General features: G+C 35.4%; 5 protein-coding genes and 1 pseudogene across 13 annotated transcripts in view; 4 read left to right on the plus strand and 2 right to left on the minus strand.

Moving 5' to 3' along the window:
• The window catches only part of SLC39A12 (solute carrier family 39 member 12), a 102,649-nt gene extending 80,816 nt beyond the window's left edge, over positions 1-21,833 (plus strand). The window contains exon 14 of the mRNA XM_074195228.1: positions 20,069-21,833. Within this exon, the coding sequence (XP_074051329.1) occupies positions 20,069-20,197 (129 nt within the window). The 3' untranslated portion in view covers positions 20,198-21,833. The remainder of the gene's footprint in view (positions 1-20,068) is intronic.
• An 87,464-nt stretch (positions 21,834-109,297) lies between these two features.
• Positions 109,298-525,949, plus strand: CACNB2 (calcium voltage-gated channel auxiliary subunit beta 2). 5 transcript variants are annotated; one of them, XM_074192945.1, is made up of 14 exons: positions 109,298-109,414; positions 129,898-129,990; positions 390,170-390,289; positions 469,061-469,183; positions 473,407-473,543; positions 478,813-478,889; positions 486,803-486,864; positions 490,925-491,005; positions 491,772-491,830; positions 500,625-500,734; positions 512,001-512,152; positions 512,704-512,799; positions 513,285-513,470; positions 513,606-525,949. In XM_074192945.1, the coding sequence occupies exons 1-14, from the start codon at positions 109,298-109,300 to the stop codon at positions 514,092-514,094; spliced, it is 1,902 nt and encodes a 633-aa protein (XP_074049046.1). In that variant the 3' UTR covers positions 514,095-525,949. The 5 variants fall into 5 exon arrangements, with proteins under 5 accessions (XP_074049046.1, XP_074049045.1, XP_074049048.1 ...); XM_074192944.1 differs by lacking the exon at positions 486,803-486,864 and adding an exon at positions 486,049-486,182 and having other exon boundaries at positions 513,606-525,947; XM_074192947.1 differs by lacking the exons at positions 109,298-109,414; positions 129,898-129,990; positions 486,803-486,864 and adding exons at positions 317,269-322,776; positions 486,049-486,182 and having other exon boundaries at positions 513,606-525,947.
• NSUN6 (NOP2/Sun RNA methyltransferase 6) lies at positions 510,864-558,013 on the minus strand. 3 transcript variants are annotated; one of them, XM_074192949.1, is made up of 11 exons: positions 557,769-558,013; positions 555,769-555,924; positions 554,040-554,119; positions 551,833-551,942; positions 547,940-548,093; positions 539,119-539,200; positions 532,775-532,894; positions 528,399-528,537; positions 525,121-525,269; positions 522,336-522,461; positions 510,864-520,612 (listed from the first exon to the last, which is right to left on the minus strand). In XM_074192949.1, exons 1-11 carry the CDS (start codon positions 557,844-557,846, stop codon positions 520,400-520,402), a joined length of 1,407 nt encoding a protein of 468 aa, XP_074049050.1. In that variant the 5' UTR covers positions 557,847-558,013; the 3' UTR covers positions 510,864-520,399. The 3 variants fall into 3 exon arrangements, with proteins under 3 accessions (XP_074049050.1, XP_074049051.1, XP_074049052.1); XM_074192950.1 differs by lacking the exons at positions 547,940-548,093; positions 551,833-551,942; XM_074192951.1 differs by lacking the exons at positions 554,040-554,119; positions 555,769-555,924; positions 557,769-558,013 and adding an exon at positions 552,224-554,033.
• A 17,338-nt stretch (positions 558,014-575,351) lies between these two features.
• On the plus strand, positions 575,352-611,958 carry ARL5B (ARF like GTPase 5B). 3 transcript variants are annotated; one of them, XM_074192953.1, is made up of 6 exons: positions 575,352-575,431; positions 591,723-591,783; positions 593,090-593,237; positions 596,821-596,904; positions 598,023-598,174; positions 600,222-611,958. In XM_074192953.1, the coding sequence occupies exons 1-6, from the start codon at positions 575,386-575,388 to the stop codon at positions 600,268-600,270; spliced, it is 540 nt and encodes a 179-aa protein (XP_074049054.1). In that variant the 5' UTR covers positions 575,352-575,385; the 3' UTR covers positions 600,271-611,958. The 3 variants fall into 3 exon arrangements, with proteins under 3 accessions (XP_074049054.1, XP_074049053.1, XP_074049055.1); XM_074192952.1 differs by lacking the exon at positions 575,352-575,431 and adding an exon at positions 576,121-586,424; XM_074192954.1 differs by lacking the exon at positions 575,352-575,431 and adding an exon at positions 576,128-579,971.
• LOC141492560 (thioredoxin, mitochondrial pseudogene) lies at positions 582,215-582,708 on the minus strand (annotated as a pseudogene).
• A 326,129-nt stretch (positions 611,959-938,087) lies between the features above and the next one.
• MALRD1 (MAM and LDL receptor class A domain containing 1) overlaps positions 938,088-1,153,433 on the plus strand; it is an 879,021-nt gene continuing 663,675 nt past the window's right edge. The window contains exons 1-20 of the mRNA XM_074195229.1: positions 938,088-938,212; positions 943,381-943,481; positions 943,635-943,748; positions 961,280-961,420; positions 980,417-980,511; positions 980,597-980,758; positions 995,760-995,856; positions 1,018,307-1,018,426; positions 1,021,735-1,021,881; positions 1,040,448-1,040,602; positions 1,059,323-1,059,415; positions 1,062,456-1,062,663; positions 1,073,911-1,074,057; positions 1,077,709-1,077,806; positions 1,107,266-1,107,439; positions 1,117,546-1,117,666; positions 1,139,678-1,139,830; positions 1,140,777-1,140,882; positions 1,145,255-1,145,622; positions 1,150,520-1,150,932. Of these exons, the coding sequence (XP_074051330.1) occupies positions 938,088-938,212; positions 943,381-943,481; positions 943,635-943,748; positions 961,280-961,420; positions 980,417-980,511; positions 980,597-980,758; positions 995,760-995,856; positions 1,018,307-1,018,426; positions 1,021,735-1,021,881; positions 1,040,448-1,040,602; positions 1,059,323-1,059,415; positions 1,062,456-1,062,663; positions 1,073,911-1,074,057; positions 1,077,709-1,077,806; positions 1,107,266-1,107,439; positions 1,117,546-1,117,666; positions 1,139,678-1,139,830; positions 1,140,777-1,140,882; positions 1,145,255-1,145,622; positions 1,150,520-1,150,932 (3,138 nt within the window). The remainder of the gene's footprint in view (positions 938,213-943,380; positions 943,482-943,634; positions 943,749-961,279; positions 961,421-980,416; positions 980,512-980,596; positions 980,759-995,759; positions 995,857-1,018,306; positions 1,018,427-1,021,734; positions 1,021,882-1,040,447; positions 1,040,603-1,059,322; positions 1,059,416-1,062,455; positions 1,062,664-1,073,910; positions 1,074,058-1,077,708; positions 1,077,807-1,107,265; positions 1,107,440-1,117,545; positions 1,117,667-1,139,677; positions 1,139,831-1,140,776; positions 1,140,883-1,145,254; positions 1,145,623-1,150,519; positions 1,150,933-1,153,433) is intronic.

Genomic DNA, 1,153,433 nt, shown 5'->3' on the forward strand with positions numbered 1-1,153,433 from the left:
GCATTACATTTTTTTCCATTTTGATTCCTCTAAATACTGAATGTTTAAAATAGAGAATAAAAGTTCAAAAGTCTATAGAGAAGACAAGGAAGATAGAGAGACTATAAAAGCCTGAGGAAGTATTTGTGTTGGTTCTAGAGAAGACGTTGTTGTTGGGTCTTCTTGACAAATGCTTTACAATGAAGATCTAATTTGATCCTCACAATAATTCTGGGAGGTAGGTGCTATTATTAACCTCATTTTGACCATATAGGTGGCCTAGTGGATAGAGCACATAGTAGGAGCTTAATAAATGTTTCTTGAATTGAACTGAGTGGAACTTATAGTGGCATCTAGGTGTCAGGAATACCTGGATTCAAATGTGACCTCAGACACTTGTTTCCTGTGGGACCCTGGGTAAGTCACTTAACCCTGTTTGCCTCAGTCCCTCATCTGAAAAATAAGCTGGAGAAGGAAATGGCAAATCATTTCAGTATCTTTGTCAAGAAAATTCATATGGGCACAAAGAGTCAGATACAACCAAAACAACTAAACAACAACAAAATGAGGAAATGAGACCAACAGAGATTAAGTGACTTGCCCAAGGTCCCACAGCTAATCAGTGTCTGAGGCCAGATATGAACTCAGGTATAACTGACACCTAGATGCCTCTATAAGTTCAACTCAATTCAATTAAAGAAACAATTATTGTACCTATTGTGTGCCAGCACGGTGTTGAGTGTATAAGTGAAAAGCTCAGTTAACCAATAGTTTAGTCTTCCCAATGCTAAAAAAACAATGTAACTGATTCTTTAATGGGATTAGTTGTTAAATTGAATTACTTTATCTTAAAGATGTAAATTGTGTGAAGTCTGTATTATGCTCCATCACTAACTGTACACAGAGGACATTCCCTTAGCTTATGAGTTGTTTTGAAAAGTTTCCTTCTCATTTCCAAAGAGATGTAATTTCTGGATGACATGACAAGGGCTATTCTCATAGTACCAGCTCTGTAGAATTGCCCTTACTATTCTGCACTGCTAGGTTCAAAGGCAGGTTCCTGTGAATGAAATAATGGTAATCTGACTACATTTAATAAAGAAATCTTGTTTGGGGAGTTTTACAAGATGATTTCTTAGCTCTCTCAGTTGTGAAGATCTCTGTGGAAGAAACAAGCCCTTAGGTTGTTTGTAGGTCGCCCATTTTTAGATGTGTTGACAAGCTATAAAGAAAGTCAAGATGGATTACTGAAGTCTAAGAAGGGTGAGTAGGACAAATACCGTGACCTGAAGCTAGTAAAGGAAATGTTTTCGACTGAAAACCATTTTCTCCTTCCAAGAAAACTTTCATTACAAAGCTTTCAAAAGTAAGAAAACTAAAAAAAAAATAGATAAACTAAAATAATTGAGGCAAGACACAAGAGAATCAGGTCAGTACAGATAATAGATAAGTATTATTTATAAAATTGTTTTAAGGTTTGAAAAGTGCTTGACATCCATCACCTCATTTGATCATTGCAACAATATAAGGCAGGTGTGATTATTATCCCCATTTTAGAGATGAGAAAATTGACTTGAGTCATTCTGCTGATAGATCTCTTTAAGAGTTTCCATGTTGAAGAATTCAGTCCTTTTTCACCTCTGCTTCTTACCTTCCTATTGTCTTTTGATTGAAAAAGCATTTATTAATCACTTATTATTATGGACCAAGTTCTGTCCTTTGAAGTTTAGCCTTGTCATTGCCTCCTAAATGACCTGTTCACACATTGCTTTGTATTTTATACACACACATATATGAGTGCATGCCCATGTCTATATGGGCTCTATATGAACATGTGCTAATAGTTACACATATGAATTTAATGTATACATATATTATATAGCTCATTATTATCAAGGGGACTGATGGGAAGTATTATTTTCTTAATTGGTAGGAGGGGCTGAAAGATGTGGTAGATAGAAACCTCATGGAATAGGGGAAGCCTGGAAATGTTAGCTTTCTACAAATCGGGGAAGAAGGGTCTTGGGTCAACCTTCATAAATGATAAGCAGGTAATAAGGAAGGCTGCTGCCGCGCCAAACTAAATGTAATCCTAAATAGTTGGAACCTTGTTTAATTCATATACTTTTTTTGTTTTTTTGCAAGGCAAATGGGGTTAAGGGCTTGCCCAAGGCCACACAGCTAGGTAATTATTAAGTGTCTGAGGCTGGATTTGAACTCAAGTACTCCTGACTCCAGGGCCAATGCTCTATCCACTGCGCCACCTAGCCGCCCCGATTCATATACTTTTTAAGATGTTGTTAAACTACACACCAAATTTGCTGGTTGCCTAGATAGTCCTATTTGTTGTACAGAGGGACGTGGTTAAAATGATCCCCTCTCCTCTCTCTTCCTTGCCTTATCAATGCTTGACCAATTTGCATTGCTACTTTGGAAAGTTTATTGTTTTATTTCAACTTTAATTTTTTACAAGGGATTTTGTCTTTAGAGAAAGAAAAGCAAACTTTTGTTCCATTCCAAACAAGTGTTTATTTTAAAGGAGTGAATTGTGTGAAGTCTGTATTATGCTCCATCACTAACTGTACACAGAGGACATTCGCTCAGCTTATGTGTTGTTTTGTAATAGAATGTTAGTTCATTTAAGGCGTGGAATTATTTCAGTTTTAGCCTTGTATCTCTGGCAGTAACACAATTTCCTACCTATTTTAAAAATTCCAACTTGACCTATGATTTTCCTGAGGCATGCAGCAAACTTTAAGGACAGAAAATTCTGCTACCCATCCAGATCCACAGATCTTTGGCACCTCTTATTTCCAAAGCACGACTTGGGGATGCTGAGAAGTTTATTCACTTTTCCAAGGTCACACAGCCTGAATATATCAGAGGAAGGGCTTGAACCCATCTCTTTCTGACTTTAAGATGTTTTTCTATTCATTGAGTTTACCTGACAGCTAGTTACTTTTTTAAATACTTGCTTCCTCTCCATTAATATTAGCCATATTTCTTGGGAGTTTTAAATAGCTGCAGTCTCATTTCATTCCATATGCCTATACACGAGGACTTGAACACATTGCTAGGTTTCTTGTTTTTATTTTACCTGGTTCAAATTCATTTTTCTTTTTACATGACCCATGAACTATAACCTAATAATGTATGTCCTTCATTTTCAAAGAAGTCCACAATATCAGAGAGGTGATGCCATGACAAGCACATGAATTGAATTTGAGTGAGGGGGGCTGTGCTAAGTCACCAACCTCACTTTCTTCTCTATAACCATTTGTGTCCAGTGACCAGATATGGATCAGGACAATTGGAGATGGTTCTGGAAGCAAGGAGTTAAGTGACTTGCCCAAGGTCACACAGCTAATAACAGTTAGGTGTCTGAGGTTGGATTCAAACTCCCATCTTCCTGACTGCAAGGACAGTGCTCTATCTGCTGCACCACCTAGCGCAATAAGGGCTTATGGACCTACCATTCTGCATGTCTCATTCTGCCTCATTGTTTCCCATTCTGGGATAGATGTTCGTCAGATGTGAAGATTTTTGATAATCTGTCCAAGCAAAGAGATCCAGTTGTCTTATGGAACCTCGTGTGGTCTAAGATCAAAAGGTCATTTTGTCATCAGTGTCTTGTTCCTAGTGTCTGTAGGCCATCAGAAAGTAACAAGATTGATGTCCTCAGAATCCTTAGCTAACATATGCCCTGACCTTATTGCAGAGACATGTGTTTTCCAAATTTATACACACATACCAGCAAAAAAGATAGCAAATCAAAATCTCTTTGAATTTCCTGAGGCTACTTCCTCCAACCAAGGTCAGATCCTATGGCCTTCTGAGTAAAATATTGTAGCAAACATGGCCCTTTCACATAGCAACAACTTTTTTTTCTGTTTATACACTCCTCTGTCCAGCCAAGGATAATAGTCTTCCATCAAGTGAATAAAGCTTAGCTTCATGACTCTGCTGTAAAGCAAAGAAAACAAATGACAACAAGTAAAGAAGGAAAAAATTACTCTGTTGGTTATTTACTGGATACTGGAAATTTACCAGGAACCCCTTGAGCTGGATTAATCAGAAACAAGAAGCTAGATTATTTCCTTTGTGCTGTATGTTTCAACCCACTAGGGCGTGAGATTTTTAAATAAAAAAAATGGGACTGAAAAAAAGCTGTTATGATCAATAAATTCCCCCACATCACCTACTCCCCCCAAGGGAAAAGGAAGAGGACTGTATCCAGTGAAATCAGCCTTGAAAATGCCCCAGCAAAATTATCATACTCACTTCAAGAAAAGAAAAATTTCAATTCTGGTGGCAGAAAGAATTGGATTCTCTGTTGCAATGATCAACAATCTTTGGATTCAACTGGAGATAAAGAAGTGAGTATCTCCTTATTCTCCTCCTTAGTGAGGAAGCAGAATCTTGATCATCTCTCAGCTTTGTCTAAACTTGACCCAGTTTTATTTATCACTGTTTCTTCTGGCATCCTCTGGTATTCACATTTTTTCACTTCATTTTCCCCTTCTCTTTCTCACATTGGAAGCAAAATTTCATGGCTCCTTTAGACATCTCTCCTCACTCTTGAATTATTTTTCATAATGCCAGGCTTATAGAAATCTCAAAAGGACATACTCTGTAAGTATAAATAGAACTAAGTATTAAGTGAAACTTCGAAGATTTTTGATTCTAGATTCTGGTTCTATGGTAGAGAGGAAGGACTGCTCAGGGTCCAGATATTTAGCATGGAAGGCAAGTTATTGCTGACTATGAAAATACCTCAGAAAAGCAGATAGCAGCTCATCAGATAGCATCAAAAGAACTCAGGGTCAGAGAGGCATCTTGGTATCTTGGACACATAGAAAGAAGATAGTGTTTCAAATCCTGCTCAGATATGTACTTTATGACTTTGGATAAGTCATTTCATCTTTCCATGCCCATGATGCTATTTTTAAAAGTGTCTTGTTCCTTTCAATTAAAAACATTAAAAACCATTTTTAACATTTAAAAAAAATTTTCATCTCCAAATTCTATTTCTTTCTCTCTCATTCCCTCCCATCCCCTATTCTTGAGATGATAAAAAGTCTGATATAGGTTATATGTGTGCAATCATGTAAAAAATTTCCACATTAGGTACAAGAAGACTCAAATTTAAAAAAAGAAAGGAAGAAAGAAAGAAAGAAAGAATTAAAGAAAAGGAAGAAAGGAAAAGAGAGAGGGAGCAAGGGAGAGAGAAAGAAGGAAAGAAAGAAAGAAAGAAAGAAAGAAAGAAAGAAAGAAAGAAAGGAAGAAAGAAAGAAAGGAAGGAAGGAAGGAAGGAAGGAAGGAAGGAAGGAAGGAAGGAAGGAAGGAAGGAAGGAAGGAAGGAAGGAAGGAAGGAAGGAAGGAAGGAAGGAAGGAAGGAAGGAAAGAAGGAAGGAAGGAAGGAAGGAAAGAAGGAAGGAAGGAAGGAAAGAGGGAAGGAGAAGGAAGGAAACAAAGAAAGAGAAAATAGTATGTTTCAGTCAATATTCAGACAGTTCTTTCTCTAGAGGTGAATAGCATTTTTCATCATAAATGTTTTGGGATTTTCTTGAATCAATTATGTTGCTGATAGTAAATAATCCACAGTTCTTTCTCATACAGTATACTAGTTATTTTGTATAATTTTTCTCCTGGTTCAGCACACTTTGCATCAATTCATTTAAGTCTTTCTAGGTTTTTCTGAAACCATCCTAGCTTGTCATGTCTTATAGCACAATAGCATCTTATTACAATTATATACTATAACTTTTCCAATTGATGGGTATACCTTGATTTCTAGCCACCACATAAAAAGAGCTATTAGAAATATTTTTGTATAAATAGATTATTTTCCCTCTTTAAAAAATATCTTTGGAGTACAGACCTTGTGATGGTATTTCTGGATCAAAGGGTATTCATAATTTTATAGTCCTTTGGGCATAGTTCCAAATTGCTCTCAAGATTGGTTGGATCAATTCACAACTCCACCAACAATTGCCTCAGATTCTTGATCTGTTTATTGAAGGAGGGTGGACTCAAAGATCTCTAAGATTCCTTCTGTCTTTAAAACTAGTATCATATACTATCAAATACCTACCAAATGAACATGGTAGACACTGAATTAGACAATACAAAAATGAATACAAAAATGAAATAGTTCTAATCCCAAGGAGCATATATTTTACAGCCCCAGTGTTCAGATGCTTCCTCCCTTTCCATCTATGTGGAACTCTCTACTCCTTTCCTTACATAGTCAGCAGCCTGCTAATTTGTGATTGATTTCCTTTTTTCAAGATCAACCTTAATGTTCATTGTACCATGATTTCTCCCGTATTAGAAATTCTGAGGGTATTGGGAAACATACCATGGGCTTTGTCCATGACCCCATGGTCTCTTAAAATATCTCAGAATTCTGCAGTTTCTCATGGGGGGTGATCCCCCACAGAACTGGATGTATTAACAGAGATCTAGAGCTGAGTAACCCAAAGCATTTGGCAATATGTTCACAAAAGACACCCTCTTCTCAATCTTACAATCTTCTTACAACCTTACCCATTACTTTTCTCCCCAATTTTCATTCTTTATTAGAACCTAGAATATCATTTTGAATTTGCCCCTAAAACTTACCAGGGTTGCTAATAAGTACCATTTTCTTAAAACAAAAGCACAAATGACATAATTTAAATTAAATAAACAGTTAAAAAATTCAGTGTGAATCTCAGTCATTGGAAGAAAAAAATTTGTTCTTTATTTGATCAGTCAGCACCTTCAATGAATCAATCAACTAGCAACAGTGCTAGAGATACAAAGATAAAAAAGAAGTAATCTCTGTCCTTAAGGAGTTTACATTTTATCAGAGGAAACAACTCATGCCTAAGTACATAGGCCTAGTATAAAGGCTGCCATATAATAGGTGCTTTAAGATATATACAAGATTTATGTAATATACACACACACACACACATATATATATATATATATATATATATATATATAGTTGAAAAATGGAAAAGGTGGGGAAGAAGAGAGCAACAAAACAGGAAAAGCCTTCATGTAGACGAATAATTTTATTGCCTCCTGGGATAGAATTAATGGCAGACAAGGTATAGGTTGAGGTTACGAAGTTGTAGCTCAGTGTCATTTCAGCTGTTTCCAACTCTTCATGCCCTCATCTGGGGTTTTCTTGCCAAATATACTAGAGTAGTTTGCCATTTCCTTCTCCAACTCACTCTACAGATGAGGAAACTGAGGCAAACAGAGTTAAGTGATTCGCCCAGGCTCACCCAATTACTATGTGTCTGAGGCTGAATTTGAACTCATGAAAATATGTCTTCCTGATTCCAATCCCATTGTTCTATTCATTGCATCACCTAGCTGCCCAGAGTTGGGGAGACCCGAGTTCAAATCCAGTTTTAGATACTTACCAACATTGTGAATCTAGGCAAATCATATAGCCCCTGCTTCAATTTACTCATTTGTAAATAGAAGATCATGGAGGCACCTACCTCCTAGCACTGTTGTGAGTATAAAATATGATAATATTTGTAAAGTGCTTTGCTATCCTTCAAATGCTACTTAAATACTAGCTATTTTATTATCATTAATGTTATTATTGTTATCTGATCTCTTTCATGGGGACTTATTAGGGTATTTGGTGGTTCTAGATCCTGAATAAGACGTTGCTAAGTATACCTCTCCAAAGCAAAAACATGCTCTAGCCTTTCTAACTAAATGACTAGAAAACCAAACCCCAATAGAAAGATATTTAGAAGTTTCCTTCATTATCTTGCTCAATTCTAATTGAGTGAGTTGTCACAAAATTTCAAACTTCTTTACTCAGATGTAGAGAAATTTACAGTACAATTTAGCCTATGGGGGCTTTAGTGCCTCTATTAAACTGAGTCTCCCCATTGAACAAACAAGTGGATTCTGTCATTTTACAGAGTTTGGCAACACCAGAGGGAGTAATGTCCTTTGAAAAACATCCACCTACCAATAAGTGAACCCTTGTTTCTTTTTTTAAAGTAATGAAAAACATTAATGAATTTGTACCTTTTGCAAAATATATTTTGCTTCAAGGACAATGGATTATTTTAAATGTTCCTATTGTGAAGAGAGAGAATTTACATTTGAAAATCATTTTTGGAAGCAAAAATTAATATAATTTAACATTCATAATCATTAATTCACCAAGCAGTGGGTATGAAACAGGCCTTCAAAGAGATGGAGAGTTTTTTAATGTTCTTTCTTTGTCTGTCTCCCAAAGTAGTAGAGAATTATACTTAAATTTTTCTGAGGAAAAGACTGATTGATTCTAAAGGATTTTTCTAAAAGTAGAAAAACTCTTTCTAAGCCATCCCTACTTTGGCAAATGTCTGAATCTTATCTGCAGTTTCAACAAACAAAATAGAAAAAAATTCTCTCCATTTCACCTGAGACTACCCAAGAAGGCCCACAGAGATTTTTGTTAGAGAGTTTAGAGTTTTCCCCAAGGAATATGACACCTGGGTTGGGAGTGATTGTTATAACAGAGCATAATTGAGAACAAGTAGTATTTTTTCTGTCTTTTCTCTCTTATGTTTTAAATGCAACTCAGAAAATGAAATAGTAAAATATTCACTTAATTTCTGTAGTAATTTTCAATGTGATTCATAGTGATAATAGATTAACATCCTTTTAAGTGATATCATTTTTTGCTTTTTTAAAAATTTTTATTAGGAACTAGAAAACTGACAAGCATGAACATTTCTGTTTACAAGAAGACTAGAAAATGAAGTTTGTAGATAAAACCAATAAATCTGTTTTAGCTTACTTTTTAAAAAAATATTAACTTTATCATGTTAGTACCATGTTGCTCTGATTTTCATTGTTCCTTTCTGTACAATCTTTTGCCTTTCTTAAAGGAACTGTTGCTCTTTTCCTTCTTTTTTTGGTTCCCCTTATACCTAGATTTTATATCTAAAACTAAAATTCAAAGTGCTTCCTTATAGCAAAAGTTTTGTCAAACAAAACAAATTTGTACCATTTTTGAAAATGTATGTTTTCTACAGTTTCTAAAACCTTGTTACAAAGGAAAGGTAGGAATGATTTGTCATCTATCTGTTGCTGTTATGATTGATCATTATTTTGATCAGAGTTCTAAAGTCTTCTTAAAACCATTCATTGTATTTTTTTTGGTTCTTTGATGTAACAAGAAGAGCTGCTATAAATTTTTTAAATACAGTTCTATTCCCTCTTTCATTGATCTCCTTTTAGTAATTGAACAGGAGTCCCATCACTGAATCAAAGGATTATTGTTCCAAACTGCTTTTGAGGAAGGTTGGACCAATTCATAACTCAACCAACAATCAGTAGTATATAGAAGTTGTCCTTCCACAGACCCTCCCACAATGTTTTAGCTTAAAAAACGAAAAACAAGTGTGGAAAAATTGAATAGATTATAGAAATACAGACACTAAGATATAATCTTTTTCTGCCTTGACACCTTCTCCTTTGACAGTCTCACTTGCCCTCATGAGTTTCTGTTGAGTTCCAGATCTACATAACCAATGCTTCTCAAGACTTCCTAGCCTAGATATTCCTCTAACCCCTCATACTCAACATGTCCTAAATAAATAAATGAACAAACAAATAAAAGATAATAGAGGGAGAACTCAAACTTCTAAATGTCTTTCCTCCTGAATATCCTCCTCCTTCAGGCTTTGTCATCTTTCTGGTATTTTCATTATCTTTAAGCATTATCTCCTACAATCACAACTGGTCCCTTCTCTTATTTTTTATATCTAATCAATTATCAGGTCCTGTCCTTTCCTCCTCCACAGCAATTCTCTCTTCAATCACCTCCTCTATTTTCAGTGCCCAGTCTGTAGAAGCGGCTTTCTAATATATATATACGTATGTATATATATATACATACGTATATATATATATATATATATTTAATTTTACTCACTTCTTCTAAACCTTCTAGCACACCACTGCCAAAATGATCTTCCTTGTACAGACCTCATCATGTCTCTCCTCTGTTAATAAATAAATAAAATCATGAATGCCAGTAATTATTTAGCACAACTCAAACTTCTCGTCCTGGCATCCAAAGCTTTTCATCTGGTCTAATGTTACAACTACCACTTTACCACTCTATGCTTCAGATACATTGTCTTCTTTTGGTTCACTGAATTCATCCATCCATCAGCAAGCAGCTACCAAGTGCCCGCCTACCACGGTGTTAAATGTTGGTAATACAAATATAAATCCCCACTCACAGTATTTGATTGATGGAAGGAGACAAAAATTATATATAAACATATATATATATATATATATATAATGGTAATATATGTGTTATATAATACATAATGTATAAATGTTATAATATTATAATATATTAATTAATACAACCATATACAAAGTAGTCAAATACAAGGTAGTTTGGGGAGGCAAATCACAAGGTTTCTTGCAGAAGATGGTGTCTAAGCTGAGGTTTAAAAAAAAGAGAGGGACTCTATGAGAGAGATAATAAAGGTATGCATTCCAGGCAGGTGTTCTAATTCCCAGAGAAGAGATTTCATTTAGAAGACATAGACAATATGTTAGTTTATCTGGATTCTAAAGAAATACAGGTAACACCCAATGAGATTTGTTTTTGTTACTATCTTGAAAAACTCTTCATGACCCCATTTGGGATTTCCTTCCTCATTTCAGTTAATAGATGAGGAAACTGAGGCAAAGAAGGTTAAATAATTTGTCCAGGGTCAAATAGCTAGTAATCTGACACTCTATTGTTACCTAGCTGATTGGTTCAATGAGAATGGAAAGATAAATTAAGCCAGGGTTATGTAGGGATTTAAAAGCTACACAGAGGAGTTCATATTTTATTTTACAAGAAATAAGAAACCACTGACAGATTGAATAGTGGTGGTGATGGGATTACATGGTCATATCTGTTATGAAAAAAAAATTCCTTTGACAGTCCTGAGCAAGGTGGACTGGAGGAAAGAAAGATCAACTAGGAAGTAGTTGTGATAATCATGGTTAAAGAAGTCAAGGGCCCAAACTCAACTGTTAGTAGAGAGGAGTCAGATGTGAGATGATATCAAGGCTTCACAAGTGATGGGATATGTAGGGTGAGTAAGAGGCAGAAGTTCATAATAATGCCAAGATCATGAACCTGGGACACTAGAAGAATGGTGATCCCTTCACAACAAAAGGGGAAGTTTGGAAGAGGTATGGTATTAAATGAAAAGATAATATAATGCATTTTAGACATAAACTGAGCAATATTAAATGATTGTAGCTTATAAGCATCTGGGGTAGAATTTGTATTCATAGCTTCCTAATTCAGTATCTTGAGTTCTATCCATTACACCACCCACTGCCAACAAAACTTTAGGCATACCTTGGAAATATTGTGGGTTAGGTTACAGACTACAGAAATTAAGAAAATATTGCAATAAAGCAAGTTACATGAACTTTTTGGTTTATCAGTGCATATAAAAATTGTGTTTTCACTATACTATCTTCTATTGAGAAGAAATAATATTGAAAATAATGTGACAGTATTTTATTGCTAAAAAAATTTAACTTTGATCTGAGTTTTCAGTAAATCATAATCTTTTTACTGATGGAAATTTTTCCTCAATGTTAATGGCTGCTGACTGATCAGGGTGGTGGTTGCTGAAGGTTGGGGTAGCAGTGGCAATTTTTTAAAAAAAGATCAATAACATTTGCCCCATCAAAAAGCATAATCATTCTTTTAAAACCTGCAGCTGCTATATCAACAAAGTTTATGTAATATTCTTCAATATTGTTGTGTCCCAGGGAATAGGAATGTCTCAAGAAAGGGAGAGAGATGTGGGAACAGCAGGTCAATGGACCAATCAGAATGCATGGAATATTTATTGATAAATTCACTATTTTCTTTGTTTGTGGTTCATGGCACACACACACCCCCCTAGACAATTACAACAGTAATATCAATTACTAATCACAGATCAATATATCAGATATAATAGTGAAAACATTTGAAACAACACAGGTAATACCAAAATGGGACACAGATGTGTGGGACATATAATGTGAATATGTGCTGTTGAGAAAATGCTACCAATAGACTTGTTTGACACAGGGTTGATATGAACCTTCAATTCATAAAAAGGAAAAAAATGCTGTATCTGCAAAGCACAATAAAGTGAAGTGCAATAAATAAAATGAATTGATTCCTGTAGGCATTTTCCAAGTGACCCAGATCAGAAGTTTCATATAGAACTTTTAGTTAAAGGTTGAGTATCTAAACTTATAGCACTGAAATTTAAAATGAAATAGGCTGATGATGATGAGCCCATCATAGGAAATGATACTTATTGAGTTCATTATATCTAAATCATACCCTTCCATCTGTAATTTCATCCAATTTCTTTTTGCAGTCCCCATTGTCATTATGGACTCATGATCTATGTGGAATTCTTAAGCTTATGGTCCTTGGCAAGGGAATTTTCTGGTCATAGTAAAAATATGAGAAGATTAATTTATCTAAATCAGGACTTAATGGATTAACAAGGAAGATTTAAAATACACCTCAAATAGCATCATAGGGAATGATAAAATGTCAGTGAAAGATATATTTACAAATGAAACTTGTATACTGTAAATCACAAGTCTATAGATCCACATTAACCAACTCTCTCTCTCTCTCTCTCTCTCTCTCTCTTCCTTGCTCCATATTTAAACTTGCCAAAAAGCAGAAGGCAGAATGATTCAGCTTACCCAAGATAGGCTATTATCTTCTAGCCCAATTTTGTGCTGTGTATCTACAGCAAGATCAAATGAGCAAAATAAGTAAAAAACAGAATTGCCTATCATATTCCAGTTAAAATTTATGGGAATCTTTTGATATTCTCAGTAACGGTTATAATTGTAAAATCATTATTGATATGAGCTCCATGCTAGACATAAAGTTCTCCCAACTGGGAAATGTGTAGTAAATCCATCAGGCTCCGTCAAGGTTGGCTAAATTTGGCATTTCAGAAGATTGAATGAGGATATCAATCAAGTTAGTTAGAAGACCACTGGGACAGCTAGGTGGTGCGGTGGATAGAGCACTGGACCTGGAACCAGGAGGACTTGAGTTCAAATCCAGATTCAGACAGTTAATAATTGCCTAGCTGTGTGTCCTTGGGCAAGTCACTTAACCCCATTGCCTTAAATTTTAAAAAATAAATAAATAATAAAAAATAGTAGAGCATCCAGGTGAGTCTTTTTCCTTTTCACTTGCCTGTGGTCTCACATGTAGAAAATCTGGATTGGGCCAACTGTATAAGTTATACAAGCTGAGGCCCCAGGTAACTTGTAATAAGTATGGAATTTCTATCTGTGCACTGGCATTTCATTCTGAATTTAACTAGTCTTTGAAGCAGCGTCTTTAGTTCAAAAAAAAGATTCTATTTGAACTACCTCCCTCCCAGGCATTCTTAGATAATCAAGATACCATTTCATTGCCATCAAATAGGGCTTCTCAAAACATCTGGACAAGAAAAAGAAGTAGAAAAGCATCTGTATGGCTTGGCTACAGACACCAAACATTTAGATATTAGGAGGCATCTGGAAGATTGATTGAATTTTTTTTGTTTTTGCTCCAGATGTTTGACATCCTGGAAAAATAACCATTCCCTTGACTTTATAACAGTGATCAGCCCTCAAAGAAAGGAAGGAAAAAAGTGTGGGTACATTTGTGGGCGGATTGTGGAGAAGGCTTGTACTATAGCCACCTGTTCTGAGGATAAATAAGACTTAAGGTTCCAGGGCTATCAGTCTGTTACCTCTAACAAACATCACAGTCACTCAAAATGTACTTTTTTTCCTCCAAAGGGAATGTGTGGGTGGGATAGAGAAAAAGCAAAGCACTGATTTGAAAAAAATTGCCTAGCTATAATGAGTCTTTCCCAAAGAAGACTTGCAGTTTTTCCTTCTCCTGCTAAGAACAGAAGTAGATGGTAACTTACAGTATAGAAGTTCCATTGTTTGACGTGTGACTGTATCAGATTGCACATGTAATTGTAGATTTGCATAAAAAAAGGAATCTGTGTAAGTTAAAAAAAAACAGAATAAAACACAAAAGTTTAGCTCAGAAGTAGCCCATGTGTAAAGACAAAGTTGAAGCATCCCCAAATGGGGCAGAGGTGATGGTAACCTCCGAGTGTGTGCTATTCAATAAACTGATCCATTTCAAGAATCTGCTCTATAAATATCCCTATGAGCATTCTTCATGTTGGGCAACCTTTACTATTCACCTGACCCAACCAATCCAATGATTTTATGTGCACAGTTGTGGTAATTTGATCTACTGTACAGTAGATGGTCAGAAAGGAATCATTTATCACCATATGAACTTCTTAAAGTGAAAAAAAATCGCCTTTCCTTAAAAATTAATGACAGAATATCTTAATCTATTGCAGCAACAGACATTTTAAAGTTATTTTTTCCCATGAAATATATCTCACCTTATTTTCAATAAATGAATATAAGCATTCAAACCTTTGCCAGATGGTGTACTATTGTGAAAGTATCAAATGCTGTTCATTCATTTTTTTTTTGGTAACACACGGTGAGCCACGCAGAAGGTAAATCTTGGCTTATTCAGTATTAGATCCAGAAAGTTATAATAAAAAAATAGGGGGGTGGCTAGGTGGCATAGTGGATAAAGCACCAGCCCTGGAGTCAGGAGTACCTGGGTTCAAATCTGGTTTCAGACACCTAGCTGTGTGGCCTTGGGCAAGCCACTTAACCCCGTTTGCCTTGCAAAAATCTAATAAAAAAATAGGGAACCAGTCTTTGTTCAAATTACAGATAGAATTGGAGAGGAAGCATTACTTGACCAAAAAAAAAGTCTGAAACAGTAAAACCAGAGATTCTTGGACATGTCTGTCACAAGGAGAAAAGATTTAATATTGAATACAATTCAATTACAACAGTGTTCCAAGGGCAGGAGTGTACCGAAGAGACAGTTTGGGAATGGAATTCATGAAATCTTAATTCCAAAGGAAGAATGCCTTGGGAAATCTTGGGAGCCTGGGAGCTACCAAGGTCAATTCCCAATTGAGCCCTTGCTTTTAGGAGTTACTGAGAACTCCTTAATGTGTGTTCTGTAAGACATACTATTTTAATATTTTTTCATTGACATATTATTTTGGAGTTTTTGTTATTAGACTCAGAGATTCAGTATAAAAATAATTTTCACTACTGAAGATTGATAATTCACCTGTATTGAAGTCTTAGGGACTTGCCTAGGGTTCTGGGAGGTGGTGTGACAGAGTCAATATGAGTTTGCACCTGAAGCCGTCTTCCCGAGCTAGCCCTTTTTCTTTCTAGGGTACTGGCCCTTATGCACACAGGTACCATAGAATAAACCTCAATGGAATGACTAACTTTCTCATTTACTTTTTTAGATAGATATTTGTGGTAAGTGGACATGAAAGGGAAAAAATTGGGGAACTTATGTTTTTGAAAGCAATCAGTAATTTCTGTCTTGATATCTGGTCTTGAATATTTCAAGAATCTTTGTTTTGATTGGTGATAATGCCTTAGCATCCACGCAGCTTTCACCTTCCCTTCCCTCCCCACTCCTACTCAAGAACCTTGTGTAATGGCAATTATTATGAATGAATTAAATGCCCAAGAGCCAACTTTCTCAAGATTTGCATCACCACCCTTAAATAAGTTGATCCTTGGGTGACAAGCACAAAGATCATCTGAAAGCTTTTCCATCTGTGCATCAGCTTATCCCTTTTTATCTCTAAGCTCTAAGGAAACTTTTTAAGTCCAAAAAAAATCCTACTGATTTATGGGCAAAAAAAAGGACCTTTCTAAAAGGGAAAAATGTGGCCCCTTAATTCTTGGTAGAAACTGTGAGAACTTGTGCTTCACTATCATTGCTTTTGGAACCCAATGCACCTCTATGATGAGTCATCAGAGCAGGACTAGAGTAAAGGTCCTTTAACAAAGTGTTCAACATTTGGAAGTTTCCAACGGGGACAGTTAAGCCTGCTTCCCAAGCAGACGATTGTGCAGATTGTAGCATTCAAAAAAAAGTACTTGCCTCATATGCATAGACAAGTCATGTTTTGTGTGTGGGCTTTGGTATGCCTCATGGAATTTCTAATCAATGCACAAAGAGGCTGAATTTGGGCAAAGTACTTAAGAACTGGCAGGTTTGTTAGATAGATTTGGGCAAAGCTTATATTTTTTCTTGAAAGTTAAGACTCTTAGAACATCATGTCCTAGCATTTTCTGATCTTGAGGGGAGGTTAAGAAACCTTAAGACAGGAATTCTTAACCTGATGTCTGTGAACTTGATTTTTTTTTGGAAAAGTATTTCAATAAAATTGGCCTTTTTGGCAATCCTATATATTTTATTTATTATTTAAAGACATTCTTCTGAGCGGGGGTTCATAGACTTCAGCACTCTGCCAAAGAAAGGTGAATATAGACCTCAGGCAGTGGGGTGGGAGGGGGAGAGAAGTGCAAATGACCCACCAAAGGATGCTGATATTAATTCTTTCAAGATTAACTCCAATTTGAATGTTTCCAAAAATCCAGGAAAAAACCTGGAAAGGGTTTTTTAGTGTAATCCCTGGGCAATGTGTCTAAGAAATAGCATTTTCTGTAATTTTCCAAGGCTCTGTTGCTTCAAGATCAGCATCAGCTATCCATTAGTTCATTCTATTTGTCTCTAGAATATATGTCAGCTTCTCAAAAACTGAGAAATAAGGATATCCAATTACCTTATGAAAGAAGAGACATTTCTTATATCAAAAAACAAAATAGTAATTCATTGTTTTCCAGTTTAAAAAAATTAAAAATCTAAAATCTTCTGAAATAATCTTTCCTGAAAATTGAAGACATTCTGAATCTTCATTTGTCCCCAAAATTAACTTATTCTTCAGTATAATCACGCATAGCTGGAGCTTTGGCAGGATAGTGGGATATTTGTATCTCTTTGGGACATAATTCCTGTGGGGCTCTCTGGTATTCTGGTACCCATCCAAAAACTGTTATTATGAATGTGTGCATGTGTGTGTGTGTGTGTGTGTGTGTGTGTGTGTGTGCTAAAGAGTCAAGTGACCTTTCAAAAACCAGTCTAGTTGGAACTTAAAGACAATTTAAATACAGTCCTATTTGGAGGGGGGGTAAAAATCAAAACAAAATGTATTTGGGATGGGATTATAAATTCCAAAGGGCTATGGAAATTGTAGTCAATCTTGCCTAGAAAGATTCATATTTCTTCTAAGTTTCTAAAGTTTTTGCTCACTATTGTGATGTCTGATGATACTTTGGTTATCCATTATGTGCTATAAAATATAGAAGAGAATTTAATGACACAATTATGTTAACCCGTGTCCCTCTTCAGCATTCTTTTCTTTGGCAAATGAAACCTCTATCTCATTTGCTGATTTGCGTCAGATCCATAAATGTAACAATACATGGGAATACTTTTTATGGTGAATTTAGTATCTTTTATTTCTGTTCTCAGCTTCTAGCTTTCCCTAGCTTTTTAGAATTGTAATGGAAGTGATAGACAAGAATGACTGTCAAACTAAAGTTCAAGATGGGAAAGTTCCCTTTAGGAAGAGTAAATTGAGCATATTTTTGAAAATAAAAGCATCATACACAGCTCCTCTCAGCAGTTTAGTGATGAAGGACAATCCTGAGAGAACTTTTATGGATAATGCCATCCTCATCCAGAAAAAAAAAAAAAAACAACCATGGAGTATGGATGCAGAGCAAAACATAGTGTTGTTCACTTTTTAAAACCTTTAAAATTTTTTTTCTTTCTCATGGTTTTTTCCTTTTAGTTCTAATTCCTCTTTTACAACATGAATAGTTGGGTGACCTTGAACAAGTTACTTAACCTCTGCCTCAGTTTCTTCAGATATAAAACATGGGTAATAATGGCACCTTGTCGATATGGTTAGTGTGAGGATAAAATGAGATGTTTATAAGGCTTTTCACACAGTACCCACCACATTGGGCATAATTGTGTATAAATTCCCTTTCCACTCAAATGAGTGTAAGGATGAGTAACATGGGAAAGGTTTGTCATACTTAAGTGGACTAATGGTTCTATGACAATATATATTGGAATAAATTTCATTCAGTTCAACAAATATTTTTAGTGTCTTTATTCTGAGTTCTATGACAGACTCTGGAGATACAAAGATAAACAGCACTTGTCCTCAGGAAACTTATATTCTACTAGAAAACAAAGGGCTTTCTTACATTAAATAAGCTTGATGCATGAGGATCTACATACTCTTGTATATATTTCTTTGCATTTCCCTTAATCTTTCTGGGCTTCAATATTCTTACCTGTGAAACAAATAGATTGGATGGAATGATCTTTAAGGACTTTTCCAGGTCACAAATTCTAGAGAATTTGCTTGTTATGATTGTGAATTAAAGGTATTAATTACATTGAAGATATGAAACTAAATTGAAGATAAAAATGTGAAGTAAAGATACTTGAGGGACCAAAAAAATCCCTCCATTAAAAAAATTTGAACAAATAAGGAAATGGAGATTATGTGGCAGGTTTAAGGTCATACAGCTAGAAAACTAATGTCTGACTCCTAGGGTCATCGATTTAGAACTGAAAGCAATTTCAGAAGTCACCTATTATAACTTCTTCAAGAGATGTGAAGTGACCTGCTTAAGGTCACCTAGATAGGAAAGTTGGGTTGTGAAACCAAGTCTTCTTACTATAAATTCAACATGTTTTTCAACTGCCTTTGGGCATCCTAAATTCTTTTAAAATGTTGTTTTGAATCACAGATTTCCAAATTATGAAATCATCTTTAAAATGATTAAATTTGGGTGGCTAGGTGGCACAGTGAATAGAGCACCAGCCTTGGAGTCAGGAGTACCTGGGTTCAAATCCAGCCTCAGACACTTAAAAATTATCTAGCTGTGTGGCCTTGGGCAAGCCACTTAACCCCATTGCCTTGAAAAATCTAAAAAAAAAAAAGATTAAATTTCATAAATAAGCAGCAGATCACGCTCCCCACCCCCAAACAGTTTCCCATAAATCTAGTAACCCTGCTTATCTCAAGCTCATATTTAACTGTTTCCTTGCTACACTGGATTTGGGGACATTAAGAGAACAATCTCTGTTGAAACAAAACTTGCATTCTCATAGAAAGGAGAACTTATCAAAGTGACATACAAAGTTAAAACTAAAAAAATCAACTGGGAGGGGTGAGATTTCTATGGAAATTAATGTAAGACTGCCACCTGTTGGGATTTGGTTCACAAAAGTTCCTAGGGAAACTTTTTCCTCAAAGTATGGGTAATTTTATTTCACAAATATTTTAGATAACAGCATTGGCTTTTGAATACAATACAGAGCTCATTCGGTCACACCTCTGTGGTCCTAAACACCATTCATGAAGAGTCACTTTCTTGGGAATTTCTTTAAATATAACCCCTCCCCAGAAGAAAGAGAAAACAGCATATCTTGGAAACACAGATTACATGAACCAAAGACAGTTTAAAAAGGGATTCTTAACCTTGTTTGTGCTAAGAAAACTTTTGATAATCAAGTAAAGACTGCAGAAAAATGTTTTTCAATACAAAAAAATATATAGAATTACAGGGGATACCAGTTTCATTGAAATATAATTATATGAGTTTATGTTCAAACATATGTACATATTTCAAGGAACAAATTCCAAGTTAAGAAATTCCCAAGTAAACTAATTTTCTTCCAAGTAAAGGTTCCTCTTTTCATTTACGTTTCCCAGTCAGGAATTTAAATCAATGAAAAGTGAGACTATTTGGAGCTTGCTTAATTTGCTAATTCTATATTGTTAAAAATATTTCTTTTGCTATGGAGCTTATAGATACTTCTTCTAGCTACTTACTGTAATATAATTGTTTCTACATTTTAATTTAATTAATTATGGTAACTGAATCAAGAAACTGAAAGATTACTACTACTAAGTCTTGAATAACACAGTTTCTCATTTTTTCCCATCAAACTTTCTTTCCCAGCCATGAATATATCTGGATCTCATTCTTTTTTTTTTTATTCTTTTTTTAGCTTCCTGAAATGACTCACGTTCAAACTCAGCGACCCTGGTTGATGTTTCTCCTGCAGAACTTTGGACTGATACTCGGTTGGCTTTCCCTTTTAATGCTGGCTATATATGAGCATAACATCAAAATATAAAGTCTTTGCTGAGATTTTCAAAGTTCTTAAAAAAATAATTTCTGTGACTTGTCTCATTTTCTATGTATCATATAGTGTAAATTAATTTTTTGTCTTAGGTAACAAATAAGCCATCATTTCACTTTATTAACTTATTCAGATTTTGCAGCATGGTACTGTGTTCTTATAAAGGTGAAGGTTAAGACAGTCTTAATTGGATGTTTTTAGTTTACCAAACTTTTCAAACTCATAGCATTTTAAAATAGGAAGTACTGAATCTATTCTAAGAAATTGCCCTGATACTCTACCCCTCATAAAAAATCTATAGTATTTGAATTAAATGATATAATTCCAGACATATACATACATATATATGCACACATATGTACATCAATGCATATCTACTGCAATATCTTTAATGTAAAAAATGCCTTTCAAGGAAACTGCAAATTATAACCACTCTCAGTTTTATAGGAATGCAATAAAATCTGGTTTTAACATGATAGCAATGTGTATTCTCTTCTATAGCTCTTAAGAGTTTTTCTATCATCTCTCACTAGGTCTGGGTAATATAAGAAAAAAATACTACATTTTAGCTCATTTGTTTTAATAAATGTGTAATCTCTTAAAGCCTAAACAACTCTATGTCAGCAGTCTACTATGTATTCACCAAATGAAATCTGTTCCAGACTGTAATCAAAAGATGAAATTCAAAAAATAAAACTAAATCTTTCATCGTGAAGCAGCTTAACTGACCAATTTCAATGTATTGTAGCAGAAGACATTTATAATCAAAAAAATATGGGCAGATTTAAAAGTATATTTCACATTATTACCAGTGTGACCCTAAGTCACTTAATCCTGATTCCCTTGCATCCAGCGTCATCTCCAGTCCTTATGATTCACATCTGGCCAAGGTGCTAAATCCAGATGGCTCTGGAGGAACAAGTGAGGCTGGTGACTTAGCACAGGACCCTCTCACTCAAATTTAATTCATGGGCTTGTCATGGCATCACCTCCCGATATCATGGTCTTCTTCAAGAACGAAGGACAAGGGGCAGCTAGGTGCCGCAGTAGATAGAGAACCAGCCCTGGAGTCAGGAGTACCTGAGTTCAAATCTAACCTCAGACATTTAATAATTGTTTAGCTGTGTGACCTTGGGCAAGTCACTTAACCCCACTGCCTTGCAAAAACAACAACAACAAAAAGAATGAAGGACAAACATTAATACTATATGGGATTGGTGGAATGAGGGAGAGGGCTATGTAATAAGAGAGTGATGAACTCCCACATGAACAGCTGAATGGCCAAAAGTGCTAGTCATGAAAGCCAAAATTAAAATTGATAAATAATGTCATCAGATTTTGTAGTCCCTTTAATGATGTGGATCACCACCTATTCATTTATGCTATTCTCAGATGATTCATATATGTTTCATTCAACAAAATTTGCCACACAATTTCCATACAAGGTACTGTCACCCTTTTTACATTCTTGACATAATTTGATTGCCAATTCAACACACATTCTATCCATTGGCTATATTGATATCTAACCTTCATCTCTTTTTCTTTTTGTTCATATAATAGCCTTTTCATAGCTAATCCTATCTTTCTTAATATGTTATAATGTGTCACATACTTCCAAATTGCTCTACATGGGATCTTTAATTTCATTTCTTTAATTACTGATATTCTGTGATTAGTTCTTTCATAACAGCAAAGTAAAAGGTGGCTCTCACATTTGTGTTTTAGCACATTAAATTCTAAATATATACTTTCTCTTACCCTCCTTATGCAGAGAACCATAACTTCTACTAAAAAAAGGAGGAGGAAAAAAAGAAAGAAAAAATGAGGAAATAGTTTCATAAAACTAATAAACATATAACCGAATCTAACAGTGCATGCCATGGTCCATATCCCTGCATCAAAATAGAGTAGCACTTTTTCTGTTATAGCAAAGAACTAGATACAACATAAATTGTGAGAATCCTCTATTTCTCTACTTAAAAGAGGGAAGGGCACAATGTCATCTCTTCAGCCTCTACCCTAATCATTATAATCTAGCAACATTTCCTTTTGTTTCTTTATTTCTTTATTTTATTCATTTTACTTTCATTGACACCAATTCATGTCTTCACATGATTCTTTGTGTTCTTATTTGTAATTTTTCATTAATTATAATATTCCTGCACCACAATTTACTTAGCTATTTCCAAAGAAATGAAAATCTACCTTGTTGTCAGTTCTTTGATACTATCAAAAATACTATTAAGGATATTTGTATCTATATAGGAAATTTCTTTTCTTGTTCTGAACTTAATAATTATCAACTAATAAACATTTTAATATTAAGAGGAAGGCATAAAAGAAAATTATGTAAGAAATTAAGTTCTACAATCCATAATTTGTTCTTTAAATATATATATATATAAATTTATATTTTATATATAAAGTTCAACCAAGGTAATAACAAAATTATTCTGTGTACCTTTCTGCACTCATTGTTTTCTGCAAATTTTTTTAAATTATTTTATTGATATTACTTTTTCCAGCAAAATAAAGCCATACTTTGACCATATAAGAGAATGTATATCTCATTCCACATTTCTAGTTAAGTAGCTCTCTGCCAGAGGTGGCAGGTTTCTTTCATCAGTTGTCTTGAAATCATTGTTGTTTGTTGTTTTGCCTGGAGTAATAAGAGCTTTCAAGGTCATTTTTCCTTCATTTTGCTACTTTTGTCATTATATAGATGGTTCTCCTGGCTCTTCTCATTTTGTTTTGCATCTGTCCTTTTAAGTTTTAGCATATTTCTTTACCTCCATCACAGTCAACATTTCTTATGTCACAATTACTTTTCATTTTATTGCTATACCACAATTTCCCCAGCTCTTCCCATGATGATAGACAGACATCTATTTTGCTTCCAGTTATTATACTGTTATAAATATTCTTTTCTTGGCCTCTTTTGGATATAACCTAATAGAAAAAAATTTAGTGAATTTTGAGGCATAGTTACAAATTTTTTCCCATAATGCTTGAACCATTTCACAGATGGAATTATTGCTTATTTTTCACACAGCTCATCCAACCTTTATTGTTTTCCTTTTTTGCTATCCTTTTTCAACATGATGAACATGAGGTGAGGTCTTTAAATTTTCATTTCTTTTATCTGAGATTTGGAACATTTTTCATTTGATCATTGCTAGTTTTTTCTTCATTTGAGAACCCCCTTTTCATAGTCTTCAATCAATTACCTATTAGTTAATTATCCATTAGCTCTTGTCCTTATATGTTTGCATCAATAACTTATATTTCTTGGATATGAAACCTTGACATGGGAATTTGAGCATGAAGATTTTCCCCAAATTTTTCCCTTTTATTCTAACTCCATTTATTTCATTTTGGAATTCATTCAGAAATGCTTTTGACTTTCATGTAATTTAAATTATTCCAGGGAAGTCAGGTGGTACAGTGGACAGAGCACAGGCCTTGGAGTCAGGAAGATGGGAGTTCCAATGCGGCCTCAAACACTTGATTCTTCCTAGCAATTTGATCTTGGGCAAGTCACTTAATCCTGATTGCCTCACATCCAGGGCTATTTCCAGTTGTCATGATTCATATCTGGTCACTGGACCCGGATGGCTCTGGAGGAGAAAGTGAGGCTGGTGACTTAGCACAGTACCTCTTCACTCAAATCCAGTTCATGTGGTTGTCATGGCCTCTCCTCCCTGATATCATGGCCCTCATTGTAAATGAAGGACAAACATAATTTATGTTATTCATTTTATCTTTTAGGATAAATATTATTTCTTGCTTATGCATGAATTCTCCCTGTAGCCAGAGTTCTAAAAAGCATCAGCTGTTTTCTAAATTATTTTATATTTGTGCGTATATATATGCATATATATATATATATATATGTATCTTTTCAGTTTTCTTGAAAAATATAGGTGCCAATGGGGCAGGTAGCTGGTACAGTGGATAGAGCACCAGCCCTGGAGCCAGGAGTTCAAATCTGGCCTCAGACACTTGATAATTACTTAGCTATGTGACCTTGGGCAAGTCACTTAAAACCTCATTGCCCTTATTCATAGAAGCTTTGTTTGTGGTGGCAAAGAATTGGAAATTGAGGGGATGTCCATAAATTGGGGAATGGCTTAACAAACTGTGGTATATGTATGTGATGGAACACTATTGTTCTATTAGAAACCAGGAGGGATGGGAATTCAGAGAAGCCTGGAAGGATTTGCCTGAACTGATGTGAGATGAGTAGAACCAGAAAAACACTGTACAACCTAAAAGCAATATGGAGGTGATGATCAACCTTGATGGACTTGCTCATTCCATCAGTACAACAATCAGGCACAATTTTGGGCTATCTGTGATGGAGAATACCATCTGTATTTAGAGAAAGAACTGTGGAGTTTGAACAAAGACCAAAGACTGTTACCTTTAATTTAAAAAAAAAAAACAGAAAAAAAACTTATGTAATTCTGATATCTCTTATACTTTATTTTTTTTCCTTATGGATATGATTTCTCTCTCATCACATTCAATATAGATCAATATATACCATGGAAACAATGTAAAGGCATATCAGACTGCCTTCTGTGGGGGGAGGGGGGAGGTAAGCAAGATTAGGGAGAAAATTGTAAAATTCAAAATAAATAATTTTTTTTAAAAACCCATTGCCTTGCAAAAAAAACACAACAACAACAGAAAAAGAAAGATAGAAGTGCCAAGATTTTTTTTTCTAAGTAGTGTCTCTATAACCAAGACCATGATGTGATGCTAGGTGCTGCAGAAAGGATTAAGATTTACCTTGCTCTTGTAAAGTAAAACCATCTCCTGCATTTTGATTTTATAATTAGATGGTTTTTAATCTTTTAAAGAATTCTTTGAGGGGTGGGTCCTCTGTCAATTCTCTCGAGTGATCTCTCTGAAAAAAATACTCCTAAAAACTCCTCAGAACCTGATTGGTCCGAGTGAAGAGTGTGCTTTTTCCCCAATTTCAGGTGCAAATTGAATAAAGAACTCTTAGAAAATTTCCCACTTGTGCAGGAATTTGCAGCTCCTTATGCTATGTGAGCTGAAATTTGGACCTCAGAAATGGATAAACACTATAAAGAAGGAAGGAAGGAAGGAAGGAAGGAAGGAAGGAAGGAAGGAAGGAAGGAAGGAAGGAAGGAAGGAAGGAAGGAAGGAAGGAAGGAAGGAAGGAAGGAAGGAAGGAAGGAAGGAAGGAAGGAGGGAGGGAGGAGGAAAGGGGGGAGGGGGAAAGGGGAAGGAGGGAAGGGGGGAGGGAGACAGGGAAGAAAGGCAGGAAGGAGCCGTGTCTATAAAGTGGGTTACCTTAAAAGTGTGTCCTGGGCACTTTTTATTTGTTCTGGGGGGTAAAAAAAAAAAAAAAACATTTACTCAAACACTCCTACTTTTGAATGTGTAATTTGTAAAGTATGGGGTTGTTGTGGAAAGATTTATGTAAATTAGTCTCTTAGAAAACCCCTGCAATAGCTCAGGGCAGATTTTGGCTGACTGGGGAGCCTTGTTTGATTTTGTTAATGAAGGTAAGTTTTCCTTTGCCTTTATTAGAAGTTTTATTATTTTCCCTCTTTGACATCATTAAATATACAAAATTACTTCTAAGACTTTACATTCTGTGTGTTTATGAATTTTAATGCTACAATTCAGGATTTTTATTTGATATGAAAGGTAGTAAATGTTTTTCTTTTCTTAGTGAACAAAGCTACTTATTAGGGTATATGCATAAAAGTAATATTTCCAGGTCAAAGAAAATGCTACTTTTATTATACAGTATCTAACAGAGTGCCTGGTACTTCCCAGGCTATTAAAATTGCCTGTTTGGTTGATTGGTTGATCAAAAAAATAAGAACATGGTAATCAAAACGTTTATTCTGATTCTCTGGGACATTATGGAAATCAACTGTCAGTGGACCTTCTCAAGGGAAGAAGAGAATTTTTTCACAGTTCAGAAGACCTTGTTTTTAACATTTTTGTACCATTTCTAAGGCTATAAAGAAATCATGTCCTTGGCATTTTCTCAGACCTCTCTTCATTTCTGATCCAACTGCACTCATTTTGAATTTCTTTAGTTTCTCCCAGTCAACTGCACTGTTTGACTTAATTTGACTACTATCTTCATCATGCCCCACCTAGGATAAACTTATATCAAATAAGAAATTCATCAACAAGGAGATTGCTTCAGCTTTTCTAATTGTTCCTCAGTACCCCCAGTTGCCTCTGTCTCTCTAATGGGGGGGGGCTGGAGGTCAGAGTAAAAACCTCCTCCCTTGACTCCCTTTTAGGAGGCTCAAAGTCCCATTCATCTCTTCATAAGCCACTAACTAATCCACTTGGTTTCAGCTCTATCGTCATCTTCATCATGCCCTGTACCAGGTACCCTCTGGCATTTCCCCCTGCTTTTTGACTTCCTTCCATTAGCTTCCATCAGCTTGAAAACTTGAGGTAAGGGACTGTCTTTTTTTCATTATTTATTTTATTATTATTTTCCCTTAATTTTCTCATTTGCCCCCATAGTAGGGGCAAAATAAATATTTTTTCATATTCCAATATCTATCATGAACCCAAATGATGGAACAATAAACCAATAACCTTTTACTCTCTCCACATGACTATCATAATGATTAAATACATGGTAAGCTATATCAGATTTTTCTGTCTTCTTTCCCTTCAAGAAAGCTGTATCCCTATTTAGACTATCCATCCAAGTAAATGGAGAATTTGTGAGAAGTGAATAATAATGGGAGAAAGAGGGATGTTAAGGTCAACTGGGTTAATCACAAGGTGAGAGATCCACTAGATAAATATATGCTTCCCCAGTCTACCTTGTGCTTAACAGAAGAACTGATAGTTAAATATTTAGTGTGAGTATGGATACCTCAGAAATTGGCAAATGCTATAAAACTGGTCTTTATTTATTTTTTGGTTCATTGAACAGACTTGAGAAGTGGTGAAGGGGCGGCTAGGTGGTGTAGTGGATAAAGCACCAGCCCTGGAGTCAGGAGTACCTGGGTTCAAATCCGGTCTCAGACACTTAATAATAACCTAGCTGTGTGGCCTTGGGCAAACCACTTAACCCCGTTTGCCTTGCAACCCCCCCCCAAATAAAAGTGGTGAAGAAAATGTTATTTAGATTAAACTTAAATGAATTGTACATGCATTCTTTTCAGAGAGCCATTTTCCTAGCACATACCGGTTTCATATTAAAATTAGAGGATCAGTTAACAAAATAAGCTCAAATTTTGGATTATTTTGACATGATGGGCCAGTTGAGGCATTATAGTATAATAGATAGATCACTGACCATGGATAAAGAATACCTGGCTTCAAGATCTGCTTCAGACACTTATTAGTTGTATGACTTTGGGCAAGCCATTTAACCTGTGACTTCCTGAGATTCCTGATTTGTAAAAATAGAATGTTGAACCCAGTAGTCTCTAAGGTTCCTTTCATTTAAAAAAAAAAACTATGATTCTATTATCTAAGGATTTAAATACTAAAATGCTATAAAAATTACTAAATGTGGCTTTAAAATTATTACCTTATTTGGAAGAGAGATTAAGGTTGTGTTTTGTTCTACTGAGATAAATACTTATCTTTATAATCAGCAAACCATAATTACAGTAGGATTTTGTTTTCTCTATAGTGTTGAATCAATTTGTGAATCTAAAAGTGGACTACCATAGAATATTATTTTCAAATGTCTTTCTGCTCTTTTCTTAAACCATCTTCAAGAGTGTCTTCAGAGTAAATCATTAGTACAAATTTTGTAGAAGGTAAATGTTTATCATTGACATTTTCTAAAGTTTTATTTTTAAATAATTGTCCATGAATTCCAATCCTCCCTTGCCTTTAGTACTCTCTACCCCTTCATAGACTTTGAGAATTTCTCTCTCAAAGTCCTCAAACTTGTTTTGCCTCCTGATATTTGTAGAACTACCTATTATGTGGCAGAAACTACTTCCTACTCTGTTATAGAAGAAAGGATAGATGATATATAAGTAAAGAATATCTAAAACATCTAAAACTTGGAACTTCTCAAACTTCTTAATCCTGACCATATTTGCCAACATTTTTTTCTGTCTTCCCTAAGAATACTTTTTCATCAAAGTCATTGAGTATAAAAAAGAGAGAATGTCAAGACTGATATTCTTCAGTTTCTCCAGCAGTATGTAAACTTTGTTCTTTGGTCATTAGCCAATGGATGTCACATTTACAGTATAGACAGTTAATGTTTATAGATGTTTTTAAAATGTTGAGATTCCTGACAACCTTATGTCACCTTTTCCACTACTCTTGTAGAATTGGAAAGGGCCTGTTGAACCATTTTCTATTTTTATTGCATGGATTTTGGGGGGCCAAATAATTCAACACTGTGGGTTAGTTTACTGGTAATAAGATTTTCTATACTTAACCAGGCTTGCCCTTGGAAATCAGAGGCAATTTGTTCTTGAAAATGGAACTAAAGCCTTTTGAACAATCCTTATATTTTCTGATCTTAGATTTCTCAAATCTAGGGTTACCTCCTGGCAACAATGAAGCATTAGAATAGGACTACATGGTAGAATAGATTGGTATATAGAGATGTAGACATAGATATAGACACAGAAATTAAAGATCTATTTTATTCAGTTAACTAGAATATGGGTCATATAAGGGATATCTAGCATGATCTTTGAGGTTTCAATGGTATATGACTTTTTGAAGTGAATTTAATTAAAAAGGCTCTGATTGATGGATATTTGTTCTAAATGCAAGTGTTCAGAAATTTTGCTAAATTATAAAATAAAAATGTTGGTATTAGTAAAAGGAATGAGTCACTTTATGACCTTCAAGACACAATGGGCCTTTTTTCAATTTTAACAAAAGTGAATAAAGTAGTGAATGAGAAATTAATGGTGAAAAATGATCTAGCAATCTATATGAGAGCTAAGAGTCTAGACTCTAACTGTGATATGCCTTTGAAGCTTCTATTAGGGGTAAGAACAAAGTAAATGATACCCAATAGACTATATAACTGATTGTTTTCTAGTAAAATGTTTGCTTACTCAATCAATTGACAAATATTTATTAAGTTTTGACGATGTTGACAACATGTGCACACACACATACACACATATATTTACAAAATGCATAAAAAATAAATGCAAGATAATTTAGAGGGAGCAACACCAGCAGATGAGGGTACCCAAATAGTCATATCATTGGAAATGACTTTTATATTGACTGATGAAAGTTGCTAAGAGGCAGATAGGAGAAGACAGCACATTCCAGACATGAGAATTGTCTCAGCAAAAATACAGAGACTGGACGTGGGAATTCATGTGTGAAGAACAGCAAGAAAGACAGTTTAGTGGGGGGCTAAAGAGTGTGGGAACCCTCTAATCTACCCAGTCACATAAGAGGGGGTGGTGCCAATCATAGAAACTGACAACCATGCCTCCCTTCTGCCTGGGATTTCCCAGTCCTGTAAATGGTACAAGAACTGAGAAGTATAAGCAGTGATGGCTTATGTAGAGATGATTAAAAAAGATGTAAATTTGGAGAGAGAAATAAAATTATATGCCTATGCAATACCTGGTTCGAAATGTCCAATGGGCAGTTGGTGAAACTGGAGCTCAGTAATACATGATGATGAATATGTGAATAAATGGTCATATGGCCTATCATTTTCAAAGCATGCTGTAAAATGTTGATTCATAAATTTAACTTGTGACCTGTATGTGTCTCCTCTGTTAATTTCATTTGATTTTTTTTTTAAATCAATACTTTTGATACCCAGGACTTTTTTCTTTCTTATTCTAGACTGGTTTACAGGTATTACCCTGTAATGAACAAAATAAATTGGCTTACCCATAAGTGATGCGATAATCTCCACTCTGGTGGTTAATTTATAATTTCTGAAGCTTTATTTAAAATATTTCAGTTCTAAATTAGATTTATGCCTAAACAAAGGAGACTTGATCCTTATAGTTTAAGTTTTGTGTTACTACTTTCTGGGAAAATGTTACTTTCTAAACTAGATTTCTTAATAGCTTCACAGTATTTCTGTATATACTTCCTAAGTCTGGAATCTGCGCATGTGATTTTTGTTTCTTTGCTGTGAGGCTTAAAAAGCTCCTTGATACAACCCAAAGAGCAAAATTAACTGAGTAGGCTTATCAGGTTATTCATTATATGTTGACAGGGAGGATAAAAAAACCTTAGGGTAAGTTGATATGACCATTGACGGAGGGTGGAGGAGTGCAGCAGTAACTAGAGACTTAGTAATACCTGAGAGATCAATAATTCTAATTAGCTTATAACAACACATGATCTCCCATCATCAAGTTGGTTAAATCACAATCTGCCTCCCATATGCACAATAATTCTATAGAGGTATTTTTGTGATGTCTTTTCCCCTACAAAATTATCAGTGATGTTTATCTAGCATGAATTCACTTCTAAAAAGATATTGTGGGTGAGTATGAGGAAGAGAGGAGAAAACATTCTCACGGTATGATATACCCCATATTCCACAAATACCTAGGGGAAGCTTTTTTCAATAATCTTTAGTTATAGACACAGTATTATTAAAGAATGCTGAACTTTAAACTTATAGTGCCACTGTTGGAATTCTAATTTTATTGCTCTATGTATCCTTGGACAAGCCATTTAATTCTCTGAATTTCATTTTCTCATCTGTAAAATGAGAAGATTGGGTTAATGATTTCTTTGGTCCCTTCTAGCTCTAAATTATGATCCTACTTTCCTGTCTTCCCTCCCAGTACTATCAAATGAAAATCTTTCTAATCCACACTAGTCATTCTTAGAAACATATCCATAGGAATAATTGAGTTTGACTGAAACCATCATCTACAAGCTAATTTCAGTGGAGGGAAGAAAAAATTGATATTTTTTTCTCTGCTTCAATTGTACCTGTTAATAGAACTAGTTTTGAAAAGAGGGAATTGTTAACATGAAATAAGGAACCTGCCTAATGCAAATTAAGATTTCAGTGAATCAAGGCAGAAGTCCTCTTTAGGTTTATGCTAATCCTGGGAAACATCCAGAGCTGCCCTCCTATTTTTCCCCATGTTTTTATTTTTTGGAATATGAAATGCATTAGGATAATAGCAACTCGTAACTTGGGTTACTAGATTCCTATATTCACCTTTTGTGAGTCACTCAGTTATAGATCTTCAGAACTGGAAGAAGTCTCCAAGGTCATCTTGTCTAAAGAAGGACTCTGCAACTCTATCAGCCATAGCTGGACAAACTCTTTCAACTCTATCAACAAGGGAATGCCCAACTATTACTTCAAAACCTCAAGTGAAAAGAAATCTGCTGCCTGTTAAGGCAGCCTATTCCACATTTGGGTAACTCAAATTGTTACAAAATCTCTGCATTACAGGAGGCGTCAAGTGACCTCTTTTCAGTTTCCACTCAAAATTCCTAATTAGATCTTCTGGAACAATAAGAACAAGTGGTCTGTCTCTCTGTCCATCTCTGTCTCTGCCTCTCTATTTAAGATATATTGAGCAATGGGATTTGTCATGCTGGCTACTAGGAAGGAGAAGGCTGGCAAATCTCTTTGGAGACCTGAGCTGCAATGGATTATGCCAATCGGGTGACCAAACTAAGTTTAGCTTATGAATGAATATGAAGTGACCCTGGGAGTGAGAAGCTACCAAAGTACCCCAAAAAATGGAGAACAGACCTAGACTGGAAATAGAGCAGGTCAAAGATCCTGGGCAGATCATTAATGGATTCAGGTCTATGAGTAGCTTCTGTACTTCTAGTTTTAGCGTGATAGAGAAATCTAGACTTTAAAAAAAGGTCTATGATGCAATATGGGTTTCAACCGTACTTCCCCCCTCCCCAAATGTGGCACACACACTCACCTCACCACCACCACCACTACCACTGACTTCTAGTTTTGAAGATCTGTAACCAAGTGACTCACAAAAAGTGAATATAGAAATCTAGTACCCTCAAGTTAAGGATTGTTAATATGTTATCTTTTAAGATTCAAAAATTATAATTAGCTTATGTTTGTTAAATGCCTACCACATTCAAGGTACAAAGACAGATGCTGAGGAGACTAGAAGGGCTGTGGGATCAGGTAATGAAGTTAGGAAAGGTTTCAGAGAAGGAATGGCCCTGAATTAGAACTTAGAAGAAAATGACTTCAACAGATGGGTATCAGGGAGGAGTTCATACCAAGGATCAGAAATGTCTTAATTAAAGCCTTGAAGATGAGGAAATAGAGTTCTAGGAAAGGGGGCAAACAGTAATCCAAGCTAACCAAAAAAAAAAGAAAAGAAAAGAAAAGAAAAAGAAAGAAAAAAGAGAAAAAAAGAGAAGAAAAGAAGGAAGTTGGGAAGGAGATTGGAGCCTTAGAATAAGATTGAAAATATGGATGAAAGATGCTTAAAATTTGAATCTACAAGAGGGGATAAGTGTGCAAAGGGAGATTAGGTAGAGAGAAGAAAGTCAAAGGCAGAACCATGGAATGTGCCAAAATCTAAGATATTACAAAAAAATTAAGATCTAACAAATAAGACAGAAAAAGGAATCAAGGAAAAGAACTTATTTTTAAAATAAAAGTATCTTTAATATTGTGAATACTGAAGAAATACAAATATTTCAATATACAAAAAAATAAGAAAGATTTGTGTAAGAAACTGAATTTTAAAGGGTTTTTTTTAATAATACACAGGTAGGGCAACTTGAGATTTTTCTTGTGTAGGAAGCTTCCCTTTGTCAATGCAAATCAATACCTTAAACTTAAAATGTAAGATTTACCTAGGACATTGAAAGGTTCTATAATTTGGACAAAATTATACAACCAGTATGTGTCAAGAGTGGATGTAGACCTTCCTAACTCCAAACCCAATGTTTCTGTGTTACACTAACCTTCTGAAGTGACTATACTTATATGGATAGCCTGTGAAATCATTGGTCTTTTCCTTTATGTCTCTCTGCCCCTCTTTCTTTCCCCATCTTTTCTTTTCCTTCTATAAAAAGAGTGAGAATAAGTCTATAAAAGCTACTACTTCAAAGTATGGCTAATTATAATTGATTATGTTTCTCCCAATTCTATTGAAGTATCAAGGTTCTCTTACTATATGAAATGATCAAAACTTTTACCTTTTTTTGTATTCTATCTTTGCTTTTCCATTTTCACAGAGAGTTAGAATAGGTCTTGGTGAAATAGGTGGTGATGGTGGTGGTGAGTTGTGTGTGTGTGTGTGTGTGTGTGTGTGTGTGTGTGTATACCACATTTTGGGGGGTGGGAAGAGATGCAATCAAGGACAGTGTTGGGATTCTTCAAAAATATTCCTTAGGAACATATTTAATAGCAACAATTTAGTTGCTATTAATCAATTCTCATACTAGAATTCATTAAAATATTAATGAAAAAGTTCTAAATGGCTTTCAACTGGCATTCTCAAATCATTTCTATTGCTTAAGTAAGGGCAATTAGACAATAATTGGTCTGGGTTAATGTTGTAGATCTTGGAGAGGAAAATTCCCCCTTGTTCCAGTTATGAAAAAAACAATATTCCAGAAGCTCCAATGGTTAATGTCTCTTGTATAATCTACAGTTGGTCATTTGTATCCACCTTTTATAGGCATTTTTTACTCCTCACTCTTGTGTCCTCTCATTCTTGTTCTCTCCCTTGCTTTTGCATTCTCTAGTGCTCTACAGTTAGACAGACAGATATAGAGAATATATACAGATATAAAGACTGATAGATGCATTTATATCTACTATATACTTTATGAACAAGACTTTATTTTCATCCCTAATGAAAATCGCACCATTATTTAAGAATATTTGAAAAATCTTAAAATGATTTGTCAAAGGCACAGAAAAAAACAAAAAAATCTAATTATAAGATTTTAAAGAGAAAAGATATTCCAATGATGATGATAAATTATGAATATCACAATCATCCTTCTGACCCAAAACTCCAATCTCTTGCAATAATAACTACTGTGTAAACCAGATTATACTTTTTGTGCTAAAAAAAATGCTGATTCCTTTTTTATTTTTTAATGGTTCCCAATACTTTATCACCTGGCTCACCTGTAGCATTTTACATACAGTGAAGCTTAATTCAAGATACTGACTGGCAGCTACTCCTCCAAGAGATGACCTATCTTTATAAAATATTTTAAAATGTTAGGTAGATTCCAAAAATTCTATTTTGAGAAGCGGGAAGAAACCTGTTGTACATTAATTTGAATATCAAAGTACCAGAAATAAAATACTGAAAATACAAAGAATTCAATAGCAACCCTCCTCAATAGCAACATATTACTCTGTATATAAAATAATAGATAAATACTATATAGATTAGTCTGATGCTTTTGTGGATCATATACACATGCACATATTCATATATATACACATATACATACATATATAAATATATGATGTATTATACAATATAAATAATATAAAATGTGTCATATGTAATATTTTATAATGTAATTACAAAATAAATAATGTTTAATATGAATATATAAAATATAGAATATAATAAATATATTATAAACTATAAAGAATATATAATTAAATAAGCAGATTAATAAATAAATATATAAATATATGTACATTCTGTGTGGTCACTATGTATAAACAGTATATGTATTAGTCTCATACCTATACATGTATATATATATATATATATATTATATATAGCATGTGTATATTTATATACATTTATACCATTGCTAAAGAAATGGCTTTGGAAAGAAAGTTTTGTCACCATGAAATAAGGAATCCCCCCATTCTCTCTACATAGATATGTAAGCACATACATGTACACCAACACTACTAACAACAGCAACAATATATTGTAACAGTTCAGGTAAGAACTAATGAGATCTGAATGAGAGGAGCAGTCATGTGAGAACAGTGAATGGGCTGGATATGAAATATGCCATAGATATAGAATCAATAAAACTGTGCAATTGTTTGGATATATGCCGTGTGAATATCGTGAGGCAGAATTTTTCTGTGCAGCTTCCAAATTATATAGAGTACCCATGGAGGTTAAGCTGTAGCATCTTGAGGGGTCACTGCCTGGAGCAAAAGGGTAGAAAGGTAGACCATTGCCCAGCCACTGGATGGCAGCATTAGGAGGCAGCAGAATAGGGTGATAATGATTGAAGCATGGTGGCCTTGATTTGGAGACAAGCTCCATAAACATCTATTGTAGATGATGAAATGGAGGCAACTCATTGTCCTACTCTCTGGTTCCCCCTTAAGAGTATAACGTTGAATCTATTGGGGATGCAGGACACCCCACTTTAGAGACCATTGGTCTAGATGTCTTCTAAAGGTCTTTTTCCACTGGAGTAATCTATGATTGCCTATAAACTATATCTAAAATATATCTAAATATCTATATCTAAATATATCTAAAATCTCATGCTTACAGAAAAGAATAAACCAAAACAATTTAACAGCAACCCATCTATTCTGTGTGGTCACTATGTGTAAATATTATCATACCTTTGTGGATCATGAAAGGCTTTTGCAGCTGTTCATTGTAACAGTTCTACTAGGAGTTTGAGGTTAGCTTACCCTGTTTCACAGAAGAGGAAGCTGAGATTAAGTAAATGACTCCATGACACAGTGAATCAATGATGGATTCTCCAATTAAGTTCTATGCCCAGAAGTTTCTACATTTTATCTTCAGCTGTTGGTCTACCCTAGTTCTGAAATACCCTTTATGACCAATCACCAGAAGCATTATTAGTCCTTAAATTTTATTCAGAAAAAATACTACTCTTGGGGGCGGCTAGGTGGCGCAGTGGATAAAGCACTGGCCCTGGAGTCAGGAGTACCTGGGTTGAAATCTGGTCTCAAACACTTAATAATTACCTAGCTGTGTGGCCTTGGACAAGCCACTTAACCCCATTTGCCTTGCAAAACCCTAAAAAAAAATTACTACTCGGGTAGCCAACTGTTCTTTCCTTGGTCTCCTTGGAGACTTGCTCTCTCACCAAGTCATTTATCTAATTAATCAACAGGTCTAGCCTGTTGGTACCTATTATAGACAATGTAATTACTGTAAGCAGTAATTACTACAGAGTCTGCATGGTCATCTAGCATTTAATGTCTAACTAAATCTCTTATTCTAATGAGGGAGACGATGTGCAAACAATGGTGTGCAAACAAGAACAAATTAGAGATAATCTCAGAGAGAGAAGGCTCAAGTAAATTAAGGAAAATAAAGTGAGACTTCTTGTAGAAGGGGGGATTTTAGCTGAACCTTAAAGAAAATCTCATGCTCTAAAGAAGCTTTCTTTACTATTTTAATATTCCACATTGTTATCCTAGAAATCATAGTATGTTCAAAAGATCTAACTCAAAACTCCTTTTGCAGACCTGATCAAGAGAAGTCCAACGAGTTGGCCTAAAATCATTAGTAACAGGTGGGATTCAAACCTAGGTCTCCTAATATCCAATTCAGATGGGTTCTCCATCTAAAGGGAAAAGCTTTGATGGGCAGCATTGCTAGTAGCAAAAGCACTGACCCTGAATTCAGATCCTGCTTCTGACTCTTGCTAATTGTGCGACCCCACATCAAGCCACAAAGCCTCTGAGGCTCACTTTTCCTCATTTGTAAAACCAAGGGCCTCTCAGTCCCCTTTTAGCTCTAATTCTGCATGCTCCGAAGCCTGCCTATGGGGAGCTACTGTCCCAGCTCCTCCACAGCCCCAGTAAGTAATAGCTTACTTATTATTCAGTATGGATAGTCCCAGCCTTTTCCATCCGACTTTAATCTGGCAAATGTCTCTCAGCAATCTCAAGGCTTGTCAGCACTACTATTAGAGCATGATTAGGGCCAGGACGGGCCTTTAGGAGAAAGCTCAAATCAATCGGTTTTGCTAGGGACGAGTTGTTTTGGTTAAAAAGATACAGAGGGGAAGTCTCAAATTCATCCCTGAAAAGACCTGTTTCCCCTCATTAGCACAGCTAATTATGGCCTCTAATCACCAGCATCCATTTTTTTTTTCTTTCTGACTTCCTGGGTGGTCTGCAGTTTACCCCACACCCTACCCAGCCATAACAGCTTTCCTTTTCCTAGAGCAACCATTGAAGAGGTTAAAAAGAACCACCGCTGGTCTCCCAGGAGAGATCTGAATGGCAAACAAGCTTGTCCTGGAAGCACTGTACTTTACAGGTCAGCCAAAATCAGAACCATTCCCATCCTTTCTTGTGTGTGTATGTGTGTGGGTTTGTATATGTGGTGCACAGAATGTTCCCCATCCCCAACCCTACTCAAACCTGTGAGTAGTTTGCCTAGGTTCACAGAGAACACATGTATCTTTGCCGGATGAGTACACAGAGGTGATGTACCATATGTTGGCCTTTTAACTGTTTACTCTATGGTCTTTGGGGAGCCCATCTGGGGGACCAAAAGGATTGCTCACTGTCACTTCTGTTTGCTTTCTTTCTGGATACCCTTCTGTTTGGAGGGCTGGGGGTGGTGGCAACTGGGATAGGCCTGTTGCTGCTTTTATTTACCAAATTTTAATGTAGGGAACTCCTAGTAAGAAACCTCTCTCTATCTCTAAATGCTGATTTGCAGCAACTTTAGAAAGTTGACCAGGACACTGGGAAGTGAAATGACTTTTCCAGGATCACACAGATGCATCAGAGTTCTTTCTCCACTATACTATGCTTCCTATCCTTTGTCCCCTCTACTCTAAGAATCACTATCAGTTGGATCCCTAGCATCACTTGGCATGTTTCACTTGCCCCAGGACGCACAGTTCTCAAAGACCAGCAAGGTAGAAAATATATCACATGTCCCCCAGGGACCTATTTAAAATCTAAAAACATAAATATTTCTCCTCCAAATGTACTTAACTGAAAAAACTGGGGTCTGGTTTATGTCCCCTCAGTCATCACGCTGACACTGTTTGCTAGCCTTTTCCTGGGACCCAGCTAAAACGAACGCCAGACAGGAAGAGCAGTAGAGAGAGTGAGGGGGGTCCAGGCAAGTCTGCCAGGAGACTGACCTCCCCCCACAACAGATAAGTCCCCTTGTCTCCTATCAGGCTCCCGGACGTGTTATTGTTTTATGGTGACAGATCCCTAGCTCCACTGCTCTGCTTGTAATTAAGTTCTTATGGGCACAAGCCAGCAAATCACTCTGCACCCTCCTCCTCTGCCCTGCCTAGGAGGATGACTAAGCCAGGGGATTCTGAGACTGGCTTTTTGAAGGTCAAATTCAAGTGCCCCTGTCTCCTTTTCTCGCTCCCTCTCCTTCCCTCCTCTTCCTCAGTCCCAGGTCTTCTTTGGATTATTGCTGAAACCTCAGTAAAGCTATCTTTTCTCAGGTTCAGAGATTTAGAACTGGAAATCATCCATTCCTTTTTTTTAAAGTGTTTTCCAGGATTTTTTTTCTTCCCATAATGAGTCAGCTGGAGTGTGTGATGGTGCCCAAGTTCACTCTAAGATAGGGAAGGATTAAGAGGAACAGTCAGAGCCCAGATCCCATAATGCCAGAATTCCCACAGGCACCTCTCACTTACTGACTCTGTCCTGGTAGGGTTTTAGGGATATCAATACACCAAGCCATAGTTTGTCTTTGGCATTGCTTCTTGAGCTTCTGCTGCCTTACCTGTCTCTCTTCAAGGGAAGTCCCATATTACCTCTCAAAGTCTCAGTTTCTTTCCATGATAAAATGTAGAAGTTTAATTAGATAACATCTATGGCTTTTTTTTCCCAGTTCTGAAATAAAAAGTTCTGATTCCACCTGGACTAAATGCAGAGATGTGGATAGAGAATAGCGATGATTGAAATGATAATGGGGTGTAGACACCAAGATCCAGAACACCCAATTATTGTAGATGCTATTGATCTTTATATCTAGAAGTAGCAAAGTGCTGTTGGGTCAGCAGAGAATGCCTCAGTTGAATGTTGTCCTAACCCATGGAATACCTCAGAGACAGCTGTTTATATCCTGCATGAAAAATTTAGTGAGTCCAATAGTCAAGGATTATGTCTAAATCTATGTTTTGTCAAACTGGGATAATGTGGCTGATGTTAACAACTCAACTCATTTATGTTTCAGTGATCTCATTGGTGTGGGAATTCCTTTCAGCTGCATCCTTCAATCCCCTTTCTGGCCTTCCTATCCTGAAGAGCTTTTGTCCTTGTTTCTCTGTAACTCCTTTAAACATGTATCTATTAATCATTTACTATGTGATAAGACATTCCCACTAAGTGCTTTCAAAAGATATCAAGATATTAAAGTGTGGCATCTGCCTCTACTGAACTTGATGTTTCTGCAAAGAGGTATGGGTAAATGAGTTCCCACTAATCTGAAGAAACTAAGAGAAACTGAATTCTACAGTGAAAAATGGAAGATCTGTGCTACTTACTCATGTGATATTCGATAACTAACCAGCTATTCACATCTTACTTTTCGCTTTTTTGGAGGGGCTTGTTAAGTCTCTGCCTTTGAATGTACCCATTAACTTTTTTCACTTTTTTCCAATTACATGCAAAAGTAGTTTTCAGTATTCATCCATTTGCAAGTTTATAAGTTTGACATTTTTCGATCATCCTCCCTTCCCCATGGCAATGAACAATCTGGCAAATTTTGAGATAGTTCCATTGATTCATTAATCTCCCACATTTTTATGCTCTTTCCTCCCTGAACTGCTCTGCCCACCATTTGATTCTGGGCTTCCTATTTTTTCATACTGTATTCTTAAGGTTTTTACAAAAATTTACTTTTCTCCACAAATTCAAGGATTCTTGCTGTCTAAATCAGACTTGTAGTCTGAGGGATAGGACTGTCCTTGTAGCATCATGTTAATCAGTAAGGATCTGTGTTGATCATGCTGTCAGAATGCTGCTGGCTATTTCCTTAGTATGATATTGACTTTGGAAGGAACTTGTACAAAAGCTATAATGTCAGTTAAAAAGTGACAAATAAACTTACAAGGAATATAATCACAGTATTCTTGGACCTTAAAGGAGATAAATATAGAGAAATTTAGGTAATGGCATAGTTGGGTGGGTTCATAACTGATGTATCAAATACAAAGAGTAAAGGTTTTTTGAGACTTGATTTCCCTTTATCACCCAGGAGGCAACTAGGTGTATAGAGATGGACCTGGAGTCAGGAAGACCCAAGTTAGAAATCTAGTCTCAGTCACTAGCTACGTGACATGGGTAAGTCACTTTACCTCTATTTGCCTTGAACCGTTGGCTAAGAAAAATGGTAAACCACTTCAGTATTTTTCTAAGAAAATCCCCTAGACAATATGGTCCATGGGGTCACAAAGAGTCAGACATGACTGACTGACTGAACAGCAACAATAACAACAAAATATCATCTAAATAGGAGGTTCAATAGCTATTCATATGCCCCCCAGTCTTACTACTAAAATGGTTCTTTTCCAACCTGGTTTGGTTCAATTGTTCTTAGGCAGCCTATTAGCCTTTGGCTCCCAGAGTCTCCCCATATTGGTACTAGTCTTAGTGTGGAAACTTGATGGGTTTTGCCCTTATTTGTACTCCCAAACTCAAATAATCCACCATTTTCAGCCTCCTCACTGACAGGGATTCTAAATATGTACCACCATGTCTGACTAATGTGTGACAATTACTAAATTGGTGTCTACTTAATGAGAATCCAAAGATCTCAGAAGATAACATGGCACCCTCAACTCAAACTCAAAGGTTTACAATCCTTTCATTATCTCTTTTACCTTTTATTAGCATATGTCCCAATTTATCAAATATATAGTACTTCAAGATAACTATCTGCAGTTTTATTTTGTCTATTCTAGTACAAATTTCGATTTGTGTCTAATTCTTCAAGACTCCATTTGGGATTTTCTTGGTAAAGATACTGGATTGGTCTGCCATTTCCTTCTCCACCTCATTTTACTGAAGAGGAAACTGAGACAAATAAGGTTAAGTCACTTGTTCATGGTCACATAGCTAGTAAGTGTCTGAGGCTAGATTCAAACTCAGAGAAATGAGTCAGGAAGACTCCAGACTGGGCACTCTAACCTCTCTGCCACTATTTCATAATTTTTTTTCAATTTCATGAAATCAAAGATGTCTATTGGTAGTATCTCTTAAATACATCTGAATTGATGAGCCAGATCAATAGGTTTCCAAGACAATCCTATATCACAGTCTGATCAATATCAATTCTTCATCTATTTGTCCTTTTTTGCTTGTTTTTTTCCTCTGTGGATTGCTAAGCTGATATGTTTTGAGTAGTTGGGGTTCTTATTTAGGAATCCATGTAGTATTCTGGGCCTTGATGCAATCAGCACAACATTGTCTACAATCATATTGAGGGGAAATCACCAGCTTATCAATTCTTCTCTGAAAGTGAGGACTCAAAAGAAGACACAATATTCTACATGAAGTCTGACTTTGTTCTGGATTCTGATTCTCCCAATATAGTATAAGATCATCTTAGTGTTAACTACTACATCATATTCTTGTGCTCATTCGACTTACAATCTAAAAAATCCTCAGGTCTTTTTAATGAGAATTTTCTGTATACACCTACTCCATTTTATATTTATGAAATTGGCTTCTCTTAACCTAATCCAAGTCTATGATTTCATTGGTGTAGGTAAATAGATATTTTATGGTCTTAAATGTCAGACACTGAAAATTTAAGCGATCTACCCAAGATCAATTAGAAATGATTTGAATTTGGGTCTTCCTGAATATAAAGCTGACCAAAAAAGGACCAAGGAAAAAAAGGTGTTTGTTTGTCTAAAGTCCTTCAGTGATGATCTTTTTTTGAAAACAATTCCATCAAATGCTAACCCCATCCAGAAAAGAACTGATGCAATCTGAATGCAGATAGAAGCATACTATTTTCAATTTCTTGGTGGATTTTTCCCCTTTTGTTCTGTTTTTTTCTTTCCCAACATGAAGAATGTAGAAATGTTTTACATGATTGCACATGAATAATCTTTATCCCATCTCAGGAAGGGGGATGAGCAGGAAAGGAGAAAGAAAAATTTGGATAAAAATGAATGTTGAAACTTGTCTTAACATGTAATTGGAAAAAATAAAATACTATTTATGTTTAAAAATCAAAAGTTTCATAATAATGATTGAAGACAATTTCTTAATAAATACTTGTTTAGTTGAACTAATTTGGAGTATTATAAATGAAAGGTCCTCTATTCACATATGGCTCTATAACTTACTAACTATGCTATTTTGGCTAAGTCACTTAACTTTTCTGGGACTCAGTTCACTCCTCATCTGTAACATAAGGGGGTTAAGCCTAATGATGCCTAAGGTTTCTTCTAACTATATGTTTTTTGTCACAGTGAGTGATGTCAGTCAATCAATTAACAAATTTTATGTCTATGTGCCAAAAAATGGGCAGAGGTGAATATATATATATATATATATATATGTTTTTATAAGTTTTATATAAATAAGAGAATATTGTACATTTTGGATCTAAGGTCACCAAAGTAGATGGATAAATATAAATTTATATATATCCACTGTGAAAGATACACAAGTTCAAATGTCAATTGAAATAGGAATCTTTTGAAAATCTCTGTCAGTGGAATTTCAAAATTTTCTCTGTCAGTTTCTGGTGGCTTTGAGATGGTCAACTGTAATCTTGATTGTCTTAACAACCTTAACCAGGTGGTTAATAAAGAATAATCATGACCTCTTAAAAAATTAGCAGATGGTTTGTCAGAATTTTCAGGTGCCAGACAGATCCAAGAAAGACAAGCCAAATCAAAGTTTTGTGGAATGACAGTTTGTTTTTTTTTTACTTGAAATGAGAACTTTTTCTTTCTGATCTATGTTTTAGAGGCTATGTGGTTTATCGAAGTCTACCTGAGCTAGATTTGAATCCCAGCTCTGCCATTATCCATAAAGGCAAAACACAACATCATTAAGCCTCAGTTTCTACATCTGTAAAATGAAAGAGTTCAATAAGTTTCTCTCTAACTCCTGTGTTTTCCAAGACACTTAATTTCTAATTTTAGGGCAAATTTTTTCTGGCCAATTAATAATGATATTTTTGCCTTTCCTTATTACAAAACAGGCATCTGGTTGTAACTAAATTTAAGTCAGAGAGTCCTCTGATATATAAGTGGGTGTCTTCCCTGACATGAATTGCAGAAAGGCGCCATCCTGTCTTACTCTGAGATAAGAATGTTCTTAAATTTGTGACTCCCCAGTGTCAAAACACTTTCCCTGGGGCCAGGGCCATCCTTAAAGCAGAATAGACAGAAGTACCATGGAGACCTCCAAAAACAAATAGAAAAACCTATCCATTGTCTAATTAATCTCTAAAATATCAAAGTTGATGTTTTTCAGTCTTTTAAAAATTTTGCTCAAATACTGATACCTCTGGGAAATAGTACCCATGTAAGTGGCAATCTTTTACATAATAGAGTGAATAAATTTCAGTTAATTTACATACTGCATATTTAGTACAGAAGGGAAGAAGACATAACTTGGACATGTGAGACATGTCTAGATCATTGTGCTGGTTCTGGAAGAGACCTCTCAAACATCATCTAGCTGAGTGAATTTTTGCTTTATTTTACTGGGGTTTTCAGTCTTCCATGATATATTGTGGCCATCTTACTACTTAAAAACCATTCTGCTGTACTGCAATCAACCTCATCTCTTTATCACCAGACCCTTGCACTCCCCATTGCTGGTTCTCCCAGTTTGGCTGGGTAAACTTTTGACTTATCTTGTTGGGACCCCAGGCTCTTGATTGAATAATCCCCTTCTAGTTCCTCTTTATATGTTTTCTTTAGTATTAAAATGAAGGATATCCCAAAAGTCTTTAATCACTTAAAACTTTGTTAAGATTTTGGGGACAGTATATATAAAGTGCCCTAGGGCCAAGGAATGTCCTGGTTTAGATTAGTAATTCTAATACTTAGCCCAAAACCAAGTACATAATTAAATGCTTAATAATCTTTTTATCTATTCTATTATCTATTCTAGCATCCTCATTTTACAACTGAGGAAACTGATGCCTGTGTTGGTGATGGGATTTGATATAGATTATTACTTCAGTAGACACTGGAGATTATCTTTGAATCCAGATTCTCTGACTCCAGAACTTGTGTTCTTTCCATTGAATCATGCTTGGGAGAGAGAAGTAAGTGTGTCTACAGTTACTAACGATATGGTGTGACAAATTTTTTCTAGGTGTCCATGGAATGTCTCTTGGTAAAATGAGATCTCAGATACCTTGTTACAGTGGCTTCTAGAACTTCATGCTCTTCATCTCTTTCTTACTTCTAGTTAGTGATAGTGTGGGCTATCCAACACTGAGTCTGCCTATTATATCCATGAGTAATAATAGGTTATAAAAACATAGATAATTAAACAAAACTTTGCATATCAATTTATAATCTGAACAGACAGGAGAATGCTAAATAGAAATCCACAACTTCATTCCCATCCATCCCTTTCTTTGCCTTCATTCCCATTGTCATTTGCCTTGTTCTGATCCTCATTATCCCTAGCAGGTAGTTACACAATAAAATTCCAACTGATCTTTCCCCTATTTGCCTTCTCTTTTGAGAGTCAAAGTGACAAAAGGGATACAGAAATGATGTGCTGGGTTTGGAGTTAAGATGGTCTTTTTTTCTGAATCTGCAGATTTTTATTAGTTGTGTGACCCTAACTAAGTCACTGCTCCTGCTCTGCCTCAGTTTCCTCAGCTGGAAAAGGGGGAAACAAATAATATCTGGACTACTTACTTCATAGGTCTGTTATGACTTGAAATGAGATAATGTAAGGAAAGCATCTTCTTACAAACCTTTAAGTACTACATAGCCATTAGACATTAAAATTCAAATCCATCCTTATCCAGAGCCAACAGATGAATTTTTGCAAAACATTGCTTTGGTCATGTCATGACTCATTCCCCATCTTCCTACTTAAAAACTTTTAATGACTAACCACTGCCTATAGAATAAAATTCAACTCCTTTAACCTAATTATCAACACCTTTCACAGAGACCCCAACCACACTTTCTTAAAGCCTTATCTCCACCTACTATTCTCTATATACCCTTGTATTTTAACATTCTTATTGTCTTTCAAACATTCTTTCTGAGCTTTTGAGCTTTTGAGCTTTTGTCCATGCCAGACTGTCTGAAATGACCTCCCCTGTTATCTCTGCCAACCAAGATGTGGTCTGCCTTTCAAGACTTTATTCAAACATAACCTCTCCTAGAAAGCTTCTCCTGATCAGCAGGATCCAATAGTGATTTTTCTCTTCTCAGAACTCCTTTAATTTTTTTTGTTTGCTTGGACTGGTCATGTGAATTCTGTCTTAGATCAGAGGTGTCAAACTCTGAACCCATCAGCTTGTAGCCTGAATCAGATTAAGCTGTGATTGGGAAAACCTGAACAAAATGAATAAAAATACAAGATAGACAATGTTAATTTATTGCTTTCTAAAGCAATATGCCACCAGTTTCTCTTTGAGTTTAAGACCACTTTCTTGGATAGTGGATTAATTATTATTTATTTGCATGTCCCCTATTAGATTGGAGGTGCTTTTAGGGCAGGAATCCGGTCTTATGCACCTTTGTATCCCTAAAAGTGCTTATTTAATCCAGTGGCTTGTAGGTAAAATAATCAATTGATTTTATTGACTAAATGAAAGAGAAATAAAAGCTGAAGGGTAACAGTGAAAAACAGAATTTGGAAAACAACACTAGTTTTGTGTGAATTGTTGGTTAATCTTTGAATGAAACTTTGGCAATTGGGATGGTGGTTCTAGGAAAGCATCAGAGAAAACAGTTGTCTCCAGCAGACATTTGAAGGTGGGAAGTACTTTGATAAATATTAATGGAAAAATAGAGATCAAGTATGATGTTGATGGAGAGTAGTCAGGAAGGTATAGAGCTGTAATGATTGTGGAGTGACCCTGACTTAGTTCCAAAGCAACAGACAAAAAGATCTGAAGAGGGCATGTTGCCTTCCTCCAAGAACTATTATGTTTTTAACTTGAATCCAGGTCTTCCAATTACCCCAAAATACAAAGGTCTCCAGGTCATCACTGATGAGAGGAAAAGGGAGGAGCAGAGGGAAAAAAAGAAATGTGTGGGGGAGAGAGAATGAATATCAATTTCTCACCATGAAACCTTTTGGAGAAAAAGTTATAGCATAATATTTTGCCAATGAGAATTTACACATAGTTACTGAATAATATCTAAGAAAAAAAAAGAATAACCAAAGGACACAAAATAACACATTAAGTCCTCCTTAGAAATACTGCACAACTTAATTCATTTCACCATCTGAACATCAAACTCAATGTAGAAACAAGCAGGGATAGGATAGATAAGTTAAGAGGGAGAATAATACCCAAGAGGAAATAGTCACAAACAAAACAATCTTTGAAGGGGAGAATAAAAGAGATAGGGAAAGAAAACCAAAGAACTAAATCTAAAGGAGTAGATGGATTGCCTCTTACTATCAGAGAATGGCTGATCAAACGTGAAAGAATAATCACTGAAAGAAATGATGGAATAGATCCTTTCAGAGAATTCTGGGAAGTATGAATTGGATACAAAGTTAAATGAGTAGAACCAGGAAAATAATTTATACAAGGATAGCAACAATATGCAGAAAAATAATCTGACTGATCAATGCAATGACTGATCAAGTCTTTGAAGGATCTACGATCAAGCATGCTACCCATGTCCAGAAAAGCGTTGAAAAGGGGAGAAAGACAAACATTTTTGAACATAGCCACAGTGACTTTGTTTTGCTTGATTATGCCTACATTATCACCATGGTTATTGCTTCAACTTTAGTATAACTTAGTATAACTTCATCAGAAGCTGCAATAGCCTTGACTTAGTAATTGGAAGACTGGAGAAAGGAGCAGAAAACTCCCTTCAAAGTTCTCTAAAGAGGACTCAAAAACTGAATGAACTCTTCATTTCCCATCAACTGTAATCTTTGAATTCAATTCGTCATCATTATCTTGCCTTCTAAATCATATACCTTTCATCCCTGTCCTGTTTCAGGTTTGGGGTGTGTTGTGTGTGTGTGTGTGTGTGTGTGTGTGTGTGTGTGTGTGTGTGTGTGTGTGTGTTGTCTTCTCCCATTAGATTGCAAGATCCTTGAGGGCAGCAACTGTGTTACTTTTTCCTAATTTGTATATTCAATGTTTATTTAACAGAGTGACTGGAATATTGTTGGCATTCAATATTTATTTATTACAAGGATTGTAATTGAGGGAGGAGGGTATATTATGACTCCCCTAACTTTCCTAGGATTATTAAAACTTTCTCTAATTCATAGAAGAGAACAGAAGAAAATTTAAACAGAAGTATAGACAAGTCAGTCATTACTGAAAGTGATGTTTAGAATTTATTGTAAAATTTAAAAAGAAGCAAGCAGTATGACATGGAGTTCGGTGGTTTCTTTTGTATTCTGTTATGTATATAAAAATACTCTTTATTTTGGTATTTAAGTTCAGAGTAAAAAGAAATCTTTTAAAAGATTTACAAATGTAAAGGACAATGGATATGGAAGATTGCCTATACTCTCAGATTCAGTCATAAACTGCTTGGGATATAGTGGGTGCTTGCCCATAATACATTACTTTTACTAATCTTATTTTTCTGTTTCAAAATAATTTATAAGAGATAGTTAATGGGAGAGGAAAGCAAGAATGGATAGGAATTGAAAGAAGGATGGTGGAAAAAACAAAAAAGTTATCATTAAAGACTTTTTTCAAAAAAAGAGGGAAAAGGGAATGAATATCAGGGTGGTTTGTACAGGTGAATCTGGTAGGTGATGATTGTAAATGGCCACTTGGTTTTGTTTTGTTTGGTTTTTTAAACAGTCTTGCTCACTCCTGTTTGCATAGAACATAGCAATTATTTTAAATTGTTTTTCAAAATTATTTAATTCAGAGTCAGTGTCATCTCTGTTGTCCAGAAATTATTATGTATTATCCGATGAATACATTGTTAGACCTAGGGTAAGGAAGACCTGAGTTCAAATTTAGCCTCATCTACTTCTCTCAGAGATATTTGACTTTAGAAATAAACTCAAAATTGACACTACCCAGGGATTGCACTTTTGTAGCTGACAGTTTGTATGACTTTTATCAAATCAAAATTGTGATTACTTTGAGAACAGGGACTCTTACCTTCCTGTGTATTCTGAATACTTAATACAGAAAATCTGACATGTAATAGGCACTTTCAAAAATTTATACTGATCATCTTAACATCCCTGGGCCTCCATTTTCTCAACTGTTATTTGGAGTGCTTTAAACTAAATGGTCTTTGTAGTACTTTATAGGTATAGATCTGTGATTTTAGGATCTCCTTGCCTCAGTTTCCTCATCCATAAAATGAGAACAATCCCTGTTGTATCTACCCTCACAGGGTTATTTTGAGCATCAGATGAGATAATATATGTAAATTCCTTTAAAATTTTGAAGTGCTATCTCAATATCAGTTACTATGTGACATAGCTGATAGAGCACCAGGTGTGAAGTCAGGAAGACCTGTGTTCAAATGCTTATTAGCTCTGTTAGACTTGGACAAGTCATTTAATCCTGCTTCCCTCAGTTTCATCATCTTAAAACGAGCTGAAGAAGATGGCAAACCACTCCAGTATCTTTGCTAAGGTAACTCAACATGGTTCATGAAGAGTTGGACCTGACTGAAACAACTTAAGCAACAACAAGTCATATATATTGCACTGAAGCCTCAAATATTTGAATAAAAAATCTCACACAGGAGAAATTTTCAGATGGGGATGAACCCATACATCAAATTTTACCTAGGATCTGCCAGTCTCTTATCTTGGTTCTAACTTTGAGTTCTAATTTCCTAAATAGTTGACTGGTATTTTTCATTATCATCATGTAATTCTTTCATCATTTAGAAAAATACCTTTACTTCAGATGTCTGACAGTCCCATGCTGAATTCTGGTGAATTAAGTGAGTTGCCTGAAACAACACTAAATTATTTCCTATTCAAGGAAAACAGCTTTGGTCTTTTAAGCAAGCCATACAATTTTCTCTTCTCTTCTAGACGCCTTCATACTGGCAGAAAAATCAAACCATGGTTAAACAATAAAGTACACTTGTTTATCTTCAACCAGAATGAGTTTTACTGAACTTCAGCTATTGCCAGAAGAATGGTTGTTTTGAATCAAAATAATTTCTTTTGTTTTCTTTTTCTGATGTCTTGTTGACTACCTCAAGTGTGTGGGCAAAGCAGCAAAATTCCCATTAATCACAGGGGTGGTTTGTGCAGGTGGATCTGGTAGGTGATGGTGGCTGTAAATGGCTACTTACTTTTGTTTTGTTAATAATCCTGCATAGAACACAGCAATTATTTTGAATTACTTTTCAAAATTTCCACCCTGAATTATCTTTTTTTCCCCATTTTGAAGGCTTTTGATTTTTCTCTTGGTTTAAATTAGCTTCTATCATTGATGAATGAATGTTCAGAATGGATTTTTATCTTGATTGCTGGTATCCTTGATTTGATATGTTCTTTTCTAAAAAGTCTCTTATGGTCTGCTTATCAGAAATAGAAGCACAGAGTTTGAGAATTAGAAAGGATATTAGATATTTAGTATAGTCTACTCATTTTACTGGTAAGAAAACTGAGACTTGGAGAGGTGAATTAAATTAATCAAGGTTACCTAACTGTTAGTAGCAAAGCAAGGGCAAGACCAGAAATGCTCTGATACCCCTTCTTAAGGCTACTCCCATTTCATTGTGCTCTCTCCCTATTTGATAAATACATACATACATACATTATATATATATATATATATATATATATATATATATATATATATATAAAATTAGTGATCTCCACTAAATCTGTTGTAAGGGATTAAAGGACATAGAATCTTGTTATTACACATTGGATATGGCATGGGTCAAATCTGGTCCTCAGAAATATGGGTATTGTTGTTCAGCCATTTCAATAATGGCTTACTCTCTGTAATCCCATTTGGGGTTTTCTAGGCAAAGATACTGGAAGGGTTTGCCATTTCCTCCTCCAGTTCATTTTATAGATGAGGAAACTGAGGCAAATAAGGTTAAACAACTTACCTAGATCATACAGCTAGTAAGTGTCTGGATCCAGGTTGGAACCTATGAAGATTAATTTTCCTGACTCTACGTCTGACACTCTATCCACTGCATTACCTAGCTTCCCATGATGAGAAAAAAAAAAAGACAAATGTAAATGCAGAACAAACTCAATAACCAACTTAAAATTTCAAAAATCCAAATTCAGAAGGTGGAAATAATGGCAGGTAATGAGAGAGAAACGCAAAAGTATAGTAGTAGAGTCCTATACTAATAGTGCCAAGGGGGAAAAAAAGTAAATAATGAACTCAGTCTGGCTAAAAATAAGAAAAAAGGGTTTAACTATTGGTTCTGCCACTTGCTTTCTATGTAATGTTAGGGAAGTCACTTAACCCCTCTAGATTTTCAATTTCTCCTTGATTAAGTGAGTAGGGTGAAATAGATGATTTTTGAGATCATTTTCAACTTTAAATCTGTGATCTGGAATTCTGCCCGACTCTTACTTTGGTTCAGTTTTTTCTGCCAAGGATAATGGTTAGATCTTTGGACTAGAAAGGATGCAACAAAAAAAATGGCTGAAATGGAACTGAAATCTAAACTAATCAGACAGAGAGTGGGGGCAGATCTAGCTTCTCTTGATGAGTTTAGTTCATAAGGCAAACTTAAAGTACTGATACAGCTTGTAGATGTGATTGCTAAACCACCATCATCAGTCATTAAAAGACAGTGGAAAATGGGAAAGATAGTATAAGATTTGCCAAAGAATAAATACTATTCTGGTTTTTAAAAAGGGGAGGAAAATGGACTCTGAATGATAGATCAGTGAACTTGGTTCCAATTCATGGCAAAATACTTGAATGTATCATTAAAGAAATAGTAAATGAAAACTTAAAAAGGAATTAATAATTTCAAAAACGCAGCATTGATTTTATCAAGAAGAGATCAAGTCAGGTTAACTTTGTTTTCCTTTTTAAACAAGTAGATGGGAATGCTTTAAGTATTATTTGGTTTTAATAGAGCAATTGTCAACTCCCTTATGCTATTCCTGTGGATAGGAGGGATGATGGTATAGTTAGGCATATTAAAATCATTTGAATGATCATATTCAACATGTTGTCTTTAATGTTTGATATCAACTTGAACAAAGGTCTCTGATGGAGTTCCCCAGGCGTGAGTACTTGCCCCTGAGCTCTAAGTGAATTAGATAAATACACGAATGCCTTGCTTTTCAAATTTAAAGATAACCCAAAGTTAAAAGAGATCTGAAATTGTTTTTCAATTTATATTTCTGAATATTACATCTTCATATTTCAGACAGAATGCTGAACTACTTTCTAATAGGATGAAATGCACTGAGGGGAAATATAAAATCTTACCTTTGCATCTGAAAATTCAGCTTTTTCATGTCCAGAAAGGGAAAGTGTGGCTAGATAGTGGTTCATCCGATAACAGATCTGGGAGAGGTTGAGGATTAATAGACTTCAAATTTAATAGGAATCAATAGTATATTATGGCAATTAAAAAAGCTATTTTTCATATTGGTCTATATTAAGGGATACATAGTGTTCAGGACAAGGCTATTACATTAACAAGTCATATCCTATTCTGCTTTGATCGAATTACGGTTAATATGATCATAGAAGGCCCAGGCATCTTGACTGAATCAATCTAAAGTATACTAGATTGAATCAGGATTGACACTAGATTGAATCAATCAAATGGAAACCAAATTTGAATGAGTTCTTAATCAATTGGAAAGCATGAGAAGGGCCTTAGGTCTTTGGATAATAGCAAATGAAATGACAAAGGAAATATTTTTTGACTAATCAAAGTCAAAAAAAAATCATTCCTTGGGAGGATTATAATCAAACAAGCCAGTTTGGAATCACATATTCCAACAGTAGGTCTGTCAAATGGTAGAAAAATCAGAGGTGAAGGACTCCCAAAACACACTTGCCTTTGGAAGAAGACTTCTCTCTCCTTCTGTCCTACCTCCTTTTTTTCCTTTCTTCTTCTTTTTATCCACTCTTCATTCTTCTCTCTTCTTTCTCTTTCCTCTCCAAACCCATTGACCAGGTAACAACCTTGAAAATTTTTGGAAGGCTGAAAAATCTGGAGTTGCCATCTTCTTTAGCTGGAGCGTCTGCCAAAGCTAGTATCAGTGTCCCTGGACAGAAGTGATTCATGGCAATATTTGTGTCAAGAGCAAAGAGAAACACAGAGAACATACTAGAAGTGGAGAACAAGCTGAATGAACCAAGAAAGGCATCTTCAGGACTCTAAAGACATAAGCTCTTTAAACCCAGAAGAGAGCTATACCTAAGGGGAATGATGAGAATTTCATAAAGGAAAAAAAAAAAGAATTTCCAGGAATTGGGAACTATGAATTTACCTTTTTGTCATGTATGTTCTCTAAGTTTGAGAGTCATTTTTCCAGGAATGTTGTGGGTACAATGTGTATTCCTTCATTTAGAGAATTATTTTTGCAACAATTATCCTTGCTGTCTCTACTTAGTAAATACCCATTTTAAAAGGTAATTAACTTTGACTAACAGCTGAGCAAAAGGACACCAATGGGGACTGGTGAGTAACAATACTAGAAACCCCGAACTCTTGGAATTATCTACTTAACACTGAGTGGGGGGGAAATAGTGATCCTCTAGTTACCTGATCTGCCAATATGAGTACAGATTTGGAGAGTGGGGCCTTTTCTGGTTTCCCTAGCTGCCAATGCTTTCTCCTTGAGATTATCTTCCAACTATCATATGTGTGTATACATATATATATATGATATATATCTCATATATTACATGTAAATTTATATTTATATATGGATACATTCACACATATTCATATATATCTTATATTGCATGTAAATTTATATTTATATGTGCACATATACACACATTCGTATATAACTATATAACTATATATATATATATATATATATATATATATATGTATGTATATATATAATTCTCCCTTCCATCTCCTTCATGAACTCTTTGAGAACTGGGATCATGTTCCCATTTCTTTGTATTCTCAGAACTTAACAAAGTACCCATCCAATACATACAAATTTCTTAATAACTCTCCATTGACTGATTGAACTGTAGTCTTAAACTCAGTTTTAGGTGCTGCATTTTGGGATATTCTGATGAATGTCTAGAAAGAACACAGAATAGTGATGTACCTGGAGATCCTACCATATGAGAACCAATTAAAGCAAGGGATAGTGATTAGCTTAGAGAAGAGAATGCTTGCAGGGGTGGTGGGAAGGAATGATAAACTGTGAATAGCATTGACCTATTCTGTGTGGTACCAGAGGGCAGAAGTAGCAAGAATACTCCTTAACAATTAGAACAAGGCCAAAATGAAATTTGTTATCTTGGAAAATAGTACATCCCCCTTCACTAGAAATTTTTAGAGAAAGGTTAGAAGATCACCTTTTGGTTAGAGAGATCATTCTTTTTATAGATTTGACAGAGGTCCTCTACCGATCAGCACCACAAGTATCGGTACATAGAACCATGTATATAAATGAATGCTGTGCATAAGTTCATTTGCCTTGGTGATACATTTTCCAGGGATGTCCACATAGATAATGAGATTGATGCATGAATTACAAGAGCTAGTTTAATATTTGGGAGATTCTGAAAGAAAATATGGGAAAGTAAATGTGCCAGGATACATACAAAATTGAAGGTCTAGAGAGCCATTGTGCTGACTTCACAGTTGTATGCCTGCAAAACTTTGGACAATCAGCACTGTGTCATATAACTGGACATTTCTATTGGAATTGTGTTAGAAAGATTTTGAAGATTATCTCATTAGATAAGGTACTGAAGTTCTGAAGCTAAAATATCAAATGTTCAAACTACTGCAGAGAAGTTGAACAAGGCAAGCACAAATACAAGGACACACTCAAGGTCTCTCTGAAGAACTTTAATATGGATTATGAGACATGAGAGATTGGCACGGGATCGCCCAGCATGGAGTGGTCACATCAAATTGGGCACTGCTCTTTGAGCAAAGCAGAATCAGAGGAGCACAAAAGAAACAGGAGCTGTACAGATCCAAAGATATTTTCCATCCCTGACCTGGAGAGGAGTCCTTTGAACTCATGTTGGCTTGATCAGCCACAGTCAAAATACACTGTACCCTGAACCCAAAACTGTGACATCATTGTTCCTCTTCAAAAAACAAAGGCTGAGTAACAACAAGAAGTGATTCATTTTCAAGTATAATTTGGACTTGATGAGCTCTAAGATTATTTCCAACTCTGTGATTCTCTGAAGAAAATGACTAGATTAATTATGTAAAGATAAAAGAAATTAAAATCCTGTGCCAAGTAGATCTGGACAATAAGACTGCTCAATTGTTATAGTGTTTGTTACTAAGAAAAACAATAGCCTTCTCTTAAACTTTTAAAAAATTATCATTCAGGAAGCTATCAGGCTACAGAGTTGCTGAATAACTGGGTATATGGTAGTTATTACTACCAAATGAAATAATTTCAGGGAACCATAGGAAAGCACCCATATAAAGACTTAAATATAGTTTTGAAACTCAACTATTTCCTGACTCTAAAGATAATTTTAGAATAATTGTGGAAGGTTCTTTCTGTATTATGGTTATTCGGTTTATGATTATTATTTTCAACCAAAACTCCCTAACACCTTTATGTTGGCTAAGGGGAAATCACAAAAGATTGTGAGTCAACTGTTTGATACCATGAGAATATTCTTTTGTTTAATGAAGATTTCCCAAAGTTTCTAAGGAATGGAGTGGGTGATTGACACTTTGGTAACTTTATTAAATGTTTCCCCCTGTGCTGTTCCTCAGTTTTTACTCCCACTCTCAGTTATCTGTTCCAATTTTTTTGATGACTAAGTTTTCCTAATTGCATGGTTTATCTTTCATCCTTTTCCCTTAATGGAATAGTCATCTTCAATGGTTTGTTGGTTCCTAATTATGTTCAAGGCAGAAGGTTCTGAGAGTACCATAATTCTTCCATCACTCTCAGATCTTTGATATTTCAGCACTGATTATCATTGCCCTCATGACATAGTGGCTCTGGATCCAGTGTCAACAAGTCTCATCTTCTTGAGTCCAAATCTGGCCTCAGATAATTTTTAGCTATATGACCCTAGACCAGTCATTTAACCCTTTTTTGCCTCATTTTCCTCTGTAGAAGGAAACGGCAGACTACTCTTGCCTCTCTGCTAAGAAACTGCCAAATGGAGTCACATAGAGTTGGACACAACTGCAAAGGACTGAACAGCAACAAAAGGATCACTCCTAATTAGTGCTTGGCATTGGAATTAGGGTGAGGAGGAATGTTTCTTCTTCTTTTTTATAGCTTTAATTACTCATGGCTCACTTTACTTCCTTACTCCTACCTCTGAGTAGGTGTAAACTTCTATCCCCTTTTCACCTGCTATTTCTATTTTTTCCTCTCTTCAGTTATAGCCACTTTCTGTACCTGCTTCCAAAGCCAAGAGAATCAGAGAAAGGAAATTATTCTCATTATGTGTTTTCCCCAGCTTCTACCCTCATCCTTACCCTACACACTTACAGAAGCCATTGCTGAATGATACAAAAGAATGTGATGGCTATAGAGAGTCAGTTGATTTGGAGAAGTGTGGAGGTACTGTAACCCTCAAGGAACTTACAACCTTGTGGGAGGGACTGTATCAAAGAATATTAAAATTTATTGATTATTGAAAGCATGGATTTCTTATTTTTTGTAATACGTAAACAAGGCAAGTAAAATTTCCAAATAAAGGGTTATAGTTTAATTAAGTTGGAGAATATTTTAAACATTGCTGATATATTTCTTTTAAAATTGCATTGACAGGGAAGCTAGGTGGCACAGTGAATAGAGTATGGGTCCTGAAGTAAGGAGGACCTGAGTTCAAATGTGACCTCAATCACCTAATAATTATCTAGCTGTGTGACCTTGGGCAAGTCACTTAACTGCCTTGCAAAAACTAAAAAGAAATTGCTTTGCTTTCTTAATCACAGTACACTCTTTTTTAAAGGTTTTTTTGGCAAGGCAATGGGGGTTAAGTGGCTTGCCTAAGGCCACACAGCTAGGTAATTATGTCTGAGGCTGGATTTGAACTCAGCTACTCCTGACTCCAGGGCCAGGTGCTCTATCTACTGCGCCACCTAGCCACCCCATTAATCACACTACACTGAAGATAATTTTGTATTCTCCCCATGTTGTTAGACTTTTATTGTCAATTATAATAGTATGGTACAACTGTGCTACCAGTCTATTTGCTACCTTATTTTTACATTCAATTGCTTAGCATGAAAGGTCAAAGATGTGAGACAAGAAGAATAGCAAAGGATGGTATCCTTATAAGTTACTATCATATAAATATATGATGGTAACAAAGATATAGATATAGATGATATAAATATAGATCAATATAGATATAGCTTTATATATATATATATATAGAGAGAGAGAGAGAGAGGATCTATCATATTATATATATATATATATAAAATCTATCCATATCTATATATTTCTTTATATCTATATCTATTTAGGTATAGATATATAGCTTTCCCTATATGTATATTAGAGAGAGGACCTATATTTATACATCTAGATCCATATATTTTTATGTATCTATATCTATATAGATATATAGAGAAAGTGAGCAGGAGAGATAGGTCTATATACCACCTAATAATTTTATGTGAAAATATAAATGACTAAAAGACTTCCCCTGACCGAAGAACTTTTATGGGAGATCTGATAATAGACTCACAAAGTCAAACTTTGATTTCAAGGAAACTGAAATAATTTGTTGATTTTTTTTTACTAGGTATGGTTTCTCGTTGAAGTCTTCTCCTGCCCCTTCTTGGGCCTTCTGTTCTGTGCCCCAGAGACTGAGTGTTCTCTGGCTTCCTTCTGGAAGCCCTCTGTTAAAGTAACCCACTCAATGTTGCCTTCTCTCCTAAGTGGGCTGCAATTCAAAATGACTTACTCCTCTTTCTCTTCCAGTCCAACTATCAAAACTTCTGATCCTTCTTGTAATAGAGCTCAGACATCTGTTAAGATGTTATTTGATTAAAATAAAATTCACCTCTGTAAAGGGCATTTTAATTTTAGAGGAAGAACCTGTTAACCAAAATAAAGTTATAATTGATGGTCATCTTTTTGAACAGTAATGGTTTCTAGCTAGATTTTTATCCTCTTTAAGATATTTTCTTCTCTCCCTGCCCCCAAGTTATATATATATGTGACCACAGATTAGTGTGAGGGCAGTCTGCCTTTGAAAGGTTGTCATCTCTTTGTGGTATACCCAGAAAAGTCTAAATTTCTGTAAAAACACAAGATTATTATTAATAGGAAAATATGCATTCAATCATGTTAGATACAGTTTCATACAGAGAAACCTCCAAATATAAAATGGCTGATTACCCTTTTGTCTTTTCTTTTTCAAAACACCAGTTTAACTTTTAAAGTAGCTTCAGCTTTCCATTTATTTGTTTTGAGTCGGGGGGAGGGGATTGAGTTGAGAAAGCTTATTAGTTTATACATGTCAAACTTGATTCCATTCATAAGGCTATGTTGTGATCCTAAGAGCATTATTCAGAAAGGGGGACAAGATAACCCAGCCTAAAGCTCATACTTTAGCTCTCTCCTCAATCACCCTTCATGAAGGTTTGGTCACTCTTTAATTGGGACCAAAAGCAGTTACAGATGTGCCCAATCAATGGTGTTTTGATTAAAAGAAAGCCTTGAGACTCCCAGAAAGGGGATGTCAGACCATGACCTACGGGCAACAGAAGCACATAAGGTAAGAGCATGTGTTTTCATGGAAAAAGCCCATTTTTGTCCCTGAGATGTCTCTTGATGATGAGAGAGCCAAACAGGAGAGAGGCGTGACTGATGGGCCATGTGCCCACTCCCAGAAAGTTCAAAGCTTCCTGAGATGTTAACTGAAACAGGATTGGAGAGGATAAAAGGAGGACCTCATTATTTTAGAGAAGACAAGGGGTGCTCCCTGGCAGGGTGTGAAAACATTTCAGAATGTGCTGAGTCCCAAGTAACCATTTCCCTGTCCTGTAACTTCTTAGAAGGTCTGCTCAGAATTATTGTTTGAGAGCAGAAATTACAGAATAGAAAGAAAAAAAAAACCTGGGTACAAAGATGCAGCTGTTTAGAAGCTTCCCCAATGCCTGATTCTACAAATATTTGTGGTTTGGTTTTGTTTTGGTTTTTTCATTGTGAACTGGCACCAATGATAGTTTAGTTATGGCTTTGAGTCATATAGAGGGAAGCTGATGCCCTCTTTTTCTAAAATAACTTGTCCATCTAATATGGAGGTTTTTAAATCTGGGATCCATGATTAGATTTTAAGGGTGAGCTCCTTGAGGACAGGGATTTTATTTTACCTTTTTTTCCATCTTTAGTGCTTAGCACAGTATCTATCACATAGTAGGGGTTTACTAAATTTTAATTGATTGACTCATGAAATTTGATGAGAAAAACTTTACATCTTCATTTTTACTAGACTCTAAGTAAAATTTAGATTTTAACTGTTCAAAAACTTTGTTCTGAAAACAAAGGTCCATATGCTTTACCAGACTACCAAGGAAGTTCATGACAAAAAAGAGATTCTCCTACCTTGAGATGAGTCCTCCATGAAAGGATGGATACGGTATTTGTTCCAAAATGAAGAGCCGTTTGTTAGACAACATGACCTTCACCAAGTAGCCCCATGATCTTCTGTATTGGTGAACCCACATTGGACTTTGGGAGCCTCATACAATGTGAATCCCACAGATGTCCCTTCTTCCAGAATTGGTGATTGACCTTTTCCTTGATGATTGAGCCAAACTTGTTTGTTATTTTAGATCAATGGATATCTTATTTGCTTCAATACTACAAGATTTTCCTAAAAGGAATGTGAGGCCATCTCCTCTAGATGTTTACATTATTCATATTACACGACTTGCACATTGTCAATCAGTTCACTTGTTGTCTGCTTCAAGAGAATTCCTCTTAGATGGGGTCCCATGGATAGATTCCAAGAGATCCATGTACTTGAATGGGGAAAAAATACATCTTTATTTCAACTAACCTCAAGTTTCTTTTGTAATCCTATGTATTTTCTTGTCTGTATTTAGCCAATAGTACCAATATAGGACCCTGAAGGAAAATCCCTGTTGCCCCAGACTAGTTATGGTTTTGGTTATAGTAAAAAATGTATCAGATTTTGAATCGGGAGACCAAGGATCCTCATGGTATTTTGTTGTTGTTTTGGTTTGGTCATGTGATTTCATTAATATAGGGAACTTCCAATGAGGAAACTCTCCTCAATACAGGTATTGGAATTGTTCTCCATGTGATGATTTAGGGACACTCAGACTTGCCCAGGGACATACAATAAGTGTCTGAAGCATCTCACAAAGGGTCAGACCTGTCAGACCCACATCTTCTGACTTCAAGGCCAGCTTTCCATTTGCTAGTTCAGTTCCTGAATAAAAAAAAAGATACATCATCTCTCTGAAACTCTTTTTTCCTTGTCTGTAAAAAATAAGGAAATATGTAGTTATTGTGAAGGGACAATCCATAGCTCCCAGTGGTCACTTCTATTATGCCTTTATCTTGACCTTTTGAATTGAGTCTTCCCAGTATTTGCTGCAAGTGATCTTAAAGAGTTCTTTTTTTTCATAAGTGATTTTTTTCATTTCAAAAACAGAAAGCTTAACTTCAGTAATAACAAGGGTGAGTGTTTAGCTTATTACATTCTGGCAATGTATCAAATAGCTAGGGTTTAAAAGACAAGAAACTGTGTTTATTTTAGCTTGGATGTCTTTCATTTGAGTTTCTAAGGCTTTCTGGATGCCATTATTTCATATTATCAGCCTTGTTTTCACCTCAGATCTTCACCATTTTCCTGGACTGGGTCTGTTGAAAAGAAATTTAGGAAAGAAAGAGAATTTTCTTTCTCACATTAGGCAAAGTTTAAGCATCAGAGAATGACAGGGATGTTCTCTGTACATAATCCAGAAAGGGAGGGATGGATGATCCAGGATGTTGATGGGGAAGTGTTGAAGTGCAATGTTGAAGCTATGATGGGTCAGCTGGGGTAACATGGGTAGACTGGAAGAAAAGTATACCTCTTTGGCTATTACATTAACCTCCTCACCCTTCCCTCCACTGAAATCTTTATCCAAGATACTAAGATTACCAGATTTGATAGAGGAAATTAGCTTGTCTCCCTCCAACTGAATCTGACACATTCTACAAGTAATTAAATTTACCTCAAAAGTATTTGGGTGATTGAAGTCACTCTGGATCTATTTTCAGTTCTCAATAAGCTCTAGTTAAAATGCCATGTCAGATCCCATAAACATATAGAAGAGAAAGGTCTTCTGTCTCCACCTATCCTGCACTTGGGAATCCAAGCTTCATGCCAGAACTTCAATGTGATAACAAAAAAGGGGGTGTGTTGAATAAGAATAACCTTCTGTTTGCAGCTCAGAAGCAAAAATATTGTTCTGTTTGTTCAAATCAAAAAAGTTCTAGAGATATATGTGCAAGGAATCAGTGATAGTTACGTGCTTTGGACTGATTCAATTCAAATACATTTAGCAAACATTTATTCAATACCAACTATGTGTAAGATATTGATCCCAAGCATTGAAAATACAAAAGATTAAAAACAAAATAGTTACTGACTTCAAGCGGTTTACACTGTACTAGATCATAACAATTGACATTTATATGGTTCTTTAATCGCATTTGAATCACCCAACAGCCTTGGAAATATGGATATTGTGGGTATTTTCTCCATTCTACATAGAAGGAAAGTAATAAGAATAATAGCTATCATTTATACAATTCCTGATGTTTTCAAAGTTTTTATGTTTGTTAATTCAATCATTTTCAAAACTCTGAAAGATAAGTGGTATTATCTTCATTTTACAGATGAAGAGATTGAGACATAGACAAGTTAAATGACTTGCCCAGGGTCATACAACTAGTAAGTATCTGAAGCACACTTGCAACTTGGGTTTTCCTGACCTCTAGACCTGTGTTCTATCCACTACACCACCAAGTCACTCTCATGATATAGCAGAATGAATTTTCTTCATAATCTATGAGTGTTTGGTTTCTCTATTTCTTTTCTTAACCATTTCTTTCATATATATATATATATATATATGTATATATATATATGTATGTATGTATGTATATGTATATGTATATCATCCCTTTTCTTTCCCTTGGATTGGTCATCAAGTTTCAGAGTTTCTATTGATATGTTTTAGACGGTCTTAGCAAATTCTTTGTTAAATTTCTCTCTCAATAAAGATCACAGACAGAAGATATCCATGCTGGGAAGAACCCAATTTTAAAAGCATTCAAGGATCAAAGAAATTCCCCACTCCTCAGAGGGAAAACATCAAGTGATACAACAACCCAGAAAGGGGGCAACTGAAAAGATATCAGTAGTTTGATGTAGAGAAAAGAATAGTATATTTGAAGTCAAGAGACCCGGTTTTGAAGCCCAGAACCACTACTTACTCCCTGCGTGATGGAAGGCAGGTCACTTAACCTCTGCAATTTTCAATTTTTCTGCAGTAAAATAAGTGGTTTGGAACACTATGATTTCTGAAATTCTTTCCAGCCCCAGAATCCCATGATTCTAGCAACCCATATACCTTATTTTATACTTCGATAAAATCTTTATGAGAATGATATATGTGTTTACTGAAGATTATCTCTGATGCAAATAGGAAAGGAACTGTGGATGCCTTTTACACAAGAATACAGTTGGTGGATCTATATCCACAAAACATCCACAAAAGAAGAAAAGGACTTACTTATGCCAAAAATATTTATAGCAATTCTTTTTGTGGTAGCTCAATATTTGAAATCAAAGAGATGTCTATCAATTGGAAATCGACTGAACAAGCTATGTTATAAGAATTTAATGACTGAAGAAGTTGTGGTATATGATTTTAATGGACTAATATTGTTCTGTAAGAAATGACAAGCAGAATGGTTTCAGAAAAACCTAGAAAGACTTTGAACTGATGCATTATGAACACCAGAAGAATGTACTGTTGTACACAGTAATAGCAATATTGTTTGTTGAAGAACTATGACTAATTTAACTATTCTCAGCAAAACAATAATCCAAGACCATTTCAAAAGAACAATAATAAAGTATGCTATTCACCTCCAGAGGAAAATACTGATATTGATTGAATATAGACTGAAGGATGCTATATTATTACCTTCATTCTTTTTCTTTTAGTTGAGTCTTATTGTACAAAATGATTAATGGGAATGTTTTATGTAGTTGCATATGTATAGCATTGCTATCTGCTTACTGGGGGTGAGGAGGGAAGGATAGAATTTGCAACTGAAGAAAATTTAAATAAAAATGTTTTTAAAAATTTAAAAGATTATATCTTAATGATAATTTATTTTATTACTATTGAACGATGATGGTGATGATGAATATAGTATTTTCTGAACTGCATTTAGATAGAGTATAAACAATCTTCTCTAAACCAGATCTTTACTTTAGCTGTCACCATTAAGCATTTACAAGCCATCACCTGCAATGTAATTGTAGAAATTCTGAATGCCTTAGAATAATGTTTATAGTACTATTTATAGACATTCCTTATAATTACAGTGCATAACTTTATTTGCAATGAGCCCAAAACATATTACAAATAACATCTCAATAGCAGGCAGAACAATCTAATGCCCCTTCTGCTGGAAAGAACATTAAGTCCAAAAAAATGCTCAAGTGAAATACTGTTCAACTTTTAAGGAGTTTATGAGTAGACCTCAGCTGAGAATAGAAGCTAGGTATTCTGGTTCCCAGGGCTCTCTCTTTCACAGCTGTCTCCCTATGGCAAAGCAAATGCAATGATGATAGAATTTGTTTTTTAAATCGAGTGTGTTATTTGTGGGGACCAAGCAAAGGAGCTGCACAAGGGGTTATAGGACAAGAGTGGGGGAAGAGAAAGAAGCTAAGCTGTAGCTGATGTCAGATATATATATATATATATATATATATATATATATATATATATATATATATATATATATATATATATATTTTTCATATGTGTATATATTTTCATACATATATATATATATACATAAAAGAACTTGAAAGAAAATTACCCTATTCAACTCTAAGCTCCTTTATCCCACAATTCAGCAGTAATGATAATGTAACAGCTCACATAAGCACATAAGATTTGCAAAGCTCTTTGTATTTAATTCTTGAAACTCTGTAAGGTAAATTACTGTTTGTACAGATGAAGAAACTGAGAATTAGTATAAAGAACTTAGTCCAGGATCAAGCAATTTTTAAGTGACTGAAGTGGGATTTGAACCCAGTTATTCCTAACTCCATGTCCAACACTATATTAGACTACCCCTAGGCAACCTACATGACAATGAGGTTCTTTGCTTCTTGACACCACCAACTTCCTTTTCCTTTACTAGGAAATCCCTTCAGGGAAAAGCAAGGGTATTGTTTCTCCTCTGCAATATTCTCACTTATTAAATTTTCTCTTGACATTCATTTTAACTAGCTTTAACTCAAACAAAATGACCATACCAGGGCAGCAAGAATTCACAATATGACTTATAGAGAATTAGCTCTGATATTCTAACTCGCCTGGATCAGGGAAATTATCATTATTTAAAATAGGATTCTTTAAATTAAAAATTTTAAATGCTTCCAATAATCTCTTCAGAGTTTCTTTGGCAACAGAGGTGCTTCTTATTGATTCTCAGTGCATAATTGATATCCCTTATTTTAGCATGTTCATATTAACAACCTCTCCCTCCAAAAAAATCAAAACGGTCATAGACGCATGACTTTTCACATTGATCTTCAGTGACAAAAAGGAACACTTACCTATATCCTCTATCAACCTCATAATCTTTCCCTTATTCAAGAGAAAAAATAATAAAAAGAATTTATGGTATATGATTGTGATGGAACACTACTATGATATAAAAAAAGATGAGCTCAACGACTTTAGAAAAACAAGACTTTCATGAAGTAATGAAGAGTGAAATGAGCAAAAGCAAGATACTATATATACACAACAGTAATATAAGAATGACTTAGTGAATAAGTCATTTTGATTATTATAAATACACAAATTAACTATAAGTGACATATGAGGGAAGATGGAATCTGCATCCACAGAAATAACTGATAAATAGAAGCATGTATAGAATAATTTTACATTTATATATATATGCATATTTATCTAATAGTAGCCATAGCCATCTCTAAGGTAGAGAGGAGGGTAGGAAAAAAAAAAGAAATTTACCTAATAATTTTGGTGTATTTTTGAAAGGAATAGCATGTTGTGCCTAGTAGATTTGCAGTTTCATGTGTAATCATCTTTCTTTTTCTACTCTATTATGAAAATTCTTATTTTATTTCATAATTTTTTAAAAAAGAAAATGTTAGGTAAATGTTGCCCTAATTGTAGGGAAAATAGGCACACATGTGGGAGTAGATTACATTGAATTCTGGTGATTCAGGCTTTATCTTTACAAATCAGTATGACTCTCAGATAACTTCAAGCCTAGGTCGCATTTGCATATGGAAGGTAGGAGTTTTGGGACCAAAAAAAAGATTTGTGGTGGACAAAGAGGGTTGTTCCTTTTTTCTTGCCTTCTCCTCACCCATCCATTTACATGGCAAACCCAGAAAAAGTTGGGGAACAAAGGAAAACATAGGAAACTGATACTTTTACAGTTTCTATGAAGTTTTTCTGGCAAAGCCTCCTAGTATCGAGAGGCACAGAATCACTATAAGTAGTTCAGCAGAAGGTAGGGAGAATTTCTCATTTCTAACCTTGTCAGATAATTGTCTGGAAAAATATTCAGGAAACACAGGTAGATAAAAGTAATAATCATCTTAGCCAGAGGCCCTTTTCTACATGTCTTTTCTTCAGGATCCTTGGAAAAGTATGACAGATCATGTAGTTGTCAACCTGCCCTTATTCAATAGAGGCTTTCTAATCACTGTACCTTACAAATTGGGAAATGAGTATCCCTTAAAAAAATGAAGTCCTGGATTAGAAATAGAGAGGTCTCAAACCACCTATCTTATAGGAAAACCCAAAGCAAATATGAAAACAATGATTTTTTTTCAATATTTTTCAATCAAAAGAGCAAAATAATACATGGCATTACCAGAGGAAAGCAGTTGCAATGAAGTGTGAAAGATGTGTTTCTCTGACCATATAATGGTCCCTATATGTATGTCCTCCATTTATACCCTCAGAACATTAGTTCCTGACCTATATCTTTTCACTCATATTCTATAGTTACATATTTCCTATCTGCCTGTCCACCATGTTTTTCTGGATTGATTTTATATATACACATACACACACACACACACACACACACACACATACATACACATTCCTCAGGAAGACCTTAGTTCAAATTTGATCTTACATACTAGCTGTGTGACCCTGGAAAAATCACTTTACCCTGTTTGCCTTCGTTTCCTTATCTGTAAAATGAGCTGGAGAATGAAATGGCAAAGCATTCCAGTATCTTTACCAAGAAAACTGCAAATTACAAAGAGTCAAACAAAACTGAAACAACTAAACAAATGTGTGCGATCTCATGAATGTCCCCGGCTATGTGTACTCCTCCATATGTATTGCCTAGATGTATGTATATTTGTGGGAGGATGGTGCCTTCCTCTGTATCCCCAACACATCATAGAGTGTGGCATACAATTGGCACTTAATACTTATCGACTAGATTTAACTTCTTACTATGCCATTTGATTATACTTCTTTGCTGGGAATTAACTGTATTAAGCTAATCAGAATAGTTCAGATCATAAACTGTGGTTATCTATAGATAAAGATCTCCATAGGCTCTTAAAATACGTAAGTTTTTCTAAGGTCATTGCTATGTGCTTTTTGGTGTACAAAGTAATATACTAGACTTCGGGTCTGAAAGAGTTGGGTTCAAATCCTACACCAGACAATTACTTAGCTATATTATCATGAATAAATCACTTACCCTCTATCTGCCTCAATTTCATCTTATGAAAAATGAGAATAATAATATCACTTATCTCACAGGATTCTCATGAAGATCAAATGAAATAGTTTAGAAAATGCTGTGTCAACTTTAAGATGATGTGTTATTATTACTATTATCATTTTTTAATTATATGTATCTGTGAAAATTAGTAAAAAACTGTTTCCACCCTTCTTCACCTTGGTTCCAGGAAATGTTTCATCATTATTATAGAAATAAGATTGACTAAAAATAGTCAATTTACTGGCAGACTTACTGACTGAATGGTTCCACTGTAGTTTTGAGTCTTGCTTGCGTCTGGTAGACTAAGCCTCATTGTCAAGCCTATAATTCTCTAAATAAATCATCAGCTTGACTCATTGCTTAAATGACTCCAATAACAAGTTACTTGACTCTAGTGATTTCCCTGTCCTTTGGACTTACAGGATATATTGTCATGAACTTGGGTGACATCCTTTTTCCTCTCAACCTGATTAGTTGGTGCTCCCTCTAAAAGCAGTATTTCTAAGAGTGCCATCTCAAAGCAAATACTGGGGAAAATATTTCCTGAGATTCCAGAAGCTCCCATTTAAGAGCATTTGGTTCTGGGATTCCATTCAGTCCCCTGCTTCAGTCTTTTTGTCAGTGCTAGTCTGTTTTCTTTCTTCTGATCTCTGTTTAGAGTGGCATACCAGCCGATAGGAAGAGGCAGAACAGACACTGGCTATGACAGTGAGGATGTGGAGGGGGGGGAGACTATTAATCAGGCTATATCTCAAACTATGAAATTGAAATTTATTTATATTTTAAGCAAAGTAATTTCAGTGCTCATTTTTCCTTGCTTCATTGAAATGAATGTAGTTGGATACTTGAAGAAATATGTGATTTTATCTCTTTGAGTACAATGATCCAGATCACAATTCCTCTACTCTTCAGTAGAGAAAGCTTTGTTTTTGGAGGGAGAGGTCTAGTTTTGTGATTTCATCACTATAGGAAACTTTCAGTGTGAAAACTTCTATCTTTAATGTATGATAACTCGTCTCTAACTTGTTGACTCTTGCCAAGGCCACCAAAAAATTAAATGACTGACCCAGGGTCACCCAGTCATTATGTAGCTGATGCAAAATTTTAACCCAACTCTTCCCAGCTTCAAGGTCAAGTTCATGATGCCATACTGCTATATACAAAATAAGTACAAAGCTTTCTTTGTTTTTGTTTTTTTTTAAGTGACAAATAACTGGAGAGCTTCTTATAGATGATGCTTGACTTTAGTCCTGAAGGAAGTTAGTCTAGTGAAGCCAGTCTGGACAATAAACTTCTGATACAAATGAAATTGTATTTTTATTTCAGTAGTTGGGAGCCACTAAGGTTACTTTAGTAGAAGGTTGGCATGATTAGATTTTTTTGTACTTTAGAATCAACAGAGGGTCAAACAGGCAACCTGCAGGCCACAAGCTGTCCAGAACACTTCTAAAATGGGCCAAATCCAATTAAAATGTAGATTCTATCTTATTTTAATATGTGATGTAACAATAAATATGTGTGTATATATATATATAATATACATATGTAAATATGGGGTTTTCTAGGTAAAAGATCATTATAATTTGGTGGACCCCATTTCTATTTGAGCTTAACATAATTAGTATGAAAGATAAATTGGACAGGGGAAAAGTGATTATTGCAATAATTCAAGGAAGAGGCAAATAGGACCTGAACTTAGGAAGAGGCTAACAGGACATGAACTAAGATAGTTGTTATATATGGAGAGAACAAGGAAATATAATCTTGGAAATCATGCCTTCACACTATTTAGTCTTAGGTCTCCTTTTGTTTTCTCCATTTCTTTTGCTGTGCACAGAGTTTTTCTTGGTTCTATTTAACTGAGTCATTTTCAAAAAGATAAAAAAGCTCAAACAATCTGAGTGATGTTGAAGAGGTTGAATCAACAAGACATGGCAATTCTATTACATAGGAGTTATAGGAAGGGAGGGAGAGTAAAAGACCAAAGATGACTCTTAGGTGGTAAATCTGGTTAATTGGAAGAATGTTGATACCTGAGAAAGAAATGAAGGATTGAGGAGTAAAGGTTGTCCTAAGGAAGCAATACAATGACTTCTGTTTTAGACATCTACAGCTTGAGATGGCTATCCAAGGAGAAAGTTTCCCAGAAAATTGAAGGTGTGGCATTGAAGTTAAGAAGAGAGGTGAAGGTTAAATATACAGATTTGGGAGTCATCTAAAGAGAGAATGGCAGCTGGATAAATAATTTAGCAAAAGAAGAGGGCTCAAGATGGAATTCTAGATCATAGTTACATGTGGGGAAAGGCTAGAAATTCATGAAGAAGCTCACTACCAATAAAAGAATTGCAGTTCCCTGAAGACAAATCCACTTTGTCCCTACTGTGTTCTGAGTTTTTCTATTTGCAATGCTTTCCATCATACAGGTATGAAAGTATTGACTCAATGAGCTGTCTATTCAACCAAGTATCATTGAGCATTCACTATGAGAGAGTTGATATAGACCTATTTTGTTCTTTTTTTCCCTGGTCAGACCACATTTGGAGTTTTTGTCAAGTTATTAATTCCTTATTTTGCAAAGGATATTGATAACTGGGAAAAGTCTAATGGAGAATGATTAGGATGCTGAAGGGCCTTGAGATCATGCCTTATAAATGCAAAGAAATGAGGTTGGGTTCCTTTAATTTGGCTAAGAGAAGTCTTAGATGGGCTTAAAATATTTAAAGGTCTTTTATATGGGAGAAGGATTAGACTATATGAGTCTACAGTACAGAATTAGAAACACAAATAGGTAGGAGGGAAAAAGATTTTGGCTCAGTATAAGGAAAAATCTCCTAACAATTAGAGCTATCCCAGAATTGGAAAGGACTGTCTTGAGAGATTTTCCATCACTAAAAGTGTTCAAGCTCTGGCTGGGGGGAACCACTTGTCAGGGATATTGTAAAAAAAAAGATTCTTGTTCACGTATTGATTTGATTAGATCCGTCTGATATTTCTTCCATGTCTAAGATTCTGTGATATGGCAACAAGCTTGACATGAGCCATGAATATGACTTGATGGCAGCCAAGAACAAAAAAAGATATATAACTCTAGATTGCATTAATAAAAACACAGTATTCATAATGAAGAAGCTGTTCATTCTCCTGTATTCTGCCTTGCTTCAACCATGTTTGTTAGCTTGGTGCCAATTTTTTTAAGTACATTGACAAGTCAGAGACTATCCAGAAGAATAGAGTCAGGATGCCGAGGGTAATTGAAATCTTGCTCTATGGGGATTCATGGAAGAAATTTGATATATTTATCCTAGAGTGAAGTCTTTGGGGAACAAGATAACCTCCTTTATGTATTCTGTTGTCACATCATCAATTTAGAGCAAGAAGAACCATGGAATCATATAGACCAAATCCTTCATAGATGAAGAACTGAATTTCACAAAGGTTAATTTATTTACCTATGGTTGCAAGAGTAACCTCAGATGCTAGATTTGAACTCATTTTCCTAATTCCAAATCCAGTGTTCTATTCACTATGCCTTGGAAAATATTTTGAGGGTCGGCCATGTGGAACAATAATTAGACTTGCTCTGGTTGGCCCAAGAGAACAGAAAGAGGATAAACAATAAATGGATATTTCAGAGGGGAATATTTAAACTTGATAGGAAGAAAAGCTTTCTAAAAATAAAACCTAGCCGAAACTAGAATGAATTACCTCAAAAGGTAGCAAGTTCCTCATCATTAGACGATAGGTAGAGGCTAAGTAAACACTCCAAGTCATGGCTGACCTCCTCTTCAGCCTTCTTCTATTAGAAGTCCAAGTCCTATTCTGCAATGCTGAGGTCTTTCACCTTGTTTTACCCAGTCTTGAGCCCATTGCACCATTTCCTAGTCATGCCCAAAGTATTCACATGACTTCTGCCTCACTTTTCTCCGCCTCCAAATCTTATTTTTCTAATATATGCTATTTTCTTCCTTTTGAATGTAAGGGCAGTGGCTTGAGGACATGAACTATTTCACCCTCTTGTTTTGGGCTTAGCTCAGTGAACCTAATTACTATATATTTTTGTTAATAAATTAATATGGATTAAGATATTTTATTAACAAATATTTTTATTAATTTATTGACTTGTTGAAGATACTAAAGAGGGGATTTCTCTTCAAGAATAGATCTACTAAATGACTTTTGGAATCCCTTTTTTAACCCCCATGAGTTTTTCCATGTGTTTTAGATTAGAGTAATCATCAGAATTAAAAGTACTACTCTTTGGGGGAAAGAGGATTGGAAATGACACTCATGTACACAAGAAACTAAAGCCCAGGCTGGGTCAGGAACCAAGATTTCTCAAGAATGCTAACTTTAGAGTTGAGATTAAACCAGGGAATCATTTCAGACCTGGGAATATTAGTGATTATTTATTTGAGGCAATTTGCTTTCTCAAAACGTCAATAATTCGCAGTACCAGTCTATTTCGTAGTCCTGAAAGAATGTCAGGACTCTGTGGGTTCTCTGGGGACAGAGAAGCTGCCTGCCATTGCTGTCTGAGCCAGGAGGTTCTTTCCCATAAACACTGAGTAGTCCTCTGAAAATGGGATCACTTACTGGAATAAGAAAACACTAGCCCTCTCTGGTCCTCACCAGCAGTATTCAACTCAAATAAAAGCAATGAACATAAGCATCATGATCCTTGCAAGTCATACATTGACTTAGAAAGCATCATATATTTTTATACTTCTTTTTTATTGGAACATCTAAGCTTTAAAATCAGATAGGAGATACATTTTAATTTAGTGGGACGGCCTTTGAGAGTGTTGTAGGTCACATGCAGCCTGTAGGTACCTTTACCTTCTAGTATTTTTTAATCTTCTCTACTTCTTTGGGACAACCTTCTCATCCATTTTTCTCTGAGGCCCAATCTCACATGTCCCTACCTGGAATATCATACTCACATTCCTCTTGTTAGTCCTCATTTAACTCACTCCCATTTTCACCCCTTAACCCCCTCATCCTTCTCATCCCCATTTCTGAGGGATATGATGGGTTGTTTTGTTTGCTCATATTTGTCGCCTCAATAATTAGCACTTAGTAACTTCTTCACAAAAGCTTTATTTATTAAACACTTGTGATACGCAATACCCTATACCATAGGATAAAATAGTCACTGCCTTAAAGGAACATAGAAAATCACATCATATGACTCCTCACCACATTCTAATACCATCTCCCAGTGAAACTCAAGGGTTCTAATGACAAGACCAATCACTGGGGCTAAAAATAATTTCCTTTCTAGAAAAGAAGAGTAGACTCCAAATGGAGACCAAGTAAGCATCAGCCAACCAGATTTCTTCAGAGCAGTGAAACCCAAAGGGCTGAGAAGGTATCAATCCACTTGCAAGAGGACAGCTTTCAAATTAGAGTGATGAATTCAAAAGACAAAATTCAGAGAGAGTAGGCAACCTGCGTCCTCCTGATCCTCCATCCTATTGATGGGAGGCATGCCCCTAACCAACAAATCTAGGAGCTTGACTATCTTCCAACACTGAGATTCTGTCAATGGTTGAGAAGAGAGAGGTCTTCTTTTATTCGTTCAGCAGAAAGTCTTGGCTAATAAAATGGTCTATGGACATGACAAATGAAGTAGTTGCCAATTTCCTGGGAGTGGACAAAAAGGTTTTACCTGGAAAGAAGGTTGACTGAAGTTAATTCAAATCTTTTCTTTATTCCCTATTCCTATCTCACCTAAAGAGGCAGCTAAGTGATGCACTGGTGAGAACATCGGATCTGGAATCAGGATGATCTGAGTTCACAGCCTGCTTCAGATATGTACAAGCTGGGTGACCCTAAGAAAAATATGTAACATCTCTCTGTATCTATTTCCTCATATGTAAAATGGAGACAATAATGGTTTCTCCCTTTCTTGACTTTTCAATAGCACTAATTGGATACACCATATAGTTATATAGTTGTTTATATAAATGTAATTTTCCCAAATTTGTGTTTGTGTGGGTCGGAAAAGGAAACATTTGTGTAGAAGTCTTATCTCCCTCCCCACCCCATTTTTTTTTAATTCCATAGGGCTGAGGAGCACTTTTTTGTACATTTTGATGTCTAAAAATTATTGTTGGAGGATCTGGAATCCTGAATACAATTCCAGGAAACTGGAAACTGCTAGGCAATAATATGTAAATTTAAGAAGAAAGAAATATTCCCTTTTCTGGGAAAGCCCCAAGTGCCAAGAGCTGCCTCTTTAGAATGAGGTCATACTCATTCTTTATGCCCCTCATTGTTCTCTGGAGCCAGTACAGATTAAGTAGGAGAAGAATCCTTCCCAGAAGTATCTCCTCCAACTATACAATGCTTAGAGGAAAGTTTCATTTTTGCCAGACTTTTTGGGCATGGCTTATTTTACTAGAGTGCACATGCTTGGACACCTTTTCTACCCTACAGTTCTATCCTTCCTGCCAATTTCTCCTTGCACTTTGGAAAAAGGCAAGAACCTGAGGCTGATTGAGATCTGTATTTTTCTTGATTTTATCATATCATGAGGTTGCTTCAAAATTGTATTATTGCATACAGATCAACCAACTCTTTTTCTTAGGAATTAACTTTCGTAGCCCCTGGGATCTCTTCTCAACCATTAAAAATGATTTAATTGGGTTATTCCTGGATATAACCCATTGTTTTCCGAATTGGTCACACTTCCAATTCATCCTTAAACTAGAAATCTTAAAAGCCCATTCATGGTTAGAGAATAACTTGCTCCAACTAACTTTGATTTCAAGATATTCCATCAAAGACTGGCCCAAGGATTTTTAGATGGCAGGTACCTAATAGGGATCTAGACTTCTCTCCCCCCAGCTTTTCATTTCTAACGGGGAATTACTATAAAATACTTTTTTCAGACTCCAGTTACTGCAGTAAGGACACAAGAGATATCTACTGGCTTGGTAAAAGGGAAGTTAATTTGACTCCACTGATTACCTTTTTGGTTTTTTTTCAAATAAGGAATGATTAAGAATGTGTTAAGTACCAATCATGTGCCAGCTACTAAGATTTTATCTATGATACTGATGTGAGGAGCTCATGTGTTTGCTGAAAACTGGAAGCACTATGGTTGTTTGAGAAATTTCTCTAGCTCTAAAATATTTTTAGACAGCTTTCAGGTTTGGGTTTATAAAGGTTTTGTGAAATGCTTGCTGATCTTAGTTAAGATGTCTTTAGATCTTTTTTTGAGATTTTTTTTTTAGGTTATGGAATTCTCATCGCCCTATATCCTCAGATGTCCTTCTGAATGGGTCTTAAAAAGAGAGAGTCTACTGGACTCTCCATCTATGGCAGAGCGCCTCTCTCAGAAGAAATATAAATACAAAATAATGATTGCTGAATTGTCCTTCTGTGTAACTGCCACATGAGAATAGCCTGAGAATCAAAAAAAAGATCAGGTTTCATTATTTACAAAATGTGTGACTTTGGGCAAAAAGGAGCAAATGAAATAAAGAGTTGGAATTTGTTTTGTTTTATTTTTGCAAAATATCCATTGGTACCAAAGCAATAAGATTTAGGATGTCCCTGTCAAGAGGCAGGAGAGGAAATTTGAAGTCTAAGAAAATGGTTGCAAATCCAAGCTCTGTCATTTGTTACCCATGCGACCTTGGTCAAATTGCTTCTACCCTCTGGGACTCACTGTTCTATGTAAAATAAGGTAAGCCGGACCAGATGGGCTAGAAATTCTTCATCCTCCCATTCATCCCTAGTCCCATTATCCCGTGACTTTGATTTCTTTGTCAAGAGAGTGAAATAGCATTTGTCCAGGACCTTATTTGGAGACTTGACATAATTGATAGAGGAAGGAAAAGGATATCTTTGGGAGTCATAAGAAATCATAATTATTTATAAACTTTCCATTTTATAAAGCAATATATGTATATATATATATATATATAATCACCTAATTATTATTTTTTCTTTTCCTAATAATGGTTAAATTGAGTTAAGCATATAAATGAACAAAGTATACCTATTAAAATTCACTTAAGGGCAGGCTAGGTGGTGCAGTGGACAGAGCACCAGCCCTGTAGTCAGGAGTACCTGAGTTCAGTTCCAGCCTCAGACACTTAATAAGACCTAGCTGTGTGGCCTTGGGCAAGCCACTTAACCCCATTTGCCTTGCAAAAACCTAAAAAAAAAGAAAAGAAAGAAAAAATTCACTTAAATTCATAATTATCTATGATAATTTTCAATGTGAAATTTGGTTTCCCACTTATTCCATAAAATCCCATCCAAAAACACTTGCTACTTTGCCACCAGGGAGAATGCTAAGACTCTCTAATGTCATTTCGTGGCAGGGGGTGGAGGGTGGATACTCTTTGCTCTTTGTACTGCAAAAAATAATCCAGGCTTACTTAACCTAACCTTGTCTATTTTTGGTTCTGTTGCCTTGAATAGTGAATCTTCTAAAGTCTTAGAAATGTATGAAGGAAACTACAGTGGTATCTTCCTGTTAAGAACTGTTATCTTTTGCCCATAGCTGATATTCTTATCTCTGTTAACGAAAAGCATGATGTGAAGGACTTTATTCTGTGAGTATGTGAATAACATATTCTATTTATAATGGCAGCCACTGTAAATTCTTCATGACTGATGTAGATGCTATCTTATGCTTTCATTGTATTATATTGAGAACATACTTTCAAACACATTTTTTAAAAAGAGATGAAAAAGAAGTTTCTTTATTCATTCCCCTTCTCCGTTCTGAATCTGGACCTGTGATTTCATAGCTGTGAGGAACTCCTTGTATGGAAACTCTTTCCACATTGACAACTCAACTATAAATTATAGTTTTAGAGAGTTGCCTAGAGCATTAAGAGATTAAATAAATTGCCTGTGGTGACATAGCCAATGGCATGTATCAAGAGATGGTATTTAATCCAAGACTTTCTGACTCCAAGGCTAACTCTCTGTTCAACTACTCCATTTATTACACTCTTAGAAAGAGAATAAAAATGAGAATACTGATTGAAAGAATAATATCAAGTAAAATGCAGTGAATTATAAAACAAAATAACAAACTGAGAAGCAATCTGAATAGAATGCTGGATTGGGAGACAGGAAAACATGGGTTATATCCAGTCTTGGACAAAACTAGTAGTAAATCCTCATCTGTAGAATGTTAGATTTAATGACCTATAAATTCTTTTTTTTTTCAGCTCTGAATCTTCATTTGCAAGGCAAATGGGGTTAAGTGTCTTGCCCAAGGCCACACAGCTAGGTAATTATTAAGTGACTGAGGCTGGATTTGAACTCAGGTACTCCTAACTTCAGGGTCGGCGCTCTATCCACTGTGCCACCTAGTCACCCCCAACTTCAGCTCTGAATCTGCAACCTCCTGATCTTTTCTAGAATTGAGAGGTGTTTTGTTTTGGGTTTTTTTTGAGGGGGATGGGTGAAAGGAGAGAGAGAGAGAGAGAGAGAGAGAGAGAGAGAGAATGAGAATAGAATAAATAGGCTGGAGCCACAGCAGGGAAAAAATATTGAAGCAATTGCTCTGATGAACTTGTGATAAAAAATGTGATATATCCCTTAGAGCTAATGGAATCTGAATACAGAGTGAAGCATATTTTTTTCACTTTATCTTTCTTGAGGTTTTTCTTTCTTTGTGGGATGGGGGGGGGTTATATTTGCTTTTACAACATGACTATTGTGGTAATGTTAAAAAACAGAATTTTGAGTTTTATAAATTCCACTTTGTCAGTAAATATATTTAAACTACTAATTTTTTAATGGTTTTTTGAATTTTACAATTTTTCCCCAATCTTGTTTTCCTTCCCCCACCCCACACAGAAGGCAGTTTGATAGTCTTTACATTGTTTCCTTGCTGTACATTGATCAAAATTGAATGTGTTGAGAGAGAAATCATCTTCTTAAGGAAAAAAATAAAATATAAGAGATAGCAAAATTACATAATAAGATAGCTTTTTTAAAAAAAATTAAAGGTAACAGTCTTTGGTCTTTGTTTAAACTCCACAATTCTTTCTTTAGATACAGATGGTATTCTCCACTGCAGATACCCTAAAATTGTCCCTGATTGTTGCATTGATGAGATGAGCAAGCCCATCAAGGTTGATCATCAACTCCATGTTGCTGTTAGGGTATACAATGTTCTTCTTAACCTACTAATTTTGAATAACTATTTTATGTATATGCATCTACATATACATCCATATGTGTGTATATATATATATATATGAAATATGTGTATGCATATGGACATTTTTCACTTTTGAGTAAATTTTCTGAATTTGAGAGTGACTTCTATTCAAACCAATATGGTGACTACTTAACATAATCTATAGTATCTACACAATCCAGTTATGTTGGAAATATAGATATAACTTAAGGGAAGTGAAAATAAAAGGGGGAGTGGGGTGAAGAATATGTGGGATATGAGAAAGTTAGCACTAGAATTTTTCTTTCTTTTAGAATAAGGCAAGAATGGTGAAGGGGTTATTGAAAAGAAAGATGAGTGAAGGTGAGTCAGATTAGGAAGATGATATTTCATCTAAGAGGCAAGAATCACTAGAGACGTTTAAACAGAAGACAGGCATGTTTTCAATCATTTCTTAGATCAACCCTGGATTTTTCCTTAGGCTTAAATGGAGCTTCACTTTCACATCCTAAACTTTTCTTGGTATTGGGGGTTTGCTTCTGCTTCTAGAGCTTATAGACAATTTTGCATTAAAAAGCTTTTGCAGATTTGTTCTCTACAAGAAATCATCCTAGGAATGTAGCTGATTATTTCCAACTTGATAAAAAAAAAGCATTACATTGTCACCTGAGCATTTATAATTAATTTTTTGGTTACAAGAATTCCTGTGGTGTTCTCTTTCTGACTCTGGGAAAAGAAGTGTGATTACTGATAGCTTAATCCTATTGTTCTTTATGAAAACACTAGCTATTTTTCTCCTATCAGATTTTTTCCCTAATAATTTTTGTGACAAATCTAGGGTAGAAAACATTCAATTTATCATTGAATCTAGACTTTTACTTCAAAATATTAATAGTATTTTTTAAATTAAAGATCATTTAATAGAAATATATTTTATAACTTCACATGTATAGTTGATATTACATTGTTTATCTTCCCAATGGGTGAGAGAGGGATGAGAGTGTGGGAGGAAATTTGAAACTCCAAATTTTTTAAAATAAAGAAAAGAAAATAGAGATTTATTTAGTAGTATGATATAATAGATTATTGAAGTCAGGAACCCCAGACTCATCTCCTATTTCTGATTCCTGGCTATGGGACCATGGGCCAAGTCCTTGATCTTCTCTGAATCTCAGATGTCCCCTCGGTAAAATGGGGTAAAAATACCCATAGAACATGCATCACAAGATTGTGTGATATTAAATTAGATACGGTATATGAAGTATTTAGCAAACCTTGAAGTTCTCTATGATGCTCTTCAGTCGTTTTTTTTCAGTCATGCCCTACTCTTATTGACTACATTTTTTGGGGTTTTTTTAGGTTGTTTTTTTGTTTGTTTTTTTGCAAGGCAAATGGGGTTAAGTGGCTTGCCCAAGGCCACACAGCTAGGTCATTATTAAGTGTCTGAGGTCAGATTTGAACTCAGGTACACTTGACTCCAGGGCCCGTGCTCTATCCACTGCGCCACCTAGCTGCCCCAATTTTTGATTTTCTTGACAGAGATACTGGTGTGGTTCACCATTTCCTCCTTCAGCTCATTTTACAGTTGAGGAAACTGTGGCAAATAGGGGTGAAATGACTTATCCAGGGTCTCACTGCTAGTAAGTGTCTGAAGACAAATTTGAACTCAGGAAGAGGAGTCTTCAGCCTGATACTCTATCCATTGTACAAACTAACTGCCCCTAAAATGTATTTAAAATGTCAGTTATTATCTTTTCCTAGGCAATTTTTGGTAGCAGCCTGTAGGTACTAAACAGTGCTACTGTCTGAATTATAATTTGTTGCAAGTAATTCAAACATTCCTCTTTCACTTGACCTTTCCTGTGTGGAAGGTCAGGCCAATCTCTTTTAAGTAATTATGGATTTCATCTATAAAACTGTGCATATAAATATATATATATAATATATGCATAATATATATACAAATATATATAATATATGCATTATATATATATATATATATATATATATATATATATATATATATATATATATATATAAAAATATAAAACTATAAAACTCCAGGCTGGAGACCATGAGCATCATGTCATCCACCAATAGGAACATCTGGAGGACCGCCTTCAGTATCCACAAGAATTACTCTTCAAGTTAATGTCTTCACTGGATATGCACCAGTGGTGTACTACAGTCTTCTTGAACCAGCTCACTCAGTTCTTAAATTGTTCAATTTATACCTCAAAAATCTATAAATTCTGCAAAGTAAGGTTAGATTTGTCTGTTGATTTTCTAGACCAGAAATGGTCAACATGCAGCCTCACTGACTGCCAATATACCGGATTAAAGTGTAATTGGAAAATATTTTAAAAAAATAAATAAAAATGCAGCAAAACAGAGATGATGTGGTTTTCTGAGTCAATATGCAACTTCTGGAAGCCTTTTTTAATGGTTTAATGTTTCAATTTGATTTTGACCACTAAAAGTGAGGTAGAAATATAAATAAAAGTATCTCATATGTGTGTATATATATGTATATATTTATGTATGTGTATAGATGTATATATATATGTATATATACATATATGTGTGTGTGTGTGTGTATGTGTGTGTGTGTGTATTTTTTTCCTATTAGCAGAGCCATTTGTTAAACATCAGCACATACTCAATCTCAGCTATCGTGGTGGTCTAATTTGTATATGAACAGTCTGCAACATAAAGCCAAGGAGAAGAGACTCAGATGAAGAACACAGGAGTAAAAGATATAATCTATCAAGGAAATAGATGATAGGAAGAGAAGATGGACCAGTTACTGAGGGATAACAGCTGGGCACATTGAATGTTCCACTATTTACCTCACCACATTCAAAGGAAGTAGGGAAACATGGAGAACATTGGGTGAACCCCTGGGACAAATTTTTTAGGAGGACATGAAGAAGAGTGTCACAGGATACATGTGGATGATTTGAAAGCTCATTATTGGAAGAACATTCAAATCCCTGAAATCACAGATCTATTGGCATATCAAGTAGTTAAGTATATTATACCTTCAGACAGTGGTTAATGACATTATCAGTGTAGCTATTTAGATATTTGAAGTCACTCATCAAATTGAAAAAATAATTAAATCATGGTAGTTTATAGTACTTTTATTTCCATTCAAAAATGTTCCTTATTTCTAAGTTTCCGTCATATAATAGTAATTACTATCATTTCTTCATATTCGCATCTGACTAGTTTATAAGGCTTAATGCTTATTTAGCATTCCAGGTATATTTTGTAAACACATGTATACTTAGTTGTGGTTTATTCATTGAACATTTTGACCTATATTCATTTAATCTCAGATTACAAATAGGGGGTCATTTTATTGAATTCTATATGCATGAACATATATTTTCCCTATGTCTAAATTAAAATTAAATATTTGCTCAACTTCATTTTTGCCAACTGGTTTGTCATTATTAATATTTTTATTTCTCAGAATTAATTCCCATAACATCACAGCCAATTCTCTAAAGTTTTTTGAGACACAAGGTAACTTGAGCAATATCAGAAGGTAAAGGGTTCTCTCAGTGTTCCTCACAATATGCTAAAGGACAGAATTTTCTAACTGGAAGAGGAAAGAATTGCAATCTAACGTGGATTCTTCTCCAACTGTTAGAATGGACAACATTACACCGACAGGAGTTTGCAAAAAAGAACGTCAAAATATCACAATCTTTTTGTAACCTGAAAGAGCTTTAGACTTCATTTAATTTTAATATGGATCAACTTATGTCACAACCAAGACATTTTTTGGTTCATTTTTATTCATTTTTGTTGTTATACAGCCTATCTACCTCTGTTTATTGAAATCCCATGACCTAGTCCTTTCTTGCATTTACTATTATGATTAATATAATGGTTCAAATTTGGTGGTTTGGGGAGTTCTTTTCAAATACACTTTTGTTGTCTTCAAATAGACTCAAAAATAGAGGAGATAATAGATGAGAGAAGGTTTTTAAATTATCATTATTAAAAAGCATCATTGTGAGATCGGGGGGGGGGGGGGTGTGGACTAGGAGGTGTAGTAGATAGAGCACCAGGCCTGGAGTCAGGAAGACTTCTCTTCCCAAGTTTAAATTTTACCCAACATTGTTAACTGTGTGATTCTGGACAAGTTATTTAACCATGTTTGCCTCAATTTACTCATCTGTAAAACAAGTTGGAGAAGAAACTGGTTCCTCACTCCATTATCTTTGCCAAGAAAATTACATCTGGATATAGATAGCATTCTCCATCACAGATACCCCAAAATTGTTCCTGATTGTGGCCTTGTTGGTATGAGCAAGTCCACTAACTTTGACCATCACTCCCATGTTGCTGTTAGGGTATACTATGTTCTTTAGGTTCTGCTCATCTCACTCAGCATCAGTTCATGCAAATCCCTCCAGGCTTCCCTGAATTCCCATACCTTCTGGTTTCTAACAGAACAATAGTGTTCTATGACATACATATACCACAGTTTGTTCAGCCATTCCCCAAAGGAAGAAAGATATGGTATGTGATATAGCAGATTTACATAATAAGATAACATTAATTTTAATTAAAGTAATAGTCTTTGGTCTTTGTTCAAACTCCACAATTCTTTCTCAGAATACAGATGGCATTCTCAATTGCAGCTATCCCAAGGTTGTGCCTGATTGTTGCCCTGTCGGTATGTTCATTAAGGTTGATCATCACTCCCATGTTGCTGTTAGGTTATACAATATTCTTCCGGTTCTGTTCATCTTGCTCAGTATCAGTTCAAGCAAATCCTCCCAGTCTTCCCTGAATTCCCATCCCTACTGGTTTCTAATAGAACAATAGTGTTCCATCACATACATATATTATTTGCTAAGCCATTCCCCATTTGATAGACATCCCCTCAATTTCCAATTCTTTGCCACCACAAACAGAGCTGCTATAAATATTTTTGTACAGGTGATATTTTTACCCCTTTTCCTCATCTCTTCAGGATATTATAGCCCCAGTAGTGGTATGGCTGGATCAAAGGGTATGCACATTTTTGTTACCCTTTGGGCATAGTTCCAAATTGCTCTCCAGAAAGGTTGGATGAGTTCACAGCTCCTCCAACAATGTATTAGTGTCCCAGATTGTCCATAACCCTTCCAACATTGATCATTGTCCTTTCTGGTCATATTTGCCAGTCTCAGAGGTGTAAGGTGGTACCTCAGAGATGGTTTAATTTGTATTTCTCTAATAATTAGTGATTTAGAACAATTTTTCATATGACTGTGGATCATTTCGATTTCCTCATCTGTAAAATGCCTTTACATATCCCTTGACTATTTGTCAGTTGTGGTATGGCTTGTCTTTTTAAAAAAAAAATTTGACTCAGTTCTCTGTATATTTTAGTGATGAATCCTTTGTCAGAAATACTAATCGTAAATATTTTTTCCCATTTTACTATATTTCTTTTGATCTTGTTTACAGTGGTTTTTCTCTGTGTAAAAGCTTTTTAATTTAATGTAAAGTTGTTTAGTTTATTTTTTGTGGAGTTTGAACAAAGACCAAAGACTATTACCTTTATTCTAAAAAAAATTTATATTACTATGTAATTCTGCTATATCTCATACTTTATGTTTCGTCCTTAAGGATATGATTTCTCTCTCATCACATTCAGCTTAGATCAATGCATATTGAGGGGAAAATTATAAAATTCAAAATAAATAAAATTTTTCAAAAAAAGAAAACTATATCTGGGATTATGAAGATTTTGAACACGACTGAAACAACTAAACAACAATATAATGAGATGGAAAGAATATTTGCTTTAGAGACAGAAGAGATAGGTTTGATCCATCTCTGCTTCTTCCTTCTGACATTGACCCCTAAGGTATTTTCTTGCTGTAAATCTATGGTATTGGTCTCATACATTAATTTCCAAGTCAATTAATATTTAAAGAAAAAATGGAAATTACAGATATACCATATTTTATCCAATGAGCAATAGAACAGCACATGGTGGGTGAGAGGAGGATGCAATGTAGTTAAAACAAAAAATTAAGCTTGAACAAAAGACTGTAAAAGATGTCTTCAAAAATGTGTAGTGAGAAAAGACAGACAATTACTAAGAACAGAAGAATGAACAATAAATAGCGCTGGTCCTCCAAGAATATTCTCGGATATCAAGAGAACTTAAAGAAGATCACAAATCCCTTGTGAATAGAGTAGAAGAGGAATTAGGGTATATTGAATGGGTAGTCATGGGTTCATAAGCAAAATCTGCTTGTGAAATGAATATCATATCCATAACAGTTTAGAAATAGTAATCATATCAATAAGATAAAAAATCCTAGGGAGAATTCTGATCAGATCCTGGGAAAGTTTAGGCCTCATATATGGGAGAAATGTGGCTCTTTATCTGTATTGAAATAAGTTGTTCTTCTATCCAATCTATGAATCCATTAAAAATTAGAAGTTAACTTTAACCCTATTAGAGTAGTAAAAGGAAAACTAAATAATTTGGTACTTTGGATGGGACTCTATGAATCTGCAACTGAATCTACCCTCTAAGAGCACCATACTTGAAATGAGTTAAGGTATTTTCCTGAAAAAACATTGGAATAAGGCTTCTAATTTTGGTTTGGTCACTTCCTAACCAAGCAACTTTGTCTAAGTCATTTTACATTGCTCCTATTCCAGTTTATTCTTCAGTAAAATGACAGGATTAGATCAAATTATTGCAGTTGCTAGGAGACACAGTGGATTGAGGAGTGAACTGAAGTTAGAAATACATTAAATTCAAATCCTCCCTCAGACTTACTAACCTTGTGACTCTGGGGATCTCATTTAACTTGTTTGCCTCAGTTTCCTCACTTGTAAGATGGGAATAATAATAACAATAGCTTCCCTGATTTCTGAGGATCAAATGAAATAATTTTTGTAAAGAATTTATAAAACTTAAAACATTGTTAATGTTATCCATAAGACCCTTTGTCATTTTAAAATACTTTTCAGTTATGATTTAGGCACTAGAACAACCTGGCTCAGAATCTGAACAGAAAAAAACAAGGAAAGATACTCAATTTATTTCAGCTAAAATTATTTTCTTTCCTAAGACTCTCTGAGATCACTGAGACCAATGAAAAATGGATTTGACATATTCTCCTATCAGAAATAGTAAACCTGACACCACAAATGTAAGCCTTTTTTGGACATGGACTGCAGGCCCAAGTGCAGGTATTTTGACACACTGATAAGGTAAAAATGCCTAAACATTTATCTAGAACAGTGTTTGAACTAAGAGGACGTCTGGGGAAAACGAGAAGTATTTAACCCCTACAAAGGCATTCAAAGTAAATCACAGGATAAGGATGAAGAATAACATCCTTTGGTTTGTACTTACTGAGCTTTCTCTAATTATAAAGTCTACAATACTCATAAATATGACTTATTTGCTATCATCTTTTCTCAGTTCTACTCTCATTTTTATTTCTTTTTCTAATAGATTTATTCTTCTATATCAATCTTGCCTCCCTAAAATACTCGCAATTCTTTTTTTCTTTCATATCATTCTTATAACAGCCTTGGAAAAAACCACATAAACTAAAACGGCATTTAGAAAACCTTTCAAAGCTTACAGAAGTGATTTACATATATCATTTTATTGTTACAAAAATCCAATGATGTTGGTGCTTTTCTTTTTATATTTTGCAGACGAGGAAAGTAAGGCCTTTAGGAAAGCCCTACTGTAACTTGGATAGAATCACTTTGCAAATAAGTACCAGAAGCGAGATCTGAATTCTGGTCTTCCTATTTCTAAGTCTTACACTCTGTCCTTTCTGTTAGTTTCGCCCTCTTCAAAATCCCATAGGATCATACATTTAGGGGTGGGAAGAACCTTCAAAGTCACAGAATCTAACCACTTCATTTTAGAATTGTAAAGACCAAGGGTCACAGAGATAGCCTGAGTCTGAGGCAGGATTCAGTTCCAGATCTTCAAGCTTTTAAGTCTAATGTTTTATTTATTATATTCCATTCTACCCCTTACATTTCAGAAAACTTACTAAAAGGTGTCCTCACACCCCTTCCCCTTATTACAAGGGATGAGGTGATAGGGTAGATTTGGCAATGACTATATAGGACTGATAAGAAATGATGACTCTATGTTTTCTTCATTCTTTCTAATATTTCACAGCTTATTTGTCACTTTTACTTATTTATCATCATTGATGAATGTATTGGCCAGGGAAGAAAAAGGAAAAAACAAGAAAAAATCTATAAGGATGATCCCCAAAAATACATTTGGCTAAAATAAGCCAAATTTTCTCCTCAGTCTACAGAAATGACATGATATTAGGGGGCGCTTTTTTTGAATTCATCATTTCTTGGTAGAATGATTGAAAGTTTTCTTCAGTTTTCAAACTAAAACTAGAAAAGTCTTTCAGATTTGAAATTAGTTGACAATTGAAAAACAATGAAGTCTATCTATAATAGCCCTCAAACTTTTCCAACAACAGTTTGACCCAATAACTTGGAGAAACTGAAGGTCAGGAGGGAGTATCTTTAAAATATTATTTCTATTCTCAATCTGAGCAACTGGTAAAGTTAGGGTAGAAATGATATTATTTATTGGTGATAACTGAAGTGAGCATTTAAATGTGATGATATTATTGAGGAATGATGATGATGATATTGAGTTGTTCATTTGGGTCTGATTCTTTATGACTCTATTTGGAGTTTTCTTGGCAAAAAATAGTAGTTTTCCATTTTCCTCTCCAGCTCATTGTACAGATGAGGAAATTGAGACACACAGAGCTAAGAAGTGTCTGAGGCTTGATTTGAATTTTAGGTCTTCCTGACTCCAGGTCCAGAGCTCTATCTATAGCATCAACCTACCTGCCCTATAATTATGGTAGCTAGCAGTTAGAATGAGCTCTGCTATGAGCCTGGAACTGCTAACAACTTAATTTGATTCTCACAAAACCCTGAAAAGTAGGGGCTTTATTATTCCTATTTTACAGTTGAGGAAACTGAGGAAAACAGAGGTGATGTGACTCATCTAAGGTCACACAGCTAGTGTTTGAGACCAGATCTGAACTCAGAACTTCCTGGTCCAGAGTTCTATCCAATGCAACATCTAACTGACTAGGAGGAGTGAAGATGACTTTGATGTTAAAAGCTAACTGGTACAAACTTTGTTTATAGCTTTACTTCTGAGAGGGTTCGACTTGACCTGGGGCCAAATCCGAGGAATAATCATGAGCCTTGCTCTAATGTAATGGAGCTATACCATAGTGGAAAAAACATAAGAGCTTCTCCCTTTCCCTTCAACCCTCAGTTTAACACTTTTACTTTTTGGCAGTGTTTTCCTGTCTGTGGCTTACCCAGACTTCTAACAAAGCAGAGGGAAAAGTAAGGTCACTTGTGAAACATTTATATTAGGAAACATTTTTGTTTAATTATTTGACAAACACACACCAAATAGAGAGGGAAATCCTAGGCTCTCTGACTAGCTGAGTCATAGCTAGCTGCCTTGTATTCCATGTCACCTAATTGTAGGCCAACCAGAAGATGCCTATTGAATGTTTTTATAAGAATATGAATAAAGTTTATTCTGCTTTTCAACCATCTCCCATTTTTCTTTGATATTATAGTTTCTTCTTATGTTAAACTATCATCTCTTTGTTTTCATTTTCTCAGAAGTTTCTTCAGTCACCTCTTCTATCCTTACCCTTTACACTCATGAGTTTTTATTTTCTTAGAAATTTTAATTCTATTTTTGGTCACTAATTTCTGCCTCCTCCAATCTGACTGAATAGCCAGTTCTCTCTCTCCCATTTCAGAAGAACAAGAACCTATACTAAGGAGTTAGACCTCAGAAGTCATCATTTGTACTACCTTCTTTTAAAGAAAAGAAAATCTGAGGCTATGAGACATTATTGAAAGTGATGATACTGATTATTGTGATAATGCTGATGATAAAAATAGCAACAATAACTGACTTTATCTAGCTGTTTAAATTTCAGACAACTGTTTACATAAATTATTCCACTTGTCAATGTAGCAACCCTCCTGGGCTACTTACCAAATTTTCATCTGTTGATTTTTTTTTAAAAAGTGCTGATTCAGTGTTCTTGAAACCTTAACTTCAATCAGATATCTCCCAAGAATATTCTAAGCTCATCCAATTCCTTGACAAATGTATCAAGAGGGCTAAGTCTGTTTGTAGAGCCTCTGATCATCAAATAAAGTGAGACATGAAAAAGGGAAACATATTATGCCCACCAAAAGTATTTGCCATTGTCATGGAATATATCTAGAATTCAGATGGAAGACCTCCACCAAAGTCAATAGCTTCTCCCATGAAGAATTATATAATTTCCAATAGATCCAGTAATATGAACCAATAATCTTTGATCCAAGAAGAAAGTGACTCTGGACATAATGTGAATTTAAAGACCTGGAAGAAATATCCATTTCAGTGGGATCATGAAAAAGTAGAGAAATCTATGTTTACAGTGGAGATGGCCCTGGATGTGAGGCAATCAGGCTTAAGTAACTTGTCCAAGGTCACATAGCTAGTGAGTGTCAAAGTCTAAGGTTGGATTCGAATTCCAGTCCTCTTGACTCTAAGACCAGGGCTCTATAGAGGACTGGATTTTGAATCCAGCCTCAGACAGTTATTAATTGTGTGACCTTGGGCAAGTCACTTAACTCTGATTGCCTGACATCCAAATCTCCAGTTTTCCTCATTCATATCTTTCAACTGAACCCAGATGGCTTTGTGGAGTGAAACTGGTGACTTTGCCCAGCACCCCCTCACTCAAATCCAAACCATGTGTTTGTCATGGCATCACCTCCCTCATGCCATGATCATCTTTGAAAATGAAGAACAAAAAACAAACAAAAAATATACTTATATTCTGATGTTGAAAACCTGCATGATATCTTCAGATTTGAGAACATCAGTTCCTAGTATAGCTCTGGAGAGAATCCCAGAAGTGAAGGCATATAAATTAATGTGTTTGCCGTGACCATTTATCTTTTAAAGTACTCCTTTAAAGGAATCCTTAAAGAACTAAAAGGATTCTTTTGGATCCCTAGATCTCTAAATGAAACTAGTTTGAAAAATTATTATCAATCAGTCATCAATCATTTAAATGTTACCATGTAACACACACTGGGAATTCAAAGATGAAAATGAGATGGTTTTTGCCTTCATGGAGCTTACATACCATCACAATAAACTGTACTTGCATATGTCTTATAACATATGAAAGAAATACAAGGAAATTTGACTGGGAAAAGCATCACCACAATTTTCATGACAAATCCAGACTTTGTTGGAAGTCCCATTGGGTCTAAAAAGCAACAACTCATGCTGTCCATTTAATTAAGGCATTGAATAAAAGAAATGTCTATGACTGTATGATTACATGCATCCATATCTGTCTGTTCAGTTTCTTTGTCTCAGAATTCTCTCAGTATTTTTCAGTGTATTACATATCATTTAGGACTTATTGATTAAGACACAACATGAGTTATATATTGAACTTCAGGAAACTAGATAGAAATGACCTTCTTTGAAATACATCTTTTGTTTTGAATACAAATGTTCCTCTGAGCATGATAGTAGCATTGCCCCCTGTGTTCCAGTCAGATTGAGGACAGTGTAGTAATACTGTCAGCCATCACCACATAACATCATACACAAAGAACAGATAAAAACATGAAATCTTTCTTGTTAGAGTAGCAAATCATGATCAGTGGGAAAAAAAAATGACGAGCAAGATCCTATACATAAAATCTTCAAATGAAAAATTAAATTGCTTTTCCCCATGGAGGTTTCTTGGCTTATTTTTGTTTTCATACAATATTTATTCATACAACATTTGACTTAGGTCACTCTTTAGTGTTAGGTTGGAAATAATGATGATGAGAATGATAAAAACTTCATGTTATGGTGTCTTGGATCATCTGTGAGATACCAAATTGTAAAGTCAACTCTTTCTAAAGTAGATGTTAAACTCTTTGAAGGGTGCCACTGAAACTCATTGAATTGACTTTTGAATGAAATTTAGTTATTGAGCCTCAAGTATCTGATCACAGTGCCGGTATATTAAGAAAACTACAGTACCTGGGTCTTTTGTCTTCAAGATCATTTTTTTCTATGTTGTGTTTAAAACATTTTATTTTAAGTCCTTTTGGGGCAAACCCTTTTTTGTGTCCAAAGTGTTTTAAAGGGGGGCAAAGGGGGGTTTGGAAATCCATATATTCTAATTATATTAATGTTATTGTGAATATTTATAAAATGTGAGTATTTATAAAACTGAAAATTTTATAAATATTTATAAAATAAAAATTATCACCTGAAATAACAATTCAAATAAAACTCTGAGACATATTTTATCTGATGAGATGTAATCCAGTAGATCAAGATATATATATATATATTTCACCTGAAATATTTTTTAAATTTCAAAATATTACATTTGAATCAGTGTTAGTCACACACAGCAAATAATCTTTTCAAAAGAGCTTGAAAAAAAGTTTTATTTTCAAATTCCATAATTGGTAAAGAGGGATGTGTTGTTATATTGTTTTTTGTATTTGAGATCATGATCCTGACATAAAATAGTATTGACTGATAAATTTCCAAGGTACATAGATGTCTTTGAAATGTCTTTTGTAAGGATCTAATCAGATTCAGTCTGGTGTTTTTCTTTGGAAATGATAGTGATGATGATAATGATGTTAATGTTCCTTTTATACAGAAGTCAGTCCATACATACTGACTGGAACTGAATTTTATTATTAATAATGAGCATTTTATCTGAATATTTTGTGTCTGTTAACTACTTCAATTTAACAAACATTTATTAAATCTTTGCAAAGTAGTATAGAAAAGACAAAGATAAAATATATATATATATATACCTGTCCTGCCATCAAGAAGCTTTCTGACTACTGATAAAGAGAATGAGATATGAATACAAACAAGAATTATTCAAGGTTGAATGGCAAAGGATAGATCCTGAAAGAGTGCTCTAGGAAATTTAAATAGCCATAGCTTCAGAGACAGCATTGTAGAATAAAGGACACCCAAGTAAAGCTGGAGAAAAAGAAATGTTTTAACTAGTGTGTAAGAAGTGGGAGTTAATTTTGGAAATAGAATACAGCTTCCATGAAGGCCCCAGAGATAGAAAAATGTAGGACAAGACTCAGATATTACTGGCAGCATAGTTTGGTAGAAATGTTTGTGTGTGTGTGTGTGTGTGTATATGTATGTATGTTCATTTATAGATGTGCTTATGTGTTTAGAGAAGAGGCTTGGGAATATAGGAAAGACCTTTATAGGATTTAAAGAAAAGAAGATTCTAACTAGACTATTCTAGGCTTAAAAAACCAGATTGATGTCTTTATTTTAGCCTATAGGAAATAGGGAGCAATTAAAGGTTTATGAGTATTTAAATGACATATGGATGAATTTAGGAGGAAGTTTTTTTTTGGCAGCTATCCAATTGAATGGACCAGAGATAATTTGAGTTTGAATTCAAGAAAACCACAAAAAAATTAAGTCTTAAACCAGGAAAATAGCAGTATGATGGGGGAAAAGGGGAGTAGGGATAGGAAAGAATATCATGAGGTAGATACGACAGGATTTGCCAATTGATTGACTATGGGGATGAGACAAAAAGAACAGAATCAAAGATGGTTCTGATGTTTTGGAGCTAGTTATCTGGTCTCCTTAACAGAAATTGGAAGAGGGGATAGGTTAGTGGAGAAAATGATGAGTTCATTTTTGACCTGTTGAGTTTGGGGTACCTGCTGTAACTTGCAAGTTGGAAATATGGCTTTGGGGTGCTGAGAAGAGAATGAGGTAGATACAGAAATGGGGGAATCATCTGTATAATATGGAAAGTCATTACAGTATAGGAGGTCACCAAGGGAAAGAGGGGAAGAGACAAACACACAGAGAGATAAACAGAGAAACAGAGGTGTACAGAGAGAGAGAGAGAGAGAGAGAGAGAGAGAGAGAGAGAACAAACAACTCAGGATGGAATCTTGTGCAATACCCTTATTAAGTGGTTAAGGAAATAGAGAATATCCTAGGTGGGAAGCTGAAAAGGAACATAAATGGAGATTGGTGTTAAGAAAAGCTCCCTGGGGTGGCTAGGTGGCTCAGTGGATAGAGCACCAGCCCTGGAGTCAGGAGTACCTTAGTTCAAATCCAGCCTCAGACACTTAATAATTACCTAGCTGTGTGGTCTTGGGCAAGCTGCTTAACCCCATTGTCTTGCAAAAAAACAAAAAAAAAAAAAGCTCCTTAACCATCCTACAGTAGAATAGAATCCCTTTAGAAGCAATGGTTACTACATCCCTGGAGATCTTAAGAAAAAAGAAAGGTTGGAGGATCATTTCTTAAATGTTTTATAGTGGGAATTGTTTTTCAGGTATGACCCAGACTAGAAAGTTAATGGGGGTCCTTTTTAACTCTGAAATTATGTAATTCTGCAAACCAGAGAAGATTATCATCAGATGGATAGGAGGAAGACTAGGATAATTAGTGTCATTGTAGGTAAGAAATATTGTAAGCATTGTGGAGGGTTGGTATCAACAGGGTCAAATGCTATAAAAAAGCCCAGGAAGAAAGACTACTGTTTGATAAGGGTTTCAAAGAATTCACTGAAAGATGTGGTTTCAAAAATATAGTGAAGTAAGATACTACTCTTTACAAAATCTCTGTGACAAAATATTATTTCCAGTAAGAATATAACCATTTACCCCAATGAAATGTTTTAAAACATTATCTATTTCCCAAGAGGATTGCACAAAAGACATTAGAGGCCTAAAGTAAACATGAAAGAAGTGGAGAATGGTCATTTTTTTTTTGTAGAATAAGCCATGATCTCAGTTCAATTTTTTTTTTGGTCCCAGAAATTCCATTTGCCAGAATTAAGCCCCATTAAATACTTTAAATTTAAGAGGGATGCATACATAAGAGTTATTTGCTTTCTAGGCTGAGAAGCAACTCGAAGGCCTTCATTATATCCCAAAGGAGAGTTTTACACACTCCTACATCCCCACTGGAATTCTACACTCTGTCTCCCATCACAACCAAAGCTCTTAGGGGTGTTTTTATTAAGTTTTGATGCTCACACTTTGCAGCTCAGTGTTTAGGATCTGATTCATACCATCTGCTCCATGTACATTTCTAATATCCAAGGAAATGAATAGTTTGCCTATACCAATTTTAGTTCTAAAGATTTTCAGAGCTTGTGAAAAGAGCATATGAAAATGAATTTAGAGTCAAAAGGAAACCTGGAGGTCATTTAATCCACTGTTTGTACTTTATAGATCAAGAAACCGAGGTCAGAAAGGTGGTTACTTGCCAAGGCTCACAAAGCTAGTAGTACTCTGAGGCAGGATTTGAACAATGGTCTTACAGGATTCAAGCTTAACATTCCCTGCATTGCATAACTCTTCCTCTCTAATAGAGCCCTTGGATATATAGTTCTGGATTCATTTAATGCACTAATGCAAAAACTCTGGTGGATTTTCAAAATGTGTCTTAACACATTTTATTTAAATGCATGAATTAGTTTTGTATATTTACTATGGAATGAAGAGGTGTTTATAAGAAGGCTTTTTATTCTTGGTGGGGTTTTTTCCCCACTGTTTCTGGGAATTATTTTGAGGAGATGTTTATTTTTCATCTCCCAAATGAGTTCTCCTTTTGCTTCAGTTCTTCGGAAATCTATGATTTTTATAGTTTCATTTGCATTTCATCTGAGTTCCTTCCACAGTTATAGGTTGAAAACTTCAGCCCACTATGAATAACCTGTTGATGACATCTCTGAACTTAGGCAGGCTGGTCCTCAGATAAGGTCACTGTCCCTCCTTTGATTTGGTAGGACTTAACAAAACTTCTTAGAGAAGGTCAGGGTTATTTCTATGTCCCAGTGAATTTTCTGAGGAGGTTGTTTTTAATATAAAAATATATTCTAATAGAATTTCTGGTTATTTATTGTATATTTATTTTTAGTTAGTTATTTATATGTTTAAGATCTAAAGTATGATCTCTTGGATTTTGAATTTTTCATTTGTTTTTTCCTTAAATCAAGCAATAAACATTTAATGAGAACCTACTATGTATCCAACCCATCGAACTGTGGATGACAAAAGAAGTATACCTGCCCAGGATGAGCTAGCAGTCTAATTAAGAAGACAGAATTTAAAGAGAAAATTAAAGATAACAATTATAGGGTTGTATTGGTTATTGGTGAGAGAAGACTTTATAACTTAGAAATTCTGAGTCAGAAGAGACCTCAGAAGTATCATTCCAACCTATAGCTGAAGGCTAAGAGAACACAGTCAGCCAAGGCTTGTTGTGGGAGTGGTTGTTGGTCAACCTTCTCCAAAAATTTCACTTCTGGGTATCCAGAAGTGCAATATCCTTTCAGATTAATCACTTAAAGATGATGAGGCTCAAGGGTAACAGCCCAGACAAAGGACCTATTCACATAATCCAGTTACAGTTAGTTTAATTCAAGAAAATTTTATTGTGCCCACTTATTATGGGCCAGGCACTAGCTCTAAGTTTTTAAATTTTATTTATGTCCCCTAGAGTGGGATCCCAATGCAAGGCCCAAAGCTAGGAGGTAAGAACAAAAATAAACCAGTCTCTGTGCTCCAGAAGTTTGTATTCTACTGGGTGGAAACAATATGTAAACAGATAGGCAAATACAAAGTCATTTGAGATGGAAGAGAGTATTAATGGGGGACTTCAGGGAGAAGAATCAAAACTTAACTGAGGCTAAAAGAAAAATGAGAATTTAAGAGGCAAAGATAAGTTCATTCTAGACAGAGACAGATGGTATTGTGAGAATGTAGAAGTAGGGGCAGCTAGGTGGCTGGGGGCACCTAGGTGGCACAATCCAGAGCACCGGCCCTGGATTCAGGAGGACCTGAATTCAAATATGGCCTCAAACACTTAATAATTGCCTGTATGACCTTGGGCAAGTCACTTAACCCCATTGCCTTAAATAAATAAAAGAAAATTTAAAAAGAGAGTATAGAAAGTAGAATGCAGAAGGTCCAATTTAGGGAACAGTCAATGGTACAGTTTGATTGGACCACTAACTGCATAAATTGGGCAACATGAAATAAGATTAGATGACTAGGCTAGAGCAACACTGTAGAAAATTTTAATCCATAGATTGAAGAGTTTGAGGGTCATCCTTAATAAGGAGCAGCTGAAAATGTTTCAGCACGTGAGCAAATGGTCGCATCTTTACCCTAAGAACACAATTTTGCTGCTCTCTATTTATATTTCTAATATCCATTTAACATTTTTGTGGAAGATAAATAGGAGAATAAAATAATGGGAACCAGAGAGGTCAATTGGGAGACACAAATGTCTTGAAAATTGATTGGATATAGAATGAGAGGGAGTAAGGGAAGGGAAGCTTTATGAATGACCTCCAGGCTATGAACCTGGATAACCGGGAAGTTTGGAACAGCTTCAACCATGAGAGAACAGTTCCATGAAACTTGAAAAGGAGAGAGTATCTTGGAGGAGAGAATAATCAACAGTGTCAAAAGCAACAGAGTAGTCGAGAAGGATGTGGATTGAGAAAAGGCCGTAAGATTTGACATTTAAAAGATCTTTAGTTACATTGTCGATAGAAGAGTAAATCATATGCCTTTTTATCCCTATATCCAGTGCTCCTCTTACCACATCTCAATTAAACAAGCAAGGAATATTTATAAGACATTTAGGTATATTTGGTAATAAGAAATGTATAAATAATAAAAGAGTAAGTGTAGCCCCATTAACACTCTAGGATATGGGAAATGTGCTCCCTCCCCTTTAGTAGCCCATTACTTGATGTTTCTTGAGTGGTCTCTTTCTTCTAGGGTTGAAGAGGAAATTGAGAGTCAACCTGTGTACTACAAAAAACCCAGTTCCAGATTCTCTTGGGTAGAGTCCACCCCTTCTCTACATAACTTCTAGGTCAAACTGTCCTCTCTACCCCTCCACTCCTCAACTGAATTTGCCTCAGGTGCCAAAATTCCTATTTATGGCTATGTGGGTGTGTGTTATTACCTTACAAAGCAACAAGCAAGTAAAGCATTCTTTCTGAGAAAAAAAAATTATTGAGCCTGTGAAAGAACTAGGCAGACTCCTCAAAATGTGGAAGATTCTGATAAAGGACCAGTTCTTGAGAGAATTTGCAGAACAGAATTAGCTATAAAACACAAATTGGTTGATTTAATTGCATGGGAAAAGTATAGTGGAGGAAATGTTTGAAATTATTCCTTAAATGAATCCTTTGATTATTTGTGTATTTAACCTATTTGCATATTTTCTATACCCATTATCAGCTATAACTGAAAACTGAATAATCCTAAGCATGCGATGATGTTCCACTGACTCAGCTGCTAATAGGCAGATCTGTTCTGTGGGCCAGGCAGACTACTATCAGACTCTTAGTCTTAGAATAATGCTATGTTTTTGCTTATAGTATCAAAGGGGTCAGAAATGGAAAGGAACTTTGAGGTTATCTAGCAATTGAAACTTAAATTTAGCACCAAAAAGAACCTTAGAAGTCAAAGTCAGTCTCCCATCTCCATTTTATAGATGAGATAGAGTTTAAGTGATTTGCCCAAGGAAACATTTAATGTTTGGGTGATATTTATACTCCTCCTTCATTTCAAACCAACACCCTAAACCAACTATTCCTAGACCAACACTCTCATTTTTTGAATGAGGAAACAGAGGCCTACTTGTGCAAGATGAGGCTTCATCCTTGAGAAGTAGTCAACAAATCCCTTCTATTTTGTATGTTAAAAAAAGAAACATCTTGACAATAATTAAAATTTAGTAATTAAATCCCCCTAATGGTTGATTTAATTAAACATAATGTTCCTTTCTTATTTCATGCTGTTGAAGATTACTCAATATTCTTGAGCATGCATTTTTGTCAAGTCAAGCAGAATTTATGGGGTGTCTGCTTATGCATTGGGCACTGGTTCTAAGCTGTTAATTATCTTTGAGAGTTCTAGGATGAAAGTCACCCTGTACAAGGGGTATTATTGTTCTTACCATATGGCATTTTGCATCTTTTGTTTTTTTATGATTTAAATAGCAATAAAAGGTAATATTTCCAGACATCCTTAATGTTCAGAAGAAAACCAGTTTGCCAGATTTCTTGTTAAACTTCATGGTTGCAAGGCATTTTTGATGCTTTTGGATTAAAAAAAAAAGATCTACCTTGGTATAATATATTATTAAGAATTATGATTCATAAACACAGCAGGATACCACTTGAAGAGGAATTTCAATCATACACAAAAGTTTGGGTACTAAATATTGTTTAGTCTTACAACTGCTAGAAGTACTCACTGTTGATAACTGGATTGTTAGAGTTTGGGCCATTCTGATACTTTGTGTAATGACGCAAAAATACTTTATAAACTCATTGAATAGTTTGTTCATTGCAGGGTTGGGGTTTTTTGGGGGGGGGTTTTTGGTAACAGAAGGAATCTTTCTGAGGAAAATGTCAAGCATATTTCTTAACCACACATGAAAGCAAGCTCTTATTAAGCTTTATTGTCCTGGTTTTGTATCTGGCTGATATTTTATTTTGGAATGCAGAGTAAAGACATTTAATCACCCAGTGTCTTTTTCCCCCCCAAGAAGTTCAATTTTCTTGAGGAGGGCATTCCCAAATAGAATAAGAAATTAAGTTCAGACTGGTCATAATATTTTGCTATTAACTGACAATGTCTATACATCTTTGTATTTTTTATAGAATTTGTGAGGGAGATAATAAGGTACAGTGGGAATAGCAATTGTCTTTGAGTCAAATGACCTGGAGTTCAAATACTATCTCTGTTCCTTACTACCATGACATTGATCAAATCACTCAATGTCTCTCCTTTTTTGTAAAGCAAGAAAGCTAGGCAAGAAAACTATTTCTAAGGATCTTCCTTAGAAGAAAAACTGCCGAATATTATCATTCTAATTTCTGAAACAAAATAAACATTAAATTAAGTACTCTAACATGCTTATTTTACAAATAAGGTAACAAGAAGCTTAGGAAAGTAGTGAATTCCAGTTGGTCATACCAGCATTTCAAAATGGAGCTGGAGTTAAAACTAGTTCTTGGTGTTTTAGCAGATTCATTTATGCTTAAAATGAAAGAAGCACCAGCCAGAAAGAATTTCTTGGGAGAATTTTCATTTCTCTTCTATAAATTAGCACAATTCATTATGTGATGATAATGGCAAATTCCAATATTAGGCATATATTATCATGTTTGATCTTTGCAATCAGGCTTGAAGTCAACATTATTATCATCATCTCCATTTTACAGTTGAGGAAACTGAGGCTGAAAGGGTCACAGAAGCTGATTAGTCTGTCAGGCAGGTTGTCATTCAGTTTTTCCCAACTGCAATTCCAGCATAGGTAGTTTCCTATTTAAGTTCCTAGTATAAGTGGAACTTAATAAATGTTCCATAAGCAAATGAATGAGTTAATATGTAACATTATGGTAGTAAAACTTGACTACTGTCTGTTTTCAGTAAAGATAGAGACTTGAAATATTTTTTTAAGTAGGTATAGAATAATGTTTAGTGGATTAAAGGAATGTGTTACTAAATAGAGGGAAAAGGGACAATTTCTAAAATTGCAATAAATCTTCACTAGAAATTTGGCCTATGGTGCAAGGTATATGACTTTTTCCTTCACATTTTCCATCCCCCCCCCCCTTTTTGTTAAAGAGTTAATTTTTAGTAGGAGAGAGTCTATGCAGAACTAAATGAGCAATTTGACAAAATAAAATCTTGGTATCTAAATAGCCATGAGAATACTAAGAAAGTCAATAGATGTGCTTTGATAATCTGAGTTGTGTTTTCCTGCACATTAGCCTGCCACTGGAAATGGTGGGAACATTTAAAAATAGACAGGCCGAAAGAATCATAACAATTTTTGAACTGATGTTGCATTTCAGAACTGAGTTAGATTAGCATGATTCTTTTTACCATTTTTCCATTTCTGTATTTGAATTTCATATTGTTCTATAATTGCATCAAAATAAAGATTAAAGTAATCCTGAAAAATAATTTTGTTATCCTGATGTTTATTATTTTTGATTAGATATAGTTACATAAATAATAATAAAAGCATTTTATTACCTTTCAAGCATTTTACTTATTGTTCCAATGTTTCTGACATCTCAATGATATAGACTTTTTACATTCCAACAATGCAACTTTCATGTTATCTACTCTTAACTCACCCTGAGACTCTTATCTATTCCATTCTCAACAATTTGTCATGGAAGAGTCCATCCAATATGCTGGAAGTGTGAGTGTTAGTGGGAAAAAAGAGCTAATACACTGGCTTTCTCCTAGGACATGTAGAAGTCTATATCTCCTGTTTATATATTCTTATGCTCTGTCCCCCAAGACTGCAATGCACTGTCTCCTCACCTCAGCATCTTAGAATCCCTAGGCTTCCTTGAATTGAAGCTTCTGATGTTCTCTCCCACATCACCAAAAAAAAAAAATTACATATCAAAAGAATTTTTGACATTTGATGTTTCTTATTCAGCTTTGAGTTCCAAATTGTATACTTCCCTCCTTCCCTTCCCCCTCTTCCTGAGATGATAAACAAGCTCATATAGGCTATACATGTTCAGCCATGTAAAACATCTCTGTATTAGACATCTTGTGAAAGAAAATGGAAGGAAGGAACAAAGGAAGGAGGGAGGGAAGAAAGGGAAAGAAGAAGAGTAGAATAAAGGAAGAGTATGCTTCATTTTATTCAGAACACATCAATTCTTTCTCTGGAAGTGAATAGCATTTTTTTTAATCATGAGAGCTTTGGGATTGTCTTGGATCGTTATATTGCTGAGAAAAGTTAAATCATTCCCAGTTGTTCATTGACAAAAGTATTGTTATTATATACTATGTTCTCCTGGTTTTGCTTACTTCACTTTGTTTATGTAAGTCTTTTTACATTTCTCTGAAATCATCCTACTTGTCATTTCTTATAGCACAATAATATTCCATTACAATCCTATACAATTTGTCCACTCCAATTGATGGGCATTTCCTCAGTTTCCAATTTTTAACCATCACAAAAAGAACTACTGCAAATATTTTTGTACTAATAGGTCCTTTCCCCTTTTTAAAAAAGTCTTTAGGAGCAGCTAGGTGGCACAGTGGATAGAGCACCGGCCCTGGAGTCAGGAGTACATGAGTCCAAATCCAGCCTCAGTCATTTGGTCTATAATCCAAATTAATCTCCAGAATGATTGGATGAGTTCACAACTCCACCAACGGTGAATTGATGAGGAAGAATTTTTTAATAGGCAATCAACATTTTAGTATGTTTATGAAAATAGTCTTCATCTCATGAACTCCCTGAAAGGTCTTTGAGGCCCCTTGGGAGTCCTATGTCTATATTTTAAGATCCTCTGTTCCAGGGACTTTGATTTCTTCATCTATGCAAAAATCTTCCAATAGATTTTAAATGTCTTGTGGCCAGGAACAGTTTTGGTTTTGTCATTGTAGTACTAGCATCTATGACAGGGCTTGCTAATAGTTGCTGAATAAATGGAGTGATTTCAGCTGGATCCCTTTCAACTCCAGAACTATATTATTCTAGGCAAAGTTAATCTTTATATTGAGCCATGGAAGAGGAAAAGCAGGTTTAGAAAACCGAGTACTTCCATGGAGTACCCTCATCAGGCAAGATAATGTGAGGTTACCTTAGAGGAGAGAAGAAACTAGAAGTGGGCTTTATTGAAGACAACCACTGACTGATGTGCCATTTTTACCCGAGATTGGTCCTACCTAAGGAATATGTATGTTAGGACTGGGAGGGGAAAAACAACCCAACAACTTTAGGAACATCTTTAGTGACCTGAAGATGAATCAAAGAAAAAGAGGTGAGGTCTCCCACTTTCAATAAGAATTATGGGCAGGATTACAAGGGTTATGGTTTTTCAGACTCTCCTACTAGTAAGTTTTGTATGGACTAGTGTCCTCCCAAGGACAACAATCACATCCTGGGGGGCAGCCTCAACCTGTAATAAAAGTCACTGGTAATAGGTGTGGGTCCTGAACAAGAGAACTGAAAGAAGAGAGTATTCTTCAGATACATTGACTTGATGCTGAAAGGGAAGGGAGGAATACATATATATATATATATATATATATGAATATATGTATATATGAATAGATAGATATAGCTATGATGTATATATATAGACATACATGTCTATATCTATATCTATATCTATATTTATATCTATATCTATATATACGTATATGTATGGATGCATGAGTAAAGGACACCCTAAAAAGGCATACTTCTTTCCTTCTTTGCTCCAGGTAGACTTGGAGAATATCTCTAGCCTAGGGGAATTTCAATTCATCTAAGGTCACACATCTTTCTCTTAACTATTTTTCTTATTTATCACCTTAAGCTAGAAAAAAAATGTGAATGCCTATATTTATATCTTTCATCTATCTATAAGCATGAATAGAAAAATATAGATTGTAGATAGTATCTAAACATACTGATAAATAATAGCTTTAGATATGTTTGTCTATATCTATCTATACCTATCCATCTCTCTCTCTCTCTCTCTCTCTCTCTCTCTCTCTCTCTCTCTCTCTCTCTCTCTCTCCATCCATCCATCTATCTATAAGAGTAATTTAAAATTTCTGTTATCTCCCAGGGAAGATATCAACATTTACTGTCTCTCATCCTTACCTCATGCTAGTGCTATCTGTGGCTTCTTTTCCTCAGCCTTCTTTTTCCCTAATCTTTCTCTGTGAGGCTATCATTCAGAACACCACAAAGATTTAGCAATTGTTCATTTCTCTAACAATGAGAGGTAGGTAGTGAAGGGAAAATAGCAATTACAACAACCACAGAGCAGCAGGGGTTGGGGTGGGGGGACCAATGTGTATACATCATCAGGTAGTAGAGTGAACTTCTATCTGTGTATCATCACCCTTCCAAGACAATCCCATAAGGAGATGTGGATCTTGACCAAACATCGTCAAATATGGTGTAAAACCTGACTTTTGAGGTAGAGAAGATGCAGAAAGGGAAAAGCCATTTGCTATCTTATAGTACCTTATAGTACATTCATAGTAATGGACTTAGCTACCTCAGGGTATTATTATTATTCCCACTTTATAGATGAGAAAATTGAAGCTCAGAGAGATAAATGAGTTTGCTGGCAGTCACATAGCCAGGAAGTGATTTCTTCTGATTCCACAACTGGTGTTCTTTGCCCTTTTCTACATTGCTTTGAATAGAACTATGAGTCTATATGTGACTGAGGAGGGGAGCAGGAGAAAGATTTATCTTAGTATTTCACTTAGGACAGACCATGTTAGTACCCTGTTTCCAGTAAATCACTGAGCCAAAATAGGTCATATTGATCATTCCTTTGCCCTCAGAAATACTATTCATCTTTTCCATCCAGTCCCATCTTTCTCCTGGCAACCAATTCCAGTGGCAAACAACTTTCACTCTCTGCACAAAGGAGAGGTCAAGAGAGGAGAGGGAAGCAGGTGTTCATCATAAAGGACACGAAGGAATAGTTCTTGGTAGATTAGGAAAATCATCTGCCTGTTTAATCCAAAACCCCTTCTTCTGTAAAATAGCTTTTTTGCCTGTCCTTAGAAGAGATGGAGAAAACATTTTGTGCCTTACTTAAAATTTTATAGAATTAAAGAGAGATTGTAAAGATTCATGAATGTATCTGGGGTAGATTGCTAGCATTTCTCTATTTGATACTTCGCTATGGGAAGGTTCTGTGATTACTCTGAGGTATCTTCTACCCTGCACCAAATTAGATAACAACTCCTTTTTCTTTCAGTAGATGGTCTTTACAAGTGGCTACATCCAAAAGAATTCATTATCTACTGTTCAACTTAATGGTAATAATTACTCTGTATTTAGGCTGGTCATTCAATCTTGTGTTTGTTAAGGGTGTATTATTGGATAATCATCATGCACTGAGGAAAGAAAGACTAAAAAGAAATATTTCTTACCCTCAGGGGATTGCACTCTACAGACGGATCTTGGATTCACAGTCTTTCTAGCTTAATAGAACACACCAAGATTTTGTATCATTAATATTATACTCTAAGACCCAGTTTCAACTTGATTGCCATAGTGAGTCACTGAATGGACTTTTTGTGGAACATTTTCTTATGACTACTATTTTCCAAAATTTTAAATCTTCTCTGTGGCTGAACTACCAGATTATAATGCTGACAATTGAAAAGAAAACCTTATACTATTTTCTCTGTGCTTAATTTATTTGTGATCTTAAGAATAGCAGCTGTGGTTTCCTTTCGCTTGCAGAATTAAAGAAACATTCATTTTAGTTACTGGGAATAATGGGAGGATTACTATTCACTTAACACCTTGTATGTTGGACCCCATGAAGTGAATAATATACAACTAAAGACATTCATCGTGAAATTTCCATGTAAAACATCTCTGTCAAGTGGGAAAAAGACACTAGGGAAGAGTTCTGTTAATTTAACATCAAGGTTTTAAGGGTACACAAAGTAAACATTATTTAGACAGTTGGGTGGCACAGTGACAAGAATGCTAGGCTTGGTGTAAGGAAACCTCATCTTCCTGAATTCAAATCTTGCTCTCAGACACTTTCTAGCAATGTGACCCTGGGCAAGTCATTTAATCCTGCTTGCCTCACCCCAAAATGGGGGTCAAAAAAAGTTATATATTTACTGAAAATAACTAAACAAAACACTACTTTGTTAAAAAATTGTGAGGCCTTATTTCTTCAAGTTCAAAGATATGGAAAGATACTAATTTTTCAGTCCATGGATATTTGAGTTTTTTGAGTCAAGACAATTTAGCCTTGATGGTTCAGAGTACTACAGTAGCTGAACTTGTATGGGCTTCTAAGTGTTTAAAAATAGAACAAAATCTTAGAAGAAAGGTCTCTAGTCAGAGATAGAGATGCTGGTGAAGTCAGATGTGGGTTATTCAACAATCCAATCAAGGTTGGAAAAACTCACAAGAGAAAAAAATGGTAAGTTAACTCATCATGTACCTCTTCGCTATAACTGAGGGGATTTTACAATCACAACACCTTTTGGGTTCATATGCCAACCCCTGTCTACATTCAGGTAGGTGAGCACTTAATAGTTACCAGAAATTGTTTTAGGTTTTGCTTTTTACAATAGGATGTCTTTATTGGCACTGAAAAATTAGTTATCTTTTCTGATGAGTTGATCAAAGAAAAACAAATATCAAGTTCATCAAAGAGTCAGCATCAAGAGAAGAAAAAATTCTGGGTTCAAGTCCTATCTTACATATTCAATGTGTATGACCTTGTACAAGTTACTTAATTCTCAGTGTTCTTTAGGTCGGCTCTCTCAGACAATAAATGCAAAAGAAGATACAGATGTCCATAGGGAGAGGAAGTACCCTATGCCACTCAAATCACATGCCTTGTCCTTATTTATGCCTATCAAAAGAAAACATTGCAAATGGATATATTACAATACATTTAAATTACTAACTCCTTTTTTTAAAATGCTTCCTGTCCAGTGGGACTCTAAGTGGTCAAAATTGAAATCAACTTTCAGCTACAGCTCTTAGCCTCAGGTAGTGAAAGTTTGTTTGGGGTAAGAGAGAATTTGAAAAGATATGTGTTTTGCTTCTTCTCTGGATCACCATTCCAGAGTAAATTTTTTTTCAAATCCTACAAACCTGTAATTTCTTAATAAAATCCCTAAATGGTAATGTTAATGACTCGGGCAATTAAATTCATAAACCAAGAAAGTGAGAGGTTTAATAGTTTCTCAAATATAGTGTGGCACAGTGGAAAGAGCAATAGATTTGGTATCAGAGAATGTGGATTAAAATTCCAGTCTTACAATTTGCTGCTTATATGCTGGACAAGTCAATCTCTGGAAACCCCAGTTTCTTTATCTTATGAATACTGATTACTGACAGGTCCTTTCTAGCTCAAAATCTATGATTCTAGGAAAGGGAGATCTGGAAGAATAGAAAAAAATAGGATAATCACTGGAATATCATTTACTCTTCCAGTCTCAATTTAGGAACGTATAAAATGGGAACTTAGGAACCACTAAGGTCTTTTCTACCTCTAATTTCAAAGCTCCAAAATCCTAGGGAATAAAGACTAGATTTTCACCTTCATTGGTCTAGTAAACACCTCATGAAGAAAATGTATAAAAATGTGCATCCACATCTCCTCTCTGCAGTTTAGAGGGCTGCCTGGGAGCAACATCAAGGTCAAACCACCACTGTGTCAGAGACAGCACCTGAACCCAGGTATTCTAGACTTTGAGGCCTTCCCTCTAGCCAGTACATCAATATGCTTGATGAGTTGGCTTTTCTCTGGATAGGAAGAGAGAATCAAAGGAAAGGAATGAAAAAAAAGTCATTAAGGACTCAGTGGTGGGACAGAACAAAAGGAGAATCTTCAATTAGTGATGAAGAGGAGGGAAAGCATAAGCTAAGAGAGATAGAATTGTTTCATCTGGATTATTGGATATCTACACACAACTATACTTTGTCCCAACATAGATTTTGGCTAGAGGGAAGGCCTCAAAGTCTAGAATACCTGGGTTCAGGTGCTGTCTCTGACATGTTGGTGGTATGACCTTGATGTTGCTCCCAGGCAGCCCTCTAACATAGATTTTGCCAAAGTTTGTTCAGTATAACTAATTATTCCTTCCTAAATTCTCATAAAGAAAACTGGGTTCTCTGACAAGATACACTAATACCCTATGAATTAAAGCATACATTGTACTCCTAATAAAATCAAAATCAAGACGTGATTTCTTTATAGAGTGATAACAGATTTATAAATAAGGTCTATATGTGCCTTTAAGTGTTTACTTCTGATCTACTTTATATGGCAAGTTACTGAAGGGCAAAATATTTAGAAAACGGAGTCAATCTTTCAAGCTAAACAAGTACAGAGAGGTAGGTTATTAGAAAAAATGATTTAACAATAAATGAGATTCTGAACTATAGGCCAGGTTTAAGGAGCACTATCAAAGCTACATAAATGAAAAGCAGGCAGTTTTTTTTCCTCTCTATTCTGAGCCTAGTTAGACAAGCTCTCTCATTCCATCAACTCTAAAGCTAGTTTAGAAAGGAAGAAATAAATGGAGGTACCCAGTTGATCATTTGCAGAAGAGCAATTTTTAAAGGAATTCTGTTGCCTACCAGCTCCTCTTCTTAGTTCAGAGCATTAGCAATGCCCAGACTATGTTTGTCTGTTATAACTACCAATGAGCACACTGTCTCTGATATGCAGTTCTAGCAAGTTAGTCATCTGTTTCTGATTGCCTCAGCTGCCTGTACATCTTTTATCGATGGAGCATCTTGCATTTGCGTAACTTTTAACTTTTAAGTTTACTTATCAAATTTTTGCTTTCTTTGTAATATTGCTTTCTGAGATACTAAATAAAGAGATATTTCAAGAATGAAAGGATGGAAAGAATTGATGCTCATAAGCCCATGTAGTATTTATACATCCCACTGGTTTGGATTCCTTCTCTTGGAATAACACTTCATGATCGATTTTTTTCTAGGTCCCTTACAAGCTAAAGAAAGCTTGAGTCACAATTACATATTCTAACAAGAATGGAGTACATGTATGATGTCAGTGATTTAGAAATATTGGTAAAAAAAGAATTATAGCAGAAAGAACTTCACTCTCGAGTCCCTATTCCATTCACCTATAATCTTGGGCAATTCTAGTTGTAATATTAAGGGTACTTGATTTAGATTCAAAGAATCCCTGTTCAAATCTTAACTTTGCCCCTAAACCATGACTTCTTTTAATCACATGGCTATAGTAACCATCTGTAGTGATCATATAAATTATGACAGTACTTCCATTTCTTTTTATTTTATTTACCAGCAGGATGTGGTGGGCCTAGTTGTGAAGCTCTTAGGTTGGCTTTTTTATGTTGAACTTTTTTTTTTTTTAGTTTTTGCAAGGCAATGGGATAAGTGTCTAGGTAATTATTAAGTGTGTGAGGCCAGATTTGAACTCAGGTTCTCCTGACTCCAGGGCCAGTGCTCTATCCACTGTGCCACCTAGCTGCCCCTTATGTTGAACTTAAATCTAACTCATATACTCTTCTCTTTCACCCACATCAAAAGACTTATGAATTCTTCCCTTTTTGCCATCAAAGTAGAATTATTTGTATATCTGAGGATGATGATATTTCTCCCAGCATTTCACATGATACACTCTGTATATAAGTTAAATAAATAAGTTGATAACCTCCAGCCTTGTTATATTCCTTGTCCAATATTAAACCAATAAGCTGTTTCATGTTTGGTTATGACTATTGCTTCTTGACCCAAGTTTTTGATTGAATATAGAGATAAGATGATCCAGTATTCCCATCTGAGGAATTGTCACTGTCTGTTGTACCCATACAGTCAAAGGCTTTATTACAGTCAGTGAAACAGTTGTAGATATTTTTCTGGAACTCCATTGCTTTCTCCATAATCTAGCCAATGTTGGCAATTTGGTCTCTGGTTCCTCTGCCTCTTCAATAAACAGCCTTTTCTTCTGGTGATTCTTGGTTCGCATATTGCTTAAGCCCAACTTGCAGAATCTTAAGCATAACCTCATTGGCATGTGAATGAGGACAATTGTTCAGTAAATTTGAACATCCCTTGATATTGCTCTTCTCTAGGATTGGGATTTAAATTGACCTTTTCCAATCTAGTGATCACTATTGAGTTTTCCAAATTTTACTAGCATGTTGATTAGAGCACCTTAAAAGCTTTTAAAATTTTAGAATTTTAAAGGACTCAGTTGAAATTCCATCATTTCATTAAATACGTACGATGATTCAAAGCACGATGAAAACTAAAATTCCTTGAACTATAGGAATTTACATTCTATAAGAGGTAGAGAGGATATGACAGATTCCTAAGTAAAAACAAAGTAGATTTTTAAAAAGAAAATAATTTAATCAAGAAAGTCCTCTGGGAAGCATCATTTGAGCTGAGCCAGTGATGGAGCTTGGGATTTCAAGTTGGTGAGGTGAGGAAGGGGTACATTCCAGGCCTGGGGAACAGCCTGGGTGGGCAAAAGCATAGAAAGAGGCAAAGAATGGAAATATCATGTAAGAGAAATAACAAGTAAGCCAATTTGGCTGGTGCAAAGAATGCGTGACAGAGGGTAATGCAAAATCAGTCTGGAAAGATAGATTGGAAAGAGATTGTCAAAGGCTTAATATGCCAAAAAAAAAAAGAGTTTGTGTTTCTTCCAAGAGGCAAGAGGGAGCCCCTGAAGTTTCTTGAGCAAGGCAATGAGCTTTAGTAATTCAAATTGGGAGCTATGTCAAGGAGGGATTTATAGGGTTGGTTTATTTAACTTCTTATGCAGAGTGTATCATGTGAAATGCTGGGAGAAACATCAATATTCTCAGATATATAGAAATTGTACTGTGATGGCAGAAAGGAAGAAGTCATAAGACCGAATGTGAGGCTATTGTAGTATGGGGGCTGTTTTATTACTCTTCATTCCAAATGATAGTCTAAATGATTATTTAATATGGCAAGTTACTACTAGCAAGTTACATTGCTTCATGGTTAGAGCCCTCCATTCCAAGTCAGGAAGACCTGCATTTAAATCCTACTGTGCATTAGCTAGTAAGTTATTTAACCTCTCTGACCTAGGCAACTTCAAAAATATGCATTCCTTCTACAGAGGAATTCAACAAGCCCACCATCTCTCTCCCTCCCTCCCATAATACAGCTCAGAAATTTTGTGATCCAGAGCCTTGTATTGTAACGAGATTTGTTTTCATGGGATTTGACCTGTAGTGCACACAATGCTCCAAGTGATATGCTTGGAATTTCGGAAAGGAATTTTCTAAATGAAGCAACCTTGATTCTTGCCATAGCTGCTTTTTCATGGCCAAAAGCTAGACTTTCATGTTATGTTCCCTTCAGAGAGTCTTTTTTTACTTCAGTCCCAATGTTGAAAATGTATAAAACCTGTGGAACACCACCGTGGAACATCTTGGTCTTTTATTAGGGTTGCACGATCCTGATGGTTTTGGGGGAATGGTGGTGGCCCCGGTTTGAGTGTAACTGGAGTTTTAAGTTAATGCAAGAACTTGGGAAGTGGTGGAATAGGTCCTGCAGCAGGTATCTGGCTGAACTGAGTTAGAAGATCCCATCTCTTGCCCGGTAGCTCATCCACAGCTTCCTTCCTAAAACAACCCCCAAAACATCGTTGTGCTGGTTTGACACTTGGCTTTAAGGGAGCAGTGAGAGGACTGAGGTGTAATCTGGGCAGTTAGTGTCTTGCCTGGTAATTCAGCAGTAACTTCCTAAAGTAATGCAGGTCCTAGAACTAGACAAATAAAGGATCCTTGGGGGCTGGGTGGCGCAGTGGATAGAGCACCGGCCCTGGAGTCAGGAGGCCCTGAGTTCAAATCCGGTCTCAGACACTTAATAATGACCTGACTGTGTGGACCTGGGCAAAGCCACTTAACTCCATTTGCCTTGCAAAAAACCCCTAAAAGATAAAAAGAGAATCTTTGTGTTGATTTGCAGCTTGTTAAACGGGTAATCCAGGGGGCGTTACTTTTGTCCCTAGTATCCCTAGAATTGGGGTTTTAGGGGTCCCGGAGTCCGGCCCGGGCGGAAACTGAGGCCCCAAAGCTCGCCGGGCGAGGGCCAGCCGGTGCGGGGTGAAGTTGGACGCCGGGTCGGTCCAGGTTACGGTTTTATTCACTTTTCGGGGCCCCCTTTCGGAGGGGCGGGCGCGCTCACACAGACAGCTAGCGATGCCCAGACGCGCGCCCGCGGCCACACAGACACACAGACGGACACACGGACACACAGACAGACACACAGACACATAGACGGACACACGGACACACAAATACACAGACACACACACATACACACAGACACAGACAGACAGACAGGCAGACAGACGGACACACGGACACACAGACACACACACAGACACACACACACACATACACAGACACAGACAGACAGGCAGACACACGGACACACACACACACACACACACAGCCAGACAGACGGACACACGGACGGACACACAGCCAGACGGGCGCACGGACAGACAGACGGACGGACGGACACGCGGCGGGCAGCGGCGGGCAGCGGCGGGCAGCGCGCAGTGGCGGGCAGCGCGGGGGGCGCGGCGCGAGGGCAGAACTTGCCCGAGTCTGAGCGCCTCCCCGCGCGCCCGCCCCCCGCGCCGCTCGCGCCCGCGCTCCCCGCCCCCCGGCTCCTGCCAGGCCGCCGCCGCCGCCGCCGCTTCCAGGCCGGCTCCTCAGCCGCTCCGGGCGCCCTCCCTCTCGGTGTCCGGCGCCGGCCGGGGCAGCCAGGCCGAGCCGCCCCGCGGGCTGCGGCCGAGGCCAGGAAGGGAGCGCGCCCCCCGGGGCCGGCCCCGCCGCCCGCCGGCTCCCTCGGACCCTCGGCTTCCCAGCATGGCCCGGCCGCGTCCCGCGCCCTGAGAGCGGCGGAGCGGGGCGGAGCGCAGCGCAGCGCCCGGGGGCACAGCCCGGGCACAGCCCGGCGGAGCGCGGAGCCGGCGCGGGCGGCAGCGGGACCGGCCCGGCGGGGCGCGGGGCGCGGGGCGCGGGGCGCGGGGGCCCGGCCGCCGCCTCGGCTCCGATGGTCCAGAGGGACACGTCCAAGTCGCCTCCCAGCCCGGCGCCGGCGCGGGCGCACGACGGCCCCATGGACCTGCTGGACAACCCCGCGCCCGCCGCGCCCGGAGCCTCGGCTCAGGTAGGGCCCCGCCGCCCGCGCCCCGGGGAGGCCGGGTGGGCAAGGGGGCACCGCACCGCCCCCGGGGCTAGGGGCTCCCAGCGCCTCTCCCCGGGGGCAGCCCCTGGAAGCGGGCACCGAGCCCCGGGGGGGGGGGGGGGAGACGGGGCCGCACCTGGGGGCGGAGCGGGGTCCCCACCGGCCTCGGGACCCCCTGCCCCTCGGTGTGCCCCAGCGGTCACATCTGCTCTTTCTGAAGCGACACGGGGAGAAGGGGGAGAGAGAGAGAGAGAGAGAGAGAGAGAGAGAGAGAGAGAGAGACAGAGACAGAGACAGAGAGAGAGAGAGAGAGAGAGAGACAGAGAGAGAGAGAGAGAGAGAGAGAGAGAGAGAGAGAGAGAGAGAGAGAGAGAGAGAGAGACAGAGACATAGAGAGAAGAGAGAGAGAGAAGAGAGACAGAGAGAAGAGAGACAGAGACAGTAAGAGAGAGAAGAGACAGTAAGAGAGGAGAGAGAGAGAGAGAGAGAGAGAGAGAGAGAGAGAGAGAGAGAGAGAAGAGAGAGAGAGACAGAGAGAAGAGAGACAGAGAGAGAGACAGTAAGAGAGAGAAGAGAGAAGAGAGAGACAGAGAGAGAGAAGAGAGATAGAGACAGAGAGAGAGAAGAGAGACAGGGACAGAGACAGAGACGGAGACGGAGAGAGACATTAAAAGAGAGAGAGAGAGAGAGAGAGAGAGAGAGAGAGAATCAGAGAGAGAGACAGAAGGAAGAGAGAGAGACAGAAAGAGAGAAGAGAGACAGAGACAAACAGACAGAGAGAAAGGATAAGAGACTAAGAGACAGAGGGAGAGAAGGAATGGTGAAAGACAAAGAAACACCGGCACAGAGAGCGAGCAGGAGAAAAGGGAATAAATGGGGGGAGGGAGAGAGAGAGAGAGATGGGGCTGTCTTCACTTAGATTTTAGCAGGGACAGCAGTGGAGACAGAGACTTTCAGCTTTTTGCCTCAAAACATAAGCTAGTTTCTTGGCTTAAGACAGCATCTCTCCGAGCTGTGAGTTCTTCCGAGAGTGACTGACGTAGCTCTTCAAGTTCTCTCCGCTGCGGGCTATAATACTATTCAAGCAATCGGGAAGGTTTTCAGTAAAGTAGGCTGTAGAGACTGCTGGCTCCAGAAGAACTAGTCATGTTTTGTTAAAATATTGTTATCAGTGGGAGAAAAGTGGCAAATATGTAAAGCATAATTAGCTTTGTGGGTGGCAGTGTGGCGCAGTGGGTGGACAGCGAGCAAACCAGTCTCGGAGTGAAGATTGAAGTACTGGGGCTGATGCATAATAACTCTGTGACCCTGGGCAAATCACTTCAACTCCAGTAACCCACACAATTCTGTAAGATTCTAAGTTGAAGGCACCAGTGGGGTGGGTGACTCCAAGGTTATGGGTTCAAATGCCAGCTTTGCCTCTTGCTATTGGTGCTATTTTGGCCAAATCATTTCCCTTGGGACCAGTTATTGGTTGTTTTTTTTAAATTTTAAAAATCTTAAGATTGAATCATATAAACCACCTCTATGTTCTCTTCCCCCTCTCTAACTGGCTTCTGAAGATTCTCAGTTGTGAAGGAGCTCAGATTTTCATCAGCTGCACAACTATTCTAGGAACTTCCAGTTACTGACAAAATCATATTCTTCCCTCCATCCCCATTACCTTTTTTCCAGAAATACAGAAACAAGCCATGTAGCTGGAATTTCACTTGTTTTTTGTGTTGTTTTGTTTTTGTTGAGTCATTTCAGTCACTCGACTCTTCATGACCCCATTTGAGATTTTCTTGGCAAAGATATAGGAGTGGTTTGCCATTTCCTTCTCCAGCACATTTCACAGATAAGGAAATTGAGGCAGAGTTAAGTGACTTATCCAGAGTCATTTAGTATTGTGTCTGCAACCTGGTCTCCCTGACTCCAGGTCTGGCACCCTATCCATTGTGCCATCTTGCTGCCCTTCTTGGTTTTTTTTTTTTTCTAGAGAGAAAATTATGCAGAGGTTCAGATTTGTTTTAACTTTAGAACCTAGCTTTATAAGCAAAGTGAACAGATGGTTTGAAAATTTACCCAGTACCTGCCAGAGTCTGAAATTCTTACTTCAAGTCTTCCAATTCTAATGTGGATCTTGAATTCAGGTGTTCTTCACCTGTGGTTCATGACCTTCTTTTAAAAAGTGTTTTAAAACTGTATTTCAATGAAATTGGTTTCCTTTGTGATGTTATAAACTTGATTTCTGCATTTAAAAAATATTATGAGAATGGGTTCATTGGCTTCATCAGACTGCTTAAGGGATTCATGACTCCCCCTCCCAAGGTTAAGAACCCCTGTTTCAGATGTTTGTGTCAATTATATACAATGGTGTTAAATTATATGTCCATTTCTAGTTACTAGGCTTGGTTTCTCAATCATAAAAAAATATATAAATTGCTCCTACTGCTTTATTCTAGATTTTTGCTTATTTTCCATTTTTGTAATAATGTTCATTTTTGAGTAACTTAAAGCAAAGGCAGGCAAGAAGTTTAGGAGTGATGATCTGTACAAAAGAGCATGAGGGAGCTGCAGAATCCTTTAGTAGCAGCAACTTCCACCTCCCTGCCTTCTCTACTTGCCCCAAATGACAACTATTTTATCTTGACTCAATTTTATGTCAAGTTCCTTGAGAAAAACATTGCTTAGTTTATCCTGCTTATGGTAAATGATAGAATCATAGAGCTGCTTGGGAGTTGGCAGGTGCTTTCCATTTATTCTCTTTCCTTGAGCCAGGACATTTAAGCCATACCAGAAAAATAAGTGCCTACCATGGAATCAACTCTGTTTATCTAACATTGAAATAACATGCCATTATTGAGAAATAGATTTTCGATTTGCTAATGTTGTCTCTTATGAGCAGCAGTGCATCAGCATCTTGATTTTAGATGCTTTTCTGAGTTCAACTGTGATCTGAAAGAAATTTATTAGACACAAAGTGCTTTTATTTCCAATGCAGCATATATCAATATAGAGCTGAACAAGGCATGAATAGACCTTTAGGCATAGATTAATAAGCATGGATGCATATAAGATAATGATAGGAATCGGCTTTGTGGATACGGAACTCAAAGAATCATAGTTAGAGTGCTATAAGGGACCTCAATGAATACTATCCTCCCTTTTTACAGATGAGGAAACTGAGACTAGAGAGATAAAATGACTTGTCCCCAGTCAAACAGCTCAAAAATTTCTTAGATAGTACATCGAGTTCAAAAATTCCTGATTCTAAGTCAGACAAACTCTCCACTTTGTCATGTAGCTTCCTTTAACTTTTTAATGAGGAAACTCTATCAATGTGGGTCTGTTGTACTTTCTTTGCAATTTATAGTCTTATTGCTTGGATAATGGGGGAGAACACTATAACATAATAATACAGGGTAGTTTTAAGTGATTGCCCAGGGTCACATGGCTAGTATATGTTAGAGGTGAAATCTGAATCCAGATCTTTCTGTCTTGGAGGTCAACTCTGTGCACTATACCTTTCTGCCTATAATATATGGAATTTTTCAAACATATATATATATATATATATATATGTACCTAAGGAAATATAGTGTACATATATCTCTGTATATAAATGCATGCAAACATATGTACATCAGAGCAGCCTGTGTTTGTTTATACACATGCAAACATGGACACTGCTTATACAGTACTAGACCTGGAGTCAGAAAGACTCATCTTTGTGAGTTAAAATACAGCTTCAGTTACTCACTAGATTTTGACCTTGATCAAATCATTTAACTATGCCTCTGTTTCCTCATCTGTCAATTGAGCTGAACAAGGAAATGTCTAATTACTCCATTATCTTTGCCAAAAAAACCCCAAGGGGTATCATGAAGAGTCAACTGACTGAAATGATTGAACAACAATATATGTGTGTGTGTGTACATGCATATTAAATAATCAACATTTAAAAAGATGTGCCATATTTGTTACAGCGTTCAGCAAATCTTTCCAGATTGGTTTCGTATTGGCTTCGTATTGCACTCTTATTTTAGCCAAACTGATTAACAGCTGGGCCCTTATATGTGATATTTTATTTCCTTCCTTTGAGCTTTTACCCAGGCTGTCCACTGTACTTGAAATTTATTTTTTTCATTCCACCCTTTAGAAACCCTAATTTCCTTTAAGACTCATCTCAAGTGCCACCTTTTATATTCATGTTGTTTCCAATTGTTTGTGCCATTTTCCTTCCCCTATTCCAAATTACTTCTTATTTGGATAGAGATAGAATCCAGTGGCTAGAGTATCAGGTTTATCTTCCATTCAAAGGCATTGACTGGGTGATCTTGGACAGGTTTCTTAATGTCTCAGTGTTCTAGTTTCAAAGAGAAATGGATGCCCACCAGGTGGTCCAGAGAACATATTGACCTACTGTTTTAAAAATATGTATATATTTATTTTTTCTGAACTAATTAGTTTTATTTGGAGCTTAAATATATTTTCCTTCCTCTATTGCTCTTTTCTTTGTTTTATTGCTCATTGCTTTATTTTAACTTATTTTGTTAAATATTTCTCAATTACATTTTAATCTCTCTCAGATTGTATTTGGGAGCCACGTGAGCCACCTGTTAAACCCCTTTGCTCTAGAACACTCTCCAAGATTGTATACATTGCACTGGTAGAGGGAGTATCTTCCCTGGGAGGTGCTGAAGTTGGGTAGAGGGAAGTTATGAAGTGCAAGAGGGGGATTGGGAAAGGCTTCATAGGGGAGGGAGCAATGGGGCCTTAGAGAAGAAAATGTCACAGAAGTGATACACCTGGGCATGACTCATGTAGAGGAGAGGACAGCAAGAGATTATATTCCAGGATAGTTTTAATAATGAAGGGGAGATATGCCAAAAATAATACATTTGCAGTTACTTTCATAGTCATCAGCCAGGTTAAGTGATAGTAAGCTTAGGGACAGACATCAGTGAGTTATCATGCTCAGAGTGGCGATCATTGAGGCCATGGAAGTGGCTGGCCCTGGAAAGTAGTCAGAGATTATGAGCCAAATAAGCATGTTCAAGAAGTGTTCTGATCCATAGTTAAACTGGGGGAGCTCAGTGTCACACAATAGAGGAGAATATTGAAAGAGATGGATAATGGCTACAATGACAAAGACTGAGTATGAGAGTGGAGAAAATGCCTTTAGGTTTGCCAGACAAAAGGTCATTGTAGATCTGAGAGAGAGTTTCAGAAGAGTGATAGGAATGGAGTTAAATTGCTAAGGGGGGAAGTCAGGGGACAGGGTGTAGAGGTGTGGGTGATGATGAAAAAAGTGGAAAGTCCAATCTCTCTTGTCCTCTGTTTTTTCCTGTGCCATCCCTTTTTTTACTGTCTACATTCTCCCTCTTTCTCCATCTTGACCCCATGGTGAACCAGGTCATCTCCATTTTTCTTGCTCTGCCAAACTTCAACTTTGCAGCCAGTGTCTTTGTTCCTATTTATGTGCTTCTGAATGAAGCTGGAGAAAATCATGATAACAAGCCTAATGTATTAACAATGATGATGAGGATGAGGAGAAGGATGAAAATGAGGAGGAGAACGAGGATGATAATGTCACATTTATAAATTGCTTTCAGATTTGCAGATTGTTTAACAAATAGTTTTCTTATATCTTAACATTAGCCCTGGGAAATAGATGCTACTAGTATCCCCACTTTACATATGAGATAACTGAGGCAGAGAAAGATTAAGTGATTTGCCTGACATCATTCATCTCTTCAGTGAGCAAATAAGTAAAACTAGATTTGAATTCATTCTAAAATTCTATGATGTTATCTCACTACAGCAGGGCAATCTTTTTTTTTTTGTACCTCCATAATTGATTTGCTATCCCACTCAATTCAATGATTTTCCAAACTTTTTCATCTCTCTTCAATCTTCAAATGACTTCACTCCCCTCATCCTCTTAAGTGAGAACATTGTTTCATATTTCATCAAAAAATTGAGGCCATTTGACAAGAGCTTTCTCTTCTCCCCTCTCCTTATCTTACATCACTAAGATGTCATCTTCTACTATCTCCTTCACCTCTGTCTCACATGAAGAGGTGACCCACCCTTCTTCTTGCCAAGTCAAACCCTTCCATCCATTCCAGTCCTTCTCCAATAGTTTACCTTTCCTCTATCATACCTTCTTTCTTATTTGTCTTCCATCTCTCTATGTATAATGGTTGCTTCTCTCCTGCCAACAAACATACCCATGTCACCTCAAAAAACCTCCCTTAATCCACCCTTTCATATTATCCATGACTATATTAGTATATCATTCCTTATTCTCGTGACTTGGGAAGAACATTCTTTTCTGCTTCTGCTCACACATTTCAACTGAAACTGCTCTCTCCAAAGTTACCATGACCTCTTCATTGTCAGATATCATTACCTTTTCACAATTCTCATCCATCCTGATCTTTCCGAAGCTTCTGAAATTTCCCTCTTTTGATTCTCTCCAATTTATCCTGCTTGTGTCTTGTTTTTACATAGTTGTTTGCATATTGGAGCCTCCAATAGACTGTAAGATCTTTCACATCAAAGATTGGGTTTTTTGTTTTGTTTTTGTCTCTCTCTGTATCTTCAGCATTTAGTAAAGTTCCTGGCACAAAATAGTTGCTTGATAAATGCTTGCTGATGACATGTGAGATGATGCTTCCTGAAAATTTGTCAGTGAGAAGAGAAATATATACGTATTGATGGTATAACAGAACCAAGCAATATTTCTGTGTGAATTCACTTGTTCTAAGACAGAGGAAGCTGGAGGTTGCTTGCTGGGCAAAGGGGAATGAACCAGGTTGCTGATTGGGGAGAGGTGAAGGGGAGCAGGAACAGGAACTTGCAGGAGAATGATTGATACCAGAGACTAGCATGATTAAATTCAAGGGCACAGGAAGAGAGGCTTTTTCTTTTAATAGCGATAAACAAGAGAGTCTGCACAAAATATATAACAAAGATGTTTTTTATGGGGAGAGAAGTGGGACTTGAGAGAGTTTGGGACAGATGTTCTCAGGTCTTCTCAGTGTAAAGGGCAGGATCATCTACTGAAAGAGATTAGAAGTAAAGTTAAAGACTTGAGAAGAGGAGGAAAAAATATTTACAAGACTGGGACACCTTCATTTAACATCACTGCTTACCCCCTTCCAGCCCAAACATAACTATGACCAAACTAAAAATAAAATGTCTCCCTTGAGGAATAGTTGATGAAATCAACTGAGAACAGTCAGAAGTTTAAACAGGTTGTATTTGTTAGCTTAGAAACAAGACTTGTTGAACAAATTTTGGGGACTTCTAATATGACTCAGTCTTGTTACTGAGTCACATAATTGTGGACATTGTGGAATTAGTAATCCTTTTTAGATCCTTGGGCTCATTAAGTGTTATTTGGCTAAAGGGGAGCTAGTGGGAAAAGAAGAGTTGGCATGATGGGAGACATGGATTGTGTAGTATGGCATCAGTTTGAGTCCCTGGGAGACTGTAACCACCCCCCACCCCTTCTGAATCACACCAGGTAAGGGATATGACAGCTACCAAAGTGCCTGGTTATTTTGCCTTGAGCAACAAATTTTAATTTGTTCCCTCCATTTGAGCCTGTTGGGTTCTTTTCAATCACATTTTAGGGATCCAGCCTCAAGGGAGGAACATCTTGAATAGTGTCCACCAGGATATTCATTTGAAAGAACCAGCAACTGTTTTCTGTATGCTTTGGGTTGGAGTTGACACTGCATTTGCATTGCACTTGGTGGCTTCTCTGAAACCGTAGTCACTCATTATAGCATCATTTACCCCTTACAAGGCACTGGGGGATTCAAACCAAATCAAACTGAAACAAACCAGTAGAAAACAACAAATATCTGGGTTTGATTTAAAAGCAGAAAAATAGGGGCAGCTAGGTGGCACAGTGGATAGAGCACTGGCCCTGGAGTCAGGAGGACCTGAGTTCAAATCCGGCCTCAGACACTTAATAATTACCTTGCTGTGTGGCCTTGGGCAAGCCATGTAACCACATTACCTTGCAAAAAAAAAAAAAAAAAACAAACTAAAAAAAGTAGAAAAATAGTCTATGTATGATCAAGTGATTGGGATTTAGTTAATTAGAAGTTGTGAATTTCATATTATTTTTAAAGTAACATATTTTGATTTGTTTTATATATTCTCTAGCCAGCTCTGGTATAGGGAACTGTTACAATGGGAAGGGGGTATCTTCTGACTTTTGGTCAGGATGGATCCCTGAGCAGAGGAGGAAATTAGCTCTCTAACACCAGTGCCAAAGTAAAAATCTTAACAGGATGGAAAATGATCTAGAAATTTAAATGAGCAATTCTGCTAAATGACTTATTCCAACCCAGAATATATTAAAAAAAATAGCTAGCATCCTCCAGGCAATGGAAAAGAAGACCAGTATCAGTGCCAGAATGACAGTAACAAGTCTACAGCCTTCCCAAATGACTAGGGAAACATATAGCTAAAAGGACTAAGAAAGTCCCACTGAGTTTGGAAACCCACAGTACAGAATTTGGGATTCCTCAGATGCGGCAGGCACCACTGGGTGTGGCAGCACTCAGCCCAGATTGTTCTAGGGCTTCTAGGTCCTAAGATGCTGTAGGGGACCCTGAACATCCAGTACCATAATCTTCAAATATCTGCAGAGAGAACAAAGTAGAGGATGTTGAGATCAGTGTAGGAATCTAAGTGACCTATTCGGAGACCATGCAGGGTTAATCATCCCATCCAAAAGGAAACAGAGACTGGTCCCAGTTCAGGAAGTAAGTCTGGAGAGAAGAGTAAAATTCAACCTGATAGAGAATAACCTTATCATAACTTTAAACAAAGACACAAACATGAGTTTTTCACTAGGACTACAAGGGACAGAGAATGGGGAAGGAAAAAAAAACCCATTTTAAGTACTTAATATGTGCTATGCATTGGGTGAAGCAATTGATAAATATTCAATCTTTTGATTCTCATAACAACCCCAGGACATGGGTGCTATCTTACAATTCAGGAAACTGAGGGAGATAGAAGTTAAGTGACTTGCTCAGTATCACAGTTACTGTCAGAGACAAGATTTGTATTCACATCTTCTAGATTCTGTGCCTAGCCTCTATTCACTGAGTCACATATCTACCAACTAAAAGAAGTGAAGTAAGAATAAAAACAGAATGAAATAAAAAAAGAATATAAAAAAGAAAGTTAAAAAAGAATAAAACAAAAGCTCTGGAAGAAAGAATTGTAAGGAGAATAAATAGTTTAGAATAGAAAGTAACAAACCTTATTCAAATAACATGTTCCTTTTTTTTTTAGGTTTTTGTAAGGTATTGGGGTTACGTGGATTGCCCAAGGTCATACAACTAGGTAATTATTAAGTGTCTGTGGCAGGATTTCAACTCAGGTACTCCTGACTCCAGGACCGGTACTCTATTCACTGCACCACCTAACTGCCCCTCAAATAATATATTTCTCAAAAATTAGATTAGACCAAAGAGAAATCAATGACTCTGAAACAAAAAGAATTATTAGAACAAAAAAAGATTAAAAAATAGAAGATAAAAGCTATCTGTTATGGAAAAAAAATGAACCAAGGTCATTGAAAGATCTATTTTCTTTAAAACTTGCACACTATATCTCAAGAAATCATAAATGAAAGCTGTCCAGATCTATAAAATCTAGAAAGCAAAGTGAAAATAGAATCCACTGATAATCCTCTGAAAGAATCTTCAAAATGAAAAATCCCAAGAATGTCACAATAAAAATTCAGAGCCTCCATCAAAGAAGAAGTAATGCAAGTATCCCAAGGGCATGCTCCCCCTTCTCCCCCCACCAAAAAAGGTCCAAATACTAAGGAACCATAGATTCACATAAGATCTGCAAACTTTTGCATTAAATGCTAGAAGATCTTGAAATATAATATTTTGAAAAGACAAAGAATATGATATTACAACCCCCCCCCAAAAAAAAAAACTAGCTTAAAAGCTTGATATAATTCCTCAGGGGAAAAAAAATAACCTTTAATAGAATAGAGGACTTTAATTTTTTTTTTTGTGAAAGACTAGAACTGAGTAGGAACTTTGAATTGTAAACATAAGATTATCCTAGAAAAGGAAATGATAAAGGAGATGATTTCAGAGAATCTTTGTAAGCAGGAAATTGCACAGTGATGTGAGTAGAACTAAAACAATTTCTATAATGATAACATTTCAAATAAAAAGTCTGAAAACCTTAGCCCTAACCAAAACAATGATCAATTATATTTTCTAATTATTGTTGCACCTGAGAAGAGAGGAAATGAACTAGGGGTGTAGAGATATATTTTTACACACAGGTGATACGTGAATTTCTTTTTGCTTGACTGTATTTATGTGTTATAAGCAAGGAGAAGCATAACGTGAGTGTAACTTCTCAAAGAAGGTCCTTTGAAACACTTTTGATAATGCCAAAAAAGGAATAGATGGTCAGAAGTATGCACAGATAAGCAGTACAATTTTGAAAGTAATGTGTGTTATATATGTTTAAATACACAGCAGAATTTCAGTTTACGAATTTGATTCGTTCTGAGATTCTGTTCATCATGCAGTTTGTTCATAATTGCAAAGCAAATTTTCCTCTAGGAAATAATGTAAAGTCAGGTTATCTGTACCACATCTCCAAAGATATTTGTATAAATAATTATTATTTATAATTTTAAGTAAGTTTTTTGTCCCCAGTGCACCTGAAATATAATAGCAATGATTAGTACACAATATAAACTGAAAATAAAACAGATTGAACATAGTTGTGCCTTGCATGAGGGAGATGAGAGGGAGGAAGAGGAAAGACTATTGCTTGGAAGGAGAGTCTCCTTCCATGAGAATATGGGGATTTCAATGTAGGGAGTGTTCTCTCTTATACTACTTTCATTTAAAATAAGACTAACACTACTGCTCTCATTTATTTTTCATTTTTTAATATTCATTTTCATGTTTTGACTTATTGATTTTTTTTTCCTTCATGTTCACTTCTGATGAACTGGAGAGGAAAGGTACTTGAAACAGTCCAGGTAAGAGGTAATGAGAGCATGGGCAAAGAGGATGATGGTGAATAGTGAGAAGGGGAAAAAAACAAACAAAAATACATTGCCTGTGTTGAGTGTCATCCCTTTGTAAGCTGTTCAAACCCAAACATGAAGCTGATAATTGCGAATTTTTTATCATAATGCAAAAGACATTTTTAAAAAGTTTTCCATCTCCAGGGAAGCATATATAAGCCAGGTTACTCATAAACCGAGCTTCTGCTATGTATATATGCATGGATATATGTATAGAACACACATATGTATGTGTGAATGTAAACATATGTATGTATATATATATATATATATATTTGAAATATGAAAGAAGCCTTTCCTTTAATTAGAGGTCAAGGACCATTGAAAGGGAATAATGCATATATTGTTAGAATTACTTAATGTGGTGAGTTTCTTGAATTGCTTTATTTTTTTCCATCTCTTTTTCTTTGTGTTCTAAAAGATGACTGCTGAGTGAAGAAGGACAATTAGTATATGTCAGGAAATGAAAGTAATATATTAAAAAAAGCAATTTTTTACCAAAAGGTAAAATTTTTAAATATATAAAACTATGAGGAAGTTTGAATGTGCTCAAGAATATTCCCTTCCCCCACCCCATCACACTTCTAATCTATAAGTTAATATTTGGTACAATTTTTAAGAATTAAAATTAATTTTATTTTAAGAATTTAATTGTCTTGACATTGCAGTATGTAAAGTCATTTTGTGTTTTCAGGGACTGGCATATATTTTTGAGGACAAATTCTTAAGAAATATTGTGGTAGATTGCAGAGAAGCCTTCCATTGCTTACTTGGTATTTTAGAAAGAAGCAAAAGAATTTAATGGCTTTGGCAACAGTACTAGTTTTTAAGGAGCTTCATATGTCCATGAACAATTGTTTGAAATTATCAGGAAAAAATAGTCCCATTTGAAGTGTCTAATTTAGAAATTTATATACCCTTTTATCTAAGATAAACAGAATAATCATTTGGATGCTCAATTTTATCCTCCCTTTCTAGTTGGTCTTTATTTTTTTTTTCTTTAGCTAAAGTCCATATGAAAGAAAAATCTTACTTTCAGATTTCAGAGAATGAGTGATTTCTGAATAGGTTGACATGTGAATAAGATAGATTTACATTTAATATGGTTAAATTATTTTTCAGGTTTCAAATTTTCTGAAATTAAATTTTCTCACTACAATGTTAATTTAGAATTGCAGATTCCTTGAGGGCAGGAACTGTCTTTTTCCTCTTTTTGTATCCCCCCAATGCTTAGCATAGAGTCTATCACATAATAGGTACTTAATGTTTATTGATTGATTGACATATTAAATCTGGGGGATTTTGTGGAGTTATTTTTTGCCATGGAAGTTAAAAAAATTTTTATGACTGAAAGGTACTCAATTTTTAAACAGAACTCCTTAAAAGAAAAACACTGTTGAGTTGAATCATATCCAGCAAAATAAAAGTAAAATTAAACCTATATGTTTACCTTGCCCTTTGTTATAAATGTTATTTCTAGAGAATTACCATAACCATTTAAATGCTATCTACAAAGGTAAATAAGTAGTTTGGGCAATATATTCAAATAGATCATAAAAATAATTTTAAAACTTAATTTTTTGAAGAAAAATCTAGTAATATACTATACTATAATACTAGAATTTGTCTTTTGAATTTTGTTGTTATTATTAATTCTTATTTCATTGGTGCATGAAAATTCTGTGAGGAAAATCTCTCTCCTTATGTAGATCAGGATTTGTTCTGCATTTTACCTTTCAGGGTTTCTGAGAGTGATGGTGACAGTGACTGAAGGATTAAATGACTTCTCTATGGTCATATAAACAATATGTTATTAAGAGAATTTGAACCCAAATCTTTCTGATACTGAGAATGGCTCTCTAACCCTTAGATCATACTGCCCCTCACCGATTTCTGCCCTAGTTAATATACTCATGCATATTTCATTTAATAAGTCTTATTTCTCAGTGTTTAAGCTGTATCTTGGGAATAATTTAATGTTTTTGTAGCAGCAATTTCTTAGGTAGCTGAGTAGGATGATAATGGCATGGGAGGCAAAAATTTCAGATATTCTCGCCATTAACAAGGGAAAGGAAGGGAGAGAAGGGAAGGGATGAGGAAGAAAATTCTAAGTGCTTTGCAAATACCACATTTGATCCTCAGAAAAACTTTGAGGTAAACACTGCTATTCTTATACAGATGAGGAAACTGAGTCAAACTGGAGTTAGGTGACTTTCCCAATCACCAAGTTAGTATAAGGCTGTATTTGAACTCAAATCTTCCTGACTCCATGCCTAATGCTCTATCCAGTTCTTCATACTACTTAACTGCTTGTTTGTATGACCTTGAGAAAATTTACTTTTCCTGTTTTTTAAATCTGTAAAATGAGGAGATTGGATTAGACCAGGTGATTGTATAAAGTTCTTTCCAACTTTAACATTTTTATTCTGCATTCAGGTATCTGATGAAGTAATTATTAAGTTAATGGCAGATTACTCTCTCTGGTCTAAAAAATTTAGTGGAACAGCTTCTAGATAACTACCCAATTTAATAAAAGGGTATCATTTTAGCCACAAAGGGGATCTGTCTAGATACTTCATATAACATAGGTTCTTCATAGGCAGTTTCATGATACAAAGACACTTAAGCAAGAAACCCAAGACACAGAATAAATGAATTTTTTTAAAAAATTAAAATAATAACCCTGGGCAAGCAACGAGGTTGGAACTTTTTATTTTACATTTTTATTTATTTAATATTTTATTTCCTCCCAATTACATGAAAAAATATTTATTAACTTTTATTAATCTTGAATGCCAAATTCTTTTTCTCCTTCCTTCCCCTTCCCCTTCATTGAGAAGGCAAGCAATATGATATAGGTTATGCATGTGCAATCATCCTCATCCAAAACATATTTCCATATTAGTCATGTTGTGAAAGAAAACACAGAAAAAAAACTCCAGGAAAAATAAAGTTTAAAAAAAAGCACACTTCAACCTTCTTTCAGATTCCATAAGTTCTTTCTCTAGAGATAGATAGCATTTTTCATCATAAGTCCTTCAGAATTGTCTTGGATCATTGTGTTGCTGACAATAGCTAAATCATTCACAGCTGATGGTTGTACAATATCACTATTATTACACACACTGTTATTTTGGTTCTGCTCATTTCATCAGTTTATGTAAGTCTTTCCAGGTTTTCTGAGAGCATCCTGTTTATCAACTCTCATAATAGCATAATAATATTCCATCACAATCTTATACCATAATGTGGTGAATCATTTCCCAACTGATATGGACATTCCCTCAATTTCCAATTTATTGTCTCCACTAAAGGACCTACTTTAATGTTTTTCTGCACATAAGTTTGTTTCCTTTTTTTTATCTTTGGAATATAGACCTATGAGTGGTATCATAGGATGAAAAAATATGCACAGTTTTAAGCCCCTTTGGCATAGTTCCAAATTGCTCTACACAGTGAATCAATTTACAACTCCACAAACAGTTCCTTAGTATCTCAATTTCCTCACATCCTCTTCAACATTTGCCATTTTCCTTTTCTATCATATTAGCCAATCTTATGTATGTTGGATGGTACTTCAGAGTTGTTTTAATTTGCCTTTCTTCAATGAATAGTGATTTAGAGCAATTTCATATGACTATTGATAACTTTACTTTGAAAACTATTTGTTTATATCCTTTGATCATTTATCGATTTTATAAATTTATATTTTTATAAATTTAACTCAGTTCTCTATATATTTGAGAAATGAGGATTTTATTAGAGATGCTTGCTGTAAATTTTCTTCACAGTTAAAATTACCATGTATTTCCCTCCTTTCTAGGTTCCTCTTGTTTGTCCTATGCTCTCTTCTTTCACATTGCTCATCCTCAAAAGTATTTTGCTTTTTACTGCCTCCATCAATCTGCTCTCTTTTCTATCAGCTTCTTCCTTCTCTTATTCCTTTCCATGCCTACTGTCCTATAGGTTAAGATAGATTCCTATATCTGAAACTGACTGTTTAAGTTATTGCCTCATTGGTGACTGCCAGGTGGCACAGTGGATAGAGCACCGGCCCTGGAGTCAGGAGTACCTGAGTTCAAATCTGGCCTCAAACACTTAATAATTACCTAGCTGTGTGGCCTTGGGCAAGCCACTTAACCCCATTACCTTGAAAAAACCTAAAAAAATAGTTATTGCCTCATTGAGCTAATTATGATGAGAATAAGGTTCAAAAGCTCCCACCCACCTCTCCTACTTTCCCCTCTACTCTAAAAAGCTCTTTCTGTGAGATAATTTGCTCCATTGTATTCTCCCTTTCCCCTTCTTCCAATGCATTCCTCTTTATCAGACCATAATTTTAATTTTTTGGATAATCAACTCATCCTATTCAACTCACACTTCTGCCTCTCTGTCTATGTATGTTCTTTCTAACAGCCCTAATAATGAGAAAGTTCTTTGGAGTTATAGATCATCTTTCTCTGGGGAGATGTTAGTAGCTTAAACTTATTGAATTCCTTGTAATTTTTCTTCCCGGTTTACCTTTTTATATTTCTTTTGACTCTTGTATTTGAAGGTAAAATTTTATTTTCAGCTCTGATCTTTTCATCTGGAAAGCTTAAAAGTCCTCTGTTTCTTTAAATGTCCATTCTTTCCCCTGTTGGATTATGCTCAGTGTTGCTGGGTAGATAACTCTTGTTTGTAATTCTAGTTCTTTTGCCCTCTGGATCCAAGCCCTCTGATCATTTAATGTAGAAATTGCTAAATCTTGTTGTTATCTTGACTGTGGCTTCATGATATTAGAATTGTTTCTTTCTGGCCACTTAAAATATTTTCTCCTTGATTTGGTAACTCTGAAATTAGACTATAATACTCCTAGGGGTTTTGTTTTGTGATTTCTTTCAGGAGGTGATTTGTGGTTTATTTCTATTTTGCCCTCAACTTCTAAAATATCTGGGCAGTTTTCCCTAATAATTCATGAAAGATAATGTCTAGGATCTTTCTTTAATCTTGGTTTTCAAGTAGTCCAATAATTCTCAAGTTATCTGCCCTTCATCTGTTTTTCAAGTCATTTGTTTTTCCAATGAGATTTATATTTTCTTCCATTTTTTATTTTGTTTTATTGTTGGTTTTTTTTGCTGTCCCATGAAAGCACTAACTTCCACTTGTCTAATTCTGATTTTTAAAGAATTCTTCAGTGAACGTATGTACCTTCTTTTCCATTTGGATAATTCTGCTTTTAGTGAATTTTTCTTTTCTGTGAATTTTTGTACATTTATGTCTATTTGGACAATTCTGTTTTTTAATGCTTCCTTTATTAAACTGTTGGCTCTTTTTACAAATGATGATTTTTCTTTCATCATTGCTGTTTCTTTTCCTATTTCCCCAAGATAATCCAAAATCTTGCATTTTTAAAAGGCTTTTTGAGCTCTTCTGGTAATTTTTTTTTAAACTTGAAACCAAATACATTTTTTGAGGCTTTGAATCGAGCACTTTTGATTTTGTTACCTTCTTCTCTAACTTTGTGATTTGTTCTTCCATATCACTATAGTAAATTCTATGATCAGAATCTTGTTGTTTTTTATTGTTTGCTCATCTTCCAGTCTTGTCCTTGACTTTTGGCTTTAAAGTTGGCTCTGGTGCTCCCACCCACCTTGAGCATATTATCTCAAGCTTCAGGTATTTTGTGAAGATGTTTTTAGACCTAGTTTTAGGGAATTTAAGCTTTCAGTTCTTCCACAGTGGTGTGACCTAAGGAGAGGTGTGCTTACTACTCTCTTGGCTTGTGTCTAATCTGGGAGTAACCACAAGTACTCTTTTCAGCCCTGGAATTGTGATCAGGGTCCCCACTCACCTGTGGCCAGAAGTTCTAGCTTGATGCTGTTCCTCTTTGTCCTGGAACTGTGGCCTGAATCTGAATAAGGACAACATTATAGAGTCTTGTACCACTGTTAGCAAAGGAACTGGTGTAATCTTCTAACCAATTGTCTAACCCCCTTACTGTCTATGGGATGAGAACTCCAGAAACAGCCGCTGATTCAGTTACCCCTAAGGACTTCTGCTGGTTTGCTCGGGTGAGGGACTGAACTGTTGCAGCCTGTTTTGGAGCATGCTTTACTCTTACCACCATGCAACAGACCTTATGGTCTTTATCACTTTTTAAGGTGACTTGGACTGAAAAATTTGTTTCACACAATCCTTTTGTGAATTCTGTCACTCCTGAATTTGTTTTGAAGCATTCCTTAAAGTTGTTTGGAGGGGAATTTGGGAGAGCTCAGGTGAGTCTCTGCCTTTTGGCCATCATCTTGCCTTCCTATACCCCCACTCTGGGTTGGAATTTTAATGTAACTTTTATGTAGTTTTGATGGAATTTTTCTATACTTTGGCTACTGTGGTACTGAAATGAAACCTGAAAATTAAGTTGCCTTGAATTATCTCTTGTGCTCAAAAAGGTATTTGTTAGTATTCATAAAAATATGTGATGTGATGTACTTGATGTACATTTAATCTAAAAAAAAGGTAGGGAGGGGACTGGTTATATTGGTGACTTGAAAAATATTTATAAATATAAACAGAACAGAACCTTTGCTGTACCAGTCAGAATTCAGGGCAAAGATTGTCAATATTAAAAGGAGATAGGGGGATTTTAATGTACTGGTTGGACAATTGGGTAAAGTTTATCATCACTTTCCCTCTTTCCCCCTTTACTATAGCTAAGGGCCTCTTTCTGGGTTCATAAAGTTTCATTTCCTTGGCCATGATATAATAGGAATGTGATGCAATTGGAAGGAATTATTTTTTCCTAACTTGGCAGGTGGTGAGGGCAGAAGGATGGAAGGAAGGGAAGGAGGGAGGGAGGAAGGAAGGAAGGAAGGAAGGAAGGAAGGAAGGAAGGAAGGAAGGAAGGAAGGAAGGAAGGAAGGAAGGGAGGGAGGGAAAACTTTTGAGTAATATTTTGTGTATTTAAAGAAAATATCTGAAAAGACTTGATTAGTCACCAGGCATATTGGTTAGATCAGTATAATAAAAGATAGGAAATACTTCCCCCTAATTTTCTGTCAGATTTTTCTAGAGTGTTTGTTTCCTTTCCACATATAGGTGACCCAAAATAATTTTATTGTTTGATTTGAGGTATTTGACTATTCTATCTCAAGTACTTTGGCATTAGATTTATGGGTTCCTGCTTTAACTATTAGTAGAAAATGAACTGGATGCTTCAGTTTCCTCGTTTGAAAACTAAGGGGATTATATTAGATGATCCTCCAGCTCTCAATCTATATGACCTGTGTCTGAAAGAAAACTGGGCCATATTTATCTAACACAACTTAACCCTCAATAACCTACATTGAACCTGGGGTAATTAGGGGAATTCCATAATTATGGAAGATTCATACTATATCAAGTAATAGTTATTTTTACCACATAGAATTGTTTAATATCTTTATGTTATTGGGAAAATTTTAAATGCCACTTTAGCTTTCTTAAGTCTTGTAAGACATTTGCAGTCACTCCTTTAATACATGGAAAAGAAAGTTGTTGAAAGAAAATGATTTTTTACTTGTTTACTGAATGACATTTACATTTAAAACCCTGTGTATTATGTAATGAAGGCTCAGGATAGCTTGCTTTTCCATTCTGAAGGAGTCAATTCAGTAGTGGTAAGACACTTGCATTTCCTTCAGATTTCTTGACTTATTGAAAAAAAGATGAACTTATTTAGGAAATACCTTTTATTTGAAGACTGTTCTATAATCACAGTGATTACAAATTAATCCAGATTACTCAAAATACTGCCCATTTGTAATAAATTCCAACTTGTGTAAATATTATGTATAGTATAGTTTATTTGATATTTAAATTTTAATGAAAGTCATATGCTATATAAAATATTTTAGGTTAGCATTTTCAAAACCTGAATATAGTAATTTTAAATGGTTTCTATAATTTTTGAAGATTTGTTACATGAGTCAAGTATTTCCAGTCATATTGTGGTCTTTATCCAAAATATTTTTTTTCTTTCTTACAAACCTAGAATCAGTATATTTATATGATTTTCTCCAATAAGTTGAATCTGTAGATAGAGTAAGGGGTGAAAGTGGGGTGAGAGGAGAGTAGAATTTCGTGTTTTGAAGCATGAGCCATTTTTCTGGAACAATTCTAATAAGCAAAAACAATTTTTTTCTTTATTTTGAGAAGACAATTTTAAAAGATATAACCCCTAAATGCCCTATAATAATACAGGGATGTAACATTATTTTTGTCAATTTATTATTTTTATATGTACAACTGAATCTTAATCATTCAAGTCAAATCATCAATCATTATTAAGTATTTTCTTTGGACATTCATGGTGCTAACTTCTTGAGCTACAAATACTAGTTAACCTGCCCTCAAAGAATTTACATTCTAATGGAGGAAGTCAAAGCAGAAAAAAGATGCTGAATGACGGGAGGAAGTACAGTGAGAGGAATATTTCCAGGAAAGGAATGAAGATAAGGTCCAGGGAGTCAAAGTGGATTCAGAAAAGCAAGGATGAATTACCAGAACCTTTCTAAAAATGGGGATTCTGTGAAGCATCCTCCAATAAATAAAGGAGCCACAAATAGAAGGATCTTTCAGGGTGAGAAGGCCACAGAGGTGGAGCAATGCTCTGATTTGAGAAAGTAAAAAAGGCAAAAGAAAATAAAATGTAGTCTAGCTAGAAAAATGAACACCAAAAAAGGAATTAAAAACAGTATGAGAGTGTTTGGTGACAGAGACTGGTGACAGCTTGGAGAATGAGAAACATACTGTAATGGCATTATAGGATCATAAATGTAGGGCTGAAAAGTTATCTAAGTACCTTAGAGGCTGACAAATCCTCATTCTACAAGCAAGGGAACTGAAACCTAGAAAGGCTGAGATTTGCCCAAGTTTGCAAAACTTGTGATTGGTCATCTATTATATAATTGAAGCATTCTTCCTAAGAATTCCACCACATGAGGAAGACCAGGGATGGCAGAGACATAAAGAGGTGATTTATTATGTGAAGATGATAGACAATACATAGACCATTATATAAATGGAGTGTCGAAGGACACCAAATGGCTTCCTAATTTTTCAGAACTAGAAGTACAAACTAGGGATTGGTGATTCTGGTGTTCATTAGATCTTTTTTCTTACCAAGTAGAAAGAACAAAAATAAATGTTAATGAAAGAGTGGATGCTTTAATGGGAAATGTTCCCTTCCTTAGCATAATACACTATTTTGTGGTGGGGTAGATAAGAATTTAACAATTTAACCCCTTCAGAAACAGACTTGTTCCTTCTAAAATGTAGGTTTGACATTAGGAAGGCATTAACCTAATAATCCTACATAAAAGATCTAACACTGTTCCTCTTTGTCATATTTATACAGGCTTATGGAAAAGGAGCCAGAAGGAAAAATAGATTTAAAGGATCTGATGGAAGCACCTCATCTGATACTACCTCAAATAGTTTTGTCCGTCAGGTAAGGTACCTGTTTTGTGTTTTTAAAAAAGTTTTTTGAAAATATTGATTGTTTGTTGTTCTTCATTCTTGAAAAAGGCATTATTACTATGTTGGGTTCAAGGTACAGCATATCTGACTGTCACTAGGGTTTTTTTTGAAAAATCATTTTCAAGGATAAAGAGAGAAATTTGACATTGATGTGATTCTGAAGATATATTGATATGTTTTTATAATTCCCTACATAGAAATTCTTCAGAAGAGAATTATTAAGACCTTCTAGAAACATGTTGCATGATTTCTAAGTTGTCTACTTTGTATGAGATAGTGTCAAACCAGTTATCCTCTTCTCTTTACTTTTGATATCAAGTCGAAGATTTCTGTGTAAGGATTTTCATACCCACAGCCAGTTGGCTAAAGTTTGTTCCTTTTAAATTCGCTTCTTTCCACTATGGACTTAGAATGAAAAATGAAAAAAAAATAAGAAAGGGTTGGGCCTTTTACCCTGCCCCATCATGTGCTCTCTATAAGGGAGAGGCTAGATATAAAATACTAACATCTGTCATCTTGAAGAAGTTCAACAGTGGCTGAATTTGCCTATTTCCTAATATAGAAATTAACAACATTTACTTTCCTACAAGATAACTTCAGTTCAACATTGTGTTCTTAGTAGTTAATTGTATGTATGTCTATAGTATCTTTGGGATTTAGTGCCAGAAATGAAGAGTAAATTATAAATAGAAAAGGCAAAAATTATGTTGCAGCTACTTCTTAGGAGAATCAACCCATTTGGATATTCCAAAAAGAGGGAAAATATACAAAAGGTAAAAATCATGAAGTACTTCTGTTGGAGATGGGACTTTCATTAAACTTAATTTACTTGCAGTTTGGGATTTAATATATTCATTTTGTTCATCTGGGACTACATTAGCATAAATTGACCTTATTTATAAGGGGTCCTGTATCATTGACCTTGAGATATATGTGTGGCAAGGAAAGAAAATTAGATTCCTTCCTTGGCAAACTGCAGTATTTCTACAGCTTTCCTAGATAAAGATGTATTTCTCTTTATTTTTTTCAAGTTAATCTTCATTCTGTCAGCACTACTTTGACAAACTACAGATCTGCCACCAAGAAAATGGAGGGTAATAGAAAAGAAAGTGTTCTGACAGTATTTGTAAAATGTATAATTGGCAGAAACAAAAAGCGTCATTTGAGCTAATCAGTCCTTATTTTAGAGTATGTCTTTATAACACTATTCTTTTTCTTTTAGTTCTCAAACAATGAGCTTATCATGTGGTTGTGCTTAACTTAGAGATTCTTATTAATCTTTAGCATTTTACTGTGGTGAGGATAGAGCAGGTAGAAGTTGGAATTAGTAGATATTTTGCTCAGCATCTTTGACCTCTAGTTTTTTCCTCTAATAGCAGACTAATAATATCTCTATAGCAGGGATAGGGGGAAAGGAATAAAAAGAAAAAAAAGAAATTTACACAATCAACTTATTTATTTTAAAAGGAATAATAAGTTGGGCATAATAGACTTGCAGTTTCAGTTTCATGTGCAATCATCTTTTTATTATTCTGAGTTATGAAAATGCTTGTTTTATTTCATAAATTAAAAATCAAATTAAAAAAATACTGCCAGGAATAAGGAGAGGGATAGGGGCTGGACCTGTGATTTCCTTGGAATAGTGATCTCCTAGGTGAAGTAATTCCCTCAACCAATACAGATTAGCACCTTCTCTGGAATTTATATTCTTAGAGGACTGCTTAGGACAGAGGTATCAGAAGCATGTTCTGGTTGGGGGGGTACATATGATTCACAACACTCCTAAGAGATCTGCCAGAACCATATTAAAATATAATTGGGAAATATTTCATCAAATAAATAAAAAGCAATATATAACATAAATAATATTACATTTTAAAACTAAGTCAGCTGTATGGGCAACAAGAATGCTGATTACAGCTGATTACATTTTATTAGTGGTTCCTGTTTCTATATGAGTTTGATACCACTGGCCTGTCGCACTTTAGAGATTAAGTGACTTGCTTGCCCAGCCAGTAAGTGTCAGAAGCTGAAATTGAACCCAATCTTCCTATCTTTGAAGACAGCTTACCTCTACACTATGTACTGCTATCTCTCTAATATTATTACTAAACAAATTCAGGAAAACTGGGACCCAGTCTTGAAAACCAGAGTCTTCTTTTCTTAAAGGTAATTCAATTTCCTGTTAAAACTTTTGCGGTATTGTTGCTACTCAGTTATTTTCAGTTGTATCCAACTCTTTGTGACCTCATTTGGGGTTTCTTGGCAAAAATAGAGTGGTTTGCCATTTCCTTTTCCAGCTCATTTTACATATGAGGAAACCAAGGCAAACAGAATTAAGTAACTTTTCCAGGGTCACACAACTAAAATGTGTCTGAGGGTAGATTTCAAAAAAGTGAGTCTTCCTGATTCCAAACCCAATACTCTATCTACTGTGCTGTCCACGAATTACTGAGTAATTTCACTTAACGTAGGTTTGGAAGTTGTAACAATGGAGAAGATGCAAATTTAGATTGTAAAAATGTCATCATGACTACATACATTGTGAATGTGTTCTATAAATAATAAATAAATAAAATGGTACATCTGAAAATATAATATTTACTATAGTATAGAGACCCACTTAGAGAAGTTTAAATCCATAACTCTCTAATTGAATTGCCCAGATATTGGTAGGGCAGAGGAACTTAACCACAAGAAGTGAGCACCTCAAATATGGGTAGCACGTTATATTATATTACATATTTTACACTGATTATGTACTTGAATATGAAGCATACCATATTATTAATATTTTATAGTAAAGATCATATTAGCATAGTGACATTGGTCCTTATTTTGTTGTTGAGGAATCTTGTTCTGGTACCATACAAGAGCAGAAGTCTTCATGTTATTAAAGGAGTATTGAAGGAAAAGTTAGTTGAAGTTTTATATTTGTTTTGATGCTTCAAATATATGCTTCTCTCATTTTCTCTCTGTCTCTGATTCTCTTTGTCTGTTTTTCTGTCTCCCTCTTTTTTAATTATGTCCCCACTGTCTTTAAACCAGACTCTATGTCTAACTGACATTTTTTTAAAATTAATTCATGTTTTGAGCTCTGGCTAAAGTAGCTTCCACCTTCCCTGGAACATCATGTGCATTATTGCTTGCTTAGAGACCCAGATATACAAACCTGAATTAAAAAATGCATGTGGTACCAGAGGAAAGACATTGAATAAATGGAAAAAATAATAAATGGATTTATTAAACTATTGCCTCTGGGTGGAGAAGTCTGGTAGAAAGCTAGGCCAAAATCACTTTCCTTTTCACTGCCCCACTTGTCCTGAGTGAACTTAAACTTGAGTTGGCTGACTTGAAATCCTTTCAGTTCTTCTTGGCATCTAACTCAGTTCATTCTCAGGTGGGCTTTTGTATGTGAGTAATCCATAGGGTTGAGAAGATGGAGCGTAAGTATTGTTGTTTGTCCTTCATTTTCAAAAAAGACCATCATCAGGGTGGTGTTGTCATGATAAGCATATGAATTAGATTTGAGTGAGGGGCTGTGCTCATTTTCTCCTCCAGAATCATCTGGGTCCAATGTCCAGATATGAATGAGAATGACTGGAGATGACCCTGGATGCAAGATAATCAGGATTAAGTGACTTGCCCAAGGTCACACAGCTAGTAAGAGTCAAGTGTCTGAGACTGGATTTGAACTCAGGTCCTCTTGACTCCAGGGCCGGTGCTCTATCCACTGTACTTACCTAGCTAGTTTCAAGTTATCTCCTGCACAGGAGAGTAGATAGAGAAAGCTAAGCCAGGAAGATCTGTTTTCAAGTTCCAGCTCTTACATATATGACTGTGGGTCCCTGGAAAAGTCCTTTACCCTCTTTAGGCAAGTCTCTAAACCAGAGTTGGAGATAAGGTTTTGACCTACTTTGCTAAAGGGGGTTTTCTCATTTGGGAATTTTCTATATCACTAAGATCCCTATTCTTGTTCTTCTAGGCCTTGGTCCAACAGTTTCAGGCTCTCAGAGATGCCTTTTATGACTCCATTGCTTGATGGTCAGATAGAATTTAAGCATGATAATAATATGCCCCTGAGTAGCATTCACAGTGAACCATGATTGTCTTGAATCCATCACTATTCTATTGTCAAATGGTAAGTGGTTTTTAGTTGGGGATTCTCCATTCTGACTAACTGAATATTATCTATGAGCATGTAAAATTGGTGGTATATTATCAGCAACATTTATTATATGATGAATGTAAGGCATTCATATTATATTATTAATATTATATCATAATGTTCATAGAAACTATGAATAATCAAAAGTAAAAGTTCTTGCCTTCAGGACGCTTATTTTCTATGATCTGGAAAACCCATATTCCTAAAAATCATTTGCTATTCCTATCTGTGTTAACTGTAGGATTTCACGTCCAAAGCAGAAGACTATTAAACTTGTTTCATAAGATGTAGCCAAGGCTCTGCTGCCTTCCCCAAACAAAACAACAAAGAGACCTAAACATCCTCCAAGGGCTGTTGCATGAGGAAATACATGAAATGATAGCATCATAAATTATAGCATGAGGATTTGGGAGGGCAAAGCCTTTTCCTTGGAGAAGAAGTAGGTGGAGAAGAAGGGCCAGGCATGCCTAGCATGGATGGATCACACTCTTTTAGTCCAATTGTGCAACCACAACTCACTGAACAAATTCTTGGATATTGCCAAGGTCAGAGAAAACTATGTGCATCTGCAAATAAGCCTTGGTCACTAAAGCTAAGGCAGTTTGGTGGGGGTGGGGGCTAGTGTTAGTGGTATCTGTAGCTTACTCTTTTGGCCCAGTTTTTCCCTTCTTGTGTGCTTTCTGCTTCTTTAAGGCCACATGCCCTTCCTGGCTACATTCATATACCTGGCAGCTTTCCTGAGATGAACACCAAATGCTAGGAGGACCACCGCCAGTTTTGTTTTATTTTGATGAAAGAACGGCATGGCAACACGTTTCATTCAGATTGCCTTGCTGAGTGACCCATCCTGGATATACAACTCCCCACCCCCCACATCCAGGGTGGTTCATTTTCAAGGGCCACCCTCTTGGATGGATCTAGGACCATTTGGGAATGGAATGGGGTAGGGGGAAGAAAACCAATTCCCCTTACCATGACTATTCTTTTTAGATCTTTGAAGTACCATTCAGCTTGTTGTTGGAGGTTAACAGGAGAAAGACTCTGAATTGGATCTGGTTTGTGCATACCAACATATGTTGTGGTTGTAACGAAATAATCCTGTAGCTTCCAAGGGTTTCCAGGATACAAATCAGACTGACAAAAAGGAATGAACTAAATATTTAACAGAAAGTGGTATGACACTTTGAAACCACGGTATTCTAAACAAATTCCACCATCTCCCAGTATCGTGTCCTTAGTTCTGCTTTTCTGGATCTTATAGCAATTCAAATCTTATTTAAATACTAATGATTAAATACAAAGACACACTGTCTCTTTTTTTTTTTCTTAATTTTTGTTTTGCAAAGACAGATTAAACAGTGATAAAGATTACAGACTCCAGGCCTGCTTAGACCGATATGCTCAAGGTTTGATAAATCTTTCAGCCTTTAAATACTGGCTTGGTGCCTTCTTAATGCTAGTTTCAGTCACAAACATTACTATAAATAATGATAGTGTGGATTTATTACCATTATACTTTCCTGAAGATTTTTTTCTGTTTCCATAAGCATTTGCTGACTAGATTTTGTGAATGGTGTAAAACTTGCATTTTGTGGTTACAGAAGGGCTGGATTTTTTTTAATTTAAAATTATACAACTATTTGCCTAATATTAGCAGTGAATAAACTATGTGTCCATCCTGTAATATAAACAGATATGATATATTTATTAAATATGTACATATATTTATTGTTGTAAACTTAATTTTTTTAAATAAAGATTTAGTTTATTTTGAGTTTTACAATTTTTCCCCTAATCTCACTTCCCTCCCCCTCCCCCCACCCACCACAGAAGACAATTTGACAGTCTTTATATTGGGAAACTTAATTTTTTAAAGGGCATTAAACATATCAACTTATCTGTTGTGCTTAGATGTACTTGGTTTTGAAAGTCTAAATTTTAAAATAGATTTTCTCTTTGAAGAATGAAAGGGCATGATAATGCACATAACTTTTGAGAAATGCCTCTTTCAAATAGGTTTATTATCATATTTGGATCTTCTGTTCTATAAACAGTCCATTCTTCCAATTTCTAAAAATAATTGAGTGGATTAAGGCATTTAATCTTTTGTGTATTTCTTTTTCACTAAGATAAACATAATTGTTTTTTAAAATCCTAGCATCATTTCTGCATGTGATGTTATTACTCCTAATAATTAAAACTCATTACAATTTTTATAAATATTTGCTTATAATAACCACATGAAATAATGCTGGTATTGTTAGCTTATTTTTACTAATGAGAAAACTAAGGTATAAAGAGAAAGGGGCAGTGACATGCCCTGAGTAATAAGATAAATCTTAAAATTATCATCTACTTCCTCTCCTCTTCCTCATACTCTATTAGCATCGCTACTCACCTGGACAAACCTTGTAAAGATCAGGAATCTACAGACTTAAAAAAATAAGCAATCAATCCAGAGTTCATCTTGAGTAGGATATACATATATATATATATATATATATGTATATATATATATATATATATATATATATAATAAAGAAGAGATATAAAATTATAAAAAATGCTATAAAACACCAAATTCATTTGCATGTGTGGCCATTGGAATTTTGCCCTCTAAAGTTTCAGAATTTCAAAGTGGATTGACTTTTATTTTCTATTCATTCCTGTTCCAAATAAAAGGGTCTGTATAATGACGGGAATGGAGAAAGGAAGGGTGGCTCAGGTTGCTCTGCCTCTGACCAGAATCTGGGAGCTAAATCTCAGCACAGACCATTGACCTGCCAATATTCACTATTGGAAGATTACTTCTGGTACCTGGCCATTCCAGATAGCACCTAAGAGTTCCATAAAAGATTTTGCTGCCCAGGCTTTATTTACTGAATCATAATTTCATAAGTAATTATTAAGCACCTTTTGCATGTGCAAGGCACTATATAAGGTAAAATTGAAAATTATTCTTGATTTCTTGAAAAATAATCTAATCCAACCCTTTCATTAAATAGGTGAAGAAACCAAAGCCTAGAGGAAGTGACTTGTAGACTTAGAACCTGAACCTAGTTCTTCTCTGACTTCAAGTCTAGGGTTCTTTCCACTCTACCCTGAGGAAGTACTCAAAAATTTTGACCTTGGGTGGAAAGAGCAATAGATTTACCTTATAATGGAAGGAGTTGGTCACCCAGAGCAAACGAGGTCCTTGTCAGAAATCACATTGCAAAAATTCTCTAGAAACTCCCTGTTGAACTTTATAAGGTCAGCAAGCTGAAGATGGTCAGCTATGCAGAACTGATGGTGAGAAAATTGGTGGAACTGACCTGTTTGTTCATATAAAGCATACTTTTTTTTTTTTTAGATAATGGGCAGGTGCTGCTGTCCTAGGTTTTGAAAATGGGCAGGTACTTTGTTGTTGAAAACAATAGTGATCTGCTGTTTCTGTGACGACCACTTAATAAATAAATGAAGCCATGAAAATAGACTCAGATCCATAAAGTTAAGTTTGTGTCTGAGAGTATAATTGTTAATAGGTGATTTATGTGGTTTGATTCTTAAAGGGAAAGTGGAATGTAGGAATAAGCAAGTAAAGGAGTGAGTTTCTTCCCACTGGCTCTCTTTTCTTTCCCCATTGAATTACTTAGTTTTTAGTTTTAGTTAATTTATTTAATTTAGTTGATTTAGATTTAGTTAATCCCCACCAGATGTAGCCATTCCCTCTTCTCTTGATTCCTCCTTTGTCCTTTCCCTTTATTGAGGCCCAAAGTGAATAATCAGGGTATTTTGTAACTAGAAGAAACTCCCCAATTACCTTTCTACCCTTTCCTTCTCTCCTTGCTTTCTTCCTACACTTTCAAAATATTGATGTTTTACAGATTTATTTTGTAGCTTTTAGACTTCATTCCCATTGTTTTTGTTTACTTGGATTTCCAGGTCAGGGAGCAGTGATTTGCTTTCCAATTAGAGGAGTGAGTTTCTTAACATGAGTTCCATGAAACACTCCAATCTCCAATCTTAAATACAAGGAAATATAACTTAATAAATTTAAACTATTCTAAGACTTTGGGGACAACTTGAATTTTAATAATAATATTTCAGTGTAATTGGTTTCCTTTGTCATCCTATACACTTAAAAACATTATTCTGAGAAGTTATCTATAAGCTTCACCAGACTACCAGGGCAGTCCATGATTCTAAATTAAAAAAAAAAAAAGAGCGCCGGAGAGATTAAAAACACTGAAAGGGAAAACTAAAAAATTCTAATTTTCCACTTTTTCTAGATACTTGGTGAGAGATAATTTTGAATATCAAAGTTGAGTGCTTGAATCTGGCTAAGGCACTTTATCTCCCTCCTCTCCCACAACACACACCTTCCCATTTGTCCCTCTCCATCCTATGGGTCTGGGGTATTGTGATCTCACCAGGTTTTCTCTTCATTATTGTTTTTAATGAGGCTGTAACTTCTCCAGCCCATGTGTTTTCTTTACTGTTATGCCTTTTATAACCTCAAGGTTTACTACTGTTCAAGTTTCTCATTCCCATTAAAAGAACTTTGTTGTACTTCAGTTTTACCCAGATGTTACTGTTGAAGGTTGGAAGAAGGCCAATTCTTGTTCTATGGTTTTGTCTCTCTAAACTTTTCATTTAAGCAAAGGATGGAATAACTTAAGTGATTCCAATATGAAGGTTAGTAGATGTAGCAATCTGGAGGGAGATGGAAAAGATGGCAAAGGTATCCTGCCAATTCTCAGTCAATGATTCTCAGATCTTACAACCTTAATGTTTCTTATTCCCTTTAAAGTATGCAATATCACAATCTTGCATAGTTCTAGATCTACCACTGATATGTTCAGGGGCTTAGGGTTCCTGCCCTTCCCTATTCTGAAACCTAGTCATGCAGGACTAGATTCATTGTTAGTATAGTTGACCTCTTCTCAGGACAGTTGGGTTCTCCTTTCTCATATTCATTAATTCATCGCTCACATCCCCTGACTATTCAAGGGACAATTCAATTTTTTCTTCTATACTAAGTTGTCCTCCAAAAGAGGAAATCAAATTTTTTTAGATTTTATTTATTTATTTTGAATTTTACAATTTTTCCCCCCTAATCTTGCTTCCCTCCCTCCACCCCTCACAAAAGGCAGTCTTGTTAGTCTTTACATTGTTTCCATGGCACTGATCCAAGTTGAATATGATGAGAGAGAGAAATCATATCCTTAAGGAAGAAATATAAAGTATAAGAGATAGCAAAATTACATAATGAGATAATTTTTTTTAATTAAAGGTAATAATTTTGGGTCTTTGCTCAAAGTCCACAATTCTTTCTCTGGGTACAGATGGCATTCTCCATCACAGATAGGAAATTTTTAAAAAGGTAGCTAGTATGCAAGCATAAATTAGTTATGAGGTAGGTATTTTATTCCTGGTGGCACAGTGGATAGAGTTCCAGATTTGAAGTCAGGAAGACTTCATGCACTCAAATATGGCCTCAGACACTAACTTTTTGACCCTTGACAAATCACTTAACCCCATATGTCTCAATTTCCTCATCTTCAAAATGAACTGAAGAAAAAAATGGAAAGGAGCCTAGTGTCTTTAGCAAGAAAACCCCAAACAGGGTCACAAAGAGTTAGAAACAACAAATTTTATTCCTACATCAAAAAAGGAATGCAGAGCATAATAGGATTACAAAACAGTTTAAATAGGATCATCAAATTTATCTTGTAGCCAGGATACAATCTGTTGGGGGCTGGTAGTAAGTCTCAACAACACATAATAGAGTTTAAAATTTCTAATAATTAACCATTTCATTTTTGGCCTCTTCACTAGACATTGTGTAATCAAACACACCCTTAATTTTCTGGTAGCTTCTCTCTGATGCAGATTCTTCCCTTGGTGCTGACCATTCCTATCACTTCTCAGACACTGTTGCCTGGTAGAAGTAAAACTCTCAGATAATCACTTCTCCTTGCACCATTACTTCAATGAAGTAAGCCATAGCTTGCTGTTGGGAAATGTCCCTATGGTGACTGTAGGATTTGGTGTCTTTTGAGTTCTCACAAGGCCCTGTACCAAAAGAAAAGCTACAGATGGAGTTGACCCCATCCTGTGCACAGGTGGGACAGGCATTCATATTCAGTAGAAATGGGAGAAGGGCATTTCCTGTCAAACCTCCAGACTGTTTGGAGTCATCCTTGCTCTTCAGAATTGAGGAATGGCTAAGGGACTAGTTACCCCTGTAGTATATCATGGCAGGCAATCTTAGCCATTCAACCCAGTATGAGTCATATATGTTCACAAACATTTTGGTTCTCCCAAAATTCCCCATCAGGAATGACTACTGTTCATGCTCCCAAAAGGGTGGTGGTGGTGGGGAATGGATGGATGGCATCTAATACAGAAGTAAACTTTGGAAGAGATCAAAAACTCATTCAGTCAATGCTAAAGAAATGTAAAAGCACTTAAAAAGTTTTCAACCTCAGTTTTACAATTAGAATTGAGGATTATCTTCTCCTCTGCCTTTTTTTATTGATGAATAATTTCAGAACTTTAAAAATAATATTACTATAAATACAGTTGAACTTTTTTGTAATATAACTTTGAAACTCTTTAGTGATTTCAGATAATTTCATAAAAAAATTCTATAAACTTATCAAGAGTAACAGTATGTCTAAAGTAGAAGTTTCACTCTGCACTTGATCAATAGTACCAAGAGGGCCTCCTTTACTTATTAGAATAAAGCCCTTGGTCTATTTATGCATAACAATCGAAGCATCCCTTATACATGATAGGTCTGTTGTTCCACTGTCTTATCTACTTTCTTAGGGGCTGTATTTTAGATCCTACACACCTATATCTACACATCAGATTGGGGGGGGGGGGTGGGGCTCATGCCATTTATTCCCCTGAATTGAAGCTTACATTTTTAAAATTCTCAGTATAGATTTTAGACAAATAAAGGAAGTTGAACTCAAAATTAGGGAGACCTCTTTTCAAGGTCTCTCTCAGGCCCTGGGTAAATCTTTAAATCTCTCTTAATTGCAGAACAAAGCAAGACGGTTTCCTAAACCAATGAAGTCATAATTGTATGTATGTATATTCCCACACTCATAGACATATATATATATATATACAAACCTCTATATTCTTATATATGTAGTTTATTTTATATAGTAGTTTATATATATGATATATATGTATATATAATATAGTATATAATATGTATATAGTATAAATGTATATATAATATAGTATAACATTTATATATGATATAATGTATAATAAAATAGTATAAGTATAATGTGATCATGTGATTTATAATTATATGCCTAAATAATAACGCATGTTATATATATATATACATATCATATAACAATAACATTTTATAACCCATAATTCACATAGATTACAGATGACATATGTATGTAATGTATAACATGTATGTGACATGTACATATAGTATTAGTATTTTCATTATACATTATATAGAATTATATTAACAGGTTTAATATAATTCTAGAAAACAGTATGATTTAATATAATTGCATAGTATATTATATGAGTTAGATTATATATATAATATGACTATATTGATAATATATTTTGCTATGTATATGATATGTATGAATCAAAATCAGGGTATATGACTTAACCAATGATATTACTTTTTTCAAAGTCTTGTTAAAAGCATACTTAGTTTTATTTAAAAAGGACTGTCCTGATATCATAGAATTATAGCTAGAGGGTACTTTGGAAATGATCAAAGCAGTCCATTAGCAGAGGAAACCAAAGTCTAGAGTTGAAAAATATAAAATACAAAAATTAGTATAATTTAAAATTCTTTCTTGCATGTGAAAATTTGTGCTGTTTTATAATATAATAATATAATTATAAAATAATGGAGCTTTCATTTTTTTAATAGTAAGTCTTAGAATTGGTTGAGTTCCTTAAGTTATGGTTACAAATTTATGAATTTTAATTATAATATAGATGAATAGTCAGTGACTCTATATAACAATTGCTGCCAGCTATACAGAGCAGCAACACAAGGGAATATTATGAATTCAATCAGAACACCTCTTTTACGTATATACTTTTATAAAGGGGTAAGGCTTGTCCAAACTCTTGGAACCTTTGATCATTGATGTCATAAATTTATGAGGGTAAAGTCTGTGGAAACAAGTGCTTTAATCTCTGGAGAGGCATAAAGATCCAATAAGATTTCAATTGCAGACATGTCTCTTGAGCAATATCATCACCAACCTTAAAAACTATATTGAGAAACTTCCATTGGTAAGCATATTTTAAAAAATAAATTACATCTTGGCACTTGTATTTGAAATGTTGGATGTAATCCTTTTGAAGGCCTGTTTGGGATAGAAGCCTGTGAAAAGAACATAAATATATCAATCCTTTGGAAACAGTGAACTGATCAATTCTAATTTCAATATTAAAAATTTTTAGAAAATATTTTTATCTACTCCATGGAGAAAGTTTTTCATCCATATAAAGAAACACTTTTAATTCATTAGTAATAGGATATTTTGAAGTGTTTCTTCATTAACTGCAATATATTTTACTGTTCCATGCACCCAATTCTCTTTATGATCAATAGCATACAATGACAATGAGACTGGCTAGGGTTGATTTTATAGTCTTCTAACAGATCAAAGTTAACCATCCCCCATGGGGCTGAAGTCTGACTGTCCTCATTAGTACTCTGCTCTAACCAATGAACTTTACCTATATAATACTAATATTTATGGTATATATCTATCTCTCTATATATACATATATGCATATTTATATGTTTATGTATTATACTTGAAAATGAAACTATGAATGGAATCTATCCTTCCATTAAATTTATGTATTATTCTGGTTGCTTTTTAATATTAACCATTCCTATAACTTAGTGTAATGTATGTCCTCAATATCCCTGCTTTCATTATGATGCTTCCACTTAAATTTTAACTTACTTGGGAGAAGCTATATCTATTTGATTCGATTTGCTTAAGGCTTAGGGCAATGAGTAGATAAACATTCTATCAGAACTTTTAATGATAATGGATATGGTGAAATCACAGAAAAAGACATTAATTTTTCTTCTATCTGGAAAATCATCGTCAACCTTCATCTTTTCTTTCTCCTCATCATTTTTAACTTTCTTAAGCAAATTGGCATTAAACAATGGTCTGAGTACTGAAGTTTTGGCCAAAAGATCTGTGTTCAAATTCCTTTCTGGCACTACTTGTGGTACTTTGTTGTTGAGTTCTCAGTCTTTTTTGACTCTCTGTGATCTAATTTGGAATTTTCTTAGCAAAGATACTGGAATGGCTTGCTATAGACCTTAAGCAAGTCATTTAAATGCCCTGGGCCTCAGTTTCACCATCTCTTAAATGAGAGGATTGACTAAATGACCTCTGGACTCTTTCTAGTTCAAGATCTCAGATTTAATTTTCCTGTTATTTCTCTTTTTCCTCAATATCAATTCTACTGAAATTATCAAGTATCATCATAGCTTCTTATTATGAAATCCATAGGTTCCCCTACCCCTTTCTCCTACTTGATATTCTCTCCTCCCAGGGATTCAAATGTGTCACATATACCTCCTGCCTCTTAACTACTTCTAGTCTGTTTCCTTTATAGGCTCCTCATCCTCTTTGTGGAGTCCTTATATTTGGAGTCCTCAGAGGCCTACCTTTCACTCTGTTCTTTCCTCTTCATGTTTAACATTCTTTTGTCTAGCAAGTCCAAGAATGGACAGTTTCCAAAGATCCATGAAGATTTTTTTCCTAGTGCTTTCCTTCCCTAGCTTATCTTGATTGTTAAAATTATGCTCAAATGTTTTGTTGTTCTCCTTAGCATCCTGAAATATAACATTACATAGAATTAGAAGTTTGGAAGGTATATGGAGTTGACAATAATGTAGTCAGCCACAACAGTACAGATTTTCTAAATAATCATTGGTGCGCTCATTGTAATCATCTCTAGTCCCACTTAACACTTCCTCTTAACAACTAGAAATCCCTCCTAAGATAATCAAGCCTCTTTTTTTCTCCTTATCAAAAATAGAGAACAGCTGCTCTCCAAAATCTTGCTTTATTTCATCTTATCTTTGATGATTGTTACTTAGAAGTCTCCTTACATTTCTAAACTAAATACACTCCCTTTCTCTAGATTTTTATTGGAATGAACATTTCCCTCACTGTTAATCATTTTTAGCTGGCCCCTAGTCTTCTCCTAGCTCTCCAAAATCACTGCTTTTACTTTCTGTACTTCTGTGTTGAATAGTGTTACTTTTCCTTGAAGATAACTCAATAATTATTTAACAAAGTCTAATAAATGAAGTGATATTTGATGGTTTTCATTACAGCATTTGCATTTCTCTGTGTTAAAGTATGAAAGACCCAATGAAAATGAAGGAGTCGAAAACAAATGAAGGTTAAAATACTTTGTTAGGTCTCCAAAGAACACAGTGCACCGAACTACTGTTTAGTTAGTCATGATGTCAGTCACTGAAAATTTTGACAGATGTCAGAACCTGGAATAACAAAAAATTCAAGACTAAAAAACCAGACTGTTTTAACATTTTTCACTTGTAGGTGACAGGAAAGCTACCACTAGATTTATGACAGTTAGACTGTCAAAGATTCCTTCCCTTATATTACAAAAGAAGCATAACCTTCCCTGTATACTAACAAAGGAGTCTAAAATGGTATCCTTCAATTTGGTATAAAGATCCCCATGTGGGAAGAGAGTAAACTTCAATTAGGCTAATATTCTTGGAATCACTATTAGGGATTCATTTTGTGTAGTTCCAATGAACAAAACTAGACAAATAGATATTTAGTGCCTATGAATGACCTTGTATTTATTTGTATTTGCTGCCATATTTGGGTAGCTAGGTGGAGCAGTAAATAGAGTCCCAGGCTTGCAGTCAGGAAGATTCATCTTCCTGAGTCCAAATCTGTTCTCTATCTGACTCTGGGCAAATCACTTAAATTTGTTTACCTTGGTTTCATCTGTAAAAATGATCTGGGGGCGGGGGGGGGGGGGGAAGCAGCTAGCCTTGGAGTCAGGAGGACCTGAGTTCAAATGTGACCTCAGACACTTAATAATTACCTAGCTGTGTGGCCTGGGGCAAGCCATTTATTCCCATTTGCCTTGCAAAAACCTAAAAAAAAAAAAAAAAAAAGATCTGGAGAAGGAAATGGCAAACCACTCCAGTCTCTTTACCAAGAAAACCCTAAATGGTGTCATGAAAAGTTGAACATACCTAAATAACAATACCTATTTTATTTATTCTGTATATAGTTCTATTTGTATTTATCTTTCCTCATTAAGATATAATTTCCTCTTCCTCATTAGACTATAATCTACTTGAAGGTAGGACTGGTTTTATTATTTATGTTTGTATTTTCAACATCTAGCATAGTGTCTGATACATAGTTGATCTGTGAATGCTTATTGATTGATGGATTTTAAGAAGGAATGTTTCAGCTCAAAGTAAGAGAATTAGAATTGCTCAGTAATGGAATAGGCTATTTCAAAGTAATGACCTCTTTAACACTGATAGTGATAAGAAGCAGAAACTGAATAATATTTTGTCAGGGACATTGTAATAGGAATATTTGCATATAGAAGGAGGTTGGATTTCTAGAGTTTCTAAAGTCTCACTTGAGTCTTTCTGTTCACATGAAAATACTCTTATTTGGTCAAGGTGAGATTGTTTTTGCCATATTCACTTCATATAAACAAGTTTTGTCATAATATAATGTTTGTAAAGTACCTTAAAATACTATATAAATGCTATCCATCTTTGTCATAATTATTATTATTAAATAAATATCATACTTTCCTTTATATCTTTATAAACATATCCATTGGTTAAGATTACTCTCAATGAGCTACAAGGGGGTTTTCCGGCCAATTTTTTTCAGCCTTATTTTGTAATAAAGGCAGAATGGTTTAGTTGATGAAGAACTGGTCTCAAAGTTGATATGAGTCCAACTGCCATCTCTGACACATTAAGACTATGTGACATCAGATACTATTCAAACCTCTAGCAACACTCTAAGAATTAGTTTGAGAGAATTTACTGACCAGTTTGGGGGTAGAAGGAGTTTCCTTTCCATTGAGTAAGAACAATGAATACCTTAACTTGGTCTCATTTCTTGGATTTACACTCCATATTTCCATTGAGCTGTAACCAATGACTATATTTTACATAATTATAACTTGAGATACTGTAAATTTGAATGCATGTGACCACTCCAAGGGGATTCATTTTTTACATAAACTGGAACTTAGTTGTACAAGTAAAATCACAGGCATTATCCCTTTTTTCATTTATACATACCAGCTATTCTTGTGTCTTACCTTTCTATCTCCTACCTCTATGACTTTGTGCACATTTATCCCCTATGACTGGAATGAACAGTAAATTCCCCATTCATCTTTCTCAGTTAAAATTGCTCTTTTTTCATGCTTCATCTCAGATGTCATCTCCTCTTTAATTCTCTTCCCCTGCCCCCACTCCTTTGAGTTTTCTCTTTTTTCCTCAAACTTTCCTAGAGCACTATGACCTCTTCTTCCTTCTATCACGTTTTATCTTTCATTATGCCTGTTTAAGCCCTGGTAGAGCAGAAACTCCCTTTTATTGTTATAACCCCACTAAATAACACAGGGTCTTGCACATAGTAGACCCTCCCTTACAAATACTTATTTATTTGAATAAATATTTGAATTGAATTCCTTTTGTACCTGGGCACACAATTTTGAATACATTTTTTAAATGTTTGGTAAATTAAAATCAAAGTAGAGTTCAGTCATAAATCTTATGTACCTAAGCCCGCAGTTGGCAGTGAATATTTTCATGATGTAAAATCTATAATTGAAAAATGCAGCAACCATATATTTCCCCCATGTGTTCAATATGGCAGAACTCTTGTTTGACATAAAATCTTTTTCTAGGCCTAGTTCCCTATCAGAAAATAGGTTCATAAATCTTTCAGAACTTTTTTGTTCAGTATTAAGTAAGCTTTTCAGGAAGCACTATGTCTCAATGAAATCAAAGATCTTATTTTCACAGCTTTTTTCATTCTGGTGTAGAGAATTTTACAGAGGGATTGTGTTTAATGTCAAATATCCCATGCCTTTTCATTTTCTTTTAAAGTAGTGTCAAATTGACCCCAAATTCTTTTATTTTATTGTTACTGGACAAGAGCCCTATTTTTTTTTTAGATAAGAACCTTTGCATTTCATCTTCAATTAAAGGCTGCAAGAATGAAGTAGGTCTGAAGTAACAGCAGTTCATATTGAAATATAAAAATCAAGGTTTACTATGTTCTTTTTTTCCACAATGGTCCTGCTGTGTGTGTGTGTGTGTGTGTGTGTGTGTGTGTGTGTGTGTCTCTGTGTGTGTGTGTGTGTGTGTGTGTGTGTGTGTAATTAAGGCAGGAGATATCACAGAAAGAGTGTCACATAGTTGGGAAAAAAAAAGAGTCCTACCCCTAGAAGCAGATTATAAGTTAAAATCTGCCCCTTATGGTTACTGACTCTGTGACCTTGGACAAATCACCTAAACTTCATGACACTCAGTTTTCTCTTCTGTAAAATTAAAGGATTGATCTAAATGGTTTCTGACATTCCTTCCAGATTTATGAACTCCAAATAAGTGTAAAAGACTTTTCTTTTTATGAGTGACACACGTAACATATCTCAGTGATAAATATTTTATTGATAATGTGATTATAATATATAAACTAACATTGGAGCACATATTAGTTTATATGTTTTCAACTCCTAAGCTGAGAAATCTTTATATTTTAGGTAAGTCTCAATTAGTATCAAGTCAGCTCTCAAAGTATCCTCATTATTCAAATTCACACTGTATATTTTCATTAGGCTAGAACCATTACTATATTATACACAATTAAAACTCAAATATAGGGGACCACTTCAGATGATTCATTATTCATACTGATTGGGACCTAGCTGCATATACTTAAAATCTTTGATCTTCAATATGCTGTAAGCTTTTAATATATTCACTCATATAATTTTCCTTTAAAGACCATCTGAGGGGTGGCTAGGTGGCGCAGTGGATAAAGCACTGGCCCTGGAGTCAGGAGTACCTGGGTTCAAATCCAGTCTCAGACACTTAATAATTACCTAGCTGTGTGGCCTTGGGCAAGCCACTTAAACCCATTTGCCTTGCAATAGAACCTAAAAAATAAAAAATAAAGACCATCTGAGATGGGGAGGGCAAAGTAAAAATTGAGGAATCTTTCCTTCCTGCAGTAACTCAATACAGCATAGTGTAATGGCAGAATGCCTCATGATTAAAAGGGATGAATTTTAGTTCCCTCTCTTCTGTGTGACCTTGGGCAAATAATTCAACCTTTTGTCTTCTGTAAAATTAAATAATATATTTTTTCTATGTCATAAAGTTATTTATAAAGATCAAGCAAAATAATATATCTAAAGCATAACACATGTTGTTACATAAGTGTCAAACTGTTTTTGTTAATACTACTATCAATCAGCAAGACAGTTTACAGGTAATAGATAGTTAGCTTCCATGAAGTCAGAAGGATATGAGTTCAGGTTCTACTTTTGATTCAGTCTATGTGACCTGGTGCAAGTCACTTGATTTCTCAATGACCCAGGCAACTCAGACTATAATTTTCAGTGAAGATGGCAAGTTGCATTGATAGACAAAGTTTTCTCATTAAGAATTCCCTACATCACTGAAATCAGATATTTGGTCAACTATATATGTATTATATATAGAAACATGTGAGTCTTACAGTACCCTACATCATAGGAAAGAGTTTAAGATTTGTCAATTGAATATTATTCCTGTTACTAGAAGTAGAAATTATGTATGAATTATAAGGATAGTCTTTAGACTCCATCTTGATGTAGACTGCTAGCTTTTTATAACCATTGCTTTTCTTCTAAGCACTCACAAACAAACCCTTTAATAATGCATTTTTCAGTCTTGTGAAGAATATCAGTCAATTTTATTGATCTACAGTTTACAGACTTCAGTCTCTTTCTTTTTCCCTCTTTTTCCATAAATGCCTCTATTATATCCTGGTTATGATATTCTGAGTAAATCACTTAATCTCTCAGTGTTCCCAGGTAATTCTAACAAAATAAAATTTAAAATATTTTTCATTCTGCCTTAGTAGAGGGAGCTTTCTTATCAGAAGTTCCTAACACCACTGAATTCTCAATATTTTTTAAAAAATCCATTTGAGGGGTGGCTAGGTGGTACAGTGGATAGAGCACTGGCCCTTGAGTCAGGAGTACCTGAGTTCAAATCCGGCCTCAGACACTTAATAATTTCCTAGCTGTGTGGCATTGGGCAAGCCACTTAACCCCATTGCTTTGCAAAAAAAAAAAATCCATATGAGAATCAGAACTGGAGTTACTCCTCAGTCCCACATTGGGGTTTCTAGTATGTCAGGACACAGGAAGGGCAGACTAAAGGATTAATAAAGACAAGATGTGGATAACTTCCAGATAGCACAACATCCCTTCTGAAGGGATAGTGCAGATCTTACAAACCTACACCCTCTTCTTGATTTATCACTTCCTTCCCAGAGCTTCTCACTTCTATATCTACAAAAAGTGGTAAATTTGGGGCAGCTAGGTGGTGCACTGGCCCTGGAGTTGAAGGACCTGAGTTCAAATCTAGCCTTAGACACTTAATTACCTAGCTGTGTGACCTTGGGCAATCACTTAACCCCATTGCCTTGCAAAAAAAGCCCCCCAAAAGGTAAATTCTCAAGCTAACTCTCTAGAAGCCATTAACTGATAATGACATTGAAATACTACAAGTTCACAGTAAAAATATTTTAAAACTATAATGTTTCAAATACTATTAGCTAGACTAGAAAAACAAAATTGAGTGAGAATTTCTTATTTATTTTGAATGTTGGTGCTTAAGAAATAGCAGATTTAATTAAAGAATGGTGAGGAGGTAGAGGGGAGAGAATAGCCACAAGTCAAGTAGATTGGGGAAGACAATGTGTTAAGATAACATTGTCAATATCTAACTGATATAGTTCTATTTTGTTTTAGTCATGTCTTCTGTTGTACTTGCTCATTTTATCTTTTGGACAGACTCAATTAACACTTTAAAACTGCAGAAGTGATATAGTGATGAAAAACATAATATAGGGTAGTTCTGGCAACTTTCCCTGAAGCAAGGTCCTCTTTCAACTCACAAGACTTTGAAAAGTGTCATGCTTATACTTCATGTTTATTTTTTTTCATTGGGATACTGAAAATTCAGGATGTACATTACATCTTTGATGTTTTATCCTAGATAATTTTGATCTAGTCAGAATGTTTATTGGAAAACTTGGGTGATCTTTTCTTGGGGCTTATTTCTGGAATCTCTTGTGTTTCATTGAATCATCTTTGGACCATGACTTTTCAAGGACACTCTGCTGTATGTGCTTTAATAATTTCAACCTCTTATCATAGCGTTCAGATACTCCACAATCTGTCTGGGTCTGCAGGATGGAGGAGAGGGGTGTTTATGGAGAATGACATAGCCGAGCCCCTCCAACAACAGCAAAGGCTTTTGAACTTCAAGACTATGCCAAATTCATTGATACAAATAAACAAAAATCTCTAACACTGAGAAACTTCCTCAAACCTACTGAACCATTTACTATCATTGGGGGAAAAGTAGTGCTAGATTCTGTTTTTTCTATGCCTGGACCAAAACCACAAGTGGGAGATGAGTGTATCTGTGGTTTTGTTCATCTGCCTGGGAGTATATGTTATGGCAGTGTTATGCTGCCTTTCTGTCTCTTCAAATTTAAAGCTTTCACCCTCTGTGATAAAATCACCCAAGCCCTAAAGGATGAAATTAGAATGAATCAACAATGTATAAATCAATACACCATTGTTAAATAATATGTTATGTAGATATGGGTGGGTCCTCATGGACCTTACAGTCTGCCACTAGCAGTATGGAAAAACTTATACAACAACAATGCTAATTAGAATATCATAAGAGGATCAAAAAAGAGTAGCAAAGTAATGTGGGAGAGAAGTAGGCACTTCTTGATGGATAATTGCAAGGAAGATGCTTGAGCTGAGCCTCACAGGGTAGGAAGGGGTTTAACAAGAAGCTGATTGTAGAGAGTAGAAAATCCTTTCTTGTTATAGGATTTAGGATGAATCAATGGACTGAGTTGATGGAGCAAAATGAAATCATCAGAGGATGTGTAGTTCAGTTTGGCTGGGATGGATGACATCAATCAAGGCCTCAAGCCTATATTATGTCCAATATGCTGCTAAACTTTGTGGTTACAAAAAAAGGGCAATAATCATGAGAGATTATGACAGCTTGTGGAGTGTCTGAATGTTATGATGAAAGCCTGACTTTCATTTGGTAAGCAGTGGCAGGTCACTGAAGGTTTTTAGGGAGAAAGCAACCAATTAACTTAGACCTGTGCATTAGTAAAATTATTTTGTCATCAGGGAGAATGTAAATGGGAGAGAATAGGTCCAGTTAGGTGCCTACCACTTAAGTGAATGAATGCATGCCAGAGATAATTGTCATGGTAGCTTTCCACTTTAAAGTTATTTTACGTCTATTTTAATGCATTTTGAATATATCTATTTTTTTAACCCCATTAGATTTTAAACTTCTTGAGGGCAGAATCTGTTTTTGCCTTTCATTGTCTCAGGACTTAGCATAATGCCTTAGCATAATTGTAAAATCTTTTTTTTTTTTTTTAGCTTTTTGCTAGGCAATGGGGTTAAATGGCTTGCCTAAGGCCACACAGCTAGGTAATTATTAAGTGTCTGAGGCCGGATTTGAGTTCAGGTACTCCTGACTCCAGGGCCAGTGCTCTATCCACAGCGCCACCTAGCTGCCCCCTTATTGTAAAATCTTAATGAATGATTGATTTGATCTGACTTGGCAATGAATGCTGAGGAAGAAGAATAAAACCATTAGTAAGGTTTCAAGTCTTGATGACTTGAAGAAGAATTTTCCTTCTATTAAAAGAAATAGAAAAGTTAGGAAGAGAAGAATTTTTTTGGAGAAGTTAAATTTTAGACATAATGAGAATGAGTTGATAGAAGACAGTTAGATGATGATATCTACTAGGTAGTTGAAATATGAGACTGGATAGAGATATAGAATGAGACTTCAATTGTACAGATGAGATAATTGAAGCCATGGAAGTGGACAAAATTCTCAAAGGAAGAATAGGGAACAAAAGAGGACTGAAAATAAAGTCCTGGAGAATGTATAAATTTGTATGGAATGAAAAAAGGAGGGAACATAGAAAAAGCAACTAATAAAGAGGGGACCAAGAAATAAGATGGACAGAAAAAAGAAATGTTGTGGAAACCAAACAGAGAGTAACTTTCAAGAAGGAAGGGCTGGTCCAGGGCATCAAATTTTGATCAAGGAGAATGAGGATTGTGATCTCTGTTTGTGTGTGATCTGCAAATTGTGCAATTTGTTTTATTTTTAGAAGAGGGAAGATATGAGCATGTTTAGAAACAGAGAAGACAGACATATTAGAAAAAGATGAGTGGAAAGATGAAAAAGATAGAGTGTAAATGATGATGAAACCCAATAGGGTGATAAAGGAGATAAGCTGGAGAGAGCTCATGGTCACAACTTGAAATCAGCATTTTTTAAAGAAGGATGACCATCCCATCCTCTGAAATTGGAGAGAAGAGAATTGTTGAACATATGGCAAAGTTTTCATGTTGAGAAGAAGTAATGAGAGAGCTCATTCTAAATAATCTCAAACTTATTTAATTGTAAGGTAGAGGAATGGGATTGGGTTCAATGAGAACTAAAGAATTATATGAGTCATGAATGTTTTTGCAAAATATTCTGTATGTATAAGCAGTTTGTAAAATTCTAATTATTTTCTAGTAATATTTGAGCTGCTACAATATGTAACACTGAACTTGGAACCCAAAAAATTTCTGATCATGTTTATGAGTAATCAAATGTTTAGTTTTTTTTTTCTGATCAGTTAAGAAATCACAAGGTTTAGTTTAATGTTGTGTGTTTTAGGATATCTAATCAGTTCTTTTAACTTGCAATATGTGGGCAAAGTGTCCTTAGTAATCCTTATATTGTATCAATTTCTCTTTCCTTCAGAAGGAAAAAAATGTCAATTCCCCCCCCCAAACCTAATAAAATGAAAAGATCCATTTGCAGATCTTGTGGTGAATTCAGCTTTGTGTGTATTATATTAGGTTCAGCTGGCTCCATCATTACAAAAAACTCTTGGGAGTCTTCCAGTGAAAATTGTTTTTTCAGGCCTTCCCAGAACAGTTGCTCATCCCACTCGAAACAGCATGGTGTTTTTCATAAGTTAGAGATGGAAATGACCTATTAAAGCCATGCAGTCCAACCCATACTTTGTGGCATAAAATTAATCCTATTTGTAAACCAGATAACCTTAATTTGAAGGACCAGGAAGGACCATTGAGATGTCTGGGAACAGTAAGGGGTTGAACCCACAGACAAAATTACTTGACAGACTACTATGATTACAATGGGTCCCATGTTTAGTGAGATTGGTCTTATCTCAGGAAGGAAGTGTATTGTCTCAGAAAAAAAGAAATATCTTTGTCAGGTCTTGAATCCTGATTTTGGACTTAGGAAAACAGGATTGCCTTAACCAGAACTGATGTATTGCTATGCTGTACTGCTCTTATGGGTTTGGAGTAGACAGAACCCAGAAAAAACAGACATTATAGACAGGTGAACCCGTTCACTAAAGGAGTGGTTTCAGAATCATTGTACCTTCCTCAGCTTTCTTAACTTTACCTTCACTCACTTTCCCTCAGCAGTTATGACTATGCTTCAGATTTCACTTTGGAGAATGAGGCCTCATGATAGGAGTTCTTCAATAACTTATATCCATACTTCAAGTAGTTCTATCTCCAGTAAGACCTATCTCCCCTGGGAGATAATAGGTACTCCCTTTAAAAATTAACTCTAAAAAGGGGAGGGAACAATCCAAGTTTTGAGGAAGCTCACCTCTCCCTCTATAGCTGGAGAGAATAAAAATCATCACTTAAGTTGTTTCCAAGACTCAAGAGGGATTTTTGAATGACAAATGAAATGCTTTACAGATGATTAGACATCTGGTCTCCTTTACATGGTCAAGATCTACAGGTGTGGAATATTGTATGTAATATTAAATTTTCTCAACATATTGATTGGTTTTATTGGTTTCTTTTTTTAAAAAAAAAATTCTTAGTTATAAGCTTGACCTTCTGAGGATATAGGGAATTATCTGTTATACAAAATCAGGATATAGTAATAAAATTTATTAAAAGAAAGAAAAGGGGAGGCTAGGTGGCACAGTGAGGGGCAGCTAGGTGGTGCAGTGACAGGCGGCTAGGTGGCGCAGTGAATAAAGCACTGGCCTTGGAATCAGGAGTACCTGGGTTCAAATCTGACCTCAGACACTTAATAATTACCTAGCCGTGTGGCCTTGGGCAAGTCACTTAACCCCATTGCCTTGAAAAAAAATCTAAAAAAAATTAAAAAAAGAAAAGAAAGAAAAGCTTTTTCATTTTGATAACATTTTTATTTTTTAAAAATCATAATCATAATCCTAAACAACCATCAATAAATCCATACTTTGTACAATGCAAGGAAAAGTCAAAATATCAAACCTAAATCTCTGAAATTTTATTGTATAGTTTTTATGTGCTTAAATTTAATAAGACAGTAATAGAATTGCCCTGTTTGTATTTCTAACTGAAATCCTTTTGCTAATGTGTTTTTTTTCCCATTTAAAAAATATTTGATTCTATCCTATTTTCCCTTTTTTTTGTAGTGGTAGTGGTATTGCCATCATTTTCAGACTCATCTCCATTAAAAAAAATTAACAAACTATTCTGAATTTGATTTTTATATTGGTATACTTGAGTTTGTATTGGTCCCTATTACAACTCCATACCTTCACAAAAATAGTGCATTTTGTTTTATTTTTGCCTGTTTGGTTCTAAAGCTTTCACATAGATTTTACTAATTTAGAATGCAGCTAACAGTAAACTCTCGTTCTTTCTTTTTTTTTTTGGCAAAGCAATGGGGTTAAATGACTTGCCCAAGGTCACACAGGTAGGTAATTATTAAGTATCTGAGGCTGGAATGAACTCAGGTCCTCCTGACTCCAGGGCTAGTGCTCTATCCACTGTGCCACCTCTCATTTTTTAAACAAATATTTGAACTGCTAGCATATATAACACACTCTTGTAACACTAAGGCAGACAGACTATTTGTAGGAAATGGTTTATTTCCCAGAGACTCCACAAAGGGATACTGAGATAACTTTGATGTTCTAATACCTGAAGATTTATTACAAGGTGGAAATCTGTTACAGCTTCCACTGAAGAGTTGGGAAACACTTGGACTAGAGGGAGAATCATTTGATTATTATGATTGAGAAGAGTATGACTTTTTTTAACATTTACTTTTCTTGAAATTAGATTTTTTTATAGGAAATATGAAGCAAGATCTTAATTCAGGGCAGAGGGAAAAGGTGTAGTTACTTTTTTTATTTTAATGTACATTTGGAAAGGATGATACTATCGTTACTGTGTGAAGTCTTTTTTTTTGGTTTAGAATGTATGACTATTGCATTTTCGCAATTTTCTAAAATGAAAACATGATATTTTTAGCTGAAGAGGTCAGGTATATTTTTTAATGTTTGAATTTCACAATGAAACTCATTAAAACATTGCAAATATACTTGAAAAGCAACAGCATGGTATAATGGAAATTTGGGGTGAGAAGACATGAGTTTGAATCTTGGCTGGACCATTTCTTGGATGGGCAAAAGTTTTAGTCTCCCTGAGCTTCATCTTCCTCCTTTGTTCCAAAGGGGTAATATTTTTGACCTCATCAGCTTGTTGTGAAGCAAACACTTTTGAGTAAGATAGTAAGATCAAATATCCTGTAAATTTGAGCTATTATCATTATAGAATCAGTGATCCCCAGATGTAGCTAGAAGGAATTAGCTTGAGGGAATGTGAATGAACAAACTGTCTTATTATTTGCCTTTATTACATTAGTGTTTTATTAGCAAAAATAAGAAATGCTGGAAATTTCAGGAAATCTAGAAGCAGACTCAAAATCTGTTATTGCTGATTTTGAAACAAACACACACACACACACACACACACAGAGAGAGAGAGAGAGAGAGAGAGAGAGAGAGAGAGAGAGAGAGAGAGAGAGAAAACAGAAAAATAACTGTTATTTGTTATTTATATAGTTGTTCTGAGAGAAGTATGCAGCCTGCCTTGGAAGATTAGAGTTTGGCATGACTTTTCCATTTGATTTAGGGGTTAATTTAACATCTTACTTGATTTTAGTCATCAAAAAGAGCCTTAAGTATGCTATATTAAATATCTGATATCATTTCCAATTTATAAACAATTTTCATTTATTGCCTATATGCTTTAATTTTCCTACTAAGAAGGAATAATAATAAAAAAAACTTGAAGAAATATTTAAGAGATTAAATCTTTTTTTTGGATATGTTCATTTAAAAAATTTATCCTTTAATGCAAATATCAGATTCAGTAGAATTATAGTGAGTTTAATCAACAAATAAAGTAAAAAGGTTTTAAAACTGGCCTTGGTGGTCAGTTTCTACTAGAGAATGAGGACTCCGTTTCATAGTAATTGATCTCAGTGGTAGGTTGTCTTTATTCATTCAGCACATGTGTTGAGAATTTGCAACATGAAAGGTACCCTGCTAGCCATTTTAGAGAAATGAAGAATTTAATTGCATTTAAGAGACATTTAATAAGTTCCTGCTTTGTGTTAGGCATTATGCTAGATACTGGGAACACAGACAAAAATAAAATAATGACTCCCCTAAAAAAGTTTATAGTCTATCTTTCTCGTGAAAATTTGACCATTTAAGGGGGACAAATGACAATTAACTATATAAAAATATAAATAAGATTAAAAATTTCTTATATAAAATGGGATAAGTGAGGGAGCTGTAGAATACCAGAGGACACAAAGTATTTTTGACTGGGAGAAGGCTTAAGAAGAGTTGGACTTGAAAGATGTGTGAGATTTTGATTGTCAGAGGTAGAAGGGAAGAAAATCATTGTACATGGAAGCACCAGCAAGAACAAAAATACAAATAAATTGGAAAAATGGAATTGTCCAGTTTGAGTGGAGGGTCAAGTGTGTGGATGAGAGTAATGGTAGGTAAGTCTGGGGTGGCAGGTGAAAAGTTTATGGAAAGAACTGAAAGTCATATGAGGAATTTAGGTTTTATTTCATTGGTAATGGAAAGTCATCAAAAGATTTTTGAGAAATGGAATTTTATGATCAGAGCTGTGCTTAAGGAGGTGATTCTTAGCCCTGTGGGTAATAGAGAATGGAAGGAATGAAGAAAGAAGAATCCATAGAACGCAATAAGGAGATTATTGCAAAAGTCCAAATAAGTTGTAATGAAGTTCCAGAATAGATTAAACATGAGTATTATGAATTAAGTCAACAAGATTTGGTAGGTAATGGATATTTGATGTGAGTGAATGAAAGGAGTTTCTGATTACATTGAGATTTCATAGCTGAGAAGATATTGATATCTTTGATAGAAAATGAGAACTCTAGAAAGTTTAAATGGTGAAGTGAATTTAGGTTTGATCACATTGAGTGTGAATTGCTGGTAAAACAACCAGGAAATATTCAGTAGGCAATTTTATGTTCAAGTGTGCAGCTCAGAGTAGTTAAGGATTCAAGATAATAAATTTGGGAATTATGTTCTTGGTCAAAAATAACCGCTGTGAAAAAAGTAGTTTTGCCAAAGAACTGAGTGCAGAGATTAAAGAAGACTGAGTTAAAAATCCTAAGGAATTTCTACATTTGGGAGGTAGGAAGGAAAGTCATTGAAGTAGAAGAAATTTATTAGAGAGGAGGAGTTTGGAGCATCATAGAAATTAAGGAAGGAGATTTTGGATATGGATAAAGGATGGGGATCAATATGGTCAATTTTGAAAATGTCAAGGGAAATGAGGATTTAAAAAAAATTTTATTAAAAATATTATTTGAATTTTACAATTTTTCCCCCCATCTTACTTCCCTCCCCCCTACAGAAAGCAATCTGTCAGTCTTTACTTTGTTTCCATGTTGTACATTGATCTAAATTGAGTGTGATGAGAGAGAAATCATATCCTTAAGGAAGAGACAAGAAGTCTAAGTGGTAACAAGATCAGACAATAAGATATCTGGTTTTTTTTTCCCTAAATTAAAGGGAATAGTCCTTGAACTTTGTTCAAACTCCATAGCTCTTTATCTGGATACAGATGGCACTCTCCTTTGCAGACAGCCCAAAATTGTTCCCGATTGTTGCACTGATGGAATGAGCAAGTCCTTCAAGGTTGAACATCAGCCCCATGTTGCTGTTAGGGTATACAGTGTTTTTCTGGTTCTGAAAATGAGGATTTTTTTTTATAAAAAAGATTAGTTGATTAATAGATCCTTGGTGATTCAGTAAAATAGTTTAGTCGTTAGATTAGAATTTATGTTTTTGAAGTTCCGATGACAAGATCCACAATCCTAAATTTTCCCTTATTCTTAGGAACTTTTTTGAGGTGATTTTTGGTATTAGAAATTATATAATTTTAAAAATCAGAGCTGAATTTCATATTTGTTTCATTTTCAAAATAAGATGATAATGTCTGCTTGATATTCCCCCTCTAAATGAGTTTTGTTAGTGTTATTCATTATTATTGTACTTCATTTAGCCAAAGGGCATTTTTCCCTTCAAGAAGCAACAGAAAATGGAAAAAGCATCCCCAAACCCTAATATTTTTAGCTCATTACTTTGTTCATATTTGTTTATACTGTGGTGAGCTCTGAACCCAAATGGGTTGAAATCAAAGGATGTGGAGAGAAAAAAAATAAGAAAAAAGTCATTATTTATGAAGAACAGGTGAGAATCATAGATATAGTAAGTCAGCATTTAGAACAAAATGTTTTAATAGGAACATTCAGTTCCATAAAGTCCACAGGTCACTATCAATCAACCCTTCATAATATAACAGGAGAAACTATGGCCTCAGCTGAAGAATTTATGTGGAAAGAGTAGGGCTGCTGAACTAATCTTTTGGCTGTTGAGACTGAAAGGCATTCCTCCTCCCTCCCAATCCCCAATTACCCTAGTATTATAGGAGGAACAAAGCAGATCCTGTATTCTTACCACAAAACCTGGAGACTCAAATGAACCCTTTCCCCAAAGGCCTGGTAACATATGGTTGATTCCCCAATGAAAACTGAGCTAAAGTCAGCATGATAGTCCTTATTGACATTATTTTTTGCATTAAAGAAAAGCCTATTATGATATCATAGAAAGACAATCAATTAAAATCCCTAGGTAATATTTGTTAAATAGTCATATAAAATGGAGTTTGGTATATTGATTAGCTCTGGAATTATAGCTGTTAGAATTGGAAGAAATGTTCTAGGTCTTCAAGCCCCATCCCCACCACTATTATATAGATTAGGAAACTGAAGCCTTGATAAGCCAGGATTTGAGCAAGTATCTTCTGGATTTCAGTATTCTTTTCATTGTACCATGGAAGACCAGGGTTTAAGTGTTATGCTTTATACTGAGAGAAATAATTATTCATATAACCAATTGGGGGCAAGGTGTGGAAATCCTAGCTTTTTCCCTGTCTTATTTCCTCATTTGAAGCCCAGTCTTTGAAGTACATTCATTGACCTCTGTCAAAAATATACTTGACCTAGACTATCTTTATCTAGGTGAATCCCTGCCCATTGTCTTCTACTCAGGGTTGGGTGGGGATAAATTCTTTGAATAGATTGCCCAAGACTGGGGGTGGGGGGAGGGGTGATTTGGAAGTAAATGACAAAATTAACATCACTTCACCAGCCCCTCATTAAAATAGGTCCACTTCTCATTATAGTATTCATTATCTCATTAATTGTTGATTTGTGACCCTCAAAAACATCCACTTTTCCAAGGGCAAATAAATATGGATTCCATATCTTGTCTTTGTTGAGAGGCAGTCAAGTGACCATCCCTTTATTAATATATTAGTATTCTTAATAAAGTGATTAATTATCCAGAAACTGTGCTTCTTGAACTTTTAAAACATCACAACACATGGGCAAATTATCTAACTTCTCAATGCTCTCCAAAATTCTTATTATAGAAGAAACTCTGCTGCTATTGGTGGAAGAAGTCTCCAAATGGGATTTATTTATATTAATGGAATCACAATTTTGGGATCTTTTCCAAAAAAAAGTAAACATAGGACTTTTATGCTTTTCTAGATTCATAGAATAAGTATGGAAAAATATAAAATTATGTTCATTTCATTACTGTAAAAATTTTATTTAATTATTTGAGCCCTTCCTTTACTGAATCCTTTGTAATTTATAGAAGGCACATCTTGATAATCATAATCATCCTATCTTCCCTTTACTTCCTTAATTCTTCTTATCTTTATTTATTTAGGAATATTTTGCCCTCACTGTGAGAATTTCCTTCACTAATACATCATATTAATTTATTAAAGTTGCGGCTATAAGTTTGTAGCTGTTATCTGTCTCTTTCTCCTGCTCTTTATCCTAAGGAAATTTTCTTAATTGGAAATTACCTATTTATCATCCCAAGGAAATAGCATTGTAGATATTTTACTGGTCCTTTTTCCATATCCCAAAAAAGGCCTTTGCTGAAGTGTAGCCCTAATCTTTTGCACCTAAATTCTCCTACTGTTTTCCATCAGAGACCCCTGTTAATGTTTTCTGACTCTGTTAATGTTCATTATTGTTGTACTTCATATAGCCAAAGGGCATTTTTCCCCCTTCAAGAAGCAACAGAAAATGGAAAAAGCATCCCCAAACCCTAATATTTTTAGCTCATTACTTTGTCCATATTTGTTTATACTGTGGTGAGTTCTGAACACAGATGGGTTGAAATCAAAGGATGTGAAGATGAAAAAAACCAAGAAAAAAGTCATTATTTATAAAGAACAGGTGAGAATCATAGCTATATTAAGTCAGCATTTAAAACTCTGTTAATGTTTTCTCCTTTCTCTTCATGTTGATCTCCCTTAGATCTTCCCTTCTTACATGGAAAGAAGTTGATTTTTGTCTCTTGTTTATAGTGTTCCCTAAAACTATCTCCTGGTCTTTTGTACGATTTTGATACAAATCATTATGGATGGGTCAGAGACAGAGAGGAATGAGAGAAAGAAGAAGAGAAAGGAAGGAAGATAAGAGAAAATTGTGATTTCATCAGTGTTCAGAACTCCCTACAAGTGAGAAACTTCTTTCAACAGTACAGGTTGGCAACTTCTCTACAATTTATAATATTAAAGATTTGCCTAGGACCATACAGTCACTATGTGACCAAGGCAAAATTTGAATCTAAGCCTTCTTCCATCTGAAGTCATCGCGATAGATTGTCCCATGTTGTCCCTCAAATGGGAAACCACCAGACATTCATAAATCACCAAGGTTTCATTAAGCACCTATTGTGTGCCTGAACACAGAACCTAGAACACAGGTTCTAGGTTCTGGGGACGCAAATACAATAAATGAAACAATCATTACTGACAAGGAGTTCCTATTCTAATGCAAGAATTTTTTTAAAACCAAATAAAAGGGAGAAACTTGAAGTTTTAGAGTATTAAAAAGCTAATTTCTAATCTTTAAAATATCTTACTGAAACCAAAAGGCATAACATGTAATATACAGGGTGTCCCATAAGTCTTAGTGCAGTTGTCAGTTTTAATAGCTTTTTTTAAACAGGTTTTTTTTTAAGTTGTAAAAACTTAAAATTTTACTAAGACTTTTGAGACACCTGGTATATATTGTCTCCCTAATTATATTATAAGATCATAGATGACAGGGGAGAAAACCCTGAAACTTCCTTTTATCTCAGCAACCTAGTAGGTAAAGAATGTTCTAAATTGTTTGCTCTTGGTCTGTCTTCAATTTTAATCTCCCACAATAAGGTAAGTACTCTTCTTATAAAAGTATTTGAAGAATCAAAAAGAGATAATTAGGATATGTGGTGTAATAGTTGAAGACCAAGACGAGAGAGGATAATGAGAAGAGCAGTGAAGTAAGTAGAGAAAGATGCACTTTGTTCTATCCCAACTCTGCCAGATGTCAACTGTGACTTTGTATGAATCATTGAACTTCTCTAGACCTCACTTTCCTTATTTGCAAATTGGATAGAATCCTGCCCAATCTGCTTATCACATGTGTTTGTCATTAGGCTCAAATGAGATAATGAGAGGACTTTGAAAACTATAAGTTATATGAGTGTAAGCTGCCATTTGTCAATAGTTTGAGTTCTTCAGATCTTATATGAATAGGCTCTTTGAACTCAGAAAAAAAAACTGGTTTGTGGATGATTGCTTTATATAGTTTTACTCCTGGGCTCTGGATAGGATAATTTTTTTCAACCACACCTGGTTTTACACACACACACACACACACACACACACCCATCCATCCCTACTTAGAAACTCCCTTGACCTGATAAAAATGGACAACTCATCTGCAATAGCCCTGGAGAGTTGAGTGAAAAATTAAAGAGTTGTCCACAATGACATAGCAGAGGCAGGACATACCTATGTCTTCTTCACTCCAAAGTCAGCTTGCTATCCACTATACCAAACTTCTTCCCATCTGGTGGAAATGATTATAAGAAGATGGTGTATATTTCAATAATTTTTCTTCTTGTTTCCTTTTTTTTCCCCCATAGATGATTCCAAACTTTGGGATTAAGATAAGAGCACAAGAGTGGTTTGAGGAAGGGTGTAAGCTTACACAATCATGAAGGCTAAGAATTTTCTCAGGGTCTGCTCTCTTGAGGAATAATATGAATCAGGATTGCCACCTAGATTGCATCAAGTTTTGAAGTTAGTACGGGCACACTGCAGTGTTGCCATAGCAATGGGAATTGGTACAAAGAGCAATCTTTAGAGGATCTATTTGAGGTGAGCAGATTTTTCAGATATATTGGAATTATGCCTGATGTACCTGGTAATGGACCCCCTGAGATGATCTTGAGCATTTCAACTCTCCAGACCCCTACAGGGATGGTGGAAATAATTCTCAAGTAAAGGACAGTAGTTGGCTGGGATATTATATAGAAGAGCTGAGTCTACATATGGAAAGAGACAAGCTCCCAGCAGGTAGGTGTTCCAGTTGAGGCATTCACCTGGAAAAAAATGTGATTTTTCTAAGCCTTCACAAGGAGATTCTTACTATTTATTCCCTAATCAGGAAATTTTCAACAACAAAAAATGACCTAGATACTGTATAAAACAAAATAGCAACCATATGATTTTTGTTTTGCTATACTGTAGAAAATGATATCACAGAATATGAGAAATGTGTTAATTGTGTGATAATATGATAGAGTTGGAACAAATAAAATAAGCCTGGCAGTGTGGCATACATAGGGAAAGAGTCTGTGAACCAGAGGATATAGATTTGGATTTCAGCTCTGAGAAGAAAGAATAAATGATACAGTAGTAAGAGTATTGAACTTTCTGGCTAAGCTTGGAGATAAGGAATCTGAGTTTGAGTCCTCATTCTACTTGTCACATACATGCTCTTGGACAAATCACATAATTCACATTACAAATCCCATAAAATAAAGGGGATGACCTTATTTATATGACCTTTCAGGCTGCTTCCCATTCTTTGTTCCTGACTTACGAGCTATACAATCTTAGGCTAATTATTTTTTGACCTCTATCTAGGTCTTCATTTCCTTCTCTATAAAAAAAAGGGAGTTGCTCTAAATAATATCTAAGGTTACTTTCAGTCCTGTGATTCTGAGAATCATTAATGATGATTCAATAGTGTTAGCAAGCCATTGAATTGTAACTGGTTATTACACAGTCATTTATTAGTCCAAAAACCCAATGGAAAATGGAAAACAATCATATGAGCATAGTAGCAATTATCTCAACTCCTATGACTAGTTCCCTTGCTGTCCCTTCTTGTTCCCTGTAGGACACTTGATCATTGTGGCATAGAGCTTACTTGTCAGTAAGTCCTAATATGAAATAATTTCAAAATATCCATTTGTTTGGTATATTAGAAAGGACTCTTATTTAGGCATGGTTTAGATTGAAAGGTCTTTGAAGTCCTTTTGAACTCTGATTTTCTATTATTTTGTACTTTTTATACTTTAACACTGTTAGAGATGCACATTCTCATAAATGTGACCACTTGCTCCACAAATGAAGTTCACTTTCTGTCCTGGTTTTTCCTAATCCATCTTATCTCATGTGCTCACCATGGTGTTGCCCATCTTCCTTATATTCGTTTGAATTGTGGATCATACAAGTAGTCCATTGGTTTATCCTTTGCTCATGCCATGTAACCTACCTTTTTTCTTTCTCAATTATACATTTCTTTTATGACATCTTTTCATACCACTTCTCTGATATAACTCCTCATTTGAGAAGGTTCTCAGTCTATTCACACTCACCAAATTTGTGCTTCTCCATTTTCCTTGGGATAGTCTTAGCTTTATTTTTTTTCAGAGACAATAGTATTCCATGACTTGTAGTCAAATACATCACTTGAAGAACACTGGTGTTAAAAAAGATTGGCCTTTAGTGATTTTTTTGTTTGGGTAGAAAACATCTAAAATTATTAACATTTTCAAATCAAAATCTCAAAGATCTTTCAATATACCGACAAACTTAACTCTAAGTTCAGTTTTAGCATTTTGCCTTGTTATATATGGTGAGGCTTTTTGCTGACTCTAAACTTTTCATAAAAATAAAGGCCCATTTTTTGGTATATAAGATATTTTACTGGCATTTCTATGGCAATGAGACCTGGAATGTGACTGTCTCCAAAGAACTTATAGATGAACATCCCTCAGTGAGCAAAGGAAAGGCACATGGTAGATGTTAGCAGACTGCACAACATGCCCAACAGAGGTCTCTGAGGAAAATCAGGAGGAAAGGATAATATCAAGGAATTACATTCTGGAAAGTAAAGAAAGGATGTCAAGTGGTAAACTCAAAGGATGAGAGGTGGATAGCCAGAGGTCTTCACTAGTATCTACATTATGTCTATAGAAAATTAGGATTGAATCAGTGAATAAATATGGTATGTAATAAGTGCTCACTATGTGAGTATTAATGGGACCCCTGGGAATACAAATAAAAAAGTGACTTTTTTGAATGAACAAGAATTACATAGAATAGGAAGGCATGAATGGGTTGCACTCTGCTTTGTTAGAGGGAACTCTTGAAATCATAGATACATTAGAGTATTGAATATCATGTAATAATGAGAAATTCATCAACATACTTCAACGTACTAATACTTATATCTTCATTTTCAGTTTATACTGGAAATCAGTGATAGCATTAAGAAATATATTCCATACATAACTCATTTTCATTGTTATTGTTAGTCATGTAAGATTCTTCATGACCCCTAGCTATCCTCTACTACCTCCTGAAGTTTGTCCAAGCCCATGCTTCTAACTACCCATTTCATCCTCTACTGACTCTTCTCCCTTTGCCTTCAATCTTTCCCATTATCAGGGTCTTTTAAAATGAATTCTGGTTTCTCATTATATTGCCAAAGCATTTAAGCTTCAACTTCAGTATTTTCCCTTTCAATGAATAATCTGAATTAATTTAAGTATTGATTAATTTGATCTATTTGCTATCCAAAGGACTCTCTTCTCCACTCTACCCTTCAAAAGTTGTTGATTCTGCAATGCTCAGTTTTCCTTGTAGTACAACTCTTACAGTCATGTTATCCCTCATACTTATCACTAAACAAGACTAGAATTCTATATTATTCTAATCTATTCTATTATTAATTCTAATTATTCTATTGTTCTGAATTTTTCTTATAGTTTTTAATGTGTGACTCTAGTTCTTTTAGAACTTTGAGGACCTCTTCCTAATGAATTCCCTTTAGGTAGAGAGGAGGATAAAAGTAAAATCTGAGATCTGAAAACTCCATCATTTTGTGTGTGTGTGTGTGTGTGTGTGTGTGTGTGTGTGTGTGTGTATATTGGCATGACTACAAAGTCCATTTCCTCTACAAATCGGTATATATCTATAGTTCTGTCTCTCGCTTCCTCTATCACATTAGTGTGTATTTATATAAAGAAGCACTGTGAAGCCATATAAGTCTACCACTTAGAAACCTAGTAGCCTCACTTGACATTTCCTGTGGAGAAGATAGAGGATAATGATACATACTCCATAAAAATGCAACAGCAATGAAGTGCAGTAACACCTCACATTATACATCATTCTGACCACACTGCTCTGATGACCTTCACTCAGGCAGCACAGTAGTTATGCGACCCCAGGCAAGGGGTCTTTGCCAAGAAAACACCAAATGGGATCACAAAGAGTCAGGCCTAACTGAAATGATTAAACAACACAGTAATTCTGTCAATGTATTGTAGCTACCAACTTGATGCTTTGCTTTGTTACAACTCTCACTTTGAAGAGGGTAAAGCAATATGCGAGTCATCTATGTGCAGGGAATGTGAGAAGTAATAGAGGAAGACTTCTCTTGGAGTTTAATCATGTCACAGTGATTTCAAAGAGAAGAATCAAACTTGCCTATAAAATTATATCTTGTTTTAGCATAGATCTTCTCTCTTCAATCAGTCATTAAGTGACTACAATGTGCCAGAATACTCTGCCAACCATTGAGACTATAAAGACAAAAAAAAAATTATATCAGGACTCTTAGAACAAGTCAACTTGTGCATATACACATGTACAAAATAGTCTACAAGATAAATATTCTTGAACTAAGGAGATCAAAACAAGCCATTTCCCAATTGACAAATGGTCAAAGGATATGCAAAGGCAATTTACAGATGAGGAAATCAAAGCAATCCTTAGTCATATGAAAAATTGTTCTAAATCATTACTTATTAGAGAAATGCAAATTAAAGCATCTCTGAGGTACCACCTCATACCTCTCAGACTGGCCAATATGACCAGAAAGGACTATGATCAATGTTGGAAGGGATATGGAAAATCTGGGACACTAATACATTGTTGGTGGAGCTGTGAACTCATCCAACCTTTTTTGGAGAGCAGTTTGAAACTATGCCCAAAGGGCAACCAAAATGTGCATACCCTTTGATCCAGCAATACCACTACTGGGGCTATACCCTGAAGAAATTATGAAAAAGGGTAAAAAAGATCACCTGAACAAAAATATTCATAGCAGCCCTGTTTGTGGTGGCAAAGAATTGGAAATTAAGTGAGTGTCCTTCAATTGGGGAATGGCTTAACAAACTGTGGTATATGTATTTCGTGGAACCTATTATTCTGTTAGAAACCAGGAGGGATGGGAATTCAGGGAAGCCTGGAGGGATTTGCATGTACTGATGTTGAGTGAGATGAGCAGAACCAGAAAAACATTGTAGATCCTAACAAAATAGGAGTCATGATCAACCTTAATGGACTTGCTCATTCCATCAGTGTAACAATCAGGGACAATTTTGGCCTATCTGTATCCAGAGAAAGAATTGTGGAGTTTGAACAAAGACCAAGGATTATTACCTTTAATTTAGGAGAAAAACCTGATATTTATTATTTAATCTTTCTATCTCTTATACCTTATTTTTCATCCTTAATGATATGATTTCTCTCTCATAACATTCAATTTGGATCAATGTATACCATGGAAACAATGTAAAGACTGGCAAATTGCCTTCTGTGGGGGCGGGCAGGAAGTAAGATTAGGGGAAAAATTGTAAAACTCAAAATAAATAAAATCTTTGAAATAAAAAAAACTTAGTTTTTTTATGACCTTTGAAAGCAACCGAGTCCCTAAGAGGCAGCATTGAAGACAGAGATCCTGAAAAGAGAGTTGAGAAGGAATTTTAGGCTCGTGGGAAGGTCCATGCAAAGATCTGGAGGCAGGAAATGGAATGTCTTTGGAAGGAATAGCAAGTTGGCAGATCTTCAGTTTGTGTGGAGGGGGACCAAGGGGGTAAAGTAAGAACTTTTAAGTACCAACAGAATAGTTTATATTTGATCCTAGAAGTAATGGGAGTTTTCTGAATCATACATGAAGACAAATTTATAATAGGGCTTAGGTATAAAGTTATTTCAGGTGTGACAGCAGTCTCATTTTTTTTAAGATAGCATTTAAAAACAGTAGCTCAACTATTTGAGAGTAATTAAAGTTAATTAAAATTAATTAAAATAATGTATAACATAAAGCAAGTTTAATTTTTTAAAAATCCAGTAAGCAAATTCCAGTGGGCTAATGTTAAAATAAGTCATTTGGAAATTTACATCAACTATACAACAACTTTTAAAAGTGAGAGTTTAAGAAAATTGGATTTCCACTGACTTTAGTAATCTAGCCTCTGAATTCCACTCATATGAAAATTCCAGCTGTTTGTGATGGTCACTAGGTTGAGTAGGGTTGTCATTTGTGTTCATATAAGTGGCCAACCTGGAACCTGTGGTTTTACTTCTGCCCTGGAAATGTTGGAAGAAATTAATTTGTTCTGGCATTCTGGGCTAATTAGGGTACAATCACTATTTGGGTGGTTGTTTTTTACTACTCCAAAGTAAGACTGCTGTGAAAGTTGCCAGGAGCTGGAAACCTGGAAGGGAAATAAAGACACTTTTTACCTTTGTGGAAAATTGGCAATGTAAGTTTGGGAGAGATGAACTCAAAGTTAAGAATAGGTGTTGTAAAGAAGCACATGTGTAACTTTGCTTATGTGGCCAATTTTGCCATGGAAATATTACAGTGGAGACTTTTTTGAATAATTATATGACTAATATATGTATTCTCTTTGAAATAAAACAGTCAAGTTTTAGGATTTTTTTGTTCTTGTTTTCACTCAGAGAATGCAATTAAAAACAAAATATAGATTCTGACAACAGATGGTGAAATATATTTCCCCCACTATAGCAGCAGCAGCTATAGGTATGGGATGCTATATGCAGAGATGATCAGTCTTAGTTGGTTTTGACCGACATTTCAGTTGTTACAGTGGAGGGGAATACGCCAGGTGTTCACCTGGACTATTTGTGCCCAACCTATGGTAGATCATTCTGAGCTCCCATTGGGCAGATCAGCCACAGTCAGACAGATTGTAACTTGTCTGTTACATAGGTATATCCTTTTGTTCCTCTTCAATAATGAAAGAGAATCTGAGGAAAAGAAGGAGAGACAGAACGTATTGGGAAAAGACTTTTGTATAATCAATAAAGAACATAAAGCCATTAAAAATTAATAGCCCTTAAATAATCCTTAAAATCTAAATATTTTTTGAGATTTCTAAAGTTCTATTTTTAAAAATTTTCAATTAGAACCACTTCTTATTTAAAATGGACATTTAATATTTTAAAATTGAAGTAATATAAAAATGTATATATATATTATATACATATAAGCAAAGGCTACAAAAAAACAATGGAAAAACATTCCATTTATTTCCTTTGTTAATTTCAGAGCTGCTAATTTTGTTAGAACCAAGCAAGTATGTATTTTTTTTGTTTCTTTAAAACATCTACTTCTTATTTCTCTGTTCAAGTATTTGAACTTTATAAGAAATATAGGGTTACATTTTTTAAAAGAATAATAAAAATGACTTTTGTTTCCAAGGCATATATAGACCTCTAATGCTATAAAAAAGCTGTTTTGTTTTCTTGGGCTTTTTAATACGATTAAGTGAAAGTTTTAGGATCTGGCTGTTTAATTATAATATACAATATTGTTCCAAGATGTGTAACAGCCCCCAGAAGTCGTCTCTTTAATCTAATAAAAAGAATTATCTTTGTTTAAAAGTTTTCCTCAGTACATTCAGTGACTTGTATTGTGCATAGCCTTTTAAGAGTGTTTTGATTTGACATGCTCACATTCAGATGACTTTATAAAGACTGAACAATGCTATTGCTAAGGATGCAAAATACTCAGTCCCTGCTTTGAAAATGTTTCTGCCTTTTTTGGAACATCAAGATACCAGCTTAGAATTTTCTGAAACATAGTCCTTAGAGATTACTCTGTGTGTGTGTGTGTGTGTGTGTGTGTGTGTGTGTATGTGTTTGTGTGTATGTGTGTGTGTATGTTCGTTGAAGACACACGCCTGTGTTCACTTCTTGGACTCTTAAAATAATGTTTGGTTTATGACCTTTCCAGATAGATAGAGAGCAGACTCTCTTTGGTGACATGAATAAACTAAGTTTCAGAATGAAGTTTCAGTAGGTGCCTGAAATAAAAGTTTTTTAAAAAATGAAAACCATTGAGAATATTATTCATCATTTAAATTCTTCATCTTAAAAAACTGATATTTTTTTTCCAGCTTTCCAGTCTTAGAACCAACATTTATGAATCTTCCCTGGGAAATTTCAATGTGAGCTCAATGTCGAGATTATTTTGCTTGGATGGAGTGGGCACAAATTCCAAGCATCTCTTTTACTTAAAGCTATGGCTTATTTTTTAAGGTACATTCTGAATGTTGTGGACTTCCAAATTTTGAACAATATGATCCTATCTAATTCAGTTTAACAAACATTTATCAAACATCTATTCTTTTCAAGGTAAGGTCTTGTGCTAAATGTTGGGGATAGAAAGACAAAATACAAAGAAAAACAATCTTCATCCTCAAGAAACTTAACACAGGGGTTGGTACAATGTTAACCTGTTTTCTGCTTTATGAAATTTTGTGCTAGTATTATAAAACTTCAGAATAGTAGAGATATCAGATGCCGTCTAGTCCAAACTACAACTGGGAAAGAAAAACCCCCTTACAGTGTGTCCAAGTAGTCATTCAACTACTTTACCAATGATCAACTCACTACTTTATGAAGCAATTCATTCTATTTTGGGATCATTTTAATTTTATGTATTCTTTTAATGTCTATGGCAATATGCTATTTATTTTTCCTTAGAATATCAGAAATCATTAGAAAAATATATATTTTCAACTAGATTTCCAAATTTTTGGAGAATTAGAAGAGTATAAAGCATTAAAAATAAACTACTGAGAGGTTTTTTTTGTTTTAATCCCAAAAGGAAAATTTTCACTTGAATAGCATATACATGCCCTTATCTAGCTAGCTAACTAGATGGATATGTATCCTTCAATTATGAATTCATACTTAACCAACTATGGATATAATGAAATAAAGAGCCCTATATTTGCAAATGTACCACTAGACAAATCAAATGATTTATTCACATTTCAAAAGGATACTTTTTCTCTGCCAGATTTTCATGATAGGGTTCTTTAAGGTCAGTGATGATGATTTTCTTCATTTTTCATGGTCCAGTTTTTTCAAACGTGATTCATACACAGCTTTCAGTTTCATGGAATAATGGATTATGAAGGATCCTTGAAGAATGTCCAACATAAGGCCCTCATTTATAGATAAGAAAATAATCACAATAATGATTCATTAAAAAAACCTGATAATTCTATAGCACTTGAAGAACCATAATACCTTATCTCATTTAATCTTCAATGTGACATACAATTGTACTATTATAGGTTTTATTATTCCAACTATTTAAAAAAAGAAGAGTAGTTCTGCCAAATTCTTTTATGATACACCAACATGGTATTGCTTACCTAAACCAGGAAGAATCAAAAGAGACAAAGAAAATTATAGACTGATCTCCCTAATGAACATTGATGCAAAAACCTCAAGTAAAATTTTAGCAATGAGATTACAGGAAGTCATTACTAGGATAATACGCCATGATCAAGTGGTATTTATAGAAAGTTTAGGAGTAAATGAAGTTTTCCTTAAAATAATAAACAGTATCTATCTAAAATAATTAACAAATATTATATGTAATAGGGATAAACTTGGAGCATTTCCATAAAGTCAGGGGTGAAATAAAGATGCCCACTATCACCATTACTATTCAATATGGTTTTAGAAATGTTAGTTCTAGCAATAAGAGAAGAAAAAGAAAATGAAGGAATCACAGTTGTAATTGAGGAAGCAAAGATTTCACTCTTTGCAGATGATATGATGGTATACTTAAAGAACCCAAGGAAACCATCTTAAAAACTCCTTGAAATAATTAACAAATTAAACGAAGTAGCTGGATATAAAATAAACCCACATAAAATCATATCTACATTTGAACAACAAAGCCCAAAAGCAAGAGGTAGAGAAATTCCATTTAAAGTAACTATAGACAACATTAAATACTTGGGAATCTACATCCCAAGACAAACCCAGAAACTGTATGAACACAATTATAAAGTACTTCTTACCCAAATAAAATCAGATCTAAATAATTGGGAAAATGTGAATTGCTTATGGTTAGGTCAAGCTAATATAATAAAAATGACAATTCTATCCAAATTAATTTACTCAGGGTCATACCAATCAAAATACCAAATAATTATTTTACTGAGCTAGAAAAAATAGTAACAGAATTCATCTAACAAAAAGGGTCAAGAATAGCAAGGGAACCAATGGAAAAAAATATAAAGGAAGGTGACATAGCTCTACCAGATCTAATATAAAGCAGCAGTCATCAAAACTGCCTGGTTAATGACTACTGTAAAGACATTGGCTTATGGAATAAGAACTCACTATTTGACAAAATTGTTGGGAAAACTGAAAATAGTATGATTAAAATCTAGGTATAAATTCACATCTAACATCCTATACCAAAATAAGGTCCAAATTGGTATAGGTTTTAGACATAAAGGGCAAAACCATAGATAATAGACTAAGAAATACTCTATCTGATCTATGCAAAGGGGACAAATTTTTGACCAAACAAGAAATATAGTACCTTATAAACTGCAAAATGAATGATTTTGGCTATATTAAATTTAAAAGTTAATACAATAATAAGATCAATGCTACCATAATTAAAAGGAAAGCAGAAAGCTGGGAAATAATCTTCACAATTAGTTCTGATAAAGCCCTCATTTCTAAAATATATAGAGAACTCCATCAAATTTAAAAAATTGCAAGTCATTCCCCAATTGATAAATGGTCAAAGGATATGGATAGATAATTTTCAAATGAAGAAATTAAGGCTATATATAATCATATGAAAAAATGTTCCAAATCATTATTGATTAAAGAAACAAATCTATCAGATTGAGAAAAAAGGGAAACTATCAGTATTGGAGAGGTTGTGGGAGGATTGGGACATTAATGCATTGCTAGTGGAGTTATAAAATGATACAATCATTCTGGAGAGCAATATAGAACTATGAGCAAACAGCAATAAAACTGTCCATGCAATTTGATGCAGCAATACCAATACTAGACCTATATCCAGAAGAAATCATGAAAAATGGGGAAAATCCCATATATTCTAAAATATTCATAGTAGCTTTTTTGTAGTGGCAAAGAATTGGAAATTGAGGGGATGCCCATCAATTGGGGAATGGTTAAAGCAAGTTATGGTTCATGAATATTGTGGAATACTATTGTTCCATAAGAAACCATAAATGGTCAGATCTAGAGAAGGAATTACAGGATCTGATGCCGAGTGAAGAGAGCATAAACAAGAGAACAATGTACACATTAACAACAACGTTGTGAGATGATCAATCAATCTTGAATGATACAGTTGCTCTCAGTAGTTCAAAGAGCTAGGACAACCCTGTTAGACTGGCTATGGATAATGCCATACCCTTCTAGAGGAAGAAAAACAAAACAAAACAAAACAAAATATTCTTCAGAATCTGAAGAGCACTACATTTGTTTTGTTTTTTTTTAGTTTTTGCAAGGCAATGGCGTTAAGTGGCTTGCCCAAGGCCACACAGCTAGGTAATTATTAAGGGTCTGAGGTTGGATTTGAACTCAGGTACTCCAACTCACTGGAGTTGGCATGAATTTGAGTCTATCTCAAGCTGCTAAGTCAAAGAACAACAGTGTTGTGATGAGGGAGTGATTTTAATGGTCTGGGATAATTCATTGGAAAGGAAAGATGACATGAATTTTGAAGGAAATGTAGGATTTAGGTAGAAGGTTAAGGAGTAGATAGTAGATGGATAATAATTTTATTAATTGTTATTATAAGTTAGGTACAAGCTGAAATGTGAATTTCATCTCAATGTAAGTAGGAAAATCCTTATTAAGGAGATTGCATTCTAAGGGGGAAGATAATATAAAAAGAGTAACTGGGAAATTAATCTGTAAGTGGAAAGTACACTCCTGCCAAGATAAGGTAAAAACTCACCTATTAGAACCTAGGGACAAGGGGGTAAATTTCAAGTTTCTTGTTGAGAGAACATACAGATGATTACCCAAGTAAAGAAAACATGATGCAAAGTGGACTGGGAAGTATCTATTTCTCAGGGCCCTCTAGGCCCTGCCCCCCAAAAAGGATAAAGAGAAAGATCTTCCTCCAGTATTGTCCATATAAAAATATGAAGCATTTATCATTTTTCAAAATATATTACTACCAAAAGGTCTGGGTAACTCATTACCTTGAATGGTGCAATGTTTAGGGGAGAATGAACAGATTAATCAAGTTGGTAGAAAAATGCTTAATGTAGAATAAGGGGGTCTAATGTGATTGAAGAGGTATGCTGGGAGATGACATGGTATTGTGAGAAAATTATATGACTGATATGTAGGATGAATTTGGGAGAAAGAGGACCAGAGAGAAGGTTTTTATAATCATCTAGGCATAAGATAATGGCACTAGAAATGAAAAGAAAATGAGTGACAGAGAAATTGTAGAAGAAATAATCGAAAGGGCTAAGGCTTCATTATACTCATTCTTATAGACTCTAAAGGTATATAGGTTAGTCCTCAGAATGTCTGGGGATCCCTCTCCACTATTATAATCTTTTGGGTGCACAATTCAAGAAACTAGGGACTTGTAAACAGAGGGATTTAAGGACCTTCTAAGCTTCCAGCCATGAGATTGGGTTTCAATTTTAGGGGGTTTTTTTGTGTTTGTGAGGCATTAGACTTGTGACTTATCCAGGGTAACACAACTTTGTAAGTATCAAGTACCTGAGGTCATTAGGTCTTCTAGACTCCAGGGTTGGTATTGTATCTATTGTACCACCTAACTGCACCTGCTTAGATTTCATTTTTGACAGCTGTGGGTCTTTTCCAATGTTATGACAACTTGTGTTACATTTTAAAGACATCTAATTTATTGCTTTCATTGACTTTAGACATTCACTAAGGGAATATAATATTTCACTATTTTCTTTTTTTTTCCTAAGATGAGTGAATATTTGGTATTTGACAAGGAGAAGAGGCTTCTTCATAACAATTAAATCTGCTTTTTCATTTCAATATTTTGATCTGGAGAAAAAGAGTAACTCATGTACTTATGATACATCATTTAAAGAATTGATCTAGGGCAGCTAGGTGGCCCAATGGATAGAGCACTGGCCCTGGAGTCTGGAGGACCTGAGTTTAACTATGGCCTCAGACACTTAATAATTACCTAGCTGTGTGACCTTGGGCAAGTCACTTAACCCTATTACCTTATCCAAAAAAAGAATTGATCTGAGAGGGGTAAATATTATTTCTGATCCCATTGAATTTTTTGAGAATCTTTTATTATAGACTTAAATATTATTGAGAAATTAAAGAGAAAAAATAAATAAACTAAACTTTAGATATCTATTGACTGCAATACAGAAGCCAAACCCTATTGCTTTTCCCTGGTGTAATGGCCTTTGCTGTTTTTCACTTCTGCTATTTCAAGCAGTCATTAAACAAGTTGTTAGACAGTTCAGTAAGTTTATTTAAAAGTGCATATTTCCAGGTTTTAAATGCCGCAGAGTAAGTTCCAATGTAAACAGTAGAGGAAGGAATCAGCGCCTCTAACGGAAGCATGGAACACTCAACTACATTCCAACCCAAGCCATTCTTACAAATATAAGTATATGAGTGCAATTCCTTACTCACTACTCAGCTGCTAATAAAAGGTCTATGGCTTCTCTCCATTGATTAGAACATGGTGCTAATGGGGCCAGGACACACATTCTGTTTCCATATGGATTAGGTAGCTTGGCCCTGAACCATGGCCACAGACTGGGCCCCTGGCCCTGGCTAATATCTCTCTCTCTCCCATCAGTGCCTTCTCTTCCATTCATCAAGAGAATATAGATGACACAATTGTTCCTGGATCACAACTGGAATGACACATAGCAATTGGTTCATAAGTTTGCCAAGGATTTATTTTGCTTTGGTCTATCTAGTCCCTGCCCCCCAAAAAGGATAAAGAGAAAGATCTTCCTCCAGTATTGTCCATATAAAAATATGAAGCATTTATCATTTTTCAAAATATATTACTACCAAAAGGTCTTGGTAACTCATTACCTTGGCATTGCCTCCTGTATTGTGCTGGCATCTGACAATATTATTCCTTCAAGAGGCAGAAATGAGACCATCAATAAATAGATGCTCTGCTAGAGCACGAGAAATGATCATTTAGCTGCTTGCAAAGCTCCTGGCTTATACCAGTTTTCCAGAGTTTCCTGATCCCCCACTTTTAATTATCTCAGCAGTGTGTTCATATTCCAGACATTCTAATTGCCAGTTCCTACATGTTCACATGACCATTCTCCCTCCTCCCCCAGCTCCTCCTTTTTCGCCTTCCTTAACCTAATGACTTCAATTGCCTGACTTACTGGTTGGTTCTGGTGCCTTTGGTCAACATATTACAACTCTCTGCTCTAGTTCTCTTATTACTTACTACTTGAATTGCCCAACTACCCCCATCTCCTGATGCTTTGCCACATCTAGTATCATGACTAAATGTGACTTGATAGAATTCTGTATTTAGAGCTGAAGTCTAAGTGACTTAGGTGCTCCACTGCCAGATTAATCTACCACAGTGCCTGTCATCTTGTAGGCATTTAATAAACATGTTTTGAATTGAAATGGAATTCTTTTATAGAATATATCTTTTCTCATCAGCAAGATAGTAAACCTCTTGGGAGCAAGAAATGCCTATGTCTTCAACTTCTTGCTATGTCTAACATTATGCCTTGCAATATAGTTCATACCCAATAAACACTCATAGGTTTGTGGTCATTGTAATATTAATTCATTCAACAAGCATTTATTACATCTTCCATGTGACATACAATGTGCTAAGTGCTAGGAATAGAAGGGCAAAAATAAAACAATGATTTTGAGGAGGAGAGAGAAGATCTGTGTATAGATAAAAAATGCAAGATATATACAAATTAAATATATGTAATTGATATCATATTGCTAGTTTTCTCAATGGGGGTAGGAGTGGGAAGGGGAGAATTTGATTCTCAAATTTTTTAAAATGATGCTAAAATAAACACAATGTAATTTCAGGGAATAAACTCTAGTGTTCAGAAGAATCAAAAAAGTGAGGAACAGCCTTTGCAAAGACATGTAAGTGTGATATGGATAATCATCTTTGAGAAAAAAAGGGCAATTAGGTTGGGGTGATAAAACATGTAAATTTGGAATAAAGTTGAATAGTCTTGAAAATGGGATTAGGGTTAGGTATCAAAGACCTTTCCTTGCCAAGCATAGGAGGATATACCTGGTCTTTGTTGCTGTTCGTGCATCATTTTGAAAGGGAACCAATGACATTACAAGATGAGGTCTTTACTTATGCTATAATTAGATTTAAATGAGGCAGAGTTTTGTTCTTGGAGACACTAGGAAGCCACTGCAGTTTATTACCAGGGAAAGATGTAGTAACCAGTGATTTAGCAATATCTCTTTGGCAAGTAAAAAGAGAATGGATTGGAAATGAAAGGGACCAGGTAGGGAGATTAATTAAAATATTCTTGCAGTGGTCCTTGAGATTATGAAACTGATTTTGCTAGCAAAAAAAAAAGATGTACTATATCTAGCATAAATAATACAACAGCACAATCTAGCTTTTTTAAAAAATAAATTTACATTTCAATCGTCGAATATCTCTTGGGATTTCACATTTTTTTCTTCTTTTTAAATTTTGAGTCATGATATTTTATTTCCCTCCAATTACATGTTAAAACAGGCTTTGAGGCAAAGAGATTTGTGGCTAAAAGATAATATCACAAAGGAGAATATGAATCCAGCTCTGAAAGGATGTCCGCAGTGCTCCAGAATTGGTGTTTTCATAATAATATGACTACTTTGAAAGAGTATCTTAAATCCACTCCATAATATGGTTTTGCCATGCATTGTTAAGGTTTTCTTTAGAAGAAAGAAAGAATGAAACTTTATATAAAATTATTTCTCTGTTAACATTCCCTTTAAGGCCATCATCCTTACAAAGCATGAACTCATCTTTAAAAAGTACAATGTATCATTTATAATGCAACATTTATTAATGATGATAAATGTAGACTTAATAATTTCTTTTTATAAACCATCTAATTGACTTTTATGTTTCCATACCAAGAGACTCTGAGCAGATGGGTATAAAATTCTCATTAGTATTCCTTGGTGGGATTTAAGTATGCCAAATTGAGAGGAGATACATGAAGGCCAGATTGCATCCCTTCATCCATGCTATAAAATTCTGAGCAGCTATCAAATTACCAGGATGATGCTGCCTATAAAATTGCACTTACAGGTCCCAGGGCAAAATGCAAGATTCAGAATCTGTATTTCATATAGCTCCTTTAGTGAGGTAATTTTTGTTGAGCTTCTGTCTTGTCTTGAAGATGTTAGTTTTTCAGATACATATCCCCTGTGCAATACTTTATATTTCTCAGAAAGAAAATGGCAGAACTATTATTGGTGCCATTGGATGGGGATAAAAATGCCAAAAATACTCATGTTCAATATTAAATTTCTGCATGTGGTCTGTTTGCTTTGCTTCTGAACCTAATACACATCTAGGCAAAAAGTGACCTGCTTAATGATGATTGTTTATATGCTCCCATTGTTACAAAGAATATTTACTTGATCTGTGGTAGATAGAGTCTTACCAACGTGTATCAGTCTATTCAGCCACAGGCAGAACTTAACTCCAACATAATGTTGCCATTTTGGTTCTCTTTGAGAATGAAGGACAACAACCAACCATACATGTCAAAAACTAAACTACAGTCTAGGATCTTGCCTTTTCCAGACACCGAAATTTTAAACATGCCAATTTGTTTATCTGGGTCATGGTTTCTTTAAAGAGTATTTTGTGAAAATAAAACAGACCTCTTACAATCACTGGAAAGAATATTATGTTAACGTGTTCTAAATAATGATAAAAAATGAAATAAAGTACTTAAGTGTTTTTCTAGGGCCTGAGGTAAAAAGAAAAATTAATGAAACCAATAGGCACTCAAAGAAAGATACTCATGATTTGCTAACAGTACTTGAAGAGTTTTATTCACAGTGATTCAACTAATAACAGTAAATGTTACAATGATATTTTATTTTACTTGATAGGAAACCATCCTGTAAGAACTTTTACAAAGCAATCATATGTCAGTTCAATTCAACAGGAATTTTTTTAGGATCTTGTGCAAGACACAAAGACTCTAAATCAAAGAACATCTATTCCTGTCTTTAAGAAGGTTATCTTTCTACCATAGAAGTGTAAGTAAAAATGTTGCTAAAAATAATTTGAGAACGGAGAAAAGGAGGGCAGAATGATTTGTGAGGAAAGATTTTCTATGGGATATGATATTTCTGCTGAACCTTGAAAGAAGCAAAGAATGCTAGGAGACTGGAGTGAAGAGGGAGGACATTCTAGAAATTAATAGGAATGCTAGATGGATTGTTGAATTTAGGCAAAGCTAAAAGGGCAGTTTAACTGGAAATTTTGGAGTATGTGAAGAAGATTAACAGGAAATAAATCTAGAAATATAGGTGAGGACCAGATTGTAGAAGACTTTCAATGCCAGAATAATGAATATTTCTATTTTTATCTTGGGAGCAATAGAAAGCTTCAAATGCTTGTTGGGTTGGGGGGGGGGGGCATGGTCAAATTTGTTCCTAAAGAAGACTATTTTAGCAGCTCTGTGGAGGATGGATTAGAGAGAAGAGCATCTGGAAGTGGAGAGACTAGAATTTGTTCTTCACATAGCCAAAGTGGAAAGTAAAAAGGACCTGAAACACCATAATAGAAGTTTGAATGAAGAAAAGGGGAAATATGGAAGAGATGAAGTTGAGAAGAATCAAAATTGGGAATATAACATGAATATTACTGATCTTCAAAATTGTACTAAGTCTAATATGTGGTCTGCCATGGTTTTTTTCCCCCTGAAGTCTGGGTATGTGAGTTCTGTGGTGTTGAAATAAAAGGGAAGATTGTTCTTGATTACTGTACCAGAAAAAGCATCAGGCTTATAAAGCATAATTAGAAATTCCTAGTGAAAATATACTTTTTTTGGCATGTCTTCCATGCCATTTTTATCTAGGTCCTTGTCTGTTCTTTTATCTGTACATATGAGCTGACTAGGATAAAATGGTTCTTGTGAGTGTGCTGTGTGCTTGTGATAATAAAGTATTCATTTTTCTTTATTTCCCCTTTCTCTGAATCAAAAGAACCTCAAATTCTCATCTTCATTTACTGTCATGATTATATGACCTCTATTGGATGGTAATTATGTATCACTTTGATTTGATAAAAGGGGAATAGTGTCACTATAGTTCAGTAGGTGGGGGGAGTTGATCATAAACCCCTGATAATTGGAGTCCCACTTTCTTTCTGCTTGGTAAAATTATAAGGTATACTATTTTTCAGTTGCCCTATTATAATATATAAGTGAATCAGAGTTTTTAATATAATATTTCATTTTTCTCCAATTACATGTTAAAATGATTTTAAAATGTTTTTTAAAATGCTTTGAATTCTAAATTCTCTTCCTCCCCCAAGGCAATAAACAACCTGATTAGCAGTTATTCATGTGCAATCCAGGAAAACATTTCTGTATAAATTATTTGTACAAACTTTGAATAATCCAGTTCACTTAGTGATGGTATGGGGCAGAAAGCTCTTTGAAACTGAAAATGACCTCAAAAGTCAACACCTTATAATTTCATCAAGCTGATTACTGAGGAAAGACTTAGTTGGTCAATAATATTAATAATAGTTACTAATAAGTAACATTATAAATGGCACATTGAAGTTTGCAAAGCACTTTACAAAAATTATTTCATTCTATCCTCACAATAGTTCTGGAGGGTCTATACTATTATCCCCATTTTACAAACCAGAAAAATAAGGCTGTCAGACAGTAAATATTAAGTCTAGAATCACTTGTACTCCATCATTAGCTGCCTCAATCTGCCCCCTTTCTCTGCCTCATCCCATTACTGTAGTTTCAGTTTAGTGACTTTTCAAATCTAGAGAAATGACACTCTGTTTTCATGTTACCATATTGCCCTATTGTTCAATGTTAGAATTGGAATCAGGAGAACTGGACTTGAAACCTGACTCTGGTACCTACTAGTTATATGACCAGGGACAATTATTTATCCTCCCTGAATCTCAATTTCCCTACCTGTAAAATTAGATCAATAATATTTGGTTATCTGTGCATAAATAGTATATTATAGATGAGGAGTTCCTAACCTTTTTTGCATCATGGGTTTCTTCAGCAGTCTAGAAGTCCATAAAGGGAGGGCTCTTCTCAAAATAATGGGGTTTCTAAATGCATAAAACAAAATATGTATAGAATCACAAAGAAGCCAATTACTTTGAAATACTATTATCAAAATATGTATATTTGTTAAAAATCAGTTCAAGGACTCCAGGTTAAATCTATACTCTCATTTATACTTCTAGCTATTCCTCCACAACAGCCCTGTAATGTAGATATGTTGTATAGAGTAACAATTGTAATACTTAATTTATTTGATGCTTGAATTTTGACAGAACACTTATTCTTACAATGACCCTGTCACCTAGTTAGTATAAGCATTTTCATGGCCATTTTATAAGTGTAAAAAAAACTGAGCCTCAGAGAAGTTACATAGGATCATAAAAATAATCTTGGGTTTGTAGTTAGAGGACTTGAATTCCATTTATAACATTCATGTCCTTGATCATATAATACATTTGGCTTAGTCCCCTCACCTGTAGAATGAAAAGTTTGAACTAAGTGACTTCTGAAGTCCCTTTCCAGATTTAGTGAGGGGGGTGCAGCAGAGTCAGGAAGGCCTAAATTCAAATCTGTTCTTTGAACTCTTACTAGCTGTGTGACCCTGGGCGAGTCACTTAACCTCTAATCTACCTCAATTTCAAATAAGGATAATACCAGGCACCAATTTCCAGGGTGTTTTAAAATTAAAACCGAAGTAATATTTTCAAAATGCTTTCCAAATCTTAAACTTCCATTATTATTATTATTATTATTATTATTATTATTATTATTATTATTATTGTTGTTGTTGTTGTTGTTGTTCTTCTTCTTCTTCTTCCTTGTCCTTGTCTTCTTCCTTCTCTTTTCTTGTTCTTCCTTCTTGTTCCTCTCTTCTTTTTCCTTCTTCTTCTTCTTCTTCTTCTTCTTCTTCCTTGTCCTTGTCTTCTTCCTTCTCTTTTCTTGTTCTTCCTTCTTGTTCCTCTCTTCTTTTTCCTTCTTCTTCCTTTATCTTTCTTCTTCTTCTCCTTGTTCTTCTTTCTTCTCTTCCTCCTCTTTCTCCTTGCCAATGATCCTACCCATAATTACACAAGTGTAATGTGTCAGGAAGTAATACCTGAGCTTTAGCTCTTCTATTGGTCTATACTTCTTCAAAAATGATGGGACTGACCAGTTGATTTCATTGTGAACTCCCCTTAAGACTTCTGGTACAGGATGGGTCACTTTTCCAAGGGGTGACCCTGAAGAATAGATGACTTATGGAGTGGCTAGGTTGCGCAGTGGATAGAGCACCAGCCCTGGAGTCAGGAGTACCTGAGTTCAGATCTGGTCTCAGACACTTAATAATGACCTAGCTGTGTTGCCCTTGGGCAAGCCACTTAACCCAATTGCCTTGCAAAAATTAAAAAAAAAAGAATAGATGACTTATTGATAAGTGTCTGGTTAGGACAAACAGTTTGACACCTTTTCCTTGATATTGTGTAGCCTCTGGAGCAGGAATGAAGAAACCCTGGAGTTATTTTATTATAAGCAGACTTTTAGGTTTATGTAATAGACATTTGGATTTATTTATTATCTGGCTCCTCTTAGAAATCTAAAATTTTTTTGATATTGAATTTGTAAGGGCAAGATTAAACTATGGGGTTTCCCCTTTTTTAATTCCATGTTGGCTTTCTTTTGCAGTGCTATTGATATGTAAGGAAAACACACACACACACACACACACACACACACAAATCTTTTAAAGGTCACAAAAACTCAAGATCAAAGAAATTCAATTTGATGCGAAATATTATACCAAAAGCTTCTAAATTGGTTTCATGTTGTATACTGCTTACAGTATTTTTGCACTGGTTGTTTGAACATTTTTATTTTCCTTTAAAATTAAATATCTGTTCTTAAATTCCACCAGCATGTATTATAGACAGAGTTATCATCAAAGGAGCATAATGATTTTTTTTTACTTTCTTAACATTTATTTGCTTACAGAAAGCTACTTGTATGTAAATATTTTGTTGGTGTTCAAGTAATGTTGAAATAAACTTTCTAATGATATTGCAGAGGTCATGGCATATTTTATAGTGACTTATGAGTTTTGATGAATTTAGATGAAATTAAGATAAATTTTTTAATTTTCTTATCTATAGTAATGTTATTGGGGGGTAGTTAGGTGGCACAGTGGATAAAGGACTGAGCCTCAACACAGAAAGACCAAAGTTCAAATTTGACCTCAGAAGCTTATTGACTATTTAACCTTGGGAAAGTCCCTTAACCCCTGGCTACATAAAATTGGAGAAGGGATTGGCAGACCACTACACTACTGACTGTCAATTCATAGGGTCCCAGAGAGTCGGACATGACTAAACAGCAATGACATATCATGCACCTTACCACCCTCTCTAGAACCTCAAAAAACATGAACACTTCTTGAGGGTTGGAACTGTTTTTGTTTTGTTTTGTCTTTGTATCCCTAATGCATAAAATAGTGTCCTGCAAATATAAGGGGCATAATAAATATTTGTTGGATGAAATTGCGACTTGAGTGAAGTTTAATGGAAGGTTTGTTAAGTGGACATAGTTGTAAACTTTTCATTACTTAGTATCATATTTCTGTGATAAGCTTATCATTTATTTATTAATTCAAGTTTTGTACATTATTTACCCTTGAACAAGCATTCTGTCAAATGTAATGGAAAGAATAGTGTATTAAGAGTTATAATTATCTGGATTTAAATCCTTCCTCTGATATGTATCAATTGTCTAGTTTCAGACAAGTCTGCTTTGTCAACTTTAAGATGGGAGAATTAGCCTTGGGTGATCTCAATAGTCTATCAGAATTTTATAAATTTCTGCATGATTGCAGAGGAGATGATAAAGAAAGGATAAAAAGAAATTTATGTGATACTTTTATTACCTATTTAAAAGGAACAGCAAGTTGTATGTAATATATTTTTAGTTTTATGTACAATCATCTTCTTAAAAAACTATACTATGTCATGAAAATGCCAGGTTTTTCCATAAATTAAAATTAAATAAGATAAAAAAATTCATTATGATCCTGTTAGAAACTAGCTTGGTGGAATGGGACTTTAGAGCAGTACTAATTCATTTCAATACCAGACATTCAATAAGTACCTACTATATATGAAGAACTGTGTTAGAGACTGGATCTACAAAGATAAATATGAAACTGTCCTCAAGACATTCATTAATGGTGTGACCCTGAGCAAGTCATTTTAACTCTCTGGGTCTCAGTCTGCTCACCTGCAAAGTAATGAAGTGTTGACTTTAGTAATATCCAAATTCCCTTACAACTTTAAATCTGTGATCTTATCTTATCCTTCATTGTAGGAAAAGGTCAAATTGTTTCTATAGGTGGTGGGTGCTTATGAAAAATGCATATGGGAGTTCTTTGTACTAACTTAACTCTGAAAATGTAGTCAAAAGGGATAGGCTCATTTCCCAACTTGGTGAGACATTTGTCAAGTTAATTCCTTTCTCTGGCCCCCAGTTTCCCTAGTTTCAAAATGAAGGGGTCAGTCTAGATGATCTTAGTTTGAAATCTATGTTTTGTAATCTCTCCCCCTCCCCCTCTCCCTCTCCCATTTCTCTTCTTTCACAAGTAAGATTAAGTGACTTGCCCAGGGTCACACAACTAATGTGTCCAGATTTTCCTGACGCCAGGATCAGTGCTCTATCTATTATGTCACCAGGATGCCTCAGGATGCTATTTTTCAATACAGTAGATACCTGGAAATTTAGACTGCAGATGCCTCTTGGCCCATGTCTGTTTATTTTATAGAAAATGATACCTTCCCTTAGAAATTATTACACAGATGTCTCCTATAACTACAAAGTCTTGGACATATTTATGGGAAGGACATCTTTGCCTAAGCATATGGACTGTGTTCCTCTACTCAGAGTAGACCTTGTAACCCCGATATCCTCAGTCTGCTCATCTGTAGAGTAACTGGTCCCCTAACCATTACTACATTTCTTTTACTAGCTATTGATTGTTCACTACCCCTGACCAATTACTTGCCAGTAGTTTGTCAATCTTTCCCATCATTGCCTATTTTCTTTTTCTCCTTTTATGTTCAGTTGTTACATAACTGAGCAACCCAAGGAATATTATAGAGGTTTACATCTCATTGCAAAGATAAACATTACTCTTTATTTGATATGACTAATGTGGGGACTGAAACATCATTTAAGCCCTCAAGGTGATCACAGAATAAAGAAGTCTGAAAGGGGAATGGAATGTTTAAATGAAACTTTGTCAGGACCTTTGTAAATTCTAGAAGTTTAAATGAAAATCAACATTGCCTATGAATAGTTTTATGACCTCTGTGTGTGTTATATTGGATCAAATATTTAAGGAAATACTGTTGCTATTGGTTTTATTACTTGCTTTTTAGAATGATTAAAACTGCTTAGTTATCTGATGTTGGAAGCAATAGTACAATAAAACCAGTCTGCCCTCCCCCTCCTCCCATCTAACTGGAATGATTCATTAACACTTAGTGCTATGTCTGTAAAACAAACAAAAAAAAAATAAAAACCAAAACAATGGCATCATAAGTTCATGAAAATACAGTGCTCTGAGAATCTAGAAATTTTAGGTTTTTTTTTTTCTCTAGGTCAACTAGATATACACAAAGTATTTAATTCTTCATCTGTCAGTTGGAAAGAATCATAATTTAGATCTATTTAGAAACTTGAGAAATAATGTAGTATAAAAGTTCTTAACTTAGAGGAGTCAACTTACAAGAGTCTTTGGATGCATTTTTTTAAATTCTGAGAATTTTGAGACATAATGAAATAAGGCAAACAGAACAGTGGATAAAACTTTATAATCAGGAAATGAGTTCAAGTAAGGTCTCAGATACTTACTAGCTATGTGAGTAGACAAATCCCTTCACCCGATTTGCCTCAGTTTCCTCATCTATAAAATCAAATGGAGGAGGAAATGACAAACCACTTCAGTACCTTTGCCAAGAAAACCCCAATGGGGTCACAAAGAATCAGACATGACTGAAATGACTGAATAGCAACAATCTGGCCATGTAATTTCAGAAAAAATTTTACTCTTGCAACTTGTAAAAACTATCTGTTAAGTTAAATCAGCTAACTTGGCTAGTTGGCTCAAAATCTCTCTAGTTTTACACACTCTGATGAATTTTTATTAGGTGGATAGTATTTGTTTTTGAAGAAGCACATTTTATCCCCCTTGCATAGAAATTTATAATTCTTGTCACATCAGATAGAAATGTATAGTACCCCCTATAGAGAGAGTGACTACCTCTAATTCAAGATCCTCTGAAAGTTATGTTCCTAAAATTATTATAGCTCATGAGCCGCAACCAATGTATTTATCTTCAATTATCTGACATGAACTGAAAGCAAAGCCATTTATTAAAATGGCATCTTAGGAGTAAAATTTAAAAAAAAAAATTCTCTCTATGAACATGGGATTTACTCTCTCACAAACATATGTGGCATCATTGAGATGAATGATTATGCATACAGAGCCCACTGTTGCTAATTGCACAAATAGAGAATGCACATTGCTGACAACTTAGTTTTCTGTTTCTTCAGAATCTGTGATACCTTTTCTTTGATGTGTGTCTGTGTGTGTGTTTGTGTGTGTGTGTGTGTGTGTGTGTGTGTGTGTGTGTGTGTGTGTGTGTGGTTATCTCATGCCACTCTCTTGGTTTTGGTATCTCTGCTCATCAAGCCGTTGCACTGGGGCATGTTCCTCTCTTCAGTTCAACCCCTGATAACTAAGACTAACTTTATCAACAAACTTCCTCCAGTCTTTACCTATCTGACTTAACCACTCTGCTTGGTACATAACCTCCTCTTTGGAAAGTAGATTTCTTGAATGATCTCATAACTAATGGGGAGTGGGAAGGAAAATAGAAATACACCAAGAAATGACAAATGATTTCCTCTCAAAGGGTAGGTTTTTTTACATCTATTTTTCTTTTCCAACTACTGAGTTCATTCTTCTCAGTTGTCTACTACCTTGCTTCTTCATGGAGCTAAACTGAATGAATACACACACACACACACACACACACACACACACACACAGAGAGGGGGGGCAGAGGCCATGCCAAGGAGTATGTATCCAGAAACTGCTGAGATTCCAGGGTACACATTACTTGAATTTTTTGAAAAGATGACAGACTTCCATGTGATAGCCTAGAATTTTTTGGTGCTCTTCATTGATGATAATCCCTAAGTGATCCTATGGTCACCCCCTACCTCAATCCTATGACACCAAAAAGGAAACAAGTAATAGAATCTGTTAAAAGAATCTGGTTCACTTTGATAGAAGCTTCCTGGATTACAAGATATGATTTCCTTAGGGGTGGAGAAGGCCTTCTCTACTCTGACAAAATGGCAGTAGGAGACTACCCATGTTGAGCATGAACTCTATACTAGCTAAGCTTTTACTAAGGTCACCGATGTCCTTTGCTTCTCTTGTATTTCCTTCCTTAGCACCAATTTTATCATTTCTTGGCTCTCCCATGGGTAGCAGTCAGATTCTGATTCTATCAAGTCTGAATGTAGAATTTGTTCACACCTCTAAAAAGGTAACTGAACCTCCTGTTTTGCACTTCACTTAAAATATTAACATTTTGGTGTCTCTTTCACCCCTCCCCTTGTCCCTTCCCATCTGTAATTAATTCGTAAACTCCACTAAATTCTTGAAGACACAGACTATCTTTTTTATATCCTCAGATTTAGCACAGCAACATGGACACATCAGAAATGTTGATTGACCAACTATAATTTCACCAAGTAGGCTGAGGAAAAATGATTTGATCATGGATGACCTTGTCATCTCACCTCCATTGCCCATATATTTAATTTAATGGAGATGTCCTTATTGGAAAAATTAGAAAAGAATCCTTTTGAATTTTTTAAATGAAGTAAATTATTTTCATTTAACAAATTAATTTCAGTGCATTAAGCTCAATGATCTCAACTTTCAGAAGTATGTATTGTTTATATACATGAGCTCCAACCACATAGTTGTATAAAATAAAATATGGAGATTGTACATAGGTATGCCATATTATTGCCTCTTTCTTTAGAAAAAGTTTCCACTTCTGTTCCTTATTAGAAACTTGCTACTATTACTACCAATAATACAGAAGATTCAAATAAGTAGTAGTGGAGGGGAATTGCCTCCATATATGCCATTACGTAGCAATTAAAAGATTACATAGACAAGGATATATTTTTTAAAGAAACTGGGGTCTAGAAAGAGAGGAACAGGTTAAAATTGTGGCTTAAGGTTGTACAGGGATAGGAAAGATCAGAAAGAAGAGGGTTGGGAAAGATCTCATGACTGATGGAGAGTGGGAAGGAAAATAGAAAGGAGTTGGACAAGCCTGTGAAAATGGATCAGAGAGAGTACATGTTCTAGAAAAAGCCAACGAAAAAGGATCATGAGGTTACTTGGCCTTCAACAACTCAGAAGAACAGCTGTCTAGCAGTTCTCTCTGGGTTTGTCCTGACTCATTTTTCTTCAAAGGACTATCTGAGGAAGGGACCCACCTCTTCATCAGTTAGAATACTATATGACAGATTGAAATAAATAAACATGTCCTTATTGAATAAAGTGAAACATTAAACTCTATCACATTTAAATGTACAATGGGAGCTATAGAGGTATATAAAATTACCCATTTTGCTGCTTTTGCCAGGATTCCTCTCACAGATGGTCCATCTGATAGTTGCTATAGTAACCAACACTTTTTACATCAATCTCTCCCTGTTGCTATGGCATGATCAGGGTTGCTACATGTAGCTTTGTATAAAGTCTCATTTGTATTTCCCATGACTGTGCCTATTAGGAAGCATATCGATTGCACATTAACTAACAAAGTGTGGCATGAGGTGACACGTGGCTGCCAATTGTTAAGTTGAAAAGGTGAACATGGATTCATTTGTAAATTGATAATAGAGTAGTTACCTATTGGAGGACTTGTATTACTCAAGAAATATAACCTTTGCTTCCTATATTATTCGTTGAAATCTAATATTCCTGGTAATCTTATTATGGTAAGTCAATTTGCAATGGTAGCAACTTGATAATTAGCATTCTTGCTGGATTACTCACAAGTTACATAGAAGAGATGTTGGATTTGAGGCACAACATTCTCAATTTCCATTCTTATAATGCATCTTTAAGAATATCTAAATAGAACTCAAATTACTTTCATATTTTAGACATATTATTCCTTGAAAATTAATTCTTAGAGGAGAAGGGGAACTCCTTGGCTATCTATTTTACAAATGAGGAAACCAAGGCCTGCAGATTTTAGTAGCAAGTCCAAGGTCAAATGACTAGTTAGTGCCACAAGTGGGATTTGAACGTAGCTCCCCTGACTCTAGATCCAGTGCTATTTCTGGTATATCATACTGCTTTTTCCTTAAGATAGGAAATTCAATAGGATACATGTTTGAAAGAGAGACAGCTTGTGGACAAAGGACTGGCCTTCAAGTCAGGGATACCTGGATTAAATGAATGTCATGCAATTTCTCAGGACCCTAGGCAATGCTCTAAGATCGTAAATTACCTGGGAATTGCTGATCCACCTTGCTATTGGGAGTTTCCACCTTCAGTATTCTCTACACTGAGAATTCACAAACTCTGAACACTCCCCCCAAAAAAACAAGTTTGATATATATTGGTAATGCTATCTTAGAAATACAGAAATGCACTCAAATCAAAAAAGGAAAAAAGAAAATTCCAAGTTTTTTTTTTTATTAAAAGCACTGTTTTATAAAAAGTACTGTTAAGTAATTGTTATCTTTCATTCTTGAAGAAGACCATGACATCAGGGAGAAGATGCCATGACAAGCACATGAATTGTATTTGAGTGAGGGAATGGCTGTGATAAGTCACTAGCCTTATTTTCTCCTCATGAACTATATGGGTCCAGTGGTCAGATATGGATCAGGATGACTGGAGATGGCTCTGGATATGAGACAATCAGGTTAAGTGACTTGCCCAGGGTCACACAGCTAGTAATGCCTGAGGCCAGGCTCAAACTCCATCCTCCTGATTCCAAGCCCAGTGCTCTATCCACTGTACCATCAAGCACAGTAACATACTTATGCAAATGTTAGGGTCAAATAAAATTTTTCTTAAACCTCATGTTTCTTAACCTCTCTGATTAAGACTCATCAGTCATTTGTCTTTTTACATTCTCTTTGCTCTAGGATCCATGATATTATTTCTCCCCTTCTCAGCCTCCTTTCTGAATCTTCATCTAAGTCACTCATACTAACCATAAGTGTCCCCCAAAAAGCTATGTTCTGGATCTTTTTCTCTTCTCTTTCTGTGCCAGTATACCTGACAATGCCATCAGCTCCCATGGATTCAATTATCTCTTTGCAGACGATTCTGAAATCTGTGTGGCCCCATCTGCTTTCCCAATCACCCGTCTCATATTTCCATTTGCCTATTAACCATCTCAAACTGGATATCCTTAAGACATCTCAAACTCAACTTCTTCCAAACCGAACTATTATTTCTCCCAAAAGCTATTGTGGTTAAGTTATTGTTCAGGCTCGTCCAACTCCTCATCACCCCATTTGGGTTCTTTTTGCCTGAGATGCTGGAGTGGATTACCATTCCTTCTCCAACTCATGCACAGATGAGGAAATGGAGGCAAAGAGGGCAGTGACTGGTCCACAGTCCCAAAACTTGACCCATACTTTTTCCTAACTTTCTCTATTGCTTTTTAAAATTTTTATTTACTTTATTTTTAATTTATGGAATAAAGCAAGAATTTCATAACAAAGTATAATTAAAATGATAAGTGCACATGAAACTGAAAACCTATTATGTACAATTTCCTATTCCTTTTAAACATATAATAATGCTATCAGGTAAATTTCTTTTTTTCCTTCCTTCTCTCCTATCCCTGCCCTAGTCATGTTTACCATTAGACAAAACCATGTACATACTTCTATTCATCAGTTCTTTCTCTGGATGCAGGTAGTAACATCCTTCATGTGTCCTTTATAGTAAATCTGGGTATTTATAATAGTCAAATGACTTAGTATCACCAGTGCCCTTGTACTCAATTATCCAGGTTCCTAACCTAAGGTGTTATCCTTGACTTCTCCTTCTTACCCCCCTATGGCCAACATTTCCAAGTTCTGTTAATTTTACCTTCATGACATTCCTCATTTGTTTCTCCTCTCCTCTTACTCTGTCACACTATGTTGAATGTCCTCTTCACCTCACACTTGGACTTTTGAAATCACTTATTGGTTGATTTTCCTACCCCCCATCTGTTTCTTCTTTATCTCTGTCTCTATGTCTCTGTGTGTGTGTCTCTGTCTCTTTCTCTGACTGTGTCTCTGTGTCTGTCTGTGTCTGTCTATCTGTCTCTGTACGTGTTTCTTTGACTCTGTCTGTGTGTCTCTGTGACTCTGTCTCTTTCTCTTTCTGACTCTTCACACATTCTCTCTCTCTCTCTCTGCCTCTCTCTCTCTCTCTCTCTCTCTCTCTCTCTCTCTCTCTCTCTCTCTCTCTCTCTCTCTCTCCATAAACTCCATTGAATTTCTATTACCTTGCTCCCTCAAAACTTTCCAGCTTCTTCCACCATGCTCATACTAATCCCATATATTCTGCAATCCAGTAGTGTTACACTCCTCTAAGTGGGCATTTTTATGAACTTCAAACTCTCTCCTTCACTATTTTCCATAATATCCTCTGCTGATTATCTTCAATTTATGCTGTGTATATCTTGTTTGTACATGACTGTTTTCATGCTGTTTTGCACATTCAATTTTGAGATTCCTGACATCAGGGATTATCTTTTGCTTTTCTCAGCCTCCCCAGTGTTTAGCCCAGATTTGGAAATAATGCTTTTTGCTTAAAAACTGATGCAAAACTGACCATGTGGCACCTTCATTGCAAATCCTTTAGTGGCTCCTTATTGTCACCAAGGTAACCCATACAGTCTACAACTTGGTGTAAAAGACTCCTAATCTGCCTGTCCCCAACCTTTTTTGATTTCCTTTCATACATTTTTCCAGGGAAACTGGACTGTTAGTTGCTCCCCTTCTTATCATCTCAAGAACTATGTGTCTTTTTAAGGATGGTCTCACATTTTTGTAGTTTTTGTCTCATAGAATCATCTTTCTTCTACTTCCCATCTTCCTTCCCTGCTTAGATAGCACCTCCTATGCAATGTCTTTCAAATAACTCCAGAAATATTCTCTGAAGTTACAGACAGGTTGCCATCTAAATTGGAGGAAGGAGTTAATGGAATCACAGATTCTTCATCTATTCCTTCTTGTATTTATAAACATTGTTATAGACAGTTCTAATTCAATAATGTTTTTATTTTTTTAAACTGTGGCAAAAAATAATCAACTTTACAGAGAACCACATTTTTTTAAAAAGGAATAGCCTCCCTTAGAACCTTTTTCATAAACACATAATTATTTGATTTTCAGAGGTTTTAAAAACATCTTAGAAGCATACTCATTTTCAGTGTTTTTAAAGCAGGGAATAAGTGTATTCTTCCAGATACTGAATGCTTTAATTTCACTCTTACAAGATTATCCTATGTTTTTATCCAAATTTAAGATGTTTGAAATTTACTCCACTGTAGTATTAAAATGTCTAGGTCAAAGTGTGTAAATGTGTTACAGAATTTCCTTCCATTTGTTTTATAGGCTTAGTTTGGGCACTTATAGATTTATATGTCTGCATACCCCTGACATACTCCTTTGGGGTTCTGAATGCTGTGTTGTTTTACTGAGATCTAGAGGCATTGTTTTAAGGCCACATTATTATTTTTTCCTATCCTCTGATGAATATTTTGTATTTACGAGGAGTTAAAGACATTTTATATGCTCTGTATTAGGCAAAGAATTGCAGGATAGATTCTCTTTCTTTCATTCATTCTTGCTCTCTTGTTCTCTCTCTGTCTTTTAACTCTCTCTAACTTTGACTTTCTGTTTCTCTGTCTTTCACTGAGTCTGTGTCTCTCAGCCTCTGTCTCTCTTTGTGTATCTGTCTGTGTCTCTGTATTTATCAGTACTAACATATGTGTATGTATGTGTATAAATATATTACTTTATAAATGTCCAGATATTTTCAAGTCTTATTTCTGTGTGCCACCGAAGGAAAATATTAATGAAATTAGTTAAGCCAAAGAAAGTAAGTATTTTGTAATTATAAAAATAACATAACAGGTTTGGAGTTGTCTCCAGGATTTCATGTTATAGACTAAGAACTGAAAGGCATCTTAGCAGTCATCTATTCCAATCCCCTCCTTTTATAGATGAGGCCCCAGGAAGTTTAGTGACTTGCCTAAGGCCACAGAGGTAATTACCTGGCAATTGGCAGAACCCCAGAATTGGTTCACAGACTCTCCAATTCCAGATCCAGCTATGAGTCATCGTTGGTCTTTTAATATGTGTCTTTACACTTAATTCCTTTTGGCTAAGAGAGGTGATTTGTAGGATGTAATGGAAGTTAGGGCTTTTTTGGCTAATTCGAGGGAAGAAAACACCTTGATACTCCTAATATTCTTTGTAGCACAAGTAGAAAATACCCTTATGGTTGCTTTTCAAGTGGCCAAGCTTCAATTAGGAACATGGGAAAGTGGGATCCGGATGGTGCATTACCAGGCTTTTAAATTTTATAGAAATGTATTGGAGGTGGTAACTATGAGGTTACTGGTTTTCCTTGAACAGTTAGTGCTTAATAACTATTTGTTGAAATGAAAGAATGAGAATGATTTTCTCCTGGAAACAACCTATAGGCCCAAGTCATTGAAAAAGACAATTCAATGTAGTAGTTGAAATATTCTTATGCCTCCATAAAATACAACTTGTAACATTTATCCTTATATATGGCTATGCTGGTAACAAATTTTTAAACAGAACCTCTGGGTTAGGGATTGGGAACCTTTTCCTCCACCTTAGAGATCCACAAGGGAAAGTAAATAGAAGACTACCAAATTAAAAAAAAACTGATTTGATTAACTGAATAGTGAGTGAATATAGAGTATTCCTCAAAACCTGGAAAACTTGGATTCAAATCCTGTTTTTGTTACATTCTGGCTAAATCACTTAAATTCTTAGTGCTCCCAGGTGACTCTAAGAATGTAAATTGGAGGTAAGATATATTTATTCAATAAAGTTTCTTCCAAAGAGTTTTTATGTCAATGAGATCCTAGTTGTAATCATTATTCTTTCTGCAATTCACCTGATTTTTAATTTAAGGTCAAGGTACTTAATACTATATTCCATAATCATAGCAATCATGATTAAAGTTTCACTTTCAGATAGGAATATTTAAGGAAAAATACCTTATGAAATACATTGGATGCAAGGATGAATGGTTGGTAGGATGGATGGTTGGGTTGGTGGGATGGATGGATGGATGGATGGATGGATGGATGGAGAAGGTCTAAAGGAAGAGGAAAAGACAAAGCAGAGATAAGGTGATGATGAGAAGCAGCAGAAAATGATAATAGAAAGTCAGTATGAGATTGGAGAGTCTCTGAAATGAGGAATAGAATTAATGAGCTTTTCACACAAGTATGTGGTCCCTAGACTAAGATATCATCCATTAATAAAATCTTTTGGTATGTTTATTCATTCTTTATAAATTCAGAATAGATAGTTATACACAGGGAAATAAGATATGTTGCTTTATTTTCAAATTTCAGAGATTATTTTTGAAATAGTCATTTTCCTTTGAAATTAAGATTAAGCAGGGCGGCTAGGTGGCGTAGTGGATAAAGCACCGGCCCTGGAATCAGGAGTACCTGGGTTCAAATCCGGTCTCAGACACTTAACAATTACCTAGTTGTGTGGCCTTGGGCAAGCCACTTAACCCTGTTTGCCTTGCAAAAACCTTAAAAAAAGGAAAAGAAAAAAGAAATTAAGATTAAGCCTAAAAAAAAAAAGTCTAGGGGCCGCTAGGTGGCGCAGTGGATAAAGCACCGGCCCTGGAGTCAGGAGTACCTGGGTTCAAATCCGGTCTCAGACACTTAATAATTACCTAGACATGTGGCCTTGGGCAAGCCACTTAACCCCATTTGCCTTGCAAAAAAACCTAAAAAAAAAAGAAATTAAGATTAAGGGGCAGCTAGGTGGTTCAGTGGATAGAGCCCTGGTCCTAGAATCAGGAAGACCTGAGTTCAAATGTGGCCTCAGACACTTAATAATTGCCTAGCTGTGTGACCTTGGGCAAGTCATTTAATTCCATTGCCTTAAATAAATAAAAATAGAAACAACAGCAACCAAAAAAAAAAGAAATTAATATTAAGGGTCTGGGCTATGTCTCATTGCTACTAATTATTAGCTATATTGGTCCCAGAGAAGTCATTTCATTTCTAAGAACCTTAGTTTTCTCATCTATAACACATCAAATAAACTTTAAGGTTCTTTTCCAGCATCTACTATGATAAGATTTTTAAGCCTACATTTTAGGAAGATTGATTTTGAAACCTTTATAATATTTCTTTGACATTTATACACTGTCAATTAAAGATTTGCAATGGTCTCATTTCAAAATGCCTCAAGTTGAATTTGAAGCAAGTCTTTATTTCTTTGTTCTGAGGTCTAGATATACTAAACCTTCAAATTCATTCCTCTTAAAAGGATATGTATACCTATGTATCAGGAGTAAACTTCTCTGAATTTCAGAACTCTAGTAGAAGAAATTTCACATGAAAATTTCATGCCACAGTAAATAGAAATGTTACCTCTGAATAGGCAAGAGGTCTCCTGTCAACTTCTGCTTTGGGATCTTCATTTGTTTTCCTAAATGATGAATTTCAAAAAATATGATCCTTTGGTTGCATAGATCCATTTCTATAAAATTATAAATATAAACTTTTAAATAAATGAAAAATTATTTTTAAAAAAATATCTTCCTATCTGCCCCATTAAAGTCAGAATGTCCACCCTTTAACCATTAAACATTCTCCCCTAGCTCTTAGTGAGATAAATGAGGTGATACATTATTAATCATTATCATTATCATTATTATTATTACTATTGTCTTTAAGGTGACACCATGTCCTTTTCATTTTTCTATCTCTTTCACTTCTTAGAAAAAAATAAAGTCTTAGTTCTATAGTGTAGAACAACTTTAAAGTAGAATCTTTTTTTTTGGATTTATTTTCCCTTCAGCATCAAAAAGAAAGCACCAAGACTCTTTCTTAGTCTCTACCCAAGACTACCCAAGACTGCATGGTTTCATGCAGAGAGAGAGAGAACTAGACTTGCAAGTTCAGACGATCTCGGTTCAGATCTTGCCTCAGAGGCTTAATATAGTGTGTGAATGTGGGTAAGTCGTTGACTATTTCTGCATCTCGGTTTTCTTATTCTTAAAAGTAGGATGGGGTGGCTAGGTTGCACAGTGGATAGAGCACCAGCCCTGGAGTCAGGAGTACCTGGGTTCAAATCCGGCCTCAGACACTTAATAATTACCTCGCTGTGTGGCCTTGGGCAAGTCACTTAACCCCATTGCCTTGCAAAAACTTTAAAAAAAGTAGGATAATTATAACAGCTTATGTGACAAAGTTGGAGAAAGGATTTAACGAAGTAACATGTGGAAAATACTCTATAAATCTTACTTGTCATATCAAATGTTATTCAAGTCTAGTCAACAAGCATTTAATAACACAACAACAATAATATTCTGCCCTCAAAGTTTGTTATTTATTAGTAGTTTTATTTCCTAATTCTCAGAATGAATAAGTTATATTAGTATAAAGAAAAGGAGCAGATGACATTTAAATTGCTTGAGTTTCCCATTTAGATGATCTAAACAGATCTATGTTGAATTTTCCCTTTTTTGCCTCCTTTTTTTCTGTGAGTCTTAGATTTTTGTTCAAATATAAGTCAAAAGAAAGTTGGCATATGATAAAATAGAAATCATAAAATAACACATAATGATTATAGTTATATGAAGTTTCAAACTGATGCATTTTGTACATCATCTTGCTTTCACAATAGAATACAAGCTCATAGCAGATAGTGAGTACAATGGATAAAGCTCAGGTGTTGAAGTCAAGAAGACTAGAGTTCAAATTTGACTTCAGACAATTACTGTGTGACCCTGAGTGAGTTGTTAATACTACTGCCTCAGTTTCCTCAATTGCAAAATGGAGATGATGGTGATACCTACATTGCCAGATTGTTTTGAAGTCCAACAAATGAGATCACATTTGTAAGAAAAATGCTTAGTATTTTGCCTGAAACATAATAGGCTCATATAAATGTTTATTCTTTAGCAGTTGAGGATAGACCTTTCTTTTTATCACCAATATTCAGCACAAGTCTTAGCTATGGTGCCTAATAAATGCCTCTTGACTATCCAATGAATGATGAAGAGCCTGATCTAGGAGGACAGGTTCAATTACAAAATTAGTTACAAGCCAATGACTTTTTTTTATCCCCACAACCTTCAGAGACCATTTCATTATAGTCTAGTCTTAATGTGGGCTGCAGAGTGTGTCTGGGAAAGGAGTTCTCAAACCAAAAAAATCATTGACTGATGAAATATTAAGAGTATTACTACTACTGTTGTGGTACATAGAATGTAATCAATCAATGTTTATTGATACTTTTGATGATGATGATGATGATGATTATCATTTCTTTCATACCCCATGCAGATGTTCCAAAGTCCCTGGGTTCCTTGTGTCATAACATTCTAAATCCTGACAAAGCTAAGAGAAAGAGAACATAGCAGTATGGATTGATGGATATTGGCCTTAGGTTCTGAAGTATAATATTTCCTGGGGAGTAGCCCAAGGTGTAGAAAATGAGACACCTAGTGTCCACTCAACAGTTAGCAATTGTTGGAAAATAAAGGTTAGTATGGAAATCTCACTAGGAGCCTAACTACAAGCCAGGTGAAGTTAGTTATATAGGAAATGATACAGAACTCAACTTTTTCCATTTTTAAAGGCTGCACAAGAAGAACAGCTAAAAGTTTCTGACTCTTTTCTGGATTCAGAATCACTTCTGTAGAAATGAATTTGGGGTGGTTAGGTGACACAGAGGATAGTCAGGAGGACCCGAGTCCAAATTTGACCTCAGACTTTTAATACTTACTAGCTGTGAACCCTGGGCAAGTCACTTAACCCCAGTGCCTTGCTAAAAGAAAAGTGATCTGAGAACTCTTGGAAAGTAAAAACCCAAACTGTACTGCCATGAATGCTACTCATTCCTTTCTAATCTTAAAGAAATGGAGACATCCATAAGCATATTTATTAAGCACCGAGTATGTGCCAAATTCATATTGCTGAGGAAACAAAGCCAAAAATGAAAAAAATACCTACCCCCCCAAGGAGATTGCATTCAGATAAGACATGGGATATAGGTTTTAGGGACAACACATGCACAGATAAGTAAATAAAAACAAACAAGTAATTGAGGGGAGAATGCTAACAATTGGAATGTTCAACAAATGTCTGGCTACGTGATGGAGTGAATAATAGCTCTGGGTCTGGAGTCAGAAAGACTTGAATTCAAAACCAGCTTCAAGCATGTACTAGCTGTGTGACCCTGGGCAAGTCATTTACCACACTTTGCCTCAGTTTCCACATCTGCAAAATGGGGTTGATAATAAAAGCTCCCACCTCCCAGAATTGTTGTGAGGATTGAATGAGATCCAAGTAATTGTAAAATGCTTGGCAGCAATGTAGCACAGTGGATAGTGTGACTTGAGGAAGGGTCCTCTTCCTTAGGTCAAATCTGACCTCAGACAGCTACTAGCTATGTGACTCTGGGCAAGTCATTTTAATCCTGTTTGCCTCAGTTTCCTTATCTGTCAAATGAACTAGGAAATGAAATGACAAAGTACTTCAGTATTTTTGCCAAGAAAACTTCTATTTGTCAAAGGATTAGGCATCACTGAAAAGTGACTGAACAATAAAATTGTACTTAACAGATTGTCTGACACCTGGTCAATGCTCTCTTAATATTAGTTGTTATTTCAATCATTCTGATTTCTCCTAATATTTTATATGGGATTGTGTTGCATGCTTAGTGTTTCTAATTTTGTTTTAAATTCTATTTTAATATTTAAAGGATTTGTAATTTGATTGGTTTGGGTACTTTCTTTGCCAGGGTAGATTATAACTGTGCTACAGTTCAGTTCAGTGAAAGGACTCTTGAGAGGTTCTGTTATTGAAATTTTTATAGCTTTGGCTAAACTAGAGTTTCTCTGAACTTAAATAGGCTGGCTCTCAAACAACAAATTGCACTGACCCCATAATCAAAGCTCTTTTAATTTGATAGGCCATTATATGACTTGCACTTGGCCTACCTACCTACCAAACCATAGCAGAATAAAATTTTGGAGTGCAACTTAAAATATATTGGTATATATACATATGTATATGCATATAAATATAGATATATACAAAAATAATATACAAAATGTATACAATTACGTGTCATATATATATATATATGTAGTGCTCAGAATATTACTGATTTTAGAAATGAAGAAGATCCCTTAGATAAGCCAAGAGTTAGGTTGGGATATCTACAACCTATATATATTGGTATATATACATATGTATATGCATATAAATATAGATATATACAAAAATAATATACAAAATGTATACAATTACGTGTCATATATATATATATATATATATATATATATATATATATATATAGTGCTCAGAATATTACTGATTTTAGAAATGAAGAAGATCCCTTAGATAAGCCAAGAGTTAGGTTGGGATATCTACAACCTAAGCAGTTTATATTTTTTCCCCTTCAGCATAATCTTTGAGTGTATTCTAGATTCTTTATTGGAGTAATGATAGAAAAGTGAATTTAATGTTGGTAGTTACATGTGATTCTGTGGTCTCTTATTTAAATCAACTCTCTTGGTTGATCTATGAACAGTTGTTCTGTTAGTTATATGTTCTTTTTAGAAACCTTCCCTTTAATTACCCTATTTCTTTCCCCAATAAGCAATCTGTCCCTAACTTAAACCACTTTCTGCTAAAATAGGTTTGAGTGTATTTTGATTCTTTAGTAGCTGCCCCACTATGATGGAAAAAGATCCCCTAAATATTTGCCATGGTATAGCATCCTAACTAATTGCACTCTTTGCCCATATCTACTATCATTTGACAGCCTTTCTTGGGGCTTTTCCTAGCCCTTTAATTCTAGTAAAATGGACATATAGACGACATGATGTTTGAACTCTGAGGCTTCTAGGTCCAACTGTCATGGAATGCTTGCTGCTAGCATGGTGTAATGATATTAATGGAAACCTGACTTGGTCATCCAACTCATAATATAAGGGTATAGAGTTTCTTTTAATACATCAAAACTGTAGGATCCCTTGTTTTGATTGAACTGATTAGTCAGTTCAGTGAACAGTTAATTACATCAAAATGCCATGCTATTTGTATCATTTTTTTTCTTTTAATTGAGAGGTGGTTTAATTGAAGCTAAATTCAGTCTAGAATATTTATTTCAAACGATTTGAGAGATCACTGAGTTCAATCCTTTTGCTATATATTTTCATTGGCCCATTAAAAATATTTTTTTAAAAATGTCTTCAGGACAGTTAAGTTGGCACAGTGGATAGAGTACTAGCCATGGAGTCAGGAGGATCTGAGTTCAAATCCGGCCTTATCCACTTAATAATTACCTAGCTGTATGACCTTGGGCAAGTCATTTAACCCCATTGCCTTGCCAAAAAAGAAAACAACAAAAAAGTCTTCTTTGAAGTTCAAGAAGCTCTTATCCCATCCTCATTATAGGTAAGGGTGGGTTGTATGACTGACTTTCTGAGTTTTACAGATTGCATAGCTAGTCCCACTTCTCTTTAGTACAAATAATTCAACAATCTTTATTCCCTGAACATTCATGAAGAAGTGATTTGAGAAGGCTAAAAAATACATTAAGGACTCAGATGAGCTGATAGCTCTTCACTTTTCCAGCCAGAAGTTGGCAGGGTCATAATAAATGTCTTGGGTTCCAGGCTTCAAAGAAGTAGATACCCTTACCTTTTAAAACATTCGTTAGACAATACTCTTTCTGAGGCTATGTGCCTCATCTCTAATGCCTATTGCTCTGAAAACAAGGAGCCCAGGGTGAAAGGCAGATCAGATTCAGAAATTCTATCTGGATTTACATATCACTTACAGACTAGAAATTCGACTGGGGCATCCTTGCAGAAGAATGCAACTTCTCAACCTGTACCTAGATCATAGTAACTGCTTTAAAATGCTTTTTGATTCTCTGGTTGAACATATCAGATCTTTAGACTGAATAATTCATTGTATTTTTATAGCATATTTACTTCCCAAGCAATTTCACATGAGGTTTGTTTGCCAGCTGGTGTATTATTCACACTGTGGCTTATCTAGGGCAACTTTATATTTGTCTTCTTTTTTCTAAGTGGTTTCTTTACTGACATCTCTTGGTCTATTAATGATTACATACCAGAAAGATCTTAAAAGAAGATGGTCTAATAGACTACTAAATTGTTCTGGCTTCAAATCTCTCCTCTTACTAATGTATCTTGCCAAATTGATATCCTTAAAATGTAGCTCTAACTACTATACTCACTTCTCAAATCAAAACTTCAGTTGCTCCCAATTCCCTATAGGATGATATATAAAACCCTTATCCTTGCATTTAAAGCCCTTCAAAAAAGTATTCCCACCTCCCTTTCCAATCTAATTTCATATTACCAATTCATATTTTTTCTGTTTTAATGAACCTTTACGTCCCAACAATGTCCATTCCTAGTGTGAGATTTGCCAATTCTGTGCTTTCAAACAAATTTTCTGTTGTTTTCCTGCAACCCACCTATACTGCCCCAACTTCTTTGCTGATGACTTGCAATCTAGCTTCTACAACTGCCTTTTAAACATCTCAAACTGAATGTCCAGTAGAGACCTTAAATTTAACCTGTCTGTAACAGAATTCATTATCCCCTCCAAATTTTCTCTACTGCCCACCTTACTTTTGACTATAGACAGCAACACTATACTCCAAGTCCCCAAAGATCATAACCTAAAATTTGTCCTTGACTCCTTGTGATCTTTTATGCTGCTTTCCATCCAATTTGTTGCCTGGTGATTTTAACATCTCTGTATACAACCCTTTCCTCTGCCACTGCTGCCACCCTAACTTATCATTTCACACCTTGGATCATTACAATGACCTGTTATGTCTCTTTCCATTCCAATTTATCCTCTATTCAACTGCCAAAGTGATTTTTTCTAAAGCACAAATATGATCATTTCACTCCTCTATGTAGTAAACTCCAGTGGCTCCCTTTTACCTCCAGGATCAAATAAGAAATGCTCTGTTTTGCATTCACATTTCTTCACAACCTACCCATGTATATATTTCCAATCGTCTTACACCTTACTACTCAACACAAGCACTTTGAAGCAATTTCGCTGACCTTCTGACTATTTCACAAAGAAAAAATTAAGGTCTTGTTATATCTTAGTTCCAGGGGATTTTCTGTCTGTCCCTCCTGCCTGGAATGCTCTCCCTCCTCTGGCTGCCTATTGATTTCCTTGACTTCCTTTAGGTCCTAACTTAAATTTCATCTTTTACAGAAATCTTTCCCTACCCACTCTTAGTCTCAGTGCTTTCCCTCTATAATTATTTTCTCATCCTGTGTATAGATTGCTTTGTACATATTTGCTTGCATATTGTATCCCCACCATTAGAATATAAGCTCTTTGAGACAGGGACTGCTTTTTTGTTCCTTTTTGTGTCCTTAGCAGTTGATATTCTTTCTCTCTTTGAAAAATCACCAGCTTCCTTCCAACCAGAGATCATTTTCAACCTTCTATGTAAGATTTTTCTTCATATTCCAAGTTTTAGTATATGTTTATCTTGAAATTATTTTTTATAACCTTTTACAATGCACTAATATTGTACGTGTTTTAATTTCCTTGAAGATAGAGACTTGTCTCATGTTGGTTTTTGAATCCCACAGTCCATCCATTACAGAGCCTTAGAATAGACCCTTAATATATATTTATTAACTTCTAAAAAAACTAGATTTGACATTTCTTTGTGTTTAGATGAAATAATCATTACCTTCCCCAGTGAGATTTTGTTGGACCAGATAACAAATAAGGTTGGAGAAAAATGAGGAGTAACTCCTTTTTTTAAGTTTTAATTTTTGCAAGGCAATGGGGTTAAGTGGTTTGCCCAAAGCCACACAGCTAAGTAATTATTAAGTGTCTGAGGCTGGATTTGAACTCAGATACTCCTGACTCCAGAGCCGGTGCTCTATCCACTGTGCCACCTAGACACCCCTCTTTCTTTTTTTTCAAAGTTTATGTTAATCACTCTAGAACAGAATTGGGAAAGAAGGAGTTGCATTAGTTATAGAAAAGGGAAGTTGAATAACTTTTTAGCTGTTTTTCCTTGGTGGCTTCATTATTTTGTTGCTAAAGCATTGTGAATTCCCAATACATTATATGCTCAGGTTCAAAGCAATATTAACTGTTGAATGCAAAATATATGTAGCTTGTGTCAAAAGTAAACTAGTATTGAGGAGCATGATTTCCCCAGGTAACCTGTCATGTTCCTACACCTTTCTTTATTGCTTATCCTCTCTTGGCAATTTTGGTTGTTTAGGTGCTTAGGCAGCAATGGCTTCCAATTGCCTTTGCTGTTCCCTTAACTTCTGTTATATTACTTATATTCTCTCTCTCTCTCTCTCTCTCTCTCTCTCTCTCTCTCTCTCTCTTTCTCTCTCTGTCTAGATTATATATGTGTGTATAAACATATATGCACGTTGGTTTATAAATTATATATATGCATATATGTGATATACACATATGAGTTTGTGTATGTATGTCATTTATCTATATATCTATCTATATACCATAGCAATACTTAAATAAGACTTTTTGTCCCTAAAAAAAAGTAATGTAGTATTGGGGAGCATTATTTCCCAGGTAACCCTCATGTTCCTATACCTTTCCTTGCTGTTCATCCTCTCATGGCTTAGGGTATTTAGGTTGCTTAGGGATCAGTGACTTTCAACAGTCTTTACCCTTTCCTTCCCTAACTTCTGCTATATTTTATGTACTTACTCTTATCCATCATGCTTTCTCTTTCTCTTATTTAGATAGCCATAGATATAGATATCTCTCTATATCAAGATATATACCACAGCAATACTTAAACCTTTTTGTCAGTAAAAACAAAAAGTAGACTGTTTCCCATATGAAAGTACCACATTGTTTCCTATGATAGTTCTATGTTTTATTCAAATTATTTTTAAAACTCATATAATAAATTAAAAGTATATATAAATATATTTTTAAATGATCCAAATGGAATACAGTAAAAGGAACTGTTAGTATGTTTTAATCCTATTTAGAACATACTGTCTAAGTAGCATTTGCTTAGTACAAATACAATACTTATTGGGTTGAATTTAATATGGTCTTGAAGTTTCAATTACAAATTATAGAATGTCTTTTCAAATCAACAGGATATCTTGAAACTAAACTAGTTCACTTTAAATAATTGAAAAATAAATGTGGTAAAGGGTCTGGTTCTAGATCAGATTCTTGATTTATATGTTATTTTCTACAGTCTAATTTTAGGAGGAGTCAGATGACTGAAAGGTAGGTAAATAGAGAATTTATTAAATGTATACTATATGAAAGGCACTTTGCTAAGTTCTGAGACTACAAATACAAGCAAAAAGGAAAAACAAGTCTTCTGCCCTCACTCTAATGGGGGGAAGAGTATAGATTAAAAAGGAGCAGAAAAGTTTTTGGAGATTGGAGAAGAGAAGATAAGCAAGTTAGGTCAAGTAGAGATATGAGCTAGAGAATGGGACTATGCTGGGACTGTTGTTAACATGGCTAATGTAGACACTTGTTTAGATGGTAGGAGAGAATTAAAAAGCATTTACCTGTGTTCCAAGAAATGTGCCAAGTACTGAGGGTAAAAGTAGAAAATAGAATTAATTCTTGCTCTCAGAGAGCTCTTGTCCTAATAGGAAAGTTCAGGAGCCAGGCATATGGAAAGACCTAGATTGTCATGAGAACAGCAAAAAGGCAGATGATGATGCCAAGCAGTTCGGGGGGCTCTGGCAAGTTAATGTTCATGATTTAGTAAAGAAACAAACAATTCTAGAGTCCTGATTCAATACAGCTGAATACTTCATCAATAGTTTTTCATAACTGATCTTTATGATCATAAGACATGCACTGGGGAATCCTAAAGTATATATAGATATTCAAAACTTTTATTTCTGTTGAAAGAATGAGATTAAGCTTAGTAAACTAGATTTGGGAAGCACCATGGTATAGTCAAGGAAAGGCAGTCCTAGGGATGGAAATCAGTTAATCAGTCAACAAACTTTTGATAAAGAATCTACAGTGTTCAAAGTACTTTGCTAAGTGATGGGGAATAAAAAGATTAAAATTGAAATAGTTCCTGCCCTCAAGCAACTTACACTATAAGGTGATATGGATCTTTACAAAATGCATGCATGTATACATAAATACCTAAGTATTTATAGAAACACATATATATGTGTTTATGTATATGCTAATATATTTTATATAGTTTTATATGATTTATGTAAAATATACATACCCACAACTGCACATATATGTATGTATACCCATATTTTATATGTGGTTATGTGTGGTATATATGTAATGTGGATGCATGCATACATGATGATGATGATGATGATGATGATGATGATGATGAAGATGGTGTTTGTCCTTTGTTCTCAAAGAAGACCATGACATCAGGGAAGGTGATGCCTTGACAAGCATGTGAATTGGATTTGTGTGAGGAGGGGCTGTGCTAAGTCACCAGTCTGACTTTCTCCTCTTGAGTCATTTGGGTCAGGTGACCTGATAAGGATCAGGATGACTTCAGATGGCTCTGAATGTGAAGCAGTCAGGGTTAGGTGACTTGATGAAAGTCACAGATATATATATATATATATATATATATATATATATATATATATATATATATATATATATATATTTATATATATGTGTGTGTGTAGGCATGCATATATTATACATACATGTATGCAGGCATTGATGGGTGTATACATACATACATAAATACTTACATTATGAGACAACTAGATAATGCAGTAGATAGACCACTGGCCCTGAAGTTAAGTTCAGATCCAGAGTTCAAATCCAGACTTACACTTACTAGTCAAGTGACCCTGAGCAAGTCACTTAAACCTGTTTGCCTCAGTTTCTCATTTGTAAAAGAAGCTGAAGAAAGAAATGACAAACCACTTCAGTATCTTTGCCAAGGAACCCTTTGTCAAAAAAGGGAGCCCCAGAGAGTCAGTCATGACTGAAAAATGACTGAACAACATCATCAACAATTTATAAACCTCAGTTAAAGATCTATCGCAGATACATACTGATCCTTGGTAAATTAGTTAATCTCAGTGCTTCAATTATTTGAGGGAATTTCCACAGTGAGAATTCATTCTTTGATGAAATCAGAGATCCTTTCCTCCCCACCCCTGCAACATACACACACAGTCATACAATTTAGATGTCATATTAAAGTGTAAAATATACAAATACTGTCAGAGTATATAATAAGCTCTTACTGAATACTAGTTCATTGATTTTACATTTAAAAAAGCAGTAGGTGATATAAAGAGCATTAGCTGGTCATTCTTAGCTAGCCAGTAAATTCAGTGTATTAGAATTTGCTTGAATTTTGTTCAATTTAGCAAGAATTTGTTGAGGGTCTATATTCCGTGTGAGGCATAGTGCAAAGCACTGGTACTTCAAGGGCAGATATGAAACTGTTCCTAATGCTAAAAGTTTATATTTCTCCTGGGAGAAAGATCCCTTTCTCTAAACATTCCAATTAACTAAGGTTTTGCAATTTTGAATGTGGATTACTTTTAGCTCTAAATGTAGAATTGATTAGGTGGGAATTCTGAATAAATAATGTTGCTTTTTGTTTTTGAGGAATTACTGCCATTTGACTGCTACTGTATCTTGGTAATAAAAGAAGAAAATTGGCCATGGAGATGATAAGATGTATTTGTACTTTCTTTTCAGTCAAATTGTGTAAGGAGCAAATATTTCCCATTTATGCTTTTGCATATTATCCACTAATAACCTTTTCCTGTGTTGTAAAAGATGGATATGTTTTTGTTAGCCTGGGGAACAGCGGGGTCACTTTATTTTCTAAAAATAGTTAGATGTGGTTTGGTAGTTGCTATTTTTAAGTTGCTCAGATTAGTAATGAGAACAAATTATCCTGAGAAATAAAATAATAATAAAGGACTTCCCTCTTGTAAATATATATATTTCTCCTCCAATTTCCTCTTGCTTTGTTCATATTCTTGATTTTTGCTCAGTAATATGCATGCATATAAATGCTTCCATAACTAGGGAAAATGTGACAACCAGAGCTTTTTTTTTCATCTTATTTGAAACCGAGTGGAATTCAGGAAAAGAGCTCATTGGTTTGAAATGCCATTCCAAGTACTCTCTTAGTAACTCCCAATCACATTCTATTACAATGATTGGAGTAATAATGAACCAGACGAGAATTTACCAAAGTGGTTGAGAAAGAAGAGTCTGAGTCCTAGCCTCTTTATAGGAGAGAAGGAGCTTTGTGTGGTTTCACAGAATCAGTCTCAGAGGTGAAAAACTCCTAAAATTCATACTTTCTATAGCATTTACAAATCTTCATCCACCCTTTCGAAATTTAGAAATTTGTTCTTTGCAACTTGCTTCTAGTTTTACCCCCCAGAGCTGAACATAAAAAGGCTTCAATATTATTTCATTCACTTGGAAAAAACCTTTATACCCTTTCCCCAAACCTTCTCTTCTTCTAGGTTGAACATAGCTAGTTTCTTCAATTGATTAGCATGTTCTTAAGTCCCTTCCTTTATCATTCTGGTTGCACTCTCTTAGACTTTGTCTACCTTATCAATATTCTATACTATGTACTTAAAATAGTTTTAAGTGAGAGCCTAGAGCATAATCACAATGCTAACATAATGCTGAATAGGGGTGGCTAGGTGGCATAGTGGATAAAGCATCGGCCTTGGAGTCAGGAGTACCTGGGTTCAAATCCGGTCTCAGATACTTAATAATTACCTAGCTGTGTGGCCTTGGGCAAGCCACGTAACCCCATTTGCCTTGCAAAAACCTAAAAAAAAATAATGCTGAATACTGTGCCTCTTCTAATGTTAGAATGATGTCAGTATTTGTTTCCTATTATACCACACTATTGACTTAAACAGAACTTGAAGCTCACTAAGTTTGTAGCTCTCAAGGTCTTTTTTTTTTTTTCAGAAAAACTGCAAACTATATAAGTTTGCCTTCTTTAAAGAGTACTTGGGAAATTTTGAAACCCAGTATAAGACATTACTTGTATCCCTATTAAATTTCATTTTATGACATTCCACCCAAATATTCTAGCCTCTCAAGAACTTTGGATTCTGACATTCATCCCATGTTGAGGTTTTATTTCCTACTTTTATATTATCTGGAAATTTTTTTGATAGGAATTGACAGAGGAGTTTCTTGTATCAGTGAATTACCTGGAGCAGTTTAAAAAGGACAACAAAAAAAATCACTATACACACATAGACACACACACACACACACACATACACACATATGCTAATTTTTTACCTTAATTGGAAATCATGGAATCATATTTCAAAAAGAGCTGCCTTATAATTTTACATAAAAATTGTTGAAGGCTTGGAAAATCCCCCTAATTTCTTTCCCAAAATGTAATTGTTTAATTTTTCTATTCCTTTCTGGTCTTTATAATCTCCTATTTCCATATGAATTGTTCGGTTTGTTTATAGTAATTTTTAATGCTTTAAAGAAAGAAAGATGAATTGTAGTGCTAACTTCAATTTCACTTATGTATCAAAAAGAAAAAGTAGTTGGGGGTGAGATTTTTGAACCACTTGGGACAAAAACACAAATTCATTCTAGAGAACTTTGCTTAATGCCTCTTGAATATTTTCTGGTTTGTAACTATTTTCTGAGGAAAAGCTCATTTTTGGAAAGATTTTATTGTTAACTGACATAAATAAAAAAAGAGATTATTTTTATAAGGCTCCAGAAAAAAAAAACTTTTATTTAAGTCTTCTGAAACGTGAAATTAGAACTTATTAATTTTGCTTGAAGTCAAACTCCTCATTTTCATTATTCCCCCCTTGTCTTTCTTCACTGAACTCATTTACTTAGAAAAAACAATTATACTGAAAACTTGAACTGTTTGTTAATGCTTTTTTTTAAGTATATGCTTCTGACATATCTCTTAAAAGTAATCAATTCATGGAGATAGAACCAAAATATTTTCCAATTTAGGATTAAATACATAATTTTATATATACAGCTTTGTTTATATGAAAAGAAGGAGGTTCATTGTTCTCATATTAAGATGTTAAAACAGAAGTTCAAAATGTTAGCTGTGATATTTCTGCTTGGGAAAATAGTAGCATTCTAAAATTAGCCTCACAAGACTGCAGATGTGTACCAAGCCAAATTTAATATGGGACTTTATGGTTCATGTAGTTAAATAGTTAGAGAAGAACATTAAAAAAAACCAATTATAATAGGAAATGTGGTTTTAAATCTAATTTCCATATGATATCATCTCAAATTTTTCTAGTATTTATTTTTTCCCATACTACAGATCAATGAATTTATGTGCTTCCTGATGTGTTTGTCAAGTTGTTTCCTTGAAAGGTGTTTATTTTAGATTGTTTATTTTTTTCATATATGTATACACATAAATATACATGTGCACACACAGACACATGCATATATAAATATATACTGTATATGTACATGTACATGTATATGTATATGTATATGTATATGTATATGTATATGTATATGTATATGTATATGTATATACACACACACACAAAATCTCCTCAACTAGATTTTAAGTTCTTTGAAGATGTGGACTGGGTCTTTTATGAATCCCCAGAAGCAGTTAGTTGAATATGATAGGTTCTGTGTATTTGATATAGATTATCTTCAATCATAAGGACAGGTGTACTTTGTTATTTACCTCCTTTGCAACAAGCAATTAGACTGAATCATTTTAAAGCAAACAACTATTTCTTCCCTATCTCTTTTTGTATTATATTCTCAACCAGAATATAAGATTCTCAAGAGCTGGAACTGTCTTTTTGTTTACCTTTGTTCTCCAATCACAAGTGCATCGCCTAAAAGAAATATTTAATAAATGCTTGTCAATTGACTGCTTTGCCTTTTCAAATTTCAGGTGAACCTTTGCAATTGAATTTTGTGATCATCAGTTAATTTTCCAGTTCCCAATACAACTATAAATTCCTTGATCCCATGTAATTCTCAAAGTAATAAGTTATATTTCTTTTTCTTTATAAAATTCTTAGTGATGATTGTAGTAAAATCTGCAAAAATTGAATACTGAAAGGAAATAAAATTCTAAAGCAGATCAGATACCAGTTTGAAAGGTGCTCTTTTGGTTTATTCTCCATCCCCTCCTTTTTTCTCTTGCCAATTTATCTACTATAGTATATCTACAAAATATTCTATGTTTTTGAAAATATCAATCTTGCATAATTTGTCAGTTTTAATAGGCATGTATAGAACTGTCATTTCTTGGAAAATCTAAATAAGAAATATTTGCCCCAAGGAAAGCAGGCTTAGAAAATTTATTGATAATGATGATGTGTGATAATGCATATTTAACTAAAATGAATAGGAAATATATTTCAATAACTTCATTATATATTAAAGTATCATTTTGAAACATTCCTGATATCATTTAATATTCAAAGGTGTCCTTTTCTCTGAGACCCCAGCTGCAATCTTATTTGAAATATGAATTGTTGCTTAGCATGCTAAAATCAAGTGATGATCTGGAAGAAATACATTATGCCAGTTTTAAACATGATTTGTTATCATGAGAGGTTTATAATATGTTCTTCGCTAACTTTTGTAGTTCCTGGAAATGTAAAGCTTTTATAAGTTAGAGGATTGTTTTTCTCTTTATTTTTATAAGCATAGGGATCTGGCTTAAAGCATTTTTAATAACTCTGAAAGACTGGCAAAACATTTTGCTAAACTCCACACACATGTTTTCAAAATAATCTTAATGAGTCTGTATCTGGTGGTCCTACCCTCCTTTTCTCTCCATTTTCTCTCACTTTCCATCTCTCTTTTTCTCCCCCTTTCTCCCCTTTCCTTCTTTCTCCCTCTGCTGCCCCTTCCCTCCTCTCCCGTTTGCCTCTCTCTCTCTCCTCTTCTCTGTCCTGAATTTCCAGGTTCTAACTCATTAAAGGAGGTTAATTACATGTTGAATGTTTCCTGAAGAGCCAAATAATCAATAATGATCCTGAACATTTTTATATGACTATAAATTGTTTAGATTGCATCAGAAAACTGCCTGTTTATATTCTTTGACCATGTAATAATTGGGGGAATAACTTGTATTCTTAAAGACTGTCAACGTTCTTTATATATTTGAGATATAAAACCTTTATCTGAGAATCTATCTAAATTTTACTCCAATTTTCTATTTTCCTGCTGCTTTTGGCTGTATTTATTTTATTTGTACAACCCCTTTTAATTTAATGTACACCTCACACTACTACTATCTCTTGCTTTTTCACAAACTGATAAGCTCTCCATAAGTTTGATAATTAATATAGGTCATACTTGTTTTTTCTCACAGTCAGAATAAAAATAATTTTAAAAAAGAATCAATGCAACTACTCAAATCATACTATTTAACTTCCCATATTGAGTGAGAGTCTCTTGGTGGATTACTGACTTTGACTTGTAACTGTATATGTTTGTTATTTTATACTTATATGTTGTGTCTTATTTTGAAACATCCCAAGGTTTGAAGTGTGCTTAGTAATGAGGAACATCTGTTGCCATATGCCTATTTAAAAAAAAACCTGTCATCATGCCTATTTGGTTACTTTTGGGGAAACTTTAAAAACAAAACAAAAACAAAACAATCTATGTGGTGTAATAGTGTATTCAGATCTAGAGTTACTCAAGGCTTTTCAACTAACTAGCTAGCTATGTGACTTGGGATGAGTCACATTGTCTCTGGGCATCAGAGTGCTCTTGTTTAAATTGAAAGAATTGGATATTTTCTATGATCCTGCTTAACTTGATCTTCTATGATTGATTCATTCATTCACCAGATATTTATGAAATCCCTACAGTAGATAAGATAGTGTATTTTAGATTGCGAGTGTCCCAGGAAGGCACCCACAATCAGATCTTGTCCCAGCCAGAAGGTCCTTCAATATCTTTGTAAAGATTTTCTTTTTAAAAGCATTTAAGTTTTAATTTAGGTGATTAAAAAAAATTCCCTTTCCTCCCATTCCTTCTATTTAGTAATTTTGCAGTTCTGGGAAATTAGTGCCACAGAGACTCAGACATCTAAACAAAGAGCAGCTTCCTTTGCCCTTATGGCTTAACCCAGTTTTTAAAATGCCAGTCTGAAAAAAATCTAGTCTGGGAGAGGACTGAGTAGGTCTAGTTCAACCTGGAATGATACCAGAGAATGTAGACACAGCTCAGACCCATTTTAGAAATATCTCCAGAAAGTTGATTTTGTTTGAGAACTGAACTGGAAGATTTATGTGGATCATGGAGTGGAGAGAAGATCATATGGTCATTCAATAATTGTCCAATCCCCTCCCTCCCCCTCCCACCAGGATGAGAACTTAGATTGTGCTGGGCTCCTAGAGTTCCCTCAGACTTCCAGTTGGGCCAGAAATGGACTGACCTTGAGATGGAAAGTGGACAGTCTCAAGACATTAATCTTCATTGTACTTGATAATTTGGTTCATTCAAAAGGTGTTTATTTTTTCCTCAAGGGCTATTGTTATATAGCTAACATATGGAAGCCATATTTTTTTTAATTCTTAACCATATGCTTCCTTATGGATCCTAGGCCTTACTGAATGAGACCAAAAGTGTAGACTATTCAGAAATGGCCTTTACACATGTTTTTTCTTCTTGTATTATTAGAAAGCCAAATTTTTGAAGTTTACTTCAAATCAATTTTAGTTCTGTTCCTCCTTTATTTCATTTCAGTTCATTTTTTTTAAATTTGGTGCACCCCAAATATTTCCTAATAAGGAGACTTTCAAGTGTGTATAATAATTATAGTATTTTGTCCTTCTTTTTGAAGAAGACTGACGTCAGGGAGGTGATGCCATGATAAGCACATGAATTGGATTGGGGTGGGGGGGGGGGTGCTGTGCTAAGTCCCCAGCCTCACATTCTACTCCAGAGCCCTCTAAGTCCAGTGGCCCGATAAGAGTCAGGACAACAGGAGATGGATGCAAGGCAATCAGAGTTAAGTGTCTTGCCCAAGGTCACATAGCCAGTGAGAGTCAAGTGTCTGGGCTCAGATTCGATCTCCTGTCCTCCTGAATCCAAGACTGGTGCTCTGAATATAAGTATTTCTTCATGCAGCTTGATTTTGGTTTGTTTAACCCTTCTTTAAAGGAAGCTTTTGACTTTTTTGAACTTCTAAGTCATCTTTAAGTTGAAAAGGTCTAAAGGGGCTGCTTATAAAATGGGAGTTGTACTGAATCATTGGTCTCTCCTCATCTATAGAGACCTGTGTGTCTCGCCAAAGATAGCTCCACTGGATAATAATTGAACAAGTTAATGCTTTAAAATCTAGGCAAACTTTAGAAATATGTGGAGACCATTGCCTCTTGTATTTCAATATTATAGATTCTATGTGAACTGAGGAAAGTACATTTTAGCGTCTTTTACTCTAAGTTCTTTGACTAAATTATTTTCTCATAGTTCACATGGTCTTATATAAAATGTTGATTAGCAGGCATTCTTTGGTAAGCTTCGCCATCTAGTGGCTGAGAGTGAGCAAGACATTTCCATGCTTGGTTAAAGAAGGTTCTCTCCCCATCGGCTGCTAAAGTCAATTTAAAATATGAAGAAGGAAGGGAGGGAGGGAGAAAGCAAGTAAAATAGGGAGGAAGGAAGGGGTAAGAAAGGAGGAAGGGAGAGAGGAAGAAAAGGAAGGGAGGAAAGAAGGAAGGGAAGTAAGGAGGATGGAACGAAAGAAGGAAGAAAGGGAAGGGAGGGAGGAAAGGGAAGAAAGAAGGGAAGGAAGTGAGAGAGGAAGGGAAGAAGGAAGGTAGGAAGGAAGGAAAAGGAAGAGGAGGAAGGCTGGTGTGCTTAGAATGTAGGAAATGGTTTTATGCACTACTTAAGCCCTACTGGTCATTTTATTTCCAGGTGCTATTTCTGTGTCTATTTAGTTAGACAAAAATATTATAAAACATTGAATAGTGTTATTCATTTCAGAATCTATAATGGTCATTTATAAGTTTATGTTAGGCATTGGAGAGGAACTTTATGATTCAAAGTTTAAACTGAGGCTTAATATTATTCTCATTCTACCAGAAACTTCTCTACGTATTGCCTTCCCTTCTATAAGTGATAAAATAGAAATAAAAAAATATGATTCAACCTCTAATGAATTGTGTTTAGAAACAGATGTTTGGGAAGCCTTGGAAAATCTAAAGCATAAGGCAGTAATATTTCATAAAATGTGCAGCATATGGAGTAATAGGAATAAATCATTCTCTGGAATTAGCATGAAATAAAGTTGAGTATTCTGATGACAAGAAAAAGAGTTTTTTCATGAATTTTTATTTTATTTAATTCATCCTGGAACCTATTTTGTTAAATACCTTTGCTTCTTAAATATCTTGTGCATTGACTCAGAAACCAACATGTGAATGGGCTTATAAAAATTTGGAGGTAAGTGGTCCCAAGTTTTATGTGATTACTTGGTTAGATTTCAGAGTGGTTGAGTCTATGTCTTGTAGTGTTCATACAAGGGCTGGATCAATATGTGATGTGGTTATTTGTCTGCAGTGGGATAATGGGAGAATGGGCAGGAGTCTCCCAGGTAGTAGAATTATTCTGTCCTGTATGTTAAATATCACCCTAAGTCTTTACATTTATATATTTTTGTTAGAAATTCTGGCATCATTTTCCAAGCATGAGTCTGCTAAACTTTATGATGCTCTTATATGAAATTATTTGTTATCCTGACTTATGGATGGAAGAAACTGGAATCAAGAGATATAATAAGTTCTTTAGAACTATTGAGAAAATTGAGAAGCAGTGATTTTAAATACCTAACCACATTTAACACCTTTGCTAGGATAAATTGTACATTTAGGAAGGTAGATTTGATCTAGGATAAGTCTTAAGGTTTGAGTCCACCTCTCTTTGAGCTACTTCTAACAAAATTAGACAGTGATATCAGTTTTGAGTTGTGACTTTAGACTGAAATTACCTGGAGTCCTCTCTGGTCTAATGTCATACACTTGGGGCTTAGCTAGAATCTAATTGCTGTTACCGTCTCTATATGTTCATATTTTCTCTAAATGATGGTTTTTATTACTTACTCAAGCAAATGTTCCCCTATCTGTGTCCAAACAGCTCAGACCCATGCCTTTTACCCTCTGTACTGTGTCCCAGAATGGCTCCCCATTTGTGTCTTCTCAATTTTTGCTAGTTCTCTAGTTTAGACATTGGTGCTGGTACAGGGATAGTATTCTTATCTTGGAGAGAAATTCCAAGGATTGCATATAAGTTAATCACTTGGTTTTCTTATGCTTCCCTCTGTTTTGACATGTGGTACAGATTTAGGACATGGAATTGATTTCTACTTCTTTGTGGACATTCATTTCCATTTTCATGTTGACCTTCTTAGGAATAGTTAATTACTTGGATAGTGTAATGATATGTATTACTAGAATGGTTAATGAATGCTTCATTTGGAAAAACTTGCCAGATTCTCAAATTCATTATCTCTGATACTGAACTTGTTAATCTTCCTTCAGTCCTGCCCTTCCCCAGCCCATCTCTGCCCCATAGGGACTTCCTCTCTCTATTCTTGGCCACCATATCCTGAAAAAAAATACTTAAAACTTTGGCGTCATCTTTGACTAATTCCTCACTATTCGTATCTAATTATAGATCTTTACTCTTATGCTTAGAATATCTCCCACTGACTTCCATTTCATTTCTTTAAGATCCAACCTATTCTTCAAAGCCTTTCATTAAACCTTTGCTTTATTCCCACAATTGGGAATTTTCTTTCTCTTGTCTAGTTTTTTTAGCTTGTTTTCAATCTCCTGTTTGGTGTTTTTCATATATGCTTTACATTGTAATTATTTGCATAGCTGTTTTAATTCCCATCTTATCAAGATCAAGAACAATATTGTACTTACCTTTGTATCTAGTATAGTTTTATACATAGGGTAGGGACTCAGTAAATGTTTCCAGAACTTGGGACAGCTAGGTGGTGCAGTGAATAGAGCACCGGCCCTGGAGTCAGGAGGACTTGAGTTCAAATCCAATCTCAGACACATAATAATTGCCTAGCTGTGTGACCTTGGGCAAGTCACTTAACCCTACTTGCAAAAAAAAACTTACTAAGGTTTCCAGGACTCAATATAATGAATGTTGCATTATAAGCCTATGTATGTAAAATAAAAAAGACTGAATCGTTCACAATTTCACCATCAATGAATTAGTGTTCCAATTTTTTCACATCCCCTATAACATTTGTCATTTTCCCTTCAAAAAGGTGACCTTCCCTATCTTGCCTTCAACTCCAAAGAAATGTTCCACTGTGTTCTTGTTGACCACCACACAGGCCACATTTATCTTTACTTCCATCTTTGCTCATACCTAATCTAAAATATCCACTGACAAATCTTCTCTTTCCCCCCTAAAAAGCCTACCTGCCCCTTACAGCCAGGTCAAGTAACATCTTCTTCATAAAAGTGCTATCTATTTCTGTCCCCTACAAGAGCTAGCACATATCCTAATAAATATCCAAAGATTTCTATTGATTAATTCATGAATTGATCTCAGACAAAGTTTTTAACTTTTAGAAACAGATAGGTACTAATTTTTAAAGTGATATGACAAATTTTTTTTAGTTATGTTAGGTTCAGGGTCAAAAATGTATTTCTTTAGGGGCAGCTAGGTGGTGCAGTAGATAGAGCACTGGCCCTGGAGTCAGGAGTGTCTGATTTCAAATCTGGCCTTAGACATTTAATAATTACCTAGCTGTGCGGCCTTGGCCAAGCCACTTGACCCCATTGTCTTGCAAAAAACCTTAAAAAACTGTATTTCTTTAACCAAGAAGTTGTTGGGATTCATTTAAATCACAAGCAGAAATTAGCTATCTATCAAGAGCTATTGAATTTAACCTATCTTTCTATATTAAACTGAGCAATTCAGTAGCACAATGGGTACAGTGCCAGACCTGGAATCAGGAATACTCTTACTGGGTTCAAATCCAATATTAGACGCTTATTAGTTGTATGACTCTAGACAAGTCACTTTACTCTGTTTGTTTTAGTTTCCTCATCTGTAAAATGGTCTAAATAAGTAAATAGCAAACCACTCTAGTATCTCTACCAAGAACACCTCATATGGGATCATGGAGAAGTCAGACATAGCTGAAATGACTCAAAACAACAAATTCTACCTTGAACTATCTATGAGAAGGTAAACAAGCTTTGAAAACCCTTTAACATGTAAAAATAATGGTTTATTCTACCTGTATTATTACTATTTGCAAAGTACTTTAAATGAGTAATCTCATTTGATCCTTACCACAACCCTTTGAGGTTGACAAGGATATTATTCCCATTTTGGTGATGAAAAAATTGAGATTCAGAAATGTAAAATGGTATCTAGGAAAGATGGTGAAGCAGGGACTCCAAACCAAGGGTTGGATTTTTTTGGACTCTCAGTCTTTTGTACTTTCACTATTTGTTATATTAATCACTTTCACAAGCTTTTATGAGCACATGGTTTTAACTAGTTGAATATCTAAATTCTAAACAACTTAAAAATAAGTCTAATCTACTATGCTGAATGCTAGGATATACTCAATTGCATACTTATGCTAATGTGTATGGACATGTATACATATATGTGAGCATATGTCTGTGTACAGAGATATATGTTCAGACTAGTGATGTGTAGGGAACCCCTAGTAAGAAAATAGCTTCTGCCAACTAGTTCAGTAATAGTGCTATAATTGATCATCTGAGAGCTCGATGATACAATGGCCTGGGGTCAGATTGTAGCTAGGTGGCTCAGTAAAGAGAGTACCAGCCCAGGAGTCAGGAAGACTCCTCTTTCTGAGCTCAAATCTCCTCAGACATGAGCAGTTTGCCTCAGTTTCCTCTTCTGCCAAAGGAGTTGGCAAACAACTCCAGTGTCTTTGTCAAGAACTGACCCCTCAAAAAATAAAGAAGTCACAAATAAACTTGATTGAAATATGACTAGTCAGCAAAAGCCTGGAGTTGAGGGGGATCTGAAGTCAAATCCAGTCCCAGAATGGATTAATTAATTAGACTGCCTAACTAACTCTGTGACCTTGAACAAGTCATTTGACCTCTGTCTGCCTCAGTTTCTTCATTTGCAAACAAAAATGGTAAAAATAATAGCACCTACCTCCCAGGACTATTGAGAAGTTCAAATGAGATAATATTTGTAAAGCACTTTATATATCATTAAAATCTTTATAAATGTTCTCCATTTTTATTTATTTTTTTTTCTAATTCTTGTTTTTGTTCTTATCTGAGAAAGTTCTCCAGAGAGCAGTGAGAGACTAATTGACTTGTCCAGGTCCACATACAGACACAATGTAATATATATGTATATATATACATATATATATATATATATATATGTATATATATATATATATATATATATATATACATATATATAGTTATTCATGACTCCAAGACTGGTTTACGGTCTACTATGATTCCTTGCACCTCAGGGGAAATGATCAGATTAAATGAGCTTGGATTTCTGTCCTCATGGACATTTTAGTGTAATTGGGAATATTCTATATAAATAATTATAATATACATGATAAGTGCACCTGAAAGTAATAGAATAAGTGATCACAAAAAATATGAAGAAAAAAAAAGGTAATTTTGTCTCAGGAAAATCCCCAGCGTGGGAAAGAAACTCTGTTATATCATCTGAGCTAGATTCCTTGGAGGAAGTGATAAAGGATGGGTATGGTCCATGGTCCAGGCCTAAATAGAGGAAGGAACCTGGTTCTATTTTATTAGCATTTGACATGCATTACTTAATAAATTGATATGCCTGGAAGACTGAACTTTTTTCTCAGTCATTTCATCTTTCATCCACCACAAAGCAAATCTTAGAATATAAGGTGGAGAAAATTAATCAGCAAGTTTTAAGTGCTTACCATTTTGGAAAGTGCTAAAGATACAAACAAAAAAGGCCAAAAGTTGCTGCCCTTAATGAGCTTATATTCTAAATAAACTAAAAGCACATATATAGAGAGAGGTATAATTTTATATAAAAAGTAGATATTAGATATGCTCAGAAGGAAAGATACAAGCAACTGAGAAATCTATATAAGCTTTCTGTAGAAGATAACATTAGAGCTGAATCTTGAAGGAATCCAGGGATCCTAAGAGGTGAGGAAGAGAAGGCAAAGCTATATAAGCATGTAGCATTCTTTATCAGTGCAAAAGTGTGGAGTTGGGAAATAAATAAGTATTGCATTTGAAGAATAGCAGCCAGGCAAGTATGACTAGTTTGCAGGTTATGTGGAGGAGACCAATGTGTTAGAGGATATGTAGAAGGATAGGAGATGGATGGGTGGGTTATGAAGAACTTTGAATGTCAGAACAATATCTATTTCTAGAGGTAATAAGAAATTTCTAGAATTGGTGTGGAAGAAATGAATGACATGGGCAGTCCTATGCAAAATTTGAGTAGGAAGATACTTTGAGGCAAGGATACTGACTAGGCTATTTCAATATATCAAGATATCAATATGAGATCCAAGAATTTTTTAAAGTAGATTATGAAGAAAGAGCATCATAACATAAGCAAAATTCTATTTACAATGTGGAAGAATTGAGGAGAAATCTATAATATAGTCAAAATGGGATTCTCATAAATGATAAAGGCCTCAGAACCATCAAATGTTGAGTTCAGATTTTGCATCAGACAATTACTAGTTGTATGATTTTTGGACAAGTCACTTGAACTCTCTTATTCTTATTTACTTCATTCCCTAAAATGACAGAGTTGGGATCAATGAATGTGAATCTCTCCATAGCACCCATGAGCACTGATCATCTAAGGAAGATCTCCAGTAATGGGGAGCTCACTGGCTCCTGAAACAGACTGTTTTACTTTTGATCTCAGATGAACTTTTCCTCTGCTGTATTGTTAATTGGAGTTATTTTTATCTAGAGCTAAACAAAACAAATCTAAACTTTAATGCCTGACTGTCCATCAAATACATTATACCATGATCTCCATATGTCTTCCATTTCTTGGTTGTTTGGTTGATTATCATCCTTTTTTTTCAAAGAGGACCAAAATGCCATCACTATGTTAGAATCAAGTTATGATGTGTCCGACTGTGGCTGATCAGATCAATACATTGTTGCAAAGCTCTCCCACAGGGCAGGCACAAATAGACCATGTGAACATTGGAGATGACTTTTCTAAATTTGCATTTCTCACATTTCTTTTGAGCTACTTCAGTTCCACTGTGCTCATAATACATAGCACCTTCTTTGATGTGGGCACATCATGCTTGGTGGTTCTGTGCCCATGCCTGCCATGTCATGTAGTCAATTCCAAAATTCTTTAGAGAACTTTAATTCCTATGCCATTAATAAATCCTCTAATACCATGGGTCCCAGCCCTCTCATTACCAGTCTGGTCACTTGTCTCTGTATGGACTCCTGCTTGTTACTCAGCTGTGGTGTTACCCCAACCAAACAAAAATATTACACTTCAGTTGGTGTTGTTGAAGAACAGAGCAGTATTTTGTAGCTCGTAGCTAATCACGACTCTCTGAACTGTTTTTCACTTATAATTTTCCTTTTTCATTCTATATTTGTACGGATATTTTGTTTTGTCTCATTAGGCATCAAGAGTTTAATTCTTTAAAAGTACTCAAGTACAGGCTCTAGTATCTTGCAGCAGCATTTATTTAGTAAATAAATATAATGCATATTTTACTTATGATTGAATGGAGGAGGGAGATAGATTTTATGATAGCCTTAGGTGGTTCTGTGGGAAGAATGTTGGACTTGGAATCTGAAAGACCTATGTTCAAATCTTGCATCAGACAATTACCAGCTGTATGATTTATTTTATATTTGTATAATACTGTATAATATCAATATATTTCATCTTTTTATCAATCCTTTTTGAAAGATTTTTTGTTTTACAATTGTTCTCCTTCCCTCCTTTCCTTCCCCCCCAAACAGATCAATATTGAACATGTTATGAGAGAAAAATCAGATCCAATGGAAGAAAGAAAACATTAGAAAAACTGACATATGCATAAGACAGCTTTTAAACATTGAGGATAATAAACTTTGGTCTTCATTTAAATTCCATAATTCCTTCTCTGGATAAGGATAGTATTTTCCAACACAAGTCATTTAAAATCGTCTTTGATTGTTGTACTGCTGAAATGAGCAAATCCATCATGGTTGATCATCACTCCGTGTTGTTGTTAGTGCAGTTTTGCTCATTTCACTCAGCATCAATTGATGCAAATCTTCCTAGACTTTTCTGAAATCCTGTCCCTCATGATTTCTTATAGAGCAATAGTGCTCCCTCATGATTTCTTATAGAACAATAGTGCTCTATCACATACATGTGCCACAATTTGTTCAGCCATTCCCCAACTGATAGGCATTCCCTCAATTTCTAATTCTTTGACACTACAAAAAGTAGCAGTGTGATTTAGACAAGTCACTTAAACTCTCATCATCATTTTCCTCATCCCCTAAAATGACAAGGTTGGATTGTTCATTTAATCAATGATCTCTTAAGATCTCTTCCTACTGAAGTCTTTGATTCCTATGAGATGGTGGTAAAATGGTGAAATCTATGACCCCATGAGATTCTATGAATTAGAGGAAGCTAGGTCATTCAGTGAATAGAATGCTTGGATTGGAGTCAGGAATATTGCGTTCTAATCCAGTTTCAGACACTAACTAAATGTGTGACCCTAAGCAATTCAGTTAACCACTTTTTGCCTCAGTTTTCTCAATTGTTACATAATTATGATACCTGCCTTATAAGGTTGTTTTGAGGATCAAATTTCAGATATAGATATTTAAATTTATATTTATATATTTCTTTATTTAAGTCCTCTACTATTTCAAAACCTGAAGCTAATGACAAAAAGTCCTCCATCCTCCCAGACAGTACTTGATTGTCTCCAAAGGGGACTGTCCTATTATTAAAGGGTGGCAGGCCTGCTGAGACTCAGACTTACCTTTGTTAATCAATGAAAAGAATGGTGGTGGTGGTGGGGGAACTATTCAACAAAAATATCACAGATTTCTTTCCTGAGATTAATTCACCTATTTCTTAAGTTTTGGTTTCCTAGAAATTCTTAATAAGAGTTCAAAATTTCTCAGTAATGACTTTCTCAAAATGAAGATATTTATTAACAGGCATAATTTAAAATCTAAAATCTATAATAAAATAAAATGGAGTAAATCAGATAAAAATAATAAAATAGAGTTAAATCAACTTTCCAAAGATGTAGGAGATTCTCAAGAATACAAGTGAGCATAGTGCAATGTAGAATATTTGCATATTAGAAAACTACATACATTCAAAAGAAACATTATTCTAGGTAGTACTTAGGATAATCCCTTCCATTAAACTATATTTTGTCATTTTATCTGGGAGTTTTAGTTTCATTATCTGAATAGGGTAATTCTTTGCCTCAGTTTCCCTAAGAGATGGAGTATGAATTGAAGGCAAACTTTTGGGTATGCCAACTGCCTCAGGGATGTTCAGATGTGGTATGTGATTCCTTCCATTTGTCTTTGTAGGGACTCTGGCTTATTAATACAGTATCTGAAATAACTGAACACAATCCTCTGGCTGTGGTGTGATCCCAGTAGAACACAGCCAGACTGTCAAATTCCTCCATCTAAACATCACCCTTCAGTTGGTGGTGCTTAAGATCAAATCAGTGTTTTGTAACTCCTGGGTCATATTATTGGTTCCCACTGAACTTGTAGCTAATTACAAATCTCTGAGGTCTTTTACATATGTAATTTTCCTTTTTCATTCTGTGATCGTATGGGTAGTTTGTTATTTTTTTTTTTGTTAGGCATTCAGGACTTGGTGTTTTAAATGTATTCAAGCACAAGATCTAGTTTTCTGAAGAGAACCTTCTCCTAATTTATGCCCACTATCTTGATTCTTCAGTCTTTCCATATTTAAGAAATTTAAGGCTGGAAGGAATCTCTAGACCAAGTCCTTTTATTTGACAGATGAGGAAATGGTTATCTAGAAAAATTATGATATTTGCCAAGGTCACAGATGTAGCTATTGAATTGGAATCCAGCACTCTTCCTATTGAGATTGTGGATTGTTTTAAGAATGTACAAGTTCTTGGAGTCCTTATAAAGGAAAAATTATTCTCTTTCTGAACATAGATCACCTTACTGTTTTATTACCATAAGCAGCCCATTCATTTAGTATCTGCTGTGGTCTTGTGTTCCCAAGGAGAACTCCTGACAATAGACTCATAGTGATGGTCACACTGGTGATTTTTATTCCTGAAGAGGGAACAGATTAACCTAACTGAGAGGGCCTATTGCCTCTATTTCAACTAGAGAACAAGAATGCAGGCTGCTAATGGATATTCTCATTCTTTCAGAGAAGATTTCCACTGAGGAACAAGAGAGGGAGAGAGGGGTAGAAGGGGAGGTGGAGAAAATGGGAAGAAGGTAGATGGAGGTTGGAGTGACCTAATGTCATTTTATAGCAAGAGATCACACTGCAAGTTTATTGTTATTGATTTGTTTGATGATAATTACCTCATTCACTTCTTTGCACTCTGTGTCTGCCTTCCACTAGAAGTAGCTATTTTGGAAAGCTTTCAGACAGGAATATTCCTATTGTTATTAGCCATAGTCTGCATCCTCAGGTTTGGATAGAGACAGGGAGAGAAATATTTGGGTGGCTTTAGGAGAATGAGATCAAAGTGAGGCCAGGAGTTTGGTAACCCCAAAGGGCTACTCTGATCCCCTTTTTTCATTGACTCCAGATATCCTTGCCCACTTGGCTATTGATGGGAAACAGAGTGAACTATAACTTCAGGGAACCATTCAGATTTTTGAATAATGTTATTAAACAATGTTTTAATTCTCTTCTCTCTCAAGAATCCAATTTTTTAAAAAACTCTCATTTTCTGTGCTGCTAAGTAAGGAAAAATAATATTAAAGGAAATTATAAGATTTCCTGAAATCCCTTCCCCTAATTATTCTCTGAATAGGGATAAGGAGGAAGAAAGATAGTGTAATGCTTTGCCTCAGTTTCCCAGTGATGGAGTATGAATCAAAGATAAACTTTTGTGTATGTTAACTGCCTTAGACATAATCAGAAAAGGTCTCTGATTCCTTCTATCTTATAACTTCCTAGAATATTCTAGGAATTTGTTTACACACTGGTGTTTTTCCTAATAGTCTATGTAGGACAAATATAAATAAAAGGGCTTGTGTTTGTTTAAACCTGGATTTTGAAATTCAGTAGAGGGTCGATTAAGATAGGGGTAAACTTCAAAGGAGAAGTGAGAAACCTGCCACATACAGCCCATAAAACTCCCAAGTATGGTCTGTTAACCATAATTCTTTTAAGAATTAAGAGGAAAATGAAATAACAACATTAGTTTTATAAATGAAGTTTAATTCTCTAGGATCTTACGAAAACCTATAGGTGGATGGCATCCTTGCAAATGCCAGCATTGATACAAAATTTGGGGGCATTTTATACAAAATGAACAAAGAATCATAATAGTTGAGTTGGGTAACCAATGAGATTTCACATAGATAGCACGGTTCTCTCATCTTATAATAATTGCCTAAAATTCCTATTGACAAGAATTCCACTTTATGCTGGAGAGTAAATGCTTACAAATTACAATAGGATTTTTCTCTCTGCTCATCTAAGATGGCTCTTATCTTGAGTTTTGTTGATCCGATAAAGAATTTATTAGTGCTATCACTGAGATGACCAGATAGTACTGACACAGGTGAAGTCAACATTGTAGGAAACAGGTCTCACATAGCAGACTGACATTTTATAATTATTAGTTAAAGTTTTAGAGACTAATTTCTGATCAGAAATATGTAGATCAGAAGTATTAATTCCAATTTAAAGAATATCAGATTAAACAGGTCCAAACCAGATTGTAATATAATTGGAAAATATTTAACAAAATAAATAAAAATAGAATAAAACAGGTAAAACCACATTTTAAAATTAAATCAATATGTGACCTGCAGGAATACTTATGGATTGCTTAGTGACCCCTATTTCTAACTGAGTTTGACTCCACTGCTCTAGAGGAACCTGAGATATTTCATGGAGAAAACTATTGATGGTAGTGAAGAATTGGCTAGATCTCAGAGGGGGACTCACAGTCTAGTGCCTTAGACCTAGGAAACTTTTCTCCTTTCACAATAACAAACTGATATGACATGATAAAAAATAATAAGAGAAATGTAGCATACTTTGAGGTAGCATATTCCTCACTCAGGGCAGCTAGATAGTACAGTGGATAGAGTTTTGAACCCAGAATTCAATCCAGGCTCAGACACTTAGTAGCTGGGTGACCCTGGGACTTAAAACCTTATTCGTCTGAGTTTCCTCATCTGTAAGATGAGCTGTAAAAGTAAACAGCAAATCACCCTTGGACCTTTACCAAGAAAACTCCAAATGAGGTCACAAAGAGTGAAAACAACAACAAAAATTTCTCATCTATCATCAAGACTTCCTTTTTCCTTATTCAAAGATAAAAGGAACTGTTTCTCTTCCTTATGAAATCAGTAAAGGGAGATCTATTGTATTCTCCAGGATACTGTGGTTTACTTCAACAAGTATTCTTGGTGTTAAGGGAAAAATTACTAGAATTGGACTGAGAAAACTGTCATTTAAATCTTACTAAAGATTTAAATCTAAAACACTTAAATTAAAATCATTTAAATCACTTATTATCTACTTGAATGGGGGGAAATTATAGCTTCCCTAAGACTCTGTTTCTTTATCAACAATATGGGAATAATGATAATTGTACCTAGCTACCCATGGAGTTGTGGGATAGGCAGTAGAACTATGATTTCCCTGATATAGTGGATTCCCAAATAAGAAAACTTCCTCTACAAGAGCAGGCCTGTACCTTTTCTGCAATTTATAGTCTTAGAAGGGGCTACTAGGTGGCACAGTGGATAGAGCAGCAGTCCTGGAGTCAGAGGAACTGAGCTCAAATCTGGTCTCAGAGACTTAATAATTACCTAGCTGTGTGACCTTAGGCAAGTCACTTAACCTCAGTGTCTTGCAAAAGCAAAAAAAAAATTATAGTCTTACAGAATATAAGCAATTAAATGATTTGATCATGAAACCTATATATATATATATATATATATATATATATATATATATATATATATATATATATATATCTCAAAGGCAGGATTTGAACCCAGATGTTCCTTGGCCTCAAGGCCTATTTATGCACTTTATAAAAATGTATGTGAAAATGATGATGATGGCTGAATATTATGGTGCCTATTATGTACTTTATATAAATATAAATAAAAATGATGATGATTATGATGGATGATGATGGTGATAATGAAGATGGTGTTGGTGGTAACAGTGATGATGAAAATGATGATGATAATGATAATGATTCCCAGTGTATTAAACATTTATTTGGCCTATGTGGAACATCCCAAGGAGCTCTGTTACATTAGACAATATAATTATATGTCTTAAATTCCATATGGGAAAGATTGAACTTCATCTTTCCTTCAATACTTAACTGTTCCTCTCTTCAGAGTTTCTGTTGATAGCATCCTTCACCTTCTCCTTCCAGTTACTCAGCTGCAAAACCTCAAGGACTCCTTTGACTCCCTCATATCAATTGCTGTTCTACCTACAGATGTCTCTGACATCTGCCCCCTCCTTTCTACCTTCACATTCTACTTCCATTGCTTTAGATTGGAACTTTATTTCTTACCTAATCTATAATAGTGGCCTCTTAGCAGTTCTTCCTACCCCTGGTCTCTACCTTTCATCTTTCACAGGGTTATCAGAGTATGAAAATCATATCATTGTTCAAAAACTTTTGGAGCCCCTTCCCCATTGCCCATTGAATTAGATAAAAACTATTTTGACATTCAAAATTTGTCACACTCTAGTTCCAACAACATTTCTAGTCTTGTTTCATAATAGTACCTTTTTTTTTTTTTTTTTAGGTTTTTGCAAGGCACATGGAGTTAAGTGCTTGCCCAAGGCCACACAGCTAGGTAATCATTAAGTGTCTGAGATCATATTTGAACTCAGGTACTCCTGACTCCATGGCCAGTGCTCTGTCCACAGCGCCACCTAGCCGCCCCAATAGTACCTTTTTTAAAAAAAAGTTTTTTCATAATCTATTTTCTTAATCATTAATGAACATCAACAATTCATATATATTAAAGAATAAAAAAATTGTTAATGAATCTATAAAGTTCAGTTGCAAATTTCTTCAAAGTATATATTAAATTTAACACAATAGTGATAATTTGCCTTGTATCCCCTTCTGAACTTCTTTCTGCATAGCTAATATATTTTATTAATTAGTTAATAGTTAATTACTGATCTTAATAGCTTAATGAGTAAATTAAGAAAATATTATTATATTTCTTTTTTATCTGTATCACTATCTACTAACTCATCCCTCCCCCACAATTAGAAGCCTCTCTTATCACAGACAAGTTTAATCAAGCAAACCAATTCAGCATATTGGATGTTTGAAAATAAGGGAGAAGGGAAAAAATGAAATTTACATAATATCGTTATATATTTAAAAGGAATAGCAAATTATACATAATAGTTTTGCAGTTTCATGTTCAGTCTTTTTAAAGATTATATTATGTTATATAAATGCTTGCTTTATTCCATTTCCCCAATCTTATTTCCTCTTCCACCTACCTTTATGCATTTGGGCACATCATCCCCTAGGTCTGGAATAATGTTTCCTTAATATCTCTTTTGTGTTCTCTCTCTGTCTGTCTTTCTGTCTCTATCTATTTCTCTCTCTCTCTGTCTCTCAGTCTCTCTCTCTCTCTCTCTCTCTCTCTCTCTCTCTCTGTCTCTCTCTGTCTCTCTCTCTCTGTTCACCTGCCTCACTTTCCTTCTCATCCCCTCCCCACATTGTACACTTCATAAAGGAATGATCAGAGCCACTTCTCATCTTTATATATGCAGTCTCTACAGTATTGCTTTGCATAGTGGAATCCAAATAGAGAGTCTAGGTCTAAGTTCATGAAAATCACTACTTGGCTCTAGATTCACATTGTAAAGAGAAATATCATACTCATATTTGGTATCAGGAAACTGAAGGTTTGCTGGCATGCGATGGGGTGTGTGGGGATACCTAGCTCAAAGAGGAATCCTTTGTCTTTACTGGTAAGAAAGAATAAAAATAGAATGGTTAAAGGGCTAGAGAGAGGGGGAAGGAATGTTAAAGATGGTGTAGAGGTTCAATCAATAAAACTTGGCAACTAACTGGATAGAGTGGGTAAGGGATAGGAAAGAGTTAAGGATCTCTCTAATATTGTGGACCTGGTTAAATGGCAGAAAGATGGTACTTCAACAGAAATGAAGACATTTAGAGGAGGGATGTATTCAGGGAGAAGGTAATGAGCTCCATTTTTTTGAATATGTTGAATTTAGTTAGAGGAGTCATCGTGGAGTGAAAAGAGTGCCAAAGCTGTAATCACTAAATCTAAGTTCAAATCTCACTTCTTAATTTACATACTATGTGACCTTGGGCAAGTATCCTAGTTTGTCTGGTCATCTATAAAATGAGAGGTTTGAACAAGATAACCTTTGAGACCCCTTTCAGCTCTATATCTAAGATCTTCTAGTCCACATAAAACTAATCAGCAGGTGACAGTAGAGGCATTGATGTCCAAAAGAAATGTAACAATGGATCTATAGAGTTGGAAATCATCTACCTAGATACAGAAAAGAATCTATGGAAGTAGACAAGTTCACTAAAGTACATGATGGAAAAAAAGATAAAAGAGGGTCCAGAAAGGAATTCGAAGGGTATTCCTATGGTCAGTCAAACAGCAAGCATCTGTTACTATGTGCCATACATTATCGTACATGCAAGAATATGGTCCTGACCTTCCAAGAGCTCACCTTCTGCACCGAGGGAATGGAAAATGAATGATGAACTGCATAGGAGACTGAAAAACAGAGATCTGAGAAAGAGAATGTAGAAAGAGCAGTATCCCAGAAGCCCAGGGGAAAGAGAATACTCAGGAAAAGAGCAATCAACACTGTGAAAAACTGTGGGTAGATCAGGAAGAAAAATTGAGAGCTGAGAAAAGGGTTGAACAAGTAAGAGATCCTTGGAAACTTTTGAGAGAGCAGTTTTAATTCAGTGTGAGAGTGGAAGCCAGGTTGCAAAGGGGGTGAAAATGAGTAGGAGAAAAGAAAGCAAATTTTTAAATGTAATGATTCTTTCTGGAAGTGTACCTGTGAAAGGAAGGTTAATATGTTCAGGGATGTGATGGTCACATAAAGTGTTTTTTTTAATTAAGAATGAGGAGATCTCACCATGTTTGTAAGGTCTGGAAAGAAACTAGTCCATTAGGAAATACTGAAACATGTTCTCAAAGGAGCATGTTTCCAAATGAAAGTCAAAAGAAGATGGGGTCAGGGGGTGTGACCATAATAGAGTTACTTCTTCCTCAAAATTGGGGCAAAGAAGATAAGAATGGATCAAAACAAAAGGAATTTTAGGTTATAAGACAGGAGAGAGGTGGAGATCACTTTGAAAATGGCCTTGATTTTCTCCTAAAGTTGAAGGTAAGGAGATTGCAGAAGGAATTTCTCTTCATGTATGGATGAATTGTGCTTGGTGGCCTCAGACTCATTTTCCACAAACTTTGTGAAAGATTATTAAAGAGTTGTCTGAGGGGGGCGGCTAGGTGGTGCAGTGGATAGATCATCAGCCCTGGAGTCAGGAGTACCTGAGTTCAAATCTGGCCTCAGAACTTAACAATTACCTAGCTGTTTGGCTTTGGGCACTTAACCCCATTGCCTTGCAAAAAAAAAAAAAAGAGAGAGAGTTGTCTGGGGTAGGATTTGAACTCCTCAGACACGTAATAGCTATGTGACCTTGGGCAAGTCACTTAATCCCATTGCCTTAAATAAATAAAAAAAATGAATGAGACTAACAAGAAAGCCAGCCAATTAACCAGAATATTTCTTTGTTTTCATGTTGCCGCATATCTAAACTAACCTAACCAAGCGAGGTTAAATTTTTTAAGGGATACTACAAAGTCTATAATATTAACCTATCTAGAATATTACTCTCTGGAACTTCTTATGAAGAAACCTGAATTTCCTTATTAGTTTCCCAAAGGTCTACATTCTATGCAATATATATATATATATATATATATATATATATATAACTATATTAAAGTTTGCCATTCTCTTTTTCAGATGAAATAATTTATTTGGTTTGTCTTCATGTTTTTGCTCAACTCTTTAATCATCTTTGTCTTTTCTTTCTTTCCAAAATTTCCATGTCCCTCTTGAGTAAAGAAGCCTAGACCTAGAAAAGGATTTAATATATACTAAGTAAAATAGCCATAATCGATTTTGTGGGTGATTTATTTCTCTTGGTGCTTTTTCCCTGTTGATTTTCCATTTTTACAAAAATTACCTCATTGCTGACTATTGTTCAGAAGTTTCTCCTTTGTGATTTGGAGCTATCATTACACAGAACAAATTATTCTCCCATCTTCAATATTGTCATGTTCCTTTATACCTCTCACTTCTTATGACCAAGTTGACCTGGTCCTGCCTGAGTTTAGGGTGAATAATATCTGTAATGGGTTTGCTTTGCTTAACCTTTTTTTTTTTAACAAAGAAGGGTTGTTTGTGGAAGGTAGAAGGGAAAGGAGAAGGGAAGAAGGGCAATAACATAATTTATAATTTATAAGCTTCTTAAAGTCAGGGATAATTTTTGTTTCTGTTTTTTCTGTAACTCTAGTCTCCAGCAAAATACCTGATGAGTAGTAGGCTTTGATAATACTTGTTGAATTGAATCAGTGGGAACCAATGTATCCAAAAATGACTGTCATATAAAAATAATAGACTTCAATAAAATTTAAGGAAAAAATGCTGTGCCAGCAGACTGTAAAGGATGTCTGATATTAATGCAAATGCCTAATTGTCTCTCTCTTAAGCTAAGAACAACAAATTCAGTGGAAGGAACTACTTTTAAGGTCCTGAGCCATTACCTCCTTTTTCATCCTTTGAACCCTATTCCAGGAAGATATATTAGGCAGAAGGGACATTAACTTAAGAAAAATCATTGTATTTGCCTCTGCAGAGAGTTTAAAGTACAGACAGCAGTCATTCTCTTGACTGACTCAAAAGATTCACAAACTAAAGCTGATGAAAGGGTCCAGGCTGGTACTTGGGTTTTGAGGATGCTATAAGGCAAGGCTGCCCCTTCTCAGGGCTAATAACAAGGTGGACAATTCACAGAAGTTTCTGTTGGCATAGCTTAGGCTCATTAGAGATGTTCTGTCCTGACCTTTAGGAAGCCCTGGCCTGGTTAATCCTCTCAGCTTCTCTCATTTCCTCTAATTTATTCTGTAGATTCAGTCAAGTCAAGATTGGAGTCCATCTGCAAATGCAGTTTGTTTAACTTTTCCTGACTCAGTGAGGAATACTGAAATCTTCCCGTATTGACTCCCTTTCAACTTAAATTAGCAATCTTGAGCTCATGTGATCAAAACATCTTTCCAGTTCCAGTTCAATTAGTCAGCTGTCCCACCTGTGAGTTGACCCCTATGATTCTTCTATATACTAATCATTCGTCCTATGTCTTTGGGAACAAGTCCACCTTCTAGGGCAGTTGAAAAGACCAAGGACTTGTCTTATTAAACCAGTTGAAACTTATATCTAAGATTTGGTAAAAACAAGAAGGGATCTTAGAGATCATCAGGTCTAGTCCTTTCATTTTTAGAGCTGAGGAAACTGAGACCCATGAGGGATTAAGTGCCCTATCCAAAGTCATATAGAAAGTGTCTGAGGTGTGATTTGAATTCAGGCATTATGCTATCTACAGCATACCCATCCCAGGTATACTACAAGCTTAGAAAACCTTACTATAAAAGATTCTGAATGTAGTTTATTGAATGACTTATTCTAAAATATTTTTTCTCAATTTCTGGATATCTTTATATGGAATTTAATATAAAGCCCTGTCAAAGTGCAGAGAGATAATGTGCTTCCTCTGAGTTTACTGGGCCCCTAGCTCTATTATGCAGAAAGATTAGATTAGCCTGCAAGGACCTATTTACCAATTGTCCAGTTTTACCATCTGAAAATAGTAGTGATATATCATACTTTCCCTTTCTATGGCCTAGGGCTGTGGGGAGCATCAAATTAACTGAAGCAGGTGAGAGGACTTTGTTCAGATAAAATGTTACATGGCTACACTTGGGAAAAAACTGGCCCCCAAGTCAGAGAAGTTGGCTTCATATTCCGCTTCTGACACTGACTACCTGCTTGTCCTTGGGTAAGCCACTTCATCTCATTATTCCTCAGAGTTCTCATCTGAACAATGAGGACATTGGACCAGATGGTTCTTGGGGTTTTTTCCAGCTCTAGGCTTGGAATTCTGATAGAAATACTTACCTACTATGGCATTCTCTTTGCATTTATGATTTCTCAAAATGATTCTTCCAATTTTACATCCCAAATATTATTAGATACTTATAGAGGGTTTTAATTCTTGATTCAGCTTAGCATTAGACAAAAACAGCTGGTACTTTTTCAAAAAAAATCAAATGTCAGTTATTATCAGAAGGACTTGTTACACATGATTTCTCTTCTAGTTTTGAGTATGGATGAATATTAGAGAGAATCTCTGAAATATAAGAGCAATTTCTTGGAGGCAGCAAGTGTTTCTAGAAATCAGGGATCTATAGGATGTTTAAGGAGCCCTTGAGTTAAATCATTGAAACTCATTAATTCAATCAGTTTTACTGAACATATGTAATAATAGATATATATAATATATACAGTATATATCACTTTGAGATTTTTTGACTTATTTTACATAAATTATCACCACAACTCTCTGGAGTAGGTATGTATAATTATCTCCACTTTTCAGATTAGAAAAGTACAGAGAGGTTATGTGACTTGCTTTGGGTCACCTTGCTTAATAATCATCTGAGACAGGATTTGAATTCAGATCTCTCTGACCCCAACACTCTATGTATTGTGTATTTTGTGAGCCCTTCAAGGCAAAGGCTGTCTCTTTAGTCTCTTCACAATTAAATACATGCATTGCATATAAATATATATATACCCCATAAATGTTTGGTTGGGTAAACAGGTGATAAAAGAGTTTGGTTCTTCTTATGAATTTCCAAATTTATATTATCTCAATGGATAGAACATTGGAACAGGAATCAGGAAGATCTGAGTTCAAATCCAAGTTCAGACACATAGTAGCAGTGTGACTCTGGGCAAGTCATTTAACCTCTCTGACTCACTGTACTCATTTGTAAAATGGGGGGGGGTGATAATAATAGCAACTACCTTTCAGGATGGTTGTAAGGAAAAAATGAGAGTAAAGTGCTTTGCAGGCTTTAAAACTACTCTATAAATACTAATACAACCAAAAAGATTTAGTGCCCAGTTAGAACTTGGGGATGTTTAAAGAGTCTAGATCTGTGAAGAAAGGTCTTTACATGTTTCCAGTCTCCAATCTCCCACCCACCCTCAACAGTCATTTCCTCAGTCAGCAGTTCCACTTAACCTATTGACTACAGGATGGTAGCCAGGACATTGGAAATAACCAAGGTTGATGCTGTTGATGACTGTAGAATTATTTTGAAACCCCATATTCATATCTCTAATTCATATCTCTAATCCTAATCTTGTCTCTGAAATTTAGACATTTTTCACATGTCTCAATTTGAGATTTAAAGATCTGGCTTCAAATCCTTCTCTGTTACTGAAACTGAGGGGTGGGTCAAATGACATCTAAGCTTCCTACCAGTTTTAATTCAGGTTGCCCACCTAACTGTTCCTCCCCTTTATCTTCTATTCCTGCCCAATTTAAAAAAAAATATGTAAAGCTTCTTTTTTAAGCTGTTATGGCCTTTGGAAATCTCACCCTAATAACATTTTTCTATTTTTGCTTATATTATATTATTTTTCTATTTCTCTTATCCTTTTACTAAATTTTAATCTTTTGGCAGTTGGGAAGTGATTTACGTGTGTGTTGACTCCAGAAACATGAGACAGAGTGGGGGGTGGAGTAACAGTGGATACTGCATTGATATTTGTCTATTTGAATCAGTTTTCTCTTCTAGAGCCTATGCTTTACATCCTTTCCTCCCACCCCCCCAATACCTCCCCCCATACCCTGCCTAACTTCATTCCCAGGGAACTGGCAAATAAATGAAATTAAAGTAAATGAAATTTATATAATTGATCAATGTATTGCTTTATTTAATTGGTTAGGATACACTTCAGAAAGCTTTGAACTGTTTATGTATTTAGCAATTGAAGTTTATTAATACTTATGATGATGTCTGTAAAAATTGAGTATTAGGTCCATAGAATTATTGTCTCATTTTAAAAAATTTTTCTATGAAAAAATCAAACTTGACTTAGATCATGCTTATTTGTATCTCATTTTCCAGGAATATAATCCCCATCATAAATTTAAAGACTGATTTTTTTCCTTTATACAGAAATTAAAACCTGATAATAATTTGAAATTAATTTATAGTTTTCTAATAGGTATGATTTTTTCCCTAATAATTTCTTCACTATATAATAATAAACCCCTCCCTTGATAATTCTTTGATCTTTTCCAGGGTACTAAAGTAGAACATATTGCATTGATTAAGAGACCAAGTCTGATTTCTTAGGTAATCATTAACAAAGAAAGAGCTTGGGGGAGCCAGTTTTCTGTTAGTCTTAGTAATTTAAAAATCATTTCTGCATATTATAGGAAATGCCTAATACACCATAGTTTTTGGAATAGCTTGAGTTTTAGAAATTCATTTGTAAGTTTGAATTTAGAAGAAGAAACACATATAGTGGGTAGGTCCTTGAATACCAGGTCAATTCCTATCATCCAAAAGTCTTGCTTCTAGAATTCTGGAGAGAGAATGAATAGCCAGACCCAGGACAAGATTTTTAATATGAAGTTTGTTCTGACATCCTTCTTCCCTTTCTCCACTTCTCCCCTAATCCCTTCTCTGCCTATTTTTAGGCCCTAAGATACACAGTCTTCTAGATTTCTTGACATGGTATAGATAATAATGGAGCTTGTGAGTAGACAGGCATTAACACAAAACTAGAAAAATCACAAAATCACACATCACTAAAAATTTATATTACATAATTAGAACTGGATCCTCATTGAGGGAAACAATACTTTTACACTTCTCTAATTGATTTGCTACTCCAAATTACTGCAATGGCTCTACCAAAATTTTTCATCATTCCTTAAGCCTCTCCTGGCTCCCGGCTCCCCCACCCTCTCAACTGAGAGCCTTTGGTCATACTGATAAATTGAGGGCATTCACAGAGAATTCCTTCCTCCTCCTCCTCCTCCTCCTCCTCTTCCTCACTTCCCAACATTCAAATATATTCTCCAAGTATTTGTCCTTAATTTTTGTTTCACTTAAAGAGGTGGACTTTTTCCTTGCTAGGGTAAATCCCACAACATACCAATTAATAATTCCTCTCTATCCTACCTTCTCCAAGAGATTGCCCACTCTGTAGTCCTGCTCTCTCAAAAACCTTGGATCTGCCCCTATATCCTGATTGCTTTTCTGCTGTCCACAAACACATCCCTATCTATCCTTACAAAACCCAATGACCTCTCTCTATTATCTATTGTCATATATATCTCTTCTCTTTTTTTTAGCTAAAGGAAACTACTATCTGTAATCAATGACTCTACTCTTTCCTCTCCCTTCTTAATCCTTCAGTCTGATGTCATCCTAATGAAATTGCCAATTTTTCCAATAATTACTGTTAATCTCTCATCAAATCTAATGACCTTTTCTCAAACCTCATTCCTCTTGATCTCTCTAAAGCCTCTGACAGTCACCCCCCTCTTTATCCCTGGAAGCTTTCTCTTCTTTGGATTTTCATGACACTGATCTCTCCTGGTTGCTCTTTCTCAGTTTGCTTTCCCAAAGTCATTCAGGCCCTCTTCCCTTCTCCCTCTATATTATTTCACTTGGTTGTGTCATTAGCTACCATGGTTTCAAATATTGTCTCTATGCAGATTATACTCTGATCAACTTATCCAACCCTAGCTTATCTCTCTCTCTCTATCTCCATATTCCCATCACCAAATGACTTTTCAGATATGTGGAACTGGATGTCCCAAGATATCTTCAACTAAATATATTTAAAACTAAGTTGTTCTCCATACCTTTTCTTCTGAACTTTCTTATGACCCTCAAGAACACCATCACCTTTCAAGTTACCAAGTTCAAATCTTAATATTATTTCAACTCCTTAGTCTCTCCCCCATTTCCAATCAATAGCCTGTCTATCTATCTATCTATTTATCTATCTATCATCTATCTATCTATCTATCTATCAGCTAGATGGCACAGTAGGTAGAGTGCTGGCCCTGAAGTTGAGGACCTGAGTTCAAATCCATTCTCAGACATTTACTAGCTGTGTGACCTTGGACTTGTCACCATACCCTGATTGCCTCACATCTAGGGCCATCTCCAGTTGCCCTGATTCATATCTAGGCACTGATCCCCAGTGGCTCTGGAGGAGAATGTGAGGTTGGAGACATAGCATAGCATCTCCTCACTCAAATCCAATTTACAAGCATGTTGTGACATCACTTCCTGATTGACATGGTCTTCTTTGAAAATGAAAGACCATCATCATCATCATCATCATCATCATCATCATCATCATCATCTCTATCTAATCATTACTGTTTTCTCCTCTGACACTACACCATCCCATGCTTAAACAATTGTAATAGTTGTTGTTGCATTCCAAAATCTCTCCCATTACCATTTCATCTTTCACTCAGCTATCAAAATGAATTATAAATTTTGATTTTTGAAATAGAGACTGCATGGATGAGCAGTGGAGTAAGACCACATGGCTTACTGGGTAGAAAGACAACCTTCAGATTCCAGGACCTTCATTCAGGTCTAGCATTGGGGACACACACACACATACATACACACACACACACACACACACACACACACACACACACACACACATTTGTCCTTAATTGCAAATATGCAAGTCCTGCATACTTGATACCGATGAAATCATTTAAAGTCTAAATGCCCCCAAATAACTAAGACTAATGTGCCTACCAAGTATCCAGCTGTTTGAATCAAGGGATTTTCATCATTAAGAGTTATATCAATGAAATCACAAGTTCAGCAATACACATGTGTGTTTATGTGTCATGTATATATCTATATCTGTACATATATAGACACACATTATAAACAATATTTCATGTTGCAATCTATATGTTCATATTCTATATGTAGGTATGAACAGGCATGGGTTACATCTAAGTATACTGTATAGGTATATGTCTGCATATGCATATGGAAGTAAATATGTAGACAAATTGGCATGTTGTGATATACACAAGGTATGCATTGTATGCTGAGGCACACACACATGTAATTTGTTTATGTTTCTACATACATCTTGGTATATCCATACATGGACACACAGATAGATAGATAGATGGATAGCTAGATGGATGGATGGTTATGCTGCATGGATAAACATTCCTATACAGATTATATACTTATTGATTATTTTATTTTAGAAATATTAATATATTGTAATTTCATTATATCAGAGATTCATCATTCCATTGCTATCAGTACTTTTCCCACCATTGTAGAGATTACCTTTAGAAAATGATTTTTACAAGCTTCCATAGCAAAATAAAAGCTAATTACCTGATGGCTTACCCATAAAGTTTAGCAAATTTAATTAGCTGGGTCTTTGAAAAGCAGACAGCATCTGGGGGGTCATTGCCCCCAAGGACATTGAAACCTTTCCAGTTTGAGAACTTCCCTAACATGTCTCAGTAGCAAAGCCTCCCTGAAAATTCCTATTAAACTACATTGGAAGTAGGACTTTACAAGGAAAATATGTGGACAATCCTTCCAGTAATGTATGCTATGGCCAGTACTCTTACTATACTGACCTCATAGATTTAGAGTCAGTTCCCTCATGATAAGGAAACTGAGGCTCAGGGGAGGGTAAGCTTCTTTGACTTAGACCACAGATTTGACCTCAAGTCCTGATGGCAAAACTTAGTGGGGATTTTTCCTACTATTCCATCTGGCTTACAATTTAGCAAATAACTTCAGCTCTCAAAAACTGTTTTCACTTCTATAAAATGAAAAGATTGGCTTAGTGAAAAATGAAAAAATCATGAATTTTGAGCCAGAGAGAATTATAAAGGTCATCTAATTCAACTTATTTTATGGATGAGTAATCTGAGGCTGAAAGAAAATTAATGACCAAGGTCACAAAGCCGTGATTTGAACCCTAGTCCTTTAGTAATAGATTAAACTTTCTTTCCATTATACTTTGCTACGTTCTAAGAGCCTGTCACATCAAATATTGCAAAGACAGAAGACTTGAGTTCAAATCTTGTCCAAACTTTTTACCCATTGTGTGACTTTGGGTGAAGCCCTTAATGACCAAGTCTCAGGTTCCTCATCTGTGTTGGAATAAGATCTCTTGTAGATTTTGGGGCCATCTAGGTGGTGCAGTAGATAAAGCACAAGCCCTGGAGTCAGGAGGACCTGAATTCAAATCCAGCCTCAAACACTTAATAATTGCCTAGCTGTGTGACCTTAGGTAAGTCATTTAACCCATTGTTTTAAATAAATTTAAATATATATATAAATAAATCTAATAAGTTTTAAGAAAAAAATAGGGTAATTTTAAAGGAATTCAATATCATCATCGTCATCATGTTGTTTTTACTATTACTATTATTATTTTGCCAAATACCTAAAATGTAATCTGTGGTACTAGGCATTGACTTGAAATAGTTAACATGCCTCCCTAAGTGCCGACTCTTCCCAGGGTGTTGATTTAAGCCCTGGATAAAACTAGCTCAATACTATGACATCTTAAAAGGTTATATGAATCATTTGCTCACAAGAACTGTCAGTGTTACAGAAACTTATAGGACTGTGCCCAAGGACCCTAATAGCATTCCCTTTCAAGTGGGCCTGAAGTAAACAATGCTTTTCAAAATATAACTATTCTATCCATCTCTGAAGCTTCTAAATTAATAGATCAATCAATAACTTGTATCATTTTTGATACGTGAATTGTGGCTTTCTCCACGTCACTGAATCTTAAAGAGGAGTGGATCTAAAGGATGGGTATGAAGGTTTCTAAATTGAACTCTCCTATATTTGCTCTGTGAGGCTCGAATTTGTATCTGTTTTCAGTCAAGATGGGAATGATTGGCAGTGAGCAAAAACTGCAGCTGCAACGGAGGGGAGTGAGTCAGGTACTGAGGCCGCTACAGCAAGCCTGCCCACAATTCATGGGAAACACGTAGCCCAAGACAAAGCATCTGACAATTTGGAGGGTGGCTCTATAGTCCCGGGAATCCAGAGTGAATTAAAGTCTAGACTCTGTAATTTTTTCAGACTAATGGGGGAGGGATAAATAGCTGATCAGCTATGCCCACCGTATGGTTCAGAGGTAACACTGAATCAAGGATGTTCTTGTTAGACTGTGTATCACGAGGAAGGCTCTGCTAGGGAACAGCAGCAGATAGAAGCATTAGCTGAGGCAGTGACATCGCCAGCACCAGGCACAGGCTTTCCTTGAAAAGATGAGACTGTTTGAGTGTCCTCCAAGGCAAAGGTTCTCTGATGGCTGAGTATCTCCTGAGAGTGGTTAATGGAAACATGTCGGCAAAGGTCTCAAGTTATTTGGACAGCTGTGATTATCTATCAGCAATAGTCATGTCAGGAGACTAAATGATACTGTTTCTACATTCTCTAAGTAGCCTACTCTGAAGGAGAAGAAGATATTGGATCCTCCCTAGAGAACATAAACGGGGTGAACCCCAAAAAGTTTTGGCCTGACAAGCAAGGATCTGTTTTTAAATATCCATGTATACCTAGGAACCAGAAGCTAAATGGTGATTTGCTCATCATTCCTCTTACCTGGGACTGGAAGGAGGGGAGAGATGGACAGTGGCTCAAATGAGAAGACAAGACATACTGAAGGTTGGTGAAGCCCATGCTGATTGCATTCTGCTCTCCTCTTCATGCAGTGCTGTGGGTTGGGACATCGGCGGCGAGTACGGGTTTCCTATGTAAGTTTTTGATTGCTTTAGAATTGTGGCTAGGAGCTGCGAATTCTGAGGATTTAATCTGGCTCTTTAATCCTTGTCCTAAGGATGGAACAGAATCAATCCCCTGTGCAATGAGTTTTCAGGGCATGTCAGGTTCATGAGGCTTCTGAAATTTTCCTTTAAGATTTTCTTTGACTGTCAGGACCAGATTACTTGGATAATGAGCTACAGAATAACTTCTTAGCTGGCCCTGGAAATCTATTGTCTCAGAGATCCATATCTGTTCCAACCAGTTGATGCTCTGCTGTTTATTTTTATTATTATTATTATTATTATTATTATTATTTAAAACCTCGCTAGGGTAGCTCTCTTTTCCCATATGAATCTTTGCCTGCAAAAATCATTTAAGCTCAAGAATAATCAGTTAGGGGTTGTCAGAATTTAATGTCACCAAGACGACCAACATGCCAGTTCTTATTTTGAACAGATTTAGGCAAGAGGCACTTGATGTCGTTTGATAGATTCTGCATCTGTGCAGCTAACAGCAGCATTTTACAACAGCTTAATCGTCCTGTGGCTTTTTCCATTGAAGATTGAAATAACCCCTTATTTCACAGATTGGCCGTATATTGCAAAATGGCTGTCTGAGTATGAAATTCAGTGAGAAAGGATCCTTTAGCATCTCTCTTTAGAGTGACTGGACTTTCATGGAGACATGGTTTTGCAGCAGACCAGCAGGTAGCCTATTGAGAAATGCACAGGGTTTTGTTTGGATTTTTTTTTCCTCTTTAATATGCCTCCTCGTCTTCTCCAGCTACTTAATTTCCAGGCAGTATTGTGAGAGGGAGCAGGACATTTGTGCAGTCTGGCTGAGCTGCAGTGGCAGATTGCTCCCTGTTTGCATCAAGCTGACTAGAAAAAATAACACACAAACAAACAGAAAAAGCTAGGAGGAAAAGGCGTCAATAAACAGTGGAGTTCAGTTGAGATCTTCTGGGATACCAAAAATATCTGAGATGAAATTATTGATTTGTTGGATGTGACGATCCCAGAACAAATAAAGTCAAAGGTTGATGTAGTTAGAAATCATAAATTGGGAGGATGTGAATGGAAAATACATTGACAAATCAAAATTTTACATCTTTTTTTCCCACTTTTATAACTCAAGTAAAAACTTTAAAAAGTAAAGCCTTTATTCTAAACATTTCTGTTGCTGACATCTAAAGTATCACTTTCTTCTTGAGTGCAACAGTTGACATGTTTGGAATATCTGTAGCGGTGAGGCAGGAGATGAAGATTTTAATGACTATAAACCTTACAGTATCTTCATTGTTTTAAAAGGAGGAATAAAGGAAACTGATTTTAGCAAAATTATTGTTAATGAAGAATAGAGGAATATTGGGAGCATAAAATGTCCTCTGATTAAGCTACTCTGAGCTTGGAAAAGTTATTTTAGGCAAAACCCAATATCATTCGAATGAAGACTTTATAGCTTTATTTATGTTTTATGTGTTTTCTTTCCACAAGATATCATATAAATATATAAGCTCTCCTTGATTTGTTTTGATACAGTAGTTAACTCATAATCAGAGAGATTCTTATAATTGTATTTCCTTCTTTCTAGTTTGGGAGGTTTTTGGTTTCTTTTCTAACATGAACCTATCTATAAATAAGAAGGAATAGGTGACTGTTTTATAAGCTTGCCTTTTGACCTGTGAATAAAAGATGTAGAATAAACTATTAGATCTCAAAACTTTCTTCTGCCTCATTTTGGATCAGAGAAATTTTAAAATATTTATATATGCTTGTCTAAGAAAGGTTTATGAGTATTATTCATTAGCCATAAAGTATATTCTATTTTAAGAGTGTCTGATCTCTAATATGTAACCTATCAGCTACTGCCCTAATTCCTTACAGAATAGAAGTAGATCTATAATCTAATTTAAAGGATTTGAATTTTATTTGCTGGTTGTTAATTCAGAATCTTGCTGGAATTGCTTTCATTCTTCTGGAAAATAAGCCAGGATGTGTCTATATGTGTGACTTTCCTGTTAGAACAACTTGAGTTCAAATCTCTACCTGGACTCATACTATTTGAGCTTGGGTAAACTCTATGAGTTTCAGTTTCCTCATCCATAAAATGGGTGTAATTACATCATATAATTCCTAGCTTGGCTATAAGAATCAAAAGAGATAATATCTGTAAAGTGCTTCCAAAACCTTAAAGTGTTAATGGCAGGCTGCTTGAGGAGTTTCCAAGATGGCATCATATATGGCAGTATCAAACTCTGAAACTACTTGAACTTGGTCAGACTATTTGGATTTCCCTAGACTCAGCACCATTTTCTAAACTTTCTCTCATTTGGGTGGTAGAATTCTTTAACACACTCATTTCTTTCCCAAACTTTATTAGAAGTAGGGATTAATAGAGGACCTAGAGTCAAGACTCTCTGAGTTCAAATCCAGTATTGGACATTTGCTAGCTGTGTGACCTTGGGAAAGTGACTTAACTTCTGGTTGCTTTAGTTTCCTCCCATAAAAATGGGGGTAACATTAACACCTCCCTAACAGGGTCAGTGTAACATTTAAATGAAAATATTTTTAAAAGCACTTAGCAAGGTTATTGGTGCATAGTTGACCTGTAAATTCCCCAGGTAGAATCCACAAATTGCTCACAGTTCTTTTTATCCTTTCCAGCTCCTGCAAATGAGAGGTCTCAAGTTCAAAGTTCGATTTTTCATAGTTATCTGTTGGAAGTACTAATATTTAAATCTCTTTTTCTATACAAAGTTCATATCCCTTTGAACAAATGAGCAGGGAGGAAGTTGAAGGTGGGAGAAGACTAGAAACACAGTTTGGAGGATGGAATTTGGATCCATGCTTTCCACCCAATATCATTCCCATGTAAGAGAAGTTAAATGTTCTTTGCACAAATAGGTGTGTCTCATAAAGGGCAACTGTTCCTTTTCTTGTTTTCACCTCCCTATAATGAAAGTTTCCATAATGATTTCTTACTCTTTCCTTGATTTCTGTGGTGATCCCCAATTTATCTGCATAGACCATTCCATTATCTAGGTTAAAGAATCATTGCCTTCTAGCCTTAGAACTGAGAGAGACAGGGCAGCTGGGTAGTGCAGTGCCTAGAGCACTGGCCCTGGAGTCAGAAGGACCTGAGTTCAAATTTAACCTCAGACACTTAATAACTACCTAGCTGTGTAACCTTGGGCAAGTCACTTAACCCCATTGCCTTAAATAAAAATTCCAAAAAAAAAAAAGGAACTGAGAGAGATCTTGGAGGCTAACCAGTCTAATCCTGCCTCCTTCACTTTCTTGGGATCTTTAAAGGTAGCAATCTGTCTTGAAAGCTTAGTCTTCTTTAGTCTCTTAATTTCATTTTTTTTGGTTGCTTAGATCCATACCATAATCTTGTCATTCCTTTGATATATACATAGGCTTCAACTCAGAAAACTTTCTTATGTTGATCTAAGTTTATTTTTGTTCATGATTTTCCCCAAAGTACACAACAATATAATGAAAGGCTATAACAACCAAATAAATGCCAGTATACCTGGGTAGATATGCAAAAATGACAAAGTTAAGAAACATTATCTCCAGGAATAAAGAGATGAGGGTCCCATCTGGTCAGACCTGGTCTATTTCAGGAGTACTGCATTCAATTTCTGAGCACGAAATTTTAAGAAGAACCTGGAAAATCTTCAGATGGCAACTGGAATGGTGAAGGATCTCAAGTTCATGGCACATGAGAATGGGTGAAAAGAACAGAGTATATGATGGGGAAGTGAAATGAGGGTCAAATAACATAACAGATTCAGAGCTCTGCACACCAGATATTTATAAGTTGTGTGACCCTGAACAAGTCACTTGACCTCTGTTGCCTCAGTTTCCTCAGCTGTCAAATAGAGACAATAATAGAATCTATCTTCCCAGGGTTAGTGTGAGGATAAAGTTAGAAGCACTTAGCTCAGTGATTGACATAGAGTAGGAAGCTTAATACATGCTTCTTTTCTTTTCTCTTTCTTTCTATCCACTCTTAGAAGAGTAGTTAGGTTTGTGCCTAGACCCAAAAGACCAAATTAGCAGACTTAACTAGAAGCTTCAAAGGGGAAAATTTAAAAGCAAATCTTCCTATTAAGTAGAAAGGAGAACTGTTTACTTTTGGTGGTAATAGGTTCTCCTTCATTATGCATCTTCAGACACAAAGTGGATGATGTCCATTCATTGGATAAGATATAAACCTTCCAACTCTGAAATTCTAGGATTCTATATGAAGCACAGTTATTTTGTACTATGAGGAGTCTTAATAATTTCTTTACTCTGTCTAAGGGAGAAGTACCAATGTAGGGGGAGTAGGCAGTGCTGAGAGTAATGGGCTAAGAAGGAGCATCCTCTAAAGAGATCAATGAGGAATACCTGATTGGGATGAAGGGAATGGGAGAGGTAACTCCTTAAGCTTGTTGGATTTGTTCTAACCAATCTTGATAAACTTGGGTAAGTGAGGTGCACTAGAGAGGCTGTCCTGGTCTCTGCCTTAATTTTACAGATCATAAAATTCTGTTTCATAGGCTAAAATGTCATATGAAATGACTTCTTAGTTGTTATACAGCCAGTCAATGGCAGATGTGGGACTAGAGGTCTTATCCAGTATTTTATTCATTACACCAAGGATAGTGGAATGTTTTGCCTAACTTGTAATCATTTTGGAGAATCTTAGATTCTAAAGTTATCCAACCATGTCATAAAATTACCATAAACTCCATACTCTAGCATGATAAGGCTTCTTTAGGTGGCGCAGTGGATAGAACACTGGCCCTGGAGTCAGGAGGACCTGAGTTCAAACCCGGCCTCAGGCACTTAATAATTACCTAGCTGTGTGGCCTTGGGCAAGTCACTTAACCCCATTTGCCTTACAAAAACCTTAAAAAAAGGCTTCTTTATTATTAGAGTCACCCTATCATGTGTCATTTTCAGTTTTTACAATAAATAGATACTGTTACCCCTGAATCTGGATGAAATATAATTTAATTGCTGCAGATTGCAATCCACTTTCAGTATTTTCTGCTCATCTTGAGAAGAACAGGTTGTTGTTGTTGTCATTTAGTCATTTCAGTCATGTCTGACTCTTTGTGACCCCATTTGGCATTTTCTTGGCAAACATACTGGAATGGGTTGCCATTTCCTCCTTCAACTCATTATACAAATGAGGAAATTGAGGTGAGCATCTATAGTTGTGTGACCAGGGGCCAGTCACTTAATCCTGTTTACCTGAGTTTCCTCATCTTTGTAAAATCTGTTCAGGTCTAGCCACTGCACCACCCAGCTGCCAACTGTTGCATTAGCATTCCCAGGTGTTCAAAGAACTTCACCTATGTTGTTACCTCAGTTATCTCATTCAATCCTCACAACTCTGTATAAGGGGGTGTGGGGCTGGTGGGGGGTAGTCACTAGTATCACCCCCATTTTACAGGTGAAGAAACTAAAGCTGAGAGTTGAAATTACTTAACAAGTAAATATAAGAGAGGATTTGAATTCTGATCTTTCCAACTCCATCCAGTGTCACCTTGGGAGGTAACAATCAATAGTCATCAATTATTATCCTCCAACTTGTGACATGGGGAGAATGTTCTGCTCGCCCATGCTAGGTCAGAGGAAGTTGACCAAGCTGCTGCCCTGGTCAGAGCGCCTGCACAGCTCCCACATGTTGCTATGAGATTTTCAGAGCTGTCTCTGACCAGAGAGGAATAAATTCCATCTGTTCCATTATTTTTTCTGGCCTGAAAAACAACTTCCTGAGGTCAGATGACTTTGTAAGGCTTCTGATTAAGTAGGAAAATGCAAAGGGCTACAATTCTCATGTGGTAGAAGGCAGGAAGATGTAAAATGTATTTATACCATTCACACTCAATCACTTAAACTTTTCCAACTCAGTCTGGATATCTTGAGAAGGTGAAATATGGGACTCTAGCCTTCAGTCTTCTCAGATCAGAGGCAGACTTTTTTTTCTTTTTGCTTTTGGCAAGCTGCCCCAATTTTAAGCAGGACAGTGCTGACTTGCCAAAACATGGATTGGCTGTGATTTTTAATAGCATTTATCTTTGGCAGTTTTAAAATCCTTACTTTTAATTTAAAAAATCTTTAAGGTGCCCTTTGATGTCTCTTTAAAAAAAAACTACTTTAGTTTTTAAAGCTCCTAAGTCATTCTCATCTCTCTAGAATGAAAATGTATCTTAAAGAGGCTTTACCAGTAAATTTGCTATAATGACATATATGTCTAATGTCAGCAATACCAAATGTCATAAATTAATATATCCTACAAGATATTATTTAATTTTTTAAAAAATGTGACTGCTATATTATGACACAATATAGTGAGCATACTGGACATAGAACCTGGAGATCCTGAGTTTCAGTTCTGCCTCTGACACAGACATCTTGGGGGTAATTCACTCTTAGTACCCCAGAGAACCCAACTAGAATTTGGAAAATAGCTGCAAATTTTCTCTCTAAGCAGAGCAATTAAACTAATATCTTTCCTTTCTTTCCTTCATTCCTTTCTTCTTTCCCTCTCTCCTTCCTTCTTTCTTTCCCTCTCTCTTTCCTTCCTTCTTTTTTCTCTTTCCCTCTTTCCTTCCTTCCTTCCTTTCTTCCTTCCTTCCTACCTTTTCTCTTCCTTTTTTTCTGTCTTCCTTTCTTCCTTTCTTTCTGTTTGTCTTCCTTTCTTTCCTTCTTTTTCCTTCTTTTTCTTTCTTTCCTGGCAATTGGAGTCACTTAGACTTGCCCAAAGTCACAAAGTTAGCAATTATCCAAGGTTGAATTTGAACTCAGGTCCTCCAGGGCCAGTGCCGTACTCACTGCACTCTCCCTTTCTCCTATCATTTCTATAGGCTTTAACTGATAAATCAGTTTCCCTTTGATGAACCCAGATGCTAGGTAGTATTATAATTATTCTTTTCCATAGGAGGTGGTTGTTGATAGTAGGAGTTTCCTCACCAGGAGTTCCCAAGGCAGATGAAATCACAGGTGGAGATCGACCCTGCTGTGTGTATTTGTTCATTTTTGTAAAGCAGCAGCTCATTTTGCCTCTAAATAGTAACTTTGGGAAACTCAATGACACTTAAAAATTTCCAATGTAATCAATGATATATACTTAAAACATTAAGGCAGGAATTGCCATGAGGGTACATATAGAGAAATAGCACTGTGGCTGATTTACAGAGATCTAGGAGTTAGCTAGTGTATCAGGACTGATATTCTTCAAGATAAAAGTACTTCTCAAAAGTATGTGTACACACACACACACACACACACACACACACACAGTTCTCCTTAGGATCAGACAAAAAATTTGCAAAGTTGATAAAATCTGGGCCATATAATGATAAATGCTAGTTTTCCATGTATAATGAATTCAAAGGATTCTTAGATTTGTAGGTAGGGACTTTAGGCACCATAAAGTCTAGATCCCTTCATTTTTCAGATCAAAGATTAGAGTGATTTACTTCAGTTTACACTGGCACTAAACTTCAGACATAGATTTGAACCTAGACCCTCTGATTCCAAAGCAGAACTATTGTACCACACTATCACCTTAGAGAAAACTTATGCCATTCAACTCACAAATCAGTTTTATACCCCACTGGAATGGAGAAGACATCCAACCAAATCATCAGTTGGTACATTAAACTAGTGATAGAAATTGGGTAGTTTCTTAAACTTCAGATGCATTATGGGAAAGTGACAGATATGGAAGAGAGGAAAGCACTAAGAATAATGATATGTTATTATTATCATATATTTATTAAACAATTTCAATTCAAAGAGCTCAGAGTACCGTCACAAAGTGTAATAATAGTAATTTATTATAGCTAGCATTTATTTATACAACACTTTACAAATATTATCGAATTCACTTAGCAATTCAGGGAGCTAGGACAACCCTATTAGACTGGTTACGGAAAGTGCTATCCTCATCCAGAGGAAGAAAAACGAAACAAAACAAAAAACAAAATCCTTTATAATTTGATAAACACTACACTAACTTTTTAAAAAATATCTTTTAGTTTCTTTTCCTTAATCCTAATTCCTCATACCAAAAATGACTAATCTGTAAACATGTATAATATAAATGTGTAACACAATATTAACTAGTTTGTCACTGAGGGGAGGAGGGGTGGGAATGGAAGGAGAAAATTATGTAACTTAAAAATATACATATTCATATGAATGAATGTTGAAAAACTTTCATAACATGTATTGAGAAAAATAACACATCAATTAAAAACCAAATATTGAATTCCTCAGCAAGGTGATTATTATCTCCATTTTACAAATGAGGAAACTGAGGCAGATAATGGTTAAATGGCTTAGCCAGGGTCACACAGCCAGTAAGGTCTGAGGTCACATTTAACCTCAAGTCTTTCTAAGTCCAGGTCCAGTGTTCTATCCAGTTCTACTTAATTGCCTAATAGCCTGTCTTACCAACATTATTATATTGGTTGTTCAACTTGTATTGTTCCCATAGGGTTTAGGTTGTCAGGGTTGTTACTAGATTTATTAGACTTAGGAATGATTTGGAATCCTTCTACAGGTAACTATGTCCTTCTGGAGATGACTGAGGTACACAGGCAGAAAGAGTGCTAGATATGAAACTCAGAAATCTTGGGCTCATCTCTTCATTCTTGTAGTCACTTGATGGAGAAATTTGGGGAGGGAAAGTTCACTTCTATTTGTTGAAAGCAAAGAGAGGACAGCAATAAAGGTGGATTTTAAAGAAATGGAGAAATTTCAATAGGCAGAGATAGACATGAGATTCACCTCCCAGAGTGAGATGAAGAAGGATATAAATATGGAACAGGAATGGAGGACAAAAAAAAATTGGTGTAAAGAGGGCGTCATGGGAGATTAGGTTAGAGAGGTAAATTGTAGATATATTTTGTAGGGTCTTGAATGTCATGACAGCAAGGCTATTATTTGTCTATTTATTTACAGGTAAACAGTGAAAAACCAAGGAATGTGTCTGAATAGAGACGTGATTATCTGAAGGGTGCATTAGGAAAATTACTTTGGCATCAATGCAAACAATGAATTGGAAAAGGGAGAGACTATAGGCAAAAGGACCAACTTTTCTATTGCAACCATCCAAAGAAGAGGCCAAGAGGGTCTGAATTTAGAATGTCTCCAATGGGATTAGAAAGGGGGTGGGGGGATGAAATGCTTAGAAACAATAGGACGTGACTGACAATTGATTGAATGTGCTAGGGAGACAAGTCATGGTGGGTGGAGGAGAGGAGTGTAATTTTTCTTTCTTTGACTGTGAGGGGGAAGACAAATATAGATAAATACTTGAAAGAGTGGTAGGGAACACAAAAAGGGTAGATTTTTTTGTAAAATAGGGGGATAAAGAACTAGTTGAAAAGAAGAGATTGAAATTATAGTAAATGGAGCAAATTTAAAGAGGAGATAAATGGAAAATGGGATAAAGGACATAACTGAGAACAGAAAAGGAAGGGAACAACCATTTATTAAGGACCTACTCTGTACATATATGCTAATCACTTTGCAAATGTTAGCAACTGTGATTCTTGCAATAATCCTGTATCATCATTTATCCCCTTTTTAAAGTTGGGGAAACTGAGGCAGATAGCCATTAAGTAACTTTCTTGGGGATCACTCAGCTATTAAGTGTCATTTGAAACCAAGTCTTCCTGATTCCAGATCCAGTGCTCTATCTGTAAGTGTGAAGAGTAGTAGGAGATAAGTCTGGAAAGGTAAGTTGTAAATAGATTAGGTAAGGTCTTGAATGTCAAGACAAGTCTATTCTATTTATTTATTTAGAGGTAAGCAATGAGAAACCAATGAAGGTTTCTGCCTCCTAACTGAGAGAAGGAGTTAGCTTTGGCAGCATCTTAGTCTCTGAGATTGGAGGGGATGAGGAAGGGTTAGGTAAGGAGAACAGGGAGAAGTGTGGAAGAAATTCAAATCAGACTGCCTTAATCCTTCCAGCAGGTGGTGAGGTCCTTTTTGGGGAGTAGAGAACGAAGGACCTGGAGGCCAAAGAGAAGAAAACCCTTGGAACAACAGGCCTCCTCCCCCACCCATTCCATGACCAGGTAGCAGGTGGCAGGGTAGGTTTTTATTACGAATCTAGCAGACTTCAATTGTCAGCTGACCTTTCTACTGAATAGATCAGCTTCCCACAGAGCCAGAATACTCTGTTTGGTCTCTTCCGTGATACACAGCATTACATTGAGATCATTCTTTTCTGTCTGAAAAAAATCATAAGGAGCTTACTTTTTTGTTCTTTCTCTTCTTCCCATGTTTCTCAAGAGAATCTTCCCATGTTCCTCCCAAGGAAAAATTAATTTAATAATCATTGAATTGATCACTTCTAATTACCTAGAGAACAGGAATCAAATACTTCAGCCAACCCATCTTCATGTTCAGAGTAAGCAAATTACTTTCATAAGCTGCATCATTGCCCAGTTCAGGTCATGGAAGATGGAGGGGCAGCTTGGTATGAAAGAGGTTGTGCTGGGCCTGGAGCATCAACCTTAGTGGCAGTGACTTCTGGCATTCTTATTTCTTGTGTGACTACAGACAGACCTATGTAAAATCTCAGCACCTCATTCTCCTTCCTTCTAAAGTAGAGATAAGGTTTGTATAGTTTGTTTCAGTTTCACAGGGTCATCATGGAGAAAGGGCTTTGTGGATCTTAAAGCAGTCTATTAGCATGAGGAGTTGTTTTGAATATTATTGCCACTTCTCAAGAATTCAATACAACTAACAAAAGTACCTCATTTTCCCCCTAGGAGTTTAGTTACTGGAAAAATCAGGTTCAATGTGGGATGAAAACAAGACAAATTCATATGAGGTTGGGGGGAAGCAAAGGGAAGAGATATCAGATCTGGAGAGACTCTGGGACACTACCTTGTAGCAAAGAAGAGACAGACTCCCTAAGGGGAGAGAGAGACCTTGGCAGCCTCAGCTTTTACTAAAGAGGGGAATGGAGTATGTTCTCTGGGGCTAGAAAGTACAGTAGCTGATGTCTTCCTGTTTCAACTAATTGTTCCTTCTAAAAAGTTTCTAAGAACAGTTGTTTCTATCTGCTAGAATGCAAGTATTCAAAATGGTGGCACCCTTTTGCAAAGCTTTGATTGCAAGCCTTAATTTATGATTCCATCCTATGAAGCCAACTCACAATTAGAATAATGCCTCAGACTTTTAGTTGCTATGGTATATGTCGGGACAAGGGACCTTAACTTCCTTCAACCTCAATAGCCTCAGCTATAAAATGGGACTAATATTAGCATCTACTTCACAGGGGTTTTTTTTTTTAGGGATTTTTAAGGCAATGGGGTTAAGTGGCTTGCCCAAGGCCACACAGCTAGGTAATTATTAAGTGTCTGAGACCGGATTTGAACTCAGGTCCTCCTGACTCCAGGGCTGGTGCTCTATCCACTGTACCACCTAGCTGCCCCTTTCACGGGGTTTTTATGAGAAGCAAATGATATATATATATATATATATATATATATATATATATATATATATATATTTATATATATATATATATTTATATATATAGCACTCTGCAAATCTCAAAGTGTTTTGTAAATGCTAAATGGTGATTCACTAGTTTACACTGATTCTACACTTATAGAATCAAAGGATGTTAGACTCTGAAAGAAACTTTGACTAAGCGGTTAGAGGTTGGAAAATAAGTGCTGGTGAATGTATACATGTATTAAAGGGGCAATATGGATAAAACCACTAGAGTGAAATCAGGAAGATTTCTCTTCCCGATTTCAAATTTGTTCTGAGACATGTTCTAGCTTTGTGACCCTAAGCTAGTCACTTAATCCTGTTTACCTCATTTCTTATCTTAAAAAAATGAACCAGAGAAGGAAATAGTGAACCAATTCAATATCTTTGCCAAGAAAGATGAAGTCATGATCCTAAATGGAGGCATGAAAAGTCAGGCACAACTGAAATAACCAAGCAACAACAAAATCATTGTTTAAAGAAGTCATTAGGTGACTCAATGGAGAAAGGACTGGGTCTGGAGTCAAGAAGACCTGAGTTCAAATATGACCTCAGACACTTACTAATAAGTGACCCTGGGCAAGTGACTTAACCTCTGTCTGCCTTAATCCACTGGAAAAGGAAATGGCAAACCAGTCAGTGTCTTTGTCCCAGAAAGCCAACCAAAAAAGAATCCAGACCATGAGTGAACAACAATAACAATTATTGTTGAAGGTCTGGCAGTGATATTTTTAACTTACTTATTTAAGAATCTCACATTTACATAGCAGCTTAAGTTTTTCAGTGATTTCCTCAGAGAAATCTCAGGAGGCAATAGTACATGTATCATTCTTATCCCCATTTGCACAGATGGAGAAACTGAGACTCAGAAAGATTACATGACTTTCCTAAGATCACAGAGCTAGCAAGTATCGGGACCAGGGTTCAGCCCAAAATTCAACTCCTTTCTCTGCCACTCCAAAATGTTTTCTACATTTTGTGTAGATTGAAAAATAAAAATATGAAACAAACAAGTTTAATATAACTTTTCCTTTATTATTAATTATATAAATAACTAGGGAACTAAATCTTCTAAAGAATATTCCAAGGTTTCCTTTCCATAGAGTGGAAATATTTTCTTCCAATAATTTCTTCCAATACCTTAAGTTTAAAAAAAAGAATGCCAACCTGTTAGAGTCACAGGAAAACTCTGGATAAGTGTAATTTCATTGACAGGCATTTAAACAAGTAAAAATACCCACAATGCCCTACTTTTAAATGTCTTCTTCTCCAGATTAGACATTTTCAATTGTTTCATCTAGTAATTGTATAAAAAACACAAGACCCTTCATCAAATTTTTTGTCCCTCTTTGATTCTTTTACAACTTCTATCCATGTCCTTCCTGAAATGGAGAGCTCTGAACCCAGCACGATACTCCAGATATGGTCTAGGCAAGGGGGAAAAGTTCAGTGTACTACTTATTCTGTGAAGATATTCCTTATTCCTGGAAGCTAAGGGAATAATACAGTCCAAGATTCCATTAGCTTTTTTTAAGCAAATGATATCCAAACTCTGCCAAGAACACCTAAATTGTTATATTGTTATTAACTATGTGACCTTGGTCAAATCCTTTAACCTATAAGACTGAAAAATGCCAAACAGTTACTCATCTGCACTGGAAGAGACTTTCCCCAATAAAAGTCCCCTATACCACATAAAATGGTACATCTGTCCCCTACCAAAAAAAAATCACATTGTTAATGAATATTAAGCTTATGGCCCAATATTCTCAATTTTAGCCATGAAATTATTGCAAAATAATTTGAAAGAAATAGAGTTTAAAACAGATGTCCATTGTAAACCAGCCTGATGGAGTGCTGGACCAGCAATCAAAAGATCTACATTCTAGCCTTGGCTTTGTAACTACTTTATAAATTTAGCCAAGATCTTATCATCCCAAAACTGTATAGCTGTTTTGTTTCCTTTGGGGTCCAGCATTCTATGTTCCCTATGTGCCCACAGTTTCATTTACCCTTTGCTCCATTTCTAATAAAGATTCAAAAGTAGCATTATTAGAACCTGGAGGATGATTGTACAAGGGACTAAAAACAAAAAAACATAAAACAACCAGGGAGATGGGCAGTCTGTTGATACTTACCTCTGGAAGAGTGAGCCTATTTTGGCATCATAAATTAGAGAATATATAGAATTTGCAGGTGAGAAGTCATCTAGTTTGGTGATTAGCATAAAAATGAGCAATATGGCTGAGAAAAAAATAAATTTTAGAAAATCCCTGTCCCTTCCTTCATCAGGAAAAAGGAATGGATTTCACAGGATTTTTTTCCCCTATGGACCCCAATTTTGATATGCTCATTTCTATTTAAAATACTATTATTCTTTGCTCCAAACCTCAAAAGGTATTCATGATTTGTATATTACAACCTTGTCTTCAATTGGGTTTGGGGAGAATTCAAATATTTCTTTGATTTTCATCTTTTCCCTGCATACTTTCTTAGGATATTTTCCAGTGCAAACAGAATTCAAGAGTCATAATTGGTGGTGCATTCAGAATAAAGAGAACTCAAGACAAGACCAATCATCATAATTCCTTCCACCTTAACAGCATTGTGAAAAACTAAACTACTCTCTCTCTCTTAAAATTTTCTTCTTGTGGGGCGGCTAGGTAGCGCAGTGGATAGAGCACCGGCCTTGGAGTCAGGAGTACCTGGGTTCAAATCCGACCTCAGACGCTTAATAATTACCTAGCCGTGTAGCCTTGGGCAAGCCACTTAACCCCATTGCCTTGAAAAATCTAAAAAAAAAAAAATTCTTGTGTTGATTACTTATTCTATGTTCAATATTAGGTTTGAGTATGGAGGATTTTTTTAGCTCTTACTGAAATATGTACATGTAATCTGATATTTTATCATGTCTCACAGTCATCTGAAATCCCACTGTGAAAAATTGTATTTTGTGAGTATCTATAGAAAGAGGCAATTACTGACTTGCTCTGGTTTATTTTTTTCCTAATTTGATATCCCTCTAAAGACTTCAGTTAAGTGCCAGATTTTTGGTACTGTTCACAGGTCAAATACAGCTGCCAATGTGTACCTTATCTAGTTCAGTCCTGTGAATTATTTCTCTCAATCTATTAATATATTGATTTTTCAAGATGAAAGGCTTACTCTATAATGAATCTGAATAAAAAGGAAACATCACGGACATGGATGTAAATTAACACCATTTTCTGGGAATTGAGAAACTGCTGTATACAGAGAGTTATCTTAACTACAGAGCACAACTCTTATTAGGATCAAGTTTGGGGGCAGCTAGGTGGCGCAGTGGATAAAGCACCAACCCTGGAGTCGGGAGGACCTGAGTTCAAATGCTGCCTCAGACACTTAATAATTACCTAGCTGTGTGGCCTTGGGCAAGTCACTTAAGCCCATTTGTCTTGCAAAATACTAAAAAAAAAAATATCAAATTTTCCACTTTATGAAATCATCTCTTCTCACTTTCATATGTTATGTGCTATTGCATAAGGCTTTTCTTGTTAGTATTTTTCCCTTTAGATTAAGTCTGATTTATTTGTTTATTTTACTAGGGAGCTAAATTATGATCATAATCAACTGAATTTCAAATGAGAGTACAAATGTTTGGCCACCACATTTTCTTCATTGATATGGACTGAAATTTCTCAAAGCTATTCCTAATATTTTAATCTTGTTAAATCATATAAAATAAAATCTCATAAAAGGACTTCTGTTTCTTCTCTGGTCATCTGATGGAAAGGTCAAAGATAAATCTTAAAATTCAATAATATATACATTTGAAAATACTTCTAAATCAATTATAAATTGTTAACTAATCCATGAATCCCAGATATTCTCAAGTAAGATTTGGACTAGATCTCATATTTATAGCTAGAATCTGATTAATGTGAGTAATAAATTCTCCCTGAAGTGTTCTCATTATTCAAGTTTGTACTGCTTATTTCCATTGGGTTAATTATAATTTCTAATAGTGTAAATTTGAATACATGTGACCTCTTAAAGGGATTCCTTATCCCTACTAATCGGGATATAACTCTACGCTGAGCTTCATGATTTTAAAACACTACATATATTATCTCATTTTTTCCCGCACAGAAACACTTGAAGCAATATTTTATTAACCTCATTTCAGAGATGAAACTGAGGCTCAGAGAAGCTTAATGATTTACCCAGGGTCACAAAACTAGTGTCCAGGGTGGTGCTTGGACCCTGTCCTTTGTGACGTCAAGTCTGATGACTGTAAAATCTTTTGACCTCTCCTGGAGTGCTCATTTTTTTCCCATTAAAATACAAGCTCTAAGAGGACAAGAATTACTTATCCTTTCACTTTTGCATTCCCAGTACCTTACACAAAGTGATGTTTGTCCTTCATTCTTGAAGAACATGACATAAGGAAGGTTATATGGTGACAAGCACATAAATTGGATTTGAGTGAGGGGGGCTGTGCTAGGTCACCAGCCTCATTTTCTCCTCCAGGAGCCATCTGGGTTCAGTAACCAGATATGAAGCAGAACAGTTGGAAATGGCCCTGGATGTGAGACAATCAGGGTGGGATGACTTGTCCAGGATCACACAGCTAGTAAATGCCAAGTGCCTGAGGTCAGATTCAAACTCCATTACGTAAAATAAAGACTTAAGAAATGCTTGTTGGTTTGGATCTTGGACTAAACTAGAAAGTGAGCATAGTGACTTATTTTTAATTTTACACAATTAAGAAGCAATCATTGTTTTTATTTCAAGTGCACAAAAGTCGGTTCCCCCACCCCCGATGGTTATGACTTATGAGAAGTTACAAAAAGTTATCATTTTCTTTCATTTCTCCTAAGGTCTTTGATGTTTTAGTTTTGTTTTATTTTGATGCTGCTAATTTTGAATTCCTGATAATGACAACTCACAATTATATGATGTTTTAAATTTTATAAAATAAGAAAATCTGAATTGGGGGAGATGGTGATAAATATTATCTCCATTCTACTGAAGAAACTGAGATCCAGAGATGATAACTGAATGTCATAATTGGTCAAAAGACTCCTGGATTTCATATTCTAAGTCCAATGATTTTTTCTAATATATTATAATATTTCTCATTGTTCTATACTGACTAGCTGTTGAATCTTAAGACTAACCAACAGTACCTACTATTTAATCCAGTAAATAACAATCATTTTGACCCTCAAATTTATTTTTAATTAACTTCATTCAATTTTAACCTGAATTGAAGTAACTGAGCAGTTTTTTTTATCCAATTAAAGGTAGTCTGCTTTTATGCAAATAGACATATAATTATATTAAAAATGGCTTTTAACTGTTATGAGGAAACCACCTCATTTACAAAGAGACAAATGTATCTGTAAATGAGTCAGCTCACCATCCAAAAGCATGGGGGACATGTAGGACCTCTCTAAGCCACTGACTTCAAATGACTTTAAATGTTTTGTGTTAAATGCAACAAAGTCCATTTGGATAAATCTGTGTTTCTTTCAAAAATAAAAATGTTATTTTGGATAGAACGCTTTGATGTTCTGATCCTGCCAGCCACTGATAATAGCTATGTAACCTGTACAAATGATATAAATTCTCTCAGTCTCAGTTTTCTTTTCTGTAAAAGGAGGGAGTTAAATAGTGGCCTTAAGAACTCATCGATATTCAAATCTTTGATCCTATCAAGTTAAAATAAGTTTTTGCTTTGGTTTCAATGTTTTTCATTACCCAATATTGTTAACAGTGAAAAACAAAACCCTCACATCCTAGAAAGTCCAAATATATTAGTGCAATAATGGTCAAGTTTTGAAATTGCTAACCACATTTGGCATAACATGGTCAGCTTACAAGGTGAAAGTCGCTTCTGCCTGCCAGCCAGCTTTTGAATTTTGAAATTGGCATTGGTTTTGGACCTGGGATTTAATTCAAGTCTATAGAATTAACTACTTATGGGAAAGTTCAATAAATCAAAATTCATATGGAGGTAGAAATTAATTTAATCTAAGCAGCTGTTGCCTTCAGCCTCTGGGTTCTGGAGCTAATATTTCAGTGACTATGTTCAAGGGAGATGTATAAAGTACCAGATGTTTCTCAGCTTAATTTTATAAGATGGATGGAGTTCATGGCAGTATGGAGCTATAATCAGGGGAGAACTTTTCATTCAATTGTTTAGTCTACGTTGGCTCCAAAGAGAATTTACACATTAAGCTTAATTCAAAAGCTATGTTTTCCAAGGTCATATTTTTGTGTGTATTTTTTAAGTAAACTTTTGGGGCTTTAGGATCTAAATGATTTTTTTTTTCAATTTTCTTATAAAATATACAAAACAACTCTATCAGATAAAGTACAGCAAAGAAGATATTTATTTTTTTCCTGAGATGAAAAAAAGTGAGACTGAAAGAAACTAGCCCTTCCCTAGGGTGGCTCACTTAGGAAATGTTGGAGTTGGGTTGAACTCCTCACTGAGCCTACCATTCACTCATATCCTCCTCACCATCTAATTATTTCAGTCTTGGGGGAAAAACTTCCTGTTTTCTGACTTTCAGTGATAAGAAAAAGGCAAGCATGGGTTACTGGCTAGTCAAACCTCACTAGTAAAAGTCCAACTAAAATCCCCTCTTCTATTAGTTAATAGAACAGAGTGCATGAATAATCTTCAGTGGCAGATACTTTAAAAAGAAATTATTTTTGACTTTCTAACATGATGTTTGAACATTTAAGAATCATTTAAACTCAGACAAAAAATAACTAAGTCTCATTGTAAACACCTGTTTGGAAATGAGAAAGCAGTTCAATTTCGGCATCCTTTCTCACTGTAATTATTCTGTCAGGTCACTGCATTCTGGGAAGTGGACAGCTCATCTTTCAGGAGAAGGAGGAGGAGATGCCTCTCTCAATACCAAATGAATGAGAGAACAAGTGGTTAGCGAAAAAGTAAACAAATACCAGAGACTGTGGCACTACTCTCTGAGCTCACATTATCAGATTTCATCTGTAGCTGTTTTTTTAAAAAATATCTGATCTTTTTAATATATGTTTTAATATTGTAGTTCAGTTGGTTATCAGATTGAATGTGTTAAGGAAGTGAGGTATAGTGGAAAGGACAATGAATCTAGAATTAGGTAATATAAGATCTCATTCTAGCTTTTCTGAACCTAGCTATGTAATGAGTCCCTGGGACCCAGTTTTTTCAACTGTAAAATGAAGTAGTTGTGCTACATAATCTATAAAAGTCCTTTTAGATTTTTTTTGTGATTCTATTCGGGGATATCATTACGTAGGGCTTCCAGTTTGTCAAGTTCTAGGTAGTCCAGTTTTTAATATAATTATCATTTTGATACAAAAATGGTATTAATAGTAACAGCTAATTTTATGGACAACAGTGCAGTTACAGCAATCAAGAAATTACAATTTTTACTTTCAAGTTTGCAAAACTATATAATATTTCATCTGATTCTTTCAATAGTCTAGTAGAATATTATTATCCATATTTTCCTCAGATTAAGACCCTGAGACTGATAAAAGTTAAGCAATTACCCAGGGTCTCTTAACTAGTGTCTGAGTCAGGATTTGAATTCATGACTTCAAGTTCAGTCACTCAAGCCACTCCACCACCTATCTAGCAAATTTCAGATCAAATATATGTAAAGTATATTCTTAGTATTCTTTCACATACGTTTTTGCCTGAACTCCTTTATAATTACTGTAGTTTCATGTGTACTGCGATCATGGAATAGCATAAAGTTCTCTTTCTCTTATGGGGATTGAACTCATAATCAAATAATCTAAATATTTCCATGAATGGAAATTTGTGAGAAGAGTTTTTAAGGAAAGGCAAAATCAATTTGATCATGTGGGCTAGATGATAATAGAGCTGTGTTAATTTGGGTCTGGTTGAATGACCAGAATCAAAAAATAGTCATTAATTGAGCAATATCAGCACAATGAAGGCCTTTTGTGGACTGCCCTAGAAATCTGTCCTTATCCTTATATTGTTTCTCATCTTATCAGAAACATAAAGCTGGGATATAAAACATGAGATATCAGAGTCTGTTTCCAAAAATATTTCAACAATCTAGACATTGGTTGAAATTTAATGAGATAAAATCAAATAGGGAAAAATTTTTAGTCCTGCATTTCTATTTTTAAAAAATCAACTTCATATATTTGTATAATAGGGGACACCAGTTGATCTTAAAGATCTAAGCTTGCATAGACTGCAAGTTGCTTGTGGACAACAATATGATATGGCAATTAAGAAAGAAAGTAAAAAAATTAAAAATTATAAACAGACTGCATTAAGAGAAGCATGATGTTCAAGACAAGGAACACTGGAATCACATTAACTGTATATCCTCTTGCCTAATCAGACCATGTCTCTTTTGGTGCCACATTTTAGAATAGATATTGACAAACAAGAGAGCTAACAGAGTTCGGTTTTCCAGAATGATGGAAATCCTAGAGTTTTGGGCCATTGGCCATGTTCCTACAACCAATGTTAGTAGGCCCAATGAAAATGGGATATTTTTTTTCTGGAGGAGAGGTCTAGGGGAAATATGATAACTGTTTTCAATTATCTAAAGGATTGTTACATGGATAAAGGGTTAGATTTATTTTTGTTTGACCCTCAAATGCATAACCAAGAGGGATAGAGGAAGTTGCATAGGGGCTAATTTTGCCTTGAAGTTAAGAAAAACTTCTTGAGGATCAAAGCTGTTCAAAAATATAAAGACCATCTCAGATTCCTCTTCATGTTAAGTCTTTAAACTAAGACTATTGTTGTTCAGTTGTTCCAGTTATATCTAACTTTTTTTGTGGGGTTTTCTTGACAAAGATAATAAAGTGGTTTTGTCATTTCTTTCTCCAAGTCATTTTACAATTGAAGAAACTGAAGTAGACAAGGTTAAGTGACTTGCCCAGGATCATACAACTGGTTAAGTGTCTGAGTCCGGATTTGAATTAGGAAGTGGAATTTTCCTGACACTGGGCCCAGTGCTCTATTCACTATGCCACCTAGCTGCCCTTCAAACTAAGAATAGAAAACCATTAGTGGAAATTTGTAGAACAGATTCTCTGTTGAGGGATAAATTGACTTTGATGATCTAATCTAAGATTCCTTCTACTTGAGATTCTCTGATTTTCTGAGGTTTTTCAAATATTCTGTAGAACTCTTCAAATTTCTTCCAAAACATGATCTGACCACATTGATTCAGCTAAAGCATTCTATATTTCCAAGATTGGAGGGTTTAAATTGAATACTTCTAGAAGAAAATGAATCAGATGTTGTTAAGTGCCTCTGGGCCCAGCTCTACAATATTGTGATAGGTGGGCTTGGAAATGCATACAGAACCCTTCTTTTTTAGAGCTTAGGGTCCTGTTGGGAGAATATAATTTATATACATGAAACAAACAGAATAAATGAATACAATATCATATCCTAAAAATCTCACCTATAAGAATCCTTTTCCAATCCAACTTTAATGCCTTCCCCCTCTTAATTATTTTCTATTTATCCTGAATATAGCTTTTTTTCATACATATATGTGTGCTTTTTGTCTCTCTTATTAGAGTAAGAACTCCTTGAGGGCAGGGATTGCTTTTTTTTGTCTTTCTTTTATCTCAAGTGCTTGCAACATCCTTGTCAAATAGAAGATACTTAATAAATGCATATTGACTGATTAAAAATTTTATAGCTATGTACTTGGCTGCAGAATTGTTTGTCCATGGTGGAAAGTGCTTAATAAATGTGAATTGAATGGATTGAAGTACAATTCATTAATTTATTGAATTATAACATTTAAGATTGTTACTGGAGAGATCAGAGAAGTTGTCCCAAAGAAGAGTAGGTTATTAAGGAACCATCTGAAGCCCAGCCTTGAAGTTCAACAGTCTGCTCAATGACAATGACTTTTATTACTATTCTTCCTCAGCAGCCCAGTCAATGGTTGCATCTTCTACTTCACAATCATTGGACATGAATTTCCCTTGAAATTCTAGAATTCTACTTTCTAAATACAATAGCCCTTTACCCCTTCTCCTACTGCATGCTTCTGTCTGACCCTGCTCTTGAGTCTCATCATGCTCTGGAGGCTCTGGGACCCTGCTTTCTAGTCCTTTCTCCATGTTCTGGCTTGTCTTCCCTCTCTTTATACTTTTGATCCTTTGATTACTTGTTTTTGCTGTCACTATCATCTACTTCCAAATCCCTTGAAACATTTTCTAATCTTCTCATATCCATCAGTCATGAAGTCCTTTCAATTATATCTTGTAAATCTCATGGATTTCTCTCCTCTGCTCATAATGCTTTCATCTTCACTCTGGTTTCATTCATTACATCCCAACTGAATTATTATTATAATCTTCAGGAGTCTTCAGTGAAAGATGATTAGGCATTGGGTTAGGAAAATAGTGGTGAAAATTTAGAAGAAAAGAATATGAGAGAAATAAATATGATAATCTTTTTTCTTAGCTTTTCTATCCTTGTTTGTAAATCAGGTTGAGTTGCTATGTCTGTTAAAGGACCTGGAGCCCTAATTATCCTTGCTCTTTTTTTTATTATGATTTTTGTCAGCTCTCCCTGCAAATATACAGTTTTATCCTATGTTAAGAGGTGTGTGAAATTAAAGACATTGAAAATTTCATCAACCTCAGTTATATATCCTTTCAAATAGGTTTTTGCCTTTCTTCAAGGACATTTTAATTTACTTGTTTGGCCGAATTAATCAGATCTGAATTGATTTGGCTGTCTTCTTGAAGGCCAATTCAAAACTACTGAAGACAAATGGTTGTCTTCCTGGAAGAATTTCAACCAACCTTGCAACATGGTTCTTCTCTTCTCTGTCACCAGTGGGAGCTGAAAGAGTGGCATTGTAACCATTATCAAAATTGACAAGATAGTAGCCTTAGACTCTTGTTTTAAAAATCAACACCAATTAACCATATTTTCTGTGTACTTATCATCTTTAGGGTGTGCTGTCATGGTATTTTCTATTTGGATGTAATTTTGAAAATCATTTGGGAGCTCACATCACTATCATTATTATGAATTAATCTTTTTTGTGTATTGGTATCTTATGGTAACTCCTATCAACTTTTGCATGAATTTTGTCTATGAGAATTTACAATCCAAGAAAAAATATTTGTTGATCTACTCCTGTTAAGATCCTTGAAAGCAGGAACTGTTTTTTTATCTCTCTCAAGTTACGGTAGTCTAATTTTCATATACTACTAGGTTCCTATTAGTGTGATAAATGAAGTGGTCATATGTATTCAAATTTGTACTATCCAAAGATAAAATTATGTAAAATATGTTTGTTGGTTCCAGGTCAGTGGAAATATATGCCGTAATAGTTCAAATAATGGGATCACTTCACTGGATTTGTTATTTACACTAAAGGGATTTACTGTTGTAAACAATTATATTTGTTGAAACTGTGCTTGTTAAATGAATAAAGGAGGGGCGGCTAGGTGGCACAGTGGATAAAGCACCGGCCCTGGAGTCAGGAGTACCTGGGCTCAAATCCAGTCTCAGACACTTAATAATTACCTAGCTGTGTGGCCTCCTTGGGCAAGCTACTTAACCCCATTTGCCTTGCAAAAACCTAAAAAAAAATCATCAACTAAATGAATAAAGGAAGAGAATGGAATAAGCATTTATATCATGTCTACTGTATACTAGATAGTACATTAATCATATCACATATACTATCTCATTTGTCTTCATAATAATCCTGAGATTTTAATTGATGTTAAAAATCCCCATTTTACAGTTGAAGAAACTGAGGCATATAGAAATTGAATGACTTGCCCATGGTAAGAAGAATTTGGGTCAGATCTGAACTCAGGTCTTCCTGAATTTAGGCCCAGCACAATGTTCACACCACCACCTATTTCCCTCATGTTCTATAGTACGGTCCTCTACAGTTTATGTCCTTCCTACTTATCTTTCTTATCTTATATTCTTTCTTCACAAAAAATAAATTCCCATCAAGTGATAGATTAAATAGCACAGTGGAGAGATTTGTTGGTCTTAGTGTGAGGAAAATCTGAATTTTAATCCTGCCTGAAGCACTTAACTATGTAACCCTGAGCAAATCACTTTTAAGTCTCAGTGTAAATTGATCTTCACTATGTTGTAAGAATCAAATGAGATTGCTTATCACAACCCTTAAAATTTTATCTAAATGCTGGTTATGATTTGAAAATGAAATGTCTCACTTTTTCTAATTTTGTACTCATCTTCTTCTAGTCCGAAGGGCTTTGCTACCTTTCACCTATTGAAATCTCTCCCTTCCTTTTCTAATGCCCCAATCATATACCACTATTTCTCTGAATCTTAGGACCACAACTGAAGAATTAAGAGGGACCTTGGAAACCAGAGTTTCCAACCTACTTATTTGAGTTGTGAGAAAATGAGACTTAGGAGGTGAAATGTTAATGTCAGTAATTTTCAGTAATATTTCAGTAAAAATCTGACCTCAGACATTTCTTACCTTGAACATGTCACTTAGCTTAGTAACAGAAAGGTACACAATAAGAAGCACTGTTTTTGTTGTTTTTTAGTAGAGGTCTTAAGTTTGAATCCTACCTCTGAAGTTTATTAACTAGAAATTGCTAGTTCAGCTGCCCATAATAAAAATTAGTAAATTTATTTGACAGCATGGAGCTTTCTGTGATTCCCCCTTAGATGAAAGTGATCTTTACCTGGTCAGTTTTCCTTATTTGAATCTCACCTGTGCAATTATATTCTATCTTTTATTGCATTTGCTTTCATGAAAACAAGCCATGTCTGATTTTATCATCTTATCTCCAGAGCATGGCACAATGTGTTGTACAAAGCATATACTTGATTATTGTCCATTGGATCATATTAAATCAAATCAATGTTTTGCTGCCATTTGTTAGAGAAGATATTGAAAAGCTGGAGAATGTCCAGAGGAGGGCATCCAGAATGGCAGAGGGCCCAGGGATCAAGCTAATAGAATATAGGTTGAAGGAGATGGAAATGTTTAAACTGGAAAAGAGAATACATAGAATGGACAAAATAGGCTTCAAGTAACTGAAGGGCAATGAAATGGAAGGAAAAGGGAATAAAGATATCTACTTGTCCTCCAGGATCAAGCAATGAGTGGCAGCTGCAAAGAGGTGAATTAGGCTTTGGAGAGAAGAAAAACTTCATAAAATTGAAAACTATTCCCAAATGAAATATACTGCCTTGGTGGGGTGATAGGTTCCCTCTATTTGGAGGTCATCAAAGGAAAACTAATGCTCCCCTAGTCTGGTATATGGGAAAAGAAATTGTATTCACACACAGACTGGACAGCAGGATTTCTGAGACCCTTTCCTGTGGTTTCTATTGATGTATTTGCAGAAATTTGGAACCCATTCACAAAAATGGTCATATTGATCCTTTTCAAATAAAGAAAACTATTTAGGGTCTAAAAATTGTTAAGGTAAGGTTAGATAGCTTTGAAGTCACCACTTAGCTCTTCATTTATGGTTATATCACTTGAACTAAGCAAAAAAAAAAAAGGATCTAAATGGCACCAAAGTGCACTGAATGGTGGGCTTGGGCTGGAAGACTCATCTTCCTGAGTTCAAATCTAGACTCAGACACTTACTAGCTGTGTGACCCTGGGCAAGTCATTTCACCCTCTTTGCCTCAGTTTCCTCATTTATAAAATGAACTGTAGAAGAAAATGTCAAACCACTGCAGTATTTTTGCCAAGTAAACCCCAAATGAGGTCTCAGACATTTTACTAACTATGCAACCCTGGGCATTATATAATCCTCTTTACCTCAGTTTTCTCATCTATAAAAGGATCCAAAGAAGGAAATGGAAAACCACTCAAATAGCTTTGCAAAAACAAACAAACAAACAAACCCAAATGGGGTGATGCAATAAACAGAAGGAATCATTGACAAAATACAGACCAATTCTGTTACTATTGATGTTTTCACAGGAAAAGCCTTGGAGTACTTGATGTTTCTCAATTACTTTTGGGGATTCCCTTCTTGCCTTCATTTTTCTCTTGTTTGTTATTTTGCCTTTGGTAGTCATTTGCATTCGTTGCCCTCTTCACAATATGTGAACATGAAACTTGTTAGTGATGACTCTTAGTCATCAAAATTTGAATATTGATCACACATAGGACATTATCATCTTGAAGTCTTAGCCATCTAAATTTGGATATAAGTCACACATAGGACATTATTGACCTTGAAGTCAGAAGACATGAGTTTGACTCACAGTTTAGCCACTGACCCTCTGTGCCAACTTGGCCAGTTCCTTTTATCTCTCAAATTTCACTATCCCCATCTGTAAAAATGGATAATAACTCTTGCCTCTTAGGTAAATTTCCTACCTTTCAGTGCTTCTGTAAAAGGCAAATGAGATCATGGGCATGAAAGCCCTGTTAGTCATAAAGTACTACTCAATTTTCAACTGTAATTATGGGCAAATATGCCTAGATGGGTCATAATAAAGTTAGGGCCAGAGGTCAGACATGTGATTTATTTCTGGTATAGAGAACTTTCTGGATAAGAAAACTCCATCTACCAATTCAGATTGGGATCTTCCCTGCCACTTTTAGTGATAGAGATTTGCCAATAGGGCAAGATATTGTGACCTCCCCAAGGGATATGTCAGAGTCAAGACTTAAAGCCAGATCTTCCTGGTTCTGCCTTTTATGAGACAACAAAAAGTTCTCTCTTAGTTACGTCTCAGTAAAGTTTTAAGCTACACTATAACTTTTAGGACAGGCAGATAATAATTTATTGTTGAGTTGTTTCAATTATGTCCAACTCTTCATAATCTTATTCTGGGATTTTCTTGACAAAGGTAATAGAGTGATTTATTATTCCTAATTGCCAAAATAATAATAATAATAATAATAATAATAATAATATGCTAATTTATACATCAGCCTCAAGGTTTCAGGATGCTTTCCCCTTAAATTTACTGATTTGATGATCAAAATTCTAAGGAAGATAAGGAAAATGCCATCTTTACAATTGAGAAAACTGAAACGCAGAAATATTAAGTGGCTTGTGGGGGAAATACTGCATACAAAACTAGGACAATATGCTGTGAATTATTGTGACAAATGAAAAGTTCGAGAGATATAATTTCTGGGTAATTAGTTTATCCATTATGGTTAGTGAAAAATTAATAAAAGGACAGTTATTTGGCTGTCTTTTAAAAATCAAAGAATCCTCCTGAAGGCCTTTTGACATCTCCATACCCTTGGAAGAGTAGGTATTCCCTCCAGGTGTCAGTGAACTTTGATTGGTTAACAATTGAGGAGAGAATGAATATTATGAGATGAGCTTATTCTAATGAAAAGCTGAGGAACATGACTCTGATCATTCATTGTTGGAGATTTATCTCTACCCAGACTCTCCCCCACTCCAACCCTGCCCCAAGTTCTCACCAAGACTATCTAGGCAAAAGGAGTCCACCTCCACTCAGAGATTTGTGATAGAACATAAAGGGCTGGAATTCACCTAGACTAGAATCTCTTATCTTTTGATCAGAACTAAGCTTTCCCAGTTAGTCTTGCCCAAGATTTCATCTCATTATCATCATCCCTGCCCTATGAGAACTAAATTTTGACCTAATCTCTAAAAGGGGAAATAGGAAGGGAAAAAATTCTGGGGGTCTCTCTAATATTAACATCTGACTATTTTAATAATAATTTCTTTTATTGTAAAGCATATATAAAAAGAATATTGATATAAATTTTTATAAAGGATTTTGTAAATGATAAAGCAGAATATAAATACTGTCATTTATATCATCATCCTAGATGATGATATTTGTCCTTTGCTCTGGAAGAAAACCATGATGTCAGAGAGGTGCTGCCTTGACATGACTGTGAATTGAATTTGAGTGAGGAGGTACTATGCTAAATCACCAGCTTCACTTTCTCCACAGAGCCATCTGGGTCCAATGGCCAAATATGAATCAGGACAAATGGAGATGGTCCTGGATGTAAGGCAATCCAGGGTAAATGATTTGCCCTAGGTTACACAGCTAGTAAGTCTGAGAGCAGATCTGAAACTCAAGTCCTTCTGATTTCAGGGCCAGTGCTCCACCCACTGTGCAATCCAGCTGACCTCATCATTATTATGAACAATAACATAGGAATACATGGAGCCCAGGTCCCATGGTCTTTGCATGCCTGTAGACATTATTACTTTCCATATAAGACCACATTATAAAGGTTTCAGGATATTTTCTCTTAAATTTTCTGATCCAATGATCAAAATTATGAGGAGTACAAAGCAGATGTCATTATCTCCATTTATATAGATGAGAAAATTAGATTGGATTATTTGGCAATTAAAAATCCCTTCAAGTCTCAAATTCTTTGATTTTGTGAAAATATCATTTTAGCATACATAATAGCATATCTCAATCTAGAATAATTTTATAAAATCTCTTAGTTTAACTTTAAGAAGTAGTAGAGATGGGGCAGCTAGGTGGTGCAGTGGATAGAGCACCGGCCCTGAAGTCAGGAGGACCTGAGTTCAAATTTGACTTCAGACACTTAGTAATTATCTAGCTGTGCAGCCTTGGGCAAGTCACTTAATCCCATTGCCTTAAAAAAAAAGTAGGAGAGACTTTAAGGGTATATAAACTAAAGATTACACAGCTTCCTTCAGATTTCAACTCAGATCTCACCTTGTGTAGAAGAACTTTTCATTTACTCCACCTGTACCTTTCCTCTGAAAATTCCTTCCATTTATGCTGTGTATATGGTTATTTAGAAGGTATTTCCCCTTATGGAATGGGAATTCTTTGAAAGCAGGTACTATGCTTTTGTTTAGCTATCTGATTACATGGGCCATTAAGTAGAGGAAATATTTTGGATTTTATTTTTCTTACACTTAACAATATCCATGTACTCCTATACTCAATCTTCTGTAGATTCCTATTCCTCATTAGTAGGATTCAGATTCCTTTCATTCAGAGTTTCACCCCAAAAAAACATTATCATAGGATAATGTTTTAAAGGCATGAAACAAAATATATAGAATTACTAAAGAAGTGAATTATGTATATAGAAAAGCACTTATAGGGGAAAAAAAGTTCACAGGACCCACGTGAAAAACCATTGATCTGGTGCCCCTTTATCTTTACTACATTCTCTCCTATTAAAACCTTCTTTCTCCTCTATGATCCAGCAAAATTGGAACTTAGAAACTTCTCCATAAAGTATTTCCTGTTCACTCAGTTTGATAATGACCTTCCCCCATAGTCACATACTGAATTTTGTGTATGCCCTTCCAATGCATTTATTATATAATTTGGATTTTAATTACATGTATGTGTCATATGCCCCTTTTTACTCACTGGGTAAAAACTCAGGAAAGGAAGAAGCAATGTCTTTTCTAAACTTTGTATTTCTCTCAAGGTCTATCATAGTCTACTATTTGCACCTAATAATTTTCTGTGATTCTATAATAAATTTCTCTAGAATAAAAAGAATTCTTGAAATTTTTATTAATCATATGCAAAGTACCTATAGTAACAACTATAGGTTGATATGATAGACCTTATTAAACTATAAAATTTATCCATTAATAAAATGTCTCATGTGATATAATGTTGGTGCAAAAGAGAAGACTCTGATTTTATAGGATCATTATACAGATAATAAATTTGACAAAAAAACACTTTTACATCACCTACCAAAATAAATGCATTAAAAACTCTCAACAATATACCTAACAGCTTCATATTTATCCCTGTTTTTTATCCTAATACCGCAGAAATATGTTCCATTTTCTCTCCTAATTGAGAATGTTTGGACTTACCTTATTTGTTTATGGCCACCTCTAGTGATTCAAATGGTTCTAATGGCCTATTATTATAGGCTATTTTTGTGTATAAAAGAACTAATCTATGATTTGAGTGTTTGGGATAATGACAAGCAGAACTAAACTCAGGTCCCACTTGGATCTTTGTAGTGTCAGCTTTTGCTTACTAGCCATTTGCCATGGTGTGTTCAGCAATTATATAGAGGGTCAATATTGAGCCTTTGGAGATCAACAGAGTGTATTACTTTTGCTCTGTCATTGTAAGTGGCTCCATGCTTTAATGTCCTCAACTTGTGTTTATTGGTTATAAAAACATTCTTCTTTAGTGGAAGATCTGACCATTGCAACAGCTCAGTGCAGTAATAGTATTTGTCTAGGAGCAGATGCTCTGTGATCCTAGTGAATTTGAAACTTGAATGGGGATAGATAAGGGTTCCATTGAAACTGTTATGTTTTAAAATCAATTTTAAAGCCATTCTAAAATATATCATAGGAATCATAAGATAGAAATCTGGGGGGGATCTTAGAGGTGATCTATTCTTAGGGCTGTAAAATTCAAATAGAAATGGAGGCCACTATTCCATAGATCTCACCGATCCCTGTGGGATGCTTATTGATTTCATTTATTATATTTTGAAAAATATTTCCCAATTACATTTTAATCTAGTTAGAGCCACACTTGGGAATGGGGCTGCATGTTTGACACCTCTGATCTGACCCTTACCTGACAGATTATAGACTAGGAAGACCCTCTGAAGGGATCAGTTTTAATTTTACATTTTACAGATAAGGAAACTGAAGTGCAGAAAGGAAAAATTATTGCACTGAAATCACATAAGAACTAACAACACCAAACTTAACTTGCTTTCTGCCATACCAAATTGATCTTATCTGTATTTTTTACAGTCTTGGACATTTTAATAGAATTTTGGTCATGTAGTAAAGGGAAGATTTATTTCCATTTAGAGAGAGCACAGTGGATACAGTGCTAGGTCTACAGTCCTTGGGTATCAAAGAGGACCACAGCAACCAACCAAGTAATTGGTGGTGTGAGTTGCACAATTATGTTATTATAATGAGGGGTATTCTAGAAATAGGAAAACTCATCTTCCAGACTTCATCTTCCTGATTTTACTAGTTGTGTGACCCTAGAAAAGTCATTTAATGCACTTTACTCAGTTTCCCCATATGTAAAAATGAATTGGAGAAGAAAATGACAAACCACTCCAGTATCTTTGTCAAGAAAACTCCAAATGGGCTCATAAAGTCACACACAACTAAGAGTGACCAGATAAAAATTTTTCACAGTTTTATCAAAATACTAAGAGACCAGCAAGTAGATAGAAAAACCAACTTTAGGGTCAGTGAAGTGGCTCAGTGGACAAAGCATCAGCCATGGAGCTAGGAGGACCTGAGTTCAAATCCAGTCACACTTAATAATTGCCTAGCTGTGTGACCTTGGTCAAGTCACTTAACCCCATTGACTTAAATAAAATTTAAAAAAAAAGGAAACCTACTTTAGAATTAAGAAGGAAATAGGGTCAAGTCCTGACTACCTGAAAAAGTTACTTAGCTTTGAGGGGTCATAGGTAAATCAGTCTCTGCATCACTAAGTTGAAAAATAGCTACTGATCTCCTTAAGAAGAGGGTTTTCCTCACCAGAGAACTGTGTTGTTAAAAGCACAAATCTTGATAAAATGAGAAAAAAAGAGGGGGGGGGCATCAGATTCAAATTTGCTTCTATCAAAAACATGATATCGAAGACAATGTTGCATGGATGAGTAATTATTTAGTTAAACTATTTAAAATTCTTAATGGAGTATAATCAGCATTGACTAAACCTTCATGAGGTATTGGAGTTATAGTCCTCCTGTGGGGCAATTCAATGAAATTGTTAGACAGTATTGTGGCTAAAGGAGTTTATGATCAAAAGAGAGAAAACAGGACAAACAAGATCAGGAGAATGAATGTTTGTTGGATCAAATTTTTTGAATTAAAATTGAGTAATTCCCATTTTGTATTTTCAGAATGCATATTCTCAGACTCATAGAATCTTAGCTGGAAGATCATCCAGACCAGCCCGCCCATTTTACAAATGAGAAAACTAAGGTCCAGAAACTATATTGCCCCCAGGAGAATGTGAACTCATTGAGGAATGGCAACATTACATTTTTGTCTTTATATCTCATTCCCTCTGTTCAGCACACTCCATAGGCATGTAATGTATGTTAGTTTGGGTTGAATGCACTGCCTAATACTGTGTACTAGCATCTTCTTTAACTACAACCAATTGATCCTGTTTTCTCTTTTGCAATATCAACTCCACCTGAACATCTTTAGAGGACTGCATATTAACACAAGTGGTAGCCAGGTGGCACTGCAATGGAATGAGTGCCAGACCAGAAAGCAGGAAGTTTTATCTTCCTGACTTCAAATTTGGTCTCAGATTACTAGCTGAGTAGGTAACTTAACCCTGTCTTCCTCAGTTCCCTTATCTATAAAATGAGCTGGAGAAGGAGGTGACAAACCAGTCCAATATCTTTGCCAAGAAAACCCCAAATGGAGTCACTAAGAGTCAGACATAATTGAAAAATGATTCAGCAAGAACTCACTGACATAAATAGTCTTCTAATAATTCTCTGGGCTCCCACTCTCTATTTACTTTTCCCAGTACTATGTCTTAGAATTCCTAATGAGTGATTCCCCTGTGGGTTATTATCATCCTTAAACTAATATGTTTTAGTTTGCTTCTCTCAGACATTACAAAATACTAAACATGGGTCCTCTTTCTGAGAAATACAGATTAGGCAAGGTGACAAATGGTTCAAAAATACTGTTTCCAATTGAATTAAATCTACCAAGCATACATTAAGAACCTATTATATAATAAGCAGGATCCTAGGTGCTAGGAATAGACAAAAATGAAAAATTCCCTGCTCTTGAGGAGCTGACATTCTGCAAGGGAAAAGAATATATACACAGAAAATAAAAGTAGAAAATAATTTTCTTTTTCTTTCGAGGGGAACATATCTTTATACTATATATTCAATAGATACTATGTGTGAAGTGAATTAGCAGATTTGGGAGAACAATTCATACAACAACAATACTGGGTAATCATCTTTGTAAGACAGAGGAACTCTGATCAATAGAATGACCAATCACAATCCCAGAGCTCTCGTTACGAAACATGTTATCCATCTCCAGATTGAAAGTTAATGAATTCAGAGTGCAGATTGAAGCTTATTTTCTTCCTTTTCTTTCTTCCTTAATACTTTCTTTCCTTTCTTCCTCCTTCCTTTTCTTCTTTCTTGCTTTCTTTCTTCTTTTTTCTTTCTTCCTTGCTTGTTTCCTTCCTTCATCCTTTCCTATCTTCCTTCTTCCTAATGATGGAATTTGTTTTGCATGACCATACATATTTGAAATGGATTTTGTTTTTCTTGCTTTCTCAATGGAGGAAGGGAACAGGAAGAGAGAAAATTCAAAACTGAAAATTAAATATGATTGAATTTTAAGAAATCCAGATACTATATGCAAAACTCAGAATTAAATCCTGGTGAGGGATGCAAAATTGAAATAACCCACCATCCCTTGTTTCAGTGAGCTTGTATTCTAAGGTAGGAGATAAGACATATACAGATAATGCTGAAATATAAATTAGATTGATGTGTATATTTTGTTGATGGTTCTCTTGATTAAATACTTCTGACCCTTTCTTTCTTTATCCTGTAATAAGCATCTGAAGAATAGATCTTTGACTTAGCTTCTTACTTAGCACTTAGGAAAAGGGACACTTTTTTCCATATTATATGATTCCTATACTTCCTATATTACACTTTTCCTATACCTCAGATTCAATCAGAAGAATTCAATCAGAGTTTTCTGGGGAAATGGTCTAGAAAGAAAAATTTGGGACAAAGTTTTTAAAAAATTTTGAAACCTACCCTTCTATCTAATCTGTGACATAAAATCATGTCAAATGAAGTTTTAAAATATATTGTCAGATATGCCCAAAGGGCAACAAAAATGAGCATACCCTTTGATCCAGCAATACCACTACTGGGTCTATACCCTGAAGAGATGATGAAAACGGGTAAAAACATCACTTGTAAAAAAATATTCATAGCAGCCCTGTTTGTGGTGGCAAAGAATTGGAAATCAAGTAAATGTCCTTCAATTGAGGAATGGCTTAGCAGACTGTGGAATATGGATATCATGGAACACTATCGTTCTTTTAGAAACCAGGAGGGAATGGGAATTCAGGGAAACCTGGAGGGATTTGCATGAACTGATGCTGAGTGAGATGAGCAGAACCAGAAAAACACTGTACATCCTAACAGCAACATGGGGCTGATGTTCAACCTTGATGGACTTGCTTGTTCCATCAGTGCAACAATCAGGGACAATTTTGGGCTGTCTGCAATGGAGAATACCATCTGTATCCAGATAAAGAGCCGTGGAGTTTGAACAAAGTTCAAGGACTATTCCCTTTATTAGAAAAAAAAACCAGATTATCTTATTGTCTGATTTGTTATCTCATATACTTTTTGTTTCTTCCTTAAGGATATGATTTCTCTCTCATCACACTCAATTTGGATCAATGTACAACATGGAAACAAAGTAAAGACTGACAGATTGCTTTCTGTGGTGGGGATTAAGATTGGGGAAAAATTGGGGCGGCTAGGTGGCATAGTGGATAAAGCACCGGCCTTGGAGTCAGGAGTACCTGGGTTCAAATCCGGTCTCAGACACTTAATAATTACCTAGCTGTGTGGTCTTGGGCAAGCCACTTAACCCCATTTGCCTTGCAAAAACCTAAAAAAAATTGTAAAAAAAGATTGGGGAAAAATTGTAAAACTCAAATTAACTCTTTAATAAAATATATTGTCAGAATAGGTAGATGGTACAATGGATAAATACAACACCAACACTGGAGTCAGGAGAAACTGAATTTAAATCTGACCTCACACTTGACACTTACTGTGTGGCCTTAGGCAAGTCACTTAACTCCAATGCAAAAAAAAGAAAGAAATGTGTTATCAAACTATAGTTAGAATATTTAATAGCCCAAGCTTAATTAGAGGGATGAAAATAATCATCTGGTTCATTCTTGTTTCTCAAATTTGTATTCTACATCTTGTGTTTGGAAAATATTGTGTTTTTTTCCTTGAATAATGGTTATAAATAATTAGTATTTTCAGCCTCTTTGAATGACACAATTCTTTTTGAAAGAAATCTGATAATTTCGAATTTCCAAATCTTCAGGGATCGGGAAACACTGCACATCTTCTTGCAGACTCAATCTCCTCAGCAATAAAAGGAAAGATTTAGAGAAGATGGCCCCTTGATCTCTTCTATCTCTACAAAGTCCCTGTTTCTAGTATTCCTTTCAGATACTTATCCATCCTCATGTGCTCCAATCTAGAAAATTCCCTGCCCAGGTAGACCCTTTCAGAGTGCTTCAGTGTAATAGGGTGAAGTAGAACTGGTTTTCAAATGACCCTGTCTTGCCTGCTGAGTATTAGACATAGACTCCCTGTATAATCCGATTTCAATCAACTCACTTTAATCACTACTGATGGTAGCAAAATTTAGCCTGGATCTACTTTGTTAATCTAGATTGACAGGAGCTCAAAGTAAAAGGACAGAAGGGCACAGAAAAGGAAGAAAAGGGAGCAGGCACACTGATTTCCTGCCTCTGCCCTCCCTTCTGGGGCTTTTCTTTCTCCTATCTTCTAAGCAAACGGTATTTGGTTGTTAGGTTACCAGCCTTCCACTGAGGACTTACATCAACAACAGGTGCACTCAGAGCCTCTGCAACAGCAGCTAAAGGAGCACCCACACCGTGAGCCTGCGCAGATGGTAGCAACAGGTGCACATTGTACCTGGGTGGATGTATAATTTATTGAAACTGAGATCTTCCTTTTTTTTCCCTCCTTCTGGAGTCATCCTGGAGTCCGGTGCCTCTTAAAATAGATGTCACCAGCAGATAGACTTCAAGGCCTTCCATTTGCTGGTTACCCTGACCATCTCACCATACTATTCACCTTTCACTAAAGCTTTGGAGGGTGATGGAGAATTGGGATTTCACAGCTGAGAGATGAACACGTTGGTGATTTTCAGTGTTTTCAGGTGGATTTCCCATGTCTGTTTCCTAAGTTGATTCTGAATTTGCTGGATGCCTAAATTCTATATCTATGTACACATATTGCTGCAGCCGATGAATTTGACTTGGGGTCTTCAGTATTGAGCTAACTCCAATCAGGTGACTGGATCTGATTATTTTGCTAAAAATGAACCATGAAATTTCAGAGAGATGCCTTTCTTGATACTCAGCATGTTGGAATCAGACATAGCAGGAAACTTTTTACATTTGGGTAACAAAAGCATACGGAATCTACCTCCATCTGATTTTCCATGCTGGTGGAGTTGTTATTGGTCATCTCAGCTCTGCATGTTGCCATGCTAAAGACACCCAAGGGTAAAAATGTGTCCTGGGTAAGTACGGAGCAGGTTATTTGTATCTCCTGGGGTGACATTTTTTTTCAGTGAAAATAATTACTTTAAAGCATTAAAAAATAATCTCAGGGTTAAGATGCCATATAATAAAAGATAGTTTGTAGTTGCTTTGGGGTGTATTTGTTTTGGGAAATGCTATTTAACATTGTGGCAATTATTAATAGTTATTGGTAGCAGAATCTTGGGGGGGATTATTTCTTTGGGATCAATAGACTGCAAAATAGAAGAAAATTTTTAAATGGATTTGCTTCAGGATCATTTATTTTTATCACACTTTCATTATATAAAGGAAGGGACTATGCATTAATAGCAACTCTTAAGTCAAGGGCATCCAATTTTTGCTTTTAAATGATGAAAAAACAACTTACCTTGAGGCCTAGAACTAGATTATCAACACTTGTATTCAGTAATTATAGTACAGATTGCTGTTAAGTGGAATTTTCAGACTAGAAGTGAGTAGAATGTCATTTGGAAATGATTGCCTCTTCATTAATTATTTCTTCTAAGATGCCTCAAAATAGAAATAGGCGTAGTTTAACTGTAAGTGTCTAAGTTGTCTCTTCATATCAAATACCATTTCTAATGAAAGTTTCACAGTCCAGGTGTGTTATATCTGGTCACAAGCATTAATTTAATTAAAAATCATTCCATACTACCAAGATGGGGAAGAGAGTGAATTATTGCCATATTCGTATATTTCAGAATGATTGGTGGAAAAGAAAATAGATTTATTTTGCTTTTAAGGTAGAACCAGTGTATGGAAGATACAGGGGGTGCAGATTTTTGTACCACAATAAAGAACTTCCTGATATTAATCATTGTCTGAAAATAGATTGAACTGCCTCATGACGTAGTAAGTTCCTTATCACTCGAGATAGACCAGAAGAGCCTGGATAATCACTTGTCAGGGATATTTGAGGACAGTCATTCTTCAGGTCAAGGCTAGAATGGATAATTGCAAAAATTCAGAGTACTCATTTGTACAAAAAACAAAACAAATGAAACAGAACATGGTGGTGAAAATGATTTGACAATTATTAAAATATTTAAGACTTTTATGTTTTTAATTTATCAAGCTTATGATTCTAAAAGAAAGAAAATCATTTTCCTTATGCTGTCTTCTTTAAATACTACCTTTTCTGGAAACAATTCTTTTTATCATAAGAAGCCACCTGAAAATTTATTCTAACTCATTTGTTATGTTTTGTATTAGAATGATGATTATCTAGTTTAGTGGATTTATATTTCAGGTTATTCCAAATGAAATGAAATTCATATAAACATTTATTGAAATATTCAAAGCACTATAAATATTCCTACTATTACAAGTATGTGCAATTATAAAATAATTTAAAATTTCTTTCTTTTAAGGAGAAATTACTTTGATAATTGGCAACCAGGAAAAAAGATCGATGTATATTATCATATTTTTTTCTTTGACTACTATTGAATGTAGCATCATTTCTTTTTAGGTTTTTGCAAGGCAATGGGGTTAAGTGACTTGCCCAAGGCCACACAGCTAGGTAATTATTAAGTGTCTGAGGTCACATTTGAACTCAGGTACTCCTGTGCCACCTAACCACCCCAACAGCATCATTTTCAATGAACAGTTACTGTTTCCTAATGAAAATATAAATAGATAAAAACATATCTTTTATGTTTAGGAAAAACCCTTAAATTCTCATTACTCTTAAATTTAACACATATTTTGAGTGGTGTGAAATATTATTTCCTTGCTTGCTATTTATTTATCAATTTTTACTGGTAAAAAGCTCCTATGGAGATGACTCTGAGTCTTGCCTCTGACACATGCTACTTCTGAGACCCTAGACAATCATTTAACTTCTCAGGGCTGTAGCTAACTTACTCCAATTAAATGGCAGAGAAAAGTACTGAGCTATATTGACTGGCAATAAAACCACAGGTCCTATCCTCATACTTAACTAACGTAATACCCAAATCTAAATGTTTTTTTTCCTGAAAAAACAGAAATTTCTTTACTATTTCTATTCTCATAATTTATGAAACCATTTTGACTGAGATGACTAATCAATCTACTATTTACTGAAGGAAATGAAGGTCAATAACTTTGACTTCTCCCTCTATTAAAATGAGTCATATCTTCTTACTAGAGGAAAGAATAGAAAAAAACTATTTTCTTTCTCTGAACCCTGGCCCTAGGTGGAAGCAGGACCAGTATTCTTTTATCACTGTGGACTGTGGTTTTTGTGTCTATTAGAAAGACTTGGGGGCAGCTAGGTGGCATAATAAATAGAGCACTAGACCTAGAGGCAGGAGGACCTGAGTTCAAATGTGACTTCAACCACTTAATAATTACTTAACTGTGTGACCTTGAGCAAGTCACTTAACCCCATTGTCTTGCAAAAACAAGGGGGGAAAAAGAAAAGAATACTTTACTGAGAAATAATGAAATGAGCATTATTTTTAAAGTTAAAATTCTTATCTATGTTAGATTTTTAAATCTAAAAATCTTATACAAATGTACGTTACCTAAATCTCTCCTATCTTTCAGGTCAGCCCTGAGCTTACACATGACTGTTCTCAAAATCTATGTTAATTAGATTTTAAGTGTCAAAAATAAATGGAAGATTTGTCATTGGAGATTTGCCATCATAGAAATGCCTATGGTTACATTTGACTTTCTTATTAAAATGAAGTTTTAACATTGTTACCAAAAATTGTTTGACCCAAGCTCTTTGAAATAGATTCTAAAGACCACAGGATTTAGGAAGAAACTTTAGAGATTAGTGAATTCAGTTCCTTCATAGTCCAGAAAAGATAATTAGGGCACACAGAATAAAATGACTTGCCCAAGACCACATTGGTTGCATTTAACAATTGGTTACAGAATCTGAGCCCAGGACTTCTCATTTCAAATCTAGTTAACTTTCACTTTATCACATTGCCAACTGTTAGGGGTGGGGAGGAAAGGGAAAAATTCTTCCGTTTTTAGAGATCTCATTTCTTGTATATTGTTAAATATATGTGAAATGTATCTAGTACGGAAGCTGAGTTCAAATCCAGCTTCACATACTTACTAGCAGTATGACTCAGGGTAAGTCACTTAATCTCTGTTTGTCCCATCTTAAAATGAGGAAATTAATAGCATCTTCATGACTGTGAGGATTAAATGAGATAATAATTGCTGAAGAGTTTAGCACAGTGCCTGGTCTATAAGACAGATGATATTATTATTATGCCATACTATTATAGTGTTATATTATGTAGCATCATTATATAATCATAGCATATAGTAGTTATATTAATGTTAGCTATTATGAGTATATAAAACCTATGGATTCAGCAGGATAGAATATTAATATTGATCATAATTTGCATTCACTTAAGGTTCATATTGTTGAACAAAATATAGATCGCTAAGTGCATACTTGATCAGATATTGAATTACCTTAGTCTGACTCTACATCTTTGTTTCATATACCACAATTTTGCCTCCCACATCATTATGAGATGAAAGACAAAGGTATAATTAATAGAGACAGAATTATTGAACAGCTAATAAATATGTTTCTATACCTGTTTCTCACAATTTTATGTATCAAATTTGAAACATTCAGAAGGCTAGAGGGTCATAGATGAAAAGCCAGAAGGGACCTCAGGGATAGTGGAAAGCATCCTGAATTTATCATGCTAATCATATAAAATTTAGTTTAGAGCAGGGATTCTTAACATTGTTCAGTCATGTGACCTCTTTGGAAGGCTTATGAAACCTCTGAATCCTCCCTCAGAATCATATATTTAAATAAACTAAAATAAAATATTACAAATCAAATATATTGGAATACAATCATTTATAAAATTGTTTTAGAAATCCACAAACTTCAAATTAAGAACCTCTGGTTTAGAAGCATCTAAAAATCTTTAGGAAAAAAATTTTAGGTGGTATAATCTTTTAAATTGCTTTTTTCTAACAAAATTGCATTTTTCCACCTATGTAAAGTTATTCAGAAGAGTTTGGCCAAACCAATGGTTGATTTTTTTTTGTTGTCGTTGATCCTGCTTTACACCAGATGAGTCCAAGAGGGCATTCTGAATCATTAGAAAGTACTTTCTCCTCTTCCTGCAGTGTTGTTTCATCCTGTACATAGGAGCAGGCAGGAAAACATTCAGACATAGCCACACCTTCTCCATCCTACTTAATCTTCCTAAAAGATTAACTCTCCTCAAAGCAATGCATAGCTAATGGGGGCTGGGGGAAGGCAAAACTTGAAGCATATTTTGTAAGCTCAGGCTACCACTCTTTTAAAAGAATTTATTTAACATTTATTTCACTTATTCTGATATTTTTTTGGGGAAAGGTCAAGCTGTGGAATAAAATATGTAGGAAATTATAATTAAAGTCAAAGTATAATAGTCATATTTCTCTAGTTAAAAGAAATTTACTCTGTAATGCTATTCAGTTCTTAATTCAGGCTCTGCCTCCTTAATTGAAAAAGAACAGCTATATAAATGAAAATTATTCAGATGGTAAGTGTATAGGACTAATTACAGAAAAGATACTAATTCTGTGAACAATATGATGTATTCTTAGGCCTGTGTGGTGACACCCTCAAGTAACTCAGCTATAATCATATGTGACTTAGTGTATCCTTGTGAAAAAAAAAAATATCTAGACATCTGGGCCCCAGATGAAATTTCATCTCTGGTTCTATGTCTGCCTTCCTTTCTTCAAACTTTGCACACAACTTGGATCTACTGTCTTACTGGAAATCTCCTTTAAAAGTTCATTTACGTCGGTGGTGCAATAGACATGGTGACTTACATGGTCCAAAACCACTGCTAAATACCAGAGAGAATGTCTCCAATCAATCATTAAATCAGCTAGTGTGTATTAAGCACCTGCTGGATGTAAGGTCCTACACACTAGGTGCTAGAAGTGCAAATACAGTATGTGGAAAGTTTTCTACTTTTGAGGAGCTTATGTTATTTTTTTATGTTTTTGCAAGGCAAATAGGGTTAAGTGGCTTGCCCAAGGCCACACAGCTAGGTAATTATTAAGCGTCTGAGGATGGATTTGAACTCAGATACTCCAGACTCCAGGGCTGATGTTCTATCCACTGTGCCACCTAGCCACCCTAAGGAGCTTATGTTATAATGGGTGAAGTGAATTGCATACATTGGTAGATATAGAATGGATTTAAAATGAAGAAATACAAATAAACATAGTCATTTGGTAGTTTGAGGGGGAAAAACCACTAGGAGTTAGGGAATCAAGAAGAGTTTCATATTAGTGTAGAATGTGGTATTTGACTTAAAAGGGAGCAGGTGCATTTGTCTATCCCTTAACATTCTGTTGGATTTTCCAAGGAATTGGATGAGCCCTTCTGGCATTTCTTCCCTTTCATTAAGGTCATCAACTCAGCGACTTGGGGAATATTAATGCACTGTGTAAATTAAAGTTGTTTAGTACCTAAGCCCATGCCTGCCTACTCTAATAGTGAGCAGTACAAATACTGAAGTATGGGATACAATGGCTGATCTTATAACTTAACTAAGGCAAGGAAATGGAAAGATATTCATATAATTGGGTTAAGGAACTATCTACCTCCTATGAAACTAAATGAGTGAATGCTTTGCATTTTCAGGAGAGAAAAGGCCTGTGCAAAGCCCCATTATATTTCATGACCACCACCTTCCAATGCTCATTTTCATTCACTCATTCATTTATCCATCTGCCATGTAATATGAGAGTACTCTGAAACATTCAGACAATTTGAAGGTATATGTATGTGTGTATGTGTTTATGTGTATATGCATGTTATGTATGCAGTATATTATGTACAATATCCAACTTTAAAGAATATTTAATATTCTTATTAATGAAGGCTTAAACACAAATGATTGCAGAGTTATTTCAAATACAGCCTTGAATCTGGTGCAAATGATATTAATGATATTAACTACCTTTGTGACCTTGGAGAAACAATTCCACATCTCTATTCAAGTTTCTGGATCTTAGACTACTGTTTAAATGACAAAGTTGGATTTGGTGTCCTGCTTGCACCTCTGAAACTACAGTGCCATGAGCTATCATACAAGGGAGAATAAAATAAGATAAAAGAAGGATGAACAAAATGCTATGAGAAATTTGAGAAGGGAGAATTTAGTCTCCACAGAAAGGAGGAATGAGAGTTAAGGAAAGCTTTGGGGAGGAGATGGCACAAGGTAGGCTTTGAAAAATGGGAAGGGAACTCCAATAGCTTAATTTTCTGAACAGAAAAAGATAGGAGCTGCCCATTCCAGCCAAGTGAGATACTATGAGCAAAGGTACCACGATAAGAGAGGATATGGTGTGCATAAAAGATGGAGAGTAGTTTGGCAGGAATGCAGAGGATAGAAAGGCAAATGGCATGTGATAAGGCTAGGAAAAAAAGTGGATTGTAGTTTTAGAGATGGAAGGAACTTCAGAGATCATCTAGTCTAATCTTATTTTATGGATGAAAAAATCTGAATCCCATGAAAATTGTGATTTACTCAAGGTCACAAGATCTAGAATTGGAACCCAGTCTTTCTGACTACAAATCCAGAACACTTTGATTAAAGTCTCCCAAACTGTGATGACAATTTAAGTCAGAACCAGATGATACAGGTCATTTAATACCTTAAATGTAAACAATCTGAATTTTGAGTAGAGAGTGTCATGACCTTGAGTTCTCCTGGAGGTCTTATTTATTTAAACCAATCATATTCCAAATGGCAACATGGCAGAGATGAAGGAGTGCAATCCTGGCATGGGCACACCAGGAGGGAAGCAGGTGAAAGCCTGTTATTTGCTTTGTTCTCATCTGTGTCATATGACTTGCTACCCTTTCAGCTTCTCCAATGTTGAGCTATACTGTTGACTACATTTTCTTCAATTATTTGCCTGATTTTCCTATTCTGGTAGTGCCCCTTTATCTGACCTGCACCTGCCACTTGTTCTCTTTTGCCTTAGCTCCTTCAAATCACTCAATATAAAACTCCCACTTGGCTAACCAATCACCCCACATTACCTATGCAGACTCAACATCTAGCAACTGAACTTCTTTAGAATATCTGCCAGATCATATTACTTTTCCCTGGTCATCTTGGAGGGAGTTCCCAGGACATAACTTAGTTAAAACCTGGTACATCAGTGGTTTTGTCATAAAAGATTGTACATATGATGTTGAACTGAGATTGGGTATTGTTCCTAACTTCCTTTTTGATTTGTCATGTGATAAATGTAGTTTAAGCTCTCTATCAATTTTCCCCTTCTGTAAAATGACAATATTGGATTTTCTATTTATTTCATTAGGATGTTGACAGAATCATTGTATTAACCATGTCAATAGTTTCTAAAATTATTTTAAGTACTCTCCCTGTTAAGCATAGAAGGGACTACTGTCCTTATAGTCATTGCACATCACTGTAAGTTCTTAGAATAAGATTTATATACTTAAACTTATTATCTAGACCTTTATAGAGTAGTGTTGTATTTGAAGACTTCATAGGAAATCACTGGGAGTAGCCAGTTATGTCTCCCCTCCTACCCCTGCCACACTCCTACACATCCTCTCCTATCAAAAGCTATATATATATAGATCATAGAGAGGAAATGAAGTAAAGTGATAAAGTTTGATTGGTAGATGCAGTCTCCTGTAGTGTAGGTTGAGAACAATAGTATATCATGTTGTTTGTCCTTCATTCTTGTGACATCAAGAAGGTGATGCCATGACATGCATTTAGGTGAGGAGGTGTCATGCAACATCACCACCAGTCTCATTTTCTCCAGCAGAGCCAGCTGAATCCAGTGGCCAGATAAAGATCAATATGACCAGAAATGGCCCTCAGTATGTCTTAGAAGTATGCACACCTATTCATTTCCTTAAAACAGATCATTACTCTTAAGAGTTAATATCTTTCAGAATCAACCTAAGGCTATTATCCGTGTTCCATACGACATGGAAGGTACTGCAGCTAGGTTGAGTTTGAGATGATGATAGGTACTGATGTTCAGTCATTTTTTTCTGTCATGTCCAACTCTTCAAACTCCCATTTGAGGTTCACTTGGCAGAGATATTAAAGCGGTTTGCCATTTTCTTCTCCAGCTCATTTTACAGATGAGAAGCTGAGGCAAACAGGGTTAAGTGACTTGCCTAGGGTCACACAGCTAGTTAGTGTATAGGGATGGATTAGTACTCATCTTCCTGATCCAAGACTAGTGCTCTATCCACTGCTTTACTCAGTTGCCCCTAGATAATTTTAGCCATGTTATTCTTGATGCTTGGGATGAACTCCATCCTCCCCTCAAGCTTAGGATCATTTCCTTTTTTTCCTCCAAAATTGTCCAAAATCCTCCAAATGAGCTGCATAAGACCTTTCCTATCTTTCTTCTCCCAACTACTAGCGCTCTCTTCTGTAAATTTCCCCTAATTTTGTGTATGTTTTGCATGTTCTTATTTATATGCATGTTTTTCCCTTGATGGAATATAATCTCTTGTTAGACCCCTAGCACCATGTCTGGGACATAGCACTTGGTAAATGCTGATTGGTTGATTGAGTTATAGGAAAGGGTCATAAAATGAAATGATGCTCTTTGAATTACAATTCATAATTTTTGATAGGAGATTCTGGAAGCAAAGTAATCATATGACATCATCAAATATATAGTTATAAAACCTCATTTTTGGAACTCTCATGTTCTTTTTTTTGCACTCGGCAAGTCTTATAATATCCTCTTTCTAAACTGGACTTGATCTAGTCAGTGCTGTCTATACAGGGTCTTCAAGCTCTTTAAGATTGCAGATCCTGGCTTCCTGCCAAGCTGATCTATTCTCTAGGAATGGCACTTGAAACTTGGAAATGCAAACAATAAGTAACCCCAGTTAGTATCCCAAAGCTGCAAAATCTCCCCAGGAACTGTATATGTGTTTGTGATTGTGGTTATGTGTGATCTTTGAGATTTAATTGCAAAGTGATTGGCTACCTTTTTTTCCAAAATTTTTGAGCTACTTATAGTAATAAATGGAAGAGTTAGAATTTGAACCCCTCCCCAAATTTTAATACTGTGATTCAAATCCAGAATATTTTTTTACTAAAAAGTTATTTGGGACCAGGTTATGATAGGAAATTGAATAACAAGGTCAAGGAATTAATTCAATAGTTGTCTATTCTGTACTTTTTGAAATCTACAAAAAAGCAAGACCTCTGTCTTTAATATATAAGTGAAAAGATTTTTATCTAAAATTATCCAAATTAAAAAATATCTATTTCTTCTGCATTTTGACAATATTTGTCCTTCATTTTTAAAGATAACAATATCAGGGAGGTGATGCTATAACAAATACATGAATTGGATTTGAGTGAGGTGGGGGGCTGTGCTAAGTCACCAACCTCACTTTCTCCTCCAGTGCCTACTGTATCCAGTGGCCAGATAGGAATCAGGATGAAAGGAGATGGCCCTAGATGTGAGGCAATCAAGGTTAAGTGACTTGCCCAAGATCACACTGCTAGTAAAAGTCAAGCATCTGGGGCTGTATTCAAACTTCTGTCCTGACTCCAAGACCAGTGCACTGTGCCACCCAGCCCCCTTTCTCCATATTTGATGCAGAATTGTCAAAGCTCTTCAGCCTAACAATCAGGAACTTCCACAATTTTTCAGTAGCCTGCCTTGATCAGAAAGGTCTCTCTACTTCTCCATTTACCCTACCTCCTATACTTTTACCTCTTTCCAACCCCATTCACACATTTCTATATAAAAAAATGCTTTCCTTCCTTCAAGGCCAAATTCAGTCTAATCTTCCAATTTGTAAGTGGTCCTTCCAATCTTGTATACCTCTTATCATCTTTTACAAACTTGTCCTTTGGCTATCTCAAAAATCAGATGATGCGATTTTAACCTGTTAAGCCATTAGGGTTAAAGACTACACTAAAACTTAGAGGACATCCTGTATAATGTGAGTTTTAATTTGATACTTGTCTTATCTCTATTAAAGCCTCACCAGCCTGAAGGTGGGAACTGTGGCATCGTATCATCTTGGGAAAGCTTTTGCCTAACACAGTGTACCATGCTTAGTAGGCTGCTTATCCCTCCCCCCCAATCTTTATTTCACTTTACTTGACTTTATGTGAGACATTTTTCATTTGAACTGAAGTACTTATAGTTCTACTGACTTGGCATCTCTTGCTTGGGTACTCAGTACTCTCTAAATGTGACATGGTATCCTTTGCACATGCTCTTCCCCATTCCTGAAATGTCCTATTTCTTTATCTCCTTTCACAGCTTTATCTTCTTTTCAGGGACAGTCAGGTATCCCCTTCTATGGTCAGATATTCTTCCTTCTTGCAGCAATTAGCTCTCTCTCCTTAAATTTAACTAGATTCTTTGAAGCCTCCTTTGTCTCTTTTATTTCCTGCCTTTTGTTATGTTTACCTATATCTTATACTTTCCCACTAAAAATAGTAGCTCATATTTATATTGTGTTTTAAGGTATGCAAGTCAATGGGACTTCTGGAGTCTACTGCTTCTGGAAAGAGACTACCATTTCACTACTTAATCATCAACTCACCATACCTGTGGTTCTCCAGAACAAAAATTCCCTGCCCTGTCTATTACTCCTATATAGAAGCACACTAGATTTTCATAAATGTTTACTGAATTGAATTGAGAATACAAACTCAAAAGGATTGTAAACCTTAAGGGTTAGCATTTCTCAAGATAAACCTTCCTACATTCTTGTCCATGTCCCATACAACACAGAAGATAATGTAGCTAGAATGAGTTTGAGGTGATGGTGATTTGGTAATGATATTAATAGTAGACTGTCATTCACTGGCTGGAAATGAGCCCTTCTCCCATTGCAACCTTAGACTCAATCCCTTGTTTTCTTCAAAACTGCTAGGGAGCCCCATTCTACACAAAGTCTTTCCTGATTCCCCTTGAGCTACTAGTGCCCTTCCCAAATAATCTCCATATTTATCTTGTATGCATTTAATAGATGCTTTTACATGCTTACATGCATTAGTCATTAAGCATGTATTAAGTACCTACTAGGAGCCATACACTGTGCTAAGCACTGAGGCATAGGATAATTCTTGTCCTCAAGGAGCTCACAAATAAGGGGGCAGCTAGGTGGTGTAGTGAACAGAGCACAAGCCTTGGTTCAAATCCAGCCTCAGATACTTAATAATTACCTAGCTGTGTGACCTTGGGCTAGTCATTTAATCCCATTGCCTTGCAAAAAAAAAAAAGAGTTCACAAATAACAAACAAAAGTAATTAAACCAAAAACATGCATATGTGTATATATGCATAATACATATATATATTCAAACACACATAGGTGTATGCTGATTAAATAGGAAATAATAGCTAAAAGGCATGTTGTTAAAAAATGTAATCTCATTGAAAGCAGAGAAAATTTCCCTTTTTTTGTATCTTAGGCCCCCTAACACAATTTCCAGCAAACGAATGGCAGTTGATAAATCCTTACAGATTGAATTACTTTTATTATGGGAAGGATTTACAAAGTGAAATATCATTCTTCTAATGACAGCAGTTAGTGGCAGTTTAAAGTTTAATGACTAAATTCTGTTTTGTTCTTTTTTTAAGTTTGAGACAAAGATAAGTTTTTCTTCCTAACATTTTCATGTCTCTATCATTTTTGTGGTCATTCACATTTTATTTTGAAAGTCAAACCTAAACCTGTTAATATCTATATTCAGCAGAATTTCCAGTTACCTGGCAACCATGCTTCAGAGGCCTTGAAAATCACCAAGAGAAGGCTGGGAGTACAGCAAATAAAACCTTGATTTATGTTGGCCTTGAAAAGGAAATAGTTCTCCAGTTTTCTTTTTTTTCAAAATATATAAGCAAATTAATCAGCATTTTTGCTGAAGGGTACAGATCAATATCATTGAGTTTTGAAGAATTAGGCCATGCTAAACAATTTTTCTCATTGAATGAGTAAATAACTATATCTAAAACAAAATTCTTACTCCTCCTTTTCTTAATTTTGAACATCCTGAACTTTTTTTAGGCTATATTGGACTTCTATAAATTTTTGTTTTCCACTGTTCATATATTAAAATATGGTCCTGTAGTTTGGAATATGGTAGCCTCAAAATTGAAGTATTATATAATAGAAGAGAATTAATGTGGCATCTGTATTTGTATATTACACAACAAGGTAATAAGAAAGGAGAAATTGATAAAACAGCTTCCTCATTAAATTAATCCATTACAGTTAAGGAGATATTTATTATCCACCTACTGAATGAAAGACTTTATTCTAAGCACTTCAATGATATAAAGAAAAATAAAATATAGTTCCTTACCTTTAAGAAACTTAACACTTTGGTAGAGAGGGTGAAAATAAGCAGAATATTATTAAATATTTTTATTATTTTGTTACCTTTGTGTCATAACATAAGTAATAGAAAATATTACATAATGAGGTTTCAGAAAAATCATCACTGGTTGGGAGTACAATGGATGGATTCTGGGAGCAGATGACATCTAAATTGGATCTGGAAAAAGGAAGAGGAATTTGACTGGAGGAGGGCTATCTGGGAGGAGGGAACAATATAAGTAAAGGCATCGAGACAGTAAATTGAAGGGTATGTTTAGAAAATAATACACATGTACTTCTATCTTTCTGTAACTCAGTTCCATCTACTTCCCTTTTAAAACATCCATCTAGTGAATGTTCTGTAAATTATAAAATTATAAAGGAAGACATCACAGTGAGCCATGTTCAAAATTGTTCTTATTCCCTCTTGATAAAATATATTCTGTGTAGCAAGAATGGAAGTAGGACCATCAGATTTAAGATATATGTAACCCATTAGCCTATTGATCCTAATGCTCATGTTCATAGCATATGCCTCTATGATTCATCTTTGCATTAAAGGAAAAGTAAACTAAAGGACAGAGATTGTGAAGAGCAGCAGATGGTAGGTAGGGCATGGATGTGAAAGGAGCATTAATACAAACAACTCTGGTCTCCCTGTGACAATCAAATTTAGATACTTGAAATCCACAGATGATTTCCAATCTTATTTTAACCCTTTAATTAACAGCAGATACCTTTCCACAAAATTAGACATTCTATCAAAGAATACCCTACTGATTTGCTTTTAGATTCTTTTTTCAGCTTTTTTGCTGACTATCAAAAATGTCAAAGGACTTGAGAACAGAAAGGGTTAAGTAGTAATATGGTCATGGATAAAAACATGAATGGAAAATCACTCCAATATTCCTTTGCTTTTGTGATCTCATTGTTGAGGCATTCCCTTCAGTAATGAAGATTGCAGCCCAACCATTCTTTCTCAGATTTCATCTTTCTTCTGAAAAATCCACCACAGGAGATCCAGCCAAAGTTCTAGGGAACCTTCCTTATGTTCTCTTGATGTACCTTAGATACAAATAGAACACCTGGATTATGTAATGGCTTTCCTTTGCTCTTGTAATATTATTGGCTTATCTTTTTTTCTGGTCATATCTTTCCCTTACATAAGAAGAAGCATGTTGTAGTCAAAAAACCCTGGGTTCATGTTCACCTTCTTGTGACTGTGGACAAATCACCTAACTTCTCCATGTTCTGGCTAGTTCTTTAAGACTATAAATTATAGATAAGGCACCAAGCTGCCTTCTGTTAGAAGTAGGTTTCTCATCTTGAAGACACTTGTATCAATGAAATAGGAGGTCTAATATAAATCCCTTCCATCCTTTACATCACTTCTCCTAAGTAGTTCTTTCTTTGTAGTGTGTTATGTTCACCCTCGTGCTTCCTATGCTTGTGGCTGTTGCTCTCTTTAATAAGTTTCAGTTGCTCAGACAGAGTAATCTCCCATGAATCACAGTCATATAAAATCCCCAGAAGAATTTTGGTTTGAGACAGCTGGATTTTTGTTTCAGGAAGGAAACTGGAGTGATGGAAACAATGATATAATTTCTCAAGTCGTTCAGCTTTGCTTTCCTCCCCCATATAAGTCTGGACATATCATTTGTTGATGAATCCTCTTTATGTGCATATATATATATATGTATATATATATATATATACATATATATATATGGAAACGTTATTAAGAGGCAGTTAGGGCAGCTAGGTGGCACAGTTTGGGCGGCTAGGTGGCGCAGTGGATAGAGCACCAACCCTGAAGTCAGGAGTATCTGAGTTCAAATCCAGCCTCAGACACTTAATAATAATTACCTAGCTTGTGGCCTTGGGCAAGCCACTTAATTCCATATGCCTTGCAAAAACCTAAAAATAAAAAAGAGGCAGTTAGTTGGTATAATGGATACAACTTTGGACCTGAAATCAGAAAAGATCTGTGTTCAAATTCCACTACAGAGAAATTCCTAGCTGTGTGACTTTAGGCAAGTCATTTGACCTCTTTCTATCCCAGTTTCCTCATTTGTGAGAAATTATGAAAATACAAAAAGTACTTTGTATACCTTTAAGCTAGATTTATCTATTTTTCATCATCATCTCCAAAAATTGAAAATGAAATGAAAATTTTACTTAATGGTTGTATTATTTGTTATTGTATATTATGAATGAGGCTTTGTGCTAAACCCTGATGATATGAAGATAAAATAAAAATTATGTAGCCCTTGCTTTCAGTTAACTCACTGTCCTCAGATAATGAAAAGATGTTAACATTCTTTCACATTAAATAATGCAGAATAGTTTTTGGATTTTTATATACACAGACATACAAACCCAGGTAAGAGACTTTTATGCAATTGTTACTGATATGTCAGGTGGAGAAGTCCACTGACGGGATATTAAGAAAAGAAAAATCTAAGCATGTTTCGACCTCAGTTAAGTGGGGCTACAGCCCAGAGGGCACAGAGCTATTTTGGCTGCTCATTTAGCTTTCATCTACAGGGAGAATGCCAGGCCACTGCTGCTACTTTGCTGCCAAGAAGTCCTTCAGATAAAATGGACATTCTGCTTTCTCTCATATCTTTTCACCAACTGGCAAGAAGAAATTTTGTTCCTTTTTAATTTATAGAAGACCTGGGGACTCATCCACCAATCTTATTTATTTCATAATTATCCCCTAACCCTTCTAAAGCATGGGTTTTTGCATAGCCAGATGTAAGTTCAAGCCATCAAGCTTATAAAGTATGGTGTGCCATCTGTCTCTATCTATTATGGCTATTTACATTTTTGTGGCTGTTTCTACATGAATCTAAATAGAGATTTGGAATCCCTAAATTTTTTTTAATTAAGAAAAATAATTGCATATCTTCTGTTTTGGCCTAAATTTCTTATGTCTCATTCATTTGATAACATTTACCCTTTATGATACTTGTAGCCCCTTAGACCCTGCAGTTTTTATGGGGGTTTTTTTTGAAAGGCAAATGGGGTTAAGTGGCTTGCCCAAGGCCACACAGCTAGGTAATTATTAAGTGTCTGAGGTCGGATTTGAACCCAGGTACTCCTGACTCCAGGGCTGGTGCTTTATCCACTGTGCCACCTAGCCGCCCCGACCCTGCAGTTTTTAAAGTGGGTTTTTTGCAGAGGGTGCCAGAGCTTAAGGAAGGTGACTTTTAAGTTAAGGAGGTTCCCCACCCCCTTTACTCAGAAATGTTGTTAATTAATTCAATATGAATGGCTTTACACTTAAGAATCAATCCTCTACTGGTTTTACAGATCCCATTTGGGAAATTTCATGTTTTTATTAGAGAGCTATTCTGAGGAATTCTTTCACCTGGGATAAAAAATCAATCGAGTAGAGTTTAGGGAGCTGGCATGGTAGTAGACCACAAATATAGTGATGCCTGAAAAGTAGGGAGATGAGTGCCTCCTCTCCTGGTGTTAATATATCTTGTGTTCTTCCACTATGGCAATCTCTTCATCTCTACTGATGTGAAGGAGCTAAGGGACCAAAGAAGGAGGATCATAACCATAAAGGGACTCTAGGAATAGCAATCTGTGGAGTAAACTTATCTCCCCACCACCACTGGATCAGGCTTACTAAGAGAATTTACCATTTGTCATGTGCTAGTTCCAACTCTAGGTATTTTATAGATCCTGATTCTCTAAGGATAAGTATTTCAGTAGAGAACATCACCAGAGCTGTATAGTTTTGCTTTGTTTTGTTTAATGATTGGTATAGTTTTTTTTTTACTTCCATTGATTTCTAAATCTGTTACACCCTTCCTTTCCACTTTTCTGGAAAATAATCCTTATAATGACCAAATATAAAAGAAAAAGAAAAGAAATATAAAAAGACTAAAACCAACCAACACATAAACTAAATCTGGCAATAAATGGCATTTTCCACACTCATAGTTCTCCACTTCTTCTGTAAGGGGGATGAATTATCTCATCTATGAAGTCAAGCTTGTCCTTCACACTAGACAGATTCCATTTCATAGAGTTCTGTAGTAGATAGAGCACTGGTTATGGAGTCAGGAAAACCTAAATTCAAATTTGGACTCAGACTTAGTTGACGTTTGACTGAGCACTTAAAATTCTATCTGCTGCAGTTTTTTGTAAAATGAGTAGAATAATTGCAAACTTTAGAAGCACTGTATAAATGTTGTTTATTTTGATACTGTATTTCTCATTTTTATTGCTAGCATAATTGTGAATTATCAATTTTTTGCTTCAGAATACCTGAGTTTTCATCAGTTCATTTCTTCCCATGCTTCTCTGATTTTTTCCATATTTAATGTTTTATGGAGAATTAATATTTCATTATATTGATTTACAGCAGTTTTCTTTTGGCCATTTACCAATTAATGGACACCTGCTTTGTTTGTTTCCATTTCTTTGCTACTGCGACAAATGGTGCTGTAAATATTTTGGTGTATCTGGGACTTTTCTTTCTACCTTTGACTTCCTTGAAATCAAGTTGTGGGACTTGCCTAGAATTGGGAATTCTAAGTCAAAATGTCTTATGGAAATTTTAGCCTTTTTCTTAATATATTTCCACATTACTTTCCAGAATGTTTGAACTGATTCACCAACCCCTTTTTTTCTAAATTACAAAAATATTTATAGGTCTATTGAAACTCATTTTGTAATAGATGTGTAGTAGAAAATTATGAAACTAAGCATTTATTTATTCATTTCACCTGCTAATACAAAATCACACAACAGCACATTAAGCCCTGTTTTAATCTTTAGTGTAGAATAGCAGTCAAAGATCTATCAGAGAAATGAGTAATTAAAAAAAGAGATGGGTTAGCTACTTGGCAAAAATAAGAGATAACTAGTGAAGAAACTACATTCTCCAATGGTCTCACCTCAATGTCCAGAGAAAGTGGGCAAGGCCCTTCAATACATTGGATGGCCCCCAATAGCAAGTTTATAGAACATGTGGGAAAGAGTGGAATAGCTGGACAGGCATCATTGTGGGGGAAGGCTTGCAGTACATATCTTTAGAGGAGACATCCCTGTACTAGTAATCAAAAATTCATTGGCATGTTAGAATTAGTGTTCAGAATTCAGGTCTTTTAGTGATTCTACAAATTATGTAGCAATTTTAAGGGAACATATTCTATAAAGGGAATATTCATTTAAAATGTTTCTTAAAATTAGGTCCAATATCCTAGGAGCCTATGGCCTACTAGTCAAAATTTAGCAAGCAGGCCTTGCTGCAAGGTCACTTTCAAAAACACACAAGATTATTGAGGCTGTCAAAAGAAAACTTTTGATCAGACAGCTAGGTTGAAGATAAGTTATAATATTCGAAGTGAGCAAAGCTCATTCAACTCTAAGTCAATAAATTATAGTCATCCCTTCCACATTGCAACTTTTCCCATGATGGTTTTCATATAGCATGGGTTGGCATAAGAAATTAAATGGGAAAGGTCTTTATTTTCTTTCACAACAGAATTAATATAGAAATGTGTTTTGCATGACTACACATTTATAATACATTAAATTGCTTGCTTTCTCAATGGGGGTAGAAAGGGAGGGAGAAAATTTGATGCTCAATTTTTAAAACAAATGTTGAAAATTCTTTTTTCTATTTAATTGGGGAAAGTACAAAACTAAAAAAAAATTAAATAAGAATTTTGGGAAAATGTTGTGAAAACCACCAATGAAATATGAAAACTAGCAGAGGAAGCAGAAAAAGTTAAACTCAAATGCAGGATTGTTATTTTTTTAAAACATATTTCATAGACTCTGTCATCATATGAGAAAAGGCTGTCTTTATAAGATTTCTTAAAGGAAAGTTAAGATAAAAGATCTAGCCCTACCAATTTTACATGGATATTCCAGACTGTAAGACCCTGTGATGTAGAGGAATAACTACACTTATAAAGCTCCTAGAAAAGTGACAGATCTGGGTTTAAATGGGAAGTGTTTAAAAGTGTCTATAATCTTTTATCATTATTTGTAAAAATGTGAGGAGACTGGACAAGGTGACTTCTGTGGTACCTACTAACATTAAGTATATTATCCTAAGAGCCTATGGCCTAACTAGTCAAAATCTGGCAAGTAGGCCTTGCTGCAAAGTCACTTTCAAAAACTCACGAGACTATTGAGGTTGTCTTATTAGGTTCATAATGAACAAACAGTAACTTGAATATGTATGTCTGCCAAAAAAAAATTCTAAGTGTTCCAAGGATGGGAGCCAGCAGAGTTATTGAAAGCATAAGGTATGTTTGATACCTTGAACTTCTGGCAAAATGAGTCAAGGGTATGACTTGACAGCTTTTGTGGGTGAATAAGTTGTCCCATTTAGAATGTCAACAGCTCAGTGGTGAATGCAGATTTGCTAATATTATCCAAAGTAAATGGCTCTTTCAGAATATATGATTTTAAAGTAAATGAATATGCAGATTTTAACTTAGCATGACTGTGTATAAACACTGCAGTTTATTTTGAAGGTTTTTTTCCTTCATTGATGCATATGGAATTACAGTTTTTCATTTTAAAAAATAATCTTTTCTATTGTTAAAAAGAAAGTCTTTCTTAGAATTAAAATTTTCCCAAAGGTTGAGATACACTAAACAATATCTCCCTCTTATCCTTTCGTGTGTGTAAGTGAGTGTTGATGGATGATAGACAGCAGACATAAGGCAGAAAGTAATTATAGGAAATATAGAAAAGGAAGATCCTTCTTTCCACCATGAATCACCTTTTTTATCCCCTTACTCCATTGCATCAATATGGCAGAGTTTTGAAGTAGGGCTTAATGAATTCTCTAATCTAAAACAAGGAATAAAATTATAGTGGGGCAAATCATAGGATAATAGACTTAGAATGGGAAGTGACCTTAGAAGTCATCAAATCTAATTCCATTATATTAAAGATGATGAACCTGAAGTGCCAAGAGATAAAAATGACTTGCAGCTGAGGAGGGATTTGAACCCAGATCTTATTGACTTAAAATGCAATATTTTTTTCATGCTTCCACTCCCCTCCACATGATCAGGATTCTGCCATGGTGACTCACCCATAGTGGTCTTGAATAAATGATGATTGATTTAATCTAGCTCCTCTCTCTGAACCCTATTCTTGTTTCCAAATAGATTTCAAAAGCTTCTCCCTGCCACAGACACCTGCTTAAAGAAACCTAAGAGAGCATATGTTTTCAAATATCAAGCATGATACACAACCTCCTGCTAAGCCAAATAGACAGGAAATTGAGTTACAGCCAGGGAGGAGAAAACACAACCAAATAGAAAGAAACCTAAATCAACTTGAGACTTCTCTGATTAGTAATAAATGAAGCATAAAGAATCCCTGAGAAGCAATTTCAGTTGAGCAACTCAGTTCCAGTGTGCTAAAATGATATGGCAAGGAAGAAGGAGAGGCAGCATGTTATATTAAAAAAACCATTGACTCTTGGAGGCAGAGGTCCCAGGGTTCAAATCCTAGCTCAGATGCTTTTTTTTTAATCTGTTACCTTCCTGGGCTTCTGTACCCTCATACATAAAAACAAGAAGGTTGGACTAAATGACCTCTGATCTTTGATCCTATGAAAAAAGGCAGACATTGCCATGTAGTTTTGTCCTTATTCATATTTTATTCTTATTAATGGGTTGTAAGAAGTTATACAATGTTTACAATTTTATTCATCAATTTAGCAAATAATTACTAAATGTCTATGGTGTGAAGGATAGTCTACAAAGTAAAGTACACTGAGTAAGAAAGTTTATACAATGATACTATTGCATTAAGAAACAGGAAAAAATGGAAGAAGAGAGGAAGAGGGCCATAAACTTATAGACAAATAAAGTGTTTAAGATGCAAAAGATAAAAAACTATGAAATACAACTTATACAAAATAATAGTAATAGATTTGTAAATAATAATAAAGATTTGTACATCATTTTGCATGTTATTTTATTTGATCCTATTGATCCTTATTTTGATCCTATTGATCTCTATGAAGTAGATGCAATTATTATTTTCATTTTACAAATGAGAAACTGAGGCAGAATTCAAGTGACTTTCCCAATGGCACAAACAGCTAGCTGAGACAGAATTCAAATTCAAGTCTTTGTAACACCAAGTCCTGCTAGTTGTTATCCACTACTCTACCCAGCAGGCAAAGTGCTAGATGAGATCTGAGCAAACCAAAGTCATGATTAATGGGCAGGGTCAAGGAAAGAATCTTGAATACAGTAGCTTTTGAGTTAGCCTCTAAGAGGTTGTATGGGAATTGAGAAGACCTCACTTTTGAATGGGATAGAGGTAGCATTACAGATTCTAGGAATTAAGCTTCAGGTTAAAGTAAATGAGAGAACAAAATGAAATGGGCTAAAATTAGAGCAGAAGAGAGAATTGAGTTAGCTCAAAAGCAAAAATCCACTAACTTTAATTTAAAACTTTGATCATCTCTTGAATAACTACTTTAAGAGAGATTTTTAAAAAATTTTTTGAAATAAACACCACATAATTTTATCAGATTTCCTACTATTTCAAGAAAGATTGACTGAGATACTGTTAAAGAAGTGTTCACATACATATTTACATATATATATTTATATATATGTATATATATATATATATATAATAAGTGATTTTAGAAGTATTTTAACCCAGACCTTACTTTTATAAAAACCTAGATTCATTAGGTCCAACTAATTCATCGATTAGAATATTGAAACACTCCTTCAGGTACAGTGAAAATTGATGGAGTATTCAAATATTTACTTGCTGTCTTAGCTTTTATGGTTAAACAGACCTTCATATTATTTTCTTATTTTGATCTTGATGTGGGCTCTCATCCCTCCACTGATGCATATTAGCAATTTATCTGTGACTGATAGTCTTATTAGATTCATTTCCAGGGGCCACTGAGAGGTTAAGTAAATTGCCTATGTTCAATCAGCTTGTATATGTCAGAGCCAGGACATGAAGCCAAATCTTTCTGACTCCAAGTCTGGCCTTCTCTACTCTAAACTATGCTGCTTTTCTCATTCTATATGTACTGGCAAATATGCACTAAATTATACAGTTGGATTAAGCAGGGGAAAGAAAAAGAACTGAATGAAAAAGGTTTCTTAGTTATTTGTTGAAAAGAAATCCCTTTATCACCACCACACACCACTTATATGGAGTAGGTCAAGATGTCAGAAGCTACAATTCAAGTGAACATCAATTAGGAGGGCCATTGGTTGACTTCATAGTAACTCTAATTTTTGTCCTTTGGAGATTAATTTTTCTCTGTACTTATCTGAAGACATAATAGAAGGAGAGTATTTCCTGGACTTAGCCCTGAAGAACAGACCAGTTCTGGTGATATGTGCTGTGACTCTGGAGTCTGAGGCTAATGATTTGACCAAGGTTAAATGTAACACATTTCATTTATAATAAGCATCATCCAATTCCAAAGAAACTGTACGGGCACATCAGTTACAGTTTCCCCTTGCGTGATTTAGAGGAGCAAAGATTTAATCTGGTTGATGAATATGGCATGTTCCCACACTAATGTAAAACACTGTTTTCTTTGAGTTCATTTTTAAAGAGAAATCTCTCTTTATGGTTACTTTATAAATACTGAAAGCATTAGCTGGGAGAATTAGTGGTCTATGGGGAATGAAGAAAGTTATTTCCACTGAAAAATTCTACGTGGGTTTTTGGTGAATGGAATTCATTTATGAGAAGGTCTGAAAAAATAACACATTTTCTAACTTGAAATATAATATAAAATATAATATACTACAAAAATAAAATAATTAATGAATATCATTACTCAAATATTTTCCCATAGTAATTGCCTATTTTGAAGGACAGAGAGAGTCTTTATGCTTTTTTTCATAATTGGAACAATTTAAAAGTTTAATAGAATAATTTTCATATGGAGATTATATATTTATAAGTACATAATAATGATAATATCATTTTAATTCATAAACATTTCCCTAATGAACAAATATTTTAAAATGTTTGAGCATTTATTGAATTTAAGGCTCTATAGTGGGAATTTAGAAAGGAGACACCCTAGTCAATGAACAGAAATCATAAATAAACATAGGCTTGAAGAATTGTTCTTGTTGAAAAATTTGAATATTAATGCAAATGTTCACTTTGAAAACAAAGATTATATTTGTGACTTGGGGCATTTTTTGAAAGGGGAAATATGAGGAACACATAGGATTTCAATTATGTTCACATATGGAGGAAACTTGACCATTTACTAGATCAGATTGTGACCAGAGAAATAGATCTTTACCCGTTACACAAGTTTTAAATGTTTCCCTATTGCTTTCCCCTTACCAAATCTGAAATGCTTTCTATAGGAGAAATTTATCATCTTGAGACAGCAGTATACTTTTAAAAAATAAAAATTATGAGAAATGAAATATAATTGCATTATATTTGTATGAAAACTCTAACCTCTAAATCTTATGCTAAAATTAACTGAACTAATCTTACATCAATAGTAGCCCTTCAGATATTTTCTGTAATAAACTACTGTATAGGTCAAGAGCATAGTTTCTTAGAACAAATATTATGAAACTTTTGTTTAAGTTTGTTTCTTTTTAAAACTCAGTTTGTAGTTAGCTCCTTATGCAATAGAATTAAAGAATTTGCATATTCCTTGATCTTGAAAGATATATAATCTGGATTATATTAGTAATCCTTGAATTAGTCTTGAAATTGATTATTATTACAATAATATTTCATATACAAACTTCTATTTACACCAATTAAATCTGTTATTAATACCCATGAACATGCTTGTTTTTTTAAAAAATTGATAATTATGTATATTGAAATATGTATGAAATTATATATAATTGAAATGTTTCAATATAATTAAAAATCCTTTGTAATATATTTTTTTATTTTTTTTTATTTTGCACATTTAAAAACATGAGAAAGGACCCACAGGCTTGAGAGACCATTGAAGGATCTGTGACACAAAAAATGTTTGAAATCCCTGAAGAAAAACTGGTGTGTGTGTGTGTGTGTGTGTGTGTGTGTGTGTGTGTGTGTGTGTGTGTTTTAACAGATTCACTAAACTAACAAATTACTCCTTTCGTATCCTAGGTTTAATAACTAGATCATAATGAATTATTTTTGGCATCTTGATTGCATGAAAATGTTTCTATAGAATTCTAGGCAACAACAACTCCTGAAATATTTTAAAAATTGTATTCACTTTTTTTGGGAAGAGAGATTTTGATGAGCAAAATTAAGATTTTGTGATTATACAGACCCCAGATATATAATCACAGATTCCAAATTAGGGTGATACAAAATTGTTTCACTATAAAGAATGAATGGGAGAATTCCTTTGCTCATTTTAACCTTTCTAGGGCCAATTCCAGGGTTTGTGGCACCCAGGCTTCCAGCAATCCCTTTGTGTTTTGTCTGCCATTTTCCCCATGCTTGAATCTACTGTGAAAGCTCAGGTCTTTCTTAAAGAGACCTTGGCAAATGTTCCTTTTAGGGAAGACAGAGAGAAAGTGAACATTAAATTCTATGGGAACCACATTAGTCGCTTTCTTGAATGCTGTTAGTATCACATGGACCATCTCAAGAATTCGTTCACATTAGCAAATAGCATTAGCCAAGGGGATTTAAAGAATTAGTATTGACCTTTCCACAGGATCCACATTAGTCCTTTATTGTTTGATCATTTCAGTTGTGTCCAACTCTTCATGAACCTTGTTTTGGGATCTCTTGACAAAGATACTTAAGTGGTTTGCATTTCCTTTTCCAGCTTATTTCATGAGAAACAGTCAAGTAACATGGCCAGCTAGTAAGTGACTGAGATGGATTTGAACTAATGAAGATGAGTCTTCCTGATGCCAAGCCTAGTGCTTTATCTACTACACCATCCTAGCTTCCCCAATTTAGTCCTAAGAATTGATTTTGATATCAGGGAGAATCAGTCTCATTATTATTTCTAAAGCCAAAGTGACATTTTCAGAATCTATTATTTTACTTTACATATTCTTTGTACTTATTTAGGATCATGGGACTATACATGTAAAGCTAGAAGAGACCTTAGACTTCATTACAGCCTACCCCATCTTCTTGCAGATGAGGAAGAGACAATGAAATTAAGTGAGGGATAAATGCTTTAAAGATCAGGACTCTTGGGAAACCATGTGTTGTTTCGATTTTATTTTGTATCTTCAGCACTGAATCTTGTCCATCCGTGGTAGGTACCCACACTAGGATTGTTTTCAGTCCAATAAGTTACCATTGAAATACCAAGAATCACTTCTTTACAGGTAAATCAGAAATTAAAATGAATGGGCTCACAGTCAGTAATGTATGAAAGCCTGGGTTTTTTTTAAGCTACACTAGAAATCTTCAAAAATACATCATTTTTATTTTTTGATGTGGAGAAATAATAGCCAAGAGACTCAGGGTTTGCCAAGAAATTATTTCCCTATTTATTTTGAACTGTGCCTAGTACTATTAATATCATTGAAGGGGAATAGAAAACACACCTTTTTCCTGAAAAAAAGAATAGTACTAAGATGTTGATTTTAAATGTCACTCAGTAATTTTAAAAGAAAATGCTATTGTATACATGCAAATAGAATGTAATTCAGGATACAGGCTTTGAGTAATTCTGGTGGTTGTAAAACATCTAGTGGATGTTGAATACCTTCACATACAATTCTATATGGAGTCAAAATATTTCTAGGATCAAGTTAGATTAAGAGTAGAGCTGATATTCATGGAATAAAAATCTAATGAATCTCTGAGTTCATTGAACCTTAAAGGACTAGATCTTTGACTTTGGCTTCATTAACACCATTTTCTAAACAAATTAACTAATCCCGACTGTGAGCAGTTATTTAATTACTGCATGATTGAGGTTTTTTCCTAGTCTGAAAAAACAGGGATCTAAGGAACTTTCTCAACTAAACATCAGTTCTACCCACAGAACACTGATACAAATAAACAGATCAGTTAATAGATGATCAGTTGCAGGAATGATCTGTAATGGCATCACTTATACACAGGAACTAAGCTACTAATATGGCAGTCTGGTCAATAGCTCTTAAAGATTGTCACAGAATAGTTTTTGCTTATCCTACCCTGTGGGAAAAGTTAGATACAAAATAGATGATAGCACAGTTAAATGGACTCAGGTTTTGTTTTATGAACAGACCCAAAGATTAGTCATTATTTTATATATAGAATCAACAGAGAGATACTTAGCTGACTAAATGGTTTAAGTGGGATGATTGATTCAGCTAATCCCCACCTTACACAAATACAGGATAGGAGAGGAATTATTAGGCAATGATTCAAGAAAAATCTGGGCTTTTCTAGTAGACTTTAGGTCTAATCAATATTAGACTCTAGATCTAATCCATTAGACTTTAGGTCTAATCAAAAGTGGAATATAGCAAACAAAGAATACACAGTTTTTTTCCTGTTTTACTAAAGATATAAGTTTCCAAAATGTGAGTGGTCTTGGTGTACTCTGTCCTTATCACACCATTCCTGAAGAATTTTTTGGCAGTCTGGGTGGGACATTTAAGCAAGGACATTGAGATTCTTGAACAAGTCCTTACAGATATGACAAGGTAAGTAAGATGCCATGAAACTATGCTCATTTCAAGGAAATTGGAATGTTTAGCCTGTAAAGGAGAAAATTTTGGAGAGACGGGGGCATAATACTTTTCCTCAATTATTTGGAGAACTGTGGAAGAAGAGTTTAATTTAGATTGGCTAAGAACTGGGAACTAGGACAATCGATGGTTGAAAGTTGCAGAGAATAAGATTTTTGACCTATTTAAGGGGAAGGAGATCAACACTGCTTCCTATCAGGCACTTCAAAGTGAAATAGACTATCAGAAGATGTAATGGCTTGTTTCTCACTCAGTGTCAAGTGAAGGAAGCTACCACTGGTTAGCTTTATCAGAGGAAATTCTTGTTCAGGTATGGGTTGGACTAGACTGGTTCTTCCAACACAGAAAATCTGTGTCATTACTTTTGCCTCTTATACTAGCATTGTTTAATCATTATAAATACCCAAATTAACTACAAATGACATATGAAGAAAGTTGTTTTCTATATCCAAAGAAAGAACTGTTAGGGATATCTATAGATTTTGTATAGAATTACGTATATGTAATGTACATGTATATTACATATGCATATGTATTTGTCTAATATAACCATTTCTAGGATGGAGGGGAGAAAAGAAAAAAGAATTTGCATGATAACTCTATTATATATTCTTATATATAACTTTATTATATATTCAAAGTGAATAACAAATCATATATAAGAGAGCTATATTTTCATATGCAATCTTTGTATTAATATTTTATTCAGCACTTAAAAATCAAATGAATAAAAATGTTAGGTTTTTCAGCATTCAGAGGCTTTTCTGTGCTGCTAAAATCCTTCAAAAGAAGTAATCACTTAGATAAACCCCTGCAAGAAATTTAATATAATGTTTCTGAGAGCTGGACTAATCATAGGGCAACTTCTATTAAAGAAGGTTAACTTTCATGGGTAACAATTTGTCTACATTTGGCTGACATATTTTGTTGACAAAGTGAAATTTCATGGAATGAAATATTTTTATTAAGATACCTCAATCGCCTAAATCAATCATTTTTTGTTTTGTTTTTGTTTCTCTAATTTTTTGTGACATATTTCTGAAACTTGAAAAAGTCACTTTGGAAAAAAGATGAGATACGCCTATTGAAAACAATTCAGTGGGGTTGTAAATTTACCTAAAATCTTAGAAAAAGCTATTATGCATCATTAGTGTAATGTTTTTATCCAAAGACATTTCGCTAAATTTGAAGAAAGTAGTGTGACATTCTAGACCTGTTATTTTAATCTGTTCTTTTAACATAAATGAATAAAAAGGTACTGATTGCATTATACACCACCTTCAAATAACTGGCAGTCTGTCAAAATATGACATTAAGGGGACAATTGAATTCTCAAAATGTCTTGTTATGCCTCAGAAACCCATTGCTAGGTTAGTCATTCTGATTAATTAACTCATCACATTTTCATGTCCATGTTGTTTATCTTTAATAGAAAAAAATTAAATTAAGCAGAATTGTACTTGTTACCCAGAACACCTGCAAGAACAGCTTTCATGTCTTTCCATTTATTTTTACACCAATATTCTTTTGCCAATTCTTCTCCATCTTTCTTTTTTTGGCAAGGCAATGGGGTTAAGTGACTTGCTGAGGGTCACATAGCTAGATAATTATTAAATGTCTAAGGTCAGATTTGAACTCAGTTCCTCCTGACTCCAGGGCTGGTGCGCTATTCACTGCACCACCTAGCTGCCCTTTCTTGATCTTTCTTGACCACGCTTCATTCAGATCTTACAGTTTTAACCTTGTTTCATTATTTCCTGTTTATCATGGTGCTGAAGATTTAAAACTGACAACGAACCCAGAATCCATCCAATCCAATACTCTCATGTAACAGATGAGGAAACTGAGGCCCTGAATTTGTCAAGGTCATACATGTAGTTTCAAAGATTTGTATCCTGCCAGTGTACTTTGCTCTATTTGAAGCAATAGCTTTATTCCTGTTCTTCAACCAAACTACCTGTTAACATTCTGGAACTTACCTCTCCAGCCTGTTAATTTGCTTTTCATAAATTGTATCTTTATTATTTTTAAAGACCATTTACTACATCTGTTACCTAGTATGTTTTCACAGGATATAGATTGAGATTTGAAAGAGATCTCCAGATGCTTAAATGATAACTTGTGATGGATTATAAAATGCTCTCCTACCTATCATGCTCACCATCCTCATGGTTCTCTTTTCCCCTGACTGCAACTGAAATTCAATATGCTGTGTTTTAGAAAGCTGAATTCAGTTCTGGAAGATTTGCAATGAAAAGATTAAAATTTCACAGGTTTGGGTTGCTTTGGGATACTTTAGGTATCTAGAAATTCACTTAGATTTATTGCTGAAAGGAAGCACATTATTAATCTAGTTAAACCTCTTCATTTTATAGACAAAGAAAGGGATGAAATAAAGCAGGATGAGATTCAGTAGGGTAGAAAGGTGAGAAGAGAGAATTAAGGAATGAATGTGGAATCAGAAGAGTAAGACTAGTCCTGAATCTTTTAGATATAAGAGAATGGAAGTTCCCTGCTTGGGGCTTGTTTTCCTCATTTCCCCAGCATCTTGGCTTAGCGCCCGCTATATAAAAAAGCTTAATGAATGTTTATTGAATGGAATTGAATTACTATGTGATGCTGGTAGTAGTGTGAATGAATTTCCACTGAATAAACCCAATCAAACAATCCAGAGTCAGCTGCTCTACATCTCCAAATTCTAGACAGTTGTCTGGGGGGCACTGAAAGGTTAAATGATTTGCCAGGGGTCAAACAGTAATTCCATGTCCAAAAGGGATTTGAATTCAGGTCTTCCTGACCACAAGTGTGCCTCATTATTTGATACATCATATTAATTCCCTATGTAAATGATAACACAAGTCTAGTTTAATAAGAATAGCTGGCATTATATAGCATCTCCTTCTTAAATTTTTTCATCTGGAAATTGAGTATAGAAACAATTGTCTAAGTGTTTTAAGTGCCTGTGTTTTGAAGAAAGATTAAATAAAATAGTTGCAGTGTTTGAACTATCTCAGCCCCATCACAGGGCTTAAGGGCATGGCACCCCCACCATCTGGAAAATCTACCTAAAATTTTTAGATTTCTCATACCAAAAAAAATTTGATTTTTTTCTTTTTCTTTTATTGAGTTTTTACAGAATTAAAAGATCAAATATATTGATATTATACAATATTATACATATATTTTTATGCATCTTTGAGTTTCTAAATTCTTTATATATTGTCTGCTGACCTCTGTGTGTTATCTGCAGCTTCCACAAAACTCCCTCTTAAATTTCCATAGAACTTCTTATGCCTTGATATATCAAAATTGCAATGAGGAAAATCATGATGTAGAAGGGATCAAATCAAAGTATTGCCCTTTCAGCTATTTTTGAAGAGAAAAAATCAAACTAATAGGAGCAACTAGATAGAGTACTGAACCTGGAATCAGGAAGATCTAAGTTCAAATCCAGCCTGAATCATTTACTGACTTAAGCTCTGTGTGCCTCAAGTTCCTCATCTGTAAAATGGTAGTGATAATAGCATCTACCTCCCCAGGTGGTTGTGAGGATGAAATAAGATAATATTTGTAAAGCACTCTGCAAACTATAAAATACTACATAAATCTTTACATTATTGTTATTATTAGATCATTATATACAACATTAGTACTCATGCTGCTGGTTGAATATAATGCCAATTAAGAAAAAGGGATTCACCAACTTCTTAAAAAGTCAGCAGTCTGCTTCACACTGAAATGGAAAAGTTGCATGCATTGTGGTGGCAAACAAGATGAAGAAATTTTGAGGAACATATGGACCAATTGGGAAGCCAGTAGGTGGCACAGAGTTGAATAATAGAAGGGAAGATTAAGTTAATAACTGATGAAAGGAAAGTAAAATACACAGAAGAAAAGTACTGAAAAGGAGCAGAGAATAATACAATAGATAAAGCTAATAAAGATTAACAAATCAACTCCAAAGTGAATGAAGAATTGGGGAAGGATTGTCATAGAGATGAGGCAGTATGATATAGGAGGACAGTTTCCTTAATTATAAAATGAGGGAGTTGGATTAGTTGGTCTCATCTAACTCTAGAATTATGATTATTGTCAACTTTCATGTGAGTTGAATGTAAATACCTAAAATGAATGTTTTAGTCAATCTTCTCTTCCTTTTCCCCAAAGAAACATGATTTGTTTTTTAAAGTCATTGTCCAGCAAATGATCCCTATCTCAGTCTCTTACCACTAAGAATCCCAAGCACATTCTTCCCAATTCAGATATGACTCAGTCACTACAGTGAAGTAAAGGTCAAGAGGTGTTGTTATCGTTAAGCTAAAAGCTAAAAGAACCATGACAGAGAAGGGGAGAACTTTTGTTTGATGCCTTTGCACAATGAGTCTCAATCACTTCTATATATTCCCATAAGACTTTTTAAGTAAATTGCTATGTTAAAAAGATAACATAATACAATGGTTAGAGGACCAACTTTAGAGTTAAGAAAGCATAGATTCAGATCCTCTGACACACAGTTATGTGGCAGTGGGTAAGTAGACTTTTCAGTGTCCCCAGGTAATTCTCTAAGAGTGTAAGTTCTAGATGAATTGCTGACCTTCATTGGAGGAATTTCCCACACCAGGAATCCCCAAAGCTGAAATCAATGTGTTTTAAATTTTTTAAACTGGAAGGCAGACAAATTTTGATAAAAATATAAATTGTGTATTATTTGACAATAGAGAGTGTTAGAGATGTATCAATAATTACATCTCCATTTTGTGTTTACCCCCTTAGGGTTTCCTTTGGCAACATCTGATTTATCTCACTTTTAGAGCCTGAATCAGCTCACCTGAAAACTGTCAAAACCATCAATGAGCATTTTGCATGTAAATATGTTTATCCCCCCCCAAAAAGATAAGGACATAAATGGACACAAATCCCATAACAGGAACTATACTCTAAACATCAATTGGAAATTTCCAGTAGACCATGTACATCGTGATTGTTGATATCACAGCAGATACAAATTCTGTATCCTTTTCCATTATTTTCTCTGGTTGCTTGTTGAAATTGCCAGGTCTATAGCTGCCATCTGTCTCTCTCAAATGCCACTGAGTTTTGCTCCCTAAACTACCAGGTATTTATTCTATTGGTTCTTACCACTCAGTTCCTTGATACTTGGGCAAAGCCTTTTTGTCCTTAAGTAGGGCCATACCATGGAAGACTTCTTTCTGTCTCCTCTGTCCTACAACATCCCATCTTTCTTCCTCCCCACCATTTCTACCCTATTTCAAATAGTACAGGTGTTATGTCTGTCCCCATGGAATATGATTCTAAGAAATAACCTTCTCCAGTCATTGTACATATTATTCACCTTCCAGGATGTTGGCATGAAGGAGGAGAAGATTAAAAGCTCCCACACACGCCTTCTACAAATATATTGACTCATGTCATGTGAAGAGCATCAAACTTTCAGTCAGAAAATCAAATTTCAATTCTGAGTCTGATTCTTCCTATTTATATACACCTATGGACAAAGTCAGTCAATTATCTTGGGACAACCTTTCCACAACTGAGCAACTGACATAATAAGCTGGCACAGTGATGTCCTAAAGTAGCCCTGCTGTTACCAGTCTGGTTAGTAGAGCTGGTGAGGCTGAGGATAGTGAATTATTTGAGTTCAGGAATTCTGAGCCTCACTGGGCCCAAACTGATTGAGAAGCCCATTCACACTGTCCTGCATTAAAATAGTGAGCATCAGAGTGGAGAGTCATCGGGTTGCCTAGGGAAGGACAAACTAGACCAAGTTGGGAAAATGGAGCAGCTTAGAGCTTCCATGCCAATGAATGTTAACATCACAACTGTCTTAGCCTGGGAAATAGATAGGGAGACCCAATTTCAAAGTAAAATAATCTATACAATAAAATGGACATAATAATTCTTGCCCAACTTATATCATGTCATTGTTGTGAAGAAAATGTTTTGTAAATAATAAAGCTCTGTGGAATCAAAAGTTGAGGTGTGAGAAACTCTCATTTTATAGATGAGGAAAAAGACAGTTTAGTTTAATTTTCCAAAATCAAACTGGTAATAAAAATTGTAATGACAATTTACATTTATATAATGCTTTTGAGTACATAAGGCTGGCAAATCACTTTATGTACTTTATTTCCTTTGATCAGCAACCCTATAAACTAGATACTAGGGGCAGCTAGGCAGTGGATAGAGCATAGGCCCTGGAGTCAGAAGGATGAGTTCAAATTCGGCCTCAGGAACTTAATTATTTAGCTGTGTGACCTTGAACAAGTCACCCCAATGCCTTGCAAAAATAAAAAAAAATTTAAATAAAGTAGATTCTATAGGTATTCTTCCCATTCAACAGATGAGGAGACTGGAATTATAAAATAAGAACATTAAATTTAAGTAATCTCTGTTTTCCGTCAGTGATAAAACTAACTTTGATTCCACAATTCAATTAAAAGTCTTTTGAATCTAATTTTCCATTCTTTCATTTTAGAATTAAATTCTAAAAAAGAAAGCTTAACAATTCAAGGCAGTTTGTCTATATCAAAGCATTCTACTGGTAATATCCCACATGAGAACCATTGCTGACAAGGCCAGTTAAAGCATAAAAGTCAGAGATGAATGTTAGAGGTAGAATATAGAATTGACTAGCAAATTTTTGCTTTATCCAAACCAAATTTATTTAATTCTAAATAAAATTTCCTGCCATTTTCTCACCTTACCCACTGATTTGCTTACAAATATGTACATAGACTTTTCTGTTTACACACTGTATGTGACTTGCCATATAATTTATACCCCATATCTACAATCTATCAAATTATTTGAACTTTAAATACTTAGTATGATTTCTATCATTTAATTATGGCTCTAACCACATGGAAACTTGCTTTTGCTGTTTTTCAAACTGGCATAAATATACACATGGTCCTTTTCACTTGATATTCTTAATTAATCTCTGTGTGAAGTGCTTGTAATATAAAAAGCTATCTTTTTTTAAAGCTCACTCTCTGTAAAATATAAAAAAAGTCAGCAATTGTTTCCTAATTCTAAACTACAAACCTTATTAGTCTCTTATAGAGCAAAACACATTTACCTTTATTTCTGTTGCTTATTGGTTATTGAAAGGGATGTCATTTATCATCAGCACCAAAAATAGTTTAGTATTTTCAGAAGTCTATTTTTTAGACAGGGTAGACATAATGCATCCTTTGCTTTCTAGAGCATATAAAAACTAAGGACTGTTTATTGGTCATATTGTATGTGGAATTTCTGCCTGTACCATGAACAAACAATACTCTCATTCTTATTTTTTTAAAAATATCCTCTTAAGCTCCATGTTGGCAAGGACTGTGGCTAATTGAATCATTTTAACTCCCATAAAGAATTGCATATAGTGAGTACTGTTGGTGATCAGGATGTTTTAGCACTTCGGGGCTTTTCTTAAGAGAAATCCATTTTCCCAAGAGCTTCCTCTCCCATTCTAAGACAGCACTGAACATCTATGTCACAGGTTGTGCAGGTCATTCATGTTCACCTCAGAAGATATATATCCAATATCAGAAAGTTGATAGCAGCAGTCAAGTGAACAAGAGAATCAAGAGAGAATGGATGAAGCAGAGAAAAAAGTCTATTGTATTCATGATATAATGGACCATCCTGGATCTCCAAGCAATAGTCATATGACATTAGCAAGGAATTAATATCTGCATATCACTCTATTTTCTACATTGAGCTGTGAATGACAAATATGACCCTGGACAGAGTTCACATGAAATGAGTTGATCTGAAGAATTTGTGACATGGACTAAATGCAAGTATGGGAATTCCTTTCCTAAATATATATAAATACACACACTATAAAGCCAAATATTATATCACTAAATTTGCAATGGGATTAGTCTCATCAATCTTAAAAGATGATTTCAAAAGTTTTGATTCCCTTTGTACTATTATATTATTATCTCCATTTTTCAACAGAAGAAACTGAGGCAAAGAGAAGTTAAATAACTTGCCTGTGGTCATATAGAAAGTAAATATTAGAGGGGAATATTTGTACCTGTTTCTCCTAACAAGAGGCATTGGGTTTTTTTTATTCATTCCAATTTACCATGATATCTCTAACTATCTTGCCCTGCAAGGAGCATTCTATGTAGAGTTTCCTCATATGTAAAATGAAGATAATAATACACTCAAGGTTTTGTGAAGATCAGTGAAAAAACATATGTAAATTCTTAATATAATAGTAAAGTTCAAGGGAAACAGGTTTCTTATTTTTCAAATATGTTTCTAATGTAATCCCAATCCCAGAACTCATTAGTTTAGGACTCTCTCCTCATTGATAGACATGCATGCTGCCTCACTTGAGAGGCCAGATGCTAGGAGAACTCTTGACTTCTCTTCAGGTTTATCTCTCTCTCTCTCTCTCTCTCCCTCTCTCTCTCTCTCTCTCTCTCTCTCTCTCTCTCTCTCTCTCTCTCTCTCTCTCTCTCCCTCTCTCTCTCTCCCCCCATATATATATATATACACATATTTGGAGGGGGAGTGTAAGGGGGGTGCAGGAGGAGTGAGGGCTTCCAGAAATGATTTTGCTTGAAAGGATGATAAGAATTATGAAAAAGATGAGGAGAAGCTACATTCCAAACCTGGAGGATGATTTTTTGTCAGTATACAATGTCAAGAGGTAGAATGTTAAGTTTGAGAAATAAATCCTATTTGACTGGAAGCTAGAGTGAATGAATGGGAGTGATGTGAAACATAGCCAAAAAGGTAAGTCAGGAGTTTGTACTTTATCTCACAGGCAACAGAGAACCACTGATTGTTTTGGTGCAGGAAAATAACTTGCTTTGGGAAAGTTTTGTAGCAGGGAAACAAAGGGATTGGGTAAAGGAATACACTGGAAGCAGGGAAGATCCTTTTGGAAGATCTTGCCTCACATAGGTGAAATCAGAGCTGATGAGGGTTATTATAGTTAGAATAATGGCCATATGAGTAGAGAGGAGAAAGAAGGGGAAGATGTGTGACAGGTCAAAATTTAACCCTAATAGAGATAGACATAAAACAAAAATCCCTTTACAAAAGGGATAGTTCTTTCTTATGTTGTAAAAAGTTTGTAGTATCTAATTCAATATATTTTACATGAAAGAAGCAATATGGTTTAGCGTTAGAAGACCTGGATTTCTTAATTTCTAGTCCTGTTATTTTAAATAACTCATTTTCCTTTGACACATCTCAATTTTCTCATCTTTAAAATGGGAATAATACCTGTATTATTTATCTATAATATTTGTAATACCAAATATTTAAATTATCTATTATTCCTATAACACTTATACCTATAGTACTTATAGTATATATTATTTCATAATAGTTACACTTTAATTCCTATAATATTTATACTAAAAGCATTTGTACTGCCTATAATATTTATAATACCAATAATAGTTATGCTAGAATTCCTATAATATTTATACCTATAGCATTTATACTGCTTATAATATTTATAATACCAAAACTGTTTAAGTTGTCTATAATTCCTGTAGTATTCATACCATATTTATAATACTAATAAATTATATATCTATATAAAATTTATAACTCTTATTAATATTATAAATATAGGTAGTTCAAATACTTTAGTATATAATTTAGTTACATATATATATAATTCCTATAATACTTATACTAAAGTATTTATACTACCTATAATATTTATAATCCCAGTAATAGTTATGCTATCCATAATTCCTATAATATTTATATCCATAGCATTTATACTACTTACATTAATAATACTAATAATGTTTCTATTATCTATAATTCCTATAATATTTATACTAGTTATACTATTTATAATACTAATAATATTTATACTTTCTATAATTTATTTATTTCTATCTATAGTGTTTAATACTACCTATAATGATTGTAATATCAATATGTATACTAACTATATTGTTTACACTTATAATTATATTATATATAATGCTGACAATATTTAAACTATCTGTAATTTCTATACTATTTATAATACCCACAATATTTAGTAGTAGTAAAGGTCAATGGTAAAAAGTTTGCCTTGTGCCTTGTAAGCAAGAAAGCACTAACAAAGTCAGCGATTAGGACCATTCAACCATTGTCAGGAGAAATGGTTTTCCAGCCTACCACAGTTTCCAGCTGAGGCTGGGGTAAAGGGAAAGGAGTTGACTAACTTGTCCAGAATGTTTTTACTGGCAATAGGGGTTTGAAATTAACATACACCCTTTGCTGAAAGACAAAATATTCTTCTTTAGAAGATCCCTGTGCCAGAAATCTGAAAAAAATGTAGCAGAAAGATAACATTTATCTATATCTCTGAGTTATTTAATTATGAAGAAATGTTGTTTTTTTTCCTGTGAATTCACTGACCTTTCGTAATGTATCATACTGGCACACTTAAAATGTGCTCTCTATTACAATAATATGAACGCTGGAGCTGCCCTTTATAGAGAAAAGGACATGAAGCTCAACCAAGTTTGGTTTAAGGATCCATGTATATCACCCTCTTTTATAAGAGAGGCAGAATGCTGGAAATAGAGCATTGGCTAAGTAGCTAAGTGACCTGGTAGTGGAGCCCTGGTCCTTGAGTCAGAAAGATCTGGTTTAACACAATGATACTGGCATATAAACACATATGCAAGGATGCTTGATAAATGCTTGTTTCTTATCTTTCTTCCATTGCATGGAGTCAGGAAGACTTAAGTCTGTATCCTAGGTCAAGTATGTAATAGCTCAGTCATTTAGCCTTTTTGCAGCCTCAGTTTGTTCATCTGTAAAATGGGGATAATAGTAGAATCATGTAAAGTACCTTGCAAATCTTAGTAAATTTTAGTGATTATTATGATTGTTGTTTTGATTCTCATTTTTTCTGTGTTTCTGGGATAAGTAACTTCTATCCAGTTATTATTTCTTTAAAGTCATTTTACTACAGACTACACCAATGGATAAAATAATTGTTTGTATAGTTAAATAAAAATATTAGGATGTAAACTTATCATCTGTGGACTCAACAAAAGCATCTTTGGTATATTTCCAGTAGGAGACAAGGCTTGATATTTGCCAGTGGTATTCTGGACCTCAAGAAAAAACAAACAGTGCATTTAAGGCATAGTTTTATGTTTGATTTGCTCTAATACTTTCTCCATCACATTTTTAAGTCTAGAAAGTCAAAAGAAGAATTAATCAAACTCTGACTTGTAGTTCTTGTCAGAGTCTAATGTGTATGTACTCACACTCATAGTAACAATTGACCCAAGAATGGGTTTGAACTAGTGGTTCTCAGGCACCATCTCTCATCCTGATCCCACATGATTTTCTTCTCCTGACCCAAAACCCAGTATTTTGAAAGACTTTTATTCCATGTATTTTGGAGATGATTAGTATTGGGACGGGAACTTCTTTTAAAATGTTGTTCTTAAGTATTTGTGAATCAATGTTATGGCCAGATGATTATCACCAATAGTTTGTTCTCTGTAATGGTAGGATAGGAGGACAGTTTGAATTTTGGGGGTTTGAATTCTCTAACATACTTTGAAGACTATATTTGTAGAGCAAGGATTTGTAACTGCTAGTCTATAAAAAGATATCAGGTTTATGATGTATAGGTAGAGCTCCTATAACATCTTACTAGGTATTGAACAGGTACTAACTTTTTATAGCTTGTAGTGCTATGTCTCACTGACTCCATTGTTCTCTGGCACAATCTACTTTTATCAATAAGACCTTAAGATAACTTGTTCTGGAGGGGTGGAGCCAAAATGGCAGCATGAAGGCAGGAATTCCCACAAACTCATTCCCAAAATATTCCAAAAGCCATAAAATTTAGAGGGGTAGAACCCACAGAAAGACTGAATGATACAGTTTCCCAGTCCAAGGCAACTTAGAAGTTCCACAGGAAAGGTCTGTTCCACAGGGCCAGGGGGTGGAAAAATGCAGTGCAGTAGCTGCCCAGCACAACAGGGCTGAGCACCTCAGTCCATGGCAGAGGGGGTGGTTTCCAGACGTCTTGGCCCAGGAATCATCTGGGTCAGCAGGAAGGGGTGGAGAGAGACCTCTGCCACACCAGAGTGAGCACAGAGCAGAACTAACTCTGGCCTCAGAGCAGTCCTGCAGTGAGAACCTGCAGTGGGAGTCTGCAGAGCCACCCAGCATGGCCAGGGCCCTCAGCCAATAGATGGTAAGGGGATTGGGGGAGACTATAGAGGTCCCTCTGCTCTCCCTGGGGCAGGACTCAGCTGTTTACCCACACTCAGATCCAGGTTGCAATCTGGGCCTCCACAACACCACCATAGGGCACATCCCCACAGCTCTAGGGCAGAGGGTTGAGCCTGAACACAGGCAAGAGAGCAGTCAGAGTTTCTCATAAGACCTTGGAGGAATTAAGGTTCCTGTGGGTTATCTCCAAAAAAAAAACAAAACCCCAAAGCCTTGGAAATGCTCTAAATCATTCATAGGCTGAGGATATGAGCAAACAACAGAAAAAGAAGAACCTGACCATAGAAAATTACTTTGGTCCCATGGAGGATAAAAATACTTACTCAGATGATGACAAAATCGAAGCTTCTATATCCAAAACCTCCAAGAGAAATAGAAAATAGACTCAGGCTATGGATGAGTTAAAAAAGACTTTGAAAAGCAATTAAGGGAGGTTGAGAAAAAATTGGGAGGAGAAATGAGAGCGATGCACATAAATCATGAAAACCAAGTCAGAAACTTGATTAAAAAAAAATACAAAAAATACTGAAAAAAATAACATATTAAAAACCATTCCAAATGGAATAAACAACACAAAAGGCAAATGAGGAGAAGAATGCCTTAAAAAGCAGAATTGGTCAACTGGAAAAGGAGATAAAAAAGCTCTTTGAGGAAAATAACTCCCTCAAATGTAGAATGGAACTAAAGGAAGCCAATGACTTTGCAAGAAATAAGGAAGAAATAAAACTATACCAAAAAAAAGTTAGAAGAAAATGTAAAATGTCTCATTGGAAAAACAACCGACCTTGAAAAGAGATCCAGGAGAGGTAATTTTAAAATTATTGGGCTACGTGAAAGTCATGACCAGGAAAAGAGTCTAGACTTCAATTTTCAAGAAATAATACAGCAAAATTGCCCTGAGATCCTAGAAGCAGAGGATAAAATAGAAATTGAGGGAATTCACCAGTCACCTCCTGAAAGAGATCCCAAAAGAAAAACTTCCAGGAATATTTTATCCAAACTCCAGAACTCCCAAGTCAAAGAGAAAATACTAAAAACTGCCAGAAATAAACAATTCAACTACCATGGCTCTATAGTCAGGATTACACAGGATCTGGCAGCATCTTCATTAAGGGCTCATAGGACTTGGAATATGATATTGCAGAAGGCAAAAAATCTTGGCTTACAACTGAGAATTAACTACCCAGCAAATCTGAATATTCTTTTTCAGGGAAAAAGATGGACTTTCAGTGAAACAGGGGACTTTCAAACTTTCCTATTGAAACGACTAGAGCTGAACAAAAAGTTTGATCTCCAAGTACAGGATTCAGGTGAACCATAGAAGGGTTGGATGAGAAGGACTAATTATGAGGAACTTAATGATGTTGAACTACTTGTATTTCTGTGTGGGAAGAAGATACTGATAACTCATATGAACTTTTTCATTTATAAGAGCTGTTAGAAGGAGTATATATAGACAAGGCATATGAAGGAGCTGAATATAATGGTATAATGTAGTAAAAAAAGATGGAGTCAATGGTTGATAAAGTACTGGGAGGAAGAGAAAGGAGAGATAGAAGGGACTAAGATATTTCACATAAGAGTCAAGAAAAAACTTTTACAATGGAGTGGAATGGGGGAAGGTGAGGGGGAATGAGTGAGCCTTCATTCTCATCAGAAATGGCTCAGATTGGAAATAACATACACACTTAATAGGGTGAGGAAACCTATTTTACCCTAGAGAAAAATGAGAGGAAAGGGATGGGATAAGGGGGAATGGGGGTGGGGGCAGGGAAGAGAAGGAATAGGTGATAAAAGAGTGAGGTTCATGGGAGAGGGTACTCAGATACAAAACCCTTCTGAACAAGATGAAAGGAGAGAGAGAGAGAATGGAATAGATGAGAGTAGGGAGAAATAGAGTGGAAGGAAATATAGCTAGTGATAGCAACTGTGGGTAAAATAGTGAAGCAACTTCACTGGTGGCTATGATGGGGAAGACAACTCATCTCAGAGGAATTTGAACACAGACTGAAGTACGCTTTTTTTTCTCTCTCCCTATTCTTGAGGTTTCTCATCTTTTTTGGGGGGGATTTATGATTATTCTCCCAAGATTATTATAATAATATAAAATAAATGAACAAAAAATTAAAATTAATTTTTTTAAAAAAGGATAACCCTTCTGTTCTTTCTTGATAGTACTTGGTCCTGAATTTTCATCATAAACTCTTCTCATTACACAAAGAAATCTGCATTTCTTAAATATGTCACTTCTTTGACAACAAATTCCTGGCTAACTTTGTGTGACTATTGCTCATGTAATTACGTTCTACTCTTGGATCTTAGTTGTTCCATTAGCTCCATCCAAGGGTAAGCCATTTGCAGTCACTTTCAGTAAGTTCAATGAAATTATTATTATCTTTTCTAACTATGTGGGCAGTTAGGTGGTACCATAGCACATAGAACACAGTCTTCCTGAGTTCAAATCTAGCCTCAGATATTTAATAACTGTATGACTCTAGGTAAGTCATTTAACCTTGCTTGCATCAGTTTCATCTTCTGTAAGTTGAACTGGCAAAGGAAATGGCAAATCCTGTATCTCTGCCAAGAAAACCCCAAAGAATTGGCCAAGACTGAAAAATGACTGAACAATGTGATCAGGATAATTTCTCTTGGTCTTTCAACATAATTGTTGTATCTTCTTCCCAAGATTATTGTGTCTCAGGTGAAATAAAGAATGTAAAGCACTTTGCCAGACTTAAAGTGCTATAGAAATATCAGTTATTATAAAATAGAATACTAACAGCCGACATTTATATTTACAGAATGTTTCTATTTCAGGAATCCTGTTAGGTCAGTGGCTTATTTTAATGACTTGGTTTTCTATTTTGTCTAGATTGAACATATAGTAGCCCCCACTGGACTGATCCTATTACTAGGAAGTTTGACATGATCTATTTCCATCCTGGCTCTTTAAGGAGCCCAGGGGATGGGGAAAAGGACTCTACTCCTGGCTTCTCATCATATTGGTGCCAGACTTAGAGCAGATAACCAACCAGCTTAGCAGCTCAGAACTCCTTAGTGCAAGCAATCCACCAACCTCAGTTTTCCTAGTAGCAGGAATTACAGTAATGAACCCAACTTAAATATTGTTTTAATGTTTAGGAAATTGAGGCTTCAGGTAGTTAAAGGACTCCTCATAACTTCACTAGTATGGGGAGGGAACTCAAACCTAGGTTTTAAGCCTCCAGTGCCAGTGCACTTTCCCCTACATAATGCTGAAAATTTCATTCCATGAATTCTAATTACTAGACAGTTGTCATCTCCCCCTAGGGTGGTTTATAAAATTATGGGAGACTTTGGCAGGAAATGATTCTGTGTAAAAATTGGAATTCAAATTGTAAGTGAACAATTTAATAATAGAGCTGAGGCTTAGATATTGCTTTGTTCTTTTCCCACTGTTCTCAATAGCCAAGCATTCTATTCAGTTTTTTTAAAGCAAGCATTTACAGTTGGTTTTATCACTGACAGTGTAACTTGTTTTTCAGAAAGAAAATTTGATTTTGAAAAACCTGTGTATGAGAGTTCTTTTTGCATTTTTCCCAGTTATTATATGTAATCATGTAGCCCTTACAAAGGTTGTTTCCTCATTTCCACTTCAGGAAAAAGAGAATTTTGCTGTTATCAAAAACACATGTGGGTTTTTTTTTTGTGGGTTTTCCTTTGTTATGATTCATAAGCTGAATGGCAGCAGCCATGAATATTCATGTTTGCACACAACATCATCTGTGTAATGAGTGATGGAGCCATGGGTGGCATTAGCTCTGAAGGCTGGTGGGGTCAAGGGGGCCTTTTCACATGGCCCTTGCTAGTTATCTAAATAGACTGAATGGCAATGAGATCTAAGGCTACCTGTAAGGTGCCTGGGAGCTTCTGACATTGGGGAATTCTGGCAAAACAACATCCTTATTCCTGAGCCATGACCCGTAAACACAGTAGCAAGGTCTGACTCATGTCTATTTAAAGCAAAGTCACCTAATAGAAAGCTACTTCTGAGTGTACCTTCATTGTACACATGCCTTCTGTTTGTTCAAACAGATAGTATTGGTTTGATATTCATAGAGCAATTGGAAAACAATCATCTTCCTAAAGAAAAGCCTAGATCAGTACTTAAAGTGATGGTTTTAGAATCAAAAGATCTGGGTTCAAATATTTCAAATCCAAGTAAATCTTGGGCAAGTCTCACCTAATACTAGTTCCCTGAGATATCTTCTAAGTTTCTATCTATAATTCCTTTATCTTAAGATCGTCAAGTTAGAGGTAGGGAAAAACCTCAAAAAAACTTTTTTTTCATAAAAAGAAGGCCAGGGCAGCTAAGTGGTGCAGTGGATAGAGCACTGACCCTGAAGTAAGGAGGACCTGAGTTCAAATGCAACCTCAGACATTTAATAATTACCTAACTGTGATCTTGGGCAAGTCATTTAACTCCATTGCCTTGTAAAACCCAAATAAAATAAATAAATAAATAAATAAATGAATAGGCAGATAAATAAATGCAGCCATGGAGTGAAATAAGCAGAACCAAGAGAATATTGTATACTGCAATAGCAATATTGTTTTAAGAACAATTTTGAGTGAATAAATTATTTTGACTATTAAATGCCCAAATTATAAAAATTCTAAAATTGTAAAGGACATATAAAAAATACTATCTGGATCTAGAGAAAGAACTGATAAGTAGATGTATAGAATAATTATACACATATGAACACCTATATGTGTGTATATATATATGCATATATATATACACATATGAACACCTATATGTGTGTGTATATATATATATATAGAGAGAGAGAGAGAGAGAGAGAGAGAGAGAGAGAGAGAGAAAGGATATAGATATCTATTTTTGTCAAATGGTAGCCATCTCTAAGATGGGAAGTTAGGAAAGGAAAAAAAGAGGGGAAAAAGCATTTACATGATAATTTTATTATTGTATATTTGAAAGAAAATAATTTGTGTATGGTAGATTTGTAGTTTCATGTAAAATCATCTTTTTGTGCTATTGTTATGAAATGTACTATTGTTCTATGTTATGAAATGCTTATTTTATTTCATAAATTAAAAATATTTTTCATAAAAAATATAATATCAATAAAAAAATAAGACCAAAGAGAATGAAAAAAGTATGATCTGGTTGGAGAAGGACAGTTATTGCCTTGATGTTTTTTTTAAAAACGGAAGAGAGTAAAGACTACAAACTAGAAGCAATCTTCATTGGTAGAGGGGAATTTCCAATTCCAGGAAGTCTCACTATCATTGAATTCACAGGTCGAGTACCCATACCTATTCCTTAGGAATATTTAGGAAAGGAAACAATGACCCAAAGACCAAGTATGACTTTTTTCAAGAATTCATTATTCTAAAGGTAAAACATGGCTCTACAAGACTTGATTTTTACCAACAAGGAGAAATTGGTTGCAAGAAATACAAGGGAAAAAACTAGAATTCATAATTAAGGCAGCTTAGTGATATAGTGCATGGAGGACTAGATCTAGAATCAGGAAGACTTGAGTTGAAATCCAGCTTCAAACAGTTCCTAGCAATGTGACCCTCAACAAGTCACTTAATCTCTGCCTCCATTTTCTCATCTCTAAAATGAAGGAATAATAACAGCATAGTTGTGAGCTTGATCAAATAGATGCTTTACAAACCTTAAAATACTATATAAAATTCTTATTATGGAAAGCAAATTAACATCTGATCTGCACTCTGGATTTGGAGAATTCAGATTTTAAAGGGTTTAGAGAGAGAAAAGGTACAATCATATGGAATCCAAATCTACATGGAAGACAGTTTAGGAAATATGGGACTGTTTAGGAGATATGGGAATCTAAATACTGAACACAAGCAAAGTTCTCATGAGAAAGAGGAGAGGTATCTAAAGAAACTGATGAGAATATTCACCAACATTCTAAAAGATGGAAGCACAAGCAACTTTGGATGAATATACAAAAGATCCAAGTTGTTTTGGGTTTTTTTTTATAAAGAGTATCACCATTCTGTATATATTTAGCAAGGATGCTAAATCCCAAAGTAAGCTAAAACTGGCCAATGAGATTAAAAATAGCAAGAAAAAAAAGACTGTGTGTTTTAAGGAGAAAAAAACTCAAACTAGATTGGAGGTAAGAGGAGTTTTTTGGTTTTGGGTTTTTTCTTTTTTTTTTTTGAAGGCTAGAATTACCACTTGAATGAAGTGAATAGAATTGTGATAAAGGACTGTGAGAATTTAACTGCAATTTAACTTTGTTATCCTTTTAAAGATTTTTTTTTTATAGAAAAAAATGGTTAGCATTAAATAGTAGTAAAAGATAAGGAGGCAGACAGCATTTTAAGTTACCAGGAAAGACCATCAAAAATCTCAGGACTGGGCTGGACCAAGGAAACATGGCGCCCGGTAGGAAGAAGCAGGTCTTGAATACCATGAGGCTGCTTCTAGGGAGTCTGCCATTTTGGTGGCTATTTTGGATCTAGATCTCCAAAGGAGGAAACTTCTTGAGCTTTCCTTTTTAATGAAAGTTGCTTGCTAAGTAAAAGCCTTGTTCAATCATTTCTGTACTCATGAAGGACAAGTGCCATCAGTTCCCCATAAATTTCCAGAAACTGCAAGGAAACTCTAGTGGCCCACCCTAGATATCTCTCATGGGGTGGGGGGCAAGTTTTTGTCTCTTAAGGGATGAGAAAATTGAGAAATGATCCTTCCCTTTGATTCCAAAAATTTCAGGACAGTAGTTGATTTGAATGGGAACAGCTTGTTTTTCAGTTGTGCAAGTTGTGTGTTTGAAAGACTATCACTCCCCAGGATTCTGGCTTGCTCCTATTTCAAAGCATGCAGCTGATATTAATGAAATACCCCCTCTGCTTTGACAAGTCTGCAGCTCTTCCCTTCTCAGCCAGCTGACGTCATTCAAAATTGAGAGCCCTCCCACTCTGCTCTCTTAATTGAGTTTGATGGGCTTCTCAGCTCTGCTGAGGCCATTGAAGAGTAAAGACCAGTTTGAAAAAGTGCAACCTGAGAAAAATTTCTAACGACATTCTGGCTAATGCTATCCAATCCCAAGCCAAGAAGGAAAAGAAAACCAGTTGATATGTTGTTCCGACAAACAAGACTTCTTGTTTTTAGAGTTTACTGAGTTTTTGTTCCTGTGAGAACTATTCCCGCCGGAGTGACTGGCCCACTTGGAACTAGTCTGGTATGCTTGACAGACGCCTGCTCTCTCCTCAAACTAAGTGCATTATTCCTGGGGTAAGCATATGGTAAAGGAGTTCAGGACAGACACCCAGTATGGTCAAGAGAGGGGAAAAAAAGGGATGGTGCAGACTTACTAGCAAATCTAAGTTAACTGAATTTTACTTTCCTTACTTTTCAACAGTTTTCATATCTTGCCGGAGACATTACAATTTCAGAGCAATCGTGTATCATGTTAAAATTGTGCATCATGTTAGCATATCTTGAAGCTATTTAAACCTGATTGGGCTCATGCTTTTTTATAAAAAGTGTTTGATGTTGTCAGGTACTTTGTCGGATAACGGGTAGTTGGTATGTGTATGTTTGCTGTGGGAAATGGAAATATTTCTTAGAGTCGCTGCAGAAGATAACTTAAAAGCCTGGCGAATCGTAGCTGAGTGAGCACTTTGTAACTGGGGCCTTTTAATGTAATCAGAATGATTCTTCCTTCCTGCATGTTGTTCCATAATGAGATTTGGTCATTGTTCACCACTTCTAAACCCTGAATCCATGATCCACATCATACAATTATGCTGTAATGAAAGGCCAAATGCATTGTTAATGACCAGGAAGTACAGGACATCCCTGTACAAACATTTCAAGAACTGGGGGACCTTCGGGGCTTGGTTTACACTCATTTATAAAAGTACCATAATGTTTTCCCCCTCTGGTCAGGAAAAGCTTTGCAGCATGTCATAATTTCTAAATATAACATTAAAATAGTGGCAAATCATAAGATTTTAAATATCCATGAATATTTATATAATCTCTCTAGGCAAAGTAACTTGATTTTTTAAAAAATTCACTATAAGACATCCATTTTAAAATATTTTTCCAGATACAGAGTGTCTACAAAGGCTAGATGTAGTTTTTTTTAAGCTTTAATAACTCAAATCCGACCTAAGTTTGGGAATATCCTATATGGTGCTTTTCTAGTGTTCCAAAACACTAAACTTTTTAAAAAGAAAAGTACTTCTTGAGACATCTAAGTTATATTTCTTTATGGCTTTTGATTCCATCTATGTTATCTTTTCTGAAACTGCAGATATAATCAATGTGTCTGGCTGATTTCTTACCATTTTTATGCATCATTAACTATTTGGATGATAGTTTATTGGGTGATTGACTTTTATAAATGTGTGAATTGAGTAGTTAATGGAAACAATTTAGGATTTGTCTCTTCATGCCAGGGACCATTAACATTTATTAACATTTATCTGAAAATATTATTTTCTGTTTTCTCTAAAATCTAACTTGCCTAGAGAAGCCTCTCTCCCTCTAATAAAGCTTGAGGATTTTATCATTTTCTGGAATATTTGTAAAATTCAGTAGATACTTTCCTAAGGTTTCAAACATCTCTCCAAATAAAAATGAAGGTAGAATGTGAATAAGGGCCAAAAAGAGGTCTAGCCAAAATTTCCCAAATGAGGTAAGCTTTTAGCAATGCATGGCTGTTTCAACTGTTATCATAAGCCATCCACCCCTACTCCTAAAAAAGTTTTTAAAAATTGAAAAAAAAACTTTTCCAAGTTTCTAAGACTGTTAGCCTCAGAATGGCTACATATTTTGACAAAGACAGAGATTTCTTCAGTCATAAGGAAAAGGAATCCAAGTTTGTGAACTATCTAAAACCTTCTAATAGTCGACAACATAAGTGGATTTACACTTGAAGTCTATAAGGAGAATGTGATTTTTTTGAGGGAAACAAGTACAATTTACTCCTGATTAATTCAATAGAATCATACATCATTCTGAAAGCATAAACTGTAATATTTTTAAGTTGGCCTTTTGACATAGACAATCTCATTCTTTTGATGATTTCTGTTCTATTTTTAAAAGTAATTTTATAAATCTAGAATATGTTTAACTTAGCAATGTAAGAAGCCTCTGGAACATATCTGAGTCATGAAACTAATAAATTCCTACCAATGATAAAAAGCCTTCACCAAATGCAAAGAAAACTCTGAATCATTCATGAAAATAATTGTTTTCTCACTTTTCTCAATAATTAAAAATAGAAAAAAATAAATTAAAATAAAACTTGAATAAAATTTAATTAAATATTGATTCTGTTAACCTACTTATTCAACAAATATTTAAGCAGCCCCTGCTATGTGCTAGATGTTTGGCATTAAAAAAATAAAAATTATAATTTCTCACTTTGAGGAGTTTTGTTCTAATAAAAGGGATACGATCTTTGTATGAATAAGTGTGATCTGAGGTAGTTGTGTGAGATAGTAGGAGAGCTATAAAAGTGTGATACGAATTTTGCAGAAAAAGATCATTCTGAGCTAGGGGGATCAGAAAGGAGGTGCACTTGCACTAGTTTTAAAGGAAAGAGAATTTAACTTGTCTATATTCTGGATATATGCTGTAACCTGTATAAATGTATGGAGGCAGAAGGGGGCAGAATGAGATCAGGAAATAGTAGAGTGGCTGGGTTGGGCTGGAACATAAAAATATGTAAAGGGGATTGGAAAAAGTAGATTGAAATCAGATAAAGACCATAAATACCAAACAAAAAGTATTTCATTCAAATGGTGATAGGGAGCCATGAAGAGTTTATGAGGTTGAGCATGATCTATGTATTAGTAAGATTATTTTGACAACTTTGTTAAGGGTATATTGTGGAGGATAGAAGTGATGCTGGAGGCAGTTGGGAAGCAATTATTCTAATCCAGGTGAAAAAAAAATGGCACAGTGGATAAAGCACCAGCCCTGGAGTCAAGGGTACCTGAATTCAAATTTGGCTTCAGACACTTAATAATTGCTGGACTGTGTGACCTTGGGCAAGTATCTTAACCCCATTGCCTTAAATAAATAAAAATTATAAAAAAGAAAAAGAAAAATGAGCCATAGCTAGGTTTACTGCTATATGACCTGAAAAGAGAGGAGTAGATCAAAGAACAGGAGTAGTATGGGGAAGAAGGAAAGAGTTAGAATTAATAAGGACATCAAAATGTTGAACCCAAGTGACTGTAAAAATGTAGATTCTACCAAAAGAAATAGGAAAGTTGGGAGATGGGTTAACCTTTCCATATGAATTGGGCAGTCAACAAATATTGAACTATATACAAAATGACAAGGGTACTCTTTATCCAATCTTACTTAGTTTCCTGGTAAAAATCTTTCCTTCATTTGTAGAAGATTATCAATGTTCATTATATTAAACATATAAAAATATATATAAAAATAAACCAGAAAAAACATATAATAACCTGAACTCGTATGTATAGTATGATGTTTTGATAAGTATATGCATATGATATATATATGTATACATATATACATGTATACAACTATAAACATATATTTATATTGTGTAATAAGATTACAACAAAACTTCTCTGCTTAATTCCTGAATGCTATGGCAGTTCAAACATCACTTACCTCCTTCTACAGCTTCCTACCTCCACATTCCATTGAAATGCTCCTGTTTTGGGAATACCTTTTCCCCCTCTTCATATTATCTTCCCCTACTCAAACCTTTGCCCTTTCCCCCGCTCTCTCATATCTTATGATAACAGCATGCTATAGTAGAAATAGAACTAGATTTGAGTCAGTAGAGACTAAGGTTGAATTCTGTTTCTAATACTAAATGAGCTTTGAAAAGTTAAGTCTCTGAACTTCAGTTTCTTCACTTGTGCAATGGAAGTATAGACATATATAGAATTATTCACACTATGGCTTTGAACATAAAATGAAAAAATGTATGTATAAACATATATCATTATATAAATCTATAGAAATATACTATATAAAAATCAGTAATTATTATTATCTGAGCCTTTGATGAATTCAGGTCACCAGATCACCAAGATGTAATAACGTTATTCCCAGATGCTGAACATTTTGGCAGGTACGATTGCTGATTGTCAGAGATCTTTGATAATTCAGGAAGAATGGAGAGAGGTACTTCAGAGAGAACAGATTTCTATTTGCTTTTAAAGAAGAGAGAGGGAGAAGAGAATAGATTCTGCAAACTCTAAACCAATGTTTTCTTTTGTTTTGTTTTTACTTCAATTGCTAGCCAGATTCTAGAACATAGTATGAAAGAACTAGAAACAGGCAATGATCATAAAGAGCCCTTACGACTTCATCAAGAATAACTCAAAGCATATTTTCTTTTGGTAGGGTTTCTTGATTAGCAAATCAATTAGACCCATGGGTTATGTAAATTTGCTTACTGAAATGTCCAAAGCATCTAACAAATTCTTTTGTACAATTCTCCTTTAAAAGATGACAAGATGTGGGCTAGACAATATGACAATCCTTGCAATTCAAAATCACTTGAAGAGCTGGACCTAAAGAGGACTTTAACGTCAACTTTAAGAAAAGTATCCCAAAAGACTCTAGGGAAGTGTCCCAAAGATTTATATTTTTCTTTGTGTTGTTTAAAATGTTTATTAATGACCTAGATATGAAATTAGAAATACTTTGCTTATCAAATTTTCAAACAACACATTGCTAGGAGGAATGGGTGACACATACAGAATAATGCACTCAAAATTCAAAAAGTGCTAAGACAAGAACATCAAACTTTATACAGTTTTGTGAAACTTAAAAAGGATAAAGATAAAGGCTTATATTTCTCCATAATTTACTTTCCTAGTACAAGATAGGGAGAAATTGTGACAAGATCTATCATTTAAACAAGAAATAGGGATTTTATAAACTCTGAGTCTAATTGATGACCCAATAGGGAAAATATGGCAGCCAAAAAAAGAGATAGGATATTATATAGCACATTATGGTTTCCAAGAATGTTAAGAGATGATAGTCCATCTGTACTCTTTCCTTGTTCAGTCACATATATCACATCTGAGATGATTGTGTTAGTTTTGAGAAGGAAAACTGAAAAACTGAATCTGACCTGTAGGGGAGTAACTGGAATATTGAGGAATCTTAAGACCCATTATCTTAAGATGAAGATCAGATAAAGGAATAGGGGAAACAGCCTAGAGAAGAGAAGAGACTTAAAATGTACATGGTTGCAACATCCAAGTATCTACAGGATCATCCCCTAAAAGAGGGTTCAGAGAGAACTTCTAGGCAAGATGTCTGCCTGAACAGAACACACCAACATAAACCTAAAAACCAGAGCAAATAGTAATGAAGAAATCCACTAAGAAAAAAAAAATAATCCAATGGAAAACATAATAAGTTTCTTCTTCCACCACTGAAATACACAAAAAGTTATCCCAGAGTCCATCAACAACAAAAAAGAGGCCTTAAGAGAAAAAGGCACCAGACAATACAAAAACAGACCAGACAAAAAAGAAAAATTGGTTGGTCTTTGTTCTTTGGTATTGATGAAGACCAAAATGACATCACTAAGTTAGAGACAAGATACAGTGGGTCCAACTGTGGTTGATCATGCCAATATGAGTTCAGAATGTTCTACCACAAGTTGGGCACAAATAATCCACAGAGATCAACAAAAAAGTTTTTTTTTCTTCCCTCACCTACCCCAATTGATAAGCATTACTTAAATGACTATTTTATTACAAGCCCTGGAGTTAAAATAAAAATAAAAACAAAAACCCCTTAGCCTTTAAGGTATATATCTCATGTTTCCTCTGAGCTGCTTCAATTCTGCCTTGCTCATATGGCACACCACCCTGCTGGACAGTCCTGTGCCAGTATCTTTCATGCTATGTAGTCAGTTCTAAAGTTCTTAAGAGAGACCTTCAGGATGTAGTTTCTAGTATAACCAGGAACTTCCAGAGCAATGTTTAACCTTCATGCTTCTGTATCCAGAGATATATCAAGAACAGTGGGCTCTCCTAGAACAACCATACTGTGATGGGAAATTCATACCATGGATGTTGGAAGTAACTGGGCAACAGGAAAAAAATCAAACTGTTAGATTTGAAAGATCCAATGGCTTCTCAGAAGCCATTGAACTCAATCCTGAAAATTCAGCTCTCTAGACCTCAAAGATCCAAAAGAGCCTAACCCTGAGAGGAGGTAGAGGTGAATAAAGGAATCTGTAGGGATCAGAATGAGATTGGTCAGGGGTAGCTGCCATAAACAAAAGCACAGGAAGGAACACAGTCTCCGTTTTTTTCAAAAAGCAAAAGATAGAGGTTTACAATTGCCTACAAAAACTAATCCTATGAAAGGAAGAAATGGACCTTAAATGAAAATAGAGGACTTTCAAACTTTCATGGAGAAAAGACTAAATTTGGCAGGGGAGTTTTTAAGTGAGGGATTTTTGTTCAATTGTAATTCTGGAGCTTCCTTTACCTCTGAGCTTCTTTCATTTTGTGGATTTCTTGGACCCTTTGATTTTTCAGAAAAAGATTGATTTAATTCAAGTAAGCATTGGTTTTAGGGAGGAAAAAACCCTGAGAAATATTTGCCTTAAAACGCTTACATCTAACTATGAATAAAGAACATGCATACAAAGCAGTAGATATGAGCTATTTCAGAATGAGGACTTCTATAGGATTCTATCGGAGGAAACAAGATGCACTTTTATTTTATATTACATATTATATAAATGTTATATTATGATTATCAAAATAAATATCTTATAGTTTTTCTATACTTTCATAATATAGATAGAAAATATGCATTATTTAAATAAGATATATCATATATTTTATAGTATATAATTATATAATAAAATATATAACAAACTATTTGCTGCAGATTATATATAGTAAAATATAGAGTAAATATGAAATAAAATTTAGATGTTGAATTCTAATAAAGGAGGATATCAGGAAAGCCTAGAATGAATAGGTAATAGCATTCAAGCTGACCTTGAATATAGCTGTGAATGCCAAGAATCAGAAGAAGGGGCTTCTTTCCAGGCAAATATAAGCAAGCTTAACTTTAACACATCAATGTCCACATCAGTTATTGTATCTTAGTGTGAATTTAAATTGGGGTTATTTGTAATATAGTATTTATTTGTGATTATCAATGAAAGACTTTGTCAATTAAAAAATTTTTCCTTCTAGAGAGCATGCAGAAAAGTCCTATCCTTAAAATCACAACTGTAGACACATAACTCTCTCTCTCTCTCTCTCTCTCTCTCTCTCTCTCTCTCTCTCTCTCTCTCCAAAAGGTTTCTATATCCTTTGATTTAATAATGGAAGTTTCTACTTGGTGTTATTCTAAGAATCCTTGGTATATTTTTTCCTTTGAAAAATATGGACAGTAAGTGATATTGAATTGGAAATGGTAATATGGTCTGATGAGTTAATGATTGCTTGTCAAACAAGAAAACAAGGTTTTATTCTAAGCCCTCTCACTGATTTGAATGGGTTTAGGAGTAAGTCAATTAGCTCTTCTAAGCTTATTTTCTCATCTGTAAAATGAGGGTCATAATTCCTGGTCCTTCTTAACTTTATAGTGTGGTTGTGAAGACTAATGAAGTAATATATGCGATGTACTTGAAAGTGTCTTGGAAATGCATTTTATTGTCATTTCTTCCTAAGAAGCTCTAACAGTGGCTAGAAGTAATTAGATATATGATCTTCAGTCACAAAGCTCTAATAAGTAAGAGCTAACCTTTTTTTTTTCTCCTAATTTGTCCTATTATAGTATTCTCAAGTGTTCATTCCATTTTGGTCTCAAGACAATGAGATCGTTTCTGAACTTTCTAATGTGGGAACTTTCCTTGGGCTGCTCAGATTTGTGGCCATTTGGATGTTTGATCAAATCCCAAATGTCCTTGGAGTTTTTCAAAGCAAAATTCTATATGCAGTACTGGTATATAACTCTTATTTGCTCAACCACCCCCAGGCTAATCTAGAACAAAGACAATTATGGAAGGTTTCAGAATAATCTGGGAACACTTAGTTCCATCCCTTGAATTCCTTAATGTCCATCCTAATTGATTACTATCTCATCTACCTAGGCAATTTTGATTCTTTATAAAATGTAAGCCCCTTGAGGCTGGGTTTTTTTTTTCATTTTATCTCCAGAGCCTGGAATAAAATAGTTATTTAATAAATGCTTATCAATTGGCGTGACTGGGGGAACAAATACTTTATAAATCTTTTTTGTTCCTCTCTGTTACTAAATTTACTAAGAGTCCAAAGGGTGGTCATTTTTTTGTGCAGTGAATTCTGGAATGAATAGAACATAGTCATTCTAAAAAGTCTAATGATATTATCATATTTTATTATGAAAAATATTAACCTTTATGCACAAAATATATCATTGTATTTTATATAACATGTGAACTCTACTATCTAGAGATAGCAATAATAGACATATTTTAAGACACGTAGGGTTCTTTATCTCATTTAAGCCTAACAAAAACCCTTCGAGGTAAAAGTTCTGTTACTCCCTTCTTACAGATGAGGCAATGAAGATTCAAGAAGTTAAGTGATTTGCATGGGATTATAGCATTAGAGATAGGATTTGATACATGTCTTCATGACTCTCAAGTCCCGTGCTATATATTACATTTACACATATATAACATTATATATTACATAATGTGCTATATAATATCCTATCTCTTCTAGTCTGAAGCAGTTAACATCAGCTGTAATACCATTGTCTTTGAGTACATTGTTCTCATCTTGTTCGCTTCACTCAGCATCAGTTCATAATAGTCTTCCAAGTTTCTTCTGAAACTGTCCATTTCATGTTTTCTTATTTCTGAATAATATTTAGTGACAGCCTTTCCAAACAGATGTGTTACCTATTGTTAAAATAGTTTAGTCCAGTATTCTTTGAAGAGGTCCAGATAAACAAGATTTCCTGCCTGAGTTTTAGCAAATGTCGATTTTAAACATGTTTCAGAGGCTTCAAAACCCTTCTTGCTTTCTTCTAGACAGTATAATAATTAGATATCAGCTGGTGTACAGCCAGTTTTCAAGTTTGGAGGAAGGTCTATTCCATAGGTCGGGTTCCTGGTATAAATCAGTTGTCTGGGGTTTCCAAATCATTCCCTCAATGTAGTAGTATTGGTTTGGAGGACATGACGCATAGTGTCCCTCTAGTTCACTAAATTCTCCTAAAGCTAGTCAGTTTTCCACAATGGACATGAGATCTGCCCATGGGAGGCACTTGAAAATTTATCAAAGTAAGCTAAATTTAGCAGGTAGGTAGAGTAAGGATTAAAAAGTTTATTCAAAGCAAGAGGCCCAGCCAGCTGATTTAGAGTGTCAAATGTAAAGACTTGAAGCAAGCCTAGGAAATGGGTGATAGGAACCATAACTCAAGCCAAGATGATCAGTAGGGAGTTCAGGAGATCTGCTGCTAGAAGTTGGTATAGTGACACTGTCTAAGGTCATCTACTTCCTTGAGGTTTTGCTTTTTTTTTTTCTGCTAGAAGCCAGCATCCTTTGACTGCTATCTGATGCTTCATATTGGAGAAGTTGAGGATTCTCCAACAAGTCCTACGAGGCTGTTAAGCTCAGACATCCAAAAGCCTATGATGCCACAACATGAACGCTCCTCCCTTCTCCTCAGGCCCTCCCATGTCTCTTCCTTCTCTAGGCTTGATGAGGCATAGAAGATAATTCCTTCCAAGCCATGGTTGATGAATGACTCTCATGGCCTGAGGCAGGAGACTAGGGATGGAGGTCAAGGGATGGGAGCTTGGGAGTGGAGAAATGAATCATGGAAATAGGGGTTACTTGAGGTGAGAGTTTGCCAAAGGGTGTGGAGGAATAAAGATCTGGGGTGGGCAAAGGTTTGATTCTCAGGGCAGTGAGGAACTGTGACATAAGTTATATGCTGAGGAGTTCTGGGGAGGGGAGCATGTGTGTATGTTCTTGTGTGGGGGGAGGAGGAGACAACAACAACTTTTCACTAATCCTCCTTCCTTCTGTTCTTTCTACTGAAGGCCAAAGCTTTCAACTGAAATGAACCCCCAGGAGACCAGAATTGGCCTGCCCGCTTCCTTTTTCATTGTCACCAGCTGTTCCTTCTGGTCATCCTAGAATCACAGATTTAGAGCTGGAAAGGCCTCAAAGGTCGTCCTATCCAACCCCTCATTCTACAAATGAGAATCATGGTGGTTCTCTTTCCCAAAGCCAGCTGCAGGATAAGAATGCAGATTTTTTTTTTTCCCACCATCTTCAAAACCCTTTTTGAGGTTTTCTAAGTACTTTCACTCCCTAGCAACAAGGGAAAAAGGAGTTTAAAAACAAAGGGAAAGTTGAAGTTTTAGTAACAGTAGATATCGGCCTGCATTTCATTGCAATGCCTATGGAAATGAGGATCAAATAAGACAGTGTATGGACAGTGATTGGCAAACTTTAAAACATTGTGTCACCGTGCTACTCTTAATAGTATTGTCAGTGTTATAACCCTGGCTCTTCTCTAGGCCTCAGTCCATCTCTCTTCCTTCTCTAAATCCATGACTCACCGATTTCTAAAGTAAGGATAGGGAAGCAATGTTGGATTTTCATAAGACGATTATATCCTGTATTTATTTGCCCATCACTTTGAGTGATTCTCTCTAAATTTACTTTAGAGCAATTCCTTAACTTGGAGATGGGGGGTAGATTTCTGGAGATCTGAACTTGGAAGAAGAGAAATTGTATCTCTAGTTTCACTTTGGTTTCCTTTGTAATATTATGTATATTATTTTACATATTTAAAAATATTCTGAGGAGGTATCCATAATATAAAAATGATTAAGAACCCTTGGTTTACACTAGAGTCATTGTGATCAAACTGAGACAGCTTAGTTGGTAGGAAATCATGACCATTACCTTGTTTAGACTACCATTTACACTTAGGCAGAGCTGCTATAATTTCATGAGGCAAGATATTTTTTAAGTTTTCTTTTTTCAGAAAGAAATGTTTTTGTTGAGCCTGGCTCTTTTGGTACTCTAGATTCCCTGGGAGATGGGGGTAATGAAGCAAACTGACTAGATAAATAATTAAGAATATTAGGATTTTTAAAACAAAAACAACCTGAACCTTTTATCTGTGTCTGCATTGATAGCTTTTATGGAGTGTTTTAAGATTCATAAACTACTCATTTTTTATTTTTTTTTATTTTTTTATGTTTTTTTCATAAACTACTTATGTTATCACATTTTATCCTGACAACAACCTTGTGAGGCAAATCCTGTTATCATCTTTTCACAAATGAAAAAACTGAGATTGAGAGTAAATTACTTTCCCAAAATCACACAGCTTGGAAATGTCAGAGGGAAGATTCAAATTTGGTTCTCATTCTAATTGGGCTATTTAGTTACCTCTAAGAGCTCCTGTCACTTCTACCTCTAGCTGTTGCTCAAGTAGGAAGTTTAGTCTTTCATGATCCTTGGCTCACATCTCTCTGTCTGTCTATCTCTGTCTGTGTCTCCTTTATTTCTTTATTTCTGTTTGTGTCTGAAAAAATTGAGATTATGAATTAGAAGTCTTCCAGGGCATAATACCAGGGAAAGAGGGAAATATTGGTGTAGGAAATGATATTTTGAAACATTATTTCTTAGGAATGTCTATATTGTAGTATCCTAATAGAATTCTCTCCATGGTGTGTAGGTATTTACTTTGTGCGAAGTCTAGAAATTAATCTCTTGCTATGGACAACATTTTTATGGTCAGGCAATTGACTGAAAGGTTTAGCATATGCAGGATAATGCTGTGTTTGCTGTTTATTAATTTCATAAAAGCATTTTACTTTCTGCATAAAAATTACCACCTGGAAGGCTTTCTTGGGATAAGATGTTTCTTCTAGTCATACCAAAGTCATATATTATACCATGATACTTTGAAATATGAAGATAACTAATGTTGACATCAGTATGAAAAACAAATCTGTATGTATCTGCCAAAAAGGTTAATCAGAATCATGGAAAATAAGATACAAATAGATAAAGTTTTATCATTGGTTCTGGGAATTTCCAAATTATTCCATTACTAGATGACATGTTATTTGATGTTCATCCTTCACAATCAAAGAGCCCCATGACTTGAACAATTATATTTATTATAGTGAGGGGAGAATTGCACAGAGATATCTTTCTCATTTACCAGAACCATTTCATTCCATGGCTTGATTTGAAAGGAAACAGGACTTATGGTGATGGTCTAGTGCTGAGGGAGTCCTTGGTCCTTGAGTACTATTTTTCCTCTTGCATCAACAAGACACCTTGGCCCTCCAAGTAACCTCTGAGTAGAGTGCTACTACATGATATCTGGCAACGGAATGGCAACTCATAGCATATGAGGCTCAATGACTTTTCAGTAATATCAAGTTGTGACAACTCAGCTGATTGAAATCTTTCACTCAATGGACTAATGGACTAATCATCTATATAGCCTTTCCTCTCAAACCTTTTAACAGTAGAACAGTTTAACTTGCCACTCATAGGTCTGTGTTGCTCTGTTCTGCTAATGCAACTTCTCAGCACAAGATTGCCAGGAAATGCTGGAACTACAATGCTTTCCAAGACATGGACCCCTCTCTCCAGACAAACCCATTTTAGGGTGGCCCTTCCCTTCCCAAAGAAAAGAAAACTCCCTGGATTGATTGTATTACTGTCACTGCATTGAATACATCTCATTGCCCGTCTCTGCCACGCCGCTCATTAATCTCTCAAGACCAACAAACCCAGGTTCAACTACTGGTCACATGGAATCCTTCTCATTTTGTCAAAGCCAACACAAGAACACCACAATTGCTTCTTAGTGGCATCCAAAAAAATAAAGGAAACCTGGGTCTAATAATCTATATTAGAAAAAACAAAGTAGATGAAAAGTTATCACCCAAGTTCTGACATGCAAAAACTCATTGAATTAGGATATTAATATATTCCAGTGAGTCTGTGATCTCATCAATGTGGGGATTCAGTCAAAAGATAAAGATTTTAACCTATCCATGCCTGCCGAGGTCTTCTATTAAATTCTCCATCTTAAAAGTTGAGGGCCTGCCTCATGTTGTCTTGATATGGAATAGAAATTCCTTCCTTGTATACAAATCAGCACCTTGCCTATTAATTGTCATCTTAATTACCTACAGAACTGAAAGTAAAAAGTTTGCTTTGCTTAAACAATAGATATGTATCAGGGCAGGAATTGAGCCTTTTACATATAAAATTGATGCTCAAATGGAAAAATAAATTGTCTAATTAATCAAGGGATTAATAAATGTTAGCACAAAGCCCATAGAAGTTGTTACAAATTTCAGAACTAAGATCCATTTCAGACATCATCCAGCCTGTTCACCATTTGAACAATAATGCCCATTACAACATACTAAATAATACTAAACAATCTCTAGTGGAAGACTTCCAGCCACCATATTTTTTGCAATGCAAACAGGGTTAAGTGGCTTGCCCAAGGCCATACAGCTAGGTAATTATTAAGTGTCTGAGGTCAGATTTGAACTCAGGTACTCCTGACTCCAGGACTGGTGCTCTATTCACTATGCCACCTAACTGCCCAGTGTCCTACATTCTTCTTCCAACTCCTTTCCATATCTTTGGATTTGAAGTCTTAGAAGTTCCATGAATTTTTATACTTCTCCAAGAAGATGCAAAGAATATTTTGTTTCCTTGCCCTCCTTGCAACAGATGAAGTTGACAGTCTGCCTATCCATCCTCCAGATTCTCTGAGCAATTAGACAAACTTATCAGCCCCTCCTACTGCAAAATCCAGACCCAAATGGGTTTTTTTGTTTAATCTTAAATCTGTTATAATAAAGTAAACAAAAAGTTTTTAAATACAATTCTATCCTCTGCAATTTAGTATTTACAAATACCCCCTTCAGCCCATCACTACCCAGGTGTCTGTGGATAGAATGCTAAGTCTGAAGCCAGGTAGACTCATCTATCCAGGCTCAGATACTTACTAGATGTGTGACCCTGGGCAAGTCACTTAACCCTATTTTCTCTCTGTAAAATGAGAAGAAGGAAATGACAAATCACTGTAGTGTCTCTGCCTAGAAAATCACAAATGGGGTCTCAAGGAGTCAGACTTGACTGAAACCTGCCAAACGACAACAGTCTGGGTGTCTTGTCAACCTCAAACACCCTCAACTACAAGTTCTTTATCCTTCCCCCCTAAGCCTATCCATCTTTCTTTTTTTTTCTAAGTTTTTTTCAAGGCAAATGGGGTTAAGTGGCTTGACCAAGGCCACACAGCTAGGTAATTATTAAGTGTCTGAGGTCGGATCTGAACTCAGGTACTCCTGATTCCAGGGCAGGTGCTCTATCCACTGCGCCACCTAGCCGCCCCCCTATCCATCTTTCTAACCAAACCAACTTACATTTTGATGTGTCCTTCAGAATCTGGAAGTTGATGAGCTCTGAAAGTAGTATCTGTACTCAGATTCTTATATGGATGTTGATCAGATAATAAATAAATGGGGTCTTCTCATTAAAATGATTTTCTTTTATGATGACCAATTTAAAAATAAAATGTCATTTTTAAAAAGCACCTATATACACCTTAAAATAGGAACAAGACTTTTTTTGACTTTTGTCCAAGTGACTTTAGCAGCATTTTTAAATGACAAAAGAATTCTCTTTTGATATTGGTGAACACATTGAATTTGACATTTTACCAAAGACATGCCACTTATTTTTCCATTCCCAAAGGTCTGATGATGCTACAATTTTTTCAGAAGGAATTTATAGTACTTCCCTTGAAGTATTATAAAGTAAGCATCCCTATTTTATAAAAGTATATCCCTTTAGCCAGTTGAAAAGTAAATTAGATCACAAATCATCTGGGGATAAATTAAGTGGTGAAAGACCAGGAAGGTTTTTCTATTCCTTGTTCTGAGAATCAGGGTTTTATATCTTAGTAATTTCATATGTTCAATGAAATGGTCTGTCAGTTCCATGAAAGACATGCTTTACAAAGTTTCTTTAAAAAGACCTATTCTTGTCATCAGAATAGCGAAATATCTCAGTGGATTGAATGCTGAGCCTGGAGTCAGGAAGATCTGAGTTCAAATTTAACCTCAGACATTTACATGTTATGCAATCCTGGGCAAGTCACAAGCCTCTTTGTCTCAGTTTCTCATCTGTAAAATGAGCTGGAGAGGGGAATGGCAAGCCACTCCAGTGTCCTTGCCAAGAAAACCCTAAATAGGGGCATGAAGAGTCATACAACAACAACAATTCTTGATATCATTCATAGACATCTTACTGATTTTATTAACCTGCTACCTTAGCAAAGTAAGTCCAGAAGTACTAGGAGGAATATTTTTCTATTTTCAATTATTCTTGTATTAGGGTTGTTTTCTAGAGTAAATCTTTTCAGTGTCCTAGCAGAGAATAAAAACAGAACATACACAAAAATGATGAGAATCCCTTTCTTCTAGTTATGCAACTTTAAATTTCTTGCATTACTTATTTCTGTTCCTGTACTCTTAAGTCCAAAAGTATTTCAAAGTCCCCTAAGAGGTCAGATCTGGATTCTTACCAAGATTCTATGAAAAATGGAGAGTTCTTAAAAATTCACTGTCTCCCTTTTAAATGAAGTTTTTAATTGCTCTCTTCTCCACAGGTGTAACAAAACATTTCCAAATACGTTCACACGCCTATTGCTAATTCTTTGAAGCCTAGAAAATATGAAAGCATAAAAAGAGGTTGTGGTTAAAGTGGAAAGAGAAAAATTTCAAATTCTGCTCCCTCCTACTGGTTCTTCAAGGATAGTCAGTTCAATTAAATACAAAAAGTGACCTGCTTACAGGAGACAAGAAGAATCCTGTTTCTACAGAGTCAATTCTTCTCTATGTTCATTGTAGTTTCTGGGCTATACTAGGTTGGTTTGTTCCTATTCACCTAAAGAAAAAAAATGTTGAATCCAAGGGAAAGACAACTTTCATCCTCAAAGTACATTTTAATAGCCATGCATGCTTTATTCTATTTGCCTTCTCATCCTTATAAAAAGATGGCACTTCTCTGATTCAGTTAGACTGCATATTATCTTTCCAACTGTGTGAGTTGATGTGATTCTTACACCATGTAACATCACATGGTTCTCTGTAAAGCCAAGGAAAGAATGGCATCCAAGCAGATTAATTCTCCCAGCATGGAGAAAACATGATTGTTTTATCTTGTACAGCTATGAAGATAACACATGTCACCACTGTATGTATGTTCTTCACTTGTGGAATTTGGTTACCAACTAATGTTATCATGGAGACTCCTGAAATAGCAATCAGTAGGGATGATAAATTGCATAATAAAACTAATCAAATGAGTGAATGACAAGCAACTATATGGCTTAAAAGCATTCCGGGAATTCCATTTATTTTTGGGGGGCTAGATTTTCTTGTATCCATATCATTGTATCCAGTATCATTGGCAAGATGACCTAGGAAACTTTGAGGAAGGATCTAATGCTTTTACTTGAGTGGAAGGTGAGGGACATGGAATAGGGATGTCAATGATATGACTTTGTCATTTATTATCTGTTACTTGAATAAGCCATTTCACTTTGTGATGTCACTTTCTTCATGGGGAAAAAAAGTGATATTGGGTTAGGGACTTGTAAGGTCCCTAGTTTTCCCAAGTACAAAGTTAAAAAGGTGAAACTATATTCTGATTCTCATTTCAATGTTTTTTCCTGTTGTATAACTATGCCATATTTTCCTCCCTGTCCCTAAATAAATTTTAAACAGTTTGAAGTCAATTGGTTTTTAGCTTTTATGTTCCAGTAACATGTAGTAGGAACTGAATTTTCTTGGAAGAATGAATAATTTTAGTACCTTCATTTTTCCCAAGTGGATTTTTAATTGCTTTATGGAGACCCAGAAGAAGTAGCTTATCAAATAATGAAGTGAAATATTCCTTAATAATCAACTTCATAGTAAATCCTTCTCTTAAACAGAATTGATTTCAACAATTTGTAAGATGAGAAATAAACATATTAGTCATCAGCCTCATCTACTGAGAAAAAAATAAATGTGTTTAAGTTAATGGCTGCTATACAGGAGATCCTAAAGGCAGAACTCAATCTTTTAGGTATTGTGTTGATTATAGTTAATTTGTAAATTGTAGCATTTTCTTCAGTAGGATAAAATTACTCATTTGTGAAATGTTGTAAGCTGTTTGGCAGGAGGGAAAGATGAGTTCCTCAAATGAATGGAAAGGAAAATGACAGCTCTTTCTTGTTTATTGGGGGTTATGGAAAATCATCAAACTACCTTAGCAAAGTAAGTCCAGAAGAGCCCAGAGGAATATTAGACCATAATAGAAGTGATTACAGTTTAATGGCCCTATATTGTATTGTGATAAAAAGAATGAAAAATTTTAAAAAGAGTTATAATTCTGAATTCACTTTATTCTATATGCATTTTTTAACAATTTCCGTTGTTTGTTATATCAGTCTGAATAGCTAATCTTGGCTTGTAAACCTTATTAGAAAAGTATGTGGGTATCTCTCTACTTTTTAGCTATTTTATCTATATTCAGTCCAAAGGAATCTGTGAATTGAAAGGAGGAATAAAAAGGATTTTAAAAAACAAAACAAAGTCAAAACAAAATTTAACAAAAAAAAAAATTAAAAAGAACACCTCCCCCCAAAGGATTATAACATGAAGTCATTCCAAGTATTTAAAGTTGACTTTTGCATTAATCTGAAGTTGATTTTTACATTTGGGCTTTGATCTCCATCTTATTTCTTGGGAAGAAAAAAGAAAAGATTCCCATATTTATTACATTGAAGATTCAGGCTTTATGTTTATCAAGTAATGTCTGTTTAGTCTATTAACTTTGACAATGATATCCATGGATTTTCTATTTGTTTTCCCAGAGACATTATGATGAAAGATTATATACAAAGTTATTTCTAGTAGAAGCAATAAATCTCCCTAGGCATGATCAAAGCATAAATGTTCTATTTTTTTAATTGCTTCTGGTAGACATTACTAATAGCATGTAGTTACAAAGGTTCTCCTGATGAGTAAAAGTAGGAGGAGGAAAAGTTTAAAATTCTAAATGGTCTCCTATTTCTCTAGGCTGCTTGGGCAATAGTTAAATGCTATTATTCTGCTTTATCTGTCAACAGACATCAATGGAGTATTTTCTTTATTCAAAGTGCCAAGGTTACAAAAGATTAAAAAAAAACAAAAAGGCCCTTGCTCTCCGGGTTCTTACAATGTTGGAATGACTGGATGAGTGAGTGCAAATTAAAGTAAGATGCAATCAGGAGAGTATCATATCAGATGAAGAAAGAAAGATCACTTATAACAGAGGAAATTTTAAAAGACTTCATTAAAAAAAGTTGAATTGAGTCACACCTTGCAAAAAAAGTGAAAAGTCAAGAGAAAATGAGAAGGGTAAGTTATTCCAAATATAGGGAGAAGTATAAGCAAAGGAATGGAGATGGAAAAGCCATGGTACCTATTCAGAAAATAGTGAGTCTTCCAGTTTCATTCAAAGACAAAGTAGGTGAGTCAGAAAAGTGTGAAATAAGCTTAAGAAGGTGGATTGTAGTATTGTAGTCATAGCATAGTGGTCTTCAAGTGCCAGGGTAAGATTTTTTTCTGACAGGAGCAGAATAGTGTATTAGGGAGGTTTACCTGGCATAAATATGCATTAGAAAGAGTCCCTTTTTAGACAAATTTAATCAACCATCCAAATCAGTCTGTTACCTAGTTGTTTTTTTAAGGATCTTATATATGCTATTTATTGTAGTAGCTTGGTATCAAAGCAAGGCAAAAAAAATCCCTCTTATCAAGGAACTCTCAGTCTAATGGGAGAGTTAATATGAAAATAATTATGTACAAAGTACATGCAAAATAAATTAAGAATAGTCTCAGAGGGGAGACACTTGGATGTGGAAGGAACAAGATGTTTCACTAGATTGTTTATTTGATCCTCAGAGCAATCATGCACCATTAGTTTATTGAATATGGTCAGACCCATTCTTTAGGAAGATCAATTTGACAACTTAAGTGGAGAATAGAATGGATTTCAGAGATTCTTCAGACAGGGAGATCCACCAAGAGGCTTCTGCAGTAGTTTAAGAATAAGATTGAGGACCTGCTCCAGCTTGGTAATAGCATCAGATAAGAGAAGGGGACATATTTAGGAGACGCTATAAAGGTCACAGCAAAAAGACTTGTAAGCATATTGGATGAAGGAGAGAAGAAGAATAGTGAAGAGAGGCACTAGTTTGCAGTCCTGGGTGATAGAGAGGATTGTGGTACCCTTGACAGTAATAAGGAAGGTTGGAAGAATGGAGAGGATAGGGAAAAAGATAATGAGTTTGGCTTTAGACACACTGTGTTTAAAATGACTACAAGACATCAAGCAGTTCAAGCTTGTTCAAGTACAAGCAATTCAAGATATAAGACTAGAAGTTGGGAGAAATGTTAGAACTAGATAAAAAGATGAGTCATCTCCATCTCCACAAAGATAATTGAAACAATGGGATTTGATGAGATCCCTAAGGGAAATTGTATGGAAGGAAGAGAGAAGAGCCCCCCAGGAAAAAAACTAAGAGGAATTAAAGCTTGAAAATTATTGTGGTAGAAGTAGGAATTGAGAGTTAATTCAATGGTGGATCTGAGAGGACTTAATTAGATTGTAGGAGGGGTCAAAGATGATTCTGATAGTATGGAAATGAGTGGCTATGACAATGGTGATGCCATTAGTAGAGAGTAATTTTTATTTTTTTTTTAGGTTTTTGCAAGGCAAATGGGGTTAAGTGGCTTGCCTAAGGCCACACAGCTAGGTAATTATTAAATGTCTGAGGTCAGATTTGAACCCAGGTACTCCTGACTCCAAGGCCAATGCTTTATCCACTATGCCACCTAGCTGCCCTGAGAGAGTAATTTTTTAAAAAGCAGCTTTTAAGGGGAAAAAAATTGTCCTAAAATAATAGCTTTCGAGTTGGATAGGATCTTTGAGTCTCATCTAACTGAATTCACCGATTGTTCCAATAAAGAAACTAAGGCCTAGAGAAGGTAAGTGACTTGCCCAGGCTTGGTTATACTGCTAGGAAGTTATCTAAGGTAGGCTTTGAACTCAAGTTTTGCTGACTCCAAGTCCAATATTTTGATATACCATATATGTATTATTAATTTTCAAAGAATTAGAATGCAATAGAAAACATTGAACTTTAAAATTACAATGAGCAATTGGTATACCCTGCATAAGTACTGTGTCCATATAATGATCACTTATGCTTAAGGTGCTGGTCTGAATATTTGACTGTATTATAATAATTGACCATTCACATCTAATCATTAACTAAACAGGTAACAATTCTCAGAATCCAATGGTGAGAACTACTGAAAACTACCATCTTCTAAAATCACTGAATTCCTTATATGTACCCTAAAGATTATTTCCTTCTGACTCTGGCTGTAATTCTAATAACTATGACTAAGAAAACCATGTTAATAAGGACCATTTGATGAGTGGAATTATAAGTGTATGTGTGTGTGTGTGTGTGTATGGATAGATATATAGATAGATACGCACATGTGTATGTTTGTTATATAAGTGTATGTGTGTGTATGTGTGTGTGTGTGTGGAGAGAGAGAGAGAGAATTCAGTTTCTAATAGAAAAGATTTTAGAGAAAAACTGAAAATGAAGCTATCTGGGAATTAAAAACTTTAGTCCAGAGACAAATTGAGCCCTCTATTTGAAGCTGCCTCGTCATCTAGCCAACATTGTTATTTGTCCCTTATTTTTGTTCCTGACCCATAATATGTAGGAATGACACATATTTTGCATTGGCTAGGATAATTTCCCCTCTAGAAAGTCAGAAAACCATCTCTTTTGATCTGAAAGATTAAGGGTTTAAAAAGGCAGCTGGATAGAACTGCAGTGAATAGAGCCCTGGAGTTGCAGTCAGGAAGACCTGAGTTCAAATTCATTTTCAAATACCTGATGGCTGTGTAACCTGGGTGCGTCACTTAACCTATGTGCCAGTTTCCTAAATAGCAAAATGGAGGATAATAATAACCCCTATGTGTGTTTGTAAAGCATTTAACAAAAGAGGCATTTTATGAATGCTAGGTATTATTATCATCATCACTAGTAATTAGTAGGTAGTAGTTGTGGTTGTAATTATTGTTTTAGTTGTTGCTGTTGTGGTAGTAGTAGTTGTAGTAGAGGGTTGTTTTTGGATGATAGTTGTAGTTAGTAGTCATTATATTGCTGTAGGAGCTGTTGTTCAGTCATTTCACTCTTATCCAGTTTTTCATGAACACCCCCTCCCCATTTACAGTTTTCTTGGCAAAGGTACTGGAACAGTTTGCTATTTCCTTTGACAGCTCATTTGTACATGAGGAAACTTTGGCAAAGAAAATTAAGTTATAGGGTTACAAAACTAGTGTCCAAGATCTGATGTGAACTCAGGCTTCTTGACTTCAGACTTGACCCTCTCTCTGTGCACTTGCTGCCCCTTGGTAGTAGTAACCTAGATTATATGGAGTCAGAATCATGAACGTTTAACTAGAATGTATGTTGCCTTGTGGAGACTTCCTTTTAAACATGATTCTAATAATCATTGAAACATAGTATTTTTTTAAATTTTATTAGGAATTGTTGATTTTCTAATTTTCTCTTAGGTAATTGTTTTTATTGCATTTTATGACCTTCTTGCATTCTAATCTCAAACCTGAATTACCAGACTTGCCTGAGTTACCTCTGGCCCCAAATATCCACCTTTAGACCTAGTTTAATTCTTGATTTTGGTCCCACTTTACTAGCACACTGCTCCCTATCTTTGTCCCTTTCCCAAAATTCTTCTGCCTAATTTTTGACTTCAAATTTTTGTCGGTGATTCTTGTTTTCTTAGTTATGTCCAATCCCTACCAGTTGCATAAGGAATGGAGAATTTATTCAACATAGAATCATATGATCTTGAACTTAGGGCTAGAAAGGTCATCAAGTCTATTCCTCTGATTTTACAGAAGATGAAAGTGATCCCCAATGATATACCTAAAGACACTCAGTTAGGGGCATGGAAGAGTTTCAACATCAAAGTCCCCTAATTTTTTTTTAGGTTTTTTTTTGCAAGGCAATGGGGTTAAGTGGCTTGCCCAAGGCCACACAGCTAGGTCATTATTAAGTGTCTGAGGCCAGATTTGAACTCAGGTACTCCTGACTCCAGGGCCGGTGCTCTATCCACTGCGCCACTCAGCTGCCCCGAAAATCCCCTAATTTCAAAATCAACTCTCATTCTATTTATTCTAAACCTTTCTCAGTCCTTAGGACTCAGCCCTATTTAGATATAGACTCAGAAAGCAGAAGGAACAATAAAGGCTTAGTCAAGAGTATAATTAAATATATTAGTTTTTTTAACTTCTAAAATATTTAGGATATTGTATAGCTCCAACCTTCATCAAAATTGGATGTCTGGGGCAGCTAGGTGGCGCAGTGGATAGAGCACCGGCCCTGGAGTCAGGAGTACCTGAGTTCAAATCTGGCCTCAGACACTTAATAATTACCTAGCTGTGTGGCCTTGGGCAAGCCACTTAACCCCATTGCCTTACAAAAACCTAAAAAAAAAAATTGGGCATCCTAAATTATCTGCTACATAATTTAGTATACACTACAGTCATCCTAAATACATAAAATCAGATTATTAAACCTAGAATAATGTGGGTTTAAAATTATCTCTAAAAATATCTTTCTAAATTAGGAAATTAGGTAGCAGGTGGATAGTGCAGTGGGATAGAGCACCTGCCCTGGAGTCAGGAGGACTTGAGTTCAAATTCAGTCTCAGATACTTAATACTTACTTAACTGTGAAGTCACCCCCCACTGCCTTCAAAAAATAAAAAATAATAAAGCTTCAACAACAACAAAAAGCAACAATAAAGTTAGGAAATTGAATCCAAATCCCAAGTGTTAAAGTATGACTGCCTTTTTAAAAGAAAGTTAAAATGTGCTTTTCTGCTTTTTCAAGTCATTGGATAAACCATGGTGCTAAGAAGACCTAGGTCCCTTGATGTCCTATAACTTAGAACTCAAAAATCAGTTTCACAAAGAGAAAATGGAAGATCCCAAGTTCTTTCCAGGAAAATATAATAGGATGTGTTATCTCTGTTTCAAACGTGGCTGAAGAATCTGATCTTGTGGCAGTTAGGTGATTAACTATTTGAAAGTGGCATTCACTTCAGCTTCTATGACTCTGGTCCTACAAACTTCAAGAAATCTTTAAACTTCACACTATTTTCCATGGTATTATGGTAATAATATTGTATTTTCGTTCTGATTTTTTGCCTCATTTTTGCATTGTTACCTTGTTTTCTTTCAATATACTGTAGAAAGACTGTGCCACTAATTAGATTTCAGTTTCTTCATCTGTAAAATGAAGGATTTGATTTAGACTTCCAAGATTCTGCTTAACTTCAAAATCTGATGATCTTCATTCAATGAAATTCATCAGTGGTTTTTGAGTACATAATTTTATACATAAATGCAAAAAATAAAATGTTTGTTTAAAGAAGTATGAGTTGCACAAATTTAGAGAAATCCCCTTTCCCAAATGTTCATAGGGAGTATTTGTCCTAACCTGAACTCATATTGGTTTAATAGGCCACAGTTGAATATACTATACCTTAACCCTGATATCATGATGTCATTTTGTTCCTCCTTGATTACAAAGGACAATAATATTAGCATCCTTTCTAATATACTGTCTTCCCTTTTTTTAATCCTCTCAACATATATTTACATTTATTAAATACCTGCTATGTGCTAGTCATTGTACATTTGAAATATAAAATAATAATAATAATAATGATGATGGTGATGAAAATGGTGTTTATCCTTCATTTTTGAAGGGGACCATGATATTGGGGGGGGCGATGACATGACAAGCACATGAATTAAATTTGAGTGAGGGGGCCTGTGCTAAGTCACCAGCCTCACTTTCTCCTCTGGAGCCATCTGAGTCCAGTGGCCAGACAGGAATCAGGATGACTGGAGATGACTCTAGATGTGGGGCAATCAGGGTTAAATGACTTGCCCAAGGTCACATGGCTATTAAGTGGCAAGTGTCTTAATCACCAAGAGTTTATATTCTAATTGGGGATGCAAGCCCATATGTAAATCTATATAGAATAACTATAAAGAGAATTTATCATTGTTCATGCTTTTTTTTAAGTAATGTTTGACCATTCATGACCTCTTTGAGTTTTTGTTTTTGTTCTGTTTTTTTTGGCAAACATACTGGAGTAGTTTGCTATTTCCTTCTCCAGCTCATTTACAGATGAGGCAGTTTTGAGGCAAAGTTAAGTGACTTGCCCAGGGTCACATAGCTAGTAAGTTTCTGAAGCCATATTTGAACTCAGGTCTTTCTGACTCCAGACCAACCCAGTGCTCCTCCCAATATACCACTTATTCTAACCCTATAAAGAGAATAAATGCAAATAAATTCAAAATAGTTCAATAGATGGTATTGGGGAGGAAAGGTACTAACAAGGGAACCAGGAAAAGCTTCATGTAATAGCAGAGTGTCCAGGAAATAATAGACTTAATAAATATTTACTGATTGATGAAAAGTAGAGAGAAACGTGTCTTGAAGGAAAAGAGAATTCCTACAAGAATAATTGCACATATGACATCAGTGTTGGAGCTCTAACTCTAATTCGAGGGATTTGTCTATCCTCCCTTCTATGGCAACACTGCTTGGGAAGGTTGTCTTTACTTCCTTTCCCCTTTCTTCTAAACTTTCTGCATTCTGGCTACTTGAAATCATCACTCTCCCTAACTAATAGTGATCTCTTAATTGCTAAATCCAACAGCCTTACCAAATCTTCATCACCCTTGACATCAGTTTTTGAAGCTGTAAATTACCCTTTTCTCCTTGATACTATCTTTTCTCTAGATCACTCCTCTCTCTCCTACTTCTCCTGCCTTATTGCTTCTTCCTCAGTCTCCTTAGCTGGGTCTTCATCCAGTTCCTATATGCCATGATATGGAGTGCCGTAGATAGAGCACTGACCTTGGACTTAGAGGATAGGAGTTTGAATCCAGCCTCAGATGCTTGTAACTAACTGTGTGACCTTGGGTAAATTACTTAACCCTGATTGCCTCCCATCCAGGGCCATCTCCAGTTGTTTTGATTCATATCTGACCAGTAGACCCAGATGACTCTGGAAAAGAAAGTAAGACACAGCAACCCTTCACTCAAATCCTATTCATGTGCTTGTCATGATATCACCTCCTTGATGGCATGATCTTCTTCGAGAATGAAAGACAAATATCATCATCTGCACTGATTATCTCCCAAATCTCCTAAAGCAAAGTATCTGCTTCCCTTCTCTCTTCCTCGATTCTATTTTAATTAGTGATCTCATTAACCCTCATGAAGTCAGTGAATCATAGATTTATCCAGATTTAGTGCTCCTGACCTCTAATCTTGTATATTCAACTATTAGATATCTCAAACTACATGTGTCTTAGATATCTTAAAAACTCACTGTTTCTAAAGCTTAACGTGTTATCTTCCCCCCCCCCAAACCCTCACTTCTTCTTAACTTCTTTATTACTATTGAGAGGACCATCATCCTCCCAATTCCAGTATGGTAGCAAGTTTGGTATTATTGGTGACTCTCATTCTTCCTCACTTAAATATTCAAATAATTATTCAGTCCTATTGATTGCACCTTTGAAATATCTTTCACCTAGTCCCCTTTCTCTTTCCTAACACTCCCACCAACCTGGTGTAGGGTCTTATCATCTCACACCTGGATACCACAATAATCTGCTGGTTGGTCTTTCTGTTTCATGTCTTATCTCCCTAAATTCCCTATGATTATGTCACCTCCAATTCAGTCAACTATATTTGCTCCTACTTGTTTAAGGATCAAATATAAAAATCCTATCTTTAATTTTTAAAGTACTTCATAATTTTTATTGCTTTTTATCTATCCAGTCTTCTTAAATATTTTTACTTCCACTTAATATACAGTACAGTGACATGACCTCCTTGCTGTTCTTCCTGTCAAACATTTCAACTCCTGACCATGGGCATTTCTCTGTATGTCCACCATCCCTCGAATTCTTCCTCCTCATATACATCTTCCAGGTTTTCTGACCTCCTTCAAGTCTCAAATAAAAGCACACACTCTACAAGAAGCATTTCCCATTCCCCCTGGTTAATATTGTCTCCCTTCTGAAACTATCTCCAGTTCATTCTAAATATATCTTGTGTGGAGAAAGTTATTAACACATCAGATTGTGAGCTCCTTGAAGGTAGAAATTGTTTTTCTCTTAATTTGTATTTTCAGCACTTGGTACCATTCCACTTAATAATTGTTTGTTGACTTGGGGTAAGGGAAAAAGAGAAGTCAAACATAAAGCTGAGCTTCAAAATTTAAGAGTTTGGAAGGAAAATTGGACAGAAATCAGGAATTTGGGATATCATCCATATCATCCACTTAAAATGCCTAAGTCAATCCACAGACTAATAAAAACCTCAAGAACCACAGAGGTCATCTAGTGCAGCCCTTACCAGAAGTACAAATCCTCTTTAACATCTCAATAGACTCTCTTATAGGAAGACCTGGAGTGATGGGGAATGCTCTAGGCAGCTGTTCCCCCATTTCTTAATAACTTGAATCGTTAGGAAGTTCATAAGAAATAACAACTCTCAGTCCATTAATGTGGTCATGAATGGTAGACGCATTTGCAAGTTTGCTTTTTTATAATGATGGTAGGAAAATGAAATATTGTTCCGAATACTTTTTCCTGGATCCTAATGTTGAGACAGCTGAGGTGTGATATTTTTATTGCAATGTATCTGGCATTTGACAAGAGTTACATTGTTCTTCGTTAGATCATTTGTGGTTATCAGCCCCCATTTGCTGTTATCTTTGCCAAACTTCCCACATACCTTCTTCTTAACATGAAATAAATACTGAGCAAAAAAGAAATATGCAGAAAGTAATTCTGTTAAAATATAATAATCTGGTAAGAAATTATCAAAAGATTTTTAAAGAGGTTTATTTTGCAAATTATCATGCTATTTGATGTTCATTGGGTTTTTTTTCTGAATGGCATTGGATTTCACCAACTCCTTTTAAGTTCATACAGAAAATAAACTTCCATGCACAGAAAGAGAGAGGAAATGACTTTTCATCATTGAATTCTGTCAACATTGCTTAGGTTACTAGAATATTTTCTTCTTTTCCCTAAGAACCAATCCGCTTATAGGTTAGCAGCATGTGATTAACTCATCTAGCAGAACCTTGAATGAGTGCCCTCTACCCTCAGACTAGCCTTTGCTCCCGCTTTACAGTTTTACTTCTAGTAATGGATTAATAAAACACTCCAAAAGGACCAAAATGGTGGTTGTTTGATTTGGAAGACTCAGTCATTCACCAGTCTATCATTTCCTTGACTTGTTGGCAGCAATAGTGTGTATCTTTTTGTGACTGAGAATATATTTAAAAAGCATAGCAAGCGTGGAAACACATTGCTCTGGATTTTAACTGTGGAAAGGACATCGTTGAAATATCGCAGTTTAGTCTCCCTTGGGAGCACTACTTTGTGGACAAACAGAAAAACTGATATAAGGAGTCAGAAAGCATGTACCTTTATGGCCATGAGGACTCCGAAGCGGTAAGAAACAGCTTTTTTACTTGTGAACTCACACTTAAAAGTTAGTTGATATGAAGTTGTAAGGCTTTGTTTTTTTGTGTGTGTTTTTTTTAAGTTGGCCATGGAGGATTTGTCAGTTTAGAAACTTATTAAGCAAATAGCCTGTTTTTAGATCTGATGTTCATGTGGACATGTTTGACCACATGGTTAGAATGTAAATGTCAAACCAGTTTCTTGATTAGGCATTTCAATTGATGGTATTGAGATTGTACTTGTAGCTTTGAAGTTCTTTGGATTCCAGGTAGCTATGTTTGATAAGAATTGTGCAAAAATAACTGGGTGCTTGGGCCATTTTTTTTCATTGCGTGACATTTGACAACATTTTTTCATGGTCCCTGAGTAAAAGTAACGTTTTATTTTTCTTTGCAAGTACAAAACATAGTATTTTCTTTCTCTGCCAGGTAACTGAGTTGGAAAAGTCATCTTCTATCAGATAATATTCTTTAACATACATGACCAGATTAGTAAACTGTCAGCATGAATATTCCTTAAGGATTATTTTACAAAGGAAAATACACTAAAATTTGATACAATTTATCAGTGTGTTACAATGCCCCTGATCCTCATAATTATGGAAAAGTTTACATTTCTGCATGCTTAAACTTAAACATGGGATAATTAAACACTAAAATGGTCCTGGATGTCCATAAAATCTAGAAATTAACCTTTTCAAGGATTTTAGTAACTTTTTGAGAGTGTTATAACATACTGTGAAATTCCATTTTTAAAAAAAATTTACTTGGTTTCCTGTATTTTAATAAGCTATGCTAAGAGAGGTAAAACTACAATAGGAATATTTCTGCTGATTGGTGAAGCTTTCTTTCAAAATAGTGCTTATAAAAAAATAGTGCTTATATTTTACAATACTAAAAAAAGGACAGTTTTTGAAATTTAGGGCTAAATTCTAAAACTTAGAAGTTGATCATGATTTAACTATAAGCTCTAGTTCTTAATTTCAGTACTTATGTCTTTTAGTTTAGGATCTAAGTCTTCCTAATAGAACTGTGAAAGTTTGGTTAACTGTAAGTTAATGTTAAGTAGTAAACCTTAGTTAAGGGATGAATTTGGGACTTTTGGCCCAGAGCAATTGGAAACTGATTCCATTTTAGAGTTTATAGAGAAGGAGGGGGAGAATGGAATATGATTTTACTTCTTAATAACTTGTCCTGAAAGAAAGAAAATGTCTTCCACTTATCAAACCTTCTTTAAATGTTAACATACATATAAATTAACTGTTCCCTAGGCATATGGAATTTGGGCATTTGTTTGTTTTTGGTTTGGTTGATTTTTGATCAATCAGTGAGTCACTATGATTATGAGAAGTTTCAATTCACTATTAAAACCCAAAATAGTGGTGCAATAGATAGAGCACCAGCCCTGAAGTTAGGAGGACCTGAGTTCAAATGTGACCTCAGACACTGAATATTTACCTAGCTGCATGACCTTTGGCAAGTCACTTAATCCCATTGTCTTGCAAAAAACAAAAACAAAAACAAAACCCCAAATGATCTCATGACTTTGTCAAATGAGGGTAATATGGGAATATTCATAAATGAATTTGTGCCTTTTGTCACCAATATTCAGATCATTTTCTGGGTTAAAAAAATAATCTGTGATTCTTATGTATATTCCCATAAGGTAAATAAATGTAAGTTGCCAGTTTTTCCAGGGAAACTTCTACTGTAAAATTGTTGCATGGATATTAAGGGTTCACATTGTATCAAATATCAAGTAGAATTTTTAAGATATTTCCTGCTCTCAAACTTTTATTGACGAAATGAAAAAAGTAAAGCAAATGATCATATATTTGAGCGAAACAGGCTTAAAAATTAGTTCCATATTTTTAATATAATATTTTTCTTTTAATATATTAATAATTAACTGGCATATAGAAAATTTCCAGGTACTATACTAAATGCTTTACAGTTATCTTATTTGATCCTCATAATAACCCTGGAAGAAAGGTACTATTATTCCCATTTTACAGTTGAGGAAATTGAGGCCAACAGAAGTTAAGTGATTTGCCAAAGGTCACATAGCTGGTAAGTATCTGAGGCTAAATTTGAACTTTGGTTCTCTTGACAAAAGCTCCAAGGCTCTATCCACTGTGCTACCTATATTTTTTAAATATAGCTGCCTTTATTTAAATAATCAGCAATATTTCATTTATCAATTATTTCTCAAAATGTAGCCTAAAGGAAAAGTCATTACTCACAGTCCTAGATCCTGAAAACTTTAACCTATTAGAAATGATGATGTACAAAAATGATTTTTTATCTGATAATTTTGTTGGTGTTATTTTTTTCATTATTTAAGAAACCATATGCTCTTAATTCAAGAAAGGACACTCACATAAGCAGATGTAATTGTATGAGTCATCATATCAAAAAAGTACAGCCCTAAGTGTGGTAACAGGGAATACCCAAGTGATTTATTTTCATTCCAATTGTGTTAATTTACAGTCCCTGTAAATTCATTAATTTTAGCTCTTTCCGGCTGAGACCAAATTGGAATCTTTTCCTGGGTTCTGCTGTGCCATAATGTACTGGAAAACCTTGGATTTAGGGTCCAAGGGTTTATATTAAAAATCAACTTTTAATATTCCCTATTTGAAAAGATTATACAATTTCTCAGTTTTACTTAACCCATCTATAAGATTGAGGATCTTAGACTTGATGGTCTGTAAAAGAACTTCCAGCTTCATCTTGAGAATCCTGGGATCTTAAAAGTTGGTAAGAAACATACCTTAGTGATAGAGTTTGGACCTTGGCATCTGAAAGACTTACAAGAAGGACTTGTCTCTGACACATCTTAATCATATGAATGACCAATTAACTGAGTCTGAGCCTCAATTTCCTCAATCATCAGATGAAGGTCATGAATACAGAATTGAAAAAGCTCTTCTAATGTTTTTTCCTACCTAACCACACTCCTGTCATTCTGTCTCTCCTTCTGACTCTCCCCATACCTAGTCCCTCCCAATAATATTATCTCCATTTCCTCCAACGCTGCTCCAATTTAATTTTTCTCTTTCCCCAGATTCATACTTACAGTTAAGCCATTTAACTCCAAACCATTCTCTACTCTTAACTTTTTGTCCTGTTGCCAATCATTCCTTACTAAATCCAGTACTCTACCTCTGTTTCAATTGACATGCTCTTGAATGAACTAGAAGAAATCCCACAATCTTGCTAATTAGATAAAAAGTGTATTTTACTTAATCTCAGTGACTAAGCAGGACATTCATTTATCTTTCCCTAATTAATCTGATATCTTAGTCCTCATTGAAATTCTCTCAGATGAGTACATTACCTCTTAATTTTGGGAATGGAAAGGAGGACTATTCCTTTGAACTACCACTTCACTTCTTATCACAAAACTGTTGAAATTATCCCTCACTCACTTCAGGTTTTGCCAAGGCTCTGATAATGAATTCACCCTGCTCATTGCCCTTGATCCCATCCTTAATGTTTTCTCCACAACATTGCTCTGCTTCCCCCTTATTGCCACTGTTCAGTATCTTGTTCCTACCCTACTGCCTACTACCTACTATCTTCAAATAACTTTTCCTCATACTTAAAAACTCTCTCTAGTCCCTACCACCTCCTTTCTCTCCTCCCTTTCTCATACAAACTCCGGGAAATAGTCATGGGCACACAGATTATTCAGTTCTTTTCTGTTCACTCACTCACTTATTTCCATCTACATAACCAAACTGAATGACTCTCTAAAGTGCCCAATGATTTCTAATTGGCAAATCCAACAGGTTTTTTTTTCAGTCTTTACCCTTTTTTTTTATTTCTCTGTTACCTTTGACTTGGTTGACTATCCTCTCCTGCATTCTATCTCTTCTCTGGGTATTTTCCTGATTTTGTTTCCTCCATTTTTCTTCTTACTATCTGAACAAATTTCAGATTTCTTTGATGGTTCATAATCATGTATCCTGACTGTAGGTATTAGCCAAAACTCTGTCCTGGGTCCTCTTCTTTTTTAAATACTCTGCCACTTCACCAGCTGCCCATGGGTTTTAATGACCAACTTAATCTAGACAAAGCTCAGAGCTTTATCAAGCTCCAGTCTCTCTCCTGAGCTTCAGTCCCATATTACTAGCTATCTATTAGTCATTCAAACTAATATAAAAAAATATCTCAAACTTAACATAACCCAAATAGGACTTATTACATTTCCCCTCAAAATTTGACCCTCTTCTATTACTGTCAAATGTATTAATTTTCTTTTTTTCTTTTTTAAAGTTTTTACAAGGCAGTGGGGTTAAGTGACTTGCCCAAAGCCACACAGCTAGGTCATTATTAAGTGTCTGAAGTCATATTTGAACTCAGGTCCTCCTGACTCCAGGGCCAGTGCTCTATTCACTGTGCCACCTAGCTGCCCCAAATGTATTCATATTCTTCCAGATCCAGACCTACTCCCTCACCCTACATTTCCAATATTCTGCCAAATCTTGTCTCTTTAATCACTACAACATTTCTTATATCTTACACCTTTTTTCTAGTTATATCTTTAACCATCTTTGTTTAAGCCTTCATCCTTTCTTCTGCTAGACTAATGGCAATGTCCTCCTAATTAATCTCTTTGACTCAAGTCTCTGTCCCACTTTAATCAATTCTCATATTCGTCAAAGTGATTTTCCTTAAGAAAATCTCTGATCGTGTAACTCCTATTGAACACCATGCAGTGATTCCTTGTTGCTTTCTAGGATAGACTATAAATTCATCTGTTTGACTTTTAAAGTCCTTCACAACCTGGACCCCACATATATTTCTGGGCACATTATATATTACTGTCCTCCCAATATTCTATAAAACAGCCAGCTGATATTCTTTTTATTCCCACTTGACATTCCTTATCATATATCATCATGTTTTTTTATTGGCTATCCCCATGCCTAGAAAGTGGTCCCTCCATGCCTCCAACTCCTAGAATCTCTTTTGTCCTTCAAGAAAGGTCAAAACACCACCTTATTCTATAAAATCTTTCCTGATTGCCCATCCCCAACTGCTGACATCCTAGATCCCTTAGAATCTTATGTATTTGTCTGTGTGAATGTGTGTGCATATATGTATATCTATTATGTATATACATGTATCCCTGAAAGAAAAAAATATCATTTCATTTTGTTTGTATTTCTACCCCAGGATCTAATACTTAATAGATGCTTAATAAATGCTTTTTGATTGATTCATGAATGCTTACATAATGAAAATGTAGTTTTGATGGAAGATCTGGAAAGACACATATTTCACTGATTTTTCACCTAATATATCCCTAGAATTGAAGTTAAAAAAAATATATCATTCTTTGATCTTTTATAGAAACAGCATGCATCCTGGACCTTACTAGGTCCAATTTCCCTTTGTTGTTTTAATCATTTTAGGTATAGTTTGTAGAAGGCACCCGATGATTGAAAAATCCCCTTTAATCCAATCATCTATTGGTAACTCACCTGCAATTACATCAAAAAAGTGCAATTTCAATTCTTCCTAGCAAACCAAAAATAGTATCACTGAAAAGTGCTGGAGAGTGGCCAGAATTTTCTTTTCAATAAATTCAGTATTATTTTAAAAAAAGGAAAGAAAGAAAAAATGAACTCAGGGCAAGCTATTTGTCATATTTTCCTAAATTCTGCCAGAAGGCCTTCAACTGTAACTTTTTTCTATTGATGAATGAGATGTTGCTTTTTTGTGGTTTTTTTTAACTTTTGTTTTGCAATGGAATGGGGTTTGAGAAAGGTGGAAACAGGAAGTTTAAAGAAAGTCATATATTTAGAGTTCTCAGAAGGAGAATATTAGTTTGGACTTGAAGTAAACTATAGAGACAATCTCTTCTTTCTGTTAATTCTAATTGAGGCATTTCAGGCTTGAATAAGGAAGAGGTAAACTGGAAGATGCTATTCCCAAACTTCTCATTAAAAATACTTCAGGAAAGAGAGAATCTTCACGTCTAGGAATTTCATTGTCATGTGAGGTAGCCCTTCCTTGTTGAGAGGACTTACAGTTTAATGGAGAAAGAGTTGATTATGGAGTCATGAAAATCTGGGTTCAGATCCTGATTCTGACATAGTTATTGGATGTGTGATCCAGGACAAATGAAAGTTTAAGAAAGTTATGATTCTACATGAAGGGACTCTATAAGGGGTAGAATGATAAGAGTAGCCTAACAAAAAACAAACAGCAAAATATTGTCAGAGAAGCTGACACAAAGTCATTTGACCAAAAGAGTTCCCAAAATCCAGATTACCTTTTAGAACTAATATTTTGGCTCAAATCTCCATCTAGAAACCTAAAACTGTCTCTCCAATGGATCCAGTACTTTCTCAGTCACTTCACCTCTCATCAGCATACTTATCCCAACATAGCAAAAGGAAGTTTTGTAAAATCCAAGGCACCAGCATTTGTTACATAAGTGCAAAATTATAAGCAGGCTAGTATCACAATGAACATTGTCCACTATCATTTAAAATTCTTGGAGAAAATATCTTTTTGTAATGAGATCTGTACCATACTCCAAAGGGCAAAGCAGGCCCACATCTCCAGTCCCCTAAAATGAGAGACCCTTCTTTCAGTGTGCTCACCAGGCAGTGACAGCCAGAGGAGATAAATGGGAGATGTGGTTCACTTGCTATCAGTAGCACCTGTGATCTTTAGCTTAAGCAAGTCCATGGGGACACTTGGTCAAATCAGTCACAATCAGAACACAGGAAGGAGCCACATTTAGTGGACAAAGATTTGGACTAGAGGTTAGGACATCTGGAGTAGAGTCTTAATTATGCCACTGATTCAATCAATGATTTTTCTGAGCCTCAAATTTCCTGGTTTGTTTTTTAATTAGGGTGTTACACCATGTGATCTCTGAAATCCCATCCTTTCCAATCCTAGTATTACCTAGAATTACTCTCTGTTTTTCTACTTTGAAAAATAACATTTCCTCTGGCAATTCCTTTTCCCTAGATATTTTTTAAAAATATCAATTTAATAACTGTCTTTTTAAAAGATACAAAATAAAGAATAAAATTGTAATGAAATGACAAATATCAAACTATTTATACACAATCTTAATTTTTTTTTGCATTGTGGATCTCTTTGACCCTTCTCAGAATGAGGCCTTAAAGTGGATAGAATAAAATAAATAAGATTACAAGGGAAGACAATTATGTTGAAATACTCTTATTAAAATATTTTAAATTCACACAGCTCAAGTTAAGAACTCCTGATTTGCATGTTTACTTTTTGCTAAGAAAAAATTAACTTCTCTAAATTTTTTTAAAAATTAAACCATTTATTTTTCTCTTCTAATCTCTTCTGTCTTTGTTTTTCTTGTCCTTATTTGTGAAGTTATAGTTGTGAATGTTATTCTGACTCTACTTTCTTTACCTTACATTACTATATATATATATATATATATATATATATACATATATATATATATATATATATATATATCTCACATTTTTATGTGTTCTTCAGTTTCATCCTTTTTACCAGGATTTATTTAGATTCCTTAAAATTAAATATTCAAGCTGCTTCAATAGTTTTGCTATTGAAAATAAAGTTTCTATGAGATATATTGTAAGTCTTACTTTTCTTATTACTGGAAATATTCCAGTAACGGCATCACTGAATCAAGTGATATAATGAATTTTTAACTCTTGTTGTATGTTACTAAATTGCTGGGCAAAAAGATTTTGTCATTTCACTGTACTAATAGTATAATGATATACCTATTTTCCCACAGCCTTACCAGCATTGAATTTTGTTTTTATTTACCTTTTAAGCCAGTACTCCAGTTATTTGTATTTCTACAATTATTAGAGTTTGGGCAATTTCTGAATAATTATTAACAATGTATTCTTCCTCAAGTCGCACATTTATATCATTTGACTCATTGATCTATTAGGAAAGGAATCATTCATTCATTTGTTCAACAAACATTGATTGTGACAAAATCTAAACTCTTGAAAGGAGCCATCTAATGTAACCCACACCAGATCTAGGATTTTCTCTGCCACATTCCCAATTAGTGGTCATCCACTGTGCCCAAAAGATATTCAGATATTCAGTTAAGGGGAACTCACCATCTCTTATGGAGGCTTCCCAGGAGAAACCTTTTCCACTCTTGGACAATTCCAATTATTCCTGAGCTTTCTTTATGACTGAGAGGAAATTTGCTTCTGTGGCTTTTACTCATTGCTACTAACTTTGACTCCTAGAACCAAACAAAACAAGTCTAAACCTTTGTAAGATAGACTTTAACATACTTCTAGGCATCCCCATGTTCTTTAAGTTGATTTTTTTTATGAACTCTCGGGTCCAACACTATCCTGGATGATTTCTTCTATGCTTATTCTAGTTTATTTTTCTTATTCACAAAATGTGGTGCCTAGAATTGAAAAGAATGCCCCTACTATTTGAACAGGACTGAGTAATATAGAGCTACCACTTTTATTGTTCTGAAAAACATTCCTTTTTTAATTCCAACCAATAGAGCATTTTTTTGGTGATCTTTGTTACCAAATGCTTCTGACTCAGATTGAACCTGTATTCCACTAAAAAATTCAGATCATTTTTAGAAAAATTATAATCCAACCCTACCTCTACTTGTGAAATTGATTTTTTTATCTTGAGTATAAGACTTTATATTTGTTCCTATTAAATTTCTTCATAAGAGATTCAATCCATTTATTGAGTTCTTTTTGGTTCCTGGCCATAATGCCTAATTTACCTCTATCAAAGGTAAATTTTACAATCATATCTTCTATTCTGAATTCATTTTTATAAATTTTTTATAAATATTTTGAATCTCAAAATACTGTTGATAGAACCCTAATCCCTCCAGTTTGACCTAGGGTCAAATCACTAGTCTTTGGGATATCCATTTACCCAGTCTTTTTGTTTGTTTTGTTTTTCATTTTTTATTTGCATTTTTATTTATTTATCCATTACTAAAATAGTCTTGTTGTAAGAGTAAATATAATCCCCCCTCCACACAAATAAAAATCCTCATAAGAAATAAATCGAAAGAAAGATGGGGGAAAATGTTCTTTTAGTCTGTGTTCTGATGCCATCAGCTCTGTCTCTGGGGTGGATCGTATTCTTTATCATATGTCCATTAGAAAAGTTACTTCAATATTTTTTCCACAGTTGCTGTTGCTGATTGTAATTCCCTCCATCTATTCCTCCATACTACCATTTATTATATTTTCTCTTTCTTTTCACTCTGTCCCTCTTCAAATATGTGCCATGGGGAAGTAAAGTAGCACAGCAGACAGAGCACTAGCTCTGGAACCAGGAGGCCTCAAGCCCACATACCACCCCAGAGATCCAGCAACCACCTAGTTCCATGGTCCTGGACAGGCCATTCAATTTCACCATTTTATAAAAAGTAAAAAAGAAAATGTGTTATATCTGACTATCCTATCCCCTTTCTCCCATCCCCTTCTCTTTTTCTTCTAGATTTTTATACCCTATTAAGTATATATGTTGTTTCCTTTCTGAGCCATGTCTGATGAGAATGAAGGCTCACTCATTCCCCCTCACCTTCCCCCCCCTTCTATACCATTGCAAAAGTTATTTCTTGACTCTTTTACGTGAAATATCTTAGTCTATCCTACTTCTCCTTTCCCTTTCAGTACATTTCCTTTTCACCCGTTGATTCCATTTTTGCAATATATTATACTTTCAAATTCAGCTCCCTCCTGCGCCTTGTCTATGTATGCTCCTTCTAACTGCTCTATTATGTCATATGAGTTATCAGTATCATCTTCCCATGCAGGAATACATGCAGTTCATCATCATTAAATCCCTCATAAATAACCCCTCTTGTCCACCCTCTCCATGCTTCTCCTGAGTCCGATAATTGAAGATCAAACTTTGTGTTCAGCTCTGGTCATTTCAACAGGAACATTTGGAATTCCCATTTCATTGAAAGTCCATTTTTTCCCTGGAAGAAGATGTTCAATTTTTCTGGGTAGTTGATTTTCAGTTGCATTCCAAGCTCTTCTGCCTTCTGGAATATTATATTCCAAGCCCTATGAACCCTTAATTTGGAGGCTGCCAAGTCCTGTGTAATCCTGACTGTAGCTCCACAATATTTGAATTCTTTCCTTCTGGCTGCTTGTAATATTTTCACTTTGACTTAGGTATTCTGGAACTTTGAATCAACAAAATAGAAATAAAATTTAGCCTTATTTCTCCATTTTATCTATAAATTTCATGAGAGATTTTGTAAAAGGCCTTCTTGAAATCTAAATATGCTATGTCTATATAATTGTTTTGATATAGTCTTATTATCCTATCCATTAAAAAATAAGGTTAATTGGAATTTTGATTATTTTGATGCAATTATTGATTGCTATTAAATTCAACCAGGCTAGGTACTTGCATATTTAAGCCGTTGTTCTTATTTACAGGCCATTAAATCTCTCCTCTAGGAGAATCCTAGTCCTTTCTGGCCAAATTTTTAATCAATGGCTTGATCGTGGACAGGAAAAGCAAACATCTTCAAAAAATGGTAGATAACAGAAGGTGAAGAGGAATAACGTGCTTTGAATGACAAAATCTAAAAAGAACTTAAAGGAGTAAAAAAACATAGGACAACCCTTATAAACAAATTTTGACATGAGTAATTGCTAAATTTTGTACATGTAAAAAAAACAACTTTTTAAATGCAAGATTGGGGAAGCCTGAATCAACAGTAGTTCAAGCTAAAAATGAGTCAGTAGCATTATGTTGGCTGCCCCCAAAAATTAATGAAATTTTAGACTGCATTAATAAAAATATACTTTGTAAGAAAAAATGAAGGAAATGAATTCTATTCTGGTCAGACCACATCTGACATATTTAGCTCCAAGTGATACATAATAAGAGACACTTTGTCAAACTGGAGTAAGTAGAGCAATAGTTTCAAACTCAGAAACTGAGCCCTGTATGGATCTTATAGGCTCCAAGTGATTTAGAATTCTGCAAATGGATATCTGTATTGTATTATATTCTTATTTTATTGAACATTTCCCAATATCATTTTAATCTGATTAGGGCTGTACTCAGGAGTTTTGCAATCAAAATGCATTTTATATATTTCTGTTTTAGAGGATTATGCCATAATGGTGAGGAAACTGTGTCTTGAGGAATGGTTGAAGGACCAAAGAATGGTTGGAAAGAGATGATTTAGAATAAATGTAGTGATCAATATTGATTTGAGCAGTGAGATAATTATGTTAAACTCAAACGTGTGTGATAAATAGATTGCATAGTTTTTCTTGACTTTTTTATGTAAAATAAGGTTTTCATGAAAGGTGGGGTCAGAATAGCTTATTGAAAAATCAACCCAATATTAAAAAATTTTTTAAAAATATAACTTAGCAGGGATTCATGCACTCACTATTCATTTAGCAATAAAAATTGTTTGTATTCATAATCCCCTGCATTCTCACATGGTACTACATCTCCTGTTTCTTTGCCTTTATACTGACTGACCCCATACCTGAATGTTCCTTCTCATTTCCTCTAGTTAGATTCCATGCCTTTCTTTAAAAGGCAGTTCAGATTATATCTTCAATAAAGGTCTTCCCCAGTCTTATCCAATTCTGCTAGTGCTTTCTCTCTCTACTTTGTATACATTATATGTAACTATTTACACAGTCTTTCCTCCATTATAATATGAGCTCTTTTACAGAGATGACCTAATTTATATCCCTTGCACTGAGCTTAGTATTTGAAACATAACAATTTCTTAATAAACGCTCCTGGTTGCTTTTGCTCTGAACTGTCTCCTACATCTGGCATGCACTTCTCCTTTTTCTCTTAGAATTCCTCTCTTCCTTTTGTAGATAACTTAATGAAACCTGTCCTGATCTCTCAACTGCTACTGTCTTCCATCAACTCTTCATATTCATTTATTTTTATACTTTCTGTATTTATTCTGTATACACACATATGGAGATATATTGTATAGACTTGCTGTCTTGTAATGGAAAGTAAGTTTCTTACCAATGGGTATTAGTTCATTCAGGGGCAGTTGGGTGGTGCCATAGTCCATAGTGTTGGACCTGGAGTCATGAAGATATCTTCCTGAGTTTAAATCTGGATTCAAACCCTTGGACAGGTCCCTTCCCCCATTTGCCTCAGTTTCCTCATCTGTAAAATGAACTGGAGAAGATGTCAAATCACTCCAGTTTCTTTTCCCAAAAAATTCCAAATGGGACCATGGAGAGTCAGACTTGATTGAAAAAGTACTAAGCAACAATGATTTCAATTCATTGTATTTGCATCTCCATTGAATAACACAAAGTAGATGCATAATAAATGATTGATGGATTCTGTGTTTGGGAAAGGATTGATTCCATTTATTCTTTGTTGCTTCACAGACCAGAATTTAAGTCTCAGACATACAATTTTTCCACCCTTTTCAATTGCCTCTCATTGCATTATACGTCAGTCCTACCTTCTGCCTTGCTGTTTCTCATACATGATGTTCTCTCTCTTTTCTCCATGTCTGTGCAATACCTCCCTCCCTGATTCGGACTCTTTGAATCACTTCTTCCTTCTATATTGGCCTCTTATGGTCCTTTCTTGGCCAACCTACTAGTACCACCAGACCTAAGGGTCCATTCATCATCTTCTATGAATTTACTTATGACTTTTGATGTATATACATGTGGTCACCATACAAAACACACACACACACACACACACACACACACACACACACACACACACATATATATATATACATACATACAAGAATGTGATATCTTTGAAGACAGGCACTATTTATTTTTTGCTTTTTCTTTATATACCCAATACTTAGTACATACAGTACCACTTTAATAAAGGCTCACTGATTGATCAGTTATGTGTAGACATGTCAAAGAGTTAATTTTTGAATTAATATAAGGAAAATTTATCTACTGATCAGAACTCTCCAGCATGAAGAGTCAGTGGTTTGGTGGAAAAAACATAGGATTTAGCATTGCTAGCTCTCAGTTCATGGCTTGGTTCCAACATTTACTTGATTGAATTATATAATGCATCTGAGTCTCTCAAATCCTCAGTTTCCAGATCAGCTAAAGAACTGATATATGACCTTCTTGCCTACTTATTGTAAGAACAAATGAAAAAATGTTTGGTACACATTTTAAATTCCCAGAAATTACTAGATATTTGAGACATATTATAATTGGATAGGAGATTGGATTAAGTGACCCCTAAATCTCCTTCTGATTAGGATCCCTAAATTATATAAATGTAACCCTAGATCTTTTTTAAAAATAAATTTCTATGTACATATTCTGTAGGTGGGAATGGGGAGGCATTTTTAGCTTAAGACAAGCTATAAAAATTGGTAGTCAGAGGCAAAAATATCACATTTTTATGTGACATAATTGGCGCTGAAGATTAAGGATTTTTCTTTTTAGAATAGGGCAATGTTTCCTAATGTGTTAACCTCTGGGTCAGGAAATCTGAGTGCAAATCCCACCCCTTAGGTGAATCAGTTTAGGCATACAGGACTACCTTGGTCATTTGACTGCTCTCATTGACCCCAGAAACTTGAAGATTATAAATCGCACACAAGTAGTCAGTTTGAATCAGTGGAAGACACTTCCACAACTAGAATTCCTTAAATTTGTAAAATTACAAGTCTAGAGTCCTGTTCAGCCCCTCCCTTCCAACAATGGAAAAGAAAAGAAAAGGGACTTTCTTCTTTGATTCAGTTCTATAAATCCTGAAATGCCTTCCAGTTCTAGGAGTTGCCAACATTAAGAGATTCTAAAATCTGAGATTCTAAAATTATGTTCCTAGTACTTTAGCCCTTTCAAGAAGGTAATTGTGATTAGACAAATAATCCAATCAAGAGCTCTAAGGGAAAGGAGAAAATAGTAAACCTCTGGTAATGATGGTGCCATGACAGGAAAGAGAAAAACCTATAATTATAGTAAACTCTCAGAGCCCAAATAAATCCCTGAGATATGTCAATTTTCCTGTTGAATTATTGTGTCTTACTAATGATGGCAGAACATGTTGGGGAATACAAATGTCAACATTTTTCATTGCAGAATAACTGGTAATTGGGTGGTTAATATTGGAGCTCTTTATTATGTAAAGCGCTGTGTGTGTGTGTGTGTGTGTGTGTGTGTGTGTGTGTGTGTGTGTGTGTGTGTTGGTGATTGTTGTTGTTTTTACTCTTACAAAGCATATGCCTAATTGCTTTCTCCAGATTTGTTTCTTTTATCCAAAATGTAACTATGACGTGAATGTTGCAAGCAAACTATCCTACTTAAATCAATAGAGCAATACAATCTTTCAAAGGATAGAAATTCTTCTCCTTTTCAACTCGAAACATTTTAAAAGAACACATAGAATGTGAACTCTAGTGACAGCATGCTTTGTAGGTTCTGTGACTGTTCTCTTAACTAAGAAAAATAGCACCTATTTTTCCTCCAGAGAATGGTTCCTGTTCCCTATATCCTGAAGGGGATGCTGAGGGCAGGTGATCTAGAAGCTTCTTGGAATCTTTGAATTTTCTATTTGAAACAGTCCTTCCTCATAGTTTTTCTTAGAATCATTAGGGCCAAATCAATAAAATTAAGACTCTTAACCTCTGATGAGAAGCACCTTCAATTCCATCAAAAATAAAAATCTTAAAATAAATGTTGACTGAAACCCCAAACAATGTTTTTATTTTTTGGTTGTTTCAAAGCCAAAAAGGAGAGATTTTTCTTAGTTCAAAACCCTTGTGTATTACAGGCAAACTGTGAGAACCAAAGAGGATTCTTTGCCTAGTGCTAAAAAAAAAAAGCTATTTTGAGCATGACCCTGCTTTTAATATTTTCCTTGAAGTTATACAGGAAAACTAATTCTAAAAGATTTGCTTTTAATAATATAATACTGCACAGTCTTGATTTTTCTAATCATTAGTTAAAGTATAGCTAGGATTGTGAATCACATTAAAGGAGAAAATATGGGCATTCACTCCCTCCCCATATGCAAATTCTTTTTGAAAAAAAAATGTTTTCTCCTAAGTATTTGTTACCATATAACCAGATTGGAGAAATATAAGTCATGGGGTCTCTGGAAGAGGGAGAATGACCTTCATGTTCTTTTTACTAGGGCAGAAAGTTTTGGCAAGAAGCCACCAGAGGAGCTCTTCAAGTATAGAGTCTGCATTGTATTTTCTGAAAGTATGAAGAAGCTAGCTAATTTTTAGTTCTTCAGACTGAGTTATCTGTGGCTTTCCTGGGAGTATTTTTGCATCCCCAGTAAACAGCATATGTGCCTATTGTAAACAAGACACTATGTTTGGTGCTAACTGTATTTTGTCAACAGTAGCAAATACCTATGGTCCTCTACTTTTAATCCATTAAAGGAGTGAATTAAAGGGGAGGCTAGAGGGGAGTAGATTCAGAAGGTCATTGTTCTGTCTTACTTACCAGATATGAGTCTTTGACCAAGAGAGTTCCCTTAACTGTACCTTAATTTCCTTGTTATAGAATAAATTGATATAGATAATGTCTAATGCTTCTTTTAGCTCTGAGTCCTATGATTTCAAGTATAATTATAAGAATTGATGCTTTATAATCACATGCATATAAAAGCTGACCTAATTTCACTCCAATATATATTTCTAGATTCATTTCAATTTCATTCCTCTCTCCTCATGCTCTACAATTCCAAGTGACTTCAATGCAACCCACAAACAGGATAGGTCATTTCTCTCTCAGACTTTGCATTGGATCCATATTCCTAGAAGGTACTTCCTCTTCACCTCAGCCTCTTGAAATCCTTAGATTTCTCTCAAAACTACTCAAAAACCACTTCTTAAAGGAAACCAGTTAAGATTCCTCCTACACACTGTTTTCCAGTACTCTCTTTCCCCAGTCCCTTGAGTTATTTTAAATTATATATATATGTTTTTATATTTTATATGTATTTTTTTAATATGTAGACATCAGTCAAATTATCTGTTAAAGTTTGGGGTCTTAGGGGAAAAAGGGAAAGAAAAAGAGACTTTCCTGACTCCCTCTCATCCTACAAATTTAACAATTAAAGGCCAGATATGGCCCCAGCTATTTTTCCTCCCACTGGATGCTTCCTGTTCTCTACATTCTCAATGCTACCTCTGTAGAGATCAAGGAAGGGGATGCTTAGGATATGTGACCTGGTGTTATTTCTGAAAGGGGAAAAAAGTGATTTAACTTGTATCAGCCTGAGCCTTAGGCTTCAGTAAAAGGTTGGGGGGGGGGATTCTAAGCTCTGCCTTTTATAGAATTTTTCAAGACTTATTCATCACAACTCATTGATATGCTTTCTATTTTGATCAGAGTTCCTACTAGGCAAAATCTTAATGTTAAGTATGGTTTCATTCTCTACCCATTTGGTCTTCTGTATAGCATACTAGTCAATAACCTTCTTGTAAACCTCCCCACATGCAGTTAATATTCAGAAATGCATCCCAATGTGGTTATGATGGGAGATGCTTTTATGTCAAGGATAAGTTGCCTTTAAAGGCAGGTTAAATCAGAATTAAGAAGTGCATTTCAAAAAAGAAAGGGAGTAAACCTTGCTCTGTCTAGAGACAGAGGTAGAGCAAGAGGAAAATTGAAACACTTCATTGATTTCCTCTGTATCTTAGGAAAAAAAATACCTCTCCACAAGGGTTTGAATAGAGAGGAAGCTTGAGTCTTTAGATGCATTCTTGATTTTAGTCTTTCAAAACATACTGATTTTAACTTGGAGGTTATTTACTTCTCCATCAAAGTCCCCTCTGTCTTCCCAAAAACTGAAAGTGCAAGTCCCCAAAATTCATCATTCACATTGTTGCTGTCGCCTAGGTCCTCCCCCTAGAATGCTCGTTCCTCCTTATTGGGCTCCAAAACTCCCATTTGAAGAAGTTTACATATATTTTGTATTTCTCTATCAATTTGGGAGATGTTCCTCACTGTAGAATGTTAACTCCTTGAGGAAAGTGATGATTGTTTCCCTATTATCTGTCTCGCCAGAATTCATGTGCCTGATAAACTTTAGACATTTAAATTCTTTTTGAATAATCAGTTGATGTTTAAATGGCACTTTTATACTTGTGAAATAGTTACATACATGTTTTTTATTTGAGCCTTATAATATTTTCAAGTGTTATAAAGCATTTAAGGTTACAAACTCCTTTTCTTACAACTTGGTTGTGAGATTGATAACACAATTATCATTAGTCCCATTTTGCAAAAGAGGAAACAAGCCCCTGAAATTGTTTGGTTTTCCTTTTTTTTTTTATTGGTCATGGTTAAGCCATAACTTTTGGAGCTGGGATTCAAATATCCATTCTTCTTGGAATTCCTTTATATTCCAACCAGCTCAACTTTTTCTGAGGAAACATTTTACTTATCCCAAGATATATTTTCATTGCCTCATATTTTTGGCTTCAGAATGAAAAAAAGCAATGAACATTCCCATCTACTTTGATTATCTTAAGTAATGTAGTGCCTATAGCTCTATAACAAAGAAGAATATACAGATTTGTTTCTAATTATGACATTTTTATATTTAAAAAGATGTTTAGCTCAAGGAGGTTAGTGAGGCCCAGTGATCAGGCTTGACATAAAAAGAATCTGATGATTTCTTAATAGCCCCACTGGTCGTTCATAGAACTATAATAGATTTTAACAAAACAGTTGACTTTTGATTGAATGAACAAATTGAAAAAGAAAAGGACTTATTATGGACCAAACTTCATACTAAGTCCTAGAGATACAGATAGAAAATAGTTCAACTAAACTCAGAGAGGTCAGTCACATTCCAATTGGGGGAGACAGAACCTATAAAAGGGGTGCCACAGATGGAAATACGTGATTACAGAATCGGTCATGGTCCTGGTGTCCTTAGGATTTAGATGATCTAGAGCAGTGGTGTCAAACTCAAATAGAAATGTGAGCTGCTAAGTTGAATATGAGGATCCTTGTTGGCTATATATTGACTTAGAAAACCATGATTATCTATGTTTTTATTTTGTTCAGTAATTCTCACTTACATTTTACTGTGATTCTAGGGAAATTTGAGAGTGATATCTGTAAGATATAGGTGTTGTTTGATCCCATGATCTCTGTCTTACCAGTATAACTCTCTCTCTCTCTCTCTCTCTCTCTCTCTCTCTCTCTCTCTCTCTCTGTGTGTGTGTGTGTGTGTGTGTGTGTGTGTGTGTGTGTATATATATATGTGTATATATATATATGTATATGTATATGTGATAAATCCTTCTTTCAGGTAATATGAATGCCCACATATGCTCTTTAAACACCATTGACAGAAAGGTTGGGTGGTAGTACTGCCCTCAGTACCATGCTCCTGCTTGGCTCCCCCAGAACCTGGTAGGATCTGAATAGCAAGGGAAAGAGAGAAAGTATCTGTCTAGAAGAACATCACTAAAGGAATCCTGAAAGTAACTTGATTTTCTTCATAATAAAATCCAAGTATATTTATCTTTCCCTATTTAAAAATAAATTTGCCTAAAAATTGAGAGAAAGGAAATAGATTCTATAAAATCTAGTAATTTATTTGAAATAAGAATAGATTTGGGGAAAGCAGAAGAGATAAAAGATAGATTGGTCATTAAAGTTGAATTAATGTATTCATTCTAAGGAAGATTAAAATTTAATTTTTCAGTATCATTGAAGGAAAGAGTATGAAAAGATGTCAAATTTCCATCATGGGATCATAGATTTAGGAACAAAGGGTATTGTAGAGGCCATCTAGTCCATTCCCCTTATCTTTAAATTGAGATAGTTGAGATACAAAGCCATTAATTAATTTGCCTGGGGTTCTAGAGCTAGCAACTATTAAAGACTAGAACCCAAATCTCCCTGATTCCAATTATACTACCCCACCCTGCCCATATTTTCCTCTAGGGCAGTGATTTTAAAGACAATTTTAATGACAATTCAGGCAGCTGGGACACCAATGAATCAGAAAAATCTGAGTTCAAGTCTGGCCTTAGACTTTTACTAGCTATGTCACTTAACCTTGTTTGCCTCAGTTTTGTCATCTGTAAAATAGACATGAGAAGGAAATGGCAAATCATTACAGCATCTTTGCTAAGAAAATCCCAAATGGGGTCACAAAAAGAGTTGTATACAACTGAAATAATTAAACAGCATTAACAATTCAGATTGTATTGAATTCTCAATTTCAAAGAGTTCTGAGAAAATTTCAAAAGACTAGTAACTTTCACTGACAAATTTTTAAAAAGATATAGGATCCAAATATCATTTTTAGGTGACTAAAGGCATCAATAAATAAAAACTAACAGTAAAAATCACAGAAAAATGTTTCAAACAATCCTGCAAGGAAGGCACCGTAGTTACAGTAGATGATGATGACATTTGTCCTTCGTTCTTGAAGACCATGACATTAGAGAGGTGATGCCTTGGATTTGAGTGAAGGGTTGGATGCAGCGCCAAATCCCCAGCCTCACTTTCTCCAGTGACCAGATATGAATCAGGATGTTTGGAGATGACTCTGGATGCCAGGCAGTCAGGGTTGTGACTTGTCCAAGGTCACATAGCCAATAAGTATTAAGTGTCTGAGACCAGTTTCAAACTTGGATCCTCCTGATTCTGAGGTCAGTGCTTCACCTAGCAAAATTAGGTTCTACAAAGCCCATGGATACACTACTAAGTGTTAGATGCAGAATTCAGACTCAGTTGCCTCCAGATACCAAAGCAAGTACTCTGTTCACCATACTGCACTTACCTCTGAAATGATAAATCAGTATATAAACAATGTGACTGGCATCTCTGGAAGATCAGCATGGATCTATTTGGGAGTTGCACCTGATGTTAAGAGGTAATAGGCAGTAGTAAAAACAATTCTTCTAACATATTTAGGAATTTCTGGCTCAAGAAGAGAGTCTCCAACACATCCCTGACTCCCAGTTTTCTTCCTGCCAAACTGTCAAGCTGTTGCTGTGCTAAGGAGCAGTTTTTAGATTATTTTAATAACAAAAAAAAATCTCATTACACATTTCAGTTTGAAGTGTAGACTCTATTTTAGTGTCTTTGAACATTTTGGTATTTAAATGCTTTCTCCTCTGTGAGATGAGGAAGCATTACATGAGTTCCTTTTTTTCCTATTGTATTTTTTCCCATATTTTGTTAACTGTTCATTTTATGACCATATTTTTCTAATAATGACATATTTCCATCCAGGTTCCCCATTAAATAACATCTACCTTGCTTTTTAATCAAGTTAAATGAAATTTATATTCTATTTTAAAATGCTAATCTCTGTGAAACTGATTGTCTACAGTTTCTAAGTTACTTCCTGATGGTTAAGTTCGTTGCTTAGAGGATATAATAACTATTTTAGTCTCCAGGGGACCATTTAAGACATTGCTACCAGATGCTATATGTCAGTGGTAGATTTCTGGCCACCTTTCTAGCTGTATTCTATTTTTAGGATGAAATCTCTAGAAGCCAAAATGATTTCTAGATGACAGGTTAGAAATTTGAGGAAGGACATTAGCAATTTCCCATTCAATTACAGTAAATGCTATAATTAATTGAAACCTTAAATACCTACAGTACCACCCAGGAATGACTTATGTATTCGTGAAAGTGGACATAATACATAATCTCAGAAACAAATTAAAAATTTCCACATCTATTTTTATTGTGGTGAGTAACATTGATTTTTTTTTTTACTACAATAGTATATCGTGTTTGAAAATTTTATTTTTGTTTCTTTGTAAGTACCATCAAATATAGTTTCTGGGTTCACATTCTTTCTATTCCGAAGATACATCAGGATACTTTTTGTATGAAATAAAATTTAGGCAGCAGAATATAGAAATAAATCCATTACCATCAAGTTTAAGTTGAACAATTGGAGAACAATTTAGAGAAATCTTGGGTATCTAAACCCAACTCACCAAAAATCTATTTCTTTCTTTAGCAACACAGAAGTCTCCCTAAGGTATTTGATTAGCATTTTCAACTGCATACATGTTTTGATGGTAAACTCCCCAAGGGCAGAAAGTTCAACAGCTCTCCAGGGTTGAGTGCACATCACAGTAGTTTTCCAAGAAAAGTTTTTGATGGTGGCAGTTGACGATCTTAGAATTATAAATTTAGAGATAGAAAAACTATCCTCAGAGCCATTTAGTTGACCACCTTTATTTTATATGTAAGAATACTAAAACTTGGGAAGTAAAATGCCTTCTCCAAGGTCATGCTGGAATAGCAGAGTAATGATTTGAACTTAGCCTCTCTGGCTTCAATTCCAGTGTTCTTAATAAGAAACATTAGTTGATGAATTATAAATTTGAAGTTGAGTTTATGTATTTATTCTCACATTCGGGGGGGGGGAGTACCAACAAAAGTGTTCATTAAAAAACTGCTCTATTTACAAGTAAAGATCTATTTGAAATGTCTCTAGAATTTTCATGCTCTCCACATTGAGCTTTTAACAAAACAGAATATATAAGATTGCTCATCCATTAGGAATGGCTGATGAAAACTTAGCCTGTAATCTCTTTAAACCCAAAACAGAACAGGGAACATTTCTTTTCTTTCCTTTTTCACAATCCATTCTGATTCCAGTGCTCTGAATGATCACATTTTCCATCACGGATTTAAACTTTATTTCCGAGTTAATCAAGGCAAGGCCAGAGTCTGATTCAGCATAATTAATTAGAATAGAATAGAATAAATAAAAACAAAAATACTGCTTAATTCAGTGTTCTTTCAACAATCTCGAGGAAAAGTTCTAAATTCAGCTTCCTAGGAGTTCAGTCATATAGCATCCTTGATTTTGCAAACCGTGAAACTGGTATGAATAATATTTATGCAATTTGCCCTTGACCCAAACAATGAGTCACTGGCAGACCTGAGACTAGAACTCAGAGTTCCTGGAATGGAAAAAGTAGAATTAATTTGACTGAAGAAAGATCTCTTATACTGAATTGTGATGATGTTTTTAAAATCTGAGATCTTTAAAACATTGGAGATAAATGTTGTCAGGTGTTTTGTTAGAAATATAAATATTTTCTCTTCTTTCTGAGGACTGCCTTACTGATAATCTTGGAGACATTTTTATCTTACTGTTCTGAAGAGACATGGCTGTTGTCCTCAGTAATTATGGCTTAGAATAAGAGGTCCAGTCACTCTCAAGCAAGCATCCCCAGAAGCATGAAAGGGGTTTTCCTTTTATGTCGTGACCTGTGGATGGGAGCCATTTCTCTTGCTCCTCATTATATTTCTCCCTAGTGAGTCATTAAAGTCATAGACTTTTATTTGGTTAAATATATCATTTGTTTGGGACTGAGAACAAGTGGAAATTAAGACATAGAACTTGTGCCTAAACCATATATGAGGTTTAGAATCAATAAGTCAGAGTTTTAAAACCAAAAAAGCACAGACTAGAATTAGAGGACCTGAGTTCTGATCCTACCCTCTGATATTTTCTATCTATATGACCTTGAGCATATCACTTAAACTCCTTAGGACATAGTCTCCTCATTTGTAAAATGAGGTGATTGGATTAGATGATCTCACATCTATTACAGCTCTGTCTATTATTCTCTCATCCTTAGAAATTATTTGCATATAAATGAGTAATTCCCTTCACCCTAAGCCTTTAGTTTCCTTTTTGTATAAGATGGGCTCTATGATCTCTAATGCCCCTCAATAGAAGGGAAGATGGAAAGGAAGTAAGGAAAAGAGGGGAGGAGGGAAAGAGGAAAGACAGGAGGAAGGAAAGAGTCAAGTGTTTTAAATGATCACTATTAAATACTAGGCACTTTACATAGTATATTGCAAATGTTAATCAAATTTAATTATCACAGTATCCCTGGAAGGTAGGTAGTATTATTATCCCCATTTTATTCTTAAGGCAGAAGTTAAATGATTTGCCCAGGGTCACACAACTAGTCTGTAACTGGATTTGAACTCATTTCCTGACTCCAAGCTTAATGCTTTATCTACTGCAGTAGCTAACTGCCTTAGTCCCATAAGACTGGAAAGAATCTCACTAGCTAAGTGAGGATAACATAGCCTTCTAATATCTGGAAGAGATTTTTTTAATGCATGTACTTAAAGAAAAGGATGAACTTCATCCTTCCTGGAGGTGGGAGGATAATTAAACCTTAAAAAAGAAAAAATGAGAGCAATATAAGCAAGGCATCTCAGTCAGTTTCAAGAATTCAGCCCCAAAATGCAATAGCTCTTCCAAGTTAAATAGAAGGATTTGAAATACCAACAGTTCTATGTTCACCATGAGATGAGAAAATAGATTTCTATTGATGTTAAAAATTGAGTACAGAAAATAGTATTAACTGGCATAAACCAGGACCCCAAAAGAGTAAAAGAAAGCTCTCTTGGAGTTTGTTGAGACTTGCCAGCAGGATGGAGAGAGTCAAACTGAAACTTTTAATAAAAGAAAAGGAAAATTTTCTTTTATTTTTTGATTGGATAGTTCTAGGGATAGCATAGAATGGAGATAGAAGAGTGACCTGTGAAAGGTCCCTTTTCTCATTGACGCCTCATTAAGATAATACAACTTGAGGATTTTCCCCCCCTGAGAAAGCAGAATTGCCAGCCCTTAGTTCTAAACTCCTATAATTTTTACTAAGAATTCCAGAGGGCTCTAATAATTTATTAAGATGATAATTTCAGCTTTAGAGTGTTTTCTTAATACAATAAAAGATTCTTTTTTAAAGCATGCACTATTTCAGATTGTAAACCATAGTCTGACAAGGCAGAAGGGAATCTGAAGATTGGATTACTAGGAGTCAAGACCGGAAGACCTAAGTTAGAAACCTTTCATGACTCTTACTACTTGGAGGACCACGGACAAGTTACAACATCTTTGAGCCTATAATACCCTTGCCCAAGGAAGCACAAACCTAAAAATGTCCTTGTGTATGAGAGGTACATCTGACACAATTAACTTCCAGCCCATCCCCATGCCATCGAGGTTTTCTGTCTTGAACATTAAAGAAACATTTCTTTTTGTAATTTTTTCCTATTACTGCCTTTACTTCATTAAATTTTATTTTTAATTTATGGAATAAAATAAGTATTTCCATAACAGTATAATTTTTAAAAAAGATTATTGCACATGAAACTAATTAAGTGGCACAGTGGATTAAAGAGTTGGGTCTAGGGGGACAGCTAGGTGGCACAGTGGAGAGAGCACCAACCCTGGAGTCGGGAGGATCTGATTTCAAACCTGGACTCAGACACTTAATAATTACCTAGCTGTGTTACCTTGGATAAGTCACTTAACCCTACTGCCTTGCCAAAAAAAAATAAAGTAAAAATCTAAGAGTTGGGTCTAGAGTCAGGAAAGCAAGGAGTTCAGATCAGTCTCATATTTTTACTAGCTGTATGACTCTGGACAAGCCATTAACTTTTGTTTGCCTCAGTTTCCACATTTGTAAAATGGTGATAATAATAAATATCACCTAACTACCAGGGTTATGAAGATCAAGTGAGACAATAATTGTAAAGTGTTTAATATGGGACTTAGCAAATAGTGAACTCTATAAATGTTTATTATTATTGTTATTATCAGACAATTTGGTTAAATTCCTATTCTATGCAAGGTACTATATTAAGGATAAAAAAACAGAATATGTGTGTTATATGTGTATACATAGCTATAGATATTGTGTGTGTAAATTCATGAATATATGTGCATTATAGGCAGCTAGGTGGCATCTTGATTCATAGAGTGCTGGGCTTGGAATCCAGAAAGACTCATTTTCCAGAGTTCAAATCTGGTCTCAGACTCTCACTAGGTTGTGTGACCTTGGGCAAGTCAGTTAATTCTTTTTTGCCTCAGTTTTCTTATATGTAAAATGAGCTGAAGATAGAAATGGCTAACCACTCTAGTATCTTTGTCAAGAAAATCCCAAATGGAGTCAAAAAGAGTTGAGCAGGACTGAAAACAAAAATGTGTATATATTTTTATATACTATATATAAATATATTTATATAGCTTTATGTATATAAGCTGTCTTTCCTTTTACCTGCAAACATTCCTAAATAGTTGCACTCTACTTCCTTGATTCCTCAGGCACAAAAGACTTCAAAGTGATTAGTACAGTCTTTTCCCATTTATTTCACTTCACCTTTCTCTCAACAGTTGTCTTAACATCCCCTCCTCCTTTGCCTCCAGGGCAGCAACATCTTTCCCAAAAATTATTAAATTTCACCTTATCCTTAGGAAGATGATCACTTATTCAAAATAAACTTACATTTACAAAAGAACAGAATTTATATGAGAGTCACTGTCTTACCTTAGCATCACTATAAATATTTAAAGGGCATCTTCCAACTAAAAAAAATTGCAAGTATTTATAAAATTTGATTCAATCTTGTTATTAACTTGGAGAGTTAATGAACAAAATTTAGAAGTTGTGTCAGTTATTTAAGGTTAATGAGGATAATATGAAATACCAATAATACCACTTGGAATAGGGGATTATTCATCCCTTGACCAAATTTCTACTCTCAAAACAAAAAATAGAAACTTAGTTGCCTACTCTCAACATTAAACTAATTAGGTCAATGTTAAATTATTAAAAGAATAGTGAGGATACTATTCACTAACTGATCATCAAAGTGTTATACACATGGATAAAGTATTAATTTACTATTGAAAATATGCTGGGATTCTTTTTTAATTAAGCTGTCTAGATCTCTGGCCATTTGTTCTTTTTGGTGATCTTTTATGCAGAGAACACTCAGCTGTTCCTGTTGAGTTATGGTTACTTAGGATGGGGGGAAAGAAAGCCCTTGAATTCTATCCAGTTGCAGTCTAGGTTAGCTGCCAAAGAAGCTATTGAAGTCCAGTTTGCCAGGATTACATTCATTTTCAGAGAAGTAAGAAAAAAATTAAATAACGAGCTTCTTGACTTCTATTGTCTTTGCCTGCTACACGTCTACTCTCCATTTAAATGGATTTGATCATGAAAAATAAGGCTTTAAAATTTTGAGGTTTTGTAAAATGAGGAAAATTGCAGGGTAACATTCAGCCCTGAAGAGCTTTTCCTCATAGCACTGCATTGATGAATCAGGAATTGGCCACATTCCATGATCCAGTCACTGTGGGAAGGTCAGGCCCAGTCTTGCAAGTATGTATGTTTAAAGGCAAAAAAGCTAAGTTTCACCTGTACAGAGCTCAGAACTTGGAATTCATTACAATTCTACTTTGGGGGGTCTGGGGCTGGCTTCAAAGGATACATTTATTTTTGATTAATAGAATCTCTCAACATATATATATATATATATATATATATATATATATATATATATATATTGGATTTTTTTCCCTTTCTTGCTTTTATTTCCATATATTGTGGTTTATTTTATTCCAAAAAAACAAAGACTTGGAAATAAATTGCCAGTCATTGAGTTTAACATTTATTGCCAGAACCTTAATCTCACTAATGAAGTGATTTGGTGGGACTGAACAACACTTTCAACATAATCCCATCAAAAATGTCATTTTGACTTGGCACTTATCTTGCATGCTGGGCCTTTGAGAGGAATCTTTAGTTGTTTTTTTTGGTGGGGGGAGTAAATACCATTCAAATTTCAAAGGTTAAAATTGGGCCAATACTACAGGGTTTATTGGCCAGGTTTATGGAGCTGAAGGCTGTACAAAATTAAGAGACCTAGGAGAGCATTTTTCAAGAGCCCTAATATTTTTATCAGTGAAATTATGCAAAAGAATATGATGTGTTAGGATCCATATTCTAATTATTATATATTTGTGATTATCATATATTATAATACTTATATAATATGTCTCATAATGATTATAATACTGAATATTATAATCATATATATTTGTGAGCTTGACTATGTATGTCATAGGAATTTGAGAACTGACATTCTCGGATTTGTAGTAAAGAGAAAGGAATATTGTGTTCTAAGGGCATATGTGTGTATGTGTATCTTATTGACACACACACATATCTATAAACTTCATTTTTTATGTTTTTCCAAGGCAATGGGGTTGTGACCTGCCCAAAGTCACACAGCTAGGTAATTATTAAGTCTCTGAGGCTGGATTTGAACTTAGGTCTTCCTGACTCTAGGGCTGGTGCTCTATCCACTGCACCACCTAGCTGCCCCGACATATGTCTATAAATAAATGAACCTATACATGTGTGTGTATACTATATGTCAAACTATATGTTTGTATGTGTTGTCTCAAAAGTCTTAGTGCAGTTATATGTGTATATTTGTTGTTCCATCATGTCTTATTCTTCATGACCCCATATACCACAGAACACCAATATTTATCCATAGGGTTTTCTAGGCAAAGATACTGGAATAGTCTGACATTTCCTTCTTAAGTAGATTAAGGCCAATAGAGATTAAGTGACTTGTCCAGCACCACATGGTTGGTAAGAGTCTGAGTCTGGATTTGAACTTGGTTCCTCCTGACTCCAACTCAGTACTCTATCCCCTAGCTACCTCCTGTATATTTGATTACAAAAATTTATATACATGCCTATTTTATGGGGGGGGGGGCACACACATCTCATACTGTACAACAGTGAAGCATATCCCAACCTCTCTTCCTAGTATCTTCAGTTATTTCCTATATATCCTGCATAAAAGCCTATCTTGTAAATATTTGTTTTCATATTGTCTCTCCCTTTAGATTATGAACTCCTCGAGATCAAAGTTGATCTTTTGCCTATTTTTGTATCCTTGTGTTTAGCACAGTGTCTGAAATATGGTAGGAGTTTAATAAATGTTTACTGATTAATTGACTGATATACAGAGTATCCAAAAAATCTTAGTGCAGTTTAAAGACTTTAAAGTTTAAAACTGAATTAGACTTTGGAACATCCTGTACCAAAGGGAGGGAGGCAGAGAGAAAAAAATACTTACAGTTTACCCATAAAAGGCAATTTATTTCTTTGTACCTTAGAGAAAAAAATAGCCTGTTTTTCCTTATAGGTTTTATCTAGTTTTTTAGACTTCAGTGAGAAAAGGAATGATGGATCCTTTTGCATACTGTGGTAGTATTAGAGTTGGAAGAGAATATTTCAGGATGTAACCCATATGTCAACAAAGGCAGACTAGACTGTTCCCTTCAGTAATTTAGAGTCATTCAATACATGCTTTTCAGGAGTAGTGACCAAAAAAATTTGTGATAGTACAGTCACCATGGTGATGAGCCTTGCCAATCTTAACTTATCTGAGGAATTCCTAGACTATCATAGGCATGGTGCTCAGAGCTTTTCCAGATCCTGCAAGCCTTTGTGATCCCCTGCCCTTTTTGAGAAACTAAGATCTCCTCCACCCTAGGCTTCTTTCAAAGCATCATTGCAATGCATTTTATTAATTTTGAAATATTATACACCTCTTCAACTTCTACCCAGACAACTTGTGTTTATTGTTTGCAGAGCTCTAATCCAAGCTCTGAGGGACTGGCAAAGTTTAATTAGAACACAGGTCCGGCTGAGAAGGAGCTCAGAGTTTTAGTCTTGAGAGTTCTGTGTATGTGTGTGTGTCTGTCTGTCTGTCTCAGTGAAGAGGTTAAAGAAGACGGTAAAGAAGGTAACGTTTGAATTTGACATCAGAAAGTTGGGTAGCAATTCAGCCGGTAAAGAGGAAATAAGAAGAAAGGAAGCATTTGATTTCCACTTGTTTTGTGGTAAATTGAAAACTAATATTTTAACCTTTAATCTACTTTCTTATCTGTTCAACAATTAGCCAAATATTTATTTGTTCCTTCAAGGATCTGGCCTTCAAATGGGCAAGAGACTTCATACTAATAGTTATGTGCACACAAGAGTATTCCCTAAGACTTTTGGGGTACCATTTGTATAGGATAAGTTGAACTGATGAATAATTAAGAATAATTGATGAGTTATTGTAAAAAATGTATACCTTATTGCATGCCACACAATACACCATAGATATAATTATCAAAATAAACTTTGGGGTCTTGGTGGCAGGAGAACTCCTAATATTCCAAATGCAATTAAAAATATTTTATTTTTTATAAATTTGAGAAAATAATTCCACCAACAGTTGACTTATTTAATGAATTAAACTCCACATTGTATTAGATTTTTTTTTGATGCTATGAGGTTAAGTAGTGTTTGTTATCCCTGTTTTGTGAATGATGTTTAGATGAATTGAAATGACTCACCCAAGGCCAGAGTAGGAAGTTGAAGCCTTCTTTTTCCACCATAACTAATAACTATTCCCGCTCAGAAACCCACACCAAGCTATTATTTAATTAAGTCAGACTGCCGTGGAAATGGTGAACTAAAAATTGAGTGTTTCTTTGTGAAAGTGGAACTACTTCAAAATAATCCAAACAGAACAAGATATCCAAAATGAGAGTCCTGTCTAGATCAAACTACAATGGAATTCTGTGCTTCTGATCTTTTTTTCTCTATCAGTTCATGGTAACGGGGGTTCAAAGTCAGATAAAGGTGTCTCCAAGGAAACAAGGCCCATCTGGAGTCATTCAGCTGTATTCAGGCCTGCCTTTACTCTGGAATAATCCCATATCAAATGAACCTATGCTAAAGAAAAATGATTAGAGCTGCATGTCTCATCTTGAAGCATATACAATAAATGAATGAATCATCAAATTTTTATTAAATACTTGTTTTATGGAAAGTCCTGTGCTATGCATCCAAAGACATTACCCTCAAGGTGCTTGCATTCTATTGGAATTGACATAAACACATATAAATTATACGCAAATATATTTTTGAAAAACATAAAGATTGACTTCTAGGACAGAAGGGCAAGTTCTTGTTGTATTGGGTTTCCAGTTAAGGTTGCTTTGAGAATGAGAGATAGCTTTAGTAAATATAAATATTTGTAAATATAGTTATTTCATAAGAAATACATGTGCATGTAAATCCAATACCTTTATATTTCCAAAAGCAATGGATCACAACTAAAAAAGTCCAGGAAAACAAACCCATCAATTCAGATTAGCTGTGATAACATTACTTCACTAAAATATCAAGAATTCAATTATTTCAAGTCATCCCAAGTCATAAGAGGAAAGAAAAATCCAATAAGCAAAGACAAAATTTTATTCATCAAATATTTGGCATATTAGACCAAAGGAAAACTGAATGGATATTAGAGGTTATCTTTGACTAAAGTAAATCTATACATAAGCAATAGAAATTGAAGAGATTCTTCTTGCTATAAGTCTGTTTACTTTAGAAGATATTGGAATGTCCATATGGTTGGACCTGATGGGCCAGATTGTATTTTGGAAAAGGTATCTGTTTGGTTTTCCAAGTCAATTAAACAAGAATTTACTATATACCTAGTTCAAAAAAAAGTAATATATTCAGGAAAGTAATGTCATACCCATAGGATATTATTCATCCTTCATTTTTGAAGAAGATCAGTGACATCACAAGGTGATAGCTTGACTTGCTCATAAACTGGATCTAAGTGGTGTTGAATTGTGCAAAGTCATTAGCCTCACTCTTTTCTGGAGTCATCGAAGTCCAGACAAAGTCAAGATGATTGATGATGGCCCAGGGATGAAATGGATGACCTTGGTGTCTTTGATTTCTGAGTATTCAACATCCCTCACACTTGGGTCTCTCCATAGACCCTTGGGAAATTTTAGGATGACAATATGAAGAAATGAAAACTGACCCAAGAAAGTGGCAACATAAAGTCATCAGAAAAATTAGAAAAACCACTGCCCCATTTTGGGAGGAATGGAAATGAATAACAGCTGTTTCCAACTGAAGACTACTTCAGGTCACCTAATCCAGAAAGTTCATATGCTAGGAAAGATAGTATATTAATTAAGTCTTCCATTTCTGGTGATATAAACTTACACTCCCAGGTGAAATAAAAATTATTTGTTATACATAGTTTGAAAAGTTTATCTTTCAAAAGTGCCAGAATAATGATGGTTAAAATATGCCACCATAGTACTGACAAAAATACAAAATGTGACTCTGCAGTAATGAGATTCTTCTCCCCTCCCCCAATCCCATAGCAGCATTTACTCAATATCATTACAAGAAGAAATTAATACAATCTATGAAGACCATTAAAGACAATTAATGAAGATGTTACCAAACCTATCTATAGTTAAAATGTCAAAAAAAATAGTTTTCATGTGATATCTCCTCCTCTCACCATCATTGTATATAAATTGCTTTCTTAAAAGTCTATAGCTATGTCCTTTTTGCGAAATGAATTAACCTCTCAGTAGTGTTATACTTTATTGAACCACCACCCTTCCTCTTTTATATACTCTCCCCTTTTGGCTTTTCTAATATGCCACTCTCCCAGTTGTTTCCTTTCTTTATTGGCTCCTGTTTTTTTGATCTCTTCTTGCTCCTTGCCTTCTTTTTACCCCTTAAAGTGGATGATTCCTCAAGTTTCTCTCACCTTTCCTCTTCTCTATCTTTATCTTCTTCCTTAACAATCTCAACCACTTCAATGACTTCAACTATCACTACTATGAAGACTTTCAAAAGCTTATCTCCAGTCTGACATCAACATCATCATCCTTTGATTTAAAAAGCATTTTACTTTATACCATCTCATTTGACCTTTACAACAACCCTGAAAGCTAGATAATATTATAATCCCCACTTTACAGATAAGGAAACTAAGGTTGAAGAAAAGAGAAATGAGTTGCTCAGGGTCACACTCTACTTAGTTTCTGAAGCTACATTCAAACTCAGGTCTTTCAGGCTCAAAGCCCAGTCAGTACTCTACCTACTCTACCAACTAACTTCCATATTTCCTTTGGCCTGCAGGATGGGTTGATGTGAGTGTACCTGTGCCACCTAAAACTGAAGAAGTTCAAAAAAGAATTTACCACCCTTTCCCTAAAATTTCCTACTTGTAAATTCTCTCTTTTTGTCTGTGATTCATCATTCACCCAATCACCTATATTTGAAACCTCAGCTATCTGTCTACCATATCCAGTCATTTGCTAAATCTAATCTCTTATGTGCTTAATGCCAGTAGCCAGATATCCCATATCTTGAAACAGAGAATTTCAAATTAATTCAGATTAACAGGTGTATCTGACCACAGTTTACTCTTTCAATTCTGGTACATTCTTTGTGTAGACTCTGGACTAACATTCACTTTGGCTATGGAACAACAACTAACCTCCCAAAGCCCTTGGATGACATAAAGAAGGAAAATTCCTAGCCTCCATATCATGGATTCTGTTGATGCATTTACCCCTCCCTTAGCCTATCCCAGACTAGGCTGATGTTCACAGAAGTAACTCTAGCTCCATGTTTCACTTATCACCTTATTTGAATATGCACTAGCACCTTCCCAAAAGTCTGGGCTTTTCCTAATATTGAGGTAGAATTCCTGATGCAATGATTTAGACATTATGTTCTAAGCAGCCCTGATACAACCTATTGGAGAGAGTTCCCATATCCAATGTTGCCAAGTTCTGTTTATTGTAACATCTTTCATATATACCACCTTCTTTCCTCTGATACTACCACCAGCCTGATTCACTCTTGTCACCTCACACTTGGACCACTGCAACAATCTGACGGTTCCATAAATTTCTCCTCACTTCAGTTCATCTTCCACTAGCTATCAAATGGAGCTACCTAGAGCGCATGTCTGAGCATATCTCCTCGGACTCAGTAAACTCCAGTGGTTCCCTGTTGCCTTCAGGATCAAATATTAGATTCTTTGAATAAAGCCTTTCCTATCCCATCTCCCTACCTTTCTTGGTTTTTTTTTAAATACCTTACTGCTTCCTTCAACCCCTGATTACCCTGCAATTCAGAGATACCAGGTTCCTTGGTGTCCTTCCCAGAATCGGCTCTATCCATTTTTCACTGGCTGAAATTCCCTTATGCCTAGAATGCTCTGCCTCTTCATTTCTCATTCCTGACTTCTTCTCAAGTCCCAGTTAAAACCCCATTCTACAAGAAATCTTTCCTACCCACTTTTAATGCTAGAACCTTCCCTCTGTTAATAACCTCTAATTTATTCTGCATATATTATCATCCTTATCAGACTGAGCTTCTGGAAGGCAATTTGTTTTTTTGAGATGGGGGGGAGTTGTTTTCTTGTCCTTATCTCTATAGTGTTTAGCACATATCTAGCAAACAATAAACACACAATAAATGTTTGTTGATTTGATGGTGTGCTTAATGCTAGATAGAAGAAATCCTGCTTGTGGATGCTGCATTGCCCCATTTCCCTACTATACTGATATTATTGATCCTACTTCTGCAGTATCCCAACAATGTGTTTCTTTCTCCCTCCAATCACTTATTATCTCTTTCCTGTACCTTTGAAATAGCTATCTTATAATTTTCCAACCTACAGTCCTTTCCTCCTCCACTCTTTAATTGTGATGCATAATTCATCTTTGTTGTAGACTTGTTAAGAGCCTACTATGTGCATTGCATTTGTGGTGCACTGTACTGAAAATGCTAAATAAATATTTGATGAAATATAAGTCTTATAGACCTGATCAATTGCCAAATCATATCATTTGCATCACTTGTATACATTACTTTCTTTTTAATTTTAAATTGTTATTTTCCCACAGCCACATTGAAGACAATTTTTAGCATTCCCTTTGTTAAAAATTTTGAGTTCCAAACTTTCTCTTTTAATCCCTCCCTCCCCTCCTACTCCATGAGATCGTAAACAATTTGATATGGGTTATGTGGTCATGCATATTAGTAATGTTGTGCAAAAAGTTACAGATGCAAAGAAAAAACATGAAAAAAATACAGAACATGAAAAATAGTATGCTTTGATATGCCTTTGGATTTCATCAGTTCTTCTAGAAGTGGATAGCATATTTCATCATGAACCCTTTGGAATTGTCTTGGATCACTGTGTTGCTGAGCATAGCTGTCATTCCCACTTATTCATAGTACAATATTGATGTTACTGTGTACAATGTTCTATTTCTGCTCTTTTCACTTTGCATCAGTTCATATAGGTCTTTCCAGTTTTTCCCGAACCCATCTTGTTCATAACTTCATATGGCACAGTACTATTCCATTAGAATCATATCCTACAACTTGGTCAGTCATTCCCCAAAGGATGGGCATCCCCTCTATTTTCAGTTCTTTGGCACCACAAAAAAAGCTGCTATAAATATTTTTTATAGATAGGTCCTTCTACCCCATCTCCCCCCTTTGGAATACAGATCTAGTAGTGATATTGCAGGATCAAATGGTATGCGCAATTTAATGCCCTCGGGCATTGTTCCAAATTGCTCTTCAGAATGGTTGGATCAGTTCACAACTCCAAAAACAGTGCATCAGTGTCCCAATTTTCCCACATCTTTCCAACATCTATCATTTTCCTTTTCTGTGATATTAGCCAATCTGATAGATGTGGAGTGGTCTTCAGTTGTTTGAAATTGCATCTCTCTAATCAATAGTGAATAAGAGATATGGATACCTTTCCGTCCATTCCTACAACCTAGTACAAGCCCTCTTGCCTAGACTATTAAGGTCTTTAAATTGGTCTCTCCCCAATCGAATCCAGCCCACACTCAACTGCTAGAGTGACTTTCCTAAAGTGTAGGTCTTTCTGTGCCTACTCCATTTGCTCAATGTTCTCTAGAGTCTATTATCTCCCAGACCAAATATAAAATCTTTTGTTTGGCATTTCAAGTTTCTTACAATCTGACTCCTTGCTACCTTTCTATTCTTATCTTTTACTCTCCTCCAAGAACTCTCCATTTCAATTCTGCTATCCTTCGTACATGACCTAATGCTTTTGCATTAGCTGCCTCCATGCTTAGCAGGCTTGATCTCACCTCCAGTTCTTGGCTTCACTTATCTTTCTTCAAGATTCAACTCACATGATCCATTCCATAAGTTCTTCATTCCCTTCACCCCCGCCCCCAGATACTAGACCCTTCACTTGCTGGGTTGCCTTTCATCTACTGTGTATGTACCTATTTGTGTATGCAATAGATTTCTCTATTAGAATATAAGCTCTTCAAGGGCAAGGACTTTCTTTTCTTCTTTTTTGGGGTCATTTTTTTTAGCATCACCAGCACTCAACACAGTATCTGACACATTAATAAGCTGACACATTAACATTAGTCCACCATGTAATTTCTTTACTCATGCTTGGAATTGCTTATCAAATTATTATCATCACTGTGATATTCAAAGGCTTCCACAACTTGGCACCTCCTTACCTTTTGTTCTTATCTCATTCTGATCACATTCACCTAGACTACATGTGTGTAAGCCCCTGGCATTATCACTGAAGTCAGCGTACATGGTGGACTAGCCCTAGTTTCTATAAGGACATTTTTGGAATTGCCATATAAAATGGGACTTTGGACTGTTCTAATTCAGTGCTTCCTCAGGAGATGGAAGTAAGCCTATATTTTAAAGGAGGTTGTGCCAGGCAAGTGCAATTTATAATGGGTTCTGCCAAGCTGGAAAAAGCTTTAATATGAGCTTTATGAGAGCCAACATCTCTACTGCCCAGGGATCAGTCTAACAAAATTTGGAGATCCCTATTATTAGGTTGACTACTGGGTGGCAAATTCTTGGTCACAAATGCTCTTGAAGAAAGCTTGTGGTCTGCCCTAGTTGAAACCATAAGTCTTTTAAGTGATTGACCTGTATATTAACCTACCAGGGTTATTATCTGTTGTTGCTGTGATTGCTAGGAATGCCATTTCCTTTATAACCTCTCTATTTCAGTTTTTTTTTTCTTTCTGCTTTCATGCCTTGAAACTCTTAGCATTTAGTCATAACATAAACATAAGTGTTTGTTGAACTTTGGAATTGAATTTTTCTCAGGGTATGCACATATGTGCCCAGACTTTTCTGGAAAGATTTCTGGAAGTATAAGTGTGCTATTTTTGAGGGGTTGGCTAATTACAACAATAACAAACAGTCCTCTAAAAGTTTATAACTAATAGATTCAGTTGATGATGGAACAATACATGATATTGCTCACATGCATACTCCCTCCATCAATGAAGCCTAAAGTTGCTCCACTTTCCTTATCTTTTATAGTTTTTATTGATGTCTTTTTTATAAATCCTCTTTAAAGGATCCACTAAATGAACTGGAACTTTTTTCTTACTAACTTGGGGAGAACAGAAAAGTATTCATGCTATCTTTTATTTCTTAATGCTTACCATATGGTCCCCTTATTTCCAGTTCCTCTATCTCTCTTTCTGTCTTTTTCATAATCAATCAGTCAGTGAAAATTAAGAGCCCCCTATCTGCTATGATAGTACTGAGATACAAAGAAAGGACAGCCCCTGCTGTCAAGGATCTCCCATGCAAACAACAATGTACAAGTAAGATATATACAAAATGAATTGGGATACATCTGAACAAAAGGACAAACCTCAAAAAGGACTGGGAATGGCTTCTTGAAAAAGATGGGACTTAGGGTGGCGAGGTGTTGCAGTGGATAGAGCACTGGCCCTGGAATTAGGAGTACTTGAGTTCAAATCTGGCCTCAGACAATTAATAATTGCCTAGCTGTGTGGCCTTGGGCAAGCCACTTAACCCCATTGCCTTGCAAAAAATAAAAAATAAAACAAAATAAAGTTTTAAAAAAGGGACTTGAAGGAAGGCAGGAAAACTAGGAGGCAGAGATCAAGTGCAAAAGAGTTTTCAGGCATGGAGAACAGCCAGGAAAACAGTTGGAGGCTGGAGATGAAGTGACTTGTGAGGAACAGCATAGAGTTCAGTATCACCATATCACAGTACAAAAGAAGGAAGGGAAGGAGGGAGGAATGAATGGAGGAGGAAGGAAGGAAAGAAGAAAGGAAACAACCATTTATCAAATACCTATTATGTGTCAGATACAGTGATAAGAACTTGAGAAGTATTAACTCATTTGACCCTCACATCAATCCTAGGACGTAAATTGTATTATTACTGCATTTTACAGCTGAGGAAAACAAAAGCTGGTACTTGCCCAGGATCAAATAGCTAATAAAGGTACAAGCTAGATTTGAACTCAGGTCTTCCTGATTCCAGGTCCAGTGTTTTTCTACACCAGCCTTATGGAAAGGAATATGTTGTAAAAAGAGGGGAAATGAATGAAGGAATCAGTTTGTGAAGGTCTTTGAAAACCAAACAGGTTTTTATATTTAATCCTGGAAGTAATTAACATGTAGCCACTGGAGTCTGTGTGATAAAAGATCTGGGTTTTAGGAAGGTCCATTTGACAACTCTATGGAGGATGGATTGGAATGGAGAGAGACTTGAGGCAGGGGGATTTCAGATGTAAGGTGATAAGGACCTACACATGGGTGGTGGCAGTGGCAGATGAGAGAAGGGAATTTATACAAGAGATATAACAAAGGTAGAATCAATAGGATTTGGCAACAGGTTCAATATAGGGGGTGTGAGAATAAAGAGTTGAGTATGACACCTGGATGATGGGAAAATAGAACAAAGAAGACACTATTTCCTAGAGAGAGTTGCTTTGAAAAATAGTGATCATTTAAATTTGCACCATAACCTAATTACTTGCATAGAAGTCAGTTGAATCTTTCCCAATTAGACTTTGGACTTCAAGTCACTCAGGAGACTTGAGTTCTAGTCCTCTCCTGAATGGATTTTAGACAAAGACTGAATGTCTCTGAATCCCATTCCTTCTTTTTTTGGGGGGGGGGGGGAGGATTTCAGCTGCATAATCTCCGCTCCCTTTGAGCTCTAAGAGTCCAGGAATTTGTAACTATGAGTTTGTGAAGGTGATAATACTTTTGTATCCAACCAACTGAAGTATCCTTAAGTCAGAGCCAATAACTAACAATCTGCGCTTTCAGATTTCTCCATGGTTAGTATTACAACAGTCCACACTTGAATTTAGCAGGCACAGCTACTAATAGCAGTCTCTCACTGGGAAACAGTTCCCTGTCATTTTTAGTTCTGCTAAAGCCTATTCCTTTAGAAACCCAGGATCATCATTCATGCCCTAATTAAATGTGTGCAGACGTGTCTCTTGCATCTGATTTGGGAAATGACAAAAAAAAGCAATCTAAATTTGCATTATGATGGATGGAAATCAGCCTCTCTTCCCTGCCCAGAATGTTTGGGATGACATATCTCTTCTCCCTGCTCTTCATTTGGATGGATCTCTTACAGCAGGAGCCCCACACTGCATGCAGCGGGCAGAAGGTGGTTTTCTAAAATACTCTCTAGCCATGGGAAGAGATCATTAGAGGAAAAGAACAGGTCCTGGCTCCCTGAGCATGAATTTCACTGGTGGCAGAGACATGATGAAAATATGACCCTCTGCCAGCGACTTGAGATCCAAAGGGCCCTCTCCAGCTGTTTACACTTGAGATGTAAAATAGCAATTTGACACAGACTCCCAGTGTGATGTGAGCATCTGCGTAAAAGGCGACATATAGAGCATGCCCAGTAAGATGTGCTGGGCTCCCTCCCTCCCTCCCCCACCCCAATCAGATCTCTGAAGATATGGATTGAACTTTGCACTTGGAAATGTCATGGAATACATTTTGCACTGGATTTCTCAAAGGTTCTCATGTCTTACAAGTGATTTCTTTGAACCACCCCCAGCCACCAAAAAAAAAAGCAACCCCATCCATCCTCTGGCTAGCAGGATGCATCAAGTTTAGCCGGAGTTGAAGGTTCTCTTCGGAATCTTCTTGGAAGTCTTGGCTATTTCTGGTACCAGATAGATCTTAGGGGGGCTCTTTCTGGTTCTGGGCTGGGGAGGGGGAAAAAATGAGAACCTGCTCGGATCAGAGAGACTGAAGGCTCAGAGAAGGAAAGGCAGGAAGGCAGGAAACCCAGGCGCTGGCGGCAGAGGATGGCCAAGGAAGGTTCGGAGACTCCCCAGGGCTCAGCGCGCACATGCCGGGGGAGAGACTGTGCCGGCCGCTGCAGCTGCGGACAATAACTGAGCTGGCTGGCTAATGAAGGCCACCTGGATCAGGCTTCTGAAAAGAGCCAAAGGGGGCCGGCTGAAGAATTCGGATATCTGTGTAAGCTCAAGGGGCTTTCGGGGGGCGCTCGCAGCCTTCTCCGGGGGTCTGGGGCTGCTGCTGCTGCAGCTGCTGGGGAAAGCAAACGCTTGCCGACTGAATGAATAGACTCGGGAAGACAAGGTGGGGAGGGAGATGGCTATCGTTTCTCCATCCCTTTGCGCCCTGCCTAGTGGCAGGAGCAGATGGTTTAGGCGTGTGGGTTTGTTTGGGGATTTTTGATTTGTTGTTTTTTTTTAATTTTGCAGACAGCCTTAAGACCCTGTTATTTGGATGCCTAAGTATGTTAGCCAAAAGGTTGAGCCTGCGCTGGCGCCTTGTGATTTGGTGATGGGGAGGATGTGTCAGGTACAACCAGGTAGAAGGAAGATCTCAGTTGGCAGGGATGTCAGATTTTCAGGGGCTTTTCCTTTGAGAAGGAGGAAGGAGGGAGAGACAGACAGACAGACACAGAGACTGAGGTAGTGACAGCCAGAGACAGAGAAAGAGAAGCAGAGGGCAAGGGAGAGAGTTGGTTGTCTCCTTGTTTATGCCGAATTATCATTGTTTATGTTTGTCTTCTTTTTCCCTGAACTGTTCTTGAAACCCCTCTGCCCTTGAGCCCTGCACTGCAGTACTCACCTGGTTGATCTTACAGAAACTTGCTCCTGGAATCAAAAAGCTGTGTAATTAGACAGCAAGATTTTACAGGAGATATGGCCTAACTGAAACACCTGTCCTGGTCCATGATCTTCACATCATGGCCATCATTCCAGGAAAAAACCCAAACCAACAAACCATAATCTACCACCTATGTACTGTTCTTTTCCACATTCTAGATGAAAAACTAATATTGACTTTTCTCCTCCCATTGCAAGGTGTCTTTCTAATCTCTTCACTTGGGTTTTTTTTTTTCTTCAGGGTTCGGCAGACTCCTACACTAGCCGTCCATCTGATTCAGATGTCTCTCTGGAGGAAGACAGGGAAGCAGTGCGGAGAGAGGCAGAGAGACAGGCCCAGGCCCAGCTGGAAAAAGCCAAGGTGAAGCATGTTTTCACATCCTGCCTTTCCAAGCTAGCCTCTGGTGTCCATAGTGGCCACCTGTGGATGTTTCTCAGAAAGCTCATTTGGGGACCCCTGGAAATTCTGGCAGACTGTCTGGCTTGAGCAAAGTGGAGGAAAAACTGTTTGCTCTTATCACTTGCTGTTTAAATTAAATTGACTTAGAGAGAGAGCATTTATTAAACCTTTGCTGTATGCTAGACACTATATAAAGAACAATCTGGAATGAGGGATGGGGATGAGGGGTTATGCTTTCTTGTTTGTTCACTTGTATTGCCCATTTATTGGGGGCATCTGTGTTATGGAGACACTTGATATGCCTAAGAAGGAAAATGTCATTTCTTCTTTCTAAGAAAAGTATTTTTGCTTTATGAATGGCACAAAAGTGAGTCCCAGCAAAATCATTTCTTGATATAAAATAAGCTTTCAGCTTATCATATGTAAACTTTTTTAGACTTCAGTCATTTCCCCAGATGGGTTTTTTGCAAAAGTATTTTCTCATATGTTTCATTTCGTAAGGAAATATTTTGCATAGAAAAGGATGAACCGGAACTAGAACTGGCCCACAAAAGTAATAGCTGTGAATTGAGGATTTGTGGGTAAGATAATTATGGCCCATTTCCTCACACTAATTAGTGATTCTTTCCCTTCAATCAGTGGATGTGTAGTAGATTTTAGAATTAACTCATGTTAAGTTTGAAGATTTGGTTCTTCAGATTTAAATTCCTGATTTGATAGGTTTATATAGTTTCTGTTCCTTTACAATTACTTTGTCAGATAATCCAACAAGTTTTAAATTGCTTTGTTTTTTGGATGCCAGGTAACTTCTGAGTGGATATATTTCATTGGGATTGTTGGTCCATTGGGTTATTTCATTTATTTTTTAAGGTGTCACAGATTTGAAAAGAGAGGGATCAAGTACTATGATCATCTTGTTGGAAAAATATGGGTAACATTGGAGCCCTTACTGCTAAGCGAAGGCATCTCTCAGGGATAAGTAAATCTATGTGTGTTGCTATGGGAATCTGGCTTCGCACTACGGACTTGAATGCATGGACAGTTCTTATGTAATATTCATGACCTCTAGCACAGCTGCCATAGTAGTTTACAGAGCAAGTACCGGCAGACCTTGACTTTTAAAAAGCTGTATTTCTGTACATCAAAACAATGTTCTCACTTCAATTGGCAGAGAAGTCAACGCCAGGTCTAACACTCTTTCTGACTGCTAGACAACTTACAAACAGCAGGAGTAGGAAGGTATTGTGACAGGAAATGCTGATAAAGCAAGGTGTGGCTTCATCTTCCAAGAACTCATTAACCCAAGTAAAAGGCATAAAACACCACAGCTTTGGACTAAGTAATAACAAGATGGAAAGAAAAGGCTGATCATCTTTGTGTATATTTGCAGTAGCTGGTACTATTCCAAAATAATTGATGCATGTAACATATATAGTCTGTACTTTTAAATATTCTAGCTATCAACTTGCAGAGAGGAGACAGGAAAAGTTATATAATTTAATTTCCTAGAGATAAAATTTTCCATTTGTAGATGATTTATTCATTTAATTTCCACATATTAAAAATAAACAATACACCATCTTAGATTCATATCACATTACTTAACAAAACAATATCACATAGATTTGGTTTCCAAATCTATAGCTGTCTCATCAGAATTTCTTGCCTCTTTTGTGACTCCGTTTGCACCCAGGAACAAGTGACGCAGCTGCTTTTGACTTTTTTATTTTTATTCTTTGTAATTTACTCTTGGTAAACATGTTGATCCTAAAAGAAGTCATTAGAATTCTGTTTACCATACAGAAAAGAAAGGAAAAAATGTATGGATAAGGAAGAGAAAAATTGAAGAGAATTTAGAGCAAATAGAAAGCCACTGAAAAACTGTTGCTAATGTCGATTAGAAATAGATTAAGTGAATCCACTTCACTTCCTAGAACTAGGTCAGTATCTTAAACCTCAGCAACATAATGGTGAGCTATATTAGAATAGATCATGATTAAGATTTGATCTGAAAAAAAAAGATCATTTTAGCTCCCAGATTTACTTAATTTTTAAATGACAATTTGATTTGTATATATTGCATATATATGTGTGTGTGTATGTTTATATAATAGATACTTTCTTAAAGAAGGAAAGTAAGCAGTCTTTCAAAATAATCAAGTCATTTTATCTCTCTCTCTCTATGCCAATATATTATCATGACTTATTGAGGCAGTTTGGCCCATAGTATGTATGTAATAAATATTTACTGTTTGATTTTGATTGGATGATATTTTAGATATATAAATATATCTGTTGGAATCCTTTTCATCCTATGAGTTCTATTCTTCTAAGCTTTAAAATTTCTTGGATTTTTCTAAGGTTTTTCCTAAGAGCACACCTACTAAGTCAATGGAAGAGCTAGGAGCAGATTTTAGCAACCCTTAAAAGTCATAGTGATGCATAGATATGCCACATTAAATACCTTCTTTCTCCCAACATCGTCCCTAGGAATGAAGGTAAATAGCAAGTTAACCTTATTATCATTAAGGAATAGAAGAACTCAACAAAAAAAAATAAATAAATCACTAGGAATAGGACCCATTTGTGGCATATTGTTGCAAGGATTTTATAGAGCATTATGCATTACATAAATGAGAATTAATACTTCTCATGATATAGCTATATCAAGTATACTGCATTGAACATACTGGGCACTACATCAATTAAACACAATAAGTGCCTACTATGTGTTATTAACTGCTGGAGATAAAAATGCACAAATGAAACAGGCCCTTTTCTCAAGGGACTAGACCAATTAAAATGCAAATGACAATTTGATTTAAAAAATTGTTTAGAGAAATTTCAAATCAAGAAAATCTGAGAGTAGTGATGGATGTGTCTATATATGTGTGTGTGTGTACATACACATATTTGTTTCTCAGACAAACAGCTTTTTCAAAATTAAGACTGGAAATTATTTTTAAGATTAGGAATTAGTTTTAATGCTACCTTTCAAATTGGCTTATCTTGTAAACTTTTATATTGCTATAGAAAATACTGACTTTCTGTTCTTCTTCTTCTGGACATTTAACCAGGGCTACACATATTGAGATTTACAAAAGAAGGGGAGTGAGTAAATATCACCAAATTTCCCACTGTCTAGGTTTTCTCCAAAAACACAGACCTAGCTTTTTGACAAATGCAGAATTTCAAAGTGTACAAGAACTATCACTCTATATAAAGCCTAATGATTTGATTTGATAGCACTAGCTAAAGTTATTCTTCTGCCTGCTCTTATGAGATGGAGAAGTGAAGGCTAAAGGCTTAAGCAGCTGCATTTATTTCACTTAGCCACTGCTGAATGAAGTGTTGAAGTTAAGAAAATACACTTTGGTTCCACCCAAGATGGCTGAGATTATGATGGTAGAGCTGAACTTCTCTGGTCCCCCCCTACTATTCACTTGTTTCAAACTGTCATCAATATGCCTCTTCTTTAGTCTCATCATAACTTTGGTCAACTTCTTTTTCTACTCTTCTGTCCTTCTCTTTTGCAGTCTTTACATTTCTACTTGTACTCTTGATCTTCTCCTTTCCTATTCTTCCTAGAACTTTGCTCCATCAATTATCCTTCACTTATTCCTTTCTTTCCATTACCATTTTCTGTCTGTTCTCCCTTTCACTGCCAAACTTCTCCAACATGTGTTCTACACTCAATGAATCAATTTCTTCTCTTCCCACTCGCTTTTCAATCTGGCTTTCATCCCAACTCCTCTACAGAAACTGCTTCCTCAAAAATCACTGGTGATTTTTTTTTATTTCTTAATCACTAAATCTCTGGCCTTTCCAAAGTTCTCATCTCCCTTGATTTTATGATACCCCATTTTCATTATCCTGCAACATAAGGAAGGCTTTAATAGCTTCTTTGTGTTTCCTAGATTTTTTTCTTCAACCTTCTAAATCTATTTCACAAGACCTTAGAACTTCTTTTATTATCTCTCTACACCCTCTCCATTGTTGATGTCATTCATTCCTACTCTATTTAAGGCAACTTAAGTAGATCAATAGATAGATAGAGCATCAATCCTGAAATTAGGAGGATCTAAGTTTAAATCCAGTCTCAGACACCTTGATACACTGGGCAAGTCACTAATTGCCTTGCATCCAGGGCTATTTCATGATTTATATTAGACCACTGGACCAAGATGCTCCAGTGGAAATAAATGAGGTTGGTAAGTTTGTACATCTCCCCCTCCCTCAAATTCAATTTACATGCATTTCATGGCATTATCTTCCCAATCTCATGGCCTTTTTTGAGAAGGAAAGACAAACAACAACATTATGGATAAGCTGTATATAGGCCATTTACAAATATCCAACTCTATCCCTGATCTCTTTTCTAAAACTGCAGACTGATATTTCTGTTTACCCATTAATCTCAACCTGATCATCTCACCAATTCCCCAATTTCAACATAGCTAAAGCTAAATTCATCTTTTCTCTTCCTAAACCCTACCTCCTTTTTCAAATTTCTCCATTGCAGACAATGATACTACTCATAAATTAGAGCCATCTTTGACTCAATCCTCTCCTTCCTCCCACACATCTTCCATTTCCAAGTCCTATAAACTGTACTTCCTCAATAACTCTCCCATCTTTTCTTTCCTTACTATCACAAGGCTAGATCAGACTCTCATAGGCTCGATGGGTACATTTATAGTAATATTTAATCCTACATATTGCTGTCAGATTTTTGGCCTGGTTGCACATGAATAATCACATTGTAGAGCCATCAATGGATCCCTGATGCCTACTAAATATTTTAAAATGCACCTTAGCTTTGTATTCAACTTTACAATCTTTTTACAGCTTTATTTAATATTTCTCTGCCTCATATATTCCACATTCCAGCAAAATTAGATCACTCAACATTCCCAAGAACTTCCCACAGCCCTCTTCTTCCATGTCTTTTCTTATATTGTAATGCCAATCCTCCTTTTGTTTCTAATGATATTTTTTCCATCTTTCCAGATACAACTCAAATGAAATCCACCCAGATCCCTCCAGCTGAATTTCTTTTCTTCATAGTACTTACTATTTTTGATATGTATTTAAAATTTTTATCTATCTTAAACTTATTTGCGTACATGTCTTATTTCTCCCTGTGACATTGTAAGTTTCTCACAGATTGGGACTGTATCCCATTTATCTTTAAGTTTTCTCCAGCCCTTACTTATTCCAATATTGAACTTCAGTGGGTATGTATTTTTATTGTTTTTTTTATTTGATTTAATGCTGCTACTATTCTTGAAGATTTGAAAATTAGACACCCTTGATTCAGCCCTCTCTCCTGCATCTGACCAATTCCCTTCATTTCCTCTAGCCATCTTTTCTTTTCCATATCCACTGCCACAGTACTAACCTAGACCCTCCCTGAATTATTACAGATGATAATAGGTGGCATTTATAAAGCACTGTATTGTTTGCAGAGAACTTCATATATGTTATCTCAATTGATTCTTACAACAACCTGGTGAGGTTTTCTAACTAATCTCCCTCCTTGAATCAATCCTACACACTGCTGCCAAATTGATCTTCCTAAAATACCATTTTGCACACAGCACCTTCCTACTCAAAATCCTTTAATGACTTTTCATTTCCTACATGATAATGTCCCAACTCCTTGCCCTGGCATTCCAAACCTATTATAATCTGACCTCTTCCTTTAGAGAACAGATTTTATAATCTACTCTCTTTTACATAGAGAGCAGATTATATGGAGATCTATAATCTTAACTTCACCCAGTATTCTCTAACTGGTATTTTCCTCCCATTTCAGCCAAGCTACTGTACTCGCCATAGTGCAGATGCCCTTGTTCTGTGTTCTTGTTCCTATCTTTGCTTGCTGCCTCCCCTCTTCCTGCCAACCTTCTACCATATCTGCAGTCACTTTCTCCCTGTCTGCCACCAACCTTATCCTACCCTTCCTTTTGTGGTCCACTTCATCATGAGGTCTACTTCAAGGGTTTTCAGTAATCAGATCTTTCCCTGGACCCTGATGGATTTGTAGTCTATAACACTAACTTGGCACTTTGAGCATTCAAGGGAAAAGCACTAGAAACCTGATGACTGGTCCTGTCATTACTATTTGCTTACTGTGTGATCTTAGACGAATCATTGAAGTTCTCCAAATTTTACTTTGTGAATTTAATACATAAAAACTATTATTGGCTAGCTCATCTACTTTACAGTTACTTTAAGGATCAAAAGGGATGATTAAAGGGAAAATGTTTAATTATCAAATTCTTCATAATTGATGGTATCTATTAACTACTTTTCTTGAAACTTGAAAGCAAGAACTTTGTTTTCTCAATCTCCATATCCCACTGCCTAGTACAATAGTTCATGTACAACTGATGCTCAGCAATATTTAATTATAATATTAGAGAACTGGAAGATGTGGATTCAAATCCTGCTTTGGGTATGTAATGTGACTCTCAGAGAATCAAATACCTTCTCACTGACCAGATAACTCTTTAAGACTATAAATTATATAGGGCAATTCACATTGGCTTGGAAGAGGGACCTTCCACACCAGGAGTTCTTCACACTACATCATAGATTTTTATAGAAAAAACATCACCCTTACATCACTGCCTATGCTTGCCCTGAATAGATTCTTTCATTTTGTGTGTGTTCTGAACTCAAATGACGGCAATAATTAAAAACTTGTTGAATGGATACTATGTACTGAATCTTCATTTCTGGACACTGTCTTCTGTACAACAAAATTCTAAACTTATGGGGAAGCATTCCATTTTTTACTTCCTCCAATGCCTAGGTTAACAATGCATGCACAATGCAAGTTCAGTTTTTGCCACAGATGGTTTAGGTAGCAAAGCTTCTTGCCCAGTATTTGAAGCTAAATAGCAATAGAAAAGTCCATATTGGTACTCAGGACTAGCAGGTGTTAAATTCAGTCCCAATGAACAGCTTTTGCCATCATCAAATTTTCTGAGCACTTCAGAATCATAAATGGAATGGGGAAGGCATCATTTCGTTTCTATCTTATGGCTCAAGATTGCTTTTTAGTTTTCCTTGGACAACTGTGAACTGAGACCCTGGGGATACTGCTGCAAAGACAGCTAAAAAAAAAAACATGTGATTTCTCATTTCCTCTTCCCCTGGCAGTTACAACTCTGGAAAGGCAGGGCCACCAAGCAGCTGTGGAAAATCTTTTAGCCTTATGAGAAACCATCAGCTACTCCAGGTCCATTCTCCTCCATGTACAACTGAATAAGCCCTAGACTTTGCATATGCCTGTACATTCAGGTTCTTGGGAGATACAGGAATGCCAGTAGAAGCAAATTCTACTTCCAACATGCTTTTAAGTTGGTGGGCTCAGGAACCTCCAATAAGACATAAGAACCAAGTGTGACAGAAGCAGGTCCCTTTATCCATTGCAAGTCAAAACCCCATCAGTCATAGGGAGGTGATGAAGAGAAAGGTAATAAAAGTCCTGAGAAATTTATTTTTCTTTAATAATGAATAAATTATGAAATAATACATTGAAAGGATAAATTATACAAAATTCTTGATGACAGATTAAAAAGACCTTTTGAGGATGAGATATCTAGTATGTAACTTTTGGAGGGAAAGTTTTGCAAGGGGGGCAAGTGACTTGCCCAAGGTTACCAGCTAAGTATTAAGTGTCTGAGGTCGGATTTGAACTCAGGTCCTCCTGACTACAGGGCAGATGTTCTATCCACTGCACACCTAAGCAGTAGTAAAAGTCCTGGTAAATTTATTTTTCTTTAATAATGGATAAATTATGAAACAATACATTTTAAGAATAAATTCTGCATAATTCTTGATGACAGATTTAGTAATGAGGATTCCCTTTGCATGTGCATTACACTAAATAAAAGATTAACTAACTGTGGTTCACAGGTCAAATCAAGCCTGGTTTCTGTTATTGTATTGTGCACAAACTAATAGTTTATGTATTTTAATATAAGTTTTTAAAAATTGTTTTTGCTTATGGGCCATACAAAACACGCAGCAGATCAGATATGGCTCAGTGACCATAGATTGCTGACCATGGAACTGGGGTCCCTACCAACTCTCAAAATCTTCAGTTTTTGGATTCAGAATATGGAATCTCCTCTATATTTGAGTATCTCTATATTATGTTGGGTATAATCTCAATGAGAGATTTTTCAAAGAATATTTTTAGAATGTGACAGGACAAGAATAAATAAATGAATTGTAAGATCTGAGATTTGTCATATTATAAAAGTAAATTGATAATCCAACTAAAAGAAAATCAAAAACTCTAATTTTAGACTTTTAAGAAATTTTAATCTAATATATCTCTCAAAATAATGTTTAAAAAATAAGAAAATGCACATCCTAAAATCATCATTTAAATATGTATGATCTTGAAAGGAAGCAATAAAAATAATGTTATTATACTGGCTAACATTAGTTTGCCCTTTATATTTAACAAAATCATAGCTGAAGTGAGAATCCTGGTCTTGAAATATGCTTTAGTTTCTTACACCACCCTGAGTTTAATAATTTTAAGATTTCTTTATACACAGAGAAAAAATATCCAGCTCCACATTTATACCTCATACATATTGAATATATACAAGAGGATATAAAAAGATTACAACAACTTAAGTTTACTCTTTCTGCATATTCATACTAATGGTAGCAAAGCTGGCAAGTATCACAATTAGGACTCAAACTCAGGTCACCAGATCTTAAAATGATGATTTTTTTTTCCATCTTTTTTTTTTAACTTGAGATACAGCTTTAGACATATACTTTTGGGGATATGGTCAATGCAGGAATTTGTTTTGCTTGAATATACCTGGTTTTACAAAGGTTTTGTTTATCTTTTTTTTTAATTGAGGGGAGAGAGTGGGAAAGAGTCAATTTTCATTTGAAAAAAATAAGTTAAAAGAAAAAATAATAATGTTTCCCATTTACATGTGATAATACAAATTTTCTTGATTAAAAAAGGAACAATAGCAATTTCTTTCTCCATGATTATTAATATGAAAAGGGGATGTTAAGCAGGGAAAAATGCTCATCAAAAGCATTTATTATGGAGAACAGCCACTGTGGAGAACAGAAACAGAGATTCAGTACAAATGATGAGGTCCCCTAGATGCTCCCATTTGCTGATGACATTGTACTAATTGTGTCAAACCTCAGAACATCATAAGGCCTCCGAAATTAGATCCATAATCACTAGAAAGAACTTGGCTTGATTATAGATGCAGGAAAAAGCAAGTGAATAAGGAACATGTATTTTTCAGACTGTGATATACTGGTTAGATAGACTGCCTTGTAAGTTGATCCATTAGTACATCTATCTTGGTTGGGTTAACAGTAAACTAGCCCCAAAATTGACTAACAAGAATAGGAAAGATTGCATTTGAGAATTGTTCAGTGCTTTAGTGACCTAAGGTTTCCTCTGTACCAAAGACCCATGTTGTCAAAAATGATAATATATACTGTAATTCCAGCTGCTAGGGAGGCTGAAACTATTGGATCTCTCCAGGAATTCTGAGCTGCAGTGGGCGTGCTGATTGGGTGTCTGCACTAAGTTTGGCCACAGTTTATACAAATATGGCAATTACACAGAACCAAACTAAGGAAGGGAGACCTAGATCACATCAGAGGCAGAACAAGCCAAAGTTCCTATGCCCTGAGGAATATGAGGGATGGACCCAAAGGCTAAAAAAAGTGGGGCAGCTAGGTGGTGCAGTGGATAGAGCACCAACCCTGGAGTCAGGAGTACCTGAGTTCAAATCCAGCCTCAGACACTAAATAGTTACCCAGCTGTGTGACCTTGGGCAAGCCACTTAACCCCATTGCCTTGCAAAAAAACAAAACAAAACACTAAAATAAATAAATAAAAGTAAAAAAAGGTAAAAACCCATTCTTTTCTAAAGGAAATATCTCTGTGTGTCTACAAGTCATGGATTAAGCCAATTCTTCCAGAGATTTAACATTGTAATTCACCCAAAGGATAATGGGGAGATGTGGTAGGTATGAGTAAGCTGTATATTACTAGTGAAGAATTGTGCAAAAGTGATGTGAACCATGTAATCAGAGGAATGGATAACCAGAAAGAAGTGAAGCAATATAGGAAATGGATAATCCTTTAGGACAATCTAGAGACTTCATTCATTTCCATCCAACATCAGTACAGTTAGTAGAAGATTGCCAGTGTATTGGATGGACACAGACAAGGGTCATAATGACCAAGAAGGTGCAAATGTGTTGTGATTCGAACTACCAGAAGGCCTTAGGTACTACATCTAAGAGAATTGACTTTGAAATTAGAGGACCTTGGTTCAAACCTCACCTTTGACCTGGGGCAAATTAGTTAACCTCCCTGTACAGCTCAGTTTCCTCATCTGTAAAGCAAACAGACTAACTGGATGACCTCTGAAGTCTCTTCCAGATCAAAATCTCTGCTCCTATTCCATTACAGATCCAGGGAATTATTGAAGTATTAATAACTGACAAAATTACTTGATCCAGTTGAATGTCATAATTTTGGCAATACATATTTTCCTTCTACCTTGCTTTGTTTTTCCAAAAACAATCACTTAAAATTTTTTATTTGAATACTTACAAATGTTACTAAAAAAAACTATACTATTTCAGGATTAACCTTAATTAAAACTAGTTCTTTTATAAATAGGAGTGATTGGAGAACATACATAAGGAAATTTGTTATTTGGACTCTGCATAAGACTTCCTCCAGGATAATAATAAATAATAATAGCCAGTATTTATATAGCACTTTAAGGTTTACAAAGTGCTCTACAAATATTATTTCATTTTATCCTCACAACAACCCTGGGAAAAGGTGATTCTTACTGTTTCTATTTTACCAGACAGAGAAATTGAGGTAGGCATTAAATTAGGGATGGGTAATGGTGAATCCTATGTGAATATATGACTTTTGGTTTTATGAATTTCTTGATATTAATATTAAGAAATATATTGATCAAAATCATCTTCATTGTCCTGTCATAATCTTAGATATTTTCAACATATAGGGGAGAACATTGGATTAGAGATTTACAGCTAAAAGGAGATTTAGAGATCCATCTGGCACAAGACTTTTATTTTACAATTAAGAAAACTGAGACCCAGAGAAATTGTGACCTGGTTGTAAATTGACATTTTATACTACTGCATCAAATCCTTTTTTAAAGCCAAAAAATAGATGTAGAAGGATCTTATGGACACCTCAGTCAGTTGTACGGCCAAGTCAGTTACATAACCTCTCCTAGCCTCACTTTCTTTGTCTGTAAAATGGAAATAATATCATTTATCTCATGGGGTTATGGTGAAAAAATATTAATTAAAAAATTTGTGACCCTTAAAGCAATATGTAAATATAATTATGGTGATGTGATCTGCTATAGAAAATGGTCTTCTCTCTGGGAGAGGTGGCTGTGTCCCATTCTTCCATCTAACTGCAATTCTTTTTTGTTTTGTGGTTTTATTTATAATAAGGTTATCAGTGTGAATGTGGTTCCATCCTTTCAGTAGTTCATTAATCCTTTGGTCACTAGATAATGATTGCACATTGAGAGTACTGACCATTAAATTAATGTTGATAGATGGTCTAATAACTAATTCACAGTGCCATTTTCTGTTGCTCTGGCCCTGACAGGGCAGGAGCAAAAGGGGGGTAACAAAGAGTGAAGGATAGCTTCTATTTCTGTACTCTTAGTTCATGCTGACCAAAATATTAATCACTCTGGCTGTTCATCTAGCAATGAGCCTCCTGCCCCTTAGCATTCTCTTCAGATCATAGAGTTTCTCAGGAGTCAGTCTTAAAAGGGTAAAAATGAAGGAATGAATGAACAAAAATAAACTAATCTGTCTGAGTTTGTGCTTCCTGATTTAGCCTTTAGACACCCAGAGTTGGCAGCTTGGTGGCAAAGTGGATAGAGCCCTGAGCCTGTAATCAGGAAGATCTGAATTCAAATTCAGTAACAGTTGCCCTGAGCAAGTCACTTAATCCTGGTGGCCTCAGTTTTCTTTCTCATAAAATGAACTGGAAAAGAAAATGGTAAATCACTTCAGTATCTTTACCAAGAAAATCTCAAATGAAGTCTTGAAGTGTCAGATACTTTGGAAACAACTGACTAATAGCATCCAGTGTTACCTCCAAGCCACCCACTAAGGGACATAAGGACAGAATTCTGTTTGAACTTACTTTACATACTAATATAGGTAGAGGAAATGTAATTGTTCTTTACTTAAATTTTACAAAATAAAAAAAAAAGAGGGAAACTAGTTAGCAGTTTATATTTTTAAAGTCAGGTCAGTTTAAAAAAATACTTTTAGTTTATAGGACTACATAGAAGCAAATTGATATGCAATATAGGAAATTTGAAGATATAGTATGATTACAAATCCAGAAGATAGGCCCATTGAAAAGTGTTTCCCTAATAAAGAGAAGTTGAACCCTTGTATTTATTTGAAAAGTATTTGATTTTAATAAGTAATGCCAGTCAGCTAAGATCAGTATAAGAATGGGTTTAATTGCTTTTGGGGGGGGGGGGAGGGAAGGGAGGAAGAAAAATTAAAAAAAATGATGAAAACTACTATTACATGAAAAATAAAGAAAAAAAAGTTTTAAAAGAGTTCAGTTTAAATCATAGATCTGAAGATTTCCCGGATATTTCATAGATATTCGTGACTCAAATGCTGTTGTACATTGGAAAAGGAAGCTTGGAACTTTTAGCTGTTGGTGATTCAAAGAAACTGATTGGAAGTTATCTCTTCACATTTAAATACAATTCTGCCTGTAAAGTAAATTGCCTATCAATCAAAATTCCTGAGAGTCCATATTGTCCAATGAGAATGATTCTCCTCATAGTTGAGGTAATGATGAGATTGAGTTTACTAACATTTGATAATGATGTTTGTCCTTCATTTTTGAAGAAGGCCATGACCTTAGGAGGTGATGCCATGACAAACAGCTGAATTGGATTGAGGGGTGGAGAGCTGTGCTTAAGTCCCCAGTCTCACTTTTTTTTTTTTCCGGAGCCATATGGATCCAGTGTCCAGGACAACTGGAGGTGGCTCTGGATGCCAAGCAGTCAAGGTGAAATGACTTGCCCATGGCTAGTGAGTGCCAAGTATCTAAAACTGAATTCAAACTCCTGTTTTCCTTACTCTAAGGCTAGTGCTCTATCCAATGTGCCACCTAGCAGCCCTTTAATAAACATTTATTTAGTGCCTAAATATATATACCAGAGGTTTTGTTAGATGCAGAGAAATCAAAGCTAGAGGGGCAGCTAGGTGGCGTAGTGGATAAAGCACCGGCCCTGGAGTAGGAGTGCCTGAGTTCAAATCCAGTCTCAGACACTTAAAAATTACCTAGCTGTATGGCCTCAGGCAAGCCACTTAACCCCATTTGCCTTGCAAAAAAAAAAAAAAAAAGGAAGAAGAAGAAGAAATCAAAGCTAGAAATGAAACAGTTCCCTATTCTCAAGGAGTTTACCTTCTAGGGAAGGAATATATGTTTATTGACAAATAAATCAAGGTAATCTGACATGAGAAAGAGTATATACAACTGGAGGCAACAGGAAGAGCTTCCCAAAAGCAATGATATGCAAAATGAGCTTTGAAGAAGAATCAGGGTAATACATGAGAAGTGTGTGCATTAACAAAAAGGAGAACATATTAAAATGTATGCAAGCAGGAAATGTAATACTGAGTTCAGGGAATGGATATAGCCCAATTTTATCCAGAAGATTATATTATGGGCTGGGGGTGGGGGGGTGGCAGGAGAGAAACAGGAAAGGTTAGTTGGATTCAGAATGTAGAGGGTCTTAGCCGAGACATTTATGGATTTTCCTAATGTAACAAGGAGCCATTGAAAATTTTGGAGCAGGGGTGTTAACACAATCAAATCTCAACTTTGCTAATTTTATTCCTGCAGCCGACTGTAAAAAAAAATGGACAAGAGAAGGGAAAGAGAGCAATATTTAGGAGAATATTTTAATAATCTCCTAAATTATAAATTTAAGGGATTCTCATCAGGTTAGGCATGAATTTAAAAAAGCAGAGAGGAGTTAAATGGTGTTTTGGAAGGGATATTTGATTTTGATATTGAAGGAGAAGAATTAGTAAGACTTGACAACTGCTTAAAGATGGGGGGAGGTAAAGGAGAAGGAAGAGTTTAAACAATATGGCATGAGGAAATGAGTGCCAATCTTGGAATCAAATTACCTCACTTCAGATCCTTTATCTGAGGTTTACATTAACCCTGGACAAATCACTTTAACTTTCTGGGTCTCAAATGCTACATTTGTAAGGTTGGTTGAACCGAATATAATTTGAGATCCCAATGACAAAGGTTATTAATATTGGTGCCTAGGTAGGGAGATGTTGAAATGCCCAATGTTTTAAAGAAACCTTCAAAGGTTAAAAAGGTGAGTGTGTGTGTGTACACACACACACACACACACACACACACACACGTGTATATACATCTGTCTGTGTGCATAAAATAGACATTAGCTGCCATGAGTATATTTTACTTGTGAAATACCTTTTGTAGTCCCTCATGGATTAGGACAAATAGAGACTAGAATGTTAGACAGCATGGATTTCTATAACAAAAAGAGGAAGATGACTCGTCTTTTGTCCGCCTCTTGCTCCATTTCTAGGTTTATAATAAGGTCACTATCCTCTATTGCTTTCTCTAAGAGAAATGATAGTTTTTGAATGAAATGCTTATTGAGCAGATTATAGCCCTTCTTGAGGAAACACTCAGATCTTGTCCAGTAAAATACACCTTTATACAAAACCCCCTCTGTAGCAGAGTTTAATTTGATGTAAAGGTCTATGTTAGCTAAAGGGAGTTATTGAATATAGAACAACAACTATATTATATGCCAAACAAAAATACTGTTCTCTGTATGCCCCTAGACTGAAGTTATAGCTAAATCCCCATGTAGAATTCTTTTGAAAAGGAGATGGATAATTTTAACCACTGAAAATTGAAAGATTTTGGCACAGAGAAATCATTGCAGTTAAAATTAGAAGGGAAACACTTAAAACTAGGGAGAAAATCTTTGCAAAAATTTGCTTCTTATATAAAGGTCTGATAGTGAAGCTAACTAAAGTTTAAGCCTGGGCAGCTAGGTGGCACAGTGGATAGAGCACTGGCCTTGGAGTCAGGAGTACCTGAGTTCAAATCCGGCCTCAGACACTTAATAATTACCTAGCCCTGTGGCCTTGGGCAAGCCACTTAACCCCATTGCCTTGAAAAAAAAATCTAAAAAAAAAAAGTTTAAGCCTGCACCAAAACTTTTGGAACACTTTATATTTTGAATTAATACAAATATATAAGAACAAAAGTCATTCTCTGATACATAAATAATCAAAGGAAATGAATTATATGACTAGGCACTTCTGAAAATAAGAAATGAAAACTATCAACCGACCTATGGAAAAATGTTCCAAACAACTAAAAATAAATATAAATAATAATGAGTTTTTATATCACCCGTATCATAATGGGAAAGAAGAGAAAAAAGAAAATGACAATTTTTGGAGAAATGGTGGGAGGACAAGAATACTAAGAGTGCAATAAATTGGTCCAATCATTCTGGAAAGCAATTTGGAAATGGACCTCAAAAATCACTAAACTATAAATACATTTTGATGTTAATTATTCTAATATTAATACATATAGATACACATAAATATGTGTTCCTATATAGATTCACAAGTATATGTATGTATCTCAATGCACATATTCCCACAAATAAATGTATCCTTTCTGTGAAAGCTTGTAAGAAAGTCAACAAGCTCCTGGTTATTGTGAGACATCTTTACATCAGGAATGGGCTGACCCAGTTCATGGTCCACCTGATCTCCGAGTCTAGGTTCTGCTTAGTATCACACACACATACACTTCAAAGATAGTGAGAAAAGGACAATGAGCACAAAAATACTTTTGGTCATCCTTTATTGTAAAAGGATTGGAAACATAATGTATGCATCAGTTGAGGAATAGCTGAACAGATTATAGTAGAGGAACATACTGGAACATTTTGGCAGCCAGGTGGCTCAGTGGATAGAGTGCTACGGCTGGAGTCAGGAAGACCATTGTTGAAATCCAGTCTCAGACATTAACCAGGTGTGAGTAACTCATTTAACCTGTCTGCCCATTTTCCTCATTTGTTAATGAGGATAATAACAGGATTATTGTGAGGATTGAAAGGGATATTTATAATAGCCTCTCACATACTAAGTGCTTAATAAGTACTTATTCCTATCTTTTGATGTAGTTGGAATAATAAATTTAAATTAAAAAATATCTAATCCCTTCTCTTGTGCTATGGAAAATATCACTATATACCTATTCAGAGAAATTTGTGAAGTAGTAGGAAGTGATATATGATGAGGTAAGCAAAAGTAACAGAACAATTTATTTTATAACAATAGTATTGTGAAGGGCGGGGGGGGGGGAACTGATAGACTTAAGAACTCTGATCAGTGGAAATGACCATGACTCCAAAGAAACTCATGATAAAGTAAGCTTCTCCCTCCTGGGAGAGATGTGATACTCCATTTTGCACGGTGAAGTTCTCAAACCTGACCAGTGTGTGAATTTCTTCTATTATGAGAGAGAGCTAGGAGAGAATGAGTAGGTAAGAAAAGAAAGGAAAGGGAATAAATACTTATATAGCTCCTCTTATTTATCAGTCACTTTGCTAAGCATTTTAAAAAAAAATTCTCGTGATACAGCAAACCTGCAAGGTAGGTATTTATTATTATTATTATTATTATTATTATTATTATTATTATTATTATTATCCCCATTTTACAATTGAGGAAACTGAGAGCAACAGAGGTGAAATAACTTAGCCACAGTCACACAACTAAGTGTCTGAGGCAGTATTTGAATGCAATTCTTTCTTACACCAGACTCAGTATCTATTCACTGTACCACCTGCTGACTCAGAATTAAAGTTTGTAATAGTGATTTGAAAAAGAAAAATGAAGAAAAGAGTGTCAATGAAACATTTATTAAAAAATATAACAAAATGAACTTCAGAAGGGGACACAGAGAAGTACCATTCAATCTAATTCTATATATATTTTTAAAAAAGCCAACCAAATAAAAGGATATAAATGCATGAATGAATATACATATACACAATATTTTTCCTGTTCTTTATTTATTGAAAATGTACATGTTGATTTGATATTTCAGTTCATAAGTTTTAAATGTATAGATAAATAGAAGGGGTTTTTTAGGTCTTGAAAAGAATGTTTTAAAATCTGAAAATCTTAAGAGATTCTGGCATAAAAGGATAGTTCTACAGATAAATATACAATATTGGTAATAATAAAATAGTTTGCTTTAGGATGGCATTTTTACCTTGAGAATGTAACGTATTGCTCATTGTAGTTTAACTTCAGTAGAGATCAGCCAACCATTGCTACCTCTAGCCAAAGGAAAAGGAAACTTGTCATTTCAAGTTAACTGAATTGTATTTAAGATTTTTGTAATGTTTATTTTCCCCAGTTAGTTTAGCCTTTGAACCAGTCTGGTTTCTTTCCCTCTGGAAAGGATAAATGTTACAAATGGGACTTGAATGTTTTCATCTATTTTATCTTAAGGTCATCGGCAGGACAGAATTTTTTGAAGAGAACAGGGAAGGAAGTCTACTAGTCCCATCAGAAATAACTACATGGTGCCCATATTGTGTGGGTCTGGGTTTAGGAATTGTTTTCCTTTCCTTGAAGATCCCTGAGAAGATTATAGCAGGGATTCTTTTTAGAGATCTGGTTTGAACTTATAGTGTTTAGTCTAGTAAAGGAGGTTGAGCAAATATACAGTTCTCTAAATACTTTCATCTGTTATAGCTGTTAAAGGGGGCTTTGTTTAAACAACTGTCAGTCATTGTCAGTTTCAACAAGAGTGATCTTTTTAGGCTTTTGAACTCCATGTATGAAAGATGACAGTAATATGGATTCTTTCGGGGTCAGCAAAATTTGAGAACTGGTCCTTTTGTTGACTTGTTTGGTTCAGTAGACTTGAAGAGTGGCTTTCATGTGGAGTTTAACTTATTGGGGTGATTTATGCCCATTTTTATAACATTTCATCTTTGTTATAAAAGATTTACTCTCCATCCAGTGTTGGTGGACTATGCTTAGATGATTTGTAAAAGATTTGCTTGATAATGTCTAGTTGTGAATAGTAATCCCAATCCATGAACTAATCCAATTATGTATTTGAGAATGTAAGATAGGATGGAAAAGGAATCAAGCTATTTGGTCATTAGTATTTGTTTTACAGCTAACTATATATGTGGGTTTGGGCAAATGCCTTGCCATCATTGGGGTTTAATTCCTTTTACTTGTAATTTTTTTTAATTAGTTAATCTCCAAGATCTCTTCCAACTATAACATTCTTGTTTATCTGCTGTGGCATCCAGGGTGGAGGGAATGCTGACTGCCATGGCTCTTTCCTCCCACCACTTTCTCATATATCATCATCTACCAATTCCATTCAGTAAACATTTATTGAGTCTCAGCTATGTACAAAGCATCATGCTAAGAGCTTGGCATTCAAAAATTAAAAACAAGTTAGCACCCACCACCAGGAAGATGCTCTCTAGATACATATATGAAAGAAAGTCAATAGCTGTAATGGTCTTCCTTGAGTTTGAAGGACATCATGACAACATGACTTGCACATAAGATTGATTAAAATGAGGGCGCATTATACAAAAATGTTATACTTAGAATATTCTCAGGATTAAGGAAAGATCTAAGAAAACAACATGGAAAGCTCCCATTCAACTAAAGAAATCAGACAAATTATATGGAATAGGTAGTAATTGAATTGAAAACCTTGATTAAAGGAAAAAAATTAAAACAAATGTTCCTGTCATAGAATAAAGCTTATGCAGATGTATAGATGTAAGATGACATGAAGAAGTAGCCATAACACAGTTTGATGTAAATTCAGACCACAAAGGTCAGTTGCAGCTAGATTATAGAACACCTTGAGTATCAGACAAAAGGATTGATATTTTTATTCTCTTGGTAGTAGGGAGTCATTGAATGGTTTTGAGGAGGGTCAAAAAAAATAATCAACAATAATTTTGATTATTTTTGTTGCTAACAATAATAATAACATTTATTTAGCACATATTGTATAGCAGACACAGACACTTAGTGCCCTAAGTGAGCACTTTACAATCATCATCTCATGTGACCCTTCATAATAAACCTACGAAGTAGGTGTTGTTATTATCTTCATTTTACAGTTGAGGAAAGTGAGTCAGATAAAGTTTAAGTGACTTGCACACAGCTAGTGATGTCTGAGACTAAATTTCAACTCATCTTTCTAACTACAGGCCCTGTTCTCTTTACTGCTCCACCTAGCTCTCTACAACTATTGCCTCTCTTGGATAATGTTACCCAGCAATAGGGCTAAAAAGGCCATCCAACTTCTTCCCATAGTTACTCATTCTAAAAGAGACTAATACCCTTCTACAAGTTGAGAACTGTCCATAAAAAGCATGAGTGGAGAAAACAAAAGTCATTAAAGCTTTTTTATAGTAGCAGGCTGTTTAAAAAAAAGTAATATTCTTATGAATTCATTACTAAAATTGCTGAAGGTAAATTAGCATCAAGTGTATTATATTTAGCATTAGTTGAACTTAAGAGTCTTTACCAAAAACATTGCTTTGCCATTCCTTCCCTTCTGTTTGAAAGATGAACTTATCCCACTGGCATTGATTATATTCAGCTTATAAGGTTTCAGCTCTGTGTTGGTAAACACTTCCCAAGTAACAGTATTTCATGTACAGCAATTACAGACATGTTCATAATGCTGCTCTCTTCCTTTCCCAGCAACAGAGAAATAAGCAATCAAACTGAAAATCCATAGTTTTGGAAAAAATATTGTAATTCTCATCTTCTCCAGAGATTACTTCAGTTAGAGGATGACTTAGGGATGGGGTTATTGATTCTTTTTTGTGTTTCACAGATACCCCCAGGAGACTGGTGAACTCTCTGATACCTTTCTCAGACTAATGTTTTTAAATACCTAAAATAACACATATAAGAAGATTATAAAAGAAACTAGCTGTGTCAAAATAAAGAAATCATTTTTCCCTATTCAATGTCATAGACCTCCAGACCCTTTAGGGTTTCAAAGACCCTATGTAAAGAATCTATCATGTAGAATCCCTACTGCTTAGCCTTTCTAGTGAAAGATTTTTTTCTATCTTTCCCTCTTGGGGTGAGTTTGGGTTGGGGAGTGAAAATGATATAATTACCTTGGCATACTATGCAATGTCATTTAGTACATTTTTAAACATCCTAAGGTTTCTTATTTCTATCCTAGAAGTTATATATGCCAAGAGAACCCAGCTAATAATGACCTTTTAGTCAACTGAATAAGCACAGTTATCTCTCAATTACTCAGACCAGTGGAGGAGAATATTAGGATGGTTAATCATAATCCATGAAAAATTCCACCCAACTGGTTGAATGGATCAAGGACTTACAAGTAATCTCTGAACTGACCCCAAATATATTCATTTTTTCCTCTACTTATGCTTTTTCTCTTCCCCATCCTGAAATGTCCTTCCTCTCTCTGTCCTATCCAAATTTTAGACAATGTGGTGCAGGACATTGGATGTGAGTCAAAAACTCTGATCAAACTCTGCCAGCTGAGAGTTGTCACCAAAGGGAAGTTGCTCAGTCTTTTCTAATTTCAGTTTTTTATAAAGTAGGGATACTTCCTTCACTCTCCAATTTGCAGGCTTATTTCAAGGAAGGTGTTTTGTAGATTTAGCAGCCTTCTAAGAATGGGAACCATCATGTGATGCCCCCGCTCAGTGTAGTGCAGTGGAGAGAGTTCTGGACTCATTCGGAAGATTGAAGTTCAGATCTTGGCTCTGCTGAGTCAGAATTCTGAACTTGTCTAAGCCTTCCATATTATGAATGGGAGTTATAATGCCAGCTAATCATAACTTCCCCCCCAACAGAGTGGTTTTAACATCAAATAAATCAATTTATACAAAGAACTTTGAAAGCATAAAATCAAATGTGAAACCCATTATTATTTATTAGAGGGGTAAGCTAAATTTTAGTGAAGCCAACTCTGCTTGAATTCAGGAAACCTGACTGATATTTGTTAATATGACTATGGGCAGTGAGCTATTAATTTGTCTCTATTTTATCTGTAAAATGAGAATAATACAGTATTATTAGTATATTATAAACATGTAACATAGTATTATATTTAATATACAACATATATTTATAAAAATTAATAATTTTATTCATATATAATTAATGATTATTAAATAATATATAATAAATATGTTTAACAATGTATTATTATCTATATGTAAGCATATATAATATGGTCATTTATGTGTAATATTTTTATATAATGATTATAAATTATATAATGTTATAGATCAGTACTGACTCTCCCTATCTCTTAGAGCTCCAGTGAGGATAAGACTTTTATAAACAACCTAGTGCCTAGACACGATCTGTTATATTACATGCCCTTTAGGGTCTAGTTTAAATGCCACCTCCACCATCTGTTCTTTCCCCATCACTACAACCCATATTAGTCTTCCCTAGTGCCCTCCCTCTGGAACTACTTTGTGTTTGAGGTATTTAATTATTTTTTCATAATAATTTTGTATGGGGTGGCCAGGTGGTGCAGTGGACAGAGCACCAGCCCTAGAGTCAGGAGTACCTGAGTTCACATCCGACCTCAGACACTTAATAATTACCTAGCTGTGTGGCCTTGGGCAATCCATTTAACCTTATTGCCTTGCAAAAAAGAAAAAAGCATAATAATTTTGTATATACTTATAGATACCATAGGTACTCCTTTTCTCTCCTCTATTAGAATATGAGCCCCTAGCAAGTAGAGATTATTTCCCTCTGTTTCCCCATAATCTACCTAGTTGACTAAGTACAGTTATCTCTCAATTTACTCAGTCCAGTGGAAGAATATATTAGGATGGCTAATCACAATCTATAAAAAAGTCCATCTAGTTGGTTGGATGAAGGCACAGTTGGGTCAAGGACTTACAAGCAATCTCTTATATTTATTTACCCTTCTATTTCTACTTGTGGTTAATCAATGGCTATTGAATGATCAGTTCCTCTAAATTCCAGTAGTGTTATTTAACTATACCACTTATTCAGTTCATAATCATGGCATACCTGCTTCCTAACTGTTTTATGTGTGTGTGTATATCTTGATTCCATGACTAAACTGTGAGCTCAGTATGAATATAGGAATCAGAAAAGAACCCCTGGCTCTTTGGGTAGAGTGGACCCAAAGGAGAAGTCCTTGTTGAGAGAACCTTTTGACCCCTGTTCTAAAGCTCTCTACCATGTCTAGGAGCCAGAGTAGTGGAGTGTGGACCTGTTCGCTTACGCAGAGTAGCCTCTGAGAAATGATGGACTCTGCTTCTGGAAAAGTGATGCATCTTGTAGCAAGGTGCTTGGTCATCTAGTCAAGGACCCTACCTTATATACAACTTGCTGTCTTGCAACAGTGAAGGGAATCTCCATGCCAACATTTCCCCCAAATCATGAGGGGGGAAAAATCACAGGCCCAAGCCAAATAATGATAACTAGTTCAAGTGTTTTAAGGCTGATGAATTGTTTTACATATATTATCTCATTTGAACCTCACAAGCGGGCCTGTGAAATAAGTGCTACAGTTATTATTATCTCAATTTTATAGATGATGAAACTGTGAGCAAAAATACAAAAGCTGTCTTAAAAACTGTGTCCCTGTGAATTTAGTCATTATTATTTCCTTGTAACAGGGACATTGAAGCAGAGAAATACAGTAGATATAAATCAGACATCTTAAATCATTCTGTTTGCTTTGTAAACTGTTACCACAACTTTGGGAGTAAATAAGATAAATAATTACCATTTGGTCATGAGGAAAAGTTATTTATCTCATTGATAAATATGTGATAATCAAGCTCAACAATAATGAAAGGCTAATATTTAAAACCCTAGAAAAGTATTCATTAAAATTCTGTCTAGATGCCCAATATTATAATATAATTATGATATAAGGGGAACCAGATTTTCCCTCTGGTTTATAACTTTCATTTTCAATATGGTTAATGTAAGACTACACAGATATATTTCAAAATACTTCCAAAATTTCAAATTTTATTATTGTGTAATCTCCCTTCATTGATGTGGTATGACAACTGTCCATTCCAGTGAGTTGATATGGCTAAAGAAAATTTATACTCTCTCACCAACCCTTTGGCCACAGCCAGCTTTTGGAGGATGAAATTCTGTGAACTTACCTGATTGTTTCTTCATAACCTATGTTGATATTCCCAAGCATCATGTTATAATCTTCCTGGGTTTAGATTCTACAGCCTTTGAAAATTCAGTCATGACATGATGAAATATGTCCTTTTTTTTCTTTCTTTGTCTGAGTTTCTGATAACATCAGTGTGAGGAAATCCTAGTAAAGAGATTCCAGTCATTGATTAATATTAGTATCTCATCTGTGAGTTCTAATCTTAGAGAATTGCTTGAGACATAAAAAAGTTGAGTGGCCAGCAAATAGTCACACAACTAGAATGTATCAGAGGCAGATTTGATCCTAAGACATTGCAGAATCCAAATGGTGGAGGGACCTTAGTGGTTACAGAGTACAAATTGTTTCTTTTAACATTTTTATTTGTTTTCCAGTTATATACAAAGGTTTTGAATGTTACAGTTTCCCCCTTCCCTCCCCCCCCCCACAGAAGGCTGTCTGATAGTCTCTACATTTTTCCATGCTATACATTGATGTAAATTGAATGTTTATAAGAGTAAACATAAGAGTAATAAACCCCCTCCCCAAGAAGATGAGAAACCTCAAGAATATATATATATGTATATATATATATATATATGTATATATACAGAGAGAGAGAGAGAGAGAGAGAGAGAGAGAAATTGTACTTCAGTCTATGTTCAAATTTCAATGGAAGAGAAAAAATAAATTGTTAACAAAATAAATCTCCGCTATAACATATCCTTTAAGTTGTCTTCAGGTTGATTATGATTCCATGACCAATTTGTTAATTTAGCAATCCTGCCTTTTGGAATTGAGTAGATTTTATTTTTATTTTTTATGTTTGGCATCCTTGTTAATACTTACATGGCATTGCTTTGAGGATCAATTATTATTCTCTACAGACATAAGCATGTCTCAATTGTCCACAAAAATTGAAGACTATTAATGACATGGGTTATGTCCAAATCCTTTATTTTTCTCTTTAGAAGTTTTTGTTTTGTAATTTAGATTTCAATTCAAATGCATTTACTCCTGATGACTGACAACCATATTACCAAAGTTGGACAATTCATGTTTACCATCTTCCTCCTAGATCACATACTTAGACATGGTTATGCTTTTAGAACCTATCAAATCTTACCTCCCCCCTTTTTTTCTGTAAAAGAAGAAAATGATGCTCAAAGAGATGAAGTGACCTGATCGAAATTCCACAAATAATAAGTGGCCTCCCTGGGATTTGAATCCAGGTCTTCTGTCTCTCTATTCCAGTTCTAGGAAAGAACGTAATCAGCTTTACCCATGGTACAAAGACCTAACCTAAAGTTAATACTAGTCATTATTATCATCTTCTTCTTCTTCATCATCATAACAGCTAACATTTCATAGCATCAACTATGTTCCAGACACTAAACTAGGGCTTTATAACTATTTTCTGATCTGATTCTCATAAAACCCTGGGGGGGTATTTAAATTCCCCATTTTAAATGAGGAAACTGAGGCAAACAGGTTAAATGACTTGACTAGAGTCATACAGCTAGGAAGTGGTTGAGGTCAATTTGAACTCTGGTCTTCCTGACTCTTGACCCTGTAGACCATTACACCTGGCTAGTACCAAGTAAAGCTTGAGCACCCTCTTTCTCTTTCCTGATTTTCTTTTTTGCTCTCCCTCTTTCTATGCCAATCTGCAGGCTCTCTCTCTCTCTCTCTCTCTCCTAGAGCAATGAGGCACCTATTTTGACTTAAGAAACCTCCTCTTGAACTTCTTTTCAAGAACAAACAAATGCTATTTCCATCAACAGTGTGTTTAATTAAGCACAGTCACTGACACTGTCATTCATTTGAAAATTAGGTTTGTCACAGACAATTCTGAATTTGAATAATAAAGAATTCATTGTAGGGTAAAAAAATAATCTCATCAATAAAATGACATAATTGACACCTCTGTCAAACATCCCAGTAAAAAATGAGTGAATAGCCTGGAAGACAAAAATATTATTCAGTCATCTAAGGGAAATAATGGATGGTACTTGATGAGAAATTTACTCCTTGAGCCTCTTCTCTTTCCTAAGAACTATCTGCATCCAAACCTATGAGATCTCTTTTCAGAAATCATGAATTAATTTTGGAAAATAATTTAAGACTCTGATTGCAGACCACCAAAAATGATAAGATAGTCATAATTCAGACTATCAGTTGGGTTACTAAGATACACATATAAATATATATATATGTGTGTGTGTGTGTGTGTGTGTATGTGTAGATACATATATATATATAGACTCTTGAAAATAGCTTGAGTTCAAAGATGTCTAATCATAGAATTCATAAAAATTTTATGTAAACATCTATAAGTAAAACTTGTAGAAAAAAAAGCTGGAACTTTCAGCTAAGATGACAGAGAGAAGACAGACACTGCCTTAAGCGCTCCCTGTATCCCCTCAAAAATAATATGAAAGAAACCTCTTAACAGAAATTCGATCAACAAAACCCAGAAATAGAAGCTAGGAGAACACCTACCAAGAAGGTCTGTCTCAGGGAACCATAGGTGAACTAGGAGAGGAGACCAGAGACTTTGATGAGAGGCAGGTCAAGAACCAACTTTAGCCCCAGAGTCTTTGGCCAGGGAGAGGCCTGTAGCCTGGAAATCATTCAGCTTGGTGACCGACCTGAACTCCATTCTTTTGGAGCATTCTTCCAAACAGTAGCCTCCCTGTCTCCCCCCCCCCCCCCCCCCCCATCCCCTCAAGCACAAGTGTGGACTAAGGATCCCACTCAGCTAAAAGGGATATTAGCTTCCAGCCCACAGTTCAAGGTCAACTGAGTCCCTGCTGCCCCTCCTCCCTCCCTCCAAGATTGGGAGAGGGCTCCAATCACTCCAGAGAAAGCAACCAGTGCCCCCTACTGGCAGGGCCTTGGAATTACTAAGCCAAGTGAACAAAGCCTCTAGGATCTTCAAAAGTAAACCTCTGAAACCAGGAGGGATGGGAATTCAGGGAAGCCTTGAAGGATTTGCATGAACTGATGCTGAGCAAGACAAGCAGAACCAGAAAAACATTGTACACCCTCACAGCAACATGGGGGGTGATGATCAAACTTGATGGACTTGCTCATCCCTTCAGTGCAACAACCAGGGACAGTTTGGGGCTATCTGCAATGGAGAATACCATCTGTATCCAGACAAAGAATTATGGACTTTGAACAAAGACCAAAGACTGTTACCGTCAAATTAGAAAAAAAAAACATTATTATGTAATTTTACTATCTCATACTTTATTTTTCTTCCTTAAGGATATGATTTCTCTCTCATCACATTCAGCTGAGATCAATGTATAACATGGAACCAATGTAAAGGCTAACAGGGGGTGGCTAGGTGGTGTAGTGGATAAAGTACCGGCCTTGGAGTCAGGAGTACCTGGGTTCAAATCCGGTCTCAGACACTTAATAATTACCTAGCTGTGTGGCCTTGGGAAAGCCACTTAACCCCATTTGCCTTGCAAAAAAAAAAAAGACTACCAGAATGCCTTCTGGGGGGGGGGGGGAGCAAGAATGGGGGAAAATTTATAAAACTCAAAATAAAAAAAAAACTTTCTTAAAAAAAAGTAAACCTCTGAGAGCCAACCCCCCTCTCAATACAAGATCCTAGAACAATGAAGGAAAAACAGTGAAAAGAGGGACCCATGGAGAAATACTTAGAAAGACCAGATTCTAACCCAGAGAGATCTAGCACTTCTGGGGAGAACATGAATTGGTTTCCAACCCAGAAAGACTTCCATAAAGAAATCATGAAGGAGTTTAAAAATCAATTGGAAAAATTGGGAAAAGAAACTCAAGAGAAAATTAATACATTGCAACAAGAAAACAAAACATTAGAAAATACAATTGGACAAATACAAAAAGAAAATAATTCTCTCAAATCACCAATTGGGCAAATGGAAAACTCCTGCAAAAATCAAATTGACTGAATGGAAAAGGAGTTGCAAAAGGTAAGTGAAGAAAATTCTTCTCTAAAAAAAAAGAATGGAACCTGTGGAAACTAATAACTTCATGAGACAACAAGATTCTGTTAAACAAAACCAAAAGATCAAAAAAATAGAGGAAAATGTAAAAAACCTCATCAGCAAAACCACTGACCTCGAGAAGCAATCAAGAAGGGACAACCTGAGAATTATAGGACTTCCTGAAAACATTTGAAGAGAAAAAAATCCTGGACTTAATATTACAAGTTTTAGTGATGGAAAACTGCCCTGATATCAGAGGGCAAAATAGTTATTGATCCCCTCTGGAAAGAGATCCTAAAATGAAAACACCAAGAAATGTGGTGGCCAAATTCCAGAACTATCAGATTAAAGAGAAAATCCTGCAAACATCCAGAAAGAAACAATTTAAATACCAAGGAGTCACAGTAAGGATTATGCAAGACCTGGCTGCATCAACATTAAGGGATCAAAGGGCCTGGACTGAGATATTCCAGAAGAGCAAGGGAGCTTGGAATGCAGTCAAGAATCCACTATTTGGCAAAGCTGAGCCTTCTCTTCCAGGGGAAAAGATGGACATTTAATTAACTGGGAGACTTCCAACATTTCCTGATGAAAAGACTAGAACTAAATAGAAAATTTGGACATTAAACAGGAGGCTCAAGAGACACATGAAAAGGTTAAAAAAAGGTAAAGGAAAAAACTGCTATCCAATAAGATGAAACAAGCTAAATCCCTACCTTAGAGAAAGGCTCTAACTCTATTATCTGCGATGGAGAATACCATCTGTATCCAGAGAAATAATTGTGGAGTTTAATGATGACCAAAGACTATTACCTTTATTTGGGGGGGGGGGGGCATTATCTTATGTAATTTTGCTATCTCTTATACTTTATTTTTCTTCCTTAAGGATATGATTTCTCATCACATTCAACTTAGATCAGTATATAGCATGGAAACAATGTAAAGACAAACAGACTGCCTTCTGTGGGGGGGTGGGGGGGAGGGAAGCAAGATTAGGGGGAAAATTGTAAAACTCAAAATAAATAAAATCTTTTTTAAAAAAAAAGCTGTTACCTTTCAGTCATATCTGACCCTCCCTTACTCCACAACAGCAGACCCTTCTGTCCTCCACTATCTCTTGAATTCTGTCCAAATTCATGTTCACTGTTTCCATGACACTGTCATCTCATCTCATTCTCTACTATCCTCTTTTCCTTTTGCCTTCAATATAGTCCAACATCAGAAGTTTATTTGTTTTTTTGTTTGTTTGGGAGGTTTTTTGGGAATGATGTTCTTTTCATTATTGGCCAAAGTAGTTAAGCTTCAGCTTCAGGATTTGACCTTCCAGTAAATTTCTTTATGTTTTGTGATCTCCTTGCTATTCAAGGACTACTCAAAAGTCTTCTCCAACATCGCAACTAAGCCAAGCACCAAAATATTTATAGCAGCAGTTTCTATGGTAGCAGAAAACTGAAAACAAGTAGTACTACCTACTTGTTGCCAATGGATTAAGAAATGGCTTAACACAGTATGGTTCATGAATATGATGGCATACTACCAGTGCTGTAAAAAATGACAACTATGATGAGGGAACCATGCAAAGATATACATAAACTGATGCAGAATCACATAAGCACAACCAAGAAAAGAGTATACGTAATGATTACAGCAATGTAAAGAAAAAGAACAATCTTGGGGCGGCTAGGTGGCGCAGTGGATAGAGCACCGGCCCTGGAGTCAGGAGTACCTGAGTTCACATCCAGCCTCAGACACTTAATAATTACCTAGCTGTGTGACCTTGGGCAAGCCACTTAACCCCATTGCCTTGCCCCCCTCCAAAAAAATAGAACAATCTTCACAAAATAACCAAAAACTGTCTATGCCTGGTTGGTAATCTCTGCCCCTGGGGGATACTGAGACTAGTGGATTGCTTTGGATCTAAGCTGCAATGAGCTAAGCTAATCAGATGTCTACAGGAAGGCTGGCACTAATATGGTGAGCCCCTAAAAGCAGAAAGGCTGCTTAAGGAGAAGCAAAATGGTTCAGACAGAAAAAAAAAAAAGCTAATTTGCTTTGACAGCTTCCATGAATGGCCACTATATTTCCAGCCTGGGTGAGAGGAGGGAAATGTAGTTTCAAAAAAATATTCAAAATGAATATTGTGAACTTATGAACAAAAAGAAGAGCTATGAGAAGATAATATAATTCCTGCTACTCTTTTGCAGGGGTAGGGGAATGGGGTTGGGTAAAGAGGTGTTTGGATACGGAATGTTGCATATAATACCTGGGTTTTTTAAATTATTGATCAATTCTAATGAAGTTTTGGTATTATCTTCCTCTTTTCCTTTTTTTTCTTTTCAAAAAATTACTTTGTATTATAGCAACAAGGTGGTGCAGTGGATAGAGCAAAGCATTTCAAGTCAGAAAATCCTGAGTGTGAAACCTTGCTAAGTCACTTAACCACTTTGTGCCTCAGTTTTCTCTTCTGTAAAAATGTATTACCCCACAGGGTTGTTAGAAAGCTCAAATGAGTTGATAACAGAAAGTACTTTGCAAACCTTAGAGCTCTGTATAAATAGTGGCAAACTAAGGGGTTGACTCTTGTTCTATGAGAGAACTGAAGGGATACAAAAGAAATTTAGATGACATAAAGACTAAAGCTATCAATAAAAATATAATAAATGTTTTTAAATGTTAAGCAACATCTTCAAGATCTTGATTAAAAGCTGTATACAGTTTGGAGTTTTGAAAATAAATATAGAAACAGTGAAAATGTCTTATTTTTAGCACCATTGAAAGGGATTCAGTGTCTAAAAGATTTGTTAGTTGCCAGATTGATTCTAAGTGATTTACTGACATCAGTATTATTCTGTTTGCCTTACTGCTACAACATCAGTTTAGTCCTTTGCAAAGGGAGTGTGATTGTACTTATCTCCTAAGGTTATTTTAAATGTAAAATGAGATAGTTGCAATACTTTACAGACCTTAAAGTTGTCTGTAATGTACAAACTAGTGGTAATAGTAGTAGTAGTAGTAGTAGTAGTATATAACCTTTGCTGCCTGTCTTCCTTTGTAAATTGAAATATCTTTACCCATCTAGGTCACATTCTAATCTAGATAGCTTTAAAATTCTAGGGTCACTGTTATCTGATTAAAGAACTTTGGGGTGTGACTTGTTGCTATTGACACCATATTATATACTCTCTCAACTAAAACTAAGACAGAATTTCATTCATCACCTACATCTTCTGGCCCATCATTGTTGTTGAGTTGTTTCACTTGGGTCCAACTCTGTTACCTCATTTGGTCTTTTCTTGGCAAAGATAATGGAATGATTTGTTATTACTTTCTCCAGTTCATTTTATAGATGAAGAAATTGAAGCTAACAGGGTTAAGTGACTTGGCCAGGGTCATACAGATAGCTAGTAAGTGGATTTGAACTCAGATTTTCCTGACCCTAGGATCAGTACTCTATCCACTTAAATGTACTTAAGATACCATTTCAAGTTTTGTACTGAACATAGCTATAAAAATACTAAACATTCTATGTGCTCATTATCATCCCAATAGAGCAGAATGAAAACACTTTTTAAAAATCAAGGGCAAATCATATTTGGAGGTTTTGGGCCATTAAATTGAAAACATAACTTTGTGTGGGTGGGCTCCTTTGGGGGGTCGGGGGGGGGGTCCGTGAAGAATAGAATTCTCAGCTTGGAACATATTCAGTGGGAAACAAATCCACAAAACAGCCACCTGTTAAGCATCAGCAGGACTAATAGGAAATGATAGATTATCCACCGGATTCTAGGTGAAAGATCAGATTGCTATAGGGCATGGTTTCTCATGTCTTATTCTTTCCTGGCTCTTTTCCTTTCTCTTTCCATCCACAGTCAGCATCTCCAGGACCTTCTGCCTCTCACAAATACACAAAAGTAAATCACTAAATATTCATTGATGGATTTAGAAAAGCATTGAGACAGTCGAAATTTCTGTTTCTCATTTGGAGAAAGGAAGATGATTAACCTCAGTGTTGGGGTCAACCTTTTGAAAGATACTGAAAATACCACAAAGTTGATTTTCTTTTCTTTTCTATTTTCCCTTCTTAACTTTTTCTGTCCTCCCTCTCCTCTCCCTTGCTTGCTCTTCTTGGCCTTCCCCCTTTCTTCCTTCCCCTGCTCTCTTTTTTTTATAGAATGTGAGAAATGGAAAGTTGATAAATAAAAATCAGTCTTATGTACATAAGCACACACATATACATATATATACACATACATATATATATATTATATGTGTGTATGTATGTGTGTGTGTGTGTGTGTGTGTATTTGTATCAGATAGATAAAATCCTGTCAAGGTAGTTTGGGTTAATGGAGAACAGTATCTGAGTAACCAGCAGCTTCATCCCACACTACAGCTCAGGCTCACAGTAACTACTTTTTAGTAGGCTTCAGTGTCCAGCTTTTAAAGGGTAGTCAAGGATACAAATGTTTGGTTATTCCTCCAACATAATATAGTGATCACTTTTGATTTCTGACCCAGAAAGCAGGAAGCATCTTAATTTTTAGTTATCCTGTGTCCTAATCTAATAGGATAACATATCAAGAGAGATTTATGATTTTAGATATAATCTTTTTCATATATTCTGCAAATACTTTATAGTGGTCCTTGTTGAGTTCAGAATTTTTAAAAATGAAAAAGAAAGAAAATGAAAATATCAACTTTTCTCTATTTTTTTGTGCTCCAACCTCCCCCTCCCAACAAATTTGGCAGAAATTCACTTTCTCAGGTTGCTGCTTTCAAAACCCCTAGAAATATGATACTCAGAATGTGATTTTGGCAACTTGCATTAAAATTGAATTAAAATTTCAAAAAAGTAAAACTCTCTTCCATTCGAGCAGTCATCATTCTGTGTCCTACTTTTGAGGTCCTTACTGAATCATCATTTAAAAAAAGTTCTAATATAGATTCATTAAAGAACCACAGAAGAGCATCCATTGCCTCATCTGGGAATGTGTAAAAGGTTGAGTTCCTCAATTCTTGCCTTAGGTTCATCCTCCAATGAACAGTCTTCATAAATTGTTTATGAAAATGGTTGAAATAATCTGAGTATTGACCCCAATCCAAAATATTTCCAGAAGGTCAGTTGGATGGCACAGAGGATAGACTAACACAGGTCCTATAAGGCAGGAGTATCTGAGTTCAAATCCAGACTCTGCCACTTAACACTGTGTGTCCCTGGGCAAATCACTTAACCAGATTGTCTCACTGAAAAAAAAAGTATTTTGTTACTAAGGAGTTGTCAATATTTATGTTTCCTTTACAATAGCCTTTAAGAACTCAGCATCACACTTCTCTTGATAAAGTATCAGAGGAGTTTTTGTGGAATACACTTCAAAAAGATCTACTTCCAAAAAGATAATGTATTTTAAATTTAGAGAAAAGCTATCTTTAAAATTCTTCAATTGAGAAAAATTTAGCATAAAATGTTTAATGTTTAATTAAAGTATACTGGTAGGGGCAGCTAGGTGGCGTAGTGGATAAAGCACCGGCCTTGGAGTTGAGTACTTGGGTTCAAATCCAATCTCAGACACTTAATAATTACCTAGCTGTGTGGCCTTGGGCAAGCCACTTAACCCCATTTGCCTTGCAAAAACCTAAAAAAAAAAAAAAAGTATACTGGTTTCTGAAATCAACACATCTGGGTTCCACTGTTGGCCCTTTTATTTACTACAGGTCTCACTATAGACATGTCACTGACCTCACCTTAGGCATTTCACTGACATCTCAATGCCTCAGTTTCTTTATGTTAAAATTAGGTTGGATTAGATAATACTCAGGTCCCTGCCAGTTCTAATTCTGTGATCCCATGCCCTTGTATGTTACCTCAGCTATAGTCACCTTTTGTTAAATCTCTGTAATGAAAATGGTTGCATTTCCATGGTGATACTTTCAGATGCTATAGTCTCATTTTATATTATCAAATCTATTTTTAAAAAATACTTGGTAAGAGAAGATATTTTGTTCAAATTCTTCTTCTGATTAATTACAGAATGTTGAACCTGAACTTTTTAAAATAAGTTTATTTTTGGTGAAACAAGAATAATAAGACCTCTCCACTGCCATTTCCAGTAACTAAAAAAAATTAAGAAAGCTTTCTTCATCAAGAACTAATCATTGAAAAGACCTGTTAAGCCAGAAATGTATAGACTCTTTCTTTCAAAATACATGTGGCTTAATAATCAGTAGAAATGCTGCTTGCAAAGCATATTTAGAGTTTTACAAAATCCGAAGGAACTGCAAAAATAATCAGACACCTCATATGTTCAGGATGTTCCTGGGACATCTAAGACTTAGAGGTGCCAAAATAAAGTGAACTGGACCAAACCAAAGGACTTTATTTTTTTTTTCTCTTGTGCATTTAAACAGAAGAGAAATGTACAACAAATCTTTATAAGACGGACTCCAGAGAACAGTGTCTATAAAGGAATAAATTGCATTAAAATGATCACAAGAAGGCAAAAATGGTGGTGACCAATTAGCAAGTCTTCCGAAGATTTTTCTAAACAAAAGCAATTTCTGAAGCTTGAAAAATAATATAAAGTCCTGTCATTAGTTATGCTGAAACTACAGCTTAAAACATGTTTTTCTACATAACTGTAAATTTTAAGAGTAGTCATGGTTTTTAAAAAAGTCATAAGAATATAGATTCTTAACTTTTTGTGTGTCTTGAACACTGTAGGCAAATGAAAATCAAAGAACTCCTCATAATAATGTTTTTACAGTTTGAAACTATACCCAAACAACTATTAAAGTTCTGCATGCCTTTTTTTTAATCCAGAAATACCACTTCTGTGACAATATCCCAAAGAGATCAAAGGAAAAGGACCTATATGTACAAAAGTTATTTAAACCAGATATATTGGAAATATCCATCAATGGGTGAATGGATAAGCAAGTTATGACTGTGATGAAATATCATTGTACTATAAGAACTGATGAGCAAAATGGTTTCAGAAAAGCATCTGAATTAATATGTGAATTAATACAAAGTGAACTGAACAGAACCAGGAGAACATTGTACAGAGTAATAGTAATATTGTAAGATGATCAACTGAAAATTTTAGCTACTCTGATCAAGACAAGATCTAAGACAATTCCAAAGAATCTATGATAAAGAAATGTTTTCCACCTTCTGAGGGAAAACTGATAAGCTCTAAGTGCAGACTGAAGCATGTTTTTCCTTATTTTATTTTTCTTGTTTTGTTTATGTTTTCTTTTGCAATATGACTAATATGAAAATGTTTTGCAAATATTCACATGTATAATTGATATTACATTGCTTGCCTTCTCTAGGGTAGGGAAGAGGCAAGAGGGAGAGAATTTGAAAATCAAAATTTCTAAAAATGAATATTTAAATTTTATTAAATATAATTAGGAAACATTTAATAAAATAAAAATAAATTTAAAAAGAATAGTGTTTCAAATGAGTCAAATAAAAATGCCAAATGTTATAAAGAAAACCAATTACATTGAAATAAAGATGTATTATTTTTCCTGTCCAAATTCACTGACCCTCAGACATCTATCTATCCACAAATCTTTTGGGACCTCAGCGGACCTCTGAATTAGACTAAAAATAGAAATAGCAGCATGACACAACCTGGTATTTTTCTAATAAACTGCTAAATATTAGCTGTTTAATGGATATTAAACAACCCTACATTTCAATGATCCCCTTTAACAAATTAAAACCTGCTAATTTGGAACCAGATCATCATGCTCTCCAGATAGATTACTATGCAAAGAATAACAGCAGACAATAAATGAATTATTCACTACACTCACACCTCCTTTGGAGTAAATTTACTTTTAGAGACTTTCAGAATTATGCAATTATGCATTAAGGTTTTCAGAACCTTAAATCTTGACAAGATGGCATTTTCAAATTGGAATTTGATAGATATTGGCACCCAAAGACAACATGTAAAATTGTAAACTGGCATTATGGTATTGTACATAAATAACCATACAGAAAAAGTGAGACTTCTAAGAATCCTTAGCAATGTTTATTTCGGGTCAGAGAGAAATTCCAGTCATCTTAGAAGGTGGAAGATTGAGAATCAGAAGATTGCAGAATTGTGGAAAATACTGCAAAGTTTGGAAAAACCTATAAAAAAATCCATTCTGAGTATTATGGTGTACAACATACCATGGTCTGGCTTCTAACTTAACCTTTCTTGCCAAGTTTTCCATTCAGATTTTTGGGAGATGGTTTTCTCTATGGGAATAGATTTGTGATTGTGTGATAGAAGTCATTGGAAATATCAGTCATGTAAACTAAAGCTCAACTCTATACTATTATGACACTTGGTGCTGAGCAAAATGCAAAAGAACTATGAGACATGTCTAATTCTCTGAAGCTTATAATCTTTGGGAAACAAGCAATGATATCAAGAGCTAAATTACACACTTGAAGGATGTTAAGTACAATCACACTCCCAAGAATATAGAAATTCTATAGAGTTTCTGTGAGCCAAGGTCATCTTGGAAGTCTTCTCTGAGTAGTAATTGACCTATACCTTTATGGAAAGGTGAGATTGGAAAAAAAAAACCAAATAGAAATGTTTGCTAGACACATAGGCTTAGCTTTGCCGAGTGTTTACAACTGAACTACAGCAAATCTTTTCCATGAAGTTAGAATTCTGTCCAATTTCTGAATTCAGATGAATTATCTTTTGATATAACTGTGATGTTGATGTAGAATGTTATGTTTGGAAGGACCTTGATTGATTCTCTAATTTATCAATACAGTGAGGATGTTGTGAAGCATAGTGGATAGAATACTGGACTTGAGTTTCTGTCCCCATTCTTCCTAGCTACCATTATGTCTTATCTATCTCCATTAAGTTTTATCTATCTCCATTAAAATGCAAACTTCTTGAGGACAAGGACTATCTTTCTTTTTGCTTTTTTTCATCCCCAGCACTTGGTATAATGTCTTGCCCACAGTAATCTTTAATAAATACTTGTTAGCATGCCTAGATTTTAGTCCTACCACACTAAACAGTAAATCACTTAACCTCTAATTTTAATTTCCTTGTCTGTGACAAGAGGGAGTTGGTTTTGTTGAACTCTAAGATCCTTTGACCATGCCTTTAAGCCATGATTCTGAAGTATAGAAGCACAGATGAGGAAACCAAAACCCAGAAAGAAATGATTTGCCTAAGGTCCCATAAGAAGTTAGCAGCAATAGAGGACAATATACTTTATAACTTTCAGAGGTGAAATGGGTCTAAAATTAATAGACAGTAACTATTTAATGCTCAGCAAATGTATTTTGCACCAAGTAGGTCCTCCAGCTATAGTAGGAGTGAAGTAAACATCACAGTAGCAGAAGTGTGATGGTCAATATAGGTCATTGTAGCATGATTGGACTGAATCCAGGGTTGGGTGGATGGATGGAAGAGGTTGGTTCTTCAGACCAGCAAACTCGCATGGGTCACAGCAGAAGGACAAGGTCTGGAAAGAAACAATAACAGTTGCTCCAGAGTCAGCAAAGTTTGGGGCAGAATGGAAAGACTTCTCCAGCAGGGTTGATTGTCTCATAGTGGAGAGTCCCATGTGGGTTGGACACTTGCATCTAAATATTCATTCCTAATATCTGCCTGCCAGACTTAACCTGCCCTTAGGCCTGTAGAGGACATGTCCTTGTGTTAACCCTGATTTCACTGTAGTCCATCTGGATGGTTTCCAGAGGAGAATTAACTATACTAGTGACTCTCACCACCATATGAGGAAAGTTGGTAGTTTCACTGAAAACTGCAGCAAATCTCTATTAAGGCAATAAGATTTCTCTAACAGGAAATAATTGTTTTCATTCCCCCTTTGAAACCTAGCTGTAAGGAAACAATGCCTCATTAATGTGCTAGAATTCACAGAGGGGGTAAATAGATATTTGAACAAGAAGTGAAGTATCAACTCTTCAGTGACAATCACCTAGGGTTAGTTTCCAACTCCCTACTCTGCCATCTTGTGATATTTTATTGAAATAATTATATAATATATAATTAATTCTTTTGCTTCAGTTGTCAATCTGGGAGAATGGGTGAGGATAAAATAATATTGAGCTCAAGAACAGACAGCTGTCAACCACCATCAAAAGTTAACCATTGGGGCGGCTAGGTGATGAAGTGGATAGAGTACCGGCCCTGGAGTCAGGAGTACCTGAGTTCAAATCCAGCCTCAGACACTTAATAATGACCTAGCTGTGTGGCCTTGGGCAAGCCACTTAACCCCATTGCCTAGCAAAAACTAAAAAAAAAACCCATCAACTGGTAATAATCTAATTAGAAATTCAAAGAATCTTAGAGTTGGAAAAGATCTTAAAAGCCAATTCTTCCAATCCCCTTTTTTTTAATAGATGGGGAAACAGGTATAAATAGGTTAAGTGACTTGTAGTAAAGTAGCAAGTTAGGGATTTGAACCCAGTACCTCAGAATCTAAATATGGCGTTTTCCAGTCTACCATGTATGTCCTCCCTATTCTTTAGATCAGCCATGTCCTACTCACACCCCTCAAAGCTCATTCATGCCTCATTATTATATTTTATTGTTATATTAATTAGTAATATGAGTTACATTGTAGTCATAAATATTAAATTCTGTATGTGACCTTCGACAAGTTTTTGTTGGGTGATGCAGCCCAGAAGAGCTTAAAGTTTGGACACCCAAATTCCAGATGTAGATGTTGCTTGTGAACATCTGGCTAAACACAGTTACTATAATGGTTTGTAATTGAGTATACCTGCCCTTGATATTCACTTTTTTATTTTGTCCTTCTCTATATTGACTGGGAATCATTTGTAGAAAAGTCCAAAAGGTATAAAATTTTTTTTAAATATTACAGACATAGATAGATTATGCCCCCACACTCCACACCATCTCTCTTGGACAAAGTAAAACTATTAAGCAGAGCTAACAATACTGTGACCTCATTTGATAAAACATGCATAGGTAGATTTCAGAAAAATCTGGAAAGACTTAACATGAACTGATGCTGAGTGAAGTGAACAGAACCAGGAGAACATTGTACCCCTTAACAGCAATATTGTGTGATGATCAACGATCACAGATTTAGCTCTTCTCAGCAATATAGTGATCGGAGACAATTTTAAAATGCCATCCACATCTAGGGGAAAATATATGGAATCTGAATGCATATCAAAATATACCTTTTTAAACTTTTTTGTTTTTTCCTTCTCATGATTTTCCCCCATTTTGTTCTGATTCTTCTTTCACAACTTGACTAATATGAAAATATGTATGACATGATTATATTTTTATAATCTGTATCAGTTTACTTGCTATCCTAGAGTAGAAGGAAACAAAAGTGGGAGGAGGAAAAATTTACAAAGATAATTAAAAATTTTCTTTACACTTAATTGGAAAGATAAATTTAAAAAGACATGCAGTATTCCACATCTAATGGCACTATCCTCACTATTCTATCTTAATTTTTTTAATGAACAAAAGGCTATTTTTTCTTTCTCCCATGTATTCATTTTATTGAAGGAAAAATAATAAAAGACTTCTTTTAATAAATACGTATAATCAAGAAAAACAAATTGTCATTGCTTGTGATTCAAAAAATATTGTATATAAATGGCTATGTGTCTCATTCTGTACCCTGAATGGGTGTACTCCTCTCTAATGGATAGCAGATTTCATCATCAGTTCTCTGGAATAATGGATGGTCATTGAATTGATTGAATTTAGAGTTTTTTTATCTTTACGTTGTTGTTGTTTTAGAAATTGTTCTTGGGGCGGCTAGGTGGTGCAGTGGATAAAGCACCAGCCCTGGAGTCAGGAGTACCTGGGTTCAAATCCGGTCTCAGACACTTAATAATTACCTAGCTGTGTGGCCTTGGGCAAGCCACTTGACCCCATTTGCCTTGCAAAAAAAAAAAAAACCTAAAAAAAAAAAAGAAATTGTTCTTGTTCAATTCATTCCTCCATCAGGTTATAAAAGTCCTCAAAATCCTTCATTCTTATAATATTGATGTTATAATATTGTTCCTCTGGTACCAACTTCATTCCATCAGTTTGTATGAGTCTTACACTGCCTCTTTGAAATCATGAGTTTGATCATTTCTTCATATTCAACCCCTTATTTAGCCATTCCCCCACTGATGGACATTCCTTTAGTTTCTAGTTGGGCACAAAAGTCTATGTAAAATTTGTGTGTGTGTGTATATATATATATATATATATATATATATATATATATATATATATATATATTGGACCTTTTCCTTTTTTATTCATCTATTTTGGAGTATAAGCCTATCAGTATGATAGCTAGATCAAAGCTAAAAAATACAATATACATACCAAAAAGGGGGAACTGACATGGTTTAGTAGTTTCCTCAAATGGAATGTTGCTAGATCAGTGAAATCATGGTCCCCTTTTCTATCCATATCCCTTGTTTTAATTTGGGCCAAAATTTGGAGACTATCTTTTGAAATTAGACTGGCAAGATTTTTCTGTAAACCACATTAGCACTCCCATTTTCTGTTTGTTCCTGTATTATAAAAAGAGTTGAGAGAGGGAATGAAAAAATCATAAATTAAATTTTTCTACTTTTATCCCAGTTAAATATAACAGGTGTTTTTAAAGTGTCTGATGTGGTTATTTTGTTGCTGACTTTGATATTTGTGGTCATGATTAATATGTTTTAAATTATTCTATCATTTTTAGTTTAGTATTAAAGGACTATCGGAAAATTGGGCAAATTTTGTTCCTTTCAAGTCAGTCAACAGGGTAGAAAATGATCTGGCAGCTGCCACAGTCAGAACCTGGACAAATTACTCCGTCTGATAGTTTATTTTGAACTGTAGTATTTGTAACTACTAGTAGAGCAGTAATTTAACCTAATTACTACACTTAATTCTTTAAAGTGGCATATTTTAAGGAAGAACATGGAACATTTTCTTCCCTAGCTACACACGAATCTGCAAGGACTAAGCAGCCTCTTCTGTGGAAGGAGCCATTTAAAGTCTCTGTTTCTGCAACTTAGCTTCCTTTTTAATGGATTTGCCATTGGAATAGATCTTAAATCAACTACCTCATTTTCTGGATGCTGCTTCTAAGATATAGAGCTAAAGACTGTCTAGTCCAATGACCCCATTTTACAGAGGAGGAAAAACCGAGACTCAGAGCAACTTAAATGGACATGTGCACAAGATCACATGAGTTAATAAACCTTGGTGGCTCTCTGCCTCCTCAGCCCAATGTATGGCACTGCCTCCTAGATGAAAACTGAGGTGCAGGAGAGGTGAAGTGACTTGCCCAAGCTAGCAGGACTCAAAGCTGGTAACCTCTGACTCCAAAAAAACCCCTGATATTTCATAGCAGTGTAATCATCTTCATGCATTATCTCATTTTAACCATGTGGCAACTCTGTGATGGTGGGCACTGGTTTGGTATGTCTCATAGCATGCATAGTATCCTTCTCATGAGTTATATGTGTATAGGTCCTGATCCACCTCACCTACCCATTAAACTGTCAACTCCTTGATATGATAGTATCTCTATTTTACATACGAGGAAACTGAGGCTCAGAAAGGTGAAGGTGACTTGCCCAAACAATCTCACTAGTAAGTGTTAAAAGCAAGATTTGAACCCAGATATCACCTGAGGCCAAGTTCTGAGTTTTTTTTTCACCACAGTAATCTCTCTGCGTATTGTTCAACTAAAATTGGTTCAGAGTACATTTCTTCACTTAACAAATTCTTGTTGACCGTCTACTATGTGGAAGTCACTGTTGGAGGATATAAGAACAAAGAAAACATGGTCATGTTAAGGAGATGACAGTTTAATAGAGGAGAGGATCAAGACCTGTACCCACATAACTCTAATAAAAGGAATACTCTTATGAACATCCTGAGAGTACCATTCAAGTTTTCTGAGAAGTTCCAAGGAGAGATTTTTCTGGAATAGCAGAGAAGGCATACTGGAAGAGGGCCTTATTTGAACTGGACCTTGTATAGAAAACTGGAAAACAAATTTGGACCCCGTCATAACTTGCTAAAGAGTTTAGAATCACTTTGCTAATTATTGTGTCTTCATGTGGCTGCTAAAGTAATTTTTCAAATGCCCAAGTCTGATATTGTCACTTCCTTGTTCAAAAATCTTTAGTGGTTCTCCCCATTATCTATGTGATAAACTATAAACTATTTAGCTTTCTATTCCTCCTAATTTAGCCTTTCAGATTACATATTCCTTCTTTTGTGGATTCTAGAATTTTAAGTTGGATTCTAGAATTCCAAGTAGGCTCTAAGTGAATTCTAGAATTCTGAGGTGGAATCTAGGGTTCTGAGTTGACTTCTAAGTGGCTTCTAGAATCCTAAATTGGATTCTAAGTGGAATCTAGAGTTTTACATTGGATTCTTTTAATAGAGTTGGATTCTAAATTCTGAGTTGAATTTTAAGTAGATCCTAGACTTCTAAATTGGATTCTAGACTTCCAGGTTAGATTCTACAGTGGTAGGCAAAATAATTCAGGGAAGTCAAAATTCAAATCTTCAATCTGTTGGTTACTCTGAACCATTCACTTTACTTCTATGGGAATTCAGTTGAAAATGAGAATTTTAGTGACTCTAATTAGTCATTCTCAAATAGTTGCTCAGCAGCCAGGGAATAGGGGTGGAGATGGCAAATACAGACACATAACTCAAAGATGTGGGTTCAGTTTCAAATCACCACAATAAAGCAAATATCACAATAAAATGAGTCACATGAATTTTTTTTCCCAGTGCATATAAAAGTTGTTTCCACTAGATTGTCCTTTATTAAGTGTGAAATAGTATGCCTGAAAAAAATATATATCTTAAAAAATACTTAATTGCTAAAAAATACTAATCATCATCTGAGTCTTCAGTGATCATAATCTTTTTTGCTGGTCTTGCCAGCAAATGGTTGTTGACTGATCAGGGTTATGGTTGCTGAAGGTTGGGGCAATTTCTTAAAGTAAAACAACAGTAGGAGGGCAGCTAGGTGGCTCAGTGAATAGAGCACCAGCCCTGGAGTCAGGAGGACCTGAGTTCAAATCCAGCCTCAGATACTTAATAATTTCCTAGCTGTGGTAAGTCACTTAACCCCATTGACTTAAATAATTTTTTTTAAAAAAATAAGATAATAATGAAGTTTGCATGATTGATTCTTCCTTTCACTTGTACACTTAGAAGCCATTATAAGATTATCTAATTTCAGTATTGTTGTATCTAAGTGAATAGGGAGGTCTATGGAGGAGGAGAGAGAGAAAGGACAATGACCAGTTGTTGGAGCAGTCAGAACACATATAGCATTTATCAGTTAAGTTCATCATCTTATATGGGCATGGTTTGTGATGCCCCAAATCATCATAATAGATAAAACAATAATGAAAAAGCTTGAAATATTGAGAGAATTGCCAAAGTGACATGAAAAAATGGTGCCAGTAGACTTGTTCAATGCAGTTTTTCCACAAAACTTCAATTTGTAAAAAAAGGAAAGGTAATATTTGTGAAGTACAATAAAGCAAAGCATATTAAAACACAGTATGTCTGGAGTGTGATTTACCTGGGATTGAATATAGCAATTTGGCAATAGGAAATAACTACATGATTATAGAGCACCAGTAAAAAATAGTATTGAAAGAGCTGATCTTATGGTCCAGGGTGACTCAGTAATATAAATGAAAGAATGTGAGGGGGCTTGTATTGAATGTGAATAACTGGTTTACCTGAGGAGAGGGAATGAAGATGTGAAATGTATTAAAGCTGTGAGTAGAAAAAAGAATTTCAGAGTTTGAAACCTTTGGGAGCATTTCTATTTTCTTTTTTCCTTTTTTCATAGTTTTTTTTAATAAGGCAGTGGAGTTAAATGACTTGCCCAAGGTCACACAACTAGGCAATTATTAAATGTCTGAGGTCGGATTTGAACTCAGTACCTCCTGACTCCAGGGCTGGTGCTCTATTCACTGAGCCACCTAGCTGCCTGCTTTGGGAGCATTTCTGGCAATATTATATATAACTATGATGGTAGATGGTAAATGGAGTGGAGTAGAGATGAAGGTAATTCAAATTTATGGGATCAAGGAACTTTGAGATTGTATGTTAAATTATCAATAGAGAGGATATGAAACAAAATATGTCAACAACATTTTTTAAAATGTGAAATATTACAAACTATGAGTCAGATGTTAAATTCATTGAGGAAAATGGGAGAGTATCTGAAAGTCAGCAAACTACCCAATTGAGTATTTATCACATACTTTCTATGTTTCAAACATTGTTTTAAGCTTCAGGGATATTAAAAAAGGCAAAAATTCTAAAACAGTCCATTCTCCCAAAAAGCTTATGTAGTAAAAAGCGGCCATAGATGCATAATGTAGATTTTGAAAGCTGGCAGGCAAAAAGATGCGACCTGTTCCTCTTTGCTTTAAAAATCAGTCAAAGTGGAAGGAATATCAACTTCAAAAGGAGAGAGATTTTTTAAAAGGTATTATTTGGTGGCTTTTATTTTTACAAGTTATTTCTTAATATGACCCTCTGACATTGAACTGTCCTTCATAACAAAGAAAAATTACTGAGTAAAAGCAGGTAATAGAGTAATTGAATCTAACAGCTAATACAACATTCTGCAAACATACTCCCTCATTTCTATAAAAAAGATGGCAGGAATATGTTTAATTCAACTTTCACATTAGATCAGAATTGGTCTTTATACTTCATCAGAATTCATCTGCATTTTAGGATTATTTTAATTATGATAGTCACTATGGGACAGCTAGGTAGTGAAGTAGACAAAGTACTGGCCCTGGAATCAGGAGGACTCCTCTTCCTGCATTTAAATATGGCCTCAGACATGTATACTAGCTGTGTGACACTGGGCAAGTAGCTTAACCCTGTTTGCCTCAGTTTCCTCATCTGTTAAATGAGCTAGAAGGAAATTACCAATCATTCCAATAAATACCTTTGAGAAGAAAACCCAAACAGGGTCATGAAGAATGAGACACCCATGAAAAATAATTGAAGAAGTCACTGTGGATGTGATTTTTCAATTTTTGTCTATTTTGCTATGTCTTATCACAGATCTTTTCACTCTTCTCTAAATTCCTCATATTTGGTATTTTTATAGTGCAATAATGCTTGAGAGCTCTATATCACAATTTTTCTTTTAATAGATTTCAAATTTATTTTCATTGTTTTATTATAAAAAGAATGCTGAATTGCCATTAGTTTCATATGTGTGTAGTCTATGTAGCCAATACCTGGATTGCCAGATGAAAGGGAATGAATATATTTTTTATTTTATTCTTATATTATTTAAAACAGTTTTTTTTAAAAAAGGCCATACCAATTTGCTTTTTATTCAATGATGTACACAGGTGCCAGTCTTTCCATATAGACTCTCTAACATTGGCGCCTCCTGTTTTTTGTCATCTTTGCCCATTTGGTGGATCTGAGATGAAAGTGCCAAGGTTCTAATTTGAGTTTCTTTTATTAGTGATTTGGAGCATGTTTTCATATGATTGGTGATTGGAAAAAATCAAGCCTCATTTAGGGAATATTCTATTATAGAATATTTCATTGTGGAACTGGTAGAAATTATAGGGGAATTCAGTCATAGAAAAAATATATAGCATATTATTTAGCATAACTGAATGAACATATTTTAAGATCCTTTTTGAAACTTTCATTTGAACCTTCAGGGATATAAGAATTTGAAATAAGATTATCTTATCTGATTTTTTAACATCTAAATTCACTTTAAAATTTTTAAGGTATTTGTAGAAAACTTGATAGAAAAGTAAAACCTAATAAAATTTCCTCAAGTATAGTTCTCTTCAAGGTCAATTTCCTCATTTGGATTTTTATGTCTTTGCATAATCTTGATCAGTTTTTTCTTTGAAGACTTGCTTCATACTATTGACTCTCAGGCAAAAAATCTTGAACTGTAAATGAGATCAGATAAGCTAGAAATTAAAAGGACATGGCTAGAGGTCAGACTTTTACCTTCTTTGATACATCCGTGATTTGACTTTGATTTATGACAAATAGTTATAAAATTTATTATCCTCAACACTTGGAACTAAAAATAGAAAAAATGGAGGTACATATGGTTTGTCATTTGTAGAATAGTTTTCATTATTTATTTTTAAAAAAAGAAACTTGCTCAGTTTCCCTAAATTTTCACACTTCTGTTAAAACTATGTGGTTTAAGAATGCCACACTGCTGTTTTTTTCTCCTCTGTGTGTATGTGTGTTCAGAGGGGGAAAGAGTGGCAGTTATTTGACAATAGTGTATACTTTTGAATTGGGGGAATCAGGAGGATCTCAGAAACTAACTAGTTGTATGATGGTGAACTTCAGTTTTCTCATCTGTAAAATGGAGATTATAATACTTCACTGCGTAGTTCTAAGAATAAAATGAGATATTTCTTTTTGTAAGCCTAGCTATCTTTTATTTATATATATATATATATATATATATATGTCTGTGTAGAGTGTTAGCTATTATACATATATATAATATGTATTATGCATATAGGTAAACATGTATGTATATAAATATATATGTATTTTTAATATAAATCTATCTATATATGTATAGATATAGATACATTCCTAGGACAAGATCTGTGTGTGTGTGTGTGTACACACACACACACACACACACACACACACACACACACACATTCCAATTACCTTTTGGTATTTCAGGGTAGAGCAACTAAGTTTCTCATGAACCTAGGAGTCAACATGTAATAAACATGCTTAGCATCTTTCTCTAAAATAAATATTTACAGAATGGTTCATTTGTTTTTTGTTTTTAATCATATGCATTTTTTGAGACTAGGTTTCTTTATCACATTCAGTGTAGTAAGTACTTATGAGCCCAATTACATGGATGGAAACTCTAACTTGCTTCAGTTCCAGCTGGGGCCAGCTAAGTTACCCCCAGATGGTCCCCTGTCCCCTAGATTTCGCCATATTGTTGCTAGACTTGGTCCTACTGAAACTCCAATCTCCTGATTTCAAGTGATCCACCAACTTCAGCTCCCCAAAAGCAGTGATTCCAATCATGGGCCACCATAATTCACTTTTTCCAGGTTTATTAAAACCAGAGCTAATTAAAGCTCCAAGAAGTCATGTCCTAAGTTATATTTATCAGATGTATGTCTATTCAAAGCTTTTTTTGGCAGCCTGTTCTACTGTGACACAAGGGCCTCTTGGCCAGAACACTCTTTCTAAGGAATCAATCCAAAACCACTGTTCTTTTTAGTCTGAGTCCATCTTTACTCAGAAAATAACTGGTTGCCCTTTATATATTACTCTTTCCCATTCTTGAAGAAATTTTAAAATCTGTCCCTCATCTTATAGCAATTTCTTTTCAAATCCCATATTTGACTTTTTCATTTTCATGGAAGGTTTTTTTTTTCTCCCTCTAGACCCTTTCTATTTGTTTCCATCTCTCCTAGCCACTCTTGGGATGGCTAGGTGGCACAGTGGATAGAGCACCGACCCTGGAGTCAGGAGGACCTGAGTTCAAATCCAGTCTCAGACACTTAAAAATTATCTAGCTGTGTGGCCTTGGGCAAGCCACTTAACCCCATTGCCTTGCAAAAAGCCTAAAAAAAATGCTCCTAAAGTGGCAATAGTACTCTGAGGACCAAGTATGGAAACATACTTACAGGCCTTATATGCCTTGTTTCTCCTGAAAATTTTTATTTGCTTTTTTAGTTATGCCATATTGCAGATTCTCAGGGTGTAAACTGAGGGGGGAAGAAACACTTCTTTATATAACTTGTAAATTTATCCTTTTACTTTTTTGGTGGATTAGAAGCTTCTCAAAACAGTTTGGTCTTTTTCCCCTTGCTTTGTCATATTTTTAGTCATCCTCTTTGACTGGAGCCCCTGAAAACAAGCTTATTTACTTAGATTTTGCAAATAGGAGTGGGGAAAAGGTATCATGTTGACATGAAATGATAAGATAGCTCATTTGAAGCAGGACAGTCCCATGTAGGATTGATGTCCTAAAAAGGATCCAATTCTTGGCCCAAACAACTTAGCACAATCAATTCTTCTTCTGTTCTATCATTCCCCCCTCAGAAGTTGTTTGCCAGGCATATACATATACATATACATATACATATACATATACATATACATATACATAATACATATACATATACATATACATATAACATGCACAAACACATACACATATACATATATTTTTTATGTGTGTGTATGTGTGTGTATAAAATGTCTATAGAGAGAGAGACATATATATGTGGGTGTGATAGATCAATTCATAGATGAATAGATACATAGTTGTATAGATAGATTCATAGACAGATGGCTAGATATATAAATAGATACATAGATAGATAGTTGCTACTTTTGAGAAGTTGCCTACATTTTAGTTATTGGAGCCAGAGAAGCAGTGTTTTATTTCTGAATACCTAGGAGCCAATTTTATTTGGATATTGATATGACTTAAGAAAAGATGGGGCTTCGTGTTTGTCTAGTCTTAAGGAGTTTTCCAATGACCAGCTGTGAAGAACAATGGAATTTCTAACAAAAACTGACCCCTCATATCTGGGGAATGATATCTAGACAACAATTCCTTTGGCCACTATTAACTGTTCTATTTTTGTATGAATTGTTGCTGCAGTCATCCATTTAGAAGTGATGGGATTTCAAAGGCTATTTAATCAAAACGCCTCATTTTGCTGAAGAAATTGGAGCTAAGAGAGGTTGAGGGACTCAACCAAGATTGCCCAGGTAGCAAGTTTAACCCCTGGCTCTTATAATTATTGAAGAATCGATATAGATAAAAGTTCTAGAATGTGTTATCCAGATCTGTGCTGAACCCATTCATTTTGCTTATGATTCTATTATCATTATTATTATGACAACCCACAGTACTCTTTTCCTCAGAATTCATTAAAAATTCTTAGTATTTTAGAGACTGGAGAAACTTTAGAAAAACCCGTAGTAACTTCATTTTACAAATTCTCCGGAAACCAGTTCTCAGAGACATCAAGTTCCTTGCTCAAGGTCACAGAGAAAGATAGCAGCAGAGGAACATCTCATGTGACTACATGAGACCCATTCATTTGCTCTTCCCATACAGTGTGTTTCGCAATTTTGCCTAGGACCAGTCCTAGATATTATGGATATTACCCTATTTGAAAAAAAAAAAAAACCAGTCAAATCCCATTTGTGTCTTGTGACAACTTCAAGAAGTAGGGCTGAAATCTCATTTTCTTTTTTCCTTACGTTTACCTAGGGGAGTTCATTTATGCCAGACCCTATTTCCTAAAATACTTTTCTCAAAAGTTAGATATGTGCTATATAGTTCTCTCAGTCTCCATCTCCATCTTCCTTTCTCCTTTTTCCTTTCCTCCTCCTTTTCCTTCGCTTTCCCTTTGCCTTTCTTTTTCCTATTCCCATTCCTGTTAACCTTTCCACTTCCCTGTCCCATTTTGCTTTCTCTTCCCCCTACCTTTTCTCTTTCCTATTCCCTTTCCTTTCTCTTTCCCCTTTCCCTTCTCCTTTCTTTTTCCTTACTCTTTCTCCTTCTCCCTCAGTAGTACTAACTAGAGTAGGTCAGTTTCTAACCAAATGATGCAAAGAATTTTCTTCTTTTATCAGTAAATGCTGCTTTTTATAACTTCTATCATTTCTAGATTCTAGGTGTACCAAGGATTATGACTTTTTTTTAATAAAGAAAATTAGTTCATGGGATGCTAAGTGGTGCAGTGGATAGAGCACCTGGCATCAGGAGGAACTGACTTCAAATTTGACATCAGACACTTAATACTTACTTAGCTGTGTGACCTTGGGCAAGTCATAACCCCATTGCCTGGCAATAACCAAAAAAAAAAAGGAAGCAAGTTCTTTGAAGATAAATTTCAAAATATATATAAGCATCTAAGATCGAGATCTTCCTAGGTATTACTGAAGCATAGACTTAGATCTAGGATGAACCTTAAAGGTCATCTACTATACCTCTCTTGTTTTCTAGGAACAGAAACAGGCCTAGAGGAGAAAGAAGTGATTATTAGAGAGGGCAAATGTCAGAGGTGGAATTTGAACCCCAGTCTTCTGACATCAAATTTAGCCATTTTTCTTAGCATGTTATCATATATGCCTGACAGATGGATGACAAAATAATATTAGATGAATGTTGGAATTGCTCTTTTTTAAATGAAATTTTACTTTTTAAAATTAACATTTATTTTCTTTCCTATCTCTTCTATCTCACTCTCAAAAGGAAAATACAAAACCCTTATAACTAATATGCATAATCAAACAAAAAATCATATATTGGCCAGATCAAAAAAATGTATAACATTTTGAATATTGAGTCTATCACCTCTCTCTGTCAGGAGATGGATTATATTCTTCTGAAAAGATAGATTCATACTTGGATAGAAAGAATGAGAGAGAGGAGAGGGGAAAGGGAGGGAGGGAAGGAAGGAAGGAAAATTAGATAGATTCTAGAATGAATAGACAGATTCATTGATGGATAAATGAATAGATTCATAAGTATATAGATTCAGTCTTCTGAAATCATATTGTTATCTTTTTTCTTAAGATTCTAGCTTGCCTAGCTTTTTTCACATCTTGACTAAAGTCTCACCTTCTGCAATAAAACAAAAAAAACTTTTCCTAGGCCTCTTTAAGGCTATACTTTCTCTCTGGGTATCCCCAATTTATTCTCTGGATCTCTTCTTTGTGAACAGTTGTTTCCATGATGTTTTTCCCATTAGACATATAAGTGATGATGATGATGATGATGATTGATGATGATATTTGTTTTTCATTCTTTAAGAAGATCAGACAGATGATGCCATGACAGGCACATCAATTGGATTGGGGGGGGGGGGGGTCGGGGGCTGTGTTAAATCACTAGCTTCACTTTCTCCCCTGGAGTCATCTGGGTCCAGTGGCCAGATATGGATCAGGATGACTGAAGATGACCCTGGATGGGAGGCAGTCAGGGTTAAGTGACTTGTCCAAGGTCACATAGCTAGTAAGTATCAAATGTCTGAAGCCAAATTTGAACTCAGCTCCACCGAACTCCAGCGCTGGTTCTCTATCCACTGTACCACCTAGCTTGAAACTAGATGGAACACAAAACTACTGACCACTGGCCTTATGCTCTTTCCATAAAAGAATAAAGGACTGGCTGTGTTTATAAAATTGACCTAGAGCACATGTCCACAGAAATGTCTCAAGTCTCTATGTGGAATAGGAAAGAGAAAGCCTTAACATTCGAAAGTAGACAGTTTACTGAGCTTACTTGTAAGTATTCCTTACATTTTGGAGCATTTAATATAGTTTAGTTTAATAATAAAATTCAACTAACATAGATTAGATACCTACTGTATACTGATTACTGTGGCAGTTTTTTATCTAAGACTTGGACCTACATAGAACTTGTGAAAGGATATGGTGCAAACATAGATAACTATAAAAATTCATGATAAGTGCATTCAAGACAAATGTGGGTGCTGGAAATAATGCAGTTTTACCTTTTTCACTTTTTAATATTTGTTTTAGTTTTATGTTTTTTCTTTCTCATGGTTTTTCCCCTTTTTTGTTCTGATTCACAATATGACTAATATGGAAATGTGTTGAACATGATTATACATATATAACCTATACCAGATTACTCACTGTCATGGGAAGGGTGGTGGGAAAGATGGGAGGCAGAAAAATGTGGAACTCAAAATCTTATAATAAAGCAATGTTGAAAACTATCTTCACAGGTAATTGGAAAAAATAAAATATAGAAATACGCAATTAATGACTAATAATCATTATAATAATAATATTGACATGAGGCTTAAGGTTTACAAAGGACTTTATACATATTATAATGTCTGATTTGATTTGATATACACCACAATCCTGAGAGATAAATGCTATTATTGTTCTCAGATAATAGCATTCCTTATCTGTTTGCAGAAAGAAAGCTTAGGCAAACACAGGTCAAGTCGCTTGCCCAAGATCACACAGCCAGTAAGTAGGTAGCTGAGATTGGATTGGGACTTGGAACTTTCTGACTCCAGGTTTAATATGCTAACCACTGTATCACCTAGTTATGGCAAAAGGAAATAACCATAAGAGGAATAAACTGATACAGAAAAATAATCTGATGTATTACTTTTAATCAATTAAAAAATACTAAATGCCTACCATGTGCCAAGCATTAAAGGAAAGATGAATGATATGAGTAGTTTTTAATCTCCTGAAGTGACAGTTTATTATTAGTATCATGCCAAAACTAATTTTCTTAATAAAGGAAAGACTAGAGTTTGTATCCTAATTGAGACATATAGCTGATTGATATATTAGCTTTGTTAACCTCTCTGTGCCTCAGTTTCTTCATCTGTAATATAGGAATTACAATAGCATCTACCTCCCAGAATTGTTGTGGGGATCGATTAGGTTAACATATGCAAAGACTTGGCAAATTTTGAAGAAGTTCTACAAACACCAGCTATTATTAGCTATGACTATCCCTGCCAATCCATGATATTGTCCAGAGTTCAGTATAGGACAAGTTAAGCAGATATCACTTAGAAGATAGCAAGCTGGCATCTCTAGGAGAAAATGATACTGGTACACAGGCCAGACCCATTTCATTCACTTTACTTAGAAAGGAGGAAATGGCCTTTCAGGAGCTGAATGAATGATAACAGGAAGAGAACATAGTGTTCTTAGTGCAGTGATAAACCAGAGGGTAATTAAGTCATCTGGTATGACCTAAGAGAAGGCTGAAGAGGTAATTAGATACGAGGTATAGGAAGAAGCAGTAGCAGGATGAAATGGGGAAGAGGGGAGAGGATTTAAAAAAAAAAATTAGAGAGCTAAAAGAATTATTTTAAGAGGAATGAATGATAACTGGGTAGTTGCCTCTGGCTTACAACCAAATGAACTCTCTGACAAGAGGTGATTCCATTTTGAACAAACCTTTTAGCTCAGCTAAGAAAACCAAATACCCTTAAAATAGCTCATAGGCTCGGTTTGAGCTCTGATGAAATGAACTCAGGGAGGGAAAGGAAAGGCTGGTGACATTGACTTACATTTTGCCCTTGGGGTAGAAGTGTTTTCCACCTACTTATCTTTTAGGAATGTTAAGAAAGTTAAAGCACCAGAATCTATGCAATTACTGGAGATTTAACCCTTTCCACTGTGTGTCTGTGTGTGTGTGTGTGTGTGTGTGTGTGTGTGTAAATATATAGTGATGTAGGTATTCTATTTATTATTATTCAGATAGGATTGGAAAGTGCAAAAAAAAATAATTTAAGTAAGGGCACAGCTCCAGGAAGCATTTGTCTCCTAATGACATGAAGTCACCAGAATCTCTTTCCATTAGCAGAACAGGATTGGACTTTAATGCCAACCAGGGAAATGAGGCATGGCTTAGCTTGATGGTCCATGAAGGATGTTCAGTCAGGGTAACATTTAGGTCTTTTAAGCTTGACAGCTCTATTTATACCAAGACATACTCTGATTTGTTTTCTAGTGACACAAAATTATTGTAAGAGATAAAAGACTACTTGGTTTTAGAACCATATTTTTTTTTTCTGAAATTTTCTTTTCTTTCTTTTTCTTGGGTCAAAGAAGCCATGGAACCTTTGGTTTCTGCCACCTGTCAATTTGATCTGAATACTGCTGTCTAAAAGATTCCTTCCTTATGTCGGTGTCACTTCATTAGGAACTTACTATTCTATTTATTGCCTTTCAGGTCATTTCCAAATTCTTCATTGAAATTCAGTAAGCACTTAAAAAGTACCTACTATGTTCCCAGTCCTGTCCTAGACTCTGGGTAAATAAAGACAAAAATTGAACAATCTGTGCCCTTAAGATATTTCCTATTCTAGTTATCAAGACAGTCTAAATAAATGCCTAGCCTTAGAGTTCATTTTTCTAACATTATAGACAGATCATTATTTGTCTAGCTAGCGGCTTTCCTACAGATGATATATTTTTTCTTTTTTCCCAATCTCCTTTGCTCTTTTTAATTCTTTCATTATACTGGCTTCCCTCCTTTCTACTTTGTATATTTTTTCAAGATAGAGCTCAAGATGCTCCTATTCTGCAAACTTTTGCTTAATCAAGGGGTATAAGTTGTTTGTGTATTGGGGCAGCTAGGTGGCACAGTGAATAGAGACCAGCACTGGAGTCAGGAGGACCTGAGTTCAAATGTGACCTCAGATAACTTAATAATTGCCTAGCTGTGTGACCTTGGGCAAGTCATTTAACCCCATTGTCTTAAAAGAAAAAATTAAATATTAATAAATTATATAGTATATCTTTATTATGCAGCATAATGAAAAGGTTGCCAACTTTAGGTCAAGAGGTATGGGTTCAAATTCTACCTCATCTAGATACCAACCCTGTGTGGCCACAGACAATTCATTTGAACTCTCAAAATCTCAGGGTCTCCATCTGTAAAAAAGAGGATGATATAATTTATATCACCTATCTCACAGGATATTTGCAAAGAAAGTACTTTGAAAAATCTGAGGCTTCAAATAAATACAAGCTATTATGATCGCTTAAATTTTTTATGAATTGATTTCTAATAGTTACATGCTTTTTGTTTTTGCTCAACTAAATCAGGTTTCTCAAAAGTTTCTATTCCTGGTATATCCCCCCCACTATAGGGATCAAAGACTGGGGCACTAACTGATGATATAGGAATAAACCAATTAATAAATACTTCTTAAGTTAATGAGAGCATTTAAACTTTTCTCCTTAAGTAATAGAAAGAAACATTTGATGATTATTATTGTTGTTGACATTTGCACTATTATGTGGATACCTTCCAGATTTTTAGTACTTAGGAACTTTCCAACTGGGGATGAGTAGGACTTGAGGTGAAATTTTGGCACAATAGTCATATCATACTACATTCATATATCTTACTAAAAACCTGGATATATATTCTGATTTTAGTATTTCGGAAATATCCAGCTGGGGATAAGGAGGACTTGAGGTGAAGTACACCACTCTGTTGGCACAACAGTCATTTCATACTAAATCCATATATCTTACTAAAAATCTGAATATATATCCAGATTTTAGTCTTTAGAAAATTTCTGGCTCAGGATGAGTAGGACTTGAGATGAAATACACCACTCTGTTGGCACAACAGTCTTATATTCTGTTCTTATCACAATGTTTTAGTATAAATAGGGTTAAAATATATACATATGTGTGAAAATATACATATATATATGAAATAAGTATATATTTCTAACCCTAATCATAGATACATGATATTCACACACATATGTATATTTTTATTTTTTACCTTCAGAACCAAATCTACTTACTTTCAATAGCATACCTGTGTTTTATATTTAGTGACTGTTCCTCAGCATAATTTGTGGATAAAATTGGGATACTCTGGCCAGAAATGTTTCACTGAAACAACAAATTATAGTTTCAGTGTCTGCAAAACTATAGTGGCAGCTGTGCTATCAATTCTGTTATTTCATTTGTTTGTGTGAAATTTATCATCCAAAGGAAGGCAGTTATTTGTGTTTGAAAAGAGATCAGAAAAAACATTTCCTAAGAAAATACATAAATTCCTGTCATCTGTTAGAATAACAGTTCAAACTTAATTTAAAAAAAAAATACTGAATGTCCTGTATTTAGTTATATTGTGAATCTATCTTATGTGTGAATCTTAAAAAATAAATAAAATCTGATGAAAATTCACTTTGTTTCATCAGGTTTTAACTGATTTAAATTTAATGAATTCCTTCTTATTTTAAATCCAGAAGGACTTATTATGTGTTTCAGATTTTGATTGAATCTGTTCTTTATATGTGTATTTTATATGAGTACTTTCTTGAAATTTAAATGAATAACTATTTTAAACTTATGTCATATTGAAACTGATGACTTTAAAACTGATAGAGACTTTGTTGATCAGTGGTTTCAGTCCTGTCTGACTCGTGGTGACAACATTTGAAGTTTTATTGGCAAAGATATTGGAGTGGTTTTGCTATTTCCTTCTCCAGATCATTTTGCAGGTGAGAAAACTGAGGCAAAGAGAGTGAAGTGACTTGCCCAGGGACACACAACTAGTAAGTGTCTGAGTCTAGATTTGAACTCAGAAAAATTAATTTTCCTAACTCCAAGTCTGGAGCTCCATGCACTCTGGTGTCACCTCACTTCCCAAAGAAAAAAGGAAATTTAGATGTCTAGTAATCCAAATTCTATTTTTTTACAGATGAGGAAGCTTGTTCAGAAAAGGTAAATGAGTTTCCCAGGTCAGTAGCAGAACCACAATTTGAATTCAGCTTCTCTGATTCCAAATCCATCAGTTTTTCCATCAGAATCCATACAAATACTTGCTTATATTTAGCAAATTTCTTTTTCTTTTGTGCTAAAGCTACAATAAGTTTCCTGAGACAAGAGAGAACACTGAATCTGGAGTCAGAAAGACATTGTTCAAATCCAGCCTCTGTCAGTTACTAGCTTTGTGACCTTAGGCAAGTCATTTCATTTCTGTCTGCCTCAGATTCCTCACTTATAAAATGGAGATAATAATAGCAGTTATGTTGTAAGGATAAAATGAGATCATATTTGTATAGCTCTTTTCAAACTTTAAAGTATATAAATATTTATTATTGTTTTATAGAAGTTTCCTTTTTTTAACTAGAGGAGCTCTTTAAAAAAAAATTGTTTCCTTATGCCAGTTGGATCCAAATCAGTCTTTTTTGGGTATTAGAAGTTGGACTAGGGAGCCTTTGAGATCTGCTCCAACTCTGAAGATTCTATAAATGGGACTTATTACTCTTAAGTAAATCTTATGAGACTTCCTATCCCATTGTTATTCTATTTCTCAAACACACCACATATTTATCTGTAATGACCTTCTCCTTCATTGTTACCTATTTTCATTCTTTTTCTTGTCTTTTAGAAAAATTTATTTTATTCTCAATCCAGGGAGCAAAGTGAGCATTTCCATAATGTAGTACAATAAAAAAAGGATGATTGCAAATGTAACTGCAAATCAGCCATTTATAATTTGCTATTCCCTCCAATATATAGCAAAGTTATCATGTCAGTTTCTTATTTTTTTTTGCTTCCCTCATTCCCAACTTTGAGATAGCTACCCTTAGATATACAAAAAAATAAAAGGCTTGTAAAGAGAGAAACTACCTGCATCCAGATAAAGAATTGATAAATAGAAGAATGTATGAAGTAATTATATTTATATATGTGTATATGTGTGTGTGTGTGCATAGATATCTCTAGTATCTCCTCTCCCACCACCATCCTTCTTCAAGGGATACTTCAATTCCTTCCTGGAGGGGAAGCTGGAGTTTGGGGCCAAAAACTGGACTTTCCATTCTATACAGAGAGTCTCTTAAATATTGTTTGCCTGGGAAAGTGTTTTTAAGTTTCAAGCTAAACTCCTGATCAGTTTTTTTTTTTCATTTTTGGTTTTTTTTAGGTTTTTGCAAGGTAAACGGGGTTAAGTGGCTTGCCCAAGGCCACACAGCTAGGTAATTAGTAAGTGTCTGAGGTTGGATTTGAACCCAGGTACTCCTAATTCCAGGGCCAGTGTTTTATCCACTAAACCACCTAGCCACCATCTAGCTGCGCCCCCCCCCCACTTTTTTAAAGGTTTTTTGCAAGTCCTGATCAGTTTACAAATGGAAAAGGAACCTAAAAATTGAGATCCAAGGTTTGATCCCTAAGGGTCAGTTCCACAATGACCTCATAAAACAAATAGCAAATAAATTCTTTTCTCCAAGTTGATAGCAAAACAAAATGTATATTGGAGAATATAAAAGGTAATAAAAGAATTCTCCTTTTGGCAGTGAGGTAATAATTTAATCTAGATCTCACTCAAAGGGGAAATTCTCCAAAACCTCTAATATCCTGAGATGGAGAAAAGAACATCCTCTCATGTCAGCTTCTTCTCAGCAACTGAAACATAACTCTCTAAAAGCTAGAAGCCAAAAGAACACTCTGACCCTGAAAAGATCAAGTCTTTTCTGCTGTCAGTAACCCTGACCTGCCCCTCACATGGGTTTGGGACATTGAGTCCCATACTAATGAGCTTTGGGGCTCAGGTTACATTCACCTCCATTTTAGTCTCAAATTTAGTGTCTTTTCTTCAGAAAAAAAAAATAGTCCCCGTGAGTATTTGCAATATTGCCTATTGTATTTCTCTGTCTTCAAAAATATCCTGCTTTGGAATTGCTCTCATAATTCTTCTTGGACAATTATCTCTTAAACATCCCTCTTAAATCAACACCCTTTATTTTGTCCCTTCATCTCAACTGGGAAATTTCTTTGACAGTGGAAAGACTTTGCATTCAACATTTCTGTCATATTCTTAACCAAAGGCACTGCCCTTTCCCTTTTTTATGGTTTTATACTCTTATCTAAGGCCTTATTTCCTCTTGGAAGAATGATCAGGAATTGTTCCACCACTAGCAATTCCACGAATCTGTTTTGAGTGAGAACCTGGATAAGGTTCAACATTTGAACTTTCTCAGTAAGAAAAAGTCCATTAGCCACTCTGGTTGTTTCAACTGTACATAACATCTTACCTTATCCAGAATGAGTTGATCACCTGAAATCTCATCACTGACTCAGTTTTGAACATTCAACTCCTCAATTCCTGCAGTTGCCTTTCCCTTTGGATTAGACACCCTCACCTATGTATTCTCAGCCCAAAGGAATGTAAATTTTGATCTCTGAAATCTGGTAAGGTATCTTGGGGTTTACCAGCCCCAATTCACTCTGACTCTCATTGATTAGCCAACAGTAGGTCTAAGGCCAAATCTCTTTTGGTTTGTGTTTGTGAAATGATTGGGTGGGTGTAAATAGCACTAATTTCTATTTTAGCCAGAAAAACCTGAGCGCTTCTCTTCTCAAATAATTTTTTTTTGCTCTAGGTAAAAGAGGCCATTCTTGACTTCTTTTCTTTCTTACTTAGCCTAGATCACTGACTGAACATTAGCTAAATCAAATTTAGACTGGAAAAGACCTTCGCTTAAAAAGGCCAAGGTCTCCTACAGCGACCAGGGCCATTTCCAGTCATCCTGATCCATATCTGGTCACAGGACCCAGATGGCTCCAGAGGAGAAAATGAGGTTGGTGACTTTACACTGCCCTCTCTCTCCCTAAAATCTAATCCATGACTTACATATTGTGGCATCATATCCCTGAGGACAAATAACAATCAAGATGAATCCTGTGTATATATATATATACACATATATGCTTTGTTATAGTTCTTTAAAGTTTGCAGTGTGCTTTGCATATATCTCATCTCATCCTCAGAATAATATTAGAGAGGTGTACAGTCATTATCCTTATTTTATAGTCCAAGAAATTAAGGCAACCTGAGGGTAAGTGACTTGTGCAAGGTCAAAAAGTTAGTGTCTAAGGTCATATTTGAGCTCAAGTTTTCCAGACTGCAAGCTCAGCAATCTATCTACTGTGCCACCCAGCTACCTCCATAGACTCTAGATTTAAATACCATCTGTAAAACTTGAAACCTGTCTGACCTCAGATAAATCACTTGATTTCCCAAGGTTGTCTTCAATCTTTAACATAGGGAGTTTCATTCAATGGCCTCAAAAGGCCAGTCTATCTTTAAATTCAACATAGCAGGAAAGTGTTCACTGTTAGTGACAGAGAAGAGATTCAAATCAGAATTGCCACCTACTCACAGGAGAAGAGAGAGAACTCAATGACTCCTGAGTCCATCTCCTTATCCCATCATACCAATGTTGCCAGGAAATATGGCACCCCAGCCCCTTCTCTAAGAACTTTAGGGGAATGTTGCCTTATTTTTGAGAATCAGCATGGTGCTTCTAATCCTCTCTGACACATGGCCTTGTGCCCAGGGCCCAAACTCATGGCACCGCCACCACCACCCCCAAATATTGTTTTTCATACTGTGTAGGTTGGGTGAGGGAAGGGGAATTGAGGACAAAGAAAGGAAGTTGTTGCCATGGGAAAGCAAGGACAAACAGGAATAGAGAAAGTCAGCCTCTTGCCTACTTACACTGTCTATCTAAATGTTATTTCATTCACAAGTTTTCTCTGCATGAGTAAGGCTCACGTTGAATTGTTGGTGAGCTCCATCTAAAGTTTTCCTCCTCCTCTTTGTATTTATGAACGTTCTCTTCTGAGTGGGTTTTCTCAGGAACAAGGTTATTTGTGAGTTGCTCAAACTCTTTCCCAAGGAAGGAACTTTTATCTTGCCTGAAGGACTTTCCCACTGTTGTTTTGACCTGTTCTGAACTGTTCAGACTTTTCTTAATGCATGAATCTGAACAATGTATCCTTTGAGTATTCCTGATTATATTCTACATGTTTCTTCTGGTTTTAGAAACTCCACTTTGGGAACTGTGACTTTGGGGTTTTACTCATCTTAACATAGTCACCCCTTTGGCATCTCTCTCTCCACCATCTTTTGAAATTAGACAACTCAAGGCTTTCATTTTATTCCTGTCCAATTTATCACTTCAGAAACTATAATCCCAGAATCCTGAAGAGGAGTATGCTTATTTTCAATGATTTGCAATGCATCATTTTAAGGAGTTTCCCTATATGAGATCCAGAGTCTCTCCTTAATTTCTAGAGAATACTCATTACTCAAATGCATCTGTAATCTCATTAGTTTGAGTATTCCTTGCAACAATTCCTTGCAAACAACCTCTCCCTCTGGATCATACTGTGGTACCATGGTCATCTTCCCAAAGATTTTCTATGGGGAGTCTACCTGACATGCTTAGATTTTTTCTTCTCTTTCTCCTAATATCATTAAGATAAAAATAAAATACTTATGATACCTAAAGCATGTATGAATTTCTAGAGAAAACTATTTTGGCCATGGCCAGGCTAGGTCAAATTTTTTACCTTACTATATTTCTTGAATTAATTAAAAATTATTTATTACAGAAAATTTATATATCATATAAGGAAGCAAGAATATAGAGATATTGTTTTTAAACCATAACATTTGCCTAAACTTGACCTTTCTTGAAGCTAAATTTGTAGAATTCCTGTACAATTGTCAAATCAAAATATATAGGAAATCTGAAAAGTAAATATTTAATACAAAGAAGGAAAGTAGGTGGAAGTTGTGTAGAATAGGAGTGGGGATCCTTTTTTCTGCCAAGGGTCATTTGGATACTTATAATACTGTTTGCCTGCTATATTTGGTCAAGCATTTAATTCACCTCCAAAAGCTCCTAGATTTATTAAATTTTGAGTTCTGCCTGTGGTTGCCATGGCAGTGCCAGACCAAGTGGCTAGACCAGTAAGAAATTCCCAGCTCCAGTGTAGAAAATGCCTGGAGACAGGGAGACAAAAGGGATGAGTTAGATATTGGGGGACTCCAGCGGACAGGAGATTCTCAAGTATTAATTAGCATGATAATGTCCATCTGAGAGTTTGTAGGAGAATGTTCAAGTTCAGCTTGTGCTGACATAGTTAGAAGAGAAAAAAATATAAATTTTTTGAGAGGCAAGAACTGTTTCACATTTATTTTTGTATCCCCAGCACCCAGTAGAGTGTCTTATATATAGTGATGCCTAATAATGTTTTTTTAAAATAAACTTAGTAACCATGAACAAAAACAGATATTTAAAACAAGTGACAACATTTTACCCAAAACTCATTTAAACAAAGTTGAACTAAATTGGAAAGAGTTTAAGTTTAATCCCTGCCCAAACACTTATTGCTCTCTTAGCCTCTCAAAGCCCCACAATTTCCTTGTCTCTTAAATGAAGGAGTAGGTTGAGGTTGGCCTCTGCAATTGTAGCCAAATATGGCACCTACTCTCTAGGACCATACAATCTAGTTAGGAAACTAAGGCATACAGGAAACAGTTCAACCATAATGTAGAGCAGATTTTCACATTAATAATTGTGCTTTGAACCCTTCACTAAAAAAAAATGTCATTTAAGTACAACAAAGTGCTCGTTTTTATAGATGGCTCAGCACCAAGGCTTTCACTAAAATGAAAATTGGGAGTTGGCCCTGAGAATTTTATAAAAATTTTCTTCTGATTAATAATTTTTGTTACAAGATGCCAGCATGTGATCCTATGCCTTTCTTAGTGAGTTAAGAGCAAGAAAAACTTAGTAAAAATATATGAAAGTCTGATGATCATTATTCAAATATTAGTAAAAGGCAGCCTTTCCTTTACATAAATACCCTTAAGTAAAAAGAGGATTTTACTTAGCAAAGTTTGTTTTTTCTGTAACATTATGTGTATACTTATTACATTTGGCAATGTAACATGATAGTAAAAGGTAGCCTTTAAAAATGTCAGATTGGAGTAGCTAGGTGACACACTGGATAGAGCACCTGCCCTGGAGTCAGTAGGATCTGAGTTCAAATGTGACCTCAGACACTTAATAATTATCTAGCTGTGTGACCTTGTACAAGTAACTCAACCCCATTGCCTTGCCAAAAAATAAATAAATAAAAATGTCATATCCAAGTTGCATCTCAGAAAATAGTAGTGTTCCAGTTAAGTAATTTGTTTTATTGTTTTGTTTTTTTATTTACTTGAGAACTATGTGCAAATTCACATTTAGCTCAGGGTTATAAATGGGGTTAATGTGTCTGAAATTTTCCAAGAATAGTCAGTCGAAGGTCATCATTTGGTGAATGTAGTAAAATGAATCAGTATGTTCAGATGCAGTTGAATGAGTCATAGACTGTTGGGGTAATTGTGTGTGTGTGTGTGTGTGTGTGTGTGTGTGTGTGTGTGTGTGTGTGTTTCCACCATCATCTCATACCTAAGCCTAAATAGTTATCCTGACAATACGGGGCATCCAAAGGGAAGACTACGTTTAGATAATTCAGAATATATTTTCACAACTGAAAAATAACTCAGAAAGCACATGACATTTTTAAATCAGGTTATCTTTTATCTTTTGATTTTCCCAAATATCTTTATATCTATATATGTGTGTTACATGTTAGCATATATTACACAGATGTATATGTATAGAATATTTGTGTATATATAAAGATAACGTATATGCACATACATATACCCAGTGTGTGTATCTCTATATAAGAGGTGTAAAAAAATCAATTATTAAAAAAACCAAGCTTTGTTGGCTTCTCATTACCTCCAGGGAGGGTTTAACATTTTTAATATTGTTATTATTTAGCTTTTTTATTGTTATTATCCTCCCTCTCTAATTAAATTTCATGTTTAAATTTCCTTTTTTAAATGACCAACTTTTACCTAGGCTATTAAATCTCCTAGGATTTCAGAACTCTGAGTAATCTTATAAATCATCTAGTCCAATCCCCTCATTATTTAGATGAGGAAATAGAAGCCCCAAAAGGCAAAAGAACTTGCCTATTTGAACGTAGGTCTAATGATTCAAATGTAGTATATTTTCCATTCTTCAGCCCTCTAGTTTTACTGCACGATTGCCTGGAGAAACACGATTTCAGTCTGGATCATAGATAGTTGAAGTACAATTAGTCTTCTTGAAAAGATAATTGATGCATTCCCACTGACATTCTCAGGAAATAATTATTTTCTTAAAGAGACACAGTCTGTTAAACTGAGTCCAAGATACAAAGGAATACTTACTTTTATTGATGGCACCATCAATTTCCCATTCAGTCAGGTTCAAAGCCTCAGTCACCCATAATTCCTTATTCATTCCCTTTCCCCATATCTCATCAGTGTTTAACCTCATTGATTCTACCTCCACAGCTTTTTCTCCCACCCTCCACATTTGACCACCTCTCTAATTCAGACCCTTGTCATCTCTGGCACCTGCTGTGGTAGAAGTCTCTTAGTGATATCTGCCTTAAGTCTCCACTCACTAAACCATCTTCCACATAGATGCTAAAGTTATATTCCTAAGGCACATATCTGATCATGTTATTTCTATTCAAAAGTAACTCTGATCAATATAGTAATAAACCCAAAACATGCCACTCACCTCTTGCTAAAGTGATGATGAGAACCTTAAAATTCAGTGAGAGGTCTAGGGCTTCAATTTTCTGCTTTTTTGTTTGTTTTTGCTCAGTGACAAGGAAGAGTAGTTTGAAGAATGGATTAAAGAAAAACATTTTTTAAAATTAAAGAGATGGTTTCTTGGAAGGGGCTAGCTGTGTGACCTTGGGCAAGTCACTAAACACCATTGCCTCGTCAAAAAAAAAACCCTAATACATATCAACTTAAATTTTTTTAAAAAAATGATTTGTTGGTTTCCCACAGCCTCCAGGCAATATATAACCTCTGCATAACATTTTTTACCACATGACTCTAGCTACCTTTCTAGGATTATTGCATATTCATCATTTTATTATGCTCTGTGGTCTAGAAATACTTTTCCTCACACAAGACACAAGATGATCTAAGTTAGTCTGTTAACATTTTGCTGGTAGTAAATTGCCTATTGCCTATTTCCAGAATTCTTCTAGGTGAGACTGGACGGGGGGGGGGGGGGGTGATGGTCCTGGTTCAGGTCTAGGTCCAGATCCTGGTCCTGGTCCAGGTCCTGTTCCAGGTCTAGGTCCTAGTCGTTTATTCTCAAAGGTGATGTCATAACATCAGGGAGATGATGCCATGATATGAATGACCCCTTTGGGGGATATTGTAAAGAACAGCCAAGCTTCAACTATCAAAGCTGGACTAGATGAGCTCTGATGCCCCTTTCAATCCAGAGGTTCTGTGTGTCCAGAACTGTGGAGCATGGAAGAATTTTCTACATTCAGGACATTGTTGCATTAGAGGCACACATTCAGTTGCAAAGAAGGAAATGAATGAAAGAATGCAAGTGGAGTAGTGGTCGTTTTGCTTTTTAAACTGTTGCTTTGCATTTGTACTATTTTGAAATGTCTATTCAGTACTTATTTAGAAAATTATACACTGCAGAGAATTTGTCAAGCAGAATTCTAAACAACTTTTAGAAAACACTTATAAAGTGCTTGCTGACAAACATTTGGAGACACATATTGTTTTTTTCAATTCAGTAATCTCTATTTTCTTCCACAAACTAACATCTGCACATTTAGTCATTTAATCCTTACGGTTTTCATGATAAAAAAAAAATTATGCAATATTGTTTATGTTTTTTTCTCTTGATTCCTTTGTACTGAGAGTATTGTTTGACTTAAACCTAGAAGGTTTAGCACAGTGTCTTCATAACTAGACCCAAATATTTTGGCAGAGCTTAAATTAGTGCAAACAGTTGGAAGTGGAAATTGGTGACGTGAGATCTATTGTCCTTTCACCTTACCCGTCATCTTGTTTAGCCTTCTTTTCTATCTAACTGACTAAACTTCGTTTCTCCTCTGTCTTGTAGGGTTTTCAACAACATCATCACCAAAGACTTTTTGATTACCTTTAACATTTCATTTCCTATTTTATAGTGACCTACTTTGGTTACTAATTTTAGCCTTCTTTATCTTAAAAGTATTTTCTAGCTCTGGATAGACAAAACAGGAATGGGGAAGATGGAAATGTCCAGATAAAACAGAACTGGAATGTTTGAGGATGTTTACCTTATAAAATAAAGAGCAGGAAAGAACTTCAATGGACATTTAGTCCAACCTCCTTATTTGATAGGTGAGGAAAGCAAGACCCAGGGAAGTTAAATGATTTGCCTGAGATTACAGGAACAGTATCTGTTAAAGGATCCATTCTGGTGTATAAATTTAACATGTCCACATTTGCTGTATAATCACTTTTCTTAATTCAATCCATCTAAAAATAAAAGAAAGAAAGCCACTGGAAAAGTTATCTTCCAAGGGTATCTTTGGTCTGTTATTCCATGCCTTCATTAGAGTCATGGTACCTGGTGGCTTTTCAACAACAAGGGTTAAAAGTCTTAGAGCAATCATTTTGGTATATCTAAAGAACATCAAAACTTCAGCTCTCCCCAGAGATACCTGGGATTGTATGGTGGAAAATATTCCTTTTAAATATGTATCTTTGCATTAATTATAATACCTTTTTTATTAATGGTGAAGAGTTGTTTTCCTGCATTGTTATGATTTTCCTGTTTTGTCTCATTCTCTCTTCTCCCTTACTCAGACAAATGTTCTTAGATGTTCTGTATTTTCAATTTAATTATTCTGAGAATTTTTTCCTCCAAATTAAGTTAGCCATTCACTTAAAATTTTTCTCTTGTAGTCTAGTTCTTAGCAGTTTAATTTCCACTTCACTCTTCTTAATTTTTCTTCTGAATCCTTTCAAGATTCACCATATCCATCTTCATTTGTGTTTATGTATTGATATTCCATATTCAAGGACCTATTTCTTAAACTTCTATTTTTTTCTACTCATTTATATTTTTAATTCTCTTCAGATATTTAGAATGTACATTTCCTCTTCCACTGGTTTTATGTATGGCCATTTGAAATTTTCCAATGGAAAATCATAAAGAAAATAAACCTATTGAGCTTATTTTTATTAAACATCTTATTAGAAAAAAATTTAAAAAGAGTAGAAAATTAGTCTTACTTTAAGGAACAGATTTCTGAATGAAATTGTCTTTACTAACTAGATTGTGTTTTTAGTCCCCCTGAAGATGATAAGCCAGTATAGAAAAATAGTACAAGTAGTCAGAGATGTAGAAAGAGAACCAAATTTTCTATGTCTGAAGCTAAGGGAGTAGAGAATATCTAGTATTGCTGTTGTCAGTTCTGCGGATAGGATTCCCCAATATCCTGTTTTATGACATCTGTATGATCAGAAATATTTTCCTAATAATGTTAAAATGTTTTTTGCCTATTAAAAATACTCCTCCTTTTTCTAATCTCATATCTGTGAGACCAGATTTTCTTCATGTGCTTTAACCAAAAGAAAATATCATCACATATTGAATGCAGAAGCATGAGACTTGAACTATTTTCTTTTAAATCAGTCATTAAAGAGTTTTACAAAAATATTTAACACAATTCCATTTTATCATTAATTTTCTTTTATTTGGGAAAATATTGAGTTTTTTTATTATGTTAGATTTATTCTTAATATTTTATGTTATTATTATGTTAGATTTATTCTTAATATTTTAAATGAATTAATAAATAAATGAAGTTTTCAGTTTTGATTTCTAATATGGTAAATATTGATAGATGTAGCCCACATTAATAAAAGCTCTTTGGAGTCCTCAATAATTTTTAAGAATGCAAAGGGGTCCTGAGACCATGAAGTTTAAGACCCAGTAGAAGAGAAGTAGTCAGTATTACCTATTGCTAAAGACAGAGAAATATGAAATAGAGGAAGGGAATCTTATTGGATTTGATCTAAATCGAACCAAATTGGAAATCAGGAAGTTTTATTTATTTGGAATTGGACATATTCCAATTGGCAAATCTTTGATGACTGAGAGAGAAGTTGAGTGATAAATGGAGTCAGATTCCAGGGGTAGGTGAGAAAATATAGGCTTCAGGTATAGACAGATTCTATTTTTGCCCCTAGAAGCTTCTTTCTATTCATCTCTTCCACTACCCCTTTGGAAAATTAAGGCAGATGACTTATGCTACTAATAAAATGGACAGCTGTATGAGTACTTGCTATATCTACCTTGAGCTCTATCCAGATGGAAATATAGGGGCCACATTATAGGACCACAATGGAAAGGAGTGCAGATTCTTCCTTAAACAATAGTGCTCTGTGTTGATCTTTTTTACTAAAGTCAGTTATGCTCTTTAGCCTTGGTCAGTTAAGGTCAGCTAGTAAATTATTTAACTGCCCAGAAATTGGCACTTTCCCTCTAGTTCATCTGGATTATCCAAAAAAACCCGAGTTTTTCAGAATTTCTAATGAGAATTCCACATATTCTAAAACTAATTCTCCAACATCACAGTTTTTACAGCATGAATAAGCAGTAAAACAAGGAATGGAATGTTACAATGGTAATAATATAGCACTCAGACTATCAAAATGAAGGTTTTTAATGAAGCAACAGGGCAGTTGCCTGGGAAAACCCTCTGAGGGTTTCCCCACTTCAACCAATGCTTCAGCTTTAAGACTCCTTGAGCATCTGTGTACAACTTCAACAAGCACTGACATCCCTACCACCCCTATAAGATTACATACTCCTTCTGATTAATGTTTGTTTTCTAATTTGTCTTGCTCCTCTCTCCATGGAGTTATCCAATTTGGTCCCAGAAAAAAGAATGTAGAACTTAAATCAAAGGACATGAGTTCAGATTTTGCCTAAGTCACTAATACCCTCCATGACCTTGGACAAATCAGTTCACATCCCTGTGTCTCAGTTTCTTTATCTGTACAAGAAGCAGAAGCAGACCATATAAGTAATGTTAAATTCAGATGGAAATGGGGGCTGCTAAAATGTACCTGGGGATCCCTATGATCATATAATGACTGAGTTGACTCCATCTTAACAATATCCATGTTTGATATTATTTTATATATTCTGTATTATTATTTATAACTTATTTATTTTCTTAATATATTTGACACTTTTAGATTCTATGACCTCCAAAGTCCTTTCTTGCTTGAAATCTAGGATTCTATGAAAATAATTATATAAAGGCTTTCACATTGCCTCTAATTTTGTACTTAGAAGAAAAGGATGTTTTGTCTATCTTTCATAGTCTTCCTGTAGAAAAATCAATACTTTTCAACAACAGACATTTAAAGTGCCTACTATTTGCCAAATTCAAATTCTAGGTATTTTTCTAACAAGAACTAAAACAAGAAGACTAAATTTGGTAAACTGTTAAATAGTTGCAGTCTTGTCCTACGTTTAGCTTCTCAAGCCATTGCTGGTTGAATTCAAAGTAATAGGGTGTTTCTGTTCTTCAAACCACCTTCAATCACATGAGACTATGAGGTCATAGCTGTAAAGCATTTTGTAAATGTCAAAAATGAGTTATTGTTATTTAGAATGTAACCCTTGCCTCTGTGCTCACTGCCATTTCCATGATTATTGATGAACTACTATAAGATCATGACAAAGAATCGCTGGTGGTGACATCCAGAGTCCTTTAAACTCTTCATTCTCTTGTAGTACAGACCCTAGGTGTTGGGTCTAGAATCTAGCTAGGTGTCCCCTCATCAAGCCTATACCTTGCTCCTGGAGTTAGATGGTGGTCATTGATTGGTGTTGATCTTGGTTTAGGAGGGAGAAGACTGTTTGGTGGCTCAGTAGATAGACCTCTGAATCTCGAATCAGGAAGACGAGTTCAAATGCAGCCTCAAGACACTTCCTAATTGTCTGACCCTAAGCAAGTCACTCTACTGTCATTAGCCTCAGTTTTCTCATCGTAAAATGGGAATAATAATAATAATAATAATAATAATAATAATAATAATAATTCTACCTCCTAGGGTTATTGTGAGTATTGAATGAGATAATATTTGTAAATCACTTAGCAGAGTATCTGGTACTTAGTCGATACTATATAAGTATTAGGTATCATAATTTGTATAAGTACAAAAGGATTAGGTCAAGACTCAACAAAAAAACACTGTAGGAAATGGAGCAATTGAATATCAGCCTTTATAACACTGTTTTCTGCCTGGTGGTTTTTGTTTAGAAATTCCTTTTTCAGTATTGTTATTTTTAAAGAGAATTATTTGAAGGGGCAGCTAGGAGTCATTATTCAGAAATTTTCAAAGGATTATTCTAATTGCAAATGCATGTTATTAATTTCATTAATGATTTTTTTCAGTTTTAATGGACTCTTCCAGAAAGGATGCCCAATGACCAACACAATGTGGACCAGGTTATATAGAATATGATTAGTTCACATTATTACATAAAATCCTCTATGAAATTAAAAATACATTTTTTAACATTTGTACATTCCTTAATTTAGGAACTTTTACAAGTTTGGGCTTGTGATATTCTTCCTTCAAGTAAGCACTGGGGACTAAAAAAAAAAAGAAGAAATAAAGTCACCCAAAAGTTTTTTTTTTTAATTAAGGGTGAAGGATAGCCATGATACCTATGAAAAAGATTAGAATAAGTTAAGTACAATCTTGGATTTGAAAAGAAATGGTCAGATATCAATCTCTAAGAAGAGTGTAAAGACTAAAAACTGTCTTTTGGGGGTGGGGGTTGGGAGAGGGAAGCAAGATTGGGGGGAAAAATTATAAAACTCAAAATAAATAAAACCTTTCTAAAATTAAAAAAAAAGAATGACCCCCTACTAATAACAACCATGTATTTCCCATGGTGCTTAGCAATATCTTACGTGTTGTAGGTAAATAACCATTTGCTGATTTTATTTAATAAGAAACTAATTTAGACACTGTTAAATTTAGTATCCATGAGATGTTGAGCACTTATCGATTTAGATCAATTGAAGAGAAAGGAAATGTGTCAAATATTGGGGTTTATTGATTCAGAGTCAAGGGATAAACAAGTCAAGGAATGGATAGCATAATGGACAGTATGTCAACAGTTATTTATTAAACCATTAGATTCTAAGCCCAAAGAAAGGCAAAAGCCAGTCCCTGCTCTCAGTGGGCTATAGAGGGGAAGAGAATATGATACCTATATAAAAACAAGCTAAATACATAATAAAAAAAGAGGTTTTTGCTGCTTTTAGTTGCAAATTTTATTTAATTTCTTAATTTCCTGATCCATATTACTATAACAGTGCCAAAAATGAAACTGCTATAATCCAATATTAAAGACTGGCAAGTTTCCTCCAAGGAATATTTTATGATAACTGGATAGACAGAAAGCAGAATTTGAGAGGGCATTCATTAAATAGGAGAAAAATATCTTTTCCTGAAGCTTTTCCCACTCTTGTGAAAATAGATGTGATAGATAAGTATTATAAACAAAGGAAAGAAACATTTTTAGAACAGAAAAGACAGTGAGTGTGAAAATCAATTTTGATATGATGTTTATCTTGTGACAAATGCATTCCCAGCACTGATCATTTTCTGTGTATACTTTGCAGAACATCCACTGCCAGTTATTGCCATAGACATAGTCTTCAACACAATTGTAAAGTCATTCTACTGAAAAATTCACTGAATATTGATTCTTTGAGTCATATACTAAAATGTGTAACTGATACTAAATCATCTTATTAAAGATTGAGCTCAAATTAACTCCAAAGCTTTATAATGTGAGAAAAATCATAAATGGAATATTCTTTCTATTGAGGCATTAAGATTTCAAAATCTTATTTGACTCAAATTCTCCAAATTGATTTGAATTTGATAAAGGTGTTCTGCTTCTTTAGAAGTCAGATTTGGCAGCCCTCCTAAACCCAGAAGACTGGGGAGGAGGTCACACATTGTGACCAAATATATGTCACAAAAAGCCTTGCTCTGAAACCATGTATTTTATTTCTTGAGAATTGTCTCGGGATCCTATTGTCTCATTTTTATCATAAAATTCTTTAAAAGCTTAATTATCTGGTATCTGAGTCCACAACAGGTTAGATATAACAAATGAGAAAAGATTAAGGGGATGTTGGAAGTCACAGTGACAGCTGACAGGTTGATGTGAAAGGATGAAGTAAACATTTAAACGCACACACGAGTAACTGTCACCAGATAACACAATAACAGTCCAGCACAATGTTCATTATAGACATATAATCTGTTTTGAAAAGCAGGGAAGTGAATTGTAATAGTGAAAGCTGTCCCAAAGTGGATTAAATTGCTTCTAGACATGGCAAATTGGACCACATGGCAAATTGACACACTAGAATCCATCTATACTGGAATTTGACTTCACTGTTGTAGAATGGACATTTTCCTGTTCAGTTGAACAATGCAAACTCTAAGGTGTCTTTCTACTCTGAGATTCCATGCGAATAAATTTTGTATACACATGCAAATGTGTATGTATATAATTTATTTCCTTAAGTATTTCCCAATTATATGTTTAAAAAAGTGAACATTCTCTTTCAAAAGTTTTGAGTTCCAAATTTTTCTTTTTCCACTATTTCACAACTTGAGGATGTTAAAAAAAAATATGATATCCATTATACATGTGAAGTCATACAAAAAAACATTTCTATATTAGCTATATAGGAAAAGAAAACACACACACACACACACACACACAAAAGAAAAATATAGAAAGTAAACAAAGTTTGCACCAAAATTCATCAGTTCTCTTTGAAAGCAGACAGAATTTTTCATAATGCAGCCTTTGGAATTGTCTTGAAAGCCAACACTTTTTCCACAAATACTTCCTTTTAACTGATTTCCCTCCTGAAAATCCCACATTGGACAATTAGCTCTTCAACACCAACTCTTCCTTCCTTCCTTCCTTCCTTATTCCTCATTCCTGGGGAAAAAATAATCATGCAGTCACTCCCTGATGGCCCTCAAGATGAGGCAGAGCCCTGCTCATGAATTTTGTGATGCTCCACTGCATCTAAGGGAAAAAAAATGCAAACTTCCATGGGTTGCTATATTTGGTCAAACATTTCATTAATTCACCCCTAAAAAATTCTTTGTCTGCAGTTACCATGGCAGCACCAGACCAAATGATTTCTCACATTCCCTGCCCCTGGTTCTTGTCTAGAATCCATTTATTCTTATCTCTTCTCCAGTAACCTGACTTCCTTTGAGCCTCTTTTCATGTGCCATTTCCTTATAAGAAAAATTACTAGAATCCTTGAGTTGGTGGTAGTGCTCTCTTCCCACCTCAATTTGTCATGTGTCTATCTTTTGGGATATGCCACTAAAACATAAGCCCTTCAAGAGCATGAGTTGGTTTTGCTTTTGCTTTCTTCTTAGCACTCTTCCCATAGGAGATCTTAATAAATGATATGGGGATTTAATTGGACAGAATTAATCCAAGGCCATCATTATTTAGCAGTTTTTTCCTTCTTTCAAATTCCATCCTTTTATACTTCATTATCACTATGATCATCTCCATTTCATTACCTCTGGGCACCCTCCCATCTTCCCTTGTGATTGGAAGGCTATCGTACAGTCTTCCTCGCAACCCTTTAGAAATCAAATTTCATTTCTCAAACCTCAAGCCTCTGGTACACAGAGCAATTCCAACTATTGACGATTATCTGTTCAAGGACAAGGAGACGAGATAGAGTTGTGTGAGTAATAGCAAGTAGACTAGTTTGATGGGACCCTAAAGGGGGAGTCACAGATCAAATTCACAGAATGGTTAGAGGCAGGCTGTGGATCAATTAAGAAGCTACTATATTAGGTGATCAAAACCTAACTTGAGTGGTTGCCAGGAAGCGAAGAAAAATGAGATGGATATCCCTTGAGATGTGGTACAGTTTGGAAACAAAATGGAAAAGACTTGGCAATAGATTGGATGTGAGTATTGAAGAGAAAGGAATGTCTCCAAGATTGTGAATTCAAGGGACTGAATTGTGCTATACCTAACACTTCAGAGGAAGTTATTGCGTTTCATTATGACAGGAGTCCTTAACCTTTTGGGGGGTTAATTGGCCCCATTAGCTATATGGTAAAGTCTCTGACCTTTGGTCTTTCCCCTCAGTATTTTCCCATATGTGCATTTGTTTCACTTTTGTGCCTTCTCAGTGTGAAGTTTAGAGTTAAATAGTTCAAATATACACTGTCCCCTGCTCTCAAATTCCTCCTCCCATTGTCCTAACACTACTCGTGCCTTGCCAAAGATCCAGCCTGGATTACCTCACTACTCTTGCTTTCTCTTACACTGATGAGCTACTTCAATGTGTTTTATTGAATGGATGCTGGAGGAAATCTCACAACTATGTTGATAGGATCGACTACAAAGTTAGGTTATTTAAATCTCAGCATAGCCCTTAAGACAGATCATTCTCCCCCCCACCCCCAAATGATTCTCTATCTAAGTCGTCTCTTCTTTTCTCATATTTTCACCCTACTTCTTCCTCACACCCTCTGAATTGGGGATTTTTGGCTTAAACCTTGATGTGAAAGAGTTCATTCCTTTTAATCTCAAAAGCCACTGAAATCATTCCCCAGTTTTTATTTCTTTACTTCTATCTCCACTTCAACACACAGATCCATACTCAGGGTTATGCAACTTGTAACTGTTTGAAGTTGGATTAGAATTCAAGTCTTCCTGACTTCAAGCCAAGCATTCCCTATGTGGTCCTACTTGGCTGTTTCCCTTTGAGTGAGGTATCCAGAGGAAAAGAGGGAATGATATAGAGTTATCATGAGATAAAGAAATTTCAAAATTCTTTTCATGAAGTAGCTCACTTGTAGGTGATCCTGAGATCAAGGGTGTATTCTTCCTTTAATTTGTCAAAGTAGAATAAGGAATGGGGCATGAGAATTGAGACTTTTAGGAAATGGACATGGGAGAATTGTTGAAAACAGTGGATCTCTGTGTTGAAATCTAAAATGTGAGGACAGAGAGAAAGACAGTGAACTAGATATTGAATCCTTTGAGAGGATGGAGAGGATAGCTGGGTAGCTGGCTCCCAAATAGAAGACCTGAATTTGATGATAGAAAATTTTGAAAAGGTGGAGAGGTTGTGGGGAAATATCAGTGAAAGGAGAGTCTGGAAGTGACTGCTCCTTCTGAGCAGTTAATGGTCAGGAAGGCATGAGAGAAGGTGCAGCTAGAAAGGATAGCAAAGGCTAAATGTCTTAATAATGCAATTAGTTATTGGCTGGGTTTCATTTATTTAATTCATTAAAATGTGCTAATAGAACAGATGACTATATTAAAAATAAAAAGATAATTAGATGAAAAGTAAAATTTAGATAATGATTAACCATCTGATTTGGGCTCATCTCTCAAACAGGGATGTCATTGACTACTTTAAATGAGAAGTAACTTTTTCCTTTAAAGAAAAATTCTTAACAATAAAATATATCCCATAGTAAAAATAAGAATCAACATAAAATAGTCAGCCTTGGACCACCGTTGACCTCCTTGAGGGCAGAAAACTCATTTTTTTCCTTTGTATCTCCAGTGCCTGGTACATATCAAAGTTTATTGATTAATGGATTAATGTTGATTAATTAAAGTTGATCATTGTTTTAGTAGGAGATTTGGTAGCTAGTTATTGTCGGCTTAAAACTACCCCTAGCTGGCTAAGTATTAAGATTTAATCTCCTTCTATTCCGATTGGTACACCATGGATGTAAAAGATCACATCTGTATTTGCTCTATTTGCAACACAGAATAGATATTTCCTAAGGAGTTGTGAGAAAATGAATACAGAACACAGCAGGCTCTGTCTTTGAATATATTTCCTAGACAAGGAGCATTCTCTTATGGACTGTGCCTGTCGTTGGCTCAATCTCATGCATATGTCTTTTACTCTGAAAACCATCCTACAGAGCTGCCCACCATTGTCCCAAGGGAACTCAACCTTCTTCATTATACCTTCTTTCTTTGCCCTCTTGGTGTCTCGTAGTACCTAGCACTTAATGAATAGCACATAAGTATCTTTCTTTAAGCAAAGCAGTATTTTAGCCACAGAAGTCTGCCACAGGGGTTACTCCTTGAAAAAGTAAAAGAATAAATATATATAATTAGAAATGGTTGTGCCTAGGGAAGGGAAGAAAAAAGAAAAGGGAAAAATTTGTAAGGAAAAAATAGTTTTAATATTTTCAGGTGCCTATTCTGACCCCATTTTTAATCTTTGTTTTCTTTCTGCACCCTCAACCATTTCTATTTTTCTTTACTCCCTCCTCACCACCACAAAAGAGTTACAAAATAAATTGATTTCTGATTGTCACATCCTTGAATATAATTTAGTGTATAAAGAAGGAGCACAACCTGGTGATTTGACTTTTTGCAATACACAAGTTTTTTAAAGCCAAATGGCTGGAAGATGCTTCTAAGGAAATGCAATCAGCCACCAGGGTAATTTAGTGCTGAGGTCTTTAAACTGAGCAAATCTAATAAAGCTTCCATATTTCAGACTAAAAGATCTCTGGTGATAGTGGCAATTGCTGATCTTGGGTCATAGATATAATTAGAGACCTGTGAGGCCAGTTAGTCCAAACTCATAATTTCACAGATAAAAAAACAGAGACCAAGAGAACAGGTAATAAGTGACAGAGGCAAGACTGCAGCTGATTCAAGTTACCTGAGTTCAAACCCACACTGGCTCTCAGCCACAAGTCAGAAGGTGTTGAATGAATGCAGTATAGAAACAGATTAATCTTTCCTATAAATATAACTTTGCGGTTATGTGGTATGCTAAAAGTAGCTCATTTTGAGGGTAAGGATTATCTGTAATCCTCTAGGATTTCATAAAACTTATGGATCTGAAGGCTTCCAGGACTTGGGGAATTTTAAAATTTCCCCTTCATTGATGCCAAAGTTGGAGGTTGGTTGTTGATGTAGTGATGCTGATGTAGCAAAAAAAAAAAAAAAAAATGGTTTCATCATTACATCTGATGCTTGGTTGGGGAGATCCCTTGTTCTTCGCTCTTCCAGGTAATTATATCATTCTTCCACACTCCTTGCTACCTCACTACCTTCACAGCGGAAGCAATTCTTAGAGGGAGTACTAATGACTGAAGCCCCATGTTACTGTGGAGGACCAGAGAAATTTCTAACATAAATCTATCAACCTGAGAGTTAACCCATAAAATTATATTCCTTCCATATAGTTTGTTTAACATATTCTTTTGAACTTAAGCCCTTTTTGTCTAATTCTATAAACATGAATTTTTACTTATATAACGTGTCCTGAGAGAGGAAATTCCCTTTGTGATATACTTGGGGAAAAGGAAGAAAGAAAATGAACATTTATTAAGAGCCAAATATTTCATTTGATTTGAACCTAGAACATTGGGGGGGTCAAATGATTTATCCAGAGTCACACAATCCATATGTGTCAGAGGGGGTCTTGAATCTAGGTCTTCCTGGCTCTAAACTCAGCTCTGTATCCAAAATGAATGCACACACGTGTGTTTGCATATGCATATGCATATACTATATATATATATATATATACATATATATATATATCACTATGCTAAATACTAAGGCTACAAAGAGGCAAAAGATGGTCCCTGCCCCCCCCAAAGGCTTATGATCTAATGGATTGTACCAAACAAATATATCCTACCATATTGTGTATCTCACAATATAAATATTGTAAATATTTATAATATAGAAATATATATTATAATATATAAAATATAATAATATTTATAATAGATATTGTAAATATTGTTAGAAAGTTGAGAAAGGGTTGAGGAAAAAAATTAAATCCAACTTAAAGTATTTATTTTGGGATATTGAATCCCAAATTGAGTTAAGTGGAGGAAGTTGCACTTCTCATCTAAGATTCTAGTTTTTGGGATTTTATGTAATTTAATAGAAGAATTGAGGCTTTCAAGTAAAACTGGAATTTCAAGAGAACTTTGGAATCATTAGGTCAATTTACTCATCCCACTTTTAAAAATTAGATTTATTATCATACCATTATTGAATTAAAACTATATTTCTGTTATTCAATTCTTGTTACTTCAGCATCGCATTTTTATATTTTTTAAATGTTTAAAAACATTTTCATAGTTTAAAACATTGAAAATTCTCTGTGACTCCCTCTCAAAAGAAAAGCAGATGTCAAACAGGGGCCTTTAACCTTCTTTTGCATCTTAGATCCTTTGACAATCTAATGAAGTCTATGAATCCTTTTCCATAATAATGGTTTAAATGCATAACACTATTGAAACAAAGTTATCAAAATATTAAGAAAATAATGGACTACATATTAAGAACCCCTGGTTTAGAAAAAAATCTCTCAGTCTCATCAAGCTTCATCTCTTCTTCCCAAAGACAACAATGATCTTTATCCTTCATTCTCGAAGAAGACCATAACATCAGGGGATGTGATGCTGTGACAAATACATGTCTTGTATTCAGGTGAGGGGCAGACGTGATAAGTCACCAACCTCATTTTCTCCTCTGGTCAGACCCATCTGGATCCAATGACCAGATATGACTGAGGATGGCTGGAGATAGCCCTGGATGCAAGACAATCAAGGTTAAATGATTTAACCAAGGTCACATAGCTAGTAAGTGTCAAAAGTGTCTGAGGCTGGATTTGAACTCTGGTCCTCCTGACTCCAAGGCCAGTGCTCTATCCACTGCACCAAAGATAACAATAACAGGAAAAGGAATGATTCTTGAGATTCATGGAAGGTTCTCCTAGTATGAAAAACCTTGGATCTATATTCTATTTCTACAAACTGGATGGACTTCCCTACCACTAGAATTTTAGTAGAAGGTGAGGTACCAAACTTAATCCCCATCTCTAGCAGTTCAAAAGGACCTGGCTAATGAAACTATAGACTTTTAGCTTTTCTAATTCCATTGTTTATTCTATAGAAGTAGCACAGAACACTGTCCTTCCTCCCTTAGCTGGTAGTATGAGTAAACCAAGTGATATCAGAACTATTGCCTCTGTCTCCACCCTAAAGGATAGCCTCTCTTCCATTCCTACCTTCTCCTCCTTCCCCACAAGCAACCTCAGGAGAGAAACCTAATGAACCAGAGGTAGAAACAGTTCTGAATTCTGTGCACACCCATAACATCACAATTAACTGTTCTAAGGAAAGATTATTCCTTTTAGATATTTGCATTTTCCTCTAGTAAGGGTGGTGTCCTCATAGGCTTAATCACCTAACATGTAGGTACATAAATTATAATCAGGGATGCTTTAGTCATCTTTATTGGCTATAAAATGTCTCTATTTATAGATACTAAAATGAAAATAAAATAATAATAATAATAAAAAATAAAAATAGAATAATAGAATAACAAAGATAGATGGGTTCACTGATTTTTTTAAACCAGCAATTGTATGAGGTTGAAAAAGCTCAGCAGAAAAATGCAGCAAAGAGTGATTGCATCCCTAACATTCTGAAGTTGTAGAAGAAACTGTCTATAGAAAATTGAGTTCTCTTTAACACTTATTTTTGTTTAAAGAACTGTTGTATTTTTTAACTGTTCATTTAATTGACCATTTATTATCAGGAAAGAATCATAAAGGATATGATTTTAGTCCTTTGGCAGTATGATGAGTATCCTAATACTCATCATAGTTACCAAACTTATGATCCTTTTTATCGTTGGGCTTACATTTAGATCAGACTAGAAAAAAATGATATTTTAGTAATATTTCAATATCTCTATTACCAGCAGTGCTTTGAGAAGGGGAAAGAATTGGGGTATTTATCATTATTACTAAAGAAGTTTTAATATTACCAGAAATCTTTCCCCCTAAACAAAGTATTTGTAAGGGCATGAATTGAACATGTTAGGCATTTTGGAACCTGAGCTAACATAACTTTTTTCCCTAAGTATTCATCTTTTCATTCAGTTTTTAACAGCACAGTAGAGACATCAACCTTGACTTCCCCCCCCCCTTCCTTTTCCTACAGACAAAACCTGTTGCGTTTGCAGTGCGGACCAATGTCAGCTACAGCGCAGCCCATGAGGATGACGTCCCGGTACCAGGCATGGCCATCTCGTTCGAAGCAAAAGATTTTCTGCATGTTAAGGAAGTAAGGGAAATTTCTTGGTTTGAATTTTCTTTTTAGATTTTCTTCCTGGTATACAAAAGCAGACCAGATATACCGGTGTTTCAGTGACTGTGTCTTCTGGGTTAGGTGATTGCTCCTATTTTTGTATCTAGCTTGTTTTGATTTTATGGACTCTAAAAAATCCTCCTCAAAATCCTCCTCAGGTCATGCCTATAGTTGTAATCATTCAAATAGTGCTTTAATTATCATATATGCCTTGCTTGAATGGATCTCATCACTCTCCAGACACCAAATCCACCTTCTCTGAACTTGGCTGATAGTGTGTTTCCATCACTGCATTCCAATGTCAGAAGGATTATAAATTCCAGATTAAAGACATTAGGAATTAATAAGCCATGGGTAATAGGGTATGATTCCCTCTTTTAAAAAAAAAACCCTCGGGGTGGCTAGGTGGCGCAGTGGATAGAGCACCAGCCCTGGAGTCAGGAGTACCTGAGTTCAAATCCGACCTCAGACACTTAATAATTACTTAGTCATGTGGCCTTGGGCAAGCCACTTAACCCTATTGCCTTGCAAAAAAACCTAAAAAAGAAACAACCCTGAAAGTTTCCACCGATAGGTTGGGTAAAGTTTTGAAATATGAAATTTAGTAAACATAGCAGCTCTTTTTGTAGTGGCAAAGAATTAGAAATTGAGGGGATACCCATCAATTGTGGAATGACTGAACAGATTATGGTGTGTGTTTGTGTGTGTGTGTGTGTGTGTGTGTGTGTGTGTGAGAGAGAGAGAGAGAGAGAGAGAGAGAGAGAGAGAGAGAGAGGGAGAGAGTTGGAACACTATTGTTCTATTAGAAATCAGGAGGGATGGGATTTCAGACAAGCCTGGAAAAATTTCCATGAATTGATGCTGAGTGAGATGAACAGAACCAGAAGAACATTATAACACACTAACAACAATATGGAGTGATGATCAACCCTGGTGAACTTGTTCATTTCAGCAGTGCAATAATCAAAAACAATTTTAAGGGACTTCTGATGGAAAATACCATTAGTGTCCAGAGAAGGAACTGTGGAGTTTAAAAGAAGACCATGTATGATATCATTTTATTCTCTCTAATGTTTTCTTTCTTCCTTTTGGATCTGATTCTTCTCTCACAGCACCTTCAGTATCAATCTTTGCTTATCATGGATGCAAATGTAAAGCCTATTTCAAATCGCCTTCTGTTGGGTGGGGGGAGAGAAAAATTATAAAACTCAAAGCCATGCAAAAAAAATTGGTAAAAACTAACATTCCATATAACTGGAAAAACAAATAAAATATTTATCTTAAAAAGAAATATGAAATTTAGGGAAATTTACTCCTAATTAAAATTTTCCTTTGACAGTTATTATTATTTGTTAAAATATATATTCAGGACAGCTAGGTGGCTCAGTGGATAGAGCACCAGCCCAGGAGTCAGGAGTACCTGAGTTCAAATATGACCTCAGACACTTAAAAATTACCTGTGTGATCTTGGGCAAGTCACTTAACCTGCCTTGCAAAAAAACATATGTGTGTATGTATGTACGTATGTATAACATAGAACAGAGGCAGATAAAGAACTGATAGAACCAGGAAGACCTGGGCTCACATTGCAATGACACATACAGACTATATATCACTGGGCAAGTGCTCCAAGCAGCTTTCTAAGACCATATGCTGTGAATAAGTTTCAAAAAGGAATTCCTCTCCTTTCATTTCTCTAATCATTAAAAATCATAGACCTAGTTCCCATCCTAATCTAAATTGAACATTATATTGTGTTCTGAGATTGGGTTTCTTTATAGTTTTCTATGCAGACTTTCTGAACCTAAAGGAAATTACCATTTGAGCATATTTTTGGAGGAACTTCCATCTCATAAATATGTCACATGCATAATATATATGGATATAATCTGGACAGGAAGTCACTAGTGGATGAAACTGTGAAGGTTTCTAATGAAAAGAGTGGTGGGGGGGACTTTAGGGGTCATCATTTCATTAACTTGTAGAAAGAGATGTGAATTATAGGTTAGAAGGGAAAGATTGAGAGAATGCTCAAGAAGAGGGTGATGATTTGAATTGAATCTGATTTTAAAAGCAGGAGTTCAAGGGATTTAATCACAGAGAAGCTCCCCTAGATGATTAAAGCTCAGAGAGAAGGATCTATTTTTCCACCATGGAAAGACAGAGGGGAGGAACAAAACGGATACTGTTATTTAGAGAAGTTTGAAAGGGGGATCATGAGAACTGTCCCTCTAAGTATTTTAGAGATTTTAGGAATAGTAGAGAATTTTTCTGAGTATTTAGGAAAAATAAGCAAAAAATACAATAATCCCTCACAATCTACACATGGTATTTTAGGAGATAGAATGAACAGTAAAATCTTGCTTAATCAGTGTACGTAGAATCATGCATGTTAAGCGGAAAAATGGAGCCTGGAAATTCTCTAATCTAAAGGTGCTTACTCTTTTTTGTCATGGACCCTCTTGGCAGTCTAGTAAAGTATATGATCTTCCCATCTCAGATGCCTATATTTAAAGTTTAAAGAAAGGTTACAATTTAATTAAAGGTTTACAAAAAAAACAAAGAAGCAATTTTTCTCCCCATTCAAGTTGAAAAATCCCCTGAAATCTTGCCATATACCTATTAAAAACCCATAGACCCCAAGTTGAAGACCTTAGTTAGCTCTTATCTAACCCTCTAATTTACAGATGTGAAAATAAATTCTCCCAGACTTTTGTAAGAACATACATTTGGCTAGTGGTAGAGCTAGAACCAAAACTCACATATATTGATTCTTGGGCTGTTTCCCTGTCCACTTCATGCCTCTATAACATGCATTTTCCTGAACAGTAATGATTTTTAAATATTTTGCCTCATCCCCCCCACAAACCAAATATGCTAATCACCACCGAGCAATGCTTTGTCAGAACATGGTCAGAACATATCAGAGCATTGAATTTTAGTCTGGGAAAAAATACAGACATCATATCTAACCAATTCATCACAAAATATTTTTGTGCAAAAGGGAAATAGTTCACAACAAAAAAATATCATTAATTCACCTCCTAGTAAACTGCATTGTGCTAATCACTGAAGAAAATACAAAGATAATACATGAACTTTGACCTCATGTGTTTATACTTCACATAGAATCTTTAATTTGTCTCCAAAGCTATTCCAAATCTGCTTATGAACCCTGAAAATTACTATGGTGTTGAGGAAAGCACCCTTGAGTGGGAGGTGTCCTGACTGAGTTCTAGCTATATCAAATGGCCTTATTGGAAAGTCCAACTCCCAATTTCACTTTCCTCTTCTTGTAAAATAAAGGGATTGATCTAGAGAGATAATTCTGAAGACCCTAATGAAAAAAAATTTTTCCTGCTGAAATTTATAGGCACATAGAATTACAGAGCAGAACATCATAGATTTAGAGCTGGAAGGGACCTTAATGCTTGTCCTTCATTTTTGAAGCAGACCATGACATCAGGGAAATGATACCATGACAAGCACGTGAATTAGATTTGATGGGGGGTGGTGCTAAATCACCAACCTCACTTTCTCCTGCACAGTCATATGGATCCAGTGACCAGATATGAATCTGGACAACTGGAGATGGTCCTGGATGTGAGGCAGTCAGAAGAGATCATCAGCTCCACCTCTTTCATTTTACAAATGAGGAAACCAAGGCACAAAGAGGTTAAATGACATTCCTCTGGCCAACACATCACAGTCTTTGAGGCAGGGTTTCTCTGATTTCAGGGTCAGTCCCCTTTCAAGTTGTAACCACATGTAAACCACAAAGGATCATTTGACTGGGTGATAGCCAATCAAGCATGCTGTTCATTTCCATTTTATTAAAGAAATTGTGCCCTCTCAAAGCATTTGTAGGCAGTATTAGTAGCGGAAGTAGACTATCCCTAGACAAAAAGAGAGCAGTAAAAAATCAATCCCTTGATAAGATGGTCAGAAATAAGTATTTAAAACTTTGAATGTTGAACATAAGAATCTGAGCACATGCTCTACTTTTTATATTTTAAACTTATTAAAATGTTTGAAGTAATAACTTTTTATAAGCTAAAAAGCATGGATTAATTAGCAAGTTTAATTATTAATTTAATTTAATTAATTAGTTAATTCATTAAAAGCAAGTTTAATTAATAAAAATCAATATTTTTGCATGCTAACTTTGTAATACATTTTTGTATTATTTCTATCTTCAGAAATTTAACAATGACTGGTGGATAGGGCGGTTGGTAAAAGAAGGCTGTGAAATAGGATTCATCCCAAGTCCGGTCAAACTAGAAAACATGAGGCTACAGCACGAGCAGAGGGCAAAGCAAGGAAAATTCTACTCCAGGTACAAAAAGAAAAAAAAAACATTGTGTGAAAATGATTTGTTGGTTTGATAGTACTGACTTAAATCAGTCTCTAGTTATTTGCTATATTATAAATGTTGTATGAAATAGTCAATAGTCAGTTAAGAAGCTTTTCTTAAGTATCTGCCATGTGCCAGACACTCTTCTAAGCCCTGAGGATACAAAGAAAATCAAAAGACAGCCCTTGCCTTCCTGTAGCTCCCATTCTAATGGGAAGAGATGATGCATAAAAAGAAGTTAAAAAGGCAAGAGGGAAGGGTACCCAGCATGAGGTTAAGATGAAGACCTGTAACTATAACCAGGAAATGATAAGATGTCTGCACGGGGTCCCTTCTTTAAATTGAAGAGCTGGGGAGGAGATGTCCAATGTCTACTTTGACCCTTTCCACTCAGAGGGAGGGAGAGGTGCTAGAGCCAGGGAACTATGAAGGATGTAGGAATTTCAGAATTGATGCAACCTTGCAGGAAGATGAATTACTGTAGACAATAATGTAGTCAGTAGATCATTCTATGGAGAGTGAAACAACCTCATATTTTTATTGTAATCTAAGTTCTTTCTAATAAGACATCTACTCACTGCATCTGCTTTTGTCAGCCAACTTGGGAAAAAATCATATTCAAGAACAAAAGGTGCATCCATAAAATCTAGAAATTCAGAGTTTGCATTTATGAGTAGCATCCCCTGACTCTAAATTCTGACAACCTCCATTTTCAGGAAACCCAATCAAAGCAAACCAGAAAACAGCAACTATACCCTATGTAAAGAAAACGAGAAAAAAAAATACATGATTAAGAAATAAAATGCAAAGAGTTATCTTTCTTTCATTTTTTACCTCAGAAATGCAGTTTTTAGTTGCAGATGTGAAATATTTAGTGGAAAGTCAGACTTCAAGTAAGCTGAAATGCTGTAATTGATTTCCTAAATAATTCCTTAGTCATGTTTCCCTAACCAATTCCCTAGGACTGTTATCCTAACCTATCCCCTAATTGAATCCTTGCGAACTAAAGTATTGGTTCTAGGTTCATATCCTTGTTCTTATGGTCATAGATTTGCAACAATGAACAAACTCTTGGATTCTCAATATCCTATGTGGTAAAATAAGGATAAATGATACATAGATGTTAAGATAAGCCAACAGGAATTTATTTTTATGCTCTTACTGTGTTTCTTGTCTTGCTTGCTTGTCAAATGGGGGAGGGGGAAACACAATGTACAAACAACTATGTACAAACAAGATACATAAGGAATGATTTGGAGATAAATGAAGAGGGAAGGCACTAGCATTACCAAGAAAGGTTTCTTGTAGAAAGTGAGACATTATTGGGGGATTTGAAGCAAGGAGACTTCAAATAAGGAGGGAAGCCACAGCCATTGAAAATGCAAGAAGTCAGGGGATGTGCAAGAAGCAACACTGGAGGTCAGTATCATTGGATCACAGAATTTATAGAGGAGAGTAAAGATTTTGAAAAATGAAAAGTAGGTTTAGAAAGAACCAAGTTGTGAAGAGTTTTAAAAGCTAAACAGGAGATTTGATATTTAATCCTATACATGATGAAAAGTCATTGGTACAATAAAATGAGCAGTATATTTGAAGTCAAAGTATATAAATACCATAGTTTTAAGCCCTTCCTTCCTGTGTAACCTTGTAAGATTCCTCATCTTTAAATTGAGGGATTGAATTAGATGATATCCAAAGTCCCTTCCAGGGCCCTATATGGGGATCTCTGATGCCTTTAAGTACTTCTTAAGAGCAAGCTAGGGGGAGAAGTGGATAGAGGACCAACCCTGGAGTCAGGGGGACCTGAGCTCAAATCTGTCCTCACTTATCATTTACTAGCTTAGCTGTGTGATCCTGGGCAAGTCCTTAACCCTGTCTGCCTCATATCCAGGGCTGTCTGTAGTCATCTTGATCCATATGTGAACACTGGCCCCAGATGGTTCTGGAGGAGAAAGTGAGGATGGTGGCTTAGCTCACTCAAACCCAGTCCATGTGCCTCTCATGGTATCATCTCCCTGATGTCTTGCTCTTCTTCCAGAATAGAGGACAAACAACAGGAGCTTTCAAGTTTCTTATATGCTAATCTATTCACCTAACTTTAGCTTAGCTCTAAACTAGTATAAACAAGCCTGGCTTGCTTTCCTCTTTTGTAAGACTTAGCCCCTTCTACATGACTCTCAACAGTGATACCTGGAAAGCTCTTCTACATGGAGCACATCTACTATACTTAGCTTTTATATAAAGTATGTGAAAGTATATTTGCTTGGGAAGTTCACCTGTTGGATTCCTTATGTCTCAATTTGTGTTTAACTAATAAATATAGTCAAAAGTAAGTGATGAGCTAATTTAATTAAATAAAGCCACTATTAGAAGAGGTACCAAAAATCATAACCTGACAAAAGGTATCAGAATTGGGGTACATTTCAAAGGGTGGACATTTGTTCAAGATTAGAAGAGAAGAGTCTGGCATCAAAGTGGATTAAATTGTTGGAAGGTTTATCAAAGCTTTCTATTTTTCTCATTTTTATTGATATTTTAAATCAAAGAGAATGTGAAACAAATGCACTTTCTAGATCTGAAACTAGACTATCTGCTGTGTGTGTGAGAGAGAAAGAAAAGAAGGGAAAATGGGAGGGGGGTGGAGTTTGGCTTTTTCATGGCTTTATTCCTGTTAATGATTTGTCCTTGCATCACTTAGAGAAATTGCTGCCACAAATATAATTTTTAATAACTTGCTATATTTTATGTTGTGCTTCAGGTCCTTGTTTAATGCCTTTAAGTATCCCTTAGGAACTAGGAACCTTCTAGAGATTTAGGGCTTCCTAATAGTCCCCTTAATAAAGAAATACATTTTTAAAAAGTTATTATACAATAACTCAGTTCACTAAGATTTCTTTACTACAGGTTTTCTTTTTATCTGTAAATTTAGGAATAAGTTAATATTTTCTTTTAAGAGGTGGAACTGATAAGCATAGCTTTTACCTCATGCCTTTTTTCTTACTTCTGCTTAAAACTGTGGTACTAAGTACCAGAAATCCTTTTACCAAGTCTCTTGTACTTACTTAAGATTTGGGGATTAAATCATCCTTTTGCCAAAATTCTTAATTCAAGAAATGACTATTTAGAGGTTTTAAAAAAAAAGAAATTCTCAGTTCTTCTTGATACTCATTTTCCTCAAAATCTTTCCGCAGGCCATAATGAGTACCCTGTTATACTTCAAAGTCTAAGGGATGCTGTAGAAATGATAGGTAGTTAAAAAATAATGTTATGTCAGTAAATATTTAACTTGTTTCTATGCTGACTTTCTACCTACAAAAGCTATGCTGTGATTTCCAACAACTCTGAAAAAAAAACTTATTTTGTGCCTCTCTGTACAGTCCTTGGGCTAATAAAGACTATCTCACTATCTTGTATCTGATCAGAAACTTCCCCATATCACATACCCTTATCCTGTACATTATTCCAAAGATGTCATTCTTCAGAAATAGACTCGAATCATTTGGTCCACTGAGGCACACAAAGAATGTTAAGATGATAATGTTGCCCAAGTAAAGAGCAAACTATCCTTAACTATCTCTGAAGTAATTCCCTAAGCCACCCTTGCACAGACAGAATCTCCCTAAATCCTCCCCAATCCCTCACGGCTGACCCCCTTTGCTCAACTTTTCCTTTAAAAGTTCTGCTTCTCATTCCACAAATTGATAGTTCCTGGAACTCAGCCCACTTGCAGAAATGTAAATAAACTTAACTGTGTACATAATTCTGGGTCATTGAGTCATGAATTCTTTCAACCCTGCTCAAACCCGAAATGGCATCAAAGGTATTATGAATTGTACAATCATCAAATTGCCTTTGATCAGAATCTTGGATATTTCCTTAACCTAGGATTGTCTAAATACAGGATTTAGAGCTAGAAAAGGACCTTAGAGACATTCATTCCAAACTATATCATATGAAGATGAGGGAACTGGAACACAGAATGGTTCAGTAATTTGCTCAAAGTAACAGAGGTAACAACTAAGTAGCCGTCCAGATTTGCATGGAGGCTCTCCATGGACCATATGTGCACAAAGCGTATCATCTCAGTATACAATCAACTGAAGGTCATACCATTAGTGCTGGCAGGACTTAGAGGTTATCTCAGTTAATCACTTCATTTTACAAGTGAAGAATGTAAAACCCAGGACAGTTATATGATTTGCTGAGGTCACAAAGCTAGTGAGTGGCAGAGTTAAGTCCAAGTCCTCTCATTATATTCAGCATTTTCCATACAGGTTAGATAAAGATCTTAACTGTTGTCTCAGAGATAAATTATGGAAGAACCTTGTTATGTGTTTTTTCATGAGATTTTTGAAGAATGGTAAGTTTAGCATTCACAAATCCACTTTTCAACTTTTTTTTTAGGTGTTTGATGTTGTCCACATAATTAAGGATGGTAAAATACAAGGATAGAAACCAAGCAAGAGAGAAGGATTAATTTCACTCATTAATCTAATTGTGTTCTTTACTGGTTGCTAAAAACAAATTTCATATTCACTGATTTTTTTTTTAAATGAACCTGAAGGTTGGCCCTTCAATATCCTCAGGACCTTTTAAAAAAATTAACTGGAATGGGAAAAGAAAGAACATCAAATAGTCAAAATGGTGATATTGTTAATGTAGATTCTTCCTCCAGGAGATGCAGATTACCCTCTCAAGGTAGAAGCCTTATCCACCTCTTTCTATATATGGATCCATGAGATCACCCAGAGTGTTAGTACATATAGTTCACAATGGAGCATATAGTTTCCATTGGTCACTTCTCCCTCTTTCTGTTTGACAGTCATGCTCCTTTTCTGGCCATGAACCTCTTGAATAATTTTTATGATGCCTTCATTGCATAGTTTGTCATAGGTAGCATGTAGCTTCTGCTTGCAACCACCATAACTCTATTACCCTTGGGTGACACTCCACTGGCATTTTTCAGCAGCTGCCCTGTTCCATGACTCATAACCACAGTGCATCACTTGGGAGAATATGGCTGTCAAAAAGATGGCCTTTCATTTCAAGGAGAAGCTCGGGCAGTTAAAAGCACTGTATAGTTTCCCAAAGGCAAGCTCTACTGTTCTACTCCATCTGTTCAATAGCTAATGTAAAAAAAAAAACAACCCACTGACTAATTTAAAACATTACCATTAAAACCCATTGAAATACACCAGTTCAGTGATAAACTGCAGCTTCAATAATGATTGTCTTTTTTGCTTTACTCTAGTAAATCAGGAGGAAATTCATCATCCAGTTTGGGTGACATAGTACCTAGTTCCAGAAAATCTACGCCTCCATCATCTGGTAAGTAGGTACTGGGATGGACGACTATATGATATAGTCAGTATTTTGGGGGATAACTTAACCTTATTTTATCTGTTAATTTTAATTAATCTCTCTGTGTTGGAGTACCAATATCTTTTAAAGGACCTTTTTAACTTATTTCCACCTCCTTCAAGAATCATCTGAAGTCCTCTCTTCTACAGGAAACCTTTCCTCTAAGACTACTCCCATTTTGTATTGTATATATCTCTTTTGTGTGTAATTCTTTGTGTGTTTTCTCTTAGAAGACTGTGAACTCCTGGAGAACAGAGATTTATTTTTTGCATTTCCTTCTCTCTCTAGCATTTAGCACAGTGCCTATCATATAGTAAGTGCTTAATAAATTCTAGTTGACTGGTTTGCTGATGAGAAAAAGCATTGCTCTTATGGAAATATGTTAGGGAAAGGACATGGAATGGGAAAAGTAATTGACAATCATAAATATTACAGAAAAAACTGAAGAGTCAATAAATAAACTTACTTAAAACCATACTGTAATTATCTAGATTATTTAGCTCAACAAATTAAAGCTAATGAGTCCAAAGTTTTAACTCAACACATTGTTAGACTTTAAGTGTTACTTAAAAGAAAAAAAAACAACTTACAACCAGAGATTGCATCATTTAAACCTGCCTGTCTGGTCAGAAATGTGTTTGATTGTTCACAAGAAACCAAGAATAGTGTGGGTGGCTGAGCCTAAGCTATCAACACTTCTATAAAAACAACTCATCAAGTATGAAGAATATTTCCTGATAATGCTAAAAATTGGGAGCATAACTAGAAGTAGAGCATGTAGAAATTTCTACTGTGTTCATCACTGACCTGAATCTCTTGTAACTGTAAGTCCACATAAATTGACCAAATACAGACCACTGTCCTTGGTGCTATAAATTGGTGCAAATGAAGCTCTCAAGAAGGTTTGCTATCTAATTGAAGAAATAAATTCAAACCATGGAGAATGACAGGCACAAAAAACATAATCACAGGTATTTCAGAGATACATCTAATAGTGAGAAGGATAAAGATTTCAGAGAGGATCAGCTAGTACAAAAATATTTTTGGAAGAAACTATTCTTCCTAGAAGAATAGCAGGTGTGGTGGTTTGGAAATAAAAGACATCATAGCAAGTGTAAGAAAGAAAAAGTTGATTTCTTTGGCTAACACTATGAGTACAGTCTAGAGTGGAACATGCCATGATAGAAATAAAAAAACAGCGTATTGGTGAAACACTTCAAAGACCATTGATGTAAGAGAGTCAATTAAAATTATGAAAAAATATGGACATAATAACACTAAAGAATTCTGATTCAGAGTATTATTATGTAGGACAAATTGGAAGTGAAAATAGGTTGAGAACAGGCGTCTTAGCAACCATGTGGAAACACTAAGCAGATTATGAAATTATAAAATTGAGCAACAGGTTGCACTAACCACTGTGTCCTAAGAATAGCTTTTCCCCAAACAATGCCATTGATAACATCTAGATTCTTAATTAGAGGCTTTATATTTTAGTCATAGAATCATAGTGATGTAATTCTTGGATAACAACATGATTTTTACATCCATCCCCCATTAACAGTCATGATTTTACTATCAGCTCTTTTCTGAAATTTTTGTCTCCTACAATTGTCTAACATGCTACTCTTTTGCTTAAATAGTAAGGAGTAGGCAAAGGAAATTCTATCTGAATGTGATTCTAATAGGGAGAAGTGGCTAAAAAAGTTAGGTGACCACTTCCTCATAATATTAGGATAGGAAAACTTTCAGTTTTAGAAGACCACGGAATGGGGTTGACCCCCAGAACCAAAAACTTTAAAAGGAAAGCCAGTTTTGGAGATCTAGGAAGCTCTTAAGTCACAAAGAAAAATCCCTTTAGTGAAGGAAAGAAGGGGGAATTGCCTAAAGTTACCTAAAGAAAAATTGTGGATATACAGAGCAAACTCATCAATGAAAAAGGACAGTTAATGAAGTATGGATATAAAAGTGTGGCATGACGTGGCAAGAATTTTACCAGTGTTGCTTTTTTATCTTGAGTTTTCCCTTTTAAATTAATATTTTTAAGAAAATATGTTTTAAGGGGCAGCTAGATGGTGCAGTGCATAAAGCACCAACCCTGGAGTCAGGAGTACCTGGGTTCAAATCCGGTCTCAGACACTTAATAATGACCTAGCTGTGTGACCTTGGGCAAGCCACTTAACCCCATTTGTCTTGCAAAAAAAAAAAAAGAAAATATATTTTTCTCCCTTTCATTTTTTTCCGCTTTGGAAAAAAAGGAGGAGAAAACCTAGCTCCTTGTAACAAATATGCATGGTCAAACAAAGAATGAACTAAAACTAGTGAAGGCTATTTTTTTAATCTGAAGATTTTTAATAGACTGCAAACTCCAGTATAAGTTAATAGTTATGATTTAGTTGTCAAAAAATGTGCAATATCAGGGGGTATTGAAAGTGTCTAGGACTGAACCTACTGTACTTTACCCCACTCAAGGCTATAACAGAAATATCATGCTCAGTTTTGGGCATCATCTTGTAGTAAAGATGCTGATAAGCAAAAGGAAAACTGACATGGTAAATAGCCTACCATATGAGATTAAGTTGAAGGCAGTAATGGTGCAGATGAGATGAAAAGATTCAGAGTAGTAATATGTTACATTTTCATTCTGGAGTCCAGTATTCCAATTGCTAAGCATCCTACATCTCCATATTTGTTCAATGAGCAGAAGCCATTCTATTCTTTTCCTCTGCTCCAAGAAAAGTCTCCATAGGAGATGGAATGTGAAGTCTCTTAGCCACGTGAAGAGGAAAACACATCAAGCATTTAGAATTCATTGTTACTATTTTCAAATGAAACCCAACTCACACACAAGAGCTGTATGAGCAATCTGAACAAAGACTTTAAGCTCTAACAAATAAACTGAAAACTTTTTTTTCAACATCTAGGGTTCATGGAAAGGGATGAGAAATCATAGTTAATTTGACCATACTAATTTGTGGTCAGTCATCTAAACAATATCACAACTGAACTGTTAGTTTCCCTAATATAAAAAAAGAGTTATAATCTAGAAATTTAGAAATATCAAACTCAGTGCTGCAAGTGGCCCACAAATCTCCTGAGACTGACCCAGCTTAAAACATAATTAGGAAATTGCTTAACAAAATAAATTAAAATGCCATACAATATAGGTAGCATTAATTTATGGAGTTCTAATTCAATATGCAGCCCACAGGGTCCCATTTTTATTTGAGTTTGGCACCACTGATCTAGACAGCATCCTAATTGATTTGATTCCTTAATCATGATGGACAGTTCGAACCCTGTTTTTCTACCTATGCATAAGATAGATGCCAAATAAATGTTAACTAAAATTAACTTAGACTGGGGGCAGCTAGGTGGCTCAGTGAATAGAGCACCAGCCCTGGAGTCAGGAGGTCCTGAGTTCAACTGCGGCCTCAGACGCTTACTAATTACCTAGCTGTGTGACCTTGGGCAAGTCACTTAACCCCATTACCTTTCCCCCCCCCAAAAAAAATTGACTTAGACTCTCTCCCTCTCTTGTTTCTGTTGTTTAGACTTCTTACTTTCACAAAATATGAATGGTTAATAAATATTTACTCTGCTTGGTGTTTTCCCAACCACATATAAATGAGGAAGTGAAATCATTTGGGAATTTACCATTTGGGGGCAGGCTTTCCTCTTTCTTCCCTGTTCAGGAATAATAAAATGCTGAACCTGAGTTTGTAAGCAAAATTACAAAAACACTACATACAAAATGGCTACAAGAGAGAGTAAATGAAAAGAACAGTCAAAAACTATGAAAACTGAATGTTGTTAAATTATAATGAATGTTGTAAATGGCTCATAATTATAAAAACTTAGTCCAGAGTGATTAAAAATAGCTTTTTGATTAATTAATTAACTTTTCTGCAGGAAAAAGGATGCTTTTCCCTAGAGCTAAAGGCCCCAAAATGCAACAGTGTTTAGTCTTATATGCAGTTTGAAAGACTTTCTCCTCCCCTTCAAGCCAGTCATTGGTCTGACTCATCAGGGTTACAATCTATTCAATACAGCTACCCCATACTATTCTTTTTTTTTTAGGTTTTTGCAAGGCAAATGGGGTTAAGTGGCTTGCCCAAGGCCACACAACTAGGTAATTATTAAGTGTCTGAGACCGGATTTGAACCCAGGTACTCCTGACTCCAGGGCCGGTGCTTTATCCACTACGCCACCTAGCCGCCCCTACCCCATACTATTCTTTAATATGTTTTCCACACCCTGGTCATTATACTGATGAGCACAGGAGTGTGTATGGTAATATGTATGGACTTCATTAAGCAGGTGCACTTAGAGGATAGGGACGCCCTAGGTCAACCCTTGACTAGTTGGAGCTAGTTTTTGACCACCCTCGGTATAAGGAGGTTTAATGTCAGGTTAGTAAGGTCAATGTTGCATCGGGGACATTTTTTTTTCTTACACTCACTGCACAAAGACACAACAGCCACAGTCAGACCCCCAATGACTGAGGTCTTTGTAGTGGTGTGTGTGTGTGTGTGTGTGTGTGTGTGTGTGTGTGTGTGTGTGTGTGTGTATTTTAAACTAACAGTCTCCACTTAAATTTTGCGGAAACCAAATACACTACATTCCTCATAGTGAACTAATTTAGTCCCATGGAAAAGATGTGAGACCGCATCTCCCTCCCATCTTAGCAGAGAGAAAGGGTCAGTGGGTATGAAACACTGCATAAAATATAAAGACTGTTTTGATGTATTGGTTAGTTTTTCCTGTGGTATATGGGTTTTTCCCCCTCTTTTGTTCTTTGTTATAAAGGATGACTGGAGGTGGTAGACTGAAAGATATAAACAATGTTAAAAAGAAGATAATGATAATATTTATTAAAGATGATGTTTTCAGCCATATCATGGCTACCTCCTTTCAGCATCATACATTATTCAAGAGGAAACCTTCCACCCTAGGAGGAAAAATTTGCCTCCCCTCATATACATATGCATCTACAGTGCTCTTTCACTTTTACTTGAGAAGCACATTCTCAGACCATTTTGCCTATGATTAGGATTTACTCTTGTTTTTCCATTCACTTCCTACTTAGCCACATGGTAAGGGATACAATTGATTCCCTAAAGTTGTAATGGGAGAGAATCATTTGATAGCCATCACAATTATTAAACCAAAAATTAAGACAAAACCTCTCAAATTGTTTCCTAGAACTCAAAAGGGGTAGCTCAATGCTCATCCTATTTGGAGTGGAATCTGTCCTCCAGCTGGTTACTACTAAATATTAAACTACTTTCTACCCAAAAACAAGATTCTGTTCTTTGTTCTCTGTTTCTTATATATATCCTGGTTTGGTATGAAAGGTTATGTATAAAATATTGTACTATTTCTCTATAACTACAGATAGCCTTCTAATGTTCTAATATGATGTTCTTAGAAGAGGTCATTTCCCGATAAACAGTAGATGATCTCTACTAAAATATGTGAGGTGAGGGATGAACACCTCAGAAAAGAAAAACAAAACACATTGCATTGTGGTGGAAAGAGTATTGAAGTCAGAAGGACTGGATTTGAAATCCTGTTCTTCCACTTAATACTTAATAGTCATGGGCAAGTCACTATTTGTAAAACAAGTATATTAATACCTGTCCTACTTATCTTAGGGTTCTCCTAGGATTGAAATGCTGGTAATGTGAATACACTAGAAAGGCCTTAACAATTATAAGATTTCAGTATATGAAAGCATTGAGTGAATAATAACCAAAAGTTAACAGCCCTGAGTTTTAATGCAGATTCTCAGTAACTAACTTTGTGTGTTTGAATAAGTCATTTAACCTTAGAGAGCCTCAGTTTCCTCAACTGTACAATGAAGAAATTTGATTCTGAGCTTAAAGGTGCCCACTGTTATCTGATTCTGGTATGTAAGATAATATGATGTCTTTAATAGAATTCTAAACTTGGAGACAGGAAGATCTAAGTTTGAATCTAGCCTTAGACATGTAATAGCTGAGTGATCTTAGGCAAGTCATTTAACTTCTTTTTCTTCATCAATAAAATAGAAATATTAATGGCATCTACATCCCATGACTGTCATGACAATCAAATAACATAATGAATATAATGTCAGTTATTGTTATTGGATAATAGCTATCATTTTTAAAAAGCTTTTCTGAACTGTTAGATTATATAATCATAGCATTATTTGATTATATAATCAAAAAAAAGCATTTTGAACTGTTAGATTATATAATCATAGAATAGAGGACTGGAAAAAGCCTCCATTTAACAGATAAAGAAACTAAGATTCAGAGTTTTGTGACTTTCCTAAGGTCATCCAGTTAAATTACTAGCAAAACTAGACCTGGAACCATGATTTCTTGACTATAAATTCAATTCTCTTTGTACACCATACTATCGATTCATTCCTATCTTCCCCAGGCTGATGTCATTTAACTTCATTAAATCGAGTACTTTCCCCCCTTCCTTTGCCATTTATTAGGCCTGTCTTCATTTCCATAGATCATCTTGTTATCACTCCCCTCCCTTCCATCCTGTAAAACCTCTTGGGATATTTTGCTACTTATTCTATGAGTCCTTCAGATAACTGGAGTGAAAACTTCCCCTTTTCTGTGGCCTTCAAATGCCTGTTGCATTTTCTGAAGACCCACTGGTTCTGGTTCTGTTCCAGAGCAAAGTAAGGGAGTGCCATTTATGGATGGAAGGTTCCTAGTGTTTTTGTACTTTCTGCAATGTGTCCCTTGAAGAAATCAAGTGACACATTATTCTGAGGGTATGGTACCAGAGATACAATGCCACCTTCCAAACAACACTTAACATGTCAATCTGATTCTAAAAATACCCTGTCTTTGCGGGTGGCTTTAGTCCAAGGCTTATTTAATTGTTCAAACAGATACTTTGAAAGTATATTTGAGTTTTGTTAGATGTGTCTACTTTTGCAGTCCTTAAATGTTTTTGCCTCTTAAGTTTTATCTTGTGTACTATGTGGAGCCTCCGTGATAATTCTTTGCCTTCGGGTAATTTTGGTCTAATTCCATTTTATTTTTATTTTCCTTATAACCTGTTTTTCCTCTCTTGTCCATCTGATGATTTTGAATTGTTTGTCTGTATATAGCTATAGACATAGATGCTACTGGCTTAGATGCAGAAGAAAATGATATTCCAGCCAACCACCGCTCCCCTAAACCCAGTGCAAACAGTGTAACATCACCCCACTCCAAAGAGAAACGAATGCCCTTCTTTAAGAAGGTAACATTGAACTTCCGAACTCCTACCTGTCCACCTGCTCAACTGCCACTGCGCCACGTTTCTAGTCCTGTTGACTGTCTGTGTCCTCTTACAAGCCAATAACACGCATGCTCTGTTATTCTTTATTTCTTTTCCATGCTGCTGTAGCTAAGCAGAAACAGAAATCGGTAAGTTTACATTGACATAAGCTGTGTTTATCCTGCCACTGGCATCATTAGCATTACTCCCCACAATTTCATTAAGGACAATCGTTCTAGTACTGAGAAAGGGACCTATCAAACAGGTAATTGAGTCCATGCATTTAAAACCAACTAAGTTCAGTGAGTGACTCAGTGAACACCATTACAGTACTTATCCTTTTTGATGGAATAATAGACCACCAAAGGAAGTGATGGAAACATCCAGAGACATCAAATACTGACAAATCCCCATAATGCACCTCTCTAGTGCATGCTTATTCTGTCTGTCTTTGTCTTTCTTTTTTTTCCAGATTTTTAACATAATCAAGCATATTAAAACAATGACTAGAATCTGATTTGTGATATCCAAATACATAGCTTGTACTAAAAAAAAACCTTCAATTTTTAATTTAGTCAGTATTTAAACTTCTAATCCACTAGGTGCAAAATCTGCAGATGAACAAGACCAGTGGAAAACTGCAGGCTTGTTTTGGCGGTTTACTGTGAGTTTTTCCTATTGTCATATATAAATTCTCTCCCAATGTTCTTGCCTTTTCCATCGGTCAGATTGCAGCATCCCATCTACTGGACACTGGGTCTAGCTGTCTCCTTGGGAGCCTTTGCCACTGGCCAACCAAGGTGTCAAAGAACTATGTGATTGTCTCAGACCAGACCAGAGTCCATTTCCAGTCAGCAGGTTTTGCAGCTTCTGAGAAAGGCTGCCTACTTTTTCCTTTTTTTAGGAATCCCCTAATTCCCATTCCTTCCCTTCTTTTACACACCACCATCTGTCCTCACTGTGATAAATATGACAGTGTTCCTAGGCTGGCAAAAACAGTGGGTGAATTCTAGAAGAGGAGTGTGCAGTAAATAAATTTTCCTCTGCTCACCCTCCTCTCCCAACCTTCTCAGAAGGTTGGACTCTTCTTTCCTGGGAATGAGTCTTCTGCCTTCTGCATCCAGAGCTCAGAAATAATTACATTGTGCTAGGTCCCGAACTGCAAGGGTTTTTTTGGTTTGTTTGTTTTCTATATAATTGCCAGTAAATAACTGAAGACAACAGACTGCTGACTGGTATTTTCTCAGAATCCCCCCAAAAGTGCTTAAATTAAAGTAACTGGATCTCTGTATTAATTACAATAGTAATTTAAAAAGAAAAACTATAGCAAAAGAATGACCCAATCCCTTTACACAGAGATTCAAACAGAAAAGTGGTCAAGTCTTTGTGATCTCATGTTGGTATCCCTTCTGAGGTTTTCACCAAAGTCATCAGTTGTATAGTTGAATAGAAACCTAACAAGTGAATGCCACTAACCAAAGGAGCACTATCACTCCTGGATTCAAATCCCACCTCTGACAACACCTCCCTTTATGGTCTTGGGTAAGTCACTTAAACTCACTGGATCTATTTTCTCATTTGTGAAATATCAGAAATTGGACTCAAAGGCCTCTGAGGTCTCTTCCATTCCAGTGGTACAACCTTGATCTTCACCTGATCATCAACAACCCATAGCAAATAGATTAGAATCAGTGATCAAAGGATGACCAGAGCTTCTGGTCATATTGCTTCATCTATCCCTATACCTCCAAATCGACCCCAAAACCTTTTTTAAAAAAAAACACTTCATCGCTATTTTTGCCCGTGAAAAAATGTATACCAAAAGAGAGATAATAGAAAAAGGCAGCTGAAAATCGTTGGTTTATTTTAAAATTAGAATTTAAAGTACCACTATTCCATCAAATAAGGTAATTTCTGTATCTACCCTATTATTTATTAAGTAGCTGGTTGAAGACTAGCAATGGATAGTCCTTTGCTAGTTGACAGTCACAAAACCAAACCAAAATAAAACAAAAGAAGGAAAAAAAGCAAAGATTTATTGCATCAGACACTGACCCCCTTAATTAAAGACTTAGAATTTCTTTGGACTGTTACTAAAATGCATGCATCAAACTACATTCCCAATCTCAAAGGTAGAAACAATCTCTTGATGCTGCAGAGTTACAAGGACGTGGCTTCCATTTTGAGCCTGCACCTGCATTATATAAATAAGTTTGTTCATATGCTTATGATGCCTTGGGCACCGGTACTCATTCTTCTTATGTTATCAATTATGTGGTGAACTTTTATGTAGCACTGCAGAAAAAGAGAGTGATTTGGCCGTGAGGATGTTTTCTGTCCGTGTCTTAGATGGCTTTAGATTGGTGCTTGTGTGGCATTCTGTGCTGTCACTGTATTCATGTTTGTCTTGGTTTTTTACCTTGTTCTTTAAATATTGTTTATTTATATAATATTCTTTACTTTGTTATGTTTCTTTAATTTTACCTGGAAACTTGGTAAACATTGAGACAGTGAAAAATGGTAGCATAGTAGTACTTGGCCTTGTGTTCCCCCTTCTCTGGAATATGTATGTTATGGTGATTTTTTCCAGATTGGTGCATTTGTTCTGAAGGTGCTTTTTAAAATTTCTGAAACAAACTTCAGGAGCCAGAAATATTAATTAATATGATTTTAATAAGGCAAAATAAATTATTTGTATAAGTTAAGAAACTTCCTTGAGAAACTAGATTAAAAAAATAAATTCATAAACCTTTCCTATTTGAGGATTAATTTAAAAAATGCCCAGGATAATTTAAAAGACATTTTATTTTTGTCCATAACTTTTTTAAAAAAATGTTAATCCTATAAGCATCCTAATATTGCAAGAATATGAAGACAAAATCAAAAATCTGCCCCTGCTTTCAAGAAGCTTATTAGATAAGTATTTACATGAAATTTTGAAAACATAGTAACTAAAAGAATAAGAAAATGTTTCCTGTTGGAGATGGCACATGAGATTCAAATTAATTTCCTCTTATTAATTTATTTATAGTAATTTATAAATCAATAGATGCTTTAAATTCAGAAATCTTAACAGCATCTTCTTGGCATCGGATGCTGTATTTATTGACTCTAAATAAAACTGCCCAATCTTTGACCAGTTTTATGTCTCCTGTTATAGAAATATCTCTTTGACACATAGTCAATGGTATTACCCATCATCTTCTGGCTATTTCCTTCATCTTGAATTTAGCAGTTGAGTTATGCCAATGATCCAATTGATTTTGTAACTGGCTATCTCTGTAACTCTCCACCCCACTCCACCTCCCCCCTTTTTTTCCTGCAGAGAGAGTTTGAGTCAGCTTTATAATATAGACATGCCTTAAATTCAGCTGCAAAATATAGACATGGTTAGGAAGGCAGCATAATGCTGTGGAAAAAACATTGGCTCCAGAGTGAGAGGACCTGGTTTATTTAATATCCTGCCCAGATGCTTAATGACAATGTAACCTTGGATAAATCCCTTAATTTCTCTGAGCCTCCGTTCCCTCCTTTACTTCTGTGATCCTGTGATTATAAATCCTTCCCTGATAGTATGTTAGGTACAGAAAGAAATTATAATATTGCTCAGTTGATGAAAGTACATGAAAACAGAAATGAACTCAAGTGCTTCCACCCTTTGAATTTTGGATTTTTTAGCTTGCTAATATTTTTAAAGCCCATATATGTCATATATTTAAAAACATGAATATATAGCTACTATTCATTTATTAGAAATGACATCTGGACAAATTGGCTTCTTCATGGAAGTAGACATGAGGCTGTGTTGCCTACTGTTTAGAGAACTAGTAGTCAGAGCTGGATTGGAATTCTGCCTCAACCCACTCTGAGGTGTTACAACTTCATAGCCCTTTGGGGCAGTTCTCTGAGACTATGAGTTGCAGAGAAGATGCAGCTTACATTAGTAGAGAGAGCTTCTTCGTTCAAGAGTTCCTGATAGCAAAGAAATCACAGGACTATTACCTTATCCCTATTCTTATAGAAATAGACAGTAAAATAGATGTTTATAGTTATTTTAAAAGGAATTTGTGGGCAGCTAGGAGGCTCAAAGGATAGACCACCCACCCTGGAGTCTAGAGGACCTAAGTTCGAAGCTGGCCTTAGACATTGGCACTTATTAGCTGTGTGACCCTGAACAAGTCACTTAACCCTACCCAAAATAAAATAAAATAAAAGGAATTTGTAGTTTATTTTTCTCCACGAAACAAACAAACAAAAAGACTAAAAATCTTTTTCACCCTTACTTTATTGAGTCATTTTAGTCCCAATATTCTGGACTATTTCTATTTTTAATACAAATTCACAATCCTATTCACCTGCAATGGCAATTTTAAAAAGATTTCCTAAGCCCATCCCATGCTTCCCTGCACTCTTTCTACCATGTCCCCTGGTTCTATCAGAAGCAGCACCTTCTTCTAGAGGAGTCTGCCTTTGAAGAAGTCAGATTACCTTGTCTGGAGAGAGGCAAGGGAATTGCAATAGTTTCAAGTATAGGAAAACTTCAGAAAATAAACTCACACCTTAGACTGAGTTTATTTATAGTACAGAAAAAAAAATCTGGAAAATCAGCGCCTCTTAATATTCCTCTTGGTTGAATTCCCTGAGAAGTGAGTTAGAGACTTATAGAAAAATTGTAAGTATCTATTTCCCTGCTAAGGTTCTGAAAGCTTCTTCCCTCTCTGCAGACAGAGCACATTCCTCCTTATGATGTGGTGCCTTCTATGCGACCAGTAGTGTTAGTGGGGCCTTCTCTGAAGGGCTATGAGGTAAGTGACTTCCACAGCATGTCATGTTTTAAAAAAAAATTACACATGAAACCATAAATCTCTTATGTACACCTTGCTATTCCTTTGAAATAGTTATGTAAATATTCTTCCCTTCTCCTCACTCTCACCCTAGAGATGGCTATTCTACAACATTAGCTTCTCTTAAATTAGCATCTTACAGCAGGTAAAATTAATCTTTTCCTCAGCCTCTCCTCCCAATTTTTGAACTTAGATGAATCTGCAATTATTTTAATATTATTTTGAGCTGTTGGTATCTGTAAATGAGTATTTTTAGGGGGAGGGCAGAGGGATCGTTACTTGGACCATGTATTCAGCCAGAAACAAAATTAGTAGTGTCATGAAACAAGGAGAGATGAAACAGTTCTTGTCATGAGACCATTTGAAGGAGCTAGAGCTATGTGGTATAGAAAGGATTTGGGGAGAACATGAATGATCCACAATAAATACCTAACAGGCAGCCAGATGTTGCTTCTTCTAGAATAGCTTGGGATTCATTGCTTTCTGGGGATCCTTATTTTGATATTCTCTCATTTTGTGAATCTAAGGTAAATGAACCATTTACAGATAGATTAGAAATCATGTTTTATTTTTTTTTATCAAGTATCAGAAATGGAGAATGATACCCTTCAAATTATACCATTTTTCCAAATATGAATCTATAATTCTTAATAAAAACAGTTGGGTTTTTTTAGCACAGCCAGTGATGTTTTTCATACCTTAATTTGTTGGCTTTGCTTATTTTTAGGTGACAGATATGATGCAGAAAGCACTGTTTGATTTTTTAAAACACAGATTTGAAGGGCGGTAAGTAAATTAGCATACATTGTTATTTTCTTATTTATTTCATCTTTGGAAATGTCAAATAGAAGCCCGGGGAGGGGAGGGGTAATGGGGGGGGGGGGGGAAGAGATGCATATATTAACATGATGAGGCTCTGGGTGTACATAAAACTGCTCTCTGAAACCAAATGGGTTCCAGGATATAGCCTTCCTTAGCAGAGAATGTCTTCCATCCAGTTGCCAAAGTAATATTCCTAAAGTAAAGATCTGACCATATCAACCCCCTTATTCAATAAATTGCAGTGGTTCACTTTACTTATAGGATCAAATAAAATAAATATATTTTTGGTTTGGCATTCAACACCCCCTGCAGTCTGAGCCCTTCTTACTGTTCCAGTTTTTTCTTTTTACTCCCACTCCCATACTCTGCCATCCAATGATGTTGGTTTCTGCTGTTTCTCATGTAAGAAATGCCATCTTGGGACAAGTAGGTGATGCAGTGCATAGGGTACTGGCCCTGGAATCCAGAGGACCTGAGTTCAAATGCAGCCTCTGGCATTTTAATAATTACCTAGCTGTGTGGCCTTGGGCAAGTCACTCAATTCCATTGCCTTATTTAAAAAAAACCTACAAAAAAAAACAAAAGATACCTTAAGAAATGCTATCTCAGGACAGCTAGGTGGTGCAGTGGATAGAGCACCAGCCCTGGAGTCAGGAGGACCTGAGTTCAAATCCAGCCTCAGACACTTAATAATTACCTAGCTGTGTGGCCTTGGGCAAGCCACTTAACCCAATTTGCCTTGCAAAAACCTAAAAAAGCAAAAAAAAAAAAAAAAAGAAGATATGCTGTCTCCTGATTGGCCATTTTCACTGACTGTCCCTGATACCTGCAGTACTTTCCCTCTCCTTCTCCACCTCCTGACTTCCTTCAATTACCAGCTAAAATCCTATATCATGGCCCATTCCCTGGTACCAGATTAAAATGCATTTGGGAAATATTTAACAAACTCAATAAAGACATAATAAAAATAGATAGTGTTGCTTTAGGGTTTTCTAAGTCAGTATGCAGCTGCAGGAATCCTTATGTACAATTTTGTGGCTCCTTCTTCTACTTTCTCTATTTCCATTTCTATTTTCATCACTCTTCTGCAAAAAGCATTTTCTGTGGCCCCTTAATGGTTCCACCTCTCCTCTATTGATTATCTTCAATTCATCTCATATATATATATATCTTTATATATATATATATATCATATATATATCATATCATATATCATATATATATATCATATCTTTATATATATATATATATATATATATATATATATATATCTTATTTATATAGAGTTGTTTTTGTGTGAGCTAGACTGTGAGCTGTTTGAGAATAAGAACTATCTTTTACCTTTTTTGTATTCCCAATGCTTAGACAGGGTCTGGGGCATAGTAGACAATAAATGTTTAAGGGATGTAGCTCTTCTATCAATCAATTAACAAATCTCTCAGATCCAGGCTCTCTCTTCATCTGGAAAATACAAATAATAATAGTAATACTTGTATTACCTGCTTCAAGAAGCTACTATGAGAAAGAGCTTTGTCATCCTTAAAGGAACTCCATAAAGATTCAGTGTTATCATTCCAGGAGTCCCCAAGGTTATTCCCATTCATCCTTTATCACTGGAGCAGGAGGAAAGTCATCAGATGTAGCCTTTGAATTTAAAACAGGAGGATGGGACAAGGGAACCTAGCATCATGAGGACCAAATTTTTCTCTGCATTTTCACTATGAAAATGCCATTGCCCCTATTCTCTACATTCTTGTCTCCTCCTTGTCAGCCATCATCAGAGAAGAACTGGAACCAGATTGTCAGATTAGCTGTATCAGTAGGGGTCAAGAGTTCCCTATTATACTCTTCATTGGATAATTTATTCTTTTTTATACTTTTAGGCTGCCATTTTAAAATAGGGTAGAATGAAAACTTTTTTCCCACAGTTCCAAAATTAGGGAATGGCAGAGAATGAAGTTCTTTCAACACAGTTCAAGAAAGGGACACAATCAGGAAAGGAGTGATGTATTTTTCAAGGGGGGGAAAATACATTTTTATCATCTAAGCCTACTTTCCCTAACTCTTCCAATTTTAATTTTCCATAACTTCATGAAATGATTTATTACATGTCATGCCAAGGACCATTGCCTCTGGCTTTTTGGAAGCCTGGCTAAGACTGAGAGGTGTGCCTCTAATCTTTCCTGTTAGAATAAATCAGCTTTCATTTATTCATTCTCTGCTCTTTCTCTTAGTGTAGTTTGGAACAATCTATGTGAGTATTCTCTGAATACAGTTTGTCCTCCTGGAGAAGCTTTGATGGATTTTTTTTAATGTGTTAATAAATCCATTGTTTTTCTTCCACAAGTAAAGCTGCATCAAAAAGAGCAACAGAAAGAAAAGGAATGGAATCATTCTGATTCAGTTCTCATCTTTAGAAAATTGTAATCGTTACTTAGACCTGGATAAGCCCATGAATTTGGAAGGGGAAATCTCAGTCAAAGGTTGCATCCTGGTCCCATATACCAAGCTGTCAGCCAACTTGATTGTTTTCATTAAGAGAAAAATGAAATAGCAATGAAAGAAGATTAGCTAACAAAACTTTGCTGCTGACAGGGAAGAAATAACCTGTTTTCTCATCAATGAAATTACCCTGAATTATCCCCAACCTTGGAGCTAGAGGACTTTCTAGGTACTCAGGTCTATTACTCTAAATCCTGAAGCCTGTAGGACTTGATCAGCAGGCATTTGTTAAGTTATTTATTGTGTGTCAGACACTATAATGGAATTAGAAAACAAAAGTGAGTCAGTCCCTACCAGTGAGGAGCTTCCTTAATGAACAACACAGCATGTCCCTTTATGGGTCCAACCAGAATATATACAAAATAAAAACAAGGCACTTTTAAGAAGGGGAGATCTCACCAGTAAAGGATTCATGAAGAAGGACTGAAGGAAACCAGGTATTCCACCATACGAAGGTGAGGGAGGAGGACATTCCTAAGCAGGGAGGGAAAAGTTTCTAAGTGATAGTGATCAAATGAGTGTGAAAAGGACAGGAAGTGTGAAGAAGTATTCCAACGTCCCCACAGTCCCCACCCTGAAGAGTCTTTAGGGTATGAGAAAAGGTATAACCAATGCTAGAAAGGTAGATCTGGAAGATTGAGTCATCTGAGTGGAACTATATATCTGGGAGGACTCAAAAGTAGAAGGAGAGGAGAAATGTTAATGTGAGATGATGTTTCTTAATTATATAGTAGGAGACTGATGGCAGAAATCTCAATGGAAGAGTCAGGTAGGTCTGCAGAGGGACATAGGGTTTGGGGTCATTTTTTATGTAATCCAGAAGAATTGGGATTATGGGTTCAAAAGGAGCCTCTCTTCAGTAGCCCCTAATTCAGTACCACATGAAAGAGAAATGAATGAGAGTTTAACCATCCAGTCAGAGTAACAGGAATTGGAAAGAGTTCCATTGATGAAAACAAGTGAGAAAGATGTTCTCCTCATGATCCTTCTTCATGATCCATCAGTCTTACTGCAACATTTATTCCCAAATTCAATATAATTTTTCCACTGTTTCATTTATTTAATCTTTGGATGTTTAGGCTAGAGGAGAGAGTATCAAGACATGAAAATTCTTTATTTTTTGGCATCATACCTCTGGTGGCTTATTTAAAAAAGGATCTACATTAATTCTTATATGTAAACAGAGCTTTAAAAAAATCACCTTGCAAAATAGAAGAATAAAACAGGCAAACCTTCTCTCATAGGGAAAACTAACATCTGTGACTAATTAAATTCCCCAGTCCAGTGATTCCAGAGATTTCAAGAATCTTAAGTGAAATTTTTGGAATGTCTATTGAAGTATAAGAATGTGCATAGTAACCCAAAATCTTCCTAGGCCATGTATGAGGAAGTGATTTTGAAAGTCAACAAATCAGGAAAAATAGATGATATTCCAGGGTGGCTAGGTGGTGCAGTGGATAGAGTACCGGCCCTGGAGTCAGGAGTACCTGAGTTCAAATATGACCTCAGACATTTAATAATTACCTAGCTGTGTGACCTTGGGCAAGCCACTTAACCTCGTTTGCCTTGCAAAAAACCTAAAAAAAAAAAAAGAAAGAAAATAAAAGAAAAATAGATGATATTCCATGACTGCACAGTAGCTTTGCATGTCCTGAATTGGAAGGATGATATCAATGTCCCAAAGGAGTGATGCTGGCATTTCTGAGGCAACATGAACCAGTATGTCCCACAGCTGCCATCCAGAGAGTCCTTGGTCAGGTGCTCTCTCCAAAGCAGAGGCTCTGGGCATGATAGGAGAGATTATCTGCAAGCAGCTTTTATCTAATCAGAAATCTGGAGTGTTTCTGAGAGGCATGGTACAGGACACACAGGATGACAAAGAGTGACAGGGTTGTGATCTGTAGCTTTTAAGGGAATAACCCACATTGATGAGGAACAAATCTTGTGATATATGAAAGACTAGTTTTAGCTCTGAGAATAATGGTTACTATGAATTTTCTTTGTCCACTCAGAAGAATCCATTCAAATGTTGAATATTAAGTCCACCACTCTATTTCAGGGCCTCATCACCTCATGCATTGATAACTGCAAAAACTTGCCTCAAGTCTCTCTCCTCCTTCCTCCCTTTGTTCATTAAAGTCATATTCCTAAAATACAATTCCCACCATATCGCACCTGACTCAGTGAACTCCTGTGGCTCCCTTTCATTTCAAGAATCAAATCCCAAACCCTCTGTTCGATATTCATAGCCCTTTATAAGTTGGAGAACTCCTACCCTTCTAATCTTCTTATACTTTACCATCTGTCAGATATTCGGATCCAGTGACAATGACCTCCTTACTATTCCACAAACAAAACATTACATATCTGGCTGTCCCCCTTGTCTGGAAAGCCTCCTCATTGCTTTTCTCCTGCCTTCTTTGAAGTCCCATCTAACATCATATCTTTTAAAGGAAGGAAGGGGCCCTCTAGGTGGAGCAGTAGATAGAACATCGGTCCTGGAGAGAGGAAGACCTGAGTTCAAATTTGACCTCAGACACTTAAAATTCCCTAGCTGTGTTACTTTGGGCAAGTCACTAAACCCCATTGCCTTGCAAAAACAAAAACAAAAACAAATTTAAAAAGAAGTATTAAAGGGGTTTCCGAACTCCTGTTTTCTTCTTTTAAATAGTATTTTTTCAATTACACATTAAAGACAATTTTTTAATATTTATTTTAAAATTAAAATTTTGTGTTCCAAATTTTCTTCTTCCTTTCCTTCCTTTTCTCCTTCCTAGATAAGAAATCTGACATAGTAGTACATATATGTATATACTATCATGTAAAACATTTTCATTAGTCATTATAAAGAAACAGAACAAATAAAAAATTGGATAAATAAAGAAAGTGTAAATAATATGCTTTGATCTACATAGAGACTCCATCAGTTTTTCTCTGGATGTGGCTAGTATTTTTCATCATGAGTTCTTTGGAATTGTCTTGGATCATTGTATTGCTGAAAATAACTAAGTTATTCATAGTTGATCATTATATAATGTAGCTGTTGCTGTATACAATGTTCTCCTGGTTCTGTTCACTTCACTCAGCATCAGTTTGTTTTTTTAAGGATCAAGATTTATTTTATATTACTACAATAATTTTGTTATAAGAGAAAACATAACCCCCCCCAGAAGATAAGAAACTTCAAGAATAGTTAGAGAGAAAAAAAAATGCATTTCAGACTGTGTTCAGATTCCAATGGCTCTGTCTCTGGGGTGAGCTGCTTTCTTTATCATAAGTCCACCAGAGACGTTACTTCATTATTTTTTCCCACAGTTGCTATTACTAGCTGTATTCCCCTCCACTCTATTCCTTCCCACTCTCATTTATTCTGTTCTTTCTCTCCTTTCATCCTGGCCCTGTCCAAAAAAGTGTGTTGTATCTGAGTACCCTCTCCCACAATTTTCCCTCTCTTCTATCACCTATTCCCACCTTCCCTCCCCCCCATTCCCCCTTATCCCAACCCTTTCTTCTAATTTTTCTCTAGGGTAAGATAGATTTCTTCACCCCATTAAATGTGTATGTTATTTCCTCTCTGAGCCATTTCTGATGAGAATGAAGGCTCACTCATCCCCCCTTGTCGTCTCCTGTTCCACTCCATTGAAACAGCTTTTTCTTGACTCATGTGAAATTTCATGTGAAATTTCTTAGCTTCTTCTTCATCTCCTTTCCCTTCCTCCCAGTACTTTCCTTTATCACCCATTGATTCCATCTTTTTACTATATTATACCATTATATTCTGTTCTTTCCTATGTCTTGTCTATATATGCCCCTTCTAACAGCTCTTATAAATGAGAAAGTTCATATATGTTATCAATATCTTCTTCCCATGCAGGAATACAAAGAGTTCAATATCATTAAGTTCCTCATAGTTAGTCCTTCTCATCCACCCCCTCTATGGATCACCAGAGTCCTGTACTTGAAGATCAAACTTTCTGTTTAGTTCTGGTCATTTCAATAGGAAAGTTTAAAAGTCCCCTGTTTCCTTGAAAGTCCATCTTTTCCCCTGAAAGAGGATGTTCAGTTTTGCTGGGTAGTTGATTCTCTGTTGTAAACCAAGATCTTTTGCCTTCCAGAATATCATATTCCAATCCCTACGAGCCCTTAATGTAAATGCTGCCAGATCCTATGTAATCCTGACTATGGAGCCTTGGTAGTTGAATTGTTTGTTTCTGGAAACTTGTAGAATTTTCTCTTTGATTTGGGAGTTTTGGAATTTGGCTATGATATTCCCAGAAGTTTTTCTTTTGGGATCTCTTTCAGGAGGTGACTGGTGAATTGCCTCAATTTCTAGTTTACACTCTTCTAGGATCTCAGGGCAATGTTGCTGTATTATTTCTTTAAAAATGAAGTCTAGGCTCTTCTCCTGGTCCTGGCTTTCAGACAGCCCAATAATTTTTAAATTATTTCTTCTGGATCTGTTTTTGAGGTCGGTTGTTTTTCCAATGAGATATTTCACATTTTCTTCTAATTTTTGGCTTTTTCTTTTGGAAGAGTTTTATTTCTTCCTGATTTTTTGCAAAGTCATCAGCTTTCTTTTGTTCCATTCTGCATTTGAAGGAGTTATTTTCTTCAGAGAGCTTTTTTTATCTCCTTTTCCAGCTGGCCAATTCTGCTTTTTAAGGCATTCTCCTCATTTGCTTTTAAGTTTTCTTTTTCCATTTGACCTAAACTGGTTTTTAACATATTGGCTTTTTTTGGTTTTTTTATTTTTTGTAAGGCAATGGGGTTAAGTGGCTTGCCCAAGGCCACACAGCCAGAACATATTGTTTTCTTAAGTATTTTTTTGTATTTCTTTCACCAAGCTGTTGATTTGGTTTTCATGATTTTTCTGCATAGCTCTCATTTCTCCTACTAATTTTTCCTCCACCTCTCTTAATTGCTTTCCAAAGTCTTTTTTTTTGAGCTCATCCATAGTCTGAGCCAATTTTCTATTTCTATTGGAGGTTTTGGATACAGAAGCTTTGATTTTGTCACCATCTGAGTATGTGTTTTGATCTTCCATGGGACTAAAGCAATTCTCTATGGTCAGATTCTTCTTTTTCTGTTGTTTACTCATTTCTTCAGCGCAAGACTGATTTGCTGCACTTCCAAGGCTTTGGGGATTTTTGGGGGGGACACCCCACTAGGATCTTTATTCCTCCAAGGTCTTATGCTCTCTTGCCTGTGCTTTGATATGTAGATGACTATAGGCACTCCCCTCTGCCCTGGAGCTGTGAGGAAGGTCCCTACTATCTTAGTACAGAAACCCAAACTGCAACCTGGATCTGAGTGTGGGCAAACAGCAGACTCCTGCCCCCAGGGAGAGCAGAGATATTTCTGCAGTCTCCCCTGACCCCCTTACCATCTGTGGACTGTGCTCTGGAGGTGCAGACTGGTTTCTCCTGATTCTCACTGTAGGTTCTGCAGCTGGTGTTCCTCACCACACTCATTCTGATGTAGCAGAATTCTCTAACCACCCCTTCAAGTTGTTCTAGGGCTGCACTGCAACAGGGGCTTTTTCCAACTCCCGGTTCTGGTGAAACACACCTTTCCCACGCAACTTCTAAGTTATCTTAGACTGGGAAATCGTATCACTCAGTCATTCTGTAGGTTCTGCCCCTCTAAATTTGGCTAGAGTCATAATTTGACAGCTTTTGAAGTTTGGGGGGTCCCTAACCCCTCTTAATTCTGGTGCCTTCTCTCTCCATTTCCCATTTATCCTCTATGTATAGCTTGATTGTATATAATGATTTGCTCTTCATTTACCACCTTAGATTATGAACTCCATGAGAGCAAGGACTGTCTTTTTTCCTCTTTATGTATCTCTAGCACTTAGCATAGTCCCTAGAACATTCTGTAATAAGTATTTAGTGATTGACTGCAGACCCCTGTTGTACTATTCTAAGGCAATTTTGCATCTTTAAAGTCTTTATTTCTAGCATGAATAGTCATGTTTGTTTGCTTTAATATTATGATAAATATTAGGACTGTTTGCTTAGAATTTCTGAAAAGTCAGCAGATGTTATAAGAAATGGTCTACAGGTAGTTACAAATTTACTGGTCCCCAAATCCAAAGATCTAAAGTTCCAAACCATCCAAACTGTGATGATGATTCTTCAGTTGAGCTTGTCATGTCTTCTCCCATTCATGTAATCCATTTCACAAGCTCAGTTCCTTGTTCCTTTTTTTCATCCACTTTCCAGAAACCTAAACTAATGATTTTTTTTTTGCACAGGATATCTATCACAAGGGTCACAGCTGACATCTCGCTTGCCAAACGCTCAGTGTTAAACAATCCCAGCAAGCACGCGATAATAGAACGCTCCAACACAAGGTCAAGCTTGGGTAAGTTTGTGCACCAATGATAAACTTTTTCTCTTCAAACACAAATTTCAAATATTCTTCACTTTCAAGATGGCAAAGATCTCAGATGTTGCCTGGAGACAGAGAGGAAGACTTGGTGGTTTCATCTTGTAAAAATCCTCCATTTTCTAATTACTGTTAAGAACTTGTATTTCTCTAGCAGTCTGAAGTTTTATACCATGAATGCATATAAGGTGGCAGTTCAAATATTGTCAGTGCTAATTTTTGGATGAGGAAGCTGAGATTTGGAAACATTTAGGGACTTACCCAAAAATCCACACTAGGGAGTCTGTGAAGGGTGAGTCATGTCTCTCTTAGTGCAAACCAAAGTTTGGAAATAGAGTTTATCTCTTTTTCTCAGAGAGCTTGACTAACTCATCAGACCAATGAAAAGATTTCCTTCCACTTGTGAAAATACCCAGGCATTGAACAATCACAGTGGATCCTCACTTAATAAATCTAAATTAAGTGGGATGGGATGGTTTTGACTATTCTGAGAATGTAAGTACATTCTCCCCCAGTTTTAATGTTTGCTATCCTCAGCAAATCTACTTGAGTGTATTTGGAAATTCCATAGTCCCAGATCTTGGATGGAACTTTTTTGACCTAGGGAAGTTCCACCTTATTGTTTTTTTAATACTTTCCCAAATGTCTTGTGCTAACAAGACTCAGGGAAAAAAATTTCCAATAGGGTAGTAGCATTCTTCTATACTTTCAAATACTTGGTAATACAATTTAACAAACTAATACCATTTTACAAACTTAATAAGTTAATGCCAGACTTGTTGCTTGGGGGGGGGAGGGAGAAGTATCATCCCTAACCCCCCTAAAAAAGAAAAGAAAAGAAAAGCTAGTCTCATCCCCTAACCCCCCAAAAAAAGAAAAGAAAAGAAAAGAAACTTTCTCAAAAGGAAAATATGGGCCTTTAGAGACTCCCTTAAGAATGTAGGGATCTAGAGGTGGCTAGGTGGCACAGTGAATAGAGCACCAGCCCAGGAGTCAGGAGTACACAAGTTCAAATCCAGCCTCAGATACTTAATAATTACCTAGCTGTGTGGTCTTGGGCAAGCCACTTAACCTCATTTGCCTTGCAAAAACCTTAAAAAAAAAAAGAATGTTAGGGAACAGCATCCCTGTTTGTGGTGGCAAAGAATTGGAAATCAAGTGAATGTCCATCAATTGGGGAATGGCTGAACAAATTGTGGTATATGTAATGTGGTGGAACACTATTGTTCTATTAGAAACCAGGAGGGATGGAAATTCAGGGAAGCCTGAAAAGACTTGTATGAACCGATGCTGAGCGAGATGAGCAGAACCAGAACATTGTACATGCTAACAGCAATATGCGGGTGATGGTCAACCTTGATGGGCTTGTTCATTTCATCAACTATACAATTTTAGGGTATCTGTGCTGGAGAATACCATCTTTATCCAAAGAAAGAATTGTGGAGTTTAAACAAAGACCAAAGACTATTACCTTTAATTTTTTTTAAAAAGCTATCTTGTGTAATTTTCCTATCTCTTATATTTTATTTTTTCCTTAAGGATGTGATTTCTCTCTCAACACATTCAATTTTGATCAATGTATAGCATGGAAACAATGTAAAGACTATCAGACTGCCTTCTCTGGGGGATGGGGAGGGAAACAAGATTGGGGGAAAAATTGTAAAATTCAAAAATCAATAAAATAATTTATCTCCATCCCCAAAATGTAGGGATCTCCTCACTAGAGTCACAAAGCTAGGTTTGCCTGGAAGTCATCCCCCTTACCCTGCCACCTACCATTGAGGAATCAAATCAATTTAACCAGTTGCTTTGATAGTGACACTAGTTGACCATTTCTAGTGGAGCTGTGTTTCCTGTCCTCTCCCTATTCCATGAAGGGGCCCTTCTATTCTGGTCTCATAATAATATCAGCACTCTCCAAGATTAATTGCTTCCTAATTTATAAAGCAAAGAAAATCATCCTTCCTTTCTAAGAAGGAAAAAATCTGGTGCTTATAGAGCCTCTCATTAGAGGGATTGGGAACCTGGATTCACCTGAAACTTCTCACCTCACTCATAAGGAAAAAAAAACATACTTTCAGTGAAAACTCTTCCATGATTCCCTCAATATATAAAACTTCCAAATGAATTTGGACAAAATTTGTAGATGTTTCTCTCTTTTCAAAATGTCTGCAAGAAACCCTGTAATGTGTTTTGGAAGTCCAAGAAAATTTCCCAAGTCCCTATCCTAATAGGCATACCAAAAATTTCCCAATGGATCCCTTGACTTCAAGGGAAATCCAAACAGAGTTTCAGACTTTCATTTCTCTAGGAGAAGCAAATTTACACAAAGAAAATATACTCACAATAGCCCTCAAAGAGAATGAGACTCTCAGCAAAGTATTAAGTGCTTAAGCTTGATTTCTTCAGGTTTATAGGCCAGCCTGCAGACCTTAGCTAATGAATCTGCAAAATTGTAGGATTTCACAATAAAGTAAGCAGTCTAAGTCTGCTTAAAAGTAGAAGAAAATATGAACATTTATCAGCTAGGTCTCAGTATTTTAGGAATACAAAATTCATACTTCTCATTGAGAGCAATACTTGTCCTGGACAATATCATAGATATTGAAGTATAAAATATCAGCAAGCAAAAGTCATTATCAAGAAACTAGTCTGACTTTTAAGGAAGCATAAAAGTTTTTTAAAAACCCGGCAAACAATTAAAGTTTAAAACAAAAAAAAAGAAAGGATACTAATTTTTTCTCTAATATATCCTAAAACTAATGAAATCAATAAAAATCCCAGGTAAAAAATCTCTCCAGTGGATCCCTGCAAATTCCAGATGAGGTCCCCTTCCCAACTCCCACTTACTCTTACATTTCCAAATATTGGACACACTCTCTAATTAGGCCTCAATCAGTTTTAGTTAAATAATTTTTTTAATAATGATGTTGAGGCAAGAGTTTAATTAGTAAAGGAGGAAAAAGTTGGGTTCAGAGTTAGGAGATAGCATTTTGATCCATCTCTTCCTACCTATGTGACTCTGAGAGAGTCATCAGCACCTCTAGGTCTCAGTTTTCTCTTCTACAAAATAAGGAAGTTGGACTTGATGAACTTTACATATATCCTTTCACTTCTACATTCTAAATGACTGGATCCTTGTGATTATTTTTAAACTTTTTATCTCCGGCATATATAGTAGGCACCATCTTGCACATATTGGTGCTCAGTAGATAATTCAGATGAATCAAGATCCTTAACTTTGACTTCATCAACAGGAGGCTTTATCTGGTTTGCTGAGATAAATTCTCCAACTAGAGTGATGGTAGCAACATAATGCAGCTGACAGTTGTACTCATTCAACAGATTTTATTTTTAAACTATTCTTGGCACCAAATTAGAAATAGTATTACTAAAAGTAGCATTTTAATGAATCGTTGGCATATTGTCTGTCATATAAACAGAACGAGAGAGTGGATCAAAAAGAAGAGATAAGCACAAAGGACTACAGAATATAGAGCTGAAAGGGACCTAAGAAATTATAGTTGAAATGCTTTATTTTCATGTTGAAGAAACTGAATCTGAGAGGGTAAGTGATTTTCCTAAGGGCACACAAGTAATAAGTAATATTTGAATTCATATCTCATGATTCCAAAAGCTGTAGTCCTTTCTATTACCAGTCAGCAGCCCAAGAGCCATGTGGATTTTGTTTTGGAAAACAGTATTAGGGAGGCATTTAATGGGACCAGACTAGACAAAAATGCAAAGGGAGTAGGAAAATATATAATACAATATAAAGGAACAAAAGGACATTTGTCCGGTAATCCACCATCTTAAAAACATTGGTGTAACATACTTGAGCCAGAGAACATCTTGTTACCAAATTAGTCAGATCTTATGGGAATAAATGAGTCATATATCCTTAATCTCTCCTCAGTCACCACTTCCCTCCATGAGGAACCTATGAATGATTAGACATAATTATACAAAGAAAAAGATTCCACTAAAGTTTTCAAATAACCCATTCTTAGTAGTCTCTGTATACCCTAGATCTTTTGCATATTTATAAACTAATTTGACAGTTGAATCATATCTGAATTGTTAGTAAATGCATTTTATATTTAGTAGTTCAAAAACTAGTAGCATAGTATGGTAATGTTGAAATTAGAATTAAAAAGATTTAAGTTCAAATCCTGTCTCAGATACTTAACTCTATAACCCTGGGCACAAGTCATATAACTCAGACATAACGTTCTTTCCAATTCCAAGTCAAGAGGAGCTTTCTTTACCAAGAGTATAATATTATGCTATAAATTCTCCATCAGTACCCAAGAAATATGACTTTTCAAATTATTCTCTGAATTATACCACCTGAATTAATAAAGTTTAGAGTTTAAACTGAAAAGAATTAACATATATATACATATATATTTGTCAAATGATAATAAATTAATAAACTATAATTAATTTATAATTTAAAATCTCTTCATAGTTTTGAGTGAATTTATTTAGTATTTAGTACTTTAGCACTTATAATTTATTTAGTATTTAATAACTTGGTAATAATTTAATAAAATATGAATTCATAACATATGTACCAGACTTTTTATAGGTTAAAACTACTTTTAAAAAGTTAAAATTGTTAAGACATGGTAACATGGGTGAAGTGCCTTGGGTATGCCTTCCTAAGAAGATGAGACACTGTCTCTTGAGACATTATTTATGTTCTTTATATATTTGGTTTTTAGACTAAGGGGGTTACATTATTAAAATAAAAAAAAAATAGGTGCTTAATCAGAGATGGTGGTCATCTAACAAACATTGATTAAAGAAAAAGGTATTTAGGGGCAGCTAGGTGTAGCAGTGGATAGAACACAGGCCCTGGACTCAGGAGAACCTGAGTTCAAATCTGGTCTCAGACACTTAATCATTACCTAGCTGTGTGGCCTTGGGCAAGCCACTTAACCCCATCTGCCTTGCAAAAAATCTAAAAAATAAAAATAAAAAGACATTTATCTGGAGTCTTGCATATCTAATCATAAGGACTTTAAACTAAAAAAAAGAAATCAGAGAAAGAAAACTGTTTGAGTGTGTGAGTGAATGAATGAATGAGTGAATGAATTAATTAAAGTAAAATGATTTATTAAGCATTTATTGTGTGACCACCTCTATGATAAGTGCTAGGCATATCAAAAAGAAAAAAAAACTGCGCCATCCTCAAAGAGTTTATCTTCTAATAAAAGATAACAACACATATAAAGCCAAAGGTTAGTCTGAACATTTTCAGGGATGGTGAGTTAAACAGGACAGTCAATTGATGTGCTCTTTCCAAAAGCAATGGTAGTTCTGATTTGATTACAGAGAAAGATGTGGAAAGATAGGGACTGGAAGAGTTGAGTGAAAATGTCAGGTAAAGTATGACCCCAGGGAGTTCAGAACTTTGGTATTTCCTTTCAGGCAAGTCTTGGGAGATTCAGTTTGGAGGGTATTTTGCTATAAAGAAACTAAAATTTAGGAAGAATAGGCTGTTAAAAATACCTAGCAGTTAATATGAGAGAAAAAAAAAAACAAGAAAGGAGCACATAGTTTTTTTAAAGTATTTTTCACAAACGCATAAAGTATTAACAAAATATCATCCTCATATAAGATGAATTAAAGGTCCTAAAATTAGGGTATAAAATTTGACTTCATATGAGATTGAATAGAAAAAGGATCTGGATTAGTGTGTCTTATTTTTTAAATGGGAGAGGTAAAAGGAGATTGAATGATATTATAATAGAAAGAAGACTTACTCAGGTGTCAGGAACCAAGTAGGGGGAAACATAATGGAGAGCATTTGAGAGAAGCCCATCACAGCTCAGAACAGAAGCTTTTCTTTCATCAGAGTATCCTTCAGGTCATCAAAAAAAAAAAAAAGAGGCACTTTGTTTGGGGAACAGACCACAAGCCAAGCACAGAGGTATAAGTAAATAAAGGGACAATTCAATTATCCAGCTGTCTAGCTCTACCAGTTCTCTTATTTCCAAAAGCACAGTCAGCTAATTTTGACTTGCCTTAACAGATTTTTCACAAGACGGTAGAACCAACAAGGGAAAATTCCCTTCTGGAGCTGATTCTAATCATCAGAGAGTACTATTGGAAATAATGAGTATTAAAGGGCAAGACATCCTAGAATTAGCTAAGATAAGTTAGAATTGGCAAAGACAAATCCTGCAGTTAGTAAACATGAGTGACAGAAACTTCAGATTTTTGGAGAACATATTTCAAAGAGTTTTGAGGAAGGAGAGGTAAGATTATAATACTACTGGGAAAATCAACATAAGAGGGATGGAAAACTCTAAAAAGTGAAATTCTGCGAGTGCACACAAAAAAATAAGTTCAAGGAAGAGAAATAAAGGGGAGTGAGAACTAAAAAAAAACCACAGATAATTACCAATCAACCTAGATTTTTTAAAATACATGCACAGAAGAGAGAAACAGGGAGGTGACATTCTTTAAAAAGGAGGCAATGTTACATTTACAGACAAAGAAAAGACATACAAAGCATATATAAGGTAACAGTGGAAAGGGAGGAAGAGAACTAACTACCCATAAACGAGTAGTAAAAATTTCATGCTGAAGATGGTATTTGAGTTGACTCTTAAAGGTAACAGAGTAACAAGGGATAGTTGCCAATGCTAAATCATGGAAATGGGAGAGAGACCAGATTGACTAGTTTATAGAATGAATGTCATAATATATAATAATGCAGGAAAGGTAGAATGGGGCCAGACTGAGAAGAGCTTTAAATGCCAGACAGAGGAGTTGATAGATGATCCTAGAGAAAACAAGGATCCACTATGGTTTATTGAGCAAAAAGAGTGACATGGCTAGCCCTTCATGTTAGGAAAATCACTTTGGTGGCTCTTTGCAGAATGGTTTGGGATAGCTAGAGACTTGAGACAGAAGGACTAATTCGAATTGTAATTGTAATATTCTAGGTAAGAGGTGATTGGGACTGAACTATAATGGTAATCATGTCAGCAAAAAGGAGATATGCATGACACATGTGTTGATAGGACAATTGAGTGTACAAGTGGAACAAGACTAGAGAATCATACCAAGATTGTAAACTGAGTGACTGGAAAGATAGTTGTACCCTTGAAAGAAATAGGGAAGTTTAGAAGAAGGTTGAGTTTAGTCGGAAGGATAATTCTGGAAATGTTGAGGTCACCCTGGCACATCTGTTTTAGAATGTAGGTGGATGAAGATTCAAGATTAAAATTCACTAAGGAAAGAAGGATAAGCAATTAGAGCTGGAGTTAACTGTAGAAATGATAAGCAAATCCAAACTCTTTGTATTTCACATAACACTTTTATGACTTTGTATTTTTTATTACTATGTATTGCTTCTCAAAGTTGAACTCAGAGTTATGTTTTATTCCCTTCTTATCTTTGTATCTTGGTGCACTACACCTAGATGCTATCAAGTTAAACAGATTCTCCACATTGTTTCTGAACTATTGTGTGTTTCTAAGGAAATTCCTTCATAAACTTATCTTCCTTTGTATCTCAGGGAAAAATTGGGATTTTTTTCCCCCTAAGTTGAGTACTTTTTTTCTTTATAGTTTAGTCATTTTTTTCAGTTGTGTCTTAACTGTCATCCCATTTGGGGGTTTCTTGGCAAAAGATACTGGAGTAGTTTGCCACTTTGGCTTATTTTATAGATGGGGAAACTGAGACAAACAGAATTAAGTGACTTTCTCAAAGTCTCACAGCTGAGGCCAGGTTTGAACTCAGAAAGAGGAGTCTTGCAGACTCCAGGCCCAGTTCTCTATCCATTGCATCACCTTTCTGCGCCTTCTTTCTAGAAGAGTTGTTTGTCCTTTGTTCTCAAAAACCATTATTATATCAGGGAGGTGCCTTGACATGCGAGGGAATTGCATTAAGTGAGGCAGTTGCAAAGTCACCAGCTTGCCTAGCTCCCCCAGAGCCATCTGGGCCCAGTAGCCAGATATGGATCACGATGATTGAAGATGGCCCTGGATGTAGCGGGGCACCTTGGTCTTTTTAAACTAAGGTCTTAATCAGATCTCAATTTGACTGAGGCAATGAAATGATTAAGGCTCAGTAAGAAATGAGGTAAAGAATTTTACCTAATCAAAAAAAAAATCAATCTGAGAGTTTCTGGTCAAAGAAAACCATTGCAATTCACATTCGAAGAATTACAAAGCTGAAATCATTTTATTGAAGGATGCTCCTGACTCAAGCACTTGCTATATATGTGGAATTCAAAGATAAATATCATCCCTCTCCTCAAGGAGATGACATGTTTCAGTCCTCCAGGCAACTTGGGCCTTCTATGAAGCAGAAGTTGATTTTGGAAGCATTTTAGTTTATAGACTGAGAAATGAATGTCAGAAATCTTTGACATCTCTTTTATTGAATACATCTTTTTAAAAAGGTGATATATTGAGCCAGAGGAAGATTCCTAGTGTTAAAATGTTTCTGTGATTGGAAACTCTACTTTGTAGCATTTTTTCTCTCTAGAAAATGTTGGTGGGATTCTTCTTCACGCAAACAATAAATCCAGAGACACTCAATCACCAAGCATTTATTAGACACTATGGAAGACACAAAGAAAAGGCTAAACTAGTCCCCAAATGCTCTGACATTCTAATGGAACAGGCACATACCACATGAATAAAAATAGTTGCAGATAAAATGCATCAGAGGGTATGTTAGATAATATGAGAGTTGAAGGCACTAGCAGCTGGTAGGACTAGGAGATTTTTTAATTTTTTTTAGGAGATTCTTTTGTTTTGTTTTGTTTTTGCAAGGCAATGGGGTTAAGTGGTTTGCCCAAGGCCACACAGCTAGGGAATTATTAAGTGTCTGAGACCAGATTTGAACTCAGGTACTCCTGACTCCAGGGCCAGTGCTCTATCCACTGCACCACCTAGCTTCCCCCTAGGAGATTCTTAAGATGAGTTTTGGAAGAAAAAAAATGTGTTCATAAGAGGCAGAGGTGAGAAGACAGAACAGGTTTTGAGATGCTAACTTTTAATGACTTAGAACTCTTATGGGGTCATCTCCAAATAAACTCACTTTTTGCATGAAAAAGTATGCTTGGGGAGAGTGTGTGTGTGTGTGTGTGTGTGTGTGTGTGTGTACTCTAGCTTTTTTTAATAGGGGATATTAACATACACAATTGATTAATACAGGTCAGATAAATATTGCTATAAATCCCAGAGCAAAGAAATAGATATGATATAAATCTTAAAGTATTTTCAAATTTCTTTAAAAGATTTTATTACCATCATTGCATCAATATAAGTGCTTTCTGGGACAGCTAAGTGGTACAGTAGATAGAGTATCAGCCCCGTAGTCGAGGCCCAGAGTTCAAATCCAGTCTCAGACATTTGATACTGATTAGCTGTGTGACCCTGGGCTAGTCATTTCCCCAGATTCCCTCACCAGATATGTGTGCTTGCTCTATTAATGCACACTATGAAATCCTATAAAGGGTATTAACCAAGAATCTATGAACTTGTTTCTTTTTAACAACTATTTCAATAATGGATTTTTTTCTCATCCTATATATTTTATGCATTTAAAAAATTATTCTAAGAAGTGTATATAGGTTTTTGCCACAATGCAGAAGAGATATATCTGATACAAAGTTAAGAACCCTTGCCTTAGTAGAGGTTTTCATATATTATAAAGGGTTTTTTTAATTACCTGCCATAGTTGCCCATCCCTAAGCCCATTACTGAAGTTTGTTCCACTTGAATAGATTCTGTTCAAGCTTATAACGAATCACAATGAACTTCTCACTTGCCTGCTGCCGTTTAAAAACAAAAAAATTGAATTTATACTCCAACTTGGAAATAAAGAGAATAAATGAGTACCCCATAGAACACAAATACATTTTAAGAGAGGGATCAGAGAAAGAGCTTTTAAAATGAATCACAGACACTAAACCTTAACCAAGAGTTGTTGAGTAAAACCATAATGCCTTAGAATGATTGTTATAAGATTAATCACCATGTCACTGTAATGGTGGGTCTCAAGAAGCTTTCATCTGTATTTTAGAAGTGACTTATACATATATATATATATATATATATATATATATATAGTCACATTTAATAGTAATCCACATGTCCTTCTCTTTAGGCAGTAACTAACTTACCTTTTCTGAGGTTGTTCCAGAATGGATATTAGTTAAGATTACCCTTAAGAAGCTCTGTCCCAGGGCTAGGCATGTGGGCCCAATTTAAAGATAATGTATCTAATTATGATTTCAGACTTTTGCCATGTGTTGGTTTTGTCGAACTGATTTTTTTCTTCCTCCTCATTATTATGAAGAATGGTTCTCTGTAAAGGGGTATGGAAAAATCTTTAAATGGTGAAATGCAAATGATATTTTAAAACGATAGCAAAAACTTATCTGAAAATATTTGTTTTTTAAACACAGGATAAAAATGAGGGAAGCCCCTCTGTGGACATTGAGATTTGTTTGCTGCATTCTAGGTTTTGATGAATTTAGAGATAGGAAAGGGAGGCTAGACAAATTTCCTCCCCCCCCCCCCTTTTTTTGCCAACAGGCTTTGATTGTCAGTTTCTGGGAACTGGGCAGGTTGGGTTGCTATGGTGGTGTCTTTGCTTGGAAATGTGAAAGTTGTGGGCTTTTTCTCTGGTCCTGGAAACTATAAACTCACTAGGTGTTCTAGGAAGAAACTATCATCATTAGCCTTCTCATTTTTTTCTGGGTCATGAGGGCTGCATTTTCATTATAATCTTTACTATAATATACCAGTATATAACCAAAGGAGTTAGGGAAACAAGTTCTAGATGGTAGCTGTGGCCAAAGATGTAGCCTGTAGAGAAAAAGGAGGTCTGTCTCTAATATTACCTTTCTATATTTTTATGAAATTATATCATCAGCTGAGCTTTCTACTGAAAATGTAAATGAAAACAGAGAGAGAGCCAAGGAAATATGTTTCTTATGAAAATCTAGTGGCCCTTTGAAGTCTACTTTTCCTCTTCCAATCAGTTGTTTGGCTTGAAAGAATATTCTCTCAATTCAGCACATGCTTTGGGGGAAATAGCTCCTTCAAAGGAACCTTTTTACCCACTATCATGTCTCTGATTACAGCAGTTCATTGTCAGCTTCAATGTATTCTACCATGGGAGAAACAGCACATCATTTACTTTACTTTAACCTAATTTTTCTTAATAGACTGCACCTGAAATAATTGAACCCTGTTTCCCTTTACAGCTGAAGTTCAGAGTGAGATTGAAAGAATATTTGAACTGGCAAGGACTTTGCAGTTGGTTGTCCTGGATGCAGACACCATCAATCATCCAGCCCAGCTCAGTAAAACCTCTCTGGCACCAATTATTGTCTATGTAAAGATTTCTTCTCCTAAGGTAAATAGAGTTGCTGATGTTTATTCCCTAACTTGCCTTTCCCCAGAATATGATTTATGTTCTTATCTCCTAATGCAGCACACTTTCTTTGAAATTGGGGCCATGATTCTAAAGAAATACATGGCTTCCATTAGATGTCAATAACCATTGATGAATTGTGTACCTCCGTTATTCCACTCCTCTGTCCAGAAAATGTCTAGCAATAAATAACTATCATCTCAAGCAAGTTTTGGAGATCAAAATGAACAAAACATGAGTACCACTTCTGAGTCTTGAAAAATGATGGAACTCCGAGGGAATCGGACATTAGATGTGGATTATGGAACCCCTAATTGAGATTTCTGCAAATATGTAGTCTTTACAGTTGGAATTTCAACGCTTCATTGAAATGATGGTTCAGTCCATTATAAGCAAAGTGCTTTGCTTCTGAAGCACCTTGCTTCCCACTCCATCTTGCCCCAAGAGAATTGTGGTCATTTTTAATGCTTTGTCAAGTTTGCCCTCTTGGGAACCTCTTACCTTGAATCACCTTGTAATTATGTTTCTTGCAGGTTTTGCAAAGGCTAATAAAATCTCGAGGAAAATCTCAAGCAAAACACCTCAATGTCCAGATGGTGGCAGCCGATAAACTGGCCCAGTGTCCACCAGTGAGTTATCTCTTCAGTTATTCTCTTCTATATAGAAGCTTGTGCAGAAGACAAGACCTGATCAGGCTCCAAAACTACAGACTGGATATAGAACATAGAAGGGAAACATGACCAGTGACTCCAAGAACCCTTTACAAGTCCTATAAGAACTATACACACCATGCTAGGGAAGATCAAATATCAATTTGCATGGAAATAGTCCCTGCCCTCAGGGAACTTCTATTCTTTCTTTAGAAATGACATTAGGGTCTGTAAGATATCTTTAGACAGAAGGCAGTCTTTAAGTGGAAGGTATTGAAAGCATGGAAACTACTGGAAAAAGAAATCAGAGAGAAGAGGGAAAACATAGTCTATAAAGCAGGTGGAATGCCAGGAAGACAGAATTTATCCTTGTAGAACTCATGGGGTTTTGGTTTGGTTATTTGCCCTTTTATTATACTTTTAACCTGACTGAAGTGGGATCTTAAATGTTTTTCCCTTTTTAGGAATTATTTGATGTGATCCTAGATGAAAACCAGCTTGAAGATGCCTGTGAACACCTTGCTGACTACATGGAGGCATACTGGAAGGCCACGCATCCTCCTAGCAGCAATCCACCCAACCCTCTCCTTAGTCGGACACTAGCCACAGCATCTCTTCCTATCAGCTCCACCCCAGCCTCCAATTCACAGGTGGGAGATTTTCTCCTTCTCCTTCTTCTTTGGGTTACTTAACATCTGAGTTTGTTTCTTCATCCATAAGAGGGAACAACCCTCTTCATATTTTCATGTTCACTAATCTTTCCTTCCTCTTCTGACGGTACCCAGGGTTCTCAAGACCAGAGGAATGACTATTCTGCTCCCACCCGCTCTGCTTCCCAAGCTGAAGAGGAGCCTGTGGTCAGGAAATCCCAACATCGTTCCTCCTCTTCAGCCCAGCACCACCCGCACAACCATCGTAGTGGCCTGGGCCGAGGCCTCTCCAGGCAAGAGACATTTGACTCAGAAACCCAAGACAGTCGAGACTCGGCCTATGTTGAGCCAAAGGAAGATTACTCCCATGAGCATGGAGACCACTATGGCCCTCACCGAGATCACAACCACAGGGATGACGGGCACGGGAACAGTGACCACAGACACAGGGAATCTCGGCACCGGTTGAGGGAAGCTGACAGAGACCAGGACCACAATGAATGCCACAAGCAACGCAGCCGACATAAATCAAAAGATCGATACTGTGACAAGGATGGAGAAGTGATATCCAAAAAACGGAATGAGGCTGGGGAGTGGAACAGGGATATTTATATCCGACAGTGACCGGAGTCTTTTGAGGCAATTTTGTTGGTTTCCTAGAAGTCTTGTATAACATCCACTCCCCACAACCACCACCATCACTCCCCCCCCCCAAAAAAAAACCCCCAAACCTCACAACATATTTTGGTTTTCCATCACAAAGCAAATGGTATCCCTCCGTCTTGTACAGTTTGTATTGCTGGTACTTGCAGAGCAATAGTCCGAGATAGAATATTCACCTACTTTTTTATTATTATTTTTGGAAGTGCTCTATTGACACACCTGGTACAGTTGCAGGCTTCTGGTGTTGTACTTGACTTTTTACAAAGCTGTTTTTGGTAGCTGCCCCTTGAACAATATCTGTTGCCATCTTCAGGTGGTGTTAGTGTTTTAAACAAGCTAGAGTTGATGTGTAATAATCTCCTGTGTATTCAGCAAGCCAGAGTCAGCCTAGACAACAAACAAAATCATATCTTCTCCCAGTTTGCATATTCATTTCAGGACCACTATCTGTTGCTTGTACCTCTGGTTGACTAAATTTGGGGGACAGATCCAGTCTTGCCTTACATAAAGGGGATCATAAAGTGAGAATCTATTTTCTATGTACTGGTACTGTGTACTGTAAATATACAGTTTGTAAATGTTCTTTCTGTAAACACCTTCTTATTCTATCAGTTTGATCACGCTATTTTACGAGTCCTAATGCCAAGTCAGCAGATTTGCTTTTGAATTACAGGGACTGGAAATACCCTCAATTCAGGAAATTTGTAACACCATTCAGTCTTGATAATCTTCCCTCTATAATAGAAAGTCTCCTGTACATATTGTAAATATGGGATTGCTTGAGATAAAGAAAGGTTTAATTCAAGAATGCCATGCCATCCTTATAAGCTTATCATTTTGACCATAAGGTATGGTAAAGGTAACCAAACTCTAGAAATTATTGTAATCCATAGGATTCACACTGATTGTAACAAACACATTCTTAGTATTAGGTGTCTGTTAGAGTCATAGCACTGGAGCATATGAGCCAGAAATCTTTGCATGCAGGTGTGTGTGTGTGTGTGTGTGTGTGTGTGTGTTATGTGTGTGTATGTGTTACAGTGAGTGTGAGAGGGTGACATGATAACTCTGAAAGCAAAAAAAAAAGAGTCTGTTGAAGAAAAAATAGAGACTGATACTTAAAATTCTGCGCAATTGGATTTCTATTTTGTTGTGCTCTGTTACTTTAATAATCCAATGTGCAGTCAGGGAATCTGAGGAAGTTTGCTGCCAAAGGTAAATGGGAAAGCATCATCTGCTGGCTCTTTTTGTGAGACTCCCAGAGAGTAAACACAGGCACTTGTTACTGTGAGTGTTTCACTGGAAATGGTACAATCTTTGTGTTTTATAGTATTTGTTTTAGGAAGAAAAGTTTACACAGCTTGTGGAATTATTTTGTGGGAAAATAAATTTTTGTAGTTTCTCCCACCTCATTTCTACACTTGCCAATTACTCCCATCAGTTCTTGTCACCTGTGGTTCCTACCCCTCTAACCTTCCCTCCTGTGTCTTTCCAAATCAAACAATATTGGTCTTTATCAGGAACCTAGAAAGTGATTCTTGGAACCAAAGTCTCTGTTTAGAATTAACCAGGTCACCATGAGTTGATCTGAACCACTAGTAAAATGTGGGGTTATTTTTCTTCATTAGACATCTGCTTTGAAGAAGAATGCCTAGAAGACTGTATCTCTTGCCTTCAGTTATTCTGCTGTAAATGACTGAAAATGTTGCTAATAGTTTTATGACAAATAATATAGATATCTCTAAGTGCACGTTATCTGGACATCATTGGATGGGTATTGTTATTATTAGGTGTCTTGAGTTTTTAGCACTTAAAGTTTATCTTGGAAAAACAATGGAAATATAATTGTCTGACTTCAAATAATATACATTTGTTGGGGTGGCTAGGTGGCACAGTGGATAGAGCCACTGGCCCTGCAGTCAGGAGTACCTGGGGTCAAATCTGGCCTCAGACACTTAATTACCTAGCTGTGTGGCCTTGGGCAAGCCACTTAACCCCACTGCCTTGCAAAAAACCTAAAATGTGTGTGTGTGTATATATACACACATATTTGTCACACATATACACATACAAAAAAAAACCAAACTACAAAATTCCATTTTTCAAAAGCCTTTATTTCAGTCTCTAGGCAGTAATTTTAACCTTTAAATTAAAATTATGAATTTGGTTTGTTCTTCTCTCCCATAATCTAACTTCCCCATTTTGGAGGAAAAAAAATTATAGTTTGAGATGAAGTTACCAAAACATAGAGTGCTTTATCAACCTATTTCCTGAATCTTTTTCTTTTCTCTTCAGGATGAGACACTTTTGTATATAATATAGATAAATACTGCTCAGTAATTAGATCTCTTGCATTGTTAAAACTGATTTATTTATTTGTACCGTACCAACAGTGGCTATAATGGACATGCTGAAATCTTGTTGCATCAGTGAGAACTTCATTCCAATAACCTTGCTTTAAAAAGTGTCTTCGCTAAAATAGACGGCTGTATGCTATTCATCCCTCTATCATGTTGGCCAGCTTGCTGGCTCTGAATCATTTATATTCTTAAAATGTGACTGATAGTCCAGACTGCCTCCACCAGCTTATTCTCCCTTCCTAAGCATTATGGAATTCCACCTTATTTATCTTAAGGCTCCTTTTTTTTTTTTACATTTCTCACACCTTTAGATAAGGTTTTACTACAATTTGTCATACTTACAGATCACTTTGCAGGGTTGCAGATCTTGGAGCTGTTATACATGAAAAAATGACCCAGTCGGTACAAATGTGAACAGCGACAAAGTTATTAAAGTAATCCCTGATATGATGATGGGGCTTAACTGATCTGTGGAATACAAAGATGTGCTCTTTTCACATGAGCTCCTTTGTCATTGGCTCACTCCATTGCAGCACCACAGTTTGGTAGTTAATCTTGAGAAATGCTGGGAATGGTTTTCTGTATTCTCGTCCTATTGATTTCCATCTTTCCTTCCTTCCTTTCTATGCTCCTTCTCCATTGCTAATTTCATTTAGTGTTGCAAAAGGTGCTGCTAAACACAGGGACTAGTTTTAGACATGCTGTACTTTGGGATGTCACCACCTTTGGAACATGGTTTGCTCCGCATTCCTGTTGAGAGACGTTCACTTGTCAGCAGCTACCCAGAACTGTTCTTCAATAATCCTGGTTGAAAATCATCCATATGAAACAAATAAAGAGCTGGCTTCTGCACTGTTAATTAGTAGTACCAGTATTAATTGGTTTCAGAACTAATTATTTTAGTAAGAAATGCATTGTGTCAACTTGTGTAGTATGCTTTTTTTGGGGGGGGGGGAGCCCAAAGCATGTGGAATGAGAGGAATACAGAATTCACTTCCTTCCCTCCATGCCATGAGCCCATCATGAGGCTGTTCGAGGCAGATTTCACCTGAGCAAGGTAAGTGCCTTGCTTAAAAAGCACCAACAATTCTGACACATGGGAATTTACTCAATTTCTCTTCATTTCATTGTTTTCTTCTTTCTGCTTGTGTGCTAAAATTCTTCGATATGAAACAAATCATTTTGAATTTTGTTATATTTTTAAAGAACAAACCATCTTGATTAATTGTTCTCCCCCACTGGTGCTACCTCCCATCACTTGATAATACAAGTTAATTGAAAATTACAACTTTTATTTCCACTAAATTGTTGAAGGGTCGAGTAAAATGAAGTTATGCTCCATCGAAAGCAGATTATTTCCCCTTGCTAAATGATCACTTTCCATTTACTTTCTTTTCAACACTATTTAAGCTAAAATCTGTTAAAAGTTTGGGAGAAAAGATATAAAAAGTATCTGTCATTAATCGTGCTGTCAGTTTTGTAGCATATCCAAAGTCAACGCCGTCTATAAATTCTACTGAATTTACATACAAATTATACCAATACAAATTGTATTTTGTCAGTTCCTTTAAAAAGTTCTATTTTCACATTTTTCAAGATATTTATTTTCTTCTTTTATGGGTTATTTTCAGTTGATACTACTTTTGTTTGAACTTTGCCTTTTGAGTTTACTGAGTATTTTTTAAACTTTTCCTTCAATTTATTCTTTAGCTTTTGTAAAGGAAACCCACTGCAAATTTCTTTTTCTCTCCCAGAAAAAGTTACTTTTAAAATATCCTTGGGATTTTCAGTCACATTCTGCTGATCTTTTTCTCATCTCTTGTAAAAACTGTGTGTTTATCATTATCAGTCACCACTCCCCCTACCTCCCAAATGCAAATAGTGATTTGAGATTCTGCCGAAGATAGGGATAATAGCCACGGAAAATTTAAAATATGGACAGGGATTGAACCATCAGTTGTTTAAATGACTGCATTAACCCTCTCAATCCTACAAATAGGGGAAGCAAGCTAAGTCTTAGAAATGAAAATAACTTCTAAAAGGAGTATTGGTCACTTATTATACCAAATGATTTTTAAAAAGCTACAAGAAATTTTTATCTCCTATAAGAACTAAAGGAAATCTAGAACCGTGGCCAACTTAGTATCCTTTTCCTAATCACTGGCACATCTTAAGCTTGGTGTAGACCACCTTAGGCCTACATAGATGCTTTCAAACATCTGGCAATAGTTTTTGAGTTAACTTAGATAATTATCACTACACACAAAACAACCCTCAAGGCTAACAAGGACAGTTTACTATTTACTAAGACCATGTAGTCTGCAATGTCAGTATTTATATAAAACTCAATTCTGGTGACAACTGTCAAAATGCTCAGCTATACCCTAAGTAGTGAAAAGCAGTTTCTGTCCTAAAGATGATGCAAAAAGATTCATAATGCCCTTCTATTTTGTAACACAAATATTATGAATAAGGTATATGCTGTTTCCTGAGTTTTTCAAATGCCTTCTAATGAATTCTAAGATCAGTAAAAGGAAAAAAATATAATCATTTCAATGGACGTATCTTTCCAAAGACAGGCAGCTAGGGACAAAGTGTTTGGCCTCAGATCCTTACTAGCTATGTGACCTTGGGCAAGTTAACTTTGGTCCACCTCTGTTTTAAAATAGGGTTATAATATAATAGCCCTGGTCTCCCAGAGTTGTGAGGAACAAATGAGATATCTGTAAAGTGCTTCCTTAGAACAATGCCTGCACCCAGCAGGTGCTTAAATGCTTTGTTTCCTTCCTTCAAAGATGCAGAATGGAAACCATTCATTCAGGCCGATTCATTGTGGGCAAAGGGGAGGTCTACCTCCAATGTCCTTGGCATCATGTTCTTGGCTCTCTATGGAGGAGGCTATTGATGCAGTCTGATCTCTGGTTAGCCTTTTCTCCCCCTAGTAGCCAACTGATCGTTTTTGATCATGCACTTCTATAAACTGACCCTTTGGATGCTTTGTGAGTAATGTGTTGCAGCCTGTCCATACCCACCATTTGTCTTTTGACTGCCATTTAGGTGATCGTCAATACTGATTTATTTTTGGAGTTTGTTATCTCAGTCATATAACACCAGAAGAATACTGGTCTTAAAAAGATGGACCTTGTTTCAGAGCATTGCATCAGGATGACAGAAAGAACTCTGCAGTTTTCCTAAAACAACCTAACTCACTGTTTGGTTTCAGTATTTAGTTCCATATATATTGTCCACTCATTTGGATGTAGTCTAGACAAGAAACAACTATCATTTGCTTTGGTTTTCCGGTGTGATTAGAGCAAACACTTTAGAACAATTATTATTCTCATTTAGAAAAATCTACATTGTTCCAGGATTTGATGCAATCAGAACATAATCTACACACAGGAGCATCTTAAGGACTTCACCATCTATAGGGAATCCGTTCTCAAGTTGGATTCTGAATGGACCTACTACCAACTGGTAATACCTGTGGCAGGCACATATATCCCTAAAGCAGTATAAAATCACAAAATTTTTTGACAGAAGAGTAATTGTGTCTTGCTGAAAAGCTATATTAATCCCAAAAGAAATACAAAAGGGTATTTTGAAAAACCTATTTTACTTCCCCAACTCTTGATTCTTAAAAGAAAAACTAGGGGGCGGCTAGGTGGCTCAGTGGATAGAGCACCAGCGGCCCTGGAGTCAGGAGGACCTGGGTTCAAATCTGGTCTCAGACACTTAACAATTCCCTAGCTGTGTGGCCTTGGGCAAGCCACTTAACCCCACTGCCTTTGCAAAAACAACAACAACAACAACACCACCACCAAAACCTAGCAGATTTCCTGCTTCCATAGCAGTATGTTGGGCTGCCAATACTGCAGCAACGATATTGACTTCTGAATTCTTGTCCTAAACACTTTCACATTTTACAAATTTTGCAATAAAAAACCCTATACAGTCCTTATTTGCCAATGAAATCATGTCTTCTCTCCTGGTGTCTCTAATAGAGGTTATGTCAGTGTCCTTTAATGGAAGAATAGATGGATCAAATCGCTGCAGCTTCCTCAATTGGTCAAGTGATAGACCTGCTCCTACCATTCCTTCTCCTCCAATATGTGGCTCCTGTTGGTAGAAAGTCATCAAGAACTATTACCAAAGTCTGGTTTCTTATTTCTCTGCAACTGATACATGTACGTGTTAACTTACATAAGTACATGAAGTCAACTTAAAAGGCTAAACTCCGATGATGACCTTAACCAGAATATTTCTTTTAATCACAATATCTGCTCCCACTGTCATTTATTTACATTGTGCTTTTAAGATTACCAAATGCTTAACCAAGCAGAATGAAGTCCTTTGATTTTGGAGGTAGCAAATTGCGACAAGAACAATAGATCAGAAGTAGCAAGACCCATTCTCCCTTACATGTTTATCATAAGATATAACACTTTATCCGAATCTCAAAAAGCAATGAGAAAACATTATTGTGTCTCAGGAAACATAAAAACTTATCAAGATGAAATGTATCAATTGAGACACCATCTAATTGGGACAAAAGATTATATAATCCTGAGAGCAATCTTTGCTACTATTACTGCAAATTCTTAGCCCAAAAATCATTTTTCTCAGGGCACATTATGATATGGATGCGTTCATAAAAGACATTTCAGGAAAAGTTATTTACTTGAGGCTAACTGGGAAAACAATAATATATTTATCGCTTTTTAGTTGCAAAGCACTTAACAGATTATTTTTACCAGTAAAGTGACAGTTTGAGACCAGTTGATCTCTAAGATCTCTTCCAGGTCTAAATTTCTGTCTCTGTATCTCAGAACACTCCTTTCTTTGAGGCAGTTAGTATGTAAGTATGAGAGAAGATAAGCAATTTCCCCAAAGCAAAACAATCAGCAAGAAGTAGAACTGGGGTTTGTGACTCCAAGTCCAAAGCACTTTCCACTATAAACAACCAACTACAGAAAATACCATTTATATATAAAAGGTGTTTTGAAGATTCCTATGATGTTACTCCAAAGATGTGCTAGCCCCTCACTGTCTTGGTGCCTACTCTGCTTAAGTGTATTTATTATCAGAGTTTATTATCCACTGGTGGGAAAGAGGATGAAGTGGTGGGTCTGAAGTCAGGAAGAACCCAGTTCAAATCTGACCTCAGACAGACACTAGCTGAGAGGGAGAGTTCTTAGTAGAGCACTTGGTGCACCTCCTCCACCTGTCAGCAGCTATAAAAATGTTTCTTCCCTCACCTTATTCATTCTAAGTTCCCTAAAAAGGAACAGAAGTGAATTTTTCATACTTATTGTGTTTGGAATAATAAGAGTTTTCTTCCAGAATCCAACTTAATGCCAAATATCACCAGATAAAACTATATTCATACAAGATGTCAGATTAAAACTGTTTTCTGAAATGCATACTGCTTTAGGTTCAATCTAGGCAAATTTGTAAAAATTTATAGAATAAGCTATACAACTCTTAGACTTCTCACCTGTTATTCCTCCTTGGCTAGAGCTCTTCTTATACCACAGAGTGATAGTCTGATCAGTTCTGACTTGACACAGGAAGCCCAGACACCGTGTTTTTCCAAGAGGAATAAAACACTTTAGAGAAGGGCAAAAAAACTAAAAAGCCTCTTAGAAAATATTCAAGGTACTGACTGAATAATAATAGCTACGACTGTAATAATTAACCTCTGAGCCCATAACAGAAATAAAACTCAGCTCTGTGACTTTCACTAAAATGGCTCAGACTAACAAAAACAATAACAAAAAGTCCTGAAAATATGATCCTTCCTCCTGTAACTTAGGTCTATGAGGATTAGGTTCCCCCTCACCTGGGGCTGAAGCTGGAGACCAGGAAAAGTCGAGAGGGCCCAGGCGACCTGCTCTTCATTCTCTGCCAGCGTGATGGTGCAGGTACTGTAGACCAGTGTCCCCCCCGGCTTCAGCAGCTTCACTGCCTGCGGGACACAGTGGCACAGGAGGGAATCCTTACTTTTAAAACTCAGACTGAATAAAGTACTCACCCAAAGTCAAATTCTAGGTAATTAGAGCACGTAATGGGACCTCAAAGAATTCTTTGTACCCAATCGGTATGTTTGCCAGAAGGATTTTCTCCCTTCCTTATGAAGCCATCCCCTTCTATCCCTGCTAGAGTTCCAGGTTCTCAGTGTTTCCTGCAAGATGTCAGTCCAAGATGTCAGACACCAGCAAACCCCTCAAGTTTACCCAAAACAATCAGGATCAAGAACTCCAAGGAGACACTCATTTAGTGACTTCTACCACAGACCTGAAACAAAGGATCAGTGAGAAGCCCCCTCCCCAGCAATCCCAGTATAAGTAGAGACCACGAGGGCCATAGGAAGCCTGCAGGAGGGCAGAGGCAGTTACAAGCCCCCAAGTGAAGACCAGACAGGCACCAGGCAGTAGCCAGCCTCAGCCCCCTTTAGTCTAGTCACACCTGGTTCTCTTGGGTTCCTTGTCATCTTGAGCTCTGAGGTTCAAAGATAAGGAAGCAGGGGTAGAGGGTATAGGTGGGGAAAGCAGGTGAGTACAGGGATCCACATGATCCAGGATGAAGCCCACCCTCCCCAAAAGTATATCAAGGGACAGAGCCTGGCCCTGGCAGCCCAAATTCAGGATCTTAAGCTGGAGATGAGGAAATCAAAAAGGAAACACTGACCAGTGCCAAAAATGACTGCAAAGCTAAAGATCCTTCAACAACTTTAACAACTACAAGCACACAAGGAAAAATTAACTGCCTTCAGGGATTATATGAATACCTAGAAAAAAAGGAAGCAAAATATCAAAAATGAAATAAAAGTTTTAGAAGAGAACTGGAAGGAAAAGAAATACAAGAAATATCAGTCAACTTGACTCTAAAAATCTGATAATTAAACAGACTAAACAAAAATCAATGATTCAAAAAATAAAAAACAACCAAAACAAAAAAAAAAAATCAATGATTCCATAAGACAAGATCTGCTAGAACAAAATTCAATAATTGAGGGGAAAAAAAAGAAGAAAACAAGCTATCTGATTTGGATATTTAAGTCCTAGTTTGTCGGCACCCTTGGCTTCATTAGTCTCTGAAGCCTCCCCCCCCCTTTTACTAAGGAACAGACTGGGCTGACTGCTAACAAGATTCACAACAAATTTCAGTAAATCCTCCAGTACTAAAAAGTGCCACTTTCAAATAAAGATTGCTTTTAGCAGCTACAGATGTGGGGGCAGGACGGGAATCCAATGATCATTTGGAAATAAGGATGAAGTTTATGTTTTAAAACATCCTTTCCTTTCCCATTTAAGGTCTGAGGAATCTGAGACCAAGGAAGATGCTATAATCTTATCTCAATACAGAGTTTATGGTGCACAGGGAAACAAAACCAAGACAAATGACAAACAGCTGGGAAGATATAATAAATCAGAGATCAGCTTGGTCCCTTCCCTGCTATAGTGGCAACCATCTGGGTGCTCTTTACTGCAATCATTTATCTTCACAAAGACAAAATGTGTTATATTTCAAACCTTTCTAGAGAAGAGTGGTTGTCATTCCAAAGCCAAAAAGGGGGAAAGAGGTGTGGAAGAAGTGATGATAGGACAGAGGATTATACAAGAAAAATATTTTTTTTAAATTCTCTTAAAATTGGAGAGCAGAAAAGATGAAAGGGTAGAAAACACAAGTAATAATAGTAGTTAATATTTTTGAGTTATCTGGATTAATAAGAATAAAGCAACAACACAAAAAATGGATGGTACCTTTCAGGGCTTGGGAGCTGTATAATAAGTTGAATGTGTAAACACTTCTCCTCTAAAGTATCAACTTCCCTACCTTATCAAACAGAGTATAAATAGTGACATTCATTGGTATATACACTGATCATCTTGGGGACGGTGATACGAGTTTAATTTAGGGAGGACTATTTATCCTAATAATAAAATGGCTCCTGACTGTCATGCTTTTATAATTGTTCTGTTTTCTTCACCACTAACAAGTCACCAATCTTATTCAATCAGTACCTGTTTTGTCCACAATTCCATGTCAATAAACTGCATGCAGTCCTGAAGACAGCATCATACCTTATCTAAGAAGTAAAGCTTAGTGGCAATACTTCCCTCACTACTCATAGCTTTTTGCAACTTTCTAGTTCTCAACTCTACTCTATTCAATGATCCACTCAACTAAAACCCTTGAGCAAGAAGGAAAACATAATGGAAAGCTTATTTCTTATTACTACTCTGACCTTTGTACATATCCATGACAAGAGAGAAATTCCAAGAAAACCAATGAATTCACCATATTCCATTTTTATGGACTGAGAAACAGCTATAAAAGCAGGTTTTTCAAGCTGACAACCTGAAATCTGTTTATTATTACAGGATAATAGTTAAAAGGTGTAAATTTTATGTTTCTCTAGCAATGCCTTGGTCATTTTTAGTGGAAGCCTATTTCCCAATAGACTGAAGTAGAATAAAATCTGTGTAGGTTTCACTGATTATAACAATAAAATTTATTCAACATTTAAAGGAATGAACTCCATGGCCTCTCCTCAGTCCTCTAACAACAGTCCTCTTGGCAATGTCAGACTAAAGACACACAGCCGAAGGGTTCGTACCTACCACAGTAAAGAGTTTCCTTTGTAAGGGCTGGTAAGATGTCACTTCCTTTAGGGTCCAAGGACAAGCCATGTTTGGCCTCTGTCCCATCCCGCTGCAGGGAGCATCAACGAGAATTCGATCAAAGGACTCAGGTGAGAATGGTGGTCCCCCTGCAATTGGAATTATGTTTCCTAACAAATCTGGAATAGACATCCATGAACTCTGGCATATGACAAATATCATAAAAGACATTTAATAAAAGCAGACAAAAGAGAGCAACAATAAAAGAGAAAAGCTCTTCATTTCACTCAAAAAGTTCTATGTTGCTACTAGTTTACACTTTTACATAGATTTGAGGACTCTACTGGTGCTTGGGGGGTAGTGAGGGGTGCTGATGACACTTTATTGTGTAAGAAGGTCTAGGACAATGACATCTTGCAGCCCAGCTCCAGCAAGTCCCTGTCCATAGTTCCCAGAGTCTAGAATCGACTCCAGAGCAACTCTAGAATTGGTCTGGCACAAACCAGGGACCGTTTCTGAGGATGTGGTCACTGCACTCAGCCAGGACAGCCTTCGTTCCAGTCATACACTAAAAAAAAGTCCTGTCTTGTCCTCAATGGAGCTGCCTTGGAAGGGAGCTTCTCTGTTCAATCACCTCCTTTAGTCCCATTCGCTCACTAGGCTTTGGATCTCGGACCCCTACCACCTCCCTGTTTGCTCAGGTATCCCTTTCCTCAGAGTTTACCTTGTCTCACCAGATGATCCAGACCACCATCACTCCTAGTCTAACACTTTTCTTCTGGCTTTCAGGGAGTCAGCCGAGTCAGCCAAGTCCCCTCCCCTCCCCTCCCCTCCAAGGAGACCCATAATGTCCCTGGCAGGCCTTCCAGCTCATTCAGGCATCCCTTGCTCCCCCTTATTCCCCTTTAAACAGATCCATGAGAAACAGAGCCAGGCTGTCTTGAGTCCCCCAGTTCTTCAGCATGGCTATCGTGACTATTTCAAACTTTTTCTGTGCTCCTCCTCCTGCCAGCTCACCACCCTCTCTCAGCAGGACTGCCAGCTTACATGTTGTCAGCCAGGTTGGCTGGGACCGAGATTGTGGGGACAGAGTCATGAAGGCCCAAGTTCAAATACAGCCTGAGACACTTTACTAATTGTATGACCCTGGGCAAGTCCCTTCACCTCTACCTGCCTCAGTTTCCTCTGGGATCATATGAGATCATAACATTCCTTACCTACCTTGAGGGTTCTAAAGATAAATGAGATAATAATTGTAAAGCATCTATCACAATGGATAACATAGTAGATGTTATTCTTTTTTCTTTCCTTAGTCTTGTCCCAGACCCTTACACTCACAGGTTTAGAGCTGGCAGGACTGCCAAGTTCCATCTTCTCCTTTTAGGTGAGAAATGGGAGCCCAGAGAGGGTAAAGGACTTGCCCATGGCAGCACAGGCCTCCTCAGGATCAGCTGACACTAGTTCTTTACACATCAATACTCTTAGCTCAGCTTTCTTTTTCATTGTCACCCATTCTCTACTTCAATCACCAAATGTTTATAAACCTTTACTCTATGCAAGGCAGTGCAGAAACCACCAGGAATACAAAGACAGGTCAATAGTAACATAGTTAAGAACAAGCCAGGAAAGGATGGTGAGAAAAAAGCACCAGGGGAGACCCTGTAAAGTGGTATCAGAAATATGGGGATATGGGGTCAGAGACCATGGATCACAACCTAAAAGCAGGAAAGGACAGGAAAGGTCAAACACAGACTGGCTTGGAGAGAGAGAGAGAGAGAGAGAGAGAGAGAGAGAGAGAGAGTATGTGTGTGTATAGCTGCAGTGCGAGAAAAGGCTAGAAAAGTGGGTTCTATGCAGAGGACAGGGCTCCAGAACACCAAACTCACACAATCTCAACTCTCTCTTTGGGAGCCCAGGAAAAGCCTCACTGACATTTAGATGGTATGCTAGTAAGCTTGGAAGAAGACTAGTGGCAGCAAAAAGAGTGCCCAGAGGGCTGGACACCAGCTGACAGATGTACCAAGGAGATGCAATGAAAATGGATGAGAGAGGGGCGGCTAGGTGGCGTAGTGGATAAAGCACCGGCCTTGGAGTCAGGAGTACCTGGGTTCGAATCCGGTCTCAGACACTTAATAATTACCTAGCTGTGTGGCCTTGGGCAAGCCACTTAACCCCATCTGCCTTGCAAAAACCTAAAAAAAAGAGAGAGAGAGAGAATGGATGAGAGAGTGCAAGCAAGAGCCATAGCAGAGGTGGAAAGAAAGGCTTGACAATGGATGAGATGTGGGAAGGAAAAGGAGAGGATGAGGACTTCGGTACTGGATGTATCAAAAATGAGGGGCCAATGAAATGGTCAAGTGGTGAAATCCAGCAGTCAATTAGCAACAGAGGATTAGAAGCCTAGGTCATCTTCTCCATAGAGGAGACTAGAGAAGGTAAGGGATCAGACAAGATGACTCAGGAATATTTTTTTTTCTTTTTTTTCCTTGCAAGGCAAATGGGGTTAAGTGGCTTGCCCAAGGCCACACAGCTAGGTAATTAGTAAGTGTCTGAGACCGGATTCGAACCCAGGTACTCCTGACTCCAAGGCCGGTGCTTTATCCACTACGCCACCTAGCTGCCCTCAGGGATATTTTCAAGAAAGAAGAGAAAATGATCAAAATAAGAACTCTCAAGGACAAGCACCTTGTGAGGTCATAGGAGAAGAAAATACTTCATTCCTTTCCAAGGCACAAGACTGAATTGAGCTAAATGACCTAGATTCAGAGATGATCTTATTACTGTTTTAACTAGGGAAGAAACTAGAAAGACAACAAACAGATGAAAAATGAAATAAAATCTATAAAGATTCCCATAATGACATGTACGATACTATCCTAATTATGATACTCTTTAAAAGCACATACAGTGGCTATCACATTAAAATATTGTCTAAAGCAAAATATGTAGGAACTTAAAAAAATAATTAAAAATGAGCTATGTAGCTGAGATCTTAAAATGAACAAAAAACTTAAATAAATAGCAGAAGGTTTGTATGATATCTGGAATTAAATAAAAATTAATGCCTCTTTGAGATGGAGATTTGAAGGGTTCAAGTGCATGTTACTGAACAAGGGAGAATGAAGAAATGAAAAGAAATTAAAGCTATCCATTGTGCTGAAGTGCCCTGTTTCCATCATCAGGGTTTCAAAAGACTTAGGAATGCTAACATGATTTTAATACAAATAGCAAACGTTTGATTAGTATTTAAAATACAGTTTTTAAAATAAAAACCTTACCTTGTCCATTCTCTACCTTCCCAAGTGCCTTTATCCCATTATAGCAGAAGGCCTTGATGCAGTTCAATTGTAATAAAGCAGCATTTTGCTTTATTTTTTCTACTTTGTTCGGTATTTTGTCCAGGGCTATTACTTCACCCTACAGAAATATGAATCCAATGAATCATTAAAATTTTTAACAATATGCAAAAAAACCCCACATTACGTGAAAATCCTTAAGAAAGTATAGTCTTTCTCCCCTCACTCCTAATCTGAAGAATAAATTCATTAAATAAGTGCATAAGTTTTACATAAATTATTATTGTAAGGAAATGTACTAAACACATGAAAAATGATAATTTTAGTGATTTTCTTTTATAAAATGTTTTTGTCAAAAGGGTATCTTTATCTTTTTTAGATGATTTGAAAGATAGCTTGATTTTAAGGGGGGGAAATCCCTTAATCAGAATAAAACTGCAAAAGTAAACATAATGCCAAGCTACTTTTAATCAAAGCTCAATAAAAACCAAATAATAGTACTTGCAAAAATGTCAAAAGGAACTTTGGGATGAAACACATCTTCCATAAGTGATCAGAATAATCATTACCTTGTTTGATGACAATGTACCTTACGTTTCTTTTAAAAAACCTAAACTTGGGCATCTAGGTGGAGCAGTGGATAGAGTACCGGCCCTGGAGTCAGGAAGACCTGAGTTCAAATTTGACCTCAGACACTTGATAATTGCCTAGCTTTGTGACCCTGGGCAAGCCACTTAACCCCAATTGCCTTGCAAAAAAGCAAAAAAAAAAAATATATATATATATATATGTGCTATATGTACACATCCACAACATATATTTTCATATATAATTAATTACATGAATTGTTATTGCTGAAATAAGAAAAAAAGCTAAAATATTTGTATTACCTAAAAGAAAGTTCTAGAAATCTATTATTAAGCACTTTACAAATAACTTTATAGCATGAACAATGTTGTTAACTGTAGAGTAATAATGGTGCAATGCAACAAGAAAATAAAAAGTTTAACACTACAATAGAAAAGTAGCAAGCTCTATCATTATATATATATATCTATTGTACAAAGAGACCAACCCTGTTCATTATAGAGAGAATGACTCATCACAACAATAATAAGATTATGAAGCACAGTTAAAAGGGATCTTAGAGGTCAAATCTAACCCATTTTTTTTTAGAGATGACTTGCCCAGGATCACACAACCATCAAGTATCTGAGATAAGATTTAAACCACAGCTTTCCTAACTTCCAAGTCCAATACTATACACATCATGGCTGTCACTCTAAAGAAGTTTGTAAGTGAAGTGATAACAACTGTCCTTCATTTTCGAAGATGACCATGACATCAGGTGATGCCATGACAAGCATGTTGAGTCCCCAGCCTCACCTTCTCCTTCAGGGCCATCTGGGTCCAGTGACCAGATAAGAATCAGGATGATTGGAGATGGTCCTGGATTTGAGGCAATCGGGGTTAAGTGACTTGCCCAAGGTCACACAGCTAGAAAGTGGCAAGTGTATGAGGCTGGATTCTAACTCCCATCCTCCTGAATTCAAGGCCAGTGTTTTCTCCACTGTATCACCTAGCTACACTAATCATATCATGAAACTCTGAAATATTATGTAAATGGGACTTAGGATGTTGCACTATATGAAATAGATCTGGTCATTTAAATTTGTTACCTTGTTTTTTTAATTTTTCTTATACTTGCAACAATGACCTAACTACATGGTAGCATAGAAAATGTGCTAACTAACTTTAAAAGCTTCAATCGTTTCTTTCAAAGAGTACCCCATTTACACCAATGAAATCAGAAATCTTTTGAGATATTAAAAAATTCCTACTTTATTTAGCATTTTTCATATTATTACTAAAGCATACTCTGCAACTCAGAGGTATAAGGAGAACCTAGAAAGAGTTTAAAAGACAAAGAGTTAAAAATAACACTTTTGATAAAGGTTGGGAATATCTTGGTTGGTGACAAGAATCAATTTAATAGTCTTAAAATATGTAATGAATAATATAGATTTTCAGAACTAAGAATAGGAATGAAGGAAATGAGTTTAAGGTGCAATAAAAAATTGGTCATTAAAAATAATATTCTGACAAAGACTTAAAAAATTGGAATGAGTTAGTGAGGATATGATTAAATCTCCTCTAAGGACTTTATTTAAAAAACAAACTTACTCTTAACCAAAATGTCCTTTTCTTTCATTGACTGAAAACAAAAATACCAAAAATTGTGGAAATAAAGTTAGGTTTGGGATTCAATTGTTTGTTTGATTTTTTGGTCTAAGTTGTGTTCTATGCATCTTCACTATACTGTCCTATTTACCACATAAAGGCATTTTGCTAATACAAAATCAACAATTAAAAGACATACTTAAAGAAAGACATTAAAAGACAAAATAAATACAACACACACCAATCCATAAATTCAAGAGGATATTATTTACTTTTCAAAACGGTCCACTTTAGGGTAATCTTACGTAACAAACTATAAATATACTTAAAACAGGGCTTAATTTAAACCCAAATGTGCAGAAAACACAGCTACAATATAAAGCACAGCACATGTATATTCCTTTCCCCAAGCATTTAGCTAATTAAAATGTTTATTAAAATAGGAAAATTCTAGATAAATGAACTATAAAAACACTAATAATGAATATAGTCTGAATCTGCAATGCACTAGATCATGCTCCATGTTCATTCTATAATTTCACCTTTCTAATGTACTATTTTGTTTTCTAGAATGTCACCTATCTGATCAATTAATAAGAAGCACTAGAAATGACCAGAAAAAAAAAATTTTAGGATAATCTTAGCCAATGCAAAATAGACTATGACTCAGAAAATGGGGTTTTTTTCCCTCTTGAATTTTTTGGAGAATAGAACTACTATTAAGAAAGACGACTTGCTAGAATGGAGGAAGTTTTGAGGGATTTTATGAAATGGAATGGAGAGAAGGACAACTGTAATCATCTCAGTAAAGCTGAGGGCATAAGCTTCTTCTGAAAAAGAAGATGGAAGAGCTGGTGTAGGAATCTTGTGGGAAATATAACTCAATCAGAGAAAAATAAAAAGATGGGAGTATAGTCGTCATATCCCAGGTGAAATTAAATAGTATCTGTATCTCCATCAATCCACAAGTATTTATGTTCCAAGTACTAGGGATACAAGAACAAAGAATGGAAGACTCTTTACTCACAATGACCTTATATTGTAATGGGAAGATAATAACGTATACCATGCAGCCTAAATTTAAAGTTTTTATGCAAAGAGGCGGTAAATACAAGACATATGGAAAGGGAAGATGAAGAAAGGCTTCCTGGAGCAGATGGTGCTTGAGATGCATCTTTAAGGAAAAGCAGCAGGCTATGACACTGAGATAGAGAGGAGTTCACTCCAGGCAGGGGGCATGGCCAGGCCAAAAGCACAGATGTGGGGGATGGAAGATCTCTAGACAGGAATGAGTGAAGAGCAGTGTGGCTGGCCAGGAGAGGGAGTCACATCCCATAAGGCTGTAAAGTTAGGTTCTAAAAGCTAAACAGAGAAGCTTCTCTTCTAGAGGCCATTGGAGGCCACTGGAATTGGCTGAGCAGAGGAACCAGTCCTCTGTTTAGATGTATGCATAAGCAAAATCACTTTGGCGGCAGTGGGTAGCATGAGCTCAAGTCCTGAGAAATGAGGCAGGGAGGGAGGGCAGTTGGTTGGAAGCTGACAATGATCGAGGTGAAGGTGAGGAGAGTCTGAACTGGGGTGGTAGCTGACCCCTGAACTCCAGACTTGGGTCCATCGTCTTGGAGGATGTCTCTACACTGACATCAACCTTCTGACACTTCTCTGTCCTTCACCAATCAGAGCTAAGCAGTTGCAGCTCTTGTCAACTCCACCTCTGCAGCACCTTTGGCCTTGCACCCTCATTCAGCCCCTAACAATGGGAAAAATAAGTTACTGTGCCCCCAAGGAAATAAAGAAAAAACATTGGTTCCTAATGATATATATTTAGACATAGAACTCCAATATTTGGCACCTTCTTACGATAGCTACAAAACTGAATGATTCCTTCTTTATGATTACTTTTAAATTATTCATTTTGTCTTTGAAAATAAATTAAATTGTGGGGCAGCTGGGTGGCACAGTGGATAGAACACCGGCCCTGAAATCAAGAGGACCTAAGTACAAATCCGGTCTCAGACACTTAATAATTACCTAGTTGTGTGACTATGGGCCAAGTCACGCAAAAACTGAAGAAAAAAAAAAGAAAAGAAGTTATGAGGTTAGACAATACCTCATAGTTGATTTAAGACCAAAACCTTCTTCGTTTAAATATATAATTTCCTTCAGAGTAATCTTACCTGATCATGCATTAATGCAGCAATATGGGTTGTTTTGCCTCCAGGTGCTGCACACATATCCAGAATCTTTTCTCCAGGTTGAGGGTTCAAAACATGGCTTACCACTGTAGAAGGCAAATTCTAAAGACAGCAACATAAAGAAATAATCCTTCTAAATAATTTCTAATTGATTAGTATTATCATTTAAATGACTTGAATGCTATCACATTAAAAATGCATACAAGTGTATTTCCTCTACCACAAATACAAGGCTTTATCTACCGAAGTCCTAACAATGAGAAGAAATACAATTTATTCTCTTTTCCCTCACCAAAATCTCATGTTAATGGACAACACTGAATACTAACAAATAAAGTTAATGACTACAAAGTAAATTTTCTAATACTTTTATAACAAATTCTGGCAATGTGACCAATTTTACATTATCTAGAATTTAATGTGATTCCCACTATGCTCTATTGACTATTACAGAGTTTTCAAAATGAGTGTTATCAGAAAAAGTGAATATGCACCATGACTTTGCCTTCTTCTACATCTGAATTCTTTCAAAAGTACATTAAGTCCTGCCTCTCTCCCATGCCTATTTTTCTTTAAAATAAATTTTATTGATTTTTTTAAACCACTAGAATTTCTTCCAGTATCCTCTTTTGCCTGGGAAGTTATCATATATAAAGAAATAATATCTAAGAAGAAAAAAGAAAAGAAACATATTACCAATACCCATCAACAAACTGAAGAAGTCTGAAAATATACACCATATTCCACATTTGTGGACCTTCCATATCTGCAATGAGTGTGGTAAGGATGTTTTCACAAGGCTCTTCTTTGGGGTCATGTTTGAAATTTGTCATTTTGCAATTATTCCCCACCACTGTTTTTCAATAATTTTTTAAACAAGATTAAAGGCAAGAGAAAGATAAAATATCATTTATGCTTCTCATATTAGTGGAAAGAATATAAATTTTCCCCTCTAAAAATGAAAATAAAATCTAAAAATCCCAAGTTATTTATTATTATTATTATTATTATTATTATTATTATTATTATTATAGACTAGGATAATTACTACTACAGTTACTACTAAGCAACAGTGGTATGACATTTATATAGAACTCTAAAGTACATAACATACTTAAGATATCATCTCATTTAGTCCTCATAACTATATTTTAAAGTATGAACTTCAAGTATTATTATTTCTATCTTATAGTTGAAGAAACTGAAACTTAGAAAAAGTAAATGACTTTTCCAAGATCACAGATCTATTAAGTGTTAGAAGAGAATACAAGCAGAGATCAATCCCAGACTCCAAATCCATCACCATATACAGCAGTTAACAGGTAAAAAAAGGATTAAGTCTCCCAAACACATTTAACTAAAGCAATTTACATTTACAGTAACAAAGGTGACTCAATCTCTTTGAAATTCTGATTTTCAAGGGAATGGAAATCAAGATGATTATCAAGCAGCCCAGGAAGGGGAAGGGGTTGAGGAAATTAGTTACTCCTCTCCCAGAATAGTATTAGAAAACAATTCTCACATTTCTTTTCCCTTCCCCAGTTTTAAATACCATTTGTTAAAGAAATATGGAAGAAGAGTATCACTGCCACTATTCATTTTTAATGCTTAAACTTCAATCTACTCAAATAATGAGTCATTCTACATTCTACCCACATGTAGTCATTTCACTCAGGACTGCTTCTACTATCCAGAAATGCTTATAGGGCATCTAAGAAGTCCAAAATACTATTTTAGTAATAAAAATTTTGGGTTGTTTTTTTTGGGGTTTTTTTTGCAATGCAATGGGGTTAAGTGACTTGCCGGAACACACAGCTAGGTAATTATTAACTGAGGTCGAATTTGAACTCAGGTCCCCCTGACTCCAGGAGTAATAAAAATATTAATGGGTAAAAGATGGGGTTAAGGAGAAACAAACAATTTTTGTAATTAAAGGATATAAGGTAACTAAATTAGAGAATAATTTAGGCATCTACAACATGCTGGAAAATACAGAACAGGAGAAAGATACAAAAAAAGGTACCCCCTCAAAAAAGAAAGAAAACCCAGTACAAGACTATTTCATAATACAGAAGATTTGATGTACCTTATTTATTTTTTTTCAAATTTTTCAAGGCAATGGCGTTAAGTGGATTGCCTAAGGCCACACGGCTAGGTAATTATTAAGTGTCTGAGGTCAGATTTGAACCCAGGGACTCCTGACCCCAAGGCCAGTACTCTATCCACTGTGCCACCTAGCTGCCCCTGATGTACCTTATTAAAAGTCAGGCCTAACCTAGTCAGATTCAAGCTCAGGATACTCACAAAACATTAAATGCATTTTTTTTTTTTATTTTTGCAAGGCAATGGTATTAAGTGACTTGCCCAAGGCCACACAGTTTAGGTAAGTATTAGGTGTCTGAGGCCAAATTTGAACTCAGGTACTCCTGACTCGAGGGCTGGTGCTCTATCCATCGTGCCACCTAGCTGCCCCCCATTAAATACAATTTTAAGAAAATTGCTGATCAAAAGAATGAAACTTCTACTAAAAGGTCCCTGGTGCCCAGCTCAGAGGAAGTCCCAGCCTGAGAGATTTGGGGCGGGACGGGCCTCCCTCACCAGCCTGTTCCCACCACATGGACTCACAACAAGCATCACATTTTAAGATTACTGAGGTGAGGGGCAGCTAGGTGGTGCAGTGGATAGAGCACCGGCCCTGGAGTCAGGAGTACGGGTTCAAATCTGACCTCAGACACTTAATAATTACCTGTGGGGCCTTGGGCAAGCCACTTAACCCCATTTGCCTTCAAAAACCTAAAAAAGAAAGAAAAAAAAGATTACTGAGGTGAGAGTCCCTCCTGAATAGGCCCATGTGTGCTCAGAAGTGTGAAGGAAGTATGGGTGTTTGAGTTCCACAAGAATGTGAGGGAGGATTGTAAGTTTACAAAGACTGGGCTCTCTCTGCCTATTGTTACCTTTTGGACAGGTGACCTCAAATCTGATCAAAAACTGATGAGATTGCCCCACCTGTTTTTACCTTAAAGTCTTGACTTTCTCCTTTGCACATGCTCAGGGAGATGCAGCTGTTCTTGCTCATTAGTATAATGAGTAGGGTGGGAAAATGTATAAGAACCAATGCATCAATTAAATTTCTAACCCCAGCCTATGATTGGCATGAAGGGGCAGGAACAACAACTTTGAAAATGCATACAAGAGCTTGTATTTTGTGGTTTCCCCTGCCCCTCTCTCCCACCCTGAGAGAGGTGTGCCATTTTTGTTAAGCTATTTTAATAAAAAACCATTTTAATCACTCTGGACTAAGTATTCTTAAGCCATTTATAACAAGACAAAGGGAGAAGGGCAGGAAACAAGCATGTGATAAGAAAGGGTCAGAGGCTGCACCAAGGCTTTATCAACATCATCTTGTTTGATCCTCACAAGTCTGGGGGCAGGTGCTACAATTACACCCATTTTACAGCTGAAGCAATATTGGCAGACAGGGCTTCCATAACTTGCCCAGAATCCCCCAGCTAGTCCAGGGCTGCATTTGAACTCAGGTCTTCCTCACACATGTCTAACTCTCAGTGACTGTGATGCACCACAGCTGCCTTGTTTAAGGTAGGTGACATAAGGGAATTCACACTCCCACCCTTTTTTGCTTCAACTTGTGATTTCTTCTATGCTGGGTCTTTAAGGAAACTACATTTATCCATGCAGATAATGACACTGAAATCACAGGTCAGGGGGAAAACAATCCAAAAGCAGTTAAAGAACAAGCTTTTAGGAAGCGCTTCCCAGAAATCCTGCTAAGCACTGAGAATGCAAATAACTGGATGTACATAAGGGCAGGTAGGAAGCACAATGGATATAGCGCTAGACCTAGAGTCAGGAAGACCTGAATTCAAATCCAGCCTCAAGACACTTACTAGCTGTGTGACCCTGGACAAGTCACTTCACCCTGCCTGCCTCAGTTTCCTCATCTGTAAAATGACCTGGAGAAGGAAATGGCAAACCACTCCAGTATTTTTTCCAAGAAAACCCCAAATGGGGTCCCAAAGAGTGGGACATGGCTGAAGCAACTCAACCACTGAACTGAATGAAAGTAATGTGGCGAGGCTTCTGCACAGGATGTCCTGAAGGAAGTCAGAGAATCTAAGAAATGGAGTTAAGGAGGGAGAGCAGTCCAAGGCAGACACCCAGTACAAAGGCAAGGAACCAGGATATGGAGAGGCTGGAGGAGACATTGCAAGTAGACCAATATAACAAGAAGGCAAGAGAGGATAAGACAGGAAAGGGAGGATGCTAAAGGTTTTGGCCTTTCTCTAGGCCAAAGAGAAGGCTTTATTTTTCATCCTGGAGGTAACAGGGCACCACTCAAATTTGGGAGACAGGGAAGGGGTCTAGACCTAAATTTCAGGATAATCACTTTAGCAGCTTAGTGGAAAATGCTGAAGGCAGAGAGACCAAAAGGTCACTGGACTAATGCAGGTGTGAGGTGAGAGGGGCTTGAGAAGCAGATCCCTATGAGAGACATGAAGGTGTAAAGGACAAGACTCAGCAGCAGACTGAATATGTGAATTAAGTGTGAGAAATGTTGGGGACAACTCTGATACCAGCAACAGGAACTGAAAAGATGGGAGGAAGGGAAGGTTTTGGTAGAAATCTAATGAGCTGTTTTAAACATGGTATATTTGAAATGCCTCAGAAATATCAGTTTGAAGTGTCCAAGAAGGAGATGTAGGACCAGAGGCTGGGGCTAGAAATATAGAACTGGGAATCATCTGCCTGAAATGATAACTGAAACCATGAGCATTGATGAGATCACCAAGTGAGATAGCATAGAACAGATATTCTTATGCTTCTGGAGGTCTTCTGAAATCAAAGGGCCCCTTCTCAAAAATAACATTTTAAAACATCTAAAGAAATAAAATTATAAAGAAAATCAACTATTATTTATATGTTGCTATAAAAATATTTTTTTTATAACTAAGTTTACAAACCTCAGATTAAGAACCCTTTATATAAAGAGAAAGTCGAGGGTCAATGACAGAGCTTTGGGGAATACCTACAGTTAGTGGGCATTTCTAAATAAAAGTTACACAAAGAAAGCTGAGGAGAACCAGTCAGACATACAGAAGGACTATCAGGAGAGAAAAGTCTCATGTAAGTCTAGAAAGAGTAAAGTATCTAGGAGGAGATGGTGCAACCAATGGTACAAAGAATTAAAGAAAGATCAGGATGGTGAAAAAAATAATAGACTTGTCAATTATGAAATCACTAGAAACTTTGCAAACAGCAATTTTAGTTGAATTACAAAGTTAGAAGCTATATGGCAAAAAGGTTTTGTGCAGCATAAGGGAGGAAGTACATTGCGTAAGGTGGCTTTCTTAAGGAGTTTAACAGAGAAGGGGAAGAACAGAGAGTGATGATCCAATGGAGACTTGAGAAAAAAAAAAGACTGAACCAGTCAATGTGGTAAATGAGGCAGCAAATCAATTAAAGAATGCCTTATCACAAACATGGGCCCAGCTGAGAGTATGTATTATAAATTTCTAGGAGAGCCGAATCAACACATTTGTGATTTTCTCCAGCTCTGTTCTACAACATGTGAATAGGAACAGAAGCGGCAAATGCTGGAAGTAATCCAAGAATGGGATTCTGGCAATCTTCTGCCAGACATCAGGAAAAGGACAGTGGAACAACAGATTTGAGAAAATAATCTTGGGTACAATTGAACTGGTTCACCCAAAGTCAACAAAAGGGAGGAAAGAGTCAGTGGAGGATTAATGACCTAGGAAAGAACTAAGGAATGGAGGTCACAGAGAGTATGAAGAACAGGCATTAGAGGACATAAGGCACAAGAAAAAGAATGAAAAATGATTATGATCAAATAATAGATTTCAGAGTTCATGAACAATAAAGTAAAATGATTATAGGTCATGACAAAATCACGTGTTTGACAATCTGTGTAGCTTGGTAGAGTTAAAAAAAAAGGAAAAGGTTGCAAAATTACAAATATTTACTCAATCCAAAATTAAGTTGGAAAACATGAAAATAGATCATGTAGCATTTACAACACCAAACAAAATCTTAATACTTAGTATTTACTAAGTGCTTGTTATGTAGGCTATTTTACTATGGCACTGGGAATAAGAATGAAATGTGAAAACAGTCCTGCCCTCAAGGAAGTCAAATTTTAATGATAAAGTTATCATAATACAGAGAAGAAATATATACCAGAAATGGCATCCTACAGAAGTTGAGCAATCTTGATGAGAAATGAAAGCATTCTAGCTAAACCTTACTGTACATTTAAATGTCACAAAGTAATTTATGTAGATACTCACCTGCAAAAATAAGGAATTGGACAATACATTGTCAAATGAAGGGCTGAGATACACAGGTTCTGTCATTCGTATGCCTATGCCTCTGAAAAAGTAGAAATACATCAGTCTGATTTTAAATTATATACTATACTCAGGTTTGCTAGTAATTTTGTGGGATAATTTCAGGGAAAATTCTTGAAGGGAATAAGCTTGTTTTTGCTAATTTTTTATTTAATTATAATTGACACTAAAATAAAATTTCCCAAACTTTTAAAGAACTCAAAAGCAGTGAATTACTGAACTCATATCTACATTTATTTAATGTAACTCAAAGTATTAATAATAAAATTTATGATCATCCTATAAATATTAACTGAAATATGGGTTCTATAAATGTAAAATTTTGACATGCATTTGGAAAAATTAAACTATATCAAAAATGAAATTCTAAAATTAAATTAAGTCAAATTACAAAAAGAAGTTACCATAATAAGAATGAAAAGAATGGTTCATGAGTTCTCCTCAGAGAAGAAAATAAAGAAATTAATAAAAGTGGGTTTTATCATAATACCTAAACATGATTTCAGAGTTTATATAGATAACCTGGTTTCAGTATTCATGAGCAAAAGAAAAAAACTACTATGAAAATATTTGTAGTTCATGTATCAACATCCAATGAAAAAGAAAATTCTATAAAGAACTTAATATGACTCTCCAAATTAAAACATGTATTTTGATAGTCGAAAATCAAGTATAAGTTAAGTTGGTTAAGAATGTTAGAAAATAAGGATTAAGAACAAGGAAACTTAAGGCTTACAATCTATGGCAAAGTTTTGTGCAGGAACACTTTTTGTTCTAAAAAAATGGAAAGGTTCTCAGCATGCTGATTAACAAACATCACCAAAAAATAAAAAAGAATTTATCTTAAAAGACTCGAGAACTATTTATTGATGTAGGAATCAGACCAGAATCAAATGCCTGTACATATACTTAGAACATCAACATCAAATTAATGAATAAGTAAAAGTAAAAAAAATAATAATGAAATATGATGATAGCCTGAACTTGACATTTTTCAAATGAGTTATCAATAACAAAGGATGGAAAAATTAGAAAACAAAAGAACAAAATTCTGACCATGACTGTTATCATTTTCCACAAAAGTTTAACCAATGTAAAGTAACTCACAAGAGAAGTCAGAAATTACTATGACTTATAAACATTTGATCTCCTTATCAAGCAGAGAGATGACACCACCATTTAGAATTAAAAGTTCATTTTTAAAAATACTAGAGAAAAGTGGCAGAAAATTAAAGAGAAAAGTAGCAGGAATAAAAACAAGTTTAAAGAAAATTCAGAATGAGAACAAAATAAGTACTATCATCCCAATAGTATTCAGAGATGAAACTTGAATAAGAATTACAAACAGACATTAAATGGAACAAATCTGTTGGTTTTTCTATAATGATGAGATAATATCAGAGGAGTAATGAAATAGAGAGAGGTTGACCTTTGGGTCACAAAGATGTGAAGTGCAAAGACTGACTCACACATATATGAGCTACATGTCCTCAACTGGTCCTTTTACTGGCCAGTGCCCAATTCTTTAACACTTAAAGTGCAGATAAGATGCCATTTTTCTGCCCTGGTGTAGAGAGATGTCATACCAGGATTACCCCACACCAGTAAAATCACAGGTCTGAACCAAAAGACTTCTATAGTGATCTGCTGTTCATCATGACTAGCACAGGAACCACTGCATTAAGATATCGGATTTTAAAGTCCTATACAAAAATATAAGCAAGTTGAAGTCAGAGGAAATGAACTAGTTCAAGTCCCTCTAAGAAAATCTATGCTAAATCCGGTCTCAAGACACTTGGTAATTACCTAGCTGTGTGGCCTTGGGCAAGCCACTTAACCCCATTTGCCTAGCAAAAAAAAATAAATAAATAAAACAAAACCTAAAAAAATAATCTATGCTAGAGGGCCTTTTTGTGGGCTGTCTCTTGGACCTAGAATGTATTTCCTCCTCATCTCTGTTTCACAAAATTCATCTCTTGGTTCAACATGCAAATCAATCACTGCATTCTACAAGGAAGTTTCTTCCTGATCCCTTCAAATGGTAGTGCCCTCCCTCTCAGACTACTACCCTGTGTGTGTCTGTGTGTGTGTGTGTGTGTATGTATATGTATGTACACAGCCTATTCTATTTGTATACATTTATTACCCCTATCTCAAGACATCTGAACTACTGGATTCTAGACTTCTGATTAGGCAGAATTTTAAGTTCTTATTTTCCCTTCTAGCTTCTATGGGAAAAGAATAGGAAAAAAGAAAAGAATTTGAGTCAAATAAAGAGGAAGAATCCATGTAGATGGCTTGCAGAGATTTAGGCTGCAAAGCAGGTTACAGTTTTCATTAAGAATGGAGAGATGTGGGGGGTGGCTAGGTGGCATAGTAGATAGAGCAATGGCCCTCAAGTCAGGAGTACCTGAGTTCAAATCCAGCCTCAGACACTTAATTACCTAGCCTTGGGCAAGCCACCTAACCCCACTGCCTTGCAAAAAAACCTAAAAAAATTAAAAATTAAAAAAAATTATAAAAAAAGAATGGAGAAATGTGGTGAGACGTTGACAAACATGAGGAAAATTTAAAGAACAGTTTCTAGGTCCAAATACTAACTCAAATTCTGTGGGTTGAAAAATGAAGGATAAGAGTAATTAATAAGGTAGAGCCACGATGTTGAGAGGCAAAATGAGCTTCTTTCTGCCAAATTTCTCTAACACGCATCTACAAAATGCTCCAGACCAAATCCTGATGGGGAAATCAGAATATGTCGTTCATCCTGCCTAGTTCAGCAAAGAGCACATGGGGAGGCCCCTGGGGATAGGAAAAGGCCGGAATGAGAAACTTCAGAGCCTAAGAGAACCTGGAGAATAGAGCAAGAAGAGATTCTTAGATACATAATGGAGCATCCCCAGACCCATGCCAGACAATGGCACTGCAATATGGACAGGTAGCAACTGGAAGCTTTGTTACATGCTCTTCAATTCCAAGTCCCAAACCTAGGATGGTCTGAGCACAGGACATTTCGGCAGTTAGGTGGCACAGTGGATAGAGCACCCTCAGACACTTAATAATGGCCTAGCTGTGTGACCTTGGGTGAGTCACTTAACCCCATTGCCTTGCAAAAATCAAAAAAAGAAAAGAAATACATTTCACTCAAAAAGGATATAGGAGGGGAAATTACAAAAGCAGAGAGAGGAAATGGTTCGAAGTGAAATAAACTATATATAAAAATATATTTATAATTCTTTTTGAGATGGCAAAGAATGGATACTAAGGAGGTGCCCACATATTGAAGAAGTGATGAAAAAGTTATGGTAATAAATGTGATGCAATTCTATTGTGCTGAACTCTTAACAGCCAAATAACTTCTATATGGAAGGATTAATGATAATTCATGCTACACCACACCTAGAGAGTCACATAATTTTTGGACATGGTCAACATGGATATCTGATTTGACTGACAAGATTTTGCTTGTAATAGGTTTTATTTTGCTTGTATTCTTTATTTGAGAGAAGAAAAGGGGGGGAAGTGGATTATAGTTGATTAAATCTTTTTTAATAATAAAGGGGAAGAGGACAATTAATAAAAAGGATCAAGGATGATTAGAGCAGAATATAAAGAGGAAAAATTAAAAAAAGGACAAGGTGGCTTGCTAAGAAGACAAAGCAAGCAAGAGAAGTTAAGTGGAACTATTAATCAAGTCAGTAAAGCTAACTGATAACATGGATTGGTTACTATCACTAAATTGTAAAGCTCCTTGAGGGCAGGGGCTATTTTTTCTTTCTTTGTATCCTCAACACTTATTAGCTCAGGGCTGGGCACAGAGTAGGTTTGATGACTTGTTGAGTTGAGCAAAGGGCTAAAACAGAAAAAAAACTGCTGCAAGTCCTAAAAGGAGGGAGGTTTGGGGGTGGAGTTGCCTTTGAGACTAAGGAAAGGAAGTAGAGTAGGATGGCTAAGTTGTTAAGAGGTGATAATTGACTATAAAAAATTTTAACCAGACCTTAGTTTGAAGTGCAAACAACTATAAGAAGATCAAAGACACAAGACAGAGAATCTCAACTTTTCTGGAGAACAGGAAATTGGACAATAAACTTTCACTTTGCAATGTTTTTTATTTCTGCTGTGGTCAATTGACTGACTTATCACATTTTCAAATTTAGACTGATCTTCTTGGAGAAGTCAAAGATGCTCAAAGAATGTTCTGCTTGTTCCACTATTAAAAAGAATGAAGTGTTCCTGAGGAAAACAGAAACAAGGAGAAAACCCTTCACAGAATGTAAAAGATTCAAAGAGTATTACACAAAAGGAGAAGAGGAGAAAAGGGAGGAAAGACTGATTAGAGACTTACTAAAGCTAGAGAGATCTTTTGCTCTTATAAGGAAAAAGCTGCTGTCCTCCAAAGAACAAAACAGTTGGGCATCAGAAGCTATTAGGTATAAGATCATCCAAAATGACTCAGATGAAAAAGAGGATTGACTGAGGCAACTAGCTGTAAGCCTGATAAGAACATCAAGATTTGTTGTCTCTTCAGACTATCCAAGACATAACAGGGGACTTCTACAATGGATTTCACAGATACAAAAAGCACTCTCATTAAGGACCCTTAAAAGTATCATTAATGATTATCAGGTCTTGACCAAGAAACCAAAACCCACAAAATTACAAGGTTTTGTCTGGTTTGGTTTGGGGAGAAAAGGTTAGTCCAAATGTCTACTATTTTGTCAATCTAAGTATTAGGACTCCAAACTGAAAAGGATGGAAATGAGACAAAATTGCCTATGGATAGCTCCCAAATTAGATACATAAAGATTAACAACAAAGAAGGAAGAAAAGTAGTTGAGACACAAAGCCGTTCACAGATAACTAAATCCAAAAATATATAGCTTTAAATATCTATACATAAATGCCCAGTTTAGGCCACGAACAAAAGGAACTAGAGGTCCTAGCATAAGGAGGTAAAATTGGTCTCACAGAGATTGCTGAAAACTTGATAGACTGAAATACCTTATTTAAAAAAAAGAATACAATTTTGAAAAAAAAAAGGTAGGAAAAAAAGGGGGAATGGGTATTAATGTATGTTAAGAAAGGTTATTCCTGTAACTTGTCTATTAACAAAGAGGGGGTTAGTAAGGTGAAGACTTTCTGAGTAAAGGAAGTATGACGGGCAGGAAGGTGGTTCAGTAGAGTAGACAGAGCACCTGCCCTGGAGTCAGGAGGACCTGAGTTCAAATTCAGACTCAGAAAAGTAATAATTACCTAGTTGTTTAACTGTGGGCTAGTTTCTTAACCCATTGCCTAGCAAAAACCAAATTTAAAAAAAAAGGAAGTATGACGAAGACTATTTGAATAAAGGTCAACAAAAGGAGAAATAGTGATTTTGTCCACTGGAGCATACTAAAGACTACCTATACAGGAAAAGTAAAATAGATGAAAAGTTTGGGAAATAGATCTTGAGTCAGGCACAGAGGTATGATATAGTAGTGTTAGGAGACTTCAATTATTCAGACACCTGCTGGAGGTCTTTTTTTTTTAAGTTTTTGCAAGGCAATGGGGTTAAGTGACTTGCCCAAGACCACACAGCTACATAATTATTAAATGTCTGAAGCTGGATTTGAACTTAGATCCTCTTGACTCCTGGGCTGCTGCTCTATTCACTGTGCCACCTCGCTGCCCCAGGCCTAGAGTCTATGACATAAGAGATTAGGTTGAAGAATATTTGTAGCCTAAAGAAGAGAAGACTTAGCTGTCATCAAGTATTTCAAAATATTTCATGGGAAAGATAGCCTGAATTCTTTTCTGTTTAGCCCCAAAAGGCACTAGGAGCAATGGGTGGAACTGTATTGACTTAAATTTAGGCCTATTTGGGGGAAAACCTTTCTAACAATTAGGACTATCCAAAAATCAGAAATGGGCTGTACTAAAGGTGTTACATCTTCCTTCTATGGAAGTCTTAAAGTGAAGGCTAGATATCATATTGGAGATTCCTTTTGTGTATGACTTTGTTTAGATAACTGAGGAGTTTCCTTTGAAGTCTTAAAATTCTGTGATTCAGTGATGGCTTATTTCCATCATAACTGACTTCTTCTTTTACTCTGATCACTAAAACTTCAAAATTTCTGGCTTTTTAGACCCCTAGTAACTAAAGGACTTTTAATACTGTTTACCTGCTAAATGTTCTAATACTCCTGGTTCTGAACCCTTTTCACTAATTCTGTCAGCCACTAATAACCTGGTGCAAATCAAATATACCTCATTTACTATGCAATGAAAAACATTTACCATCTACTCTTTTTTACCTTGGAATAGCCAGAATAGAAGGTCTCAGGCTAATTAAATTGTTTACAACTTGAGTTGTTCAGTGGTTTAAATACTGGGTTTCTGTGTATTTCCATATAATCAAATAGATCTTTGAATGTCAAATGAATAAGCCCAATATGAAGGAGACCTGTTTTTAAGATTGCTGAGAAAATTATCTGAAAAGATTTATCTATCTCTGTGATTATAACTAATTTAAGCCAGCTGGAACATGTGAAACCAAAGTGTCCCAACACTGCTGCTTGAATAATAAACTATATTCATCCATAAACTAAGATAACTCATTACTAAATGCTAAAAATAATATAAATGTGAAACTGTTTAACTTTAGCATTTATGTTCTACCATATTTTTTTTTTTGGAAAGCTTTCATTTGTTTGTAAAATAGGAGAGGCAACAAAAGATTGGTGACAAGTAAATGGCCTGACTTTCCAAAAAGGGAAGAGAACAGAATCTGAAGGCCAGCAGAAACTTTTTTTTTATCTCTTTTTTTTTTATCTCTTATATATCAACAAACTGACACAGAAGTTATAGCAACCTGGTTGAGCAAGACTGAATTACAAAAATCAGTCAGGTATATCTGTTGCCTCCCTGCAAAGCCTTCTATAGAAAATAAGGGCAGAAAATAAACAGCAAAGTGTCTAGAGCTTCAAAAGAGCTAAAAGGAAGAATACCCTGTAGTGTTCTACAAAGAGGACTCGAAAGATCTTCAATTCCCTGATACTCACATATGCTATGATACGACTCTTCATACCATCAATAATCACACACTATATACATAAAGTACATCATATGGAACTATTGTGTGTTTTAGAAAAATATTACATGAAAATGAACCCATATCTGACTTTGGAAGGTACACAAAATCCAAATTAAGGAGCTCAATTTTCTTCAAAAGGGTTTGAGTCTATCCACTAGAACCAAGGAAACATCACCAGAGACAGAGCTGCAGTCATTATACACAACAGTAGCTCATCAAATATATCCACTTAAAAGACTTACTTCATAAATACAGTTATCTACAAAATTTTGGAAGACAAGGCTAAAACTAGGCTTAAATAAGGTTTAAAGATTATACAGGGATTTAACTTATGTTTTGCAAACCACCATTTACTTCCTTCTCCACTAATGATCAAAAATTGATGCCTTCTTAATATGATCTGAGTCAGACTGATTTTAAGCTTGTTTATAAGTATATGTAATTTAGACTGACAAAGAGCTGCAGCTCAGAAATGAATCAGGAATAAGAAGGTGAGTTGGAAGGAACCTGGAAAATAGCATATCCTCTCAAGGATTCCAAGATTCTTTTTTAAAGCCAATCATCTTGATGCCAATGTTCTTCTGGCAATACATTATAGCTGGGAATCCTGAAATAATAAACTCTCCAAAAAAATTAAAATTGTAAGTATTTTCAAAGATGAATATGGGGCTGCTAGGTGGTGCAGTGGATAAAGCAGCAGCCCTGGAGTCAGGAGTACCTGGGTTCAAATCCGGTTTCAGACACTTAATAATTACCTAGCTGTGTGGCCTTGCGCAAGCCACTTAACCCCATTTGCCTTGCAAAAAACCAAAAAACAAAAAAAAGATGAATATGTAACTCTGCCTAACTGCTGCTTAAAAAACCAAAAAAATAGGAAAATTATGAGGAGAAAAGGTATTAGGCTGGACATACGAAGAGAGGGAAAAATGAAAGATGGAAAGCTGACATACTATCAGAGGCAGGTCCTAAGCAGCCTAAACAGAGTAGACTGCCCTTAAAGAAGTGTGGATCAAACTCAACTCCTTCAGTGCATACCACGGAAACAACATAAAGACTGCCTTGGGGCGGGGGGGGGGGGGGGCAAGATTAGGGGGAAATTATAAAATTCAAAATAAATAAATTAATTTTTTTTTAAAAAAAGGAAGAAATGTGGATCAACATCAACAGTGAGTTAACATTTCCATGAAGCTTTTTATTCTCTGGGCTAAGGCTTTGCTTGTATGATCTCAATGGATCTTCACAACAACCTTGGGAGGCAGCTGCTATTATTACACCCATACTGCAGGTGAGTAAACTAGGGTAGTCAGTGATGAGAGACTTACTGAAGGTCATACTGCTAGGAAACAGGTAAAGCTGGATTTTAACTCCCTCTTCCTAACTCCAAGCTGGTGCCCTATTCAATGCAGCACCTAGCTACCCAAGTGAATACATCCCATGAGATAAGGAGGCATAAATGGGTTATTGTCTACTCCTACTGAGGGAGCATGAACATAAAGAGAGCAAATGAATAAGAATTATTTATTTAAATGAATTCTAAGAAATTTCATTTAAATTACTGCCCTCTTAAGTTCTGTTTTCTAGATAAATTGATATTTACTTTTAAAAATGAAATTTGAATTATACCTAAATCTTTTTTATTTAATCAAATAAATAAAATAATACAGTTTTTTAATAAAATATCTTAAAACATACTTCAGCGGGCTGCTCAAACTGAAAATTTCATTGCGGCTCAGTTCAGAAATCCCATTTCCAAGAAATACTTTTTTTCCATCAAATTCTTTGGCTCCCTTTTTACATTTTCCTTCAATATCAGAATAAACAGAGACAACATCTCCAGCTTTCATAACTAGAAAAAGGAGAAAAATTAAAAGATCCCATTAAACTGTTTTTTCAAAGAAGAATGAACATCAATCAGTTGAGCAAATAGAGACTTTTAGACAACTCTCTCATGCATCAGAACTAAACTTATCTCATTTTGATTTCATCAAGTAAATAAAAGAATACAGGTTTTTAATAAAACAATATGGTCCTTGGCTGGTTTTATTTTTTTTAGATCATGGATAACAGCAAACTTAATTTTTCAATTCTTTCAAAGAATAAATGTCAAAAGGATAAATTTCTTTCTTCTTTGAGAGAAATACATATTATTGCAAGTCAAATCCTATTTCAGTAAATACCACTTGAATATAATAAGTAATTTCCCAGTCCACTTTTTGAGGTAGAGGCAATACAAAAAATCATTTTTATAGAAATATATTCTCAATTTTTAAAAACTTGGACAAATGCCAATTAGCAATATTTTTGAGATTTGTTTTCTAGTCTCTCTTAAAAAAGTCTCAGTTCGTGTAAGAGGCAATGTTTGTAGAAGAAATTAAGGTTTATTTGCTATGAAAAGATACTTTTACTCTAAACTTAATTGGCTGGGGTGCAGTAAAAAGACGTGGATTAAGTTTAAAGGAATTAAATTGGTTTAGCATTCATAGGAATTATGTAGACAATATAATTTTTAAAATATGGCAAAAATTATGTATCAGACATAAATAATAACTTCTTTTATGTTGCCTCTAGCCTTCTTAGAATTTCAGACATATAAGAAAGAAAGAGTTTCAACTATTTGCAATCCAGTTCCCTTCAAGAGAAATTCAAGATGGAACAGTTACAGATCCTAAAAACTAAGCCAAGCTGTGGTGCTGGTTCATACAAAGGGGAGTCTTGGAGATTTGAAGTAAGGAATTCAGCTTTATCAGCCATCTTTACATTACTCTGCCACTGAATCCCATAGTTAAACTAACTTAACTATTTTTTGCTTTTTGCAAAGATAGGAACAATTTTATTTGGTTTGCACTTGTGACTTCATTAGTGTAGGAAACTCCCCACAAAGAAATTCCTTCTATCAATGGATATGAGCAATTATTCTATAACTTAAAATCAGTTTGTCTGGGACTCTGAAAATTTAAGTGAATTATCCGGTTTCACAAAACAGTATAAAAGGCGACTTTGAATCAATGACTTTCTAACTCTAAGATTAGTCCTGTAATCATTACACAATATTGTCTTTCAAAACTGTGAGTGATGCAAATATGATGTTCAATGCCTCCAAAAAAATGTTTTCCTAAATTGAAATGGTCTTTCCTGTAAGAAACTCAAATGTAATATGACAAACAGTTATAAATTACCAAAACATAAATAAAATTAGTAACTGTATGAAATAAAAATTAGATTTCAAAAATCAAAGCACATCCCCAAGAAATTACTATTAGAGCTCTGGTTAGATAAATAATATGCTATACTATTTTTTTAAAACAATTTAGCCCCTATACCAAGATAAGATCAAAATGGATAGAGGATTTAGACATAAAAAAATAATATTATAAGCAAACTAGGAGATCAAGGAATAGTTTACCTGTCAGATCTATGGAAAGGGAAGCAGTTTCTGACCAAGGAAGAGATGGAGAACATCATTAAAAACAAACTAGACAATTTCATTTACATTAAATTAAAAAGCTTTGCACAGACAAAACCACCATAACCAAGATCAAAAGAAATGTAGTAAACTGGGAAACAATTTTTACAACTAGTACTTCTGACCAAGGACTCATTTCTTCTTTTTTTTAAGGTTGGTTTTTTTTTTTGCAAGGCAAATGGGGTTAAGTGGCTTGCCCAGGTACTCCTGACTCCAGGGCCGGTGTTTTATCCACCACGCTACCTAGCCGCCCCCAAGGACTCATTTCTAAAACACACAGTGAACTGAATCAAATTAAAAAAAAAAAAAACACAAGCCAATTGACAAATGGTAGAGGATATGCAAAAGGCAATTTACAGAACAGGAAATCAAAGCTATCCATAGTCATAAGAAAAATTGCTCTAAATCACAACTTATTAGAGAAATGCAAATTAAAGCATCTCTGAGGTACCACCTCACACCTCTCAGACTGGCCAATATGATCAGAAAGGACAATGATCATTGTTGGAAGGGTTGTGGGAAATCTGGGACACTCATATATTGTTGGTGGAGCTGTGAATTCATCCAGCCTTTCTGGAAAACAATTTAGAATTATGCCCAAAGGGCAACAAAAATATACATACTGTTTGATCCAGCAAAACCACTACTGGGTCTATACCCTGAAGAGATGATGAAAAAGGGTAAAAAAAGTCATTTGTACAAAAAAATATTCAAAGCAGCCCTGTTTGTGGTGGCAAAGAATTCAAAATTAAGTGAATGTCCATCAACTGGGGAATGGCTTAATAAACTGTGGTATATGTAGGTGATGGAACACTATTGTTCTATTATTAGAAACCAGGAGGGATGGGAATTCAGGGAAGCCTGAAAGAATCTGTATGAACTGATGGTGAGCGAGATGAGCAGAACCAGAAGAACACTGTACACCCTAACAGCAACAGGGGGATGACGGTCAACCTTAATGGACTCACTCGTTCCATCAGTGCAACAATCAGGCACAATTCTGGGGTATTTGCAATGAAGAATACCACCTGTATCCATAGAAATAATTGTGAAGTTTGAACAAAGACCAAAGACCTTTAATTTTAAAAAAGTTACCTTATTATGTAATTTTGTTATCTCTTATACTTTATTTTTTTCCTTAAGGGTATGATTTCTCTCTCATCACATTCAACTTAGATCAATGTATACCATGGAAACAATATAAAGACTAACAGATTGTCTTCTGTGGGGGGGTGGGGGGAGGGAAATGAGATTAGGGGAGAAATTGTAAAATTCAAAATAAACAAATAAAATTTAAAAAAAATTTAGCAAACAAAAATAATTATATAAAGTACATTTTTTTCACATTTTAATTAGCAAATACATAACAATCTTTTTTTAAATGAGGCAATACTTACACTATTAATAATCATAAAATTAATTAAAGTCTAGACATAACAAGACTAATGTTCCTTCCCATGGTCTACTGTTGTCCTTCATTCAATGATATTTTTCTTTTTTTTGATTTGAAAATTCATTAGCTAACAGTAAACTAACTCAAAAAAAAATCACTCAGCTTGAGTAAGCTGAGCTTTATGCTATTCAAATCATGTGAAAAGTAAAACTCAAATGAAACTGGGATCAATTTCAACCTAGATCTTAATCTTTGGACTCATAAAACAGTTCGAGAATGTGTGTGTATGAACCTAATACTACTGCAGAGCCAGCCATACACAAACACAGAGTCTTAAAATCAAATAAAAATATGGCTGTCATACTCACATACATAATGTTCCATCTACTCAGTGATATATTAGTAGGATTTCCATTTGGAAAAGAACTAATTTAGAAAAACATTTATGTTGAAAAAACATCACTCACCAATTTGAGGAAATAAATCCTAACCTCTAACAAAATAGAAAAATACCAAGAAAGCACTGAGTCCAATTAGTGGAATCAAGTAATGCTAAAAGGTCCAAGAATTGCAAGTGTGGGAGGGAATAAAGAAAGGAAGAAAGGATAAGCGGGATGTGCATTAAACTCTTAATATTTTGCTTGGTAAAGGGAAATTTATAATTAAAAGAAAAAGGCCTACAATGAATACATTTGAATAATTCTCTCAAAAAGAAAAACCTGTGCTTACATTTTGAAGCAGACATGATTCCTGGAACATAGACATGTGCTCCCCTCAGCACGGCATTACCACAGTGGGCTCCTACAATGACTTCAGAAGGTTGCTTACTTATATTTTTCCTAAGAATATAAGATCATAAAAGTTAAATAGAATAATGTATCCTAAAGTCTATAGGTATTTTTTTAAATTCCAGTTTTCCTTTTTTTTGTTTGGTCATTTTCAGTCATGTCTGACTTTTCATGACCCTATTTGGGGTTTTCCATTTCCTTCTCCACCTCATTTTACAGATGAGGAAATTGAAGCAAACAGTTAAGTTATTTGACCGTCTTGAGGCCAGATTTGAATGCAAGAGTTTTCTTGATTCCAAGCTATTTGTTTTTAAAGCGATTTTTCAGCTTACAGCATCATCATTGCAGCTGAGCAAAACCATGAGATACTGCCACCTAGGAAAGATGGATGAGAAAAAAAGAAATAATGAATAAAAGAAAAAAGAGAGTAATAAAAAAGAAAGAGGAAATATTAGAAAAGGAAAAAATCCATCTGGTGGGTAGGGGGGTAGAAATTGCTCAGTTAATACTGAGTCAGTTCCTGAATAACTGCACAGCAGAGTACTACTGGAAGAACAAAAACAAAAGCAATAGCAATAAAGGTCCTTTCCTGAAAGTATCAAACAAAAACAAGGAGCCAGGAACACTTAAGAGTCAAGTCTTGCCTCTGACGAGGATTTTTTGTGATCCTGGGGAAGACACCCAACCTCTCAGTTCTCTAGATTACTAAAACTGGAAGATGCTGACCTTCATTATTAGCAGTGAAAGTTCTTCCCTAAGAGATCCCCAAACCAGTGATATCACAAGTCCAGTCCCTAAGAGTTCAAAAGAAAAAGAAAAGATGGTAGAGAATCAGTGATTCTCAAAACTAATAGCCTCTAGCCAAGAAATACCACATATGCAGTTAAATGGCTAAGTCCTCAAGAGAAAGCTGTGTCCACTGTAACAGACTATCCAAGACCTGACCTTGAAGCCCCTTCCTCGAGTTGCAATGCTGCTCTATCCCTCCCACACCCCCCACACAGGCTTCTTGAAAGCAGGGACTCTGTCCCTTTTAGTTTTATACCCCCCACTCCTGGCACAGGCCTGGACACATAATGAACACTGAACAAATGCTTAATGAAGATTATTGAAAACATGTCCCATGTATTGTTCCAAGAAGAAAGACTAAGACTTCTTAATGGAGCTGTCTGTACTGCACACTAGCCAGAAGAAGACCAGACATGGCAATTGCAGGGCCCGGTAAGAGGGCTGGGGGCTGGCCAAGAGTCACTCTCACCAGAGCCACCGTTGTCACCAAGCCACACTGGCTGCTCTGGAGTCTTCAGGGACATGGGCAACAGAATGAAGGGGGAGGGCTTCAGTCTCCCTGGCTCTAAGGTGAGCTGTCTGTTAGACCCCAAAGATTCACAAGAAAATCCTAAACTAATAGAAAGAATAACACACTAACAATCTGAGCCTGCAATCAGGAAGACTCAAGTTCAATGTCTGAGCCGACTGACCCTGGGAAAGTCACAGCCCTTCCATGGGGATTCATCAGCCCCTGCTTCCCAGAGTCACTGTGAAGACTAAATGAGATAATATACATGAAGGAACCAGGACTGCTTGGTGCATAATAGCAGTTTAATTAATGCTTTTTTCTTTCCTTCTTCAACTTTCTCCAGCCCTTCAATAATATCTGATTACAGAAAGAAGGTCCAATCTTTTGTCTTTAATGCTACAGCTTAAATTCCCAAATTTCAAGACAGATTATTCTGAAGAACAATATTTGTCTCATGCTTTTCTTACCATATCTAAGTTGTAATGTGTGAATGCATCAATTTTGTTGTTAAAAATATTTTAGCACAAGACGTTTTTCTGATGAGAAAGTTTAAGGTTGATGCATACATCATTCAATCTAAAATTCATTCCACTTAATTTAAAAGAAACATATTCTAGGTCCAATTCCACTTTGCCTCTGCAATGATTCTGGTTCTTGGGTAGTTATCTTCTTTATTATGGTTAATATGAATTTTCCCAAGTCAAGAGTGATGAGACCAGATAAATTTTTAAAGCAAGTAGGAGTAACTTGATGTTACCATTAAACAACATAAAAATGATCATAACATACAAGTGAGAAGAGTCTTCTTATTTAATAATGTATGTTTTTTGAATCAAGATGCTACAAACCTGGGTCCAATTACAGGAATAAGTAACACATCCCGAACATCTGGGTGCTGAAGAACTGGAACACTTAATCCTTTAAATTGCTGTTAAAATAAACAGACACAATTATTAAAGACTAATATAAAAGGCACTTAATCCACCAGTGTAGAGACTCCATTCACAGATGCAAATCATAACATGCCTTAGTCACCATGAACTGTCTTTGAGTTGTGGCCTAAAAAGAGGATCACTTGTGGACCAACCTAGAGCTTCTCTGAATTTAGCAAAGTTCCAAAATAATTTATGAACAGTCCTTGTTCAGAAGAACAAGATGATAGTAAGACTTAACAACAGTTATAGCCATTGCTAATATTTATAAAGCATGTCACACTTTACCAAACACTTTACAAATGGAGATAGTACTTGGTCAGATAGGAATCTCTTATTATAAAGATGTACAGGTAACTTTGGACAATATCTGTGATTGCTAAGCCACTATGAAATAGAGCCAGGAAATATGTTGGATCCACGAAAATATGTCAGGTTTTCTCAGTTCCTTCTGTAGTTCTTTTGTTAACATAACTAAGGATGAGGGGAGGGAAACCTGAAAGATTTACAGAGCTGAAACAGAACAAAGGGAGAAGAATCAAGAAAACAATTTATACTATGTCAATTTTGAAAAATGAGCAATTCTGAAAGATTTAAGAACTTTGATTGGGCAGCTAGGTGGCATAGTGGATAGAGCACCAAACCTAAAGTCAGAAGATCTGAATTTAAATCTGATCTCAGATACTTAACATTTACTTAGTTGTGTGACCTTAAATAAGTCACTTCACCCCATTAACTTGCAAAAAACAAAACAAAAAAAAGAACTTTGATCAACATAATGGCCAACCATGATTCTAGTTAACTGATAATAAAGAATGCTTCACTTCATGGCAGAAAGGTGATAGGATAATATGAAAAAGGAGAAACATATTTTTGGACAAGGTAAATAATATGGGAATATGTTTTGTCTGAATATACTTATATGTTTCAAGGTTTTGTATTTTTCAACCCAGTGGGAATAGAGGTGAGGAGAAAAAAAAAGTTTGAAAACTGAAAAAAGTTAAGGGGTAAAAAGGAATTGTATACATTATATATCTATATCTATAGCTACAGCTATATCTATAGCTATATCTATATACATATAGATATACTGTTTCACTTTACAAAGTACTACAGTGCAGAGCATACAGACATTTCCATTGACTGTTAAAATGGCCTTGTTAAGTCATACAAGTCTTTAAAGGAGAAATTTTACAAATAAAGAAGTGGAAGCTCAGAGAAGTGACTTGTTAGATCACATGACTATTTTTGCCAGTTTTATGAGTTAAAAAAAGTAGGGCTATTGGGAGAAAAGACTCTAGAATTTGACTCCCTCAATTACTTAGAAATGTGACAGCCATGGATACTTTTTCCTGTCAGATAAGCAGAAGGGAAAAATCAAAAATACAAAGACGGAATCAATTCATAGATGACACTTATTTTCATAGATAATCTCAGATTTTTTTTTGTGAAAGGAAACTTAGAAATCATTGAATCTGCTATCCATTCCCCTCCTCACCAACACACACATTCTTTCATAGACAAGGAAAATGAGACACAAAGAATTGAAGGATTTCTTGCCCATGATCCTATAACTAGCTAGAGAGCTTCACCAGTTCAACAAACATTAGATTATTATTAGTAGTAAATAAAGAATACAACAAACCTTATTTATTTCTTCAAGCAGCAAACCCTTTACATGTTTTACAGATGTTAAATGAGTATTCACTCTAACAGTTGTGAATGCTGGTGGGTGTGACAAGTAATTTAACAAGGTTTCAAATTTCCTTTCTGCTTCCTGTGCACCTAAGGCAGTTACAATCTTGAAAGAAGAAAAAACAGCAATGCAAGATTTACTTTTTTTTAAATGGAAAATTCTATTTAAATGCCCTAAAAAAGAGAACCATTCTTTTTATGATTATTGCTTTTCTTCAAGAAGCATGATTTAGTATCTGATTTAATTCCATTGCATTCTGTTGCATCTACTTGTTATTATAACTCAGAAATTAAATACAGAAGTCTCCAAGTATCATTCATTAATAGTCTAGGGGCAATTTTCATAGTTACTCAAACTTATATTATTATTATTTTTATTTATATACAATCTGTGAAAAATATACTAGATATACTATGTAATCCAAGTTTTCCTGGTATTAGATCTGGCAGGATCAAGAGGCAGAAGAAACCTCAGGGATCATTGGCCAAACCCATTTCCATTTTAAAAATGTAAAATGTAGAAAGTGTTCTACTGTAATTCACATAGTTAGGAGTAACTTGCATAGGTAAAGCTGAACCAAGGCCTTATATTTTCAAATATGTTGTTACCACTACACCACACTGTGGTCTTACAAAACTTGAACTTAGATATATACTTCTTAATTATGAACACCACAAGAGGAGGGTCTTTTTCTGTGTGTTACTTAGACCAGTGAAATTAAGCGTTTTTGTTTCCCAAGAACTCAATTTCTTGCGTTAACTCAGAGATTCCAGAAAAACACAAAAAATTTAAAACAAGTTGGGTGGCTTTTCTTAAAACTTAAAATCCCTTAAAAAAGAGAATCTCTTAAAAATATTAAATGGGGGTGGCCAGGTAACACAATGGATAGAGCACCGGCCCTGGAGTCAGGAGTCCCTGAGTTCAAATCCGGCCTCAGACACTTAAGAATGACCTAGCGGTGTGGCCCTTGGGCAAGCCACTTAATCCCATTGCCTTGGGGAAAAAACCCTAAAAAAAAAAAAGCGCTAGATTTTGAGCAACTAAGGGGTGCGGTAGATACATGATCAGATCTGAAGTCATGAGGAACTGAGTTCAAATATGACCTCAGACACTTAATAATGACCTAGCTGTGTGGCCTTGGGCAAGCCACTTAACCCCACTGCCTTGCAAAAACCTAACACATACATATATGTATATATGCATGCATACACATACATGTACATGCATATATACCTACATGTACACACACAATACACACATGTATATATTATACATATATGCATATGTGTATGTTAGGTTACATATATGTGTGCATATATATGTATGTATTAAATGAAATGTTGAAAAAGTTCCATGGTGCCTAAATATACCTTGGGAACAAAATGGGAGAGAAATACTAGAGGAGCCGGATTCGGGTTCCGCCTGTGACCCACTGGTTTTGTTTTAACGAGGGCCCAGGCGGGCAAAGGAGGCAAGCCGGCGTCCTGCCGGGCGGCTGCGCACTCGGAGGCCCCGGCCGCGCCGGTCCTGCCGCGCCGCCGGCCCCGCTCGCCTGCTGCCCGGCCCCGGCCCCGGCCCCGGCCCCGGCCCCGGTCCCGGCCCCGGCCCCGGCCCCGGCCCCGGCCCCGGCCCCGGCCCCCCGGCTTCCTTGACACCCAGGCCGGGCCTCGAGTCCGTGAAGCGAAGCGGCCTCGCTCCGGCGGGGAAGCGCGCTGCTGGGGCCGCGGGGGGGGGGGGGGGGGGGCGGCTCCCGGCCGCCCCCTGGCGGCCACGCCGCCGCGAGGCCTCGGGGACCCCACAAGGGCCGCGCGCGGTCCCCCGCAGGAGCTCCCCCGCCTCGCCTTCGACCGGCCCCGCCCCGCCGCGGCGGCCGCTTCCGGCGGCGGCGGCGGCCGCTTCCGGGCTCGGCCCAGGCCGCGGGTCCCCGCTCGGCCCCCCCCCCCACCTACCTCCCGGTTCTGAAAGCTGGCCCTGAGGTACTCTTCCACTTCCGGCCTCAGGCGCATTTTGGGGAAAGGGGACTCCATGCTCTTAGGGGTCCTCCCTTTTCTCGGGAAAAAGCGCTTGGGGTTTGTTTGGGTTTTTGAACAGACACGTGGCCGCCCTCAAAGGGTGGGGCGGGACCGGAAGCGCGCGTCCCCCGGGGCTCCTTCCGGCCTCCCAGCCGACGAGCCGGCACCGGGCCCGCGGCCGCAGGCGCCACGCCCCTCCCGGAGGCCCCGGATGTCGGCGCGGGCAGGGGTTGGCGCGCTGCTGCGGCGTCCTCACGCCGCCGTGCGTCTGGCGTCATCACGCCGCGGAGCCGGCGGCGCTTCCCGCCCGTGTGCCACGTGCATCCTGTGCCCGCGTCGTGCTTAAAGCCCACCGGCCTCGTCAGAGACCCCCGGCCTCAGTTTCCCCTAATGTAAAAAGAGGCCGGCCTGCCCCCGGGGCGAGAACCCGTCCGAGCCTGGCATGGGGGCGGGAAGGGCCGGGCCGGGGCGCCCCAAAAGTGAGGAGCCAGTGGCGGAGCCAGGAGCACACAGCCCCCCAGAGTGTGGCCGTAGGGCTGGGAGAGCCAGGGAGGCTGCGACTTGCCCAGGGCCGCAGAGGGGACTGGGAAATGGGTTCCGGGGCGGCCCTGAGTGCAAAGAGGGCCTCGGACGCTGGCCGTGTGACCTTGGGCACGTCACTTTGCCCCATCGCCTTGGTAAAGACCAAAGAAAGAAAAGAAAATGAGTTTGTGATGAGGCCTCTCCGGGGTGCCTCCGCCTAGCCTTTGTTCCAGCCACGCTGGCTGAGGGCCGTCTCTATCTAGTCCTGCAGGAAAAGAGAGGAAAGAGAGAGGCTGGTCCCGCATAGCCCAGCCCACTTATTTCCAATTCACTCGCAAGTTGTGACATCAACTTCCTATCCTCTTGGCCTGGAGGGAACTTTCTCCCCAAATCCTTCCCTTTTCTAATTTCCTGTTTCCATTAAAGACATCCCCGTCCTACCAGTCACCTAAATTAAAAACCCGAGTGACCCTTCCCACACAAACCTTAGTTCTGGGGCTCATTATATCTGCCCTGGGGAGCGGCTAGGTTGCGCAGCGGATAGAGCACCGGCCCTGGAGTCAGGAGTCCCTGAGTTCAAATCAGGCCTCAGACACTTCAGAATGACCTAGCTGTGTGGCCTTGAGCAAGCCATTTAATCCCACTTGCCTTGCAAAAACCTAAAACAAACCAAAAATTTCTGCCCTGGACTAAAACCTCCATTGGTTTCTTAATCTTCAACTTGTCCAATCCTTCTTCTGGTACCTTTGCAAAGTGAAAGTGTGGATTGAGTCATTCCCCGGTTCAGAAAATCTCTAGTACTATTAATCCAGCTGTAAATACCGTAACTGTAATATTGGAAAGAAGATAAAACTTTAGTATTCAAAGCCTTTCATAGTCTAATTCCATTTTAGCAGGGACAGGAAACCTCCAACTCCCAAGCCATATTGGTGTGAAACAACCACAACCAGGAGTAGAAATTTACTAAATCTAGCTGTTTTTTAGGAGCTAATTAACTATTGGACCAAATATAGCCTGCAAATGATGTTATAAATATCCAAATAGTCCTTGGCAAAAAAAAAAGTTTCCCATCCCTGCAATATAGCATTCCAGGGATATTCAAATGAATCTATGATTGTTTTTACTCATAACATTTTTTTTCCTGTTTTGAGTTCCAACTTCTTTTCCTCCCTCCAATTCCTTCCTGTCCCATTAAAACGGCAAGCAAAATATCAATTTTAAGAATCTGAGTCCACAAGACAGAGTACAAGTCACTGGTGCCTGCCCATCCTGTGAGAACTCTCATCCATGGTTCTTCCAAAAGTTCAATACAAGGGATCCACTCAACCATCCATTTCTCCTTCAATGCCTTTATTTAGGATGTTCACAAGGTCCAGGTCATATGCTAGCCTCACTTTTGCCTCTTAAAATTCTACAGTCCCTGGGGCAGCTAGGTGGCACAGCAGATAGAGCACGGGCCCTGGAGTCAGGAGTACCTGAGTTCAAATCTCACCTCAGACACTTAATAATTACCTAGCTGTGGGGCCTTGGGCAAGCCATTTAGCCCCATTGCCTAGCAAAAAAATTAAAAAAATTTAAAAAAAATTCTGCAATCCTTCCAAATCTCAACTCAAGTTCCTCTTACACAAGGATTTTTGTTTCCCTAGCTTTGAGTACTCCCCAAATTAGTTTGTATTTACTTTGTGTACATTTTATATTTTCATGTATGCTTTTTGTGTGCCTTCCTTGAGGGCAGGGACTCTCTCATTTCCTTTGTATCTACAATCCCTATATAATGGTACATAAGTGCTTATTAAATGTTTATTGATTAAGATAAAATTTATTATTGATATTATTAATCCAACTGTAAATACTGTAACTATAATAATTTACATTTATATTGCATTTTATAGAAAACAAAGTATCTTTCCTCATGACTGGGGAAATGAACAAAGAGAGGTTAAACTACTTGTCTTCATAGTCAGACAACTGGTAAGTACTAGAGTCAGGACTTAATTCTATTCCTATTTTCACTACGTCTTATTCTTAGGAAAGACCCTATCTAGGCTATCTGGCACCTAACATCTGGTCCTTCTGCAATGTTTCCAAATGAACCAATTGAATTATAACTAAGTTCTTGCACCAAATTGTTCATCAACTATTTAGTTATTTCTAGATTTAATAAATGCTATTTTAATTTTTTTCAGGGAAATGCATTAGAGAAAACTAATCATGTAAAACGAATGAGTCGATAAATGGGTGAACTGAGCAGTACAAAATACTTAAAAGGGGACAAAAGGAAACAATCTAGAGCATTGTGCAGTTTCACTATGACAGATTTATGGGAAAACAAGAGGCAAGAAATTTCTCTATTACCACATGCTGATAAAATTTCAGGATCTTAAAACTACTTGATCAAATTGTAAGAATTTTCCTACTTCTGACAAACATTGACCCATCATCCAATGTACACACATCAGAAAATAACCTGGAGTCTCTAAAATACAATCATATCTTGTTAGAATTTTACAAAAAAAATAGGGAGTTATGGGTTTCTTTTTTTCCATAGTTAGCTAAATTATAATTTGAATTACTATTTTTTCTTGTTATTCTTGGCTTGATTGTTGGAAATTTAATTAGGATAAGAGAGAGTTATGGAATTCTTTCATGACAAAAATATGTGAATGCAAGAAGTGAAAGAAATAACTACAACATTAATGCCTAATAGAATTTTGCTGTTCATCAACTTTGGAATGAATAGTATTGCATAGATGAAAGAGCTCTTATTGGATAGAAGAAGCAGATGTTGGAATGGAAAGGGTACCAGAAAATGATAACATCACAAAGCATATAGTAACTAGCACATTGACATTTACTAGAACCTCTGTTGAAATAATTTCCTGGGCAGCTAGGTGGTGCAGTGGTCCAGCCCTGGAGTCAGGAAGACCTGAGTTCAAATCCAGTCTCAGACACTTAATAGTTACCTAGCTGTGTGGCTTTGGGCAAACCACTTAACCCCATTGCCTTGCAAAAACCTAAATAATAATTATAATAATTATTTGATACATTTAAGTTGCCAGTTTACTACATATGGTCAATTGAACTACAATAGTGTAGACTTTCTGGTAATGGTCAAGATAGTCAAAGAAAGGCACATTTTTCTTTTATCTCTTTGTTGTCTGAAAACCAAATCCAAGAACTGAAAGCTACTCATTTATCTGAGTTTATGTTATTTGAGAATGCTTCCTTCACAAAAGAAGTCCATCTAAAGGTTCATTTATGCCAAGATCTTTTGGCAATCTTGAAACACACATACCTCTTATCCAGTTGTCCTTAAATGCATTCAAATAAAATACATAAGATTATAAGGGAAAACAATTATGTTAAAACACAGTTATCAAAATATTTTTTTAAAAGTTGATGGGTCTTAATTAAGAACCCTTGATTTATGTCTATCTGAGAAAAATCTACTGGCAAAATTTCTCTCCAGGCTCCTGTTAATACAATATTAGAAACTCCCATAAATATATATATATCATGCTTATCTGGTACCTGTCACCCTGTGTAGGTCATTTGGTACCTGTCATCTTGTCCTTCCCTAATGTTGCTGATACTGGGCTGGGGGTGGGGGTGGGGAATATAACTGGTTAAAGGTTTGGGAGAACATGAAAGAATTCATTTAAAAAAGTGACCTTGACCCAGAAGAAATTTTGGGAAAGAAAAGGTTTGTAAAGTATTGCTGTGGTTAGCAGAAGCTAAGTAAAAGAAAGAGTAAAGACCACTGATCCCCCCAAGGGGGATTAGCAGCAAAAACAGCAATATCATTGACATAAGCTACTATAAGAGGATAAGCAGTAAGGAAAGGTATAGGAGCATGAGAAGTTATCTGGGAATCATGCTACCCAAGAGGGGGCTAGCTTCACTGAAAAGCAATTCAACTGAGCAGAGGGTGAGATTTTAAGAAGTATGTGAGGAAATGTAGAGATGAGGGAATGAGGGATATTTTGATGAAGAGCAGTAACTCAAAGATTAAATCCTTTTCAGGAATCCATTGCTTTATTGATTAGGGTTTGTCCTTGCCAGGGTGGGGCAAGGCACTTTACTAAAAGTTCATTGTCTTCATCTCAATAATTTGAACAATGAGATGGAGGTAGAGGCATATATTGCCTTCAGCAATGTTAAATAAAACATACATGGTCAGAGCAGAGAGAGAACAGATTAATTCTAAAACATTTTTTCTGTCCAATATTTCCTCTACTTCATTTCCATGTGAGCTAAATGAATTACAAGTAGTAAGTTCTGGCTCCAAGTTGCTCAACAATTATTTATTCTTTTCTAGATTTAATAAATGCTATTTTAATTTTCTTAGGGACATATATTAGAAGAAAAAGTAATCAACTAACCATATAATAGCTGTGTAGTATGAACGAGAATCAATAGATGGGTTATCTGAGCAGTACAAAATACTGAAAAAGGACAATAGAAAACCTTGTAGCATTGTCCAGTTTCACTATGAAGTACTTATGGGAAACCAAGTGCAAGAACTTTCTCTTCTACCACACACTGATGAAATTGCAGCTCTTTGAAACTATCTTCAATGTCTGTACTCCTTCCATTAGCACATATTACAATCCTTCCATACCATCTCATCCTGCATGAGGATTCTCCTTGTCTTTTGGTAAACTATCCATAAGAAATTTACCTGGAGACATTCTTCATGGTCCTTTAATATTTTATGAATATCATTATCGTATTTACTCTAGCAATCAAGAAACATTTCTTAAGAGCTTTCTATGGACCAGGCACTAAGCTAGGTGTGGGAATAACAACAGCTATCTTTTTCCAGCTCAAAGACTCATAGGGATAGAACTGGACAGGACTAGGACTGTGTTAGTTCACCTTTCTCCTACCATAACCTGCCAATTAGATGGTGTAGTGGATAGAATGCCAAGCCTAAAATCAGAAAAAACTCATCTTCCTTAGTTCAATAACCATATGATGCTGGGCAAGTTACTTTGCTTAACTCTATTTGCTTCAGATTTGTTGACTGTAAAATGAGATGGAAAAGGAAATGTCAAGCTGAAGATGGAAAATGTGGGCTCTGGAGGAGCCACCTAGATAAGAGGTGGTAGGTCAAAGATTTAATCCTATTGCACTAAAACAGGGGTACATTATTTTGTTGATAGGGGCTTTTGTATTGGGGGCAGGGATTTACTAAGTCCTGGCCAGAGAAAAGTAAGATACTTAACTAAAAGTTCATTGATCTTATCTCATAGTTTGAACAATGGGATGGGGGAGAGGGGGAATGGGATCAATGTTAATGTAAGATATATGATCAGTGTAGAGAGAACATATTTCTCTCAACAGTTCCCCTACTTCAAAACCACCCCTGTATCTTTGCCAAGAAAATCTCAAATGGGGTCATGAAATGTCCAACATGAATGAAAAAAAATGTTTAAGGGCAGCTAGGTGGCGCAGTGGATAGAGCACCGGCCCTGGAGTCAGAAGTACCTGAGTTCAAATCTGACCTCAGACACTTAATAATTACCTAGCTGTGTGGCCTTGAGCAAGCCTCTTAACCCCATTTGCCTTGCAAAAAAAAAAAAACCAAAAACCTAAAAAAAAATGTTTAGGACTTAGTCTATTTTCCAAATTTCTTTAAATGGTGATAGAATAATATAACTCCTCTTCTCAATCAACTTTAGTATCTTCCTATTATCTTTGACATCAAATAGAAAATCCTTAGTTCTGCACAAACTGAACCTTTCATACTTTTTTAGATATTGCTTTCTCTCCCAAATTCTGTGAAACTGACCTTTTCTCTTTTTTTTTTCATTCATGACACTACATCTGCCACCACTGAACCTTTGTCAAGATCATCTGGAAAGTACTGTCTTCTTACCTTCATCTCACAGCATCCCTCTCTTTTAAGATGAAGCTCAAAGTCAGGCTTGGTGGCTCACCCCTATAATTCCAGTTACTGGGTTGCATTAATCCCTTGGCTTTAGAAGTTCTAAACTGCAGCTTGGCTATACTGATAATGTATCAAATTTAGAATTAATATAAGGAAGCCCCAGGAGGTTGACTAAAGAGAAGCAAACTGTTAAGGAAGAGAGTAGGTTAAAGCTCCCAGACTGAGTAGTATTAGAATCAACTGTAGGTAGGCCTGCTCTTTCAGCTTGAAGAAGTTAGGGAGAACCAGTCTTAAAAGTAAATAAATAAAAATTAAAAAGATGCAGCTTAAACACCATTTCTGCATGGAATATTTCCTGATCTCCATAAGTGCTAATGCTGTTCTTCTCAAACTACCTGATATTTATTTTGTTTATATTTGAATTCTTCACTATATTTATGTTATCTCTCTCTCTCTCTCTCTCTCTCTCTCTCTCTCTCTCTCTATATATATATATATATATATATATATATATATATATCCTGCCTATGCCTCATAGAGGCTTTGTGACCCTCACCTAGTCATTTAACTTCTCAAGCCTTCTAACCAGTTCTCTAAGACAGTTGCAGAGAAAGTACTAATCTCTATTTAATCCTTATAACAGAAAGTTTCTAGGAATGGTCCATTTAAAACCCCTATCTCTAGACTGAGTTGTGTGTCTCTGGATTGCATTTACTCAATGACCCTCCACCTTTGTACTCCAATATGTAATGTGTTTTTCATTTATTTCATTTTCCTAGTATCCTGTTGCCTAATCTCTGGAACACTGAATTTCACTGAAGCTTCCTAGGGTTCTAAAATATGATGAAATTAGTCCATTAGATTCCCTCCACCTCTTCCTGAGTTCCCTCCATTTCTTTCTACCTTACCCCCACCCCATCCTACATGGTGGGGGGTGTTGTACCTTCTTTGATTGGATAAGCCAAAGATGAAGGTTGAGGTGGTCAAAATTATTTAAAGATGACAGGCCTCCATCTTGGGGAGTCTGGGCTCTCTAGTTGGACCCCCCCAACACACACACACACATAGTTCTGTCTAATTCTCAACATAGAGAAATATCAATGAATGTGCTTGTAATCCTAATTCTGTTTCTTGTTTTTTTCTTAAGGTTGAAAATTCTGGTAATGTTTGTCCTTGATTAGAACAAACTCTGGGAAGGTTAACACATTTATTCTCACAGGTCAAAACTCAGTAAGAACCCCTTCTCATTTAGGGGAGGTGCTTACACACTTCTCAGGAGAAAACAAAGTTATCTCTACAATTGCATATGTCACAGAATCTTATAAGATCTTAACCTATGGTTAGGCATCACCTTATCAAAGTAGAACCTGCAGTTTCTTCTATTGAGTCTGTAATTACACCACTTGATAGATTTAGTCAAGGAACATTTATCTAGTGTCTAATTTGTGCCAGGAACTGAACTAATACTAATACTAATACAAAGAATGGAGCACCCTACTTTCCAGGTTTTGTGATAGGTACAAAGAAAAAGTTAAAAGAATCCTGCCCTCGAGTTGCTTACTTTCTGAGGTTTTTAGTTAGTTTGGTGGTTTTCTTTTCCTTTTTTTTTTAGGAGCTTACTTTCTAATGAAGGAAACCACTTGAACTGATATTTAAGTAGAGGAAATGTTAAGAGACCCAAAGCAGTTCAGCTAAACCAGACAACACATATTCTTTCATTAGAGTGAAATAAAGACCAGGGAGGGCAATGGAACAAGAGCTTGATTGTCTATTGATTGGCATCATGTTGCTAATCTGTTCAGAGACTAAGTCGCTGGGCCAATGTCAGATCTTGCCAGTAGACTCTGGGGACTGGTAGTCTGGGAGGGTAGCAGGCAAGGATGTGCTGGTATCAGCTCAAACTGTCTTCAGAGAATCAAATTCTAAATATTTAAACTTGGAAATCAACCAATGCTACAAATCAGGGCTTGATTTATTGTTTTGATTACCTAAACTTAAAGTGATAGAGAAAAATGTTAATAATAAAGATTAAACTTAGATTCTGTCCTGTGTACTTTTTTCTTTTAACCTGAGAGCTGTTTGTCCAATTTTTGCCAGCCGCTGGTTGTAACAGGAAGGGCCCTTTTGTTGCAGAGGTGGCAGAAAAATAGATCCTTCAAGCATAGGTTTTTTTGCTGCTTTTTAGCGGCTGCCTTGTTGTCCCAGTCCTTGATCTTTTCCCCAGCTGCTAGCAGAGTAGTTGCCTTTGCCTCCTCTGTGACTTCCTTGGTAGTTTCACCAAGAGCTTCATCTTGATGTATGACTAAGACCTAATAAATATGATGACCAAGACAGTTATGTTACTTTTGAATTGGTTCAGACCTAGTTCTTGGGACAGTTTTGGAGAATCCCTGGTAGACCAGGGGAACCCAGACTTCCTGTCAGTCCAGCCTCTGTTTTGAGGGTTCATAACATTAAACACTCCCCCCCAACACCGTAAGTCATGTGTGGTGGATATTACAGGTGAAAGTGGTCAAGGTATGATTCAGTGGGTCCATACAAGAGTCCTTGAGAATGTACACTACTGAGTAGGCTACATTAGGGGCTACATTGGAGGCTACATTAGGCTACCCAGTAGAGCAACCTGTTGTTCTTGTTAGCAGTTTCTGCGCAGGAGCCTCCTCCAGGACTCAGAGTCCTTCAGAATAGAATTACATTAGGGCCTAGATCCCAGAGTCCCAAAGCATGCTCTGTCTGGGGACATACTTCACTGTTTTCCCAGTAATGGGTTGACATCAGGTTTAGGGGAGAAAGAATAGGGAAAGGGTCAGCCACCACCATCACATTAGCTCTTGTAGCCATGAGGCATTTCTCTGATAGCATTAGCTAGAGAGCTTCTATGGTAGCTGTTCAGTCATTTTTAGTCTCATCTGACTCTTTGTGACCTCATTTGGGGTTTTCTTGGCAGAGATACTGGAGTGGTTTGTTATTTCCTTCTTCAGTGGTAGCTGGCAGCCTTTTATCCACATCTGTGAAGATCTAGACATAAACTACAGTCTGATATTCCCAGGGAAAGTCTGGGTAAAGAATACTATGTATAAATACATATAAAATAAATAAATAAAAGAAGTGGAATTCAGGGGCATCCCCTTAAGGCAGAATTTGATCTCCCACTCCCTCAAGAACTCTATTTAGCAGCCAAAATGGACAACCTGTTCTCTGAACTTCTACAAAATCAACAACTCATGTTTGTAATGGACTCTTTCCCTTTCTCTCAATCTCAGAACCCTGTTTTTCTCAAGAAACTGCTTAGGTCCTACATGAAGCCTACCCTGAATTTATTTTCCCAATGCAAATAATCTTCGATTGACCTACCTGTCTACATGTATTCTTCTCAGTGTATGTCAGCTCTTTGAATTCAGGTATTATTTTGATTTTGTCTTTGTATTCCCCAGTACTTAGCATGTGCCTTGATAGAAATAAAGTTGTAGGATTATTTGATTATTTGGGTCAATTAAGAAAAGTGATCTGTCACAAATTTAAACCATAGGATATAATTGCCCATTTGCCTTTATGGTAAGCAAATTGGGATGTAAATCTAGTAATTACCAATAAAGAAAATAGTTCTAACATATTTCTTTCTAATGGTTGCTTTTGAAAGTCATATTTATTTTTCTGTATTCCAAACATGTTTTCCTATTTGTAAAAAAAAAGTAATTTATAGTATAGTATTACATTCATCCTTCCTAAGTAACTAGATAAACTTTCCTGGATCAGTGGTGCACACCTGAATTTATTGTATGCTTTTTTATGAATTTAAAGTATTGCTTTTTGTGATTATGTTTTCATGTTTACAAAAATAATCATTTATATAATAGTATTAGATTCATCTTCTCTAAATAACTAGATAAAGGGTCCTGGATTGACAGTGTACATATGAATTACAGTATATGCTTTTTATGAATTTAGAGTATTGCTTTTTGAATAGTATTTCTTTGTGAATGTTTTCTTATATATAAGATTGAAATTTATATAATCTCATTCCATTTCTTTTTTTCTGAATAATTAGATGCTTTCCTAGATTGACAGTATATACATGAATTGATTTTAAATGTTTTTCAAATAAAATATGGCTTTAGAAAAATGTACTTTTATATTTTTAAAATACTGATTCATAGAATAGCATTTCATTAATCTTGTCCTGACTGAATTTTCCCGGATTTACTATTTATTTGGGTGGGCAAACCAATAAAGATGTTGGGGAAAGATGTTGGTGCCAAACATCATTTTTGCAGAACTAAGAATGCAAAAGAGAAGAAAAGGCATTTCTCATTGAGTTTTCATTTCATTCATTTCATTAACTGAGTAGAGTATTTTATATCTACAAAGTAACATTCTACTGTCACAATATACTGTCTTTAAGTATATATAATCATTTGCTTTAGAGTCATTGTGATTGAACAAATTAATTTCATAGTTTTTAAAATTTTTATATATTTTACATATTTTAATAAATAAAATATATTTTATATATTTTAAAATATATTATTTTAAAAGCCTCAGAAAGTTATATGGTTCAATGCATTTTTTGAAGAAAATCTGTAGTGTATAAATGAAATTGAAATTATATGACTAAGGTTAAAGTTTATAGAATACCAAGAATAGAATTAAAACTTCCTTTAGATTCTCTGCAATCTTAGAACCCTTTTAGACAATAGTGCACATCAATTCTCATCGCTCTTCTGTGATACTTAGCCTGAATAAGAGTTAGTCTAATTTTTATGTAATAGTCTAATATCTATTTTTTCTCCCAGTTAAAACTTACTATGGGTAGTATGTCAGAAAGAAGATAATTGACTTATTCAGTTGTTTTCCCATTCATGTCTGATGTTTTCTGATCCCATTTGGGTTTTCTTGGCAAAGATACTGGAGTAGTCTGTCATTTTATTCTCCAGCTCATTTTACAGTTAAGGAAACTGAAGCAAACAGGGTCACTGGCTAGCAAGTGGCTACGGCAGATTTGAACTCAGGAAGATGAATCTTCTTTACTCCAAGCTCAGTGCTCAATCTATTGTTTCACCTAACTGTCATTCTACAGCCCCAGAATAAGTTAGGGGTGTGGTGTATAGAGCTTTACCCCTTCAGTCAGAAGACCTGTGTTCAAATCTGATGTCAGACACTTGATACAGCTGTGTGACCTTGGGCAAGTCACTTAACCCTGATTGCCTGGCATCCAGGGCCATCTTCACTTGTCCTTATATCTAGCTACTGGACCCAGATAACTGCAGAGAAAGAGAGGCTGGTGACTTAGCACAGCACTCCCTCAGTCAGCTCCAATTTACTTGCTTGTCATGGCATCACCTTCTTGATGTTATGTTCTTCTTTGGGAACAAAAGACAAACCTTATCCATCATCATCATCATCATAATTAGCTGACTCATTTCAGTGCCATCCATATAGACTGTCAAAGCTGAAAAGGACTTTGGAGATGTTCTAGATCAAACTTCTCATTTTACAAATGAGGAAACTGAGACTGATAGAGGTTAAGTGAACTGCCCAAAGTAATAGAGGTATTGATAGTAACTGGACTTTAACTCACACCTCCTTATTCCCATTATAATGCTTCTTCTAAATGCTAACAATAATAGGAAATTTTGAATAGAAAAGATCTTAGGTTGGGCTAAATGATCTCAAAAACCTCTATGATTATATTGGTTATTGTTATTCAATTGTATCTGATTTCATGGCTCTGGACAAGAACATACCAATTTTGTCCATGGGGGTTTCTTGACAAAAATACTGGAATGATTTGCTGTTTCCTTCCCCAACTCATTTTACAGATGAGGAAACTAAAGCAGACAGTGTGAAATGACTTGTCTAAAGTCTACAGCTAGTTAGTATCTAGGATTGACTGGATTGGAAATTACATCTTCCTGACTCTAGGGCTGACAGACGTTCTATCCACTGAGTTACCGAGTGAGTTACCAGGTGTCACTTCAAATTATTGAAGTATTATCATATAGAAAAAGGATTAATCTTGACTTCAGAGGACAGAATTAGTTGGAGAAAATTTATAAGAACACAAGAAGAAATGTAAAGGAAAATAAAAAATTGTAAAGAAGAATTTAAAAGTAATTGGAGCTATCAAAAATGTAATGAACTAAGGCAGCAATTTTCAAAATGCAGCCAAAAATCTTTGGGGGTCCTTGAGACTCTTTGAGAGATCTATGAGGTTAACGCTATTTTTCACAGTAAAAATGATGTTATTTTTTAAAATTCTCTTTTCAATGTACAGTGGAAGCTATATGACCAGCGAATTAAAAATTTAGCTATAAACATGAAGACTAAGTTTGTAGAATTGAACTTTTGCTTTACAAATGTATGAATTCATAAATTTCTTTGGACTTTTTGTTTTATTGCTATTCATCCAATATTGGAAGCAATTAGTCATCGAAGATCTTCTTTTATGTAAATGCATGGCAATAAACATGAGTGATGCTGAAATATTCAGAGTTAAATAACTTTTGAATTTCATGATACATCCTGGAGCAACTGTTGACATTTATATTGATTGTGCAAAAGTAATGATGTGTAAAACTGCTAGCATCTTAATAATACTAATATCAAGGCAGTGGCATAGAATATACTAGTAATCCAGTAATATGTACTTCACTGACACACACAGTTAAAAAAATGCCTGATTCACTTAAGAATGTCCTCAAAGAAACAATAAAGATTATTAATTTTATTCATTCTCAACTTTTGAGTATCATTTTAATATCCTGCATTACAAAATATGAAGACTGCATAAAGGGATGTGTTTGTTCCGTCATGTCTGATTCTTTATGACCCCAACGTACTGGAGTAGTTTTCTTGGCAAAGATACAGAAGTAGTTTCCCATTTCTTCCTGCAACTCATTTCACAAATGAGCAACTGAAGCAACAGGGTCAAATGACTAGTCCAGGACCACAAAGTATGTGAGGTCGAGTTTGAACTTATGAACACAAGTCTTTTTGATTCTAAGGCCTGTACTCTATCTCCTGTGCTACCTGGCCAACATTTGCATAATGTACTTTAGATGTATATTATAGTATGATGGTGTCTTAAAGAAAAATTCTTCTGTGATTATTTGAGTTACAAGCTGAACTTCCTCCTCCTTGTCCTTTTTTCCCTCTTTTCCATGTAATAGCATTTTTACTTGAAAGAATAACAGACAAACTCTAGTTATTCAGACAGATATTTGGCAGACATTTTCTTGAAAATGAATGAAGTGAACCTGTCACTTCCTAGAAAAACAACTTGACAGAATCTGTTGCCAGTGATGAGATTTGAGCTTTGAAGTTAGAATTAGAATTTTGGAAAGTATCTGCCACCATGAGTTTGACAGCTTCCCACTTTTCTAATGAGATCCATGGTAATAGGAAGGAATGTGATTTATTTAAACACACACACATATATACAATAATGAAATATGTTGATATTTGGAAAATCTGAATAAATGAACCAATATTTTCCATTTGACTAATACATGATGTTAAAATTAGCATGATAAAAAATTCATTCAGTGCAAGATTTTAATGTAATAGAGTACAAAAAAATGAATGACTCGCTATCAGATTCTACATTGTAACTAACCTTACGAAATTACCTTTTGTTGAGTTTCAATGTAAGATCAAATAAGAATATCTACAATGATCTGAAAAGGCTCCTCCCCTTTCTAAATATGTATCTAAGGTTAGGTTTTTTTAAATATATGTCAATCAAAACAATATATTGCAAAAAACTAAATGCAGAAGCAAGAGAAATTTGCTGTCTTCAATTGAGCTAGAAATTTGAGAGATTTGTAAAAATTTATAAAACAATACCATGTTTTTCACTTAATTTTTTACTTTGGAAATGTTGTTTTTCATAAGAATGTTATTTATTAACATGTAATGGTTTTATTACTGTTCTTTTCAAATGAATAAAAAACTTTAGAAAAATTTATCAGTTGTGATTTCTAAAATGTTGATAAATATGACAGAGATAAACAAAAGCTCTTTAGGCTTGTCAATAATTAAAAATTATTAAGGCAAGAGGGCAAAAGGGACCTGACAACAAAATATTTGAGAATCATTACACTAAGATAGCATAGTTCCCTTCCTTGGAGCTATTCAAATATAGGCAGGATGACCACTCATCAATGTTGCTGTAGAGGGGAAATTAACTATAACAGATGTAATCAGAGTAATCTGCCTTTCCTCCATCAGTCCAAACTAGAGTGTACCTCATAAAACATCCCTGGAGCTAAGCCCTTCTCTGTGACACACTTGGAGTGTGAGGGCCCCTTTTTACTCATCATCGTGGTCCCTTTTGGTGGGTCATGTGCTGGCCCAGTGCTGAAGGATTTGGCACTTTGTGATAATATAGCAAACCCTGTTGGATTTAGGAGGACCTGAGTTCAAATTCTGTTTCAGACACTTAGCTGCTTCAGACACCTGGGCAAATCAGTTAATCTTTTCAGTCTGTTTTCTCATTTGTAAAATGGGGATAATAATAAGAAGAAGAATAAGAACCTACTTCATAGGTTTGTGGTGAGTATCAAAAGCTTCAATCACTTTAGAAATGGATTTTTATTAGAAGAGTCACCCCCCCCCTTTGTGGTCCACTATGAAAAAAAAGAATTCTTTGTATTTTTTTTTTCTTTTCTTGTTCTTGTTTTGCCTGGATTTCCAGATCCCAGGGCAGGAAGTCAGGGGGGGGCTACCAGAAGAGATAAAAAGAGAAAATGTCTTATTTCCAGGAAGAACACAAGTGACCTGTGTTTACCCAGGTGAGCCTGACAGAGGAGTTTTCTGGTCCTTTCTGTTACCTTTTTTGAACCAGATCAGGGACTAGTAGTCTTGAGAATAGTTATTACCATCTTTGGGGTAATGCTTTGTTGAAAAGTTCCCAGTTCTGAGATATCCTGTGTTTGAAAGTCAAGTACTCCCAGAGGAATATTTCTTTCTTGTTCCCTTTTCAGAGATCCACCATGGAAGATTGTCCTTCCTGTCACAAATGGCTAAAAGTTGGACAATATTGTTATGACTTGGTTAGGCAATGAAAGTAGACATGAATGAATATGTGTTTATTAGTTCCATATAATTTCTTTTATTTGGATGAATCACTCAATAACTTGCTTTTATTAAGCACCTGATGACGTTTTTTCCTTCAGTCTCAAAGAAGACCATGACATCAGGGGAGGTTATACCATGATAAGCACCTGGACTGTATTTGGGGGGGGGTGCTAAATCTCCCACCAGCCTCACTTTCTCCTCCAGAACCATCTGTGTTCTTTGGTCAGACATGGATGACCGGAGATGGCCCTGGATGCAAGGCAGTCAGGGGTAAGTGTCTTGCCCGAGGTCACACAGGTAGTGATTGTCAGGTGGATGAGACCAGATTCAAACTTCTATCCTCCTGACTCCAGAGCCGATACTCTATCCACTGTGCCACTGCCCTTAAACCCTGATAAGTTCCAGGGCACTGTGGGAAATAGAGGATACAAAGGGGAGCTAAAAAAAAAAGTCTGTGCTCTCTCAAAGAGCTTGTAATCTTAGGGAGTGGATGGGGAGGGAGGACTTAGGATACAACATGGAAAAAAAAAACTTGTACAAACAGGATATAAACCGGATAAACTGGGAATGGTCTCAAAGGAAAGGCACTAAGATTAAGGACACAGAAAGGGTTTTTGCAGAAGGTAGGACTTGAACTGAGTTTACAGGGAAGCCGGAGGGAGGTAAGTGAGAGTTCCCAGCATAAGAAACTGCTAGTGAAAATGCTTGGATCTGGGAGCTCAGGTGGGAGGAAAGGAAGGAGCTGAGCATCACTGGATCTCAAGGTATATACAAAGGTGCAAAACTGAAAGGGATGAGGTTATTAAGAGTTTCAGAGCTAAATAGGATTTTACAATTGATTCCAGAGTCAGGAAGAGCTGAGTTCAGATGTGATCTCATATAATGACTACTGGCTGTGTCACCCTGTTCAAGTCACTTCAGCCTGCTTGTCCAGTATCCTTATGTGTAAAACGAGTTGGACGAAAAAATGACAAACCACTCCAGTGTCTTTGCTAAGAAAACCCCACAGGGAGTTGGATATTACTAAAGAAAAAAAATAGGAAGCCAGTGGAGTTGATTCCGTGGGTGAGTACGGTGTGTGATAGGGGTAGCCTTGTTCTGAGGTGCCCTGGAGTCAGGGGCCTGGAGGAGTGGGAATCAGCAGAATGAAGCCCACTGGGCTGGAGCCAAGAGGTCCTGGCTCCCCGTGAGGCCCTGGCGTGCCCGCCTTCTGGGCCACCTCGGGGCCGTAGGGGCCCCCCGCTGCCCCTCTGCCAGGAAAGGGCCGCTGACCCGCGTCGGGAAGGCTGTACCTCGGAGAAAAACGGGTTCTTTGGGCTCGGGGTTCCCGCAGCGCTGTGCGGGGGCTCGGGGGGCTCGTCACACAGGGGCGCCCCGGCTCAGTGACTGCGGGTCACTCTGCGGGCCGGGTCTGGGGGGGCAGGGCCCCCACAAGGCGCTGCTTCGCCCCCTCTCCGGCTTTCGTGTCTGGGACTTCGTGGTTTGTCAGGAGGCCAAGGAGGGCCGGGACCCGGCGCCTCGGCCCCCCGCGTGGACCGGGGCTCGCCGTCCCTGGCACCTCCCCACGGGCGGGCACCCCCAGTTTCCAGTCCGCTCTCTAGGAGACAGCAGTCTTAGGGAGTCGGGGCCCCCTCCCCCGCGGGGTGCGGCGGTGACGTCAGGGGCGCGCCCGGGCCCGGCTCCGGAGCTCACGGTTTCGGGGCGCCCGCGCCCCTCCCCGCCCGGGAACCTCCACGCCGCCGCCCCCGCGCCCGCGCGCCCCCGCCACCCCGCGCCGACCAATGGGAGCGCGCGCCGGGCCCGCGGCGTCGGCGGGGGGCGGGGCGGGGGCGGGGCCGGGGCCGGCGGGGACGAGCCGCGGAGGCCGGCCGAGGCCCAGAGCCCTACGGATCGCCGCCGGGCCCAGCCGGCCGGACAAAGGCGCCGCCGGGAGCCGCCGGCCGCCGCACGCGCGCCCCCGCTGCCCGCCGCACGCGCGCCCCCGCTGCCCGCCGCGGCGCCGGAGCCCGCCGGGGTCTGCGCGAGGAGCCTGTGTCCGGCCGCGGCCGCCGGGCCCGCGCCATGGGGCTGCTGTTCGCCAAGCTCTGGAGCCTCTTCTGTAATCAAGGTGAGGCGGGCTCTGCCCCCCGGCCCGGCCCGGCCCCGCGCCCCCGGCCCCGCGCCCCCGGCCCGGCCCCGCGCCCCCGGCCCGGCCCCGCGCCTTTGTCCGCCGCCCGGGCGTCCCCCCCCCCCCCCGCGGCCGATTACGTGTCCGTCATCCGAGCGTGAGTGAAGCGGCGGCGGCGCGGGGCCGGCCTGGCCCGGAGGCGGCGGAGGGAGGGCGGGCGCGGGGCCGGGGCCGGGGCCGGCGCGGGGCCGGGGCCGGCGCGGGGCCGGAGCGGGGCCGGGGCCGGAGCGGGGCCGGGGCGGGAGCGGGGCCGGGGCCGGGGCCGGCGCGGGGCCGGAGCGGGGCCGGGGCCGGAGCGGGGCCGGGGCGGGAGCGGGGCCGGGGCGGGAGCGGGGCCGGGGCGGGAGCGGGGCCGGGGCGGGAGCGGGGCCGGAGCAGGGCCGGAGCGGGGCCGGGGCCGGGGCCGGGCGGGAGCGGGGCCGGAGCGGGGCCGGGGCCGGGGCCGGCGCGGGGCCGGGGCCGGGGCGGGAGAGGGGCCGGGGCCGGCGCGGGGCCGGGGCGGGAGCGGGGCCGGGGCCGGGGCCGGCGCGGGGCCGGAGCGGGGCCGGGGCCGGAGCGGGGCCGGGCGGGAGCGGGGCCGGAGCGGGGCCGGGGCCGGGGCCGGAGCCGGAGCCGGAGCCCGCGGGGCCTTCCCCAGAGGCGCCCCCTTCCCCGGCCGCTGCTGCACGCACACGCGTAGACTGTCCGGATCGGTTTAGGTTGGAAACTTTGTTTCCCCGCTTCCAGTGCGGATACATTGTGTTTGTTGTGTTGGCCCAGGGGGAGGCCCCGGCGCGAGCCCGGACTCGGGACTAGCCATCGGCCGCTACATCGATGGAGCGATCGGCACCTTTTCTCTTTCTTTTTAGTAGTTATATCTCCGAGTCTAGCCATTGTAGAACGTGACATTTCTTTCTCTTTGCACCTTTCCTGCCTTCCGGAATTAGAATTCCAGGATTTGGCGAATGCGCTCTCCCAGCCCCTTCCTGTCCGGAGCCTTGGGAAGTCCTCAGGCCCTCCCTCCTCTCACCCATTCCCGGAGGAAAGAATTCTATCTCCCCTTGACCAGTTTGAATCAGTTTGAAGTCAGTAGATCTGGGTCACTTCTCAGATGCCACAGCCCAAGACTGCTTCACTCCTGCCAGGTTGAGGTGGTTTTGTACCAGGAGTAGAATTATTCCATCTCTCAAATGAAAAGATTGGATTTGGAGGGTAGCTCAGAAGCCCCTCTCCAATCTCAATCTGTGACCTGCCTTTTTCGGTTTCCAGTATTTTTCTTGATGATGTGACCAGCCTTACGCTCATTGTAAAGAGCCGGAATAATATCTTAAGAAATCATGAACTAAATACTGCTGCAGAATCCATTCTATAAGTATTTTTGGAATAATCTATCTGTCCCTCCATATTAAATTTAAATTCACTAATCTGTGGCTCTGGAGAAATGATGTTATCCCAGTGATGTAAATTTGTATATTTTATTGTACTTGCTCATAAACTTAGTTTTAAGCAAAGGACCAAAAATGTAAATTTGAATGTAAATTATCATTGCTTTGTTTAGAGAATTGGTGTCCTCAGTAGCATAATGAAAACTGAAAGCAGTCTTTCAGTAGCCTTTTCACTATTTTAGAGGCCATAAATGAAGTATGACATTCATACCTTTTTCAAAGGGTTTACGATTTTATTTGAGAAGACAAGTCATGAAATAGAGAAAAATAGTGCTAAGATCTGAAGTTGATGATACATTTAGAGGGAAATAATAGTGTAACCTAGAACACTCAGAACGTTTCATGAAGGTGGGATTGTACCTAAAATTGACCCTCCCAGGCTGGATAGGGTTTGGGTAAATAGATTAGAGAAAGGAGTGAGAAAGCATGAACCAAGGCTCAGAGACTGGTCTTGGGTACAGCAGTGATGTCAAGTTGAAATACAAGTCTGTGGTCTGCATAATGACTTAGAAAACCTCAAATTAATATTAAGTTGTATTGTACTTGTGTTTATTTTGCTAAATATTGCCCATTGCATTTTAGCTCAGTTCCAGCTGGCTGCAGGAGTCCTAACCTGCAGGCAGGGAATTTGTCAGCTCTGGTATCCAAGTATATTTGGACAGTGAGAAACCAACATGAGACGCATAGTTTTTCTTAGTCTCTAGTTTAGAAAAACATGACAACAATCTCATTTTAGAAGACTTGAACATTTCTACTGTCTGTTGAAAGCCTCAAAAGGGATTTTGTAGGCTTTGCTTCATACCAAAGCGCTGTTTATGTGTGTAGACACCTACATGCACATATGCATATTGGTATTAATAAACTGTACTTTTAAGCTTATTTGAAAAAGTACCCATCACCAAGTTGTTACCATCTCTGTTTTCTCAAAAGAATGCATCTTTTTTTTTTCCCTTCTGGGAGTGGAGTGTTAGTTATTGGATGCATAGAAGTGCTACTATCATTTTTGCAACATTGATTTAGAAGATTCCAATTATCTCTGAAACTGTTCCAGTTGCGTGAGACATTGAAGGGCCACTACTTTGTATTTCTCATGATTTTCCTAATGAAGTGGAAATAATCGTCTACCTTTAATAGAGAAGATTTAGCCTTTGCAAAAAATGAAGAGATTTTTAAATGTTAGTTTTTATTCCCCAGTAAACATACTATCTCTTTTGTTCATTCATTTTAGTTGTGTCTTGACACTTCATGACCCCATTTAGAGTTTTCTTGGCAAAGATATTGGACTGGTTTGCCTTTTCCTTCTCCATTTCATTTTAGAGATGAGGAAATTGAGGCAAAAAGAATTAAATGACTTGCCCGGCATCACCCAGCTAGTGTCTGAATCTAGATAGGAACTCTGGAATTTCAAGAGTTTTTCAGGCTCTAGGTCTCAATGTTTTATGCACTATGGCGCCACCTAGTGCCCATAGTCTCTAGTCAGGTGCTACTTGTGGTGACTGACATGGAGCGAGCCAGATTGACTATTTCTCAACTAAATGTACCTATGGATTTTTTTTCTATTCCCTGTTTATTTTAGTTAATTCTAAAATCTCTGGTATTATTCATTTTTTAATAGGTGGTAGGTTTTGACTCGGTGAATATCTATTTTGACAGTCACAGTTTAGATTACTTTGTATGTAATTTGTTTTCATACAGTGGAGTCAAAAGACAAAATGTCAGTAGTGGAGAGCCTCATATGACCAGAGCTCAAATCCAGTTTTACTACTAATTATGGCCTTTAACTGCCAACACTTTTAGCAATATGAACCTGGACAAGTCACTTACCAACTCTGAACCTCAGTTTCTTCATCAGAAAAATTGTAAAAATACTAAAATTCATACTTTGTAACCTTTCAGAAAAAGTGCTTTGGAAATTGTAAATCAATATAAATTGTCAACCTTATTGCATAGATAATTACCTGTGATAGACTTTCATTCTTTAAACTATTCTTTGTATCCAAATATCTAGTTTATTGCTATTTTTAAAAATAATGTTTTATTCTTAATTTAATATTGGTGTCTTTACACCATTCTTATGCCTTCTGTTCCTGGCTTTCTATTTCTCTAATGTATTTGTATCTGTTACTATTTTCAGTGTTTAGATTTTTTTCTTTCAGTTTTGATGTTTGGAATATTGGAGATTTGGATAAACCAAGGGAGTTTATTTCTTAATTTATATTGAGTTTAGATTTATTTTGACTCATCTATCTTACATCAAGTCATCAAATTATTAAATGTTTAGTAATGGTAAGATCAATTACTGGTATTGGTGTTAGATAAAAATTAGGCATATAGGGTATTTAGAGAGAGATTATTGCATGGGAAAGGGACAGACGTAAGATTCGTTGCATAATGTTACGATCTTTCTATGTGTATCTTCATTCTATAGGGAATTTTATAAAATAATTTTTCCTTTTTTTTTGCAAGGCAGTGGGATTAAGTGACTTGTCCAAGGTCACAGGTGTCTGAGGTCACTTTTGAACCTGGGTCCTCCTAATTCCAGGACTATTGCTCTACTTACATATCATTTTAGAACTTGAATTTTCCATCAATTCATACAGGTCATTCTAAATTTTTTCTGAAACTTATCATTTCTTCTAAGCATACTATTTCATCATATTCATACACTGTAATTTTGTTCAGTTATTCTTCAAATGATGAACACCTTTGATACCACAAAAAACTGTTATAATATTTTGGAATAAATGAATCTTTTCCATTTTTTTCTTTGTAGTAGTGTCACTGGATTAAAAAAAGTAGTATTACAGGATTAAAAGATCCACAGTTCAGAGACTTTTTGTTTCCACAATGGCTAGACAAATTCACAGTTCTATCTACATTGTTCTGAATAGTGGATGGTGTTCTCACAATTTCCTGGTCACCAATGGAGTGAAACAAGACTTGTTCTTGCTCCTAGGCTTTTTAGCATGATGTTCTCAGCCATGTTATCTCAAATGCCTTCACTGAGGATGAATAGGGCAACTGCTGCACTAAGAGTGGATTCTTCAACTTAAAAGGTACAAGCTACCATCAAAGTGGAGGATGTGTTGGTGCGTGATCTTCTGTTTGCAGATAATTGTGTTCTCAATGCAGCCTCTGAAGCTAAGATGCAATAAAATAGGGATCAATTCTCTGTCACCTGTGCTTATTTTGGCCTAACAGTCAACCTCAAGAAAACACAGGTGTTCTATCAGCCAGCACCCTACCAGCCATATGTGGAACCATCAGTTACTGCAAAAGGAGAAGTTTTGTACTGTGGTCAAGTTTATTTTACCATAGCAGATACACATCGATAATGAGGTTGACTAATGCATTGCCAAAGCTAGGTCAGTGTTTGGGAGGCTCTGAAAGAAAGTGGGAGAGAAGACATATTAGACTGACACCAAACTGAAGGTCTGCAGAGCTGTCCTGTGGTATACCTGTGAAACCTGGGCAGTCTACCAGCGCCAGGTCAGGAAACTGAATTACTTCTATTTAAATTGTCTTAGGAAGATTCTGAAGATCACCTGGCAGGAGAAGATCCCAGAGGTCCTTTCTCGAGCTAAACTGCCTAGCATTTAAATGTTACCTCAGAGAGCACTGGACACATTGTTCAGTGCCAAATGTATACTTACCAAAATGACTATTTTTATGGAGAATTCAAACAAAGCAAGCAATTTATAAGAAGGGTCAGAAAAGTGATAATAGGACATCTTGAAGGTCTCTTAAGAACTTTGGAATTGATTGTGCAGTATGGTAGACACTGGCACAGGACTGCCTATCATCAGAGACAGGGTTATGCTCTATGAGGAAGGCAGAATGGAAGCAGTTCACAGGAAACATGAGATGTGTAAGTTGAGAGAATGTACCCCAGGTGTTTACATGGCTTTTTTGTGGCTGACCTGCGGTAGAATATTCTATACTCCTATTGTTGTGATCAGCCAATGGAACACACTTAACTTGTCTCTGATATAATGATGTCGTTTTGCTCTTCTTTCATAAGGAAGAACGAGAACCAATGAATCTACTTATGTCTTTTCCCATAGCCCTTGCAACATTTGTCATACTGTTTTGTTTACATCTTTGCCAATTTGTTGGAGATATGGAATCCTCAGAATTCCTTTAATTTGCATTTTACTTATTAGTAATTTAAAACATTTTTCTCCATAGCTCTACATATTAATGTATTTCTTCCTTTGAAAACTGTGTTCTGTGTTGATCATCTGTAAATTGAGGACTAGATCCCCTTCATAAAAATTTAAATCAGTTTTTGATATATTTTGGAAATGAGATTTTTTAAAATTAAATTTCCAACTACATGTAATGGTAGTTTTCAATAATCTTTTTTTACATTTTTTCTCCCTCCCCCTGACAGAAGCAATGTAATACAGGCTCTATATCTATAACCATGCTAAACACAGATCCATATTAATCTTGTGAAAGAAAAGTCACATCCAAATGGGAGAAAAATGTTAGAGTGGGAAAAAAATGACATAATTCATAAGAAAACTTTTTTTTAAAGGAAATTGTGGATAGTAAACTTTGGCCTGCATTTAAACTCTACAATTCCTTCACTCAATGTGGATAGCTGATTGGCACCCAATGTTATTGTTAGTGGGTATAATGTTCTTCTGGTTCTGCTTGCTTTACTCAGCTTCAGTTCATGCAAATCTTTCCAGGCTATTCTGAAATCCTGTCCCAATAGGACTTCATCACATTCATATACTACAGTTTATTTAGTCATACCCAAATTGATAGGCATTCCCTCAATTTCTTTCCTTTTTTTGAGATATATCTATGTATCTATATTTTTAATCTGTTTTCTTTTTACAAAACAACATCAGAGGAGAAAATGTGGCAAATAGGTCAGGCACAGGGTCACAGAGCCTCTGTGGTAGGAGCACAGGTATCAGATGAGGATAAAAATTTCGCAGTCAAAACAGGGTGACCCCACTGTTAAGTAATTCTGATGAAATAGTTTCCTCTCTAAACTCCTCTGGAGGTGGCTACAATGGGGGCATAGATTAGGGTGGGCTTGGTGAAACCCCACTGCCAGCGAGAACCCCTCTGAAACCCCACTCCCAGTCAGCAGCAGTGCCACTTCCCCAAGGATCAGTCCTTTGGAGTCAGGTAATTGGGAAATGATCTTGGTTCCCAAGTTTGGAGATGAAGAACCCTTCCTCAGAAGGACATGGGATGGGTCAATAAGGGCAAGACAGGTGAGAGCTGGAAAGGATTAGCGTTCTAGGAGGAGCCCAGGGGAAAACACAAGCAGCCTAGCTCAGCAGCCAGTTAGCTTCTTGAGGAAAGCCTTCAGCTGGTCTTCATCTTTGATGCCCACAAACTTGTCCACCATGTCCACATTCTTGATGGCGGCCAGCACAGTTGGCACAGCGGAAACCTTATACTCAGTGGCAAGATTTGTGTTGTCGTCTATGTCCACCTTGGCCCTCAGCACCTTCCCTTCCTGATTTGACACCATTTTCTCTAACTAGGGCCCCAAGATCTTGCAAGAGCTATACCACTGTGCAGGAAAATCCACAGCTACTGGTGTCTCACTGTTCACAACTCTGTCCAGAAAGTCGGGTCCATCCTTTATGTTAAAAGTAACTTTACAGATCTTGGTGGTGAATATTGAGGCCAAACTAGGGACAGCAGTGTGTCTAGCAGTGGGCTAGAACTTCAGGAGAAAGAGGCATGCACCCAGTGACACTGAGGGAGCTTCCTGGAGATGACAGGCACCAAGAATCTCCTAAGGAACATTTGCTGAGCCATCTCCCTGAGGTGCCACTGGGCTGCCCTGGCCTCCCCAGGCTTTGCTTCTCCTCTGCCTCTGCTCCTTGAGGTCTGGCCTAGTCTGGTCCTGCCTGCCCCTCAAGGGCACAGCGTGGGTCACTTCCCCATCCCCTCAATTTCTATTTCTTTCCCTCTATGAAAAGAATTGCTGTAAATATTTGTTGAAAAGAATTGCTGTAAGTATTTGTCAGTAAAAGTAAAACGTAGGCTTTTTTTTTTTACTCTTTCATGATCTCTTTGGGATGCAGACATAGTAGTGGTATTTCTGCATCAAAGGGTATGTATGTATAGTTCAATTGCTCTTTGGGCATGTTTCAAATTGCTCTCCTTTCCATCCAGTCATATTGACCAATCTGATAAGGTGTGAGGGGGTACCTCAGAGTTCTTTTAATTTGCATTTTTCTAATCAATAATTATTTAGAGCAGAAACAAGATTTTTTTCTTTAGGTTTTTGCAAGGCAAATGGGGTTTGGCTTGCCCAAGGCCACACAGCTAGGTAATTATTAAGTGTCTGAGACTGGATTTGAACTTGGGTCCTCCTGACTCCTGGGCTGGTGCTCTATCCACTGTGCCACCTAACTACCCCACAAGATTTTTTTCTAAGAGAAACTTGCCGTAAGTCTCTTTTCCCTGTTATTTTGTTGGAATTAAAAAAAATTAATTTTTTTCAATCAGAATTGTCTGTCTTGTGATCTTTTCTATCCCTTGTTTGGCCATGAATTCTTCATGAATAGATCTGACCAGAAATCTATTTTCTTTCATTTTTTTTATGGTGTGATCTTTTATATCTGTCATATCCATATGGAACTTCTCTTATTTGGGGGTGTTGTTTTAAACCTAGGAAATAGCTGTTAGACTCTTCTCTTGCTTCCCAACAGTTTTTTTTTTTTTGAATAGTAAATCTTTACTCTAGTAGCTGAAAAGTTTGGATTTATCAACACTAAATTAAAGAGATTTGTTTACTCCCCCCAATCTATTTTATTGAACATTAAAAAATACAGCTACTTAGCTTCTTTACCACCACTTAGACCTACTCTAAAGGACAGAGACCTTTTGTGATGGTGATTCCCTTCCTCCTGAAGTTGAGAAAAATGCTTTGTGACTCTGTCCTGCCCTACTCTATTTCCCTATTCCCATCTTTTGTTTTCCTAACCATATATGGAAAGGTGAAAAATTTATCTGCCTCTAAATCTGGGATTTACTTTGCTCCCAGATGAGATGTCAGACCAATTTTTTTCAAATTCTGAATTCAGTGTCCTATTCACTATACCCCATATTATATACTAGAGTAAATCACATTTTTTTTGGCAACTTTTTGACTGTAAAGATTGAAAGAATTTGATTCCACTATGCCAATTATTTAGGGACTATCAAAAGATATTTGAGTCTACAGAACAAAATACAGCCCTTAAAGATTTTTCAAGAGAGTTTCTTCCATTCATATGTTGAAATTACAAGATTCATTTCCTAAAAAAGTGTAACTTTGTTCAAAGCTCAATTAGTATTAATTTTGAAGAGATAACTGGAAACAGACTGGAATATGCTCCTCTAGTGAGACAGAGATAAACTCATTCACTGAATCTGTATCCCCACAACTATCACAGTGCCCCTGACAAGATATCTGCTTACTAAGTGCTTGTGGATTGATCTGTTTACCAACATGTTATGAAGGCTCTCCAGTATGCAAAGGATTTCCTGTAGATGTCAGATGCTCCTGTTTGCAGATGATATTGTATTGATTGTATAATGCTGTAGAACACTGCAGAACACTGCAAAGTCTCCTGATTAGAAATGAATAAATAAATGAGATTCACAATCACACATAGTAAGTGATCTATGTCTGAAGACACCAACTCTGTGGGCTGTCCAGCTAACAATGTCAGTTTAGATAGATCTGTGTAGTTAATGAGGACAGCTCCTTTAGTCCTTTTGCATTATTTTGAGATCAGTAAAAGAAAAACAAGTACAAATAACCAAAGCTTTGGAATTTTAAAAATTTGTTTTTAAAGGCTTTCAAGGACTTTTGGATCTTCATTATTCTTTTTGACCTCATTTTTCTCTTATAGACCCCCCCCCATGTCTTTCCTCTTTTTTTCTTGTTTTTTTTTCTTTGAATAGTCTCAGAGTTTGTCCATTTGTTTATGACTTTTTGCCCTGTCTAGTAGCACTTTCTATGCCCTGTTGGCAGGAAAAGTCAGATGAGATCTCCCGAGGTGATGAATCACTCTTATGTAAGAGTCCTGATGCCACGGATTGCTCATTCAGATACTGCTGCTGCAAAAAAGCTGACGTCTACAGTGCTGACCAGGCTGAGTTTTACCAAGAGTGTGGCAAACCGATGTTTAAATTATAATAATAAAAATACACATGCTTTTCATTCTTAGTTACTATTCCTAGTTGTCAGTGGCTAGAGATAATGGGGTGTATACATTAAGCCTTTTTTTTAAAAAGGGTTTTTATTATAAATGTTTCAAACTTCAAACATGAAAATTTCAGTATACAAAGAACAAGATAAAATGAGAATTGTAAGTAAAACTAAAGTACTGTTACAGTTATGCCGAAAGTAATTTTATAATGCAGTACTTTAGATGTAGCTTTCTTGGTATGTCAGTGGTTTATGGCTTACCTTCATCCACCACAGTTTTTAGAAACAGTTTTGAGACTAGCCCATGCAAAATGCAATTGGGAAAGTAAATTTGTTGTAAATATGATCATACAGTATTTTCCAAAGTCCTATTGCAAAAATAAAGAACTTTTGAATTATCCATGCAATAATAATTTCTTCCCTGCTTCAGGCAGACCTGACTATATGTAATGTATATTACATATTACTTAGTTCTGTAACTTGAATAATTTTTTCTAGACGATAGAATTTGTCTTACAGAATTTTTAAAAGATGTACATATTTTTATTTCATTTTATTTTTACAACAACCTTGTGAAGGTAGGTGCTATCATTTTACAGTTTTGGAAACTTGGGGGAAACAGATTAAATGATTTGCCCAGAGTCACACAGCTGCTAATAGCATTTGAAGTAGGATTTGAACTTAGATTTTCTTGATTCCAGGCAAGTGTACCACCTAGCTTCAGTGTACATGTTTGTAAAATAAACTTTCATTGACATTTTCTGTTTCTTACATCACCATAAATTATCCCAAGAATTCCCTCCCCTCCCCCTCCATATGATAAATAGTATTTTTTAAGAATGAAAAAATATCAGGACAACTGATTGATACATTGGAAAAGTCTGAAAACTTGAAAAATGTTTAACACCTACAGACTTCCCACCTCCAAGAAGGGGCAGGTTGGTGGTGTCTTCTCATATCTCTTCATTTAGTCTTATTTGAGCTTTATATTTTTTACATTTTTGAATTTCCATTTACAGTTATAATGTCTATTGATTTCTTGACTGAGTTGCATATTCAAAATAAAAAACATTTTAATCTCACCTTTCCTCCTTTTCTTAGTGGACTGAAAGAGATTAAAAACACACCTCCTTTACATATCTTTAGTCAAACAAAACATGTCTGGAAAATAAGTGTCTCATTTAGCACTTCAGTCTTTTCCTTCTCTTATTCTCTCCCCCCCAGACCCTGGGCATGGGTCTCTTCCTCAGTCTGCCCTGGATGTGTGACCCAGAACTGGATAATGGACAATCAGTCTTCCAGTTGGCACCGATTTCTGGACTGCTTCGAGGTTGGCATTTCATTTTGCTTTGGTGCATAACCTCTCTCTACTCTAGAGTGTTCAGCAGAATCCTCTTGCCGTGTGTGCCTGCCCAGGGCTGGCTGCCCCCCAGCAGCCACAGACACTGTTTCTCTGGGCCAGCCTGGGCTGATCAAGTGACACAACTGTGACTTTATTGTAAACCTTAAAAAGGAACAAGTCTACATTAGAAGAGCCCTGAAACCGATGTGAGCGGAAAGCTGGATTGGAATCCTGGTTTCTGTTCCTTGCTATTTGACCTTGGGCAAAGCCTTTGGCCTCTCTGAACCTTTTATCTCTTCTTAAAATAGGGATAATAGTAACAACAGCAACAACAACAACATGCTTTACATACTTCACAAGGTTGTTTTCAAGAAAGCTTTCTTTATAAAACTTTTTAAGTCAGCAAATATTTAGTTGATACATAATCTATGCCTGGCATTCCTACTAATTTCTAGAGATGCAAATACAAACAGAAAGACAGTCTCTGCCCTCAATCTTAATTTCTAAGGGAGAGGACCACATCCAAAAAGGAGTTGAAAAGGCGTGAGAGTGAGAGAGATGTAGGATAGGCACATTGGAAGGTTGTGAAATCTGAAGAGTCCGAAGTCGAGCTGGCAAAGGAAATGAAGCATGACTGCCTTAATTAGGCCTTTCTTCTAGAAAGAGGTTCTGAGAGAAATTCACCACTTGAAAAAGAGGGCCTCAGCTATAGAAGTGAGGTGCCAGGTGAAAACAGACCACCGGCATTGTCCAGAGGACAGACACCTGAGGTGATAGAGAAGGGAGAGGGAGATGTCCATCACTGTGAATGAATTTCTGTTATTGATAAAGAAAAATGAAGCTCTGTGTGGAGGATGGGAGAGGGATTTCCCAGTGCATGGCACAATAATATAGATGGTCTGTTTATTCTCCAGGGCCACTTCCAAAAAACCTTTGGTTGATTTATTTTATCAAATGACTGAACTACATTACTAGCCATGAACCACCATAAGAGACATAGAGGGTGAGAGAAAAGTTACAGGTATGAATCAGAGTACCAATGGCTGAATTTTATATTTGTTTTACCAGATCAAAATGTTAGTAAAGAAAAAAACATGACCTTTGGAATTACATTTAGTTCTCACTTAGTGATACTCTCAGAGATTTCTAAAGAAAGAGAACCTTTTCTAAACAACATTGCTTTCTTGTTTGTCACTGATTTCATTTTGAGGAGTCTTTTCTTTTAAAGGTTAAGATAAATACTTTTAGACATACCATGGGGAACCATTGTGACAAAGCTGGAGTTGTGACCTTTGTTTCTCCCCTTCAAAACTTTTGCTAATTGAGATAAGATCTTGGAAATAAACCAGTCAGAAGGTCTTAATTATAGCAGAATCATAGAAATTTAGCATTATATAGATATTTGTTAGGATTTCTCAGTACTCTAAAGGATTTCTTTTATTCCTTATTTAAAGCCTCTGCCTCTTCTTCCCTCTCTCCCCTGTCTCCCTTCCCCCATTATTATAATAGTGAACGTCAAGGATAATATAACATTTTATATTTACAATGCTATGTGTTTTATATGTGTGTGTGTATATATATATATATATACCCAACATATATGTATGTATATATCTATATATCTGTATATATCTTTAGTGTAAATGAAATGTTGTATTACCCAGGCCTTCATGATGGAAGAAACTTTTAAATCTCTGGAAAATTAAGGAATACTTCAAAGCCAGACTTCATTGTAAATCAGGGAAAATGTAGTAAATAGGGAGATGATAGGAAGTTGAAAGTAAATTAAATTATTAGGTAAAATATGAATACTTATTCTGAAGGTTAAAAACCAACATATTGTTTGGGACTCTGTGGAAGATATGAGCTCTGGTCCTCTTAATAGGTCACTGTGTTTCTTGTGTCTGCTGGTTGATGGGGCACTGGCTCTGGCTCAGTTGAATGGGAAGTACTAGGAGCAGTGGATAGAGTTCTGGAGTTTCCTCATTTGTTAAATGAAGGTAAATAATAGTTGATAACATCAAATTTTGGTTGTGCATATTCCTTGGACAGTTTTTTAGTGCTGCAGACTGAATCAAACTGGTTCTTTAACACAAAGATTTCCTTATAATTTTGAATTAGTTAAGCTGAGTGACCTCTTAGTTCTCCAAGGTGGACATGACAACTAAGTATAAGTGAGCACTTACTGCTTTTTTGTACATAGGTGACTTGGAAGTAATGTCTGCAGCCTGAGCTGTTAGTCACTGGAGCAATTAAAGGATGTATTTTAAATATCTTTTAAGTGCTTTGATTAATAGCTGTATTAGGCATAGCAAGCATTAGATATGAGAGGGGACTTTGACCTGAAAAGAAAATCACAACATTATCTATCTATCTATCTTATCTATCTTATCTATCTATCTATCTATCTATCTATGGTAAGGGGGAAAACCTCATGGAGGAAAGGAAAATGGGATCTTGGCTAAGGAATTGTATAAGCAAAGTAAGTGAATTTTGAATACCTGTTGAGTTAACTAATGAACATTTAGTACAGAGCATTAAGTGGGTTACAGGAGGAGTTTGCAGTTCAAAGGGAAGAAATGGTACTTCTGGATACCTGCTCTTGAGGAATTAGTCATTTGGTTTGGGGGCAAAAAAATCCAGGAATAAAGAATGGAATAGTAATTTCTTTAGTGAACTCCCAGATAAACTGCCTCTCAATCAGTGCAGCTCAGCTGTCTCTTTGTAATTTATAGTTCTAGAAATTTGTTTAGAATAGTTAGAGGTTAAATAACTTGCCAGGTCCAGCTAGCCAGTACAAGAGGTGGGAGACTAAAAACCCCAGGCCTACCTAGTTTGAGACTGGCAGTGGATAGAGCATAGCAGGAGGATGGGAGTTCAAATTCAGCATCAGAAACTTGTCCATTTACTGTGTGACTTTGGGTAAGTCACTTAACCCTGACTGCCTTGCATCCAGGGCCATCTCTAGTTGTCCTGATTCATATCTTGCCACTGGATCCAGATGGTCCTGGAGAAAGAAATGAAGCTATTGATTAAGCACAGCATCCCCCTCACTCAAATTTAGTTCACGTGCTTCTCATGGCATCACCTCCCTGATGTCATTCGAGAATGAGGAACAAACATATTCCTCAGGGTGAGTGACCAAAAACCAAAATAGGGTGCCTGCAGTAATCTGTCTTTTGTCTTTTTTATCAATGATTTGAATAAAGGAGGGCATACTCACCAGAATCAGAGTTCCAAAAGATTTCACAGGCTAGACGATGAATTGAATGTAAGTTTAAAAAAACTAATAGGGATAAAAGTAAAGCCCTATATTCAGATTAAAACACAAAAAAGTTAAGTGCAGAATGAAGGGGAGTTTGTGAGAAAAAAAAAATGTGAAGACTCAAATACTGACCTGGGGCAGCTTGGTAGTAAATTTGAGTGTCAGTCCAGGGTCAAGAAGACAAATGTGACCACAGTCACATCTACCAGTTGTGTGACTCTGGAAAAGTCTCTTAATCATGTTTGTCTCAGTTTCCTCATTTATAAAATGAATTGGAGAATGAAATGGCAAGCCATTCCGTTATCTTTACCAAGAAAATCTTAAAATAGATTTATGAAGAGTTGGATATGACTGAAATGACTGAATAACAATATGCTGCTGTAACACAAATATCAACAGTGAGTTTAGGGTTGGGATTCTTATTACTCAATTTCTCTGGAGTTGTATAACATCTTCCTTTATAATTGATTTTAGTATTTATAGTATATATATATATATATTATTTACACATTCTTTGAACAATATTGCTGTTACTGTATATAATATTTACTGGGATTTTCTCACTTCACTTTTTATTAGTTCATGCAAATCTTCTCATGTTTTTCATTTATTTTTGGAAGGCAGTGGGATTAAGTGACTTGCCCAAGGCCACACAGCTAGCTAGGTAATTATTAAGTGTCTGAGGTTGGATTTGAACTCAGATCCTCCTGACTCCAGGGTTGGTGCTCTATCCACTGTCACCTAGCTGCCCCATGTTTTTTATTTAAAATCAACCAACTCATCATTTCTTGCAGCACACATGTATTCCATCACAGTCATATACCCTAACTTGTTTAGCCATTCCCTAATTGATGGGCATCTCCTCAATTTCCAGTTGTTTGCCACCATAGAACTGCTGTTAGAACTTAAGTTCTTTCTCTTTTTTTCCCCCCCTGATCACCTTGGAAAACAAACCTAATGGTGAAATTGTGATGTCAAAGGGTATACAGTTTTATAACTCTTTGGGCATAATTCTAGATTGCTCTCAAATGGTTACATCAGTTCTCAGTTCTACCACCAGTGTATCATTGTCCCAATTTTTCCACATCTCCTCAAACATTTGTAATTTTCTCCTTTCATTTTAGCCCATCTGATAGGTGTTATATGGTTACTTCAAATTTGTTTTAATTTGCATTTTTCTAATCAATAATGATTTCGAGAATTTTTTTCATATCACCATAGTTTTAATTTTTTTTCATTGCAAAATTGCTTATTCATATCCTTTGGCCATCTATCAATTGGGGAATGACTCATAAGATTTGACAAAGTTCTCTATATGTTTGAGGTATGAGACCTTTATTTGAGAAGCTATCTAAAAATTTCCCTCCCCTAATTTTCTACTTTACTCTTTAATCTTTGCTACATTGGTTTGATTTGTTCAAATCCTTTTAAATTTAATGTAATCAAAATTATCAATAATTTACATTTTCATATTCTCTTTTATTCATTTATTCATAAATTCTTTTCCTATACATAAGTCTGATAGGTAATGTTCCATTTTTTATCTCCTTTTAGATCTAGATCTTCTATCTTTTTTGACCTCTTGATAAATGGTGTATCATGGTGATTCATACCCAATTTCTGCCAAATGACTTTACTGTTTTCCCAATACAAGGTTACTGTAATCATTTATAACCATGCAAATTTTGTTATTTTTTTTTTTAAATGCCTTTAGTGTTTGATTTTTAAGAATTTCACATCAAGGATAAAAACACCTACACTTTGTTTTGCCTTATCTTCCAGGTACTTTTATAGGAGTAGGATTACCAAAGAGTAGGATATTATCTTGAGCATTAAAGTACCTCAGAAAGAAACAGTAGACTCAGCATAGAAAGTTGAGATCCTCCTTTCCTTCATTTCCCATTTCTTAATTGTATAAAAATAAATAGCCAGTGATTAATTCCCATTAGTTAATTAAAATAATTTTGACAATGAAATTGCAGTCTACAGAAGTTTTTAATGCTTATTTTTTTTTATTGTAGAACACAAAGTAATAATAGTGGGATTGGATAATGCAGGGAAAACCACCATTCTCTATCAGTTGTGAGTATTGCTATTGAAATTATTTTCATTGTATATTTTTTATATAAAAAATAAAAAATTGTGGTACCTGTTATACAATTAAAATACAGGAATTAAATTTAAATTTAATTCTTAAATTAACTTGTAAGTTAAAATGTAATTGGGAAGTATAAAACTGATGAAGTATGTACAGTTAGGTATTTAGGGAATATCCACTTCAAAGTACTGCTGAAAGTAAAAAGCAGATAATACTAATTCACAATTCTATAGTGTTTTATGATCCTCCTAAGCAATCTTGTGAGGTTCATAGGTATGTAGTCACATAGAGGTCAGATTCCCCCCCCCCCCCCAACCCCCAAGGTTGGAAAGCATTATCTTTAAAGAAACTCCTTAAAACTTTCTAACTAATCATGGCCCCTGTGACATAGGGAACAGTTACCGAAGAGAGAATCAGATCAGAATCTCTCTTACTTATGAAGTAGTGATTAAAAATATTTCAGCATTTAGATGGATAGTTTTAGTTTATACTTGAAGGAATTAAAACACTTCATCAGATCCATTTCTCAAAATATCTTCAATCTTCCTTTCACTGTCAATGAAATGGCAATGATTGTGAAAATAAGTAGTGTTTTGAGTGGTAGGCATGTAGGAATGTCATGTGTTAGGTGGATCTGCCAACTTGCCTCCTTAGCCCTTCTGCCATTACCTTATGTTCACTGTTACCCTGATCATATAAATCCTCCTTTATGTTGTCAGTCCTAGAATATTAGTGCTGCAAGGACCTTTAGGGTTTATCCAATCCAGCCTCCTCGTTTTATAATGGTGCACAGTGAAGCCCAGTGTTTTGAAGTGATTTGCCCAAAGGGACATAGTTTATAGTATAGTGGCAGAGCAAGAACTAAAGTCTAGAATGCCTGCCTCTGACCGCCTCCCCAGGTTGGCCAGGGATAGCACTTACAGGGAATAGTTATTCTGAAGTAAATGACTTCTTAATCTTTAGGTATTTTTAATGATAATCTTAAATAATGTAAGCAATAATTAAAAACTTGTAATCTAATCATTTGAAAAGCCTTTATTGTTGAAATTTTGAAATAAGTTTGAAGCGATGTAGAAAACTCAAGTTCTATTTAGCTGTATCTAAAAGCTTACTAGCCAGTAGTTTGTTGCATAAGAAAAATAAAATAACCTGAATGAAATATAATATTGTAATTGTATATAGTATTTTAAAAGATAGAGCAAGAGTATTGGCTGTTTGACCTAGATTAAAGTAACAAACTTGTTCTATGCTTTTTGCTGAATAGCTTGTATGATGTCTCTTTTTCCACAGCTTAATGAATGAAGTGGTCCACACCTCTCCAACCATAGGAAGCAATGTTGAAGAAATAGTTGTGAAGAACACTCATTTTCTTATGTGGGACATTGGTGGCCAAGAGTCACTGCGGTCATCATGGAATACTTACTACTCTAACACAGAGGTATATTTAAAAAGTCACTGGAAAAGACACAGCATACAAACTGGCAAACCCAAATACTTGACATACTATAGGTTCAGAGGTGTCAAGTAGGCACCAAATATTAAGTTTTCTTTTTTGTTGCCTCTCGGTCAAGCCTTTCTTTCCATTCTCCTAGCTTGTGGACTCATGTAATGTTAGCATTGGAAGGTACCTCCTTTTAAAGTCCCTTTTAAATAAATACATTTGGGGGCAACTCCAAGACTTAGAGACAGAAAGGACATTTATCGATTAAAAAAAAATGTCCGTGAAAGTCTGCTTCAATACTTCACAATAGTGTAAGAAGTTCTCTTCTTAATGGTGTGCCAGCTCTGGAAGTTCCTACTGCGTTAGACTATGAGGATGTGGGTTGACCAAGGATTAGCCTGGATCAACTCAGGATCATCATCAGATTGACTATTGGGTAATGAATCTTTTTAGCTATGGTGACTTTGATTATATATTAAGAAATAGGTCAGATCCTTTCAATTCTGAAGTAAGTGGAAGTATATAGACTTAAGATATTTGGTATGGTTTTTGTACATTGCTTTTTGCCAATTTCCAGTGCTTTACTTTGCTTGTTTAAAGGTTGTCTGAATTTCTAAAGAAATCTAGAGGTTGAGTATTCCTCTTTTTAAAAAATATCTGTTTTCATTCTCCAGGTTGTTGATTTATAATTCGGATTAGAATTTTATTGGGGGTGGGGGGGTAACGGGTAAAATTTTGGATTATAGTTCTTTAAGGCTAAGTGCAGAGAGTAGTTTCCTTATATAAAGCAGGAACTGTAACTAGAGATTTTCTTTCAAAGTGAAGTTGAGTATGTATATTAAGAGTTCCTTTTTTTATGCTGAGACTTTTTCCTAACAATACGTGTATTTACTACAAATGTACGTATATTCAGACTGAGAGAGGACTAAGCAACGGCCTTAACTATAGGGTGGTTTAATTTCTATTTCTACTGTGAAGTGAAATTTTGACAGACTGGCAGATGTTGTGAAGGGAGTAGGAGAAGAACAAAAGTTTTTGGAATATAACACTATTTAAAAAGCTCAGCAGCTGGTGCTTTTATCCAGAGCACAAAAGTGTCTCCAGCTGGGAAGAGAACACAGCCACAGTAATAAAGGTGCCTTTGATGAATAGGTCAAAGTTGACTACAGCTGATCAGTGTTGTGTTAAGAAAACAAACAAAGCATTGCAAAGGGTAATTTTTGAAATTGCTGAAGCTCTGGAAGACTTTTGAATATAGTGCGTATTCAGCTTCTAGACAGAGATTGTTTGTTGCTATGTCACCTCCTGTCACAGAGGGCTTTTTAAGTGGCTAGTGTGTGTCTACAGATGTCAAGAATATTAAAGTTAATCCACTCCAACAGAGTGTCTTGACCTTTATGGCCAACACATTAACATAATATACAAAATCTTTGTGACCTTGAGTTTGACTTATTATCTCCTAGTGCTTTCAGGAGTCTTGTATGTCTGCCATTTCCAGTGCTTCAGTTTGTTGTTACAAGAATATTTATCTAGGATATTAATGACAACAAATTTTAATTTTATTATTATTATTGGAAAGATTTCTGAAATGATTATTAAATTATCTGTCTTTTGTCCCTCATATCCATTCATATACCAAATATCATTATTCTTTTTCATTGTCTCTCAGATTCAGCTCTCAGTTTTTCCATTCTCATTGTTAACACCTTATTCCAAGCTTTCATCACACCACATTATAGTTGCCTTCTAGCTCATAGACTCATGGAATGTTAGAATTGGAAGATAACTTAGACATCTTTATTCCAGCTCCCTCATTTCATAAATGGGGAAAGTGAGGCCAAGCCAAAGTAATTGGCTTGCCTGAAATCATAAAATTTTCTAATGGCAAACTCATTACTCCTTTTTTTTTTTCTTTTTTAAGGACCCAGAGACTCTCTATTACCTACCATATTGTATGCACTCAATTAAAATTTTTTTTTTTTTTAGGTTTTTTTGCTAGGCAATGGGCTTAAGTGGCTTGCCCAAGGCCACACAGCTAGGTAATTATTAAGTATCTGAGACCGGATTTGAACCCAGGTACTCCTGACTCCGGGGCCGGTGCTTTATCCACTGCGCCACCTAGCCGCCCTCAATTTAAATTTCTTTGCCTAGCTTTCAAGTTCTTCCTAAGTTATTTGACCTAATTCTTCATCACGTACCTTCAGTTTTAGAGAATGATAATCCTCTTTTTCTTCACTGAAATACTTTTCCATTCCTTAATATTTTAATTCAAGACTTACCTTACCTTTTAAATCTTCCATTCCTACACTAGCTCATGTGGAAAAGTAGTTAGGATAGTGGAAAGAACCACCTAGACTAAGAAAACCTGGGTTCAGATTCTGTCTGAACGCAGCTGTGTGGCAATTTCCTTAACTGTAAGATAGGATAGTAATATTTTGACAGAGTTTCTACTGCATGGGATTGTTGAGACCATCAGATTGCTTAGGGATTTCTCATTCTCTTCATTTCATTAATGCTATTATACATTGACAGCCAAGATCAATTTTGCTTATTTATTCATTTATTTTATTAAATTCTTACCTCTTCTTGCCATATGTTCTCTTCAGCTGGGTTGATGTCCTTCATCTTCTTTTTTGTCCTTAGTTGCTTCTCAAGTCTTTCTCTTTTTCTTTGATATTAGCAGTAGATGTAACATTGAGAAAGTCTAGCTTAATAGAGAGCAAACATCAGAGCCCGAAGATCTGGGTTCAGTTCCTGCATTTGATACATACGGACTTTATGACTGTAGTTAAAGATATTTAAGATTACACCGTGAGGTCATTGCAGAATAGTGTTGATCCATCTTGGTTGTGGGAGTTGCCTCATGGGGAGGAAACAAATGAAGTAGCAGATTTAGATGAGAGGGAAAAAAGATTATGATGATATCCCACATTTAAATAGTACTTATAGTATCTACAGAATACTTTCCATAACTTGAGCCCTGTGATATTTCAGGTGTGTTGAACAATTACACTATTCTTCATTGGAAAACTAATTTTACTTTACTTATATGGATTAGCATGAGTCTTCATAAAACTTTGTAAATTTTTCAGTTGATATTTTGTAAATGTGAATGTCATAAAACAATTTCAATTAAGTCTAGTGATGCTGTACTTTCTAATTATCTGACAGTTTTAGAAAGAAGAAGCTCAATAGGATTTATGTGTTATCATCTGATAAAGATATTATGACATAGGGTCAAATGAGAAAATCCCAACAATTATGGAATTGAACCAAAGAAAAAATATATATCCAATTCTAACCTTGAGTTTTACAAATAGTACTATAGATATCAGATATATCTGACTATAAATATATAAATTCACTACAGCAAGAAGCACTTCAATTCCTAAAACTCGTGTGTTTTTATAAAGTAGATTGAAAGTCTCATTGAATATGTTATAGGATCTTGCCAACTTTTTATTTAAATACAATGAAAAATGGCAGTTGTTGAATTTTTTTGAATGTATATATGTGTCAGTTATTTTCAAACATTTGTCATGGGTTATGTGTAAGTGATAAACTTATAATTATTTTCTAGTTCATCATTCTTGTCGTTGATAGCATTGACAGAGAAAGACTGGCTATTACTAGAGAAGAGCTATATAGAATGTTGGCTCATGAGGTAAATAGTAACTTTTTTTTGTTTTTAATTGATCTACTAATGTACATACAGCATTGTCTTTTTTCCATTGATTTTGCTTGATTATTGTGTTATGGTTAGCATGATGTGATTTTGTTTGGTAATTATGCCCTTAAAAGTTAGAAATATAGGTTTATTTAAAGATGCATAATAAATTATTTTTAATTAATTTACATATTTTTTCTTTCAATGTCATTCTTCTCCAGTGTGACTTGCTGGCCTGAATTGTACTCTGAATTCTCAAATAAAATTATATTGAAAGTTCCAACAGGTCCTACTTAGTTCAAGTAAGAACCCAGTAATGGACTTGGTGTTTTTATCTGAAGACCAAACTAGCTAAGTTTTGGAGAGTCTTCCTTTCAGAAGGTTGACCAACAGATAATGAATGTTTTTTGACTATGACAGTGCAGTCTAACTAAGGCAGTGGAGGAGTTATAATCTACTTTGTTGAGTAGTTATTTCTACTGATGAAACTGATAAATCTCAAAAGTTGTTCTTTTATGAAAAATTTAGCAGTTATATTTAATGCCCTCATAATTTCTTTACAATTAAGAATTTTCATTGTTTCCACAAATTAGTCTTCTATATCAATATTAGCACACAGTGAAATAGATTATGTATTTCTAAATAAGGCAATATCTAGAATTGTATGCTGTCTAGAAAGAACTATCTTTTGAAATGATTCTTTTTAAGAATTGGCCAAGCATTTGACTGCACATTAAGAGCAGACTATTTATTCCAGTGGAATATAATTACTCATGTTTTATTGTTGTTATTGAACTCTGATACATCGAAAACCTCAACATATGCAAAATAAATTTATTACCTCAGCATTTTTACAATGAGATTTAGCTATTTGGTAAAACTTATTAGCTAATACATTTTTAAAAATTAAATGTTACTACCTTATAATTTCAATAAAATGAATTCATTATAACTGAAAAGATACTTTGTGTATTACTTTGTCTTTCTCCCAATCCTTTGCACAGTATTCAGCTCCCATAGGGACTTAAACATTATTATGTTTATCTTAGTGCATTTCAGGCGTTAGATCTTGTTAATAACTATATTTAAAAGAAAAGAATTTTTTTTTGTTCTAGGATTTACGGAAGGCTGCTGTTCTCATCTTTGCAAATAAGCAAGACATGAAGGGGTGTATGACAGCAGCAGAGATCTCTAAATACCTCACCCTTAGTTCTATTAAGGATCATCCCTGGCATATTCAGTCTTGTTGTGCTTTAACAGGAGAAGGGTAAGCATTATTACCTTGTAGAAGGTCCTGATTAGATGATATTACAACATTCTTATTTCAGACCTTTTCTCCATTGATCTTTTTTCTTTTATTTCTTTTTGTGTGCAGATTTTTTTTTATATTTTCTGTCATATTTTTATTAAACCTAATTTAATGAGTGTGTTTTGATACTTCTTGCCAGAAATTGCTTTCTTTGAAAAATCTGTTTAGGTTACTTTTGTGAAGCTTGTTTGAAACAGTTGTCATCTATTATATATTTAACATCTCATTTTAGAAAGCCTAGTCTGTTGTCCCAACTGCTCTCAAATCAATAAGAACAATAATACTAGGGTAGGTCAATATTTTAGTGATCATTGATGTACAAACACATATCTTTAAAGTTTATAAAGCATGTTACATTTGAATCTCCTGGCAGTTCAGTGAAGTAGTTGCTTATAGATATTCTTATCATGTTATACATCAGGTTAACTGACTTTGTAAATGTTTTAACATGTAAGTTATATGTTAGTTTTTGCTTCACTTGTATCACTTTTATTCTAGAAGAAAATGAGGTAGAGAGTATCTTATCAGTGAAGTTTCTTCAGGGTAGATATAACCTAAGATTGAGCATTCCTTTTCATTCTTTTAGATCTTCTTTATACTCTACTCCTGGATCTCTTTCTTAGGGAGAGGAGGAGCACCGTGAGTTACTGTTTCTGCCTTATTTGTGATGAACTTTCATAGGAAAGTTCTGAAAAGAATGCTGGAGGAGAGGAGACTTAGGTCCCAGTTGTGGCTCTGCTTGTTTTTATTTTCTCATCTGCAAGATAAAAGGATTAAATCAGATGGTCTCTCAAGTCTCTTCTAGTTGTACATCCTCTGGTTTTTATCATCATTAAAACTGACTTTGGAAGAGAGGAATAATAATGAAGTCAGCAGATTTCATATTATATTAATAATTATACTATTAGACAAAATACTGACATCAAAAAAAATTGTTTTCACAATGCCTTATCATCTTCCTTCCATAGGAATCTGTCTTTGATATAGTAATTTGTCCTGAGTCAGTCTGATGGTACTGGTCTGGGTTGGAGCATCAGTTTCAAGTCTTTTCCAACACAGAGGATCCCCATGGGAAACCTTGCCAGTTCCACAGAGTAACCTCATTTCTTCCAAACTGGAATTGGAAATGATCCGAGACCCTCTCTGAGCTTGGATAAAGCTAGATCTTTTAGACCATGCCATGATCATGATCATTACTATATTTATCAGTCTATTATAATTGCTTATTCAGCTTTCTTTTTTTTTTTTGTCAGGGTGAGACCTCTGATTTATTCCACCAATAAGGATCTATACCAGTTGTACTCCTTATAGTGTTAGAGTTGCCCAGCTCCCTCCTCTTACTCTCAGTATTAGAGGCATTGCCAACACTGTGGGTAAAAACACTAGCTATGGAGTCAGGGAGACTCAAGTTTAAATCTTACCTCAGATAATAGCTTTCTGATTCTGGACATCACTTAATCTCTCCTAGCCTCAGTTTCCTCATTTATAAAGTAAGATAATAGTACCTCTCTTATAGGGTTGTTATGAGAGTCAAATAAGATAATGGTTAAAGTCTTTATTACATAAATGCTATCTAGCTAGTTATTACTGTTATCATTACTACAGATAATAATAAGACAATAATATTATTAATAGTTTAAACTTAGGCTCAGAGGTTAAGTGATGAATAGCTAGTAAGAATTAGACCAATCTCAGTTAGCAGGACTGACTTTCCTATATGCTGTAACTGAAAGGTTTGAGAAAACTATTCGCCAAACCAGTCTTATCTTCTTGTTTTGAAGATGAAACTGAAGGAAATTTCTTACCAAGTTAATAAGATGTTTTTGTTGATTTGAATCTTTCACTTTAGTTTTCTTTCTGTTTTTTAATATTTTTTACACATGAATGTCAGAATGTTCTGATATGACTATAGTATCAATATTGGATGATTGTAAGAAATCAGCTTAGTTTTTAAGGAAAATTTTATTTTTCAAAGTAGTTGCATCATTATCTCTGTTTTTTTCAGGTTATGCCAAGGTCTAGAATGGATGACCTCCCGAATTGGTGTGAGCTAACTTTTTGTGCAAGGACTGCTTCTATTTATTCTGTGGACACAAACATATTTCCTGGTACTTTTGGCTGCTTTTGCAGCGGCATGTTTAATTTATAACAACACAAACCTCTTTGAGCAACACTTGAATCAAGTGTAGCTGAACTGGAACATAAGATTTTTCTTAACATTTTAAAAGTGCACTAATCCTCAGTTGGATGAACATAATGTGTCTGTGTTTCAGCAACAAAGTTCTCCTGACTACTTATCCTAATGCATTCAAGAATGGCCTTGCCAGAACCGTTTGTCATAATGTTTTATACTTTCTGTAATATGGAAACACATACTATTTATCTGAACTTAATATGCCCAGTTCTTTTCATTTATTAATTTTTAGGCAAATGTTGATCTGGAAGAGTACTCGAAATCACAGACTAATGTTTGCAGATTTCTTTGGGTCTAAAGATTATCTCCTTTTCTATATTATCTATTCTTTGTGCACAGAATTTTAACCCAATGAAAAATGTGTATGAGTGATATATGAAATCCTAAGAATTGACAATTTACTCACCAATGGGTAAATGTCCTGACCTCACACTGCATGTCATAGAAGAATTTGTTAAATTTTTAGTGTGGCTTTTTTTAAGGTTTCATGTTCCTTGTTCTTGGCCTATTGAATTATGATTAATTTTCTATGTGTATGACTTGGGGAAAGGGTTGGCCAAAAAAACTGAATCAGGATGAAGATTACTTGAGAGTGAAGGTTTGATAATAAAGTTTGGCAGCTTTTTGACATTTTATGTCAAATGCCACATTATTAGTACACATTTAGATAGGAAGTCATAAATGCATACCAGCACTCAAAACAGATCACTTTAAAACATATTTTACTATCAGAGACAGCCATATAAATAGCAAAATGTTCAAGTGTTCAATGTATTAAGAGTAACAGCATGGTTTTAAGTCATCTGGGCAATATTAAAGCCCAAGTGAATCAATGGGCCATTTCATAATTAATCATAGAAAGTGTGTCTGTCTACAATATGTCTACCACCAGCAGTACATTACATGGAAAGTATGTGGCTTATAAAAACCTATTTTGAAGTTTTTTTAAAAAAAAGATAGGTTTGAAACAATTGCCATGTAGGTAGTTGGCCTTCATATTCTAAAGCCTTACTTTCTACTATCCAAATTTCAGACAATTGCTGAAATTAAGGCAAGTATTCATCAGATTGCTTTTAGATTCACTGTTGATAGAACATTTAGTAATCACCTAGTATCAAAAAAGGAAAAAGAGCACTCCAGTTATCTGATTTATTAAAGGGTGATAAAATGAAAAATTTTCAAGACGTAGGTACCTATTTTTAAAATGCTACCAAGTGCTAAATTGAAGAGGGAGAAAATAGAAAATCATTGTTACTTTTTTCAAGTTATTTTTGTTCAAGTAAAAAGGCCAAAATATGTACTTTTATTAAAGAACATCACTTTACTTCATCAGTATTTATTTGAGTAAAAAAAAAGATTCAGTATTCATAAGAACACGAGAATGGACATTGAGAACTGATCTCTTAAATTTAAAATTCTCCTTAGAACATTTAAGCCTGTTAACCTTTATTATTGTTTTTAGTTGTCATGACTTCTTGTACTTAGTTAAACTGTATTTAGTTATGCTTTACTGATTTCCATTAGGTGACAGAATATACCATGCCTGAAAATGTTCAGTGTGAAGGTTTTCTGAAGGTTTTCACCTTTTAGGAATCGATTTTTATTTTCAACTAATACCTAGTTTTCCAATTTGTTTGTTTTGAACTTTTTCTTAGAGTTTTATGCTTAGTAGTGGGAAAAATGATTTTTAGCATAATCAAAACAATAAGAGGGAAGGAAAAGTAAACACTGATATGCATGTTTATGGGGTAAAATTGTAAATAACATTTCAGCAAAAGCACACCATGCCTGTGGTTATTTTCTACTTTGGTTATGCTGTTTATCTTTAAACAGTGGGAAAAGAAAAGGGTTCACCCCCCCAAAAAAACTTTGCAGCATATTCAATGCAGCATTCTTAAGTGAAAAGATGGTATGCTTATTGCATAAGAGTTGATTGGCTGGCTTAATTTTTTGTCAAGCTGTAAGATTTTAAAAATTATTACATTAAAGTTTTTAAGCAGTCATTATATTTTGGTGAACATTTTCCTATACAAAGTTCTCATTTCTTTAGAAGTCTAATATAGCTTTTATTTTCTAGATTTTATTTTCAAATGTCATGTTTGAGACTGAAAATTGTTCCTTATTGACGGGGTATTGACAATGACAATTCTGTTAAAGATTCTGTATTAACCTTTGGCAAAAATTCAACTGTGAAATTAATTCAAAACTTTAAAAAGTATTTCGAAATTTAAATTGTATCTTGTTTTACATAAACAATTCTTTACTCCAAGAGAATGTTCTGGCATAAAAGTTTACTAAGCATATCATTCATTGTAATTTGTCATTAGTCTTTAAGCATTTTATTATGAACCAATGTAATAGGAAAGATATATCTCCATAATTGCTTAGTGCCTTGATTCATATTTTAGTCAAATTATATTTTCAAAGGAAAGCAAATTTAAAAATTGATAACCAACATTATGCTTTTTTAGAGGTACAAGGAAAAAAAATTTTGCAGTTAGTATTAATCCCATTAATCTAATACATGAACTAAGTTTTATCTCCCTATAGTACTCTTGTATTACTCTAATGACACTTACTTACAAGCAGTAGAAAAGGGAATTGAGAATCTCACAAAAATCTGTGAGAACTGATAGTTTACTTATATTTTGTTTTCAGATAGAGAATGAAAAATAAAATCTTGACCACATAATTATATATGTTATAAATGATAATTAAATTTCCTATCATATGAAAACTGGGTAGGGATTCTTTTTTGAAAGACATTTTTCTATTTCAAAACCCACAATTCCTAATAAAGGAGTCTTTTAGTAATTAATTTAGTAATTAGTGGACAAGTATATTTGATCTCTTTGTAGTCATAGGGCATGTTTTGCATTCCAGAATATAACATAACTCTTTTTATATACAAAATTAAAACACTCTTTTAATATTTACCTTATAATTTTGGACTCAAATTGATTTTGATATTTTTTCATGTTCATTTGTGAGGTGAGATTAGTGAGAATGATCTTCCTATGCATTAATGTTGTTTTGAGAATCAAAATCTACTACTCCTGTGATTCAGTGCATTACTGAAAGTATTTTGAAAACAGTGACCTTGACTTTTTAATTGAACATAATACATTTTTTGAATTTGTAATGCAAAGAGAAAATGATTTGTTTCCTATGGAAACAGAGCCTTGTATGAAATAGCTTTAGGCTCTTAGGTTATTGATAAAAACAATAAAAACTTTTTGTATCATACTCAGAAATTTCAGTGAATTCTTTTTAAATGAGGATCCTAATATGAATTATACAAAAGTCCCTAGTGGTGATTTCTAGGCAGTTTTTGAAAGTTTTTAGAAGTACATTTAAGGTGTCCTCATCTATTTCTTGACTGTATTTGAAGTGTGAGTGTAGTAGGAAAAACTGGGCTCATGTCTGTAAGTGGTTAGATTCATTGACATTTATCTTGTGAAGTGTGACTACATGAGGCCGAGTTGCACAGTACATCTAGAAATGTTCAAACTTTAGCCTTAATTTTTATCCACTTTTAAAGTGCCCTTTAAAATGGTCTCAGAGGCAAGAATATTTTCAAGTTTACTTGTGTTTTAAGATGTGTTTTAAGACCAGATACTGATGTAGTGGAGAGAAAAAAGTTAACATGAAATGCAACCAGCTTCTCTGGTGATTTATTCAAAGCTCCTTGTCTTTTCATCTCATCTGGGATTTGCTTGAAGTAGATGAAGCAAATGTGAAATAATCAATTGATATCTATATGGGCATGCAAGTTTTATCACAGCTGATCAAATTCATCTTCATATTATTGAAAAAAGATTTCAGAACTGTTTGTAAAGCACCAATATTATTTGCAAACACTGTGGGAATTTAACTTTTCTTAAGTGTTTCCTTGGTGGTACAATTGGGACTTGGAGAGTGTGGTCCCTAACCTAAATGCCATTCTCTTGACGTTTTATCACCTCATAAGAACTTCAGTATGGATGCAAAATGATTTTAAATTTGAGATTGAGACTTAACACTGATTAGAAGTTTTCCCTGTAGTATTCCTCTTGTCTCCACTACTTGCCTATTGTTGTGAAGACCTGCCCTCTTTTATGTTTCCATGCTAGTTTTAAGCACTTAATGTTTCCAAAGGTGGTGTTCTCTTAGAGGACTCAAGATTATGAATTAGTTACCAGGGCCAGATTAAAGAGAATCATCTCAATTATTAAGAGTATTCAAAGTAAAAATAATGTTAAACAGACATAGTAACAACTGTCTTAAACAGGACTGTCCAACCTTACCTTTAAAACGTTTTTATTGAAACAATAGACAATATATTTTAGTTTTAGTGATTTGCTGTTTTAGTGAGAGTTCTGCAATAGCTCTGCTTCGTTTAATAAAGCATTTAGTAAACTCACATAGGGCCACATAAAATCTCATTGCAAGGCTGCATTTTGGACAGCCCTAGTCTTAAGTATATATAACAAGATATAAAATACTAAGTAGATATTTGGAAATTTGAAGTATCTGAAAACTCAAATCAAATCATGTTAATGAGGGTACTTTTAAACAAAAACAGAAGTAAAGTAGATGTTTTCATATTGGGTGTGTTCAAAAATTTTGTTCTTGGCAGTAATGAAATCCTACTTTTTTCAAGTACGAAATATTGAGAAGCAATTAATTCAGGTCAAGATAACCCTAAAAATGTCTTTTTTCAACACATCTTAACATGGCAACACGAGAATAAAAAACAAGTGTTTGAGGATTTAGCAACATAGTCACAGCAAGGAGCATCCTGTGCATTTTTTTTTTTGTCAGAAAGCTACATGCTTGTCTAATAAATGTACAGTGAAACAATCATCTCTGTTGGTCTTGAAATGAAACATGTGTTTTGGGGAAAATGGAAGTGATGAGAATTTCTATTGTATGATCTTGTGGGATTTTGAATTGTAAATTTACCTCATCAATCAAGTGGTGCTTTGATCAAGTTGTGTGGCATATCATGATGTGAATTTTGTGCTGTTTGTTTTTAAAATTATCTGAAATAGTACAACTTTTAAATTGAAAGAGCATACCTTTTTTTAAAAAAATGTGTGAAGGTACCAAAGTTTACATATATATAGGTCAATTTTAGATAAATTAAGATATTTAATGAATTGAATGAACAAATTTCAAGGATAGGACAAATTAGAAAATTTGATTCATTTTATGTTATAATAATGCATTTCCCCTATGTTTGTGAGGAGGTGTCAGATGAGTTTCAGTTTATCTCCATTCCCACAAAGCTCATTTGTTTATGGGAATCCTTTAAAGAAAAATTAATTTTTATATATAGTTAATCTTAAATGCAGAGAATATGAATCCCCCTGATATGTTCTCTTGGAGTAAACTTCAGTTTAGGTGCAGTGAGTGAGTTTTTCATTTGATAAAAATATTTAACTGCTGCTATTTCATTCAAAGGATAAACAATTATGGTTATGATTTTTAAACTAAGAATTTTCCATTTGAAACCATTTCTTGGAGATTTTTTTCAGAATTATCCATAAAGCAGAGCTAGCCTTGCCCCCAATATTTCTTCCAATCGGGTTTGATGGAATGATTATATTTGCACATTGCCATCTTGACATAAATGGGTGCTTTTAGAGTTAATGTCGGAGCAGCAGACTTTGTACACAGCTTGCAATTTGCCTTAGAATGTAAAACCATTTCAGATATTTATGTTTTATATTTGTGTACATTTCTTAAGATTTAAAAGTGATCAGTTGTCATCCACCAAGCATCAGATTTCTCTAAAAACTACAATGTCTCTTCTGATCAGCTCACTTGGTTAGAACATGGTGCTAATGAGGCCAAAGTCATGGTTTGGATCCCTCTGTGGGCCACTTAATTTTGCACAAAAAAAAAATGTTCCACAGCAGCAGACTCTGCCCTTGACCCCCCCCAACCAGCTGACTCATAGATATGTGCCATTATTCATAATAGGAATTAAGAACAGGTGAATGATTCAATGCAAACCTATTACCACTACTGGAACAACAAATTGAAAACATACTCTAGTTTTACAGAGCGTTTATCTCCATATTTATAAGCTAGCAGAATGTTGATGAAAAATTCAACAATTGCATTCCCTTATGAGAGAAGCTTAGGTTGGGGAGTTATGGCAGAGTTCTGTCTGGTGAAAGAACGGTTTTCCTTTCTGCTGTTGTGTTTTAGTGGATTGTTTGCATGACTACTTACCCAACTAAAGGGATGCCGTTTGCTCTGGAATGTCCCATCTTTTTTCAAACAGTTTCTAGCTTCTCTGCAATCACAGTGCAATATTGTGTACTATTCATGTGTTTTCAGTCAACAGTTTATTTTTGTCATAATAAATAATTACTTTTTCAATATGAAGTGGTTATTGTGTTGGTTTCTTTAAATGATAAAACTGAGAAATATTTAAATCCATCTGATTATACCAAAACATGAAATGTTTCTTGAACTTGATAGTCTAATACAGGGCAGGAAAATACATTAATTAGTTAGAGTTCAGTTTTTTCAACTTCTCCCAGAACATCCTAACTTCTAATTGTAGCTGCATTCTCTTAATGATGTGGTGGCTGGGGGAAGTCTCGTTATCACCACATTAGGAGCAGCAGAACAGATGTATTTCGGGAAACATCATGACTTAGTGCAACCCTCTTCAGATCTTCACTATGCAGGGTATGTTCAGCTGCCTTTTTGTTTCCATCTGAATTTACTCTTTCTCCATGTACCCAAACAGGTTATTTATTGGATTATCTGAAAGAATTTAAGGGGAAAAAAGGATTCATTGTTATTTACTCATAGAAGGCATATTCTACCTCCTAAAAGGTTGATAATTACCATAAAACTCAAAATTTGATTTTATGCTTCTCTCTTCCCAGGCTAGATCATAATTCCTCTGACTTTCACTATGCAAAGTAGAATTCCAGAGAGAACCAATGCAAAGTGCTTTGCAAACCTTGAAGTACTTTGTAAATACCAGAGGAAAAGCTTTCATGGGGTATCTTTAGTCTAACCAAACCTCTGTAGTGGCCCTTGAGCTTGCTAAGGCCTCAGTTAAGATAACCAGGTCTCTCCAGTTGTGTTTCCTGATTGTCCAAGAACAAGGCCTTTGTAGTTTTCTGTAGGATTATGTACAGTCCATTGGCATCCTCAGCTTTTCATAGGATCAATTTAGTTCTTTTCAACTTTGAATCTGAACTTGAAATCTGAAGAATCCTCGATAGGAAATGATCTTCCAAATATTTTTCCTTTGGGAATGAGTTTTACAAAGAAGAGTGGAGGTGTCCATTGGTCCATATTGAATATTCAGATCCCTAGATGTATATAATGCAGATCAACAGTAATTTCACTTTTTTTTTTTGCAAGGCAATGGGGTTGTGACTTGCCCAAGATAGCAGCACATAGCTAGGTAATTAAGGTTCTGAGGCCGTCTTTAAACTCAGGTTCCCATTGCATCACCTAGCTGCCCTAACTTAACTTTCCCTTCTCCTTTGCATTTAGTCAATTGCCAAATCTTTTTTAATTACTGCAGTATTTTTAAAATTTCTGCAACATCTTGAATCATTTCTCTCTCCTATTCAAACAATCACCAAGCATTCTAGTTCAGGTCTTAACCTTTCCAATTTATTTGCTCATGCAGTTGCTACAGTATAAGTGTGACCAAGTCCTTAGGTCAAACAAATGAAACAAAGACAACTTTGGGAGCTTACATGAACTCTGTAGGATAAAATAAAGATTCTAACATTTGGCATTTGAAACTTTTTAATATCGGACTCCCAACTCCCTTTAACACCTGGTCCTATAATCACTCTCTTTTAAGCATCACTTGATTTCTCTCAAATATGAAATTTCCCTATGCCCTCTCCTCTCATCCCTTCTGCCTCAGAATTCCAAATCTCAATAGATGCCCCTTCCTATGTAAAAGTATCCTGATAGATGCTTTGTATTGCTTATTTGTGCATATGTTTACCTTCATCTTCCAATTAGAATTACTTTCAAACTAGAAATTACAGCCAAATATCTCACTTTCGACAAGTTCAAATGCAAGATTTCATCATGAAACTTCCCAGCAATCTTTGAATGGGCAGATAATAGTAAACTGGGATCAGGAAACTTTTTTTTTTAACAAGAGGGAAATGTTTGCAGTCATTCGATCATATTATCAAACAATGGAACAATGCCATCCTAAGCAGATTAGTGGAGGCCATAGAGCCAAATGTCTGAGACCACTGAGGTTCAGATGAATCTAATGTTCAGGGTTGTGCATTCACTTCCACGGAAACTGTAATTCTCAATCAAAGAACCTCACAGCTACCACCTGTGATACCACTGCCTTTTGCCAACGTTGGCTTGGCTTTCAAGTGAGAGCTGGCAGTATAGTAGCATATCAGCTAGTATTCTAGCACCTAACCCAGGTGCTCTCTAGATGGTGAGAGGTACAATGATGGTGGGGGGTTCTCAAAGGTTGGGGCTCAGGCAGTGACTATCTATATCTCTCCATCATCTCCAAAAGAAGACCAAGTTGTTTTGTCAAAAGCTTTGCTAAAATCCACAGCATTCCCCTTAACTGGGTTAACTTGTCAAAATAGGAAATATTAAGGCCAATTTGTTCTTGACAGGTATCCTAATGGCTTTCCCTAATCACTGCTCCCCTGCCTAGTTTTCACCAATCATCTTTTTTAATTATCTATCCTCTATTTCCTTCAGATTCAAACGCATGGATTTATAGATTAGAGATTATTCTCTTCCCTTTTGAAAATTGAAACATTGCCTTTCTCCCTTTTTATTTCACCTAATATAATCTTTCAAATACCGCTGATTTCAGTATTGGCCACTGGAATCATGAAGTTGTTTTCAGCGGTTTGATGCTTTATTACTCCATTTGGAGTTTCTTTGGAAAGATATTAGAGCAGTTTGCCATTTCATTTCCTTCTCAAACTTAATTTTGCACATGAGGATATTGAGGCAAACAAGCTTAAGTCACTTGCTCAGGGTCACATAACTTGTAAATGTCTGGGACTGGAATTGAACTTTGCAAGAAGAATCTTGAATCCTGGTCAAGCATGCTTATCTACCTTGTCACCTAGCTTGGTGTGCTAGAATGTTTTATGAAGATACTGGGGGGAAAAAACAGTCTCATATATATATATGTATATATATACATATATATATATATATGCCATCATATGTGTGCATGTATGGTGTGATGCTATCTGGGAATTGGTGTTTTGAAAAGGCAGCATTGATAAAAGTTTAAAAATAAGCTTTATTTATACTTTTTATATTGACATTTCCATATGTACCCTTTCCTTTTATCTCCCCCAACAGTTACACTCTCTTGTAACAAAGAAGAACAATAAAGCAAAAACAACAAAATGGCCACGTCTGACACTGTAAACAACATTCTGACCTACTCCAGCATCTCTTTATTAAGAAGAGGGAGATAGAGCAGGCAACATTTTGATCCAATAGGAAGCATTAAAATGTCCTTTTTATGAGATGTCCCCTCTTTTTTTTAACTAATATACACTCCTATCTTTTCCTATCTAGAAAATTGTCCTTTTTCTAGTCAGTAGATTGCATGAACTGAGAGAAGTGATTATTAAACAATGATTTGGGGGTTATCCAGAATTCCCCCTTTTTCTCTGTCCTTTAAAAATTCAGTCTCTTAAGGACTTGAATTAATTCTCAATCTTGGTCAGACCCCACCCAACCCTACCTGTAATCTCTAATCTAAGGTGAATTTTTACTCAGTCAAGTTTGGGTGGAGATAAATGTTTGTTTAGATTAACCTAGGCTGGGAATAGTCTGGGTGTAGGGGCCTCTGTCCAAGAGTGTCTCCATGTCACTGTCATTGAATTGAACTCATCTTTGTAAAGTGTACCACTCACTAATTTGTTAATCAAACAAAGTTGATTGCCAACCACAGGAACCCTGTCTTCTAGGGACATTTAAAGCTGGGAGCCTGCCTCCATTTTGGGCTTTGGCCTGAGTGCCATTGACCTTTTATTGAAAATAACTAGCACTATTAATAAAATGATGTTATCAGTTATTATGTTTCTCAAATTTTTTAAATACCACAAAACAGACTAGTTTACTTATATTTCTGAGGAATGAGAAAATTTCTCTGATTCCTTTTAATCCAGTGTTTTACACATTAGGGGACAGTAGGGCCTTGGAAAAAGGGAGTTTTCCTTGAATAGCTGATCTCCAAAGGAAATAAAAGTTGAAGTCAAGGGGAGACCTGGAGAGGCCTCAGCCTTCTGCTCTTCTTTTTGTCAAAGTACTGGGGCTAAATTGTAGTAGATGAATATTGCCTTAGACTTTGTTGTCAACCTTTCTTGAGTCCTTTCCTATTATTCCCATGACCCTTTCCCCCAAGGTAAATCGTATTTCATTTTATGCCTTAGCTCTTCCTTCCGTGGGGAGACTCACTGATGGTAAAACATTAAGGAAAGCACCTGAAATCTGGATTTAAACCTCAACTCTAATGCTTACCACCTAACTGACCTTGGGCAAGTAACTTTAATATTCTTGGGTCTCAGTTTCCTCATCTGTTAAATGGGGTAATGGTGAAATGTTAGACTAGATGGTCTTGGAGATTTCTTCCAGTTCTAGATTTTTTATTATATGATTTAACTTATAACTCCTTTTCTGTATCGTAGATTTGCATTTTAAAAGTTGACTGTATAGAAATAGATCAAAGCTTAACCCAGGTCAAAGCTTAAGTAGGAAAAGGGTAATTCTCAGAGGCATCAGTAAGAGAGTTAGTTTTAGATGAGGAATCCTCCCTAGAGTCTTCAAGTAAAGCAAATTTTTGTTCTACTTAAGCACAGAAGACTCAGTGATGGATAAATCATAAATGCAGATAGTTAACAGACTGAATACTAATACTAATCTTGAGGAAAAGAATGTTTATTTTCTTTTTTCATATTTCATTCATTCATTCATTCATTCAATGGTCTTTGTATCTGTAAGACCTGCCAAAGTGCCTGCCATATATTCGGTGCTTAATAAATCCTTGTTCATTTCATGGATTATCAACAGTTTCTCCATTTATAATGGAAAAATTTGCTTTTTTATTTACAACTATAGTACTTAATTCTTTAATTTCTGAGTTGAAGGCTGGTTAAATTTCATAGACTTCCACAGAAATTTACAGTCTTCAAAATCTTTGCCTGTTTTTCATGGAATCTGATATTTTGAGTTCCAGGGGCCATCTAGAGGCAAATTGTTGGTTAATCCATTTAGTATATGTCCTCTAGATGGCAGAAAAGGATTTTGTTTTACGTTTTTGAAGCTTTTTCAGATACTGGAGCAAAATATTTCCATCCACAATAATTCTTGATCACTTGATAGCAAATATGGCTTTTTTACAAATGTGCATAATACAGTAGACTTCCTTGACTCAGACTAATTTGAGAGAATGGTTGCTCTGGGTGAAAAGTTTGATTTCTAGAGTTTCAAAAAGAAATGCCCATTTTATTACTTTTCAAATACATATAGGAACTTGAATGAACAGTCAGGCATCTTGCCAAGTAGAGGTTTTGCTGGATTTACTTTAATGGATAGGTAAAAGTCATGTTTTTAAATTTAATTTTTTTTTCAATTAAACATTTATTTTCTCTTGTCATCATTAGAGGGAAAACGCTTGTAACTAATATAAACATTTATGCATATACCTCCAGTGATGCAGTGTGTTTGGAAATATATACACATATATTTATACATATACATGGAACTTATATATAATATGAAGATATAAATACACATGGTTATGGATTATATCCTTAATAGGTATCCATAATATGTATTGTACTTCACACACACACACACACACAAACTAACCATCAGGGTAATTTGTGTGGAGAAAAGTTAAATGAAATGAATTCTGCAGTGAATGGATGTATATATCCAATGTATTCTCTACATTTTATATTTACCCTTATGGACTCTGTATTATTATTCAGGGTGTGCTGGTAAATGCTTAACGATCAGCCTCGTATTTTAAAAGCTTCCCAAGATGCATTTTAAAGTTTATTCTGCATTATTAATATTTTCTTCATTACTTTCTTAATTCTAGACATTGAACAAAAACAAATCAAGCTCTGATTTTTGGCATTTACAGATTTCTGAGGTATAAATATATTTAAATTTAACAATGGTTCAGCATACCACATACTACAATGCTTCAAAGTCTTGTGATTTCATTGGTATTAGTCTTCCATCCACTAATGAGGTATCAACACCTTATGTCTTAGTCCTTGATTTTGGGGAATGGAGATAGCTGAAAAATGTATCATCCTGAGTTCAATTTGATAGTCTCTGAATTTAGGTAGACTGGTCCTCATATGGTAGACACACAATCTATTCAATGATGATACTCAAACTATAAGTTTTTCATTCTATGTTGGACCTGCCAAAATTCTGCTGACAGCTGGCAAAAAGCCTGTAGTTGCCTTCATACTCCAATGACAAATCAAGGCTGCTTAATTAAGGAGATCCTACTTACAATACAGAGAGGAACTGAAGTTATCTAAGACATTTCAGTTTTCCAGTCCCTATAATTTTTTTTTATTTTTATTTTACTTGGACTTCTGTCCAGTATAGAATTTCATAATGTGAACTTCTGTTGTGCATCTTAGTGTTTTATGACCTTACCATTGGGGGAACAATAAATCATACAGGTGAAGGAGCCTGAAGGAATAAAGACATTTCTCCTTAATAACAAAGGAAGCCTTCTGGCTTCGGGCTCTCCTAAAATTAGTTTTTGGTTGATCTCTTCTAAGTCCATAAAACTTGCTTAAGGGAAATAAAACAGCAACTGCAGTTCTGATGCAAAAGTTTTAGAAAGTCCTTAATTAAAATAACTTTAATTGTTATCTCTGTGATTACCATGTCTGTAAGGCCTCAGGATTTTAAACAAGATTTAACCCAACTGACTTTGTTTTTATTATTCAAATATCTGCATATCACAAGATATGATAGATTTCAGAGAATGTTGAAGACCATTTTTTTTTTAACCTTAGAGGGGTAGATAGACTCGAAGTGGAAATCTAGGCTCCAAAAACAAAACCTGTATCTTTGAAGCAGGTTTGGGATAATTGGAAACAAAAATATCCTCATCATGGAATGCCCCATTGGTCAGTTCTAGCCTCTATAAAACCTGCTGTGAAACTTCAGTACCCAAGAGTTGGATGGGGTTTCAATAGACAGTAGAAAAGAAGGTCAGTGCTGGCATCTGGCATTATGATGAATGATGAAAATCTAAGTCTGTAGAGGTGGAAGGGGGTGAATATTTGAAGAATGCCATTCATTGAAGAAATTTTTTTTCTTTTTTTTTTTAGTTTTCAGGGTAGACAAGTCTTTTACCCTTTTCCTCTCAATTGATATTTTATTTTTCCAATTACATGTTATAAAAGTTTTTCATTATTCATCCACATGCATGTGCATATTTATAAATTACATATTTTCCCTCTACCTTCCCTTCCCACCTGCCTCCCCTTAGTGGTGAACATCCAGTGAACATTGAACATATACATTTGTATTTAATGTGTTTACAGATTAGTCATTTTAGGTATGAGGATTTAGTAATAAAGGAAAAGAAAAAAATCATGAGATAGGAAGGAAAAACAAGAGAAATTTTAAAAAAGTGAACATAGTGCTCATTTGGATTCTGTAGTTTTTTGTTTTGTTTTTCTTCCTCTAAATGTGAATAGTATTGTCCATAAAAGATATGGGGTTCTCCTAGCAAAAGGAAACCCTTTAGAGATGATCTTTGGAGAAAAGGTAAGAAAAACTTTGAGTCAGCATTTTCATTGAATTTACTGAACCCTGGCATTGTGAATTCTAGTTTTCAGGTTATAATAATTAATATAGTCTGGTACCATGGAGCATATTCTTGACTTAATTGAGTAGAATTTAGTGAAATATGAAAAGTTGCAGAGAAGTTAGCAATAGGGTTAAGGGATGATACTTGTGATTTCAATGATATAGATGAGAAACCTATCAAGGCAAGTCAGCACCTTTCTACAACGATAGTTTTAGAGAATGGCTTTTATTTTTATTAAAGATGGTAAGTTTTACAATTTCCCCCCCAATCTTACTTCCCTCGCCCCCCCCCCACGGAAAGCAATCTGTCAGTCTTTACTTTGTTTCCATGTTGTACCTTGATCCAAATTTGGTGTGATGAGAGAGAAATCATATCTTTAGAGAAGAGACAAGAAGTCTAAGAGGTAACAAGATCAGACAATAAGATATCTGTTTTTTTCCTAAATTAAAGGGAATAGTCCTTGAACTTTGTTCAAACTCCACAGCTCCTTATCTGGATACAGATGGCACTCTCCTTTGAAGACAGCCCCAAATTGTTCCCGATTGTTACACTGATGGAATGAGCAAGTCCATCAAGGTTGAACATCACTCCCATGTTGCTGTTAGGGTGTACAGTGTTTCTCTGGTTTTGCTCATCTCACTCAGCATCAGTTCATGCAAATCCCTCCAGGCTTCCCTGAATTCCTATCTCTCCTGGTGTCTAATAGAACAATAGTGTTCCATGACATACATATACCACAGTTTGCTAAGCCATTCCCCAATTGAAGGACAGTTACTTGATTTCCAATTCTTTGCCACCACAAACAGGGCTGCTATAAATATTTTTTGTACAAGTAATAATTTTACCCTTTTTCATCATCTTTTCAGGATATAGACCCAGTAGTGGTATTGCTGGGTCAAAGGGTATGCACATTTTTGTTGCCCTTTGGGAATAGTTCCAAATAGCTCTCCAGAAGGGTTGGATGAGTTCACAGCTCCACCAACAGTGTAATAGTGTCCCAGATTTCCCACAACCCTTCCAACAATGATCATTATCCTTTCTGGTCATATTGGCCAATCTGAGAGTGTGAGGTGGTACCTCAGAGAAGCTTTAATTTGCATTTCTCTAATATGCTAATATAACTAAAGAACCTACTTTCTTGGGAGAAAAGAGGTGATTTCTGGAGTAAACTGAATTGCTAGCAAAGTCTCAGATTAGCTTGGGTCCAGGTGATACTTATTCCTCAGTGTGTTTTTTATACTCTGAAATTGAGTACTGAGCTCATTCTGGTATTGGAATAAAGAAAACTTGTTGAGTTCTTTGCTAAAGTGTTATGTAGCTGCCTAATGTATTTTAATTTTTATTTTTTAGTTAAGCATTTATTTTTTCTCTCAGCATTCCTTCCCAATTAAAAAAATTAACAATCATTCATAATCAAGCCAAACCAATTTATATATTGTCCATGACCAAAAAATGCATATTTTTTTTGTATTTTGAATCATTTCTCTATCACAAAGTGAGAAGCACTGTTCATCATCAGGCTTGTTAAATCATAGTTGATGATTTCATTGATCAGTCATAATTTTTAAGTCTTAATTGCTTATCTTTACTGTGTGGTTATCATATTGTATGTCCCAAAAGTCTCAGTGCAGGCTTTTGCTGTTAAAACTTAAAAGTGCTCTAAATCTTTTGGGATATCTGGATAACTTGTTCTCTTGATTCTGCTCACTTCAATTTGTATCTGTTCACACAAATCTTCCCTAGTTTCTCTAAGCCCATCCCTTTCTTAATTTCTTATATCATGATCATATTTTCTGGGCCCCCCTTAGCTCTGTGTGATATTATTGTTATCACTACCCTACCTTCTACTGATTTTTGCACAAGCCATTTGTCTAAAATGAAATAGCTTGTTATTGTAGAAGAATATAACTTGTTCAACAAATTAAAGTATGAATGGATAATTCTGTTATTTGGTAGAGTATGACTCCCTGGGAAAGAGACTTCAAGTTATCATTTGTTGGATTACATCAATTCATGAAAGTCTTTCCAGGTTTTTATGTAATTATTCTTTTGTCATTTTAGTATTCCATTACAATCATATACCAGAACTTGTTCATCCATTCCCCAGGTGATAAAAATTACTTCTCTATTTCCAATTCTTTGCTACTACAAAAAAGACATGTTATAAATATTTTTTGTACAAAGAAGTTCTTTCTTCCTTTTGTTTTTGATCTTCTTGAGAGACCAACCTAATAGTGTTATTGCTGGTCAAAGAATATGCACAGTTTGCTTGCATAGTTCCAAATTGCTCTCCAGAATGGTTTAGATCAGCTCACAACTCCACTAACAATCCATTAGTATCCCAAGTTTCCCACATTCTCTCCATATTTATCATTTTCCTTTTCTTCCTTTGCTTCAGAATTGTTTAAAATTGCAATAGTGATTCAAAGCATTTTTTTATTTAAGGCAATGGGCTTAAGTGACTTACCTAAGGTCACATACCTAGGCAATTATTATGTGTCTGAGTCTGGATTTGAACTCAGGTCCTCCTGACTCCAGGGCTGATGCTCTATCCACTGTGTCACCTAGCTGCCTCAGCATTTTTTTTAATATGACTAGAGATAGCTTGGGTTTCTTCATATGAAAACTACTTGTTCATATTGTTTGATCACTTATCAATTGAGGGATGATTTATATTCTTATGAATTTGATTTAGTTCTCTATATATTTCAGAAATGAGACCTTCTTCAGAAATATTTGCTTTAAAATTTTTCCTCAATTTTTCTACTTTCCTAAATCATGGCTGCATTGGTTTTGTTTGTGCAAAACCAAAATTGTCCAATTTATATCTTTTAGTAATCTCTATATTTTCTTGGGTCATAAATTCTTACCTTTTCCATAGATCAGACAGGTAAACAATTCTGTGCTCTCCTAATTTGTTTATGGCATCACCCTTTATGTGTGGCATACTTTAAAAAAAAGTTTAATATACACTATTAACATTTTCTCCATCACTTTCTTAAGGTGATCAACAAAACAATAAATCAAGCTCTGTCTTATAGCATTTGCTGATTTCTGAGATGTAAATGTTTATACTGGAAACTTAAAAAAAACTGGCTTTAGTTACCTTTGGAGATGAAGAATTGAGAGAAACGTTGGAAGAAAAACATGAACTGAAAAAGGGTAATGTGAGCAGAGTCAGAGAAATAATATGTACAATTACTACATTAACATGTATAAAAGACACTAAAATAAAGGACTATAATGTGTATTTTTGGGAAGTGAGGAAATACACCTCCCACTGTTCCTTCAAGAGGTGAGGTATGATGGTTATGGAATTTTACATATATTTTCAGTCATGAGTACTATGTTAGTTTTGCTTAATTATTTTTCTTTGTCATAAAGGAATGCCCACTTGATAGTGGTTTTATAATAAATGAAAATGATAAAAAAAGAATCACTAATTTTTTTTTAATGAGAAAGAACATAGGTTTTTACAGTTGGAAATGACCTTGGAAAATCTCTCCCCACTTATCCCACTCCACCAAACTACTTCATTTTTTCAAGAGAGCAAACTGAACTACAAGAGTTAAAGATCCAGAGGTAATAAATAGCTAAGATTTGAACATTTATATGTATGTTACACACGTACACACATAAATGTTTATATATACTCATTCCCAAAATACCTTTATCCTCTATTTGCAGAGTTAGTTACTAATAACACTGGAGAATTTAGGAACTTTGCTTACAACCTAATTGACTCCAAAAGGTATTATTCAAAGCCATATAAACACTTAATCATTTTATGACTCTGGAGAATATTTAATATATAGATATTCTAAGTTCATTGTGACTCAGTTCAATTTAATGATGAAAAAGTGAGCCAATTCCTAGTTTCAGTAGTTTGTTAATATTGTATTGGGGAATGACAAGATGGAATGATCTCTTAAAGTTCCTTCTTTCTCAAAATCTAAAGAACCTTTGGGAATGGGAAGGCCTTTTATAATTTCCCTCACTTCTTTTAGGTTTTAAAAAGTCATTTCAGCACATTCACAGATAGCCTGATTTTAATGATTATGAAGAAGAAAAAGGAAAAGACAACTTTAGGGCCCAATGATCAAAGAAAGCAAATCCTGTGTTTGTTTCTCTGGCTAGAATACCCTAGGGCATCTTTGTGGCACATGGCATGCTTTGATGAGATGCTTAGGTTTCCTGAAATATGGCTAAAATCTTTGGTTCTGTTGCCAATGCCCAGCTGGCTTCCATGGGAGTTTATGAACTAAAAATTACAAAGAATGTTTTGTTTTGGGAGGGGTGTTAAATATTCTAGGGCATAAATGCTATTCTTCTGGAATATCGTTTTATCTTTACAAAAAGTATTCCAAGTCATAACTTTAGAGCTGGAAGGCACTTTTAGAGAATGTGCAGCCTGAAGCTCTGAAAATAAGCTGAAAAACACAGTTTATTACTGTTTCTGAGTTTAATTCCCTCTGAGGTAAGTCATCTGAGTTTCAGGTCATACTGTAAAATATACCTTCATCCTATCATGTTTCTCTACCATGTGCCTTTCTTTCTTTTAATTTCATTCTTTCCTTTTTTTTAGACTCCAAATCATCATACTTTCATACAGCAGTTTACATGTTCTCTTCCCCAGGAGACAATAAGCTGTTTGAGGGTAAAGACTGGCTTTGATTTTCTTAGCTCTTTGTAAACAGGTAGTAAGTTTTTTTCAGCTGTAAAATGGGAATATTATCCTGCAAGATGGTTTGTGGTTCAAATAAGTTATATTTGTAAAACGCACTTAGTACAATGCCTATATAATAGACAGTCTAAAAATGCTTATTCCAGTTCCCTTTCCTTTCCCCTTAATAAATACTTGACTTGCCTAACCTTTTTGTGACTCAATCTGGGATTTATTAAGCACCTATGACTGCTAGACAGGATGCTTCCTGTTTACAAGAGAAATGTGAAACTGATCCTGCCCCCAAGGGGTTTACATTCTTATTTTCTCTCCCATCACCTTTTCTTGGATCTTTTGGTTCTTTCCCCTTATTTCCCCCAATGATTAGAGAACTGCTTTTTCAGCCATTAAGCATTAAACTTGAGTTTGCATGAAATTTCAGCAGTAAAAATAATGAAGCAGCTAGTAGATAATTTATTTGTGATTGGACTTGTTACCTGACTAATGAATGTCCTCACTAGGATTATTTTCTAAACCTATGCTAATTGAACTCTTGGGCCTATGCATAGGGTAACTTCAAGACCTTTAGTCTTATTTATAATAAGTTCAGTTCAAATCAAATTTGCCTTAGGGCAAACTCTGTTCATATTATATATGCATATTATGTTATGCATATTATATATGCATATATACACTAGAGGAGATTAAAGTAGATTATGTTAACTTTAAAATGAGCTTTATTTTGGAATCATGTGCAACATATATAGAAATACTATATATATATATATTTATAACAAAATCATCAATTTGATTGTTATTTAGACAAATATAAAAAAAATTCTATTCTAAATTAGAGCTTTTTCATGTTGAATAAAAAAATGGAGTTTTTCATTTAGGCAATCAGAGCTCAGTATAAATTTCTTTAGTCAACAGCAGTTAAGTATTAATTACATTTTCATGATTCCCAATATTAATAGGAACCTGCATTTTAATGCTTCTTCCTATTCATTCTTACTAAAAAATTCAATTTATTTTGGAATTATATTTACTTTATTTTTGTTTTATTTGAGTTCAAACTATTTCTCTCCCTCCCTCCTTCCTTCCAAAACCCACACTAGAGAAGGTCAACATTTCGCATAGATATATACATGAAACTACATAATACATAATTCTCTATTTGTTTGTTCTCTCTTTGGAGATAGATAGCACCTTCCTTCAAGGATACTTTGTAGTTGATTTGAATATTTATATAACTCAGAATAGCTTAGTCATTTACTTTTATTCTTTGTAAAATATTACTGTTAGTGTAGATAGCATTCTCTTGTTTCTGCTCATTTCACTCTTCATTATTTCATGCAAATCTTTCCTTGTTTTCCTAATATCAACTTGCTCATCATTTCTTATGGCTCAGTAGTATCTCATCACAATGTATATGTCATAACTTATTCATCCCCCAACTGATTGGTATCCTCTCAACTTCTAGTTCTTTGCTTCCATAAAGAGAAATGCTATAAATATTAGAATCTATAGGTTCTTTTCCTTTTTTTCTGAGCACCTTGGGAAACAGACTTAATGATGGTTGGGTCCAAGGATATACACAGTATTATAATGCTGTTTAATTCCAGATTACTTTACTCATTTTAATTTAGCAACTTCTGTATTTCCCCATCATTTTCATCAAACCAGTCTTGGTGTTTGCAACAGTTCTGGCCCAGATGAGCAAATGTAGTGTTGTACACCAAGTCTCTGAAAGTTGCCCTCTCCTTTTCTGCTCCACTGTGGCCAACTGTGTATTGCTCAGGTTTCCCTCCAAGTTAGCAACAAGCTTCTAGCTCAGAAAGGCACTAATCTTTTGACATTAATTCTTCTAGTATTCATTTTGTTTGGCGCCGCTGCTTTGATTGAATGTGAATACTTAGCTTAGAGAGGATGGGTCTGTGATCAGTCCAGCACTCTGCTCCACCTATTGCCTTGGTCACTCTCCCATTCTGTCTCTCTTCTCCTTACAATCACATAGTCTAATAGATGATAATGTTTGCTATGAGGGTGCATCCAGGAAGTTTTACTGTGTTTAGTTAAATGGAAGACTATCTGTGGTGAGGTCATGAGATGTACAAGTTTTCAATAGTAGGTGACAATTGCTATTGCTGTTTCCAACTCCTTTCCTGCTAAGGACTCCCAATTGCATCTGATAATCTGAGCCTATTCTAGCATTAAAGTAACCCAGAATTATAAGTTTGTCCTCTTTCGTTATATTGATGATAAGGGTCTCCGGGTCTTCAACAACTTTTTCTTTAACTTCATCAGTGTTTGTTATGGTGGGATCAGAGGCACTGATGATGGTGGCATGGAATTTTCCTGGAAGTGGTAATCTTATTATCATGATCCTGTCATTCATTCCTTTTGGTAGGAATTCAAGAAAGTTGATCAGATTAGTACTGATTACAAAACCTACACCAGCTTTATGGAGTTCCCTTTCACTGTGGCCAAGCCAAGAAAAAAAATATGAATCTTGCTCTGACTTCAGTAAGCTGTCCTTCATTTGCCAACCTTGTTTCACTCAGAGCTGCTATTTGGATACCATATCTACAGAGCTCTCTCACAACAAAAGCTGTTAGTTTCTCAGGTCTATTGGATCTTGTGTTGTCTATGAGTGTATATCCATCTGTTTCATGCACTGATGGTGAGTGGAATCTTCTTTGAAGAAGTTTTTGTAGATTTTTTTTGTGTCTCGACCTCACTGTGGGATTCCCTGCCTGCTGTGGTAATAAGACCAGTATTTGTTAAGTAGATAATTTTTAGGGCACTTTTTCTGGCCCTTTTCTCAAATCAGGAGGTGAGCAGTGTGATCCTTAAATGGGCTGCTCAGTCACCCAGGGTCTACTGATTCTCACTGCTGCTTTCAGTGGAGAAACTACCTTATGGCTTGACCCACCTGTGCAGGGTTGTGATTACAGCTTCCAGTGTATCTGTACCTGTTGCTTCATCACTTGTCTGTCACCACAAGACTTTGAGGAATGGTTATGAGTGATATCTTTTGTTGCATGGGTAAATTGGATTTAAGTGAGGTTGAGCTGCATGAAGTCATTCCCCTCACTCTCTCATCCAAAGTCATCATGATCCAGCATAGCAAGACAGAGAAAAGACAACTGGTGATGGTTCTAGATGCAGTGAATGACCTTGGCAATTGTTCACTGTCAATTCTACCAGGGGAAGACTTCACACACTTGGGTAGATACCTCCTACATCTCACTGATGAGTTTGAGACTTCCAGGTTACCCTTAACCTGGTTTAGCCTGCCCGCTGAAAGGGTTTATTGGGATGTGGCCACTGTGCATGCTATAGCTTCTTTTTTTTGACAAGTCATTGGGTTTAAGTGACTTGCTCAAGGTTACACAGCTAGGTAATTGTTAAGTGTCTGAAGTGGGATTTGGACTCAGGTCCTCCTGATTCCAAGGGTGGGTGCTCTATTCACTGCACTACCTAGGTGTCCCCCATGCTACAGCTTCTTGAAAAACGAGGACTCCACAGGGTTTACCAGCAGGATAGTTCATCCATTTCTAAGAAAGCAACATTTAATTCCATCAAAAGTAAAGTCCAAGCCAAGCTTAGAGAGATGGAGGACTCTTGGCTCAGTAAGAAGGCAGATGAAATTTATGATGCTCTGAAGGCTATTTATGGGTCAAAGACCTATGGCACATCTCAAATACTCAGTGATGATGGATCTGCATTGATTAACTATAGGGACATGATCCTAGAGAATACTTCCATAGTGTTCTTAACAAACCATCATCAATCATTGCAGAAGCCATTGACTGTTTACCTTAAGTTTAAGTGAATCAGTCCCTAGGTGAAGTTCCAATGGAAGAAGGGGTGTTTTTTAGGGTTTTTTTGCAAGGCAAATGGGGTTAAGTGGCTTGCCCAAGGCCACACAGCTAGGTAATTATTAAGTGTCTGAGGCCGGATTTGAACCCAGCTACTCCTGACTCCAGGGCCGGTGCTCTATCCACTGCACCACCTAGACACCCCTGAAGAAGAGATTTTGAATGCCATTAGGCTCCTTTCAAGTTGCAAAACACCTGCTGCTGATTCTAATCCTAACCTGAGATCTACAAAGTGAGAGGTCCATTGCTCATCCAAAAACTGACTGAAATTTTCTAGGTATGGCATGAAGAAGTTATTCCCTAAGAATTCAAGGATGCTTGGGGCGGCTAGGTGGTGCAGTGGATAGAGCACCGGCCCTGGAGTCAGGAGTAGCTGGGTTCAAATCCGGCCTCAGACACTTAATAATTACCTAGCTGTGTGGCCTTGGGCAAGCCACTTAACCCCATTTGCCTTGCAAAAAAAAACCTAAAAAAAAAGAATTCAAGGATGACTCCATTGTCCATCTCTATAAAGGTAAAGGGAATAGATTGTCCTGTGACCATCACAAGGGTATTTCTCTTTTGGTCATTGCTGGTAAGATTTTTCTCAGAGTCCTTCTCAATAGGCTGATCCTTTACCTAGAAGTTGGATACCTCCCTGAGAGCAAGTGTGGCTTTAAAAAGGGTAGAGGAACAGTTGATATGGTGTTTGCTGCCCAACACCTTGAGGAAAAATGCCCAAAACAGGACAGAGATCTGTATATAACATTTGTAGATCTGACCAGGGCCTTTGATATCATCAGTTGTGAAGATTAATGGAAAATTATGTCAAAATTTGGTTTCCAAGAGAAGTTCATCAGTATTGTACATCAATTTCAAGATGGCATGCATGCCCGGGTTCTGGATAGTGGACAATGTTCTCGAGATTTCCTAGTCACCAATGGAGTAAAACAAGGATGTGTCCTTGCTCCCATACTTTTTAGCATGATGTTTACAGTCATATTATCAAATGCTTTTACTGAAGATGAACATGGCCTCAAGGTCAGCTACTGCACTGATGGCAAATTCTTTAACTTAAAAAGGCTACAAAGCAAGACCAAAGAGGAGAGAGTGTTGGTGCATGATCTTCTGTTTGCAGATGATTTTTGCCCTTAATGCAACCTCTGAAGTTGAGCTGCAACAAAGTATGGATCGATTCCCTGCTGCTTGTGCTAATTTTGGTTTAGCAATTAATACCAAGAAAACACAGGTGTTCCATCAGCCAGCACCATACTGTCCATATATGGAACCATCAATTACAGCAAATGGAGAAGTTTTGAGTAGTGTGGACAAGTTCACTTACCTTGGCAGTATCCTTTCCAAGGAGGTACATAATGATAATGAGACTGACACTTGCATTGCCAGAGCTCCTCAGTATTTGGGAGGTTCCAAAAGAAAGTATGGGAGAGAAGAGGTCTTATTCTACCAAACTGACAGTCTACAGAACTGTTGTGCTGACTACATTGCTATATGCCTGTGAAATCTGGACAGTCTACCAGTGTCATGTCAGGAAACTGAATCACTTCCATTTAAATTGTCTTAAGAAGATTCTGAGATCACCTGGCAGAAGATACCAGACAATAGGTCCTTTCTCAACTAAACTGCTGAACAGTCCAACATTACTACAGAGAATGCAGAATGCAACTACGATGGACTGGTCATGTTAGAATTTCAGACATACGCTTTCCAAAAAAACTGTTTTATGGAGAACACTCACAGGGCAAGCGCTCACAAGGGGTCAGAAGAAGTGATACCAAGACACCCTAAAGGTCTCATTGAAGAACTTTAGAATTGATTGTACAGCATGGGAGACACTGGCACAGAACCTGGCACAGCACATGCCCTCATCAGTGAGGGTGCTGCGCTCTATGAGAAGGGCAGAATAGAAGCAACTCAAGGGAAACGTGAGATTTGTAAGTTTAGAATACCAACCCCAAGTATTCACATGGACTATTTTTGCTCGGTAGAACATTCTGAGCTTGTATTAGTCTGATCAGCTACAGTCAGACATACTGTAATTTGTTTCAAACATAGTGATGTCATTTTGATCTTCGATAACAAAGAACAAGAACCAACCACGATTGCTTTATAAAAAACTTAGTGTTCCACCAACAGTGTATTGATATCTCAATTTTTCCACATCCCCTCCATTTGTCATTTACCCATTTGATCATTTTAGTCAGACAGGTGTGAGATGTTATCTCAAAGTTGTTTTAATTTACATTTCTCTAATCAATAATAATTTAAAGGATTTTTTCATAGGACTAATAATAGCTGTTAGCTATTATTTCTTATCCCCAAACTGCTTGTTCATGTCCTTTGACCATTTATCTTAGAGAAAGACTCATATTCTTTTACATTTGTCTCAATATAGTTAAGATATGAGACCTTTATTTGAGTAACTATAAAACTTTTCCCCCAGTTTTCTTCTACTAATATTGGCTGTATAAACCTTGTACAAACCCCTTTTTAATTTAAGTAATCAAAATTATCCATTTTATGTCTCATAATGCTCTCTACCTCTTGTTTATTTGTAAATTCTTCTCCTAACTATAAATCTGACAGATAATATGTTCTAATTTTTCTGATGATTATCTTCCTTTTATTTTTAGATCATGTAACCATTTTGACCTTTTCTTGGTAAGTAATCTGAGATATTGGTCTATACCTAGTTTCTGACAAATTGTTTTGTATTTTTTCAAACAATTTTTATCTTTTACCAGTGGATTTGTATCCTGAAAGCTTTTATCTTTTTTATTTTTGGCAAGGCAATGGGATTAAATGACTTGCCAAGGTCATACAATTCGGTGTCACAATTAAGTGTCTGATTTGAACTCAAGTCCTCCTGACTACAGCACCACTTAGCTACCCCAGCTTAAATCTTTACATTAATCAAACACAAGACTACTATAATAATTTACTACTTTGGCTGTTAAGTTTATATTAGAGTCTAGCTCTTTTCCCTAGATGTGGGGGGATAATGTCCCAAAGCTTCTTGTTTTTCATGCTATCTTTTTCTGAACTCTTGTCTGGAAATCTTTGATTTTTTTTGGATCTTCTAGGATTCTGTAATCTAAGACCAGGAGTAGATACTTCTCCTTAGGCTTGTGCTTTTGTCTATAAGTAACCTCAGGAACTCCTTTCTACCCCTCACCCATAATCAGGGCTGCCACCCCAAACACTCATGCTCCCTGTGATCACTAAGGTAGCCTTATAAGCATCAATTGGTCCCTCTGCTGGGGAATCCAAACCGGGGACTCCAATCACATTGAAGTGACCAAATGACATGGCCTCTGGGACCTCATTCATCATAGTGTGCAGACACCTCCTTGTCTCCTCACTGGCAACTGCAGTGCACCTGGGCCCTGGCAGTTTTCCATTGGTTTGCTTGTCTAACCCCCAACCATCACTAGGACCAGGTTGCCACAGCCACAGCTGTCCCAAGGTTTTATACTTTGTTTACTTGGGTATCAGGCCAGTCCACCACCTGGGGAGGTCCTAACATCTTCCCAAGTTAGCTTAGGCTAGCAATTGCTTTTTCTGGACTTTTATTTCTTCCACTCTAAATTCATTTGAGGTCTTAATTTACTTTTTTTTGGGGGGGGGAATTTTGGAGAGCCAGAAGTTTGTGGCCTGATTCTGCCATCATCCCACAATTTCCTCCAACAATTTGTTCTTAAAAGATATGGTCGCTTAAATGTGGATTTGTTAGGAATAAAATGAAGAGAGAATTTTCATTTTTCTTTTTTAGTTTTGACCCAAGGGGAAAAAAATAACTCACAGAGAAAACCCTTCTCTTTATGTTCTCTTTAGCTGATTTTAACTCATTCACTTTGGTATCTCAGATGAGAGCTTCCAATGTGGGAGTCCAAAGGAAACTTAAGAGCTTCAGCATATAAATCCCACAAATCTGAATAATTATGATCTGAATGAAGGCACACTTATATTCCTTCTACAGAATACTCAAACTACCAGAAATTTCTTATGATTAAATTGTGGTAGATAATTTGAGTTTTTGTTTTATAAAATTGTCTTGGTTCAGCTTTGTATTCCAGTTTTTGTGTATTCTCATTACTCCAATTACTGTTCTATTTATTCTTATGCTTGGCTTCATTTTAAAGGTCCCAAGTTATGTGTTTTTTTTTATTTTTGCTTTTATAGCCTTTAAGTCCCTCCCCTCTTCCTCCCCCACCGCAACCCTCTTCCCCTTTGGTCCAGAGTTAGAAACCTGTTACTAAAAGACAGAAGCTTTTGCAAAGGGTTTAAGAAACAAAGAATGAGTAACTAAAAGATTCCTTACTTCAATGTATCCCAGAGGAAAAGGAGAATCCAGTAGAAACTGGGAGATTTTTGTTGCACTCTAACAGGCTATAGGTGCTCCTTTAATCTATAGTGTTCAGAGACTTTGCATCCATATCTGGACATTTATTTTGTTTTGCAATGTAGATGTGCTCCTTTGTTAATTTTTAAAAATTCTTTTTGCCTACTTATCAGTATTTAAAGCTATATTAATGTTGACTTATTTTGTATCAATATAGGAATGTATCATTTTGAAGATATACCTATCCCTTACCTGTTTTAAATTATACTTTTATCACATAGTGATTCTTCTCCTGCATGTGCATATATATATGTGTATCTATATGCATCTCTTTATATATATATGTATATATATATAAATAAACACATCTGTCTATCTATAAAATGTAAATACGCATTTAAGAACTTGAGAAATTTACACCAAACTATTTTATATATTTGAAAAACTTGTTGTGATTTTCTCAAGTATGATTATATTATGATCTAGAGTAAGGTTTGCCAGATTTCCATTCCAGACTCACAGAGAATCTCAAAATAAGAGTATATCTTTGCTGTGCACTCAGCTTAATAGAGGTAGTTTTTTCTTTTCATTTTGATAACATGAAATTTCATTTTTTTTTCACTGAAATACTTTCTGCAGCTGAACATTGTGATATTTTTATATATGGTATGTTGGAGGGCCACTCTGGTTCCCAAGGGAATTTAGTTAGTTTGGAAATTATAGAGATCTTTAAGAAAAATTCTTCCAAGGATAAATACTTTGAAATAAAAAAAATCTTTCCATCTGTACTTTCAAATAGTTAGTGTTTCATTTGAGTATACTGATTATTTCCAGTTACTATTTCCATATAGTCTCTATTTGATATACTCTCAAGTTCTGGAGACTTTTTTTTTTTAGTTTTTTGCAAGGCAATGGGGTTAAGTGGCTTGCCCAAGGCCACATGGCTAGGTAATTATTAAGTGTCTGAGGCCGTATTTGAACTCATGTACTCCTAACTCCAAGGCCAGTGTTCTATCCACTGTGCCATCTAGCTGCCCCAACTTCTGGAGACTTTTAAAGGTTTCCATAAAGTCTGAGAATTTTAAGATAAAAGATTTGAAAACAAAATTTAAAAATTTGAAATAATATGCTGCATCTCAAATGAAAATGATTATTTTAATACTTAAGAAGTTTTAGGCTGAAGAAGGGAACTAATTCATGTCATATGCTTATATCAATGACTTCAAAATCTAATTAACTCTTTTAAATTCTAAATACACAAAATTGTTTAATGTTTTGTACTACAAATATCCTTCAGAGACAGTCGGGTTAGTGGGTAAAATTTATTTCATATGGAATTATTTCTGAGGTCCCTTCCAGCTCTAAATCTATGATGCAGCAACTTGAAACCTAGCTTGCATTTAGGGAGATTTACATTTTGTAATGTTCCAATATCAGAATTTCAACTTTGCAGAAAATAAAAAATTGATATTTTTTCCAGGAGGTTAATGTTCCATTTGACTCACATCATGAGCTTTTAGATCCTAACCTTCATTTTTTATTTTTTAGTTATTATATATATATATATATATATATATATATATATATATATATATATATATGTGTGTGTGTGTATGTGTGTGTGTGTGTGTGTGTATGTATTTATGTTGAGTCCCACTTCTGGACTCCCTTATCTTTCGCAGGTGAGCATTGGAGGGGTGGAAGACAAGGATAAAAAGGGAGACAAGTACTCCATCAAGATCTCCAAGTGCTCCATTTATTCACCAGAATAAAAATGCTTAAATATCCTTCCCAGACCGTAATCCACTCCCACTCCCATGGCACTTAGCAAAAAAAGGTTCTGATGCTCAAAGGCACCAGCTGATGATAATTTACAGTATTCCCATACACATTGGTTCCCAACATATCCCCCTTCTTGTTTTTGAACAAAATTTTTACATGATGAACACCACATAAATTGTAAACAAAAGTTCAAAACTAGTATAAACAAATGTCAATTTAACAAAACCAAATATTCCCAAATTCCTTGAAATACATGCTATCCCCAACTTACAGACAAAGATTACAAAGTTTTTCCTTTTGCCAACAAAAAAACCTTTCAGAGCAATCAAATTCAAAATTCAAACTAAAAGGAATAACTTTTAACTCAGGTACCATTTAACTATTTCAGATCTAAATTACACACACACACACACACACACACACACACACACACACACACACACAGGAGTTTAGACACTAACACAAACACAGAAGAAACTCTTTTGTATCACATTTACCAAGCTGAGACTGATACTCTGGCCAGTACCAGATCTCAGAATGTAGAAACATTTTCCCACCTCTCTAGGCCTCTCTATAGATATTCAAATACACACATACATACATAATCAAGACCAGTCAACAAAAATATAAGCCATAGGCACAGACTTCATTTGAAAGACAAAATCCAAATTTCCCAGTCCCAGAAAAAATTCTTCTTGCCCTTTTCTCTTAACTAATTGAACCACAAAGCTTCTCAATCAATAACCTATTGACAAACATAGTCATTGCCCAACGCTCCCCCCTCCCCAAATCAGGAAGAAGGCATGGGGGTCCCTTGATTTCTAAAATAAGTTTTTGGAGGAGTGTTGTCCTTGTAGCAAAGCCTACATTCCACCTGAGATATAAATTTAAGTTTTGAAGTTCCAAAATGGAAGATTTCCCTTCTCCCTCCTCACCTCCCCCTGCAGAGGGTGGAAATGGCAGAGAATGAGAGAGAGCAGTTGAAATCACCTAAGGGGTTAACACCAGTACAACCTGGAGTTGCTGCACCTGGTGAACAGTAGCCATCACCATAACTAACTGTCCAATAGCTTGTGACACCTTCGCTCTCAACACAGGGAGCACAGCCCTGTGTTTCCATCTGTACTTTCAAATAGTTAGTGTTCCATTCACAGCCCTCTGCTGCCCGAGCTGTAGGCTGGCAAGTGAAACTCATTGTGGCTTCTGAAGTGCTATTTGTTGTCAGGGTCTGCATCAAAATCTGTGTCAATGTCAGGCTCTGCATTGGGGTCTTTGGCAATGTTGAGAAGTCTCTAAAGTTGCCTATAGGTTTAGGGGTTTGGATAGGACTCAATGCGCATAGCGCAGTCAGGCCCTGGCCAAAAGGAACAGCAAGAAGGTCCTCCACGTCTAGTTCATTGTGCTGGTATGGACTCCTGCTGAGCAAGAAGCTTCATCCCCTGTGACACTGCCTTGGAGACTCCACTTCCCAACTCAATAGCAATCCCAATCACAGAATCTGTGCTAATTCTAACCCCTAATTGATATATCTCTTCCCTATCATATTGTATGGAGTCCTTCAACTATAAAAGGAGTGACAGTCCCTGCTTTATCTTCTTTTCTCCATTTCAAGGGTTGACAAGAAGTTTTTGTTTCATGTCTACCTTCAATGACAACTAGGTTAGTATCAGTAACCTGCTTAGGCCAAGCATGTGGCCAGTTTTGTGTGGGGGAACACAGTCTGATCTGCCCCAGTGGCAGTCAAGCCTAGGAAAGCAATTCCTTCTACCTGAATAACACAAAGAGGTTTTTCTGAAGAAATCGTGGTTGTAAACATAATTTTATTGTGGTTTCTCTGTTTTGACCTCTTTTCAATTCACTTTCCTGCCTATTTATACCAGATCTTGAAAAAACATGTAACTGAGCTATACATCGATTCTAATTTATGTAGCTATCATCATCATCATTAGCATTCATTATTGCAATAGAGAAAATTTCCTCACTCATGTACTTTACTAAAGGTATAATGTGAGTATACTCTGGATTAGGTGGAGCCAAAATGATTGCAAACTCCTCATCCATTACTCATAAAAGGTGAATAGGTACTTTAGTAGAAGCATGGGGAGGCACTCTAAATTTCCCAGCACTTTTGACCATCAATAGTTTGATATGGGTCAGCTTGCTGCCAAAGCTGCATACTGGTTTTTCCATTCCATCTCCTGCTGGCCCTTAACTGTCATACACCATGATTGTTTTTTATGGGACCCTGAGCGAGGGCCCCTTTCTCCATTTAAATTTCCTTGTTTACATTCTGATGCCCAGTGTCCTGCCTTTTCAGACTTTGGGCATGAAGTTTTAGGATTATGTGCCCTCACCTTTCTGGGTTTAGCTCCTTGGGCACTCCAACAATCTTTTTTTTAAATGTCTAGGTTTCCACAAACAATGGAAGTCTGTTTCTCTATTTCCAATGCACATATTAGCAAATGTTTCTGTCATTAATTCTGTATAATTCTGTTAATTTATATATATATAAATATATATAATATATATATAAATATATATATAATATATATATAAATATATATATAATATATATATATATTACTCTGTCACATCTTTGAATCATTTCCTCAATGGTGGTTTCCCTTCTTAAGCCAATCATTGCTTTCTGACAATCAACATTTGCATTAGCCCATAATAATTGTTTTATTAATACATCTATTCCTGCTACATCTCCTAAAGTTTTTCCTACTGCCTCCTGTAACTGGGCAAAGAAATCTACAAAAGCCTTATTTCTTTGTCTAATAAGTGCATCTTATTTTTTTTTTTTTAGTTTTTTTGCAAGGCAAACAGGGTTAAGTGGCTTGCCCAAGGCCATACAGCTAGGTAATTATTAAGTGTTTGAGACCAGATTTGAATCCAGGTACTCTTGACTCAGATAATGCCTCTTATGTTGAGTCCCAGTTCTGGATTCCTTCAGTCTTTAACATCAGCCCCATGGTAAACTTGTTACCTTCTCCGAAGTCCTCTGCTCTGGGATGTCTCCTGGTTCTCTTGCTTGTATCTTCTATGTCCTTCTGGACTTTACTCAGATAACACCACCTTTATTGTCCCTTTGGGCATCAATATGTTGAGTCCCACTTCTGGACTCCCTTATCTTTCCCAGATGAGCATTGGAAGTGAGAGACAAGGATAAAAAGGGAGACAAGTACTCCATCAAGATCTCCAAGTGCTCCAAGTGCTCCATTTATTCACTAAAATAAAAGTGCTTAAATATCCTTCCCAGACCCTAATCCACTCCTACTCCCGTGGTGCTTAGCAGAACAAGATGTTCAAAGGTACTAGGTGATGATCATTTACAGTATTCCCATACACAATGGTTCCCAACACACATATGTATATGTGTGGCATGTTGGAGGGCCACTTTGGTTCCCAAGGGAACTTAGTTGGCTTGGAAATTATAGATATATTTAAGAAAGTGTGTGTGTGTGTGTGTGTGTGTGTGTGTGTGTGTGTGTGTGTGTGTGTGTGTGTTTGCAAGGCAATGAGGTTAAGCTATGGTCAAGGTCACACAACTAAGTAAATATTAAGTGTCTGGGGTTGTATTTGACCTCAGGTCCTCCTGACTCCAGGGCCAATGCTTTATCCACTGTGCCACTTAGCTGCCCTAGGTATAGATATATTATAGATATATTTGTATATTTGTAGATATAAATGTACACTATTGTATGAAGTGCTGTGACTTTCACATTGGGATCAGATGTCCAGCAATTAACACTATAATAGAGAAACAAATGAAAAACAGAAATGTAAATAAGTGTAAATATCAGATAATATCTCGACCAAATGTCTTAGAAAGAGTATACATTTGGAATCAGGATGGACTGAAGTATGGATCCCCTTGGATTAAAACAACCTAGGTAATTCTGGGGAAGTCACTTGGGCTTTGGACCTCAGTTTACTTATTTGAAAAAAGGTACTACTTGCATTATCTGTCTCAGGTTTCTTACAGAATATATTCTGTAAGCATTAAAGTGCTTTGACATGTGTTATAACTATTAAATTATTGCTACTGCCATTTTATTCTTAGCTTGAAGAAAGATTATACCTTAGCTTATTCTCACTTAAGAATCTACAAATGAAGGTTTGCCATAGGATTCCATTAGTGGTGATTCCAATGACACATTACTACAATCTCAGTGAGGACTTACAGTAGTATGCAGTTCTCTAAATCAGTCCAATCTAACAAGCATTTATTAAGTGTCTAATGTGTACCTGCTACTACTGACTTAAGTACTGGAGATATAAAGACAAATTGTAAACCAATTCCTATTCTCAAGGAGTTTACAGTCTGCTTAGGGAATGTATCACAGAAACAGTCATTTGGATAATTTGAGGAGAGAGAGAGATAGAGATAGAGATAGAGATAGATAGATAGATAGATAGATAGATAGAGAGAGAGAGAGAGATGACAGAGACAGAGAGAGACACAGATACAGAGAGAGCATTCTCAATTAGGGATGTTAGGAAAAAATTTCTATAAAAGTAGCTTTTTACATATATATATTTATGTATAGTTTTGATCATTAGAAATATTTCCTATGCATCAAATTTAAATATATTTTTCCTGTAACTTCCTTTCCTTGTTTCTAGTTATGCCAAATAGGATATTTAGTGCCTTTCCACAAAGCAAGCATGCTTACAGATACCTATATTATTTCCTAAAGTCTTTTCCAGGGTGAACATTCCTACTTTCTTCAATGGATGTGATTATCAAATGAAGTCAAGTCTATTTACCATTCTGGATTTTTATATCTTTATCTTATTATTCTTTTTCCTAATATGGGATGCCCAGAAATGAACACACTATTCTACATTTTGTCTGGCCAGGGCAAAATACACAGGAACTCTCACTTCCTGATTTCCTGGAAGTGAAATCTCCCTTAGTGCGACTCAAGACCAGATTAGCATTTCTTTTTGGATTGCCATCTGAACTGTTTGACTCAATTAAACTAAGTATCATATTGTTGTCCCAATGTGGCTGCTATTATGAAATGTGAACTCTTTTTTTTCTGTGAGAATTAAATGGAAAAACTCATTGAACAAATCAAAATTGGAAATGGTTTGGAAGAATTTTGTATAGCTAAGTCTTGGAGGCAGTTTCAGGATAGGAGTGTGAATTCTGGAATGTTTTTGTGAAGAAGGGAGTTTTTCTCTCCTCATCTCCTCCATCAGCCATGGCATCTAGCAGTGGTTTGACCAGGAGACACCCTCTCCATAAGATTGTGATTGTTAATTTAAGAGAGATCGATGCACAACAGAAGATGACTATAATAAATTTCGTATAGACATAGAGAAAAATATGCAGTTACTTGTGGAGTGAACTGCTTGGAGGAGTAGGACAGTTGAAAATAGAAAAGAGAACTGGGGTATGGAATCCAGAGGGCTAACCCTGATTACCAGTATAAGATAGAATGGGCTTCCTATATATTTTTTTCAAAATTGAGATATTTTCTCTTTTTTTGAGATCTGTAGTATATTTCTCTCTCCATGATATTTCAAAAATTACTGATAGTGGCTGAAGTCCTATTTGTCAATTCTTTCAATATTCTATGATGTAGTTCTTATGGGCTTGATCATAGTAAGAGTAATATTTATCTGCTCTTTTATGGTCTTCTTATTTATTGTGGATATCCATTCCTTACTATCCATTTTTATTCTGTCCTTTCCAATCTAAAGACCACTCTATTTGACGAAGAAAAATAATTGTTGAGCAACTCTGATTTCTCTTTGTCATTCATCATCATTATCTTCTCCATTCTGTCTTCCATTTTAACATCTATCATCCATCTCAGATCAATATAGCTGGCTCTAATATCCATCTTCTGAGTTTCTATCTCACATCACCAACTTCCTATTGGACATTTTAACATCACAGATTTAGCATGTTCAAAACAAAACTCATTACTATTTTCCCCAAGTCCACTCCTCTTATAGACATTTTTATTCCTATTGAAAATACTGCTGTTCTTCTATCCACCCAGGTTTACAATCTTAGTCTCATTTAAACATTTTCCCTCTTTCTCAGTCCACAAACTCAACCAGCCACCAAACCTTGCCTTTTATTGACCTACAAGATCTCTTACCTTTATCCCCTTAACTCTAACTTCCTAGTTCAGATTTACCTGTATTATTTCATTAGTTCTTTCCCCAATCCAATCCATCCTCTTAATAGCTGTTGAAGTGATTTTCCTAAATTGCAGGTATGATCATATCATTCATTTTTTTTTAGGTTTTTGCAAGGCAAATGGGGTTAAGTGACTTGCCCAAGGCCACATAGCTAGGTAATTATTAAGTTTCGGATTTGAACCCAGGTACTCCTGACTCCTGGGCTGGTGCTGTATCCACTGCACCACCTAGCCACCCTGATCATATCATTCTTAATTTAAACTTCAGTGGCTTTTTAATATATCCTGGAGCAAATATAAACTCCTATGTTGGGCATTAAAAACCCTTCTAAATCTGATGTCAACCAAAATTTCTAACTATATTATACATTACTTCCCCATATACACATGTTCTGATTAATCTGGCCTTCTTGCTGTTCCGTGACATTCCATCTCCCATCTCCCTGCCTTTGAATCGACTACTTCCTGTATTTGGAATGCAATCCTCTGTTACATGTGAAAGAATATCTACTTTAAAATAGCTCAAAGAACATTTCCTACATGGAATTTTTCCTGACCACTTCTATCAGCTGCCATTCTCTTCTCCACAAAACCCCTTTTAGCTATTATATATACATCCAAAACACATATACACACACATTTATCACATACATCTATATATCTTTGCAAGTCATAATATAATACACATACTATATGTATTTGTGTGTATGTATTATTTATACATATCATCTTCTTAAATAGTATTTAAGTCCTAAGACAGTGATTGTTACATTTTTGTCTATATCCCCAGATCTGTGTTACATTTTTGTCTATATCCCCAGATCTGTGACCACTTCACATAAAGTGCTTCAAAAAATGCTATTTCATTGATTGAGCTTTATTTTTTCTAACAGAACTAAAAACTCACCTTTTTTGGTTGTCCATGGATTTACTCATCAAATTAATTTCATTCTGAGTTTTAATGTATATTATTCCTATAGACTCATCGATCCTTTTTTTCCCATTGATCCTTTTGTAGTTAATGTCCCCCATTATCTGCTTTTGCTTTCATCTTTCAAAATCTTTAAAAGAACTACATATAATTGATTTGCAGTTTCACATGTAATCATCTTTCTTTATTATACTATTATTATACTATGTTATGGAACAGATTGCTTTATTCCATAAATCAGAAATAGAATAAATAAAAAAAAAAGATCTGTTGATTAGTTCCTTCTGCATCTTCCTCAGACAGTTGCACCCTTTCCTTGTGCCTCTTATATTTCTTTTGCAGAAGTTAAAACCTTCCTGATCCAAATTCCTTTCACAGGTCTCATTTCAGCTAATCTTATTCATTACTATGGTATCTAGCCTTTTTGTGTCTATTTCTCCTTTTAGTCTTGCTCAGTGTAGTTATTCTCTTATGGTAGCTAACTCAGTGAATTCCTGTAGATTGTAAGTTTGTGAAGCAAGGGAGTATTTTTCATTTTTTACATTTATATCCTCAGAATCTAGTAATGTATTTTATAGTTACTTAAAAGCATTCATTGAACAAACAGATTCCCCCCCTCCCCATTTACTCATTTATTTAAAATCCTTTTGATAAGATTTTGTCAGCTTCATGCAAATTTCCTCCTATAAGTCCTTGTCAAGTGTGTTACATTCCTGGCCAAAAGCCTGTCATTCTTTATAATTTAAAATGTATTTACATTTTAAAAACATGCCCATGGGAATTGGTAGGACATTTTATTGTTGCTAAAAGTTAAAAAAAAAAAGCTCACTGTAACATGGAGTCACTAATTTCCAGTGTTTGTCTCATTCTCTTCTAGACTTTGCCATATCTCCTATAGATCAGGAGTTACTATTACTTCAGTCATATCTGACTCCTCATGATCACATTTCTTTTTTTTTGGGGGGGTGTCTAAAGACACTGTAGTAAAGTAGTTTGAAATTTCCTTCTCCCACTCATTTTACAGATAAGGAAACTGAGACCAATGGGATTAAATGGCATCACATAGCTTGTGAGTTCTGAGGCCAGACTGAACCGAGAAAGATGAGTTTTCTTGATTCTAGGCTCAGCATTTTATCCACTTGCCACTTGTTGCCTGAACAGGGACTAAATGGAGTCATATAATTCTTTCTTGGAGAATAAGCAACTGTGTCTCCTCAAAGAGTCCATTTCATGGGGAAGGGGCTCCTCATATTTGTTACTTACTACCAAATGTTGTAATCCTTCCATTTCTCTTCTATATCACACACAAAGATGAGGAACATAGGGAAAAGTATTTTAATTTAATTTAATTAAGGAAATTATGAGGATTCCTCCTCCAAATCCCAGTAAATGAGTAAAACCAGTTGAACCAAAAAAGCTTTGACTGGGGGAAAAAAAGCCCAACCAAACAAACAAACAACAAAACAAAGTCACTGTTTATAACCAATTACCTATTTTCATGGCACTACCACATTTTACTGCAGTTTATCAAATTTTCTAAAAAAATTAATTGAATCTCTCAAGACAGTGGTTTATTTCTTACCTTGCTTAATAGATAAGCATGTCAGAAAATTATTTATTTACAGGAAGCTGATGAATTGCAACAGAAATTCTATGTAATTGCTAAATGACTGAAAAAAATTGACATTCACTCTAAGAAGTTAGGGAGCCAGAGATGACACTTAAAAAGTCTATTTTTTAATGAGATGAGGATGAGGAAGTAGATGATTATAAAGAAGGCTGGTATACCTATTATTGATTTCTAACAAAAAGTAAATCAAGTTCTTTTTTGTGATATATCTATTAACCATTTAGAAGACCAGAGTATGGGCAGCTTCCCTAATATACATCATTATAGACAGAAATTGAACTTTCTGGTTTGGGGATGACAGATCTGAATTATGGAAATAGGAAATTAACTTTGAAGAATTACAGTACTGAATTTGTGTCTAGAGGTATTTGGCATATCCTTATTTGGAATCCTGAAAAGTGGGTTTCTGTAGAAAATTCATTAAAGATGGAAATGGTACTCAGTACAGTGGTATCTTCTTTTTTTGAAGAAGGGAATCATATCTTCTTTTTTAAAAAAAAAATTTATTTATATATTTTTTATTTTTTGAAGTTATGAACCCTGAGTCCTTTCCCTTATTTAATTTTTTAATTTTTTAATTTATTTATTCTTATTTTGTACAAATAATGTTTTTTATACATTACTAAAATATTCTTGTTTAAGAGTAAACATAATACCCCCTCCCCCCAAGAAAATATAGACCCACATAAGAGATAAAGTAAAGGGGAGAGAAAAAAATTAAAATTAAAATTAAAAAATAATAATAATAATAATTGTAGGTATGGCCAGGTTGTGCAGTGGACGGAGCACTGGCCCTGGAGCCAGGAGCACCTGAGCCCAAATCTGGCCCCAGATACCCAACAATCACCCAGCTATGTGATCCCATGCAAGCCACCCCAACCCCATTGCCCTATAAAAACCAAAAAAAAGACCCCAAATAAAATAAAATAGTAATAATAATAGTAGGGGCAGCTGGGTGGCAGACAGATCACTGGCCCTTGAGCCAGGAGCACCCAGGTCCAAATCTGGCCTCAGACACCCAATAATCACCCAGCTGTGTGGCCCCAGGCAGGCCACCCAGTCTCATTTGCCCTGCAACCCCCCCCCCCCCCCAGCAAATAATAATAATAAAAAATGTTCTTCAGTCTGTGTTCCAACACCACCAGCTCTGTCGCGGGTGGATCACATTCTTTAGGATAAGTCCATTACAAAAGTTACTTCCATATTTTTCCACTGTTGCCATCGCTGATTGCAACTCCCTCCGTTCATACTTCTCTACTACCATGAACTATATTTTCTCTCTCCTTTCACTCTGTCTCTGCTGTAGGGTAGTGGCACAGTGGCACAGCAGACAGATCCCTGGCCGAGCCACATACGACCCCTTACCCAGCATCTACCCAGACTTTTGTCCTGGACAGGCCATCCAATCCCAGCCACTTGCAAGAAATGAAAAAGAAAATGTGTTATATCTGACCACTTTCCCCCCATGGTCCATTCTCTTCTCCATCACTAACATTCCCCCCCCTTCCCCCTGTCCCCCTTCTCTCCTTTTTACTACAGATGTCTATACCCCATTGAGTATATATGCTGTTTCCTCTCCTAGCCACCTCTGATGAAGGCAAAGATTCCCTCATTCCCCCTCACCTTCCCCCCTTCCATATCATTGCAATAGCTCATTGTAATAAAGAAAAATCTTATTATATGAAATATCTTAGCCTATTCCTCCTCTCCTTTTTCTTTCTCTCATTGAATTTCCCGTTTATCTATTGACTCCATTTTTATACCACAATATATCTTCAAATTCAGTTTTCTCCTGTGCTTCATCTATAAAAGCTCCTTTACCTGCTCTATTAAATAAGAGGGTTCATATGAGTATTATCAGTATCATTTTTCTATACAGGAATACATGTAGTTCATCATCATTAAATCCTCATATTTTCTTCTTCTCCTCCACTCTCTATGCTTCGCCTGAGTCCTATATTTGAAGATCAAACCTTCTGTTCAGCTCTGGCCATTCCAACAGGAACATTTGAAATTCCCCTGGTTCATTGTAAGTCCATATTGTTTCCTGGAAGAGGACATTCAGTTTTGCTGGGTAGTTGATTCTCGGTTGCATTCTAAGCTTTTTTTGCCTTCTGGAATATTATATTCCAAGCCCTATGAGCTTTTAATGTAGTTGCTGCTAAGTCCTGTGTGATCCTGACTGCAGCTCCACAATATTTGAGTTGTGTCCTTCTGACTGCTTGTAATATTTTCTCTTTGACTTGGGAGTACTGGAACTTGGCTACAATATTCCTGGGGGTTGTTTTTTTTGGATCTCTTTCTCGGGGAGATCAGTGGATCCTTTCCATTTCTATTTTTCCCTCTGCTTCTAGGATATCAGGGCAATTTTCATGTAATAATTCTTTGAAAATGATGTCAAAGCTCTTTTCCTGGTCATGACTTTCAGGTATTCCAATAATTTTAAAATTATCTTTCCTAAATATGTTTTCTATATCAGTTTTTTTCAATGAGATGTTTCACATTTTCTTCTAATTTTTCTTTCTTTTGGTTTTGAAGTATTGAGCCATGATTTCTAGTAAAATCAGCAATCTCCCTGAGTTCTATTCTTTGTCTGAAGGATTTGTTTTCCTCAGAGAATTTTCTTATCTCTTTTTCCATCTGGCCAATTCTGCTTTTTAAAGCATTCTTCTCCTAAATAACTTTTTGAACTGCTTTATCCATTTGACCTATGCTGGTTTTTAACATGTTATTTTCTTCAGCATTTTTTTTTGGATCTCCTTGACTAAACTGCTGACTTCATTTTTATGTTTTTCCTGCATCTCTCTCCTTTCTTTTCCCAGTTTTTCTTCCAACTCCCTCACTTTATTTTCAAAGTCTTTTTTGAGCTCTGTCATGGCCTGAGCCCAATTTCTGTTTTTCTTGGAGTCTTTAGATGCAGGTGCTTGTGCTTCCTCATCTTCAGACTGAATATTTTGATCCTTCTTGAGCTCATTTGCAAAATATTTCTCAATGGTCCTCCTCTTGTTTCTCTGCTTGCTCATTTTCCCAGCCTGAGCCTGGTTTTGGGGTGCTTCCTGAGCTTTTGGGACACTCCCACAAGGGTCTTAGTGTGTGAAGCTCTGTCCTCCCTCCTGGTCTGTGAATGACCATAAGCGCCCCCCTCTGCCATGGGGCTGAGGTGGGGGGGCCCCTGCTGTTCTGGGGGGGGGCCTAGACTGCGATCAGGATCTGAATGTGGTCAGAGCCCCAGAGTCTTGTTCCAGAGGTAGAGGACAGAGCTCTGCAGTCTCTCTTCACTCCCCTCCCTAGGTTCAATGGGCTCATGCCCTGGAGGCTCCTAGTTACCGGCTCTGCCTGCTTCTGTTCCTGGATCTGGGCTGTGCTGGCCAAGCTGCTCACTGTGTGCCCCAAGGGCTGGGCTCCACATGCTGGCTCTGGCAGAGGACCCCCGCTGCTCCCCCACTTTGTGCCGGTGCTCCCCAGGGTGTAGCTCCAGAGACTCCCCCGCTGCTGTGAGCCATGGCTCCCAGTGCTCTGGGGCTGCCTCCGGGAGGCTGAAGTTCTTTGGCTCTGGTGGGCCACCCCTCTGGTGGGCCCCTCCAACCCCGGGGAGCAGAGCCTTTCTGCTCTTTTCCAGGTTACCTTGAGTAGGAGAACTGCCTCCCTAGGACCCTCTGTGGGTTCTGTCTCTCGAAAGTTTAGTTAGATTCCTTAGCTTATGAGTTTTACGAGAGAGAGCCTAAGACAGGATCCTTTCTTGTCGCCATCTTGGCTCTGCCCCCCCCCCCCCCCAAAGGTGAGTTCTTAAGAAGACTAAGTTTAAGCAAAGAAGAGATAATTGCAAGCTGGGCTGGGAAGAACAGCAAAGACAGTTAAGAAAAAGGAAAAAAAAGGGACAGTGACTGGGATTAGATTAACATGATTCCAGCCACATTGAGAAAAGGATGCTTAAATTTGGGAATGATGCCCTCCCAGAGCAGTTTGACCTCCAAAGGAAGAGAATTAAGCTAGGGATATATGTAAAGAAGTACCTAGGGGAGTTAAAGGTTATTTGAGGGATCACACTCCCCTAGAGCAGGCTAGTATCCAAAGGAAAATCAAGAAACTCAGTTAAATGGGATGTAGGGAGATGTGGGGCATGTAGCTCAGAGAGCAGATAATGAGAGACATGTTTGTGAGGGGCAGTGGCTCAAAGAGTAGAGATGAGGAAATTAGGGATATGTGCAAAATCCTTTCAGTTTAGGGCAGGGATCCATTGTTTAGGCTTGTTTTGTGCCTGGTGACTGGGATGTACAGGAATCCTTTCCAGGTTGGGGCAAGGTACTTTACTAATGATTTACTAATGATTTCATCTCCTAGCTTGGTCAATGAGATGGTAGTGGTAGTGGTGGTCAGTGTTAATGGAGAGTATATGATCAGTACAAAAGGAACAGATTAAGTATATCTAGTAATAACCTCTGTGAGTTTGACTTGCCACATCAAAGATTACTCTGGGTTCAGTCATAATGATGGAAAAGGTAAGAGCCAGACTGGACCCAGGGACCATCAGTCCTGAGGAGACTTGAAGGTAAAAGAGCTCTATCAACTTGCTTATATGCAGCAGAACAGGTCCAGCTGGAAAATAGTACTATACATTAAAGTCCTATTAACAGGTCATTTTTCCTGACAGTTCAGATTATACTGAGGCCAAACAGTGTTACAAAGTTTTGCAAGACTTCTTGTTGAGCTCTTGAAGAACAAGCTACTTTTTTCTCCCTTGCATAAGAGATAACCCAAAGGGCAACCTTCTTGATGACAGGAAATTGGAGGTGCCATCCCAAAGATGGGGTGCTTTAAGTGAAAAATTCATGACTTGGCCCTGGGTAAAAGGGTGAGAGAGAGAGCTAGAGAGAGACAAAGACACACACACACACGCATATACACACACACAGAGAGAGAGAGAGAGAGAGAGAGAGAGAGAGAGAGAGAGAATGAGAGAGCACTTAGATCAATTTAGAGTCTAAGGAAGAAACTTAGAGGAAAGAAGGGAGAAAGAAATGACAGGGATCCTAGGAGAGAAAAAGACAAGAAAACAAGATTCCAGCCATCCACTCAGAACTGGGGCCAATTTGTTCCAGAGAAATAGCAAGAGTTTCTAGCTGAGAGGGGGGGGAGAGAGAGAGAGAGAGAGAGAGAGAGAGAGAGAGAGAGAGAGAGAGAGAGAGAGGGGGGGAGAGAGAGAGAGAGAGAGAGAGAGAGTTTTAACCCTGTAAGAATCAAGAGAAGAAAAGCAACACAAAGCTTTTTGTTCTTCAGATATGTGAGTTTATCAGTTTGTGAAACTTGGAAGTGAAAACCCCTCTCGCTAATCCCAATAGTAACTGCTTCTAATTAATGGTAAACTGACTTGCCTGCTACCATAAAACTAGAAATAGGACTTGTGCCTACGTCTTTTTCTTCAACATCGAATGTACTTCTGGCTGTTCAATCATGTCCAACTCTTCATGACCCCATGGACTAAGTGTCCTTGGGGTTTTCTTGGCAAGGATACTGGAGTGGTTTGTCCTTTCCTTTTCCAGTTCATTTTACATATGAGGAAATTGAGGCAAGCAAGGTTAAGTGACTTGCCCAGTGTCACACAGCCAGTGTCTCAAGTCAGATTTGGACCCTGAACTTTCTTCCAGGCCATTGCTACCTAGCTGTCCTCACTATCCACCATACTAGTATAAATAATTTTCATGGATCTATGCTTTCATTACAGAGAATGCTCTTTCCACTGAAGAAAATTGCAACCCATCTTCTTGTCTTCCCTGTTAGAAGGTAAACTAATTGAAAGTAGGTCTTTTTATTTGTATCCCCCAAATCTAGCACAGTTCTTTTTTCTTTCTTTTTTTATTTTTAAGTTTTTTGCCAGGCATTGGAGTTAAGTGGCTTTGCCCAAGGCCACACAGCTAGGTAACTATTAAGTGTCTGAGGCTGGATTTGAACTCAGGTACTCCTGACTCCAGGGCTGGTGCCCTATCCACTATGCTAACTATCCATCCCTAGCACAGTTCTTGATGTATTTAATAAATGCTTGTTGATTGATTGCAAGCAAAAATTTAACTTATGGGTTAGCAATGATGTCCGTGTAGAGAAGGTACATCATTTGTCATGAGGGCTATACTTTGAAGTCAGAGAAAATTGGGCCTCAGTTATCATGCCATCTGTAAATGAGGAAATATCTTGTTCATTTTGTCCACTTTTAATTTTTATGATACAGTTTATAGGTTATTTTGATGCAACATAGCATATTGGATAATAAGCTTACTTTGGAGTTAGGATAACCATGTTTCATGTTCCATTTATGATACAACAGAGATAGAAACTACAGGAGGGTCTTTTGCTAATGAGCTGTGATCCAGATGAGAAGAGGCTAGGAACCCTCCTTGCATTTGGAGGATCCACAGAAGTTGGTCCTTGTCACTCAAATGCAGCTAGGTAGGAAAGAGATCAAATTGAACCTGAATAGTTTTATATGCACATCTATTTCTTTTTCAATAGCCAATCAAAAAGGCTTACTGTAAATGAGCTAGAAACAGACATAGAATGCTAACACATTCTGTGAAAAAGAGAGAATGTCCTTCTATTACACATGACCAAGCAGAGACCACCAAATATATTCCTATCAGTAGATTCTCTGTCCATACTCTCTCCATATATATTTTTATTTGTTTATTTGTAAATAAAATTATTAATGCCATTTGTTTTAATTACAGTCTTTCCACTTATAGCTCTTCTCTCTCTACTTCTCTACAGTAGAGAAGCCTCTTTTGTAACAGAGAAAAACAATGAAGAAAAATTCACCCCAACATTGATTTTGACAATATATACAACATTCTGCACCCTTAATCCTGCCCAACAAAAGATTACTAAAAGATTTCAAAAGATTATTTGGTGTTTTCCAATTACAATTTTCTGATTGATTGGTATAATTATTTGGAGTTTATCCTCCTTTTGGTGTGCTTTCTGTTTTCAATGCTCTTGTGTGGATTATTTTCCTGGTTTTGCTTAGGTCTTATATCTATCCCATGGTATTGAGCAGCAATGCCACAATCAAATAAATGTTCAGGAAATATTTGTTGGACTACATAAATATATGAATGGAAGGTTCTTAACAATTTCTACTGGTGAAGGTGTTTCTGCCACAAGTGATTAAAAATAGTTCACAGTCTAACTGAAAGAAACAAAAATACTGGATTAAGAAAATTTCATTTTAGGGGGAAAACTAATTTCAAAATTTCCCCATAGTTCTTGTAGAAATTGTGAACTTTTGTGAGTTTTATTGCTGTTGTTTTAGTGTTGGATACTATCAAGAACATCAGAATGAATGGGACTCTCTTGCCTATAAAGATTCTGATTATTTCTTTTCTCAGCCTTTCCCAGGAAATGAAATGATTGCACTGTGGAACCATATCAGCTATTTAACAATATCAAATTTTTTTTTCACCAAGATACCTAATTTTCTATCTGGGAGGAAAATTAGACTGTAATTGAGCTTAGAATCAAATTGAATGGCCCTTGGAATGACCTAACCAAAGAAATAGCCATAGATCAAATGTGGGACATAGAAGTGATTTCTTTCACATAGACATGCTAAAAGGGATTAAACAAGTCTGAAGGTGGTCTGGTGAACCATTCCACCTATTTTTGTGGATTATTCCCAAAGGGGTCTCAAATCATTCTTTGAAATAATTCTTTTTGGATTTCTACTTATTTCTATTCTATTATGAATTGCTTAGAAATAGTACCCCAAGTTTAAATGAGAATTACAAATACCTTCATCCCTCTCACTCATTGCAACTACTGATTGAAATTAATCCTTCCTTTCCTTCAAGCCAGTCCTTAAAAGTCAATCTTCATTGATTAATATCGAACTTCATGCTTTCTTTTATATCCAAAAGATCCAAATTATTTTGGATATCACTCTAGCAATTTAAAAATATTTAGATTTTCACTTTTGTCTATTAAAATTTTGACAGAATAGCAGGGTTAGTATTCTAGAACTCTGCTAAAACAGATGATTTCATTTATGTTAAATTACAACTAGGTTGCTTCATTGCGTGTGACTGCGTTCCTATAATTATGAATGGTAGTTGAGTGGTCACTGTAGTAGGATCATTATCATTTATTTATTCAAGGTTTGATTTTGAGGCTCAGAATGACTGAACTGAGGGTTGGGATACACAATGATTAATTTTTTTCAGTCACAATAATTTACAAAGTCCATCTACTAAAGCTTATAAGTGAGAATACCTGAGTTCCAATGTTCACTCCAAAAATTATGAGCTGAGTAACTGTGGGCCAGGCACTTCAATTCTCTAAGCTTTAACTTCCTTCTGTGTCAAATGAGAACAATAATATTTTACTTTGCAAAGTTTTTGCAACAATCTCATAATTCTTAAAGTGCCATATGTCTGCATGATTATTGGGTTCACTTCTTTGGGGACTGTGGTTTTTCCATGACTAACAGTCATACCTCAGGTCCAAAAGAATAATGGTGTTAAAAAGATGGACTTTTGTTTAATGGAGAAAACTTGGAGTCACCAAGATAACTTCATTTTCTTTTTTTACTTTTTAAAAAATATTTTATTTATTCTGAGTTTTACAATTTTTCCCCCTAATCTTATTTCCCTCCCCCCCCCCCACAGAAGGCAATTTGCCAGTCTTTACATTGGATAACTTCACTTTCTAAAAGCTTTTATACATGTACATATATTATATATGTACAAGTGTCAAACATATAGCCTGCAACACTCCTGAATGCAACTAAATAAATGTACTTGAGTTGATAGAGCACTGGCCCTGGAGTCAGGAGAGTCTGAGTTCAAGTCTGGCCTCAGACATTTGATACTTGCTAGCTTTGTGACCCTGAGCAAGTCACTTAACTCCATTGCCTCACAAAAGTAAAGACAAAATATAATTGGGAAATGTTTAAGTAAGTAACAAAATTACATATAATTTACAGACCTATTTATATTTAAGTTTGGGCTTAGTGGCTCCCATCGCTCTTTTAAATTTGACTCTACTGATCTAGTCTCTACTCCTTTTATTCAATTCTTTTCAATTCAAGAGTCCAGCTAAGGCTCCAGTGGAAATGAACAGGCTACAACACATTATAAATACAGGAGAAGCTGTTCAAAAAGGGTGTCATCAGATAAACTGAGGGGAAAAAGTAGGTTTGGTTGTGTGTCACGAGCAGGAGATGGATAACTGATGCACAATCTACCTGCTACAGTGTTATCAATGTATTGTCAGCAGAACTAAAGAAAAGCCCCAGTACATTGGATGTACCTCATGTGGACATGGACAATATTTGCAAAGAATGGGCAACCATGAACGGATTAAAAATGTTTTTTTCATTATGAACCTGACAAACATGAATATTTCAGTATATTAGAAACAGAAAAAAAAGAAATGCACATTTTTTTGCACATAAATCTGTATTTTTAAACAGAGTATATATGAAATTTAACACGATAACTAAACTTTACTGCTTGACTATATCCTTTCCCTATCTTCCATTTTCTTCTCTAAATTTTTTAAATTTTTAATGGATGGGTTTTCTATCTTTTCTCCATTTCCCACCCTGTGAATGGATTTCTCTGTTTCACTGTAAATCATGACTAGCAGATTGAAAGAGATAATATCTTTAAAGTGTTTTATCACAGCGCCTAGCACTTAGTAGTCACTTAATAAGGGTTCCTTTTCCTTCCTCACAGATGATTGGCATATCAAAGGAGTAACACTATTAAAGGAAGTATGAATTTTGTATGTTGAGGGAATACCAAAATAGTGAAAATTCAGAACTGCAAAGAAATGATTGAGATGCTGGTATTTGGTATTTGGTATTATTTTGGTCCTTATTATCTCTTCCAATTTCCCTCATATATTTAGCAGAGAGAGATTAGAGTTCATTGAAGCTGCTATTTGGGAGAAAAACTACTAGGATTGTAATATAAATACATAAATACGTGTATATATGAAAGACATTTTGATAAAGAAATTCAACTTCATGTTACCATCAATTCACAAAATTCACAAACCGATTCATACAGGAAATCATAAGCACCTTTAATTATAGTAAGTTTAAAATTTTCCCATGGTGATTTGCCTTCTTTTTTTTTTAATGATGCTTTCCTTGATATTCTTGTCAATGCTACATTCTTGTCGATATGCATTTTATTATCATTTTTTCTAACTATTGTGAAATTAGGCATTTAAGGGTGAAAATGGAAAAAGATTAAAAATGGAAACTATATGAAAAATGTTTTTTATAACAAATTAGGTTTCTCCATCAACAATAGTAATATCATAGTTCTGGGTATGCTTAGAGAAGTGGTAAAGATGGCACTAAAGAAATCTAGGGAAATGCCACATCTTAAGCCATTGTACTTATTTTGTTTCACTTTGCTTTGTTATGCTTTGCACATATTGCATTTTTCTTTTTACAAATTGAGTTTGTGGTCACCATGCATCAAGCAGTCCATTGACATAAATTTTCCAACAGCTTATGCTTACATTATGTCTCTGTTAATTTTGGTAATTCTTGTAATATTTTCAGCTTCTTCTTCATTATTATTATATTTGTCAAAGTGATCCGTGATTGGCAGTCTTTGAAGTTACTATTGTAATTGTTTTGGGGTGCCATGAACAATACCCACATAAGACAGCAAACAACGGATAAATGTGTGTTCTGACTAATCCACCAACTAGTAGTTCCCCCATCTTTCTGCCTCTCCCTGGGCCTCCCTATTTTCTTGAGACAACAATATTGAAAATTAAGCCAATTAATAGCCCTCCAATGACTTCTAAATGTTCAAGGGATAAGAAGAAACAACCAAAGAAGCAAAATTCATTGTTTTATTTTAAGAAATTGCCACAGCCACTTCAACCTTCAGCAACCACCAACCTAATCAGTTGGTAGCCAACAATGACAGGGCAACACCCTCCACCAGCAAGAAGATTATGACTTGTTGCAAGCTCAGATGATGTTTTTTGTTTTTAGCAATAAAGTATTGTTAATTAAGGTATGCATATTGTTTTAAAAATTTAAATAAATATTGAACACTTAATTGACTATATTATAGTATAATACATAACTTTTATAATCACTGGGAAACCAAAAACTTTGTTTGACCTGCTTTAGTGTGATATTTGTTTTATTGTGGTGATCTGGAACCAAGCCCACAAAATCTCCAAGGTATGCCTGTATCTGGGAGATTTTTGCTGATGATAAAGTATCTTGTTGGAGGGGGGCAGGAGGAAGATACCAATGAAGTAGAAAACATCTTAGATCTTAAACATAGGCTTCTGAGAGAACATTAGAAAATATCAATTTCTATACTTCCAACTCTATAAAATTTTTTATGAAAATCATCTCTACATGTATTTAGGGCAAGATTGATGAGGGTAAGAGAAGATAATAGGTAAATTTTTTTTTCAATTTTTCAAGGAAATGGGGTTAAGTGGCTTGCCCAAGGCCACATGGCTAGGTAATTATTAAGTGTCTGAGGTCGGATTTGAACCCAGGTACTCCTGACTCCAAGGCCGGTGCTCTATTATTCACTGCATCACCTAGCCGCCCAATAGGTAAATTTTTGCAAGAAATATTCCATCATAGAATATTATATCTATGATTAGCCTTTTTTGTTAGTTCTGCAAGCAATATTTCAGAATGACCTATATTTTTACTATTGCATAATTTACTGAAGATAGAGAGAGTACTTATTGTTTGATTATTTACAAAAAAGCTTTTTATTTGGGAAAGCAAAATTCTATAATAAATGTTCATTTAGAATAAGGTATCTTGTTCATTCATCAAATTCATTTGATGTTCTTTAAAAGAAAGAAGGAAAGAAGGAAAAGAATAATGATGTTCAATGGCTTTTTGGTCATAAATAGTAGATATGTATTAGCAATAACGAGGGGGGCAGTTCAGTTCCCTTTGGATGTTGAGATTTTTCTTTTTAAATGTTAGGTGTATCAAATTATAGAACATTATAGAGCCTCTTATAAGAGTTCCATAAGCTCTAAGATCCATAAGCACTGACTTGAAGTGGCAGAAGGAAAAGCAGGTTGATAAAGAATGACTTGACCAGATGATGACAAATGACTGGACAACTTACAGACAAATGTCTAATAAGCATATAATAGGGTGATTCAAATTTCTGAATGTAGCTTTCAGTTATTAAATGTTTTTTAAAACACATTTGAGATTAAAACTATTGAAGCTTAAAAGTGCACTATAACTTTTGGGACATGCTGTATTTTCAACACATATAGTACAAAAAAGAAGAGCAAAGTGGACTAGATTACCTTTGAGAAATTGCAAGTTTTTTTTTAATAACTTCAAATTTCTTCCAGAAGCAAAAGCTTATCTTTTTAAATTCCACAATTCTATTAGTTTTATCATCTACCTGTGAAATATAGAATACAAGCCTGAATAATTGAAAATGATTATCACAGAAAGGGCAATGGAGAGTTTCATGGTGGTTTGCGTAGGCTGCAACATGAAACCAAAGAGGAACTTATAGAAATAGAGGATCTCATGAAGTAGATATAATAGAAAAAAGAATATCGGCTGTTCACAAAATGAAGGTGAGAACTGACAGTTGGATAGTCAAGGTACTTTATTAACATTCTTAAAATATTAGGAGAAAATGAGGGGGATTATTAGGGAAGAAAGTGAATTAGAGACAGCTAGATAGGCAGGAAAGGTTGAAACCTGTATATTTTTGGAAGGAACATCCAATCTATTAGATCAAAGATTGATTTGAATATATCATTGAGTATATGAAACTATTCATTGATATTTTTATTGACATGGCATTAAAAGTCTAAAACAATCCTTTGTTTAGCACTACCATATTTGTTTTATTGGATTGACTTTTCTATGGATTTTGAATATCTTTTCAAGTATTTAATTCTTCATTTTTTTAAAGAATTGTTTTATGGCTTTTTTACAGAAGGTTTTCATGTGTCTTGAAAGGTTAATGCTAATAAATAATATATATTTAGTAATATAAATGGTATTTTCATAAAATTTGGGGTTTCATTAGACATATAATAATAACAATGTTATTTAAAACTTAAATAGCATATTAAAGTTTATAAGCATTTTAGCTTCAATTGTATTATTTGATCCTCACTGCAGCCTTATAAGGGACATAGTATAGGTATTATTTATATTTTACCCCAAGAAAACTAAGGTTCAGGAAAATGACTCATGCTCACACAACTAATAAATATGAGAAACATTTTACTGACTTAAAGTTCTGCATTTTCCAGTATACCACACTGCCTTTTGTATTTCATATATTTTTTTGTTGATGTTGAGTTCTCTGGGCTTTCTAATTCTAACCTTTTATCATCTAAAAAAACAAGGGCTTTCAAGTCTTCTGTGCCTATGATTGTTACCTTTAATTTTTTTCCTTAATAGGCATGTGAAGACTCAATTCAGTTATTCAATATTAACCTGTGTGAGATGGTCTAGACTTGTTCTGTAAGATTGGAGAGGACAGAACCAGAAGGAATGAATAGAAGTTGTAGAGGCAAAGTTAGATTTGATGGATAGAGGCAATTAGGTAGCATCTTCATGAAAAATGTGCTTGGCTTGACATCTGTAAGGGACTGTTGTGTGTGAGAGTACTAAGTAAACTTTTAACACCTGTTGTCCATAAGCACTGGACATTGTTTGACTCGTAATTAGAGAATGCCTTGGGATTGGGAGTGAAAAAAGGCATTTAAGCACTTGTACTTGGTTGAATAAATAGAGAACTTTTTGGAGAACTTTCCATCTTTGTCTCCTACCTCTTCAACATTTGTCTGAGTAAAGGATAAGCTAGCCCAGGTACCCAACAGGGTTCAACCCCTTGAACAGGGGACACGAAGGCAAGGAAAAAAACTGGTTTCAGAGATATCTGATCAGAGTCCAGGATAAGGACCAGCAGATACAAGCACGGAAAAAAATTCTAGGCAATATACCGGAGCAAAAGGATTCAAAGAGGTAACAAGTTACCATGGGGCAGATTTTTTTTTAAAGAACTAAATATACTTTTTATTCTAAAAGTTCTCTGTTAATGATTTAATTATTCAATGAATATTAATTGAAAATGAATTCCTTGAGGATGTATGATCCAATTATTAACAATTCTAATATTTTTTAAATTTTATTAAAAATTTTTTTCTTTTATTAAAGATTTTATTTGACTTTTACAATTTTCCCTCCAGTCTGACTTCCCATAGAAAGCAATCTGTCAGTCTTTACTTTGTTTCCATGTTGTACATTGATCTAAATTGAGCGTGATGAGAGAGAAATCATATCCTTAAGGGAGAAACAAAAAAGTATAAGAGATAACAAGATCAGACAATAAGATATCTTTTTTTTTCTAAATTAAAGGGAATAGTCCTTGAACTTTGTTCAAACTCCACGGCTCTTTATCTGGATACAGATGGTATTCTCCATTGTAGACAGCCCCAAATTGTCCCTGATTGTTGCTTCCCTCCCCACAACCCCCACAGAAAGCATTCTGTTAGTGTTTACTTTAGTTCCATGTTATACATTGATATCAGTTGAATGTGATGACAGAGAAATCATATCCTTAAGGAAGAAAAATAAAGTATGAGATAGTAAAATTATATAATAATATAACACTTTTTTTTCTAATTTGACAGTAATAGTTTTTGGTCTTTGTTCAAAGTCCACAATTCTTTCTCTGGATACAGATGGTCTTCTCCATTGCAGATAGCTCAAAATTTTCCCTGGTTGTTGCACTGAAGGGATGAGTGAGTCCATCAGGGTTGATCATCACCCCCATGTTGCTGTTAGGGTGTACAATGTTTTTCTGGTTCTGCTCATCTCACTCAGCATCAGTTCATGCAAATCTTTCCAGGCTTCCCTGAATTCCCATCCCTCCTGGTTTCTAATAGAACAATAGTGTTCCATGGCATACATATACCACAGTTTGTTAAGCCATTCCCCAGTTGATGGACATTCACTTAATTTCCAATTCTTTGCCACCACAAACAGGGCTGCTATAAATATTTTTGTACAAGTGATGATTTTAGCTTTTTTTATGATCTCTTCAGGGTATAGACCCAGTAGTGGTATTGCTGGATCAAAGGGTATTCACATTTTTGTTGCCCTTTGAGCATAGTCTCAAATTGCTGTCCAGAAAGGTTGGATGAGTTCACAGCTCCACTGGCGATGTATCAGTGTCCCAGATTTCCCACATCCCTTCCAACATTGATCATTGTCCTTTCTGGTCATATTGGACAGTCTGAGAGGTGTGAGGTGGTATCTCAGAGATTCCATGGAGCAGATTTTAAGGAAGTTGGACAAGGAGGTGTGGAGGAAAGTGAAGGTAAATAGAAAGTGTATTCACCTCCATGACCTGAAGCAGAAAGCAGGGATTCTTCAATTGGGGCTGCTGTTGAGTTGGGAAGTGAAGTCTCTGAGGTGGTGTGGCAGGGGGATGGAGCTTTTTCCTCAGGGGCAGTTCATTGCTGGAGCAGCAGTGCCGTAAACTGGATGCCGGGGACCTGCTGGCTGCTCCTTTTGGCCACCACTGTCTGCCTGGCTGCGCTCTATGTGCTAAGCATGACCCAAACCTCTAAACCTACAGCCAACATCAAAGACTCCTCGCTGGTGATGCAGACCCTGATGCCTACCATGAATTCCACTCCTGAAGCCACAATGAATTTCACTCTCCAGCCCACAACAAAGCACGCCTCACCTCGCCTCTTGGTCCAGCACCAGATAGCCATGAGGTACACACTAACTGCACTTCCTGAGGAGAACAAAAATGTCACATGCTATTGGATAGTTTGTACTAGTGCTGGCTACTGGTCAGAAAATGCAACAACTCCAAATTTTACTGTTGTCAACAACTCAAGTAATTTCAAATGCTCTCTCTTATTCTCTGCCACTCCCACCCTCTGCAGAGGGAGAAGGGAAATCTTCCTTCTTAGAACTTCAAAATTCAAACCTATGTCTTAGAGGGCATACATGCTTCACTGCAGGAAATGCAAGACCCCCCCCCCCCAAACCCCTTATTTTAGAAATCAAGGGACCCTCATGCCTTCTTCCTGGTTTGGGGAGGAAGGAGGGGTTGGGCAATGACCAGTCTTTCTTAGGCTATTATTGATTGGGAAGCTTCATTTTCTCGACCGGTCTTAATTGGTACATTATGTGTGTATATATGTGTATTTAGTCATCAATAGGATGTTTTCACATCTCTCTACTGGCCTAGAGAGGTGGGAAAATGGTTCTATATTCTGAGACCTGGTACTGGTCAGGGTATCAATCTCAGCTTGGTAAATGTGTTTCAAGAGAGTTGTTTCTGTTGTTTGTGCCTGTGTTTGTGTGTGTGTAATTTGGAAGGAAATTATATTGCGATAAATTGTATTTCTTGAAATTTGGGAATATTGAATTATATAATATACTGATTTCTTTTGGGAAAGAGATATTTGTACTATCTGATCTGTTCTGATGTTAAATTGATATAATTGACAGTTATTTATGTTAAATATTACTCCTTTTGTTTAGGATTTTGAATTTAATTGATTTGGGGAAAAATAGCAAGTGCTTCCTTATACAATATTCCTCCTGATCATGTTGAGTCTGAAAATAATCCACCCTCTTGCAGATGGCTTGCAGGAAAACCACCTCAAAAACAAAAAGGGGGATTTATAAGGGACTGTTATGTGTGGGAGTACTAAGTAAACTGCCTGTTGTCTGCAAGCACTATTTGACTTGTAATTAGAGATTGCTTCAGGACTGAGAGTGTAAAAGGGTATTTAAGCACCTATATTTGGTTGAATAAATGGAGAACTTTTTGGAGAACTTTCCATCTTTGTCTCCTGCCTCTTCAATGTTTATCTGAGTAAAGGATAAGCTGGGAAGCAGGAACCCAACAGACATCCACAAGATTTGAATTTCAAATATGGCAAGCTATTCAACCTCTTTTTTGCTTCCTTTTCCTCAACTATAAAATGAGGTTAATACCTACTTTTCAGTTTATTGTAAATAGGCTAATACGTTTTCCAGTCCCTATCCCAGCTCATTTTACAGATAAAAAAATGCGAGACCACTGAGGTCAAATGACTTTCTGAGGGTCAATAGCTAGCAACTGAGGTTGAACTTGAATTCAGGAAAATGAGTTTTCCAGACTCCAGACCCAACACTCCATCTACTGTGCTACCCTAGCTGCCCCAATTTCTTCTTTACTTCAAAACAATTTTCCTGATTTCTTTTCAAAATGCCCTTTTTTTGGTGTGTTGTACTGAGGGAATTCTAGTTTTTTGTTTTTTTTTTTTTTGTTGCTACTAGCAGTTTTCTGATGAGGCATTTAGGTTGATATAGAAGAGGAAGTGCCAGACTTGGAGCAAGGTAGATCTGAGTTCAAATCTTGCCTCTGACACTTATCTGTGTAAGCATGGGCAAGTCATGCAACCTCTCTCAGCCTTAGTTTACTCAAATATCAAATGGTAGTAATAATAGTACCTACTTCCTAGATTATTATGGAGATCAAATGAAATAATAAGTAAAATACTCCATAAAGCACTAAAACCTATGTAAAGGCTATTGTCATTATAAGTATTATTACAACTTTCAATATTTTTCTCCTTTGGCTTTTTTGTTCTTGGGTTTTTTTTGCAATTTTTATGCTGTTTTTAGTACACTATTTTTTCCATTAAGCCTGATCTTTTTTGGTGATTGCTTTTGGGATAAAAAATTATTTTGAGGATTTATGGCTTTCTTGTTTCTTTTTATGAGTTGTACTTTTCTTTTGAGGGGATTTGGGAGAAACAAACTTTCTAGTGACCTCTGCTTTTTTTCCTCCAGTAAATTCAACCTGCTTTAATTTTATATGAATTAAATATATTTTGGAATTCTACATTAAGAAACTATTAAAATTAAAAGAGAAAAGAAAAAAGTGGGCAGCTAGATGGTACAATATATAGAGCACTAACCCTGAAGTTAGGAGGAACTGAGGTCAAAGAAGGTCTCAGACACTTATTAGCTATGTGACCCTAGGCAAGTTTCTTAACTCTAATTGCTAAAAAAAATTTTGTTTCCAAAAATGTACCTTGATTGTAACTGAGAAATCATTATTATTTTTTAATTTTAATTTAATCTTTTTTCCAATTACAGGTTATGAAAGTTTTTCAGCATTCATCCACATACATATTTATAGGTTACACAACTCCCTTCCTCTCAGGGGTGAATAATCTAGTGAACATTGTACATGTACATTTGTGTTTAACATGCTTACATTTCTTTGTATGAGAAATTATGACTAAGGGAAAAAAATAAAACCATGGGATAGGAAGAAAAAAACAGCATAAGAGAAAATTTTAAAAAGTGGACATAAGTATTCATTCAGATTGAAGTTTGTTTTGTTTTGTTATTTTTTTTCTAAGTGTGGATGTGAATGGCATTGTCCATAACAGTTCTCCCAGGTTGTCCTAGCTCTCTTGAACTACTTAGAAGAGCTGCATCCTTGAAAGCTGTTCAACTCATAATGGTGTTGTTAATGTGTGCATTGGTCTCTTGGTTCTGCTCCTTTCACTTAGCATCATAATCCCTAATTTGTACCATGCTTTTATAGAGTTCGACCAAGTATAGTTTCTAGCACAATAGTACTGTATGTCATTTATATATCATAAGTTGTTCAGTCATTCCCCAATTAATGGTCATCCACTCAGTTTCCAATTCTTTTCCACTACAAAAAGAATTGCTATGAATATTTGGGATCATGTGTGACTTTTCCCATTTTTTTATGATTCTTCTGGATATGGGTCTAGTATTGGTAATGCTGAGTCAAAAGGTATGATCAGTTTTATTGCTCTCTGGGCATAGTTCCACATTATGGAATGGGTGAATTAATTCACAACTCCACCAACAATGCATTAATGCCCCAATTCTCCTACAACCTAACACTGATCATTTTCCCTTTTTGTAATCTTAGCAAATCTGATAGGTGTTATTTTTTTCATGTAACTTTTCACAGTTATTTTAATTTGTATTTATCTAATAAGTAATGATTTGGAGCAATTTTTTATATGTTTATATATAACTTTTATTTCTTTGTTTGAAAACAGCCTGTTCAAATCCTTTGACCATTTATCAATTGGGGAATGACTTGCAACTTTATAAATTTGATGCAATTCTCTATATATTTTAGAAATGAGACCTTTATCAGAACCCCTAGCTGTGAAAATTGTTTCCCAGTTTTCTGTTTTCCTTCTAATCTTAGCAGCATTGGTTTTATTATGCAAAAACTTTTAAATTTAACATAGTTAAAATCATTCATTTTGCAATTTATAATGTACTATATTTCTTGTTTGGTCATAAATTTTTTCCCCTTTCCATAGGTGACAGATAATTTTTCTTGATCTCTTAATTTGACCTTATTTTGGTATAGTATTTGAGTACTATAATTAGTATCCAGCAGTTTTGATAACTAACACTTTATAGAATAGTTTTAAATTTGGTAGTGCAAGGCCACCTTCCTTTACATTATTTTACATCAGTAACTGAGAAATTATGAACTATTGTGGTATTGACTGAATGTCTAATACTACAGTACAAGAAAAGAGAAAGGGGGAGTGGAAAGACAAATAGAATTGGAGAGAAATAGACCCTTTTAAAGGGAGCTAATCACCTAGTAATTTTCTCAACTGGAAAGGATTTTAATGGTTTTCATACAAATAAGAAATTAGAATTTTCTTATCTTAAGTTAGTATTAAGAACATAGTTTAATTTTTCCTCTGTATTACTGACTTCCCTCTGCCAATACATGCTAGATTGAAGACCTTGGGATTTGGACCCATTGATATTTTGGTTCTTGGATGCTGTTTAGTGTTTTAATAAAAAATAATTTATTAACTGGTGTTCTAGCTCTAAAGATTAAATAGTTAAATACTTTGTTCACCATCTGATCTGGCCAGCTGGAGGAACAAAATTTTTAAATATTGAAATATAAAAGATGTTATTTAAAAGTAACTCTAGGGATTTTTCTTGGCATAATTTATTGCAACACAAAATCAATATTTTAATAGCTATATGACTAAAGTCTGAACATACAAGGCATGTTAGCACATGCCTATAATTCATATTCCTAAGGAGACTAAGACTGGTGGATGGTTTGAGCCCTGGGGATTTGAACTGTATGATGAATCTCATTTCTTTTTTTTCTTTTTCTTTTTTTCTTTTTGCAAGGTAATGGGGTTAAAGTGGCTTACCCAAGGCCACACAACTAGGTAATTATTAAGTATCTGAGGCTGGATTTGAACTCAGGTACTCCTGACTCCAGGCCCAGTGCTCTATCCCCTGTGCCACCTAGCTGCCCCACAAATCTCATTTCTGCACTAGATCCAGCACCAAAATAGTAAGCCCAAAAGATCAATCCACAAATATATATTAAATCCCTCCAGTGTTTCAGACATTGCTTCAAGAGCTGGGCATAGTCAAATAGACAAAAAGTTGTTGCCTAGGGAAGGCTGAACTAGTTCAGGTTGGAAAAACTAAGCAATTAAGTTGCTTTAATTTCTTCTATACTGCCTGCTTTGGGCTGGAATGGTTATGGCACTTCCAGCCAGGTGAGAGCGAGACCTAGACTTGAAAAAATTATTTTTTAAAGTCAAAAATAAAGTTCATAGTAAAGATGATCAATTAGTAAATTAATGTGTGAAGGTTCCCTTTACTTTATTTGAACCATGCTGATGATTCTTTGGGGGATCAGGACTTCCAGCCAAGATGGCAGAGAGAAGACAGGCACAGTTCTAAAGTCTCCTGATCTCTTCCCCATTTATCACATGAAATAAACCTCTTAAAAGAAATCTGACCCACAAAACCCAGAAAGAAAAAGCCAGGAGAAAGAACATCTACCTCAGGATTTGTCTCCGGCAGCAGCTTTGGCCGAATTCAGGTGGGCCCAGGTGTGTGAGCAGAAGAACCAGCCCAGCTGAGGAATGACCTCAGGCCAGGGTAAAGCCCACCATTGATTGAAGGCAAAAGAATTCAATAGCTCCAACTCTTCCCTTCAAGGAAAGGGAGAAGGCCTCAGCCAAGGTCACAGACACTCCAGAGAAAGCAACCAGCACGACCTACTGGCCAGCCAGAGAAACTGTACTCAGTGAATAAAGCCTTTAGTGATCCCAAGCCCAGGTGAACCAGCACCCCCCAACTCAGGTCTTAGCAAAATGAAGAAGGGTCAGCGGAAAGGTGGATCCATAGAAAAATTCTTGGAAGGGAAAGACCCTAACTCAGAAAGACCTGGAACCTCTGAGGAGAATACAATCTGGTCTTCAGCACAGAAAGAAATAGGGAAGGAGCTTAAAAATTTGGGAGAGACAATTAATACCTTGCAACAAGAAAACAAAATCTTAGAAAGTACAATTAGACAAATACAAAATGAGAATAAATCTCTCAGATCTTCAAATGGGCAAATGCAAAAAGAAATTAATTCTCTCAAAACCTCAGTTAGTCAAATGGAAAGCTCTTTCAAAGGCAGAATTGACCAATTGGAAAAGGAGTTGCAAAAGGTTAATGAAGAAAACTCCTCCCCCCCAAAAATAATGGAGTCTACAGAAACTAATGACTCCATGAGACAGCAAGAGTCAGTTAAACAAAATCAAAAAATAGAAAAAATAGAAGCAAATGTAAAATACCTCATCAACAAAACCATTGACCTTGAGAATAGATCGAAAGGGGCAACCTGAAAATTATAGGACTTCCTGAAAACATTGAAGAGAAAAAAAAGCCTGGACTTAATATTACAGGATCTACTGATGGAAAACTGCCCTGATATCATGGAATCGGAGGGCAAAGTAGTTATTGAAAGAGTACATCGATCCCCACCAGAAAAAGATCCTAAAATGAAAACACCAAGGAATGTTGTGGCCAAACTCCAGAACTATCAGATAAAAGAGAAAATCCTGCAAGCAGCCAGAAAGAAACAATTTAAATATCAAGGAGCCACAATAAGGATCATGCAGGACCTGGCTGCATCAATATTAAGGGATTGAAGGGCCTGGAATGAGATATTTAGAAGAGCAGGGGAGCTTGGAATGCAGACAAGAATCTACTTTCCCGCAAAGCTGAGCCTTCTCTTCCAGGGAAAAAGATGGACATTTAATGAAATGGAAGAATTCCAAAAATTTCTGATGAAAAGACCAGAGCTAAACAGAAAATTTGGACATCAAACAGGAGGTTCAAGAGACACATGAAAAGGTAAAAAAAAAATGGTGGCGGTAAAAGGAAAGAAAATGCAATGCAGTAAGTTGAAACTGGCTATATCCCAGCATGGGGGGAAAAAGATTCTCAAAAATCTTGAGAATTGTAACTCTAACAGAGAGAGAATATACCTAGCTAGAAATGATGGACATTCATGACATATCCATGAGACTGCTATCTAAAGAGATGTAACTGGCTTTAACCCCACTTGGGAGAAAGACTCTAATAACTCTCAGGAATTTTGACTCTATTTGATAGAATATACTGAATTAGAAGGGACAGACACTCAGAATTTTCTATGACAGATAGAATGATCTAAAAAACACTACCTCCTTAAAAAGGGGGACAGGAAAGAGACTGGAGGAGGGAGGGGAGTGAATGTGGTAAATCTCATTACACTAATAGGTACAAAAACACCCTATGGTAATAGAGGGGAAGAAGGGAGCAGATGAGAAACACCTGAATCTTCTTCTCATCAGACTTGGCTTAAAGTCAACCCACACATATTTAGTTAACTTATAAAACATCTATCCTTTCAAGTATTAAAAGGGGAAAAGGGGAGGGGGGGAATGGAGAAAGGGAAGGGGAGTGGGGGAAAAGGGGGAAATAACAAAAAAGAAGGGAAGGGAAAAAGGGAAAAAGGGAAAGGGAAAAGGGGAAAGAAAGGGGAGGGTGTGATATAGGAGGGCAAACACACTGAAGGGGGTGGTATTCAGAAACAAAATACTGGGGAATATGGATAAAGGGGGAGAAAGGGGAAAAATACAAATGGAGGGAAGATAGCACAGAGGGCAATAAAGAATTAGTAATCATAACCTTGAATGTGAATGGGATGAACTCTCCCTTAAAATGTAAGCGAATAGCAGAGTGGATTAAAAACCAGAATCCTACAATATGCTGCTTACAAGAAACTCATTTGAAGCAGAGAGATACATATAGAGTAAAGGTAAAAGGTTGGAGCAAAATATATTTTGCTTCAGCTGAAGTAAAAAAAGCAGAGGTAGCAATCTTTATCTCAGACAAAGCAGCAGCAAAAATAGATAGCGTTGAAAGAGATAAGGAAGGAAACTTTATCCTCCTAAAAGGTACTATAGACAATAAAGTCATTTCAATATTGAATATATATGCACCCAGTGGGACAGCACCCAGATTCTTAGAGGAGAAGCTGAAAGAACTACAGGAAGACATAGACAGCAAAACTCTACTAGTGGGAGACCTCAACCTCCCCCTATCAGATCTAGATAAATCGAATCATAAAATAAACAACAAAGAAGTTAAGGAGGTAAATAGATTGTTAGAAAAATTAGATATGGTAGACTTATGGAGGAAACTGAATGGGGATAGAAAGGAATATACCTTTTTTTCTGCAGTACATGGAACTTATACAAAAATTGACCATGTACTAGGACATAAAAACCTAATGATCAACTGCAGAAAGGCAGAAATAGTGAATACATCTTTCTCAGACCACAATGCAATAAAAGTCATATGCAATACTGGGCCAAGGAGATATAGGCCCAGAGCAAATTGGAAACTGAATAACCTCATTTTAAAAAATGAATGGACCAAAAAACAAATTATAGAAAGAATTAACCATTTTATCCTAGATAATGATAATAATGAAACAACATACCAAAACCTATGGGATTTATTCAAAGCGATTCTCAGGGGATATATTATAGCTCTAAATGCTTACATGAATAAATTGGAGAAACTGCTTTTTATTCTTCTTGTGTTTCACAGCAGGGATTCAAAAACCAGTCCTCTTTTTCCAGTCCAGATACCCCAACTTAAGCTAAGAAATATTTTTTTTATTCACTGTCAGGGTGTGAGCACAACTCTTGACTCATGAATCTACCAGCTGTGCCTGCACATACTCTAGGGTTTGATTTTATGACATAATATATACATATATGGGAGACAGAAAAAATCATGTGGTTAATGGGAAACAGTTTTTGTAGCAAATCAACATAGTTTTTTCTTTATGTCCTGCCTGCTATTTCCTCCATTTGAAGATGCAATTAATATGACCAAAGTGAAGCTGTATCAATAGAACTATTTCCCTCTCCTCATTGCTCTGAATGAAAATCAGGGAATTGTTAAAATACAGTTAAACTGAAACCTTTTAAGTTGTCTACTGATATTTAAAAACTTTGACACTTTAGTCAAAACACAACCAAATTAATATAATACGTATATTTCGCTTCAAAGGAATCAAGCAATAAAATTCTCAAAGAAGCCATTAGTTGGAGGTAATTGACTGCATTAGAAAGTTAAATGTTCCAGGGAGCCACCAGAAATACATTCAGCTGATAAGGTCATCCACAAGTGTCCTGCATTTTGAATTGAATTCCAAAGTACTTTCCTAAGATGTTAATATCTTGAGTTTAAATTTCTATAAGATCATGATTTGGCAGCATTTCTTTTGAGTGAGGGCAGGGTAGGGAAACTGCCAACTTTAATGAAGGCTCATGTAAAAATCTCTGTTTCTAAGACTAGAAATGCTTTATATTCCTTTATCTGTGATAGGATCAAAATATTTTCCCATTTCTCACTCCTTTTGTTGGTTGTCTCATTGCTAAATTACGAATGGATGCACTGACCAATTGCTTAACCAGTTTTCCTTTCTCTTTAATGTATGTGTATACACACACACACACACACACACACACACACACACAGACCTCCTTTCATTGAACAATTAACTTTTAAAAAAGCCTGTAGCAAAATAAATTCCTAAATTGTTCATGTCGAAAAATTCATATCTGCTTGATTTTCAATTTATCGCTTCTCTGGCAGAAGGTGGGTGGCGTGATTCTGGACTTAGACTTCATGATTTCATTAATTACAGTTCCAAAGTTTTTGAAATTGTAAGACATTATGTAACTTATTCTCCTAGTTTTCACTTTTTTTACATTAGCTCATAGAAGTCTTTCCAGGTTTCTTTGAAACTCTCCCTTTCATCCTTTCTCATAGCACAATCACATTTAATGTTATTCATATATAAGAATTTGTATAGACCTTCCCCAGTAGATGCCTATTTAGTTTTTTAGTTTTTGGCTATTATGAAAAGAAGTTTGTACATATGGGTTCTTTCCTTTTTTCCTTAATCTCACTGGGGCTATAGGTTTAATGGAAGCATAAAATGATGCAGAGTTCAATGAACTCTTTTTGGGTAGAGTTCCAAACTGCCTTCTAGAATGGCAAGACCAACAGATCCACCAAAAATTCAATAGTGTACCTCTTTTCCTGTATTTCTTCTCACATTTGTCATTTTTCTTTCTCTTTTGTTATATCCACCAATCTGATGGGTGCAAGGTAGTATCTTAGAGGTTTTTTGTTTGTTTTTTTAAGGTTTTTGTAAGGCAAACAGGGTTAATTGGCTTGCCCAAGGCCACACAGCTAGGTAATTATTAAGTGTCTGAGTCCAGATCTGAACCCAGATCTGAACCCAGGCCCTCCTGACTCCAGGGCCGGTGCTTTATCCACTACGCCACCTAGCCGCCCCTTATCCACTACACCATCTAGCCGCCCCAGTATCTTAGAGTTTTTAAAAATTTTATTTTTCTAATCATAAATGATTTGGAGCAAATTTTTTTGTGTGGTTAATGACTGCTTGAATTTCTACTTTTGAAAACTGCCTATATCCTTTGACTATTTATTAGGGAATTACTTTGAGACTTTGGAGTAATTCCTTATATGTTGTAATTATACTTTTTTCAGAAGTTTTTATCTTGCCGCAAAGATTTTTTTTCATAACTTAATAACTTTCTAATTTTAACTGCATTTGTTTTTTGTTTGTGCAGACATTAAAAATATTTCATATTTTAAAATTTTATTTTCTGCGATTCCTTCCATCCCTTGTTTATTAACCCTTCCCCATTCATAGAAAGTTAGTTTGTTTGTTCCTTTCATTGGCTTGCAGTGTCTGAGTCATGTATTCATTTGTAGTCCCTCTTGGTATACATGAGATATTGGTTCATACTCAATTTCTTCTAAACTGCTTTCTTTGAGTAAATAAATACTCATTTACTTCCATATAAAAATCTACCATAATACTCAGAGTAATTGATGAATACATGTATTGAATTATATTTTAGAAATTCTAAGACTTTTTTTGGGTGTGTACAATGTAATTCTGTCATAAACTGTCTTGCATCTCTTAAAAGGGCAGAATAAAATCCATTCATTTGAAAAAGATTTATTAAGCATATCCTGAGGACTTAGGTTAAGTTAAAAAAAAGAATTTCCTAAATATTTAGGAAAGGGTTATTACATAAAATAATGCAACCTTTTGGGGGAGGTCTTTAAATTTAGGTTGAAATCCATCTTTTTAGGGTCATTCAATGTAGTTCTGTCTATTAGGCAACACATGGTAGTTACTAGGTAATAGGACTTTGCTTTATTGAACTTAATTTTTTTTAAATAATGATTTCTATAAAAATGATCATCAGCAAGCAGTGGTAAAAAAGTCTCTTTTCTTCAAGAGGGTGTGATTGGATGTGGCCCTGGCCAGGAAGCCTTGGTGGTTTCTCTTTTGGTCCTGGATTTGAGGCAATCAAGGTTAAGTGACTTACCCAAAGTCACAGAGCTAGTAAGTATCAAGTGTATGATGTTGGATTTGAACTCCTATCCTCATGACTCCAAGGCCAGTGCTTTATCCACTATACCACCTAGATGATCAAAGCATTCACTGGATCCTACATTCATTTACTTTTTCTTTATGATTTATTTACTTTTTAAATTTAATGTATAATCAAATTAATTAATTAAATTTATTTTATAATTTAATTCTTAAAAATAATGTATATTTGGAACAGGTAGTCATAGAATGGATAGAGCACTCTCTCTGGAGACAGGAGGACCTGAGTTCAAATGTAACCTTGCTGTGTCACTTAACTCCAATTGCCTAAAAAAAAAGCAAACAAAAATAACATATATATTTTAAAATTTGAATTTATTTAAATTTTAAAAATTTGTTATTTACAAATTCTTTTTCATTTTTGTGAGACAACAGGATTAACTGACTAGCCCAAGGCCACACAGTTAATATCAAGTGTTTGAAACAAGATTTGAACTCATATTTTCCTGACTCCAGAGACAGTGCTCTATCCACTGTGCCCCTTAACTGCCCCATATTTTTAACATTATTTTTGTTTTTGCAAGGCAAATGGGGTTAAGTGGCTTGCCCAAGGCCACACAGCTAGGTAATTATTAAGTGTCTGAGACTGGATTTGAACCCAGGTACTCCTGACTCCAAGGCCAGTGCTTTATCCACTATGCCACCTAGCCACCCCTATTTTTAACATTCTTATTAAAACCTTTTTGATTTCCAAATTCTTTCTCTTACACTGATTGAGAAGGCAAGCAATATGATATCAATTATACATCCACATCCATTTAAAACTAGAGCTCAAGAACTCCCACTGATGGTTTTCTTTTCTTGTCAGCTAGAGGCCACAATTACTTCAAAGTAAAAGCATTTAATGAAAAAAAAAAACTCAACCCTTTCAAAGAAAAATTGCAGTGGAACATTCTCTTCCTATAAAAATATGGTGTAATGATCATGTGGCATGCAAAGAAATCATTCTTTAGAGGCACATATGTAGAGAACATGGGTCTGTCATCTCATGGTAATGTCCCTTTACTGTTCTTCCTGGGCCTATTGTTCTCTGGGTATGATTTCTTCTTTCAAGATGCTTTTCTGCTCATCTGTGCTGGCTTTATGATGACGACTCCTGATTATATAGTCTTAGTTGGGCACTACTTGACTAGTCTTATGATTGCTATAGGGCATCACAGTCTTTGCTGCATGTCTAGCCCCTTCTGGGCATTGTTTCTTGTTGCCAGCTCCTTGGCTCAGTTCTTCTGGGTTACATGCTGTCCATCTTGGCTTCAGTCTGCCAGGGGATAATGCCTAGACCCTTTCCTCAGTAAGGGTAGGTGTGAGAATTCTACAGTCCTAAGCAAACCATTCAGCTAACAAAAACCATTTTGAATGCTCTCTGATTAAGATTAAGTCTTTCTTTCAGCTCTCATGTCTGAAAGAGATGATTGCACTACGAGCACTATCTAACATGGTGCCAGATATCACCAGCATTTTTTTCTGATTCAGCATGCAAATGAATTTAAGCCAAAAGAAGAGGTAAGCTAAGGAAGCAGGTTAATTGTTCTCTATCTGCTTAGTCCTCATTCCTGCCTTTAGCATCCATATTTGTGACCAGCAAGGCACGGGAGCTTTGGTATTGTATTTTGACTAGCAAACAAAAAATGAAAATCCTTGTTACTTCTCTCCATGTAAAGAAAAAAAAATGGATTAGGATGGCAGATTTCAAGTCTAGGGTTTCATAGAATTGTCTAGGATATTTTAATTGGAGAGACTCTAGAGGAGTCTATACTCCTGGCCAGAGAAAAGAGAAAGACATGTGGCTGATTTCTGTTCGTCTGTGTTCTTTTTTTTTTTTATAGGGTTTTTTTTTTTGCAAGGCAAATGGGGTTAAGTGGCTTGCCCAAGGCCACACAGCTAGGTAATTATGAAGTGTCTGAGGCCGGATTTGAACTCAGGTACTCCTGACTCCAGGGCCAGGGCTCTAGCCACTGTGCCACCTAGCCACCCCAATGTCTATGTTTTTTGACCAGAAAGAAGATTGGAGCTCAAACTGGAAAGATCAGAATCTCCTCCAGAGCATAAACAATGTGAGTGAGGAGAGCAGTTGATTTAAAAGCAATAGTTTAACCTGTGACTCTTGGTGAAAGTAAGATTCAGCAGAAGGAAAACTGAGTAGTATCCCACTGTATTTGGCATTTACTTCAGGGGTCACATATCTACTTTGCCTTAACATCTAGGTAATAACTGGCTACAAACATAGCAGTCACTTCCTAATCTGCTCTCTGTGAATGCTTGTGATCAAATTCAAATAGCCAAATTAGAAGAAAGAATGAAGATGAACAGATTACATTCTGAGACTATACCAACTTCAAGTTAGCCTGTTTGAACAAATTCTCGATTCTGAAAAAACTGGAAGTGGGCAAAAGTAAAAACAATGCATCCAACATCACTTCTTAGAAGAGGATGTGATACTGATCAGTTAACTGACTCTAAAAAAAATAAAAAGGTTGAAAGAGCCCGGAAACACCTTAGCTAGCAGATGCTTGATTTCCTTGTCAAGCAGAGGGTCTATGCAGCTAATAATCAACTTTGGTTGGGAGTTCAAGCACATCAGCAAAAGATTATGGAAGGGGGCGGCTAGGTGGCGCAGTGGATAAAGCACCGGCCCTGGAGTCAGGAGGACCTGAGCTCAAATGCGGTCTGTCTCAGACATTTAATAATTACCTAGCTGTGTGGCCTTGGGCAAGCCACTTAAGCCCATTTGCCTTGCAAAAACCTAAAAAAAAAAAAAAGATTATGGAAGAAGAGAGTGAGAAATTAGAATCAGCAATGCCCCCAAAAGCAGTAAAAATATTTGAGGAGGAAATAATGAAATGATCCTGGAGATAGGCTTGGAGATACAACTATACTAGATGATCCTGAGAGCATTCATGAATCAAATCAGAAGTACAACAAACAGATTCACTATTATTTCTAAAGTTACCTAGTTTCATAAGTGATGATAGTGAAATTACCCTTTTTGGTATCTTATCTCAGCATATATTCTTTTCCCCCAGAGTCATGATTGAGAGCAGTTCCTGGGGATGGGAAGGACTTGCTTTGCTCAGTCTTTTTCCCTTTTGGAGCAGTATCCTAGGATTATTTGTGAAACCTTACCCATATACCTCACAGGAATAACAAAAGATGGAGGAATGGAAAGAGAAGGTGCCATGGTGAATCTTCCAAAGACTCAATGAGGAGGAGGTAAATTTATCAGGCTCTTGAGGATGAACAGCTTTAGCTTCCTTTTAGAATCTGAAGAGAGGCAGTGTGCTGCTGTTGGAATTGATTGTGAGATAGTGGGAGATTTAACTAGATTGCCTTCAGAATTGTCAAAACAGAGGGACCCATCAGGCTCCACTGAAATGGCTTCATGGGCCAACTATCTGCAAACTAGGACCTGGGGAGGAGGCTGCTATGCTAGCTTTAGTTAGAAGAACCTTGAAGAGGAGGACTGAGGAGAAATATGGCAAGACCTCTATGAGCTGATAAAGAGTAAAATAGAGGTAAGAAACATGATAGGGAAGGGGGAAAGGAGAGAATATTTATAGAGCCCTTTCTATGTGATATCACAGGCACTGTGGAAAGTGTTCATTTGATTATCACTCCCATTTCACTCCCATATCACTCTCATATCACTTCCATATTACTCCCATACAATAGGTTTGTGCTTGCATTGTAAATGAAAAGCACAAACCTATTGTATTTTCCTTTGTAAAATATTTGCCCTGCATAATTTCACATGTATAATTGATAAGAAATTTCTTGCTTTCTCAAAGGGGGAGAAGAGTGAGAGAAATTGAAACAATTAAAAAAGAATGATAATTTTTTTTTTTTTTTTAGTTTTTGCAATGCAATAGGGTTAAAGTGGCTTGCCCAAGGCCACACAGCTAGGCAATTATTAAGTGTCTGAGGCTGGCTTTGAACTCAGGTACTCCTGACTCCAGGGCTGGTGCTCTATCCAGTGTGCCACCTAGCCAACCCTAGAATGTTAATTTTTCTTGCAGGTAACTGGGAAATACTTAATGAAATAAATATAAATATTTTTTAAAAGAAAAAGAATAGAAAACATAAAAGCTAGCAAAAAGTAGAAGAGATAAGGAAATATACTTTTCTCATTTTGTTGGTAAGATGACAAGACCAGAGAGGAGTAATGCTGTTTTAACTGTCAGAATGGTTTTTTTTTTTTTTGAGACCATTGGTTTACCCTTGGAGAAATGTTAAATACAAACTTGTAGATTCTACCTGCATGAAAGCAATATCCCTAAATTGTATCCAGGGTCCTCATGTCAAGGGTCAGAGGATTTATATATGATATGAGGAATTAGAAATGGCACTTAAGAAGATGATATCAAATATTGCTATCATAAATGTAGGGTGTCTCAAAAGTCTTGGATAATTTTTATTATTAAAGCTTATAGGTATCTATTCTAAGGCAATAGGCACACCCTTTACATATTCATGTTGGAAGTGACATATTTTAATGAACTTTAGGGGTTAGTTTTTCAAGATTTTTTGTCAAAGAGAAAGATTGTAAAAGGATATAAAGATATCCAGGGAAACAAATTAAAAAAGGAAACTATAAAAGGCTCCTTGGGTTGGTCTATATACTTACTGTAGGAGGCATAATGGTCAGATCCAGCTATTTGGTGTGGTGATATCTGGGGTAATAGTGAATGATCTGCAAGTATAAGTGTGAACCACATGAAAGATTTTAAACACTGGTGGAACTATCTCCTTACATTGAGGTCTCCTTGAATCATTATTTAGGCTCATGTATCTTTCTGAAAGTCCTAAAGTAAAGAAATATGACTCCAATTCAGTGTTCCCTAAGGGTGTTTTTATTGATGTTTTTAATGGAGACACCTACAAGAGGGAAGACAGGACCTTCTTTCATTATTGGACATTTGTGGATTATCTGGATAAAATTGGTGAAAGGTCAAAAAGTGGGATCCTAATAACATTAATAATTACCTCAGTTATCAATTTTTTAAAGAGAAAATGCATAGCAATACATTTGGTTTTATGTCCTCTGTCTAACAGACCGTTGATAAAGAAGGCCACAGAAAAACCAAGTTTGATTATCTGGAGACACACTTTGCTTTTTTTGATTGAAATTGAGAGAATTATTTATGCAATAGAAACATAATTTTCTCTGTTTGCCAAAAGATATTCTCCATTAGAACATTTCTTTGGAGATAAATTTATGTATGATGGAAACTCTGAAAAGAATTGTTTCTTTGTCTAGAAAAGTGTCTGAGGCCAGATTTGAACTCAGGTACTCCAGGGCCGGTGTTCTATCCACTGTGCCACCTAGCCATCCCAGCAGTCAACTTTTGAAAATAATATTTTAAAAAAATTGACACTCACTTGTCACTTATTTTTTTCATCTGTAAAAGGAAGAGAGTGAATTAGATGGCCTCTGAGATCCCTTCTGACTAGAGCTCTATGTGAGAAAAATGACCAATAATTTAGGGAGTTCCACGAATTTCTAAAGTTTGAACCTCTAAAGGATAGGACTATTGACAATAGATAGGATTAACCTCTTCAAATTAGTTATTCCTACCTCAGCCAATCTTACAAAGAATTTAATCTAAGGTTAAACTTCTTGCCCATTGTGTTCTGCTTGGGATTTGAGTGGAGGTTATAGATTCTGTGTTTAGATTTCCCCAAGGCTGGGTATGATTTGGCAGTAAATCATGATCATAGTTACATCTCTCATTCTGTTATTCATTCTCTTTAATAATTATTGATCAATTAGAGTTGATTGTCACCCTCAGGAACACCCACTCTTCCATGGACAAATAAACTGTGATCCCACCACCATGACTTGTTTCTGGTTCAAGAGTGATGCTCAAATGACCATTCCTTTTATTAATAAAATGATAACCCAGAGATTGTCTCAAACTTTTAAAATATCACAATGATCCTATGATTCTTGAGGCAACTAGAAGGCATCTTAAGATAAAATGCTGGATTTAGAGGAAGGATGACAGTTCAGATCATGCCTTAGACACTTAATAGCTCTGAAACTCTGAGCAGGTTGCTTAATCCCATTTTTATTTTATTTTATTTTATTTTTTTTAGATTTTTGCAAGGTAATGGGGTTAAATGGCTTGCCCAAGGCCACATAGCTAGGTGATTATTAAGTGTATGAGGTCAAATTTGAACTCAGGTACTCCTGACTCCAGGGCTGGTGCTCTATTCACTGTGCCACCTAGCTGCCCCTTAATCCCATTTTAGTTTTAGTTTCTTCATCTTTTAAAAAAATGATAAATTGAACTCTTTGTCCTCTTAGGTCCCTTCTAGCTCTTTGTTCCTTTTAGAATCTCTCTCTCTCTCTCTCTCTCTCTCTCTCTCTCTCTCTCTGTCTCTAATTTCTAATCTCTATGTCTCTATCTCTAATCTCTATTTCTAACTCTAATCTCTATCTATACCTGTATATCTATACTTATATCTATATCTATCAATTTACACATCTCTATATGGATATATATCAATGTACAATGTACAGGAATGTAATGTATACATTAATGTTGAACTTGAAATCATACATAACTATGTTCTTGTCCTGCGTCTAATATGAGCTACGTGGGCAGCTCTCTTCACCTCTGTGGTCTTACTTTTCTGAACTGTAAATTGAAGATAATACTAGTTCTACCTTAAGGGTTGAAATGAGGTGCAGATTAGATAATGTAAAGTGTTTATCAAATTTTAGGGCTTATATAATTTAAATTATCTATAAATATACATTAAAAAATCTTAAGTATGATTATAAATCACAATACTTTATTGCTGGCAGACTTCAGTGAGCCACCAATGGTTCCCTAAGGCTTGATACACTTAACTATGATAGTTGTTTAGTATGTTTAGTCTTTATCAATACTTTTTAATTGCACCAAAGGGAGCATGGAAGGGGGAAAAAAATCTAAACTTAAGTTGTTTATAGCGAAATCCTTTTTAAGAAACCGGTTTTATTCACTGAGCTTGTCTGCAAGTTCAAAGTTTCAATTCAAAGGCATTTTTGAGAAAGATAGATAGCTGCAGTATATCCCAGAGAGTGAATGGAGATCATTTTAGATGAACGTTTTTGAAGGAACTTGGAAGGGTTAGCCTGAAAAAGAGAAGGCCTGGGGCAAGTGGGAGATGTAATTTCTATCAAGAATTGAATATTCGGCTTGTGGAAGAGGGATGAGAATTGTCCTGCTTGGTCCTATAGAGATAGAACCAATGGATAGAAATCATAAAAGGTACATTTTAACTTAATAGAAGGCAACTCATTCTACCGATTAGAATTGTCCAAAAGTGGAATGGACTCCCTTGAGATGTTAGTGAATTTCTCCTTTTCAAACAGAACCTAGAAGACAGTGGCTCCCTAGGAATACATTTTAATATTTGGGGTGACTGATAAATTATTTAAAGCAATTAGGGTGACAGTTGTGGGCTTAAAAATACTCTTTCCCATCCTTAAATAACTAGCTTATTCCCAGAGAGCAGTTAAGCAGTGAGAATCCATGGCTCACGAGATGGCTTCAAGGTCAGTATGAATCACCAGTGTGACATGTTGGCAAGATCCTGTTATGATTATAGTTTGCATCATTGGAAACAATATCCAGATTGAGGTAGGGGATGGTCACTCTGTAAACTTTTTATTTTAGTTCTGGAAAACAAATGTGAGGAAGGACATTGCTGAGTTGGAGTGCTCCAGATGAGGGTAATAAGGAACAGTGAATTAATTTGAAACTACTCCATCTATAGACTAGTCAAAGGCATTGGTACTAATTGGCCTGGAAAAGAGAAGATTTTGTGAAAAATATAGTTGTTTTAAAGGCTTGTTTGAAGGGCTCTTAGGTAAAAGAAGTTTTAGCTTGTTCTCTCCTCCAGAGAGAAAAAATAGGAAAAAACTACAGGGGTGTAGATTTTTGTTTGATGAGGACGAAAGAAGATGAGAATTTTCACAACTATTAGAAAGATCTTAAAATGTAATAGCTTGTTTTAGGAGTTCATAAACTCTCATCTCTGATGGGCACAAAATTGTTTATCATTTTTATAGTGCAATAATGCTCTCATAGTCATAGACTTAAGCTTGTTCAGTCATTCCCTAATTGATGATTATCCTCCCAATTTCTAATTCTTTACCACCACAAAAAGAACTGCTATGAATATTTTTATGCAAATGGATTATTTCCCAATTTTTTATCTTTTTTTGGGATACCAACCTAATAGTGGTATGATTGGGCCAAAAGAGTACACACACAGTTTTGTAGTCTTTTGGGTATAATTTCAAATTGCTCTCCAGGATGGTTATATCAGGTCACAGCTACATCAATAATACATTAGGGTCTCAGTTTCTATACATCCCCTCCAACAATTGTCATTTTCTTTTGGTCTTTCTGATAGGTGTGAGGTGATAACTCAGAATTGTTTTAATTCACATTTTTCTTTTAAAAAAATTTTTTTTAGGTTTTTTTTGCTAGGCTATGGGGTTAAGTGGCTTGCCCAAAGGCCCCACAGCTAAGTAATTATTAAGTGTCTGAGGCTGGATTTGAACTCAGGTACTCCTGACTTCAGGGCCAGTGCTCTATTCACTGTACCACCTAGCTGTCCCCCACATTTTTCTTATCAATAATGCTTTAGAACATTTTTTCCTATGACTATAGGTAACTTTAGTTTCTTCATTTGAGAATTTACTCTTTACATCCTTTGACTTTTATCAAAAAGGGAATGATTTGTATTCTTTTTTTTAAATTTTAATTTTTATTTAAGTTAATGGGGTTAAGTGACTTGCCCAGGGTCATGCAGCTAGGCAATTATCAATTGTTTGAACTCAGATCCTCCTGACTCCAAGTCTGGTGCTCTATCTACTGTGTAACCTACCTGCCCCTATGACTTGCATTCTTAGAATTTGACTTACTTCTCTATGTATTTTATTTTTACTTCATTTTATTTATTTATTTTTTGTTTTTGCAAGGCAATGAGGTTAAATGACTTGTCCAAGGTCACACAGTAGGTAATTATTAAATGTCTGAGGTTGGATTTGAACTCAGGTCCTCCTGACTCCAGTGCTGGTGCTCTATTTACTGTGCCAACCTAGCTGCACCTTCTCTATGTATTTGAGAAAAGAGACCTTTATCAGAAAAAACTTGCTGTATGTCTCCCCTCTTCCTCCACTCCCCTAGTTTACTTCTTTCTACTCTTGATTGCATTGGTTTTATTTGTGGAAAAGCTTTTTAATTTAATGTATGAAAATTACTCTTTGTCAGGAATGATATAGAAAGGACTCCTATTCAAATTTTGATTCCCTTGAATGACTTATGAAGTTTGATGAGTTCTAGAAAGTCTAAATGTTGATAATAGACAGTTAAGCACAATAGTTAGAGGGTCAACTTCAGAGTCAGAAAGACCTGAATTCAAATTCTTACTTTGACACACATTGGCTGTGTGACTCTAGACACATACTCTCAGTTCCCCAAGTTCCACTCAGAACAGAAAAACTGACAATCTGCATTTATGAAAGAAATTTCCTTATTGGGAGGTCTTCATGAAAATGAAATCTAAAACTTTTTACTTCTCTTTTTTTTGTATTTGCAAGGCAATGGGGTGAAGTGACTTGTCCAAGATCACACAGCTAGGTAATTATTAAGTGTCTGAAGCCAGATTTGAACTCAGGTAGTCCTGACTCCAGGGATGGTGCTTTATCCATTGTACCACCTAGCTGCCTTCATTTCTTCTCAAAGTGTAAGGTAAAAGAAATAGAATTCAATGTTCAATGCCAAGAAAAAAGGGTCTTATTGATTTTTTTATAGTTTTGTAACCTCAGAATCAATTAAAATTTTCTAGATTTTCCTCCCATTTTACTGAGAGCATTTAAAATTCACAAATCACAAATAAATTAGGCAGGAAAGAAATTGAAAGAAGGAAAATGCATTGAGGAAGACAAGGCTAAAAATTTTCAATAACAACTTTTATCTCTTCAAAGTTTCCTTTTTCTTCTCATATTCTTGGGTAACTTTTCACATTATGTAGGCCTTGCTCCCTGGATACTTCCTCAAAATGAAGTCTTTGCCCACATTCTCTTTGGAGATTTCTTAGACTATTCCCTCTATTTTATTATCTGTCTAAAAGAAGATACAATATAAGGCAGCCATCATTCAAAATATAGCAACTCAGAAAGTCTTAAGGGTGTTCATCTCTGAAAATCTCTCCCCTGCTGACCTTCCTAACATTGCCTAAAGACAACATTTATTTCTGATTCCTTGGTACAGCAGTCACTTTCAGAAACTTTTCTATTCTTTGGTGCAGGCATTACGTGACTTTCTCTAGTCTTCAGCTATACAGACTTCTTAAATCTCCTAAAGCAACTACATAGAAATTCCATCCTGAATTTCCTTAGCTGCTTATTCGTCCCAATGCCCAAAGAGCAGTCCAGAATAGAAAACTCCTTTCAGATATTTCCATTAAATAATTCTACCCCAAAGAACTTCACTTTTCTAGGTTCATTTTATATGCATCTCTCTGCTCCAGGAATTCTCCCTCACTGTTTCCCCATATCTGGAATGTCCTCTCTCCTCAGCTTTGACTCCTGATCTCCCTGACTTCCATCAAGCTAAATTCAATGTTGTATAGGAAGTCTTCCCCAGTCCTTAATTCCAATGCCTTCCCTCTATTAATTATCTCCTATTTATCCCTCATGTAACTTGCTTTGTATATTTTTTCCATGTTGTCTCTTCTGTTAGATGTGATCTCCTTGAGAGTAGTTTCTGTCATTTCCTTCTTTTTGTGTCCCTAGTCTTTAGACAAGGTCTGGTACATAGTTGGCATTTAATAAATGTTCATAGAGGGATTGCTGCAAATTTTTGAATCCTTTCTGCCTTTTTGCAAAATCGGTAGTGGAGAAAGAGTCCTGAATTTATGTTCAGAGAAACAGTTCAATTCAGTCTCTTTATGGTCTTGGGCAAGTCATATAACTTTTCTCAGTCCAAGTTTCCTTGTTTGTAAAATGAGGGTTTGGATTACATGACCTCTAAGGATCCTTCCTAAATCTTTGATCCTGTGATCTAACATGATCCATGTGAAAGTATAGTCATAGTTTTTGGAAAAATTCCCATTGGCCTGGGGAATCACAGGACATAGATTGGGTAGGAATCTTTGTGATGGTGTATTCTGATCTCTTATTTTGGGAAACTGAGATATAAGGAAGGAAATCTGCTTGCATAAGGCCAGAGAAGTCATAAATAATACAGTAAAACTTTGATCCTACATCCTGTGACTTGATACCAATGCTCTTGTCACTTCATCGTGGGATCTTCATTTACTTTCTAGTTTTGTGAAAAGTGTGACGAAGATTCATTTGCTTCTGTCATTCAGAAAAGACACCACCTTGGAGAGCTCCCCTTGTGAGATCGGAAGATAGTTTTGCAATATAAGAGACAATGACATGCCATAATTGTATTAGAAAGCAATTGAATGAAGCAATTTTTGAAATGAAAAAATAGACTGTCATAAATCCTATTCTTAAAATTTTTATGTTTATCAGTTTACATGGAACCATAGATTCACAAGAGGTGACATGGTATAGTGGATTGAGTGGTGAATCTGAAATTAGGAAGATTTGGGTTCAAGGCAGCTTCTATCTCCCTCAGGCAACTCTTTAGACTTGGGGTAAAAGAGAAGCAGCATTTATATAGAACTTGCTATAAGTCAAGGGCATTACAACTGTCTAATTTGATCCTCACAACAGCCCAAGAAGGGAGGTATTGTTTTCCTCCTTTTACAGATGAAGAAAACAAGACAGATGTCAAGTGACTTGCCTAGGGTTCACATAATAAGTGTCTGAAGCCACATCTGAGCTCAGGTCTTTCTGAATCCAGGTCTGGTGCTCTTTTCCCTGTGCTTTCAGATATCCTTAATTTGGTGTCTGTGAATTTGATTTAAAAATGTGTTTGTGGGGTATGTCTGTCTGTCTATATATATATATATATGTATATATACATATATACATATATATATGTATATATATAATATTATAATGTTTTAGGGGCAGCTAGGTGGTACAGTGGATAGAGCACTGACCTTGAAGGCATGAGGATGGGAGTTTGAATCCAGGCTCAGACACTTGACTCTTACTAGCTGTGTGACCTTGGGTGAGTCACTTAACCCTGACTGCCTCACATCCAGGGCCATCTCCAGTCATCTTGACTCATATCTGGCCACTGGACCCAGATGGTCTGGAGGAGAAAGTGAGGCTGGTGATTTAGTATAACATATCTCACTCACATCCAATTCATGTACTTGTCATGGCATCCCTCCTTCTTTGAGAATGAAGGACAAACATCATCATTGTAATTTATGCTTTTTGATTTATGGATTTAAAAACCTTAGTCTATAAAAGGATCTCTAGATCTCACCATATTTCCAAATGGTTCTGTGATACAACCACAGGATACTATTCCCTATTCTAGAACTGAAACACTTAGGCATAAGTGGGTTGTGATTTTCATACTTGGAGGAACTTTTCATGTCATGTGCAAAGTAAATGCAATAAATACAACTGAGGTACATAATACAAACAAAATAATTGTTTTTTGTTTTTCATAGTAATTTAAATAATAAAATAAATATGAATAAAAATTAAAAAATAAAAATAATAAAAATTATTAACAATGATGTATATAACAAGGTGGGTCATACTGGTAACCTCAGTGCTAGTGACCATATTGAAAAGGGGAGACTCTATTGATATACAGGAAAGTAGGGGGTAGGGGGATCTGGGTAGTGTTAGAATTTTACAATTGGTTATACTAGGAAAAATGGGTTGGTTTTTAGATGAAACTAATGATGATCCTCCTGACAATTAAGGAATGTTGTTTTGTGGGTCTCATCTACCTCTTGTAATCTTGCCTAGGAAACAGTACCAGCTGGTTTGCTGTTCTAATGGCATTATTTCCCATTTAACGGTATAAGGACATGGAAGGATGGTCGATGACTTATCTTCTCGGGGATGGCACTGGGTTAAGATGGTTGAGGCTTAAAGACAAAATGCAATATCTCATTTCTAACTGCATGAGGGATAACAACATTTCCTTTCCAACACACCTTCAAATCAACTCAGGTAGAAAACTGAATTTTTTTTTTTTAGGTTTTTGCAAGGCAATGGGGTTAAGTGGCTTGCCCAAGGCCACACAGCTAGGTAATTATTAAGTGTTTGAGACTGGATTTGAACCCAGGTCCATAGTTAGGTAATTATTAAATGTTTGAGGTCAGATTTGAACTCAGGGCCTCCTGACTCCAGGGCCATTGCTTTATCCACCGCACCACCTAGCCGCCCCGAAAACTGAATTCTTGAGAAAAGTGAGTTAAGGGAGATGATAAATCAAGTAAAAAACCAGTACAGCATAAAATCAATATAGTAGAAATCAGAGATAATATTGATTTTTGATTTTTTTCCCACAGACAGTAGTTTCTTGAACAGGCAGAATAACAGACCTTTCCTATTTTTCTATATTGACCTATGTAATCATAGTGGATATGAGGGACCAATACAATCATACTATTAACCACAATGAAGAAGTCAACAGGCATTTATAAAGTGTTTTCTGTGTGTCAGATCCTGGGCCAAGTATTGGAGATATAAAGAAAGATCAAGGAACAGTCCCTGCCCTCAAGGAGATCACATTCTAACAGGAGAGACAGCATAGAAACAATTCTCTATATATTAATGATATTTTGGGGGTAAATGGGAAGTAATTCCTTTATTTTTCTATTTGTTTTTTAATATCAATTATACATGTGAAATCATGCAAAACATATTTCCATATTTGCCATATTGCAAAAAAAAGCAAGAAAGAAAATGAAAAAGATATACTTTAATTTGCTCCCATTGTTCATTAGTACTCTCTCTGGAAATGGATAGCATTTTCATCATGAGTAATGGGAAGCAATTTTGGAGAGAAAGCACTTATTTTGAGGAGGACCATGACAGCCCTCCTGTAGAAGGTAGGATTCAAACTGAGACATTAAGAAAGTCGGGGGGCAGCTAGGTGGTGCGGTGGATAGAGCACCAGCCCTGGAGTAAGGAGGACCTGAGTTCAAATTTGACTTCAAACATTTAATAATTACCTAACTGTGTGATCTTGGTTAAGTCATTTAACCCCATTGTCTTGGAATAAAAACAAAAAAAGTCAGGAAGCAGAGGTGAGGATGGAGGGCATTCCAGGCATTGGAGACAGCCAGCAAAGAAGTATAGAGGACAATTTAGTGGATTTAATGACTTTCTGAAGCTTTCTATTACTTCTTCAAATGTTATTTTTATTGCTCATCTTAATATAAATTGAGTTCTATATACATTTTCTTGTGGGAAATAAGCAAATCCTCATTAATTAATATGGGAAAATTAGTCATTCAGCTACCATTTATTAAGTGCCTACTATGTGCCATACATGATTCTGAATATTGATTTACAAAATCAATTATATTTATATCATCATCAGGCTACATTTAAAGGAGATAATTCAATTTAAAAAATCTGACTCATAAATAAACCCATTTTTAGTATATTCATCCAATTTGACAGTCTTTTATTATAAAAGGTATTAGACTAACCATAAAAGTGAAGGTCTACAGAGTCATTGTCTGACCAATATACCTGTGAAACCTGGACAATCTACCAGCACCATATCAGAAAACTGAATCGCTTCCATTTAAATTGTCTTAAGAAGATTCCAAAGATCACCTGGCTGGAGAAGATATCAAACACTGAGGACCTTTCTTGAGTTAAATTGCCCAGCATTCCAACATTACTATAGAGAGTGCAACTATAATGGACTGGACACATTGTTAGAATGCCAGATATAAGCTTGCCAAAAAGACTATTTTTGGAGAACTCCCACAGGGCAAGCGCTCACAAGGGCATCAGAAGAAGCTATACTGAGACACCCTGAAAGTTTCTCTGAAGAACTTTAGAATTGATTGTATAGCAAGGGGGACCCTGGCACAGGACTGCCCAGCCATGGCATGCTCACATTAGCAAGGGGGCAGAGGAAGGCAGAATTGAAGTAGCTCAAAGGAAACATGACATACATAAGTTTACAGTACCCACCTCAGGCGTTCACATGGACTATTTGTGCCAGATTTGTGGTAGAGCATTCTGAGCTTGTGTTGGTCTGATCAACCACAGCAGAACACACTGTAATTTGTCTCAAACATAGTGATGTCATTTTGGTCTTCTTCAATAATGAAGGACAAGAACCAACCAATATTCTAACATGCCTGGAATGGAGGTAGGTTCTATGAATACATTTTTTTTTTTTAGTTTTTTGCAAGGCAATGGGGTTAAGTGGCTTGCCCAAGGCCACACAGCTAGGTAATTATTAAATGTCTGAGGCCGGTTTTGAACTCAGGTCCTCCTGACTCCAAGGCCAGTGCTCTATCCACTGTACCACCTAGCCGCCCCGGTTCTATGAATACAAAATACAAAGAAGTAGACTCTGCTCTCTAAGAGATTATATTCTATTGATAACAAAAGGGGATTGGACTAGATGGTCTCCAGATTTAAATCTTTGATTCTGTGAATAGTATTCTGCTTATCTATTTCTCTGTCCTCTGTTAAGATTATCTTTAGGGATGAGGTGATCACTCCAACTTCTCCAAATGGCCCTCAAACTTCTTCCCTAGTTCCTTGGATACATAAATTAAAATCTTCTGGCTTGTAGAAAGGCACCTTGACATAGCGAAAAGAGTTCTGGGTCTGTCATTGAGAGGGAGACAAAGGTTTAAGTCATTAACTAATTGTCTGACTGGGAAATACTTTCCCTAAGTCTCTATTTCCTTATGTGAAAAGTGGGACAGTATCTCTTCCACAGTCCATATCAAAGGGCTGTTATGAAAATCCCATGAGAAAATGTATCTAAAGAACTTAGTAAATATAAATCAGGAAAGAAAGGCGAGTCCTTTTTTATTCAAACTTAGTCAGTTTTCTTGCCCTCTCTGGATATATTGTTTAGTAGAAGAAAATCAGGAAGGGGAATAGTAGCAGGATTTCTTCCTCTATGATTCTGCATTATGAAGCAGAAGGGGTTAAAGGATATACGGTGTCTAATGTTTACAAATATTTTTGTAGTTGTAATGTTGTGATATTGAATATTATGATTTTTTTGAAAGATGTGACTATTCCTCTAATTTAATGATGAAAATATCCATGTAAAATAAACAATGGCTATTGTTCTTTGTGTGTGGACAATTAATAACCATGGCAACCAATTTATTTGGACCAGTGCCTGTGTTGTTCTGATCCCCTCTGAAGTAATGAGATGGCCACATAAAAAAGAATGAATTATATTTCAGCTTACTTTTTAAAGATATTATTTTAAGCAGAAGCTTACATTTATTTGTCTGCTTGTCTCCCAAATAGACATTTTACAATGCACTCCATTAACTTGGATTAAATTCAAATTTGGTTATATTCAATCAAAATAGCTACTATACACAGAGCACTTTGTAAATTTCTGAAAAGTCGGTGAAGGTGTGTTTAAAGTTTATCTAAACTGGAAGTGGACTGGACATGATCTTACCAGCTCTCCAGGGCACCAGTTCTTCTTAGTTTTGCTTCTCTTTTTCTTAATCCAGAGCCACCTGAATCGTATTTGAATCCAAATGGAGGGGTAGAGCCTGGATCTATAATTTAATGGTTGTAAGGAATTTCTGGAGAATTCTATCATTCAGCTTAGCAGAGTTTTGAAGAACTGCCTAGAACAGAGATGTACCAATCCAGTGCATCTGGAGCAGAATAAAACAAACCAGAAATGTTTATCAAAATAAAAAATATAATAAAACATTGATAAATGTTAATATATGGTTTTCTGGCCACAAGGTAATATCTTTTTGATGATCTGTTTTTCTATATATTTCTTTTTCAAGGTCCATTAGATAATAAGAGAGGTTGACATTTCTATAATTCTTTAAACTTTGATAATCACTTTTTTTAGATGATGGGAAATGGGAAAGGTGATTTCATTGGCAAAGGGAGAACTTTTTTCCAATGGAGATAAGCAACTGCTCTGCCACTTTGAGTCTTAGTGAGTTGTGTGGGACACTGAGACATTAAAGGACCTGCCTAGTCGGTGTGTGACAGAAGTGAAATTCCATTGAGGCCACTGCAATATCTCCACCATTGCCTCTCAATAACAATAGTAAAATTTATTTTGACTAAGGGGTTGAAATAAGTGGGGTTGAAGTATGGGAAAAGGGTAGGTGATGTTAGAATTTTTATTGTTCTGAATGATCTAGAGCAGTGTGTTCATCTTTCCTCAAATCTCCTAGGGTTCCCTATTCTTCCACCATTTTTGCCTGAGAGTCTTTACTCATATTCAAGAAAATATTAAAGCTATACATCCAATCCTTTCCCCCTTTCTCTCACATCACTCAGATGCCTTCTGCCACTCTCTCTTTACTTTGGTTTCACATGAAGAGGCAACTTTTCTTCCTTACTAAGGCAAACTCTACACACATATGTGAAACCATCCATCTGTCTTCCACTGTAGATTGCCCTTTCTAATCATCCCTATTCTTTTTCATTTTTCTTCAATTTCTCTCTATCAGCTGTTCCCTCATGCCCATATTGCCTCTTTCCCTCCAAACACCCTCCATATGATTCCCATTAGAAGATCATCCTATATCTTACCTCCCTTTGGTCACTAAAGTCCATGAGAAGGTTGTTTACAATCAGCATACTTAATTCCTTTTCTCTCATTCTTAAGTCATAAATAAATTTATAAATAAATATATATGCAGGATGAATGGAAGGTGAATGAGGCAGAAGAAAGAGAAGGAAAACAAACATTTTGAAGTCATACATTATCACAAAACCTGTACTTTAAGAAATCTCAGCTCATCTGGGATCATTAACACTTTTAGCTCTTAAGTCCTTTTTCATTTCTTCTGTTCTTAGTGGATCTTTTCCCCTTAAGGTATAGAGGACTTTATTTTCAACCCATGGTCAAACTTAAGCTGCTGAACCACTCAAATAATATGTTAAAAGGGAGGCTAGGTGGCGCAGTGGATAGAGCACTGGCCCTGGAGTCAGGAGTACCTGAGTTCAAGTTCGGCCTCAGACACTTAATAATTACCTAGCTGTGTGGCCTTGGACAAGCCACTTAACCTCATTGCCTAGCAAAAGCTAAAAAAAATATGTTAAAAAGCTGGAAAATGATGCTTCCGACACTGAGTTTAGCAACTGTTAGAAGTAATGATGAGCGCTCTCTTAGGTTGCTATTCTAAGAGCTTCATGGGAAGTTATGCTATGACAAAAAGAACAATCACAAAAAAAAATGTGAGAATTTTGAGAAACCTTATTTTTCTTCTCCTTTTCTTAGAGAAAGTATTTTCCCAGTCAGACAACTAGTTAATAGCAGACTCAGACTTAAACCCATGTTTTCCTCTCAATGACAGACCAGCAATCTTTCCACGATGCCAAGGTGCCTTTCTACAATAAAGCTAAGCTTTATTGGATTAAGAGCCACCCTAGTGGCTGTGTTGTTGGGTAACATGAACAGAGAATTACAATATAAGGGGCAATGATGAATAATATATGGATGGTGATTATTAGCCTAAGAAAGTTAGAAGTGTTTAAATAAGCCATTCTCAAGTTTCACTTAGATAATAGTGATAGACAAGAAGGCCAAGACTATCAGGAGGAAAAAAACGAAAACAAACCAACCACAAAAAATTTCTGCATGTGGGGGGAAAAAAGCTTTATGTCAAGGAAGAAATATTTGAAACTATTATAATCTTGGGTCTAAAAGTGTGAAGACTAAATTGATCCTGTGTCATTTAAAAATTATCTTATTTACAATTAATTGATTTTGTCCTGTGACTACTTAAGTCATCAAGGTTCATTGCTTCCTTTTCCCCAGCTCAGTAACAAGTCATGTTGCCCTCAAACTCATGATGCCACAAATCCCATCCTGTTCTTTGTTCAAAATTTCCCAAAACCTATAAAAAAGGGAGCCATCTTTTAATTTGGGGTCTTTGGCATAAATGGAAGCAATTTATTGACAAGCATTTATTGACAAACTGCATGCCTCTATTAATACATGCTATCCTGCTTGGAGAAATGTCTTAGTTTATCTTTTTGTTAAATTTTATCAATGACAAAAGACAAAGATGAAGTGATAAAATCAGTTTTATTCTTAGATAAATGTGAGTTTAAGATTCTTTGGGCTAATAATGTCTATAGTGATTAGGGCTGTGATACATCCACACACACATATTCATTCAAAGAAGACTTAAGCCATAAGATAAAATGAATTTTTCTTTTCACCCCAGTAGACATACATTTCCATAATAATCTGAAGATATTTTCAAATGTGCCTTCTAAGCTCAGAGATTGGCTGCATACAGTGATGAGTATGAAAATTGAATTATAGGAGTCCAGATAGAGAAAGGACAGTAGACATTATCTAATCCAATTTTTTTCCAATTTGTAGATGAGGAGAGGGGAAGGAAAGAGAAAGGAATAAATATGCACATATCACATATTATTGACAAGGACTGTGCTTAACACTTTTTCAATTTTTTTTGATTCTAACAAACAAGCCTGGGAGATTCTATTATTATTATTATTATTATTATTATTATTCTAATTTTACAGATGAGGAAATTGAAGCAAACAAAAGTTTAGTGATTTGCCAGTGCTTAGGTCTTTCTGTTGCAGGTCTAGCTCTCTATTCAGAGTGCCCCCTAGATGAGGAAACGCAGAGAGGTTGCTCAAGGTCACATTGTTGAGCAGTGGCAGAATTGGATTTAGAATTCTAGTCTTCTTATTATACCTATCCAGCCTAATGCCAACTTTTGGCATTAGACTGTATTGCACAAATCCTAAAAATGTACCAATTTAAAGAAAGTCTAGAATTTAACAAACATGTCAAAAATCAACTACAACGTAATTTGTACCTTTTTTTGTTTTGGTGGGGGAGATTTCCATGCTTATAGGATGTGAGCAGAGAAATATTTGACTAATTGACAATGAATTAGATTAAATAGGCATTGAGAATAAGGGATCGACTTCTATATAATTTCAAGACACATTTAAATATTTATGGGGGGAAATGGACAAAGATTCTTTATGAGAAAGCATAGCTTGGTTGTGTTTTGCCCCTTTGGAAGGCACACTCACATTGTTGACATCCTAGATCCATTGAAGTATGGGTTCTCCCCCCTAAGACCTAAAAATTCCTTTTCCTACATATTTAAAAAAATCTCATTATAGTCAGAAATCTTAATGTTATTTTTTTAAAAAGATCAACCAAATAAATGAAAGTAAACATTTTCAGATTCTTTGTTTATCTTCTTAGCTCTTACTTTTTTTTTTTGCAAGGTAATGGGGTTAAATGGCTTGCCCAAGGCCACATAGCTAGGTAGTTATTAAGTGTCTGAGGTCAAATTTGAACTCAGGTCCTCCTGACTCCAGGGTCAGTGCTCTATCCACTGCACCAGCTAGCCAAACTTTAGCTCTTACTTTCCATCCCTATTGATTCCTGTATCTCTTCTCAAGGTCTTGAGTATTTCTGATTTTCACTCTTAATTTTTTCTCTGAGATAGTGATAGATGGTGATTCTATTTAAAAAGAATAATAGAAATAAATTCTCTGAGATAGTGATAGATGGTGATTCTATTTAAAAAGAATAATAGAAATAAATTCTTAAGGTTTACAAAAAAAGTTTTATATTTTGCTTCAAGGTGTTGCTGTTTCTCTATGGTAGATGTCTTCCTTAAACTGTCCCTTGAATTAGAAAGGGGAGGCGTCTGGACTGCTGCATCTGTACCTCATGTTCTGGGATTTTGTTCTCTTGTCCCCTCCTTTTATTACCCATTCCTGTCTTTCTTGAAATTGGAGTTGGTGAGGGGGAAAGAACTGTTTAGCCTCAGTGGCTACTCAAGCAGGAAGCCCCATGGGGGGCCCCAAAAGATAAAAGTTATGGTCTCTGGAGCCTTCCCTAGATACTATTCCAATTTAGTTTTAGGGAGTTCAGCTATAAAACATAAGATAAAATAGCTCACAAAATATCCCATCAAGTGATTTCTTTGACCACCAAATCAAGAGGGTGGTCCTTTTTTTATATGTTCTCTCAAATGTAAAACCAAACTTTGAATGTCACCCTCTGAATCACCCAGGTGGACAAAAATTATAGTTATACTCAACAAAAGTATGGGGGGAAAAAACAAACCTTTTAAAATTTTCAGTAAATAAATTAAATAAAATCCAACAGTTCACAAGGTAAGATCCCTGTAAAAGGAATAGAAAAAACTAGGGAGAAAAATATTTGCCAGCAGACAGGGAGGGATGAGGGGACAAAAGAAGACTTCTTAGCATCTCTTCTGTATAGGCAATGGAGGAAATGTAAAATCATTTGATCAAGCTTTGATTCAGGGCTGCTCTCTCTGGTAGCTGGTGCCAGTTACAGTGCAGTTGCACACAGTCTCTCCATAGAACAGTTTCTCCTTGCTCTGGTCCAACTGTCTTTTAGTGCCCCCAAATTCATTCAGGTCTTTGATGTCAACCTTTAATAAATAACCCTCCTCATCAACTTATTCAATTTGTCTCTGGAATTGTGTGGATGGGGCACACTGTATTTAAAAAATGTGATACAGATATTATTAAGGCTCCCATTTTGTGGATGAGCAAATGGAGGTTGAGAGAGGTGATATAACTGCCACAGGGTCGCACAACTGTTCAAATAACCACATGCTTTTTGTTTTGATCTGAAAATTATACTTAAATTTCTAAGTGAAGTCAAAAATCCTATTTGTCCCCATTAAATTTAATAATGAATTGTCTATGTCAATTTAATATTATAATTTTTTTTCTACGAATGACAAAGGAGCTGATGCTGTTCTTTCTCTATGAATAGAGTGTTGTCTTACTGACTTGAAACAAGACAATGGTAAGTGGATTTTTTGTTTGTAAGTGGACTTGATGGAGGCAAAAATTCCTCTGGAAATCACTGACATATGCAACTTCGGGAACAAAAACAGATACAATATTAATAGAGATACAGAGAGAATAAAATGCCACCTAGACTCCAAGGCCCCTGGGTATACATATATAACACAAGCCATCAAGTCTGCTGGCTGATTTTCTAAAATAGACAAACCAGTATGTTAACCTTTTCTCCTCCTCATGGACCCTTGGGAACAGCAATATTTTCAATATGACAACATGTAATTCATTGCCCATGACCTGACCATTACACTCTTAATAAATTCAATTAAATTTTCAATTAGACAAGATGAATTAAAAGAGGTGACTAGAAACAGGGGACAGGGAGGTGCCAAGTATAAGTATAAAGATGGAGAACACTGTCATCTTTTAATTTGCACCCCTTCTCTTGGAGAGGGAGAAGGAAGAAGGCTGTGAGTCATCTTTTCTATCATAAAAGAGAAGAAGCAAATACAGATGTGTTGTTCTGCTGAATGCAAAAGAGCAATTTTAACTCTGTGGTTTAATGTATAGAATTTCAGTATAAATGGAATCATTTTCATCAGCAAGGTAAAGGAAATAGAAAATAAGTGTGGAAGCTCAATGAAAATTGTAGGAGGGAAAAAAGAGAAGGAAATAAATAAATTCAAAAATGTAAAGTGACATTAAATGAAATGCTTCAAATATTTCAGTTAATGAGAGTGAATTTGAATTTAGGATAATACTTGGCATCTATAATTTTTCATTCCTCTGAACAACCTTTATGGATTAAAAGTTTTTTTTAATCAGGAAAAATCTGCCTTTTTATTTATCTGTTCTAGTATCTACTCTCCCACTCAGTTGAGAACAAAATTCAAAATAGATGTAAATAGTCAGGCAAAACTAATCTCAGTGTTGTGAAAAATGGACAAATTTTGTTTAAATCTCACTCTGTGCTATGAGTCCATCATATTTTTATTAGCAGGAATTGTGATTGGCCATTACCCTAACAACAGATCCTATACCTTTCCATTTTAAAAAAAATCAATCGACCATATTGTTGTCACTTGTAGATTGTCCTCTTGGTTTGGGTTACTTTACTTCAGATCATGCAAATCTTCCCAGATTTCTCTGAAATGAATGTCTTCATCATTTCTTACAGAAAAGTAAACAGGCTTAAGTGACTTGCTCAGGGTTTGGACTGACTACCAAACTGAAAGTCTAAAGAGCTGTTGTACTGACCTCATTGTTGATGCTTATGAAATCTGGACGGTCTCCCAGGACCATGCCAAAAAAGCTGATTTGCTTCCATTGAAGTTGTCTCAGGAAGATTCTGAAGATCACCTGGTAGGATAAGTTACCTGTCAATGAGGACCAAGGAACTTAGATGGGCTGGCCACATTGTTCAAATGCCAAACATAATCTTGCCAAAAACACTATCTTAAGGAGAACTCACCAAGGTAAGTACCCACAGCGAGGTCAGAAAAAAACAATACAAGGATATTCTAAAGGCTTCTCTTAGGCTTTGGAAGTGACTATACAGCAAGGGAGGACTAGCACAAGACCACCGAGCATGGCATGCCCTCATCAGTGAGGGAGCTGTGCTCTAGGAGCAAGGCAGAATTGAAGTAGCTCAAAGGAAATGTGAGATACGTAAGTTGAGAGTAACTACTTCAGGTGTTCACCTGGGCTATTTGTGCCAACGTGTGATAGGGCATTCAGAGCTCATGCTAATCTTATCAGTCAGTGGGAAATACTGTAACTTGTCTCTAACATAGTGATATCATGTTGGTCCTCTTTGATAATGGAGGACAAGAACCAAGAACTAATAGCACCACATTATTTCATCACACTTCTGCACATGATTTGATCATCCATTCATCAATTTACAGCCATCCCCTCAGATTTCCATTCTTTTTCCTCTTCAAATAGAGCTACAAATATTTTTGCACCTTTTTAGTTTCTTTTTCTTGGCCTAAACCTTCCTTTAATCTATTCTGTCTCTAATTCTTCCTCCCTTTTCTCCCCTTTCCCTTTCAATAGCTGAAAGCGAGAGCATTCAATGAAGTAGCAGAGTAAGAAAAATATCATTAGGACATTTTTTTCACCCACCAATAAACCTGGGGTATTCTTTTCCACAAATGCATCAGCAGTGGGAAAAGTAGGCATGCTGGTATCACAAATTGGGGGGACATTTATGATCAGAGTACACGTTAATAAATGCATACAGGTAGGGAGTATATGTGGCAGAGTGTACGCATTGAGGGACGACTTTTGCCCCTGATGCTATGGAACTGCCATTTCATTTGGGTTGAGTCACCAGTGTCTTTCAGAGAAAGGAAGTCTCCTCCTCTGACTGCCCTTCACTGTACATAGTGATGAGAAAAATGATTATTAATGACTAATGATTTGAGTCCCCCCTCCCACTTTCCTAAATTTATGGTTTTAAAAGTCCATTCTTTTGAAGGACATTGCTGAAATGAGATTGGATTTTCTTGTTCAGATCCCACCCAGGATGGATAACTGTTGTGTTCTACTAAGACTTGGGTGGGACATAAATTCTTTGAATAGATTGCCCAAGGCTGGGGTTTATTTAAAAAGTGAATGAAATAGAGTTCTCAGCTAGGCCCTCATTTTAATATTTGCTCATTAATTGGTAACTGGTCAGGATTGAGTCTTACCCTGGGGAACACTTACAATATAAGTCTAAGAGAGATGGACAAATGACCATCCTTTATTGATAAAATGATTAAATTACCCAGAAATTATGTTTCTTGGGACCTTTTTAATCACCATAGTACAATGCTTTGCTATTCCTTCTGTCATTGCTACATGATGCTCTGCTGGTGTTACCTGTTAGGTGCTAATCTAGTGCATGTGTAGGAGTGGAAATTTTTCTCTACAGGTTTTTGGGCTTCAGCTGATACTTCCACATAACTGAAAGTTATATCCCATCACCATCTCCTATGGGGATAGGAAACAGTCACAGAATATCTATGCTTGTGTTCAATTGAGGAGCAAGACCCATTACATATCAATACAATTTGTGTTTCCAGAAACAAGCTTACCTATGCTCCTCACTTCTCCTGCCCCCTGCAGATGCATTGGCACAAGACAGACCATGCAGTGCATGCTCGGAAGAGAGGTTTCCCATTGGCCAGCTGTCTTTTACACAGTCATTTAGTCATTTATGTGATTGCTTCTGATAGAAGCATCAATGTGTAATGGAAAGAGTACCTTCAGTAAGGATCCACAGATCTGGGTTTGAGTCCTCTGATTCAGAGTAAGTCATTTAATTTTTCTTGGACTAATTCTTTTCAATTTTAAAAGGAAGTGAATAATTCTTGCAATTCTAACCTCAAAGTAATAGTATGAAAGCACACCTTGCAAATTATCAAGTGAAATAAGGAGGCTTAAGGAGCTGTGAGGAGTCCTATCATCTCTTGTTTATCTATAGATATGTTTTATATTCAAGTATTGATAAATATTCCTGCTCTCAGTCCTCCTTGACTACCAGCCTGTGCCCTAGCTTTAGTATAATAAAGAGTTGCCATAGAAATAAAGTTTTGATTTGTAACAAAATTGCTCCCTCCTCTTCTCTGATAGCAGAGGGAGAACGTTCCAAGAAAAGTTGCATGTTTTGATCCAACATGAAAGGGCAGTGGTCAGGGATGTAGTGTCTTTTGGGAAGATCTAGGCTTCTGTGAGTGTAAAAAGATTGAAGGAGTGGGAGAAGGGAAAGACTAAGATGAATGGAAGTTAGAAAATAAGGAATTACAAATGAAAGTAGAGAACAGAAGGTAGGAAAGCAATTGATGAAACTCAGGGTGAGAAAGGATGGGGGGGTAGCTGAACAGGGAATTTTTATCTAGGTGGTTGACATAGATTAGGAGAGTTCCTGATGTTGGTTGTATCAATATGAGCCCCCCCCCCCCCCCCAGTAAGTTTTGTCTGTTAGATTTACTTACATACATTCAGTGACTCTTCACTGAGCTATTTCTACTGGACAGTAGAAGCCTTGAGCACAGGCATGTTTCATTTTTTCCTTTTGGTGTCTATTATAAAGGATCCTGCATCTCGGCAGGTACCCAACATAGAATTAATTGTACCAAATTAAAATGAATTCAAAGTTATCAGGAGTGGCACCTGGAATATCCAAAAATGAGACCTTCCATTGAATCAGCCTACATGAAAACCAGACTGGATCCTTTGGTGTACTTTGAAAATATCAAAGTTAAATCATCGTCATACCAATGGTTCTCTCATGAGCTCTGGGTCATTAGTAGAGTGATCCATTGCTCAGGTGATTTTAAACCCACAATATGCTTCCTTTGTAAAAATACTGTATCAGCTGGACCATAACTGGAATTCTCTCCTTCCTCTCTGACTAATTGACTTTCCTGGCTTCCATTTAAGTTCCAACTAAAATTCAAACTGCTACAGGAATTCTTCTTTAACCCCTTTTAATCCCCATTTAATTATTTCCTCTTTTTCCTATATGTAGCCTGCTTTGTATTTATTTGTTTGCATGTTGTCTCTCCCTTTGGTTTGTAATTAGATTAGAGAGATTGTCCCTGATTTCTGGTTCATAGTAGGTACTTAATAAATATTTATTGAATTATTGAATCATGGCACTTTTTTATTTTAAAGTCTTATTCCTTATTAGTTACCTTCATATATAAATTTTCAGTTGGATAGGACTTAGGCTACTGTTATGCTGATCATAGAAATCTTCTAAAATGAAATTATATTACCAAGTCCCAGATATCCTCTGTTTGGCTTTCTTTGAATGCAGTAAAGGAGCTTTGAAAAGTAATGACTGTCTTTTATCTGAAATTCACTTCAAGGTGCCAATAAAGAGCAATGAGTTTTCACTGCAACTTAAGTCATTTAACAAATTAGAAATGGAGAGGTGAATGTAGAAATGCCCAACTGCTTAACATGTCACGTTAAAGATTCTACCTGCATTTTGAAATGCTTTATGAAAATATTGTGCAAAGAAAGTACTCTTCATCATTATGGAGATAAAAAGAATAATAAGTCCAATTAATTTCTTTTTCCCTATATTGTGAAAGGAATTTTTCAGTAGGGCAAACATTTAAAATGAATTTTTTCATTTTGTTGTTAGTACATAATTCTTAATATTTTAAAGATCCATTGTAGAGAAGATGAATTAATGTTTTCAAGTTCTGACACCTGAATTTTGTTTGTTTTCATACCATTTTCACTCTGGCCTCTTAGAAGTATTCATAGATTTTTAAAAAGTTAAATAAAAATATAATAATGGTGATAATAATCTCAATTATAGTAAGAGAAAACAAGGAAACTACATTATACTTTCTATCAGTTTAGATAATGATTTTCAGTATTAAACATATGCATCAAGTTGCAAAGCATTTTAAGATTTAGAAAAAAAATCTAATTGAATTTTTAAAAATTCTAGAGAGGAAGAGAGTAATTGTAGATCATTCCAACTTTGAATAAATTCAGTTATCATCAGACTTAGAAAAATGCAACAAGATATACACAGTAGAACATTTTTGACATGTTATTTCTCATCTTCATGGCTTTTCACTAGTTTTCCCTAATCCTTACGTTGTCCTCTTTCCTCACTTCTCTACCCCCTTAAAATTCCTGGTTACCATCAAAGTTTAGTTCAAGTACAAATTTCTGTATAAGTCTTGTTAGTGTTCTCTTCCTAAATTACTTTGGTTGTATGTGTGTGTGTGTGTGTGTGTGTGTGTGTGTGTGTGTGTGTGTGTATACATGTTGCATCTGTCCAATGTATATTCCCTTCTAAGGGCAGAGACCCTGTTAATTTGGTATTTTTGCAACAGTGCATCCTATCATATCTATTGATAGTAGATGCTTTATAAATGTCTGCTGAATGTGAGAAAAATTAGATAAGATAGTTGGATATGATTGGAAGTTGTAATGTATATACCTATTTTTCAGCATCACACGGTGCTTTGATAAAAATTTAGCAAGTCTTAAGGTATAAATAACGCACATTAATGTAAATGTTGACATGTTGTACATATTATTATTAATTAACCATAATCCAAGAAACAGTTTAATCATGAATAGAAGGATTGAAAAGGATGTGAGAGATAATTGATCCAATTCTATTGTGGCCAGCATGGTGGCGGAATTGGGAAAATGTGAGTTTACCTTTCATGTACTCACAATCAAGACTGCCATGAGCATGGAGGGTGATGTATACCTAGAACACTTTTGTTTAAATTTACTCCCAGATGAATTGATCTGGAAGCCAGATATAGATACTATATAAAAGCAATTATTGGAACTTTGTCAAAGAACTCCTGTGACCCCAGGCAAATGTTTTGCTAGCAGTTTTTATTTTCTTTGAAATGTTTTTTAATTTCTTTGAGAAGTGCTTTTACCTGAAGTTATTGAAGTATATTTTCAGTAAAAGAACTGTTTAAACGCTCATGATCTCAGTGACCCATTGCACCAAGATGCAGAATATCTATGGAAATGTTTTTATCATATATTTGGTAAGTAATCATATAATTTTTACTTAAAGATTCAAGAAAGGAAGGTATTTGGGTATGTTATAAGTTCTTAATAATTTTTGACTGATTAAAAAGCTTTTGAACTTCATACAAATTGAAATAGGATTGTTTTTTGGTTTGTCAGTGATATTCAATTGTTGATATTCTCAAGGTATTCTAAAACCGAAAAGAATTAATGTTAGAATCACTTTTGGTGATCTATATTGAGCAAGTCTGTTGCCTCACCCTACTTTCCTCTGTTTTCTGTATTAGTTCTAGGATCTGAGCCATACTCATTTTGTATAAGTATGTACATATGTGGAAAAACATGGGAAATTTTGTCAACAATTGAGAATACGGCAATGAAGAGAGACAGCAAATAGCAAAGGAGAGAGCAACAGAGCAGGAACCATGGACACCACACTCTTCTTATGTGTACACACACACACACACACACACACACACATATAATATATATATATATTATATATATATAATCTATTTCTAGACTACATAAGAATCTGGAGGCATTCCCATTTGAACATACCGTTCTTATATCTCTTTGTTAAAAAAATGAGATCCTATTTTTTTTGCTAATAATTTCACTCGTGTCTTGCTAATAATTTTTACTCATGTATCTATTAATATAGTAGTAAATACTCAGAAAACTTCAGATTTGTAAATTGTCTAACCTCCATAGAATTATGAATGTAATTTTTCTCAGTAGGGAGTGGATTCAGCAGTTTCTCTTCCATTGCAATTCTACAATGTAAGCACTTTCTGGGCATGTTTTCCCCTGTCCAGTAAAATTTGCTTCTAAATACTTGGCTGGATTCTAGACCCTGTTGAATATTCCATTTCAGAGGGTGTTCTCATTCCCATCAGCCATATATTGAAGAATTGAAAGAACAATATTATAGCCTTCTTATCCCTTTACCTCTTTGGTAGAATCATCCTTTAGCTGGAGCAAAGACTTTTAATCTCCATGACCTGATTTTCTTTCTCTAGCTTTGCTTGAACTCCTTGTAAGTCATGTTCTCTGAGATTGAGAATTTCTTGGGAGGTAAGACCCTTCAGAGTTCTTATCCTGATCATGTATTGTTGCTGCTATTTTTTTTTAAATTTTTTTTTTTAGATTTTTGTAAGGCAAATGGGGTTAAGTGGCTTGCCCAAGGCCACACAGCTAGGTAATTATTAAGTGTCTGAGACTGGATTTGAACCCAGGTACTCCTGACTCCAAGGCCTGTGCTTTATCCACTATGCCACCTAGCCGCCCCCTGCCGCTACTTTTTTACAGCTCTTTTTTCCCTTTGTCCTTGCACAAGAGGATCTCTAAGCATACTATGTACAAGACACGGTCCTAAGCTCTGGAAAGAAAAAGGCAAAAGACAAAGAAAAAAAGAAGCTGGTGCTGCTCTCAAGGACCTTATGTATTATTGGTGACACATGACATGAACACTGCTAAATTCAAAGTATAAAAAGAATAAAAAATATAAAAGTATAAAAAGAATTTATCAATCCCTCATTTGGATATTGCTACCTAATTTCCATTACCATTGAATGGAATCATCTGTAACATATTTAACAGTAAAGTGTTAAAGTGGGGTCTTAGGGCTTGTGTTGCAGCAAAGAGACCTATGCTTAGATATTTGATATGGTGATAACCACCCACATCAAATCCATCTGTATATTCATTTGTCCGTCTATCTGTCTGTCATTTAACTGTTGTTTGTCTCCTGTCATCTGTCTAGCTATCATCTACTTTTCTATCTCATCTCTTTCAGTTGGTTTGTGAAGAGAAAGAAAGAAAAACATTTATCAGCCACCTAATGTGTATTAGGTACTGTGCAAATGTTTTACCAATATTATCTCAGTTGAGCATCACAACAACCCTGGGATTTGGATCCTGTTATTATCCTCATTTTTTTTTAGCTTTTTTTTTGCAAGGCAAATGGGGTTAAGTGGCTTGCCCAAGGCCACACAGCTAGGTAATTATTAAGTGTCTGAGACCAGATTTGAACCCAGGGACTCCTGACTCCAGGGCCGGTGCTTTGTACCCTGTGTCACCTAGCCTCCCCTATTATCCTCATTTTTGCAAATGAGGAAACTGAAGCTGAAAAAGGTTAAGTGACCCACCCAGGTACACCAGTAAGGATTTAATTTTAATTTTAATTTAATTTCATTGTGCCAATGAATGATAATACTATTCGTTTTTAAATGCAACTGTTTATTATAGCAAATGCATAAATACCAATATGTCACTTCATATATAAACCTAGACAACACTCTACCCCTAATATGTGCAATGCTTATGATGAAGAGTGGGCATACACTGCCAGGAGTTAGGAGGGAGAAAAACCCAATATACTTGAGGTTACCCACACCTGAACTGCAGGCTCCAGTGATCATTGGTAAACCTTCAGGAACATCTGAACCAAACAAATTAGATTCTCTGCTCATTGTTTGATTCTTTATCCTCTGCATTCTTAAATTGGGGAAATGATTTTTTTCATCTTTTCCCAAATGGGATTTATAAGTATTTTCATTTTACTGTCACCCTTAATAGGGTGTTAGAAAATACTAGCTCTTATGTGAATAACAGGTCTCTTGTAAAACTTATCAAGCTGGGATATCTCTGGGGTATACAGCTCCAGCTGGTTAATCATTCACTCCATTGCCAGAACTCAAAGCAACTGATTGATTCTTAGATTACCATGATATAAAACTCCTGGTTAAGCCCTTTGCTTTTGCTGCTGAAGTCAGAGGGGATATTGTGGCAGCAGAGAACCCCACAGACCCTGTGAGAACCTTGACCTTTCTTTTACAGTAGCTGACAGAAGAACTAGGTTATCTCAGCCAGTTTGGTTAATGAGGTATGCCTTTTATTTCTGACCAGTCAGAGATCATTAAATTTCAGTTGATGGCTTCTAAATAACCAGACCTCCCAACAGAACAGCTTTTCAGACCCTCATACTCTTCTCCCCCTTCCTTTGATCCTTTTTATTCTGTTCCTACACAAGTTCCTCTGTACCTTATTCCCATCCTGGTCACTATTATCTTTAATAACTTAAATGGTAAATAAACTCTATAATTGGCCTTTAACTTAAAAAGTCACAATTCCCCAATGTTTCCTTATTAAATGTGTATGGGACTTTTTTTTTGATAGTTTATCTTCCTTAGTTTTAAGGATGTGGATTTGAATTTGTATCCATAATACTTTACAGCTCTGAAGTCTTTCAGCATGGTCCATCTCTGATGCCCTTGAGACATGACTTTCTTTCTCCTATTTTTTTCTTAATAAAAATTTCTCCCTTTGCTTGTAGCATGAAGCTTTTTTCCCACATGAGAAAAGTAACATTCTATTTTATTGATAAAGATATTTGTCTTTATATTTTACACCATAAATTATCTTCTCTGTAAAATTTTCTGAAATTCAACTGAATGAAAATTTTTGGTACTTAGTAGTAGAAAATCTTTGTTTTAATATACACTGATAATGTCTAAACCTCATCTGAAAACTTTTTAAAGACATTCTGTATCAGTGTATGTTGAAAAAAAGATTTTTCTACTACTATTAAGTATCAAAATTTTCATCCACAATATCTTATTCACAATTAATGCAAATATCTTCTTCACATAAAACATTTTTTTTCCTATTCTTCTCTACCTTTCCCCTATCCCATAATCTGCTATTTATCTTAAAGGGATAGTGTACCTTACACATAGACTCTTTGAGTTGTAAAGTACCTTAGAGATATGTTCAACTTGAAGTCAATTCCTTCCACAGTAATCTATGTGAATGATTGTCCTTTTGAAGACCCTTAGTGATGAGACATTACTACTGTATTCCAATTTTCAGGAATGTTTTATTTATAAGGAACTAAAATTTGTCTGCTCATAATTTCTATCTATTTATAATCTTTGGGATCAAACAGGATAAGTGTAATCCCCCTCTTCAAGTGAAAATCCTTCAGATATTTGAAGTCACTATCATGTTCCTTTTGAGTTTTCTCTACTCAGACTTGACATCCCCATTTCCTTCAGTTGATCTTCATAGGAAGATTTTGAATCTTTTTACCATCCTGTTTGCCCTTTTTTGTACCTATTGATTTCCTTCTTATAATATGATACACAAAACTCATTATCGTACCTCAATATAGGATACTTTAGGATGAAGACAGAGGTGGAAGAGTGTTTGACAACAAGTTTACAATAAGATTCTTACTTTTTTTCTTTCTAGACCCTGTTTTTTGATAAATGCATGGATTGATGTTGTTGTTAATAGATGTGTATTCCTTTTACCAGATTATTCAGATTTTTTTGACATCTTTTTTTTTTTAGGTTTTTGCAAGGCAAACAGGGTTAAGTGGCTTGCCCAAGACCACACAGCTAGGTAATTATTAAGTGTCTGAGACCAGATTTGAACCCAGGTACTCCTGACTCCAGGGCTGGTGCTTTATCCACTGCACCACCTAGCCGTCCCAACAACATCTTTTAATAGAAGTTTGAGGGTAGGATACATTATGTCTCAAGACATAAATAGCAGTTATAAGTAGCTCTTTAGCCTAAGGTACACAGGTGAACCCTCTTTTCTGATACTCCTACAGTCTGCCAATGGCATAATTAATAAAGAGATAGATTGTGTGAAGAACATAGGTGCTACAAGAAAACCCTCTGGGGCCATGGGGGTGGGCTGAGTCAGAAGACTATATGACTAGATGGGTTTGGCAGATAATAAACCTTACCAATTACAACTTATTACCAATTTATTTGAAACTTCTTGTGAGAGTAAATTTTATGTCAAATAATAGAATACCAGTCAGTATATTAGTTGCTTCTTGTAGGCAGAGTAGGGAGTAAAAAGAAAGCAACATGAATTATAATGAACTCCATCCTAGGAAAGATCTACATTTTGCTTAATATTATCAGTTACTTGGGCATTATATTTTGGGCAAAATTATTTTCAGTTAAAATTTTTTTTTCTGGGACTTCTGGGTCCCAGAAGCAAAACTTTCTTTATGCAGATGATTTGATGATATACTTAGAGCACCCAAGAAAATCATCTAAAACCCCATTTGACACAATTGACAAATTCAGCAAAGTAGTTGGATATAAATAAACATGAACCCATATAAATCATTAGCATTTCTATATGTGAACAACAAATCCCAAGAGTTAGGGTTATAAAGAGAAATTCCACTTAAACTGCAGAGAACATTAAATACTTGGGAATCTACCTTCTAAGACAAACATAGAAATTGTATCAACACAATTACAAAACACTTTTTGCACCAATAAAGTCAGATCTAAACAAGTGGGAAAATGTCAATTGCTCATGGTTAGGTTGAGCTAATATAATAAAAATCACAATTCTACTCAAATTAAATTACTTATTTAGTACCAAATAACTATTTTCCTGAGTTAAAAAAATAGTAAAAAAATTCATATGGAGCTACAAAAAGTCAAGAATATTAAGGGAACTGATGAAAAAAGTGTAAAGGAAGGTGGGCTAGCTCTACCATATCTAAAACTATACTATAAAGCAGCAGTCATCAAAACTACCAGGTACTGGTTAAGAAATAGAATAATGGATTAGTGGATTAGGATAGGTTTGAAAGAAACAGTAAATGACAACAGTAGTCTATTCTTTGATAAATTCAAAGTCATTAGTTTTTGGGATAAGAACTCACTATTTGACAAAAATTATTTGGAAAGCTAGAAAATAGTATGGCAAAAACTAGGCATAGACCCATATCTCTCAACCTAGATCAAAATAAGGTCAAAATGGGTATAGGATTTAGACATAAAGGATGATACCATAGACCAAATAACAGATCAAGAAATGCTTTAGTTGAAAGATCTATGGAAAGGTAAGAAATTTATGGCCAAAGAAGAAATAGGGTACATTTTAAATTGCAAAATGGATGATTTTGACTATATTAAATTAAAATTTTTTTCACTAAAAAAACCAAATGCTACAAAAATTAGAAGGAAAACAGAAATCTGGGAAACAATTTTCACTGCTAGGGGTTCTGTTAAATGTTTCATTTCTAAAATATATAGAGAATTGCTTCAAATTTGTAAGGTTACAAGTCATTTTCCAATTGACAAATGGTCAAAGGATATGAATAGGTAGTTACCAAATGAAGAAATTAAAACTATACATATAATCATATAAAAAATTCTCCAAACCCATTACTGATTAGAGAAATGCAAATTAAAACAGCTATGTGGTTCCACCCTACACCTATCAGATTGACTAAGATGATGAAAGAGGAAAACCATCAATGTTGGAGAGCTTGTGGGAGGATTGAGACTTTAATGCATTGTTGGTGGAGTTGTGAACTGATCCAACCATTCTGAAGCGCAATATGGAAATATTTCCAAAGAGCAAAAATTGTTCAAACCCTTTCATCCAACCATTCTAATACTAGACCTATATTCAGAAGAAATCATAAAAAATGGAAAGAGTTCCACATCTTCCAAAATATTCATAGCAGCTCTTTTTGTAGTGACAAATAATTGGAAATCAAGGGGATACCCATCAATTAGGGAAGGACTGAGCAAGTTATGGTATATGAATGTTATGGACTGCTGTTGTTCTATAAGAAACTATGAATGATTGGACTCTAGTGAAGCCAGAACAAATTACAGGAAGTGATGCTGAGCGAAGAACCAGAACCAAGAGAACATTGTATACATTAACAACATTGCTAGTTGATCAACTTTGATGGATGCAGCTCTTCTTAGCAGTTCAGAGAGCTAGGACAGCACTAGGAGACCTGTTATGGACAATGCTATTCACATCAGAGGAAGAAAAATAAAACAAAACAAACCTACAGAATCTGAATGAACACTACATTCATTTTAAAAAAATTCTCTAATGTTTTTCTTTCCTATCTCATAATTTTCTTTTTTTCCCTTTATCCTAACTCCTCATATAGAAAATGACTAATCTGTAAACATGTTAAACACATATATTCCAAAATTTTTTCCAATTACATGTAGAGATAGTTTTCAACATTCATTTATTAATTTATTTTTCAATATCTCCAAACATTTTTCACAATTACATGCAAAGATAGTTTTCAACATTCATCCTTTTGCAAATTTTTGAGTTCCACAGTTTTCTACCACCTTCCTTTCTTACCTACCCCCTCCAAGACAGAAAACGATCTGATAAAGGTTGTACTTGTACAATTGTCAGCATTTTTTTATAGTTCTCTCCTTACCTTCCTTTCCTCTCCTCTCCCCAAGATAGCAAGAATCTGATATAGATTTTACATGAACAATCCTGATAAATATATTTCCATAATATATGATATGAAAGAAGACTTAGAACAAAAGGGCAAAACAAGAAAGAAAAAAACAAAAAACATGAAAATAGTATGCTTTGATCTGCATTCAGATCCCATAGTTCTTTCTCTGGATATAGATGGCATTTTCTATCACAAGTCTGTTAGAACTGTCTTTGATCACTGTGTAGCTGAGAAGAGCTGATCATCGCACAATGTTGTTACTCTGTATGATGATGACTTCTGCTCGCCTCACTCCACATCAGTTCCTATAAATCTTTCCAGGTTTTTCTGAAATCTGTAAGTTTATTATTTCTTAGAGAACAATAATATTTCATTATATTCATATACTACAATTTGTTCAGTCATATTTTTCTCAATTTCCAATTCTTTGCCACCATAAAAAGAGCTGATAAATATTTTTGTATGTGTGAGTCTTTCCCCCTTTTGTGTGATCTCTTTGGGATACAGATCTAGTACTTTTAGTGCTGAATCAAAGAGCATCTGCAGATTTATTGCCCTTTGGGCATAGTTCCAAATGACTCCCCAGAATGGTTGGATCAGTCCACAACTTTAGGCTTGAGCATTATTTAAGTACTTACAATTGCCTCCCATTGAGATAATTTAAGGTTATAAAGCACTAAACTGAAATTGTACCTCAATGTTCTAACCTATGAGATTTTAAACTTTTTTGAGGGCAGGGGTGTTTTCATTCATCTTTAAGTTCAGTCCACTGTTTGTTGAATTTGACAAATACAATAAACAGATACTAATCACTTTAATGACTAAAAGTTGTAAAATATATAGCATTGCTCTTTTTTTGTAGAGATAAATATCTTAACAGACAAGATTTTCTTCCTTGGCTAGGTTGTATGTGATAGGTACTTTAATTTATGTCATTAATACATGACCTGAACTTAATCAGGTAGCAGTTTATAGATGGGGTGAGGGAAGAAAGTTTGGAGGCAGTGCAGCTGCTTATAAGAGGAAATAGGAAGAAGTATTTACAAAGAACCTATTATATGTTTTACAAATATCATTTCATTTGATCCTTGAAGCAACCCTGGTGGGGAAGGTGCAAATTTTATCCTCATTTGAGTCAGCTAGAGATTAAGTGACTTGTCCAGAGTCACATAGCTGCTAAGTGAATTTGAACTCAAGTCATTCAAATTCCCCATTTAGCTGCTTCTTAAAGTTGTAATATTTGGACAAGAGTCATTGATCACCTAAATCAGAATTCTGGCCAGGGGAATAGCGAAAGGAGAAAGAGGTAAGAGGTATTATAGAAGTAATAGTTTTAATACTTGTCAACTGATGAGATATGGGAATAAGAGAAAAGGACAATTCAAAGATCATATGCAATTTTCCAGCCTGGGGAATGGTAATGATATATTATAGTCTGAGAAGATCAACTGAACATGAATAGGGGTGAGTTGAAGGACAATAATATTTTCCTTGTTTTATCTTTTTTACTAATAATTTTATCATTTAAATATGAAAGATATGAATTTAAAGATACTTTTGGTTGTAAGCAGAATACTCATTGAAATATTTGCCTCAGAAGGAGTCACATTTCCTCTGCCAGAAGAATATAACTTAAAGATTATTCAGAAATTGTTTCACACCTTGGGAAACAGTATAATTGATTTAGCTTACTGTTTGTAGATCTGCACTGAAAAATAGATCGATTCAGTAATAGTACTAGGGAACACAGATATAGTATTTGTCATGGGAGAGCAAGCCAAGACTTCTTTTGGCTGAACCTTGTTTAAGAAAGGTAATACTGTCATATATTTTCATATATTTTCATGTAACATTTCCCAGGAGACAATTGCTCTCCTTGCTCGAAATCAATTACTTAAATTCCTGTACTACCCTTTCTGCTTGTAGATGGCAGTAACCTATTTAGTGAACAATAAATCAACCTTTAAGTAGTAAGGTCTGTAGATAATGAGAAATTAATATTCCAAATGTTCCTTATGTTGTTCCTTAAACTTGAGATGACTTTTGTTCTCATTTTAACTCAAACTTTGGGCTTAGGTGGCATGTCCCAAAATCTTCCCATATGTTGTTATTACCCTCATTATACAGCCACAAACAGTAGAACTGGCAGATTTTTTTTTCTGCTGCTATTGCAAAAAAAATAGAAAAAAATTATGACTGCTCAACTGAATCAGAGTCTCCTGATTTTTACATTGTTCTTGCAATCGTCATCTTAATGCATTGTACTGGCTGCCTGGATGAACCAACTGGTTATTTTTCTACTTTACATTGTAAAATATTTACGTTTGTATAGTCTTTCTTCTGCTCTGGGACTTCATTTCCTCTGTTTCTTTTGATTTGTAGGATTTGACTAATTTATAATTGGATGCCTCCATGTAAGCAGAAATAAAATAAAAGAGAGAATTGGACATGGAAAAATATTATTCTGGCTATACATATTTGCAACTGTTCATCAAGTTTCAGTCTTTTTTGGAGAGTTGCTTAGGGTATTGACTTGCCTAGATTCATATGGGTAGGTAGGATTTGTTAGAGATAAGAATTATGCTCAGAACGTTCATATAGATGAATAATTTTGTTTCTCTGTTTTTCCCTTTTTGATTTATTTTAGAGCCTACTATGCACCAGGTACTGTTCTAAGAGGTGGGGGATATAAATAAGAAAAAGAAAGACAGCCCTTGCCCTCAAGGAGCTTATAATCTAATGGAGGAAGAATGCACAAATGGAAACTGATAGGGGAATGTAATGCCAGACAGTACCCAGAGCAGAAGCATGCTGAAGATAATGTTGGAATTGATACCCCAAAAAAGGAGCTGGTGAAAAATTCAGAAATGATTGCCATTTGACCATCTCTGCAAAGGGAGGAAATGGGAGTTTTGTTGTGTTCTCTAGTGCTGTAATTAGGGAGGCAGAAGCAACTGAGGGGTTCTGATGAGATATCTGAGAGGCAAAACTGAAGTAATCTCCATGTTGATAAATTTCCTGGCAGTGAACTAATCTAGTGATCAGTTTGTCCTGAGAGGGGCACTATCAGAGGTTTTGAACTTGCTGCAAAACTCCCAGTGCTGAAACAGATTCAAATGTAATTGGGGAACATTTGACAAAATATATAGAAAATATTAATTTGTCATTTTCTAAGTCAATTTGAAGCATGGCTTCTTTTTTGAGTTGCCACTACTGGTGGAAGTGATGATGAATTGAAACTAAGAACAACTACTGGTAAATGAAACATAATTAATTTATTTTACAGAATAGTTAATTCAAGTAACTGTTTACTATTGACCTGTTGATTGATTTGATGAGAGAATTCTAGGCATTATGATGGAGGTAGTGGGTGGGGGGAGTGTTTGGCATGAAATAGGATAGATTTCCTTCTGGTTATATAGATTTGCCCTGTTTATAAGTATACACATAAACATGCACTTATATATATTCACATAGTCAACTCTCCAACAAGAACAAAGAAAAATTGGTTGTTTATCATTAAGATCACAAAGATCATAGGATTTTATTAAGTTCATAAAAGGGTACTTGATAGACATCACAACTCATGTGCCTTAGATGATTTTTTCTATGAGAAAAAAAGATAGAATCTTTCTTGATAGCTATAAGTAAAGGACCAAAGACATCGGTCCCTAGAAGAGGCATTTACAATCTTCTCACCATTCCTCTCTGGTATTCTTATTGCTAGGGTTGCTATGAATCCTGAAATGCCACAATCTTTTAAGAAATGAAGTTGATAACCCAAAGTGAAATGGAAAGAGAATTGTGCCCAAGTAGCCCTATTAAGGTTATCATCAGATAGATATTTGGTCAGAAAAGGAGATAGGTTGGTCACCTATTGAGTCTCAGAATTATCAGATGGACAGTCCCTGTACAGTATTGGAACTTCCATAATGTCAAGAGGCTGAAAGGAATCCTACTAAAACAATGGAGATTTATGGACAGAAATGGACAAGAATTCTTCATAACGTAATGCCATGACTGGGTAGTGATTTAGACTATTGGAGTATCACAGATCCACTAAGAAAGAAGAAAAGCATTTTCCCCTATATTTTCTCCTATAGGAGTGGATTCTCAGTATTCATTCTTATCCTGTCTCCTTGGGTAAATATAAGCTAGCCTTCTTCAAAGTTAAAATTGCTACACACTATATTTTCTCTTCTATACTTAGTTGCCCTGATTTCTCTATGCCCTACTGCATGAGGATTTAGATATCCCTTTATCTATCACATAGCAAATGCTTTGTTAACTTTTGCAAAACATTTATTAAAAAGAGATGACATTACAATTAACACTAATGTTGCAACTTATAAATGTACTTTGGAAATTTAATAATCTGTTGTAATACTCAATTTATGTCTTTTCTGTCTTTGGTTTTTAATGACATCTCTGTTATTAAAAAGAACTTATCTCAAATGCCATGATTTTAAAAAATGATTTGATATTTACTTTAGGCTGACTCTGACTTGAGCTATTTGAAAAAAGACATATCTCTACCACATATGAAAATTTATCTGTAATTTCTTTATCTCCAGAATTCATTTGTAATGGTGAATTTAATTTCATTTCTGTCAAAGTGTTCCTTGGGGAGATGTATATCAAAAAAATCCTCTAAAATCTTGCATTACTAGTGATGAAGGTATGCCTCTGACTGATATTTTATTTTAACTTTGAGGTATTTTGATAGGTCCTGTAAAGTCTTTGCCTTGAGGGTTGGGAAGCAAATTTGAAAGTTTTCTGAAATGGAAAGAACTGTTCAGTTATGTTGGTGTTAGATCAGATAGACAGATCAACATTGACCCATAAGCCCAGGATCCAAAAGAAATATTGGGCTTAAAGGAACTCATGCTATGAAACCACAGGAAAGTTGATAGTGTGACTCAGTGTGGGTGTAGAATTTCTTTAGGGCACTGATGATCATGGAATCATTGAGTTTGGATCTGGAGGTGACCATAAAGTTTGATCTCATTTTATATAAATTTGTGACTTGCTGAAAGTCCCACACTTCACTATATTCACCATCTCTATGATACAAAAGATTCTGAGGAGATCTGAAGGATGGATATAGCTGCCTATTCCTATTAATGTGGTGCTTCAGGTTAGCTGACTACTTTCCTCTCTCACACATGCCCATTAGGAGTTGTTAGAGTCCATTTAAAGTGTTAAGGAAGCAGAGAATGGGGAGATTCTGGGCCTGAGATTCTCAAATACTAAAGCAGTGAGTTCTCTACTCCTCAACGATCCCCTAGGGTTGACTCTACCAATCTACTAATTGCAGTGAATTCCTGGAACCCTATAGAGATTGCCTTCAGCAAAATAAAATCAGCTTTAGAACCATGGCTTTTTGATAAGTTTTCAAAAGATGGAAATATAGCAAAACAACTGCAGACTCCAAGACCTTCTGAGTTCATCTCTACAAGCAAGTTTATATTTATTTTAAAATGTTGTTTAAACTATCAGACCTAATGACCCTTTCAAATATTTATTGGCCTTTGTTTTCAGTGCCTGTGTCAAATTCTGAGTTGAATCTTTTCCTCAATGAAATGGGAAATTTTAAGAATAGGGCAAGGATTTTATTTTTCAATTCTGAAGCAGAATAAAAAATAAACTTCATACAAATTTCATAATGAACATTAATAAACAAATATAACATAGCACTTATGAGTTTTTAGAGGTAAATATTGATAAAGAAAATCTAGGGAAATTTTGTTAGAGAAAAAACTGGGTTACTTTGATTGTAGCATAACTACTCATTAGGGATGTGTGTGTGTGTGTGTGTATATAAATACATGTTACAAATATAATAAATATAAACAAAACAAGGAAAACTAATAAGAAATATCAACTACTGCCATGAATGTTATCTTTATAGTTCTAAGTAAGTGAATATGCTCTTACTTGAAAAGCAATAATTTAGATTTGGCTGCAAAAAATGATGAGATTATATCAAGGGAGATGACACAATGATAAACCAAGGTTAATGGATAAAATATTAATTTTTACTACATAAAAGCTAGAGTGGGCTGAATAGTAATTTCACATAGTTACATGCAGCTGCATAGACACCCCATCAAACTAGTCTATCAGTACATACATCATGAGTAGATGCTACAAGTAAACAATGAACAAGGATCAGAACTGAAAAGGAGGAAGAGAGTGGGCTGTCACATTTGGGAAATTGCCCAACCTTTTATAGTACTGTAAGATAATAGATTTAGAGCTGCAAGTGATTTTAGCAGCCATCTAGAATGACCTTTTATTTTATAGATAAGGAACAGTGAGATTCTTTAGAAATATATCTGTAATGGGTTCATCATGTACTGAGAATGAGAGACAATAAAAAAGACCAGATTAAGTCCTCAGGATGTTAAAAGAATCAATAGAAGGCCTCCACAGTTTTGGTTCTTCTTTCACTGCTTGTTTTATAGAAAGACATGGACAAGAATACCACAGAATGAAAAGTTGAGGAAGAAAAATTAAAACTTTTGTGAAGAGAATACTAAATAAGGAATGATTGAAATTAGGGATTCATATATGTCCATAGTTTGCAGCTCAACATAAAACAATTGATGTTTTACTGCTTCTATAAAGAACCTTTTGCCATCTTATCTGTAGAACATGTGCTTTGAGTTACTTTTTTTATTTTTTATTTTTTTAGTTTTTTTGCAAGGCAATGGGGTTAAGTGGCTTGCCCAAGGCCACGCAGCTAGGTCATTATTAAGTGTCTGAGACTGGATTTGAACTCAGGTCCTCCTGACTCCAGGGCTGGTGCTCTATCCACTGTGCCACCTAGCTGCCCCTGCTTTGAGTTATTTTAAGAGTAATGATGAATGTACCAAGCCCCTGTTTTCTCTTGCTCACTCCTTTTTTCTCTTCTCTATTCCAGTTCCCCCTGTGAACTATCATGACTTCTGAAATAGTTGACTGGGATTAGATGTTTCAACTATGGTCTAGAAATGAGAAAAACCTAACCAGTTCCAATAGAGAACAAGTCCAAAACCTTAATCTTATGATTCTAATTGTCTGACAAAGTAGACTGTTTTCTAACAAAACAATCCCTCCTGCATTTCAGGGAGCACATGGGGGAAATTTGTCACCTTGCCCATTCATCATTTTATTTTCACATCTCTTTTAGTTTTCCTCTAAGATATTTTGAAAAGTCCAAAATTAAATTCAGTATTATGGTTTTGTTGTTTGTTGATTGAGAAACTTATTTAGAGCCATTTTAGATATTTAGACATTTTATTTTTGTTTTTGCATGGCAATGGGGTTAAGTGACTTGCCCAAAGTCACACAACTAGGCAATTATTAAGTGTCTGAGGCCAGATTTGAACACAGGTACTCTTGACTCTAGGGTCAGTGCTCTATCTCCTGTGTCACTTAGCCACCCCCATTTAGACATTTTAAACCTGCCTCAAGCAATACCTATGTGACCTTGGGAAGCTCACTTAACTTTCTGTGTCTCAATTTCTTCATTTGTGAAATGAAAGATTAAACTCAATGGCCTCTTAATTCCAGTTTTAAAACTATGATCTATTATTTTGTTGTTTATCATTTGTTTCTGTCAGGTTTGATTCTTTGTGACCCCATTTTCAGGTTTTCTTAGCAAAGATACTGGAGAGGTTTACCATTTCCTTCTCCAGCTCGTTTTATAGATGAGGACACTGAGACAAACAGGGGTGAGTGACTTACCCAGGGTCTCCTAACTTGTAAGTATCTGAGGTTAAATTTGAGCTCAGATTTTCCTGACTCCAGGTTTCAGATGTTCTGATAACTAACTGCACTATCTAGCCGCCATGATCCTATTATTAATAATGAAAGAAGTATTTGGCTTAAAAATGTCACCACACGGTGACATTCGACAAGGTGGGATAATCCCAAATGTATATTAAAATTGTATGGAATTTTAAAAATATATAAATGATAATTAAAGAGATAGCTGTTCAACAATTCTCTGATCATTGATTTTAAACTTGCCAATGTGGTTGATGATATCATGGAAGATGTCTAACATGGAGTCTAAATGGAAGAGGGAGGGAGAGGGTACTATTCACTATAAGAATAACCTATCAATGGTGAGATTCTCCAGGTGTTGTTATCAGTAGATAGCATGATTGTGAGGTTCAGAGATAGAATTTGCATTTTGAAGAAGAAACTTGCAGCAAAGTCGAATAGGTTTAACTCTTGGATCTCTTACATAGTACCTTTGTGATCAGGCCACTCTTCTCATTTTTGAAAGGAAAGTAATGGACCAGATAGCCTGGAAGACTTTATTATCCTTATCTCTAAAATAAGAGGAATGGACCAATTGACATGTGATGCTTTAATCAGTATAGGGACTTCTGAATGAGGTCCTTGGGAATACTAGGGAGATAGTTACCTGGGGATAATTAAGTGCAGGAAGGATGTCTAGTGCCTAGATTGTGGCCAGTTTGCTGCACAGTCTGCCTTTGCATACAGCTATTCTTCCCTGGCTCTTCCTTTATTATAGCTTTTTAGGGTCTGGAATAACATGGAGGGAAGCTACTAAAGTCTCAGTTGTGTATTCTAGATTCAAATAGCTTCTATTATTAGAAATCTTGCAGCATAATACATAACTTAGAATGTCCTTTCTCCCAGAAACACAGGGTTTCATAGATACAAGAGGTCATCTTCTCTTCTGTTCGTACCTTTGACTCTTTGACTCTGATCGACATTATTCCTTTCCAAATGTCACTCAAATAATCATCCAGGAAGACCTAGTTCTATTGTTTGTCTTCCTTATAATTATCATTTATTGTCACAGTCTTTCACATGCCAAGTTTAATGTTGGGAGAACAGACTCTTCTGTCATCTTAGTCACAGTTTTCTGTGTTTACCCAGGTTTCTTATATAGCTGTCAGGTTACTCTGACCCAAGTCCCTACTAGTTTGTAATTTCTTTGGTGCCCAGGAACCTTCTGCTGATGCCTAATAATTCCTCTTTTGTTACTCTCTTCCAATCTGTCTCCTCATATTTCTCTTGGGGAAAATACTGGTTTCATATTTTAAAACAACACCAAAATGAGCAGGGATCTTTTTAATATTTTAATTAATTAATTAATTTTTGAATTTTACAATTTTCCCCCTAATCTTGCTCCCCCCCCAACCCCCTCAGAAGGCAGTCAGTTAGTTTTTACATTCTTTTCATGCTATATATTTTGAGCTAAGTTGAATGTAGTGAGAGAGAAATCATATCCTTAAGGAAAAAAAAATATAAGAGAGCAAAATTACATAAGATAACTTTTTTAAAAATTAAAAGTTATAGTCTTTGGTCTTTGTTCAAACTTCACAATTTTTTTTTCTGGATACAGATGGTATTCTCCATCATAGATACTCCAAAATTGTCCCTGATTGTTGCACTGATGGAATGAGCAAGTCCATTAAGATTGATTATCAACCCATGTTGCTGTTAGGGTGTACAATGTTCTTCTGGCTCTGCTCATCTCATTTAGCATCAGTTCATGCAAATTCTTCCAGGCTTCTCTGCATTCCCATCCCTCCTGCTTTCTAATAGAACAATAGTGTTGCATCACATACATATACACAGTTTGTTCAGCCATTCCCTAACTGATGGACATTCACTCAATTTCCAATTCTTTGCCACCACAAAAGGGCTGCTATTAATATTTTTGTACAAGTGATGGTTTTACCCTTTTTCATGATCTCATCAGAGTATAGACCCAGTAGTGAGATTGCTGGATCAAAGGGTAGAGCAAGGATCTTTTTAAACATTTTTTTTTTGGTCTGAGCCAAATATTGGGTCTCCTCCCTGCTTTCCCACTGTCTATTCTCAATTCTTGATAATATTAATTCTTTTTCTAACATAACAATTTGGACACATACAGTAGGTGCCCCTACAATAGATTAGATCACAATTATGAAATTGTCCATCATTGTCATTGGATCCTAGACTATTTTTTTTGCTGCAAAATCCCATTTAAAAAAATGCTGTTTTTCTTCCAGTAATTCTATACATGGTGTAAATCAGAGAATTCTTAAATCTCAGAAACTTCAGAATTGTAGGTGACCCAAAGGGCAAAGAGGAGACATATAATAGGTGTAGATGGATAGTAGAATTTTACCATTTATTTTACCAGTTCTTATTTTTAGAAGAAATGGCCTGCAAGGTACCATCAAGGACAGCTTAAAAAAAGGAGATGGGTTAATGTTTTAGTGAAGCAAGGTGTTACAGATGGAGAATTTGACCATTGGGTGGCCAGCTATGGAATTTTAAAAGAACAAGAAGATCAGAATGTTGAGTAGATATCCATGGAGGATTTAGAGACATGCATAAGTTTTACAAAATATGAGGATGGAGTCCTTATAATTTTTACCATTTGGAGGGGTACTGCCACTGATGAGATCACAGATTCATTAAAATATCAAGGGTGTTGTTTCCTTTCTAACTTCAGTCTCTGAATATATTTTCATTGCTCTTCAGTGTTTTTCATTTGCAGACTTCAAGGTCTTCCTTTTACCTTTCATAACTCTTCTGTGTAAAATGTAAAATTCTTGAATGTGGGAACCTAGCAAAATATCTTTTTAAGGTACAGAGTTAATGCTCAGCACATGTTGATTGAATCAAATGAAATGGTGTGCTCTTGACTGGAAAGGTAAATCACAATTTCCTAGTCTGAACAAAAAGCACATTTGAAAAATAGAGGTGGAATTATATATATATATATATATATATATATATATATATATATATATATATATATATATATATATACGCGCACATGTAACAGTTGATATATCCATAATATTTTCCCAAAGAAACTCTTTTAACTGGCATTTCCATCTATCTCTAGTAAGATACTAAATAATATTCATATTACAACTCTGAGACAATGCAACACACAGACTTTGTTTTGAGTTATCAGATTAAGTTATGCCCAATATATTTTAGTGTTCCATTTATTTTATATTATTATAATCCCCAGCAGGTAATCTGAGTGTTAAAGAGGAATAGGTATTATGGGGGGAAGTAGTAACCTTTCTTTCTTCTACTTCAGCTTACTTATATCAGAGTAGTTCAAAAACTCTATAGAAACAACTCTTTCCCTCCCTTGATTCAAATCCCATTGCCCAGTTCTTATCAGATACTGGATGCCTTCTCCCCACTGGAATTGAATCTTTCTACTTTCCCCACAGATGATTCCCAGAGATGAACCTTCTGTTCACTATCTAACAGCTGTTGGGTAGGAACATGACTGTTTATAGTAATTGTCTGATCAGGGAATCCACAATTGTAATTTCAGTAATATAGTCAACAATTGCATTTTACCATCTGTCTTTTGGTGGCAATCCGTACTGTCTGACCTGCAACTCCCAGGTGTTGCTATTTGACCTACTATTGTATGCTAAGGATTCCTAGGTCTTGTATGCTTTTTTGATATAGTCATTCTAAAGACATAAATTTTTTCCATATATCTTGCGGCAGAATCTTTGTATATGGGTTGTTTTCCCCTATTGCTATGTGAGTTCCCTGAGGGAAAAGATTACCTTGATTTTTGACTTGCATCCCAATTTTTACAGATAAGAAAACTAAAACAGAGGTCAAGTGACTTGTCCAGGGTCACACAACTGGTAAATGTCTGAGGCTGGATTTGATTTCAGGCCTTACTCCAAATATAGAACTTATCTACTGTGGCACTAAGCTGCTTCCAAAAAATAATTCCCTTCCTAACATATCTAGCAACTGGTCATCTAGTCTTAGCTCAGAGTTCTTTAGTGAGGGAATCTCACTCCTTCCCAAAGCAACCATTCTACTTTTGGACAGTTCTTTTTCCTCTTTATTTTTGTTGTTTACATTTTTACATTTTACACTTCTTTCCCTCTCTCCTTCCCAACCCTGGACAGAGAGGTCAACATTTGCACAGATATATATGTGAAACTATACAATGCATACTTTCATAAATCTATTCTTTCTTTGGAGGTGGATAGCATTTTTCTTCATAAGTTCTTTGCAATTTATTTGAAAGTTCATATTACTCAGAATAAATTAATCATTCACATGTATTTACTGTATATAATGTTCTCTTAGTTAGACTATACATTATTTCATACAAATCTTTTCATCTTTTTCTAAAATCAGCCTCCTCTTAATTTCTTAGAACATAGTAATATCCCATCACAATCATATATGGCAACTTACTGTGTTAGTCTTTTTTTTAAGGCAATAGGATTAAGTGACTTGCTCAGGGTCACACAGCTAGTGTCTGAGGCCAAATCTGAACTCAGGTCCTTCTGACTCCAGGGCTGGTGCTCTATCTACTGTGCCACCTAGCTGCCCCCATATCTTACAACTTACTCAGACATTCCCCAATTGATGGCCATCCTCTCAAGTTCAAGTTCTTTGTCACACAAAGAGAGCTGCTATAAATATTTTAGAAATTTAGATTCCTTTCTTTTTTCTGATTGTCTTGAGAAACAAATAATGGTATTTCTGGATCAAATGTTAAACATAGTTTTTTTTCTTATAAAACTCTGGACATAATAACAGATTGTTTTCCAAAATATATGGAACAAGACACAGTTCTACCTTCAATGTCTTAATTTTTCCATATCCTCTCCAACATTTGTAATTTTTTCCTTTATCATGTGCAACATCATATTCCATATTGTTTTAATTTACACTTTTTATGTAACTAATAGAACATCAATTTCCTCTTCCAAAAACTGCCTATTCATATATTTTGACCATTTATCAGTTGGGGAATGGCTCATATTCTCATAAATTTGACTTAGCTCTCTAAACATTTGAGGTATGAGATCTTTTATCAAAGAAATAGTCTATAAAAAGTCTTTCCATCTCAACAGTCTATTTGCCTTCTAATCTTGACTTCATTGCTCTTCTTTGTATAAAAATCTTTTTTTTTAATTTAATGTAATAAGGATGATCCATTTTACATACCACAATGCTCCCTGTTGCTTGTTTACTCATAAATTCTTCTAATCATAAATCTACTAGGTAATAGGTTCTAGTTCTTTTTTATTTATTATATTTCTCTTTCTGTCTAAGTCATGTATCTATTTTGACTCTATTTTGGTAAATGGTACAAATACTAGCCCATGTCTAGTTTCTACTAGACTGCTTTTCAGCTTTTTCAATATCTTTTTAATGAATAGTGAATTTTTTATCCCCAAAGCTTAGATTTTTATGTTTATTATATACATGGCTACCGTAATAATTTGCCACTATATACCTCCTTTATTCTACTAATCTAGCATTCTATTTCTTAGCCTATATCATGTAGTTTTGATAATTACCTTGTAATGTAGTTTAATATCTAGTACTGTTAGACCTCCTTCCTTTTTTTTTTAGCGTTTTTTTTAGGTTTTTGCAAGGCAAATGGGGTTAAGTGGCTTGCCCAAGGCCACACAGCTAGGTAATTATTAAATGTCTGAGACCAGATTTGAACCCAGGTATTCCTGACTTCAAGGCTGGTGCTTTATCCACTACGCCACCTAGCTGCCCCTACTCCTTCCTTTTTAAAATTAATTCTTTGATATTCTTGACCTTTTGTTTTTTCAGATAAATTTTGTTATTATTTTTTCTAGTTCAATTAAAATACTTTTTTCATAGCTTAATTGGGATGTCATTGAACAAATAACTTAATTTAGGTAGTATTTTCATTTTTATTATATTGGCTCAGCCTACCCATGAACATTTCCCATCTACAATGATTTAAATCTGACTTTATTTGTATAAAAAGTGTTTTATATTACATTAATGGAACTCCTGGGTTTGTTTTGGCAGGTATATGAACTTCTTTTGAGAGGAAGATTTTCCCTTATGTCAAGCCAAAATTTGCCTCCTCTAAAACATCTAATCCCCCCGCCCCCCATCTGCTCTCTGTAGCCAAGAAAGCAAATTTAATTCCTATTCTGCATGACTGGTTTTCAAGGACATATAGGTAGCTTTTTTTTATTTTCTCTGTTTCTTTTCTTCAAGTTAAATATCTTTAGTGCTTTTAACGAGTCTTCACTTGGCATCCTGGTTGCCCTTTGGACACTCTCCAACTCATCAATGTCTTTCATAAAATATAATGCCAAGAAATGAATATAATACATATTCCAGATCTAGTTTGACCAGCAAAGAGGAACCCCGCCCCCCAACAACGATCTCCTTATTCCTAAAGTGAAGCCTCCCAATTACATTAGCTTTAATGGCTGATGTGGTGCTCTTGGTTCTCTCTGAGTTTACTCAAGAATTCAATAGGAGTCCATTAAATCTTCCATTGTTCTTCAGTACTGAGTAGCAGCTCAGTTTAAAGGAGAGATTATGGGACTTGAAGTCAAAAGATGTAGCTTTGAACCTAAACTCTGACTTTTACTAGTTTATAGGACTTTTGGAACATCACATAATTTTTTTTAGAATTCAATTCCCATATCTGGAGAATGCCACCTAACTCACCGGGTTGTTTGGAGGTCAGCAGAGTACAAATGTGAACTAGTAGAACTGATGTTAATCACAGTTAATTGAAACAAAGTTGGCTAAATGAAAGATGTGATATGAAAGATATGAAAGATATTTATACAGAGAAGTTGCATGGTAGAAGAGAAAGAACAATGGACAATAAATAAGAGGAAATGGGTTTTATTTCCCATTTAAACTATGTAAACATAAGCAAGTTATTTATGCTCTCTGAGCCTCAATTTCCTCATGTGTGATTTCAGAACAATTTTCAATCAACTCACAGGCTAGTAATGAGTATTGAGACCATGGATATTCCACATTTGGAAACTATGAAGACAAATACAAATAAGACTTATAGTACTATGAGAGTTGATTTGTAGATAGTGAATTATAGGTTATCTTTTCATCTTTGCAGTGATAATAATTATACAATATTGAGAAAGTTTCTGACCCTCCAATTTTTCATTAATAAAAAAAGAAAAAAGGAAAGAAAAATCTGTAAGGGTAAAAACATAAAATAACCTTTTTTTTTTTTTTAAAAAAAAAGGGATGGCATAATAACTTGCTTTATAAAGCTCCCCTTAAGTTGAGCAAATTCATTTCCAAAAATTGTCTCATTGGACCTCATTGCAACCCTGTTGTTATCCCTATTTTATTTTAGATGAGGAAACAGAGATTCAGAGAATTGCAGTGATTTCACCTTGGATCACATACCTTCAAAAATGAGATTCAAATCTTAGTTTCAACAGACCTATCCTTCTTTCTTCGAAATCTAAGAAGCTGTAGCATTTTTTGAGGAGCTCTTTAGTCAAAGCATATTGAAGAGAAGTGGTCCCCTTCATTGTTTCTAAATTTGCCATCTTAGAGAGAAGAAATTTAGATGAAGAGTTAAAGATCCTCCTATCTGGAGAAGTAACTTTTGCTTAGTTCATTGTAAAATCAGAATCTTTTAAAATTTATTGACATTACATTTATGTATTTTATTTGAATTAACCTTTTGAGAGAGGTGAAATAACATTAACCTTTTATTACCACTGATTACCAGTCCTGTTAAATCTTAACGATAATACAGAACTCTTTCTCTCCCCCATTCAAGTTTGTTCCAAACTTTTCCTTTAGATATTGTATTTATTCCTGTCTTTAATATCAGTTCTTTCAGTGAATTTTAAACTAACTTCTTATCTCTAGACTTTTAGGTGGCCTTGCTATTATTGCTATGGTGATAATGTTTACAGCACAGCAGAGAATAGAGTTGCTTCTCTTTCCCAAGCTTTAGTAGCAAAATCAATTTTAGCCTGAAATATACTGAATGGGAGTTATCAAAGGTATTTCTTTCATAATTCTGGTTAAGATAGGGAGGTACAGGAAATAGTAGTTTTGTGAAGATTTGTTGTGGTCAAATGGGGGGGGGGATAGCTTCAAACAAAAAAGGAAAAAAGAAAATGGAGTAAGACAGGCCAATAAAGGGTTGATAAACCTTACAGGGGAGAGAAAAGTGAGGAGCAGGAGAGAGTAATGTACATTGGGGATGAAGATTTGAGTTGAAGGCTTGAAGTTTAAAATAAGCTCAAAGATTACTGTCTTATTCCCTGAATTATAAAACCCTACAGGAAAGGAAACAAAGCAGCTGCTGTTTGGATTACAGGGAAGGCAGATCTGGCTGCTGCCTGGGTGGGGATCAGTGCCTTGATTTCAAGGGCTTTTATCCTTGATATTTAGGGTTTTGTCCTTGGTACACTTGTCATTATATCCTTTCATTTCTGTTTTTTAAAATTTTTATTTATCTAAGGCAATAGGTTTGAGTGACTTTCCCAAGGTCACACAGCTAGGCAACTATTGTCTGAGATCAGATTTGAACTCAGGTCCTCCTGATTCCAGGGCTGGTACCCTATCCACTGTACCACCTAGCTGTCCCCATTTCTGTTTTTAATGTCATTATAGAATATAAGTTTCTCGAGGACTGTAACTATTTCATTTTTTGGATTTGTATTTCCAACATCTAGCATAGTATTTGGCACAGATACAGGTTGATTGATTAATAGAATTCCTTCATTATTACCTGATATGAAGTATTGTCTCTGCTCTCTTCTTTCCTTTTCTGTTTTGCCAGAGTAATCATCTTTATCTTTCTAGCTATATTGGTTAAAATACCTTAGTGGTGGGGCAGCTAGGTGGTGCAGTGGATAGAGCACCGGTGGCCCTGGAGTCAGGAGGACCTGAGTTCAAGTCCAGCCTCTGACACTTAATAATTACCTGGGTGTGTGGCCTTGGGCAAGACACTTAACCCCATTTGCCTTGCAAAAACCTAAAAAAATACCTTAGTGGTTTATTCCCTATAGAATAAAATTCAAACTTCTTTGACATTCCTGGGATTCCACAGTCTTGTGATCCCTGATTTTGAAATCTTTTCTGTCTTCCTTCTCCAGTCTACTTAAATCCATTTACTCTTTTACACCTGAACAAGTAGAGTTCCATACTACTCATTTTTGGCTCATATAATTCCTCATGCATGGTATTTCCTTCTTCCTTCTCTTCACCTGTTGAATTCTTGCTGTTGTTTGTCCTTCATTCTCAATGAAGATCATGACATTAAGGAGGTGATGTCATGACATGCATGTGAATTGGATTTGAATGGGGGGGTGCTATGCTGAGTCACTGTCTCATTTTCTCCTCAAGAGCCATCTGGGTCGAGTGACCAGATAGGAATCAATGTGACAGGATTGTCTAAAACCAATCAGAAGGCCATTTCCTTCATGAAAACTGCTGGTCCTCTCAGTCAATAAAGACTATTCTCCTTGGATCTCACATACCACCTTGTTTTGTAAAATTTTTAGTGAATGTGTGAAGTATTATTATATTAACTATTATATTCATGCATACTATTTTTCCCGGAACTATAAGCCCCATAGTATAAGCCACCCATGATGGTGGGAATAAGTCTTACTTAAATTTTGTGTCTCTACTAGTACATAGTAGTAAATGTTGTATCTCCCCCAACTCCTAAAAGGATCAAGTCATACATAATATATTCTTTTTTTTTCTCTTAATGTTGGAATGACTGAAGTTTTAGTTGATTGGAAAAGCAATAAAAATCGATAGTGTAACGAGGCTGCCAAAAACCTGATGTGATCTCAGCCTTTATTAAAAAAAAAGTATGGTGTCCAGAATAAGGGAGATTAAAAACCCCATTATTCAATGTAAGATTCAGCTCCTTTCTGTTGTCAGTTCTGATTGTTATACTTAAAAGTGGGATATTGATTAACTTAAATGCTTACAAGGGAAGATTATAAAGTTGATGTAGATTTGTCATATAACGAATGACTGTAGAGGAGCCTAGAGATAGTTTGGGGCAGGAAGGAAACATTTTAAGGTTGTTCTCCAGAAAAGGGATCAATTACAATTATGCTTTTCAGTTCCCAAGGGCAAACAACATGAGATGAACTTAAAAGGTAGATATATTTGTTCAATATATATATGAAAGCATATCTTAATACTTAAAGCTGTCTGAAAATGGGATGGGATATTTGTGACACCTTTGAGTTTCTAAGTTGTTTAGATGCCAAGGATGTTCTGGAGGGGAATTTCTACATGTGAGAGGAAACTGAACTAGATCAGAAGCATCAGACCCATGTGGGCCATAACACTACTTATTTTGATTAAAATATAATTGGGAAATATATCACAAAAATAGTAAAAAATACAGTAGAACAGAGATAATATTTATAATGTAGCTTTTTAAATTAATATCCATTCTGCCAGGATTTCAGTGTAAGATTTATTGCTCCTCTTTCTATTTGATTTTGATGCTACTGGACTAGACATTGTACTGGACTAACCAGATTGTAAAACTGCAAGAAGAGGTTGCAGTAGTCTTAACAATTCAGCCAGGCTTTGATTTCAATTGTCATTTGTATGCCAATTATTTGGATCTGAGAACTCTTTTTACCTTAGAAGTCACGTTATAACCAGGACATTCCACAAATGCTTATCTAACATATAATACATTTGAATTTTTTTGAACTGGGATTGCGATTTATTCTTCCATCACTGTAAATTGGCACTTATTCAATGGGGTTACTGAGAAGTTGATTGAGTTAATCAGGGTCAGTATTTGAACCCAGTTCTTCTTGCCTTTGAGGTTAGATTTCTATCCATTATTCTATGAAGCATCTACAATAGACCTGAATAATGGTACTAACAATACATGTATAAAATGCATGTAAATATATTATGTACCTGTATGTTATCTCTGTGTATGCATTCATTATGTATATGTTATACACACACACACACACACATAAATAATAGATAGATAGATAGATAGCTGATTTTCCAGTGATTTCATTTCCAGTGATTCATTTCCCCAACTGTTCGTGTTCCACTCCAGGTTTCCTTGGCAAAGATACTGGATTGGTTTGCCATTTTTTTCTTCAATTCATTGTACAGATGAGGAAACTGAAGCAAACAAAGGTAAGGGACTTGCTTAGGATCCTACAGCCAATAAGTTTCTGAGATCACATTTGAGCTCAGATCTTTCTGACATCAGGGTAGACTCTAACTGTTGTACCACTTAGCTGTTATATGTCTTGAGAGCAGTATCGATTCATACCATACTGAGAGTGTTGTGGAAGAAGGGTGAAAAGAGACAAGGAGAAAGACAATGGAAAAAAAAACCACTCTGAATCTACATTTTTTTTTAAAAATGCTGTTCATAAGGATGGAAAGAGTATTTCAGTTGTTGTGCAAAGTCCTTTTACATCTTATTTAAAAATTGTGATATCATTGTCTCTATTTTGTTGAAGTGTCACTGGGTCTCTTGGTTTCCAATTTCATAGTCTTTCCATTGGGCCATACTGGTACCTCATCTCCTAGCTTTACTTCTATACTTTTTATTTAAACTATGTCTATTCATTTTTTTATTGAGTATTTTATTTTCCTTAGTTACAAGTAAAAACAATTTTTAACATTTGCTTTTAAAAGTTTGTATTCCAGATTCTCTCCTTCTTATCCAGCATTGAGAAAGCAAGCAATTTGATATAGGTTATAAATGCATACTCATGCACAACATTTCCATAATAATCTCTATGATTCTTTGTTAGAAAAGAACTCCAACTCTTCAGAGAAAAAGGTGTTTCAAAAAGAGCACAAAAACCACCTTAGGTGTAATTTCCATTTTTGTGCAACTGAGTAGATTTCTATTTGAGATATAGATGGAAATTATGTTTTTGCAGTTCAAAAAAGAGGTACAAACAATACTTATTTATGTGAATTGATGTTAAAACAATAGACATTTATATTTTCCATGAACATAGTTTACAGCTTGAGGTTTTGACTTGACGGAGGCTATTTGGAAGTGTTTATGTAATGGGCTGATTCATATCAGATCTAGAATTCAAATCAGACCATTTATACATGTCAGATCAACTGACTGCAAATTTTGTAGTTAAAATAATTGTACTTGGCTTTATAAAGTTGGAATTATTTCATATCTTCACATTTTAACTATTGGACAAAATACTTTTTAATGAATTTGCTGATTAGCCAATAAATTGCTAGTTTTTACCTTATCTACAGTTAGGAAAAATGATCTATTCTTATATTCAATGGCCAGAATAACCAATGAGTGAGAGCTAAATCATATTTAAAAAACTGACAGGCTTTTGGCATGAAATTATTTAGATGGTGAATCATGTATGTGCATAAAAGGATAACAACTCAGGTTATATGGTATTGTGAGTAAAGATGAGTCTGGCTTCTAAGTTGTTTTTATCTTACTTGTTACTGATAAAGGTTTTAAGCATTTTAATTAATGTTATCTTTGAAGGTACTACCTGCCCGAGGCGATTGAAATGAAACTGAAATTTTAAAGATCTGAAAATGAATGCATTAAAATATTCTACTGACTTTTCCCAATTGTGATTTTTTTTACTTTATTCTCTTTTTTGACATAACTTTTATTCCTGACAAGTAGTTTATATAAGTAGATTATTTATTTTATTTTGCTTAGAGAGGAAGAGAAAATTGATGCTTCCTCAGTGTGTAGCCAAATAGTATCCTTCAATTTTTAAAAGAATACTGGATTTTTCCATTTCTGAGATGGGATCTTTCATGAATATTGGAGTTTCCCAGGAAAGCAACAACTCTAGATCAAAGACTTGTTTTCCATTCTAACTGGCCCCCATCAATAATCTTTCAGAGGACAAAGGCCTATCTCAAGGATATACCCATTAATTGGAGGCTTTCTTTTTTAAGGTTATTGAATTCTTTGTTGTGTATATTTGGGACATCCTTTATACTTTTGTGTCTGTTTCCTAACCTATAACATAGAAGTATATTACCTTTATCCTTTTTTATGGCAGGGATACATGATTTTAATGAACCATTTTTAGAAAGTTTTGCCTTTTTTTAGGTGAAGGATTGAATAGGGTTACAAGATGCGAAAAGGGCAGGCATAACAGAGGCTGCAAGCTGATTATGTAACTCATTTCTAGAAGGTTTCAAAAAGAGAGAAATTTCTATTTGTCCTCTAAGGGACCTCTTGGCATGGGAAGGTTATTTTGGCTAACATCTGGCATGGAGCAATGATTTGACTGAGCTGTAGTGAATAAAGTACCAGTAGACTTGTCTTTGACTGCCCACCATCATATTTAAATGGGCAACTGGGTAAGTCACTGGTCCATGTGAAGCTTCAGTTTCCCTGAGACCAATTTTATTCATTTTCCTCTGACTACCTTTGAAGTAACCTTTGCATATGCTGCAAAAATTATAGGGTCTGCTCTCTTGTTGGCAGATTTAAGGAACTGGATATAGGTTTCTTTTGTATTCATCAAATTGTCCTGGTCTTTGCAAGCTTTCCCACACTATAATCTTGAGATCATCTGACTTTAGATTACATAGAATGAGCAGAAGGTCATTTGCAGCTTTTTATTAATCTCCTCAGCTTCTCCATCTCAACTCCCTTGACTCTACTGTGGTATATCAGTGATAGATTTGAAGTATTCTTTTCTAAATCTTGAATTGTTCTTTTCCAGACAAATGTGAATGATCTCCTGATAAGGTTCTTAACTTGGAGTAATGAATCCTCAACTAGACACTGGCAGTTGTAAAAGTTATTGTCTCTGATGTCTTCCTCTCCCTATGTAGGTATCTTTCTATAATTTCAGATAATCTATTTCTTTCAAGAAAGACTTTGAGCCTTCATTTGTCTTCTTCATATCTTCTGTGGGAGGTTTGATATCCAGTTTCTAGATATTTCCTCAAACTCCTTTCTCTCTAAGGATATTGGAATGTATCATTGCTTCATCTAATTTACAGAACATATCCCAAAGCTTTCTTTGCATTTGTTAGGAAGTAGTTTGCTTTTCTTCCAATTGCAACCACAGTTTTATATTCCTTTGTTCAACAGGCCATTTTATACAAGAAGTCTTCTTAGAGGAGTCAGATTTAAAGTTTCACACATTATTCCAAAGATTTAGCAGTCACTTTGCTTATTTTTTTAGGTTATTTCACATGGTAACACAGCAAATGCAAATAATTACATAATCATACATGATCAATGATAATAATACAGCTTCTAATTGTAAAATTAGAAACACAGTAAAATATAGTGATTGTTATAAAATAAAAAAGGAATCCCAATAGGAATAGCAAAAATTTTAAGCTATCTATATAAAACTAAAATAACATTTAGTGCTATATAAATGCTAATTATCATTAATATTATTGTTGTTTTTAGTAGCTGTTAATCAAGCAGGGTGAAATATTACTGCAATGCTAACCACAAGGAATTTCTAGAAAATACACAAAACAAATCTCACTGTGAATGGTTTACTGACACAGCAAATATACTGGATGCTTCACGGTCAATTTTCTAGACTTACTGAAAAATAATGAGAAGAATTAGAGCTGAAAATACTGATGTCCATTTATAGCTTTTAGTCACCTAAGCCTATAGATAGAAAAGTATTTTCAATTAATAAATTTCCATTAAATGCACTTATTCAATGTTGATTCAATGAAAGACCCAATCTAAGACACTGTGGACACCAATATAGATGTGACCAAGATCTATTCTTAAGGAACTTTGAATTCAACAGGAGGGAAAAAAGAAATGCTTAGAAATAATTGTTATACAAGGGAGAGTGTGATAGGTTAGTTAAATGTCAAGAGAAAGTTATGATGCTAAAAAGGATTTCAGTTATTTTCTAGACCAGTGAATCAAAGTCGACTCTATTTCCATAACTTTGATTACATCAGCAATGGTTACTTCTTGCATTTATGCATATAACAGACCCTTTATACTTCAGTAGATAGATGGTTTTGTGAGTTGCTGTGGCTTAAAACAATTATCCAATGGCTAACTTCCCAATTACTTATAGAGACAGTTTTTAACATCCATTAAAAAAATTTTGAGTTCTAAGTATTTTTTCCTCCCTTCTTCATCTATCTCCTCCCTAAGATGGTAAGCAATTGGATATAGACTATATATGTGCAATCATGTAAAACATATTTCTGCATTAGTCATGTTGTGAAAGAAGAAATAGATGAAAAGGAAAAATAAAAAATAAAGAAGTTGGAAAATTATATGCTTTTGATCTGTATTCAGACTTCTTCATTTCTTTCTCTGGATGTGGATGACATCATGGGACCTTTGGAATTGCTTTGGAGCATCATTTTGCCGAGAATAAGTTATTCATAGCTGATCACCACACAATATTGCTGTTAACTGTATACAACATATCAGTCTGCTCACTTCAGTTTGTATCAGTTCATTTGTCTTTCCTAGGTTTTTCTGAAATCATCCTGCTCATCATTTCTTATTGCATGATAGTATCCCATTACATTCATGTGCTATAATACATTTAACCATTCCCTAATTGATGGACATCTCAATTTTCAGTTTTTTGCCACCATAGATAATTTTCTAATGATGAATATCCCTATGCTTATGTAGGTTGGTCCTTGGACTGAGTCTTTAATCAAATATTTTAATTTTGATAGAACCTGTCAAAGCAAACCTACTGGAGTAAGTTTTTAATATCCATGACCACCTCTATAACATGATGAAGTAAGGAAGAACTATAGTGGAAGGAATGGTCTTATATTTAATCTGTTAGTTAATTTAGTAGGAAACGGAATTTTTTGGGGGGAGTTTTCATTGTAATCCAACTTTAACAGTGATTACCTCATCTCTCACTGCCTGAAGGCAAAGTATGTTACATGTGACCCCTTCCCAGAGTTCTCTACTAACCTTTAGGGGGCCAGTTGGTATCTAGTCTCAGCTATTGACTCAAGCCTCCATCATTTGTTTCCCCAGTTTTAGGTGTTTTTCTACTAAACCACTCACAAATAAAGGAATATTTAATTATAAAGGAATTAATTAATAATTAATAAATAATTTATAATATTTAATTATAAAGGAATATTTAATTAAATGTATGGCAAGAACAAACAAATAAAATTCTGCAATATCATGTTTTAAGGTTGATAATTTCCTCTTACACTATCTCAGTTTTTGAGGAGGGGTAGGAGATTAGGGTCCTAACTTAACTCAGTTCCTCTGAAGCATGGTACCACCCAAGTTCCAAGTCCAGTGTCCCCTTGGGCTTGTGTGCTGGTATCTTGACTTTTCAGGACTTCCCCACATGGCTGATGGCATCATCTAGTACCCAACCTGAAATACTCCCTCCAAGGTCAGTAAAGCTCAAGCTTCAAGGTCTGGGGACTCCATTGCCTGTACCTAGAGCTGAAAAGGACACATTAAACAGACCAAATCCTGAAACCTGAATCTCAAGGTAACTGGACCTAAAAAAAGGAGAAAGGAAACTCACAAATAGCTCTGTATATGGTGCCTAACCATCTCTCAGTGTCACTGGAGAGAGAGAGTAGATAATGCAAGACTGTCTCAGCCTGGTAACTATAGAGATGCAATCTGTTCTGGCTTATGGTAGGAAGAATGAAGGGGCAGCTAAGTGGTACAGTGGATAGAGGATGAAACCTGAGATCAGAAAGACTCAACTTCCTGAGTTAAAATCTTACCTCAGATACTTCCTACTGTGTGACCCTGGGCAAGTCACTTATCCTTGGTTGCCTCAGTTCCCTCCTTTGTGAAATGAACTGGAGAAGGATATGGTAAACCACAGTAACTTTACTGAGAAAAATACAGATGGGGAAATGAAGAGTATGATGTAACTGAAAAATGACTGGATCACAAAGGGAAATGAAAGATGTCTTCTCACAAAAAGTGGGTCCCAACTGGCTCCTGCACAATCCTTCTTTTTCTCCCTCTCCATTTTAGGCATTCTGGACATGTGTAAAATCTGGTTATATTTACTTTGTCATATTTTGGATAGACTTGTGAGTTCATTGGAATAGAGAGCTATCTGGAGAGAAACTTTCTCATCTGATGCTGATCAACATTCCTTCTCTGAAACTTAGAGTTACCTGGGTGCTGAGGGGTTAAATGACTTTTTAGGATCATATATATGAGGTAGAATTAATTGTCAACAGCAAGCATTTATTGAGTACCAACTATGGGCTAGGCAGTATGCTAAGGGTGAGGTAGATTCTTTACTACATCGTGCTGTTCCTTATTCTGGAATCGGGGGACCTGAGTTCAAATGTCACAACACTTGTTATTTACCAGCTGTGTACCTTGGGCAAGTCGCTCAACACCTTACCCCACCAAAAAAGCCACTAAACAAAAAAGCCTTGCAGAATTGCAATGAATATTTTCTTTTCCTAGTGATATAAACAAATTTTATAAATTAATGTTCCCTATTAAAATATCTAGGCTTCCTTTAACAATACCCAGACTATATATGTATATGTACATAAATATTATCTATTTGTACCATATATCCTCTTTATATTGTGAATATAAATACACAATATGTATATATATATATATATATATATATATATGTGTTTTGTAAATCCACACACACACACACACACACACACACACACATATATTCAATTCATTTTGAAGAATGGTATTAGTTTTATTTGCTTAGAGTTCCTTTCCCAATGGTTTTTCTGATGTCTTGAGCCATGGAGTTGCTATTGAAATTTAAAAGTTTGTGTCACTGGAGTCTAAGCTTTTACAGGTCAGTTCACATTAGAAAGAACATCAGCCAGATCATGGACATGTATTTCTTTTATTTGAAAAAATAGTCATATGTAGGACCACTTAAGCTAAATCTAAAGAATTGGGCTGGCTCCAGTGGCAATAATGATTTTTTTTTTTAATCACAACTCATGAAGATCACCTAGTAAGTCATGGATGCATTGTAAATCTGCATCAAGGAAGGATTATCCATGTGGATAAAATTTTTCAAGTATATAAACTATTTAAAATTCACAAATTGTCAATTTCTAAAAAAGTAGTATATGAAATATTGTACTCCTTCAATATATAAAGAGTCAACATGGCATGGTGATTAGAGAGTTTACCTTGAAGCCAGAAGATCCAAGTTCAGATTCTGCCTCTAACATATGCTGGCTATGTCACTTGTCTTCTAACCCTGGTCAAACCACTTAATCTCTTAGCTCTCTAGGCATCTCTCTATAGCTATAAGTTGCTGTGTCATTCTACTTTGTAAAGAGTTTGAACCCCAAGGAGTTTCCTATATCATTGAAATCATGAGTCCCAAGCCATGATTACTTGATGACTGGACTGTTGCACTGATCCGATTGGTCTTTGTACCTCAAATCTCTTCTTACTTCAGTTCATCTTTTACTCAGCTGCAAAAATAATTTTGCTTAATTTCATATCTGACTGTATCACTCCCCTAACTCAATAAATTCCAGTGACTGTATTACTCCTATGATCAAATATCAAATATTTTGATTTAAAGGACCATATTTCCTTTTCTCTCTTATTTTTTAAAATTTTTCTCCCCTCCATGCATTCTATGGATTGATCAAGTGACACTGAACTTTTTGTTGTTCCTCCCAATCTTCTGTTCTATCCACTAACTCTCAGGGTTATCACTGTTTGCCTGAGCTCGGAATATTCCCTTCCTCTTCTTTGTCTCCTGACTTCCTTCAAAACTTAGTTCAAATCTCTTTATCTTCAAGAATCCTTTTAGTCTTCTTAAATGTGACTAAGGACTTTCCCTGAGACTGCCTCCATTTCATCTTTCTATATCTTGTTAGAACATGTGAGATGATCTCCCTCAGATTATGACCTCCTTGAAGGTAGAAACTGGTTTTACTTTCTTTGTATCCCCAACTCTGAGCAAAGTAGAACATAATAAGTGTTTGATCAATTCTTATTGACTTCTCTTGTCCCTATCCTGTGGTCTCTTGCATAATGTTTTTCTCTGATTTTCTTTTTTCATAAGGTAAATTTCATTTATTTAAAATATATACATTCTGAGATTTTTTTCCCTTAGGGATGAAATACTTGATAGATTCATAGTGGGGGAAAAAAGAAAAATATTCGAGTAAGAAATGGTTGCAATTACCTAGAGGCTCCATTTTTTTCTAGATGGATTATCCCTAAGGTATGCAAGAAATCTTTATAAAAATCTTAAAGTGAGGTTTAAAAACATTTGATAGATTTTTTTTCCTCTTGGAAATGCTTTTACCCTCTTCTTAGGAAAATAAATTATATAAACCATTTACCTTCTAAGTAAAGGTCTATACTCATTTGCTAGATGAAAGGTAAGGACCAATGGATTTCGCATTTCTCTAGACCATGCCAAACATGATGTTTTGACCATACTGGCCACTTAGTAAATCGTTATTGAATAAATGAATTTGATTCATATCTAGCAAAAGGAGACAGATTATAAAAAGAACACTTGCTCTTGAGTCAAAAGACTGAGATTAAAAACCCACCTCTAATACTCTCCATCTCTGTGATCTTGGGCATGTCAGTTAACTTTCTTGGTCCTCAGTTTCTTTATCTGTAAAATTCAGGGATTGTACTAGGCAGCTGATGAGCCTTTCCAGCTCTAAAGCTATGATCATAAGATTAGAAGCTTGAATTTGGTTCCTGATCCCTGGATGCTGATAGGTAAGCTTTCTCTTTATTTAACCTCGAATCAGGTCTCCATGCCACTTCCTTCTGCATACCAGGAAAGGCTCATCACTTCCCCACTGCCACTTTCAGATCTTTCTTAATGCATTGTCTTTTCCCATTTAATTACTTTTGTATCTAAAGGATGTAGCAAACAATAAACTTTTAATAAATGCTTGATCTCTCTGTCTTTCCACCTGACTATGGAATGTATTGAGCAGCTAGGTGGTGCAGAGGATAGAGGATTGACCTTTCAATCAGGAGGACAGGAGTTTGAATCCAGCCTTAGACTTCACTCTCACTAGTTTTGTGACTTTAGGCAAGTCACTTAACCCTGACTGCCTCCCATTCAGGGTCATCTCTAGACGTCCTGATCCATATCTGGCCAGTGGACTCAGATGGCTCTGGAGGAGAAAGTGAGACTGGTGATTTATCAAAGCCCCTACCCCCCACTCAGATCTAATTCATGTGCTTGTGCTAGCATCACCTCTCTGATATCATGGTCTTCTTTGAAAAATGAAGGACAAACAATTATGAAATGTATGCAAATTTCCTAGGTTGCATTATTATTGCTAAAGAATGTGGCTAGTGATCAGTCTACTAGTTATTAATCTGTGCTTAACAAGGATGGTCCTCAGACAGTTGACACGGGCCATCACTGAAAACATAAAACCTTCCCAGGTTTGTGCTCAACTGCCATAGCCTTCCAGAACCAGGGCCACTTCCACAACTGTTCTGTAATGCTGTCACCCAGGTATGTTAAAATAATAGACTATTTTGAAAACTGGAACAAATGTGTTGCTGCCAAGACTTGAAAAATGCATCAACAGAAGTAATTTTGTTAGATGACGTGGATTAATATCCAAGAGTATATAACCATGCAAATTTTTGTAATGCCAACAACAGTATGACAACATATTACTTTGAAAGACATAAGAACTCTGATCAAGTCAATGATCAACCATCTAGAACAGAGGTGACAAACAAGCAGTGGCTGCATGAAGCCTACAATACTTCTGAGTGTGACCTGAACCAAATTAATCTGAAATTGGGAGATATTTAATGAAGTAAAATAAAAAATATAGTACTACCCAGATGAAGTTCATATATGATTTTCTACCTCAACATGTGACCTAAAAGTCATTCTTATGGATAGTTTAATGACTCCATTTCTATTTTATTTTGGCATCATTGTTCTAAAGGACAGATGATGAAGAATGCTATCCATCTCCTAAAAGAGGGGATAGACTCAATAGGCAGAATGAGACATACATTTGGACATGGCTAATGTGGGGTTTAATTTTGTTGACTATGCATATTAAAAGAATTTTTCTTGTCTTTTTTTCAGTGGGGAAGGGAAATTGGAAGGGAAAGAAAATAAATACTTACTAATTAAAAAATAAATAAAAATATCAAGTGAGATGTAAAACAGAAATATGCTCACTAAAAGTAATGATATCTTGGAAGATCCAATGCAGAATCTCAATGGAAGAGAGATATTATAGAAGTTTGCCTAGATGTTATTTCTTACAAGTAACACTGGACTGATTATATCATGACCTGGAATATTACAGAACCTTTCAAGTAAGACAAAGGCACAGAAAAGAACCTAATTCTGCTCGCTGGAAAAAAACTGAATTGATGAAGAATGCCTATTACCCAAACTTTAATGTTCAGTAAAGTGGACAATCCATTGGATTGATCTATTACTTTCTATATGACACTACATGCTGACAATGAACTGGGCTTAGAATTGGAAAAAGAGAAAATGATTGGACTGGATTGCTTTTAAGGAATTGTGCAGCACTTTTATACCTCATGCTTTTCCCAATTTATTGCCAATATTCTTCTTGGAATCTTGTCTGATGGCAAGTTATGTAATGACACTATGTCTAAAAAGTAATGGCTAGAGATTATTGAAAAGACAATAGAACATGGAGCTAGGTTATGCAATGGGTAGAGCACTGGCCTGGAGTCAGGAAGACCTGAGTTCAAATCAGACTTTAACCACTCATTAGCTTTATGAACTTGGGCAAGTCACTGAACCCTGTTTGTCACAGATTCCTCATTTGTAAAATAAGTTGGAGAAGATGACAAACTCCTCCAGTATCTTTGCCAAGAAATACCCCAAAAGGATTCAGAAAGTATTGGACCTGGCAAAAGAAAAGCAAGGAGTAACAAACACGAGTAGACCATTGCATATTATTAAAAATTAGACATAAAATATCTTATCAAAAAGAAGTTTAACTAGAAAATGTAAAGGTGCTGAGGTGCTGGCATGTAGTGTTGGAGGGAGATGAGTCTGTATGCTGGGTTGGTGCCTTCCTTAATGTCAATAGACCAAGAAGAAGGCCTTTGAAAGTTGGGTTGACCCCTCAGTGGAAAATTTGGACAAGGTCATGGCCAAGAATGACTTAAGCTGACAAGCTATAGATGGGTTATAATCTTTACCTTTTGGAGAGAGAACCTCCTTTTCAGGCTCATTGCAGTGTTTATTTCTTGGGTAGTGTGTGTATCAGTGAAATTACAGAGAAAATACTCCAAAAAATATTGTTATAATTATTCTGAATTTCAAAAATCATTACTAACCATAACTTCAGATATAATTTGTTTCCCCTTTGAGCTCTAACCATTTTTGGTTCATCCATAATAATAATAATAATAATAACAATAATAATAATATTGATAATGTTTGTCCTTCATTTTTGAACAAGACCATGACATTCGGGAGGTGATGCCATGACAAGCACATGGATTGGACTTGAGTGAGGGGGTTTTGTCTTGCCAGCCTCACTTTCTCCTCCAGAGCCACCTGGATCTAGTGCTCAGATATCAATAAGGAAGAGTGAAGATGGTCCTGGATGTGGGACAGTCAGGGATAAGTGACTTGACCAAGATCATGCAGCTAGTAAGTGTCTAAGTCTGAATTTGAATTCCTGTCCTCCTGACTCTAAGGTTAGGGTTCTATCCACTATTATTAGTTTGTTGAAAGAGGCCCCTATTTATCATTTGACAATTTTGCTATGATGTGGTTGCTAGACCTTTTGTGTGGAGATCAATTCTTTCCTTTGTGTACAAATAGACCCAAGTTGTGAGTCTGACTTTTCATCAGTTTTTGTCTAGATCTATTGATTGAGAAATTCTGGATTGATTTACCGATCCCCTACCAGTGTTAGCTAAATGAGAAGATCCCTGAGGGTTCTTGGGAGGGAAAGGAGAGTAGATTAGATCTCTGTATGCTCAGCTACCATAGTCCCGTCAGGACATAATCCAAGGTCAATTTGTTCCAGGCAATAGACTCTCAGAATATGAAGTTTCTAGGTCCTGTGATGGTAACTGTACTGTCCTGATCATTTTGCAGGAATTCAGGATGACTAAGTTTCTCTTTCTCCCATCACCCAAATTGGTTAAGTATCTCTATACTTCTTTGTTATAGACTATTTTTGGAAATTGTTGCAATGTTGAATTAAAGAATGTTTTGGCCAATCCCACTTTCTTTTCCTGTCCTTGGTTTCCTTGGTGATGCATTTTTTGCTCCAAGTCATTCTGGTTTCTAATATTCAGCCTGTTTCTTCCCATGGCCTTTTGGGTCACCTGTGGTTTTGATTCTTTGGGTGTGTGTGTGTGTGTGTGTGTGTGTGTGTGTGTTTTCATGGTATTTCCTGCTTTACAGCCATATAGCCTTCTAATTATCCTTTACTCTGCATGCATCCCCACCCCCATATCTAATTGTTTGCCGTGTTGTTGATTCAACTCTAACATTTCTTGCATCTGTTCCCTTCTTACCACTTAAACTCCAACCACTATAATAATTCAGTTTTGACTATTTCTCTCTTGGACTATTATAATATATGCATAATTACTCTTCTTGGCCCCAGTATATCTCCTATTCAATCTCTTATACTTAGTTACAAAGTCAGTATTCCTAAAGTAGAATTTTGACCATGTTGCTCCTTGAGCAGAAAAAAGGTCTCAGCTGCCACCACTAGGGTTCTTTATGTCCTCCTTACTCCCTCCCAAGATTCGGATACCCAGAACCCATCTAGGATGTTTCCATATTCCTTCTGATAGCTAGAGAACCATTAGGCTTTACCATCTGCCCAGACACTGTTATTGTCCTTACTGGTGCACCTTAAGATCCTGCTTCTTACCATCCACCCCACTGATGCACCATTAGAGCTTGGAGGGAATGTCTATTTTTCTTGAAACTTCAGTTTCTTTTTTATATACTGTCTCCCTCCAATAAGAGTGACTTACTTGAGATCAGTGACTGCCTCACTTTTTCTATTTGTATCCCCAGTTCTTGGCACATAAGTACTTAATGAAAGCTTTTTCCTTCATTCAAACTATTATTCTGAGAGTCCCTGTTCTTTAAATTTTTTTTGCTTTTATTTTCTTTTTTAATGACTCCAAACATTTTCCTCCAATTATATGCAAAGATAGTTTTCAACTCCTACTCTTTTTAAGATAAAATAAAATCTCTTCCCTTAAACATTAAAGACTTTCATAGCTACCTTCTTTTTTTCCTCCTTTCACATACTGTGCTGTAGCAAAATTGGCCAATATCTATAGACTCTTCATTTATAAAAGCTGTCCCATATCCTGGAATGACTTTTCTCTTTACCTTTGCCTAGATTCTTTAGCTCCCTTTTGAAATTGTTCCAACGTCATCTTCTATAAGATGTCTTTCCTGCTTGCTTCATTTGTTAAGTCTTCCCGTCCTCCCCACTACTTTGTATTTTTTTTTTGTGTGTATATATCTTCTAGGGGAGGATGATACTTTTTTTTGCTAGCTCCAATATAACACCATAATGATGTACCCAATTCATATTTGTTGCTGACATACACACACACACACACACACATATGGTCTGGGTGTGTGGGTGGAAAATACTTTTTCCTTTTTGGATAGTTTTGACTCTGATTCAAATTGTTTTGCATGTTTATCTAAGAGGAGGAGGATAATGATGATGATGATGATGATGGGAATATTTGACTCTGAATTAGATAGCATTCTGTAATAGACAGTTTTGATCTATACCTAGAAGTATGGCTTGAAAATAATAAAAAATAATTTTAGTCTAGATATACTCTGATATATTCTGATCACTGTTCTCTAGCAGACTGGAATTAAGATAACAGCAGATGGTTATGAAGAGATGAGTTCAGAAGCCAGTATCAGGGAGCAAGGGTCAGTTAGTCAACAAACATTTTTTTTTTGTGCTCACTCTTTGCCAGTCATTTTGCAAAGTACTCTATTGCGTACTCTAGACGCAAAGAAAGTAAAAGAAAAATTGCCTCTAAGTTCTTGCTTGTAAGGAGCTCTTATTCTAATGGGAAAGACAAAAGGAAAATAAATAGGTACATAAATAATGTAAGGTAATGTCAGAGATGAAGACATTAGGAGCCTAGTTGCCTAGAAAGACCTGTAGCAGGTAGGTTTTTATCTGAGGCTTGAGGGAAACCTGGGAAAATGAGAAGTTTAGCATCCCAGATTGGTGGATTGCCAAGGCAAAGACATGGAGATGGAAGATGGTACAATGTGAATGAGAAATAGCAACTAAACTAGTGAGACTGGGTCATAGAGTATATATGGAGTGGAGTGAAGCTTAAGACTGGAAAAGGCAACAAGTGTATAAAGAGCTTTTCTTGCCTAACGAATGGACCTTTGACCACCTATTCCTCGAGACCAGTAATACAATGCTAACTCCAGGAAAAATGAATGCTCAGCTAACATTCTTGCCCTGCTGTCGCCATAAGGCCAATGATGATCAATGAAGTGGTGCCCCCAGTAGAAACACTTTACCCAGAAAAGACCAGAGTCAATGAGAAGAGTTCAGTGACCTTTCCTGCCTCACCATTTTGAATTTTATGTCTATGCTTTTATAATAAAACAGGGAAATTCAATATTCCTGAAGATTATTTCCAATGCACCTGCCCCTCAGGTATGACTCCTAAACTTTCTCATTATCCCCACTGATATTACTTGCACTTTGGAAGAATATGCCTTAGGGTCATGGCAGGAATATTATTGCTGTACTACTTCATTAAATATCTTTGCTCTGAATTAATTGTATTCTCTTAACTAGACAATGAATAAAGTCACTGATGAGATGTTGTCAGCCGTGACTCATATTCTGCCATGAAGTGAGGCTGTTGAACCAATTCTAGGACTTCATGTGTACCAAAGTGGAGGTGTTTCGGATGTTATATTTTATTTCTTTTATTTTTTATTTTACATTTTATTTTTATTTATTTTTTTGTCTTTTGCAAGGCAATGGGGTTAAGTGAGTTGCCCAGGGTCACACAGCTAGGTAAGTATTGAGTGTCTGAGGCAGATTTGAACTCAAGTCCTCCTCCAGTGCTCTCTCCACTGTGCCACCTAGCTGCCCCTACATTTTATTTCTTGATCCATGTATATGTTTTCCCCCAGGAAATGGTAGATTTCTTGAAGGCAAGGGCAGTTTTTTGTTTTTGTATTCCTAACACTTAGCATGCAATAGAGACTTAAAAAAAACTTGGTGAATTCAATCAACTTGGGTGCACTGTTAGAAAAAAATAGAAACCAATGGGCTATGAAACCACATTGGATCATATCAACTGCTTCACAGTTTCCTTAATGCAATTCAAGGACCTGTGCTATCATCAGGTTATTCTGGTTATAAAGCTAAATAAAGTAAATGTCCTGCAATTTAGAGTTTTAGAGTTGCCTGAGGTTAAGTGATTTATCATGAGAAACCCAGTTGGGCAAGTCTCTTAACTTCTCTGAATCTTAGAGATTATCTGGTCTAGCTACACATTTTTTTCCCCAGAGGACTATGGTCTATTTTAATTTTGACTCTATCCATGATCTCATGATAATTCTGTTAATTCCCTTACCTATTGGTTGACATCTGAAATTCTAGCATTGTTCTTTCATTTGTTTAGTTTAAAACAGTAATCTAAGTTGGGGAATATTTGTTTAGCTTAAGTCTTTAGTATCATTAAATCTCTGGAGGAGGCAAAATTATAAGCTTCTACAAATCATTTATACCCCATATAATTTCAGGTTATTTTCTGGGTAAATCTTTTAAAATAGAGGATGATGAAAAGAAAGCTAAGACACTGAGTATTTGAGAGAAGATGGAGAAGAGTTGTCACTAAAGGGGGAAAGAATAAGAATGAGGAAGGTGGAGCAATTGACCCTGAGACTGACTCCCTCCCATAGACTGGTGACTAGCATAGAAAACTAAATATGATTTGTGTATTGATACAAATGATGAATGAAGCTGATTTCTGCCATTAAATGTTTTCCAATTTACAGAATTTTTCATGTACATTTTGAAATGTCTCATTTCAATCTTGATCACCTTTTGAGGCACTAGAGGAATATCTATCCTTTTAAAGTCAAGGTAACTAAAGACAGATTAAGTGATCTGTCCATTGTCACGTTGCTAGTTTCAGTGGCATGATTTAAAGTTTTTACCTCTTTTTCCCTATCCTCCATATTATTTTAATAGATATCTTTATCATTTTTGTGAGGACTTACTTACATTGAATCTTCCTAAGAAGCAGCATCTTTTTCTATTTCTAGCTCATAGATATAACACAGTGCTATCCCCAATTGCTACAGAAATCAGCCTGTAGTTCTGGGCAGGGATGGTTATCCAGAACAACTATGTCTACTGCTTTGTCTATTAGAGAGTAGAACTGATAGATAGCCAAGACTTTGGTCAGCAAAGCTGATCACACGTACCCTTGTATCTTTTTGGGATTTGTGTCTCCAGTAGTTTGTATATTGTCAATGAACTTCAGAGATTGCAACAGAGTCTGTCAGCAGCCATGTTTCCATTTCTTGAGTTACAGAATTGGACCAGTTCTGGTTCCATAAATAATCTCACCTAAACCACAGGTTGATCTATAATCTGTCCAGGTTCTTACTGCACCTTCCCACTCCTTATGCTTGTGAAGGACTGAGGTTAGAACTAAAATTAACTAAGGTATCCCAGAGAAGATTGAGGCTCAATATAGTCATTAACAACTAATATATCAAGATGAAAATGCTTTTAGTCATAGAAAAGAAGTTCTTGAAAAATGGAACCATTATCTATTTCCAGAACTTTGGCAGACCCAGGAATTTACAGCTCCTATAAGGCTCCATCCCCAGTTTTCAATACATATTTATATTTTTAAAATTTCATTTCTAGTATGTTCGGTGTCTATCTCTTTCTACCTGTACTGTCTTATAGTAGGAAGTCTTTCGGTGATGCTAGGGAAGAATGATGATTCAGGTTCCATTCAAACCATACTGCAGTGGGATGCTAGTGGAATATGGAATGATAGACTGTGGGAAGCAGGAATAGGTTTTAAGGTATGGAAATGAGAGAAATTCTTCCAGCAATCATGAAATGTGTATATATAAATTTCTTGATAGTCACATTCTCTTCTTTCTTCCCTCAAGAAACTCCTCAGAATATCAGTAGTTTTATAATCCTAAATAGCAGTTAATAGCTGAGAAATTTCTTCCACTCTTCATATCTAGAGATATTTCACAAACCCCAGCAATCTTTATTTATGGGTAAGGATAGACTTTAATCCATCATTACTGTGTTAGAAAATATATAAATAATTCTTCCCAACTGACATCGGAAAAAAAAATGTATCCTGAAATGCAGGTGAAATTCAAGAAATCCTAACTATGAAATATTTCATGGAAGTGGAGGAAAATTAACTCCAGATTGAAGTTTTATTGGAGAAAGGGATTATACATTTGTGAAGCAGCCCACATTTTTGGAAGCAATTTAAAATCATTTTGTATATGTTTTGTTTTTAATTTGCCAACCTGCTATTTCTCCCAGTACTATGTAAGCTCGTTGAAGGAAGGGACTGTTTTTGTTAACATTTTTGTCTTTATATCCTTATCATCTAGTATTCACTTATTACCTAACCTTTAATAGACACAAAATACTTATTGGATCTAAGAAAAGAACATATTTGGTTGGGGATAGTAGTTAATTTAATTATGCATTTTTATGTGCTAGATATTATGGTTGCAAAAATATAACTGTCCCTGCCCACAAGGAGCTTTCATTTTATTAAGGGAAAATCAACATGTGCAAGAAATAAAACAGCTATAATGATGCATGTTAATCCTTTTCTGTAGGGTTCATAATAGGAAATAGTCATGTGTAGTCTCTTGCATCATTTTTTAGACTGAAATTTGATAAAATCACCTTTCCTTAAAATCGTTCTCTTCTATAAAAGAAATTATGTGACGAATTCAGTCTAATATAATTGCAAGAGATTTGTTTGCTAATCATCAAGAAATGCATTATTGAGGCATTCTTTTCCCACTTTTTTCCCCTGGCTCTGTCATTAATAGGTTTTTAGTATCTCTTTAATCGACCCATGAGAGCAAGGTTATTGCTCTGATGAAAGTAATAGCATCTAAAAAAATGCATCAGGAAAATAATTGGTGTTTACTTGTAGATTTTTGCTTTGAAGGTGTTTATTTTTTTCTGCCTAAGATCTATGGCTCACTGTGAAGAGTCATGGGTAGTGCAGTTATAAATAAATATTTCTTGGGAAGGGAAAAATACCCTTTCCATAGAAAATGGAGAGCTACCTTCCAAGTCAGACTTGGGCTATGTTTGGGCTAGAGCATCTGAGCCTATTTATTCATTCAGTCAACATTTATCACATACTGCATATAGAAGGCTGTGCTAAGCACAAATGCAAAATTTAGATAATATATGGCTCCTGCTTCCCTGGGACCTACAGCACAATAGAGGATGGGTAGGAATGGGGGCAATACAAATAAATAAAAAAAACTTAAATTAGACCTGTGATTTTATATATAGTGGAACCTACTCTGCAAACAAGAGCTTTAGGGAATTTGCCTGAGACATGAGAGGTTAAGTGGCATTTCCAAGGACAGTCAATATTCAGAAAGAAGTTTTAAATCTGGGTTTTCTTGAATCCAACTATCAGCCTTATCTGCCATATAGTAAGTGTTTATTAAATGGCTTCTCTCCCTCTTCTCTCTCTCTCTGTCTGGCTCTCTGTTACTCGTTTTCCCTCTCTTCCTCTCTTTCTCTTTTTAGCCACCAGGACCATGCTATCTCTTTAAACTAGGTATTGCAAGAAGTATTTTCCACAATTTGCAGATTAGGAAACTGCATTATAGGATAAATGAATGACTCATGTATCATAAGTAGCAACTATTTTGAAAGGAATTTGAATCTAGGTCTTCTGTTTCCAAATCTTGTAATCTATTTGAATTTCAATGAAGTTACCTTCTCATCACTTAATCTTTGTTGTTCAGTTTTTTTTTTAGTTTGCCTAACTCTTCATGATCCTATTTGGGATTTTCTTGGCAAAGATACTAGAGTGCTTTGCTATTTCCTTCTCCAGCTCCTTTTATAGATGAGGAAACTGAGGCAAACAGAATGAAGTGACTTGCCCAGGGTCACACAACTAATAAGTGTCTGTGACATGATTTGAGCACCAGAAGATGAATCTTCCTGATACCAAACTTGTGTTCTATCCACTATTGTTTTTCCTTATTTTTGAAGAGGACTAATGATATAATGGTTTATATCTTGAATTATAAGTGAATTGGATTTAGGTAGGGCATAATTGTGTAAAGTCATCAGTCACATTGTGTCTTCTAGAGTCATTAAAATCCAATGACAAGACAAAATCAGGATGAGTGGCAATGACAAGGGATGCAATGGATGACCTTGGTGTCATTGATATATGACCAGGTTCTAAGTGCTCCACAGCACCCACTTCAATTACCTTCATGGCCATTGAAACAAATAATTATCACCTGTCCCTTCTGCCAAGGGAAGTCCTCACATATTTGGAATGACATCCCCCTAACCCACTGAGATCTGTTGGTTACTCTAAATCTGATGTAGCCCATATACTGAGATGGTTTGCAGTCTGGTGTCATTACCCATGCTACAATTTCTTGGAGCCACAAGTCAAAGTTGGTTGAAGGTGATTACCAAAAGAGGATGAGCAACCCTGAAAAGGGCTCAGCAAATCTTAATACTAGAGATATTAGTCCTCTCTGAACATCCCATACACCTCAAACTGTACTGTATCTGGTGCCCCTTTCTAAATTATTGCCATCCCCAAACTCTCTTCCTTCCTTTCATTTGCTCAGCAACTTCTGAAACCCTCCCAAGGCTGCCCTTTCTCTAAAATGCTCCAACTACAAAATCATTCCTTTCTCCTCTTCCCTTTTCCACTAGATTTGTAGAATGCCTCACTAGAATGAAAGAATATCTTCCCTTCTGTATTTTAAAAAGGAACTTGTAAGGGAGAAACAATTTTGCATAGAGCAAGGCTTTCCTTGCCCCTTAGTAATTCTGCTTGTTTCCCCAAAACAAGAGCCATAAACAGGAAAATCCATTTCTGAAAGGCTCTTGATTCTCTGAACCAATCATATAATCACAGGATCGCAGGACCACTTTTCTGTGGGAAAGTGTTATTTTGTGCTTGCATATTGTGTCCCTTCTTGTGAACTCCTTGAGAACAGGGACTGTCTTTTGTCTTTTTTTTTTTTTGACATATCTTCATCTTTTAGTATTGCATCTTAGCTAGGCAGACAGGCAGCACAGTGGATAGTGTGCCAGACCACTGGACTACCTATAATTAGGTATATATAGGTTGTCTCCACATTAGAATATAAATTCCTTGGGGGCAGAGATTATTTTTGTGTTTCTTTATATCTTTAGCATTTAGCTTGGTATCTTGGCATGAATTCACATTTTAATAAATGCTGGTTGGTCAACTGAATTCTGTTATGTGCTGTTTGTTTTTGGATGTATATTAAGTTTAACACAATAGTAACAAAACTTCACTCATTATGGGTGTCTCTAAAAATGTTCCTTTGTATATTTTAAAAATTGTTTCATTAATACTTTTTCTTGCATTACTATTATTACCAACCAGTTCCATTACGACACCCTCCAACATAAACAGCATGTGTTTCCATGGATAAACTAAGTAAAACAAAACCATTGGACAGATTGACAGTGTCTGAAGGGGACTGCCATAGTGCTAGACTTAGATCTTTTTGTCAGGTTGGGATGCATCCTTTGTCATCTGTCTTCCAAAGTCATCACGGATCACTGTGCTGACCAGAACTCAGGAATCTTCACTACCTTTACCTGTTTAGAAGGGAATTTGACAAAGTGTTTAGAGAAGATGATGAAGTGACTTTGAATCATAGAAATGAAGGTTTATGGAGGAGATGATCCTTTTCTTCAACTATTTACGACAGCATCACACAACTTCTAAGTGTCTGAACCTAGATTTGAACTTGGTCCTTGACTCCAGGTTTAGTACTCATCCACTGTTTCAAAAAGAATTAGACTTGTTTTGCTTGCTCCAGAGAACAGAATTAGGAAGAGTCCATGAAATAGATAAAAGAAGTCAATTTTAAATCCACACAAGGGAAAAACCCTAACAACTTCACTGCAACTAACCCATAAATAGATTTGATTACCTTAGGAGAGAGGGAGTTTGACTTTACTAGATTTCTTAAAGCACAGTCTGGATGACTATTTGTCAGAAGTATTGTGGACAAGATTTAAAACCTGGGCAGGGGTCATACTAACTGAATTCTATTTTCCCTTTCAACTTAAAGGTTTTCTGAAGTCTGAGTCAGATGTGAAACAAAATTTGCAATGTATTTTATGTTTTCTGGAAAAGATGAGAACTTCTAAAGTTCTTATGTATCTTTTGTTTCTAATTTTTTTGGGGATGATTTTTCTAGATGTGGAATAGGAGCTGAGAGAATAATTTGTGAGGGATGAGACTTTCAAACTGTCCTTAAAGAAGACATAGGTAGATGAAAAGACATTTTAGGTAGAGGGCTCAGCATGAATAGTGAGTCTGAGCACTACATTTGAAGAAGGAGAGCATTCTCAATAGGCAGGATATAGTTTTGTTTAGGTAGGTTGTGAGTTGGTCCAGTTTAGAGGGGGCCATGACATTTTATCAGGTAAGGGAATAAATAATAGCGAGTCACGTGAGAATTTTGATCAGTGAAGTGACATGATCAAAGTGGTATTTTAGAAACATAGTTGTGACAGTGGTATTCAGGATGAATTGGAAAAAGAAAAACCAAGAGGTAAGAGAACAGCATGAAATATTACACTAATCCAGAAGTAAGGTGATGAGGGCTTGATATTAGATATTTTAAAATAGGAATGAACAAAAATAGGCAAAGGCAGTGGACGTTTAAAAAAGGAAGAAATGATAGAGCATGTGGCAGATTGATTACAGACAATGAATAGAGGGGGGAAAAGTTAATGTTTAAGATTTCTAGACTAGAAAGTAGAAGGATTATTTAATTTAGCATAATATTTTGCAAATAAAAATAATAATATATTCATGTGATAATAGTATAATAAACCACAAGTGCTAATTCATTCATATCTGATGAAATCAGGAGGTTGGTAAAAGGAGTCATTTTGATAAGGAAGATGAACTCAGTTTTAAGACATACTGAGTTTTAGGGAATTTTGGGGAAAACGTCTTGTATTGGGTTTATGATGGCACTAGAGTTTAGGTGAGATATGTATATGGCCTGTAATGTAGTTTTGGGAGTGATGTACAGCAGTGGGAATTGAAGCCTTGTCCTTCCTGAGAGAGTGTAGAATGAACAAAAAGGATCTACGATGGAACCTTAGTGAGATCAACATTTGGAGAATGGGAGGAAAGAGTCAATGAAAGACACAGAAAAGGAGAAAAATTGGGACTGTGTTGTATCACTGGAGACAAATGAGTAGAATTTCAAGGAACAAACAGGGCACTGTGTGGTGGTGGTGTAGAGGAGGTCACAATGAACAAGGGCTGAGAAATAACCATTGAATAGAGCAAGAATGAGTATTGTGTCCAGAACAGATATACAGCAATTTTTGCTAGACCAAGTTCAGACAAAGTGGAGTCTTATTTGTTCTTATTCTTTCACAGTATATGCAAACATTTCTCTTTTAGGGACAATGGAAACATAAAGAGAAATTAATTTGAAGTCCCTTTCCCATATCATACTAAATATGTCTATAGGAGAAAGATGAAATTCAGATTTCTTTGAGGATGAAGACATAAGTATCGACCACCAGGTGGAGTATTTATACTATATTTCTGAGTCTCGGTATTTCTCATACATCCTCTCTTACCAGTGGCCTAGTCATTTGAACAAAGCAATGCTGTAGATTGCAGGAGGATTAAGGTAACAGCATCTCTCTTGGAAGCTGAGGTTAATCCTGTCATCAACAATGGATCTTTGCATTGCCCTTTCATCAAGACTGAGTTTGAGACCCAGATTAGGAAATGAAATAGAAGTATTTTAAAATACTTAAATTCCCTCTTTTACTATGTCCTATTGTTCATGGGTTATCTTGCTTACTGTCAAGATGCAGAAATGGTCTCCTGATTTCTAGTCATGACAATACTAATAAAAGCAACATTAATTAAGTGCCTGTTATGTTCAGCAATGATAATGATGAGAGGCAGGATGGGTAATGGATAAAAGGTTAAGCCGTGGAAGCAGGACATCCTGGCTCAAATCTTGCCACTGAGACATCCTGAATACTTGATTCTGACCAAGTCACTTAATTTCTCAAGGTCCCAAGCAACTCATTAAACTCTAAGAGATGTTTGTCAATCTGTAGCAATAGATGAAGATTATACACTAGGAGTTTCTTACATTGGGGAATATTCAGGTAATTCTCTGGTTTATTAATAAGTAATTAATAAAATTATTAATGTGAACTGAATAATGCTAATACTTTTATGATGCCATAAAGTTTGCATAATGCTTTAAATACATTGAATCATTTGTCCTCTATTTTATCTTTGTGGGGCTGGAACTATAATTATTGTTTGTAACAATGCTAAGGCATCAAGATTTTAAGTGATTTGCCTCTAATCAAGAAAATTGTTAAGTATAAAAGGTAGAATTTGAACTTAGGTTGCATTGACTCCAAGGCTAGCACTATCCATTCTGTTATAGAAAGTCAACCCCCCCCCCAAAAAAAAAAAACCCTGAACTATAATTTAATTTACTCTTGCTTTACCATGTCACTTATGAAAAGCTGTAGCTAGCCCATTAGGTTAATCTTTTCTTTTAAAGAAGAAAGTTGGTAAGGGAGTTTGACTTGGCTCAAGTCCCTTTGTCAACTCAAAATGAATGGTCCAAAAAGATGAATTTTTAAAAATAGCATAAAAAGAATATTTTCCACTAATTTATTTGCTTATTTGATTTTTCATATAAAGAATTTCTTACTTTCTTAATGTTCTCTCTTATAGGAAATTGTGAATTTCACTTATAGTTTGTCTAAGGAAGTATATGAATTTAAGAAGCTGGTAACAAAATTGTCAGTTTGTTTCTCTGTATTCTTTTGAAATCATTTTGTTGTATGATTATATATCTATATCTATCTATCTATCTATCTATATGAACATATATAATCCTAATTTCCCTAATATTGAGAAAGCTCTTAGAAGTTACAAGTATCCTCTTCCCATGTAGGAATATAAATAGTTTAATCTTATTAACTGTGTTATAATTTCCCTTTCCTGTTTATCTTTTCATGCTTATCTTGAGTCATATTTGAAAGTAAAATTATCTTTTCAGTTCTGATCTTTTCATGAGGAGTGCTTGGAAGTCCTCTAATTCACTGAATATCCATTTCCTCCTGGAGGATCATACTCAGTTTTTCTGATAGGTGAATCTTGGTTGTAATCTTAACTCCTTTGTCCTCTGGTATATCATAGTCCAAGCCTTTCTATTCTTTAATGTAGAAGTTGCTAAACCTTGTATTATCTTGACTGTGGATCCTTGAAACTTAAATTGTTGCTTTCTGACTGCTTGCAATATTTTTTCCTTAACTTGGGGGCTCTGAAATTTGGCTATAATATTCCCAGTAGTTTTTTTTTGGGGGGGGATCTCTTTCAGGAGTTTATCAGTGGCTTCTTTCAATTTCTGCTTTCCTTCTGGTTCTAGAATATCAAGGCAGTTTTTCTTGATAATTTCTTGAAAAATGATGTTGGGGCAGCTTGGTGATACAGAGGATAGGTACTGGTCCTGAAGTCAAGGAAGACCTGAGTTAAAATATGGCCTCAGACCCTTGAGCCTTACTAGCTATGTGACCTTGGCCAAATCACTTAACACTGTTGCCTTGCCAAAAACAAAGTTGATATCTAGGCTCTTTTTTTGATCATGGTTTTCAGTAAGTCCAATAATTTTTAAATTCTCTCCTAAATCTATTTTTCAGATCAGTTTTTTCTAATAAGATATTTCATATTGTCTTCTAATTTTTCATTCTTTTGTTTCTTCATGAATCATAGAATCATTAATTTTGATTTACTCAGTTCTAATTTTTAAAGAATTACTTTCTTTTTGAGATTTTAGCCTGCTTTTCCATTTGACCAGTTCTATTTTTAATGAGTTCTTTTCTTCAGTGAATTTTTGTTCCTTTTTTCCATTTGACTAATTCTGCTTTTTTCAAAGCATCCTTCTCCTCATTGAATTATTTTTTATTGCTTTTACCATGATTTTTTTCCACCACTCTCATTTTTCTTCCCAATTTTTCTTCTACCTCTCTTACTTGATTTTCAAAATCCTTTTTGAGCTCCTCCATGGCCTGCACTCTAATCTCACCTCAGTGCAGCAGACTTTTCCTCTCAAACTTCTAATTTGAATAGGTTTGGAAAATTATTTTACCCCATCCTTTTGTGGGTTCTGTCACTTCAGCATTTGTTGTAGGGATTATATAAAAAAAATCTTTGGAGGGTTTGGGAGGAGGACTCAGGAAAATCCCTTTTTCTCCACCCCTTGGCTCTACCCTCTCAATTTTTCTTTTATGTAAATAAATGTAATCATGGAAAATGAGTAGCTACATTGGCTGTTATCTCATTGACTGTTAACTCTATTGTATCATCTCTCTATTGAGAGATATATCATTATCAATGCCCTAAAATTTGTTCTCTGAATTCTACTTATTTATTTTGATATTGGTTTATATAAATTTTCCAGCATTTTTCCAAATTCATTGCATTTGTCCTTTCTTAGAGGACAAAAATTTTCCATTATTTTAATACAGTCCAAATGTATGATCATTTTCTATTTAACATTCAGATAAATTTTATAAATATATTTGTGCATTGATTCTATTGTCTCACCTTTTTTTTAGGTTTTTGCAAGGCAAATGGGGTTAAGTGGCTTTCCCAGGGCCACACAGCTAGGTAATTATTAAGTGTCTGAGACCAGATTTGAACCCAGGTACTCCTGACTCCAGGGCCGGTGCTTTATCCACTGCACCACCTAGCCGCCCCATGTCTCACCCTTTTTGAAAATGCATAATATCCAGTCATGGCATCACTGGGTCAAAGTCTATGTAGCGTAATTAGTAAAAGTTAGGCATTTTTTCTTGATAAAATGCAGTTATTTTCCAGAATGGTTGGACCAAGCCACATTTCCAACCAGCATTGCATTAGTGTCTTCCTACAGCCTCCCCAAATTTGCCTTTGTCATTTTTGTCAACCTAATGAGTACAAAGTGAAATCTCAGAATTGCTTTAATTTATATTTCTCTTAGTAGTGCTTAATGTTCTTAAATGTATGTCATAAGCTCTATAGAAAAATGTTCATTTATTAACTGCAGATGATGATGTTTGTAATATATGATGCTTCAAAAGAAAATTTTTTACGATGTATTCTTTTTTTCTTTTCTTAAAACCCCAAAGAAGGAACATGATATAAAACTTCTAGGTGACACCACTTAATATGAGTGGTTAGGACTCATATTACAAGATGGAAGCACCTGTCCATACTTTCAGAAAGAAATGAAATACTTTCAAACTTATAGCTATCATATCCTGGGGCACATAAGCAAGCCTTTGGGTGAAGTCACTGTAAATCTGCTAGCAATTATTTTTGAGAACTCAAGGGGAACTGGTAGTTTTAAAGACTTGAAAAAGGGTCAGTGTTAGAATTTCTAAAAAAAGAGAAATAAAAGAGAAATAAAAGTAGACAATAAAAGAAATAAGAAATGCTGATAAATGTAGAGGCAGTTGGATGGTGTAGTGGATAGAGTACTAGACTTGCAATCAGGAAGACCTGAAGCCAATATTGACCCAAACATAACTATATAAGCTTGAGCATTCAACTCTCTCTGCATCAGGGACAATAATGTCTACTTCCCAGGATAGATGAAAGGATCAAATGAGATAATATTCTAAATCGCTTTGTAAACCTTAAATTATTATATGAATGCTAGAAATTATTATCACTATTATTATTTTTTATATTTTATTCTAATTAGTGTTGATATGATCAACTTTTGAAAATGTAAAGTTTCATTCAGCAGGAGAGGCATTTTTTCAGAAAGAGAAGTATGTAAGTTTACCTAAATTTCAAGAACTGGAGCAAAAATTAGATAACATTATTAAAATGAAAGATTGCACAACCTGGAATATCCTAGGTGTAACTCTGAGTTCTTAGATTTGTGAAAAATGAATTTCTTTGTATATGAGACAAATCTCATATATATTGATATTATAAGACCTGATTTGCATGAGCTAAAAGATCAGAAGAAAGAATAGTTATAAATAGCATGGTGCTGAAAGTAGGTTCATGTGAAATCTCTGAGGAAGGAGCCTTGGAAAGTTACAGAGCAACAGCCCATTCCTTGGGATGTCTACTAATTATATGGAGGAGAAATGCATGCTCTATTGAATTCAATAACCCAAGGTGGAAGAACTAGACAACCACTATTAGGAGTTTTTAAAAAAATCATTTATATGGATATATGCTTATATATTCATATGTATCTATGTCCTTGTCTATAAGCAGATGCATATTTCTACAAATGCAAACATGTATGTAATATGTTATTTAAGAACATTTATATAATGAAAACGTGTATAGATGCATGCATGTTTTCGCAATACATACATTCACACAGCACATCTATTCAGACTTATACCTCTTATGCAATGCACACAGGTATATTGGTTTTATATACTACATGACAAGGATCAATATCAAATATACAAGAGTGTATGCAATGTATAATATATATATTCACATACATGTGCAAACCTATGACCTATACATACCTAGACATGTATATTGCAACGTATCTGAGTATGTGTTTCTAGACACATGGTGTATGTATACAGAATACACACCCCACATATCTACATAACTATGATTTATTTTGGTGTTCATAAATTTTTATTCTTCCTCTTAGTCTTTATTTTCCTCTTACTTCCCCAGTCCTATCCAGATTAGTCTCTGATTACTGGAGCTCAGACTGGCTTTCACCTCCCATGATGTGAATGCTCTCTATACTTGTGATTTTACCAATTTAAGGAACTCCTGTTATAGAAATCCCTTTACCAATGTTGTTCAGTTCTCTGTAGACTTAGAGAATTTCCTAAAGGCATTCACTGAGGGATTCAGTAACTTTCACAGGACCAAATAGCTTCTGTGAGAGGTAGGAATTAAATCTAGGTTTTCCTGACGGTAGATCAGCTTTCTATCTCTTTTTAAAATTTCTAATATAAGAAATCAGTAACAATAGCAAAAAAAATTTAGTAGACTAGAGTCAGGCAATTTGGATGAAATCTACTGTATATAAACAGCTTGGCAGAGTAAAATAGAGAACTGATTTCAGAATTAGGACAACCCTGCCCCTATTGGCCAGGTGACCTTGGGGCAAGTCTCATCACTCCTCAGTGTTACAAGAAACTCTAAGATTATAAATAACTCAACTAGTGCTACTCTTTATGAATAGAAGGAATTTACTCACTGTATTCCCTATTCCAAGAAAATTAGAAGTTGTGTCTGTATGGTTTTATCTCATCTTGAACATAGGCTTGATTACAAGTAATTATTGGAAATAGGTTGGAAACTCACTGGGATTTGGACATAAGGATCTTGATGACAAACTTAATCTGAAACCATCATGTGGTGTTATTAAAACGCTGTCATATAGCTGGAATGAACATCCAAGGCTGCTAGTAGTGCAGCTGATAGTGAATTGGGTCTAAAGTCAGGAAGACCTATTAAATATAGCCTCAGATATGTACAAGCTGTGTGATTTACATACTTATTTCGTTTCTTCCCCATTTCAAAATTTCCATCACAAGATCACTATGGGGGATACTCCTTCCATGATGCAATCTCTTTGTGGCCACACTTTTTTATATTGCAGCATTCTTGTCCTATCTACTCCACATATTCTTCTAATTACAGTATGGAGGTGATTCTGTACTCTAAATAACTCTAAGGCAGAGATGGAACATTCTGGCAAATTCCACTGAATTTGTAAGACTCTTGAGTATGGTGCTGGCAACATGTAATTTCATTTAGGGGCCAACTTAGCTAGCTACTTGTCACTAGTAGGTGGCCCTCGAAAGATAAACTGACTTTAGTAACCCATGAAATGAAGAAAGTAAAAAAGTTCATGTTCATGTTCTTATGGTATCAAATTCAATTTCAGGACCTACAATTTAAATAATCATTTCAAAAAGGGCAAAAATGATTAAAAACCAAACTTTTATATTCTTTTCATCTCGAGGATAGGTTGAGGAAACCCTGCCTATTTTTCTAAAATTTGCTAGAATGTCCTTCCTTCCACATTCATTTGTCCAGTTTCTTTTCATTTTTCAAGGTCCAGTTCAAATAACCAACACCTCCAAAAAAACCTTCTCTTATTTATCCACACCACCACCCCAACTGTTAGCTCACTCTCTTGAACTATAGTAATTTTTTGACTTCTCTTATTGTGCTTTTTTATTTTTAAATTGTGTAGTAATTTGTTTCCTCTCTCCTCTGTTTAGACCATAAACAGAAGGGGATAAGGGAACTTGCCATGATATTTGTATTCTTGTTAAATCCTAGAACACAATACAGGTTTAGTAAATACTCTTTTTTAGAGTAAATGAATTGATTTTGATTGTTTCCTAAGGATTTAGATGCAATTTAATAACCCCAGCAATATTCTGCTTTATGAAATGATAAGCTAGTTATGAGAATGTATATAGAGCAGGTCTGGGAAAATTTGAAAAGTCATTACTAGCAATTTTTGTTCTTGTGTTAGGTACTTGGGATCTTACTTGTGGTGTGACTATGAGCAAAGGAAATCCATTAATGAAATGATGCAAGATATGGATTTGACTACTTAGAAAAGAATTGCACCCCTGGACACTAGGAACTTTTCATGTTGAATGGTGGGGAATTGTGACCTGGGGTCAGCCTACAACTTCTGGGAACTAGATGGCCTGGAAAGAAAGTAGGACTCTGGACAGTACTGCTAAATTTCGTATCTGAAGCGAAGCCTTGGCAACCTTTCCCTAGTTTTAGCTCCAATAATACAGTATAGATTGCTATGTCACTGGATTAATGGTGAAGCATCCTTCTTTCTTTTGGCAGGAAGGGAATGAGGCATACATTTTCAGATGTGACTGGTGTGCTGATTTGTGTTGGTTAGCTTTTTATTTGCTACATAGGAAAGGTCTTTTGGAGAAGAGAATGAATTAGGAAATAGCTATATATGTATGTATGTATGTATATATGTATACATGTTATTTATCTATTTCCCTATCTAGAAATATGATATGGTTAACATCTCCCAGAAGCTATAATGAAGAATATTGGTGATATAACTAAATCCATCATAATACACCAAAACTATAAAGTTATGAAAACTTCTTGTCATATTTATATATGTTTTGTTGACTGCATGCAATATTGCATTTCATATTTTAAATTTATATTGATAAAAGCCATATGTGCATGAGGCTCCTTTTACTTTTGTCAAATGAAATAGGCATCAGATAAAATAGGGATTGGATCTTAATGTTTACTTCTTGTAGTTGTAACTTAGCCACTTTGCCAGAGTTTGCCATATCCAGAATATGTTTGTGTTATGGTTGAGTTTTATTTCATGCAAAGATGACAAACAGGTAGTGATTATTAATAATAGAGATCAGTTTATTAATCTCTAGGGATTCAATGATCAATATTCAGCCTTAATCTCTATCCTGAACTCTAATCCTGAAGCATCAACTGAATCCTGGATAGCTCTACCTTTATATCTTCTAGGTCTCAAACTTAACATACAGAAAGAATTTTATTTTTCTTCAAAAACATTCCTCTTCCAAACTTCCCTATTTTATTTTTAATATATTTTTATTTTAAGTTTTCCCAATATTTCCCAATAACATGCATATTTTAAGCCTAAAAAGTTTTTTGAGTTCCAATTCACTCCCTCCTACCCCTCCCCTATTCTTGGGAAGGCAAGCAATTTCATATTGATGATACATGTGAAGTCATACAAAACATATTTCCATATTAGCCTTGTGGCAAAAGAAAATATAGACCAAAAATCCCAAGAAAAATTAAGTTAAAAAAGTGCACTTCAGTCTGAACTCAGATTTTTATCAGTTCTCTCTTCTGTAGATGTATAGGATTTTTCATCATGAGCCATTTAACAGATTACTTAAATCTTTCAGGGTGGATTATCCTTACATTGTGACTGTTACTATGTACAATGTTTTCATGATTTTGCTCACTTCACTTTGCATGAATTCATATACATTTTCCCACATTTTTCTGAAACATCTTTTTTTCGTTTCTTATAGTCCAATGGTACTGCATCTCAACCATATACCATTACTTGTTTAGTCATTCCCCAGTTGATGGACATCCCCTCCATTTCTAATTCTTTGCTTTCATGAAAAGAGCTGCTATATTTTTTTTTGGTTTGATTAGGACTTATTTCCTTTTCTTTGATCTCTTCAGGTTGCAGATCAAGTAGTAGTAATATTGCACTTTTTAAAGTCTTTTGGATATATCCCAAATGGTTTCCAGAATTGTTAGACTAGTTCATAGATTCAACAATAGTACATTAATGTCCCAATTTTTTACTTCCTCCAACTCCCAGCTTCTATCGTTTTCCTTTTCTGTTTTTAGCTTATCTGATTGATCTCAGATGGTATCTCAGAATTGTTTTTATTGTATTTTTCTAATTGTAGTCATTTAGAGCATTTTTCATGTGCCTATTGGCAGCTTTGATTTCTTCTGAAAACTGCCTGTTCATATTCCTTGACCATTTATCAACTGAAGAATGACATTTTTAAAAATAAATTTGACTCAGTTCCCTATATATTTGATAAATGTGGTTGTTATCAGAAAAACTTGTAAAGATCCCTGCTTCCCCCCACCCCCCCCCGCCAGTTTCCTATTTTCCTTCTAATTTTGGCTGCATTAGTTTTGTTTGTGTTAAAACTTTTTAACTTCATGAAACAAAATTATCCTTTTTTTAATTTTTGCTTCCCTGATCTGCTCCATCTTTATCTGGTCATAAATGCTTCCCTTACCCATAGATCTGAAAGGTACATTTTTTCAAACTCCTCTAGTTTTCTTATAATATCAACCTTTTTGTCTAAATTAGTTATCTACTTTGACCTTATCTTAATATATGACATGAGATGTGTTCCATACCTAATTTCTCCTAAACTGTTTTCCAGTTTTGTTTTAGCAATTTTTGAAAAATAATGAGTTCTTCTTACTTTGGAAGCTTAGATCTTTGACTTTATTAAACACCAAATGACTATGGTTATTTTCTATATATAGGATATCTAATCTATAAAACTTATCCCAAACTTTATTACTTAGCCAGTATCAGAATGTTTTGATGATTACTATTTTGTAATACAGTTGGAAAATATTTTATGACTAGGTTGCCTTCCTTTATCTTTTAAAAAAATTTCCTTGGTATTCTTGTAGATGAATTTTTTTATTATTTTTCCAACTCTAAACATTTTTAGAGGGGACTAATACTTTTATCATTCATTTTTTAAAAATAATTTTGATGATTTTAAAATATTATATAGATATTTTGTTTGTTTTTCCATCTACATATAAGCATAGTTTTTAACCGATCTTTTTCTTGCAAGGTTTTGAGTTTTACAATTTTTCTTCCTCCCTCCCTTCCCTCCCCTCCCCTCCCCCTCCCCCCTGACAGAATGCAGTTCATTAGAGGCTTTACATTTCGACCATGCTAAACAGAGACCAAACTTGTGAGAGAAGAATCATATCCAAAAGGAAGGAAGAAAACATTTTTGGGAATTTGATTGGTATGGTATGATAACTGAATAAGTAAATTAGCTTAGATAAAATTATATTGGCTTGTCCTATAATTGTCCAATTAATATTTCTCCACTTGTTTCACTTTGTCTTTATTAGTGTGAAAGTATTTTATAATTGTGTTCATATAATTCCTAGATTTGTACTTGCAAGTAGATTACCAATTCTTTTATTTTGTCTGCAGCTATTTTAAATGTAATTTCTCTATTTCTTGCTTCTAGATTTTGTTGGTAGTAAATAGAAATACTGATGATTTATGTGGATCTATTTTATATTCTTGGATTTTGCTAAAGTTGTTCATTGTTTCAAGTAGTTTCAAATAGTTCTTCAGGTGTGTCTTGATATACTATCTTTCATTTGCAAAGAGTGATTGCTTTGTTTTCTCATTGCTTATTCTTATTCCTTCAATTTATTTTTGTCTTATTTGTCTTATTGCTATACCTAACCTTTCTAATACAATATTTACTAATAGTGATAATTCAGATCCTTGCTTCATTCTTGTTTTTTTTTTTCTTTAGGTTTTTTTTTTTCAAGGCAAATGGGATTAAGTAGCTTGCCCAAGGCCACACAGCTAGGGAATTATTAAGTGTCTGAAGCTGGATTTGAATTCAGGGACTCCTGACTCCAGGGCCGGTGCTCTATCTACTGGGCTGCCTAGCTGCCCCTCCTTGCTCCATTCTTGATCTTACTGGGAAAACTTCATATTTATCCTTTTATAGATAATGCTTGGTTTTTGTTTTAGATACTACCTTCCATTTTAAGAAAGGTTCTTTATTCCTATGTTTCTGAAGTTTTTATTAGGAATGGGTGTTGCATTTTATCAAGGGCTTTTTCTGCATCCATCGACAGAGTTGTATGATTTTTGTTGTTTTTGATTTGTCAATTATGCTGCTAGTTTTCCTAATATTAAACCAGTCTTATATTCTTGGCAGAAATCTCACCTGTCATTGTAATATATTTGTGATATATTGCTACAATCTTCTTGCTAGTATTTTGTTTAAAATTTTTGTATTGATATTCATTCATTCAATTGGTCTGTACTTCTCTTTCTCTGTTCTTGTTAATCCTAAATTAAGGTTAAGATGTCAAAACCATATTGGTATTTTAGAAAGAATTTGTGAGGATTTCTTTTTAACTATTTAAAATTGTTTATATAGCATTGGAATTCAATTCGTCCTTTAATGTTTGGTAGTATTCACTTGTGGCTCTATCTGGTCCTGAGGATTTTTCCTTAGGAAACCTGATGATGACTACTTCTACTTATTTTTTCCAAGACAGGGTTATTTAAATATTTTATTTCCATTTCTGTTAATCTGAACATTTTCTATTTTTGAACATATTCATCCAATTTCATTAATATTGTCAGATTTATTGGTATATAATTAGACAAAATAACTTCTAATGATTACTTTATTTTCATCTTAATTGGTGGTACCTTCATCTTTTCATTTTTGATGCTAGTAATTTGATTTTATTCTTTCTTTTTAAAGATCAAATTAACCGATGATATTTCTAATATATTGGTTTTATCATAAAACCAGCTACTAGTTTTGTTTATTAGTTCAGTGGTATTTTACTTTCAATTTTATTAATATTTTCTTTAATGTTCAGAATCTCATTTTGGTGTTTAATTGGGAATTTAAAATTTGTTCTTTTTGTTTTTTTAGTTGCATATCCAACTCATTGATCTTCTCTATCTTCCTTTTATTGACATGTATTTAGTGATATAAACATTCCCCTTCATATTGCTTTGATTGCATCCCACAAATTTTGATCCTTTATTTTTATTAATGACACTACTGTCTTTCCATTCATCCAGGTTTTTCACCCTAAAAAATCATTCTGAACTTTTCCATCTTGTTCATAACTAGATCCTATCAGTTGCATGTATTATTAGGTCTGTAAAATATTTCCTAATTGTCTCTATCCATATAAATTTTATCTTTGAGCTTCTATTCTCTCATTTGAACTATTATAATAGCTTAGCAATTAACTTCTCTCTTGTCTAATGCTTCTGCACAGTTGCAAAATTAATATTTCTAAAGCACAAATCTAACCATGTCACTCTCATGTTCAAAAATCTTCAACATAGCCTTTAAATTACACAATATGGATTTATTTTCCTTCCCAAGCTTTCATTTTAGTTGGAGTCCACTAGTTGTTCCCTCTACATAGATTGCCATCTTTCTACTTCTATGTCTTTATTCAGATGATCTTTTATCTCAAGAATGCAATCCTACCTCATCTCTGCCTCTTTGACCCTGTCTTAGGTACATCTTCCACTGTCAGTTGTTTTTCATCCTTCCCATGTTAGTATGATCAGCTTAAAATTATCTTGTATTTATTTTATATTCACTTGAGTTCATAAAATCATAGATTTGTGGCTAGAAGGGACCTCTTTGCATTCTAAATGAAAAAAAGTTGGGACCCAGAGAAGTTAAGTGATTTGTCCAAGGTCACAGAGGTGATATATGCCAGAAACAGGATTTGAAACCAGCCTATCTGGTTACAAATCCAGGCCTTCTTCCTCTGTATTATCTACATGGTTTATTCCTTGCTTCCCTTCTCCAAAATGTGGCTAATATACTCCTTGAGGGTAAGGGCTATTGCATTTTCACTTTGCATGCACACAGTAAGGTTTTCATCAATTTGTGAATTATTAAAATTGAAGTTATACAGTGATTACTTGTATTACAAAAGGATCCTGTACTCTATGGACAAGATTCGTCATGAATTTTCCTCATTTCACTTAAAGAATTATGCACAATTATGTACAAAAACAATTTACACATAACTTTTTGGGAACCCATTTTCTAAGTGGGTTTCTAAGAATACTTCTCAAGTATTCATTGCCACGTTAATCTTCCAAACTGAAGCCATTTGTCTTTGTCTTGCTACTAATTTAGCCCATTGTATTTGTTCTGACAGAAATTAAATGGAATCAACTTAGCAGTAGTTGGAGGAACTAACTCTGAAGAGTATTATCCCCATTTTTCTTTCCAGGAATCAAATGTCTTGCCAAATTTCGAATTCTGACCTCTCTCCGATGTTGGCCCTGCTGGAAACAGTCTTCCCTTGCTTTTATTTTCTCCTTTAGACTTCATGAGGGTTCTCTAGAACCACTCAATGTTCACTTGTGTTGGGTTGCCAGTAATAATAGAAAAAAATTCTAGGACTTTACTCCCTTAGACTTTTCCTCTCCTGGGAATAAAATAATATTTTTTTCTATTTCTCCTTATTAAAACAACTGCAGAATTGGTCAAAATAGTGATAATATGAAGAAAAATGATAGCTTTGGATTGTATACTCTCTCTCCCTCAAATTAAACACTGTGCTTTTGAATTAGTCCCCAGTGGCTGCTGGTTAGGGATAGTACAGCTATTCAGGAATTAGATATTGCATAGTTAGTAAGACTGCATTTTATACCGTATTATTCTCAAATCATAATTTTATAAATCATTTTGTAATTTTCAAAGTATAGCAAAAAGTTATATTAAAACTTTGCTATCTTCATTAGCAACCTTTTGTTACTGTCTAACCCTCTGTTAGAGCCTTGGGAATTTTATCTTTTTTGATGATTTATTTAATGTGTTATAGTTTCTTTGCTTTGGGCATTAAGGAGAAAGAAACCTTGCCCCCTTTTCTCCTTAAGTGACCTTTCCCCCAAGATTTATGATTCTGACTCCTTGAACCAAGAACTTTAACGAACCCAGAGGGAATGAACTATACTTCACATACTTTGTATTAGTTAACCTTTTCCAAGGGCATTGGTGGCATGAACAGGTTGGCATACATTTTATAAGGAATTATCTAGGAGAAGTAGTGCAAAAGATGTCAATAGAGAAATATATAGTTAGGAAAAAGACATCAGCTAATAATAATACTAACATGTATATAGCACTTTAAAATTGCAATTGTTTCTTTTTAAAAAATATCTTTTTATTTATTTTTCCAATTACATACGACAGCACTTTTCAACAATCATTTTTTCAAGGTTTTGAGCTTTAATCTTTTTTTCCTCCTTCCTTTCCCTCCTCCTTCCCCCCCGATGGAAATCTAATGTAGGCTATATATGTATAACCATGTAAAGTATAGATTCATATTAATCATGTTGTAAAAGAAAAATCAAATCAAAATGGGAAAAAACATTTGAGAGAAAAAACATAATACTTAAGATAACTTTTAAAAATTGGAGTTATTAAGTTTTGGTCTGGAATTAAACTTCACAGTTCCTTCTCAGGATATAGATGATATTTCAATCAAAAGTCTTTTAGAATTGCTTCAATTATTGAGTTACTGAAATGAACAATTTTGTCATAGTTAATTATCACCCAATGTTGCTATTAGTGTCTTTAATGTTCTTCTGGTTCTGTTCACTTCACTTAGCATTAGTTCATGCAAGTCTTACCAGGCTATTCTGAAGTCCTATTCCTCATGTTTTCTTATAGGACAATAGTGTTCCATCACATTCACATACCACAAATTTGTTCAGTCATTCCCCAATTAATGAGTATCCACTCAATTTCCAATTCTTTGTTACTATGGAAAGTTACCATAAATATTTTTGTACATACGGATGTTTTAACCTTTTACACGATCTCCTTGGAATACAGACCTAGTAGTGGTATTGCTGGATCAAAGGGTATGCACAGTTTTATTATCCTTTGGGTATAATTCCAAATTGCTCTTCAGAAAGGTTGGATCAGTTTACAACTCCATTAACTATACATTACTGTCCCAGATGTCCCACATTTATCATTTTCCTTTTTGGTCATATTGGTCAATCTGATAGCTATGAGGTGGTACCTCAGAATTGTTTTAATTTGCATTTGTTAGATCAGTTATGATTTAAAACATTTTTTTCAAATGACTACAGATAACTTATATTTCTTCATCTGAAAACTGTCTTTTCATATCTTTTCCTATTTAACAATTGGGGAATGACTAGTATTTTTATAAATTTGACTCTGTTCTCCTTATAATATACAAAATCAGTCCTTTGTCAGAAACACTAGTTGTAAAAATTGTTTCCCCACTCACTGCTTTCCTTTTAATCTTGGTTGCATTGATTTTATTTGTGTAAAACCTTTTCTTTTTTTTGCAAGGCAGTGGGGTTAAGTGCCTTGCCTAAAGGCACATAGCTAGTAATTTCCTACATGGAAAGGACAATGATCTCTAAATGTTTTTCTTCCACATATTTGTATCCTGGATAAAATCTTGGATATATAAATACATTGAGATCTTTAAAATGTCTTTGAAATATATCCCTGTTGCTACATCTTCTACTAGTTCCATGGCCAATCTAAATTCATTCTTCTCTTTACCATGGACTTTAGAAATGTGTTGCATGTGCCATTGATTCACAAATTACTTGTAGATTGGGCTATTGAAATATCCTTCTGATTGGACAACTTTAAGGATCTCTAGTTTTGATGTCAAAAAATCAAGATTCACATCCCAACTCTGATGATTACTACTTGTATGTCCTTGAGCATGTCACCTAATATTCATGGGTCCCTAGTTTTCTTATCTGTAAAATGAAAGAGATGGACTGAATGATTTCTAAGGTCCTTCATAGTTGTAAATTTATAATACTCTGATTATGTATGTAGCAAGACAAATTCCAGTAACAGTAGAGTTAATAGGTATTTAAATTCACTATTTTTTTGTATTGCTTTTCCTTCCACACTATCAAGGATCTCATGGATCACTGAATAAATAACCAATTGGCTTTGTTGTTATTGCTGTTATTGTTTTTGAGTCATTTTTAAGTTATGTTTCAATCTTTCTGACCTCATTTGGGATTTTCTTGGCAGAGATTCTAATGTGCCATTTCCTTCTCCAGGTGAAAACAGGGTTAAGTGACTTACCCTATGTCAACGTTTGTAGGTGTCCGAGCTTAGAAAAATGGTTCTTCCTGATTCAAGACCAGGGATTGGCCATTCAATTGATTTGTAGACAGGTATTAATCTGGACCCTACATTGTAAAACCCTTGAAAATGGTTTTACAATTTAATCAGATGTCAATATTATATGAAATAGAGAAGCCATACTAACTAACATCTTCTGTTTGGACTAAAACTGAGTAGTACAACCAGTTGGAATTATATTAAAGGTGAAAAAAAGTACAACCAGTGGATTTTGTTTCTAAATTAGATGTGGAAGGAAGGAGAAGGAGAAAGAGGAGGAAAGAGGGGAGAAAAGTGATGGGGAGAGGGAAAGGAGAGAGGAAAATGGTAGAAAAGAGAGGGAAGAGATAGAAAGCACATACACACATATATTAGTCTGATTCTTATGTTGTATCTTGGATTCTAGGTTTGGATGAACTGGGATCAGAAAATCCTTAAATAAATGGTATTTTATGTACAAATTGATCATAGGATTTTTAAAACTACAGGAAATCTTAGAGATTAACTAATATTATCCTCTCATTTAATAGATGAGGAAGCAGAGGCCTAGTGGATTATAGCATTTTACCTTCATTTGCACAGTGACAGCAGTATAGGATGGAGGAAGAATTTGAATGCCAGTTTCCTGACTCAAAATTCTTTGTACTTTCTACCACACTATGTTGCTGAATAAGTAGTTTCTTATTTTCTTTTTATAGCAGTAGCCTTGAATTGAATAAAGTCCCTATCTGAAGATCAAAATGGCAAAAACTTTATTTTTTAGAAAAAAGGATTTTTTCTTTGTCTTTTAAAAGAAATTGGTAAGGCATAGAACCAAGCAATAGAATATTCAGGTTTGTGAGTATGAAGGAATAACTATAAATGTCTTTAGACCTAAGTATTTTCTCCTCTTGGTATATTGGAATGTCACTTAGTTTAGAAAAAAACAACATATCACAATCATAAGCATGTAATGATATTTAAATTTTATTTATTTCTATATTTCTATTTCACACCACAAAGCTCCTGCTTATGATGGCATATCATCTATTAAAAGTTAAAGAGATGATTCCAAAATTGGAAGGCATCAGTGAAGCTCAGCTGTTTCTCAAATGAAGGAGGAGTCCATAAATTGTGATTTATTTTCAGAGGTTAGACTTAGATGATGTTAAAGGTTGTTTCTTCTTGAATTAATATCAGATCCTGGAAGCTCAAAGGATGCTTTTTAGTATCATTATCAGCCTGATCTCTTTGTTTAATTGAATTCTACTGAGATCTTTTTGGCTTTACTTTTCCTATAGCTTTAGTATAGCAGTCCCATTTTAATCCTGGGTTTGTTAGTACCCATTTAGGCTATTGTTAGTAATTCTCCCTGAAGAATCCTTAAATTCTTCTTAGATTAACATTTTGAAATTTTCATAGTATCTGATTTTTACCTTTCCCTGAAGTTAGGAGGACCTGAGTTCAAATTTGACCTCAGACCCTTACTAGCTATGTGACCTTAAGCCAATTACTTAACCCTGATTGCTTCTTATCTAGGGGTCTCTCCAGTTGTCTTGATTCATATCTGGTCACTGGACCCAGATGCCTCTGGAGGAGAATGTGAGACTGGTGATTTAGCACAGCAGCCCCTCACTCAAATCTTATTTTGAAGGACAAACATTATTATTATTATTATTATTATTATCCTTTTCATTAATACTTTTCTTGTTTGTCTTGAGAACATTTGCTACTCTCCTTTTTTCTTCTCCTTTCCCTTCCATGATGTGTAATTTTATCAAAATAGTGGGCTCCCAGGTGAAGAAACTGCCTATACTAATGTAGATTAGAAACTGCAATTGTCTTAGAATGTTGTCTGGCACATTGAAAAATTAAGGGTCACCCAACTAATATTTGGTAGAGAAAGGAGGTAAACTTTGGTCATTTGAGGTTGATTCTCTTTCTACTTTAATAAATGGCTCCAACTTTGAATTTAAGAATCTAACTGAGGTTTTCTAGATTCTAACTGATTATCTTCCTTAGACTGGTTCTGTTCTTTATCCCTATATGACTTTAGGTCATCCTTCTATTACAGTGAAAAGGATGATGACTTAGTGTGAGAAGACCTTGGTTGGAAATCCTGTAATTTGCTATTTTTGTCACCTTGGGCAAGTCACTTAATTTCTGGCATTTGACTTTCTCTTCTGAAAAATAATGGATTGGGTTAGAAGACATCTAAAATTCCTTCCAGTTCTTCACCTATGATCATAAGATGCCTTCGTAAACTTGATACCCAATTACAATTCTTCTGGAATCCATCCTAGATTTTGTCTTCATTTTTAGCATTCAGTTTGAAGTCTTGATGATTGATATTTTGCAGTTAAGAGGAACATAATATCTTCATCAAAAAATTGAGCTTGATATTCAATCCAATTATCAGAAACTACATAGAAAAAATAAACATCTGCCATCACAATTGTCAGCTGTGGTGTAACTATAACACTAAATAGTTAACTGACACAGTGTATAAATAATGTTTTGTATTTCATTTTTGAAGAAGATTGTGTGATCAGGGAGGTGATGCCATGACATGCATATGAATTGGATTTGAGTGAGAGACTGCTGTGCCAAGTCAAAAGTCTCACTTTCTTTTCCAGAGTCATTTAGATTCAGTGGCCAGATATGAATCAGGGTGACTGGAAATGGCTAGGATGTGAGACAATCAAGGTTAAGTGACTTGCCCAAGTGACACAGATAGTAGGTGTGTGAGGTCACATTTGAACTCAGGTCCTTGTCTTCAGGGTCAGTATTCCACCCATTGTGCCATCTAGCTTCCCTTCTAGGTGGTGCAATGGATAGAGCACTGGTCTTGGAGTCAGGAAGGCTGGATTTCGAATCCAGTCTAAGTCACTTGACACTTACTAGTTATATGACCTTGGTTGGACATGTCACTTCACCCTGACTGCCTTGCATCCAGGGCCATCTCTAGTCATCCTGATTCATATCAGGCCACTGGACCCAGATAATTCTGGAGGAGAAAGTGAGGCTGGTGATGTAGCACAGATCTATCACTCAAATCCAATATACTTGCATGTTGTGACATCACCTCCCCTGATGTCATGGCATTGAATCTAGAGTCAGGAAGACCTGATCTGGTCTCAGAGTTACTAAAAGTGTGATGATGGGCAAGTCATTTAATCTCTGCCTAACTCATTTTTCTCATCTGTAACCCAATTTAATATTTGTAAAGCATTTTGAAAACTTTAAAGCATCATAAATATGTTAACTATCATCATCATCATCATCATCATCATCATCATCATCATCATCATCATCATCATCTTGTTTGGATTCCCAACAATTTCTTGACTAAAAGCCTGATGATCAAAGGATCTATCTTGAAATGTTCAGATATATTCTCTGTTTCTAAAACCTCAGATTTCCATTTAATTTAACCAACATTTACCATATTAGTCTGAGCATAAACTGCTTCCAAATCTGTGATCAATTCCCAAGATAAGATGTCACTGACATTTAGGGAAAATGTTATGTATTAAAAATGACATGCTATTAGGACCTTTTACAAAAAAACACCATTTTAGAAAAATTTCTTGTGCATATGGGGACTATTATGGAAATTCAATTCAGGGAGCATTTATTAGATACCTACTATAAGGCAGGCAACAAAAATCAAAGTCTCTACCCTCAAGGAGATTAAATTCAACTGGAGGAGGGGTTGGGGATACCCGCAGAGTCATGTCTTTCTCTCTCTCCCTCCCATTTCCCCCGTCCTTTTCCTTCTCCCTTTCCTCTTGAAATACTATTAACATTTGAGTTGATTGTGTAACGAATGACTGTGCAAAGTTCATTAAAAGATGAATGATGTTCTCTGACCTCAAGAAGCTTATGATCTGGAAGAGCCAAAAGTGTGTGACAGTTGGAAAGTTGCTGAAGAACAGTTACATCAGCCTCAACTCCTATTCAGGGTGTACGAGTTTAAGCCATGAAAGAAGTCCATATCTGGTGTTTAGCTAATGAAAGTTACTTTAAGGCAAGGACATTAACTTGTGATAAAAATATTAGTTAGTATTTATATAGGTAGCTAGGTGGGGCAGTGGATAGAGTACCAGCTTAAATCAGGAAGACATCTTTGTGAGTTCAAATTCAGCCTCACACACTTACTGGCTATGTGACCCTGGGCAAGTCACTTAATGTAAGCATTAGAAATATATGTATTCATAAAAAGTAATATTAAAGTGATTCTGTTTTTGCTGCTCTTATGTTATTTCCTAAACATCTTTCTACTTTGTCTAACCCAGGATAACCCAACTTTGTTGGGTTTGGTGTTAGTTTAAGCTGGCTTTTCCTGTTTCCTTTAGTTTGATCCCAGGACTCAATGCTGTTATCAGACTAACTTCAAACTATCTCTCTGGAATTTGGGGTTCAGAGTGTACTCATTCTCTGCAGATGATATCTCAAGGCTTTTGAACACCTTAGGCTTAATATTTATTAATTAATATTTATTAATATTAATATTTGTTTCCAATCCTCAAAATTGCAGGAGAAGAGAATAGATTAGCAAAGTTGTACCTTGAGAATTCCTTTGTTTATCCCATGTGGTATAAAGTTCTATACATCCAAAACTAAACATCTTTTTCTCTATATCGTCCCCTCTTCCCAAGTTTTCTGTTTTGGTAGAAATCACTACCATCCTTCTAGGTTTGTAACCTTGGCTTGATATTCACTTTCTCACTTTCTATCTAACTCCACACATCTATTCGATTGCCAAATCTTGCTGTTTTTAATCTCTATAACTCTCTTGCATTTCTACCCCTTATCTCTACTCACACAGCTGTCACCTTTGTTCAAGACCTCATAGCATCTCCCCTAGACTATTGCAGCAGCCTCTTGATTAATCTGAATGCCCCTAGTCTCTTTCCTATCTTGTCTATCCTATATATTACTGCCAAAGTTATTTCCCTAAGTGTTGATCTAGCCCATGCAGCTCCTATTTCCTCTAGGATAAAATTATAAATAGTTCTGTTTAGCTTTTAAAGCCTTTCACAACTAAGGCTTCAACCCTTTCCAGTCTGATTTGACTTTACTCTCCATTCTGTACTCTCAGCCAAAGTGACTTTTTCTCTGTTCCTTCCATGAAACACTCCTGGTGACTCTGTTTTTATACTGGCTATTTCACATATCAGGAATACTTATACCCCTTATGTCCCTTCTGTTAGAATATAGTTCAAACATCATGTTCTGCAGAAAATTTCTTCTTTACCCCCCCCCCCCAACTTTCAGAAACCCTCCCAAACTATGTTGTTTTTAACCACTTTGTATATATTTGAATCCTCCTTTAGTGGCTTGTAGCTGTGTTTGTCACTGTTACCACCATAAAGGATAGCTAGTATATGTATCCAACTTAGCAGTCAATGTGTATGATTGGAATTATGATATAATATCTCCATATCATATCATCATATGCTTCCTGTTTTCAAGGATTCACATAGATATATAGTTACAGAACTTTATATATATTTATATAGATTTGAAAGACTTACCTCCAACTGGTCAGTCCTCTGCTCATTTATGTTCATATATATACATACATATATATATTTTTTTTTTCCACTAAAATAAAAATTTCTTACAAATAGAGATTATTTCATTCTTCATCTTTATAACCCACACAAAGTAGGTGACATGATGTTATGATTTTAAGTGCTCCTATCCAGAGAGATTAAAATGGGAAAAGATATCAATGTCTCTTGTTCTGGGAGCCATAAGAAAGTTTGGCAAGGGAACCTATATCTGAGAAAAGAAATTATCTTGAATTCTTTCTCTCATTTTTTTGGTTCTTGTTAGTTAATTTCTTCTTAAGTTCTTGCATTTCCTATAAGTTTAGTTTTGGAAATAGGGGAAGCAATAGTCCCAGGCAGGGACAATGCCCTCTTTTTTCTTATTTTCATCTTTCTTCATTGGTAAATTGGGACTAGCTGAGTTGAAAGCATGGCTAAATGTTTTTGCTCTGTTGAAAGATTAAATTTGGAAAATATCAAATAAATGTCAAAAATCAATATCAAAATAAAACTGGACAATTTTCTCAAAAGAAAATGCTATACCACTTTTACCCTTATTCCTTCTGCCAAATGTGTACACAAATTTTACAGAGAAAATAAAGATGCCTAGGTATGTGATAAATCATTTTCATTCATTGTGGTAAGAAGTATATTATCTCCAAAATTTTACAACACAGTTTGACAAGAAAAATTAAGTATATTTTTCATTATTTATGGTCAAGACTGAGCACTCACAGTGTGTGCCAGAAACTGTGGATAAAAGTTCAAAAGATGAGACAGTCTGTACACTAAATGATCTTACATTCCAGTAGAAGAAAAGGCATCAAAGATAGCTCTAATACGTACATATGTATAAGAATGCATATTAAGAGAATTAGACAAAGACAAATCTGGTAGTGATGGCTATTGATGTAGAGGTCAAAGAGAATTTCATGAAACAGATGATATTTGACCTGTGCTTTAAAGGAAGAATGGGAATTCCAACAAGTCAAAAAAAGTTAAGGGAGGGTACTTTAGGCATAGGAAACAACAATAGCAACAATAACAAGATTATGTTAGATTTTTGCAAGGCAATGAGGTTAAGTGGCTTGCCCAAGGCCATACAGTAGGTAATTATTAAGTGTCTGAGGTCCAATTTGAACTCAGGTACTCCTGATTCCAGGCCTGGTGCTCTATTCACTGTGCCACCTAGCCACCCTTGACTTTCTTATTCTTTGAAGCTATGTATTCTAAGATTCAAATAATTTTATGGATGTTACATCATATTCAGAGGAAGGATAATGACTAAAATATATAAAAAAAAAAACATGCAGCACTGGCCCTGGAGTCAGGAGGACCTGAATTCCAATCTTACCTCAGATACTTAATAATTGCTTAGCTGTGTGACTTTGGGCAAGTCACTTGATCCCATTGCCTTGTAAAAACAAAAAAAATAAAACATCATATGAGAAATTAGTTGACTTTGAACAGTGAGGGTTTAGGTTTGGTTCTATCTAAAGTAATTTTCTTTTCCATAGGGAATATCTAACTTTGCATCCATGGATCCACCTACCCGTCTATCCATCCCTTCATCCATCTACTTCCTCACCAGTCCTCCCATCCCTCCCTTCCTCCCTCCCTCTCTCCATCCCTTCTTTCCTTCCTTTGCTCCTATGTCAGATGTGTCACTTTGCCCCTGAAATGTACTTTTCCAAAATTAGTGTAAACACCTGTCCCCTATGAAGACAGAAATAAGGAAAATTCAAGTTTTAAATTGTGCTGTAACTAGGGGAAAAGAATATTCTCAAAGCTACTCTTAACTTATCCAACTTCATTCATGTCCCATTTTACTAACCATCCTTCATTTTGCATAAAATTCAACTAAATTACTTTTTTATCTTGTTTGCTCATACATTCTCCTATGCCTTTCTCACTAGCACTTTTGAATGTCTTCAGGTTTCACATTTTCTTTAAAATCCTTAAAGAACAATTTGCACCTCTTCTTGCAAATGATCATGCTCTTGTGGACTCCTATAATGAGAGTCCTAGTCACTCAAGAATAGACAGACCCCCCTGTTAATCCAATTGCTATAGAAACTCATCGTCCTGAGACCCCAAAGTGCAAACTTTCCCACTTCCAAATTCTGCCTTTATCCAGATGAGTTATTACTTATAGGATTCCTACCTAGATTGAGTAGAAAAAATGAGTATGGGGGAGGGAGAGGAGATATCTGTGTTCATTGATTTGCCAGTTAAGCCCATTGTTGCTGGTCACCTCTTTTTAATTTGAAAATCTAGAGTTTGAATATCTAATTTAAAGCAAAGTGAATGGTCCATGTAAATTGCTAGAAGCAGATAGTTAAAATCATCAGAGATAATTGACTTCTACTGTCCCTCTAAGGCTGTAATCTTGTGCTGTTATCTCCTTAACTGTGGGACCAAATTTTGTTCCCAGTATGGGAAAGGAGGTAGGTAGCAATCCACAGGGGGATTTATATCACCCTGTTCGTGTTCCAGAATACTGATTTCTATTTAGGGGGTTTAAAAATTTTTTTCTCCCCTGAGGAATAGAAGGTAATCAGTGGCTAGACTGATGCCTTAGAAGTTAATCTTGGGAACTGTAAATAAAGGCACTGGTGGGCACTCCTAGGAGCTCTGACTCTGAGTCCACAGAAAATGCTTGGTCTTATTTTAATTCCTTTTCTGTTTTGTGCCAATTTGTGATCCTTCTCTTTTGGAAAGTTTCGGACATTGACTTTACAATCAATGATCTACTTTTAAAATAAATAAACTGTTTTCTTAAATACTGAATAGTTTACTATTAGTAAAGTAATTAAATACATAGTGAAGTATTAAAACCATTTCCCTTTGATATACCATTGTTACATGGCTTTTAGAGGAATAAAAACATCCACAATTTTATTTTTTGTTTTGTTGACTGGAAGGCTCCCTTTTGCCTCTCTATTGTTTACTTTCTTTGCATCTGCTCATCTATGACACACATAATAGTTCTAGTGATGGCTGTTACCCATATTGGAAGGAGTCTGTTGCCTAAAGGACAAATATGTAACAAGCATAATAGACCAGGATGTTCTTTTTATTTTGCCTTAGTTGATAAGTGGACTTTGTTTTATTCAAAGCTGTAAGCTATAAACAGTTTTTTTCCTGGTAAAATTTGTCATTTTTTAGTTCAAAATTTTTATTTTTTTTCCATCAATTAAATTCATTGTATACCATCAAGAGACTTCCAAATCACAGTTGATAATGAAGGAAACTTGAAAACTTGTTTATTTTTGTTTAGTTTTGGCCTCCATCTGTGATTTCTCTTGTATGGAGAGCCCCTTGGAATGGGATATTTTTCTTCTAATGCAGATTGGTGACTCAACTTTGACCTGAAATCACAGAATCAAAGATTTAGAGTTGGAGGAGCCTTAGAGTCTCAGAGTATTGTCCAGGGAACTGGGAAGTTATGTGATTTGTGTGATGGTGGAATTTGAAAATCATTGCATAGCTGAAAATATTCCTAATAAGAAATGGAACAAATTCCCAATTATATCAATATGTAAAATACTATGTAATAAATTTATGGATAGGTAGCTGAAGGGGCAACTGAATAGAGTACTAACCTGAAGTCAGGAATACTGCTGTTCCTCAGTGTCTTAGACACTTTTTTATGAAAGTTTTTTCAACATTCATCCATGTGCATATGGATGCAAATTTCCTTCCGTCCTCCCTTCGCATATCCCTCCCTTTAGCAGTGAACAGTTTGGTTAGCATTGCACATACATAATTTTTATAAACATGTTTACAGATTAGTCATTTTTGGTATGAGGAATTAGGATTAAGGGAAAGAGATACATAAGAGATTATATAATAAAAGTATTCATAAGATTCTGAAGGGTTTTTGTTTTGTTTTGTTTTGTTTTGTTTTTCTTCCTCTGAATGAGGATAGCATTGTCCATAGCTGGTCTAATATGGTTGTCTTTACTCTCTGATCTGCGGAGAGGAGCTGCTTCCATCAAGGCTGATGATCTCAAAATGTTCTTAATATGTACATTGATCTCTTGGTTCTGCTCCCTTTGCTCAGCATCAGTTCCTGTAATTATTCTATGCTTCTTTAGAGTCTGACCATTTATGGTTGCTTATAGAATAGTGGTATTCCATAGTATTCATGTACCATAACATGTTTAGCCATTCCACACTTGATGGGCATCCCTTAAATTTCCCATCTTTGCCACTACAAAAAGAGCTGCTGTTTGGAAACGTGGGACTTTTCTCATTTTTTGATTTCTTTTGGATATAGACCTAGAATTGGAATTACTGAGTCAAAGGGAATGAACAGTTTTATTGTTCTTTGGGTATAGTTCCGTATTGCTCTCCAGAATGTTTGGATCGGTTCACAACTCTACCAGTAATGCATCAATGTCCCAATCCTCCCATAGCCTCTCTAACATTGATCATTTTCCATTTTTCTCATTTTAGTCAATCTGATAGGTGTGAGGTGATACCTCTTTGTTGTTTTAATTTTCATTTCTCTAATCAATAATGATTTGGAGCATTTTTATATGATTATATACATAGCTTTAATTTTTTCATTTGAAAACTGCCTATTCATATCCTTTGACTATTTATTATTTGGTAAATGACTTGTAGCCTTATAAATTTGATGCAATGCTTTATATATTTTAGAAATGAGATCTTTATCAGACCTCTTTAGTTTTAAAGATAGTTTCCCAGTTTTCTTCTTCCCTTCTGATTTTGGCAGCATTGAATTTATACATGCAAAATCTTTTTAATTTAATATAATCAAAACCATTCATTTTGTAGTTTATAATATATTCTATTTCTTGTTTGGTCATAAATTTTTCCCCTTTCCATAGATCTGATAGATAAAGTATCTCTTGGTCTATTAATTTATCTATGGTATTTCTCTTTATATTTAAATCCTGTAACCATTTTGACCTAATGTGGATCTATGTTTTGTTTTTGCCATATAATTTTCCAGTTTTCCAAACAATTTTTGTCAAATTGTGAGTTCTTATCTCAGAATTGATGTCTTTGAGTTTCTCAAATAGTAGATTGCTATAGTCATTTACTACAGTTTCTTTTGAACCTATCCTAATCCAGTGCTCCATTACTCTATTTCTTTTTTTTAGTTTTTTTCAAGGCAGTTGGGCTAAGTGACTTGTCCAAGGTCACATAGCTAGGTAAATATTATGTGTCTGATATCGGATTTGAACTCAGGTCCTCCTGACTCCAGGGCTGCCACTATCCATTGCACCACCTAGCTGCCCCATTACTCTATTTCTTAATCAGTACCAGGCAGTTTTGATGACTGCTGCTTTAGATCTGGTAGAGCTAGGTCATCTTTCTTTATATTTTTTTCATTAATTCTCTTGCTATTCTTGACCTTTTGTTCCTCCAGATGAATTTTGTTACTATTTTTTCTAGCTTGGTAAAATAGTTATTTGGTAGTTTGATTTGTATGTAATAGAATAAGTAATTTTAGGAAAATTTGGCCTTGGTCACTTACTAGCTGTGTGAACCTGGGCAAGTCACTTGATTTTATTTTCCTTAGTTCCTTATCTGTAAAATGATGTGGAAAAGGAAATGGCAAACCATTTCAGTATCTTTGCCAAGAAAACCCTAAATAGGTTAGGAAGAGATAGACATAACTGGAAAATGACTCCACATTAATAAATATTTACTTAGATTCAAATTTGGTTTTGTTTCAGATTCTACTCTTTCATATTCAGATGCTACAAGGTTTATTTCATAGGATCATCGCTCTAGAATTAGAAGGGCCCTTAGAGGCCCTTTAGTCCAAATATCATATTTTGAAAGTGTAGAAATTGGGACCCTGAGTTTTTAATTAATTTATTGAGGGTCACACAGGAAATAAGTTAGTAGGAACTTGATTTGAAAGCAAATTTTCTAACTTCAAATCCAAGGTCCTATGATAAATGTTCAATCTGGTCATTCAACTACTTATAAATCTGACAACTGTTTTATTATCTAGCCCATATTTCTTCATTTCTTCCTTAGCAAAATTATCAGTAACTTCCTTGCTAAAGTGTAGGTAATTAATATCTAAATCTTTTCCCTAAGCTACTAGTCTGATGACTCTGTCAAAAGAGGAAATGAAGTTATCCCAGCATGACTTACTTTTTTTTCAGGAAATTATATTTTATTTATTTATTTTTCTAACTACTCCATGCAACAGCAGTTTTCAAATATCAATTTTCCCTAGGTTTTAAGTTTTATATTTTTTTCCTTTGCTCTTTTCCTTCTCTCTTCCCCTGAAAGAAAGAAATCGAACTTACGCTATTCATGTATAACCATGCTAACATAGATCCGTATTAATCATATTGTAAAAGAAGAATCAAATCAAAACAGAAAAAATGGAGAAAAAATATAATACTTAAAACAACTTTTAAAATTTGAAGATGGGTGCAACTAAGTGACTCAGTGAAGGGGAAGCTGGGTGGTGCATGAATAGAGCACCCAGCCCTGGAGTCAGGATGACCTCAGTTCAAATCCAGCCTCAGACTCTTAATAATGACCTAGTTGTATGTCCTTGGGGCAAGTCATTTAACTCCATTGCCTTGCAAAAAACCCTAAAAAATAATAATTGAAGATAGTAAACTTTATACTACATTTCAACTCCACAGCTCCTTCTCTGGAAATGGAGGGCATTTTCCATCATAAGTCTTTTAGAATCATCTTTGATTATTGTACTGCTGAGATGAACAAATCCATTATAATTGATCATCACCTAAAGTTGCTGCTAGTTATAATGTTCTGGTTCTGTTCACTTCACTCAGTTTCAGTTCATACAGATCTTTCCAGGTTATTCTGAGGTCCCCCATGATTTCTCTCTCTCTTTCTCTCTCTCTCTCTCTCTTTCTTTCTTTCTTTCTTTCTTTCTTTCTTTCTTTCTTTCTTTCTTTCTCAAGGCAGTGGGGTTAAGTGACTTGCCCAAGGTCCCATGGCTATGGAATTATTAAAAGTGTCTGAGGCTGGATTTGAACTCATATCCTCCTGACTCCAGGACTGGTGGTCCATCCAATGCACCATCTAGCTGCCCCTCCCTCATGATTTCTTATAGAACAATAGTATTCTATCACATTCATAAACAACATTTTTTAAAGCCATTTCCAAATTGATGGGCATCCCCTCTTTTCCAATTCTTTGTTACTAAACAAAAGATGTAGCATGACCTCCTTTTGGAAAAACAATGCTGGCTCTTTGTGATCACAATACCTTTTTGTGGATATGCAGTAACACCCCTTCAGTTATACTTTGAAGAATTTTGACAGGAAGAAAAATCAAGCTCATTAGTCTATAGTCTATAAATTTCATTCATTTGTATTTCTTCAGTTCTGTGATATCCCTTCTATTCCCCCTTGTTTTTCATAGATCTCAATGGAGCATCATTAATTATATCTGCTGTTTTTCCCTCAGTATCCTAGGATATAGTTTAAATGACTCAATGACTCTAACTCATCCCTGACAGATGATATCACACTGTCTATTGTCTTATATTGAGTATCATATTTCTAATAGTCTGAGTACTTTCTCTAGATTCATTCTCCCAACTCACACTCTCATTTACATGTTAGATCCTCACAAGACTGTTACTCCCCTCAAGGTTGTAGGGTCAACACTGAGGAAGCAGGGTTTTTATTATTGCTACTCCATGAACCCATACCAGTGTGCCATTATATTCATCTCATTGAACTACATTATATGATGGAAAAGACATTTATTGAGAAAGCATAGCAACAATAATGATTTCAAAACCATCTTCTGCATAGCCCCTGCAAAAACAACCGCAACAATACTATAACAAGAAGAAAAAAAAACTAATCTGGGAACTCACTCCTTCAAATAATTTTTGGGTCTGTGTGGAGAATGGTCATAAACTTTAAGTAAGTACCAAGGAAGTGATTCTTTTCTCCCAGTTCTCATTGCCCTTCTTATTTTCTGTGTATTTGCCTCATGAAAATTATTTGTGGTTGTATTTTATCACCTTTCCTAGATATTAAGCTTCTTGGCAACAGGGTCTCTAGTCATTTATCTTTGTATCTCTGTGGGACCTTGTCTGATGCTTCTGCACATTGTAGATGCTTAAAAATATTTCTTCAATGGAATTAAATTATACCTCATTGACTCATCCTACAAATGGTGATAACTCTTCCAACCTCATCTCTCAAGGGCAATATTAAACGTAAAAAGAAAATGAAGGTAAAACACTGTATAAATATGAAAAATTTCCTAATAGATCTAGAGAATGTGATATGTAACTCAGTATGGGGGTGGTTTTACAAGCATGGAGAGTGCATTACCATTTCCAATCATTAAAGAACATTCATGGGGAAAGAGTAATTATTTTCTCTTGATTATGAAGCATTAGGATGTGATGCTATATGCAGAAATTTTGTTTAAATAATTAAAAACAGAACAGTCTGGGATTTGACATGATGATAAAGGCAAGAAGAAAAAGACTTTAAAAATGTTACTTCAAGCTGTGCTCATTTCATTAAAAACAGAACGATTGTCTGCCTGAGACTCAGGGTTGGAAACTTGCTTTATGAATGAAAAGTGGAAGCAGTTATCTCTGCATTCTGATGTTAGTATCGCCTTTGACCAGGTCACTAACATAGCAATGGTCTGTTAAAAAGAAAACACAGAATACTCTGCTTTCTCCTTTGCTTTTGTTTTGCTCTTTGCAATGGAGGTCAAAGCTTCATCAACTTCCAAGATACTTGGTAGATAAGTAATAAATAAATATTAATTCTTATGTAAGTAGTAATCAAATACTTAAATGCGTCCTGTACTAAACTCAAGTTGTATTAGGTCCAGACGATGCCATGTGAGTATACTCAGTTAACTAAGAGAGTTTATGGCTAAGCCAATGATCTTCAAAAATAATGGAGAATGAGGAAGGTGCTATGTTATCCTAACTTCCAAAAAAAGGCAATGTCTTTTACAACAGGTCAGCAAACTTAGACTCCTGGAAAAATTCAAGAGTGTGCATTACCTGTATAACAAAGGACAAGTCATGTTAGACTAGATTACCTCAAAAGTGTCTTCTGACTGTTCTCTCCATCATAGTTTTCCACAGGAAGAATGGTCTGCTTCAGGAGAGAGTGAGCTTTCTGACCCTGGCTATGGTGGTTTGGCAATGATGAGTCGGAGACATGTTCAGTTATGAATTGGAATAGATGACCCCTGAAGTCCTTTTCAAATTTGAAATTTTGTTATATAACAAGTGCAAAGACCCTGAGAAGCTTAAATACTAACTAAAGAGACACACTGGAATTTTTATAGTCGAAGGTTCTGGTAAATAGATCCTCTGGTCACATGCAAAATGCTTGCAATTCAGAACTAGATCCTTTCTATCTTGTTACCATTAAGCAGTATAGGAAACAAATGAACTTGGAGAGTGTGTCTAGTAATCAGGTAGCACCAACTGGTTTAGAAAATAGGATGACCTTCCAGATAAACTGTTATCAGGTGCTAAAAAGTATTCCTTCTACGTAAAAACCAAATCCGTCCTTTTAGACCTGAGTGAGTAATACTGCTGCATTCATAACTGCACTGAGACCCTGGAGGAGAGGTAAGCCAGCCAGTAGTATTGCCTTCCTCCCCATTTGGAAGCTTATATTGTATGTCTTCTTTACTTACCACTAGAAAAGAGAGAGATTTTGCTCATTTGTACATTTTGAATGGATATACGTGCCAATTCAAGGACTTCTTTATTAAAGAGGAAGAAACTATCTCCCCAAGCCTCCTTATAGTTTTGTCCTAGACAAAGCACATTGTGCATTCTTGAAGGATCCCAATGTTATGTTCCCCTTCTTCTCTAGAAATGGATTCCAAATTTGTGCCTCTGTCCCACTTTCTTTGAAACATGATCATAAGAGCATACATTTAGAACTGAAAGGGAGAGGCAACTAAGTATCCTGGAGTAAGGAGGACCTGAGTTCAAATCCGACCTCAGACAATAATTACCTGTGTGACTTTGGGCAAGTCACTTAACCCCTTTGCCTTGCAAAGAACAAAAAAAGTGAGAGAGAGAGAGAGAGAGAGAGAGAGAGAGAGAGAGAGAGAGAGAGAGAGAATGAACGAGAACGAACACTGAAAGGGACCGTGATCATAGAGGGCAGTCCTGTTAGAAATGGAGACATAGAGATTACACAGAAAATAAGATCCTGAGGGAGGATATGAACCCATCTTCTTGAATTGAATACCAGTATTCTATTTACCATGTATTTGATTAACTTCACTGGGGGCTCACATATTCATCTCCATTTGTGTGATACCAAGGGATAGGAGAATGCCAAAGATTCAACCTAGAAACACATTGGTGTTCCTAGGTTTAAAAATGATTTCTACCTTTTGTTTGAATATAATTTTGATTTCCAAATATATCCTTTTCCAAATTATTCCAAATATATTCCAAATATATTCCAAATATTTTCCAAATATACCTCCTTTCCTATTCAGAAATTCATCTCTTTTAATATGGAGAGGGAACATAAAGAGAAGTAGTCGTGGTTCAGCAAACTAACCCATACATCTACCCACTCTGACAGTATAAATCATGTTGCCTACCAATAGTTTTCTACTGTTGAAAAGAGGAGAAAAAGGTGAACTTTGATTTAGTCTTAAATTCAGTCATTATAATTCCAAAGAATTCAGCTTTCCTGTGTTATTTCATTTGTTTGAGTGAGTCATTGTGTATATGCCGTTGCTGATTCAAGTATGTATCTGGGTGACTTATGGCCAGAGCTACAAGGAATAGGGCGAGCTTATCTAGAGACTCTGAGAAGGTGACATGTAAGTAGCCATTCTAACACAGATGGCAGAGATGCTGTTTTCTATGCTGCCTATTGAACTTTATCTTTATTACTCATTCAAAGGAACCTACCAGAACACTGTTTACTGGAGCAGACTGCAAAGAAGTTGGTCATTTCCAATATTTTGAAAGTGTATTATTGCTTCTGTCCTAGACTCCTTTCTTTCTTTCTTTCTTTCTTTCTTTCTTTCTTTCTTTCTTTCTTTCTTTCTTTCTGCCTCATATAGGACATGGCTAGTTTACTTGATTTATTGCCTTGTTGCTAAGCTGTAAAGATAAAATTTCTAGATCAGCTCTATGGTGTTATTGCTCACTTGATTCTTTGCCCATTGCTATGCCTTATGGAACCCCATCTTTATGGTGTATTATTATTTATGATTTTATCATGGCTCATTACTAACTTGTGTCTGGAGTCCTTTGCTCCTTAAACTTTACCAACAGTTTTTGAAATATTAGCTGTATCCTTACTATATACTATTATTCTGGACTAGCCATATCCTGGCAAACAGTCTCAATCAGCTTCCCTACCAAAGGCCTTTATATTTGGGCAGTTCATAGCCATCAATTGGCTTAAAAACATCTTTGAGTTCTAGGAATTTAAAAACGAGAAGACTTGATTGATTTTTCCTACCCAATTAATTTCCTTTATGTTGTGGGAAATGAAATTCCATATGAGGGATTATTTGATAATGAGTCCATATTTGTGAAGGGAAAAGGAAATTTACACAGAAGACATATGTGTTAAAAGATAACCTTTCTGGTCAGTTAGAGAGAGCAGGACTCCAAATCTAGATTAGAGAATTAGTTCTCCAGATTTCAGGGGTATAGCAGCTCCAGATATGGCTTTCTAGTTTCCCCTTTTGTATAGCACAAAATCCCATTTTTTAATTTGTGTTAGAGATCCTCAATCCTTTTGGGGGACCCCGGGTTTCTAGATCTCTACTTGGGGATCTTTGATCCTAAGAATTGATTAAAGGAGATGAGACTATGTAGTTGGATATGGAGGGTCTTATCTGTGATGCCAGCAACAGGAATATTATCTAGAGGCAAAGAGGGAGAAATCTGGCCTCGTTAAAAGTGAAAGGAAACAAAACCCCCAAATCAAGGAACAGTGAACACTTACGAGAGTTATGTCAATAATTAAGAAAACCTTGGGTTGCTTTCTTAAGTGAGAAATTAAAGTCTCTTCAGATGTGCTTATGTTTTTCTTCTTCAGGGACACCATATATAAAATTCTAGGATCAGCTAGATGGTCCAGTGGGTAGAGTTCTGACCCTGAAGTCAGGAGGACCCGAGTCCAACTCTGGAGTCAGACATTTACTAGCTCTGTGATCTTGGGCAAGTCATTACCCCTGGTTGCCTTGATTCCAGGGTCATCTCCAGTTGTCCTGATCCATATCTGGTCAATGGGACCAGATGACCCTGGAGGAGAAACTGAGGCTGGTGACACCCCCCCCTCACTCAAATCCAGTTCATATGCTTGTCATGACCTCATCTCTCTGAAATTATGGTCTTCTTCACAATGAAAGATAAACATATAAAATGCTAATTCAGATTCCAGAGGGGTGAGAGAATCAACTTTTCTCCTTTGACTTCCTAACAAGGGGTCATAGGTCTTAGCTCTGGATTTATCTATACATATCCATATAAATATCTATTTATGTTTATATATTTACATATAGAAGCACATATACAATACTAAACAACATTAATAAATATTCATTTATTTATGGTTCAATTCCTTACAAATTCATAACCAAGAAATAAATATTGAAAAATAATATATAATTAGGTTTAAGGGAGTAGGGAAGGATTGAATTTTGAAACACAAGACCTGTTCAGAGACTAAGAAGAGTGATCAGGAGAGGTTCCATTGAGCTGTCAGGAATTAAGTTGAGCTTTGAAAGATGGGAAAAAAATAAGCAGGTAGAGGGAATGACAGGTCAAGCATGAGGAAAGATATGAAAAATGGAATAGTGCATAAATGAAGCATTTTACAGATAATCCAAGATGACTGAAGCTGGAACTGGAATAAAAAAGAACTGGTTTCATATTCCATCTTTGACACTCCCTATGTGACCATGGGCAGCATCTTCATCATTAAGTGGAGGCTAATAATATCTCTAGCACTTACCTCATAGTGTTTTCCTGAGGCTTGAATGAGATTATGTCAAGTGTTTTGCAAACCTTAAATTACTATATAAACATCAATTATTATTAATATTATTATTAATATATAAATCAGGAGATTTTAAGCTTTGGTGTTGGAGAGGATAGATTTACCATTAATCCATATGGAAAGGTGAGAAAGATAGAAAGAAAAGGATGTGGCTTTTAGATCTTTTGAGAGAGTGGAGAGTGATGAATAACATGTCAAGGAGAGATACTGGGGAAAGCCTTGAAGAAAGTTGATAGTGAGAGAGTGGGAGCTGGGAAGGGAGTGCTTACTTTCTAGGAAAGAATTCATCATTTGTGACAGTACAAAGAATTCCAGGCTCCCTTTCTCTAATATCTCCCCTTAAGGAAAAGCCTTAGTTTACCAGAAAAGTCCAGATATAGACCATTATGTTTATGATTGCTATTATTATTATTATTATTATTATTATTATGCTGGCCAATCTAAGGCAGGGAAATAATGAGATTAACCAGAGAATCCATTCTGGTTTTCCAGTTGGTCAGTATTAAGTAAATCTCATTGCCTCTCTCCCAATGCTGAATGAACTTATTACAAAGTATATTCCTGAGTCTGTGACTGAGTGCAGAATGAATTCATACCAGCCAGAGGGCTTTCAGTCACCTATCGTATGTACCTTAGATTCTGTGATATGAAGGTGGTAAGGCCAATTAAAGATTGGGGGGAAAGTAGATTATATCAAGGATTCAAATTCGTTTCCTAAGCTTGATCTTACCAAGACAGGCAAGTGAAGATGTAGATCTAAGCAGAATAAAAATATAAATAAAAAAAGATTCTGAAGTACCTTTGCTCAAACTGTGCTTTCTATCAGAAAATCCATCTCCAACCCAAACCTTTTAAAACCCAGTTCTTCCCTGCTTCCCCTGGGAATTTTTGCTGTACTTATTCCAATCCATCTTGATCTCTTTCTACTCTTACCTCAGACTTACCCTTAGGATTTATACATTTATTATATTTTCCTAATTTTTTGGAAGTGATTCTTATCTCCTTATCTCAGTTGTAAGCCCCATGATGGCAGAGACTATATCTAATTATAATTGATTGTTCTGAGGACACATCAAATTTAAAATGTCCAAAATGAGCTTATTATCTTTTTCTGGAAACCCTCCCCTATTATTGTCCAAAGTATAACGATTCTCTCAGTCATCTTGTCTCCTAAATGGTGGCATTGCTGGCTCCTTTCCTCCCCTCTCCTTTTTCTACATATGCATTTTGTTTGCAAACCTTTTACTTTAAAATTTACTGTTAATTTCTACCTTAGAACCATCTCTTCTGTCTATCGTCTTCTTTCCACTCACACAAATGGCACCCTGGGGACAGGTTTTCAACATATTGTATTGAGACTACTGCAGTAGAATTCTAACTGGTCTCTTGGCCTCAAGTGTCTCCTGACTCTGATCCATTCTCCAATCAGCTGCCAAGATGGTTTTTCTAAAGCAGAGAGGTCTGAAAAAATCAATGCTGCCTCCCTTCTTGCTGTTACCTCTGAGATCTTGTGTAAGTTCCTTTATTTGATGTTTAAAACTCTTCATAACCCGATTCTTCCTACATTTCCCATCTTACTACACACCCCTTTTAGATGCTCTACATTTAGTACTCCCCTTCCACACCCAGTTCCTTGAACACTCCAGCTCCTCTCTCCAGAACTTTGTATATGCTCCAAGGCAAGAGTATGCCCCTTGCCTCCACCTCATCGTTGACCTGATTGCCTTCAAGACTCATTCATAGGGTGGCTAGGTGATGAAGTGGATAGAGCACCAGCCCTAGAGTCAGGAGTACCTGGGTTCAAATCCAGCCTCAGACACTTAATAATTACCTAGCTGTGTGGCCTTGGGCAAGCCACTTAACCCCACTGCCTTGCAAATATAAAAAAAAATAGACTCATTCAAATACCCATTTCTACTGAAAGTCTTTTGACCCCAACTTCGAATGCCTTCCCCTCTGACATCTACTCTGTATCTTGTCACTAGTTTCTCTCCCATTAGATTGAGAACTCCTTGAGAGCAGGAATGATGTTTTATTTCTCTTTCTTTGTAATTTGTAGGGTTTAGCATAGGAAGGATATAATAAAGTTTGATTTTCTTACTTTCAAATATTCATGTTCCACATGCATAACTAGATAAGAGGCTTATATTATGGTCTCAAGTACACACTGGGTGTTCAAGACAATCCTTAAAAAAATTCAATACAATCTTTATCTGTTTTCATCAGTAGCACTGGGAGCTCCTGCTGAGGAATTGTCACTACTGGTAAAAATGGGCACTCTCTGATCCATCTTTGGGAGATGTGGGGCATGGAGAGGTTATGGCTTGTCCAAGGTGACACTTCCTCTCTTGAATGGACTTATCAAATCTATTTTCAGGAATGTCAAATTTAAGATAACTGATTGTGACTTTCACCTTCTGTTCTTGGCCCTTTGATGATTTCTAGTCTCTTTGATGTAGGTTCACTGATGCAGATAATATCCCCTTCATATCTGACCTCCCATGCATACCTTCCCAGAAATCTACCTCATCAAAAATATTAGGAGGTAGTAGGGAAGGTTTCCTTTAGTTCTCTTGATATTGATGATTTCCAAGGCAAATGGCATTTTTGATCCATTTGTCTCCTTTTTGAGTATCTCATTCTCACAATGCTCTCACTAAATTGCCATTTCTGGTCCCACATCTCTTTAGGCTGTTTCTCTTGCATAGTGTTTTGTAGGTAATATATTTTGGCCTATTTGCTTCAACTATTCCCAACTCTGTTGCTTTTCTATTTACTTCTCTTCACCTTCAAATCTTTGAATATTCTGTTATTTTTGCCAAAAGTGTTGGTTTAGTGGTGAACATCTTAGAGTTAGAATCATATTTATGATGTGACCTTGTGCAAGTTGTTTAAACTTTCAGCCTCAGTTTCTTCACTAGTAAAATGGAGGTAGTAGTATCTACTTCAATAAGATAAGATATAATAAGTGCTTTGTAAACCTTCAAGAATTACATAAATGCTAATTATTTAAAATTATTGTTATTATTTCACTACTTCCATATAGCATTCACAGAAGGATATTATTTTGAACAAGATGGACCTTTTTTGGTGGGGGTTGTAAGGCAATAGATATAAGTGACAATGAGTATAAGTGACAATATGGTCACAGAACTAGGTAATTATTAAGTGTCTGAGGTCAGATTTGAACTCAGGTCCTCCTGACTCCAGGGCTGATGCTGTATCCCACTGTGCCACCTAGCTGCCACTTGGACCTTTTTTTTTTAGATTTTTGCAAGGCAGTGGGTTAAATGACTTGCCAAAGGTCACACAACTAGGTAATTAGTAAGTATCTGAGACAAGACTTGAACTCAGGTCCTCCTGACTCCAGATCTGGTGCCCTATCCACTGTGCCACCTATTTGCCCTATTCTTGGGCCTTTATAAGAAAACTTGGGATTCTTATAAACAGACTATCTTCCTGAAAAGTTATCTAGTCCTTTCTCCTTCTCTTCATCTTAGTTTATCATCCATTTGCAGTTTTCTAAGTTCTCTTACTTATGGGATCCATTTTTTTAAGAGGGAAGGGAATAGAATAAGCACATCTCCCAAGTGCCAGACTCTAAATTAAGCACTTTACAAATATTGTGTTATTTTTTGAGGTAGGCATTGTTATTATTACTATTTTATGAAACCGAAGCAAAGATAGGTTAAGTAACTTGCCCAAGGTCACACAACTACTAATTGTCTGAGGCTGGATTTGAACTTAGGTCCTCTTGATTCCAGACCCAGTGCTCTATCTACTTTGCCATTAGCTGTCTCTCAAGACACTTAGATGAATCTACTAAATGCTAAGTCAATACGTGTTTCAATGAACACTGTCAAAAATTCTATAGCTGAGAGTTGAATAATGAGGAAAATTAGTCAATGAGCAAAGAATCTGACGTGATCACATTGTAGATGAAAGGATTTTGGAGGAGACAAAAGGGTTCTTTGTAAGAGATCACAAAGTCTCTTGTGAACTGTTTCTGAGAATACACACTATTTTTGCCTGTAGACCTAGTCCCATTCTGTTGGAGAATATTTGACCAAAGAAGAAACAAACTTGCATTTGCCTGCTGAGTATAATTGGTCCCTTTTTCTGTCTGGTAAATTAAATTCAACATTTTCAGTTTGGCATTCAAGGCTCTCCCTAGTATCCCCCAAACCACCTTTCAGCATGATTATTTTTAGCCCTGAAAATCATCTTCTTCAGTCAAACTCAAGATTATTAACTTTGACTGTATAAAGAGCAAGGGGACTTGAATCCAAATGCAAGACTTCTTGATTTAAAGGTTGGACCACTGGCTATTATGGCTAGTTTCTCCAATTGATATTGTTATTATTATTATATTATTGTATTTCATTACTTATCTGTTCTATAGGTTTTAAAGTCCCTCAAATAGAGACCATGTCTTTTCCTTGCCTCTAAAATCCAAAATGATGCCCTTCCCAGGATAAGCATGAATAAATATTGTTCATTCGTACCGGAGATGATGATCCGTACAAAATAACCCAGACAGAAGTGTAAATCTGTGATTTGGGCATGGATTAGGAACTAGGCAGTAAGTAGAACTAGACAGAGGGATATTGTTGACTTGTCTGGATTTCTGCCTCTTTATAACTTGCCCTGGCCAATTCCCAAATCTCCTGGAGACTAATAGTACAAATGTCCTTAGCTGGTTTGGCGTCTGCTCTGGAGCAGGGACCTGAGGGAAGGCATCTGGGTCAGAGATCTGATTGCTCTTCTGTTTTCAGTCTGCTTAGGGTCAGTGAGTTTATCTAAGTTGGCAAGAATGTTCCTTTTTTGTCCTGAAAATATAGAAAACTCATCCCGATTCTATTTTTTAAAAGGTGGGAATGGAGACTTTCATGTGTCTTTTCAGGACCAATTTGAGGCAACTGAAATGATAAACCCTGAAAAACTGCAGCTTATAAATAATGGAAATGCTGACATCTTTTCCTAAAGCAGAGTGAACAACTCTACATTCTAATTATTAGTGGTGAGTTTTGACTTTCTTGGGTGGAATTCATTAGAATGATGCTCCCATGTAAGTCCATTTCTATTAAAAAAACAATCTCACTTTTATAACAGATTCTTTCTCTAAATATGCACAAAATAACCAATATGTACAGATTATATGTGCATGTTTTAACTTATAGAAGCATAGAAGCATATTTGATTATTAAAAAGCAAGAATGTGGGAAAATATTTGTCTTTCAACCTTTCCCATCAATATTTCCTATTTAAGAGGATGAACAATGGGGTCCTTAAAGTATTATTCCATGTACTTCAAAATTTGTGGGGAGCAGGACTGAGAGAGTGGGATGGATGACATGTTGCTCATATACTCAGGTATGCATAATTGATAATTTGCAACTCCACAATTAGAAGATGAAATAGATATCTTGGATAGGTGAGAAGAAGAGTCAAGGGTAAAAATCTCTTAGAAGAAAAAGATGGGTACTCAGACATCCAGAGTCCTCCAGTGACTGAAGACCCAATTACCTGTGTTCCTCAAAGAGAATAATGCCAGGCAGGAACAGATAATGTTGGGTTCAAATACTAGCTATACCATGAACTACCTGTGCAACTAGGTAAGTCACTTCTCTGAATCTGTTTACTCAAAAATAAAATGAAGGAGTTGGAACAGATGATCCCCAAGATGCCTTCCAGATCTAAATCCATGATCAGTGATTTTTCTGTCAGCATAGTTATTGAGTTTCTAGCTCATGAATGGAGTTGGAAAGGACTTAGAAATCGTATTTTCCTCTAATGGTAAAGACTCCTGGTGATAAATATCTGGATTTCCTAAACTAGTTCAGTTCTGATTCTCTCTCTCTCTCTCTCTCTCTCTCTCTCTCTCTCTCTCTCTCTCTCTCTCTCTCTCTTTCTCTCTCTTTCTCTCTCTCCCCCCCCCACTTTCTCAACAGCCCCCTTTCAGTCCTTCTTTCCCCTCCTCCTCATTCTCCCACCCTCTGAAAAAGGGTCTTGGATTTTGAATTTTGATTGATATAGTTTATGAAGCAAGAAATATTTGCTTTTAATAGAGATAGCATTTGGAGTTTCAAAGAAAATATATTTATTTTTGACTCTTTTTCTAGGATGCAACTCAGACTTCTGAAAGTTGAATCAAATATTTAGAATTATGGGGGAGCATTGAATACCTGTCCTAGAGAAAAAGGGTGCTGCCCATTGTCCATATGAAAGTAATTGATGATGTTGTTATTCAACTTTGGTTGATTCATTGTGCCCCCATTTGGGGTTTTCTTGGCAAAGATACTAGAGTGGTTTGACATTTCCTTCTCCAGCTCATTTAATACATGAGGAAAGTGAGAGAAACAGATTTAATGATTTCCCAGAGCCACAGAGACCAAATTTGAACTCTGGAATTTGAGTTATCCTGACTTCAGACCCAAAGCACTATACCATCCAGCTGCCCAGTTTGATGATATACTCCCCCAAAAACCTTTGAGCAAGTATTGGGAGTAAAAAACACAGAAGTATTTCGTCAGTTAAAAAACATAGTTTGAGGGCAATGGCCAGTACCTGATTGGTAGAGGGATAACGACCCAAAACATGATTTTTCTAGACTTCAAAATCTACAGAATGAGGAATTTTAAATTATAATGTAATTAAATGCTTTATACATTTGCAAAATACCTTCCTTTGAAATTGCTTCTATGTTCTAATTAATATAATTCTTAGACAGGAGGGTATAGCATCATATTTACTTACCAAAAAAACTTTTAGATAAGAGAGTATTGCCTGAAGATGAATTGTCTTTTTTCTCCTTCCTTTTCCTAAATCCTATCTCCCAGGACTGTTGTCAGGATCAAATGAGAGAATATTTGTAATGTGCTTTGAAAAATTTTAAAGAACTATATTGTCTGGCTATTTTTGTTATTCCAAAAGAGAATCTGAATAAAATGAGAGGTGAGCATTTTGTAAGTGCAGGGTATATTACTTATCTAAAAAGAAAAAAAAAGTGATATTTTTTTTCCTATATAGTTCCAGTGGCATTTAATGACTTAGTGAGAAAATACTCTCTTCAAAATAGAATGCCTTAAAATTAAAATAGTAAAGAAAAAAATAATGAAATTAAGTGAAATACATTTTACAGAGGAAAAGAGAAGGTGGTTTGTGTCAAAATACTAGTTAGTAAAGACATTTGCTTATAATTAATTATTTCATTATGTATATGAATGAGAGTTAGTTAAAAAATATTAAAAAACCCCAAGAAATTTAACTAAGATCCGAGTATAAAAGTTGCACCTGAACCTAAAGGAGAATGAAAATACTGAAATCCCACCACCTACCCTAAAATAAAAGCTTTTCTTATCTTTTATATTCCAGAAACGTATCAAGGTATCATTAGAATTACTAATAAAGGAATATAAATAATTCAGCAAATTGTGCCTAGAATCATATTTTATATTTTTAATATTGGTCAGATTACCATGTAGCATAGTGATATGGAGGCATTTAATGAATCTAATCTTTGTAAAAAGCACAGCTCATAAAATCCAAGCAGGTATTACCAAGAGAATGGCCACTGTAGCTCAGTCTTTGATTCACCCATGTCCATGAACAATTATTAGGAACCTTCTTGCCTTTGTAAGCTCTGGTTCCTTGACTCTATGGCTTCTATCACTTCTGAGACTGAAAGGTTGATAGGAAAGTGAGCAATATGAGACATTTCTTGACTGATCATACAATTTACATAGTTTAACTCTCTTTTTATAACATGGGCAGCTAAATGGAACATTGATTAGAGTGCTGGGCCTGGAATCAGGAGGGCCTGAATTCAAATTTTGCCTCAGACTCTTACTAGCTGTGTGATTCTGGGCCAGTCATTTAACCCTATTTGCCTCAGTTCATCATCTTTGATTTGAAGAAGAAAATAGTAAACCACATCAATATCTTTGCAGAAAGAACCCCAAATGAGGTCAGAAAGAGTTGAACACACTGAAATGACTCAATAACAAATACATATTATATCCCCATATAAACTGTTATTTGTCTGGAATCTAAGTTGCCAGAAATCTTTAGGAAAAAATCAAACCTAGATATTCCCACTTTTCTACACCCTTCTTATAGGAGAAAGAAAAATGACAACAAATTGAAATCAGGGATATTTTTAATACTTTATTGAATCTGTGAAATCATTGATTTGAGTGTGCCATCTACCAGTTGCACATCTCACTCCATCCATGCCTTTCCATCCAATGTGATTCTTATTTCTTTCCTTCTACCAGTTTCCTAGAGAGTATCTATATAACCTTCTGGAGGTATTCCTCTATCTGTTATATATCCTTTTATGAGTCCTAGTGTAGATTTTGAGTTTACCATCTATTATTCTGAACTTATAAACATTTATTAGGTAACCTCTTTTTTTGGATCATAGATGCTCTTGAAAATTCTAATTATGTCACAGAAACAGAGGTTTAACCTAATTTACTGCATATTTTTTTATCTCTGTTTAATGTTATTAAGCAATATAAAATGCCACATGATCCTCAAGTTCCTTCTAAATTATCAAAAAAGATTAGATGATATTTATTCTACTTAAATGGTTGTATTTTAAAAGCACACATAAGATTATAGAATCTTAAACTGAGAGTTGGAAAAGTTCATCTCATTCAACCTCTTCCTTTTAAAGATGAAAAAATTGAGACCAAGGTAGTTCACACGACATGTCCAAGGTCAAACTAACAGAATTTGCAGAATCAGCACTGGAACTACACTCATTTGACTCCAAAGTCAGCATGCTTTCCATTGTATCCTGTAGTTCTTTGAACAATATATTTCATATATGTAACCTGTCAATTAGCCATAATATCTATTCTTCAACATGCTAGATAAATAGGAGTTTCTTTGAGTGTTTGAAAAAATAACATCATAGAAAGTTTTACCTTGTATCCCATCTATGACCAGTATTAAATTCTGAGATCAATGCTCAAAACCAAATTTATTTAGTCATTTAAATTCAATAACATTTATTCAATTTCTACTATGCAGAAAGCTTTGGGATAGGAATTGAAGGTGAGATAGAGACATATAACACTGACCTTGTTGCTGTTCTTCTCACAAGAAGCTCTTATTGTAGATATTTTCATGGGCTTTTCACCATGCCTAGAAAGTTCTCCTCATCTCCTGACTTCTCTGGTTTCCTCCAAATCCCAGCTAAAATTCCATCTTCAACAGGAAGGCTTTCATAATCCTTAATTCTAGAACCTGTTGATTATTTTCTATTTATTCTATATGTGGCTTTTTTGTACATAAATGTTTGCATCTTGTCTCTGCCATTAGATTGTATTTTGCTTTTCTTGGTAGGGAGATGTTTAACAAATATTTATGGACTGATTGTAAATAAAGCATAGATCTTTGTTCTTAAGAACTAGCTTAGACCTGAGAGGGACAGGGGGTGTCATGCCTGCTCATATCATTTACCGCAAAACAAAATGAAAAATGATGCTTAACCAGAAGTCCGAAGAACTCTAAGCAGAGTTCAGAGGAAAGGAATAGAATATTTTTATCTGAAGAGAGGATCAGGGATGTCCCATGATGGGAAACAGCATTTGGGCAGGGCTTTCAAAGGAAGGTCAAAATCTCCTTCCTTTATGTGAACACTATTTAAGAAGCCCCAGCTATGTGTAGAACATCATTCTTGTAATAAAGAAAATGAAAAAAATTTAAGCCCCCCTAGGAGTTTATATTCTACTATGTTTGAAGACAAAAAATTTGATAGAGTTAAGGGATGGTATGCAGCCATTCTAAGCATAGAGGTGAAATCAGGAAAATGTGGGATTTATTTGGGAGAAAGGTAAGCAATGTCATTTGGCTAGAGCTCAGAGGGCCTAGGGGATCAGATTGAGGTGACCTCAGAAAGATAGGTTGGAGTTAGGTCAATGGGAATGAGCATATCTTTAAGTTTCCCAATTTCTAAATGGAGACTTGCATTAGAAAGATGCAAGTAAAACTGTACATTTCACTTGTTATTTGAAGGGTTCTCTAACTTGTTTAACTGCCCTATAAACTACCATCTGGAGGTAATCGATATAGGTTTCCTTCCCAATGTGCTTGATGGATGCGGCTCTGTATTTGAATAGGAAAACTGTCAGGCTATGACCATGATTAGGAATTTCAATGAAGTGTTTGTAAAAAGTAGGAAAAAAAATACAGTTGTGAGCAAGGGGAAATGCTGGAAAGTAGAAAAAGCTGAATCAACCCTGAGTTAATATTTCCTTTCTTGTTTTTAGCTTCTTTGCGTAGTTTGAGAAATATTCTCATGGGATATGGTACTAAGGGCAACTGAAATAATTTGATGTAGTTTAGGAAAGGCTGTCTAATTCCAGCAAGATAATTTAGCAAGATAGAGGGTTTTGTCACCTAACTGGTTCTCTGTGATCAAAAGCTGGAAGCTACGGTGCTTTGTTTTTCAAGTTAATAGAGCAAAATTGTTCTAGAAAGCTGATGTGCACTTCTGAATTTATTTCTCTCTCCTTCTGTCTTTGATCTCCTTAGTCATTAACATTTCCTCTCAGTTACTTATACTTTCTTATCCAAGTACATGCTGTAAGTTCCATCAAGATGTAGGTTCTGGGTGGCTAGGTGGCGCAGTGGATAAAGCACCGGCCCTGGAGTCAGGAGGACCTGGGTTCAAATCTCGTCTCAGACACTTAATAATGACCTAGCCGTGTGGCCTTGGGCAAGCCACTTAACCCCATTTGCTTTGCAAAAACCTAAAAAAACCGATGTAAGCTCCTTGAGGGCAGGTCTTGTTTTCATTTTGTTAATTGTATCCCCAGTGCTTAGCATGCTATCTGATAAATAGTAGGAGCTTGATAAACATGTGATGGAATATTTATTGGACTTTTATGTGGCTATACTCATTGTCTTCCATATAGGAGGAATTGAATAAATTATTTCTATGCTAATCTCACATCTTCTATCATCAATCACATTCCTGTTCAAGACGTTTCAATGACTCCCTTCTGCTTACAGGACAAAACTGAAACTTGTCTATCACTCCAAGCCCTTCACAATTTGGATTTAAACAATACATGCAACAAACTCTAAGCATTTATTATGTGCTGGGCAACATGCTAAGAACTGAGGCTACCCCCAAAATGTGAAAATAACCCCTGCTTCCAGGGAGTTATGTTTTAATAGGAGATTCATGCCCATAAATAGTTATATACTAGATACACAGAGATCATCTGGTAATATTATTCCTCCTCATTCCTTTCCTTTTTTAAACAAATTGACTGACTTTGTTTTCTATTTCAAATATTTCATCTTCTGCCTTCACATATTTGCACTGGCTTTCCTTTATACTTGGAATGCTCTCCATCTTCATCTCTACTTGATAGAATCCCTAAACACGGCTCAGGGGTCACCTTTTTTTTGTTTTTTAGATTTTTCAAGGCAATGGGGCTAAGTGGCTTGCCCAAGGCCACACGGCTAGGTCATTATTAAGTGTCTGAGGTCAGATTTGAACCCAGGTACTCCTGACTCCAAGGCCGGTGCTCTATTCACTGCACCACCTAGCCACCCCTAGGGGTCACCTTCTAAAGGTGATCTCCCCACTTGGCAATGCTTTCCCCCTCCTTCCTCAATATCTGTGCACTTACACTGTACATATTTATTTTGTATTGTATCTTCTTACTTGAGTATGTACTCTTTGTGGAAAGTTTCCTTTTTAATTATTTAGGTTGTCTTTGCATCCTTGGTTCCTAGCCCAATGTCTGATATATCAGAGAAAATGCAGAATCACTGATTGTGGTGGATGGGATGATGATAGGGGAAAAGAAGTTGGAATATCAAACTATTTTTTTTTTAATTTTCAGAGAAGACTGAATTGCAAAGAATGTAATACAAAAATTTGGAGATAATATGGAAACATATCTTCATTTAATTCCTATGTTTCTAGGTATAGGGCTTAAAGAGATCTTTCAAGCTATCTAATTCAACCTCCTCATTTTACAAATGAAGAAACTGAGACGCAGGAAAGTTAAATTATTTGCCCAGTATCATAGAGGCAATAAAATTCAGAGTAGGGATTTGAATCATTGTCCCTTGGTTCCCAAGTCAGTATTCTTCCAACTATACCATATGATACTGCCTCTCTTGGTCAAATCCCTGGGTTCAGATGAATTAGATCCTAGGGAATTCAAAGTACTGGTAGATATTGCTAAGCCCTTACTGATTAACGTGGAGGGGAAAATCCTCTTTGTTTCCCCTTGAAGGACAAGGGCTACAAAACATTAGAAAAGAATTCTGAAAGAGAAAGGTTGGAGGGTTGAACTTTACTCAAAGAATCTAGTCTCTTTGTTATTAAGTTGTTAATCTTCTTGGTGCCACCATAGTCCTTGGGAACTCTCCTTGTCCTCTCAGCAAGGTCCATAACCCTCATTTATCCAGTGCTCCAGTCTAACACTCATACCTTGTCTTTTTTCTAGGTAACTCAATAAGGAGTTCTCCTCGAGATCCTTCTTACAGTGATATAGGTCAGTGAGGATGACTACAATTCCTAATAAAATTAAAGAACATTACAAAGGGATGCTTGGTAAACTTCTAGAAAAGGAAAGTGGTAATGGTAAGAAGTTAGTAAGAGTTCATTCTTGATAAATAGGTCACAACAGATTAACTTCATTCTGTTTTGTTCAGTGTTACCAGATTATTAGATTAATGAAATAGTTTAGGAATTTATCTGGAATTACCTAGAGAAACATTAGAAAGACTCTCATGGGATTCTTGTATAAAAGACGGAGAGATGAGCTAGTTAATACTTAATTTGCGAATTTGAAGGAATTTGAGAGAAAAGTCATTATTATTTGTTCTATCTCAACTTGGAAACCTGTTTTGGAAATTGGTGGGGTTCCCCATTCCTAGGGGTATTCAGAGATGCCTGATAACCATTTAAGGTATCTCAGGGTTGAGGATTTAGAGCTGGAAGGGATAGTAGAGGTTATCTTTCATTTTAGGAGAAAGCACTCCATCTCAAATCCAATTCATGTGCTGGTCATGGAATCACCTCTCTGATGTCATAATCTTTATTAAAAAAAATGAAGGACAAGAATCATCAGAGGGATAAAGAATAAAGGGATAAAGCTCACAAAAGTGAAGTGATTTGCCCCAGGTTAAACAGGTGGCAAGTAACAGAGCAGGGATATAAACCCAGGTGCTCTAACTCCAAATCCAGTCCTCTTTCCTTTATGCTATGTGAACCCTGGAGTGGTTTTTTTTACTTTTGCTTTTCTGTATTTCTGTGACCTGGGCTTCAAGTTAGTGCTGTCTAACAAATGAAAAATGTCCTCTAAAGATGAGTTCCCTGAAGTTCAGAGGCAACTATTGTAATATAGTTGCTTCTTTACTTCTTCACTGAATCATTATGTATCACAACGAAATTGGATGACTTAGCTTGAGCAATGTGTTGGATTTGAAGATTCAGCATGACTAATTCATGTGCCTGTTGTACAACTCAAATTAGATGTATGATTGAAATCTTAAACTTAGTAAGTCTAAAACTTTTATATAAATAAATAATAATAAATAAATAAAAATAAATAAATCATTTATTTTTTCATTTATTATGCCTTGGTTTTATTTATTTATTCATTTTGCTCTTTTATTTTAAATTTTATTTAAATTCAAAATTTATTTTTCATTTATTTTCTGATTTCTTCATTATGCCTTTATTTTTATTTCTTCCTTTACTTTTATTCCTTTTTATTCATTACATTTTATTCATTACATATATATTTATACAGATATCTGTATCTACATAAGTGTGTCTGTATGAAAGAATGATGTAAAAACAATAATAACAATTAGGATTTATATAGTGGTTTAAGGCCTGCTAAGTTTTACAAATATTATTTCATTTGATCCTCACAAATAATCCTGGGAAATAGATACTATAATTATCCTTACTTTACAGATGAAGAAACCAAGGCAAACAAAAGGTTAAGTGACTTGCCCAAGCTCATTTAGTGAGAAAGTTTCTGAGGTACAATTTGAACTCAAGTTTTCCTGGCTTCAGGTTCAGTGCTCTATCCACTGAACCACCTCACTGCCTAGACAGCAAACTCATCTTGTTCCAAATGACTTTATGATCTACAGTTTTTCATTTATATGTATTTTTTGGAAATAATTGTTTGCATGTTGTCTTCCTCATTAGATTGTGGGGTCTGAGATAGGAGAAGGGCAGAAGAAGGGGAGAGAGAGAGAGAGAGAGAGAGAGAGAGGAAATGGATTCGTATTTGTTTTTCTTTGTATCCTCAGAACTTAGCCTGCCAAAGCAGAGAATTATTATATGCTTCTTGACTTGACTAGGTTTTGGAAGGGAACCAGAAACATGGAGTTCAATGTTTGCTTGCCATTAGGATGTTGCTGTTATTAATTTGTTTTTAGCCCAGCACAACACTTTGTGAGCCAATTTGATTGTTTTGGCAAAGATACTATTTTTGCCATTCTCTTCAACCCATTTTACAGATGAGAAATTAGAGACATATATTTAAGTGATTTGCCCTGGGTCATACAACTTGTAAGTATCTGAGATTAGATTAGAATCCACAAAGATATCTTCCTGAACTTCAGGTCTCTCACTCCATTCACTGTGATGTCTAGATGCTCCATTAGGATGACTATTGGTAAAGTAAAAAATTTCTGTTTCTTGTGTGAAAGAATGAAAAAATTAAAATGTTGAATATTTAGGTTCTATTTATCTCTGTTAAGGGCAAGGAGTTGGATAATTGATTTTCAGTTCCTGAATATTAGGTAGAGGTTATGCAAAAAGAAAGCCTCTATCAAAGTTGTTAGAGACTAGAATGGGTCCATCAAAGAGATTGTAAATGCTTCTAATATATGACTTCAAGACCAAAGGATCTTAGAATTCTAGCTGGAAACTCATTTATTTTAACTTCATTTTAATAGATGCCCAGTCACCAGTTTTTGGCCCAGAGTATCTGAGGCCAAGGATTGGCCATTACTTGGTATCCTTTTCCAGTGTGTGACATTACATTTTGTCTTGGGATGAAGAACTAAGTGAGTGTTTTTGCCCTATGATCCTTTATAATAAAATGGTCCTATGATTGTACACTTGGGATTGCTATATCTTTTTGCCTAATTTCCATTTTTGTACTATCAGGGTTTTCAATTTGCCAATCATTTGGAAAAATAAAAGTAGATTAAAAATGTTTTGAATTTAAATGAATTATTTATTTTTATGTTTTTTCTTTTTTTTAGGTTTTTGCAAGGCAAATGGGGTTAAGTGGCTTGCCCAAGGCCACACAGCTAGGTAATTATGAAGTGTCTGAGACCGGTTTTGAACCCAGGTACTCCTGGCTCCAAGGCCAGTGCTTTATCCACTATGCCACCTAGCCACCCTGAATTATTTATTTTTTAAAAATTATTTATTTTCCCAACTTTTTGCAAAGATAGCTTTCAACATTCATTTCTTTTGTATTATTTTGAGTTCCACATTTTTCTCTCTCCCTTCCCCTTCCCTTGATAGTAAATAATCTGATATAGGTTATATATATATATGTATATATACATATATATTATATATATACATAAACACACACACGGCTATTTTAGACAAATTCATGTTACTTATTACTAAAAACAGAACTAAAACTAGAATTTTTCATTTAGAGCATTTTATATGCATAATTTTTAGAATTTAAGCAAGTTTTTTTGGATTCTTTCTAATTATTATCTTGCAAGTCCCAAAGTAGTAAGCCACTTTGGTCACCTCCCCCCCCCCCCCCCCCCCAGGTGCAGGAACCTAGCAAAACTTGCTAATGCAGTAGGAAATTGAAATGTAATAGGGAAGTGTTCAAGAAAACAAAAACAAATACAAGATAAAGAATATTAATTTGTGATTTTCCAAGTCATTATGCAATCCAAAGGGATCCATTTCTTTTTTGAATTTGATACCACTGCTCTAGGGATTAATAACCAAGAATGAAATGTTTCTTCTTCTTTTTAAAAGTAATATTTTATTTTCCCCCAGCACATAAGAACAATTTTTACATTCATTTAAAAAAGTTTTAAGTTTGGATATTTCTAATATACATTATGGTAAGTATTTTTGTATGCTTAAACAATTTGTCCCTAGCATTATGGGAGAAGAATTTAAAACTTGAGGTAACAGTTGTAGGATAGAATGGAGACTTGTGATTCTAATAAAGGGCAAAAAAGATTTTTTTTTGTCTCTCAGGTATATCACTAATTTAAAAGAATGAGCAGTATTTTTAATGCATAAAGTCAACTTTTATTATTTGTGCAAGAACAGTTTTTAATTTAGATTGCTTATTTTTTTTTTTTTAGGTTTTTGCAAGGCAATGGGGTTAAATGGCTTGCCCAAGGCCACACAGCTAGGTAATTATTAAATGTCTGAGGCCGCGTTTGAACTCAGGTACTCCTGACTGCAGGACCGGTGCTATCCACTGCATCACCTAGCCGCCCCTAAATTGCTTATTTTCATACTCACAAAATCCAAGCATCCCATTATGTCTAGGTTTGGAAGCCTTAAACAGCCTTTTAGTCCCACTTAAACCAAAAAGAATCACCTTCTGCATGAAGATCGCCAAGAAATGGTAACCACCTTCCCAAGTCAGTCTAATAAACTTGGAAATGATTAAAATTTTTACAGTTTTCCTAACTTTAAGCCTAAAATCAGCTAAGTGAAAAATTCTACTACATTGTTCCAGAACTTCTGGGGCCAAATACAACAAGTCTAATCTTTTCTTCACTTGGAAGTCCTTCAAGTAGTTGAATTTAACTATCACATTCCCTTTGTCATCTCCAGACTAAACATAATCATTTCCTATAACTGATCCTTTTATGTTGAATTTGTGACTTTCATCATCATCATCATCATCATCATCATCATCATCATCATCATCATCATCATCATCGCCCTCTGAAGCATGACCTTTCTGTCAGCATCCTCCTTTAGCCTCTATTAATTCATCTTTTTATATTTACACAATTCTTTTCTAGTCTCCTAAATTTGCTTTTCGAATGAATGTAGCAAAACAAATGTTTGTTTTGTACCAAACAAACAAAAGATGTAGGAAACAAACCAAAATAAAACAAAGAAAGAAAAAAGCTATTTAAGGACAATTGCTATCTAATAAAACTTCAATTCATCTACTAAGAACTAAGTGCTTACACATGCTAAAGTTATCTGCCTAGGTTCCCAAGGTCTTCATCAAAAACATGCTTTTTGTTACTCTCATCATTTTTATTTATCTTTTGTTTTTATGCTCAAATCATTTCCTCTGAAAGTCAGTTAATAAATATTAAGCACCCACTATGTGCCAGAGACTTCCTAAGACCTGGGAATATAAAGACAAAAGGCATTCTATGATCTCAAGGAGATCACACTTCAATGAAGACAACATTCAGACAAGTGCATATAAACAAGATATATGTAGAATAAATTGAAAAAATCAGTAACAAAAAAGATACCAGCATTAATGGGGATCAGGAAGGGTTTCCTTTAGTAGGTAGGATTTTGAGTGATATATGAAAGAAGTCAGGGAACCCTGGAGGCAGAGAGGAGGAGGAAGCACATTCCAAGATTGGGGGACAGTTTGGGAAAATGCCTGGAATAGAGTACTAGAAACAAAAAGTTCAATGTGACCAGATCAAAGAGTGTGTATGGATACAACTTTCAAAGTCTCCCACCTTACTATTAAGAGGATGCAGGAGGGAAGGAGATAGTCCATCATCAGTTTTCTGGAGTTGAGATTAGTTATAATTATAGATTAGTTGCTTTTTATTATTGTAGTCACAGTATGAATTGTTCTCTTGAGTGTCTTGTATCTACTTACTTCACTCTATCACTTTTTATGTCTTCCCATATTGTTCATGTTTGTAATTTTTTTATGATGAAATGAGGAGTATAGCATTTCATTTATGTACTGTAATTTGTTCATCTCTTCCCACAAGTGGGCAACCACTTTGTTTCTCCTTTTTTCCTACTGCAAAAAAATATCACTGTGATTATTTGGTTTATATATGGAGCTGTTCTGTCTTTGCCTTTCTTTGAATCATATGCACTTTTCTAGAATTACTGGGTCAAAGAATACTAACTTTTTTATCAGTGATTTTTTTTACTTAACTCCAAATTGTTTGACCAATTCACATTTCCATCAATAGCTAATTATTTTACATACTTTCTATGGTCCCTTCAAGATCATTGACTATATTAATCCTTCATAACTCTGGGGAATATGAAGAGAAACCGCAGGATTGTTTTAATTTGCATTTCTCTTATTATTTACATTCACACAGCTTTTGATAGTTTGAAGTTTTCCTTGTGAAAATTTCATGATTTTGTACATATGTATACACACAAATATATAGTATATCAGACCATTACTAAGGGAATTTGATGTGAATAGTTTTCCTCCAACTCAACAGTTTCTCTTCTTAATGTCACTGCCTTGCACTAATTTGTATAAAAGTTAAAAATTTTAAATGAACTTATTTTCGTCTTTATTTCTTTATTGTTTCCTCTTTGCCTAGTTTGGATAAGAATCGTAACTACCCCTCCCCACTCCAGCCATATTTCTGAAAAGTTTCCCTTTCTCTTAGTTGTACAAAACGATGTGGCATTTCATATTTAGTAATATAAACATTTGGGTGCTAGCTCAAACCTAATCTCTCCTAAACTGCTTTTCAATTTTATGAACAGTTTTCATTGACTAGCGACTACTTCTCCTCTAGTTTGTGCATCTGTTGCATTATGGACTATTCTATTATATGACTTCTGGGTCTCACTTATCTTGTTCCTTCTACTTTCATACTTTTAGACTAGTACAAAATTGTAAGGGACTGTTGTGTGTGGGAGTAAAATTTCATCACCTGGTGTCCTCTAGCACCATTTATTGGTTGATTGTAGAGTGCCATGGGAGTGGGAGTGGATCAGGGACTGGGGAGGATATCTAAGCACTTGTATTCTGGTAAATAAAGGAGATCTAGGAGATCTTGGAGAACTTTCCATCCTTGTCTCCTGCCCCTTCATTGTTCACCTGGATAAGGATAGGCTAGCCAGCAGGAACCTACCCCATCCTGAGCAGCTAGTCTAAAAGGAACATAATACAAAATAGTATTATTATTTTTATTATACTACTTTATAATATACTTTGAGATCTGATAGCTTTTAATTGTATTATCCCTTCAATAATGTTTTTATATTAATTATTTCCCTTGAGATAGTAGATCTTTATTCTTCCAAATGATTTTTGTTATTCTTTTATCTTGCTCTATAAAGTATTTCTTGACAGTTTGATTGCTATAGCACTAAATATGTAAATTAATTCAAATGGTATAGTTATTTTATTATGATGGCAAGTCTAATCATGAACAATAAATTGCTCTCCAATTATTTCTTTATTTCTGTAAATAGTATTTTATAAATGCCATTTGTTTAAGTCCAGTGTGTCTTGATAGACTCACTTTCTCAATTTTTAAGCATTTTGCAGTTATTTTGAATGGAGATATTTTTAATCTTAAAATTTGTGTTTTTTGTTTATTACTGCATTCCAACTATTTTTGTGGCTTTAGTTTGAATTCTGTAAATTAACTAAAACTTTTCATCAATTGAATTACTTTCTTCACTTACTTTCTGAAATTTTCTAAGTGAATATCATATTTTCTGCAAAAAAGTGATAATGTAGTCTCTTCATTGATATTTATAGTTTTAAAGTTTTGTCATTTTTATCCCTAGTATTTCCATGATAATAGTAGTGGCATTCAGGAACTTAAGAGAAAAACGTTTTCAGTGATTGATATTATATATTAGTTCTTCACATTAGACATATTGGTTCAGTTATATTAAAGATGGCCTTTTCATAGCTCTGATTTTAAGGATTTTTAATATAAATGTAAGATATATTAAAGAACTTTTCTTAATGCATCTATTTATTATATTCTTACATTATAAATTATATATATTATATGCTTTATCTATATAATATAGAGATATTTCCTAATATGAACTAGTCTTTAATCCCTGACATAAATCCAAATTCATCATAATGAATTTTTTTGAATCCATTTTTGTGGTAATTTTTCTAAGATTTTATTATACTTTGTGCTAGTTTTCATGAGTGATATTGACTATATATGTCTTCTATTCTACCTCTCCTTGTTTTGACTATCAGGATAATTTCTATTCCATGCAAAGTGTTTGGTACACCACTTTTTTCAATTATTGAGAATAGTTTTATAACTATTTAATTACTACTTAATTATAAACTTATCTGCTTCAGGTTTTTCCTTTCTTTGATGGCTAATTTTAGTTTGAGCAGTTTCTTTTTCTGAGGATAGGTTGTTTAAAATTTCATTTATTAGCCTAAGAAGTGTATGTCTTTTAATATAATCATGTTTCCTTTTAATTTTCAGGTTTACTCTGTATATTTATTTTTATATGTTGATGTATGTACACAATCTGATAATTATTTTTTGCATAAGGTGTTCTTGATTTTATTTCCTATTCTTATCTATTTTAAAATTCTGGTTACTTGATTTTCTTCTATTTCTCTTTTCAAGTCAGCTTGACTGATTGTTTATTGATTTTTAATACTTTCACAAATGTCTGATCTTAATTTTATTAATTATTTCAATCATTTTGTCTTCCATTAATCGATTTCTCCTCATGATATTAATATTTCAATAGTTGTTCCTTTTGATGGTTTTTTGCAATTTGTTTTTCTCTTTTATAAATAGAATGCTATAAAATTTGATTGAGTTGATTTCATTAATGAAATAGTAAAATTTCATTGTTGGTGGTGATTTCAAGTTTACCGTACTTTCCTTGTTTTTCTCTCTTGATTTAATAATGGATTAAATTAATTTAATAATGAATTAAATAAATGTGCTTCCTGAAACTGGGATCACAAATCTAGATCATTTGGAATTGTCTGACACATATAAATTTTGTTCCATTATCCAATATTCTTTCTAATTTTTTTTTAGTTTTTTTTTTCAAGGCAATGGGGTTAAGCGGCTTGCCTAAGGCCACACAGCTAGGTAATTAAGTATCTGAGGCTGGATTTGAACTCGGGTACTCCTGACTCCAAGGCCAGTGTTCTATCCACTGTGCAACCTAGCCACCCCAATATTCTTTCTTTATGTGAATATGTATGTCTTTGTGTATTTTATATGTCCCCTGTATGGAACACATTGCTGAGTTTAGCTTTCTTCTCCATTCTATTATATCCATTCATTTTATTCATTAATTTAATCCATTCATATTTAAGATTGTTTTTATTTTAATTTTTTGTCATTTAATTTTTATATCATTTTTACTTTTCCTTTTAAAGTCCTTACCGCGTCCTTCAATTATCTTTGGTGGGACAAATATAATCCCACATCACAGACTTTTTCCTAATTCCATGCCCTATCTCAACTTCATGGAGTTTACTTGCAATTCTCATTTTCTTACTTGTTTATTTTTTCAATTTTTATTCTCTCTTCTTCCAGCAAAATATTTCTTAGTTTGTTTTTATATGTTTATATTCTCAATTTAAGAAATATCTATTTGAGACATTTTCCTAAAAAGAGTATTACTTTTTAAAAATATTTTCCTTGTGTCTCCTGGATATTAACACAAGATAGGGATAAGACTGCTTTTGGACTTGTGAATTCATAGAAATATGGAAGTCATGGTTGAGGAAGTTTCTTTTAATACAGATCAGCTTCTTCTCTGGAATTTAAAGTCTTCTAGAGTTGCCTAGAACACTGAGTAATTAGACAACTTTAGCAAGACCACATCACTTCTATGTAATGGGAAGAACATCATGGCTCCATAGCAATCTTTCTCTTTACTATGCCAATGAAGCATACTGCTGGTAGAAAAAAAATGAAAAAAAATTATAGGGGACAATTGATTAGATGTAACATGGAATTATTGAAGCAAATAATTGAAAATAATAAATGAGAATTGAACAAGAGAAATGAAACTGATACCTTACTATATTAATTTCATCCATTATGCATATAAACTGATTTTCATGATAAGGTGACCTAAAGAATCTAAAAAGTGACCTGATCAGAAGATAAGGAATTAATTAAAAATTGTAAGGAAATAGTTACCAAAGATAACAGTTGGTTAGAATGTAAACTCATTTGTAAAATCTTATTTTAATAAGGTGATGGTTAATTATGAGTAGTATTGCCTCAGAAACAGGGTACTAGCAAGGAAGGGGGCAGGAAATCAGGTTTAAGAAATTTTAGAAGATACCCAACAGGGGTGGCTAGGTGGTGCAGCGGATAGAGCACCAACCCTGGAGTCAGGAGTACCTGAGTTCAAATGCGGCCTCAGACACTTAATAATTACCTAGCTGTGTGGCCTTGGGCAAGCTGCTTAACCCCATTTGCCTTGCAAAAACCTAAAAAAAAATACCCAACCAAATAAATTCATGCCAGAAACACCTAAAGATTACAATTAAAGATGGTCTACAAACAGAAGAAAATTAGAAAGTATTTACAGAAAAATATTTTAGTAAATGATTATTTTCCCATCAAGGACAGTACACCCATAAGACTTGGAGTCCAATGCCACCCTCCCAGATGTGCTTGAAAAAGGAATTAAAGAGGACAGTGGTCGGGAAAGTGACCAAATTTGACCAAGTCTATTTACAGGAGATCTGTCCTGGAAGAGATATAATTGTGAATGTGTTGAAGAACCAATGTACAAAATATATTTGAAAGAGGCAAAGATATTAAAGCTAAGGAAAAATTCTCAAACATTATTTATATGAAAAAAGTAGCAGCAAATATCAGTAACTATTGACTTGTTAAATTTACAGTCTCATCCATGCAAAATGTTAGAATCATTTTTACATGATTATCTAGGATATTCATCTTTGATGATTATATGAACAGGGAACCTAAAAGTTTTCGTAAATGATATTTAGCAGTGAACAATATCTTTACTATTTCACAATTAAGTGACAGATGTAGAAAATCTACATTTTGTTATTTGATGATTATGAAAAACGATTTGCCTCAATAACACAAATAAGTCCTGACTTAGGCTCTTTAATCCACATGGTGCCTCCCATTTATTTATCAAGATTCTTTGAAATATAAAAAGATAGAAATTGCTCAATTGAATAACCCTATGAAACTGAGCATCAGATGATGCATTAATCAGGAAGATATATTTTTGCCAAAGTCTTTCCTCTTTATGGTGAAGATCCGTCATGGAGTTAAATTTGAACAATAATTCCCTGAGATTGGTGTGGTCCTTTAGGAGTTCTTACTTATAGATAACATCATACTTCATTGCATTAAATCCTAAATCCTAATAGAACTTCCTAAAAGAGGCCTATAATCAGTTAAAAGAATTTGTGTTGTCACCTCATACAAGTAAGACCAAATGTATTGTTCAGATTTCCAAGTTCAGGTGGATGGACAGCCAATAGAACTGGTCCAATAATAACATCATTATCATCATCATCATCATCATCATATTTTGTATATTAACTTAATATTTTTAAAGTTCTTTATAAATATTCTCATTTTTATTTTTATTCTCAATTACCTTCAGAAATAGTTATGATTATTATTCCCATTATATTAGGAAGAAAACTAAGGCTGACAGTTTAATTCTAAGTGTCTGAGGCTAAATTTGAACTCAGAATTTTCTTACTCAGAATTTTTTTACTTCTAACTCTCTCTCCATTGTACAGCTAAGGCTGTTTTTACAGTGCACATAGTAGATATAGCTTGGACAGATATTTCAAATTAAAAGTACTCTGGGGCAAGTCCAGTGTTGAAAAGGAAGAAGAATGGGTTGGGTTGCTTTTCCAAAATTGTAAAATACTTGTCAACAGCCCCAAGTTTCCCTTGAAATCGTAAGGTCATTATTCTACATCCACCATTTAACTGTTGGTGCTATGGATCAATGAGTTACAGAATACCACTGTGTACAGAGCTCAAGGTAGGGATAAGACAGAGCACATTAAGACAGTGCATGGTGGGAACGAGCAGGGTGCAACAAACCAATAGGTCCAAAGGAGAATTGTAGGAAAGGTCATTATCAATGAATTGTATGATGGGGAGAGAATATTGGTTAGTCTTATGACAGAAGGAAGCAATGACAAGTGGACCTCTCAGGTGTTCAATTAAAACATAAACTATATTATGGGATAAAATGAAAAGCCTTCAAGCATAATGTTTGATCCTTTATAAACTTTCGGAGAAAGAAGGCATGAACTACATAGGACAGGGAGACATAATTTTTGTTATGAATCATTGGATGAAAATTTTGATCTGATGCTTTAACATCCATTTGAGTATCTCTCAGCTCATTTGAAATTCTTGCTATTCTTTAATTATCTTTGGGGGTTACAGAACATTTGTTTAATTACTTTATTTTTTTTAATCAGTATTTTTGGTCTTATCTTACATCGTAGAATATCTTTATGTTTTGATCCTTTTTATATTTCCTATTCTTTTTTTTTAGTTTTTTGCAAGGCAATGGGGTAAAGTGGCTTGCCCAAGGCCACACAGCTAGGTAATTATTAAGTCTGAGGTCAGATTTGAACTCAGATACTCCTGACTCCAGGGCTGGGACTCTATCCACTGTGCTACCTAGCTTCCCCCTATTTCCTATTCCTTCTAATAAAATTATTATGTAGTGAAAGTATGGGGTAGACTAGGCAATAGTGGAGAGAAAATTTGAGGTATCATAATTTAAAAAATATTAAAATGCTATTTTTAATTATGATTCCCCCTACACACCCACACACTTATATGCAGAAGCTCAGTGATAATAGTAATTAGAGAACATTGGACATGGAGTCAGAAAGACCTGGATTCAAATCCAACCTAAGACACTTACTAGCTTTATCATCCTAGACAAGTCACTTAACTGTTTGCCTCAGTTTCCTCAACTGCAAAAATGGAAATCTGTCTCACATGTTTATTGTGAATATCACATGAGATAATGTTCATGTAATATTTGTAGGGCTTTATCTAAAATAGTAATAACTTCATAACTGGGGGGAAAATAAATATATACATAAATGATAGAATGAGTAACTATGAATGGCATGGATTGTGGGGCTAGCAGGGAATTTAGAGACCTTCTAATGGCAGGGATCCTAACCTTTTTGATATCATGGAATCTGGTGAAGTATATAGCCTCCTTCTCAAAACAAAATTTTTAAATGAATATTACATAGAATTACAAAAGCAATCAATCACATTAGAATAAAGATTTATTTCCCCCCAGAGAAATTAAAATTTCAGCATCCAGAAAAGTTTTTCCCTCTTATTGCATCATGCTACCTACATATTTTAAAATATTTTGGCAAATATCTATTAATGAGTCAATGAAGTCTGTTATATCTTTTTAGTAGCTCATATAGAATTTAACTGAGGGATGAAGGAGAGTAACTATGTCTCATTCATGCAGTTTTACTCCTTTAACTCTCTTACTTTGTTACTTTTTTTTTTTGTTTTTTGCAAGACAATGGGGTTAAGTGACTTTCCTAAGGTCACAGAGCTAGGTAATTATTAAGTGTCTGAGGTCAGATAATTTCCTTTAATTTCTAATACCTCAACTTTCTAATATATCCCCACACATGTTATAATGTTTTTCACATCTGAACATCTCAATCACTTTATAGGGTGGGATCACAAGACACTTAAGAATTCATACTGTTGCCTTGAGATGGACATTTGGGTCTCTGCTTGGATTGCACACAACTATATTATGCATTATAGCTTTTTTGTGATTCTCCTCTAGGATGCAATTTAAGGTGTTGAGTTTAAATGAAAAATGTTTTGATTTGGGCTGTTGGTTAACCTTAGAAATTGCCTTTTTCTCATGTACTCTCAAAATGGAAGAGATCAATCTCTGTGTTCCCACTGCTGTTTCTATGATTAAACTTCTGGGGAGCAGAGATGAGGCATTTAACCCACATCTTTGGAATATGCTCCTCCAGCCTGCCATAGCTCCATTTTATTGACTTTCTGAGAACAGCACAGGAAGAATATTTTGGAAGAATTTGCCTTCATAGTTGGGTCCTGGCACAATTTTCTTTTATTTTCTAGGTTTGGCATCTTAAAAACACCAACTTCATTTTAAAGGAATATGAAGGTAATAGATGGCTAATTAAATCTCTTCCAATTATTTTCAATTTCTAAAATTATTATTCTAGCTCTAAATTACATTGCCAATTTTCTAAACTGCCAGTATATTATTATATTCTCTCCAGTAGAATGAAAAATCTTTGAAGTCCAAGATTATTTTTCTGGTTTTGATTTTGATTCTTTAGTGCCTACAAGAGCAGGTGCATAATAGATACTTGTTGAACTGAAATATTAATTTATGTGCATATTGTTTTACTAGACACTGTGCCTCCCATTGCTCAAGGAGTTTATAGAACATCAGATAACTTCCAGATGTTGGGGAAGAATACATAAAGGCAATCTTATTATGTAAAATGTAAGGCCAGTGTGATTTAGAAGAAAAAGCATTAATTGGATTTGGATTCTGAACATGTGATTGATCCAAATCCTACCTAATGCTCACTAGTTACCTGACACTAGGGAAGCCACTTAATCTTTTCTGAGCCTGTTTGTTCATTTATGAAATGGCGATGGTATAATTGTACTTAGCCTGTAGGCCTCTAAGGATTGATATGATGGGCAAGTGAGGTAATGTGGAATAATGATGGCATGTTTCTTTGACTCTATAAGTTTGCAAAGCAATTTTCTATTGTTATAAAATGATCAGTCCAAGTATTATAAGGTTTGTTTTTAAAGATGAAGAAATTGTCAGAAAGGCTAAATGTCTTCCCCAAGGAAAGGAAACTAGTAAGCATCAATTGGGATTTGAATCTAAGACTTTCTTTACTCTTGGACCAGTGGTCTAGAGAAAGAATTTTTAACCTGGGGTCTACGAACCTCAAAACATTCTTGATAACTTTTTTTAGTATAATTAACTTCATTTATAGGTTTTTACATTTTATTTAGTGATTAAAAAGCATCTTTCTGAGAAGGGGTCCTTAGGCTTAGTCAGCTTGTCAAAGAGTGTCATGCAAAGGCTAAAGAGTTTGCATTTGATGTATGGAGTCTGGTTGCCAATAAGCTTGGTAATATTGTGAATTATCATTTGCATCTTGTTATATTTCCTAATAGTTTGGCATGATATGAATAGAATAACTTATTCTTCTATTACAAAAACTAAGTTTTGTTGAATCACATTGCCTAGGCTGAAGAGGTAACTTTCTCATATCAATAGGGGAGGACCTCACATTCAAAACTTATTTATCTCATGAGAAAGAGGGATTGTGGGAGAAAGCTCCCTTAGATCTTTGGCAGAACCTGGAAAGCAGAAGACAAGGTGCCACTTTTTTTCTTTGAGAGAAGAGTTGGGGAGTTGGTCTAAATCCTCACATGATAAACCTCCCTCATTAAATATCTCCTCTCAAGTAAAATTATATCCTCATATTGAGAGGTTCAGTTCACTGGGTACTCTTCTAGAAAATCCTGAAAGTACTAGCCTTCTGTATTCCTATAAGACAACCTCAGTAACACTAAGGTCCCAAAGCTACCTGTAACAGGTGTGATCAGAAGACACTGTGATCTGATGGACTGGGGCATCTCCTATGGATATGAGCCCTGAGTACCTTTGAAGCTAGAAATGTGCTCTAGCTTATCATAGGAAAAGAACTTTCACATTCAATTCCAAGGTAGCGAATCTGGACTCTGTTCTCCTGATCTCACTACTGTTAAATACTAACACACAAGATAGGGACAAATGCATTTGAGGAGTGAAAGGAAAGCATCATTTCATGCAAAACTTTCTCATGCGTTGAGCAAAACCATTTCAAAATACATTTCTGAAGGAAACAAAAAAAACCAACTAAATGTATTATTGTCACTAGATATAATGGACTTAGAGGCACCTGGAATCTTTTCTGTTTCACATTGTGCCAGAGTTCCTTGGCTAGTTTAGTAAGAGAGAAGCTCATTTTGCTGCCAATGACTCATTTATTTGCCCAACTCAGATGTTTTTTGGTTCACAAAGGGAAGAAAACTTAAAAATAATTGAAGTTCTGTTGCCTCCCTAGATTTACTAGGCAAAGTTTCCCCATGATAGCCTCCAAACACCATCTGTCACCGTGATCATTTGGTTGGGAATGAAAATTACTAAATCTTCTGTCTTGGAAGAGAGTCACTTCTCCCCTAGTGCCAATGTTGCTTATTTTGTCTTTATAGAATGACGTATTTTGTAATACCAAGGGCTTAGAAGCCATTATTGTGTAGTAATATTATTCTCATTAGAATTTTCTTCTTTCTCTGTTGGCAGTGACTTCTCATTTGAGTTCCACTGATTTTTTATAAAAGTGTAAAATTTTGCTGGTACTTAATTTAACTAATGTTTTCTACAAGACATAATACTTAATGCATTTGTTGCAGATACTTGCCCTTTGAATCTACTCTGTATCTTGTACTTTTTTATGTTTCCTCATTAGAAAGTAAACTCCTTGAGCTTAGTAACTATTTTTGTTGCTATATTTTCCACTGCTTAGAGTACTTGAATTTTTTTGGCTATTGGTTGATTGATGCAAGTCTCTTATGTAAATATATCAATTATGTCCTCAGTAAATATAAATTTCTTGTAATTCTCTATATTAACTAGAAGTTACCTCTCCTAATTCCCTGACCCCAAGCATAGAAAGATCAGAAATGAACCTATTAGCTTATTACTATATTGTTAATGGAGCTCAAAATGCTCTACTCCCAATGTACCCAATTAAAGAATAAATTAGTCTTTATTTTAGTGGACAATTTTTAACATAGATAGTTAGAAATAAAAACAGTGATACTAATGCTAAATCTTGTTAGTGGTTTTATCAGATTCAAATCCTCAATAAAGTCTTTGTCTTTGAGTTAGGAATTTAGCTTCATATCAACCAATTAATCTAACTTCAAGGTAATACCAGTAAAAGAAGAAATTTATATAGTGTTTTAAGGTTTGCAAAATATTTTATGTAAGTTATTTTGCTTGATCCTCGTGGAAAGGTTATCATTAGCTATTGTCATTATCTCCATCTTATGAAAATTTGAATAAACACTTGGAGAAGTAGAAAAGGAATAAGCGTTTAAGATGCCTGCTTTGTAATAGCCACTTTGCTAAACTTTATGAATATTATATCTCATCTGATCCTCACAGCATTCCTGGGAAGTAGTTGCTATTATTTTCTCCTTTAACAGTAGAGGAAATTGAGACATCAAAGACTAAGTGACTTTCTCTGAATCATTTAGCTAGCAAATATCTGAGGTCACATTTGAATTCAGTTTATCTTAACTCCAAGTCTAATGCACTGCACTCACATACATAAGAAATTAAAGAAAGAAAGAAAAAGATGGAGGGAAGAAGGAAAGGAAGGAAGGAATAAAGGAAGGAAATATAAAGGGAGAGATAAGAGAAGAGGGAATGAAAGGATGGAAAGAGGAAAAAAACTAACCAAGGAAGAAAGGAAGAGAGAAAGGGAAAAAAAAGGTATATCTTAGAATCACATCTTAAAAAAGGAAAAAATATAAATTGGTAGGTTCTCTTTATTTTTTTTTAGGTTTTTGCAAGGCAAACGGGGTTAAGTGGCTTGCCCAAGGCCACACAGCTAGGTAATTATTAAGTGTCTGAGACCAGATTTGAACCCAGGTACTCCTGACTCCAGGGCTGGTGCTCCATCCACTACGCCACCTAGCTGCCCCGGTAGGTTCTCTTTAGAAAAGATCCTACACTTGAGGGAAATTTTAATCAATACAGCAGAAAAATATTTTTTCATTAAACTATTTTGTGAGATTTCAAAATAATTTGTGAACCTTAATTTCTACATAGTAGAACAGTGATACATACACTAATATGGATAAAAACAGAACTCAGAGGTAGCTGAATTCAAGTTAAATTCATGAATAAATTTTGGTTCCAGAGGACACATGATGAAAGATCCTCCTCTTCTTGGTACGGTGACTTTGATAACATATTGCTGTTGACTGTAGAGTACCCAGATATGGTTGACTTCATTTGACTTTTTCTTTTTTACAAGAGATCCTAGGGGAGATTTTATGGAAGGGGAGTGGAATATTGGTAAATGATTGTTATGTGAGTAATATAAAGGTACCACTAGAACTTAAAATATAATGAAATGAAATGAAGTAACACATATTGTCCATATTGTTTAAGGCTTGTCCAAGGCTCATTCCCAATTGGATTGCCCTGATTGCTAACCCACATCTCTTAATTTCCCTGTAAATGGAATATCTGAAGTCTGTATATGGGTGATTAGTCACACATCATTAAAATGTTGACATCCCTGTGCCAGCCTCTCTTTCTGATAATCAGTGATGCCTTAAAGAAAGTTGGAGGATTTTTTTCCTGTCCCAAATCTGAAACTAATGACCCTGACTTGAGGAATTCCTCTCTGGGTGGCTGCTAGCAGAGTGAGATGCATTATTGGATATGGTAGTCTAGATGAAAGTGAAGGACCTTTGGGGGAATAAAACTTGCTACTTTCTAAGTGCTAGCTAGAAAAGATTTTAGGAATTTTGAATTTTAACAAGTCAGGTTCTATCTGCAGGGCTTTTTGCTGTGTCATCATGTTACTTTGAGTTAAATAATAGTTCAGTTACTAATAAGAATTGTTCTTTCTATAGATATAGTAAAAGGAGAAGGGAAATAGCTTTTTTTCCCCCTGTAGAGTTCTAAATGGTAATGTATAAATCAAGGAGAAAATTTTCATCATTTATGATTTCAGTTCTCCATGAAAGTCTTATGTGATATATATTTAGATTAATTGCTTATCTGATGAGCGATGACTTTTGTTCTGGCTCTGGGGATCAGAAAGTTGATTTTACTCTACTGCTATTGAGAGGAAAAGCCATTCCTCTGGACAGTAAGAAAGGCAGTGTGGTGTATAAAGGTGATGGTTGATCTTGGAGTCTTTTTGACTTGAACACATGCTAGTTAAGTAATCATCTCATCAGCAAGTTAGCTAACTAATCAGTGTCCTAGGCATTATTAAGGAATTGTTGATATCTATTGGTGGAGAGAATTTCCACAATCAGATTTCCCCAACAATTGAAATCATGAATCTGAACACAAATTGTGTGTGTGGGGGATGTTCAGGGACTCGACAAGCAGGTGACAATAAAAAAAGAGGAAGAAAGAGAAAATGATGAGGGAGTGAATAAACAAAATAAAAGTTATATAAGAGACATGAAGCTGTGATTCCAGCATCAAAATTTTTCTTTCTGTGAGGCTGCCTATATCATAGAATCATGGAATGAGATCTTGAGGGGATCTTTAGTCCAACTCCCTCTTTTTTATAGTTGAGAAAAACTGAGATCCAATGAGGGTAAGCTATTTTCTCCAGATATCACATGTCATCAGTGCTAAAGTCAAGATTTTGAAACTAGGACCTATGACCTAGGACTCTTTGCATATTATCCCACACTAAGTAGAAATTATCATATTAAAAGTGAGTTGTTTCTTATAGATTACAGCTGCAAAGGCAGTGACCAATTTTAGTTCCAGATTGGTAGATTGGTTGGTTCCTGTCCTTCATTTTCAAAGAAGACTAAAATGACATCATTATGTTTGAGGCAAATGATTGTGTATTTGACAGTGGCTGATGAGACCAATATGAGCTTGGAATGCTCTACCACAGGTTGGGCACAAATAGTCCATGGAAACACCTGGGGTGGGTAGCTAAACTTGTGGATGTTATGTTTCCTTTGAGCTGCTTCCATTTTGCACTCATAGAGCACAGTCCCTTCACTGATGAGGACACACCCTGCTGGGTAGTCCTGGGCCAGTGTGTCCCATGCTGGACAATCAATTCTAAAGTTCTTCAATGAGACCTTCAGGGTATCTTGGTTCACTTCTCATCCCCTTGTGAGTGCTTGTCCTGTGTGAGTTCTACATAAGATAGTTCTTTTTGGGGGCAAGCATACATTGGGCAGTCTAACAATGTGTCCAACCCATCATAGTTGCACTCTCTGTAGTGAATTTGGAATGTTAGGTAGTTTAGCTAGAGAAAGGACCTCAGAGTCTGGTGTCTTCTTCCAGATCATCTTCAGAATCTTCCTGAGACAATTGAAATGAAAATGATTCAGTTTCTTGACATGGGGCTGGTAGACTATCTAGGTTTCACAGTCAAATAACAATGTCAGCACAAGAGATCTGCAGACCTTCAGTTTGGTGGCCAATCTAATACCTCTTCTCTCCCACACTTTCTTTTAGAGCCTCCAAAGTACTGAGTTAGCTCAGGCAATGCAAATGTCAACCTTATTGTCCACGTGTGCCTCCCTGGAAAAGACACTGCCAAGGAAAGTGACCTTGTCCACAGTACTCCAAACTTCTCCATTTGCTGTAATTGATGGTTCTACATGCAGATGGTGTGGTGCTGGCTGATGGAGCACTTGTGGTTTCTTGGTGTTAATTGTTAGACCAAACCTAGCACAAGCGACAGAGAATTGACCTGTAGGTGGTTATCACATTGGCCTCACACGTTAAAGGTCCCTGGTTCAAAAGCAGGTGGAAACAACTGTTTGCCTTTTTTTTTTAGTTCCAGAAGACACATAATAAAAGATTTCCTACTCTTGATAGGGAGACTGGGTTGACATAAGGATGTTGATTGTAGTGTCCACCATTTATCATGGGTCTGGCATTTCATAACTGTCCCAGTTTCATTCTGGTTTGAGAATCCTTTTCATAGAATTGTTTAAAAAAATTCAACAACCCCCCCCCTCCCAAACCTAAAGTCTATTACTTTTTCCCATATCCATAAATATAGTTTTTTGGAGGTAATCTGTGTCAAGCTATTTCTGACAAAGAAAACCGTCTGGACATACATAGAAACTAAAATACATTTGAATTTATTTTTTTTAAGTGCTCAGAAAGTTATGTTTTCTAAAGGTGTAGCAAATTATTCAGTAGTCAGTGTTCAATAAACAAATCCTTTTGGATATTCATCAAAACCAAATCTCACAATCCCGTTTACCTGGAAAACTGTAAGTTTTGGATGAAAATTAACACCATCCGGGTACTTGGAATGAATTCACTTTCCTAGTTAAAAAAAACATACAAGGGAAGTTGTCTCTGTCACGATGATTCATTAGAGGCAACCATCCATGTCCCAGTTCATCTAAAGTTCATTAAGTTCCAATTCTCTCAAATGCCAAGTCAAGATAACATTGCAATCTACGAAGTCAAGAAAATAATTTACCCAACACAGTTTACATACCTGATAATGCCTTGCTTGGCTGACAGGCTAAACTACTGGGTCATTCAACTCACCAATTGTGCCACTGTGTGAATACTCTTGAAATCTTATTATGAGAGACCAATATTGTTGTCCTTATGTTTATTTCCTTGTTAGCATTCCTTTGATGAACTTTGAAATAACTAGATTGGTAGCATCCTTGAGGTGCTGTCCAAAGTCTAGGAGAAGAAGGGCTTAGCATCCAGATAGACAAGCTGGACTGAAACAAAAATGGGGCAGTGATATGATCATGGGCAGTAGTTTTGACCTTATTGGTCTGAAGCTTGTCCCCAATTTCAGTCATATCCTCTTTGGTGAAGACAAGGCTTATATTCCTCTGCATATGAATTTGCTGTATTTGTTTGGGGCTCACATTTTCTGATCCCATATTGAAACAATTTTAATAAGTACTCAAATGTTGAATTGTTTTTTGGAAAGGCAATGGGGTTAAATGACTTGCCCAAGATTTCACAAGCTAGGTAATTGTCTGAGGTTGAATTTGAACTCAGGTCCTATTGACTCCAGGACAAGTGCTCTATCCACTGTGACCTCTAGCTGCTTCCAGGAAGTAATTCAATTTCTAGATGGTCCTGTCTTCTCTAAGCATTTTGAAGGTGCTACAAGGATTGGGACAAGGGTTTTAGCAATAGTGTTGCCAAAAAAAATCTGGGGAAAGGGTACTGTACTTTTAGTTTATGTGATCTTGGATATTTCTTCCCTTGCAATTTTACACTATATGAAAAAAATCATTATTTCAGCCCCATTGTACCAGCAGAAAGGTTTTTTTAAAAACAATTCTTATTCTCTTTACTGTCCTTACCAATATTTTGTTCTCTGAAGGTCCACTAGACCTGTCAAGTATCACCAAATCACAAAATTGGTATATTGGATTGGAAACATTACAAACACAGGGTTCCTATCCTCTATTTAGACAAAAGCCCCTCTTCATCATATCCTAAAGAGGAGGGAATCCATGACCTCTTGAAGCAATCATCCCACCTTTTATTTGGTATTTGTTTCCTTGTATCAGTCTTAAAATTTCCCCCTTTCCCCTCGCCCCCACTGTTTCTAGTTCTTCTCCCTGGGGCCAGACAACAAATTCAATTCCCCTTTCAATGGACAATGCTACAAATATTTGAAGATGGTTGTAATAACCCAATCTCCATCAAAGCCTTTGACCAATCCTTATTAAGAATGTACTCTCTGTAGAACTGGGGCAACCAAGTATCACAGTGAATAGAGCACTGAACTTGGGAGTCAGGAAGCCCCGAGTTTAAATGTAGCCTTAGATTATTGACGGCCTGTATGATTTTAAGCAAGTCATATAACTCTTTTTGCCTCATTTTCCTCATTTCTAAAATGTGCCAGATAAGGAAATGACAAATCTTTCCAGTATCTTTGCCAAGAAAGCTCCCAAATGGTTCACAAAGAGAGGTTTCATCATGAGGTTTTTACCTGAGCCTTGAAGGAAGTCAGGAAAGCTAGATGGTGACAATGAGGAAGAACAGAGTTCGATGAATAGAAGAAAAGCTGGGAAAACACTCATTGTTGGGAGATAGTGTGTTGTTTAAGGAACAGTAAGGAGATCAGTGTCACTGATTTGAAGAGTATATGGGGTGGGGTTGTAAGATATAAAAAGACTAGAAAGGTAAGAAGGGCAGATTATAGAAGTCTTTATAAGTCAAGTCTTCTCTTCTCCAAGCTAATACTCTCTAGTACCTTCATTCAATATTCATCTGCCATGATGTCATTGACCTTAATCATCTTATTTATGCTCTGAGCATTCTTCAGTTTATTGATTTTTCCCCTAAAATGTCATACCATAAATTAAATTAAATATCCATATAGATGATAAACCCATCTCCTTTGTCATAGACTTTATTTCCTTTTTAAGACTACCAGTAGGAGTAGAGAGCTTGCAATATTCCAAGATTTCCAGATCCTTTTGAAATGAACTGCTTACTAGCCTAGATTTTTTGAGTTCAAGTACAAAATTTTACTCTTGTGCTTAATACATTTCATTTTACTAGATTTGTTAGGTCATATGCAAATATCCAGCAGACTGGAGGAAATGGTCTGGAAAGTCAGGGAGAAGTTGGTTAGAACCATTGGCTCACTCTTTTGACCTTGCTACTTCTGGTAATTAATGTGTCCAAACTCACTGGGGCATTGATGCTTGTCTGGGCTACAGTAGCACAAAACCCCAAAAGATAATATGAAACTCCATCTGAGATTATATTTAGCCCCATCAAAAGAATATTGAGCACAAGGAAGAAATGTGAGTCTTGTTCACTTTCAAAATACCCATCTTTTGTCTTCCCTTAACTCTGGTTTGACTGCTTTCATGAATAATTGGAGAAAATCATAATCTCTTTCTTGTCTGCACAATAGATCAAAATAGTATAGTTGAGAACTATTTACTCTCCTCTCTTCCAGAGAGGAAACATTGATTGTCAGTTAAATTGGCTAGTGCTGACAGCAATGACTGCTTAAAGGGAATATTTTGAACATGATATACTACCATATTAAAATTCAATTCAGTAAACATTTTTCAGTATCTACTGTGTTATACTGTATCAGCACTGAGGATGCAAAGATAAAAAAAACAGTCCCTATCCTCATAGAGCTTACATTCTAATGTAGAGGTATACCATAAACACACAAAAAAGCCACCAAGGGTTTCCCTTTCCTCCCTTTCACCATGCAGGACCAACAGAGGTAGGAGATATGGTATTCCATGGCATTCTTTGAATTAGAAGCAGACACACTGTTCTGTTAAGATTGGGAAAACCAAAGAAGAAAAAATCAGATGTCTCTTTTTTTGTAATTTATATAATCAAAAAAATTAATCTACTGCAAAGAGAGTTTGGCTTGTATCCTAGACTGTTTTCTCCCATTACTGCTGAGAGTATCTGTCTCTAAGCAGATAGTAAACTTAAGTTAAGAACCAGATTCATATCCCTAGATGCTAGAGTTTGAAGAGTATCAATTAAAAATTTGTCATGGGAGAGGGAAATAGTTTGCCTCATTACTTGGATGACTAGTAGTGGTTCCTTAAGGCATCAGCTTGATTGGTGATGTGCTGGTGGGAGTGTGTGTGTGTGTGTGTGTGTGTGTGTGTGTGTGTGTGTGTGTGGAAAATGGTAACTCTAGTTCCAGGCTGAGCTCAAGTTTTTAATAGGGGTTATTTGAACAAGGCTCCTGGTCTAACTAACCATCATTGTACCTTTCTTTCTTAGGCCCCATTACTCTGTTTGAAAACGATGCCTCCCTTTTTTAATGTTGTTGTTAGACATTTATTGGGTGTTGTTAACATGCCAGGATTGTGTAATCTGCCAGTTGAAACAGGACCTTTTCCAGGAAGTCAATGACTAGAACTGATATATCAAGTAAAATTATTCTTAGTTGTCAATTCTTTTTCTTTATCTCTAGTGTTTACTCTTAAAGGGTGACTGAGTCAATTTTGAGGCTAGGAATGGACAGAACACATTATTGGCTACATTAATTACTTGCCCTGAAATATTTTCAACTTTGGAAAGGATGATTTTGTTATTCTTATGAGTTAAGCTTAATCTTTTTTTGGAGGTATCCTTAGTATGTCAGTTTTCTGTGTGACCCAGCTGTTTGGATGTTTGCCTTGTTTCCAGATTGTTAATAAATACTCTTTTGTGAGACTTTTTGATCTTAAAATAAATGTTTAAGTCTGGGACATGCATTTGGTTTCCAGATCATATTACTATAAGTTGCCTTTTTTATCTTGCTTAACAACTAAATTGTCTTTTAACAGATGACAGTAATAGATAGCCAGGCCCCCTGGAAACCAGTTCATTACAAACTATACCCCCTTCAAATGAAGGTTCAAGCTACTGGCAGCCCCATTAAATTTTGACTCTGGAAGCCTCCATTTTATTCTTCACTTTCTGTCAATTAGCCATTTGATTTAGAGGCAAATTAATGTCTTTGCAGCCATTTCTCTAAAATGAAGATTCATGGCAGTATTAGATAGCATATGAACCTTTTTGATGAGAGCAATGTAATCACTCAAGGAGCATCTGTTTAAATGTTTACTATATGACAAGCAGGATGCTAGGCATGGAGGACACAAAGAGAAAAAGGAAACAGTCTCCACCCAGTAGGAGTTTATTTTATTTATATGAAGATATTTATATTTATTAGATCATGTAAAATCTACATTGCAGACATGAATATAGGAAAAGTCTTAATTTGAGCTTTGATAGGAATTTGGGATCATAGCAAACAGGGATGAGAAGGAAATATATTATAAGCAAAGGATACAATGCATGCAAAGACTTGAAAATGTGAGATATAGTATACAAGGGAAAACAAGGCCAATTTGACCACTTTGTAGAATAGATAAAACTGGTTAAGGTTTAGCAAGCCTAAAATACAGTTCTTATCATTATGTCAGCTCACAAAACGGTTTTTAGGACTAATAATTTTTTGAGGTTTTAGGAACAGATGTAGACTTGGAAGGGAACTTAGAGACCATTAGATGAATTCCTCTAATGTTCATGGAAAGGAACGGAGGCCTAGAGGTGATGAAAGGATTTGTCGCAGGTTTAAAAAAGGTGGAAACTGAACCCAGAGCCTCTTACTCCCTTTCTATTGTACTGCTTTGTTATTATGTGGGAAATAAAAAATCTACTTTGAATGGTTTTGTTAATCATGGTGTTTTTTAACTGATATGATTCATTTTAATTTAATACCTCACTTATGTATTTGTTTAGACATACTATTGTTATGTTGTGTCTGACCCTTTGTGATCCCATTTGCTGTTTTCTTGGCAAAAATACTGGAACAGTTTGCCATTTCTTTTTCCAGCTGATTTGAATTCAGTGCTTCCTTAATTCAGACCTATCCATTGCACTAGTTAGCTGTCCTGACCTATATTACAGATACTTATAAATTGCATCTTTGCCTCCTCACATATTACTACATTATCTCAGACTGGTCATTTCTTGTCCTCAGAGATGTAGGTTGTGTTCAAGGAAGACTAGTACCTCTGGTGTGAGAGATGCTCTTGAGTTCCACCTTTGATGTTCACCTGAGTCATCTAACTCTCACCTGTGACTTCTAGAAACTATAGCATTCCCTGCAGCCTCATCCTAGAAAAGCATTTTGACAGATGGGCTAAACCTGATTAAGAGTAACCAAGGGTGTCTCAAATCCATCAGTGAGTTAGGGAGTGTCTATCCCAAGCATATGAAAACTTCTCCAGTAGAATGGACACATTGGAACAATTTGTTCCATTGGTCATCAAAGCAGCTGAAGCAGGAGCTGTGGAGTATTTAGAGCTTGGTTAGACATAGAAGATGCCAAGGACATCCACTGCTTCTATAGCCATCACCAGTTGCTTTATCTTTGACTTGTCACTAGACTGGATGACTTTGGAAGAAAAAAGTGAGGTCAATGACTTCTGCAACTCTGCCTCACTTAAATCCAATATGCCCATGAATCAAAAGATGCCACCTATGATATTTTACCATTTTTACCTATTTCAAAATTCTGTGGTGACAGGCAAATGAGAAAGCAGCATGTGGGAATATACTGGGAGCTGTGGTTACAATCCTGCTCACAGGTGGACCAGGTCATAGGGTTGTCTTCTCACTGGAAGCAGCAGTGGGATTTGGCAACCTCCTGAGCATCTTTTAAGCGTTGCACAATTCATCTCCTGGTTCATGGAAGGGCCTAGAAAAGGTGCCCTAAAAATTGTTTGCTTGTCCAACTCTGACCTCCTACCCTAAGTGTGATCGAAACAAACAAGTACAAAACTTCTTCAGAGATTATTCTACTCACCATCAGTAAATGGAATATGTACACATTCATAGACAATACAATAATCAATAGACCTGATAGATGAACAGCTCTTCTTGCAAGAGAACATAACAGATATTACATTTAATAGCAGCACTGAATGAAACAGGCAAACGCAGACTTGCTTCCTGCAGTCAGAGTGGAAATAGTGAAGGGGAACTCTGTAAAACTGGGGTAGATGTTGCAATCAAGTCAACAAGCTTGTATATTTACCAAAAGAAGGAAATAACAGACTTATAGCAATATGATTACCACTTCCAGGGAAACACGACATTACCATCAGTGCTTATGCTCCCACTATGATGAACCCTGTTGACGTCAGAAAAAAAAATTTATGAAGACCTTGAGAGCCTTATCATCAGTCACCAGAAAAGGACAAGTTTATACTTCTGGGTGACTTTTATGCTAGAGCAGGCTCAAATTACATGGTAGGGAGTCTTTGGGAGACTTCCTCCTTTGGGAGGAATGGAGTTGGAAACAGCAACAGAGATAGTCACCTTCCACTGAAGACTTGTGAATCATGATCCTCTCATAATGAATACTATCATTTGTTTACCTAAACACAATAAAACATCGACATATAATGGACTATGTTATCATAAGGAGAAGAGATAGGATGTGAGAGTGACAAAGGCAATGTGTGGTGTAGAGTGCTGGACTGATCACAAACTCATTCTCTCTAAGCTAAATATTCAGTTGAAGTGGCAGCTCCAAGGCAAAACAATTACTAGAAGAATTAAAATCAAGAGACTGGAGCATTTCTTTGAGTGGGAACAGTTTGTTGCTCTTTTGGAGGGTAAGTTGGCCACAGTGGGGTCGAAAAGGAATGGGAAGCTTTCAGAGATTCAGTGTACAGTGATGCATTTCCTCATCTGGCTCAGAATACTTGCAAACATCAATATTGGTTTTATGAAAAAGATGGAGAAAACAGAAGCTACTAAATGAAAAATAAAAACTCCATATGGGTTTACCAGCAAGATAGTTCATCCATTTCTCTTTTTTAGGTTTTTGCAAGGCAATAGGGTTAAGTGACTTGCCCAAGAACTCGGATACTACTGACTCCAGGGTCAGTGCTCTATACACTACACCATCTAGCTGATCCAGTTCATCCATTTCCAAGAAGGCAGCATTAAATTCCATCAAAAGTGAAGTACATGTGAAGTTTAGGGAGATGCAGAATTCTTGGTTCAGTCAGGATGAAGATGAATTTCAGTTTTATGTAGAGAGTAACAATCCAAAGCACTTTTATGATGCCTTGAAGTCTATTTATGGGTCAAAGACATATGATGCATCTCAACAACTCAGTGTTGATGGAACCACATTGTTTAGTAATAGGGACATGATCCTAAAGAGATAGGCTGAACACTTCCATAATGTAATGACCATCATCAATCATTATGGAAACCATTCATCCTTTACCTCAGGTTGAAGTCAATCTTTCCATAACTGAAGCTCCAACTGAAAAAGGGGGTTTGAATTAGGCTCCTTTCACGTGGGAGGGTCCATAACTCATACAAAAGCTGACTGAAATGTCCAGGTTATATGTCATTACAAGATTATCCTCCAGGAGTTAAAGGATGTCTCCACTGTCTATTTCTATAAAGGTAAAGGGACTGTCTTGTGACAGTCACAGGGGAATTTCTCTTTTAGTCATTGCTGGTAAGATTCTTGCCAGAGTCCTTCTCAATAGTCTGATCATTCAGCTGGAAGATGGTCATCTCCCTCAGACCCAAGGGTAGTTTCAGGCAGGGTTGAAGAATAGTTGATATAGTATTTGTTGCCCGACAGCTCCAGAGGAAATGCTAGAACAGAAGTCTGTGTACAATGTAAATCTGACCAAGGACTTTGATATTCTCAGTCATGACAGTTTCTGAAAAATGATGTCAAAATCTTGTTGCTTAGGGAAATTCATGAGTATTGTAGGTCACTTTCATGATGGCGTGCTTGGCTGGGTTCTGGATAGTGGAGGACGCTCTTGAAATTTCCTGGTCACCATAGTAATGAGATGGGAGGATAGAGGAGATCGAATGGGGTGAATCACATTACATAAAGAGGTACAAAAGGACCTTTTGCAATAGGGAGAAGAAAGGAGGAGGTGAGAACTGCCTGAATCTTACTCTCATTAGATTAGGCCTAAAGTTAACATACACACACTCAGGTTGAGAAACTTATCTTAACCTTTTAAATATTAAAAGGGGAAAGGGGAGGGGCAAAAAAGAGAGGAACTAACAGAAGGAAGAAGAGGCAAAGGGAAAGGGGAAAGAAAGGGAAGGGGGGTTGGATACAAGCAGACAATCACACTGAAGGCAATATTCAGAAACAAAATACAAGGGGAATATGGATAAAGTGAAAAAAAGGGGAAAATATAAACAGAGGGAAGATAGCATGAAGTACAATATAGAGTTAGTAATTATAACTTTGAATGTGAATATAATGAACTCTCCCATAAAATATAAGTGAATAGCAGACCAGATTAAAAACCAGAATCCCACAATATGCTGCTTACAAGAAACTCATTTGAAGCAGAGAGATACATGCAGAGTAAAGGTAAAAGGTTGGAGTGAAATATATTTTGATTCAGCTGAAGTGAAAAAAAAACAGGGGTAGTAATCCTTATCTCAGACAAAGCAGCTGCAAAAAATCAATCTTATTAAAAGAGATAGGAAGGAAACTATATCCTCCTAAAAGGTACCATAGACAATGAAGCAATTTCAATACTATATATGTATGCATAAAGTGGTATAGCATCCAGATTTTTGGAGCAGAAGTTGAATGAGTTACAGGAAGACATAGACAGTAAACCTCTAATTGTGGAAGACCTCAACTTCCAATTCTCAGATTTAGTTAAATCTAACCATAAAATAAATAAGAAGGAAGTTAAAGAGGTAAATAGAATGTTAGAAAACTTAGACATGATAGACCTTTGGAGAAAGTTGAATGGGGATAGAAAGGAATATATTTTTTCCCCCTGCAGTACATGGCACTTACACAAAAATTGACCGTGTACTAGGGCATAAAAACCTAATAATCAAATTCAGAAAGACAGAAATAGTGAATACATCCTTCCCAGATCATAATGCAATAAAAATTACATGCAATAATGGGCCAGGGAGAGATAGACCTAAAAACTAATTGGAAACTAAATAACCTCATTTTAAATTTATTTATTTGGTTTTTGCAAGACATTTGGGTTAAGTGGCTTGCCCAGAGTCACACAGGTAATTATTAAGTATTTGGGGCCGGGTTTGAACTCAGGTCTTCCTGACTCCAGGGTTGGTGCTCTATCCACTAGGTGACCTAGATACCCCTTAAATAACCTTATTTTAAAGGAGTGGATCAAACACCAAATTATAGAAAGAATTAATGATTTCATCCAGATAATGACAATAATGAGACAACATACCAGAACTTATGGGATACAGCCAAGGCTTGTCAGGTGATATATTATATCTTTAAATAGTTACATGAATAAATTGGAGAAAGAGGAAATCAATGAACTAAACATGCAGCTAAAAAAATTAGAGAAAGAACAAATTAAAAACCCCCAAATAAATACCAAATTAGAAATTCTAAAAATCAAAGGAGAAATTAATAAAACCAAAAGCAAGAAAACTTTTGAATTAATAAATAAAACCAAGAGTTGGTTTTATGAAAAAAACAATAAAATTGACAAACCTCTGGTTAATTTGATTAAAAAAAAGGAAATAGAAAAACAAATTACCAGTATCATAAATGGAAAAGGTGAACTTGCCATCAATGAGGAAGAAATTAAAGTAACACTGTGGAATTATTTTTCCCAACTGTAGGCTAATAAATTTGATGATCTAAATGAAATGGATGAATATTTACAAAATTATAAGTTGCCCAGGTTAAATGAAGAGCAAATTAAATACTTAAATAACACTATCTCAGAAAAAGAAATTCAACAAGCCATTATTGAACTCTGTAAGAAAAAATGAACAGGGCCAGAGAGATTCACAAGTGAATTCTATCAACCATTTAAGGAACAATTGCTTCCAATTCTTTATAAACTCTTTGGAAAAATAGGTGTAGATTTAACTCTGCCTAACTCTTTCTATGACACCAATATGGTGCTGATATCTAAATCAGGAAGAGTCAAAACAGAGAAAGAAATTATAAGCCCATCTCCCTAAAGAATATAGATGCAAAAATCTTAAATAAAATCTTAGCAAAGTGATTATAGCAAGTTATCACTCGGAAAATACACTGTTACTAAGATTTATCCCAGGAATGAAAGGTTGTTTCAACATCAGGAATGCTGTTAGGTTTCTTATTGATATAGTTAATTAAGTTATCAGAAATCATATGATTATATCAATAGATGCTGAAAAAGCCTTTGATAAAAATTCAGCCCATTCCTACTAAAAATACCAGAGAGCATAGAAGTAAATGGATTGTTCCTTAGAATGATAAGCAGTATCTATCTGAAACCATCAACAAGCATTATATGCAATGCGGATAGGCTAGAGGCATTCCCAATAAGATCAGGGGTGAAACAAGGATGCCCATTATCACTACTACTATTCGATATTGTATTAGAAATGTGAGCTTCAGCAATAAGAGAAGAAAAAGAAACTGAAGGAATTAGAATTGGGAAGGAAGAGACAAAACTCTCACTCTTTACAAAATCATCTAAAAATTGTTAGAAACAATTAGCAACTTTATCAAAGTTGCAGGATATAAAATAAACCCTCATAAATCCTCAGCATTTCTATATATTAGTAGGCATGATAAAGCAGCAAGAGCTAGAAAGAGAAATCCCATTCAAAATAACCTCAGACAATATAAAATACTTGGGAGTCTACCTGCCAAGGCAGACTCAGAAACTCTATGAAAACAACTACAAAGCACTTCTCTCACAAATCAGATTTAAAATACTGAGCAAATATCAACTGCTCATGGATAGGCTAAACTAATATAATAAAAATGACAATTCAAAACTACTCATTTCATCCCTAACAATCAAAATTCCAGAAAATTACTCTGAGTTAGAAAAAACTGTAAGTAAATTCTTATGAGAAATAAAAACTCAAGAATTTCCAGGGTCTTAATGAAAAAAAGTGCAAAGGAAGGTAACTTAGCCTTACCAGATCTAAAATTATGTTATAAAGCATCAATCATCAAAACTGTCTGGTACTGGCTAAGAAATAGGGTGGTGGACCGGTGAATAGACTAGGTGCAAAAGAGATAGCAGGAAATGATTATAGTAGCCTGCTGTTTGATAAACTCAAAGAGTCCAGCTTCTGGGATAAAAGCTCTCTTTCGATAAAAAATCTTGTGAAAATTGGAAGTTAGTATGGCAGAAACTTGGATTAGACCAACACCTCATACCCTATACCAGGATAAGATCAAAATGGATACAGGATTTAAACATAAAAGACTATTATAAGCAAACTAGGGGATCAAGGAATAGCTTACCTGTCAGAGCTATGGAAAGGGAAACAATTTATGCCCAAGGAAGAGATGGAGAACATCATTAAAAACAAACTAGATAATTTTGATTACATTAAATTAAAAAGGTTTTGCACAGATAAAACCACTGTAACTAAGATCAAAAGAATATTATAAATTGGGAAACAATTTTTACAACTAGTATTTCTGGCAAAGGACTCATTTCTAAAATAGGCAGAGAACTGAGTCAATTTTTTTTGAAAAAACAAGCCATTCCCCAATTGACAAATGGTCAAAGGATATGCAAAGGCGATTTACTGATGAGAAAATCAAAGCAATCCCTAGTCATATGAAAAATTGCTCTAAATCATTACTGATTAGAGAAATGCAAATTAAAGCATCTCTGAGATACCAATCTCACACCTCTCAGACTGGCCAATATGACCAGAAAGGACAATGAACAATGTTGGAATGGATGTGGGAAATCTGGGACACTAATACAATGTTGGTGGAGCTGTGAACTCATCAAACCCTTCTGGAGAGCTATTTGGAACTATGCCCAAAGGGCAACAAAAATATGCATACCCTTTGACCCAGCAATAACACTACTGGGTCTATACCCTGAAGAGATGAGGAAAAGGGGTAAAAACATTACTTGTACAAAAATATTCATAGCAGCCCTGTTTGTGGTGGCAAAGAATTGGAAATCCAGTAAATGTCCTTCAATTGGGGAATGGTTTAGCAAACTGTGGTATATGTATGTCATGGAACACTGTTGTACTATTAGAAACCAGGAGGGACGGGATTTCAGGGAAACCTGGAGGGATTTGCATGAATGGATGCTGAGTGAGATGAGCAGAACCAGAAAAACACTGTACACCCTAACAGCAACATGGGAGTGATGTTCAACCTTGAAGGACTTGCTCATTCCATCAGCGTAACAATTGGAAACAATTTTGGGCTGTCTGCAAAGGAGAGTACCATCTGTATCCAGATAAGGAGCTGTGGAGTTTGAACAAAGTACAAAGACTATTCCCTTTAATTTGGGAAAAAAAACCCAGATGTCTTATGGTTTGATCTGGTTACCTCTGAGAATTCTGTTCTCTTTAAGGATATGATTTCTCTCTCATCACACCCAATTTGGATCGAGGTACAACATGGAAACAAAGTAAAGACTGACGGAGTGCTATCTCTGGGGTGGGGGTGGGGGGAGGGAAGCAAGATTGGGGGAAAACTGTAAAACTCAAATAATATCTTTAATAAAAATTTAAAAAAAGAGATAGCAGGAAATGATTATAATAGCCTGCTGTTTGATAAACTCAAATAGTCCAGCTTCTGGGATAAAAGCTCTCTTTCGATAAAAAATCTTGTGAAAATTGGAAGTTAGTATGGCAGAAACTTGGATTAGACCAACACCTCATACCCTATACCAAGATAAGATCAAAATGGATACAGGATTTAAACATAAAAGACTATTATAAGCAAACTAGGAGATCAAGGAATAGCTTACCTGTCAGAGCTATGGAAAGGGAAGCAATTTATGCCCAAGGAAGAGATGGAGAACATCATTAAAAACAAACTAGATAATTTTGATTACATTAAATTAAAAAGGTTTTGCACAGATAAAACCCACTGTAACTAAGATCAAAAGAAATATTATAAATTGGGAAACAATTTTTACAACTAGTATTTCTGGCAAAGGACTCATTTCTAAAATAGGCAGAGAATTGAGTCAATTGTTTTTTGAAAAAACAAGCCATTCCCCAATTGACAAATGGTCAAAGGATATGCAAAGGCAATTTACTGATGAGAAAATCAAAGCAATCCCTAGTCATATGAAAAATTGCTTTAAATCATTACTGATTAGAGAAATGCAAATTAAAGCATCTTTGAGATACCAATCTCACACCTCTCAGACTGGCCAATATGACCAGAAAGGACAATGAACAATGTTGGAATGGATGTGGGAAATCTGGGACACTAATACACTGTTGGTGGAGCTGTGAACTCATCCAACTTTTTCTGGTGTGTAATTTGGAATTATACCTAAAGGGCAGTAAAAATGTACATCCCCTTCGATCCAACAATATCACTACTGGGTCTATACCCTGAAGAGATGATGAAAAAGGGGAAAAACCTGACTTGCACAAAAATGTTCATAGCAACTCTTTTTGTGGTGGCAAAGAATTGAGAATCAGGTGAATGTCTATTGACTGTAGCGCCACAATATTTGAACTCCTTTTTGACTACTTGTAATATTCTCTTTTTGACTTGGGAGTTTGGGATATAATATTTCTGGGGGTCATTTTTTTGGATCTCTTTCTGGAGGAGATTTGTGGATTCTCTTAATTTCTGTTTTACCTTTGCTTCTAGTATATCAGGGCAATTTTCCTGTAGAAATTCTTTAAAAATGAAGTCAAGGCTCTTTTTCTGATCATTACTTTCAGGTAGCCTGATAATTTTTAAATTGTCTGTTTTCCAGGTCTGTTGTTTATCCAATGAGATAGTTCACATTTTATTCTAGTTTTTCATTCTTTTGATATTGATTTATTGTTTCTTGATTCCTCACAAAGTCATCACTTCCTTTAGCTCCTTTCTACATTTGAAGGAGTTATTTTCTTCAGAGAGCTTTCTTATCTCCTTTTCCATCTGGCCAGTTCTACTTTTTAAGGCATTCTTCTCATTACCTTTCTGGATTGTTTTATCCATTTGATTTAAACTGGTTTTTAACAAGTTGTTTTCTTCAGCATTTTTTGGCTCTCATTGACTAAGCTGCTGACTTGGTTTTCATGTTTTTCCTGCATCTCTCTCATTTCTCTTCCCAATTTTTCCTCTACCTCCCTTACTTGATTTACAAAATCTTTTTTGAGCTCTTCCATAGTATCAGACCAATTCCTATCTTTCTTTAGATGCATAAACTTGAACTTTGTCATCTTCTGAATGTGTATTTTGGTCCTCCATGGGACCAAAGTAATTATTTATGGTCAGGTTCCTTTTTTTCTGTTTACTCATTTCCCCAGCCTATGCTCTGGTTTTGGGGAACTTCCCAAGCTTTTGAGTGTTATTGGGACACTTACACAAAGACCTCAGTTCCCTCAGTGTCTTATGAGAGGCTCTTACTGCTCTCCTGGTCTGTGCTTAGTCTGTGGATGACCACAAGCATACCCCTCTGCCCAGAAGCTACAAGGAGGGTCCTCGCTCTATGGCAATGGGGAGCCCCAGACTCTGACCATGAACAAAGCACCAGAGTCCTGTCCCAGTGACAGAAGAGAGACCTTGACAGTCTCCCCTTACCCCTTTACCTTCTGTGGTTTGAGTGCTCTGCTAGCAGTTGCTGGCAGCTCCCTGCTGGGTTGGCTCCATGAGCCTTCTTCTGTTTCCCAGGACTTGGGCTGTGCCGAGGACTGGGGCTGAGCCAAAGGCTACACTGGCTTGGACTAAGTGTTCACTCTGGCAGAAGTTTCCCTGTTGATCTTCCAAGTTGTGATTGGTGTTCCCTGGGTTGGCAGGTCTGGAACTGTTTCTGCTGCCATGAACCAGCACTCCTAGGGGCCCTGCAGGCTGTTCCCTGAAGGCTAGAGTTCCTTCCCTCCCCCCCAGTGATCCTGGCTGCTCTGTTGCATGGAACAGAGCCTTCCCATGATCTTCTAGGTTACTTTGGGCTGGAGAATTGCCTCACTGGATCTTCCTGTGGGTTCTGCCCTTGAAAATTTAGAGTCATAATTTTAAGTTTTCTTTTGGAATATTTTAGAAGAAAGCTCATGGGAAATCCTGTCTTCATGCCGTCATCTTGACTCTGCCTTGATAAATATTTATTAACGGCCAATTCTGTGCAAGGTGCTGTGAATGCAAAAACTCAAACAGAACCTGCTCTCAAGAATCTTGCATTCCGCTGGGTGCAGCATTTGAAAAGATAGCAAGGTTTCTCCTTTGTGACTTCCAGTTTGGATCTGTATATAGCAGTGACCTCCTCCAGGTAGGGATATCTGTCATGATAGATCATGGATAGTGAATTAAACTGGAAAAAGTACAGAAGTCTGGTGACCAGAAGGAATTCAAAATATACTAAAGCACAGTTTTATTTTACTCTATTTTTCCAATTTCACTCAAAGATTGTTTTTCAATACTCATCCATTTGCAAATTTATGAGTTCCACATCTTTTTACTACCCTCCCTTCCCTACCCCCCTCCCCAATCTGGTAAAAATTGTACATGGACAATTATACTTAACATATTTTCATATTAGTCATATTGTGAAAGAAGAATTAGAACTAATGGGAAACAAAACCATAAGAAAGAAAAAAAATAAAAGTTTTAAAAGTGAACATAACATGCTTTGCTCTGCAATCAGTCTAATGCACAATCTTAAAGAATATGTTTTAGGGTATATTTTTTAGGGCAAGAATGACAGAAACCAAGCTGACAGTTTAAGGTCTGGACCTGATGGGGTTAGTCAGGGTATGTGGCACTGGACAGTCCTTTCAAATTAGGTGATTTCCCAGCAGTGAGTGATAGGAGTAATTCTGGGCAGCTGAGAATACCAAGGGAGTATGGCAAATTGACAGAGGTAAAGATAGGTAGACCAGTGTTAGAAAGTCGCTGTAGCAGTCACAGGGATGGTGTCTTTAGAGGACTAGCTTTGGGCAGCTAGGTTGGAGCAGTGGATAGAACACCAGCCCTGGACTCAGGAGTTCCTGAGTTCAAATTTGACCTGGGACACTTAATTATCTAGCTGTGTGACCTTGGGCAAATCATTTAACCTCATTGTCTTAAATGCATAAAATTAAAAAAAATAAAAAATAGAGGACTGGCTTAAGAAAGCCAGGGACTCATTTCCATAATAAATACTAAAAGTGAGCAAAATGTGATCTAAGGTAGAAGACAGTGACACAATAAACTCCAGGATTGGGATGGAAGCACAAGACAGGACGTTTTGACACAAAGGATAAGGCAAAATTTTGGTTTTAGAACTTTTGTAGGAATAGGATTAGCAGCAAGGGTGACTTGATATTGACTTCCCTATGAGTGATTCTGATTCCAAGGTCAAGTGTGGAGATAGGATGTTCATATCTAGATGGACTTGGGTGAGATGGCAGACTGGTTCATTACAACTTAGTGTACAGCAACCAATGATTCTTTCTAAGCAGGGTTTTATGATTCTTAGAGACACGGTCTTAGTGCTAGATATTGCAAATAATACTTTTAGTAGTAAAGAAGCAAAGCATATTAGGAGAAGGGGCAAGATGGAAAAGTCTGGGAAATTGTAAACAGGTCTGGGAAAGAGATGATAAAATTGAGCCTTAACTTAAATTACTTCTTTTATAAAAAGCCTTTCCAAATACTATTTACATTGTTGAAAGGGGATGATTTGAGTCCTTCTCCAAAGTGGAGGACCTGGGAGGAATTCAACAATGGGAGCAGAAAGTTGTTATGGTGAATGGATGTTTCAAAGAGGGGAGGTTCTAAGTGCAGAGAAGGGAATCATAGAGTGAGACAGAATGCAGGTGATGAACTGTATGGCCTCAATAAAATCTTTGCTCTCTACAACTATTATTCTATGATTTTAATAACTAAATTTATTTTCATTCTCTCCCACACACTTATGCATACATAACATGCAAATAGTGATTTAGTATTGTAATCTAACTCCAAAGACAGTGAAATATGTATACTAAGTACTGCCTGCTGTACTGTTCTCAAATAAATGCTTAGTAAGTGCTTTTAATGCTAATAATCTGCCACTAAATAGAAAAATAGAGCTATGCAAATTGTTTTATTTTTGTTACACTTGATTGCAGTTTAACTTGCTTTCATAGTGGTCATTTAAATAAATGACCAGATTATTCTTTAAGTCCTTAAGTGATAGAATCGAATCAGAAAGCTTAGATCATCGCTATGTTTCCATAGAGATAAATTAGAGTAAAATTGCTTTCCTGAATTAAAGTTTCACAAACAATCTTTCCTTAGCTAACTTTGTTTTAAGAGTCATTTCTCCTTTAATATCTGCAAAATTTCATTTTAATTTTAGTTTGAAAGCGAGAAAACCTTAGCCTGTTCTAAATTATTTCATCATTTGCAGGATTTGACCTAATGATAGTTGTCCTTCAATGTTAAGGAGGACCATGCCAATGAAATTAATGGTGGCATGACTTGCATATTATGTTTATTATAGTGAGGGGTATGTTCTGCAAAGAGATCCTTCTCACTTGCTTTTTACAGAGCCATTCTGCTCCAGGGTCTGATTTGTTTGGAATTTGATTGGTGATAGCCTAGATGCTGTGGGAGTCTCTTGGTCTTTCAATTGGTTTCTCGTGAGGAACCTCAGTGTACTACCAATGCTGGACAAGTGCCAGTATGTGATATCTAGTTCATCCAAACCTATTTCTTGATGGACTAATTATCAGTATGGTGTTTCCTCTCAGACCTTCCACCTTCAAACATGCTGCCCTGGAATCTGAAAGATTCTGGTTTCCTGGAAACTGCCCAGCAGATCATGAGAATAATGCTACCCAATCATTATTATGGTCAGAATAACGACGGGGTCTGATTGTCTTTGAACCTCTGTCATTCATTATTGATCAGTGAAAACAATCTCTGTAAATCTTTTGACTCTGATCTGTTTTGTACCAGTTCGAGAATTTCACTTCAAGTGACACAATAATAATGCCCGGAATGTACCTCTTAACTATGGCTCCAGGTCATAGAACTGGGGTCCTATTCCTAGGTTACCCTAGGTGGGATATCCAGGCGACTCGACCGGCTTTGAACACTTCTTTTTCAAAATAAATGCTTCTACCTAATTCTAATAAAACTCAAATAATGGTCTAAATCACGGAAATGAGGTATCTCAATTTTGTTAAGGGGTGAAGGTTAAAACAGTTCAAAGGAAACAATGGAAAACCAGGAAATTTTCCTGTATTCTTTTTAAATACCAGATGGCATTCCTTGTCCCTTACCTTCTAGTAGGGCACCAGAAATTTGTGGGCAGCTAGCTATAAAGAATGTATAAAGCATTCTTCTTAAGCAGCTGAAGTCTGAGTACTGAAGGCCTAAGTTGATGGGGGTGATATATCAGAATACAGTTGAAGGGCTACATTTCAGGACTTCATTTAAGTCTCCAAGGAGCACCCCCTCCTGTCTTTGTCCCCAAATATCAAGGATAAACATAATTTACCTCCAGCAGTACTTTGGTTTTGTTTTGCATCCTGTTTTTCTGAACTGAATAATACCTCAAAGGAAATGAATTCCATTGACATGCCAGGCATTTTCTTACATTTTACATGAAAAAAATACCCTCAAACCCCAAACTTTGCATGTAAATAGATTTCATCTACAATACATTATAGCTCAGCAGAAAAAGATTACCCTGCAAACCAATGAAATGAACTAAGCTGAAAGGAATTTTTGGTGACCTGATTAGCTTGGGTTCCTTCTCATCCCTTTCTCACAGGAGATCAATATTTTAGGATCTATGAAGAATAAGAACATATGAGGTTAGACTTGGAAAGAACAATTATTTGAAGAATAACCCAATCCAATCTCTCCATTTTATGGATGGGGAAATAAACAAATGGTTACATGGCTAGTAGCAGATCCAGGACCTGTTCCCCAGGTCTTCTGGCTCCAAGCTGAGTTCTTTTTCCATTAACTTGAGACACTGCTGCTACAGCCATTAGAAATATTAAAAGGTTGATTTTTTGTTCCTCCCTTAGTGCCATATTTATAGATGATAACTGTTTGTCGAAATGACCATTTATCACATTGATAATGATAAATCAAATACCCAGTACTGGATATCATGACACCCAGGTTGAGGCCCATTATATTAATGTTGTGCTACCTTGTGAAGACAAAGTAAAGATATTCTCTCTTGTCTCATCATTGAGAAGGAGGGTGAAGGATGACTTTATATTATTGCATAATCACTACTGTAGAAGAATCACAAGATGGACTGACTAGGCAGGACCTTCAAAAGTTGTTCTCTCATTCTCTCTCTCTCTCTCTCTAGTTTTTGCTAGGCAATGGGGTTAAGTGGTTTGCCCACGGCCACACAGCTAGGTAATTATTAAGTGTCTGAGGTCGGATTTGAACTCAGGTGTTCCTGACTCCAGGGCCGGTACTCTAACCACTGCACCACCTAGCCATCCTATCTCTCCATTCTCTTGACTGAAAAAATGTGCTTTGACAGAAGTTTATCAATTCATACCTTCTTACTTCTCTTTGTCCCTCTCTTTTTTTCCTTTTCTTCTTCCTTAATCCTTTCTCTTTTCTCTGATCCTTTTTTCTTCTTTCTTTCCTTTATCATCAATTTCCTTCCCTTCCCTTCCCTTCCCTTCCCTTCCCTTCCCTTCCCTTCCCTTCCCTTCCCTTCCCTTCCCTTCCCTTCCCTTCCCTTCCCTTTCCTTCTGTCTTATTTTTCTTCTCCATTCCTAACCTTTCTCACCTTCCTTTTTCCGTCTCTGAGGCTATAAACTTAGTGGGAAGTGACTCTTGTCTGGTTATTCCTTTAGAGAAAAGTACCAAATCTGTTCTCCCAATTTGTTGATGCTCAGTCCTTTAGCCGTTTCTGATTCTTCACGATCCAACTTGTGATTTTCTTGACAAAGGTGCTGGAATAGTTTACCATTTCCTTCTCCAGGTCAATTTATATATAAGGAAACTGAGGCAAATAGGGTTAAGTGGCTTCCCCAGGTCCCATAGCTGGTAAATATATGAGGCCATATTTGAACTTAAAAGGAGTTGTTTTCCTGACTCCAAACTGAATGCTATCTAGCTGTCCTAAACTGACCTATAACTTGATCAAAATGTTATTGAAGAAAGGTTCCTTAGAAAACCATATGCCAGAGAGCAATATGGACCTATGATCAAAGAGCAGGAAAACCGTTCATACCCTTTGAACCCGCAATTCCAATTCTATGTCTATATTCAGAAGAAATCATAAAAAAGGGAAAAGTCCTACATGTTCCAAAATATCCATAACACCTATTTTTTTCATGGCAAAGAATTGGAAATGGAAGGAATGCCCATTAATTGAGGAATGGCTAAACAAGTTATGGTATATGAATACTATAGAATACTATTGTTCTATAAGAAACCATAAATGGTCAGACTCTAGAGAAGCATGGACTGACTTATGGGATCTGATGCTGAGAAAAGATCATAGAACCAAGAGAACAATGTACACATCAACAATAACATTATGAGATGATCAATCTTGATGGAAGCAGCTCCTCTCAGCAATTCAAAGTTAGGACAACTGTATTTGACTGGTTATGGACTATATTATTCCCACTAGAGGAAGAAAAATAAAACAAAACACACACACACACACACACACACACACACACACCCCTTTCAGCAAAAATTATCTCTCATGGGTGGCTAGGTGGTGCAGTGGATAGAGCACCAGCCCTGGAGTCAGTAGTACCTGACTGAGTTCAAATCTGACCTCAGACACTTAATAATTGCCTAGATGTGTGACCGTGGGCAAGCCACTTAACCCCATTGCCTAGCAAAAATCTAAAAAAATATATCTCTTATTTATCTCTTTCCCTTAATCCTAATTGCTCATATTGAAAATAATTAATCTGTAATCATGTTTATCAAAATATGTATGTACAATGCTAACCTGACTCTTCACTGCTGAGGGGAGGGTGGTGGGAAGGGAGAGTGGAAGGAAATTTTGTAACTTAAAAAAATACATGTTCATATGGATGAAAATAAATCATTAAAAAGAAAATTATATGCCAATGGATAGGGGGTATATCAGATTTTGGAAGCAGGGAGAATAATTTGGAGATTAATAGGCAAGAAATGATAAGAGCCTCATAGCAGTAGAAAAGAAGGGAAAGGAAATAATTTTTAGTTATTTTATTAGAATATAATAATCAATGAGTACAAACTTTTAGGCACCAAAAGAACAAAAGATTGTATATAACCCATGAACGTGCAATCTTTTGCATTTTTTAGGGTTTGTTGAATTTAGCAAGGTAATAATGAAATTATCTTATACAAGTTCCCTTTTGATTTTTCTTTGTGTGTATGTGTGTGTGTGTGTGTGTACTTAAATGTTTTATTAACTCTCTTTTCTTTTCATATCCTTATCACTAACCAAATAATTCTCTATGCCACTGTTGAAAATCTCCTTATATAACAAAGATGTGTTATGAAAACAAATCAAAACATTGATTATAACTGATAATGTTTGTCCTCTATATTTCTAGGAGAAGGCATAGTTTGAGCATCTCTAAAGAAAGAAATGTAGAGTTGTAACTAAGGTAAGGTGATCAGGGCTTTGTCCCTGGTTGCTCTAATTCAGGCAACTGAGGGAACTTTCAACCTTTCAGTACTTTGGAAACAAATGAATTGAATGTCAAGTTAGTGAAAGCAGAATGATAGATGCCCCAGGTAAAGACCTGTTTGATTTGGTCATTCCCTCTTACTTCTGTTTCTCTCCCAAAGCCTTATGTTACCTTCATGTCTCCAATTTCCTTCCTAGATGAGTTGAGGGTTTGTTCTTGTTGCTTGTTCTGGGTCTGTTTTTTTTTTTTTTTTTTAGCATTTTTTCCCCTAAGTACAAAAATTATGGCAGTAACTTTGAAGAAAGCAAATGTATGTATGTATCAAATAAAACTTTAGCTGTTGGAATTTCATAACCTTTAAATGACTTTCAGTACCTTTAAATGACTTAAATGTCTAATGAATTTCTCTTAGTGACTTTTTATACTTACGGTTTATTAAAGAGCCCTACTGGAATTACAATTAGGTCTCAACTGGGTTTCTGCTTGTCTCTTCTAACTAGTAGTAATTTTTTTTTTCTTCCTTTCAATCAAATGTGAATTGAACATCTTTTTTACAATTCTGAGCTTGGAAGATGATTGGATTGCACCACAAGAGTACCTGGGAAAGATTTGAGTTGGTTGAATATCTTCTTAGAGTGAGATTGAAAAAAAAATGCTCTATCTAATTAAAGTAAGAAAGAAAGATTCAAGTGATGGTAGGAGTTTCTAATAGGCTTTAGATGAGATTGCTTTCTTTTCATCAGGAGATCCTTTTGTAACTAATATAAAAGATGTTTTCTTTAGACCCTTCTGTATTGTCCTAAGAATATGGTTCTTTGTCATCTGATTGCCCAGATGAAGGTGTTTTTTATTGGGGGTAGACTGGGGAAAAGACTTGGGAATTAATGATCTCAACACCTGTGATTAGAAATTCCAAACTCATCCTTGATATTGAGTCTTCAGGGTCTGGAAGGCAGTCTCAGATAAATTCTGTCATCATCCTAAATTGATTGGCCAGTGGGATGCCATCTGTCAGGGATGCTTGCTCCTTTTCCTATGATACCAGAATATTATTAATTAGTCCAGGTATGCTGCTAATCCTCACTCAGCAGGTCTTCACAAAATTCTCTTCTCATGTACCTTCTTTCATTCATTGTGTGTGTGTGTGTGTGTGTGTGTGTGTACATGTGTATGCAAGGCTTTTCTTCATAACAAAATTCTAGCTAGTACTAGACTCTAACAAATGCTGTCCCAAATCCTCATTTCTGAGGGAAGCAAATATTTCAGAATACTTTTTTTCCTTCAGAACCATTCAAGGGACAGTTTTTTACTGATAGAGTAAGAATGATGACATTAGGTCAAAATTTGTCGTGTTCTAATAGCTTTGGCAGGAGTCCATTTTGAGGAACTCATTTTAATCTCTCCTTAAAGGATATGCCCTATCCTAATCATTTCACAGATCAGGTCCAGAAATGTTTCATTATTGATAACATTTGACCAGAAGTGAATGCTGACCAGATCCTATACTGCCAGAACAGCAATATCTCAATTTCCTCCCTCTCCACCCCCCAATTTCAAAATGCTTAAAATGCTACAGGAGGACCAAATTCAGCCACTTAATATTTTTTAAAATTATTTTTGTCAAGGAGGAGAGAGATTTCATTTTCAGTTTTCTCCTCAGTCTAAGATATGGGAATAATAAGGATGGGTGATATGTAGATATGTCTTGCTGTCTCCAGGTCCAGTGCTCTATTCACTGAGCCACCTATGTGCTTTTAATTTAAATGAAGACAAACTTCATTTTCTTGAGACCTTCCTCTGAACATGTGATGGTTTGAATGGTTTATTTAGTTAAAAATCAATAGTACTAGTATAATGAAGCTAGTACTCCTCTCTTCCCTGTCCCCTTATCCCCAAATCTAAAATGATCCAAATTCAAAGAAGTTAAAAAACAAATTGTTTTAAGTGCCTTGCTTTTTGTATTATAATGAAAAATGTAAATTTTTTCTATTATGGAAAAACATCTAATTTATCCCACATGTAAGAAAATTGTAAAAAATAATACCTTATGCTTAGGAGAAAATGCCATGCCATATTTTTCTTTAAAAAATTAAAAAGGGGGGGGCTAGGTGGTGCAGTGGATAAAGCACCAGCCCTGGAGTCAGGAGTACCTGGGTTCAAATCTGGTCTCAGACACTTAATAATTACCGAGCTGTGTGGCCCACTTAACCCCGTTTGCCTTGCAAAAAACCTAAAAAAAAAAGATGAAAACACATTATAGTTTCAAATTTATTTTCTAATTTTAAAGTATTTTGTGTCCTGCTGTAAGAGGAAATCATAGTGAACTGCATTCAGGCTTTTATATAAGAATTTATAGATCATGCAGAAGTACAGGCATGTTATTATGTTATAGTCCATTCTTAATTTAGGGAGTTTGTAAATATTTGGGGAAATTTTCTTAATAAATAATGAAAAAATACTGTCTAGCATAAACCGATATTTCCAAGCCCTTTCTCTGCTTTTATCAAGAATTTAAAATCCATTCAAGAGCTGTGTCTAAGAACTAATTTTAGGTGATAAGAAATTGGACTGATGAAATAGCTTAAATTTGTAGATCATATAGGATAATGGAAAGAGAAAGGGATCTGATTATTTCTGAGAAATCATTCTGCTCCCATCCTAGACCTCTGGGCTTCTGATTGGTCAGATTTCACCATCTCCAACCCTGCTGAAGCCTACCTTGGTGTGATGGTCACTTTGGTGGCCATGCCACTTTACTGTTACTCTTTTATCTGCTTTACCTATACCTCACCCATGGAAGCATATGAACATTATAATATATGGAAAGAGTGTTAATCAATTACTTTCTAAGTCTACTCACATGGAGGACTTCTGATTTCCCTTTGGACCGAAAAATCCCTTTCTGGCTATTACTGTCTAAATAGAATATGGCTCCCTTGAGGAGAGGGTTGGTCTTGTTTTTTTGGTTTTCCATAGCTCCCTGACTACCATTCATCTTACCCAGAGGTCTTCCTCAAATGGAATGTAAGTTCTGGGAGGGGAGGAATGTTCTTGCTTTTTTTTTTTCCAGTTGTATCTCCACGTATGGTACAAACATGTACCAGTGAAAGACTTTAATAAATGTTTTCTCATTGATTCACTCATTCAAAGGCCCTGAAGGTGTTATTCCTAACTGTTCTACTTACAGTTTTGAGACCTTGATTTAACCACTTTTTCCTTTGGATATTAGTTTCTCCATTTGTAAAAATAGAAAGTTGGACTAGATAATTATTAAATTATTAAAATTTTTCAGCTCTAAAACCTGGAATTTCATTGGACATCTATGAAAGTATATTGATCCTAGTTGGAGAGCATTTTATTCTTTCCTTATTTATAAGAATCCCAAATCTTCAATAATTATTTTGTTGAATTATTTTCTAATATGTTAACTGAAATATTGAAAGTTGGATTTTTTTCTCTCTCACATAGTAATTAAATTGAACTTTAACAAAAAATATAGGATCTGGGAAAGAGGGGGCAGCACTAAAACTCAATTGTGGCCCAATAAGTTATTGATTCCTTCATTCAGCCCTAAGGTTTATCTATTTCATTTCATGAAATATACTGAACATAGGTAGGTAATGAAGCCAACTTAGTAAAACTCATTTTTCTTTACTTGATTACTTAAAAAGACTCTTATTAAATTTTTCTTCAAGTTGCTTCATGCAAATTGACATAAGGTCTTGTTTCTCATCTGCAGAAGACCATTCCCATTGTTGGCAGTTTCTGCTGCTCCTTTTTTCTTATTTTCTCCTTGGTGGTAGTTCAGCTGAATCCTCAGGTTTCTACAAAAAGAACCTGGGCTTGACCATCTTTTACTTTCTTATGTATTTGGTACAACTACTTGTCTGCAAAATGGGATTTTTTGTGACTAGCAAATGACTCAACGTATGTAAAGTGAGCTTTCCTAAACATAACTACATAAATTCTAGGTACTGCTGTTATTCTTAACCTATCTACACTATCCTTGGTGTATCCTGCACTATATATACACCGAGTGTATCCTATCCCCTAACCCAATTTTTAATCTGCAATCTTTTCATTTTTAGAGAATGGATCAATTTTCAGTATCCTTGTCTTTTACAAAATAGAGCTTTACATTTTTTTTTTTGGTGGGGAGAATTAAAACAATCGGGTACTGTTTAGAGTGGAAATTTAGGTAATATTTAGGTAAAGAAAGTTTATGAAGAGAAGTTCACTGTATGGAGCCTAGACATAGGAAGATTTGGATTTGAATCTTGCCTCATATTTTGAAAACTGCGTGAACCTGGGAAAATCACTTCACTCCTTGTCTATAAAAATGGGATTTTTGTGAGTAGCAAGCGACTCATTTTATGTACAGTCAGCTTTGCTAGCTATAAAGGTCTCCATAATGCTAGCTGTTGTCGTTATTCTTATTCTAGCTATAGTGTTGAGCTGCCCTAGTCCAATACCATGTTTCTCACCATTTCCCTTTCCTCTGGAGGGTCTTAACTTATTTTTCTTTTTTCCTTTTTTCCTTTTTTTAGGTTTTTACAAGGCAATGGGGCTAAGTGACTTGTCCAAGGTCACACAGGTAGGTGATTATAAAGTGTCTGAGGCTGGATTTGAACTCAGATCCACCTGACTCCAGGGCTGGTACTCTAATCACTGTGCTACCTAGCTGCTCCTTAACTTATTTTTAATAGTGGAAACTCTCTATTTGTAGGAGATGCTAGGCATATGCCTGAGATTCAGGTTCTATGTATAACCCGTACAGATCTTGGTCATCTCCTTCTATGGGGGAAAGTTTCATGTGCCCTTCCCCTGTCTCTCCCGAGCCATTTCCCCACTTCCAGTTTTTAGCCAATAAATAAAGGATCTCTACTGCCTCAGCTAAGGGTCTTATGATAGTGCTGCTTGAGGTCTGTTTGTGTTTTCCCTTTACTAGGAATTAAGAAGCTTCTACCTTTCCTATCCTCACTTGGAAGAACCCAGTCCCCTAGGACTCTATCCTATTCAGGCAATTAATAGTTGAGTGCTTGCTAAGTGAAACAATCTTCACATCATTTAAGTTTTCTCTCATCTCAGAGCTATATGTGGAGTGAATGTAGTAGGCAGGATCATAGGTCAGATGACAGCCCTGGGAGAGGAATTAGCCAGAAATCAGGGCCTTGTTCTTTTCTCTTAGGAGAAAAATGTTTATTTCTATTTTGTCTCCCCACAAAGGTGACCAGTCAGTATTACCGAACACATGTCATATGCTGCTAGCACTGGACAAAGATTGGAATGGATGGTAAAGTCGGGAAGAGTAGACAAAGAAAGGCATAGAAAAGCTGGTCTCCAAGACCTTTAATGTAATTAAAGAAAATAAAATATATTCATTAGGAAAGGACAAAAGAATATTTTTTCCTTGTAAAATTGACATAATTTCATTTGTTTCTTCTCTAGTAGCAGATTAAATACTAAAGTTATATATATATGTAAGGCAAGTCACCAAGTCATAACTGACCCTTGAGGATCCTGCATCTTTTCTTGAGATCTCTCAGTACTTTCCCTTGTGTCTGTTGGGCAGTTGCTTGAGCTTTAATACTTTCTTTTTCTTCCACAACTAGACAACTGGGTCCACTGTCTTGTTGGGGAAGGCATCTCCTACTGGGCAAATTGCTCTATGGGGAAGAAACCTTTGCTATGGCAATGGGAAAAGAGAGCACTCCCACCCCACAAACACCTCATTAGAAGAAGCACCAGGGAAAAAGTGAAAGGAAGTCCCACATCAAGAGCTGAGTTTTCTCTCCAAGGTTGTCTCTCTCAGGAAATATAATTTGGGTAGCAAAAATTGAGAATTGGGTATTGTGTAAGCCTTTTCTGAATTCTGAGTGATGTTTATGACAGAATTTTCAGTAAGCTATATGTTTCTTCTTAGCAGCAAATAAATTTTGAATTCCCACATATCCATATTCTTATGAAGAATTAGGAATCAAAAGAGATGGCATAGTTTGGAGAAAATAACAATGGATTAAGAGTCAGAGACTGGAATGGAAGTGGGTGACCCTGACTGTCACTGTGACTTTTGGCAGGTCAGTATCCTTTTCTGGACTTGAATTTTCTCCTCTGTAAAATGAAGGAGTTGAAATAAGTGTAATGATATTTCTTAAACATTCAACTTCAGTCCTTCAACTCTGGACAAATAAACCAATATGTATTTTCCTGATTGTTCTGGAGATGACCACAGATTGATGATGCTAATGCAAGTTATTTTCAGTTAAGAAACCATCATCAATTCAAATGTCATGGCAAAATATGAGCTATTGTGCATTCTTTCTGATAAAGAATAATGAGAAACAACATAATTTTTATACAGTTCAACTGGTAAGTTAATTCCACACATAATGCATGCTCAGAATGAGGAAATTCTCTGTGGCCCATTAGTGAAGCTAACATGAGGGCCTAAAGAGAAAGGATGTGATTTTAATGTCAGAATGCAAGTCCTTTGTCAGTTCATCACGATAAAGCAATTATGGAAATTTGCTTTCCTTCCTGAGTCAACCTGCTGTACAATGCAACTCAATGGAAATGAGGATAGTGTAATTGAGTCCCTTTAAATTTCAGCTCGGGATTTCAAAATCGATTGGAGATAAATCTTCAAACTGCAAGTGATGAAAGTACCCAGCAGCATGGTTTCTTTCTGGCAAACTGGTGAAGTAGTTTAAATGGAGAAACCTGGTTCATTTTTACAAGATTGGAAATAAGAATGCCCTGTGTGCACATGGATCAAGTCAAATAGTTGTTAAATTTTGTTTGGCATGTTTGAAACATGGGGGAAAAAACTTGGACATAACCTTCCCAAGGTTACCTATCAAATAAGAGTCAGAGATGGGGCTTCTAACCAGAATTGAAATTTTACCCTTCTTACACTAAATCACATTTCTTTCCTTGGTGAATGTGAACATGAAAAATAGTATGGGAGATTCTTCCATCAATGCAGCTCTCAAACCTTCCATGATTTAGTATGGTAGTTTATAGACAGGGAGCTGTGGTCATTTTCCAAGTAGTTTGACTACAACAGATGCATGATCAATTAACTAGGAGGAAGACGGAGCACATCTCATCCTTCCTATGATAGCCAACTGTGGGATTTGTCTCTTCAGAACTATATTGAGGCGTATTCCCCAAAGTTTTCTCTTTTCTGCCCCTTCCCTTGACTATACAAGCTCTCAACCCCACAATGTCTACATCAGGTACCCCACTTAGGGAAGTTATAATCTAACAGTGACCCATGCACACAACCATAGATAGACAAATGCTCCCATTGTGCTTCATCCCAGAATGAGCAGAACAGGATGAGCAGGCATAGTTAGGTGGACCTATGTACAATACAGATTTTTGCTAACACCTAGCTCTCTTCTGAAATTCTCCATATCTGTTGAGGTCACCACCATTCTTTCAGTGAACTAGGCTTTCTACATCCAATCAGTTACTGAATTTATTTGTGTCTTTGCAGCATCTCTCATGTCTGTAGTATTCTTTCAGTTCTAGAATATACCAAGCCAGTTCAGGGCTTTATGACCTCTCATCTCTACATAGGCAATGATTTCCTCACTGATCCTTCTGGCTTGTCTCTCTTTTGAAGTCTGTTTTTCATGACTCTGTCAAAGGGATTTTTGTAAAGCTACATACAGGTCTGATCATGTCTCTCCTTTGCTCAGTCAACTCCAGAAGCTTTCTAGTGACTCTAAAATCAAATATTATTTCATTTTTATCTGAACCTTTTTTATTTTGATTTTTGTAAAAATTGAAAATGCACATAATTTCTAGCATAGGAGTATGTATATAAATTTATAAATAAGGAAATATATATAGATAGGAGAGACTTGAAAAATTCTAACTAATTAGGATATTTGATTGTCCAGGCTTAAATGACTTGTCCAATTCTTCCTTACTTTAAGAAATCTATCTTTTTCCACCCCAGTTATCTTGCTGGTTGCCCTTCCTGCTGGTACAACCTCTGGATATTGGGCACTGCTCTTGGCCCTTCTAGCAACTGAACCCTCTATGTCACTGGACCTTGCCACCAGCATTGCTGCATCAGTCTCTGGATTTGAGACCATACCTGGGATACATCATCCTCTTATTTTTGGACCTACTCTCCTCGGTTTCATGTTTTCTTGCTTAGCAAATATGTCACATGGCTCATCTTGTCTAGCCAGTCTTAGCCAAGTTTCACATTCTTCTTGGTTGTCTTCTTACCATTTGCCCTGTTTTCATATAATGCCCTTCCCCCCACCCCAGCTTTCAATTTCTGGAATCATAATTTAATTAAGCTAAATTAATACTCCAATTTCTATTGAATAGGACATGTAATTTAATTCTCTTTTGGCTGCATTTGATAATCCTGTGACTTCTCAAAGCAAAACATCCCTCTCACCATTACCCTCTCCATATTATTTTTCCTTGATAGAATGTAGAGTTCTTGAGGTAAGAAATGCTTGTTATTTTGTTCTTGAATTCCTAATACTTAACATATAGTAAAAGTTTAATAAAAGTTTTTTTATTCATTCATTTATTTATGTACCATAATGCCTTTATCTTTGGCATATCAGCTCAAATATGCATGCCAACATTGCTCACAGTTGGGTTTGTCTTCAGTGCTTCCCATTAAGGGAATTGCTGATGTTTAAATGTTTCATTAGAAAATCTAATAGTTCTATCTAGGCATTTTGATGTCAAATGCTTGATGACCTTCCAGAATAGAGGTGGGGAAATCTGCTCTCTCTCTCTCTCTCTCTCTCTCTCTCTCTCTCTCTCTCTCTTCCATTTATAATGAACAATTATGAAGATGGCATTGACGATCCAAGAAGAATGATTCATAAGCTAGCTGTTTACCTGAAAAGCAAAAAGCAATATCCATTGGGTGATGAAGTGGCAAATATTGCCTTTCTCATAATAGATAATTTAATAAGTCTGATGAAGGAAATAACAGGTCTTTCATTCCAAGGAACTGAGATTGGTGATGTCAGGGGAAGGGTATTGGATTTAAGTTAAAAAGATCTGTCTTAAAATGGTTACTCCTCTAACCTTGGGCAAATCATTTAGCTTCTTTTGGCTTGTTTTCAGTCAGTCCATCAATAAACATTGTGTCTACTATGTGCTCTCTAGGAATGCAAAGAAATGCAAAAGAGAATTTCTGTTCTCAAGGGGCTCTCATTCTAATAGGGAATTTCCTTACTTGGGTTTGTAATCTCAAGTCTTTTCCAAGGCTTTATCCTTTTGAGTTATTTATGATTTATTCATATAATTCATATAATTTTTTTAATTTCATAAAATCAGCCACTTTAGAATCATGAATGTATTCATTCATTTTTCAAGAGATAGTGGTGTAATGAATGATTTGATTGAAGGAGATGGGTGATGAGGTCCTTTGCAACTATAAAATTCTATACTTCTGTGATTTTGTAAGTTTTTTTTTTATAGAATAAAAGCCTCTCTACAATGAAATGATCCATCACACTATCAACATCTTTATGAAATTGAGCTAAAAGGAATGTGCAAGAAAAATGGGATGTATTATTAAGTTCAACTCAATTCATTTCAACAAGTGTTAAACACTTAGTATGAATCTAATAAAAGACTGTTTGATGGATCAGTCAGAAGACTGGCATTTCAGTATGGAAGACTTGGGCCTCAGTTTTACATCTGCCACATATTGCCATGACATGACTGAAGGTAATTTCTCCATATTCCAGGCAGCTCTTTCAGATTCTATGTTGTATTGGTAGAGTCCCCTACAGTTATATAAATCATGGGTATGACACAAATTCTTCCCACATTCCCCATCTCCCCATCATAGGAATCAGCCGGATTAATTACAAAGGTTCCATATAATCTAGTATCTCTCTCTTTCTCCTGCCATTTCTCTCTGCTCTCTTTTGCAGTGACCTATGTTCTTCCCAGACAGATTCTGCTGTCTTCCCATTCTTTGCTCATGCCATTTTCTGAGACTGAAATCTTCTTCCCTTTTCTTACCCTAATCCCCTACTATCTCTGTCTCCCTATTGAAATCTTACTTAGCCTTCTTTAATGGTAGGAGATTTCATCTTGTGCCACCTTCCTCACAATTAAATAAGAGATATTAGGAATAGGGCAATAATGCTAATTCCCAGATATTATGGAGTTTCAGTCAGAGATATCAAAGAAATCAATTAAATAAGATTTAAACAATTTTATTAAATATGTAAATTAAATGAGTAACTCCTTAATGTGAAGTGGAAAAAGGGAGGACTTATCCAGTTGTCCCCAAAAAATGATAGGAAAGGGACAGCTAGGTGGTGCAATGGATAGAGCACCAGCCCGGGAGTCAGGAGGACCTAAGTTCAAATCTGACCTCAGACATTTAATACTTACTTAGCCACGTGACCTTGGGCGAGTCCCTTAACCCTGCTGCCTTGGGGGGAAAAAACCCCAAAATGCTAGAAAATAAACAAGATCTGGGAAAGGCTCTTGGAAGACTAGGAGGTAACCAGAAACTCTCAGGGGATGCTGTATATTGTTTCTATTTCTTCTTCTTCATCATCACACCATTATCAGAAAGATTATCTTAAGCACTCACATAGACCAGACCCATGATTTGTCAGTATTCGATATTTAGCAGATCTGATCCCTGTTCCCTTGAAGCTGATAATCTAAGACTGAAAGAAATTCACAGAACCATGTAAGAGGATAATGTCGTGGCTGTCAAACTCTTGTAATCACCCAGCAACACAACCAACTAGTACACACAGTGTTTTTAAGTAAAGTTGTTTGCTGGAAAGAGAAAGTCTGGGACTAGGCCCCATTTTTCAGTTAGACAAGGATGGGTTTAAGAAGGAAGCTCTATTCTCCGCTACTTTTCTGTTCCTTTGTGTCAGAGATATTAGGAATAGGGCAATAATGATAATTCCCTGCTATTATGGAGTTTCAATCAGGGATATCAAAGCTCTTATGTGCCACATAAGATAGCCACATTAGAAATGGATGCTTTAAAGGCCTGGGGATTTCTTTGTGGTCATCTAATTGAAAACAGCCTTCTTAAGTCTAATGAGGATGGCTAAGGCTCAAAAGACATTGCTTTAGCGGAAGCCGATTTGCAGAAGGAACAGAAATACCATCACATTGTCAGCTATAAAATCCTTTTTATTCTTAAATTGTGTTTTTCATGAGTTAGGGTTCAATGTATTTGACTTGTAAGTGAAAGTGAACCTTTGCTATTCCTTAGGGGTGGCTGATTAAAGGCTCACGTTTCAAAGCGGGGAAAAGAAGGCTTTTGCTTGTGGGATCTTTCATATGAGAGAGTTTTATGAGTTCTTGCAAAATGCCCCCATTAAAAAGACACTATACCTTCACAATCAAGAGATTGACAGAAATGAGGAGGGGGAAGAGGCACTTTGAAGAAAGATAACATATTTTGCCATGTTGGAATTTGGCAATGGACATTTTACAATTAGGTGCACGGTATCATTTGACCATGGTGGAATTATGGTATTAAAAATGGAAGCTGATTCCTTCATTTACCTTAAATAATTATTGTCACCAGCAACATTTACTATAATGGACTGGGTGTGCACTAATGGAGTAATATATTCAATGCTTGGATTTGCTTTTAAAGTATGATTCACTATAAAAATTTACATTTATAAAGCATTTTGAGGTTTATAATACATTTCATTACTCACAACAACTCTGAGAGATTTTAATATTATTAGCACCATTTTGAAAAAAAAACTGTGGAACAGAAAGATGAAGAGACTTGTCTTTGCTTGTACAGCTTAAGGAGTACCAGCCATGGTTTAAACCCTCTTCTTCCTCACTCCAGGTTTGATGCTCATCCTATTGCAGCTTTCTCTCCTAGAAAAACAGTGATTATTGTTACAATTCCTATTGAATTAGAAAACATAGTGCTGTTGTGTTTTAGGGAGAACTGGATAAAGAAAAATTTAGATATAGTTTGTTTGGAAGACAAGTGGAGAGATGGTGAGCTACAAAAGGAAAGACCACTGGGTTTTGAGTGAGAAGATCTTACTTCAAGTCCCTTATTAACTGTGTGACCTTAAGCAAATCCCTGAACCACCCTGTAACTCAGTTTCTTCATCTATACATTTTTGGAATTGGATCAGATCACCCCAAAGGCCTTTTCTAGCCTTGAATCTAAATTGGACAATCCCAGACCACAACCATTAGACCTTCAATATTTTTTTGTTTTTGTTTTTGTAAGGCAATGGGGTTAAGTGGCTTGACAATGCTCACACAGCTAGGTAATATTTAAATGTCTGAGACTGGATTTGAACTCAGGTCCTCCTGACTTCAGGACCGGTGCTCTATCCACTGCACTGCCTAGCTGCCCCTAGACCTTTAATATTAAGGTTTAATCTTTCTAATCTTCATCTTCTCATAGAAGAGTAAATAAATTGGGAAATATAATTCCTAAATCCATATGAATGTATCCATTAAATTATGTAATTTCTTAGGGGCAAGAAAATACAAGCAATCTTTATTTCTTAGACCAAAAGTAAATGAATTGTAATTTTTTCACTGAAGCTCTCTAAGCTGACTTTTTCCTCCCCAAGCCCAACCCTGGCACTGACCTTGCCTATACAGCCACTCTGTATTAGGGTGTGAAAATATATGGTGACATGTTTGAATAGTGACTTAACTACTTACAACTTGTGTGATTTTGAATGCTCTGTGCCTCAGTTTCTTCATCTGCAAAATGAGAAGGTTTAATTCAATAATTTCTATGGGTCTTTTCAACTCCAAGTTCCATTTGTGTTTGTTTGGGATTATGAGTACAGATGCCTACTACCATATATTTATTATGCTTCCATCTTAACTCAAAACTCCATTCTTCTTTCATTCAAGAGTGGGTACATCTGTAAGATTCATGACTTGAAAGTCTGTGGCTGAATGGGACCTTGATAATCAGAATGATTCTTAATACTTAAAGTCTGACTTATTGAGTTCTGGCACTACATCTGACTCAAAACAAACCTGCGACATACATGTTATTATTATCCCCATTTTACAGAAATTAAGTTACCTGTCTGGACTACATAGCCAGCCAATGACCAAGGTATCATTTGAACTCAGAACTTTAGGCACTTGAGATTTCAAGTCAGCATTTATTCACTGTGACACCCAGATTCTAGTAAAACATACAAAATATTGAGTCACTTCTTGTTAAATGATAAAAGATTGGGTATACAGTATATGGATAGTGAGTAGGCTCTATTATTAACTGTTTTCTTGAAAGGCCTTGGAGGGGCACAAAAACAGTATGATTTGTTGAAAATAGCAACTAATTTATAGTCAAGACAACCTGTTTTTGAATCTTTATGTGGTCTTTACAATAGATGTGATTTTGAGGAAATCAATCTTTCCTAGTTCTCAAATTTTTCATCTGTAAAGGCAAATATTGGTTAATCTCTAAGGTCCCTTTCAGTCTTAAAATAATGAACATGGAACCCACGGACCTTTGTTAAAATCTCCAAACTCTTGCTTATTACCTGTGGAATTTCAGAATAATCACTCTTCCTTTCCTCCTAAACAAAGTGAAGATTAGATGACTGCTAAGGTGCGATGGGGCACAACTCTTTCATTTTGTTCTCTGAACTGGTGAGATTCTGCTTCTTTTCTTTTAGGTAAAGATCACAGAAAAAAAACAAAGAATCCTCTAAAGTAATTCACCCCCCCCCATAACCTTTTTTCAGTTTTAGAGACTATGAAATAAATCATTCATAGCTTCATATCTTCTGTAGATTCATACTTTGTACAAATTCTTAGAGAAGTCCCAATTCTTTAGTATTCCTTCAAAGAAAATCTTATTTTATATGTATATAGTGGAGGAACATTTGCTCTGAGAACATTTTCTCAGAGGCAGATGTCCCTATCTTTCCTTCAGTCTTCAAACCCTGAGGTTTGTGTCTGTGTGTGTGTGTGTGTGTGTGTGTAGTAAATAGTGACTAGTGCTAGAAACTACCTCTCCAGGAGATTTGATCAGTTAAAAAACTGGCTCCTACAAAGAGGTATTTATTTTGAACATAAAGGAACCCCCCCCACCCCAAGAATCTCCCTGCCCCCCAACCAATATCTAGAAACTTTGAAATCAGTTACTTATGGCTTCATATCTTCTATAGATTGAGAGAAATGTTTATTAATAGCCAAGTATTTGGGTAGATCTGGTTCTCCCCTAGTTCTAAAGACCTAGTTTCAACAGTTTCGTCTTTTGAAGGACATGAGATTGGACAAGGACTCTACCCTGCTTAGGCATTGTACTCTTAGGCTTGGATGAGGCATGTATTCTTGGAATAGATGACCCAAGACTGGAGAATGGTCTGCATCTAGAAAAAAGAGATAAGCCCCTTTGTCTATAGATGACATGATGCCACTCTCAACCTTTCTCCACCTCCCATTTTTGTTAACCAATCAGGGTTAACAAAACAACATACATGTCCTGAATCTGCCTCCATTGTTGTTTTTGGTCTAAGAGAGATGGACAAATGACCATCCTTTTATTAATCATATACTGGTCTTAGAAATAAAATGATTGAATTTCTCAGAAACTGTAGTTCCAAACATTTTTAGTCATTACAAGGTTCATCCTTTGTTCAACCTCTTAGCATTTAGTACAGTTTGGCATGCAGTTGCCACTTAATATATGCTTAATGACTAATTCACTGAAACTCACTGTTTTTAAAATTTTTTTATTTAAAAAAAATTTTTTTTTCTTTATTTAATATTTATTTATTCTCATTGAAACTCACTGTTAAAAGTCACTGCTTTCTCCTTTGGGCATTAATGCTGATGATCAAATCAAGATATTGAGAAATTGAGAAATTTGAATGTCAGAAGTTTATTCTTCTGATCTTTTAAACTTCACAAGGTAAGAGTCTTTAATAGAGAAATGAACAAACACAAGGACAAAAAGATTGAAACAGATTCCATAGGACATTATTCAGGCTTTACTGGGGAGAGTCCAAGGGCTTCCCCTTTACATTATCATTTCTCACCATAGTGACTTAGTCAAGCCAAGAGAAAACGGTCAAAAAGAAATTAGCTTATGTTCTTATCCTGCTCCTTTTGGAAAGGTAACCTGAGTTCAAGCTACCCGGCCCATGGAAAAAACTTCTCCCAACCATATGGTTAACATACCAGCTAATGAATGTCTAGGCATACTCAAATCTCTCCAAGGCACATCTGTTCCATGTCATCACCACTCTGCTGGAAGCAGCCTCCTAGCGCCTTCCACACGGAGAGATGCCATCATACGTGTTTTGTGCATGGGCCAACCCCTGTCACAATGTTAAAGAATATCTTTGTTTAAAAACACTCTAAATTACTAGAGATATGACTTTAATAATTTCCTATAAATTGGAATTGACTTTAATGATATGCCTAAAAGAAGCATACTGAATAGAGGGTCCATGATCTAGGTATTTTGACAAATGATTTAGTATAAGTAGAAGATGTTAATTCATGTAACAATCCTTAAGAATTAAATTGCCCATTGCTTTCTAAAGTTTCTCAGATTTCACTTTTGGAAGATCATTTTTAAAACTTAGAAAAGTCGTTCCATTTCCTTTAGATATATGCCTATTTTGAATAGTAAGACACAAAGTGAATAGTAAAAATAAAAACTCAGAATATACATATAAGTGAGGGATTGAGTTAATATAGATTACTGTGATTATGACTGTCTTTAAAAATGTGTGTGTGTGTGTGTGTGTGTGTGTGTGTGTGTGTGTGTGGCTTCATTGGAGTCTCGGAATTCAGTTAATGTTTCTTAGGGAGAATTATTTCATATTTAATCAACTAGGGTCCTATTCTCAGTTCAGTTGCAAAGAATAGTTTTGTCTTAGGTTACTTAAAATGCTAAGCCTTGCTGAGAATTATAAATCTTATTTACTAAGAGGTTTTAGTATATAGACCAGAGTAACAAGGCAGTCTAGTGAAGCCTACAGAATCTTTCACAGTATTTTCAAATGCATAAAGAAAATGCATAAGATTAAAAAGGAATCATTGGAATACAACTATTTAAGTATTTAGAATAATAAAATTTTTTTATGGATCCCAGGTTGAGAAATTCTGCTATAGAATATGTGCTATTCACAAATACTTTTGGTATTCATCCAAAGTATTTCTTCTTGAAATCAGGTAATTACTAAATATTTATTAAGCACCTACTATGTTTCAACTCCTGGAGATACAAAGACAAAACAAAACAGTTCAAGTCCTCAAGGAACTTATATTCTATAGGGGAAATACATAAATGTAACATAAGCAACATGCAAAGTAAATTTACTAATAGGTAGAGAAGATCAAGAGAGAACTCAAGTAGGAGATGGCACTTGTACTAATCTTTGAAATGGGCTAATGTGACTCATAGGCAAGTTGATGAAAACATACTTATCAGGTATGTGGGGACAACCTAGGAAAAGGGATGGAGATGGGAGATGGCATTTGGTGCATGAAAATCACAAGAAAGTCAGTTAAATTATGTAGTCTTTTAAATTTATTTGGTATTTAAAATTTTCTATTTAAAATTTTTCTAAGAGTAGGGAATACAAAGAAACAAAAATAAAGCTAAATTTGATCTCATGAAGTTTATATTCTAAAAAGAGAAGATAGTACATGAAAAAGGAAATAGAAAGCAGAAGTGGAGAGTTGGGAAAGAGGTAGGGATAAGCTTTCTTCTTAGACAAGGTGTAAAAGTAGTCTGGAGAGTCCAGGGCTGAGGCTGATAAGAATTGGGCTTGTACTTCCTCAAATGAAGGCTTGGGCGAGATACTCACCAATTGGAGATAGAAAACCAAAGTAGTGAAAGTAGAAATAATCTGGGGAGTTAGGGGATAAATTAGCTATAAAAGGCAACAGTAGTCGTATGAAGCTAAGGAACATTCTGTTTAAAAGGAAAAAAATGGGTACAGTTGACCATAGATTCAGTAAACAGATCTCTAATTTCTGAGTATGGTAAACTTTTAGTCATTTGTGAACTTTTGATATAAATGGCTACAACTCTTTGATATATAGTAGAATCTAATGTATGCTTGCTAACTTTATGTCTTAAATATGTTAAAGTTGCTTAAATATCCTTTAAAAATATATGTTTAAAATTTAGGGGAGGCTAGGTGGCGTAGTGGATAAAGCACCCGCCTTGGAGTCAGGAGTACCTGGGTTCAAATCCGGTCTCAGACACTTAATAATTGCCTAGCTGTGTGGCCTTGGGCAAAGCCACTTAACCCCATTTGCCTTGTAAAAACCTAATATATATATATGTATTTAAAATTTGTTGAAGATATATTTATTTGGTTTGAGGGGAATGAAAACAAATGTTAGACACCAAGGGATTTTCCCAGTTATTCAGAATTACTAGGTTTTTTTTTTTTGGTTTTTGTAAGGCAAATGGAGTTAAGTGGCTTTGCCCAAGGCCACACAGCTAGGCAATTATTAAGTGTCTGAGACCGGATTTGAACCCAGGTACTCCTGACTCCAAGGCCGGTGCTTTATCCACTGCGCCGCCTAGCCATCCCTAGTTTTTTTTTTTTTTTTTAAGGTGGGACATCTGAGATGGCATGGAGACAGAGCTTTCTAATGTTCACCATCTACCAGTCATGGATTATTTCATAAGACTAGAGTTTACAGGCATCACTGAAAAAAATGGTTCAGAATATAGAATTTCATATGTGTCTTCACCCTTAGGCTTTATCTTCTTTCTCCCAGTTTATGTTATACTTTGTAGGTTTCAAAGTATTTGGATGAATGTGCTCTATATATGACTATATTGAAATAGTAGAAGAAAATTGAATATCTAATTCATATTAATCCTAACAAGATTCTGGATTTCCTACAACATTTTGCTCCATTTAACTAGGTTTAATGTAAAATCATTTTATCTGTTCTATTATAGCTGATATAGGGTAGCAAACTCAATGAAAATTAATAACCTCATATATATTTGTTTACTTTAAAAGACTTATTTTACATGGATGATTCTTTTATATGTATACGAACCCATATTAGATAGACATGGTAAGAATTTTAATTTCTTTTGTTCTCTTGTCTGCTTTTCAAAGTTTAGTTATCTATCCAACTATCCAACTATCAAACTATCTTTTCTCTCTCTCTCTCTCTCTCTCTCTCTCTCTCTCGCTCGCTCGCTCGCTCGCTCCATCTATCATCTATCTAATCTATCTGTCTATCTATCTGTCTATCTATCATCTATCTATCTATCTATCTATCTATCTATCTATCTATCTATCTACTATCTATCTTCCTATCCTTCCTGTCTATCATCTATCTATCTATCTATCTATCTATCTATCTATCTATCTATCTATCTATCTATCTTCCTATCCTTCCTGTCTATCATCTATCTATCTATCATCTATCTATCTATCTATCTATCTATCTATCTATCTATCTATCTATCTATCTATCTCTCCTAGTCATAGCTGGTTGGACATACACCTTCTGTGCCAAGTTATTAGAATGAGTGTCAGTGTAGGGCTACTTGTCAGTTTCTTGACATTCTGAAAGACTTGATTTGAAAAACTTCATGGTGAGAAAATGGGAACAAAGTGCTTAGTAGGGTGAGGAATATAAAATAAAGATCTAATTATATTTATACAATTTAAGAAAAACAACTTTGTGAACATTCTTAGTGTCTAAATAAAATTCTGATATTTTAAAAAAGTTTCTGTATTTCAAAAGGTGATCCAAATTTTCATGTCTTTTTGTTATGAATCATCAAAGTCCAGGTACATTTTTAATCATCACAACTCCTAGCTAGTCATTTTGCATGATTTAGATACCCAATAACTATTCATTTAATAGATTGAGTGCTTGAATGCTTTATAAAACTAAGAAGGATGTTAATTTGCATTTGGATTTCTATCCTAGATTGATATATTAAAATGTTCATTTCTGGTTGAAAAACTCTAGAGAGGGAAGACTTTGATGCTTTGAAGACTTCTATATGTCTTTTGACTGTGAAGTCTTCAATAGCCTTTGAGAAGGAATATTACTTTTTGAATTGAATGAAATTTACTTTTGGACTCATTATTCCATTTTAGTATGTAGTCTTATTAAATTCTGAAGCTTTGCAAACTGTCTAAAATGAACGATGAGAAATTAAATAAACAAATACCTATAAGTGTATTCATTACCTCTGTAGTAATAAGTTCTCAGGATATGTTTCATCTGTGGCATCTGCAAACTGGTGGATGTATTAGTGTTTCACAGATACCTTAGAAAAAATGAGAGGATTTTTATGAATCTATTATTTAAATGAAGTAAAGGATTATATGGTTCTTTATGCAGAAAATATATCTCATCTCTCTTACTTTATTATCTCATTTGGTTTTAGATGAAGGATGTCAGAGTGTATAATGAGGAAATCAGATCTCATTTTCACCAAGAGTGCCCAAACTTAATGCATGGGCTTTATGCTTTACTGTCTTGCTAAGTAATAAGCATCTATGTATCTTACTTTTTTGTTTGTGAAAATGTTGGTTACTGGCTTATGAAGTTTCTAATTTGACTCTCTTTGCTTTCTGTAGCATTCTTAATCAAAAGGACTGGAGATCATTAGGTTTTAAGAAATTATTTTTCTTTCATTTTTAGTACATGTGACTTTGTTTTTCCCTCTTTAGAATTCTTAGTAGAATTAAAAAGATGAAAAAATGTATTATTTATCAACAGTCATATCTGTAGCTTCTTGCTTTAGATAGGACTAACTTACCAAGATCTTGATTCATATCCAGGTAGGGTAATGATATAAAGAAGTAATGAACTCTTATAGGGTTCTCTTTCCCTCCCACATCTATAAAAATGAGACTGTTCAATTCAATTAAAAAGTTATTGAGGGCTTATGGTGTGCCTTACTAACACTACCTTTACTAGAGAGCTAGGTATAGGGATGCAAAGAATAAAAGGAAATATCTCTTGCCCTCAAGAAACTTATCTTTCTTTCCTTTTATTGTTTTGATCACCTCATTTTATTTTTCTAATTTCATGCAACATTCATCCTTTTGCAAGTTTTATTGAATTCCATATTTTTCTGCCAACTCTCTCTTCCCTCCTCCCTTCCCATGGTGGCAAACAATCTGATATAAATTGTATGTACAATCATGGTTAACATATTTCCATATTAATCAAGTTCTGAAAGAAGAACTAGAACAAAGGGGGAAAAAACCCAAGAGAGAGAAACAAACAAAATAAAAGAGGTTTTAAAAAGTGAATATATGGCTAGCAAGGTTCTACAGAGGATAGAGCATGGCCCTGGAGTCAGGAGGGCCTGAGTTCAAATGTGACCTCAGACGTTAGATACTTAACAAGTGTGTGACCTTGAGTTTAACTTAATCCCATTGCTTCACAACCCTCCTCCCCAAAGTGAACATAGAATATTTTGCTCTACTTTTAGACTCCATAGAATCTTTCTCTGGATGTGGTTGGCATTTTCCATATCAAGTCTCTCAGGATTGTCCTTGATCACTGAATTTTGCATCATTTTTGCATCATGTCACAATGTTGATGTTAAAATGTACAATGTTCATCCTATTTCTGCTCATTTCACTCAACATCAGTCCATGCCAGTCTTTCTAGGCTATTCTAAAGTCCAACTGCTTATGATTTCTGACAGAACAGTAGTATACCATCATATTCATATACCATAGCATGTTTGTTTAGCCATTCAAAATTGATGAACATTCCCTCGATTTCCAATTTTTTTGCTGTTCCCCCCAAACCTACTGTATATATGTATATATGTATGTATACACATGTGAATCTTTCCCTCCTTTTAATGATATCTTTGTGATGTAGACCTAATAGTGCTATTGCTGTTATTGCACTTTGGGTATTGTCCCAAAATGGATCAGTTTGCAACTCTACCAACAGTACATCCATGTTTCTGTTTTCCCATATCCTCTCCAAATATTTATCTTTTTTCTTTTTTGTTACTTTAGCCAGTCTGACAGGTCTGAGGTGGTAATTAGAGATGTTTTAATTTACATTTCTCTAATCAGTAATGATTTGAAACATTTTTTCATATGCCTATAGTTAACTTTACTTTTTTCATCTGAAAACTGCCTATTCATAACCTTTTACCATTCATCAATTGAGGAAAGATTTGTATTTTCATAAATTCCACTCAGTTTGTTCTATATTTTAGAAATGAGTTTATTTTTTCAGAAACACTGAACATAAAAATTGTTTCTCAAATTTCTACATTTCTTCTAATATTGATTGCATTTGTTTTATTTGTGCAAAAACTTTACTTTAATGTAGTCAAAATTAGCCAATTTGCAATTTATATTATTCTAGGTCTCTTGTTTGGTCATATACTTCTCTCCACTCTGTTGATCTGCCAGACTATTCCTTGTTCTCCTAATTGGTTTATGTAATCACCTTTTATGTTTAAATCCTGTTCCCATTTTGACCTTCTCTTGGAATAGTGGGTGAGATACTTATTGTTCTATGGCTAGTTTTTGCCATGCTGTTTTTGCCAAATAGGGAGTCTTTTTTTTCCAGAAGTTCAACTCTTTGGGTTTATCAAATTGTAGAATACTGTAGTCATTTACTGTTGTTTCTTTTTTACCCAATCTAGTCCACTGATCCAATTCTCTTTTTCTTGGTCAGTACTAGACAGTTTTTATGACTGCCACTTTAATAATATAATTTCATATCTGGTATGACTTCCTTTGATTCTTTTTGTAAATGAATTCCCTTGATATTCTGGACCTTTTGTTTTTTATTAGTTTGTTCTAATAGTTTTGTTACTATTTTTTCCTAGTTTTGTAAAGCATTTTTTTTGAGAGTTTGGTGTGACATTGAATACATAATTTAATTTGGGTAGAATTGTCTTTTTTATTATATTAGTTTGACCTACCCATGTGTATTTTACTGACTTTATTTGTACAAAAAGTGTTTTGTAATTATGTTCATATAGCTTCTGGTTTTGTCTTAGCAGGTAGATTCCCTAAGATTTTATGTTATCTACAGTTATTTGAAGTGAAATTTCTCTTTCTATCTATGGTTGTTGGGATTTGTTGGTCATCTGTAGAAATGATGATGATTTATGTGGTTATTTAATATCCTACTATATTGCCAAACTTGTCGATTGTTTCAAGTAGTTTTTTAGTTAATTTTCTAGGTTTCTCTAAGTATACCATCCTATAATATGAGGAGAATGAGAGTTTTGTTTCCTCATTACCTATTTCTAATTCTTCAATTTCTTTTCTTTTTTTTTATTGTTAAATTAACATTTCTAATACAATGTTTAATAATAGTGGTGATAATCAGCATCCTTGTTTTACTCCTGATCTTATTAGGAAAGCTTTTGGCTTAACCCCATTACATAAAATGCTCCCTAATGGTTTTATTTTTTTTTTTTTAGATTTTTTTTTGTAGGGCAAATGGGGTTGAGTGGCTTGCCTAAGGCCACAGAGCTAGGTTAATTATTAAGTGTCTGAGGCCGGATTTGAACCCAGGTACTCCTGACTCCAGGGCCGGTGTTCTATCCACTGCTTCACCTAGTCACCCCTCCCTAATGGTTTAAAATAGATGCTATGTATCATTTTAAGGAAAACTCCATTTATTCCTAGGTTCTTTAGTGTTTCCAATTGAGTGATGTATTTGTCAAAGGCTTTTCCAGTAACTATTAAGATAATCATGATTTCTCTTAATTTTGTTATTGAAATGGCCAATTATGCTGACTGTTTTTCTGGTATTGAACAGTCCCTGCATACTTGGTATAAATTCTACCTGATCATTGTTTATTACCCTAGTGATAGCTTGCTGCAATCTCTCTGTTAAGATTTTATTTAAATTTTTTTGCAGCAGTATTCATTGGTCTATAATTTTCTTTGTTTTGACCCTTTTTGATTTACATATCAGCACCATGTTGGTGTCCTAGAAGGAATTTGGCAATATCCCATTTTGCCTATTCAAATAGTTGATTTAGAATCATATAGAATAGAAGTGATTGTTCTCATAATGTTTGGTAGAATTCACTTGTAAATCCATCTGGCCCTGGAGATTTTTGCTTTGGGAACTTTTTGATGATTTGTTCAATTTTTTTTTTGTGAAATAGGGTAATTTAAGCATTTTATTTCCTCTTCTGGTAATCTAGATGGTTTAAATTTTTGTAAATATTCATCCATTTTACTTAATGGTAAGATTTATTGGTATACAGTTGGGAAAATAGCTCTGAATTATTACTTTGATTTCTTTCTCATTGGTGGTGAGTTCACCCCTTTCATTTTTTAATACTAGTAATTTGGTTTTCTTCTTTGTTTTTTAAAAATAAAATTAACCAAATACTTATCTATTTTATTGATTTCTTCCTAGCTTCATCAATCAGTTCAGTAGTTTTCTTACTTTTAATTTTAAGTTCTTTGTTTTCAGAATTTCTAATTTGGTATTTAATTGAGGGTTTTTAATTTATTCTTTCTCTAGCTTTTTAAATTGCATGCTCAAACAATTCATCTTCTCTTTATTTTATTCATGTAAGCATTAGAGATATAGAATTTCTCCTTTAAATGCTTTCACTGCACCTCTCAAGTTTTGGTGTGATGTCTCAATGTTGTCCTTGTCGAGGATAAAATTGTTGATTTATTTTATGGTTTGGTATTTTATTATCCACTCATTCTTTAAAATTACATTATTAAGTTTCCAATTAATTTTTAGTATATCTTTTCATGGTCCTTTATTGTGCGTAATTTTTGTTGTATCATGATCTGAAAAGGATGTACTTAAAATTTCTGTTTTTCTGCATTTGATTGTGAAGTTTTTTGCATCCTAGGACGTGGTAAATTTCTGGTGCCATATATTTCAGAGAAGAAGGTGTAGTCCTTTCTATCCCCATTCAATTGTTCTCCAGAGGTCTGTCATATCTAACTCTTCTAAAATTCTATTCACCTTATTAACTTCCTTCTTGTTTCTTTTGTGGTAAGATTTATTTAATTCTGAGATAGGGATGTTGAGTTCTCACCAGTATAGTTTTGCTGACTATGTCTTTCTGTAACTGATTTAGTTCCTCCTCTAAGAATTTGGATTCTGTACTACTTGTGCATATTTAATTTTCATATTATTTCATTACTTATGTTATCTTTTAGGAAGATGTAGTTTTCTTCTTTTTTTGGTTTATTTATTTTATATTATTACAATAATTTTGTTATGAGAGTAAACATACCCCCTCCCCCAAGAAAGATGAGAAACCTCAAGAATACTGAGAGAGGAAAAAAGTGTACTTCAGTCTGGGTTCAGATTCCAATGACTCTGACTCTGGGAGGAGTTGCCTTCTTTATCATAAGTCCACCAGAGAAGTTGCTTCAATATTTTTCCCACAGTAGCTATTACGAGCTATATTTCCCTCCACTCCTTTTCCTGTCCACTCTCCTTTATTCCATTCTTTTTCTCCTTTCATCCTGTCCCTGTTCAGAAATGTGTTGTATCTGAGTACTCTCTCCTACAATCTTCCTTCTCTTCTGTTACCTACTCCCCATTCCCATCCCCCCATTCCCCACTTATCCCATCTCTTTCCTCCCGTTTTTCTCTAGGGTAAGATATTAAATGTATATGTTATTTCTTTTCTGAGCCATTTCTGATGAGAATGAAAGCTTGCTCATCCCCCCCCCCCCCCACCTTCCCCTGTTCTACTCCATTGAAAAAACTTTTTCTAAGAAATTGAAAGAATTAAAATTGGGAAGGAAGAGACAAAACTCGCACTCTTTGCAGATGACATGATGGTCTACCTAGAGAATCCCAAGAAATCATCCAAAAAACTACTGGAAACAATTGGCAATTTTAGCAAAGTTGCAGGTTATAAAACCCTCATAAATCCTCAACTTTTCTATATATGACTAGCAAGATACAGCAGGAAGAACTGGAAAGAGAAATCCCATTCAAAATAACTTCAGACTATATAAAATACCTGGTAGTCTATTTGCCCAGACAGACTCAGAAACTCTTTGAAAACAATTATGAAACACTTCTTACACAAATTAAATCAGATTTAAATACCTGGGCAAATATCAACTGCTCATGGATAGGTAGAGCTAATATAATAAAATGACAATTCTACCAAAACTAAACTACTTGTTTAGTGCCCTACCAATCAAAATTCCAAAAAAATTACTTTAATGAGTTAGAAAAAATTGTAAGTAAATTCATATGGTGAAATAAAAAGTCAAGAATTTCCAGGACCTTAATGAAAAAAAGTGCAAAAGAAGGGGGCTTAGCCCTACCTGATCTAAAATTATGTTATAAAGCATCAGTCATCAAAACTGTTTGGTATTGGCCAAGAAATAGAGTGGTAGGGGCGGCTAGGTGGCCTAGTGGATAAAGCACTGGCCTTGGAGTCAGGAGTACCTGGGTTCAAATCCAGTCTCAGACACTAAATAATTACCTAGCTGTATGGCCTTGGGCAAGCCACTTAACCCCATTGCCTTGCAAAAAAAAAAAAAACTAACAAAAAAAGAAATAGAGTGGTACACCAGTGGAATAGACTAGGTGCAAAAGCAGGAGACGATTATAGTAATCTGCTGTTTGATAAACCCAATGAGTCCAGCTATTGGGATAAAAACTCTCTCTTTGATAAAAAAAAAAAAAAACTGCTGGGAAATTGGAAGTCAATATGGAAGAAACTTAGATTAGATCAACACGTAACACTCTTTACCAAGATAAGATCCAAATGGTTACAGGATTCAGACATAAAAAACAATACTATAAGCAAATTAGATGATCAAGGACTAGTTTACCTGTCAGATCTATGGAAAGGGGAGCAGTTTATGACTAAGGAAAAGTTGGAGAACATCACCAAAAACCAAGTAGATGATTTTGATTACATTAAATTAAAAAGCTTTTGCACAGATAAAACCACTGTAACCAAGATCCAAAGAAATGTAGTACATTGGGAAACAATCTTTACAACTAGTATTTTTGACAAAGGACTCATTTTTAAAATATACAGAGAACTGAGTCATATTTTTAAAACAAAAAGCCATTCCCCAATTGACAAATGATATGCAAAGGTTATGCAAAGGCAATTTACAGATGAGGAGATCAAAGCAATCCATAGCCATATGAAAAATTGCTCTAAATCATTAATTATTAGAGAAATGCAAACTAAAGCTTCTCTGAGGTACCACCTCACACCTCTCAGACTGGCCAAAATTACCAGAAAGGATAATCATCATTGTTGGAAAGGTTGTGGGAAATCTGGGACACTATTGCACTGTTGGTGGAGCTGTGAACTCATCCAACCTTTCTGGAGAGAAATTTGGAACTATGCCCAAAGGGCAACAAAAATGTGCATACCCTTTGACCCAGCAATACCACTACTGGGTATATATCCTGAAGAGATGATAAAAAATGGTAAAAACTTCAGGGAAGCCTGGAGGGATTTGCATGAGCTGATGCTGAGTGAGATGAGAAGAACCAGAAAAACACTGTATACCCTAACAACAACATGGGGGTGATGTTCAACCTTGAAGGACTCGCTCATTACATCAGTGCAACAATCGGGAGGAATTTTGGGCTGTCTGCAAAGGAGAGTGCCATCTGTATCCATATAAAGAGCCGTGGAGTTTGAACAAAGTTCAAGGACTATTCCATTTAATTTAGAAAAAAAGACAGATATCTTATTGTCTGGTCTTGTTATCTCTTAGACTTTTTGCCTCTTCCTGAAAGATATGATTTCTCTCTCATCACACTCAATTTGGATCAATGTACAACATGGAAACAAAGTAAAGACTGACAGATTTCTTTCCATGGGGGGTGGGGGGAGGGAAGTAAGATTGGGGGGGAAATTGTAAAACTCAAATAATATCTCTAATAAAAAATAAAAAAGATAAATAAAGCTTTTTCTTGACTCTTAAATGATATATCTTAGTTCTTTTTTCCTCTCCTTTCTATTCCTCCTAGTACTTTCCTTATCACCCACTGACTCCATTTTTTTACTATATTATACCATTATATTCAGCTCCTTGCTAAACCTTGTCTATATATGCTCCTTCTAACTGCTCTTATGAATGAGAAAGTTCATATGAGTTATCAATACCTTCTTCCCATGCAACATCATTAAATTCCTCATAATTAATCCTTCTTGTCCACCCCTCTATATTTCACCTGAGTCCTATCCTCAGAGATCAAATTTTCTGTTTAGCTTTGGTTGTTTCAATAGGAAAGTTGGAAAGTTTCATTGAAAGTTCATCTTTTCCCCTGAAATAGGATGCTCAGTTTTGCTGGGTAGTTGATTCTAGGTTGTAAGCCAAGATCTTTTGCCTTCTGCAATATCATATTCGAAGTCCTATGAGCCCTTATTGCAGATGCTACCAGATCCTGTGTAATCTTGAATATAGAGCCACAGTAATTGAATTTTTGTTTCTGGCAGCTTTTAGTATTTTTTCTTTGATTTGGGAGTTTTGGAATTTGGCTATAATTTTCTGGAAGTTTTTCTTTTGGTATCTCTTTCAGGAGGTGATCAGTTAATTCCCTCAATTTCTATTTTTACTTTCTACTTCTAGGATCTCAGGGTAATTTTGCTGTATTATTTCCTAAAAAATAAAGTCTAGGCTCTTTTTCTGGTCATGACTTCCAGGTAGCCTAATATTTTCAAATTATCTCTTCTGGATCTGTTTTCAAGATCAGTTGTTTTTTCCAATGAGATATTTTACATTTTCTTCTCGTAATTTTTTTGATATAGTTTTATTTCTTCCTGAATTCTTGAAAGTCATCAGCTTCCTTTAGTTCCATTCTGCATTTGAAGAAGTTATTTTCTTCAGAGAGCTTTGTTATCTCCTTTTCCAGCTGGCCAATTCTGCTTCGCCCCCCCCCCCCCCCATTTCTGCTTTTTAAGGCATTCTTCTCCTCATTTGTCTTTCTTTTGTGCTGCTTTTTTCATTTGACCCAAACTGGTTTATAACATATTATTTTCTTCAGTATTTTTTAAATTTCTTTCACCAACCAGTTGACTTGGTTTTCATGATTTATCTGCATCTCTCTCATTTCTCCTCCCAATTATTCCTCTACCTCCCTTAATTGTGTTTCAAAGTCCTTTTAAGGTCATCCATAGCCTGAATCCATTTTCTATTTCTCTTGGAGGTTTTGGTTACAGAATCTTCAACTTTGTCATCTTCTGAGTATGGTCCTCCATGGGACCAAAGTAATTTTCTATGGTCAGGTTCTTTTTTTCCTGTTGTTTGCTCATTTCCTCAGCCTATGACTTATTAACTGTACTTCCAAGGCTTTGGGAAGTTTTAGGGACAATCTACAGGGACCTTAATTCCTCCAAGGTCTAATGAGAGGCTCTGACTTCTCTTTTGCCTTTGCTTTGCTATGTGGATGACCACAGTCACTCCCTCTGCCCTGGACCTGTGAGGAGGATCCCCACTTGGCTATGTGGTATGGGAGCCTACAATCTGGATCTGAGTGTGGGAAAATAGCAGAGTCCTGCTCCAGGGAAAACAGACAGCCCTCTGCAGTCTAGCCTGACCTCCTTACCATCTGTGGGCTGAGAGCTCTGGAAGTGCTGGATGGCTCAGCTTATTTCCACTGCAGGTTTTCACCTCAGGGCTGCTCTGAGACTGGCACTCCACTCTGGTATGGCAAAGTTCTCCCACCACTCCTTTCAGCTTCCTCAGTGATCCTTGGGCCAAGAGTCTGGAAACTGTCCCGTCTGCCATGGACCTTGGATGCTGTGCTGTGGCTGCGCTGCACTGTGACTGTGGCTCTTTCCAACCCCTGGTCCTGTGAAACAGAATTTTCCTGCAGAACTTCTAAGTTGTCTTGGACTGGGAAATTGTATCAGTAATTCTTTCTGTGGGTTCTGCCCCACTAAATTTTGGCTAGAGTCATAATTTGATGACTTTTGGAGTTTTTTTGAGGAATGAGTTTCTGGGAATTCCTGCCTTCATGCTGCCATCTTGGCTCTGCCCCCTGTAGTTTACTTCTTTATCACTTTTAATTGGATCTATTTTTGCCTTTGTATTTTCTGAGATCGAGGTTACTACTTTTACTTTATTTCAGCTGAAGCATAATATATTCTGCTTCAGCCTTTTGTCATTACCCTGTGTGTATATTTCTGCTTCAAATGTGCTTCTCTTAAACAGTATATTTTTGCATTCTGATTTTTAATCTACTCTGCTATACACCTCCATTTTATGGGAGAGTTCATTCCATTCACATTCACAGTTATAATTACTAACTCTGTATTTCCCTACATCCTATTGTCTCCTTATTTGTACATTTTTCTTATCCCTCTTCACCAGCATTTTGCTTCTGATTACTGCCTCCCTTAATCTTCCCTTTCCCATTTCCCTTCCTACTTCCCTCTATAGGGTAGGACAAATTTCTAAATCCAATTTGGAATATATTATTTCCTCTTTGAGCCAAATCTTTTAAAATTATATAAATATTTAGTTTTCCAATTACATACAATGGTAGTTTCTACCAATCATTTTTGGCAAGGTTTTGAATTTTGCAATTTTTTTCACCCTCCCTCTCTGCATTCCCTCCCCTTTCCACCCAACAGAAGGCAATCAGATATAGTCTTTATATTTGCTTCCATAATATTTATAGGTCAGAATTGAATGTGTTGAGAGAAGAAGCAGATCCAAAAGGAAGAGAGGAAACATTAGAGACAGCAAAATTATGCAGTACATACAAGAACTTTTAATAATTGAAGATAATAATCCATGGTATTTATTTAAACTTCATAGTTCCTGCTTTGGATACAGATAGTATTCTCCATCACAGATCCTCTAAAATTGTCCCTGATCTTTGTACTGAAGGAGTGAGCAAGTGCTTCAAGGTTGATCATCACCCCATGTTGGGGTTAGTATGTTGAATGTTCTTCTGATTCTGTTCATCTCACCAAGCATCAATTCATGCAAAGTTTTCCAGTCCTTTCTCATGATTTCTTATAGAACAGTAGTGTTCTATCACATACAAGTGCCACAATTTATTCAGCTATTCATCTTTGAGCAAAATCTTTCAAAAGTAAGATTTACTGAGTGTTCACATGCTTCTTTCTTTCTCTGAATTGTAGTAATTCCTTTGAGGCTCTTAATGTGGTGTTAATTATCTTCTAATGTTTCCACCTTCTTCTCCAAGTATAATTCTTTTCTTCATGTTTTAATAGTTTTATACACATCTTTTGTACACACACACACACACACACACACACACACACACACATACACACATCCTGTGTTAAAATATACTCCTTTTAACTGTCCTGGTATAGGTACAATTTTTAAGTATCATAAGCATGATTATATAATGATTTTTAGCCACATTCTCTATTCAAATACTCCCTCTATCTGTCCCAAGAGAAATATAATCCTTTTGAACTAAAGTACCATCACATCATGGTCATTTTATACCCACACCCTCTGTCTAATTATGTCCCTTTCAACTGCCCTAAGCAAAATATAATTCTCAAAATTTATTAATATTGTCTTCCCACTGGCTTCCTGGCTCTTCCATCTATGATGGGCTGTACTTTTCTTTTAACTATGTGAGACAGACCTTTTCTGAAGTTCCACAATATCTTGAATTCAGAATTTCTTTCACTCTGCTTTTTGGTGAATGATTTCATCACTTTAGGATCTGTTTAGAGACTTCATTTAAAGTTGATGCAGAAAAAGCTCTGGAAACTTCCTAGTTTTGTATCCCCATCTTGACTCCACCTTCAGAAGTCAAGAAGCTTGTCTTTCACAGCAAAGACATAGTATGTCCCCAAGGAAAAATACATTGACTAGATGAAGGAATTTCAAGATTTGCTAACAATTTGAGTGGGTGGGATCAGAAAAGACCTCACATATGGCATATATTTAAGGATACCTGCATAAAATTGTCCTGACCAAAATAATTCCTTCTTAATTAATTCTAATCTTGTAGGAACCTACATTTGCTTTAAAGAAAGCTAAGGATATTATTAGCTGAAATTAGCAGGCAGTGTATTCTATCTAGCTAGTTCTTCAATATCTATTCCCTTAGAATCAGGAAAGTCATCATGTGAGATATGGATTTGATCAGGCCCATCATTTCATATTGTTTGGGACTTCACCTTTATTTCCCTGAAGAAAGCCCTATCCACACTGGGAGATCATCTACCAGGCTTAGCAGATCTATTATTTATTGTTGCTTATGAAACCTCTTATGTAATCTAGATGATCCCCTTTAGAAAGGATTCTTAACTTAGATCTAGAGTTTGTTTCCATCCATATATTTGTGTTTTATTTTTTCATTGATGATGTTACTGATACCCAGTGTGGAAATAACTACCATTGATATAGGACAACAACTTATCTATAACTTGGCCTTCAGAAGTATGAGGCACCAAAATTATAAATGACTTACACAGCTAATGCATGTCAGAGGCAGGACTTAGATCCCTATGTTCCAAACTCTAAGATTAGCCTTCTATCAATTGTACTATTCTCTTTGGAATGATTGGAAAAGGAAATTTACCAAAGAATACAAATTTACAAAAAGTAGGTAACAAATTGGTATGGTATCCCTAAAAGAAAGTTCAGCTGGATAATGCAAAGGAGAGCTTCCTAATTATATTTATTCTGGAGATTAACAGCCTTAGGCAATTTATTCACTCATCAATATTTTAAAAGGCAAACAGTAATGCAAAATAGCACATAGTAAATGCATCCAGGGACTTAAAAGTAATGGAAGGAAGAAATGAAACACATTTTTTATGGGGACAAAAGTGAAGAATTCTGCCTGTCTCATGGGAGCTAAGATTTGTTTGGGAAAATGGAAGGATACTCACATAAAATTATCTTGACCAAAGTAATAAATTAGCATTGTTAACTCACCATTTTCATCCTCACCATGATTTCATGAAAGCTAGATATAGTATCATTTACTGCATTGTTCCTAGGGGACCAACTGTCTCTGTGGAATTGGTTTTGAGGAATCAGTTCAGTAACATGTGTGTGGGAAATAATAATTGAATAGATTGGGCTGTATTATCAACCCTGTATGTAATCCTGAGAGCTTGAGAACCTTATTTGTTCATTAATATTGGAAAAAATTAATCAACAAGGATGAATTGGAGAAATTGCAGAATCATTAAAAAAAGAATGTTTTTTTTGAGGTATTTCTCATTATTTAAAAAAATCAGTATAATTTAGGCCTCAATATAGGCTGATCAATCTTTGTATGAAATTAAAATCAAGGATGAAAATGACAATCATGTTGGACTTTAAAGTTTGAAAAGTGCTGCATACAAGATCTCATCTGATCCTAGCAGCTATTCTATAAAGTAGGTACTGCTAGTATTATTAGTCCCACTATACTTGCTATTGGTTAAGAGAGTGTGAAGAAAAATTTTATAATAACATATAGATCTTGAAAGATAGATCTGTGTTTTTCTTCTTCCTTAGAAAAGAAAAATGTATGGGTCTTTTTCTGTCAGTGAAACTGTTGGGTTCCCCCTCCCCCACTTATTTTTTTGTTTCCTGGTTTCCTAGGTAGACTTTTCTTATTTTATCTCCTCTTAAAAGAGCTCATGTTTTGAGCCCTAGTAATATTTTGACTTTCATTGCAAAAGGGCTATAGAACTACCTTTAAGGAACTCAGCTTCTTTAAAGTTTTAAAATAATGTGTCCATATTCACATTTTCTAATGTGATAACTTTAATATTGTTATGTCTGGAGCCTCCCTGAAGAGCTATTGACTCTTTTGAGGTTCCAAATCGGTTGTTAGACCATTTCAATTTTTCTTCCTTTTATCTAGACACCTTCACAAGGAATTAGAAATCATAAATTTAAAATTCTTTGTAATATTGGAGATGAAGGTTTCTGCAGAAGTTACTGGAAATTGACAGGATTATTTTCATTCATTTGATAACACTCTTTTACTAAGATTAACTGCTATTCAAATCAAGAAGGTGAAATCTATGGGATGAGTAAATTGTGTCTTGGTTTCCTCTCTTAGAAAAAAAGAGAGAGGTCTAGACTAGTTGATGCTATAATTTTTTTGGTAGTTTAGGAGAAATAAATAGACTTTTTATACCTGGGTTAGGACAGAAGAAGGAAGGGCCTAATTTAATAGAAATTAATTTAATGTATTATAATTCAGGAAATCAACTATATAAATATGGGACCCAAGTTTTCAATAGATAGAGTGAAGATAACCATTAAGAGAGCTGCTCATTTCCTCTTTTTCTTCTATCTAATGTCCTAGTGGATAGGAAAGGTCTTATGCTTTATATTTCTACCTCTAGCATCTAGTACAGTATTTGCAAACATAAATAGCTAGTAATTAGTAAATCGATTAATTAAATAATTAATTATTAGTTGATGAAACTTTCTTGATTTTTTGAATTGAGAAAGATAAAATCAAAATAAGTGAAGGGATCATAAATTAAATTCAACAAATATTTATATTTAATACCTCATATGGTGAGGAACCATAATAGATACAGAGGATATAAAATAAAGAACAGATTCTTCTCTCAATCAGCTAAAGGATGCATGTTCACGAATAATTACTCATATGCTCGAATAATCAGATACGTGATCTCATTGTTTTAGAATTTTCCTCTTGTAATGATGTTCAAACCTATCCATGCTTGCCTATTCTATGAGACCTGATTCATGGCCTCCCCTTATTTTTCTAAAGAAATTTCATATCATATCCAATGAAAGCCTTTTTCACTTCTGGTAGTGAGAAGACACCAGTGGATCACTTGGTATGCTTTCATGTGATGCCATTACCACATTACCAACCCTAGCATACATTTCCCTGATGATAATCCATGGAATAGAAACAGATAATAAATGCAAGCTAACTTGAAGAGAAAGAATATAACCACTGGGAGGATTATGAGAGGTTTCACAAAAGGATGTGCCACCTTCAAGATTTCTGAAGGCAAAGGAGGGAGGAAGGAATGCATTCCAGGAATAGGAAATATAGCTGATGCAAAGGAAAGGAAATGAGAAATGTAATGCTGAGTCCTTTTTTTTTGTTTGCATAGCCCTGAACTTAAAATTGTTCTTGGAATATATTAAATACTTTTAAGTGCATCTTTGTTGGTTAATTGATTGTGCTCCAAAAGACTAATGTGATCTTATATCACCAGATGTCATATTCCAAATGATGGAAAGTAAGACCATCAATAGAGATGGGTGACTAGTTAAGTGAAAAGATTCAAAATCATGCCCTATTTTTAACTTATCATTATTTATATACTTCCTATGTATAATTATTTTGTTAGTGCCAGTGCTTGCATCTGTCTCCTTCTTATTGGTAATGTCACCATCCTAAAGCTTTCTACTGTTATTTTTTGTTATAACCTCCTAATAGGGTTTCTTAGCTTTTTTCCCCACTTGAACCCATCTTTTACTCTGCCAGCAGACTACTTTTTATTCACAGGAACCCCAAAATCTAAAAGAAAGACAAAACTTCAGAGGTCATCTAATCCTGAGCAAGAATCTTCTCTGCAATTTAAACAACATGTGATCATCTAGCCTTCATTTGAAGACATCTCCATCAAAATGAGCCTACTACTTCTGGAAGTATTTCATTAAGTTTTTGTGAAAGTTTTATTTATCAGAAAGTTTTTCATTATAGTCAGTCAGCTTAAAACTGTAACTGTACCATTTTGTTCATTTCTTCTCTCCTTCATTTAAAAAGTCAAATGCCTACTCTGGGCAAGGCACAAATTTGCTCTGGGCAAAACAAAACATGTTCTTTTCCATGTGATAATCCTTCAGCTATTTGTAGATATTTTCATTTTCCCTAAAGCTTCTCCAAGCTATCTGTTCTGAATTTCTCAATTGATTTCTATAGTAATGTTTTTATTCTTGGGTTTAGAAATTTTCCAACTCCTGAGGAACTTCTAAGTTATCTTGGACTGGGAAAATATATCACTCCGTCTTTCTGTGGGTTCTGCCCCTCTAAATTTTGACTAGAGTTATAATTTGACGACTTTTGGAGTTTTTGGGGAAGGAGTTCTCGGGAAATGCTGCCTTCATGCTGTCATCTTGGCTCTGCCCCGCTCCCCATTCTACTTTTAAAGGAAATGTTTTCTTTTTGTTTTTATATGGTCAGTTTTATTTTTTAAGAAGTTGTCAATTTTTGTGCTTCTTTTTTCAAGTTGTTGAATCTTTCTTTCATAATTCTCCAGCATATCTCATTTCTTTTCCCAGCTTTCTTCTACTTCTCTTAATTGATTTTTCAAATCCTTTTTGAGATCTTCTGAGAGGACTTTTTTTGGCTTTCAGGCCAGTTTGAGGTTTCAACTGTAGGCATTCTGCCACCACTTTCCTTTTCTGAGCCGGCATTTTGATCTTCCTTATTATCATATTACCTTTATAAAGTAAGGGCTCTTTTTTTGCTCATTTTTAAGAGTTGAGCTCTTCTCCTGGGGCACAGGTGGGTACAATCCCAAGCGTTTCATGCCTGGGTGGGGGGGGGAATCAGGGATCTGATCATTGATTTTCTTTGTTATTTATTTATTTATTTATTTGTTTGTTTGTTTGTTTATTTGTTTATGGCAATGGTGTTAAGTGACTTGTCCAAGGTCACACAACTAGGCAATTATTAAGTGTCTGAGGTCAGATTTGAACTCAGGTCCTCCTGACTTCAGGACCAGTACTCTATCCACTGTGCTACCTAGCTGCCCCTGATCAATGACTTTCCATGCTGGAGTCTCAGGTGCTATTGGCTGGAGTTCCCCAGTTCATGTGTGCCCTCTGTGCTGGGGTTCCAGCCTTATTCACTGGGGTTGGAGGTCCACAGAGTAAACAGCTGACCTGTTGGGCTGCTCTGCTGAGATTCAAGGGCTGTTGTCGCTGATCTGCACTGGGGCTAAGAGTCTCCCACTGACTTCTGGCATCCAACCAGGGCTGGACTGTGATCTTCCCTACCAAAATGAGACAGACATTTCCTGAGATCCTTCCATGGTAAAAAATTGCTCCACCCTGTATTTTTGTGGGTTTTGTCATTGCAGAATCTGCTTAGTGGATTGATTTAATTTTTTTTTTTGAGGGCAGGTGACAAGAACTCAGGTAACTTTCTGGCTTCTCTCCACCATCTTGGACCCATCTCCTTAACTCAAAGGTAAACTCTTTAGCTCTGAAACTCTTCATTAGAATGTAAGCTCTTCAAGAAGGATTTTTTTGTTTTTATTAAATACCTTTTTGATCTTTCCTTCTATTCCAATTAATTAGCACAGTATTTTGAACATTGTAAGTTAGTAAATACTTAATAAGTAACATAAATAAATAAGAACATAGTAAAGCTTATTGACTTGTCGACTCTGAGTTGCTCATCCATACAAACAAGCTTCAAGACTCCCACAGCATCATCCAAAACCAGGATTGCCCCTGTAGATCAGTTCAGCCTTTTTTTACACTAAAATGTTATCTTTATTTTGTTTTTCCTTTATGAAGGTGTGAAACAGGTAGGAAAAAATTTTGGAGTAGAAAGGGGAACAAACATTTATTCAGTGCCTTATATGAATTGTGTATTGTGCTAAGTGCTTTTTTTGTACAAATATCTCATTGGATACTCCTAAAAACCCTGGGATATAGGTCTTATTATTATCCCCATTTTAATATTAATTAAATTGAGGCTAAGAGACTTGCCCAGAATTATACAGTAAGCATCATAGCCTGGTTTTGAGTCCAGTTTTCCCAACTCCAGGTTCAGTGCTATATCTTCTATGGCACTTATTTGTTTTATCTCATTTATTTTAGTGATGGTCATACTATAAAATCTAAGTATGGTTGCAATCATCATCTCTAAAATTCTCAAATTGCTATTTTAACTTGAAATTGGGTGCATAAAATTTAGGTGGGACAGTAGTTTATCCAAAAAGAAAGGACAAACAAGTAAAAAATGGGAAATTTTAATAGAAATCATTCTGCAGCCTTTACTCTAATGATTGCTTTAATTGGAGAGACTGAATTAGAAATGTGACTGAAATGTTCAGTGACAGACATTTTGAGAGTTTTCTCAGTGAAAACATCCAATCATTATTTAATTTTAATGTTTTCAGTGTTCAGCTCCTTTCATTTGATATTTTCTATAGTATTTGTTCCTCTCTATAATGTTGATTAATGTGACACTCTGATTTTGAACATCAGGTACTTTGAATTTAAGGAAAGGCAACTGGTGTACATGATTTGATTTGCTTAAATACATTGTTTTGCATTTTATATAGTATTTTTTATGTTTCTATTTATTACTATTCACTAACGCTACATTTTGAGTAATCAAATAACTTCAAAGATCTAGGGAATTGAGTAACAAAAATAGTGAAAAGCCAACAATGATAGGGAATTGGCATTTAATAGCAAAAATCTACAGGATCTAATCTCCAAAACATTTAAGTTTTTTTGAACTATTTAGAACTATTTTGAACTATTCATTAGGATTGTACATTGAGAAGTTTGAGAGTATTTCAAAATGCAAGGACTAAAATCTCAACCAACCTTTGATTTGTTCCAGACTTAATGTAGGTCAACCAAGATATGGAATATAAAAAGGATTTGTAAAATAGGATTTCTGTTTGGGTACAAATTGCATAATTTTTGTAAGTCTCAAACCTGTGGACTTTGCAGTATTTTCCTTAAGCTATTAAAATTCTATTCCTTGAGCTATTCCTCTGTGATTCTTCTCCTAGACAAAGGGAAGCAGGAACAATATCCTAAGGTCGATCCTATTAAATAAGGTTATTTTTTTCCATATAAGATTTTGATACTTTTGCCTTGACTTAATTGATTCAATGGTCTAAAAAGTTGAGCCACTCAAGTAACCTAGCTGTTTAAGGACAAAGCAAGCAAACAAACAAAAAACCAGGCCCAAAGGAAGCATTTGACTTCTCCCTCAAGTTTCTGACTTTTGGAATAGTCTAACTGACACTGGCATAAAGCTCTTCTGTACCCTTGCTGGTGAGTCCCTACTCATCTAGGACATTCACGCTCTATGGAGGGGGTTATATGAGGAGTTTCTTAAAAAAAAGTATGCATAAAGAAGGCATGTTTAATCTCATTTTTTATTGCCAATGCAAGATTTATTTTTGTTTAATTGTGTCTAATTCATTATGAAGAACACAAACTATTCTGGGCCATTCTATTCTCTACTATCTTTCAAAGTTTGTTCAAGTTCATGTTCATTGTTTCCATGACACTATCTATCCATTTTATCCTCTGTCATTCCTCTTTTCCTTTTGCCTTCAATCTTTTCCAACATCTTTTCCATTATGTGGTTAATTAAGCTTCAGTTTAAGCATTTGACCTTCTAGTAAATATCCTGAATTAATTTCTTTAAGTATTGATTGATTTGTTTTCCTTGCTGTCCAAAGGACTCTTAAAAATCTTTAGCACCACAAATAAAAAGCATCAGTTCTGTTGTCTTCAGCTTTCCTTTTAGTCCAACACTTACAACCATATATTGTTCCTGGAAAAGTCATTATGTTGACTCTACAGATCTTTATTGGCAAGTTGATGTCTCTATTATTAGCATATTATCCAGATTTGCCATAATTTTCTTTCTAAGGAGCAAGTTTCTTTTTAATTTTATGGTTGCAGTCACTGTCAGAGTTACCTTTGAGCTCATGAATATAAAATCTGATACTACTTCTGATGTGGGAAAAATTGTTGATGCTACCATAAAGATTTTTGATGCCATTGTTGATGCCATCATTTTTCACTCTTGAAAGTGAAAAATCCAAGAATGACCCTGTAGGTAGAAAAGCTCAGACTTTTTATTTTACAAGTCTGCAAAGTTCCCAGATTTTCCTGGAGAGACAATAAGCTGCTTGAGGACAGGCTGAATAACAAAGGTCTAGATGAGAGTGCCTGAAGGAAAGAGAGGAAAAACAGCCATAAGAGCTGGCTGGGCTAAGACTCCAGTGAGTCCTAGCAGGAGGGGACATTAGGTCAGACTTTTATAGTCTTACCCCCTTCCTGTGCAAGAAACAGGTACAAGGTGTCCCCCTCTATGTGTTTGAGATGAGTTACCCATTCTGAAAGGCAGGAACCTGGAGGAGAAGTAAAGGAATGAACTGAGGTTGCTTTCATCTTGGTGAATTTACATTAATGATGAAGTTACATTGAACAATAGGAAGGAATTTACATTTCATTAGGGCCCAGGCAACTGAGGAAGTCCTCAAAAAACAGCAGACAGGCACAAATAATATTTTCTTAAATTTAAAACATTTCTTAAAATTAAAAACTAGGCAGTTATTTCTCCTTCTTCACTTCCATTTCTTCTTCCTCTATTAACCAGGAAGTGATGGGACCACTTGATAAGATATTACTCTTTTTGGTGTAAAGCTCCAAGTCAACATTTATGCTCTCTCTTTCACCCACATCAGGAAATGTCTTCTTTAATGGTTATCATTTGCATATCTGAAATTGGTATTTCTTCTGGCAACCTTAATCCCAGTTTTTGATTCTTCTGGTTTGGCATTTTACATGATATAGTTTGCATTTAAGTTAAATAAGGTGACAACCTGTAACCTTGTTGTACTCTCTTTTCCAATCTTAAATTAGTCACTTGTTCCATGTTCTAATTGTTCAGTTATCTGTTGTTCAGTTCTATTACTTCTTGACCTATAATCAGGCACCTCAGGAGACAACTGAGATGATATGGTACTCCTATCTCCTTGAGAATTTGACACATTTTGTGTGATCCAGACAGTTGAAGTCTTTAATATAGTCAATGAAGCAGAAGTAGATTTTTATTATTTTCTGGAACTCCTTTGCTTTTTCTTTGATCCAGTGAATGTTGGCAATTTGATATCTGATTCTTCTGCCCCTAGAAAAATTAGTCCCTCTTTTAGTAATTCTCATTTCACATATTCTTGAAGTCTAACTTGCAAAGTCTTATACATAACCTTACCGGCATTTGTAATGAGCCCAATTGTTCAATAATTTGAACATTGCATAATAAATGTCAGCATTGGGACTATCTCTCTTGTAACCTCAAGTCTGGGAGTTCTGGAATCTAGACTACTAATGAATGAGTTATTGGGCAAATCCTGTCTCATGGGGAGAAAAAAATTGGGTACATGTTCCACAAATTTGGAACAACTGCAAAGAATTAAAGCAAGAAGTCCCAAACTTCCTTTCTCTGTTATTGCAAATTATCCAATCACATCTAATTCTAAGGGAAGAAATTGTCCCTCTGTATTTCCCACTTCTTCTGGGGGAGAGCTCACATCTTTAGATCTAGCTATTTTAAGTTGTAATGGATCTTTGGTATAAGAGTAGGACTCAGCTGTATATTATCTCGTTCTCTAGCAATTACAACTTCATTTCTTTTTTGAGGATAGTCCTATCCACCATCTTTCTGTGAATCTTGGGGACTGTTTAAGATCCTGGGAAAGGTAAGACTTTATGGAGAGAGAACTTCATTGCTTATGGATTACACCAGTCGTTTAAGTGTTTTCTGTATTTTCTGTGGGATGGAATGGAGGTTATGGTCCCTAGAAGGCACCATTACCTTGAGTGCTTCTGTAGGAGGTTGGGATTCTTCCTCACATTTATGGAGGTCGAGATATAAACAAGAGAAGGGACCACTAGAGGGTTTTTGAGGTCACATGACATTCTGGGTTTAAATAGCATCGTCACATAAAATTAGATTCAGACAATACAATTATCAATAATTAATGAAATAATAAAATATTTATGGTTTATTGTTTATAGGTTCTGTCTTTTTTCTTACCTGAGATTTGCTACTTTATGTCCTTGAAGAGGTTTGCTTTGAGAATGTGCATGCATCAATGAGGATGTTACCTCTTCATGGGTCAGTCTTTTCTTAGTTTAATAATCTAACATATATTTCCATCCATGACCAAGACCTTGGGTAAACAATACTGTATTTCCCCCATGTATAAGAACATTTCCATGAATAAGATGCACCTTAATTTTGGGGCCTGAAATCTCAAAATAAAGTATTACATAAAGTTATTGAACTCATTTTATTCATCATGAAATTCAAGGACCTTCTTCTCAGAGCTTTCAAGAATCTTTTGGGCAAGTCTGGTGTATGGACACATGCTTAGTTCATTCTGTTTCATGATCCTGAAGCACCAATTATGTCCTCTGAAATCAGTCACTTCTTTTTTTCATCAGCAATTCTTCTGGCCTCCTGCTGAACCATCTTTGTGGACATGGGAATTCCAAAGGTCCTTTACACTTCCATCCATTTCTTCAATTCCCTCTCAAACTTGGGCCATTTGGCTGACATGCCTCTCATGACCTTCTTCTACCAGGGTGTTTTCAGTAGAGTTTCTTCTTTCCGTGGCCAGTCTTGGATTGTTTTCTCAGTAGGAGGACCAAGAGCATGTTCAGCAGCATGATTTCCATTCATTTCTGCAGATCGGATCACCATGAACTTGAATTCACCACTGGACGAAAATCTTTTCTGAGCCATTTCTGGGCAGAATGTGGCAAGACCCAAATCAAATATGCCAGGAACAAATGTGAGACAATGAGCACAAAGACAAGGAAAAAGCAGGAAATGCAAGTCAAAAAGTCGACAACAATGAGTGCAAAATCAAGCATGAAAAGAGTGGGAAATGCAAATTTAAAAATGCAACCCCTATATAAGACTCTTTAAGTTTTTAGACCCCCAGTTTTTCAAAAAAGGTTACATCTTATACATGGGGAAATATGGTTATTCTAAAGGCTTCTGTAGGATAGGGACTAGACTTCCAACTTTATTGATATAGGGAACTTCTGAGTGATGGAATTTTTTCCATGAAAGCAGAGTGGCATCTTCTTTGTCTTGGGGGTTGCTGTGGGGCACTGAAATATTAAGAAGTGACTGGCTCAGGGTTACATGGTCAGTATGAGTCATAGGCAAGACTTGAGCAATTTGAAGGCTCTAAAACCAGTTCTTCATTCGCTATGCAACACTGCTTCTCAGGACTTTTATGCTATTGTTATATAAAATTTTTATTTATGGTTTACATTTCCTAATTCAATCTTCACTTAACCTTACAAAAGAATAATTGGCCAGCTTATTTGAAAACCGTGAGCTTTATAATCCCTTGAGTCCTGTTCTTAGAAAAACCCCATTCAATATCTTTGAAGAAAAGGAACAAGCATTTAAAGATAATAATTTGGCTATCCTATGCATTGCAAACTTCAAAGGTCTAAATTTAAGTAAGCATGTGAGTAGGCAAAATGAGTCTATAAAAATCCACTTGGAATTTCCTTTCTGTCAGAATTCTAGCAGTTTGGAAAACTTTAAAAGGATATGCTTAACTTATGCAGACTTTGAAGATATTTTTTCCTAAATGTAAGAAAATAGAATCTTTAAAAAATGTGTTTTTTCTCCCCTATGTGGTAAAAACAAAAACATCTTTGGTTAGCAAAAAGCAACTTGGAATTTCAGTCTGGAGAGAACATCCACATCATAGTGTGATAAGCCAAAGTACTCTTGGTATGTGTTGAAAGCACTACCAAATAAGGGGTTCTGAGAGAGAGGAAAAAAGTTAAGATCCTTATGCTCTTGCCAAGAAAAAGTTCTTGACTGCAAATTTAAAAACAAAATTTAAGTATTAGGAAATTCTGAATGACAGGAAGAATCAGGTTTGAATTTTTTGGGAGGGGATATTGGAATATAGATATTCACAGAATGAAATGTGAATTGTGAGTAACCGTTTAGAGCTTTGTCTTTGCAGGGGTTCCACTACAAGTAACAGAGGAGAGAAGCGGCATTTCGCTTTTATCATGATTTATCCAGACTCAGAAAAATAATGTTTGCATATAGTAGCATTTAATCCCTATTTGTTGAATAATTGAATTCCTGTTCCCAGATATGTGGAATGTGAGATCAGTTAGGAATAAGTTGCTAAATAAAAAGTCAGGTTCTCTCATGACCTCATTTTTGCCCAACTCTTATTTTTACTTTTGTTTTCTTTCTTTATTCTTCTCATATCCTATTCTTTTCCCCTAGTCTTCTTTTGCTTCTTTTGCTTCTCTTCTTCTTTCCCTTAACCATTCCTTTTGTCTTCCTCTTTTCCTTGTTTTAAATAGTTTTCACCTTGTAAAGCATTATTTTCATAGATTTTTTTTACCTTTTCTTCCATATGACCAATTTTATTTTTTGAAGAGGTATTTCTTTTTCAGTATTTTTATGTGCCTCTTACGCCAAGCTTTTATCTTTTCATAATTTTCTTGTAATGTTGTGACTTCTTTACCGAATTTTTCCTCTTCTGCTCTTAATTGATTTTAATATCCTTCTTATCCGGCTTGTATCAGATTAACATTTTTCTTTCTTGACTTTACTGTCTGCTCAGTTTGTCTTCATCTTCCCTTTCACCTGTCTCTTGAGTCAGGTTCTTTTTGCTATTGTTGTTTGCTCATTTTCAGTCTATTTTGAGTTTGATTTTATGCTAAGGTTGGCATCTGTTACTGAGGTGAAGGATGCAATGGGTGACATTTCCCCAAGCTTTAGAATATTTGATATTGCTGTTTTTAGTGCTAGTTCTCAAGATTTGGAAATTTTCAGTGTTTCCAGGGTGGTATGTGATCTAGGGAGAGGTGGTATACTCTTGTGGTATGTGCTCTGGTGTTTCCCAGAAAAGACTCCTAATTTCTTAAAGTTGCAAATGCCACTGCTTTTTAGGTCTCCTACTCTCTTGTGACACTTTGACCTGGAACTGCAACCAGTCTTTGAGTATGCCAAACAGTGCCTTGTCTTGTGTCCAGTGCTAGCACACAGGTTCTCTGTATCTACTTTTTTTTTTAAGAAAGATTTTATTTATTTTGAGTTTTACAAATTTTCCCCTATTCTTGATTCCCTCTCCCCACTCCCCACAGAAGGCAGTCTGTTAGTTTACATTGGTTCCATGTCATATATTGATCGCAGTTGAATGTGATGACAGAAAATTCATATCCTTAAGGAAGAAAAATAAAGTATGAGATAGTAAAACTATGTAATAAGATAACTTTTTTTCTGATTTGCTGGTAATAGTCTTTGGTCTTTGTTCAAAGTCCATAATTCTTTTTTTTTTTTTTTTAGTTTTCCACATTCATTTTAATTTTTTCCTCCTTTTCTTTTTTCTTTTTCTTTTTTAATTTAATATTCATTTATTCTCATTTTGTGCAAATAATTTTTTTTATACATTAATAAAATATTCTTGTTTAAGAGTAAACAAAATACCCCCTCTCCCAAAAAAAATATAGACTTGCTTGAGTGATAAACTAAAGAGGAGAGGAAAAAATTAAAATTAAAATAAAAAAAATAATAGTAATAATTGTAGGTATGGTCAGGTGGCACAGTGGATGGAGCACCAGCCCTGGAGCCAGGAGCACCCCAGCCCATATTCGGCCCCATACTCCCAACAATATGGGGCCAGATATGGACTCTGTATCTATTTTTGACCATTTACTAGAACCCCTTACCACCTCTGACTTCAGAATTTCTAAATCTGATGCTATCTTCACCTCCAAGACCAACAGATAGTGTTGCTACTACATGGATTTTGGACCAGTTCCCACACCAGTGTCGCAAACCTCTCCTTCTGACATCCAAAGTTTACCTGGTCTAGAGAAATGTCGCACCCTGCTGTTTTGTTGGTTCTGTTATCCAAGTATTCCATTTGAGTCATTATTTTAAAGTTTTTGGAGAGCAATAATTCTTCTACTTTGCATTTTTTTTGTTTCCATGGTATATACATTGATCCAAATTGAATGTGATGAGAGAGAAAAATCACATCCTTAAGGAAGAAATATAAAGTATGAGAGATAGCAAGATCGGACAATAAGATATCAATTTTTTTTGAAATTAAAGGTAATAGTCTTTGGTCTTTGTTCAAAGTCCACGGTTCTTTCTCTGGATACAGATGGTATTCTCCATTGCAAACAGCCCCAAATTGTCCCTGATCATTGCATTGATGTAATGAGCAAGTCCATCAAGGTTGATCATCATCCCCATGTTGCTGTTAGGGTGTACAATGTTTTTCTGGTTCTTCTCATCTTTTTTTTTTTAGGTTTTTGCAAGGCAATGGGGTTAAGTGGCTTGCCCAAGGCCACACAACTAGGTAATTATTGAGTGTCTGAGGCCGGATTTGAACTCAGGTACTCCTGACTGCAGGGCCGGTGCTCTATCCACTGTGTCAACTAGCTGCCCCTGGTTCTGCTCATCTTGCTCAGCATCAGTTCATGCAAATCCTTCCAGATTTCCCTGAATTTCTGTCCCTCCTGTTTTCTAATTTGACATTTATACTACAGTTTGTAAGCCATTCCCCAATTGAAGGACATTTACTTGATTTGATTTCCAATCCACAAACAGGGATGCTATGAATATTTTTGTACAAGTGATGTTTTTATCCTTTTTCATCATCTCCTCAGGGTATAGACCCAGTAGTGGTATTGCTGGATCAAAGGGGATGCACATTTTTGTTGCCTTTTAGGCATAGTTCCAGACTGCTCTCCAGAAAGGTTGGATGAGTTCACAGCCCCACTAACAATGTATTAGTGTCCCAGATTTCCCACAACTCTTCCAACAATGATTGTTGTCCTTTCTGGTTATATTGGCCAATCTGAGAGGTGTAAGGTAGTACCTCAGCTACTTGGCAATTTTGATTGTGCCCCCAGAACTATCATCATCATCATCATCATCATCATCTTCATCATCATCTTCTTTTTCTTTCTTTTCTTCTTTCTTCTTCTTCCTATTCTTCTTCTTTCTTCTTCCTCTTCCTCTTCTTCTTCTTCTTCTTCTTCTTCTTCTTCCTCTTCCTCCTCCTTCTTCTGCTTATGCTTCTTCTCCCTCCCTCCCTTCCTTCCTTCCTTCCTTCCTTCCTTTTTGTTTCTAGTATGCATATTTATATAGTTAATATATGTATTTGTTTTGCCCCTCTCCAGAACATATAGTTACTTGGATGGCATAATAGATTTGTCCCAGAGCATCAAATTTGGAAACAATGATAGCTCTGATCCTTCTTTTTTCTTTTTAGATTTTTGCAAGGCGATGGGGTTAAGTGGCTTGCCCAAGGCCACACAGCTAGGTAATTATTAAATGTCTGAGACCGAATTTGAACCCAGGTACTCCTGACTCCTGTGCCAGTGCTCTATCTACTATGGCCACCTATCCGCCCCTCAGCTCTAATCCTTCTACAACATACAAACATTAGGAAATTTGTACTTAGAAGTGAAGACATTTAGCTAAAATAAAAAAGTTCTTGAATTGTTCCCCATCTTCCATCGTAATGTTCCCAGCTGAAGCCTAGTATCATTGTCAGTTTGACTGCAGAGTCAGAATAATACTGGACTAGGAGTCAGGAAGACCCAAATTGCAGTCTTGCCTCTGCTTCTTATTAGCTGGTAACCTTGATCAAGTTATTTAAATTTTTTGTCTCACTTTTAAAAACAATGTTTCTGGGGCAGCTAGGTGGTGTAGTGGATAGAGCACTGGCCCTGGAGTCAGGAGTACCTGGGTTCAAATCTGGTCTCAGACACTTTATAATTATTACCTAGCTGTGTGGCCTTGGGCAAGCCACTTAACCCCATTGCCTTGCAAAAACCTAACCCCCCCCCCCCAAAAAAAAAAACAATGTTTCTGTCTTTCTGTCTTTATCTATAAAAGGAGGATTTAGCTTATTTGAGAATAAAGATAAAATGAAATAGTATTTGAAAAGGGTTGTGTGAAGTTTTTTAAGAAATATCCAAAAATAAGCTATTTTTGTATTTATTCCAGAGCCTGTGTCTCCTAACCCCTGGACAGTATCTGTCAAAAGTTCAACAATACTTTGATCTAGGTATGACCTATGATCCTTGCCCTGGGTACAAAAATGCCTTGTTAACTGTTCCTGTCAAGAGTACAGTCTTAGCAAATGCTGGGAAAAGTTTCCAGTAGTTCAAAACTTGAGAAATACAATTGAATTGAAATATTAGATTTTATGGTGGAATGCTTTTGGTCACAACTATGAGCTCAAGAGTGATGAGTCCATACATAGTATTTCCTTGACATTCTATTGACTGACCTTTGTTTCCCTACTCCCCAGAGTTGATGTGTTCTGACTGTTCACTTTTCTTTCCTCCATAGGCCATGACTTGGGCTTCTTTACTATATGATTTGTCTGGTGTTCTTCACAGAGGAGAATAACAGAGAAAATTTTCCCTATTATATTTTAGAGTTATTCATGGTAGGAATGGAATATTTTCTGACCATTTTTTCCCTTAACAAAATGATTAATGTAAAATCACTATGATGAGTACTCTAGCAAATGCATTTTTAAAGCACCATTCCAAGTTGGTCTGCTCAGTAAAGAGTGGTCATTAATACTGAGCACTATTTTTTTTATATTATTTCTTCCAGGCTGTCTTTTTGACATTGCTGACACACTGCACAGCTTGCCTAATATCACCAAACTAAAATACAGCATGATTTTCCCCCACCTACTGTTGGAGTTTCATTGCTATTCCTCTGTTCTGTTTTTGTTAGCTTGTCATAATTGAGCTGATAGTGGGTGTAGATGGTATGAGCTCAGTTTTATACACTGTCACTTTGTTTTTGTTTGTAGTGCCTAGAATTAAAAAGAATAATACAAGAACTGTGTTTCTCCCAAGTTAACTTTTCCCAAAAATTTAAGTTTTTTTTCTTCTTTTTAAAAAATAATACCGATTAAAGACAATTCCTCTTAAAAACAATCTCCTTAGACAGGAGCGCTTCCTTTTGATGCTGTAATAAAATATGCTCAGAACCTGGACAGTTTAATTATAAATCCCTCATCCTTAGATAGAGCAAAGATAGGGAATAATGCTTAATTTGAGTGTTATTGATATGCCCACCTCCATGCTCTAAAGCAGTCAAAAGCGACTTGTTTTCTTTTTTTTTTAAATGGGAAATTTTCAATCTCTTCATTAAATCAAATGATCAAAAAATTTATTCAATTGAACAAATAAAAATAATATCTTAGTTCCATTTTTTGTGGTCTTTTAAAGTTGAGAAAGCAAAATGAAGACTGAGAGAAGAAAAGAAAAATGAAATTAAGATATAAAATATGGAGGGAAAGAGTGAAGTAAGAGAGGGAAGGGAAGAAAGAGAAAGACAGGAAAGAATAATGGGGGGGGGGGGAACAAGGAGGACTACTTGGCAAAATTCTTGTGTTTGACCTGAACCAGATTAAAGTGTATTTGAGAAACATCTAACAAAATAAATGAAAATACAGTAAAGCAAAGTTAATGTTATTTTGTGATTTTTCTAATCTAATTAAATTTCTAACATAATTTTCTGTTGGCTACAGGGACCCATTTTTATTTGAGTTTGATGTAGTGGTTTTCCCCCCCTGACAGAAATTCTTTTTGAGCTTATTTTCCAATGGTGGCACAGGGATTTTCCTCCATGTACATGTCAGTAACTAGTCTCAACATTTCTGAATTTGTAGTCAGGAAAATGGATTCAAATTCTTCTCCACATTCTTCCTAGTGTTGTAATTTGGGTAAGTCATTTTTATTTGTTCATTCATTCATTTAATGATCTTCCTTCCTTCCTTCCTTCCTTCCTTCCTTCCTCCTTATCTGTAAAATGGGACATTGGGAAGATAAAATAAAATAAATTTGTAAAAGACTTTCTAAAACTTTTGTGTTCAGTCATGCTTGACCTTTTCAGATGAGGAACTGAGGCAAATAGGATTAAGTGACTTGCCCAGATTCACTTGCCCAAATTATGAGATTGAATTTGAATTCAAATCTTTCTGACTGCAAGTCTAGTGTCTTATTTACTACATCTCCTAGTAGTTCTTAAACTTTACAGCTAAATAAATACAAGTTTTTTTTTTATCCCATTCCTCTGGAGTTTGACTGGTCATTGATTTGAGCAGAATTACTAAGTCTTTACACTCTTATTACTTAAATTGTTTCATGAATCTCTTTTGATATTCTTTCGAAATACACCTAGTTTGTAAAGAAGGTGATTGGGATTCCAGATCTCACCCAACTTCCATTGACTAATTCATCAGATTAACTACTTATCATTTTGGAAGGTTCTAAGATGCTTCCCTGAGAGCAAGAGCTACAGGACTAATAACTTTCAATGATTTTAGAGAAAGTGAGATAGGGAGAACTTGTGTGGCCAAACTGCAACTAGAAGTTCCAATCTGACAGAGAAAGTTGGAAAAGGTCAGGGTAGTCAAGCAATTGGATAAGGCTCTAAGGGAAGGGAGGTCACATCATAGATTATGGGTCACCTATTTGGCAATTTTGCCTAAGACTTCTCTAGTAATTAGGGTTTTTAAATCATTTTCAGGGACAATTCTGCTGTTTTTCAGTTTAGATTTACTATGTTCATCCAGTTATTCTAAATTCTCACTTTGTACAATTCAAAACATTCCCTGACCTTATTTTCTTTTAAAATTCAGTATTCTTTCTCTTAAACAAACCTTCCATGATCAGCTGTTGGCAAACTATAGTACACAGGTCAAATCTAGTCTGCCACCTGTTTTTCTATGACTTGTAAACTAAGAATGGAATGGATTTAACTCAACAGTTATGGTTTGTAGACCTCTGTTGTATTCAAAATTTCTATTATGGTTAAGTATCATATTTTATGCATCAGGAAGCTCTTTAGGCTAAGAGTAGCATTTCCTATTAGGAACAAGTAGTATTAGGGCAAGATGGAGTTAACAAAGACTGGAATATCTTGACTCCTGACATAGCCCTGAACAAGTGCTACCACCATGGCCTGTGTCTAAAATTCATACTTGATGCCTGGAATTCCTTAAATATGAAGAAAGGGTCTAATATAGTTTCTCAATTGTATTTTCCATGAGGCCTCCGAGTACAAAGATAATTCAGTTTAAGAAACTTTTCTTATATGTCTATAAGGCACAAAGATTCATTTTGGAAAATGCCATCCATATACAGAGAAAGAATTATGAAGTTTGAATGATGATTGAAGCGTACTATTTTCATGATTATTTTTTGGTGTAGTTTCCCCTTTTTGTCCTATTTCTTCTTTCACAACATGACTAATCTGGAAAAATGTTTAACATGATTTTACTTATGTAATCTATATCAGATTGCTTGCTGTCTTAGGGAGGGGAGAGAATAGAGGGGGAGGAAGAAAAACTTGGAACTCAAGATCTTATAAAAATGGATGTGGAAAACTCTTTTTAAATATATTAGAAAAATAAAATACTACTTATAAAATATTCATTCATACTTCTTTTTATAGTAATATCAATACTTTTCTCTGCATACCTTAAGTCTATCTTATCACCACACTTCCACCAGAGTAAAATTTTTCACCTTACAAAATGACTATAGACAAACAAAATAAACCCACAGGTTGGCAGTGCCCCAAACCATTTATCTCATTCTGAAGTTTTTGTCTTTCTACTCTGCCAAACTTAAGTCATCTCTTGTTGGAACTATTATTTCATTGCATTGATCATAGTGGTTAAGTCTTTCTAGCTGTTTTTCTTTATTTTTTTTGTCTGTCCATTTTTGGAATGTTATTTTGAAGTTTCTTTTTTTTTAGGTTTTTTTTTTTATTGTAAGGCAAACGGGGTTAAGTGGCTTGCCCAAGGCCACACAGCTAGGTAATTATTAAGTGTCTGAGACCAGATTTGAACCCAGATACTCCTGGCTCCAGGGCCGGTGCTTTATCCACTACGCCACCTAGCTGCCCCATATTTTGAGGTTTCTTATGTTCATTGGTGCTCATTAACTGATCATTTCCTTCTCCTAATATAATCCCTTTTTATAAAAATATGAATATATACATATATTATGAATAATATATATGATATATAATACTGTATATAGTCAAGCAAAATAAATTAAGATATGGATTGTGTCTGAGAATGAGCATCTGATTCTGTATTTATCTAGTCTATCACACCTCTGCCTGGAGATGTTTTATTAACAATCTTTCATAGTCATGATAAGTTGTTACTTGGGTCAATGTTTTGATGTCTTTTAAAAATATGTTCTCTTATGCTATTATTGTGAACATTTTAAAACAAAACAACACAATCTTTTTATATTTCTCTGAATTTGAAAATCATCAATATTTTTGTTGTATTGAACCTTCATGTAACATAATTTGTTCATCTATAAGGAGTTATCTGATGGGAAATGGGATAAAATATGTACATACATAAATGTGGCAGAGGAAAATGGTGGAGGGAGGTAGTTCTCAAAATGACAGGATGGAGAGAGATATCTGAAAAGGCTTCATGAATGAGAAGGCACCCATAGAGAAATAAACATAAGTGAAGGCAAGAGTTCTGGGAAGAAGAGATGAGAAAAGTATACATTCTAGGCATGGAAGAGATTTTACTGAATTCTATGGAGATAGAAGATGGAGTAACACATTAAAGAATTCAGATAGGCAGAAATATATTACTTCATGAAAAAATCAAATCTATTGCTTGAGAGACTTGGTTATGCTCTGAGGAAGTTGCATGGGAAAGAGGATCTAACTTAGAGAATTTTTTAAAAATGAAGAGGAAGTAGCAGAGTTGTATAGAGTTGCACCAGAAAGAACCTGCAACCCCCTGAGCAACCAGTGAAAAGAAAAAGGAAGCCAAAATGAGCTTTGGCAGAGTAAGGAGATATTGAAAATGGCCATTAACCTTATAGGAATCTCAGAGCAGAAGATGATTATTTATATAGATATGTTCACTCAAGAACTGATGGAAGTTCTCTATGCAGAGGTCTTCTGGTTCTTCAACTTCCCCTCCCAGTGACTAGCTACCCATTATCAGTTGCTTTCAACATCCACATAACCTGTTCCTTCATTAGACAAATGTTTCTGGCTACCTGAATCTTGCAAATCAAATAAAATGAGACATTATATGTAAGGAAATTTGCAATGCTTAAAACACTGTAAAACTATTGATGTTTAATCAACCACAATGAAGCCAGAGTTTGAGTAGAGACGTATGTATAATTAACTTAAGGCAGAAGTTCCAAAATATGCCCAATTGTTAGGAATTTTCCTAATTGAGGGCTCAGAGCAATTTTGATCATACTTGTAATTTGTTTCTAAAATAAACTCCTTAAAATATCAGAGGAGGAAGGCAAATAGATGATTTTCTTGCTTCTCTCTATGTTAGTGTTATTGTTATGGTTGTAGTTGAGTTATTTCAGTAATGTATTATTTTATAACCTCCATTTGGGTTTTGCTTGTCAAATTTATTGGAGTGGTTTGCCATTTCCTTTCTAGCTCATTTTACAGATGAAGGAACTTAGGCAAGTAAGGTTAAGTGACTAAACTAGGGCCACATAGCTAGTAACTAAGTATGGATTTGAACTAAGTTTCTTCTGACTCCAAGGCTAGTATTCTATTCATTGTGCCTCTTGGCTGTTCAGTTAGGCTTAACATGAACTAATTATTATAATAATTATTATAGGTGTTAAACTATTAACCTAAGAATAATTTTTGACTGTTTAAAATGTCATTTAGATGATTCATAGACCTTTAAGAGTTCCTCAAATTTGAGAGTCAATATGCTGTAGAGGGTAAGAAACCAGTCTTGGATTCAGTAAGACCTGGGTTTGCATTTTGTCTTTGACTTAAGGTAACTGGGTGATCATGGATAAGTCATTTCAAATCTCAATATGACAAGCAATTTTCTTTTCTTTTTTGAAGAAAAAGACTCCAGGGCAGGTGCTCTATCCACTGTGCCACCTAACTGCCCTGGACAAGCAATTTTCTAAGACAATAAGTTACAAGAAGTTTGTCAGTTTCTATCAGTGAAGGAATTTCCCACAATGACTTGATTATATTGATGAAATAATATGTCGACTAAAATTAGCAAAATAAATTTGTTCTTTGGAACATACATAATAAAACCTGAGAGCTGTAGATTATTTCATTTTGATTCTATTGAGAAAAGTAATAAAAATGAAATGTTAACACAAATAGCCTAATGTGGAATTCCAGATTTTAAAGTAGGGAAAAAATAAAAGGCATATATTTCTGATTCTTACCTAAAAATCACTTTGTATCAAATACTTAGGTTTGAATTTAGGAACATAATTCTCCGTATACTTAAAATATCTGAAAATGTTTTCACTAACCATATAGCTTTTGTGATTGTCCTTTTAAATGTTTCTATCTAAGATATAAAATTGTCCAAACTGAAAGTTGTTTGAATTGGATTGTTTTAAGGAGGAAAGCCATGGGAAATATCGATGAGAATCAGGATTATTGTCTTAACATCAAAAATGGGTTTGTCCTCAGGCCGACATTCTTAGTTTTATGGATATACTGTAAAGCTTAAATATTAATGCATATATAAATATCCTTTGTATGTGTGGACTTTATTCCTGAAAAAATATACCAGTTAAACATTATAATCTATCTTATTTTATTTGCATTTTAATTGATGAATTTTATTTTATTTATGTTAATTTTCTAATATATAATCTTTCCTCCTTTTTTATTAAAGACTTTTAAAATATTAAACCAGGAAAATAAAAACAAAACCAAACAGTACACTATATAGATGTCCAGCAATTTATGTAACACTCCATATTCATCATAGCTGACCTCTGCAGTAAAGGGAGGAGAGTGCATTTTCTCAACTTTTCTCACGTCAGCCTGGTGAAGTGGCTAGTGCTGGGTCTGTTACTGGTTGTATATTTGAGGAGAAATCATTTAACTTCTGTTTATCTCAGCCTTCTCATCTGTAGAGTCAGGATAATAATAATATACTCCTCTCAGGGCTGTGGTGATGATCAGATGAGATAATTATAAAATCTTTAACTCAGCATCAGGTACATAATAAGCACTATATAAATGTTAGCAATTTATTTTTAATTAAACAATTTTCATTTCTTTTTTCCTATTCTTTCTGTATACATTGCTTTCCTACTGGTTCTTATATCCTTTTACATCAATTAATAAAAGCCTTTCTGTGCTTATCTTAACTATTTTTATTTATTTTTAATAGTAAAATAATATTCAATTATATTCATGAACTAGAGTACACAGATAACATAAAACCATTCCTCAGTTGATGAACACCCAATCTCTTTTTAATTCTTAGCTAAAACATTGCTATAATGAATATTTAAACAAAGATGGATCTTTTTTTTCTCCTTGTCTTTGACCACCTTGTTGCATGGAACTAGCAGTGAGATCTTTTGGTCAAAAGGTATAGGTATTTTAGTCATTTGTTTTCATAGTTCCAAATTGCTATCCTAGAAGATAATGGGACTAATTCACATTCCCTTCCCTCCCCTCCCCTCCCCTTCCCTCCCTTCCCTTCCCTTCCCTTCCCTTCCCTTCCCTTCCTTCCTTCCCTTCCCTTCCCTTCCCTTCCCTTCCCTTCCCTCCCTCCCTTCCCTTCCCTTCCCTTCCCTTCCCTTCCCTTCCCTTTCCTTCCCCCCTCTTTCTTTTCTTTCTCTCTCCTCCTCCTCTCTCTTTCCTCCTCTCTTTCTTTCTTTCTCTCTTGCTTTCCTCCTTTCTTTTTCTATGTAAGATATAGATTAAAACCAGTTTTTAGGAAGTTTACATTCTACTGGGGCAGAGATTAGTATATGTGTCTGTAAAACAGGAAACATAAAACAATTGGAGGTGGGAGCAAGTATTAGCCTCTGTTCCACTGTACCCTTCCTTCCCCTTAAGTATCTCAAATTAATCTAGTGCAATTTCTTTGGGAAAAAAATGCCTTCCAAGTTATTGGGGTTAAACTTGAAGCCAAAGGTTTTTTCCTATGTATGTGTCTGACTACCAGCATCTGGGTATCTTTACCATCCCCCAACCCCTCTTAATTCCAGTTCTTTAGTTATTTCCTATTTATCTTGTATATAGCTTGTTCCTTGAGGGTAGGGACTCTCTTTCACTTCTTTTTTATAGTTCTAATTCTTAACACAGTGTCTGAAATCATATTAAGCATTTAATAAATGTATATAGGATTAAATTGAATCATGATGTAGTACCCTCTAGCCCATTCCTATCTAAAAGGGTCTGAATTAATGACCTGAATTAATTGCTGAAATAAAACCAAAGTTCTACTATTCTACTCATCAACCCATCCTTCCATCAAACTTTCCTATCCTCCTTTAAGACCCTATATAGCTATCAGTTTTAGTTTTTCAAATACATGTATAGTTGGGCAGTGTGGGAAGTGAATGAGACAACTCATCTTTGAGGGAGTTCTCAATAGGGGTGACCTTAGAGATTTAATCTGACCTTCTCATTTTACAAATCAGGAAGCCAAATACCAGAGGAAGGAAACAACTTTCTCAAAATAAAATTGGCATAAATACTAGAAGCAAAAGTTGAAACCAACTCTTTTTCCTCCAAATCCAATTTCTTTTCTAATCTACCACACTCTAAAAAACTGTAACTCATTCCTGTGGATTTTATATCACCAAGAGAGGTAAAGTTTATTCTTTTAATTCTATGTTTTGACTATTTGTTCTTGGATTATCACACTGAGAATATCCAACTGCTTAATAAATTAGAGAAAAGTCACTGAAGTTGGTCACGTTATCTAATGGGTCTTGGTTATTGTTTCAATCCGAATGTTTCCATTGATAATTTTAGTTAAGACATTAAAACATCTTTTCTAGCATCATAAATAAAAGTAATTTGTTAAACTAGCTAATTTTATGACTATTTCTTCTAAGCAAAGGGAAACAGGAGGACATGGGGTTATTTGTGAATTCTTTTAACATAGACAGCCTTCTTCTTTTCTCTGAATTTCCCATTCCTCCCTATTCTCAGAAGTATTTTGCCGAAATTATCTAGACAACTTCCCTCAATCTCCATTTCTATTTTCCTATGTAGAAATGGTATTTATGATAGTCATTTGGTTCCATTACTATAGATTTTTTTGTTCTTACCCAACTCATTTAGACTTTTTTTCCCCATTTGTTGGCAGAGTTGTATTAATCTTGAATTCCAGTACCTTACCCTTAACACCAGTCATTCAACTTCAAATAGAATCAAAGAGGTGGTCACGTCAGATAATATCAACTCCAAAAATGTATCACATGAACAATAGCTTCCCTAGTGCATCACTTTCCAATTTACAGTTCATTTACTTTCCATCTATAAAACCATTTGGTGCTTCTATTACACAGTGAATGATTTTCCAATTAATACCATATTCATTCATATTTTACTTAGTTTTGTTTTGTCATAAAAATGCTCTTTAGGTTAAGACTTACCTCCTGATTAAATAGTTTTTAGACCCATTTGATTTCTTTGAAGTTTAGATCTATAGAGGGGGTTTGGGGAATTATAATCCAGGAAATCATGTTTCCAGGCAATTGAAAGGGCTGTATTCTTGTTTTAAAAAATAAAATAGGTTTTATTTTCATTGTCTCATACATTCCAACATATAGCTTTTGCCTAATATCAGTAAATCATCATGTGATTCTTTTAGAGTGTTTTTCTGTAGGTCCATATTCTTTCGTAGATACCTCACTTCCTGCCTTTAGTAGGATTAAAGACAGAATCTCTTTCCTAGAGGTCATATAGAGTCTAAGGACTCATTTGAAAGGACATATTCTTGAGAAAATGATTAATGGCTTTATGTGATACAAATGTGAATATCTTCTTTTAAATCTCATCCCCCAAATCTTAATGATGTATTTTTATACTTGTAAACAAAAGACCTGTTAGTTAGACCATCTTGTCAATAAGGTTAAAGTCCATTTGCTCAAAATTCTATCTAGTTCACTTTGCTCTGCTATGTGCCATTTTTGCCATATTACATCTACCATTTTTCTGTAAAAATAAAAGACTGATACTTATTTAATATTTACATATATTATCTGATTTGACTTTTACTACAACCCTGTAATTGACATTTTTTTTGAGACAGATGATACAAACTTGTGATTTCATCCCTGTTAATAACTTCTAGTTTTTAGAATGTCCATTAGTTACAGAATAGAAACTTATAGTAAATTTAGAATTTTAGAGATAGACTATTCTTACACTGGGGCCTTGATAGGTTAAATGGCTTGCCTGTACATACCACCAGTATGTGTCAGCAGGACTTGAGTCCAGGTCTTTTTGACTCTGAGACTGACTCTTGAAATTATGTTTACAGAAGTATTATTGTCCCCATTTTAATATGAAGTATCTGAGATTCAGAAAAGTTGAGTGAACTACACAAAGACACATAAATAGTAAGTAAAGGGCTAGGAAAAAATTGGAACTCAAGTTTTTCTTGACTCTATTCCCAGTTCTTTCCCTACCAACTCTACTGATGCTAACAGTCATTTGCAAAGACATGCTGCTATTCATGCTAGAGAATAGCTACATCATGAAACCATTTCAGTCAACACAGACAGATCAGTTGCCTCTTCTGAAAAACAAACATTATAAAGCAGGCATTAACCCTATTGATGGTGATCAGTTGTGTCATTGATCCATATTTACAAATGGAAGCACATGTATGAGGGCAAATGGTTCTACATATACACATGCAAAAATCCAGATAACCTCCCTGACCAAGCATGTTTGGTCTATCCTTTTTCATTTGTCATGTATGAATAGCCATGACTGGCAGAAAATCTCACTATTGGATTTAGGCTGGATCATCATTGCTTAAGTATCCTCTTGCTAGAACACAAACTACAGGGTTTGCATTTTGACCTCTCAGTATTTTAATTACTGTTTGACATCTTTCTCTACCTCCTTTTACTGCCTTGAATCTAGAAATTGTTTTTCTGTTTTATTTTGTTTTATGGATGCAGCCAGTGTCCAGCACCTTGGACAGGTCATGATTTAATTCCGTGAATATCAGGAAGGGGTATATTAAAGTCTCATGGCTTAAAAATGGATGAACTAATTTTCAAAAAGAGACTTGAGGATAATGTTAGTTCTTAATGGCATATTCTGGGTTTTCTGTTTTATTGATTTATTTTTACCTTTCTACAGTATGATATCTAGTTGTTTTTCTTTAATTTAGTTTTTTCCTTTTCCTTTTCCTTTTCTCCACTGCATTAGGCAGCATGTGTACCAATTCATAGCATGAATGAGCAGTATTATGATTTTCTTCTTTGTGTTTAATACATTTGGTTTAATGCGTTGTTAGATATCTATCCAGGAAAATCCGTAACTTCATGTATGATACTGTTTATAAGGTTCACTTGTGAGATATTTTGGAGGTCATGGAGAAGGTCCATAAGAAAAGTACTGAAAGTGAAAGAAAGCATAGATCAATGAAAAGGGAGTTTGTCTTTTATAATTGAGAAAAGAAAAGATTTAGGGTTGACTTAGTTGTCTTCAATATGATTAGAAAACTGTTATATAAACATTTGTTATCATTTTTTATTCTGCTGAATGTTGAAAATGTGGGATAAATCATAGCAGAAGCATTAGGGGAAATATACTCCTCTTGGGAGTTAAGACATCTCTTTGGTGACATAGCAGAGGCTTTTGTACCTTTTTAGAGTGAGGATAGGGTAGAACATTGGCAATCTGTCATACTGAAAGCTCTACCTGATGGTCTGGTGACATGGGAATGTATCTTACCACTATTATGGAGTTCACATGAACCTGATTTAAATGTAAATGTGAGATACACTATAGATTAAAACAAGGTATTAAGGGATTTTTGTAGAATTTCCTTTTTGCAGGCACATAGGTGGCATAGTAGATAGAACACTGGCCCTGGAGTCAATAGGATGTGAGTTCAAATGTGACCTCAGACACATCATAATTGCCTAGCTGTGTGACCTTGGACAAGTCACTTAACCCCATTGCCATAAATAAATAAAATTAAATTTTAAAAAATTCCCTTTTTTTCAGGAATCATGGAACTATCATCTCTGTCTTCTATACCATAAGTCTAAATATGTCTGATGCCCTCTAGGTTGGATAATGATGTATGATAATGTTAAAAATAATAATCATAACTGTTAAAAGTATTTTAAAGTTTGGGAAGATATTTGTCTTATGGGACTCAATATGGAGAAGTTATTAGATAGAAAGGATAATAAAAACACCACTGTGCCTTGATATTTGAGTGTTATCTATCTTTGCTATATCATTTGATTAAAAGACACACACAATTCCATTCTAGTAATCCCTGCTGCTGTTTTATTAGTCATAAAACAAGAGGGGACATGTTCTTCCATAAGAAATTAGCCATAAAGAGCTTAGATGAAGTTTGTAGCTGGTCAACTGTGACTTAGTAATAGTCACAGAGAGACTTGATAGTTTCAAAATGGAAGTTTCTGGCTATGTTGCTTCTTAATTATACTAGCTTTTTACAATCTCTACCTGCAAGGAGAACTTTTCTGTCTATAGAAGTAATAATGCTGTTTATGTGGCCAAGCTTCACATTCTGGCAAAAAAGATAAGGGAAAATAATGGGAACTTTGAGATTCTCTAAGATAGTAATTGGATTTCACTAAGTGGCAAGTGAAATGACATTAGATATGTCATGAGAAAGGAGAAAGGGAAGAGGTAGCTAATAAATACCAGAATGCAACCATGAAGGGAACTGAAAGGAATTTCAATAGAGTGGTGCCCAATCTGACTTTCCTCCTTTGAATTATTAAATAGGGCACAGAGGTTGTGGTCTCTGTAATTCTGACATCGTCTATTAGAAAGTTTTTCTTTATAAAGCAACCTCTTAGCTATTGGGGTTTTGAAATATTCCCTTTTTTATTCAGTATAATTTGTTATACTGTTTTCTCTTTTTTCCTATAAAGATCATTACTTAGTTTTGGGATATATATATATATATATATAATATTAAAATAAATTACATATAAATCTTTAAATATAAATCTTTAAATTAAAATAAATGTAGGCCACAATTAAATTCCCTGAAAATTATGTTCCCTGAAAAGTTCATTTCAATTAAACAAACAAAAATAAAAAAAAGACACAGGTTGAATGGAAAAATATTGAGTTTGCAGACAGAAGATCTGAATTCTGGCTGTCTCTTATTCTGAGTGATTTTGGGTAAGTCCCTTAACCCCTTTGAGCCTTAGTTCCTAATTTATAAAATGAGGGGATTGTACTGGATGGTCCATGAGGATTCTGGCTCTAGATTTAACATCTTATCTTATTATTTATTAAGTGGATTACCAGTTACAAGGAGCATTAGGCCATTACTTCTATTTATTTTCAGGGAAGACATTCATGAAAGATGCACAGGATAGACAAGCTTGGATGGGTTTTTATATACACCCTGGAGAAAATAATCACTTTAATATGTTCACAGATTCCTTGAGTATTTGAGAAATGAAAGTATAAGGAACTGTTCCTGATCTTAGAAAGTAAAGGTAGGCAAATAGATTGTTCTCAGATTCTTAGAGAGGTGGGATATTAATATGTTAAGTTCCAAGATCCATTGTACAATTAATATTTGTTCATTCTACCTCCTATTTTGACTTGTAACTTCCTATTATTACAAAGTGACATATGAAGAAAGAGCAGAGCCTTCTCAGAAAGTAAACTTCTAACATTTGTGCACTGGAAGCAAAGTTTGGCTGCCTGTGTCCAAGTACAACATGGTACAAATTCAATTTTAGCCTTAGGCAAAGGGAGACTGACTATTCTGAGAAACCCAGAATTTTTTCTTGTAGCCATTTGTAGTTTGAAAAAAGCACAGACATTACATTCACAATACAAAGATAGATAGCTGGACTATTAGAATGACTATCCTTTCTAATGACTTTTCTGTTCACCTTACTATATTTCCTTATATATAGGCAAATATTGAATGTCCATTTTATTCTGATTTCATATGAGAGGAGTTTGAACTAAAATAAGAGATCAAGTTTTCCTTCTTTTTTTAATTTTTTGTGTTTAGGTTTTTGCAAGTTTTTTTTAAGTTTTTTTTTTTTTGCAAGGCAAGTGGGGTTAAGTGGCTTGCCCAAGGCTACACAGCTAGGTAATTATTAAGTGTCTGGGGCCAGATCTGAACTTGGGTACTCCTGACTCCAGGGCCGGTGCTTTATCCACTGCACCACCTAGCCAGGTGCCCATAGGTTAAGTTTTAAACAGATCATAGCAATAAATGGAAGGAAAAGAAATGGAAGATGTTTTGGGATAATGCTAACTTTGGTCTGTTTAGCATTTGTCCCAAGTGAACACTGAAAGAAGGAAATTTTGGAAAAATAAGGACACTTCTATCTTTAAAAAGCATGCAATAAATTTAGAGTTTGCTTCTTCAAGAGATATCATAAATAGAAATACCTTCAAGAAATATTCGTACATACTCAGGATGATAGATCCATGTTGTGTTATTCAGGGACATCTGGAATGTTTCAGGGAATATCAAACACCTTTTGAGGTTTAATTCTTTTTGTTTTGCAAGGTAATAGGATTAAGTGACTTGTCCAAGGTCACACACAGCTGAGTAAGTTTTAAGAGTCTGAGCCATCTTAGTACGCCCTTGAGGTATAATTCTTACAGAGTCAATACTTCTAGCTCCCAAGAAAGACCACTTTGTGGTTTATCCAGAGATGGTCAACAATGGCAATTCTTATGTCCTAAAACAATCTTTAAACAAACACTAGGCACTTAAGAATAGATTGTTAAGTTGAATTGGCCAAACAAGGCCAATATATATATATATATATATATATATATATATATATATATATATATATATATATATATATATACACACACACATATATATGTACATATGTATATATATCATAATAGACTGAATATATCTTAATCAATTTTAAATATTTTTCTTAGATTTTTAAAATTTTGTTGTTGTATGGTTAGAAGCACCAAAAAATAAATTTGGAAGGTTTCTTTGAAATCTACTTTCCTCTATTAGGAAGCTAGAAATAATTCAATAGACTTGAACATTTGTGAATTAGATGAATGTTTTTGGAGTTTTGTAGATCATTTTAATAAGCACCTGTTATATGCAAGACACTGGATATTTTCATACTTTAATCAAACTATATGACTAATCTATTGATACTCTCTGCAAGTGATACAAATCTCAACACATTCATGTCTTTTTATTCTGTGCTGCTTTTGACTATGGCTATAGAAATATAAGATGAACACTTGTCATAGACATTGTAGATGGGATTTTGTTGCTCTGGGTAGGACTAAGTTCTTTTCCAAATCTTAGATTCTTTAACTCTATAATTCCTACCATTAATCTGTTATGGGGAGGATTCACTTAAAGTTCTGGAGGAGTATTTTATGGCACCATGGAAAGAGTGCTGACTCTGGAGTCTAGACTTGGCTTCAGATCCTGCCTCTTAATTACTCAATTGATCTTGACATAACTGTCTTAACCCTTTAGGACCTCAAAGACTTTATTGACAAAATGAGACAATGGGACTAAAGGGCAGTGACAGGCAAATCAGAAAAGGCAGCAAAGAGCTCTGAATTAAGATTGCCTGGTTAAGCTTCTACTCTAACTGCCATAGGGAAGAAGTCACTATGCTTCTCAGATGGATCCACCCTCCCTTATTCCCCACAGCACAGCTAAAACTGTATAATGCCATCTAGAATGGCAAGGCAAATAGAGATAGACTAGAGTCACTCCTTTTTTAAGTTCCATTGAGTATGTCATTCTCCTGAAACAGCTTTGATATAACCTTCTCTCTTTCTCCCAGTCCATTTGAAATGAGAAACCAAAGGACTACTTAAGTCCTGCATTATCCCAAGACCTTTAGGGATGAACTAATACTTACAGGAAGTGGCCAGGTAACTTAGCAGTCACCACATGAGATGCAACCCCAATTAGAGAAACATCCTTGGTAATATTTAAGGAAAGGTAAAAGTAGTGGTCTCTGATATATCGCAAACCACTGAATACTGGCGTGATGCTGACCGGTCTCAAATGTTACAGAAGAGGGATGAGGCTAGGGAAAGAATGTCAGAGTAAAACCACCAGTAGCTTTTTTTTTTATACTTTGAATCCAATTACTTCTTGAAATCTTCTCAGTACCATTTAGATGCAGGTAATCATTTGTTGTTTTTTTCTCCTAAGGGAAAAAAAAATGTACATCATGATTCTTAATAGAATGTAAGCTTCTCGAGGTCAGGAATTATTTCATTTTTGGCTATGTATCTTCTTTTTTCTAATACATCAATGCTTCATAAATGCTTGTTGAGGGGAAGCTAGGTGGTGCAGTGGATAGAGCACTGGCCCTGGAGTCAGGAGGACCTGAGTTCAAATCCTGCCTTAGACACTTAATAATTACCTAACTGTATGGCTTTGGGCAAACCATTTATCCCCGCTGCATTGATTTTAATTGAATAGAAAAATATCAACCCTGACTTCATGAGAGATCACCAAACACCTCATATCATTGGATTAGTTCAGGCAAGCAACATTATCGCTTATTGGCATAGATAAACACTTCACACTATTTTGTACTCTGGTAGTCTTAAACAAGATATACTACTTGACAGTTTTCATTAGAGTGTTTTGGTTGCAAATGGTATCAGATCCATTTCCACAATTTAAACAGAAATTCTTTTCTACTTAGAAAGGAAAACACCTGACATCTCCATTCATTAACTTCAAACAGACTGATTGATTCAGTAGTAAAAATGTAATGGGTACAATTCAGATGATCATTTTTGTAATGTTGCTTTAACAGTCCCAAAGGAAAGGTTCAGTTTCCATTGTACTCAATTTCCAGAGCATTTTAATGTGAAAAAAATGGAGCCTATGCCCCATAAAAAATTGAATGCCTAACTGTGACCAGATTGCTTTTGTATTTCTCAGCTTGCCTGCCTGGGAGGAAAGATGGGAATGTGGTTTTTTAATAATCTTCTGATTATATGGATCCTATGTGGTGATGGTACAAAACAATATCTGCATTGAAACCTCCAGAATTAGGAAGCTTCTAGACTTCCCTTTTTTTAGAATTTGATAACATGCCTCCTACTCTCAGGGACATAACTGTATTTGCCCTCCATATAATTATAGGACAAATGAGCATAATTTGAAAAGTAAGGTTTTGGAATTCATCTTTTATAAACCAATCAGAACCCTGCCTGGCTCTCATTTTTTCCCCCCAGCATCAAGATCACTTTCAGAATATTGAAAGAAATATTTTCAGAGTTGTATTATGTGATTTAGAGTAATTTAAGGAAAATTGGAATCAGTGGAGGTATACTGGAAGGTTATTTCTTAGGCTTCTTAGAATTAGAACTGGAAGAGGTCATCAAGTTGAATCACTTATTTTATAATAAAGACATTGAAGCCCAGAACCCAGAGTATGTAGGGAACAGAAGTAAGATTCCAACTTGGAGCCATTGATTCCAAACCTAGCATGATTTTTTTTTATTTTACATTGCTTCTCTTAATTGGTTGGTTCAAAAAGGAAGACTCCTTTGATTCTTTCTCCAGTTTTATTTGCATTTTATTCATTGTTGTTTGTTAAGATTCTGAGCTCTAAGTTACTTATTAGCATTTTGAATCCAACTTATTTAGGCACAATGTATGATCGAATCTATAAGGTAATAGAGGCCTTGAAAGTTGCTAGTCCAGGATGCCAGAACTTTTCTCAGCATCACATTGTACTATTAACTCTACCTGAACTTGCAATCCACTACAACTCCCACATCTATTTTTTTTTTAAATAGGAATGCTTATTTAGCCATACTCTTCTCATCTCATACTTGTGAAATTCATTGTTTACTGAAACTGGATGGAGAACTTTAAATAAATCTTTCTTCAATTTAATATAATCTGATTTGATGCCTTAGTCTGGATCTTGAGAAATTTTTGGCTCCTGACGTGATCATGCAATGTGTATTATCTACAGATTTGACAGACTTACCTTGGGTGTTTCTCTGTAAGTCACTGATGAAGCTGCTGAAAAGCACAACTTCATTCAAGTTTTGCTTCTTTTAGTAAGGTTAGTGGCAAATCAACTTGGGTGTGATCATTGACCATTCCTTTAATGGTGAACAGTAGAATTTTGCTATGACTAGAAATTAGATTTACTGGTTTATCATTATAGATTACATAATCTTTCCTTTTGATAGCCAGTATTATAAGGCATCATGGCCTTTTCAGTCTTACAACACAAGTTCTATTCTTGATAATCTTGTAAAATCATCAATAGCAGATTCCCAACTCATTCACCAGGTTTTCATAGGAGTCTAAGAAGTAGGTTATTCAGGTTCAGTGGCAGTCTTCTGGGTGTTTTTGTATCTCCTTACTAACTTCAGATTAAGATCTCCGTTATACATTTTATTATTTTCCTTGAAAAAGAAAACAGAAACAGAAACAGAAAAATACATAGTTCTGTGTTCTCCTCATTGTCATTATTGTGCCTTCTTCCCTGGTCCAATACCTTTTATCTTCATTCTATTGCCTTCCAAAGACTTGCTTCTCCCTCTCCTCCCCTCCCTTTCTCTTTCTCTCTCTCTCTCTCTCTCTCTCTCTCTCTCTCTCTCTCTCTCTCTCTGTCAGCATTCAGATAAGATAATAAGATAAAAAATCCTCAAATTCAAGAAAAAAAAATCTTAACATGTTAAGTAGAATATGACCCACTTTCATCACTATGGCCCATCCAGTTAAGCAGGCTATATAATAACCTCAATCTCAGTTAGTATCTTCTTTCTGAAAATGAAGTAAGTAGTCCATTAAAAAGTTGTATATTTTGGAATTAATTTAGTCTAAAATGGTTTCATTTTCCATAAGTATCTCCATTTGCAGTTGAATGATCTTTTTTCTTGAGCCTGAAAGTGAAATTAAGTGGAAGAGGTTTTTTTTAATCTTAAATCCAGTAGTAGTACTTTTAACTCTAACTTAACACATCTAACAAGAATTCTTTAAGTTTTCATGTGAAGTAAATAATGTTTTATTCATTCATTCAACAAGCATCTTTTAATGACTCCTGCATGAAAGGCATATAAAAGGTGGCAGACGTACAAGGAAAAAAATAATCTCTGCACATTCTATTGAAAAAATGATGTATACATAGAAAATTAAATATGAAATACATAAAAAAGTAATTTCTGAAGGAAGGCACTAGGCACTAAGGAGATCAAAACAGGCTTTCTGTATTAGGTTGCCTTTGAACTGAGTTTTGGAGGAAGTTAGGGAATATGAAAAATGTGATGAGAGAACACATTCTAGACCTGAGGGAAAGTCATGTACAAAAGTATGGAAAGAAGTTAGAACTCCTTATAGAAAGAATAGTAAACAAGTCAGTTTTCTTGGAATATCAAGTGTATGGCAGAATAATGTGCAATACATCTAGAAGAGTTGACCAGAGGAATATTGCAAAAGTTTTAAATTCCAAACAGAAGTCTGTATTTTATAGTAAAGGTGAGAAGGAACACTTGAAATTTCTTGAGCAAGGAAGTATCATAGTTAGACATATGCTTTAGATTTTTGCCATCTATTTCATGAACAGAGTGGAGGTAGGCAAGACAGAAGGCAGGGACACCAATTAGGAGACTGTTGTGATAGTTCAAAGGATGGAAGCCGTGATGGGATGCTTTTGTGGGATATTGTGGAGGTAAAATTGGCAACTGACTGGATATGAATGATGAAGAAAAAGAGAGAGACATGATTTTCAGGCTGTGAAGGAAGGTTGTTTTCGAGCAGGAAGAAGGAAATTTGGAAGAGAGGAAAGTTGAGAGCAAAAAAAAGTCATGTTTTAGACATAGTGAATTTACGATGATAATAGGATTGTATTAAAGGTAGTTGGTGAGACAGGATTGGAGATCAGGAGGGAGAATGTTGGACTAGGCATATAAGTAAAACATATTAGAATAGTTAAAATGTCTGAAATCTATATTATTTGCTCCTTTCTAGGTCAGAAAGGCACCTTGCTTAAAGTCTGATGCCTTGGGCTTCCATTCTGATCAAAACTTTCATTTTACTATTTTTTCTTTTAAAATAAATTTATTTATTTTTATAACTACATGTAAAGATAGTTTTCCATGTTCTTTTCTGTAAGATTTCGTGTTCCCCTCTTTTCTTTTTCCCCCCTCTCCCTTTGACAGTGTATAATACAATATAAGTTATGCATTTGTAGTCATGATATATATATATATATATATATATATATATATATAACTATGATAGAATTATTTCCATACTAATCATGTTGTGAAAGAAGAATCAGAACAAAAAGAAAAAAGAGAGAGAAAAAAAAGCCATAAAACTTAAAACAAATTTTAAAAAGTGAAAATATGCTTTGGTCTACATTCAGACTCCATAATTCTTTCTCTGGATATGTATGGTATTTTCTATCACAAATGCTTTAGAATTATCTTTGATCATTGTACTGCCCAGAAGAGCAAATCCATAATAGTTGATCATTGTACAGTGTTGCTGTTAATGTGTAGAATGTTCTGAGTCTGTTTACTTCACTCAGCATCAGTTCATGAAAATCTTTCCAGGCTTTTCTGGAGCCTGACTGATCATGATTTCTTACAGAACAATAGTACTCCATTACATTCATGCACCTCAATTTGTTCAGTTATTCTTCAATTGATGGGCATTCCATCAATTTCTAATTCTTTGCCACTACATATTTTTGTACATGTGGTAGTCAAAACATTTATTAACTGTATAATCTTTTTTTAAAATCACCTAACTTCTTTGAGCTACAGTTTCCCTAATTGTTGAATCAGGCTACAGTATTTTACCTACTTTCAAGGCTGGTTTTAGGAAAGGCATGTAAAGTGACCTTGCAGTGCAATAAAAATGATTCATTATTATTTCTTTTATTAACAGCCTGTTATGGTCAAGATGATAAATTTAGTTGGCAAACATTTTTCTGAAAATGATAGAAACCACCATAAAGAAGGGAGTTGGTCCTGTCATAGCGAGCACAAACATTCCTATATGCACACATGTTAGATTCCTACTTAAATTACTCTCTCATTTTAGCTTAGAATAACTTTAGCAAAGCAAATGTTTCTTATTTATTGTGGAAGAAGGTAAAAATGAAGCAGAAAATTTGAAATGAATTATTTAGTAGCAATTTTTTTTTTGCCTTTAAATCTCAGGTTTAGATTTGAATCTAACCAATCAGGATAGTTTTTGATGATTTTATTCATTCATTCAACAAACACTTGCTGAAAGACAAGACACAAATACCAGTAGAATGCTAGACATAGTTGTAGGAAGACCTGTGACATTTGACTCTTAATTTCTCATTCTTCTTTACAATTCTCTTTATTCTTATATCCTAACTTATTTATTTATTTTTAAAATAATTTTTTAATTTAAGGCAATGTGGCAAAGTGACTTACCCAAGGTCACACAGTTAGGCAATTATCAAGAACTCAGATCCTCCTGACTCCAGGACTGGTGCTCTATCCACTATGCCGCCTAGCTGTCCCCTATAGCACAATTTGTAGACATTTGTGTTTTAAGTCATGATGAGGGCAGCAAAAGACTCAAGGATCATTAACCAGGAATGCAGTAGTAAGAAACCCCTTCTTGAAGCTGTCAGATTGATACCTAATACCAAGGAAGGAGCCAGTTATTTTGTTTTCCCAGATGGTCCCACATGGAGGCCCATCAGCTTGGGGGCCTAGTGGGACCCATCTACCCACAAATTTCCATTTTTTGTGATGTTCATGCAACTTAGAAACCAGATGATGCTTTCCCAAAAATCAAATTTTTTTATGATGTAGGAAATTATAATACTTACTATTTCCCATGCCCTTCCTGCTATTGACCCTCCTTCCTTATCTGTTGTAAAGTATAAACATCAAAGGATATCATCCCTAGAATAGGATCAGTGGACTAATAATTTTTTGTGCATTGAATCCCTGTGACAATCTGGTGAAGTCTACTGACTTTTCTCAGAAGAATATTTTTAAATGTATAAAATGAAATATAAAAGATTATAAAAGGAACCAATTAATTGAAATAAAGATAACTATTTTTCCTCGGTTATGTAATGAATGCTTGAAATCTATCCATGACCCATTGGAAATCCATGAATCCCAAGTTAAGCTTGGCTCCTCTAAGGGGCGACTAGGTGGTGCAATGAATAGAGCACTGGTTGTCAGGAGTACCTGAGTTCAAATCCAGACTCAGACACTTAATAATGACCTAGCTGTGTGGCCTTGGGCAAGTCACTTAACCCCATTGTCCTGCAAAAAAACCTAAAAAATAATTGGCTCCTCTAGTCAATTCTTTCTTTTTACAGAACAGAAAACTTAGACTCTAAGAGAAGGGGGTAGCCTTGCCTGGACTAGAACCTCATTTTCCTTCATCTAACTGTGCAGGGTGTGTTCAAGAAAGATTAGTACCTTGGTGTGAGGGCTGTTGAGCCATCTTTAGGGCAGCTTTCTAACTTTGATGTCCACCTGAGCCACCTCTCACCTCCAAGAAGCTGTAGTGTGCACAGCAGCCACACCCTGGTAAACCATTTTGTCAGGAGGGCTAAACCAGGTTGAGGGTAAGTCTCACACTTGTCAATGAACAGTGGGGGGTGTCTACCTCAGGTATATGAAGTCTTTGTTCCAATGGCCATGAAGACAGCTGAAGCAGGTGCTGTGGAGCACCTAGAGCTTGGTTAGGCACTGAAGATGTCAAGGTCATAATCCACTGCATCAAGTGCCATAACCAGTTATATTGATTCTGTCTTGCTGTGCTGGATCATGACAACTTTGGAAGAGAGAGGAGGTTGATTTCATGGAGGTCTACCTCACTTAAATCCAATTTACCCAATCAAGAAAAGACATCACTCATGGTCATTCCTCAAAGTCCTGTGGCAACAGGTAAGTAATGAAGCAGCAGGTGCAGATACACTGAGCTGTAGTCATGTGGGTGACCCAGGCCTTAGGGTTGTTTCTCCACTGACAGCAGCAGTGAGATTTGGTAGCCCCCTTGGGTGACTGAGCAGCCTTTTTAAGTATCACATTGCTCACCTCCTGATGTGAGAAAGGGGCTAGAAAAGGTGCCCTAAAAATTGTCTGCCTACCCAACTCTGACCTGATTAGCAGGGTAGATGGGGATCCCACAGTGTGGCCCAGACACAAAAAACCTACAAAAACTTCTGGAAAGAAGATTCCACTCACCATGTGCACATTCATAGACAATACAAGGTCCAATGGAATTGAAAGATGGATTCTTGTAGTGAGAGATCTCAGCAGTTACCATATCCAAATAGAAACCCTGAGTGAAACAAGGCTAGCAAATTAGTGGTTGCAGTGAAAGGGAATGCCCTGAAGCTGGGGTAGGTTTTGCAATCAAAACTAATCAAATCTAGTGAACATTCTTGAATATCTACCAAAAGAAGTGAATGACAGTCTCATGATAATGAGATTATGACTTCCAGGAAAACACTAAGCCACCATCATCAGTGCTTATGCTTCCACCACTGATGAAGTTAAAGAAAAATTTTGTGAAGACCTAAAGACCCTTATTGTCAGTGTACCAAAAGAGGATAAGTTTATAATTCTGGGTGGCTTTAATGTTAGAACAGGCTCAGATTACCAGACATGGCAGGGAGTCCTAGGGAGGGATGGAGGTGGAAACAGCAACAACATTGGTTACCTTCTACTGAAGACTTGTGCATCTCATGACCTTCTCATCACAAACACTATCTTCCATTTAACTAAACACGATAAAACTTTCTGGATGCACTCTTATAGCAAACATTGGCATCTATTAGACTATGTGATTATAAGGAGAAGAGACAGACAGGATGTGAGAGTAACAAAGTCAAGATGTGGAGCAGAGTATTGAACTGATCATAGATTCAACCTCTCTAAGATAAATATTCAAATTCAACCAAAGTGGCATCCCCAAGGAAAAATGAATACTAGAATTAATGTGTCTCTTTGAGTGGGATCAATTTGTTGCTAACTTGGAGGGAAAACTAAGCCAACAACACACACTTGGCAACAGTGGAGTAGAAAAGGAGTGGGCAGTTTTCAAAAAAGGAGTGGGCTATATAGCATTGCATTTGCTAACCTGGATCAGATGAGCAAGCACCAATAAAGGTTTGATGAAAATGATGTGGAAATACAGAAGCTGCTAAATGCAAAACGAGAACTCCAGAGGGTTTACCAGCAGGATAGTTCATCCATTTCCAAGAAGGCAGTATTTATTTCCATCAAAATCATAGTCCAAGTGAAGTCAATAAGAAGGCAGATGAAATTCAATTTTATAAAAACAGGAACAAACCAAAATGCTTTTTTGATGCTCTGAAAATTATTTATGGGCCAAAGACATATGGTGCATCTCAACTACGGAGTGTTGATGAATCAACATTGATTAATGATAGGGACTTGATCCTAGAGAGATGGGCTGAACACTTTCATTGTGTTTTTTAGAAACATTTTATTTATTTTGAATTTTACAATTTTCCTCTTAATCTTGCTTTCCCTCCCCCCAACCCCCACGGAAGGCAGTCTGTTAGTCTTTACATTGTTTTCATGGTATACATTGATCTAAGTTGAATGTGAATTTTAAGTTGAATGTGATTTCATAGTGTTTTTAACAGACCATCATCAATCAATGCAGAAGTCATTGACTGCTTACCTCAAGTTGAAATCAATCAGTCCTAGCTGAAGTTCCAACTGAAGAGGTTTTGTACCATTGGGCTCCTTTCAAGTGGCAAAGCACCTGGTGCTGATTCTGTTCCAGCTGAGATCTACAAGGTTGTGAGTCCATTGCTCATCCAAAAATTGACTGAAATTTTCCAGGTAATATAGCATGAAGACATTATTCCCAAGAATTTGAAGATGCTTCTGTCATCCATCTCTATAAAGTTAAAGGGACTAGATTGTCCTGTGACACAGGATTATTTTTCTTTTAGGCATTGCTGGTAGATTATTGCCAGAGTGCTACTAAATAGTCTGATCCTTCACCTGGAAGTCAGTCATCTTCCTGAGAGCAAATGTAGCTTCAGAAAGGGTAGAGGAATAGTCCATATGGTGTTTGCTGACTGACTACAGGAAAAAATGCCAGGAACAGAAAAGAGGTCTGTATGCAACATTTATAATCTAACCAAGGCCTTTGGTACCATCAGTCAAGAAGGTTTATGGAAAATTATATCAAAATTTGGTTGCCCAGAGATGTTCTTCAGTATTGTATGTCAGCTTCATGACAGTGTGTATGCCCAGGTTCTGGATACTTGACAATGCCCTTGAGATTTCACCAATGGAATAAAACAAGGCTGGGTCCTTGCTCCCATACTTTTTAGCATGATCTTTCCAGTCATGTTATCAAAGGCCTTCAATGAGGATGAACATGGCCTCAAGGTCAGCTTCCCCACTGATGACAAATTCTTTAACTTGAAAAGGCTACAAGCCAAGACCAAAATGGAGGGAATCTTGGTGTAGGATCTTCTGTTTTCAAATGATTATGCATTCAATGCAGCCCCTCAAGCTGAGATGTAACAAAGTAAGGATGAATTCTCTGCTGCTCATGTGAATTTTGGTCTAACAATTAACACTAAGAAAACAAAGATGCTCCATCAGCCAGCACTTTGCCATTCACATGTGGAACCACTGATTATAGCAAATGGAAAAGTTTTGAGTACTGTGGACAAGGTCACTTCCCTGGGCATTGACCTTTCCAGGGAGGCACACATTGACAGAGGTTGACACTCACATTGCCAGAGCTAGCTCAATATTTGGGAAGCTCCAAAAGAAAGTATGGAAGAGAAGAGCTATTAAACTGATACCTAACTGAAGGTCTACAGAGCTGTTGTGTTGACCTTATTGCTGTACACCTGTGAAATCTGGACATTCTACCAGTGCCATGTCAGGAAGCTGAATCTCTTTCATTTAAATTATCTTAGGAAGTTTCTGAAGATCATCTGGTATAAAATTCCACACACTGAGATACTTTCTCCAGCTAAGCTGCCTAGCATTCTAACATTACTACAGAGAATGCAACTACAATGGACTGGACACATTGTTAGAATGCCAGTTGTTTGCTTGCTCAAAAAACTATTTTATGGCGAACTCACATAGGACAGGCACTCACAAGGGGGTCAGAAGAAGCCATACTGAGGGCACCCTCAAGGTCTCATTGAAGAGCTTAAGAATTGACTGTATAGCATGGGAGACACTGGCCCAGAACCATCCAGAATGATGTGCTCTCATCAGAGAGGGGGCTGTGCTCTATGAGGAGGGCAGAATGGAAACAGCTCAAAGGAATCCTGACATATGTAAGTTTAGAGTATCCACCCCAGGTGTTCACATGGATTATTTTTGGCCAATTTGTGGTAGAGCATTCTGAGCTCCAATTGATCTGATCAGTCATAGTTGGCTATAACTTATAGTTAATTTGTCTCAAACATAGTGATGCCATTTTGGTCTTCTTCGATAATGAAGGATGAGAACCAACCAATTTAGAGATAGATTTTTGTTTTGATTAAGTGAGTGAGGTCTAGAGACCATTGAAATCATAGCACCTTGGCATCCTACTAGAATAAAATGACAAATTAACTATAATTGTGTTATAGCCAACTATGTACATTATTATTTAAAAATCAAAAAAATTCTCAGATTCTATTTCACATTAGCAAACTAAAAAAGATCACAAAAGGAGAGAATGATCAGTATTAGAAGGGGTTACAGATAAAGAGGAACACTAATATACTCTTATGGGGAGGGGGTGGAATTGGTCCAAGAATTTTTCAAAGTAATTTTGAACTATGTTGAGAGGGGACTGAAAGGTCCATATCCCTTGACACAGAAGTTCATATTTAAGAATATGATGAAAGTGAAAAATGGAATGAAAAAATGTCATAATATAATTGAGAACTTTTTATAATATTAAAGGTCCAGAAACAAATTAGATCTTCATTGTTTGAGAAATGATTAAGAAAGTTTTTTTAATTTTTATTAAAGATATTATTTGAGTTTTACAGTTTTTCCCCAATCTTGCTTCCCTCCCCCCCACCCCCACCCCACAGATAGCACTCCGTCAGTCTTTACTTTGTTTCCATGTTGTACCTCGATCCAAATTGGGTGTGATGAGAGAGAAATCATATCCTTAAAGGGAACAGAATTCTCAGAGGTAACCAGATCAAACCATAAGACATCTGGGTTTTTTTTTTTTCCAAATTAAAGGGAATAGTCCTTGTACTTTGTTCAAACTCCACAGCTCCTTATCTGGATACAGATGGTACTCTCCTTTGCAGACAGCCAAAAATTGTTCCCAATTGTTACGCTGATGGAATGAGCAAGTCCTTCAAGGTTGAACATCACTCCCATGTTGCTGTTAGGGTGTACAGTGTTTTTCTGGTACTGCTCATCTGGTACAGCATCAGTTCATGCAAATCCCTCCAGGTTTCCCTGAAATCCCATCCCTCCTGATTTCTAATAGAACAATAGTATTCCATGACATACATATACCACAGTTTGCTAAACCATTCCCCAATTGAAGGACATTTACTGGATTTCCAATTCTTTGCCACCACAAACAGGGCTGCTATAAATATTTTTGTACAAGTAATGTTTTTACCCTTTTTCCTCATCTCTTCAGGGTATAGACCCAGTAGTGGTATTGCTGGGTCAAAGGGTATGCACATTTTTGTTGCCCTTTGGGCATAGTTCCAAATAGCTCTCCAGAAGGGTTGGATGAGTTCACAGTTCCACCAACAGTGTAATAGTGTCCCAGATTTCCCACATCCCTTCCAACAATGATCATTATCCTTCCTGGTCATACTGGCCAATCTGAGAGGTGTGAGGTGGTACCTCAACGAAGCTTTAATTTGCATTTCTCTAATAATTAATGATTTAGAGCATTTTTTCATGTGACTATGGATTGCTTTGATCTCCTCATCTGTAAATTGCCTTTGCATAGCCTTTGACCATTTGTCAATTGGGGAATGGCTTTTTGTTTTAAAAATATGACTCAGTTCTCTGTATATTTTAGAAATGAGTCCTTTGTCAGAATCATTAGTTGTAAAGATTGTTTCCCAATTTACTACTTTTCTTTTGATTTTGATTACATTGGTTTTACCTGTGCAAAACCTTTTTAATTTAATGTAATCAAAATCATCTAATTGGTTTTTAGTGATGTTCTCCAACTCTTCCTTAGTCATAAACTGTTCCCCTTTCCATAGAACTGACAGGTAGACTAGTCCTTGATCTTCTAATTTGCTTATAGTATTGTTTTTTATGTCTATGTCCTGTAACCATTTGGATCTTATCTTGGTAAAGGGTGTGAGGTATTGGTCTAATCTAAGTTTCTTCCATACTAACTTCCAATTATCCCAGCAGTTTTTATCAAAGAGGGAGTTTTTATCCCGGTGGCCTGACTCTTTGGGATTATCAAACAGCAGATTACTATAATCCTCTCCTGCTTTTACACCTAGTCTATTCCACTGGTCCACCACTCTATTTCTTAGCCAATACCAAACAGTTTTGATGACTGATGCTTTATAATATAATTTTAGATCTGGTAGTGCTAAGCCACCTTCGTTTGCATTTTTTTTTCTTTAAGCTCAATTCTTGACTTTTTATTTCTCCATATGAATTTACTTACAATTTTTTCTAGCTCATTAAAGTAATTTTTTGGAATTTTGATTGGTAGGGCACTAAACAGATAGTTTAGTTTTGGTAGAATTGTCATTTTTATTATATTAGCTCTACCTATCCATGAGCAGTTGATATTTGCCCAGTTATTTAAATCTGATTTAATTTGTGTGAGAAGTGTTTTATAATTGTTTTCAAAAAGATTCTGAGTCTGTCTTGGCAAATAGACTCCCAAGTATTTTACACTGTCTGAGGTTACTTTGAATGGAATTTCTCTTTCTAGCTCTTCCTGCTGTTTCTTGCTAGTCATATATAGGAAAGTTGAGGATTTATGGGGGGTTTATTTTATAACCTGCAACTTTGCTAAAATTGCTAATTGTTTCCAGTAGTTTTTTAGATGATTTCTTGGGATTCTCTAGGTAGACCATCATGTCATCTGCGAATAGTGAGAGTTTTGTCTCTTCCTTCCCAATTCTAATTCCTTTAATTTCTTTTTCTTCTCTAATTGCTGATGCTAACATTTATAATACAATATTGAATAGTAGTGGTGATAATGGGCACCCTTGTTTAACCCCTGATCTTATTGGGAATGCTTTTAACCTCTCCCCATTAAGTATAATGCTTGTTTATGGTTTCAGATAGATACTGCTAATTATTTTAAGGAACAGTCCATTTATTCCTACACTCTAGTGTTTTTAATAGGAATGGATGCTGTATTTTGTCAAAAGCTTTTTCAGCATCTATTGATATGATCATATGGTTTCTGATAGGTTTGTTATTGATATAATTGAGTATACTAACAGTTTTCCTAATATTGAACCAACCCTGCATTCCTGGAATAAATCCTACTTGATCATAATGTATTATCCTAGTGATGACTTGTTGTAGTCGGTTTGCTAAGATTTTATTTAGGATTTTTGCATCTATATTCATCAGGGAAATAGGTCTATAATTTTCTTTCTCTGTTTTAACTCTTCCTGGTTTAGGTAGCAGTACCATATTGGTTTCATAGAAAGAGTTAGGCAGAGTTCCATCTTTCCCTATTTTTCCAAAGAATTTATATAGGATTGGAACCAATTGTTCCTTAAATGTTTGGTAGAATTCACTTGTGAATCCATCAGGCCCTGAAGATTTTTTTTAGGGAGTTCACTAATGGCTTGTTGAATTTCTTTTTCTGAGATAGGGTTGTTCAGGTATTTAATCTCTTCCTCATTTAACCCGGGCAATTTATATTTTTGTAAATATTCATCCATTTCACTTAGATTATCAAATTTATTGGCATAAAGTTGGGCAAAATAATTTCGAATTATTACTTTAATTTCTTCCTCATTGGTGGTGAGTTCACCTTTTTCATTTATAATACTAGCAATTTGGTTTTCTTCTTTTTATTTTTAATCAAATTGACCAGAGGTTTATCAATTTTATTGGTTTTTTCATAATACCAACTTTTGGTTTTATTTATTAATTCAATAGTTTTTTTGCTTTCAATTTTATTAATTTCTCCTTTGATTTTTAAAATTTCTAATTTGGTATTTGATTGGGGATTTTTGATTTGTTCTTTCTCTAATTTTTTTAGTTGCATGTTTAGTTAATTGATTTCTTCTTTCTCCAATTTATTCATATAAGCATTTAGAGCTATAATATATCCCCTGAGAGTTGCTTTGAATGAATCCCATAGGTTTTGGTATGTTGTTTCATTATTATCATTATCTAGGATAAAATGGTTAGTTCTTTCTATAATTTGTTTTTTGGTCCACTCATTTTTTAAGATGAGGTTATTCAGTTTCCAATTTGCTCTGGGTCTATATCTCCTTGGCCCAGTATTGCATATGACTTTTATTGCATTTTGATCTAAGAAAGATGTATTCACTATTTCTGCCTTTCTGCAGTTGATCATTAGGTTTTTATGTCCTAATACATGGTCAATTTTTGTATAAGTTCCATGTACTGCAGAGAAAAAGGTATATTCCTTGCTATCCCCATTCAGTTTCCTCCATAAGTCTACCATATCTAATTTTTCTAACAATTTATTTACCTCCCTAATTTCTTTCTTGTTTGTTTTATGACTTGATTTATCTGGATCTGATAGCGGGAGGTTGAGGTCTCCTACTAGTAGAGTTTTGCTGTCTATGTCTTCCTGTACTTCTTTTAGCTTCTCCTCTAAGAATTTGGGTGCTGTCCCACTGGGTGCATATATATTCAATATTGAAATTACTTTATTGTCTATGGTACCTTTTAGGAGGATAAAGTTTCCTTCCTTATCTCTTTTAATGCTATCTATTTTTGCTGCTGCTTTGTCTGAGATAAGGATTGCTACCCCTGCTTTTTTTACTTCAGCTGAAGCAAAATATATTTTGCTCCAACCTTTTATCTTTACTCTATATGTATCTCTCTGCTTCAAATGAGTTTCTTGTAAGCAGCATATTGTAGGATTCTGGTTTTTAATCCACTCTGCTATTTGCTTGCGTTTTAAGGGAGAGTTCATCCCATTCACATTTAAGGTTATGATTACTAATTCTTTATTTCCCTCTGTGCTATCTTCCCTCTGTTTTTATTTTTCCTCCTTTCCCCTCCTTTTGTCCATATTCCCCAGTATTTTGTTTTTGAATACCACCCCCTTCAGTGTGTTTGCCCTTGATATCACTCCCTCCCCTTTCTTTCCCCTTTCCCTGTTCCCTTCCCTTCCTTTTGTTATTTCCCCTTATTTCCTCCACTCCGCTTCCCTTTCTCTGTCCCCCCTCCCCTTTTCCCCTTTTACTTCTTGAAAGGTTAGATGTTTTATAAGTTAACTGAGTATGTGTAGGTTGACTTTAAGCCAAGTCTGATGAGAAGAAGATTCAGGTGTTTCTCCTCTATTCCCTTCTTCCCCTCTATTACTATAGGTTTTTTTGTACCTCTTAGTGTAATGAGATTTGTCCCATTCAATCCCCTCCCTCCTCCCGTCTCTTTCCTGTCCCCCTTTTTAGGGAGGTAGTGTATTTTTTTTTAGATCATTCTATCTAAGTCATAGAAAATTCTGAGTGTCTGACCCTTCTAGTTCAGTATATTCTGTTAAATAGAGTCCAAATTCCTGAGAGTTATTAGAGTCTTTCTCCCCGGTGGAGTTAAAGCCAGTTACATCCCGTTAGATATCAGTCTCATGGATGTCCAGCATTTCTGGCTAGGTATATTCTCTCTGTTAGAGTTACATTTCTCAGGATTCTCAGGATTTATGAGAGTCTCTACCCTGCCCCCCATGCTGGGATATAGCCAGTTTCAACTTGCTGGATTGCATTTTTTTCCTTTTACCGCCCCCCCCCCCTTTTTTACCTTTTCATGTGTCTCTTGAACCTCCTGTTTGATATCCAAATTTTCTGTTTAGCTCTGGTCTTTTCATCAGAAATTTTTGTAATTCTTCCATTTCGTTAAATGTCCATCTTTTTCCCTGGAAGTGAAGGCTCAGCTTTGCAGGAAAGTAGATTCTTGGCTGCATTCCAAGCTCCCGAGCTCTTTGAAATATCTCGTTCCAGGCTCTTGGATCCCTTAAAATTGATGCAGCCAGGTCCTGTGTGATCCTTACTGTGGCTCCTTGATATTTAAATTGTTTCTTTCTGGCTACTTGCAGGATTTTCTCTTTTATCTGATAGTTCTGGAGTTTGGCCACAACATTCCTTGGTGTTTTCCTTTTAGGATCTTTTTCTGGTGGGGATCGATGTACTCTTTCAATAACTACTTTGCCCTCTGATTCCATGATGTCAGGGCAGTTTTCCATCACTAGATCCTGTAATATTAAGTCGAGGCTTTTTTTCTCTTCAATGTTTTCAGGAAGTCCTATAATTTTCAGGTTTCCCCTCCTCGATCTATTCTTGAGGTCAGTGGTTTTGTTGATGAGGTATTTCACATTTGCTTCTATTTTTTCTATTTTTTGATTTTGTTTAACTGACTCTTGCTGTCTCGTGGAGTCATTAGTTTTTGTAGACTCCATTATTTTTTGGGGGGAGGAGTTTTCTTCATTAACCTTTTCCAATTGGTCGATTCTACTTTTGAAAGAGCTTTCCGTTTGACCAATTGAGGTTTTGAGAGAATTAATTTCTTTTTGCATTTGCTCATTTGAGGATCTGAGAGAATTATTCTCATTTTGCAAAGTATTAATTGTCTCCCCCAAATTTTCCAGTTGATTTTTAAACTCCTTCCTTATTTCTTCAAGGAAGTCTTTCTGTGCTGGAGACCAGATGGTATTCTCCTCAGAGGTTCCAGGTCTCTCTGGGTTGGGGTCTTTCCCTTCCAGGAATTTTTCTATGGATCCACCTTTCCACTGACCCTTCTTCATTATGCTAAGGCCTTGAGTTGGGGGGGGCTGGTTCACCTGGGCTTGGGATCTCTAAAGGCTTTACTGAGTGCAGTTTCTCTGGCTGGCCAGTAGGAGGTGCTGGTTGCCCTTTCTGGGGTGTCTGTGACCTTGGTTGCAAGGCCTTCTCCCTTTGCTTGAGGGAGGGAATTGGAGCTATTGAATTCTTTTGCCTTCAATCAGTGGTGGGCTTTACCCTGGCCTGAGGCGATTCCTCAGCTGGGCTGGTTCTTCTGCTCACACACCTGGGCCTGAGGCAGAAGTGATTAGCATTTGTTTGAGAAGAGGCCTCAGTGCAATGGAGGCGTGGGCTCAGAGTTTCTCAGACCTGAGGAGCCCTGGGATGGTGTCCGCAGCTCTCCTGCACCAGACCTCTCCCCGCGGCCCCTTCCCCAAGCTCCAGGGGGACAGCCCCGACACCAGTGCCTCTGCTTCCCCGCGGACCCAAGCCCCCTTCGTCCAGCCCCACCACTGCTCCAGCAGGTCCGGCTCTAAAGGCCCTCAGACTCCCGGGTCCGATTCAGCTGTTGGTCTGGCTGATCTTCCCTGGGGGCTCGGACTCACCTGCTGGGACTCAGCTAAGGCTGCTGTGGGAGACAAATCCTGAGGTAGATTTTCCTCTCCTGGCTTTTCTTTCTGTGTTTCCTGGTTCAGAATTCTTTTAAGAGGTTTGTTTCATGTGACAGATGGGGAAGAGATCAGGAGACTTTAGAACTGTGCCTGGCTTCTCTCCGCCATCTTGGCCCCACCCCAAGAATGTTTTAAATGAATGTGATGCTACTCTATTGTAAGAAAAAGTGCATATGAAGAATTCAGAGAATCATAGGAAAATTTAACTAAACTGACATAGTAAAAAATGAACAAGATAAGGAAAACTATATACAGTGGTTATAGGAATAAAAATAAAAAACCTAGAAAACACTCAAGGTATAACTATAAGAAATGAGTTTTTCAACATAGAAAAGATGAGAAAAATATACTATCCTCTTAGAGGCTTGTGATGTGTGGAATGTGCTTTTTAATTCTTTTTAAATCTTTTGTTATAAGATTTTAAACCTTTGTTATAAGAGAGAGATCTCTAGAAAAGAGACAGAAGATATACCCCTCAGAAATGAGCATTATAATAAAATAAAATATATGAAATCTATTTTTTAAACTATAGTCTTGTCAAATGTAATATTCATTTTATAGGAAATTTATTGTTTTTAATTCTGAAATTAAAAGATGAAATAAAATGGGCATTTCTATATATAAAGTAGCTTAGAAAAATAGGGTGGTACACAAAACTGCAAGTCATTCAATTTTCTGCTTGATTATTACTCCTTCTGAACTTTTCTCTCCCCTTTTACAAAGTTCTTTGGCGACCCTCATTTTTTTCTCTCTTTTTTGTCAATATTATTGCTAATCCTATGCTCTTTCCCCTCTGAGTTGTTTTTTTTACTTCATTCTGAATAAATTCATACATATTTCACAGATTTTTCTGAAATTGTTCTTTTGTCATTAAATCTAAACATTGTTATATTTGTGTATCATAATCTGTACCATCGTTCTCCATTTGTTGGGATTGTAAGTTCTTTGAAGGCAGGGACTGACTTTTGCCTTTCTTTGTATCCTTAACATTTAACATTCTGATACAGAATGAATATTTCAGAAATATTTATTGACTGATGGAATGCTTATTGATTGATAGGAACTTCTAATTTTTTACTATAAGTTCTTCTTATAAATATTTTTGTACAATTGGGTAATTTTTCTCCTTTCATCTCTTTGGGAGAATTGACCAGTAGTGGTTTCACTGGATCAAAGTATATTCACAGTTTAGGATTTTGTGATCATAGTGTCAATTTAATTACTAGAATGCAAGATCAATTCATAGCTTTACCATCAGTGACTTAATATTCCTTATTTTCTTCAGTCCTTTCAAAAATTACAATTATTCTTTTTAGGCTAAAATATTGTAGCCTAATTTAGTATAATATCAATAATTATATGATACATTTGACAGACAAATTTTAATTTTCCCTTCTCTAATGATTAATTTTTAAATATTAAATATTTAAAAATTAAATATTTTTCATATGTTGTTTGATTATATGAATTTCTTCTTTGGAGAAGTACCTCTTTATATCCTTTGGTCATTTACCTTCTGGGAATAGTTCTTGTTCTTATACATTTGAATCATTTTTTAAAATTTATCTTGGATAGTAGATTCTTTTTTTTTAAGAGGAACTTGCTACAAATATTTCCCTCAGACAACTCTTTCTCTACTCACTTTTAATTTTTTATTTCATTTTTTCCAAAAGTCTTTTAATTTTGTGTATTGAAAAATTATTCAGCTTATCTTCTGATCTCTATTCTTTGATTATGAACTGTATACATTGTTGTGATGGTATTTCATTCTGTCCTCATCTAATTTGTCTATACCATGACCTTTTCCCCATTTGGAGTTTATCTTATAGTGTAAGATGTTGATCCATATTAATATATGCTATATTGTTTCAACATTTCCTGGGAGCTTTTATAGAATAATTAATCCTTATTTCACTAGTTGGGGTCTTTGAATAGACTTACCTATTCTTTGTTTCTTTAAATTAGTTCATCTGTTAGCTCAATTTTATTGGCTATTATAATATTTAATTTCTTTGTTAGCTTTTAAACTATACTTGTCATTTCCTGAGAATGGAGTGTTGAATTCCCATACTAGTATGATATATTTTACTTATTTCTTATATCACTTTTATTGAAAAAGGATTTTTGTCCATGTAAGTGAAAATTATTAAATATTTATTGCTAATTTTTTTTTAGGATTTTGCAAGGCAAATGGGGTTAAGTGGCTTGAGCAAGGCCACACAGCTAGGTAATTATTACGTGTCTGAGACTGGATTTGAACTCAGGTACTCCTGACTCCAGGACCAGTGCTCTATCCACTGCGCCACCTAGCCGCCCCTCATTTTTCTATTACTGTTTTGTTATATAATAATGTTTATTTCCTTTTTTTTTTTCTGATTTGAATTCCACTTCTGGATACCATTACTAGAACTTTTAGTTTTTTGAGGAGTTTTGACCAATCTCTTCTTTTTAGTTTTATTTTTGCATTAAATACTCCCTCCTCCAAACAATATATTTAGCACATTCATTTCTTGATATAGTCTTTAATACATTTTAGTTAGGAAAAAATTATCATTTACATTTTTTGTTTAATGTAATGCAATTAATTTTCTTTTTCTTTCTGCTTTTTCTCAATATTGCCTAAATAGAATGAAATCTATTTTGTTCTTCTAAAATTCTTTTAAATCATTAATTTGCAAATTATTTTCCAGTTAAAGAAAATTTTCAGAAGTGGATAAGATTGGATAAAACTCTGATAATATATTGCACAAAAATTATGTTAAAATATGAATTACTTTGATTTCATATTCTTAGAAACAACAGAGGAAAATGTTAGTATTGGACCAAACTAATTCAAAAGCAATAGTAAAGGAAAATATTGAAATTGACTTTAAGTGACCAACAAAATTATAATGTGCTTTAAACCTATCACTTCTCATAACTAATTTTTTTATACATTGAAGGTCATATGAGATGCATTATTTTGAAACTGTAATAGAATTTGAAATATAATGAATAGTATAAAGATGAACACAAAAGAATCAAGAATACTAAAACATGGGGCGGCTAGGTGGCGCAGCGCATAGAGCATCAGGCCTGGGGAGTAGGTGAGTTCAAATCCAACCTCAGACACTTAATAATTACCTAGCTGTGTGGCCTTGGACAACCCACTTAACCCCATTTGCCTTGCAAAAAACTAAAAAAAAAATACTAAAGCATTCTTATTTACTAATAACATATTTAGTAATTTATAAAGTAATAATAGCAAAATCAATAGGGGAAAAAACAGAAAGGTAATGATACCAGAGGCAAAACTGCTCAATGGCAAAAATGGTATTGAGCATCAGAAAAACACTGAATCAGTAATGAAAAAGTAGATGCATATTATTTGTTTTATTAATATTATTAGAAGTAGCTGAAATCTAGTTTAATCTTACATTTCAACTAGTTAATTATGAAATTATCATAGCTTCTTAATTGATCTTCTTGACATCACTGTATTCTCTCTCCATTTTATTCTTCCTACATGCTGTTGCCAATGATGATTCTAACAATAATAGGAAGAATATCCTGCATTTAAATTAATAGGTTGCATTTGCATTATTTTAAATGGGTTTGTGACTTTGAGAATGAGATGGTTTGTGACTTTCATAAAATTATTTTGTGAACTCTGAAGTACAAATATTATCTTTATTTTACCAAGAAGAGACAGTGTGACATTGACAGTTGAAAATAGGAAGACCTAGGGGTGACTAGGTGGTGCAGTGGATAGAGCACTGGCCCTGGAGTCAGGAGTACCTGGGTTCAAATCCGGCCTCAGACACTTAATGACCTAGGTGTGCGGCCTTGGGCAAGCCACCCCGTTTCCCTTGCAAAAACCTAAAAAAAAAAAAAAAAAAAAGAAAATAGGAAGACCTGATTCAGGTTCCACATATTAAATATCAATTGTTTGATTTTAGACAAATTATTCCCTCTCTCAGTCCTTTAGGACTACTGTATCAGATTTTAAGTTGCAGAGAAGTCAATGTCCTCCATTTATTGATGGAGTTAAATCATCTGAGCATTCCCGTATCAATGAAATTATCATTATTGTTCCAGTCACTCTCCCTGTTCATATAAATAAGGAAGGTGAGGTTTAAGGAGGTTAAGTGACTTGTTCAAAATTGAATGGCCACAAGTATTAAACAAAAAACTTAGATGTGGTTTAAAAATATTTTATTTACTTTTTAATATCCATTTAAGAATTTTTGAGTGCCAAAATTTCTCTCTTCCTTTAGTCCCTCCCCCACCTACTGAGAAGACAAGCAATAGGTCAGTTATACATGTGAAATTCAAAACATCTTTCTATATTTTCTATGTTGCAAAAAATAAAGTGAAAAACAGTATTTTTAACCTCAACCCAGAATTGATTAGTTCTCTTCCTGGAGATAGATAACATTTTTCATCATGAGTCCTTTGGAATTATCTTGGAGTTCTGTATTGATTGGAGTAACTAAGTCTTTCACAGTTGATCATCATTACAATATTTTTCTGTGCAATGTTTGCCTGGTTCTGCTTACTTCAATTTGAGATGTAGTTCTTTGACTTGAAACTTCAATGGTCTTTGCAGTTTTCTCTAAAGACAATGGGATTTAGATATCTTTACAGATAGATGTACAGTTAGGAAAAGTATGTATAAAGATCTTTTGACTTGATGATATATTACTTAATAAATTTAACTTATAAAGTGAATTAAGGACAATGGGATGGTGCAGTGGATAGAGCACTGGCCCTGGAGTCAGGAGTACCTGAGTTCACATAAGACCTTAGACATTTAATACTTACTTAGCTGTGTGACCTTGGGTAAGTCACTTAACCTCATTCATTGCAAAAACCAAAAAAAATTATAAAATGAATTGAATTTTGGCATTTTAAAATCTGGAATGTGTTCCTACCAGCTCAATTTCTCAAGATATTGGGCTGAAAATTTTTAAGGAAGAATTCAAGATAGCAGTGATTCACATTTACACTAGGAAATGTAGTCTATCAATAAAAACCTTATTCTTATATATAATAAAATATTCATATATCAATTAAATTTTATTTTATATTCTTTCAGTATTATAAAGAAGATTCTTAACTCTAGGATTGTTTCAACTAATTTATAGTTCTCTGTAAGAGTAAACTTAGATTTTTCTGCCTCCCACCACCTCGCTCCCCTCCCCACCATGTCTCTTTCTATCCTGTTCACCATTCTATTGATAATTAGAATTTCTTGTAACACCTGGTCAGTGATTTTCCCTAATTGTGATAGTGCTGTTATATGAAATGAAATTTTTAGACCTAACATAACTTTAAGTAATCCATCTTTCCTTAGAACTCCTAAGGGACCTAATTTCTTTTTTTGAATGTTGTTTTATTTTTCACTTGCATTCAAAGATTGTTTTCAACATTCATCTTTTCGTAAGCTTTTGAGTGTCACATTTTTCTGCCTTCCTTCCTTCTCTATCCCTATCCATGACAGTGAGTAATTTATTATAGGTTAAAAATGTACAAATATGCTTAAGATATTTCCATATTAGTCATGTTGTGAAAAAAGAATCAGAACTAAAGGGAAAAAATCATGAGAAAAAGAAAAAATACATAAAACAAGTTTTAAAAAGTGCAGAGTTTGGCTTTATCTGCATTCAGACTCCATATTTTTTTTCTGGATGTGGATGGCATTTTCCATCACAAGTTTTTTAGGATTGTCCTTTGTCATTGAACTGCTGAGAGGAACTAAGTCCATCATAGTTAATCATCACTCAATGTTGCTGTCAATGTGTACAATGTTCTGGTTTTACTCACTTCACTCAGCATTAGTTCATGCAAATCTTTCCGGGTTTTACTGGAATCTACCCACCAGCTGATTTCTTACTGAACAATAGTACTCCATAATATTTTTATATCATAATTTATTCAGCCATTTCCCAATTGGTGGACATCCCTTCATTTTCCAATTCTTTGCCACTACAAAAAAGAGTGGCTATAATAATTTTTATACATGTGGATCGTTTTCCATTTTTTAAATGATCTTTTTGGGATACAGACCTAGAAATGGTATTGTTGAATCAAAGGATATGCACATTTTTTATTGTCCTTTGGGCATAGTTCCAAATTGCTCTCCAGAATGCTTGCATTAGTTCACAACTCCTCCAACAGTACATTAGTGTTTCACTTTTCCCACACCCCCTCCAACAGAGATCATTTTCCTTTTTTTTGTCATTTTAGTCAATCTGATAAATATGAAATTAGCACACCTATTTCATTTGTTTGAATGTCTCTAATCAGTAATGACTTAGATTATTTTTTCCATATGTCTAGAGATAGCTTTAATTTCTTCATCTGAAAACTGCTTTGACCATTTATCCCTGGGGGAATAACTTGTATTCTTATAAATTTGACTCAGTTCTTTATATATTTTAGAAATAAGTCCTTTATTAGAAACATTAGCTGTGAAAATTGTTTCCCAGCTTTCTGTATTCCATCTAATCTTAGTTGCATTGGTTTTATTTGTGCAAAAACTTTTTAAGTTAATATAATCAAGATTATTCATTTTGCAATTTATAATGTTCTCTCTCTTGTTTGGTCATAAACTCCTCCCCTTTCCATAGATCTGACTGATAAACCATTCCTAGTTCTCCTAATTGGTTTATGGTGTTACCTAAGGGATCTAATTTCACAACCATTCATTTGATTTTTATTATTTTCTGCCTATTTGGTAACAATTTGGAGTAAGCATGATGTAGTGCATAGAAAGTTGATTTTTGGAGCCATGAAGACCTGGGTTCAAGTCTCCCAGACTAAATGACTTTGAGCAAGTAATTTAAATTCTCAGTGTATAGAACACTTTTCTAAGCATATAAGTTGTTGAAGACCTAATGATCTGATTCAGTGAAGGGAATTTTCTCCACAAGTGAATTTTATACATATCAATAAAATAAAATTTTGTTGAGACAAAATAGTTATTTTTAATATGTTAATGTATGTTCTTGATAATCATATATAGGGAGATTTTCTAATGCCATATTGCCTAATATAAGTCCTTTTTTCCAAGTATTACATAATAAACATTCTTATTAGATATTTTAGTGCCTGCATTATTAATTCTGTAAACAGAAATTCTATTTTACTAGGACAGAGGATACCTATACTTCTATATATACAACATTATATAAATGCATTCTTGCCAAATTGCCAATAGGACCTTAGGATGTAGTTCCTTTCTTTGATTGTTATGGTTCTTTGTAGAAGGAATTGTTCTGCTTAGGACTCTCCTTTGGAAGGCAGAAAGAACTCTTCTCATTCTTTCGCCTTTCCAGAGACCCTAGATTATTTTTTAAAAAAGAGAATAGGTTTGGGCTTACCAAACTCCTTTCATGGTATAGTAAACTCTTGGGCAAGGAGTCAATTTATTATATCAGTCTCGAATGATTATTTTTGATAACTTTAATTAGAGATCCTGAATTTTAATGAAGATATTAAAGAAGCGACAAACATGGGCTGAGACTCTATTTTCCTATTTTTGTGTTTTAGTCATTCTTAACAGACTTTTAGAGTCTAATACCTATCCTACCATGATAAGTCCATTTAAACGCTTGGATTCCCTCCCTGCTCATTTTTTTATACAATATTTTTTATAGAGGAGAGTCATGTTTGTTTTTCCCCCCACTGAAGCATCTTTTCAGTTTAAATAATTTATTATCAATGTGATATTCCTGGTAGTGATAGATGACTGATCATTTATTTATGTGTCTATGTTTTTTTTGAAATATAATTTTAATAAGCATTAAATCAATTAGAATACATTTGACAATCATTATGGCTTGCCTTCATGTAGAAAAACAAGCCTTTTAAAATCTTTTCACAAGGAAAAATGTGCCAGTTTGCTAATGCTACAATGAGGGCTGCTTGTGAGTCTCTCATTAAAGTTAAGGCTTATGTTAAAATGATTCTTTGTCTCCCTAGGTTAAGGAAGATTGGCTTTACTTGAGCCATGGGTTTTGATTTGTTTCTTTCCCTGCTTGCTGAGTGAACAATTTTCAAGTCAGCAGTTTCACAGTGAGACCTTTCACAGTATCTTTGCCAATTTCTGGATAGAATAAAACTCACAATTTGCATTTTAAATGCATGTAGCCTTGATGAGAATTCTGTTTAATTACTAATGCTGACATAGCCAACTCTGATTTTCCAATGTCGTCTTCTTCATCTTCCTTTTCTTGACTGCTTCATTCTTTTCCTCATCTTTTGTTGTCCTCTCTTTCTCCTGGCTTTAACCTTGAGATAGTTTGTTCCAGCTCATTATTGTCATATCCTAGGAGAAATCAAAGAAGGTGAGACTTACTGATTCAATTGTACTTCTTGTCTAATGTCTAATAAAAGGCTAAATGGAAGAGGTTAGGAATCTTGACTAAAAAGATATTTTTCCTATAAATGTCCCAGATATTTTCTTAGTGGGACAATATAGAGATGGGGCAGGACCTTATTGAGAAGGTATCATAGTGTTGGAAAAATCAACTTGTGGGGCTTAAAAGACTTCAATATGGTTTGAGTCTTCAGATGATCTAAGGTTTGATTATTCCTTGTTTCCTCATTTATTCAACATAACTTTTTCTTTTCCCATTCAGAATGATCATTGGCATCCATTGCAAGTAGGGAAAAACAAAATGTGTATGTGGCTAGATACAAATCCAATTTTATGTGCAATGATTAAATTCAAATAAATAACCATTTGTTAATATCCTCTTATATTCAAGGTACCATGCTATGTTCTGGGTAATAGAAGACACAGTCTTTGACTTCAGGAAGCTTATATTTTACTAAGAGAATGCAATATGTACAGCCATAGTGTTGACTTTACACCAGAGCCTGTGCCCTGCCAAATAAATACAAAAGTATTTTTTTGGGGGGTGGGCAGAGGTGGAGAAAGATGCTCTGAGATGTAAGATGAGTATGTTTCTAGTTAAATAAAAGAAAGCATAGGAAAAAAATCAGAGGAAGAAAAAATCTGTAGTGGAGAATGTGTGATGAGTACCATGGATTACTGAGCCTCATTATTGGGAAATTCTTTTCAAATACTTGTGATTAAAAGAATTAAAAATAGCTACCATGTTCACAAATTATAGTTGCTTATGTGACATATCTAAATTTAATAGTAGGGTTAGGAATTTTGAATTGAGAATGAGATAGTTTAAATTCTAACTCCAGGAATTTTATCAGCACAAGGGAAATTCATAGTAGCAATAACTCAGATCTGGAATTCAGGGTGAAAGGAAAACTAAGTAAAAACCAGTCAGGATGTACCTACCAAAGAGATTCTTGAGCCTGCAGGAAGGCATCTTATACTCCACATATACAGCTTCTACTATCTCTCTCTTTTTTTTAGGTTTTTGCAAGGCAAATGGGGTTAAATGGCTTCCAAGGCCACAAAGCTAGGTAATTATTAAGTGTCTGAGACCAGATTTGAACCCAGGTATTCCTGACTCCAGGACCAGTGCTTTATCCACTGTGCCACCTAGCTGCCCCTCTACTATCTCTTAATATGTCATGAATGTATGTAAGAACTTAGGCTAATTTGAGGCAGAATTTTCATGAGCCTTCATGATTTCATTCACCTTTACAGATTTGATGATCACATCCATAGTGATGATTCTGTGATCTATATTTCAATCTTTGTCTTTGCCTTGAACCGTAGATTCATGTTTTCAGCTACCTGCTGGTCACTTCTTCCATTTTAACAACAGAATCTCTAAATTTATTAATTCTGTCCCAAAAATATTTCTTTAATGTATGAATAAATGAGGGAAAGGCATCCTTTGTCCTATGGACTAATAGAATGCTTCATAGAGCAGCTACTTTCTTATAAAATAACATTTAAACCCAAGACAGAAAAGCATAGGGTGGAGAGGAGGAAGATGGTATAGATACATAAAAAAGATCAATATAGGCTATTGCCTTTCTTTTTAATATTTTGTATAATTTTTAAAAAAAATAAATTTTAGTTACTCAACACATTTATTCAGTGCTCATTATTACTAATTGTACAAATAATGCTATTGAGGATTCAATGAATTGTTGATCATATTACTGTAAATTCATCCTACACGTCCTCCCTCCTTATAGATTATCACCAAAGTTTTCTGCAGATCCATTGTAGAGGATTTATCTTACTTCACTCTTTGAGAATTTTGTAGATATTGGTACAACACATGGGTTTTTCAACTGTTATTTTTGCTTCCTCAGATGGAATAGAGAGTACTAAATAAAACATTTTCCCTATACTTAGGGGATTCTCCCTCATAAAAATACATAGTGTTATAGTGAGAAGAATAGACATGAGAGTACACTAGTAAATAAAACACACATATAGGGAATACATATGGCTAAAGAGGTCACACTTTCCACACTTCTAGGATTTTATTTTTTTATCATCTTGGTTTCTGTCTGGGCAGATTTTTCTCCAACATTCTCCAAGTCCACTCCTTTGCAACACAACTCAGCAGCAAGTCACTGTAGGTTGGCTCTCTCCTGTGTGTGTGGTATCTTCTATTGAGTGAGCTGCTCCACTGTATGATACTATTGTTAGGCTAATAGAGGAGAGAGAACTATCTCTCTTACTGCTATCTGAAAGCAATACAGAGGGGAAATGCAAAGAACCATTGCTTTTTTTTTTTTTTTTTTAGTTTTTTGCAAGGCAAATTGGGTTAAGTGGCTTGCCCAAGGCCACACAGCTAGGTCATTATTAAGTGTCTGAGGCTGGATTTGAACTGAGGTCCTCCTGACTCCAGGGCGGGTGCTGTATCCACTGCCCTACCTAGCAGCCTCTGAGCCATTACTTCTTAAGATCTAAGTTCATACTGACTCTTTTCAACTGCTGAGGATGGCTCTTTCAACTCAGTTGACAGAATCCCTCCAGGCTAGAATGATGAAACCAAATATGGTAAGCTGGATTTTTCCAGGCCACTCACTCCATTGGGACCTGACTGATCAATTAGTTAACCAATAACTTAATATTTTCATTAAGTTTGATTGAGGAGCTAATTCAGATAGTCTACATTTTATGTAGAAGATGACGTTTGAAATTCTTTTCACTTGTTTTGCGTCTCTTTTTGAGTGTTTTGAAAGCTTTGAGAAGTCTTCTTGAATGAGATAATTTGAGTAGAATCGCAGATTACAGGCCAAGTTGAACAGTTAAAATTTCAGGCACTGGAAATAGTGAGAATAAAAACAATGGCATTAAAAGCTTTAAAAGTATATAATCTTTGAGTTCTCTATGAGTTTATAATCTTTGAGCTACCTCCATTAAAAGTCTAAATGTCTAAAAAGTAAATTTCTTACTTTCTCCCCTAAACTGGCTATCTCCTGATTTCCCAATTTCTATAAATCTACTCATCACCAAAGGCTGGCAATATCAGTCCTTTGTAGTCTCTTCTCCCTTGACCTCTGTAAGTCTTCACTCATGAAATCCTGCTGATCCTTCCTTCAGAAAGTATCTTAAATTGATATGCATATTTCACTTTTTAGAATTACCAGACCAGTTAACATATATTTTAAGTATAATAATTCTTCTTCCTGAAGGGCCTTGATAATTGCTTTTTTCTATATTTGTTTGCAAAACATCTAAAATGAAAAACTCTACTTTCCTTCTGAATTGGTTCTTTATTTTAATATTTTCATTAAAAATAAAAACATGAATTCAAGCAAATAATAATTTAGTAAGCCTAGCCCATGCACGGCTCTAGGGTAGATGCTTGGGAATGGAAAGACAAGAAAGAAGCATTGTAGTGAATGTCATCCTTATCATTTATTTCATATAAGGGTTTGGAAGGTTGTAGCAGCTGATTTCAGTGCTTCTCAATTTTTCTAGGACAATATCTCTGATTCCTTTAAATGCTAAAGCTGCAGCTACACCACTAAATATTTTGCCAGAAATGTGATCTTTTAAGGACTGCAGGTGCTGAAAATCAATTCTCCTCATTTTGTGGAAATAGCTTTGGGGAATGGCATTGAGATTTTGGTGTTTTCATTTAGGCAGGCAGGCAGGTGGCCTCAGAAGGTAGAACAATTGCCATAGATTCAGAAAGATTTTAGTACAAATCCTGCCTTGGACACTTACTAGTTGTGTGACCTTGGGTAAATCACCTAGCCTCTCTCAGTCTTGGTTTCTTTATAAAATGTGGATAATAACAGTTGCCTCACTGGTAGAGATGAAGATCAAATGGCATCCTATTTATAAAGTGCTTTGCAAACTTTCATGAGGAATATAAATGTTAGTAATCATGATTATGCTACTTTGATTGATATAGTTTCTTCAGGGTTTGTGCTATAAGCACTCTTGCTGATTTCTATTTCTCTACAACATTTCCTTCTGTGGGAATGTTCAGTTCTTTCCAATTAATCATCAAATATGTATTATTCATCTACCACATGCCAGGCACTCTCTTAAGTAGGGGGGAAACAAAGACACCCTTTTCTTAAGGACCTTACATTCTTTGAGAGGATACAGCATTCATTTATAGGTAAATTTGGATAGAATGCACATATAGAATAAATACAAATAAAGGCAAGGTAGCCAATTACAAGGTAATTATGGTATGAGAGCTGCAGCTACTGGCGGGGTGGGGTGTAGGGTCCAGGAGAATCTTCATGTAGAAGATGATGTTTGTAAGACATTTTGTGAGAGAGGTGTTATTAGAAAGTTTATTATAGGCATGTGAGGGAATTGGCACAAAGGCACAGAAATAGAAGATGGAGTGCCGTATATGAGGATGAGAGAACAGGTCAGTTTGGTTTAATAGTGGAGTGTGGAAAAGGGAGTGATGGCTAATGAAACTGAAAAGAAAGGCTGGAGCTAAGTTTGTGAAGGACTTTAAAAGCCAACTAAGGGGTTTTTAATAGATCCTAGAAGCAAGAGGCAATCACTAGAATTTGCTGAGACAGGGAGTGATATGGGTCAAATCTCAGCTTATGAAAAATACATTTAGTAGTTGAATGGAAGATGAATTAGAGTTGCAGGAGACTTATTAAGAGAACAGTGCAGGAAGACAAGTCAGGAGACTTGAGAGTTAGCTAAATCTTATCTAGGTGAGAGGTGATGATGGTCTGAACTAAGATGGTAGCTGTGAGGAGAGAAAAGGAGTTGAATGTGAGATATATGGAAATAGAAATGGTAAGATGTGGCAAAGAATTAAGAATATGAATATAAAAACAATTAACTGAGATAATTCCTCAATTGGAAAATTGATATAAGGGAGTTTCCAAAAGGCATGAATTTGGTGAGAAAGATAATGACCTTTCTTTTGACATGTCAACTTAAGAGATATCTCCAGGATATCAGGATTCTGTTCAAAATGTCCGATATGTATGTGTCTGTATAAGTATATATGTATGTAGGTATATATACATGGTTGCACAGGTATGCATAATAATGTATATATTTACACACACATACACACACACACACACCTCTCACCTCCCATAAGCCAACTGCAGAACACTAGGAAGCATGTATTCATCAGTTCTTTCTGATTGCAAGCCCAGTACTTCTATCCATTACATCATCTAACTGCCAATGGGTAACACCAGTGACATAGTCTGTCTTTTTTTTTTTTTGTTAATGATCATTATTCTGAAGTTATGGTGCTCCCCCTCCTTTGAATTGCCCAAGTTAAAGTTATTAATGGGGTAAAAGTATGGATAAAGTCAAATTAGTTCCTCAGGTCATTAAGTCACAGTCATTTCCCCCCCAAAGAAATGATTCATTTTTATCATATATCAGTAAGTACCTAGGATAATGTCTTCTATCAATCTGGATCATATAATAAGATGACATCCTTTATGAATTTGCTTCCATGAATTCATTTGGTGAGTAGCTACAAACCTGAGCTATTCAAGGAGAAAGTAAGAATTTGCAAAATATACAAATTACCAATGAACTCTGAACTCACCTTTGACCAGAATCTTCCCCTTCCTTCAAGGCTAAAATCAAGTGCCCTCAAAATCTTCCTGACTTAGTTATTAACTATTTCTCTTCTCAAATTATATCATATTATTTCCTCTGTTTACAAGTTCCCCACCTTGAGCTCAGAGGAGTACAATCTCCTTGAGGACAGAAATGATTTTTAATTTTATTTTATATCCCTAGTGCATAAAACAGTTGTTTTGTATTTAATAGGGACTTAATAAATGTATGCTGACTGAGTTGAATTAAGTTTAAAATTAGAATTACTAGGTGGTCTGTAAATATAGAAATAAGGAAATTGTTTTGAAAAAAATACCATGAAATTCATACAAAATATTGACATTGCCTTTTAGGATAGATATTCTTAACTGTATAGGTTTATAATGTGCATAAACACATATGCTTGCTTGATGAACCTCTTTGGCAATCTGATGAAGTCTGCAGACCAGAAAAAAATTAAATAATGAAAAGAAACGTTAGATTTCACTTAATATTTAATGAAACAAATGTGCATTTTTACTTCATCCAAGTTTATGTACTCTCTAAAATCTATCCACAGACCTGACCCAGGGTTAAGATCCTCTGCTTTAGTAGAATTTAGTATAATTCTATCTAGGTCTGAAAATTAATTTGGATAAAAATATGGTGACTTTGGAGATAGAAGCTGAGTCATCTCTTGACAGCAGATGAATTTTAAAAATATTTCAGTTCTTCCTACTTGTTTGTTATACTCTTTGGTGAAAGGACTAATCATGGTCAATGGAATGAAAAAAAAAGAGAGAATCTGCCCAGGGCCTAAATTATCCAACCTTTAGGTAATTGAGAGCTGGCTGTCCTCAGTGCTCTAGAAAAATCAGCCCAGAGTCCAATTTAATCAAACATATTTATAACTTAGGCCTTTACATTTGTAATTTGACAATTGAATTAGTTCCATTTAACTGGAAGCAGATGGTATGTAATGATTGCCATCCTGATTGAAAAAAAGGAAGCCTGTCAATACTTGTTAAATATGGATTAAGCCAAGGGTTACTGTGACTACTTGGGTTTTCATTAATATCATTCATCTCATTTCAGTTTGGCAGGTAAAATACGAAGAAATCATACAAATTGTCTATCCACCATTCATCTTGGCACATCTGCCCTAAAATTAAGTAGTTTAGGAGTTGTGAATTCTTCTGGAAACATAATTTTTTTTCATTATTTTAGCTAGAAAATAAAATTGCTCTTGTGTAAACACAGACAGCAGTTTGCATATTTTAAAATTCATTATATTTGTAAAATTTTACCCTTAAGCACAGAATGGAGGTATGCTTGTGAATATGTACAGTTAGAAGATAATAGTGTGCTACACAGTAATCCTGCTCCTAGCCCTGATCTTCAAGGATCATGTTAAAATTAAATGCCGTTTTCTATTCTAATTCCATAGCCATTCTGCCATAATTCTATAGCCACATTTTGCTTTGTGTAAATATGGTCCAGTAGGTATCCAAAACTGTAAGCTACATTATGGTAGGATTAACTTTCCCTTTTCTGCTTTCTTCTTAAAAGGAACCTGGAACCATTGAAATTTCATTTGGAAGTGTTCTGATTGTACAGAGTAGAACAAATGGTGAAATTATTCATTCAATAAATGCTCATGAAGGACTGACTATTCATCAGTTGTTAGGAAAAAAAGTTCAAGTTATTTTCTCTGTGTTTGTTGATTTGAGGAAAGACTTTTTTCTCATGGAATAATTTGCAATGGTGAGATACTTTTTAGTTTTAAATCTTTTTTCCCCTTCCTTAAACTATTTCTAATTATTGTTATGCTCTTTAGGGATGAAGATGTATGCTGGTCCTTGATGTAGTCAACTTTACCTTCTCTTGGAACTCAAATTATCTTTAGGTTGCCATCATCTTTATTTCTTATCATTTCTGAGAACTCGTATTGCATTCTTCTCTCTCTTGCCTTAGAATCTTTTTTTTTTTAACTTTAAAGGTATAAAGGGGTGGCTAGGTGGCATAGTGGATAGAGAACCGGCCCTGGAGTCAGGAGTACCTGGGTCCAAATCCGGCCTCAGACACTTAATAATTACCTAGCTGTGTGGCCTTGGGCAAGCCACTTAACCCCATTTGCCTTGCAAAAATCCTTAAAAAAAGGAAGATAGTTCTCTTTCAAGGATGATGTTAGAGCATTCACTTTTTCTTTCTAAATAAACTTCCACTATAAAAGGAAAATGACATGAGAAGAAAACAGTTTGGTTAATGCAGTTATGACTTGAGATAGGAAAAATAAGATAATATTTTAACATTGCAGAGAGATTATAGGGTCATTTCCCCCAAGCAGGCAATGTATATCTGACCTAATATTTCTAAAGGAAATCTGGGAATGGTGATATTAAAAAATCATGTCATGGGAACCCTTGGAGGTTTCTTATTAAAATGGAAGATTTACTAGAAGATGAAGGTTTAAATAAATTGGGTCATGATGACTTAAAAATACAGAGTGAAACAAGTTGGTTCCATATTGTTCTCATCTATTCTTTTTTTTTAGTTTTGTTTTTGTTTTTGTTTTTGCTAGGCAATGGGGTTAAGTGGCTTGCCCAAGGCCACACAGCTAGGTAATTATTAAATGTCTGAGGCCGGATTTGAACCCAGGTACTCCTGACTCCAGGGCCAGTGCTCTATCTGCTGCACCACCCCATTCTCAGCTACTATTAACTGACCTCTCCCCCTTTTTCCAAAGACAAGAAGATACAGGATAAGTGACGGGATAGACACTTTCAGGATAAGTGAGGGGGCAGACACTTTTTGTAGGCAGATGTAGTAGATCTCTGTGAACTGAATGACATTAGGAGGTTTATAGTTTAATCAGTTAAAGTTTATTAAGCATCTTCTATGTGTAGTAAATACTGAATATGTCAAAAGACAGCCTCTACCCTCAAGGATCTCACAGTCTAATTAATGGGGGAAGACAACATGCAAATAAATATATGCAAATAAGCCACATATAGAAAAATAGGCTATAATTAACAGAGAGAAGGTGCTAGTATTAAGAGGGACTTTCTGTAAAATATAGAATTTCAATTGGGACTTGGAGGAAGCCAGAGAAACCAGTAGGCAGAATTGATGAGGAAAAGCAATCAGGGAAAAAAAGGTCTGGATCTAAAAGATGCAGTGTCTTATTTATTAAACAGCACAGAAGCCAATGTCACTGGATGGAAGAGTATATGGTAGGGAGTAAGTTGTAAGAAGATTGAAATATAAGAGGTGGCTAGGTCAGGCTAGACTTTGAATGCCAACTAGGGGATTTTCTATTAGATTCTGGAGGCCATTAGGTGGCACTGGAGTTTAGAGGGAGTGACATGGTCAGAACAGTGCTTTAGGAAAATCACTTTGGTAGTAGAATGGAGGATGGATTGGAATAGAGATAGACTTGAGGCAGGCAGACCAGCCAGCAGGCTATTTGTAGGAGTCAAGTCAAGAAGTGATGAGGGCTTGCAAGTTGGTGGAAATGACAAAGGAAAGAAGGGAATGCAGTTCATAGGAAAAAAAGGCTTCCTTGGTGGTCTCAAGAATGATTTCAACTATTGCCATTGTTTTAGAAGATGGATTTTAGAAGAAATGAGATGGAATTTCAAATGAAATACAACCTGTTAGGGGCGAGACTGAAAGAAGGGAGTGAGGACAGCAGCAGCTTTGAGGAAAATTCCCATCTCTGCCTAAGACATGATAAACTAAATCAGGAAGGATTGGTAGGAGTCAGCCAGATGGTGCAGTGGATAGAGCAACGGCCATGAGTCAGGAGGACCTGAGTTCAAATCCAGTCTCAGACACTTAATAATTACCTACTTCTGTGACCTTGGGCAATCACTTAACCCCATTGCCTTGCAAAAAGAAACAATTGGTAGCACCGGGGCAATAGATAAAAGGCATGAATGAAAAGAAATTTGGTATTGGAGAATGACAGGATCAAACTCATCTTTGAGTTCCTGAAAGCAACTTGGATGATTAGCATGGACTGAAGTGGTCAATACTTGTCTTATCTTCAAGATTTGAGAGAGGTTCCTAAAAAAGATTTACTCTTTTCTTGAATCTCCTCCTCATCTACCCAATAGTTGGCATTGTACTATACCCTGCCTTTCTTCTATCTCTAAGAATTCCTTGTTTATTGATCTTGCCAAAAACTTAACTAAGTCAGAGACAGAAATATACAAAATTGAAATAAGAAATCAAACTGTCTGGATATCAGGATTTTCCTTAACTGGGTATTCTGGGTTTTTATAATTGTATGAATCATTTGTATAGATATCTCCACAATATAGCAGAAGAAGGGACCATGTAAACTTAGGTAACATTATTTTGCCTTGGGTAAAATATGAGTTAATTTTTGTGAGTGATTGACTTTCCAAAGAGAAGGATGCTGCAAAGGAGAAGATACATTTAAAAAATATCAGTGTAAGTAAAGTATCAGTAGAGATGACTGCTCCAATTAAGTAGGAAGGCAGGAAAAAAGAATAAAGTTCTTACCTATCAACTCTACCCTCCATAATGACATCCTTCATAATTGCTTAGTTAGACTTATTTAGATTAAAATTAAAATACTTGTACTTAAGAGTTTCAAGACAGCTTAGAGACATCTGGTACATCCTCTTCATTTTGCAAGCTGAAGTCCAGGAAAGTTAAATGTTTTTGTCAAAATGTCCCACAGAACAAGAATAGATTAGTTTGGTCTTTTCTGGGGTCTATGTAGTTAATTTGAGGAGTCCATTTGTCTCTTATTGTTCTATTCCTTTATATATTCTTGTCCAGAAGACTAGAATCTTTGACCTAGGAGCCTGTGATGTAGTGGAAAGGATCCCGAGTGGAAAGGTCCTAGTTCCAATTCTGCAAAACTTCATGGCCTTGAGCAAATGATTTTATTCCTAGGTCTATGTTTCCTGAACTGTAAAATGAAGATTTTGAATGAAATGATCACTAAAGTTCTGGACACCTCTAATATTCAATGAATCTATTATCAAGACCTATTTTTTTTCCTTCATCAACTAGATATTCATTGCATACTCCCTCTCTGCTTCTCTGTTGTAAAGCTGGAAATATATTTTGTTCTCTGCTTAATTTTCTTTCTTTCTGTTTGTACCCTTTCCCAATGGCCTTCAAATTAATAACACCAGCAACCTAGAAACCCTCAAGTTGGTATTCATAAGATCATTGATTTAGAACAGGAAGGAACTATAGGAATCTTCTAATTCTCATTTTACAGAAGAGAAAACTGTAGCACACGAGATTACGTCATTTGCATAGGATCAAACAGATAGAGGTTACAGAATTAGCATTTTCAAATAGGTGTAAAAATGCCAATTAAATAGAATTTTTAATTCAGGAAGAATGGACACATATTCACCAGTTTACTCTTTATCTGTTATAACACATAAAATTAACAAGAGTGAAATCAATTACATTTTGATTATAGTTAGTATAGGCTAACCTGTACTTGTTAACTTTGTTTTTTCTGCAGAATTGAGTTAGATTACAGAGAGAAAACTAAGTAGAAACAATTTGCTTTACTTCAGCAAGTATTAAGCAATCACTAACTAGATACAGCTAGATACTGTATTAGGTTGGGGGGGGTAGAAAGGAAAAGAAAAAGGATAACAGTCTCTCAATGAGTTTACATTTTATTGAACCACTGAAAAAGGGCTAATGTTTCCACTCTTTCAGTCCCTTTGTTCTCATCTGATTCTCTTTTCTCAATGTTTCTGGTCACAACTTTTGTGACATAACATGCATATTTAGAGCATTGATCTAAAGCCAGAACACCTGAGTTCAATTCCCTTTATCTAAAACTGTTTTACTATCTTGGGCAAGTTACCTTATCTCTCTCTCTTTCTAGCTCAGTTTTCTCATCTGTAAGTTGAGTGAATTGTTCTAGATGACCTCAAGTCCTCATCAATTCTTCATCTATGTAACTATGTCACAATATAGATATCTGAACTTTGTATTCCCTTTTCTCCCTTGCTTTCTTTTAACTTTAATGTACTCCTTAGGGATAACTAATACTGAGCATTTTTAAAACATAGGAATGAGAAGCAGATCTGTAAAAGAATGTTCTGGTCTAATTCATTCCAGTTGAAAAAGGTAAAGAGGTGAAAGGAGAGCAGATACCCTTTAAAATCCCTGGACTCTGAGGTTATGCAGGCTCTTTTGTATTTTTGAGCTTCTCAAAAATTTTCTTTCCATGAAACTTGATGATAATAGATACTCTGTCCCTCTCCTCTTTACCTTATCCTTTTGCCAAGAAATAAAAGGTGACTGAGGGGTGAAACACAAATGTAAATGTCAAGACATTCTGCACCTCTGAGATTTAATAATTTCATCTGGCTCATCTCATGTTTCATTTATTTGTTTAGCTTAGATTTTTAAGCCTAGAAGGCCAGAGTTATTTCTTGCCATATGCTATATAAGGGGCCAAGTGTCTTAGTCATTCAGCTAATAACTGCAATCTCATTACTCATAGTTATACTTTATTCTACGAAACCAGACTATTTCTTTCCTTTCTTGGGTGATATCCCAAATGTGCATGGGTAGACATTCCCATTTTTGTTGTTCTCTTGCCAAGATGTTCATATCTAGCTGCTTTAATCTTTTCTCATAAATCATTTTCTTCTTTCCTAAAACCATTTTTTTCTTTGGCATGTCTCTTATCTGGACTTTCTCCAGTGAGGGTAATCTTTGAGGAGCTGATGACTCTGAAGGGGACTGGGATACTCTGTCACCTTCTCCATGTACAGAGGGACGATTATTTCTTTGTCCTGTGATCAGCATTTCTCATTAGCATCAGCTTCTTTTGTTGACTTGTGGTGGTGCCAAATGATATTGAACACTTCTTCCACTCTGCTTCCTTAATCTCTCGTCATTGTGGCTCTCTATGTTTCTCCTTTGCACTGGAAAACCATGGAAACACCTGCTGATTGTTATCATCATCACGATTTTCTTAAGTACTTTCCGAGTGGAAGCCATCATTCTCAAGGATCAGATTCAAATCTGCTTAATACCCCTTTCTTAACTATTCCATTATTATTATTTTTAGGGGTTTTTTTTGCAAGTGGCTTGCCCAAGGCCACAAAGCTAGGTGATTATTAAGTGTCTGAGACCAGATTTGAACTCAGGTACTCCTGACTCTAGGGCTGGTGCTCTCTCCACTGTGCCACCTAGCCGCTCCTGTTGTCATTTTTTTTTAAATTGAGTGAGGTTGTTGTTCTTTCAGTGTTAATTATGATGATATTTGGACTTCAGTTTTGAAAAAAGATCATGATATTAGGGAGGTGATGCCATGACAAGCACATGAATTGGATTTAAATGAGGGGTGCTATGTTAAGTCACCAACCTCAGTTTCTCCTCTGGAGCCATCTGGATCCAGTGGCCAGATATAAATCAGGACAGCTGTGAGGCAGTTAGAGTTAAGTGACTTGCCCAAGCTCACACAGTGAGAATCGAACTAGCCCATTAATGGTTTGTCATATGACATTCCATCTTTGTATCGAATTTGGAGTCAGAAAAAACCTAAATTCAAACCTCATCCCTGATCTTTATTATATGAATGAGCATGGGAAAGTCAGTTAATCTCTGTGCATTAGGGAAATTGATTATCTACAAAGAGTAGTAATAATTCTAGTTTTGTGCTCCTGTACCCAGGGTTTCTGTGAGTCTCAGATTAGGTAAGATTGGTAAAAGAGCTTCATAAATTTAAAAGGTAAGTCTCATTTATAATTATTTTTGTAATGCTTTCTTCGTACCAGTCTTGGGGAGTGCAAGTATTAATATCTTATTTAGTAGATGAGAAAACAGAGGTTCAGAAAGAAGTAACTTTCTCATTTTTATATAGTGTTAGATTTGAGAAAGGAACCTAGGGTTTTCATTCCAAGTCCTGTACTCTTTTCTCTTATATTGTCTTCAGAGGACAAATCATGTATATGCACATACACATATATGTTTATTTACATATACATGTGTGTATACACACATTATGAAACTGGTTTTTTAGCTTTAAATTATTTGCTCACCTCTATAGGCATTTTTAAGGTAAGTTATCATATTACCAAGGCTTGAGGCATTATTTGAAATCAAATATGAATTTCTTCAACCATTGAGTTTTAACTCTAACCTGCTTTACATAAAAGGGGAAATGTTCCTGAGAAATACAGTTGTTTTCTTTTATGTTTTAAGATGTGTTTTAAGCTGATTGTAACTGAGAGTAAGAAGTCTCAAATCTCTTACTGATAGCTGAAGTAGTAAATTGAGTTCATGTAAGACTGATAAAGAATCTTTGGGTTTTTCAGCTTCAAAGACTCCTGAGGTGGCTGTGATTTAACAATTAATACCTGGACATTTATCTAAGAGGCCCTGAGAAATTAACAACTTGCCTAGACTATAAAATTAATTGCCTAGGTTGGTCTTGGATTTAGACTTGGTTGGATAGACCTAGGTCTGCCCAGCTCCAAGTCTACAACCCTGTCCACATGCTCCCTCTCCTGAAACATTTTTAACTAAATGTTTTAAAAGAAATGATAGAAAAGAAACCAAAGACCTGAACAATAGGAAAGAGAGGATGGTGGCAAAACTGAAGAAGGAACTTATGGACAAAATGATAGGCTTGTATAAAGGGTATTTTGCAGCATCTTTGATGACTAAAATCACGCAGGCTTGGATCATCTGTGATCTCTACAAATGGTGGAAGTACCTGCATAGATAAGATTGGAAATGCATTCAAAAATTAAAGAAGATGGAAAAAATTGTTTAGTTGTGCTTCAGAAATGAAGATGGAATTTTCTCTTTTTATACCTTAGAGTTCAGAAGCCTAAAAACTACAAATGGTCCCTTGAGGTTTAAATAGGTAGGAGATAATATGAGGGCAAGAATTTTGTATTAGGTAAAGGACAAAAAAAATCTCATTTTTGAGGCCAGTTTTTAAAAGAATGAGAATTGTTCTTATATTAACTGAGCATTTGAGCTTCTAGTCATAATACATTTTGGGTTCATTTCCTATAACCATTTTCTGTATAGCATACGTTTCTTGTCACTCAGTGGTATTAATCTCACAGCTATTTTCAAAAAAGAATAGCTCTAGGCAAAATGTTATAAGTGAATATATAGACTTCTATATCATGGAGACAGAAGTTAAACAGATGGACTATGTTTCTTGTCTAGGTAGAAATCCAACTTCCTTTCAGTGAAATACTTCTTCCTATGAGACCACATTGCTATCACTCCAAGACAGATCTATAATTATTCTAATGTCTACCCCAAGCAAAAGTTCAGCTTTCTCAGTACAAATTGAGGTTATTTACTACTGAAATAGCTGCTATACATACATATATATATATATATATATATATATATATATATATATATATATATATATATATATGGATCCTAATTCTCTAAGTCAGGAGGATTTGAATTGAAGCTTTTATTGTAATGTATATTTTTATTACTTATGTGACTGGTAAGGACATATAGTTTTTGCCTCAGTGTTCTCATCTGTTAAATGGTTATAACAATAGCATTTACCTAAGAAGGTTAGGGTCTTATGAAATTGCATATTTAAAGTGTTTCCCAACTGTGACAAATATATAAATGTCTGTTATTGCTTCTCCTAGTTTTTAGTTCTCTACCTCCCTCCCTTCCTTCCTTCTTTCCTCCCTCCTTCCCCTCCTCCCCTCCCCTCCTCCCCTCCCCTCCTCCCTCCCTCCCTCCCTCCCTCCCTCCCTTCCTTCCTCCCTCCCTCCCTCCCTCCCTCCCTCCCTCCCTCCCTTCCTTCCTTCCTTCCTTCCTTCCTTCCTTCCTTCCTTCCTTCCTTCCTTCCTTCCTTCCTGGCATTTGGGACAGCAATCTCTTTTGGTTTTTGTCCTACCTGACTGATTCTTCTCTGTCTCTTTTACTGTATCCTCCTCCAAATCACTCCATGTAATTTTAGATGCCTTGGAGTCTTATCTTGGGTCCTCTTCTCTTTTCCCTCTATACTACTTTAGTTGATCTCAGCTGCCACAGATTTAATTGCATCTCTATGTTGATGATTCTCAAATTGACCTATCCTTCCCTATACTCTGTTCTGACCTCTAGTTTTACATCTCCAAGTGCCTTTCAGTTTTATTATCTTTCCCACCAAGCCCTCCTAACCTTTCTCTCTTTCCCATGGAGAACAACAGCATTCTCTCAGTCAATCACTTGTAACCTAGGAGTTATCCTAGATTTCTCACTATCTCTTAACCCCCATTTCAATGCTGTTACCAAGGTTTGGTGATCTCACATTTGGAACATCTCTTGGATATAACCCTTCTCTCTTCTGCCATTGCCATGCTTCTAATACAGTTCTTATCACTTCACTCCTTGATTATGTGTTGCATCTGCCTGCCTCAAGTCTCTCCCCACTCAATTTCCATTGTCCACTTAGTCATGATTTTCCTAAAAAACAGATCTAATCTTGTTACCCCCTACTCAGTAAACTTCAGTGGCTTTCTCTTGTCTCCAGTGACAAATACCATTGTTCTCTTTGACAATCAAAGTCATTTATAACCTTGCTCTCTTTTATCTTTCCAGCCTTCAATACCAAATCTCCAACACCTATTCTTTGATCCATTCTATGAACAAAATGCTCCATTTCTTAGTTCTGGACATTCTCTCTGACTGTCCCCAATTCCTAGAATGCTCTTCCTCCTCCACTCATCTATTAACTTAAAATCCCAAATAAAATCCCATCTTCTAAAGGAAGCCTTCCAGAAACTCTCAGTTCCAATGTTTTTCCTCTTATAGGTATCTTTTGTTTTTCTGAAAATCGCTTGCTTTGTATATAATTTTGTTTTAATATTGTCTCTCCCATTAGACTGCAAGTAACTTGAGGGCAGGGAATGTCCCTTGCCTCCCCCACCCCACAGTGTTTGGCAGATAGTAGATGCTTAACAAATATTTATCATTTGAATCATGATAACTGACAACAGAGAGCAGTTAGAAATATCCATATTTATCTTGCTTTTTTCTTTGGTGCCAGGGAAAGTAAACTTTGAACTGGAAAGGCTAGAGTAAACATGACTAATAGGGAGTTGGTAGATATTGGAAAATCAGTGATGAAAGATGACATTGTTCCTTCTCTTAAATGAATAAGGAAGATAGAACAAATATAAAACTATGTTTGGTTTAAGACAAATTCTTTTAATGGCAAACAACAGAAGATAATGTAGTTAAAATTTTTTAGGAATAAATGATTTACCATGGGAGGGATCAACATGGCTTTTTAGAGGAGGTTGGTACCTGATAAATGAACCAGAAACAAGGCCTCCAAAACCCAAGTCTTGTGGTTTATATTATCAGAAGGAAGAATGAGGCTCACAAGTTGGAGTACCACTTCTGTTTTGTTAGAGCTTACATATATTCAATGGACTCTCCCATCCTGTGAGATTGACTCAGGGCAATTCAGGAGAACATGCTGGTATCGATGACCTTGTTTACTTTAAAAAAAATCTCAGAACAAAACAAAAGGAAATGCAATGTACAAAATGTCATTTTCACGGTGTGTAAAGTGGTTTAGAAAGTTTATCTATGTGCTCTTGGAAACTTTTTGAAAAATGAAACCATTCCCACTTGTTTGTGAAATCTCAATTATTAGACAATAATTCCATTTTAACACAGAGCTCCTGACTTCCCCTCCTCCCATCTGACTATTTGTTTTTCAAGGCAGAACAAATTATAAGCAAAAATATTTATCCTTCTGTGGGAGATAGACATGGTACAAAGGGCTTATGAAATATCAGCCTCTTCTGGATGAATAAACTAGAGAATAGTATTTCATTCAATAAATATTTGAGTGTCTATTATGTACATAACCCTGTATTAGACTCAGTGGGTGATCTAAAATGTGTAACACACAGCCCTCATTGAGTTCATAGTGAAATAAAGAAGATAAATAGAGAGGTTCTTCTCAAAAGATGAGGGTCTTCTATTTTTCTGATCTACAGAGTGCCTTCAGTTGAACCCTTTTCTGAATGTTATTATGATAATGGCATCAAGCCATTCTAAAACATAAGATTATCTCCTCAACAAGATCTGTAATCACTCAAAAGAGACTGGGCTAGTAAAAGAAATGGGAAATATAGGGAATATTTAGTTTTGGCATACTGGTAGACCAGAAACCCTTTGAGTCAGTACAGCAACACTTCTGTCTCAGATAGATATGAAGAGGGAATTGTACCCAGAAAAGAGAGGAGGCAGGGATCAGAATAGATTGCTTTTGGGGTTTTGTACAATGTTTTTATTGATGCTCAGTGATTTAAGAAAACAGTCTTTGAACTATCTTTAGGACTTCAGTCATTCTCACAATTGTATGAGGTTGGGAAGTATTGAACCCCATGACCTTAACTGCTGTTGACCCTAAAGGCAATGGACTTAAATGAACTGCACTATATTTATTACTATTCATTAATTCATATAAATATAGTGAAATATATCATCAGGGTCTTGTGTAACTAGAAAAGGAGATGATCAGGTTATGGATAGCAAGCTTGGGAAAGTGCGTGAAGAACTCAAGAGCTACACCTCTTTCCATGAAATGTCAGCAGAGGAAAAGATGAAACCGAATCCAATGCCCTATACTAGAAGAGTCCTCCACAAGTGGTGAGAAACACAGTTTACCTTTTGTGGATGATGTGCAACTAGTGTCAAGGAATTATAAACATTTTAGCCACTTTCGATCATCATCAAAAGTTCTTCTGTGGAGGATTTATGGAAAACTCCCTATTATAAAGGATTAAAGCAAAGTGAAAAAGGGTTTATTTCTGCACTGGTAGAAGTATATCACATTAATCAGATTATATATACATTAGTGTAGAAGCTGGAAGGAAAATAAGCTATATGAAAGTAAAATGATATACAGCATATATTACAAATAATAGTACAAAATTTGTAACTTGGAGTTGATGTAGTATAGTAGAATGTTAGACTTAGAACAAGGAAAACCTGAGCTCAAACCCTGCCTCTGACATTTTAGAACAGCTTCTGACATTGTCAGCCCCCTTGTATTGATACTAAATTCTCTTTAAGTTTTTATGACAATTCCTTCTCCTAGTCATCATTCTACTTTGCTGAGCATTTTTTTCTCAGTCTTCTTTGCTGAATCTTCCACCAGGCCATGACAACAAACTATTGATTTCCCATAAGACTGTCCTTTTATCTCTCTTCTCTTTTCTCTCTATGTTATCTTGCTTGATGATTTCATAAGTTTCCATGTGCTCATCACTTCTATGCAGATCATTCTTAAATTTATTTTTATCACCCTAACCTTTCTCATGACCTCTCATCTTTTTTTTTTATTTTTATTTTATTTTTAGGTTTTTTCAAGGCAAATGGGGTTGAGTGGCTTGCCCAAGGCCACACAGCTAGGTAATTATTAAGCTCCTGAGACCGGATTTGAACCCAGTTACTCCTGACCCCAGGGCCAGTGCTTTATCCACTATGCCACCTAGCTGCCCCTTGACCTCTCATCTTGCATCTCCAAATGGATGTTGGATATCTTGAATAAGAAGTCCTGTAGATATCTTAAACTGATAGATCTAAAACTAAATTATTTTTTGCTTTCTATATCAGTTTTTCTCCCTTTCCCTAAATTCTCTATTACTCTTTTTTATATTTTTTCCCAGTTACATGCCAAGAAAATTTTTAGCATTTGCTTTTATAAGTGATTTCCATTTTTTCCCTCCCTCCCCTCTTCTGAAAATAGTAGGAAATTTGATAGAGGTTATACATGTGTTATCATGTAAAATGTATTTTCATGTTGATCACAGTTGTGAAAGAAGAAAAAAATCAAAAGAAAACATGAAAAAGAATAAAGTAAGTGAAAAAACATGCTTTTATCTGGCATTCAGGTTTAATCAGTTCTTTATCTGGATGTGGATAACATTTTTCTTCACACATTGTTGCTATGTACAATGTTTTCCTGGTTCTTGCTTCACTTTGTATCATTCATACATGTCTTTCCAGCTTTTTCTGAAATGTCTATTTATCTTTCTTACTGAATAATAGTATTCTTTCACATCCATATGTCATACCTTGTTTAATTATTCCCTAATTGATGGGTATCCCCTCAGTTTCTAAGACTTTGTCACCATGAAAAGAGAGACCATAAATGTTTTTGTGTATAAATCTTTTCCCCTTTTTTATGATTTCTTTGGCATACAGATAATGATATTTATGGATCAATGGATATGCAGTTTGTCCTTGGGCATAGTTCCAAATTGCTCAACAGAACTGTTGCATCAATTCACAACTCTAACAACATTGCACTAGTGCCCACTTTTCCTATAATCTATCCAAGTTATTTCTCTTTTTTGTCATATTAGCTAATCTGATAGCTATGAGGTGATAACTCAGAGTTGTTTTAATTTGCATTTCTCTAATTAAAAACTGATTTAATGCATTTCTTTCTATGTCCATAGACATATTTGATTTATTCATATGAAAACTATCTGTTCTTATTCTGTCACTCTTTTTTTTTATTTTATTTTTTTAGATTTTTCAAGGCAATGGGGTTAAGTGGCTTGCCCAAGGCCACACGGCTAGGTAATTATGAAGTGTCTGAGGTCAGATTTGAACCCAGGTACTCCTGACTCCAAGGCCAGTGCTCTGTTCACTGCGCCACTTAGCTGCCCCTCTGTTACTCTTTATCAATTGAGGAATGATTTGGATTCTTATAAATTTGATTCAGTCCTTTATAAATTTGAGAAATGAGGCCTTTATCAGAAACAATTGCTTTCTACTTACCAGTTTTGTTTTTTTGATTTGTTTTTGCAAGGCAGTGGGATTAAGTGATTTGCCCAAGGTCACAAAACTAGGTAATTATTAAGTGTCTGAGACTGGATTTGAGTCCTCCTGACTCCAGGGCTGGCACTATTCAATGTAGCACCTGGTTGACCCCTCCCCCCCACTTTCCTTCTAATCTTGGTTGGTTGCATTGCTTTTGTTTTTTACATAAAAAGCTTTGATAGGACTCCTTTTTTGTCTGTTTTTTCCAAATAAATTATGTAGTATTGGAGTTAATTGTTCTTTAAATGTTTGATAGAATTGACTTATGAACCCATCTTGGACTGGAGAGTTTATTAATGACTTGCTCAATTTCTCTTTCTAAGATGGGGTTCTTTAGGCATTGTTTTTCCTGATCTAGGTAATTTATACTTTTGTATCTATTCATTGTTTTTGTTGGCACTTAATTGGCTAAAATACTTCCTCATCATTGGTGGTGATTTCACGCAATTTTCTATTTTTATTATGAGAATTTTGAGAAATAAATTTCTTCCTAAGTACCTCTTCAGCTACATGTTGTAGCTGTTGTCTTTGCCTCATTGTTGTCATTCTTTTTAATGAAATTGTTGAATGCTTCTATGGTTTGTCTTTTGCCCTACTTATTCTTTGGAATTAATTTATTTATTTAACAATTTTTCTTCTCTTTTTTCCATGGCCCTTTGTTAAATGTAATTTTTAGTGCATTGTGATCTAAAAAGGAGGCATTTAGTAGTTGTCATTTCTATAATTGATTTGGAGATTTCTCTGCCCCATTTCAAGATAAGTTTTTTAAAATTTTATTTATTTAAGGCAATGGGATTAAGTGACTTGCCCAAAGTCACACAGATAGGTAATTATTAAGAGTCTGAGACTGTTGATTAGTTTTTATGAAGGTGCTATATACTGCTGACACAAATGCATATTCCTTTCTGTTGTTTGTCTAAAAGTCTGTCATATCTACTTTTCTTAATATATTTATTTACTTTCTTAATTTCTTTTTCATTATTTGGTTGAATCTATTGAGTTCTGAGAGAGGATCATTTCCATCTCTCACTAGTAGAGAATAGTTTTACTATTTATTTTTTCTGTAGCTCATTTAACTTCTCCTAAACAATTTGGTATATAAGTTTTGTATTGAATTGACACTTTTTAGTAAGACATAGTTTCCTTCCTTATCTCTCTTAATTAGTTCTATTTTTTGCTTTTACTTTATCTTAGATCAGAATTTTTATCCCTTCTTTTCAAATTTCAGTTGAAGCATAATAGATTCTGCTACAGCCTCTGTTCTTTCCACTCTGTGTCTCTCTCTCTCCTTTAAGGGTGTTTCTCCTAGGATTTTGGTTTTTGATCCACTCTGCTACTTGCTTCAAGTTTATGGGAGTGTTCATCTGGTTTACATATATGTGAGGATTACTACCTGTGTATTTCTCTCCATCCTATTCTTCCTTCAGTTTGACTTTTCTTTCCTTTCCCCCTTTGTTCAGCAGAGTTGTTTCTGCCTATCACTTCCTCTAATCTGCCCTCCTTTCTGTCCCTCCTTTTTAATGTTCTCCCCTATTTCTCTGTCATTGAAGATAGATTTCTATATTCAATTGGTAGCACATATTATTTCCTCTTTGAGCCAATATTGATCAGAGTATTGTTTGTGTTACCCAATCACCCATCCTCCCATTTTCCCCTTCACTGTAATAGGTTTTTCGTGTCTCTTCATGTGAAGTAATTTATCCCATTCTACATTTCCCTTCCTTCTGCACCCAGTGAATTCCTCTTTTTCATCTCTTAATTTATTTGTTATTCCCTCAAGTTCACTTTATACCCATACATTCTATCTATGTATATTCTTCTTAATTATACTATCAGTGATACAATTTTTTAAGAATTACAAATATTATCTTCCCATGTAGGGATATAAACAGCTTAACTCTGTTGAATCCCTTATGTTTTCTTTCCCTTTTTTACTTGTTTATGCCTCTCTTAGGTCCTTATATTGTAGGTCAAATTTTTGCTTTAATTGAAGTCTTATGAAAACCTTGAAATCTTTCTATTTCATTGAATGACTATTTTGCCCCCTTCATGTACTATGCTTAAGTTTTCTGGGTAAGTGATTCCTGGTTGTAGTCCCAGCTTCTTTGCCTTCCTAGAATATCTTTTAATGTTGCATCTCTCAAGTTCTATGCAATCCTGATTGTGAATCCCTGATATTTAAATTGTTTCCAGTCACTTGTAGTTTGTTTTACCTTGATCTGATAGTTATGAAATTTGGTTGCTACATTCCTAGAAGTTTTTATTTTGAAATCTCTTTCCTGAGGTGATAAGTAAATTCTTTCAGTGCCCATTTTGCCCTCTGGTTCTAGGATATTAGGGCAGTTTTCCTTGATAAGTTTTTGAAAGATGCTGTCCTTTTGAATATAGCTTTTAGGTAGTTCAGTAATTTTGATATTGTTTCTCCTAAATCTATTTTTCAGGCCACTTCTTTTCCTATGAGGTATTTTACATTTTCTTCTCTAGTTTCAACTTTTGAATTTTCTTGAATGATTCTTGATGTCTTATAGAGTCATTGGCTTCTAATTAGTCAAATCTAACTTTTAAGGTATTATTTTTCCTGAATTAACTTTTGTACTTTCTTGTCTATTTGACCAATTGTACTCTTTAAGGGGTTTTCTTCAGTAGATTTTTGTATCTCCTTTTCCATTTGGGCAATTCTACTTTTTAGGCAGTTGTTTTCTTTACCCAGGCTGCTAACTCCTTTTGCATTATTCTCTTGCATCACTCTTCATTTCTTTTCAGAATTTTTTCTACTTCTCTTAAATGATTTTCAAGTGCTCTTTTGAGCTTCTCCAGGAGTTCTTTCTGGACTTGAGACAATTTGTCATTTTTCTTGGGGGGGTTTAGCTTATAGATTCTTTTTATGAATTTGTGTTACCAGAGTAACTTTCTATGGTCAGATTTTCTCTCTTTCTTTCTCTCTCCTTATCTTTAGTTCTTTTTTCCTTTGTTTTAAATTTTAGTTCTGTCCCTGGGTATCAAAGGGTTACTTTATCAGGTCTTTTGAACAAGGGGCTCCAGGTACTGCTGTTTAACTGCACTAGGATTGCCCTGATGCCCAGAGGTAACCCTCTTGTCTTGTGTTGAGGAAGTGGTGGGCAGGGGGTTTCTGATGCTGCTGGTGGCCATGAGGGTTTGGCAATTTAGCTGGTGCTGAGCAAGAATCCTAATGACTTATGTTTGCTGGAAGCAGGCAGATATTTCTTCCTTTCCCCAGGCTACGGTCATCTGGCAGTCTGGCTGCTGGAGGTTGCCTGCAGCTATGCTGCAGCACCCCCCATGTTCTCAGAACTGCAGTCTGCCTATTCCCCTGGCTATGCTGAGGCTCTTGGTAGGATGGCAGTCTTGATATTACTATTTGCCTGGGGCTCAGGATCCACTGCTAGTTTGCTGTGGTGGGAAGACTTGCTGGGATGATTCCTCTCATGTGCTGCATTCCCCTTTTAACTGAGTGAGATAGATCTTTCTTAGAGTTTCTTCCAAGTTTTTTTCTCAAAGAATAGGATGGAGAGAAATGTACAGGTCATAATCTCAAATATTATTTTCTGGTTTTTGATGTTCCAGGACTTGTTTTGGAGAACTATCTTATAATTTCTTAGGGAGAATATGTGAGTTATGGCTATCAATGGTTTACTGTCCCACCTTGGATCCTGTAAGGTTTCTTCTCTATTCTTCCTGATGATACCACTAGATTGTCAGCAAGACTTGTACCTAGGGATTATCTTTGATTCTTTAATCTCATCCATGATATCCAGTTTGTTACTGGATTCTATCATTTCTACTTTCACAAAATGTCTCATGAAAATAAATTTTCTTTCCTCTGACACTGCCTCCACACTGGTGTAAGCCCACATTAACTTACATGTGGACTACTGCATTGGTCTTTGTATTGATCTCCCTAGTTAAAATTCTAATCAATCGACTACTAACTTGCCAAAGAGAACTTCTTAAAGTACAGACCTGACCATGTCATCTTCCTATTTATTAAGCTCCAATGGCTCCATAATGTCCCCAAGATTAAATGTAAAATTTTTAACTTTTGAAGTCCTTTACTTTTTTTTTTTTTTTTGCTTTTTGGCAAGGTAATAGGATTAAATGACTTGTCCAAGGTCACACAACTAGTAAATATCAAGTGTCTGAGGCTTGATTTGAACTCAGTTCCTCCTGACTCCAGAGGCAGTACTTTGTCCACTGTACTACTTAGCTGCCCTCAGTTTTTCCAGTCTTCGCATACTGTACATTTCTCTATGTACTCTACTATCTCTACTATTAGGTGACACTGTTTTCTTGCTTTTAGGAGAAGACTATCTTCCATTCCTGAAATTCTTCCTTCCTCACCTTTGCCTCCTGACTTCTTCGTTTTAATCTGGTCTTCACTTGTACCTTATTTCGTCCCTCTTCCCTGTTAGTATCTTCCTTCTGACATCATTGTCAGGTTACCCCGTATTGATCATGTTTGCCCGTAGTCTCATAGATTGTGAGCTACTTGAGAGCCGGAACTGGTTTTTGCCTTTGTGTCCACAGTGCTTATCATAATGCCTACCATATAGTAGGCTTTTAATAAATGCTAATGGACTTGAATGAATAAACTCTTTAAGTCCCAGGCTTCACTCTAAGACTTTAAATTCCTATAAGTTAGTAGTAGATTTCTCATGCTGAAAAAACCATAGGTTCCTGGTGCATTGTAAGTCCTTCAGGAAGGTCAGAAAAAAATATTTTCAGAAGAAAATCTGCTAATTTTTTTTTAAAGGAGAAACTAAAATAATAGGTAAGAACCCAGTATTCCTGAAAACCATTTGAAAGAAAGAAAGAAAATATGATTACATGCATTCTGCAAAGTTACTTGAAATGAGGATTATGCATGATTGTATCTTGGCAGCTTGAAATATTGTCACCTGTATGAATTCTATGTTCAAAAAGCATTTGGAAATTATTTGTATTACTGTATAATTTTCCAATAAGTAGGAGGGAGTCATCATAACTCCTAACACTGCTTGATCATACTTTTTTTTCCTTCTCCTATCTAGTTGAGATGGAGAGTAGTGGAGAGGGAAATTGTCATCTAAAATGATAAAAGGCATTCAATTTAAAAATAAATTTTTTGATAGAAAACAACCTAGTATTTGCTCTATAAGATGTAAGAGCATTATATTGAGTTATGGTAGGTGTCATTAACACAGCACGTGATTTGTGTAAATGATGAGAAAGCTTTAAAACAATATGTAATATTGTTATCAGAGGTTAGGGTAGTAAACAAAGCAGTATACTAGCTGAAATTAAACAATAAATTACTGTGGCATCAACAAATTTATTTTCTTCTGTAAAAGATAGTGAAACTGTTAAGGAACTATTAAATATGAATTTAGAATTGAGCTACTATGGGTAATCATTCAACTACTTTGATCTCCTTTTGTTTGCCTGTTTCCTGAAATCTTTGATTAGAGGGGAAAAATGGGATAGAGAGTCCATTTAAAGTCTGAATTTAGTCATTTACTTAATTTTTTATGGAAGGTGATGACCTGTTGCATTTGAATTCTTTGACTATTAAGATGGGATATAAGAATGTGACATCAAAATGCTATTACTTGAATAATGGCATCTGAAATTTAGGTTGTTGGGAAGGAAAGCCAAGCACACAGAACTAATGTGCCTTCTATAGAAGAGAATTCTGTGTGTGTGTGTGTGTGTGTGTGTGTGTGTGTGTGTGTTTGAATGTGAAGATTCTCTTTCCAATAAACCTAAGTTTTTAATGAATGTTAATTAATTCCAAGTGTCTAGCACCAGGTTGGTCATGTAATAAGCAATTGATGAATATAGATTTTTATTCATTAAATGGAAAGATGGGTTAGAATGACATTTGGGAAATGGAGGAGAAAGTTTATAGAGCAGTAGAAGTAATTCAAGGAGGTAAAGTGATTTCTTGAGTTATAGACATTTGAGTGATAGATCCAAATCCAGATTAGAGCTCGATTTTCATGGTTCTTGAATTTTGGCTTTTTATATATATTTTTTATTTTTTTATATTTTTAATAAATTAATTGGATATGTATTTTTAAAGACAGTAGGAATTAGAGGCATATAATTTTCTAAAATTTAGTCCTTTGAAATAGTGAGATATATATATTTTTTCTAGTTTTCTCTGTCATACATCCTGGATTTTTTTTCTCAAGTTCCATGGGACATCTGGTTTATGTTTCTACCTCTTCTATTGATTGTCTCAACCTTCTTAGGGAATCAGCATTATGATATGACTACCAAAAGGTAATATGACTGAATCTGCCTTAATAAAAGAATAGTCTAGAACATATAAAGTAATATGCCCAGAATGATCAAAGCCATAGTAATATGAGTATATTCAGTTTTAGATGTTGCATTTTAAGGGTGGCATGGACAAACTGGAACATGAAAAGGTACACGATATGTGAAGATGAGTTTAAGGAAATGAACTTATTTAGCTTTGACAAGAGAAGATTTAGAGGGAGGCATAATGTCTTTCTTTGCTTATTTGAAGATTAAGAATATTAGAAATATAGAACCTTCTTAATGAGAACTCCTTAACAAATTAATAGAATTCTACCTTAAATACATATAGAAAAAAATAAAATGAATGATGAAATCCCAGAATCTAGACTATGTAGTCTTCATTTCAATGGATAGACTTTTGTAAGTTGTCCAAAGGAACATAAATATTGGAGAGAAATTATAGATTGACCAAAAGGGGAACCAAGAATTGAATAAAAGAAAAATGATCATCTTGATCACGTTGGAGAAATTCTTTAATGCTTTCAACTATTCCAGACTTTCCTCTGAAACAAAATCTCACCTTTTATTATTTTAACCACCAGTATCAATCAAAGATATATGGCCATTAATTAGTTATGGACTAATTATAAATACTGATAGTAGCATTTATAGCACTTTAAAAGTGGTAAAACATCGTTTGATTTTCATGGTAAGGCTATAAAGTAGGTTATCTTAATCTTATCATTTTAAGATGAGAAAATTGAAATTTATAGAGATAACTAATTTCTCCAAAGTCTACTAAATGTTTGAGGAAGGATTTGCAATCAGGTCCTCAGAATTCCAAATTTGGTGCTGTTATATCACCTACTTACTTTATGACAATTTTGAAAAATTCAAAGTTGAGTAGAATATGGTGAGATGTATGGTTTTTGTAAATACAGCATATTTCCAACAATTAATTGAATGGGAAAAAAGCTGATATAAAAGAAGTGAGTTAGAGTTTAGAATGAATGTTAACAAATAGAAACTTCAGAGAAGGAGATTTTGATTAAATAATAGAAAAATTCTTCAACATATAAGATGTCCAAAAGTGCAATTTGAAAACTACTCAATTCTCTTCTCATTGTTCAAGCAAAGGGTAGCTGACTTTCTGTCATGGTGTCATATAGGTGGCTCAGTATACAAAGTGTTGGAGTCAGGAAAATGAGTGCAAAACTCAGATATGAGTTTTGTGACTTCAAGCAAATTACTTAACCTCTCAGCCTCAGATTTCCCCACTCTAAAATAGAGAGAATAATGGCACCTCTTCCCTAGGTTGTTATGAAAATCACATAAGTTAATATTTGTAAAGCATTTTATGAGCCTTGGAGTGTTATATAAATTCTTGTTATTTTTGTTGTTTATTATTATTAATTATGGATTGAGTTTTATCTACAATGGGTGTTTGGACTGAATGACATCTGAGTCCTTTATAACATAATGATTTTGTGATTATAATGATTTATGAAATTCACTTTATTTCTTGTGGTAAGTGATGTTTAAGACCCCTTTCAAGTCTAAAATAAAATTCTGTGATTGTATGTAGATTTGATTAAAAAATTCAAGGTAAACATTTTCTATAGATAAAGAATATTTTGACTACTTAGTCTAATCATGAGGTTTATAGTACTGGTGACTGTATAGTTTGTATATCTACTATCCTCTCCTGTAGGAAGGGTGCCAATAAACATTCTGAATTGTGTAAAAGTGATATAGATAGTCCATATAGTCCATACTTTATTAACTATTAGAGTGATGCAATTGTTCCATTCAAGTTAAAAATTTTCTAAAGACACACCTCTGAAGAGAATGAATAAATGGACTTAGGAGTCATCTTTAATGAAGAATTCCAATCAGCAAGATTGTTGGAAGTGGGTTGAGAAAACAAGTTGATAGGAAATTATTTTTACATGATTATGTCATTGTTTCTAACCACTGATTAAGTGTTAATATTTTTAAGATTAATATTTTATTTTTTAAACTGTACAGTTTCTTTAAAACATATCCAATGAACAAAGTTGGTTTCTTCCTTTGTCTTTTTTCCATTTCTACTTCTCTGCTAACTCAGGAAGTAAGAAGAAATTTCCAATGGAGTATGGGGTTCTCTTTGACTCTGGACAACATATATAACTTTACAGATACTTGTGAGGATAACAACGATGAAATGCCATGTAAGTAAATATTCTTGTCCCTTTGTTAAAAAGTTTGTACTGCCTTTGCCTATTATATTGAATTTAAAATCACAGGGGTGAGATTCATTGGGTTATCTGCCATTTGGAGAGATGTGGAACTAGATATTCTTGGATCTATTTCATGTATAAAGATGAATATTATTTAACAGGATGGGACATCTATTTTACTCAGATGCTCAAATGCAACCATATGTAGCTATTGCCCCCAACAATGCAATTTGCAATCCATACATATTAATCCAGATTGCATGACTTTAGTCTGAGCCCTCCCCTAAAGCTAACCTTAAAGGAGTCCATCCAAATTACGTGAAACAATCTATTTTATTTTCTACTGAACAGGGATAATGTTTAATCATTTCTATTTTAAACTAATTGGAAAAGTGAAAGAATACTATATATTATTTTGTTTTAAATTAGATTCTTTGATGGGGACAGAAAAAATAAACTATAAATTCAAGCCATGATCCTATTTCTTTTAAGCTGTGGTGAAAACAAAATTCATGAAAAGCTTTCTTATGTGGCTCCTTAACTTTTTAACTATGTAATCAATTTAAGAGTCTTTAATGGTAATGAGTATTGTGAGAAGAAATCACAATTCAGCTAATAGAGCATTCTCTCAGATATAGTTTTTACACTGGCGTCTTTAGAAAAAATCTTATCCTAATATTCTAATTGGATGTTTCATTATGGTATGGAGGTGACTTTGAGCTCTCAAGAGTCTTGCCAAAAAACTATAAACTATTTGTGGTCTTTCTAAGCTAGAAAGGTTTTGAGTGTGACTCTGGCAATGGACCAGGGACCAATTGTTTAATTTGAAGAGGTTCATGATCTGTTTGGCCATAGGCTGGCCAAAACATTTTTTTTTGAAGACCATCTCCTAAGTGACAATGGAGTTGTAATCTATATTAGTGAAAAGAATGCACACATAGGCAAAACTTCTCATAAAAACCTATATACTTGTCAGGTGCATTGCTGAACAAAGTTTGGCTCTATTTTGCCTGTGAATAAAAATTCTGCTTGGTTGCTCACCTCATGAACTTAAAGTAAGCTTGGATCTTGCCTGGAAGCTGAATTTTAGCAAGTAAACTTGATTGCTAATTCTCTCAGTTCTCCAGTCTATCAATCTCCTTTGTCTCTTTGTCCATTGTTTCTTGCTGAGGAATCAGTCAGATTGTAGGAAGAAATGTTGATCTGCATTTAGCTAACCCCATAGGCTACTGCATAAAATTATTCACTTATGAGCATTGGGTTTCACTAATGGAAGACTAAATATTCATTATGATTGATCTTGTATTTTGGGCAGCTTTAATGCAATATTAGAAGAGATGTTTTGGAATTGGCATTTTTTTAGTGACTTCATTTTTTTAATAGTAACTTTTAGAAAAGGATGATGTAGTGTGTTAGGAAAAAGAAAAACAACAATCACTTGATTTAGAATCATAAAATCTGAGTTCAAATACAGGTCCTACTATTTGTTATCTATGTGAACTTGGGCATGACACTTCCCCTTTTCTAGGTTTTAGTTTCCTCTTCTCTAAATAAAGAATTTGGTCCAAATGGCCTCCTTGTAGCTCAAAATCCAACTTTCCATTGGGAACTTTTACTGTTATCTGAGGCTAGCAGGTCTTTAGTTTGAGCGAATTGTTTCACTTGAAAGTAGGTCCAACATATCTGCCGTTTCATTTTTATGTTTCGGTTGAAATAAAATATTAGTGGGTGATTACAAAGAAACTACCAAATTTCCTCATGTGGTGCACCGAAATGGAATTTCTGATTTTTATTTTGTTCTTGTTTGTCTTGCATGGATGTAAACCACGAATATCAGTTCTACTTAATGAAAATCATTATGGAAAAAAATTTCTTTGCTGTGGAGCTAAAGCAGGTTAATGATTTTCTTCCTATTGTTTAAAAGAACGATCATATTGCTGGTACTTAGAAACCGTTAAGAGCTTGGACAAAGCTCACAGTCCAAGGATTCATTTGTATGTGTCCAATTTCTCCCCAGAAGCTAAATGTAAGGAGGCTGCCCCTTGCTCCAGTCTCTGTAAATGACTCTTCCCCTGCTGCTTCCTTTGCCGAGTCACAAAGATGAACTACTCAACCGGTTTGACAAGATGTACAAAGTCCTTTCTTTTATTAATATCTATGAAACTCCTTTTTAGCACTCTTGCTGTGATAGCATGCATTGTCCTGCTTCAGGGAAAAGGTTAATGTGAAAGCAGGAAGAAACAGTTGAGTGAGAAAGGTCTTTGTTGCATGAAAAATTCTAATCACTGTCAGCCCTGGAGAAGAGCAGGGGATGGATCTGTAGAGTAAACAGATTTCAATTTAAATGTTACATTGTGGGGTCACCTCTTGGCATCTAAAGCTTTCCATTTTCATCTCTGAGTAGTCTCTGTTTTTGGTATTTCAATTGCAAGCCAGGGAGAAAAACCTAAAGTTAAATTCACATTACTTTTAAGAATTGAGTTTCTTTTGTTGACTCTTCTCTGGGGAAGAAGGTTGTGAAAAAATTTCGATTCTCAAGCTATTTCTTTGAATATAATAATGTGTTTGTTATCTCTGTAGGGATTTGTTCTTTGAAAAAAAAACCCAGGAAACTTTAGTGGAGCCATGAAAATATACAAATATTTTTTCTTCCATATAATCCATTTTTCTGCTTCTAACCAAATAAACTATTTTTAAAACCAATCAACAAACATTTGTTAAAGCCCTATGCTGGGTGCCAAATATATAAATATAGCTCTAAAAGACTCTGGGAATTCTTTTCCCAACTTCCAGTTATGCTATCAATTTGGATTCTTTGAACTCTGTCATATTTTCCCCTCAGAATTGTAGGAGTATTCCCAAGGGTGTGGGGTATCTTTCTAATGCTGTCAGCTCAAGTACTTCTGATGTGTTCCCATGATATAACTGCCAGTGATTGACACCCTATTATTATTATTATTATCTAACCAATTGCCATCAATTAAATTTTACAAAGGGATATTAACTGGAGAGTTATAGCAAATATCAACATATAAAGTCAGTGTGCCCTGAATCACGAATTCATGCACCATCCCTGTACCACTTCAACATCTGGGTAGAGTGGTTCCAAGATAATCTAACTGTTATAAATTTGAATGTGGCATAACTGCTAGGAGAGTGACTGACCTGATTGGTTCCTCCAAGTTTCTGCACAGTAGGGCCACATTCCTCATTGGACTTGATGACCGGCAAATTTGGATGCGAATTTTAATTCCTGAACATCTGATGCTTCTTTGAACCCTCTAAAGCTCAAAACATGGGAGCCATTCTTTCCACCACATTCAATTTCTCAAGAGCCAAAAGAATAAATTGATGAAATTAGTGGCATCATCATACGTGACTTTTTTGCTTATCTTAAATCACCCAATGGCCGGACAGAAGTAGCTTTCTATCATTTCTTACTTCCCACCTCCTAGGGAACTGCTTGCTCTGACCATGCATATCTAACCTCAAGAAACCCAAATCAAATCAAAGGATTAGCTTTTTCTTCATTCCTAGATAATTAGAGAATCCTTAGATCTTAGAAAAATGAATTTTCTGCTGATAAGTTTCTGCCTACCTTGTTAAAGTATCCTATCTCAGAGTAATGTCTAGGTGATAGAACTGGTCTTGGAAGATCATGAATAGCAACAAATTTACAGATCACAGATTTGGGGCAGTGGTTCTTTTAGATACAATGATGGATGTAGCTATAAACATCTGTAGAAAAACCAAACAAGATAATTTAAGAACTATGAGAATAGTTTTCCAGGCAGTGTAGTATGGTTTGAAAGAACAATTGCAGGAGTCAGAGGACCTGATTTCAAATTCTATCACTGATATCACTTGGATGTCTCTTTGTCTAAAAATCCTTAATTGTAAAATGAGGGGATTGAATTACATGTCTTCAGATGTCTCCTACAACTTTGTGTCTATGATTCTGATTCATATAATTGTGAACCTCAGTTTTGTTATTCAATTGTTTTCAGCCATGTCCATCTCTTCATAATCCTATTTAGGGTATTCTTGGGAAAGATCCAGAGTGGTTTACCATTTCATTCTTCAGCTCATTTTATGGATGAGGTTGAGGCAATAGCATTGAATGACTTTTCTGTGATACTGGAGTGATTTGCAATTTCCTTCTCCAGTTCATTTTATGAATGAGGAAACCAAGGCAAATAGAGTTAAATGACTTTCCTGGGATTACCCATCTAGTAAGTGTCTGAGGCCAGATATGAATTATGAAAGATTAGTTTTCCTGACTCCATATTTGACACTCTGTCCACTATGCAACCTTGATGCCCTCAGTTTACTTATCTATGAAAGCATGGAATTGTACGAAATGATTTTTCATCTCCCTTCTATCTCTTGTTCTATGATATAATCTCATTAGGTTAGGAATAAAGAGGATTTAAAAAAACAAACATCCTTTCAAAATGTACTTGTAAATAACCTATTATTGGTGATTCATCAGTGTTTTTTACAAGAGATAGCTGAACATATTTGATCATTAGAATAAATTTATAACAAGAAGAAAATCCCTGCTGAGAATCTTCTGAGGAAAGAAGAATATTTTCATTATTTTTTACTCTTTCTAGCACATTCAGAATTTACCATTATCCTGACATTTATTAAGGTATAAAGGGCAGTGCTAACAGCCACCGCACTGAAGAGCTGAAATGTTTTTTGTAGTTGGTAATTTCAAGCTTTTTAAACATGGATGAAATTCATACACATATGAATTCTTTCCTTTATGATTGTATAAATTAGCTAATAGAACATTATAGAATCTTCTAAAATTTATCTTCAAGTAATTTCACTGTGTGACCAGACCAGATCAGAGGAATCTAAAGAGTCACTCCTATACATCCTGTATAAGACAAATGACATGCATTAGGTTCATTTGGTTTAGATTTTATAGTTATGTAATATAATAGAAGTAAAAATAGTGAAAGGTAATCAACTCTGATTAAAGTATAATTGCCTAACTTGGCCAGTAGAACAGATTGCAAAATGCTTCCTTTCTTTCAGAAATATGGAGGAATAGAGATGCAAAATGGCACCAAATGTTGCCAGATGCAGTGGCTGCAGTGGTTAGTTTTCTCCAACTGTTTTTTCCCCTGTGTTAACAGAGTAGGGTTACTTCAGGAGAAGGGAGTGTTTATCAGGAAAATGATTTCATTTTGAAAACAAAAAGCATCAGTACTACTTGATAAAAGGTAAATAGGGCTACTGGATCTTTGGTAGTAAGAAAAAACAATGGGCTAAAAATGACAGGGGGTAAATTAGGTAGCAAAGTGGATAGAGTGCTGGGCCTGGGGTGAGGAAGACCCCAGTTGTGTGACTTCAGGCAAGTTACTTAACTCTATTTGCCTTCGTTTCCTCATATGTAATATGATCTAGAGAAGGAAATGGCAAACCACTCCAGCATCTTTCCCAAGAAAACCCCAAATGGGGTCATGAAAAGTCAGACATGGCTGAAAACAACTGAAGAACAAGAAAGGAGAATTGGATTATAATTCTGCTCTTTTACCAACTAGTTGTTTTACATTTGCCAAATAACATCTCTAATTTTTCTTTCTAAAGTATAAAAAAAGAGGGGATAATTTCAGTAATCTTAGAGGTTCCTTTCAACTTCTATTCAATTTAACCTTAATGGTCTTAATTTTTCCAGGCATTGTACAGGACATTGCAAATATTAAGATAAACAGTGATTCCCTGCCTTCAGGAGCTTATTATGGGGATTTTGCATATTTGAAACTATTATAATTATTAATTCAACTTAAAATTTAATCGGGGCAAAGGACAAATCCAGATATGGAGTTTTAAGAAAAACTGAAGAGGCAGATATTATTGTGGTATCAGGAAGCAGACTTGAAACCACTAAAGATGTTCATATGAGGAGTTCCAAGAAAAGTTCATTGAGGTATTGGAACTGGACCATCAAAGAAGATAAGAATGTTTAGCTGATAAGGAGAGAAGTGCTTCCAAGTTTGGAGAATGGCATATGCAAATACACAGAATTGGGATAGTGCAGTATGAAATGAGGGATCATTCCATAATTTAGTTTGGATGATTGTTGGAATGTAGTGTGTATGAAGAGGACTGGCATCGAAAGAAATTGAAAGTTGCTTGGATGCAAATTATTGAAGATCTAAACATCAGCTTAAGAAGACTGTATTTTGTCAGAAATGAAATGGGGGTCCTTAGGGATTTTTGAGTAGGGGAATGACTTCATAAAAACTTCATAAGTAAATAATTTTGGAAGCTCTTTGAAGAGTGAATTGGAGAAGGGATAGACTAGATAGAAGATCAGTTTGGAGACTATTAAAACAATACAGATAAGATGTCCTGAAATAGGGTTGTATGGTAAAACATAAGGACCATAAAGGGTGATGCATGAGATATTATGGAGGGTAAATGGAAGGGTAGTCCAAAATCTTTACTCAGGGAAACCACATCTTCAGAAGACTGACATAATAATGTCCAAGTATGGTACTTTGAGATGTAATCAGAAGCTCAGCCTGTACTCTTTAAGCTAAAAAGAACGAGCACTGTCTTTATAATACTATTTTTTTGTGTCATTATTCTGCCCCTACAATTGTTTGACTAGTGATTATATTCCTAAATTCATAGAGGTTAGAGTGGGTAGAGACCATTTAAGTCATCTAATCAAACTTCTCATTTTATAGATGAGACCACCAAGTTCAGAGAGAGATTGTGGTTTGCTATGGATCTTATAGATGGTAGATAAAGATTCTGATATTTGGACTTAGGTGCTCTGACTATAAATTCATTCTTATTTTCAGTTTATCATGATGATTTGGATCACTGATTAAGGAAGGGAGTCAAAAATGACTCCAAGGCTGGATGTGTGGAATGATGATGATAATGATGATGATGCCAAAAGAACTAAAGGAGTTAACAGGAAGAGAAGGCTTGGGAGTAAGGAAAAGTTAATTTTTACTTGACTGTGGATCTTGCCTCTTTGTGTTGGTGTTGTGCTTCTTCCCACAGAGGTCCAGGCATATAACATTTGTAGGACTACAGATCAGCATAGCTTGAAGACCATGTGAAATTCAAGTATGTGTAAAACTGATTTTCCACACAATTTGATGATGGAACATCAAATTGGCATTATTAAATCTGAATCAGAATAAAGTGGAAGCTTTTGCTACAGAGTACAGAAAAGCTATTATATCAGCTGGGATCAAGCTTTATTACACCTTTATACCTTTATCAAACCTTTCCTCACTTAATGTTTCAGATATAAAGAATTGGAATACTTGATGTTTCACATATACAGAATTCAATCAATCAATAAATTAACCAATTAGTTATCATTTATTAAGCCCCTACTCTGTGCCAATCACTACATTAAACATTCCTTCACCATTTCCTGTCTTAATGCCTTTACATGGTTGTCTGCCATATTTGGAATACTTTTACCTTCATCTCTTGGAATCTTTTTTTCTTCTTCTTTCAAGATTCATCTCCAGTGCCATCATCTGGTTGGTTCTTTCCTGATTACTTAGTCCTGACCCTCTTTGAATATTTTGTACTTATTTTGTATTGTATTTTGTCATACATGTTGTTTTCGCTTAGAATACTGTAAACTCCTTGAGGACAGGGAAATTTGAGTTTTTTTCTTTTTCCTCCCCAAAATCTGCACAGGGTCTGGAAAGTAATAGGTACCCAATAAATATTTGCTGCTGCAACTGATGGCAGGTACATCATCATATAAGAGGTGTTTAGTGTAAAAGTTTCCCTTGAGATGTAGAAACGTGAGAGACATTTGATCATCAGTAGAGAGTGGTTTTAAGACCCAATGCCCTTTGTACCTCTGATTCACCCATATATGAAGTCCTGTGACCTGTGCTTTGAGTTGCTCTGTTATTTCCCCACTGCCTTTATCCACATTTGTTGTTGTCACCTAATGATAATAATTGCCTCTCTTCACATACCTCCTTCATTATTCATCATTTGATGAAGAACTAAAATCACATTTCTGTTTAATAAAAAGTCTTCTGTGGGGACATTATAAACTTCTGTTTTAAAGGTTTTTTCCCCACTTAATAAAATGTGGAGGACCCATAAAGCACCATTTTGGTTCATCATCCCTGGGCACATAGGATTAACTTTCTAAATGGATCCGGATAATTTTACCTATGTCACCAACAACCTCAGAATTATTAGTATTAACATTTGTCACATTGATATTCATAATGGCAACTCTTTTGAATAAAGACAGGGAATAAATCAAAGAAAATTATGTTTTATATTCTTCCTGTTCCCCCCAAAAAGAAATTGATGTGACATGATATGTTGAAAGATGTTTTTAACAGGCAAATTAAGAATAAAACTAGAAGAAAAAACAATTTAAAAAAGTAGAGAAGTAGATTACTAGACAGTTGGAATAGTTAGTTCCTAAAGGTAAGCACTAAATTTGACTTTGAGCTCCCTAGCAGCTAAGACAAAAAGAGGAACACATTGGATTATGTAGTATTTATTGCTTGATAAAAGGAAAAATACATATGAATTCATTTAAACAGACAGACTTTTTTCCCCTGATGCTGAATTTTGGGAAGAATGTGTCACATAGTTCCTACTATAAAGGAACATTTGGGAACCTAATAGATAATATCTCCACCTGTGGTTTTGCAAAGAATGAATAACCATTCTGCAAATGGATTTTTTTTAAAAATATTATTTTTAAGCAATGAAAACAAAACCATAAATATTAACTAAGTAAAGATATTTCTGCAGGGCAGGGGAATGAAAAAATATTAGTCAGATAGGTTGCTTTCAGGGTTCTGTCAGGAACCCAGCTTGAACAAATTAACTAAAAAGGACAGTCTTCAAAATACTGATTTTATCGTATCATTTTTATACCCCCAAACTTTCAATGACTTTTAACTATTTCATTATTAGTATAAATAACCTTTAGAACTTTTACACCCTAAATTGAAGGCCCTTTCTTTTGAATATTTGTCTCCTTTCATTTCTCTACATGACCCCTTTGTTTGATGGGTAAACTGATTCAGTCCATGCCCCTGAACATGTCTTTGACTTCCTAATCTTTCAGATTTTGCTTATGCTATCTTTTCCTACTTAAAATACATTCCTTTCTCAACTCTGATTAGATCTCAGAGGGATTATTATATCCATTCAACAAACATTTAAAAAGTGCCTCTTATACATGGACACTGTGACAGGTGTCAGTTCTACAAAGAAGAAAAAACATTTTTACTCTCAGGGAATTTACTTTCTATTGGGAGAGTGAGATATAACTTATGAACAGTTAAGTAAACACATAGTAATCTGAGGAGAGAAGGGGTACTACTTATCAAAGGACTAAGAAAAGGAGAGAACCTCTGAATTGAGCTTTGAAAGAAGCTAAAAATTCAAAAATGCAAAGATGAGCATCTAAGGATGCATCATGCACAGACACCAAAGTGGAAGTTTGAGTGCTGAGGTTAAAGAAGAGCAAATAGACTAATCCAGCTAAAATATAGATTCTTTGCAAGAGAATGAAGTGAAGCAAATCAGGATAACCTGAAACCAGGTTGTCAAGGACTTTATCAAACTGAAGACTTGCTATTTTAGCTCGGAGAAACTACTGGAAAATCTTAAACAGGGAAGCACTTAGTTTTGTCTCATGCTTTACGGAGATTATTTTGACATTAGTTTGGAGGATGGAAATGGAGAACTGAATATCGTACATCCAACTCTCTTGAGTTAGACGATACTGCTTAGGCTATCCAAGTTGTATGTTGTTCACAAAGTGCTCTGTAGATCTTAAAAGGGCCATATTTTAATGTAAATTATCATTATTTTGTTGTGCTCACATTAAAGAGAAAGAGAACATTTGGGAGATTGTTTTGTAGAGTGATTCCTTAGCCACATTGGCCTTATAACACCAACCCTGATTATCATAATAAGCAACAGTGATCTTAAGACTAATAGATGCTCTTTGAATCTTTGTTATACTGTTTATGAAAAAAGGAAGGAAAATGGAAAGGCTGTTTATTGAGGTACAACAAATTAAAAATGCCAAATCATCTAAGAATGTGAATACTAAACAGGGGTACATATGGGGTATGGTTTTGTGATCTTAACATAGCTATGATGATATCATGCTTCAACTGGAATATAGAACCAGACAAAATCATGGTTGAGATGTAGGAATGGCACGTGTTCTAATTCATCCTAATGATTTAGCAAGAACTTATCAATGGCATCTAGGGGGTGCAGTGGATAGGGCACTGGCTTTGTCATCAGGAGAATAGCGGTTTGAATCTAGCTTCAGACACATGACAGCTGCTATATGACCTTGGACCAATCACTTAACCCTGATAACCTTGTATCCATGGTCATCTCCAGTCAATCTGATTTCATATCTGGCCACTCGACCCAGATGGTTTTGGAGGAGGAAGTGAGGGTGGTGACTCAGCATGGCTCCCCCTCACATAAATGCAATTCATGTGTTTGTCATGGCATCATCTCATGGTCCTTTTCAAGAATGAAGGGCAGGGGTGGCTAGGTGGCACAGTGGATGAAGCACTGGCCCTGGAATCAGGAGTACCTGGGTTCAAATCCAGTCTCAAACACTTAATAATTACCTAACTGTGTGTCCTTGGGCAAGCCACTTAACCCCATTTGCCTTGCAAAAACCTAAAAAAAAAAGAATGAAGGACAAAGCCTGTTACATTAATGGAACTATGAGAAATTCTAGGAATAGCAAGCAAAAATAACCATGGAAAATTCCCTACCCTCAAGGAGATAACAGTCTAATAAAATTGCAGTCATAAGCCAACTGCTAATTTCTCAGTGACTTTGATGTAATAATTATTATGTATATTGCTTACTTGATTCTAAATACTTTGTCTTTGCTTCTCTGTATTTTCTTTATCTTTTTTAACGTAGTAGTATTATGTTCATGTTTTACAGTTTGTTAAGATGCTCCTCAATTGAAGAGCATCTACTTTCCCCTCCTAATTTTTTGTTGTTATAGAGTACTGCTATAAATATTTTTTTCTGTGTATAGAAGTTCATTTTTTGTCATTAGTCTTGGAATATATTCCTAGTTGTGGCTGCTTTACATTAAAGGGCATATACATTTTGGTCATTCATCCTGCAAGAATCCAAATTGATTTCTGGAATGGTTGCACCAATTCAGAGATCCACTAACAATGCACTAGTGTTTGCATCTTTTTCTGCAACCCTCCAACTTATATTCCCACTTTTGATCATTTTGACATTTTACTGAGTGGGTCTAGTGGCCAGATATGAAATCAGATTGACTGGAGATGACCATGGATACAAGGTTATCAGGGTTAAGTGACTGGACCAAGATCATACAGCAAGGCCTCATGCTATTACAGTATTTGTATTAATGGTTTGGGGCAGTTTTCATTTGTTTATCAGTAATTTGTAATTCTTTTGAGAACTCTTTGTAATTATAGATTGACCTGATTTACTGGAAAATGACTTTTGATCTAAGATTTCTGATAGTTTCTTATATAACTTAGGTATTAGATGCTTATCAAAATATTTAATAGAGATTTTTTTCCTTAGCTATCTTTTCTCTTTCTCATTTAACATAATCATTGATAACTACTACATTTAATAAACCAAGCAAAAAATCCACTTGTAATAAATAAGCATATCCCAGGTTAAACCAATTTATACAATCATCATGTCCAAAAATATAGTTTTTCATTGCTCATGTTCATCAGTTTGTGCTCTGTTAGGATTGTGTAGGGTGGTGGTAGGGATGGAATGCTGGATAAAACTTTAAGGGTTATTATTCTCTATTGTTACTTCATATGGATTTTACCTTATTTTGGGGTTCCCTTTTCTTTTTTCTATGGATTCAGTTGCATTTGTTCTGGTGCATAATTCCTCTTTTTTGAGGAGGGAGAGGGAGTTTTTAAGATTTAAAGGGATCAGGAAAATAATACAGTTTATTATGCCTTATTTCTGATCATGTGTCTCAGATGTCTTAGATTAAATTTTGATCTGTAAAAAAAGGGAAAACCATACTTACATTACTTTTAAAAATTATTGCAAAGAAAATGCTTTGTGATCTATGAAAAGTGATAGATATTAAGTTTAATATTATTATTATTATTACTATTATTATTTTAGGATTTTGCAAGGCAAAAGGTGGGTTAAGTGGCTTGCCCAAGGCCATACAGCTAGGTAATTATTAAGTGTCTGAGGTCAGATTTGAACTCAGGCACTCCTGACTCCAGGGCTGGTGCTCTATCCACTGCACCACCTAGCAGCCCCTTAATATTGTTTCTAATGAAACTAATGCTAATAGAAGCCAAAAGCCAAACTAAACTTTTAATACTGAAATAAATTCTTCTCCAATCAGGTTCATCTAACACAAAATGTGATTTTGAAGTTGACTTCTGTGTGATGACACTTGATGACACTAGGCAGCTGGGTTGGACTAAGAAGAATGGAATAACTAGTACTTTACCTCCATATCACAGTCACAATGGAAGTAAATCTGGTAAGAATGTTTAATTAATAAATTTTACCCTGATTTTTGATATATTGTCGGGGAGGGTATTCTAAGAATTTCTTTCTTAAAACAAAGGAGAGTGATGTTTATTCATGGTTTAAGAAAGATACAGTTTTTCAAAATTAATAAAATTTCTTCTCTGATTCAGTGAAGAGAATCATTTTTAAACACTTTTATTGAAGTAGAGGCTGCCTGATTGGTTGTAACTTTCATTACTAAGCTATTTTTTTGTTTTTTGTTTTTGCAAGGCAATGGGATTAAATGACTTGCCCTAGACCACATAACTATGTAATTAATAAATGTCTGAGGTCAGATTTGAAATCAGGACCTCCTGAGTCCAGGGTCCATACTCTATCCACTGTGCCACCTAACTGCCCTGTTAAACTATTTTTTTAAAAAAGTAGTGATCAATAACCACATTCTTAAACCTGTAGTAACTTAAGGCTGTTTTTTTTAACGTTTTTTTTTTTTTTTTTGCAAGGAAAATGGGGTTAAGTGGCTTGCCCAAGGCCACACAGCTAGGTAATTATTAAGTGTCTGAGACCGGATTTGAACTCAGGTACTCCTGACTCCAGCGCTGGTGCTGTATCCACTGCGCCACCTAGCCGCCCCTTAAGGTTGTTTTGATTTCAGTTCATGTCATCTACTTTTTGCATCTTATATTCAAATATTCACCATCTTTCAAAAAAAAAACCAATCAAAATTCTTCTCCATTTTGCATGGTCTGTAGTTACTCTTCTCGCATTAGCTTCTTGCCTCTTTTTCCTTCTCTTCACTGTTTCTTTTTAGAGTTCCTTCCCTCTTGAATTGTGTCATTTCTAAATTTGATGGTCTATATAAAAGGTTAAATTCATTAACTTTTAGCTTCCTTTAAAGATATTTCATGATAGTAAACAGTGACTGAGACTAAATAAATTTAGTTATTTACATTTAATTATATCTGATATTTCTACAGTATTTTAAAGTTTGCAAAAGGCTTTATATCCTGATGACCTTACGACATGAGGTACTATAAGTGTTATTATCAGCAATGTTGTCTCCGAAGGCAGAGAGGCATAGAGGAGAGTCAATGCAGTTTAAAGAAAACATGGTAAGACATCCAAAGACATTCCATGGGCATTTAAGGATGAAAATGGAAGGATGAAAAAAGACAGAAGAAAACAGAAAAAGACTTGCAGACCTTTATAACAAGTTAGGTTTTTTTTTTTATCAAGGGCAGTAAAGTCAAGAAAATTGCAGCACAGCACTACAGTCTAAGACAAACTTAGAAGGAAGGTTAAAAATGAGGGTAAAAAAAGAGAACAAAGCAGATTTGGGTAAATCAGATGGATTGAAATATGTAAAATATTATATACATTCTCTACTGTATTACCTCTGTATATAAATAGATGCAATATACAATATGTATATAATATTTATTACATACATGTATATGTGGGAATAAACTGAGAGGACTAAAGTGAGAGTGAAAGAATGAAAGAGAGAGACAGACAGAAAGTTCTTAGCTGAAAGTGTACAAGTTATAAGAATATACAGGATTGATAGATAAGTTATATGAGGGTGGAGGAGATAACAAAAGGAATAGTTAAGATAAAAGGAGAGTGAGAAAACATCAATAGCCACTGATATTCATGCCTTCTCTCCCATCCACAAAAGATCTTTGAGATTCATTTATACATTCTAATGAGAATGCTAGTAGGGAGGGAAAAAAATTCTCAAGTAGTATTTATCAATGGATCACATCTTTATCATTTCACAATTTTATAAAAGATCTAGAAAATAGAAGATTCTATTGAGCTTGTTGGATTATGAAAAACCTTTTGTCTTTTGGTCAAAACATCGTTTCTCATTCCTATATCAAAATCTCTTCAGGTTCCTTGGAAGGTACAGAGATGGTACCAATCAAAAGTTCTATTTGATGAATATAAATCTGAGTGAGGCAAGGCAGACAACTAGGAATTATAAATTTACCATTATTGTTTGCCACACTGTTCGAGGAGACCCAGTGCATGGTCTAGTTATTCCTGGGGAAGTGGCTCCATATGTTTCTGGTTCAAAAGGATGATGTGCTATTGAACACATCAAATCTCAGAACCTTGCAGATCTCCCTCTTTTTGAGGTCTGTAATCATTTAAAAGAGTTTTGACTAAATACCTTACATAGGAAAGACTAACTAGAAGATAGCTGTCTTTTTATCCTATTTTAACATTTTTTTTTTTTTGCTAGGAAACCTATAAAACTTCTCCATCAGTAGGAATATTAATAACAAGTTGGGACCAGTGTTAAACAGGAAAAGAAATTGTAAGTTTTTTTTTTAATAACCCTAAGTTTCCTGAAAAAGACTAGGCCATTTTTTTAAGACCTTCCAAACCCCGGCTTGTGGAAGCAAGACACAGAATGCTACAATTAAAAAGGAATACCTTAATGAGGACCTTGGATACACCCATAGCAGACGTTAAGAAGCGGCAACATATAATTCAAAGAAGAATAGAAGTAAAAGATATCTCATAGGAAGAGAAGATGGGCTGATCAGCTAGTAGGTGGCAGATCAGCAGCTAATGTGCTTCCCTGATATCTTCACAATGTCAGGATAACTCGCTGAAAGGTTCCACTGGATTAAGTGCATTCTCTGGAAATACTTAATGGAAGGATTCTACAAAAAGCATATAGGATGGGTGATGAAAACTTTCTATTGAATGTAATTAAAGATCTATTTGAGTGATTGAGCTTGAGAGTTTGAGGAACTTTACCTAAAGACTCACAATTAACAAATATCCCAGGTAGAATTTGGATTTAGCATATTTTTTTGACTCCAGATCCATTATTCTGCACACCCTACTATTCTATATGTCTCTATTTAAGCCCCAATATTTCTGAAAACAGCATATTTATTTTAAAGTATTCGTTTGAATCCATTGTGAATCAACAGAAATGTAGATTAGAAAGCAAGTATTCTTTTCCAGTTTACCTCTAATGAACAAAATTGATGTTTCCTCTCTAAGTTGTTTTGTTGTTAAATAAACATGAATTGGTCAGGATATGTTTTTCCATTCACAAAATTATTTCTTAATTTTCATAGAAAATTTTTGAATGATCAACCTTATGGAGTTATTTTTGCCTTTGCTCAAAAATATTGCTCATATGGTTTAACATATAATCAGTGCTTTCATAAGTTTTGAAAGTCAAGGATGAAAATCTATTAAAATGTTTAAAATAAAGATCTGTCAATATTTGAAATCTACTAAAACTCAATGCAAAGTAACTAAAGCATCATATTGATTTTTGTACAATATGGAATTGGAAACAAACCAAATCATTGTGATTAAAGCACATTCAATTAAGACTTTCCAATTATAGTTAAACATTTTTAAATGAAGGGAATCGTTGTGTTAAAATAGTGCCAAAAGGAGAAAAATAAAATGAGTCTGAGACTCATTGTTCTCTTCCTAAGTAGATAATACTTTTAATAATTACAGGGGCCAGGTGATGTCAAAGTGGATTTATTCTATTATTTCTAGCTCTCAATTTGCTAGAAATATGAAATCTAATGGCTATTTATGATAACATGTAAATTATGAGAAGTAATTTAGTCCTTTAGTTTGAAGTTTTAACTGAAATATATCTGTTTTTTCTCTTATTCTTAAATAGCAAGGATTTTTTTATCCTGATTGGCTAGTACATTATGAGTTGAAATATATAAATAACAAAACATATGCAATATATAAATTATCCCGACTGATTCTAATATAATTTTGATATTATTTAATTTTGTGACATTAGAAAATTACTCTGCAACTTGTGTCCTTATCCATAAAATTGTCATTCTGAATTACACATTTTTAGCTGTGCAGTTCTGCTGCTCAGAAACTTTCATTGGCTTCTTGTTGGTTCTAGGATAACACATCTTTAGGCTGGTTCTTCATAATCTTATAGGCAGTTACCTTTCCAGTCATTTTATATAGTCCTTCACTTTCTTTCCTTTTAGCTGTTTCTCATACTTGATCTTCCCTTTCTCATTTAATTTGCCCTTGCACAGAAGTCACCCATGTCTAAAATATATTTCTCCCTCTTTTGCTGCCTCTTGGAATTTTAAAACACGTTCCGGATGCTATCTCCTAAAAAGAGGCCTTTCCTACTTCCACTGCATTTCCTTTTAATGTGAATTCTTAGTGTTCTTACACTCTTGAAATTGCCTTATGTATAACACTATAATTATATGTATATCTGGGTTCATGTTGTTTTACCTCAGTAGTATATAAGGTTCTTGAATGCATAGACATTAATTTTTTCTTTATATCTCCTGTGCCTAGCATATTACATTCTAAACAATATGTGTTTTATAAATGTTTACTGAATTGGATGGAAGAAACTGGTCCAGAGAATGCTAGTTCTCTTCAGTTTTCTTGGTCCATGATTCTATTGCTCCTCTATTTTATCTAAATGACTCCAGTCGTACTGCTGTTGTTCAGTCATTTTTTTTCAGTTGTTTCTGACTATTTGTTACCATTTTTTGTTTTTGTTTGTTTTTGCAATGCTACTGAAGTGATTTGCAATTTCCTTTTGCAACTCATTTTACAGATGAGGAAACTGAGGCAAGTAGGGTAAAGTGACATATTCAGGGTCACACAGCATGTGTCTGAGGCTAGATTTGAACTCAGGAAGATGAGTTTTCCTCATTTAAGTTCCACTGTACCACCTGGTTATTGATTCCTAATGTAGTTCAATTCTAAATAGAATCACTACTAAAACATCCATTTGATTATGTGGGACTGATTTAATTCCAATGTATTACTTCAATGAATACAGAGTATCCTGCAGCAGACATTACTGAATGACATATATATAGCTCTCTGAGATTATACATTCATTAAAATATTGTACAATTAGAAATATTCATGGATTCTGCTTCAGATAATGAAAAGAATGTCAGTAACAGCTGTTTAGTCTGTATTTGCATACCCAAGACCTTTGGGGTTTTAATTCAAGAGTAATCAAAATCTAAGGTCCAAAGATTGATAAAAAAGCAGATCTTATACTGCTTGATAGATATAAAGTGCTAGAATTGTACTATAAAGAATACATTCTTAGACATGGATAAATGTGTTGATTTTCTTTTTGGATTATACATACTTATTACAGAAGAGGGATTATTCTGGGACTTTGGAAATAGGTTAGTTGGTATGTACAAAGCAAAAAGAACATTCAAAAAGACTTAAAAATAAACAGAAGCAAACTAAAGAAGGGTAGAAATAGATATGTTGCTACCTTGTTAAATATTATATGGATATGTTTCTTTAAAAGTTATAGATAACAGAATTGCATTGTTTCTTATTCAATAATCCTGTGTTAAGTATATTCAGTTTTTATAGGGAAGTTCACAATAAGAAAAGTTGAAGTATTTTGAAAAAATATTGGAATACACTGAAATGACTTCTAGGGCATTTTGGTACTAATATACAATTTTGCTTAGTGGATAGATTGAAGGAAGTGGGGAAGACATGGGTTTGAAATTACTTCAGATATTTGTAACTATGTGACTCTGGACAAGATGCTTAACCTGTCTGAACTTTTATTTCCTTTTTTTGAAAGTGAAGATATACCACCTTCTTGTGAGACTGTGAGACTCCAAATGAGACAAATGTCTATGAAACACTTTTTAAACCTTAATGTATATTAATATTGGCTATATGCAATTTGTTAATAAATCAAAGTTTAAAACTCAACTTTTTAGAACTGGAATTTTTAAATAGCTTGACTGTAAAAGACCGTAAACTGAATGAATAAATGAAAAAGTTTTGTGTTTATTCTTGGTCTGATCAATCTACCCCCAAAACTCTCTTTTTCTCATCAAGAAAATGGCCATTGGTTTTGATTCTCTTTCAACAGAAGAGCATGAACAGTTGATTTTTAACTAGTTTTATTCTTTATTTCTATTGGTTAGTATTGAAGGCAGTGTCCAGATAAAGATAATTATTCAGTGTTGGTTACTGATCACTCAAGTAGTCCTATTACCTTTTTTGATGTGTTTAGCTCCAGTACAGCTCATCTCCTTGCCCTCTGTCTGTCTTCATTTCATGACACTTTTAATTAGTCTTCTGTGTTTCTGCCATGGCCCATTTGGACAGCCATGGTGATAGAATAGTATAGATATGTGGTGGTGGCAGATGGGAAACAGCAGGAAATTTGGGAGCAAGGATGTAGGAATAATAAACAACCTATATTGACTCTGAATTGTGTTTGTTAGAGGACCTCTTTTTCTTTGGCACATTTTTAAACATTGTGTTAGCTTCCTCAATCTTTAAGCATTCATCTTTATGTTGTATTCTATAATATTTATGCTACTGATTACCTGTAAGACATTCCAGTGATTAGATGGTATTCTATGATTCATCAAAGAGATAGTCCATTGTTTACTAGACAATTGGAATTCTGCGTGTTTTATCTCCCTTCTCCTTTGTTTGTTCCAATGCTTATATATCAAGCTAATAAAATTTTAGAGTCAGTTGAGTGTGAGTTCAATTCTGACACCATTTTTAATCTACTGATGTGTCCATGGATGTTTACAACAAAGTAATTAGAAGGCACACAAAGTTGTAAACATATCTTTCCAGACTTTATCAGAGCTACATAAAATAGTGCTTTCTTTAGTTTTCCCTAGAGAAATATTTTCCCATAGAACATCCTGGTACTTTCTGGTAGGATTGTTCCTAAATAATATAAGACAGATGACTATTTATTGGTTAAATTTATAAAGTTGTATTTTTTGAAGCTTTAATAAAAAGAACTACCATATATAAAATACTTAAATAATATACTGAAATAAAATATTAATTTCTTATTGCACCCCTTCTCTCAAAATTAATTAGGACATTGTCTGGGACAGTAGTGGTCAAAGAATTTAATTTAATTTTAATTAATTTTATTTTTATTTTAAAATTATTTTAATTTCTATTTATTATTCAAAGATAATTTTCAACATTTATTTTTGTAAAATTTTCTCCCTCCCAATGCTACCCAAGGATACTAAATATAGATCACACATGTACAATAATCCTGTACATATTTCCATATGAGGCATTCTGTGAGAGAAGAATCAGAATCAGAATAAAGTGGGCAAAACCTCAAGAAGGAAAAAAGCAAAAAAAGAAAAAAACAAATTTAAAAAGGTAAAAATAACATACTTTGATCTGCATCCAGATTCCATATTTCTTTCTCTAATGTAGATGACATTTTCTATCACAGGTTCTTTAGAATTGTCTTTGATCAATGTTGTTGCTGAAAATTAAATCTGTCATAGTTGATCTATACAAATTACAATGTTGCTGGTAAGGTATAAAATGTTCACTTGGTTCTGCTCATTTCATTCAGCATCAGTTCTTGTAAATCTTTCCAGGTTTTCCTGAAGTTTGCCTGCTTATCATTTCTTTAAGCAATAACATTTCATTATATCCATATACTGCAACTTTTTCAACCATTCCCCAATTGATGGACATTTCCTTAATTTCCAGTTTTTTGCCACTATGAAAAATCTGTTATGAATAGTTTTGAACATATGGGTCTCCCCCTCTTTTTTTTATCTCCTTGGGATGTAAACCAAGTAGTGGTAGTGCTAGATCTAAGGGTATGCACAGTTTTAAAACCCTTGTGGCATAATTCCAAATTGCTCTCCATAATGGTTGGATCAGCACCAACAATGTATTGGTGTCCCAGTTTTTCCACATCCTCTCTAACACTAATTATTTCCCTTTTCCATTATATAAGTCAATCTGATAGATGTGAGATGTTACATAAGAGTTATTTTAAATTACATTTTTCTAAATAGTATCTGTTAGACACTGGACCATTAGACATTAGAGAATTTTTTTCATATGGCTATAGATAACTTTTATTTCTTCATCTGAAAACTACCTTTTCATATCCTTTGGTCAAAGAATTTTTTAAAAAAACAGAATTATTTTTATTATAACATTATATTTTCAGTTATTCATAGAATCAAGAAGTTGATATCAGAAAAAACCAATAACATATTTTGATTATGAGGAATGAAAGTCATTAAGTTTCTTGGGATCCAAAGTTGAGGTTCTGATGAGACAACATGGCTTTTATAAAGAATTCTACCTTTGAACTTAAAGGAATTAGATTAGAATCTTAATTCATACTTATTTCCTATATAATGGTATAGTGTTTGGTTTAGAGCCAAGATGACCTGCATTAAAGATCCTCCTCTGACCTTGACCCAGGGTCTGTCTGTCATCTAGGCCATTAGGGCTCTAGACAACTCACTTAAGACCACAGGTTTTTTTTTTTAAATATTGATGTACACTGTTTTCCTTATCTTCAAGTAAGCTCCAAGGAACTGTCTTTTGTCTCATTATATCCCCAGCATTTAGCACATGGTAGGCACTTAATAAATATTTATTGATTGAACTGATTTGTAGTTTCCTAGGAAAACAAACACAAGTCTATTCTCTATTTCTATAATTGGTCTTTATATTTTGAGAACATTTTGTTTCATGTTACTTGGATATCATGAGTATTTGATATGATGGCATCTAGGAAAAATTTTCTTCTTAGATTTTTTTATGGATCAGTATTATTTTTGGATGATTATTGGCAAAAGTATTATTTGTGATGATGGTCTTTCAGTGCAGATTATTTGAGGAATTCTCTTATTTTTAGATATGTATTAATAGTTTAGGAATTTTTCATCTTTTCATTTATGAACAATTGCAAGGTTCTCATATGTAATTCTAGTCATCATGTTATATCTTCCTACATAATTTGTCCAGAAATTCCTCAGTTGAAAGACATCCTTTCATTTCCAAGATTTTCTTTTGTCCACAAAAAAAGTTCCATAAAAGAACTGCTATTAATATTTTCATATATATGGAACTTTTAATTTGTTTGATTTCTTTTGATAAAGCACTAACAGTTGTATAACTGGGTCAAAAATAATTTTCATTAACTTTTTAATAGCACATTGTATATAATTTCAAATTTTTCCTTAATGTTTGTATTCATTCATAGGCTCATTAATAGTGAATGTGCCTGTTATCTGATAGCCATTCTGAAATTTGTCATTTTCCCCTTCTTGGTCATCTTGTACAATCTTCTGAATATGAAGTAGAATTGGTTTATTTTCTTTTTAATAACAATTAAGGACAATTTTTTTTTAATTTGGCATAGATAGACTGAATTTCTTCCCTCTGATGATTGCCTGTTTAATATATTGGTTTAGACCACTTATTAATTGAGGAATGACTCTTGCCCTTATAAATTTAAATCGTTTCCTTATGTTTATTGGAAATGAGGCCTTTATCAGAGGAATTCTTTGCAACGATTTCTCCTTCCCTCAGTTAACTGTTTCCTTCTTTAAATCTTAAGTTAATTTAATTTGTTTATACAAAAACTTCTTAAGTTTTATATAGTCAAATTGTATATTTTTTCTTGAAGGTAAATAAATAATAATATTAATAATTACAATCCCTCTTAATGGATTTTTCTTTCATAATAAGCCCAGGGAAGAGATTTGCATGCTAGTTCACTTGTTCACTTACCAAAAAAACCAATAATTTTATCCTCTTGAGTCCTAGTTTTCTGAAAACTAAGCAGGAATAAATGTAGTAGGGTAGCAACTTGTCACATGGTCATTTCTAACTCAATTCCATTGAATGTAAATGCAGAACAATAGGAACTACAAAAACAACAGCAATAAAAATAATAAACACTTCTATAGCACTTCATTGTTTTCAGGACACTTTGCATACATTATTTCAGTTAGATTTCACTCTTAGCCAGACTGTGACCACTGTTATTTCCACTTTAGAGAGGAAGAGACTGCATTTGAGAGAGATTATAATTTGTCCCAAGTGATAAAGCTGGTTAGGAATAGGACTCAAAAGTCAGGTCTTCTCTGCCCACAGTCAGTATTCTTTCTTATTAGCACTTTAGAAATGAGACCTAGTTTCAATGTTTCCTCTTGCCTACATTTGCCTTGTCAATCCTTTTAAAGACTGTGTTTAGTATAATATTGGTTTGATTAAAAATAGGTTCTACTCCATATAGAAACAATCAGGTTCAAAGGTTTCTGAGAAACAGTATTTCCTTGCTGTTATCTGAACTTAACCAGATTCCAGTAACAATGGAATACATATTTCTAACTCCAAACCTTTTAAAGGTGTGACCTTGGCTTTAGGCTATAGATTTTGTCATATTACTTCATCCCTGTATGACTTTTATGAGTATTTCAACTGTTTTTACTCACTGTTGTCATTGAAAACAGATACTATTCTACTTATTCTATGACTTATTTCAAGTTCCTTTGAGTCTGTTGGTTACTCCATGTAAACTGAGGGGAAATTTCTTTTCTTTTTCTTTTTTTAGGTACAAAAGTATATGAGGAAGGGGGAAGAAGGTACAGAAATGTGACTTCATTTATTTGTGAATTCAAATTATAGAAATTCCTTCCACTGAAATTCCTTCTAATTCAGAGGGTCATTTCTCTATCACTTAAGAGTCTCAGACAACTATCTGCTGGCATTGAGAAAAAATTTACTTTTGGGCATGTAGTAAATGTTTACAAGGAGCAAGACTTATAATACTCAGGTCTTTCTGACTCCAAGGTTATTCCTTTATCCATTGTGCAAACCAGTTCTCAGAAGTCATATGAGACTTGGGAAAATGGGACAATTTTCCCTTTACATTTCAAAAGAAAAAGGATCTAAAAAGTGACTTTCCTTTTCTTTCTTTCTTTTTTTTTTGAGGCTCAAGGGTTGTATGCACTCCAGGTAAAATGACATAATGTAGACTTTGGTTCTTGGCTCTAATGCCTTTTTATTTTTTGCACTTTTCTTTTCTTCCACTTACTTCATTCTGATTTTGACATTTCCATCCACACCTAACTAGTTACTTCGGAAGCTTTGTTCAGTGAACATTGGAATGGCATCATAAAATTTAGGAATATAAAATCTGAAAGTTTGCATTGATAGTTATTTTGTAATCTTCATAATTGGTCCATCAGGCATGTTTTATAGCACAATTACTTTAAATATTTGCTGAATATTTCCTTTATGAGAATAGGTTTAAAATGGCAGATTTATGAAGCATATAAACAAAACTGAAATTAATATGGTGCTAAGATGAATGGGACATACAGCCTTTGTAAATTTTATATTTATAGGCAACCTAACTGCAGAGAAAATAAGAAATCTCTTGTGAGGGTAGAAAAGCATCTTCCTAATGACCAAAATTAGAAGTCTATCCTCTAGCCTCCTAAGGTTTGAACTAAAGAAATGATTTTCTATTTGAAGTCAGAAAGAATGGCAGGACTAGGTGATAAATGAGAGAATGAGTATGCTAGTGATATCAGTGTAGAGTTAGTCTGTATAGTTCTGAATCCTTTCTTATGGTTAAAAATAGACTCAGGGTCTGAGAACAACTGAAAGGACAACGTTATATTCTTTTTCTAGAATGGTGTATATTGTCCAAGAATGACATCTTGAGGAAGTTGCTTCATTCACTCCACTGGACTCAATTTGTTTACCTTCAAAATGAGGTTATTGGTCCCAATGATATCCTGGTTGCCTTTGAACCACAAAGTTTTCTAACTTTTTATAATTTTTTTTTTGCTATTCTAAGTTCTGTGATTCCATAATTGCATTTCTCTCAGTGATTTGAATTTTTATATCTTAAAGACCACAGGAAAAAACTAAGCATTTTATTGAGGGATGGTGAGGAAGGAAGGAAGGATTTCTACCATGCAGTTTTATAAACAAAATTTTTAAGATTTTAAAAAACATATCTTTAATTTATTTACACATTATTAAAATATTCTTGTTTAAGAGTAAACATAATACCCCATCCCCAGCAAAAAGATAAAACCTCATGAGAAATAAAGTAAAGGAAAGAGAAATAAATGTGTTTCAGTCTGTGTTATGATAAAAATTTTAAGATTGAAGAAAAATTGAAAATCCTTTCCCCCAGAGGGAAGTTAGGTGGTGCAGTTGGATAGAGCATGGACCCTGGAGTCAGGAGAAATTGAGTTCAAATCCAGTCTCAGATACTTAATAATTATTTAGCTGTGTGACCTTGGGCAAGCCCTTAACCCCATTTGCCTTGCACCCCCCCCCCCAAATCCTTTCCCCTATATCATTGGATAGTTTATTTTAGACATTTTTCTTTCTGTCCTTCATAGGGGACAGGGAGAAGAATCCTTAATAATAGAGAAAAAATGAGAATGTTTCTAAATTTAAATTTTCCTATTTTTAATTTGAAGATGAGATTCTAATTCACTGTCTATCATGATATAAGATATTTTACAGTGTTGCCATAAATGTAGAAATGGCAGTTAATTTGTAATAATCACAGATGAGATTCATAAAGAGTTTGGGTTTTGCAAAGTATTTTAAATGCATTGGCATGGTTAAGCTTCATAACAACCCGTGATTATCCCTATTCTAGAGATGAGGAAACTGAGTTTCAGGGAGGATAAATAGGTAGTTAGTGGTAACAAATGCTGATAACTGTTCAAGAAAGATGTAGAAACCAGAACTCAGCTCCAAGCCCAGTCAATTTTTCACTATTCTACATTATCCTCCTTTTATGGAATTGCACTGCTTACATATTTGAACAATTAATTTATATGTTTTGATGGATGCTGTTTCAAGTACTCTTTTATTACTTGTAACAGCATGTGCCATTAAACTTGATTTCTGTGACTAACAGTTTTTTATTTTTAATAAAGATGATGAATGGAACTTTTCAAATGTTTTCTTTAGAATGAGAATAATTTTTCTTCCAAGCCTTGGGGTTGGCTTTTGTAAAATGAACATTTATAAAACTAATTTAAGGTTTGCTGAATGTGAGAATTATTCACATTGCTAATAATATAATAACTAAAATATTATTTGAGGACAATTCCTATATTGTTCATTATAATTATTTGATATTTCATATAATTAGTTCTTGCTTCATTGGCTGAATATAAAATGAGCATATCTCAATGGCAGTTAATTTCTATCACAATTGCTCCCTGTACTTTGTTCCATTTTTACCTTGAAAGTTACAGAATAATTCATTTTATGAATGGGAGTGTCAAAGTCCCCGTGTCTTGTTTTCACATTTCATGACTTCTCAGGAATTCTTTTCCTTCAGCCTTAAGGCTTCACATGGGTGTCCCTTTTATTTCTCAAAGAAATTTACACATTATTCCATAATTTTTCTTTTGGAGATGGACTTTCTCTTCAGAATGGGGCCTTAGATCACTCTGGAAACTAGTTGGCACAGTGAATAGTGTACTGGGATTTAAATTAGAATGAAAAGTTCAAATCTGTCTGCCTGAGTTTCCTCAACTTTAAAATGGAGATAATATTAGCACCTCCTTCCCAGGATTTGTGTGAGAATAAATGAGTTCATATTCATAAAGACTTGGCATAGTGCTTGGTATGACAGTCTCGGAATAAAAATCTATTTTTTTCTGTTTCCCTTCTCTTGGGTAGTCTGGTGAAGCCTATGGACTCCTCAGAATAATGCTTTTAAATATGTAGGATTAAAAAGGAAACTAATTATATTGGAATACAATTATTCAATTGTTTAAAAACAAGTTCATGCATTGCAGATTAATCACCTCTACCCTGGAAAGTAAGACAAGAACACTCTGGTCCTTGGAATATATCCCTTGAGGCATCTCCTGGACTGGTGCCCCCCCCAGGATAGATGTCAGGATTATTCTAATTATGCTATTACAGCAACAATACCAACAATAATGAAATCTTACATTATTTCACCAGGTATTGTGCTAAGCACTTTACAATTATTATCTTATTTGATCCTTACAATAACCTTGGGAGTGGGTGCATGTTCTAGATTTATATGAGTAAACTGAGACAAATAGAGTTTAAGTGATTTGTCAAGGGTCATACAACTAGTAACTATATGATCTGGGATTGTAAAAGAGATATTCCTGACATTTGTCCACTGTGCCACTGGCAACCCTGATTCTGTTTGAATTTTATAAATGACCATTTAACAAACTTAAGTCCACCTTGTCAGATAGAGGATTCCATGAAATCCTTCTCCAAATCCTCATTGTGGTACATATGAGTCTGATGAAATGGTCACATATATTTGAATTTAGTCCACTCAATTATAATGATGATAATTAATTCTAGGCCAATGGTATTAGATGGTGTTAATTCAAATAATGCGATCACTTCACAGGATTCATTATTCACACTAATCAGGACTCAGCATGAAAAGATGACAAATTAAAATAATTACAGCTTTTAAGTCAACATGGTGTAGCTACTAATAAAGACCTTGATAAAATCCTTTCAAATAAATTCATCATGCACTTTGACATTCAGTGACTTGATCACAGAGGTGAACATAAGAGAAGAGCAAAAAAAAAAGCATCTTGAAAATTATGAGGGATCAAAGAAGGTAGGCTTGCTGGGAATCTTTTCATGATATTTACCTGTTTCTTCAAATATTTGCAAAATGAATTTTAAAATTTCCATCATCTTAAAGAAAGAGTATTTATATTTAGAGTAAATTTAGAGTATTTATATTTAGAGTAAACAAATTGTTGAATCTAAACAAATTGGTTACTCTGGTGTTAGGGAAAATCTTTTAATTGCTTACTCTAATGATAGACTTCATTCTTTTTTGCTTTCTGTTGCATTTACTCTTATCAGTCATTATCTTCTTCATAATATTGTTTTTAACCCGTTTTTTTATGTTAATCTCTCCTGCTTCTTCTACTTCTTATCTGATGCCTCCTTCTCAGTCTTCTGGCCGGCTTTTTAATCTATATCGACCCTTTAACTATAGGTGTTCTTTAAGATTTGGCACTGGTCCTCTTTTTTTCTCTTTCTACACTCTCTTGGTGATATCATCAGCTATTATAAGTTGAATTATTATTTTTGTGTAGATGACAGATCTAGCTACATCTCTCCCTTAACTTCAGTTCCATATCACCCAATGCCTATTAGGCTTTTAAATTTTGATGCCCTAGAGACATTTCAGACATGATTTGTCCAAAATAGATTCATTACTTTTCCCCAATACCCTCCCCTCTTCCAATCCCCATTTAAGTAAAAGATAGTTTTGTTCCTCCAGTATCCCAACTGCATGATGTTGAAATTATTTTTGGTCATTAGGTCAAGCCAATATTATAAAAATGGCAATTCTACCTAAAGTAATATATTTATTCAATGCCATAGCAATCAACTATCAAAATTATTTTATAGAGGTAGAAAAAATAATAACAAATTGTATTTGGAAGAACGAAAGTTCAAGTAAATCAAGACAATCAATGGCAAAAATATGAAGGGAGGTGTTCTGACTGTACCAGATCTCAAACTGAATTATATAAGGTGCTCATTTTCTTATTGGCTAAGAAGTGGAGTGGTGGACTAGTGGAGTTAATTAGGTACAAATTACATTATAGTAAATGACCATAGTAATCTAGCATTTGAGAAATCTAAAGATTCAAATTATTAGAACAAAAACTCATTTGACAAAATCTGCTGGGGAAAACTGGAAAATAGTATTAAAATAATAACATGCCATATGCTGATAAGATCAAAATGAATAAATGAGTTACATGTTAAGGGTGATACCATGATTAAATTAGGAGAGCATGGAATCAATAGTTTATCTGTCAGATCTATGGATGAGTGATAAATTTAGGACTATACAAATATAGAGAGTATTACAAAATATGAAATAGGTTATTTGGATTTTATAAAATTTAAAAAAAAATTACACAAGGAATACAATGCAACCAAAATTAAAAGAAAAGCAGCCAAGTAGGATTTTATTTTCAACATATAAAAGAATCCTTTCTCAAATATATATTGAATTGAGTCAAATTTATAAAAATGCAAATCATCCCCTAACTGATAAATGGATAAGGCATATGAACAGGTAGTTTTAAAAGAAATCAAAGCTATCTGTGGTCATATAAAAATGCTCAAAATTACAACTGATTATAGATATGCAGATTAAAACAACTCTGAGTTTTTTTCACCTACCAGATTATACCTCACACCTAACAGATTGGCTAATAAGACAAAAAAGGAAATTGATCATTTTGGAAAACATTTGGAACTATGTCGAAATAGCTATAAAATATGCAGGACCACTTATCCAGTATGTATACCAAAGAGATTTTATTAAAAGGGAAAAGAACATATTTGTACAAAATGTTTATGTGTATTATATTATATTTATATTATATTTTTAGCAACTTTTTGTGGTGGCAAAGATTTGGAAATTGAAGGGATGTCCGCCAACTGGAAAATGCCTGAATAAATTGTGGTAAATGATTGTAAATGTAATATTATTGTGCTATAAGAAATGAAAAGAAGGATGATGACAGAAAAATCTGGAAAGACAAGATACAAAGTGAAATGAAAAGAATCAGGAGGATGTTGTGCACAATAATAACAATTTTGTACAATTAAGAATTGCAAATGACTTAGCATTTCTCAGACAATGATTCAAGACCATCTTGGATAATTCATGATGAAGCATGCTATCTACCTCCAGAGAAAGACCTGATACTGACCGGATACAGACTGAAATCTGCTACTTTTCCTTCCTTCCTTCCTTCCTTCCTTCCTTCCTTCCTTCCTTCCTTCCTTCCTTCCTTCCTTCCTTCCTTCCTTCTCCTCTCTTTCTTTCTTTCTCTTTCTTTTTCTTATTTTCTTTCTTTCTTCAAGTATTCTCTACTATATGATTAATATGGAAATATTTTACATGATTGCAAATGATGTTGAATTAGTTACTATCTCAGGAAGGTGGGAGATTAAGGAGAATTGGAGGAATAGAATTAGAACTCAAAAACTTTAAAAAATTGTTAAAGATTTGTTTTAACAGATAATTGGAGAAAATAAAATGTTATAAAAATTGTTTACTATCCCATTTTCCTTTATTTAAGTGCATCAGAAAATCTTACCATTTTAATACAAACACAATAGTCTGCATAGGAACTGTCCAATGCTACTTTTAAAAGTTTTTATTCAAACAACAGACAATATATTTTGGTTTACCATTTTAGAGAGAGCTCTGTGGTAGCTCTGCTTCATTTAGTAAAGCATTTAGTAAACCCACAGGCGGCCTCATAAAATCTCACTGTGGGGGCATTTTGGACAGCCCTGGGCTACAAGAAACCTTTCTTGATTTCCCCTTATTGGTAATGTCTTAATGTCTTCCTTAACTCTCTTGAATATAAAGATCCTGTATTTATTTTGTATATTGTCTGTTTTTTTTATTCTTTATCTATGTGTGTATATATTTATGTGTGTTTGTGTATAAAACAATACATATATATATGTGTGTATATATATATATATATATATATATATATTCTCTCCCTTAATAGCATGTAAACTGTTTGAGAATAGATTTTTTTTTTTTTGTAAACCAAGCATTTAGCACAGGGCACGGCAAGTAATAGGCATTTAATAAGAGTTTGAGGATTGGGGTGGCTAGGTGGCACAGTGGATAAAGCACCGGCCCAGGAGTACCTGGGTTCAAATCTGGTCTCAGACACTTAGTAATTACCTAGCCGTGTGGCCTTGGGCAAGCCACTTAACCCCATTTCCCCTTGCAAAAAAAAAAAACAAGCTTAAAAAAAAGAGTTTGAGGATTGATTTCAAGTTATTATTGGTGGGGCAAGTTGGAGGAAGCTTACTGAGAGGGAACTTTATACTCTAATCCTATTGTAACATAAAGAAACTAACACTAAAATGCCATTAGACTCATAGCTCTGTTGTGTACATTAGTCTCCCCAAAACAGATGATAAGACAAATTTTTCCCCTTTTGGGAGTTAGATTGCAGAATGGATAGAATACTGTACTCAAATCTGAAAACTCATCCTAGACCTTGGTCAAATCACTTAATCTCTGCCTGTCTCGATTTCCTCATCTACAAAAATGGAAATATTGTTTCTGAGACTTCTTGTGAGCATATGATGAAATCGTATTTGTATAATCTTTTTGTAAACAAACACTATTTGTTGTTATTATATCAAAAAAAAGAAGTGGAAGAGCATGGGATTAGACTATCACAGATACTGTCAGACAATCACTTTTTGATTAGTTTTTCTTAACTGCTTTGTTTTATTACAAGGAAATAAATAGGTTGAGTATTTTAGACTTATGAATGGTATAAAAATAAAATGCCAAATAGAAACAGAATAGAAATCCCTGAAAATACAGGAAAATAAACAATGTTATTCCAAGCAACAGGGAAGACTGATTTCAGAGAGTTATATTGATGATCCACTGACATGTTCCTTTAGATAGGCAAAAGGGTCTTTAACAAATATTTCACATATCCAGTGGTTGTCTTGTTGTTTATTCGTTTCAGTCATGCCTGACTCCTGGTGACCCCATGGGGATATTGGGGGCAAAGATATTGAGTGGTTTGCCATTTCTTTCTCTAGATCATTTTATGCATAAGTAAATTGAGGCAAACCAAATAAAATGACTTGCCCAGAGTCATTCAGATAGGAAGTGTCTAAAGCTAGATTTGAGCTTGTCTTCCAGCTGCCCACCTATCTGGTGGGGGGATATTTTATTAAGTTTTCTGTTCTACCACAATTTATTTTATATTTCTTCATTTCAAATATTTACTAAATTCCTACTGAGTGACCAGGCACCATACTGAAGGTTCACAACTTGACCTTTGTTCTTGTTATTCTTTCTGCAATGTCTATACTATTTCTGCTTGATGTGACCAAGTAGATGTATGGATGTTACAGAGAATTATATTGTGTTGACTTCTGTAGAAATAAATCAATTCAGGGAGGGAGGGGGAAGAAATTGAGTGGGAAAAATTCCACTGGTCATGTCAAGTGACTGAATTCTCATTCCTTGCCAGGAGTATGTAGATACAACCCAAGAATCTATCATTGGTATCTTCAATGTCTGTCAGTGAACCTGGGACTCTAACATTTCCATTATTTTTTAAAACAGCTTATTTCCTTTCACTGTCTTCTGAAGCTGGTTCCTCTCCCGCAAACATAAAAAGCAGAGTCTTCCTTCCAACTAAGAGCCGAAAGTCATGCCAGGTATTTATAAGCACCATTCTTTCATTATCCTTTTTTTCTACATGGGGTCTTTTTGACTGTTAAACACATTTTTCTTCTTCCCCAGGTCACATTTTATTACTACTCCAGTCATGTGAAGATGAAAATAAGTGTTGGTCTTCAGACTATGTGTGGCAACTCTTTTCGGAAGATATGGCAAAACTCAGCAGGGTCCCCAAATCGGTGGGAAAGAAATTCCATCCAGATCAATAGCAGTCAAAAATTTCAGGTATGGATGCTTCTCATGCTCAAAGGCCCTTTGGAGAACAGATGCTAAAAGAGAAACATGGATATTTTCCCCAAAATCACAATACACCTAGAACAATATGAGATATTGAAAATATTTGTTCCTGTTTGCTCTGATTTTTTTCCCTTTAGTTCTGATTTTTTTTTGACAGCACGATTAATAGGGGAATGTGTGTAACATGTTTGCATTGGGAAGCTATATCAGATTGCATGCTATCTTAGGAAGGGAGGAGTGAAAGGTGAGAGAAAGAAAATTTTACAAAAATGTATGCTGAAAATTATCTTCCCATGTCAATGGAAAAAATGAATTAAAAACCAAAGTGAATAAAATGGTTTGAAATGTATAATGAACCCACAATAAAAGTATTAAGGAGTTTTTGTATGTAAAATTAGCGCTTAAAAATAGATATGCATGTGTATTAAAAGTGCATATGGATGAAAATAAAATGAAAAATGAAAAAAAAACCCTTAAAACTAGCCGTTCAGGTCATATATGTTGATATTTTAATGGTATAACTATTCATCATTCAGACAATCAACCAAGTATCGATGTTTATTCCAATGACATGTCAGATCTAGCTCCCCTCTTTTGGTCTCCCTTCTCTAATATGCATTGAAATTCCTTTTTTAGAATAGAAGTTCCTTGATAATAGAGACTGCATTTCACTGAACTTGGAGTCAGGAAGACCCAGTTCAAATTCTATAATATTCACAACCTGTGTGACCCTGGGCAAGTGCCTCAGTTTCCTTATCTGTAAATAGGGGATAATAATAGTATCCATGTCTTAAGGTTGTTGTGAAGATCAAGTGAGAATAATTGTAAAGTGCTATAAAGATGTTTATTGTTATTGATGTTATTATTATCTTTGTATCCCCAGTGATTATCAGAGTGCCGGTCAAAGAGTAGATACTAACTCCCATTTTATTTTAATTCATTCCTGTAAAGTGCTATATGACATACTGTAGATAACACAGTGAGCATTGACAGTGGAATATCACTGCCCTGGAAGAGTTCATGATATAATATTTAACCATACTTGGAGTCAGGAAGACGAGTTTTAAATCTGTCTTTTAAATCATGTCATTCTAGATGGGTTATCATATTTGGTTCTCTAGAAAGAACAATGATCTGAAGAGAAGCCTTCGGTCTTTCAACAACTTACTATGTATGACCTTGGTCTAATCTCTTAACTTTTGCGGGTCTTGGTTTTCTCATTTTTAAAATGGGTCCATTAAACTCTGTTCTCAAATATTTCTTCCAATTCTGAATCTAGAATTTTGTTATTTGACATTTTAATAGATTAACTTCTGCTTCCTGAATCTATTTTATTGTCTGTCTTTTTCCACATTTTTTTATGTTTTTTTGCAAGACAAATGGGGTTAAATGGCTTGCCCAAGGCCACACAGCTAGGTAATTATTAAGTGTCTGAGACCGCATTTGAACCCAAGTACTCCTGACTCCAGGGCCGGTGCTTTATCCACTGCGCCACCTAGCCACCCCATTCCACACATTTTTATCACTTAGTATGGTAGAGAGAGTACTGATCTTGGAAGTCACAAGAGCTCAGTTTGAGAAGCAGCCAGTTCAGATATTGCTCAAGACATCATTTTTGTCCTGTGATTAGACATGTGATTTATTTGGCATGGGTAATTCCTAATGATTTAAACCCTCTCTACCAAGGTAGATCAGTATTTGCTTTGAATATAAACCTAAAGTAGAAGAGCGGAACCTCTAGCCTGCAGGCTGTGATCTCGTGCTGCCATAGCAACTGCAGATGGGACCCAAAATTCAATAAATCTAAGAGTTTTTAAATTTACAATTTTTTTAAAAAGGGAATAATTAAATGTTTGATCCTATATAACAGTTAATTGATTTTATAAACATCTAAATGACCGTTGGCAGAGAAAAGGTTCCCCACCCCAGCCCTAGAGAATTACCTGAGGCTAAAGAGAGTTTAAATAACTCAGTTTAGGTTATTCATATAATATTTGTTAGAGATAGCGCTTGAACTCATTTCGATTTGAATGAAGCAGGCCCTGTGCCATAATGCTACCTTGAAGTAAGTTATTAAATTTCAGTTTTCTCATTTATAATCTGAGAATGGTATTTTGACAATAGTGAGAGAAAAATGCTTCATTAACCTTGAAATATAATATGTCTATTATTATTATTATTATTATTATTACTTCCCCCTTTTTGGCGGTATAATGAATAGAGTCCTTAATCTAAATATAACATCAGCAAAATGATCCAAGTTCCAATTCTGTCTGGCACATTTAATAGTGATGTGAGCTTGGACAGGTTACTCAATCTTTTTTTTGTAATAAAAACAACACAATAGCAGCAGAGATAACAAAAACCACTTTGCAAGGTTTTTTTGGAGGCTCAAAACAGAAAACATGCAAAATATTTCATGAAACTTAAAGTGATAGGCAAATGTTAGCTTTAATATACTATATTTCTTATTTTTTATCTTTCTCTCAAATAATAATAATGCCCTTTTTGACTTTACTCTTCCTTGTGCATTGTGGAGAAAGAGTGATATTGAGAAAGCAGGAGAAAAAGAGGGTTTTTGCTACAAATACTAATTCTGACTGCTAAGAATTTAAGTATAATAAATATTCCATTTATTCCATCTACCCCAAATGGGAAACAAGATGCATTTTCAGATCCATTCTGAGAATTAAAGCCAGTAAAGCCCATAAAAGACAAATTGATCTATGCATCACTATAAAACCCCAATATTGTGAAAACCATCATCAAATGATTCTAACAAGAAGTTCAGGAAAAGTATTGCATATTTTAACACTTGGGGCAGTCAGGCAAAAATGTACAGCTCAGAAGAGAAGCCCACTATATTTTATTTAGCTACCAAAATTCTTTAAAGTTAGTTTGAGTCCAACTTAGTTCAAACAGATCTGACAAATCTGGCCATTTCTTATCATCAATGGATACTATTCATGATTAATAATATCATTAACTAGTAGATGTTAAGCACCTGGGAGTAGTAGAGGATGATGAGAAGAACCCTGGTTGGGAAATTAAAATATTCAGCTTTAAGTGCTGTCGTGTGCTTGTGGTAAATCAGTTAGATTCCTAAAACTTAAGTTTCCTAATTTGTAAAATGGAGATAGTGACACCTATATCTTCTCCCTTATGTATGTTTGTGACAATATGCCTATAGATATAAAGCAATATATACATGTAAATTGCTGACAATGATGATGAGAGTCTTGGTTTTGGGGGAGATAAAAGTATGCAAGATATACTGCTCTCAAGGAAATTGCAGTGTCCCTTTTTTGTAGAAAATTTATATTTAGCCATTATTAGATTTTATAATATATTATTTTTAAAAATATTAATTATTTCAACCAATCTTTTCTTTGTTTATTTTTTTGTGTGAGGCAATTAGGATTGAGTGACTTGAGGGTCACATAGTTAGAAAGTATCAGAGTCTGAGGCTGAATATGAACTCAGGTCCTCAGGGAAGAAGTACTGGGGAACTCATAGATTTCATCCCACTCTTGACTGGCAAGCTAATTTTGATTTGTGGATTCTCACCTTGGTGAATTGGCTTTTCCTTAGGCAGTTCTAGTGACCTCCTGCTCCTGGGGGCTTAACATATTAATACCAAATTTAGTTCAGTTAAGTCCACTGCAACTGCAGTTCACATGTCTCAAGCTCAATAGACTTGTCATCCAGGGGCAGGTAGGTGGTTCAGTGGATACAGTACTGATCCTGGAGTCAGGAGAACCTGAGTTCAACTTGGGTCTCAGACACTAATCATTTCTTAGTTGTGTGACCTTGGGTTGGAAACATCACTTAACCCCACTGCCTTGTAAAAACAAAAGAGAGAGAGAGAGAGAGAGAGAGAGAGAGAGAGAGAGAGACAGACAGACAGACAGACTGGTCAGCCTCAGCCTCCTTAGTAGTTGGATTTACAAGCAAGGGCCACCATGCTTAGGCTAATATATCCTTTTAGGTTAGTCTCATAATATGTAATCCAATGTGATAGCACATGGGCTTTGTGAACTAGGAAATGGTATGCTAGTGTGAGATAATGCAAGCACAACAGATCAGCCAGAGGGAGACCTGGAATTGAATCTTTATTATAGTTTCTTTGTGCAGAAAGAGAGTAAGGGATTGGGAAACTTATATGAACCTGGTCATATGCAAGGCAAGATAATTATGTAAAAGCTGGGAAGTGATCGTGTCATCAGTATTCTGGTGCTTCTAGAATCTTGATTAAAAGGAGACTTTTGATAGAGATCATAGAGTCCAAACTGTGCCAGAACAGCAATATTCCCTAAAACATACCTGTCAAGTGACCATCTAGGGTCATCTTGAAGTTCATGTGCGTGTGTGTGTGTGTGTGTGTGTGTGTGTGTGTGTGTGTGTGTAAGAAAGGGAGACAGAACCAGATAGAGGATGAAGGAGAGGGGGGAGACGGAAAACATCTTCAAATCTTTAAAAGAGCTATTGTGTAGAAGAGAGATTAAACTTATTCTGCTTGTACCTGGAAGTCAGAACTAGAAGATATGGGTAGATGTTGTATGGAATCAGGTTTAAACTACTTGTAAAGATAGAAGAAAATAAATAAAGACACGTTTATAAAGCATCTTGTACATCCCAGGCACTGTGCTAGGTACTTTAAAAATATTGTCTCATTTAATCCTTATAGCAACATTGAAGGGTAGGTTCTATTGCTATCTCCATTTTATAGCTGAGGAAACTAAGGCTGCTGGTGATGCAAAGACTTGCCCAGGGTAACACTGCTAGGGAGTGTCTGAGGAGAGCTTTGAATTAGGGTCCTGCTGCCTCCACATGAAGCGCTCCATCCACTGTTCCACCTGTCTGCCTTGAGGGAGAGAAACTTCCTAATGACTGGAGATTTCCAAAAGGAAAATGGCCAGCCTTGAAAAGCAGAGAGTTCCCCTTCACTGAAAACCTTTGAGGGAAAGCTCAGGATGTTGTAGAGGAAATTTTATATTTTTATTGCAGAATTCAGTACAGACACCATTATTATATTGAGTTTTTTCTTACTCTTCAGTATACCAAAAATATCAGAGACACTTCCCAAGAACATTGTGGACATTCACTCACTAAATCCTCAAAGTGCGCTCTCTCTCTCTCTCTCTCTCTCTCTCTCTCTCTCTCTCTGTCTCTCTGTCTCAGTGTCTCTATCTCTGTCTCCATCTGTCTGTCTATTACTCTGTCTATCTGTCTCTCTGATTCTATCTTTCTGTCTGTCTGTGTCTGTGTCTGTCTGTCTCTCTGACTGTCTGTCTCTCTCTCACACACAGTCATACCCACATAGACACACACACACACACACACACACACACACACACACTCACACCGTACACATAGTTATGTTCTACCACCCTATCTGAATCATTGGAAGTTGGGGGGGGGCTTACAAATTTAAAACCCCACCACTTTTTAATAGCTTTTCCTTTTTACCCTTTGGTAGTCCTTCTGGCATGAAGGGTGGCAAAGCAAGCACAAGACAGTGATTAAATGTATATAGTAGCTAAAAATATTTCACTGGGCTGAATTCCAAACTATGCCATCTCAAGTGTCAGTCCGCTGAAGCTGAGATAACAGGCCGGTTCACTGGGGTGCTTTCAAATTCTGTGGTGGCTATGGGAAAGCTGGTGAAGGTATATTAATCTCTGCCTTCCTCAATACTTTATTTGCTGATATGAAAAAGTTCTTCCACCTTATAGATGTTTTAAAAATCAGGAGGGCATATAAGTCCCTGGGGACCCTTTAGCTCCACAAACCTTCCAGGCTGCAGGTACACTGTAGCTCTAGCCTCTTGGCAAGGAACAGATGTTTGTTCCCTTTGTTTGGATGACCTACTGAGGGGCTATACTGGACTGGTAACACAAGCTGGCCCAATTGAAAGGAACTTGTTCCTGGAAAGCTTCGGAGAGAGCCCGCTTGCAGGAATTCGGTGATGCATACGTCTCTATGTATTGCCTTTCACCTCATTCATTTCCAAGATTGCAGACCACTAGACCACTCAGTATTCCTTGACTCTGTCTCTACCTGGACATCTCATGGCTTTCAGCCCTTTAGTTTTTAGAAATCTTCAGAAGAGATTTCTGTTCCAGCTCCAGTGCTGGATTATCAGGCACTGGGGAGAAAAACACAAACCAGTGGTTCTTTCTCTTTCCATGTGCTGTCATGTCTGCAGCATCATATCAAATGGAATGGAAATACATTTTATCCAGTGCTTACTCTGTGTCACACACAAGTAATATGAATAGGAAAAGGATTTGGCTCTGTTCTCAAGGAGCTTACACTGTAATTTGGGGAAACAACACATAAAAAAGGACTCAGGTTATGGCAGATGGAAAGGCCAAGGAATACTTAGGTTCTAAAAGGAAAACACAAGGACAGAAGTGGTGGGGGGGGAGACAGACAGACAGAATCAGAGAGAATGGAAAGGACCTTCTCTGACATTCCCTCTGGTGGTTCTGATTCTGCTGTTTAGGTGCCTCCTGGCAGGTTGAAGTGAGGAAGTGGAAGGTCCCTCGCTTTCCCTCTTTAGTATATCCAAGGATAATGGTCAGATAATAGCCAAACTGGTACTGTAATTTCAAATGTTCTCCTTTTCTTTTTAAAATCTATCAAACTTTTATTAAAGGTACCTACTATATGTTAGGTAAAGTATTAGGCACTGGGGATGCCAAAAAAAGAAAAATGAAATAGTTCCTGCTTACATATTAATGGGAGAGAAAATATTATTGCATAGATATATAAAAATAAATACAAGATAAATGTATGGAGGGGGCAAGTAGCTGGTGGAGTGGGGAGTAAGAAGATGAAGAAAGATTTCATATAGTAAAGTCAACTGAACACATTTTGAAAGAAATCAAGGCTGTCTGTCCAATACTTTGACTTATTTTGGTAATGTTATCCAAATAATAGTGTGGCCCCTTTTCTTTGGAGTAGGTATTCTTAAATGGAGGAGGGGGATCATCCATAAACTTGGTTTTCTATTTCACTATTTAAATGTTTGATTTTTTTGTGATCCTATGTGTTTTTAACACATTTAAAAGCTTAATTTTGAGGAGTCTAAGGCATAAAATGGTTAAGAACCCCTTAATTTAGGGTCTTACATTTGAGAAATTTTTTAATTGAGAAGTAATTGCTTCATTTAAAAACAGTCTTTCTGTTTTATTAGTTCAAGGTCTATGTTTTTATCACATACTGTTCGCTAAGTATTGAGGAAATTGCCTAAGGACTGTACTTTATCTGCTTACAGACACTGACCAAAATAAAAAAAACAAACTTCCCCAAATCTCTTCTTCCCTGAGTCAATTAATTTTGTTTGGGTATTAATAGATGAAGGCAATCCTTCCCTCTTCCCCTTTCTGTCTTTTGTCTCTGTAAATATACATATTTATATATATGTTTCCTTACACATATATTAAATTTTAACCATAAACACTTGATTTTGATTTGTTTTGAAGTAAAACCAAAGAGGCTAAAAACAAATTATATGATCCAAAAAGCAGTTATCTGACCCAAAGTCAAAATGTACCATATTTGAAGACAGTTTGAAGTATACCATATTTGAATTTAATTATAGATTATTCTTAGTGAATGCATTACTTTAGTGGGGAAAATTAATATTCTTTACTAGATAAATTGTTGAATATGATTTCATAGGTGAAGTAAGTTGACTGTTAAGAAAGTAAGCAGCATTGATGTTTGAATTTTAAAGAGATATTGAAAGAATGTATTGATTGGCTATTATCTACCTGGCATTTCTTAGAATTGATTCTTAATGTAAGAAGTTTCTCTGTACTGCTTTATTTGTGATGAACAGATTGATCAATATGGATATTAGAAAAAAGCACAATAGCTTGAATTATAACAGCAGAATATAAACTACCAGGCACAAGGAGCTTGAGTTTGTTAGCTTCAGTACTTTCATTATTTATCATGGAGATGGAAAAACAAATATTATGGTGGTCTGATCCTTGCATAAAGCAGATATCAACTGAGACCTTCTGTACACATACGATTTCCCCATTAGACTTCCCTTACCCCATTTCACTTAAAGAATTGATATCCCTAACATCACATTCCTGCAATTAATTTCCTGATAAGAGAAATTAATGTATGGGTAATCTTAATCAAGCAATTTCATTAGATGGCTGTTGGACAAGAAATTTTTAGTTTCTCTGTGGGATTAAATGTATTTTAAAAATCCCTGAAGTTTTAACAAGCAATGATTTTCTTCCTTTGCTAACTTTGTCAGGTAAATTAAAAAAAATTAAATTATTTTGATAACACTTCAGTAACATTGGATGAGATGCTGTTAGGTATACAAAAAGGTAAGAGACACTGTCCTTGATCTCCGACAGTTTATAATTTAACTGGGGAGATAAATTAATCAAAATGTCCAATAACAGGATAATTTGTGGAGACCCTTGGATATTAAACTTAGTCCTTTGAGTATTTTCCTTCAGACACTAGGGAGTTATTGAGGATTTGTGGTTAGGGGAGTGACATGGAAAGACAAGTATTTTTGAAACATTAATCTAGCAGTGGATCCAGGATGATTTGCAGGGAAATTTTCTCATGAATTTCTCTGTTATTCCTGGTGTGAACTGTCTCATTATCATTAATGATAATACAGAAAGAACAGAATTTGAAAAGAAAGGATTTGAGAGACAGAAAGAATTAAGAGAAATTGATAACTAATTGGACATAGGAGTGAAGAAGATAGAGGCATCTGAGGTTTTTTGCATCTAGATAACTGAAAGAATTATGAAAAATTTGACAGAAAAAAGTCAGAATGGAGAATCAATTAGGGGATATAAATGTTGGATTTTTATATATCTTAAATATGAAGAGATGGCATGCTCTTAAGGAAATTAAAAAATAACATCTTTCTATTTATCTCCTTCAATCCCTCTGTTTCTCTCCCCCAGACTTTCTATTCCTATCAGTGATGCCTCAGATTTTAAAGTCTCAATTATTGATGGTCCTAAAAGGTCAGAGGATGCTTGAATTATGTGAGGAAGAGAGTTTTACTCTTTGTTCAGTAAAAATTGGAGCATGACTGCCTTAAAAGTCCTTCAAGGAGCATAAAAATTTTAATCCGAAGAGCAGAGAGTTTTGCATGGCAAAATATAGTACTCTTCATGCAATAGCTTGAATTCTATTTGTTAAAATTGTTATAAAAACACTTCTGCTAGAATCATATTTTTCAATTCTTTTTCCACCATGTTCATTTCCTTTTTATTAGTCAGATAATTGTTCTGTCCATTGCTAACAGAACAGGAATTTTCTTGTAAAGCATATACTTGCAAGTTTCTGGGTAATTTGTTGTATAGTTCTTGGTTTATTGAGTTTTGGAAAGCATGCCAGAGAACAGCTGGTTGGCTTGTAATGACTTACTCTGGATGGCTAAATATAAGCCACTGCATTGTAAAACTGGCCACTATGGACCATTGGTGGACTTTAATTTTTTTTATTCTAATTTGAGGCAGTACCAAATTGTGAATTTCCATATACATAGCAGAACAGATAAAGCAAATAGTGCATGGACCTGCATACATCTTTTAATTTATAAGTACCTTTGCTTTGACTCAGTGACTGTTAAGATCAATAGGGTGAATTGTACTGACTATTTGGCCAAGTTGTCATGGTACATGGGGTGGACCATGGATTCAATTATGGCTTAAGACTTCATAAATGACTCTTTAACATGAATCTAGATTTGCATTGATTTGCATTGGTCAGTGTAACAAAATGTCTAGATATCATTAAAGGATTACAATCAATCAATTCAAGTAGTGGGTGGAATAATTATATACCATATCACTTAGTTTAATAATACCAGGCTTATTTCTTTGCTACTAACTTGTGCCAGGGCTTTGCATGTGTCACAAATAAAACTTAGCAAAGCTGTTCTCTTTTTAGTGACTTTAACAATCAAATGCTGCTATTTTGACTTATAAATACCCAGTTTAACTTAAAAGAACCCATGGAGGGAAACACTTTCTTTATGCAGAGAAAGAATTGATAAATAGTGATATTTATGGAAAGATTTTACATATCCATCTATTTATCTATCTATCTGTCTGTCCATCTGTCATCTATCTATCTACCTATCTATCTATCCATATTTTCTTGTCTAATGGCAAAAATAATCAAGTACTATCCTGTGGTTTTAGCCAAGATGTCAAGAGCAGATATAAGCATTTCCTGTAGATGTAAAAAAGAAGATTTAAGACAAGGCTAAACAAAGGTTAGGAGTAGAACAGGGCAGACTTAAGGATATTGTGAGACCAGTAGTTAAAATGAACTCCAAGAGGTATCAAAAGCTAGGTGAATAGTCAAAAATCAGGAAGGACCATTCAAGGAAGTTTTGAAAAAAATGAGTTTAGGAAGGAATATAATGAGTTCAATTGTAGACATAGTGAATTTGAGAAGCTTATGGTAAATGTAAATATTGATGCTCTTCAGATACTTGGTTCTGCTAATATGCACTTGAGTAGAGAAATTAGACCTGAAAAATATAAATTTGTAAACTGATAAGGTCATTGATAGAGGCAGACTAGTGAAAGAGGGGAAGAGGGTCCAAAGTTTACATAAATGAAAATTGAGACCAAGCTATGTTCAATGAATTTTCCAAGATTATACTCTATAGTATGGGACAAAACTGAAATTCAGATTCAAGTCCTCTGATTCCAAATCCAGTGCTTATACTCTTCAGTTCTTGGGAAATTGAATTTACTCATGTTTTGAACTTCTGTCCTGGAACTGAGTCTTCTTGATTGAATGGAGATTTGCCTAGTCCATTGCATTTTGCTTGTTCCATCCAAGATTTGATTATTTTTGACTTTATATTCAACTATCCACTCATGCAAGCCTGTCATTACTCCTGTACCAACATAACCCATCTTCCTCCTCTAAAATTCCCTTCTTGTGGGCATCATAACCAAATTAATTGCTTTTGTAAAGGGAATTTACATTGACTATTATACACGTCAGCTCATCATCCTTGTGACCACTCACACTATCATTCTTTGAATTCCTGTCTCTAGTATGTATTATCTCTTCTTATTGGAATATATATATATATATATGTAAATATATAAGTATATATACATATAAGTATGCATACATACATACATACATACATACATACATATACCAGTGGAAAAGGGAACTGTCTCACTTCTTGTATTCACATTTTTAACATTTTTTTTAGTTTTTTTGCAAGGCATTGGGGTTAAGTGGCTTGTCCAAAGCCACACAGCTAGGTAATTATTATGCATCTGAGGCTGGATTTGAACTCAGGTACTCCTGACTCCAGGGCCAGTGCTCTATCCACTGCCCCACCTAGCCACCCCAATTCCTAACATTTTATCAGTGTCTGGCACATGAAAGTATTTAATAAATTATTTTTTATTCATCCATTCTCCCAGGTGCTTTTTTCTGGGATATCACGCAAGGACTTTTCCTCTTATATTCTTTCATCTTTTCATAATCACAGAAACCTAGCTATCCTCAAAAGATATTGTATTCCACATTGCTACTGGGTGAACCCCCTTTCATATTCTATCAGGAAGAGTTGCTAGCATACAATCAACTCTGTCTTCTTCTACTTATTCTCTCTCTTTTGACTTCAGGATGTTATTCTTTCAGTTTTCCTCTTGTTTCCTCTTCTTTGCTGGTTATGGTTCTCCCTCCATTCCCTAAGTCTAGAAGTCTCTCAAGGATCTATTTGGAGGTCCCTTCTGTTATTTGCTCTATACTCCCTCTGTTGTGACTAGCAGTTCCCATGGGTTCAGCCTGATTTCCAGACTACCTGTTGTATAGCATTTTGTATGTTTATTATAAGCTTCAATATATATAAATAAATATTCTCAATATATTCCCTCCTAAAAACTCCCCTGTTCTTTTAAACTTTCCTGCTCTGTTAAGTATCATACTATCTTTATAGTTACAAGGGCCCATTTTTTGACTCTTCCCTCTTCATCTTCATACTTACCCCTACTCATTTCATTATATCATATTAGTTCAATATCCTAATATATCTACTTTTATAATAGTTCTCTCATTACAAAAGCATGACCATAGTTCAGGTCCTTCCTCATTACCTCCTACCTCGACTATAACATTACCTTCCAAAATTGGTTTCTCTGATTCCAGTCTCATCCTTTTTCTGATCATCTGTGCAACTGCCAAACTAATCTCTTCAAATATGTATCTGAATCACAATACTTCCCTGTTCAAAAATCTTCACTGGCTCTGTATGGTCCCTAAGTTCAAATATAGACTTTTCAGCTTATTAAAGTTTTGCACAGTCTGATCCTAAGCTGAATTTTCAAAGATATTTGGCATCATCATGTACTTTATCTTCCACCCATACCTTGAAATTACTATCCCATATTTATTTATGGTCTTTCATTTATGCCCAGGATTTACTGTCTTCTCTCCTTACCTCCCAGAATCTTTATCTTCTTGCAACAACTAAGCTCAGGAACCTGTGCAAAGAAATTCAGGAACCTGCTTGTTAGGGCTTTCTCCTCTGTTTTCTTGCATATGCCTGCCTGGTTACATGTTCTACAGTGCAATGTAAGATTTTGAGTCAGGTTTTTTTTTAATCTTTAGGACAAAGTCTTACACACAGTGGGTATTTAATCTGTTCTTTTTAAACTAAATTAAACAGATAATCTTAGTATGTAGTTGGTTTATAATGTATGATTAGTTTAATAATACCAACAATGATGATAACAATACATAGCAAGCATTTATATAATACTTTAAGGTTTGAAAAATACTACACAAATTTTTTGATTTGAGAAAATAACATGGTAAAGGTGCTAATATTATTCCCCTGATATGAATAAGCAAAATGAGATAAATAGAGATTAAATGACACACCTAGTTTTTATCATTAAAGAAAAATCACATTTAATTTTGAATGAAATTATAAAAATTGCTTTTCTTATCCAAAATAACATAGTGTTTTCCTCATCATTCTTAGATTAAACCATAGAATCTTAATTTGCAAGCTCTCCAGGTCAGATTTATAAATCAATATAAGGTATGGAAAAAGATAGAATAAACATAAATGTGATGTTTTTATATTTATGGAATTAGCTTTAAGAGTATAAAACAGAATGTTTGGTTTATTGTGACAAGTTCTTGAATTGATTGCTATTCTTCCCCCAACAATAGAATGTAAAATACAATAATCACTCATTTATGATGAGCAGCATTAACTCTATCGTTTAGATTTTAAGTGAACTCATTCATTTAGGTTCGTCGATGAGGTCAGAGTCCACATAGAAATGGCTATGAGATTAAGGTTTGGGATAAACCACTATATCTGAACAATGTACAATATTGTATAACATATCGATTACACAGTATTAAGAACACACACTCTTAGACATAAGTGAGTAGCCAGTAATGAAATTCATTTTTTCTCCATCTCTCCTCCCAATACTTCTTTTTTCACAAGCAAGAAGAAACTTAAAAATTTATGGCTAGACTTCAGGTAATCACAAATGATATCTCTAGAATGAAGTTAACCAAGATATCTTCAGAGCAGTAGCTACCAGAAGAAATCATGAAACAAGGAAATGTAGCATTTTTACCTTTCAAAAAGTCAATTTTCAAAATATTTAAGTTCACATAATACAGCTTTAATAGACAGATTATCATGACTAATTTATCCAAATGGAGCTCTAAAGACAAACTTGTCTTCAGTAATTAAGTGCTCTATTAAAATCTCAGAACTTCTTTCTCAATCCCATTATGTAGATTCAGGGAGAAAAATCTATTTTGGTCCATGCCTTTCTGGACTAATTAAATTATTTGTGAGAAGAACTTCTTGGAGGTCCAAAAATGTCCACTATTAATTCTGAGTCATGTACTTAGTTTTCTCCTCCTAATTCCATCTAGTGTGCCATCTAGTTTAGTAGACTAGCTAAACGAAAGGTTATACTTAGAGGATAAATTGCATTTTTAGTGTTAGTAAATCAGGAAACTTGACTAGAGTGAGACATCTATTAGCAGGATATCTGATAAAGGTTTATTGGTCTTGTTTTTGAAAATGACCAGACAGATCTTTTCTACCAGTTTGACTGTCACTTAAAGACAGAGGTGCAGCCTAAAGATGGGTATTTATAATCATTTTGTTGTTCATTCAGTTCAGTTATGTCCAACTCTTTATAAACCCACTCAGAGTTTCCCTGATGAAGATACTAGAGTGATTTTTTTTTCTATTCATTTTATAGGAAAACCGGGTTAAATGTCTTGCCCAGGGTCAAACAGCTAGTAAGTGTTTGAGTTCAAATTTGGACTCACGAAGTTGAGTCTTCCTGAGTTCAAGTTGGGCACTCTATCCACTGTATCCCTTAGCTGCAGGTTGAAGAATACCATTTGTAAAATATATTGTTGAACACATACAGTAGATCTCAAGTAGATACTTATACGATTTTGTATTTTCCTCTCTTCAGGGAAAGTTTAAATTTTTTTTTTGGAGGAAGTCAGGGATAAGTGACTTCCCCAGAGTCAGACAGCAAGAAATTTTTTGAGGTCAGATTTGAACTCACATTCTTCTGATTCCAAGGCCAGTGCTGTATCCATGGTACCACTTAGGTGGTCCCTTCCAGGGGATTTTATGTGGTATGTGATAACATCTATTTTTAAATTTGTCTGGTATTCTTTTCATTCATGTGACACCTTCCTATTTAAAACTCATTTTATATGACAGTGTGGTAGTGATGTTTCTTATTTTCGGCATATTCTTTTTTTTTTAATGCTTTTTGCAAGGCAATGGGGTTAAGTGGCTTGCCCAAGGCCACACAGCTAGGTAATTATTAAGTGTCTGAGGCTGGATTTGAACCCAGGTACTCCTGACTCCAGGGCCAGTGCTTTATCCACTGCACCACTTAGCCGCCCCCATTTCTTATTTTCTTCTTTTGATGTACAACAGGTTGTTATTCAAGGCCAAAGGTTTTCAACTGATGGAGAAGAAGAAACCATTGCAATTGATGATATATCATTCAGTGAAGGATGCCAGCCTGACCTCGGTAAGAATATATTCTCTCCTTCTTTGTTATCTTTAAATATAGCAAAGTCAACATAATATCACTAGTGCTATAATTTTAGAGATGTTTTCATTTGAGGTTTAAATTTTGACACGGCTTATTTTCTAACCATTTTTTCAATAGTTCAATTATTGGAGTATACAAAATGAAATAAGGAACTTGAAGTTTTCCAGCTAATTTGATCATCACAGTTACTCAAACATCCTAATCCAGTCTCCCTAAAGGGGCTGGACATCATGTTTCAGACTTGCATATCTTAGTTTTGCATAGGGGTGGTGTGGGTTGTGGGAGGCATGTGCAACATTTTAGATTTCGTGAGAAATGAAATTTCATGGGGAAAAGAAAATGGATGTCTATAAAGGCATACTTTTTTCCTAGAGAAGCAAATACTTTATTCTTTTTTAAAATATTGCATTAAGGGCATAGCTAGCTATTCTATTATTTATATAATGTTATTTTAAACAATTTTAGGCTATTTAGCTAGCTATGCTAAATATCTATGGGTTTAAGATCTACTTTAAGGTATGCATTATATATAAATGTATTAATGAAAAGCTACTTACTTGTGAACCCCCTCATCTATTTTCCTCTCTATAGACTCCATTTTAAGGAAAATCAATGTGTTAATTTCTGTCAGTGTCAGTTTAACTTTGTGCAGATATGGGAAACAATGTGTGGATTCAACAATTTACTTTGTAATCAGGTTATTTGTCATTTATGTAAAATCGTAGAATGAGGATTTTCTGGTCATTTATATGTAAAGATGATTAAAAAGATGATTGAATTTTGCTTTTGAGAATTCTGGATTTATGCCTCAGATATGGGCATAGGCATTTCAAAGGCAGTTTTTTTCCCCTGTTCTGGGAAGTTTCAAACCAGTCTACCTTCATGAGCCTCATTTTCTTCTCTGGAGCCATCTGGCCAGTTATGAATCAGAATGGAGATGGTCCTAGTTGCGAGACATTCAAAGTTCAGTAATGGGCCAGCACTCTACCCACTGTATATTTAACTATTTATATATCTATATCTATCTCATTTATTTCTAGCCCCAGCTCTATCATCTCTCTCTATCATCTCTATCTCGATTTCTCTATCTTGATCACAGTCTCTATCTCTCTCATCTCTATCTCTAATCTCTATCCTATCTCTATTTCTCAATCTCTCCATCTCTCTCATCTCTATATGTAAATATATATGTAATTACAGGAATACAATATATATGTATATTTGCCAGAATACAGGACATATCTATTATACACACACACATAATGATCAAAACACAAAGGAAAGATTGAAATTTCAGTATTAAGGGAATATTGTTTAACGAGATTGCATTAGTTAAATTAACAATGCTTATAACCAGACTTTAAAAAAAATAAAAATAAATGAAGAAATTTTCTTTCAGTTTTGAACATGTAACCCCTTATTGACACAGAAATTGATAAGAAGTATAATCTTTGTTTTTGGAAGGAAGGGCTGGAAGATAAAGGTTGCCATGAATCCCGAGGGAGAGGGGGAAACCATGGGAAATTTTGAGCTGTGAAAAGAGGAAAGGATTCCAGGGGAACAGATGTATGTCAGTGATGAGCTGACTGAAAGTGAAGGGAGCTGATGTCCCAAAGTGAATATAATTGTTGGTGGCTGAAACCTTGTTTGGCTAACTAATTTGATCAAATAGTTATTTGGATGAATAGAACTGGATGCTTGTATGACTGCTTGCTGCATAGCTCCTAGAACCTAGTGAAGATTTGTATTCTGTTTTTCTTATCATGCCTTGCTTCCTATCCTGCTCTTCAAAAATAGTTCCTTGATCAACTAGTATCAATCAGATTTGTCTTTATAAAATGTTGTTCATTTTCTCTGTGTACTTTTAAAATGAATTTTTGTCTTTATATAAATATAGGCTGATTTTTATTGCATTCTGAATAAATGTTTGCGAGAATGGAAAGGATAGTTCAGAATGAGTGAAGAGCAAAATAGAACTCATGTGATCAATTTTTCTTCACTTTATAAGCACATGGTAAAATCTCTTCATTAACAGAAAGAAAAATTTCATGTATGAAACATGCAACTGCACATATGAACAGTTGTCTCCTCAGCTAGAATTCTTTTGTCACCTCATTATCCCAGTATTTCTCCCTTCTTCCTCCTATATTGCTCAATTTTTATCCTCTCTTGATTATTAGAGACTACTCTCAACCATCTACATCTCTGCCCTTAATATAATTTCCTTCTTATCTGTGAAGACTTTCTAAGTAGCAGAATATGCTAAACACATTTGCTTCCAGGCTAGGTATCACCTGTTTTTTTTCTTTATCATAGCACCTTGTTTCTCTCTCCTTTGTTATGTCTGGAGTTGGCATTCTGCTTACTGTGTATCTCTTTCAATAATTGTGTAGGATAATGACTTTGTGCACAAGATCCATCTTTTCTCTGATTAGCCTCCTTATCCAAGTTCATAAGATGATGAGTACTTAGTCAATTTTGACTTTTTCGAACTGATAGTTATTTTTGGAAGGTGCTACTGAGTTTATCCAGGTTAAATGAGATCCATATAAATTTCTGAAAATTGAACTTGAAGGAAATTCTACATTTAATGGATTACTTTGGAAAGATGTGGAGAACATTTTACATCTTAATAATAAAATTGGCTTTAAAGGGAATATTATAAGCAGTTATGAACAGCCACAGTATAAAACGAGAGTGGCCACAGGCTAGAAAGCAACTCAGACAATGTTGGTTGTTTATGAATGTATTTTCATTATAGATTAAGACTCTCATAAATTAAATAAAAAGTAAAAGATAATTTCATGACCAATAAAATGGTAACATTTTTTATGTTCTGATTGCAATGGTAAGAAATTAAAAAAAGAAATATTAGCCATTTATTGACTTTGAATTCCCTTCTAGTCTTTTAAGTTTTGTGTTTTTTTCCTTGAGCAAATGCTTGCTCAAGATGCAATCAAAATCAGCTTTGTTGAAGGCAAAAATTCATAGTAAAAGTAAAATGAACAGAACTTGAAAGAGATAAAAATTTGTTCAAAACTGGTTGACCAAGCCACTATTTAGGAAAAGAAGACATAAAGGAGGCCAGGATATGAAGAAGAGAATGCAAATATTCAGTTTTATTTATTTTTTTGTTGCTATTGCAAAGAAAACTGTTTCTTTGTTATATCCCTGAAACATATTTTGAGAAAGGGATTTCTGGGTCAAAGAATATGATAAGTTTTTATTAATTATTTTCTATTGTTAGTTTGCAACAATTTTATTTCATCAACAGTAGAATATGGTAAAATTTTCTTGAAGACCTATGAACATTGAATTTTATACCATTTTTAGTTATTTTTCCAAATTTGAAAAAATTTTAATTTATTAACTCATTTTCAAAATAGTCTTGTGATAAGAATAAACAGAATCCTCCTCCTTTCCCACAAAATTAGAAAAATCTCATGTAAGTTGAAAGAAAGAAAAAAAATGTACTTCAGTCTGTGTTCAGATACTATCAGTTCTGTCTCTGGGTTGGATCACATTCTTTATCTGTCCATTAGAGAAGTACAATATTTTTTCACATAGGTACTACTGCTGATTATATTTCCCTCCATCCATTCCTCCCCACTCTCACATTCTATTTTCTTTTTCCTTTCACTTTTTTCCCTCCTCAAAAGTGTTCCATGGGGCGGTTGAGTGGTGCAGCCAACAGAGCACAGCCCTTGGGTCAGGATGACCAGAGCCAAAATCGCACCTTAGAGGCCCAAAAACCACCCAGTTGTGTGGTACCAGGCGGGTCACCCAATCTAAATCATCTTGCACAAAAACAAAAAAGTGTGTGGTATCTGACTACCCTCTTCCATGAACTACCTTCTCCTCTATCACCTACATCCCCTCTCCCTCTGTTCCCTTTCTCCCATCCCCTTCCTCTCCTTTTTTCTTTGGGGTAAGATATATTTCTCTACCCTATTAAGTATATATATTTTTTTCCTCTCTGAGCTATTTCTGATGAGAATGAAGGCTCATTCATTCTCCCTCCCCCTTCCTCTTCCACTCTATTGCAAAAGCTTTTTCTTGACTCTTTTATATAAAATATCTTAGCCCATTCTACCTCTTCTTTCCCTTTCTTGCAGTACATTGACTCCATCTTTATAATATATTATATCTTCATATTCGACACTCTCATGAGCCTTGTCTAAATAAGCTTCTTCTAACTACTCTATTAATTGAGATGGTTCATATGAGTTATCAGTAGCATCTTTCCTTGTTGGAATACAAGCAGTTCAACATCATTAAATACCTTGTCCGCTCTCTCTATTCTTCACTTGAGTTTTGTGCTTGAAGATCAAACTTTTTGTTCAGCTCTTTTTTCAACAGGAAAATTTGCAATTCACCTATTCCATTGAATTTACATCTTTTCCCCTTGGAAGAGAATGTTCAGTTTTGCTTGGTAGTTGTTTCCTGGTACATTCCAAACTCTTTTACCTCCTGAATATATACTCCAAGCCCTATAAACCCTTAATTTAGATGCTTCTAAGTCCTGTGTAATCCTGGCTGTAGTGGCGTGATACTTGAATTGTTTCTTTCTGACTGCTTGTAATATTTTATCTTTGACTTGGGAGTTCTGAAATTTGGCTATAATATTCCTGGGAGTTATTTTTGTTTGGATCTCTTTCAAAAGGTAATTGGTGGATTCCCTCAACCTGTATTTTGCCCTCTGCTTCTAGGATATCAGGACATTTTCCTGTAGAAATTCTTTAAAATTGAAATCAAGGTTCTTTTCCTGATCATGATTTTCAGATAGCTCAATAATTTTTAAATTGTCAGTTTTCTAAGCCAATTGTTTTTTCCAATGAGATATTTCATGTTTTCTTCTAGATTTTCATTCTTTAGGTATTGTTTTATTGTTTCTTGATTCTTTACAAAGTCACCAGATTCCTTTAGAAATATTCTAACTTTGAAGGAGTTGTTTTCTTCAGAGAGCATTCTTATCTCCTTTTCCATCTGGTCAATTCTGCTTTTAAGGTATTCTTCTCCTCATTAACTTTTTAGAATGTTTTTTCCATTGACCTAAACTAGTTTGCAACACATTGTTTTTTTTGGCATTTTTTTCCTATCTCCTTCATTAAGCTGCTGACTTGCTTTTAATAATTTTCTTGTATTTTTATCATTTTTCTTCCCAATTTTTCCTTTACTTCCCTTATTGGATTTTCAAAATCTTTTATTGAGCTCAACTATAGCCTGAGCCCAACTCCCATTTTTCTTGGATGCTTTGGATACAGGAGCTTTAACTTTGTCATCTTCTGAGTGCATGTTTTGATCCTCCACGGGACCAAAGTAATTATCTGTCAGGTTCTTTTTTTTCTCTTTACTCATTTCTCCAGTCTAAGTCCTGGTTTTGGTGCGCTTCCTGACCTTTTTATTGGGATACCCCTGCTAGGACCTCAGTTTCTTTAATGTCTTATGAGAGACTCTAACTGCTCTCCTGGTCTTTGCTCTGGTCTGTGTATGACCACAAGCACACCCCTCTGCCCAGGAGCTGTGAGGAGAGTCCTTCCTCTATGGAAAAGGTGAGCTCCAGATTGTGACCAGGGTCTGAATATGGACAAAGCACAAGAGTCATGTCCCAGGGACAGTGGAGAGACCTCAACAGTTTTCCCCCTCCCCCTTACCTTTCCTGGGCTGAACTCTCTGGGAGCAGCTGCCTGGCAACTCTGCTGGGTGGCTCTGCAGCCCTGCTTCTGATTCTGGGGCCAGGATTATGCTGAGGGTCACAGTTGTGCTGAGTGCCAAGCTGGCCTGGGCTCCGTTCACTCTGGCAGAGGTTTCCCTGCTGATCTTCCAAGTTGTGTCTTGGTGATCCCTGGGTTGGGAGGTCTGGAAACTGTTTCTACTGCCACAAGCCAGCAACTCCCAGGGACTCAGGCACCCTGAAGACTGTTCTTGGAAGACTGGAGCTCCTTCACTCCAGTGTGGCATGACTGGCTGTACTGCCACATCTACTGACCCTGGTGTAACAGAGCTTTCCCATGGATCTTCAAGTTACCTTGAACTGGAGTCTTTCTGTGGGTTCTTCCTCTCTAAAATTTAGTTAGAGGCATACTTTTAAGGTTTTTGGAATATTTTGGAAGAGAGCTTCTGGGAAATCCTGCCCTCACACCACCATCTTCCTATGGTAGGTTCTCCAAATTTGACAGATTTTAATCTATATTTATCTGATGGAGTATTAGAACTGAAGAAAACTTTTAAGATTCATCCCTTTCATTTACCAAATGAAATTATTGAAGTCTATAGAAAGTAGTTTAGTAACTTACCAAAAGTTACACAGATAGTAAAGACAGAAAAAAAATAGATCCAAGTTTTTTTTATTTTAAATTCATATCTCTGAAGGCCAGATTGTATTGATGATTACCACTTTCTTATATGATTTGAGATATGAAACTTCTAGGTCAACTTGTTTCACCTGTTTTTCCATTAAGTACCTTGATGTTCTTGATCTTTTGTTCTTCCAGATAGATTTTAATGTATGTTTTTAGTTTTATAAAATATTTTTGGTAGTTTGATTGGGATGGAAATGAATAAATAAATTAATTTAGATAAATTTGTTGTTTTTACTATACTGACTCAACCTGCTCATGAGCAATTAATATTTTTTTAATTGCTTAAATTTCTGCCTTTATGTGAAAGTTATTTTATAATTGTGTTCATCTAGTTCCTGGGTTTTCCTTGGCAGGTAGATTCCCAAATACTTTATATAAATCTAGCATTATTTTGTATAATTTAATTTTAAATAAAGGATTTTCTTCTTTCTCTTGCTGCTAGACTTTTTCAATGATGTATAGACATGCTGAGGATTTCTTTGATTTTATTTTATATCCACATATCTAATTTTGCTAAAATTGTTAATTGTTTTAACTAATTTTTAACTTGACTCTCTAGGATTCTCTAATTTTTCCATCATATCATCTGCTAAGAGTGATAATTTTGTTTCCTCATTGCCTGTTCTAAGTCCTTCATTTTTTTTGTTTTATTGCTATCAGTAGCATTTCTAGTATAATGTTGGATAATGGTAATGGTAATGCACATACTTGCTTCACTCCTGATCCCAATGGGAGGGTTTCTAGCTTATCTCCATTTCATATAATGCTTCCTGAAGGAAGGTTGTCTATCTGTACAATATCTAAAACTATATTATAAAGCAGTAATTCTCAAAGTTATTTGGTATTGGAAAAGAATTAGTGATGGATCAGTGGAATAGGTTAGGTTCACAAGACAAAGTAGTTGGTAACTATACTCTAGCTTCTGGGATAAGAACCAACTATTTGACAAAAACTGAAAAAACTGGAAAATAGTATGACAGAAACTAGGCATCAATCATCATCTCACACCTCATACAAAGACGAGATTGAAATGGATAGATGAGGTAGACATAAAGGATGATACCATAACCCAATTAAAAGAGCAAGAAATTTACCTGTTAGATCAGTGGTGAGAAGAAGAATTTATGACCAAAGAAGAGAAATGCAAAATGAATCCTTTTAATTAGATTCATTTGAAAAGGTTTTGCACAAAAAATACCAATTCAACCAAGAAGAAAGTTGGAAAACAATTTTATAGCTAGTGTTTCTAATAAAAGCCTCATTTCTAAAATATGTAGCGATCTGAGTCAATTTATAAGAATATAAGTCAATTTCCCTATTGATAAATGGTCCAAGGATGCTAAAAGCAATTTTCAGATGAAGAATTAAAGAAATGTAAATTAAAAGATGTACTACCTTACATCTATCAGATTAGCAAATCTGACAAAAATGGGAAATGATAAATGTTGGAGGGGATGCCAGAAAATTGGGACTAATGCATTGTTGGTAGAGTTGTAAGATGATTCAAACATTCTGGAGAGCAATTTGGACCTATGCCCAAATGGCAATAAAACTATGCATACCTTTTGATCCAGCAATACCACTACTACGTCTGTGTCCCCAAAAGATTACACAGATGTACAAGAATATTGAGAGAATCTCTTCTTGTGGTAACAAGAAAAAGGAAATTTAAAGGATGCCCATCTATTGAGGAATGACTGAACAAAATGTGATATGTGAATGTAATGGAATATTATTGTTCTATAAGAGATGATGGTTCAGAAAAGCAGATTTCAGAAAAATTGGGAAAAACTTACATGAACTGATGCTGAATATAGTTAGCAGAACTTCACTTTTAACAGGAACATTTTATGATGATCAACTATGATAGTCTTAGCTCTTTCCAGCAAAACAGAAATCAAAGACAATTCTAAAAGACTTATAATGGAAAATGTCATTCAGAGAAAGAACTATGGAATCTGAATATAGGTCAAAGTATACTATTTTCACTTTCTTAAATTTTTTTTTGTTTTTTGTCCTCTCGTTTTTCCCTTTTTGTTCTGGTTCTTCTTTCACAGTGTGACTAATTTGGAAATATGTGTAATAGGATTGTTCATTTTGACATATATCAGATTACTTTCTTCACAAGGTGGAAGGGAGAAAACTTTACAAACCTGAATGTTGAAAATTATCATCACATACAGTTAGAAAAATAAATGGATACCATAATTTTTAAAAATACTATGCTTACTGATTGTTTTAGATAAACACTTCTATCATTTTAAGAAAATTTCTATTTATATCCAAGCTTTTAATTGTTTTATTCCTATGTTTTTGTTCTTCCAAGTTTTGGTATCAGTTTCATATTTGTGTCATAAAAGCAATTTGGTAGAACTCCTTTGTATATTTTTCCAAATAGCTTATATTGTTTTAGAATTGATTATTTTTTAAATGGTAGAATTCACTTGTGAATCACCTTAACTGCTTTCTTATCTTTTTGGTTTTTGTTTTGGTTAGATTTATGTAGTTTGGAGGGGAGTAAAGGTACCCCACCAGTATAGTTTTATTCTCTATTTCCTTTAAGAATTTGGATGCTATACTTCATATTACAGAGATAGTACTCTGTCTAATTATATTAATGTCCTTAGTTCTGTAGGCCCTTTATCATATGTTTTTTACCAGTCTGAAGATATTATCTAAACCATAACTTGAAAAATACCTCTGATCTTCAGTTTAGTGCTCTTTCTACGTCACTCCTGTTATCTCTCTAAAACTACAATATTTGCATCTTTGAGTTGCACAAACTCTTTCTCTTCCTTGTTTAATATGTTCTTTTCAAACAAACTTATTATGAGCAAAAGGCAAATAAATTATCCTCATTTTACTTCAGTTAACCTGTAGATACACATAATATGCCCAACAGCAAATGTTTAATGTTACAATGATCTGAAAGGACTATCTTTAGTGATTAAAGTTCAGAATGGAGAAATAAGATAAACTAATTTCCTTATCCAAATTAAAGGTTACATATTGAAGTGAAATTGAAGGAGTTTGACTAATTTTTTATTTTACACTCATCAAACAATAAATAAAGTGGAAATTTGAAGATATGCAGTAGAAGAGAAAGTTGGCAGGGTAGAAATAAGAGATTGGTTAAACACTGAAGATGCCATGGTTATCCACTGCATCCTGAGCCATCACCAATCTTCTTGACTTTTGCCACTGGATCTCAATGACTGGAAGAGTAAGACCAATGACATCATCCAACTCTGTGTCACTTAAACCCAATGTATCCATGAATCAAAATATGTCACCCATATCATTTTACTGACATAAAGTCCTATAGTGATAGGCAAGTGATGAAGCAACAGTTATGGATAAACTGGGAACTGTAGTCACAATACTCTACATAGGTATCCCTCATCATAGGGTTGTTTTCTCACTGGATTGAAGTAGCAGTGGGATTTGTCAGTTCCTTAGGTATGAGACATTTTTTGAAGGATCCTCTTGCTCACCTCCTGGTTTGAGAAAAGAGTTAGAAAAGTTGTCTTAAAAATTGTCCACTTCATCCATCCCTAGTTTGTTAACTATTGCATGAACTATGAACAATATCTTTTTTCAAAGATGATTCCACTCAATTTCAGTATATGAAATGTGTGCATGCTTATGGACAGCATAAATTCCAGTATACCTTAAAAATGAATAACTCTTGTTAAAAGAGAACTCAGCAAGTATAGCATCCAAATAACAATCCTGTGTGAAACAAGCCTAACAAATTAAGGCTAACTTATCAGGGTCAGAGTAGAATATACATTTTTTTCTGGAGTGATTGCAGTGAAGTGAAACTGGTATATGTTTTTCAATCAAAACTAATCTAGTCAACAAATTTGTATGCCTTATCAAAAGGAGTAAACAACAGAATAATGATGATGATATAATTTACAGTGGCAGGTAAGTCACCATCAATAGTATGTATTTTCCCACCTGATGAAGACCCTGGTGAATTCAATGAAAGAGGAAAAGTTTATAATTCTGGAAAAATCTTATAATTATACAATGAAGAGAGAGGCACAGACTGTCAGCCATTGCAGAGAGTGCTTGGGAAGAGGAATCAGAAATAGTGGAAGAACGGTCAGTTACTACTGAAGACTTGTGCAGTTCATGACTTTTACATCATCATTTACCTAATCACAATAAAACTTCATGGATGAAACTTTGCAGGAAACTTTGACATTTAATAGGCTATATGATTGTAAGGAGAAGAGACAGACAGGGTGTGAGAGATGAAGACAATGTGTGGTATAGAGTACTGGATGGAAGAGAGACTTATCCTCTTCAAACTAAATATTCCCATTCAACAAAAGCAGTTGCTTCAAAACAAAATAATTACCAGAAGACTTAATATTAATAGATTAGAGCACTTCTTTGAGTGAGAGCAGTTTGTTGTCAACTCAAAGCAAAAACTAAGGCAACATAATGGTTGACAACAGTGGAGCAGAAAAGGAGTGGGCAGTTTTCAAAGATTTGGTGTTTAGCACTGCATTTACTTATTTGGGTCAGAATTCAGAAACTGCTTAATGAAAAACAAGAAATACACAGGTTTTACCACCAGGATGGTTCTTCTGTCTCAAAGATGATAATGTTTGACTTTATCAAAAATAAAGTACAAGTGAAGCAGAGAGAGAGAGAGAGAGAGAGAGAGAGAGAGAGAGAGAGAGAATGAATTCTTGACTCATTAAGAAGACAGATAACATTCAGTTTTACACTGATAGTAACAATCCAGAGTGCTTAAAATTATTTCAAAGGCTATTTATGGGCCAAAAGATCCATGGTACACCTTAACTACTCAGTGCTGATGGAACCACATTGAGGTGACAGGGCCACGGTCCTGAAGATATGGGTTGAGTGTTTTCAGCAGTATGTTTTCAACATACAATGATGTATCCATTCATCATATATTTAAAATTAAAGTCAATCCTTCTCTAGTCAAATTTCCAAGTGAAGAGGAGGCTTTTAATGCAATCAAGCTCCTCTCATGTAGCAAAGTGCCTGATGATGATTCTGCTCCAACTGAGCTCAGAAAGGCAGAGGGTCCACTCCTTATACAAAAGCTGACTTAAATATTCCAGATCATACAGCAGGAGGCAATTATCTCACAGGAGTTCAAAGATAACAACATTGTCCATCTCTGTATAAAAGTACAGGAAACATATTGTCCTTTAAAATAACAGAGGTCTCTGTCTCTTAGTCATTGCTACAACATTCTTGCCAGAATCTTTAATAGGCTGATTTTTCCATTGGAAGATAATAATTTATCTAAGAGCCAGTGTAGCTTTAGAAAGGGTTGAAGAATTGTCACTATGATGTTTACTGCCCAATAACTCCAGGAGAAATGCCAGGAGCAATGCAGAGGTCTATTCATGGCATTCATACATCTGAACAAAGCCTTTGATACTGTTGGTTGTGGAAAATTATTTCAGAATTTCAGAAATTCAGACTGCCCAGTAGTATTGTGCATCAATTTCATGATAGGATGCTCACACAGGTTCTGGATAATGAAAAATCCTTTGGCACTTTCCCAGTCACCAATGGAATGAAGCAAATTTGTGTGCCTGTTTCCATCGTTTTTAGAATGATGCTTTCATCAGTCTGCCAGATGTCTTCAATGAGGATGAAAATGGCATCAAGGTCAACTGTTGTATGATGGTAAAATTATTTAACTTGAACAGCCTACAAGCCAAGTCTAAAATGGAGGGAAAGTTGATCCATGATTTACTTTTGTCCTCAGTATGTATTCTTTGCTACCTGTGTTAATTTTTCCTTGGCAACTAATAAAAAGAAAACACAGGATCTCCACCCACCAGCACCATGCCATCTACTCATGGAACCATCAGTTACAAAAAATGGAAAAATTTTAAATACTGTGGATAAGTTCATTTTTCCTGGCCAAATAATTTCCAGGGATGTACACAAAGAATATGAGGTTGACACATGCTTTTCCAGAGCTAGTTTAGTATTTGGGAAACTCTGAAGGTCCACAGAGCCATTGTGCTGACATCATTTCTGTATACCTATGAAACCTAGATAGTCTACCAGTTCCATGCCAGGAAGCTGAATCACTTCTATTTGAATTGTCTTTGGAAGATTATGAAAGATGCCTGGCAAGATAAGATACTAGACATTGAAGTCTTTTCTTGAGTTAAACTGCCAAGAATTCGAACCCTACTACAAAGAATTTAACTCTAATGGGCTGCTTGAATACAAACTGTATGTTTTCCTAAAAGACTATTTTTCAGGTAACTCAAACAAGGCAAGTGCTCACATGGAAGTCATTGGAGGAAATACAAGGATACTCTCAAGATCTGTCTAAAGAATTTTGGAATCAATTCAGTGATGTTGAATGGCATTGGACCATTGAGCATGGTGTGTCTGTATCAAAGAAGAGGCTGTGCTCTGTGAGCAAAGCATAATTTCTGTAGCTCAAAAGAAACATTTCATGTTCAAATTTAAAGACATCTCTTCTCCAAATATTCATATAGATTATTTGTGACTAACATGGTCAAAGTCATCTGAGTTCATATTGCTCAGAACTGTCATAGTAGGAGAAACTTTATCTTGACTCCAAGCTAGTGAAGTCTTTTTGGTTCTCTTCAAGAACAAAGGTTGATGGCAATAAAAACAGAAGAGAAAAACCAAAGACATTAGGTCTCATGTATCATTTGCTTTCTTTTAAGGCATATCAACTTTATTTTGTATTTTCTTTGTATTAGTTGCCAGGGAAAAATTAGCACAAGTAGCAAAGAATCCAAAGAATCCAGAACAAAAGAAAATCATGGATCAACTCTCGCTCCATTTTAGACTTGGCTTCTAGGCTGTTCAAGTTAAATAATTTTACCACCATACAAGTTGATATGACTTACAAAAATGCATACAAGGGGTGGCTAGGTGGTGCAGTGGATAAATTACCGACCCTGGAGTCAGGAGTACTTGGTTTCAAATCCAGTCTCAGACACTTAATAATTACCTAGCTGTGTGGCCTTGGGCAAGCCACTTAACCCCATTTGCCTTGCAAAATCCTAAAAAAAAATGCATGCAAGATAACTTTCAAACTTGTTTGCTTGTCTTGTCTTCTTTTTAGCTTATCCTTCTGTTATTTCTTTCCATTAAAAAAGTACCTCATCATATTTTGTTTATCTTCAGGTCATGTGAAAAGGAACTATAAAAAACTACTTGCCTTTGTGTATTGATCTGTTTTCTGAAAATCGTTATTATTTTTATAAGTCCCTATCTTATTTCCCCTTGATTATATATTCTGATCAACAGTGATTGATGAATATACCTTAATTAAAAAGCTTTTTAAATAGTGAAACAAAGTATAGGATCTTTATCCCAAAGATAAGAAGACTGGAGACTGGCAGACAGGATAGCAGCTTTCTCTAAATTATCTGAAGGACTTTCATGTTGAAGAAACTTGTTTTGTTTTGCCCCAGACAGAACTAGAAGCAATGGTTGGAAGTTGTAAAATGTTAAATTTGAGTTCTTTTGTATAGGAAAAAATTCCTGACTTTCAGAGCTATCCCCAAAGTGAAGTGGACCACCTCAGGAGATAGTGGTGTTTCTCAATGAAAAATTTCAAGTAAAGACTGGATGACCACTTACTGGGTTTGCTCTTTGTGGGGATGGCAGTCTTGTTCACTCACAGCTTTGACCAGATGGTATGTGAAGAGTCTTCCAACTCATGAGGTTCTGTGATGTGCTTTAGTTATGAGCTTCAAAAGGAAAACCTCAGTTGGCTGGTCAGAATGCATTATTTTGGCACTGCTTGAAAAGGAAGTTTAGGAAATTTAAACTTTTGACAGCTGGAGATAGGTACTCCACAAACTATTTTTCTTATTGAGCTTTTTAGTTTGAATATAAAAACATGCCGTGTAATTTTACTTGCAAATACTTCAAAATATATGATATTTATTTCTTCAAATGCAGGGATTGAAGATGACTAATTTTTCTATTTCATCATTATTGCAAAGGCAGGCTTCTAGAGCCCTGGAATCTGGGCTCTGATTAAAAAAAATTAAATGTGTTATACTTGGTTTAGGATTTTTTTTTTTTATCAAAAATGAACGTGAAAATCTGTTCTTCCCTGAAGCCATGCATTATGTTGTTAGCTGAGTAAAATTAATCAGAGTCATGCTGTTGCTTTGTTATACCAAAATCTGGTGCTTTCAAAATGAGCTGTACTTGAACTAGTGTCCCCATCTATCAATTAATCCTTGGAAAGATCACATTTAAAATTACAATGCTTGTTAGGAGATATTAATTAAGATGCCATTTTTTTCAAGATTGAGCATAATCCACTTTTATAAACTTTAAGTAGAACTATTGCAATCAGTAAATAAACAATTATTAAGTGTCTATTCCTTGCCAGGTACTGTTCTATTTAATGGCAATGCAACCAAAGATAAGAGACAATCTCTGATCTGAAGGAGCTCACAGTGTAATGGGGAAGATAACATACAAACAAAAATGCATAAAAAGGATAAATTGAAGATAAGAGAGGGAGAACATTATAATTAATATACAGCAGGAAAGCCTTCATGTAGAAGATGAGATTTAAAGGAATTTTAATTTAAATACGTTAGTATCAAGTAATTCCCAGAAGTCAGCCAAAGGGATGAGTAATTATATTTATCAAACAAAAGCTAATTGAGTGGTTACTACCTGGCAAGCACTATGCTAAGACTTTCAACTCTATGGAAAAATAAAACTCTTCAGAGTTGTAGGACATATGTTTAAATTGTGGGAATTTCATTCTTTATGGCATATTAGGATAGGGTAGAAAAGGAATTTGATACCCAAACATCCAGAAATATAAAGTTCCCAGACAGGCAAAGTGAAGTTTAAAAAGGCAGTGACTTGCCCAGGGTCACAGTTGCCCTCAAGCCATTTTATGTAAACTGCCTGCCTCCTAGGCAAATGCCCATCCAGATTCTCTAAGAAGCTGTTGGATATGAAATGAAAGGAAGATGTTAAGAAGTGGGACCCCAATGAGTGAATGGGCACACCACAGGATACTGGACATTTCATAATCAAAGTATAAACTTAAATGAAGAAGTTATTATGATAAAAATAGAATGTAGAAGTCTTTCTTTTAAAAATTATTCAAGGTATTGAATTCTAACTTCTATCCTTCTCTCTCTCTCTCCATGGTAAACAATCAGATATAGTTATGTATTACTATGTATAATGTTATATATAACATTTCCATATTAGTCATTTGTATAACATGACTCAAAAATTAACCAAAGAGTGAAAATAGTATATTTCATTCTGTATTTGAACAATATCAATTATTTCTCTGGAGGCGGATAGTATGCTTTGTCATTTGTCATTTAGAGTTGTCTTGGGTTATTTTACTGTTGAGAATAGCTAAGTTATTCATAATTCTTCAGTAAACAATGTTACTATTAATTGTGTTCCACATTCTCCTGTTTCTATTCTCTTCATTATGCTTAATTTAGTGTAAGTCTTTATAGGTTTTTATGAAATTATCCTGTTTGTCATTTCTCATAGCAGATCAATACTCCAAGTCATTTCAATAATGATTTTATATAGATTGTATTTCTAAAGGAATAATTTTTTAAAAAGTTTTTTAGCAGTGAGTCCTTTATCTTTCTTCTATTAAAGGAAAGCAGCATCAAGTAGGGACTAGAGTGCTGGTCTTGGAGACAGATGACCTTCCTAACTCTGTGATTATCCTGGGCAAATCACTTTATTTTTCTGAAATTCAATTTCCTCATCTGTAAAATTAAGGCTTAGACTCACTGATCTTTAAGTCCTTCCCAGCTCCAAATCTATGATATGATGAAAAAGGACACAGCTATCTCTTATTCATTTGAAAAAAAAAATCTTGACAATGAGGAGGTTAATGCTCTATAGTTGATTATTTTTCCTATTAAGTTTAGATAAACAAGCACTAATATGATATTATACTTGTTTTAATATTTTTATATTACTATTAATTTTAACTGGCATTTAATAATGAATTTCAATTAGGAGAGCAGTTCATTGCATGTACTATTAAATAGTTTCTGGAGTCCTTGAACTTCTGGAAGCAGAGTTGAATCTTAGTTCATAAGATCACATGATGGGAGACCATGTAGTCTTTTTATGTCTTCACACCATAATATCCATTAGTGTGTTGGTAAATGCTTAACAATTATCCCTTTTCAAAAATATATGCACAAAATTTAAGTTTAAGTAGCATTATTAACATTTTTCTTTATTATCATCAAAACAATAAATCACGCCCCAATTTGTACTATTTGTTCATTTTTTGAAAAATTTTATTTATTTTGAATTTTACAATTTTCCCCCAATATTGCTTCCCTCCCCCCACCCCCACAGAAAATAGTATGTTAGTCTTTACATTGTTTCCATGGTCCATTTTAAGGGAAAAACACTCAAGTTGAAAAGTTAGTATTTAACTCTCCTGTCTTAGTTTGAGCTAACTCCCACATAATACTGAAACTGATCAAAATAAGGCAAAATGATATTTTGGATCAGTTATATTTTTCTTTTTAACCTGGTAAAGAAGCATATTCTATCACTTTGTAACAAAGCAGTAATACTAAAACATGATCTCTGTGAATATTTTCTTTTAACTGATATTTTATTTTTCCAAATACATGTTAAGAAGATTTTTCAACATTTTTCCATATGCATATGTATATTTTTAAGTTACAAAATTTCCTTTCACCATCCCTTCCCATCCCCTCCCATCCCCATGCCCATCCCCATCCCCATCCCCATCCCCTCAGTGGTGAACAGTCAGGTTAATATTGCACATACAGATTTGTGTATGTTTATGGATTAGTCATTTTCATTATGAGGAATTAGAATTAAGGGAAAGAAATACAAAATAGATATTTTTAAAAAGTGAATGTAATGTTCATCAGATTCTGAAGGATTTTTTTTTCTTCCTCTGGATGGGGATAACATTGTCTATAGCCAGCCTAAAACGGTTGTCCTAGCTCTCTGAACTGCTGAGAGTTGCTGCTTCCATCAATGTTGATCATATCACAATGTTGTTGTGTACAATGTTCTCTTGGTTTTATTTCCTCCACTCAGCATCAGATCCTGTAATTCATTCAGTGCTTCTCTAGAGTCCAACCATTTATGGCTTCTTATAGAACAATAATATTCCAGAGTATTCATGTACCAGATATCTGTGAATCTTGAGGGACAAACAAAAGCTTATCTTCTTAATTTTGCTTTTATAACAAAAGACAGTCCTATATTGATTGATTTTATATCTCTTTATGATTATGCTCTTATGATCCTTCACTTTGATCAGTTATTCCGGTCTACCCTTTGCTTTTAGAGGACTGTTGAGTCTCCACAGATAACATCTTGCAACATCTAACAGTTTGCTAAAAGGCAACACATTTACTGGGACATAGTATAATGGAAAGGAAACTGAATAGTGAGTCCTGAGGACTTGGATTCAAATTCTAGGTCATTACTTACTATGTCAATGACCAAGGGCTCTTCTGGGTATCACAAATTTTATTCTACCCCAGAGCTCTTATTTTTCAAATATAAGCTTCTTGAGAGTATGAATTATTTTTTTTGTATTTATATCCATAGAACCTAGCACCCTATTTAGTGCATAGTTGACTCTTAATAAATGCTTATTAATTGATTAATATTGAAAATATTTCCTTAAAAGAAGCAATGGTTTCTGGGTGGGCAAATAAATTATTTGTGGGTTAATTGATATATATATATATATATATTTATATATGTATATATAGTAAAGAATGATCATTTATTATGCAAATATAATCTGCTAAGAGCTAGGAATATATGGAAAGACAAGTGGACCTTGTCCCCAAGGAACACACCTTCCAATTGGGGAAAGAAAATGCCAAAACTATGTGCATACCAGATTAAAAAACAATGTTAATAAAAGATTGTGTTGGAAGGAAAGACCAGGAAAGGCCTCTTGCAAGAACTGGGATTCCATCTCAGGAAGTAGGAAAAACCAGGAGGAGGGGGTGAGGAAGAAGAACATTCTAGTCCTGGGAGATAAACAGTAAAAAAAAGCACATATTCAGTAGATAGTGGACTATGGACAAAGAACAGTGAGAAGTTTCACTGGATTAAAGACTATATAGTATTAGAAACCTAAAAAGATCATCAGGAACTAAGGGGAAAAACCTAAAAGAATATCTTTACATTTTATACTGCATATAATAGAGAACTAGTGGGGTTTTATTAAATAGGAAAGCATGGCTATTGTTCATCTCTTGCTTTAGGAAGATCACTTTGGTAGATGAGGAGAACATGGATTAAAATGTGATGTGAAATTTGATCAACTAGAAGGTTCTTGCATTAGTTTTGAGGTGAGTTGATGAGAGCTTTAACATGGTGCTAGGAATGTAAGTGTACAGAAGGACATATATACAGGAGAGAAGAATACAAATGACAGGTTTGAGTGGGTATCAATCATGACTCCAAGGCTATAAGGTCAGATGACTGAGAGGATGCTTGTACCACTTGTATAGTAAAACAGAAGTTGGAAAGAGTGGAAGAATTTGGGAGGGGGGGGCATCATGTAGAGAATTTGGACAATTTGCATTTGAGATATCCAAAAGGCAGTTGGTGTTGAAAGACTAGAACTCTGGAGAAAATTCAAGATGAATTTGTAGATGTAAGAGTCATTTATATGGATAGGCAGCTTCGGTGAGATCACCAAATAGAGAGTAAGAAGAAAAAAGGATTTCATGTACACTCTTGGGAGACAAAAGTAGTGACTATGGACATAGATGATGATCCAACAAAGGTGATATAGAAGGAGGGACCATATAGGGAAAAAAGATTCAAGAGAGAAGACTAAAAGTATAGAGAGCAGAGAGTATTCAAGAGAAGAACAGATCAACAATGTCAAAGCCTGATAAAAGGTTAAGAAATAGGACGCAGAAAAAGTCATTAGATTTATCAATTAAGAGGTAATAAAATAGTTTTATTTGAATGATGAGATTGAAAGATTTCATGGCATCTTAATTAAGTGAGAACAGAAAGTGGAGGCAGAGAGGATAGAAGGCTTTCTCAAGTTTAACCAAAAAAAAAAAAGAGCAGAGATATGGGATAACAGTGTAGATGATCAGATGAAGTGAGGCTAGTTTGTTTTTGGAAGGGGAGTTTTAAGATACATTTGTAGATACCAGAAAAGAAACCAATAGTCAGCAAATGAGGGAAGATGTGAGAGACAGGATGATAGAAGGAGAAATATACTGGAGAAGATGATGTAGAAATGCCATGATGATGGTGGCAGCTGTGGCAATAGAACAAGCTCCCAAATGATCATATATCAGGCCATTGTAACATAGGGTTCTGAGATTTGAGCCTTGGGTTGTGAACCTATCTGGACTTTTGGCCAGGTTCATACTACCTGTTTGAGTAAGATAAGATTTTCAATGTGGCCATGTTCCCGGAACTGCAGTCATAAAGTCTGATATGTTGGCATTGCCTCAGGTTAGTCATGGCTCACAAATGGAGGATTTTTAGAAGCTGCACAGGAATTTTCCATAACAGCTCTTGGTGAAAAGTCAGAAAAACAATCAGAAGTTTGGTCAGGTGTTCACAATCCTTTGTGGTATTAGAGTCTCTTTGAATCTTTTCTGTATCTTTTTAAGAAGTAGGGAGAGGAAATAGCTTTGTCTTCTTCTTTTAGAATATAAGCTCTTTACCATCAGAGGTGGTTTTATTTATTCCTCCTTTCAAAAGAAAGTGAATCCTTGAAATTTTGTGACACTCATATATGGACCTCTAGTCTTTGTTCTTCAGATTGAAGCCTGTTCTGTCTGAAGGGACCATACTGTTCTAGCAGCTCACCAATGCTAAAGTGCCCTTCCCATTTGCTTCATGCCAATTTACACAACTTCCATTTTTAATTCCATATAATTTGTGCTTCACTATTTTTATTTACAGTAATTTCCATCTTTTGACTTGTATGAGCAGTGACAAATTAGAGAGATAAAGTGCACTGTTCTATTGAACTATGGCCAATGCTTAATTATGTAGCTCTAGGGGACAGCAGATTTGTAGCTGTTATATAAAGCTACGAAAATGATGGGTTTAATTGTTTCATAGTAATTGTTATTGTACAATTTTCGGATCATTTATTGCCAGCCCTCCCTCAACTACATATGCTATTTTATTTCTAGTGGATCTTACATTCCAAAGGATTTGCATATTCATAGTCTGCAAACTCCCATTAGAAGAAACTAGATTATGTATGCATCCATAATTCATTTTCATAACCAATTACTTTAGCTTTTATCACAAACATATAAACAGATAAATAGACCTTCTCTATTCAGCCATAGATGCCTGAAATCATCCTTAAAACTCTTGATCTATATTGGGTTTTACTAAGCTTTAAAACACTTACAATAAGTTTTCAAATGATGGATTCTTATTTCAGTTCCAGAGTTAGACTGGAGGTCAAGCCAAGTAACTGAACCTTGTGAGTCTTCAAGGGGACCAGTTTTTAAATAAAGAGTTGTATCAACTGGGGCCACTTCTGTTCCTAGCACAAGTGCAGATTTCTTGGTCTCTGAGATTTACTAGTGGAAACTCTCAGAACTTTATAGAACTCAATTTCTTGTTCTAGATGGAGATACAGTAGGATAGAAGTAATAGTGAGAGAACATCCAAAAGCCATCCATTCTCTTGGTTTCATGATATAATCAAGTTTGGTCACAAAGAAAGGAAATGATCCTGTGGGTGGCACGACTAAAAGTGGCCTGTGATTTATGGTGTTTGCTGTTACTGATAATGCTTCTTTCTTTTTCTGGAGAAGGCAAGTATGAAAGCATTGAGTCTGTATTAGGGAATACAGATAATTTAGGGAATATTGGAGATGACAAGGCTGAACTTGTATTCAAGGAAAAAAGGAGATCTTATATAATAAGATGCAGATTGGAAAAACAGGTCACAACAATGTAGTGAAGAGTAAAATAGTATCAAAAATGTCATATTTGGAGTCATAAATCCTTTGATTACAGGGTCAATCTGTATGTGCGATTTTATTCAAGACACTCGACCTCTCTTGGCCTCTAATTCAGTCATGGAGTCAGTGTTTGAGGTCATCTATTAACCCTGTCTATGGGAAGGTTACTTAGCTTCTCTGGGATTCAGTTTCTTTATGTGCAAATTGAAGATGTTTAATTTGATAGCCTCTGGCATTCTTTAGGGCTCAGAGTGTTCATTTTGCAGTTCTAGGAAATGTAAAACTAGGAACCTGGACCAATGAATCTCCCAGACTTTGTCTGCATCAAAATTCTCTTCTCCGTTAGGGTTAATTTTAGGTGATTACTCCAATAGTCATAACTTAGAGAGTATACCATTAAAGAGAAAAAAATAAATACCAAAATTATGAACATTATTTCTCTTTAGTCAGGTAGAGAAATGGCCACCCACTCAGAAAGAGCTCTCTCCCTCTTGTCTTCTCTATCAACTATTTTTATAGATTAGTCACAATAATATTAATTTAGTTTAGACCACAGATGGAATTGTTTTCAGATAGTTATTATAATCAGCTTGAGCCAGAGGGTGGAATGTTTCTGGGGAAATTGGTGACAAAGTGAATCATAGTATTACAGAGCTGGACCTAGAACAATTTTGTAGCTTATCTAGTCTAATCCATTTGCTTCATATTTGAGGAAATTGATCCCCAAAGACATTAAATGCTTTGCCTAAAGTCACACAGTGGTTGAATTTGGATTTGAACATGGGTCCTCAGATTCCAACATTCTTTCCATTACTCCATTTGGTTCTTCTAAATTCACCCCCCCCATATACATGTTACAGTGTGGACTCTGGGTTCCTCTAGGTATTCTTTTCTTGGCCTGGCTAAGAGATTTGCTTAAAAAAATGGATATTGAGCAGTATTGAGGTAAAGATATTTTACTGGACAAGTAGACAACATTTTTATTAGAGAAAAGTAAAATCTTTCTTCCCAAATACTTTAGCCTTTGATGATAATAATCACATTTCATTTCTTGCTAATCTTTTAACAGGTGAAATCTTACCATATCAAGAAAGATCGAATACCTGTGATTGGACAAACCAGTCAGATACAAGTCTGTGCCTTTATGAAAATGGTTTTGACCATGAATCTGCAAATGAAAAATCCTGTTGTAAGTGGCAAAATGGGGTGACTGCCTGAGTCCCTCTTTATTTGGATAGTTGGATAATTATTGTTTTGCTGGGGGGAGTGGCATGTCATAAAATTCAAGGTACACCAATGATGCTAATTAGTTAACATCTCTTTTACCTTAAAATGGCAACATTGAAGATTATTTCTATTTAGATAGAGATAGCTTACTAAATAGTGGTGACTCAAGGTGTTGCCATATTTTTCAGAGAAAAGATCTCATTAAAGCTATCTTGAATTAATATAAAAATCAATAGTGAACATAATGGGAAATTAATGATTGTTGGATTAGACTCTTAAAATTCACAGTTTCATTAAAATGAAATCATTTATGGTTGCCATGAGCATTGTTAGTGTTGTAAAGGGTAACCTTGAAATCTCAATGACCTAGATTCAATTTCTATTTCTGATATATTCTATGTGACCCTGAGCAAGTCATTTTATTTCTCAAAGACCAGGAAATTATTTAAGCCTGGGATTCTTTTTTTTCTTTTAGTTTTTTTTGCAAGGCAGATGGGGTTAAGTGGCTTGCTCAAGGCCACACAGTTAGGTAATTATTAAGTATCTGAGACCCCATTTGAACTCAGGTACTCCTGACTCCAGGGCCAGTGCTCTGTCCACTACATCACCTAGCTGCCCCAAGACTGGGATTCTTAATCTGTTTTCTTGGGATTCTTAATCTAATTTAATTCTTAAAATATTTTCAATATAATTATTTAATTTGAATTCTAGATGCTTTATTTTATGCATTAAAATGTATTATTCTGAAGTGTCTCTTGGTATTACACATTGCCAAGGGGGCTGTGGCATAAACATGGTTATAAACCCAAGTTGCATATTTTATTAGAGAAAACAGGGGAAGATTACTTTACCAATGAAATTATATATCAAGGTGCCTCCACCAACCTACAAAATACACAGAAATATGCAGCTAGTCTATATCCCTGAAGCAAAGTAATATGACGTCATTTAATCAATAGCAAAATTGAAGTTGAGACTTGGTAGCCTTTGCCATGATCTGTAGGGAAAGCTTGTAAGGTAGGCTTGTACTTTTTTCCCTTTTCTTCCTTTTAAGGTAGTAGAGTAGAGAAGGATAGCAGAATTTTAATTGGGATTTAGGAGAAAAGGGACATCTCTAGTCTAGACTGGCTGATTAAAAATCTCTTTACCCTCCTTGTTTCTCCTATGTCCCCTACACTCTTAACCTTCTCTCTACCTTATTTCTTGACCATAAATTGAAATAAGACTGACCCAGAACCTTGGGGTAAGCCCCAGGTGACTAATAGAAGAGAAGAGTAATTATTCTTAATTATTTTCTGGGTATTAAGCTCTGGGAAAAAAAGAGAAGGCATTGTCGATCCTCTTCATTTCCACCATCCTCTTGCCTGTGCTTTGTCTTTGGAGCTTAGTTATTATTTTGCCCTAATTTGTTTGCTGTAGTCTCCACTTTCTTACGGTCAGTCCTATTTTATTCCCCTCACCCCAAGGTTCTCAGCCACACAGGATATGGAAGTACTATTTTTTCTCTACTATCTATTTCTCCCTAATTTCAAGGTTCTAATTATTAATATAGGGAAAAGAATAAGCCTTTATATAACACTAGACACCGCGGTCAGTGCTTTTTACAAATATTATGTCATGTGATATTATCCTGATTCATTTAACAATGTAATATAGGGTTTGTTTATGCAAAGGAATATTTTCTTTCAAGATATAGCCAGAACAAACTGGCATTTTTCCTAACATTTTGGGATATAATTCTTCCTTTTCAGTCTCCTGGGCGGGGAATGGGAGGTGATTAGCTCACAATTTAGCTTGGTTACTGTCTAATTTTGGTTCCACCAACTTCAAGACCATAACCTTTATCATAGCTTGACTTTGTTGGGCTGGTCTCCTGTCTAATGATAGTTACTCTTTATTCCTAGAGACTTCAGGGCTGCATTGACTCTAACACTTGACATATTCTTGGACTCCCTTTATATTGGAGAGACTCACTACCTAAATCTTGAAGGAGAAAGAATGAAGGCAGGCATGCAGGCAGGCAATGACGTTTTTCTTTAGGGTTTGTGATATGATAAACATTATGTTAAATGCTGAGGATGCAAATAAACATAAAGAAAAAAGAACAAAAGAAAGCCCCTGCCATTATGAAGCTTAGATTCTAGTAGGGTAAGGCAACCTACAAAAGAGAGTTGAAAAAAGTGAGAGAATAATAAGACGTAACCCAGAAGAGTAAGGAGGTTGGAGTATGGAGTATGGAATCTGGAGATTCAGAAGCATGGGAAGGAGGGGAATAAAGTTTAGTTGGCATAGACTCCTTCCCTACATGGAGGATCCAGAAGGAATTCATTAATGTGAGAAAGAGTACTAAATGAAGAGTGAGAAGGCCCAAGGGATTGAGGGACATTCTAGGTCCATGGGAGAAAGGGGGTAATTTGGTTTGAGGGATTGGAGAAGGAATTCTAAACTCATTCCTCTTATGGATGATGAGTGAAGATTCACTTTACTTCCTTTGAGAAGAATGTATTAAAAGCCCCTAACCCATGGTGACTCAGACCTTTTGAAGAAGCTGATAGTTTGGGCTATTCAGTCAATAGAAAAATATTCTTCCCAATTAAGTGATATACTGAAGAATGTCTGAGCCTGGTCTTTCAGTTTCCCAAAAAATACTTCTTGAGGACCTTTCACAGGGATAACACTGCCTTAGACTAGAAATGTAAGTCCTTCTTACACCCACCCTGGCTATCACTTAGCTGTGTAGGATTGCTGATTCTTGTGTTCATATAGCTTCTTCTTCTCTATCACCTACCTTATTGTCCTCTGTTACTCTTATCCCTAGTTATCATCCTTCACTCTTCACAGAGTTTGAGAGACCTTTGATAGATACAGTAGAGATTTGTTAATTTATAAAAAAGTGAATTTACTTGGAAGGCAGGTATCTAGAGGGATTGCTCCCTCCCTTTCTAGAACTTTCCCTTCTATTCTTGTCCCTCCTCCTGGTCCTCAGGTTAAGGCATCTCAGAACCTAGGAACATGGGAGGGAAGATGTCCTACTTAGGATGATGACAGTCTACAGTCATGGGAGAGGTAAGGGAAGGAGGTCCAGCAGAGAAGCCAGAAAGCATGACCCCATGTTGTCACAGGCAGTTACCTAAATAAAAATAAATTCCTTAAAAGAATTCTAAGTAAATCAGACACAAAATAGGTTAATAAAGTTGAATCAATGAGAAAATTAAGTCTAGGATTTTTATTGCTCTCTCATGAAATGCAGAGCTTCTTTTTCCTCCATAGCATGTCAGTTTTGTGGATTTGAGACTGATTTGTGTGGATGGACTTCTGCAACATCTAGTAAGGAACTATCCTGGGTGCGTACAAAAGCAAGAGAGAAACTGGGGCTTAAACCACCCCCTCCAAAGGATCACAGTGCTGATACTGAAGGTAAGGAAACAAAGGATACTAACTGTTTTGTGTTAATCTTCAGAATCTCTTTTCATTGCATGAGAATTAGAAAATGCCATTGGGTGCTTTGATGGAAATGCTATATGTTAAATAGTATGTGATTGGATACCATAGCTACGGCAGGAACACTATAAGGGTCTGCAAGGACCCTTCTTCCATGGATATATGTGAAAAATCATCTAAGCCAATGGTGTCAGATTCAAATAGAAATGAATCTCTGCTGCTCACATATTAAGAAAACTGTGAATTAGCATTGTCTCTGTTGAATATTTATTTATATTGTATATTTATAACTTCCAATTGCAATTTAATCTGAGTTCTAGCTCAAAGAGAGCAAGTTTGTCACTTCTTTACCACCCCTTTATTTTATTTTTTACTTTTTCAATTGTTACTTTATTCTATTTTCCCATTACACACTCTGAAAGCTTTTCAACATTCATACTCTTGCATATGCATATTTTAAGTTATATAATTTTCTTCTATCTTCCTTTCCCACCCCCTTCCCTCTGTGGTGAACAGCCAGATGAATATTATACATAACACATTTGCATTTAACAGACTAGTCATTTTTGGTATGAGGAATTAGGATTAAGGGAAAAGAAAGAAAAAAGCCATAGAAATTAAAAAAAAAGCAAATGGTGTTCATTCAGAATCTGTTTTTTTTTTTGTTTTTGGTTTGATTTTCTTCCTCTGGATGGGGATAGAGTTGGTTTCCCAGGATTCTCCTAGCTCTCTGAAGTGCTGAGAGGAGCTACATCAGTCAAGGTTGAACAACTCACTATGTTGTTGCTCATGTTATACCACCACTTCTTAGCCTTCTTGGGGAGCCAAAGAATCTTGAGGAGATTGGTGATAGATTTCAAGGGTTCTGTATCTTTGGATGGAGGAAAATTACATATTTATCTTCCCACCTTCCAGTTGGAATTGAGTCTTTTTGTCAATTATTAACAACATATTTTTGAAAAGTTGTGTATAGGTTTTCCCAGTCTGTTGAAGGGACTCAATGATATAAAAGCCCTTGCTCTAACTGTGTGAATGGTTTTGGTTTGTGGCATTTATGACTTGTGGACAACCTTCTAATGATATACTTCTCTGAACTAGGCTAGTTTAGATAAGAGTTACTAAATCCATCTTAGAATTTATACTTGACATACTTCCAGATTTTTAGGTCAATTTCAAATAATTAGAGAAATCATTCAAAAAGAAGAGATGATGATAACCTTGGGGAAATGAGGGGAAATGTCATTAAAGAGTTACAGTCTGAGTTTGATTTTGTGTAAAGAGAAGAACTGAAATAGAAATGAGGAGGAAATGAATTAAAATGTGTTGAATAGCTGTACAAAATTCTAGAAGGAGAGGAGTGCATAACAAGATCAGGGAAGAGCTGCTGGTCCAGTTTGGATAGAATGTAGACTATAAAAAGTGCAGGGGAAATAGTATGAAGTAGGTTAGATCTCTATTGAGGTTAGATCCAGATTGAGGAGGACCTTAAATATCAGGCTAAGAAGTTTTAGTTCAATCATGGAGATAGGAAAATTTCATTGAAGATGATGACAGCTAATGTTACTAGTTTTATTATGATTCTCAATTAATCAACCAAAAACATTTTGTCTACTTCATTCCTATGCCAGGTACCAGAGATAAAAATATGAAGAGTCAAGCAAGGAATGTAGACTCAGTGCTATCATTTTAAACCTGGGCAATCAAATAAGATGAGCAAAACATTTATATTTTTATGTCTTAACTGAAATGTATTCAGTATCAGACCATATTGTTATTGACAATGATAGTAGCATACCACTCGATTTGGACCTGGCTATCTCTGCACACTGTGTGCCATTTGTGGAAGTGGTCATTTTACCCAAGAAGGTGAAATCAGGAAGAGAGACTGAGTTAGACGTCACCCATAGTGAAGACATTTGTGCTAGAAAAAATATGATTTTAAAGTCATACAGGGATCGATTTTCAAGGTCTCTCCCTCAAAAAAGGGGAAGGAATTCCAAAAGAATGAAAATAGATGGTACTTTTTCAATAAGTAAAAAAAAAAGACACTGGGATCTTTACAGACCTCTATGCCTACTTTCTCATATCTCTAAAAATCTAAACTCCTCTCTCTCTCTCTTTTTTACACACACACACATACACAAACACACACACACATATATCAAGGTTATCTTGAATGAAATCCTCAGTAGGTAATTGTTAGGCTTCCCAATGATTTTCTGTTGTGAACATGTTTCCACTATTGCATCATACCTAAGAAGTATAGGAAATTCAAGCCTTGATTTTCTTAGAGAGCTAAAAAAATATTATATATATATAATATATACATATATATAAAGATATACTACTAAAATTCTCTAATATTTTAGCATATATGTGTGTGTATAGATATGTATCTATGTACATGTCCATGTGCATATTTGTTAAAATCATAGAGAATTTTTACTGGCATGCCAATTACATAACACAAGCAATTATTGTGATATATTTTCATTTTTCAACAATATTGTTAAGAGGCTTACTCAGCGCATCTGATCTTTCCTAGATGAAGACAGAATGAGTTGGATCTCCCACCTTTCTTTACATATCTGTTGAGAATTGAATTTTATGTCATTTATAAGTGTTCCATTATTCTCTTTTTGTTGTATTTTTAAAATTTTATTGCTTTTAAGAATGGCTATCACTACACAGAAATATGCAAAAGTTGAGGTGCTTAAAGAGCACATTTCAGTGACCCTTAGGGACATTGCAGGAGCTGTTAGTGTGGAGAAGCCTATCATTTTAAGGATCCTTCAAGTCTCAAGTCTCAAAGGAAACAAGATCAGCCATACTGAAGCACAGAGGAAAGTACAATTGAGAACATATAAATAATGTCAAGATCCAACAAAACATTTCTGCAAAACAGCTGTATTTTTCCTTTAAAAACAAGCAGAATGCCTTCATCAGTTTAAAGGGTTGTGTTTCTTTAACAGAAAATCTTGGTTTTCTTGAAGATAGAAGATCACAAGGAAAACAGGTTAAGAAATATGGCTAATAAACATTTTAGTGAAATACAAGATACTTGTCACAGGCAAGACATTAAAATTACTGAAGTACCAAAGACAAGTAAAAGGACAATTTTCTTGATAGAAATTAAGTTTTCAGTAATAATTGTGCAACCATTTGATCAGAAGAAAACGCCAGGTTGTTCTTATCATCATTCTCAGTCTCTCTTTTTCAGTCTTATTGCTCTGCTACTAACATATTTCTTATCACATTTATCCAGGTTAGCTTCTTATTACTTTCTCCATATATTGATACTCTATTGAATCAGTCTGCCAGGCAACATGTTTATATTAAGCATTTGACACAGTGTTTGTCATATAGAATTTCAAAATTCTGATTCCCTAAATAGCTCCTTTCTTTTATATTTTCTAAAAATATCTTTTCTAAACCTTTATCTGTGTCTTTCTGTCTATTGGTCTATCCTTCTATCTATGTCTCTAGGCCCTGTGATTTTATGGGCTACAAGGGAACACAGGTATTTTACCAGTACAGAGTCCAAATAGAAAAGTTTCTTATCAATGGTTAGATCTTGCGAGTGCTTCTTATTTTTGTGGAATACATTGAACTTACCAAGCACTGAACCTCACAATACTATAAAGACTCCTCAGTTAAACTTAATACTCATTAATACTCTATCCTAAGTGAGAGATCTGAAGAACTGAAACATGTTTTTTTGATATCTTTGTATTTGAAAGTATATCATTTTTGTATGTCAAAATACTAGTATTTCAATATACTTGATTTTCTTTGTAATACATATCTATTTATTTGATGCATTGAAAGATGTTGTTCTGAGAAGGGGTCCATAAACTTCACCAGACTGCCAAAAGGTTCCATCATGGTAAAACATTTAAGGATTCCTGTAAAAAAGTCATCTTGGATGTTTGAGTCGACACTTTATAAAGGATTTAATGAAGAGATACAGAAAAGAATCAATCTCAGAGGAGCACATGGTTTGACTCTGCCCTAAAGGGGGAGGCATCTGGATTGATTGAGGCATAAATCAGAGAAGTGCAGAAATCTAGAAGCAGACGAGATCATACTTTCCAGCATATGCCTGAGAAAGAATCTGTGACAGCAGGTCTGACAAGCAGTGGGTTCCAGACCTCAAGTGATAAGGCACCATGACACCTGAAAGTAGCCCATTCAACTTCTAGGCAGTTTTAGTTGTTAGTAAGTCTTCCTTCATTTCAAGATGAACTTTACCTCCTTGCAATGTCTTAGTTCTGCCTCCTGGGGGTCAAGGATGTAAGAATACAGATGTATCGATCTCTGCAAGAAGCCAGAATACACTGCTCCTCACTGAAACATCAATAGTGTCTTTTACTCTGTGATTACTAGGAGATCACATGTCAGAAAAAGAGTCACTACTCTTCAGAGTGATGCTTTTATGCTTGTCTGATGTGGGGAAAGAGATTTTTCATTAAAATGTTTTTCTGTGTTTTATGGTTTTTTTTAAATAAAGGAAATGAACAGAGCATCTTTATTAAAGGAAAAATATTAAAGCCTTTTATTGAGTTCGAGTCTTCTAAATTATATTAACCTATCTCATTTTTTAAATGTCCATTTGAAGAAAACTCTGAATGTTTTCAAAATAAAAGGAAATATGGGGAAGATTGAACTAATTTTCATACTAGTTTCTAATAGAGATTAATTGGATTTAACTTCTGCTTTTTAATGTACTTTCTCCTACTATAAATTTGGAGAAAAGACCAAATAAATTATAAAATCATCAGGAAATGAGAATTTTTCCCCATAATGTGCCTTATCTGTCTCAGAAAAATATAAGTTAAAAAGGTGAGAACATTATACAAAACAACATAGGGAGAAGACCATAAATTCTTATGTATTACCCAAGGCAGGAGATGCTATAAAGTCGCCTATTTTAAAAATTTATTCAAATTTATTTTAATTTTATACGTTTCTTCTACCTGTAATTTTTATAGCATGTTGTCCTAGCAATAGAGTGCCAGGCTTGGAGTAAGATTCATCTTCCTGAATTAAAATATGACCACAAACACTTACTGTGTGACTCTGAGCAAGTTACTTAACCCTACTTGCCTCAGTTTCCTCATCTGTAAAATGAACTTGAAAGAAAAATGACAAATTACTTTAATATCCTTACCAATAAAAAACCCCCAAATTAGATCACCAAGAGTTGGAGATGAGTGAACAACAAAACCTCTTACATATCTCTTCCTTCTTAATACTTTCTTCACTCATATGTGACATTTTTCACTTGTATCTTTTCTTGTTTTAGAGGATACATTATATAAAATATAGATTACTGAATTTGAAGCTAGAAAGACTTGAGTTCAAAAGTTGCTCTTGATGTCATATAACTGTGTGATCGTGAGTAAGTTGGTTAACCTTTCTGAGTCTCAGTTTATGCATTTGTAAGATGGTTCTATTATTCTTGGAGTGTCTCTTTCACAAGCAGAATTGTAATGAGGATTAAAGGAAATAAAGATAGCATATTATTGACAATCTGAATGTCCCTTCACAGTCCTCTTCTTTGAGTCTTCTTTCTCATCGGAGTTTAGTACGATATCTTTTATAAACTAGATGCTTAATAAATGTTTGTTGTTTGATTTTATACTCATCTATTCATCTGGCTTCTATAATCAATCATATGAGAGCTATCCCTCCAACCCTGAATGCCCAAACTTCTTAAAACCCTAGTTGTATTCTGCAACTGCCTGCTGGGTATCTCTACTTGAATGTCCCATTAGCACTGTGAATTTTCTCAGAGCTAACTTTTCTAATTTCCTCTTCCCTTTGACCTCCTCTCCGCAATTTTTCCTCTCCCTTGTCAATCACATTTTTTTCCATCTGCCAAATTCTATGGATTCTACATCTATAATTTTTTTCTGCCTCTTCCCCTTATTTAGTTTTACCAGCTACCAACTTAGTTTACATTCTTATTTCATCCTAATTAGTCACCAGGCTTCATTTTCTCCATTTTCCAAGTGGCAACACAGGGGCCAAAATCATCTTCCTAAGGCAAAGGTCTGGCTGTGATTTGTCCCTCCTCAAATATTGTTGATAAAATATCCCCTTTATCATAGTGTTTAAGATCAACACCCCCAGCTATCATGCCACAATCTGATTTTCAGACTTATTTTCATCGTGTTCCCTTCAAACATTCTCTGTGCTCTTAAATGACACTATTTGCTGTAGTCTTATCTCATCCTGCCTTCTTCAGTTTATGTGCAATGGGATGACATTTTCTGAACTTGGAATGAAATCTTTCTTCAATTCTTGCCTATTTAGATCACTCATTCTTCCTTCAAGGTCTAATTTAGCAATTACCTTTCCCATGAAACTTTTCTTGGATTTGCCTCCTGGAAACAATCTGTTCTTGCCCATGACATTCTTTTTAAATTTTATTTTTTTGGAAGGCAAATGGGGTTAAGTGGCTTGCCCAAGGCCACACAGCTAGGTAATTATTAAGTGTCTGAGACCAGATGCTGATGACATTTTACTTCACAATTGCTCATAAAATATTATTGCTTTTATCACACTTCATTGTGTGTGTGTGTGTATATATATATATATATATATATATATATACATATATATATTGAATTTTTAGCAAGCTCCATAATCATATGGTGCTAATATTTATATACAGCTTGTTATATGCTAGGAATTGAATTGAGAGTTTCATAATTATTATCTTATTCGACTTTCACAACAAAACTGAGACATTGGTGCTAATTTTACTGCTATGTTACAGACAAGGAAACTGAGGCAGACAGATGATATGACTTCTTTCAAAGTTACATAGCTAGTATAGCATCTGAGGTTGGATTTGAACTCAAGTTTTTCTGATACTAGGTTCAGTTCTTTAGGCACTCGCTGTCCCTAATACATGCAGACACAATGCCTCTCATTCCATAGATAATGTTTCTTGAATTTAAGTTAATGTCCTCTATGATAGAAAGGACATCCTAGACTTGGAGACATTTGATATGGGCTTGTGGCCTCATTACCTCTGTGATCATGGGGATTTCTTTTTTACCTTTCTGAGCTTGTTTCCTTATAGGCAAAATTAGAGGTCTTTAGTTTTTGAATTCAAAATTGATCATTTTCATTTGTCTATTATAACTTTTTTAAGTGTTTGATTTTGTTTCCTTCCTTATGCTTTCTCTAAATGTATATTTTTCTTAATCACATATACAATGAACAGAACCATTGATTTGTTTTTGTTGTTTTCACAACTCTAAGTCTATTATGCACTTTCTTTTTTGTCTCTGCAAACAGCTCTCATCTCAGCTTGAGTCAAATTTCAAACTGTGTTACCTGGTTCTCACCTCTTGATCTTAAAATATAGGTGAATAATGCCTCTATTTCCAAAGTATTCCTCAAAATAAGCTTTATATAGTATTTGTTGACAATGGAATTGGGAGGATAACATAATTTAAATGGCCTAAAACAATTTAAATATCTGTTATAGCGTTTAAAAATTGTATCTTCTACATGAAAAGAGTTTTTTATTTTGTAGAATTACTCTCCATCTTTTACTCTTTTATTTTCAATAAAAGAAACTTTCCATATTGAATACCTATTCCTGACCTTATTTGCTTGAATTTCTTGTAAAGTGACTAAATAAATATCTCAAGTTGGCCTAACTTTTTGCTTCTTTGAACTGTTATGCTGTTTTTAAGGGATCGAACTGTGTAGGTATTAGGTGCCTAATTTTCTTTTCCTTATCTTTTCTGTGTACAGAATTCTAGCTCTGGCTAATAGCTCTATCCCCCACTTGATATAAATCTAGGTTATTGTCCTGCCTGCTGTCATTACACTTTAGAAGATTTTTTTTTTTGTACTACTCCTTGCTATTCATTAAGTAACACTGCTTATTAGTCTCCTTTTTCTTTGTTTTCTCTTTGCAGTCTTCTCTGGCTATTTTCTTTTTTTTTCTTGATAAACTGTCTGCTTTTATGCCTCATTGTTCCCTTCTCTCAAGAACTGTGTCTTATATCAAACAAAAGGAACACCCTATAGTTTTGCTGGTCTCAAAGGAGTGACTTAGCACAGGGAATGAAATGGTAATTTCAAGTCATCAGTCTCTTATAAAAATACAGTTATTATCTTTGAGTGCTTGTTATTATGAGGTCATATATGTGTGGAAGATATCACACTTGGATCATCTGTTTACTAAAGTATCTGGTAGGGTTAAAAATGAAGTTTGGGCTAAGAATATTTCAAAATCATTAACCAGTTTCAGCATGCAGTAAGTCCTTCTTGCCTCTGTACTTTTGGCAAGTACGAAGAAAATTTGGCAATTATAAAGAAAAGAGACTAAAGAAAATACGTTATTGTTTTTCATTTTCCATTATTGATATTGCATGTCCCTTCTATCCCTTAGTCTTATCACTGATTTGGCATACAGGTGGTCTTGGTCCTGCCTCAGATACTCTATTAGGTGTGAAGCCCTGGGCAAGTCACTCAACCTTTCTCACTTTGTTTCCTCATCTCTAAAGTAAAGGAATTGTAGTCATTGACTTCTGAGGTTCCTTCCAGTTTTATGTGGCTGATTATATATCTTTTGTATGTGACTGATTGGGCTACACCTTCTCTGAATGTAATCAGTTTGAAAAAAAAATCTTTTCTGATTCCTGGCTTTGTTGTTGTCTAGTCCGCATTTTCACTGATTTTAAGAATTCCTGACAGTGTGATTCCTGAATTACTAAATGAATGAATGAAAAAAACACATTTATTGGGAGTTTTCTCGTTGGTAGGCATTATGATAATACTAATACAAAAGCAAAGACTATCCTTGACCTCAAGGAACTTATTATCACAGAAAACATGTTTTGGGCTATGGTGAAGAATTCCATTCAACAACCCCTGATTAGGTCCAAGCCACCCTGCTAAGTCCTGGTGATATAAAGCTAACAATGAACTTACAATTTACCAAGAAGGATATAACATCTACACAGACAAGTGAAAAACAAGACAGGTATGATGGTACAAAGAAAATATTCTTAAAATTTTTTAGTAAAATTTGATGAGGGAGTGGTAACTTACAACCATACAAATTAGGAAAGACACTAGAAAGTATGACCCACCTGAGTTGAACTTTGAAAGAGGAAAAAGAATTCTGATTAGTCAGACATATTGGGAATAGCTTGTGTTAATATTCAGAAATAGGTGATAGGAGGTCCATATTTCTAATGCCTTTTAATTTAGTCTGGCAGGAATAATACTAAATAAAAATAATCATGTTAAATAAAAACATTTCACCCAGATTATAGATGCTCTTATTCCAGGATAATAAGTTTAAATTTTGTGTTATGGGTGAAGGGTAGCTAGTGAAGATCTTTGAACTTGAGAGTGGTATCATCATAGTTATACTTTAGAATAAATTCTCTTATCATTTGTATGGAAAATGCATTGGAAAAGAATGAAACTAGAAATGGAGATTAACTTAAGAGGTAGCTATCAGATTTATAGTTGTTAAGTCTCTTAACTAGGGTGATAATCATGTGACTTGAGAAAAGAACAAACTGTGAGAGATGTGCCCTTGGCAGCTGATTGGATATAAGGGAATTAAGGGAATGGGAAGTCAATGGGAAGAGAATGAGGTTTCAAGCTTCAGTGACTAAAAGCATGTTAGTACCATCAATGAAAATAAAGAAATAGGAAGAGGGTACAAGTTAGTTGGGGAGGGGATTCTGATATGAACATGTAACATTTGAATTGCCAGGACATCCAAGTCAGTAATGTCTCGGACATAGCTGAAGAGGCAGAACTGATGTTAGTAGTCAGATTTTGTAATTGTTTGCATAGAAAATCTTTTTTGTTTGGTCATCTCAGTCATATCTGATTCTTCATGACCTCATTTTGGCTTTTCTTGCTGAAGATCCTGGTGTGGTTTATCATTTCCTTCTCCAGGTCATTTTACAGATGAGGAAACTGAGGCAAACAGGGTTAATTGACTTGTCCCAAATTCTCACTTTAGTAAATGCCTGAGACTGGATTTGAACTTAGTTCTTCCTGATTCTGCTCTAACACTCTATGCATTAAAGATAATGAGCTCACCAAAAGAGAGAATCTAGAGAGAAAAGAGAAGGGGGCACAAGGCAGATACTTAAAGAATACTAGGCTTAACAAAAAGAAAGTGAAACCAAACCAGAATAGAAGACTAAAAACTGAGCAGACAGATAGGATAACAGATATCAAGAGAAAAATTACTATTCAAAAATGGGAGAGACCAGCCCTCACCATCAGATGTTACAAAATGGTGAAGGAAGATTCAAACTGTGAAAAGTTCACTGGGCTAATCAATTAAGAGGCAAAGAACATATTATTTAAATGGTAAAATCAGAATCCAAATTGCAAGGCTTTGGAAAATAATGGAAATGAAAGTTGAATACTCTTTCTAAAAGTGTGTCAAGCAAAGAGAGAAGAAAGAGAGAAGGTAATAAAACAGCTCCAGGAGACATTAAAGTCTAGGGCAGGTTTTTTTAGAGTTATCACAATATAATTTATCCAGTAGATAACTGTACAATTTCTCATGTTTTCCAATATACACTGCCATTGGTTTTGGGAATTCATGGTTGGTGGGAAATCCCTTAATTGATTGTCATTTACATATATACACGTGCAATTTACTAATACTTATAGCTTGCATTTCTATGATAATTATGTTCAAAGTTTTACAAACAATTTTTTTTTTTTTTTTAACGAAGTTGGTTTGAATGTTGAGAAGGTTGGGGCAAGTCTGGCCCTCCTGTACTTGAATACAGCTCATGAGAGTTGAGAAGAAAAGGAAGTGAACTGTTTTGGTTTAGGTTTCTTGGGTCCTGACTTTACTAAAAAGTTGATGAAGCTATTTAAAATGAAATATATGAAAAGAGGAAGATGAAAAGGAAAGAGGAGAAAAAAAGGAGAAGACAGGGAGAAATGAGGAAAGGGAGAAAGAGGAAGAATGATCAGGGCTTCAGATGGAGAAAGACAGAATGACTGGGAGATTGAGCAAACCCCTTGCAGATGCAGACTTTAGCCAAGGTTGTATACTCAGATCACATAGTCACCTTTGCCTCCCTGGGTGTGGAATTGTTTTGAAATAAAGGGGAGTGCTCCACTTATTTAGGAGAAGAAGACTGCCAATATATTTAATGGTAGGAAGTGCTCTGTTGGGAGAGGGAAAAAAAAAGTATCCACATTATGGAACCCATATTTTTCTCATTCACTGCTATTTTTAACTTTGCAGGTTAAATTTCTTTAATGAACTACATACCTGGAAGGAAGGAAGGGAGGGAGCAAGGGAGGAAAGGAGGGAAGGGGAAAGATAGAAATAAGAAAAGAGAGACAAAAAAGAAAAGAAAAACAAAATTTTCATTACAAACATGTTGAGTTTAGCAAAGCAAATTCTCAGACGATACATTCCAGAAAATGTATGTCTCATTCTAAATTTGGAATCATTCACCTCTCTGGCAAGAGGTAGATGGTCTGCTACATCTTTAATCCATGGATTAATAGTCTGCCTTCATATTGATCAGAGTTCTAAAGTCTTTTGAAATTGTTTTCTCTGTAATGTAGTTTTCATCATCATTATACAATTTTTTCCTCCAAGCTCTATTTTTTCACTCTACAACATAGAAGTCTTTCCAATTTTACTTTGAAACTGTCCAATTTATTATTTTTTTCTGTTATAATCAGTTTATTTTTAGATACAGCTTATTAAATAAGCTCCTAGTTTCTAATAGTTGACTTTAAAAAGATCTATTATAAATATCTGTACATATTTTTTTAGGTTTTTTTTTGCAAGGCAAATGGGGTTAAGTGGCTTGCCCAAGGCCACACAGCTAGGTAATTATTAAGTGTCTGAGACCGGATTTGAACCCAGGTACTCCTGACTCCAAGGCCGGTGCTTTATCCACTACGCCACCTAGCCACCCCGTATCTGTACATATTAATCCTTTTCCTATTTCACTGATCTTTAGTATAGAGGCCTAGCTGAGCATGATGCTCTAAAGGCTTTGGTAGGAGTCTTAAGCAAATAATAGGTAGAAGAGGGGGGAAAGAGATACTGTAATAATCTGTTCCACATGAAAATTCTGATCATTTTTATAAAATTAGTCTGAAAAATGTTGGTCAGCGTGTTAGACTCCTACCTCTCACATTTGGTAGCTGTGATACCTTGGGAAGTTTCTTAATATTTCTCAATCTTTACTTCCAAATCTGTATAATGAAGTTGATAATCCCTGCGATGCTTATCCCCTGGGTTGTTGAGTGGCTCAAATGAGACAATGACTGAAGAATGCCATAAAACCTTTAATGGGCTGAGTAACTGTCAGTCTTCTAAGAAACTCTATTATTCTGGGTTGATTAAGATTTTTATCATGCTTAAAAAGTTTTACAGGGCACGTATATGTGTGTTATTTCATTGATCCCCACAACAATCCTAAGAGGTAGCTGCTATTATTATTATCCTTATTTTACTAAGGAGGTAACTGAGGCTTAGTGTCTTGACTGGAGTCAAAGAGACATTGTGTCTGTGACAGAATTTGAATTCAGAATTTTTTTTTACTCTAGGTTTGGCATCCTATCCACTATGCCATTTAGCTACCTGAACAGTACATATATCAACAGGAAAAAAGAAAATAAATGCTAGACTTTTTATGAATATTGGTGGACTTCTTTGGCCGTCTAATGAATCCTCTGGATCGTTTTCAGAATAATTGTTTGAATGTATAACATATAATACATAGGATTATGAAGGAAACCCATATTGAAATGCAATTGTCAAATTATTTTTAAAGCAATTTCATGGACCCCAGATTAAGATACAGGATTGCCTCTAGTGGCAATTTGTAGGTATGCTTCCCTCCCTCCCTCTTTCCATCTGTCCCTCCCTCTCTTCCTCTCTTCCTTCCTTCCTTCCTTCCTTCCTTCCTTCCTTCCTTCCTTCCTTCCTTCCTTTGCTATCTATTCTTTCCTTCTGATTCTGTCAAGAAAGTAGTAGGAAGAACAGCTTATAAATAAATGCAAACATTTTAAAAATTACAACAAAATGTTTCCTCTCTCCTCTGTGACTTTTGACATTTTCTTATACATTCAAAATCCACTCCATGCACTATCTCATTTATAACTTCCCTTCTTTCCCATAAGCTACAAATGATCTTTATATTTCTTAATCTTTCATGTATTCAATAGTTTTTTTTCCCTTTTCCCAAATGTAGTTTAACTTATGCTATAGTGATGTGTTTATACATTTCTCTCCCCTAACCTGTCAGTCACAGTCATCTGATACACATTTTGTTATATTGGAAGTTTGCTATGTTCAAGAACTAGGTCATTTGTATCACCTTTTATGCTGTAGCTTTGCACAGTATCTAATAACTTTGTTGAATTAAATTGAATTTACTATCTGATAGGAAACCGGGAAGATTTTCATTCAAGAATTTTGACGTAACATAACATGATGTAGCCTGAATTTTATTTCTCATGTGCTAATAAACTGCTGGAATTCAGAACTTTAAACTCATATACTATTCCAACCATCTGATTCTTGATTTCTAGGCAAAAATATTATCTTCTTTTTGTCTATCATCATTTCTAAAAAGAAGCTGTAATATTAGACTTAGAGGGTTAGGACCTCTTGGTGGAAAATTAATGCTGAATTCTTGTTGTACCATCAATTGGATTTCTGAAAATCACATTCTGAAGTGATTTCATAATATTTCAATTAATTTTTAAATGATTTATTTTATTTTTAGAAATAACTTCAGTATATGAATGATGTGCCCACATGCTATATTACAACAAATTCATGATAAAAAAAGACCGTTAAACTTTCAAGTGACTCAATTTCTGATCTTTCTTCCAAAGTAATTAATAACCTTGTAAAGAATAAATTCTTGTGAAAGTGGCATTTTTTGCCTATGAGTCCAACCAGTTTACATAAATTTACTATATGCATTTATAGTATTCATAGTTTTCATAAGTGTAAGAAGAGAGACCTTGACAACAACAATGGGAAATGATATTTATTAAAATCTTCTGAGTTTTGATGCAGAAAGTTGAAAACTACTCTCTTATATCTTGGTATATGGTAAATCAAGAAAGGTCCAAAATGATTTCCTATCTCAATTGTAGTCCCCATTTTGTTCCATGCAGCAGAACTTACAATTGAAATTGTATGAGCTTGAGGAGATCTTATATTTCCTACCTCATTTTGTGGAATGAGGCATACTTTCCTTTCCCCCTTCCTATTTAAAGTGTTATATACCTCATAGATGATCCTATATCAAAGAAATGACCAGCAAGAAAAAACTATAAACTTACTGAGAAAGCAGCACATAAATTCTAGGGAAAAAAGCCAAAAACCAAAAACCAGAATGATTAGAGACTAACTGAAAATGAAAGGCTGACAAACAGATAATGTCATTCTTCGGGAGATGGCAATTTTTCTAATAGGAAAATGATTCTAATAATTCCATTTCCTTTTGTCTTTATCCAAATATATCTTTAAAAATCAGGAAGAAAATCAAATAGCTGGTAGGCTATATATTTATAATAACAATCATGTGTGCAATACTGAAGACTTTTATTCATGAAATAGATAGGGAAGTATGAAAGTTAGAAAGTACCTTAGAGATCATCTTAGCCTAGTGCCTGATACATAGTAGAATCTTCATAAAGGCTTGTTAATTGGATTTGTTGTATCAGAGATTATTTGTATTCAGGCAAGTCACATTACATGACCAATGAATAACTTTTTTTCTTTGAGGTTCCATTCAAAGAGCAAGTTTTCATTAAGAAGAAGATACTCCATGTGTTGGCTCTGGAGTTTTTTTAGCTTTCTCCCTTAGTTTGGAATTCTTTCTTTTTATCTACCTATTAGATTCCTTATTGTCCTTTAAATTACAAATAAAATCTCATTTTCTTTAGGAAGCATTTCCCAACTCCTCTTAATTTTAGTGTCTCCCCTCTTTTATTTATTTCCTTATTTTATACTATAAATAGTGTATAGAAATACCTGTTGTTTACTTGTGACTCCTTGATTATATTTTGAACTTCTGGAGAGAAGAACCCATCTTTTTCTTCTTTTGTATTCAGTGCTTTACATGATTTTTGGTATTTAGTGAATATTTGATAAATATTTATCAACTTACTATGTAAAAGACATTGTGTCAGAATAGTGTAGATACTGACATTACTTGGGCTCAGTTAAATTAGAATCTCAAAGAACAAGATATGCATACTTATAATAATCTTGTCCTTCATTTTTGAAGAAGACCATGACATCAGGGAGGTAATGTCATGACAAGCACATGAATTGAATTTGAGTGAAGGGGGCTGGGCTAAGTCACTAGCCTCACTTTCTCCTCCAGAACCATCTGTGTCCAATGAATGTATATGAATCAGGATGACTGGAGATGACCCTGGATGTGAGGTAATCAGGTTTAAGTGACCTGCCCAAGGTCACACAGCTAGTAAGTGGCAAGTGTCTGAGGCTGGATTTGAACTCCTGTCCTCCTGAAGGCCAGCACTCTATCCACTATGCCACCTAGCTTCCCCTGCATACTAATAAATATTATGCAGATTGAAAGGGATAATTAATTGCAAGTCAGAGCCTAGACACAATGTTATAAGGAAGTTGATATTTTGAAGAGGAAGAGATCCCTTTCAAGGAAGGACTAGGAAGAATTTTGTGGAAGAAGCAGCTGCTGAGATATATCCTGAGATTGCCAGCACATCAAAAATGTAAAGCATTCTACTGTAAGAGAAAAACCTAGAGATGTAGATGTGGTTAGGAGATTGTAAAGTAAGATTGAGAAAGAGTTAGTAATATAAATTAAGGACCATATAAGAGAGGAACATGAAAAAGTAGGTGGGAGGTAGAGTGTAGAGGGCATTGAGTGTGAGATTTAGAAACACATCCTGTTAGAGGTGCTATTGAAGACATTTGGGCAAAGGATCTAGAGCAATGAGACAATGTTTAAACATAGGTCACGTGATTCCAGAGTCAATGTTTTTTCTATTGTATCTTATATGATGGTATCTATGCATTAGAGAGAGAGAGAGATTATTTTTGCAGCAGCATGATTTTAATAAAACATGTCTAATGTCAAGGAGACTAGTTTGCAGGGTACTACAATCCTTTATTGAAAAAATGGACTATGATAGGGCCATTGTGGTTGAAGAGAAAGATAAGAGAGATATCTTGGAATATCAAAGAAATAGCAATATTTCTTTGCAAAAGGAAATAAAGGGAGAGATATGTCAGATATTCTGAAAATTAAAACTTGGCTGATTAGAGGACAATGTTGCTATCAAAAGAAATAGGGAGAGTGGCAAGATAAACAGATGATGATATGCTTATCCTTGTATTCATTGAATGTGGGAAATGATGAGAAATCCATCAGTAAGAAAGATCTTATAGAGAGTTTAAAATGTTTACCTGAATATAAAGGGACAGAATCAATTGGGTATTTTGAATCTGCATAATTTGAAATCATTTGACTTAGAAATACTAACTGTAATCAATTAGAATAACAATAAAAAGGGAAAAATGGACGTATATTGAGTCTTGGAAGGTTCCCAGATTAAAGCATCAAGAAGTGGAGTATGAAACAGTAAAGCCACTAAGGAAGAGTGATATGAGGAGAAGAATACGAGCATTATCACTGGAACTGAGGCAGACAAAAGTAACATTAAATTTAGGGTCATTAACATTGTCAAATATTATGATCAGATCAAATAGGTTGAGCACTAATAGGGAGCCATTGGATTTATAAATGAAGGGATTCTGTTAATCTTGAGAGATAGCTTGGTCTATTGGCTGGAGAATGTTATCTCATTGGACTCTGGAAGGACCACTCAATTTTTTCAATGCCGAAGGTGACTCTTTAAGGAGATTGTATGGTGCTAAACACGTTGGTATTCTCTTGTTACAACTGAGTTTAATTCTTTGTGACTCCATTTAGGATTTCTTGGCAAAGATACTGCAGTAGCATGTCATCTCATTTTTCAGTTCATTTTACACAGAAGTAAATTTTTGCAAGTAGAGCTAAATGATTTACCTAGGATCACAAAGCTAGTCATTGTCTGAGACCAGATTTGAATTCAGGAAATTAGTTCCAGAACCCTCTTCACTGACATTAGATGCATATGCATCATTAATAGAAGGAGTTTTTTTTCCCACGGGGGTTTTCCAAAACCAATCTTATCACAAGTCTGACTAGAAAAAATTAACTATAGATGAAAAATTCCATGTGAGAGGCAGAATAGAAATCAAACTACTCAATCTAAAGGAGTGATTGTGAGGAAGTAGAGATAGCATCAAGGAATATAGAATATTTTTTTTTTCCAAAATTGTACTGTAAAGGGGAAAAAGAAAAGAGCTGATAACACATGAGGATAGATGCATTATGGGAAGGATCTTGTAAGAAACAGGGCATTCATACTCCCCCTAGCCTTTTTTTGGTAAGGCGATGGGGTTAAGTCACACAGCTAAGTAAGTATTATACTAATTGTATGAGGCTGCATTTGAACTCAGGTCCTCCCGACCCTAGGCCTATGCTCTATCTGCTGTACCACCCAGTTAATCCTGATGCATGTTTTTAACCTGAAGAAAAATAATAGAAAGGGAAAGTTGAAGGATGGATAATTTTTTTAAATGTTCAGTAGAACAAGATCTCAGTGGGACCTAACTGGCTGGATAAATGGTAATCATGTGATCAAGACCACAGATGAATTAACTTGGGCAAGGATGAAGCCCATCTTGTTTTCTGAGCCTGGAAGGAAGAGGATTTAGATAGGGACACAAGATTGTGAGAAGCAGAGAAGTAAAGATACGTGCGTTCTTGGTTACAAATGGGTGACATATATGGCAATACTCTTTGCTAAGTGAATCGAATGCTGTGTAGCAATGAGAGACCAATGGAGGTCTGATAACATGAATCTGTAGTACAGTAGAGACAACATTGTTCTTTCTCTTGTTCCAATAATGGTATGTATATATGTGTATATATATATATATATATATATATATATATATATATATATATATATATATATATATTTAGATTTTTTCAAGGCAATGGGGTTAAGTGGCTTGCCCAAGGCCTGTGCTCTATCCACTGCACCACCTAGCCACCCATTGCTTTATATTTTGATACCAGTAATGAGGTTGATGGTGGAAGGGTGATGAATCCATGTTTGATGATGCCATGAAAGAAGCAAAATAGAGGATCTAGGTTGGAGGAAGAAGACACACTGTTAAAATGATTAACTTTAAAATTGGGATTTGAAAGGAGGAAATGGTACTGAAAGAGTGGTGATAGATTAAGCCAAGAAATTGAAGAACTAGAAGTTATGGAATACTGGAGAAGTTTCTAAAATTTCTTTGGTTCCATTGATTAATTATTTCATACTCTTTTGAAACAAAGTAATTTTGTAACAAAATTCATAAATATGCTAATTTTGTTTTAAAAAGTAAATATATAAAATGTCATCTTTCCCCTTTTTCTTTTCAGGTTACTACATGTGGGTGGGAGCTAATAATGGCACATTTTCCAGGAGTGCTTATCTTACTAGCTCCAAGTGCTACTGCTTTGGGAGACACTGTCATCTTCAATTTTATTATTATATGGCAGATAGTGTTCTTACTGTGGGACTGTATAATAATGAGGTAAGGAGACATTCACTTTTACATTCAATAAAGCAATAAAGTACCTTCTCTTAGCAACATGTTCATCTATTTAACAACACATGTTTACTTCAAAGTACAGCTTCTCATAATTGGGAGGGACTTTGGAGGTCAGTCACCTGGTCCAACTGATAACCTGATAGGCACTATGGGGAAACTGATGAGGCAGGTAAGATGAAGGCTGGAGAAAAAAATTGAAAAGATCAAATATGGACATTTTTTTAGTTGCTACTATTGAACCTAAGCAACTCTTATTCCTGTCCTTTTTCTTGGCCTATGGGTCCTCTTCTTGAATGCTAATGATTGAGAATCAGGAGTTGCTTAGATGTAGCTGAACCAAACCTCATTGTTTGATGTTCAGTCAGATGGAGATACTGAGGGAAGTCATGGAGTGAAACCAAGATCTTGTTGGAAGCAATGGTAGAGATTTGGCACTTCAGATCAGGTAGAAGGGCAGATGGGGAGAGGACCAATGTCATACCAGGTTTTGATCCAGGGATGAAGGAAAAAGAGCCCGAATAAATCTATTGTGTTTTTTTTTTTTTTGATGTCATCAAAGGTCCTCAGAGATCAGGAGCAAGAACAAAAATAATATGTTTTGATCAAAGCATGAAGTTGAAATCATGGCAACATTTTCTCCTACTGCCTTAAGGCATGTATCAAAGCCAAAATCCACTTGTTATCAGTAACAGGAAATGGTGATAATGACTTTTATCAGTAAGAACCAGTTCCTCTTTTACAATTTAAGACTTTATAATTTATGTGGTTGTGCTTTATAATATCTAGGATGGAGTAAACTTTAGATAAGGAGAAGTCAACTGGGGCATTTCTGATGACAACTTTGGGAGTGAAGAAGAATCAAGATAAAGTGTAGGAAATAGGCTTTGCATGGGGCACAATGGGTCCAAGTACATTTCCTAATGTTAATATTCAATGCTTAACCCTGGAAACAGTAACTTTTTGTGTCTAGAAAGTTAACTATGAATTGGAACTGAGCTAGACACAGGTTAAAAATGTTCAGAATTGGATAAACAAACAGTTGCCAATATAGATATAAGGAGCATCCAGCATTTCTTCCTTAACTCCGATATTAGTTTTTACTCTCCTCTACATAATTTATCATGTTCAATTAGCAGAGTTAAAATTCAGGTTTTATAAAGACACAGAAAGAAGAAGTGGAATGGTTAGTGAAAAGTCAGCAAGTTTTGAAATCAGAAGATTGCACCCAACTACTTTTGTGATCTTGGTTAAACTGCTTAACCTATCTGAGTCCCATCTTTCTCGTTTGTAAAATGAAAGCATGGGATTAGATGATCTCCCAATTATTAGGTCCTTCCACTTTCAGATGACCTTGCATCTAACCCTATCTATATTTTGCATGTTTATAATTTTTTTATGCATTCTTTCACCCATTTGACTATGAACTTCTGGAGGACAGAAACTGTTTTTGCCTTTCTTTGTAATCTTTGAGATTAGCACAGAATAGGATGAAGAAATGCAAGTTGATTGACTGACTGGCCATTATTAGTTTCTAATTGCAAAATAATAATAATAGCAACAATAAAACTATTATTTATGTAGTGCGTACGTACTATCTGCTAAGTAATGTGCTTAGCACTTTACACATCTCATCTGATCCTCAGAGAACCCTGAGAGGTAAATGCTTTTATTATCTCCATTTTACTAATGAGGACATTTTGGAAAAGAGATTAAGTGTTTTGACTGGATCACCCAGTTATTAAGTGTCTGAAGCTAGATTTGAAATCAGATCTTTTTCACTCTACCCTAGTTCTCTCTTGCCACCTAGCTGTCATTTTGAAATTTAACTCAATTCTGTTCATTGTTTTTTTCAGAGTATTAATTAAATACTTATTATGTATCAGATAACTCAATAATTGCTAGGAATACAAAGACAAAAACAAAGTAAGTTGAAGAGTAGAAAGTGGAGTGGAATATGAGGTCAACAATGATTCCCCTCTCCCACCCCCTTTTATTTCCTTGTTGGCTGAGATATAGAGAATAATTAAATTGTGGAATCAATTAACCAACAAACACTTATTGAGTATCTACTATATCTTCATAATCACATTAGACCCTGGGATTGGAAAAAAGTGTTTTGAGGAGATAATATATTTTAAATGCTATATAAATACTGACCATTATAATCATTCTTCTTTGCCTGGCATCACATGGGGCAAAAATTTTGGGGGTATTCTACTTCCTTTTATTTGTCTTTGTTTAGGGTAAAAAAATGGGAAGGGAAAGAATTTCTCACTATATATTGTTTAGGATACTTCATTCTCAGTCAACTAATATAAATCCAAGTTATTAGTCAGGATAGTATAACAATTATGTTGTAAAATTAAAAAAAAAACATTTTGATTGTTCTTTCTGTGACCAAATAGTTAACTAGACCTTGCCTTTGGACAATTTACCACAAATTTAAATTTACGTATTTTAAAATTCCTTTTCCTAGTATCTTTCCTAGTATCTTTGATTTCCTTTTCTTCTATCATATTCTCATAGGGTCGAGGATTATTTTTGTATTTTTTTGAATAAATGTGTTTTTCTGTTTCCAACAAAATACTTTTTTTTAAAGTTTCTATTTAGGTTAGTATAAAAGTTGAGAATCCTGGTAGAAATAAGATAGAAGTATATACAATAGTTTAAAATCATTAATTATAAATGTGCCCAAGCTATTTAAAGTGAATCAATATTTTATTTTGCCCTGGTGATCAAGTGCATTTGAGATGTTGAGGAGATCAGACCTCTGCTTGTATGTTTGAGACAGAAGGTCAAGAAGTTTTCACATAAGTGGAATTGCTTTGAGAAGTGAGGAAGGGAGATGCAGATAAATGATTGACATGGTGCTGAGCCCTTGGTGGAATCTACATGGAAAAGTGAAGGACAATGACCTCAGAGTCTGGGCTTAAACACCTTTTTCTGTATGTATATACACACATGTGTATCTATATGAGATGGAGTTTTTAATTACTTGGTAAAGATGAAACATTAAATATAATCATTCCAGTGATTTGTAGAACTGGGCTTCATCTATGATCATCATAAAAAAATTACACACTTTTTAGCTCTATTGTGTCTCCTGTCCTGATAAGAATGAAGAAAATGTTTACCTCATGGGACATAGTTAATGAACAAAATGGAGACTATTTTTTGCACATGCTAGAATATAATTACCTGATATTTTTCTTTAGTTCATTCTGATCTTTTCCTACCCTTGCAGAGTATCTTTTCACTGTTCTGATTCAGTTTCTTTGTAACCCTATATATTTTGTATGTTTAAAAACAGTTTTGAAAAGGGGGTTCATAATCTTTGCCATGACACCTAAAATGTCAAGTCCCCTTTCCTATTCTAATTGTCCTATTTTTGATATAAATTTTTTCCAACTGTTTCATCATCATAATAGAATAATTCCATTAGATTCCATTTAAGTCATAGATCCATGTTATTTCACAAACTTGAAAGGAAAAGCATTAGTCTTGCATTTCCTCATATCAATCCCACTGTAAACTGAAGCATAATGCCATCAAGAAATTTAAGTGCTTCTAATTTTAAGTGGGCATAATATAGACAGTGTAGTGTAAGGAAAGGTTAACATTCCTCAGAGCCTGGAAGATCTAGGTTGTTTCATCTTTGACACACTTTGGCTATGTGATCCAGAATAAGTTGCAATCTCAGTGCCTCAGTAGTTCTCAAAAATTATAAATTTCAGAGTAGGTTCCAAACTTGCATTGGTAGAATGCATTACTTCATTGGGAATTCCAATTCTCAATAAACTCATTGCTCTGGACCAAAAAAAATTACAGAGCTATAGAAAAATGTTCCAAATAGAAGCTCAATTCATGTCCGCTTAGATTGTATAAAGTATATCTTTTTAATTGCTAGATTATGTTTTGAGTTTAGTCCTCTTTTATTATTTTTATTATTAGGGTATTATGAAGTATTATCTCAAATGGCAGGGGAAATTTCAGGATCATAGGATATACAATTCATTCAAATTGTGGGTAGAGATGAATGCCAGGCCACCTATCAACTATCATTGCAGGAGAAGGGTGCTATTTTACTGTACTGAATATAATCATGACCATTAGGAGCTCTGCCTGGCTCATTGATCTGTTTAAGGAATGGCTTGCCCATACAGATTTTGCTGCTCCTCTGAGACCTGGTGAAGTAATCCTCTCTCCACTTAATCCCCTTTTCCTTCAATCCCTTACTCTCAGGAGTTTCTTGTTCGCTTCAAATCTTGCTGATGTTCTATCTGTATTTTTTAAAATGAATTTTTGTCCAGTTAAAGATAAGTTGATTCTTTTTTCCATTTTGAGAATTTGCTGTAAATGAGAAGACTACACCAAGGTAAGGTAAAATAGGAAAACAAAACATAAAAGCAGAAATAAAAGGCAAAAATATTCTTCCTAAAATGGTTAAGAAAAGCAGTATGAGTTATTATAATTGATTATACCTGCATTCACATACTTTTGTAATTGACAAACTTTTATAAAGGAGACTATGAACTTTAATTTTAAAAGGATGACACCTATGCCTTATGTTCTTTTAATGTTATCTTTATTTGCATGTTATTAGACAATGAATGTACGTATCATTCTTTTAAATCTGCCTTCTTTACTTGGCATCACGCATATATTTCTCCATTTTCTTGAAATTCTTCATATTCTTTTGATTTTGAGGCATAATTCTATTCCATTATATTTACATGACACTATTCAGTCATTCCCTAGTTTTTAGACACATAGTTTATTTCTAGTTTTTTTTTATTTTTTCTGTAACTAAGAATTCTCATGTAAATATTTTTCTCAGATATTACTTTTCTTCCTGTCAGTAACCTCTTTGGAGGTTTAAATCTAATAGTTGGATTTTGGTATCAAAATGGACACATTCTTTTCTAAATTATGTTATAATGTAATCACATAATGCTTGTATTACTGTGCAAAATATTTAACCTATTCATGGCTCTACCAGTACTTGGTTGTCTTTTCTTCTCAGAATTCCATTAAATAATAACTTTTCTTCATCTTTGTCAGCATGCCATAATAAAGGCAGCATAGAAACAAAACAAAAATAAGCAAATGAGATTTGATGTTAGATAGCTTAGGCTTCAAAATAAACTTTGCTACTTGTCTGAGTTCTTGGAAAATTACTTGATGTTTATAAGGAATTTTCATTGTTTATGATATAAGAAGGTTGAACTATCATTAAAATGCTATAATTTGAATTTCATAGACTAATATTAATTTCCTAGATAGTTTGGCATTAATTTTTATTTTTTTATTTTTTGTCAAAATTGTTATTTGTGTAAAACATAATTTTAATCATGGTTGACATAATTTATTTTCTTTTATATCACAGTTTTGAAAGACTATTACTTATCATTCTCCTTTAATTTTTATATTTAGATGATTTATTCATTTGGAATTTATTGTGGTATGTAGTATTAGATATGTCTAAACATATCTTTTATCAATTAACTATTTGGTTTTTCTAAAAATTAACATATAATCACTCATTTCTTTCTCAATAATTTTAAATATCTTTTATAGTAACATGTAAAGACAATATTTACACATTAATTTAAAAGATATGAGTTTAAATCTTTTCCTCTCTTCTTTTACCACCTGTTTCTTAAGATATACTATACCATATGGTTGTATTGTAACATAATTTGATATGGATTATATATATGCAATCATATAAAATATATAAAACACAAGTCCTTATTAGTGATATTGTAAAAGAAGAAACAGACCAAAACAAAAGAACACTGAAATATAAAATGAAAATAATTGCTTCAATTTTCATTTAGACTCCATCAGTTCTTTTTTTGAATGTAGATAACATCACGAGTTCTTTGGAATTGGCTTGGAACATTGTCTTTCTGAGAAAAGATAAGTCATTCTTGACTGATCATTGCACCATATTATTGTTAATGTTTGAAAAGTTCTCCTGGTTCTTTTTACTTTACTTTGTATCAATCATTGTAAGCTTTTAAAAGTTTTTCTGAAATAAACCTGTTCATTATTTCTTATTACCTAATAGTATTCCACCACATTAATAGATCATAACTTGTTTAGTTGGTTAATCAGTTGATGGGAATTCCTTTAATTTCCAATTCTTTTTGATCAAAAAAAAGAAAGAACCGTTGTCCATATTTTTGTGAATGTAGACACTTTCCCCTCTTTTTAGGTTCTCTTTGGAATACAGATTAAGTAGTGGTGTTATTGGATCAAATGGTGATATTGTCCGTCATTCCTGAAGACCTTGTCATCCTGGAGATAATGCTTTGACAAGCAAGTGAATTGTATTTGAATGAATAGAATGCTGTGCTAAGTCACCAGGTTCCCTTTCTCCTTTGGAGGCATCTGGGTTCCATGGCCCAGATATACAGTAGGAGCACTGGAGATGGCCCTGCTGCAAGACAAACAGGAATGTTATTTTCCAAGGTCACATAGTATGTATCAAATGGCTATGTTCAGATTTGAACTCAGGTCATCCTGACTTCAGGGCTGGTGCTCTATTCATTTTACCACCTAGCTGCTCTAAGGTTATACCCGGTTTGAGTGTTCTTTGCTTTCCAGGATGTTTGGATGAGTTTACAACTCCACCAATAGTTCATCAGTGTCCCAATTTTCCCCAATCCTTTCCAACATTTATCTTTTTTCTTAGATATGCATTTGCATTTACTCTTATCAATTTGTACTTGTCTTATTGATAGTGTTTTAAAACATTTCTTTTTATGATGAGAGATAGTTTCGATTTCTTCTTCTGAAAACTGTTCATATCCTTTGGCCATTTATCAACTGGGGAATTAATTAGCAAAATTTTGACTCGATTCTTTCTATATATTTGAGAAATGAGGCCTTTATCAAAGACATTTGCTTTAAAGATTGTTCTCCAACTTTTTTGCTTACTTCCTAGACTTGGCTTCGTAGACTTTGTGCAATATCTTTTTAATTTTTAATATTATAAAATTGTCCATTTTATATTTTGTAATATTCTCTTTCTCTTTTTTGGTCATAAAGTCTTCCCTTCCCCTATATCTGACAGGTAAACTATTTTTTGCTCCCCTAATTTGTTTATGACATCACTATTTGTATCTAATTAATGCAATTATTCCAACCTTATCTTGATTTATGGTTTAAGATTTTAGTCTTTAGCTAGTTTTTCCCATATTGCTTTCCATTTTTCCCCAGCAGTTTTTATCAAATCTTCTCTTCGATGTTGGAGTCTTTGGGTTTATCAAACACTAAGTTACTGTGGTTATTTATTGTTGTGTTAATTGTTCCACCACTCTATTTCTTAGCCATTAGTAGATAGTTTTGATGTCCATCTCTTTGTAATATAGTTTGAGATCTTGTATGGCTAGCTCACCTTCCTTTGCATTTTCTTTTCATTAATCCCCTATTTTTTTTACCTTTTGTTCTTCCAGGTGAATTTTGCTGTGATTTTACTAGTTCTATAAAATAATTTTTGAAGTTTAATTCATATGATATTAAATAAGTAAATTAATTTAGGTAGAACTTTCATTTTTGTCATGTTGGCTTGGCTTACATGAGCAAATGAGATATTTTGCAATTGTTTAGATCTGACTTATTCATGTCAAAAGTATTTTTAATTGTGTTCATAAAGTTCTTAGGTTTGTCTTAACAGGTAGAATCCCTAATACTTTATATTTTCTACATTTATTTTAAAAGGAATCTCTTTTTAAGTCTCTTGTTGTTATCTTTGTTAGTAATATGTAGAAATACTGATGATTTATGTAAGGTTTTTGTATTTTTCAACTTTGTTAAATTGTTAATTTTTTCAAACTGCTTTTTTATTTGATTAAGATATTTTAAGTTTACCATCATATTATCTGCAAAGAGTGATAGTTTTGTTTCCTCATTGTCTTTCTAATTACTTGAATTTCTTTTTCTTCTCTTATTACTTACAACTAATATTTCTATTATGATATTGAATAATAGTGATGATAATGGACATCCTTGCTTCACCTAATTCCTTTAGGAAGGCTTCTAGCTTATCTCCATTTCAAATAATTCTTGTTGATGATTTTAGATAGATTCTACTAATCACTTTAAGGAAAGTTCTGTTTAGTTATATGCTCTCCAATGCTTTTTTTTAAAAATAGGAATAGGTGCTCTAGTTTGTCAGAAGCTTTTTCTGTGTCTATTGAGATAAATCACATTATTTCTGTTATTTCTGTCATTGATACAGTCAATTATGCTAATAGTTTTCCTGGTATTGGACAAATTCTGTATTCCTGATATAAATCCCACCTGATAAAAGTGTATGATTATAGTGATGGAATTCTATAAATTCTTTGCTAAAATTTTAATTTTATTATTATATTAAAGTTTTGCAATAATATTTATTAGGCAAATTATATTTTTTGTTCTCTGAATTCATTCTTTCTGGTTTAGGTATCATCCCCATATTTGTATCATAAAAAAGAATTTGATAGGTCTTTTTCTTTGTCTATTTTTTCCAAATAATTTATATAGTATTGTAATTGTTCTTTAAATGTTTGGTAGAATTACCTTTTGAATCTAGCTTGTTCAGTTTATTTTTCCCCTAAGATCAGATTGTTAGAGTATGCTATTTGCTTTTCTGTTAATCTGAACAATTTTTGTTCTTGTAAATATTAATTTTATTTAGATCATCTGATTTATTGGCTTATAACTGGGCAAAATAGTTCCTAACAGTTGTTTAATTACCCTGTCATTTGTGAATTCCACTTTTTTCATTTTTGATTGGAAATTTGGTTTTCTTCTTTCATTTTAAAAACATCAAATTAACCAAAGCTTATATAACGTTGTTTTATTAATGAAACCAGATGCTAGTTTATTCAGTTTTCTTATGTTCAAATTTTATTAATCTCACCTTGGTTTTCAGGATTTATGATTTGATCCTCAACTGAAGATTTGTAATTTGTTCCTTTTCTAGGTTTTTTAGTTATATACCCAATTCACTGACCAGTTCTTTCTCTATTTCACTTCTATAAAATCTAGAGATAAAAATTTCTCCCTAAATACTGCTTTGTATGCATCTGATAAATTTTGGTGTATTGTCCCCTTGTCATTTGCTTTAATTGAATTATTCATTGTTTCTATGATTTGTTCTTTAACCCATTGATTCTTTGATATTAGATTATTTAGTTCCAATTAATTGTTAATCTATCTACTTCCATTCATTTAATAATTTTTATGGAATCATGATATGAAAAGTATATATTTAATATTTCTGTCTTTTTACATTTGATTTTGAGCTTTTTAATCCCCTCATACACGGTAAGTTTTTGGGTAAATGCTATAAAATGATGGAAAAAAGTATATTTTTTGTTCTCCCCATTCAGTTTTCTCCAGAGATCTATCTTTTTTTTATAATTCTATTCACTTCCTTGACTTTTTTTCTTGTTTATTTTATGGCTAGATTTATCTAGTTCTGAGAGGGAAAAATTGAGGTTCTTCTACTAGCATAGTTTTTCCATTTCTTCCTGTAATTTAACTTTTCCTTTAAGAAGGTAGGTACTATACCACTTGGTGCATATGTATTTAGAATTGATATAATTGCATTGACTATGGTACCTTTTAGCAAGATATAATTTCCTTCCATATCTCTTTTAATAAGATATCTCATATCTGGACCAGAAATGAACAAAGAGGGCAAGCTCATACACAGGATTCACATTCTTTTATAGCCAGCCTAGATCTGTAATAATTCCAAATCAACAACATCAGATCATTCTTGAAAATTAAGGGAAAACCTCTTAATCTTTATCCAGTTCTTTCCAATTGGCAGCTATCCACATCATCACCCCAAACAGATGGCACCTTTGTTCACTGTGTGAAGCAAAATTCAGTGGGTCTTGGAAACTTCTTTATTGACCCACTAGGTTAGTAATTCCTCTAGCACTGAAAAATACTGGCACAGACATCTGTTTATGTTTGTGGGTGAATTTCAGGTCAGATCTCTTGTCAAATATGTTTATTTCCCAAGCAAGTCTTTGACATTTTAATGTTCACTGTGTTTCCTGTAAGGAAGAAACTAGAGAATGAGAAGAGTGCTAGATTAAATATAAAGTAGATTTTTAATGTCATCGTGTCTTTTCTTTTTGTAAGCATCTTGCTGAAAACTGTTTCTCCCTTATAAATTCACTTAAAGAAATGGAATTAAGCTTTCAGTCAGTAATAAAATAGAAACAATGTCCTAATAATGGTACAGGAAAATTATGAAGCAAGCAAATACCCAGAAATATGCAGAGTGGAATCAATGGATTTTTAAGTGACATCTGTAAAATAATTCTTAAAGCAGAAGAAAAAGTCTAAGGAAGGTATAAAAAGAGCCTGTTGTTGGGGGTTGATGATCAAACTTAATAGACTTGTTCATTTCATTAGTACAATAATCAGGGACAATTTTATGGTATCTGTGATGAAGAATACCATCTCTATCCAAAAAGAGAATCATGGAGATTAACAAAGACCAAATACTGTTACCTTCCATTAAAATAAAAGTTGTATTATATATTACATAATTTTGCTATCTCTTATATTTTATTTTTTTCTTAAGGATGTGTTTTTTCTTGCAACACATTAAGTTTTGATCAATGTATAGCATGGAAACAATGTAAAGACTATCAGACTGCCTTCTGTGGCAGTGGGGGGGGAGTGAGATTGAGGGAAAATTGTAAAATTCAAAAAAAAAATTAAAAAAGAACCTGTTTCATGATTTACAAAAATTAACATTTTATTAAATGTTGCCCAAGGCAAGAGACTGTGGTAATGATTGAAATACAATGTTAAAAGTGAAGAATTCTCATGCCCAAGAAACTTAATTTCCATCCAGAAAAGTTAAACATGCATATCAGTAGATATGGTACAAGGGAAACTGTATGGAGGAGGTAGAGTCTGAACTGGTCCTTGAAAGAAGATAAATTTTTTTGAAGGGTGGTAATGAGAAGAGAGTGTGTTACAGGACTGGAAAACAAATAGGGTCAATGGCCTAGAGTTAGGAAATGAACTCTCAAGATTGGGTAGTAGCTCATAGTACAGTTTTGATGGAATGTAGTTTGTGAAGAGGACAGGGACTGACATTGTTATTTCATTGAGATAGACTTTCTGGTATAGAGAACCCCTAGACAGGGAAGTATTCTCTACAAATGCAGATAGCTCTTTAGAGTTTTAGAAAGTTGATTCTCTGATTGATTAAATTACTGATCTAAGATCATTCCATTAATATGTCAGAGATATGACTTGAATCCAGATTTTCCTAGCTTTGAATCTGGTCACTCTTATACTGAAAAGGAACATTTCTCAATAATACTGAAAGAGAATCTGTGAACCAGATTGTAGAAGGCATCAAGCTTGTTTTGATAGCTTTGTGAAGGATGAATTAGGGGGCAATGGGAAAAGAATATTAGGCCATTTCAGTAGTACTGGTGAGAGAACTGAAGATATAAACTATATGGTTAGAAGATGAGATGAGATGGATATTATGATGCATGTATAATCCATAAAATTTAGTAATTGATAACTTGAGGGGAGGAAGGGAGGGAGAGAGAGGGGGGGAGGGAGGGAGAGAGAGAGGGAGGGAGGGAGGAAGAGAGAGAGAGAGAGAGAGAGAGAGAGAGAGAGAGAGAGAGAGAGAGAGAGAGAGAGAGAGAATGAATGAGAATATTGAGGATCATCCTGAGGTTATACATGGGGGCCAGGCAAGACTAGTTTTCCAGGAAGAAAGGAAGTTTGGAGGAATAGCGGGCTTGAAAAATAGAAGGTAATGAGATTTAGATTCGATGTGCTGATTCAACTAGGAAATCCTTGCCAAAAAGTGTCTCAGGAAAGGCATTAGGGATGGGATGTTTAGATCTGGGAGTCATCCCTATAGAAAAATGAAGAGATGATACTTGGAAGATGATGAGAAGTACAAGATATTAGATATAGAAAGAGGAAAAAAAAAGACTCCGAGAATTCTCATTCTTTGGGGAAGGCATCAAGGAAGGAGATATTTAATAATCCAGCAAAGGAGATCGAGAAGGATCAAAAATATTCCCATCCTCTTGCCAACATTTTATGTCTGGATTCTTGAGAAAAGGCATAGACATCAGAAGGAGAGTAAAGCCATTGGAGCAAGATTATCTGCAGTGACCCAAGCTTCTCTGATCATAAGAATGCGAAAAAATATTGAAAAAATGAAATTGAGAATGAAGGTATAAATTAAATGGAAGGTAGGAAACTTTCACTCTGGGGGTGTGTGTAATAATCCTAAATCACTGGTGTTAGGGAAACAGGAATTATAAATTTGGGAACCAATATAAATTCATTTTAGTTAAATAATATTTGTTGAGTGATCACTATGTAAAGTTTTATTCTAAGTCCTAAATGGAGAGCAAAAAATCCATTTCAAGTGATGCTCTAGATTTTATTAGTCACAAAACTCCTTTTGCTTTCCTAGAACGAGACTGATAGAATTATTTTAAGTCCAAGGAAAATATTCCCCTAAAAATTTTCCTATTCTTGTCTTTCTTTTTTCTGTCTCTTTTTTGTTCTCAGTCTGACCTCCTCATTTTCTCTAAGGACAAGAACTTCTGCTAAATTTGTATAAAACTTATCGAGTAAAGGGTAGTCATTGAGTAAATAATCATTTTCCCTCAGTATAAAAGTAAAGGTAACTTTTATTACTGTAAATTCCAAATGTTTAAATGTTAAAACTAGACATTGCTAGTGAAGAAATAAAAATCAATCATTAAAAATTATTGAACACCCAAAATTTATGTAGGGGAAGAGTTGATCATTCACAGGTCATCATTTAACTGTTTAATTAATACTAGGTCATCTCTTAGAAAACAAAGACAAGTTTCATCAAACATAGGTTTAAAGAATCATTAGGTTAAAGAATCAGCATGTGCTTTAGAAAAGAAATAACCATTATCTAGGGAAATGTATATTAATTTCTACCTTAGAAGATTTTGGAATATTTTCTTTGAAAATATTTTTATTCACATTTTAATTTTCTTACCAATAGTTCATTTTCAGTTGACTTCTCATTGTTTTATTTTTAAAAAAATATTTTGATTGAGAAAAGTATTTTTAGAAATATTATGATGAACATGATACAGCATGTGCCCTTTAAAACTAGAAGGGAGATGATACCAGTTTTATCAATGAAGGAAGGGAGACTCACTCTTTGGGCACTGTTGGAACTTGAAGTATTGCTTCCCTACTCCAAATGGCACTGACCTCCCATCATATCCAATTTTATTTTATTTTATTTTATTTTTAATTTATTTAAGACAATGGGGTTAAGTGACTTTCCCAGGGTCACACAGCTAGGCAATTATTAAGCATCTGAGGTCGGATTTGAACTCAGGTCTTCCTGATTCCAGGGCCGGTGTTGTATCCACTTGTGCCACTTAGCTGCCCCCATATCCAATTTTATGCTGAACATGGGGGTGAATGCTTAAGAATCCCCAGAATTAGGAAGATAGTTTGCTGAAGGGGAAAATGCAACCTAGATTATAATGGCATTACAGACAAACTAATCTAGTTCTGGTTCTTAGTTACATACCATTTTGACTCTGAATCTCAGTGTTAGAAATCATTTAATAAGCTATTCCTTGTACAAGAATCCTCCCTAAAATACACCAAAGAAACAGTCAGCCATATCTGTTTCAAGTCCTCAAGGGAAGTCAATCTCTTTGCGCAACTTTAGTCCCCCTAGCCAGATCATAATCTAAAGTTTGCTCCTTCCTCTACCTTGATGCTATAGCTAGCTATTGTAGGAACAGTGACCTGTCTCTAACTCTTCCCCTACATAAATTTTGGGTGTTCAATATTTTTTAATGATTGATTTTTATTTCTTCACTAGAAATGTCTGGTTTTTAACATTTAAGCATTTGGAATTTACAGTAATAAAATTTTATCTTTACTTTTATACTGAGGGAAAATGGTTATTTACTCAATTATTACCCTTTACTCAATAGGTTTTATACAAATTGAGTGGAATTTCTTGTCCTTAGAGAAAATGAGGAGGTCAGACTGAGAACAAAAAAAGAGAAAGAAAAAAGAAAAGCAGAAATAGGAACATTTTTAGGGGAATATTTTCCTTGGAGTTAAAAATAATTCTATCAGTCTCATTCTAGGAAAGCAAAAGTTTTTGTGACTAATAAAAAACTGGAGCATCACTTGAAATGGATTTTTTCAAAGGAAGGTATTCAATTTTTCTGTGCCACCCATTGAGGCTACATAGATACGTGTCTGAGAGCAAAGCACAGAAATAGCATAAAAGCCCATTTCTTTTTTTGTTGTTGTTGTAGGGAAGAAAGGCGATTTTTATTTTATGATTTGTGTCATCAGTACAGAAGAGAATGCAAAAGGAAATCTAGAACTCATTTATAACAAGCCATTAAGTTTGGGACATGAATAGCCATTTCAGTTTGGACAGGGTTTGGATAAATTTGAGGGGAAAATGTAAATGCTCTCACTCCTCTTCAATTGGAGCTTGGGGAGTCCATTAGTCTTTGTGTAAAAAGGACCCCATTTGCTTTAAATTACTCCCAGAAAATGGTAATCGGGGAAACTGATGAATGCTCCTTGCCACAACAGTCCAACAGAAAGCATCTGTGGTTAGTGCTGTTGAGGTCTTCGATGCTGAATAATAGTTGAGGAGAAAATAATAGAAAGGGAAATGATTGTCTCCCCTAACCCTAACTCCAAACTACCCTGGCATAGTATAGCTAAATAGAATAAATATCAGCTGCTATAAATTGGGAAATATAAGGCTGTCCCTCAGATCTAATTCTCTGAAAATTTTATTAGCTAACTTTTGTAAACACACACACACACACACACAGACAAACACACAAAGGAAGTGAGACTTTAGCTTAGTCTTGAAGGAATGTAATGAAGTCAGGAGGCACAGATTAGGGAGAATATTCTGAGCAATCAATTAGCATGCCCTTTTCAAAAGAAAATTTAGAATTGACTTGTTAACTATTCTGAGACTAAGGTAGAAATATGGAGAAAGGGAAAAGATAAGTTGGCCCCAATTAGCTCAGATGGGAAATAGAGTCTGGACTAGGGTTTTATAAATATAGTGGGCTAGATGAATACATACATACATACACACACACACACACACACAGATATATATATATATATATATATGAAAACAGCTCAGAACCAGCAAAAGAATCCTGAGATTGAATGAATTGATTATTCCAAGATTTGGGTCTTGATTTCTGGGAGGTCTAATCTATTTCAGGAGGGTAGAAGTGAGACAATAGCAGAAAAAAATTTTAAAATATTGAGAATCAAATGGGGGGACAGTTAGGTAGATAGAGCACTGGTCCTGGAATCAGGAAGACCTGAGTTCAAATCCAACTTCAGACACTTAATAATTGCCTAGCTGTGTGACCTTGGGCAAGTCACTTAACCCCATTGCTTTAAATAAATTTAAAAAAAATAAAAAAAAGAAATAAATGGGTTTAGAGCTAGCTGGGGAAATATTGGACAATAACAGAAAAGTTTCAAAAATATAAAGAATCAAATGGGTCTCAAGGTAACTAAATACAGAGCTTTAGGTAATTTTATATTCATTGGCCAATCAAGATAGTTCATCAGTCTCTTGCTGATTATTTTTGTTAAGAGGTAGCATGCTTCAAATTACAGTGATGCCTCAGATCCTGCTTCCACCTTTGCTTTGCTTTGTGGTTGTAGGAAGTGAATGAGCTTCTCAGTGACTCAAAAGTCCTCCTAGGGCTAATCTGTAGTGTATGCATTTTTCCCTATGCATAAAATTCCATCTCTTGGACAGAACTCTTTCACTGGGTTGCACTCTTTCCTCACTATTGTGTCAGTGATTCTCTAGAGAAGGTGTTTAATAAATACTTGTGAATTAGATGATCTGAGATGAGTCACTGGAGATCCAAAGAGATTAATGGGTAAAGTCAAGTTGTCAGAAAAATGAAGAACCCCTATTCAGAGATCTGCCCACAAAATGAACTTTTTCCTCTATACTAGTGGTTTCTTTTAATCTAGCCTACTTTTTTTTGTGAAGTGGCACAATAGATAGATGGTGATCCCTGGGACTTGGGTCAGAAAGAGCTGGTTTCAGATATACCCAAAGACACTGTGCAAGGCATTAAACCTTTGTTTGTGTTAGTTTCTTCAACTATAAAAAATGAGTAATGGGGGTAGCTAGGTGGCGCTGTGGATAAGGCACTGGCCTTGGAGTCAGGAGTACCTGGGTTCAAATCTGGTCTCAGACACTTAATAATTACCTAGCTGTGTGGCCTTGGGCAAGCCACTTAACCCCATTTGCCTTGCAAATGCCTAAAAAATGAGTAATGGTAGCACCCATCTTGTAGTTATGATGAAATTAAATAATTTTAATCTATTTAGTACCCAGGACTGGTACATTATAGCTGTATAATAGCTACAAATTTCCTTCTTTTCTTCTTGAATGGATCAGAATCTGCATGAAAATATATGTAGGATATTTTCTAATATATTTAGAATTTGAAATTCAGGGTAAAGATCAGAGAGCAAAGGAGTGAGTAATGAATAGGTATGGGGAACTCTTTGGGAAGAATGAAATGAAACAAAGTTAAAGCATTGTTAGGAAAGGTTACAAGTTCCTGAGAAAAATGAGTATCATATAGAATTTAACTTGGACCTAAATGACCTGTTCAAATATAATTTCTTTGTTCATAATAAAAGTAGAAATAGAGGGAATCCCAGAGCTCAGGCTGAGTGATTTTGATGTCATTGAATTCTTTGTCATCGTCCTGGTGAATGATGGGAAATGATCATATAAAGAGGAAGCATCTTTGAACATCAGAATCCGACTCCTCACAGGAGGTGTAATACATGGGCAAGTCAAATTCAGTGACATTATCATAGAGATGATTAAGAGGGAAATGTGCTTATCTTCCTGAATACCAAGTCATTTTTGATATAATGGTTGAAAACATGGAACTAGAGTGAACATTTTGAACTTGGCGCTTCATAAACAGTAATCTTGGTCTATATTCTAGAACCAATGTTATCAAGCATTTATGCAGTACCTACTATTTGTATGCCAGACTCTGTGCTGGGTGCTGGGGATAGGATTAGAATACAATTCATTTTTTCTCCTAGAAAAATCACCATTCTTGCAGATACATGTGTCTTGGGACCCAAAGAACTTTGACACAGAAGAGGGAATGGAGATGTAAAAAATTACATATCATGACATCTCAAGGTGCTGAATGAGCTATGTCCCAGAAGTTCTTTGAGAAATTCATTGGAAACTCCAAAGGCCATTTCCTCTAGAAAGTATATTATGAATATTGGTTAGTTTCACAGGATCAGTTTATAAAATTTAATTTTTACCCATATCATATCTGGAATAAGTTTAGAATTGAAACTTCTCTGGAGCTAAGGGGCTTTATTTGATGACACTGATATTGAGTGGTGTTTCTTCCCAGGTCTATACCAGGCTTCCTTCTTTCATTGATTCTACTTCCCCTCTTGTGAACTCTACTGGCTCAGACCTCTGTGGTAATCCCATCTCTCTATTCTATTTTCCTTGGAGTCTACTTCCCACAAAGAATCTGGGTGCAATGGGACCTTTCCTCCCTTCAACTGATGTAAGAGCACCAGTATTTGAACTGGAGAGTGAGTGGGAGATGTACAGGGTAAGAGAGAGGGTGAAGGAAGGGGAGAGAGAAAGAGAAAGAGAAAGAGACAGAGAGAGAGAGAGAGAGAGAGAGAGAGAGAGAGAGAGAGAGAGAGAGAGAGAGAGAGAGAGAGAGAGAGAGAGAGAGAGAGAATATGAATCACTTACACCTAACTAACTACTAATGTAGACCAATTCTTTGGGGAAAAAATTCTTTCCAAATTCCAACTGGGAGTGAACGGTGCAAGAACCCACATTGTCCCATTCATGGCTTTGACTGAGAAGGTATGGGGATACTCCTGCTAAAGTTCTGAAAACTTTAAATTTCCCCTGAAGAAAAGAAGGTACCATACTATTTTGTTTAAGAAAAGAAATCTCTCTATACTTACATTTGACAGCTATTAACATTCCATTAATTACTCCTGGAGTGGTTTTTAAGTTAGTGTCAGTTTTGTCGAACTATTTTTATTTATTTATTTTTTACAAGGAATGGCTACCTGGGTAGAGAAACAGAGGAGAATAGATAGCTTTGAAATGAGGGGACATATATTATATTATATATATATATATACATACAAAAGCCTATATATACATGCATATGATTATGTACATACACATGCATGTATACATGTGTATATCTATAGCTACATCTATATCTTTCTCTCTCTATATATACATCTATATCTATCATTTATCTATCCATCTATCCATCATGTATCTTTATCTATCTATCTATCTATCTATCTATCTATCTATCTATCTATTTATCTGTCTATCTATCTACTTCTATAATTGTGAGTACAATTGTGTGAACTTGGAACTAGTCACTTAATCTCCATGGGTCTCAGTTTCCTAAAGTTAAGGGATGAATCATATAGTCATCAAGATCTCTTCTATCTTTAAGTCTATAAACATTAATAAAAATTTAAAAGAAAAAAAAAGATGAGAATGAGATTAGTAACAGAAGGGAAGCATTTGAAGAAATAACATAAAGATATGTTTTCTGCAATCCACAGGAAAAAGAAATACTATGGATAAGTAATACTTCAACTGTGGGTGACTGGGTGAAAAGAGAAGTGTCTGTACCGGAGACTATAACAACATTTAAGGTACTAAAGGGGAAATGATCAATATTTATTTATTTTAGAAAAGTTTCATATTCATTTTTTATTTCATAGCATGTAATCCATTTTCTCATATCTCAAAATTGGAAATGTATTCTTAAAAACTTGGATGCTTCTGGCACCACCTAGATCAACATGATGTAATTAGTATAATGCTGAAGGTGACCTGGCAGGATGCATGGAATGTTAGACTTGAAATTAGGAATAACTGGGATTCATTTCTACCACAGACATTAGATTTGTAACCATGGGCAAATCACTTAACCTCTTTATATTAGAGTTAGTTATCTGAACTGGTGAAAATGGTGAAAATACAGCCAAAATCATAGTTTCTTATCAGGATAGAGGAATCAGAACATATCTGGCACTATGCTCATGGTTTTTATTTGTCCCTTGCCTTAGTCAGAGACCATTGGTTGCTACATGAAGCTTTTAGGCAGGCAGAGAGGTACCTGGCTATTTTGACTTCACTTTTGTATTGGATATGACAGGGTCAAACATGTATTCATTTTTACATATGTCCATGGCCAGCTATGTAAACCTAGGATATACTTGAATTGTTGTTACTTTTAAAGAATTGATGGGAACCTACTGAGATTTTATATTCAGTAGGGACCAAGCTGATTAACATGACTCCTCTGTAATGGGCTGGCTCTTTTGTTTGCAAATACTCAATCTGGAGTGAATTAAAACAGGAACAGGTATGGGCTATGTCTATTTATATGGCAAATAATTATAAAGTTATGGGGAAGATTCTTGCACTGGCTGATCCTACCAGCCTTGTTCCTTTGTCCTCCAGACTCTGAGTTCTGCATTCCTAAATAAGATGCAGAAGAGAAGAAAAGGGAGAAAATATAGAGAAGACAGCAATTTTGCTCTTTTCATTCCACGTGCTATGTAGGCTATCTTTCCTGAGCCACATCAATTTTATAACAAATGCAGAAAAGTTCAGTTTTTCTCTTGGCCTGTTATACTCACCTTTCCATATACATACATTTTTTATTTTTGTTTCCTACTGACAGCTAGTTTTTAACACACCCTGCCCAAGGCATAACTGGTGCATTGGTTTTGCTGTATTTAACTGAAGAAGATAATTTCAAGGATTATTCAGATTCAAGTTTAAAGCTAAAAACAGAGGTTGAAGAGATACTGTTGCTTGGTATAGTTTCTCATACACAATAAATATTTAACTAATGCTTTTTGCCTTGACTTTTTAGTAGTGTTGTTTTGTTTTCCAAATCTCTTCATGGTCTTATGCACTTAGTCTAACTAATGAAGAAGTAGGATGATTTCTATGATCTGAATCTGACATCACTTCAAAGTTTTAAAATCTAGACTTTTTTTTTCACCAAACATTTGATGCCTTTTTTCTGTGGTAGTCCAAAGGTACAGTAGAAATTTTGCATTATTATCAAGTAACAAGATTATCAAGTAACAAGATTCTAAGTTAAATTCTAATTTCTTTAAGGATTTATTCTAAAACATTAGACTTCTGATTGAGAATGATATGGTAGGTACAGTCATAGCTTTAGAGTCAGGATGGCCTGGGCTCAAGCTCTGCCTCTTATTCTTTTTTACTTGTGAGGTCATAAGAAAAATATATAATCTCTTTGAATCTGTTTTATCATGCTTAAATTGAGGAATAATAATGCCATTTGTAGCTGCCTCACAGAGTTATTTGCAGCAGCTTAAATGAGTTAATCTACAACACACTGGGCAAGTCTTGAAGCATTAAATGACTATAAACTATTGCTTATTTTGTTCTTATATAAAATTTGGTTTAGTTTTTCCTTTCTAGGCCTAAGTATTGTTACTAATAATTCATTTTAGATAATTTATAAAGATGTATATATCTCTATATTTCTACATATCTAGATGTTTCTCAATATTTTGCTATATATGTATATCTATCTCTATATACATACTATATATATATATGTATATGTGTTTGTGTTTCAATAGATGACAGACACACAGATAGATAGATAGAAAGATAGGATAATAGAGAACAGTTACATTGATCTCCATAATAATGCTTGGAGGAAGGTAGTATTATAACCATTCTCCCATTCTCTCCCCCACCATGTTAATTCAGAAGTATATATATAAATTCAATTGATCTTATACATCCTGTTAAGAAATAGAAAAATCAAAGTTCTAATAACTTTATCGCTTGATCTCTCTTTTAAAAGTGTTAAGAAAACACAATTGTTTGTGACTAAGATAATTTCCTAAATAGAGAGAATGACATAAAGGGTTACCATGAGACTTTTGGACTATTGATTTGGCTATGTTCCATTTGATATGGTTAAGAAATATTCCCTTCATTTAGGTGAAACAGACTGAGTTCAGATTTGAGATTTCCGTAGCATGGTCTGATTTCATTGGGGACAGAAATGGCCCCAGATTGACCCTGTGAGTAGGAAAGAAGATGATGAAAACACAAATCAGTCATTTAGTCAACAAGTATGTCTTTCAGTTCAATTTACTCTTTGTAGATCCAACATCTTTTTTCTATGTTGTAACTAACTAACACTGGGGAAGAGAAGGGAATAAACATTATATGGAAACTATTATGGATCAGAAATTGTGTTAATTACTTTGCTAATATTAACACTTTTGATTCTACAGATTTTGAATGGGAGGTACTGTTATGCACCCCATTTTATAGTGAAGGAACCTGAGGAGTAACTTGTCAGGTCACAAAAGGTAGTAAGTGTCTGAGGCTGGATTTGAACTTGTTTTCTTGAGTCCATACTTTGGGCTGTATGCATTGGGCTACCTTGGCACCATGAGGATATAAATACAGAGAATGAAATAATTCTTATTTGGAATTGAATTCCAAAGTCTTAAATTATAATGGAGAAAATAAATGCATTTAAAATGAATAGAGTATAAAAATAAAGTGAATGCCCATCTGGCATTATTTTTTATTACTCAGAGGCTTTATTAACACTACTCATTCTAAAAGGGTTTTTTGAGTAATTTTATGATTATTAAAATGTTTAAACCTCTATTTCTCTAGTTTGTTTTTGAAGGGACAATACAAAGTGAGGCAGGTTTTATTGGCCTGGATAGCCTCAAGGTCTGTGACTGTGAAGAAACACAAACACAATGTCCTTGCCGTGCAGAGGAATTCTCTTGTGCCAGTGGTCAGTGCATTTCCTATGAGTCAGTATGTGATCACCAGCAGGACTGCTCTGACCGTAGTGATGAAGATCCCTCAGCATGCTGTGAGTGAATTAAGACTTGTCTTTGTGTTATTCATCTATTGTCAATCTGTTCTAATTGGGGGCCTGGCTTTATCTGTTAAAGAAAAAGTCTGATTAAAGGAAGGCAATCTTTACTCTTGTTAAACTCATCTATGTTTCTTCTGCTATTTGTTCAGTCTTCTTAGGGGCTCACTAGGGTTACTTGCTTATTTGTCCGAAGTAAGGGTTACATTCATTTTTACTCCTTAGCAATTAAGAAAGGAGGAACAGGGAGAAATGGATGAAGAATCAACCTTGAGATCAAAAAGACCCAGAGAAGCAAAGACTCAGGTGAATGTGTTAAGTGTATTTAATTATTTGAAGAATTAACATGTGGTGAAGGAATTAGGCTTTTTCTTTTTTTGGCCATAGGAAGCAAAATTATGACATGGGGAGAAGTAAGCACATTTAGGCTTGATGTAGAAACACATGTCCAAGAATGGACTGCCTCAGAGAGCAGATAAAATTTGTTATGTATGTTAGAGAAGATTGGTCAAGATGACAACTGAGTTCCTTTTTAGCTCTCAAAATGATGTCATGTCATGGTTCTAATAGCAGCTTCAGACAAGTCAATGACCTGCAGCATGACTTGTCCACTCTTTAAGAACCTAAGGTAGAGATGAGTTGCCTATTTGCAACAATGGGATGGAGTTTCTCTCATTGATTGTTAAGGAGAAGAGGGTTCTGGAGGATGGCAAATTTTCTTTACCTTCAAGAATATGCAATATAGGGTTCTATCTCCATTTCCAATCAAGTTGGAAGTTAGAAACTAGGACTACTTTATCTCAAGATCAAATACCCACAGAAACCCACCCATTGGCTCTTATTTATCACCAGCAGGGGGCACCTACAGAGGTAGCATGGGGGTATTGAAGAATGCTGAAAATCTCATTTCAAATCATATATCTAACTTTTACTTGCTGTATGACCTGGGGCGATTCACCAGACTCTTAAGTTCCTTAAATAATTTCCTGCAATGATTTAATTCCTCAGTTATTGAAGTGTTGGAATCTACCTGGTAGAATTTCTACACAGAAAGTTTTCCATGTTGATGGAATTATAACCCCTTTCATGTATTCATGTATTCATGTGTATGCTTGGCATTGCCATGAATTGGTTTCTAGAGGTCAGAGAAACCAGCATTCTTGAACTTTAATTAAGTTTCTTTTGTTTTGGTAATAACTAATGAGGGAGGACTCTTTTTATTGAAAAATATTTTATAGAATATTTATTGGAATATTAATCGAAAGATATTGAAAGCACTGTTATTTCATTGGTTTATAACTCCCATTGTGGAAACTCCTTCCACCATTGATTTGTGACTCCCATTGTGGAAACTCCTTTCACCAACTGCAGTTCATCTATATCTTAAAGTCTCAGAGACTCAGAGAGTTTACAAATGTTGTTCATCCTCATTCAATTAGTCAAGGCCACAGCAGAATTTGAAAACAGGTTTTCCAGACTTCTACTTCAACATTGCTGGTTTTCTCTTACTTGTAAGAAAATATAATTTAAGGCATCTATGATGGGGGTATATTATGCAATGTAAGAATTTGTCTCAAATCACTAAGATGTTTGTGACTTCTTACAACACAAATATTTTGCATAAATGAATTCTGTGTTTCTCAGGGACAGTGGTTTTCATTTAACAGTTGACATTTATTTTGCTGAAGTGGCTTTAACTTAGTGAGATATCTTGTTGAACAAGAGATAAATATTGCAACAAGATAAATGCCAACATTTTAATGAAAATTCCTGTGTACAAGAATGCATTTGATGATGGGGCCACACACACACACACACACACACACACACACACACACACACACAAACACACAGAGGCAAAGATAGAGAGAGAAGCAGAGAAAGACAGACAGATAGATAGTGAGAGAGACAGAGAGAGACAAAGACAGAGACAGAGACAGAGAGAAATAGAGACAGATATACACACACACAGACAGAGAGACAGAGACTGTGTCAGAGTCAGAGAGAGACAAGAAGGAGAGACAGAGACAGTGATGCACAGAGAGAGAGAGAGAGAGAGATACTGAAAGAGAGTGACAGATAGTCAGAGAGACAGAGACCAAAAAGGAGAGACATACTGAGACATAAAACAGGAGGAGAGAACCCCATAAATGGTCTTCTTGTCAAGAAAATAAGTACATTTTAGTTCCTCCAATGACTGAGTTACTTTGTTTTAAACTCTTTAATACAGAAAAAGTATAGTAGAAGTTACTTATGAGATGAGATTCTTATGCCAGGTATTATTTGTGCAAGTGATAGGATTCTATCTGGGTCTCACCATTTGGTGACATCTCTCAGGCACATTAATCTTTCTGGCAGTCTCCATCCTTCTTAGCAGCAGGCATCAAAGACCTTAGCATCTCTTCACTTTTCAATTAAGCATTTTGACGCACTTTTGTGTTCCTGTAATTTAAAGAATTCTTTCGACTTTTCTTTTCCGGATCAAAATTCCTTCCTGGTACACTGGTACATGTCTTACATTCTAATGTTGGACAAAATCCCAGTTTCTTCTTTCAATAAGGTTTCTCCTGATACTCTCCTGGAATGTCTCTGGTACAGTATCTCCCAATGCTCTGCTGGCATTTCTCCAGCACAGATGAATGCAGAAGCAGCCAACTGCAGCAGATAGTATTATTTTCTAGGATTTAAAATTTTCTATACAATGTGATTCTCTTTGACCAAAAAGAAAACAATCTCTTCTCTTAATTGGTGCCAAATTGATATAGTAGATGCAAAATAAAATGTCATGGTCATTATAAAAGCTGTATCAATTATTTACATATTTTATTCTAACACTGAGTATTTCATGTCACTAATTATGCATTTATTATTCCCCTGGGAACATGTTATCCTTCACATGCAATGGAAAGGCAAAAATATAAAGTAGTAATACACTTTAAAACTTCTAAAATATAGTTGCAAGTATTAGAATTTGCAGTTTACAAATTTTTCACAAAAATAATTCATCAATCATGTGATTAAAACTTAAAGCACCCCCTTTCTTGTATGTTAATCTCTAGGTTGCTATATCTCTTTTGTGTGGTCTGAATAGTGTTTAAAAAGCCTTCACTATTTGGAGGCTTCTGTCATTGTTAGATCATAAATATCATCATCAACCAGTTCTTCTAATTAAACAAGATCAACCACAGATATTGCTATATACATATGTATATTGTGAACTTCTGAGACAATGCCTGCACATATGTATATATGATATATATTTACATATCTGTTCTTTTATATACATTTGTATATGTGTATACATAGACTCATTTCTAAACATAATATTTGTCTATAGACACTCACACAAACACACCCACACAAACACACACATGAGTATTCCAACTGTGTTCAAGAAACCATGGTAGGTTCTAGAAACATAAAAGCAATAATTTAAAAAGCTGTGCCCCTGAGAAAGTAGGGAGATAAATACATGTGCATAAGAGGTAGCATGGCTTCTTTCCTCTTTCTCCAGAGAAAAACCTTTGCAGGTGAATGATTCAAAAATTTTCTCACTTTTAAACATTAAATATTGATCAAGGAGGCAAGTACTGGGCCATGTGCAATGTATTAGAGATACAAACAAAATGAAATAATATGTTAAATAATGTAAAAATAGTAACTTTTAAACTGGCATTTTTTTCAGAATGGATTTGATGAGTGCAGTTATAAACACCTCAGTTTCCAGAGAATATGTAATCCCTAACCACAATTATTCATAGTTCACTTTAGTATGCAACTTGCATTGAGCAAAAGGGAAAAAAAGCCGCCAAGGAATCAAAATGGATATAACAAAGTCTATGTTCTGCTCCTAGGAAGCCACAAAGGGCCTCATCAAGAAACTTTTTTATCATCATTTGAAACAGCTCTACCAAGCTTGGTTGGCTCATTTCATGGTCTAAAGTATTTTAAAAGCAGTAAATTTGGAAGGTCATTTTCAGAATCATTAGAGTTAATTCACTGACTACCAGGAACAGCAAGAAGTGGTCATTGGTAACAACAAAGTAAAAAAGAGACAGAAAATCTATTAAAAAGATAACACAAAAAATGAAACAATCTGAGAACATTTAGTGTAGGGTCAAACAACTTATACTTCTCCATGATTCTAGATTACAACAGTATATTGTATCTCAGTTAAATAATTGACCTTGGGTCAACAAAAAGTGAATTTTTTAGTAGTATATTCTCTTTTTTAAGAAGATGCAAATCTGGAGGAGTAGTTCTACCCTGGGAGGGACAGCTCCCCTCCCCCCAACCTCTGTTCTACACTACCAGTCCTGTTTCTAGTCTAGTTCTCACAGTTATCATTTGGACAAGTAACTCATGTGGAGAAGAGGTCAGGTGCCAAGCCGTCACTATCCATAGAGGAGGCAATCCAGTCATGTTGAAGCAAGAAGGAAGACACAGGGGAAATGTCAAACAATCATCATCACTTTGGTATTAACCAAGGAATAGAGTTCAGTGGAGTAGGTTAGATTCACAAGATGCAGTTGTAAATGACGGTAGTAATCTGCTATTTGATAAATCCAATTGCTCTAGCTTCTGGGATAAGAACTCACTATCTAACAAAAAACTACTGGAAAAACTAGAAAATGCTATAGTCAGACCAATATCTCATACTCTATGCAAAGATAAAGTCAAAAATGGGTACATGATTTAGACCTAAAAGATGATTCATGAACCATGTAGAAGAGCAAGGAAGGGAAATTTATGTCCAAAAAGTCTTAGAGAACACTATGAAATGCAAAATGGATAATTTCAATTACATTAATTTGAAAAGTCTATGAATAAGGAAAACCAATACAACCAAGATTAGAAGGAAAGCAGAAAATCGGGAAACAATTTTTATAGCCAGTATTTCTGATAAAGGCCTCATTTCTAAAATATATTGAGAACTGAGTGAAATTTATAAGAATATAAATCATTCTCGAATTGATAAATGGTCAGAGGATATGAATTGGCAGTTTTCAGATGAAGAAATTAGAGCAATCTCTAGTCATATAAAAATACTCCAGTCTAATTATTAGAGAAATGCAAATTAAAATTGCTCTGAGATATACCTATGAGATTGGATACTATGACAGAGGTAGGGAGAAAACTTACAAAAATGAATGTGGAAAATTATCTCTACATATAATTGGAAAACTAAATTAATAAATTAAAAATAAACTATGATTCTATATCTCTTTGGTTTTTACTATTAACTCTCTTTACACAATTTGTAATATCTAAATCTACATAGATAAGCACATTATTGAGTTCCTCTATGCACCCAAAGATATTGGACTGTAAGATATTGGATATAGTACAGATTGGAGGAAATTCAGTATGTGGCTTTATTATAATCTGATCTTGACTTTTACCACTTTTACCACTTTTGTTATCAGTTAATCCACAGGAATTTATTAATTACCTATATGCACTAATTTTTTCTTATTTGAATACTTGATCTTTTTATTTTTTTGTTGAGACAAAAAAATATACAATTCAGACTCCTCAGTTTTTAAGGGAAATAGAAACAGTACACTGGTTGGGTGAAGGGACTTGGCCAACATCACACAACTAGTTACTGACAGACTTGGATTTAAAATTTAAGTCCTTTGATTCTCAAGGCCCTGTTGTAAAATAGAAATAAGTGCTTTTCTATTTTTATTTGGTTAATTGAAAACCTTGTATGTGAGTCTCAGTTTGGTAGTGTGAGCTATATGTGAGTCAGAAGGGTCCTGGATTTGATGCATCCTAATCACTAGTTCTTGGCCAAGGCCTTAACTTCTCTCTAACCCAGTTTTCTGTAAAATATTTGTTATTTAGCTCATTTAATAGTAGAACTTTGTTAACTAGTGTTGTGATACTCCAATACAAATGGAGGCCAATAAAACTAAACATAAGAGTCCCTTCAGGTCACAGATTGACCTAGTTTTTAAAATGTAATGTCATCTAATTTTAATGCATTTCTATTCATTTTCTTTAATATCTCCCAACTAATTGTAATCTGGTATGGGCCACATTAGGAATATTTGGGGCCCCATGTTTGACGTGAATAGAATGGGAACAAAAAGAGTTTTGGAAATATAAGCTACCAGGGAGAAGACCAATATAAAAGTATAGCTGCTCTTTTTTTGTGGTAAAGAACTGGAAATTGAGGGGATACCCATTAATTGGGGATTAGATGAGCAAAATGTAGTATATGATTGTGATGGAATATTATACATGTTATAGGAAATAATGAGCAGGATGTTCTCAGGAAAGCCTGGAAAGATTTACAGGACAGATCCAAAGTGAAATGTTCTGTGAACAAAGTCACAGCAGTAGTGTAAGATGAACTTCTGGGAGTGACTTAATTATTCCCAGCAATAAAATTTTGAAGGACTTATGATGAAACAGGCTATCTATCCCTAGAGAAAGAACTGATGATGTTCTGAATACAGATTGAAGCATACTTTTTTTAACTTTTATTTTTTCTTGATTTATTTCTTTAGGTCTATATTTTCCTTTACAGTATGACTATTAAGGGCATTTTTGTATGACTACACATTTATAACCTATATAGAATTGCTTGTCTTCTCATGGGGGGGGTGGACAGGGAGGGAGGTAGATAATTTAGAACTCAAATTTTTTTTTAGTTTTTTTGCAAGACAATGGGGTTAAGTGACTTGCCCAAGGCCACACAGTTAGGTAATTATTAAGTATCTGAGGTCAGATTTGAACTCAGGTACTCCTGACTCCAGGGCCAGTCCTCTATCCATTGTGTCACCTTGCCACCCCTTCAAAGTTTTTAAAAATAAAGGTTAAAAATTGTTTTTGTATGTAACTGGGGGAAAATAAAATCCCAAGTCTGGATAAAAAAAGTGTTCTATCATCATTTTTTTTTATTGTACAGTATCGTTGAGTGCCTTGTCTTGAAAAAAATTCCTGCATAGAATCAAGATTTTCATATTAAAATATAGGCTTCTTGGCAGCTAGGTGGCACAGTGGATAGAGCACCAGCCTTAGAATCAGGAGTACCTGAGTTCAAATCTAAGCTCAGACACTTAATAATTACCTGGCTGTGGGGCCTTGGGCAAGCCACTTAACCCCATTGCCTTGCAAAAAAATATATAGACTTCTTAAGGACAAAGGATATTCCTTTTCCTTGGTTTGGCAAATCATTAAGTACTTGACGAGTGTAAAATAAATGTTAACCAAAAATATTAACAATTCATTTCTAGTGCTAATTAGCCAATATCTATTTCTTCCTGTCTTCCCTTTCTTATGCCATAGAGAAATTCTTCATTGCTGAATCTAAAGCTTCAAAAATACCTTAATATTTGAGATTGGAGATGATTTATTTCATCTATAAAAAAGTGAGGTTCATTTTATTCTGCACATACAAAACTGGTTCACTAGATGGGGGAAAGGATGGTTATTATAGTCCCAAAATATTTCTCATCAAACTGATGAATCTGCAGTATACATTTTCTCAAATCATCAGTGCTGTCATGTACCATACTCTGATTATGGGAGTGTTTCCCATAATCACAAACACTCAAGTAAAAATATTCAAAGGGACTTGATAATGAAGTCAATATCCTGTTGGACAGGAATAGAATATTCTTCAGGTTTTATTAATGTTTTAGCACCCAAAACTATCATAGGAGATTAGACAGCATAGTTGCCAGAATCAATTTGACTCTCAAGACTTTCTTCAAACTTGATCAAACTTTGATCGCTATACCTTAACTTCCTGAATTATGTAGGGGATAGGAATTAATGGAAGATACTTAACTCAACTGATTAAGCTTGACTTATAATTTATAGCCCAGTCATGTTCTGGAATATTTATGATCAACTAACATCTTAAGCTTATGAATGCTTAAATTGTCTTGGGGAAAGCAGACTTCTGGACAGACAATTAATTGCACTATGGTAACCTGTTTTTACATCATTGGATGCTGATGGATTTCAAACATTAACTTTCTCAAGGACCTTAATGTTTACTTTTTTTTGAAAAGTAAAATGATTGACCTATGCAATGGTATAAAATGTAAATAATGAGAGATTTTTTTCTATAATAAATACAAGTTATAATAATGCAATGTTCTGATTTTGGTATGTGTGCATTTTGTATGTAAACATATGTATACACATGCATGGTCTCTGCATATGTGGAGCATAGATAGAGACCTTTAAATGTCCCATTGCCTTCCTAGGTTATATAGTTAATAAGTGGCAATAGGAATTTGGACTCAGGTCCTTTGAGTTCAAATCTAATGATATCTCTACTGCATCACACTGTCAGGAAAAATAATTTTTATTTCTTCCCTTTTCCTACCATTACTTAGTGATGGGAGATTAGTCATTGCAGGGTGGATGCTAACAAAAGTGGTCAGAAACAAATTTTCCTAGACATAGGCTAATTCCCATTTAGCAAGTTTTTCTTTCCTATAGGAGTGGGTATGCTGGGGAAGGAGGTAGCTTAGGTAGCAGAAGTGTGCTTAATTCTGGACCAACTTAATTCTGAGTTCAGAGAAATAGTCTCTTCAAAGAGCTGTGTTGAAGCCAACACTACACTTGAGGTTCTGCACATTTTTCAAATTCCTAAAGGACTACAGAATCAGAATTTTTCTCCTACTGAATTATGTGTGTATATTTGCAGAGAATAAGGACTTTGTGGAGGTAGAAAATGTTAGAGCATCTTCCAAAGGACTAGTTACAGAGTTTCAGGCAACTGTCTAGGTGACCCTTGTCCGATAGCTAACAAGCTCTATGCCTATCACCGCATATTTTGTTCAGGCAAGGGGTCATCTTTTTTCCAATGCAAACATTTTTGCTGTTGACAGTTTGTCAACTCTTCTCTGTATCCAGGGATGACAAAAGAGGCATCCTGGAAAGGAGGAGATTGCTATTGAAGAGTGCTATCAGATTATATTGCGTGGGCATATCAGGACTGAGTCTTATCCTTTGTAAAGCCCTTCTGATTGATATAGAAAAACCGAGTCACTCAATTTGTTGCCTTGGAAATTTGTTTAGTGGACAAAATATATTTATGCATCAGTTAAGAGAATCAAAACATACCATTTGGGCATTTTCATCTTGTCTTATCAGATGACTGCCTAAGTAAGCATTGCAGCACCTAGAGGTCCAAGTATTTAATTAGCATACAGATAGATTTAACAGTATTGTCGTTTGCATATTCCACTTTAATGTGTTAACACTTGACATGTAACTAATGAGCTATCAGATCAAAAGCCTAGGCATTCCTATTTAGATAAATGTGAAAATTCCATAATGACCAAGATCTAGTTAGTTTTGCAATGTGCTGGTATGTAAATGAGGGATGTGATTTTTTTTTTTTTTATGGAAAATTCATTGTAGGTTCAATTTAGTGGTAATGGTGTCTTTCTGAACTTCAAACCTTTCATTTGCATCGTATCATTTCCTGAGAGCTAGTTCTGTATTTGGGCAACCCCAAAGAGTTGCAGCTTCCTATCATAAAAAACCTGAATGTTGATCAAACATTTGCATAAAGTTTCATGTTTTATTTTACCAATTCATCCTCACCACAATCATTGGAAATAGAATGATAATGTCATAATTATCTTACAGATGAGGATATTGTAAAAGAAAGAAGCCTTAATATAGCTTTTCCAAGGTCACAAATAAAGTCATCAGTATGTCTAAGCTTGGGCAGAACTTTAACAAACTGGAAGATGTGTTATGGGAAAAGAAAAGAATCTAGTAAATAATTGGGATAGTAGTATCAATGCTTTTCTTTCTTTTCTCTCTTCTGCTAGACCTCCCTCTTCCTAGCCCACATTCTTCCTCTCTAGTTTTTCTCTTCCTTTTCTCTTCCTTGATGCTTTCAATATTTTGTGCTCCAGTAATTTCCTGATGGTCTTCCCATTGTTGCTCCTTTCTCACAAACATTTCATTGTAAGAAATAAAAGTAGTTAAGAAAAGTGGATGTAGGGGCGCCTAGGTGGCTCAGTGGATAAAAGCACCAGCCTTGGAGTCAGGAGTACCTGGGTTCAAATCCGGTCTCAGACACTTAATACTTACCTAGCTGTGTGGCCTTGGGCAAGCCACTTAACCCCATTTGCCTTGAAAAAAAAACCCTAAGAAAAAGTGGATATAGAAGTGAATGTTTCTGCAAATGTAACATTCCCTACTTGTAGTCTTTCAACAATATATTTCTTATTATCTTTTGAAGACTGGGACCAAGACTCGCTATCATGTTCAGTTTGACATATAAGCTAATCTTATACCCTAGGGCAGTTAAGTAGCATAATGGATAGTATGCTTGACCTGATATCAGGAAGACTCTTTTTCCTGAGTTCACATCTGGTCTCAGACACTAACTAGCTGTGTGTCCCTGGGTAAATCACTTAAACCTGTTTGCCTCATTTTCTTCTTCTGAAAAAAGAACTGGAGAAGAAAATGGCAAGCCACTCTAGTATCGTTGCCAAGAAAGCATCAAATGAAGTCATGAAGAGTCAAATGTGATAGAAACAACTGAAAACACTAAAATAAAGGGACCCCTCCTTTTTCATCTTTTCTGGACCTTGACTTTTAATTCACTGCTGAGCCCTCTGGAACCAGGCTGCCCAGTAGCTGGGCTGGTGGCTAGGTGAAGAAACAAAGAACATGAATTGTAAATACCCTCTAGAGTGTATTTTCTCTTAGTGATGAAGAGTAGATCCTTAACTAATATATTAACTTATATACTTGGAAGAAAAGTTGTGAGGAATAATAAAAACAAAACAAAAAACTTAGAAGGTATAATTCACCCACATTTCCCACTGACACATTTTTTTAAATGGATAAAACTGATAAATGAGAAAGCAAAGTGAGGTAAACAGTAAGGGACCTTATAGTTATGTCTCTAAAAAAAATTTTCCCTCACCAACACTCAACAATTTTGCTTTTGACAAACGAATTACTGGAAAGCTGTGAAGTTTCACCTAGTATCATTATATTTTAAAACAGGATCCTGCCAATTGAAATGTTATATGCCAGACTACTGAATGGAAAAATTTAGAAAACAGTGAAGTCTCACATAAACCATGACAAGCTTCAATGGGTATAGGGAACACTAATTGTGACTCAATGGTTAGAAAAGTCTTTTCAAATTTTATTTTATTTTTTTTACTCATAGTGAACCAGCTGTACTTCCCATATATGGTTCAATGCTAATGTTTTCCCATTTTTTTCCCTCCTTGGATCTAGCAAATTATACTATATGTAACTTTGAATCTGATTTTTGTGATTGGAAACCATTATGGACAAAGGAGTCACCTTGGAAAATATCAAAAGGATTACCTTCAAGAGAATTTGCTCTTCCTCTCACAGATCACACAATGAATAGTGAATATGGTAGGACTTTTGCATTTTTTCTCATGGTGAATTGAAATGAGAATGTGAGAAGTGAGAATGACTGTATTGAACATTTTTGTCATAAGTATGCAGAATCATGGTGAATAGTGGATCAGCCTTGGGCTTGAAGTCATAAAGGTCTGCATATAAATTGTGCCTTTCTACATTCATGAAAATCAAAATCCTACATGTATTTGAACATCTAACCATTGGAGCTATTTGAGCTTTATTTTGGTTTTTCTGATTTCCTTAATTGATCTCTACAAGGACCAATGAACATATATAATTTTCCTCAATATATAGAATTATATAGAAGTATAATATATATATATATACATATATATATATATATATATATATATAAAGTGTTCTTGTACTTCTAAAAGTTAAAGAAAAATCAATGCAGATAAAACTGGTATTGAAATTCTTTGTAGTAGTTTCAAATTATGAGATTTTGTTGAGATTGTTTTTCAGAGCCATTAAAAACCTAGAAAAACAAATAAAAATAGTTTAATCTTCCCTGGGAAAATAGTGATCAATATTTTAGCGCTGTCTATGTAACAATTCTGCAAATACTGGGGTGTAATTAAGCTATTTTTCATTTTTTTCCTTTTTTAAACAAACAACTCTTTTTAATCTACTTATTTTCACTAATTCCATAATTTTTCCACTTCCATATAAAACACTCTGCTTAGCATCTTAAAAGAAACTCATCAAATGTCAAAAGAAGTGATTGCTTAAACATTCCAAGAACTTCATTTTTTAAAAGTAGTCAATGCGAATTATGTTTTTGGAGTTTGTCATTCATTGTCTGTCCCCACTTAACATCATCCTGATTTTTTTCTTATGCCATTTCTAAAGAATATTTAAAAATAGCAGTTTTGATCCTGATATTAATAGCAACCACTAGAGACTATATAGATTGATCTGCAGTCTATTAGACTAACCCCATAAATTCAGCTAATTATGATATGACTAAGTTCTTAGTCTTTAGTCTTAGTCTTTATTTTGGTGCCAATAATCTTAGCACTATCATTTTGTGTCCATTTTGGAGTATTAAGAAGGTAGAGGTAGATTCAAGGCTACTCATAGTTGGATATAGATAACAGAAGAATATTTTATTTAGAAGCATGTTTTTCTATTAGTAGGAACCATTTTCCTCCACTAAAAACCAAGTCTATGATGTGATGAACCAATAATGCTGGCTCATCTGCAAAGAAAAACACATATAGAAAATGTCCTTCATCTATTCATTTAATGATTTTTTTTTTTCAGTGTGTGTTAGGGACACAAAAAATCATAATTGAAATAGTTTCTATCTTAAGGAAGTTGAAATAGTTTCTATCTTAAGGAATTTATATTTAAAGGGAGAAAAACAACATTCATAGAGTTTAGCAAGTAAGAGATAATTGAAGAGTTAGGGAAGTCAGGAAAGACTTCTTATAGGACATGAGGCCTTCCTTAAACCTTGAAGATTTCTATAGGTGAATTGAGGAAGGAGACTGAATTGCAGGAATGTAAGACCACCTGTGAAAAAGCATGGAGACTGGAGACCATCCATGATAAGCTTAGGATTTTAACAAACCAGCTTTTGTTAAACCAAGCTTTTGTTAAAAACTTGATGTGAACTAATTCTGCAGATGAAAAGAAAGGCAAAATCTGCCTTATTAGGAGCTCCTATTTTAACGGGAGGAGACAAGATGCACATAATTAGGTACTTGATGCTCTCTCTATATGTTATTTATATATATATATATATATATATATATATATATATATGTCTATATACATACACACTAAGATATCTATCATCTATCTATCTTTCTATGAAATTTTAAATACTTGTGTGTGTGTGTGTGTGTGTGTGTGTGTGTGTGTGTGTGTGTGTCTGTTTTGCTTTGGATGACAGCTAGAAATTTTCAGAGGTCAAACTGAAGAGATGGCAAGAATATGCGTTGTCTTCCTTGGGTATTCTTTGTTGATTCAGTTTATCCTAAAGGTTAAATGTCTAATTTTTTTGTAGTTTTAAACTGTCCAAGTAGGAATGTTATCAAACCTACCATTTTAGATTTCCAAGTTTAACATTTCATAGAGTCTTAGAGTTAGAGAGGGTCATTCTGGATCCTATAACTACAGATAATTATATAACCATAGAGATGACATAACTGCAGTTAATATATAACTATAAAAGCATAAAGTTAAAAAGGTTAGATTTAAAATCAAACAATGAATGATAATAGTTAAGAATAATTGGATATGTGTCCATGGAATATTACATAATTATTATGTATATAAGGTCATAGGAATCACTGAGGCCTTATTTTGAATATGGAAATTAAAACAGAATGAGAATAAGTGATTTATACAGAATCCTAACTGTTGTATAAGGTAGTATTTGAAATCAATTCTCTCCAACAGCAAGCCTGGTGTGTTTCCCCACTGGAAACACAGTCTGTTTAAGAATATATGCTTCTTTAGGTGTTTTTCTTTATATAACCAACAATCATGACAATTGATTGATATCTAGAGAGAGTAATAAATATTTATTGATTATTATCTTTTAATTTGAAATTCAAAACATAAGACTGATTTATCTAAATTCAGTTTCTATTGTTTTTATATGTGGGTCTTGGAATTCTCTCCCTCTACCCTACCAACTTTTAGTCCTCTTTCCTAGTTAAATAATTTTTCTTGGCTTTGAGATTTTTAAAAGAACTTTGAGTTTAGACCTATTATTTTCTAGAATAACTATGGGTGTTGCTGTTTCCCACCACAAGTAGGTTGGTTTAGTCCGTGGTGTTGCATATCAAATATAATAGTTCTGAATTTCTTTTTATTCTATTTAATTGTATTGACACATATCTATAAAAATTCAGAACACAGTTTTGTTCAGTCACAATGGCCAACTTGCCAAGTTGCCCATCAGAGTGTGCTTATCAAAGGGCAGGTTCAAGTCTCTGATGTTATTTTGCAAAGGAAGTTTCCACTATTCAGTGATGCTAACCCTGACAGCAGCCAAAGTATGTTAAGGCTGAAGATGATATAAGATGTTATCCTCTTCTACCTTTGACTTTAGCGCATCTGCTATAGTCAGAATCCCGAGGCAGTTATTTTGCCAAAGTTCAGATTAGATCTTTAATTAAGCTTTCATCCTCACTAGTGCAGACAACAATGTCAAGCTGGCAGGCCCCAGGAGAAAGGAAGTTTATTTCATTGGCTCATACCATTCAGAACTTTGTGAAGATGTTTAAAAAATAGAACCCTCATGGGAATTTCATAAGGGCAAGTTGAATATATAACAGTGAGTTTAGACACTTAATTTAATTTTGATTTCAAAGTCTATTTACAACACCAGTTGTCAGTGGAAAGCATTCTTTAGGGGTTCCAAATAAAAGTGTGTTTTTTGAAATCAATTAGACTTGATTCATATCAAAATTCTCAGTATTATTCATAAAATAAAATTGAAAGAAAGAATTTTTAGATATATGTGAGGCTTACTGGGGAATGAGTAGAAATATAATTTATGTCATATCTGAATAATGCAATAAATTAGATAGTTGGGAGGATTTAATGTTAGAGGAAAGAATTCTTGATTGTAAATGGATAGTAGTATAGTTTTAAGTGTCTCTAATACTCTCTTATTTATTTTAGGATCATTCATTTATTTTGGCACAGACCTACATCCTGGTGTGTCTCATCTTGGTGGTCCTTTCCTTTCTGGGTTACATCCTGCCTCTGCTCCCTGCCAGGTACCCAAATCTTTTCAATCACTGCTAACAAATCTAAGCCTCCAAAATTTAGCTAGTTACTTTATGTTTTCATAGTACTTTGTAATTTTATAAAATGGTTTCATTTCATTTGATCCTTATAAGAATTCGGGGAGTTAATACAATTTTAATATTTTTCATTTTTTCTTAGAAGAAGCTGAGAGAGATTGTAGCTCATCCTAAAATGACCCACATTATGGGGAATTGTGTGATTTCTTTTTGTTCCTCAACCTTCCTGCCATTCCAGGATACTATTTCTCAAAAAATATATACAATCTCTTTTTAGACACTGGGAAACAGTGGGAGTAATGCTAACTGTTGTAACGTTCTTTCCTTTAAACATTTCCCCCTTTTTCTGTTCTTTATATAATTTAAAATATGTCTATAATGTCAAAACAACAAAATGGTATGGTTAATTCAGTTGAACACCAGTAATTTCTCTCTCTCTCTCTCTCTCTCTCTCTCTCTCTCTCTCTCTCTCTCTCTCTCTCTCTCTCTCTCTCTCTCTCTCTCTCTCTCCTCTCTCTGTATTGGGCTAATCAAAACAACTGTTATAACAGAATCTAGATAGATCAATGAGAATTTTCTAGATTTTTAACTTCTCCACAAATCAATGAGCATTTAAGCTCTTCTATATGTGTAACATGGCTGTGCACTAGGATACAATGGCAAAAGTGAAAATCCATGCGTGCCTCAAGGTTATAGTATATGAGGGGGAAATATATATATATATATATATATATATATATATACATATATATTATATATATATGTTAATACATATTAACAATAATAGAGTAATATAATAAAAGCATTTATAGAGTACTTTAAAATTCAGAGGAAACTGAGGTAAGAAGTGATTAATTGATTCATCTATCAATCACAGAACTAGTAGTGTCTGAATCAGGATTTGAATGTGGGTCTTCCTGATTCCAGGAAAATAAAGAACACTTACAAAACAGATGCAAGGTAACACTTGGGGCCCAGAGAGAGAAAGGAGCTAGTAACTGGGGAGACCAGGAAAGGTTTCATATGAAGGGTGGAGGTGGATCTGCACAAAAAAAGGAAACCAGGGATTCCAAGAAGCAGAGACTCATTCAAAGTGGTCAGATTAATAATCATGTCTAACCAAATACATTTTCTCATCTAGTTCCTAGCTCCCACAAACTCTTGAGCTCTCTAGAATAAGCTCAACCCCCCCCATTGTTTTGGGGACATTTAATTTACTGGTCAGTAACTTTCACTCTCCTTCTTTCCTGTCATCACTTAGCCTGGCACAAGGTGGTAAAATCAGAAAACCATCAAGAGATCAATAGTTGTCACTTTCCACCTCATTGCCCAGACTCCAGGGGTTGAAAGGAATCATTCAGGCATCACTAGAGATCTATTGGGCATCAGTAGGAGTTGCAAATCAGATTAGTTTCAGAATTCAATGTAGAACAAAGAGAAATGAGATTTTACCCCCCATTCCCCCATTCTATTTCCCCAGGATGTCTTCCTTTAACCTTCTTATTTCCTATTGCAGTGTCTGCGTTAGATGGTGCCTAACCCTGCTTCTTTCCTACCTCAATCTAGCCAAGCTCTCCTGTTTCAGGGAATTGGTAAACCTACCTTTAAATAACCCAGGACCACTTAACTTATTGGTAATGCGCTTCATGAAAATGGATATAAATGCTATTATTATTTTCCTTTAGGTACACAGAGACAGGTAGCGGAAAAGTAGATAGGGTGTCGGTACTGGCGTCAGGAAGACATGGGTGAAAATAATGTAGACAACTCACTGGCCATGTGATCCTGCCCAAGTCTCTTCATTTCCGGTCATCTCCATTTCTTCAGCTTTAAAATAGAGATGATAATAATAATAATAATAATAGCATCTGTCTCCAAGAGTTGTGACAATCAAGTGAGATAATTTTAAGCAGCTTATAGTTAATAATAAAGACTTCTTTCCTCCTCTCCTTGCTTTCCTTCATTTCTCCCCTCCCCCTTCCTCACTCCTTCCCTCTATCCCTCTATTCCTTCCAACTTTCCTCCCTTCTTTAATAAATATGTTTTGGAAATCTAAGCATCTTAAGAGACAACCTGAATGTCAGTGACTAGGAGAATCCCTCTTCTCAAACCTGTTAACAAAACATGAGAGGTTGGTAGAAATGCATAGGCCCTCTAAGAGATGATCCATGAGAGACAACAAGAGTTTTTAAAGATTTTTCACTCACTGTGTTCTGATGGCAATTCATTTAAATCATAGGATCAGAGATTTCAAACTAGAATGAGTCTTATAATTCATCTTGTCCAGGTCTCTCAATTTACAGATGAGGGAAAAGCTTCAGAGCAGAAAAATGAGTGACTAGTGGTTCTAGAGTTAGAACTAGAGTTCTAAGTGGAAGAGCCATGATTCAACTCTGATTTCCTATTCCAAATGTAGTATATCCATTTCACTACGCTGCCTCTCTCAGGTCACTAAATTTCAATATTTTAAAAGTTTAACATATTTGTTGCCACTTTGGATCAAAATGTAGGACTTAACCACCAACATTAAAAAAATACTTTAAGTGCTCCCTTTAGCAAGAAATGGACTAAATCTGGAATGATATGGAGAGGAGAAGTACATTCCCCTAGTAAGGATGAAACATAAATGAAATATTTCATATTTTTATAAAAGTGGATATGTGACATACCATAGTCAAGTCAACAGTAGTATTGTAACATTTTTTTTTAGGTTTTTGCAAGGCAAATGGGGTTGTCTTGCCCAAGGCCACACAGCTAGGTAATTATTAAGTGTCTGAGACTGGATTTGAACCCAGGTATTCCTGACTCCAGGGCCAGTGCTTTATCCACTATGCCACCTAGCTGCCCATGGAATTAAATATTTTTTATTCAGTTGTTAAAGTCATGTCCAACTTTTCATGATCCCATTTGTGGTTTCCTCGACAAAGATTCTGGAGTGGTATGACATTTACTTCTCCAGCTCATTTTACAGAGGCAAACAGGGTTAAATGACTTGCCTAGCATCACCCTCCTAGTAAGTACTTGAGGCTAGATTTGAACTCAGGAAGATGAATCTTATTCACTTGGAGTCAGAGAACTTGCTTATTTTCTTATAGTTATGGTGAAGTCCCTTGGCTTCAATTTTCTTGTATAAATAAAGGAAAGGATTTGGATTAAATGACTTCTTAATCTAGCTCTAAAATCATGCTCCTATGATCCTTTTACACTTTTCTGAATCCTTCTGGAGAAGGTGACTGCCTGCTGCCTTTTCTTTCTACTAGAAAGATTAGACCTATTTACAGTTGGGTTAGGGTTAATTTCATAGTGCTGCACTGTTTACTCTTTGGGGGAAAGCAGCATGGGTTTTATTGGCAGTCTGGGACAATATTTGAGGACTGGAATTCATTTGATAAATGCTCTTTGATTTAAAATTGCCTACTCATATAGATATTTATATGTATATATATATATATATTATATAAACTAATACATGCCTCCATAAACTTATATAGTATCATATATTATATCACCATGTGTTAATAAATGTTCTATATTATTTTGTAATGTGCTTATCCTATATAGGTTTGTGGCTTGTTTTGGTGTAAAAGTTCCAGTAAAAAATGAACATTCTTAAGCAAAACCAGTAATTAGCTTTCCTAGTCAGTCATAATAATCAGAACATGCTGTTAATAGCTGTCCTTCCTAAACAATAGATATAACTCATTATTAAAAGTTGTAGAGGGGCAGAATGATAAGCAAAATATCATCCCTTGATCCAACGAAAACTTTCATTAGATGATTAGGTCATTTTTCTCCTATAGTAAGCAACATACAAACCAATAGAGTTAAGGTTTTCTTTGTAAGGATTTTGAGAGAATATGGGCATTTTTTTGAAGCTAGTTCTCCAAGTGCATGATTTTAGGATCATTTTGCAAGGCTTGCCCTAACTTGTTGTATGGGCCCCCCTTCCATTAACACACACACATGTTCTGTTAGTAATCAGTCTTCAAGATGTCGGCCCTCATTTACAAGCTACAGCACTGCACCACCTTTGGTCTCTGGTGGAAACTTGGCATTTTTCCTTGGAATAGCCAGGAGGTAGGAGGATTAGGCCATCTGGCATCCTGAAACTAATCATTTTGGGTGGGACTTGATTCACATTTGCTCGTTTTTTGTTAGTGAACTAGAAAATTTGAAATGAGGTAGTTAATAAGCCTATAGTCATTTGTAGAGCTTCTCTATTTGGGATACTGTACAAATTACAAAAGGTTTGTCCTATAGGAACTTAAAACAAGGCTGAGGGTATAAAATTAATGGGCTATTGTATTGCCGTGTATTGGGAACAGTTAGCAATGATTGGAATTTTATTGAAATGGTGAATGAAGGAGAAATAATATTTTTTTGCTTAAAAATAAAATGAATGGGTTCTTTGTAATTGTTTTGGTACATAATTGAATAACTGGCAAAGCAAGACTGAGAGAAAAATCTGCATAAGCAGACTGAGGTATTTTACACTGTTCTGTCTTGTCTGATGGGGCTAGAACCAAAAACTTGAGGATGAGAATGAGATTGAGATGAGATAAAAGAATGTGCCCAAGGTCAAATAGCTAGGAAGGGCAAGAATTGGGAGCAGAACATAATTATCTGTAGTGTTCTTTTCACTATACCATTTCAGTCTTAATGATGTTGATAAGAAACAATGTTGGTATGAAGCTATGTTGACATGTATTGAAGGAGTGAGTAGAGGGCAGAACTGCAATGGATGAAGTTGACTAAATTGAAGGAAAAAAAGTAGGAAGAAGAGCAAATGGAAGGAGAAAAGAAAGAAACAAGCATTTTTATTTTAACTGATTTTTTAAAATCATAAAAATTTTGTTTCAGTATTTTTTAAATTACATTTAAAGATACTTTTCAACATTCATTTTTATAAGATTTTGAGTTCCATAGTTCTCTCCCTCCCTCCTCCCCACAACAACAAGCAACCTACTTTGGGTTATTCATATGCAGTCATGGCAAATATGTCTCTATATTAGTCATGTTGTGAAAGAAGAATCAGAACAAAAGGGAAAATATTATCAGTGCTAAGCACTTTGCAAGTATTATCTCAGTTGAACTGCACAACAACCCTGTGAGATAGATGCTGTAATTATACCCATTTTTCAGACAAAGAAACTGAGGCAGGCAAATGCTAAGTGACTTGCCTAGTCAAATATCTAGCAGCTAGTCAGTGATTGAGGATTTGAACTCAGGTCTTACATATCTGACCAAGCTCAGCAAACTATTTACTCCCTAGTTGCATATTGAATAAATTTGTTATATTATTTCTTGTCAAAAAAGATTATATGCATTGAATGATCAATTAATAAATAAAATAAAGAAATAATAATTAATTAATAAATAATAAATATAAAACACTTTGTGAATGTTAAGTATTATATAAATATTAGCTTTCATTATTAAAAGTGATAATATTTATTTTTATTAGTTTTTCTAAAGTGGCAGATTTATCAGATAGCTGATAGCCATCATTGATCCAGCCTTGATGGAGTAAGATTGGATTAATTAGGAGCATTGCTTCCTTGAGACACATGTCTTTCACACAATAATACCTAGTCAAATAGTGAATCAATAAGAAAGCAGAAAGGGAGGTGAAAAAAATGAGAGGGGCAGCAATGTACATTAATAGTGCAGAAGCAGTGAAAATAATGAGGGTGAAAAACATGAGTTGAATTTTGGGGCTTTAAGTCAATCATCTCTAAAGATCAATGGACCTACAGCTTAGGCCAGTATTCTGAGGGTTCCATTCTTTTCTGTGTTCTTTGGTCAAGGGTTTTTATCAAGAAATCCCTTTCTATTAAGGGTAGAGGTTACAGGGCCATGGGATTCAAGGATCTCAGTGTCTATGGTATCAAGTATTTTTTCCACTTTTTACTGAGGGAACTTTCTGGATAGGTCTGGAATCAGCAAATAGTGTTTCTAAGCAGAGCAGGAATCTGATTTTTTTGAGATGGCCATTTCAGTGAAATGGTGGGAGCAGGAGCCTATTTCAAAGACATAAGAGACTTGAACAAATGATTGAGGTATAGGTAAAAAAGGAATATCAAAATAAAATAAAGCAAAGCAAAAGAATGGGGTAGGAAATTCAATAACATAGAGTCAGAGGAAGGCAAAAGCTAACAACAATGAGCTAGACACCAAAGGAGAACATTTCAGCAAGTGTAAATAGGTGAGGATATAGGAAAGGATACAATTTATCTGGAGTGAGGAATAAATAGTCAAATGAATGAGCTAAAGCTGCAAGAGTGGGACCAGATTACAGAAGGTTTTAAATATCAGGCCTGGAGTTGAATTTTTCAGAACTCAATAGGGAATGATGCAAACCTTTAGGCAGAGGGATGGCCAAGGACAGCTATTTGAAGAAATAGAATTAGTTTGACAGCTTTGTGAATCATGAGTTAGAGAAGAAAGTGAAGTGGAGCTTGGGAAAATCTATAGGAAAGCAAATATGTTATTAATCCAAGTTGGGTGGAGTGATAGACTACACTTGATTTTTCTTTTTTTTAGGTTTTTGCAAGGCAGTGGGGTTAAGTGGCTTGCCCAAGGCCGCACAGCTAGGTAATTATTAAGTGTCTGAAGCCGGATTTGAACTCAGGTACTCCTGACTCCAGGGCCGATGCTCTATCCAATGCGCCACCTAGCTACTCCATGGGGCAATGATTTTTTTTAATGGGAAATAGATATTAGACATATTGGGAGGTGAGGGAAATCAAATTCATGCAATGAAAATGAGAGAGTAAGTAGAAAAATGAGTATCATTAATAGAAATAATGAAGTTAAAAGGAAGGGAGATTCAGGGAGAAAGGTAGTAAGGTCAGTTTTTGTCCTCTTGAGTTGAATGTGCTGTCAATAAATCAATCTTAGCTATGAATATATCCTTTAGGTCCCTGGAGATGTGGTTTTGGAACTTACAAGAGAGACCAGAGTTAGAAGTTCAGAATGGGTAGTCATTTATTAGATGTATAGATATTGATTAGTTATTGTCCTTTATTCCCAAAGAGGTCCAAAATGACATCCTTATGTTGGAGTCAAGGTACAGTATGTTGGACTATGGCTGCTCAGACCAATATGATCTCAGAAGTCTCTATCACAGGTCAGACATAAATAGTTCATATGATTATTGGATCGAGATGACTTTAAGTTTGCACAACTCATATTTCTTAAGAGCTGCAATTCTTCTTCACTCATAGAGCACAGCGCCTTCTTTGATGAGGGCATGCCATGCTGGGTGGTCCTATGTTGGTATCTCCTATTTTTACAATTAATGCCAAAGTCCTTTAGTGAGACCTTGAGTGTGTCCTTGTGTTTCTTCTGCTGTCTACCATGTGGCACAAATATGTAGAAGTCATGGAAATGGAGTACAGGAGACTGCCAAAGAAAAGAGTAATAATAATAATAATAATAATAATAATAATAATAATAATGATGATGATGATGATATAAATAGCCTGCTTTTATATAGTGCTTTAAGGTTTGCAAAGCATTTTAAAAACATTTTATTTTATTCTCACAACGTGGGAAGATAGGTGCTATTTATTGTCCCTATTTCACAGTTGGGAAACTAAGGTAGAGAAGTCAAGTGACTGACTTAGGGTTGTATAATCAGAAAGTTTCTGAAGCTTGAGATAAGAGCAAAGTATAGAACAATTATAAATATCCACCATGAGGAAATGGGAAAAAGAAAAACATTCAATAATGGAGAAAAAAAGAACCCTTATCAAGATAGCAGGAAAAACAGGAGATTGGAATATATTTGAAGTCAAAGGGAAAGAGTGTGTCCAGAAAGGGGAGTAGCCAACAATGTCAAAACTCTATAGAGATCAAAGAGTGGGAGGATTTTTAGGAAACCTTTTGCATTTTCTGATTAGATCACTGGTATCTTTCAAACAGTGGGGTGTGGAGTCAGCTGGGAAGGAGTAAGATGTGGATATTTTCAAAAGTTTGAAAGGAATAGGAGATGTGGGATCTAATAGCTGGTCAGAATTAGAGTCATGGGAAACCTGAGCATTATTTTCAGTCAGCTAGACTTTAGTACAATGGACAAAATGAGTACCTTGCACTGCTTCGCACCAAAGCCTTATCACTTTATCATACATTTTTGGTTGGTAAATAATGGGCTCTACCATGAGCCAATACATTTCTACACTTTATGGAAATGTTGATATGATCAATCACTGTCCATGGCAGCTGCTCTAGCAATGGTGTAAGTAAAAAACTGTATTTGGCATCTCTCCATCTCTCAAATATGCCAATATTCAGATAGTGATTACTGACTGGACAGGGTCTTGGAAGATGTAACTACAAAAGAATTTACTGGTGTTTTCTGAACTTCTCAGTGGGTGGTTAGAAAGAAAGGGAAACTAACTTCATTCAGTTAGAAGGAGTTGTCACTGATAAGAACTGTTTTTCCCCCAACCCCCCCCCCAACTGTTTTATTTAGAAACAATTCCATTTCTGTTTTATTGGCATCAAATATAGGAAAATAGAACTCTCACCCATGGAACATGGGACTAATAAAAAGCCTATGCATGAACCTTTTAAGATTTTGGATTCTTGACAAAATGAGGAAGTTATTCTTAGAATTAAAAAAAAAATGTCAGGCCATGCTTTTAGAGGGGGTTTTAATGCTCTACTTGCCATATTTAAATGGATTTAAAGAATTAGATGCAGAATTGTATGACTATGGATACAATTTACAGTAAAACATAATAGTATAATAGGAATAACAAACTATTTTTTCAAAATTATTATAGAAGCAGTTTACTGATTTTGGTAAATTTTTGACTGATTTTTTTCCCTTTGGATTTATATTCAGTAGGGTATAGAGCTATATAACTTTAAAATTTCATTCTTTTTGGGGGAAGAAATGACTTGTATGGATGATATTCGATTGATAGCAACATAGGGAGTCATACCTGAAATGGCAAAAAAAAAAAAAAAAGGAAAAGAAAACAGTGAGTGCTGAGGGATTAGAAAGAAACTTTCAGGTTATGAGGAGAATACATGAAATTGCTTAGAAATACTGAGAGAGGGGATGAAGTGGAAACTAATATCACTGAAGTGCAATAAAGAAAGGTGTATTCTTCCTAGATAATTACAATAATGAAACAATATACTAAAACTTATGGGATACAGACAAGGCAGTTATCAGGGGATATATTATATCTTTAAATACTTACATGGATAAATTAGAGAAAGAAGAAATCAATGAACTAAACATGCAACTAAAAAAGTTAGAGAAAGAACAAATTAAAAATCCTCAATTAAATATCAAATTAGAAATTCTAAAAATTAAATGAGAATTTACTCAAATCAATAGATAGAAAACTATTGAACTAATAAATAAACCCAAGAGTTGGTTTTATGGAGAGAACAATAAAATTGATAAACCTGTAGTTAATTTGATTAAAAAAAGAAAGAAGAGAACCAAATTGCTAGTATCATAAATGAAAAAGGTGAACTCACCACCAATGAGGAGGAAATTAAAGTAATAATTTGGAATTATTTTGTCCAACTGTATGCCAATAAATTTGATAATCTAAGTGAATTGGATGGATACTTACAAAAATATAAGTTGCCCAGGTTAAATGAAGAGGAAATTAAATACCTAAATAACCCTATCTCAAAAAAAAGGATTTCAGCAAGCTATTATTGAACTCCCTAAGAAAAAATTTCCAGGGCCAGATGGATTCAGAAGTGAGTTCTATCAAACATTTTAGGAACAATTGGTTCCAATTCTATATAATCTCTTTGGAAAAATAGGTTAAGATGGAACTCTGCCTAACTCTTCCTATGACACCAATATGGTGCTGATACCTAAACCAGGAAGTGTCAAAACAGAGAAAGAGAATTATGGACCTATCTCCCTGATGAATATAGATGCCAAAATCTTAAAATCTTAGCAAAATGATTACAGCAAGTTATCACTGTGATAATACATCATGACTAACTAGGATTTATGCCAGGAATGCAAGGTTGGTTCAATATTAGGAAAACTGTTAGTATAATTATTTATATCAATAACAAGTCTATCAGAAACCATATGATTATATCAATAGATGTTGAAAAAATACAACACCCATTCCTATTAAAAACATTAGAGAGCTAGGAATGAATAGATTGTTCCTTAGAATGATAAGCATTATCTATCTGAAACCATCAACAAGCATTATATGTAATGGGGATAGGCTAGAGGCATTCCCAATAAAATCAGGGGTGAGAGGAGGATGCCCATCATCACTACTACTATTCAATATTGTGTTAGAAATGGTAGCTTCAGCAATAAGAGAAGAAAAAGAAATTGAAGCAATTATAATTGGGAAGGAAGAGACAAAACTCTCCCTCTGCAGATGATATGATGGTCTACCTAGAGAAGTTCAGTAAATCATCTAAAAACTACTAGAAACAATTTGCAACTTTAGGAAAGTTGCAGGATATAAAATAAACCCTCACAAATCCTCAACATTTCTACATACGACTAGCAAGACACAACAGCAAGAACTTGAAAGAGAAATCCCATTCAAAGTAACATCTGGTATTGGCTAAATAGAGTGGTGGATCAGTGGAATAGACTAGGTGCAATAGCAGGAAATGATTGCAGTAATCTGTTGTTTGATAAACCCAAAGAGTCCAGCTATTGGGATAAAAACTCTCTCTTTGATATAAACTTTTGGAAAATTGGAAGTTAGTATGGCAGAAACTTTAATTAGACCAACACCTCACACCTTATACCAAGATAAGAACAAAATGAATACAGGATTTACACAAAAACAACAGTATTATAAGCAAACTAGGAGATCAAGGAATAGTTTTCCTGTTAGATCTATGGAAAGGGAAGCAGTTTGTGACCAAAAAAGAGATGGATAACATCATTACAAGCAAACTAGATAATTTTGATTACCTTAAATTAAAAAGCTTTTGCACAGACAAAACCACTGTGACCAGGATCAAAAGAAATGTAATAAATTGGGAAACAATTTTTATAACTAGTATTTCTGACAAAGGACTCATTTCTAAAATATATACAGAATTGAGTCAAATTAAAAAAAAATAAGCCATTCTCCAATTAACAAATGGTCAAAGGATAAACAAAGTCAATTTACTGATGAAGAAATCAAAGCGATCCAGAGTCATATGAAAAAAATGATCTAAATTATTACTTATTAGAAAAATGCAAATTAAAGCATCTCTGAGGTATCACCTCACACCTCTCGGACTGGTCAATAGGACAAGAAATGACAATTATCAATGTTGCAAGGTATGTGAGAAATCTGGGACACTAATACATTGTTGGTGGAGCTGTGAACTCATCCAACCTTTCTGGAGAGCAATTTGTAATTATACCCAAAGGGCCATAAAAATGTGCATACTCTTTGATCCAGCAATACCACTATTGGGTCTATACCCAGAAGAGATCATGAAAAATGGTAAAAACATCACTTGTACAAAATTATTCATAGCAGCTCTGTCTGTGTTGGCAAAGAATCAGAAATTGAATGAATTTCCTTCAATTGGGGAATAGTTAAACAAATTGTGGTATAGGCATGCTATGTAACACTGTTGTTCTATTAGAATCCAAGAGGGATGGGAATTCAGAGAAGCCTGGAGGGATTTGCAAGAACTAATGCTGAGCAAGATGAGTGGAGCCAGAACATTGTACACCGTAACAGCAACATAGGGTTGATGATCAATTTTAATGGACTTGCTCATTCCATCAGTGCAATTAATCAGGAACAATTTTGGGTTATCTGTAATGGAGAATACCATCCTTATCCAGAGAAAGAACCATAGAGTTTGAGCTAAGACCAAAGACTATTACCTTTAATTAAAAAAAAAAACACGTTATCTTATTATTTAATTTTGCTATCTTTTTATATTTTTTCCTTAAGGATATGATTTTTCTTTCAACACATTCAACTCAGATCAATGTATACCATGGAAACAATGTAAAAACTAACAGACTGCCTTCTGTGGGGGGTGAGGGGAGGGAAACGAGATTAGGGGAAATATTGTAAGATTCAAAAATAAATAAAATAATTAAACAAAGAAACGTGGAGAATTTCATAATAGAAGTTAAATAATAATTGATGAGAGAAAAATGAAATTAACTTTCCAAATTTTGTTATTCAGTCATTACAATTACTTCTGACTCCTCGTGATCCCATTTGGGGTTTCTTTGGTAAAGATACTAGAATGTTTTATCATTGTTTTTCCCAGCTAATTTTACTGATGAGGAAACTGAGTCAAAGAGTTTAAAGTGACTTGCCCAAAAGTTACATAGCTAGTAAGTCTCTGAGATCAAATTGGAACTCTTGTCTTCTTTCCTCTAGGCTAGGTTCTCTATCCTCTGAACTATCTATCTGTTCAAACTTCCAAATAATGACTTGCAAAGTGCTAAGTGGTTACTTCCTCTTAGGGCTATTTATTTATTTTTTTGATAGCCTTGGGAGTAACAATGCTTACTTTTTGAAAGCAGAAGGAAAATACAACATCTAAGATTTTGTGATTTTAGGAACTTTGTCTCATCCACCAACTAAAATATGTGGTCTCATACAGCATGAAGTCTCCTGCATTTTCTGACTTGTACATGTCAACCTAATTGGCTATTTTTGCTTTAAAAGTAAAAGGATATATATATTCCCCTTTTTAGAAAATTCTGGAAATTCTGGAACGGGTAGAGGCAATTAAAAGTTTTAAAAGGCTTTTAAGCTTCACATTTTCCCCTCTAGAATATGATAATAGGTCTTCATTTTTTAGAAATTATGAAACCACTTGAAGTTCTTCGCAACACATCCAAAGGCCAAGCACCTGTGACAATTATAATCTTGTATTTAAACCTTTTGGGAAATGGTAGCAAGTTGCCTTTATTAATTGTGTTTTGATTAATTTCTTTTTAGTGAGTTAGTCATAGAACTCAACTCATTTTATGTGAAAGAAAATGAGGAAAATATTCTTTAAAACTGAAGTGTATTGGGCAGTGGATAGAGCACTGGCCCTGGAGTCAGGAGTACCTGAGTTCAAATCTGGCCTCAGATACTTAAACATTATCTAGCTGTGTGGCCTTGGGCAAGCCACTTAACCCCATTTGCCTTGCAAAAAAACTCTTAAAAAACCCTGAGCAGTATGATGTTTTAAATGGTCACTTTAAACTAGCATACTTTTAATTTTTTTATTCTACTTTATTTCTTCTACTTTCAGAAAGCCTGCCTTCTCATTTAAAACATGTTTGCTGTTTTTATTTTAGTTAATTGGAGGCAAATGTGACTGTGTAAGGTGAATTGGATTCAAACAATGGTGTGCATTGGAAGAATAAGCTATATTTTTCAATAGAAGGAATCTGAGAGGAGCCAAGAAAATTCTCTTGTGTATCGATTAACTCCATGAATAGAAATTTCATGGCATACATATGCCCCTAGGGGTTGGAGCCAATGGGTGTAGTATGGTACTTCACTAAGCCCCAGTAGAACTGGTCTATGTATACTTCTGCTGCCAAGTCTGCTTTATCTTTTAACAGAACTGGATGGATGGAACATTCAGTGATTTGGGGTCCTTTTTGAGTGGACTGTGGTTACATAACTACAATCTCAGCCTCTGAATTTCTAAACTGGGTTTTTATCTGACTATGCCACTTTGTAGATAAGGTCTGGGGAGGAAGTAGATTGAAGTTATTAGTCTGCAAAAATCTTTGAAATAAAAGACTTCATTGATTCCAGTATGTTAATAAAGACACACCCAGAAAGAGACTGCCCATTGCCATGCATACTTAAACATTTATAAATGCAAACTATGAATAATTGCCAAATAAAGGAAGGCAGGTTCAGTGGTGGTGATTTCAGAGGGTCAGGTAGGATACTCTGGTACTATGAAAACTTGAAAATAACTTTATTTTAGCAGGTTCATTTTATTTTATCAAGTTCTCATGAATATTACTTAACTGATTAAAAAAGATCCTTTGTATCTTTGGGAATACTTCCATTGATTGCAGGACTATGATCATTTCTTTGTCCTATGCAGAAATAAGTTCAAATGGGACACTCTGGGCAATAGCAGTAATTAATCCCCCTTTGTTCTCAGCAGTCCCTAAGTTAGAGGAGTTTTGCTTATTAATTGCCAACTTTCTAGGTAGATTTCAACTGAGATGGTCCTGGGTGGAAGAAAGGGAATATTCTTTATTCCTTTGATGGAGTTGTTAGTTCCTAATCTATATTTGTCTTTCACATAAAATGAACAAACACATTCAAATAGTCCCTGCTTTAATAGGACTAAAATCTTACTCTACCAGTTAGAATGTTAACAATGCATTAAGCATTCGTGTTGCTTTACTATAAATATTAATGTACCATTTATACCATAGTCTCACTTGGGGTAGCTAGATGATACAGAGAGGCCAAACTTAAAGTCAAGAAAGTATGAGTTCAGGAGCGGCTAGGTGGCGTAATGGATAAAGCACTGGCCCTGGAGTCAGGAGTACCTGGGTTCAAATCCATCCTCAGACCCTTAATAATTACTTAGCTGTGTGGCCTTGGGCAAGCCACTTAACCCCGTTTGCTTTGCAAAAACCTAAAAAAAAGGAAAAAAAAAGAAAGTATGAGTTCAAATGTGGCCTTAGATAGTTCCTAGGGGTCTGGGCAAGTCACTCCACTTCAATTTCTTCTTTAAAATAATGGTTGGTAATAGCATCTGTCTTCCAGAGTTGTGAGGAGTGAAGATCAAATGAGGTAGTAATTGTAGTAAACAAATTGTTTAGTCAGTGATGAAGGTAAGGTAAGCACTATATAAATGGTTAGTTATTATTAGTGCTACTGCTACCAATACTACCATTCCCATCACTTTTACCATCACTACTACTACTACTACTACTGCCATTGCCTCTCATACCAGTGTGATTTGATATTTTAAATCTTTAATTCTAAATATTAATGTTACTCATTATCTCATTATCTAGCCAATCTAGAAATTATTTTTTATTTATCATCAATCTGCATCTTTCACAGGTTAGTCTAGGGTAGATGGCATATTTCTTCCTCTGGGGTAAGCAGAAATGTATCAATTCAATTCAACACACATATAAAACACTAACAGGATTCTTCTGAGTTTGTAAAGAGACAACATATGTGAAGTACCTGGCAGAGTAGTCACTTAATAAAGTGTTACAAGGATTACTTGATTACTTTGCAGATTTTTTTGCTATTTTGCAAGGCAAATGACTTTCCCAAGGTCACACAGCTAGGTAATTAGTAAGGGTCTGAGCTCATATTTGAACTCAGGTCCTCCTGACTCTAGGAATGATACTCACCTAGCTGCCCTATATTTTGCAGACTTTCAAGAATTTTATCTAGATAGGTGGATTGATAAATAAAGATATTGCACTGGAAAGCAACTTGGGATCATTCAAAGGACTGTGCCATAATCCAAATGCAATCTAGTTTATTTTTTATCTTCTATTTAATTCTGGGTCCAGCTCATCATTCTGCAATGGCTCTTCTATATAATAGAATACAATACTATACTATTATAGTATACTAAGTACACAATATACTATAGTATACTAAGAAGTATAATAGTATACTAACTCAGTGGGCTGATCACCTAACTATATAGCATAGACTAATATTAGGAAATGTTCACCCATTTACCTTTCCTTGTATTGATTATTAGGCAGATTTGTCTTGAATTATCATAGATCCAATTGACTGCACTCTTAAACTTTTGGCCCTTAATTACAAATAACGACATCTGGAATACTTAACCATTTATTTGGAATTTCTATTGGATTTAAATTTTTGCAAGAAATCTTCCATGAATTAGTGTGTTTTTTGTTATTGTTTAGTACAAACCTTCTTGGCTAATGCCTTTTTCCTCCATCAATAATAAAAGAGTCATTGGAAAGAATTATTTACAAGGCTTCATTTGACAAGTAATCATGTGTGATCTGTACATATACATAATATACTTCTTGTTAGGGGAAAGCCATTAAGGCTTCATTTTCCCCTCCTAAATCAAATTCTTTTTTGGTGATCCACAAATAATAAACATGAAAACATCTTGTATTCATTTTGAGCATCTTTCTGCCAATTATGTAATAGTAAATTATAGTGTTCTCTGAAGACCTCTCTTCCTCTTACATTTTTCATTCTTATAAAGATTTTATAGTGACAAGTAAGTAGATACATGAGTTAATAGTTATTTTACTTTCAATGCAGAGATTTTTCTGGCCCTTATGTATTGTGTTCCTGCTGGCTAGATTTTATCCTTTACTCAGACTAATGTTGAAGAGATGGGAGACAAAGATGGAAAGTTCTCTATAAAGCTATCCATTTATTCAACCAAATACAAGTGCTGAAATACCTTTTTCACTCCCAATCCTGAGGCATTCTCTAATTACAAGTGAAACAATGCCCAGGTTCTTGGGGACAACAGGTGTTAAAAGTTTATTTCGTACTTCCACACATAATAGTCTCTTCCAACACCCCCTTTTTGTTTTTGAGGCAAATTTCCTGTAAGCCAGGTGCAAGAGGGTGGATTATTTTCAGACTCAACTTGATTAGGAGGGAGGTTTTATGTGGAAGCATTAGCAATTTCACTTGCTATTTTCCCAAATCAATTAAATTCAAAACCCAAACCAAAAGGAAAAATTTTTAACATAAGTAACTGTTTGACAATTATATCAATTTAACATCAAAACAGATCAGATAGTATAAATATCTCTTTCCCAAAAGAAATCAGTAAATTATATGTTTCAGTATTCCCAAATTCCTAGAAATACAATTTATCCTAACAAAATTTCCTTGATACCCTGGCCAGTACCAGATCCCCGAATATTGAAACATTTTCCCACCTTTTCAGGCCAGTAGAGAGATGTGAAAACGTCTTATTGATGATTAAATATACATATATACACTATAACTTTTGGAATCAATTAAGATTTCTTGAAGAACCTCATATATATATTCATGAAAATCTTGAAATAGCCAATCAAAGAAATTGAGTTCATTTTTGAGCAACTTCACAAAACTTGAAGTTAGCTATTCTATTACAGAAATATTATCTTTAAGCACAGGCTTCATTCAAAAGCAAAACTTAAATTTCTCAATCCCAGAAAAAGTCTTCTTCCCCTTTTTTCTTAACAAATTGACCACAAAGCTTCCCAATCAATAGTTGGTTGTTGCCCAGCTCTTCCCCTCCCCAAACCAGGAAGAAGGCATGGGGGGCTCCCCTGATTTCTAAAATAAGTTTTTTGGGGGATCTTGTCCTTCCTGCAGTGAAGCATGCATTCCTTCTGAGACACAGGTTTGAGTTTCAAAGTTCTAAAAAGGAAGAATTCCCTTCTCCCTGCACCCTCCCTCTGCAGAGGGTGGGAGTGGCAGAGAATGAAAGAGAGCATTTGAAATTACTTGAGTTGTTGACAACAGTAAAATTTGGAGTTGTGGCATTTTCTGACCAGTAGCCAGCACCAGTACAAACTATCCAATAGCATGTGACATTTTTGCTCTCAACACGGGAAGTGTGTTGTTAGTGTGTACTTCATGGCTTTCTGGCACTGGAGCAAGAGTCGTGGTGTGCTTGGTTGTGGGCTGGAGAGTGGAATTCGTTGTGGCTTCAGGAGCTGAATTCAGTGTGGGTGCTAGAGTAGACATCAGGGTTGGCAGCACCGACTAGGAGTCTCTGATGTTGGCCATAGGTTTAGGGGTTTTGGTCATGCTTAGCATGCATAGCGCAGCCAGGCAGGTAGCAGTGGCCAAAAGGAGCAGCCAACAGGTCTCCCGCATCCCATCCATGGTGCTGGTGCTTGGGCAATGGACTGCCACTGAGGAAGAAGTTCTGTCCCCCTGTGGTATGGTCTCATAGACTTCATTTCCCAACTCAACAGCCTTATTTATTTCTCCTGCCTCAGGTCATGGAGGCAAATACTTTTTTTTTTTTAGTTTTTGTAAGGCAATGGGGTTAAGTGGCTTGCCCAAGGCCACACAGCTAGGTAATTATTGAGTGTCTGAGGTTGGATTTGAACTCAGGTACTCCTGACTCCAGAACCGGTTCTCTATCCACTGCACCACCTAGCCGCTCCTTGCAAAAACATTTTCCCTTTACCTTCACTTTCCCCCATACCTCTTCCTTAATACCTGCCCCATGGTAACTTGGTACCTCTCCAAAGTCTTTTGCTTCAGCATGTCACTTGGGATCTTCTGATTGTATCTGCTAGTTCTTATCCTGGACTGTGATCTGATAGCTCCAAAATCAGTTATTTTTTCTTGCCTTCATGTCCCTGTTTGGGTGCCATTTGTTGGGTTATCCTTTATCTTATCTTTATCTTAGCTAATCCTGTAGTCAGACAAATATTGAAGAGGCGGAAGACAAAGATGGAAAGTTCTCTGAAAAGTCCTCTGTTTATTCAACCAAATACAAGTGCTTAAATACCCCTTTTCATTCCCAATCTCAGGGCATTCTCTAGTTACAAGTCAAACAATGCCCAATGCTTGCCAAGAAAAAGTGTTAAAAGTTTAGTTAGTACTCCCACACACAACAGTCCCTTTCACTTATATAGTTGCAAATCTTGAAACATTATGAGCTAAGAGAGGTAAAACAAAACAAAACAAGTGAAAAACCTGTATGAGACCCAAAGGGCAATGATTTTCCATGGTAGGCACAAGTGGGTCATGGCTCATGATTAGAGGCTTGTAGGCTCCTAGATTAAGAGATGTAAGGGGACTTGGGGTCATCTAATCTAATTCTTTCATTTTACAGCTGAAAAATCTAAGACCCAGAGATGCTGAGCAATTTGCCCAAGGTCACATAGGTAATAAGTGGCAGAACCTAAAATTTGAACCTAGTTTCACTAACTTCAGATCCACTACTCTTTCTTCTGAAGCATATATTCAAGGAATGGTTTAAAGGACATCAACGAGAAAATTTATGTTCTAAAGAGAAAATGGACTGAGTATGTGAGCAGTGGGAAGGATAATAGACTGTCTAAGATTTGATCTAAAAGAAACCCTTTTAGCATGTAGTGGAAATTCTATAAAGGAATTGTGGCTAAGCCCCACCCAAATCCACCATGGAAACTTGAACTAACAGTTTTAATATTAAAGATAGGCACCTCAAAAACTTACCTAGGGCAAGAAGTAAGAAAAATTCAGCTGGAAAAGATAGAGACGAGATCCAACACCTTAGGACATAAGACCTCATAAGGGAGAGATGCTAGGACAACACCCAATTTTGGAGAGATCTAAACCTTGGGGTTTAGCATTTATATAACCCCTACTATATTTCTGATACCATATTAATAAAATTTTATCTGTGAGGTCATTAATAGGGATATTTGCTCCACATGTACAAATTGTGTCTCATTTATGTCTCCTTATCCTGTCAACCCTTATTCATATTTTCCCACAATTCCTTTATAGAATTTCCACTAACATGCTAAATAAAAGGGTTTCTTTTAGATCAAATCTTGTGGGATATTACTGGAGTTCCTAGACTGTCTGTTAATGGAGAAAGGAATGGGGGATGAGCTCATTTGTGATGTGGCCTCATCGGAAGGAGGGAGGAGGAGAAGAAAAGTCAGGGAGGAACTAGGTCATCATGTAGCTTTCTCTTTTAAAAAAATTATTTGATTAGTTAAGATTTTATATATATATATATATATATGTTCAACTACCTGTTGAAAGAGTAGATGTATTGATGTATTGTCAGGAACCAAAGGATAAAAAATTATTCTGCTTATAAACCTTACTTGCTCTGCTCTCTCAGGCACAAGAGTAAAAAGAAGACATTGTGCTAAGCCCTGGTTTACAACAGAAAAACAAAATCATTCCTCACTTCAAAGCAAGTTGTATTTTGCTTTTAGTTTTTGAAAAATTTAATATCGTTCTTGAGTATTCTTGATGAATTCTTTTGTCTTTCATAAATGAGGGAGGAGTTTTGCCATACAAGTTGACTCATCCTTGAAATGGTATCAGCAGATGCAGCATTAATTTAGCTTATTGGGATAATTATTCTCAAATAATTGTTTCGAGGCCAATGAATGAGTATTCCCATTCTTGAGCCTCTCCTATGTATTTGTATTAGGCTTTGGCAGATTGTTTCTGGTCCTGATTTTGTATCATTGCTCTTAACTGTGAAACTTTGCTACTATTTAGGATAGTCTTAAAAAGTCATTTCCTTTAGTAGAGGTGATACTGAGGACCATTGCCTCAGATTTAGTGAGGAAAAAAGTTGATGACTTCAAAGAATTCATGAAATTTAATAGAAAAGAATAATCTTTCCCCCAATGAATTTACTATCTTCAAAGAAGGAAACATTGATTAGACTTATCCTTTGGGTAGAGATGATCTGTAGATATAGATACCATATACATAATTATCCCTTAGCATATAGATTCAGTCATTTTTCAATTGTGTCTGAATCTTTGTGACTGTATTTGGAATGTTCTTCAAAAAGACAAATGAATGGTTTTTCCATTCCCTTCTCCAGCTCATTTTACGAATGAGGAAACTGAGGCAAACAGGGTTAATTGAATTGACCAGGGTCACACAGGTAAGAAGTATTTGATGAAAGATTTGAACTTAGGAAAAAAATGATTCTTCTTGACTCTAGGCTTGGCACACTATCCATTGTACCACATAGATTGGTGTCTTGAATATAATAGATGGTTAATGTTGAAATAAATAGTACACACTGGCCTTGGAGTGAGGAGTACCTGGGTTCAAATCTGGTCTCAGACACTTAATAATTACCTAGCTGTGTGGCCTTGGGCTAGAGTCACTTAACCCCATTTGCCTTGCAAAAACCTAAACAAAAAAAGAAAAAAGGAAAAAAGAAATAAATAGTACAGAAAAGATGCTGAGTAAATAAATATTTGTTGCATTCATTTAGACTATAAACCTAGAGAAAGTACACAGAGAGGAATGGGGGAGAGAGAGGAGAGGATAGAGCTTCAAAGCAGAGGTGTTATAGCTCTACCTTCTTTATATTGTTTAGAAGTCATACTTTATTGGAACAGTCTCATTTGAATAAGGTTTTGAAATATGACACAAAAATGGCATGACAAGAAGATTACAGAGGCTTCCTAAAAAGATAAGAAGTCATGAACTATGCAATTGTGAGCCTTTTTAAAAGGTATTTTTAAGCTGAGTAGAGTAAAAGTGGGGAAGAGAGTGGTTGGAGAGGACATTTTGAAATAAAATAATACTGGTGGTCTTTGAAACCTTAGTTCCTAGTATATCTCAACCAATTATATTTGGGCAAATTTATAATATAGTAATTGAAAAAAGTTACTGGAAACTTCATTCAGAATAAATTTTGAGGGTCCAGGACTATGGTAGCTAGGAAGACTATATAGTTCAGGTGGATTTACAGTATAGTTCCACTTGGACTTTGATTTCTGTGTTCAATCATTAAATTTTTACTTGTTGAATATGTAATATGTAAAGTGGTCCGAGAATATGGAGGTGAACAAGACACAGGATTAAAACTTCATAGATTTAGATCTAGAAAGCATCTTTAAAATAATCTAATATCTTGACTTCATTTTACATTTAAAGAGCAGAGAAGCTAATTGACTTGTCCAAAGTCATAGCATCTGCTTAAAAGCAACTTGCAATTCAGTAGGGGGAAAATCATACAGGTATATATGTAAATAATATTTAAAACAGACCACTGTGCCTTAAAGTGGTATTTTTGACATCACAGTAGAATCAAATAGCTTATATTTCTTATTTTTCCTTTAAAAGATATATTTTTCATGAAATATGAGAATTTTATCAACCCTAATGATAAGAGAGAAAAAAAGGAACTGCTTTTAAATCTTTATGCAAATCCTCTGAAGATGGCAAATTAGATAAAAATTCTAAAATGCTTGCCAATTCAGGCTGGATCCCATCGGTATTTGCTCCTAATACATGGTGATGGTTATGTAGTGAATGACAGTTTGACAGTTTGGAATCCAGGTGGGGCTTGCACATTTCCTGTACGACTCATTTTCTGGTGCTTGCTATTGCACATTAACAATCTCAGGACATGTTGTAATTTACAGTAGGATGCTAAAATTTAATTGTTGTTGGGAATACTAATTAAATCTTTCCACAAATATTTTAATTAAGGTACAACCATTTTTGAGTCTGAGTTTTTCACAATTATGAAGCCTGAAAAAATTTATAGTAAAAAATCTAGTAAAGTTAGGTCAATACAAAAGGCCTAGGGCATGTGTTCACTTGGTCCAAAGAGACAGATAATGGGAAAACTGAGAATAAAACTCTAATATGAGATAGAATTCTAGGAAATACCGTGGGCCCGGAGAACTCTGGTTTCATATTTTGATTTTGGTCGTGTGTTATTAGCTCTTGATGAATCACTTACCATCCCCAAATTTCAATTCAAGGTCTGGTTATTTCATGGCAATAATGCTACTTGCCATGTCTACTACTCAAGACTGGAATGAGAAAAGCACTCCGTGAACCTTAAAATTATATTTTAAAGTGAATTAATATTATCTCTTGACTTGAAACGTTAAGAAAAGGGAATAAGTTTGAGACTGGCAGTTTTAACTGAACTCTGAACTGATTTCCTGCAGTGTGACTAACAGGGGACCTAGAAAAGAACAAAGCTGAAAAAATAAAGGGCTAGATACTTAAGGATGAAGGAGAGAATTGAAAAGGCTATGAAAACCCAGGGAACCTGAAATGGATCCCCTCTGTGCCTTTAGAAAGTTGTGCTATTCCTGTCTATTTGTTTTTTCAGTTCTGTGTTCCTTTCCAACTTTAAATTTTGGTGGTAATCTCTTTGTGGGAGGATAAGATGGCCATTTTACAAATTCAATAAGTTAAAATTATGTCAGCACAGTGTGTTCAACTATAAAGTTTTAGGAAGACCATATAGTAGAGAAACACGAAGTGACTTTGGGAAAGTCACTTAACCTTCCTACCCTCAATTTATATTCATCAGTAAAATGAAGTGGTTTCTAAACAAGGTGACTTCCAAGTTCTCTTCCAGATCTAAATCTAGGTCAGCATGATCACTTGATGTCACCTGTATTGTACTAGTTAATGACTTCTGCTCCACCAGCTTTCCTGTAACTTTTTCTTCATTGTCGAGTTAGTTACCAAAGTTGAAGGTGGTGTTAACATTTTCTTTTATTTTTTATTTGCATTTAATAGCATTTTATTTTTTTAAATTTCATGTAAAGGTAGATTTCAACATTTATTTTTGTGAAATTTTGAATTCCAAGTTATTCCCCTCCCTCCATTTCTCCTCATCCCCACAATAGCAACCAAACCTGATATAAATTACACCTGTACAATCACATTAAACATATTTCCATATGAGTCATTTAAGAACAAGAAATAATCTATGTGTCAGATCTATGGAATGGGGAAGAGTTTATGACCAAAGAAATGATAGAAAACATTAAAAACTGCAAAATGAATAATTTTGACTACATTAAATGAAAAAAAATTATGCATAAATAAAATCAATGTAACCATGATTAAAAGCAGAAAACTGGAAACCAATTTTGACAGCTAGTGCTTCTTTTTTTAAACTTTTTTATTATTTATTTTTGTCCATTTGCACATGCAAATTTTTAAATTACAAAATTTCCTTCCCAACCCCCTCCCCTCAGCAGTGAACAGTCAGGTTAGCACTGTATATACATATTTTGGTAAACATGCTTACAGATTAGTATTAATTATTTTCATTATGAGTAATTAGGATTAAGGGAAAGAGATATAGAAGAGATAATTTTTATAAAGTGCTCATCAGATTCTGGAGGTGTGTGTGTGTGTGTGTGTGTGTGCGCACGCACATGCATTTTGTTTTGTTTTCTTTTTCTTCCTCTGGATAGGGATAACATAGCCCACAACTAGTCAAATATAGTTGTTCTAGCTCTCTGAACTGCTGAGAGGAGCTGCTTCTTTCAAGGTTGTGCATCTCACAGTGCTGTTGTTGGTGTGTACATTATTCTCTTGCTTATACCCCCTTTGCTCAACATCAAATCCTGTAAATTATTCCATGCTTCTCTAGAGTCTGACCATTTATGGTTGTTTTATAGAACAATAGTATTCCATAGTACTCATGTACTGTAACTTATTTAGCCTTCCCCAATTGATTGGCATTCCCTCAATTTCCAGTTCTTTGCCTCTACAAAAAAAGGGCTGCTATGAATATTTTGGAACACTGTAGGACTTTTCCATTTTCATATAATTTCTTCTGGAACTAGACCTAGAATTGGAATTGCTAAGTTAAATGGTATGAACAGTTTTATTGCTCTTTGGGCAGACAGCTAGTGTTTCTGATAAATGACTCATTTCTAAAATATATAGAGAATTGATTCAAATTTATAAGAATGCAAATCACTTTCCACTTGATAAGGATATAAACAACACTTTTTAGATGAAGAAAGTAAAGCTATCTATAGTCACATGAAAAAATGCCCCAAATAATTATTGATTAGAGAAGTGGAAATTAAATCACCTCTGAGGTACCACCTCACACCTACCAGATTTACTAAAATGATAAAAAAAGAAAATGATCAGAGTTGGAGAGGATATGGGAGTCCTGAACTGATCCAACCATTCTGGAGAGCAATTGGAACTATGTCCAATGTCCAATAAAAGTCTTTATACCCTTTGATACAGTAATGCCACTAATTTGGACTATCTTCCAAAGAGATCATAACAACAGGAAAAGATGTCCATTTACAAAAATATTTATAGCTGCTCTTTTTTGTAGTGGCAAAGAATTAGAAGTCGACAGGATGCCTATCAATTGAGGAATGACTGAATATTATTGTATAAGAATATTATGGAGTTCTATTGTTCTGTAAGAAATCACGAGTGGCCAGGCTTTAGAAAAGCTTGGGAAGACTTGCAAGAACTGATGAAGTGAGCAGAACTAGGAGAACATTTTACATTTTTTTATTTTTTTTGACAAGGCAATGGGGTTAAGTGGCTTGCCCAAAGTCACATAGTCAGGCAATTATTAAGTGTCTGAGACTGTATTTGAACTCAGGTCCTCTTGACTCCAGGGCTGGTGCTCTATCCCCAGCACCACCTAGCTGCCCCAACATTTTACATTTTAACAGCAACATTGTAAGATAATCAACTATGAAAGATGAAACTTCTCTCAGCAGTTCTGTGACCAAGGACAATCATGAGACCTGTTAGGAAAAATGTCATTCACATCCAGAGAAAAAATATGGAGAACAAAAAATAACTATGCAGAGCAAAGTATGTTTTGTTCAGTTTTTAAAACTACTTTTATGGTTTTTTTTTTCCTTTCTTTCTCGTACATTTTTTTTCTCAGCTCTAATTCCTCTTTTACAACATGGTTAATATGGACTGTTTGCTGCTATGGGGAAGGAGACTATAGGAGAGTGTGGTAGAAATATTTGAAACTCAAAAGTTTGCAAAACGATGAATGTTGAAAACTTCTTGCAGTTAGAAAGTAAAGTAAAAATTAAAAATAGAATAATCAGAACAAAACAGAAAAACCATGAAGAAAATTAAAAAGCCCAACAAAATAGTAAACTTTTATACTTTGATCTATTTGCAGATTCTATAGTTCTTTCTCTGATATGGAATTATCTTTAATCACTGTATTGTTTAGAAGAACTAAGTCTATCATGGCTGATCATCAAACAATGGTACTATAACTACAGTGTTCTTTTGGTTCTTCTCAATACCTGAGAATCAGTTCACGTAAATCTTTCCAGATTTTCTTGAAATCTGCCTGCTCATGACTTCTTATGGCAAAATAGTATTGCATTGCATCCATATGCTACAACTTATTCAGCCATTCCCTAAATGATAGGAATCCATATGCCACACAACCCCCTTATATTTTGTCCATTTATTTTTGTCACCCTGACCTTTCCTGCTTTTCCTTCTATTATTCTGGGCTCTCTTTTTTATCTTTAATTGATTCCTTTTTCTCTACTTTCTTCAATAGATGTATTCTCCAAGATAGATATTTTCTCTTCCCCCACCCCTTTCTCTCTCTCTCTCTCTCTCTCTCTCTCTCTCTCTCTCTCTCTCTCTCTCTCTCTCTCTCTCTCTCCCTCCCTCCCTCCCTCCCTCCCTCCCTCCCTCCTCTCCTCCCCCTCTTTTCTCTCTCACATCCATTCTTTCATGCTCTTATCTATGCATGGTTACAACTCTCACTTTTATGTGAATGCTGTCAAATCTCAATCTCAAATTCCAACCTTCCTTTTGAATTCCATGACCATGCAGTTTCATTTGCAGAACTGGTAGACTGGGCAGAATACTACATGTACTCAGTCAGAATATTTGTGTTCTTAGTCCTTTTATAGTTACCTGCATAGTTTTGAACAATTCACATGATTCACCTAAGCCAAAGTTTTTGTACCTATAAAATGGGTGCAATAGCTTTTGAACGACCAACTTAACAGAATTATTATGAGAAAAGTATTTTATTAACTGTAAAGTATTGCATAAAGGATAGGTTCTGGAGCTATGGTTTCAATGGTAGAGAATTTTCAGGTAAGGGAACTCTCTATTAATGTAGACCAGCCTCTGTTTTTCAGATTTATAGTTTTAGAAAGTTCCTTGGGGTATAAAGGGGTTGTGTTACACAGACAGTATGTTTCAGAGCTAAGTCTGAAGTGGATAGAGCACCAGCCCTGGAGTCAGGAGGACCTGAGTTCAAATCCAGTCTCAGATACTTAATAATTACCTAGCTGTGTGGTCTTGGGCAAGCCACTTAACCCCCATTGCCTAGCAAAAAAAGAGCTAACACTGAAACACAGGTCTGACTGGCTGCTTCTCCATTGAACCAGGTTACCCCTTTATAAATTTAAGTTATTATTGAATATCAACCTGCTTGATAACTGACTATCCTGCTGGTATTTTGAACTTTAGGTTCCTCAAACCTGCCCGCCTTGAGTTCCCTTTTTCTTTCAGTAGAACCTCAATTTTTTCAATTATTTGAATTCAGAATCTCAGTCAATAATCTTTGATTTTTCCTTCTCCTTTGTCTTTCTTCTACTCAGACTCTTTTCAAATCCTACTGAACTTGATACAGTTTTATTACTATATTTCCATTGAGTGTACATTTTAATTAAAGTTCTAATCAATTCTCTTTTCATTCTTACTATTTGTTACCATGCTACTACTTCAGACTCTCATTAGCTTTTTTTTTGGATTATTGCTATGAACTCCAATGTTTCTCCTGACTCTTATTCCTCTACTCTTCTGTTCCCTGTTCTATGCTTTACACCATTGCCAAGTTATTATATTTATGGTGAATCTCTGACTTTAGCCTCTTGCTTATAAACTTTCAGTAGCTACTCCCCACTCACCTAGCAGATATAGTAAGACTCAAGACAGCCCACTTCTACAGTCTCTTCTCACATGATATTCCACATGTATTTATGGTTCATCCTTTTCTGGACTATGAACAATTTGTGTAATTAATTTCCATCGCTGTTCACAGTTTCATTCCATAGATCCCCTAAATATCTCTACCCAACCTTCAATATTCATGTTTTCTTCTCTTCTCATCCTTCATCTCTTCCTACTCTTCTTTCTCCTATGCTTTTTCTTCTTCTTCCTCTTCCTCATCCTTTTCCTCCTCCTTTTAACTATTTTACTGAGTCTTGAAAGATAATGACCATTTACAGATCAGACCCCAATTGTGATCACCAAGGGAGCTTTGACTTACTGTTACTAGTAAATTCACCAGCGTTAAGGTACCCTTCCATGCTGACACTTCCCTATTGCTTACCATATTGGTATTATACCTAGAGTGTTTACTTGAGCAGTCTGTTAAGAATTCCTAAGTTCAAGAGATTCCCCAAGGCTCAGTCTCCCTAGTAGAAGGATTACAAATGTGAGGTATCATGCTTGATCCAACTAATATTTCTTCAGTAAAGTTTTGACAACTTGCTCCAACTGAAAATAATATATTTTACCTTTACTTCTGAGAGGCAGCTTGATATATTGTGAAGAGTACTGGATTTGACATGTGAGAACCTAGATTCAAAAAATCTTCCTTTGACAGTTACCCATTATTTGACCTTGGGAAAGTCACTTATCTCCCTAGATCTCAGTTTTCCCATTTATGCAATGTAGGGGTTATATTATATTACCTCTAATGAAATTGTTTTGGGTTCTAAATCTATGAACTATTGAAGTCTCAATTAATCTAGTCTTTTTGAAAAAAGTTAATTTATTTTGCACATATTCAAAGATATTTTTTAAACAACAATTTTGGGTAAGGTTTTGAGTTTTATGCTTTTCTGCATCACTTCCTTCTCTTCCACCTCCCCCAAAAGAAAGCGATCAAGTATAGGTCAATAAATGTATAACTGCATTTAAGATATATCCATATTAATCATGTTGTGAAAAGAAGAATCAACTTCAAAAAGGAAAAACAAAATGTGAAAGGGAAAAACTATATATATATATATATATATTTGTGTGTGTGTGTCTATACATTTTAAAAATGGAAAATAATAAGCTCTGGTCTTCATTCAGACTCCATTTCCTTCTCTGGATATGGATGGTATTTTCAATCACGGATCCTTTAGAATAGTCTTTAATTACTATTCAGCTTTGAAGAAAGAAATCCATCATAGTTGATCATACAGTGCTGTTGTTAGTATGTACAGTGTTCTTCTGAATCTTCCCACTTAACTCAGCATCAGTTCATGCTAGTCTTTCTAGTCTTTTCTGGAATCCCTTCTTTCATGATTCCTTACAGAACAATAGAACTCCATCATATTCCCATACCACAACTTGTTCAACCATTCCTCAATTGATGGACATCCCCTCAATTTTCATTTCTTTGCCACTACACAAAGAGCTGCTATAAATATGTTTGCACATGAACATTTTTGTACATACCCTTTTTTTGTGATCTCTTTGGTATACTAACCTAGTAGTGGTACTGCTGGATCAAAAATATGCAGAGTTTTATTGATGTTTGTGCATGATTCCAAATTGCTCTCCAGAAATATTGGATCAGTTCACAACTCCACCAACAGTGCATCAGATAATCTATTCTTATCTCTTATATTGTTTACTTTGCTATAATCTTACTAGATATAGCCTACTCTGTTTTATAGCTATTTGTGGCCTCTTACCTATCCAACTGAACTGTAAGCAAATAAGGACTGCATCTTTTTTCATGTTTACATCTCCCACAACACTTGTGTAAAATGATAGCTTAATAAAGGCTCATTGATTGAATGAAAGCTTCTCTACATCTTGCTTCAGGTTGCATATTCCTTGCATATGCATAACTCAGGATGCATATTCCTTGAGGAAAAATAATTAAGGAGGCTTAAGTTATACAAATTATTTCATGTCATTGTAACTATATAAAGTATGGTCAATACACATTAATATGACCTTTTCCATATTCCCTTAAAATCTTTCCAACAGGTACGATTTTGGTATCATTTGTCCCAGAATTCACAGCTCTCAGTTTTTACAAGGACATCTCTAGGTGGTGAGTTGCAGAAGCAAGGAGACCTTCTAGAATTCTCCAAATCTCAGTGGTCACTGGCAACTATTCCCATTTATTCTATATCCAGAGAGTCATTTCTGCCTTTTCAGGTAAGTAGGAAAGAATATCATAGTGCTTTACTTGATGTGTTGTTAGATTTTGTTGTGTTAATAAAATTTAGTATCCTTCCCTCTCTCCCCCTGCCCCATCTATCAATTCATTTTTCTTTTCTCATATATGGTGCTTTATTATACATATATGTCACATTAATGTATAGGACAATAGTGGAGAGGTGTTTAAGTTATTTCTTCAAGAGACTGATACAATCATGATTATGCATTGGGAAAATTCATCTGGAAATAGTGTGAAAGATGATTTAGAGATAAGAGAGACTGTAGTCAGCGTGACAGGTAATAAAGCAAGTCCTGCTTTGATGCTTGTTATTATTATTATTATTTGAGTTTGAGTTGGTATCCTCAAAGATTATGTTAAAGGAACAAATTATATAATTCTTGTCTATCTGCAAAAGACCCATTCAAACAAGATGATGGATATTTTGGTTATGACAATTCAAAGACAGTGTAGTATCTTCCAAGTCATAGAGGGCATGAATGAAGAATTCTTCCCAGGAAAACTATAGATTATTGAAATATTTTTAATACATATGACAAATATTCTATTGACTATTTATTATATGACAAACTGAACATTCATATCTATGAAAAAAAAACTTGCCTTAATAGATTCTGGTGAGAGGTTATTCACTGAGGACTTATTAGACCTCCCTCATGAACTCAGCAGTGTATTAGACACTGGGGATATAAAGAAAAAAGTGAAACCATTTTTACCCTCAAAATATTAGTATTAAAGAATATAATAGGTAATGGACTGAAGGAAAGGTCATGAGGAGTGTGTGAGAGAATGATATTTTGGAAAATCATTTTATTTCCATAAGTAATTTTGTTGGTTTAAGACAAGAAATTTATATTAGATCCAAAGTTTTGGAGCTTATCTATGCTCATCCAACATCTAAAGCTGGTCTTGAACTCAGATCTTCTTAACTCCAAATCTTGAGCTCTATCTGCTATTTACCTAGGTGCTTCAAAAAATGCACAGGCCTCTGCTCAAAACCCTTTCAATTGTGTGTTGGATATGAAGGAACTTTAAATTTGCTGGTTTAGATTTTGCCAGAGTGTGATTTAACTGAAGCAGATAAGAAAAAATCAGCAAAGTCATTGGTTTTCTGTTTTTTCTAGTAGTCTTTGTTTCCTAGAGTAAAGAGGGAGGCAATTCCATAATTTTTGTTTATCTTCTAATAAAATCAAAAAGTAATTTTGCTCTGAAAATCTGGTCTCAAAAGGAAAGACATTCTTAATTCTTTGAAGATCTTGGAATCAACTTGATTTATTGAGTTCTCTAATCTGAATGGGTTAATGGGTCAATCTGTTTTTTTTTTTTTTTTGCAAGGCGATGATGTTAAGTGGCTTGCCCAAGGCCACACAGCTAGGTCCTTATTAAGTGTCTGAGGTCAAATTTGAACTCAGGTACTCCTGACTCCAAGGCCAGTTCTCTATACACTGCACCACCTAGCTGTCCCTGAATGGATTAATCTTAATATTTCATTTTGCTCTGAATGCCCTTAGTATTTCTCTAGTTCAGATTGTGGCTTTATTATTAAGGAAAGTAATAAATTCCTCACGTTTTTTGATTGCAAGTCAAGAAGTGTTGCTTTCAACTTAAAGAGGAATATATCCTATTCTGAGATTCTTAGATATTTAAATGTATTTTAGTTCCTGGATGATAGCAAATTTTATGTTCTTCTGAACTCACCATTTCTTATTTCTAAGATTCATGAGTTGTTATCAAAGCAATATACTCAGTTCTTAGTCATAGCTGCTTTAAGGTCAGCCTCATCAGGTCTGGGAATTTTAAACGGCTTAGGCACTAACTGGTCTCTCATGGGATATCCTATAATGTTTGGCTATTTAAAAGTCAAACTGATTATTTGCAAGAACATATCATTCCTCATGTCTAGAAAACTAAGATATTGAACTTCAGGTTCAATTTATTTTGGAAGCAAAAATACTGGATAATATTTAAAGTTTTTCTTTTTTATTCTAGCAGTAATAAAAATAAGAAAGCTTTCATATTTTTCCGTACTTACAGGTATAAATATTTTTTATTCTTGAAAAAGATTTCTAAAGTAATTAGTAATAATAATTTCTATTTTATTTGTAATTTTGATCTGATCAGATTTCTCATCAGCCCTACTTAAAGAAATCCAAGAGTGAAGAAATGAATGAAAAGTCATATATCAAGCTGTTAACATGTTTAAAGGCACTATGCTAAACATTGGGAGTATAGAGACCTGGAAGAGATGCAATTCTACCTTCAAAAAACTTCTCTTTTAATTGGGGAAAGGGGAATGACACATATAAGCAACTGAGAGCTATGGAAGAATGCTTTGGTCTAGGAAATTGAAAGATTGGTGAATGGAGCCATAAAGCAAGTTAATTGTGGTATCTTATCTAGAAGCAATAACAGTATTGCTATTAGCATTTTATTGTAAGCAGCATATTGTAGGATTCTGGTTTTTAATCCACTCTGCTATCTACTTCCATTTCATGGGAGAGTTCATCCCATTTACATTCACAGTTAAAATTATTCTTTATTACCCTCCATGTTATCTCCTCTCCTTTTATACATTTTCTCCTCCCTTTACCCTGTCCCTTGACATGAGAGTTTTTTTCTTCTGAATACCACCTCCTTCAATTTGTCCCTCATTCTATCAACCCCCCACCTCTTCCTTTCTTCCTTCTTTCCATTTTCCCTTTCTTCATTCCCTTCCTTCTATTAGTCCCTTCTTCCCTTCTCCTCTTTCCCTTCCTAATACTTGAAGTGGAAGATAAATTACTAATCCAATTGAGTCTATATGTTATTCCCTTTTTAAGTCAAATTTGATGAGAATAATATTCAATTATCTGTTCCCCTTTTCTTTTCCTCTGCTTCAAAAGGTTCTTTGCACCTCTTCATTTCCTGTAGTATATCCCATTCTGCACACCCCTTCCTCCTATCTCATTACAATCCTCCTTTTTTAAAATTCTTAATTTTTTAAAATCATTCCATCAAAATCAACTTATGACCAAATCTTCAGTCTAAATATGCTCCCACTAAGAGAGTTTCAATTCTTAAAGAGTTTTGAGAATTTTCCTCCAGGGTAGGGATATAACAGTTTAATCTCATTGAATAGCAGTCTTTTTCTTTTCCCTTTTTATCTTTTCATATCTCTTGTGTCTCCTGTTTGAAGATCAAATTTTCTGTTCCCTCTGGTTTTTTCATGTGGAAAGTTTGAAAGTCACTCATTTTGTTAAATATCCATCTTTTCTCCGAAAGAATATGCTCAATTTTGCTGCATAGTTGATTCTTGGGTTGTAATCCAAGTTCTCTTGACCTGAAGTATATCATAATCCAAATGCTTCAATCCATTAATGTTGAAGCAGCCTGGTCCTGTGTAATCCTGACTGTTGTTACTCAGTTTTTGAATCATTTTTTTTGGCTGCTTGTAGTATTTTCTCCTTGATCTGATTGATAATTCTGAAGTTTGGCTGCAATATTCCTTGGTGTTTCTCCATTTTGGGAGATGATACATGAAGTCTTTTGATGACTAATTTGCCCTCTGGTTCCAGGATGTCAGAGTTGTTCATCTGACTAATTTCCTGAAGAATGGAGTCCAGGCTTTTTTTTTTTTGGGGGGGTTGCAAGGTAATGGGGTAAAGTGACTTGCCTAAGGTCATGCAGCTGAGACTGAATTTGAACTCAGGTCCTCCTGACTCTAGGGTCAGTGCTCTGTACATCTAGCTGTCCCTCTCTTTTTTCTTCTTTTAACTTTGGCATCTCCCTTTCCATTGGTCCATTTAATTTTTCTTTTTTTCTTTTTTAGTTTTTGCAAGGCATTGGGGTTGAGTAGCTTGCCCAAGTCACAGAGCTAGGTAATTTTTAAATGTCTGATGCCAGATTTGAACTCAGATACTCCTGACTATCCATTGCACCACCTAGCAGCCCTGGTCCATTTAATTTTTAAAAGTACTGTCATGTTTTTCCAACTGTCCAATTGAATTTTTAAACAGTTTTCTTCTGTCACTTTCTGTTTCAAGAAGTTAATTTTCTCTTGATTTTTTTCCCCAATTTTCCATTTGATTTTTAAAACCCTTTCTCAGTTATTATAAAATGTCTTTCTGATTTGTAGATCAATTCATATGCTCTTCCATAGCTTCTCATAAAGAACCCTTTCTGCTTTCCCTTTTTCTGAGATTGTACTTTGCCCAACCTTTTCTACCAGGTAACTTTTTTTTTCACAAGGAAATGGGATTAAGTGACTTGCCCAAGATCACACAGATAGGTAATTATTATTAAGTGACTGAGGCCAGATTTGAACTCAGGTACTCCAGACTCCAGGGCCAGTACTCTATCCACTGCGCCACCTAGCCACCCCCTCCATAACTTTCAAGGAGTCCTGGTTTTCTCTGATCTTTCCTCATTTTGAGTTTTGCACCTATACCAATGTTCTTGTGCTAGGGAAAGGACTTATTTGCAGTCCTTTGGTGTTGGGGCTTTCTATCTGCATTGGGCTGTTGATGTTTGGAACCTCTGGGGGTTGCTCAGTGGACCTAGTGGTAAGGGGAAACTGAGATTCAATCTACCTTTGAGTTTTCTCTTCTGGAGATGTCAGCTGCTCATTTCTTAGAGTGGGTTCTCTATAGGCACCCCAGTCTCTGGACCAGGCTGGAAAGGTCAGAGGCTTTCTCATTGGAGGAGTTAGCTGTCCACTTCCTTCCCAGGGGAGGTGGGACCAATTGGACCTAAGTCTGAGCTGTTTGCACAGAATCGCCTAGGGCTATCTCTCCAGACCCATAGTCAGTACCTCTGAGATGCTACTAGTGTTGTCTCCAGGGCCCTCCTCCCAGCTCTGAAGGCAAGGTATGGCAGGCTAGACTAGCTACACAGGCTGAATGTGAGGCCTGGTCACCCTCAGTGGAGCTTTCCCTGTGAGCTGGAGCCACTCACCACGCAGCCGCAGAATGCTGGTCAGTTCTCACCTCACCCAGCCACCCCTGAGCTGTCTCTGGTCTCTGTTCTCTGCCTTGGGTGTACCAATGCTCCCCCGCCATGGCAGATCTTCTGGAAGCTGTTTCTCTCTGATCTTTGGTGCCTTCTGCATAAGAGGTTTGATTCTTGTCTGAACAGAAACTCTTCACGGAAGTCCTGGTTTCTTGCCACCATCCTGACTGGTAGTCTATTGTTAATTTTATTATCACTCTCACAGGTGGCTAAAACAGTGCAAGAATATGGGCAGGGGCTGTAACTGGCAGAATGGAATAGTCTCATATTATGACATACAAGAATCATGAAAACAAATAATAATTAGATTGGCATGGCCAGAAGAGGGGAACTGAACAGTTCCAAAGCTCAGGACTGAAATGAGGGTTTCTGGAAAGCCTGCAGGGTCTGGCAACAAAAGAGTGATCTGGTAAGACAATGACCCTTCTGAAAAATGTAATAATGTAAAATATACATGAAGCAGGGGAAAATATCCTGAATTTGGTAGTGGATAGATTCAAATTCTGTCTCAGCTGCTTAGTTTATCTCCAGCAAGGCAAATGACATCTCAACTTCTCCATCATTCAATGAGCGTGGTTGGGCTAAATATAATTTTCAGGTCAAAATTAGCTCAAAATTAGAGATTCCATGAGTTCTCTTTCTTTAATAATGAGAGAACACTTGAGAGCATGGATAGTTTCCATATTTTCCAGGATTTAGAAGATAGTAATAAATTGAATGTTCTTGATTGACCATGAACAATCTTTGATATTTCCAAATTCCCTGCAGATATTTTATTTCTTCACATGCACATATCTTAGGAGCCTCATCCCAATAAAGTATTGATCCAAGATCCTTACAGATTTGCTACTATTATGAATAATGTATGCGAAATGAAATACTAATTGACATTTGTTTTTAATTCTCTTTAGTAATAATTGACTCAGTGTCAAGTACTTACTGGAGTCAATAATTATAATTAATATTATTTTTCTATATTATTTGAAAGTTTCATTGAAAGTTAAGATTTATAGGGCAGGAGTGAAAATGTATTCTTTCTGAAATTGCTTGGTTGTTGGTGATCTGATTCAGTACCTTTATGAAAATTTATTTTATAAGGCAACTTTTCTCCAATATTCATTCTAAACTCAATGGTCTCTTTATTTAGTTACAAAGAAATCCTCCTATTCTTACTTTTCCTTCCTCTCTGCATATTATGAATGGTCTCTTTTTTTTACCCATTTTTTCTTTTTTTATTCTTCTCTCTCACACCTTTCCCTTTCTTTCTTTCAAAAGCAATCTATCTAAATAACTATGACAAAGCCAAAGACTAACTTAGCCTGTCGAGAATTTCTTTGGAAAATCAATGCTCATTTTTCTAAAGATAAAAAATGAAGTAAACCTGACATCTACTAAAAATGCACAATAGCAAACAGGAGTTCTAAACTTTATATAAATATATATAGATAGATAGATAGATAGATAGATAGATAGATATATAGATATATAGATATATAGATTAGATATATAGATATATAGATAGATTAAATACTTATTTTGGGAATCTGGGCCATCTAAGTTTGATTAATTTTTAAATTCTTAAATTATATTCTGGGGGTGGCTAGGTGGCGTGGGGCGGCTAGGTGGCGTAGTGGATAAAGCACCGGCCTTGGAGTCAGGAGTACCTGGGTTCATATCCGGTCTCAGACACTTAATAATTACCTAGCTGTGTGGCCTTGGGCAAGCCACTTAACCCTGTTTGCCTTGCAAAAAAAACCTAAAATAATAAAATTATATTCTGAATTCCTGAAAGTAGAAGCTTTTTCCTATTGTACCATTTACTGAGATATCTTTTCTGAAATTCTCAAAGCCTATTCTTTGAAAAATAAGTTGATTGATGAATTTATTAATTTCCTAACAGAACTGCCTTTAATTCTAAACTCATTGATTCTTGTTGGTTCCATTGATTAAATTTAAGAGTTTTGTTGTACTTCTTCATGACTCCATTTGGGGTTTTCTTGGCAAAAAAAATGGAGTTGTTTGCCATTTTCTTCTTCAACTCATTTTACAAGTGAAGAAACTGAGGCACACAGGCACACAAGTGACTTGCTTAGGGTCATACAACTTATAAGTGTCTGAAGCCAAACACTTTCTGACTCCAGGTTCAGAACTCTATCCACTTATTTGTTTTTGCCTTAAGGTTAGAATTGATTTCTTAACCAAAACCTTTAAGAAGGTTACTTCTTTTGAGAGACAGTCATGTGATTTTATTAATATAGGGAGATTCTCATAAGGGGACAGCGTCTAATAATGCAGCTTTGGTTCTCAGTTATTTATAGTTTTATAAAGTTCCATGTACTCCTGAAAGGTTAGGAAACTTGCCCTGGGACCCAATCTAAATTTGGCAGAGACAGGACTAATACCCTACTCTTCTTTGAGGACAATGCTTTACAACTTTCTGTCTTCCACATCCAACAGCCTCTCCCCAGGTGGGGTAGTGGACTGAGCTGAACAGAAAAATTTATTTCTTTTAGTTTAGTAATATATTTAAGTAAATAGTATAATTAAGTAAATAATAGTATTAAGTATATTAATGTAGGAGAACAAACATGTGGATAAATTGTAGATCTCTTTTTATTTGGAAGGCTAACATTGAAATATATGTATCTGGACCTTTTTTTGGCAATTTTCTTCAGGAAGCTGATGTTGCCACATTGTAACAAGCCAACTGAAGAGAGCCAAGAAATTTTCCAGTGCTCCAATTAGTCTTGGCTTCCATTCTGAGAATAAAATAGTGTTCATCTCAAATTGTTGCAGAACACCAATCTGAATAGAGTATTTACCTTTTCAAGTCTCTCCTAGAGCAGGGTTAAAATGATTGCTTTTAGCTATGTACAATGTACCTGAAAACTCCATGAAAATAGAAATAAAAGGAGTTTTTGAGATATTGACAAAGGAAAGAATCAAGTGAGTAGAGTAATTGCTTATTCGTAGCAAACCAGAAAAATTTGAAAACAAGTATTCCTGTAACTAAATTACAATGTGAAAAATTTTCATTTGACAATAAGAGTTGATGATAATTTGCAAAAACTCTCTGTGTAAAAAAAATCCAGTCACTTAAACTTGAGTAATAAGGATATATTAAGTGAAGTTGAATAGTGGTATTCAAAAAAGGGATTATTAGGGCCATTAGTGAGTTCCAAGATGGTCACATTGCTCTCAGTCAAAATCACTGTCACAAAAATTACATTAGTAACATCTGGCTACTTTAGTTTGCTGAATAAGATATTTTCTTTCCATCCTCAGAAATATAGAGACAGTCTGAAGAAAAATAAAAGTCAACAGGCAAAATTTTACTGCAATTTTAGTTATGAATTGAAGACTCCAGGTGAAACTATAGACCTGATATTTTGGGTACCATGGTGTGTTGGTCACAAGAAAGATGGTTATGAGGAAGAAAGGGTCTGGATTTCCTCACAAGTAACTTGGATAAAGGACATGAGTATCTGATTCACCTAATCTCACCTTTGTTAGCCACACTCTTAAAATATGTCTGGGTCTGAGTAAGGGGTCCATTTAGGTTTGGGTTTCTTCTCTTCTTTCTGATCTTTGCACCTTAGGATTGGTACAGTTGTGCAATTAGGGTGATACAAAGTTTTCATATTCAAGTGATCTGATGGGGATCACTGATGGGAGCATTTATCACGGGAGGCAGGATGCTACCCAATTAGCTGTTTCCAGATTGAATGGAAACCTGTTTTTGTCAGAACTCCAGGACTTGTTCTTTTATTTTATCCTTGTTCCCTTAAAGCTTTAATTTTAGGGTGGGGACTCATCAGTCCGCAGTGGTCATAGTTATCACTGCCTCACCTTTCTCTGCCATGCCCTATGCATATCCTTACAAAAAGAATAAGAAAATATACTATGAAGTCAGTCATACAGAAAGCTTTCTCTTTGAGATTTGGATCTCGGTGTCAAAGACAAAACCTTCCAAGTGATATGAAGAATTAATGAGATCAGGTCTATGTGAAAAAGTCAAATGCACTAATTTGGTTTGTTTCTTCCATAGATGCAGATTTCAAGGCAGTGACCCAGAGGTCTGACAAATTGTATCAGAGATAAAGATGTCTAAAATGATTTTTCTGACTGCCATAATTTATTTTATGCATATCCTTTTCCAGAAATACGTCTGAGGTTGCCCCTGATGCTTTTTTGGTTATTATTATCTTTTGTCTATTTTATATTATTTCTGAGGGATAGAGACCATACTCATGATTTCATTCATTGGTCAGTGGAACTCCCAGCTTAAAAATTCCCTTTTCCAATGCAGGTCAGCACCTTTGTTACAACTTGGCTGAATTGTTTAGAGTACTGAGAAATTGTGACTTTCCCAGGGTCATACATCTGGTTTTAGAAGTGATTCTTGTATTCAGATATTTCTGGTTTTAGGGTTGAGACTCTATCCTCATTTATCTGAGAAGAGCAAAATTTTATCAGAAGTTATTATGAAGAATGGGTATATATATTAATAATATGTTGAAAAATTACATCAGTAATTGATAAGTGATAGATTTAATTGCAATTAAATATGTGGCTTAAGGTTGTTTTAGAATATGAATTTTATTAATGAGTGGCTGTGGGGTTAGTGTTTGCGTTATATATCTTGTTAAGTGTGTTTATGTATGTATATCCACAAATATATATGTATGAATTTACATATTCTTGTATGGAAATGTATCAGTGCCTTCAGCAGACCCATTACAAATTAATTCATTCCTCAATTAAATTGAGTTGTAAACCACCACAGTTGATTACAAGAAGTAGCTCATTTACAATGCATATCACTGTTAATGGCTCCAATGGGAAGTCATCCCTTCAGATGTAATAAATGTTACCATTTTTATTTGAAACAAGGTTATATAAATTATGAAGGTGACCTAAGTTCCTTTCAAAGAATTTTTTGGCCTTCTAAATGAGGAATTTCATTTCTTTGGTTCCCCCCCAAATTTCCAGAAATTGAAAAAGAGGATCATATATAAAAAAAATTTTATTTTCTAAACTGAGAATTTTCTGGAAATGCATTTTTAGGAGTATAAATTTTATTTCTTTGAAATTACAGGTCATTTTACAAGCCACCGTATTTTCAGAAAATGCCTTTGTTGCCATAGATGACATCAGTATAACTCCAAATTGTGGCATTTCTCTCAAGTCACTTTCAAGTAGAAACCTCACAAGTAAAGGCAAGTATTTTTTTCCCATTGCTGTATCCTTTCAGGGCTATTTGAGAGTAAAGAAAAAAATTCATGAAAATCAAATTATTATATGTCTTATTATTGCATTGATTTCCATTTTCTATTTTTCAAATAAAAGTACATTGAGAGAATATATATGTCATATTGTGCTTCTCAAAGCCATGGGCCCTACTTCCTGACATCAGCATTATAAAGAGTTGACATGTAGTAACTGCTTAATAAATGTTTTTTTTCTTTTCTTGCTTTCTCTCTCCTTTTCTCCCTTTGTTCTTGCTTTGTTCTCTTTTCACTTTCCTTTCTTCCTCCCTCCCTTTTCTTCCTTCCTTTTTTTCCTTTCTGGTCATTTTTTACTTACTTCAAGGCAGAGATTCTTGCCCCTTGGTTCACGGACCCTCAAGTGGTCCTTGAATAAATTGCAAGGGATCCATATACTTGGATGGGAAAAAATAATTCAAAACAGTTGATTTCTTTTAGAAATATATATATATATATATATATATATATATATATATATATAGTATTTAAATGTAAATTACATACATCTATATATGTAATTATACTGAAAAGGAGTCTGTAGGTGTGATCAGACTGCCAAAGGAATCCATGACACACATAAAGGTGAAGGTCTCCTACTTTAATGAAAATAATTCTATAATAGTTTCAAAATTATTTTACGTACCTTATTTTATGTGTAGCCTTTCAGACAGTTCTGTGAAAGTTGTTTCCTATTAATATGAATTTGACATTGCAAACAAGCATATAATGAAATTCATATTTTAGAGGAGGATTTGAAAGGAGTTAAAAAAATTGTCAATTTTTCCTCTTCTGATGCCTAAGTTCCTTTAGATAGCTTAAAAAAGGTTTATGGCAGATAGAATGCTTAAACCTATATACTTCTGAAGAACAATTGGAGCTTGATTTATGTTTTATTATTTTGTTCATAGACAATTGAAGACCATATTGATATAATATGGTCAGAGTGAATCAAAATTGTCAATCTTAATTTGTTTTGTTTTCTGATCTTCTTAGTTATTCTACTGCAGTCTGTTGCTCAAACTGTAAATATTCTGATAGTCATCTTTGCCTTCACCATTCTTGTGATCTTGACTTCTTGACCCTTATCTACTCTACTTCAGTCCTTTCCATGGTTTGGAGAAAAGTAGTCATTAGTTTCTGCATTAATGAGTCACTGTCCCAAATTCCAAAATCTCTCAACCCTATGGAGCTAATATTTTCATGTTCTTGATTTTTCTGTTGTTGCTTTTGTGGTGTTAGTCAGGGCCTATATATCTTTCTACTGTAGAGGATCATAAGATTGTAAAGAGAAATTTCTTCAGAAAATCATTTAATTCCTTTATTTTGGATCACCAGTATCAATCCACCAGACTTAGTTGTCACATTGCTTTCTTATTACATATATTCATGTATGATGAATGAATTTACTTAGTAAAATAGAAAATTTTATGCATATTTCAGCCCATACTTATTTAATTAAGTTCATCTTTAATCTGAGCTATAACTAGACATCTTGGCAAAATTGGGAAAATTGAATGACAGAGGAGGGGGACATTCATATGCAGAGGTCTGTCTAGTCCTGGGTGTGTAAACATATCACAAAAGAAAGGATGATCCATTTCTTAAAGAGAATGGCTCTGAGACATTGAATATGGCAACCTATATGAGGCCTTTGAATTGAGCCACAGGGAAGATGGTTGGTGAAGAGAATGGTTGTCCTTTGTGAGTAGTGTGGTACTCCCTCCTTCCCAAACACCAGGGTCATAGGATCAGAGTGTGATAGATTTAGAGACAGAAAGAAACTAGAAAGGATATTTAATTTAACCACTTTATTTCACAGATGATGTAAGTGATAGAGGGAGGAAAAATAATCTATCCAATCTATCGCAAAATAAGCAGGTGCTTAATTTTTCCTGTGTCCTAGTCCAAAATCATATTCATTATATTTCAAACTTTATTAGAAAAGTTCTAATTGTCATTGTACTGGTTGAGTGAGGACTCTGATTGTTTTAATCCAATTTAATCCAATTGTTTTTTTTTTCTAAATTAAACACTTAATCCAATATGAGGTTTTCCCCCCCTAAATCCAGTCTTCTTTACTGTAAGGATAGTCAAAAAATGATCTCATGCAGTTATGCAATGTGATTATTTTCTTAAGGGGAAAAGACTGAGGCTCCACTTGGTCCTTGTGGAGTTGGGGTTGTACCATGTGTAGAAATGCAGAAGAGCTGTTATTTTGTTTAGGAAAGTATACGATCTTATACCTGACTTCCTAATTGGAGTTGATGAAGCCCTGTGTGGTAATGTGAAACCACTGAGTAACTACATACCCTGAGCATATTTGTTTGCATTTTTACTTTGAATCTTAATGCTGAGTGCCTATCATTTCCTTAGGAGTGGTTAATAAAGACAATAAGAATTCACACTTCCACTGAGGGCAGTGTACTCTCAGCCTCTACATATGTAAAACTCAATTTCTACATCTGCAGCTACCTAAAGTAAATCAGGGCGGCAATTGAAGATGAGCAAAGATATAAGGCCAATCATCCATTAAATATGTTCTTTAAATTATTGCTCTTGATACATCCAATGTGCTTGCCATCATTTTGATGAACAGAGTATTTTTCTATTATTCATAATTAATATTAATGATAACTACTGGAATTTATATAAAGCTTTAAGGTTTACAAAGAACTTTTATAAATATCTCATTTGATTTTCACAACAATCCCAAAAAAGCAGGTGCTCTTATTCTTAGGAAACTGAGGCAGACAAGCTAAGTGACATGTGATGGGGCTGGATTTGAATTCAAATCGTTTGAATTCAGGTCTCATGCTGCATCCCCACAACTGACTTCTATACCATGTTTTCTGTTTTAGTTACAGTAGTTTTAGTTACAACTTGCATTATATGATAAATAAAATAGTCAAAATGTTATAATATTGAACATTTGCTTTGACATTTATTTTCAAGTTTATACTTTTGAAGTTAAGATTTCCTCTCTTCTGGGACAGTACAAACTTTATATCAATAATTCATATATATGGTGGAAAACTGAGATAGATAAATGATCTCCCTGATGGGATTATTTCCTGCTTCCTTTTTTGTTCTTCCTTGTATGTTAAAAATGTTCATGAACTTAAGCTCATAAAAAAGTTAAAATGATTTCAATTCAGTAAACATTTATTAAGCACCAATAATGTGATAGGCAGACCCTGTGCCAAATGAAATGAAATAAAATACAATTTTTAAAAAAACACTCTGCCCTAAAGATCTAATGGGGAAGAGGAATATTGAAACACAAAGAGGAAGAGGGAGAGGATACTAGGAGACATCTGACCCGATCCAAGAATTCAAATCAAATAGAGAGTTACTTGGAAAATAGTGTGCACCCTGGAGGCCACCACTCAGAGGGGAGAAGCAACCAAGGGAATTGAAAAGGTGATAAGAATCCAAAACTAAGTTATGGAGAAGGAATTTCAGGTTAGGGATCAACTTTATCCTGAGTGAGACATGATATTAATATTTGTTAAATGATCTTCTTTTTATAAATATCATGTCTGAAGCAGAGATGCTGATGGAAAGAAAACCCTGGCCAGGAAGAGGTGGTATTTCTTTTCTCAAAGAGGGGAGATTGTCTGTTATGAATCTGTTCTAGGGTTTAGCATCCTGGATTAAAAGGAACGTCATTTTCTGGAATGGTTGGACATTTATGCTGGTCTGACAACCTTACGGAAGTTTTTTTTTTGAAGATTGAGAATCTATCTGAGCATCAAGCATTTTTATTTCATTCAATAAATTTTTATTTTTATTTCATTAATTCAATAAACCTTTGGCTTCAACAGCATATATATATATATATATATACATATATAAATATATAAGAACATATTGTGTCTAAACTCAGTGGTTAATGTGTTTTGCTCATCTGCTTACTGTTTTCCACATGTATGTAGCTTTGGTTGTAAAAAATATAGTATCAACTGATGTAAAAGCACTAGTATTTACATAATACTTTTTCCAAAGGTGACTTTTCTCAATCGATAGAGATTAATAAAATAAATTCTATGAGAAATGTCATTCAGTGGAAACCTCTAGATTTGAAGGTACAGGCTGTGAATGTATATCTAGCTCTGCAAATTTTCTCTTAAATAAACCAATTTACTCACTGGACAAGCCATTTTTATCCTTGAGATCTCAATTATCTTCTGTAAAATGAGACAGTTTGATTAGCTAACCTCCAAGTTCCCTTCCAGCTCTAAATCAATGTGTGCACATATACAATTATTTAAAGGTTATCTTTAATGATATTTTGTGTTTTATACCCCTTAGCAGCCATTTTGCTGTTGAGTTGTTTCAGTCATTTCCAACTTTTCCTGACCAGCTTTGAGGTTTTCTTGACGAGGACACTGGAAGTGATTTGCCATTTCCTTTTCTAGCTCACTTTATAGATGAAGAAACTGGGGTAAATAGGGTTATTTGATTTGTACAGGGTCACACAACTAGTATGTAAACTCAGGAAGATGAATATTCCTGATTCTAGGTCCAGCCCTCTTTAGACTGTGCTAACTGCACCTATACTGTTCATTTAAAATTTATTGGTAACTTTTGTTTGTATATTTTGTGCATTTCCCATTGTATGAATTTGTTTGCTATCAGGCTATAATTTTTTTTTCAGTCAAGTAAATACTGCATTGCATACATAAAAATCATTTAAAATTCCTGATGGATGGGGCAATGGAGTTAGATATCTTTGTTAAATTATCTTCTTTTTATTAATATCAAGATAAACATAAAATAGACATGAAGCATATACATATATATATATATGTATATATATATATATATACATATATATATATATATATGAGGAAGCTATTCACTACAGCTAGGGAGGGTGTTTAATGCATTGTCTGGAAGGGAGAGAGTCCCTATAAATGATGAGACCCTCCAGATGTTCCTATTTTCAGATGGCATTGGGATATACCTACTAAATTTCTAAAGCATTACAGAGTCATAGAGGAGATATATGATAATCAAATAGGTAGGAATCTCTCAAGGAGGATGTTTAGGAAAGATTTCAAATGAAATAGGATTCCCATTAATGGAGAAGTGTGGGAGAGGCACTTTTTTGCATATAACATTGTATTGATTGTAGTCTACCCCCTCACCTCACAAGTGAAATTTGTAATTAATCCTAACTACATAGGAAAATAAAGTGGATGAATAATGCATGCTTTTGAAACTATGATATGCATTTGGTTGTATAGTACAAAGAACTGATTGATCAGTTTATTCATCTTGGACATCTATCATAAGTGGATAACAAGCTGAGTTCAGTTCTATTCAGAGATGACTAGGAGTTTCTGTATTCCATTTCGGGAATTATGAAGTACTTTGAATGACTGCAAGTTTCTCCAAAATTCATAGTCCCAATATTGCAAATTCAATACTGTTGTAAAAGCCTGTGAAACTTGAAATATCATAACCTCTAATTATATTAAATTAAAGTTACATTTCACCTGGAGAGCAATGGAAAATATATTGTGAGTATTAATAGACTGCCACATATTACCAAGGAATAATTGCATATCAGAAGTGAGGAAAAGAGAGTTATTCAGAAGATGTTTAACCAGAAGAGATGAGTGGTTCTTAGAGTGAGAGGAAGATATATAATTGCTATCCCTATGAAATATTTTTTATGTATTTCTGATACAAACTGTTAGATTATCCATGTATAAAAATCATTGATTAGCTCTACTAGAGTCTTGATATAGTCTCATTTAAGTATTAATTGGGAATTTTCATGTTTCAGTGTCTACAAAATAATAACCCATCCCTCTTTAACCCTTCAACAAGTCTAATTGATCTACTCTAGTTATTTTCATCATTTTTCTATGATTCTGTCTATCTTAAATATCTTTATTTTTATTATATATGAGAGATAGGAAAACTTATAATCAGAACTCCATAAATTATATTTTATATCCAAGATCCAGTTTTATGTTTTTGAACTCCAATGTAATAGTTTGCAGTTACTTATTATTTCAAATGAAGTATTCTAAACATTTCTAATTTGGGGCAGGAACTTTTTTCTTTCATTCATCATACACATTGTAAGTTTTTCCTTGATGTCATAATTCTGTAATGATAATTAAGTGCTATACCACAATATAGAAAAATATGATTTAGGATGTTTTTAAATTTTTTTTTACGTCTTTACAAGGCAAATGGGGTTAAGTGGCTTGCTCAAGTCCACATAGCTATGTCATTATTAAGTGTCTGAAACCAGATTTGAACCCAGGTACTCCTGACTCCAGGGTTGGTGCTTTATCCACTGCGCCACCTAGCTGCCCTTGTTTTTAATTTTTTTTTTGCTAAAATGAATGTGTGACTGTGATTATTTTATAGACAGATGTATTATCCAATCACAGAAATAGAAATGTATTTTCTTTGAACAAGAGAGAAGGACCCAGGCTCAAGAGCTAAGAAATAATATTTATACTAAGTGATTTTTTAAAAATAGTGTTAGTACTTTGAAATAAATTATATCATTGTTTTTCTCATTTATCACTCCAATTTAATGGTAGATTTAATCTACATAGCTAATTCTTATTAGTTATCTTTCATGATATAACAACATTAAGAGACAATTTTCATTCCACTTAATTACCTTTCTCCCTGACTGCTGTTTCCTGTTTGGTTAGTGTCATGGGCTAATGACACATATTTATTTAATATTTTATGGAAGATATGTATTTGAAAAATAAATTTCTATGGTAGATCTTTCAGTTTTAAAACTTTAGATTTAGCAGACTAAAATATTCCTAGAAGATTCTCGTTAGCATGATTACAAATGACTTTTTATAAAACCTTTATAGTAATATGTCCAGGTTCTGGCCATTTCCCTTTTCCCCATATCTCATTTGTTCCTCCTCCTCACTACAGACTAGATTAAAAGTTCTCTCAAAAGTATATTAAGGTAAATAAATCATTTCTATAATCCTTCATCTTAATTTTCTGTCGTCAAATTAAAGATCTGGATGCAGTATTCCAGTCCCCTAACTACTCAAGTGTTTTATAATTATGGAAAGTTGTAATACGGTGTTATTAGTGAAGGATTATCATTTCAGTGATGTCAGGCTAACCATTGAAGAGAAACTCCATTAATTCTCATTCATGGTAATTATTGATTATCTGAGGGGGAAAAAAAAGAAAATGTAGTAATTGACAAATAACTCTGGTATGGAGTTAAAAATTGTTGGTTAAATCAGTCTTTAGTTATTTTTTTATAAAACTGAAGAAGATAAGGAAAAGAGTAAAATAGCCTAGAGAAATATGAGTTTATTTATTTTTTTAATTAGAATTTCTGCCAAAAAAATGCAGTCTTTTGAAAAAATAAGTATGTCATTTACCATGAAGCATGATGAATAGAAATAAATCATAACATATCACCAGTGATGATCTGCAATAACTTGGGAATGAGACAGAGTGAAAACATATCATCAATGACATATGACCAGAAAAAATTCACTCATTACATATTGACATAGAAAAACAAGATGGATAGATGGATAATCCCAACTATTACTTTGGTAGCAGATGTGAAAGAATCTGTTCTTGTGGATCAGAAATCTGGAGATCTTTAGACCTGGACTTACATAAAGTTTTGGAAAAAAAGGAACCCCATAAGGTAAATTACATGATCTTACGCAAGAAAGGAGAATTAAAATGAAGTATTCAAAAACAGTCTATGGGGGAAACTATCAATTCACAATTTATAGATTCTCATACAATCCTTTCTTGTGCTCAAAGGAAGCCTGGATGTGAAACTGAGCAAAGAGAGACAGAAAATGAAAGAGAATAGGGAAGAAAAAGAAAAATTGAAGAACAAACTTGTGATAACGTTTTGTTCATCACAATACTAGCAATTTGGTCACAAATAAGAATGTGTCTTTTGTGTGTATGTGTGCATGCCTATAATAAGAGTAGGGGAGGTTGATCCAAACTTTGGCAGAGGATGAACCCAACATGGGGAACTATTTCAAACTGTTATTTCCTAGAGACCAACCATAAAAGAAGACAGCAAGAAATATTAAAAACAAACATCAAAAAAAAAGAATAACCTAGATAAATCCCGGCCTACTTCTTGGGATCAAATGCATATGTTTCTATTTATATGCCTCCTTCTGGGACAAAGGCTTTACTTTAGTCCTATTACTTTAAGGTTTATATACTATCTCCTCTCTAAACTGTATGTAGTATGTCTGACCCAATCTCTTCTAATAGAGTGGGCAATAAAGTTAAGAAATTTGGACTAATCCTTAATTTTCAACTAATAATGCCTTTAATTGTTTTCTAGACAATTTTTCCTTTGGGGAAAAGTTATCCAATTGATTATTCTACTCATCTAATTATCCCGCTTGGTTCTAATTATTCTGTTTTCTGTGTATAATTGATCTAGTTTAGCTATTGTTTTCATCATTGTATTTTTCTAACTATCATTTTACTTTTATCTAATTATCCTATATAGTCTTATTTTTTTACTCTCAGTGATATATTTGAAAAAGCCCACAATAACTAAAAATACTCCATAAATTATAATGATATTTCATATATCGAATGCATGACATAGGGTAAAGGGAGGAAAATACAACATAAAACAGCTGAATTATTTTTTAATTTTTTTTTTTAGGTTTTTTTTGCAAGGCAACAGGGTTAAGTGGCTTTCCCAAGGTCACACAGCTAAGGTAATTATTAAGCTTCTGAGGACAGATTTGAACTCAGGTTCTCCTGACTCCAGGGCTGGTGCTCTATTCACTGCATCACCTAGAACAGCTGAATTCTTCAACGAGTTTTACCAGCAACTTCTCCCTCTTTGCCGTCTGTAACTACCACATTATCATTGTTGTTATTGTTTATGTGTCATTTCTTCTTTTTTATTTTCATTGTCTTTAAAGTAAACATAACCCCCCCACACACAAAAATATAAAATCTCATGAGAAATAAAGTGAGAGAAAGAGGAAAAAAATGTGCTTCGGTCTGTGTCCTGATACCATTAGCTCTGTCTCGGGTGGATTGCATTCTTTATTACGTCCATCAGAGAAGTTACTTCCATATTTTTCCACAGTTGCTGTTGCTGATTGCAAGTCCCTCCAACCATCTATTATATTTTCTCTCTTCTTTCACTCTGTCCCTCTTCCAAACTGCTGTGGGGCAGCCAAGTGGCATAGCAGACAGGAGGCCCCAAGCCCGCATATCACCCCAGAGACCCAGCAACCACCTGGCCTGTGGTCCTGGACAGACCACCCAATCCCAGCATCTTGCAAAAGGTAAAAAAAGAAAATGTGTTCTATCTGACTATCCTCTCCCATGATCTACCCTTCCTCTATCACCCACATCCCCCTCCCCTCCCCCATCCCCTTTGTCTCCTTTTTCTCTAGATTTCTATACCCTATTGAGTGAGTATGGTGTTTCCTCTCTGAGCCATTTCCTATGAGAATGAAGGCTCCCTCATTTCCCCTCTCCTTCTCCCCTACCATACCATTGCAAAAGGTATTTCTTGACTCTTTTACACAAAATATCTTAATCTATTCTGCCTCCCCTTTTTATTATTCCCAGTACATTTCCCTGTCACCTACTGACTCCATTTGAACAATTTACTATACCTTCAAATTCAGCTCTCTTCTGTGTCTCATCTATAAAAGCTACTTCTACCTGCTCTATTAAATGAGAACGTTCTTAGGAGTATTATCCATATCATCTTTCCATGCAGGAATACATGCAGTCCATCTTTATTAAATCCTTCATATTTTCCCCTTCTCCTTCACACTCTATTCTTCACCTGAGTCCTGTACTTGAAGATCAAACTTTCTGTTCAGCTCTGGCTATTGCAACAGGAACATTTGAAATTCCCCTGGTTCATTGAAAGTCCATCTTTTCCCCTGGAAGAGGATGTTCAGTTTTGTTGGGTGCTTGATTCTCGGTTGTAATCCAAGCTCTTTTGCCTTCTGGAATATTATATCCCAAGCCCTGTGAGCCCTTAATGTAGATGCTGCTAGGTCCTGTGAGATCCTGACTGCAGCAACATATTTGAATTGTTTCCTTCTGCCTACTTGTAATATTTTCTCTTTGACTTGGGAGTTCTTGAACTTGGCTATAATACTCCTGGGGGTTATTTTATTTATTTATTTATTTGGATCTCTTTCTGGGATGATTGTTTTCTCTCAATTTGTATTTTGCCCTTTGCTTCTAGGATATCAGGACAATTTTCCTGAAGAACTCCTTTAAAAATGAAGTCAAGGCTCTTTTTCTAATCATGACTTTCAGGTAGCCCAATATATTTTTTTTGTTTTTTGGAAGGCAGTGAGGTTAAGTGGCTTGCCCATGATCACATAGTTAGGTAATTTTTAAGTGTCTGAGGCTGTATTTGAACTCAGTTCCTCCTGACTTCAGGGCTCATTGGCACAATAATTTTTAAATTATCTTTCCTGGACCTGTTTTCCAGATCAGTTGTTTTTTCAATGAGACGTTTCACATTTTCTTCTAATTTTTCATGCTTTTGATATTGTTTTATTTTCTTCATTCCGTGCAAAGTTTTTGTCTTCCTTTAGTTCCATTCTATATTTGAAGGAACTGTTTCCTCAGAGAGCTTTCTTATCTCCTTTTCCATCTCGCCTATTCTACTTTTTAAGACATTCTTCTCCTTAGTAACTTTTTAAACAGTTTTATCCATTTGACCTAAACTGATCTTTAACATGTTTTCTTCAGCATTTTTTGGATCTCCTTGACTAAGCTGCTTACTTAGTTTTCATGTTTTTCCTGCATCTCTCTCATTTCTTTTCCCAATTTTTCCTCTACCTCCCTTACTTGATTATCAAAAATCTTTTTTGAGCTCTGCCATAGCCTGAGCCCAGTTTCTGTATTTCTTGGAATCTTTAGATGCAGAAACTTGAATTTGTCATCTTCTGAGTGTGTATTTTGATCCTCCATGGGACCAAAGTAATTTTCTATGGTCAGGTTCCTTTTTTCTGTTTACTCATTTCTCCAGCCTGTACCTGGTTTTGGGGTGTTTCTTGAGCTTTTAAGTATTATTGGGACACCCCTGTAAGGACCTCAGTTCCTTCAAGGTCTTAGAGGCTCTGACTGCTCTTCTGGTCTGTGCTTAGTCTGTGGATGACCACAAACACACCTCTCTGCCCAGGAGCTATGAGGAGGGTCCCTGCTTTATGACAGTATGGGGGCCTGGACTGCATCCAGGGTCTGAATGTGGTCAAACCCCAGAGTCCTGTCCTAGGGACAGAGGAGAAACATTGACAGTCTCCCCCAACTCCCTTACCTTCCATGGGCTGAACTCTCTGGAAGCAGTTGGCTCTTACTGGGTGACTCTGTAGGCTTGCTTCTGTTTCCTGAGATCTGGGCTGTGCTGGGGGCTGCAGCTGTGCTGAGCAGGGTCATGCTGGCCTGGACTTCATGCTCTGGCATAGGTTTCCCTGCTGTTCTTCCAAAAAAGCTTGGTACTCCCTGGGGTGGCAGGTGAGAAAACTGCTTCTGCTTCCAGGAGCTAAGGTTCCCAGGGACCAGGAGCCCTGCAGGCTGTTCCCAGAAAGCTGGAGCTCCTTCCTTCCAGTGTGCTGCCACCCCTTCCAACAACATGGAACAAAGACTTCCCTCTATTTTACAGGTTACCCTGGACTGGAGAATTACATCACTGAATCTTTCTTGGGTTCTGTCTTAAATATTTAGAGTCATAATTTTAAGGTTTATGAAATATTTTGGAGAGAACTCCTAGGAAAGGCTGTTCTGCTGCCTTCTTGACTCTGCCCCCAGTGTGCTATTTCAGTAGTGTCCAACTCTTCATGAGACTCTTTGGGGTTTTCTTAGCAAAGGTATTGGAGTAGTTTTCCCTATGGTTAAGTGACCTGCCAAAGGGCACACAACAATTAAGTATCTGAGTCTGGATTTGTCCCACAACCTATTGATTGTACCACCTACCTACCCTAAAACATTAAATGAACTAGATTAGATGGTCAATCCCTTTTATTAAGAACCTCTTCATGTTTCAGTTTCTATCATGTCTGTCTCTTTGTGACCCCATGCACCATAATGTCCTTGGTGTTTTCTTGGCAAAGATACCATAGTGGTTTACCATTAGGTAAAAGGGAGGTTAAGTGACTTTTCCAGGATCACACAGCTAGCAAGTGTTTGAGACTATATTTGAACTCAGGTTTATCTGACTCCAGGCCTAATACTCTTATTCACTGAATCACCTAACTGCTTAATGATTATTTTCTCCCTCCACTAAACTGGAGAATTTGTTCCACAGCATCAAACTGGTTTTATGATCTTGCCAAATAAAAAAGTGTTTGAATGTTATAGTAGTGAAACCCCAATGGACATTTAACATAGACCAATTGTGCTTCTTATATTCATAACATTAAAAGTCCTTATTGAATATTTATTCTTCATTCTTTCATTGAATCAGCAGATACCTCTGAGGAAGACAATCTGATAGTCTAGATCAGATAAAAAAGACATGAAAGTTTCAAGGAATATTGAAGACAAAGGAAAGAAAAAAGTATAGGATGGAATGATTAATGAAAACTTCTTGAAGGAGATAAATCTTAATTGATGACTTTCCAGGGGATGGGGAATTTGAATTCAATGGTGTGAAATGTCAAGACAGTTATGGAATCCAGAACACTGGACTTAAGAGTTAAAAAGATAAGAAATCAGATACATACTATAATCTTAGGCAAGTCCTTTAATTTCTCTAATCTGTGGTTTCCTTATCTGTAAATTTCCAATCTCATAGGGTTTTTAGGAGGATCAAATAAAAGAACATAGAAGTGCTTTGCAAACCTTTAAGTATTCTACAAATATTGGCGATTTAATTTAATTTGATTTCCTTAGCTATAAAATGGGAATAATACACCAACTGTCTCATTGGTTGCTTGAGGACCAAATGAGTTATTTGTGTCTGACAAATATTAGATGTTATAGAAATGCTAACTGTTATTACAGCTACTGGGCTGTTACCACCACCACCACCACCACTACTATTACCATTACTACCAGTATTACAGCAGCTACCAGTACAACAACACCACTACCACCACCACCAACTACTACTACTACTACTACTACTACTACTACTACTACTACTGCTGCTGCTGCTGCTGCTGCTATACTACTACTTACTACTACTACTACTATTACTACTACTAGTCTATTATGACAACTACTATTACTACTACTACTAATTACTAATTCTAACTACTACTAACCACTAAACTATTACTACTACTAACTAGCTATTACTTATGACTACTACTACTACTACTACTACTGCTCTTACCACTACTGGCAATACTATAAGTATTTTGTAGATGAAAATTCATCAAGAGATCCAAGGAGTCAAGTAGGCTAGAGCATTCAGGAGAGGCTAGTTGTTAGGGCCTACAAAACTATTGAGAAGGATGCAAATTGAGAAAAGGCTATGATATTTAGCAATTAAGAGACCAGATTTGACCAAAGAAGTTTCATTTGAATAAATAGGTTGGAAGGCAGATTGCAGAAGGTTTATAGTTATATATGAACAGAGAGAAAGTAGGAATTAGTATAGAATGCCTTCTCATGAATTTAGCAAAGAAGGAAATGATGTGATACAGTAGCTAGTGAGAAAGGTAACATCACATAAGATTTTTTTTCCTTTAAGGATGGGAAGTCATGGGTAGGTTTGCAGGTAGCAGAGAAGGAGCTGGCAGATTGGGAGAGACTGAAGATTAGAAAATGAATTGGGATGATAGAGAGACAGCATTCTGATGGAGAAAATAGGAAGGGATGAAATCAAGGATACATGTAGAAGGATTTTTATATGGTTAAAAGAATGATCACCTTTCTTAATGAGATGGGGTGATTCAAATAGTCACTGTCTTCAGTGATTAGGGAAGTGTGAAAGGATTTCAGTACTGCAGGGAAGAGATCCAATTGAGATGAAGTAACATAAATCAGTAGTGAACCCAGTCAGCATGGTTTTGTGACTTTCTCTAGCTTCAATCGATAGTACTGGAATGAGAATAGGTCATAGTGTTTATAGTCTTCGCTTAGCTCTGACTCTTTATTACTTTAGGTAAGTGGCTTTGGAAACTTCTAGCTCATCTTTTTTAGTGTGTTTTGAAGGTCTTCTCTCTTCTGCAGATTTGTGGAGGGGGAAAAAGGGAAGACTTGAGATGAAAATTTCTTCTATGGATGATATGAGTCTTTAGAAGTTGAAACTTTTTTTCTCCAAATTCAACTTTGATTATGCATTAAAAATGGAGATTTTTAGAGTGTTTGAGTTGTACCTTAAAAGGGAATCGACTTCAGATGGTCTCCACCTCACCCCTGCTAATCATAAAAGGAAATTTTAAAAAGGCAAGAAGCCTGTTGTTGTTTGAGGCATCAGTATTCTTGAAGAAAATCATTTCACTGAAAAAGAAAGCCTAGAAAAAGACAGTTTTAAAACTATTTCCAGAGAAATTTATTGTTGTGTCCCAGGTTATATATGACTTTATTGTACATCTTCCCCATCCCTGTTCAGCTTACAACTTAGATTATTGAAAATCACGATAAATGTTGTTTCCTTCTCTAAATCAGCTTTAAAAATTATAGTGAAAACAATTTTTGTTTAATCACAAGTCCCCTGAAAGGAACATAGACCTATTTAGAATTCTTCTGCTTTAAGAAATGTCCAAAGAATAATTTCACAGACACCAGTCAATTCATATACACACAGACAAATTCTTTTGTTAAATGATTACAGAATCCTACTTACAATCCCACAGGGAAATGATAACATTAGAATCTTTCTTATATTGCTGCTGCTTTCATATAAAACATTAGCTCATAGGTAAAAGGGGATGATTTTCTCCTTATTCCCTCCCACCATTTTTTTTAACATAAAGACTTAATCTCTCTATTTTGCCCTCTCTAAAAGACCAGGGGCTACTCACAGGTCTTATCTCAGTCAGACCTTCATGGAAGTTTTGACTTGCTCTATTACTGACCTGAGATAATTCACCCCTAAATAGTCAACTTAGTGTTTTACCTCCTACTGTCCCCCCAGGATTCATCATATTTATGCAAAATCTAGTGGTGAATCAATGAACTTAGCCCTCTAGATCAGAACTTTTAAACTTGAGTCTTTCATCAGCATTAGTCTCTTTTTCCTCAGTACATGGAATTACAGACATGTGTCATGAGACTGGATAAATTTTTTGTGATTGCTTAATTTTTTCCACTTTAAATATCTTATTTTTTCAAGTATGTGTAAAAATTTTTAATATTAGTTTTTTTTAATTTCAGTTCCAAATACTCTCCCTCACTACACTTCAACCTCCTTGAGACATCAAGCTCTTGGTTTTTAGATAGATATCATCTATTACTTTAAGGATCACTTTACTTTAGCTTTTTTGGGCATCTATTGAGATAATAGTACTATTTCTGTTATTTTTGTTATTGATATAGTCAATTACACTGATAGTTTTCTTAATATTGAGTCAACTTTTCATACATATGATCTGCATATTACTGTAATCTCCTTGCTAGTATTTTATTTAAATTTTCTACAACAATTTTTTTGCTCAATTTTTGCTCTATCTGGCTTAGGTATCAAATTTGTGTCATAAAGGAATTTCGCAGGACTCTTTTTCCTCAAATAGCTTATATAGTATTGGAATGAATTGTTCTTTGAAATAATTATATATTATCTGGTCCTGGTGGATTTTTTTTATTATTTCTTAGAAAGCTCATTGAAGATGTTTTCAGTTTCTTTTTCTTTGATAGGGTTATTTAAGTATTCTATTTCTTCTTCAATTAATGTAATTATTTACTCATTTCAACTCCCAACAATACCTATAATATCATCTTTAGGGTATTGAATTCAGTCATTTCATTTTTTATTTTGGCAATTTGGTTTCCTTTTTAAAAATCAAATTAATTAATGATGAATTTTATTTTTTCATACAAGTAGATCCTAATTTTATTTATTAATTTAATGATTATCTTATTTTCAGTTTTATTAATCTCTCCTTTTATTTTCAGAATTTCCAATTTGGTGTTTAATTAGAAAATTTTAATTTGTTGTTTCTCTCTAGTTTTTGTTAGTTGCATACTCAATTCACGAATCTGTTCTTTCCTATTTTATTGATGTAGGTGCTAAGGGAAATGAATTTCCGCTTAAGAATTTCTTTGTCTACATCCCATTAATTTTGGTTTTCTGGGACACAATCTTCAACAGGCACAGCCTGTGTCTACTTTCACACTAGTGAAATAAAACTCTCTGACTCACCTCCTAAGTTGTTCTGGGTTCAGAAAATTGTATCACTATTTCCTTTGATTGGTTTTGTTATTCCAGAAATCATTTTGAAGAATTATTTGAATGTTGTTATAGGGAAATTTGAAAGAACTCAACCTAGTTACTCCACCCTCTGCTCTATGACTACTTTAAAAATGCAAAACCATAGAATGATTGGAGAATGGATTATAACTTCTTTACTTCCTCCTCTTACAATGCTTTTTTTCAGCCTTAGTTCCAATGTTTTTCTTATAAATATTTTTTCTAACTTCCTCCAGTTATTAATGATTACTTCCTCATCAAATTACCTTGTGGTCTTTATTTGTATCTGTATTGCAGCACCCTCATCTCCCATCCCAAGGTCCTTGCGGTCAATGGCTGTTCCATTTTCTTTCTTTACCATTTACCTTGGCAGAGGAGAGAACCTCTGATTTCTTTCCTTCCTTCCTTCCTTCCTCCCTCCCTCCCTCCCTCCTTCCTTCCTTCCTTCCATCCATCCATCCATACATCTCTTTACAAATTCATATTGGCCAATGTAGCTCATCCTTTTATGTATACATATATATATATATATATATAAAATTATTATTATTATTGTTTCCATTATTTAAAATTGTGAATTCTCAATGATGATAGAGAATGATATTTGCTTTGCAAACTGTAGCTCAGAGCTTGGCCCTTGATAACTTGTGAATATAATTTTTTTAAATAATTGTATGTGTTTCTATATTGCTTGCTTTAATAAACCACATAATTAGAAATCTGAAGTGTTTCAGGACTATGGTATTCCATGTTCCCATCCACTATTAACACCAGGCAAGGATTATTGTTAAAAAAAAGAAAAAAGAGGGTACCTTGCTTCAGAGAGAAGCTCGTGGTCATTAAAAGCACTGAACAACTTCAGAAATGTGAGACAAATTTAAGTAACCTGTAGAATGTTATCAATATAAAATTGTTCAGGAGATGTATTATAAATGATAGAGAAATAATGTGTGATCAGAACAGGAGATGAAGCAGGACATGGAGTGAAGGAAAGAGGTCAACTCATGGAAAACTCATTTCTTTACTCAACAGAGTCAAGAAATATAGGGGAAAGACCCCCGTATATTGAGTGGGCTCCAGACAGAGTTTTTATGGGGTGACATGGACAACAACAAAAGGGCTATGAACTGCCTCATTGGAGGTAATGTCCACTTTGAGGAGATCACAGAGCTAACAAAAGACTAAAGAAGTTAAACCAGTAGACATAGCAGTTAAATGTAAAAATCTGTAGTTTTGATGGTCCTGTATGGATGTATATTATGCTTAGGATTTTACTATTCTATTGTTATTCTCTGGTCTAATATAAATTTCTTAAAATTTCAGGAAATGTTTTCACTATGTTGTATAAACTGTGTGCAATACACACTCCCAGGGATATATACTCAAAGTACTTAATCAATGTTAGATTGTCAGGATGACAACACCATGGTTGAATACCGTCTTTTTTTAGTTATGAAGAAAACACTTTATTTTTTATTACATAAATATTTTATTTGTTTTTCAATTATATACAATATTAGTTTCTACCTATCACTTTTTGTAAAGTTTTGAATTTTACACTTTTCCTCCCACCCTCCCTTCCCTCCCCCCTCCCCTCCCCAGAAGGCAGTCTGATAATCCCTACATTGTTTCCATGCTATGCATTGATCAAAATTGAATATGTTGAGAGAAAAAAAAAACCTATCCTTGAGGAAAAAATAAAATATTAGAGACAGCAAAATTATGCAGTACATAAGACTACTTTTAAAAAAATTGAAGGTCTTTGGTCTTTGTTGAAACTCCACAGTCCTTTCTCTGGATACAGATGGTATTCTCCATTGCAGATACCCTAAAATTGTCCCTGATTATTGCAGTGATGGGTTAAAGTTGATCATTACCCCCATGTTGCTATTGGGGTGTATCATGTTCTTCTGGTTTTGCTCATCACTATGTATTGTCTTGAAGAAAAAACAAATTGTTTTTACAGTCCTTTTCCAATATAAAATACCATTTAAACCTCTAAGATGAAAATTCAACATTGTAGAGTTCATCTTTCTTGTTGCTGGCATATTTTCCATTCTATGATATACAATTAAGCACAAGGTAATTATCTGAAAAAGGTAAAAATTTATAGAAAATATACACATTAAATGTCTAAGGTCTTGATACTATTCAGGTGCAAGTCTTGGGTATAGCTAAATGAATCCCTCTATAATTCAAATGAAAGTGTCACCACATTATATTTCTTTTAAATTTAGCATCAGTCATATAGGATTTGACACATCCCCATTTAGTTGAAATTCTTTTTTAGAGAATATTTTTCTCTTCTTGATATAACCATCTGTTTTACAATTTCTTTAATTTTTCTCCCCATGGTAAATCAATCATTGCTTCTGGCATGTTTTCCCCAAACCCTCTAAAGTAGTTGCTTTTTTTTCCTGAAAATATGAAGAGTTCCTATATTATTCCTCAGCAGCTCAATTTCTTACATGAGTTCTTTCCCATGGATATTATAAATATTTCAGTTGACTTTCTACCTCATGAACATCCTTTCATTGTCTCTCATTTGATCTAAACTTTTTGGGGATCACAAGGAGGCATAGCTCTTGGCATGTTCTATATTAATGACTTCCATATATTGTTTCAACTTTTGAATCTTTCATTCTTTGCTATGAATCTTGGTTACTTTTTGATTTACCTCAAACAGAGATATATCTCAAGCATGTATTTGTGTGTTTGTGTGAGAGTGTCTGTGAGAGTGTGTGTGTGTGTGTATCTCTTCACGTCCCTTAAAACTTTGTACAATTTAGGAAATGTGCTTAGGTAGTATCTACTTTTTGATGAGTAATGAATTAAGAGTTGATGACAACTTAGTTACATTAAGAACAGAATCATAATTCCAATCCCCTTCACATTTAAATTCTTTTCCTTTTAAAACTTTCCAAAAATTGAAATTGATGGAAGAAAGAAAACAAAAGGACAAAATCAGAAATGCATGAAATGCCATTTTGGAGAATTCTTTCATTCTCATTTTAAAGAATTACCATGATAATTCACATTTCTGTACTACTTTACAATTTAGAGAGTACTTATGTTATCACCACATGAGGTAAGAAGTAGGAATATCATTATTCCCATTTAATAGATGAGAAAAACTAAGGTTTAGATAGACCCACTGGGATTTAAATATAGCCATGTGTCTATTAAGTGGCAGATTTTTTTGAATGTAAGTCCAGTGCTAATTCTACAGTATATAAAATGTCTTTTGATAAACTGACTTCATCTAATCTTTATCTAATCTTGCTCCCTATTCTTTTCCCTACTCTATTTACAAAAAGCCACAATAAATTTGGTAAACATGAATGATTTTTTTAAAAAAAAACCAACAAAACTTCAAGGATGTGTCTTGGAGTTAGCACTTATTCAGTCCAATATTTCTATATGTATAATGCTATGAAGTTAGTTAAATAGTTTTTAAATAGCTGCTATATGTCAGACCAAAGACCTATGACCAATGATCACTCATTGTTTGCACCGGTAGAACGATTTAATAACTGGCCATTTATTCATGATTATTGTGTATAAGGTGTGTAAGGTTCTTAATTATTTAGGGAATTTGCAGAGTCAGAGTGACAATGCATATAAATAAATGTGCTTATTGACAGTCTGTAATGATGTTGAATTTGAATACTTCAATGGATCTCTGATGTTCTTCACTCTTAGAAGCAACTCAGGTTGAACAAAATCACCAAACTATGCTCATTAGGTCTACTACAAACTTATTTACATAAACTCAATTGGGACCTTACTCCCACATGACAATCCTTTTATACCTTCTGAATTGACTCTCACTCACCAAGGCAGCTTTTCCAGACCTTTTCCTCCCTCTTCAAACTCCCATGATTCTTCTCTCCCAACCTTCTTTTCAACTGAGGACCTTGTTTCATATTTCAATGAAAAAATGAGGTCATTCTTAGAGCTCCCTCTTGTCCATTTCTTCTCATTCCACTTCAATCAGATACCGTTTGCCACTATGTCCTTTGACCACTATGACTTATCTCATATATGTATACAAGAACATATATATACATACATACATATGTGTGTATGTTCATGTGTTACCTTCTTTCCCATCTTCTCCTGAAATTTTCCCTTTTCTTTTCTCTACTTTGTCAGTTATCTTCAGTTTCTTCCTTTCTACTAGCTGTTCCCCCCAGCCTACAAATTTAATCTTGTTTCCCATCTTCAAAAAAAAAATCTCACTTGAGAAAGGGTATTATGCTAGCTATTATTCCATATATCATATATGGGATATATATCCTATATATCTCTCCTCCCTTTTGTGGCTAATCTTCTTGAGAAGGCCATTTAAAATCCATGTTTCCTTTCACTTTTTCTTAACCTTTCTGGTCTCTGACCTCATTACTCAGATGAAAACAACTCTCTGTAAAGTTTCCAGTGACCTCTTAATTGCAAAATTGAATGACTTTTTTCCTGTCCTGTCTTCTTGACTCTTTGGTATTCTCAATATTTTATTTACGATATTACCTTTTTTCCCCCTGATTATTTTCCTGTCTTACTGCTTTCTGCCTTTTAAAGATCTTCTTGCCGGTAAAACCCCTTGATCATAACATTACCCATGTCTCTATCCTGGGCCATCTTATTTTTAACCTTTTGACTATTTCAATTATTGACCTTATTGCTTCTATAGATTAAATTATCATCTCTTTGTTGATGATTTGTAGATTTAACTTTCTTAGTTCCATTTTACAGTTTATGAAATGATGCATATGGTGCCTGCCCCATAGTGTTATCAAGAGACTCGCATAGGTTAATAGATATAAAATGCTTCCAAAAATGCAAAATGCTATAAAATTGTACATTCTTAAGGATAAATTATACTGACTGATATCTACCTAATAATAAGATCGTACTAGGGATTATCCCTTTTCCTAAGACTAAATCTTGGACAGACAAACAACTATTCTTTCATTGCTTCTTGGCCAATGATTAGTTCTGGGAGATGTTAGGGAAGAGAATGGATAGGAAGTAAATATTTATATATAGCCTAGTCTACTACTTAGGTACTATGAAATTATTTCATTTGTTTATTTATTTTTTTATAAATACTATCTCATTTGATATTGGAGTAGAAGAGCCCTGTGGCACTGTTGACAGAGCACCAGTCCTGGGGTCAGGAAGACCTGAGTTCAAATTGGACCTCAGACACTTGACTCTTACTAGCTGTGTGATCTTGGGCAAGTGACTTGAATGTCCCCCAGGTCTCTATTCTAGATCATCATTTTTTTTTTACCTTTTGACTATTTCATTTGCTGATCTCATTGCTTATTGTAAGGCAAATCACTGACTGCCTTGCATCTAGGACCATCTCCAGTCACTCTGATTCATATCTGGTCACTGGACCCAGATGGCTCTAGAGGAGAAAGTGAGTCTGGTGACATAGTACAAGAATGAAGGATAAACATCATCAGAAGATACTTGCTATTGTGTAAGAAAAGTTTCCTTTTCAAATGGGAAGCCAGTTACAGAAATCAATCACATCTACTGAAAACTTGACCAATTTGTGCAGAGTGAAACATAGAATGAAATGTCTCTTTGTTTTTCAGCTCCCATATGTGACTTTGAAACAGACAGTTGTGGGTGGTTTGAAGCACACAGTGGGGATCATTTTGACTGGGTCCGAAATTCCAGCAGGACCCTTTCTGTGGATTTCCAGCATCAGGCTCCAGCTCGAGATCATACTTATAATAAACCTGAAGGTAAGAAGCAAAAGAAGGACTTGGGTGTTGGACAGTCTCACAGTTTATCTGTCTTGAGGTTAAGGAAGAATAGGTTTAAAATGGATCTGTCCTGATGCTACAATAACTAAAAAGAAGAGGTCAAAGTCAGCCAAATGATTTTGTCTGTGCTGTGGGTTAAACAATTTTTTCCCTTCCTAATTCCCTAAAATAAGTTGAAGAAATATTCAAACTGAACTGATTAAATTTAACTCTTGCTTTGATATTTTTTGTGGGCAAAACTTGAGTCAAAATTGAATTGAAATTTGTTGCAGGGCAACTGGGAAAGGTGAGGAATCATAGATTCGCATCAAGAAGGATTTTAAAGATAGTTTAGTTTTGTTACTTTTAGTCCCAGCATGCAGGGTTAGAAGCAGTAGAGGCAAAGCTTGGTCAGGGAATGCTTCCTACATTTGTGCCAAAGCAGGATTACGTGGTTTTTCTCAGGGAGTGGGTTCTCTTCACTGGAAGCCTAGAAGCTGAAATTTGATGACCATCTGCTCTACAAAGTACAATGGCATTTTGAATAAATGGATTGAACTATATGGCCTTTTTAGCTAACTTCCAACTTTTAGACAGATTCTATGAATGATTAAAAAACAATCCAAGTAGGGCCGGCTAGGTGGTGCAGTGGATAAAGCACTGGCCCTGGAGTCAGGAGTACCTGCATTCAAATCTCGTCTCAGACACTTAATAATTACCTAGCCTTGTGACCTTGGGCAAGCCACTTCACCCCATTTGCCTTGCAACCCCCCCCAAAAAACCTAAAAAAAATCCAAGTACTGTTGTTTCAGGAAAAAAAATTATTGCTCTTTTGGTGTTGTATAGACCTACTGAGAGGATACAATCTTTACTACAATACATAATCAAATGATCCAATCAAATGAGATCCAATAGGTGAAACAAAATCTTTTTTTCCCTTTAACAGGACACTTTATGTTCATTCTGAAAACGAGAAGTAGCATTTCACAGGTTGCTAAACTTCAGAGTCCAAGGTTCAGTCAAACAGGACCAGACTGCCGTCTATCTTTCTGGTAACTATTAAGGACTACAGCCAACTGATGAAACATTTTTCTTTCTTTCTTTCTTTGTTACTTTATCTGAGAATGAAATTGAACTTTACAGTGGTTTACTATTTCTTTTGCAGCAATTACAGCCTCTATTCTTCAGGGGTCAATTAAAATGTCTATCTAGTAAGAGACTGAGGAGTAAAATGAAATTCACTGAACTTTGACATTTTGTTTTCTATTTATTTTTGTCTTTAAAACTTTTTTTAACATATGCAAGTTTTTCAGAGCTCAACATCTGCTTGGGATGAATGATCATGGATGGGACTTGGAGTTTAGGGCATTTTTGGAGAACTGTGATTCATTGGAGTAATTTGGAGATTCTAAAAACAGGTTTTGGAGTCTCTATAAAGAGTGAGAAAAATTCCCTTGGCTATATGGGATTTCCTACTTACAACCTGCCCAAAGACCTTGATGAAGCAAATTTTGGGAACTTTTATTCATTAATTTGCTTCATGAATGAGTAAAGCACACACTTGTTCAACAATATCACATCTACATTCAGGGTTTTTTTTTTACTTTATGACAATTTCTAGTTATCAAACACCCACTCCCATGGACTTTGATGAATAAATGGTCTTACTGCTGGGGGCATTCCTTCCAGTGTTGCAGACTACAGCTTATCCCTGACCTCTTATCCTGACTGATTCTTGTCTACATCCTTGCCTAGGTCCTTCACAGATGGTCTATACAACATGCTGGTTTTAGTTTGATGTTTAATGTCATGCAAAAAAATAGAACAAAGAGATCAAGTTGCTCTTTATGATTTTGTGTATGTCAAAATAATGTTCAGGATATCTACTTGTTATCTCCTTTTCTTGCTGCATGCTTGCTTGCTTATTTCATTTTCTAATCAGACATGTTCTTGATGACTGCTTTACCCTTCTTACGGTCATCATTGCTAATATTCTTCAGGCTTGTCTTACCTACCATGTGTCTTTTCATTATTCTTCATGGTATGAGATTTGTATTTTTTAGAAATTACAATTTTGAGCATCTAGCTTTATTAGTTTAAAACTGCATACGATTGTTGAGTATAATATGAATCAGATATTGTACCCTTTTGTGGACTCTCTCTCTCTCTTCATTTACTCATGTTGATAGGTCCAGGACCCCAAAGGAAGACTAATTTCTATTGACTTTGGAATTTGAGGGTTAACATTGAGGGGTAATAGTTGTCTAATATTATCACTCTTAAATCATTTAATGAATAATATTCAATTAGCTTTTAGAAAACTACTTTGCTGGGAAGGTACATTAAGAATAGTATTTACCAAAAAAAGTTCTCCACCCCCACTCCATAAAGGAATGAATTTTCATATTGCATATACAAGGTCATTAGGAAGAGTGAGTTCAGACTTAAAGTACAATGGTAAATGTCTCCTTGAAACAGAAAGTAATGGTAGCTGCAGTTTATAGAATGACTTGTTCCAATGACTCCAACAGAGAGTTGAGCCTAAGGGGAATCTTATCATAACTAGAACACAAAATATCCTTGGTAAATCCTTGTACAATGGTAAATGTGCCTCTAATAGTTGGAATGAGGGGAAAGATCACCAAGATGTTATAGTAAGATGGGCATTGCTCCATGATTCACTGGAAGTTTCATTGTTACTTAATGTCATGTAAAAAAACAGAACCAAGAGATCAAGTTGCTCTTTCTTATTTTAATTCACAGAATCCCCCTAAATCCTTCCATAGCCATACGACAGAGGAGGACTTAGATGTCACTCTATATTTGCCACATAGTGATAAAATACTAAGGCCACTCCATGCTGGGTCACCACATGATTGTAAAAAGATATCAAAAGTGCTATATTATCAAACAGATCAACTAAGGGCAAATCTCAGCACATTCTATGAAATGACCTTTGTTATACAGTCCAAGAAAAATGTACTGAACAATTAACTGAATGGACTTGTCATAGAACTGCATGTGACAATCTGAGAATAAGTATTCTTTATCCACTTGATTTTTTCTGTGTCAATTAATAGGACCATCTCTTCTAAGTTTCACAGTTTTCAATGACAGCCTTCTCTAATAATCCAGAGCTTGATGCAATCAGGATGATATAATTCACAAAAGGAACATCTGATTAACTCCTACTTTCTTGGAATCATTCTTTATGGTTGTTTTGTAATATGGGTTCTTGGCAGGTGAATGTCTTTGACTAATATCTGGGATTGTATCTATCAAAGAATCTAATCAAAAATCTAATCTAATCAAATCTAATCAAAGATTAATTTTAAGCAAAGCACTCTTAAAGCTAATAGAAATCTGGATAGTTTTTATTTTGTTCTATCAGATCATATGCTTCCCCCCGCCCCAGTAGTCAGACAATATACATTAAGTTCCTATTATATTAAGCACATCAACAAAAAGTAACCCACATCAAAATCTGTATTCTCTACATTTTTCAATTTTAGTATGATTTGGAAGTGATGGTCTGCTATGAGGCATGAAACATTTCTTCTGAAATGTGGGAGTGGGGCTTACATTAGACCAGTGGGAAATCCTATCCTTCAAACACACACAGTATTTTGCCTCTGTAGTCTTCTAGGTGGAAACTGGCTAAACTTGCATTTGGACAGACTTGTTTCCTTGTCACATTTTAGTATATTTTTGGATCTTTCTGATAAAGACCTTAGATAGAGGAGAGAACTGGTATATCAGTCAGTGATATCTTTTTTATTAGTTATTAATGATAGCTATAATGTTTTTCATTTACTTGGAATTCTTTCTTCTTTGAGACATTTTGAAAATCCCCCCCCGAATGCTTTTAAAATTATGCCAACTCCAAAACAGATTTCTGTTGCATGTATTTGGTCAGACCCAGATACCTTTTCTGACCACCTTTTTGCAAGTGACATTTCCATTTTCCAATCTGTTTGTGTTACTAAAGTCCACATATAGTGATTTTACTGTTTGAGATGGTAAGGATAAATTGATATAGTGTTCTGACAGAGAAATTTTATTTCATATTTATTTGTTCTCTTCCTATTTAGTTTTAGTTTCATCTGTAAATGTTCTCAAGATGACTGGGCTTTGTTGCATGTGGCAGCAAGTTGATGTATGCAATTTTTCTTGTCATTGCATTGTGAGCCTGTAATCCTCATAACCTCCCATCATGTCTTGCAAATGAGCTTCTTTTCTAAATGAGTACTGACTTTGGTCACACCTCTTTTCTAGACAAGGTATCAACTCTGTGGAATGAAGCAATTTCCATGCTGCTTTGGCCTCCTCACTGTGATGATCGTTTTATACTGGTTAAATATCTCAGAAATGATAGTTATCAGGAGCAACTTGTACCTATTTCTAACTTTACAAGTTCAATAGTGGTCCACAAGTGATCAGTAACATTTGCTGAATGTCTACTATGCACCAGGTGGGCAGATAAATGGTGCAATGGGTTTGGCGCCAGCACTGGTCTGGAGGACCTTAATTCAAATCCAACCATATTTACTAGTTATGTGGCCTTGGCAAGTCATTTCACCCTGATTGCTTTGTATCTTGGGGTATCTCCCGTCGTCATCCTGATCAGTATCTCACCACTTGACCCAGATGACTCCAGAGGAGAAAGGGAGGCACAGTACCTCCCCACTCAAATACAATTCACATGCTTGGCATGGCATCATCTCTGTGATGTCTTGGTCATATTCAGGAATGAAGGACAATCATCTTTATCACTATGTACGATACACTGTGCTATAGTTAGCAGTTTCTTGGGTAGGATCTTTATAACTGAATATAGTATCTTCCTTCATTTTGATGCTACTCGTGATGACAAATTAGTAAATGAATTTATATTTTCACCAATGTAAGTTTGCTACATTTCAGTCTTTCTCTTTTCATTAAAAAAAAAGAAAGGCTTTGGAACTTTCTTTATTGAAGCCATTACAAAGCTTAAGTTGTAGGCATGTTCTTGCATTTATTAAACATTGTTGTTTTCCTCTGTTGAAACTTTTGAGAAAGATATTGCATCAAATTCACACAGTTAACATTTTGCTTCAGAGTTTGTATTGTCGCAGTTTATTGTGCTCATTTCTAAAGATGAGAATTTTTCTATCGAACTCTGGTTTATAGCTTAATCACACAGATTCCTACCTTATATGCTGAACTCCTTAGAATGGAAATTCATGATCCTGAATACAAGAGAGGCTGAGCAATGACAGAGAAGCTGATGCTCATACAGTGTATAAAGTGATGTCTCAGGAAATGAAGAGAAGCAATGTTTGTCCTACTTAATGATTAACCAATCCAGCAGAAAAGCCAGAAACCATTCGGAATTGTTTATTTGGTTTATCAACCATTTCCTTTTGCTCTTCTGCTCTTTTCTAGGTTTTATAACTATGGTCTGTCAGTGGGAGCAGCAGAATTGCAGCTACACTTAGAGGGGACCAATTATTCAACTGCTCTTTGGAGAGTGCTATACAACCAAGGAAATCAATGGTCTAAAGCATTCATTCAGCTTGGTCGCCTCCCTCAGCCCTTCTATTTGTCACTAGAAAAAGTCAGTCTTGGAATTTATGATGGAATCTCAGCTGTTGATGATATCAAATTTGAGAACTGTGCTCTTCCCCCGCCTGCTATGAGTTGTGAAGGCCCCGATCATTTTTGGTGTAGACAGACCAAGGCTTGCATAGATCGTCTTCTGTTATGTGACCTGGTGGATAATTGTGGAGATAACACTGATGAGGATAATTGTAGTAAGTATCTCTAGTCTCTTTCTGCCCCTATTTCTTCTCTTTCCATTCATTGTGCCATATTTATCTTAGGTTGGATGTCCTAAGGCTTGATTTCAAAGGTTATCCAAAGTCTATTTATTCGCTATTATTTCTTGGGTCTTGCCATTTGAAAATTATAGACCAGTATTTGAAATTATCTATCCAATTGAAGTCTGTCTTACCCTAGAGGAAAATAGGAGAGGAAAGGGATGAGAGAAAGGGAATGGGAGGGGAAGGGGGTTGTAGGTGAAAGAAGAGGGGTGATTGTGGGAGAGGGTAGTCAGATACAACACACTTTTGAGGAGAACAGGGTGAAAGGAGAGAGAGAATAGAATAAATTGGCATGAGGAGAATGGAGGGAATACAGCTAACAGTAGCAACTGTGAGGAAAAAAAAATATTGAAGCAATTTCTCTGATGGACTTATGATAAAAAAATGCTATCCATCACAAAGATGACTGGTTTCTGAATTTGGACTGAAGTATATTTTTTCCTCACTTCATTTTTCTTGGGTGTTCTCCTTCTTTATGGGGGGTTTATGCTTACTTTTACATTATGACTATTGTAGTAAAGGTTATATATTTTTAACTTACAACAAGTAATTGGCTTTCTCAATGGGGGGAGTGGGAGTGGGGTGGAAGGAAGGGAGAGAATTTGGAAGTCAAGGTTTTGGAAGTAAATGTTGAAACTTGCTTTTGCATATTACTGGGGAGAAAATTTAAAAATAAAATAAATTAAAAAAAGAAGTTAACTATCCAGAGGACAATCTATGCTTTTTTCTTTCAATGAAATAGGTCCCCTGTCAAAAGGTAACACATTCTCCTCTTTGCCAAATTGGAAATTTACAACAATTATGACAAGAAAAGAGAAATTATAAATTATATATTTATAAATATAAATTATAAATTATAAATTGGCAATGCTATTAGCATTATAAGGGGTCTAGATTTGGGAATTTCCAGCTGATTTATTTTAATAGTGATTATTGCAACTTGAAGCTTAATAGTGTTTTTTGTTGGAAGTTTCTGAGTTGGACCTGCCATAAATTCCAGAGATTCAGTTCCTATCCTTCAGAGTCTGTGAGGAGCCAAGAGGCAACAGTACAGAGAATACTAGGCCTAGAGTCACCCTGTGACCCTAAGTAAGTCACTACACTCCTCTCTCCCTCAGTTTCCTGAGGGTGATGATAATAAAATCTGTATCACAGGGTTGCATTAAGGATCCAATGAGAAAATAATTGGAAAAGTGCTTGGGTCTGGCAAAGAGTAGATGCTATATAAATGTTATTTATTGGTATTTTTGTTATTATTAATTATTTTTATGCTTATTTATTTATTTTATGCTTATTAATTATTTTATGCTTAACACATCCTTTGAACTTGGTTTTATGCAGATCATACCATCTCCATTTATTAATAGATGATTACAAAAGTCCTCATATCCAAAAGTTAAATAATGTTTTGTCAACACTCTGAAAATGAGTGTCTCCCAACTTAACTGGATAATATTTCAAATAACAGTGTTACAACAAGTTTATTAGTGAAACCTTTCCAGGTTACTGGGAATTTAATTTTATTTTTAGATCATCTCACTTCATTTAACTTTTGACCTAGTCAAAATGACTTTTCCATATTTTTTAAATAATATGCCCAATTTCCAGTCTCCACATCATTGTACCAGGCTGTCCTCCATTTTTGGAACATACTTGCTCTTTACTTTTTTCTTGTAACCAATGCATGCTCTTTGATGATCCTAAAGTCTACTGCATTTTACCCAAAATTAAATTGCATTTTGTGTATTAATTTTTTTACATATATATAAATGTCTCTGTGTCTGGAATGAAATTCCTTGAGAGAAAGAGCTGTTTGTTTGATTTTTGTCATTGGATTTCCAGTACCTAACCTGTTACTGGAAAATTAGAGTGGCTGAAAGTCCTTAGCTAATTAAGCTTTAATAAAGTAACTGACTTCAGAATATTGTGAAAAGTCAGTTCTTCATAAAATGCTTGTCAATTTACTGATTGGAGCTCAGAACATGGGCTTTACTGGTATCTCCTATAAGTGATATTAGACTGAGGCATGCAGACTAGAACTTTGGTGGAGACCCTGAATTCATGCAGTGAATATTTAAAGGTCAGTTCAGTGATTATCAGGATGATCTTGATAGGAAGTGTTGGCAGTATTAATAGTTTCATGCAGCCTTTGGGAGTCTGTGTAGCCAGGCAAACCAGGCTTAGAAAAATCTTTCAGACTAGTTGTTGAACAGGAATAAATAACCACGCAAGATTCTTCTTGTGATCAGCTAGGTAGGAGTCCAGCTGCACATTCTAATCCATCCCTTATCCGCATTGTAATGTCTGAAGGACCCACAGCAATGCAAGTAAGGAGTCTTTCAAAGAAGAAGTCTTATATATGCTTACCAACATTTTCTGGTATATGCATTTGTACTTACTGGGTCCCTTTTAGAGTAGAGATGGATATCCCTCTTTTCTGACATTGACCTAGAAAATGGAAATTCTCTGTGAAGGCATTGTTCAGTTAGATTTAACAGAAAAATGTCTCACTTATGGCACCAGTTAAAAATAAATCAAAATTTAAAAATCTCAGACATCTTACAGTCCTCTCTGTTCTGTGGCTAAAAATTGACACCTGGGGAATTATGCTGCAGGTCTCCTAGCCCAAGTCACAGCTGGGTTTGATTATTCACAAGTGAAGAAATATCAGATGGAAGTTCATCCCTCATTTGACATTTACTCACTTGGTTACCTTCGTTAGACTGGAGCGGAGGCACAGTAGTTTTGGTGAATCAGATCATTTGGTCTTGCTCGACTGCACAATTCATAAACAATTTTCTTTATTGCATTTTAGTAATTCTTCACCTTGGGCTTTTTGTACAGCTGTAAAGATAGATAGGTAAAGATAACTGACATGAAATTTCCAAAATATTAACCTATGGTAATGAAGCTAAAAAAATGGAGACCCTCCTTTATTTTTTTTTCATTGAATTCCAGCCACATACTGTCTCCATGTCCTTCCCTCTCCCTCCCAAATAAGCCCAGACAAGCATATGAATTTGCCATTCTATAAAAATCCAGGAACTCTGTATAAGGATATTGAGTATATCTGTGATTTAATCAGTACAGAGAGATAGAAGGAAACTCCCCTAGTTTCTCTAAAACTACTCATCACAAAGAAAAAGTAATATACATTCTAAAGGCATAGCCATGTTTCCTGGTATATCTATAAGTACTTGATTCTCTTTGGTGTTGAGAAGTATAACCCCTTCTCCCACTTTGCCCTAGCATTTCATGGAGATTGCAACTTATTTTGGGAGGAAGACTTTCACATTTACAACAGTTCATTACATAGCTGCTAAATTTATGGTAGATTCCATTTACACTTTTTTTTTTTTTTAGGTTTTTGTAAGGCAAGTGGGGTTAAGTGGCTTGCCCAAGGCCACACAGCTAGGTAATTATTAAGTGTCTGAGACCGGATTTGAACCTAGGTACTCCTGACTTCAGGGCCAGTGCTTTAGCCACTGCGCCACCTAGCTGCCCCTACACTTTCTTTTGTCTCTATCCATTGCAATGCAATTGAAGCCAATAGGCATTTATTAAGGACTTTCTATTTCACAAGGTGATGGGTACATGGAAAAAGATACTCTCTGCCCTCAGGGAGCTTACATTCTCTGGGGAGGTAAGACTGGATACAGATAACTGTGCATGCATGATCTATTGAGGAAGGGAAGAGACTGTCTTCAATAATTATACTGTATCTGTCTCATGGCTAAAGGTCAAATTTCTGCCTTTAAAGATGATAATTTGCAATTCTGATATGCACTAATCTGTTCCCAGGAAGAGGGCTTCTGAGAGCCTTTCAAATCTTCTTTGATTTACTGAATATTGTGCCAAGAACATTCTGAAAAGCTTTACTATTTAGTATTTCTTTTGATTCATATTTGAATAAATACTATGCATGCATAAACAAAAACAAATAAGCAAAATAATTATGGATGAAGTTTTTAACAAGTAGAAAAAATAAAGAAAAATATGATTGATCAGGCATGGAGTATTCGGACTGTGTGGTTGAGGAAGTAGGAGATCATTTTTGAAGGTTGAATAGGATTTGAGGAGACAGAAGATGGAGCAGAGAACCATCAAGGTGAAGGAAATAATTTAAAGTTATGAAGGTGTGACTATGCATATGCCGCATATGGAACAGAGAAGAGATCAGAAAAATATGAATATTTAGGTAGAGTAGGGTTAACTTACCATTATTTCTCTTAAATTAGTCAAAGGATGTTATATTTGATAACTGCGAAAAATTAGGGAACTATAAAATACTTATTAGGCAGTATTTGAAGGTGGAGTTAGAAGGAACCTTGAGTCTGGGAAACCAGTTGGAAGATTTTTACAGCAGCTAGGTTTGAGTTGTTGGGCCAAGGTGATAGCAAAGAAAACAAAGGGAAAGGAATGTATGTTATTAATATTGTGCATAAAAATAATTTTTATGAGATAGTTTTGGAAATTAAAGTTAATGAATAGCAAAAACCTAAAACTTTATCTCCGCAAATACTTTTCACTTATAGGTTTGGAGTTTCATAAACTATGAATACAATTCAACAAATATCTAGAATGTGGGAAAATATCTTAATTTTGAAATAAGCAAGTGAAGCTTTAAATTCATCAAGGAAGAAATACACAACAGTGTTGTCTTTGATATGCTTCAAACAGTTGTAGTTACACTTTGTTTGATTTTAAGTCACTTTGATCTGATTTTGAAAATAGAGGGTAAACTTGATTGAGGGCAAGGGGAACTATCAAACAGTATTCTCTTTTTTCTTTCTGTCTACAAGAATTTCTTGTTACTTTTCAATTGCAGCATCTGAACTCCAATGTGATTTTGAAAATGGGTTCTGCAACTGGGAACAAGACAAAGAGGATGATTTTGATTGGACAAGAAACCAGGGCTCAACTTCAACACTCAATACCGGACCAATGAAAGATAATACTTTCGGCACAATTAAAGGGCATTATCTCTACATAGAATCTTCAGAACCCCAGATCTTCCAAAACAAAGCTGTGTTGCTCAGCCCTGTTCTTAACAGCACCAATAACAAAAGTTGCATCTTTCGTTTCCATTATCATATGTTTGGAAAGCAAATTTACAGACTGGTGATTTATCAAAGAGTTTGGAATAATACGAGGGGACATGTGCTGTGGCAAATATTTGGAAATCAAGGCAACAGATGGAAAAGGAAATCTCTCAGTATTTCTTCAACTCAGCCTTTTCAGGTACAGTTTAATAATCCCAAAATTAACAAATGTCTTGAGAATATAAAAAAAAGTCATTTCTTAAATCGATCAAGTTGAGGTAATAAATTTGATCCAAGTAACTGTAACAAATTTTCTTCATTTAGTTTATGTGGATTCTAAATCATTTTTAGTTGAGCTCCTCTCTTCCATTTCCCTTAATAATGAATGAAAAGATTTCCTAAAGTTGAATGATGTTGAACACAGCTATAGGTTACTTGAAAGCTTTCAGCAGTATTTCTGTTGGAGTGATAAATAACCTGCAAGATTTCAAATTATTTCTGATGTGGGACAAGGAACACAGAATCTGTAAGGTACTAGAGAGACCTTGACTATAACCTTGGTACTCCATCTTTACAGATAAAGAACTGAGAATCAGAGAGATGAGAAGACATCTTCTTTCCTCTCTCCCAGATCATTCAGTGATTAGAATTCAGGTTTCTTCTCTCATAATTCACTAATTTTTTTTCCCCCAAGGCATCTATTCCTCCTTTAATTCAAGTGAAAATAAACTTATTAAGAATTTGATTACTTTATCTTTCATCTAGTAGATTTTCTTATAAATACTGAAGTAAATATCTTGCCTAACTCATTCAAACATTAGTCTTTTAATTGAATAAATTTCTTTAAATTTAACATATTTGTTAAGCTTAGGTTTTCTATTTCTCATCAAAAGATTTGGATCCTGTTAATACACTAAATGGGAAATAACAGATTATTATGATATGATACGTGATATGTAATACATTATAGATGCATAGAATCTCAGATTTCAGGTATAACTGAGTTTTAGAGGTTATCTAGTTCAACCTTCTCCTTTTATAGATTTGGGCTGAGAGAGGTAAATGAGTAGTGAAGAGTCAAACAAATAGTAAAAATTTGAGGTAAGATTTGAACTTAAGTCTTATTGACTCCAAGTACAACATTTTTATTGATTTTTTCCCAAATATATATGAAAGTTATGCATATGTATAATATTAGGTTACAAAATCCTCCCACTCTCCCTTTGCAACCCCCCTCCCCTTAGCAGTAAACTGTTACTATTATAGGTAAACATTTGTGTTAAACATGTGCACAGATTAGTTATTTTCAATATCAGGAATTAGGATTAAGGGAAAGAAATACATAAGAGTTGTTTTATAAAAAGTGAATGTAGTGTTCATCAGATTCTGAAGGGTTTTTTTGTTTTCTTATGTGTTGTTTTGGTTTTTCTTCTTCTGGATGGGGATAGTATTATCAATGGATGGGTTAATAGGATTACCCCCTAGCTCTGTGAACTGCTGAAAGAAGCTGCATTCATCAGGGTTGATCATCTCACAATGATGCTGTTAATATGTACATTGTTCTCTTGGTTCTGCTCCCTTCACTCAGTCTCAGATCTAAGCCATTCCATGCTTCTCTAGAATCCAACAATTTATGGTTTCTTATATAACAATAATATTCCATAGCATCCATTCACCATAACTTGTTTAATCATTCCTCAATTGATGGACATCCCCTCAATTTCCACTTCTTTGCCACTACAAAAAGAGCTGCTGTGGATATTTTGGAAGATGTGGGACTTTTCTCATTTTTTTTCTCATTTCTTTTGGATATAGGCCTAGAATTAGAATTACTGGGTTATATGGTATAAGCAATTTTTTTGCTCTTTGAGCATAGTTCCATAATGCTCTCCAGAATGATTGGATCAGTTCACAACACTACAAATAATGCATTAGTGTCCCAATTGATTATTTTCCCTTTTTGTCATTTTAGCCAATCTGGTAGGTGTAAGGTGATACCTCAGAGTCATTTTAATTTGCATTTCTCTAATCAATAATGATTATTTTTTCATATGATCATATATAGCTTTAATTTCTTCACTTGAAAACTGTCTATTCATATCCTTTGCCTGTTTATCAATTAGGAAATTATTTACAACCTTACAAATATGATGCACTTCTCTATATATTTTAGAAATGAGACCTTTATCTGTACTCCTAGTTGTGAAGATTGTTTCTCAGCTTTCTGTTTTCATTCTAACTTTGGAAACATTGAATTTATAACTGCAAAAACTTTGTAACTTGACAGAGTCAAAAACATTCATTTTCAGTTTATAATATACTCTATTTCTTGTTTGTCATAAATTTGTTCTCTTTCCATAGATCAGATAGAGTATTTCTTAGTCTATTAGTATATCTATGGTATTACTATTTCTGTCTTAATCCTATACCCATTTTGATCTTGGTATATTTTGGTATAGGGTGTGAGATGTGGGTCTATTATTAATGTTTGCCATACTATTTTCCAATTTTCCCAACAATTTTTGTGAGTTCTTATACCAGAAGCGAATGTCTTTGGATTTGTCAAATGGTTGATTACTGTGGTCATTTACTACTGCTTCTTTTGAACCTATTCTAATCCACTGATCCATTGCTCAATTTCTTAACCAGTTCTAGACAATTTTGATGACTGCTGCTTTATAGTACAGTTTTAGATCTAGC

The sequence above is a fragment of the Macrotis lagotis genome, chromosome 7 (assembly GCF_037893015.1).
Source record: "Macrotis lagotis isolate mMagLag1 chromosome 7, bilby.v1.9.chrom.fasta, whole genome shotgun sequence".
In the NCBI taxonomy this organism is placed as follows: Eukaryota; Metazoa; Chordata; class Mammalia; order Peramelemorphia; family Peramelidae; genus Macrotis; species Macrotis lagotis.

What these genes read in the sequence shown, in the direction of transcription:
- CACNB2 (XM_074192944.1), top strand. Translation starts at nt 109,298, where the DNA reads ATGGTCCAGAGGGACACGTCCAAGTCGCCTCCCAGCCCGGCGCCGGCG. An exon ending in CGCCCGGAGCCTCGGCTCAG is followed by an intron (nt 109,415 to 129,897) that starts GTAGGGCCCCGC and finishes ATATTTATACAG; the next exon opens with GCTTATGGAAAAGGAGCCAG. An exon ending in TAAAGATTTCTTCTCCTAAG is followed by an intron (nt 512,153 to 512,703) that starts GTAAATAGAGTT and finishes TGTTTCTTGCAG; the next exon opens with GTTTTGCAAAGGCTAATAAA.
- NSUN6 (XM_074192949.1), bottom strand. Translation starts at nt 557,846, where the DNA reads ATGGAGTCCCCTTTCCCCAAAATGCGCCTGAGGCCGGAAGTGGAAGAG. An exon ending in CCAGCTTTCAGAACCGGGAG is followed by an intron (nt 555,925 to 557,768) that starts GTAGGTGGGGGG and finishes TCTTCTTTCAAG; the next exon opens with ATTGTAACTGCCTTAGGTGC. An exon ending in AAAGGAAACTCTTTACTGTG is followed by an intron (nt 522,462 to 525,120) that starts GTAGGTACGAAC and finishes TGTGTCCCGCAG; the next exon opens with GCAGTGAAGCTGCTGAAGCC.
- ARL5B (XM_074192952.1), top strand. Translation starts at nt 586,328, where the DNA reads ATGGGTCTCTTCCTCAGTCTGCCCTGGATGTGTGACCCAGAACTGGAT. An exon ending in CTTACTACTCTAACACAGAG is followed by an intron (nt 593,238 to 596,820) that starts GTATATTTAAAA and finishes ATTATTTTCTAG; the next exon opens with TTCATCATTCTTGTCGTTGA. An exon ending in TGTGCTTTAACAGGAGAAGG is followed by an intron (nt 598,175 to 600,221) that starts GTAAGCATTATT and finishes TGTTTTTTTCAG; the next exon opens with GTTATGCCAAGGTCTAGAAT.